The sequence below is a fragment of the Ranitomeya imitator genome, chromosome 3 (assembly GCF_032444005.1).
Source record: "Ranitomeya imitator isolate aRanImi1 chromosome 3, aRanImi1.pri, whole genome shotgun sequence".
Classification (NCBI taxonomy): domain Eukaryota; kingdom Metazoa; phylum Chordata; class Amphibia; order Anura; family Dendrobatidae; genus Ranitomeya; species Ranitomeya imitator.
The window spans coordinates 390,229,209-391,382,641 of record NC_091284.1 but is presented as its reverse complement, the minus strand read 5'-3'; the positions used below and the strand labels follow the sequence as shown (position 1 = coordinate 391,382,641).

At 43.6% G+C, this 1,153,433-nt stretch overlaps 1 protein-coding gene across 8 annotated transcripts; it reads left to right on the top strand.

The window, feature by feature from the left end:
- Positions 1–215,192: 215,192 nt before the first annotated feature.
- Positions 215,193–897,237, top strand: ADGRB2 (adhesion G protein-coupled receptor B2). 8 transcript variants are annotated; one of them, XM_069757004.1, is made up of 30 exons: positions 215,404–216,022; positions 525,748–526,486; positions 718,851–718,937; positions 728,965–729,129; positions 760,137–760,301; positions 761,181–761,345; positions 763,163–763,264; positions 763,532–763,638; positions 799,993–800,187; positions 813,231–813,299; positions 822,756–822,864; positions 824,473–824,619; positions 824,743–824,921; positions 825,115–825,158; positions 827,135–827,261; positions 836,526–836,629; positions 851,936–852,038; positions 858,993–859,143; positions 864,045–864,114; positions 864,409–864,475; positions 870,367–870,452; positions 872,994–873,089; positions 874,032–874,203; positions 878,883–878,978; positions 882,385–882,463; positions 883,155–883,792; positions 884,123–884,158; positions 884,308–884,403; positions 886,024–886,080; positions 896,406–897,237. In XM_069757004.1, the coding sequence occupies exons 2-30, from the start codon at positions 525,763–525,765 to the stop codon at positions 896,565–896,567; spliced, it is 4,398 nt and encodes a 1,465-aa protein (XP_069613105.1). In that variant the 5' UTR covers positions 215,404–216,022; positions 525,748–525,762; the 3' UTR covers positions 896,568–897,237. The 8 variants fall into 8 exon arrangements, with proteins under 8 accessions (XP_069613110.1, XP_069613111.1, XP_069613109.1 ...); XM_069757003.1 differs by having other exon boundaries at positions 215,407–216,022; positions 884,087–884,158; XM_069757008.1 differs by lacking the exon at positions 761,181–761,345 and having other exon boundaries at positions 215,287–216,022.
- The last annotated feature ends 256,196 nt before the right edge of the window (positions 897,238–1,153,433 follow it).

Here is a 1,153,433-nt window from a genome sequence, read left to right as displayed (position 1 = left end):
TTTTTTATTTTCACAAGTGTAAAAACAGAAATGTAACCATAAATTTTGTTATGCAATTTCTCCTGAATACGCCAATACCCCATATGTGGGGGTAAACCACTGTTAGGGCGCACCGCAGAACTTAGAAGTGAAGGAGCGCCGTTTGACTTTTTCAATGCAGAATTGGCTGGAATTGAGATCGGACGCCATGTCACGTTTAGAGAGCCCCTGATGTGCCTAAACAGTGGAAACCCCCCCACAAGTGACACCATTTTGGAAACTAGACCCCTTAAGGAACTTATCTAGATGTGTGGCGAGCACTTTGAACCCCCAAGTGCTTCACAGAAGTTTATAACGTAGAGCCGTGAAAATAAAAAAATCGCTTTTGTTTACACAAAAATGATATTTTTGCCCACAAATTCTTATTTTCACAAGGGTAACAGGAGAAATTAGACCACAAAAGTTGTTGTGCGATTTCTCCTGAATACGTCGATACCCCATATGTGAGGGTAAACCACTGTTTGGGCGCACCGCAGAGCTTGGAAGTGAAGGAGCGCCGTTTTACTTTTTCAATGTAGAATTGGCTGGAATTGAGATTGGACGCCATGTCGCATTTGGAGAGCCCCTGATGTGCCTAAACAGTGGAAACTCCCCACAAGTGACACCATTTTGGAAACTAGACCCCTTAAGGAACTTATCTAGATGTGTGGCGAGCACTTTGAACCCCCATGTGCTTCACAGAAGTTTATAACGTAGAGCCGTGAAAAAAAAAAAAATCGCATTTTTTCTACAAAAATTATCTTTTTGCCCATAAATTTTTATTTTCACAAGGGTAACAGGAGAAATTAGACCACAAAAGTTGTTGTGCAATTTCTCCTGAGTACGCTGATACCCAATATGTGAGGGTAAACCACTGTTAGGGCGCACTGCAGAGCTTGGAAGAGAAGGAGTGCCGTTTTACTTTTTCAATGTAGAATTGGCTGGAATTGAGATCGGACGCCATGTCGCGTTTGGAGAGCCCCTGATGTGCCTAAACAGTAGAAATCCCCAACAAGTGACCCCATTTTGGAAACTAGACCCCCCATGGAACTTAACTAGATGTGTGGTGAGAACTTTGAATGCCCAAGTGCTTCACAGAAGTTTATAATGCAGAGCCGTGAAAATAAAAAATATTTTTTTTTTCCACAAAAAAGATATTGTAGCCCCCAAGTTTTTATTTTTACAAGGGTAACAAGAGAAATTGGACCCCAAAAGTTGTTGTCCAATTTGTCTTGAGTATGCTGGTACCCCATATGTGGGGGTAAACCACTGTTTGGGCGCACGGCAGAGCTCGGAAGGAAGGAGCGCCGTTTTGGAATGCAGACTTTGATAGAATGGTCTGCGGGTATTATGTTGCATTTGCAGAGCCCCTGATGTACCTAACCAGTAGAAACCCTCCACAAGTGACCCCATTTTGGAAACTAGACCCCCCAAGGAACTTATCTAGATGTGTGGTGAGAACTTTGAATGCCCAAGTGCTTCACAGAAGTTTAGAATGCAGAGTCGTGAAAATAAAAAATATTTTTTTTTTCACAAAAAAGATATTGTAGCCCCCAAGTTTTTATTTTCACAAGGGTAACAGGAGAAATTGGACTGCAATAGTTGTTGTCCAATTTATCCCGAGTACGCTGATGTGCCATATGTGGGGGTAAACCACTGTTTGGGCGCACGGCAGAGCTCGGAAGGGAAGGAGCGCCTTTTTGGAATGCAGACTTTGATAGAATGGTCTGTGGGCATTATGTTGCGATTGCAGAGCCCCTGATATACCTAAACTGTAGTAACCCCCCACAAGTGACCCCATTTTGGAAACTAGACCCCCCAAGGAACTTATCTAGATGTGTGGTGAGAACTTTGAATGCCCAAGTGCTTCACAGAAGTTTAGAATGCAGAGTCGTGAAAATAAAAAATATTTTTTTTTCACAAAAAAGATTTTGTAGCCCCCAAGTTTTTATTTTCACAAGGGTAACAAGAGAAATTGGACCCCAGAAGTTGTTGTCCAATTTATCCCGAGTACGCTGATGCCCCATATGTGGGGGTAACCCACTGTTTGGGCGCACGGCAGAGCTCAGAAGGGAGGGAGCACCATTTGACTTTTTGAGCGCAAAATTGGCTGTCGTGTTTGGAGACCCCCTGATGTACCTAAACAGTGGAAACCCCCCAATTCTAGCTCCAACCCCTAACCCTAATCCCAACCTGATCCATAATCCTAATCACTAACCCTAACCATAATCACAACCCTTACCCCAAAACAACCCTAATGTCAACCCTAACCATAACCCTAATCAAAACCCTAAATCCAACACACCCCTAATCCTAATCTCAACCCTAACCTCAAACCTAACCCTAATCCCAATACACCCCTAATCACAACCCTAACCTTAACCCTAATCCCAAACCTAACCCTAATCCCAAGCGTAACCCTAATGCCAACCCTAACCCTAATACCAACCCTAATCCAAACCCTAAACCTAATCCCAGCTCTAACCCTAACTTTAGCCCCAACCCTAGCCCTAACTTTAGCCCCAACCCTAACCCTAGCCCTAAGGCTACTTTCACACTTGCGTTGTTTGGCATTCCGTCGCAATCCGTCGTTTTGGACAAGAAACGGATCCTGCAAATGTGCCCGCAGGATGCGTTTTTTGCCCATAGTATTGCCGACGGATCGTGACGGATGGCCACACGTCGCGTCCGTCGTGCACTGGATCAGTTGTGTTTTGGCGGAGCGTCGGCACAAAAAAACGTTCAATGAAACGTTTTTTTGTACGTCGCATCCGCCATTTCTGACCGCGCATGCGTGGCCGTAACTCCGCCCCCTCCTCCCCAGGACATAGATTGGGCAGCGGATGCGTTGAAAAACTACAGCTGCTGCCCACGTTGTGCACAATTTTCACAACGTGCGTCGGTATGTCGGGCCGACGCATTGCGACGGCCCCGTACCGACGTAAGTGTGAAAGAAGTCTAACCCTAAATTTAGCCCCAACCCTAACCCTAAATTTAGCCCCAACCCTAACCCTAAATTTAGCCCCAACCCTACCCCTAACCTAACCCTACCCCTAACCCTAACCTAACCCTACCCCTAACCTAACCCTAGCCGTAACCCTACCCCTAACCCTAACCTAACCCTACCCCTAACCTAACCCTAGCCGTAACCCTACCCCTAACCTAACCCTAGCCCTAACCCTACCCCTACCCTAACCCTACCCCTAACCCTACCCCTAACCCTACGCCTAACCCTACCCCTAACCTAACCCTAGCCCTAACCCTACCCTACCCCTAACCCTACCCCTAACCCTAACCCTACCCCTAACCCTAACCCTACCCTACCCCTACCGCTAACCCTACCCCTAACCCTACCCCTAACCCTACCCCTAACCCTAACCCTACCCCTAACCCTAACCCTAACCCTAATTTTAGCCCTAACCGCTGTTCTCCTGCCGGCCGGCAGATGGAGACAGATGGCGGGCGCACTGGGCATGCGTCCGCCATGTTCTTCTGCCGGCGGCCAGGAGGAGCAGCAAGAGGATCCAGGGACCTAGGTGAGTATGCTAGGGTCCCCGAATCCCCCTATTTCTCTGTCCTCTGATGTGCGATCACATCAGAGGACAGAGAATTACACTTTACTTTTTTTTTTTTTTTTTTTGCGGTCGCCGGTAAACAGTTAATTACCGGCGATCGCAAAACAGGGGTCGCTAAAACCGACCCCCGATCATGCTCTTTGGGGTCTCGGCTACCCCAGGCAGCCGAGACCCCAAAGATTCTCCCGGTGCCGGCCGGCGGGCGCACTGCGCATGCGCCCGCCATTTTGAAGATGGCGGCGCCCACCGGGAGACACGAGGAGCATCGGGGGAGCTAGGTGAGTATTGGGGGGCCACCTGGGACCCCTTTTCTGTGTCCTCCGATGTGCGATCACATCGGAGGACAAAGAAATTAAAAAGAGATCGCTTTTTTTTTTTTTTTTTTTGCGATCGCTGGTAAACGGTTAATTACCGGCGATCGCAAATGCGGGGAGGGTTAAAAACCCCCCGAATCATGTTCTCTGGGGTCTCGGCTACCCTCGGCAGCCGAGACCCCGGAGAAAATCGGCCTGTGGGGGGCGCTATACACTTTTTCCACAGCACCGTTAATTAACGGCGCTGTGGTTTAAGTACCCTTAGCGGCCGCCGTTAAAAGGCGTATCGGCGGTCGCTAAGGGGTTAATTCACTTTGCAATTTGTTAATTGATAAAAAAAGCATGAGCATGAGGTGAGCATAAGGAGAGGAGGTGAGCATAAGCAACCACAACTCCCTACAGGCAGCACTCTTCAGAGCCTCATTCTCTGGAGATGTGAGAGTCCATGAAGTTGGATCCTCAGCTTCAAGAAAGAGGGCATGACAGGGAGATGCACATATTCAAACTTTCGATGTTTACACAGGGAGTTTCAGAGCCCTTTCCTCAGGATTGGTGAGGTTCCAGAAGTCGGACCTTCAGCGTCGGTTACTCCTAGGTTTTTTGTCCTGATAAAGAGATTGTGCCGATCCTTGAAACATGTTGACCTGTAAAATCTGTTGAAGTAAACTACTTTTATTTTATTCCAGCCATCAAGCTTTTGTCAACAGTGCACTGAATGACACTTCCATATTTGCTGAAAAAAGAAACTATTTAGGGTATGTGCACACGTCCGGATTTCTAGCGTTTTTTTGCGGAATTTCGCCATAAAAACGCTATAAATCTGCTAAAAAAACGCTAACATTATGCATCCTATCATTTAGAATGAATTCCGCATTTTTTGTGCAGATGTTAGCGTTTTTTTCCGCAAAAAAAACGCATACCGCAAAATATCCGGACATGCTCTATCTTTTTGCGGATTTTTTGCGGATTTCCTATCAAAAAGGACATTCCGGAAAATGTAAAAAAAAACGCAAAAAATCCGCGCAAAAAACGCACAAATTCCGCGAGAAATCCGCGCGAAAAAAGCACGCGGATTTCTGGCAGAATTCTCAGGATTATGTCAGGAAAAAATCCTGACGTGTGCACATAGCCTAACACTTCTATTTTTGAAAGCATTCATGGTTTGTAGCATTTTTCCACGAGTGCCTTACAACTTTTGTATAGAACTATATCGCAGCAAGAACCAAACAGACATTTGTTTTGTGCTAACAAAATGACCATACTATTCTAAAGCTATTTGCATAGGTTGTTCATCTACTAACTCTGCATTGTAGTGATCAAACTATACAAATTGTGTAGCGTACCATTGCACACCGTAAGTAGCACAACAAACTTTGGTGATTGCCACATCTGTAAAATGTACACACATTTGCTGACACATTACGCAAACATGCAAACACATTACGCAATGTTATAGTTATGCACATGAGCTTACTTCTGCAGAGTTGTCTTATGTCAGTGATGAAGAATAATCTATACTGAGCACTGCTGTGCTCATCCTATCTTTTCGTTTGTCCCAGGCCCCATCTCTCTCCTGTCTGTTGAGATTGCGATGTTGCCTTGGTCAAGTTACCACTGGCAGTAAAAAGCTTTGGCTGTGGAACAAAACGAGGAGGGAGAGGGAAGGGCAAGAATATCAGATAGTCTAATCTTGCACCCCACTACCTCCCTGTGCAGGGCTGCCATCAGGGCATTATTGGCGTATGGGGCCCAGTCAGCAAAGGGGGCCCGCATCGGGCCCCATTTCTTCTGCTGATCGAGCCACAGCAGCAGGATGGTGCTGCAGTAACTGAACCTGCATCCGAGACGCAGGTTCAGTTACTCTATTGCCATGCGGGCCCGCACGGCAATAGTTAAAGCCGCCAGCCAATTGGAGGCTGGCAGCTGATGTCAGCGTGCACGTCTCCGGTGTATGACGTCATTGTCATTCGCTGGTGAGTGCGCGCTTGAAACGCCTGAAGGGAACTTTGGCTCAGGTGGGCAAGCAGAATGGAGACACGGGGGCAGAATGGGAGACACGGAGACAGGATGGGAGACACGGGGAAGGATTGGAGACATGGGGGCAGGATTGGAGACTTGGGGGCAGGATGTGAGACACGGGGCAGGATGGGAGACAGGGGCAGAATGGAGACAAGAGGCAGAATGGAGACACGGGGGCAGGATGGGAGACACGGGGCAGGATGGGAGACACGGGGGCAGGATTGGAGACACAGGGGCAGAATGGAGACAAGGGGCAAAATTGAGACAGGGCAGAATGAAGACACGGGGCAGAATGAGAGACATGAGGCAGGATGGGAGACATGGGAGCAGGATGGACACACAGGGGCAGAAAGGAGACAAGGGGCAGAATGGAGACAGGGGGCAGGATTGGAGCCATGGGGGCAGGATGGGAGACACGGGGGCAGGATGGGAGACACGGCTGCAGGATGGAAGACACGGAGGCAGGATGGGGGACATATAGGGCAGGATTGAGACATGGAGCAAGATGGAGACACAGGGCAGGATGGAGACATAGGGGGCAGGATGAAGACACATGTGCAGGATAATGGGGCAGGATGGAGACATTTGGTGCAGAATCATGGGGCAGCATGGAGACAGATGGGGCAGGATCATGGTGCAGAAAGGGCAGGATCATGGGGCAGATGGGGCAGGATCATGGGGCAGATGGGGCAGGATAATGGGGCAGATGCGGAAGGATCATGGGACACATGGGGCAGGATCATGGGATAGATGGGGCAGGATCATGGGACAGATGGGGCAGAATGGGGAGATCATATGGGGCAGGCTGGGACATCACATGGAGGCAGGATGTGAGAACATATGGCTGGAGCCAAGAATGAGACACACAGGGGCCAGGATGGGGGATATTATTACTGCAGTGATGTTTATTTTATTTTTGGAGGATACTGTTTTAAATGGGGAAGGCGGTCCTATTACTGTGCAGAGCAAGACTGTCGCCTTTTGTTCTTCATCTGGTGTAGTTTAGAATTGGGGAAAAAGTAAGTAATTTGTTCTGCAAGAGGTGCTCTAGATAACTGTGTTATTTCTTGCAAAGATGAGCCCTGGCTGGAAGAAGTGAAGGTGGTCTGTGCTAGATGAAGATGAAAAGCAAAGATGAAAGGACTAGTGATGAGCGAACGTGCTCGCCACTGCTCGTTACTTGCCCTAGTATCGGGGTACTTGGGGTACTCGCTGAGCAGCGAGCATTTCCGGGATTATTCGGCGGTAACTGTTGTCTCCACCTAGCATTTTTGGCGGACTTTAGAGACCCAATCATGGTGCAGCGATTGTCTGCCAGGCCATGAAACGCCGCAGCCGTCTTTGTTGTGGTCGTGCAGTGATTGGCTTTGCCGCACAGCATCATCCTGAGTATAAGAGACCTGGCGCCACCCTGCTCACCGCATTCTGAGAGCTGCTGCCGAGATAGGGTCAGAATCATGGTTTTTAGAGGTAGTGTAGGTCTGCAACTCTTACATCCACAACTCCTCAGAAACCAAAATTCCTTTTTAGGGCTAATTCGTGGGTCCCGATACTGCAGCGCTAGGTAGGCACAGCACGGCATATCCACATCAGTGCAAGGCCTGCAGGCACTGTATGTGAGTCCATTGCTCCCATTGCATCCTTCCCAAAGCTTCATAACTGCCTGCTGATGCAGCTTATTTACTATATACCTATTTTTTATTTTTTTTTTTAAATTCACCCCCCCCAAAAAAAAATATACAGTCTGTTCTGTCAGACTGAGGGGGCTGTTGAAAAATCATGGTTTGTCAGGCAAACTTAGCATAGTTGTGTGTGCTACTTTTTTTTATGGTGTTTTAAATTCACCAAAAAAGGCCTCATATATCTCTGTGCTCCATGTTTAGGCATTGTAGGCGGGTGCACTTATTTTTGGGCTGTCTGATACTCAAATTCTATACAGCACAATTTAGCATAAAAAATTTTTCTAAGGCCACAGATTTGCTAGTGTGGTATTTCCGTGACAGCCATCATATATCTGTGTGCTTCAAGTTTGGTTATTGTAGGCGGGAGGACCACTTTTTTTGCTGTGTGTTACTGATATTTTATACAGCACTATTTAGCATACAATAACATAAACAGGCCACATATTTGCCAGTGTGGTATTTCCGTGAGAGCCCTCATATATCTGTGTGCTCCAAGTTTGGTCATTGTAGGCCAGAGGACCCCTTTTTTTGCTGTGTGTTACTGAAATTATATACAGCACTATTTAGCATACAATAATATAAACAGGCCACATACAGTGGGGCAAAAAAGTATTTAGTCAGTCAGCAATAGTGCAAGTTCCACCACTTAAAAAGATGAGAGGCATCTGTAATTTACATCATAGGTAGACCTCAACTATGGGAGACAAACTGAGAAAAAAAAATCCAGAAAATCACATTGTCTGTTTTTTTAACATTTTATTTGCATATTATGGTGGAAAATAAGTATTTGGTCAGAAACAAAATTTCATCTCAATACTTTGTAATATATCCTTTGTTGGCAATGACAGAGGTCAAACGTTTTCTGTAAGTCTTCACAAGGTTGCCACACACTGTTGTTGGTATGTTGGCCCATTCCTCCATGCAGATCTCCTCTAGAGCAGTGATGTTTTTGGCTTTTCGCTTGGCAACACGGACTTTCAACTCCCTCCAAAGGTTTTCTATAGGGTTGAGATCTGGAGACTGGCTAGGCCACTCCAGGACCTTGAAATGCTTCTTACGAAGCCACTCCTTCGTTGCCCTGGCGGTGTGCTTTGGATCATTGTGATGTTGAAAGACCCAGCCACGTTTCATCTTCAATGCCCTTGCTGATGGAAGGAGGTTTGCACTCAAAATCTCACGATACATGACCCCATTCATTCTTTCATGTACCCGGATCAGTCGTCCTGGCCGCTTTGCAGAGAAACAGCCCCAAAGCATGATGTTTCCACCACCATGCTTTACAGTAGGTATGGTGTTTGATGGATGCAACTCAGTATTCTTTTTCCTCCAAACACGACAAGTTGTGTTTCTACCAAACAGTTCCAGTTTGGTTTCATCAGACCATAGGATATTCTCCCAAAACTCCTCTGGATCATCCAAATGCTCTCTAGCAAACTTCAGACGGGCCCGGACATGTACTGGCTTAAGCAGTGGGACACGTCTGGCACTGCAGGATCTGAGTCCATGGTGGCGTAGTGTGTTACTTATGCTAGGCCTTGTTACATTGGTCCCAGCTCTCTGCAGTTCATTCACTAGGTCCCCCCGCGTGGTTCTGGGATTTTTGCTCACCGTTCTTGTGATCATTCTGACCCCACGGGGTGGGATTTTGTGTGGAGCCCCAGATCGAGGGAGATTATCAGTGGTCTTGTATGTCTTCCATTTTCTAATTATTGCTCCCACTGTTGATTTCTTCACTCCAAGCTGGTTGGCTATTGCAGATTCAGTCTTCCCAGCCTGGTGCAGGGCTACAATTTTGTTTCTGGTGTCCTTTGACAGCTCTTTGGTCTTCACCATAGTGGAGTTTAGAGTCAGACTGTTTGAGGGTGTGCACAGGTGTCTTTTTATACTGATAACAAGTTTAAACAGGTGCCATTACTACAGGTAATGAGTGGAGGAAAGAGGAGACTCTTAAAGAAGTTACAGGTCTGTGAGAGCCAGAAATCTTGATTGTTTGTTTCTGACCAAATACTTATTTTCCACCATAATATGCAACTAAATTGTTAAAAAAACAGACAATGTGATTTTCTGGATTTTTTTTTCTCAGTTTGTCTCCCATAGTTGAGGTCTACCTATGATGTAAATTACAGACGCCTCTCATCTTTTTAAGTGGTGGAACTTGCACTATTGCTGACTGACTAAATACTTTTTTGCCCCACTGTATTTGCCAGTGTGGTATTTCCGTGAGAGCCCTCATATATCTGTGTGCTCCAAGTTTGGTCATTGTAGGCCGGAGGACCCCTTTTTTGCTGTGTGTTATTGAAATTATATACAGCACTATTTTGCCTAAAAAAATATTGCAAGGCCACATATTTGCCAGTGTGGTATTTCCGTGACAGCCGTCATATATCTGCATGCTCCAAGTGTGGTCATTGTAGTTTGGTGTACTTATTTTTTGGCTGTCTGATACTCAAATTCTATTCAGCACTATTTAGCATAAAAAAATTCAAAGGCCACAGATTTGCCAGTGTGGTATTTCTGTGAGAGCTCTCATATATCTCTGCTCCATGTTTGGGCATTGTAGGCCAGTGTACTTATTTTTTGGCTCAAATTATATACAGCACTATTTTGCATAAATTAACTTAAAAAAAGGCCACAAAAATTGAATACAGTCTGTTAGGTCAGGCTGAGGTCTGCCTGGTGTTTGGGTTTGAAAAATCGTAGATTTGCAGGCATACTGATCAGATATTATTTCACTACTAATAAAGACATTTGTGTTGAGCTTTTGAAATAGTGCAGTAGTCCATTTAAAATGGTTAAGGCAAGGGACAGGGAAGTGGATGTGATGCTGATGGTGCATCCAGGGATGAGGTCATGGCCAAGGTGAAAGTGGGCAACAATAAAGACCCACATCTTCTCGCTCGACCTTCCTGTCCCAGTTTCTAGGGGACCGCAGACCACCACTATTAAAGCCAGAGCAGTGTGAAACGGTTGTGGTTGGGTAGCGGATAATGCTTCCAGTCACTTAGCCACCACCACCTTGTCTTCCACACGGTCAAGTCTGAGTAGCCATAAGTGTGGCCAGGATATTCCTCACCCTGATCCTCCTTCCTCCCACCATGCCAAGTGCCCTGAGATAACTGATCCCACACTTGGGCACTCTGAAGAGCTGTTCAGTTTTTCATTTCAAGATTCAGAAATCTCTGCCGGTCAACTTGAAGTGGGGAAACTGGGGAAAGATGCGATCGCATGTAGAGCTGCCCAAAGCTTTGACCAGCCCCGGTCACATGAAGGCAATGGTGGGAAAGTGTCACAAGAGGTGGACGATGATGAGACACAATTGCCAGAAAGTCAGGAGGAGGAGCAGGGAGCGGATGTGGAAGACGAGGTGGTGGATGACATAGTGACTGACCCAACCTGGCAGGAGGACATGCATAGTGAGGACAGCAGCACAAATGGGGAAGGAGGCATATCCCCCCAACAGGCAGGAAGAAGCAGTGTGGTGGCCACAGACAGAAGGCGTGCATCCATTCCCAGTAACACCAATATGAGGGAAGTTGCCATTCCAACTATTAGATCTTCCCGAGTCTGGTTATTTTTCAAAGACTCTGCTGATAACCCCAAACAGGCCATTTGCAGCACCTGCCATGCCCGCATCAGCAGGGCTAGCAAAACAACCAGCCTGACCACCACCAGCATGATCAGGCACATGCAAGCAAAGCACCCGACATTGTGGGCCAAACCCCAGGCTCCAGGACCACTGCCTTTTGGTCACACAACTGCTTCTTCCACTGTTTTGCGTAGAAGCTTATACCCAGTACACCGCGCATGTGAAGATGCCTCTAGCCCTGCAACTGTTGTGGCCCACAGTCAAGCAGCACCATCAGCAAGCCCGTCTATGTCCTTGTCCCAGTACAGCGTTCAGTTATCTATAACCCAGTATTGGAAACTCAAGTGGAAATACCCCGCCAATGCCCCAAAGGCCACAGTCCTCAATTCTAATATTTCTCTTCTGCTTGCACTAGAAATGCTGCCTTTTAGGCTTGTTGAGACGGAAGCTTTCCGCAACCTGATGGCGGCGGCTATCCCAAGGTACTCGGTCCCCAGTCACAACTATTTCTCCCGGTGTGCCGTACCAGCATTACACCAGTATGTGTCCCACAACATTACCCATGCCCTCAGCAATGCTGTTACAAGGAAAGTCCACCTAACCATGGACACGTGGACAAGTGCTTGTGGGCAGGGACGGTACATCTCAATGACGGCACACTGGGTTAACATAGTGGAAGCCGGGACCCAGTGGACCTTGGGATGGAACACATCCTCCCCACGTTGAGGATTGCTGGCCCTACGTCAATCAGGGTTGTTCCCACAGTCTACAGCTCCTGCACCCCCACCTCCTCCTCCGCCTCTTCATCCTCCATCTCTGAAATCAACACATCAGTCAGAAGCTGGAAGCACTGCAGCACTATCTCAGCCAACCGGCAACAGGCTGTGCTGAAGCTAATCTGCCTAGGTGTAAAACCGCCTAATGCAGAAGAGTTGTGGACAGCGCTGATAGAGCAGTCAGATGTTTGGATGACACTGCTGGAACTACAGCCAGGCATGGTCGTGTGTGACAATGGCCGTAACCTGGTTTGGCCCATGTGCTTAACTTCATGGTTCAATGTTTTCTGAAAAGATACCCGGAGCTGCCGGATCTGCTAGTGAAAGTACGCCATCTGTCTGCCCATTTTAGAAAGTCAGTTACAGCTTCAGCCGCCCTTGCCGTGCTTCAGCAGCGTTATCAGCTTCCAGCTCACCGACTGTTGCGTGATGTCCCCTCACGTTGGAACTCTGCACTGCATATGTTGGGAAGGATTTGTGAGCAGAAGAGGGCCGTTGTTGACTACCAACATTAACAAGGCGGTCGAATTTCAAGTCAGACTCCACACATAAGACCTCAGGAGTGGACATGGATGTCAGACATATGTAACATCCTCCAAAACTTTGAGGACTGCACCAAGATGGTGAGCGGCGATGACGCATAATTAGCATCACCATCCCGCTTCTCAGCATTCTGAAAACCTCTCTGCTCACAATCAAAGAGGATGCATTGCAGGTGGAGCATGAGGACATGGAGCAAGGAAACATACAGCCCAGCCTCATGTCTTCTCAACGTGAATTGGTAGGCAATGAGGAGGAGGAGGAGGAGGAGGAAGAACAGGAGCTACTTTCATGCGCTATAGACGGTCTTACAAACACATCTGAATTAGCTTCTATTCAGCGGGGATGGCCTGAGGACAGGGAGGAGGAGGAGGATGAGGAGGAGGAGGACAGCATGGTCAGTCGTCCTGTTGGTGAGGACACGGAAGTCTTGCCTGTTAGCAGTCTGGCATGCATGGCTGACTTTATGTTGAGCTGCATTTCACGTGACCCTCGGATTATCAAAATTTGGGGTGACACTCATTACTGGTTGGTGACACTTGTAGACCCACGCTATAAGGAGAACTTTCAATCTCTTCTGCCTGAGGCAGAGAGGTGTACTAAAATGTAACAGTACCAGAGGGCCCTTGTAGCGGAATTACTTAGAAAATTCCCATGTGAGAACACTGGCAGCAGACGTCAGAGTTTGTTGTACAACCAAGGAGTCCAAGCGAGAGAGACAGAAGTACAATCCAGCTCAGGCAGGGGAACAATGGCCAAGTTCTGGGACAGTTTTCTGTACACCACCAAGTGAAACCAGCGAAACATAACCTCAAATACATTCTCTCTTTTGGGGAGGTGTATTCTCATGCACCTCTTCACAACCACACATGGGTATACGATTCCACATTTGGTCTGTCTGTTGTTCTCCTCCTCCTTATCCTCATCCTCATCATCCAGAACCACTAGATGACCAGGGTGAACGTGCTCTGTACTGTTATAGGCCAGTGATTTTTGGGCATGGGGGCTGTGAAGGCACTTTTTTTTTTGTAAAAACAGGACCCCACATTGGGGAATTGGGCATTATATTACATTGGGCCTACTTCTTAACTCTGTCTCCTGCAATCTGTCCTGTTCCTGCCAGTATATCACCAGGGTGAACGTGCTCTGTACGGTGCATTTTGGCCAAGGGGGCTGTCATGGCACTCTTTTATTTAAAAAAAAAAAGGATTTTTCATTGGGGAGTTGGGCATGACATTACTTTGGGCCTATTTCTTAACTCTGTCTCCTGCAATGTCTCTTGTTTAAAGGGAACCTGTCACCCCGAAAATCGCGGGTGAGGTAAGCCCACCGGCATCAGGGGCTTATCTACAGCATTCTGTAATGCTGTAGATAAGCCCCCGATGTTACCTGAAAAAGGAGAAAAAGACGTTAGATTATACTCACCCAGGGGCGGTCCCGCTGCTGGTCAGGTCGGATGGGCGTCTCCGGTCCGCTGCGGCGCCTCCTATCTTCTTTCCATGACGTCCTCTTCTGATCTTCAGCCACGGCTCCGGCGCAGGCGTACTTTGCTCTGCCCTCTTGAGGGCAGAGGATAGTACTGCAGTGCGCAGGCGCCGGAAAGGTCAGAGGCCCGGCGCCTGCGCACTGCAGTACTTTGTCTGCCCTCAACAGGGCAGAGCAAAGTACGCCTGCGCCGGAGCCGTGGCTGAAGATCAGAAGAGGACGTCTTGGAAAGAAGATGGGAGGCGCCGCAGCGGACCGGAGACGCCCATCCAACCTGACCAGCAGCGGGACCGCCCCTGGGTAAGTATAATCTAACGTCTTTTTCTCCTTTTTCAGGTAACATCGGGGGTTTATCTACAGCATTACAGAATGCTGTAGATAAGCCCCTGATGCCGGTGGGCTTACCTCACCCGCGATTTTCGGGGTGACAGGTGCCCTTTAACTGCCACTAGATCACCAGGTTGAACGTGGTCTGCACTGTTATAGGCTAGTGAATTTTGGGCAAGTGGGCTGTGATGGCACTATATTTTTAAGTCCAAAAGGACAACATATTGGGGAATTGGGCATGACATTTCTTTGAGCCTACTTCTTAACTCGGTCTCCTGCAATCTGTCCTGTACCTGCCACTAGATCACCAGGGTGAACGTGCTCTGTACGGTGCATTTACGGCTAGGAGGCTGTGATGGCACTATTTTAATCAGTCCAAGAAGGACCCCACATTGGGGAATTGGGCATGGCATTCCATTGGGCCTACATCTTAACTCTGTCTCCTGCAATGTCTCTTGTTTAACTGCCACTAGATCACCAGGGTGAATGTGCTTTGTACTCTTATAGGCTGGTGAAGTTTGGTCAAGGGGGGGCCATGAAGGCAATAGTATATTTTTACAAAAAGGTACCCCACATTGGTGAAACCACATCCTTGTTGGCAAACACTTCATAACATTTGTGTACCTTAAAGAGCTCACTTGAAAAGCTCCTTTTTGTGTTGCCTAGTTGCTAACATTGGACACAATACACTTCATGTAAATTTGATAAAGCAATGCTGTCACTTTGCCTCAGTAGTTCATTAAAAATATAGCTTTGTCCGCTATATTAGTTTCTCTCCTTGCGAGCCTTAATTTTGTCTGCCTCAAATGTACAAATGGAGAATATACAAATGGCGATTTGTAAACAAGATTGAAATACTGTATACCGAATGCATTCAGACAATAACATAGCTGCATTTCTTGTAAAACATTAAGAGATGTGACAGACAATGCTCATAGTGACACAATCTTGATAAATGTTTGTTTATTCACTTCACAAACAGTTCTAAGCCTCTATATGTTTGCAGTTTGTCATTGTAAAACATTAAGGCTTACTGAAACTATGCCGGTGGTGGTTTGATCTAAATCCTCGTGGCTTTTATTTTCTAGGGGTTTATGGCCCCTCATCTGATGACTCCATGATATCTCAGTTTCATCCAACCTTGAAAAGTGGCCACTTGAAGGTGTGGGTGATACTAGAGTTACTACATAGTGTTATTCACTATATAAGACTAGAGAAACATGACTAAGACAGATGCCAAAACTGGGGTGCCTGTACATGTACAGTGTGCTGATACCTGCATAATTGGGGACACCCATGCAGTGTAGATAATCTCCCAGTGGTTCTCTGTCTTGGTGTTGCTTCTCTGATATTCCAGACGGATGATGTTTAAAAGCCTCTTGGTGATGATCTAAGTATACTGTATGTAGTTAATCTTCATATATACATAATCACTATATTTATTTAACCCTAGTATGCATGACATCAGAAATCTTCATATTAACGTATTGGAGACCTTTTAGGCCCCCATGCAAATCATATGGAAAAACACACTTATATAACTTTTACAAGATTATTTTAAAACTGCTAAATAAAATATGATTAGTAAACAAAATTTTAATTATAATTTTTCACCGAAAACACCCCCCAAATTTTTTTTTCAAAATTTCACACAAACATATGAAAAAACGCACAAAAATGTATGGAAATCTATACCAAGCTAGCTGCAGCTACATTTCTATTATGTTTCTTTTCTATTATATTAGTCTTCCAAACAATTTTGACAAGTTATTTTTTTGGAAGAATGTTCTTTGCAGACATTTTCCTTACAAATTGAACAAAATCTCTCAGTTTTTCTTTCTATGTTTCTTGGACACATGAAACAGCGCTTTCTTTTTCTGTCTCCTGGCCCTGGAATCATCTGAAACTGTACGCCACACTGTTTCATTGCTTATTTTGTTTGCTTTAGCAAGCCTTTCACGTCACTTCACTGTACCATGTGAGGCATTACAAGTTCATGACAAAGGTCTTTCAAAAATAGGCATCTCCTGTCCTTCCTCCGTGCATGGAATTCTGGATGAGTTTCTGTATAAATGATGAATGAATTTAGGGCTGCTGCATCAAGCATGTTTGAAAAAAGTACTACAGGCCATCGTTTTGTTTGCCTCTTGCATGAATATTCTCCCACCATCTCATCCATTTTGTCTACACCTCCTTTTGTTTTATTGTAATGCAGGATGATTTCTGGTTTTAATTTTCTGTCATTGCTGTAAATACTGCAATTGTCATGCATGGTGCTGAGTAAAATCACTGATTTCTCCTTCTTCGCTTTGTAAGATGCCAAAGTCGCTTTGTTATTGAATCCAAAGACACTTCTGGAATTTCTCGTCGATTTGGCTTGATAGTGCCAACAAGTGTAATAGCTTTTTGAAGCAGAAAATTGCCTAGTTCAACATTGGTGAAATAATTGTCCATGGTAAAGTTTCTACCTGAATTGAATATTGGAACAGCAAGAGTTTTGACAATTTCAGACCCCAGATCCTTCTGTACTAGTGCACCAACCTCTTTGCCACAGTAGATTATGCCATTTATGCCATAATAATTTGCAGAATCACACATCCAGAAGATTTTGATTCCATATTTGGCTGGCTTGCTGGGCATGTATTGTATGAATTTGCAGCGTCCTCTGAACGGTACAAGTTGCTCATCTATTGTAACATTAGTACTAGGATTGTAAAGTTTGGTGAAATTTTTGATAAATATATTCCAGATATAAATGATAGGGGCTAATTTGTCTGTTTCAAACCTCAATGCACATGTTCGCTTATCATCAAATCCAATGTGTCTTCTAATTTCTTCATATCTGTCCACTGACATTGTCGCCTTATAGTGGTGATCAGAAAGTGGGTCCAGAAATAATACTCGTATTGGAACATCATACGATTTTTGACTCCTTGCCAGCAGTAAAAGTCCAATGTATGCATAAAGTTCCTCTTTTGGGATATTTTTCCAGGACTTATTTTTTGCAGAAGCGATATGTCTTTCTTCTAGGTTTGAACATGAAAGGACCCCTTCTGCAATATTGTCAGAAAAAAAAGTACAGAATACGTCTTTAGGGGAAAACTAACTAGGACTTCCCACAGCTCATTGAGCCTGTCTCACAATATTATGGATTAGTACGTCCGACTAATGTAGGATTACTGTCCCCAAAAACATTCGTTTTTGATGTTCTACTTATCACTTCTTGAGGATCCACTGTATTCACTTCTTCATCATCAGAAGAAGAATCACTTGAGGATGTTTGATTTTCTGATGGCAGGTACTCGTCATAGGACAAAGATAGTTCACTTTCATCATCACTTTGAAACACAATTGCTTCAATCTCTTGGTCACTCAGACGCTTGGAGGAAGACTGTGCCATTGCTGACTAGATGTTAGCAAACTAAAAGAAAAAACAATGAACAATTAGGGTTGCCCACTCTTTGCTTGTGTGTGACACACTGTAAGTGTAAAGTGCCCCCTTCCTCCTCTCACCCTCAGCACCTCTTACCTTTTACACTTTCTTTTAGGTGTTGTACAATTCTCTGGATGTCTGTAGCTCAATAGCTTTACCCTTTGCAGGCTTCTAAAGGTACCGTCACACTGAACGATATCGCTAGCGATCCGTGACGTTGCAGCGTCCTGGCTAGCGATATTGTTCAGTTTGACAGGCAGCAGCAATCAGGATCCTGCTGTGATGTCGTTGGTCGCTTCAGAAAGTCCAGCACTTTATTTCGTCGCTGGACTCCCTGCAGACATCGCTGAATCGGTGTCTCCAGCGACCAAACAGCAACGCTGCAGCAATCGACATCGTTGTCGGTATCGCTGCAGCGTCGCTGAGTGTGAAGGTACCTTTAGAATCAGAGAAATTGAAACTAAATCAGACTTCCTCTCAACATCTTATCTTATTTCAGGTCCTTCACAATTAGCTCACAGTGTATACTGTCCTCATTACTCTCTACATAGCTCATTACTGTGTTCAGAAGGACCTGAGATGATGTCATGGCCTTATCTCTCCCTCTAAAAATCACATGACATCCTCATATGGCATTATCCACACCCTGGCCCCTCCACCAGCATTACTAAGTACAAATAAAGTAACTTGAGACACAAGCAATACTGGGAACATAATAAAAAATACATGGGGGCCTAAAAGGCCCCCAATCTGTACAGATGTGGTTTTCACCAAAAAAAGAATTGTTACACCGAAATGCCTATGAAAAAAAATTATATGAACAACTGGATATTACCAACAACGACATACTTGAGGATTACCTGGAGTTTCAAAATTCTAACTTAAGTAATTTTGCAGATAATAGCAAAAAAGTAAGCATGGAGGCCTGAAAGACCCCCCAATACTCATGCTAGGATTAATTCTTATATTTACTTATTAACTTGGGTATGTTAACACATACAAAAGTGTACGCACTCACACTATTCAATCATACTATTCCTTGAATTTTGTAGTTTGCAATAATATTGCCTTGTATTGCAAGTATTAGCCGTATCTGAACCTTAGTGTTAAAAACATGTCAAATCAAATTGCCAAATTCTCCTGTAAATAATTGTGTAAAGAGGGAACCATCATACCATTAAAAAATACAAGAGAATTTTCCTGGGCCCATCCAGTATGTGGGTTCCAAGGCCAAATGGGGTGCATATGACTGACTATGCAGCAGGGCTCGCCTTCCTGCCAATTTATGAAACAAAGGAGTATGGAGCACAAAATGCATATTGTGAAGTGGATTTTCCTGGGCCCATCCAGTATGTGGGTTCCAAGACCTAATGAGGTGCATGAAACTGACTATGCAGCATGGCTTGCCTTGCTTCCAATGTGTACAAAAAAGAGTATAGAGCACAAAATCCATATTCTGAAGTGGATTTTGATGGGCCCATACAGTATGTGAGTTCCAAGGCCTAATGGGGTGCATATGAATGACTATGCAGCAGGGCTGGCTTTCCTGCCAATGTGTAAAACAGAGGAGTATGGAGTACAAAATGCATATTGTGAAGTGGATTTTCATGGGCCCATACAGTATGTGGGTTCCAAGGCCTAATGGGGTGCATATGACTGACTATGCAGCAGGGCTGGCCTTGCTTCCAATGTGTAAAACAAAGGAGTATTGAGCACAAAATGCATATTGTAAAGTGGATTTTCATGGACCCATCTACTATGTGGGTTCAAAGGTGTAAGGGGGGTAAATGAATTGGTAGCAGGGCAGGCCTTGCTTTCAATTTTTCAGGAGGTCCTCCTGTACATCTTATGAAAGGGGTATTGTGGTGCGTAGTAATTGTTGGCAGCCCATCCACTCACAGCGAAGGCTACAAAAGTTTAGGAGACCCACAGTTTAATAATGGCCCTTTAAGAAGATTAATGCCGCCTGATGCAACAGTAAAAATAGGCTCTGTGACTTTAAGAGTCCCTCCTTCATAAATGAAACAAGATGGGTCTGCTTATGTGTCACACACCACATGGCCAGCTAGGGTTGTTAAATGTTACAATGACATTTCTCAGTGAATGCATTTGTAGTGGTTGAAAGCAATGTTAAAGTTGAAAAACACTTAAAAAAATGCTGCGTCTGAACTAAGCCTAAGTGGGAGAGGAAATTTTCGGTCTGGGGTTAAATATTTGACCTTACAGGCAAGTCATTAACCTGCAAAGGATGTACCTTGACATATTTCCAAGCAAAACCTGTTTTGGATTCATTCTCATGTGTTTTTTTGTGGTACTGGGAAAAATAGAATGAATCTCGGAAAAAAATGATTAAATCTGTGAACTAGGAGTCAGGAATGCTTCCAGGGGCGATCCCCATAATGTCCCTGTGTGATTTGAGCAGTGTTTCCAACATTTTCAGACGTTATTAGACCTTAAAAGGACCCACGGGGGATCGTTGTTCTGGCTGAGTACCCGAGTATTCCAATTTGCTCGACCCAAGCAACGAGCACCCAAGCATTTTAGTGCTCGCCCATCACTAGAAAGGACTTCACCTAGAGACATTACTGGTGAGTCAGTGTGTTACCTGTACATTGACACTATACACTGTATACCATATACAGCGGTCCTGTGTACAATGTCACCAGTGATCACTGTAATACCTTTACACTATAGACTATATGCAGAGCTCCTGTGCATAATGTCAACAGTGATCACTGCATTACCTGTACACAGACAATGCATACTAAGTACAGATCTCCTGTGTATCATGGCACATATGGTGATATTAGTATTGGGTTTTTTTTATTACTGATCAGTATTTTAGTATTCAGTCACTATGTGTTGGTAATATGTTGTCCAGCTATGCTGTGATGGCATTTGTTCCTTGTATTTGCTATTATTTGGTCACTATGTGGTGGTATTATGTGGTCTGGACATGGTGCAGTGGTATTTGTCCCTTGTATGTGATATTATTCAGTCAATGTGGTGGTAATATGTGGTCTGGACATGGTGTGGCGATATTTGTTCCTTGTATGTGAAATTATGGGTCACTATGTGGTGGTAATATGGTGTCTGGTCATGGTGCGGTTGTATTTGTCCCCTGTATGTGATATTATTGGTCATTTTAAACATTTAAAAATGAATAAAAATATGCCTAAATTGTATTGGATATTTTAACAAATGTTTAATAGGTTAGAGTAGAGCCCAGCCAAAAGATTCTACCTTGTTGTGGTGGTGGCTTAAAAAATCTTTTGACTGTGGACAGTTCAAGAGGTGGAGGCGGGTCTGGGGTGGAGCCTGGGCAGAGTCTTAAGGGGGCCCTGGAAATTTTGCCACTATGGGGCCCCAAAATTCCTTGTGGCAGCCCTGTCCCTGTGTGATGGTACTCAGGGCAACTGACCCACCTTCTCTGCCACCTGTGACCGTACCTGCTATGCAGGTGGGGAGAGAGAAGCCAAAGTTTTTACTTCTCTTCCCCTTTGTGGAACAAGTCTATAGCTATAGCAATCCCATATGATCCAAAGAGTAGGTCTTATGCAGGAAAGGAAACCAATATTTTTTTGTTGTTGTTATGTTATGTTGTTGCTACTATTATTATTGCACAAGAAAACTATGATGTCAATGTAAGTCATCTGATCCTTTTGTAAATGGTTTTGGGTTGATTGCCTTGCTGACAATTCTCTGATACTACTGCTATTGTCATTTCTGGCCAGTGTCCCTCCTGCTATAGGAGTCCACTGACTGTGACAGCACCTTCTAAAGAATGAGACTTACAGATCCGACTATGACATCATAGAATGATGTTTTACCCTGTATGTGCCACTTAAGAAAGTGTGTATTGGTGTACTGCCAAACAAGAAATTTTGAGTACGATAGGTGCAATGAAGCATATAACTTTCCAAGAAGGGTCAAGGTATTTAAATGAGCTGTCAGTGGTTCAGCAAAGGAAAATGTAATATGTGTACATGTTACAGATATATTTCTGCTAAAAATGGAAATGAGCTTCTTCATAAATAATTATCTGTAGAACCCGACTTTCAGTAAAGTTTGGGCATCTTTGGAAACTTGCAGTGGATAGTCAAATTTGTAAAAAAAAAAAAAAATCTCCGTAAATCATTTCTGATTATATAGCTTCTCAGAGACCAAAATGACCATAAACCTTTCTAACTCATCATCAGCAGAAAGTAGAGTAGGTTTTTTTTTATTATAATTTAATCTAAACTTCTAGTAAAAATGTGGGTAGAAGCAAAGAGCAGAGAAGACATACTTTTATAAACTTATAAACCATCATATTTAAGAGGAAAATCAGACAAATTGTACGGATGACTAATCTATTAGAAACAAGACACTAAACACCAAGCCTTAGATTAGTTAATGTTATTTTGTTAAATTTCTTTTTACTTTTAGGTTAAAGGTGGCTGTTGTGCTACTTTGATGTATATAGTTTTGAATATAGAAATTCATGGAAGCTTATCTGCTCAAGACAGTTCAATACTGTAGCAACTATACAAATAGTTACAAATCTGTCTATATTACTAATAAAGTTGTTTCTTCTTTCCCCTCCCTTTCCCAATACCTCACCCCCCCCCCTCTATCCCCATCACCAATGCGAACTATCACACATATAAATAAAATGCAGATGTCTTAAAAAATTGTTAAAATGTTCAATAAAAACGTTTGAAAAGAAACAAGACAGAGAAAGAGATCCATATACAACCTCTGGCAAAAATTATGTAATCACTGGCCTTGGAGGATGTTCATTCAGTTGTTTAATTTTGTAGAAAAAAAGATCACAGAAAATGGCACAAAATTAAGTCATTTCAAATGGCAACTTTCTGGCTTTAAGAAACACTAAAAGAAATCAAGAATAAAAGCTGTGGTATTCGGTAATGGTTACTTTTTTAAACCAAGCATAGGGTAAAAATTATGGAGTCAATTATGAGTGAAAAAATTATGGAATCACCCTGTAAATTTTTACTCCCAAAACTAACACTTGCATCAAATTAGATCTGATCGTTAGTCTGCATCTAAAAAGGAGTGATCACACCTTGGAGAGCTGTTGCACCAAGTGGACTGACATGAATCATGGCTCCAACACGAGAGATGTCAATTAACCCCTTTCTGACATCGGACGTTCTATCCCGTCGAGGTGGGGTGGGCCCTTATGACCACTGACGGGATAGTACGTCCAGCGCGATCGGCGGCGCTCACGGGGGGAGCGCGGCCGATCGCGGCCGGGTGTCAGCTGCCTATCGCAGGTCACATCCGGCACTATGTGCCAGGAGCAGTCACGGACCGCCCCCGGCACATTAACCCCCGGCACACCGCGATCAAACATTATCGCGATGTGCCAGCGGTGCAGGGAAGCATCGCGCAGGGAGGGGGCCCCCTGCGGGCTTCCCTGAGCCCCCCGCAGCAGTGCGATGTGATCACATTGCTGCGAGGGTCTGCTCACCTCCCTCCCTGCTCCAGGGAGGGAGGTGGCTTCACAGAGCCTGCTCAGAGCAGGCACTGTGAAGCCTGCAGTGCTGTAAGTCAGATCGGTGATCTGACAGAGTGCTGTGCAAACTGTCAGATCACTGATCTGTGATGTCCCCCCCTGGGACAAAGTAAAAAAGTAAAAAAAAATTTTTCCACATGTGTAAAAAAAAATATTCCTAAATAATGAAAAAAAAAATAAAATATTATTCCCATAAATACATTTCTTTATCTAAATAAAAAAAAAACAATAAAAGTACACATATTTACTATAGCCGCGTCTGTAACGGCCCGACCTATAAAACTGGCCCACTAGTTAACCCCTTCAGTAAACACCGTAAGAAAAAAAAAAAAACGAGGCAAAAACAACGCTTTATTATCATACCGCCGAACAAAAAGTGGAATAACACGCGATCAAAAAGACAGATATAAATAACCATGGTACCGCTGAAAACGTCATCGTGTCCCGCGAAAAACGAGCCGCCATACAGCATCATCAGCAAAAAAATAAAAAAGTTATAGTCCTCAGAATAAAGCGATGCAAAAATAATTATTTTTTCTATAAAATAGTTTTTATCGTATAAAAGCGTCAACATAAAAAAGATATAAATGAGGTGTCGCTGTAATTGTACTGACCCGAAGAATAAAACTGCTTTATCAATTTTGCAAAACGCGGAACGGTATAAACGCCTCCCCCAAAAGAAATTCATGAATTACTGGTTTTTGGTCATTCTGCCTCACAAAAATCGGAATAAAAAGCGATCAAAAAATGTCACGTGCCCAAAAATGTTACCAATAAAAACGTCAACTCGTCTCGCAAAAAACAAGACCTCACATGACTCTGTGGACCAAAATATGGAAAAATTATAGCTCTCAAAATGTGGTAACGCAAAAAATATTTTTTGCAATAAAAAGCGTCTTTCAGTGTGTGACGGCTGCCAATCATAAAAATCCACTAAAAAACCCGCTATAAAAGTAAATCAAACCCCCCCTTCATCACCCCCTTAGTTAGGGAAAAATTAAAAAAATGTATTTATTTCCATTTTCCCATTAGGGCTAGGGCTAGGGTTAGGGCTAGGGTTAGGGCTAGGGTTAGGGTTAGGGCTATGGCTAGGGCTAGGGTTAGGGCTAGGGCTAGGGTTAGGGTTAGTGCTAGGGTTAGGGCTAGGGCTAGGGTTAGGGTTAGGGCTAGGGCTAGGGTTAGGGTTAGGGCTAGGGTTAGGGTTAGGGCTAGGGTTATGGCTAGGGTTAGGGCTAGGGTTAGGGCTAGGGTTAGGGTTAGGGCTAGGGTTAGGGTTAGGGCTAGGGTTAGGGCTAGGGTTAGGGTTAGGGCTACAGTTTGGGTTGGGGCTAAAGTTACAGTTAGGGTTTAGATTACATTTACAGTTGGGAATAGGGTTGGGATTAGGGTTAGGGGTGTGTCAGGGTTAGAGGTGTGGTTAGGGTTACAGTTGGGATTAGGGTTAGGGGTGTGTTTGTATTAGGGTTTCAGTTATAATTGGGGGGTTTCCACTGTTTAGGCACATCAGGGGCTCTCCAAACGTGACATGGCGTCAGATCTCAATTCCAGCCAATTCTGCGTTGAAAAAGTAAAACAGTGCTTCTTCCCTTCCGAGCTCTCCCGTGTGCCCAAACAGGGGTTTACCCCAACATATGGGATATCAGCGTACTCAGGACAAATAGGACAACAACTTTTGGGGTCCAATTTCTCCTGTTACCCTTGGGAAAATACAAAACTGGGGGCTAAAAATTATTTTTGTGTGGAAAAAAAAAGATTTTTTATTTTCACGGCTCTGCGTTATAAACTGTAGTGAAACACTTGGGGGTTCAAAGTTCTCACAACACATCTAGATAAGTTCCCTGGGGGGTCTAGTTTCCAATATGGGGTCACTTGTGGGGGGTTTCTACTGTTTAGGTACATTAGGGGTTCTGCAAACGCAATGTGATGCCTGCAGACCATTCCATCTAAGTCTGCATTCCAAATGGCACTCCTTCCCTTCCGAGCCCTCCCATGCACCCAAACGGTGGTTCCCCCCAACATATGGGTTATCAGTGTACTCAGGACAAATTGGACAACAACTTTTGGGGTCAAATTTCTCCTCTTACCCTCGGGAAAATACAAAACTGGGGTCTAAAAAATAATTTTTGGGGGAAAGTTTTTTTTTTTTTAATTTTCACGGCTCTGCGTTACAAACTGTAGTGAAACACTTGTTCAAAGCTCTCACAACACATCTAGATGAGTTCTAGTTCTAGTTTCCAAAATAGTGTCACTTGTGGGGGGTTTCTACTGTTTAGGTACATTAGGGGCTCTGCAAATGCAATGTGACACCTGCAGACCATTCCATCTAAGTCTGCATTCCAAATGGAGCTCCTTCTCTTCCGAGCCCTCCCATGCGCCCAAACAGTGGTTCCCCCCCACATATGGGATATTAGCACACTCAGGACAAATTGGACAACAAATTTTAAGGTCCAATTTCTCCTGTTACCCTCGGGAAAATACAAAACTGGGGCCTAAAAAAAATAATTTTTGTGGGAAAAAATTTTTGTTTTATTTTTATTGCTCTCCATTATAAACTTCTGTGAAGCCCTTGGTGGGTCAAAGCGCTCACCACACATCTAGATAAGTTCCTTAGGGGGTCTATTTTCCAAAATGGTGTCACTTGTGGGGGGTTTCTACTGTTTAGGTACATTAGGGGCTCTGCAAACGCAATGTGACACCTGCAGACCATTCTATCTAAGTCTGCATTCAAATGGCACTCCTTCCTTTCCGAGCCCTCCCATGCGCCCAAACAGTGGTTCCCCCCACATATGGTGTATCATCGCACTCAGGACAAATTGTACAACAACTTTTGGGGTCCAATTTATTCTCTTACCCTTGGGAAAATAAAATATTGGGGGCAAAAAGATAATTTTTGTGAAAAAATATGATTTTTTATTTTTACGGGTCTGCATTATAAACTTCTGTGAAGCACTTGGTGGGTCAAAGTGCTCACCACACCTCTTGATAAGTTCCTTAGAGGGTCTACTTTCCAAAATGGTGTCACTTGTGGGGGGTTTCAATGTTTAGACACATCAGTGGCTCTCCAAACGCAACATGGCGTCCCATCTCAATTCCTGTCAATTTTGCATTGAAAAGTCAAACGGTGCTCCTTCCCTTCCGAGCTCTCCCATCCGCCCAAACAGTGGTTTACCCTCACATGTGGGGTATCGGCATACTCAGGACAAATTTTACAACAATGTTTGGGGTCCATTTTCTCCTGTTACCCTTGATAAAATAAAACAAATTGGAGCTGAATTAAATTTTTTGTGAAAAAAAGTTAAATGTTCATTTTTATTTAAACATTCAAAAAAATCCTGTGAAGCAGCAGAAGGGTTAATAAACTTCTTGAATATGGTTTTGAGCACCTTGAAGGGTGTAGTTTTTAGAATGGTGTCACACTTGGGTATTTTCTGTCATATAGACCCCTCAAAATGACTTCAAATGAGATGTGGTCCCTAAAAAAAATGGTGTTGTAGAAATGAGAAATTGCTGGTCAACTTTTAACCCTTATAACTCCCTAACAAAAAAAAATGTTGGTTCCAAAATTGTGCTGATGTAAAGTAGACATATGGGAAATGTTACTTATTAAGTATTTTGTGTGACATATCTCTGTGATTTAATTGCATAAAAATTCAAATTTGGAAAATTGCGAAATTTTCATAATTTTCGCCAAATTTCCGTTTTTTTCACAAATAAACGCAGGTACTATCAAAGAATTTTTACCATTGTCATGAAGTACAATATGTCATGAGAAATCAATGTCAGAATCACTGGGGTCCGTTTAAGCGTTCCAGAGTTATAACCTCATAAAGGGACAGTGGTCAGAATTGTAAAAATTGGCCCGGTCATTAACGTGCAAACCACCCTTGGGGGTAAAGGGGTTAAAACAAAGGAGAGGATTATCAAACTCTTAAAAGAGGGTATGTCATCACGCAATGTTACAAACGATGTTAGTTGTTCACAGTCAGCTGAGTCTAAATTCTGGATCAAATACAAACAACATGGGAAGGTTGTTAACCGGTTAGTGACAGAGCCAATTTGGTACTTAATGACCGAGCCAATTTTTACAATTCTTACCACAGTCCCTTTATGAGGTTATAGCTTTGGAATGCTTTAACGGATCCCGCTGATTCTGAGAATCTTTTTTTGTGACATATTGTACTCCATGTTAGTGGTAACATTTCTTCGATATTACTTGCGATTATTTATGAAAAAAATGGAAATATGGCGAATATTTTTTACATTTTGCAAATTTCAAACTTTGAATTTTTATGCCCTTAAATCAGAGAGATATATCACACAAAATAGTTAATAAATAAAATTTCCCTCATGTCTATTTTACATCAGCACAATTTTGGAAACAAAATTATTTTTTGTTAGGAAGTTATAAGGGTTAAAAGTTGACCAGCGATTTCTCATTTTTTCCACAAAATTTACAAAACCATTTTTTTAGGGACCATCTCACATTTAAAGTCACTTTGAGGGGTATACATGACAGAAAATACCCAAACTTGACACCATTCTAAAAACTACACCCCTCAAGGTGCTCAAAACCACATTCAAGAAGTTTATTAACCCTTTACGTGCTTCACAAGAACTGAAGCAATGTAGAAGGAAAAAAATGAACATTTAACTTTTTTTTGCAAACATTTTACATCAAAATCTATTTTTTTTTCACAAATGTAAAAAGAGAAAATGAACCTCAAAATTTGTTGTGCAGTTTCTCCTGAATACACCGATACCCCATATGTGGGGATAAACCACTGTTTAGGCGCACGACTGAGCTTGGAAGAGAAGGAGCGCCGTTTGACTTTTCAATGCTGAATTGGCTGGAATTGAGATCGGACGCCATGTCGTGTTTGGAGAGCCATTGATGTGCCTAAACAGTGGAAACTAGGGTTGAGCGAAACGGGTCGTTCATTTTCAAAAGTCGCCGACTTTTGGCAAAGTCGGGTTTCATGAAACCCGATCCGACCCCTGTGCGGGGTCGGCCATGCGGTACGCGACTTTCGCGCCAAAGTCACGTTTCAATGATGCGAAAAGCGCCATTACTCAGCCAATGAAGGTAAACGCAGAGTGTGGGCAGCGTGATGACATAGGTCCTGGTCCCCACCATCTTAGAGAAGGGCATTGCAGTGATTGGCTTGCTGTCTGCGGCGTCACAGGGGCTATAAAGGGGCGTTCCCGCCGACCGCCATGTTACTGCTGCTGATCTGAGCTTAGGGAGAGGTTGCTGCCGCTTCGTCAGAAGCAGGGATAGCGTTAGGCAGGGTCCATTAACCACCAAACCGCTTGTGCTGTAGCGATTTCCACTGCCCAACACCACCTTCGGTGTGCAGGGACAGTGGAAGCTACATTTTTTTTTTTCCTCAGCGCTGTAGCTCATTGGGCTGCCCTAGAAGGCTCCCTGATAGCTGCATTGCTGTGTGTACGCCGCTGTGCAAACCAACTGCTTTTTTCAAAGCACAAATCCTCTTGTTCCTTCCTTTCTGCACAGCTATCTTTTTTGTTTGTCCACACTTTTTATTTAATTTGTGCATCAGTCCACTCCTTATTGCTGCCTGCCATACCTGGCTGAGATTACTGCAGGGAGATAGTAATTGTTGGACACTCCCTGTTTTTTTTTTTTTTTTTTTTTTGTGGGAGATTAAGATTGACATTTCTGCTAGAGTGCCATCCCTGTGTGTGCCATCTCTCACTTAGTGGGCCATAGAAAGCCTATTTATTTTTTTGCTTGATTTGGGTTCTAAAATCTACCTGAAAAAATCACTACATCAATCAGTGGGAGAAAAATATTGGCCTCAGGGCTTGTGTGCCACTCCTGACTCCTGTATGCATCATCACTCACTCAGTGGGCCATAGAAAGCCTATTTTTTTTTTTTTGCTTTATTTGGGTTCTAAATTCTACCTGAAAAAATCAATAAATCAATCAGTGGGAGATTAATATTGGCCTTTGGGCTTGTGTGCCAGTCCTAAGCGTGCCATCTCTCTCTCTCAGATAGTGGGCCATAGAAAGCCTATTTATTTATTTTTTTATTGGGTTTATAAATTTTCCCTGGAACAAAAAAAAAAAAAGTGGGAGATTAATATTGGCCTCTGGGCTTGTGTGCCAGTCCTGAGCGTGCCATCTCTCTCACAAATAGTGGGCCATAGAAAGCCTATTTATTTTTATTTTTTTGGTTTTATAAATTCTCCCTGAATAAAAAAGGGAGATTAATATTGGCCTCTGGGCTTGTGTGCCAGTCCTGAGCGTGCCATCTCTCACAAATAGTGGGCCATAGAAAGCCTATTTATTTTTTTGGTTGATTTGGGTTCTAAATTCTACCTGAAAAAATCAATAAATCAATCAGTGGGAGATAAATATTGGCCTCTGGGCTTGTGTGCCACTCCTGACTCCTGTGTGCGTCATCTCTCACTCAGTGGGCCGTAGAAAGCCTATTTTTTGTTTTATTTGTTTTATAAATTCTCCCTGAAAAAATCATTTTTATTTTATTTGGTTTCTAAATTCTTCCTGAAAAAATCATTTTATTCTATTATTTTTTTTTCCTAAAGTCTCCCTGAAAAAAAATAAAAAATCAAATCAGTGGGAGATTTATATTGCCCTTTCTGCTTGTGTGCCAGTCTTGACTCCTAGGTGTGCCATCTCTCTCTCTCTCTCCAATTGTGGGCCATAGAAAGCCTTTTATTTTTTTAGCTTGATTTGGGTTCCAAAATCTACCTGAAAAAATCACTACATCAATCAGTGGGAGATAAATATTGGCCTCTGGGCTTGTGTGCCACTCCTGACTCCTGTGTGCGTCATCTCTCACTCAGTGGGCCATAGAAATCCTTTTTTTGTTTTATTTGTTTTCTAAATTCTCCCTGAAAAAATCATTTTATTTTATTTGGTTTCTAAATTCTTCCTGAAAAAATCATTTTATTCTATTATTTTTTTTCCTAAAGTCTCCCTGAAAAAAAAAAAAATCAAATCAGTGGGAGATTAATATTGCCCTTTCTGCTTGTGTGCCAGTCTTGACTCCTGGGTGTGCCATCTCTCTCTCTCTCTCCAATTGTGGGCCATAGAAAGCCTATTATTTTTTTAGCTTGATTTGGGTTCCAAAATCTACCTGAAAAAATCACTACATCAATCAGTGGGAGATAAATATTGGCCTCTGGGCTTGTGTGCCACTCCTGACTCCTGTGTGCGTCATCTCTCACTCAGTGGGCCATAGAAAGCCTTTTTTTGTTTTATTTGTTTTCTAAATTCTCCCTGAAAAAATCATTTTATTTTATTTGGTTTCTAAATTCTTCCTGAAAAAATCATTTTATTCTATTATTTTTTTTCCTAAAGTCTCCCTGAAAAAAAAAAAAAATCAAATCAGTGGGAGATTAATATTGCCCTTTCTGCTTGTGTGCCAGTCTTGACTCCTGGGTGTGCCATCTCTCTCTCTCTCTCCAATTGTGGGCCATAGAAAGCCTATTATTTTTTTAGCTTGATTTGGGTTCCAAAATCTACCTGAAAAAATCACTACATCAATCAGTGGGAGATAAATATTGGCCTCTGGGCTTGTGTGCCACTCCTGACTCCTGTGTGCGTCATCTCTCACTCAGTGGGCCATAGAAAGCCTTTTTTTGTTTTATTTGTTTTCTAAATTCTCCCTGAAAAAATCATTTTATTTTATTTGGTTTCTAAATTCTTCCTGAAAAAATCATTTTATTCTATTATTTTTTTTTCCTAAAGTCTCCCTGAAAAAAAAAAAAAATCAAATCAGTGGGAGATTAATATTGCCTTTTCTGCTTGTGTGCCAGTCTTGACTCCTGGGTGTGCCATCTCTCTCTCTTTCTCCAATTGTGGGCCATAGAAAGCCTATTATTTTTTTAGCTTGATTTGGGTTCCAAAATCTACCTGAAAAAATCACTACATCAATCAGTGGGAGATAAATATTGGCCTCTGGGCTTGTGTGCCACTCCTGACTCCTGTGTGCGTCATCTCTCACTCAGTGGGCCATAGAAATCCTTTTTTTGTTTTATTTGTTTTATAAATTCTCCCTGAAAAAATCATTTTTATTTTATTTGGTTTCTAAATTCTTCCTGAAAAAATCATTTTACTCTATTATTTTTTTTTCCTAAAGTCTCCCTGAAAAAAAAAAAAAAATCAAATCAGTGGGAGATTTATATTGCCCTTTCTGCTTGTGTGCCAGTCTTGACTCCTGGGTGTGCCATCTCTCTCTCTCTCTCCAATTGTGGGCCATAGAAAGCCTATTATTTTTTTAGCTTGATTTGGGTTCCAAAATCTACCTGAAAAAATCACTACATCAATCAGTGGGAGATAAATATTGGCCTCTGGGCTTGTGTGCCACTCCTGACTCCTGTGTGCGTCATCTCTCACTCAGTGGGCCATAGAAATCCTTTTTTTGTTTTATTTGTTTTCTAAATTCTCCCTGAAAAAATCATTTTATTTTATTTGGTTTCTAAATTCTTCCTGAAAAAATCATTTTATTCTATTATTTTTTTTCCTAAAGTCTCCCTGAAAAAAAAAAAAATCAAATCAGTGGGAGATTAATATTGCCCTTTCTGCTTGTGTGCCAGTCTTGACTCCTGGGTGTGCCATCTCTCTCTCTCTCTCCAATTGTGGGCCATAGAAAGCCTATTATTTTTTTAGCTTGATTTGGGTTCCAAAATCTACCTGAAAAAATCACTACATCAATCAGTGGGAGATAAATATTGGCCTCTGGGCTTGTGTGCCACTCCTGACTCCTGTGTGCGTCATCTCTCACTCAGTGGGCCATAGAAAGCCTTTTTTTGTTTTATTTGTTTTCTAAATTCTCCCTGAAAAAATCATTTTATTTTATTTGGTTTCTAAATTCTTCCTGAAAAAATCATTTTATTCTATTATTTTTTTTCCTAAAGTCTCCCTGAAAAAAAAAAAAAATCAAATCAGTGGGAGATTAATATTGCCCTTTCTGCTTGTGTGCCAGTCTTGACTCCTGGGTGTGCCATCTCTCTCTCTCTCTCCAATTGTGGGCCATAGAAAGCCTATTATTTTTTTAGCTTGATTTGGGTTCCAAAATCTACCTGAAAAAATCACTACATCAATCAGTGGGAGATAAATATTGGCCTCTGGGCTTGTGTGCCACTCCTGACTCCTGTGTGCGTCATCTCTCACTCAGTGGGCCATAGAAAGCCTTTTTTTGTTTTATTTGTTTTCTAAATTCTCCCTGAAAAAATCATTTTATTTTATTTGGTTTCTAAATTCTTCCTGAAAAAATCATTTTATTCTATTTTTTTTTTTTCCTAAAGTCTCCCTGAAAAAAAAAAAATCAAATCAGTGGGAGATTAATATTGCCTTTTCTGCTTGTGTGCCAGTCTTGACTCCTGGGTGTGCCATCTCTCTCTCTCTCTCCAATTGTGGGCCATAGAAAGCCTATTATTTTTTTAGCTTGATTTGGGTTCCAAAATCTACCTGAAAAAATCACTACATCAATCAGTGGGAGATAAATATTGGCCTCTGGGCTTGTGTGCCACTCCTGACTCCTGTGTGCGTCATCTCTCACTCAGTGGGCCATAGAAAGCCTTTTTATGTTTTATTTGTTTTCTAAATTCTCCCTGAAAAAATCATTTTATTTTATTTGGTTTCTAAATTCTTCCTGAAAAAATAATTTTATTCTATTATTTTTTTTTCCTAAAGTCTCCCTGAAAAAAAAAAAAAATCAAATCAGTGGGAGATTAATATTGCCCTTTCTGCTTGTGTGCCAGTCTTGACTCCTGGGTGTGCCATCTCTCTCTCTCTCTCTCCAATTGTGGGCCATAGAAAGCCTATTATTTTTTTAGCTTGATTTGGGTTCCAAAATCTACCTGAAAAAATCACTACATCAATCAGTGGGAGATAAATATTGGCCTCTGGGCTTGTGTGCCACTCCTGACTCCTGTGTGCGTCATCTCTCACTCAGTGGGCCATAGAAAGCCTTTTTTTTGTTTTATTTGTTTTCTAAATTCTCCCTGAAAAAATCATTTTATTTTATTTGGTTTCTAAATTCTTCCTGAAAAAATCATTTTATTCTATAATTTTTTTTTCCTAACGTCTCCCTGAAAAAAAAAAAAAAATCAAATCAGTGGGAGATTAATATTTACATTTGTGCTTCAGTGACAGTCCTGCGTGTGTGGCATCTCTCTCATTTGTTGCCACCAACAACAGAGTGTGTAACATTGTGCCTGATTTTCGTTGTGGTCTCACTCACCTGTAAAGGGGTAGCTAAATCATACTGAAGTTATAGCTCACCGTGTAAGTTGTGTGACAGCAACAAATACCGTTAGTTTGGTTACGTTTTTAAAACAATGAGGAAGTCTGGTGGAAGAGGTCGTGGCCGGGGGCGTTCATTGTCAGCTGGTAATGAGGGTAGTGGTAGTGGTGGAGCATCAGCTGGTCGTGGCAAAAAAAAATATTGCACCTAAGTCTGGAGCTGTGGAGCCAGGTTCGTCGTCTGGCTACACAAGGCCTCGAACGCTCCCTTTTCTGGGAGTAGGAAAACCGCTTTTAAAGCCGGAGCAGCAAGAGCAAGTTTTGGCTTATCTTGCTGACTCAGCCTCTAGCTCTTTTGCCTCCTCTCGTGAAACTGGTAAATGTCAAAGCAGCGCGTCGTTAGTGGATGTTCACGGTCAGGGACAAGTCGCTTCCTTGTCCTCTTCAGCAAAAACAACAACAGAGAAGAATGCAGCAGGCGACACAACGGGTTACTCCATGGAGCTCTTTACACATACCGTCCCTGGCTTAGAAAGTGAAGCAGTTAACAGTCCATGCCCATTACAAGTTGAATCTGACATGGAGTGCACTGATGCACAGCCACAGCCAGACTACTATGCTGGTCCTTTGACTCAGACCACAACATTGCCCTCGCAGGGTAATGATCAAGAATCAGACCCGATGAGACTATGTTGCCCCATCACGAACGCTATACCACCGACCGACACGGTGACACAGACGAAGTTGCACACGAGCTACAAGAAGAGGTAATAGATGACCCAGTTCTTGACCCCGATTGGCAGCCATTGGGGGAACAGGGTGCAGGCGGCAGCAGTTCTGAAGCGGAGGAGGAGGGGCCGCAGCAGGCATCAACATCGCAACAGGTTCCATCTGCCGGGCCCGTATCTTGCCCAAAACGCATGGCAAAGCCAAAACATGTTGGAGGACAGCGTGGCCATCCGGTTAAAGCTCACTCTGCAATGCCTGAAAAGGTATCCGATGCTAGAAAGAGTGCAGTCTGGCATTTTTTTAAACAACATCCAATTGATCAGCGCAAAGTCATCTGTCAAAAATGTTCAACTACCTTAAGCAGAGGACAGAATCTGAAAAGTCTCAATACAAGATGCATGCATAGACATTTAACCACCATGCATTTGCAAGCCTGGACTAACTACCAAACGTCCCTTAAGGTTGTAGCACCCTCGGCCAATGAAGCTAGTCAGCAACGCAACATCCCTTCCGGCAGTGTAGGGCCACCATTTTCCGCACCACCTGCAGTATCTGTGCAGGTTTCTTTGCCAGGCCAAAGCAGTCAGGGTCAGGGAATCACCAGTTTCATAGTAGGAAACACTGCATCTAGGGCACTGGCGGCAACAATACCATCTCCCACCGTCTCTCAGTCTGCCATGTCCACCGGCACCCCCGCTAGTTCCACGATCTCCAGCTCTCCAGTCCAGCTCACCCTACATGAGACTATGGTTAGAAAAAGGAAGTACTTAGCCTCGCATCCGCGTACACAGGGTTTGAACGCCCACATAGCTAGACTAATCTCGTTAGAGATGATGCCCTACCGGTTAATTGAAAGCGAATCTTTCAAAGCCCTGATGGACTACGCTGTACCACGCTACGAGCTACCCAGTCTACACTTTTTTTCCAGAAAAGCCATCCCAGCCCTCCACGTGCATGTTAAAGAGCGCATCGTCCATGCACTCAGGCAATCTGTGAGCACAAAGGTGCACCTGACAACAGATGCATGGACCAGTAGGCATGGCCAGGGACGTTACGTGTCCATCACGGCACACTGGGTGAATGTTGTGGATGCAGGGTCCACAGGGGACAGCAAGTTTGGGACAGTTCTGCCTAGCCCACGGTCTAGGAAACAGTTGGCTGTAGCCGTTCGCACCCCCTCCTCCTCCTCTTCGTCCTCCTGCGGAAGCGAGAGCTCGTCCACAGACCGCAGTCGCACAACCACTCCATCCGCAGCTGCCACTGTTGCACAACAGGTCTCCCATTATGGGGCAGCTACTGGCAAACGTCAGCAGGCTGTATTGGCTATGAAGTGTTTGGGCGACAACAGACACACCGCGGAAGTTCTGTCCGAGTTCTTGCAGAAAGAAACGCAGTCGTTGCTGGGCACTGTAGATCTTGAGGCAGGCAAGGTAGTGAGTGATAACGGAAGGAATTTCATGGCTGCCATCTCCCTTTCCCAACTGAAACACATTCCTTGCCTGGCTCACACCTTAAACCTGGTGGTGCAGTGCTTCCTGAAAAGTTATCCGGGGTTATCCGACCTGCTCCTCAAAGTGCGTGGACTTTGCTCACATATCCGCCGTTCGCCCGTACACTCCAGCCGTATGCAGACCTATCAGCGTTCTTTGAACCTTCCCCAGCATCGCCTAATCATAGACGTTGCAACAAGGTGGAACTCAACACTGCACATGCTTCAGAGACTGTGCGAACAGAGGCGGGCTGTTATGTTTTTGTGGGAGGATACACATACACGGGCAGGCAGTAGGATGGCAGACATGGAGTTGTCAGGTGTGCAGTGGTCGAAGATTCAAGACATGTGTCAAGTCCTTCAGTGTTTTGAGGAATGCACACGGCTGGTTAGTGCAGACAACGCCATAATAAGCATGAGCATCCCCCTAATGCGTCTGCTGATGCAAGGTTTGACGCACATAAAGGATCAGGCGTCTGCAGCTGAGGAAGAGGAAAGCCTTGATGACAGTCAGCCATTGTCTGGCCAGGGCAGTGTACAGGACGAGTTAGCGGGCGAAGAGGAGGAGGAGGACGAGGAGCATGATGGGGATGATTATATTTTTAATGAGGAAGCTTTTCCGGGGACACTGGAAATTGGTGGCGCGGCAAGGCCGGGTTCTGGTTTTTGGAGGGACACAAGTGACGTGGATTTGCCTGAAACTGCCCCTCAACCAAGCACAACCGCAGATTTGAGAACTGGAACTTTGGCCCACATGGCGGATTATGCCTTACGTATCCTCAAAAGGGACACACGCATAACTAAAATGATGAACGATGACGATTACTGGTTGGCCTGCCTCCTTGATCCTCGCTATAAAGGCAAATTGCAAAATATAATGCCACATGAGAACTTGGTACTAATATTAGCAATCAAACAATCAACTCTTGTTGAACGTTTGCTTCTGGCATTCCCTGCACACAGCGCCCGTGATCGTTCTCACACAAGCTACAGGGGCCAGCAGACCAGAGGAGTTAGAGGGGCAGAAATCAGAAGTGGCGTTGGCCAGAGGGGTTTTCTGACCAGGTTGTGGAGTGATTTTGCTATGACCGCAGACAGGACAGGTACTGCAGCATCAATTCAAAGTGACAGGAGACAACATTTGTCCAGTATGGTTACAAACTATTTTTCATCCCTTATCGATGTTCTCCCTCAACCGTCATTCCCATTTGATTACTGGGCATCAAAATTAGACACCTGGCCAGAATTGGCAGAATATGCATTGCAGGAGCTTGCTTGCCCGGCAGCTAGTGTCCTATCAGAAAGAGTATTCAGTGCTGCAGGTTCAATACTAACAGAAAAAAGGACTCGTCTGGCTACCCAAAATGTAGATGATCTAACCTTCATTAAAATGAACCACAACTGGATTTCGAAATCTTTTGCCCCACCTTGCCCGGCTGACACCTAGCTTTCCTATGAAAAGGTCTTGCCTGTGGACTATTCTGAATGCCTTTTCCAATCTCGTAATTTTCTGCACCTGATTGTCCAGCATACGACATGTTTACACCTCACTAAATGGCCAAACTCCCCACACGGGGCCGTGGCATCGACACTTGGCGACAGCACCCGTGAGAGTGCTGTTTGTCTGAAGAGGTGGGTGTGCCCGCTTTTGGTCGACGGCACTGCCACTGGGTCCCTCCTAGTACAATAAAGTGTCTCTGGCGGTGGTGGTGCGCACCCAACGTCAGACACACCGTTGTAATATGAGGGGCCCTGGGCCTGTACTGCCGGCCACAAGACAGTTCCCCCCCCCCCAGCTCAAACAGTGCTCTACCACTTGCAAAATTATCTCACAGCTCCACCAATGTTTAGTCTATGCGCTGACATCCTTCAATGCCTGCCACTGACAATACCATTGTATTGACATTTTTGTTATGTTAGGCCTTCGAAGCCTGTCTGCGGTCACTCCTTCCACTATGCCTCCACTGACCACACCACTGCTGCCCGTGTACCCCTGGAACCAATTTAAAATTGCCTACAGCCAGCCCAATTTTTTTATTTTAGGCCTTCGATGCCTGTCTGCGGTCCGTTATTTCTACTACTACTACACTGACCAGGCCACTGCTGCCCGTGTACCCCTGGAACCAATTTAAAATTGCCTACAGCCAGCCCAATTTTTTTATTTTAGGCCTTCGATGCCTGTCTGCGGTCACTCCTTACAATATGCCTCCACTGACCACACCACTGCTGCCCGTGTACCCCTGGAACCAATTTAAAATTGCCTACAGCCAGCCCAATTTTTTTATTTTAGGCCTTCGATGCCTGTCTGCGGTCACTACTTCCACTAGGCCTCCACTGACCACACCACTGCTGCCCGTGTACCCCTGGAACCAATTTAAAATTGCCTACAGCCATGTGTTATTATTTTAGGCCTTCGATGCCTGTCTGCGGTCACTCCTTACAATATGCCTCCACTGACCACACCACTGCTGCCCGTGTACCCCTGGAACCAATTTAAAATTGCCTACAGCCATGTGTTATTATTTTAGGCCTTCGATGCCTGTCTGCGGTCACTCCTTACAATATGCCTCCACTGACCACACCACTGCTGCCCGTGTACCCCTGGAACCAATTTAAAATTGCCTACAGCCAGCCCAATTTTTTTATTTTAGGCCTTCGATGCCTGTCTGCGGTCCGTTCTTTCTACTACTACTACACTGACCAGGCCACTGCTGCCCGTGTACCCCTGGAACCAATTTAAAATTGCCTACAGCCAGCCCAATTTTTTTATTTTAGGCCTTCGATGCCTCTCTGCGGTCACTACTTCCACTAGGCCTCCACTGACCACACCACTGCTGCCCGTGTACCCCTGGAACCAATTTAAAATTGCCTACAGCCATGTGTTATTATTTTAGGCCTTCGATGCCTGTCTGCGGTCACTCCTTACAATATGCCTCCACTGACCACACCACTGCTGCCCGTGTACCCCTGGAACCAATTTAAAATTGCCTACAGCCAGCCCAATTTTTTTATTTTAGGCCTTCGATGCCTGTCTGCGGTCACTCCTTACAATATGCCTCCACTGACCACACCACTGCTGCCCGTGTACCCCTGGAACCAATTTAAAATTGCCTACAGCCAGCCCAATTTTTTTATTTTAGGCCTTCGATGCCTGTCTGCGGTCACTACTTCCACTAGGCCTCCACTGACCACACCACTGCTGCCCGTGTACCCCTGGAACCAATTTAAAATTGCCTACAGCCATGTGTTATTATTTTAGGCCTTTGATGCCTGTCTGCGGTCACTCCTTACAATATGCCTCCACTGACCACACCACTGCTGCCCGTGTACCCCTGGAACCAATTTAAAATTGCCTACAGCCATGTGTTATTATTTTAGGCCTTTGATGCCTGTCTGCGGTCACTCCTTACAATATGCCTCCACTGACCACACCACTGCTGCCCGTGTACCCCTGGAACCAATTTAAAATTGCCTACAGCCAGCCCAATTTTTTTATTTTAGGCCTTCGATGCCTGTCTGCGGTCCGTTCTTTTTACTACTACTACACTGACCAGGCCACTGCTGCCCGTGTACCCCTGGAACCAATTTAAAATTGCCTACAGCCAGCCCAATTTTTTTATTTTAGGCCTTCGATGCCTCTCTGCGGTCACTACTTCCACTAGGCCTCCACTGACCACACCACTGCTGCCCGTGTACCCCTGGAACCAATTTAAAATTGCCTACAGCCATGTGTTATTATTTTAGGCCTTCGATGCCTGTCTGCGGTCACTCCTTACAATATGCCTCCACTGACCACACCACTGCTGCCCGTGTACCCCTGGAACCAATTTAAAATTGCCTACAGCCAGCCCAATTTTTTTATTTTAGGCCTTCGATGCCTGTCTGCGGTCACTACTTCCACTAGGCCTCCACTGACCACACCACTGCTGCCCGTGTACCCCTGGAACCAATTTAAAATTGCCTACAGCCATGTGTTATTATTTTAGGCCTTCGATGCCTGTCTGCGGTCACTCCTTACAATATGCCTCCACTGACCACACCACTGCTGCCCGTGTACCCCTGGAACCAATTTAAAATTGCCTACAGCCAGCCCAATTTTTTTATTTTAGGCCTTCGATGCCTGTCTGCGGTCACTACTTCCACTAGGCCTCCACTGACCACACCACTGCTGCCCGTATACCCCTGGAACCAATTTAAAATTGCCTACAGCCATGTGTTATTATTTTAGGCCTTCGATGCCTGTCTGCGGTCACTCCTTACAATATGCCTCCACTGACCACACCACTGCTGCCCGTGTACCCCTGGAACCAATTTAAAATTGCCTACAGCCAGCCCAATTTTTTTATTTTAGGCCTTCGATGCCTGTCTGCGGTCCGTTCTTTCTACTACTACTACACTGACCAGGCCACTGCTGCCCGTGTACCCCTGGAACCAATTTAAAATTGCCTACAGCCAGCCCAATTTTTTTATTTTAGGCCTTCGATGCCTGTCTGCGGTCACTACTTCCACTAGGCCTCCACTGACCACACCACTGCTGCCCGTGTACCCCTGGAACCAATTTAAAATTGCCTACAGCCATGTGTTATTATTTTAGGCCTTCGATGCCTGTCTGCGGTCACTCCTTACAATATGCCTCCACTGACCACATCACTGCTGCCCGTGTACCCCTGGAACCAATTTAAAATTGCCTGCAGCCATGTGTTATTATTTTAGGCCTTCGATGCCTGTCTGCGGTCACTCCTTCCACTATGCCTCCACTGACCACACCACTGCTGCCCGTGTACCCCTAGAACCTATTTATAATTGCATAGAGCATCCTTTTTTTAATAGTAGGCGTACAAAGTCTGTCTGCGGTTCACTATTGAACTTGTCCTCCACTGCCCAGAGCACTGCAGCTTGTGTACCCCTGTAACTTTTTTCTGCTGCAGTGAGCCACATTTTTGGTTTGAGTCCTACTACCTGTGTCTGTCTGTGCCACTCAATTCAGCTGTGTTCCTTTGAAAAAAGCTGAGCGTCAATAGTCTTGTTTTCAGCCTCTAGGAATTTTAAAACTGCATTGGGTGTACAACTTTGGTAGGGCCTACTAACGGTGTCTGCCTCCCCAAGGTGTTCCCCAGGTTTTCTCTCCATTGCTTCAATCTTCATGCTCTCGTTTAGTAGTTGTTGGAAACTACGCTGCATTAGGCCTACAAATTGGGTATGGGGTGTAGAGAGATGGTGTGTTCCACTCCAAGGTGTTCTCCAGGTTGCCTTTCCTGAGCTTCGATCTTCTGGCTCTCGTTTAGTAGTTGTTGGAAACTACACTGCATTAGGCCTACAAATTGGGTATGGGGTGTAGAGAGATCGTGTGTTCCACTCCAAGGTGTTCTCCAGGTTGCCTTTCCTGAGCTTCGATCTTCTGGCTCTCGTTTAGTAGTTGTTGGAAACTACACTGCATTAGGCCTACAAATTGGGTATGGGGTGTAGAGAGATCGTGTGTTCCACTCCAAGGTGTTCTCCAGGTTGCCTTTCCTGAGCTTCGATCTTCTGGCTCTCGTTTAGTAGTTGTTGGAAACTACACTGCATTAGGCCTACAAATTGGGTATGGGGTGTAGAGAGATGGTGTGTTCCACTCCAAGGTGTTCCCCAGGTTTCCTCTCCATTGCTTCGATCTTCATGCTCTCGTTTAGTAGTTGTTGGAAACTACGCTGCATTAAGCCTACAAATTGGGTATGGGGTGTAGAGAGATGGTGTGTTACACTCCAAGGTGTTCTCCAGGTTGCCTTTCCTGAGCTTCTATCTTCAGGCTCTCATTAAATTGTGGTTAAATGGAACAACTGCATTTGGCGTACTAGTTGGTTTGGGGCCTACTATCGGTGTCTGCCACTCCTTGCTGTTCTCCTCCACTGAACAAAGCTGTGCCGCCTGTTTACTACGGTTGCCAATTTTGAACTGCATTTCGACTACTTACTGATTTGGGCCTACTCTCTGTGTCAGCCTCTCATTCCAGTTGTCCTCCACTGCAATGCCCCCTGGTTAGTCCTGTGTTACCAATTTTGAACTGCATTTAGCCAACTTTATTCTTTGGGCCTATATCTGTGTTTCCTCCTCATCCTGCCCATTGCCCAGCCAGTGATAGATGAGTCTGCTGGTACATTGACCCATAACGCAAAATTCCCCGTGCACGCTACACAGCAAGATTGTGACCCTGCTGAAAGTCAGGTTCCTCTTCCCGCATACCATACCACCTTACACGGGGACAAAGAGGAAGGTGCAGATGAAAGTGCAGGTTCCTTCATCAGGTCGGGGGAGGAATACTAGTTGGCGACGTCACTGGCACAGGGCCTCTCATAGTACGCAAAAGTGTTGCTGCCGGTGGGAGGCGCCCCCGCCGTGCAAACACACCGCTGTACTTTGAGGGGCCCTGTGCCAGTGCCAATGCCAACGAGTGGGCCCCCCCTGCTTGCTCAGGATCACAGCACTTGCAAAGTTTAAATACTTACCTCTCCCTGCTCCACTGCCGTGACGTGGTCCAGATTTACTGGGCCCACTAATTACTTGAACCAGCCCTACCCCCCACAACTTTAGCCAAATGACCCCCAATTTCAAATGCCTTCCAATTATTATAAGGTAAATTACGATTGACAAGCTTCTGTAACAAGAATGGATGTTTTTGCCATTAAAATGGGCAGTGTAGGTGTTTTCCTGGCCTCCACTCACTGCCGACTATGCTCCCCCATTGACTTGCATTGGGTTTCGTGTTTCGGGCGATACCCGACTTTTCGCGATAATCGGCCGATTCCACTCGACTCGACTTCTAAGATAGTCGGGTTTCGCGAAACACGGCTCGACTCTAAAAAGGTCAAGGTCGCTCAACCCTAGTGGAAACCCCCCACGAGTGACCACATTTTGGAAACTAGACCCATTATGGAACTTATCTAGATGTGTGGTGGGCACTTTGAACCACCAAGTGCTTCACAGAAATTTATAACGTAGAGCCGTAAAAATAAACAATCCTTTTTGTTCCTCAAAAATGATTTTTTAGCTCGCAATTTTTTATTTTCTCAAGGATAACATGAGAAATTGGACCACAATATTTATTGGCCAATTTATCCTGAGTGCGCTGATACCCCATATGTGGGGGGACCACTGTTTGGGTGCATGGCAGAGCTCGGAAGGAAAGGAGCGCCGTTTTGGAATGCAGACTTTGATAGAATGGTCTGCGGACATCATGTTGCATTTGCAGAGCCCCTGATGTACCTAAACAGTAGAAACCCCCCACAAGTGACCCCATTTTGGAAACTAGACCCTCCTTAGAGCTTATCTAGATGTGTGGTGAGCACTATGAACACCTAACTGCTTCACAGAAGTTTATAATGTAGAGCCATGAAAAAAAAAAATCTTATTTTTTTCCACAAAAATGATATTTTCACCCCCATTTTTTTATTTTTGCAAGGGTAACAGGAGAAACTGGACCCCAAAAGTTGTTGTCCAACTAGTATTTAGTACATTGATGCCCCATATGTGGTGGTAAACCACTGTTTGGGCGCACGGCAGAGCTCAGAAGGGAGAGATCATCATTTGACTTTTTGGGTGCAAAATTGGCTGTTTGGAGACCCCCTGATGTACCTAAACAGTTGAAACCCCCAATTCTAACTCCAACCTCAACCCCAACACACCCCTATTCCTAATCCTAACCCGATCCATAATCCTAATCACAACCCTAACCCCAAAACACCCCTAACCCTAATCCCAACCCTAACCATAACCTTAATCAAAACTTTAAACCCAACACACCCCTAATCCTAATCTCAAACCTAACCCTAATCCCAATACACCCCTAATCCCAACCCTAACCTTAACCCTAATCCCAAACCTAACCCTAATCCCAAACCTAACCCTAATCCCAAACGCAACCCTAATGCCAACCCTAACCCTAATCCAAACCCTAATCCCAACCCTAATCCCAACTCTAACCCAAACTTTAGCCCCAACCCTAGCCCTAACCCTAACTTTAGCCCCAACCCTAACCCTAACTTTAGCCCCAACCCTATCCCTAGCACCAACCCTAACCCTAACTTTAGCCCCAACCATAACCCTAACCCGAGCCCTAACCCTAACCCTAGCCCTAACCCTAATTGGAAAATGGAAATACATACATTTTTATTTATTTTATTATTTTTTCCTAACTAAGGGGATGATAAAGGGGGTGCTTATTTACTATTATTTTTATTTTGATCACTGTGATAGGATTTCACAGTGACCAAAATAAAACAAAAGGAAGAATATTCCTCTGCCGGCCGTCAGATCACGGCGGGCCCACTGGGCATGCGCCCGCCATTCTCTTCCTGGAGGAAGATGCCGGCAGCCAGGAGAAGAAGCAGGAGGACCAAGGGACACCGGTAAGTATGACAGGGTCACCGATCCCCATATTTCTCTGTCCTCTGATGTACAATCACATAAGAGGACAGAGAATAACATACCACTTTTTTTTTTTAGGTCGCCGGTAAATGGTTATTTACCTGCGATCACAAAACAGGAGTCGGTAAAAAACGACCCCAATCATGTTCTTTGGGGTCTCGGCTACACCCCGCAGCCAAGACGCCAAAGATCTTCTGGGTGTCGGCCGTCGGTCGCACTGCGCATGCGCCCGCCATTTTTTTGCCGGAAGAAGATGGCGGTGCCCATGAGAAACCATGAGGAGCACCGGGGGAGACGGGTGAGTATCGGGGGTGATCGCGGACCCCATTTCTCTGTCCTCTGATGTGCGATCACATCGGAGGACAGAGAAATTAAATGGCAAATCGCTTTTTTTTGCGACCGCCGGTAAAAGGTTAATTCCCGGCAATCGCAACTCGGGGGTCGGTAAAAACTGACCCAAATTATGTTCTCTGGGGTCTTGGCTACCCTGGCAACTGATACCCCAGAGAAAATCCGACTCTGGGGGGGCGCTATACACTTTTTCCACAACGCTGTTAATTAACCGCCTAAAGGAAGTGGGATTTACATACAAAAAAGCTAAACGAAAGCCATCATTAACACCTAAACAGAAAAAAACAAGGTTACAATTGGCTAAGGAAAAGCAATCGTGGACTGTGGATGATTGGATGAAAGTCATATTCAGTGATGAATCACGAATCTGCATTGGGCAAGGTGATGATGCTGGAACTTTTGTTTGGTGCCGTTCCAATGAGATTTATGAAGATGACTGCCTGAAGAGAACATGAAAATTTCCACAGTCATTAATGATATGAGGCTGCATGTCAGGTAAAGGCACTGGGGAGATGGCTATCATTACATCTTCAATAAATGCACAAGTTTATGTTGATATTTTGGACATTTTTCTTATCCCATCAAGTGAAAGGATGTTTGGGGATGATGAAATCATTTTTCAATATGATAATGCATCCTGCCATAGAGCAAAAACTGTGAAAACATTCCTTGAAAAAAGACAGATAAGGTCAATGTCATAGCCTGCAAATAGTCCGGATCTCAATCTATTTGAAAATCTTTGGTGGAAGTTGAAGAAATGGTCCATGACAAGGCTCCAACGCTGATCTGGCAACAGCAATCAGAGAAATATGCTACCTACAAATAAACTGAAGCATATGCCAAGTAAGAATTGAAAAAAAAAATATTTAATAAATATTGACACACAACTATTTAGAAAGATTCAGTGGATGAATAAACACAATCAGAGAAAGTTGGAGACAGATTGATGAAGAGTACTGTTTGACACTCATTAAGTCAATGCCTCAGAGACTGCAAGCTGTTATAAAAGCCAGAGGTGGTGCAACAAAATACTAGTGATGTGTTGGAGTGTTTTTTTGTTTGTTTGCTTTCATGATTCCATAATTGTTTCCCTCATAATAGAGTGACTCCATAATTTTTACTCTATACTTTACTCTTTACTTTGTGCCAAAAGACGGCAGGCGTGTACGTCAACCCAAATGGCATCATTAGGTTCTCATAGTGACCCTCAGGCGAATTGAAAGCTGTCTTCCACTCATCCCCCTCTTTAATGCAAATGACATTTTGCGCCCCCTGAGGTCCAGTTTTGAAAACCATTTTGCTCCTACAATTTGATTAAAGAGGTTCAGAATGAGAGGGAGCAGATTTGGATCCTGGACCGTGATCACATTGAGTTCTCAGAAATCTAGGCACGGGAGTAACCCTTCATCTTTTTTCTTTACAAAGAAAAAAGAAGCAGCAATGGGGGATGAGGATGGTCTGATATGACCCTATGCCAAACTTTCCACGATATAGTCCTTCATGGCTTGCTTCTCTGGACCAGAGATATTATAAAGTCTCCTCCTAGACAGCCTGGCCGTAGGAACAATATTAATGGTTCAGTCATAAGGACGATGGGGAGGAAATTGTTGGCACCCCTTCTTGAGAGCACATCCCCAAAGTCAGACAGGTATTTAGGGACAGACTGATTATCCACCCTAGCTAGCCGCGCAACCAGGCAGTGTCATTGATAACACTCACTCCACTCTACCACTTCCTGAGTCTGCCAATCTACAACAGGATTGTGCAGAGTGAGTAAAGGAGGTCCAAGAACCACAGGAGAAGGCAGACCCTCTAGCTTGTGACAGTCAATTACTTCAGAGTGCATGGCCCCTACCTGAAGATGTAAATCTCGGACAACTTGAGTAAAATACCCCTGTCTCAAGGGGCAGAGTCGATGGCGATTATGGGTATGGGACTGGACAGCGTATGTGGATTGAGGCCTCGTATCTGGACGAACCTAGGGTCGATTAAGTTAAACTCCACCCCACTCTCCAGAAATACAGACACAACCACCTTAATTTCACTCAAGTGAATATCAGCTAGCAGAAAAAATTGTGTCCTACCCACTAGAGATGAGCAAATATTTCAATGTTTGGTTCAGATTACGATTGCCGAATTTGCATATTTGCCAATTTATTCATCGAATATTCACCGAGCATAGCTGAATGCCATTACAGTCATTGGTAAGCAAAAACAAATGCATGCAGAACACCTTCAAATGGCCCCAAAAGCTGCCAAAACACATGAAATTATGGGGAGACACCAGGAAACGGGCCTCAATATACCCACAATACAAACTGCAGCATGGCATGGCAGCAATCAGCCATACATGAGGTATGGGGGTCTAGGCCAGCATTAAAAGCTTTCAAGTGAACATCAAAGTAAGATGAGGTGGGTGACAGATTGGTTTAGGTCTGCTGTACTGGGAGCCCTGATATCACATGCAACAGCTCAACCTGCTTTAATGCTCAGCCACACTTAGGTGGCACAAATATCAGTTTTGTAGAGCACTATTGTAAGAAATATCTAAGGATAGCAGTAACACAGGTAGTTGACTCAAAGGAAGCAATTTCACCAGAGTACAAACAGTATGATGGAGTACGATGTTTCTTTCACTGCAGCCAACCCAGCAGATGGAGAGACACAATCAGGATTCTCCACATTTCCAAAAATTATTGACAGATGCCACCAAAGTGGCATCGATTAAACCACAGTATAAATAGTGTAATAGGGAGTGACAGATCTTGCACTACACCCAACCCAGCAGATGGACACCCAACCACAGGAGTACAAATTTCCAAAAATTATTGGCAGACTCCACCAAAGTGGCATCAATTTCAACACAGTATAAATAGTATAATAGGGACCGACAGGTCTTCCACTACACCCAACCCAGCAGATGGACACCCAACCAGGAGTGTTCACATTTCCAAAAATGAGGGCCTAATGCCACTCACGTGGCATCAGTTTCACCAGAGTAGAAATAATATAATGGAGAACAATATCTATTTCACTACAGCCAACCCAGCAGATGGAGGTACACAATCAGGACTCTCCACATGTCCATAAATTATTTACAGACACCACCAAAGTGGCATCATTTAAACCACAGTATAAATAGTGCAATTGGGACTGACAGATCTTACACTACACCCAACCCAGCAAATAGACAACCAACCACTAGTGTTCACATTTCCAAAAATTATTGGCAGACCCACCAAAGTGGCATCAATTTCAACACAGCATAAATAGTATAATAGGGACCGACAGGTCTTCCACTACACCCAACCAAGCAGATGGACACCCAACCAGGAGTGTTCACATTTCCAAAAATTAAGGTTTGACATGACTGAAGTGGCATCAATTTAACCAGAGTAGAAACAGAATAGTGAAGTACAATATCTCTTTCAGTACAGCCATCCCAGCAGATGGAGAGATACAATCAGGACTCTCCACATTTTCAAAAATTATTGGCAGACACCAACAAAGTAGCATCAATTTCACCAGCGTAGAAATAGTATAATATGGACAGAAAAGTCCACCACTAAACCCCACCCAGCAGATGGACAACCAACCAGGAGTGTTCACATTTCCAAAAATTATTGGCAGGTACCACCAAGGTTGCATCAATTTCACCATAGAATAAATAGTGCCATAGGGACCGACAGGTCTTCCACTACACCCAACCCAGCAGATGAACAGCCAACCAAGGGTGTTCATATTTTCAAAAAATATTGTCATACACCACCAAAGTGGCATCAATTTCACCACAGCAAAAATAGAATAATAGGGACAGACAGGTCTTCCACTACAGTCAACCCAGCAGATGGACAACCAACCAGTAGTGTTTACATTTCCAAAAATTATTGGTAGACACCACCAAAGTGGCATCAATTTCATCACAGTATAAATAGTATAATAGGGACCAAAGGTCTTCCACTACACCCATCCCAGCAGATGGACACCCAATCAGGAGTGTTCACATTTCAAAAAGTTAGTGCCACACTCCATCAAAATGGCATCAATTTCACCAGAGTAGAAATAGTATAATAGGGATTGACAGTTCCTCCACTACACCCAACCCAGAAGATGGAGAGCCAACCAGGAGTGTTCACATTTCCAAAAATTATTGGCAGACATCACCAAAGTGGCATCAATTTCACCATAGAATAAATAGTACAATAGGGACCGACAGGTCTTCCATGACACCCAACCCAGCAGATGGACACCCAACCAGGAGTGTTCACATTTCCAAAAATTATTGGCAGACATCACCAAAGTGGCATCAATTTCACCACAGTGTAAATAGCATAATAGGGACTGACAGATTTTCCAGTACACGCAACCCAGCAGATGGACACCCAACCAAGAGTTTTCCTATTCCTAAAAAATAAGGGCCTGACACCACTGAAGTGGCATTAATTTCACAAGAGTAGAAATAGCATAATAGGGACCAACACATCTTCCACTACAGCCAACCAAGCAGATGTAGATCAACTGTGACTGTTCATATTTCCATAAATTTGTGTGAACATCAGCAGCAGCAGCAACACCGGGCACAGAAAGATATCACAGAGTGCAGTTACGCAAAATTAATGCAGCACACTGAAAAATGCAACATCACCTATTCTTTACAGTCTGTGATTGGGGTGCAAAAGTCCTTCAAGGTCCAAGACTTGTTCATCTTGATGAACGTTAGGTGGTCTACACTTTCATGGGACAGCCGGCTGTGCTTATCCATCAGGATAACACCAGCAGCCCTGAAGACACATTTTGAGAGGAGGCTGGCTGCAGGGCATGAAAAAACCTACAAGGCATGTGAGGCTTGCTCAGGTCACTCTTCCATTTTGGAAGATCTAAGTGTGAAAGGGTCCAAACCTTGCCTAATGGTATTGATATTTAGTTCTAGATACTCCTGCACCATCCTCCCCTTTCATTCACCACGTCTAAGACTTGGACTCTGTTGTGGTAGTGCATGAGCTTGTCTTTAACCCCTTTCTGACATATGACATACTATCCCGTCGAGGTGGGGTGGGCCCGTATGACCACCAACGGGATAGTATGTCATACGCGATCGGCTGCGCTCATGGGGGGAGCGCGGCCGATCGTGGCCGGGTGTCAGCTGACTATCGCAGCTGACATCCGGCACTATGTGCCAGGAGTGGTCATGGACCGCCCCCGGCACATTAACCCCCGGCACACCGCGATCAAACATGATCATGGTGTGCTGGCGGTATAGGGAAGCATCGTGCAGGGAGGGGGCTCCCTGCGTGCTTCCTTGAGACCCCCGGAGCAACGCGATATGATTGCATTGCTGCGAGGGTCTCTTACCTCCTCCTCCCTGCAGCAGGCCCGGATCCAAGATGGCCGCGGCATCCGGGTCCTGCTGGGAGGTGGCTTCACTGCGCCTGCTCAGAGCAGGCGCCGGGAAGCCAGGAGAAGTGCACGTCAGATCGCTGGTCTGACACAGTGCACAGCAAAGTGTCAGATCAGCGATCTTACACTATAACATGATGCTCCCAGGGGCAATGTTATAGTGTTAAAAAAAAAATATTCACATGTGTAAAAAAAAAATTTAAAAAATCCCCAAAAAATTCCAAAAAAACCAAAATATTCTTCCTATAAATACATTTCTTTATCTGAATAAAAAAAAAGTAAAAGTACACATATTTAGTATCGTCGCGTCCGTAACGACCCGACCTATAAAACTATATCACTAGTTAACCCCTTCAGTGAACACCGTAAAAAAAAAACGAGGCAAAAAACAACGCTTTATTCTCATACCGCCAAACAAAAAGTGGAATAACACGCGATCAAAAAGACTGATATAAATAACCATGGTACCGCTGAAAACATCATCTTGTCCCACAAAAAAATGAGCTGCTATACAGCATCATCAGCAAAAAAATCAAAAAGTTATAGTCCTCAGAATAAAGCGATGCAAAAATAATTATTTTTTCTATAAAATAGTTTTTATCATATAAAAGCGCCAAAACATAAAAAAAGATATAAATGAGGTATCACTGTAATCGTACTAACCCGAAGAATAAAACTGCTTTATCAATTTTACCAAATGCGGAACGGTATAAACGCCTCCCCCAAAAGAAATTCATGAATAGCTGGTTTTGGGTCATTCTGCCTCACAAAAATCGGAATAAAAAGCGATCAAAAAATGTCACGTGCCCGAAAATGTTACCAATAAAAACGTCAACTCGTCCCACAAAAAATAAGACTAAACATGACTCTGTGAACCCAAATATGGAAAAATTATAGCTGTCAAAATGTGGTAACGCAAAAAATATTTTTTGCAATAAAAAGCGTCTTTCAGTGTGTGACGGCTGCCAATCATAAAAATCCGCTAATAAACCCTGCTATAAAAGTAAATCAAACCCCCCTTCATCACCCCCTTAGTTAGGGAAAAATTAAAAAAATGTATTTATTTCCATTTTCCCATTAGGGTTAGGGTTAGGGCTAGGGTTAGGGTTAGGGCTAGGGTTAGGGTTAGGGTTAGGGTTAGGGCTAGGGTTAGGGTTAGGGCTAGGGTTAGGGTTAGGGTTAGAGTTAGGGCTAGAGTTAATGCTACAGTTAGGGTTGGGGCTAAAGTTAGGGTTAGGGGGCGCTCTAGCTCGCCCTATTCCTCCGGCTACTTCTGAAGGTGAAGATGCCGGAGCCACATAACTTGCCTTAGCTTCTGTATCCGTCCTCTGTCTGTACTTTACTACCATCCAGGGAAGAAGGGAGCATCCGTGCACCGCAGTACACCGACCAGACGAACAAGACAACACAAATAGGGATAAGTGAAAATACCAGGCATACAAAAACTCAATCTCATATAACAGAGGAATGCATTGGGGAGTGGAGGATGGGGAAAAACCAAAGTAGGAGAAGGAAAGGGAATTATCACATTTACAAACCCAAGCAACAGTCAATGATAAATCCACCATACACCTTCTCATATAACCACTAACTCCTATCCTCCCAGCCATGCAGCAAAAGCTAGCTATAACGATGTGTGTCAGTCCAGACCCAAATTATATAGTTGTTAGGAGTGGCTAACTGTGTTTAGCTGAGAGCCGAGACATCCCAAAATGGCCGATAAACCCCTGTACTGCCAAAAGAAATTGACACCATTTTAAAAGAACGTGAAGTGCTTATCTTCAACGCAGGAGAAGAAGTAATCAGATGCTGCCGTCTTCTGGCTCCTCTCTGTCTCAGTAACCCATGACAGATTGTCCTTGTAGTGAACAACCCTTTTAAGAAGCAAATGCCAATGAATTGGAAGCTTCTGAAAAGTGTTGTGCACCTCTGTGTGCCTCACCACAAATCTTGCTCCAATACGGAAATGGAGTAAAATCTATGGTGTAAAAGGTATGCCACAAATTAAACGTTCTGTGGTGTCACATCCCCTTTTCGCCCTGGCCTACCCCTGTTCTGCCCATTTTGACAGACCTGGGAAAACCTGATATGAAAATACCAAAAGTCGCTAAACTTTTGCACAACCTCAAGTTGCACAAAAATTCTGTGACTCATCAAAGCCTTTTGTCAGACAAATTTCTGGCAAAACTGTTGATAAATTGAGCCTATACCCTTAATATCATCTAGAGTCTAGTGTTGAGCGATACCTTCCGATATTTGAAAATATCGGTATCGGATTGGATCGGCTGATATTCGAAAAATATCGGATATCGCCGATACCGATACCCGATACCAATAGAAGTCAATGGGACCAAAATATTGGAATTAAAATAAACCCTTTCTTTCCTTGTAGGTTAATTCTACATGAAGGAAAACAACTAAGAAGAATGTAGGATGTATTGGGGAGGTGGAGGAGACATTAAAGGCATAGAGGTTAAGCCCAATCAAATGGAATAGCAGGAATTTTTTTTTTAAGACGTTAGGAGTTACAAAGATATTGACTATGTTAAGATTTTTTATATTTTGTCAGATATTTATGTTTCACTACTTCCATGCTCTTCACCTTCTTTTTTACTTCTCCCACACGTTCTTCTTCATCATCCTCAGCAGCATCTTTTACATCAACTTCTTCTTCACCTTATTCATCTTCTTCACCTTCTTCCTATTATTCTTTTTTGTTACATTCTTCATATTCCTTTTATTAAACTAATATTCTTCTTCATATTCTACTTCCTCATCATATTCTTATTTGTGACAGGCCTGTAGTTGTTATCTATAAAAGTTTGAAGATTACACCTTCTGTTCTGCCTGTCTCAAAAGAGTTACAACAGGATATGTCCGCGTTCAGTTTGGCCTGCAGCAGCAGGCTTTTTCAAGGGGCACCACGAGGAGGAACGGACTCACCCCTATACATTGCTTAGTCTTCTTCTGCTTATAATTTAGATAATATCTTTTGCTCTGATTTTTAGTCTTATGATTAATGTTCTTCTGCTCTTTGTTCTGCAGCTTCTTGTTCTTCTGCTTCTTGGTCTTCAGGGTCGTCGTCTCCAGGGTCGTCGTCTTCGGGGTGGTCTTCAGGGTCGTCGTCTCCAGGGTCGTCGTCTCAGGGGTCGTCGTCTCTGGGGTCGTCGTCGTCTTAGGGGTGGTCTTTAGGGTCGTCGTCTTTAGGGTCTTGGACTTGGAAATGTAGCAGAAGGTACAAGAAGGCTGAGGAAATGCCGAGAACTAGGGATGAGCGACCTTTACTTTTATAGGATCGGGTCGGGTTTCACGAAACCCGACTTTTTCAAAAGTCGGGTCGAGTGAAATCGGCCGATCCTATAAAAAAGTCGGGGTCGGCCGAAACTCGAAACCCAATGCAGTGCATTGGGTTTCCAATGGTTCACAGGGTCTGAAGGAGAGGAAACTCTCCTTCAGGCCCTGCGATCCATATTTTAGTGTAAAATAAAGAATTAAAATTAAAAATATCGCAATACTTACCCTCTGACGCGCCCTGGTACTAACCGGCAGTCTTCCTTCCTTAGAATCAGCCTTCCAGGACCTGGCGGTGACGTCGCGGTGACGTCGCGGCTTGTGATTGGCCGCGCGGCCGCCCATGTGACCGCTCGCGCGACCAATCAGAAGCCGTGACGTCACCGAAGGTCCTTCAAGCGCTGATTCTTAGGAAGGAAGGCTGTTGGAAGGAAGCAGGGCGCTTCCGAGGGTGAGTATATTCCTATTAGGTATATACTCACCCTCGGAAGCGCCCTGCTTCCTTCCGACAGCCTTCCTTCCTAAGAATCAGCGCTTGAAGGACCTTCGGTGACGTCACGGCTTCTGATTGGTCGCGCGAGCGGTCACAAGGGCGGCCGCGCGGCCAATCACAAGCCGCGACGTCACCGCGACGTCACCGCCAGGTCCTGGAAGGCTGATTCTAAGGAAGGAAGACTGCCGGTTAGTACCAGGGCGCGTCAGAGGGTAAGTATTGCGATATTTTTAATTTTAATTCTTTATTTTACACTTTAATCTGAATTCCGATACCAATTCCCGATATCTTAAACATATCGGGAATCGGTATCGGAATTCCGATTCCAGATTCAAAAGAACGCCGACTTCATGGCCGACCCCACACTGGGGTCGGGTCGGGTTTCATGAAACCCGACCTTGCCAAAAGTCGGCGACTTTTGAAAAATCTCGACCCGTTTCGCTCAACCCTACCGAGAACCAGCTGACAATACTGGAACACGGATACCTACCCGAAGGCCCAACAGCCAATGGAACTACCGAGGACCAGCTGATGGTACTGGAACCCAGTTACTAAGCAGGAGGTACCCGGGCCAGAACGCACTACCAAAGACCACCTGACGTTGGTGGAACTCGGATACCGAGTAGGAGGCACCTAAGCCAAAGGCTCTGCCCGGAACCAGCTGACGGTACTGGAACCAGGATGGGGAGCAGAAGGTATAAGAGCAAAAGACACTGCTGAGAACCAGCTGATGGTTCTGGAACCCGGATGGGTAGCCGAAGGTACAAGAGCCAATGGAACTACCGAGGACCAGCTGACAGTAATGGAACCCGGTTATCAAGCAGGATGTACCCATGCCAGAAAGCACTACCAAGGACCACCTGACATTAGTGGAACTCGGATACCCAGAAGGAGGCACCTAAGCCAAAGGCTCTGCCCGGAACCAGCTGATGGTACTGGAACCAGGTTGGGGAGCAGAAGGTACAAGAGCAAAAGACACTGCTGAAGACCAGCTGACAGTAATGGAACCAGGGGGACCTATTCAAGATTGTCTTCCTAAGAACCAGCTAATGGTGCTGGAACTCAGATAGGCTCCAGAAGGTCCACAGGAAAAACAAAAGTTGTTAGGCCGCAAGCCAGCCGTAGTTACCGACCTACAGGGGGAGTTTGTCTTAGCACTACGGAACCAGCCTTGATTGCCAGTTCCCGCAGCTCACATAGGAAGCACCTAAACTGTAGGCACCATAGAGTCAGCTAACCCGACTGCAACACGACAGGACAACGTATTGGAGGCACAGTGACCTCGACACTACCTGGAAACAGCTGTTGTGCTGGAACCAGGCTGGCGAGGGATTACCCGTGCCAAAGACACTTCAGAGCAGCAACTGGCGGTGTTGGAGCCCAGGGATTAAATGACAAACAGAGTGTAGGCTGAGGCCTAATTAGAGCAAGTTGCAACTTGGCGTTTGCAACTAGAAGAGCTACCTTGTGCAGCAGTAATGCTGCACAAGGAAAAGGTGGCTCTTTTAATTATGCTCCTTGCACACGCTGAACGAAACACTTATAAAATTTGTCCCCTCATACCGTGAAACCGTCCCAGAGGTGGAACTTTCCGTCTTAATGAGACGCAGCACAGCTGTCATTCATACCCCCTTGGCGCCGGGTGCAGCCTCCTGAGCGTTGTTTGTGTGTGTACCGGAGCCTGCGCTGTTATGTTATCCCTTGGCCATGTGCAGTTAGCGCTGCCCGTCATTTGATGTCAGCCAGATAGCGCCTGTGCGGTCGCATTGCCTGAGATCACGCCCCGCAGTGTCTTCTGATTTATTCACACTGCGGGGCCGGGATTCATGGACATGCGCATTGCATATCTTCGCCTCTCACTTATCTCCTTCCGCCTTCTTCAGACTGTGCGGCGTCAGCTGATCCCTAATCACATGCCATGGCCGTGATGCCGCACAGTCTGAAGAAGGCGGAAGGAAATGAATGAGAGGCGAAGATCTGCACTGCGCATTTCCATGAATCCCAGCCAGTGTGAATAAATAATACACTGCGGGGCGTGATCTCGGGCAGGGCGGCCGCACAGGCGCAGCCAGCCTGACAACAAATGATGTCAGAAGACGGGCAGCGCTATCTGCGCATGGCCAAGGGATAACATAACAGCGCAGGCTCTGGTACACAAACAAACAATGTTCAGGAGGCTGCACCCGGCGCCAAGGGGGTATGAATGATGGCTGTGCTGCGTCTCATTAAGAAGGAAAGTCCCACCTCCGGGGACGGTGTTAACTTCAGCGTGTGCAAGGAGAATAACTAAAAGAGCCACCTTGTCCAAATGCAGCATTATGCTGCACAAGATGGCTCTTTTAGTTACAAATGGCTGGGGAGGACAGGTTCCCTTTAATTTCTGTTGTTGTGTCAGCGTGGAGGAGGCAGGACACATTGCCGGATGCACAGCAGGGGAGCAGCTGACGTTACTGAACCCCAATAACATGGCAGGAAGTGTTGACTGTGCAAACGGCACTTCTGGGCAGCAACTGGTGGTGTTGGAGCCCAGGGATCACATGAGAAACACAGTGTAGGCCGTGGCCTAATTTGAGCAAGTTTCAAATCTGTAGGAGTGTGAATGTGGAGGGAGCAGGCAAAATTGCCGCACACACAGCAGGGGAGAAGCTGGCGTTACTGGACCCCCATAAAAGAGGAGCAACTGTTGACTGTGTGGACAGCACTTCCGGGCAGCAACTGGCAGTGTTGTAGCCCAGTGAAAGCAGGAGGAGCAGACTTGAGTCACTGCCGCACACGCAGCAGGGAAGCAGCTGGCGATACTGAACCCCAATAACAGATGAGCAACTGTTGACTGTGCAGACAGCACTTCCGAGCAGCAACTGGCAGTGTTGGAGCCCAGGGTCAATACTAGAAGCATAGTGTAGGCCGAGGCCTAATTGGAGCAAATTTAATATATGTTGTAGTCTTCGTGTGGAGGGAGCAGGAGAACTTGCCGCACACACAGCAGGGGAGCAGCTGGCGTTACCGAACCCCAATAACAGAGGAGCAACTGTTGACTGTGCAGACAGCACTTCTGAGCAGCAACTGGCGGTGTTGAAGCCCAGGGAAAGCAGGAGGAGCAGACTTGAGTCATTGCCGCACACACAGCAGGGGAGCAGCTGGCGTTACTGAACCCCAATAACAGAGGAGCAACTGTTGACTGTGCAGACAGCACTTCCGAGTAGCAACTGGCGGTGTTGGAGCCCAGCGAAAGCAGGGGGAGCAGACTTGAGTCATTGCCGCACACGCAGCAGGGGAGCAGCTGGCATTACTGAACCCCAATAACAGAGGAGTAACTGTTGACTGTGCAGACAGCACTTCCAGGCAGCAACTGGTGGTGTTGGAGCCCAGGGAAAGCAGGAGGAGCAGACTTGAGCCATTGCCGCACATGCAGCAGGGGAACAGCTGGCAATACTGAACCCCAATAACAGATGAGCAACTGTTGACTGTGCAGACAGCACTTCCGAGCAGCAACTGGCGGTGTTGGAGCCCAGGGTCAATACTAGAAGCATAGTGTAGGCAGAGGCCTAATTGGAGCAAATTTAATATATGTTGTAGTCTTCGTGTGGAGGGAGCAGGAGAACTTGCCGCACACACAGCAGGGGAGCAGCTGGCGTTACCGAACCCCAATAACAGAGGAGCAACTGTTGACTGTGCAGACAGCACTTCTGAGCAGCAACTGGCGGTGTTGGAGCCCAGGGAAAGCAGGAGGAGCAGACTTGAGTCATTGCCGCACACACAGCAGGGGAGCAGCTGGCGTTACTGAACATCAATAACAGAGGAGCAGCTGTTGACTGTGCAGGCAGCACTTCCGAGCAGCAACTGGCGGTGTTGGAGCCCAGCGATAGCAGGAGGAGCAGACTTGAGTCATTGCCGCACACGCAGCAGGGGAGCAGCTGGCATTACTGAACCCTAATAACAGAGGAGCAACTGTTGACTATGCAGACAGCACTTCCAGGCAGCAACTGGCGGTGTTGGAGCCCAGGGAAAGCGGGGGGAGCAGACTTGAGTTATTGCCGCACACACAGCAGGGGAGCAGCTGGTGTTACTGAACCCCAATAACAGAGGAGCAACTGTTGACTGTGCAGACAGCACTTCCGAGCAGCAACTGGCAGTGTTGGAGCCCAGGGAATGCATGAGAAGCAGAATGTAGGCCAAGGCCTGCAGTTGAGGCAGTTTAATATCTGTTGTAGTGTGAGCGTGGAGGTAGCAGGCCACATTGCCGGATACACAGCTGGGGATCAGCTGACATTACTGAAAACCAATAACATGGCAGCAAGTGTTGACTGTGCAAAGGGGCACTTCCGAGCAGGAACTGGCGGTGTTGGTGCTCAGGGAATGCAGGAGAAGCAGAGTGTAGGCTGATGCCTAATTGGAGCAAGTTGAAAGGGAACCTTTAACCCCCCAGGCGTTTGTAACTGAAAGAGCCATATTGTGCAGCACTAATGTTGCACAAGTAAACGGTGGCTCTTTTATTTATGCTCCTTGAAAACGCAGAACTAAACACTTATAAAATGTGTTCCCTCATAACGTGAAACTTTCCCGGATGTTGGACCTTCTTCGTAATGAGACGCAGCACAGCTGTCATTCTTCCCCCCTTGGCGCCGGGTGCTGCCTCCTCAGCGTTGTTTGAATCTGTCCCGTTGCCTGCGGTGTTATGTTGAACCTTGGGCATGCGCAGTTAGCGGAAACGTTGCCTCCTGCTGACGGGAGCCATCTGTGATGGTGTAGACATTTGTGGTGGGCACACAAAAGTTTGCCACAGTTGGGCCATGCTGGTCTTGCCTTGTGCTGAGGCACTGCTTCTGCTCCTGGTTTCTGCTGAGCTTCCTCCACTGCCTCGACGCACTGAGCTGCTTTGTAAAGCACTAGCAGCACTGCTATCAGTTGGACTGGAGAACATGATGGAATGCACCAGTGTGTCCTGGTACTCCCACATTTTACGCTCCCGGTTCAAAGGTGTTATGAGGGTTTGTAAGTTGTCCCGGTAGCGCGGATATAGGAGGGTGTACACCCAATAATCAGCCGTATTGAGAATATGGGCGATGCGGCGGTCGTTTCTCAGGCACTGCAGCATGAAATCAACCATGTGCTGCAGTCTGCCAACTGGCCAAAAAACGCTGTCCCCTGCTTGAGGCATGATCTCTGCCTGCTCTGCATCACTCCACCCTCGCTCTACATACTTACTACTGGAGCATTGTGTAACTCCCTCCTCTGTAAAGATGTCTTCCTCCTCCATTGACTCCTCCTCATACTCCTCACAAAGTGTCCCCTGCCTAGGCCTTTGTGAGGAACCACGTCGCGCAGACTATCCAGAAGCAGATGGCATTTGTGACTCCTCATCCTCCACCTCTTCCCTAACCTCATTCCTTAGCGCTTGCAGTGTTCTTTCAAGCAGGCAGATAAGGGGGACAGTCATGCTGACTAGTGCATCATCTGCACTCGCCATCCGCGTGGAATCATCGAAGGCACGCAAAACCTGGCAGATGTTCTTCATAGTGCCCACTCAGTGGTTGTGAAGTCTGAACGGCGCGCAGTGCGACTTCTTTGCGCCTGATGCAGCTGGTACTCCATTACTGCTGGCTGCTGCTCATACAACCACTCCAACATATGTAAAGTTGAATTCCACCTGGTGGGTAGGTCACATATGATGCGATGTTTCGGAAGGCAGAATTGGCACTGCAGAGCTGCAAGGCGCGATCTTGCCATGCTGGAACGCCGCAAGTGAGCACACTCTAGGCGGACCTTGTGCAGCAGTGCATCAAGCTCCGGATAGTCCCTCAAAAAACTCTGCAAGACCAAGTTGAGCACATGTGCCAGACATGGAATGTGAGTGAGGTTGCCTAGGGCCAGAGCTGCCACCAGATTTCGGCCATTGTCACACACTACCATGCCTGGCTGGAGATTCACTAGCACAAACTACACGTCGCTCTCCTACTTGATGGCATTCCAGAGCTCCTGCGCTGTGTGGCTTCAATTCCCCAAAGAAATTAATTTTAGTACGGCCTGTTGACGTTTGGCCACGGCTGTGCTCATATCAGTCGTAACAGGTAAGCGTTCACGGGTCAAGGTGGAGTTAGACCCTGACGGCTCCTGCAGCGATGATTCAGAGGAACTGGAGAATGAGGAGGAGGCAATGTGTACAAACTAGTTTCCTGCAATCCTTGGAGTTGGCAGAACACGTGCAGCACCACTCTGTACCCGGCTCTACAACATCTACCCAATGGGCAGTGAGGGAAAGGTATCGTCCCTGTCCATGGTGACTGGTCCACGCATCGGTGGTGAGGTGGACCTTGCTACTGACGGCGTTTAGTAGCGCATGTTTAATGTTTCCCTCCACATGCTTTTACAGGGCAGGGACGGCTTGCCTGCACAAATATAAGCAGCAGGGCACGTTGTATTGTGCGACTACCAATGCCATCAAGTTACGGAAGGTGTCAGTCTTCACCAACCTGAATGACAGCATTTCAAGGGACAGTAGATTTGCAATGCCAACATTCACAGCCTGTGCTCGGGGGTGGTTTGCTGAGAATGGCCACCTTTTCTCCCATGCCTGTGCTACCAATGGCTGTAGACTGGGCTGGGAGTGTGAGGATGACTGGGAACGTGGTGCTGTGGGTGGAATTACACTGGGTCTCTGGACAACAGTGCCAGAGGTTCTTGCATGGCGATCCTGTGAGGAAGCCGAACCAGCTGTGTGTGAGCTGGAGGAAGAGGCTACAACACAAGCTGAAGAGGTGGTAGGTGCTGCTGTTGGTTGGCCCAGGTCTTCAGGGTGTTTTTGTAACTCCACCACATGCTTGGTCCACACATGTTTCCACATATTTGTGGTATTGAGGTTGCTGACACTTTTCCCTCTTTTGACTTCCTGATGATACAACTTGCATTTGACAAAGTAAATGTCATCTGCAACTGTGTAAAAAAAAGGACCAGGCACTGCAAGTCTTGGGAGTGCCCATTTTGGCTTTTGGAAGAGGCATGCTCCTAATGGGTGCCAAAGTGGAGGCTGCAGGCAATGCAATCTTCCCCCTCCCTCTCCTTCTTTGGGCCGTTCGGGGAATCTCTTCCTCAGAGCTGCTCCCACCACCTTCCTGTACCTCATGCCATGATGGGTCAAGGACCTCATCATCAACACTACCCTCTTCCACCAACTGCTTCTCCTGGGTAGTCTCGGCAGCACGGTACGCACCAGAAAGTGGCACATGAGTCTCATCATCAGATGCGTACTGAGGTGTGCTGACCAGAGGCACTGGCCCACCCGCCTCCTGAGATTCAGAGAGACAAAACTGTTGGGCATCACTGCATACTGCCTCTTCTTCCATTTCTGGAATGCTGCTTGGCTGGCCCCCTCTTTCCAAGCCAAGAGATTCAGAGAACAGAAGTAGAGATGGCTCCTGTCCTGGGCTCTCTGACTGCCTGGGCAATTTGGCAGGTGGTGAAGAGACAGATGGGTGCTCTCCAGTGCTCTGTGCCTGAGAGGATGTGGCACTAATTGAAGTCGATGCGTTAGCTGCCATCCATCTGACAACGGCTTCAATTTGTTCTTCCCACAGCAGCGGGGTACGGCGATCTCCTACAAAGCTGCGCATGAAGGACTGTTCCCTGCTGAAACTGGGGGATGATGAGTCACCGGTGCCCGCGGCAGGCACAGAATCCCCATGTTCTCTCCCTGCTCCACGCCCACACCCATGTGCCTTACTCCCTGCCTTCTTCATCTTGGTAGACTGATAAAGATAGGCAGAAAAGTACTAAGGGCTTAGTGTGCTTATTCCTAAACAGCTCTTAACAGGTATAAGAAACACTAATTTTCTAAAGTGTAGACTAGACTTTAATATGAGCTAATGTGGCCTACACAACTGTAAAGTGGAATGTTTGGTGAACTTTTTTAACTTTTTTTTACGCAGATTAGACTACAGAGTGAGTTGCACTCACACACAGACTGTGCATACAGCTGTGAACGGTGCTGCAAGGCCAAAAAAAGCTCTTCTATGTACTCCTATATAGTGTTTTTCTACAATCTAGCAAGATACGGATGGAAACCCACTAATAGGCTAAATTTGAAAAAGGTGCAGCAGGCAGCACTAATTGAAAAAAGGACAATGGAACAGTCTGAGGCAGTGACGCACCCTGAGCTGACTACAACCGGCTGTGGCGGCAGAACAGACTACAGAGTGAGCTGCACTCACACACAGACCGTGCAGACAGCCGTGAATGGTGCTGCAAGGCCAAAAAAAGCTCCTCTATGTAATCTTATATAGTGATTTTCCACAATCTAGCAGGATACCTATGGAAACCCACTAATAGGAGAAAAACAGGAAAAATATGCTGCAGGCAGCACTAATGCAAAAAAGGACAATTGAACAGTATGAGGCAGTGACGCACGCTGAGCTGCCTACAACCAGCGGTGGCTGCAGAACTGACAACAGCATGAGCTGCACTGACACACAGACCTTGCAGACAGCTGTGAACAGTGCTGCAAGGCAAAAACAAGGTTCTCACACAGCAGTTGCTAAATTAGCCTGGGTAAAGCACAATGAAGCAAATCGCTATCTCTAAACTGGCCCTCAGTCAGAACACAGCGTCCTGTCCCTAACTGAATTCACAGCAGAGTGAACCCAAAATGGTGGCGGCGGCGGCGACTTTTATAGTGCATCATGACATCATTTCAGCAGCCAATCACAGCCATGCTAGTAGTTACATGCCTACCATGCAGAACAGGATGTGCCCACACTTCTAATCATTCCTCATTGGCTGAATTCGGGTTCTTTGAATTATGGGAACTTCCGATTCCGGTATCCGATATACTGATAGTATCGGAACTCGGTATCGGAATTCCGATACCCGATACTTGCAGTATCGGAATGCTCAACACTACTAGAGTCACTATTTTTTTCTAAATACTTTCGTAGTATCTTCTACTGTCATTTAAAATATAAATCTGAAAACTGTTGTGAAATAAGTGTGTTATACTTCAGTACCTGTAGAGTTCTTACTACAATGGCTATATATGGTGCAAAAAAACCAAGCTATCCCTCAAACAGCTAAATATATTGGTCATATTGCTCAGTATCCATCTGAAAAAAAGGTTTAACTCACTTCACTGGCTTCTATCTGTGATAAGCCTCAGATCCAGCTACTGCGGCATCTAGCCTTCCTCCCAAGCTTCTATGTTACAGCTGAGGCTCCTTGTTTTTTTGCTGTGTTAGGAAGCGATGGCGTTTGGCAACAGTTAATGATGTCTTGCCTGGCACAACATTGAGATTGCAGTGTCAGTCATTGCAACATCACATTTAAAGATATTCTATGGTATATTGTGAGCTGCCGCAACTGCAACGCAGTCACAAATGTTTATAAATGTTTTGAGTTTTCTGTCCCTGGTCACAAGTCACACATAACTCACTTGCCATAGACTTCGGTGTAAGTCATATATGACTTGCCTACAATTTGGTTCCTTTATTTACACCAAAATCGCAGATATAAAATAGTTGTGTGACAGCAAGTCACAAACAAGGTGCACAAATGTTTTCATTCATGTGACTTGTCGGAGATTTATTGTTGCGTAGCATGTCACCATGTAGCCCCAGCTTAATGGAGATGATTTATGGATTCCTACATCTTGGCCTGGCTATTGATCCTGTTAGTATATTAAGTCTGTTTCTGATTTTAATCCTGACCCTGAGATGTGTCTTGTTACCATATCACAATTCTGTTTTGCTCTTTGGATTGTCCTCTTGTTCTTGTGGTCCTATTTCTGGTATTGATTCCTGGTATGTTGTTTTGCTACTATTCCATCCCAACCTCTAACTTGCTATATACTGACAGCTTTTCATTGATGACCTAAAAAGTTCATGACGTTTGCTTAAAGTTCCTTGCTACAATAAACCCACCGCCAATGTGTGACTAATCTTTGGAACCATGACCTAGAAATCCAACTGGGAAAATCTACACATATTTGCTGGGGTTAAAGGTGAAAAATGATGAGAATATCAACCCTGTCTAGCCAGCACCAATCTGATTGTGAATTAGAAGACCCACTTCGCTGATGCAGGATACTGTGATCGAGCATATGTGTAATTGGCACCCAGTCTCAAATGATGTTTTGAAGGATTTTCTAGTTCCCAGATGCCTGCTTAAATAAATCAGTAGTATTTAAAGGGGTAGTCTCTAGTATAAAAGTTAGCCCCTATAGATGGGATTGGTGACAACTTCCTGATCGCTGGATGTCTGAACAATGAGAACCCCAACGATCTTGATAACTGAGGTTTTTAAGGTCCCCATGTGAATGGAGCAGAGATCAGTTATGTACACTGCCACTTTATTAATTCTTATGGAAATGTTGAAGACCAGACTCGTGATGCATTTAGCTATATCTTGCAGTCTCATTAAGAATGAATGGAGTGGCAGTGCACATGAGAGACCTCTGGATCTCCACGCCAATCACATGGAGCTCTTCAGAGTCCTGGTTCTCAGGATTGGTGGGAGTCACAGCGGTCAGACTCACAGAGATTAAGCAGTTGTCACCTATCCAATGGTTAGGGAATAATTTTCAGACTTGAGAATACCCCTTTAATAGAAGGATAGACACCAGTGTTTCAAAGATAGATAATAATACAAATATATGAATCTACAGAACTAAATTAAATTTGCAATTACTGCATCTCAAAATGTCAAGATCAAGAATCCAATGTGTAATCTGAAGAGGTTCTAAAGAGCAATGGGCATTTCCTTTCAACAGTTGATTTTCCCACTGCTTACCCTTGATTAGTCATGAGGGTATATATACTTGTTTCTAGGAAGGAAATTAATGTTCTGGAAAAAGAGACAGAACAGTAAATTTAATGAGATATAAGATTGCTGAACCATTAGTTAAAGTTATAGATATTTTAGAATCCCAAAACAAAATCCCAATATGCGACTGAAAGATACATAATCTGAGGAATCAACAAGCAAATGTTATTGATTGAATAGGAGGAACTCTGCTGAGCGGACAGACTGTGTTTGTTTGTTAAAACTTTTTTAACTTATTTCTCAGTGCTGCATAAAGTAAGAAATAAGAGTAAGGCATATCATGTGGATACTCGGGGGTCAGTGGGTGCTCTCGTCCGCTGACCCGACTATCTTTACAAAGGTTGCATGGACCAGGGCTCATAGCATGGAACACCTGCACTCTCTCCCCATGGGCTGAACACTACTCAGACAACACAGGGTGAGGGTAAAACAGTGTGGCAATAATTTATTGAACCACCAACGCACAATAGTATATAGAACAGTCCCAGTAAATACCCAAGATGTTGAAAATTACAGAGTTTCACCCTTCCGCTGACTCGCCGGGATTAGAACTACTTCCAGTGCCAAATACTCCCACCAGTGGCTCCTCGCTTTTGGCGGGCCCCCACAACGAGGAGGTAATGATAAGCTTTGGAAGATAACTGAGGGCAGTGAGGTATGTGGCCAGGTGACCCGATTGTGTCAACCTGGATTCTGTAAGACGTCTCTGGAGTATCAGTGGTGGTCAATGAAGCAGTCCTGTGTTCTTCCAGCAGGGGCCATAGTCCCTTAAGCTGACTTTCTGTTGAGTCACATGGATCAGAAGAAAAAGTCTTTTTATTTAGTTCACAATGGGCCTTTAACCAGCATCCAGAGGTCAGAGAGAGATGGGAATGAGGCCAACCTGCATTGCTTCATTATGTAATCTATGTGGTAGCTTTTCCTCCTCTGATAGGGAATGCCAACAAACTGTCTAGCATGGACAATGTACGTAATCAACATATCAGCAAATATCATTGTTCAGTAGCGATGCATTACTGTTTTGCAAAGATAACAGAAAATAAACTATAGGAGATAATATTAGAGGTAAATATTCATCCTACAAGAAGAGTCAATACTTCAGACAACAGTTTAAGATTCTGGGCCTACACAATTTACATCTGGCATAATTAAGAAGAAATGCTGTGTCGTTACAATTGGTATTCTGCTTGACTATTTATTGTATCATTTAAAGGCAATAAATCAATTTTAAAACTGGGTTTGTGATATGCTTACTAGTAGATGACTAGTCGTGAGGGCGTTGCTTTCCCAGGATTAATTTTCCCACTAATCATGTTATAACGTCCCTATGGGTGAGTCACATGATTTGCAAGAGCAACGTCACTGGCGGCTCTTTGCAAATCTCTGGTTTCCTGACAAGGTTCACTGTGCAGTGGCAGGGAGGCAGAAAGTGATGTGCATGCATATATTTTACAAGGAGAACGGGTCACGCTTGTGGTATAAATCACGTCACTCATAACAATATGGGTGGGCTTACATGATTAGTGAAAAGATTAGTCTGGGGAAAAAAAGGTTCCCAAAACTAGTGGCAAGTTTCCTTACAAAATTATTTTTATGGAGATTCACAAGTCTATAAGTGATGATAAGGGGCTTGTTAGGAAAGAGTCCAATAAAGACATGGTAGTGGTTTATAGGACCCAGGGAAGCTGATAGGTTCTCTTAAATCCTGATGCAACATTTTAGCGTAGGAAGCCTTTGGAACATAAAAAAACAAGGCTGAAAAAGGCTTCTTTAAAGAAAAATGTCACATCACTAGATAAAATGACACATTGAAGTTTGCATCAGTTATGCAAGTTCTGTACTCCATTCTTTGCTGTGTTAAGCAAGTGGCATTTAACCCCTAAACGACCAATTTTGGTTTTGCATTTTCATTTTTTGCTCGCCTTCTTCACAGAGCCATAACTTTTTTGGTCAAAATAACCATGTGAAAGCTTGTTTTCTGTGGAACGAGTTGTACTTTTGAACGACACTTTTAGTTTTAACAGTTCAATCCCACAGGGGTTTTTTTGTTTTTTTTTGTACCATGTTCACTAATTGCTAAAACTGACCTGCTAATATAATTCTCCAGGTCATTACGAGTTCAAAGACACCAAACATGTCTAGGTTCTTTTTTATTTAACCCCTTTACCCCCAAGGGTGGTTTGCACATTAATGACCAGGCCATTGTTTTACATTTTTTGTGCAATTAAATCACAGATATATGTCACACAAAATACTTAATAAGTAACATTTCCCACATATCTACTTTACATAAGCACAATTTTTGGAACCAAAAATTTTTTTGTTAGGGAGCTATAAGGGTTAAAAGTTGACCAGCAATTTCTCATTTTTACAACACCATTTTTTTTTAGGGACCACATCTCATTTGAAGTCACTTTGAGGGGTCTATATGATAGAAAATACCCAAGTGATACCATTTTGGAAAGGAGACCCCCTAAGGAACTTATCTAGATGTGTGGTGAGCACTTTGACCCACCTAGGGCTTCACAGAAGTTTATAATGCAGGGCCGTAAAAATAAAAAATCATATTTTTTCACAAAAATGATCTTTTCGCCCCCAAACTTTTATTTTCCCAAGGGTAAGAGAAGAAATTGGACCCCAAAAGTTGTATAATTTGTCCAGAATACACTGATACCCCATATGTGGGGGTAAACCACTGTTTGGGTGCATGGGAGAGCTCAGAAGGGAAGGAGCGCCGTTTGACTTTTCAATGCAAAATTGACAGGAATTGAGATGGGACGCCATGTTGCGTTTGGAGAGCCCCTGATGTGCCTAAAAAGTGGAAACCCCCCAATTATAACTGAAACCCTAATCCAAACACACCCCTAACCCTAATCCCAATGGTAACCCTAACCACACCTCTAACCCTGACACACCCATAACCCTATTCCCAACCCTATTCCCAACCGTAAATGTAGCCCCAACCCTAACCCTAACTTTAGCCCCAACCCTAACTGTAGCCTTAACCCTAGCCCCAACCCTAACCCTAGCCCTAACCCTAACCCTAGCCCTAGCCCTAACCCTAGCCCTAACCCTAGCCCTAACCCTAACCCTAGCCCTAACCCTAACCCTAGCCCTAACTCTAGCCATAACCCTAACCCTAGCCCTAACCCTAGCCCTAATCCTAGCCCTAACCCTAGCCCTAACCCTAACGGGAAAATGGAAATAAATACATTTTTTAATTTTTTTTACTTTTCCCTAACTAAGGGGGTGATGAAGGGGGGTTTGATTTACTAGCGGATTTTTATGATTGGCAGCCGTCACACACTGAAAGACGCTTTTTATTGCAAAAAATATTTTTTGTGTTACCACATTTTGAGAGCTATAATTTTTCCACATTTGGGTCCACAGAGTCATTTGAGGTCTTGTTTTTTGCGGGACGAGTTGACGTTGTGATTGGTAACATTTTCGGGCACATGACATTTTTTGATCGCTTTTTATTCCGATTTTTGTGAGGCAGAATGACCAAAAACCAGCTATTCATGAAATTCTTTTGGGGGAGGCGTTTATACCATTCCGCATTTGGTAAAATTGATAAAGCAGTTTTATTCTTCGGGTCAGTACAATTACAGCGATACCTCATTTACCGTATATCATTTTGTTATGTTTTGGTGATTTTATACGATAAAAACTATTTTATAGAATAAGTAATTATTTTTGCATTGCTTTATTCTGAGGACTATAACTTTTTTTTTTTTTCGCTGATGATGCTGTATGGCAGCTCGTTTTTTGCGGGACAAGATTACGTTTTCAGCGGTACCATGGTTATTTATATCAGTCTTTTTGATCGCGTGTTATTCCACTTTTTGTTTGGCGGTATGAGAATAAAGCGTTGTTTTTTGCCTCGTTTTTCTTTACGGTGTTCACTGAAGGGGTTAACTAGTGATATAGTTTTATAGGTGGGGTCGTTACGGATGCGGCGATACTAAATATGTGTACTTTTATTGTTTTGTTTTTTTATTTAGACGAATAAATATATTTATAGGAAGAATTTTTTTTGGGGGGGGAATTTTTTTTGGAATTTTTTTTACACATGTGAATATTTTTTTTTTACCCTATAACATTGCCCCAGGGGGGCTCATATTATAGTGTAAGATCGCTGATCTGACACTTTGCTGTGCACTGTGTCAGATCAGCGGTCTGACGTGCACTTCTCCTGGCTACCCGGCACCTGCTCTGAGCAGGCGCAGTGAAGCCACCTCCCTGCAGGACCCGGATGCTGCGGCCATCTTGGATCCAGGCCTGCAAGGAGGAGGAGGAGGTAAGAGACCCTTGCAGCAACGCGATCACATCTTGTTGCTCTGGGGGTCTCAGGGATGCCCGCAGGAAGCCCCCTCCCTGCACAAAGCTTCCCTATACCGCCGGCACACCGCGATCATGTTTGATCGCGGTGTGCCGGGGGTTAATGTGTCGGGGGTGGTCCGTGACCGCTCCTGGCACATAGTGCCGGATGTCAGCTACGATAGTCAGCTGACACCCGGCCACGATTGGCCGCGCTCCCCCCCGTGAGCGTGGCCGATCGCGTATGATGTACTATCCCATCGGTGGTCATACAGGCCCATCCCACCTCGACGGGATAGTACGTCATATGACAGAAAGGGGTTAAGTGGTGAAAAAAAATTCTAAAATTTGTTAAAAAAAAAATTGCCCCATTTTCTGATACCCTTAGCGTTTTAATTTTTCGTGATCTCGGGTTTAGTAAGAGCTTATTTTTTTTGTGTGCTAAGCTGATGTTTTTAATGATACTACTTTGGTGCAGATTCCATCTTTTAATCGCCTGTTATTGCATTATATATATATATATATATATATATATATATATGATTTTTTTATTGTTTTATTTTGAATGGGGCAAAAGGTGGATGATTTGAACTTTTATATTTGTTTTATTTTTTAAGATTAAAAAAATTTTTTACTTTGGGCATGCTTCAATAGCCTCCATGGTAGACTAGAAGCTGCGATAACTCGATCGCCTCTGCTACAGAAAGGAGATGATAAGCTCGCCTATATGTAGCAGAATTGCTTACTTGCTATGAGCACCTGCTTTCAGGCGGCGCTCATAGCAATCTGGCAGTGACAACTCTAGAGGGCTGCTGGAGACCTCTGGTTGTCATGCCAACCCATCGGTGACCTGCGATCACGTGACGGGTCATCGGTGGGCAGCATTTCTGGCGCGTTTGCAGAAAGCGAGCGTTAAATGGCGCTGTCAGAGATTGACAGCAGCATTTAACTAGCTAACAGCCGCTGGTGCTTCACGATTCCACCCGCGGCTGTTAGAGGCACATGTCAACTGTTCAAAACAGCTAACATGTGTCGTAAAAGATGTGGGCTCAGCACTGGAGCTGACATGAAAGGGAGGGAGTCTGACATTAGCGTACTATTACGCCTGATGTCAGAAAGGGGTTAATTAGAATTTACGGTTTCCATAATCATGTCTTATTCCATTGAATTTTCCTTTGTAAATACAATAAACTTAAAATAATTTAATAGATTGTCTTGCTTCCTTATCCACCTCACAAATCAAATCAAAATTATTCAAATTCATAGATTATTCAAGCGATTGAAAAAATATATATCTTTGTTATACTCTTTAGCAATTTAGGCTTTTAACTTTTTCTTCATGGCTACTAAATAGCTTTTTGCCCATTAGTAGAATACTTGTTAAGACTTTATGTTTTACTATTTTGACCCCCCAAAAAGCAGTATTTACATTTTTTATCCACTTAGGCTGGTTTCACATTTGCGTTGGGCAGAGGGCTGTGTACTTCCTCCTTTAAGCCCTGCCCACGCCACACCTCTTCCATCAGGTCCGCCTACGTCTGCATGCATCCTGCGTACGTATCTTTAACATTGAAAAAAGAAAAGCAAAGCAGCACAAAAAGCAAAAAATAAGTAGTCCGGGTGCAAAACGCTCCCAAAGGCAAAGACCAAACCTTGTATATAGAAGTCCAAAAACAGGAGCAACACACAGTGATCAGTGGAAAAAAGGAGCTTTTATTTAGCTCATGACAGCGACGTTTCGGCTTATTTGTCGGAACCGAAATGTCGCTGTCATGAGCTGTTTTTGGACTTCTATCATTAACATTGGGTATGCAAGCCATGCGGATGTGTCCGCATGTGTCGTTTTGACACTGTGCTGACCGCAACAAAATGCAACATGTTGCGTTCGACGCAGTTCGGCGCAGGGTCAAAATGACGCATGCAGACACATCTACGTGGCCTGCGTACCGAATGTTAAAGATAGGTACGCAGGACGCATGCAGACATAGGTGAATGGAAAAGGTGCAGCAGTGGGCAAGGCTTAACGGAGGAAGTACGCAGCCCTCCGCAGCTCTGCTCAACGCCAATGTGAAACCAGCCTTATTCTAATTCCAAAAATGTATTCCTAAATTAAGGTTACCTGGGTGTAGGAGCAGAAATTGGACAGACAACCTCTCCTTAAGTAGACCGATGGTGTATGAAGTCATATTGTCAATGTTTCATAGACAAAATGTATGAAAATGAGCTGCCTACAATAAGTTGCACTAATAACATTATTCTCTGTTTTTCTGGGAGAGAACTGATCACCAAATGTAAGGAGATCAATGTTAATTTTGCTCTTTTCTTTCTATAGTAGCAATTTGTCCTTCTCCCTCATCTTGCCTCATGTATAGGCCAGATACGTTTTTCATTAGCAAACCCATCTTTATAGACTGTACTTGTTATACCTTAGGCTACGTTCAGACTAGCGTTGCGCGCCGCTGCATCGGCGACGCAACGCACGACGCACACAAAAACGTGGCAAAACGCACGCAAAAACGCTGCGTTTTGCGACGCGTGCGTCGTTTTTTGCCGAAAATCGGACACAAGAAAAATGCAACTTGCTGCGTTTTCTTGGTCCGACGCTAGCGGCAAAAAAGACGCAAGTGTTGCAAAACGCAACACACAAAAACGCATGCGTCCCCCATGTTAAACATAGGGGCGCATGACGCGTGCGTCGCCGCTGCGTCGCCCGACGCTAAGGCGACGCACATTAGCAGAACGCTAGTGTGAACGTAGCCTTACTGTTATAAACATAGTGGGAGAATCAACTCTGTAGAAACTTATACTGTAACATGCTGTTCATTCACAGCAAGGGAATCAACATCATGAAATATCATGAAAATCCTTGATTGACTAATTATTCTTCCTACACAAAACTTGACTGTTTGCTCTGTTCATTTAGAAAGAAATTACACTCTGTACATTCTCAACATTAGGTCTGTTTCCCAGGCTCCTGGTGGTGAAGTATATCTACATGGATTTAGGTTGTAATGGTGGTTTTGCTTTACGTCACTGCACCTTATAGTTGTAGGCTTGTAGGCCTGTTTCTCATTGATCATTCCATTGTCATGATAAATGTGTCTGCATTCTTCACTGTGTCCCATGTCACTTCTGCTACGGGTGCAGTGAGGTGGCCATATAAATCGGGCCGAGATCGGACTGCAGTCCTTGGAATGGCCGTGGCTCACCCAACCTGATAGTGACAGCTGCATAGAAATATTTGAAGTCATCACAATCGGGTTCATAGAGCCGCCGACCTATCCGTTCATTGCTGTCCAATCTCTGTTCGATTTATATGGCTGTCTGACTGTGCCCTTACTATAAAAATGGTATGGTTGGATGTGTCCATGATTTATCCACCTGTTGTCAATGAATGTGAGTGAAACGGCTGAAATTGACCGATCGTAAAAGGTTTCCATTGTCCTGTTGACTTTATCCTATGCACGTTTAGAGAATAATGTAGTACAGCTGAATAGACCTTTTGAAAAGCTGACAGAAAACAACAACTCGATGGTGCATGGGTTTCTAACATATACATTGGGTAATCTAGGTTATCTTTTCAATTAGATTGTAAAAAAATGCTGTCAAGAAAGGTAAAAAGAGACCTGTTTCACTACCACATGACAAATGAAAATTAGATTGTAAGCTGTCTGAGCAAGATTCACACATTTTTGAATTGTGGGGCTAGAAAACTCAAATTAATCTCGTTCTAACATAGGTTTTATTGAGAAATATATAATAAACGTGATTTGTGCTCATACCTAGGAAGCCTTGAAATAAAATAGAAAGATAGGAACAAGTGAGCATGGCAGGAAATAACTCAATACAAGTAACCAGGGTAATGTGTAGCATTTATCTACAATCAGATTTAACCCCATAAAGTGAAGAGTTATATTACATATGACATATACCAGGAAGAAAGCAAGAGTGAGCTGCAGTAACAATTAAGTTGTCAATCATGTCTAGTGGCTGTATAAAAAAATATATGTAAGTCATATATCAGTTTCAACGCTTCTGTAGAACAAATGTAGTCATTCTGTCACACAGTGGCCTGCGCTAATCATAATTAAAATACACCATCAAAACTACTAGACACCAAACTTTACTCTGAGCTCTCTACAGAAACCATAGGTATACTGTATATACAGGGGCGGATTATCAGAGGGTCAATATGGGCGGTAGCCCAGGGCCCAGTGGTCTGGGGGGGGCCCTGGGCTGCCGCACAGATTGACCCTCCACTAATCGTCTGTGAATGCCCACTGCCGGGCCGGCATGTATGTGCCCCCGGATCCGGTGGGCAGAGAGAGGGGGCCGCATCGGGCCCCGTCTCATCTGCTCACCGGGCCCCTTCCGGCGCTGCGGCGATTTCCTATTGACATGCGGACGCGCGCCCGCACATCAATAGTTAACAACAAAAGCCGCCAGCCAATTGGAGGCTGGCAGCTGAAGTTGGCCACAGCGCACACGTCGCCGGCGTCTGACGTCATTGTCAGTCGCCGGCGAGTGTGCGCTGCTGGAAGGAGCTCGCCGCCTGGAGCGCGGACAGGTGAGGAGACTGGTTTTTTGTTTGTTTGTTTTTTGATAAGCTAACGGTTACGGTGGACACACTGGGGGGCAATGCTGGAGGACACACTGGGGCAATGCTGGAGGACACACTGGGGGCAATACTGGAGACACTGGGGCAGATTGCTGGAGGACACACTGGGGGCAATACTGGAGACACTGGGGCAGATTGCTGAAGGACACACTGGGGGCAATGCTGGAGGACACACTGGGGCAATGCTGGAGGACACACTGGGGGCAATGCTGGAGGAAACACTGGGGGCAATGCTGGAGGACACACTGGGGCAATGCTGGAGGACACACTGGGGGCAATACTGGAGACACTGGGGCAGATTGCTGGAGGACACACTGGGGGGCAATGCTGGAGGACACACTGGGGCAATGCTGGAGGACACACTGGGGCAATACTGGAGACACTGGGGCAGATTGCTGGAGGACACAATGGGGGCAATACTGGAGACACTGGGGCAGATTGCTGGAGGATACACTGGGGGCAATACTGGAGACACTGGGGGAGATTGCTGGAGGACACACTGGGGGCAATACTGGAGACACTGGGGCACATTGCTGGAGGACACACTGGGGGCAATACTGGAGACACTGGAGGCAATACTGGAGACACTGGGGGCAATACTGGAGACACTGGGGCAGATTGCTGGAGACACTGGGGCAGATTGCTGGAGACACTGGGGCAGATTGCTGGAGACACTGGGGCAATGCTGGACACACTGGGGCAATATGCTGGACACACTGGGGGTAATATGCTGGACACACTGGGGGTAATATGCTGGACACACTGGGGCAGATTGCTGGACACACTGGGGGTAATATGCTGGACACACTGGGGGTAATATGCTGGACACACTGGGGGTAATATGCTGAACACACTGGGGCAGATTGCTGGACACACTGGGGGTAATATGCTGGACACACTGGGGGTAATATGCTGGACACACTGGGGGCAATATGCTGGACATTCTGGGGCAGATGGCTGGACACTCTGGGGGTAATATGCTGGACACACTGGGGCAGATTGCTGGACACACTGGGCGTAATATGCTGGACACACTGGGGGTAATATGCTGGACACACTGGGGGTAATATGCTGGACACACTGGGGGTAATATGCTGAACACACTGGGGCAGATTGCTGGACACACTGGGGTAATATGCTGGACACACTGGAGGTAATATGCTGGACACACTGGGGGCAATATGCTGGACATTCTGGGGCAGATTGCTGGACACACTGGGGGTAATATGCTGGACACACTGGGGCAGATTGCTGGACACACTGGGGGTAATATGCTGGACACACTGGGGGTAATATGCTGGACACACTGGGGGTAATATGCTGGACACACTGGGGGTAATATGCTGGACACACTGGGGGTAATATGCTGAACACACTGGGGCAGATTGCTGGACACACTGGGGGTAATATGCTGGGCACACTGGGGCAGATTGCTGGACACACTAGGGGTAATATGCTGGACACACTGGGGGTAATATGCTGGACACACTGGGGGTAATATGCTGGACACACTGGGGGCAATATGCTGGACATTCTGGGGCAGATGGCTGGACACTCTGGGGGTAATATGCTGGACACACTGGGCGTAATATGCTGGACACACTGGGGGTAATATGCTGGACACACTGGGGGTAATATGCTGGACACACTGGGGGTAATATGCTGAACACACTGGGGCAGATTGCTGGACACACTGGGGTAATATGCTGGACACACTGGAGGTAATATGCTGGACACACTGGGGGCAATATGCTGGACATTCTGGGGCAGATTGCTGGACACACTGGGGGTAATATGCTGGACACACTGGGGCAGATTGCTGGACACACTGGGGGTAATATGCTGGACACACTGGGGGTAATATGCTGGACACACTGGGGGTAATATGCTGGACACACTGGGGGTAATATGCTGAACACACTGGGGCAGATTGCTGGACACACTGGGGGTAATATGCTGGACACACTGGGGCAGATTGCTGGACACACTATGGGTAATATGCTGGACACACTGGGGGTAATATGCTGGACACACTGGGGGTAATATGCTGGACACACTGGGGGTAATATGCTGGACACACTGGGACAGATTGCTGAACACACTGGGGCAGATTGCTGGACGCTGTCTGGGGGCAATGCTGGACATACTGTGGCAGATTGCTGGACACACTGGGGGTAATATGCTGGACACACTGGGGCAGATTGCTGGACACACTGGGGCAGATTGCTGGACATACTGGGGCAGATTGCTGGACACACTGTCTGGGGGCAATGCTGGACACTGGGGCAGATTGCTGGACACACTGGGGGCAATATGCTGGAGTCAGACACTGGGACAGATTGCTGGACACACTGTCTGGGGGCAATGCTGGACACACTGGGGCAATATGCTGGACATACTGGGGCAGATTGCTGGACACACTGGGGGTAATATGCTGGACACACTGGGGGTAATATGCTGGACACACTGGGGCAGATTCCTGGATACACTGGGGGCAGGACTGGAGGCATGGGCAGAATGTAGACACGTGGCATGATTGGAGACACGGGGCAGAATGAAAGACATGGGGCAGGATTGGATCATGGGGCAGGATGGATACGATGGAGACAGATGGGGCAGGATGGGGAGATCATATGGTGTAGAATGGATAGTCATGAGTGCAGGATGGGAGAACATATGGCTGGAGCCAGGAATGAGACACACGGGGCCAGGGTGGGGAATATTATTACCATAGGGGCTAATTAAGGGATATTATTACTGCAGTGATGTATTTATTTTATTTTTTTGAGTATACTGTTTTAAATGGGGGGGCGGTCCTGTTACTGTGCAGAGTGACACTATATCGCCTTTTTTTCTTCGTGTTGTAATGTAGAAGTTGTGAAAAATTAAGTAATGTGTTCTGCAAGCGGAGCTCGAGATAACTGTGTTATTTCCTGCAGAAACGAGTCCTGGCTGGAAAAAATTATGGCGGTCTTTGCTGGATGAAAGATGAAGGACTTCACCTAGAGACGTCACTGGTGAGTCAGTGTTACCTATACACTGACACTATACACTGTATACTATATACAGAGGTCCTGTGTACAATGTCACCAGTGATCACTGTTTTCCATATACATTATATACAGAGCTCCTGTGTATAATACCACCAGTGATCTCTGTATTACCTCTACACAGACACTGCATACTAAGTACAGATCTCCTGTGAATACTGGCACTTATGGTGATAGTATTGTGTTTGTTTGTTTTTTTGTTTTGTTTTTTTTATTACTGATCAGTATTGCAGTATTCAGTCACTATGTGGTGGTAATATGTGGTCTGGAAATGGTGTTGTGGTATTTGTCCCTTGTATGTGCTATTTGGTCACCAAGTGGTAATATGTGGTCTTGACATGGTGCGGTGGTATTTGTTCCTTGTATGTGATATTATTCGATCACTGTGGTTGTAATTTGTGGTCTGGTCATGGTGCGGTGGTATTTATTCCTTGTATGTGATATTATTGGTCAAAATATACCTAAATTGTATTGCAGATTTTAACAAATATTTAATAGGTTACAGTAGAGTAGGGCCCGGCCATTTTTCTGGAATAATCTGGCTCGGGTATGTCACATAACCCCCGTCACATGACCCCCGTCACTTGACCAGGGGGCCCACAGTGTCTGAACAGCCCGGGGCCCTGGCTACCCTTAATCCACCCCTGTGTATATAACAGACCCCGGGGACCTCGTGGGCAGTGTGCGCTATGGAGGGCAAAATGCGGCTGTTCTGGGGGTAATATCTAAACTGAAAACTTTGCAGAGGCACATCATAGTTGGTATAAACTTCATGATGGTCTGGAAGATTTAGAAAAGATAAGGAAAGTCATTAACTCATCGTAGAAGACGATAACAGTGAGTCTTTTGATATAAATTACCATTTTGTTTAGTTTTTTTTAAATCATATTTATTAAAGGATCTTTTGACAAACATAAGAACAAATAGAATAATGTTGTATCAACCACAATTCAGACTCATGCTTCTATCTAAACCTCCTTCCCACTCTTGGATGTAAGAAAAAACCATAACCCACAGATTTAATTATTGTACTCCTTATTCTATGCGTCCTCTGACTATGCCTGATCAGTTCTATAATTACCTGTCAAGTGTATTGTGGTAATAACTCTCATAAAACAATGATATTCTTCATGCTAGTTATATATTTATATGCATATTACATCCATTAATGTTGGTACAAATTACTAGGTTTACCTTGTCAGCAACTGTCTGACGCTAGTTGCTATACTTAAGTTTGCTGTCCACTAATTGTTGTGAATTGGTTCAGCTAGAAAGCCAACCATGAAAGGGATTGGAGTAAAGGTACCTTCACACTGAACGATATCGCTAGCGATCCGTGACGTTGCGGCGTCCTGGCTAGCGATATCGTTCAGTTTGACACGCAGCAGCGATCAGGATCCTGCTGTGATGTCGTTGGTCGGAGCTAGAAGGCCAGCACTTTCTTTCGTCGCTGGACCACCTGTAGACATCGCTGAATCGGCGTGTGTGACACCGATTCAGCGATGTCTTCACTGGAAACCAGGGTAAACATCGGGTTACTAAGCGCAGGGCCGCGCTTAGTAACCCGATGTTTACCCTGGTTAACAGCATTAAAGTAAAAAAAAAAAAACACTACATACTTACCTTCCGCTGTCTGTCCCCCGCTGTGCTTCTCTGCACTGGCTGTGAGCGCCGGCCAGCCGGAAAGCACAGCGGTGACGTCACCGCTCTGCTTTCCGGCCGTTGTGCTTACACAGGGCAGAGAAGCAGAGCGCCGAGGGACAGACAGCAGAAGATAAGTATGAAGTGTTTTTTTTTTTTTTACTTTAACGCTGGTAACCAGGGTAAACATCGGGTTACTAAGCGCGGCCCTGCGCTTAGTAACCCGATGTTTACCCTGGTTACCGGATTGTTGTCTGGATCGCTGCAGCGTCGCTCAGTGTGAAGGTACCTTTACAGTAGATGCCGAGCAGAGATAGCAGACGACAGCAAATACAAACTTGCAAACCTTTAGGGACCAATTTATTAAGACTGGCATTGTATATGTTAGTCTTAATGAAGGAGCGTGGTGAAGTAAGATGCACAGAATTCATTAAAGAGAACCTGTCACCCCGTTTTTTCGAAATGAGATAAAAATATCGTTCAATAGGGCCTGAGTATATTGTTTGTTTATTATTTTATTATTAGTTACAGGTGACAATGGCTTTAGGGATCAAGGTGACAAGGTGATGGTGAGTATGTACTCTATGTTTAATGTACTGTATGTCTGTATGTATGTACTGTATGTATGTACTGTATGTATGTTGTGTATATTGCATGTTCAGTATGTATGTATAGTATGTTACATGTTGTATGTACGTATGTACCATGTTGCATGTGGTATGTCGCATGTGGTATGTTGCATGTCGCACGTAATATGTTGCATGGCTCATGTGGTATGTCGCATGGCGCATGTTGCATGTACTATGATGCATGGCGCATGTGGTATATTGCATGTCGCATGTGGTATGTTGCATGTCGCATGTGGTGTGTTGCATGTCACATGTGGTATGTTGCATGTACCATGTAGTATGCTGCATGTCACATGTGCTTTGTTGCAAGTCACATATGGTATGTTGCATGTCGCATGCAGTATGTTGCATGTCGCATGTGGTATGCTGCATGTCACATGTGGTATGCTGCATGTTGCATGTAGTATGTGGCATGTCGCATGTGGAATGTTGCATGTGGAATGTGGCATGTCGCATGTAGTATGTTGCATGTCACATGTAGTATGTTGCATGTCGCATGTGGCATGTACTATGTCGCATGGCACATGTCGTATGTTGCATGTCGCATGTGGTATGCTGCATTTTGCATGTAGTGTGTTGCATGTCACAGTTGTATGTTGCATGTCACATGTGGTATGTCACATGTAGTATGTTGCATGTCACATGTAGTATGTTGCATGTTGCATGTACTATGTCACATGTGATATGTTGCATGTCACTTGTGGTATGTTGCATGTCGCATGTAGTGTGTTGCATGTCACAGTTGCATGTTGCATGTCGCATGTGGTGTGTCGCATGTAGTAGGTTGCATGGCACATGTAGTATGTTGCATGACGCACGTGATATGTTGCATGTTGCATGTGGCATGTTCCATGTCATATGTTGCATGTGATATGTTGCATGTCGCATGTGGTATATTGAATGTCACAGTTGTATGTTGCATGTAGTATGTTGCATGGCGCATGTAGTATGTTGCATGTCACATGTGGTATGCTGCATGGCGTATGTAGTATGTTGCATGTCGCATGTGGTATGTTGCATTATGCATGTGGTATGTTGCATGTCGCATGTAGTATGTTAGATGTTGCATGTGGTATGTTGCATGTAGTATGTTGCATTTCACATGTTGCATATGGTATGTTGCATGTCACATGTGGTATGTTGCATGTCGCATGCAATATGTTGCATGTCGCATGTGGTATGTTGCATGTTGCATGGTGCATGTAGTATGTTGCATGTGTTATGTTGCATGTCACATATGGTATTTTGTATGTCACATGTGGTATGTTGCATGTCACATGTGGTATGTTGCATGTTGCATGTGGCATGTTGCATGTCGTATGTTGCATGTGGTATGTTGCTTGTCGCATGTTGTATGTTGCATGTTGTGTGTGTTATGTTGCATGTGGTATGTCACATGTACTATGTCGCATGGCACATGTGGTATGTTGCATGTCGCATGTAGTATGTTGCATGTCACATGTTGTATGTTGTAGGGTGTATGTTGCAGGGTGTATGATGCAGGGTGTATGTTGCAGGGTGTATGTCGCAGGGTGCATGTCACAGGGTGTATGTTGTATGTTGTATGTAATCTGCTATTAGATAGATGAGATAGATAAATAGATAGAAAGAAGGAATCAGAAAGTTAGAAGGAATACCATAGATAGAATGAGATAGATAGATTTAAAGAAATAAAGATAGATAGATAAATAGATAGATAGATATGGGATAGATAGATAGATAGATGTAAAGAAATAGAGAGATAGATAGATAGATAGATAGATAGATAGATAGATAGATAGATAGATAGATAGATAGATAGTGTAGCATGGCTGTTGGTTGTGCAGTCGACGGGAGATATGTGTCACATAGTTGGCTTGTCACTGTAACATAACCCTGCCTATCTATGTGTGTTGCAGGACCTGTGGTGATGTCATATCCACATGTCTAATCATGTGATGGGTTCCTGGGTGTGGTTAGTCCTATAAAAGAAGGGCTAATGTTTAACACAGCAGATATGTGTGGAGGTGGAACCCTCTTGAGTGTGTTAAGGCTCCAGGACTGAGCCTGAAAGACTGGACACGTGTTTTCTTCCCTGAGCCAGAGGCTATTTGTTTTCTGTTATTTTTACCAAATGGTTTATGATGCAATAAACCTTTGTGAACTTTTAAAGGAACGTGCCTCCTGAGTGTCAGCCGTTGCACTTGAGTGAGTGAAATCCTGTTGCAAGCCAGCAAGCATTGCCAGGGAAAATGGAGGACCTGCTGAAACACTTGGTCCAGATTCAGTCACAGCAGGAGCAAAGGCAGCAAGAGACCAACAGGCTGTTGATGCAGCAGATACAACAGAGCCAGCAGGAGCATCGGCAGCAGATGCAACAGATGCAGCTTCTGGCAACCGCCATCCAGGGCAAGACGAGCGCCCCAACCCCAGGTCTGGCTGATGACGCCCATGTCCGGAAGACGGTAAGACGCGCATTGCAGAAAATGACCCCCGGGGATGATGTTGAGGCCTTCCTGACGGTGTTTGAGAGGGTCGCTGAGAGGGAAAAACTTCCGCCCGAGCAGTGGGCAGAGGTACTGGTGCCATACCTGACAGGAGAACCCCAGAAGGCGTACTATGACTTGACCTTGCAGGATGCCAAGGAGTATCACAAGTTAAAAGCCGAGATTCTCACACATTTGGGGGTGACACTGACTGTCAGGGCACAGCAAATTCACTGATGGGCCTATCACCGGGACAAACCACCTCGTTCCCAAATGTTTGATCTGTTGCACCTGGTCCAGAAATGGCTGCAGCCAGAGTCATCTACACCTGCTCAAATGGTAGAATGGGTGATGATGGATCGGTTTGTCCATTCCCTCCCGAGGCCTATACAGACTTGGGTTGCCCAGGGTGATCCCCAGAATGCCGATGAGCTGATCGGACTGGTTGAGAGATACCAAGGGTTGGAAGGCTCCTTCGGGAGGCAGACCATGCCATACTGGGGGTCCCAGAAGGGAGCTGAGTCCCAAAAAGGGGTGGCGCGTCCAAGGTCACAAAGGGCGGGGGAGGTGGTGCCCAAGGTCCCTACGGGTGATATTATTTGTTGGAGGTGCCACGAGCCAGGACATATAGCTACCCGTTGTTCCCAGACCACTGAGCAGATGGACTGCAGCATGGGACGCCGTAGTTCATACTATGCGTATCCAGCCTGCAGTGTGAACTCTCCGCCCAATGAGAGACCTCAAGCGTGTCCCGTAAAGGTGAACGGTCAAGCAGTAACGGCACTGTTAGACTTGGGGAGCATAGTGACCCTGGTGAGGGCCACTTGTCCTCTCCACCTGCTCCCGGGAAAGGATGTCGGAGTGCGGTGCATACATGGTGATGCAAAGGACTACCCTATGGCCAGGGTGGACATTGAAACGGCATGTGGCACTCAGTCCCATATAGTTGGCGTCGTTCAGGACTTGTTGCAACCTATAATTATTGGCCGGGATTTCTGTTTGTTTTGGGATTTGTGGGGAAAAGGTTCTGAGCTCCCTAGCAAGAGTAGGGAACCAATGAACCCTGGAAGGGTGTCGTCACACCCAGAGACAGACAGGTTTCCTTTTTGTGTTCTGGTTGCGGATGAGGAGGAAGTGTCCCCTGCATCTGACATTCTGGAGTTAGAGGTAACCGGTGAAAATTTTGGGACTGCCCAACATAGGGACCCCACTCTTAGGGAAGCCTTTAATAATGTCACAGTTATTAATGGGGTTGTACAGGAGCCGGGGGCAGACACAAGATTTACCCATTTTCTGATGAGTGGGGAGTTGTTGTACCGAGTCACGAAAATAAGGGAGGAGTTGGTAGAGCAGTTGGTAGTGCCGGGTCCATATAGACGGAAGCTGTTGGACATTGCCCATTCACACATCTTGGGTGGACACCTAGGGGTGGAAAAAACACAGGAACGGGTTGTGCAGAGGTTCTATTGGCCTGGGTGTCACCGGGAAATAGTGAACTATTGCACTGACCAGGGGACACCTTTCATGAGCAAGGTGATGAGGGAGTTATGCAAAGTCCTGAAAATCTCCCAGTTGAGGACCTCTGTGTACCATCCCCAGTCAGATGGCCTTGTTGAGAGATTTAACAAGACACTGAAGAGCATGCTGAGAAAAGCTATAGAGAAAGACGGTAGAGACTGGGACTGTCTCCTACCATATCTGATGTTTTCTATTTGTGAAGTTCCACAGGCCTCCACAGGGTTCTCACGGTTTAAGCTTCTATATGGCCGACATCTGCGAGGACTCCTGGATATAGCCAAGGAAACCTGGGAAGCCGAAGTCACGCCCCACAGAAGCGTCATTGAGCATGTGGCCCTGATGCAGCAGAGGATTGCTAAGGTGATGCCTATCGTAAAAGAACACCTCCTCCAGGCACAAGAAGCTCAGGCCAGGGTCTACAACCGGTCTGCAAGAGTTAAGCAGTTCAATCCGGGAGACCAAGTTCTTGTGTTAGTTCCGACGGTGGAGAGCAAGTTCTTGGCCAAATGGCAAGGGCCATATGAGGTCATCGAGAAGCTTGGCGAGGTAAACTATAAAATTCACCAACCAGGAAGACGGAAACCAATTCAAGTCTACCATGTCAACCTCATCAAGCCATGGCAAGATAGAGAGCCGGCAGTAGCTCCATCTTTACTAAGCAACCCAGAAGGTGAGGTTGGAGGGGTTACTATAGCAGAGACGCTATTGAAGGCCCAGAAACAGCAGTACCTGGAGTTACTCCAGAAGAACAGGGACCTGTTTTCAGAGATACCAGGATATACAAAGGTCATAGAGCACGAGGTACTGACAGAGCCACATATCTGCGTGAACGTGAAACCCTACCGAATTCCTGAGGCCCGCTGAGAAGTAATCTCCAAGGAGGTGGAGCATATGTTGAAGCTTGGAGTCATTGAGGAATCCAAGAGCGGTTGGTCGAGCCCAATTGTCCTGGTCCCAAAACCTGATGGGGAGTGGAGGTTTTGCAATGACTATCAGAAGTTGAATGAGGTCTCCAAGTTCGATGCGTATCCCATGCCTCGCGTTGATGAGCTCATCGAAAGGCTTGGGCACGCCAGGTATATCACCACCTTGGATTTGACGAAGGGTTATTGGCAGATTCCCATGGCACAGGAAGCCAAGGAGAAGATGGCGTTTTCTATACCAGATGGATGCTTCCAGTATGTCCTGATTCCGTTTGGTCTACAGGGAGCTCCGGCGACCTTCCAGATGGCTATGGATAGAGTCCTTGCATCCCATAAACCATACGCTGCTGCGTACCTGGATGATATCGTCATCTTTAGCCCGGACTGGGAGAGTCATCTGAAAAAAGTCCAAGCGGTGTTTGATGCTCTAAGAGAGGCGGGGTTTACAATAAACCCGAAGAAGTGTGCCTTGGCTAAGGAGGAAGCAAAGTACCTAGGCTATATAGTGGGTCGTGGAGAAGTAAAACCCCAAATCAGTAAAGTGGAGGCAATTCAAGCATGGCCAAAGCCACTCTCCAAAAAGCAAGTCAAAGCCTTTCTGGGGATCGTGGAATATTACAGGAGGTTCATTCCAAACTTTGCCACGGTGGCTGCGCTTCTGACTGATCTGCTAAAGGGGACAAAATCAGTAATGGTTAAATGGTCCTAAGAGACAGAGTCAGCCTTCCAAGAAATGAAAGAGGCTCTGTATAAGCAACCCGTTCTGATGGCCCCAAATTTTAAGAAAGAGTATATTCTTCAAACAGATGCCTCAGATGTTGGGGTGGGAGCAGTCCTTTCCCTAGAGCTACATGGAGAGGAGAATCCTGTTCTCTATCTGAGAAGGAAACTGTCCTCGTCTGAAAAAAATTACTCAGTCGTAGAGAAGAAGTGTTTGGCCATAAAGTGGATGGTGGACACCTTACGGTACTATCTCATGGGACGTAAATTTAGACTGATATCCGACCATGCCCCACTTAGGTGGATGAAGGAAATGAAGGGTAGAAATGCTAGGGTCATCAGTTGGTTCTTAGCCCTGCAGGACTTCAATTTCCATGTGGAACATAGGACCGGGAAGCTGCATGGTAATGCTGATGCCCTATCAAGAATCCCTTGTCTAGTGGTAGAAAGTGCCAAGCCCCACGGCTTTAGGCAGAGGGGGGAGGTATGTTGCATGGCTAAAGGTTGTGTAGTCGACGGGAGATATGTGTCACATAGGTGGCTTGTCGCTGTAACATAACCCTGCCTATCTATGTGTGTTGCAGGACCTGTGGTGATGTCATAACCACATGTCTAATCATGTGATGAGTTCCTGGGTGTTGTTAGTCCTATAAAAGAAGGGCTAATGTTTAACATAGCAGATATGTGTGGAGGTGGAACCCTCCTGAGTGTGTTAAGGCTCCAGGAAAGAGCCTGAAGGACTGGACACGTGTTTTCTTCCCTGAGCCAGAGGCTATTTGTTTTCTGTTATTTTTACCAAATGGTTTATGATGCAATAAACCTTTGTGAACTTTTAAAGGAACGTGCCTCCTGAGTGTCAGCCGTCGCACCTGAGTGAGTGAAATCCCTACAATAGATAGATAGATAGATAGATAGATAGATATGGGATCGATAGATGTAAAGAAATAGAGAGATAGACAGATAAGCGATTTTGTCACAAAACTTAAGGTACCTTCACACATAACGATATTGTTAACGATATCGTTGCTATTTGTGACGTAGCAACGATATCGTTAATGAAATCGTTATGTGTGACAGCGACCAACGATCAGGCCCCTGCTGGGAGATCGTTGGTCGCTGAACAAAGTCCAGAACTTTATTTCGTCGCTGGACTCCCTGGAGACATCGCTGGATCGGCGTGTGTGACACCGATCCAGCGATGTCTTCACTGGTAACCAGGGTAAACATCGGGTAACTAAGCGCAGGGCCGCGCTTAGTAACCCGATGTTTACCCTGGTTACCATGCTAAAAGTAAAAAAAAACAAACACTACATACTTACCTACCGCTGTCTGTCCTCCAGCGCTGTGCTCTGCACTCCTCCTGTACTGGCTGTGAGCCGGAAAGCAGAGCGGTGACGTCACCGCTCTGCTTTCCGGCTCCCAGCCAGTACAGGAGGAGAGCAGAGAAGCAGAGCGCAGCGCTGGAGGACAGACAGCGATAGGTAAGTATCTAGTGTTTGTTTTTTTTTACTTTTAGCATGGTAACCAGGGTAAACATCGGGTTACTAAGCGCGGCCCTGCGCTTAGTTACCCGATGTTTACCCTGGTTACCGGCATCGTTGGTCGCTGGAGAGCGGTCTGTGTGATAGCTCTCCAGCGACCAAACAGCGACGCTGCAGCGATCCGGATCGTTGTCGGTATCGCTGCAGCGTCGCTAAATGTGAAGGGGCCTTTACTCTAGCAGTCCTGGATGGGAAAAGTTTTCCGGCGTCCAGGACGACACAATTTGCATATCCAGACTTCCGGGGCACACAGGTTACAGTGAAAAAACGGCGCATGCGTAATGATGTGTTGTATGCTTTGCCCACAGTTGGGCAAAGCATACTGCGCAGGCGCGAGATGACACTTTAATGCGCAGGCGCTAAATACAACACCAATGCAGAGAAGATTCTTAGTGAAAAGCCGGAGGTGGGGAGAATCGGCGATTAGGCCACGCCCATCGGACCAGACAGGGGTGATTAACAGCCGAAAACGGCAAGTTTACTAAGATATTTTCTCTGCAAAGGTGGGTATAATAAAGGCACTATTGTAAAGCACAGCTCAGGCCTTATTGAGCGATATTTTTATCTTATATTGAAAAAACGGGGTGACAGGTTCAGTTTAAGTAAAAAAGAAGTAGTGGACATTAACAAAATGGAAGTATCAGCTCACCATATGTACCATACTACACATATAGAAACAAGCAAGAAATAGTTGGAGCATACATAAGGTAAGGGTCACCAAATTACGTTAATACAAAACTGAAAAAAAAAGGGAAATGCATGATAAGATAAAAACCCCATACTCTGCCAATCCTACCCACATAAAACCAAGGAAATATATGGTATTGAATATATGAAGCATAAAATATGTACAGAAGTAAAAAATTTAGATCTCACATAACACACATCACAGAACTATATTAAAGCCACAATAAGAAATGGGTACAACGAGAGCCGAGCTAGAAATACTTCTACTGAGAAATGAAGGCAAGGAACCAAATATGTGAAATACAGTTCCATCAAGTTCAACCTTCCTCCATTAAGTTCAACTTTACTAACCTGTTGATCCAGAGGAAGGCCAAACCCCATGAGACATATGCTAATTGACCCATATTATGAAGAAAAAAAATCTTTCTGGCTCCAAATATGGAAATCAGAGTCATTCCGCAGATCAATGTCCCATCTCCAGAAAGTTAGTACCCATTACCTCTAATACTACATTATCTTTTTCAAAAGAGGCATTGAGGCTCTTCTTATACTTGTTCAATGAAATAACTATCACAATATCTTGCTGGAGAGATGTCCATAGTCTTACTGCTCTTACAGTAAAAGCTCTTGCCTGTGACTATTAACGAAACCTTCTTCTATCCGGATGTAGTTTCCCTTGTGGCATGGTTAATGGTATATGTGTGAAAAGGATAATTAGAAAGATCTCTGTACTGTTTATATATATATATATGTATATATATATATACTGTATGTGTGTATATATATATATATATATATATATATATATACTGTATATATATAAATTGTAACTAGAATGCTTCTGAACAGTGAACAGTTTTATGGAAGAGAAAAGGAAAACTCATCTCTCAGTGATGATACGGGCAAGAAGAGACACTAATATGGAAATGTCTAGGCATCGGAGGAAATACTGCTATTGTAAGCTATTAATATTTACATGAGGATATTTACTGTTTGTACACAGAGAATACTAATTCGGAAACTGGCAGAAAAGTCTTTTTACTTGTCTGGATGTGTGACATGGTGTCCACTGTTCAACCTTCCATTGATCACTGACTGCGTAGTTGTATATCAAAGTGAACAAAAGTTTCAATATATACTGTAGCTTGCCGTCCAATTGTCATTTATAACTGGTAGGTTATTAACAATTTCTATTTCTTCAGTGAAGATTCTTAATAGGCTGTGGGAAAATAAGGTCTCTAAGCTATTTCTTGATCATGATGCAGACCCATGTCTTTCATTCTACCGTAGAAATAGCACATCAAGTGTTATGTGGATCAAGTGTTCGCAATTCTGCTACCAATGAGATATTAACTGCTTCCAGGCCGCTCATATACTTTAAATATGCGGCATTCGTGCTACTTTGCAATGACGTTCTAAAGCATCATTGCATAGTAAGCAGAAGAAGGAGATAGGGTGGCTGCCCAGTTGTCAGATACAGATGGACTTCCCATAGAGAAGATGTGTTCTTATCATCTCTGCCTTCATGATTGCAGGTTTAGCACCGTGTTTGCAGATTTGAAAGCATTTAAAGCGCTTCCTCCTGTTTTCTCAGAAATCAATTGACCGTACAAGATTTCAACAGGGAGCAAGAACTCCTGGTTACTATCAAACCCAGAGCAACTGTGCAATGCACTGTGGAGTCTGAATTTTCCCTGTAACTAAGCTAATATAGCAGCCCTAGTTACAGGCAAAATCAGATATGAAGAAAATTATTAAAATGTTGTTACGACCCCCCCCTCCAGCCTTCAATGGTTTTTTATAACTGTTGTTGGGGCACAAAATGAGGAGTACATTTATTTATTTATTTTTTAAAAAAGGAAAAATATAGGGAAAAAAAGAAAGCTGCTTCCAGTCCAAATAGCTGTTGCAAGCCCTGCCCCATAAAAAAACGGTTCAGTAAATAAAACAAATTGTTATAGAATGCGGAGCACAATTTAAAATGTATTTTAGTGGTCATTTGTAATTTAAAAAAATGTGAAAAACACGCATTTAATTTCTTTTTTCCTTATATTTTCCCAGGAAAAAAATTAAAATAAATAAACATTACATATAAATTAGGCTTTACATAGCATGAAAAAAAGGCAAAAAATGTTTGAATAACCGAACAAGAAAAAAATCGTTTTTAAAACCACATGTGACAGAAACCCAAACATGTGCCTGATCATGAAGGAATGAAATGGACAGGTTTTGTACTGGTTAAGAACAGACAAAATAGTTCGGACAATAATAAAAACATTGCAGATACACAATAACAACAACATTATGTAACTCAAGTAAGTAAAGGAGCATATTTTCCAAATTATGATTAGGGTTGAGCGAAACGGGTCGTTCATTTTCAAAAGTCGCCGACTTTTGGCAAAGTCGGGTTTCATGAAACCCGATCCAACCCCTGTGCGTGGTCGGCCATGTGGTACGCGACTTTCGCGCCAAAGTCGCGTTTCAATGACGCAAAAAGCACTATTTCTCAGCCAATGAAGGTAAACGCAGAGTGTGGGCAGCGTGATGACATAGGTCCTGGTCCCCACCATCTTAGAGAAGGGCATTGCAGTGATTGGCTTGCTGTCTGCGGCGTCACAGGGGCTACAAAGGGGCGTTCCCGTCGACCGCCATCTTACTGCTGCTGATCTGAGCTTAGGGAGAGGTTGCTGCCGCTTCGTCAGAAGCAGAGATAGCGTTAGGCAGGGTCCATTAACCACCAAACCGCTTGTGCTGTAGCGATTTCCACTGTCCAACACCACCTTCGGTGTGCAGGGACAGTGGAAGCTACTTTTTTTTTTTTTTCCCCTCAGCGCTGTAGCTCATTGGGCTGCCCTAGAAGGCTCCCTGATAGCTGCATTGCTGTGTGTACGCCGCTGTGCAAACCAACTGCTTTTTTCAAAGCACAAATCCTCTTGTTCCTTCCTTTCTGCACAGCTATCTTGTTTGTTTGTCCACACTTTTTATTTAATTTGTGCATCAGTCCACTCCTTATTGCTGCCTGCCATACCTGGCTGAGATTACTGCAGGGAGATAGTAATTGTAGGACAGTTCCTGTTTTTTTTTTTTTTGTGGGAGATTAAGATTGGCATTTCTGCTACAGTGCCATCCCTGTGTGTGCCATTTCTCACTCAGTGGGCCATAGAAAGCCTATTTATTTTTTTGCTTGATTTGGGTTCTAAAATCTACCTGAAAAAATCACTACATCAATCAGTGGGAGAAAAATATTGGCCTCAGGGCTTGTGTGCCACTCCTGACTCCTGTGTGTGCCATCTCTCACTCAGTGGGCCATAGAAAGCCTATTTATTTTTTTGCTTGATTTGGGTTCTAAAATCTACCTGAAAAAATCACTACATCAATCAGTGGGAGAAAAATATTGGCCTAAGGGCTTGTGTGCCACTCCTGACTCCTGTGTGTGCCATCTCTCACTCAGTGGGCCATAGAAAGCCTATTTATTTTTTTGCTTGATTTGGGTTCTAAAATCTACCTGAAAAAAACACTACATCAATCAGTGGGAGAAAAATATTGGCCTCAGGGCTTGTGTGCCACTCCTGACTCCTGTGTGTGCCATCTCTCACTCAGTGGGCCATAGAAAGCCTATTGATTTTTTTGCTTGATTTGGGTTCTAAAATCTACCTGAAAAAAATCACTACATCAATCAGTGGGAGAAAAATATTGGCCTCTGGGCTTGTGTGCCACTCCTGACTCCTGTGTGTGCCATCTCTCACTCAGTGGGGCATAGAAAGCCTTTATTTTTTTTTTATTTGGTTTCTAAATTGTCCTTGAAAAAATCATTTTATTTTATTTGGTTTCTAAATTCTTCCTGAAAAAATCATTTTATTTTATTTTGTTTCTAAAGTCTCCCTGAAAAAAAAATAAATAAATAAAACAGTGGGAGATTAATATTGCCCTTTCTGCTTGTGTGCCAGTCTTGACTCCTGGGTGTGCCATCTCTCTCTCTCTCTCTAATTGTGGGCCATAGAAAGCCTATTTTTTTTTTTTTGCTTGATTTGGGTTCCAAAATCTACCTGAAAAAATCAGTACATCAATCAGTGGGAGAAAAATATTGGCCTCTGGGCTTGTGTGCCACTCCTGACTCCTGTGTGTGCCATCTCTCACTCAGTGGGCCATAGAAAGCCTTTTTTTGTTTTTTTTATTTGGTTTCTAAATTGTCCCTGAAAAAATCATTTTATTTTATTTGGTTTCTAAATTCTTCCTGAAAAAATCATTTTATTTTATTTTGTTTCTAAAGTCTCCCTGAAAAAAAAAAAAAAATAGGTGGGAGATTAATATTGCCCTTTCTGCTTGTGTGCCAGTCTTGACTCCTGGGTGTGCCATCTCTTTTTCTCTCTCTCTCTCTCTCTCAAATTGTGGGCCATAGAAAGCCTATTTTTTTTTTTTGCTTGATTTGGGTTCCAAAATCTACCTGAAAAAATCACTACATCAATCAGTGGGAGAAAAATATTGGCCTCTGGGCTTGTGTGCCACTCCTGACTCCTGTGTGTGCCATCTCTCACTCAGTGGGCCATAGAAAGCCTTTTTTTGCTTTTTTATTTTGTTTCTAAAGTCTCCCTGAAAAAAAATAAAATAAAATAAAACAGTGGGAGATTAATATTGACATTTGTGCTTGAGTGACAGTCCTGCGTGTGTGGCATCTCTGTGATTTGGTGCCACAGAAAACAGAGTGTGTAACATTGTGCCTGATTTTCCTTGTGGTCTCACCAACCTGTAAAGGGATATTGAAATCATACTGAAGTTATAGGTCACCATGTAAGTTGTTTGACAGCAACAAATAAAGTTACTTTGGTTAAGTTTTTAAAACAATGAGGAAGTCTGGTGCAAGAGGTCGTGGCCGTGGGCGTTCATTGTCAGCTGGTAATGATGGTAGTGGTAGTGGAGCATCAGGTGGTCGTGGGAAAAAAAATATTGCACCTAAGTCTGGAGCTGTGGAGCCAGGTTCGTCGTCTGGCTACACAAGGCCTCGAACGCTCTCTTTTCTGGGAGTAGGAAAACCGCTTTTACAGCCGGAGCAGCAACAGCAAGTTTTGGCTTACCTTGCAGACTCAGCCTCTAGCTCTTTTGCCTCCTCTTCTGAAACTGGTAAATGTAAAAGAAGCGCGTCGCTTGTGGATGTTCACGGTCAGGGACAAGTCGCTTCCTTGTCCTCTTCAGCAAAAACAACAACAAGAGAGAAGGATGCAGCAGGCGACACAACGGGTTACTCCATGGAGCTCTTTACACATACCGTCCCTGGCTTAGAAAGTGAAACACTTAACAGGCCATGCCCATTACAAGTAGATTCTGACATGGAGTGCACTGATGCACAGCCACAGCCAGACTACTATGCTGGTCCTTTGACTCAGACCACAACATTGCCCTCTCAGGGTACTGATCCACAATCAGACCCTGATGAGACTATGTTGCCCCGTCACGAACGCTATACCACCGAGCTAGGTAATAGATAACCCAGTTGTTGACCCCGATTGGCAGCCATTGAGGGAACAGGGTGCAGGCGGCAGTAGTTCAGAAGCGGAGGTGGAGGAGGGGTCGCAGCAGGCATCAACATCACAACAGGTTCCATCTGCCGGGCCCGTATCTGGCCCAAAACGCGTGTCAAAGCCAAAACCTGTTGGAGGACAGCGTGGCCATCCGGTTAAAGCTCAGTCTGCAATCCCTGAAAAGGGATCCGATGCTAGGAAGAGTGCAGTCTGGCATTTTTTTAAACAACATCCAATTGATCAGCGCAAAGTCATCTGTCAAAAATGTTCAACTAGCTTAAGCAGAGGTCAGAATCTGAAAAGTCTCAATACAAGTTGCATGCATAGACATTTAACCACCATGCATTTTCAAGCCTGGACTAACTACCAAACGTCTCTTAAGGTTGTAGCACCCTCGGCCAATGAAGCTAGTCAGCAACGCAACATCCCTTCCGTCACTGTAAGGCCACCATTTTCCGCACCACCGGCAGTATCTGTGGAGGTTTCTTTGCCAGCCAAAAGCAGTCAGGGTCAGGGAATCACCAGTTTTGTAGGAGGAAATATTGCATCTAGGGCACCGGCGGAAACAATACCGTCTCCAACCGTCTCTCAGTCTGCCATGTCCACCGACACACCCGCAAGTTCCACGATCTCCAGCTCTCCAGTCCAGCTCACCCTACATGAGACTCTGGTTAGAAAAAGGAAGTACTTATCCTCGCATCCGCGTACACAGGGTTTTAACGCCCACATAGCTAGACTAATCTCGTTAGAGATGATGCCCTACCGGTTAGTTGAAAGCGAAGCTTTCAAAGCCCTGATGGAGTACGCTGAACCACGCTAAGAGCTACCCAGTCGACACTTTTTTTCCAGAAAAGCCATCCCAGCCCTGCACCAGCATGTTAAACAGCGCATCGTCCATGCACTCAGGCAATCTGTGAGCACAAAGGTGCACCTGACTACAGATGCATGGACCAGTAGGCATGGCCAGGGACGTTACGTGTCCATCACGGCACACTGGGTGAATGTGGTGGATGCAGGGTCCACAGGGGACATCAATTTCGGGACAGTTGTGCCTAGCCCACGGTCTAGGAAACAGTTGGCTGTAGGCGTTCGCACCCCCTCCTCCTCCTCCTCCTCCTCCTGCAGAAGCGACAGCTCTTCCACAGACCGCAGTCGGCCAACCACTCCATCGGCAGCTGACACTGTTGCACACCCGTTGTCCCATTATGGGCCAGCTACTGGCAAGCGTCAGCAGGCTGTATTGGCTATGAAGTGTTTGGGCGACAACAGACACACCGCGGAAGTTCTGTCCGAGTTCTTGCAACAAGAAACGCAGTCGTGGCTGGGCACAGTAGATCTTAAGGCAGGCAAGGTAGTGAGTGATAACGGAAGGAATTTCATGGCTGCCATCTCCCTTTCCCAAATGAAACACATTCCTTGCCTGGCTCACACCTTAAACCTGGTGGTGCAGTGCTTATTGAAAACTTATCCTGGGTTCTCCGACCTGCTCCTCAAAGTGCGTGGACTTTGCTCACATATCCGACGTTTGCATGTACACTCCAGCCGTATGCAGACCTATCAGCGGTCTTTGAACCTTCCCCAGCATCGCCTAATCATAGACGTTGCAACAAGGTGGAACTCAACACTGCACATGCTTCAGAGACTGTGCCAACAGAGGCGGGCTGTTATGTTTTTGTGGGAGGATACACATACACGGGCAGGCAGTAGGATGGCAGACATGGAGTTATCAGGTGTGCAGTGGTCGAAGATACAAGACATGTGTCAAGTCCTTCAGTGTTTTGAGGAATGCACACGGCTGGTTAGTGCAGACAACGCCATAATAAGCATGAGCATCCCCCTAATGTGTCTGCTGATGCAAAGTTTGACGCACATAAAGGATCAGGCGTCTGCACCAGAGGAAGAGGAAAGCCTTGATGACAGTCAGCCATTGTCTGGTCAGGGCAGTGTACAGGACGAGGTAGCGGGCGAAGAGGAGGTGGAGGACAAGGAGGATTATGGGGATGAGTATATTTTTAATGAGGAAGCTTTCCCGGGGGCACTGGAAATTGGTGGCGTGGCAAGGCCGGGTTCTGGTTTTTTGAGGGACACAAGTGACGTAGATTTGCCTGAAACTGCCCCTCAACCAATCACAACCGCAGATTTGACAACTGGAACTTTGGCCCACATGGCGGATTATGCCTTACGTATCCTCAAAAGGGACACACGCATTACTAAAATGATGAACGATGATGATTACTGGTTGGCCTGCCTCCTTGATCCTCGCTATAAAGGCAAATTGCAAAATATTATGCCACATGAGAACTTGGAACTAATATTAACAACCAAACAATCAACTCTTGTTGACCGTTTGCTTCAGGCATTCCCAGCACACAGCGCCCGTGATCGTTCTCACACGAGCTCCAGGGGGCAGCAGACCAGGAGTGTTAGGGGTGCACACATCAGAAGTGGCGTTGGACAGAGGGGTTTTCTGACCAGGTTGTGGAGTGATTTTGCTATGACCGCAGACAGGACAGGTACTGCTGCATCAATTGAAAGTGACAGGAGACAACATTTTTCCAGTATGGTTACTAACTATTTTTCATCCCTTATCGATGTTCTACCTCAACCGTCATTCCCATTTGATTACTGGGCATCAAAATTAGACACCTGGCCAGAATTGGCAGAATATGCATTGCAGGAGCTTGCTTGCCCGGCAGCTAGTGTCCTATCAGAAAGAGTATTCAGTGCTGCAGGTTCAATATTAACCGAAAAAAGGACTCATCTGGCTACCCAAAATGTTGATGATCTAACATTCATTAAAATGAACCACAACTGGATTTCGAATTCTTTTGCCCCACCTTGCCCGGCAGACACCTAGCTTTCCTATGAAAAGCTCTTGCCTGTGGACTACTGTGAATTACTTATCTAATGTCTAATTTGCTGCAGCTGATTGTCCAGCATATGACATGTTTACACCTCCCTAAATGGCCAAACTCCCCACACGGGGCCGTGGTATCGCGACTTGGCGCAAGCACCCGTGAGAGTGCTGTTTGTCTGAAGAGGTGGGTGTGCCCGCTTTTGGTCGACGGCACTGCCACTGGGTCCCTCATAGTACAATAAAGTGTCTCTGGCGGTGGTGGTGCGCACCCAACGTCAGACACACTGTTGTAACATGAGGGGCCCTGGGCCTGTACCGCCGGCCACAAGAGAGTTCACCCACCCCCAGGTCAAACATTGCTCTACCACTTCCACAGTTATCTCTCACACTTCCACCAATGTTTAGTCTATGCGCTGACATCCTTCCATTCCTGCCACTGACAATACCATTGTGTTGACATGTATGATGGTACTTAACATAGTCAGGGGCAGTGTCCTCTATTTACCACAGTAAATACTTTGCGCTAAATTAGTAGGTCTGAAACAACGCAGAGGATCTCACCCCTGAACCTAATGATTGCACCCTATAGTGATTTCGTTTTGTTTTAATGCGAGACATTCACATTTATTTATTGTTTTGGACTACTAACTGGCAGACACTCATTACAATCGGCCTCCGCTGACCAGACCACTGCTGCCCGTCTACCTCTGGAACCAATTTTAAATTGCCTACAGCCAGCCCATTTTATTATGTTAGGCCTTCAAAGCCTTTCTGCGGCCCGTTCTTTCAACTACTACTACACTGACCTGTCTACTGCTGCCCGTGTACTCCTGGAACCAATTATAAAGTGCCTACAGCCTGTCCAATTTTATTATGTTAGGCCTTCGAAGCCTGTCTGCGGTCCCTCCTTCCACTAGACCTCCACTGACCAGACCACTGCTGCCCGTGTACCCCTGGAACCAATTTTAAATTGCCAACAGCCCGATTTTTTTATGTTAGGCCTTCGAAGCCTGTCTGCGGTCCCTCCTTCCACTAGGCCTCCACTGACCATTCTACTGCTGCCCGTGTACCCCTGGAACCAATTTTAAATTGCCTACAGCCAGCCCAATTTTTTTTATGTTAGGCCTTCGAAGCCTGTCTGCGGTCCCTCCTTCCACTAGGACTCCACTGACCATTCTACTGCTGCCCGTGTACCCCTGGAACCAATTTTAAATTGCCTACAGCCCAATTTTTTTATGTTAGGCCTTTGAAGCCTGTCTGCGGTCCCTCCTTCCACTATGCCTCCACTGACCATTCTACTGCTGCCCGTGTACCCCTGGAAACAATTTTAAATTGCCAACAGCCCTATTTTGTTATGTTAGGCCTTCGAAGCCTGTCTGCGGTCCCTTCTTTCTACTACTACTACACAGACCAGACCATTGCTGCCCGTGTACCCCTGGAAGCAATTTTAAATTGCCAACAGCCCTATTTTGTTATGTTAGGCCTTCAAAGCCTGTCTGCGGTCCCTCCTTCCACAAGGCCTCCACTGACCATTCTACTGCTGCCCGTGTACCCCTGGAACCAATTTTAAATTGCCAACAGCCCTATTTTGTTATGTTAGGCCTTCGAAGCCTCTCTGCGGTCCCTTCTTTCTACTACTACTACACTGACCAGACCATTGCTGCCCGTGTACCCCTGGAACCAATTTTAAATTGCCAACAGCCCTATTTTGTTATGTTAGGCCTTCGAAGCCTGTCTGCGGTCCCTTCTTTCTACTACTCCTACACTGACCAGACCACTGCTGCCCGTGTACCCCTGGAACCTATTTTTTATTGCATAGAGCATCCTTTTTTTAATAGTAGGCGTACAAAGTCTGTATGCGGTCCACTATTGAAATTGTCCTCCACTGCCCAGAGCAATGCTGCCTGTATACCCCTGTAACCTTTTTTAAGCTGCAGTGAGCCACAATTTTTGGTTTAAGGCCTACTACCTGTGTCTGTCTGCGCCACTCAATTCAGCTGTGTTCCTTTGAAAAAAGCTGAGCGTCAATAGTCTTGTTTTCAGCCTCTAGGAATTTTAAAACTGCATTGGGGGTACAACTTTGGTAGGGCCTACTAACGGTGTCTGCCGCCACAAGGTGTGCCCCAGGTTTCGTCCACATTGCTTCGGTCTTCCGACTCTCGTTTAGTAGTTGTAGAAAACTACACTGCATTAGGCCTAAAAATTGGGTATGGGGTGTAGAGAGATGGTGTGTTCCACTCCAAGGTGTTCCCCAGGTTTCCTCGCCATTGCTTCGATCTTAATGCTCTCGTTTAGTAGTTTTTGGAAACTACACTGCATTAGGCCTACAAATTGTGTATGGGGTGTAGAGATGGTGTGTTCCACTCCAAGGTGTTCTCCAGGTTGCCTTTCCTGAGCTTCTATCTTCAGGCTCTCGTTTAGTAGTTGTTGGAAACTACACTGCATTAGGCCTACAAAATGGGTATGGGGTGTAGAGAGATGGTGCGTTCCACTCCAAGGTGTTCCCCAGGTTTCCTCTCCATTGCTTCAATCTTAATGCTCTCGTTTAGTAGTTGTTGGAAACTACACTGCATTAGGCCTACAAATTGGGTATGGGGTGTAGAGACGGTGTGTTCCACTCCAAGGTGTTCTCCAGGTTGCCTTTCCTGAGCTTCTATCTTCAGGCTCTCGTTTAGTAGTTGTTGGAAACTACACTGCATTAGGCCTACAAAATGGGTATGGGGTGTAGAGAGATGGTGTGTTCCACTCCAAGGTGTTCCCCAGGTTTCCTCGCCATTGCTTCGATCTTAATGCTCTCGTTTAGTAGTTGTTGGAAACTACGCTGCATTAGGCCTACAAATTGGGTATGGGGTGTAGAGAGATGGTGTTTTACACTCCAAGGTGTTCCCGAGGTTTCCTCGCCATTGCTTCGATCTTAATGCTCTCGTTTAGTAGTTGTTGGAAACTACACTGCATTAGGCCTACAAATTGTGTATGGGGTGTAGAGACGGTGTGTTCCACTCCAAGGTGTTCTCCAGGTTGCCTTTCCTGAGCTTCTATCTTCAGGCTCTCGTTTAGTAGTTGTTGGAAACTACACTGCATTAGGCCTACAAAATGGGTATGGAGTGTAGAGAGATGGTGTGTTCCACTCCAAGGTGTTCCCCAGGTTTCCTCTCCATTGCTTCGATCTTCTGGCTCTCGTTTAGTAGTTGTTGGAAACTACACTGCATTAGGCCTACAAATTGGGTATGGGGTGTAGAGAGATGGTGTGTTCCACTCCAAGGTGTTCCCCAGGTTTCGTCCACATTGCTTCGGTCTTCCGACTCTCGTTTAGTAATTGTAGAAAACTACACTGCATTAGGCCTACAAATTGGGTATGGGATGTAGAGAGATGGTGTGTTACACTCCAAGGTGTTCCCCAGGTTTCGTCCACATTGCTTCGGTCTTCCGACTCTCGTTTAGTAGTTGTAGAAAACTACACTGCATTAGGCCTACAAATTGGGTATGGGGTGTAGAGAGATGGTGTGTTCCACTCCAAGGTGTTCCCCAGGTTTCCTCGCCATTGCTTCGATCTCAATGCTCTCGTTTAGTAGTTGTTGGAAACTACGCTGCATTAGGCCTACAAATTGGGTATGGGGTGTAGAGAGATGGTGTGTTCCACTCCAAGGTGTTCCCCAGGTTTCCTCGCCATTGCTTCGAACTTAATGCTCTCGTTTAGTAGTTGTTGGAAACTACGCTGCATTAGGCCTACAAATTGGGTATGGGGTGTAGAGAGATGGTGTGTTCCACTCCAAGGTGTTCCCCAGGTTTCCTCGCCATTGCTTCGATCTTAATGCTCTCGTTTAGTAGTTGTTGGAAACTACGCTGCATTAGGCCTACAAATTGGGTATGGGGTGTAGAGAGATGGTGTGTTCCACTCCAAGGTGTTCCCCAGGTTTCCTCGCCATTGCTTCGATCTCAATGCTCTCGTTTAGTAGTTGTTGGAAACTACGCTGCATTAGGCCTACAAATTGGGTATGGGGTGTAGAGAGATGGTGTGTTCCACTCCAAGGTGTTCCCCAGGTTTCCTCGCCATTGCTTCGAACTTAATGCTCTCGTTTAGTAGTTGTTGGAAACTACGCTGCATTAGGCCTACAAATTGGGTATGGGGTGTAGAGAGATGGTGTGTTCCACTCCAAGGTGTTCCCCAGGTTTCCTCGCCATTGCTTCGATCTTAATGTTCTCGTTTAGTAGTTGTTGGAAACTACGCTGCATTAGGCCTACAAATTGGGTATGGGGTGTAGAGAGATGGTGTGTTACACTCCAAGGTGTTCCCCAGGTTTCCTCTCCATTGCTTCGATCTTCTGGCTCTCGTTTAGTAGTTGTTGGAAACTACACTGCATTAGGCCTACAAAATGGGTATGGGGTGTAGAGAGATGGTGTGTTACACTCCAAGGTGTTCCCCAGGTTTCCTCTCCATTGCTTCGATCTTCTGGCTCTCGTTTAGTAGTTGTTGGAAACTACACTGCATTAGGCCTACAAATTGGGTATGGGGTGTAGAGAGATGGTGTGTTACACTCCAAGGTGTTCCCCAGGTTTCGTCCACATTGCTTCGGTCTTCCGACTTTCGTTTAGTAGTTGTAGAAAACTACACTGCATTAGGCCTACAAATTGGTATGGGGTGTAGAGAGATGGTGTGTTACACTCTGTGGCACCCCTAGGGGTATTTGCCACAAAAATAGTTACTGACCGTAAATACAAATACTAAATTAGCAAGACTGCACTACCACCTCCGGCCAGAAGGGGGAGCTCCAGAGACTCCCCTTGATCCATTCTGGTCTGAGAGAAGAAATGGCAGTTGGGCTAAGGAGCTGAAAGTGAGAGGTCATACAGCTGAATTTCTAACAGCCCTATGACGGTTTCCAGGCCCAAATCACCGGCCTGAGGAGAAAAGGGACAGAGAAAAAGGACATTGTGAGAACCGGGTAGCATTAATCACTACCCAGAACAGGCGCAAAGACGGATACCGGATCCGTGGCTGTATTCATTATATATAATACAGCAACCGGAAAAACGTGAGGTGATATCAGCTTCACTAGGGCCGGACGCAGCAACAGACACAGAGTTCAGCGGTACTCCCAGAGGGGGTAAACCGATAAAAGGACTCGGGTTGCCCGTCGAACCAGGACCCGGAGGGGACAGATTGGGCCGGCAGCCAGTTCACATACAGCAGCAGGGCCACACAGAAATTGCGCACAATAAGAGGCGAAGACCCCGGCAGGGTCAAAGTAACTCAGAGTTCCCATACAGACTCCGGTGACAGGACTGGTTGTAAATCCTTTTATGTTAAAGTAAACTGGTTAAACGTTTCAGTGCCTCAGTCTTTCATTTGGACAATAGCCATCTATCCAGGATCGGGATCGTCACCGCTGGGAGAACCTGCTGCTGATCAAGTAAGTGCCTGTTCCCTCACGATACCCCTTACACTGTGCATTGCCTGAGGCCACAGCACCGGGTCAAGCCACCCGTGACATCCCCCTCAAGAGACAGACTCCATTGGTCCGGTGCTGGGTATCCCGGTCTCTTGGGCGTCACAATTGGCGTCACGAACAGGATCTAGCCAGCCCGTATACCGGGTATTGTGTGCCGTGATTGGAGCCCAAAACTGTGAAAACTTGGATGAAAAATCTTGAAAATTGACTTTATTAAAGAAAAATCCATTCCCCATTGAAAACTATTGAAAGTGACTTTTCCCCATTGGTTATAATGGAGTAAAGATGGCCGCCATCCCCTGAGGTAATCACTTCATAACCGTTAGGCACGAGACTGTTAATTGAGCTACGCCATCACCTGAGCCCCAGTCTAACTGAAAAACTTCAGAATCCGCCGTTACAGAGCGCGGTGGGTGGGAGCAGCAGGGGGCGTGTCATTGTGGGCGGCACCAAGCTGAGCGCTCTGACATCAGAGCAAGGGGAAAATCGATCCTGCTGCACAGCGGAACGAATCTACACTATCCCGACGGAAGCGGAGGACCGGAAGGGTCCGGATTAACTAAGGGGGCACAGTATGTCGCAGCACGGAGACGCCGCAGCACCCGGCGACACTAATGCAGCTGAAAGACAGAGTGTCGATTGAGAGTCCGGTAGCGCAGCGGTGCAAGGAGTGGCGCCCATCATGCCGGTGCTGATGCCATATACCCCAGGTGGCCCGTGGCTTCCAATGTATGAAGGTGAGCCTAATACCCTTGACGATTTCAGAGAAAAGATGCTGGCCCATTTTGACATGTTCCCCGTGGGTGAAGTTCAGCGTGTTAGTCTCCTGATGATGCAGTTAAGTGGCCATGCTAAGCGAGAAGTCACAGCATGGGCAGCTGATCTAAAAGGCACTGTTGAACGCATATTTGCTGGATTAAAAGCTACATTTGAAACCACGGCCAGCAGCAAAGCTAAAGTACAATTCTTTAATTGCAAACAAAAAGTTAATGAGGGCGTGAGAGACTTTGTCTTAAACCTGCAGGAAGCCCTTAAATCACTTACACTGGCTGAACCCATTTTTAACACCGGAGCGGATAAACTGCTAAGAGATCAATTTATTGAGGGACTCTACACCCCTTCTCACCGGGGGCATGTGAGCATGCTTGTTTTTAAGAACCCTGAATTGACATTTGCCCAATTAAAGGAGAGCGTTATACGTCTCCAGCTGGCAGAGGCACCTCGGGATCAGGAGCCTGCGCAACTCATGGCAGAGGCTCCTCAACAACATGGAGTACCAGTGACATCAGCTATGTCCGGGGCCATTGCTAAGCCCCTGGGGCCCAGTACTAATGAGGCTCTTCAACAAAAGCTTGACTCTTTAACTGATGTTGTTGCTTCAATGGCTAAAACCATGCAGGAGATGAGAGGACCCAAGATGGAGTTGTCAAACCGTAGAGAAGGTGTTCCATGGATGAGACCCCGGAGATACCCGACATGGAGAGGACGACCCCGCGACCGCTACCAACCGGATGGACAGCCCATTTGCCGCCGTTGCCAGCAGCCAGGCCACTTTGCACGAGATTGTGATTTAAACGGGAATCCCCTGGGCTTCGCAGGAATGAACTTTCAAGGCCCAACACCCTGGCACGACAGGTACATCGGAGGACGACCCATTATCCCTATCGTGCTTGACGGAATGCCCCTCAACGCTTTGCTGGACACAGGTTCCCAGATTTCATCTATACCGTATATCCTTTATAAGAGGTACTGGGCTGATGCAGATATTGATAAAGGGCCCTCTGATGTTGAACTAGATATATGGGCCAGTAATGGTAAGTTGGTACCGAAAATAGGATTCAGGGAGTTGACCATAAAGATTGGTAAAGTAGAATTGAAGAAACAGGGTATAATTGTTGTTGATGTTGACGGACGGAACTGTGAACCAACTGTATTGATAGGAATGAATGTGTTAGAGAACTGCTTTTCCGAAGTCATTTCTGTCTTACAGCAAATTGCTGAAACTGCCCAATCCTGCCAGCAGAGAGTTCTTCGGAGGGAAATAAAAGTATTGATGTTAAGGCAACAGGTAGAAGTTGCAGGTGGAGAAATCGGCAGTGTGAGGGTAAGTGATTCAACGTCTATTGTAATCCCACCAAAAACAGAAATGCTGGTATGGTGTAGAGCAGCCATTGGTACTAAGGGACGAGATTATCAAGCCTTAATAGAACCAGTGTACACCGACAGCAGGCCCACTATACTTACAGCACGAGGGATAGTCGAGGTACACCGGGGACGAGTGCCAGTACGACTTTTGAACTGTGGAGAGGAAGAGGTCACTTTGCCAAGGTATGCTACAATGGCAAAGCTATATACTGTTGACAACAATGCCATCACAACCATTGAGCCCTTAGAACCAACCTGTCAGGTGGAAGGCAATGGCTCAGATGGAGAAATGGAGGATTGGTGCCAACAGCTACACGTGGGCATAAATTCAACACCTACCCATCAAAAACGAGGGGTGTATAGGCTAGTGACGGAATATGAACAAGTCTTCAGTAAACACCCATTGGACTTCGGACGGATAGAAGGGGTAGAACACACAATCCCCACAGGTGACCATCCCCCAATAAAAGAAAGATATAGACCCATACCGCCCGCTCACTATCAATGTGCAAAAGATATGCTGAGGGAAATGAAACAGGCCGGGGTAATAAGAGACAGCTGTAGCCCCTGGGCGGCCCCTCTAGTGATTGTCAAAAAAAAGGACGGAACCATGAGAATGTGCGTAGACTACCGGAAGATTAATAACATCACCCATAAAGACGCCTACCCCTTGCCTAGGATAGAAGAGTCCTTAACTGCTTTGAAATCTGCTAATTATTTTTCCACCTTAGACTTAACAAGCGGGTATTGGCAAGTCCCTGTGGCTGAGAGAGATAAGGAAAAGACGGCATTCACCACACCAATGGGTCTATGTGAATTTAATCGCATGCCGTTCGGACTCTGCAACGCATCCGGTACCTTCCAGCGGCTGATGGAATGCTGCCTCGGACACAAGAACTTCGAGACCGTCCTCCTGTACCTAGATGATGTGATCGTCTACTCAAAGACTTACGAACAACACTTAATAGACCTGGCAGAAGTGTTCGAAGCCTTATCCAGGTATGGCATGAAAGTCAAGCCATCCAAATGTCACCTTCTCAAGCCAAAGGTACAGTACCTGGGACACATCGTGAGTTCGGAGGGAGTAGCACCAGATCCCGAGAAAATAAGCGCCATAAGGGATTGGCCAAGACCTACCAGCGCAAAAGAAGTGAGACAATTCCTGGGATTGGTGGGTTACTATCGCAGATTTATAAAAGGATTTACCAAGTTGGCAGCACCCTTGCAAGACACCTTGGTAGGGCAGACGAAGAAACCTTCAAACCGAAACCCTCCTTTTCAGTGGAACGATGAAAGGGAAGACTCCTTTGAACAACTAAAGAAGGCACTAACCGGAGAAGAGGTTCTGACATACCCAGATTACCATCAACCTTTCATCCTCTACACCGATGCCAGTAATGTGGGACTAGGAGCGGTGCTGTCACAAAAGCAAGAAGGTCGGGAGAAAGTCATCGCCTTTGCAAGTAGAAAGCTCCGGCCTACTGAAAGAAATTCAGAAAATTACAGCTCCTTCAAATTGGAACTACTGGCAGTAGTTTGGGCTGTGACTGAACGTTTCAAACACTATCTGGCCGCTGCAGAATTTATTGTCTATACTGACAACAATCCGTTGACCCACCTGGACACAGCCAAATTAGGTGTGTTAGAACAGCGATGGATAGCCCGGTTATCTAATTACAACTTCATAATCAAGTATCGAGCAGGTTGCAAGAATGGAAATGCCGATGCCCTATCCCGGATGCCACACTTGAGAGATGTAGAAGAAGAAACGGGGGAGCTTGAAGAAATTGAACTACCAGCCTTCCATCATCCCAAGGCGAAACATCATCAGTCAAGTACCTATCAGAAACAACAAGAGGTGAATTTTAATCCGTTAGCACACCATAGATGGGCTGACACCCAAGACAGCAATCTGGCTGTGAAGTTGGTGAAGGAACTGTTAACTGAGCAAAGTGCATATCCCGATGAGGATGCCCCAGAAGAGACGCATCAACTCTGGAAAGAGAGAGGCAAAATGTTCCTGTATCAAGGGAAGCTCTGTAGAAGGTACACCAATCCGAAAACACATGAATTGGTTTGGCAGATTATCGTGCCTAAACAAGATGTGAAGATGGTCCTCGAAGCTTACCATAATGGTGCTGGTCACTTCGGTTGGAAAAAGTTAGAAGTACTTCTAAGAGAAAGATTTTATTGGGTCGGGATGAGAAAATCAATCGAACAGTGGTGCAGAAATTGTGGCCCGTGCAACCTCAGAAGAAACGATCAAAAGAACCAAAGAGCACCACTGCAGCCCATAATCACCAAACAACCACTTGAACTTGTAGCCATAGACCACGTGAAGTTAATACCAAGCCGGTCCGGCTATGTCTATGCCTTGACCATCGTGGACCATTATTCACGCTTCTTGGTAGTAGTACCCGTAAAAGATCTGACAGCAAAAACAGCAGCCAAAGCGTTCCAAACGTACTTTTGTAGACCCCATGGATATCCGGAACAGGTTCTCACCGACCAAGGTACAGCCTTTGAATCAGAGATCTTCAGAGAATTCTGTAATATGTATGGTTGCAAAAAGATCAGGACGACGGCCTATCATCCACAAACAAACGGCTTATGCGAGAAGATGAACCATATTGTAATAGACCTACTAAAGACTTTACCTGAGACAGAAAGGAATCAATGGCCAGAGAAATTGCCTGACTTGGTGGATCTGTATAATCATGTCCCGGTGAGCTCCACCAACTGCACCCCAGCTTATCTTATGCGTGCAAGACCCGGCCAATTACCAATCGATCTAGAAATGGGAATTCTGAAACCAGACGCAGAAGTTCAAGACTCCAATTGGGATATCATACGGCAAAAGCAGTATCGCCAAGTGCAAGAGAGTGTGGAAAGAAGCCTTCAGCAAACTAGAGAAAGACAAGAGCGAACTTTCAACCAGAATGCTCTAGCGACCCCATTAAGACCGGGTGACCAAGTGCTCAAGAGAAACCGTCGAACCAATAAACTAGACAATCAGTGGGAAGCCGTACCCTACACAGTTTTACCAACAAGAATGGATAATCCTAAAATGTGTCTCATTAGCAAAAACGGAGGCTTAACATCTGTATTAGTGTCAAGAGACAATCTTAAATTGTGTCCGGAAGCATTGAAAGAGCCAGAAGTTGTCCAGCCAGAATCAGAAGTTATTCAACCCATACAGGTTCAACCAGTAAAGGAAAAAGAAGAGGAAATGTATCACACCTGTATAGGAGACTTTCCCAAAACCCTACTAACATACCATGGTGCAGTAGTGGTTCCCATGGTGGCCTTTTACCCAACACCGAACCCAATACCAGAAGTCCCAAGACAGGAAGAGGCTGACCCAGTACTACAGGAGGTTCCAGGCCAGGAAGAACAGATTCCTGATCAGAGTAATCCCATTCACGGTGGACTTGCCAACTCCATAGTTATGGAATTATCTTTAGCAGAGCGGGCAGATACTACATCCGCAGTAGACAGTAGTACTCCACATGAAGAGATACCGCTATTACGTAGATCACAGCGTAGTACCCAGGGTCAATTACCGGCCAGGTATGCAGATTACCAACTATAAATCTCATAATGTGAATTGTATATATGTTATGCCGTATATAGTTAAACAGAAAATGTAGTATAGTCATTGTTATCAGTCTGCAACGTTTAAGCCCAGTACCTACAGAGACTTGTCTGTATGAACTTCTTGCATATTCTTGAACTTGTTATCAGCCCGGAGGCACTAAATCAAAGCTCCGGAAAGACTGCTTTTTGAACTTTGCTTTTTGCTCTTTTTGAACTTTCTTTAGACTTTATATTGACAACTTCGTTGGAAAAATGGAACTAAATTCCTGGACACAAAGTGCAGTGCCTTTCCTAGTACCTTCAAGGATAGGACTGTATTAATGGACGCTATTTGAAGTGACTTTTTACAGAACTCTATTTTTGTTTCCTTGAGTGGTTTTTGTAACTTTTCATTTTTAAGACTCTGTACATATTAATTGTTATTTCAAAATGTTATCGTCCCACAGTCCCGGAGTACTGTTCTTAACTAAGGGGGAATGTGGCACCCCTAGGGGTATTTGCCACAAAAATAGTTACTGACCGTAAATACAAATACTAAATTAGCAAGACTGCACTACCACCTCCGGCCAGAAGGGGGAGCTCCAGAGACTCCCCTTGATCCATTCTGGTCTGAGAGAAGAAATGGCAGTTGGGCTAAGGAGCTGAAAGTGAGAGGTCATACAGCTGAATTTCTAACAGCCCTATGACGGTTTCCAGGCCCAAATCACCGGCCTGAGGAGAAAAGGGACAGAGAAAAAGGACATTGTGAGAACCGGGTAGCATTAATCACTACCCAGAACAGGCGCAAAGACGGATACCGGATCCGTGGCTGTATTCATTATATATAATACAGCAACCGGAAAAACGTGAGGTGATATCAGCTTCACTAGGGCCGGACGCAGCAACAGACACAGAGTTCAGCGGTACTCCCAGAGGGGGTAAACCGATAAAAGGACTCGGGTTGCCCGTCGAACCAGGACCCGGAGGGGACAGATTGGGCCGGCAGCCAGTTCACATACAGCAGCAGGGCCACACAGAAATTGCGCACAATAAGAGGCGAAGACCCCGGCAGGGTCAAAGTAACTCAGAGTTCCCATACAGACTCCGGTGACAGGACTGGTTGTAAATCCTTTTATGTTAAAGTAAACTGGTTAAACGTTTCAGTGCCTCAGTCTTTCATTTGGACAATAGCCATCTATCCAGGATCGGGATCGTCACCGCTGGGAGAACCTGCTGCTGATCAAGTAAGTGCCTGTTCCCTCACGATACCCCTTACACTGTGCATTGCCTGAGGCCACAGCACCGGGTCAAGCCACCCGTGACATCCCCCTCAAGAGACAGACTCCATTGGTCCGGTGCTGGGTATCCCGGTCTCTTGGGCGTCACAATTGGCGTCACGAATAGGATCTAGCCAGCCCGTATACCGGGTATTGTGTGCCGTGATTGGAGCCCAAAACTGTGAAAACTTGGATGAAAAATCTTGAAAATTGACTTTATTAAAGAAAAATCCATTCCCCATTGAAAACTATTGAAAGTGACTTTTCCCCATTGGTTATAATGGAGTAAAGATGGCCGCCATCCCCTGAGGTAATCACTTCATAACCGTTAGGCACGAGACTGTTAATTGAGCTACGCCATCACCTGAGCCCCAGTCTAACTGAAAAACTTCAGAATCCGCCGTTACAGAGCGCGGTGGGTGGGAGCAGCAGGGGGCGTGTCATTGTGGGCGGCACCAAGCTGAGCGCTCTGACATCAGAGCAAGGGGAAAATCGATCCTGCTGCACAGCGGAACGAATCTACACTATCCCGATGGAAGCGGAGGACCGGAAGGGTCCGGATTAACTAAGGGGGCACAGTATGTCGCAGCACGGAGACGCCGCAGCACCCGGCGACACTAATGCAGCTGAAAGACAGAGTGTCGATAGAGATTCCGGTAGCGCAGCGGTGCAAGGAGTGGCGTCCATCATGCCGGTGCTGATGCCATATACCCCAGGTGGCCCGTGGCTTCCAATGTATGAAGGTGAACCTAATACCCTTGACGATTTCAGAGAAAAGATGCTGGCCCATTTTGACATGTTCCCCGTGGGTGAAGTTCAGCGTGTTAGTCTCCTGATGATGCAGTTAAGTGGCCATGCTAAGCGAGAAGTCACAGCATGGGCAGCTGATCTAAAAGGCACTGTTGAACGCATATTTGCTGGATTAAAAGCTACATTTGAAACCACGGCCAGCAGCAAAGCTAAAGTACAATTCTTTAATTGCAAACAAAAAGTTAATGAGGGCGTGAGAGACTTTGCCTTAAACCTGCAGGAAGCCCTTAAATCACTTACACTGGCTGAACCCATTTTTAACACCGGAGCGGATAAACTGCTAAGAGATCAATTTATTGAGGGACTCTACACCCCTTCTCACCGGGGGCATGTGAGCATGCTTGTTTTTAAGAACCCTGAATTGACATTTGCCCAATTAAAGGAGAGCGTTATACGTCTCCAGCTGGCAGAGGCACCTCGGGATCAGGAGCCTGCGCAACTCATGGCAGAGGCTCCTCAACAACATGGAGTACCAGTGACATCAGCTATGTCCGGGGCCATTGCTAAGCCCCTGGGGCCCAGTACTAATGAGGCTCTTCAACAAAAGCTTGACTCTTTAACTGATGTTGTTGCTTCAATGGCTAAAACCATGCAGGAGATGAGAGGACCCAAGATGGAGTTGTCAAACCGTAGAGAAGGTGTTCCATGGATGAGACCCCGGAGATACCCGACATGGAGAGGACGACCCCGCGACCGCTACCAACCGGATGGACAGCCCATTTGCCGCCGTTGCCAGCAGCCAGGCCACTTTGCACGAGATTGTGATTTAAACGGGAATCCCCTGGGCTTCGCAGGAATGAACTTTCAAGGCCCAACACCCTGGCACGACAGGTACATCGGAGGACGACCCATTATCCCTATCGTGCTTGACGGAATGCCCCTCAACGCTTTGCTGGACACAGGTTCCCAGATTTCATCTATACCGTATATCCTTTATAAGTAGTGTTGAGCGATACCTTCCGATATCGGAAAGTATCGGTATCGGTTTGGATCGGCCGATATTCAAAAAATATCGGATATCGCCGATACCGATACCCGATCCCAATGCAAGTCAATGGGACCAAAATATCGGAATTAAAATAAACCCTTTCTTTCCTTGTAGGTTCATTCTACCTGAAGGAAAACAACTAAGAATAATGTAGGATGTATGGGGGAGGTGGCGGAGACATTAAAGGCAATGAGGATTAGTCCAATCAAATAGAATAGCATGTTTTTTTTTTTTTTTTAAAGACGTTCGGATTGAAAAAGATATTGAGTATGTAAATTTTTTTTATTTTGTCAGATATTGATGTTTCACTATTCCACGCCCTTCCCCTTCTTTTTTTTCTTTTTTTTTTTTTCTTTTCCCACACTTTCATCTTCATCATCATCAGCATCCTTGACATCAACTTCTTCACCTTATTCATCTTCTTCTTCATCTTCTACCTATTTTTTTTTTTATTACATTCTTCATATTCATTTTCTTCAACTATTATTATTCTTCCTATTCTACATATTCTTTTTATTCCACTGTTATTATTCTTCCTATTCTACTTCTTCATCATATTCTCATTTGTGACAGGCATTCCCGTAGTTGTTATCTATAAAAGTTGGAAGATTACACCTTCCGTTCTGCCAGTCACAAAAGTTACATTTGTCCGCGTTCAGTTTGGCCTGCAGCATCAGGCTTTATCCAGGGGCACCACGAGGAGGAACGGACTCACCCCCATACACTGCTTAGTCTTCTTCTGCATATAATTTAGATAATATCTTTTGCTCTGATATTAAGTCTTATGCTTAATGTTCTTCTGCTCTTTGTTCTGCAGCCTCTTGTTCTTCTGCTTCTCGGTCTTCCATGTTGTCGTCTCCAGGGTCTTCGTCTCCAGTGTCGTCATCTCCGCCGTCGTCGTCTCAGCCGTCGTCGTCTCCGCCGTCGTCGTCGTCGTCGTCATCGGGGTGGTCTTCCGGGTCGTCGTCATCGGGGTGGTCTTCCGGGTTGTCGACGTTAGGGTCTTCAACTTGGAAATGTAGCAGAAGGTACAAGAAGGCTGAGAAAATGCCAAGAACCAGCTGATGGAACTGGAACTCGGATGGCTACCCGAAGGTTCAAGAGCCTATGGAACTACCGAGGACCAGCTGACGTTACTGGAACCCGGTTACTAAGCAGGAGGTACCCGTGCTAAAAAGCACTACCAAGGACCGCCTGACGTTGGCGGAACTCGGATACCCAGAAGGAGGCACCTAAGCCAAAGGCTCTGCCCGGAACCAGATGACGTTACTGGAACCAGGATGGGGAGCAGAAGGTACAAGAGCAAAAGACACTGCCAAGAACCAGCTGACGGTACTGGAACCCGGATGGGTAGCCGAATGTCCAAGAGCCAATGGAACTACCAAGGACCAGCTGACGTTACTGGAACCCGGTTACTAAGCAGGAGGTACCCGTGCCTGAAAGCACTACCAAGGACCACCTGACATTGGTGGAACTTGGATACCCAGAAGGAGGCACCTAAGCCAAAGGCTCTGCCCGGAACCAGCTGACGGTACTGGAACCAGGATGGGGAGCAGAAGGTACAAGAGCAAAAGACACTGCCGAGAACCAGCTGACGGTGCTGGAACCAGGTGGTGGACCCGAAGGCCCACAGGAGAGGAGAGAACAGCTAGGCCGCGAGGCAGCCGCAGTTACCGAACCCCAACAGTCCTACAGGGGGAGCTGGGCCTACTGGCACTACAGAACCAGCCTTGACTACCAGTTCACGCAGCCCACATAGGAAGCTCCTAAACTGGAGGCACCCTGGAGTTGGCTAACTCGACCGCCCCACGACGGGGCAAGCATAGGCGTCTCAGTGAAGTTGACACAACCCGGAAACAGCTGACGGTGCTGAAACCAGGCTTGGCACGAGGGAATACCTGTGACAAGAACACTGCCGAGAACCAGCTGGCGGTGCTGGAACCCGGATGCGTTGCCCCAGTGTGCAAGAGCCAATGGCACGACCGAGGACCAGCAGACGGTGCTGGAACCCGGTTACTAAGCTGTAGGTGCCCGCGCTTAAAAGCACTACCAAGGACCGCCTGGCGTTGGCGGAACTCGGATACCCAGGAGGAGGCACCTAAGCCAAAGGCTCGGCCCGGAACCAGCTGACGGTGCTGGAACCAGGTGGTGGACCCGAAGGCCCACAGGAGAGGAGAGAACAGCTAGGCCGCGAGGCAGCCGCAGTTACCGAACCCCAACAGTCCTACAGGGGGAGCTGGGCCTACTGGCACTACAGAACCAGCCTTGACTACCAGTTCACGCAGCCCACATAGGAAGCTCCTAAACTGGAGGCACCCTGGAGTTGGCTAACTCGACCGCCCCACGACGGGGCAAGCATAGGCGTCTCAGTGAAGTTGACACAACCCGGAAACAGCTGACGGTGCTGAAACCAGGCTTGGCACGAGGGAGTACCTGTGACAAGAACACTGCCGAGAACCAGCTGGCGGTGCTGGAACCCGGATGCGTTGCCCCAGTGTGCAAGAGCCAATGGCACGACCGAGGACCAGCTGACGGTGCTGGAACCCGGTTGCTAAGCTGTAGGTGCCCGCGCTTAAAAGCACTACCAAGGACCGCCTGGCGTTGGCGGAACTCGGATACCCAGGAGGAGGCACCTAAGCCAAAGGCTCGGCCCGGAACCAGCTGACGGTGCTGGAACCAGGTGGTGGACCCCAAGGCCCACAGGAGAGGAGAGAACAGCTAGGCTGCGAGGCAGCCGCAGTTACCGAACCCCAACAGTCCTACAGGGGGAGCTGGGCCTACTGGCACTACAGAACCAGCCTTGACTACCAGTTCACGCAGCCCACATAGGAAGCTCCTAAACTGGAGGCACCCTGGAGTTGGCTAACTCGACCGCCCCACGACGGGGCAAGCATAGGCGTCTCAGTGAAGTTGACACAACCCGGAAACAGCTGACGGTGCTGAAACCAGGCTTGGCACGAGGGAGTACCTGTGACAAGAACACTGCCGAGAACCAGCTGGCGGTGCTGGAACCCGGATGCGTTGCCCCAGTGTGCAAGAGCCAATGGCACGACCGAGGACCAGCTGACGGTGCTGGAACCCGGTTACTAAGCTGTAGGTGCCCGCGCTTAAAAGCACTACCAAGGACCGCCTGGCGTTGGCGGAACTCGGATACCCAGGAGGAGGCACCTAAGCCAAAGGCTCGGCCCGGAACCAGCTGACGGTGCTGGAACCAGGTGGTGGACCCGAAGGCCCACAGGAGAGGAGAGAACAGCTAGGCCGCGAGGCAGCCGCAGTTACCGAACCCCAACAGTCCTACAGGGGGAGCTGGGCCTACTGGCACTACAGAACCAGCCTTGACTACCAGTTCACGCAGCCCACATAGGAAGCTCCTAAACTGGAGGCACCCTAGAGTTGGCTAACTCGACCGCCCCACGACGGGGCAAGTATAGGCGTCTCAGTGAAGTTGACACAACCCGGAAACAGCTGACGGTGCTGAAACCAGGCTTGGCACGAGGGAGTACCTGTGACAAGAACACTGCCGAGAACCAGCTGGCGGTGCTGGAACCCGGATGCGTTGCCCCAGTGTGCAAGAGCCAATGGCACGACCGAGGACCAGCTGACGGTGCTGGAACCCGGTTACTAAGCTGTAGGTGCCCGCGCTTAAAAGCACTACCAAGGACCGCCTGGCGTTGGCGGAACTCGGATACCCAGGAGGAGGCACCTAAGCCAAAGGCTCGGCCCGGAACCAGCTGACGGTGCTGGAACCAGGTGGTGGACCCGAAGGCCCACAGGAGAGGAGAGAACAGCTAGGCCGCGAGGCAGCCGCAGTTACCGAACCCCAACAGTCCTACAGGGGGAGCTGGGCCTACTGGCACTACAGAACCAGCCTTGACTACCAGTTCACGCAGCCCACATAGGAAGCTCCTAAACTGGAGGCACCCTGGAGTTGGCTAACTCGACCGCCCCACGACGGGGCAAGCATAGGCGTCTCAGTGAAGTTGACACAACCCGGAAACAGCTGACGGTGCTGAAACCAGGCTTGGCACGAGGGAGTACCTGTGACAAGAACACTGCCGAGAACCAGCTGGCGGTGCTGGAACCCGGATGCGTTGCCCCAGTGTGCAAGAGCCAATGGCACGACCGAGGACCAGCTGACGGTGCTGGAACCCGGTTACTAAGCTGTAGGTGCCCGCGCTTAAAAGCACTACCAAGGACCGCCTGGCGTTGGCGGAACTCGGATACCCAGGAGGAGGCACCTAAGCCAAAGGCTCGGCCCGGAACCAGCTGACGGTGCTGGAACCAGGTGGTGGACCCGAAGGCCCACAGGAGAGGAGAGAACAGCTAGGCCGCGAGGCAGCCGCAGTTACCGAACCCCAACAGTCCTACAGGGGGAGCTGGGCCTACTGGCACTACAGAACCAGCCTTGACTACCAGTTCACGCAGCCCACATAGGAAGCTCCTAAACTGGAGGCACCCTGGAGTTGGCTAACTCGACCGCCCCACGACGGGGCAAGCATAGGCGTCTCAGTGAAGTTGACACAACCCGGAAACAGCTGACGGTGCTGAAACCAGGCTTGGCACGAGGGAGTACCTGTGACAAGAACACTGCCGAGAACCAGCTGGCGGTGCTGGAACCCGGATGCGTTGCCCCAGTGTGCAAGAGCCAATGGCACGACCGAGGACCAGCTGACGGTGCTGGAACCCGGTTACTAAGCTGTAGGTGCCCGCGCTTAAAAGCACTACCAAGGACCGCCTGGCGTTGGCGGAACTCGGATACCCAGGAGGAGGCACCTAAGCCAAAGGCTCGGCCCGGAACCAGCTGACGGTGCTGGAACCAGGTGGTGGACCCCAAGGCCCACAGGAGAGGAGAGAACAGCTAGGCCGCGAGGCAGCCGCAGTTACCGAACCCCAACAGTCCTACAGGGGGAGCTGGGCCTACTGGCACTACAGAACCAGCCTTGACTACCAGTTCACGCAGCCCACATAGGAAGCTCCTAAACTGGAGGCACCCTGGAGTTGGCTAACTCGACCGCCCCACGACGGGGCAAGCATAGGCGTCTCAGTGAAGTTGACACAACCCGGAAACAGCTGACGGTGCTGAAACCAGGCTTGGCACGAGGGAGTACCTGTGACAAGAACACTGCCGAGAACCAGCTGGCGGTGCTGGAACCCGGATGCGTTGCCTTGCCTATTAAAGATTGTCTTCCTAGAGCCCCAACTAGCGGTGTTGGAGCAAAGGGTAAGCAGGGGGAGATGAGTGTAGGCCGAAGCCTGCACTGGAGGCAGCTTTGTGTCTGCGTTGCGTTTGCAGGACACTTTGCCGGCTACACACTGGGGGAACAGCTGGCGTTGCTGAACCCCACTAACACAATGGCGTGTGTTTTTATCTGTGCAGCTAGCACTTGCGGGCAAAAACTAGCGATGTTAGAGCCCGTGTTGAAGCAGGAGGAGGAGGAGAGGAGCAGAGTGTAGGCCGAAGCCTAGTTGAACCAATTTCAAAGGAAACCTTTAACCCCCCCCTCAGGTGTTACAAAGTACAAGAGACACACCTTGTGCAGTATTAATGCTGCACAAGTGAAAGGTTGCTCTATTAATTTGTCTACTTGCACACGCTGAATGAAAGACATACACAATTTACCCCATTCTACAGTCAAACTGTAGTGGATGCGTGACTTGGTTTTTTGATGAGACGCAGCACAGGTGTCCAAAATAACGCCTTGGTGCTTGGCGCAGCTTCCTGAGCGTTGTTATTTGCTGTACAGGAGTCTGCGCTCTTGTGTTATCCCTTGGCAATGCCCTGTTAGCGCTGCCCATCTTATGACCTCATTTCATGTTGGCCGGTGCGGTTAACGATGGCCATAAATCCCAGACCCACAGTGTCTTTTCATAAAGCCACACTGCGGTGCTGGGATTCGTGGCCTTGAGCAGTAAATATTTTGGCCGCTCACACACGTCCTTACACCTGCTTCAGACTGGGCGGCCTCTGCTGATCCCTTCTCGCATGCCGCGGCCATGAGGCTGCACAGTCTGAAGAAGGCGGAAGGAGATGAGTTAAGACAGGCGAAGATATGCACTGCTCGTGCCCATCAATCACACCCTCGCAGTCAAAATAATTAAGACAACGAGGAGCATTTTATTCAGGCAGGGCGGACGAACAGGCGCAAGTAGCCAACCAATGATGTCAGAAGACGGGAAGCGCTACCAAGGGGGGTGCTGCGTATCATTAGAAAGGAAAGTCACACCTCAGGGACAGTGGAATGGTCTCAAAGAGACACATTTTGTACGTGTTGAGTTCCACGTGGGCAAGGAGAAAACATCAGCCACCTTGTACAAATGCAGCAGTACTGCTGTACAAGGTGGCTGTTATACATAGAAACACCTGGGGGTGGGGGCCAGGCTCCCTTCAATTTCAGTTCATGTGCCTGCGTGGCGTTTGCAGGTCACGTTGCAAGCTGCACAGCAGGGGAACAGCTGGCGGTGCTGAACCCCACTAACACATTGGCTGGTGTTTTTCTCTGTGCAGCTAGCATGTCCGGGCAGAAACTGGCGTTGTTTGAGCCCAGGGTCAGCAGGAGGAGGAGAGGAGCAAAGTGTAGGCCGAAGCCTGCACTGGTGGCAGCTTTTGTTCTGTTGTGCCAGCGTGGCTTGTGCTGGACACGTTGCCGACTACACAGCAGGGGAACAGCTGGCGGTGCTGAACCCCACTAACACATTGGCTGGTGTTTTTCTCTGTGCAGCTAGCATTTCCGGGCAAAAACTAGCGGTGTTTGAGCCCAGGGTCAGCAGGAGGAGTAGAGGAGCAGAGTGTTGGCCAAAGCCTAGTTGAACCAATTTCAAAGGTTACCTTTAACCCCCCCCTCAGGTGTTGCAAGGTACAAGAGCCACACCTTGAACAGCATTATTGATGCACAAGTCAAAGGTTGCTCTATTTAATTTTGCTCCTTGCACACGCTGAATTAAACACGTACACTATTTAGCCCATTATACTGTCAAACAGTAGTGGAGGCGTGACTACTAGTCTTTTTAAGGAGACGCAGCACAGGTGTACAAATTTACACCTAGGTGCTGTGCGCAGATTCCTTACCGTTGTTATTTGCAGTACAGGAAACTGCGCTCTTGTGTTATCCCTTGGCAATACCCTGTTAGTGCAGGCCGTCTCATGACCTCATTTCATGTTGGCCGGTGCGGTTAACGATGGCCATAAATCCCAGACCCACAGTGGCTTTTCCTAAAGTCACACTGCGGTGCTGGGATTCGTGGCCTTGTGCAGTAAATATGTTCGCCGCTCACACATGTCCTTACACCTGCTTCAGACTGGGCGGCCTCAGCTGATCCCTTATCGCATGCCGCGGCCATGAGGCCGCACAGTCAGAAGAAGGCGGAAGGAGGGGAGTGAAAACAGGGGAACATATGCACTGCTCGTGCCCATCAATCACACCCTCGCAGTCAAAATATATGAGACAACGGGGGGCGTTGTGTCGGGCAGGGGGGACGCACAGGCACAGCCAGCCAACCAATGATGTCAGGAGACGGGCAGCGCTAACAATGGGGGTGCTGCGTGTCATTAAAAAGGAAAGTCACACCTCAGGGACATTGTAATGGTCTGTAATGAGACACATTTTGTACTTGTTGAGTTCCACGTGTGCAAGGAGAAAAAGTCAGCCACCTTGTACAAATGCAGCAGTACTGCTGTACAAGGTGGCTGTTATACATAGAAACACCTGGGGGGGTGGGGGGCAGGCTCCCTTCAATTTCAGTTCATGTGCCTGCGTGGCGTTTGCAGGTCACGTTGCAAGCTACACAGCAGGGGAACAGCTGGCGTTGCTGAACCCCACTGACACATTGACTGGTGTTTTTCTCTGTGCAGATTGCATGTCCGGGCAAAAACTAGCGGTGTTAGAGCCCAGGGTCAGCAGGAGGAGGAGGAGAGGAGCAAAGTGTAGGACGAAGCCTGCACTGGTGGCAGCTTTTGGTCGGTTGTGCCAGCGTGGCTTGTGCTGGACACGATGCCGGCTACACAGCGGGGGAACAGCTGGCGGTGCTGAACCCCACTAACACATTGGCTGGTGTTTTTCTCTGTGCAGCTAGCATGTCCGGGCAGAAACTGGCGTTGTTTGAGCCCAGGGTCAGCAGGAGGAGGAGAGGAGCAAAGTGTAGGCCGAAGCCTGCACTGGTGGCAGCTTTTGTTCTGTTGTGCCAGCGTGGCTTGTGCTGGACACGTTGCCGACTACACAGCAGGGGAACAGCTGGCGGTGCTGAACCCCACTAACACATTGGCTGGTGTTTTTCTCTGTGCAGCTAGCATTTCCGGGCAAAAACTAGCGGTGTTTGAGCCCAGGGTCAGCAGGAGGAGTAGAGGAGCAGAGTGTAGGCCGAAGCCTAGTTGAACCAATTTCAAAGGTTACCTTTAACCCCCCCCTCAGGTGTTGCAAGGTACAAGAGCCACACCTTGAACAGCATTAATGATGCACAAGTCAAAGGTTGCTCTATTTAATTTTGCTCCTTGCACACGCTGAATTAAACACGTACACTATTTAGCCCATTATACTGTCAAACAGTAGTGGAGGCGTGACTACTAGTCTTTTTAAGGAGACGCAGCACAGGTGTACAAATTTACACCTAGGTGCTGTGCGCAGATTCCTTACCGTTGTTATTTGCAGTACAGGAAACTGCGCTCTTGTGTTATCCCTTGGCAATACCCTGTTAGTGCAGGCCGTCTCATGACCTCATTTCATGTTGGCCGGTGCGGTTAACGATGGCCATAAATCCCAGACCCACAGTGGCTTTTCCTAAAGTCACACTGCGGTGCTGGGATTCGTGGCCTTGTGCAGTAAATATGTTCGCCGCTCACACATGTCCTTACACCTGCTTCAGACTGGGCGGCCTCAGCTGATCCCTTATCGCATGCCGCGGCCATGAGGCCGCACAGTCAGAAGAAGGCGGAAGGAGGGGAGTGAAAACAGGGGAACATATGCACTGCTCGTGCCCATCAATCACACCCTCGCAGTCAAAATATATGAGACAACGGGGGGCGTTGTGTCGGGCAGGGGGGACGCACAGGCACAGCCAGCCAACCAATGATGTCAGGAGACGGGCAGCGCTAACAATGGGGGTGCTGCGTGTCATTAAAAAGGAAAGTCACACCTCAGGGACATTGTAATGGTCTGTAATGAGACACATTTTGTACTTGTTGAGTTCCACGTGTGCAAGGAGAAAAAGTCAGCCACCTTGTACAAATGCAGCAGTACTGCTGTACAAGGTGGCTGTTATACATAGAAACACCTGGGGGGGTGGGGGGCAGGCTCCCTTCAATTTCAGTTCATGTGCCTGCGTGGCGTTTGCAGGTCACGTTGCAAGCTACACAGCAGGGGAACAGCTGGCGTTGCTGAACCCCACTGACACATTGACTGGTGTTTTTCTCTGTGCAGATTGCATGTCCGGGCAAAAACTAGCGGTGTTAGAGCCCAGGGTCAGCAGGAGGAGGAGGAGAGGAGCAAAGTGTAGGACGAAGCCTGCACTGGTGGCAGCTTTTGGTCGGTTGTGCCAGCGTGGCTTGTGCTGGACACGATGCCGGCTACACAGCGGGGGAACAGCTGGCGGTGCTGAACCCCACTAACACATTGGCTGGTGTTTTTCTCTGTGCAGCTAGCATGTCCGGGCAGAAACTGGCGTTGTTTGAGCCCAGGGTCAGCAGGAGGAGGAGAGGAGCAAAGTGTAGGCCGAAGCCTGCACTGGTGGCAGCTTTTGTTCTGTTGTGCCAGCGTGGCTTGTGCTGGACACGTTGCCGACTACACAGCAGGGGAACAGCTGGCGGTGCTGAACCCCACTAACACATTGGCTGGTGTTTTTCTCTGTGCAGCTAGCATTTCCGGGCAAAAACTAGCGGTGTTTGAGCCCAGGGTCAGCAGGAGGAGTAGAGGAGCAGAGTGTAGGCCGAAGCCTAGTTGAACCAATTTCAAAGGTTACCTTTAACCCCCCCCTCAGGTGTTGCAAGGTACAAGAGCCACACCTTGAACAGCATTAATGATGCACAAGTCAAAGGTTGCTCTATTTAATTTTGCTCCTTGCACACGCTGAATTAAACACGTACACTATTTAGCCCATTATACTGTCAAACAGTAGTGGAGGCGTGACTACTAGTCTTTTTAAGGAGACGCAGCACAGGTGTACAAATTTACACCTAGGTGCTGTGCGCAGATTCCTTACCGTTGTTATTTGCAGTACAGGAAACTGCGCTCTTGTGTTATCCCTTGGCAATACCCTGTTAGTGCAGGCCGTCTCATGACCTCATTTCATGTTGGCCGGTGCGGTTAACGATGGCCATAAATCCCAGACCCACAGTGGCTTTTCCTAAAGTCACACTGCGGTGCTGGGATTCGTGGCCTTGTGCAGTAAATATGTTCGCCGCTCACACATGTCCTTACACCTGCTTCAGACTGGGCGGCCTCAGCTGATCCCTTATCGCATGCCGCGGCCATGAGGCCGCACAGTCAGAAGAAGGCGGAAGGAGGGGAGTGAAAACAGGGGAACATATGCACTGCTCGTGCCCATCAATCACACCCTCGCAGTCAAAATATATGAGACAACGGGGGGCGTTGTGTCGGGCAGGGGGGACGCACAGGCACAGCCAGCCAACCAATGATGTCAGGAGACGGGCAGCGCTAACAATGGGGGTGCTGCGTGTCATTAAAAAGGAAAGTCACACCTCAGGGACATTGTAATGGTCTGTAATGAGACACATTTTGTACTTGTTGAGTTCCACGTGTGCAAGGAGAAAAAGTCAGCCACCTTGTACAAATGCAGCAGTACTGCTGTACAAGGTGGCTGTTATACATAGAAACACCTGGGGGGGTGGGGGGCAGGCTCCCTTCAATTTCAGTTCATGTGCCTGCGTGGCGTTTGCAGGTCACGTTGCAAGCTACACAGCAGGGGAACAGCTGGCGTTGCTGAACCCCACTGACACATTGACTGGTGTTTTTCTCTGTGCAGATTGCATGTCCGGGCAAAAACTAGCGGTGTTAGAGCCCAGGGTCAGCAGGAGGAGGAGGAGAGGAGCAAAGTGTAGGACGAAGCCTGCACTGGTGGCAGCTTTTGGTCGGTTGTGCCAGTGTGGCTTGTGCTGGACACGATGCCGGCTACACAGCGGGGGAACAGCTGGCGGTGCTGAACCCCACTAACACATTGGCTGGTGTTTTTCTCTGTGCAGCTAGCATGTCCGGGCAGAAACTGGCGTTGTTTGAGCCCAGGGTCAGCAGGAGGAGGAGAGGAGCAAAGTGTAGGCCGAAGCCTAGTTGAACCAATTTCAAAGGTTACCTTTAACCCCCCCCTCAGGTGTTGCAAGGTACAAGAGCCACACCTTGTGCATCATTAATGCTGCACAAGTAAAAGGTTGCTCTATTTGTTTTGCTCCTTGCACACGCTGACTAAAACACGTACACTATTTAGCCCATTATACTGTCAAACAGTTGTGGAGGCGTGACTTGTCTTTTTAACGAGACGCAGCACAGGTGTCAAAATTTGCACCTAGGTACTGGGCGCAGATTCCTGAGCGTTGTTATTTGCTGTACAGGAGTCTGCGCTATTGTGATCCCTTGGCCATGCGCTGTGAGCGCTTCCTGTCTTCTGACCTCATTTCATGTCGGCCGTTGCGGTTAGCGATGGACATGAATCCCAGACCCACAGTGTGTTTTTAAAAAATCACACTGCGGTGCTGGGATTCGTGCCCTGGTGCACTAAATATGTTTGCCGCTCACACATGTCCTTACACCTGCTTCAGACTGGGCGGCCTCATCTGATCCCTTATCGCCTGCCGCGGCCATGAGGACACCCAGTCTGAAGAAGGCGGAAGGAGATGAGTGAACACAGGCAAACATATGCACTGCACATGCCCATCAATCACACCCTCGCTGTCCAAAAAAATAAGACACCGAGGGCCGTTGTTTCGAGCAGGGGAGATGCACAGGCGCAGCCAGCTAACCAATGATGTCAAAAGACGGGCAGCGCTAACAAGGGTGGTGCTGCGTGTCATTACAAAGGAAAGTCACACCTCAGGGACATTGTAATGGTCTCTAATGAGACACATTTTGTACGTGTTGAGTTCCACGTGGGCAAGGAGAAAAAGTCAGCCACCTTGTACAAATGCAGCAGTACTGCTGTACAAGGTGGCTGATATACATAGAAACACCTGTGGGTGGGGGGCAGGCTCCCTTCAATTTCAGTTCATGTGCCTGCGTGGCGTTTGCAGGTCACGTTGCAAGCTACACAGCAGGGGAACAGCTGGCGTTGCTGAACCCCACTGACACATTGACTGGTGTTTTTCTCTGTGCAGATTGCATGTCCGGGCAAAAACTAGCGGTGTTAGAGCCCAGGGTCAGCAGGAGGAGGAGGAGAGGAGCAAAGTGTAGGCCGAAGCCTGCACTGGTGGCAGCTTTTGTTCTGTTGTGCCAGCGTGGCTTGTGCTGGACACGTTGCCGACTACACAGCAGGGGAACAGCTGGCGGTGCTGAACCCCACTAACACATTGGCTGGTGTTTTTCTCTGTGCAGCTAGCATTTCCGGGCAAAAACTAGCGGTGTTTGAGCCCAGGGTCAGCAGGAGGAGTAGAGGAGCAGAGTGTAGGCCGAAGCCTAGTTGAACCAATTTCAAAGGTTACCTTTAACCCCCCCCTCAGGTGTTGCAAGGTACAAGAGCCACACCTTGTGCAGCATTAATGCTGCACAAGTAAAAGGTTGCTCTATTTGTTTTGCTCCTTGCACACGCTGACTAAAACACGTACACTATTTAGCCCATTATACTGTCAAACAGTTGTGGAGGCGTGACTTGTCTTTTTAACGAGACGCAGCACAGGTGTCAAAATTTGCACCTAGGTACTGGGCGCAGATTCCTGAGCGTTGTTATTTGCTGTACAGGAGTCTGCGCTATTGTGATCCCTTGGCCATGCGCTGTGAGCGCTTCCTGTCTTCTGACCTCATTTCATGTCGGCCGTTGCGGTTAGCGATGGACATGAATCCCAGACCCACAGTGTGTTTTCAAAAAATCACACTGCGTGGCTGGGATTCGTGGCCTTGTGCAGTAAATAGGTTTGCCGCTTACACATGTCCTTACACCTGCTCCAGACTGGGCGGCCTCAGCTGATCCCTTATCGCCTACCACGGCCAGGAGGCCGCACAGTCTGAAGAAGGCGGAAGGAGATGAGTTAAGACAGGCGAACATATGCACTGCTCGTGCCCATAAACCACACCCTCGCTGACAAAATAAATATGACAACGAGGGGCGTTGTTTCTAGCAGGGCGGATGCACAGGCGCAGCCAGCTAACCATGATGACAAAAGACGGGAAACGCTACCAAGGGGGGTGCTGCGTATCATTACAAAGGAAAGTCACACCTCAGGGACAGTGGAATGGTCTCAATGAGACACATTTTGTACGTGTTGAGTTCCACGTGGGCAAGGAGAAAAAGTCAGCCACCTTGTACAAATGCAGCAGTACTGCTGTACTAGGTGGCTGTTATACATAGAAACACCTGGGGGGGTGGGGCCAGGTTCCCTTTTAATTTCAGTTCCTGTGCCTGCATGGCGTTTGCAGGTCACGTTGCCGGCTACACAGCAGGGGAACAGCTGGCGTTGCTGAACCCCACTAACACATTGGCTGGTGTTTTTCTCTGTGCAGCTAGCACTTCCGGGCAAAAACTAGCGGTGTTTGAGCCCAGGGTCAGCAGGAGGAGGAGAGGAGCAGAGTGTAGGCCGAAGCCTGCACTGGTGGCAGCTTTTGTTCTGTTGTGCCAGCGTGGCTTGTGCTGGACACGTTGCCGACTACACAGCAGGGGAACAGCTGGCGGTGCTGAACCCCACTGACACATCACCTAGTGTTTTTTTCTGTGTAGACAACACTTCCAGGTGGCAACTGACAGTGTTGAAACCCAGGGAATCAAAGAGGAGCAGAGTGTAGGCCGAAGCCTGCAGTGGAGCAAGTTGAAAGGGAACCTTTAACCCCCCCCCCCCAGGCATTTGTTGCTGAAAGAGCCATCTTGTACAGCAGTAATACTGCACATGGAAAATGGTGGCTCCGAAAATTATGCTCCTTGCAAACGCTGAAGTACACACTCATATAATGTGTCCCCTCACACCGTCAAACCATCCCGGAAGTGGGACTTTCCTTTGTAATGTGACACAGCACAGCCGTCATTCCAACCCCCTTGGTGCCGGGCACCACCTCCTCAACGTTGTTTGGTTCTGTCACGGAGCCCGCACTGTAATGTTATCCCTTGGCCATGCACAGTTAGCGGTGCCCGTCTTCTGACATCATGTAGGTGTCAGGCTGGCAGTGCCTGTGCGTCCAAGCTGCCCGAGATCCAACCTTGCAGTGTCATCTAATGTAGTCCCACTGCGGGCCAGGGATCCATGGGCATGCGCAGTGCATATCATCGCCTCTCACTCACCTCCTTCCTGCTTCTTCAGACTGTGCGGCGTCACGGCCGTGGCATGCTATTAGGGATCAGCTGACGCCGCCTAGTCTGAAGAAGCGTGAAGAAGGGGAGTGAGAGGCTAGTATATGCACTGCGCATGGCCATGGATACCAGGCCCACTGTGGGATCACATTAGACGACACTGCGAGGTGTGATTTCGGGCAGCGTGGACGCACAGGCGCAGCCAGGACGACAACAAATGATGTCAGAGGACGGGCAGCGCAAACTGTGCATGGCCAAGGGATAACATAACAGCGCAGGGTCCATGACGGAATCAAACAACGCTAAGGAGGCAGCGCACGGTGCCAAGGGGGTAGCAATGACGGCTGTGCTGCGTCACATTACAAAGGAAAGTCCCACCTCCGGGACGGTTGGACGGTGTGAGGGGACACATTACATGAGTGTGTAGTTCAGCGTTTGCAAGGAGCATAATTTCAAGAGCGACCTTTCCCTTGTGCAGTATTAGTGCTGCACATGGTGGCTCTTTCAGTAACAAACGCCTAGGGGGGGCGGGGACAGGTCCCCTTACATTTTAGTTGTGCCAGCGTGGCGGTCGCATGACACGTTGCCGGATACACAGCTGGGGATCAGCTGACGTTACTGAACCCCAATAACAGAGGAGCGACTGTTGACTGTGCACACAGCACTTCCAGGCACCAACTGGCGGTGTTAGAGCCCAGGGACAGCAGGAGGAGCAGATTGGAGGTATTGCTGCACACACAGCTGGGGATCAGCTGACGTTACTGAACCCCAATAACAGAGGAGCGACTGTTGACTGTGCACACAGCACTTCCAGGCACCAACTGGCGGTGTTAGAGCCCAGGGACAGCAGGAGGAGCAGATTGGAGGTATTGCCGCACACACAGCTGGGGATCAGCTGACGTTACTGAACCCCAATAACAGAGGAGCGACTGTTGACTGTGCACACAGCACTTCCAGGCACCAACTGGCGGTGTTAGAGCCCAGGGACAGCAGGAGGAGCAGAGGAACAGAGTGTAGGCCGAAGCCTGATTGGAGCAAGTTGAAAGGAAACCTTTAACCCCCCCCCCCCAAGACGTTTGTAGCTGAAAGAGCCATGTTGTGCAGCACTAAGGATGCAAAAGGAAAAGGTTGCTCTTTTAATTATGCTCCTTGCAAACACCGAAGTAAACACTAAAAATGTGTCCCTTTATACCGTTAAACCGTTCCGGAGGTGCGAATTTCCTTCGTAATGGGACACAGCACAGCTGTCATTCCTATCCCCTTGATGCCGTGCGCTGCCTCCTCAGCGTTGTTTTAAGCTGCCACGGAGCCTGCGCTGTTCTGTTAGCCCTTGGCCATGCCCAATTAGCGCTGCCTGTCTTCTGACATAATTTGGTGTCAGGCTGTCAGTGCCTGTGCGTCCACGCTGCTCCAGATCCCACCTCGCAGTCTCATCTAACGTAATCCCACTGCGGGCCTTGGAACCATGGGCATGCACAGTGCATAACCTCGACTCTCACTCCCCTCCTTCCCTCTTCTTCAGACTGTGCGGTGTCACGGCCGTGGCATGCTAGGGATCAGCTGACGGCGCACAGTCTAAAGAAGGCGGAGGGAAATGAGCGAGAGCCCGAGGGGAAGATATGCACTGCGCATGCCCATGGATCCCAGGCCCGCAGTGTGACTCAATCAGAAGACACTGCGAGGCGGGATCTCGGGCACCGCGGCCGCACAGGCGCAGCCAGCCTGACACCAAATTATGTCAGAAGACAGGCAGCGCAAATAGGGCATGCCCAAGGGATAACAGAACAGCGCAGGCTCCGTGACAGCTTAAAACAACGCTGAGGAGGCAGCGCATGGCACCAAGGGGGTAGGAATGACGGCTGTGCTGCGTCACATTACGAAGGAAAGTCCCAGCTCCGGGACGGTATAACGGTATCAGTGAACACATTTTATAAGTGTTAAGTTCTGCGTGTGCAAAGAGCTAAAAAAAAAGAGCTACCTTTTCCTTGCGCAGCATTACTGCTGCACAAGATGGCTCTTTCAGTAACAAACGACGGGGGGGGGGGGGGAGATGTTCCCTTACATTTAGGTTGTTGTGCCAGCGTGGCGGTCGCAGGACACATTGCCGGCTACACAGCTGGGGATCAGCTGACGTTACTGAAACCCAATAACACTGGGTCGTATGTTTTTACTGTGCAGCCTGCACTTCTGAGCCGCAACTGGCGGTGTTGGAGCCCAGGAATAGCAGTTCAGGTGGTAGAAAGATGAACACAGCAGGAGACCTGGATGACACCCAATTACTTAATCAGGCAGAGGAGTGGCAAATTCCTGCGAGATCCAGGCCTGGTTCATTTTCAGGAAAGTAAGCCGGTCAACGTTATCGGAGGATAGTCGCATGCGACGGTCTGTTAGTACACCACCTGCGGCACTAAAGACACGTTCCGATAAGACACTAGCCGCAGGGCAAGCCAGCACCTCCAATGCATACTGGCTTAGCTCTGGCCATGTATCCAGCTTAGAGACCCAAAACTTGAACGGGGAAGAGCCGTCTGGGAGTACAGTAAGAGGGCAAGCCATGTAGTCTGTCACCATCTGACGGAACCGTTGCCTCCTGCTGACTGGAGCCGCCGGTGATGGTGTAGACATTTGGGGCGGGCACACAAAAGTGTGCCAGAGTTGTGCCATACTGGGCTTGCCTTGGGCAGAGGCACTGCTTCTGCTCCCTCTTTGGGCAGAGCCTCCCCCACTGCCTCGACGCACTGAGCTGCTTTGTAAAGCACTAGCAGCACTCCTCTCAGTTGGACAGGAGAAGATGATGGAATTCACCAGTGTGTCGTGGTACTCCCGCAATTTACGCTCCCGGGTCAACGCAGGGATGAGGTTTTGGACGTTGTCCCGGTAGCGAGGATCGAGGAGGGTGAACACCCAATAATCAGGCATGTTGAGAATGTGGTGGATGCGGCGGTCGTTTCTCAGGCACTGCAGCATGAAATCCACCATGTGCTGCAGAGTGCCAACCGGCCCAGAAACGCTGTCCCCTGCTTGAGACATGATCTCTGCCCGCTCGTCATCACCCCACCCTCGCTGTACACACTGACCACTGGACAATTGTCGCTCCCTCCTCTGGACGGAGCTCTTCCTCCTCCATTGACTCCTCCTCATCCTCCTCACAAATTGGCCCCTGCGTACCCCTTTGTGAGGAACCACGTGGCGCTGACTCTCCAGAAGCTGATGGAAAAGGTGACTCCTCATCCTCCACCTCTTCCACCACATCATCCCTTAACCCTTGCAAAGTTTGCTGAAGCAGGCAGATAAGGGGGACAGTCATGCTGACTAGTGCATCATCTGCACTTGCCATCCGCGTGGAATAATCAAAAGGACGCAAAACCTGGCAGACGTCCTTCATAGTGGCCCACTCTGTGGTTGTGAAGTCTGATCGGCGCTGACTGCGACTTCTTTGCGCCTGATGCAGCTGGTACTCCATAACTGCTTGCTGCTGCTCACACAACCGCTCCAACATATGTAACGTGGAATTCCACCGGGTAGGTAGGTCACATATGATGCGGTGTTCCGGAAGGCGGAATCGGCGCTGCAGAGCAGCAATGCGGGATCTGGCCAAGCTGGAACGCCGCAAGTGAGCACACTCTAGGCGGACCTTGTGCAGCAGGGCATCAAGATCCGGATAGTCCCTCAGAAAACTCTGCACAACCAAATTGAGCACATGTGCCAGACATGGGATGTGAGTGAGGTTGCCAAGGGCCAAAGCTGCCACCAGATTTCGGCCATTGTCACACACTACCATGCCTGGCTGGAGATTCGCTGGCAGTAACCACACATCGCTCTCCTGCTTTATGGCATTCCAGAGCTCCTGCGCTGTGTGGCTTCGATGCCCCAATGAAACTAGTTTCAAGACGGCCTGCTGACGTTTGGCCACGACTGTGCTCATGTCGGTCATAGGTAAACGTTCACGGGTCCATGTGGGGGTGGACTGTGACGGATCCTGCAGAGAGGAATCAGAGGAACTGGTGTAAGAGGAGGAGTCGATGCGTACAGACTGGATTCCTGCAATCCTTGGAGTGGGCAGGACACGTCCTGCGCCACTCGCACGATCTGTACCTGGCTCAACAACATTAACCCAATGGGCAGTGAGGGAAACATATCGCCCCTGTCCATGCTGACTGGTCCACGCATCGGTGGTGAGGTGGACCTTGCTACTGACGGCGTTCAGTAGCGCATGTTTTATGTTTGCCTCAACATGCCTGTGCAGGGCAGGGACAGCCTGCCTGCTGAAGTAAAAGCGGCTGGGCACCTTGTACTGTGGGACTGCCAATGCCATCAAGTCACGGAAGCTGTCAGTCTCCACCAGCCTGAACGAGAGCATTTCCAGGGACAACAGTTTGGCAATGCCTGCATTCAGAGCCTGTGCTCGGGGGTGGTTGGCCGAGAATGCCCGCCTTTTCTCCCATGCCTGGACTACCGATGGCTGTAGAGTAGACTGGGAGTGTGAGGATGACTGGGAAGGTGGTGCTGTGGGTGGAATTACACTAGGTCTCTGGGAGGAAGCCAAACCAGCTGTGCGTGAGCTGGAGGAAGAGGCAACACGAGCTGAAGAGGTGGTAGCTGCCGCTGTTGGTTGGCCTACATCTTCAGTGTGTTTCTGTAACTCCACCGCGTGCCTGGTCCGCACATGTTTCCACATATTTGTGGTATTGAGGTTGCTGACATTTTTCCCTCTTTTTACTTTATGATGACACAGCTTGCATTTGACAAAACAAATGTCATCTGCAACTGTGTCAAAAAAGGACCAGGCACTGCAAGTCTTGGGAGCGCCCTTTTTGGCTTTGGAAAGAGACAGGCTCCTAACGGGTGCCAAAGTGGAGGCTACAGGCTCCGCAGTCTTCCCCCTCCCTCTCCCTCTTTGGCCCGTAAGAGGAAGCTCTTCCTCTGAGCTGCTCCCACCACCTTCCTGTTCCTCACGCCACGATGGGTCAAGGACCTCATCATCTCCACTACCCTCTGCCACCAACTGCTCCTCCTGGGTAGTCTCAGCAGCACAGTACGCACGAGAAAGCGGCACCTGAGTTTCATCATCAGATGCGTACTGCGCTGTGGTCACCGGAGGCACTGGCCCACCTGCCTCTTCAGAGTCAGAGAGAAAAAGGTGTTGGGCATCACTGCACACTGCCTCTTCTTCCATTTCTCCAATGCTGCTTGGCTGGCCCCCTGTTTCCAAGCCAAGAGATTCAGAGAACAGAAGTAGAGACGGCTCCTGTCCTGGGCTCTCTGACTGCCTGGCCAATTTGGCAGGTGGTGAAGAGACAGATGGCTGCTCTCCAGTGCTCTGTGCCTGAGAGGATGTGGCACTAACTGAAGTCGATGCCGAGGCGTTAGCTGCCATCCACCCGACAACGGCTGCGCATGAAGGACTGTTCCCTGCTGAAACTGAGTGACGACGAGTCACCGGCGCCCGCAGCAGGCACAGAATCACCACGTCCTCTCCCTGCTCCTCTCCCTGCTCCGCGCCCACGCCCACGTGCCTTACTCCCTGCCCTCTTCATCTTGGTTGACAGATAAAGATAAGCAGAAAAGTACTAAGGCCTTAGTGTGCTTATTCCTGTAATGCTCCTCCTAACAGGTGTAAGAAACACTAATGTTGTAAATTGTGGACTAAACTTTATTATTTTTCAAATGTGGCCTACACAAGTGTAAGTTGTGTTTGGTGAACTTAACCTTTTTTTTGGTGCAGATCGGGCTACAGAGCTAGTTTAAATCACACGGAGACCGTGCAGACAGCCGTAAACGGCGCTGCAAGGCCAAGAAACCCTCCTCTAGGTTATCCTATATAGTGTTTTTCCACTATTTAGCTGGATACAAGTGGAAAGACACTAATAGGAATTTTTTTTTTCAAATTTTAAACTGGCTGCACTATTTGAAAAAAAGGAAATTGTTTTTCAAGGTATGAGGCAGTAACGCACCCTGAGCTGAATCCAACCGGCTATGGCTGCACACAGACTACAGGGCGAGCTGCGCTCACACAGAGACCGTGCAGACAGCCGTAAACGGCGCTGCAAGGCCCCCAAAAAAACCTCTAGGTTATCCTATGTAGTGTTTTTCCACAATTGAGCTGGAGACTGGTGGAAAGACACTAATAGGAATTTTTTTTTTTTTCAAATTTTAAACAGGCTGCACTATTTGAAAAAAAGGAAAATTTTTCTCAAGGTATGAGCCAGTAACGAACCCTGAGCTGAATCCAACCGGCTATGGCTGCACACAGACTACAGGGCGAGCTGGGCTCACACGGAGACCGTGCAGACAGCCGTAAACGGCGCTGCAAGGCCAAAAAACCCTCCTCTAGGTTATCCTATATAGTGTTTTTCCACTATTTAGCTGGATACGAGTGGAAAGACACTAATAGGAATTTTTTTTTTCAAATTTTAAACAGGCTGCACTATTTGAAAAAAAGGAAAATTTTTCTCAAGGTATGAGCCAGTAACGAACCCTGAGCTGAATCCAACCGGCTATGGCTGCACACAGACTACAGGGCGAGCTGGGCTCACACGGAGACCGTGCAGACAGCCGTAAACGGCGCTGCAAGGCCCAAAAACCCCCCTCTAGGTTATCCTATGTAGTGTTTTTCCACAATAGAGCTGGAGACTGGTGGAAAAACACTAATAGGAAATTTGAGAAAAAATGTGCAGCAGGCTGCACTAAGAGCAAAAAAGAACAACTGTGTGAGGCAGTGTGAACCCCCCCTGAGCTGAATACAACCGGGTATATGGCTGCACACAGACTACAGAGTGAGCTGCACACACACACACACACACACACAGAGACCTTGCAGAACGCTGTTAAAACAGCGCTGCAAGGCAAGAGCAAGGTGAACAGTGAAGAACACACAGCGTTTTGCTAAATTAGCCTTTGGAAAGGAAAATAAAGCAATTAGCTAGCTCAACTGGCCCTCAGTTAGAACACAGCGTCCTGTCCCTAACTGAAATCACAGCAGAGTGAGCGCAAAATGGCGGCAGCGCTTTTTTATAGTGCAGAGTGACATCATTTCAGCAGCCAATCCAAGCCTTGCCAGTACTTACATGCCCACCATGCTAAACAGGATGTGCCCACACTTTCATTCATTCCTCATTGGCTGCTGCGTTCAATTTGAATTCTGGGAACTTCCGATTCCGGTATCCGATACGCGGGAAGTATCGGAATTCAGTATCGGAATTCCGATACCGCAAATATCGGCCGATACCCGATACTTGCGGTATCGGAATGCTCAACACTATTTATAAGAGGTACTGGGCTGATGCAGATATTGATAAAGGGCCCTCTGATGTTGAACTAGATATATGGGCCAGTAATGGTAAGTTGGTACCGAAAATAGGATTCAGGGAGATGACCATAAAGATTGGTAAAGTAGAATTGAAGAAACAGGGTATAATTGTTGTTGATGTTGACGGACGGAACTGTGAACCAACTGTATTGATAGGAATGAATGTGTTAGAGAACTGCTTTTCCGAAGTCATTTCTGTCTTACAGCAAATTGCTGAAACTGCCCAATCCTGCCAGCAGAGAGTTCTTCGGAGGGAAATAAAAGTATTGATGTTAAGGCAACAGGTAGAAGTTGCAGGTGGAGAAATCGGCAGTGTGAGGGTAAGTGATTCAACGTCTATTGTAATCCCACCAAAAACAGAAATGCTGGTATGGTGTAGAGCAGCCATTGGTACTAAGGGACGAGATTATCAAGCCTTAATAGAACCAGTGTACACCGACAGCAGGCCCACTATACTCACAGCACGAGGGATAGTCGAGGTACACCGGGGACGAGTGCCAGTACGACTTTTGAACTGTGGAGAGGAAGAGGTCACTTTGCCAAGGTATGCTACAATGGCAAAGCTATATACTGTTGACAACAATGCCATCACAACCATTGAGCCCTTAGAACCAACCTGTCAGGTGGAAGGCAATGGCTCAGATGGAGAAATGGAGGATTGGTGCCAACAGCTACACGTGGGCATAAATTCAACACCTACCCATCAAAAACGAGGGGTGTATAGGCTAGTGACGGAATATGAACAAGTCTTCAGTAAACACCCATTGGACTTCGGACGGATAGAAGGGGTAGAACACACAATCCCCACAGGTGACCATCCCCCAATAAAAGAAAGATATAGACCCATACCGCCCGCTCACTATCAATGTGCAAAAGATATGCTGAGGGAAATGAAACAGGCCGGGGTAATAAGAGACAGCTGTAGCCCCTGGGCGGCCCCTCTAGTGATGGTCAAAAAAAAGGACGGAACCATGAGAATGTGCGTAGACTACCGGAAGATTAATAACATCACCCATAAAGACGCCTACCCCTTGCCTAGGATAGAAGAGTCCTTAACTGCTTTGAAATCTGCTAATTATTTTTCCACCTTAGACTTAACAAGCGGGTATTGGCAAGTCCCTGTGGCTGAGAGAGATAAGGAAAAGACGGCATTCACCACACCAATGGGTCTATGTGAATTTAATCGCATGCCGTTCGGACTCTGCAACGCATCCGGTACCTTCCAGCGGCTGATGGAATGCTGCCTCGGACACAAGAACTTCGAGACCATCCTCCTGTACCTAGATGATGTGATCGTCTACTCAAAGACTTACGAACAACACTTAATAGACCTGGCAGAAGTGTTCGAAGCCTTATCCAGGTATGGCATGAAAGTCAAGCCATCCAAATGTCACCTTCTCAAGCCAAAGGTACAGTACCTGGGACACATCGTGAGTTCGGAGGGAGTAGCACCAGATCCCGAGAAAATAAGCGCCATAAGGGATTGGCCAAGACCTACCAGCGCAAAAGAAGTGAGACAATTCCTGGGATTGGTGGGTTACTATCGCAGATTTATAAAAGGATTTACCAAGTTGGCAGCACCCTTGCAAGACACCTTGGTAGGGCAGACGAAGGCACTAACCGGAGAAGAGGTTCTGACATACCCAGATTACCATCAACCTTTCATCCTCTACACCGATGCCAGTAATGTGGGACTAGGAGCGGTGCTGTCACAAAAGCAAGAAGGTCGGGAGAAAGTCATCGCCTTTGCAAGTAGAAAGCTCCGGCCTACTGAAAGAAATTCAGAAAATTACAGCTCCTTCAAATTGGAACTACTGGCAGTAGTTTGGGCTGTGACTGAACGTTTCAAACACTATCTGGCCGCTGCAGAATTTATTGTCTATACTGACAACAATCCGTTGACCCACCTGGACACAGCCAAATTAGGTGCGTTAGAACAGCGATGGATAGCCCGGTTATCTAATTACAACTTCATAATCAAGTATCGAGCAGGTTGCAAGAATGGAAATGCCGATGCCCTATCCCGGATGCCACACTTGAGAGATGTAGAAGAAGAAATGGGGGAGCTTGAAGAAATTGAACTACCAGCCTTCCATCATCCCAAGGCGAAACATCATCAGTCAAGTACCTATCAGAAACAACAAGAGGTGAATTTTAATCCGTTAGCACACCATAGATGGGCTGACACCCAAGACAGCAATCTGGCTGTGAAGTTGGTGAAGGAACTGTTAACTGAGCAAAGTGCATATCCCGATGAGGATGCCCCAGAAGAGACGCATCAACTCTGGAAAGAGAGAGGCAAAATGTTCCTGTATCAAGGGAAGCTCTGTAGAAGGTACACCAATCCGAAAACACATGAATTGGTTTGGCAGATTATCGTGCCTAAACAAGATGTGAAGATGGTCCTCGAAGCTTACCATAATGGTGCTGGTCACTTCGGTTGGAAAAAGTTAGAAGTACTTCTAAGAGAAAGATTTTATTGGGTCGGGATGAGAAAATCAATCGAACAGTGGTGCAGAAATTGTGGCCCGTGCAACCTCAGAAGAAACGATCAAAAGAACCAAAGAGCACCACTGCAGCCCATAATCACCAAACAACCACTTGAACTTGTAGCCATAGACCACGTGAAGTTAATACCAAGCCGGTCCGGCTATGTCTATGCCTTGACCATCGTGGACCATTATTCACGCTTCTTGGTAGTAGTACCCGTAAAAGATCTGACAGCAAAAACAGCAGCCAAAGCGTTCCAAACGTACTTTTGTAGACCCCATGGATATCCGGAACAGGTTCTCACCGACCAAGGTACAGCCTTTGAATCAGAGATCTTCAGAGAATTCTGTAATATGTATGGTTGCAAAAAGATCAGGACGACGGCCTATCATCCACAAACAAACGGCTTATGCGAGAAGATGAACCATATTGTAATAGACCTACTAAAGACTTTACCTGAGACAGAAAGGAATCAATGGCCAGAGAAATTGCCTGACTTGGTGGATCTGTATAATCATGTCCCGGTGAGCTCCACCAACTGCACCCCAGCTTATCTTATGCGTGCAAGACCCGGCCAATTACCAATCGATCTAGAAATGGGAATTCTGAAACCAGACGCAGAAGTTCAAGACTCCAATTGGGATATCATACGGCAAAAGCAGTATCGCCAAGTGCAAGAGAGTGTGGAAAGAAGCCTTCAGCAAACTAGAGAAAGACAAGAGCGAACTTTCAACCAGAATGCTCTAGCGACCCCATTAAGACCGGGTGACCAAGTGCTCAAGAGAAACCGTCGAACCAATAAACTAGACAATCAGTGGGAAGCCGTACCCTACACAGTTTTACCAACAAGAATGGATAATCCTAAAATGTGTCTCATTAGCAAAAACGGAGGCTTAACATCTGTATTAGTGTCAAGAGACAATCTTAAATTGTGTCCGGAAGCATTGAAAGAGCCAGAAGTTGTCCAGCCAGAATCAGAAGTTATTCAACCCATACAGGTTCAACCAGTAAAGGAAAAAGAAGAGGAAATGTATCACACCTGTATAGGAGACTTTCCCAAAACCCTACTAACATACCATGGTGCAGTAGTGGTTCCCATGGTGGCCTTTTACCCAACACCGAACCCAATACCAGAAGTCCCAAGACAGGAAGAGGCTGACCCAGTACTACAGGAGGTTCCAGGCCAGGAAGAACAGATTCCTGATCAGAGTAATCCCATTCACGGTGGACTTGCCAACTCCATAGTTATGGAATTATCTTTAGCAGAGCGGGCAGATACTACATCCGCAGTAGACAGTAGTACTCCACATGAAGAGATACCGCTATTACGTAGATCACAGCGTAGTACCCAGGGTCAATTACCGGCCAGGTATGCAGATTACCAACTATAAATCTCATAATGTGAATTGTATATATGTTATGCCGTATATAGTTAAACAGAAAATGTAGTATAGTCATTGTTATCAGTCTGCAACGTTTAAGCCCAGTACCTACAGAGACTTGTCTGTATGAACTTCTTGCATATTCTTGAACTTGTTATCAGCCCGGAGGCACTAAATCAAAGCTCCGGAAAGACTGCTTTTTGAACTTTGCTTTTTGCTCTTTTTGAACTTTCTTTAGACTTTATATTGACAACTTCGTTGGAAAAATGGAACTAAATTCCTGGACACAAAGTGCAGTGCCTTTCCTAGTACCTTCAAGGATAGGACTGTATTAATGGACGCTATTTGAAGTGACTTTTTACAGAACTCTATTTTTGTTTCCTTGAGTGGTTTTTGTAACTTTTCATTTTTAAGACTCTGTACATATTAATTGTTATTTCAAAATGTTATCGTCCCACAGTCCCGGAGTACTGTTCTTAACTAAGGGGGAATGTGGCACCCCTAGGGGTATTTGCCACAAAAATAGTTACTGACCGTAAATACAAATACTAAATTAGCAAGACTGCACTACCACCTCCGGCCAGAAGGGGGAGCTCCAGAGACTCCCCTTGATCCATTCTGGTCTGAGAGAAGAAATGGCAGTTGGGCTAAGGAGCTGAAAGTGAGAGGTCATACAGCTGAATTTCTAACAGCCCTATGACGGTTTCCAGGCCCAAATCACCGGCCTGAGGAGAAAAGGGACAGAGAAAAAGGACATTGTGAGAACCGGGTAGCATTAATCACTACCCAGAACAGGCGCAAAGACGGATACCGGATCCGTGGCTGTATTCATTATATATAATACAGCAACCGGAAAAACGTGAGGTGATATCAGCTTCACTAGGGCCGGACGCAGCAACAGACACAGAGTTCAGCGGTACTCCCAGAGGGGGTAAACCGATAAAAGGACTCGGGTTGCCCGTCGAACCAGGACCCGGAGGGGACAGATTGGGCCGGCAGCCAGTTCACATACAGCAGCAGGGCCACACAGAAATTGCGCACAATAAGAGGCGAAGACCCCGGCAGGGTCAAAGTAACTCAGAGTTCCCATACAGACTCCGGTGACAGGACTGGTTGTAAATCCTTTTATGTTAAAGTAAACTGGTTAAACGTTTCAGTGCCTCAGTCTTTCATTTGGACAATAGCCATCTATCCAGGATCGGGATCGTCACCGCTGGGAGAACCTGCTGCTGATCAAGTAAGTGCCTGTTCCCTCACGATACCCCTTACACTGTGCATTGCCTGAGGCCACAGCACCGGGTCAAGCCACCCGTGACATCCCCCTCAAGAGACAGACTCCATTGGTCCGGTGCTGGGTATCCCGGTCTCTTGGGCGTCACAATTGGCGTCACGAATAGGATCTAGCCAGCCCGTATACCGGGTATTGTGTGCCGTGATTGGAGCCCAAAACTGTGAAAACTTGGATGAAAAATCTTGAAAATTGACTTTATTAAAGAAAAATCCATTCCCCATTGAAAACTATTGAAAGTGACTTTTCCCCATTGGTTATAATGGAGTAAAGATGGCCGCCATCCCCTGAGGTAATCACTTCATAACCGTTAGGCACGAGACTGTTAATTGAGCTACGCCATCACCTGAGCCCCAGTCTAACTGAAAAACTTCAGAATCCGCCGTTACAGAGCGCGGTGGGTGGGAGCAGCAGGGGGCGTGTCATTGTGGGCGGCACCAAGCTGAGCGCTCTGACATCAGAGCAAGGGGAAAATCGATCCTGCTGCACAGCGGAACGAATCTACACTATCCCGACGGAAGCGGAGGACCGGAAGGGTCCGGATTAACTAAGGGGGCACAGTATGTCGCAGCACGGAGACGCCGCAGCACCCGGCGACACTAATGCAGCTGAAAGACAGAGTGTCGATAGAGAGTCCGGTAGCGCAGCGGTGCAAGGAGTGGCGTCCATCATGCCGGTGCTGATGCCATATACCCCAGGTGGCCCGTGGCTTCCAATGTATGAAGGTGAGCCTAATACCCTTGACGATTTCAGAGAAAAGATGCTGGCCCATTTTGACATGTTCCCCGTGGGTGAAGTTCAGTGTGTTAGTCTCCTGATGATGCAGTTAAGTGGCCATGCTAAGCGAGAAGTCACAGCATGGGCAGCTGATCTAAAAGGCACTGTTGAACGCATATTTGCTGGATTAAAAGCTACATTTGAAACCACGGCCAGCAGCAAAGCTAAAGTACAATTCTTTAATTGCAAACAAAAAGTTAATGAGGGCGTGAGAGACTTTGCCTTAAACCTGCAGGAAGCCCTTAAATCACTTACACTGGCTGAACCCATTTTTAACACCGGAGCGGATAAACTGCTAAGAGATCAATTTATTGAGGGACTCTACACCCCTTCTCACCGGGGGCATGTGAGCATGCTTGTTTTTAAGAACCCTGAATTGACATTTGCCCAATTAAAGGAGAGCGTTATACGTCTCCAGCTGGCAGAGGCACCTCGGGATCAGGAGCCTGCGCAACTCATGGCAGAGGCTCCTCAACAACATGGAGTACCAGTGACATCAGCTATGTCCGGGGCCATTGCTAAGCCCCTGGGGCCCAGTACTAATGAGGCTCTTCAACAAAAGCTTGACTCTTTAACTGATGTTGTTGCTTCAATGGCTAAAACCATGCAGGAGATGAGAGGACCCAAGATGGAGTTGTCAAACCGTAGAGAAGGTGTTCCATGGATGAGACCCCGGAGATACCCGACATGGAGAGGACGACCCCGCGACCGCTACCAACCGGATGGACAGCCCATTTGCCGCCGTTGCCAGCAGCCAGGCCACTTTGCACGAGATTGTGATTTAAACAGGAATCCCCTGGGCTTCGCAGGAATGAACTTTCAAGGCCCAACACCCTGGCACGACAGGTACATCGGAGGACGACCCATTATCCCTATCGTGCTTGACGGAATGCCCCTCAACGCTTTGCTGGACACAGGTTCCCAGATTTCATCTATACCGTATATCCTTTATAAGAGGTACTGGGCTGATGCAGATATTGATAAAGGGCCCTCTAATGTTGAACTAGATATATGGGCCAGTAATGGTAAGTTGGTACCGAAAATAGGATTCAGGGAGATGACCATAAAGATTGGTAAAGTAGAATTGAAGAAACAGGGTATAATTGTTGTTGATGTTGACGGACGGAACTGTGAACCAACTGTATTGATAGGAATGAATGTGTTAGAGAACTGCTTTTCCGAAGTCATTTCTGTCTTACAGCAAATTGCTGAAACTGCCCAATCCTGCCAGCAGAGAGTTCTTCGGAGGGAAATAAAAGTATTGATGTTAAGGCAACAGGTAGAAGTTGCAGGTGGAGAAATCGGCAGTGTGAGGGTAAGTGATTCAACGTCTATTGTAATCCCACCAAAAACAGAAATGCTGGTATGGTGTAGAGCAGCCATTGGTACTAAGGGACGAGATTATCAAGCCTTAATAGAACCAGTGTACACCGACAGCAGGCCCACTATACTCACAGCACGAGGGATAGTCGAGGTACACCGGGGACGAGTGCCAGTACGACTTTTGAACTGTGGAGAGGAAGAGGTCACTTTGCCAAGGTATGCTACAATGGCAAAGCTATATACTGTTGACAACAATGCCATCACAACCATTGAGCCCTTAGAACCAACCTGTCAGGTGGAAGGCAATGGCTCAGATGGAGAAATGGAGGATTGGTGCCAACAGCTACACGTGGGCATAAATTCAACACCTACCCATCAAAAACGAGGGGTGTATAGGCTAGTGACGGAATATGAACAAGTCTTCAGTAAACACCCATTGGACTTCGGACGGATAGAAGGGGTAGAACACACAATCCCCACAGGTGACCATCCCCCAATAAAAGAAAGATATAGACCCATACCGCCCGCTCACTATCAATGTGCAAAAGATATGCTGAGGGAAATGAAACAGGCCGGGGTAATAAGAGACAGCTGTAGCCCCTGGGCGGCCCCTCTAGTGATTGTCAAAAAAAAGGACGGAACCATGAGAATGTGCGTAGACTACCGGAAGATTAATAACATCACCCATAAAGACGCCTACCCCTTGCCTAGGATAGAAGAGTCCTTAACTGCTTTGAAATCTGCTAATTATTTTTCCACCTTAGACTTAACAAGCGGGTATTGGCAAGTCCCTGTGGCTGAGAGAGATAAGGAAAAGACGGCATTCACCACACCAATGGGTCTATGTGAATTTAATCGCATGCCGTTCGGACTCTGCAACGCATCCGGTACCTTCCAGCGGCTGATGGAATGCTGCCTCGGACACAAGAACTTCGAGACCGTCCTCCTGTACCTAGATGATGTGATCGTCTACTCAAAGACTTACGAACAACACTTAATAGACCTGGCAGAAGTGTTCGAAGCCTTATCCAGGTATGGCATGAAAGTCAAGCCATCCAAATGTCACCTTCTCAAGCCAAAGGTACAGTACCTGGGACACATCGTGAGTTCGGAGGGAGTAGCACCAGATCCCGAGAAAATAAGCGCCATAAGGGATTGGCCAAGACCTACCAGCGCAAAAGAAGTGAGACAATTCCTGGGATTGGTGGGTTACTATCGCAGATTTATAAAAGGATTTACCAAGTTGGCAGCACCCTTGCAAGACACCTTGGTAGGGCAGACGAAGGCACTAACCGGAGAAGAGGTTCTGACATACCCAGATTACCATCAACCTTTCATCCTCTACACCGATGCCAGTAATGTGGGACTAGGAGCGGTGCTGTCACAAAAGCAAGAAGGTCGGGAGAAAGTCATCGCCTTTGCAAGTAGAAAGCTCCGGCCTACTGAAAGAAATTCAGAAAATTACAGCTCCTTCAAATTGGAACTACTGGCAGTAGTTTGGGCTGTGACTGAACGTTTCAAACACTATCTGGCCGCTGCAGAATTTATTGTCTATACTGACAACAATCCGTTGACCCACCTGGACACAGCCAAATTAGGTGCGTTAGAACAGCGATGGATAGCCCGGTTATCTAATTACAACTTCATAATCAAGTATCGAGCAGGTTGCAAGAATGGAAATGCCGATGCCCTATCCCGGATGCCACACTTGAGAGATGTAGAAGAAGAAATGGGGGAGCTTGAAGAAATTGAACTACCAGCCTTCCATCATCCCAAGGCGAAACATCATCAGTCAAGTACCTATCAGAAACAACAAGAGGTGAATTTTAATCCGTTAGCACACCATAGATGGGCTGACACCCAAGACAGCAATCTGGCTGTGAAGTTGGTGAAGGAACTGTTAACTGAGCAAAGTGCATATCCCGATGAGGATGCCCCAGAAGAGACGCATCAACTCTGGAAAGAGAGAGGCAAAATGTTCCTGTATCAAGGGAAGCTCTGTAGAAGGTACACCAATCCGAAAACACATGAATTGGTTTGGCAGATTATCGTGCCTAAACAAGATGTGAAGATGGTCCTCGAAGCTTACCATAATGGTGCTGGTCACTTCGGTTGGAAAAAGTTAGAAGTACTTCTAAGAGAAAGATTTTATTGGGTCGGGATGAGAAAATCAATCGAACAGTGGTGCAGAAATTGTGGCCCGTGCAACCTCAGAAGAAACGATCAAAAGAACCAAAGAGCACCACTGCAGCCCATAATCACCAAACAACCACTTGAACTTGTAGCCATAGACCACGTGAAGTTAATACCAAGCCGGTCCGGCTATGTCTATGCCTTGACCATCGTGGACCATTATTCACGCTTCTTGGTAGTAGTACCCGTAAAAGATCTGACAGCAAAAACAGCAGCCAAAGCGTTCCAAACGTACTTTTGTAGACCCCATGGATATCCGGAACAGGTTCTCACCGACCAAGGTACAGCCTTTGAATCAGAGATCTTCAGAGAATTCTGTAATATGTATGGTTGCAAAAAGATCAGGACGACGGCCTATCATCCACAAACAAACGGCTTATGCGAGAAGATGAACCATATTGTAATAGACCTACTAAAGACTTTACCTGAGACAGAAAGGAATCAATGGCCAGAGAAATTGCCTGACTTGGTGGATCTGTATAATCATGTCCCGGTGAGCTCCACCAACTGCACCCCAGCTTATCTTATGCGTGCAAGACCCGGCCAATTACCAATCGATCTAGAAATGGGAATTCTGAAACCAGACGCAGAAGTTCAAGACTCCAATTGGGATATCATACGGCAAAAGCAGTATCGCCAAGTGCAAGAGAGTGTGGAAAGAAGCCTTCAGCAAACTAGAGAAAGACAAGAGCGAACTTTCAACCAGAATGCTCTAGCGACCCCATTAAGACCGGGTGACCAAGTGCTCAAGAGAAACCGTCGAACCAATAAACTAGACAATCAGTGGGAAGCCGTACCCTACACAGTTTTACCAACAAGAATGGATAATCCTAAAATGTGTCTCATTAGCAAAAACGGAGGCTTAACATCTGTATTAGTGTCAAGAGACAATCTTAAATTGTGTCCGGAAGCATTGAAAGAGCCAGAAGTTGTCCAGCCAGAATCAGAAGTTATTCAACCCATACAGGTTCAACCAGTAAAGGAAAAAGAAGAGGAAATGTATCACACCTGTATAGGAGACTTTCCCAAAACCCTACTAACATACCATGGTGCAGTAGTGGTTCCCATGGTGGCCTTTTACCCAACACCGAACCCAATACCAGAAGTCCCAAGACAGGAAGAGGCTGACCCAGTACTACAGGAGGTTCCAGGCCAGGAAGAACAGATTCCTGATCAGAGTAATCCCATTCACGGTGGACTTGCCAACTCCATAGTTATGGAATTATCTTTAGCAGAGCGGGCAGATACTACATCCGCAGTAGACAGTAGTACTCCACATGAAGAGATACCGCTATTACGTAGATCACAGCGTAGTACCCAGGGTCAATTACCGGCCAGGTATGCAGATTACCAACTATAAATCTCATAATGTGAATTGTATATATGTTATGCCGTATATAGTTAAACAGAAAATGTAGTATAGTCATTGTTATCAGTCTGCAACGTTTAAGCCCAGTACCTACAGAGACTTGTCTGTATGAACTTCTTGCATATTCTTGAACTTGTTATCAGCCCGGAGGCACTAAATCAAAGCTCCGGAAAGACTGCTTTTTGAACTTTGCTTTTTGCTCTTTTTGAACTTTCTTTAGACTTTATATTGACAACTTCGTTGGAAAAATGGAACTAAATTCCTGGACACAAAGTGCAGTGCCTTTCCTAGTACCTTCAAGGATAGGACTGTATTAATGGACGCTATTTGAAGTGACTTTTTACAGAACTCTATTTTTGTTTCCTTGAGTGGTTTTTGTAACTTTTCATTTTTAAGACTCTGTACATATTAATTGTTATTTCAAAATGTTATCGTCCCACAGTCCCGGAGTACTGTTCTTAACTAAGGGGGAATGTGGCACCCCTAGGGGTATTTGCCACAAAAATAGTTACTGACCGTAAATACAAATACTAAATTAGCAAGACTGCACTACCACCTCCGGCCAGAAGGGGGAGCTCCAGAGACTCCCCTTGATCCATTCTGGTCTGAGAGAAGAAATGGCAGTTGGGCTAAGGAGCTGAAAGTGAGAGGTCATACAGCTGAATTTCTAACAGCCCTATGACGGTTTCCAGGCCCAAATCACCGGCCTGAGGAGAAAAGGGACAGAGAAAAAGGACATTGTGAGAACCGGGTAGCATTAATCACTACCCAGAACAGGCGCAAAGACGGATACCGGATCCGTGGCTGTATTCATTATATATAATACAGCAACCGGAAAAACGTGAGGTGATATCAGCTTCACTAGGGCCGGACGCAGCAACAGACACAGAGTTCAGCGGTACTCCCAGAGGGGGTAAACCGATAAAAGGACTCGGGTTGCCCGTCGAACCAGGACCCGGAGGGGACAGATTGGGCCGGCAGCCAGTTCACATACAGCAGCAGGGCCACACAGAAATTGCGCACAATAAGAGGCGAAGACCCCGGCAGGGTCAAAGTAACTCAGAGTTCCCATACAGACTCCGGTGACAGGACTGGTTGTAAATCCTTTTATGTTAAAGTAAACTGGTTAAACGTTTCAGTGCCTCAGTCTTTCATTTGGACAATAGCCATCTATCCAGGATCGGGATCGTCACCGCTGGGAGAACCTGCTGCTGATCAAGTAAGTGCCTGTTCCCTCACGATACCCCTTACACTGTGCATTGCCTGAGGCCACAGCACCGGGTCAAGCCACCCGTGACATCCCCCTCAAGAGACAGACTCCATTGGTCCGGTGCTGGGTATCCCGGTCTCTTGGGCGTCACAATTGGCGTCACGAACAGGATCTAGCCAGCCCGTATACCGGGTATTGTGTGCCGTGATTGGAGCCCAAAACTGTGAAAACTTGGATGAAAAATCTTGAAAATTGACTTTATTAAAGAAAAATCCATTCCCCATTGAAAACTATTGAAAGTGACTTTTCCCCATTGGTTATAATGGAGTAAAGATGGCCGCCATCCCCTGAGGTAATCACTTCATAACCGTTAGGCACGAGACTGTTAATTGAGCTACGCCATCACCTGAGCCCCAGTCTAACTGAAAAACTTCAGAATCCGCCGTTACAGAGCGCGGTGGGTGGGAGCAGCAGGGGTCGTGTCATTGTGGGCGGCACCAAGCTGAGCGCTCTGACATCAGAGCAAGGGGAAAATCGATCCTGCTGCACAGCGGAACGAATCTACACTATCCCGACGGAAGCGGAGGACCGGAAGGGTCCGGATTAACTAAGGGGGCACAGTATGTCGCAGCACGGAGACGCCGCAGCACCCGGCGACACTAATGCAGCTGAAAGACAGAGTGTCGATAGAGAGTCCGGTAGCGCAGCGGTGCAAGGAGTGGCGTCCATCATGCCGGTGCTGATGCCATATACCCCAGGTGGCCCGTGGCTTCCAATGTATGAAGGTGAGCCTAATACCCTTGACGATTTCAGAGAAAAGATGCTGGCCCATTTTGACATGTTCCCCGTGGGTGAAGTTCAGCGTGTTAGTCTCCTGATGATGCAGTTAAGTGGCCATGCTAAGCGAGAAGTCACAGCATGGGCAGCTGATCTAAAAGGCACTGTTGAACGCATATTTGCTGGATTAAAAGCTACATTTGAAACCACGGCCAGCAGCAAAGCTAAAGTACAATTCTTTAATTGCAAACAAAAAGTTAATGAGGGCGTGAGAGACTTTGCCTTAAACCTGCAGGAAGCCCTTAAATCACTTACACTGGCTGAACCCATTTTTAACACCGGAGCGGATAAACTGCTAAGAGATCAATTTATTGAGGGACTCTACACCCCTTCTCACCGGGGGCATGTGAGCATGCTTGTTTTTAAGAACCCTGAATTGACATTTGCCCAATTAAAGGAGAGCGTTATACGTCTCCAGCTGGCAGAGGCACCTCGGGATCAGGAGCCTGCGCAACTCATGGCAGAGGCTCCTCAACAACATGGAGTACCAGTGACATCAGCTATGTCCGGGGCCATTGCTAAGCCCCTGGGGCCCAGTACTAATGAGGCTCTTCAACAAAAGCTTGACTCTTTAACTGATGTTGTTGCTTCAATGGCTAAAACCATGCAGGAGATGAGAGGACCCAAGATGGAGTTGTCAAACCGTAGAGAAGGTGTTCCATGGATGAGACCCCGGAGATACCCGACATGGAGAGGACGACCCCGCGACCGCTACCAACCGGATGGACAGCCCATTTGCCGCCGTTGCCAGCAGCCAGGCCACTTTGCACGAGATTGTGATTTAAACGGGAATCCCCTGGGCTTCGCAGGAATGAACTTTCAAGGCCCAACACCCTGGCACGACAGGTACATCGGAGGACGACCCATTATCCCTATCGTGCTTGACGGAATGCCCCTCAACGCTTTGCTGGACACAGGTTCCCAGATTTCATCTATACCGTATATCCTTTATAAGAGGTACTGGGCTGATGCAGATATTGATAAAGGGCCCTCTGATGTTGAACTAGATATATGGGCCAGTAATGGTAAGTTGGTACCGAAAATAGGATTCAGGGAGATGACCATAAAGATTGGTAAAGTAGAATTGAAGAAACAGGGTATAATTGTTGTTGATGTTGACGGACGGAACTGTGAACCAACTGTATTGATAGGAATGAATGTGTTAGAGAACTGCTTTTCCGAAGTCATTTCTGTCTTACAGCAAATTGCTGAAACTGCCCAATCCTGCCAGCAGAGAGTTCTTCGGAGGGAAATAAAAGTATTGATGTTAAGGCAACAGGTAGAAGTTGCAGGTGGAGAAATCGGCAGTGTGAGGGTAAGTGATTCAACGTCTATTGTAATCCCACCAAAAACAGAAATGCTGGTATGGTGTAGAGCAGCCATTGGTACTAAGGGACGAGATTATCAAGCCTTAATAGAACCAGTGTACACCGACAGCAGGCCCACTATACTCACAGCACGAGGGATAGTCGAGGTACACCGGGGACGAGTGCCAGTACGACTTTTGAACTGTGGAGAGGAAGAGGTCACTTTGCCAAGGTATGCTACAATGGCAAAGCTATATACTGTTGACAACAATGCCATCACAACCATTGAGCCCTTAGAACCAACCTGTCAGGTGGAAGGCAATGGCTCAGATGGAGAAATGGAGGATTGGTGCCAACAGCTACACGTGGGCATAAATTCAACACCTACCCATCAAAAACGAGGGGTGTATAGGCTAGTGACGGAATATGAACAAGTCTTCAGTAAACACCCATTGGACTTCGGACGGATAGAAGGGGTAGAACACACAATCCCCACAGGTGACCATCCCCCAATAAAAGAAAGATATAGACCCATACCGCCCGCTCACTATCAATGTGCAAAAGATATGCTGAGGGAAATGAAACAGGCCGGGGTAATAAGAGACAGCTGTAGCCCCTGGGCGGCCCCTCTAGTGATTGTCAAAAAAAAGGACGGAACCATGAGAATGTGCGTAGACTACCGGAAGATTAATAACATCACCCATAAAGACGCCTACCCCTTGCCTAGGATAGAAGAGTCCTTAACTGCTTTGAAATCTGCTAATTATTTTTCCACCTTAGACTTAACAAGCGGGTATTGGCAAGTCCCTGTGGCTGAGAGAGATAAGGAAAAGACGGCATTCACCACACCAATGGGTCTATGTGAATTTAATCGCATGCCGTTCGGACTCTGCAACGCATCCGGTACCTTCCAGCGGCTGATGGAATGCTGCCTCGGACACAAGAACTTCGAGACCGTCCTCCTGTACCTAGATGATGTGATCGTCTACTCAAAGACTTACGAACAACACTTAATAGACCTGGCAGAAGTGTTCGAAGCCTTATCCAGGTATGGCATGAAAGTCAAGCCATCCAAATGTCACCTTCTCAAGCCAAAGGTACAGTACCTGGGACACATCGTGAGTTCGGAGGGAGTAGCACCAGATCCCGAGAAAATAAGCGCCATAAGGGATTGGCCAAGACCTACCAGCGCAAAAGAAGTGAGACAATTCCTGGGATTGGTGGGTTACTATCGCAGATTTATAAAAGGATTTACCAAGTTGGCAGCACCCTTGCAAGACACCTTGGTAGGGCAGACGAAGAAACCTTCAAACCGAAACCCTCCTTTTCAGTGGAACGATGAAAGGGAAGACTCCTTTGAACAACTAAAGAAGGCACTAACCGGAGAAGAGGTTCTGACATACCCAGATTACCATCAACCTTTCATCCTCTACACCGATGCCAGTAATGTGGGACTAGGAGCGGTGCTGTCACAAAAGCAAGAAGGTCGGGAGAAAGTCATCGCCTTTGCAAGTAGAAAGCTCCGGCCTACTGAAAGAAATTCAGAAAATTACAGCTCCTTCAAATTGGAACTACTGGCAGTAGTTTGGGCTGTGACTGAACGTTTCAAACACTATCTGGCCGCTGCAGAATTTATTGTCTATACTGACAACAATCCGTTGACCCACCTGGACACAGCCAAATTAGGTGCGTTAGAACAGCGATGGATAGCCCGGTTATCTAATTACAACTTCATAATCAAGTATCGAGCAGGTTGCAAGAATGGAAATGCCGATGCCCTATCCCGGATGCCACACTTGAGAGATGTAGAAGAAGAAACGGGGGAGCTTGAAGAAATTGAACTACCAGCCTTCCATCATCCCAAGGCGAAACATCATCAGTCAAGTACCTATCAGAAACAACAAGAGGTGAATTTTAATCCGTTAGCACACCATAGATGGGCTGACACCCAAGACAGCAATCTGGCTGTGAAGTTGGTGAAGGAACTGTTAACTGAGCAAAGTGCATATCCCGATGAGGATGCCCCAGAAGAGACGCATCAACTCTGGAAAGAGAGAGGCAAAATGTTCCTGTATCAAGGGAAGCTCTGTAGAAGGTACACCAATCCGAAAACACATGAATTGGTTTGGCAGATTATCGTGCCTAAACAAGATGTGAAGATGGTCCTCGAAGCTTACCATAATGGTGCTGGTCACTTCGGTTGGAAAAAGTTAGAAGTACTTCTAAGAGAAAGATTTTATTGGGTCGGGATGAGAAAATCAATCGAACAGTGGTGCAGAAATTGTGGCCCGTGCAACCTCAGAAGAAACGATCAAAAGAACCAAAGAGCACCACTGCAGCCCATAATCACCAAACAACCACTTGAACTTGTAGCCATAGACCACGTGAAGTTAATACCAAGCCGGTCCGGCTATGTCTATGCCTTGACCATCGTGGACCATTATTCACGCTTCTTGGTAGTAGTACCCGTAAAAGATCTGACAGCAAAAACAGCAGCCAAAGCGTTCCAAACGTACTTTTGTAGACCCCATGGATATCCGGAACAGGTTCTCACCGACCAAGGTACAGCCTTTGAATCAGAGATCTTCAGAGAATTCTGTAATATGTATGGTTGCAAAAAGATCAGGACGACGGCCTATCATCCACAAACAAACGGCTTATGCGAGAAGATGAACCATATTGTAATAGACCTACTAAAGACTTTACCTGAGACAGAAAGGAATCAATGGCCAGAGAAATTGCCTGACTTGGTGGATCTGTATAATCATGTCCCGGTGAGCTCCACCAACTGCACCCCAGCTTATCTTATGCGTGCAAGACCCGGCCAATTACCAATCGATCTAGAAATGGGAATTCTGAAACCAGACGCAGAAGTTCAAGACTCCAATTGGGATATCATACGGCAAAAGCAGTATCGCCAAGTGCAAGAGAGTGTGGAAAGAAGCCTTCAGCAAACTAGAGAAAGACAAGAGCGAACTTTCAACCAGAATGCTCTAGCGACCCCATTAAGACCGGGTGACCAAGTGCTCAAGAGAAACCGTCGAACCAATAAACTAGACAATCAGTGGGAAGCCGTACCCTACACAGTTTTACCAACAAGAATGGATAATCCTAAAATGTGTCTCATTAGCAAAAACGGAGGCTTAACATCTGTATTAGGGTCAAGAGACAATCTTAAATTGTGTCCGGAAGCATTGAAAGAGCCAGAAGTTGTCCAGCCAGAATCAGAAGTTATTCAACCCATACAGGTTCAACCAGTAAAGGAAAAAGAAGAGGAAATGTATCACACCTGTATAGGAGACTTTCCCAAAACCCTACTAACATACCATGGTGCAGTAGTGGTTCCCATGGTGGCCTTTTACCCAACACCGAACCCAATACCAGAAGTCCCAAGACAGGAAGAGGCTGACCCAGTACTACAGGAGGTTCCAGGCCAGGAAGAACAGATTCCTGATCAGAGTAATCCCATTCACGGTGGACTTGCCAACTCCATAGTTATGGAATTATCTTTAGCAGAGCGGGCAGATACTACATCCGCAGTAGACAGTAGTACTCCACATGAAGAGATACCGCTATTACGTAGATCACAGCGTAGTACCCAGGGTCAATTACCGGCCAGGTATGCAGATTACCAACTATAAATCTCATAATGTGAATTGTATATATGTTATGCCGTATATAGTTAAACAGAAAATGTAGTATAGTCATTGTTATCAGTCTGCAACGTTTAAGCCCAGTACCTACAGAGACTTGTCTGTATGAACTTCTTGCATATTCTTGAACTTGTTATCAGCCCGGAGGCACTAAATCAAAGCTCCGGAAAGACTGCTTTTTGAACTTTGCTTTTTGCTCTTTTTGAACTTTCTTTAGACTTTATATTGACAACTTCGTTGGAAAAATGGAACTAAATTCCTGGACACAAAGTGCAGTGCCTTTCCTAGTACCTTCAAGGATAGGACTGTATTAATGGACGCTATTTGAAGTGACTTTTTACAGAACTCTATTTTTGTTTCCTTGAGTGGTTTTTGTAACTTTTCATTTTTAAGACTCTGTACATATTAATTGTTATTTCAAAATGTTATCGTCCCACAGTCCCGGAGTACTGTTCTTAACTAAGGGGGAATGTGGCACCCCTAGGGGTATTTGCCACAAAAATAGTTACTGACCGTAAATACAAATACTAAATTAGCAAGACTGCACTACCACCTCCGGCCAGAAGGGGGAGCTCCAGAGACTCCCCTTGATCCATTCTGGTCTGAGAGAAGAAATGGCAGTTGGGCTAAGGAGCTGAAAGTGAGAGGTCATACAGCTGAATTTCTAACAGCCCTATGACGGTTTCCAGGCCCAAATCACCGGCCTGAGGAGAAAAGGGACAGAGAAAAAGGACATTGTGAGAACCGGGTAGCATTAATCACTACCCAGAACAGGCGCAAAGACGGATACCGGATCCGTGGCTGTATTCATTATATATAATACAGCAACCGGAAAAACGTGAGGTGATATCAGCTTCACTAGGGCCGGACGCAGCAACAGACACAGAGTTCAGCGGTACTCCCAGAGGGGGTAAACCGATAAAAGGACTCGGGTTGCCCGTCGAACCAGGACCCGGAGGGGACAGATTGGGCCGGCAGCCAGTTCACATACAGCAGCAGGGCCACACAGAAATTGCGCACAATAAGAGGCGAAGACCCCGGCAGGGTCAAAGTAACTCAGAGTTCCCATACAGACTCCGGTGACAGGACTGGTTGTAAATCCTTTTATGTTAAAGTAAACTGGTTAAACGTTTCAGTGCCTCAGTCTTTCATTTGGACAATAGCCATCTATCCAGGATCGGGATCGTCACCGCTGGGAGAACCTGCTGCTGATCAAGTAAGTGCCTGTTCCCTCACGATACCCCTTACACTGTGCATTGCCTGAGGCCACAGCACCGGGTCAAGCCACCCGTGACATCCCCCTCAAGAGACAGACTCCATTGGTCCGGTGCTGGGTATCCCGGTCTCTTGGGCGTCACAATTGGCGTCACGAATAGGATCTAGCCAGCCCGTATACCGGGTATTGTGTGCCGTGATTGGAGCCCAAAACTGTGAAAACTTGGATGAAAAATCTTGAAAATTGACTTTATTAAAGAAAAATCCATTCCCCATTGAAAACTATTGAAAGTGACTTTTCCCCATTGGTTATAATGGAGTAAAGATGGCCGCCATCCCCTGAGGTAATCACTTCATAACCGTTAGGCACGAGACTGTTAATTGAGCTACGCCATCACCTGAGCCCCAGTCTAACTGAAAAACTTCAGAATCCGCCGTTACAGAGCGCGGTGGGTGGGAGCAGCAGGGGGCGTGTCATTGTGGGCGGCACCAAGCTGAGCGCTCTGACATCAGAGCAAGGGGAAAATCGATCCTGCTGCACAGCGGAACGAATCTACACTATCCCGACGGAAGCGGAGGACCGGAAGGGTCCGGATTAACTAAGGGGGCACAGTATGTCGCAGCACGGAGACGCCGCAGCACCCGGCGACACTAATGCAGCTGAAAGACAGAGTGTCGATAGAGAGTCCGGTAGCGCAGCGGTGCAAGGAGTGGCGTCCATCATGCCGGTGCTGATGCCATATACCCCAGGTGGCCCGTGGCTTCCAATGTATGAAGGTGAGCCTAATACCCTTGACGATTTCAGAGAAAAGATGCTGGCCCATTTTGACATGTTCCCCGTGGGTGAAGTTCAGCGTGTTAGTCTCCTGATGATGCAGTTAAGTGGCCATGCTAAGCGAGAAGTCACAGCATGGGCAGCTGATCTAAAAGGCACTGTTGAACGCATATTTGCTGGATTAAAAGCTACATTTGAAACCACGGCCAGCAGCAAAGCTAAAGTACAATTCTTTAATTGCAAACAAAAAGTTAATGAGGGCGTGAGAGACTTTGCCTTAAACCTGCAGGAAGCCCTTAAATCACTTACACTGGCTGAACCCATTTTTAACACCGGAGCGGATAAACTGCTAAGAGATCAATTTATTGAGGGACTCTACACCCCTTCTCACCGGGGGCATGTGAGCATGCTTGTTTTTAAGAACCCTGAATTGACATTTGCCCAATTAAAGGAGAGCGTTATACGTCTCCAGCTGGCAGAGGCACCTCGGGATCAGGAGCCTGCGCAACTCATGGCAGAGGCTCCTCAACAACATGGAGTACCAGTGACATCAGCTATGTCCGGGGCCATTGCTAAGCCCCTGGGGCCCAGTACTAATGAGGCTCTTCAACAAAAGCTTGACTCTTTAACTGATGTTGTTGCTTCAATGGCTAAAACCATGCAGGAGATGAGAGGACCCAAGATGGAGTTGTCAAACCGTAGAGAAGGTGTTCCATGGATGAGACCCCGGAGATACCCGACATGGAGAGGACGACCCCGCGACCGCTACCAACCGGATGGACAGCCCATTTGCCGCCGTTGCCAGCAGCCAGGCCACTTTGCACGAGATTGTGATTTAAACGGGAATCCCCTGGGCTTCGCAGGAATGAACTTTCAAGGCCCAACACCCTGGCACGACAGGTACATCAGAGGACGACCCATTATCCCTATCGTGCTTGACGAAATGCCCCTCAACGCTTTGCTGGACACAGGTTCCCAGATTTCATCTATACCGTATATCCTTTATAAGAGGTACTGGGCTGATGCAGATATTGATAAAGGGCCCTCTGATGTTGAACTAGATATATGGGCCAGTAATGGTAAGTTGGTACCGAAAATAGGATTCAGGGAGATGACCATAAAGATTGGTAAAGTAGAATTGAAGAAACAGGGTATAATTGTTGTTGATGTTGACGGACGGAACTGTGAACCAACTGTATTGATAGGAATGAATGTGTTAGAGAACTGCTTTTCCGAAGTCATTTCTGTCTTACAGCAAATTGCTGAAACTGCCCAATCCTGCCAGCAGAGAGTTCTTCGGAGGGAAATAAAAGTATTGATGTTAAGGCAACAGGTAGAAGTTGCAGGTGGAGAAATCGGCAGTGTGAGGGTAAGTGATTCAACGTCTATTGTAATCCCACCAAAAACAGAAATGCTGGTATGGTGTAGAGCAGCCATTGGTACTAAGGGACGAGATTATCAAGCCTTAATAGAACCAGTGTACACCGACAGCAGGCCCACTATACTCACAGCACGAGGGATAGTCGAGGTACACCGGGGACGAGTGCCAGTACGACTTTTGAACTGTGGAGAGGAAGAGGTCACTTTGCCAAGGTATGCTACAATGGCAAAGCTATATACTGTTGACAACAATGCCATCACAACCATTGAGCCCTTAGAACCAACCTGTCAGGTGGAAGGCAATGGCTCAGATGGAGAAATGGAGGATTGGTGCCAACAGCTACACGTGGGCATAAATTCAACACCTACCCATCAAAAACGAGGGGTGTATAGGCTAGTGACGGAATATGAACAAGTCTTCAGTAAACACCCATTGGACTTCGGACGGATAGAAGGGGTAGAACACACAATCCCCACAGGTGACCATCCCCCAATAAAAGAAAGATATAGACCCATACCGCCCGCTCACTATCAATGTGCAAAAGATATGCTGAGGGAAATGAAACAGGCCGGGGTAATAAGAGACAGCTGTAGCCCCTGGGCGGCCCCTCTAGTGATGGTCAAAAAAAAGGACGGAACCATGAGAATGTGCGTAGACTACCGGAAGATTAATAACATCACCCATAAAGACGCCTACCCCTTGCCTAGGATAGAAGAGTCCTTAACTGCTTTGAAATCTGCTAATTATTTTTCCACCTTAGACTTAACAAGCGGGTATTGGCAAGTCCCTGTGGCTGAGAGAGATAAGGAAAAGACGGCATTCACCACACCAATGGGTCTATGTGAATTTAATCGCATGCCGTTCGGACTCTGCAACGCATCCGGTACCTTCCAGCGGCTGATGGAATGCTGCCTCGGACACAAGAACTTCGAGACCGTCCTCCTGTACCTAGATGATGTGATCGTCTACTCAAAGACTTACGAACAACACTTAATAGACCTGGCAGAAGTGTTCGAAGCCTTATCCAGGTATGGCATGAAAGTCAAGCCATCCAAATGTCACCTTCTCAAGCCAAAGGTACAGTACCTGGGACACATCGTGAGTTCGGAGGGAGTAGCACCAGATCCCGAGAAAATAAGCGCCATAAGGGATTGGCCAAGACCTACCAGCGCAAAAGAAGTGAGACAATTCCTGGGATTGGTGGGTTACTATCGCAGATTTATAAAAGGATTTACCAAGTTGGCAGCACCCTTGCAAGACACCTTGGTAGGGCAGACGAAGAAACCTTCAAACCGAAACCCTCCTTTTCAGTGGAACGATGAAAGGGAAGACTCCTTTGAACAACTAAAGAAGGCACTAACCGGAGAAGAGGTTCTGACATACCCAGATTACCATCAACCTTTCATCCTCTACACCGATGCCAGTAATGTGGGACTAGGAGCGGTGCTGTCACAAAAGCAAGAAGGTCGGGAGAAAGTCATCGCCTTTGCAAGTAGAAAGCTCCGGCCTACTGAAAGAAATTCAGAAAATTACAGCTCCTTCAAATTGGAACTACTGGCAGTAGTTTGGGCTGTGACTGAACGTTTCAAACACTATCTGGCCGCTGCAGAATTTATTGTCTATACTGACAACAATCCGTTGACCCACCTGGACACAGCCAAATTAGGTGCGTTAGAACAGCGATGGATAGCCCGGTTATCTAATTACAACTTCATAATCAAGTATCGAGCAGGTTGCAAGAATGGAAATGCCGATGCCCTATCCCGGATGCCACACTTGAGAGATGTAGAAGAAGAAACGGGGGAGCTTGAAGAAATTGAACTACCAGCCTTCCATCATCCCAAGGCGAAACATCATCAGTCAAGTACCTATCAGAAACAACAAGAGGTGAATTTTAATCCGTTAGCACACCATAGATGGGCTGACACCCAAGACAGCAATCTGGCTGTGAAGTTGGTGAAGGAACTGTTAACTGAGCAAAGTGCATATCCCGATGAGGATGCCCCAGAAGAGACGCATCAACTCTGGAAAGAGAGAGGCAAAATGTTCCTGTATCAAGGGAAGCTCTGTAGAAGGTACACCAATCCGAAAACACATGAATTGGTTTGGCAGATTATCGTGCCTAAACAAGATGTGAAGATGGTCCTCGAAGCTTACCATAATGGTGCTGGTCACTTCGGTTGGAAAAAGTTAGAAGTACTTCTAAGAGAAAGATTTTATTGGGTCGGGATGAGAAAATCAATCGAACAGTGGTGCAGAAATTGTGGCCCGTGCAACCTCAGAAGAAACGATCAAAAGAACCAAAGAGCACCACTGCAGCCCATAATCACCAAACAACCACTTGAACTTGTAGCCATAGACCACGTGAAGTTAATACCAAGCCGGTCCGGCTATGTCTATGCCTTGACCATCGTGGACCATTATTCACGCTTCTTGGTAGTAGTACCCGTAAAAGATCTGACAGCAAAAACAGCAGCCAAAGCGTTCCAAACGTACTTTTGTAGACCCCATGGATATCCGGAACAGGTTCTCACCGACCAAGGTACAGCCTTTGAATCAGAGATCTTCAGAGAATTCTGTAATATGTATGGTTGCAAAAAGATCAGGACGACGGCCTATCATCCACAAACAAACGGCTTATGCGAGAAGATGAACCATATTGTAATAGACCTACTAAAGACTTTACCTGAGACAGAAAGGAATCAATGGCCAGAGAAATTGCCTGACTTGGTGGATCTGTATAATCATGTCCCGGTGAGCTCCACCAACTGCACCCCAGCTTATCTTATGCGTGCAAGACCCGGCCAATTACCAATCGATCTAGAAATGGGAATTCTGAAACCAGACGCAGAAGTTCAAGACTCCAATTGGGATATCATACGGCAAAAGCAGTATCGCCAAGTGCAAGAGAGTGTGGAAAGAAGCCTTCAGCAAACTAGAGAAAGACAAGAGCGAACTTTCAACCAGAATGCTCTAGCGACCCCATTAAGACCGGGTGACCAAGTGCTCAAGAGAAACCGTCGAACCAATAAACTAGACAATCAGTGGGAAGCCGTACCCTACACAGTTTTACCAACAAGAATGGATAATCCTAAAATGTGTCTCATTAGCAAAAACGGAGGCTTAACATCTGTATTAGTGTCAAGAGACAATCTTAAATTGTGTCCGGAAGCATTGAAAGAGCCAGAAGTTGTCCAGCCAGAATCAGAAGTTATTCAACCCATACAGGTTCAACCAGTAAAGGAAAAAGAAGAGGAAATGTATCACACCTGTATAGGAGACTTTCCCAAAACCCTACTAACATACCATGGTGCAGTAGTGGTTCCCATGGTGGCCTTTTACCCAACACCGAACCCAATACCAGAAGTCCCAAGACAGGAAGAGGCTGACCCAGTACTACAGGAGGTTCCAGGCCAGGAAGAACAGATTCCTGATCAGAGTAATCCCATTCACGGTGGACTTGCCAACTCCATAGTTATGGAATTATCTTTAGCAGAGCGGGCAGATACTACATCCGCAGTAGACAGTAGTACTCCACATGAAGAGATACCGCTATTACGTAGATCACAGCGTAGTACCCAGGGTCAATTACCGGCCAGGTATGCAGATTACCAACTATAAATCTCATAATGTGAATTGTATATATGTTATGCCGTATATAGTTAAACAGAAAATGTAGTATAGTCATTGTTATCAGTCTGCAACGTTTAAGCCCAGTACCTACAGAGACTTGTCTGTATGAACTTCTTGCATATTCTTGAACTTGTTATCAGCCCGGAGGCACTAAATCAAAGCTCCGGAAAGACTGCTTTTTGAACTTTGCTTTTTGCTCTTTTTGAACTTTCTTTAGACTTTATATTGACAACTTCGTTGGAAAAATGGAACTAAATTCCTGGACACAAAGTGCAGTGCCTTTCCTAGTACCTTCAAGGATAGGACTGTATTAATGGACGCTATTTGAAGTGACTTTTTACAGAACTCTATTTTTGTTTCCTTGAGTGGTTTTTGTAACTTTTCATTTTTAAGACTCTGTACATATTAATTGTTATTTCAAAATGTTATCGTCCCACAGTCCCGGAGTACTGTTCTTAACTAAGGGGGAATGTGGCACCCCTAGGGGTATTTGCCACAAAAATAGTTACTGACCGTAAATACAAATACTAAATTAGCAAGACTGCACTACCACCTCCGGCCAGAAGGGGGAGCTCCAGAGACTCCCCTTGATCCATTCTGGTCTGAGAGAAGAAATGGCAGTTGGGCTAAGGAGCTGAAAGTGAGAGGTCATACAGCTGAATTTCTAACAGCCCTATGACGGTTTCCAGGCCCAAATCACCGGCTTGAGGAGAAAAGGGACAGAGAAAAAGGACATTGTGAGAACCGGGTAGCATTAATCACTACCCAGAACAGGCGCAAAGACGGATACCGGATCCGTGGCTGTATTCATTATATATAATACAGCAACCGGAAAAACGTGAGGTGATATCAGCTTCACTAGGGCCGGACGCAGCAACAGACACAGAGTTCAGCGGTACTCCCAGAGGGGGTAAACCGATAAAAGGACTCGGGTTGCCCGTCGAACCAGGACCCGGAGGGGACAGATTGGGCCGGCAGCCAGTTCACATACAGCAGCAGGGCCACACAGAAATTGCGCACAATAAGAGGCGAAGACCCCGGCAGGGTCAAAGTAACTCAGAGTTCCCATACAGACTCCGGTGACAGGACTGGTTGTAAATCCTTTTATGTTAAAGTAAACTGGTTAAACGTTTCAGTGCCTCAGTCTTTCATTTGGACAATAGCCATCTATCCAGGATCGGGATCGTCACCGCTGGGAGAACCTGCTGCTGATCAAGTAAGTGCCTGTTCCCTCACGATACCCCTTACACTGTGCATTGCCTGAGGCCACAGCACCGGGTCAAGCCACCCGTGACATCCCCCTCAAGAGACAGACTCCATTGGTCCGGTGCTGGGTATCCCGGTCTCTTGGGCGTCACAACTCCAAGGTGTTCCCCAGGTTTCGTCCACATTGCTTCGGTCTTCCGACTTTCGTTTAGTAGTTGTAGAAAACTACACTGCATTAGGCCTACAAATTGGTATGGGGTGTAGAGAGATGGTGTGTTCCACTCCAAGGTGTTCCCCAGGTTTCCTCGCCATTGCTTCGATCTTAATGCTCTCGTTTAGTAGTTGTTGGAAACTACGTTGCATTAGGCCTACAAATTGGGTATGGGGTGTAGAGAAATGGTGTGTTCCACTCCAAGGTGTTCCCCAGGTTTCCTCGCCATTGCTTCGATCTTAATGCTCTCGTTTAGTAGTTGTTGGAAACTATGCTGCATTAGGCCTACAAATTGGGTATGGGGTGTAGAGAGATGGTGTGTTACACTCCAAGGTGTTCCCCAGGTTTCCTCTCCATTGCTTCGATCTTCTGGCTCTCGTTTAGTAGTTGTTGGAAACTACACTGCATTAGGCCTACAAATTGGGTAAGGGGTGTAGAGAGATGGTGTGTTCCACTCCAAGGTGTTCCCCAGGTTTCCTCGCCATTGCTTCGATCTTAATGCTCTCGTTTAGTAGTTGTTGGAAACTACACTGCATTAGGCCTACAAATTGGGTATGGGGTGTAGAGACGGTGTGTTCCACTCCAAGGTGTTCTCCAGGTTGCCTTTCCTGAGCTTCTATCTTCAGGCTCTCGTTTAGTAGTTGTTGGAAACTACACTGCATTAGGCCTACAAAATGGGTATGGGGTGTAGAGAGATGGTGTGTTACACTCCAAGGTGTTCCCCAGGTTTCCTCTCCATTGCTTCGATCTTCTGGCTCTCGTTTAGTAGTTGTTGGAAACTACACTGCATTAGGCCTACAAATTGGGTATGGGGTGTAGAGAGATGGTGTGTTCCACTCCAAGGTGTTCTCCAGGTTGCCTTTCCTGAGCTTCTATCTTCAGGCTCTCGTTTAGTAGTTGTTGGAAACTACACTGCATTAGGCCTACAAAATGGGTATGGGGTGTAGAGAGATGGTGTGTTACACTCCAAGGTGTTCCCCAGGTTTCGTCCACATTGCTTCGGTCTTCCACTCTCGTTTAGTAGTTGTAGAAAACTACACTGCATTAGGCCTACAAATTGGGTATGGGGTGTAGAGAGATGGTGTGTTCCACTCCAAGGTGTTCCCCAGGTTTCCTCGCCATTGCTTCGATCTTAATGCTCTCGTTTAGTAGTTGTTGGAAACTACGCTGCATTAGGCCTACAAATTGGATATGGGGTGTAGAGAGATGGTGTGTTCCACTCCAAGGTGTTCCCCAGGTTTCCTCGCCATTGCTTCGATCTTAATGCTCTCGTTTAGTAGTTGTTGGATACTACGCTGCATTAGGCCTACATATTGGGTATGGGGTGTAGAGAGATGGTGTGTTACACTCCAAGGTGTTCCCCAGGTTTCCTCTCCATTGCTTCGATCTTCTGGCTCTCGTTTAGTAGTTGTTGGAAACTACACTGCATTAGGCCTACAAATTGGGTATGGGGTGTAGAGAGATGGTGTGTTCCACTCCAAGGTGTTCCCCAGGTTTCGTCCACATTGCTTCGGTCTTCCGACTCTCGTTTAGTAGTTGTAGAAAACTACACTGCATTAGGCCTACAAATTGGGTATGGGGTGTAGAGAGATGGTGTGTTACACTCCAAGGAGTTCCCCAGGTTTCGTCCACATTGCTTCGGTCTTCCGCCTCTCGTTTAGTAGTTGTAGAAAACTACACTGCATTAGGCCTACAAATTGGGTATGGGGTGTAGAGAGATGGTGTGTTCCACTCCAAGGTGTTCCCTGTTATGGCTGGCAATCAGGCAACACAGCGTGCAGTAATCAGCGCACATACAGAGATCTGGCAATAACCCAAAACAATAGGACGAGCTCTGAGACGTGGAATCTCTGTAGACTGCAGTACCTGATCTATCCTCACACAACTGGAAGCAGCAGTGGATTGCGCCTATCAACTACCTATGCAACTCGGCACTGCCTGAGGAGCTGACTAGCCTGAAGATAGAAATACAAGCCTGACTTACCTCAGAGAAATACCCCAAAGGAATAGGCAGCCCCCACATATAATGACTGTTAGCAAGATGAAAAGACAAACGTAGGAATGAAATAGATTCAGCAAAGTGAGGCCCGATATTCTAGACAGAGCGAGGATAGCAAAGAGAACTATGCAGTCTACAAAAAACCCTAAAACGAAAACCACGCAAAGGGGCAAAAAGACCCACCGTGCCGAACTAACAGCACGGCGGTGCACCCCTTTGCTTCTCAGAGCTTCCAGCAAAAGATAATAACAAGCTGGACAGAAAAAACAGAAAACAAACTAGAAGCACTTATCTAGCAGAGCAGCAGGCCCAAGGAAAGATGCAGTAGCTCAGATCCAACACTGGAACATTGACAAGGAGCAAGGAAGACAGACTCAGGTGGAGCTAAATAGCAAGGCAGCCAACGAGCTCACCAAAACACCTGAGGGAGGAAGCCCAGAGACTGCAATACCACTTGTGACCACAGAAGTGAACTCAGCCACAGAATTCACAACAGTACCCCCCCCTTGAGGAGGGGTCACCGAACCCTCACCAGAACCCCCAGGCCGACCAGGATGAGCCACATGAAACGCACGAACAAGATCTGGGGCATGGACATCAGAGGCAAAAACCCAGGAATTATCTTCCTGAGCATAACCCTTCCATTTGACCAGATACTGGAGTTTCCGTCTAGAGACACGAGAATCCAAAATCTTCTCCACAATATACTCCAATTCCCCCTCCACCAAAACAGGGGCAGGAGGCTCCACAGATGGAACCATAGGTGCCACGTATCTCCTCAACAACGACCTATGGAATACATTATGTATGGAAAAGGAGTCTGGGAGGGTCAGACGAAAAGACACCGGATTGAGAATCTCAGAAATCCTATACGGACCAATAAAACGAGGTTTAAATTTAGGAGAGGAAACCTTCATAGGTATATGACGAGAAGATAACCAAACCAGATCCCCAACACGAAGTCGGGGTCCCACACGGCGTCTGCGATTAGCGAAAAGCTGAGCCTTCTCCTGGGACAAGGTCAAATTGTCCACTACATGAGTCCAGATCTGCTGCAACCTGTCCACCACATAATCCACACCAGGACAGTCCGAAGACTCAACCTGTCCTGAAGAGAAACGAGGATGGAACCCAGAATTGCAGAAAAATGGAGAGACCAAGGTAGCCGAGCTGGCCCGATTATTAAGGGCGAACTCAGCCAACGGCAAAAATGACACCCAATCATCCTGGTCAGCGGAAACAAAACATCTCAGATATGTTTCCAAGGTCTGATTGGTTCGTTCGGTCTGGCCATTAGTCTGAGGATGGAAGGCCGAGGAAAAAGATAGGTCAATGCCCATCCTACCACAAAAGGCTCGCCAGAACCTCGAGACAAACTGGGAACCTCTGTCAGAAACAATATTCTCAGGAATGCCATGTAAACGAACCACATGCTGGAAGAACAAAGGCACCAAATCAGAGGAGGAAGGCAATTTAACCAAGGGCACCAGATGGACCATTTTAGAAAAGCGATCACAGACCACCCAAATGACAGACATCTTTTGAGAAACGGGAAGGTCAGAAATGAAATCCATCGAAATATGTGTCCAAGGCCTCTTCGGGACCGGCAAGGGCAAAAGCAACCCACTGGCACGTGAACAGCAGGGCTTAGCCCTAGCACAAATTCCACAGGACTGCACAAAAGCACGCACATCCCGTGACAGAGATGGCCACCAGAAGGATCTAGCAACCAACTCCCTGGTACCAAAGATTCCTGGATGACCGGCCAGCACCGAACAATGAAGTTCAGAGATAACTTTACTAGTCCACCTATCAGGGACGAACAGTTTCTCGGCCGGACAACGATCAGGTTTATTAGCCTGAAATTTCTGCAACACTCTCCGCAAATCAGGGGAGATGGCAGACACAATGACTCCTTCCTTGAGGATACTCGCCGGCTCAGATAACCCCGGAGAGTCGGGCACAAAACTCCTAGACAGAGCATCCGCCTTCACATTTTTAGAGCCCGGAAGGTATGAAATCACAAAATCAAAACGAGCAAAAAATAACGACCAACGGGCCTGTCTAGGATTCAAGCGCTTGGCAGACTCAAGATAAGTAAGGTTCTTATGATCAGTCAAAACCACCACGCGATGCTTAGCACCCTCAAGCCAATGACGCCACTCCTCGAATGCCCACTTCATGGCCAGCAACTCTCGGTTGCCCACATCATAATTACGCTCAGCAGCAGAAAATTTCCTGGAAAAGAAAGCACATGGTTTGAACACTGAGCAACCAGAACCTCTCTGTGACAAAACCGCCCCTGCACCAATCTCAGAAGCATCAACCTCGACCTGGAACGGAAGAGAAACATCAGGTTGACACAACACAGGGGCACAGCAAAAACGACGCTTCAACTCCTGAAAAGCTTCCACGGCAGCAGAAGACCAATTAACCAAATCAGCACCCTTCTTGGTCAAATCGGTCAATGGTCTGGCAATGCTAGAAAAATTACAGATGAAGCGACGATAAAAATTAGCAAAGCCCAGGAATTTCTGCAAACTTTTTAGAGATGTCGGCTGAGTCCAATCCTGGATGGCCTGAACCTTAACCGGATCCATCTCGATAGTAGAAGGGGAAAAGATGAACCCCAAAAATGAAACTTTCTGCACACCGAAGAGACACTTTGATCCCTTCACGAACAAGGAATTAGCACGCAGTACCTGGAAAACCATTCTGACTTGCTTCACATGAGACTCCCAATCATCTGAGAAGATCAAAATGTCATCCAAGTAAACAATCAAGAATTTATCCAGATACTCACGGAAAATGTCATGCATAAAAGACTGAAAAACAGATGGAGCATTGGCAAGTCCGAACGGCATCACCAGATACTCAAAATGACCCTCGGGCGTATTAAATGCCGTTTTCCATTCATCTCCCTGCCTGATTCTCACCAGATTATACGCACCACGAAGATCAATCTTAGTAAACCAACTAGCCCCCTTAATCCGAGCAAACAAGTCAGAAATCAATGGCAAGGGATACTGAAACTTAACAGTGATCTTATTAAGAAGGCGGTAATCAATACACGGTCTTAGCGAACCATCCTTCTTGGCTACAAAAAAGAACCCTGCTCCCAATGGTGACGACGATGGGCGAATATGTCCCTTCTCCAGGGACTCCTTCACATAACTGCGCATAGCGGTGTGTTCAGGTACGGACAAATTAAATAAACGACCCTTAGGGAATTTACTACCAGGAATCAAATCGATAGCACAATCACAATTCCTATGCGGAGGAAGGGCATCAGACTTGGACTCTTCAAATACATCCTGAAAGTCCGACAAGAACTCTGGGATGTCAGAAGGAATGGATGACGAAATAGACAAAAATGGAACATCACCATGTACTCCCTGACAACCCCAGCTGGTTACCGACATAGAGTTCCAATCCAATACTGGATTATGGGTTTGTAGCCATGGCAACCCCAACACGACCACATCATGCAAATTATGCAGTACCAAAAAGCGAATAACTTCCTGATGTGCAGGAGCCATGCACATGGTCAGCTGGGCCCAGTACTGAGGGACTGTTGTGAATTCTGTGGCTGAGTTCACTTCTGTGGTCACAAGTGGTATTGCAGTCTCTGGGCTTCCTCCCTCAGGTGTTTTGGTGAGCTCGTTGGCTGCCTTGCTATTTAGCTCCACCTGAGTCTGTCTTCCTGGCTCCTTGTACTGTTATGGCTGGCAATCAGGCAACACAGCGTGCAGTAATCAGCGCACATACAGAGATCTGGCAATAACCCAAAACAATAGGACGAGCTCTGAGACGTGGAATCTCTGTAGACTGCAGTACCTGATCTATCCTCACACAACTGGAAGCAGCAGTGGATTGCGCCTATCAACTACCTATGCAACTCGGCACTGCCTGAGGAGCTGACTAGCCTGAAGATAGAAATACAAGCCTGACTTACCTCAGAGAAATACCCCAAAGGAATAGGCAGCCCCCACATATAATGACTGTTAGCAAGATGAAAAGACAAACGTAGGAATGAAATAGATTCAGCAAAGTGAGGCCCGATATTCTAGACAGAGCGAGGATAGCAAAGAGAACTATGCAGTCTACAAAAAACCCTAAAACGAAAACCACGCAAAGGGGCAAAAAGACCCACCGTGCCGAACTAACAGCACGGCGGTGCACCCCTTTGCTTCTCAGAGCTTCCAGCAAAAGATAATAACAAGCTGAACAGAAAAAACAGAAAACAAACTAGAAGCACTTATCTAGCAGAGCAGCAGGCCCAAGGAAAGATGCAGTAGCTCAGATCCAACACTGGAACATTGACAAGGAGCAAGGAAGACAGACTCAGGTGGAGCTAAATAGCAAGGCAGCCAACGAGCTCACCAAAACACCTGAGGGAGGAAGCCCAGAGACTGCAATACCACTTGTGACCACAGAAGTGAACTCAGCCACAGAATTCACAACAGTTCCCCAGGTTTCCTCGCCATTGCTTCGATCTTAATGCTCTCGTTTAGTAGTTGTTGGAAACTACACTGCATTAGGCCTACAAATTGTGTATGGGGTGTAGCGACGGTGTGTTCCACTCCAAGGTGTTCTCCAGGTTGCCTTTCCTGAGCTTCTATCTTCAGGCTCTTGTTAAATAGTGGTTAAATGGAACAACTGCATTTGGCGTACTAGTTGGTTTGGGGCCTACTAACAGTGTCTGCCGCTCCTTGCTGTTCTCCTGGTTTCCTGTCCTGAAATTCCATTTTCAGGCTCTCGTTAAGTAGTTGTTAATGTTAGACTGCATTTGGCCTACTAGTTGGGTTGGGGCCTACTATCGGTGTCTGCCACTCCTTGCTGTTCTCCTCCACTGAACAAAGCTGGGCCGCCTGTTTACTACGGTTGCCAATTTTGAACTGCATTTCGACTACTTACTGATTTGGGCCTACTCTCTGTGTCAGCCTCTCATTCCAGTTGTCCTCCACTGCAATGCCCCCTGGTTAGTCCTGTGTTACCAATTTTGAACTGCATTTAGCCCACTTTATTCATTGGGCCTATATCGGTGTTTCCTCCTCATCCTGCCCATTGCCCAGCCAGTGATAGATGAGTCTGCTGGTACATTGACCCATAACGCAAAATTCCCCGTGCACGCTACACAGCAAGATTGTGACCCTGCTGAAAGTCAGCTTCCTCTTCCCGCATACCATACCACCTTACACGGGGACAAAGAGGAAGGTGCAGATGAAAGTGCAGGTTCCTTCATCAGGTGGGGGGAGGAATACTAGTTGGCGACATCACTGGCACAGGGCCTCTCATAGTACGCAAAAGTGTTGCTGCCGGTGGGAGGCGCCCCCGCCGTGCAAACACACCGCTGTACTTTGAGGGGCCCTGTGCCAGTGCCAATGCCAACGAGTGGGCCCCCCCTGCTTGCTCAGGATCTCAGCACTTGCAAAGTTGAAATACTTACCTCTCCCTGCTCCACTGCCGTGACGTGTTCCAGATTTCCTGGGCCCACTAATTACTTGAACCAGCTCTACCCCCCACAACTTTAGCCAAATGACCCCCAATTTCAAATGCCTTCCAATTATTATAAGGTAAATTACGATTGACAAGCTTCTGTAACAAGAATGGATGTTTTTGCCATTAAAATGGGCAGTGTAGGTGTTTTCCTGGCCTCCACTCACTGCCGACTATGCTCCCCCATTGACTTGCATTGGGTTCGTGTTTCGGGCGATACCCGACTTTTCGCGATAATCGGCCGATTCCACTCGACTCGACTTCTAAGATAGTCGGGTTTCGCGAAACACGACTCGACTCTAAAAAGGTCAAGGTCGCTCAACCCTAATTATGATGATACCAGCAAGTATATTAAGAGCATTTTTGTGTAGATGTAGGTACTAGTAGCACTACTTTATTGCAGCATTATAGAGACTACTTATGCCACCAAACATTGTTCTTTGTCTTTCTGCTTGCCTTCATTTCTCTACCCGTTCATCATCACCAAGGTCTGTTTATTATATTAGCAGGCCTTGGGTAAAGATTAAATTAGTGAAGTTATATAACTCTTTACGAGTTAACATTTCTTTAGCATCAATAGTTGCTGTTCTTTCCTTATTTTTATATAATATGGAGAAATTAAACAGGTACAGTTGCTTCTCTCGAAACTAGAATATAAACAAAAAGTTAATTTATTTCAGTTCTTCAATTGCTTGTGCACCTTTTTCTACTATACTTTTTCCTTCGACTCAACTCTCCATTAATATGCTTGGATTCAGCCCTCTGTGAACAGCCAGCTTCTTTAGTTAATTTATTTCAGTTCTTCAATACAAAAAGTGAACCTCATACATTATATAGAGTCATCACAAATGTAGTGATTTATTTCAAGTGTTTATTTCTGTTAATCTTGATGATTATGCCAATGAAACCCCAAAAGTCATTGTCTCAGTTAATTAGAATACTTTATAACACCAGCTTGAAAAATGATTTTAAAATCCGAAATGTTGGCCTACTGAAATGTATGTTCAGTAAATGCACTCAGTACTTGGTCAATGCTCCTTCTGCATCAGTTACTGCATCAATGCGGTGTGGAATGGAGACGATCATCCTGTGGTTCTGCTGAGGTGTTATGGCAGCCCAGGTTGCTTTGATAGCAGCCTTCAGCTTGTCTGCTTTGTTGGGTCTGGAGTCTCTCATCTTCCTCTTGACAATACCTCAGATTCTCGATGGGGTTAAGGTCAGGCGAGTTTGCTGGTCAATCAAGCACAGTGATACTGTTGTTTTTAAACCAGATATTGGTACTTTTGGCAGAGTGGACAGGTGCCAATTCCTGCTGGAGAATGAAATTTCCATCTTCAAAAATCTTGTCGGCAGATTAAAGCATGAGCGCTTCTAAAATGTCCTGTTATATGACTGTGCTGACTTTGGTCTTGATAAAACACAGTGGACCTACACCAGCAGATGACATGGCTCCCCAAACCATCACTGATTGTGAAAACTCCACACTAGACCTCAAGCAGCTTGGACTGTGTGCCTCACCACTCTTCCTCCAGACTCTGGGACCTTGATTTCCAAATGAAATGCAAAATTTACTTTAATTGAAAACAACACCTTGGACCACTGAGCAACAGTCAAGTTCTTTTCCTCATTGGCCCAGGTAAGACACTTCTGGCTTTATCTATTGGTCATGAGTGGCTTGACACGAGGAATGCAACACTTGTAGACCATATCCTGGTTACATCTGTGTGTTGTGGTTCTTGAAGCAATGAATCCAGCAGCAGTCCACTTCTTGTGAATCTCCCCCAAATTTTTGAATGACCTTTTGTTAACAATCCTTTCAAGGCTGTGTTATCCCGGTTGCTTGTGCACCTTTTTCTACTATACTTTTTCCTTCGACTCAACTCTCCATTAATAGGCTTGGATTCAGCCCTCTGTGAACAGCCAGCTTCTTTAGCAATGACCTTTTGTGGCTTACGCTCCTTTTGGAGTGTGTCAATAACTGCCTTCTGGACATCTGTCAAGTTAGGAGTCTGAAACAGACTAAGGGACCTTTTTAAACGCTTAGGAAGCCTTTGTAGGTGTTTTTTGTTAATTATTCTAATTTACTGAGAAAATGACTTTTGGATTTTCACTCTCTGTAAGCAATAATCATCAATATTAACAGAAATAAACACTTGAAATAGATCACTCTGTTTGTAATGACTCTATATATGAGTTTCAAGTTTTGCTTTGAAGTACTGAAATGAATTAACTTATTGATGATATTCTAATTTTGTGAGAAGCACCTGCATATGCCATAAATGTCAGAGTTTATATCAATTCTAAAACTACCAGCTTTGTAGGGTCCTCATCATTTTTATGAACTTTAAAGAGGGTTGTCCTACAATTGTAACAAACATACCACCTGACTGACCGCTGGTGGTCTGAACACTGATGTTCCCCATTTGTATATAGCTCCTGCATACTTCAAAAAAATTCTATCAATTTCCTTTAATGAATAGAGAGGGACTGGACAGGATGAAGAATTCCTACTCTTATACTCAGTTGGACCTGCAATGACCAGACATTTATCAACTCTAGGCAGTAAGAAGACAAAAACACAAAAAAAGTGTAAGCCGTCTATACAGGCATGCAGGTCATAGGAAGCTAAATAAAACAACAGTGATATATGTGATCCGAATTCTTATTCCAGAGTAATCAACATTTTTGTTAATATGTAAATGAACTATTAACATCCATAGGCCGGACACTGATCTGCCTGAGAATCTGCCTCCTCCAGAGCACATTTTAAATGAAAGAGGGCGTTATCAATGTTAGACATGTAATTAGGGTTGAGCGACCTTTACTTTTATAGGATCGGGTCGGGTTTCACGAAACCCGACTTTTTCAAAAGTCGGGTCGAGTGAAATCGGCCGATCCTATAAAAAAGTCGGGGTCGGGGTCGGCCGAAACTCGAAACCCAATGCAGTGCATTGGGTTTCCAATGGTTCCCAGGGTCTAAAGGAGCGGAAACTCTCCTTCAGGCCCTGGGATCCATATTTAAGTGTAAAACAAAGAATTAAAATAAAAAATATCGCTATACTTACGCTCTGACGCGCCCTGGTACTAACCGGGAACCTTCCTTCCTTCGAATCAGCGCTTCCAGGACCTTGCGGTGACGTCGCGGTGACGTCGCAGCTTGTGATTGGTCGCGCGGCCGCCCATGTGACCGCTCGCGCGACCAATCACAAGCCGCGACGTCACGCAAGGTCCTGCAAGCGCTGATTCGAAGGAAGTTAGGCTGCCGGAAAGAAGCAGGGCGCGTCAGAGGGTGAGTATATACCTAATAGGAATATACTCACCCTTGGACGCGCCCTGCTTCTTTCCGGCAGCCTTCTTTCTAATCAGCGCTTGCAGGACCTTGCGGTGACGTCGCAAGGTCCTGGAAGCGCTGATTCGAAGGAAGGAAGGTTCCCGGTTAGTACCAGGGCACGTCAGAGGGTAAGTATAGCGATATTTTTTATTTTAATTCTTTATTTTACATTAAATATGGATTCCGATACCGATTTCCAATATTGCAAACATCGGAAATCGGGATCGGAATTCCGATACCACATTCAGAAGATCGCCGACTTCATGGCCGACCCCACACAGGGTCGGGTCGGGTTTCATGAAACCCGACTTTGCCAAAAGTCGGTGACTTCTGAAAGTGGACAACCCGTTTCGCTCAACCCTACATGTAATTACTTACTGTCTGCTCTCCTGATCTACATGCATACATGCCTTATACCGGATATCGTCTCGTTTTCATTTAAAGAAGTTCTGGAGGCAAATTCTCAATATCTGTGTCCTACCCATAGATCTTAGCAGTTTGTTGCCGTAATGAACTGTGTAATTAATAGTCCTATATAACCGAGTTAAATAAATGAATAAAAATATTAAGAAAAACATGGATTTGTCTGGAATAAGACATCAGATTGCTGATATCACAGCTTAGGAGGGATGCTCCAACTGACAGATTCCTGTAATGCTGAGTCACTTCTCACAGACACAGACAACATATGTCGTTTGCCACAACGCGTTTCAACGGTAAACACCGTTGAAACGCGTTGTGGCAAACGACATATGTTGTCTGAGTTTCCTTCAGCGCTCCTGGGACTAATTTCTGTTTGACACACATTCTTATCCTCCTTTGGAGGTATTCAGCTGGAGCTGCGGTGGTGCTCGACAACTCCCTTTCATCTCCCCTTCCCTGGGTCAATTCCTCTGCGCTCCCCTCTGACTGCTTTCACTTATCTTACTTCTCACAGACAAGCCTTGAGTTGGGAAAGTCAAGGAGTCTGAGGTTAAATGCCAGAAGACTGCATCAAAGACCAAAGGGATAAGACAAATGAATAGTCAAAGGCAAAGTCTGGGGTCATGCAAATAAGGTCAGAGAATGTCAAAGGCAAAAGGAGAAATACAAACGGTTAATCAAAAGGCAAATCCAAGGTCTAGCAACAAAAGATCAGACTATCAGAAAAGACATCACAGAGAAAACACACCAAAGAGAAAGGCTACGACTGGTAATGTTTTGACCATTGCCAGACATTTTAATAGTCAGGTAATCACCCTGAACAAGTGACACCTAGAGCAAACCCTGAAGGCCCTGCTAGATTGTCACTCACAATACTGACAGCCCAGCACGTCCTGATCCAATAGGGCAGCTAAGCTATCACTCACAGCATCACCAACATGAGTGGTGGAATAGTGACAATTCCCTTTTAGAGCATGGGTAGATAGTAAGTAGAGTTGGTGTGAATCGAGTCACAGAATGGCAGTAATCTGGATGGGAGCCCTGAGAATGGTCTCCTACATAATAATAATCTTTATTTGTATATCGCACCAACATGTTCTGCAGCACTTTACAGTTTTGCACACATTATTATTGTTGCTGTCCCAATGGGGCTCACAATCTAAATTCCCTATCAGTATGTCTTCGGAATTTGGGAGGAAACCGAGGTACCTGGTGGGAACCCACACAAACACGGGGAGAACATACAAACTCTTTGCAGATATTGTCCTTGGTGAGATTTGAACCAAAGACTCCAGCGCTGCAGTGCTAACCACTGAGTAACCGTGCTGCCCTGCCCTACATGACAGAATTCCTGGATCTTATTTTGATTAACCAGCCTGGTGCGACACGACTTGTGTATCATGCAAGGCCAGCTAAAGAAAAGAAGAGCTGCGGATGTCATGGGGTAAGACGTGGTTCTCAGGGCTTACATCCATTAACCACATATTAATGATGTGGCATATGGACCGAGTTTTGGGAATCAATTCACACCAAGTCTAGTGGTAAGTTGTATTCATAGAACAACACATTTAAGGTTTTATGTCAAAAGCATTTTTTATATCTACTGAAAAGATATTCCATTAATCTTTATCTGATGTGCATTCAATCACTGGGAACCAGGCAAAATTGTCTGAGAACTGTGATCCTTTTGTTCATAATCTATATGGGAAAGGTGTCATGCTCCCCTATACTATGTAGAGATAAGGAAATAGCTGGTTTGCTATCAAAGATTTAAGCCATGTACTCTTTGGCAAAAAATGGCTGCTGTAAGAAAATAAGGAATGCAAATGACTTGCACGTGAAAAATAAATAAGTGACTTGGTACAGTAAGGCTATGTTCACACGTTGCGTCCTGTCCCTGCGGGTTCTCCCACAGCGGATTTGATAAATCTGCAGGGCAAACCTGCTGCGGTTATCCCTGCAGATTTATCGCGGTTTGTCCTGCGGGTTCCGCTGCGGGATTTTACCCCTACTATTGATGCTGCATATGCAGCAATATGCAGCATCAATAGTAATGTTAAAAATAATAAAATCATGATATACTCACCCTCTGACGTCCCGATCTCCTCGGCGCTGCAGGCGGCGGTCCGGTTCCAAAGATGCTGTGCGACCAGGACCTTCGTGACGTCACGGTCATGTGACCGCGACGTCACCGCAGGTCCTGGTCGCATAGCAAACCTGAGACCGGACGGCCGCGTGCAGCGCTGAGACTTCAGAGGTGAGTATATCATTATTTTTCATTTTAATTCTTTTTTTTTTTACTCAAATATGGTTCCCGGGGCCTGGAGGAGAGTCTCCTCTCCTCCACCCCGGGTATAACCCGCACATTATCCGCTTACTTCCCGCAAGGTGGGCACAGCCCCATGCGGGAAGTAAGCGGATCAATGCATTTCTATGGGTGCAGAATCGCTGCGATTCTGCACAAAGAAGTGACATGCTGCGGGTTTTTAACCGCTGCGTTTCTGCACGGTTTTTCCCGCAGCATGTGCACAGCGGTTTGCGGTTTCCATTGGTTTACATGTAAATGTAAACGCAATGGAAACTGCAGCGGATCCGCAGCGGCAAAATCGCTGCGGTTCCGCGGTAAAAACCGCAACGTGTGAACATGGCCTAACTTTGTTCTGTTTTGGTTTACTAATATACTGTATATTACAAGTATTTCAATGTTTTGGGTGGAAATTCTATTTGATAGCTATTGTAAAATGTCTATGGAGACCTACAAACAAGAGAGTCCAAGTTATTAAAACAAAGATGCCTACTGGAAAGATTGCACTATGGCACTCCTGAGGAACATTTTTATAATATTCTATAAGCTGATTTATGCTTTACTGACTTTCACTTTTCTTTACAACTCTAGCATTAGGTTGAAATTTGAACAATTCCAAGAATCTAATCGCAGCTGTAAGAGTATTCCAAAGCATTCAAGCACATTTAAAGACCCATCCATACCTGTAAGAGAGTTTTGACTTAGCCCTCTAAATCATGCATGATTACAGTTATCTTATACAACCTGAGTATATATATATATACCAATACATTTAAATAGATATTTTATGCTCTACTCTTAACATGTATAAAACATTGTTACCAAGTCATTCTGAAAAGCGTATTCAACTATTTTCACAAACACTATAATAATCGTTCTTACTTTACACATCCTTCAAAATAAACAGATCTGACTCATTAAAGTGCGTAATGTTGTAAAGTAATGTCATCTTGAAAGTGATAGTCCTTAGAGTAGCATGGAGCAAGTAAAGGTTTCACTCTCCATCACTGAAAGCTTTCCATCTTATTACAGTTAGTTTAATCTCTCCCATGAGCTCACAGATTATCCTACTTAAAGGTCTTCACCAAGTAGCATGTTTTTCTAGGTTATGAAGACATGAGACATTGGAACAACGAAGACATCTATATGATGAGAAGATCAGGGGATTTTAGTGTCATTAAAAACAATGAGAAAATCTAGCATTGCTCATTTCTTTGAAATGTGCAACATAATCTTCTTTCTAAAGGATTTCTACTTTGTTAAACTTTGCAAATCAAGACCTTTCTAAGACCTTAGAGAAGTACCTACTGTCACTCCTTCCACAGCACAGGGACCACCTATTTACTTCTAAGAGGCATAATGAGGCATGACCCCTCCGGGGCCCTTCTTGCTGAGATAACATTGTTATCGTAATGCAGCAAAATGTCATGTCAGCGCAACAGTTTCTGAAACAAATGTGACACATTATTCATCTTGCTAATGTGACGTTGTCACCTGTCACTGGAGAATATGTGGCTCTTTACTGAGAAACCTTCTGTAGTAGCTGTAGATTCTGATCACAAGTCAAAACATTCATGTTACCATTTACCAGGTGAATGAGGAATACAGAATGAAGTTTACCATTCTTTTATGTACCTGAAGTATTTTATTTAGGCATTGCAGCTTTGCTTAAAGGTGCACTGCACTAATTTTACAAAGCTCCTAAATGATCGGTCTATTAAAAGATCTACTTATACTAGTGCAGCGCCCCAGAGACCTGGTCGTTGCAGTATGGCCCCAAGGCAAGTAGCGGTACGTCCGATGGCACTAAAGAGTTCTCCTGACCAGGTATCACCAGAACACATTACACTTCACACTCCGGCCACTAGGGGGAGCAAAAGGCTTTATTTATTGGGCCACTCATCACACTGGTAAAACTAGGGGCTGGGGAGGAAGTTAGTCAGAAGCTGACTGGGTTGGAACCAGGCAACATCCCGTGGCAGGGGGTGTTGTGGGGAGAAGACACAGGGGGGTCCCTGTCAGGCGTGGGAACCTGGCAGGTGCCTAGCGACAGAACATTATGGAACCGCGCCTGCACACCTTGCGGCGGTATCCTAAGGAAGAGACAAGAGGGGAAGAATATTGTGGAACAGTGTAAACAAGATCAGCACAAAGGAGAGCCAGTAAGAGTCGTGCCAAGAGAGGAAGGCAACATCTTACTGAGGCGCGTAGTCAGTGGCCGGATCACCGTAGGAGTAACTGACTTCAGGCCTTACTTCAAATTCCGCTGGACAGTTGATTATAGGTTGGCTGTCTACCTTTTACAGCTACGAAGACATAGGGGGCAACATTGGGAGAGGGGCGTCTCTAGGGTCCCGGAAGACCTCCAAGCCTTCCCGTCAAACGGGTGGCGTCCTAGCCATACTTTATCTGGGGGACGTTAGAAACTAGCAACATCTGGAACCAAAGAACGAGAGAGAGAGAGCTGTAGAGAACGAACAAAAGAGAACAGCAGTTGTGAGGACTATTCCGAATGCTCAGCAGGGTAGGACTACAACACACAGGCGCTATTGGTAGGCAACGATTTCCATCTGCGAGGGAAACTCTGGATCTGCCCATCGGACCGGCCGGTCTCTGATAGCCCGGTTGAACGTGCTCTGGACTGAGTGTACTGAAGCCTTCAGTAAAAGGTAAAGAGACTGCAACCCTGTGTCCTCGTTATTGCCTGCACCTCACACCATCACCATCCACCTTACTGGGAAGCCCTGGGGACATACTTCACCTGTGGGAAGGTATACCATCTGGCTGCCATTCCATCACCCCAGCGGACCCCACAGCAGCGTCGGTCGCCCTGACCGAACACCACAGGTGGCATCACAAACTACTGACAGACTGTACTACCGTTCCCATTGGACGCCCCTTAGCAGGGTCATGACCGGGTCCAGCCACCGTGACAACCGCAGAACAGAAGGAGAAGGGACCGGTACCGAGTGACTTGTGGCCCTGTGTCTGGGGGCGCTCCAACTTGGCGTCACGAACAGGATCGTACTTAAGCCTGAAGAATTGGGTCATGTGTGCCTTGGAACTGTAATTGAAACGTGTTGGACTGTGATTTATTGCAAAGACTGTGAATTGCTATTGACGCATGATTCCCACCAAAACCGCCGCCATTGCCGCGCCACGAGGAGCGCAGGAGAAGAAGGAGGGCGTGTCATGGGAGGAGATTGAGAAAACGGCGCGAACAGCAGAACCCGCCCACTCCGACTACAGCTGCAGGATGACGAGCTCAGGAATGGAGGAGCTCAAACCCCAGAAAATGACGGAGCCTCGTGTGTGTGCTGCTGCAGACCCGGGGGCGGAGCTGATGACCAGCAAGTACCCGAACGACGACGAAGTGACCCCGGAGCACCGCAGCTCAGCAGAGCCAAACCAGAGCTTGCTGTCGCAGGGGGACCCGGATCCCCTGGAGTTGCCGGAGGAGGCATCGGACCACCCGACTCCAGACGGGGGGTTGGCGACGGCGAGGAAATGGAAGTCGGAGCTGTGCTGGAAGGCCGCCCAAGGGAAGCCGTGGTCAGGGCCACAGCAGACTCCAGTGTCCTCGTCAGCGGAGCCGACCGACATAGGTGGAACCACATCAGACGCAGGTACCAACAGCGCCCCTGCCCCACCGACCATTCCGGCTCCGGCGACCGCTCCCCAGCCCATTGATGACTGGTGTCCCGCTACTGAGATCGTGGTGGCGGCCCTGTACGCCATGAAGGGGATCCTGCCCCCACTACCGACACCGCTGGGTATACCGATCAACATCAGCCCCAGAGGAGTGGTCTTTGAGTGGAATGCCCCCCGGTTTCAGCCAGACGGGTCCCGACAGGAAGGCTCCTACGTCATCAGGCTCCCCTGGGATCAGTATAGGCGAAGCCTAATCTCACAATGGGAAGATCGAGAAAGAATGGAACAGACCATCCGACCTGAGGAACGGGTGCCCCTTGTCAATTGTTGCCCTGAGAGTTTGATAAAACAGGGGATTGTGCTGGCTTTCCACCGGGGGAGGAGTTGTGGCTTCATATTAGAGCCAGGGCTGCTGACAGAGGTCTATGTGACTAGCTGCAACGTGGAACCCCAGTCCCGCAGTGTCCCTCCACTCCGAAACTTGTACAGAGGGGACCATGTGACCTACACCCGCCACTGGAGTGAGCGAGGGTGGTATGCCAAGAGAGTCAAATGCTGTGCGCTAGTGGTTGCGCCATCGACGAACATGACTGAAACTGGTGGCGGGACTCCATTGACCCCTGACCCCATAGGACCCAGCACCACCACCCCGACGTGTGGTGCTCTGCTTGTGGAGTCTGCCACCGGTATCAACGTTCGCACCCAGACCGCTGCTGATATGACAGTGCTGGAAGGTGACACCGGGCCAGGCTTTCCCCGGATGGGATGTGGTCGCCACCGGCCGACGTTGTGTCACCCATTACAGCACTAAACCTCGAAAACCTGAAAATGTAAATAGTTAACTGTTACCTGCTGCTACTTCAAACCCGTCCAGGGTTAACTCCTAGGGATCCCTTTGTTGACCCGGGATCCCTATTGTTTTCTATTGTTTGTTTCTTCTACTGTTCATCATTGTTTTAAAGACTGCCGAATCATGGACCGTGAATGATTCACAAACTGGCCTTGTAAATAGTTGCACCTTCTTAAAGGTGCCCCCTACTGGTTTTATAAGTCGAAGAAGACTTTGCGAAGACTTTGCGTAGACTTGCTGCAGAAGGACTTGATTGCTGTGAACTTGCTGAAAGAGAGTCTGCACCAGAGACTTGGGTCCCTCTTAAAGGGAATGTTTGATTATTGTTTTACTAAAACGTTAATAATGTTGAAGGATTTAGAAAGTTTTGATAATGTTAATAAGGATTGAGGACAGGAATGCTGAAGTGAGCCCGTAGGGGTTAGAGAGAGAGTCCTCCTGAGAAGCGTAGAAAGATGGTCGGCACAATGGCAGTAGGCTCAGCCAAGGAGTTAGGCGGTCCTGCATTGGTGAAGTGAGAACGGAAAAGAAAGTTGAATTGTTATAGTACTTGATAGTAGGCCTTTAGTGGGTTCAGTATACGCCCTTATACGCCCTTTATACGCCCTTAAAGGAGGAGTTAGTTTAACGTTCGAAAATTTTGCACTTAGTAGAATACCCGGCTGGGTACAGAGAGTTATTTATAGATATAATGTTATTTAAAAATATTTTACTGTTATTTTTGTTTGTAATGTTCAAAGTGTCCTTACCTCCCATAAAGGGAAGCACCTTTTCTATTTATCTGTTCTTAGCATCCAAAAATTTTTTGTATGTCTTTCACTGCATTGTATTGTTGTTCTTCTTCCCAGTCCAGGAGTACTGGATTTAACCGGGGGGGGGGGGGGGGGGGCGTGCAGCGCCCCAGAGACCTGGTCGTTGCAGTATGGCCCCAAGGCAAGTAGCGGTACGTCCGATGGCACTAAAGAGTTCTCCTGACCAGGTATCACCAGAACACAATACACTTCACACTCCGGCCACTAGGGGGAGCAAAAGGCTTTATTTATTGGGCCACTCCTCACACTGGTAAAACTAGGGGCTGGGGAGGAAGTTAGTCAGAAGCTGACTGGGTTGGAACCAGGCAACATCCCGTGGCAGGGGGTGTTGCGGGGAGAAGACACAGGGGGGTCCCTGTCAAGCGTGGGAACCTGGCAGGTGCCTAGCGACAGAACAGAACGTTATGGAACCGCACCTGCACACCTTGCGGCGGTATCCTAAGGAAGAGACAAGAGGGGAAGAATATTGTGGAACAGTGTAAACGAGATCAGCACAAAGGAGAGCCAGTAAGAGTCGTGCCGAGAGAGGAAGGCAACATCTTACTGAGGCGCGTAGTCGGTGGCCGGATCACCGTAGGAGTAACTGACTTCAGGCCTTACTTCAAATTCCACTGGACAGTTGATTATAGGTTGGCTGTCTACCTTTTACACCTACGAAGACATAGGGGGCAACATTGGGAGAGGGGCGTCTCTAGGGTCCGGGAAGACCTCCAAGCCTTCCCGTCAAACGGGTGGTGTCCTAGCCATACTTTATCTGGGGGACGTTAGAAGCAAGCAACATCTGGAACCAATGAATGAGAGAGAGAGAGAGCTGTAGAGAACGAACGAAAGAGAACAGCAGTTGTGAGGACTATTCCGAATGCTCAGCAGGGTAGGACTACAACACACAGGCGCTATTGGTAGGCAACAATTTCCATCTGCGAGGGAAACTCTGGATCTGCCCATCGGACCGGCCGGTCTCTGATAGCCCGGTTGAACGTGCTCTGGACTGAGTGTACTGAAGCCTTCAGTAAAAGGTAAAGAGACTGCAACCCTGTGTCCTCGTTATTGCCTGCACCTCACACCATCACCATCCACCTTACTGGGAAGCCCTGGGGACATACTTCACCTGTGTGAAGGTAAACCATCTGGCTGCCATTCCATCACCCCAGCGGACCCCACAGCAGCGTCGGTCGCCCTGACCGAACACCACAGGTGGCATCACGAACTACTGACAGACTGTACTACCGTTCCCATTGGACGCCCCTTAGCAGGGTCACGACCGGGTCCAGCGACCGTGACAACCGCAGAACAGAAGGAGAAGGGACCGGTACCGAGTGACTTGTGGCCCTGTGTCTGGGGGCGCTCCACTAGTCATAAATAAATATGCAAATGTTTCTAGCAGTAATTAAAACTAAAGATATGTGAAATACAGTGGTGATCGTGACAGCAGATGTTTTATTAAATTTCATGGCAATGTCATGGTTGCACTGTTCATGGAAGCCTGGCAGTTGTTAACAGAGCTTCCTTGAAATGCTTAGCACATGCCACTCCGTTTACCAGATCTCAGGGGTTGCTAGGCTTCATCCTTTAACCCCTGTACTGGGATCTGGATTTAGGCTGCCACCCCTGGCCTGTGGCCACAGAGTTTGCTGCTGACTAGTGGAACAAGCTGGCAGCAAGAAGTTTCATCATATGTGTTGGATACCAAGAGGTCAAGTCAGGGACAAAATGAGAAAACAAGCAGGTAGTCAAAATACAAGCTGAAAACAGGGTAAATCAAAAGACACAACAGGAGCAAGGACTAGGGCTACAGATCAGCTATGCTGAACTTATTGACTGGCAGTGGAAGTCAGAGGGTCAGGAGACTTGATGTCAGAAAACCCAGCCCAGGACTGTAAGGAAGGAGTAATCAAAGCCAGACAAAAATTAAGCCCATAGCTCCTTGATTTAACGCCACCAAAAGTCAAAGGAATTTAAATGGACTGTGATTGTCATTTAACATCAGCTGAAGGAGAAACAGGGGACAAGAACTGAGACAGATATTACAGACATCGTCCATATTCCAACCAATTTGTTGTACGGAGCATGAATGTAATATGTTATATTATAGAGCAGGTACAGGGGTGGACGCTGACTGTAATGGGGTTCTGTGAAAATCTCCAAGTCCTCCAAACCTAAATGCAAATTTCTGACAACTTGACAATGCAGCCACAAGAGGACATTGGACTAGACCATGGTCAACATAGTCTATAGAGCATGATAAGAGCTCATAGAGTCGAACTACTACTTTTAGCGGTATCCGTAGGGAAAGTCAGCAGCAAAGCCTGAAGTAAGCCACATTTATGATCCTGGTGTAGAAAAACAGGTTACAGATAAATTCCAGAGGCTAGTCAATAGTCAGAGTGCAGGGACATCTTGAGCATATTTAGTAAGACTTAGCTGAACCAATCAAACTGGAATATAACTTGATAGTGAACGAAACTGACATGACTTTTTGTCTTTCAACAAGGTCCAAAGGAGCATTGAGCCAGATGACAGAGAATTCAGGAACTGAATTATGGATTGTACATTACCATTGGTTGCTTATTATGGGGTGGGCCATAGGGTGGGTGATTGGACCAGGTGTCAAATTCTATAGGAGCTTAACATTTCAGGCCCTCCACACTGTGATGCAGGAGCATCTCCTTGAAAAACTACACTGAGCATCTGCACATACTGCTTCTACTTGCAGTGCACCTAGTGTCAAGCAAGCAAAAACTTAATTAAAGCAGACCACATGATGCTGACTTCGTATATACAGTATACAGAGCGCATCAGTAAAGATTACTTTGTTACTGGCATAAAACATACTGAACACGTTGTCATTTTTGGTAGCTGCTAAAAGAGTGGGAGAAGAGGGTTGCATTGACAATCCAATCCAATGGTTAGCACTTTGAACACATTTTATAAGTGGTCATAAACTTTTAAATACTTAATGAAAGAATAAAGGTACGTTAAAACCAAGCACACCATTGTTTTTTTTGTGAAATTCTCAATAAGTTTGATGGGTCACATGACCCTCTTCCCATTGGAAAAAATAAAGTTGAATCCAAAATGCCTGACTTCAAAATGGCCACCATGGATACCACTCATCTTGAAAGGTTTCCACCCTCCCATATACTAATGTACCACAACCATTCCAATTTTATTTAGGTGTATCCATATAAATGGCCCACCCTGTACTATGTTTGCATAACACTTGCCCCTTTATAGTCACATTAGGAACTTTGGTGTCTTGAGGGTATTTCAATCACATATGTGAGATATATATTCTATACATATAGTCTGATGAAGGGTAACTATTCCACAAAACGTGTTACTGAAATGCAAAATAAAGGAAACTATTTTACCTTGCATAAAATGGATTCGTAACTGTCACAACTCCCGAGTATTACCGCTGCGGGGGATCTGCACACAGCAGCAAGGGAGCGGAGTAAAGCACCGGGTAACTAACCAGGTAACAACCAGGACCTGAACCATGTGACAGAGTAGGAGGTGATCAGAGGCAGAGCCAGACATAGGAGTGCAGAGGAGACGATGAACACAGTAGAGTGGTCAAACAAGCTAAGATCAGAACCAGGAGATCAAGAGGTACCAAAGAGGTGAGACAGGGGATTGTCAGAAGGGAAGCCAGAGGTCAGAAATCCAGAAGAAAAAACAAGCAGAGTAACGCACGGAGAGCAAGGAAAACAATTGCAAACTTGGTACACGCACCAAGGGTCAGGCACACAGATTAGACGAAAGTATAGCTGACAGGGAATCCTAGTCTGGAGTTAGTATAAATACCCCTCCCAGATCCAAAGGGAGGCCAGCACAATTAACCCTGAGATAACAGGACATTAACCATGTCCTAACCATGACAGTAACCTTACTAATACAAATAGGGGCACCCTATGCTTCTTATGGGAACCCTGTGCTTCTGTTTGCAAACTGATGCAACTGGATACAGTTGTACATGTATTTCGTTTGCTTGACTTAATAGCAGACAAATTAACCCCTTCCCGACCCATGACACCATGTAGGCGTTATGAAAGTCGGTGCCAATCCGACCCATGACGCCTATGTGGCGTCATGGAAAGATCGCGTCCCTGCAGATCCGGTGAAAGGGTTAACTCCAATTTCACCCAATCTGCAGGGACAGGGGGAGTGGTAGTACAGCCCAGGGGGGGTGGCTTCACCCCCCCCCCCGTTGCTACGATCGCTCTGATTGGCTGTTGAAAGTGAAACTGCCAATTAGAGCGATTTGTAATATTTCACCTATTAAAACTGGTGAAATATTACAATCCAGCCATGGCCGATTACAATCCATCGGCCATGGCTGGAAACACTGGTCTGCCCCCCCCACCGCCACCGATCCCCCCCAGTCTTCCGATCAGTCCTGTACACTGCTCCGCTCCCCTCCGTCCTCCTGTCCGCTCCCCCGTGCTCTTATCCGCTCCCCCGTGCTCCAATCCCACCACCCGTGCTCCAATCCAACCCCCCTGCACTCCGATCCACCCTCCCCGCGCTCCGATCCACCCCCCTATGCTCCGATCCACCCCCCGTGCTCCCCTCCACCCCATCATACTTACCGAGCCTCCCAGGGTCCGTCCGTCTTCTCCATGGGCGCCGCCATCTTCCAAAATGGCAGGCGCATGCACAGTGCGCCCGTCGAATCTGCCAGCATCCAATGTGCATTTTGATCACTGTGATAAAACCTATCACAGTGATCAAAATAAAAAAAAAAGTAAATGATCCCCCCCTTTTATCACCCCCATAGGTAGGGACAATAATAAAATAAAGAATTTTTTTTTTTTTTTACTAAGGTTGGGGTTAGAACTAGGGTTAGGGTATGTGCACACGTATCCTGGTCCTTTTTGATAAATCCGCAGTGCTAAACCGCTGCGGATTTATGGTGGATTTACCGCGGTTTTTCTGCGCATTTCACTGCGGTTTTACAACTGCGATTTTCTATTGGAGCAGTTGTAAAACCGCTGCGGAATCCGCAGAAAGAAATGACATGCTGCGGAATGTAAACCGCTGTGTTTCCGTGCAGTTTTTCTGCAGCATGTGTACAACGATTTTTGTTTTCCATAGGTTTACATTGAACTGTAAACTCATGGGAAACTGCTGCGGATCCGCAGCGTTTTCCGCAGCGTGTGCACATACCTTTACAATTAGGCTATGTGCACACGGTGCGGATTTGGCTGCGGATCCGCAGCGGATTGGCCGCTGCAGATTCGCAGCAGTGTTCCATTAGGTTTACAGTACCATATAAACACCGCGTGGAAACGCTGCGTTGTATTTTCCGCAGCATGTCAATTCTTTGTGCAGATTCCGCAGCGTTTTACAACTGTTCCTCAATAGGAATCCGCAGGTGAAATCCGCACAAAAAACACTGAAAATCTGCGGTAAATCCGCAGGTAAAATGCAGTGCCTTTTACCCGTGGATTTTTCAAAAATGGTGCTGAAAAATCTCACACGAATCCGCAACGTGGGCACATAGCCTTAGGGTTAGGGTTGGAATTAGGGTTCTGGTTAGGGTTGTGATTAGGATTATGGCTACAGTTGGGATGAGGGTTAGGGGTGCGTTGGGGTTAGTGTTGGAGGTAGAATTGAGGGGTTTCCACTGTTTAGGCACATCAGGCAACATGGCGCCACCATTGATTCCAGCCAATCTTGTATTCAAAAAGTCAAATGGTGCTCCCTCACTTCCGAGCCCCGACGTGTGCCCAAACAGTGGTTTACCCCCACATGTGGTGTACCAGAATACTCAGGACAAACTGCGCAACAATTACTGGTGTCCAATTTCTCCTGTTACCCTTGTGAAAATAAAAAATTGCTTGCTAAAACATCATTTTTGAGGAAAGAAAAATGATTTTTTATTTTCACGACTCTGCGTTGTAAACGTCTGTGAAGCACTTGGGGGTTCAAAGTGCTCACCACGAATCTAGATAAGTTCCTTGGGGGGTCTAGTTTCCAAAATGGCGTCACTTGTGGGGGGTTTCTACTGTTTAGCCACATCAGGGGCTCTGCAAACGCAACGTGACGCCCGCAGAGCATTCCATCAAAGTCTGCATTTCAAAACGTCACTACTTCACTTCCGAGCCCCGGCATGTGCCCAAACAGTGGTTTACCTCCACATATGGGGTATCAGCGTACTCAGAACAAACTGGAAAACAACATTTGGGGTCCAATTTCTCCTATTACCCTTGGCAAAATAGGAAATTCCAGGCTAAAAACGTCATTACTTCACTTCCGAGCCCCGGCATGTGCCCAAACAGTGGTTTACCCCCACATATGGGGTATCAGCGTACTCAGGAGAAACTGGATAACAACTTTTGGGGTCAAATTTCTCCTGTTACCCTTGGGAAAATAAAAAATTGCGGGCTAAAAAATCATTTTTGAGGAAAGAAAAATAATTTTTTATTTTCATGGCTCTGCGTTATAAACTTCTGTAAAGCACCTGGAGGTTTAAAGTGATCAATATGCATCTAGATAAGTTCCTTGGGGGGCCTAGTTTCTAAAATGGGGTCACTTGTAGGGGAGCTCCAATGTTTAGGCACACAGGGGCTCTCCAAATACGACATGGTGTCCGCTAACAATTGGAGCTAATTTTCCATTCAAAAAGTCAAATGGCGTGCCTTCCCTTCCGAGCCCTGCCGTGTGCCCAAACAGTGGTTTACCCCCACATATGAGGTATCGGCGAACTCGGGAGAAATTGCCGAACAAATTTTAGGATCCATTTTATCCTATTGCCCATGTGAAAATGAGAAAATTGAGGCGAAAATACATTTTTTTTAAAAAAAAAGTACTTTTTCATTTTTACGGATCAATTTGTGAAGCACCTGAGGGATTAAAGTGCTCACTAGGCATCTAGATAAGTTCCTTGGGGGGTCCAGTTTCCAAAATGGGGTCATTTGTGGGGGAGCTCCAATGTTTAGGCACACAGGGGCTCTCCAAACGCGACATGGTGTCCGCTAACGATGGAGATAATTTTTCATTCAAAAAGTCAAATGGCGTGCCTTCCCTTCCGAGCCCTGCCGTGTGCCCAAACAGTGGTTTACCCCCACATATGAGGTATCGGCGAACTCGGGAGAAATTGCCCAACAAATTTTAGGATCCATTTTATCCTGTTGCCCATGTCAAAATGAAAAAATTGAGGCTAAAAGAATTTTTTGTGAAAAAAAAGTACTTTTTCATTTTTACGGATCAATTTGTGAAGCACATGGGAGTTTAAAGTGCTCAATATGCATCTAGATATGTTCCTTGGGGTGTCTAGTTTCCAAAATGGGGTCACTTGTTGGGAAGCTCCAGTTTTTAGGCACACGGGGGCTCTCCAAACGTGACATGGTGTCCGCTAAAGAGTGGAGCCAATTTTTCATTCAAAAAGTCAAATGGCGCTCCTTCCCTTCCAAGCCCTGCCGTGCACCCAAACAGTGGTTTACCCCCACATATGAGATATTGTCGTACTGAGGACAAATTGGACAACAACATTCATGGTTCAGTTTCTCCTTTTACCATTGGGAAAATAAAATTGTTGCTAAAAGATCATTTTTGTGACTAAAAAGTTAAATGTTCATTTTTTCCTTCCATGTTGCTTCTGCTGCTGTGAAGCACCTGAAGGGTTAATAAACTTCTTGAATGTGGTTTTGAGCACCTTGAGGGGTGCAGTTTTTAGAATGCTGTCACTTTTGGGTATTTTCAGCCCTATAGACCCCTCAAACTGACTTAAAATGTGAGGTGGTCCCCAAAAAAATGGTTTTGTAAATTTCGTTGTAAAAATGAGAAATCACTGGTCAAATTTTAACCCTTATAACTTCCTAGCAAAAAAAAATTTTGTTTCCAAAATTGTGGTGATGTAAAGTATACGTGTGGGAAATGTTATTTATTAACTATTTTGTGTCACATAACTCTCTGGTTTAACAGGATAAAAATTCAAAATGTGAAAATTGCAAAATGTGATCGCGTTGCTGCGAGGGTCTCCGTACCTCCCTCCCTGTTCCAGGCCCAGATCCAAGATGGCCGCGGCATCCGGGTCCTGCAGGGAGGGAGGTGGCTTCACAGAGCCTGCTCAGAGCAGGCACTGTGAAGCCTGCAGTGCTGTAAGTCAGATCGGTGATCTGACAGAGTGCTGTGCAAACTGTCAGATCACCGATCTGTGATGTCCCCACCTGGGACAAAGTAAAAAAGTAAAAAAAAAAATTTCCAAATGTGTAAAAAAAAATTAAATAAATAAATATTCCTTAATAATGAAAAAAAAAATATTATTCCCATAAATATATTTCTTTATCTAAATAAAAAAAATAAAACAATAAAAGTACACATATTTAGTATCACCGCGTCCGTAACGGCCCGACCTATAAAACTGGCCCACTAGTTAACCCCTTCAGTAAACACCGTAAGAAAAAAAAAACGAGGCAAAAAACAACGCTTTATTATCATACTGCCGAACAAAAAGTGGAATAACACGTGATCAAAAAGACAGATATAAATAACCATGGTACCGCTGAAAACAACATCTTGTCCTGCAAAAAACGAGCTGCCAAACAGCATCATCAGCAAAAAAATAAAAAAGTTATAGTCCTGAGAATAAAGCGATGCAAAAATAATTATTTTTTCTATAAAATAGTTTTTATCGTATAAAAGCGCCAAAACATAAAAAAATGATATAAATGAGGTATCACTGTAATCGTACTGACCCAAAGAATAAAACTGCTTTATCAATTTTACCAATCGCGGGACGCTATAAACGCCTCCCCCAAAAGAAATTCATGAATAGCTGGTTTTTGGTTATTCTGCCTCACAAAAATCGGAATAAATAGCGATCAAAAAATGTCACATGCCCGAAAATGTTACCAATAAAAACGTCAACTCGTCCCGCAAAAAAAAAGACCTCACATGACTCTGTGGACCAAAATGTGGAAAAATTATAGCTCTCAAAATGTGGTAACGCAAAAAATATTTTTTGCAAGAAAAAGCGTCTTTCAGTGTGTGACGGCTGCCAATCATAAAAATCCACTAAAAAACCCGCTATAAAAGTAAATCAAACCCCCCTTCATCACCCCCTTAGTTAGGGAAAAATTAAAAAATTTAAAAAATGTATTTATTTCCATTCTCCTATTATGGCTAGGGTTAGGGCTAGGGTTAGGGCTAGGGTTAGGGTTAGGGCTAGGGTTAGGGCTAGGGTTACGGCTAGGGTTAGGGTTAGGGCTATGGTTAGAGTTAGGGTTAGGGTTAGGGCTAGGGTTAGGGTTAGGACTAGGGTTAGGGTTAGGGCTACAGTTAGGGTTGGGGCTAAAGTTAGGGTTGGGGCTAAAGTGACCGTTAGGGTTTAGATTACATTTACAGTTGGGAATAGGGTTGGGATTAGGGTTAGGGGTGTTGTTAGGGTTACTGTTGGGATTAGGGTTAGGGGTGTGTTTGGATTAGGGTTTCAGTTATAATTGGGGGGTTTCCACTGTTTAGGCACATCAGGGGCTCTCCAAACGCGACATGGCATCCGTTCTCAATTTGAGCCAATTCTGCGTTGAAAAAGTTAAACAGTGCTTCTTCCCTTCCGAGCTCTCCCGTGCGCCCAAACAGGGGTTAACCCCAACATATGCAGTATCAGCGTACTTAGGACAAATAGGACAACAACTTTTGGGGTCGAATTTCTCCTCTTACCCCCGGGAAAATACAAAACTGGGGGCTAAAAAATAATTTTGGGGGGAAAGTTTTTTATTTTTTTATTTTCACGGCTCTGCGTTACAAACTATAGTGAAACACTTGAGGGTTCACAGCTCTCACAACACATCTAGATAAGTTCCTTAGGGGGTCTAGTTTCCAAAATGGTGTCACTTGTAGGGGTTTCTACTGTTTAGGTACATTAGGGGCTCTGCAAACGCAATGTGACACCTGCAGACCATTCCATCTAAGTCTGCATTCCAAATGGAGCTCCTTCCCTTCCAAGCCCTCCCATGCGCCCAAACGGTGGTTCCCCCCCACATATGGGGTATCAGCGCACTCAGGGCAAATTGGACAACAAATTTTGGGGTCCAACTTCTCCTGTTACCCTCGGGAAAATACAAAACTGGGGGCTAAAAAAAAATTTTTGTGGGAAAAAATTTTTGTTTTATTTTTACAGCTCTGCATTGTAAATACTGTGAAGCCCTTGGTGGGTCAAAGCGCTCAAAACACATCTAGATAAGTTCCTTAGGGGGTCTACTTTCCAAAATGGTGTCACTTGTGGGGGGTTTCAATGTTTAGGCACATCAGTGGCTCTCCAAACGCAACATGGCGTCCCATCTCAATTCCAGCCAATTTTGCATTGAAAAGTCAAACGGCGCTCCTTCCCTTCCGAGCTCTCCCACGCGCCCAAACAGTGGTTTACCCCCACATATGGCGTATCAGCGTACTCAGGACAAATTGTACAACAACTTTTGGTGTCCAATTTCTACTCTTACCCTTGGGAAAATAAAAAATTGGGGGCGAAAAGATAATTTTTGTGAAAAAATATGATTTTTTATTTTTACGGTTCTGCATTATAAACTTCTGTGAAGCACTTGGTGGGTCAAAGTGCTCACCACACCTCTAGATAAGTTCCTTAGGGGGTCTACTTTCCAAAATAGTGTCACTTGTGGGGGGTTTCAATGTTTAGGCACATCAGTGGCTCTCCAAACGCAACATGGCGTCCCATCTCAATTCCAGTCAATTTTGATTTGAAAAGTCAAATGGCGCTCCTTCCCTTCCGAGCACTCCCACGCGCCCAAACAGTGGTTTACCCCCACATATGGGGTATCAGCGTACTCAGGACAAATTGTACAACAAATTTTTGGGGTCCAATTTCTACTCTTACCCTTGGGAAAATAAAAAATTGGGGGCGAAAAGATAATTTTTGTGAAAAAATATGATTTTTTATTTTTACGGTTCTGCATTATAAACTTCTGTGAAGCACTTGGTGGGTCAAAGTGCTCACCACACCTCTAGATAAGTTCCTTAGGGGGTCTACTTTCCAAAATGGTGTCACTTGTGGGGGGTTTCAATGTTTAGGCACATCAGGGGCTCTCCAAACGCAGCATGTCGTCCCATCTCAATTCCAGTCAATTTTGCATTGAAAAGTCAAACGGCGCTCCTTCCCTTCCGAGCTCTCCCACGTACCCAAACAGTGGTTTACCCCCACATATGGGGTATCAGTGTACTTAGGACAAATTGTACAACAACTTTTGGGGTCCAATTTCTACTCTTACCCTTGGGAAAATAAAAAATTGGGAGCGAAAAGATAATTTTTGTTAAAAAATATGATTTTTTATTTTTACGGTTCTGCATTATAAACTTCTGTGAAGCACTTGGTGGGTCAAAGTGCTCACCACACCTCTAGATAAGTTCCTTAGGGGGTCTACTTTCCAAAATGGTGTCACTTGTGGGGGGTTTCAATGTTTAGGCACATCAGGGGCTCTCCAAACGCAACATGGTGTCCCATCTCGATTCCAGTCAATTTTGCATTGAAAAGTCAAATGGCGCTCCTTCGCTTCCGAGCTCTGTCATGTGCCCAATCAGTGGTTTACCCCCACATATGGGGTATCGGTGTACTCAGGACAAATTGTACAACAACTTTTCGGGTCCATTTTCTCCTGCTACCCTTGGTAAAATAAAACAAATTGGAGCTGAAGTAAATTTTTTGTGAAAAAAGTTAAATGTTCATTTTTATTTAAACATTCCAATAATTCCTGTGAAGCACCAGAAGGGTTAATAAACTTCTTGACTATGGTTTTGAGCACCTTGAGGGGTGCAGTTTTTAGAATGGTGTCACACTTGGGTATTTTCTATCATATAGACCCCTCAAAATGACTTCAAATGAGATGTGGTCCCTAAAAAAAATGGTGTTGTAAAAACGAGAAATTGCTGGTCAACTTTTAACCCTTAAAACTCCCTAACAAAAAAAAATTTTGGTTCCAAAATTGTGCTGATGTAAAGTAGACTTGTGGGAAATGTTACTTATTAAGTAAGAGATAAGGGGAGGGGGAAAAATAATAAATTACTGATAGGGGTTTGTTATAAATCTCCAAAAATAATGGAAGCAATGGAGAATATCCTCGTAAAGCAAATAGATGAAGCTGCGACTCAAGGAGAAGTCATTATTATGGGGGACTTCAACTACCCTGAAATAGATTGGGGAACAGAAAACTGTAGTTCCAGCAAAGGTAATCGGTTTTTGACAACTATGAGAGACAATTACCTTTCACAACTGGTTCAGGACCCAACAAGAAAGGGGGCACTGCTAGACCTAATATTAACCAACAGGCCAGACCGCATATCAAATATAAGGGTTGGGGGTCACTTGGGAAATAGCGATCACAAAATAATAAGTTTTCATGTATCCTTTAAAAAGATGTGTAGTAGAGGGGTTACAAGGACACTAAACTTCAGGAGGGCAAATTTCCAACGGATGAGAGAGAATCTTGGTGCAATTAACTGGGACGATATCCTGAGACACAAAAATACACAAAGAAAATGGGAGACGTTTATTAGCATCCTGGATAGGACCTGTGCACAGTATATACCGTATGGGAATAAACATACTAGAAATAGGAGGAAACCAATATGGCTAAATAGAGCTGTAACGGGCGCAATAAGTGACAAAAAGAAAGCATTTAGAGAATTAAAGGAAGTAGGTAGTGAGGAGGCATTAAATAAATACAGAAAATTAAATAAATTCTGTAAAAAGCAAATCAAGGCAGCAAAGATTGAGACAGAGAGACTCATTGCCAGAGAGAGTAAAAATAATCCTAAAATATTCTTTAACTACATAAATAGTAAGAAACTAAAAAATGATAGTGTTGGCCCCCTTAAAAATAGTCTGGGTGAAATGGTGGATGAGGATGAGGAAAAAGCCAATATGCTAAATGACTTTTTTTCATCAGTATTTACACAAGAAAATCCCATGGCAGACAAAATGTCTGGTGATAAAAATTCCCAATTAAATGTCACCTGCTTAACCCAGCAGGAAGTGCGGCGGCGGCTAAAAAATCACTAAAATTGACAAATCTCCGGGCCCGGATGGGATACACCCTCGAGTACTGCAGGAATTAAGTACAGTCATTGATAGACCATTATTTTTAATCTTTAAAGACTCCATAATAACAGGGTCTGAGCCACAGGACTGGCGTATAGCAAATGTGGTGCCAATATTCAAAAAGGGAACAAAAACTGAACTCGGAAATTATAGGCCAGTAAGCTTAACCTCTACTGTGGGTAAAATCCTGGAGGGCATTCTAAGGGATGCTATACTGGAGTATCTGAAGAGGAATAACCTCATGACCCAGTATCAGCACGGGTTTACTAGGGACCGTTCATGTCAGACTAATTTGATCAGTTTCTATGAAGAGGTAAGTTCCGGATTGGACCAAGGGAACCCAGTGGATGTAGTGTATATGGACTTTTCAAAAGCTTTTGATACGGTGCCACACAAAAGGTTGATACATAAAATGAGAATAATGGGGATAGGGGAAAATATGTGCAAGTGGGTTGAGAGCTGGCTCAGGGATAGGAAACAAAGGGTGGTTATTAATGGAGCACACTCAGACTGGGTAGCGGTTAGCAATGGGGTACCACAGGGGTCAGTATTGGGCCCTCTTCTTTTTAACATATTTATTAATGACCTTGTAGGGGGCATTCAGAGTAGAATTTCAATATTTGCAGATGACACTAAACTCTGCAGGGCAATCAATACAGAAGAGGACAATTTTATATTACAGGATGATTTATGTAAACTTGAAGCTTGGGCTGATAAATGGCAAATGAGCTTTAATGGGGATAAATGTAAGGTCATGCACTTGGGTAGAAGTAATAAGATGTATAATTATGTGCTTAATTCTAAAACTCTGGGCAAAACCGTCAATGAAAAAGACCTGGGTGTATGGGTGGATGACAAACTCATATTCAGGGGCCAGTGTCAGGCGGCTGCTACAAAGGCAAATAAAATAATGGGATGCATTAAAAGAGGCATAGATGCTCATGAGGAGAACATAATTTTACCTCTATACAAGTCACTAGTTCGACCACACTTAGAATACTGTGCACAGTTCTGGTCTCCGGTGTATAAGAAAGACATAGCTGAACTGGAGCAGGTGCAGAGAAGAGCAACCAAGGTGATTAGAGGACTGGGGGGTCTGCAATACCAAGATAGGTTATTACACTTGGGGCTATTTAGTTTGGAAAAAACGAAGACTAAGGGGTGAACTTATTTTAATGTATAAATATATGAGGGGACAGTACAAAGACCTTTCTGATGATCTTTTTAATCATAGACCTGAAACAGGGACAAGGGGGCATCCTCTGCGTTTGGAGGAAAAAAGGTTTAAGCATAATAACAGACGCGGATTCTTTACTGTAAGAGCAGTGAGACTATGGAACTCTCTGCCGTATGATGTTGTAATGAGTGATTCATTACTTAAATTTAAGAGGGGACTGGATACATTTATGGAAAAGTATAATCAGGGCCGGCTCCAGGATTTTGTGGGCCCCGGGCAAAAGAGTCTCAGTGGGCCCACATACCACGATTCATGATGCACAGATACGGAGGAGAAATATAGATATACTACATAGGGCCTAGCCTTCCCCCTCATCCTTCACATAGGCAGATATGCACACACACAATACGCAGACATACACACACACACATCTACAGTACGCAGACATGTGCACTCACACACACACACACATGCACACACACAAATACGCAGACATGCACACACACACAATACGCAGACATGCACACACACAATACGCAGACATACACACACACACATCTACAGTACGCAGACATGTGCACTCACACACACACACACATGCACACACACAAATACGCAGACATGCACACACACACAATACGCAGACATGCACACACACAATACGCAGACATACACATACAGTACGCAGGCATGCTGCACACACATACAGTACTCAGACATGCACACACACACACACACACAGCACTCAGACATGCACACACACACAATACGCAGACATGCGCACACACACACAATACGCAGACATGCACACACACACACAATACGCAGACATGCACACACACAATACGCAGACATACACATACAGTACGCAGGCATGCTGCACACACATACAGTACTCAGACATGCACACACACACACACACACAGCACTCAGACATGCACACACACACACAATACGCAGACATGCGCACACACACACAATACGCAGACATGCGCACACACACAATACGCAGACATACACATACAGTACGCAGGCATGCTGCACACACATACAGTACTCAGACATGCACACACACACACACACACACACAGCACTCAGACATGCACACACACACACAATACGCAGACATGCGCACACACACACAATACGCAGACATGCACACACACACAATACGCAGACATACACATATTGCCAAAGCTTGTGGGATGGTTGACCCTCTTGCTCCATTTTTCACTTTTGCTATGGAAGCGTTTCTTATCTGGGAACATTCACAGTTCTCTACCTTAATTTATTGATTATGAGCCAAATCTCCAGTCAGTGTTTTATCCATCCAGACACACCAGGAAAATGATCGTTCAGCAGACTGCTCCCGTATCTCTCCAGACTCCCCCCTCCTCTGGCATGTGGCTGAGGAGGGAGCGCTGCTTGATCGATGGCCGTCACTTAAACAGACATGGCCACCCACAGTGCACGCTGCAGCTGTGTCTGTTACTAATGATGCGGTCAGGCAGACACTGTGCCTTTAACTTTGCTTGTGTGTCCGCCCGGCCGCGTCATTACTAGCAGAAGCAGAGACATCGCTGCAGCAGCGTGCACTGTGCGCGGCCATGTTTATTTAAGTGACGGCTCAGCTCAAGTAGTGGCGAAGCTGCTGGGGGAGCGGCCCGGGCTCCCTGGTATCCTGGCCACGAGTGGGCCCCCCCATTTGTTCAGGGCCCCGGCATTTGCCCCGGAACGCCGGGTGCTGACGCCGGCCCTGAGTATAATGTTACAGGGTATATACACTAGATTCCTTGATAGGGCGTTTATCCAGGGAACTAGTCTGATTGCCGTATGTGGAGTCGGGAAGGAATTTTTTCCCCAATGTGGAGCTTACTCTTTGCCACATGGGTTTTTTTTGCCTTCCTCTGGATCAACATGTTAGGGCATGTTAGGTTAGGCTATGGGTTGAACTAGATGGACATATAGTCTTCCTTCAACCTTAATAACTATGTAACTATGTAACTATGTAAGTATTGTGTGTGACATATCTCTGTGATTTAATTGCATAAAAATTCAATGTTGAAAAATTGCGAAATTTTCAAAATTTTCGCCAAATTTCCATTTTTTTCACAAATAAATGCAGGCACTATCAAAGAATTTTTACCACTATCATGAAGTACAATATGTCACGAGAAAACAATGTCAGAATCACTGGGATCCGTTGAAGCATTCCAGAGTTATAACCTCATAAAGGGACAGTGGTCAGAATTGTAAAAATTGGCCCGGTCATTAACGTGCAAACCACCCTTGGGGGTAAAGGGGTTAAAATTATAGACTGTTCATGTCTTTATCAGTGGTCATATAGAAAATGTTCAGCACAGCCAAAAGGAGGAGGTGCACGGTCATAGGTTCCCAAGCCTTTATGAAAATTGCAAGTGACTAGCACACTCCAAAAGTGTTGTGATGCAAAGTGGGGGTTTTATTTACATACAGTATTCACAAACGTTTCGGTCGTTACTGGACCTTCATCAGTGTGCTAATATACTAGTATGCTTAGAGAAGCCCCGAGTAGCAAAGTTAGATTGCATCAATAAGAAGCCTGAAGACATATAGGTCGCGGGGGTAGGCACAAGCCGCAGAGATACAATGGTGTGTCACAAGTGACACTAACTGCTGGATGGAGCAGGAGCCACGCGGAATGTACTGCCAGTATGGGCTGCAAAATAGTGCGCATGAGGTAGAAACAAGCTACTGAGATAGGGTAGTGTGTCACGGACAGACACTATCTGCGGAATGAAGCAGGAGGCACGTGGTATGTACCGCCAGTATGGGCTGCAAAATAATGCTCAAGGGGTAGGCACAAACTGCTGAATGAAGCAGGGGCCACACGGTATATACCGCCAGTCTGGGCTGCAAGAATAGTACGCACTATCCACCTCATCAGCAACAGGAAGCACTTACAAAGCTTACAAAATCAGCAAGGGATCAAATACTTATTTCGCAAACTGTATACAGGTGCTTCTCACAAAATTAGAATATCATCAAAAAGTTAATTTATTTCAGTTCTTCCATACAAAAAGTGAAACTCATATATTATAGAGTCATTACAAACACAGTGATCTATTTCAAGTGTTTATTTTTGTTAATCTTGATGATTATGGTTTACAGCCAATGAAAACCCAAAAGTTATTTTCTGAGTAAATTAGAATACTTTATAACACCAGCTTGAAAAATAATTTTAAAATCCAAAATGTTGGCCTACTGAAATGTATGTTCAGTAAATGCACTCAATACTTGGTTGGGGCTCTTTTTGCATCCATTACTGCATCAACGTGGCGTGGCATGGAGGCGATCAGCCATTGGCACTGCTGAGGTGTTATGGAAGCTCAGGTTGCTTTGATAGCAGGCTTCAGCTTCTCTGCATTGTTGGGTCTGGTGTATCTCTTCTTCCTTTTGACAATACCCCATAGATTCTCTATGGGATTAAGGTCAGGCGAGTTTGCTGGATAATCAAGCACAGTGATACTGTTGTTTTTAAACCAGGAATTGGTACTTTTGGCAGTGTGTACAGGTGCCAAGTTCTGCTGGAGAGTGAAATTTCTATCCAAAAAGCTTGTCGCTAGAGGGAAGCATGAAGTGCTCTAAAAATTTCCTGGTAGACAGCCTCGTTGACTTTGGTCTTGATAAAACACAGTGGACCTATACCAGCAGATGACATAGCTCCACAAACCATCACTGATTGTGGAAACTTCACACTAGACCTCAAGAAGCTTGGATTGTGGCTTCTCCACTCTGCATCTAGACTCTGTGACCTTGATTTACAAATGAAATGCAAAATTTACTTTAATCTGAAACAACACATTAGACCACTGAGCAACAGTGCAGTTCTTTTTCTCCTTGGCCCAGGTAAGACACTTTTGACGTGGTCTATTGGTCATGAGTGGATTGACACAAGGAATGCAACACTTTTAGCCCATGTCTTGTTTACGTATGTGTGTGGTGGCTCTTGAAGCAATGACTCCAGCAACAATCTCCCCCAAATTTTTGAATGGCCTTTTCTTAACAATCCTTTCAAGGCTGCGGTTATCCCGGTTGCTTGTGCACCTTTTTCTACAACACTTCCACTCAACATTAATATGCTTGGATACAGCACTTTGTGAACAGCCAGCTTCTTTAGCAATGACCTTTTTTGGCTCAACCTCCTTGTGGGGTGTGTAAATGACTGCCTTCTGGACATCTGTCAAGAAAGCAGCCTTCCCCATGATTGTGGAGCCTACTGAAACTGACCAAGGGACCTTTTTAAATGCTTAGGAAGCCTTTTCAGGTGTTTTTTGTTAATTATTCTAATTTACTGAGATGATGACTTTTGGGATTTCATTGGCTGTAAGCCATAATCATCAACATTAACAGAAATAAACACTTTAAATAGATCACTCTGTTTGCAATGACTTTATATATGAGATTCACTTTTTGTTCTGTCCATTCTAGGAAGGACAGTGTGGTTCCAATTATGCATTAAAGTTTACTAGCATTAGTGTTTTGGTTTGCTGTGTTATAGCACCATCTAGTGGTGGTTAAATTTATAATCTGTGTCTTAGTAATAATTAGAGTGTTGCATTGTGGGATTGTACCAAGGTATGCTGGGAGAGGAAGACTCCATTATTTTCTGTGTACTCCCTGGGACACACGTGCTCATGTGCTGTGCTGGAACCATCTATTTACTTGCCATCCTGTTTAAGTTTATCCGGTAAGATTGTTACTTCTGTTCTTGTAATATAGTGTTGTACAGAATGTGATTTATTGTATGGCAGCTAGTATTTAGGAAATCTATTAGTTTTACCGTGCTCATGTTTACCAATAAACAAGTTAGACTACAGAGAACAGTCTGCTTATTTGGGAGACAGAAGTGGTTTATGCCGTATGTCGGATCACACACTGTATCAACGTGTATGAAGACAGAACAGAAAAATGGAGGCTAGACGCCAGCGATAGCAGTAAAACGGAAGGCTAGATGCCAGTGATAGCAAATACCACTTACGGAGCCGCTTGTACCATACCGCACAGCCTGCAGATACCGGAGCAGCCGCCATACAGTCACAAGTACCGAGAGTGCAGCCCCCACCAAGCGCTACACGTCTCAGTCCACGCTGAAGTTCATTTCTACCCGCTCTGAGACGTCTTACAGACTGCAAACAAACATGAAATGTCTGCAAGTAGAACATCTTCACTAGTGATGAGGTCCCAAAAAAGCCGCTCTAGCAAGTCGTCATCGGAAAAGTCTATCGCTCTCGCCAGTGCAGAAGCTGAGGCTTTGAAAATAAGATCCTCCTTCGCTGCACAAGAGATGCAGTTAAAGTTAAGACAAGCAGAGCAAGAAGCAGAAAGAGCCCGCCTGCAAGCAGAGCAAGAAGCAGAAAGAGCCCGCCTGCAAGCAGAGCAAGAAGCAGAAAGAGCCCGCCTGCAAGCAGATACAGAAGTAGAAAGAGCCCGCCTGTAAGCCGATAGAGATGCAGATACAGCACACCTGCGAGCAACTTTGGAAAGGCTCTCCGCTGAAAAAGAAGCAGCAGCCGCAATAGCCAAAGCTGAGTTCTTAGAAGCCGCGGAGTTTCCTGAATCTGAGCGAGGCAGCGACGTACGTGGACCAGACCTTGATCGACAGGACCCAGCCCAACGCGTCTCAGAATATGTCCACCAACATCCCAAAATAGACGATAACTCTGATCCGTTACACCAACCAGCCTATACAGATTACCAGAGATCCTTCCCCCAAATGCCGTACTGGAAGCAGGAAGGTATACTGCGAAATGACGTTGACCACCACTACCGTCTTGCAGAACAGACGGTACGGCCTCCTCCCAGACTGACAGAGACACCCTTCGCTTCGTAACGGTTTTATACACTCTTTCCTAAGCCAAAAGATCCTACCAGGTATGAGGACGCACCACACACACCGCATGACAACAGCACACCAGCTCATGTCGGCACTGACTCAACCACTATGAACCTTGCAAGGTTCTTTACCCGCCGGGAGCTGGTGACCAAGGGACTTGTAAAGTTCACTGATCGAGCTGAGAGCTATAGAGCATGGCGAGCAGGGTCGGCGTCAGCACCCGGCGCATCCGGGCAAGTGCCGGGGTCCTGGCAAGACGGGGGGGCCCATAACGGTAAGACACTGATGCGTATCATGCTCTCCTGGGTCTCCCGAAGCCGTACTACATCCCTCACTGTGCTAGAGTGCTTGACTGTCACTACATAGTCAACTCCCAGCCTGGACTTGGAGGCGGAGCTGGAGCTGACATCCCCGGCAGCAGGAGGCGCGGCACACAAAGCTCTGGGAGTCGGGACTGATGCTGCGCAGCTGCAATAATACTCACCATGGGGATACGAAGAGTCACTTCTGGGCTGGCTGTCGTCACTTCTGGGTGAGAGTGAGGACAAGCTCACACCGATCTTTGCGACATGGTAGGTCCAGGTCCACCGTCCAGGTCCAGCTCGGCAGTGAGCAGCAGTCAGCGCACGTGACGGGTGCACCATGTGTCCACGGCAATGGCGTGACTCGTGAGTGATGACTGTGACATGACAGTGACAGTGAAGCAGTGAACCTTCCTGCCTGGTCCGACCCAAAGCATTGTGGGGCATGTAGCCTGACTGGGACTTGTAGTCTGACACAAAGCAGACCTACAGTATGGCATCTGAGTGATGCTGGGACTGTAGACTATATACAACATGGCAGGCTATGCAATATACTACGTGGCTGTGTTATATACTACGTGGCTGTGTTATATACTACGTGGGCTGTGTTATATACTACGTGGCTGTGTTATCTACTACGGGTTTGTGTTATATACTACATGGCTGTGTTATATACTACGTGGCCTGTGCTATATACTACGTGGCCTGTGCTATATACTACGTGGCCTGTGGTATATACTACGTGGGCTGTGCTATATTTCTCTGCTTTATCTGTGCATCATGAATCGTGGTATGTGTTAAAGAGGGGGGCCCACTGAGACTCATTCGCCCGGGGCCCTCAAAAACTTGGAGCCGTCCCTGATTAGTGAGCCTCCTTCCAGAACGCCATCAGAGACTTGGATCTTTCCAGTAGTGAAGAGTTAGATCTACTGGTTAAGTGGCTTGGGAACGAGTCAGCTGAACGCGCCAAAAGAATCAGGAACATTCACATAAAGTACTCACACACAGGACTTCGTATGGTGTGGGAGAGACTCGAAGAATGTTATGGGTCAATAGAAGCTATAGAAAATGCTTTGTATAAAAGAATTGATGAGTTTACCAAGATAGCAAATAAGGGTTATCAAAAGCTCAGGGAACTGAGCGACTTGTTAATGGAGGTACATGCTGCTCAGGCAGAAGGTGACCTAACAGGGTTGGCATTCCTGGACACTGCCAGAGGTGTCAACCCAATTGTCCAAAGCTCCCTTACAACTTACAAGAAAAGTGGGTCAGTCACGGGTCCCATTACAAACAGGCTCATAAGGTACCATTTCCTCCTTTCAGGGTGTTTGTAGACTTAGTTGCTCAGCAGGCTAAAGTTAGAAATGACCCCAGTTTCGATTTCACTATGTCATGTACCACTGCCTCTGGTGTAAAACCCAGTAAAACACCAGTGGCAGTCCACAAAACTAATGTTACCTCCACAGGTTTTCCTTAAAGGGCAAGTAAGTCCTCTCCAGAAGAGGACAAACTGCAGGATCTCAGCAAATACTTCCCCTTACACAAGAAACCTCATCTTCTACTAAAATGTAGAGCCTTCAGGGAGAAGTCTCCAGAAGACCGTAAGAGTTTCCTAAAGGAAAAGAAGATATGCTTCAGATGCTGCGCGACGACCTCACACTTCGCCAAGAACTGTGAAACCAGTGTGAAATGCACAGAATGTAGTAGTGTGGAGCACAACACGGCTTTACACCCTGGACCACCCTCAGGGGTATCGTCGCAAGTAGAAGAGTCTGCTGAAAAACAGATGGACACTGACATAGACACCCAAGTGGTCACTTCTCAGTGTACAGAGATCTGCAAGGAACTTGTAGCAGGAAGATCCTGCTCGAAGATCTGTCTTGTCAGAGTATTCCCAGTGAGCCAACGGGATAAGGCAATCAAGGTATATGCAATCTTGGATGATCAGAGCAACAGGTCTCTAGCTAAGTCCTTTCTCTTCGACACCTTTAACATTGCTGGTCCTGGCTCTCCGTACTCCTTGAAGACATGTGTAGGTACTGTCGAGATGGCGTGGAGAAAAGCAACCGGATTCAAAGTAGAGTCTATGTACGGTCAAACCTGCATATCCTTGCCATCAATACTGGAGTGCAACCAGATTCCCGACAGCAGGTCTGAGATACCTACACCAGGGGTAGCAGCTCATCATACCCACTTGAAAAGTATAGCTCACCTGACACCAGAACTGGGCCAAGGAGCTCCAATCGTCTTACTCCTTGGAAGAGTTGAGTTTTTGTTGGTTTTGTTAGAATTTTTACTTACAAAAATTTTTTTTCTTTTTAATGGGTCCTTCTTCCTACAGCTCCAGGGGACAGCAATGGGGGCGGCATGTGCGCCCTCTTATGCGAATCTGTTCCTGGGGCTGTGGGAGAGGGACCTGTTCTCGTCAGATCGGGGTGTGTCGATTGAGCGGGTCATTTTTTGGACCCGCTACATCGATGACATTTTCCTGATCTGGCGAGGTACTTCTTCTGAGTTAAATTCTTTTTTTCAAGTTCTTAACAATAATGATTTGAATATTCATTTATCGTTTAATTCCAGTTATCATCAAGTTGAATTTTTGGATGTTGTGGTCAGAAGGGGCCCTGATGGTCTGTTGTCCTTCGATGCCTTCCGTAAGGTCACGGCTGTGAACTCGGTCCTCCATGCTAGTTCCTCACACCCTCCTCATGTGGTCAACGCTGTCCCCACAGGACAATTTTTATGCATCAAGAGAATTTGTTCCGACATCTCGGATTTTGAGATCAGAGCCGAAGAAATGAAGGCCCGGTTTTTGGAGAGAGGTTACAGCAAAAGGTCTATCAAGAGGGCATACAATAGGGCAAGAAATACGGATCGCCATCAATTACTATATGCACCCAAAAAGAAGGAATTAAGTAATGAGGTAAGGTTGGTCACCACATATAATTCCCATTGGAACAAGCTGTACCAAATTACAGTGGGGCAAAAAAGTATTTAGTCAGTCAGCAATAGTGCAAGTTCCACCACTTAAAAAGGTGAGAGGCGTCTGTAATTTACATCATAGGTAGACCTCAACTATGGGAGACAAACTGAGAAAAAAAAATCCAGAAAATCACATTGTCTGTTTTTTTATCATTATTTTTGCATTTTATGGTGGAAAATAAGTATTTGGTCAGAAACAAACAATCAAGATTTCTGGCTCTCACAGACCTGTAACTTTTTCTTTAAGAGTCTCCTCTTTCCTCCACTCATTACCTGTAGTAATGGCACCCGTTTAAACTTGTTATCAGTATAAAAATACACTTGTGCACACCCTCAAACAGTCTGACTCCAAACTCCACTATGGTGAAGACCAAAGAGCTGTCAAAGGACACCAGAAACAAAATTGTAGCCCTGCACCAGGCTGGGAAGACTGAATCTGCAATAGCCAACCAGCTTGGAGTGAAGAAATCAACAGTGGGAGCAATAATTAGAAAATGGAAGACATACAAGACCACTGATAATCTCCATCGATCTGGGGCTCCACGCAAAATCCCACCCCGTGGGGTCAGAATGATCACAAGAACGGTGAGCAAAAATCCCAGAACCACGCGGGGGGACCTAGTGAATGAACTGCAGAGAGCTGGGACCAATGTAACAAGGATTACCATAAGTAACACACTATGCCACCATGGACTCAGATCCTGCAGTGCCAGATGTGTCCCACTGCTTAAGCCAGTGCATGTCTGGGCCCGTCTGAAGTTTGCTAGAGAGCATTTGGATGATCCAGAGGAGTTTTGGGAGAATGTCCTATGGTCTGATGAAACCAAACTGGAACTGTTTGGTAGAAACACAACTTGTCATGTTTGGAGGAAAAAGAATACTGAGCTGCATCCATCAAACACCATACCTACTGTAAAGCATGGTGGTGGAAACATCATGCTTTGGGGCTGTTTCTCTGCAAAGGGACCAGGACGACTGATCCGGGTACATGAAAGAATGAATGGGGCCATGTATCGTGAGATTTTGAGTGCAAACCTCCTTCCATCAGCAAGGGCATTGAAGATGAAACGTGGCTGGGTCTTTCAACATGACAATGATCCAAAGCACACCGCCAGGTCAACGAAGGAGTGGCTTCGTAAGAAGCATTTCAAGGTCCTGGAGTGGCCTAGCCAGTCTCCAGATCTCAACCCTATAGAAAACCTTTGGAGGGAGTTGAAAGTCCGTGTTGCCAAGTGAAAAGCCAAAAACATCACTGCTCTAGAGGAGATCTGCATGGAGGAATGGGCCAACATACTAACAACAGTGTGTGGCAACCTTGTGAAGACTTACAGAAAACGTTTGACCTCTGTCATTGCCAACAAAGGATATATTACAAAGTATTGAGATGAAATTTTGTTTCTGACCAAATACTTATTTTCCACCATAATATGCAAATAAAATGTTAAAAAAACAGACAATGTGATTTTCTGGATTTTTTTTTCTCAGTTTGTCTCCCATAGTTGAGGTCTACCTATGATGTAAATTACAGACGCCTCTCATCTTTTTAAGTGGTGGAACTTGCACTATTGCTGACTGACTAAATACTTTTTTGCCCCACTGTATGGATAAACATTGGCCTATACTTTTGGCTGATCCTGTCCTGAGGCTGTACCTGTCACCCAAACCATCATTGACAGCTAGGAAATCTCCCAGTCTGGGTGATATTTTGGTTAGGAGTTACTATACACCTAAAACTTCCTCATCTCCTTTCAGTTCTGACCAAAAGAAATCATTGCCACCTTGGGGCTGCAAGCCATGTGGGAAATGTGTGGCATGCCCTAACGTTGTGTCAGCCAAGGAATTCACCTCAACAGATGGACGTATATTCAAAATAACACATACCATCACATGTGCTACTACGGCTGTAGTGTATTATGCGTCCTGTCCTTGTACCAAGATCTATATTGGTTTGACAACAAGAGCCCTGAAAATTAGAGTTAGGGAACATGTAAGAGATATCCTGGCGGCCAAAAATGAGGATAATATGGATATTCTGAAAAGTGTACCGAGGCATTTTAAGCAATTTCATGCCTGTGATCCTACGGTTCTGCAAGTCAAGGGGATTGATTGTGTTCATCTGAATTTGCGGGGTGGCAGTGTGGGTCGGTTGTTAGCCCAAAAGGAGGCTCGTTGGATCTGGGAACTACGTACTATGTATCCACAAGGCCTAAACGAAATGATTAGTTACGCCCCTTTTCTCTGATCAACCCGTTATCAGATTTTTTAATGGCCTCGTCAGGGGTTTTTATTTTTGTTTTTAACTGTTACTAATTATGTGTTTCTCTTTCTTTTTTCTTAGTTCATTTGTATTGAGTTTAATTGTCTATCTGGCTTGTCCCATGATGTCTCTCAATATTTCATGAAGAGGATCTTATTAGCACCTTTGGACTTTTGGAGCAATGAGTCTTTGCACAATATGCACTTTATGAGCTTGTGTGTTTTTCTAATATATTATCTTCATCTATGTGTACCAATTGTTTCACACTGGTATATATAATATGTTCATATGTATTTTAAGTATCTGATAAAATGTTTTGTGTATCACTATGTATCGTTGACACATTGGTACATTTGTATTAATAACTAGTTGTGGTTATTATTATTTAATTTTTGTAATGATTCATTCTCATGTATTGCGGTACAATTATTGTTCACACTTATTTCTCACACTTTAATCTATATATTTATTGTCTTCAGTATATGACAACGTTCCAGCGTGCGAGCAGTGTCGTCCCACGTCATTGTGGGTGGTTCTTGCTCTGCCTCCTTGCGATGACGCACTCTGCGAGGTGTACGCTTCCTGTTCCGACTGGGCATGCGCCGATACACGGCCGATACTTAGCGTCTTTTGATGTCCTGTTTCTCATTGGGTGGCCAGTTGTATATATGCTGCTACAAGTCCTGACGACGCCACTCCCCCGGAAGAAGGCACGCACGCCGAAACGCGCGTAGGGGTGGTGGCGCCGCAGACCTGAGGTATCTATGCTGCACTAACATATGTCTACTGTCCTATATGCTAGTCTGGATGTGGGTGCTGGATGCTTTTTACCAGCGTAGTGGTATTTTCCTATGTTATGGATCACTAGCACACCAACAATTGCTATTGGGTTTGTATTTGTGATTATGAGCAATGTGTTAGCCTCCTATCTGCGGCCCCTGGTGTAGTTATCACCGTCATAGTTTTCCCTCTGTTGTAATTTTATATTTTAATATTTTCTATTTGCATTTAATAAAGAATAAATCTTTTTTTGATAATGATCCCCTTGTTTTGTGCAATATTTGCTTATAGGATTTATCTGTCGTAATTGCATGGGATTTCTTTTGCTAGTAGTCCCTGTATAGGCACAGGTGGTTTGTATATAAACACGCTGTGTATTGTTTATCAATTTTGGCTCTCCTTGAAGACATGTGCAGGTACTGTCGAGATGGCGTGGAGAAAAGCAACCGGATTCAAAGTAGAGTCTATGTACGGTCAAACCTGCATATCCTTGCCATCAATACTGGAGTGCAACCAGATTCCCGACAGCAGGTCTGAGATACCTACACCAGGGGTAGCAGCTCATCATACCCACTTGAAAAGTATAGCTCACCTGACACCAGAACTGGGCCAAGGAGCTCCAATCGTCTTACTCCTTGGAAGAGACATACTACGGGTCCACAAGGCTAGAGGACAGATTAACGGCCCACAAAACGCCCCATATGCCCAGAGACTTGACCTAGGATGGGTCATCGTGGGAGACGTATATCTCGATGGAGCACACAGGCGACATCAGTCAACAACATGCTCACCAATATTCTCGAAAATGGACGTCCGTCTCTCTTCCAGCCATGCGAGAGCAGTTTCCTGATTACAGAATTGCCACACAACGCCCCTCCACCTTGTCCATTAGCTGATCCTTCCTGTGAAGACCATGCATGCGACGGTGAGCAAGATCATATAGGGTGCACAGTTTTCCACAGGACAAGAAAAGACAACCAGGTAGTAACGTCCATAGAGGACAGACTGCTCTTGGACATCATGAGGCAAGAGATAGTAAGAGATGAATCAAAGAGTTGGGTCGCACCTTTACCATTCAAACCACAGAGGTAACGCTTACCCAACAACAGAGAACTAGTCTACAGTCGATTTGTCTCCCTTACACGCAAACTGCAAAAGACACCAGAAACAAGAGAACACTTCTTTACCTTCATGGAGAGAATATTCCAGAGAGGCCACGCGGAAATTGCACCTGTACTGTATCATCCAAAGAAACCAGGTCAGATAAGAGTGGTATTTGACTCAAGTGCCAGATACGAAGGTGTTTCTTTAAAGGGACACTGTCACCTGAATTTGGAGGGAACAATCTTCAGCCATGGAGGCGGGGTTTTGGGGTTTTTGATTCACCCTTTCCTTACCCGCTGGCTGCATGCTGGCTGCAATATTGGATTGAAGTTCATTCTCTGTTCTCCATAGTACACGCCTGTGCAAGGCAATCTTGCCTTGCGCAGGCGTGTACTATGGAGGACAGAGAATTTTTACTATTCTGACCACTGTACCTTTATGAGGTAATAACTCTGCTCCCATCATCTGACAATTGCTGCCGCTAATAGCAGTGAGAGCAGGAGCAGCGGATGGGAGTATTCATCTGCCACTCCTGTGCTGTAAATAAGTATGGTAATTTAAAAAAAATGGCGTGTGTTCCCCCTTATTTTTGATAACCAGCCAGACAAAACTCACAGCTGGGGGCTGCAACCCTCAGCTGTCAGCTTCAGCAAGGTTGGATATCAAGAATAGAGGGGTCCCCACACCATATTTTTTAATTATTTAAATAAATAATTTTAAAAACTGGCATGGGGTCCCTCCCATTTTTGACAACCAACCTTGCTAAAGCTCACAGCTGGGGGCTGGTATTCTCAGGCTGGTAAGGGGTCATGGATATTGACCCCCTTGCCTAAAAATAGAAGTTTTGCCCAACTCTTCCCACTTGCCCTGTAGTGGTGGCAAGTGGGGTAATAGTTGTGGGGTTGATGTCACCTTTATATTGTCAGGTGACATTAAGCCCACGGCTTAGTAATGGAGAAGCGTCTATAAGACACCTATCCATTACTAATCCTATAGTTGTATGGTAAATAAAGACACAGCAATAATAAAGTATTTTATTTGAAATAACACTAAACAGTTTTCCATTTTTATTATTACGCCTATTTCCAGAGAAGCTCTCGATCTCATGTAATAAAAGTAGAATAATAAAACAACAATATACCTTACCTGTCCGTCCTTGTGTGCCACGCAGTAATCCATGTCTGGGGGATAATAGCTTTTCAACCTGAACAGTGCCAAGATGTAACCATCCCGGGTGAAAACCACTGATGAATGAGCTGCTGGGAACGCGGCGTCGGTGACTGGGGGTGATGTCTTAGAGGTAACATCTGGTCTCTGAGCTCTGTTCCCAGAGGGGCTAAGCTGCAGTGACTTCAGTGAGATCCCCGCTAGCACCGTGAGTGCTCACCGTGCTAGCGAGGATCTCACCGGATCTTATCGCAGCTCAGCCTGGCTGGGAACGAAGCTCAGTGACCGGAGGTTACCTCTATGATGTTACCCCGTCACTAAGGTTGCATTCCCTGCAGCTCATTCACCAGTGATTTTCAGCCGGGATGGTCGCATCTTGGCACCATCCAGGTTGAGAACTAATTATCCCCCAGACATGGATTACTGCGTGGGACACAACGACAGACAGCTATTGTATATTGCTGTTTTTTTATTTTACTTTAATTACAGGAGATCGGGGGCTTCGGTGGAATCGGGCGAGGTTGTAAGTATTAAGATTATTAAAAGTGTCTGTGTCATTTTTTTCAAATAAAGAACTTTAATCTAGCTGTGTCTTTATTTACCCTACAACTATAGGATTAGCAATATATAGATGTCTTATAGACGTTTCTCCATTACTAAGCCGTGGGCTTGATGTCACCGGTGACACCAACCCCACAAATATGAACCGCACTTGCCACTGCTACAGGGCAAGTGGGAAGAGCCAGGCAAAGCGCCAGAATTGGCGCATCTAATAGATGTGCCTTTTCTGGGCAGCTGCGGGCTGCTATTTTTAGGCTGGTGGGGGTCAATATCCATGGCCCCTTACCAGCCTGAGAATACTAGCCCCCAGCTGTGAGCTTTAGCAAGGCTGGTTGTAAAAAATGGGGGGGACCCCATGCCGTTTTTTAATATTTATTTATATAATTTAAAAATATGGAGCGGGGACCCTTCTATTCTTGATATCCAGCCTTGCTAAAGCTGACAGCTGGGTTTTGTCTGGCTGGTTAACAAAAAATAGGGGGGGAACCCATGCCTTTTTTTTTAAGTACCGTATTTATTTACAGCGCAAGTGCAGCAGATGATGAATACTCCCATCCGCCGCTCCTGCTGTCACTGTTATTAGCAGCAGGGGTAGGCCGATGGGACTAATAGTCCCATCAGCCGCGCCGCCTGTTGTGTCTTTTATGACTTAAATGTAATTCTCATCATTTTTCCCTGCTTGCACCAATTGCCGGCAGAGTAGGGGAGAATCATGAGAGCCATGTTCAGCACCCGGCGACGGGGAACAGCGCTTACTGTAATGCTTCTTCTTTAGCGCACATCCTTGAGGTACTGATGCGGCACACGCATGCCACATGTGTGCCGCAAGTATTTCACACACAGACACTCACATCTCCGGTACTGGAAATATCAGGACATGTGAAAGAGACCTTATAGCGGGTTTTTATGTTTGGCTGCTGTCACACACTAAAAGACTTTTTTATTGCAAAAAATAGTTTTTGCATCACCATATTTTGAAAGCTATAATTTTTCTATATCTTGGCCCACAGGGTCATGTGAGGTCTTGTTTTTTGCGGGATGAGTTGACGTTTTTGTTGGTACCATTTTTGGGCAGATGACATTTTTTGATCTCTTTCTATTCTGATTTTTGGGAGGCAGAATGAACAAAAACCAGCAATTCATGAATTTCTTTGGGGGGGGGGGCGTTTATACCATTCCATGTGTGGTAAAATTGATAAGGCTGTACTATTCTTCGGGCCAGTACGATTACAGAAATACCTCATTTATATATTTTTTTATGCTTTGGCGCTCTAATACAATAAAAACAATTTTATATAAAAAAAATAATTTTTTTGCATCCCTTTATTCTGAGAAATATAACTTTTTTTATTTTTCCGCTGATGGAGCTGTTTGGGGGCTTGTTTTTTGCGGCACAGGATGAAGTTTTCAGCGGTACCATGTTTATTTATATCCATCTTTTTGATCGCGTGTTATTCCACTTTTTGTTCAGCGGTATGATGATAAAGCATTGTTTTTTGCCTTGTTTTTTTTATGGTGTTCACAAAAGGGGATAACTGGTGGGACAGTTTTATAGGTCGGGTCGCTGCAGATTTTTTAAAAATATATTTTTACAAATATTTTACATCTTTTGTTTACTTTTTCTAACTTTTTTACTGTGTCCCACTATGGGAAAATCATTTTTTGCAGGTTCAACGATTCTATAGTTTGCAGATGAAGTAGCCTCTGCAAGCCATAGAAGCTGTCACGCTGCAGTGACAGGGAGACCTGGTGATCATGCACTGCGCATAATTACCAAGTTTCCTAGCTCTGGTGACCCGGATGTCTTCATGACAACATAGGGTCACCATGGCAAAGATCAGGAGCCCGCTTCACGCCACGGGGTCTCCAATCCAAAGGCAGAGAGGCTTTCAGCCCCTGTGCTGGCTTCCGGAATGCTGTGATTGTGTTCGATCTCAGTAATTCGTGGGGTTAAAGTGCCGGGAGCGGTCTGTAACCACTCCTGGCACCTAGTGCCGGGTGCCAGCTGTCAGAATCAGCTGACACCCGGCGGCGCTCGGCTGCGCACCCCACGTGATCGCGGCCGATCGCTCATACATACTACACTGTGTGCAGAATTATTAGGCAAGTTGTATTTTGATCATATGATACTTTTTATACATGTTGTCCTACTCCGAGCTGTTCAGGCTTGAGAGCTAACTACCAATTAAGTAAATCAGGTGATGTGCATCTCTGTAATGAGGAGGGGTGTTTAATGACATCAAAACCCTAGATAAGGTGTTCTTAATTATTAGGCAACTTCCTTTCCTTTGGCAAAATGGGTCAGAAGAGAATTGACGGGCTCTGAAAAGTCCAAAATTGTGAGATGTTTTGCAGAGGGATGCAGCAGTCTTGAAACTGCCAAACTTTAGAAGTGTGATCACTGAATAATCAAGCGTTTCATGGCAAATAGCCAACAGGGTTGCAAGAAGCGTGTTGGGCAAAAAAGGCGCAAAATAACTGCCCATGAATTGAGGAAAATCAAGCGTGAAGCTGCCAAGATGCCATTTGCCACCAGTTTTGCCATATTTCAGAGCTGCAACATTACTGGAGTAACAAAAAGCACAAGGTGTGCGATACTCAGGGACATGGCCAAGGTAAAGAAGGCTGAAAAATTACCACCTTTGAACAAGAAACATAAGATAAAACGTCAAGACTGGGCCAAGAAATATCTTAAGACTGACTTTTGAAAGGTTTTATGGACTGATGAAATGAGAGTGACTCTTCATGGGCCAGATGGATGGGCCAGAGGCTGGATCAGTAAAGGGCAGAGAGCTCCACTCTGACTCAGACGCCAGCAAGGTGGAGGTGGGGTACTGGTATGGGCTGGTATCATCAAAGATGAACTTGTGGGACCTTTTCGGCTTGAGGATGGAGTGAAGCTCAACTCCCAGACCTACTGCCAGTTTCTGGAAGACAACTTCTTCAAGCAGTGGTACAGGAAGAAGTCAGTATCATTCAAGAAAAACATGATTTTCATGCAGGACAATGCTCCATCACATGCCTCCAACTACTCCACAGCGTGGCTGGCCAGTAAAGGTCTCAAAGAAGAAAAATAATGACATGGCCCCCTTGTTCACCTGATCTGAACCCCATAGAGAACCGGAGGTCCCTCAAAAAATGTGAGATCTACAGGGAGGGAAAACATTCCACCTCTCGGAACAGTGTCTGGGAGGCAGTGGTGGCTGCTGCACGCAATGTTGATCATAAACAGATCAAGCAACTGACAGAATCTATGAATGGAAGGCTGCTGAGTGTCATCATAAAGAAAGGTGGCTATATTGGTCACTAATTTTTTGCGGTTTTGTTTTTGCATGTCAGAAATGTTTATTTCTAAATTCTGTGCAGTTATATTGGTTTACCTGGTGAAAATAAACAAGCGAGATAGGAATATATTTGTTTTTTATTAAGTTGCCTAATAATTCTACACAGTAATAGTTACCTGCACAAACAGATATCCTCCTAAGATAGCCAAATCTAAGAAAACCCCACTCCAACTTCCAAAAATATTAAGCTTTGATATTTATGAGTCTTTTGGGTTGATTGAGAACATAGTTGTTGATCAATAATAAAAATAATCCTCTAAAATACAATACAACTTGCCTAATAATTCTGCACACAGTGTATTCCATCCGAGGTCAAATTGGCCCACATCACATGGACGGAATAATACATCTAATTTCAGAAAGTGGTTAATACTTGTTCAATGTTCTGTTTCAAATATTTTTAAATATCGGACTGATAAGTAGTGTTTTTTTAACCCATTAGTGACAGCCAATTTGGTACTTAATGACCGAGCCAATTTTTACAATTCTGACCACTGTCACTTTATGAGGTTATAACGGGTCCCGCTGATTCTGAGACTGTTTTTTCGTGACATATTGTACTTCATGTTAGTGGTAACATTTCTTCGATATTACTTGCGATTATTTATGAAAAAAATGGAAATATGGCAAAAATTTTTTAAATTTTGCAATTTTCAAAATTTGTATTTGTATGCCCTTAAATCAGAAAGATATGTCACGAAAAATAGTTAATAAATAACATTTCCCACATGTCTACTTTACATATCAGCACATTTTTTTAGGGACCACATCACATTTGAAGTCATTTTGAGGGGTCTATATGATAGAAAATAACCAAGTGTGACACCATTCTAAAAACTGCACCCCTCAAGGTGCTCAAAACCACATTAAGAAGTTTATTAACCCTTTACGTGCTTCACAGGAACTAAAACAATGTGGAAGGAAAAAATGAACATTTATCTTTTTTTGCAAACATTTTACTTCAGAACCATTTTTTTTTTAATTTTCACATGTGTAAAAACAGAAATGTAACCATAAATTTTGTTGTGGAATTTCTCCTGAATACGCCGATACGATATGTGGGGGTCAACCACTGTTTGGGCGCACCGCAGAGTTTGGAAGAGAAGGAGTGCCGTTTTCAATGTAGAATTGGCTGGAATTGAGATCGGACGCCATGTCATGTTTGGAGAGCCCCTGATGTGCCTAAACAGTGGAAACCCCCCACAAGTGACACCATTTTGGAAACTAGACCCCTGAACGAACTTATCTAGATGTATGGTGAGCACTTTAAACCCCCAGGTGCTTCACAGAAGTTTATAACGTAGAGCCGTGAAAATAAAAAAATCACATTTTTTTCTACAAAAATGATCTTTTTGCCCCCAAATTTTTATTTTGACAAGGGTAACAGGAGAAATTAGACCACAAACGTTGTTGTGCAATTTCTCCTGAGAACGTCGATACCCCATATACCGTGAAAATAAAATATCCTTTTTTTTCCTCAAAAATGATTTTTAGCCTGCAATTTTTTATTTTCCAAAGGGTAACAGGACACATTGAACCCCAAAATTTGTTTACCAGTTTGTCCTGATTATGCTGATACCCCATATATGGGGGGGGCACTGTTTGGGCACACATCGGGGCTGGAAGAGAAGGAGTGCCGCTTGGAATGCAAACCTTGATGGGATGGTCTGCGGGTGTCAAGTTGCATTTGCAGAGCCCCTGATGTACCTAAACAGTAGAAACCCCCCACAAGTGACCCCATTTTGGAAACTATACCCCCAAGGAACTTATATAGATGTGTGGTGAGAAGTTTGAACCCCCAAGTGCTTCACAGAAGTTTATAATGCAGAGTCGTGAAAATAAAAAATATTTTTTTTTCCACAAAAAAGATTTTTTAGCCCCCAAGTTTTTATTTTCACAAGGGTAACAAGAGAAATTGGACCCAAAAAGTTTTTGTCCAATTTGTCCTAAGTATGCTGGTACACCATGTGTGGGGGGGACCACTGTTTAGGCACACGGCAGAGCTCGGAAGGGAAGGAGCTCCGTTTTGGAATGCAGACTTTGATAGAATGGTCTGCGAGCGTTATGTTACATTTGCAGAGCCCCTGATGTACCGAAACAGTAGAAACCCCCCCACAAGTGACCCCATTATGGAAACTAGACCCCCCAAGGAACTTATCTAGATGTGTGGTGAGAACTTTGAATGCCCAAGTGCCTCACAGAAGTTTATAATGCAGAGTCGTGAAAATAAAAAATATTTTTTTCCCACAAAAAAGATTTTTTAGCCCCCAGGTTTTTACTTTCACAAAGGTAGCAGGAGAAATTAGACCCCAAAAGTTGTTGTGCAATTTATCCCGAGAACGCTGATGCCCCATATGTGGGGGTAAACTACTGTTTGGGCGCACGGCAGAGCTCAGAAGGGAGGGAGCACCATTTGACTTTTTGAGCGCAAAATTGGCTGTCGTGTTTGGAGACCCCCTGATGTACCTAAACAGTGGAAACCCCCCAATTCTAACTCCAAACCTAACCCCAACACACCCCTAACCCTAATCCCAACCCGATACATAATCCTAATCACAACCCTAACGATAATCACAACCCTAACCCCAAAACAACCCTAATCTCAACACTAACCATAACCCTAATCAAAACCCTAAATCCAACACACCCCTAATCCTAATCTCAACTCTACCCTCAAACCTAACCCTATTCCCAATACACCCCTAACCCTAATCTCAACCCTAACCTTAACCCTAATCCCAAACCTAACCCTAATCCCAAACGTAACCCTAATGCCAACCCTAATCCAAACAGTAACCCTTATCCCAACCCTAGCCCTAACTTTAGCCCCAACCCTAACCCTAACTTTAGCCCCAACCCTAACCCTAGCCCTAAGCCTACTTTCACACTTGCGTCGTGTGGCATCTGTCACAATCCGTCGTTTTGGACAAAAAACGGATCCTGCAAATGTGCCTGCGGGATGCCTTTTTTTGCCCATAGACTTGTATTGCCGACGGATCGCGATGGATGGCCACACGTCGCGTCCATCGTGCACTGGATCTGATGTGTTTTGGCGGACCGTCGTTACAAAAAACATTCAATGTAACGTTTTTTTGTACGTCGCGTCTGCCATTTCCGACCGCACATGCGGGGCCGTAACTCCACCCCCTCCTCCCCAGGACATAGACTGGGCAGCGGATGCATTGAAAAACTGCATCCGCTGCCCACGTTGTGCACAATTTTCACAACGTGCATCGATATGTCAGGCCGACGCATTGCGACGGCCCCGTACTGACGCAAGTGTGAAAGAAGCCTAACCCTAGCCCTAACCCTAAATTTAGCCCCAACCCTAACCCTAACCCTAAATTTAGCCCCAACCCTAACCCTTAATTTAGCCACAGCCCTAACCCTAATTTTAGCCCCAACTCTTCTAGCTGCCGGCGGGCAGATCATGGAGGGTGCACTGTGCATGCGCCCGCCATTTTCTTACCGGATGAAGAAGCCGGCGGGCAGGAGGGGACGCAGGAGGATCCAGGGACACCGGTAAGTATAACTGGGTCCCCGAATCCCCCTATTTCTCTGTCCTCTAATGTGCGATCACATCAGAGGACAGAGAATGACACACAGTTTTTTTTTTTTTTTTGCGGTCGCCGGTAAAAAGTTAATTACCAGCGATCGCAAAACAGGGGTCAGTAAAAACCAACCCCGATCATGTTCTTTGGGGTCTCGGCTACCCCCGTCAGCCAAGACCCCAAAGATCTTCCAGGTGCCGGCCGGCGGGCGCACTGCGCATGCGCCCACCATTTTTTGGCCAGAACAAGATGGCGGCACCCATAGGGAGCCACGAGGAGCACCGGGGGAGACAGGTGAGTATCGGGGGGTGATCGGGGACCCCATTTCTCTGTCCTCTGATGTGCGATCACATCGGAGGACAGAGAAATTAAATGGGAAATCTCGTTGTTTTTTTTTGCGACTGACAGTAAACGGTTAATTACCGGCGATCGCAACCCGAGGGTCGGTAAAAATCCCCCGAATCATGTTCTCTGGGGTCTCGGCTACCCCCGGTAACCGAAACCCCAGAGAAAATCCAACTCTGGGGGGCGCTATCCACTTTTTCCACAGCCGGCGCTATGGTTTAAGTACCCTTAACTGCCGCCGTTAAAAGGCGTATCGGCGGTCGTTAAGGGGTTAAGCTGTTATACTTTATTAAGTTTTTTTTATTTACACACTGTGCCCTCGATAAGGTCATAAAAGACCTTTGGGGTCATTTATACAGTGAAATATTTTTATTTTCATCTCATTTCCTTTATATCTGGAGCTGGTATATTAGCCCCAGTTACAGGGGAAATACTGCCTCCTGGCTGCATAGCAGAACTGCCTGGGCCTCATAGCACCCAGCAGCTCCTGCTCCCTCCCTATAGACAGTGATCACATGACCTCTGGGTCTGGAGGAGGAAGCACAGTCAGCACTTTGTGTTGCTATATACACAGCACTTGTTTAGAGCTATGCATATGGAGCGCCCCGCCAGGGCAGCGGGGTACACGGTACCGGGTCCGGTCGCTCTTAAAGGGGATGTCATGGTGGCTACGACCCGGTCCATAGCCCTGGGCATCCAATTAAAGGGGAACGGTCTTTAAAGGGGAAATTATGAATAAGTTTGTTGTGACGCCACCTGTGTTCGGTCAATAGGGGGACCGACGCTGCTTTAAAGAGGTCCTCTGGGGGATGTTGTTGCAGCAATGTTGGTGACGCTTCCCACAGGTGAAGCGGGGTCCCCAGAGGTCCTGAAGTATATGGCGATGATGGTGTAGGCCGGTAAAATGAGTAAAGGACACAAGTTGAAAGTCTTTAAATGGTTTACTGTAGTTCGCAGGCCACAGTCCAGGGTACCAGGCACGAGTGATGGTGGTCCGGCCGGCTCAGAGACAATGGGAGAATCTCCTTCCCAGTTGAGGTCCGTGAGCCTTTCCAACTAGCGCTTGCTGTATATGAAGTCCCTGTTGCCTGAGGCTTTCTGCAGAGTCCTCTATTCCCCTTGTCCTGAGACAGGCACCTGCATGATGGGCAGCTTGAGCTGTTTTACAGGGACTCTATCATACCCCGGGCTCTCCAGGTGCTGCTGCATCTCAGGTGTGGTATGGGCCAATTACATACAGTTCTCGGCCCTCTGGTTCTGCTCTGTGTCTTAGAGTCCCACAAAAGCCTCGGGCTCCCGGTACCCGGCTACTGTGCTCTGGCTCTATGGGTGTCCTTCTGCTGTTCCCCTCTGAGCCCTTTCTCTCTCCCCTGCTCCTTTCCTCTGTAGCTCCACCACATACAACAACCCTTCAGGTTCTCTCACTCCTTCCAGAGGCTGCAACTCCCTCGTGGCTGCTAGGCCTTTCGGTCTGCTCTCAGTTCCAGACTTCCTTCTTCTATCTCTCCCTCCTGGAGACTTAACTAGCTCCTTCTCCAGGTCAGGATACATATAGCTTAGGGAAGCTCCCCTGAATCCAGGTCCTGAGCTCCCCCTCCTGGCCTGGATTTGGAATGTGTTGCACGCGTGTGCCTTACCTAGTGAAGAGAACTCCATTGCCTCTGAGCATGATATTACCCTCCCCGAAGGGAAAGGAACATCACTGCAACAACCGGTCATCTGGGATGTTGCATATACCCAGATACAGATGGTAATAAACTGTCTGTGCCTTCTTTATGAGTCTGAAAGCCATATCCCAGCTCTCACAGTTACATGATCATAAATGCATTTGATTATATTTAAAGGGTAATGTTACGGTTATTTGGGGTGACGGAAAGCCTCCAGATGGTATCACCCTTTTCTGGACAGTCACTCAACGGTTAGTCTTTTTAGTATTGTAAGCTCATATTTAGGGATTAATAGGGATAGGTACAGTATCGCCTTAGGTTTTGTAAGAGCTATATAGGTAATCGTTTGACCCCTTCACTATATACAGTGAAATTATGTTGAGAAAGCTACAAAAATTAGTAGTCAAGCTCTGTTTGTTTTGTAAGAGGGTATGACCCCCTTAATGATTCTTTTATCAGGTCACCTACAGAAATTTGTCATGACTTTTCATTCCTCTAGTCTCGTTAGATCGTGGTCTTCTTCTACGTGGATGTTTTAGGCCACGTTCACACCTTCAGTATCTGGTCAGTATTTACCTCAGTATGTGTAAGCCAAAACCAGGAGTGGGTGATAATACAGAAGTGGTGATATGTTTCTATTATACTTTTCCTCTGACTGTTCCACTCCTGGTTTTGCCTTACACATACTGAGGTAAAATACTGACCAAATACTGAATGTGTGACCGTGGTCTTAAATATGAGTCATAAAAGTCAAGTGAATGTATTTTCTCATTCTTTAATGTAAGAAGATCCTGCATCACTGCTGTTGCTGTCGTGATGTCTGCTGAATACATCATAAATGGACCAGAAACGTTTGGGCTTTCTTCCGACTTCCCCAACACACAGTGATGGTGAGCAGCTCTGCCATCTTCAATACAGTTATGCCAACTTGTTACCCCCTCTGCTGTGAAGGCGCCAGATCCCCCCTTACATACTGGGACCAGTAAGAGTCAGGGGGCTTACTGGGGGAGAAGAAGTGGCATGGGCTGGCCACATAATGCCATCAGGAACGTGAAGGGCATAGTGCACACAAGCAAATGAGAACCCCCCCAAAGAGATGGAAGTGAGTGAAGGCTGGAAAGAAGCACGGAGTTAAGGAGGAGGCGGTGAGAGGAGAGGGGGAGCAGAGCTAGAGAGGAGGAGGCATACAGAGCCGGGAGATGGAGGAGAAGATACACTGAGCCTGGTACACACAGGGCACAGCTGCCACCGCGGACACACGGGGCCTTCTCCAGCTCAGGGCGCAGCCATCCATCAGGCAGACACCTCGGGGACGGCAGCGGGCACAGCAGGCACCGCACTGGCTGCACGCACCGCACACTGCACCGGAATCCCGGAGTGTCTGTGCCCGACCTCCCGCGCCACACAGCACGGAGCGGAGCAAAAGCGAGAAAAGCCGGAGATGGAAGTGTGTGAGGGATGGAGAGAAGCTCGGAGTTAAGGAGGAGGCGGTGAGAGGAGAGGGAGCACAGCTAGAGAGGAGAGACCGGAGGAGGAGGAGGAGGAGAGCGCCAGAGCCGGGAGATGGAGGAGACGATCCACTGAGCCCGGTACACACACGGCACTGGCTCTATGCGGTACATAAGCACGCGCTCTCCACCCGCCACACGGCCGCTCCCCGCACTGACGGCAGCCACAGGAATAAACTTATCCGTGGAGATGTGACGGAGCAGAGCACGGGAAAGACACCCCGGATCATGGGACATCCCAGGCGGCAGGATCAAGCCTCCCCCTCTAGAAAGTACTGCTAACAGCGACCAGGTAGGAGAAGCCCCCCGCCTGCGGGCACACGATGTGCTGTCACCCTGTGAGCGGGCACCCTGTGTGCTGTCACCCTGTGAGCGGGCACCCTGTGCTGTCACTCTGTGTGCTGTCACCCTGTGAGCGGGCACCCTGTGTGCTGTCACCCTGTGAGCGGGCACCCTGTGCTGTCACTCTGTGTGCTGTCACCCTGTGTGCGGGCACCCTGTGTGCTGTCACCCTGTGAGCGGGCACCCTGTGTGCTGTCACCCTGTGAGCGGGCATCCTGTGCTGTCACTCTGTGTGCTGTCACCCTGTGAGCGGGCACCCTGTGCTGTCACCCTGTGAGCGGGCATCCTGTGCTGTCACCCTGTGAGCGGGCATCCTGTGCTGTCACTCTGTGTGCTGTCACCCTGTGAGCGGGCACCCTGTGTGCTGTCACCCTGTGAGCGGGCATCCTGTGCTGTCACTCTGTGTGCTGTCACCCTGTGAGCGGGCACCCTGTGCTGTCACCCTGCGAGCGGGCATCCTGTGCTGTCACTCTGTGTGCGGGCACCCTGTGTGCTGTCACCCTGTGAGCGGGCACCCTGTGCTGTCACTCTGTTTGCGGGCACCCTGTGAGCGGGCACCCTGTGCTGTCACCCTGTGTGCTGTCACCCTGTGAGCGGGCACCCTGTGCTGTCACCCTGTGTGCTATCACTCTGTGAACAGGCACCGTGTGCTGTCACCCTGTGTGCTGTCACTCTGTGAGCGGGCACCGTGTGCTGTCACCCTGTGTGCTGTCACCCTGTGAGCGGGCACCCTGTGAACGGGCACCCTGTGCTGTCACCCTATGTGCTGTCACCCTGTCAGCGGGCACTGTGTGCTGTCACCCTGTCAGCGGGCACTGTGTGCTGTCACCCTGTGTGGAAATGTGGCTCGTCATATCTGCAGTGGATCTCAGTCACGACTGTGTGACCAGTGCTGAGCGGGCTGGGGGGTTTGCGCCCTGCTCACCTCAGTACTCCTGGGATGTGAGGTGATGTGAGCCGGGCTCAGGCGCTGTCACGTGTCAGGTCAGGTCGCGGCCGAGCCTGGTCCTGGGCAGCTCACAAGTCCCTCACTCTAGTAACGGTCCCTCCGTTCATCACTGCACTGCTGCCAGCACACATGTATGCGGGGCTGGGGGAGCAGGAGCAGCAGGGCTGGGGTAGAGGGGCTGGGGGAGCAGGAGCAGCGGGGCTGGGGTAGAGGGGCTGGGAGAGCAGGAGCAGCAGGGCTGGGGTAGAGGGCCTGGGAGAGCAGGAGCAGCGGGGCTGGGGTAGAGGGGCTGGGGGAGCAGGAGCAGCAGGGCTGGGGTAGAGGGGCTGGGGGAGCAGGAGCAGCGGGGCTGGGGTAGAGGGGCTGGGAGAGCAGGAGCAGCGGGGCTGGGGTAGAGGGGCTGGGAGAGCAGGAGCAGCGGGGCTGGGGTAGAGGGGCTGGGGGAGCGGGAGCAGCGGGGCTGGGGTAGAGGGGCTGGGGGAGCAGGAGCAGCGGGGCTGGGGTAGAGGGGCTGGGGGAGCAGGAGCAGCAGGGCTGGGGTAGAGGGGTTGGGGGAGCAGGAGCAGCGGGGCTGGGGTAGAGGGGCTGGGGGAGCAGGAGCAGCAGGGCTGGGGTAGAGGGGCTGGGGGAGCAGGAGCAGCGGGGCTGGGGTAGAGGGGCTGGGGGAGCAGGAGCAGCGGGGCTGGGGTAGAGGGGCTGGGAGAGCAGGAGCAGCGGGGCTGGGGTAGAGGGGCTGGGGGAGCGGGAGCAGCGGGGGGGCTGGGGGAGCAGGAGCAGCGGGGCTGGGGTAGAGGGGCTGGGGGAGCAGGAGCAGCGGGGCTGGGGTAGAGGGGCTGGGGGAGCAGGAGCAGCAGGGCTGGGGTAGAGGGGCTGGGGGAGCAGGAGCAGCGGGGCTGGGGTAGAGGGGCTGGGGGAGCAGGAGCAGCAGGGCTGGGGTAGAGGGGCTGGGAGAGCAGGAGCAGCGGGGCTGGGGTAGAGGGGCTGGGAGAGCAGGAGCAGCAGGGCTGGGGTAGAGGGGCTGAGGGAGCAGGAGCAGCGGGGCTGGGGTAGAGGGGCTGGGGGAGCAGGAGCAGCGGGGCTGGGGTAGAGGGGCTGGGGGAGCAGTGCGGTGGCGGCTCCAGTCCTGTCACCTACAGCCATCATCCTGTCTCCATGGAAAGTGCGGAGAATGCACAGATTGTTCTCTGCTAGTGACCGCCAGAAGCCAAACTTACTGCCTCATAGCCATGTCTCCTGGAGAATGTGGGGCATGGGCTATAGGGGCTGCCAGTGGCCTGTGTGCCCTTCTTTCCCTGGAGTTACCCTGTCCATCCATCCATCTGTCTAGCAATTATTATCTATGTATCTTGTCTATCTCATATGCAGGTATCTGCTAATCCATTTATCCGATATCACATTTTCTTTCCAATATCTATCTATCTATCTATTATATATATATATATATATATATATATATATATATATATATATATCTTTATCACATTTATCGATCTGTCTCATATCTCTGCATATTCATTGATTTCCTTTGTCAGTCTATCTGGCTGTTCATCGTATGTCTAGAAACTGATCTACATTATCTGTCTGCATATGTAGCAGTTTATTCATTTATCGCAGTCTGTATCTCTATCTATCTATCCTATATCTATCTATCTATCATATCTATCTATCTATCTATCTATCTATCTATCTATCTATCTATCTATCTATCTATCTATCTATCCATCCATCCATCCATCCATCCATCTCTCTCTCTTTTTTTTGTTCCATCCATCACCTCGTCGGTGTATCCATGTAGGAAGCTGCAGGTCCTGCTCCTGATGGGATTATCTTGCATTATCCCGCTTCCATCTGTGCGATGCTTATGAGAATGATCGGTATTGCAGCTTGATGATTCTGGGAATAGCGGTGATGCCATTTCCCTGGTACATGAGGTTGACTCCTGTAGATTGGTATGAACAAATGGTTTGGACATTTTTCTACTTAGTGGCTGGTAATGTGCAGCAGGTCCCACTAGCACAGTTAATTAATGGAAGCTTTTATCCATCCAAGGTCTTTCAACCACATAAGTAAAACTGTATGTCAGGGACAGACAGCTAGTTCTACTTATATTCTGCCAAGGAAACTTCCACATAATTGCTACAGATGAAGGAAACTTAATTTTTTTTTGCATTTTACTGTGAAGAATGAATGATTAAGATTAGGTCACAGGAGGCTAATTGTCTTACATTGCAGGCCTTTTATGGTGACATTTAATGTACTGACAAAAAGTATTCTAATAATAATTGTGCTGTAAAATGCAACATGTTACAAGATATATGGAATTTATACAGAGACACTTTAATGTCAGCATAAAAGGGGTTGTCTAATCACCAGATTGCATAGGGACCCACTTAGAATCAAAGCACAAGCCCCTACAGCCCAGATGACTGGTCACTTGCATGATCACATGTAGTACTAAGTTTCCCCTGTAGTGGCTGCTGCAGGGAAAATGAGCAACCAACAGGAACTTTACCAGGCAAAATCAGCTGCATGAGGAGCTGCTGTCATATTAAAGGGAAGCTGTCAGGGTTCAAGGGTTTTGCTATGTAATCTGACAGCAGCATGGTGTAGGGACAGTGCTGTGTATAACCTCATCCATGTCACTGATTGGCAGCTTTCTGTGGCATCAGAAGACTGCTTATCAGTACTGGATGGACTAAGACGCATGAGGACAGTTGTCCTGTAATTTCCCGCTGATAAAACACCGTATTGAAACAGAAAAACACAGCCTACTAAGTGATACATCGCGGGAATATGGTCTCCGCCCATACATTGTCATGCACACTGATTACATAATAAAAAACCTGCTGACATATTCCCTTTCAAGGGTTTTTTTGTGCATTGTCCTGCCATAACTTCATGAAGAACCATTGCCGCAAATGAGTTACATAGATGGCGATTTGATAAGTTTTAATATGATACCCAATGCATTTTTCCATGCAGTAGCTAGTCCAAATATATTCAGCTGGTGGTTGGTTCCATTCTTTTTCAGGAGAAAGAAGAGATTGTCAGCAGAAGCAGAATGGCCCAAACAGGATATATAGTGCTCTGACCGCTAAATATGTGTCTTTTCCCCACTGACCCAAGGACAATATGGACTGAAAGCGATATACTTGGTTTGCATATTTTCTTATCGTGTTTATTGTATATTCATATCAGTAACCTAAGGTGCAAAAAAAAAAAAAAAAGTTATTTGCAGTTAGTGTAGTGTACAGGAAGAGCTATCTGGAATCGAAGTCGGTGGCCATTAAATTCAGACATGTTTATGGCTCCTGTAAACATCATAAGTATGTGATGTACTGGCTTCATTAATCTCATCCTAATTTCCATACAACACCTATAAACTCCTTGGACCAGCTCCTTTTTGGCCATTTGCATCTGGTGCATTTATTAATGTGAACCTGTATTCATTTTACTAACTCCCCCATCGTGCTCAGATTTATGGCCTTCAGTACTGCTGAGCTTGCTTTGTAAAGCTACTGTAGCTTGGATAGAGCTGATGGAGAAGTTCCGCACATGGAGGACTACTGGCACATCATGGCGCTGATTCTTTTTTTGAACAGCTATCAACAAGGCCCTTCTAGGTTGAAGTAGCAGGTGCAGGACTTCACTTTGATCATTTTTTTAAATCTTTTTCATTTGCGTTATTTTTTCACTTCATTGCCAGAATTCCTTGAAATGCATAGCTGTTCATCTCAAACTAGCTGGGTCACGTGTGATATGGAAGGCAAAGTAATTTTTGGACCTCTCTTTCCACACCTGCTTCTCCGATACACACCTTGTTGGTTGCCAGCAGCCAAGCGTTGGCAGTATCCAAAGTATTTAATGAGAAAAACAAGACTATCTCAAGAGGTTAGGAGAACCTCTTTCTATTATAACTTAGCTCCAACCTGAAAGTGCAACCTGCCTGAACGAATTAGTTCTCCTGGGTGGAAATACATACAAGACTGAATTCAGGGCCTACAGTTGGCGTTGCTGGTGTCAACGAAAAGACCTGTGCGTGAGACTTTGGGGTCAGATTAATTTAGGAGGCAATTTGATGTCTGTAGTGTGTATATAGCATGTATGAAGGACATGAATATGATGCTAGGTATTTACAGTATATATGACTTGTAAAAATGTATTTTATCGATGGGATATGAATTTTAAAAGGGTTTAATAGGCTCGGAATGTTGTGTAATGGACCCCATGCTGTTACTGCTTCTGTTAGAGATGCAGATCGGGATACTGGAACTCCTCTTCTCTACATATATAATGTATAGGAGACACATAAGCAGCTAGCCTTCTCCGAAGCTGGAGCTGAGCTGAGGAACAGTTGACCATTAAATATGGTGCCTACAGAGAAAAAAAAATGAAGAATGCAGGATAGACGTTATATAATCATCAGCAACAGTGCCATTCCTCATGTACACACACCAGAGCTTATCTATAATAAGATACTAGATTGCTTGTTGACAGTTTCATGTAGATGTAGGAGATTTGCATAAGAAAAGCAGCGAAAAATGGAAATTTGGAATGTGTTCCAGATGCCAGATTTACATTCTATAGGTTTTGCGAAAATATTTCACTAAAGATAGAGCAACACATTTTTATAAAGTTCTTGAAGAGTGAGTTAGGTTGGATTCGCATCAGATTTTGGCTCTATCTTCTCGACTCAGAAAAATGGGATTCAGAAGCGATTACCAATGGAGCCATTGAGTCCAGAGTCTCCAGCTTCGGGTTATGTTTTGCCATCTGTCCAGTAGAGTCTGTCCTTTTATAGCAGGATACACTATCGTATTAGACTTTATTTTGTCCAGGTAAAAAGACACCCTAAGGCCCATTCTGATGTCTATGTTGCAGGTACGGGTTCTATCCATGTTTTTCACGGATAGAGCACATACCTATTATAATCTATGGGTCTATTCACATGTTTGTCTTTATTGACGGATCGTGTGCCGGTGCAAAACGCATGGAGACATGTTTTTTTTTTGGGGTGTTATGAATGAAAAGTGTCAATGCAAGTCTATGGGTCCGTGAAAAAGACATACACACTGTAATGTATAGGAGACGCTTAGTAATTTATTTATTTGTCCATGAATGAAAAACATTGATTGAAAAAATGGACGCAAGACTCATGTACTGATAGCACACTGATCCAAAACACTGAAGACACCGGTACCGTTTTTCATGGATGTATTTAAACATGGACATGTGAATGAGGCCTAAAAGGAGCTAATAAGAGTGTAAGTAAAATCAGCCACATACTAGTAAGTTAAAGTAGTAGCCACAGGTAATCATTATTCTGTCACAGATTGTTTTTGTTTTGTTTTGTTTCATGGCCATTTTTAATATGGTGATAACAAGAAGTGCAGCCAAATTATTTGATGGTTTTGAGCTAGAAACTGAAGCGTTTCAGCAAGTTTTATCAATAGCAAAAGTGACAGCTTTATCATCAGCTGCTGAGAAACTAATTGAATTTGTTGATTTGTATTAGGCAAACATATAGCCCAAACCCAGTGTGAATAGAGCCTAGATACTTATTGTTTAATTAGCAGCTCTCCCTTTTGTTATAATACACTGCTCTCCTGCAGAAAGCTTTTTATGGTAGGGTCTGTGAAGCTCCTAATATTTCAAAGGATGCTTAATTATACTGGACTTATGCAGGCAGGTTTGCTTGTTTTGCCTTAATACAGTCTTAGTAGGCTTTATAATGGCCTGTGTGATATGAATAAATAAATTCTATTAATTACTATGAGAATATAAATGAATCATTAAAGCCGCCAGACGCTGTGGCAGAAGAGAAAGGAATTATTCTACAGCACTGTTCCCCAACCGCAGTCCTCAAGGCCCACTAGCAGATGACGTTTTTAGGATTTCCTTAGTTTTGCCCTGGTTGTGATTCCATCATTCTGTAATGCTAAGAAAATCCCGAAAAACATGACCTGTTAGTGTGCCTTGAGGACTGCAGTTGGAGAACACTGTTCTACAGAATGTGAGAAAGACAAGGCTTATACGATAATATGAGTCACATGACTTTCAGAAGGTCTAACGAGTGTTTCCAGGTCTGAAAGCAGAATCCAGGCATTTTCTGCAGATTGTGGTCAAATGCTGTTACACTGAGCATGGTATAGTAGTTGTAATGCTGTGCATGAATTGTCGGTGTAACACTACCCCAGGCAATGTTTCCCAACACTCTTCTTCATGCCATGAATATCAAAGTACTATGTTTCAATATGTACCTAGTGGTACAGTGAGTGACACCTCCAAAGACTATCTCTTCGTGAAGACCACATCCTTATCCAGGTTAGATTTCCAGTTTTACTTGTGTATTATCTACTTTGGAAAGACCACCACTTAGCAATAGAACTTTACTGTACGGGAAATTTGTGGTGTAGTTCTTTTATGCAACTATAAAAAAGCTTTGCTCAGAAATCAATCATTCATTTCTTTGCTGGTGTCCATAGCCAGAACTGTTCCGACTTTCCGACTTTAATGTGATGAACAATTTGATAAGAAATGAAATGAGACTGTGACCAAAATTGAAAGTAGTCAAAAAGTATCTGTTGTCAATATCTCCACTGTTATGCCTAAACAATGGGAAGTGACCTTGAAAACTTCAGAGTTTTGTTTACAGTTAAAGGGATTTTTCAGGACTAAGATATTTATGACCTATGCGTAGTATTGGCATTAATATGATATCATTAGGGTTGTGGACACCTAGAACCTACACCAATTAGCTGTCACCAGAAAGACAGAGACTGTGGTAAGAGAGGCCTATCAGAGTTCAAAGTTGCAGTCAAAAAATGTTGGTTCCACAAGCAAAACGGGGAATCAGGACCAGGCTTAGAAAGTCAGCAGATGCCAGGCAGGGGCAGAGCCATTCAGCACGGGCCGCCCCCATCTCACAGTCATCATAGTAGGTGCGTGATTTGCCTCCAGTAAAGCTATACCACTGCCCCCTTTATCTCCAATCGGAACTAAGCTCTTTGTCCTCCACAATATTAAAAATTCTACATATTTAAAATCAGTGGGGTACCGCAGGGGTCAGTATTGGGACCTGTTCTCTTCAACATATTCATTAATGATCTGGTAGAAGGTTTACACAGTAAAATATCGATATTTGCAGATGATACAAAACTATGTAAAGCAGTTAATACAAGAGAAGATAGTATTCTGCTACAGATGGATCTTGATAAGTTGGAAACTTGGGCTGAAAGTTGGCAGATGAGGTTTAACAATGATAAATGTAAGGTTATACACATGGGAAGAAGGAATCAATATCACCATTACACACTGAATGGGAAACCACTGGGTAAATCTGACAGGGAGAAGGACTTGGGGATCCTAGTTAATGATAAACTTACCTGGAGCAGCCAGTGCCAGGCAGCAGCTGCCAAGCAAACAGGATCATGGGGTGCATTAAAAGAGGTCTGGATACACATGATGAGAGCATTATACTGCCTCTGTACAAATCCCTAGTTAGACCGCACATGGAGTACTGTGTCCAGTTTTGGGCACCGGTGCTCAGGAAGGATATAATGGAACTAGAGAGAGTACAAAGGAAGGCAACAAAATTAATAAAGGGGATGGGAGAACTACAATACCCAGATAGATTAGCGAAATTAGGATTATTTAGTCTAGAAAAAAGATGACTGAGGGGCGATGTAATAACCATGTATAAGTATATAAGGGGACAATACAAATATCTCGCTGAGGATCTGTTTATACCAAGGAAAGTGACGGGCACAAGGGGGCATTCTTTGCGTCTGGAGGAGAGAAGGTTTTTCCACCAACATAGAAGAGGATTCTTTACTGTTAGGGCAGTGAGAATCTGGAATTGCTTGCCTGAGGAGGTGGTGATGGCGAACTCAGTCGAGGGGTTCAAGAGAGGCCTGGATGTCTTCCTGGAGCAGAACAATATTGTATCATACAATTATTAGGTTCTGTAGAAGGACGTAGATCTGGGGATTTATTATGATGGAATATAGGCTGAACTGGATGGACAAATGTCTTTTTTCGGCCTTACTAACTATGTTATTATGACACAGTCGAGTTTAAAGGAATATTCCCATTTCCTGGATCCTATCCCTGTATGTAGTAGGTGTAAAAATGTTAATATCAGCAAATACCTCCAATTAGAAATGTAGTATAGTTCTTCCGTTGCTTTCTAAATGCAGGGCATTGCAGTAGCTTAGGTATCCATGGTTACAACCACTCATATAAAGACTTGTTATTAAGTTAGTTGCTAGTGGTCGTGATCATGGATACCTAAGCTACTGCAAATCAGGAGAACTATACTATATTTTTAATTGGAGGTATTTGCTAATATTATTATTGCACCTATTACATATTGAGATAGTATCTTGGAGATGGGAATACGCCTTATATAACTACAGAAGTTGTTAGACATACCGTATATACTCGAGTATAAGCCGACCCGAGTATAAGCCGACCCCCCTAATTTTGCCACAAAAAACTGGGAAAACTTATTGACTCGAGTATAAGCCTAGGGTGGAAATGCAGCATTTACCGGTGAATTTCAAAAATAAAAATAGATCATTATTTCCCCATAGCTGTGCCATATAGTGCTCTGCACTGTTCATATTGCCCCATAGATGCTGCACAGATGCCCCATACAGTGCTCTGCACCGTTCATATTGCCCCATAGATGCTGCACAGATGCCCCATATAGTGCTGTGTGCCGTTCATATTGCCCCATAGATGCTGCACAGATGCCCCATATAGTGCTGTGTGCCGTTCATATTGCCCCATAGATGCTGCACAGATGCCCCATATAGTGCTGTGTGCCGTTCATATTGCCCCATAGATGCTGCACAGATGCCCCATACAGTGCTCTGCACCGTTCATATTGCCCCATAGATGCTGCACAGATGCCCCATATAGTGCTGTGTGCCGTTCATATTGCCCCATAGATGCTGCACAGATGCCCCATATAGTGCTGTGTGCCGTTCATATTGCCCCATAGATGCTGCACAGATGCCCCATATAGTGCTGTGTGCCGTTCATACTGTCCCATAGATGCTGCACATAAATCTGTGCCATGGCCGCTGCTGCTGCTGCAATAAAAAAAAAAAAACACATACTCACCTCTCTTGATTGCAGCTCCCAGCGTCCGGTCCCGGCGCCTCCATCTTCCCGGCGTCTCTGCTCTGACTGATCAGGCAGAGGGCGCCGCGCACACTATATGCATCATCGCGCCCTCTGACCTGAACAGTCAGAGCGCAGACGCCGGGAAGATGGAGGCGCCGGGAAGATGGAGCGACGCCCGACGGCTGGAACGTGGACAGGTAAATATAACATACTTACCTAGTCCCAGCGATCCTGACACTCCCCGCCTTCCTCCCCGTCTTCGGTGCCACAGCTTCTTCCTCTATCAGCGGTCACCGGCACTGCTGATTAGAGAAATGAATAGGCGGCTCCGCCCCTATGGGAGGTGGAGCCGCTTATTCATTTCTGTAATGAGCGGTCCCACGTGACCGCTGAAGAGGGGAAGAAGCTGCAGCACAGAAGACCGTGGGACGGCAGGGACAGCGCCAGGATCGCTGGGACTAGGTAAGTATGCCTCAGCGCCCTTTCCCCCTCACCCGCCGACCCCACCGCTACCATGACTCGAGTATAAGCCGAGAGGGGCACTTTCAGCCCAAAAATTTGGGCTGAAAATCTCGGCTTATACTCGAGTATATACGGTAATACTTGTCCGCCATAAGTTGACTTTCACTGCTAATAGCCTTGTTAGATGAGCATAGGGATCAAGTTAATTAAAATGCTCATCACACATCAGAAAAGTTTTCCGGCCTGCTAAGTTTGTTGTACAAAAAAAAAAGAAAGAAATCCGCAGGATACTTCCTTCCCTCCCTGGATCCCGCGCTGTATCTCTGGCACTGCTCAGATGATTGTGTATAGGCTGGAGTAGCAACATACCATTAACTGAGCTACAGTGAATCATTAAGCTTAGCGGCTCTGCCAATGTAGACGGCACAAGCTGCTAAGCTCAGTGATTGGCTGCAGCACTGAAACTGTGATGTCACTGCTGCAGCCAAACAACAGAGACCAAGGCAGCTCTGGAGGCACAGTGCCGGACCTGGCGAAGGTAACTAACATGCAGTTTTTTTTTGTTTTTTTACAACAGACCGATCTGGCAGGCAGAAGTTTTCCCTTTAATGGGAACAAATCATATCAGTCAGTCAAAAATTGTTCTCATTCTCTTAAAAATATGTTCATGTGACAGAAGACGGAATATGTGCATCTTCTATCATATGTAAAGTGACTACAATAGGCGTAGTGTGTGTGGTTCATATCTTTGGAAATTAGCCAGTATTATATACTTCTGTCTCCCCTTCAAGTGCAAAAGTATGAGAGTTGTAAGTAGATGTTCCAGAATGTAACTCATTCATAAATATACTCCTCAAAATTGAAATTACCGGTACAATACAAAAAAGGAAAGTCATGGAATTATGTAAGTTACAAGATCAATAGAGATGACAAATTGGAAACAACATTTTCTAATTGTCTCGATTTACTCAGCATCGAATGTGACTTCTGTGTATAGAAATACACACACTTACAAGCTTTGGCATGCTATCAATGGGGTTATAATTGGTTGCACAAATCATCAAGATCTGCTGCTGACAGCTCCATTTGCAATTGTCGAAGAATGACGTCGAAGTTGTACTTGTTTGGATATAAGTCCGAAGGCACTGCAGACCATGGTAGCAGATTAGGCCACGCAGGCTGCTCACAGTAGCACAAACAACTGGCATTGCTGTGTTGAAAAATGATTCCTTAGACACTATTAGTATATGGGTATAGTATTAACCCTGCTGTCCTGTTCGGGTCACTATGACCAGAAATGATTTTTGAGACCCTGTAGATTTTTTTATATGAAGATTTGAAACTAGTGGTATCTTGACTTCTCCTCATTTGTGAAGCTCTATATATATATATTTTTTTTTTGTTTGTTTACTTTTTGCTACACGCTGATTGTTACACTTGTACTGTTCGGGTCAATATGACCCGATAGCATTTTATACTGTTCTACAGGTCTCTGATTATTTCTGACTGCAAAAGTTATGTTTTTTTATGTGTACTTCATCTCAAAATGGTGGTGGTTTTACCGTTCTTATCAGTAAACAAGTAATTATCTAGTATTATCCATTTGCTGTTTGTGAGAGAGGAGACTGGTTGTCTATCATTCAAGACAATATATACCAAGTAAGCCAGCAAAATACGGCATCAAGATCTGGACACTTTGCGACAGCAAACGTTCATATGCTCTAAATGTTCAAGTGTATACAGGAAAAAACCCTGGTGAAAGACCTGAAAAAAATCAGGGTATGCGTGTTGTTCTCGATTTGACTCATGGACTTAAAGGACAAAATGCCACATGTGACAACTTTTTTACATCCTATCAACTAGGCCAGATGTTGGAGAAAAAAACAACTTACCATGCTGGGTACTATAAGAAAAAACAAACCTGAACTACCGCAACTTAAGGTATCCTTAGCAAGAGAGGGGTGTACAGTTCTACTTTTTTTAAATATAAATTTAAATATAAAGGCTCGTTAAAGCGTCGACATTGATTTGTAGGATTGCTACTTCCAATAGGTGGCACTAGAGTTCTAGTTCTCTTCCTCTCTGAACAGACAATTTGCATAATTAGCATATTCCCGAGAGGAGCATTGTGGCTTTAAGTCTCCTCATCTCGGCATGCTTAGCATGTAAATTTCCGCAAGGAGAAACGATACTTCTTGGATATTGATTGAGGATAAAGTCATATTTGCCTGTAGTTGAAAAGTGGGGCCCTGGAGTTGGTTACTGGTGGGCTTTCGGCTGAACACATTATACACAAATTTTATTTTGGTCTGTAATTCCTTAAACATGTAGTCTGGGCACAGCTGATATTTCAGTATTATTGGTTATGTCTTCAGTTTTTAACGTATAGTTGGAATTTACACTATAAGCAGAGATCATCTGCAGTAGACCAGAGCATCTCTTTTATTACATTATATTAGAAATTTCTTACTAGATATCGGAGGTGCCTTATGATTTATGGCTATAATTAGTAAAGAAATGTAAAGGAGGTAGTTAAAATGAGTGCGCCAGACAGTGCAGCTTACTAAGTCAATGGAAATAGCGTTTTAAGAACAATGCATGAAGAAAACTGAATAGCTGTAAGTATGGTCCCCCAAAAATAAATTTGCTACTACAGCAATGTTTTTTGTTTTTTTTTTCATCTGTTTTGTGTTTTCATCTGTTCATTTGTGCCTAATATGTCTTTTAATTTGTGCCTCTTTAATATCTATTTTATATGTATTCATCTGGGGTTTTTTATGTTCGCCATTGTGGGTAGAGTATGAGGCTTCCACATTTTTGTCAAATTCCTTAATTGCGTTTTTTTTTTAAAGTTGCAATTTTTTTGTTAAAATGCATTTCATCCCCCCTTCTTGTCTGGAGTGATTTTAGGCACACAAGTTAATTTGGTGCCATTTTACGAAATATGACATTTTATGCTAAGTAGTCACAAAACCGGTAGAAGACAAAAATATTTTGCACAAAATTGATGATCTGCATTTCTCATTTTGAAGAATTTGCCGCAAAAGACGTCAATGAATAATACAAGACAAAAAAGAATAGTGAAAAAAACACAAATAATAAATCAGCTCCTTTGTATTTTATTTTCTGTTTATATCCTCAGCCTAGTTCTAGACTTTCAGGAAAAACTTACTCAGAAATGGATCCCCTCATTATTAATTTATGGAATCCGTTGGAATGATAGGGTAGCTCAGTTGTTATTTATCACTTGCTTTGCAGCGCTGGGGTCCTGGATTCAAACAAATCCCACCAACATCTGCATGGACAACATCTGCATGGTGTTTGTATGTTCTCAGTGTTTACGTGGGCTACCTCTCACACTCCATACTGATAGGGAGTTTAGATTGTGAGCCCCAGTGGGGACAGTGATGATGATGTCTGTAAAGCGCTGTGGAATTAATGGGTCTACGTAAGAAAGTAAAATAAATAATCTCTAGAGGCAGATTCTCATGTAGATCTGTGTCCGACCCATTATCCTGAGCAGCTGATTTACATATATAGGAAACATGTTGATTTCTCTGGAATAAGAGATAAGATGGAAAAGCAGATATCAAGGTACAGTATCACTGTATTCAGCTTCCTAAGACAGCTTAGGAGTAGGGATGAGCAGACTCGTGGATGTACGGGGTTGTCGGGTTCGATTCTGGTACCAGAACTCTTCTCCAACTTGAATCTGAAGAATAGAAGTCAATGGGGACCCCAACTTTGGTGCTATAAAGTGGTTGTAAGGAGGCTGCCAAAATCTCTCTATTCCGAATTCTAAAACGGACTTCAGGGAGAAGTCCGTATTCCGAGTTCAGCACCAAACACTAGGTGTCCGATACGAACCCCAAGCCTTACAATTCAGGTTTGCTCATCTCTAAATAGGAAGGTTGATACTGACAGATCTTAACACTTGTTTTAAAAGCACTCTTACTTTGCATCATTTTTGAACAGAGCAGAGGTCTGTAACAGAAAATGGTGGTTCCATCTCATTCTCCAGATTCAGTAATTTATAGCTAAGTAGCTTAGTTGTTACCCAAACTGTGCATTTTGTACAAAAAGTTTGATATGACTGCAGTGGAAAATCCAATAACCAAAGGGCCTGTCACTTCTGAAAAGATTTGCATGAAATTTACATTTGCATTAAAAGTTAGTTTTTTGCTTTTGGAAATAACCTTTGCATATGCCCGCATTAGTGTATTGCATCTTATGGAAATGACTGTAAAGAAAGTAGCATCATATGAGTGCTGTATTGAACTGTATATACTGTTTATTCATGTTTTAATCAAATTCATTTGCAGATTTGCTTATTTTTTTACTTTAGATGTGATAAATGCAATTGTCCCTTTAAATTTCTTAAATAGGCTTCATGGCATTTCACAATTTGTGTTCTACAAAGCGGAATGTTAGAAATAAATAAATACTATTTTCCTACTCCTTGAATCCCCTGCCATCCAACACTGTCACTAGTGGTCCTTTCTGATCCTGGAGTTAGGATGTGCTATCCATTGATCATTTCGCTGGCCTGTGTAGTGACTTTTCATGTAGAACACAAGGCTTGTGATTGGCATCAGCAGTCAGATCACTGATGGACATGATATCATCACTGTAGGACCAGCAGTGGTCCAGCTGGAGTGGCAGGGGGATCATTGGTAATTGTAATTTGTTTAATTTATATGCAAGAAGGGTTAACTGTAAAGCAGTGATAGAATCACTGACTGGGTGGATCAGGGAAATCTGGTAGATATAGTATATCTCAAATTCAGGAAATCATTTAATAAAGTATCTCATACTATCCTTATTGAAAAAATTACCAAGTATGGGATTGACAAGGCAACTGTTAAGTGGATTCATAACTGGCTCAGTGATCATACTCAAAGAGTGGTAATGGTTGCACATCCAGTTGGAAAAGTGTTTCAAGTGGGGTACAACAAGGTCTGTCCTGGCCCCAGTGTTGTTCAACATGTTTATAAATGACCTAGATAAATAAACTAATCAAATTTGCAGATGATGCAAAGCTAGGAGGGATAGCTAAAACTAGAGAAGACAGAGAAAGTATTCAGAAGGATCTACAGTAAATATGCTTGAACATTAGGCAGCGACAAATAGAATGGTATATAGCGGAGAAATGCAAGATTCTACATCTGGGCAAGAAAAACAAACATTACATCTATAGAATGGGAGGAATGGAACTAAGCAACAGGAAAAAGACTTGGGTATACTAATAGATCACAGACTGCACACGAGTCAACAGTGTGATGCAGTGAAGGCATAGACAGTTCTAGGATGTATTAAGAGAAGCATGGAGCCTAGATCACGTGAAGTAATTACCCCCACTCTACTCCTCCTTCGTCAGGCCTCATCTGGAATACTTTGTGCAGTTCTGGGCACCACATTTAAAAAAGACATTGAAAAAGTGGAGCAAGTTCATAGAAGAGCAAGCAGGATGGTGAGCGGACTGCAAAGTATGCCCTATGAAGAATGGTTAAATCATCTGTGAATGTTTATCTTGCAAAAAAAGAAGGCTAAGAGGAGACTTAATAGCTGTCTACAAATATCTCAAGGGCTGTCACAATGTAGAAGGATCATCCTTATTTTCATTTGCGAATGGAAACATGAGAAGCAATGAAATGAAACTGAAAAGGGGAAGATACAGATTAGATATTAGAAAAAACTTTTTGACAGTGAGGGTGATCAATGAGTGGAACATGCTGCCACAAGAGGTGGTGAGTTCTCCTTCAATGGAGATGTCTGAGATGGTTTAGTGAATCCTGCGCTGCATTTAGCTGGGTGCTGGACAAGATGATCTTGGATTCCTAGTATAAAGCACTGAAAAATGTAACTATCAATGCTGGTGATTGAATGCAGGAGATCACATTGTAAAAGAAAGCAAAAATAAGGAAAATATGTGTAAATAGCTCATTAGGCACTATGCTTGAAACTCATTTCCAGAGCACCGATTGATTCTCAATTTCAGGTTTGAATGTCCTAGAAAAACACTTTGCCCAGCTTACAAAAAAAATGATGTTTTAAGTATGTGGCCAGATGTCTAAGCTGCAAGTGTCTATATCTGTCCACCCAGTGTAGGATTTGGTCTGCTGCCCACCAAAGGATTTATTATCATGTCATGATATTGAATAGAATTTATGTGAGAAATTGGAGCACTTAAAGGGAACCTTTTACCTTGGAGTGCTCTATTTAGCTGCAGATGTAGAGTCAACATGCAGGTTAATGGCATTTCTATGCTGTCTGGCTGCCTTACTGAAAGGGAGAAAGTGATTTTATTTCCTCCCTGGAGCTGTTGGGAGCGGCTACAGTCACTGCTCACTATACTTCTGCTTACATTATAGTGCTGTTCCATGCATGCCCAATGACTGAAAGCCAGCAGCTCTTGGGAGGAAATAAGTTCATTTTTTCCCAATAGATGCACTTTCAATAAGAGAGACAGGCAGCATTGTAACACTGTCTACCTGCAGATCAACCCTATGTCTGCAGGTAAATAGTGTTCTCAGACTGGTTCCTCCAATCAATTGTGGACCCATCTATTTGTGTGCCATAGACTTTCATTAAAAATCTATATATTGCTAATTATATAATTTTTTGCATGCACCTCACCTTGTTACTTCACGTTTAAAGGGAATCTGACAGCTGATACGTGCTGCACGATCCACGGGTAGCATGAATCAGACAGTGGCTGCACGATTTCAGCCAGCTATGTTTGACTCTAAATCTGTGCGGCATTTCAGAGAAAAATGTAGTCTAATAGCCGCCAGGAGCCAAGCCACACAGGTAACTATTTATATAGATGGGTCCCCGTTGGCTTCTCCCCTCCCGCTGCTGATAACTAATAGGCCTCTCACTAAACACACAGGAAGAGACCTGTAACTCACGGAGAGTATGATTGGGAGCTTTTAAAGTATGGTATGTTTAATGGCCGCAATCATACAGCCAGTGTCTGATACATGCCCATGTATCAGCTGTCAGGTTCACTTTAATATACAAATATGTAAAGATGTGTTGGTATATAGAGGTGTATCTCTATGTTCCACTAAAATATTCTTGTAAAGAAGAATACAATTTATACATTTAGGCAGAAAAATTCCTCCTTTGGCTCACTGCTAAAACTTCTCTTCTCCGCAAGATACCTAATGGATTATTGGTTATAATTGTGAAGGAAAATCGGACTACTCGTCCACTAGAGAATTATTGTCCAGGTTGGTACACATTGGAGATAACAATTATATATCTATTTATTTCCCTCTACACCTAAAATGTTTTAAAATATATTATTTTCTCACCTATATAGTTTCTCACCTCGCAACTAGTATTGTATAACTTATCTATCCAAGCTTATTTGTATTTGCTGGATACAGTTATATGAAAAAGTTTGGGCACCCCTATTAATCTTAAGCTTAATGTTTTCTAAAAATTGGTTTTTTTTGCAACAGCTATTTCAGTTTCATATATCTAGTAACTGTTGGACACAGTTATGTTTCTGCAATGAAATGAGGTTCATTGTACTAACAGAAAATGAGCAATCTGCATTCAAACAAAATTTGACAGGTGCATAAGTATGGGCACCCCACCAGAAAAGTGACATTAATATTTAGTAGATCCTTCTTTTGCAAAAATAACAGCCTCTAGTCGCTTTCTGTAGCTTTTAATGAGTTCCTGGATCCTGGATGAAGGTATTTTTGACCATTCCTCTTTACAAAACAATTCCAGTTCAGTTAAATTTGATGGTCGCCGAGCATGGACAGCCCACTTCAAATGATCCCACAGATGTTCAGTGATATTTAGGTCTGGGGACTGGGATGGCCATTCCAGAACAGTGTAATTGTTCCTCTGCATGAATGCCTGAGTAGATTTGGAGCGGTGTTTTGGATCATTGTCTTGCTGAAAGATCCATCCCCTGCGTAACTTCAACTTTGTCACTGATTCATGAACATTATTGTCAAGAATCTGCTGATACTGAGAGGAATCCATGCGTCCCTCAACTTTAACAAGATTCCTGGTGCCAGCATTGGCCACACAACCCCAAAGCATGATGGAACCCCCACCATAGTTTACTGTGGGTAGCAAGTGTTTTTCTTGGAATGCTGTGTTTTTTGGCCGCCATGCATAACGCCTTTTTGTATGACCAAACAACTCAATCTTGGTTTCATCAGTCCACAGGACCTTCTTCCGAAAAGAAATTGGCTTCACCATATGTGCTTTTGCATACCTCAGCCGTCTGTGGCGTGCTTGCAGAAACGGCTTCTTTCACATCACTCTCCAATACAGCTTCTCCTTGTGCAAAGTGCGTTGTATAGTTGACCGATGCACAGTGACACCATCTGCAGCAAGTTGATGCTGCAGCTCTCTGGAGGTGGTCTGAGGACTGTCCTTGACTGATCTCACCATTCTTCTTCTCTGCCTTTCTGATGTTTTTCTTGGCCTGCCACTTCTGGCCTTAACAGGAACAGTACCTGTGTTCTTCCATTTCCTTACTATGTTCCTCACAGTGGAAATTAACAGGTTAAATCTCTGAGACAGCTTTTTGTATCCTTCCCCTGAACAACTATGTTGAATAATCTTTGTTTTCAGATCATTAGACAGTTGTTTTGAGGAGCCCATGATGCCACTCTTCAGAGGAGATTCAAACAGGAGAACAACTTGCAAGTGACCACTTTAAGTAGCTTTTCTCATGATTGCATACACCTGGCTATGAAGTTCAAAACTCAATGAGGTTAGAAAACCAAAAAAAAGTACTTTAGTAAGTCAGTAAAAAGTAGGTAGGAGTATTTAAAACAAGAAAATGATAAGGGTGCCCATACTTATGCACCTGTCAAATTTTGTTTGAATGCAGATTGCACATTTTCTGTTAGTACAACAAACCTCATTTCAAGGCAGAAACATTACTGTGTCCAACAGTTATTAGATATAGGAAACTGAAATAGCTGTTGCAAAAAAAACAATTTTTATAAAACATTAAGCTTAAGATTAATAGTGGTGCCCAAACTTTTTCATATAACTGTATATACGATCTATTGTGCCACGATTTGGAATTCAAGATAAAGGCGCCTGGTGATTTTTACTAAACACTTCATAAATCAAATACTTAACTCTTCATGAAAGCATCTACTGAGCACAGAGAAATGCAGCCGGCCCTTTCCCCCAATGCCCTGAGGCAGACAAGGGTTGCCTGGATATACATGGGGAGTAGAACGTGAGCATTCGCAGCACACGTCGGGGTATACATGCAACGTGACTGGGGTCCTCTGTGCAATTACACATGTAGTATGTCTGCCCTAGTAGGGCCAATGTATAATAGATATCAATTCACATTATTGATATCGCTGCAACATTTCAATGACTCACATCATGAATCATTAGATTTAGCCTCATGATGCAGCAAAGGTAATAGGACCAATCCTTAAATAATTTGGTGTGTTGCTATTAGCCAAAGATTAGGCAGCGAAAACGTTTTTCAGTTCCGAAGTCAACTCTTAAGGTACCGTCACACTTAGCGACGCTGCAGCGATACCGACAACGATCCGGATCGCTGCAGCGTCGCTGTTTGGTCGCTGGAGAGCTGTCACACAGACCGCTCTCCAGCGACCAACAATGCCGGTAACCAGGGTAAACATCGGGTAACTAAGCGCAGGGCCGCGCTTAGTAACCCGATGTTTACCCTGGTTACCATCCTAAAAGTAAAAAAAACAAACACTACATACTTACCTACAGCCGTCTGTCCTCCAGCGCTGTGCTCTGCTCTCCTCCTGTACTGTCTGTGAGCACAGCGGCCGGAAAGCAGAGCGGTGACGTCACCGCTCTGCTTTCCGGCTGACCGACGCTCACAGCCAGAGCAGGAGGAGAGCAGAGCACAGCGCTGGAGGACAGACGGCTGTAGGTAAGTATGTAGTGTTTGTTTTTTTTACTTTTAGGATGGTAACCAGGGTAAACATCGGATTACTAAGCGCGGCCCTGCGCTTAGTTACCCGATGTTTACCCTGGTTACCAGTGAAGACATCGCTGAATCGGTGTCACACACGCCGATTCAGCGATGTCTACGGGGAGTCCAGCGACCAAATAAAGTTCTGGACTTTCTTCCCCGACCAGCGACAGCACAGCAGGGGCCTGATCGCTGCTGCCTGTCACACTGGACGATATCGCTAGCGAGGACGCTGCAACGTCACGGATCGCTAGCGATATCGTCTAGTGTGACGGTACCTTTAGAATTTTAATAAAATACTACTTTTAGTATTAGTTCCCCAAGTTCTCCTAGATAACACGTGCCCTACCAGTGATATATATTAGGGCATATTGATTGCTATCGGTTTCCATTTATCAGCCAATAGTGCAGACAGACCTTTTTTTCATATGGGCTCAGACGGTATAACATTTGAGTTACTGAAAGCTTTTCTGCTGTCTTGGTAGCCTATATTTACAGTTGATCCATCACTTTAGCTACATAGTAAAAAAAAATCAATTACAGTAGATTTGTTCGAAATCATCTTTCTTCAGTAAATCCATGCAGCCGTGGATACAGCTTGACATTAAATGCACGGTGCTAGTTTAGAAGAGTGTCTTTTATCTTTTTCAAAAATCATGTTATACTCATATAGACATATGAAGATAATTTAACAAGTTCCAGAATTCTAAAGATTGAGATTCTGAATTGATTTACAAGACGGGACGTTCCGTTCTCACTGATATTTTTCTCCTAAGTTTTTCTGTTGTATCATGTTTTCAGTTAACTGTAAAGAGGTGTTACTGCTAGTGTTGAGCATTCCGATACCGCAAGTATCGGGTATCGGCCGATATTTGCGGTATCGGAATTCCGATACCGAGTTCCGATATTTTTGCGATATCGGGAATCGGTATCGGGAAGAAGAATAATGTGTAAAATAAAGAATAAAATTAAAAAATATTGATAGACTCACCCTCAGACGCGCCCTGGTTGTAACCGCTGCAACCGCCATGCTTCCCTTCCTAAGAATGAGCGCGTGAAGGACCCTGGGAACCATTACAGGATACATTCCGATATTTGTGTCCCATTGACTTGTATTGGTATCGGATATCGGTATCGGTGGTATCGGATATCGGTATCGGCGATATCCGATATTTTTCGGATATCGGCCGATACAATCCGATACCGATACTTTCAAATATCGGAAGGTATCACTCAACACTAGTTACTGCTAATGTGCACATTAATATTAATTTTTTTTTTTTTTTAATGACGAAAACCACCATCATCATCCCTCGTGCTCAGTAGTGGGGATTGTTACATGAATGTGTTTTAGTAAGTGTCAGTTCATTCTCAGATATGAATAGGAGTTGATCTTCAAGAACTGGTAACAGCTGATTGGTGTCGGACCCCCAGAGATATAATATTGATAACGTATCCTGTGATATCACCTGTGTATAGAGTTGTTACTTATTTTTGTAATCCTTCGTATGATAATAAATAATGAGTATTCTGAAAAGTCTACTCTAAGGAGCAGGAAGAGTCTAAAATAGACCTACTAGCCAGAGTCAAAATGGCAAGATTTCTATTTTTTTTATACAGATTGTGATATAAAAATAACAAGCCACAATTAAAGAGATTATTACATTTAGCAGAAAAAGCTAATTTAAACAAAAATTATTTTTATGATTATTATTTGCATTTCCTGTAACCCCTTAGCCCTGATTTGACCTTCCTGATCAAGCCAATTTTTACAAATATGACCACTGTCACTTTTTGTGGTTATAACTATGGAAAGCTTCAATGAATCCCACTGATTCTCTGACTGTTTTTTGTGACACATTGTACTTTATGTTAATGGTAAATTTAAGTTGTCTCAACATTTTAGGCGTTTACTTGTGAACATTTCGCAATTTTCAAACTTTTATTTTTTATATCCTTAAACCAAATAGTCATGCTGTACAAAATAATTTATGAATAATAATTACTACATGTCTATTTTACATCAGCAAATACTCAAAAGTTACAACATTTTAAAAACTGCACCCCCCAAAGTGCTCAAAGCCACACTCAGGAAGTTTATTTACTCTTTAGGTGCATCACAGGAATTTCCCACCAAAATGTTAATTTAGCTCCAAATCTAGTTTTTTTTTTGCAAGGGCAATAAGAGAAAATGAGCCATATAATTGTTAGAGGTCGAGTTCCCGCTTCTGCACAGGGGGAATCTCGAGCCATCTCCACTGCGGTCTCCCATTCTGATCCAGCCGCAGTGGAGTCTGCTCAGCAAAGACGTCGGTCCCAGCGTCTTGCTCAATCTCACTCTGTTCTAAGAGTTACTGCTGCTTCTCCAGCTTCTGCCATTAAAGCCAGTACTGGTCAGCAGCAAGCGGACTTCTCTGGGACTAAGTCCTTGTTTGCACATACTGAGCATGCCCAGGGCAAGATCTCCCATTGGAGATCGAGGGTCAGGTGCTTAGGCTCTGCGGCACATCCCATTGGTCCTCTTGGCAGGTCTTGGAAGGGCAAAAGTTCTGTAGCCACTTCCTGTGCTGCAACTATATAAACTGCGCATGACCGCACGGCCATGCGCTAGTATTGTCTCATAATTATATATGTGTGTGTGTAGATGGATGTATGTCGATGGATGAAAGCTCCTAAATATCCCTCCCTAGAGTTGTTGTCTGCTCGCGGATGTTGGTAGCTATCTAGCGCCCGACTAACAATCTGCACGATACACACATTACAGCGTCCTCTTGCTGTGTTCGCCTGTACGGCGCCGTGCGCTTGCCTAGCGCTTTCCGTACACAAGCCTGTGTGGTTGGTGGCGTCCGTCAGTGCGGCATTGCTCGCACTCCTGTGCATTTATATATTTCTTATTAGTTTCCTTACACACCCAGTTGCGGTGTAGTGCCAGCAAGGGTCTAATCGGACTTCAATCCCAGTTGGGGTTAAGTACGCTGACTGCTTGCTCGCGCTTTAGGTGCGGTACCGCGGTCCTGTGACGCAACAGGATTGCTTCCTTCACGCTGGGTGAGGTTGAACCCACGTGTGTTTACTTTAGTGTACCGCCATATAGTCTGCAATTTACTAGCAGCGGGTTTTCACCTGCACGGTGGACCTCGGACTGCGAACGCATCTATATCATCTTTCTGGGTGCGTTCCGCCAGTCCTAACAATAATTTGTTGTACAATTTCTCCTTAGTATTCCAATACCCCTTCATGTGGAGGAAAATTGTTTGGGTGCACGTCAGGGCCTGGAAGGGAAGGAGCAAATTTTGAAGTGCAAAATTGACGGGAATAGATAGCGGACACCATGTCCCATTTGCAGAGCCACTGATGTCCCTAAACAGTGGAAGCTGTGAAAGGTAAAGAACTTATCTAAAGGTATAGTAAGCACATTGCACCCTCAGGTGCTTTACATCATTTTATAAGATTGAGCTGTGAAAATAAAAAAAATACATTTTTCCCAGAAAAATTTGCTTTAGCTTCAAATATTTATTTTTCACAAGGGTAGCACGAGAAAGTGGACCCTGCAATTTGTTGTCCAATTTTTCCTGAGAACACCAATACCTCCTGCATTGCTATGCTTTATAACTGCGATCAGAGTGCTGAAAGTGAAAGTCCCATAGTGGGACTAAGTATAAAAGTAAAAAAAATTGTAAAAATATATTTTTTAAATCACAAATTAAAAAAAAACAAAAACAAATAAAAATATATTATACATGTAAATAAATATTTTTATGAAAAAAAGAAGAAACAAAAAAGTACATATATCTGGTATCGCTGCGTCTGGAACAACCCGACCTATAAAACTGTTCTACTAGTTAAGTTAACCCCTTCAGTGAAAAACATTAAAAAAAAAAAAAAAAAGGCAAAAAACTATGCTTTTTCATCATACCACCGAACAAAAAGGGGAATAAAATGTGATCTAAAAGACGAATGTAGATAAAAATGCTATAGCTGAAAACATAATTTTGTCCCCAAAAAACAAGCTCCATCAGCAGAAAAATAAAAAAGTTATAACTATCAGAATATTGTGATGCACAAATAATAGTTTTTCTATAAAATAGTTTTTATTGTGTGAAAGCGCCAAAACATAAAACATTATATAAATTTATCACTGTAATTGTACTTACCCGAAGAATAAAGCTGGCTTATCAGTTTTACTACAAGCAGAACGACATAAACCACCTCCTAAAAATAAAATTCCTGAATTGTTGATTTTTGTACATTCAGCATCCCAAAAATTGGAATAGAAGTCAATCAAAAAATGTCATGTGCCATAAAATGGTACCAATAGAAACATCAACTTGTCCCACAAAAAACAAGCCCTCACGTGACTCTGTTGGCAGAAATCTGGAAAAATTATAGCTCTTAAAATATGGCGATGAACAAAAAAAGTGTTTTAGTGTGACATCAGCCAAACATAAAAAAAGACAAATCTGGTATCTCTGTGATCATACCAACCCGAAGAGTAAAGTTGTCTAATCACTTATACTACACAAGGAATGGTGTAAAAAATAAATTAAACCAAATCAGCACCTGCTGTTGATTTGTTCATTCTGCTTCCAAAAGATCACAAAAAGGCTCGACATCCATTAACCTGTTCTTTGCGCTAAACACTTACGCCCGGTTTTCCTTGCAAATCTTAAAAATACGTGATTTAGATAAAATCACCAGCAGAATATTCCCTAAAAGGAGGAAGATGGAGGCTCTATAGATGCTGTCAGGCATATGATCCAACCTGTCCGTCTTTTTAGGAGTGCATAAAAGTGCCGTCGGCTACTGTTTTCTGAAAAGAAGGCCACCAGTAAACACAGGCCAGACGGAGGTCCAGAGTAACTCTGCTGCCTCATTAGTGTGAATAGTTCCTTCAGGTGTTTCATCTGAATCATATCATTTTGAAATTTAGAAACCTCGATAAAAGTGATCTGTATAGAGTGCCGAATAAATGTGATCCCAAATGTTATGTAAAATGTTCCCAATAAAAGCTTCAACTCAGTCCACAAAAAAGTAAGTCCCTACTCTATCATCTGTTAATGGAAATATAGGGGGCTTCCAGGTTACTGGTAGCACAAAGGCTCTGGAAAAGCACCATGGCTCCTTCCCCCAAAGAAATCCAGTGAATTCTGCGCTCCCATATCCAAATGCCCCCTCCCTTCTGAGCCCCAAAGTGTAAAACCACATTCAGCATCCACATGTTTGGCATTTCTGTAGCGATGAGAGCCCACTTATTTTGCGGGTGCATGTCTCCAGATGCACAACCTGAGCATAACATACTGGGTACTACAATAGCAGATTTGCAATTTTAACTCAGCAACATCCACTGCTGCTTGTTTCTGGAAAACACCCTTGGAGCCAAAATCATTACTACACTTTTGGATAATTTCCAAAATGGGGTCACTTAAGGGGGATAATCTGTTCTTCTAGCACTTAGAGGCTCTGTATATGGAGTCGGCAAATTATTCTAGGAAAATCTGTGCTACAGGAGGCAAATAGCAGTCCGTACCGCCCGAGTCTCACCACATGGCTAAGCAGCCCTATTTCTCCACATATGGGGTATTTCCACATTCTGCAGAAATTGTGTGACAAGTTTTGGAGCCATATTTACCCATTGGTCCATGTGAAAATGTAAATTCTGAAACTAAAACAGAATGGTATAAATTTCAATGAGGCATGTGGCAACATGCTGATTAAACCCCTAGATGAATTCATTGAGAGGTGTAGTTTGTAAAATGGCATCACTTAAGGAAGAGGTCTTCTGTTCTGGCACCTGAAGGTCTCTGCAAATGTGACATGGCACCCTCAAACCATTACAGCCAGCTCTGATAATATGGCGCTTCTTCCCTTCTGAGCTTTTCACTGTTCCCCAAAAGTTTTCAACCACACAGGGGATATCTGTGTACTCAGGAAAAATTACACAGCAAATTGTATGGTGCAATTTCTCCTGTTACCCTCAGCTCAACGTTATAAACTTCTATGAAGCACCTGGGTGTTCAAGGTGCTCATGACTCATCTAGATATATTCCTTGAGGGGTCTAGTTTCCAAAATTGCATCACTTGTGGGGAATTTCCACTGTTTAGGCACATCAGGGACATGGCACCCACTAATGTTTCCAGCCAATTTTGCATTTAAAAAGTAAATCTGTACTCCCTTCTGAGCTCTGCCATGAACCCAAACAGTGGATCTACCCCACATATGGAGTATAGGCGTATTCAGGAGAAATTGCACAACAGTTTTTTGGGTCCATTTTCTCCTGTTAGCATTGTGAAAATAAAAAATATGGGGCCAAAAGAGCACTTTTGTGGAATAAATGTGATTGTTTTATTTTCACGGCTCAATGTTATAAATTCCTGTGGATTCATGGTGCTCACCACACATCTAGGAAAGTTCTGTGAGGGGTCTAGTTTCTAAAATGGTGTCATTTGTGGGGGGTTTCCACTGCTTAGGCACATCAGGGGCTTCCAAATGTGACATGGCGTCCACTCTCGAATCCAGCCATTTTTATGTAAAAAAAATATCAAGCTGTGCTCCTTAACTTCCAAGCCATGCTGTGTGCCAAAACAGTAGTTTTCCCCCCACATATGGGGTATTGTCGTGCTCAGTAGAAATTTCACAACAAGTTTTGGAGTCTATTTCCTCCTGTTACTCTTATGAAAATAATTTTTTGGGGAAAAATTTAAATGTTCATTTTTTCTTTCCACATTTCATTAATTCCTATGAAGCAATGAAAGGCTTAATAAACTTCTTGGGGTGCACTTTTTAGAATGGTGTCAAGTTTTTGTATTTTCTGGCATATAGACCCCTTAAAATCACTTCAAATGTGATGTGGTCCATAAAAAATGGTTTTGTAAATGTTGGAAAAATGAAAAATCACTGGTGACCTTTTAACTCTTCTAACTTCCTAACAAAAAAAAATTGTTTCAAAAATTGTGATGATGTAAAGTAGACATGTGGGAAATGTTATTTATCAACAGTTTTGTGTGACATAAGACTCTGCTGTAAGGACATAAACATTTTCAAAATTTTTTTGCCAAATTTCTAATTTTTACACAAATAGATGCAGGTCATATCAAACAAATTTTACCACTATCATGAAGTAAAATATGTCATGAAAAAATTGGGATCCATTGAAGCGTTCCAGAGTTATTAGCATATAAAGTGACAGTGGTCAGAACTGTATCATTTGGCCTGGTTATGAAGGTGAAAACAGGCTCGGGGGTAAAGGGATTAGCAGACACAAGCATGCTTGTTGATAGTTTCCAAGTAACATATCTTTTTGTTTCACACTGCACAGTGTAAACATAAATTGACAAAATTCTATGACTTCGGATAAATACTAAAGATGATAGGTTTTACTGTTACTGAATGTTACCTCCTGACTGTGTACACTTTTTCTTCTCTGCTTTGTTCTTTGTCTTTTCTGCGATGTTCACTCATGCATTAATGTCAGCTTTCTGAGTTTATTTTTATTGACATGGCATATAACAGGTCTGCTCTTCTGTGTTTCTTGGATACAGCTTTATCTTGAAGGGACTGTGCCCAAATCTGAACAAAGAACTTAAATCACCAGACCATTTATACAATTCACAAGGGGGTATTTGATGTAAAGGAACTTTAACTTTAGTTTTTTTTTTACCATTTCAGCTGGTAATTCTTAGACTGACACTGAAATCTTCCATTTAAATATGCTATCCTGTTTTTTTGAGACCGTCGCTCATAAAAATAACACTCGTTCGCATTAGCTTTTATAGAACAAGACTTTGTTATTTTCTAGAGATGAGCAAATCTTTTAAAATTTGAATTCTCCAACTTCGCAGATTTTTTTTTAAATATACTACTCCTATTAACCTGAAAAGATATGTTTAATACCCCACGGTTTTCTAGGACTGTATCCAACTCATTTCAAGTTTTAAAACAAACACTAGCTAAGTAATGTCAAAGTGACCTCACTGTATATGGCCATGGGAAAGCAGATGGTACAGTAACTGTTCTTCGCTGCTGAGTTGTCACGCTCTAGCTAACGTAAATTCTGTCGTTAATAGCTTTCTCTCACTATCCCTATTGCTTTGATGTCATCTCACTATCCAAATTAATCACAAACTGGCTGCTGTATTCCCTGCATTAGCTTTTATTCAGTCTGATAGTCCCTCCTGATCAGCTGTGCTATGCCACATGATGTTATAGCTGTAAGACATTGTGGGGAAGCCCGCCTCGCGACTCCCAAGGTAATGTGAACTTTCCCTCATTGATGGAATCTTAGCAATATCTATGTTAGGCAGTTTGCGTGAATTGAATTGCAAATGATTCAAGTTTGCCTGGTTAAGTGAATTCCTAGGAATTCAACAAGAATTTGATTCAAATCGAATTGATTTGCTCATTTCTATTATTTTCTCTTTGGCATATTAACATACCGGACCTGGCATTATGATATGTTCTTAATTGGAGCAGCATATTAATAAGCATTCTAATAAGAAATAGGTTATGGATAAGAGGCTCTACCATGACAATATGAGCAATACATCTCCTGTCTAGAATGGTATATAGCAAAGAAATCTCAGATTTTTTCTGTTTAACCTTCTTTTTAAAAAAAATCACTTGGGGCAACTACCTTTGACGCCATCTCTGCTCCATGTTGTGTATGTAGTCCAGGGTGGTGTTTTAATACAATAAATAGTTGTACCATCATTCATGATGATCGGTATGTAGTGCAACAATATAAACTGCTTAGCTGTTTAAAAAAAAAAACAATATAGTCGGTAAACTGGATAAGTCAATATAAAAAGCATTATTTACCTATTTGTTCATGCTCTACTGCGACACCGCAGCTTCAATGGTCTGTGATGGTTGTTCAGCGATGATGTCCATTATTCTTGTACCATTACAGCCAATCTCTCGCCTAACGGTTACACTATTAGGTAAGCATAAGGTAGTAGAAAGATGTTAAAATGCTCTTTGACTGACAGTCTGCAGTGTGTGTGCAGATCAGGATATCTGCAAGAAGCAGGAGGAATGATTGCACAAGCTCACTGTGTAGTAAGCGGTTACTGTTCATTTTCCCGATGAGTTCAAAGCTAGCTGCAGGAAGAATATGTTTAAAATGGTATTTACCTGCTGATTACAGCTATGGCTGCAGATAAATAGATATGTCAAGTCTTGAGCTATTCTATGTTTGGTGAATCACAAATCTTGGATGACGCAGGAGGGCCTAGGGATTCTTTATTTATTTATTGGATCTAAAGTGCACCTTTTATTGGAGCCAGAGCACCAATTTAGCCACGTCTACCATATGCTTATCTACTCTTGTAAGGTGAACTATCTAAAATTCCTCTAGAAAAAGGGATCCAAGGGGTAATGCTTTGCCTGGTGGAGAGTGACATGTCTAGCTTGGCATGCCAATTTGAGGAGGCTTATAAGTCTTGCAATGTTCCTCAGGGAAATTAAATATGTACATTGCCTTTTTGATCAAGGAAGAGGACTTGAACTCTAATGCCACCTCTTGGAATTAGCAAGCCTAGTAATACTTTTATGCTAAAAAATGACAAAGGTATTTTAGGAGTGATTCCTTTGTTGGCTCATCAGAAAAATTATGTTTGCAAGCTTTCAGAGCGCAGAGGCTCCTTCTTCAGGCAAATTTACAAATTAATTACTGAGGCAAGAGCACAACATTTAAGAGATATTACAATAGGACATTTGTGCATAGGGTGGCTGGGATGATGCTTCATAAAGATAAGCCAAGGAAATCAAATTAATGTTTTTGTTACAAATGGAGAGATGGTGGTAGTGATAGCTTAGTGATCTAGAGTTGGTCTGGTGTAGGTATGAAGTGTGTTCATGTTGTGAGTCATGAATCCTTATCAAGTTAGAATTCCCATATTTTTCTCCCTCTGTCATCTTTAAAATGACCTTTCAGTGTTAAGTGTTTTAAATCCATTACACAGTGTCCAGGTCCAGAGAAATGTTTTCCCACGGACTTGGGAAATAACTATCATTCCAGACCTTAGGGAATTGGTGAACTGTCTTGACAGCCGTGGGCTTGCTGAGAGACCCCGTAACTGCTATCCTTCTGCGAAGCTAAGCTACAAGTATTCAAGATAATCAATTAAATGATTGGAACTTAAAGTCCCCATAGAGCACCAAAAAATATAGTAAGAAATTACAAGAAAAGTTTTAAAAATATATATTTTTAAAATTGTAAACATATAAATTTACCTCACATATCCCATTAAAAAATATAGAAAAATAAATATATTTGATATCCGTAAATGTCCAATCTATCAAAAATAATTTCCTTCAAAAAATGCAACAAAAAGAGATCAATGCATTGTATGTAGACAAAAATAATATCAATAAAGACGTTAGGTCGGGGCACAAAAAACAAGCTCTCACACAGCTCCACAAACCATATTTTACCAAGTTCTGGATTTTTTTGAGTGCTAATATATATATACATTGATCAAAAATATAAAAGCAACAGTTTTGTTCTTTTCCCCATTTTTCAAGAGCTGAACTCAAAGATCTAAGACTTTTTCCATGTATATAGAAGGCCTTTTCCTCTCAAATATTGTTCACAAATTTGTCCAAATCCGTGTTAGTGAGCACTTTTCCTTTGCTAATACCAGAGCTGTGGAGTTGGAGTCAGAGTCGGTGTCCATTTTGCTGGAGTTGGAGTATAAAATTGACCGTCTCCAACTCCTAAAATATATAATAAATTGGGTACGGTAGTACAGTGCAGGATGTGCTGTAAATGTTTTCATAATAATTTGGAGAAGTTATGAAATGTCCTATAAATTTCTGTTCTGTTACTGATCTAAGGATCTCGACTTTTGGTGGAGATAAATCTGTGCTGCAGTGGTGAAGCAGTGCTGTGGAGTAGCAGTGTCACGCACAGTGTAGGAAAGATTAAGTGCAACACAAAGGGATAAGGAAGGGAACCCAACACTAAGGAAGAGGGGAGTGGAGACCCTTAGGCAGATCTAACGTCATCCTGTCTGCCCTAATCATCCCTATATAGGTTCCGCACCTGTCGCCGAGCAGGATACCTAACCTTTGCTTGACCCTTGCGATAAACCTTGCATAGGGAAGGACAAAATGAGCAATAGTCAATCCCCACTACCACTAAAGACAGATGGGATACACAAACAAGGGGAACACTTAGCTTGAGTGGGCTCAGAGAGAAACACAGACTTCCTCCAAACACCAAAGAGGAAGATGGCTGACTGCTATAGCTCCAAGCCTCAACAGGGAAATGGAAATATCACAGGCAACACCCAGCAGCAAGCTGGGAGTTATAAACACCCCGATCCAGGTGTGTCAACCAGAGTCGGGGGAGTTTGCTACTGGGTCCTGAAGTCAGAAGGACTAGGAAGGAGTCTGCAAAGCCAACCGCTGAGACCTTCTGCAGCTAGATGCAGTGCGACTGTCTGCAGCCTCTGATACACTCATGACAAGGAGTCAGGGCAATTGAAGAGGTGGGAGTCGAAGGTTTGGCTTACTGACTCCACAGCCCTGGCTGAGATGGCATCATTATTGCACAGGTGTGCCTTGGTCTGGCCGACTCTAAAATGTGCAGTATTACAGTATTTTGGGTTTCCGGGGGTGGGTTAAAAAACCAGTCAGTATCTGGTATGACCACCATTTGCCTCACACAGTGCAACATATCTTCCCATAGAGTTGATCAGGTTGTTGATTGTGGCCTGTGGAATATTGGTCTCGAGTCACTCAAGTGTATTGAGGAAGACTGCGCCCACTAGATAAGTTCTGCATATCACAGGCTTCAACGCCATTCCCTGGGCATGCGATGGCGAATCCTCACAGCGCACAGAGTGAAGGCAGATTTTTCATTTTAGACTGTACAAACCCTTTAAAAACAAAACCCCAAAAAACTGAATTGGCAAAATTGCTTTTTTTTTTTACACCGTTTTACCACACTTGGAATTTTTTTCCTGTTTTTCAGTAAGTTGCATGGTGAAGTGAATGGTGTTATTCAAAGCTACAACTCATCCCACAAAAAACAATATCGTATATGGCTATGCAGATAGACAAATAAAAAAGTTGGAAGAAAAGGAGTAAAAGATGAAAATGCAAAAACTTGTTTAATGTAATGAATAAACAGAAAAGAAACATTTGAACAGCAGTGTAGTAGTACAAGCATAATCTTTGTACACCATTCTTTGATATTCAGGACCCTATGATGACAAATGAGCTGATATCATATATGCATTTGTGATTTATTTAGAGGAACAACCCATCCCTGTATATTACTCACAGTTAATGTTCCCAGATTACTATCATATAATTACTTTAAACAGATAGAACCTTATCGTTCTTTTCGTACACATAACATATACAATTGTGCAGGAGGGCTAAAACCAAAGAATCTTGATACGTACAAAGGCTTTTAGAACCACCCTCCAGCCCATGCCGCCCTCCTTCCACCTCCACAACCCTCGCAAGACCCTTGACTATTGAAACGTATGTTCAGAGCATTTGCCATGTATGTAATCCATCCTTACTTGCCATCTCTTAAGCACTCTGTGTGTGGGAACATGGCAGTGCTGTGAATGAATGGGCTTTATGTGAAGATGTGGGATAATATTCTATTATGTGAGCTCATTACTGATATACAAAAGGATTGCACTACACCCAGCCCATGCTTACCACCAGAGAGAGGAGGATTCAGCTTGACAGCTTATCAGTCACTGTTCCATGCACTGGATCCCGCTGTTTCCCGGATTTTTCAGGTGCAGGCACCGTGACTTATGGTTAAACAATACATTTTAAAGCAACCTTACTTTCTGTCCTCATTGTGCCAGTTGAACAGCTTCACATCTCGCCCAGAGAACACTAGAGTGGATACACTATGTGCATGTTAAATACCTTGCGGGTTGTTGATAGAGCTTATGGCTTTAAACGAGTGTCAGATGCCTGATTAATTGTATTTGTCTCCTTTACTGCCAGGTAAGTCGCAAAGTCACACTGTACTGTGAAACGTACTATGTGCACAGACTGTATATTATACCATGGATTTACAATGGTATGCCATAAAAGCCCCGGTAGGTATCCCAATATGTTTGTCCATCTCTATGCTACCTTCTAGATTTGTTGGCACTGTGCGATTTTTGGTGGGAGAACTCGCTACTGTTCTATAAGACTTTAGGTATCATTGAACTAAATTATCATCAACCAATGACAATCAGCTTTAAGCTGTCTCCTAAAAGTTAAAGAACGCACATGTGATTGGTTGCCATGGTTATACTGCAGATTTTTTGAAAACTCAGCATGTAACCTTCTGATAAAAAGAGCTTAATGAGAAAAACAAATCAGCAAAGATAAAATTGCATCTGCATCTGGCATTCTGCATGTGGCGTTCCGCATCTGCATTGGTGAATGCCACATGAGCGTTTTATTTTTATAACAGAACTTCAATTATCAGATTGATTTTAAATACCGAATTCTACAAGATGTTCAGAAAATCCTAAAATGAGAAGAAAAAATATCACAGTTGAGGGTAACTTTTATGAAGCATCCCTAGTAAAATGGATGGTTTCGCATTTTGCAGAATCCAGGTTTCCCGAAAGCTTTATCAATGAATATTTTTCTCCATTTTGCACCTGCCGCCCTGTCCTATATCATTTTTTACCTGGCTACTTTACACATGTCCTCATAGGACATGGTTTGCAGACCGGTCACCATTCTGGTCGCTCTTCTCTGAACTTGCTCCAATTTGTTGAGGTCTTTTTCAAAATGTGGTGCCCAAAACCGGACTCCTGGTGAGGTCTGACCAAAGAGGAGTAGAGGGCAATAATGACTTCACGTGATCTAGACTGAATGCTTCTGTTAATACATCCCAGGATTGTATTTGCCTTTTTTGCTGCTGCATCTGCATGCTGCAGGAACTGTGACCTAAAAAAAATGGGACAGCAAGGTGCGGAGCATGAGACCAGGATATTTGCTGGACATGAAAGACTGATAGGAGCACCAAAAGCATTGTGGAGGATTGAACATGTGGAGGGTGAGGGCAGCAAGGTCATGCTTTTACTATGTTAGGAGTATGATCATTCTTTGATAATTATTTAGCAAGAGCAAAGGTAGTAGTAGATGTAGAGCAAAGGTAGTAGTAGTTGTAGATGACCCAACAAGTCCATGCATGACATCAATATCTCACTGATAGGAACTAGGTAATGCTTAAAGGGAACCTGTCAGCAGTTTTGGCCTATACAAGAGATGGCCATCACGTTTCAGGGCTTATACACAGCATTCTATAATGAGAAAGTAATCAGTAATTATGTCTGATCTGAAAAGATGCATAAATAGGCACTCAGGTTTCTTTAAATTCCTGTTTATCAGTTTTGAAATGTGTTAGCCTACCTGAAAATTGTTGGGTTTTGAAGAATTTAGCAGCTGCAGCTACACTGCGGAGCTTGGGGAATACCATGCCCTTGTGACCTACCTTCAAGCAGAGAAAGAAACAGAATACACGAGCAATCGAGTGTGATCTACTAAAGGAAAAGAACGGCAATAAACATACAATCTATTTGCTGGATTGCTGAGCTTCAATTGATATATTTTACCTGTAAATAAAATCTTCTGGCCATTCATAAGATTATTTGTTTGCTTTAATGGAAACTTGCAGTTCGGAATTCTACCAATCCTGCATCTAACATGAGCATGAAATGCACTCAAAGCATTTTATTATTTAATGGAAACCGCTTTTTATGCCATTACTGTTAAGGTTTTTTTTTTTTATTCCTTTTTAGAGCTGATGGCAGGAAGGGATTTTTTTTCAGCACAGAAGCTGGTAGATAGCGTTGGAAGAGGAACGGGGGAAATTAATGTAGTGACGGCAGCTGTGAAATAATGAGAACATTTTGTTTTCTTTGTGTTTTTTTTTTATTTATTGGATGGATTAATTAGCTTCTGTTTGGTTAACGAGCTCGCTTGCGCCAGAAATGTCACGTTGGTTTGTTTTTTATCATTTGTCTTGCTAAAATGTTTCTTTAGTTCCCTTTTACTGTTTATGCTACTTGTGCATTTATTAATTAAAACACTGTAAATAAGGCCTCTGACATAACGAAATGTGATGGATATATTAAAATATTAATCTGTAAATGGAAAGATTCAGTCATACTCTGCTGCAGGGAAAGTAGAGGTGTAATTCACAACTATACATAAGTGCTCATTTCAGTCGCGCCATAAAACCATAGCTTCCTATTAAAGGCTGCGATATCCTCACATGACCTCATTCATCATCTCTCTTGTCGCTTTGCGGACCCAAAGTTCTGTTTATATCCCTTGCCCCTCAAGGGCGTTTCTTCACCCCGAATGGTTTCATATTTGATGAACTCAGTGGAAATCTTTAGATCCTTTTATTTAGTCACTTAAGACATATTGCGATCTTTCTCTACATAGCTCATCACGTTAGTCTAATATTAACCTCATAATGCCTGCTATGTCGAGAGAAATATAGACTGATAGATTTTCCAAATCGCCGCTCTCTGACAATACTTATGCTGCTATACTTTATTAAGATCAGAAATTTGACATCCTTCCGGCCTTTCACATCAGTCGCTCTCATTCTGTAAAACTGACCTCATCCGCAGTCATCCGTCTACTGCTCCTGACTATCAGACTGTGCTCTGCTTGATGTGTGTCTGCCATTCAGCTAATAGCACTCGAAATAATCGTGATTTGTGTGATCTTTATGTTTTTGTGATGGTGATGAGGGGTGACTTTTAAAGCAGAGGGCTCCTCGGTGCATTTGGGACTAGTTTGGAAGCCTATTAGACAGCATACTTGCATTAATCGGTCTGCACCCTGATGCCCGGACGAGCAGTGACCTATAGACGAATGCTCCGCTCACACTCAGACTTCTACAGTAATTCCTAGTGAAGAAGCATCACTTAAACAGAGCTAACCATCCCTAGCGTAGGTCAGAAAGGAATGGTTTGTAGTCAAGGTTTAATGCCAAGATCTGGACAGGATAATCAATATGCAATATGTGACAGATTCAGGCTAATACTTGAAGACTGAGTCTGACAAGGCTGCCTCCCTGGTTATGAATTGCATCTGTCAACATTAATTATCAAGCCCTAAGTGTTATTTCTCTGTTTTGTCCTTTTGACTGTTATAAAAAAAATGAAGGGTTAAAAGAGTAAAGCAGACTTCTATTATAAACCAAGAAAACATGTGCCATGGGAAATATGATGATAACATTCCTACATCAAATTCGTTTTTTGTAATTACAACTGGCTAAAGCTGGTCAAGGACCTGCAATCTATTCATTTGAGGAGATACAATGGAGCTAATTTAGGAGACTACCTTAAAGAAAAACTGATTTTGATTCATTTTTTTAAGAAATCTATATAATATGAAAGCTGCGCTCTGATTGGTTGCAATGTTTCTATTAGATATTTTCATAAAATTCCCTCTATAACTTCACTACAGCCCTTTGGGCAATTTCATATCATTATTACCCAATTGATTTGCTACTACATTGGCTGTAGGGATAGTGTTGCACAATACATAGCCCCGGGGTCTTTAGTAGACACACCACCCTGTGGAACAAAAACAGAGCTGAGATCCTTATACTGCAGTCACCTGTTTCTGAGTAATGCTTATTGGGTCTAGCCTCTACAGAACAGTGATGAGCCCATTCCTCTGCAACACTCAATGATCAAAGTGACCCAGGCAGGTCTTCCATACTGCCCCCATAATGACTTACAGCCACAGCTCAGGAATGCCATCATGCCCTTGATGTAACATCTTGCTATTGCTATATGTGCAAAAATAACTTTTATTGCCCTGAATTATATATGGAAATTATTTTTCATAAGCTCATGAGGCGTAACTTTCCTACAACAGCCCTACTTCAGTCAGTAACCATGCCCTCAGGGCGTGATTGACTTTCTTTACTTCCAACACCATGTCTTCAGTTGTTGCAATTATATGCATTCACTCCATGGAGAGGTGTTACGGGGGCACTGTGTGGCCTGGTCAGGTTAGCACTAGCAAATCAATCTATCAGATCCCAAGGATTGCCCTGGTCTTCACCTTTTACGCATTATGCAGGGATCTTCTTGACTTACACAAGAGCTCTTTGGTTGGGTCCACAGAGTAGCTATTGGTTGGTGGACAGTTGAGGATAGTCAGTAAGCTGCATCAATACCAGGTGGCCTGGCACAGGAGCAAAAAATGTCAGGCAGAAGAGTAATCAAAATGCAAGCTGAGGTCAAGCAACAACAATCTAACTAGAGACAGCAGTTAGTCACAGAGCTCCCTACCTGGATGATATCACAAATCCAAGTGTATTCATCAGACTATCACAATGTCACCCCACATCACCTTCATTAAAGGTGTCGAACCGCATGGCAGCAAGTGGAAAAGAGGGGGCAGGCACCAACAAGGATATCACAAAAGATGTATTAAAGCCAGGTGAACTCTCATTGGCTGCACCGCACCTGTCCAGTGAGGAAAGAAGTAGCGTAAAAGCAAATGATCGTAGCCTCTAAAGACATGGTGTGGGTAGTGTGGGGAGAGCAAATCACGCCCTTTTGGGTATGATTAGCGATTGTCAATCTGAACTATTATGGAAATAAAATGACTCATCGGACTAAGATAATTGGCTTATGTGAGTAAAGGAAATAAAAATGATTTAAAGTTAAGATGGTTCATCAAGGGTATTACTGTATTGCTGAATTATATCTCTAAATCAGTCAGTGGGCAGTTTGGGAGGATTGGGGGACCCGACAGGTTCCCATTATTGCAGGCTGCGGTTAATCAGACATAACCAGCAACTGGAGGCACTTTACTACCGGGGCAGTACTCATTTTTTTGTCATTTGGGTGACTGTCTTGCAGTTAATGTTTTCATCTGTGTCATAGGATTTTGCATTAGCCATTGTGCAGATTCACCTTTCATTAGGATACGACATGAAGGTGCAACTTTCCAACCAGATTGTGTGGATCGACTCGTACAATGTGTTTTTTTCTGGCTCCCAGGTCAGGTTAATATTTATTCAATCCAGGTGTAATGTCCGGGGTTACAATTAGGTAAGATACATTTAATAATCATAGTTTTGTAGAGTATTAACTCCTCTTTTTGGAGGAATAGAAGAACTTCTACAAATTTCCCCTGTTTTTACAGCATTGCAGGATATTGTTAAGCATGGGTTGTTACTTTACCTTAATTCATCCTATGTTGTAACATAAATACTTGTTTCGTCTTATTATTTCTTTGTAACAGCAATTGAGTGGCAGATAACAAGCATCTCGGCACAAGGTAATTGCCTCCCCAGCCCTGTTCTTTTTATTGCTTCTCCTCACTCCAATGAGGACATGCAAAGTATTTGATGGTAAATCCTGAGATTCTGAATAAGCCACCTAATTACATTTCCAAAGACCTAAATGTTAATTTATTCATCTTCTGTACTTCACTTATTTCATCCATTTCATTGTTTTCTAACTATTTTGTAAAGGAATAAAATGAAGGGACCATGCTCTTCATTGTTTTAGTTCCTGTTCTTTGTAACACTGTTGAAACATGTAACATATTACTCCAATTTCAAGTTTTGGTGCTATATAAAATCTAGCAATATTTTTAGAGGTTTCTTTTACATATTTATTAAATATATCTCAGCATAAAGGATATATAGAAACACATTTTAATTAGCTCTGCACCTTCTTTGGCCTGTCCTAAGGTTTAGGCTAGTCTACAAAAAAAACTACTGAATTTCAGCCAAATTAACCCCCCAAAAATGCATAGCCTAGTGTTCAGGTGTAATTCACTGAGAAGAAACGTATAACTTAATGCATGAGTCATATGGCATTGACCTAGCTCTTGCATAAAGGAACAAAGGATTCTGTATGCTGAATCTGTCTTTTCTGGGATATCCAAGCCAGGTCAGAAGGTGTTTAAAGAGAATTTGTCAGCAGGTTTTTGCTATGTAATCTGAAGACAGCAGGATATAGAGTCTGAAACACAGAATTCAGGGATGTGTCACTTGTCAAAGTGTATACTGTTGTTTACTGTGAGGAAATTATCACTAAGAAATTAACATTGCTGGACTAGTCAGCAACTTAGCACCTCACTGTCTATGGACTTTGTACATGTAGAGCCTGGTGTGGGCGGGGTTAGCTTTCTCAGCTTTGCTTCACTCTAAATCTAAAAGCTCTGATTGTGTCAGAACGGCTGCACCCAGTAATCTAAGTGATACATCGTTGGATTCAGCTTCTCTTTACCTACATCATGCTTCTCTCGGATGAGGAATCAAACCCCTGATGATAGAGCCCCTTTAAGCACATTAGAATGTCTGCATAAAATAACCATGAAGAAAACATACAAACTCTATGCCAATCATCCCGGTTTCAAGAAGACTAGACAAATCAATCAATCAACTAGATTTTAAATTGCTCTTATGAATATCCAGTCAACTTCCAAAGTTGAATTTGGAGTACGTAAAAGGGTCTTTCAGCAACGATAGCCTGTCTACCTCCCTAATATAGCTTCCCATCTGATCAAGATATGGTCTGGCTGCTGAAACCCAGCTTGATATTGAGTTATCAACTGGGATATTTTTTTATTTTCCTGCAGATTTGTCCCTCAGTAATACTATAGGTATACTGTTTTAGTAAACAAAATAAAGATGGATCCAGCTACATGGATAAAAATTCCTGATTTTTTATTAATTCATATTAAAAATTATACACAACATTGATTAAAGTCCAAAAGCGAAACATCACTGATGAGTTTCTAGTGTATCTAGCACCCTTGTCCATGACTAAGGGTGCTACATGCACCAGAAATGCGTTGAATGTCTTTCGCTTTTGGTCTGCAATGGATTTTTTGTGGAATTTTTAATATGAACCAATAAAACTTCAGAAATTTTTTATCCATGTAGCTGGATCTCTCTCTGTTTCATTTAGTTGTCTTCTGACCTGAGCAGGAGCGTTGATCCAAGCTCTGGGGAATTACGGACTACTATGGCGAGCTGAATACGCCTTCTATTTTTTGTACCCTGTTAGTACATGGTGCCCATTCAAATATGACAACCATATAACATTTCACTATTAGTATTTGCAGTTTGATCTCAATTCCCAAATGAACGATCCCTTTAAGGTTATTGTGCAGTATTTTTTTTAACCTTGGGTTAGAATCATGAATAAACCCCAAGCTCTAAATGCTTTCTTGATCTGCTGAATTTAACCTTCTCCTGCCCTGTTTAACATGGTTAGGCTTATTCGTTTATGTGAATCTTAATACACATTTAGAAGATTATTAATCCCTATTAAAGGAGACTAAGCACAGCATACTGAAGCACATAAAGGGCAACTTCATGGGCTTGTACTGTATCTAAAACCATCATAGCTGATTACTCGTACAGTATAATAGAAGGCTTGTCATCATAAAATCGGTAGCATCTTTGCTTGCTATAAAGTTAAATGATGTGTAAGTTAAATGGCATCATAGTAAAGAAAAGGCAAAACAGAAGTTGCAGCCCCTGTAATGACCTATTTTTACGGCCGCCATATGCACTGGCCATTTCAATGAGCAGCAGGTAAGAAAAATGCATTAAATTGTTAATGGAATTTTTAATATGAACCAATAAAACTTCAGAAATTTTTTATCCATGTAGCTGGATCTCTCTCTGTTTCATTTAGTTGTCTTCTGACCTGAGCAGGAGCGTTGATCCAAGCTCTGGGGAATTACGGACTACTATGGCGAGCTGAATACGCCTTCTATTTTTTGTACCCTGTTAGTACATGGTGCCCATTCAAATATGACAACCATATAACATTTCACTATTAGTATTTGCAGTTTGATCTCAATTCCCAAATGAACGATCCCTTTAAGGTTATTGTGCAGTATTTTTTTTAACCTTGGGTTAGAATCATGAATAAACCCCAAGCTCTAAATGCTTTCTTGATCTGCTGAATTTAACCTTCTCCTGCCCTGTTTAACATGGTTAGGCTTATTCGTTTATGTGAATCTTAATACACATTTAGAAGATTATTAATCCCTATTAAAGGAGACTAAGCACAGCATACTGAAGCACATAAAGGGCAACTTCATGGGCTTGTACTGTATCTAAAACCATCATAGCTGATTACTCGTACAGTATAATAGAAGGCTTGTCATCATAAAATCGGTAGCATCTTTGCTTGCTATAAAGTTAAATGATGTGTAAGTTAAATGGCATCATAGTAAAGAAAAGGCAAAACAGAAGTTGCAGCCCCTGTAATGACCTATTTTTACGGCCGCCATATGCACTGGCCATTTCAATGAGCAGCAGGTAAGAAAAATGCATTAAATTGTTAAAGAGAACACTGGGTTTAATAAAGTAACATTTGTTTACATGATGTAGAAGGGAAAAGTGAATAAAAAGTTAGTTTTATTTGTAGCAACATAAAAATATTCAAGAAATTTGGAGAAGAACCCTAATAGGCAGACTGATCAGGGAAAGGGTGATTACAGGGAAATTGATTAGAAAGGGGGTAACTTTCTTATTGTCTTTCCGATTTCTGGGGATACAACCGCCATGGAATACAGTGATCCTGAGACCAAGGGAATGGAGTGAGGTTGATCATGCACACTAACTCTCTATTCTTTGTGATACAAATATTAAACACTAGTTGGCCCGTACAAAATTTTCGCACATTAGTTGTCAGGGGCGCATGCAATTTCAAGAAAATTAAGCTGGTAAAATGTAAATATATTTAATGAGATGATGAGCACAGAGAGGTATGTGCCTCACTGACATATATACTGTATATATACTGTATACCGTATATACTCGAGAATAAGCCAACCCGAATATAAGCCGAGACCCCTAATTTTGCCACAAAAAACTGGGAAAACTTAATGACTCGAGTATAAGCCTAGGGTGGAAAATGCAGCAGCTACCTGTAAATGTCAAAAATAAAAATAGATACCAATAATAGTTAAATTAATGGAGGTACGAGTAGGTTAAGTGTTTTTGAATATCCATATTAAATCAGGAGCCCCACATAATGCTCCATACAGTTCATGATGGGCCTCATTAGATGCTCCATATTGTAATATGCCCCGTTTAATGCTGCACAAAGGTTAATAATGGCCCCATAAGATGCTCCATAGAGACATTTGCCCCATATAATGCTGCACAAATGCTGCTTATGGCCCCATAAGATGCTCCATAGAGATATTTGCCCCCTATGCTGTTGCTGCAATTAAAAATTAAAAGGCATACTCACCTCTCGTCCCTCAGCCCTCCTGTACTTGCAATATTCACCTGTCCTTGATCCACCGCCGGGCACTGCTGTGCCTTCCGTGTCCTCTGCACAGGGCCGGCTCCAGGTTTTTGAGGGCCCCGGGCGAAAGAGTCTCAGTGGGCCCCCCCTTTAACACATACCCCGATTCATGATCGCATATAAACACAGCCATGTAGTATATAACACTGCCCACGTAGTATATAGCAGCCCATGTAGTATATAGCAGCCCACGTAGCATATAGCAGCCCACGTAGTATATAGCAGCGCAGCCGACATAGTATATAGCAGCGCCACTCACTCATACACTGGTAGGACTAGGAGCTCCTCCTGAATCTGCCTCATAACTTCAGCAGCACGGCAGCCAGCCAGGGGCTGAGAGCAGAGCAGAGAACGTGCTCTCTCCCCCACAAACAATGTCACACTGGCTGCCTTCTCTTAACCCCTATGTGTGCCTGCCTGGCTGCACTCACTGAGTGATAAGATGCTTGTGTCAGAGCTGGCACATAGGGGTTAAGAGAACGCAGCCAGCAGTGACTTTGTAGGCGGAGAGAGCATGTTATCTTCTGCTCTGCTCTCCCTGCTGTATCTATGACAGCATGAGTGGGCCCCCCTCTCTCCCCAGGGCCCCGGCATTTGCCCGCTGTGCCGGGTGCTGACGCCGGCCCTGCCTCTGCAATTACGTTCAGGCAGAGGGCGTGCACTAACCACGTCATTGCGCCCTCTGACCTGAGCGTCACAGCAGAGGGAGCGGAAGACGGAGCCCGGTGGTGGAACGAGGAGAGGTGAATATCGCGCAGTGCTCCCCCTCCCCATTATACTCACCTGCTCCCGGTGCGGTCCCTGGCAGCTTCCCTGATGGTCTTCTCCAGGCGCTGACTACTTCTTCCAGCGTTGAGCGGTCACCGTTACCACTCATTACAGTAATGATTATGCAGCTCCACCCCTATGGGAGTGGAGTCGTGTCCATATTCAGGAAGAAGCTGTCAGTGCCCGGAGACCATCGGAGATGCAGGGACCTCGTCAGGAGCAGGTGAGTATGTCACAGCCGCTCCCCCTCCCTCGCCGACCCCCCGGGACAATGACTTGAGTATAAGCCGGGAGGAGCACTTACAGCCTAAAAAAATGGGCTGAAAATCTCGGCTTATACTCGAGTATATACGGTAGATATTTTCACGAATGTTTGAGCCCATGGATCCATTATATGTCCATTTTGCAAGCCGGCGAGAAAATCTCACCATACGGATGTCATACGGATGTCACACGTATGCTTACATGCAAGAAAATCGCATCCTCGCACTGCACACGGATGACATACGGATCACTGTTAAGGGAACATTTCTGCGATTGTCATCTGTGTAAAACGGACAGATTTTTTATACGCTGTGTGTGACTCCAGCCTAAAGGAGATCCTCCAACATTAACCATAATGGTATTTTACTTACTGATCAGAAGGGGTCTGATTGTCAGGACCTTGCAAAAGAAGAGGGGCAGCAGCATTTTTCCCCTTCACAGCAGCACTGCCATCTATCTGCAGTGTAGGGAAGTGCAACACAGCCCTATGTATGTGAACGGAGCAGCTCCCTGTACTGCAGCGCCACTTTGACAGTAAAAATGATGGAGAATTGACCCCATAACTTAGCGTATTTACACCATTGTATAATAATTGGGAATATCCCTTTTAAAAAACAGTAATATCTGCAGATTGTTACCTTTTTTTTCCCCTACGGTTGGATTTTTTTTCTCCAATTTTTACAAGGTTGTTTCCACCAATCTCTCCCATCGGGAAACAATGTACAGTCTGAGTTATGTCAATGCTGCACTTTTTTACTTGGAACTAGAGGTGACTCCAGGTCACCAATAAGCTGCAACCTTAGAAGGAAGATAGACTTTTCAATGACTGTCCAATAATATGGAAAATCTGATGGTTCAGAACCTGTCCGGTCCCTTTTAGGCTGCATTCATATCTTCAGTTTTAAAGCTGAAGTCTTAAACAGGTAAAGTTTTACTTTTATTCTACTTCCACATATGTAGCAAATATTTTATATGTACCTGCTTGAAATCGGCTGGGCAAGGAGTTCAGCAAGCTGGAATGCCCCCAAGGTAAATGTTAGGATTTGTTTCTGCTTTGTGGTAGTGTGGTGCCACCTGCAGGTCATTTTTCCTTACTGCAGGTTTATGAAAATGAATGTTTAAAGTATTTTGTGATCACATCATGGATGTGTGGTTTGTTTGGCTATTGTCTTGCTGAAGAGGACAAGTTTACCTTTCAATTGTTGTATCATTTGTGTGTGTGTCGGTGCAGTATGAACAGAGCTACAAAGTAATTACCGAAAAAGAGTGTTTTGAAATAATATAGAAGGATTTACTGAGCGCTGAGCATAGCTGAACTTCAGCACTCCTATTGGAATGAATGGAGAGGGATCCACTTCTGCTCAATTCAGGCTAGGCTTTTCAAAGACCCAGTTTTCAGGATCACCAGAGGGATTAATGGTTGGATCTCTAGCTATCTGAAAATTATTGCCTATGCCATAGATAAGAGATACATTTAAAATGTAAGAAAAGCCATTTAAATCATGCACACTTTAATGTTGTATAAAGAGAAGAGGGAAACAATCATGGCATATTTTGCAGAAAGGAGGATAAAACACCTCAGCATTAGTGTCATTCAGCACAAGGGAAAAAAATACCTCTTATTTCTGAAGAAGGAAAAATCTGTACGGGGATGATGCTGTACAGATATATGAGAGCAAGTGAAGGCTGCAGCATCCTGTAGTCACAGACATCACATCCAGCATGTTTTGTTGGAAGGATAGGCCTACATGACAAAAGTGTGAAATGAGGATCAGGTTGTAAACTACATATCTAATACTCCTTGTGTACAGACTGCTTCAGCTGTCTCGAGTTTGAAAGTCGACTTCTCCAGACTGCATGTTCAGCTCCTTCCATAGATGCTTAATAAGATGTAAATCAGGGCTCAGAACTATTCGTGGATGTTTTTAGCTGTATGTTTTGGGTCATTATCCTGCTGGACCAAGCTTGGACCTAGACAAAGCTTTCTGACACTGAGCAGCACATTTCACTCCAGAATATCTTGATGGTCTTGAGAGTACATTGTACCCTACACAGAGTCAAGACACCTGTGCCAGATGCAGCAAAGCAGCCCCAAAACATAATCAAGCTTCCTCCATGTTTTGCAGTAGGTTTAATGTTCTTTTCTTGTATGCTTAGTTTTTGAGTCTGTGAAGGTAGTGCTGATGTGCGTTGCCAAAAAACTCCAGTATTTTCTTATCTATCCAAAAGATATTCTCCCAGTGGATTGTCCAAGTACATTTTGGCAAATTCTAGTCTCACTTTTTATGATTTACTTCCAACTGTGGTTTATTCCTCTATCATCTTGCATGAACTCCGCTTTGCACAAAACAATGTTGGATGGTGTCATCTGATAATGATATATCTTGACCTTGGGGTTCACCTTTAATCTCTTTGGAAGTTGTTTTGGGCTCTTCGGCTACCATTCGTATTTTCCATCTCTTCAAATTGTAATCAATTTTCCTCTTGTGGCCATGTCCAGGGAGATTGGGTACGATGCCATAGACCTTAAACTTCTGAATAATATGTGTAACTGTTGTAGCAGGTCTTTAAGCTGTTTGGGGATGGACCTATAGCCATTACCTTTAACATATTTGTCTATAATTTTGTTTCTACTCTCCTGAGACAACTTTTTCCTTAGCTTTATTTGGTCCTTGTTCATTGTGGTACACACCATGATACCAAACAGCACAGTGACTACATTTCACCCTTTTAATAGGCAAACTGACTGATTACAAATTTGTAGACATATGTGATACTAATAATAGGACACACCTTAGCGTAATATGTCCCTATGAGCAAATTAATTTTAATCTTTTCTAGTGGTACTATCACTTTTGTCCCGGCCGTTTTCATTAGTTGTTTTTTTTTTACATTTTTCTGTTGTACTACTTTTAATAAGCAATGTCTGATTTTCAACAGTTGATATTAAGTAAATTGAAATTAATAATTAATTTTGTCAGATTCAGGATATTCCAGTGACTATTGTAGTTTTTTCTTACTTTAGCAGAAGGGTACCAAGAATTTTGTCTACATGTATTATACCTCTACAAAAAAATGCTATTAATCTCTAAATTTGAGTATAATTATTTTAGTGGATGATTCAGAAATATTTTATTATTCTATTTCAAATGTACCCACTTTCTTAAATATAATGCAGAACTGTGTCCTGTGGTCTTAGTATTTTTGTAGGCAACTACCGTAACTGTTAAAGCTTACTGTTGATGTTCAATAGATTATGCCATACAATTTCAGTTTACTTGTATACATAAAATAGGGAGTAAAGTATTTTATTTCCTGTGCATTATTATTGACTCGTTTAAATAGGGTCATTAAGTTAGTCTCTCCTGTACCAGAGATACCATTAGTCTACATGTGCAGACAGCCATTAGCTCATGTTTTGCCTTAAAAATATTTGAACAAATGTTTAACAGTAGTTCATCTGTGCAAAGTGGATGAGGATTGCAAAGCGAGTATACTAGTTAATGGTTTATATAAAATAAACTATGAGTGAGGTTTAACCCCTTAGCCCCCAGAGCTTTTTCCGTTTTTCGTTCCCCTCCTTCCCAGAGCCATAACTTTTTTATTTTTCCGTCAATATGGCCATGTGAAGGCTTCTTTTTTGCGGGACGAGTTGTACTTTTGAATGACACCATTGGTTTTACTATGTCGTGTACTAGAAAACGAGAAACATATTCCAAGTGCGGTGAAATTGCAAAAAAAGTTCAATCCCACACTTGTTTTTTGTTTGGCTTTTTTGCTGGGTTCACTAGATGCTAAAACTGACCTGCCATTATGATTCTCCAAACACGGATAGGTTATTTTTTATCTAAGTGGTGAAAAAAAATTCCAAACTTTGCTAAAAAAAAAAAAAAATTGGTGCAGATATGCTCTTTTAATCGCCCAAAATTGCATTTTAATGCAATGTCTCGGCAACCCAAAAAAACTTAATTCTGGCGTTTTTAATTTTTCTCTTGCTATGCCGTTTAGCAATCAGGTTAATCCTTTTTTTATTGATAGATTGGGCGATTCTGAACGCGGTGATACCAAATATGTGTATGTTTGATTTTTTATTTTATTTTGAATAGAGCGAAAGGGCGATGATTTGAACTTTTATATTTTTTAAAACATCAGGAGACCTCTTGTTGTTATGCCAATACACCGCTGACCCCCGATCACGTGACGGGGTCAGCGGTTCGCGCATTTCCGGCCCGATGGTCGGAAGCACTTGTTAAATGCCGCTGTCAGTGGCATCTAACTAGTTAATAGTGGCGGGAGGACTGCGATTCCACCCGCTGCTATTGCGGGCACATGTCAGCTGTTAAAAACAGCTGACATGTCCCGACTTTGATGCGGGCTCACCAAAGGGATCTGCCATCGGATGTACTATTCTGTCAAATGGCAGAAAGGAGACCTTAAAGGGACTCTGTCATCTGAATTTGGCGGGACTGGTTTTGGGTCATATGGGCGGAGTTTTTAGGTGTTTGATTCACCCTTTCCTTACCCGCTGGCTGCATGCTGGCTGCAATATTGGATTAAAGTTCATTCTCTGTCCTCCGTAGTACACGCCTGCGCAAAGCAATCTTGCCTTGTGCAGGCGTGTACTACGGAGGACAGAGAATGAACTTCAATCCAATATTGCAGCCAGCATGCAGCCAGCGGGTAAGGAAAGGGTGAATCAAACACCTGAAAACTCCGCCCATATGACCCAAAACCAGTCCCGCCAAATTCAGGTGACAGGTTCCCTTTAAGGTTTTGGTAGATGGATACATCGATAGATGATAGATAGATAGATAGATAGATAGATAGATAGATAGACAGACAGATAGTTATGGGATAGATAGATCCAGAAAATCAGATTGAATTATTTTTACATAAATAATTTGCATTTTATTGCATGAAATAAGTATTTAATACAGTAGAAAAACAAAACGTAATATTTGGCAAAGAAACCTTTGTTTGCAGTTACAGAGATCAGACATTTCCTGTAGTTCTTGACCAAGTTTGGTCAAGGACCTGTTGCTGGGTTACATTGAGTTTTGTCCCCTTCCAAAAATATTCAATTGGTTCAAGTCTGGCTAGACTAGCTTGAAATGCTTCTTACAGAGCCACTTCCTGGCTGTGTGTTTTAGGTCATTGTCATGCTTGAAGACCCAGCCACGACCCATCTTCAATGCTCTTACTAAGGGAAGGAGGTTGTTAACCAAAATCTCATGATACATGACCCTATCCATCCTCCCTTCAATACAATGCAGTCTTCCTGTCCCCTTTGCAGAAAAGCATAATGAAAGTATGATGGTTCCCCCAGCATGCTTCACGGTTGGGATGGAGTTTTTGGCGTTGTACTCACCCTTGTTCTTTCTCCGAACATGTTGAGTGTATTTGATAACAAAAAGTGTTATGTTGGTCTCATGTGACCACATGCCCTTCTCACAAGACTCCACTGGATCATCCAGATGGTCATATCGAGCTTCAAACGGGCGTAGACTTATGCTTATGTGAGCAGGGGAACCTTGCGTTCCCTGAATGATTTTAATCTATGACGGAGTAGTGTGTTTCTAACTGTAATGTTTGAGACTGAGGTCACAGTTCTCGTCAGGTCATTAACCAGGTCTTCTCGTGTAATTCTGGGCTGATTCCTGACCATTTTCAGAATCATTATTACCCCACGAGGCGAGATCTTGCATGGAGCCCCAGCCCGAGGAAGATTGACAGTCATCTTGTATTTCTTCCATTTTCTAATAATTGTGCCAGCAGTTGTTGGCTTCTCACAAAACTGCTTGCCTATTGCCCTGTAGCCCATCCAAACCTTGTACAGGTCTACAATTTTTTTCCCATTGCCCTTAGACAGCTCTTTTGTCTTGGCCATGGTCGATAGGTTGGAGTATGATTGATTGAGTGTTTCTATACCAAATATTAACTTTTATTTTTCTAGTATCATTATCCAATACTTATTCCATGCATTAAAATGCAAATTATGTAAAAATTATGCTATGTGATTTTCAGTTTTTTTTTAGTTTTTAAATTCTGTCTCTCATAGTTGAAATGTTTCTCCGATAAATATTACAGACCTCTCCATTCTTTGTAGATGGGAAAACTTGTAAAATCGTCAGTGTATCAAATACTTATTTTCTCCACTGTAGGTAGACAGGTAGAGAAATAAAGCGGCACTATTCCATGCAAACATTAGTGCAAAGCCTCCGTGGTTATCACCAAAATATTTTAAAAAATAGAAGCAGCACAGATAATTAAAAAAAAAATAATAATCAGCCTAAGCACCAGAACACCTGTTTTTTCATCATCTGACTTTTGAATGCTGCCCCCATTTTTTGTTGTTTTCTGTTAGATAGGAGGGACTGCATAGTCAGCACACAAGCAGGGAATGCAGCATCCTCTTTAGGCTGCGATCACACACAGCGAGATACGGCCGAGTTTCGCCGGTTAAAACCAAGCTCTGGCACCGACACTCCAGAGCGGAGCTTGCGGCTGCATAGCAATACATGGAGCCGCACGTTCCGCTGCGGAGTGCCGGTGCCAGAGCTTGTTTTTAACCTGCGAGACTCGGCCGGATCTCACTGTAGTGTGATTCCGGCCTTAGGGTGAATCTGGATTGAGAGTCACGTCACAGCTCAATTATTAGCAATAGAAATCAAGAGACAATGCCATAAATCACTGAATAAACATTGCAGATTGCGTGTGACAGCACAGCAGTGTAGAACAGCTACCATCTGTTTACCCATAGCCATATTTATTGAGTTCACTTTGGTATTGCATTAAGGAGCTTAAAATGAGTTGATACAGTCCTAGGAGACATCAAAGTGTTATATACTTTTTAGGGCAATTAAAGTACTTGCTATTCATGGCAAATCAATTCACTGCTAGTCTAATTTTCTTGAAAAGCTCAGCAAACTCGATAAATTCGAATTTCAAAAGATTTGCTCTTCTCTAATAGATAGAAAGATATTGTGGTGGATTTTGCCGGCTGCAGCCAGATTTATAGTTGATCATGCCTTGCTTCAAGTCTTTTTAAAGTAGTAAAATATTCCAAATTTTAGTAACAAACAGGAAAGTCGAAGGACCACATTTCTGCTGAGCATCTACTTTAGATTTCCAAGCAGTTTTTTCCTTTTGTCATATGGGTGAAAAAATAGATAAGATTTTATATGGGACTCCATCTTTTTCTTACACATTCCATTTATTTCCAATCTAAAACATTTTGGGGCATTTATCAAGACCAGTATTTAATTCTGCTATTGGATAAATATACAAACAATTTGTTTAGAGTTGTATGCATCTTTGGCTCTACAGGCACCAGAAAATCAAATCCATCCATTTTGGTGGCTGGAGTCTATATGGGTTTTAATTTACAGCTATTTGGGGCCTAAAACTATAGCAAGTTTGTTGGTCCATAGCCCGTTTAGCAAAATCTCAAAGCCAATTTTCTTGTGACTTTTTATGCAAGTGTGCCAGTTTTTTTGATAAATCAAATTATAAATTTCCCCCTTTTTTCTATGCTCTTCAATAATGGAATAGAGTATCGGACAAGAAAAAAATTTGTACTCAAATATATATATATTTTTTAATTTTTTTGGACTGCACAGAGGAAACTGTTTCACTATGATTGACTCAGAAAGATATCCTGTGCTCTGACATTTGTCACGCTGAGGCCTGTTCTGCAAGGTTGACATCTGCTGAGCGTATCTACATTGACATACAGTTGCATAGCTGAGAATGTGTCCTCGGCGGGGGGTATCGGCACATAAAACAAGGCTTGGGACTATGTGTACAGTGAACGGAGACCTCTCTCCTGAGCAGATGAAAGAGATCCAAGGGAAGGCATGATACTGCTGGGCAAGATGCTGTACTGAGCAGCTAAGGTATATTCGGTGTTGAAGATCACAGGAAATCACGCTGTCTTACTGAGGAGAATAATAATAGCATTGAGGAAAATGCAGTGTGATGTTATTTGCAGCATGGAACTGTACAAAAACTATAATGATGAGCTTTGGGGAGAGATCGGAGCAGCCAAAGAGGAGATGCTGCCCAGAACAAGCTCCCAGACATCAAGCAATACACGGCACCTAATCCCGTGCCTTGGTGGGCTTAGTTCTCGATTGTGTCATTCATACCCTTCTGTCAGCTGCCTTTTTTAGTCTATTATCTGTTTATTCTGTAAAAAATATAAATGCCTATGTATGTGAATAGTAAAAGGAAAAAAAATCAAAGAGGCTGCCCCTATCAATCACTTTATTTCCCGCTGTCACTTTGCAGAAAAAGGTTTGAATGTAAGTATCTTTTTCTTTGCCCAAATATTAATATATACCTGGGCACATTTATTGCAACTGTTTATTGAAATGTAACAAGTACAAGATATTGGTAAAAAACATAACAGCACAAATCTTAAATCGGAATTCACTGTAGCAAAGGCAAAAGTATCTTGCAAGCGTTGTTCCATTCACACATACAGTACAGACCAAAAATTTGGACACACCTTCTCATTTAAAGATTTTTCTGTATTTTCATGACTATGAAAATTGTACATTCACACTAAAGGCATAAAAACTATGAATTAACACATGTGGAATTATATACTTACCAATAAAGTGTGAAACAACTAAAAATATGTCATATATTCTAGGTTCTTTAAAGTAGCCAACTTTTGCTTTGATGACTGCTTTGCACACTCTTGGCATTCTCTTGATGAGTTTCAAGAGGTAGTCATCAGGATTGGTCTTCCAACAATCTTGAAGGAGTTCCCAGAGATGCTTAGCACTTGTTGGCCCTTTTGCCTTCACTCTACGGTCCAGCTCACCCCAAACCATCTCGATTGGGTTCCAGTCTGGTGACTGTGGAGGCCAGGTCATCTGGCGTAGCACCCCATCACTCTCCTTCTTGGTCAAATAGCCCTTACACAGCTTGGAGGTGTGTTTGGGGTCATTGTCCTGTTCAAAAATAAATGATGGTCCAACTAAACGCAAACTGGATGGAATAGCATGCCGCTGCAAGATGCTGTGGTAGCCATGATGGTTCAGCATGCCTTCAATTTTGAATAAATCCCAAACAGTGTGTTAGGGGTCGAGTTCCTGCCTCTGCACAGGGGGAATCTCGGGCCATCTCCGCTGCGGTCTCACATTCTTCTCCTGCTGCAGTGGAGCCTGCTCAGCGGAGATGTCAATCCCAGCGTCTCGCTTAGTCTGACTCTGTGCTAAGAGTTACTGCTGCATTTCCTGCTTCTGCCATTGAAGTCAGTGCTGGGCAGCGGCGAGCAGACGCTTCTGGGACTAAGTCCTGCTTTTCACGTTCTGAGCATGCCCAGAGTAAGATCTCTCAGTGGAGATCGAGGGTCACATGATCAGATACTGCAGCTAAGGTCCTTGTAGGTGCTAGGACTAAATCCTGCTTTGCACTGTGAGCATGCCCAGGGCAAGATCTCTCAGTGGAGATCTAGGGTCACATGCTCAGGTACTGCAGCAACTCCATTGGTCCTTCTTTGAAAGGTCCTAAACGTGCTGCAACTATTTAAGGCCCACATGGCCGCACGGCCGAGCGCTAGTATTGTCTATTGTTATGTGCTTTGCGCCAGTGTGGTCACATGAGAGTGTGTTCAGGGACCCGGCTGAAATAAGCCCCTAGAATGCTGGCACCTCCGGCGAGGAGTTTGTGTTTGGATGTATTCATGGATCCTGCTGAAATAAGCCCCTAGAACGCTGGCTCCTCCAGCGAGGAGATTGTGTACATGCGTGACCACTGACTGCTCTCTGTTTGGGCAGTTAGCCTGTGCCTCTGTGGAGTCTAACAGGGCACAGTGCTTCTCTTTCACGGCTACTCGGTGCATTAACTGAGTTAGTCTATACTGCCATATAGTTCCGCCGTTTGCTAGCATCAGGTACTCCTGCACGGTGGACCCCGGGCTGCACCAATATCAATAAAATCATCTCTATTTACTTGGTGCGTTCCGCTAGCCCTAACACAGTGTCACCAGCGAAGGACCCCCACACCATCACACCTCCTCGTCCATGCTTCACAGTGGGAACCAGGCATGTAGAATCCATCCGTTCACCTTTTCTGCATCACACAAAGACACGATGGTTGGAACTAAATATCTCAAATTTGGACTCATCTGACCAAAGCACAGATTTCTACTGGTCTAATGTCCATTCCTTATATTCTTTAGCCCAAACAAGTCTCTTCTGCTTGTAGCCTGTCCTTAGCAGTGGTTTCCTAGCAGCTATTTTACCATGAAGGCCTGCTGCACAAAGTCTCCTCTTAACAGTTGTTGTAGAGATGTGTCTGCTGCTAGAACTCTGTGTGGCATTGACCTGGTTTCTAATCTGAGCTGCTGTTAACCTGCGATTTCTGGGGCTGTTGACTCGGATTATCTTATCTTCAGAAGCAGAGGTGATTCTTGGTCTTCCTTTCCTGGGGCGGTCCGCATGTGAGCCAGTTTCTTTGTAGCGCTTGTTGCTTTTTGCCACTGCACTTGGGGACACTTTCAAAGTTTTCCCAATTTTTCGGACTGACTGACCTTCATTTCTTAAAGTAATGATGGCCACTCGTTTTTCTTTACTTAGCTGCTTTTTTCTTGCCATAATACAAATTCTAACAGTCTATTCAGTAGGACTATCAGCTGTGTATCCACCAGATTTCTGCACAACACAACTGATGGTCCCAATCCCATGTATAAGGCAAGAAATCCCACTTATTAAACCTGACAGGGCACACCTGTGAAGTGAAAACCATTCCCGGTGACTACCTCTTGAAACTCATCAAGAGAATGCCAAGAGTGTGCAAAGCAGTCATCAAAGCAAAAGGTGGCTACTTTGAAGAACCTAGAATATAAGACATATTTTCAGTTGTTTCACACTTTTTTGTTAAGTATATAATTCCACATGTGTTAATTCATAGTTTTGATGTCTTCAGTGTGAATGTACAATTTTCGTAGTCATGAAAACACAGAAAAATCATTAAATGAGAAGGTGTGTACAAAGTTTTGGTCTGTATTGTACCTGTCAGAGTAATATGTCTCATTGGGTGCATAATAACTAAATTATCAGAAAATATAGAAGATCGCTACTATGCAAAAGTCCACCATGACTGTAAATAACAGCTTCCCCTTTGTATGACTGTAAATAACAGCTTCCCCTTTGTATACTGTAATATTGTTCAATATGGCATCCTTATTGATGTTATATATTCCAAACATGTATAGTTTAAACTTTGAATGAAAAAAAGTTTTTGCATTTGTCGCCATTTTCCGAGACCTGTGGCATTTCCATTTTTCAGGATATGGGACTGTGTGAGAGTTTATATTTGGCACCCTGAGCTTACACTTTTATTGTTAACATTTTGGGGTAGAGACGATGTTTTGATAGCCTCTTATTGCATTTTATTGCAATATTGAGGCAGCCAAAATAAATTAATTCTGATGTTTCGATTTTTTTCTTGTTATGCCGTTTGTCAGTCTGAATAATTTATTTTATATTATGATAGATTGGACATTTCTGAACATAGCAATACCAAAAATATGTTTTTTGTTATTGTTTTGCTTTCAATGGGACAAAAAGTGTGTGATTTGAACAGTTATGTATTTTTAATTTTTTTTATATTTTTAAAAACTTTTTCTTTTCACATTTTACTTTATTTAACAGTCCCCTGTGCTATACATAGCATTCATCAGTACTGCTATGTATAGAAGAAATCACAATCTCAAATGAATGCCAGCCCACAACTGTCATGAAAACCCATCGGCGGCACAATCATGGGACAGGTGTGCCGATAGTCGGTTGGAATGACACGCTTTTGGCCGGCATGCGATAAATCCCGCTGTCAGTTATCGACAGCAGGAATCAACTGGTTAACCGCTGCGGGCAGAGCACCGCCCCAACTGCAGCTGTTAAAGGCACATGACAGCTGTTTAAATCAGCTGTCATATGTGGGTAAAAATGCAGGCTCAGCGTCAGAGCCCACATCATAGTCAGTGACAGGACATATGACATATATATACGTCATATGTCTTGAAAGGGTTAAATGTGTCGCCACACCAAGTGTACACCGAGCACTTGTACTTGGTTTTGGACAGTCATTCTGTGCTGACAGAAACCTTTTTAAAGGAAATCTTCCACCAGGAATTCATACCCCAAACTATTTATATGCACATGTGGCTTTTTCAAATTCAAGTCCAATTTACATGGCCAGTCTGGTCCTCCATTAGTGAGAAATCAGCGTTTCAAATGATATGCAAGTGGTTATGGTAGATCTGAAGCATCTATCACTCCAATTCTATTCCCTACCCAGCTCCATCTCCTGCTTAACTGACAGCCTCTTTGCTCTGTGACTTCAGGCCAAGGAGCCAAGTCAAGCAGGACGGAGCAGCACTGGGTAAGGAACAGAGCTGGAGTGACAGAGACCACACATCTACAGTCTCATTTGCATATCCATTCAAATGCTGATTTCTCAGTAATGGAGGAATGGACTTTAAAGGTATTGCTGGACTTGTTTTCCAAAATCCTGCTGACAGATTCCCTTTTTATCTCATTCTGCAGCTAGCAATGAACAGGGAAACAGAGTGTGCAACATTTTTAATAAAAACCCAATTGCAAAAAATATTTTTAGTCCAAAATACACCATGCATTTAAGTAAAATTAAAATTGTTCTCAAAGATGCCTTTATTAGAGATTAGCAGATCTGCCTACATTTGAATTCATCAGATTCACTTGAATTAGGCTGGGAAATTTAGGTTGTGACTGTCTACATTCTTGAGCACAATAGATATAGGATCATTTTTTTTAATGAATAGTATTCTTTCTCCAGATCTCTGCTGTCGCTCCCCCACCACCCTCTGTTCAGTCTTCTCTTCGGACAGCCTCTTACTCCCTACCGTCAAGTCTTCTATTCTAGCACTCAAAAGGAAGCAACAGAATATCTGAAGAGAAGACCGGATCAGAAGGAACAAAAGGACAACTGAAGAAAAACTGGACCGAACGGGGTGACAGATGAGGGCAGAGAATAGGGGAATAATGTAAATATATATTTTGCTACCCCTTCCTAGTCTATTAGAAGCCATCAAAAGGTCACCATTTTGACAGACTTGCGCAAAGCAAAACACCCCAAAAGTTGGATCCCAAATGTTTGCAAAATTTAACCCTTTTCTTCCTTTCTGACCTCGGACGGGATAGTACGTCCAAGGTCAGAACCCCTGCTTTAATGTGGGCTCTGGCGGTGAGCCCGCATCAAAGCCGGAACATGTCAGCTGTTTTGAACAGCTGACATGTGCCCGCAATAGCGGCTGGTGAAATTGTGATTCACCCGCCGCTATTAACTAAATGCCACTGTCAAACGCTGACAGCGGCATTTAACCGGCGCTTCCGGCCATCCTGCCGGAAATGAGTGCATCGCCGACCCCGTCACATGATCGGGGGTCAGCGATGCATCAGAATGGTAACCATAGAGGTTCTTGAGATCTCTATGGTTACTGATCCTGGCTAGCTGTGAGCGCCCCCCTGTGGTCGGCGCTCATAGCACACCTGTGATGATCGCTGCTATGTAGCAGAGGCGATCGAGTTGTGCCAGCTTCTAGCCTCCTATGGAAGCTATTGAAGCATGGCAAAAGTAAAAAAAAAAGTTAAAAAAATGTGAAAAAAATTAAAAAAATATAAAAGTTTAAATCACCCCCCTTTCGCCCCATTCAAAATAAATCAATAATATAAAAAAACAGACCTACACATATTTGGTATTGCCGCATTCAGAATTGCCCGAACTATCAATAAAAAAAGGATTAACCTGATCGCTAAACGGCGTAGCGAGAAAAAAATTTGAAACGCCACAATTACGTATTTTTGGTCGCCGCGACATAATGCAATAATGGGCGATTAAAAGAACGTATCTGCACCAAAATGGTATCATTAAAAACGCCAGCTCGGCATGCAAAAAATGAGCCCTCACCCGACCCCAGATCGTGAAAAATGGAGACGCTACGGGTATCGGAAAATGGTACAATTTTTTTTTTTTTTTTAGCAAAGTTTGGAATTTTTTTCACCACTTAGATAAAAAATAACCTAGACATGTTAGGTGTCTATGAACTCATAATGACCTGGATAATTATAATGGCAGGTTAGTTTTAGCATTTAGTGAACCTAGCAAAAAAGCCAAACAAAAAACAAGTGTGGGATTGCACTTTTTTTGCAATTCCACCGCACTTGGAATTTTTTTCCAGTTTTCTAGTACACAACATGCTAAAACCAATGGTGTCGTTCAAAAGTACAACTCGTCCCGCAAAAAATAAGCCCTCACATGGCCATATTGACGGAAAAATAAAAAAGTTATGAGTCTGGGAAGAAGGGGAGCAAAAAACGAACATGGAAAAACGGAAAATCCCAAGGTCATGAAGGGGTTAAAGCTATTTCGCCTCGCCTCAAATCAGTTTGCTTATCTCTAGTACATATCCTTTTATACTTCAGCAAAGCAATGAAAAGTAGTCAGGCTATCTAGTTCAACCACATTTTAAAAACATGTAACATTTGTTAGCTTGTTTGAATGGATTGATAGATGGAGGATATGATAAATAGCTGGAATATGAGAACGCTTTATTCTAAATAACGAAGTTCACAAACAGGAAGTTTCCATTCAGTACAAGGTCCTGGTGTTTGCTAATAATTTTGGAGATGGCAGGAGGCTGCTATGTTCTGTTGTCCTATTTGAAAAGGACGCGAGCAAGAAGAGCTCCAAAGCATGATTGTGCCTTGGCATTATTCTAGTATGTGAACTGAATACTAGTTGCGGGGTTGTGTGCCGTCAGAAAAACAGAGAATTATAGAAATGGGCCATGATCTTTATATGACTATTCCCAATATTTGGCTTCACCTTGTGTCATTTATTCGTTATTCTAAGTGATAGACATGAGTTCTGCACTGGTACAACATTGTTTAGGTTACAATCATGACAGTGATAAAATGGTATAATCTAATACAATGCTAAAAAGCCAGCTCAACCTTGATACAAATGTGCAGGGCTATCTACTTCCAGGGGAAAAAAGCATGAATTCAAGAATATTTATCTTGTGACCTTGAATTAAATGTTTTTATTGAAATTTTGGTCCCTAAAAGCCATGCTTTGTATTGGTACGACTAAGCGCAGTTAAGAGCACACGTTAATAGTCCAAAAACCAGTATTGTTCAAGGTGCGCTGAGTATTTAAGAAATCATTAAATGTTATTTGGAACCATTAATGGTATTTGTGTGCCACTTATTTCTATTTCAGTGCCATGTATGTTCACTTCTTGAATATTTGCAACAGATCTTTCTGCTGCAAAAAAAAGAATGTTGGCAGATAAAATTCTGCTTAAAATATGCGCGTTACATATGTGTTTTTACTTGCATTTGTGTCCTCATTCATTCGAATAGGTAAAAAACACTGAAATAATTGACATGATGCAGATTTGAAATTCCTTCAAGTCTACTAGGAAGAATTAGGCAACATGTGCATGAGATTTCAGAAATTGCATTCACTTTTTGGTACTTTAAAACGCTGCATTGTTTTGTAGCAAAAATGTGCTAAAAATGCAGCAGAAGACAGCGTGTGAACAGGCCTATAAACAGCAGTTAACTAGAATTTGCAAATGACACATTTTACTGTATGGTCCAGGTATACCTTTACAAACAAATGTAGCATTTTCTAAGGTTTAAATTCAGTTGCAAATGTACTATTTTCTGTTTTAGGCACATTATGGTTTTATTTTGTTTGCAGACTTACACTAAATTAGACCAACATTTCAGATTTTAAAATTATTTTTTTATGCTGGTGTTATAAGTATTCTAATTTACTGAGATAATGACTTTTGGATTTTCATTGGCTGTAAGCCATAATCATCAACATTAACAGAAATAAACACTTGAAATAGATCACTCCGTTTGTAATAACTATACAATATATGAATTTCACTTTTTGTATTGAAGAACTGAAATAAACTAACTTTTTGATGATATTCTAATTTAGTGAGAAGCACTTGTATGTGAACATGATGTAGTAACATTTTCAGTGACACATTACCGATTCTGAATTGTAGCCTAATATTTTGACAAAAATAAACATACTTGTGCTGCCATTTCTCAGAAATAATATCAGTCTTCTTACCTGTAAACCTATTAAGTGTACTCAAGACATTCAGAGCTTAGAATGAGGAAAAATTTAATTTGCAGAGAGGTGTATAACAAGGCTGAAATTTGTGAGCAAGACATAATGTTTTATCACTGAATTTGCAGTTTTTTCTCAAACTCAGTCTTTCGACATCTTGTAGCCCTCGCGGGCAGGGTCCTCTCTCCTCGTGTACCAGTTGTGACTTGTATTGTTCAAGATTATTGTACCTGTTTTTATTATGTATACCCCTCCTCACATGTAAATCGCCATGGAATAAATGGCGCTATAATAATAAATAATAATAATATGACTATCCCAACTTGCCTTGAAATGGGTAGCATTTGTCATGATACCAATTTGGTCCAATTTTGAGCCATCTAGCAAAAAAAAGCTAGTTAAATAAAAACTTTTTTAACATGGGAGTCATGGGGTGACAGGGTGATAACAAAGGCATATACGTATCAAAGCATCCATCAGATGTAGATTTTTTTCATATTTTATTTAACATCATGCATTATGTTTATGTTAGCCCCTTAATGACCGCCAATACGTCTTTTAACTGACCTGAGATATAAGAGAATAGCCTCCCCATACAGCTTTCGGCTGTACGCTATAGCTGACAACTTGCTGCATCAGCCATGGTCAGTGTTTGCACCGTCCATATCTGTTTAACCCCTTAGATGCTGCTGTCAATAGTGACTACATCATTATAAATGGATAACAGAGTGTGGGGGCTTCCTCTTTATCCAAATTGGTGCCCTCAGATCATGATTGTGTGGTCCTGATGTTTGCCATTGCAATTCACGACCAATTAGCGGCCTTAGAGTCTGATTGCTATAGTAATCTGTTCAGAAGTTAGAGGCATTTAGGTGGTAAAAATACACTTTTTCCTTTCTGTCATACCACTTTGCATTAATTCCTGTAAAGCACCTGAAGGGTTAATAAAGTACCTGACAGCAGTTTTCAGTATGTCAGGGGGTGCAGTTTTTAAAATGGTATCACGTTTGGGGGTTTCCCAATATATAGGACCCCTAAAGTCACTTCAAACATTGATAAGTCCCTAAAAAAATAAATTTTGTAAATTCCCCTGAAAAAATGAAAAATTGCTGCTACATTTTTAAACCTCCTAAAATGCTAACAAAATAAAATAAAATTTTACAAATGATGCTGATGTAAAGCCGACATGTGGGAAATGTTATTTATTAATGGTTTGCTGCGGTATGACCATCTGGATTAAAGGGATAATTATTCAAATTTTGAAAATTGCTAATTTTTTTAAATTTTTCTCAACTTTTGATATTTTTGATAAAAAATACAAAACATATCGACCTAAATTTACCATTATCATAAAGTATAATGTGTCACGAAAAAACAGTCTGAAAATCACTGGGATTTGTTGAAGCGTTGCAGAGTTATTACTACATAAAGTGACACTAGTCAGATTTTAAAAATTTGGCTCCGTCACTAAGGGGTTAGAAGCAAATGAAAATTTCATCGTGGTCCCTCAGAAAAATTGAAACTGAGAGCCTGATAGCCATTCCCTTAGCCATTGCAACATTCCCATTCTTCTTGCTGTGTGATCATTCTATGATCACAGTAAAATACATTTTGGTTCATAAATATTTAAGACGAATTTGTGCATTTGTGGATTTATACACCAATGTATCGAGGAAGAGGTAATATATGATGCTTGTGCGCACTCTTGGTTTCTGAGTTTCTTTTTTTCTTTGGATTTGGGTGTGAATTTTATATAATGATTTATTAGTTAATAAATACAAATATAGATATTTCAATTTCTCGGCCAATAACTGCACAGTTGCCATTTGACTTACTGTATGTAATCGCAAGAGCACCACTTTACACTTACAAATCGGAATTTAGTCGGATAGACGAAATCAAAATCAAATCTTTTTTAAATAGTTAAAAAAAAATGACAAAATAATTGTTTCCTTTTTTGTAGAAATGAGAGTCTGACAAAATTCAAATTTGGCAAGTTGTGTGGATTTTCCTGGGAAATTCGATTTGCAGTGAAATCATTATCTGTGAATTAAATGTTCTTTATTATGCTCTCCACATCCCAAAGCACAATAAAACTGAGATGTAGAAAAAAAAATATATTTTTTTATTCTCACCTTACCTCACACTTTTCTGGGGCTTTGGCTCTTCACCATTCACCGTCCGCTTCTTGCGTTTCTTGATGCATCTTATTATCACCACCGCCAAGTGTTGAATCCCTGAAAGATCCAAAGTACTGGCCTAACGTGACAAGGCCTGGGACTTTTCGGCATAAGTTTACAATGCCATGAAGTCTTCACATGCGCTACGACCTTACGCGCCTATGTTCTGAAGCATCTCGGGACTCATCAGAGCTGAAAGTCCTGGCCTAATATGAAAAGACCGGTGGATTAAGTGTTTGGTGGTGCTGATAGGAACATACAGCAAGGTCGGTCCGGTCATAGTGGAGGGGCCAGAAGGTGATTCTGCTGTATCTGCACTGAAGCGAATTACAAAAAAAAGGCATTTTGGCAAATGCGAATTTTCTAATATTAAGGTAGAATAAAATTCCACTCAATATTCTCTCATCTCTAGTTATTGGACATAGTTGAAGATTGAATGTGATTTATACATTCATAATGCAAGTTCTATCCTTTTGGGCTCAGATATCTGGGCAATCACTGAATAACACTAGGTAAAATTCTGCACCGACTGGTACATTAATTATCTGTGTAAACCATATATTAGCAGAAGATGTAATTTGGCAGCTTATCCTCTAACAGACCTCAAACAAAATTCTACAAAGCAGAAAAGTCATATAAACCTTCTGTTCAGCGCACAGAAAATGTGAGCAACCAACCAGATACAATAGACGAAAACCAAATCCCATTTAACAGTCTTGATTGAAAATGAAGTAGAAAATTAGGAAATTGCCAATAGGCCTCTCCACAAAATGATCTGCATGGTAATCTTTTCAAAGTATGACTTCGAGACATACAATTGTGCCGTATCCTGCGCTGTTTCAAAAAATGTAAAATACAAATGACCGGTTCCAATTGACAATTTTAATAAGTGTGCAAATAATTCTCGGCCGATAACACTAGCATCTGTATCAAATGCATCTCCAGTCAAATATGACCATTACTGAAAAGTGTGGTATAAATATTACGAAGAAATGGGTCAAAAAGCAGCAAATAATATAGAAAATAGCTGCCATGATTGAGCAAATTATAGAGTGAACTCGATGTTGCATGTGACCTTAATGGCTATCTCACAGGTTAGTTCTGAGATCATTTTGAAGAAAGCAACAACCAGTTTCTTTACAGATCAGGGAAAATATGAATCAGGTAGGAGACGGAAGGGTGATTTTCAGTAATAGAGAAGATTATTCATCCTAAAAGACCAAGTTGAGCAGCCATTTGTACATCACAAAGAAATGAATGATAGTGTAGTTTGCATATTTTGTTATATGTATTTCAATTCATTTGTAGGCTTTATTGTATATTATTGTAAATTACTGTCTTTGGTTTGTGAAGCTCATCTTCATAGCATTCCATTTCGAGGGGCTGCTTCTATCAAACATCATTTTACTTTCAAGTTATCTTTGTCACTTGCGGAACCACTTGTCATCACTCGCTGCGACAGATGTTTTCTATCAGCATCATTATGACAGTGTCATCACCAATGTGATTTATTCCAGGCAAAACATGGAATGTTTTAATGCCAAACTTTAAAGTAACATAAGCACATAATATGGAGAATGTCACATTTTGCTTTTTATTACAAATTGCCTCTTTAACAACCATTGATCATATGGGAAAATACATAATGGCTACTTACGCTGAAACAAATATAATAAAAAAAATGTACTGACGTGACAAATGGTAACATATATAATAGGCCAAGTAGTGAAGGGCACATTAAATGTCAGCATGAGAAAAGAATAGTCACAGAGAGACTTACAATGGCTTTGGCAACACTGGATGTGAAAAAATAAGGAGCAAATGGAGTTTAAGATTCAAATCTGCGAAACAAGGCAGAAGAAAAAAAACTTATGTGGGAATTTAGCTGTTTATTTGATTTACTTGAACAGGTCCAGAGAACACAGACTTAGTGCTCACACCGGCATTCGGGAAAATAAACAACATCCTAGCTATCAGAAGCTCGCTCCTGTATTCCCATGTCAAGAGACTACAAGTAAAAGACTATATGAGGAGCTTAAAGAGGTTCTCCAGCCAAGTGAAAAGAAGTTATTTTAAGCACAGATTTCGGCACATTTATAAAAGTTAAATACTGAAGAAAGATGGTCCTTTATGGCCTCGGTTTATTTATCAGATGCAGCACTTTTGAATTTTTCCTTTTGATAGATGTATAAGGCAGGAAGTATGTGGCTAATAAAAGAACTTGTGATTGCTCAATGTATTAGAATCAGGTTGACAGAAATCTATGCACATGCTTTGCTTTTGCGGAAAACTCTACAACAGAGTTCCTTATTATATTGCTAGGTTTTACTAGCTAAAACCGAAAGAGTTAGCATTTGTTTTTTACTCCATTCCCTTCAATGACCATTCACCCATATCCTTTACCCACTCATCTTCATAACATTTCAGTTCCTTTAACTACTTCTGGATTGGCCACACTTTTCTCTGCACTGATGTTCTAAAACGTCAGTGCAAAGTAAGCAATTTGCAGGAGATTGTCCAGACTACCCACAGAGAAGGCAGACAAGATTTATTAGCATGTTTGCCTTCCTGATCACCATGTACACAAGTGTGAACAGGAACTGATGGGGTTTCCTCCACCCAGAAATCACATGTAGGGAGAGACCATTGTAGCTGCTGGCTCCTAGGAGACTCAGTCAAAGCTCCTTTGCTGCCAGGAGGCTGAATTGTCCCTGAAACTGGAGCTATTATATTCACCCCTCTCGCAGTGTAAATCATCAATAAAAATAATGTCTTAATATGTTCATATGTCCCACCAAAGGTGTTTTAAGACTTAATTAAAAGCACATTATGTTCAATAAAAAATGAATAAAAAAGCAAGAAAAAAAAATAAGATCACCTGTCCGAATTGCTGTTTTAGCGCCTGTCGAAAAGTATAAAAAGTATAACCAAGGTATAAAAATAATTTCTAAGGGACAGCAACAATGAAATAGAAAACATGTAAAAAATAGAAGCCTCATTTATCACAAAAAAAAGAGTCAAAAATGATTTGAATGAGAATTAATACGTTAAACGCACATGTACAAAAAATGTAATTGGTGAGGAACAGGGAAAAATGACTAAGTCCTGAGCTGGACAGAAGCAGGTTCCTTAAGGTAGACGCTTTGCTGCATCTGTACTTACAAGAGAAGCAAGCAGCACTCTTCCCTCAAGCACTGCAGTTTCAGTCCATGCACAGGCACTGCTCCTGCCTACCCTCTGTGCTCATTGTCAGTAAGCTCTATGTCTGAGCTCTTACTAGGCCAAGGCAGACCAAACTGTGGGAGGGGGCTGCACCAGGGTGATGAGTGGTGCTTCAGGAGATGTCCATGTTAAGCAACGTGTGGAGGGAAGGAGATTGGTTTACCGGTGGGAGCAGAGGCTTGTGTGTTGTGGTTAATCTGTTCAAACCCCAAGTGAACACTCAAAAAATTGCCGGAAAGTGTGCATCTCGGAAGGCAGAAGCACACAGCTACTGCCTGAGTGGTACACAGCATGGAGTATAGATTCAGCACAGTCATAGGCCCCGACTCATCAAAGTGTTTATACCAGAAAACTGACATAAAACTCTTCAAAAAGTCAAAACAATTTGAAACCTATGACTTTTTTTCAGCTCTACCAAAATAGGTGGCCCCAAGATGCGGCGCGGCTATGCCCACCCATCAAATTCATGTAAAGTGGCAGCGCTTCTTATGCCAGAAATGTTACTCCAGCCTCTGACCAGTGTAACATTGCTGGCGAGGCGCATGCGACTGTGAAGATGTGACGAATTCATTATGAATTCAGTGCCTCTTATTTCTACACACCCCCCATTAAGACTTCACTGCACTTCTTGGTGGTCTTTTGAACAATGGGTGGCAGTCTCAAAGTCTTGCCACCCCCACAAATCTGCAGATAACTAACGGGTTTAAAAAATATCAGCTCATTACCGTGCAGTAATAAGTGGGAGGAAAAGCTCCAGTAAAAATTTACTTTGGGGCCTTTAATAATCTAGTTCTGCCACTTTGTCCATCCATACAGATACATATCCCATGGATGTCCTACTTGCAAAGAAACAATGATGGACTCACTGTGGTAAACATAACATGCGATATCACGAAAAACATTGACAACTTGCGTCACAAAGTCTACAATGAAATGAAAGTGTACGTGCCTGGAAGTAGTCACCTCTTCACTCAATGTCATGGTTAGCTGTTGGTTAATTCATTTGCTATGAATGCGTGCTTACCTGGTGACCATCACTTTTTCTTTCTTTTTGCTTTAATAAAGATATGCTTATAATATTTATTCTATCATGTTATATCTTGAAGAAAATACATGTATAATATTTTAAATGGCACACAGGTTGCGAAAAGGATCTGCCCCCACAAATAAAAATGCAAACAGTATATATTAAAAAACTTGACTTGGTGAAGCAGGTGGACTTACTTTTAAAATCTACCTCAAAATGTATTTTTGAATATTTTCCTGCCTGGTATTAAGATAAGCATTTTATGACTCTTGCAAAACCTGGACTGCTAAACTATTCTTCCACAATATTTTGTAATTTTTACGCCTGTGTGCACACATTGACCTGTCACAATGGCTTGTCTTGTGAAAGAGCATTTTTTTTGCCGAGGGTGATGGGTGGGATGAAGTGAAATATATGTTCTCATACGAAACTATCTAGTCACATTTCTGCCAGTACCCGCACGCCTAAATCACTAAAATGAGATTTTGTTATGTGCCAGTGATACAGACTTACAGGAGATGGAAGGCATCACATACATAAGCACGTAAATACAGGATTACAATTGTCTGACAGTCGGTGAAATGCCCTTTTTAAGTAAAAATATTTCTCAACAGCTTAGAAAACATCTGGAAATTGTCTGTTAGGACTGGCGGAACGCACCAAGAGAGATGTAATGGATGCGTTCGCAGTCCGGGGTCCACCGTGCAGGTGAAACCTGCTGCTAGGACATGACAGACGATATGGCGGTACTCATAAGTATACATGCGTGGGTTAAACCTCACCCAGCGTGAAGAAAGCGATCCTGTTGCGTCACAGGATCGCGGTACCGCACATAGAGCGCGAGCAAGTGGTCAGCGAACTAGACCCCAACAGGGATAGTAGTCCGATTAGACCCTTGCTGGCACTACACCACAACTGGGTGTGAAAAGTATATACAATAGAGGCACCGAAGTGCAAACTGTGCCGTGCTGGCAGGCACCACTAAGTACCCAGACATGGGTCAGGAAGCGCACACAGGCGCGTGGCGCCGCACTGGCGGTCACAGCAGAGGACGCTGACACGTGTGTGACACGTTGAGTGTTAAGTCGGGCGCTAGATAGCAGCCATACACCATACGCGAACAATCATACAGTAGGGTAGGGGTATTTAAAGGACGACTTGCACTCACAACAAACACACGTATAAAGTTGTACACTAGCGCATGGCCGTGCGGTCATGCGCAGTTTATATAGCTGCAGGACAGGAAGCGGCCACAGAAACTTTGCCCTTCCAAGACCTGCCAAGAGGACCAATAGAATGCGCTGCAGAGTCTGAGCACATGACCCTCGATCTCCAACGGGAGATCTTGCCCTGGGCATGCTCAGTGTGCGCAGACAAGGACTTAGTCCCAGAGAAGTCCACTCGCTGCTGACCAGTATTGGCTTTAAAGGCAGAAGCTGGAGAAGCAGCAGTAACTCTTCTCACAGAGTCAGACTGAGCGAGACGCTGGGATCGACGTTCCTGCTGAGCAGGCTCCACTGCGGCTGGAGGAGAATGGGAGACCGCAGCGGAGACGGATCGAGATTCCCCCTGTGCAGCAGAGGAAACTCGACTCCTAACATTACCCCCCCCTCCTAGGGCCCCGCCCTCCTTGGGCCTCGCTACGTTCGAAGGCAGCAATGAGCTGTGGGGCCCGAATGTTTTCAGCAGGCTCCCATGACCTGTTCTCTGGACCATAACCCTTCCAGTCCACCAGATAGAACTTTTTGCCGCGTACCACCTTACACCCCAAAATAGCGTTCACCTCGTAATCGTCCGTAGACGAACCCGATGTCCCGGCAGATGACTCGGAAAACCGGGACATGTATACGGGTTTCAAGAGGGACACATGAAAGGTGTCGGTGATACCCAAGCGTGGAGGAAGAGCCAGGCGGTAGACCACAGGATTAACCTGTTCGAGAACCTTGAAGGGACCCAAGTAGCGAGGAGCAAACTTAGTGGACTCAACTCGCAGCCTGATGTTACGGGCGGAGAGCCACACCAAGTCGCCAGGGACAAAAGTCGGAGCAGGGCGCCGATGAACATCGGCGGAGGACCTCATTCTCTCCTTGGAGGCCCGAATGGCATCCTGCGTGCGATCCCAAATGTCCCGTGCCTCCACAGCCCAGTCTGCCACCCTGGGATCAGCGGAAGACACAGGCATGGGCACTGGAACACGCGGATGCTGGCCGTAATTTAAGAGGAATGGAGTCTGACCGGTGGAGTCGGCTACGGCATTGTTAAGTGCAAACTCTGCCCATGGTAGCAAGGATGCCCAGTCATCCTGTCTGGCAGAAACAAAATGTCGCAGATATGTGACCAAGGTCTGGTTGGCCCTTTCTACCAACCCATTCGTCTCGGGATGATATGCCAAAGAGAGATTTAACTCAATACTGAGTAAACGACATAGCTCCCTCCAGAATCGAGACGCAAACTGGGGACCCCGGTCACTAACAATTTTGTCTGGCATACTGTGTAAGCGAAAGATATGCTTGATAAACAAGACAGCCAACGCCTGTGCAGATGGTAGCCGTGGAAGAGGCACCAAATGCACCATTTTGGAGAAATGGTCGGTGATCACCCAGATAATGGTGCAATTACGAGACTTGGGTAAGCCCACCACAAAGTCCATCCCGACCATCTCCCAGGGCCTGTCAGCCACGGGCAGAGGGTAAAGCAAACCAGCTGGCCGTTGCCGAGGAGTCTTGTTCCTGGCGCAAGAGACACACGCCCGAACGTACTCCGCGACATCACGAGCCATATGCGGCCACCAGTATGTCCTCGCCAGTAACTCAGTTGTCCTTTTAGTACCAAAATGTCCACCCACCCTGGACGAGTGCGCCCAAGAGAGAACCTCCGGCCGCAAACTAGATGGAACAAAAGTCTTGCCCGGGGGCACAGACTCCAGCGAAACCGGGGCCACGGTTCTCAAACTATCGGTGGGGACAATAAGCCGAGGCTCCTCCTCCTCCTCCGCAGATGACACAACGGAGCGAGAGAGAGCATCGGCCCGAATGTTCTTCTCCCCAGAAAGGAAATGGAGGGTGAAATGAAACCGGGAGAAGAACAAGGACCATCTGGCCTGGCGAGAATTCAACCGCTGAGCTGTCTGCAGATACACCAAATTTTTGTGATCTGTGAAGACTTGGAAGGGAAAACGTGCTCCCTCCAAGAGATGTCTCCACTCCGAGAAAGCCAACTTCATGGCTAGCAACTCCCTGTCCCCGATGGAATAATTCCTCTCTGCTGGTGCGAAGGTCTTGGAGAAAAAGAAGCAAGGATGCTTCCGACCTTGAGCATCCTTTTGGAAGAGGACTGCTCCAGCACCAACAGAAGAGGCATCCACCTCCATGATAAATGGCTTATCAACATCGGGGCGATGAAGTATGGGAGCGCTAGCGAAGTGTGACTTTATAGAGATAAAGGCCTTGGAGACCTCCTCAGACCACAATTTAGGATTTGCCCCCTTCTTGGTGAGGGCAACCAAGGGAGCTACCAAAGTTGAGAAATGCGGGATGAACTGGCGATAATAATTGATGAACCCCATAAAGCGCTGCACCGCTTTAAGAGAATGAGGTTCCTGCCAGTCCATCACAGCCTGTAGTTTGGCAGGATCCATAGCCAATCCCTGGGCTGAGATGATGTAGCCTAGGAAAGGTAAGGACTCCTGCTCAAACATGCACTTCTCCAACTTGGCATAGAGGGAGTTTGCCCGTAGGAGGTCGAAGACTTTGCAAACATCTCTCCGGTGGGAGTCAATATCTGGAGAGTAGATGAGAATATCATCCAGATAGACTACGACCGAGGTGGAAAGCATATCCCGGAAGATATCGTTCACAAAGTCTTGGAAAACGGCTGGGGCATTACAGAGCCCAAAGGTCATCACCAGATATTCATAGTGCCCATCCCTGGTGTTAAAAGCCGTCTTCCATTCGTCCCCCTCACGGATGCGAATCAGGTTGTAAGCACCCCGCAGATCTAATTTAGTAAATACCCTTGCTCCCCGAAGCCTATCGAACAGTTCAGATATCAAAGGCAAAGGGTATTTATTCTTAACGGTGATGGCGTTAAGACCCCTGTAGTCTATGCATGGACGCAATTCCCCACTCTTCTTCTGCACGAAGAAGAATCCTGCCCCAGCAGGTGACACTGACTTCCTGATGAACCCTCTTGCCAGATTTTCCTGTATGTACTGTGACATTGCCTCCGTCTCCGGGAGAGATAGCGGATAGACTCGACCCCGGGGAGGCTCAGCACCAGGCAAGAGGTCAATAGGACAGTCATAGGGGCGATGGGGCGGAAGGGTCTCCGCCGCCTTTTTGGAGAATATGTCTGCATATGACCAATACTGCTTGGGGAGAGAGGATAGATCTGCGGATACCTCAGTAGTAGCAACCTGAACGCACTCCCTCTGACACCTACCCCCACAAGATTCACCCCAACCCAGAATTCTGCCTGAGGACCACTCGATATGAGGAGAGTGGTACCATAGCCAAGGTATTCCCAACAGGATCTCATCAATTCCTTCCGGAATGACGAGCAGAGAAATTATCTCCTGATGAGATGGCGACATGGACAGAGTAAAAGGGATGGTCTGGTGTGTTATCTGTGAGGGCAATGTCGACCCATTCACCACTCGCACCGTTACTGGTTGAGCAAGCATAACCAAGGGTATTGCGTGACGTTGGGTGAAGGCAGAAGACATAAAGTTGCCCTCCGCCCCAGAATCCACGCAGAGCTCTACCGAGTGGAAAAATGAGCCAATAGTAATTGTCCCCTTAAAGGACAACTTAGAGGCAAACGTCGCCGTGTCTAGTGTACCTCCACCAACTACCACTAGACGCTGACGTTTCCTCGACCGCTGAGGACATCTGGTGGCTAGATGTCCTGACTGCTGGCAAACATGACAGACCCTGAGTGCACAAGCGGTCCGGGACTTAGATCCTGCTTGTGACACCTCCCTGGCCTCATGTGACTCAGGAACCAGGACTGGAAATTCAAGAGGTTTGGCAAAAGTAGGAGCCAGCCGAAACCTCTGCCTACACTGGGCTCGCTCTAACCTCCGCTCGTTAAAACGGAGGTCAATTCGAGTGGAGACAGTTATTAACTCCTCCAGTGTGGCAGGAATCTCCCTAGTGGCCAGAGCGTCCTTTACGTGGTCAGCCAAGCCCCTCCAAAATATGGGGATAAGAGCTTTATCCGATCAATCCAGCTCAGATGCTAAGGTGCGGAATTGGACGGCAAAATGACTGACCAAGGACTCACCCTGAGTTAATGCCAGCAATTGGAGCGCAGTATCATGGGTGACTTGAGGTCCTAAAAAGACCTGTTTCAGAGCGCTCAGAAACAGCGGAGCACTCTGCACCACATGATCGCCACGCTCCCACAGCAGCGTAGCCCATTCCAACGCCCTGTCCGACAATAGAGACAAAATAAATCCCACCTTAGCCCGCTCTGTGGGAAAACGTGTAGCCAGGAGCTCGAGATGAATAGAGCACTGACTCACAAATCCCCTACAAAACTTGCTATCACCAGAAAATTTTTCTGGCAGCGGGAGGTGAGATAATGTCGGAACAGGGGTGGCAATGGACATAGTAGCTGCAGCCACGCTGGCAGCCTGTACAGCTACTGCAGTAACATCCACAGCTGAGGTCGCGCTCTCGAGAGCCGCCAACCTACCCTCCAGCTGCTGGATATGCCGCAGAGATTGCTGTATGTCTGTCATCACTAGCCAGACCCTGGCGCTAGTGTAATGTTAGGACTGGCGGAACGCACCAAGAGAGATGTAATGGATGCGTTCGCAGTCCGGGGTCCACCGTGCAGGTGAAACCTGCTGCTAGGACATGACAGACGATATGGCGGTACTCATAAGTATACACGCGTGGGTTAAACCTCACCCAGCGTGAAGAAAGCGATCCTGTTGCGTCACAGGATCGCGGTACCGCACATAGAGCGCGAGCAAGTGGTCAGCGAACTAGACCCCAACAGGGATAGTAGTCCGATTAGACCCTTGCTGGCACTACACCACAACTGGGTGTGAAAAGTATATACAATAGAGGCACCGAAGTGCAAACTGTGCCGTGCTGGCAGGCACCACTAAGTACCCAGACATGGGTCAGGAAGCGCACACAGGCGCGTGACGCCGCACTGGCGGTCACAGCAGAGGACGCTGACACGTGTGTGACACGTTGAGTGTTAAGTCGGGCGCTAGATAGCAGCCATACACCATACGCGAACAATCATACAGTAGGGTAGGGGTATTTAAAGGACGACTTGCACTCACAACAAACACACGTATAAAGTTGTACACTAGCGCATGGCCGTGCGGTCATGCGCAGTTTATATAGCTGCAGGACAGGAAGCGGCCACAGAAACTTTGCCCTTCCAAGACCTGCCAAGAGGACCAATAGAATGCGCTGCAGAGTCTGAGCACATGACCCTCGATCTTCAACGGGAGATCTTGCCCTGGGCATGCTCAGTGTGCGCAGACAAGGACTTAGTCCCAGAGAAGTCCACTCGCTGCTGACCAGTATTGGCTTTAAAGGCAGAAGCTGGAGAAGCAGCAGTAACTCTTCTCACAGAGTCAGACTGAGCGAGACGCTGGGATCGACGTCCCTGCTGAGCAGGCTCCACTGCGGCTGGAGGAGAATGGGAGACCGCAGCGGAGACGGATCGAGATTCCCCCTGTGCAGCAGAGGAAACTTGACTCCTAACATTGTCCCTTTTTATAGTTAGGGGCTGAGCAGATCAATCGAGACCTGTGTAATATTGTATCAATGTATGAATTACCAAGTTGTGCATGTTGCCTTCATTATTTTTGAGCATACTTGTATAAATTTAAATACTAAAATAATTAACAACTCATTAGGATAATAATGGGATATAAGTGCAATGTTGCTCTTTTACTGAGTGTAGGCAGCAGGTTCGCTCAGTGGTTAGCAGTTTAGCCTTTCAGCGCTGGGGTCCTGGGTACAAATCCCACCAAGGATAACATCTGCAAACAGTTTGTATGTTCTTCCCGGGTTTGCGTGGGTTTCCTCCTGGTTCTCCGGTTTCCTCCCACACTCCAAAGATATACTGATTGGGAATCTAGATTGTGAGCCCCAATGGGGACAGTGATGATGTCTGCAAAGTGCCGATGAAGTAATGGCGCTATCTAAGAGAGTAAATTCAATAAATGAAATGAGCCTAGCATCCTACACTCTGCTTTTTGAACTCATCATTCACTCAGAAGAAAAACTGTCCAGGCTCGGAAAAATTTATTTTCAGCTCCCTGAAGGCTCACATTACAGATGCCTATTGGAGTCCATAGAGAGGCGAAGGGAGATGGTAGAGAAAAATATGGTGCTGCTAGTTCTAGTTAGTGTTTTATTGTTTCTCCCCAGAGTTAAATTCCTAGCTACATTGCTTAGTATTACGGGATAATGTCCTCCATGCTACTGCTGATTTTAATGTGTCCTACATAGAGACTAGAGAGAAAAGATCTTCTCTTTGTGTGCAGTTTTCACCCACTAACTCAGGGAAAAGTGACTATTAGTGCCTGTAAATAGGATACAAATACTTGACAACCTATTTTGAAGTCTGAGATGGTTTATTCTATGAGTCACCAGAAACAATGTATATGATTTATGATATTTTGACTTCAAACTTAATTATGCACAAATATTGCAACCTCAGAAAAATAAACTTAACTATAATATTATCTTTTTTGTATTACTTAGTTTTCTTCAACTCTCATATTGTCATACTTATTTTATTTCCATCTTGAGCTATAACATGTTTTATTGAGCTCTATTCAAATCAAATACATTAAAAAGTTGGGTGTGTAACACGTAAAGGTTCCAAAATAGTCTCTTAGTGGCATGCCTCTAACAGCTTTACTTGACACCTATAAAGCAATATATTCAAAAGTCCTATATTAATTAAATATGTTGTACCTGGCACTGGTGGACAGTCGGGAGAGGGCCTCTGTGCAAGAACAGTATATGTGCTCTTTGCAGCGCAATTTCACATCATAATGCTTCATTCCACCTGTTTTGGAGATGGAAATGGGCCCCGTTATCTCTTTGGCCTCTGTACGGCCACAGGGGTTGCACCAATGATATGTTCCCCTAGCACCTGGTGTAAATACTACCCTCTCCTCGGTGCACCAGAATAGGTCATGCCTCACACTGACCCAGGAGACTGATGCATGGAATAGGATAACTGTCTAATGACCTGTATTACTAATACATGGTCAATTTTACATATTGAATGAAAATCCACTTTAACTAAGATAAATGTAGACATCGATTTCTCAAGCAAATTGTCATTCTCATGATTATCTCCGAGGACAGTACAGGCAATTATAATTGGACAAACGTCTTTCGAAAGTCGACTTATATGCAAAATGGATAGAAAATGAAAAATAAACACATAACAATGTTCTCCCGCTAAATAATTTTGTGAGCTAGATTTTCTAAGAGCTCAGGTATGCTTTTAAACAATTAACTAGGAGTTTAAAGCTGTAGATGCACTAAATGGGCAAAGCTGAGAAATGTATTGTGACACCTTGCTATGCACAAGAGGAATCAGGCAGAAAGCAGTGGAGTGAATCGATCGGCAATATTGATACATTTCGCTCGCTGTGTAATGACTATGTCCTGTTGTGTTTTTGGATATGTCTCTTTCAAGGATGGTTGACACTAAAAGAAATGTTAAAATCAGACAGGATGCAAGCCATGTTAAAAGCAAGACATAATAATAAAAAAAACTTGTGAAACAGCTTTAAATAATAAGAGTAACAATGTAGGGAAGCCAGGATCTCACTTTTCACTTTTTGGCTGAGGGAAGGGCTCATGCAGAATGTGTAGTACTTCCTTAAGTAAGTTAATCATAAACTGTCATATTATTCCTTATATTCTTTTACCCTATCACAAAATAGTGGACATACAGTATAACAACGGACAAAATAGCTAATTATATGGTAAGTTAGCTACTAGTGATGAGCGAGTGTACTCATTGCTCTGGTTTTCCTCGGGTGGTCTCTGAGTATTTATGACTGCTCGGAGATTTAGTTTTCCTCACAGCAGCTGGATGATTTGCGACTGTTAGACAGTTTGATTACATGTGGGAATTCCTTAGCAACCAGGCAATCCCCACATGTACTCAGGCTGGGTAGTAGCTGTAAATCATTCAGCTGAGGTGATGAAAAATAAATCTACAAACACTAACAAATACTCAGAGGACACACGAGCATGCTCGGGAAAACCTGAGCAACGAGTACACTCACTCATCACTATTAGCTACCAATCTACTTGCAGTGTGTAGCAATAAATAGTTTACATTAACCCCTTCCCGACCTTTGACGCCACGTAGGCTTCATGAAAGTCGGTGCCAATCCGACCCATGACGCCTATGCGGCGTCATAGAAAGATCGCGTCCCTGCAGGCCGGGTGAAAGGGTTAACTCCCATTTCACCCGATCTGCAGGGACAGGGGGAGTGGTAGTTTAGCCCAGGGGGGGTGGCTTCACCCCCTCGTGGCTACGATCGCTCTGATTGGCTGTTGAAAGTGAAACTGCCAATCAGAGCGATTTGCAATATTTCACCCATTATAACGGGTGAAATATTACAATCCAGCCATGGCCGATGCTGCAATATCATCGGCCATGGCTGGAAATACTAGTGTGCCCCCACCCCACCCCTCCGATCGCCCCCCCACCCCCCCGATCTGGCCGGTACACTGCTCCGGCTCCCCTCCGTCCAGTGCTCCGCTCCCCCCGTGCTCGTGTCCGCTCCCCCCGTGCTCCAATCACCCCCCCGTGCTCCAATCACCCCCCCTGCACTCCGATCCACCCCCCCTGTGCTCCGTTCCACCCCCCGTGCTCCATTCCAGCCCCCCCGTGCTCCGTTCCACGCCCCCCGCGCTCCGTTCCACCCCTCCCGCGCTCCGATTCCCCCCCCGTGCTCCGATCCCCCCCCCGTGGTCCCCCCCACCCTATCATACTTACCGATCCAGCCGTGGTCCCGTCCGTCTTCTCCCGGGCGCCGCCATCTTCCAAAATGGCGGGCGCACTGCGGCCGGCAGATTCGTTCCAAAGTGCATTTTGATCACTGAGATATAATCTATCTCAGTGATCAAAATAAAAAAAATAATAAATGACCCCCCCCCTTTGTCACCCCCATAGGTAGGGACAATAAAAAAATAAAGAAATTTTTTTTTTCCACTAATGTTAGAATAGGGTTAGGGTTAGGGGTAGGGTTAGGGTTAGGGGTAGGGTTAGGGGTAGGGTTAGGGGTAGGGCTAGGGTTAGGGGTAGGGTTAGGGGTAGGGTTAGGGGTAGGGTTAGGGCTAGGGTTAGGGTTAGGGTTAGGAATGTGCACACGTATTCTGGTCCTCTGCGGATTTTTCCGCTGCGGATTTGATAAATCCGCAGTGCTAAACCGCTGCGGATTTATGGCGGATTTATCGCGTTTTTTTCTGCGCATTTCACTGCGGTTTTACAATTGCGATTTTCTATTGGAGCAGTTGTAAAACCGCTGCGGAATCCGCACAAAGAAGTGACATGCTGCGGAATGTAAACCGCTGCGTTTCCGTGCAGTTTTTCCGCAGCATGTGTACAGCGATTTTTGTTTCCCATAGGTTTACATTGAACTGTACACTCATGGGAAACTGCTGCGGATCCGCAGCGTTTTCCGCAGCGTGTGCACATACCTTTAGAATTAGGCTATGTGCACACGGTGCGGATTTGGCTGCGGATTCGCAGCAGTGTTCCATCAGGTTTACAGTACCATGTAAACATATGAAAAACCAAATCCGCTGTGCCCATGGTGCGGAAAATACCGCGCGGGAACGCTGCGTTGTATTTTCCGCAGCATGTCAATTCTTTGTGCGGATTCCGCGGCGTTTTACACCTGTTCCTCAATAGGAATCCGCAGGTGAAATCCGCACAAAAAACACTGGAAATCCGCGGAAAATCCGCAGGTAAAACACAGTGCCTTTTACCCGCAGATTTTTCAAAAATGGTGCGGAAATATCTCACACGAATCCGCAACGTGGGCACATAGCCTTAGGGTTAGGGTTAGGGTTGGAATTAGGGTTGTGGTTAGGGTTAGGGGTGTGTTGGGGTTAGTGTTGTGGTTAGGGGTGTGTTGGGGTTAGGGTTGTGATTAGGGTTATGGCTACAGTTGGGATTAGGGTTTGGGGTGTGTTGGGGTTAGGGTTGTGATTAGGATTATGGCTACAGTTGGGATTAGGGTTAGGGGTGTGTTGGGGTTAGTGTTGGAGGTAGAATTGAGGGGTTACCACTGTTTAGGCACATCAGGGGTCTCCAAACGCAACATGGCGCCACCATTGGTTCCAGCCAATCTCGTATTCAAAAAGTCAAATGGTGCTCCCTCACTTCCGAGCCCTGACGTGTGCCCAAACAGTGGTTTACCCCCACATATGGGGTACCAGCATACTCAGGACAAACTGCGCAACAATTACTGGGGTCCAATTTCTCCTGTTACCCTTGTGAATCTAAAAAATGCTTGCTAAAACATAATTTTTGAGGAAAGAAAAATTATTTTTTATTTTCACGGCTCTGCGTTGTAAACGTCTGTGAAGCACTTGGGGGTTCAAAGTGCTCACCACATATCTAGATAAGTTCCTTGGGGGGTCTAGTTTCTAAAATGGGGTCACTTGTGGGGGATTTCTACTGTTTAGGCACACCAGGGGCTCTGCAAACGCAACGTGACACCCGCAGACCATTCCATCAAAGTCTGCATTTCAAAAGTCACTACTTCCCTTCTGAACCCCGACGTGTGCCCAAACAGTGGTTTACCCCCACATATGGGGTATCAGCGTACTCAGGAGAAACTGGACAACAACTTTTGGGGTCCAATTTCTCCTGTAACCCTTGGGAAAATAAAAAATTCTGGGCTAAATAATTATTTTTGAGGAAAGAAAACGTATTTATTATTTTCACGGCTCTGCATTATAAACTTCTATGAAGCACTTGGGGGTTCAAAGTGCTCACCACACATCTAGATAAGTTCCTTTCAGGGTCTAGTTTCCAAAATGGGGTCACTTGTGGGGGGTTTCTACTGTTTAGGCACATCAGGGGCTCTGCAAACGCAACGTGACGCCCGCAGAGCATTCCATCAAAGTCTGCATTTCAAAACGTCACTACTTCAATTCCAAGCCCCGGCATGTGCCCAAACAGTAGTTTACCCCCACATATGGGGTATCACCGTACTCAGGAGAAACTGGACAACAAATATTGGGGTCAAATTTCTCCTGTTACCCTTGGGAAAATTAAAAAAATTCTGGGCTAAATAATTATTTTTGAGGAAAGAAAACGTATTTATTATTTTCACGGCTCTGCATTATAAACTTCTATGAAGCACTTGGGGGTTCAAAGTGCTCACCACACATCTAGATAAGTTCCTTTGGGGGTCTAGTTTCCAAAATGGGGTCACTTGTGGGGGGTTTCTACTGTTAAGCCACATCAGGGGCTCTGCAAACGCAACGTGACGCCCACAGAGCATTCCATCAAAGTCTGCATTTCAAAACGTCACTACTTCACTTCCGAGCCCCGGCATGTGCCCAAACAGTGATTTACCCCCACATATGGGGTATCAGCGTACTCAGGAGAAACTGGACAACAACTTTTGGGGTCAAATTTCTCCTGTTACCCTTGGGAAAATAAAAAATTGCAGGCTAAAAGATCATTTTTGAGAAAATAATTTTTTTTTTTATTTTCATGGCTCTGCGTTATAAACTTCTGTGAAGCACTTGGGGGTTCAAAGTCCTCACCACACATCTAGATTAGTTCCTTTGGGGGTCTAGTTTCTAAAATGGTGTCATTTCTGGGGGATCTCCAATGTTTAGGCACACAGGGGCTCTCCAAACGTGACATGGTGTCCGCTAATGATTGGAGCTAATTTTCCATTTAAAAAGCCAAATGGCGTGCCATCCCTTCCGAGCCCTGCCGTGCGCCCAAACAGTGGTTTACCCCCACATATGGGGTATCAGCGTACTCAGGACAAACTGGACAACAATATTTGGGGTCCAATTTCTCCTATTATCCTTGGCAAAATAGGAAATTCCAGGCTAAAAAATCATTTTTGAGGAAAGAAAAATTATTTTTTATTTTCATGGCTCTGCGTTATAAACTTCTGTGAAGCACCTGGGGGTTTAAAGTGCTCAATATGCATCTAGATAAGTTCCCTGGGGGGTCTAGTTTCCAAAATGGGGTCACTTGTGCGGGAGCTCCAATGTTTAGGCACACAGGGGCTCTCCAAACGCGACATGGTGTCCGCTAACAATTGGAGCTAATTTTCCATTCAAAAAGTCAAATGGCGCGCCTTCTCTTCCGAGCCCTGCCGAGTGCCCAAACAGTGGTTTACCCCCACATATGAGGTATCGACGTACTCGGGAGAAATTGCCCAACAAATTTTATGATCCATTTTATCCTACTGCCCATGTGAAAATGAAAAAATTGAGGCGAAAAGAATTTTTTTGTGAAAAAAAATTACTTTTTCATTTTTACAGATCAATTTGTGAAGCACCTGAGGGTTTAAAGTGCTCACTAGGCATCTAAATTAGTTCCTTGGGGGGTCTAGTTTCCAAAATGGGGTCACTTGTGGGGGAGCGCCAATGTTTAGGCACACAGGAGCTATCCAAACGCGACATGGTGTCCGCTAACGATGGAAATAATTTTTCATTCAAAAAGTCAAATGGCGCTCCTTCCCTTCCGAGCCTTACCATGTGCCCAAACAGTGGTTTACCTCCACATGTGAGGTATTGGTGTACTCAGGAGAAATTGCCCAACACATTTTAGGATCCATTTTATCCTGTTGCCCATGAGAAAATGAAAAAATTGAGGCTAAAAGAATTTTTTTGTGAAAAAAAAGTACTTTTTCATTTTTACGGATCAATTTGTGAAGCACCTGGGGGTTCAAAGTGCTCACTATGCATCTAGATAAGTTCCTTGGGGCGTCTAGTTTCCAAAATGGGGTCACTTGTGGGGGAGCTCCAATTTTTAGGCACACGGGGGCTCTCCAAACGTGACATGGTGTCCGCTAAAGAGTGGAGCCAATTTTTGATTCAAAAAGTCAAATGGCGCTCCTTCCCTTCCAAGCCCTGCCGTGCGCCAAAACAGTGGTTTACCCCCACATATGAGGTATCAGCGTACTCAGGACAAATTGGACAACAACTTTCGTGGTTCAGTTTCTCCTTTTACCATTGGGAAAATAAAAAAATTGTTGCTAAAAGATAATTTTTGTGACTAAAAAGTTAAATGTTCATTTTTTCCTTCCATGTTGCTTCTGCTGCTGTGAAGCACCTGAAGGGTTAATAAACTTCTTGAATGTGGTTTTGAGTACCTTGAGGGGTGCAGTTTTTAGAATGGTGTCACTTTTGGGTATTTTCAGCCAAATAGACCCCTCAAACTGACTTCAAATGTGAGGTGGTCCCTAAAAAAAATGGTTTTGTAAATTTCGTTGTAAAAATGACAAATCGCTGGTCGAATTTTAACCCTTATAACTTCCTAACAAAAAAAAATTTTGTTTCCAAAATTGTGCTGATGTAAAGTAAACATGTGGGAAATGTTATTTATTAACTATTTTGTGTCACATATCTCTCTGGTTTAACAGAATAAAAATTCAAAATGTGAAAATTGCGAAATTTTCAAAATTTTCGCCAAATTTCCGTGTTTATCACAAATAAATGCAGAATTTATTGACCTAAATTTACCACTAACATGAAGCCCAATATGTCACGAAAAAACAATCTCAGAACCGCTAGGATCCGTTGAAGCGTTCCTGAGTTATTACCTCATAAAGGGACACTGGTCAGAATTGCAAAAAACGGCAAGGTCTTTAAGGTCAAAATAGGCTGGGTCTTGAAGGGGTTAAAAAAAGTTTTCCTTTGCTGAGATAATCTTATAACTGTGCCCCCTGTGTACTGTGTAATGTTTGTGTCTGACCATACAGGGACATGGTCCGATCATACCACAGCTCCTGGGCATGGGAGGACGCAAAAGAGAGTATATGGACAAGACATCACGGGATCACAGCTGATTCTTTCTGTGAGGTAAAACATTTCTCTGCTGGTTTCTAAACATATTTTACCTCACAGAAGGAATCAGCTGTGATCCCATGCTGTGCTTTCTGTATACTCTCTTTTACCTTCTCCCCCTTTTGCAAACATTTTAATTGGTGGGGGTCTAGGTCCTGAGAAGTGCGCCATTCAAGCCACAGGAACACACATCTCCCCCCTGAGTTCTCACACAAAGCAGAGTACTGATTCAATTAAAGACTATAGAACCACCAAAGTCTATGCTTTCTAGTGATGACGCTCTCCTCTGGGTGCGCACTCATTCAGGAGCTTTGCTTTTGCCTCACCTCAACTGCACACTTCCCAGGTGACTTTTGAGTGATCAATGCGCAGCCTCATGAATCTGCAGCCAAATAAAGTGCCTGCAACATATAAACAAAGTTTTAGTTTACTCGTTAATGCTGTCATGTGCATGAGATTAAGGTCGATTAAACATGTCGATTTCAGAAGGGACAATCCAACAATGTAATATGAGCTTCCCAAGGTTTCTGGCAGTGGTTCATTGGCTTTTTCCCATAAAAAGCTTACGTATCACAAGCTCAGCCAATTGGGGATGTGTATGCAGAGTAGAATCATAGAGTGTAAGGGACCTCCATTTTCATTGTGTCCAACCCCCTGCTCAATGCAGGATTCACTAAACCATCTAATCCATTTCAGTAGAGTGAGCTATTTGATGTGTTCGGCCTACTTTCAAGCTAATTGATCCTCTTATTTTTTAGAAGAAAGACGGCTTGCCTGAAAGACTTTTGCAAGCGTAGTTTTCAATTGACTTGCTAATGTGAATGGAGGCTATACTTATGAGACATCTCTATGTTGTCTATCACAGGTGTAAAAAGCTTCATTCTGTTACCTGTTGTGGTATCTTGAGCAAAGCTTGGGATTCCTGGAGTGAGTGTCTTTGCACATATAAGCACCCATCATTATAACTATCAGTACTTACTGATAAGTAAATGGGCACAGTAAAAGGTTCTATTTGTGTTTTCATCATATAGAATGTCACTCAACTTTCGTAAACTTTGCAAAGCAAATCTGCCTATGGTAGTCATGAGTTGGTGGCCTTATTTGTAGTTGCAAAGCTTTCCCACATGCAGTTATAACTAAGAAATAATGGAATAAACTATTAGAATAGGACAGTATGGTGGCTCAGTGTTAGCACTGTTGCATTTCAGAGCAGGGGTCCAGGGTGCAAATCCCACCAAGGACAACATCTGCAAGGACTTTGTATGTTCTCCCCATGTTTGTGTGGGTTTCCTCTGAGTTCTGCGGTTTCCTCCCATACTGCAAATACATACTGATAAGGAATCTAAATTGTGAGACCCAATAGGGACAGTGATTATAATGTTTGAGAAGTGAAATATGAAGCCATTACATAAAGAAATTCTAAGTTTTTTTCTCTAAGAATCAATCAATCAATAAGAGAAATAATGCATAGTAGTTTACGCTCAGTCTATAGAACCTACACTTGAAGCAGTTGCATAATACCAGCTTCTGTACTTGGGCAAAGCTGAGAAATGTATTGAGACAATTTGTTATTGTACAGGAAAATCAGGCAGAAAGTGAAGAGAATCGATTCACAATATTGATGCCTTATCCTGGCCGTGTAATCCCATCTTCAGTAGTGATTTTTGATGTTTGGTGCTGTGTGATACATGTTATTAAAGAAATACAACCTGGCCTATTAAAAAGAAGACATGTTGGGGAATTTGAAAAATAAATTGTTTAGTATTCTTGTAGCATTTTCTATAGTTATATTTACTTACATTTCTACAGTAATTTTAGTAAAAGCTCATTAGGGCTTGGATAAATTAGGTATATCAAGGTCCTCAGTTATTTGGAATTATTCATATAAAATCATAAATGGTAATGTTTTTAAGGCACAAACATGCCTGATAATACACAGCCAAATACAAATGTATCACAGGAGTTCCAAAAAAAAAAAAAACAATCATACAAGACTGAGCATTGTGAGAGAAGTAAAAAATCTCATAGTCTCATACCATCATTGTCTTGGTTAAAGGGATTATTTGTGATTTTTTTTCCCTATGGGCTAACAAATTGCCAGCAGGTAGTTGTTACCTACCTGCCTGTTCTGCCCTGTGACAATCTCTTCCAACTTAAAGCAGCCATAGAGTAATCCTGCCATTGATTCTCCTGTTCCTTGCTCACATGGCGATTCTCCTGCTTCCATTGACCTCACATCAAGAAGAAAGCAGATCTTTCTCTTCCGATTTCTGTCAAAGGGGCGTAACTTCTGATGTCATGATTATGGACAGCCAGTTCTCCGCAGTTAGACAACATAATATCAGCAATGACACCCCATCAAGAGAGTAGAGCGGAAGAGGAGGAAATGCTCTATTGGGCTACTAGCGTCAGACTCGGCCCATCTCAGAGCGACGCTAGCAGTGAATGCACCGCACATCGGGGGCAGCGGATGCATTTTTCCAGCGCATCTGCTGCCCCATTGTGAGGTGCGGGGAGGTGGGGGCGAAGTTCCGGCCGCGCATGCGCGGTCGGAAATCGTGGACCGTCGGCAGCAAAAAACGTTACATGTAACGTTTTTTGCTCCCAGCGGTCCGCCACAACACGGCGCAACCGTCGCACGATGGGTGCGACGTGTGTCAATGCGTCGCAATGTGTCGCTAATGTTAGTCTATGGGGCAATAACGCATCCTGCAAACAACTTGGCAGGATGCGTTTTTTTCCCATAAACGACGCTTTGTGACGTATTGAAAAAAACGCTAGTGTGAAAGTAGCCTTAGCGTAACATCACAGGAAAAATCTCCATCAGAAACTAGCTGCAACTGCTCTGAGCTGGAAGAGATCGTTGCACGTCAGGACAGGCAGGTAGTCCGCAACTACCTGCTGGTAAGTTTTAGCGCCATGAGAAAAAGGAACAAAAGTCCTGTATAACCCCCTTAAATGAAATGTATAGACAATAATAATGTAGAAGGCTGCGCTATTAAGCTATCAAAAACATCAGAATTTTGATTTAAAGAGGACCCACCAACAGGTCAAAAGTGGCCAATTTGTGCTTTTATTTTATTCCTACTGCTTTCCTGAAAATTCCATTTTTTACTTTTAAAATCCACCATTCAGTTCCAGAGATATGAACCTTTTTATTTAGTGCAGTTTTTCTGGCCTTTGTCATGGGGGTTGTTCTCACTGGGTAATAGCGCAGAGCAGCTTGAATACAAGCCGCCAGAGAATCCTGTGAACTCCACCCCCTCATTAAAGACCGTAAAGAGTAGTGGTAAATACACATGCCTGTATCTCTGGAACCATATGGTGGTTTAAAAAACAACAAAAGCCAGAATACTCAGGGGAGCAGTGGGAATAAAAAAAGCAAAAACTCGTCATTTGGAGACTGGTCTTCTTTAAAGGGAACCTGTCACCCCGTTTTTTGAGATTGAGCTATAAATACTGTTAAATAGGGCCTGCGCTGTGTGTTCCTATAGTGTATGTAGTGTACCCCGATTCCCCATGTATGCTGAGAAATAACTTACCAAAGTCGCCGTTTTCGCCTGTCAATCAGGCTGGTCAGGTCGGGAGGGCGTGGTGACATCGCTGGTTCTTCCTCAGCTTTACGTTGGTGGCGTAGTGGCGTAGTGGTGAAGACACAGCGCGCGATCTGCGCTGTCATCCCTTTCGTCGGTGGGGGCGGCCATCTTCCTGGGGCCGCGCGTGCGCAGATCGAGTGCTCTGCTGCACGGGGCTTCAGGAAAATGGCCGCGGGATGCCGCGCGTGCGCATTAGAGATCGCGGCGGCCATTTTCCCAAAGCCGAGTTTGCATCTCGGCTTTGGGAAAATGGCCGCCGCGATCTCTAATGCGCACGCGCGGCATCCCGCGGCCATTTTCCTGAAGCCCCGTGCAGCAGAGCACTCGATCTGCGCACGCGCGGCCCCAGGAAGATGGCCGCCCCCACCGACGAAAGGGATGACAGCGCAGATCGCGCGCTGTGTCTTCACCACTACGCCACTACGCCACCAACGTAAAGCTGAGGAAGAACCAGCGATGTCACCACGCCCTCCCGACCTGACCAGCCTGATTGACAGGCGAAAACGGCGACTTTGGTAAGTTATTTCTCAGCATACATGGGGAATCGGGGTACACTACATACACTATAGGAACACACAGCGCAGGCCCTATTTAACAGTATTTATAGCTCAATCTCAAAAAACGGGGTGACAGGTTCCCTTTAATGGAGGTAAAATGATGCCAACAAACAGCCATGAGAAATATTCAATTGAAACTTGTGGCGGAAAATTCCTTATTTTTGTTCAAAATGAAAATAATTATGGAAAACAGAAGCTTTAACAGAGGCTTTAATACTTAAATACGCTATGATACAATATCAAACCTTTACCATGCTTTTCTAGAAATATGTTATGATTTGATAAATGACATCCTGTATGTGACAGGGATTTGATTGCATTTTACTATACATTTACATCTAAAACAAAAGTAATAGACGCTTGACATTATTCTTGCTTTTTATATGTAATTACCATGTACTGTATACTTATACACACTGTCCCGTTCAATTATTGCTATTGAGAATACATAATGTGGAGCCAACAGCTCTGCAAACAGCGAACATGAACTTAAGCCCTGCACTTCACGTCACCCGCCTCATTAAGCATACATGGGAAGCACAGCTTGTATGTAGGGTATCTATCTATAGATCCTGGAGTCTGAGCCCCTTCTAATTGGCCTATGGTAAAAACACATTAAACTTCCAGGTGTTTGTTACAAAAATGCCTTATAAATACAGGAATCTGGATCGAGAAGTAACTGCTGTCAAACATTTGTACTTGCGTTGTGCAAGGGTGGAAAGTATAGGTTGTGTTTGAGAAGTACATTAAAGGGAACCTGTCACCCCCAAAATCGAATATGAGCTAAGCCCACCAGCATCAAGGGCTTATCCACAGCATTCTGTAATGCTGTAGATAAGCCCCTGATGTAACCTGAAAGATGAGTAAAAGAGGTTATATTATATTCACCCAGAGGTGTTCCCGCTGCGGGCCGGTCCGATGGGTGTCGCTGTCCAAATCCGGCATCTCCTATCTTCATATGATGACGTCCTCTTCTTATCTTCCTGCCGCGGCTCCGGCGCAGGCGTACTTTGTCTACCCTGTTGAGGGCAGAGCAAAGTACTGCAGTGCACATGCGCCGGGCCTGAATTACCACAAATTCTCATAGTTATTCATCTTTTTTTCAATAGAACACAAAACCTCGAAAATAATACTTCAATTATACATCTCTTTGGTAAACAATATTAATTTCTGCATGATCTGGGATCAATCTTACATATGTATGATCTCTTACTGATCAGTTTCCTTTATGGCTGATTGCTGTCAAATGCCCCTCACCCCCTTAACCAACATGTCAGCTTCAAAAATACTCTTTACTTGCAAATATAATGGTAAGCTGCAGATTAATAGTTTTAAAATCATGTCTGGTAAGTTTACTGGAAGACCTGCTACAGGGAGAAAATACATTTATATTTTCTCTGCAGTCACTCGCTTACTATCTTTGGGGCGGAGGTCTAAGAGGTTACAGTCACCTCTCACTGCACAGTGAGTACACTGTGTCACTTCCTTGCACATTGACCAACAGTATGCTCTGCAATCTGTGTGTGCAGAGATTTCTGTCAATCAATGTGGCAGTGAGTGATTGCATAGTAGTGAGCAGTGACTGTAACTGCTTCCTTCTCTGCCCGATGACTATAAGCGAGTGCCTGCAGGGAAAATAAAATTTTACTCTCTCCCTTTAGCAGTGCTTATAGTAAACTTACTTGATTCAAACACTACCTGCAGAACACCTTTATATTTGCCGGTAAACAGCGTTTGTGAGGATATCTGGTTCTCTTTAATAATTTTCCATCCCACTGCAGACAGAGCAAAGTTACTCAGCATTTTATAAAGATTTTATTTCTAACGTCAATAATCTGTCTGTAGTCAAATAGACTGAACATCATAGAACAGGTAGAAGAAAATTTAATAAACCAAGATTGTGATTCTCCTCCAATATTCTTACTTGAGTTTACATAGCTGTAAACTTGATTTCTTATATAACTGGAGCATAAATAGGAACCATGAAGCTGAAGAATTGGTGAAGGAGATTGTGAAGATCTTTTTGCAATCCTGGTTTAACAAATGACCTATTTCACGTCAAAGTCTACTAGTATTGGATCATGAATAGAGATGGTGCAAATTGATTTGCAGGCCTGGTCGGTAATCTGTGGCTGTTAGACGAGAGCCGCCTCCTACCTTGTGACGTCATTGTTGACGCATGGTGCAAATGTGATGTCGTTCAAGGCCAACTAATCAAAAGAAGAGCCATGGATTCTGGGAGCTAATGGTGGTTCTCAGGGCTCCTGTCTAGGTAGCCATAAACTACTAACCTGGCCTCTAGACTGGTTCCTACAAATAGATCCACATCAACTCTGGTTGTGAATAATTGACTGCATACATTGGGCAGAAATATGAATCTGTTTGCGCGCTAGTTTGGGCTGTAATGCAAATGATTTGGGCAGCTTTAGTTTCCTGTTATGTATATTCCTGCACAAAGAGAATAGTAATTTGTAATTTTGGGTTGTACACATTGACTATGGGTATAATTATATGAAGTCTTAACATATAGATGGGGCAGACACAGAAGAGGGCCCCTATGCAAGAAAACTATATGGGCCCTTTGCAGTCCAATAGCTCATCACAATTTCACCTGCTTTGGAGGAGGAACGGGGCCCTTTACCTCTTGGACCCCCATACGGCTGCAAAAATTGCGCCAATGGTATGTCCATTTAAGTGTAGACACATTTCTGAAAGTTTAAAGATTGATTCTGTCAAAAGTTTTAGACACAAAGTAAACCAGATCCAACTAATATAATCAAGTAGAATGCAAGATTTACCTATGGGCTAAAGTCACATACCGATGTGTACCACATTTATGAAATGCTCCAAATCGTTCCTGAGGGATTCGGAACCGAACCCCACATAATACAGTCCAACACAATGGGAATTATTTTTTTTTTTCAAACTGCACATGAAAATTTAATTAAAAAGATCATAACATGAAAACATATAATTACAACGATGCACTTTAATTCAAGTTTCACAATAGAGCACGGGATAATCAAAGATGATCCTGACATTAATAAGAAGTGAATTTTATTATCTCTATAAAATACCGGATTCAAAACAAAGATATTGGAGGATGGGAACTATAAAAAATCCATCTCGTTTCTCGCACACAGCGTATTATAGATCCGTCCATAAATCCCTGTATCACTGAGAAGCTGGTAATGAAAACTCGTGGAAATACAACCAAATCTATGAGATAGAAGAAAGATCATAATCTTGTTCAAAAGTTCATCCTTAAGTATAAGCAGGTCTGTAAATTAGCTGCCAGGAACTGGGGACAAAGCAGTGTGAATCTGCTCCTGATATAAAAGATGAATTACTGTCCCATGCACAGTTCACTTTATCTCGTTGCATGTTGGACGCAGAGTTATAGGACCTGTAATAAAAAAAGATTATTCCTCCCTCCTTCTCCGCTGCTTTATTTTTCTGTACTTTCGCTTCCCTGTGCGCGCCGTCACGCTGAGAAATGCACACATCTCAAAATGAAAAACCTCCCCTGTTATGGAAATTTACATTTTCTGTGTGTCCCTTGTTTGCACTGACATCGCAAACAACAATTATACAAGAGCAGGAGTCTTTGAAGCCGAGATAAATCGTACAAGAAGCATTAATCTTAACGTCAGCGAGAAGGATGGTCTTCACTGCTTTATGTGAGAATCAGAGGCAAGCAGCATCCGCTAATCAAGATGTGTCACAGGACCCAAGGATAGAGGTCACATATTACAATCTCTTTAAACTGCAGAATGATTCCTATAAATTTATAGAACTGTGTATTGGGCAGCCTCGGTCGTTTGGCTGGCTTTTCTATCTCCAGGTTGTATAACCGAAGACCCTATTGAACCTTGTACTAATTTATTATCAACAATAAATGACAGACAACCTGGCAAATTGTAAAGAGCAGGTTGGTACGGATCCCAACAAAGGAAATGTTTCAAATGTGCTAATTTTTGGCTCAGGGATAAGAATAGATTAACACTGCCATATAATTTTACATAAATGTTTGTTAATATACCGTACTTACATTTTGTGTCTTCCGTCATCGAAAAAGTAACGTTCTAGTTTTACGGTCAAAAGTATTTTGCAATGTTGATTATTTGTTCATGTTGTTCTGCATTTTCTAGGGGGAGGTGGGGGTTGCTTATGGAGACCGCCCAGTTGGGTAGGAAGACTTATAGGATATGTAATGCACCCCTTGGAATTTAAATATGCAATTATCTTCTTCAGAGAGGAAGGGGACAGGAACTCCAGTGGTGTCTATTGGATGAAGAATATTTAGAATTGAGAGCCCTAAATATTTTTCTATCTACTGGCTAACACGGTACCAAGATATTTATCTTTCCTGTATTGGATAAAGGAATCCTAAAAGTAAATTTTGACCCCTTAGAGGGCCTTGTCATATGGGTAAGAAGCCATAGCAGAAGTTCCACTTGGAGACACGTGTTGTGGGGAGTTTAGGCCCAGTTTACACACGACGATGCATTGTAGCACAAAATATCATTTCACCTGTCACCATGAAAATGTAGTCCTGTTATAGAGCAGGGGGAGCTGAGAAGATTGGTCCACATTTTGGTGAGAAAAGATTCAGTATAATCTGTATTTTATTTATTTAAACTTCTGTTTTTTTTAGGACTTTCAGTCCACTTGGTGGTCCTATCAGTGATTGACAGCTACCTCTGCAGGCACACTTATACAAATAAAGCTTTCAGTCACTGATAGGACCGCCAACTGGAAAGAAACTCCCAGAAACAACAGAAGATTAAATGATTAAATCACTGTTTATTGAGTTCCTTCTGCTCTGTATCATGGCGCCTGAAAAATTCATGGTGACAGACTCCCTTTAGTTCATGTGACAAGGCCCTTTAAACGGTTGATACTGACTTTCAGGATTGCTGCACCCAATAGACACTACTGGAGTTCCTGTCCTTTTCTTCTCTGAAAATTTCTGAAAGTAATTCATATGGTGCATCATTAGGGTGCAGCCTAGAACCTTAGGCATGTGGCCACACAAACCCTCCAATTAATTCTATAGTGGTATTATGTATACATTTTATAACTCTTGTTATATTTGGACTTTTGTTTGGAAATGTTTTGGAGGTTTAGACATTATACAATTTATTATTTTTTGAATGCATAGTGTTGGTAGACATATATAGCGTATGTTAACATTGGCCTGGAAGTGTTATGCATCCAACATTTAGTCTCATTCGGCATTATAGGTTTTGAAAATATATTAATAAATAATAATAATAATAATAATAATAAAGCTGTTTGGCAAATGCAATTATGGCGAACATGGCGTTACATAATGTAGAAAGTAGTAGGGCACCATTCAACATAAGAATGCTAAATAATGACTATTGGTAGTCAGAATGCACAAGTTAACCACAGAATTGTTGGCACATGCATCTAGGAGTGTAAATTATAATATATCACAAACTGACTTATTTTTATATTTTACTAGATGAAAAGCTCAGGGTTGCCCGGTCATAGTACCTAACTGTAGTAAGTTATAACAAATTATAATGATTATATTGCACATAAAAACATTTCACATCATATATTCAACACTACAGATTTACAACCCAAATTAACTAAATGATTACCCAATTATTGATAGTATTTTATTTTCAACTCATTCAAGAACCTTTTGATAAACAACATTTTTGTTTTTTCCTTCCGGTGCAATGATGAACAGATTTACACAGCCTCCTCCTGCACCTCACTCTCCTCCTTTATACACAGCATTTTTCTGCAGCACAGCTTTTCTCCTTAAGGCTGTGTGCACACTTTGCGTTTTTTTCGTAGTTTTTCCCGGTAAAAACGCTATAAAACCGCAAAAAAAAACCCGCATACAATAAGCATCCCATCATTTAGAATGAATTCCGCATGTTTTGTGCACATGATGCGTTTTTTTCCGCGAAAAAACGCATCGCGGTAAAAACCACAGCATGTTCATTAATTTTGCATTTTTTTTGCGGATTTTCCACTACAAAATGTATTGGGAAATGTCCGGAAAAAACCGTGGCAAAACCGCGGCAAAAACGCATGCGGTTTTCTTGCGGATTTCTTGCAGAAAATGTCAGTTTTTTCTCAGGAATTTTCTGCAAGAAATCTTGAACGTGTGCACATAGCCTTATAGTCGCCTCCTCCGGCAGCACCTCACACTGCTCTTCCATATACAATTGGAAACACTAGATCCCAAGAGAAATTGCACTAATTGCAATAAAGTGTATCATATACACAGCCTACTTCTGTAGCACCACACTTTTCTCCTTTAGACCTCAAACATTATTTGGTGAGTATTTTTACCTCAGTATTTGTAAGCTAAAACTAAGAGCAAAACAATCAATGGAAAAGTATATTAGAAACACATCACCGCTTCTGTATTTTTCTCCCACTTGTGGTTTTGACTTATAAATACTGAGGTAAAATACTGACCAAATACTGAACGTGTGAATGTGACCTGCAGCGCCTCATTCTTCTCTACACACAAGCCTCATACTGCAGCAGCACCTCTCTTCTCTTATTTTCCCTTCACGCCTCTCATTTTCCCCCTCACATCTGTGATTTTCCCCCTCACATCTCTCACTTTCCCCTCACTCCTATCATTTTCCCCCGTCACACCTGTCATTTTGACCTCACACTGTTAGGACTGGCGGAACGCACCAAATAATGATTAGAGATGATATAAGGTGTGTTCGCAGTCCGGGGTCCACCGTGCAGCTAAGACAACTGCTGCTTGGTAATGACAGACTATATGGCAGTATGATGTGAGTACACACACGGGTTAGCTTTACCCTGTATGAAGGAAGTGAACCCTGTTGCGTCACAGGGCCGTGATACTGCACAGAGAGCGCAAGCAAGGCGGCATAGAACTCTGCTCCAAGACTCAGGGTAAGAGTCCCTGTAGATCTCTTGCGCTCGACACCGCTACTGCGGTGCCAGGGAAACAACTAAAGTAAATATTTACCACACAGGAGTGCGTGCAGCGCTGCTCTGGCAGATGCCACTAACTAGCCTAACTAGGGCCAGGAAAGCGCACTATATGCGCACGGCGCCGCTCTGGCTGTTGCTGCTAACTGGATTCAGCAACTTGTGTAATTGTGCAGGATAGCACTGTCGGGCGCTAGGTAGCGCTACCATTAGCGAGCAGACAACAACATTAGGGATGGGAATGATTCGGAGCTTTCATCCATCGACAGGCATTCATCCACACACACACAAGTTAATACATTTACACTGGCACATGGCTGAGCGGCCATGCGAACCTTTTATAGCAGTAGCGCTCCCGGACCTTCCTAATGGTCCAATAGGAGCTGCAACAGGACCTGAGCATGTGACCCCCGACCTCCAATGGGAGGTCATCCCGTGGGACTTAGTCCCTGAAATGCCTGCTCACTGCTGAACAGTGCTGGCTACAAAGGCAAAGCCTGGAAAGGTAGCAGTACCCAAGCGCACAGTATCAGCTTGAGCCAGACGCTGGGATCGATGTCTCTGCTGAGCAGGTTCCACTGCGGCTGGAGGAGAATGAGAGACCACAGTGGACATGGTTCAAGATTCCCCCTGTGCAGCGGTGGGAACTCAACACCTAACACCTGTCATTTTCTGATCACTCCACTATTTCCCCTTCACTCCACTATTTTCCCCTCATTCCTCTCATTGTCCCCTAACTCCTGTCATTTTCACCTCGGTCCTCTGTTCCCCTCACATGTGCACAGCAACTTCCTGTTATGAGCACAGCAGTGTAATCAATGAGGCTCCTCCCTTTCCCTTGATGATGTGCCTTACATGAGCAACTTCATTCTAGACACGACGGAGCTAGATGTGGCCTGTGCTAAACACGACGGAGCTAGATGTGGCCTGTGCTAGACACGACGGAGCTAGATGTGGCCTGTGCTAAATACGACGGAGCTAGATGTGGCCTGTGCTAGACACGACGGAGCTAGATGTGGCCTGTGCTAGACACGACGGAGCTAGATGTGGCCTGTGCTAGACACGACAGAGCTAGATGTGGCCTGTGCTAGACACGACAGAGCTAGATGTGGCCTGTGCTAGACACGACGGAGCTAGATGTGGCCTGTGCTAGACACGACAGAGCTAGATGTGGCCTGTGCTAGACGACGGAGCTGGATGTGGCCTGTGCTAAACACGACGGAGCTAGATGTGGCCTGTGCTAAACACGACGGAGCTAGATGTGGCCTGTGCTAGACACGACAGAGCTAGATGTGGCCTGTGCTAGACACGACAGAGCTAGATGTGGCCTGTGCTAAACACGACAGAGCTAGATGTGGCCTGTGCTAGACACGACGGAGCTAGATGTGGCCTGTGCTAGACACGACGGAGCTAGATGTGGCCTGTGCTAGACACGACGGAGCTAGATGTGGCCTGTGCTAGACACGACGGAGCTAGATGTGGCCTGTGCTAGACACGACGGAGCTAGATGTGGCCTGTGCTAGACACGACGTAGCTAGATGTGGCCTGTGCTAGACACAACGGAGCTAGATGTGGCCTGTGCTAGACACGACAGAGCTAGATGTGGCCTGTGCTAGACACGACGGAGCTAGATGTGGCCTGTGCTAGACACGACGTAGCTAGATGTGGCCTGTGCTAGAGACAACGGAGCTAGATGTGGCCTGTGCTAGACACGACAGAGCTAGATGTGGCCTGTGCTAGACACGACAGAGCTAGATGTGGCCTGTGCTAGACACGACGGAGCTAGATGTGGCCTGTGCTAGACACGACGGAGCTAGTTGTGGCCTGTGCCTGCCGCACACTGATAGTCCGAAGGCAGCAGCCCTGATTGTAGCTCGCAGCGGCTGGATTGTCGCAGCCGGTGAGTTTTGCAGAGTGGCTTTCGGGGTGAATGTGTCTCCACCAGTGTGCACTAACAACGTGGCCATGTGGACGGGGCTTTGCCTGTGGAGTGAGTGTGGCTATGTGGAGTCGGCGGGCTATGTGGAGTGGACATGGCTTGATACATACATACACACACATACATACACTCAGCTTTATATATAGCTCATCGTGGCTGCACTTTCACTTTACACATTAGCGTAAATTCATGAAAAGATCTGAATACCTACAGTACGTATGGTGTAGTATGTTTTGTAATTCTCCCATCAATTAAAAAAAAGTAGCAAATAGGAACAGTCAGTGGCTAAATGGAATATTTGTAAGTATAGAATGATTTCTCCTAGCACTTAGCATCTAAGAAATTCCGTTCTTTATTTCACAAACATATTAAAAACAAAAACACAAAAGTATACAATGATCTCAAAGTCTTTTACGGTCCATTGTCATTTTTTCATTTTCTATTATGCAATTTCTTTTCGTTTTAACTCTGAACACGGGAAAAGAAATTGATTACTCCAAAGATGAAAATGTGCAATAGCTGCTTACAATGAATGCAAAAACTGATGGAAATGATAAATACTGATAGTCTAGATCATAAACAGGTGAAAAGATAAAATAGTTACATAAATTCAAGAGAAAGGTTAACATTGTTTAGAAAACAATAATAAATTATCTCAAATACCTAATAATAACAGATAAAATGGAAATTACACCAGACAGGTATTGTTATTTCTCTCAATCAAGAGACTGGATGAGTAGGCACATATCGTCCACCACCCTTTAGTCAATGGCAAAACTGATTCAAAGTGATTGGCAGACAAACCGGTCTGGCTGAGATTAGTCAGTATCTCAGCCTATTTCTAAATTTGCACTGAGGAAGTGAGACGCAGCATGAAAATTTGGCAGTGCTCTTACTACACATTCTGTCTCTATGCCATGCTAATCAGATGTTAAAGGAGTTCTCTGGAAGCTTAGTCTTGGCAAACAGAAAAAAAGACATACCACCGCAATCCACTTCCGGCTCCAGAGCCGCTGCTTTTTCAGTCTCCATCAGACTGTAAGTGATGAAGTCAGGACCTGACCTTTGAGACCACTGACTGTCTGCAAGGTCAGGTCATGGTGTCCGACACTATTGCTTTTGGTGCAGAGGACTATGGTGGTAGATATGCCTTCTTTTCAGGCTGGCTTCTACCAAAGAAATATGGAAATATACCAAATAACCTCTTTAAAGTAAATTTTTATTTAAAAAAAGCACTTACAAAAACTGCAAGAGAAAAATGCTTCAGAATTGTTATTTTATGAGAAATGTCAGCAGTAATACAATTAAAAAAGATCTTTCAAGAGCATATGCTCTAAAATACATTATGCCTATAAGGTAGTTTTTTCAGAATAGTTTATATTTGTTCTATCTGTTTATATGTTTGTACGGTTTGATTGCAGTGATTAAATTGGGCGAAGAATGAAACACAGTGTGAACAGGGTCTAATACTTAATCTTAGCACAGATGTGTGTTGGTACTGTCTGAATGTGCTGACTAAATTGGGTCAACCAGAAATGCAGTGGGATCAAGACCTAATACTGGGTAATATTGGTATTCTGTGAATGCAAAACAAAAAATCAGAATTGTGTATACCGTCAAGGAAGCATGTCCACTGGTGCCAAGACCTGAGTCTCAAGCATGCCAGCAGAACATATGCTTCTGGAAATGAGAAGACGTAAGTAAGTGACCTTTGCCTGGCACCAGATGTGCAAGATTCCCAGCGGCTGGATGTAGGGCATGACTGCTACAAGGTTGGCCAACTCGTCCTAAGCAAGCCTCAGTCACAGTCATGGTTAAGGGATGACAGGGCAGATGCCATGTTTACGTAGTTTTATTTGCTAGTTCGTAAACTTTAGTGTGTTTGGCTGGTTCTGAAGTGCGGCTCATCCAAGCTGTTTCTTTGATGCAAGACTGCCTTCTGGAAATGAACCCCACGGGTGCTGTTTGAAGATAATATCACAAAGCTGAACTGCTGCAGGAAATGGAGAGGGATGTAGCTGCTCTGGGCAAATGAACCCTAGTCTACGACAGTCATCGATGCTGCAAGATAACAAGTGCCGTGCAGCATCAGTGTCATTAGAGTGGGTGGCATATGTGTGCCATCTTCCAGGCCTAGGAATGAAAATAATGAAGTGTGTTTCAACCTACCTGATAATGAAGAGAGAGATGTGTGCCATCGGGAAATGTCATCTCCCTGTTCTCAGACACTCCATGTGACCTTTACCAATTGTTTCATAGGTATATGGATAGTATTAAAATAGAATAGCAGATTTTGACATTTTTTATGCTTTGTTGAGATTTAATTACGGTATTTTCTATTTCTACCAAGTGCCTTATGACACCAGCTTCCGTCATCCACACTCTCCCTACCCCCAGCACCCAATGCCATGCACCGTGCAGAAATGCTGTAATCCCACCCGGAGCTGACAGTAGAGCCTTGTTCTTGTGAATTATCATCATGGGCCCATCCAGGCAAAACTAGATAAAATGTATACCCACGGGAGATATAGGTGTTCTTCATGAACACAGCTGCTCTGCCTGTCCCAAAATAATCTACGTCGTCTTTCAGATAACCTCAGTCAACGCTTCTCGCAATGGCAAGTGTTTTTGGCATCATGAGTACAGACTGATACTGAGTGGACTGTGTAAAAATATGGATGTTTGCACTGTAATTGCTGCATAGAAAGGAAATGTAGCATGGATGTGCCTGTCTATTAGGAAATTGCATTTCCAGACATATAGATCAATTATTGCAAACACTCTCTTTGATAGTATTAGATGCGTGCCCTGCACAAGTTTGCCTCTCAGCCAGAAAAACATAAGGAATTCTATTTCCCATTAAGATTCAAAATAATTTCTGTTAATAATAAAAATGTTGCTTTATGGACAAATTTTCATAATTAGTAAAATAGACTTGCATAAGAGGGTCTTAGTACTCTACAACTTACACCAGAGATGGCTGGTGGCTCTAGGACTCATGATGTCTGGCTCACGGCTGTCTGCCAACTTGGTGCATTAGAACCAGGTCTAGCAAATGGGTATGAAGAAAAGGTCTGGATACCATAGCGTGGAGGGAGTGCTTGATGTGAGAATAACAAATGGGGGTAAGGAGGTAAGCGCTAGGTGTAGTTATATAAGGAAGGGTGGCACGAGGTCTCGGTGTGATTTCTGTGGGGAAGCTTTGTTTTGTTGTCATTAATGGGGGACTCTGTGGGTTTGGTGAGTCTCTGGATGTGATTGACGACCATATTTCACAGCAGAGTGTGGCTTATAAAGTAAGAAATTTTGGGGACCACTGCAATTCACTAATCGACCATAAAATTAAAATAAATGAAGTGAATGAAACTGATTATTATTTGATAATGGCACCTGTCAATGGGTGGGATATATTAGGAGGCAAATGAAAAGTTAGTTTGTAACAATTTGAGTGACTTTGACCAGGACAAAAGTGTAATGTCTGGGTCACAACAGCTGTAAAATGGCAAGTCTGGTGGGGCGTCCATGGTGTGAAGGGTACCTACCAATAGTCTCTAACAAAAGATAACTGGTGAATAGTGATGGGCGAACGTTATCCGAGCACGCTGGGGTGTTATCCGAGTATCTTGTAGTGCTCGTATATAATGTTTGCTTCCCTGCGGCTGCATGTTTTGCAGCTGTTAGACAGCCTGAATACATGTGAGGATTCCCTAACAAACAGGCAATCCCTGCATGTGTTCAGGCTGTCTAACAGCTGCAAATCATGCAGCGGCAGGGACGCAAACATTATATACGAGCACTACAAGATACTCGGAGAACACCCAAGCATGCTCGGATAAGACGTTATGCGAGCACTTACGCTCATCAGTGCTGGTGAACTAAAGACTCAGTAGTGTTCATAGGGAGCAAATTCTATCCTGTTGGGCTGCTCCCAAAGAAAAAAATGTTTGCAAAAACTGCTGAAAAGCTGGCTTTGATAGAAAAGTGTAAGAACAAACAGTGAATCACAAGCTGTGGATCTGCTTACTGGTCATAGTGCACACAACTAAAATCATTTGGATTGTGATCATCAGAAATGGACCATTGAATGATGAAAGAAAGTGGCTTGGTCTGATGGATCACATTTTCTTTTATATGATGTAAATGGCTGGATAAATTTACATCTGTCTGTGGGTTGAGGCAAGCTGGCAGAAGCTGTGTGAGCACGTTCTGCCAGAAAACCTTGGGTCCTGGCCGTCATGTAAATCAGACTTTCACACATACCATCTACCTAAATATTGTTTCAGTTCTATTATACCCAATGTAGTAAAATGATTACTTAATAGCTATAGCCTCTTTCAACAGTGGTGGCACAAAGGAAACCTGCACAATATTACATTGGTGGTTTTAGTATTAAGGCTGATCAGAACATGCACTAAACCAAACCTTTCATTTCTCCTGACATGTCTATTAGTCCAGTAAATGCTTGTTTTTTTATGTAGTAGTAATAATGTCAGAGCATTTTAGAACTCTGTCTCCTGCAAATCATCCTGTTATTCCTTCTAGAAACGTACGAATAAATTGACAACTTGGTGTTGCCGATTGGGACGAGTCCAATGGATCAGACCCACTATATTGGCAAGTGGAATAACACTGTGTTGTCAATTTATTCATTAATATTCAAGAAATTTGTGTATTCCATTTTTTTTTAAATCCATAGTTATGGACCTTTCTATTTACTACACTCAATATGCTCATTTCTATGGTTTTTACCAAGGAGGCATGGCTCACAGGATTCTCTTGAGGGGGGTGTCTTTAGGCTTCTCTGTATAATTATGCTTTGATCAAGACATCTTGGAAAAGACCATAAAAATTAGCAGTAAATAAAAAAGTGCATAGCTCTGGAGCCCTATGGTGTAAAACCTGAATAATCGGTGGAGCGACAGTAATAAACTAAGAGCCAAAACTGCCAACTTTTGACCTGATGAGTGGACTCTGTAATTTGCGAGTGACTGCTCCATTTTAGCTTCATTCCTCTACATTTTAACCAGAATACAGCACGAAGATGCAACTTTAGAGACAAGAGCTCTCAATTTTAAAAGAAATCTGTAAGTTCACCCCTGCTAAGCCATCAATAAGGGCATGTAAGTCATGGGTAGCTGGATAAAATTACACCTTGATATCTGCGATTTGATGTCTCATTCAAGAGAAACCAACAAACAAATAGCACTCTGTAGCGCTATAGCATGCAAGCATGAAATATATGAAATATGAATGGCATTACTGCACTAGAAAATAGAAAAAAAAATGAGAAAACTTAGCATATAGTGATGAGCGAATATACTCGTTACTCGAGATTTCTCGAGCACGCTCAGGGGCCCTCCGAGTATTTTTTTAGTGCTCGGAGATTTAGTTTTTCTTGCCGCAGCTGAATGATTTACATCTGTTAGCCAACATAAGTACATGTGAGGGTTGCCTGGTTGCTAGGGAATCCCCACATGTACTTATGCTGGCTAACAGATGTAAATCATTCAGCTGCGGCGATGAAAACTGAATCTACGAGCACTAAAAAATACTCGGAGGTCACCCGAGCGTGCTCGAGAAATCTCGAGTAACGAGTATATTCGCTCATCAATATTAGGGTATAATTTGACCATTTCATGTGTACCCGGCAGCCACAATAAGGCAATTCTCATTGCTGGGAATCAAGCTAATGTGAATCCTCTCAGACTGTAGTCTACATTTATTCAATTACATATATTTCATGTTTGCATGCTATAGCACTACAGAGTGCTACCTTAGAAACACCCCTTTTCATTTAAAATAATCTCTGGAGGCAAATTCTCAGGGAGATATGTCCCGCCCATAGATTTTAACAGCTCATTTACATATAAGAATAAGACATTGGATCATAAATATCAAGGTGTCATTTTATTCAGCTTCCTAATACCTGTATGTCCATATGGATGGCTCAAGAGGGTTGATCCTATTCACAAATTCCATTTAATAGTTTTCATGTATTTTTCATTCCAATATATTCTTTATTTGAGAGTAGGTTTAGCTATTCAGTGTGTGATAGTGTGTGCAACAGTGTAATACTGTAGAGTAGTATTATTATTACTATATTGTATAACATTAGAGCTATTTTGCAATCCTAAGAAGCCACAACTCCCTAAATTCTAAGGCTATGTTCACATGCGGTGTTTTTGCTGGTGTTTTTTTTGCTGTGTGTTTCTATGCAAATGTTAAGCTGCTTTTTACAATACTAGCAAAAGCTATGAAATTTCACAAATCTCATGCACATTCTTTTTTCACACTGAATTTGAAAACTGCTGCGTTTGTGAAAACTGCAGCATGTAACTCCTTTCAGCTTTATTTCAGCATTTTTCACCCATAGTAAGCCACAAGAAAGTGCAAAAATGCAGCAAAAGAACACAGGTATCACTTTTTGCTGCATTTTTAGTCTTGGTCTCCTTCCCTGAGAATGGCAGGTATGATTAGTAAGGTTTAATTAAATTAGTGGGGCATGTAACGTAAAAATTGGCTGACCAAGGTGTGAAATTGAACAATACCTGACCAACTCAAAGGCAGACCAAGGTGTGAAAGTAAACAATGTCCTACAAACTCAATGCTTAGGTAAACTATTCCCGACCAATTCAACGCCACATTTTGTTACATTTGTAATTGTGTATTTTTTCATGAACTTTTTTGTTCATAATAGTCCCTATTTTTTCATACATAAAAATCTTTTTCCACTATATAATTTTATCACCTTGCCGTTTTTTCCAAAATGGTTTTAAGGTTTCACATATGTCTTAAACTGGTGATCTTGCATTCTTCATGCTTCTATGGTAGAAGCAAAGCTGAACTTTGGGTTCCTGAAAATGCAACAAAACTTGCTTTTTGTTAACAGCTTCTTTACTGCCAAGAGAGCAGGTTTTGCCTGACAAAAAAACGCAGCAAAAACACAGCATGTGAACATAGCCTAAAGTTGGATTTTCCTTTTTTATTAGGTTGTGTTGTGTACATAGTGAAGACCTTTCTCATAAATTCCTATTTACTCTTCCTCTAAGAATATATTTATGTGGTATCATTAGGTGACACACATGAATGTAGGAAGGTGCACATATTAAATGTCATGTGGATTTAATATTGTCTCACACTTTTATGCATTATTGATGTGTTACTATGCTCTGATGCTGTGAGGTTTTTTTTCTGCTACTTTCCCCATAATTCACCTGAGTATAACCATATAGCACATAATGCTTTTCCCATAACAACAAATTTAATGTGATGCTATACTGCATACAGATACTGTACATCCATGAGCAACTCAGAAGAGTAAATTACAAGTTGACGGTGCATGAAAATGTGTGTGAGGGTTTCTCTACTGTACTAATGTCTAAGGTTTGTGCCTGTCCATTGGTGAAAACCATGACTGTGATATTTATGGTGGAAGATGAGTGAGAATATTAGCCCGATCAGTAGAGAACCTGGGATCTTAGTGAACCATGTTTCTGTGCAATTTCACTGTTCTACTTTTATTTTAATGTTTTTCTAACTAGAAAAGGTCAGAATAATTTTAATATTAGAAACAACAGTGACAATGTATCAGCTAAAAAAATAAAGTTTAACCCTTTAATGACAGCCAGTATGTCTTTTTACTGACCTGAGATATAATTGACTAGCATCCCCATACAGGTGACAATCCAGCAGCTGTACACTATAGGTGACAACTTGCTGAATCAGCCACAATCAGTGTTGGCATTATCCAATTCTGTTTAACCCCTTAAATGCTGCTGTCAATAGTGACTACATCATATAAATGGTTAGCAGAGTTTGGAGGCAGTCTTTATCCCCATTGACACCCTAAGATCATGATTGTGTGGTCCTGATGTTTGCCATGGCAATTCACGACCAAATAACAGCCTAAGGCTATGTGCGCACGTGGCGGATTTGCTTGTGCAAAATTCTGCGCGGTTTTTGCCTCTCTTGGCAGAAAACACAGTTGAAAATCTGCACGGTTTTTATGTGGATTTGATGCTGATTTTCTTGCATTTTTATAAATCCAGAGAGCTAATAAAATATATATTAAAAAGAATTGTGATGTAATTTCCTTGTTCAACCTCTTAAGCCAGATACCCTCATTAGTATTAAATAAAGACACAGAAACACACCAGACTATGTAGGAGCATTAACATAATTAACCTATACTACCGTTCAAAAGTTTAGGGTCACCCAGACAATTTTGTGTTTTCCATGAAAACTCGTACTTTTATTAATCAAATGAGTTGCCAAAAGAATTGAAAATCTCGTCCAGACATTGACAAGGTTAGAAAAAAAGGATTTTTATTTGAAATAATAATTTTCTCCTTCAAACTTTGTTTTTGTCAAAGAATGCTCCCTTTGCAGCAATTAAGGCATTGCAGACCTTTGGCATTCTAGTAGTTAATTTGCTGAGGTAATCTGGGGAAATTTTACCCCATGCTTCCAGAAGCCCCTCCCACAATTTGGTTTTTCTTGTTGGGCACTTTTTGTGTACCATACAGTCAAGCTGCTCCCACGACAGCTCAATGGGGTTGAGATCTGGTGACTGCTCTGGCTATTCCATTACAGATAGAATACCAGCTGCCTGCTTCTTCCCTAAATAGTTCTTGCATAATTTGGAGGTGTGCTTAGGGTCATTGTCCTGTTGTAGGATGAAATTGGCTCCAAACAAGCAGTGTCCACAGGGTATGGCATGGCATTGCAAAATGGAGTGATAGCCTTCTTTATGCAAAGTACTGCAGTGCGCAGGCGCCAGAAAGGTCAGAGAGGCCCCGCGCTTGCGCACTGCAGTACTTTGCTCTGCCCTCAACAGGGCAGACAAAGTACGCCTGCGCCGGAGCCGTGGCTGAAGATCAGGAGAGGATGTCTTGGAATGAAGATGGGAGGCGCCGCAGCGGACCAGAGACACCCATCCGACCGGACCAGCAGCGGGACCACCCCTGGGTGAGTGTAATCTAACGTCTTTTACTCCTCTTTCAGGTAAAATCGGGGGCTTATCTACAGCATTACAGAATGCTGTAGATAAGCCCCTGATGCCGGTGGGCTTATCTCACCCGCGATTTTTGGGGTGACAGGTTCCCTTTAATGGAACCAACAAACAGAATGCTCCTGATTCTCAACTAGTTCAAAGGAAGGTCAGGTTTATAGGTTCCCTAATCAGCCAAACTGTTTTCAGCTGTGCTAACATACTTGCACAAGGGTTTTCAAGGGTATTCTATCCATCCATTAGCCTTCTTACACAGTTAGCAAACACAAACTACCAGAAGAACACTGGAGTGATGGTTGTTGGAAATGGGCCTCTATACACCTATGAAGATATTGCATTACAAACCAGAGGTTTGCAGATAGAATAGTCAATTAGCAAATTAACAATGTATTGAGTGTATTTCTGAATCATTTAAAGTTAGCTTCATTGGAAATAACTGTGCTTTTCTTTCAAAAATAAGGAAATTTTTAAGTGACCCTAAACTAAACTTTTGAACGGAAGTGTACATATGCTGTAACAAAAAAGCAACTGTCAGAAATCTGTGTGAAATGCAATATCTGTTTATTTTTCAAAAAATTTGAAAAATTGCATGGGCTCCCGCATAATTTTAATAACGAGCAGAGGGAAATTCAACGACTGAGGGCAGATGGTAATATTCTGGTTATGAACCAATAGCCATACGGTTCCCAGGCTATTAATATAAGCTCATAGCTGTTTATTTAGCCTTTAATGGCTAGTTTACAGGGGAACCCCAGAAAAAAATGACTTGGGGTCCCCCTATAAAATCGAACCAGCAAAGGCTAGGCAGACAGGTGCGGGCTGATCTTAATAGCCTGGGAAGGGGCCATGGATCCCCAGGCTAAAAACATCAGCTCTCAGCCATCCTAAAAATGGCGCATCTTATAGATGCACCAATTCTGCCATTTTGCCTTGCTCTTCCCTCTTGCCCTGTAGTGGTGTAGGGTTCATATTTGTGAGATAGATGTCACCTTTATATTGTCAGGTCACATCAAGCCAACAGGTTAGTAATGGAGAGGCGTCTATAAGACACCTATCCATTACTAACCCCATAGTTACATGGTAAATAAAGACACAGCCATAGTAAAGTTCTTTATTTGAAATAATCACACAGACTCCTTTATTTAATATTAATTAAATATTAATTTACCATACACACTGAATGCCTAATCCCCGGCGCACTCGTGTCCTGCAACAAAGATAAAATAATACATCAACATATAATACTACCTGTCTGGCGTAGTCCATTACCGAGTGTCCCACAACGATCTCACGTGTAGAACAGTCACATCGAGAGTTGTGACCACCCTACCTGGCCCCCTGCGATACACTGACAGGAAGTAATAGTTCCTGCAATGTATCACTGAGTCGCCATGAGAGTTCACCGGAGTTCATCAGCTCCGGTGCTCTCACTTATGGCACCACTGCTCGAGAATTTTCTCACGCAGCAGTGCCGCAAGTGAGAGCACCGGAGCTGATCAGCTGATGAACTCTGGTGAACTCTCACGTCGATTCAGTGATACACTGTGGGAGCAATTACTTCCTGTCAATGTATCACCGTAGGCCTGGTAGAGCGGTCACAACTCTTGATGTGACTGTTCTACACGTGAGATCATCGTGGGACACTCGTTATTGAATGGGCTACGGCGGAAAGGTGAGTATATGTTGGTTTATTATTTTTGATTGCATACAGGAGACACTGGTGTCGGGGAATAGGTGTTTCGTGAGTATGTATATTGTACAGTATGTAATTATGGAAATGTGTTTTTTTTAACAATTGAACACAGGCACCACATGATGGGACTACTCTCCCATCATCGACTCATGCTGTCACTTTTATATTTGACAGCAGACATAGCCGAATGGGAGTAGTAAGTAGTCCCATTAGACGAAGCCTGGGTACACACACACACACAGACACCCGCAGACAGATGCAGAAATCAGCAGACAGATGCACACACACACACCTACAGAGAAACATGCACATATTCTCCGCTCACACATATTCTCTGCCCACACACACTTTCTCTGCCCACACACTCTTCCTCCTTCTGACATTATTTCCTTTCTGCAGTGTTTTTGGCACACAAACCTGCAGAAAATCCACAAACCTTTTTACACCTGCGGTTTGGCTGCAGATTTGACTGACTCAATGTAAGTCATTGGGTGCCGAAACGCTGCAGATCCAAAAAAAGAATTGAAATGTGCACACCAATTCTGGATTCCCAATGATTAACCTTGCTCGAGCAATCTTTTGTGGATTTGGTGCAATTCCGCACAGAAAAAACGCTGCGGATAGCATTAGAGTCTGCCGGCTATAGTAACCTGCTCAGACGTTAGCGACATTCACGTGGTAAACATACACTTTTTAATTCCTTTTATGTCATTTTTCATTAATTCCTGAAAATCACCTGAATGGTTAATAAACTACCTGACAGCAGTTTTCAATATGTCGGGGGGTGCTGTTTTTAAAATGGCATCACTTTTGGGGGTTTGCCTATATATGACCCCCAAAGTCACTTCAAAACTGGATAGGTCCATAAAAAAAATCTTATAAATTTCCTTGAAAAAATGAGAAAATTGCTGCTACATTTTTAAACCTCCTAAAGGCTAATAAAATAAAAGAACATTTTATAAATGGTGCTGATGTAAAGCAGACATGAGGGAAATATTATTTATTGAGGTTTTTCAATGCTATGACTATCTGGATTAAAGGGATAATCAATCAAAGTTTGAAAGTTGCAATTTTTTTTTACATATTTCTCAAATTTTTGATATTTGTAAGTAAATACAAAACATATCGGCTTAAATTTACCATTATCATAAATTATAATGTGCCACGAAAAAAAAATCACTGGGATTTGTTGAAGCATTCAAGAGTTATTAACACATAAATTGACACTGGTCAGTTTTAAAAAATTTGGCCCGGTCACTAAGGGGTGAAATTACTTGACCAAACATTTCATTCATGGATTAAAGAAAAAAAAAAACAAATGGGGATGATTAACCCCTTTACCCCCAAGGGTGGTTTGCACGTTAATGACCGGGCCAATTTTTACAATTCTGACCACTGTCCCTTTATGAGGTTATAACTCTGGAACGCTTCAACGGATCCCAGTGATTCTGACATTGTTTTCTCGTGACATATTGTACTTCATGACAATGGTAAAAATTCTTTGATAGTACCTGCGTTTATTTGTGAAAAAAACGGAAATTTGGCGAAAATTATGAAAATTTCGCAATTTTCCAAATTTGAATTTTTATGCAATTAAATCACAGAGATATGTCACACAAAATACTTAATAAGTAACATTTCCCACATGTCTACTTTACATCAGCACAATTTTGGAACCAAAATTTTTTTTTGTTAGGGAGTTATAAGGTTTAAAAGTTGACCAGCAATTTCTCATTTCTACAACACCATTTTTTTTAGGGACCACATCTCATTTGAAGTCATTTTGAGGGTCTATATGATAGGAAATACCCAAGTGTGACACCATTCTAAAAACTACACCCCTCAAGGTGCTCAAAACCATATTCAACAAGTTTATTAACCCTTCTGGTGCTTCACAGGAATTTTTTGAATGTTTAAATAAAAATGAACATTTAACTTTTTTTCACAAAAAATTTAATTCAGCTCCAATTTGTTTTATTTTACCAAGGGTAACAGGAGAAAATGGACCCGAAACATTGTTGTACAATTTGTCCTGAGTACGTCAATACCCCACATGTGGGAGTAAACCACTGTTTGGGCGCATGGCAGAGCTCGGAAGCGAAGGAGCGCCATTTGACTTTTCAATGCAAAATTGACTGGAATTGAGATGGGACGCCATGTTTCGTTTGGAGAGCCCCTGATGTGCCTAATCATTGAAACCCCCCACAAGTGACACCATTTTGGAAAGTAGACCCCCTAAGGAACTTATCTAGAGGTGTGGTGAGCACTTTGACCCACCAAGTGCTTCACAGAAGTTTATAATGTAGAACCGTAAAAATAAAGAATATTTTTTCACAAAAATTATCTTTTCGCCCCCAATTTTTTATTTTCCCGAGGGTAAGAGAAGAAATTGGACCCCAAAAGTTGTTGTAGAATTTGTCCTGAGTACGCTGATAGCCCATATGTGGGGGTGAACCACTGTTTGGGCGGATGGGAGAGCTCGGAAGGGAAGGAGCGCCGTTTGACTTTTCAATGCAAAATTGACAGGAATTGAGATGGGACGCCATGTTGCGTTTGAAGAGCCACTGATGTGCCTAAACATTGAAACCCCCCACAAGTGACACCATTTTGGAAAGTAGACCCCCTAAGGAACTTATCTAGAGGTGTGGTGAGCACTTTGACCCACCAAGTGCTTCACAGAAGTTTATAATGCAGAGCCGTAAAAATAAAACAAAATTTTTTTCCCACAAAAATTATTTTTTTAGCCCCCAGTTTTGTATTTTCCCGAGGGTAACAGGAGAAATTGGACCCCAAAATGTGTTGCCCAATTTGTCCTGAGAGCGCTGATACCCCATAAGTTGGGGGGAACCACTGTTTGGGCACATGGGAGGGCTCGGAAGGGAAGGAGTGCCATTTGAATGCAGACTTAGATGGAATGGTCTGCAGGTGTCACATTGCGTTTGCAGAGCCCCTAATGTACCTAAACAGTAGAAACCCCCCACAAGTGACACCATTTTGGAAAGTAGACCCCCTTAGGAACTTATCTAGATGTGTGCTGAGCACTTTGACCCACCAAGGGCTTCACAGAAGTTTATAATGGAGAGCCGTAAAAATAAAACAAAAATTTTTTTCCCACAAAAATTATTTTTTAGCCCCCAGTTTTGTATTTTCCCGAGGGTAACATGAGAAATTGGACCCACAATTTGTTGTCCAATTTGTCCTGAGTGCGCTGATACCCCATATGTTGGGGGGAACCACTGTTTGGGCGCATGGGAGGGCTCGGAAGGGAAGGAGCTCCATTTGGAATGAGGACTTAGATGGAATGGTCTGCAGGTGTCACATTGCATTTGCAGAGCCCCTAATGCACCTAAACAGTAGAAACCTCCCACAAGTGACACCATTTTGGAAACTAGACCCCCTAAGGAACTCATCTAGATGTGTTGTGATAGCTTTGAACCCCCAAGTGTTTCACTACAGTTTGTAACGCAGAGCCGTGAAAAAAAAAAAAAAAAATCTTTCCCCCCAAAATTATTTTTTAGCCCCCAGTTTTGTATTTTCCCGAGGGTAAGAGGAGAAATTGGACGCCAAAAGTTGTTGTCCAATTTGTCCTGAGTACGCTGATACCCCGTATGTTGGGGGGAACCACCGTTTGAGCGCATGGCAGAGCTCGGAAGGGAAGGAGCGCCATTTGGAATGCAGACTTAGATGGAATGGTCTGCAGGCGTCACATTGCGTTTGCAGAACCCCTAATGTACCTAAACAGTAGAAACCCCCCACAAGTGACCCCATATTGGAAACTAGACCCCCCAGGGAACTAATCTAGATGTGTTGTGAGAACTTTGAACCCCCAAGTGTTTCACTACAGTTTATAACGCAGAGCCGTGAAAATAAAAAATCTTTTTTTTTCCCACAAAAATTATTTTTTAGCCCCCAGTTTTGTATTTTCCCAAGTGTAACAGGAGAAATTGGACCGCAAAAGTTGTTGTCCTATTTGTTCTGAGTACGCTGATACCCCATATGTTGGGGTAAACCCCTGTTTGGGCACACGGGAGAGCTCGGAAGGGAAGAAGCACTGTTTTACTTTTTCAATGCAGAATTGGCTGGAATTGAGATCGGACGCCATGTCGCGTTTGGAGAGCCCCTGATGTGCCTAAACAGTGGAAACCCCACAATTATAACTGAAACCCTAATCCAAACACACCCCTAACCCTAATCCCAACAGTAACCCTAACCACACCTCTAACCCTGACACACCCCTAACCCTAATCCCAACCCTATTCCCAACTGTAAATGTAATCTAAACCCTAACTGTAACTTTAGCCCCAACCCGAACCGTAACTTTAGCCCCAACCCAAACTGTAGCCCTAACCCCAGCCCTAACCCTAACCCTAGCCCTAACCCTAGCCCTAACCCTAGCCCTAACCCTAGCCCTAACCCTAGCCCTAACCCTAATGGGAAAATGGAAATAAATACATTTTTTTATTTTTTCCCTAACTAAGGGGGTGATGAAGGGGGGTTTGATTTACTTTCATAGTGGGTTTTTTAGCGGATTTTTATGATTGGCAGCCGTCACACACTGAAAGACGCTTTTTATTGCAAAAAATATTTTTTGCGTCACCACATTTTGAGAGCTATAATTTTTCCATATTTTGGTCCACAGAGTAATGTGAGGTCTTGTTTTTTGCGGGATGAGTTGACGTTTTTATTGGTAACATTTTCGGGCACGTGACATTTTTTGATCGCTTTTTATTCCGATTTTTGTGAGGCAGAATGACCAAAAACCAGCTATTCATGAATTTCTTTTGGGGGAGGCGTTTATACCGTTCCGCGTTTCGTAAAATTGATAAAGCAGTTTTATTCTTCGGGTCAGTACGATTACAGTGACACCTCATTTATATCTTTTTTTTGTGTTTTGGCGCTTTTATACGATAAAAACTTTTATAGAAAAAATAATTTTTTTTGCATCGCTTTATTCTCAGGACTATAACTTTTTTATTTTTTTGCTGATGATGCTGTATCACAGCTCGTTTTTTGTGGGACAAGATGACGTTTTCAGCGGTACCATGGTTATTTATATCTGTCTTTTTGATCGCGTGTTATTCCACTTTTTGTTCGGCAGTATGATAATAAAGCGTTGTTTTTTGCCTCGTTTTTTTTTTTTTTTTTCTTACGGTGTTTACTGAAGGGGTTAACTAGTGGGCCAGTTTTATAGGTCGGGCCGTTACGGACGCGGCGATACTAAATATATGTACTTTTATTGTTTTTTTTTTTCTATTTAGATAAAGAAATGTATTTATGGGAATAATATTTTTTTTTTTCATTATTTTGGAATATTTTTTTTTATTTTTTTTTACACATTTGAAAATTTTTTTTTTAACTTTTTTACTTTGTCCCAGGGGGGGACATCACAGATCGGTGATCTGACAGTTTGCACCGCACTCTGTCAGATCACCGATCGGAGAGCAGTGCAGGCTGCTTCACAGTGCCTGCTCTGAGCAGGCTCTGTGAAGCCACCTCCCTCCCTGCAGGACCCGGATCCGCGGCCATCTTGGATCCGGGGATCGAGCAGGCAGGGAGGGAGGTAAGACCATCGCAGCAACGCGATCACATCGCGTTGCTGCGGGGGGCTCAGGGAAGCCCGCAGGGAGCCCCCTCCCTGCGCGATGCTTCCCTGCACCGCCGGCACATCCCGATCATCTTTGATTGCGGTGTGCCAGGGGTTAATGTGCCGGGGGCGGTCCGTGACCGCTCCTGGCACATAGTGCCGGATGTCAGCTGCGATAGGCAGCTGACACCTGTCCGCGATCGGCGGCGCTCCCCCCGTGAGCGCCGCCGATCGCGCTGGACGTACTATCCCGTCCATGGTCATGGGGGCCCACCCCACCTCGACGGGATAGTACGTCCGATGTCAGAAAGGGGTTAATTTTGCATGACAAAGCATTCCATGACATTACTTATTTATCAAAATCTAGGGTCAAAATGAAGAACTAGTGTATGAAAAAAATAAGTACACCCCATGATACAATGGTTGGAAAAAAAGCTTTAGCAGCAATTACTTATAGTAATCATTTACTGCAGGGGTGGGGAATCTTAGGCCCACGGGTCATTTACTGCCTGCAATTAACTTTTCTCCGGCCCCTGGGCAGATTTCTGGGCACCACAGTGCTTGAGCCGGCAGCTGTGTTTTGATGGCAATGGGCATTTTAATTAGTTCTTGCTCTCTGAGCATGTGCACACAGCATTCGTTACTGAACAGTGAGATGGGTGCAATGGAACACTGGTGCCAGCGTCAAGATGTAATTTGTGGGTGGAGATAGAGGACAGTTTTTACAGCACCCAAAAGATGGTTTAAATATCCAAATGACCCATGGCAGAAACAAGGTTTATCACCCCTGATGTACTGTGTGACTTTATTAGTCTTTCACATTGTTCTGGAGGTATTTAGGCCCAATCTTGATCAAAACATTACTTAAAGTGTACCTGTTCTTTCAAGTATTTTTTCCGTTTTCAGAATAAATCACCTAGTGTATGTAGATGACTATTTCTGGCTATTATATGACTTGTTTCCTGTATTTCAGAACTGTAGGCTCTCTTAATTTGCAGTTGAGCTGTGGAAGGACACTATCAGCTGTGATCTCTCCTGTAAGCAGCGCAGCATTCGGAGAGGGATTCCTGTTCTTCATTTCTTTTTAGCACATAGAATAAATAGAATGGAGGAAAATATAAACATTGAACTGTGAGGATGTTATTCAAGCACTTATGTAAGGTAAAAAAAACTTGCTAGAAAGCTCCGCATGATCTTTCTGTGTCTCCCTCTGCCAGTTCCTCACTCTCCTCCACACTTCTCTTTCCCTCTCCATAGAGTATAATGAACTGTGTAACATACAGTAACAGTGAGAGGTAGAAATGACTGACTGGGCATATTATAAAGTTTCTGATGTAGATTCACTGGAGTGCTTGGAAACATTGTCCTGTTACATGACCCATTTTCAACTTCAGCTCTGGGACAGATGGCCTCACATTTATACTTTTGAATACAGAACAGTTCATGGTCAACGCAAGTCTAGGTAACATTTGTGAGTTAACTTTTGTATTTATTGTTTGTTTCTTTTTTTAATCTATGAATCAAATTATACTTACAGTAGTTTTTCTTATGACTAGCTATGTAGGGAATACTCACGTAATTGCATTTAGAGTAGTCACCATTCACAATTTTGTCCTTCAGTGCTTTTTCCACCGAAGCAAACTTATGAGGTTGAAGCTGACCAGCAGCCACTGATTGACTGCAGCTGTAAAGTTTGACATTACAGAGACAATTTTCCTAGAGCAGAGCTAATTTACATACTGAACTTAAATGCCAATGTTCAGCCTTCTTTTTTCTTCTTTTGCCTTTCCGAGGTACCGCGCTTTTCTTTTTGTTACCTTTATGTAAATCTAGCTTTGTTAGTCAACATGGCATGATCCTAAACTCTTCTCTTTGGGCGTCTTGCACAATCAGACAAGATTCATATTACAGGATCAATAAGAAGGGGCCATATTCCAGGAGTGGAGAATTGTGGCAACAAAAAATTAGCAACCAGACTCAGGAGAACAGAGGTATTTATACCACGTAAAAAATTACATATTTATAGCATTTGATAGGTCCTCTTTAAAACTAGGTTTCATATTGTTCGGACATTTTAGGGAAACAGTGTCTTGTTAATATGTGTGTACGGCCGGGGTCACACTAGAGAGGAGGAATACGGACGTATGAGAGGCGCAAAAACAACGCATTTCACACGGACCAATGTTTCTCTATGGGGCAGCTCATATCTGCCGTATATATTTCTCGGCCGTATTTTACGGGCTGAGAAAACGCAGCATGCTGCGCTTGTCAGCATATTGCACAAAAAATACGCCAATGAAAGTATGCGGGTGAGAAAAATACGGATTACACAGGGACCATGCATGTGACTTGCGAGAAATATGCAGCGGAGTTCTATAGAAATGTCAGTAATTCAGTACGGTGTACAGTAAAATCACACTGACAGGTTAGAATAGAATAGCTAAAATAAATGTCTACACATAGAATAGGTATATACAGTGGGGCAAAAAAGTATTTAGTCAGTCAGCAATAGTGCAAGTTCCACCACTTAAAAAGATGAGAGGCGTCTGTAATTTACATCATAGGTAGACCTCAACTATGGGAGACAAACTGAGAAAAAAAAATCCAGAAAAACACATTGTCTGTTTTTTTAATCATTTTATTTGCATATTATGGTGGAAAATAAGTATTTGGTCAGAAGCAAACAATCAAGATTTCTGGCTCTCACAGACCTGTAACTTCTTCTTTAAGAGTCTCCTCTTTCCTCCACTCATTACCTGTAGTAATGGCACCTGTTTAAACTTGTTATCAGTATAAAAAGACACCTGTGCACACCCTCAAACAGTCTGACTCCAAACTCCACTATGGTGAAGACTAAAGAGCTGTCAAAGGACACCAGAAACAAAATTGTAGCCCTGCACCAGGCTGGGAAGACTGAATCTGCAATAGCCAACCAGCTTGGAGTGAAGAAATCAACAGTGGGAGCAATAATTAGAAAATGGAAGACATACAAGACCACTGATAATCTCCCTCGATCTGGGGCTCCACCCAAAATCCCACCCCGTGGGGTCAGAATGATCACAAGAACTGTGAGCAAAAATCCCAGAACCACGCGGGGGGACCTAGTGAATGAACTGCAGAGAGCTGGGACCAATGTAACAAGGCCTACCATAAGTAACACACTACGCCACCATGGACTCAGATCCTTCAGTGCCAGACGTGTCCCACTGCTTAAGCCAGTATATGTCCGGGCCCGTCTGAAGTTTGCTAGAGAGCATTTGGATGATCCAGAGGAGTTTTGGGAGAATGTCCTATGGTCTGATGAAACCAAACTGAAACTGTTTGGTAGAAACACAACTTGTCGTGTTTGGAGGAAAAAGAATACTGAGTTGCATCCATCAAACACCATACCTACTGTAAAGCATGGTGGTGGAAACATCATGCTTTGGGTCTGTTTCTCTGCAAAGGGGCCAGGACGACTGATCCGGGTACATGAAAGAATGAATGGGGCCATGTATCGTGAGATTTTGAGTGCAAACCTCCTTCCATCAGCAAGGGCATTGAAGATGAAATGTGGCTGGGTCTTTCAACATGACAATGATCCAAAGCACACCGCCAGGGCAATAAAGGAGTGGCTTCGTAAGAAGCATTTCAAGGTCCTGGAGTGGCCTAGCCAGTCTCCAGATCTCAATCCTATAGAAAACCTTTGGAGGGAGTTGAAATTCCGTGTTGCCAAGCGAAAAGCCCAAAACATCACTGCTCTAGAGGAGATCTGCATGGAGGAATGGGCCAACATACCAACAACAGTGTGTGGCAACCTTGTGAAGACTTACAGAAAACGTTTGACCTCTGTCATTGCCAACAAAGGATATATTACAAAGTATTGAGATTAAATTTTGTTTCTGACCAAATACTTATTTTCCACCATAATATGCAAATAAAATGTTAAAAAAACAGACAATGTGATTTTCTGGATTTTTTTTTCTCAGTTTGTCTCCCATAGTTGAGGTCTACCTATGATGTAAATTACAGACGCCTCTCATCTTTTTAAGTGGTGGAACTTGCACTATTGCTGACTGACTAAATACTTTTTTGCCCCACTGTATATATATATATATATATATATATATATATATACTAGATGGCAGCCCGATTCTAAAGAATCGGGAGTCTAGAATCCATATATACTTTATTTATTCAAATGTAAGAATAATACAATTAATAAATAATAGTAAGAAAGAACAAAAATAATAGGCAGTATATGGAGAAAACACCAAACAAAAGTTCAAAATTGGTGTGAAAATGTCACTGAACCACTTCACAACTAAATATATATAGTTTTGGTAAATGGTATTATCATTTTTTTGACGAAATTCGGCAGGAGCTTGAAGAGCAACGTCACTGGGCCCGCCTCCACGCAGTAGAAACTTGCTGTGAGGTAAAAATTCAAAAATCACACCAAAATGGCGGGCGGAGTGTGTCACAGTACGGCACGTTTCTGATTGGTCGCTCGCAGCAGGCGGCAACCAATCAGACACTGGACACTGTTGACGTCACTTATCTCCGGACATTAGCTCCGGACATTAGCTCCGGACATTATCTCCGCACATTAGCTCCGGACATTAGCCCCGGACATTAGCTCCGGACAAAGCCACGGAAGTTGGCACAAATTGCAGGAAGTAGTATTCTAGGCAATTAATCTCCGGACATTAGCTCCGGACATTAGCTCCGGACATTAGCTCCGGACAAAGCTACGGAAGTTGGCACAAATTGCAGGAAGTAGTATTCTAGGCAATTATATATTAGATGTCATTGACACACACATATGTATATACAGTGGGGCAAAAAAGTATTTAGTCAGTCAGCAATAGTGCAAGTTCCACCACTTAAAAAGATGAGAGGCGTCTGTAATTTACATCATAGGTAGACCTCAACTATGGGAGACAAACTGAGAAAAAAAAATCCAGAAAATCACATTGTCTGTTTTTTTATCATTTTTTTTGCATATTATGGTGGAAAATAAGTATTTGGTCAGAAACAAACAATCAAGATTTCTGGCTCTCACAGACCTGTAACTTCTTCTTTAAGAGTCTCCTCTTTCCTCCACTCATTACCTGTAGTAATGGCACCTGTTTAAACTTGTTATCAGTATAAAAAGACACCTGTGCACACCCTCAAACAGTCTGACTCCAAACTCCACTATGGTGAAGACCAAAGAGCTGTCAAAGGACACCAGAAACAAAATTGTAGCCCTGCACCAGGCTGGGAAGACTGAATCTGCAATAGCCAACCAGCTTGGAGTGAAGAAATCAACAGTGGGAGCAATAATTAGAAAATGGAAGACATACAAGACCACTGATAATCTCCCTCGATCTGGGGCTCCACGAAAAATCCCACCCCGTGGGGTCAGAATGATCACAAGAACGGTGAGCAAAAATCCCAGAACCACGCGGGGGGACCTAGTGAATGAACTGCAGAGAGCTGGGACCAATGTAACAAGGCCTACCATAAGTAACACACTACGCCACCATGGACTCAGATCCTGCAGTGCCAGACGTGTCCCACTGCTTAAGCCAGTACATGTCCGGGCCCATCTGAAGTTTGCTAGAGAGCATTTGGATGATCCAGAGGAGTTTTGGGAGAATGTCCTATGGTCTGATGAAACCAAACTGGAACTGTTTGGTAGAAACACAACTTGTCGTGTTTGGAGGAAAAAGAATACTGAGTTGCATCCATCAAACACCATACCTACTGTAAAGCATGGTGGTGGAAACATCATGCTTTGGGGCTGTTTCTCTGCAAAGGGGCCAGGACGACTGATCCGGGTACATGAAAGAATGAATGGGGCCATGTATCGTGAGATTTTGAGTGCAAACCTCCTTCCATCAGCAAGGGCATTGAAGATAAAACGTGGCTGGGTCTTTCAACATGACAATGATCCAAAGCACACCGCCAGGGCAACGAAGGAGTGGCTTCGTAAGAAGCATTTCAAGGTCCTGGAGTGGCCTAGCCAGTCTCCAGATCTCAACCCTATAGAAAACCTTTGGAGGGAGTTGAAAGTCCGTGTTGCCAAGCGAAAAGCCAAAAACATCACTGATCTAGAGGAGATCTGCATGGAGGAATGGGCCAACATACCAACAACAGTGTGTGGCAACCTTGTGAAGACTTACAGAAAACGTTTGACCTCTGTCATTGCCAACAAAGGATATATTACAAAGTATTGAGATGAAATTTTGTTTCTGACCAAATACTTATTTTCCACCATAATATGCAAATAAAATGTTAAAAAAACAGACAATGTGATTTTCTGGATTTTTTTTTCTCAGTTTGTCTCCCATAGTTCAGGTCTACCTATGATGTAAATTACAGACGCCTCTCATCTTTTTAAGTGGTGGAACTTGCACTATTGCTGACTGACTAAATACTTTTTTGCCCCACTGTATATTTATATTTAATATAGCGCTAGATAGCAGAAAAGCCGGTAATTCAATTGCCGGCTTTTGCTATCTCCTTATCAAACCCAACAGGATATGAGACATGGTTTACATACAGTAAACCACTTCATATCCCTTATTTTTTTACATATTCCTCACTACCAATGTTAGAATTGTCTGTGTGCAAAACTCGGGAGCTCTATGTGTTAAAATAAAGGGTTAAATCACGGAAAAATTGGCGTGGGCTCCCACGCAATTTTCTCCACCAGAGTGGGAAAGCCAGTGACTGAGGGCAGATATTAATAGCCTAGAGAGGGACAATGGTTATTGGCCGCCCTGGCTAAAAACATCTGCCGCCAGCCCAGAAAAGGCACATCTGTAAGATGCGCCTATTCCAACCCTTAGCCACTGTCTTCCCACTCCCGAGTAGCGGTGGGATATGAGGTAATAAAGGGTTAATGTCACCTTGCTAATGTAAGGTGACATTAAGCCTGGTTAATAATGGAGAGATGTCAATAAGACACCTATCCATTATTAATCCAATCGTAATAAATGTTTAAAAAAACAAACACATTATGAATAAAGTATTTTAATGAAATAAATGCACATGGGGTTTTAACATCTTTATTGTACTCTATCCAACTGACGACTCTTGTCATCTGAAAAAAAGGGAGCATAAAAAAGCAACAATATCCCATAACTGTCCGCCGTACAGTCATGTCCCACGATGTAAATCCATCTGAAGGGGTTAAATAATTTTACAACCAGGAGCCTGCTAATGCAGCTGCCCCTGGCTGTAAAACACTGAGAATGAATGGAATGCAGGGGAACATAGCTTCATAGACTTGCGGTGTTGCGCCCCCTGGTGGCATAAACTCATATGAACTCTAGCGTGAGAAAATATTCCGAAAAATTCCCATGCTAGAGTTCATATGAGTTTATGCCACCAGGGGGTGCATCACCTCAAGTCTACGAAGCTACATTCCCCTGCATTCCATTCATTCCCCAGTTTTTATATGGATTGGATTTACATTGAATTTACATTGTGGGACATGACTGTATGGCTGACAGGTATGGGATATTAAATAAGCAGACAATATCATACCGAAAATGATCACTAAGTAGAAAAACAAAAATATATCAAGAGTAACAGAGGGGCAACTCCTGAATACAGCAAACCTACAAAGAACAACTGAGTTAAATGACCCAATACAATCAATGTACGTACTCAAATAGCTAGCTATTTAGATAGCTACAGCATGAACCTATATCTTCCCAATATGATTAATCTATTAGTCCTAAGGTGCACCTCCCCCCGAGGAATCCCATCACATGAAACGTGCGTCGTGGTGACGGCAGGAGAGTACTGAGTCCACACATGGGTAAGCTTTTTGCAATTGGGAGCACTATTTGCGGCACTTTAGGACTAATAGATTAATCATATTTGGAAGATATAGGTTCATGCTATAGCGGTTAGTTAATTGGGATGTGTTTACTGGGAATTTTCCCATACACTCTTTTTGACATGTCTGGTTATATATAAAAAAGCGCATGATTCTTCCTCTTATATTAGTACATCCTATTGTGCATACCAAGAGTGATCCTTTTGAGGTTCAGCACTCCTGCACTTTCTTTGTCATTCCACTTACCCATCTAGAGGAACTTTTTAAGTGTGTTACATGTTTATGTACAGTTTTGTAAAATTAATAAACTTTTGTGATATGTTTCTATATAGTGCTGTCAAGTTTATTCAGCTAGCTATTTGAGTATGTACATTGATTGTATTGGGGCATTTAACTCAGTTGTTCTCTGTAGGTTTGAGGTATGGGATAGTGTGGCTTTTTTATTTTCCCTTTTTTTCAGATGACAAGGGTCGTTAGTTGGATTGAGAGTACAATAAAGATGTTAAAACCCCATGTGTATTTATTTCATTAAAATACTTTATTCATAATGTGTTTGTGTTTTTTTTAACCCTTTATTACTATTGGATTAATAATGTATAGGTGTCTTATTGACATCTCTCCATTATTAACCAGGCTTAATGTCACCTTACATTAGCAAGGTGACATTAACCCTTTATTACCCCATATCCCACCGCTACTCGGAAGTGGGAAGAGAGTGGCTAAGTAACAGAATAGACACATCTGACAGATGTGCCTTTTCTGGGGTGGCTGGGGGCAGATGTTTTTAGACGGGGTAGGCAATAACCACAGTCCCTCTCTAGGCTATTAATATCTGCCCTCAGACACTGGCTTTCCCACTCTGGTGAAGAAAATAGCTCGGGAGCCCAAGCCAGTTTTTTCCGTGATTTAACCCTTTATTTTAACACCTAAAGCTCCCAAATTTTGCACACAGACACTTCTAACATTAGTAGTGAGGAACATGTAAAAAAGTAACCGATATGAAATGGTTTACTGTATGTAAATCATGTCTCATATCCTGTTGGGTTTGATAAGGAGATAGCAAAAGCCGGCAATTGAATTACCGACTTTTCTGCTATCTAGCTCTGTATTAAATATAAATATATATATATGAGTGTGTGTCTCACTGACATATATATATATATATATATATGTATATATATATATGTATATGTATATATAGACTGTATATATGTTTTCACAAAAGTATTGAGCCCATGGATCCATTCTATCTCCATTTTGCAAGCCGGCAAGATTCGCCGTATGGATGCCATACGGAGGTTTACATGTGCAAAATAGGCAGCCACACCTTGCCATATGGATGACATATGGATCACTGATCAGGGAAAATTTCTGCGTATTTGGTCTGTAAAAAACGGACCGTATTTTTATACGTTGTGTGTGACTCCAGCCTACATCTGATACACCTGAGTTTGCTTCTTGTGATCAAGCAGAACACTGTCACAGCATTGTCGCTGAGTGCCTGCTAGACATCCCCCCCAAAATGCGGGGATCTGCAATAGTTGGTGCAAACCGGAGCTCCCAATGCAAACTCGAGAAGCAAGCACTTGTGCTCAACATTAGCCATCATATCATCATCACTTTTTTTTTTTACTTTTGAAAAATCTCAATTCTAACGCCAACCCTAACACAACCCAAACACTAACCCACCCCTAACCCTAACACAAATCTAACCTCAATGCTAACCTTAACACAATCCTAACCCCAATCCTAACCCTAACACAACTTTAACCACAACCCTAACACAACCCTAACTCTAACCACAACCGTAAGCCTAACACAATTCTAACTCCAACCCTAACACAACCGTAGCCCCATCCACAACCCTGATGCTGAACACAAACCTAACCCCAACCCTAACACAACCATAAGCTCAACCCTAACCCTAACTGCAAAGAATAAAAAAAATTACATTTTTTATTTATTTTGTTTTTCTAACTAAGGGAGTGACAAAGGGGGATTTGATTTACATTTTTTCTTTTGATCACTGTGATAGGATCTATCACAGTGATCAAAATGAGCCAGTAGGAAAAATTTCCTATTGTTGCCGAATACTGGCCGTCAGATCTCGGTGGGTGCATTGCGCATGCGCCCTCCATTTTCTTCCAGGAAGATGATGCGGAGGGCCGGGGGATGAAGCAGGAGGGTCTGGGGATACTAGAGGTACATAGGGGCTCAGAGGACCCCATTTCTCTTTCCTCTGATAACCTAGCTCATATAAGAAGAGAGAGAAATTAATTGTAAATCGTACTTTTTGTTTTTGTGATAGCTGGTACTCGGTGAATAATGGCAATCACATGACAGAGGACTGTAAAAAACAGCCCTGATCATGTTCTCCTGGGTCTGAGCTACCCCCGGGAGATCCTGAAGATTTTTTGACGCTAGGGGGTGCTATACCCTTATTTCTCAGCACCATTAAAAAACGGCGCTGAGGAATAAGTACCCTTTACTGCCACCGTCAGTGGTCGTTAAGGGGTTAATAAATTAGGTGTAAGATTCAGCAGAGTGTGTGTTTGTTAATAGCAGAGTTATTTGTGTGTGGGGGTATATTATTGCAGCAGAGCTGTGTGTGCATGTGTACTCCTTGTTTTGGCTTACAAATATAGAGGAAAAAACTCGTCAAATACTCAGTGTGTCTACGAGACGTTCATTGTTTCATCCTAGGTGGTTATTTGGTCAGAAAAATAATCTCTGATGCCCTACAATTTAGTGGGGATCCTTATGCTTCCTAATGGTTTGATTTTTGGAACAGGAGGGGAGCCTGAATTTTTCTCCGTATGATCAAGAAGGCAAATTGTGGTACTTGTTAGTCTTTGCCAAAATCAGCACATAAATAGTTAGATGTTAATTATCAAAATGAGTACATTCCTTGATATTCTGGATGCTTTTTAATGTAAGCGCCATGTTACGATGTATAGATAATATACCTCTGTCACTGCCATTGTAAAAAAAATAATAGAAATCAATCATTTTGGACAACCGCAGTTCTCGTTGTACAGCAGGCCTGCGCATACTAACTCTTTGCTTTATTATATAGCCAATGATATTAATAAAAATGACAGAAAAGGTGGTATGTGATTATATATGTAATAAAATATTATTATTATAGCGCCATTTGTTCTATAGCGCTTTACATGTGAGAAGCAGTACAAGTGCAATAATCTTAAGCAAAATGAGTCACAACTGATACAGGAGGAGAGATGACCCTGCCCGCGCGGGCTCATAGTCTACAAGTATCACCTGTTCCAATCTCATAGTCGCTATACAGGAGGAGTACGGCACAACGTGACGACTTAGGTGCAATGCTCTGCAGACGTTGAATCAGCTGCAGGACACAACTACCGGCTCGGTGTCTTGGAGGTGGGTACAGTTTATCCTGAGAATTATGTGACAGCTTTGAACTTCTCTGGAGTGTCAGAGGAAAAAAGGAGGAGGGGGCCTTGTATTAATTTATTAGATCTCTCCCGGGAAATGCGCAACAGTGGAGGAGAAACCCCAGCACCCTATAAATATTTATAATGCACATGAAAATTTTAAAGCACTGCAGTAATAATCTTGTGTAGGGCTATTGGAAACAACATGCCGTGTGCCTTTCCAGTCTGCATATATGTATGGAGGCTGCGGGTATTTGTGACACATGGAGAACAGTGCTGGCTGTACAATATTCTATGCATATTTGTCGACACCGTGCAAGGCTCCAAAAATGCTCAGACCTTGCTGTTTTCTCGCAGCTTGTTAATGACACTAACATCACTGCAGAGATGTTCAGCAGTCTATTCACATACCGTTCTCTTTTCCAGTGTTCCTGGTTTTCAAAGGGAACATTTTCCTATGGCGACAGTAATGCCTTTATACCACTCTCTTATCATTTACATTAATGATAATAAATAGAAATAAATATGCAAAGAAAGAAAAAAGTGGATCCGAATCTTGAAAATGAAGGAAGATGGAACTGTATCCTCAACAGTCAAAATATCCGCACTACAAAAATGGCTGAGAACTTGGATTTTTCTAATTTTTAAATTAATTTGCATTTTAAGGAAGCAAGGGCTTTCAGATCACCTTACAAAGAAGATTAATACTGTATGCTGAGGCAGTGCCACCACGCCAGGCCTGGGTACCTGGTTGTCTAATGTTAGATGCTCAGCCATATTAGTGGATGGAAAGCTATGTTTGCTGCTTTGTGCCCCTGCTGGTGGATTGTTGGCATTCTCCGCAGCCTCATCCTTTGTACAGCGTAAGGGCTTGTTCACATGTTGCCTTTTTCCACATTTTCTGAACGCATAAAAAAATTGTGTTACTGAAAGAAGCACTACGATGTTTTTATCTTCTTAATATATCACAGTCATATTATATAGCACTGGGTACGTACAATTGCTCATTTTGCCTTTCTGCTCAGCTAATTCTTCTCTTTTGTCTTCTCTATGTAGAAACAGGAAGTCTCTTGTCCCCGCTTTTATCGTTCTCCTCTTCAACTAATGACTTTTAGCAGTAACTCATTAGTCATACATGGAAAATTGACCTCCTCTAGTCAGTTTTTAAGCACGTGATGTCTCAGACCTAATGGAAAGCAGAAGAATTAGCTGGGTAGAAGAACAAAATGAGCAATTGTAAGGACACAGTGCTATGCAATATGATGATTGCAACATATTAGGAGGAATAACATTTTGATGGTAGTGCTTTTTGAAAGAGATTTCTGAAATCTCTTGCACATTACTACCATATATACTCGTGTATAAGCTGAAATTTTCAGCACATTTTGTGTGCTGAAAATGCCCACCTCGGCTTATACACGAGTCAGCTGTGGCACAACAGCTGTGGCACAGTGACAGCTGCAGCCGCTGGCTAACTGAAGAGATCATACTCACCCTCCGTCGCTGCATCTCGGTCCCTGCATCTCTGTTGTCCCGGCGCGAGCAGCTCTCCTCTCCTGAGCGGTCACGTGGTGCCACTCATTAAGGTAATGAATATGTACATGTCTTCACTCTCACAGGCGTGGAGCGCATATTCATTACCTTAATGAACGGTACCATGTGACCGCTCAGCACAGGAGAGGAGAGCTGCCAGCGCCAGGACAACGGAGATGCAGCTAAGGCGTGAGGAGGGTGAGTAGGATGGATGGTGGGGGGATGTGAGCCATGCATACAACGATGGGACCGGGGGAGCCAAGCCATGTTGGACCGGGGGAGCCAAGCCATGTGAACTGGGGGAGCAGAGCTATGCGGGACTGGGGGAGCCATGCTTACAACAGGGGGAACCACACATACCAGGACAGGACAGGGGAGCCACATACCAGGACAGGACAGGGAGAGCAACATACCAGGACAGGACGAGGGAGCCACATACCAGGACAGGACGAGGGAGCCACATACCAGGACAGGACAGGGGGAGCCATATGACAGGACAGGACAGGGGAAGCCACAAAGCAGGACAGGGTGGGGGAGCCACATACAAAGACAGGACAGGGAGAGCCACATACCAGGACAGGGAGAGCCGCATACCAGGACAGGGAGAGCCACATACCAGGACAGGATGGGGGAGCCACATACCAGGACAGGATGGGGGAGCCACATACCAGGACAGGATGGGGGAGCCACATACCAGGCCAGGACAGGACAGGGAGAGCCACATACCAGGACAGGGAGAGCCACATACCAGGACAGGATGGGGGAGCCACATACTAGGACAGGATGCGGGAGCCACATACCAGGACAGAACAGGGAGAGCCGCATACCAGGACAGGACGGGGGAGTCACATAATAGGACAGGGGGAGCCATGCATAGCAGGACAGGACAGGGTGAGCCACATACCAGGACAGGGGGAGCCATGCATAGCAGGACAGGAGAGGGGGAGCCACATACCAGGACAGGGGGAGCCACGCATAGCAGGACAGGGATGAGGGGACAATGCATACCCAGCTTATACTCGAGTCAATAAGCTTACCCTGTTTTCCGTGGAAAAAGTAGGTGCCTCGGCTGATACTCAGGTTGGCTTATACTCAAGTATATACAGTACTTATTTCTTTCTTGCAGATTTGAAGCAGTTTCAGATCTGCAGCATGTCAATTCTTTCAGCGTTTTTGCAACATTTTTTAGACATTCAATTGAATGGGGAAAAAAGCATTATAAACGAGTCACAAAGTGGGTTTTTTTCTGCCAAAATCTGCTGCAAATACTAACCATGTGCACATAACCTCTGTCCCCATTTGATGGACAAATTTGCCCATCCAAATGAATGGGTCAGTGAAAAAACCCATAGTCCTTGGATGCCATCCATGTTTCATTTGAGTTCTCTCTGTTTTTGTACTGTTAATAGATTGGAGAAGCTAGGATTTTTTTTCTTTGCCTTTGAGAAAAATGGATAACAAATGGCTCCGGCACACGGATGAAAAACAGTCATTTGTATGAGACCTATACTGAGATCTTTTTATTTATTTTTCCTGTTGAAGGTGGATGATTATACAATGGAGGCTATGTAAAGTAGAATAATAATGACGTGGCTCATGCCAGCTTGTCACATTTGATTTATTTAATGTATAAGTGAAGGGTAAAACATGAAAGTAAGCATCTGGTCATCTGCCATGGCAGAACGGGTACATGTCTTCACTACTGTAGACACAGGGCCCCACAATTTTCATAGGACTGTTGTCAGCAAGATACTGTTGGGTCTTGAAGTGAAGATGTAATAATAACCCAGAGCTCAGCTATTTCCATCCTCCGTACAGACAGCCGCAGCTCTGCTACTTGTACTTATGAAGCCGCTTATTGCTGCCGGCCAAAGCGATGTTACTGGCATCTTTACAAGTATGAGGAGGTGGATTGAAGAAGCAGATGGGACCTGAATACAGAGTACTGTACATTCCTCTGAAACTGAAGGCGGAGATGGCAGCATTTAAAGTGGATCTGCACACGAAAAAAGCGCTTCTTTAAAATGACCTTGTTGATGTGTCCTTACTGCTGCTGAGAATACACCCCCTATTATGAGCATCTATATCTGATGCTGCAACTCGTTTCCCTTTTAAATGGTGCAACTACAAAATGTATAAAAGCCGATGATACGTAGGTCATCATTGACAGTACGGCATGGGTTAGAGAAGTGTTCAGATGCTTTACATGGAATAAGGCTGCACAAATTCTCCACAACACAGTTCCAAGCATTGGTGAAAAAAATAGTTAATCCACAGAAAACAAGATGTGATTCCATTTGATTTTGCAGGTACACTTGGTAATTAAAGAAGTTGTCTACTACTTAGACAACTTCTCATACCCCTCGCTTGGCCCCCATAAAATAATAAAGTCTATACTCACCTCCCATGCTGGCGTCATTCTCGCGGTGTCAGCATTCACTCTCCCGGGCCTTCCGTGCTGTTGTTGTGATACGTGACGGCAATGTAACCACCTCCAGTCGATCTGAGCAGGAAGAGGAAGTCCAAGATCAGATACAGCTTGGACTTCCTCTTCATATTCGGTTTGGTTCAAAGGCGGGAAAGGTGATGCCAGCGCTAATTGGGCGCCGGCATCACATGTGACAACACCGCGGGAGAACAAGTGCTGAAACCGCGGGAACGGCGCTGGCACGGGACATGAGTATAGGCTTTATTATTTTATGGAGGCCAAATATCTTGATCAAGAAAGGGCTTCCCTAGTAGTGGACAACCCCTTTAAGCTTTTCCCCAATAAAGTCATAAGCATTCTCCTGACATTACAGTAAACACTAACCCCTCCTGAAATCACTGCAGAATCCTCCACTTCTTATTGCACACATCTCAGCGACAGGTGCTTTCTGTATACATGCTTTTATAAGTTGCAAGTCTTCTAGGTGTCTTCACCTACAGCGGCATGTAAAAGTTTGAGCATCACTGGTGACAATTACTGTTATTGTGAACAGTTATGCAAGTTGAGGATGGAATGATCTCTCAAAGGGCTAAAGTTAAAGAGTACACATTTCCTTATTTCCTTTATATTTTAAGAAAAAAATAAAATGTCATTTTTTTCATTTTAAATATTACAAAAAGGAAAATGGGCAGATGTAAAAGTTTGGGCACCCTTGGAAATTTATGTGCATAGATAACTTTGACCAAGGTTACAAAACTTAATTAGCCTGTTATGGTTACGGCTTGTTCACTATCATCATTAGGAAAGGCCAGGTGATGCAAATTTCCTAGCTTTATAAAAACCCATCCTCCTCAAGCCTTGTGCCAAAAAAAGCCATTGGATCTTCTAAGCAGCTGCTTTGCACTCTGAAAATGAAAATGGTGGAGACCCACAAAGCAGGAGAAGGCTATAAGAAGACAGCAAAGCATTGTCAATATGCCCTTTCCTCAGTTTGAAATGTAATTGAGAAATGGCAATTAACAGGAACTGGCGGTCAAGATGAGGTCTTGAAGACCAATCAAAATTTCAGTGAGAGCTGTTTGTAGGATTGCTAGAGTGGCACATCAGAATCCCTGTTTGACTGCAAAAGACCTTCAGAAAAATGAATGTATCAGATTCTGGCATTGTGGTATATTGTTCCACCTCTCAGAATTATCTGCACAAATATGGCCTTCATGGAAGAGTCATCAGAAGAAAACCTCTCCTGCATCCTCACCATAAAATGCAGCTTCAGAAATGTGTAAAAGAACATCCAAACAAGCCTAATGCATTTTGGAAGCAAGTCCGTGTGGACTGATGAGGTTAAAATAGAACTCTTTGGCCACAATAACAAAGATAAGTGTGTAGAAAAAAGGGCATAGAATTTCAGGAAAAGAACATCTTGCCAACTATTAAGCATGGGGTTGGATCAACCATGCTTTGCGGTTGTGTTGCAATGGATGGATTCAATGAAAGAATGGATTCAATGAACTTTCAATAAATGGATTCAATGACATTTCAAAAAATTCTTGATGAAACATAACACCATCTGTAAGAAACTGAAGTTGAAAAGAGAATGACTTCTGCAAATGGATGATCTTAAACACATGTCAAAATCAACAATAGACTACCTCTAAAGTTGCAAGCTGAATGTTTTACAATGGCCCTCAGAGACCCTGATCTGAACATCATTGAAAATGTGTGGCTAGACCTCAAAATAGCAGTGCATGCAAGAAGACCCAGGAATCTCACAGAACTGGAAGAATTTTCCAAGGAAGAATGGATGAAAATCCCTCAAATGAAGATTGAAAGACTCTTGGCTGGGTACAAAATAACTCATTTTTTAAGTCCTGACACCTCTGGTTCTGCTTTAAACGTGGTTTTTACTTTTGGGCCAGCAAGGGTTAATGTCAGTTTCCTTGCTGGCAGCTGCTGTGTTGCTGGTCAGTTGATGTGGGTAGTAACCACTCCCATCATCGTTTAAATAGTCACATGATGCATCAGCTGACTGTTGGTAATAGAGAATAGAGTTTTCTATGAAGACCATCATAGAAGTGTGGAGTTTTCTGGTGCCAGCAGTTTATCTGCTGCGTCTGTGGAGTTTGGCTTCCTGAGTCTGTGTCCTCTGCTGTGTGGAGCTTGGCAGCAGTGGCATGAGCTAAGTTTCTTGTTCCACTTTTCTTGTTTTTCTCGTGCTTGTCACTACCCCCTGTGTTTTCACTCTCTGCAGTGGTTAGGGTAGCGTCCTTGCTGGCCAGTGCACTAGCCAGGGAAGAGTGAGGTGACAGCTAGGGACTAGGCATTTGACAGTGGTGGGGGGAAGGACCCGCATGGAATGTTAGGGGAGCTTAGGGATAGGCTCAGGTTGTGTTTAGGAGGTGCCCCATCCCTCACTCCCTACTGTTAGGGCCTTCCTCTCCCTTTTGCCATCCCATGGTTGGTGTTTGTTGTGTCATCCGCTGAACTTACCTGTGTTGCACGTGACAAAAAGCATTTACAAGCTGTCATACTTGCAAACGGGGGTGTTAGTAAGTAATTATCAATGGCGGGCGCATGCGCACTCTGCCCACTGAGATCTACATTACAGCACCCGGCAACAATAGGAAAATTTCCCTATTGGTTCATTTTGATTACTGTGATAAACACTATCACAGTGATCAAAATTAAAAAAAAACAGTAAATAAAACCCCCTTTTATCACCCCCTTAGATAGGGAAAAATAATGAAATAAAAAATTAAATGTATTTCCATTTTTCCATTAGGGTTAAATTGAGTTGGGCTAGAGTTAGGGTTAGGGCTAGGGTTAGAACTAGGGTTAGGGCTAGGGTTAGGGCTAAGGTTAGGGCTAGGGTTAGGGTTAATGCTAGGGTTAAGGTTAGGATTGGGATTAGGGTTGTGTTAGGGTTAGGTTTGTGGTTAGGGTTATTGTTAGAGTTGGAATTAGGTTTAGGGGTGTGTTGGGGTTAGGTTTGCGGTTAGGGTTATGGTTGGGATTAGGATTAGGGGTGTGTTGTAGTTACGGTTGTGGATAGGGTTGTGATTAGGGTTAGGGGTGTGTTGTGGTTAGGGTTGTGGTTAGTGTTAGGATTAGGGTTAGGGGTCTGTTGGGGTTAGGGTTGTGGTTAAGGTTGGGATAAGGGTTATGGGTGTGTTTGGGTTAGGGTTGAAGTTAGAATTGGGGGGTTTCCACTGCCACCATTGATTCCAGCCAATTTTGCACTCAAAAAGTCAAGTGGTGCTCTCTCCCTTCTGAGCCCTGCCATGCACCCAAACAGTGGCTTTCCCCCAAATATGCGGTATTGGTGTACTCAGGAGAAATTGCACAACAAATGTTGTCTATTTTCTCCTGATACCCTTGTGAAAATGAAAAAAAAGTTCCAAAGTAATTTTTTTGTGTGAAAAAGTAAAATGTTCATTTTTTCCTTCCACATTGCTTTATTTCTCGTGAAGCATCTGAAGGGTTAATAAACTTCATGAATGTGGTTTTGAGCACCTTGAGGGGTGAAGTTTTTAGGATGGTGTAACTTTTGAGTATTTTCTGTTATTTTGACCTCCCAAAGTCGCTTCAAATGTGAGGTGGTCCTTAAAAAAATGGTTTTGTACATTTTGTTGGAAAAATGAGAAATCGCTGGTCAACTTTGAACACTTATAACGTCCTAACAAAAAAAAATTGTTTCCAAAATTGTAAAGTAGACATGTGGGAAATGTTATTTATTAAGTATTTTGTGTGACACCACTCTCTGATTTAAGGGCATAAAAATTCAAAGTTTGAAAATTGCAAAATTTTCAACATTTTCACCATGTTTTCATTTTTTTCAGAAATAAAATAAAATAAATAATTTTTTTTACCACTGAAATAACTCTATGCATGTGCTGTGACTGTCACACAGCCACAAAACATGCAGCTGGGGCGCCGGACAGCTTATCAGCCAGCACGCTCTTTGTATCTTCTGTAGGTTATGTGGCAAGCACTATAGCTTGCCGATTAAGTAGGGACCCGATAAAATTCTCTCAACTCTACTGTATGGTCCACAGTCTGATGATGACTGATAACAATTTCCAGCATCTCCATACCATTGTTAAGGACATACTGGGAGTTGTAGGTTCATGCGATACAAATGTATATTGGTTTGACCTGACATTACAATTAATGTAACATGAAATGATTGTGGTTCTGGTGCTGTTTTCATGTATTGATCATTGTTTACATGATTTATTAATTTCATGATGGTGGTCCAGGTGATATACTTCTGTACTGATGGTGGTTCTGATGCTGAACTCATGTATTGGTGATGTACTAATGGTAGTCCTGATTATATGGTCATGTACTAATGGTGGCACTAGTGATATATTCATGTACTGCTAGTGGTTCTAGTGATGTATTCCTGTACTGATGGTGATTCTGGTGCTGTCATTCTATATTGATGGTGATTCTAATTATGTATTTCTGTACTGATGGTGGTTCTGGTGATATATTTTTGTGCTGTTATTGGTTCTGATCCTGTGCGCATGAAACAATCCATTACTTGTACGATCATGTGAAACATGTCTATTTTAATAAAATGATGTTTCATCTGACAAGTTAAGGGTTACTATGTTTTTATTTATGTTACGAGCATTAAACGGGTTCTTCAAGATTGTGATGAGTCTGCAGTTATGCTATGTGACTGTGGACTGCTGAATTAACACAACACACATTGTACATTGTCAGAATTTTCTGGGGCCGGCAATGAGAGCGGGAGGTCACAAAATTGCAAGTATGCAATTTACATACATAGCAAAAAAAAAAAGGGAAGAAGCCAGCACTGCTTATGGTCAGAACGCAATAACTGAAGTGCAATTGCACATAAATTCTAACTGTATTTCAAATATGAGACATTTAGCAAACAATTGATCAATTCTTTGAGCTACCCCGCCACTTCACGGCAATCTCATAATGGGGCAGTCCTAATCTTCGTATTTTATTTACGTTGTGCCATTATGGCTTCCTGAATGTATAAAAAAAAAAAAAAAGGACCACATTAAATGCGAACTGTACCTGGAGCATTTTCAGAATCACTCCCTTGGTGCCAGGAAAGGCAAGCGCAGGTAAAGGCCGATCAGGTCCAGTGCGGACATTTCAGATCTGGCTTCCACACTGCCAAACCCGCACCAAAGATGAAGGGTGAAACAGGCTGAGACACAGGTGCACAATTAACTTGAGCCTGGGGCGGGGCAGGGCTGCTGTGTGTGTGCACAGGAGCCTATCAATCACAGTGAACACAGAAAGAATGGCGCACATAACCCAGCGTGCGCGGCAACAGTGGTGGTCAGCCACATACCAATGCAAAGCAAAAAAAAAAAGGGAAGAAGCCAGCACTGCTTATGGTCAGAACGCAATAACTGAAGTGCAATTGCACATAAATTCTAACTGTATTTCAAATATGAGACATTTAGCAAACAATTGATCAATTCTTTGAGCTACCCCGCCACTTCACGGCAATCTCATAATGGGGCAGTCCTAATCTTCGTATTTTATTTACGTTGTGCCATTATGGCTTCCTGAATGTATAAAAAAAAAAAAAAAGGACCACATTAAATGCGAACTGTACCTGGAGCATTTTCAGAATCACTCCCTTGGTGCCAGGAAAGGCAAGCGCAGGTAAAGGCCGATCAGGTCCAGTGCGGACATTTCAGATCTGGCTTCCACACTGCCAAACCCGCACCAAAGATGAAGGGTGAAACAGGCTGAGACACAGGTGCACAATTAACTTGAGCCTGGGGCGGGGCAGGGCTGCTGTGTGTGTGCACAGGAGCCTATCAATCACAGTGAACACAGAAAGAATGGCGCACATAACCCAGCGTGCGCGGCAACAGTGGTGGTCAGCCACATACCAATGCAAAGCAAAAAAAAAAAGGGAAGAAGCCAGCACTGCTTATGGTCAGAACGCAATAACTGAAGTGCAATTGCACATAAATTCTAACTGTATTTCAAATATGAGACATTTAGCAAACAATTGATCAATTCTTTGAGCTACCCCGCCACTTCACGGCAATCTCATAATGGGGCAGTCCTAATCTTCGTATTTTATTTACGTTGTGCCATTATGGCTTCCTGAATGTATAAAAAAAAAAAAAAAGGACCACATTAAATGCGAACTGTACCTGGAGCATTTTCAGAATCACTCCCTTGGTGCCAGGAAAGGCAAGCGCAGGTAAAGGCCGATCAGGTCCAGTGCGGACATTTCAGATCTGGCTTCCACACTGCCAAACCCGCACCAAAGATGAAGGGTGAAACAGGCTGAGACACAGGTGCACAATTAACTTGAGCCTGGGGCGGGGCAGGGCTGCTGTGTGTGTGCACAGGAGCCTATCAATCACAGTGAACACAGAAAGAATGGCGCACATAACCCAGCGTGCGCGGCAACAGTGGTGGTCAGCCACATACCAATGCAAAGCAAAAAAAAAAAGGGAAGAAGCCAGCACTGCTTATGGTCAGAACGCAATAACTGAAGTGCAATTGCACATAAATTCTAACTGTATTTCAAATATGAGACATTTAGCAAACAATTGATCAATTCTTTGAGCTACCCCGCCACTTCACGGCAATCTCATAATGGGGCAGTCCTAATCTTCGTATTTTATTTACGTTGTGCCATTATGGCTTCCTGAATGTATAAAAAAAAAAAAAAAGGACCACATTAAATGCGAACTGTACCTGGAGCATTTTCAGAATCACTCCCTTGGTGCCAGGAAAGGCAAGCGCAGGTAAAGGCCGATCAGGTCCAGTGCGGACATTTCAGATCTGGCTTCCACACTGCCAAACCCGCACCAAAGATGAAGGGTGAAACAGGCTGAGACACAGGTGCACAATTAACTTGAGCCTGGGGCGGGGCAGGGCTGCTGTGTGTGTGCACAGGAGCCTATCAATCACAGTGAACACAGAAAGAATGGCGCACATAACCCAGCGTGCGCGGCAACAGTGGTGGTCAGCCACATACCAATGCAAAGCAAAAAAAAAAAGGGAAGAAGCCAGCACTGCTTATGGTCAGAACGCAATAACTGAAGTGCAATTGCACATAAATTCTAACTGTATTTCAAATATGAGACATTTAGCAAACAATTGATCAATTCTTTGAGCTACCCCGCCACTTCACGGCAATCTCATAATGGGGCAGTCCTAATCTTCGTATTTTATTTACGTTGTGCCATTATGGCTTCCTGAATGTATAAAAAAAAAAAAAAAGGACCACATTAAATGCGAACTGTACCTGGAGCATTTTCAGAATCACTCCCTTGGTGCCAGGAAAGGCAAGCGCAGGTAAAGGCCGATCAGGTCCAGTGCGGACATTTCAGATCTGGCTTCCACACTGCCAAACCCGCACCAAAGATGAAGGGTGAAACAGGCTGAGACACAGGTGCACAATTAACTTGAGCCTGGGGCGGGGCAGGGCTGCTGTGTGTGTGCACAGGAGCCTATCAATCACAGTGAACACAGAAAGAATGGCGCACATAACCCAGCGTGCGCGGCAACAGTGGTGGTCAGCCACATACCAATGCAAAGCAAAAAAAAAAAGGGAAGAAGCCAGCACTGCTTATGGTCAGAACGCAATAACTGAAGTGCAATTGCACATAAATTCTAACTGTATTTCAAATATGAGACATTTAGCAAACAATTGATCAATTCTTTGAGCTACCCCGCCACTTCACGGCAATCTCATAATGGGGCAGTCCTAATCTTCGTATTTTATTTACGTTGTGCCATTATGGCTTCCTGAATGTATAAAAAAAAAAAAAAAGGACCACATTAAATGCGAACTGTACCTGGAGCATTTTCAGAATCACTCCCTTGGTGCCAGGAAAGGCAAGCGCAGGTAAAGGCCGATCAGGTCCAGTGCGGACATTTCAGATCTGGCTTCCACACTGCCAAACCCGCACCAAAGATGAAGGGTGAAACAGGCTGAGACACAGGTGCACAATTAACTTGAGCCTGGGGCGGGGCAGGGCTGCTGTGTGTGTGCACAGGAGCCTATCAATCACAGTGAACACAGAAAGAATGGCGCACATAACCCAGCGTGCGCGGCAACAGTGGTGGTCAGCCACATACCAATGCAAAGCAAAAAAAAAAAGGGAAGAAGCCAGCACTGCTTATGGTCAGAACGCAATAACTGAAGTGCAATTGCACATAAATTCTAACTGTATTTCAAATATGAGACATTTGCGCCATTCTTTCTGTGTTCACTGTGATTGATAGGCTGCTGTGCACACACACAGCAGCCCTGCCCCGCCTCAGGCTCAAGTTAATTGTGCACCTGTGTCTCAGCCTGTCTCACCCTTCATCTTTGGTGCGGGTTTGGCAGTGTGGAAGCCAGATCTGAAATGTCCGCACTGGACCTGATCGGCCTTTACCTGCGCTTGCCTTTCCTGGCACCAAGGGAGTGATTCTGAAAATGCTCCAGGTACAGTTAGCATTTAATGTGGTCCTTTTTTTTTTTTTTTTTATACTCTTTATACATTCAGGAGGCCATAATGGCACAACGTAAATAAAATACGAAGATTAGGACTGCCCCATTATGAGATTGCCGTGAAGTGGCGGGGTAGCTCAAAGAATTGATCAATTGTTTGCTAAATGTCTCATATTTGAAATACAGTTAGAATTTATGTGCAATTGCACTTCAGTTATTGCGTTCTGACCATAAGCAGTGCTGGCTTCTTCCCTCTTTTTTGCTTTGCATTGGTATGTGGCTGACCACCACTGTTGCCGCGCACGCTGGGTTATGTGCGCCATTCTTTCTGTGTTCACTGTGATTGATAGGCTGCTGTGCACACACACAGCAGCCCTGCCCCGCCTCAGGCTCAAGTTAATTGTGCACCTGTGTCTCAGCCTGTCTCACCCTTCATCTTTGGTGCGGGTTTGGCAGTGTGGAAGCCAGATCTGAAATGTCCGCACTGGACCTGATCGGCCTTTACCTGCGCTTGCCTTTCCTGGCACCAAGGGAGTGATTCTGAAAATGCTCCAGGTACAGTTAGCATTTAATGTGGTCCTTTTTTTTTTTTTTTTTATACTCTTTATACATTCAGGAGGCCATAATGGCACAACGTAAATAAAATACGAAGATTAGGACTGCCCCATTATGAGATTGCCGTGAAGTGGCGGGGTAGCTCAAAGAATTGATCAATTGTTTGCTAAATGTCTCATATTTGAAATACAGTTAGAATTTATGTGCAATTGCACTTCAGTTATTGCGTTCTGACCATAAGCAGTGCTGGCTTCTTCCCTCTTTTTTGCTTTGCATTGGTATGTGGCTGACCACCACTGTTGCCGCGCACGCTGGGTTATGTGCGCCATTCTTTCTGTGTTCACTGTGATTGATAGGCTGCTGTGCACACACACAGCAGCCCTGCCCCGCCTCAGGCTCAAGTTAATTGTGCACCTGTGTCTCAGCCTGTCTCACCCTTCATCTTTGGTGCGGGTTTGGCAGTGTGGAAGCCAGATCTGAAATGTCCGCACTGGACCTGATCGGCCTTTACCTGCGCTTGCCTTTCCTGGCACCAAGGGAGTGATTCTGAAAATGCTCCAGGTACAGTTAGCATTTAATGTGGTCCTTTTTTTTTTTTTTTTTATACTCTTTATACATTCAGGAGGCCATAATGGCACAACGTAAATAAAATACGAAGATTAGGACTGCCCCATTATGAGATTGCCGTGAAGTGGCGGGGTAGCTCAAAGAATTGATCAATTGTTTGCTAAATGTCTCATATTTGAAATACAGTTAGAATTTATGTGCAATTGCACTTCAGTTATTGCGTTCTGACCATAAGCAGTGCTGGCTTCTTCCCTCTTTTTTGCTTTGCATTGGTATGTGGCTGACCACCACTGTTGCCGCGCACGCTGGGTTATGTGCGCCATTCTTTCTGTGTTCACTGTGATTGATAGGCTGCTGTGCACACACACAGCAGCCCTGCCCCGCCTCAGGCTCAAGTTAATTGTGCACCTGTGTCTCAGCCTGTCTCACCCTTCATCTTTGGTGCGGGTTTGGCAGTGTGGAAGCCAGATCTGAAATGTCCGCACTGGACCTGATCGGCCTTTACCTGCGCTTGCCTTTCCTGGCACCAAGGGAGTGATTCTGAAAATGCTCCAGGTACAGTTAGCATTTAATGTGGTCCTTTTTTTTTTTTTTTTTATACTCTTTATACATTCAGGAGGCCATAATGGCACAACGTAAATAAAATACGAAGATTAGGACTGCCCCATTATGAGATTGCCGTGAAGTGGCGGGGTAGCTCAAAGAATTGATCAATTGTTTGCTAAATGTCTCATATTTGAAATACAGTTAGAATTTATGTGCAATTGCACTTCAGTTATTGCGTTCTGACCATAAGCAGTGCTGGCTTCTTCCCTCTTTTTTGCTTTGCATTGGTATGTGGCTGACCACCACTGTTGCCGCGCACGCTGGGTTATGTGCGCCATTCTTTCTGTGTTCACTGTGATTGATAGGCTGCTGTGCACACACACAGCAGCCCTGCCCCGCCTCAGGCTCAAGTTAATTGTGCACCTGTGTCTCAGCCTGTCTCACCCTTCATCTTTGGTGCGGGTTTGGCAGTGTGGAAGCCAGATCTGAAATGTCCGCACTGGACCTGATCGGCCTTTACCTGCGCTTGCCTTTCCTGGCACCAAGGGAGTGATTCTGAAAATGCTCCAGGTACAGTTAGCATTTAATGTGGTCCTTTTTTTTTTTTTTTTTATACTCTTTATACATTCAGGAGGCCATAATGGCACAACGTAAATAAAATACGAAGATTAGGACTGCCCCATTATGAGATTGCCGTGAAGTGGCGGGGTAGCTCAAAGAATTGATCAATTGTTTGCTAAATGTCTCATATTTGAAATACAGTTAGAATTTATGTGCAATTGCACTTCAGTTATTGCGTTCTGACCATAAGCAGTGCTGGCTTCTTCCCTCTTTTTTGCTTTGCATTGGTATGTGGCTGACCACCACTGTTGCCGCGCACGCTGGGTTATGTGCGCCATTCTTTCTGTGTTCACTGTGATTGATAGGCTGCTGTGCACACACACAGCAGCCCTGCCCCGCCTCAGGCTCAAGTTAATTGTGCACCTGTGTCTCAGCCTGTCTCACCCTTCATCTTTGGTGCGGGTTTGGCAGTGTGGAAGCCAGATCTGAAATGTCCGCACTGGACCTGATCGGCCTTTACCTGCGCTTGCCTTTCCTGGCACCAAGGGAGTGATTCTGAAAATGCTCCAGGTACAGTTAGCATTTAATGTGGTCCTTTTTTTTTTTTTTTTTATACTCTTTATACATTCAGGAGGCCATAATGGCACAACGTAAATAAAATACGAAGATTAGGACTGCCCCATTATGAGATTGCCGTGAAGTGGCGGGGTAGCTCAAAGAATTGATCAATTGTTTGCTAAATGTCTCATATTTGAAATACAGTTAGAATTTATGTGCAATTGCACTTCAGTTATTGCGTTCTGACCATAAGCAGTGCTGGCTTCTTCCCTCTTTTTTAATTTACATACATGCAGTCACATGCCAACTAGACGTGCATGGCCTCGGGTAATGAAAATGAACTGAACAAGGTCGGATACGTCTAGTCGGAATGTGACCTTAAGATTGTAAATTGCATACTTGTGCTCACATGACCATCCACTCTAGCTGCTGTCATGTGAGAATCCTAAATGTGTGCAATGCACGCGTTGTCAGAATTCAGAAGCCTGCAGTTACTTAAAGTGACTGCAAACTTTCATCAAGAGCATGGACTAGCCATTTAATTATAAATTCAAGTCGTGTAGCATGCCCGTCTTAACAGCGTGCAATATACTCATTTAGGATTCAGCTCCGCTTGCTAGCTCCAGCCTTTATCACATGGCTGCTTCACTCACTGGGTGCCGGAAACCCTAGATATACCTCTGTCAGTGGCATTCACATTCTTTCATACAATTCTGTCTTCTTCATCTTCTTACGAGATGTGGGTTTCTTATAACTAGGCTTTAGCTCTCCAGTTTCCGGCATATATAACTTTAAATAACAATAGGCTTACAGATTCAGCCATATTTTTCCATTACCTTTCTGCTTATAGTAAAATCACAAGCACATTAGAATATCAATTGTACAATGTTTCTTTAGAAAACCTGCGTATTAAGGTAACAGAATAAACAGCAGGATAAATACCGGTGCTGTAATAACACAACGTGGTTGTAGGGATTGAATAGCCTTTAAAAATAGAGTTAGAGGAAAATCTCCTGTGGTTGTAAGTTGCCAGTGATAGGATCGCTAGGAAATTGTCTAGTTCTCTTCTCTTCACAAAGCACACACAGAGACCTGCTACATCAGTATGCAAACATTTGCTGAGCACAGGAGGAACACAAGAGACAGAAGGACAGGGAGCCAAACAGCATCCGTGCCTATTCCTCCAGTGACTACAAAGTACCTGTCATACAGGCAGTCTGGCCAAGCATTTCACTATATTGATTCTGCATGACCCTAGTCATGGCCCATCAATTCCGATTTATTTCCATTTCATATAAATCCCCAGATTTCCTCATACTGCTTCATACCGCTTCTCATGTTTCTTGCTCCCTACATACAATTTAATAAAACGCTCCTCTGATTGTATCAATGAATAAGTATTTTCCCTCTACCAGCACTATCAGCGCAGGTCACATTGCAGTATGCATTTATATCAGTTCACTTTATTATTCTTTATCTCCCTTTTATTTACATGGCAGGTCAATGTTACCCTTCGCACACACATATTTTGCCATTTTTTGAACCTTTTAACCTGCCTGTTATATTCATATAGCTAGTAGAAAAGAGCAGCCCATTAAATATTTATTAAAGCATTTAAAATAAATACATTAGAGATTCTACCTATTTCGATAACTTAAAAAAATTATTTGTCAGTCAGAACCTATAGGCCATGCTTATCTGCTATTTATTTTCTTTCGTTTTTTTCTTGCTTCTGGGTCAAGAGCTTTAATAGTTGTCACCCGTAATGTTGGTTTAACTGACAGCTATTACTCTCATCTCGTTTACATATGCACACTTTGTTTTGTTGAGTGTGCATGTGTTTTCATGGAACAGAGTAAAGGCCCCTTCACATTAAGCGACGCTGCAGCGATACCGACAACGATCCGGATCGCTGCAGCGTCGCTGTTTGGTCGCTGGAGAGCTGTCACACAGACAGCTCTCCAGCGACCAACGATGCCGGTAACCAGGGTAAACATCGGGTTACTAAGCGCAGGGCCGCGTTTAGTAACCCGATGTTTACCCTGGTTACCAGCGTAAAAGTAAAAAAAAAAAAACACTACATACTTACCTACCGCTGTCTGTCCCCGGCGCTGTGCTTCTCTGCACTCCTCCTGTACTGGCTGTGAGCACAGCGGCCGGAAAGCAGAGCGGTGACGTCACCGCTCTGCTTTCCGGCTGACCGACGATCACAGCCAGTACAGGAGGAGTGCAGAGCACAGCGCCGGGGACAGACAGCGGAAGGTAAGTATGTAGTGTTTTTTTTTTTTTACTTTTACGCTGGTAACCAGGGTAAACATCGGGTTACTAAGCGCGGCCCTGCGCTTAGTAACCCGATGTTTACCCTGGTTACCAGTGAAGACATCACTGGATCGGTGTCACACACGCCGATCCAGCGATGTCAGCGGGAGATCCAGCGACGAAATAAAGTTCTGGACTTTGTTCAGCGACCAGCGATCTCCCAGCAGGGGCCTGATCGTTGGTCGCTGTCACACTGGACGATTTCCTTAACGATATCGTTGTTACGTCACTAAAAGCAACGATATCGTTAACGATATCGTTATGTGTGAAGGTACGTTAAGCCACTGGAAAATGTCTTAGGCAGCAGTCTATCTTCCCTTAGAAAAAATGTCCAGGCATGCTGAAATCCAATCTGCCTGATCATTATCCCCAAATTACCTATTGAGAAAGGTGGGAGACTCCACCTTTCCTCTGCTCTGATGAGTGTGGGCACCTTTAGTCTTGCTGCATTGAGTAACAGCTATAATCATAGTTTATTGGGATTCTGAGATGTTCTAAACTTTTCCATTTTCCAATTCATCTCTTTAAACTAGTTCTTCTTAAAATGTGATGAGTCTCACATGTAGTGTCCCATACAGTCACTGATAAAGCATGGCAGATTCCATAGTCACCTGGCCACATCTTCTTTTCAGGACTTATTAGTGTCTTATAATGAGGGCACTGTTGACAGTACTGTGGCACAGTGTCTAAAACTGTGGGATACTGTTGTTGGTACTGTGGCAGAGTATCTGATACTGAAAACACTTTTGTCCGTATAATGTCTGACTTTGAAGATACTGTTGTCGGCACTCCGGCACAGTGTCCAATACTGTGGGGAACTGTTGTTTTGTACTGTGGCATAGTGTCTGATACTGAAGCCACTGTTGCTGATACAGTGGCACAGGGTCTAGTAGTGTGGGGAACTGTTCGTACTGTGGCAGAGTGTCTAATGCTGTGGAGAATTTTTGGTACTGTGCTAAAATATCTGGTACTTAGGGAACTGTTGTTGGTACTGTGACATAGAAGGCACTGTTGTTGGTACTGTGACATAGAAGGCACTGTTGTTGGTACTGTGACATAGAAGGCACTGTTGTTGGTACTGAGGCATAGTGTCTAATGCTTTGGGGAACTTTTGGTACTGGGCCATAATGTCTGATACTAAGGGATCTGTTGTTGGTTCAGTGCCACAGGGTCTTATACTGTGGGGAATTGTTGGTAGAGTGGCACAGGGTCTGATACTGTGGAGAATTGTTGGTACAGTGGCACGGGGTCTAACACTGTGGGGAATTGTTGGTACAGTGGCACAGGGTCTGATACTGTGGAGAATTGTTGTTGTACAGTGGCACAGGGTCTGATACTGTGGGGAATTGTTGGTACAGTGGCATGGGGTCTAACACTGTGGGGAATTGTTGGTACAGTGGCACAGGGTCTGATACTGTGGAGAATTGTTGGTACAGTGGCACAGTGTCTGATACTGTGGGGAATGGTTTTTGGTACAGTGGCACTGGGTCTAATACTGTGGGGAATTGTTGTTGGTACAGCGGCACAGGGTCTGATACTGTGGGGAATTGTTGGTACAGTGGCACAGGGTCTAACACTGTGGGGAATTGTTGGTACAGTGGCACGGGGTCTAATACTGTGGGGAATTGTTGCTGGTACAGTGGCACAGGGTCTGATACTGTGGGGAATTGTTGGTACAGTGGCACTGGGTCTAATACTGTGGGGAATTGTTGTTGGTACAGTGGCACTGGGTCTAATACTGTGGGAGATTGTTGGTACAGTGGCTCTCGGTCTAATACTGTGGGGAATTGTTGGTACAGTGGCACGGGGTCTAATACTGTGGGGAATTGTTGCTGGTACAGTGGCACAGGGTCTGATACTGTGGGGAAATGTTGTTGGTACAGTGGCACTGGGTCTAATACTGTGGGGAATTGTTGTTGGTACAGTGGCACTGGGTCTGATACTGTGGGGAATTGTTGTTGGTACAGTGGCACTGGGTCTAATACTGTGGGGAATTGTTGTTGGTACAGTGGCACTGGGTCTAATACTGTGGGGGATTGTTGGTACAGTGGCTCTCGGTCTAATACTGTGGGGAATTGTTGGTACAGTGGCACTGGGTCTAATTCTGTGGGGAATTGTTGTTGGTACAGTGGCACTGGGTCTAATACTGTGGGGAATTGTTGTTGGTACAGTAGCACAGGGTCTAATACTGTGGGGAATTGTTGGTACAGTGGCACTGGGTCTAACACTGTGGGGAATTGTTGGTACAGTGGCACAGGGTCTGATGCTGTGGGGGATTGTTGGTACAGTGGCTCTCGGTCTAATACTGTGGGGAATTGTTGGTACAGTGGCACTGGGTCTAATACTGTGGGGAATTGTTGTTGGTACAGTGGCACTGGGTCTAATACTGTGGGGAATTGTTGTTGGTACAGTAGCACAGGGTCTAATACTGTGGGGAATTGTTGGTACAGTGGCACTGGGTCTAACACTGTGGGGAATTGTTGGTACAGTGGCACAGGGTCTGATGCTGTGGGGAATTGTTGTTGGTACAGTGGCACTGGGTCTAATACTGTGGGGAATTGTTGGTACAGTGGCACTGGGTCTAATACTGTGGGGAATTGTTGTTGGTACAGTGGCACTGGGTCTAATACTGTGGGGAATTGTTGTTGGTACAGTAGCACAGGGTCTAATACTGTGGGGAATTGTTGGTACAGTGGCACTGGGTCTAACACTGTGGGGAATTGTTGGTACAGTGGCACAGGGTCTGATACTGTGGGGAATTGTTGTTGGTACAGTAGCACAGGATCTAATACTGTGGGGAATTGTTGGTACAGTGGCACTGGGTCTAACACTGTGGGGAATTGTTGGTACAGTGGCACAGGGTCTGATGCTGTGGGGAATTGTTGTTGGTACAGTGGCTCTCGGTCTAATACTGTGGGGAATTGTTGTTGGTACAACTGCTGATGAGGCCATAGACTATCATGGTTTGATGAGTATGGACTCAGACGAAAAGGTTTGGGAAGTCCAGTTCTATTTCTTTAGATTTGATTTTGTTTTGAGCACAAGTTTATTACAAAGTAAGTACAAAGAGAAATCTATATTATAAAAGTAAGGATAGAAAGAATAGAAAGAAGATCAGCTCAAGACTATTATATTAATAGGGTTTCTGGCTTTGCTCCATACTTGTATGTGGGTATGTGTTGCCCTATCTGCTGCCACTTAACCTTTCTCCTTTTTTTTCTCCGCTACCAACAATTAATGCTTATTGAAGCATCAAAACAAATGTTCTGTGCAATAACGCACACTATGAAGACTTAATTCTGCCTCGCAATTCCTGCCCAAGCACAAAGAGATTGAGATTGGTAGTTCAGACAGCATATTTATGGTCCATCTGTGCAGATACTTTGCGCAATCATTGCAGATTTCTCCCTGTATTTCAAACTGGCTTGTCAGGAAATTGTGATCTGAAATAACTCAAATTTTCAATCAAATGAGGAACTCGACAAATATTATTCAGATTTTTCTTTTCTACATACTGCTTTCCACCAAAGGTTTAGGGAAGAGAATAAAAATATGGATTGGAGCACCAACATTTAAAGAGCCATTTAGGAGCCTCCTAATTGTCGTTGGTGCAATTTCTTAGATGTAATCACTTCCTGCACAGCACTTTCTATGGCTGCAGCAATCTCTGGTTTAATAACATAATTGATGGATAATTGATCCAGGAGGGTAAAAAAGGAAAATTAACAAATATTTTAAATTTGAGCATCAAATTCCATTAGAGATGGTGAGGCCCAGACACTATCTTTGTCTTTCTGCTAAGTCTCCAGTAGAAGAACCAGTACACCCCATTACGGCAAGCAGAAAGCTTGGTTACTGAGCATCTTTCATATTCCTGTTTCTTCACACACAGTTTTTATTTTTTTTCATATACATTTTATACTTACAGTATTTTACAATACCAAGGACAAATAGAGTTTTTCCAAAAGACATCAAATGCATTGCCTTTTTTTCGGTGTGATGTATGATGTACACGGAGCACATACACCTATTGCAATGCTTGGTGAGATACTGAACGTGCTGAAAAGGGTAAGTATGCCCTGTTAATAATTGATAAAATGTAGGTGTGACAGAATCATGGCTACTTCATCCAGGCAAAGAGTAAAACTACTAATAAGTAATAAGCAGAGTCCTTTTTATATGTTTATCTACAATGACACAAATGTCTGAGATTATTAAAAAAAGAAATGTAAAATGGTTACATTTTACAAGATATTGCATCTCCCAAACATTAAAGGGGTTGTCCATTAGGCAGACATCCCCTAAGTTTTCCCCGCCCCAGTAAAATATTAAGAGCTATACTCACCTCCGGTCCCGTCGCCATTCCAGCGGTTTCGGCACTGGCTGTCCCAGGGCTAGTGTGACATTATTATGTCACACAATCCCTGAGGCCAATCAGTGCTGTCTTTACTCTCCTCACCTTTGGACAATCAGATATCTATGGGAAGTAAGAGCGCTGCTCCTGATGTCAATAATATCCGTAGTTGTGAAGAGTGAATCCAGCGCTGATTGGCTTCAGGGATTGCATGACATAACAGCAGCTATTACTAACGCCTTCATGTCTAATGTTAGACCCTGTAATTTTCCCATTCCACGTTGTTTTCATTGTGTAATTTTACTTTTCTCAGTACTGACCAGACTAAGGAGCAAATGGCTGCTTGTGCTGCAATCTGCACAATTAACATGTATAAATCAATACAAAAGCCACAGAAAACATGTGTGTCATGAAAAAAGGAGTCCATTAATGCGGTACAGGCAATGAGCAACTCTTCTTCCTTTTTATTGTGTTTATTTGCATCATAAATGACCACAAAGCTGTCATGTCTAATATTCTTCTCCATCTCAGAGCATACTGTATGTACGCAGGCTTTACTTGTTGCTCGAATCCCATAAAGCAACATGACCACAAATGTAAATGTGAACATTTCTGGATATATTACGATTAATGTAAAGACATACGAATATACAAAAATGATTCTGTTGGCAGTATTTTTAGAGAAAGTAGAAAAATTGGAATCCGACTCAACAAGACTGGATTTTCCTTTTTTTTTATTTTTCAAAAGAAAATGTGATGCATACAAAAGAAACATTTACATGGTCGACATGACCCAGTCGACGCATTTCGACTGCACTAGGCAGTCTTACTCATGAGTCATGATATGTCATTTTATATAATGATATTATATCAAGGCTTATGGAAATAGCAGAGGTCTAGATCTGACTTTAGATTAGTTCTTGTAAATAAAAAAAGTCATTTCAATCATGTAGCGAATAAAGAACAGCAGACGTCTCATAAAGCTAATGACTTGAAATTAAACTAGTAAATACAATAGTTGGTGTGCACACGTTGCGGATTAGGCTTAGGAATTTCTGGTGCGGATTCTGCCTCTCCTGGCAGAAAACGCACCTGCGGATTTGTCGCGTTTTTTGTGCGGTTCCGTAGCATTTTTTGTGCGTTTTTGCTGCGTTTTTCTTGTGGATTTGCTGCATTTTTTTACCCCTGCGGTTTTCTATAATGGAATGGGTACAAAAACGCTGCAGATTCACAAAAAAGAAGTGACACGCTACTTCTTTTAAACTGCAGCGTTTCCGCACCGGATTTTCCTCAACGTGGGCACAGCATTTTTTTTTCTCATTGATTTACATTGTACTGTAAATCAATTGCGGATCTGCAGCGTTTCTGCACCTCAAAAAGCGCTGCGGATCTGCAGAAAATCCGCAACATGTGCACATAGCCTTAGGGTTATTCTATGGAAAGGCACCACCAGATTTAGGCAGGGCTTACATATGGCCAAGACCAGACTGATATTCCATTAATTCCTAGCCGTATGGGATTCCCATAATGACCTCATGTAAGCCTCAGGAACGCGAATGCCAACACCGCTGGAACGGTGCCAGGACGGGAAGTGAGTATAGGTGATTTTATTTTAACGAGGCCAAACATTCAGATCAGGAGGTATTTGTCCTAGTAGTGGACAACCATTTAATTTCTGCCATATAAACATAAGCAGCCAGTACCACGTACCTCGCTCATCTATTTCTTTTTTCGCTACCTTCTTTTCTTCCCCTGTCTTGTGTAGGGTTTTTTATTCCTCTGAATGTGATGGAAGTTCATTGACTGTAAAGAGGCAGAAAGCATTTTCTTCTTCTGTAAGACCCTTTTAAGTGCTGGTACACAAAGACATTGAATTCCGCATTGTGTTGCCCATTACTTTTCACATTGTGTGTATACCGAGTGTTTTCTTACATGGGCGCTCTATTTTCCGCATTTGTATTAACTTCATGGCTGCCTGTATTTTTTTTCTTAGTCTCCCAGCATCTTGTTAGAGCAGAATTGGTATATGCACCGTTAAATACCCACAAGCAGTCTTAAAGCTAGAACATCTGGACTGGTTTACTCCACTGATGCTCCCCGGACGATACTCCCACTTTGTATAGTAGTAGGTCGGAGTTTTACAGTTTTTTTGGCATAAGTGAATCAAAAAGAGCCCTGACACATACACATACAGTGCTAACAAAGACGGATTTTGTGCTGCTCATCTGTCCCTTAGTGCACTCAGTTCTCCTTTCATCCCATGCCCCGGTGTCTCCTATCCTATTGTAGCGCATTACTGCTAGATCACAGTCAGACATTAGACTCCATCACCTTCCTACATTTATTACTCCTAAACACTCCATTTCATCCACACACCTACATATCAGAGTGACAGTATATCGGTACAAACTTCCGCCCAACATAACACCCCTTCGCTCCCCAGGGAGGCCTATTAATCTATTAATCTGTCACACTCAGTTGGTGTTCATACTGTAAAGGGCCATGTAACATTCACAGTTATGCTGCTTAATCCTCGCTGCATCTATACCTGCTCCCAACGCCATTGTCAATAGCCAGGTCGCAGTATATCATCCTGTGCTACTTTGTGATCGGACACTGAGTTCCTCAAATCTTTAATGCCCTGACACTGCTCTGGACCTAATACGCTGGTCTGTATGGATCCCGCAACTTTCTAAATGACACATTTCATGTTGATAGGTTTATAATGGGATAAAAATCAATAAAACATAGACCTAATAGAAGTAACAGTTTTAAATAAAGCAACACGCTTTTAAAGGGACTCAGTCAGCAGGTTTTTTGCTATGTAATCTAAGTTCAGTATGAGGTAGGGGCCGAGACACCGATTTAAATGATGTGTCCCTTATTAGGCTCTGTGCTGTTTTTTCAATACAATGAGTATTTTATCATCAGGAGATTAAAACTACGGGACTACAATTCAAGTGCAGTCTTGTCCAACCACACCCACAGCACTGATTAGCAGCTTACTGACAATAGACAATGTACACAGAAAGCTGTGGTGTGGGTGGGGTTAGCTTTCTGAGCTCTGCTACATTCTGCTGCACCCACTGAGTGACAGATTGTTGAAATCACGTCCTCTTTTCCTACATTATGCTGCTCTCAGATGAGGTAGAAAAAAGCATGGTGATAGCTTCTCTTTACTCTGCATATATATATAATGTTTAGGGATGGGCGAACCTGAACTGTAACGTTCTGGACCCATACTGAACACATAGTGTCCAGTCACAAGGTCCTGAACACGGGTTTCCATGCGAAACCCGTGTTACAGTTCAGGTCCAGGGCGGCTGCAAAAGAAAACATAAAATTAATAATGAACATTATGAATGTTATACTTACCTGTCCAGCGATGCGTCCTCCTGTCCAGCTGTCTCCCGGCCATCTGCTTCTGGGGCCGCTCATTACCTTCCGGCGATATTCACTGCACTCGGCAGTCTGTGGCTTTTTCCGGCAGTCTTCGTGCGGTGACCTCACTAAACGAACACTGCCGACGCCAGCTGAAAATTGCCGAGTGCAGTGAATACTGTCGGAAGGTAATGAGCGGCCCCGGAAGCAGATGCGGCTGGGAGACAGCGAGACGGGCGGACGCGGCGCTGGACGGGTAAGTATAATTATAATGTTTATTATTAATTTTATTCTTTCTTTTACAAACCCCCCACCCCATCCCATATCTGTAAAGTCCCAAGTTTGGGGTTTGGACGCAAGTTCGCGTCATCTCCGGCCTTTCTTGAGGTTTTTTATATATATATATATATATATATATATATATATATATATTGATTTGTACAGATAGATAGATAGATAGATATGGGATATGTAGATAGAGAGATAGATAGATAGATAGATAGATAGAGAGATAGATAGATAGATATAGGATAGATAGATAGATAGATAGATAGATAGAGAGAGAGATAGATAGATAGATAGATAGATATGGGATATGTAGATAGATAGATAGATAGAGAGATAGATAGATAGATATAGGATATATAGATAGATAGATAGATAGAGAGATAGATAGATAGATAGATAGATAGATAGAGAGATAGATAGATAGATAGATAGATAGATATAGGATAGATAGATAGATTGATAGATAGGTAGATAGATAGATAGATAGATAGATAGATAGATTTAGATGTATATATACTTGGCTGGCGCTAAACATCTCATATAGATCCCATGATCTGTGCACTCTCACCCTGCCTATGTACAGTACATAGTAATGTAAGTTTTCAGCTCACCCAATCCTTTATTTCATTTCATAAAATGTCCTCAGTCGTATCACTATACTACTGTCAACAAACTGTACTTAATAGCTGATTAAACACAGTGGAAATGACAATAGTTGCTAAATTAATTCACAAAAATTGAAAGTGGTATTCCATAATAAAGAATGTATTCATGATATATGTAGTAATCTAGAAAAATTGCAAGAAAAAAAAATATTTCACTCCTTTCTGACATGCGCCATACATGTTCGGCGCTGTGGGAAATGTGTTCCCGCCGTTCATATACGGCGTGTCAGTCTGACGCTCAATCCGAGTACTCTGAGATCAAAAGCGAGTGTGAGCACTCTATGAGAACTGGCGGCAATGCCCACGGTCGGCGGCAGCCATTGGTGCCATTTTTACTAATTTCCCTGTGTGGAAATGTAAAATCTGGGCTTAAAACAACATTTTTGTGGTAAAAATGTAATTATTTTTTCATCACTGCACAATGGTATAAAATTCTGTGACACACCTGTGTCACTTCAAACATGAAGTGGCCCTAAATAAAACGGTTTGCTGATAAACATTTATCCCTTCTAACCTCCTTGCAAGCAAATGTGTTTCAAAAATTGTGCTGATGCAAATTAGACATACGTTATAAATTATTTTGTACGGCATGATAACTGGTTTAAAGATATAAAAATTGCAATTGTTAAATTTTGACAATGTTTTCACAAAGAAACTAAAAAAATTCTACATGATTTTACCACTATCATGAAGTGCAATATGTCAGGAGAAAACAGTCTCAGAATCACCGGGATCCGTTGAAGCATTTCAGAGTTATTACCTCATAAAGTGACAGCGGTCAGAATTGTAAAAATTGGCCTGGTGAAATCAAGCTTCAGGGCGAAGGGGTGCACAGACTGCGGGGAGTAAGGAGCGGCCATTTTCTTCCGGACTGTCCAATCATTGAATGAATAACCGTGACAGAAGGACAGACAGAAAGACGGAAGTGACCCTTAGAAAATTATATAGTAGATATACTTTTGGAAAATTACTGGTTTAATTTCTTTATCTTTGTTGTTTGACATTTAATATGGTTTTCTTCCATTAGAATTAGCTATATGTTTAGACTGACATAGCTTTTTATCAGAGTATCTCTGAACTTTCAAGTCTCACCCTGACTATGTAAGAACATTGGCGAAGGGCGAGCGCGCTCGTCGACCATTTAGGTGGTCGATCCAGTACCAAGTACTGACGAGTATCGCGTGGTGCTCGGGTCTTGCTCTCTTTCTGTCTCTCACTCCTTTAGTTTATTTAAAGGGCACCTGTCACCAGGTTTTTGCCTCCTAATCTAGTTATAGGGGCAGGGACCCAGATTTCAGTGATGTTTCACTTACTGTGCTGTTTGTTGTAATTTTGATAAAATTATTGATTGCTACTTAGTAGTCCTCCATATTATGAGCTCTTGTATAACTTTCCCCATCACTGATTGGCAGCTTTCTGCCTATGCACAGTGTACACAGAATTCTGCCAATCAGTGGTGTGGGTGGGGTTATACAGAGCTCAGTAATCATAGAACTGTTAAATCTTGCAGCAGACACAGCAGGGATTTTATCAAAACTGCTACAAGAAGCCCAGTAAGTGACACATTGCTGGAATCAGGGTATCTGTCCCTGCATCATGCTGCTCATATATGGAGTAGTAAAAACTTGGTAACACTGATTCTGTAATGGATGGATGAAGAGGGCAGTGTTTGAAGAGGCCAGCTGGATAAACAACCATTTATTTGCCAGTCTTTATAAGGTTGGAAAGCCATAATAAATCATTCTGATGATAAGTAATCCATGCCTACAGCCCAATTTTTTTTACAGACAGGGTAAATAAGTGCTCTATTTTTACGGACTGTCCAGGAATTTCTGGACGGTTGGAAACCCTGCCGATGAGGTCACAGTACGACAAGACCATCCTGATTGTTATAATAATGCCGTAAAAATATTGTATAACAAGTCACAATGACTTCACTGTTCAATAAAGACAATTAGTAATTTGAGTGCCTCTTCTAGTTGGTGCTGCCCAACTGATCCTGGACCAGTTTTTATTTTTCTCCCGTGCTTGTCCACCGTAAAGTTATGCCCTCTGGTAATATTGGTACATATTTTATTTCATGCAACTGGGTGTATACCCCAGAACGTCTCTGTGGAGACGGCCATTGTTTTGATTTGCCTGAAATAGAGCAAAAAAATAGCAAACACCCGTAGAGTTCTGTGGTATACGCCCAGTTAGCTGAAGGGACAAGGTGCACCATTATTACAGGGCGTATGACTTTAGAATGGAGCGGCACATAAGAAAAAGAAAAATTGTTCCAGAGCAAGTGAAGCCACACCGATTGGAAGAGGTATTCAGTCTCAATTTAAAAAAAAAATGATGACAGGTCCTCTTTATATAGATCTCATGGACCTGATGGGGCTGACATCTTTACTTTCATAATCCATGTCAAAATGGATGTAATCCTGTACTCATTATAATTTAACCCCTTTACCCCCAAGGGTGGTTTGCACGTTAATGACCGGACCAATTTTTACAATTCTGACCACTGTCCCTTTATGAGGTTATAACTCTGGAACGCTTCAATGGATCCTGGTGATTCTGACATTGTTTTCTCGTGACACATTGTACTTCATGACAATGGTAAAAATTATTTGATAGTACCTGCGTTTATTTGTGAAAAAAACGGAAATTTGGCGAAAATTATGAAAATTTCGCAATTTTCCAACTTTGAATTTTTATGCAATTAAATCACAGAGATATGTCACACAAAATACTTAATAAGTAACATTTCCCACATGTCTACTTTACATCAGCACAATTTTGGAACCAAAATTTTTTTTTGTTAGGGAGTTATAAGGGTTAAAAGTTGACCAGCAATTTCTCATTTCTACAACACCATTTTATTTTAGGGACCACATCTCATTTGAAGTCATTTTGAGGGGTCTCTATGATAGAAAATACCCAAGTGTGACACCATTCTAAAAACTACACCCCTCAAGGTGCTCAAAACCATATTCAAGAAGTTTATTAACCCTTCTGGTGCTTCACAGGAATTTTTTGAATGTTTAAATAAAAATGAACATTTAACTTTTTTTCACAAAAAATTTAATTCAGCTCCAATTTGTTTTATTTTACCAAGGGTAACAGGAGAAAATGGACCCCAAACATTGTTGTACAATTTGTCCTGAGTATGCCAATACCCCACATGTGGGGGTAAACCACTGTTTGGGCGCATGGCAGAGCTCGGAAGCGAAGGAGTGCCATTTGACTTTTCAATGCAAAATTGACTGGAATTGAGATGGGACGCCATGTTTCGTTTGGAGAGCCCCTGATGTGGCTAAACATTGAAACCCCCCACAAGTGACACCATTTTGGAAAGTAGACCCCCTAAGGAACTTATCTAGAGGTGTGGTGAGCACTTTGACCCAACAAGTGCTTCACAGAAGTTTATAATGTAGAACCGTAAAAATAAAAAATCATATTTTTTCACAAAAATTATCTTTTCGCCCCCAATTTTTTATTTTCCCAAGGGTAAGAGAAGAAATTGGACCCCAAAAGTTGTTGTACAATTTGTCCTGAGTACGCTGATAGCCCATATGTGGGGGTAAACCACTGTTTGGGTGGATGGGAGAGCTCGGAAGGGAAGGAGCGCCGTTTGACTTTTCAAAGCAAAATTGACAGGAATTGAGATGGGACGCCATGTTGCGTTTGAAGAGCCACTGATGTGCCTAAACATTGAAACCCCCCATGAATGACACCATTTTGGAAAGTAGACCCCCTAAGGAACTTATCTAGAGGTGTGGTGAGCACTTTGACCCACCAAGTGCTTCACAGAAGTTTATAATGCAGAGCCGTAAAAATAAAACAAAATTTTTTTCCCACAAAAATTATTTTTTTAGCCCCCAGTTTTGTATTTTCCTGAGGGTAACAGGAGAAATTGGACCCCAAAATTTGTTGCCCAATTTGTCCTGAGTGCGATGATACACCATATGTGGGGGGAACCACTGTTTGGGCACATGGGAGGGCTCAGAAGGGAAGGAGTGCCATTTGAATGCAGACTTAGATGGAATGGTCTGCAGGTGTCACATTGCGTTTGCAGAGCCCCAAATGTACCTAAACAGTAGAAACCCCCCACAAGTGACACCATTTTGGAAAGTAGACCCCCTTAGGAACTTATCTAGATGTGTGCTGAGCGCTTTGACCCACCAAGGGCTTCACAGAAGTTTATAATGGAGAGCCGTAAAAATAAAACAAAAATTTTTTCCCACAAAAATTATTTTTTAGCCCCCAGTTTTGTATTTTCCCGAGGGTAACAGGAGAAATTCGACCCCACAATTTGTTGTCCAATTTGTCCTGAGTGCGCTGATACCCCATATGTGGGGGGGGACCACTGTTTGGGCGCATGGGAGGGCTCGGAAGGGAAGGAGCTCCATTTGGAATGAGGACTTAGATGGAATGGTCTGCAGGTGTCACATTGCATTTGCAGAGCCCCTAATGTACCTAAACAGTAGAAACCTCCCACAAGTGACACCATTTTGGAAACTAGACCCCCTAAGGAACTCATCTAGATGTGTTGTGATAGCTTTGAACCCCCAAGTGTTTCACTACAGTTTGTAACGCAGAGCCGTGAAAATTAAAAAAAAAAATCTTTCCCCCCAAAATTATTTTTTAGCCCCCAGTTTTGTATTTTCCCGAGGGTAAGAGGAGAAATTCGACCCCAAAAGTTGTTGTCCAATTTGTCCTGAGTACGCTGATACCCCGTATGTTGGGGGAAACCGACGTTTGAGCGCATGGCAGAGCTCGGAAGGGAAGGAGCGCCATTTGGAATGCAGACTTAGATGGAATGGTCTGCAGACGTCACATTGCGTTTGCAGAACCCCTAATGTACCTAAACAGTAGAAACCCCCCACAAGTGACCCCATATTGGAAACTAGACCCCCCAGGGAACTAATCTAGATGTGTTGTGAGAACTTTGAACCCCCAAGTGTTTCACTACAGTTTATAACGCAGAGCCGTGAAAATAAAAAATCTTTTTTTTTCCCACAAAAAATATGTTTTAGCCCCGAGTTTTGTATTTTCCCAAGGGTAGCAGGAGAAATTGGACCCCAAAAGTTGTTGTCCTATTTGTCCTGAGTACGCTGATACCCCATATGTTGGGGTAAACCCCTGTTTGGGCACACGGGAGAGCTCGGAAGGGAAGAAGCACTGTTTTACTTTTTCAACGCAGAATTGGCTGGAATTGAGATCGGACGCCATGTCGCGTTTGGAGAGCCCCTGATGTGCCTAAACAGTGGAAACCCCCCAATTATAACTGAAACCCTAATCCAAACACATCCCTAACCCTAATCCCAACAGTAACCCTAACCACACCTCTAACCCTGACACACCCCTAACCCTAATCCCAACCCTATTCCCAACCGTAAATGTAATCTAAACCCTAACTGTAACTTTAGCCCCAACCCAAACTGTAGCCCTAGCCCTAACCCTAGCCCTAACCCTAATCCTAACCCTAGCCCTAACCCTAGCCCTAACCCTAGCCCTAACCCTAGCCCTAGCCCTAGCCCTAACCCTAGCCCTAACCCTAACCCTAGCCCTAACCCTAGCTCTAACCCTAACCCTAACCCTAGCCCTAACCCTAGCCCTAACCCTAGCCCTAACCCTAGCCCTAACCCTAACCCTAGCCCTAACCCTAGCCCTAACCCTAGCCCTAACCCTAGCCCTAACTCTAACCCTAGCCCTAATGGGAAAATGGAAATAAATACATTTTTTTAATTGTTCCCTAACTAAGGGGGTGATGAAGGGGGGTTTGATTTACTTTTATAGCGGGTTTTTTAGCGGATTTTTATGATTGGCAGCCGTCACACACTGAAAGACGCTTTTTATTGCAAAAAATATTTTTTGCGTTACCACATTTTGAGAGCTATAATTTTTCTATATTTTGGTCCACAGAGTCATGTGAGGTCTTGTTTTTTGCGGGACGAGTTGATGTTTTTATTGGTAACATTTTCGGGCACGTGACATTTTTTGATCGCTTTTTATTCCGATTTTTGTGAGGCAGAATGACCAAAAACCAGCTATTCATGAATTTCTTTTGGGGGAGTCGTTTATACCGTTCCGCGTTTGGTAAAATTGATGAAGCAGTTTTATTCTTCGGGTCAGTACGATTACAGCGACACCTCATTTATATCATTTTTTTATGTTTTGGCGCTTTTATACGATAAAAACTATTTTATAGAAAAAATAATTATTTTTGCATCGCTTTATTCTCAGGACTATAACTTTTTTATTTTTTTGCTGATGATGCTGTATGGTGGCTCGTTTTTTGCGGGACAAGATGACGTTTTCAGCGGTACCATGGTTAGTTATATCTGTCTTTTTGATCGCGTGTTATTCCACTTTTTGTTCGGCGGTATGATAATAAAGCGTTGTTTTTTGCCTCGTTTTTTTTTTTTTTTTTTTCTTACGGTGTTTACTGAAGGGGTTAACTAGTGGGCCAGTTTTATAGGTCGGGCCGTTACGGACGCGGCGATACTAAATATGTGTACTTTTATTGTTTTTTTTTTTTTATTTAGATAAAGAAATGTATTTATGGGAATAATATTTTTATTTTTTTTTTCATTATTTTGGAATATTTTTTTTTATTTTTTTTTACACATTTGAAATTTTTTTTTTTTACTTTTTTACTTTGTCCCAGGGGGGGACATCACAGATCAGTGATCTGACAGTTTGCACAGCACTCTGTCAGATCACTGATCTGACATGCAGCGCTGCAGCCTTCACAGTGCCTGCTCTGAGCAGGCTCTGTGAAGCCACCTCCCTCCCTGCAGGACCCGGATCCGCGGCCATCTTGGATCCGGGGCTGGAGGGAGCAGGGAGGGAGGTGAGACCCTCGCAGCAACGCGATCACATCGCGTTGCTCCGGGGGTCTCAGGGAAGCCCGCAGGGAGCCCCCTCCCTGCGCGGTGCTTCCCTGTACCGCCGGCACATCGCGATCATCTTTGATCGCGGTGTGCCGGGGGTTAATGTGCCGGGGGCGGTCCGTGACCGCTCCTGGCACATAGTGCCGGATGTCAGCTGACACCCGGCCGCGATCGGCGGCGCTCCCCCCGTGAGCGCTGCCGATCGCATATGACGTACTATTGCGTCCTTGGGAAGTAAAGCCCACCCCACATGGACGCAATAGTACGTCTAATGGCAGAAAGGGGTTAAAATAATAATCCTTTTTTGAATTTCTATCTGCATCCACCTAAAAAATTCAGTCTTCACCCACCAAATCGGATTAAAAGTTCCTCAGCGACTGCTTTCTGTTGCTGCTGAGCTTTCCCACTGCTCGGTATAAGCTGCAGCTGTCAATCAGCCTGGGGAGGTGGAGACTGAATACACTTGGACTCATAAGCTATTTCAATCGATAGCTGGACTTCATCTTAATATCACGATTATACAGTCATTCTGACATGAGTTTAGTAATTACCCCAGCCTCATCAGGTTTAAGAGATTCATTTAATAAAGTATGCACTTTGTGCTTTGAAATTTGATGATTTACACTCTTTAATACATGTTACTTGACATGCATATATTCCATGGCCGTGAGTGACACTGGGTTACTATGTGCTGAGCATAGAGCATAGCCATTAACGTTGATTCTCTTGAGAGCCACACTTCTTGACAGAGTTTTACAATTTCCTCAATTAATATGTGATGAATCAATTAAGGGTAACAGTTTTTTCACAGCAGTGCACTGTGATGGAGAGCATGATAACAAGGGGAATGCTAACTTTCTCATCAAGTAGAGTAAATCTTGTCAGGCGAATCAGGTTTAAACACTTACTTATATGAAAGAAAAACTCACCCATACACAGTCAGATCTGAACAATTGTTTGAGTATATCAGGTACTGTACAATCAATAAGAAATTAGCCTTTATCAAGGAGATCTGCGTTGTGCCGCAGGGTGCTGCATATACTGCCACAGCCATCTCCATGTTGAGGGAAACAGCCGATAGAAGCTGCTCTCGTAACTGCTTCTAAAGGCCCCCATACACATTAGAATAATGTTGGCCGAACCACCGATATCAGTTTAATATATATACGGGCATCGCATCTTTCTTCTCACAGATGATGATCATCATTCCTTTTGTTCTACAGGGGCTAAACCGCTACTTGAGGAGTCCGGCATCTGTTTTTCCCACAAAGTACATTTTAATCAATAGATCTTGGAATTAAAAATAAATTTCACAATTGGTTGTGTTGAAAAAAATGTTTCAGTGCTGAGATAATCTAATAAATGTGCCTCTGCTGTGTACCGTGTAATGGCTGTGTCTGCAGGAACATGGTCTGATAGAACCACAGCTCCTGGACAAAGGAGGATGAAGAAGAGTATGCAGACAGGACAGCAGGAGGTTGCAGCTACTGGGTTGTGTTAGGTAGAATATTTCCCTATCTGTTTAAAACATGTTTTACCTCACAGAAAGCAGCAGCTGTGATCCCCTACTGTAATGTCTGTATACTCTCTTTTGCTTTCTCCCATGACCAGGAACTGTGATCCCATGCTGTCCTGTCTGTATACTCTCTTGCTTCCTCCAATGCCCAGGAAATGTGGTGGTATAATAAGACCATGTCCCTGTACAGTCAGACACGGCCATTACACAGTACACAGCAGGGGCACATTTATAAGATTATCTCTAGAATTGAGAGTCCTCAGTGGTTGATACCTTTTAATGGCTAACTGAAAAGATGGTAACAAATTGCAAGTTTTCGAGACTACATACATCTCTTCAGGCAAAGACTAAAACAAATTCTGAAGAATCACATATTTATGCACAACATCGTATAGAAAAAAAAATTGATTATCTCAGCACAGGAACATTTCTTTAACACATCCAATTGTGGAACTGATCTATTAATGAAAATGTACATTATTAAAACCTTTAAGTATTGCAGTAATGGTCAATCTGCCCCATTGTCTTCTGTTATGTACATAAATGCGTGGGTTTGTACCTGCCAATATTATCAGTATTTTCTTGTATAATTGCGATGTTCTAAGATTGGATGAAAGCTACCAAACATTTTATGCAGCATTTTCATCATTCCTAAACAGCCGGTTGTTTTGGGTTCCTTCTTTTTCCTGTGCATTTTTTATAAGGTATACGAATATAGCGTTTTTGTAAAAAGTGTTTTTGTTTGTTGCTTAGATCATCATGCCTTGAGCTAAGATACAGTGTCCCCCAGCTTTGTTCTTCATTTTTATTATATTTTGTGGCTTGATTCGCTTAACAGACACCTTATTAGCAAAAAAAAGTAAAAGATTAAAAGAAGAATGTGAAAAAATAGCCAGACGCTTTGAAGACTACAAATCAATGGCATTTTTTTTGCTGACAATGTTATATCCATTTTTCAGCAATGGAAATCATTGAGCGGCTGCACAGGGCTTTTATCGTTCTATAGAGCTCTTTATTTCTGGAAGCCAGGGGTAGAGTCAACATTTGACTTCTCCAATGTCATCTATAAAATATGAGAAGATCATCTTCACTAAATTTCTCTTTTAAGTTAAAAGGCATAAAACATGCAGCTCAAACAAGTATTAAGTTGATATTTGTTATATGTTTCTGGAAGAAGTGGATAGATAGGTTTCAGAATATGCATTGTCTGGGGGCTATTTAGGGAAATGACTTGCCACCACCTATAGGGATAATATCAGTGCATTTTAAATAATTAATTTGTTGGCGGCTTGCACCCATTGTATATGAGTTTATATGTCTCCCACTGGGCTCAATAATGAATGTGTATCATGTGTATTGTGGACCTTTAGCTCAGTATTGGGACTGTATATGGAGTTCAGGCAGGTTACCATGTTCAGGAGCACAGCTGTGGAGCTTCAGCTCAGTATCGGACTGTATATGGAGTTTAGGCAGGTTACCATGTTCAGGAGCACAGCTGTGGAGCTTCAGCTCAGTATTGGGACTGTATATGGAGTTTAGGCAGGTTAGCATGTTCAGGAGCACAGCTGTGGAGCTTCAGCTCAGTATCAGGGCTGTATATGGAGTTTAGGAAGATTATCATGTTCAGGAGCACAGTTGTGGAGCTTCAGCTTAGTATCAGACTGCATATAGAGTTTAGGCAGGTTAGCATAGTCAGGAGCACAGTTGTGGAGCTTCACCTCAATATTGGACTGTATATATAGTTTAGACAGATTATCATGTTCAGGAGCACAGTTGTGGAGCTTCAACTCAGTATCGTGATTGTATTTGGAGTTTAGGCAGGTTAGCATGTTCATGAGCACAGCTGTGGAGTTACAGCTCAGTATCGGGACTGTGTCTGGAGTTAGGCAGGTTAGAATGTTCAGGAGGACAGTTGTGGACCTTCAGCTCAGTATCAGGACTGTATATGGAGTTTAGGTGGGTTACCATGTTTAGGAGCACAGTTGTGGACCTTCAGCTTAGTATCGGGACTGTATATAAAGTTTAGGCAGGTTAGCATGTTCAAGAGCACAGTTGTGGATCTTCAGCTCAGTATCGGGACTGTATATAGAGTTTAGGCAGGCTAACATGTTCAGGAGCACAGTTGTGGACCTTCAGCTCAGTATCGATACTGTATATAGAGTTTAGGCAGGTTATCATGTTCATGAGCACAGTTGTGGAGTTTCAGCTCAGTATCGGGACTGTATATGGAGATGAGGCAGGCTAACATGTTCAGGAGCACAGTTGTGGACCTTTAGCTCAATATCGAGACTGTATATAGAGTTTAGGCAGGTTAGCATGTTCAGGAGCACAGTTGTGGAGCTTCAGCTCAGTATCGGGACTGTATATAGAGTTTAGGCAGGCTAACATGTTCATGAGCACAGTTGTGGAGTTTCAGCTCAGTATCGGGACTGTATATGGAGATGAGGCAGGCTAACATGTTCAGGAGCACAGTTGTGGACCTTTAGCTCAGTATCGGGACTGTATATAGAGTTTAGGCAGGCTAACATGTTCAGGAGCACAGTTGTGGACCTTCAGCTCAGTATCGATACTGTATATAGAGTTTAGGCAGGTTATCATGTTCATGAGCACAGTTGTGGACCTTCAGCTCAGTATCGGGACTGTATATGGAGATGAGGCAGGTTAGCATGTTCAGGAGCACAGTTGTGGACCTTCAGCTCAGTATCGAGACTATATATAGAGTTTAGGCAGGTTAGCATGTTCAGGAGCACAGCTGTGGAGCTTCAGCTCAGTATCAGGACTGTATATGGAGTTTTAGGCAGGCTAACATGTTCAGGAGCACAGTTGTTTGTGTGAACAGTTTAACATGATCATGCCATGTTCTAAATGTGGTGCTGCGTATGTAACGTTCATTAGTGTAACAGCATCCTTTAATAGGAAGGCACTAACAGTGTGTAACCAGATGCACAGCAACACTTAAAAGCGGTGCTACACGGTGGCAGTGACAGTAGTGCCACATTGCTCTTGATTTAACACCACATAGCAATGGTTATACATTAAAGCATCACAATGCAATGATAATTAGAAGATGGTACACTTCAGTAGAAAAACTGGAGCTTGCTACATCTATGTTTCTAGCGTAAAATATATAACTAGGGACACAATGGAACCTGGATTGCTTAGTCTGTCCTATATGTACCCGTTATACTGGGATCAACAACCCAATATTTGTGATTAACTGATTGTTAAAAGGTCTCATGCCACCTTTAATGCTCCATCTAACTTGGTGCAGTGGTTTTGGATGGCTCAATTATCCGCCACTGGTAGTTGATCTTAAGGGGTACCCTGTGAGTACTGTGCCTATATCATGGACTCATATTTCACAGCCTTAACCTCCAGCTGGGTCAATACATAGAGATTCGGAATGAGGAAAATGGCACCTTGTGCTCGCAGTTCACAGCAGAAATTGACACCACTGGATTGAGTGGTTTTCATGTTAGGAGGAGGGGCGTTGGAGGAATGGAAAGTGGCTTTAGGTTGACATTGATAGAACAAGAGTATTTAAATATGGAATTATTGGGTAACTGGTTGGTATCTTGACAGTAGAGTGGAGTGAGCATGAGGGTGTCATCATATGTGGGTGATAGCTTGAGGATTGTGACAATTGAATGGCTGGGGCCCCAGGGAGGCATGAGTAAAAGAAGTACCGCGCCTGGCATCAATGTAAGTGTGTTCCTATAATAGAGGATTAGTAAATACCAGGTCTTCTCTAAAAGTTGTGAGGAACACAGTACGTATGGAGAGCAAACTGCAGAGATGTGTATTTTGCTTTTTACTGTGTTTGATCAGTGGAATGGTCTGTATGCTCAATAGTGCTGGATGTAATTTAGAAAATATTATCCATCCATTGAAGCTACCGTATTGTCCTGACAACTTGCCATTCCCTGTTATAAGTCAGTGCAAAGTAAATCTCAAGGTAGATCTCAAAAACCTCCCAGGTTACAAAATGGGGACTTCACCTGGCTTAGGATGCTTAATCCATTGCCTTAAAAAAGGTTGTCCATGCTTAAGGTAAAAATCTGCATTTACTCTATGTGTTCACGCATGCACTGTCCCTGGTATTGCCGATACAAGCAGGCAGTCACAATTTTGAACATAATGTAGAGTGACTGCAGACTTTTGACCCAAGCATGGATAATCCCTTTAAACTTATGTGTTCAAGTAAGGAAGAGTGCAAGAGTGAAGTCCAGAAGTAACTACAGTTGGATACTCTCACTGTACATACAGGGTGCTAGGTGCTGGCTGACAAATTTTAGCCTGGGGAGCAAGCCCCATGAGTAGCAACTTTTTAATAATCTGTTCACTACCTCCTGCCTTATAATGGCAGCATATGTAGCAAGGTTTTAAATCTAGCCACCTTTAAATGATACACTATTTGTTTCATTTGGGGATCTCACATTATAATACCAGATTCATGAATGAGCTACTAGTAACATGGTCTGGTATTGTTATTTTTTCTACATTAGTCATTAAATGTCTATTGTCGCCTTGTGCTTTCAAGAAGACTCGATAACTTTGCATTCTAAATAAAAATCTAAAAGTAGTCAACTATATCAAATTCACCATAAAGGGGTTTGAATAATCCTGTTTATTAGACACTTACTGCACAATTATAGTAATAGAATCAAGCTTACTGCACAGTACATTAGCAGAACCAAGCTTACTGCATAGCTACAGTACCAGAACCAAACTTACTGTAAAGGTACAGTACCAAAACAAAGCTTATTGCATAGCTACAGTACCAGAACCAAACTTACTGTATAGGTACAGTACCAAAACAAAGCTTATTGCATAGATACAGTAATAAAACCAAGCTAAGAAATGGCACACTCTCCTCATAACTATGTCAACTTTAACCATTTCATGTTGATAAAAACTTAAAATACTCTACTAAAGAACCATAACAAGGCCCCATGAGCAGGGTTGTCACTCACTTAAGCTCCAGTGTCTCTCGCTCAGGCTACTCATGTGGAATTTCGTTGGAGAGAACGTGTTGATGTCCTGCTTTTCGATAACATGACTGCTGAGGAACGGAATCTTTCATCTGCTTTAAATTCGATAATGTGCCATTTTGATCACTTGATTGCTGCAGCCAATCACAGCTTTCAAGGCTTAGATATATTAAAGCATTTGGACATTTGCAAAATCAATACCTCCATTGAAAATAAAATAAAAAACGAACCAAAGCATATAATGGAAATACAGTAGCATACCTTGATATACAAAATATGGTGTGAGCGTAGCCTAAAATACAGCTTTCTCTTACTACCTCAGTTGTCCCTGACTGCTGCAGCCAATCAGTAGTGCTGACTCTCTGCTGGTGGATCACAACAGACTGCATTGGTGACACACGTTAAACACAATAAAGGGGTGGAAACCGCTTTAATTACGGTACTTTTTTGTTCCCACCTTGAGACTGCTGACTGAAGGACTACCTAGTTCTGGTTACTATTGACAGCATTTACAGGGTTAAGGCAGCAGTGCGGTCCTCTGGGGGTCATTCCTTTGTTTGCTATTGTAAAGTGGCAGAAAAGTAACTCATGGGGACTTAATATAACAGTCATGTAAAAATGACACTCTATAATTTAGAGCCTACAGAAAAACATTAAAGGGGTTGTCCGGTCAAAAATGAAAAGTCTGCGCTGGGAGGATTCACGCAGAGTGACTGCAGAATTTTCATTTTATACAAGACAACCCCTTTAATACATGGCATTGCAGAGGCAGAGATTCAATCAAAACATTAAAAAAATCACAAATATTATGTTCAACGCAAATTCTTCTAAAATATTAAAAATATATATTGAACAATATATTTCACTGGTTAATGCCTAGTAATATGCCATCTAAGACGGCAATAGCGTTTTAATTACAAACATCAATTTTTAATGCTATTATGCCAGAAAGCATGATTGCACTTTTTAATTGCCGCCAATATGAATTTAAGAGATTTTCTTAAAGGACTCTTATCACCTATCCACAATAAATGAATGATTGTTGGGGATCTTGTCACACATTGAGTATTCGCTCCATTCAGATGAAAGGAACCACTTCTCAGTTGTCAAATGTGCAGGGAAATCTATAGTTATTCTGCAATGAACCCCACAAAGATGTCTATGCTGCAGATTTTGCTGTCTTTTTCCTCTATGGAGATAGTTCTGCTCTGTCCCTGTATTTTAAGCACATACAACCCTATTATATAAACCCACCCAGATCCAGAACACCACTGCTGGACGTGCATATGTTCCATCAAAAAGTGGCATAGCATCAATTCTAATCTTGTGTCGCTCCTTGTCCTGCTCCTAGATAGATGGGTGATACCGGCAGTGAGGAATTAAGACTTTACTTGCTCCTCTCTGGCAGGCAGTGACAGAGGCATGTCGTTACATGTGTTATATGTGTTCTATATTGTCATTCATTGCATTTTCATTAATAATCAGTAGAGATGAGTGAATCTTTAGAAATTCTAATTTGCCAGCTTTGCCAAAGTTTGCCCCCAAAAATTATGTTTCAATCTCCATGTCAAAAATAGATGTATAACACACTGAAGTATTGAATATTGTATTCAACCACTTTTGAGCACTTCAACGCAAACCTTGTCTTATTTATGTCCAAGCAATATCAAACTATCTGGCTAGGGAAAACAGATGGTAACTGGTGGTAACCAACAGCTTATTTAAAGGGGTAGTTATTGTTATTAAATTGCATTAGTTAGCATGAAAAAAAGCAAGTTTGCAATTGACTTGCTTTTTTCATCTGTTTTCATTCTCCTGATATGAGAGCTTTAATCTTACATTGTATACAGCTTGTTTCCAAGGAGACTCACCACCAGAGCCTTGCTGAGTGTGCGCAATAGTTACATTCCAGTAGAGGAGTTGACTCCTAACATTCCAGCCAGTTTTCCCCCTCCTCCTTGATGTCTATACAACAGTTAGCTGCTCACTTCCCTCCACCTCCTTCTATGCTGCTGACAGGGTTCTTATCAGACGTGTAGAATCAAAACTCCCTGCACCCAGTATAACAGTTTTCCTTATCATGGCTCTCACTTTTGTGAGCTGGATACTTGTTTAAATGCACTGTTGTCTATATATGTAAATATAGTAGGAAAAATTGGCAGCACTCCAACAAAATCAAGTAAAATGATTTTTCCTCCTGTAGCAAAAAGTGGACCTTTTGATATTGGATAATAAATCATTTTTATTGATTTTTTTGTTGTGCTGTCAATTTTTTCTACTATCCAGAAGATCTGGTTGAAGGCTCTGGGACTTGCACCCATCCTTTATTGCTACGGTACTGCTTCTGTTTTTCTTCTATTCTATGTAAATTACATGATAACAATGTAGACTGAGAACAAACACTGACAGGTCATTAATGTGATGTAATATGAATCTCCTTGATTAGAATTGTCTCTCATAGATCAGTGAATCCCCCCAAAGGACCAGGAGGTGAGGAGACTACAGAGCTGGGAGCTGCTCAAGAGAAAACTTGAAAATATCCCTTTAACAACACACTGCACTAATTGACTTTTAAGGCCACTTAAATTGTAAATCTGCACACGCTGCTTTATTTAGTTGGCATGCACGGGTCTAATATTGGACTAGTGCAGGGAAGTATGCAAAAAATGTATTCTTTTTTTTAATAAGCACTAGTGATGAGCGAATATACTCGTTGCTCGAGACTTCCCGAGCACGCTTGGGTGTCCTTTGAGTATTTGTAAGTGCTCAGAGATTTTGTTTTTCTTGCCGCAGCTGAATGATTTACATCTGTTAGTCAACATAAGTACATGTGGGGATTCCCTAACAACCAGGCAACCCCCACATGTACTTATGCTGGCTAACAGATGTAAATCATTCAGCTGAGGCAATGATAACGAAATCTCCGAGCACTAAAAAATACTCTGAGGTCACCCAAGCGTGCTCGGGAAATCTCGAGTACCGAGTATATTCGCTCATCACTAATAAGCACACTTTATGAGGCAGATAGATGCGGTTACAATTCTGGAATGTGAAGTTTTTTTTCTTGCCCTTAAAAAAATCCCCCTCAAAAAGGAAAAGGGATGCAAAAAATATATAGTTTATAGCTTGTTCATCCCTGATGCCACGAAGCACATTCTCCTTAGTTTCAGGATTTAACTTCTATAGCAAAATTATGACAGATGAGTATGAAACTGCTGTCTTTGTTTGTAGTGCATCAAGAATAAAGAAAAAATAGTATTATTAATATTCTGTAATGCAGTATATCACAGATTAATCATTAACAGTAACAGTGACTCTGCAGGTACTGGACCTCCCTATCACTTGTATGTTTGTATTATTCACCAGTTGAGACTACCACTCCCATTTCCTATGTTCTTTAACGCTACAGTAGTATATCGCAATTAGATATATGCTTTTATATCCCTGTTTGTAATGGGCTAATGCAATGTTCAGCAATGCGTAAATTGGCACTGCTATTTTCTTTTCTTTTTTTTGGGGGGGGCGATCCTCAAAATTGAATTGCAAATTGTATGAATTCGTTAATGACAGCAAATTTTAGAAGGCTGATCTCAATTCAATTCAATTTGTATCGAATCAATTTACACATTGATTTACCATAGATTTTAAACAGATATCAAATGTATCCTATATTATCCAAATATCTCATAAAATGTAGCATTTTGTATAGCATTAGTTTTACACCATTGAAATTTGCAAAAGTATATACTCTCTAGGTCATGTGCATGTGAAGCATATGTTCTTCAGTGCTTTTCAGCTGTGACCCAAATCTGCGTACCACTTTTTATGTTCTGATGCAGATGGCAGATTCCCCTTTGTCTGCCCTGTTCTGTATGCTATGACATGGCACCTATGCAGGAGTCTGGCAATATTCCCATCCTGTCACTGAGCAAACTTGATGTGACAGCAGATATTCCAGCAGGAGAATTTTGCTAAACGCCCAACAAATTGTGAAGAGGCAGTTTATCCTAAATCATTCTGAGCTTTGTAGAATTCCTTCAATGAGCAGACATGCTGCATCCCTGCCATATTGCGGGCAGCCTGCAAAGAAAAGGTTTGTGGCAAGTGCCCATGTTAAAGACTTGGACTAAACAGTAATCTGCCACTCAAAGGATTTGAAGTTCAATGACCATATGGAAGCCCCTTATAATCACAGCAGCTAATGGGAAAATTGCAAGCACAGCAAACTGTTTAACAATATATAATAAAATCATTATAATAAGCTTGGGGAAAAAAATCAAACATAAAAATCAAAGAATACAGACACAAAACAGCATTTTTTTTAATAAAACTAAATTAAAGCTAAATAAATTATGTCCGTTTTTAGTCTCATCTTGAATGCTGGAATATGATGAATCCATGTTTAACTTTTTAATGTTTCTTTCCCCCATTTACCAGCTTTACCAGTAAGTTATGCCTCATTCAGACATCCGTGTAACACAGACTGTTTACGGACCATGATGCACAGACTGGCTGCGGCCTATCAGATCCCCATCATATGAAGCTGTTAGATTCCTCCTGTAAGAAGCCAACATGAAATGTGCATTGGGGGTGGTCTATTTCCACTCAGGTCTCTCCGTATCCACTATTCTTTATTACCATTTGCACAACTATTGAGACACTTTTTGTCTACATTTACTCAGTGTATCCTGTTCAACTGACTAGCCACGCTGCCGTTTGTAATATGGTATATGCAGAATTCTGCATAAATGAATAAACCCCAACAGATTTGTCAGGAAGCCTCTATTATCCTTTCAGAGTCAACACCTATGTGAGGCCATAATACAAAATAACTGCACAAATGTGGGCCATTGATTCCAAAACAAGATTTGTTTTTTGCACACCCAAAAAATTATTTTCCTAAGAAACTAATTCAAGACCATATTGCAAAAATGGGTACACCCCAATGAAAGTCTTAGGAGCAAAGATAGAGTTTAGACTACAAAATTCTAATTAATAGTGATGAGCGAATATACTCATTACGTGAGATTTCTCGAGCACGCTCGGGAGTCCTCCGAGTATTTTTTATTGCTCGGAGATTTAGTTTTTCTTGCCGCAGCTGAATGATTTACATCTGTTATCCAGCATAAGTACATGTGGAGGTTGCCTGGTTGCTAGGGAATCCCCACATGTACTTATGCTGGCTAACAGATGTAAATCATTCAGCTGCGACAAGTATATTTGCTCATCACTACTAATTAACAAGAATTCATCCACAGGTAAGTCTTATTGATTAAACAAGAAAACATCAAAAAGGTTGTTAATTAAAAAAAATACTTCCTATTTAATACTGTCAACACTAGCACCACATGGCAGAGAAATGTCACATACCTAGGGAAGAAAATAATTTGTTTACATAAGAAAGGTAAAGGCAACAAGAAGATCGGCCAAGCTTTACTTATCAGTCAGAATAGCAAAAGTGATACAGAAATTTGACAAAGATGGAAATGCAACAAACTCACTAAGAGATCCAGGTCCAGAAGTTAGCACCTAACCAGGAGCATCTTCTGATGAGGAGGGTTGGAGAAAATTGACATGCAAGATCACTGCAGTTAATAGATAGTCAAATCAAGGAGAGTGTTTACCGTGACACAATACGGTCTACACTGGCATGAATGAGTGTCGTATCCTAAAACCCATAAACAAAAAAGCCTGTTTACAATTTGCCTTAGCCCATGTTGAAAAATATGAAGACTTCCAGGACTCTATACCCTGGAGTGATGAGACCAATCTAAATGTTTTTGAAACGGATGGCTTCAAAACTGTATTGCATCGTAACGGTGAAAAATACAAACAATGCATGGTGCCTACAGTGAAACATGTTCGTGGCAGTGTCCTTATGTGGGGCCGCCTGAATGCTACTGGTGTTAGGGAGGTATATTTCATAGATGGTATGAATTCACATGTACTGCTCTATATTGAAAGAGAAGATGATTCTATCATTCCATGCCCTTGGAAGATGTGCACTTGTCCAACATAACAATGATCCAAAACACACATCGCAAGACGCTGTTGCATTTTTGAAGAAGAGAGTGAAAGAAATTCAGTGGCCAAATATGTCTCCTGATCTGAACTCAATCAATCACCTATGAGGCATTCTGAAGAGACAAGTTGAGCATCACTCTCCATCCAGCATCCAGGCTCTAAAAGAGGTCATTCTTGAAGAGTGAAAAGAGATAGATGTTGCAATATGTCACAAACTTGTTCACTTCATTGTTATGATAAGGTAATTCAGTACCACAATGGACATAGAGGTCAGAGCACATACAGTGACCTGACAATAACCAAAAAACATAGAACGAGCTCTGAGACGTGGGAACTCTGCTGACCGCAATCCCTAATCCTCTCAAACCACACTAGAGGCAGCCGTGGATTGCGCCTAACGCTCCCTATGCAACTCGGCACAGCCTGAGAAACTAGCTAGCCTGAAGATAGAAAATAAGCCTACCTTGCCTCAGAGAAATACCCCAAAGGAAAAGGCAGCCCCCACATGTAATGACTGTGAGTTAAGATGAAAAGACAAACGTAGAGATGAAATAGATTTAGCAAAGTGAGGCCCGACTTTCTGAACAGAGCGAGGATAGGAAAGGTAACTTTGCGGTCAACACAAAACCCTACAAAAACCACGCAAAGGGGGCAAAAAGACCCTCCGTACCGAACTAACGGCACGGAGGTACACCCTCTGCGTCCCAGAGCTTCCAGCAAGCAGAAAAAAACAAATAGACAAGCTGGACAGAAAAAAACAGCAAACAAAATAGCAAAGCGGAACTTAGCTATGCAGAGCAGCAGGCCACAGGAACGATCCAGGAGGAAACAGGTCCAATACTAGAACATTGACTGGAGGCCAGGATCAAGGCACTAGGTGGAGTTAAATAGAGCAGCACCTAACGACTTCACAACATCACCTGAGGAAGGAAACTCAGAAGCTGCAGTACCACTTTCCTCCACCAACGGAAGCTCACAGAGAGAATCAGCCGAAGTACTACTTGTGACCACAGGAGGGAGCTCTGCCACAGAATTCACAACAGTACCCCCCCTTGAGGAGGGGTCACCGAACCCTCACCAGAGCCCCCAGGATGACCCGGATGAGCCACATGAAAGGCACGAACAAGATCAGGGGCATGGACATCAGAGGCAAAGACCCAAGAATTATCTTCCTGAGCATAACCCTTCCACTTAACCAGATACTGGAGTTTCCGTCTTGAAACACGAGAATCCAAAATCTTCTCCACAATATACTCCAACTCCCCCTCCACCAAAACCGGGGCAGGAGGATCAACAGATGGAACCATAGGTGCCACGTATCTCCGCAACAATGACCTATGGAATACGTTATGTATGGAAAAAGAATCTGGAAGGGTCAGACGAAAAGACACAGGATTAAGAACCTCAGAAATCCTATACGGACCAATGAAACGAGGTTTAAACTTAGGAGAGGAAACCTTCATAGGAATATGACGAGAAGATAACCAAACCAAATTCCCAACACGAAGTCGGGGACCCGCACAGCGTCTGCGATTAGCGAAACGTTGAGCCTTCTCCTGGGACAAGGTCAAATTGTCCACTACATGAGTCCAAATCTGCTGCAACCTGTCCACCACAGTATCCACACCAGGACAGTCCGAAGACTCAACCTGCCCTGAAGAGAAACGAGGATGGAACCCAGAGTTGCAGAAAAACGGGGAAACCAAGGTAGCCGAGCTGGCCCGATTATTAAGGGCGAACTCAGCCAAAGGCAAAAAGGACACCCAGTCATCCTGATCAGCAGAAACAAAGCATCTCAGATATGTTTCCAAGGTCTGATTGGTTCATTCGGTCTGGCCATTAGTCTGAGGATGGAAAGCCGAGGAAAAAGACAAGTCAATGCCCATCCTACCACAAAAGGCTCGCCAAAACCACGAAACAAACTGGGAACCTCTGTCAGAAACGATATTCTCTGGAATGCCATGTAAACGAATCACATGCTTGAAGAACAATGGCACCAAATCAGAGGAGGAAGGTAATTTAGACAAGGGTACCAAATGGACCATCTTAGAGAAGCGATCACAGACCACCCAAATGACTGACATCTTTTGAGAGACGGGAAGATCTGAAATAAAATCCATAGAGATATGTGTCCAAGGCCTCTTCGGGACCGGCAAGGGCAAAAGCAACCCACTGGCACGAGAACAGCAGGGCTTAGCCCGAGCACAAATCCCACAGGACTGCACAAAAGAACGCACATCCCACGACAGAGATGGCCACCAAAAGGATCTAGCCACTAACTCTCTGGTACCAAAGATTCCAGGATGACCAGCCAACACCGAACAATGAACCTCAGAGATAACTTTATTCGTCCACCTATCAGGGACAAACAGCTTCTCCGCTGGGCAACGATCAGGTTTATTAGCCTGAAATTTTTGCAGCACACGCCGCAAATCAGGGGAGATGGCAGACACAATTACTCCCTCTTTGAGGATACCCGCCGGCTCAGATAAACCCGGAGAGTCGGGCACAAAACTCCTAGACAGAGCATCCGCCTTCACATTTTTAGAGCCCGGAAGGTACGAAATCACAAAGTCAAAACGGGCAAAAAACAGTGACCAACGAGCCTGTCTAGGATTTAACCGCTTGGCAGACTCGAGATAAGTCAAGTTCTTATGATCAGTCAAAACCACCACGCGATGCTTAGCTCCTTCAAGCCAATGACGCCACTCCTCGAATGCCCACTTCATGGCCAGCAATTCTCAATTGCCCACATCATAATTTTGCTCAGCAGGCGAAAACTTCCTGGAAAAGAAGGCGCATGGTTTCATCACCGAGCAATCAGAACTTCTCTGCGACAAAACAGCCCCTGCTCCAATCTCAGAAGCATCAACCTCGACCTGGAATGGAAGCGAAACATCTGGTTGACACAACACAGGGGCAGAAGAAAAACGACGCTTCAACTCTTGAAAAGCTTCCACAGCAGCAGAAGACCAATTGACCACATCAGCACCCTTCTTGGTCAAATCGGTCAATGGTTTAGCAATACTAGAAAAATTGCAAATGAAGCGACAATAAAAATTTGCAAAGCCCAGGAACTTTTGCAGACTTTTCAGAGATGTCGGCTGAGTCCAATCATGGATGGCTTGGACCTTAACAGGGTCCATCTCGATAGTAGAAGGCGAAAAGATGAACCCCAAAAATGAAACCTTCTGAACACCAAAGAGACACTTTGATCCCTTCACAAACAAAGAATTAGCACGCAGGACCTGAAACACCGTTCTGACCTGCTTCACATGAGACTCCCAATCATCCGAGAAGATCAAAATGTCATCCAAGTACACAATCAGGAATTTATCCAGGTACTCTCGGAAGATGTCATGCATAAAGGACTGAAACACTGATGGAGCATTGGCAAGTCCGAATGGCATTACTAGATACTCAAAATGGCCCTCGGGCGTATTAAATGCAGTTTTCCATTCATCGCCTCGCTTAATACGCACAAGATTATACGCACCACGAAGATCTATCTTGGTGAACCAACTAGCCCCCTTAATCCGAGCAAACAAATCAGATAACAACGGCAAGGGGTACTGAAATTTAACCGTGATCTTATTTAGAAGGCGGTAATCTATACAAGGTCTCAGCGAACCATCCTTCTTGGCTACAAAAAAGAACCCTGCTCCCAATGGCGACGATGACGGGCGAATATGCCCCTTCTCCAAGGACTCCTTCACATAACTCCGCATAGCGGCGTGCTCAGGCACAGACAAATTAAACAGTCGACCTTTTGGGAATTTACTACCAGGAATCAAATCGATGGCACAATCACAATCCCTATGCGGAGGTAGATTATCGGACTTGGGCTCATCAAATACATCCCGGTAATCAGACAAGAACTCTGGAACCTCAGAAGGGGTGGATGACGAAATAGTCAGAAATGGGACATCACCATGTACCCCCTGACAACCCCAGCTGGACACAGACATGGATTTCCAATCTAATACTGGATTATGGACTTGTAGCCATGGCAACCCCAACACAACCACATCATGCAGATTATGCAACACCAGAAAGCGAATAACCTCCTGATGTGCAGGAGCCATGCACATGGTCAGCTGGGTCCAGTACTGAGGCTTATTCTTGGCCAAAGGCGTAGCATCAATTCCTCTCAATGGAATAGGACACTGCAAGGGCTCCAAGAAAAACCCACAACGCCTAGCATACTCCAAGTCCATCAAATTCAGGGCAGCGCCTGAATCCACAAATGCCATGACAGAATACGATGACAAAGAGCAGATCAAGGTAACGGACAGAAGAAATTTTGACTGTACCGTACCAATGGTGGCAGACCTAGCGAACCGCTTAGTGCGCTTAGGACAATCAGAGATAGCATGAGTGGAATCACCACAGTAGAAACACAGCCCATTCAGACGTCTGTGTTCTTGCCGTTCAACTCTGGTCAAAGTCCTATCGCACTGCATAGGCTCAGGTTTAAGCTCAGGTAATACCGCCAAATGGTGCACAGATTTACGCTCACGCAAGCGTCGACCGATCTGAATGGCCAAAGACACAGACTCATTCAGACCAGCAGGCATTGGAAATCCCACGATGACATCCTTAAGAGCTTCAGAGAGACCCTTTCTGAAAATAGCTGCGAGCGCACCTTCATTCCATTGAGTGAGTACGGACCACTTTCTAAATTTCTGACAATATACCTCTATCTCATCCTGACCCTGACACAGAGCCAGCAAATTTTTCTCTGCCTGATCCACTGAATTAGGTTCATCGTACAGCAATCCGAGAGCCAGGAAAAACGCATCGATATTACTTAATGCAGGATCTCCTGACGCAAGAGAAAATGCCCAGTCCTGAGGGTCGCCACGTAAAAAAGAAATAATGATCCTAACTTGTTGAACTGGGTCACCAGAGGAGCGAGGTTTCAAAGCTAGAAATAGTTTACAATTATTTTTGAAACTCAGAAATTTAGTTCTATCTCCAAAAAACAAATCAGGAATAGGAATTCTCGGTTCTAACATAGAATTCTGAACCACAAAGTCTTGAATGTTTCGTACTGTTGCCGTGAGCTGATCCACACATGAAGACAGACCTTTAATGTCCATCGCTACACCTGTGTCCTGAACCTCCCAAATGTCTAGGGGAAAAAAAGGCAAAACACAGTGCAGAGAAAAAAAAATGGTCTCAGAACTTCTTTTTTCCCTCTATTGAGAATCATTAGTACTTTGGGCCTCCAGTACTGTTATGATAAGGTAATTCAGTACCACAATGGACATAGAGGTCAGAGCACATACAGTGACCTGACAATAACAAAAAAACATAGAACGAGCTCTGAGACGTGGGAACTCTGCTGACCGCAATCCCTAATCCTCTCAAACCACACTAGAGGCAGCCGTGGATTGCGCCTAACGCTCCCTATGCAACTCGGCACAGCCTGAGAAACTAGCTAGCCTGAAGATAGAAAATAAGCCTACCTTGCCTCAGAGAAATACCCCAAAGGAAAAGGCAGCCCCCACATGTAATGACTGTGAGTTAAGATGAAAAGACAAACGTAGAGATGAAATAATTTAGCAAAGTGAGGCCCGACTTTCTGAACAGAGCGAGGATAGGAAAGGTAACTTTGCGGTCAACACAAAACCCTACAAAAACCACGCAAAGGGGGCAAAAAGACCCTCCGTACCGAACTAACGGCACGGAGGAACACCCTCTGCGTCCCAGAGCTTCCAGCAAGCAGAAAAAAACAAATAGACAAGCTGGACAGAAAAAAACAGCAAACAAAATAGCAAAGCGGAACTTAGCTATGCAGAGCAGCAGGCCACAGGAACGATCCAGGAGGAAACAGGTCCAATACTAGAACATTGACTGGAGGCCAGGATCAAGGCACTAGGTGGAGTTAAATAGAGCAGCACCTAACGACTTCACAACACACCTGAGGAAGGAAACTCAGAAGCCGCAGTACCACTTTCCTCCACCAACGGAAGCTCACAGAGAGAATCAGCCGAAGTACTACTTGTGACCACAGGAGGGAGCTCTGCCACAGAATTCACAACACTTCATGTCTAGAAGACTTGTTGTTATCCTTAAAAATCATGTAGGTCATACAAAATACTAGATCCAGTTGTTTTTGATGTGGTGTTTATTCATTTTTGCATCAATTAATTTGAGTAAAACTGAAGATTTTGTTGTGAAAGTTATATCATTAAGGTTACTTTCATGTTATGGGTTAAAAATGGTTCCATGAAACTCAGTGTTATGTTGTTTTCATTTCAATATTGATTAAAGTCTTACTTTTCAAGGGGGTGCACTCATTTATGCTGAGCACTGTATATATTTTCAGCTGTCTGGCCTCTTACAAATTGATATAGATACATAGTTTTGTGCATTCTGACTCTCCATCTGGCCTTTTATAAGAAGATGTAGATATGTAATTTTGTGCATTATAATCTGCAAATTGTATTGATTCTTTCCTGGGTGGAACAGACTTCTGTGCTATATTCTCTTTTAGTGGATGTTTTTGTAATTTATTTTGATTATGGTAATTCTAAATGAAGTTTTGGTTACTTCCATTTGGCTTTTTGGCTTACATAATTTATTATTTGTTTTTTTTTGGGGGTTGCAAGAATGGGTCATGACTCATGAGTCCTGCGGCCGGTGTGTACATCACGGTTCATGTTACACAGACATCTGGACGAGTCTTTAGTCTGAGGGCACAATTGCCTACTAAGTTGCAGTAAAAAAAAAAAATAAAAAAAATTCTAGCATGACATAATAAATGATCAGAGCATCCTGGGACAATGGCACCAAGTCAGCCACATAAGTAAAAAATGCAAAATGGGGCAATAAACATCAGACCAAAATAAATTCAGACCTCTAAATTAATTCAGGACTCCAGCTCTTAAATTATTTCAAACCCCAAATAATATACCAAGATTAATTCTGTTCCCAGGCTAGAAACGTAAATCAGAGCCAAGATCAGACAACAAAAAGATAATGTTTTACCTATCCACTCTCCTTCAGAGCCCTGCAGCGGGGTTAGCCAGTGTTGTGGCTGGTTAGTTTCTGGACCTTGTTTGTGATTCCACAAACAACTATCTAACCAGTGTTGGGAAATTGAGAGCAGGACCCTGAAGGGCCTGATTTGTTAGTGTGGCTGTGGGCCATGTAGACTCAAGAATCAGGCCCATGTGTGACTTCCATGGTTACAAAATTAGTGGTCGTTATTTAGATTATTTATAGTCCAGCAGTATTCAGTAGGGAATCACTTCCACTTTCTAAACTTCCTTAGCTTTTGCAATATGGCCTACAACAGTCTAGTTCTGCCCAGCATCAAGACCTTGTATACTGGGACCTGAAGGAACTTGATGTGGCAGTGGAACCTGTGAGCCTCCTGGACCATGAGGCCAGGTTGTAACTGATACCTCTGCAACTCCTATAATTATGCCATTGGTCACACTTATCAAGACTTGGTATCACCTTTTCTGACACTATTTCAAAATTATCAGAAAAATGAGACATGTATTTCATGCAACTAATCTTTTATATTTATAAAATGAGATTGTCAGCTCACCTTCTCGTTTGGTTAATGTGTCCCCCCAGGCTGCATGGATACACTGGGTGAAAGTTGATGTGCATTAAATAGTTAACATCCAGCGCCTCTTTGGACGAATGATCCAAGGAAATCCAAGGTTTCTTAAAACATCTATTTATTTCTTCATATTAAAAACAGGTAACAAAAAGGTCAAGCAGTTTGGATACACTCATGATTTAAAAAAAGGCATAGAAGCCAACATGTTTCCCAGCTTAGACTACGCATTCAATAGTACTTTATATTCAAGTCTAGGTTCCTTTTCTTACATAGTGATACATATACCCATAGTTTGCACTTTCTTATTGAGATTGCAAGGTAAGCTTAGGGAAGGTTTATGCGGATATGAAAAGGTTAAAAGGACAGCATCGAACAATTGGCTAGCAAAGACCTTTCCATTGATTTGTAAACTCCTATTTATTTTCAGCAGTGCCAATTTTGCAGTTTTTGTGCAATCGAGATGTGACAATCCAATGAATCTCCCGCTGGGTTGCGTTGGAGGCCCTCTTTTTCCATTTATTGCAGGTTCATGCTCAAGACTATTGATCCCAAGAACAAGCTTGTAGATGAGGAGGATGAGAGAATCCTTTCTTGCCGACCTTAACAATCTTTTATGCTGCTTTCTTGTTCGCATTTCCACATTCATCTCCAAGTCACATGCTTGATGAAATAGTATATTGCTTGGCATTTCAAGATTGTATTGAATTGTAGAATTGAGGGCATCGATAGCCAAAGAAAGAAGGCAACCATAGCTTTATACGTCAACGCTTTAACCCACTGTACAAAGTTGTCCTAACTTCTCTGATGATTTTCCATTTGCTATAATGAGCTGCATTAATAATTTATTTTGACATATAGTGCATTATAATGATTCTGGGGAGGTCTGTGGAAAAACAGAAATATATTCTCCCTACAGGCATAGAAGACCATTAAGCCGTCTATCAATGTAAAGTAATGTTTTTAAAAGCTTCTTAATTTCCACTATTTATTTGGTCACTCAAGTTGTTAGGCACGTACAGAATATTGGGCCAAGCTTGCCTTTGTAATTCAGAAATATATAGTTTTAGAATTTTTAAAGATTTAAAGAGATTTTAATGCCACCTTCTTTCAATAGTCATAACTTTTTATTTTTACATGTATACAGCCTTGTGAGGACTTGTTTTTGCGGGAAGATTTGTATTGAATGACAATAATTTCTCCATAATTTCTATGGAATATCCTGGAGGGAGGAGGACGTTGCCTCCGAAATGCATAGGATAACGGACTACAGTTTTTTGTTCATGGGTAGACCCGTAGCATGTGATGTCACATTGCCTGAGTTTTTGCATCAGCGTGTCTTGTAACATTGCAGCCAGCTAGGGCACCAAAGACATTATGATACCACGTTCTTGAATGTGAAGAAGTTTTCCTCACCATACTAACTTTCATCCAGTAATTCAGTCATAGGTAGGCTTAGACGATTTATATGTGCAGGGAAACTACATTTGGTTCATCACATTATATACAGGACTTTATCCTTTAGACATTGGGAGAATTTCCACTTCCATTTACTTATTTCATTTGCTGTAAGATATTTCCCACACGTAGGCAGTTAGTGCGTTTTTTAAGCAGCTGATTCTCTTAATAGGAAAGGGGTAGCACTTTTGAACTAAATTATATGATTTGCAGTAAATGGTTTATCTCACCCAGGTGCTAGATTCACAGCTACACTGCTCAGTACTGATATCTGTAGCAAGCTCCAATTTAGCAACTTACCTCCTTTTGTGCTTATTGCATTCTACAGAAACTACCAAATGACTTCCTTATGGCTTTAAGGGGTTATCCAGTCTAAAATGATAAGTCTGCAGTCACTTTGTATGATCGCAGATTTGTGAACTCTGCGTACTGCAAGGATTTGCCAGTTATGCATACTCCTGTCCAGAATTCGACCACTGGCTGCGGCCTCATTCCATAGACTTGTAATGAGTACGGATGCACCCCATCTAGTGATGTGGCCGTCCAGTCGGTGCAGCCATCTAGTGGGTGCAGCCTCACTCCATACAAGTGTACAGCCGCTAATCAGGTTCTGGCCAGGAGCATGCATAACACATGCATACCTGTCGGTCCTGGCTCAGAAACCAGGGAATCTTGGCAGCACATAGTGCATGCTCGGGGGGGATTTCTAAGTCTGCAGTCACTCAGAGTTTTCTTTACTTTGAGACTTTTAACACTGTAAAATGTAAGTGGTTACAGAGACTATGAGGCACCTCTAACTAACCCCTTAAGCTATGTATAATCTATTAATGTATGCTGATGTGCATGTATATATATATATATATATATATAGTTTGTGTATTATATATTTTCTCTACTGAACAGTGTATTTTATAGAGTCAGTGTAGTTTTCAGTTTAGACAATTGATTGGGCCACAGAGTTCTTGAGTGTTAGCCTCCCTGTAGATACCTGATAAATGACCCCTGACGAAGCCACTTTAGGTGGCGACACGCGTCGGGTCAGCGCTCCTCCTGTCTTTTACTCCCTAGGGCTCTCTATAGGCTTACAGCACTAACTGGGATTGCTATACAGCGACTAAAACATGCTGACTTGGGCACATTTGCTTTGGTAACCCTTTGTATGCTCTTCATTGTGGGTAAGCTAGTTGTATTGGGTTATTGGAACTCACACCCCTTTAAAGGACCACTTGAGAGGGAGTTATCTATAGTAATTTTGCTGATATATCGCATTTCTTTCTCTATCCCTCTCCTTCTTCAGCCATTTAGTGGGTGAGATAGGCATTGAGTTCATGTTTTAATTTCTGATGCATATTTATTACATACTGTTGTACCCTACAAACTGCTTTACCCTTGCATGGCTCATTTGAGCTTTCGTATTATTGCACAGTGTGTCGTCAGGTCTGTAATTTACGGATTGTACATTTATGCATCAATCTGCTACAGTTTAGTCTTTCTCAGTGATCCTATATTTTGTTCTCTTTTTGAGCTAAAAGTGCTGTTCACATAGATATCAGACCTTGTATTAACAAGGATACTCTACTGTATTATCGTTGGGAAGTTTCTTCAGGGGGTTGGCTCCATTATGAGCCATGTGGTATTGTGTTTAGGTCACATGTGTTTTGTGGGTTTCTTTGTGTTGTACAGTATAAATAAAATTTGCACTTTTATACTTGATCCAATGCCTCAGGTGATCCCCTATCTATGATCTATTTCTTGTTGTTCTTTTTTGCCTCCCTGTAGATACTTAACATAGGAGGGGCTAGCTAGGGAGCAAGATAGCAGGACTTCCTGAGTTTGAGTCAGTCAGGGCAGGTAGCCCATAGTGCTCGGGTGGGCTATATGCCCAAGCCACCTAGCACCCTGTAACATTGAAGCAGAAGCCCAGCGATCCAGAGACAGTGGGGCACCTAGTGAAGTGACAGATACAGAGAGAAGAGATTGAAGAAACAAAGGATTGAGTTTCTCAGGAGGAATACTGCAGGACAGATGGGCGGGTCACTCAGGATGTGGAGATTGCTAGCATGGGTGGACTCCCTTGGTGCCAGGGTGAAACGGATGAGGAACCCCATGTGGAGTGCCCCCAGACACAGGGCCACGAGTTCTCAATACTGGGCCCCTCAGTCTCTGTATTGGGGTCGTCACGGTGGCTAGACCCGGTCCGTGACCCTGCTAAGGGGAGCCCAATGAAAGGTGATGGTGTGATGCGTGGTGCGAGTCGCGATGAATAACAAGGACACAGGGTTGCAGTCTTTACCTCTTTACTGAAGGCCTGGGATCCACAATCCAGAGCGCAGCTAACAGGGCTGGCTGAGACCAGCCGGTCCGAAGGCACATCCAGCATTTCCTTTGCAGGTGGAAATCAGTGCCTACCCACTAGCGCCTGTGTGTTGTAGTCCTTCCCTGCTGAGCACCACGGGATAGTCCTCACAACTGTTGTGTCTGTGTTCGTTGTTCTTTCTCTCTCTCTTCGTCCCCCAGATGATATGGTTAGGATGCACCCGTATGATGGGTAGGCCTGGAGTTATTCTGGGACCCTAGAGACGCCCCTCTCCCACAGTTGCCTCCCTTGTCTGCTTAGGTGATTTAGGTGAGACAGCCAACCTATAATTAACTGTCCTGCCGTGTTGAAGTAATGCGTAAAATCTCTTACTTTCTCAGTGCTCCGGCCACCGCTATGCGCCTCAGAAGGATGTTGCCTCGGTCTCACGGCACGACTCCTACTGGCTCTATCTCCTTTACACTGTGATCCCGCTTCTCACTTCTCCACAATCAACTTCGCTTCGTGTCCTTTCTTAGAATACCGCCGCAAGGTAGTGCAGGCGCGGCTCCGTAACGATCTGTTCTCTTTCTAGACCGCTGTCAGGATCCCACCCCTGACAGGTCCTCTCCCGAACTCTCCCGGGCTCTTTCTGTCTAACTTCCTGTCCAACCCCCAGTTTTACCAGAGTGAAGAGTGGCCTACAAGATAGAACCACTCCCCCTGTTGGCCGGAGTGTGAAGTGTCATGTGTGTTTGTGATACCTGGTCAGGACTCCTTAGTGCCATCAGACGTACCATCACTCCCCTTAGCGGCAGAGTGTCATACTACAACAACCAGATCTCTGGGGCGCTGCACATGCATACAGTGAGTGTAGACAATGAGGATACCGGGAAAACGTCCAGCGAGGTACGACCCGATCTCAAGCCATGTGACAGGGAGAGAAGAGAAGGGAGAGATGCAATATCATGTAACATGAAAACTGTTGTTGTTGATGGAATGTATCTGGATGCGCTGCACAGATCCAAAAGTAAAGTTTTGCAATTTGAGCTATACTTGGACTATGTCTCTGTTCACTCAAATGAAGCCAAAGGTGATCCCACTAAAAGGAGCATAGGCCCTGTCGGTGCCAGGAATGAAGAGACAAATAGAGTACCAGAGAAGTGTGAATTTCCTGTAAGTGGAGGCCAGGGAATATCTTGCCAGAGAAAATTAGCCACGACTACTGCCCTGGTCGACCTTTACAAGGTCACCACCGTTAACTGCTCAACTACAAAGCTGATTAATCTTTCAGCACCATTTCTACATTGATGGCACCTATTTATACACCTCTTTAGTGACTTCACTTTTGCATTACTACAAAACACCAGAGATCTACTGTCTGCTGTCTCTAACAGTTGTTTTTGCCACTTACCTGATTTTTTCTATTTTAGTTTCTGGTACTGCCATAACTCGTGATGTTTTGTACTTTTATTTGACTCAGATGTGTCCTTAACACCATATATCGAATCACAATCATGACACTTGCAACTCAACACCATATCCAGAATCTGTCCTTTTATTAACCTGGAAATGGACAAATTCTTCTTCTTTTGATTCATTGATCCCTTGATTACTGTTACACTTCATATCTGAGCACACCAACTCTGGCTGGTGGCTGGCTCTTGCAATCTTATGTGTACAACAGATGTCTGCTCATAACATGATGGAGATATCACGATGCGGAAAGAAATCCCGCTGCAGAAACCTAAAACTTGCCACATAGCAGTGTAAATCTAGCTACTTTTTTCAGTTAGGTGTTAAGAGTTGACTTTTTGTGCCGTGATATATATTTTTATTACTGCGTACCTTTTATGTACCGACATGACTGTTGTGATTTGTGAAGTGCAGAATATGCTACCTTCACATAAATGCAGATTATAATTATTATTATAGTTATTATTTTTATTAATATTTTACAATGTTTTAGGAAACAAAGACACATTTACATAAATATATATATTTTTTTACTTTTATCACATTGAGATGCATATTGAAAATTGCCAGACATGCCACTTTTACCAGCAGAGGCACCAGCAGAAAAGATTGACCAGCGTTGCTTTGGATAACACTGTGAATAACAATGTTTTTTTTTTCAAATGTAATAAATCATTCTCTAGGTACAGTATAATGATTTTGTGCCATTGTTTTCTCCACTGCCGTGCATTATTCTTAGACACAGCTCCACGAACATCATTGCATTAAAAGAAAAAAAAAAAGCTGTTCTGGCAATAGTTAAACATTTATCTTAAAAATTACCATTCACATGCTGTATTCCCATTCACATGCTGTAGAAATAATCTGCACACATATAGATATACAGGAATTAAGATCTATACAAAGGCAGTGATATTTTTTAAAATTTGTAAAACATTGTCAAAGTTATAGTAAAGTCATGTATGACGGATTTTGCAGCTGATTTTGTTCTCCGTGTGTTTACTAGGCATAATAAACACATAATAAAGCAAAATATTATATCTCACCAACCTGTGAGTCAATACCAGAGAAACTAATTGGATATTCTGTATAAATGTAAATTAAAATAGTAATATAATTTATCAGGATATTTAGAACTAATTATATAAATTGATATAGCAGAGCTTCAGAATTCTTGGCAGATAAAAATGTAGAGTCAATAAGCAGTAATAAAGCAGTCATTAAATTGTTTAATTATTTCTCCCAGATATTCTTTCCAGATCCAAAACCTTATAGGGGATTTCTACAACTACTGTATATGACTCTCTATTGATTTGTCCTAACTCTTCAAATCAATCCCTTTTCTAATATGCCTTCATTACGTGTGCTATTTCTATGAGCACATCTCAGTGTTATCATTTGTTGACATGCAAGCACTACCTCCTGTCTGTTAGGTCCAATCCGCTCCTCTTTTGGGCACAGGATTCTGACAGAGTAAAGAGAAGCATGTCACTCTGTTCTTGATGGAAGCAGAGCTGCCTTTAAATGATTGATCTCATGTCTGCGCATGCAAGCTCAGATCAGTCAATGCTTTTGAGCACAAGTGCAGGCTTCTTCAATTGAAAAGCACTGCAATGTGATTTCATTAGTAAACACATCTCAGCATTTGTCAATTGAAGGGTCCAGCACCTGCGCCCCAAACATCTGCAAGGTAGACTGATTGATCTTACTATCCTCTGCAAGGATCATGCCAATGCTTTGGAGTGCAAGTACCTTCCTCTTCAATTGATAAGCTCTGCGAAATGCTTTCTAATGAAAAGCACATCGCAGCGCTTGTCAATTGAAGGATCCTGCACTTGCGCTTCAAAGCATCAGGATGATCCATGGAAAGGTCAGTCGAGTCTATCATCTGAGCTTAAGTGCTCAGAAAGCCTGCCAATAAATTAAAAATAGCTCCCCTCCCATGAGCATAGTGACCTGTTTTTTTCTCATTCCAGTCAAATTATGTGACTAAATGAAAGACAGATCAGATGTAAGAGACAGGAAGTCTACATGTCAACAAAGACACAGCCCCTTATATACTGTAATATCCCCCACACAGCCTCCATATATGCAGCATGAGCCTTATGCAGCCTCCCAATGTCCATCCAAACATCCCATACACGTAAAACAAACACCACATACTCACTTTGGTCCCCTTCTCCTGGCGCTTTGCTTCTGTTCCTTTCTCCGGTGCACTGACTCTCTGCAGCATACAGCTAATGTGATGAAATGACGTCATTGCATCAGCTGTTTCACACGCTAATTGGTAGAGGAGGTGGCTGGAGACCACTCCTCCACAAATGAAGTTAGCGCAGATTGAGACAGTGAGCAGGCAGGCATGGTGTGGCCAGTGGGCCTCTGTTTTCTAGCCCCTCAACTGTCTCAGTTCGGGGGCAGGACTGAGACAGCCAGAGGGCCGGATGTGGCAGGCGGGCCACACTTTGCCCTGGTTTGCTCCCGAGAGTAGAGGCCCAATATAGTTTTCAACATTGGCTTTGGCAGATTGTAGGCATGGGCTTTAGGAGATGCTTCCATTGTGGACGCCATTCTTTTGTTGTGGAGATAGCATTGTGTAACAGCAAACACTCTCCTGTTTTGCATTCTATTTTTTTAGCTAACTTGTTCTTGCATGTCCATTTTGTTCAACATTTCTCAACATAAGATTTTCCTGTTTAGGTGTTCCGTGGTCAGCCTGGACGTCTCTGTGAGACGGTTGCAGTTCCATCTTGTTAAATGTTTGTTAAATGTTTGTATCACTTTTGCTACATTATTCTGACTCATAAGTAAAGCTTTGCTGTTCTTCTTGTAGCCTTCACCTATCTTGTATAAAGAAATTATTTTCTTTCTCAGGTCTTGTAACATTTCTCTTCCATGTGGTGCCACTGGTGCTAGCATGCACTTGTGTGAAAAAGTGTTTGCCTCTTCCTGATTTCCTATTTTTTTGCATGTTTGTCACACTTCAATGTTTGAGATAACCAAAGCACAACATGCAAACACTTTTTGACACAACTGTAAAATGGGAAGATGTTTTCTTTGTTAGAAAATGCCCCAAGTCTACTGGAATAATTAGACTTACCTATGGTTGAATTGTTGTTAGTTAGAATTTTGAAGTCTAAAATTTAGCTTTTCTATCAGGAATTTCATTGGGATGTACTCTTTTTTGCAACATGGTTTGGAATTAATTTGCTAGGACAATGACTTTATAGGTCATGCAAATTACAAATCTTGTTTGCAATCAATGGCCCACATTTGTGGGAGTATTTTGTAGTATGGCATCCAATAGAAAATGTTGATTCTGAAAGAAAACTAAAAGTTTTCTGACAATCCTATTGGGTTATACTTATATATTTATTATGTAAGAAAGGGGAATTAATGTTCCAAGCAGAGTCTAAATTGCTTTTCTGACAAATAGGAATAGCCACTCTTAATTATGTCAAATCTAAGAATTGGGAGAAACATCCCCCCAAAATATTTTTTGACCTAAAATTGATACCTTGCTAAAAAGTGTTTCTTTTACTTATGTAATATAAACTTAACTATTACTGTGCAATATAATATAAGAGCTTATAGTGTTCTACCTCTTAGAAGCTGCATACAATTCTATTTTTACTACTGTTGCTTACTAGTTGCTTACTAGTGCTGATCTTCGGTCTAAAATATTAGACAATGACAAGCCGAAAAATTGTGTTATGAACTAATTTTTCACACAAATTTTGAGAGAATCATATACATCATACTTTTTTTCCATTATACATGTATTTGATTTTAGTTTACAATCGTATCATTAATATAAGATAATCTCTTGATTCCTGTTTAACTACTACATATACACAGTCCTGCACCATAGAACAACAGGGAATTAGTCTCATCCATCCTCAAGCTCCCACATAGAACCATGGAGCTAAGCTAACTTCAAAATATCAGGTCAACATTTGCCATCAGTAGCTACTTACATATCATTTTATAGCATATGTGTCATCAGAAAATGACATACTACATAAAACATTTTATGTTAAATATACAATTCTGACAAAAATTAAGAGACCACTGCAAATTGTTCAGTTTGTCTGCTTTTTCTCTTTATAGGTATGTTTTTGAGTAAAACGTAAATTGTTCTTTTATTCTATAAACATCTGACAACGTGCCTCCGAAGTTCAAGCAATAAATTTTGCATTTTTTTTCTGAAAAGGAGAAATGGTCAAAATAAAAACAAACAAACTGTGCTTTCAGACCTCAAATAATGCAAAGAAAACAAGTTCATAATCATTTAGAAACAACAATACTAATGTTTTACCTCAGGAAGAGTTCAGAAATCAATATTTTGTGGAATAACCATGATTTTTAATCACAGCTTTCATGCGTCTTGGCATGATTTCCACTAGTCTTTCACACTGCTCCTGGCGCAACAATGTAAGCAGTTCTTCTTTGTTTGTTGGCTTGTGACTATCCATCATCCTCTTGATTACATTACAGAGGTTTTCAGGTCTGGAGATTGGGCTGCCCATGGCAGGGTTTTGATGTGGTGGTCTCTTAATTTTTGCCAGAGCTGTATATTTTTAAGCTGGCAATATTTTTTATATATATAATGATCTATATTAATGTATATATATATTTTTTTTCTCAAATTTTCAGACTGATCACTGGAACTTTTCTACATTCTAACTTCCTATTCTTTCATAAAATTCACATGCACATTAGAATCAATAGACTGTCTCTGACTGTATCTTTTCTATTGTAGCATTTAATGAGCATATGCCAAGGTCTATGTAAAGAGAGAGGGGCCCGGGGAAACTGCACCATCTAATATTGTTAATGATGGATCCCGTGTTTTCAGCTGTATATAGGGGTGTTTTTTTAATACTGACTGTGATGATTCTGAACCTACTGAAAATTTTCCCTTAAAGAACAGGAGGTATTTGTGTAATAATGGTAGTGGCTATTTTGAAAATTGCAATATTTCTAAAAATGTTTTAAGTCATATTGTGGTACAAAAAAAAAACATTGCCAAAATGCAAAAATATATACATTTAACATAAAAAACAGATTTAAATGTGCAGTCATTTTCTAATGATACATTGCCTTGGGCCACACTATCATATGATAGCATAGCCATGTTTTTCTGCATTCCCTGCAAAAATATTGTCATTGCACTCCTGTGTTATCCACTTGTAATACTGCTGTATTCTAAATTTAGTAGGAAGCCTCTGGCATCTAGCAGTAGGGAATCTACTGGTATGCCACTTCAAGGAAAACTGTTTTATACAATAAAACAAATCTTCTATATATAGAATATCTATATACTACACCTGAATTAATAAACCAGTCTTGGCAATGAAAAAATAATGTGCTTTTATGGCAGTGCTGACAAGTGTTGATCTAATGCCTTTTTTATGATTACGGTAGATATTTTAGTCTAATTCATTTATATGATTATGGAAACCATGAACAGTATGCAATATTTGTTTTCAAATCTATGTCACGAATGTAGGAGTTAGGAAATCTCAGTCCGAACAAGACATTGATTTCTATGGGAGAGTCTTGTGAGCAGGCTCTGAGACCTGTGCAGAGGTCCCTTCTGCAGGGAGAGGGAGGAGGTAAGATGTGCCTATTATCTTTTGTCAATGGTGTGATTCTGTGTTATCTGTCTCTTAACGATATAATAATAGAGATACCTTATTATCATATTTTAAGACTTAAATGACAAGATGGCAAGATTTCAGAATATTTTTTTTTATTTAAACCGTGACATGGCTAATTAAAGAACTACACCACCCATTTTTTATTTTTCCTGATTTTTTTTACTTAAAACAACTCTATTTAAACAATTGGTAATTTTTTGTCGATTGATTTCTTTAAGAAAAGTTGTATTAAAAGGCTATCTTGCTTCTTGAAGTAGAGTTGTCATGGTCTTATCAGTAACAGATGGTGATTTCAGGTCTGAATTTATTGTATTAATACACTTCAAGGTATTTTAAGAGCGTTGAAAAGGTAGAAAGATTTAGTATCATATCATCATCAAAATATTAGAACTATTAGAGAAGTTTTTGGTTGTAATTCTAGGACATCTCTTCTCCTGTAGCTGCCTCTCTCCATTTTCAATTACTTCATGAAAGGGAGATTCATCGCAAATGATGTAATTAAAATGATGCATGTTTCTCCAAAGATCTATTATATTTAGCTTTACACAAAACATTAAAAGATTAATGGTAGCTATCTTTTAATAGGTGAACTTTAACTAGGGCATTGGGAGTTTGATGTCCCACAACCGTCATCATGACATTCCTCCGGTCAATAGATGATTTCACAGACAAGAGATGTAATCTTGTGAAATCCTTACATCTCGAAATCTTCAAACACTTGTGGGACAAAGACTACCATTCCCCTTCAAAGGTGCAGAATCCTGCCAATTGAGTACATGTGGGAGGGAGTATTTGTATGTGAGTAACTTGGCACTTGGAGATATAAAGGAAATGAAGATAGCATGGATATTACATTGCATCCATCTTCTTTTTTTATGGTATACACAGTATCAATCATCATGTTGAGAGAAAGTCTCAGCCGATTATTGGCCAGGTTGATTTCTAGTATATTTTATATATTCTATAGTATCGTTATCAATCTTTATAAGAGTTCTCCTCATTAGAATTAGAGTGGACCTGTCACCAATAAAAAGTGGTCGGTTATTGATCTTATTATATTCCATCTGATCCCCTATCTCAGTGTTCCCCAACTCCAGTCCTCAAGAGCCACCAACAGGTCATGTTTTGAGGATTTCCTTAGTATTGCACAGGTCATTGAATGCTTGCCTGTCTAGGTGATGCAATTATCACCTGTGCAATACTAAGGAAATCCTGAAAACATGACCTGTTGGTGGCTCTTGAGGACCGGACTTGGGGAACACTGCTCTATCTGATTCCCTAAGTGATCTGTTAACCCTAAGTGATCTGTTAAAGAAAAAAAAATCCGCCATGCATTTCCTGAGATATGTGCCTTATATCTAGTGCAAATTTTTATGGTCATTACCGATGAGGAGTTGCTCACAGGGTACTTATTCAGAACCGCCTAAAGACACGCCCCCAGAAAAATCTGAGCTACGCCGTCTTAGTAGAGACCATAAAATGATAAGGCCTAATGTTCTGAAACAGAATAGCGGCTTTAAAAAATGTACAAAAATAACAATAGTCGAAGCAGTGGGAATAAAATGAGAGCCAAAACTGGACGCCTTTGGTGACAGAACCCCTTTAAGATTTTTTTAAAGACAATAAAAAGTCACAAAAAAAGACTGGGGCACTCCGCCTTCAGAAACAAGTGTGAAAAAAGATATGGCAAAATGTGGCATACTCTCACATATACTTAAATCAATTATCCTGCCCCATCTTCAAAAACTGGAGTTGCCCTCAACTGTAAATATACATATGCAATAACCAATAAAATGAAACTCTGAAGCAAAAGATAAAGACAAAAATGCACTTAGTGTAGTAAACTACATTAAATGGTGCAATAGGCATAGAATACAAAGCAATTTATATAGGGATTTATGTAAACATATGTACAATATGTGATTAATCAGTTAATGAACTTCTGTCCCAGCTGTGACCCTCAATACAGAAGAGTGCAATAAAGTATGACAGGGAACAAGCACATTTTCTACAGAGGATAAATAGTTTGTTTACCCATATTGCCGCTCTCCTTAGAGATTTTGGAGTTAAAGGAGTTCTTCGGTCTTAGGCTACAAGTCTGCAGTGTTGTATGTGACTGCAGATTTGTGAATTCTCACATCGCACACACAATGAGGTTTGGGTAGCTATGTGACCGAAAGTGTGCGACTAGATGTGTCCTGCCTCACTCAATACACTTGCACTAGTGAGAGTATTGTATGCAAATCGCATACTTTCGGTCAGGGCCCACCACTTCTGGTGCCCCGAGCCTAAGGGCAGACAACACCTTTAAAGCAAGCCTGTCAGCAATATTTTGCTAAGTAAGCTACAGGAATTGTCATATTCCACTGTTACACTGATTAAAATGATACCTTGGGTGAAGAAATCCATCTTGTGGTTCTTGTGTAATCAGTGTTAGACGTTTTCAGCTAATGAGATGCCCGTGCTCCGGGGCAGGATGATAGGCAAAGTCTTATCTGGGCACTCCAGTCCAAAGAAACCAAGGAATGACCTGCGCACAGACCACCCAGAGCACAAACAGTTTGTCTCTATGATGGGGAACACATTTGTGCTTCGGGGCAGCCTGTGGGCAGGTCTTTCCTTGGTTTCTCTGGCCTAGAGCACCAAGATTAGACTCTACATACAGTCCCGCCTTGGAGCACGGGCATATCATTAACTGAAAACTTCTAACACTGATCACACAAGAACCACAAGACGCATTTCTTCACCCCAGGTATCATTTTAATCAGAGTAACAGTGGCAAAATGAAAATGCCTGTAGTTTACTTAGCAAAATCCTGCTGACAGGTTAGCTTTAAGCTGGCCATAAACACTAGATGGCTGTCAGCAGAACGATGCTGTGGCTGATCATTTGCCCAGTAGTCATCTCCGCTGACTGTCCATATACAAGTAGAGAAAAAGGACCAGCATGTCTAAGCTAGTGTGAACAGATGCCAACCAATATTGGCCAATCTATGCACTAAGCACACTCTATTTTACTGTAATTTTTCATAGAAATTTTTCAGATCAATATTTCATATATACATTATATAGCTTTTTTCATTTTTCCTATTTTCTATGGTAGCAATGCAGTTTCAATGTTCTAGAGAAATCAGTTTTAGTAATTCATGGTGCAACCATTTCATTTTTCAAGCTATACGTCCATACACAAGAGCACTTGTTCTGCCATGCATCAGCAGACAGCTTATCTCTAGTAGAACAATGCGATCAACAGTCCAAAATCAGACCAATGCAACATCTCTCCCAACTATCAGTTGGCTGATGCCGCCATGCACATTAGACTGTTGGTCGAACCCGTCAATATTGGCGGATTCAGCCAACTTAAGTCCAATGTGTATAGGAGCTTTTAAGCAAATTTAAATACTTATGTAAATTTGTGATTGTGTGCCATTAATTGCCAATAATGTTATGATATGCCTTCAGAGTGGACCTGTGCTGGAGTTTGATTTAATTTTATTCTATACTGAGTTTTCTATGTTTTCCTATTATATACCTATTACTCCTTTTCCATATTTGTAAAGCCTCTATAAATAAAATGTTAAATAGGCACTGTGTTAAATGTTAATGAAACAAAATGTGACAGGTATTCTTTATGGCTTTCTTTCAGTTGCCTCATAATACTTATGCAAATAAAGGTGCTGAGAACTTGATATAGCTTTAGTAATAATGAAAATAATAATATCTTATATGGTATCACATATGCGGCACGTTTCTAAAAACTAAGTCCCGCAGAGACGTAAGCTAGGTATTAGTTTTTATCTGATTGTACGTTAATCGATTGTTTACTAAGGTATATACAGTTTGTACAGTTTATACCTCTTTGAGGATTGTATGTCTAGAAGGTCATGGTGACCCAAATATGACAGTCACTTTAATTTGGTCCCAGCTTTAAAGTGGATCCACATCTGTTGTAGGGATAAGTCACCTTTAATGAGATTGTGTAGGGAATTGGAGGATGAGCCATTACCGGTCTACATTCACCGGCATATTCAATGACTGTATATTGGATTCGATCCCACTCTAGGGTCTGGGGGGGGTCATCCTTACGTTACGTTGCGGCTCTCTTGACAGGAGTTGGGTGGATTTAAGAATCAATTACCTATCTCTGCCCATGGCTAGCAAGCTCTTAGTAATAACTAAAGCTTTTATTTTCTATTGGCATTTCATAATAACTCTGTTAGCTCCGCAAGACTTCAACCATATTGTTCCAAAGCCATGTATTAATGAGGCAGTGTCACTGGGATACATACTGGCTGTGCGTTTATGGACCTTGTATAATGAATCCTTTTTCAGAATGCCATTCATTTTCTGTCATTGCAGGCTGTCATTATTATGTACATGGGTAAAGTTATAACTAATTAGTTACTTACACATTTTATTGCACATCTTCCCAGGGGTGCTGACTGTATTCTCTGTATTTATACAGGCAGCCGTTCCTGCTAAAATGGTATAGGCGGTGGGAACAGCATGGGCTTGGGCTGTACGAATCCTACCTGCAGTAATTATCGCCCAAGGGATAAGATTATGATCCTCCTAGGAAGAAGTAGGTAATAGATAGTGCTAATCTTTTCTATTGACACGGTGTTATTGGCTCTGGTGGCACCCTTCCGACCCCACGCGCTTTGAGGTTTTGATGGCAAGAATGACGGTTCGTGCTAAACTATTCTCGCTGTCAAAAAGTGTTGTAGACCTCAAATGGTAAGTCCCAACGTGGATGTAAACATGCCTTATTTAATAAGTGCCAAAGTTTGTGGAAGCGTCTAAGGAAAGTAAAGTAAATCTTCCTAAAAAAAGAATATATAGTATATGACCCCAATTTGTCTTATTCATTCAGTTTGTATAAATAACAAGTGAAATTATTACCAGCTACTTCTTCATTATATCTGTTAATGCAAAACTGGGTGACAACGTATATATCCAGTCTTCTTTGTTATCCCGCAATATGTCAGCCCTCATAATTAGGCAGATATGTCATCGGCACCATGGCCATAATTTCACTTCGGTTTCCAAGTAACAGGTATTGCAAAGACATTTCTAAATAAAATGTTTAAAGGCATGAATATGTTTGGCTAGCTCCTGCTCAAAATAGTAAAGTAAGCTAATTATGCACCCTGCTCCAGTGATGCCTCTCCGCCGCTGCCCTTGTCTTTGCTTACAGGCTGCAGTGGTGACATAATGTGACTGCTGCAGCCGATAAGTGAGCCCAGTGGCATATGCCACCTACATCGGCAAAGCTGCTGAGCTCAGTGATTGGCCGCAGTGGGCAAGTATGCTGTAGGCACATCTCCACTGCAGCCTGTAAACAAATGATGGAAGAGTGGGGGAGAGCCGTCAGTAAATAGCTCTTTTTATTATTTTTAGTGATTTTTAGTTTAAGGAAGAAAGAAATAAAAGTTTTGAGCAAAATGTATATATTTTCAGCGCCATATTAGAACAAGGCAACAAAATTAATTTTTGAGTTTGATACATACATCTCTGATAGCTTCCATACATAAAAGAAATATTGAAATACTTATAGTAGCGTTGATCGAACAGCTTCGGATAAGTGCTTATCCGAATAGCTATAACACTTACAGAATAGCTGGATCGGTAACCTGGATACTTGGAGCGCTCCCGATAAGTAGCTGTTCGGCGCCGCAGCTACATGTGTTGTGGCTGTGGGACTGGCAAAACACATGCATTTTTGAAGCTGGTGTTATAAAGTATTCCAATTTACTGAGATAATGACTTTTGGGTTTTCATTGGCTGTAAGCCATAATCATCAACATTAACAGAAAAAAAAGACTTGAAATAGATCACTCTGTTTGTTTTTAGTTTGGAAAAACGAAGGCTAAGGAGTGATCTTATTTTAATGTATAAATACATGAGGGGACAGTACAAAGACCTTTCTGATGATCTTTTTAATCATAGACCTGAGACAGGGCCAAGGGGGCATCATCTACGTCTGGAGGAAAGAAGGTTTAAGCATAATAACATTTAGTCCAAATAAGGATTATGACATACTTCTGGCTGCGCCGACTCCTCTTGCGTGTCACCTAGCGTTTCAGGCACTTTTCTGTTGTCACTTCCGGGCTGGTAACTATTTAAAACGAGCGCGATATCAGGTGATCATGCAGGCATTTCACCAGTGACTTTTTGCGGTCAGCAGCTATATTCACCACCGGACTCTTTTGCGGTAAGCTCACTTTTGTACTTTGGAGGAGCCATTTTCTTATTAGTGCTCCTGTCGTTTATTAGCGCTATTTTTCTCATCTGCGCTCTTTATCTTCATTTAGAACTCCTATTGGAGTCACATGTACATAGCGGGTCGGTTTTTCTCAATCACTGCATTTATGTGGTAAGGTAATATTCTTTATTTTCTCTATGGGACTACTCTCATATATATCTATTATTTATTATTAATTTTTCTGGGGGACACAGACCATGTTTTTATGTAGAGTTCATTTAATATCCACCAAGTACCGTATATACTCGAGTATAAGCCGAGATTTTCAGCCCAAATTTTAGGGCTGAAAGTGCCCCCCTCGGCTTATACTCGAGTCACGGTAGCGGTGGGGTCGGCAGGTGAGGGGCTGAGGGCGCTGGGGTATACTTACCTAGTCCCAGCGATCCTCGCGCTGTCCCTGCCGTCCCACGGGCTTCGGTGCTGCAGCTTCTTCCTCTCTTCAGCGGTCACGTGGGACCGCTCATTACAGAAATGAATAAGCGGCTCCACCTCCCATAGGGGCGGAGCCGCTTATTCATTTCTCTAATCAGCGGTGCCGGTGACCGCTGATAGAGAAAGAAGCTGCAGCGCCGAAGACAGGAGGGGATAGCGCGAGGATCGCCAGGACTAGGTGAGTATGTTATATTCACCTGTCCTCGTTCCAGCCGCCGGGCGCCGATCCATCTTCCCGGCCGGCGCCTCCATCTTCCCGGCGTCTGCGCTCTGACTGATCAGGCAGAGGGCGCGATGACGCATACAGTGTGCGCGGCGCCCTCTGCCTGATCAGTCAGAGCAGAGACGCCGGGAAGATGGAGGCGCCGGAACGAGACGAGCTGCAATCAAGGGAGGTGAGTATGTGTTTTTTTTTTTTTATTGCAGCAGCGGCAGCACAGATTAATGTGGAGCATCTATGGGGCACAGTGAACGGTGCAGAGCACCGTATAAGGCACAGCTAGGGGGCACAATGAACGGTGCAGAGCACCGTATAAGGCACGGCTAGGGGGCACAATGAACGGTGCAGAGCACCGTATAAGGCACAGCTAGGGGGCACAGTGAACGGTGCAGAGCACCGTATATGGCACAGCTAGGGGGCACAGTGAACGGTGCAGAGCACCGTATAAGGCACAGCTAGGGGGCACAGTGAACGGTGCAGAGCACCGTATATGGCACAGCTAGGGGGCACAATGAACGGTGCAGAGCACCGTATATGGCACAGCTAGGGGGCACAGTGAACGGTGCAGAGCACCGTATATGGCACAGCTAGGGGGCACAATGAACGGTGCAGAGCACCGTATAAGGCACAGCTAGGGGGCACAATGAACGGTGCAGAGCACCGTATAAGGCACAGCTAGGGGGCACAATGAACGGTGCAGAGCACCGTATATGGCACAGCTAGGGGGCACAATGAACGGTGCAGAGCACCGTATAAGGCACAGCTAGGGGGCACAGTGAACGGTGCAGAGCACCGTATATGGCACAGCTAGGGGGCACAATGAATGGTGCAGAGCACCGTATAAGGCACAGCTAGGGGGCACAGTGAACGGTGCAGAGCACCGTATATGGCACAGCTAGGGGGCACAATGAACGGTGCAGAGCACCGTATAAGGCACAGCTAGGGGGCACAGTGAACGGTGCAGAGCACCGTATATGGCACAGTTAGGGGGCACAATGAACGGTGCAGAGCACTGTATATGGCACAGCTATGGGGCACAGTGAACGGTGCAGAGCACTGTATATGGCACAGCTAGGGGGCACAGTGAACGGTGCAGAGCACTATATGGGGCACAGCTATGGGGAAATATGAATGGTGTAGAGCACTATATGGCACAGCTATGGGGAAATAATGATCTATTTTTATTTTTGAAATTCACCGGTAAATGCTGCATTTCCACCCTAGGCTTATACTCGAGTCAATAAGTTTTCCCAGTTTTTTGTGGCAAAATTAGGGGGGTCGGCTTATACTCGGGTCGGCTTATACTCGAGTATATACGGTATATATTTTTGCTTCTATGAATATGGCTAAATTTTGAGTATGAACATGATCCATGAAATTATAATATGATGCCGATGCCTGTATTAGGACATTGTTTTCCATGTTGCCTATGTTGAAAATGTGTATGGATTGTTATTGGCAGTTGCAATATCATGTCTTTTCTTTTTTGTACCCTAGTCTGATGAAGGTCATAAAGACCAAAATGTTATTACATTTACTGGGAATATATAAATAAAAATAAAAATAATTATAATGATTCTTTGAGTGCCGGATTTTTGGATTACTTAAGCATAATAACACTGTAAGAGCAGTGAGACTATGGAACTCTCTACCGTATGATGTTGTAATGAGTGATTCATTAATGAAATTTAAGAGGGGACTGGATACCTGTCTTGAAAAGTATAATGTTACAGGTTATATATACTAGATTCCTTGATAGGGCGTTGATCCAGGGAACTAGTCTGATTGCCGTATGTGGAGTCGGGAAGGAATTTTTTTCCCCAATGTGGAGCTTACTCTTTGCCACATGGGTTTTTTTTTGCCTTCCTCTGGATCAACATGTTAGGGCATGTTAGGTTAGGCTATGGATTGAACTAGGTGGACTTAAAGTCTTCCTTAAACCTTAAAAACTATGTTACGCTATATAATATAGGAGTTTCACTTTTTTTTATTGAAGAACTGAAATAACTACATTTTTTGATGATATTCTAATTTTGTGAGTAGCACCAGTATGTTAGTAATAGTAATGAAAATTGTATTTCTATTTGTTCCGAATCAAATTTAACTACTTCAAGACACAGTAGACTAATTGTTACTTGGAGCCCCTTGAATCAGTAGGATCCATCAGCATTTATCCAATGTGCTTGGTAGGTTTAGCTTTTTCTATATCCAGCCACTATACCGTACAGTCTCTGCTGTAAAGTTGTAATTTTGGTGTTTGCAAGTCACTAGAGAGAGAGATCTGTGCAGATTTTGAGCCAGTAAAGCATACTGAAAGATTTTAGCTATAAGTCCTGCAGAATTGTGAATGCAGCTCTGGCAAGAGTACAGGCTATGATTCAGAATCACTACAATAATACAATACATTTCCAGAGTTGCACAGTTTCAAAGTTTAAATGTAAAGATACAATTTATATACCGTAACTAATTATAAAAAATATCCTATCAGAATAAATAATCTGTAAACATAGGTGCAATGCCATTAAAAATGGATTATCCAGGGCTTTTTTTTTACTACGGGCCTAAGATCTATCATGCAGGCAGTTACTAACCAATATCTCCCAGCACAGAGCAGTCACAGACCCCTCTTGCCTGCGATTCAGCAGCTGACGCTGACATCACTTTGACAGGCTCCTCTTTCACTCTGCTCTGTTGATGGGACTTGACTGCTAATGTCATGCTGATTTACAGCCGGCTGTTAATCAGCATGATGTTGGCAGTCATACCCTGTGGACAGAGCAGCCCGGATGAAAAAGACCTGCAATGTTGCCGTGGAGCAGCTGTATTGCCAGCATGAGCGGTCAGTAGCCGCTCTAACCCGTTGCCGGGTAGAACAGGCAGATAGTGGCCTCTCTGTTATCAACTATTGTCTGCTACTATTTAGGTCCACAGTAAAAAAAATAAAATAGTCCTGACAAGTCATGGACAACCCCTTTAACAGACATCTTAAAGTAAGATAATACATATAAATACATATAAAACCATTTGGTCTTGGTTATATGACCATTAAACTTTTCAATTATATTTAATATTTTACAAATTCTTTATAAGTTTTGTAACCAAGCAGCCAAAAGAATTTTTAGAATCTCATACTTATTATCTTATATTTTAAAGTGTATCTTATTTGATCAATCTGTTTTATTTGTTATGCTTTATGATGAGTTAATTTCAGCTAGGGTTTCCTTGATGTTATCCCCTCGATAAATGGTTAGATTGGATTTATAGAAGTACTTGATGAATTAACACTGCCCCCGAAGGTAGACTGAAGTATAACACAACAGTAACTGAAATCAGTGGGCTATTCATGTATTGCACTGGTTAATCATTGTTAGGGCTAGTGGAATGCACCGAGTAAATAGATGAAGTTATTGGTGCGTTCGCAGCCCAGGGTCCACCGTGCAGGAGGAACCTTCCTGATAGCAAATGGCACTATATGTCGGAATAAGCAAACTCTGTTACTTCACAGAGTCGCTGACAAAAGAAAGCACTGTGCCCTGTTAGACTCACAGGAGTACACAGCTAACTGCTGAGCTGATAGCAGTCAGTGGTCTTGCATACACACAAACTCCTCACCGGAGGTGCCGGTATATTAGGGGCGTATTTCAGCCGGGACCCTGAATACATACACACAAAACTCCTCACCGGAGGTGCCGGTATTCTTGGGGCTTATTTCACCCGGGGCCCTAAATACATACACACAAGACCACACTGGATCAAAGGACATAACATAGATTGTTACTAGCGCATGGCCATGCGTTCATTCGAACCTTTTATAGCTGCAGCAACTTCAGGACCTTCCCAGAAGGACCAATGGGAGGCTGCCACAGAACTTGAGCAACTTCAGGACCTTCCAAGAGGACCATTGGGAGTTGCTGGAGTACCTGAGCATGTGACCCTTGATCCCCAATGAGAGATCTTACCCTGGGCATGCTCAGAAGGGAAAAGTAGGACTTAGTTCCAAAGATGTCTGCTCGCCACTGACCAGTACTGGCTACAATGGCAGAAGCTGGAAAGGCAGCAGTAACCCTTTGCACAGTATCAGACTGAGTGAGATGCTGGGACCGACGTCTCCGCTGAGCAGGTTCCACTGCGGCAGGAGAAGAATGGGATACCGCAGCGGAAATGGCTTGAGATTCCCCCTGTGTAGAGGCGGGAACTCGACCCCTAACAATCATTTCCCCAAGATAGCCATCTATTTCTGTAAGGAAATGATAAGAAGGGCTGTATAGGGAGCACAACGCCTTAATGGAAGGGAAGGACAAACTAAATAGCATATAGAAGCTCAAATATAGAGATAATCCAAAACTGATTTAAAAAATAGCAATCTTGAAAATAAGGAGGTAAAAGTTAAAGAATTGAGAGGGCAATGGAAACATGAATATAGAATTGTGGAACATGAATGTCTCAAAGGAGGATTAGACAGGGAATTCTAGCTGAAAGAATAGATAATTAAACATTTAGAATTTAGAAAAAGGTCACGTGAAAGTGTTTGGTTGAAGAATGCTTTGAGTAGAGTCTTTATGGGGAAGGTCAGCATGGGCCTCTCAGCAAACAGAAAAGCCCTGTGTTATCACTCTAAACAGCTAGAAAATACTTTTCATTTGCTTTTCTCTCTGTTCTTTTCGATACAGCCTGGGATTTCTTGCTCATCTAAGCTGGGTAAAAAGAGGCCTAAAAATCGAATGAAACCTCCCTTTTGTTATTTCTATCATTTTATATCAGTGTGGAAGACCAAAGACTTGATAATCACTGCTCACTCTGTGAAAAATTCAATCAATACCGTAATAGTATAAATTCATTGGGGGAACAAAATGTGAGCGCTTTCCTGTCTGATGTTGTGTGATGATTTTCAGTTTGTAACTGTGACTTAATAGCATTACATTATCGATTACATTCTCCACATCTTCCCAGTCCCAAAGTTTTTTGCTTTTTCTTTTTAAAATTTTCCCACAGCATTTCCTTGTTCTGGGTATAACTTATTGCTCTGAAATGTTATTTTTCCTTTGAATTTTCAGCTCATTAATTATGAGTAAAGCCCAAGAATTCTTCTTTTTAGGACTCTTCGATTGGTGATTTTTATTTTAAATGTTTTCCTGGGTGAGAAAATGCACAATTTCCTGTCTCTGGGGCCATATTTGAGATTTGCAGAGGGTTTTTATTATGCTGTTCCCATCAGATTATCTTCTTTCTCACCGATATAAGCATCAGCAAAGGTCCATTAAAATAACATGATCAATCATGCATTGAAAACTGATGGCCACAATCCATTATGCTTCCATGACATACTGTGAACAAAATACTACTCTATGTGCTTAAACAATGATCATAATGAAAATGCCAATTTTGGTCTTGTATTATCTGCTGATTCTATGGAATTGTTACAGTGAACACATTTTTTCAGTGGCTGCCATTTTGAACCAAGATTGTCCAAGGCATATGACAATGACCAAAAGCAATAGCTTTTTTAATATTATTATTATTATTATTATTATTATTAGCAGGACAGTTTTCTAAGAATCTTTTTGTGTTGGACACATTTTGCTTTTCATTATTACCTTTTTGTGGAACAAAGGACTTATTGAATAACTTTTACGTACGTGCTTTTTGGAGGAAATATGAACAAAAAATCCATCAATCCTGGTATTGTTATGGCTTTTACTGTACAGAATATTTATAGCATACATGACAAACTTTGGCCCGCAGGAAAAATCTGGCCCGCATCATGATTATATTTGGCCCATGACGCCATATGGAGGACTATGTGGGGGTCATTTTTCTGTATGGAGAACTATGTGGGACCATTTTTATGGATGGAGGACTATGTGGAGCCGATTATACTGTAGGAGAACTATGTGGGGCCGATAATGCTATGTGGAGGCCGGTATGGGGATCACCGTTGGGGCATTATACTGTGTTGGGGTCAGCATACTTTGCTAGCAGAGTTGAGAAGGGGGATACAGGAGGGTCATCATACATGCCTGTGGAGTGTAGTGTGGAGGAATTCACTGTGGGAGTATCATACTGTGTTTAGGAGCACTTTTGTTGACATCATATTTTATGGAAGCAATGAAAGGGCAATCTAGGGGCTTCGATAGGAACAAAATTACTTTGTAAGGGGTGCAAAGCTATGAGATATGCTCTTCTGTGACCCCAGGAATATTAAGTATTTTGGGGGGTGAGGGGGTGAGGCCCAAATAGAACTTCTGCTATGTGAGCCCATGATTTCTATGTACACCCCTGACTGCGAAGAAAAACCCAATGCTCCAGTCATGTGGTCTGTCTCTAAAGATTTAATTAAAATGTACTTTGTTTGTGGGACAACCCCGAGAATCTGGCTCCAGAGCTTATTTTAAGTGAAAGAGGAGGTTACCAGTGTGAAACATGTAAATCAGGAGAGCAGATTGTCAGACATTACATGTCTCACACCGGTAACGCCCCCTTTAATTTAAAATAAGCTCTAGAGACAGATTCTCAAGTAGATTCATGTCCGACCATTTATCTTAACAGCTCATTTACATATTGATAAAAGTGTGGATATCTCTGGAATAAGACACAAAATACACTGATGGGCAAAAGGGTAACAATGTTTTGAACTTTTGACTTTCAGGCTCCATATCTCACCATCCACTACTGATTCAAACATGAGACTATCATCATTTTACAGACAATCATCTTGGCTATCTCATCCATAAACATGACTTGCAGCATATGATTAGTTATGCAGATTCTTGTCATGTCACTGCATTGTTACTGTTTTGCTCCTGGTGGTTGAAAATTCTTTTTCTTCCTGTATACTACAAAGTACAATCTATTCTCACATTCCCTAATAGCTCAGTGTGTTATTGTGTTGATTCAAAAGCAAGAGGTCACTGAATCGAGGAGCAGCCATGACGAAGATTTCCCAACAAAAGAGAAACAGCATCATCCAGCTCGTTAATAGTAGTTTCTCGGCCAAGAAAATTGCCAAACTGCATCATATTAGTGCCATCATAGCTGGAAGAATATGAAATGAAATCAATCCATTCATTCAGAAGTCAAGAGGTGGCATCCAGGCAAAATATCTGAGTCAACAAGTCAGCTCATCACAAGGTCTATCAGTTCTGGCACAACAAATACGGCAGTGGAGGTGGTTTGAATGCTTCGTAATAGTGAGATCACAGATGTCCATGAAAGCACGGTACAATGCATGTTACACAAGTCTGGAATGGTGGCCCAAAAAAGGTGAAGAAGCCTCAACTTCAGTATTGTCATAAGAAGCATCGGCTCAAGTTTGCTAAAAAGTACGAACAGTGGACAGTACAAGATTGGAAACGGGTGATTTGGAATGATGAGATGAAAGTCAATAAACTAGACTCTGATCGGTGTAAATAGGTCTGGAAGAAACAAGTGAAAAAGGGGTTAACAGATTGGGAAATTTAAGGAACTGTCAGGTTCGGTGGAGGAGGCCTGATAACATGAGTTTTTTTCACAGTCAAAGGCGTTGGATACTTGACCAGGATCGAAGGTGGTCTGAGTCCTGAGCAATATGTGAGTATCCTACAAGACAGTTTACTTCCTACGAGTGTACTATGTACAAGTACTATGGGTTTGAAAAGGACGACATACTGTTCCAGCAGGACAAATCTCAAGCATATGTTGAGATTGGCAAAGAAATGGTTCAATGACAATGAATCAGAGGTGCTGGATTGGTCTCCACAGTCCCAAGACCTCAACCCAATTGAACACTTGATTTGAATAAAAAGCTGTATATACAGCCAAGTGAGTGGACCAGTATGCATCAATTTTGAGAATGTGTAGAAGAGAGCTAGGATCAGATTTCGGTAAAGGCATGCTTGAATCTGATCGAGAGTATATCCAGAAGGATTCAGGCAGTGTTAAAAGCCAAAGGTGGATTTATAAAATACTAGTAAAAAAATTAAAAAGAAAATTTTGATTTTTAGGAGCAAAACGGTAACAAAGTAGTGACATGCATAATCATATGCTAAATAATTGCAAGTAAAATTTATATATGAGATAGCCAAGATGATTGCCTATAAAATGATGGCAGTCTTATGTTTGAAGCAGTAGTGGTTGGTGAGATATTTAGCCTGAAAGTTAAAAGATCAAAGCATTGTTACCCTATGGCTCATCAGTGTATCAAGGTATCATTTTATTCAACCTATGACCTGCATGCCCAAATAGACAGCTTAAGGTTCTTTCACATTAGTCAGCCGTTCGATGGCTCATGTCGGGGCCTATATCCAGATTCCCCGCAAAACAGGATTCAGACATATATGCCGAAGGGGCCATAGACTATAATGGTGTCGGCAGAGCCAATGTGCATTCTGACATGGATAATTTTCGTGTGTGTATGCCTATAGGAGGCAGACACTCAGACACAGTAGACTGCAGCTTATTAGGTCTTGTATGTGGCAGGGTCTACTGCACTTAGACACCCATTCAAAATATATAGCTGTCAGTTGGATGACTGGTTTGCCTACAGCTATCTCTTCTAATTCCTTCATACAGAGGAGTGCTAATGTAAAAAAAAAATGACTAAGAAGGGGGCACCACGGACTGTACAGTGGGATCACGCTGACCTCCAACCATGTATATACGAAAGCAGCAAAGAAAAAAGTGAAGGTCATGTAAATGGGGATCACCACACATTGGATTTAGCAAAATAGAACAATTTTTATTAAACTGAAATACAAATGAAACAAGCAATACAGAAAACAGACAATTTAAAAACAATTAAAAAAGCAACACACTTGTTCCTTAGAAACAGAGCCCATAATAAGGCCTACACCTGCGCTAAAGCGAATAAGGTAATATCCAATAGAAAAAATGCCTATATGGACACCACTGTGCATACACTAATGATACAAATGAGTAAACCCATAGGTACGTATTTGAGATGTAAACAATGAAGGACAATCCTATACCACAATAGTACTCATACGGTTTTCTCCCCAAAATACTGCCGTAAGTACAGCCAAATACTACTAACCCTCAAAAAAGCATGTCCCTTACTTTGGCGTACACAGAGGCCTAAAGCCTCACCAATAACCTTCAATAGGACTGCAGGCAAGTGAGCCTACACAAAGTCCTATGTGCAGCCATAAGATACAATACCATAAACGTGTATGACACAGTCAGTAGCGCAGGTGGAGCGGAGACCCGACGCGTGTCGCCCCACAGTGGAGGCTTCGTCAGGGGTGCCTACCGCTATGACTGTTTACCTTATATGCAAGTTCCATCAGGATTTTCCAGCGTGCAGGCCGCCGCATGTGAGCCTCAGTGGAATACTTCCTGGTATTGAATTCAACTGCACAGATGCGCACAGTGACTGCCCCCTAACGAGGTACCATGGTAACCCAGTGTAAACATACACTTCTGCGGCTGCGTACAGAGGCCGACGTCATGAATGTCTATCTTCCTCTGGGCTACAGTGTTAACGCTAAAGAGGAAGGCATCCACCCATATTACACGCACACAGGGAGTAACCCTCTTCCTTAGCCGCCCCATATAAACAATAAATGAATACAAAACAGGCGGCGCTTATACACACACATCCCAAGTGTTACTGCCGCCCCATGTATCATAAGTATGTACAAAAGGCGGCACTTATATACATATAATAGGTGTGTGTAGATCCATGATATTGCATGATATTGCACACCTCCATAAGGTCTGTCTTACATAGGACAATATAATCTGCGCTGTTTCTCCAGAAGAAGGAGGGGTAAGTATCAGACTCAACTGCGCAAGTGCGCGCAGTGACCACCCCCAACCGGGATACCATAGTAACCCTATGCAAACAGACCATCCCATGCCTGCGTGTAAGAGTTTTTCACCTAATAGGCATTACGCAGGCGTCAAGGATGTCTCCCTCAAACTTAAGCTGCACAAACAGTGCTAAGGAGAAGGGAGCGCACACAAGGAAAGCCCGTACTCCCTACCCGCCTATATAAAAAACGCAAAGTGTATAAAGGGCGGCGCTTACAAACCCACACTCCATTAGCACAAATCAATGGTATGGCAGACCTTAATACTGTCTGTCCTGTATACGACAATAGCAATCATGTTATCTGTCCAAGAAAAGGATGGGTCAAATAAAGGAGAGGCAGTGCCACAGTTCTCAGAGCGGACAAAAAGGCAGAATTTACATGTTAAAAATAAGAATAAGAATGCACATTACAGGAGATACCCACCCCCCCTCTCCAAGCACCTAAGTGATCCTTATTGATAATGTGTGCAACCTGTAAAGCGCTGCGGAATATGTTAGCGCTATATAAAAATAAAGATTATTATTATTGTGAAGAATAACGCCGTACTGACATAGCCCACAAAGCGTGGAAACAAATTGATATCTGACAGAAGTCTGATTGTGCAGGCTTAGACATGCCTGTCTTACAGAGAGCTATGTAAGTCCCACTATACACTCAGGGAGCAAAGGGGGAGAGGAAGAGGGGCAAAAAAGCACCAAAATGTACGGCAACAGCGTGCCAAGGACGGACGCAGGACAAGATGTAATAGAGCATATAAAGATGTACACCCCACCATTCCCTTTGATCATTAAAATACAATGATCACAGATACTATACGTGCCATATAGAATGTGCATAGCTACGTAAGAGCCAAAAAAGTTCTCAAACGTAAGCCATATATTCCAAATTGAGAACTACTCCGTCGAATAACCACAACAATTTAATGAAGATAATACACATTCACAAAAGGCTATAAATCAGCCATGATACATCACTTATAAGTAAGATTGTGTATATATAACATATCATAGCACATGTGTATAAAAAATACACTATTAGCAATCTTCTTATATATACCAAAAGGAATAATAGTGTTGCGAAATGGAACCAATATCAATTGGACAAGAAGTGCCCTGAAAAAAAAAAAAAACATATGTATATACGCTCATGTCCCTGAATGACAATCCCTGGAATACACACCCCAGACCACGTAAAGAGCCTCCATAGTTGCCCACAGGTACACAAAATCCTTCCCAAACGGTTCAAATACACATCCAATGATTTTCCAAAGTAGACGAGATTATTGTGCAAAATCACACCAAAGGGCTTATAAGATACAATACCAGAGTGGTGTCCATATAAGCAAAAATGATGTCCATATAGGCACAGATAGATCCAAGGAGGACACAACCAGGACAAAACACTTATAACCATTTATAGCTGTTTATAAAAGCCCGTAAAGAGCAAGTCCTCATTCAGGCCGAGAGGCGTGACGCTATTTAGTTCATAAATCCATTTGGATTCCCGCCTCAAGAGCTCCAAGGAAATGTCTCCACCTCTGATGTTGGTCTGGATCTCTTCTAATCCCAAGATCTTAGTTCCTTTCCATTTAGCATCATGTGTCTCCAGGTAGTGTGCTGCTACCAACGTCAGAGTTTATCCTTTAGTCTTGTCATTTCTAGCCGTTGTAATATTGGAGAAATGTTGTTGGATGCGTTTCCTTAACTCTTGAGTTGTCTGTCCAACATATACTTTAGGGCATGGACATACTAAAGCGTATACCAGATTTCGTGATTTGCAATTAAAGTACATTCTGATGGGTGTCTGTGAAAGAGGAGATGGTAAAGATGTTAGCTCATCACAAGCAATGAAGGGGCAGATGTTGCAACTCCCACAAGGGAAAGTCCCCCTCAGTTTAATCCCCCTGTTTAGCTGTTTAACAGGTCGCTGAAAATGGCTGTGGCTGAGGACATCCCTCAAATTTCTAGCCCTTCGTGAGATCAAACTGGGCTGTGTAGAAATGAAAGGTTGTAACTTGGACTCCCCCAGCAGTATGTTCCAATACTTAGACAGAATACTCCGTACATCCTCCCACTGATTGTTAAATGATGTGACAATGCCAAGTGGCCTACCACGTACCCTACCTTGTGGTAGTAATAAATCTTCCCTTCTACTATCCCTAGCTGACACAAAGGCCTGTGTTATTACCTTTTTGGGATAGCCTCTCTCACGAAATCTGGACGTAAGTTCACAGGACTCTCTGAGGAAGTCAGCCTGATGGGAACAGTTTCTTTTAATTCTGTAGAACTGACCCTTAGGGATTCCCTTCTTGAGATGCTGAGGGTGAAAACTAGAAAAATGCAATAAACTGTTAGTCGCTGTAGGTTTTCGATAGAGGGTGGTCGTGATCCTCGTGCCATGTAAAGATAATTTCAGATCCAAAAATTAAATTTCAGTCTGTGAAAACTGTGACGTAAGGTGAATATTCCAGGGATTGTCATTCAGAATTCCCACAAACTCCTGGCCAAAAGAATAGAACGTCGTCAATGTAGCGTACCCATTTGCCGACATGTTTAGAAAATTCCTCAAGATGGTACACCCTAGTCACCTCCCACCAACCCAAAAAGAGGTTGGCTTACACCAGTGCACACCGTGCCCCCATAGCGGTCCCTTTTACCTGTCTATAAAAGACACGGTCAAAGGTGAAGTAGTTTTTGTCCAATATGAACAACAGCAAGTCCAATAAGAAGGAGTCATGTCCTCTGTCACCGGATGTGTTGAGATCTAAGAAATATGACACAGCCTGTATTCCAAGTTGGTGTCCTATACAGGTGTAAAGTGACTCTACATCTAGAGTCACAAGCCAGGTATGAGGGGGAACAACCAGTTCCTGGATTTTACAGAGAAGATGTGGAAACCACAAAGAAAACGACCAACAAGGGTAACTATAATCAAAATACAAAACTCTTTATTCAATATACATATTAAAAATTACTATGACATAAATAGGACACAGATGGGGAAATGGATTAGGTCACAATACAGGTACTCCCCTATAGAAAACGTGTAGGCCTAGCACTGGCTCCCTATAAAATGTGAAAACAGAGTATAGATATTGGGAGGAAACACCAAAAGTAATGGAATGGCTAAGGTAAGTGTGAAACATACTACATACCCCTGAATACTGTGCCCTGGAACCAACGGATATATAATGTATAAGTCTCCATCACGCCCATTAGACTATAGTACACATGTAAAAAATAAGGCCCAGAGAACTTAGACTGCTATGAACGTCCAGAATGACCGCTAGAACCAAGCAAGTGAAACATGGAGTAAACCAGGTTGATAGACAGCAAAAGCCATACCCGAAAACAGTAACCCCGACACCAGGAGAACAGCCAGGAAGGTGCACATGCACCCATATACATGAAAGCAGATGACATAGTCTAATCTTAATTACCTAGTCCTGGGCGGTTTAGCAGGTGTGAGCCAAGTGCGTGGCCGACACGTCTACCCGACGCGCGTTTCGGAGCCGGGTCTCCTTCGTCAGGGGTACGTGTCAGAATGTCGCTAGGCCGGAGTTTAAATATGTGGCCGCCAATATCTGCAGCGGCGTCCGCCGGGAAATGACGCAGGCGTTGCCAGGACAACCCTACTCACAGCGGCGGCGACGTCACGCAGGGGCGCCGCCAAAGTCATGGCAACCGCCCGAGCGCCGCGCACTTGGCTCACACCTGCTAAACCGCCCAGGACCAGGTAATTAAGATTAGACTATGTCATCTGCTTTCATGTATATGGGTACATGTGCACCTTCCTGGCTGTTCTCCTGGTGTCGGGGTTAGTGTTTTCGGGTATGGCTTTTGTTGTCTATCAACCTGGTTTACTCCATGTTTCACTTGCTTGGTTCCAGCGGTCATTCTGGACGTTCATAGCAGTCTAAGTTCTCTGGGCCTTATTTTTTACATGTGTACTATAGTCTAATGGGCGTGATGGAGACTTATACATTATATATCCGTTGGTTCCAGGGCACAGTATTCAGGGGTATGTAGTGTGTTTCACACTTACCTTAGCCATTCCATTACTTTTGGTGTTTCCTCCCAATATCTATACTCTGTTTTCACATTTTATAGGGAGCCAGTGCTAGGCCTACACGTTTTCTATAGGGGAGTACCTGTATTGTGACCTAATCCATTTCCCCATCTGTGTCCTATTTATGTCATAGTAATTTTTAATATGTATATTGGATAAAGAGTTTTGTATTTTGATTATAGTTACCCTTGTTGGTCGTTTTCTTTGTGGTTTCCACATCTTCTCTGTACTATACAGCTACGACTGGTACGGTTAATAGTCCGGCAAGTGAGCAGCAGTGAGTGCCTAAATTCACCTTACTCACGTTATGTTGCCCTTGAGCACCGCCATTTGGATACCAGATCCTGGATTTGTAGATTCAATGACGTGGAGTCTCTGATGAAGGAATCAAGAGATATAACCAAAGGCTGCAGAAAGAAGTCCACATAAATGCAGGGCCGTTCTAGGAGACCACCAATCCCCGACACTATAGGCCTACCTGGTGGTGCCTGTACCGACTTGTGCACTTTCGGAAGCATGTAGAAGGTAGGCGTGCGGGGATGGGGATTCATCATGAACTACTTTTCACGTCTGTTGATAATATTACGGGAAAATGCAGCTCCCAACAATTGATGTAATTTCAGCTGAAAAACACGAGAGGGAAGAAACTGGTAGCAATCGGTATTCGATAATTGACTCCTTGCCTCCTGAGTATAAAGATCTATTGGCCAGATCACCAGATTCCCCCCTTTATCCACCTCGCGGATCACAAACTCTCTATTGGAACCCAATTTATTAACAGCCAGTTGTTCTTTCCTACCGAGGTTCCTACCTCTATTGGGGTCCAATTTTAAATTTTGTACCTCCCTGCAGACCGAATTAAAAAAACTTTGCACAGCCAAGAATAATGAGAAAGAGGGGGTAGCCTGCGAGGGCAATCTCCCCGTAAACCTCCTTCTACAGAACCCATCCTCACCTTCATCAAGCAGGTCCAATAGAACCCTAAGGACCCCTCTATCAGCTGCAGGCAAGTCATCAATGGCAGACGGTTGATGGAATAACATTTTGAAAGTAAGCTGCCTGCAGAATAAATATACATCCTTAATGAACGTGAATTTATCAAGGAAGCATCGCGCAGGGAGGGGGCTCCCTGCATGCTTCCCTGAGACCCTCGGCACAAGGCGATGTGCTCACCTTGTACTGAGCGTCTCCTCCATGCAGGTCCTGGATCCAAAATGGCCGTGGGGCTACATCCGGGTCCTGCAGGGAGGTGGCTTACCAGCGCCTGCTCAGATCAAGCCCTGGTAAGCGTGCAGCCTTGCATGTCAGATCGCTGATCTGACACAGTGCTCTGCAAAGTGTCAGATCAGCGATCTGACCCTATAACATGATGCCCCCCCGGGGCAATGTTATAAAGTTAAAAAAAAATATTCACATGTGTAAAAAAAAAATATATATATATTATTCCCATAAATACATTTCATTATCTACATAATAAAAAAAACAATAAAAGTACACATATTTAGTATGGCCACTTCCGTAACGACTCCACCTATAAAACTGTCCCACTAGTTAACCCCTTCAGTGAGCGCAGTAAAAAAAAGAGACAAAAAAAACGCTTTATTATCATACCGCTGAACAAAAAGTGGAATAACACGCGATCAAAAAGACGGATATAAATAACCACGGTACCGATGAAAACGTCATCTTGTCCTGCAAAAAACTAGCCACCATACAGCATCATCAGCGCAAAAATTAAAAAGTTATAGTCCTCAGAATAAAGCGATGCAAAAATAATTATTCTTTCTATAAAATAGTTTTTATTGTATAAAAGCGCCAAAACATAAAAAAGATATAAATAAGGTATCACTGTAGTCGTACTGACCCGAAGAATAAAACTGCTTTATCAATTTTACCAAACGTGGAACGATATAAACGCCCTACCAAAAAGAAATTCATGAATAGCTGTTTTTTGGTCATTCTGCCTCACAAAAATCGGAATAAAAAGCGATAAAAAAAAGTCACGTGCCCTAAAATGTTACCAATAAAAACGTCAACTTGTCCCGCAAAAAACAAGACCTCATATGACTCTGTGGACCAAAATATGGAAAAATTATAGCTCTCAAAATGTGGAGATGCAAAAAATATTTTTTGCAATAAAAAGCGTCTTTTAGTGTGTGACGGCTGTCAATCATACAAATCTGCTAAAATAATGCTATAAATAGTAAATCAAACCCCCCTTCATCACCCCCTTAGTTAGGAAAAAATAATAAAATTAAAAAAATGTATTTCCATTTTCCCATTAGGGTTAGGGCTATGGTTAGGGCTAGGGTTAAGGTTATGGCTAGTGCTAGGGTTAGGGTTAGGACTAGGGATAGGGGTAGGATTAGGGGTAGGGTTAAGGCTAGGGTTAAGGCTAGGGCTAGGGTTAGGGCTAGGGTTGGGGCTAGGGTTAGGGTTATAGTTTGGGCTAGGGTTAAGGTTGGGGCTAGAGTTAGGGTTTCAGTTAGAATTGGGGGTTTCCACTGTTTAGGCATATCAGGGGCTCTCTAAATGAGACATGGCGTCCGATCTCAATTCCAGCCAATTCTGCGTTGAAAAAGTAAAACAGTGCTCCTTCTCTTCCGAGCTCTCCCTTATGCCCAAACAGGGGTTTACCCCAACATATGGGGTATCAGAGTACTCAGGACAAATTGTTCAACAACAATTGGGTCCAATTTCTCTTGTTACCCTTGGGAAAAACTGGGGGTTAAAAAATAATTTTTGTGGAAAAAAATGATTTTTTATTTTCACGGCTCTGCATTATAAACTGTAGTGAAACACTTGGGGGTTCAAAGCTCTCACAACACATCTAGATAAGTTCCTTAGGGGGTCTCCTTTCCAAAATTGTGTCACTTTTGGGGGGTTTCAATGTTTAGGCACATCAGTGGCTCTCCAAACGCAACATGGCGTCCCATCTCAATTCCAGTCAATTTTGCATTGAAAAGTCAAACAGCGCTTCTTCCCTTCCAAGCTCTGCCATGCGCCCAAACAGTGGTTTACCCCCACATATGGGGTATCAGCGTACTCAGGACAAATTGCACAACAACTTTTGGGGTCTAATTTATTCTCTTACCCTTGGGAAAATAAAAAATTGGGGGAGAAAAGATCGTTTTTGTGAAAAAATATGATTTTTTATTTTTACGGCTCTGCATTATAAACTTCTGTGAAGCACTTGGTGGGTCAGAGTGCTCACCACACATCTAGATAAGTTCCTTAGGGGGTCTACTTTTCAAAATGGTGTCACATGTGGGGGGTTTCAATGTTTATGCATATCAGGGGCTCTCCAAACGCAACATGGCGTCCCATCTGAATTCCAGTCAATTTTGCATTGAAAAGTCAAATAGCGCTCCTTCCCTTCCGAGCTCTGCCATGCACCCAACAGTGGTTTACCCACACATATCGGGTATCAGCGTACTCAGGACAAATTGTACAACAACTTTTGGTGTCCATTTTCCCCTGTTACCCTTGGTAAAATAAAACAAATTGGAACTGAATAAATTTTGTTTGAAAAAAGTTAAATGTTCATTTTTATTTAACCCCTTCCCGACCTTTGACGCCACGTAGGCGTCATGAAAGTCGGTGCCAATCCGACCCATGACGCCTATGCGGCGTCATGGAAAGATCGCGTCCCTGCAGATCCGGTGAAAGGGTTAACTCCCATTTCACCCGATCTGCAGGGACAGGGGGAGTGGTAGTTTAGCCCAGGGGGGGTGGCTTCACCCCCTCGTGGCTACGATCGCTCTGATTGGCTGTTGAAAGTGAAACTGCCAATCAGAGCGATTTGTAATATTTCACCCATTATAACGGGTGAAATATTACAATCCAGCCATGGCCGATGCTGCAATATCATCGGCCATGGCTGGAAATACTAGTGTGCCCCCACCCCACCCCTCCGATCGCCCCCCCACCCCCCCGATCTGGCCGGTACACTGCTCCGGCTCCCCTCCATCCAGTGCTCCGCTCCCCCCCGTGCTCGTGTCCGCTCCCCCCGTGCTCCAATCACCCCCCCGTGCTCCAATCACCCCCCCTGCACTCCGATCCACCCCCCCCGTGCTATGTTCCACCCCCCCGTGCTCCATTCCAGCCCCCCCGTGCTCCGTTCCACGCCCCCCGCGCTCCGTTCCACCCCTCCCGCGCTCCGATTCCCCCCCCGTGCTCCGATCCCCCCCCCCGTGGTCCGATCCCCCCCCCGTGGTCCCCCCCCACCCTATCATACTTACCGATCCAGCCGTGGTCCCGTCCGTCTTCTCCCGGGCGCCGCCATCTTCCAAAATGGCGGGCGCATGCGCAGTGCGCCCGCCGAATCTGCCGGCCGGCAGATTCGTTCCAAAGTGCATTTTGATCACTGAGATATAATCTATCTCAGTGATCAAAATAAAAAAAATAATAAATGACCCCCCCCCTTTGTCACCCCCATAGGTAGGGACAATAAAAAAATAAAGAAATTTTTTTTTTTCCACTAATGTTAGAATAGGGTTAGGGGTAGGGGTAGGGTTAGGGGTAGGGTTAGGGGTAGGGTTAGGGGTAGGGTTAGGGCTAGGGTTAGGGCTAGGGTTAGGGTTTCGGTATGTGCACACGTATTCTGGTCCTCTGCGGATTTTTCCGCTGCGGATTTGATAAATCCGCAGTGCTAAACCGCTGCGGATTTATGGCGGATTTACCGCGTTTTTTTCTGCGCATTTCACTGCGGTTTTACAATTGCGATTTTCTATTGGAGCAGTTGTAAAACCGCTGCGGAATCCGCACAAAGAAGTGACATGCTGCGGAATGTAAACCGCTGCGTTTCCGTGCAGTTTTTCCGCAGCATGTGTACAGCGATTTTTGTTTCCCATAGGTTTACATTGAACTGTACACTCATGGGAAACTGCTGCGGATCCGCAGCGTTTTCCGCAGCGTGTGCACATACCTTTAGAATTAGGCTATGTGCACACGGTGCTGATTTGGCTGCGGATTCGCAGCAGTGTTCCATCAGGTTTACAGTACCATGTAAACATATGAAAAACCAAATCCGCTGTGCCCATGGTGCGGAAAATACCGCGCGGGAACGCTGCGTTGTATTTTCCGCAGCATGTCAATTCTTTGTGCGGATTCCGCAGCGTTTTACACCTGTTCCTCAATAGGAATCCGCAGGTGAAATCCGCACAAAAAACACTGGAAATCCGCGGAAAATCCGCAGGTAAAACACAGTGCCTTTTACCCGCAGATTTTTCAAAAATGGTGCGGAAATATCTCACACGAATCCGCAACGTGGGCACATAGCCTTAGGGTTAGGGTTGGAATTAGGGTTGTGGTTATGGTTAGGGGTGTGTTGGGGTTAGGGTTGTGGTTAGGGGTGTGTTGCGGTTAGGGTTGTGTTTAGGGTTATGGCTACAGTTGGGATTAGGGTTAGGGGTGTGTTGGGGTTAGTGTTGGAGTTAGAATTGAGGGGTTACCACTGTTTAGGCACATCAGGGGTCTCCAAACGCAACATAGCGCCACCATTGAGTCCAGCCAATCTCGTATTCAAAAAGTCAAATGGTGCTCCCTCACTTCTGAGCCCTGACGTGTGCCCAAACAGTGGTTTACCCCCACATATGGGGTACCAGCATACTCAGGACAAACTGCGCAACAATTACTGGGGTCCAATTTCTCCTGTTACCCTTGTGAATCTAAAAAAATGCTTGCTAAAACATAATTTTTGAGGAAAGAAAAATGATTTTTTATTTTCACGGCTCTGCGTTGTAAACGTCTGTGAAGCACTTGGGGGTTCAAAGTGCTCACCACATATCTAGATAAGTTCCTTGGGGGGTCTAGTTTCTAAAATGGGGTCACTTGTGGGGGGTTTCTACTGTTTAGGCACACCAGGGGCTCTGCAAACGCAACGTGACACCCGCAGACCATTCCATCAAAGTCTGCATTTCAAAAGTCACTACTTCCCTTCTGAACCCCGACGTGTGCCCAAACAGTGGTTTACCCCCACATATGGGGTATCAGCGTACTCAGGAGAAACTGGACAACAAATATTGGGGTCAAATTTCTCCTGTTACCCTTGGGAAAATTAAAAAATTCTGGGCTAAATAATTATTTTTGAGGAAAGAAAACGTATTTATTATTTTCACGGCTCTGCATTATAAACTTCTATGAAGCACTTGGGGGTTCAAAGTGCTCACCACACATCTAGATACGTTCCTTTGGGGGTCTAGTTTCCAAAATGGGGTCACTTGTGGGGGGTTTCTACTGTTAAGCCACATCAGGGGCTCTGCAAACGCAACGTGACGCCCACAGAGCATTCCATCAAAGTCTGCATTTCAAAACGTCACTACTTCACTTCCGAGCCCCGGCATGTGCCCAAACAGTGATTTACCCCCACATATGGGGTATCAGCGTACTCAGGAGAAACTGGACAACAACTTTTGGGGTCAAATTTCTCCTGTTACCCTTGGGAAAATAAAAAATTGCAGGCTAAAAGATCATTTTTGAGAAAATAATTTTTTTTTTTATTTTCATGGCTCTGCGTTATAAACTTCTGTGAAGCACTTGGGGGTTCAAAGTCCTCACCACACATCTAGATTAGTTCCTTTGGGGGTCTAGTTTCTAAAATGGTGTCATTTCTGGGGGATCTCCAATGTTTAGGCACACAGGGGCTCTCCAAACGTGACATGGTGTCCGCTAATGATTGGAGCTAATTTTCCATTTAAAAAGCCAAATGGCGTGCCATCCCTTCCGAGCCCTGCCGTGCGCCCAAACAGTGGTTTACCCCCACATATGGGGTATCAGCGTACTCAGGACAAACTGGACAACAATATTTGGGGTCCAATTTCTCCTATTATCCTTGGCAAAATAGGAAATTCCAGGCTAAAAAATCATTTTTGAGGAAAGAAAAATTATTTTTTATTTTCATGGCTCTGCGTTATAAACTTCTGTGAAGCACCTGGGGGTTTAAAGTGCTCAATATGCATCTAGATAAGTTCCCTGGGGGGTCTAGTTTCCAAAATGGGGTCACTTGTGCGGGAGCTCCAATGTTTAGGCACACAGGGGCTCTCCAAACGCGACATGGTGTCCGCTAACAATTGGAGCTAATTTTCCATTCAAAAAGTCAAATGGCGCGCCTTCTCTTCCGAGCCCTGCCGAGTGCCCAAACAGTGGTTTACCCCCACATATGAGGTATCGGCGTACTCGGGAGAAATTGCCCAACAAATTTTATGATCCATTTTATCCTACTGCCCATGTGAAAATGAAAAAATTGAGGCGAAAAGAATTTTTTTGTGAAAAAAAATTACTTTTTCATTTTTACAGATCAATTTGTGAAGCACCTGAGGGTTTAAAGTGCTCACTAGGCATCTAAATTAGTTCCTTGGGGGGTCTAGTTTCCAAAATGGGGTCACTTGTGGGGGAGCGCCAATGTTTAGGCACACAGGAGCTATCCAAACGCGACATGGTGTCCGCTAACGATGGAAATAATTTTTCATTCAAAAAGTCAAATGGCGCTCCTTCACTTCCGAGCCTTACCATGTGCCCAAACAGTGGTTTACCTCCACATGTGAGGTATTGGTGTACTCAGGAGAAATTGCCCAACACATTTTAGGATCCATTTTATCCTGTTGCCCATGTGAAAATGAAAAAATTGAGGTTAAAAGAATTTTTTTGTGAAAAAAAAGTACTTTTTCATTTTTACGGATCAATTTGTGAAGCACCTGGGGGTTCAAAGTGCTCACTATGCATCTAGATAAGTTCCTTGCGGCGTCTAGTTTCCAAAATGGGGTCACTTGTGGGGGAGCTCCAATTTTTAGGCACACGGGGGCTCTCCAAACGTGACATGGTGTCCGCTAAAGAGTGGAGCCAATTTTTGATTCAAAAAGTCAAATGGCGCTCCTTCCCTTCCAAGCCCTGCCGTGCGCCAAAACAGTGGTTTACCCCCACATATGAGGTATCAGCGTACTCAGGACAAATTGGACAACAACTTTCGTGGTTCAGTTTCTCCTTTTACCATTGGGAAAATAAAAAAATTGTTGCTAAAAGATAATTTTTGTGACTAAAAAGTTAAATGTTCATTTTTTCCTTCCATGTTGCTTCTGCTGCTGTGAAGCACCTGAAGGGTTAATAAACTTCTTGAATGTGGTTTTGAGTACCTTGAGGGGTGCAGTTTTTAGAATGGTGTCACTTTTGGGTATTTTCAGCCAAATAGACCCCTCAAACTGACTTCAAATGTGAGGTGGTCCCTAAAAAAAATGGTTTTGTAAATTTCGTTGTAAAAATGACAAATCGCTGGTCGAATTTTAACCCTTATAACTTCCTAACAAAAAAAAATTTTGTTTCCAAAATTGTGCTGATGTAAAGTAAACATGTGGGAAATGTTATTTATTAACTATTTTGTGTCACATATCTCTCTGGTTTAACAGAATAAAAATTCAAAATGTGAAAATTGCGAAATTTTCAAAATTTTCGCCAAATTTCCGTGTTTATCACAAATAAATGCAGAATTTATTGACCTAAATTTACCACTAACATGAAGCCCAATATGTCACGAAAAAACAATCTCAGAACCGCTAGGATCCGTTGAAGCGTTCCTGAGTTATTACCTCATAAAGGGACACTGGTCAGAATTGCAAAAAACGGCAAGGTCTTTAAGGTCAAAATAGGCTGGGTCTTGAAGGGGTTAAACATTCCAAAAATTCATGTGAAACACCTGAAGGGCTAAAAAACTTCTTGAATGTGGCTTTGAGCACCTTGAGGGGTGCAGTTTTTAGAATGGTGTCACATTTGGTTATTTTCTATCATATAGACCCCTCAAAATGACTTCAAATGTGATGTGGTCACTAAAAAAAATGGTGTTGTAAAAATGAGAAATTGCTGGTCAACTTTTAACCCTTATAACTCCCTAACAAAAAAAAAATTTTGGTTCCAAAATTGTGCTGATGCAAAGTAGACATGTGGGATATGTTACTTATTAAGTATTTTGTGTAACATATCTCTGTGATTTAAGGGCATAAAAATTCAAATTTGGAAACTTGCGAAATTTTCAAAATTTTTGCCAAATTTCCATTTTTTCACAAATAAATGCAAGTCTTATCGAAGAAATTTTACATACTACATACATACATACTACATACAACATACATACTGCATACAACATACACACTACATACATACATATAACATACTACATACATACTACATAAATACTACATACATACTACATACAACATACATATTATATACATACTACATACAAACTACATACAACATACATACTACATACATACTACATGCATACTACATACTACATACATACATACATACTACATACATACAACATGCATACTACATACATGCAACATACATTCTACATACATACAACATACTACATAAATACTACATACATACTACATACAATACATTCATACATTACATACAATACATACATACAGACATACGGTACATATAAAATAGAGTACATACTCACCATCACTTGTCATTTTGATCCCCGAAGCCAGTGTCATCTGTTTAAAAGATTAAAATAACAAACAGCCAATATACTCACTGATCCACAGAAATCCACGAGTGTCCCACGACGATCTCCCATGGTGAACGGCAGCATCTGCTGATGTGACCGCTCTCTAGGGGCTCCAGGAATACAATGACGGGAGGAAGGTATCCTTCAACACTGTATTCCTCTGCCACTGTAAAAAAATAGTCCCTGGTCTCACTTTTGGCATTGCTGTGTGAGAAATTTTCCCACGCAGCAATTGCCATAAAGTGAGACTTTGAACTCTAGTAACCTCTCAGTTATGCACTGCAGGAGCCATTGTCTCCTGTCAGTGTGTCACCGAGGGTCCTATAGAGCAGTGACATCACTGTTCTATAGGGGAGATCGTCGTGGGACACTCGTTATTAATTGGACTACGGCAGACAGGTAGTGTACGGTTTATTATTTTAGGTTTTTTGCAGGCGCAAGGTGACATTAACCCCTTATTACCCCATATCCCACCGATACACGGGAGTGGGAAGAGAGGGGCTAAGTGCCGGAATTGGCGCATCTTACAGATGCGCCATTTCTGGGGCGGATGCGGACTGGTATTTGTAGCCAGGGGGGGGGGGCAATATCCATGGCCCCTCTCTAGGCTATGAATATCAGCCCGCAGCTGTCTGCATAGACTTTTTGGCTATAAAATATAGGGGGACCCCCCTATTTTAATAGCCAGTAAAGGCTACGCAGACAGCTGCAGGCTGATATTCATAGCAGGCTACAAATATTGGCCCCCGGCCGTCGGCTTTCCCCCTCTGGCGCAGAAAATTGCGCGGGAGCCCATCGTATCTTCTTGGGACACTCGTGGATTTCTGAGGATCAGGGAGTATATTGGTTGTTTGTTATTTTAATCTTTTTTACAGATGACACTGGCTTCGGGGATCAAAATGACAAGTGATGGTGAGTATGTACTCTATGTTATATGTACTGTATGTCTGTATGTATTGTATGTAATGTATGAATGTATTGTATGTAGTATGTATGCAGTAGGTATGTTGTTTGTATGTAGTATGTATGTAGTATGTATGTATGTAGTAAGTTGCATGTACTGTATGTAGTATGTATGTATGTAGTATGTATGTAGTACAGTATGTATGTATTATGTATGTATGTAGTATGAATGTATGTAGCATGTATGTTGTATGCATGTAGTATGTATGTAGTATGCATGTATGTAGTAAGTTGTATGTATGTAGTATGTATGTAGTACAGTATGTATGTAGTATGTTGTATGTAGTTTTTTTTTTTACATTCAACACATTAGCCGGATGATGGGACTACTACTGCCCCATCATTGGCTAATGTGCCAATCACTGCCATTGTAGCAGGCATAGCCCGATGGGACTTGTAGTCCCATCGGACGATGCCTGCACAAACACAAAGACCCCCGGTAGGTCGCACAGACCCCTAAGAGGCCCGTACAGACCCCCGGCAGGCCGCACAAACCCCTGAGAGGCCCGTACAGACCCCCGGCAGGCCGCACAGACCCCCGGCAGGCCGCACAGCCCCCTGAGAGGCCCATACAAACCCCTGGCAGGCCGCACAGATCCCCGGCAGGCCACACAGACCCCCGAATGGCCTGTACAGACCCCCGGCAGGCCAGCACAGACCCCCGAGAGGCCCGTACAGACCCCCGGCAGGCCAGTACAGATCCTCCATGGTCCCACACAGACACGCACTCTCCGCCCATGCACCGCCCACACTCTTTCCCCCTCCAGAACAGGATGTACAAGGTAAGAAAGGGTTTATTTTCACTCCGATATTTGTGTCTTGTATTGGTATCGGGTATCGGTATCAGCGATATCCGATATTTTTTGGATATCAGCTGATACAATCCGATCCCGATATTTCCGAATATTGGAAGGTATCGCTTAACACTATTGGTGATATCAAGTTTCTGTTTGTGGCACATTAATATATGGGAGGGGGGAAACTTTTCAAGATGGGTGGTGACCATGGCAGCCATGTTGAAGTCGGCCAATTTGGATCCAACTTAATTTTTTTCAATGGGAAGAGGGTCATGTGACACATCAAACTTATTGAGAGTTTCACAAGAAAAACAATGGCGTGCTTTGTGTTAACGTAACTTTATTCTTTCATGAGTTATTTACAAGTTTATGACCACTTATAAAATGTGTTCAAAGTGCTGCCCATTGTGTTGGATTGTCAATGCAACCCTCTTCTCCCACTCTTGACACACTGATAGCAACACCGCAGAAGAAATGCTAGCACAGGCTTCCAGCATCCATTGTTTCAGATGCTGCACATCTTGTATCTTCACAGCATAGACAATTGCCTTCAGATGACCCCAAAAATAAAAGTCTAAGGCAGTCAGATTAGGAGACCTTGGTGGCCATTCAACCGCCCCATGACGACCAATCCACTTTCCAGGAAACTGTCCATGTAGAAATGCTCGGACCCGATGTTAGGGTTGGTGGTACGCACCGAGTATACAGTATATGTATATATGTATAAATAGGTGCATTCGCAACCCGGGGTCCACCGTGCAGGAGAGGAACCTGCTGCTGGCAAATGGTGGTGCTATATGGCGGTATAAGCGAACTCTGTCAACTCCACAGATTCGCTAGAAACAAGATACTGTGCCCTGTCAGCGTCACAGGAGAACACAGCTAACAAACATTCCTCACCAGAGGTGCCGATATTCTAGGGGCTTATTTCAGCTGGGTCCCTGAATACATACATTCAAAATTGACATGAGATGTTACTAGCGCATGGCTGTGCAAACCTTTTATAGCTGCAGCAGCTTCAGGACCTTCCTAGGGAACCAGTGGAACTAGAGCAACTTCAGGACCTTCCTAGAGAACCAATGGGAGCAGGAGCAGTACTTGAGCATGTGACCCCTGACCTCCAATGAGAGGTCTTACCTCGGGCATGCTCAGTGTGTTAAAAGCAGGACTTAGTCCCAGAAAAGCCTGCTCGTCGCTGATCAGTGCAGGCTACAACAGCAGAGCCTGGAAAGGCAGCAGTATCCCTTTGCACAGTATCAGACTGAGTGAGACGCTGTGACCGACGTCTCCGCTGAGCAGGCTCCACTGCGGCTGATGTAGAATGGGAGACTGCAGCAGACATGGTTCGAGATTCCACCTTGCAGTGGTGGGAACTTAACACCTGACACCCATAATTAATGGTATGGTGTGGTATATGGGATACAAAGATAGTGGGGCCATTCTTCATCAATAGAAACCTCAGTGCCACTGGATATCTGAAATTGCTACATGATGATGTGTTGCCTTCTTTATGCACTGAAGATGACACGTTCCCTGAGTTTTTCCAGCAAGATAGTGCACCACCACATTATGGGTATCAGGTCAGGGTACAAGGAATCTGACCTCCTTAGACTAGCATGTGCCACAAACAGGAGGTTGATATCACCAACCATTCCCAATTTATTTAGGTGTATCCTTATAAATGGCCCACCCTGTAGTGTGAGTGTATTAATATACTCACGTAGCACTACTCTCTCCGCTGTCCAGTGTCACTCTTCTCCTCTTCTCAGTGACGTCAGTGCCATGCAGATTGTTCGAGTTGTGCTTCACTCTGCATGACCTGAAAAAGGCTTTTACATTGTAAGTCTATGGAGACTCTGGACGAGGCTCCATGGGCTTCCATTGTAGAAGAGACTTCTGGCTCTCACATAGAGCACAGTGCGGCTTGGAGAGTCTGCAGAGCAGCGATGTCACAGAGAAGTGGAGCAGAAAGGCACTGGTCACCAGAGAAAGCAACAGTAGGTAAGTATACAAACACTCTCACACTACATTAACCCCTCTGTGACCTTAGACGTACTATCCCGTCGAGGTGCCCTGGGCTTATCTGACCCTGGACGGGATAGTACGTCATAGCCGATCGGCCGCGCTCTCGGGGGGAGCGCGGCCGATCGTGGCCGGGTGTCAGCTGCTTATCGCAGCTGACATCCGGCACTATGTGCCAGGAGCGGTCACGGACCGCCCCCGGCACATTAACCCCTGGCACACCGCGATCAAAGATGATCGCGATGTGCCGGCGGTGCAGGGAAGCACCGCGCAGGGAGGGGGCTCCCTGCGGGCTTCCCTGAGCCCCCCGCAGCAACGCGATGTGATCGCGTTGCTGCGAGGGTCTCCTCACCTCCCTCCCTGCTCGAGCCCCGGATCCAAGATGGCCGCGGATCCGGGTCCTGCAGGGAGGGAGGTGGCTTCACAGAGCCTGCTCAGAGCAGGCACTGTGAAGGCTGCAGCGCTGCATGTCAGATCAGTGATCTGACAGAGTGCTGTGCAAACTGTCAGATCACTGATCTGTGATGTCCCCCCTGGGACAAAGTAAAAAAGTAAAAAAAAAATTTTCCAAATGTGTAAAAAAAATAAAAAAAAATATTCCAAAATAATGAAAAAAAAAAAAAATATTATTCCCATAAATACATTTCTTCATCTAAATAAAAAAAAAAAAAACCAATAAAAGTACACATATTTAGTATCGCCGCGTCCGTAACGACCCGACCTATAAAACTGTCCCACTAGTTAACCCCTTCAGTAAACACCGTAAGAAAAAAAAAAATAAAACGAGGCAAAAAACAACGCTTTATTATCATACCGCCGAACAAAAAGTGGAATAACACGCGACCAAAAGGACAGATATAAATAACCATGGTACCGCTGAAAGCGTCATATTGTCCCGCAAAAAAAGAGCCACCATACAGCATCATCAGCAAAAAAATAAAAAAGTTATAGTCCTGAGAATAAAGCGATGCAAAAATAATTATTTTTTCTGTAAAATAGTTTTTATCGTATAAAAGCACCAAACCATAAAAAAATGATATAAATGAGGTATCGCTGTAATCGTACTGACCCGAAGAATAAAACTGATTTATCAATTTTACCAAACGCGGAACGGTATAAACGCCTCCCCCAATAGAAATTCATGAATAGCTGGCTTTTGGTCATTCTTCCTCACAAAAATCGGAATAAAAAGCGATAAAAAAATGTCACGTGCCCAAAAATGTTTTCAATAAAAACGTCAACTCGTCCCGCAAAAAAACAAGACCTCACATGACTCTGTGGACCAAAATATGGAAAAATTATAGCTCTCAAAATGTGTTATTGCAAAAAATATTTTTTGCAATAAAAAGGGTCTTTCAGTGTGTGACGGCTGCCAATCATAAAAATCCGCTAAAAAACTCGCTATAAAAGTAAATCAAACCCCCCTTCATCACCCCCTTAGTTAGGGAAAAATAAAAAAAAATGTATTTATTTCCATTTTCCCGTTAGGGCTAGGGTTAGGGCTAGGGTTAGGGCTAGGGTTAGGGTTAGGGCTAGGGTTAGGGCTAGGGTTAGGGCTAGGGCTAGGGCTAGGGCTAGGGTTAGGGCTAGGGTTAGGGCTAGGGTTAGGGCTAGGGTTAGGGTTAGGGCTAGGGTTAGGGCTAGGGTTAGGGCTAGGGTTAGGGTTAGGGTTGGGGCTACAGTTAGGGTTGGGGCTAAAGTTAGGGTTAGGGTTTAGATTACATTTACAGTTGGGAATAGGGTTGGGATTAGGGTTAGGGGTGTGTCAGGGTTAGAGGTGTGGTTAGGGTTACCATTGGAATTAGGGTTAGGGGTGTGTTTAGATTAGGGTTTCAGTTATAATTCGGGGGTTTCCACTGTTTCGGCACATCAGGGGCTCTCCAAACACGACATGGCGTCCGATCTCAATTCCAGCCAATTCTGCGTTGAAAAAGTAAAACAGTGCTCCTTCCCTTCCGAGCTCTCCTGTGTGCCCAAACAGGGGTTTACCCCAACATATGGGGTATCAGCGTCCTCAGAACAAATTGGACAACAACTTTTGTGGACCAATTTCTCCTGTTACCCTTGGGAAAATACAAAACTGGGGGCTAAAAAATAATTTTTGTGGGAAAACAAAAAGATTTTTTATTTTCACGGCTCTGCGTTATAAACTAGTGAAACACTTGGGGGTTCAAAGTTCTCACAACACATCTAGATAAGTTCATTGAGGGGTCTAGTTTCCAATATGGGGTCACTTGTGGGGGGTTTCTACTGTTTAGGTACATTAGGGGCTCTGCAAACGCAATGTGACGCCTGCAGACCAATCCATCTAAGTCTGCATTCCAAATGATGCTCCTTCCCTTCCGAGCCCTCCCATGCGCCCAAACGGTGGTTCCCCCCCACATATCGGGTATCAGCGTACTCAGGACAAATTGGACAACAACATTTAGGGTCCAATTTCTCCTGCTAACCTTGGAAAAATACAAAACTGGGGGCTAAAATATAATTTTTGTGGAAAAAAAAATATTTTTCATTTGCATGGCTCTGCGTTATAAACTGTAGTGAAATACTTGGGGGTTCAAAGCTCTCACAACACATCAAGATGAGTTCCTTAGGGGGTCTACTTTCCAAAATGGTGTCACTTGTGGGGGGTTTCTACTGTTTAGGTACATTAGGGGCTCTGCAAATGCAATGTGACGCCTGCAGACCATTCCATCTAAGTCTGCATTCCAAATGGCGCTCCTTCCCTTCCGAACCCTCCCATGCGCCCAAACGGTGGTTCCCCCCCACATATGGGGTATCAGCGTACTCAGGACAAATTGGACAACAACTTTTGGGGTCCAATTTCTCCTGTTACCCTAGGGAAAATACAAAACTGGGGGCTAAAGAATAATTTTTGTGGGGAAAAAATTTTGTTTTATTTTTATGGCTCTGCATTATAAACTTCTGTGAAGCCCTTGGTGGGTCAAAGTGCTCACCACACATCCAGATAAGTTCCTTAGGGGGTCTACTTTCCAAAATGGTGTCACTTGTGGGGGGTTTCAATGTTTAGGCACATCAGTGGCTCTCCAAACGCAACATGGCGTCCCATCTCAATTCCTGTCAATTTTGCATTGAAAAGTCAAACGGCGCTCCTTCCCTTCCGAGCTCTCCCATGCGCCCAAACAGTGGTTTACTGCCACATATGGGGTATCAGCGTACTCGGGACAAATTGGACAACAACTTTTGAGGTCCAATTTCTTCTCTTACCCTTGGAAAAATAAAAAATTGGGGGCAAAAATATAATTTTTGTGAAAAAATATGATTTTTTATTTTTACGGTTCTGCAATATAAACTTCTGTGAAGCACTTGGTGGGTCAAAGTGCTCACCACACCTCTAGATAAGTTCCTTAGGGGGTCTACTTTCCAAAATGGTGTCACTTGTGGGGGGTTTCAATGTTTAGGCACATCAGTGGCTCTCCAAACGCAACATGGCGTCCCATCTCAATTTCTGTCAATTTTGCATTGAAAAGTCAAACTGCGCTCCTTCCCTTCCGAGCTCTCCCATGCGCCCAAACAGTGGTTTACTGCCACATATGGGGTATCAGCGTACTCAGGACAAATTGGACAACAACTTTTTGGGTCCAATTTCTCCTGTTACCCTTGGTAAAATAAAACAAATTGGAGCTGAAGTAAATTTTTTGTGTAAAAAAGTTAAATGTTCATTTTTATTTAAACATTCCAAAAATTCCTATTAAACACCTGAAGGGTTAATAAACTTCTTGAATGTGGTTTTGAGCACCTTGAGGGGTGCAGTTTTTAGAATGGTGTCACACTTGGGCATTTTCTATCATATAGACCCCTCAAAATGACTTCAAATGAGACGTGGTCCCTAAAAAAAAATGGTGTTGTAAAAATGAGAAATTGCTGGTCAACTTTTAACCCTTATAACTCCCTAACAAAAAAAAAAATTGGTTCCAAAATTATGCTGATGTAAAGGAGACATGTGGGAAATGTTACTTATTAAGTATTTTGTGTGACATATCTCTGTGATTTAATTGCATAAAAATTCAAAGTTTGAAAATTGCGAAATTTTCAAAATTTTCGCCAAATTTCCGTTTTTTTCACAAATAAACGCAGGTACTATCAAAGAAATTTTACCACTATCATGAAGTACAATATGTCACGAGAAAACAATGTCAGAATCACCAGGATCCGTTGAAGCGTTTCGGAGTTATAACCTCATAAAGGGACAGTGGTCAGAATTGTAAAAATTGGCCTGGTCATTAACGTGCAAACCACCCTTGGGGGTAAAGGGGTTAATGTATACAGAGATTTAAAAAAGCACTCTTCCTCCTATCAACTTTTTTATCCTCTTAATATACTGCAACCATCATATTACATAGCACAGTATACTTACAATTGCTCGGTTTGCCCTTCTACGCAGTTAATTCTACTGTTTACCATTAAGTCTATGACATCACGTGATTGAAAACTGGCTAGCTGAATCATTCTAAGCTCTATGTGGAAACAGGAGGTCAATTTTCACTGTATGAGTCATAAGTCACTGCAAATGTTCCTGGCAGAGGGGAGGATGGAGCAGCTGGGTCAGGGGTTGAAGAGGGGACCGATAAATGCAGGAACAAGAGACTTCCTGTTTCTACATAGAGCAGAGAAATGAGAAGAATTAGCTGGATTGAAAGGCAAAATGAGCAATTGTAAGTACACATTGCTATATAATATGATGACTGCTATATATTAAGAGGATAAAAAACGTTGCTTTTTTCATGAATAAAAACATTTTTAATATTAACATTGACTGGCTAATTTCACCAACCTCAGGGCCTTATATAGTGTTTTCCCAACAGCACTACTTCAGTCTAGTACCCTCTGTGAAAGTGCTGGACTCCAGCCACCAGAACGTCCTTTGGACCACCACCAGACCATCTAAGCTGTATCACACAGGCTTGTGTTAATTAAAGCACCCTCCATAACATTTGTAGTAATTGCTTCAATTTATTTGGCCTGAATTTGAGGGAACGGACATAAAAAAACTTGTTGGGAATATGTTTGTTCCTCCACAGTAACAAAACCAAGGCAAGAATTTTTCTCTAGAGTAATATAACAATAGTATAGTGCAAAATATATCAGCATTCAACCTGACAGAGTCCACAAAATGTTGCTATGGCAACTACCTATAATGCATTCAATCAAGCACTCGTAGGGACGTGGGTTAAGCGCGGGCTGTAGCGAGATGGGGCTGAATACATAACATACAAATATTCACTCGATACCCAAGGCAAATGCTGTTTTTTTCCCCAGGTTTACTTTACAAATAGCACGCTGTTTTTTCCTGAAATGGCTGGATAAACAATCTTTGGTTTTCAGCATTTAGTTTTGTCAGAGATGGATGAAAGACAACGTGCTACACTGGTTGAGGAATGGGTGACAGGTCAGAAGAGGGGGTGAGTGAATTTGGGTACAATTAGCATAGAGATGAAACAGGTTGGCAGTTGTTGTGAAGCTGGTCATATCTTTGCTGACAAGGACAAACAGATGGAGAAGATTTGCTGCGCTCGGCATTTCTGCGCCAGTAAAAATCTACAAATTATTTTCGGCCGTATACTGTAAAAGATCTACACATTGGCAAAGCTAATCTGTAACTAAAACTGTCACCCAAAAGACCCCTCACAGACCTTGGAGCTGCCACACAGAATGAAGTGTAATTTCCAATCTCAGGATATGTAATTTATAAGTGTTGGGTCAAGAGTGGGAAAAATTAATGAAAAATGAAATTGGAGGAAGCTGTGGTTTGACCCTGAAGAGTACGGGTCTTCTTTATTTTTGGCCTGTTGTTCTGTCACTTCTGAAAGTAATATTGTGACATATTAGAACAGCCTGCTTTAGGTCACATAGATAGAGCTTAATCGCGGCTGTTCGTAGAGTAAAATTCCGGCAACACAGAAATTTCTTAGATGTCATTTTTAATTGTTTGTACTGACCCTTTCTCGGGGTCTTCATAATTCATGAAAATGTTTATTGGGCAAACAATAACTATACTGTAAAAATAATGTTAACTAGACATTAAAGCCCTGATTCATTAAGACTAGCAGTATACATTCTGTCTTAATGAGTAAGATGCGCCTAATTCATTCAGAGGTGCACAACACTTAATGAATTAGGCCCATCTTACAAGTGACGTGCGACTTCGGCATAAATGTAATCCAGTCGGGAACTGGAGTACATTGCTAGCATAAGATATATCACCCAAAGTAGAGTAACTTTTTATAAGTTAAATGGGAGGACTTAGCCATTTCGGTCACACTCCACCCATTTTAACAGAGCTAGACAGAACTGGTGTGAAAATGTCAAAAGTCACAAAAACACGCAAACATTTTGTGATATTTCAAGGTGTTATATGACAGAAAACTGGTCTAAACACCTTCATGAATTGGGAACTTGACCCTCAACAAAGGTTAGCTAGCTTAAAGGTGTTGAATCCCTTCAAGAAACATTTGCCCATAGGCTCAATTATGTATAGAAGAACAATCTGAACGTTACTAACCATCCCAGTGTCCAGCGCTACCTCTCCACTTCTGCCTTGGTCTATGTTGAATGGCTGCAGTGATAACTTTCTATCAACAGAGCTGCAGACAGTCACAGAGCTCAGAAGCTTCAGCTCTGTCAACTCAACATGCCATCAACGTTACAGCAAATCATCTAAGATCGACACAGTCATTGAAAAGGAGCACTGGATACGGAGCAGGTTCAGCCTGTTTGTCTACACATATCTGAGCATGTAGGCAAAAGTATGTTGAAAGGGGACAACACCTTTAAGGAAAAGGGCTTACTCACTAGCCGCCATTGCACACTTACTAGATCCTGACTGTAGTGCTTCTCAGTATGTGAGGAACATTTATGGGAGTCTAAGGATATAAAAATAAGGATAACACCAAAGGAGTTCGAACTCCACAGGGCTGCCTCCAGGGCAACAGTTGTTCTGCCAATATAGGCACAATCTAATTGTCTTTCATAGAAAAGTGCTGTTCTTTAAAGGGAGACTTTCAGCGCAAAATGTTGAAATCAAGTACAGGTGCTAAGTGCACCCTTGGCGAGAACAAACATTTCAGTGCAAATTCCCACCTACTTGTTTACATATCTTTTTCTGCTGTCCATTGGCTGTCAAAGAACAGAGGGCAGAGATTGATGAAAAGAAGTAGGTGGGAAGGTGCACTGAGCTGCTTGGCCACACCAAGAGTGCGCCGAGCGCCTGCACCTGGTTTGAACAGTCGTTCTCTGCTGACAGACACCCTTCAACAGTTAACTATATACAGGCAGGTCAATGGGAGAGCTGCTTTTCTTTTCTTCTCTGGCTTGTTTATAGCTCTCTGCACCCCTGTAGCGAGAGCAAAACATTTTTAAAGTAAGAGTGCAGACTACCCTGGTTGCTAGATCTGCTATGCCAACTACAGGATCAACTTTATTTCCAAATCGCCATAGTCTTTTTCTACATCCATTACTGTCACTGAATTGGAGTCCTGCCTGCTCCTCTGGTCTGCGCACGCAACTCTCATTTCTTTGCCAATGTCACACACTAAACCTCATAAAGTAAGGACAGCAAGTCTTTGGATCCTTTAGCGCCTCCCAGTGGAAACACTTTGGCAGGACAATTGTACATGTTTTTCCCTCCCCTTGATCTAGTCAGATAGCAAAAACCTTCTCGTAGTCCAGGCAGGCAGTGTCAAGTCTCACCCCGCTGGCGGTCCAGAACAAAAAGAATTGCACAACAATAAGAAATAGATCCACTCGCCCATACCACATACCAAACTGTAACTGGATGATATGTACTTTAACACATCATTTACAGTATTTATAATAATCAAAGTACAACATATTTTAAAGGCACAGTCTCACGATAACCAGGGGATTCCTCCTTTACTACAGTATTATTGACAAGAAGTCCAGAAAACACCTGAGCCCTTGATCCTGACTTTATCTTACATATCTACATTCATGTCAAGGCTTAGTGGAACTACAGTGGGGCAAAAAAGTATTTAGTCAGTCAGCAATAGTGCAAGTTCCACCACTTAAAAAGATGAGAGGCGTCTGTAATTTACATCAGAGGTAGACCTCAACTATGGGAGACAAACTGAGAAAAAAAAAATCCAGAAAATCACATTGTCTATTTTTTTAACAATTTATTTGCATATTATGGTGGAAAATAAGTATTTGGTCAGAAACAAAATTTCATCTCAATACTTTGTAATATATCCTTTGTTGGCAATGACAGAGGTCAAACGTTTTCTGTAAGTCTTCACAAGGTTGCCACACACTGTTGTTGGTATGTTGGCACATTCCTCCATGCAGATCTCCTCTAGAGCAGTGATGTTTTTGGCTTTTCGCTTGGCAACACGGACTTTCAACTCCCTCCAAAGGTTTTCTATAGGGTTGAGATCTGGAGACTGGCTAGGCCACTCCAGGACCTTGAAATGCTTCTTACGAAGCCACTCCTTCGTTGCCCTGGCGGTGTGCTTTGGATCATTGTCATGTTGAAAGACCCAGCCACGTTTCATCTTCAATGCCCTTGCTGATGGAAGGAGGTTTGCACTCAAAATCTCACGATACATGGCCCCATTCATTCTTTCATGTACCCGGATCAGTCGTCCTGGCCCCTTTGCAGAGAAACAGCCCCAAAGCATGATGTTTCCATTACCAAGCTTTACAGTAGGTATGGTGTTTGATGGATGCAACTCAGTATTCTTTTTCCTCCAAACACGACAAGTTGTGTTTCTACCAAACAGTTCCAGTTTGGTTTCATCAGACCATAGGACATTCTCCCAAAACTCCTCTGGATCATCCAAATGCTCTCTAGCAAACTTCAGACGGGCCCGGGCATGTACTGGCTTAAGCAGTGGAACACGTCTGGCACTGCAGGATCTGAGTCCATGGTGGAAAAGTGTGTTACTTATGGTAGGCCTTGTTACATTGGTCCCAGCTCTCTGAAGTTCATTCAATAGGTCCCCCCGCGTGGTTCTGGGATTTTTGCTCACCGTTCTTGTGATCATTCTGACCCCACGGGGTGGGATTTTGCATGGAGTCCCAGATCGAGGGAGATTATCAGTGGTGTTGTATGTCTTCCATTTTCTAATTATTGCTCCCACTGTTGATTTCTTCACTCCAAGCTGGTTGGCTATTGCAGATTCAGTCTTCCCAGCCTGGTGCAGGGCTACAATTTTGTTTCTGGTGTACTTTGACAGCTCTTTGGTCTTCACCATAGTGGAGTTTGGAGTCAGACTGTTTGAGGGTGTGCACAGGTGTCTTTTTATACTGATAACAAGTTTAAACAGGTGCCATTACTACAGGTAATGAGTGGAGAAAAGAGGAGACTCTTAAAGAAGAAGTTACAGGTCTGTGAGAGCCAGAAATCTTGATTGTTTGTTTCTGACCAAATACTTATTTTCCACCATAATATGCAAATAAATTGTTAAAAAAACAGACAATGTGATTTTCTGGATTTTCTTTTCACAGTTTGTCTCACATAGTTGAGGTCTACCTATGATGTAAATTACAGACGCCTCTCATCTTTTTAAGTGGTGGAACTTGCACTATTGCTGACTGACTAAATACTTTTTTGCCCCACTGTATAAGATTTTGAATGGAGTACCAGCTTGTGATCTGCAGATTAAAAAGCTGCTATCCCTAAATTTTTGTGAAGGCACATTAAGGCTAAGTTCAAACTTTGTGTACTTGTAGCAGATATTGAAGCGAAAAGTTTAACTATTCATTTAGTCCCTTTCATCTGAAAGAAACCTATTAAGACAAAAGTAAATGAGGGTAGCAGACATTTCTGCCTCAAAATCTGTAGTGTAGGAATTCATCCTAAAGGTCACCTCATAATAGTTCTTTTCTGGAGCTCTCTTTTAATTTACTGCAATGCAAAACTTTAAGGCCGAGTTCACATGTTCAGTATTTCGTGAGTTTTTTACCTCAGGATTTGTTAGTCAAAACCAGGAGTGGGAGAAAAATACAGAAGTGGTGACGTGTTTCTATTAAACTTTTCCTCTGATTGTTTCTCTCCTGGTTTGGCTTACATATACTAACTAGGTGTTGCCAGCCAGCTAATGCTCGGCACGCTCATTGTTATATAATTAACGCTGCTGGTGATTAAACTAAAGTAAATAATTACAACATTCAATAGAGCTTACGCAGGTGGTAAATTAACATGTGGTAATGTGTGTGGACGGAGCCTCGTGTGGTAATGTGTGAGGACGGAGCGTTGTGTGGTAATGTGTGGAGACGGAGCCTCGTGTGGTAATGTCTGAGGACGGGGCCTCGTGTGGTAATGTGTGAGGATGGAGCCTCGTGTGGTAATGTGTGGGGACGGAGCCTCGTGTGGTAATGTCTGAGGACGGAGCCTCGTGTGGTAATGTGTGGGGATGGAGCCTCCTGTGGTAATGTGTGGGGATGGAGCCTCGTGTGGTAATGTGTGAGGACGGAGCCTCGTGTGGTAATGTGTGAGGACGCAGCCACGTGTGGTAATGTGTGAGGACGGAGCCTCGTGTGGTAATGTGTGGGGGCGGGATTATGTGTGGTGATGTGGGGGGGGATTATGTGTGGTGATGTGGTGGGGCGGAGCTACTGTGCAGGGGGCGGGATTAGCAAGCAATCACAATGCCTCTTATATATATAGATGTAAAATACTGACCAAACACTCAACATGTGCACGTGGCCTCAAGGAGACTTTTGAGAAAATAAACATGCACATGTGCCAAAGGCCATCATGACTCACAATCTACCATCCTGTTTACTTGTCACAGAAGACTATTCCACTAAACGTATTAAAGAGAACCTTTCATGTCCCCAAACGCTATTAACCTGTGCATGTTATGTTACTCTGCAGGTTAATAGTATTTTAAATATGCTCATCCGCTGCATTGAAAGCCCGGCTGCCAGGAGGAAATTAACTGTATTCCTATCAGTGACCTCTATCTTTCAGTCATAGCGGTTCGGCCAAAATGGCCTCATGCACTGCTCCATACTCGGCAAGCAGCGGCTGTAACAACACCCAGGCTCTGACTGACAGCCAGCTCTACAGTACATCAGTTCTAAGCATGGCTACAGCTGCCGCTCACTATACAGTAAGCAGTGACTGAAATTGTACCGGACACACATCTATGACTGAAAGCCAGAGACTCCTGAGAGGAATAAAGGTATTTTCTCTCAGTAGCCAGGCTGTCAGAGCGATGACAGCACAGCTTTAGACACTAGTGACCTGCAGATTAACCCCATATCTGCAGAATAATAGTGTTTTTTGAACTGATTAGTTCCCTTTAAGATAACATAACAGTGCACAAGCCACTTAACTATCTCAAATTAAGTATCACCTATTTGTGCAGTGATATCCAAGTGTTGAGTCAATTTAACCTGTGTTCTATCTGTATATACTCTTGTCCTTAATATACGTTCACATGTAGACACCATAGTTGACGCAAGGTACAAAAAAAAATCAGTTAATATTTATTAACGTAATTACTATGTATGTAATGGACACCTGTCCATTGTCTATCCAGTCGTGATGTCTGGGATCAGAAAATAATGACTTCTGATAAAAGTGCAATCCCTGTCCATCGGTTATTTGTATTATTGCAGCTTAGTCCCATTCACTGTTATTAACTGAACTTCAATACCAGACACTAACCATGGTAGTTATGGTTTCTGAAAGAAATTGTAACTCTGTACGACCCCTTTAAGGACTCCAGTACAGACAGCATTATTTCTTAGAGGATTGTTGCATGCTTCTTGTTCAAAATCCTGTCTCTGCAAGGAGATGCGCTGTCCCCGGAGACTCACACACATGCCGCCGTCCCATTAAATGATTTACACGTGGGCCAGTAATCTCCATACGGTGCAATAAATCTCATTAAAAAGTAATACAACTGCAACGCATAATTGGTTCCAAATGAGCAAGTGCATCGAGCTGACGGCTTTCTGCTTAGGATGTTCCCAAGCACCTGCACATCTTCAGCTCCTTCCAACAAGAGGCAGGTGGAGTGTCATCGCACCGAATCTCGCATGCTGTGTGATCGCCCTCACCCCTATGTGTCATTTAGTGCATACAGGCAGATCTAACCATTTCAGAATCGTTCTTGGCCATGGATACGTTACTTCCATATCTGAAAAGAGCAAACTTATGGTATATCACAAGTTCATATCGGAGGATAATAATCAGAAAGAAGGATTTTGGGAGGTGATTAAGGGATTATGAGATAGATTTGAAAGAATAACTTTGGAAATACTGTGCAAAAGATGTATACAACTCAGTATGTAGACAAGACAAGGGAAATTATCCATGACTGTGATCATATTCATCATGTGAATGGTAATTAATATATCAGAGATGTTTTATGAACATTATGCAGACAATGTGGCAACATTTTCATAAAATGCCCATAAAACCATGTGACACTTGTATAAATAGAACCTGTAGAACCTGGAAATGTTATTTTCAAGATATTGCAGCCTGGGAAGGGCACGCCGAATCACCCGCTGAAATTTTTGCGTCAAACAGCTCTCTGCTGCCCCCTATCATCCGGACAATTATTCGATTGACCAATGAATAACAGAGGAAGCAGTGAGCATATGGTATATACGCCTCTGATTACAATGCATGGAATATGTATACCTCAGATGCAGTCACTGCTAATTCCACGATAATCCCAGATTACTCGCCACCATCACCAGTCAATTTATTATACAGGCTGATTGGAGCCTGGTCCTGGTAGCATATGGCTTTCAGGGGTGTAGTTTACAGAACAAAAGGAACAGAACTATTACATTTTATATTAAATCCAAACGATAGGTAGTGTTTATACAAAATGTAATAAAGATTTTACAAAGGGGACAAAACAATGTGGCAGATACAATTACAGATAAAATAAAAGGGAGTAATGGAAGAAACTTATATCATTGTAAATAAGGACCTGTACTTTGTGTCTCCCCCACCTCATTGTACTATAGATTGTAAGCTCTCAGGAGCAGGGTCGTCCTATTTTGCTTTAATTATTGTATTATTTTGAACCTTGTTACTTATGACTTGTGTATGAACTGTAAGGGCTCATACTCACTTGCGTGAAATACGGCCGAGTCTCACATGTTAAAACTTGGCTCTGCCACCTGCACTCCAGAGCGGAGCGTGCGGCCACATAGCAATACATGGAGCTGCACGCTCCGCTCCCAAGTGCCAGCGGCAGAGCCAGGTGTTACCATGCAAGACTCGGCCGTATTTCACGCAAGTGAGTATAAGCCCTTAAACTGCAGAATATGTTGGTCCTATATAAATAAAGATTATTATTATTTACTACGCCTCTCACAAAGATGAGTCAACTTAGCTGAAGAAGAGAACTTCGATTGGGGACGTTCTGCAAACAGGATTCATGCATACACAATGTATATCTCTCTACAGGAACAAAGATCATAATATACTGTAGCTTGACCTTTTATCAGTACTTGAGTTACACCTACTTGATGACCTCACGTGAGCTAGGTTGTGGATTGTTCTCAGTCCCTCAGGATTTTATGAAATTCTCAAATTATGCAATAACTTCCCTCTGGATGATAAGTTCAAAATCACAGCCATATTTTTTATTGAGATTTTACCATTGCACAGAGATCAAACATGACATGGCTAGTGTCAGTTATCTGTCCACTATTGATTTGAGGCTTACAGGCAGGTTTCACAGTGATAAAGAAATATGCATGTTCTTCTCATATTTGACCTGAAGGTGAAAATGTATATACCATCACTATCAGATTTATACAAACTCCAATATTCATAATTTTCATTCAGAGATATACAGTTTGGCCTGGCTATTGTAGCATTTTCCTTGCAGTAAACAACGGTGTCATTTCAATTTAAAATGCATTTCCTGGGAACAAAGACCCTTCCACTTTGCTTTTTATGTGTAAATACAGGAACCCTATTGTTGTCCAGCCCTATGAAAAGAGTTATCCTGTCTTAACTATTTATCCAATCTATATACCTCTGTCTCACGTACAAAATACATCCACCATAACTCTGCAGGGGTCCTTTATTTCCAAAAAGGACTGCCTGCATGTTATTTAGGATGGTTCACTTCACATTATATGTAGTCCCCTACTTCTTTATGTTCATTGTACAATCTACTCAAGAGGCTCAGTCTATCAGCCGTTTGCCTCCTCACTGGAATTCTGTATGAGAGTGAAGGAGGAAGGGGGCAAATGCCCTTTCACTTCAGTGGCTTTAGAAATGTTAATATTTTCTATGACAGTTATGAAATACTAGATGGTGGCCCGAATCTAACACATCGGGTATTCTAGAATATGCATGTCCACGTAATATATTGCACAGCCCACGTAGTATATTGGCCAGCCACATAGTATATTGCCCAACCACGTAGTATATTGCCCAGCCAGGTAGTATATTACCCAGCTACGTAGTATATTGCCCAGTGAAATAGTATATTGCCCAGCCACGTAGTATATTGCCCAGCGACGTAGTATATTGCCCAGTCACATAGTATATTGCCCAGTCACGTAGTGTATTGCCCAGTCACGTTGTATATTGCCCAGTGACGTAGCATATTGCCCAGCTACTTAGTATATTTCCCAGTGACGTAGTATATTGCCCAGCCACATAGTATATTGCCCAGCCACGTAGTATATTGCCCAGCCACATAGTATATTGCCCAGTCATGTAGTATATTACCCAGTCACGTAGTATATTGCCCAGTCACGCAGTATATTGCCCAGTCACGTAGTATATTGCCCAGTCACGTAGTATATTGCCCAGCCACATAGTATATTGCCCAGCCAGGTAGTATTTTACCCAGCCACATAGTATATTGCACAGCGACCTAGTATACAGCACAGAGCCACGTAGTATACAGCACAGACATGTAGTATATGTATGTAACAGGTTAAGAAATAAAAAAGAAACATATACTCACCTTCCGAGGGGTCCCTTGTAGTCCTGTTGCCTGTGTGCGGTGCACACGGCAGCTTCCGGTCCCAGGGTTAGTATGAGCGCAGAACCTGTGATGACGTCGTGGTCACATGACTGTGACGTCATGGCAGGTCCATCTCGCATAGCATCCTTAGCACCGGAACCTGCCGCTTGCACTAACGAGGACAGGGGCGACGTCGGAGGGTGAGAATAACGTTTTTTATTATTATTATTATTTGTAACATTAGATATTTTTACTATTGATGCTGCATACGCAGCATCAATAGTAAAACAGTTGGTCACACAGGGTTAATAGCTGCGTAACCGGAGTGCGTTACACCGCGCTCCGGTAACGCTGGCATTAACCCTGTGTGAGGGCTGACTGGATGACTGGAGGGGAGTATGGAGCGGGCACTGACTGCGAGGAGGAAAGAGCGGCCATATTGCCGCCGGACTGTGGCCATCGCTGATTGGTCGTGGCAATGGTCATGGGTGTTTTGCCAAGACCAATCAGCGACTTGGATTCCATGACAGACAGAGGCCGCGACCAATGAATATTCGGGACAGACAGAAAGACGGAAGTGACCCTTTGACAATTATATAGTAGATAGTCATTTCATAGTACATTGGAAAACAAGCTACAGTGGCTTGCGAAAGTATTTCCCCCTCCCCCTTAGCATTTTTTGTGTTTTGCTACCTCACAACCTGGAATTTCACTGTTTCATTTGAGGGTTTGCATAAATTCATGTAAAGAACATAACAACAACTGTGAATTATTTGCTTTTCTTTTTATTGTCAAGCACAGAACAAATAGGGCAAAATAGCTGAAAAATTCACTGTGCATAGCTAGTCACCCAAATAAAGTCAGTACTTTGCAGGGCCTCCTTTTGCGGCAATTACAGCGGCATGTCACTTTGGTTAAGTCTCTATGAGCTTTCCACATCTTATGAAGTAGATATGGGAAACTAGGAAAAAACAGAGTGCAATGGGTTCTTAACTGATAACACAATAAGGTGCAGAGAAAAAAATGGAATCTGCCCACCTGATGAAGTTGCACCTAAGCAACATGTTTAGCACATATCAGCCGCTGCAAGACACAGGTCCATATGGAAAGAGTGACACAGGATCTTGGTGAAGTGTCATTGGATGTGCTGCTGATGAATATATTCAGATAGTCAATATTTTCAATTTCTCAATTGGCTTAAGGTCTTGGTTTTGACTAGGCCATTCCAAAATATTTACACGTTTCCTCTTAAAAGGAAACTGTCACCCTCAAAATCAAAGATGAGCTAAGCACAATGGCATCAGGGGTTTATCTACAGCATTCTGGAATGCTGTAGATAAGCCCCCCATGTTTCCTGAAAGATGAGAAAAAGAGGTTAGATTATACTCACCCAGGGGCGTTCCCGCTGTGGTCATGTCCGATTGGCATCGTGGTCCGGTCTGGGGCCTCCTATTTTCATACGGTGACGTCCTATTCTTGTCTTCATGCTGCGGCTCCGGCGCAGGCGTACTTTGTCTGTTGAGGCCAGAGCAAAGTACTGCAGTGTGCAGGCATCGGGCCTCTCTCTTTCCCGGCGAGTGTTGCTTTAGCAGCATGCTTTGGGTCATTGTCTTGTTGGAAGGTGAACCTCGGTCCCAATCTCAAATCAGTGACACACTGAAACAGGTTTTGCTCAAGAATATCTCTGTATTTCACACCATCCATCTTCCCCTTGACTCAAATTATTTTCCCTGCCCCATCTGTTGAAAAACATCCCGACAGTATAATGCTGGCACATCCATGTTTCACATTGGGGATTGTTTTTTTGGGGTGATGAGCTGTGTTTTGTTGGAACCAGACATAACATTTAAGTTAGTGGCCAAAAAGTTCAATTTTGGTTTTATCTGACCACAGCACCTTCATGCATTTGGGGAGTCTCCCACATGTCTTTTTTCAAACTCAAAACAAACCTTCCAATTTTTGTGTGTAAGCGAAGGCTTTCTTCTCTCCCACTCTTCCATGAAGGCTACCTCTATGGAGTGCACAGCTTATTGTGGTCATATGGACACATACTCCAGTCTCTGCTTGGGAACACTGCAGCTTCTTCAGGGTTAATAATAATAATAATAATAATAATTTTTATTTATATAGCGCCAACATATTTCGCTGCACTTGCACTACAATTAAGTGGGGACATGTACAGACAATAAATTCAGTAAAAGTTAAGACATTTTAAAAATTAAAACATTGACATTAGGGGTGAGGTCCCTGCTCAGAAGCTTACAATCTACAAGGAAATGGGGACAATCTACAAGGAAATGGGGTTACATTTGGTCTCAGTGCTGCCCCTCTGATTAATTGCCTCCTTCCTAATCTGAAAACTTTGGTGGATGGCTCTCTCTTGGCAGGTTTGTTGTGGTGCCAAGTTCTTTCCATTTAATGATAATGGATTTGATGGTGCTCTGGGGGATCATCAGAGATTGGGATATTTTTTTCATACCCAACCCTGGCACATACTTCTTAACAACTTTGTCCCTAACTTGTTTGGAGATCTCCTTGGTCTTCGTGATGTTGTTTGATTAGTGGTGCCTCTTGCTTAATGGTGCTGCAGCTTCTGTGGACTTTGAGAAAGGTTGTGTATGTACTGACAGACCATGTGACAATTAGATTCCATATACAGTGCCTTGCGAAAGTATTCGGCTCTCTGGAACTTTTCAACCTTTTCCCACATGTCTTGCTTCAAATATAAAGATACCAAAGGTAAATTTTTGAGTGAAGAATCAACAACAAGTGGAACACAATTGTGAAGTTAAACGAAATGTATTGGTTATTTTAAATTTCTGTGGAAATTCAAAAACTGAAAAGCGGGCAATATTATTCGACCCCTTTACTTTCAGTGCAGCAAACTCACTCCAGAAGTTCATTAAGGATCTCGGAATGATCTAATGTTGTCCTAAATGCCTAATGATGATAAATATAATCCACCTGTGTGTAATCAAGTCTCCGTATAAATGCACCAGATCTGTGATAGTCTCAGGGTTCTGTTTGAAGCACAGATCCGTGATACTGTTGTAGAGTAGTTTAAAGCTGAATTTGGATATAAAATGATTTCCAAAGCATTAAACATCCCAAGGAGCACTGTGTTAGGAGTCGAGTTTCCTCTGCTGCACAGGGGGAATCTCGATCCGTGTCTGCTGCGGTCTCCCATTCAGCATCGGCCGCAGTGGGGTCTGCTCAGCAGAGACGTCGCTCCCAGCGTCTCGCTGAGGCTGATTCGGTGCATAGGGTCACTACTGCCTTTTCTGGCTTTCCTATGGTACCCTGCACTGATCTGCTGCAAGCAGGCCTCTCTGGGACTAAGTCCTTATTTACACACACTGAGAATGCCCATGGCAAGGTCTCCCATTGGAGGTCGAGGGTCACATGTTCGGTCACATGTTCAGGTACTGCAGCGCATCCCATTGGTCCTCCAGGAAGGTCCTGAAAGGGCAAAACTTTGGTAGCAGCTTCCTGTGCTGTTATATGCTTTGCGCCAATGTGGTCATGCCTTTGTATGTGTTCAGGGACCCGGCTGAAATAAGCCCCTAGAATGCTGGCACCTCTGGCGAGGAGATTGTGTATAAGTGTGTTCAGGGACCCGGCTGAAATAAGCCCCTAGAATGCTGGCTCCTCCGGCGAGGAGATTGTGTATGCATGCATGACCACTCACTGCTCACATCTGGGTAGTTGGCCTGTGCCTCTGTGAAAGTCTAACAGGGCACAGAGCCTGCCTCTCGCGGTTACTCTGTGAAGCTAACAGAGTTGGTATATACCGCCATATAGAGCCGCCATTATTTAGCAGCAGGTACTTTCCTGCACGGTGGATCCCGGGTTGCGAACGCACCAATTCCATTTAATAAACAATATATTTGGTGCGTTCCGCCAACCCTAACAGTATACTAGCGCCAGAATATGGCTAAGTAATGGCGGATGAACAGCGATTGCAGGGGTACATCCAGCTGCTGGAGGGCCGGTTGGCGTCTCTTGAGCGTGCAACCTCGGCGTTGGATGTTACCGCAATAGCTGTTCAGGCTGCTAGTGTGGCTGCAGCAGCTTTACCCACTGCCACCTCTGTTCCGACCCTATCTCACCTTCCTTTGCCTGAGAGATACTCTGGGGACAGTAAGTCCTGTAGGGGTTTCGTGAGCCAATGTGGTATACACCTCGAGCTCCTGGCTGCACGTTTCCCTACTGAGCGGGCAAAGGTGGGATTCATAATCTCCCTCTTGTCGGACAGAGCGTTGGAGTGGGCTACGCCGCTGTGGAAGCGCAACGATCATGTGGTGCGGAGTGTTCCTCGGTTTCTGGACTCTCTGAAACAGGTCTTTTTAGGACCTCAAGTCACCCATGATACAGCGCTCCAACTGCTGGCTTTGACTCAGGGTTCAACCATGGTCAGCCATTTTGCTGTTCTCTTCGGACATTAGCGTCTGAGTTGAAATGGCCAGATAAAACCCTCATTCCCGTATTTTGGAGGGGGCTGGCTGACCCTGTGAAGGACGCTTTGGCCACTAGGGAGATTCCCGCCACACTGGAGGAGCTCATAGCCATATCTACTCGCATAGACCTTCGTTTTCACGAGCGAAGGTTGGAGCGGGCCCAGTGTAGGCAGAGGTTTCGGCTGGCTCCCACCTTCGCCAAACCTTTGGAATCTCCAGTCCAGGCGTCCGAGTCACATGAGGCCTTAGAGGTGACACAGGCGGGATCCAAGTCTCAGTCCGCCCGTGCACATAAGGTCCGTCATGTTTGCCGGCAGTCAGGACATCTTGCCTCCAAGGGTCCTCAGCGGTTGGGGAAACGTCAGCGTCTAGTGGCAGTTGGAGGAGGTACACTAGACACGGCAAAGTTTGCCTCAAAGTTGTCCTTCAAGGGGACAATTACCATAGGCCCATCCACTCTTATGGTCGAGCTATGCGTGGATTCTGGGGCAGAGGGTAATTTTATGTCTTCCTCTTTTGCCCAGCGTCACACAATACACTTGGTGATGCTCGCCAAGCCTGTTACCGTTCGAGTGGTAAATGGGTCAACACTACCCTCACAGATTACCCACCAAACCATTCCTTTCACGCTTTCTGTGTCTCCATCACATCAGGAGATAATCTCCCTATTAGTCATTCCTGAGGGAATTGATGAGGTCCTGTTGGGGATACCATGGCTTCGCTACCATTCTCCTCATATTGAGTGGTCCTCTGGGAGAATTTTGGGATGGAGTAAATCCTGTGAGGGTAGATGTCAGAGGGAGTGCGTTCAGGTTGCTACTACACAGGTACCCGCAGATCTTTCCTCTTTCCCCAAGCACTATTGGCCCTATGCAGACGTGTTCTCCAAAAGAGCTGCGGAGACCCTTCCACCTCACCGCCCCTATGACTGTCCTATTGACCTCTTGCCTGGTGCTGAGCCTCCCCGGGGTCGAGTCTATCCGTTATCTCTCCCGGAGACGGAGGCAATGTCTCAGTACATCCAAGAAAATCTGGCAAGAGGATTCATTAGGAAGTCAGTGTCACCGGCAGGGGCTGGGTTCTTCTTCGTACAGAAGAAGACTGGAGACTTACGTCCATGCATAGACTACAGGGGTCTTAACGCCATCACCGTTAAGAACAAGTACCCATTACCCCTGATATCTGAGCTATTTGATAGGCTACAGGGAGCGAGGGTATTTACGAAGTTAGATCTGCGGGGTGCTTACAACCTGATTCGCATCCGTGAGGGGGATGAATGGAAGACGGCTTTTAACACCAGGGATGGGCACTATGAATATCTGGTGATGCCCTTTGGGCTCTGTAATGCCCCAGCCGTTTTCCAAGACTTTGTGAAGGACATCTTCCGGGATATGCTCACCACCTCGGTCGTAGTCTATCTGGATGATATTCTCATCTTCTCTCCAGATATTGACTCCCATCGTAGAGATGTTCGCAAAGTCTTCGACCTCTTACGGGCAAACTCCCTCTACGCCAAGTTGGAGAAGTGTGTGTTTGAGCAGGAGTCCTTGCTTTTCCTTGGTTACATCATCTCTGCCCAGGGTTTGGCTATGGATCCTGCCAAGCTACAGGCTGTAATGGACTGGCAGGAACCCCATTCTCTTAAAGCGGTGCAGCGCTTTATGGGCTTCATTAATTACTATCGCCAGTTCATTCCACATTTCTCAACTTTGGTAGCTCCCTTGGTTGCCCTCACCAAAAAGGGAGCAAATCCCAAGTTGTGGTCAGAGGAGGTCTCCAAAGCCTTTCTCTCGATCAAGTCACACTTCGCTAGCGCTCCCATCCTACATCGCCCCGATGTTGATAAACCATTTATCTTGGAGGTGGATGCCTCATCCGTTGGTGCGGGAGCAGTCCTTTTCCAAAAAGATGCTCAAGGTCGGAAGCATCCTTGCTTCTTCTTCTCCAAGACCTTCACACCAGCAGAGAGAAATTATTCCATTGGGGACAGGGAGTTGCTAGCCATGAAGTTGGCTTTTTCAGAGTGGAGACATCTCTTGGAGGGAGCTCGCTTTCCCTTCCAAGTCTTCACTGACCACAAGAACTTGGTATATCTACAAACGGCCCAGTGGCTGAATTCTCGCCAGGCTAGATGGTCCCTGTTCTTCTCCCGCTTGCATTTTACTCTCCATTTCCTCTCCGGGGAGAAGATCGTTCATACTGACGCTCTCTCTCGCTCCGTAGTGTCATCGGAGGAGGAGCCTCGGCTTATTGTCCCTTCTGAGAGCCTGAGAACTGTAGCTCCGGTTTCGCTTGAGTCTGTGCCCCCGGGCAAGACTTTCGTACCAGCTAACTTGCGTCCGGAGGTTCTCTCTTGGGCTCACTCCTCCAGAGTGGGTGGGCATTTTGGGACCAAGAGGACATCTGAGCTTTTGGCGAGAACATACTGGTGGCCGCATATGGCCCGAGATGTCAGGGACTATATTCAGGCGTGCGTTTCTTGTGCCCAGAATCGGTCTCCTCGGCAACGGCCTGCTGGGTTGCTTCACCCTCTACCGGTGGCAGACAGGCCCTGGGAGATGGTCGGGATGGACTTTGTGGTGGGCCTACCCAAGTCGCGTGGCTGCTCCATTATTTGGGTTGTCACCGACCATTTCTCTAAGATGGTGCATTTGGTGCCGCTTCTTCGGTTACCCTCAGCACGGGCCTTGGCGGTGTTGTTCATTAAGCACGTTTTCTGATTGCATGGTATGCCTGATAAGATTGTCAGCGATCGGGGTCCCCAGTTCGCGTCTCGGTTTTGGAGAGAGCTCTGCCGTTTACTCAGCATAGAGTTAAACCTCTCCTCTGCATACCATCCCGAGACGAATGGGTTGGTGGAGAGAACCAACCAGACTCTGGTGACATATTTGCGACATTTCGTTTCTGCTAGGCAGGATGACTGGGCATCTTTGCTACCTTGGGCGGAATTTGCCTTGAACAACGCCGTAGCCGATTCAACTGGTCAAACTCCTTTTCTCCTTAATTTCGGCCAGCATCCGCGTGTCCCTGTGCCCATGCCCGTGTCATCCACCGATTCTAGGGTGGCAGACTGGGCGGTGGAGGCACGTGACATCTGGGACCGCACACAGGATGCCATCCGGGCCTCCAAGGAGAGAATGAGGGTTTCGGCTGATACACACCGGCGCCCCGCTCCGGTTTTTGCTCCTGGCGACTTAGTGTGGCTCTCCGCCCATAACATCAGGCTGCGAGTTGAGTCCATGAAGTTTGCTCCTCGCTACATTGGCCCGTTTAAGGTTCTGGAACAGGTCAACCCTGTGGTCTACCGTTTGGCTATTCCTCCACGCCTTGGTATCACAGATACTTTTCACGTTTCCCTCTTAAAGCCTGTTCATTTGTCCCGGTTTTCTGAGTCATCTGCTGGGACATCGGGTTCATCCACGGATGAGTTTGAGGTCAATGCTATTGTGGGGTGCAAGGTGGCACGTGGCAAGAAATTTTATCTGGTGGACTGGAATGGTCACGGCCCAGAGGATAGAACCTGGGAGCCTGTGGAGCACATTCGGGCTCCGCTGCTTATTGCAGCTTTTGAGCGTAGTGAGGCTCAAGGAGGGGGGGGGCCTAGGAGGGGGGTAATGTTAGGAGTCGAGTTTCCTCTGCTGCACAGGGGGAATCTCGATCCGTGTCTGCTGCGGTCTCCCATTCAGCATCGGCCGCAGTGGGGTCTGCTCAGCGGAGACGTCGCTCCCAGCGTCTCGCTGAGGCTGATTCGGTGCATAGGGTCACTACTGCCTTTTCTGGCTTTCCTATGGTACCCTGCACTGATCTGCGGCGAGCAGGCCTCTCTGGGACTAAGTCCTTATTTACACACACTGAGCATGCCCAGGGCAAGGTCTCCCATTGGAGGTCGAGGGTCACATGTTCGGTCACATGTTCAGGTACTGCAGCGCATCCCATTGGTCCTCCAGGAAGGTCCTGAAAGGGCAAAACTTTGGTAGCAGCTTCCTGTGCTGTAACTATATAAACTGCGCATGACCGCACGGCCATGCGCTAGTATCGTCTTTTGTCATATGCTTTGCGCCAATGTGGTCATGCGTTTGTATGTGTTCAGGGACCCGGCTGAAATAAGCCCCTAGAATGCTGGCACCTCCGGCGAGGAGATTGTGTATAAGTGTGTTCAGGGACCCGGCTGAAATAAGCCCCTAGAATGCTGGCTCCTCCGGTGAGGAGATTGTGTATGCATGCATGACCACTCACTGCTCACATCTGGGTAGTTGGCCTGTGCCTCTGTGAAAGTCGTAACAGGGCACAGAGCCTGCCTCTCGCGGTTACTCTGTGAAGCTAATAGAGTTGGTATATACCGCCATATAGAGCCGCCATTATTTAGCAGCAGGTACTTTCCTGCACGGTGGATCCCGGGTTGCGAACGCACCAATTCCATTTAATAAACAATATATTTGGTGCGTTCCGCCAACCCTAACACACTGTGCAAGCGATCATATTGAAATGGAAGGAGTATCATACCACTGCAAATCTACCAAGACCCGGCCGTCCCTCTAAACTTTCATCTCAAACAAGGAGTAGACTGATCAGAGATGCAGCCAAGAGGCCCATGATGACTCTGGATGAACTGCAGAGATCTACAGCTGAGGTGGAACAGTCTGTCCATAGGGCAACAATCAGTTGTACACTGCACAAATCTGGCCTTTATGAAAGAGTGGCAAGAAGAAAGAGATTTCTCAAAGATATCCATAGAAAGTGTTGTTTAAAGTTTGCAACAAGCCACCTGGAGAGACACACCAAACATGTAGGAGAAGGTACTCTGGTCAGTTGAAACCAAAATCAAACTTGTTAACACCAATGCCAAACGATAGGTTTGGCGTAAAGGCAACACAGCTCATCACCCGGAACACACCATCCCCAACTATCAAACGTGGTGGCAGCATCATGGTTTGGGCCTGATTTTCTTCAGCAGTGACAGGGAAGATGGTTAAAATTGATGGGAAGATGGATGGAGCCAAATACAGGACCATGTTGGTGTCTGCAAAAGACCTGTGACTGGGACGGAGATTTATCTTCCAATAAGACAATGATCCCAAACATAAAGCAAAATCTACAATGGAATGGTTCACAAATAAATGTATCCAGGTGTTAGAATGGCCAAGTCAAAGTCCAGACCTCAATCCAATCGAGAATCTGTGGAAAGAGCTTAAAACTGCTGCTCACAAACGATCTCCATCAAATTTCACTGAGCTTGAGCTGTTTGCCAAGGAAGAATGGGCAAGAATTTCAGTCTCTCGATGTACAAAACTGATAGAGACATACCCCAAGCGACTTGCAGCTGTAATCGCAGCAAAAGGTGCCGCAACAAAGTATTAAGTTAAAGCGGCCAAATAATATTGCACGCCCCACTTTTCAGTTTTTGAATTTCAACAAAAATTTAATATAACCAATAAATTTCGTTCAACTTCACAATTGTGTTCCACTTGTTGTTGATTTTTCACCAAAAATTTACATTTGGTATCTTTATGTTTGAAGCATGATATGTGGGAAATGGTTGAAAAGTCCAGGGAGCCAAATACTTTTGCAAGGCACTGTAGGTGGACTTCCTTTCTCTAAGCATGTGACTTATGAAGGTAATTGCTTCACCACAAATTTTTATAGGGCTTCATGGCAAAAGGGGTGAAAACATATGCACATGCCAATTTTTAGTTATTTGATCCCATACATTTAATGTATGCCTATAATTTTCTCACTTCACCAAATTAGACTATTCAGAGCTAATGCATCACACACAAATCGGATTAGAAAATTATTTAAACACAGGTTGTTATGTAACAAAATAGGGGGTTGAATACTTTTGCAATCCACTTGATTGTCTGTCATTTTCATTTCCATGAGGAAGCACTTAACCGTCAGCATTTCATATGGGAAGGGTTCACAGCTCCATCTTTGAAGACCACTGACTGTTCAAAATTCCAGGATTCATTTAATTACATGGCAATTTACCATTAATTAACTTGAGAGTTATACACATGCTATGTCCTTACAACCTCTTCTGTCAGCATCATTCATGGAGAAATTTCCCCCCTATAATAATGGAGTCATCTGGAACCAGAAATTGATAGACAGTGTCTCACATGGGAAATATCTTTTCTGGGTTTCTTCTAGTAGCAAAGTAAGATTTACAACAAGTAGTCTAGAAATATTTTATGACATTTTTTATACTGTATATTATAGGGATATATATTACTGTTTCACCATATAACACTTATTCATTGCTTGATGAAATGTCTATTTTCTAATATGCTTCCAATTGTTCATAGTTTCCAAGATCTCTGTTTCTAGTCATTCAATGGGAACTTTAATTTCTAACTCCCAATGTATGGTATATAAATCTGTCATGGTCATGTGATTGTCATACAAATATTATGTTCACTAAAAACAGCTTCTAACAATGCTGTATGTACAGTAATTGTATGAAGCCTGGCATCTTTATGTCCTTCAGACAACTGGCAAAATAATGAATTCACTGGAAATAAACTATAAAAATATCTATTAACCCTTTCACCCCCGAGCCTGTTTTCACCTTCATGACCAGTTATTATGTTATAATAACTTTGGAAAGCTTTAGCGGATCCCACTGATTCTGAGAATGTTTTTTCGGGACTTCTTGTACTTTATGATAGTGTTAAAATTTCTTTGATATGACTTGTGTTTATTTGTGAATAAAATGGAAAATTGGTGACAATTTTCTAACTTTTAATTTTCATACTCTAAAATCAGAGAGTTATGTTACACAAAATAGGTAATAAATAACATTACCCACATGTCTACTTTACATCAGCACAATGTTTGAAACATATTTTTTTTTTTTTGTTAGGATGTCAGCAGGGTTAAAAGTTGACCAACGATTTCTCATTTTTACTACAAAATTTACAAAACCTTTTTTTAAGGACTGCATCACATTTGAAGTTACTTTTAGTGGTCTATATGAAAGAAAATAGCCAAAAGTGTCACCATTCTAAACTATACCCCTCAAAGTGCTCAAAGGCACATTCAAGAAGTTTATGAACTCTGAATGGAATGTGGAAGGAAAAAAAATGAACATTTAACTTTTTTTCACAAAAATTTTATTTTAGACCCAATTTTTTTTATTTTCACAAGGCTAACTGAAGAAAATGGTACCCAACATTTGTTGTGCAAGCTCTCCTGAGCACCCTATATGTTGAGGAAAACTAGTATTTTGGCACAGAGCAGGGCTTGTAAGGGAATGGCTGCCATTTGACTTTTTGAATGCAAAATTTGATGGAATAATTACCAGAAGCCATGTCGCATTAGAGAGCCCCTGATGTGCCTAAACAATTTAACCCCCCCATAAGTGATGCCATTTTAGAAACTAGACACCTCAAGGAACTGATCTAGATGTGTGGTGAGCACCTTGAACCCCCAGGTGTCTCACAGAAGTTTATAACATTGAGCAGTGAAAATAAAAATCATATTTTTCCCCAAAATGTTAATTTAGCCCCAAATTTTGCATTTTCTTAAGGGAAACAGGATAAATTGCACCACACAATTTGTAGTGCAATTTCTACTGAGTACACTGATACTGTACACTCCCTGACAGAAGTTATGTCGCTTCTCCATGTTATGTAAATAAAAGCTTATAACCTGACGTTAAATTCATCCATTGGTTGTATAAATTATTCTTTTGAAAGCTGAAACCCTCTGAATTGTGGTTTAGGTTAAGAAAATAAATTGGCATCAATGCAGAAATATTGATTAGTTAATGGACACAGAATGGTCAGATTTTGGCAAGACAAAAGTTTTGTCGCCTGGTCATATAATGCACCCAATCCTAGTTTACATCCTCACGTGTGCTCAGCAAATGATCGGTTAATTAGTGTGTGTGTATAAAAAGAAACCCAGCACCCCAGGTCTTCATTTGAACTGCCACTTGAGCTCTGACAACATGCCTAAAATCCACCCTACGACCAAAGCCTGGATTATCAAGAGGCTGAAGACCAGATCCACTGCGGAGGTGGCTGGCACCTTTAGTGTGTCTCAGCATAAAGTGCAAAGAATTAAAAAAAAGATTTGAAGATACTGAAGATGTGTTTGACAAGCCCAGGTCCGGCAGACCCCGCAAGACAACTGCTCAGGAGGAACGTTTGTTGGTTAGAAAATCCAAAGCAAGCCCCTATTCCACTGCTCCACTGCAACAGAGCTTCAACAGGTCTGGTCACCCCAAGTCCCTGTGTCAACTAGAAGAGTTTGTAGGATTCCGTCTCAAAATGGCCTCCATGGTCGAATCAGTACCCAGGAGCCAGCAGTAAACAAAAGGCAAATAAGAAACCGTGTGGCATTTGCAAAGTTCCACAACCTGCTAAACAGATGGATGCTGGAAAAGTGGCAGAAGGTGAATTTCTCTGATGAATCTTCAGTAGAATTCACCACAGCCGCCACAAATACTGCAGGAGATCTACTGGAGCCCGTATGGATCCAAAATGCACCCAGAAAACAGTTAAATTTGGTGGTGGAAAGATCATAGTCTGGGGTTACATTTAGTGTGGGGGGGTGCAAAACATTTGCAAGGTGGAAGGCAATATCAATAGCCTAAAATATCAAGAAGTATTAGCTACCTCTTATATTCCTAATCATAAAAGCTGTCAAATTCTGCAGCAGGATGGTGCTCCATCTCATAAAATCCATCTCTACAACAAAGTTCCTCCAGGCAAAAAAGATCAAGGTGCTCAAGGACTGGCCAGCCCAGTCACCAGACATGAACATAATTGAGCATGTTTGGGGTAGAATGAAAGAGGAAGCTTGGAAGACAAAACCAAAGGATCTAGATGAACTCTGGGAGGCATATAAGACTGCATTCTTTGCTATTCCTGATGACTTCATTAATAAATTGTATGAATCATTGTTGAACCGCAATGATGCAGTCCTTCAAGCTCATGGAAGTCACACAAAATATTAAATATGACTCTCGTAGCACCACAACTCCATTCACCAATGTTATGCAACATATATTTGTATTTTAAGTTAATTATTTGTTTGAATATCATATTACTTTCTGTGGGTGACAAAACTTTTGTCTTGCCAAAATCTGACCAGTCTGTGTCCATTAACTGATCAATATTTCTGCATTGATGCCAATTTATTTTCTTAATCTAAACCACATTTCGGAGGGTTTCATAGTTACATAGTTACATAGTTATTAAGGTTGAAGGAAGACTATATGTCCATCTAGTTCAACCCATAGCCTAACCTAACATGCCCTAACATGTTGATCCAGAGGAAGGCAAAAAAACCCCATGTGGCAAAGAGTAAGCTCCACATTGGGGAAAAAAATTCCTTCCCGACTCCACATACGGCAATCAGACTAGTTCCCTGGATCAACGCCCTATCAAGGAATCTAGTGTATATACCCTGTAACATTATACTTTTCCAGAAAGGTATCCAGTCCCCTCTTAAATTTAAGTAATGAATCACTCATTACAACATCAAACGGCAGAGAGTTCCATAGTCTCACTGCTCTTACAGTAAAGAATCCGCGTCTGTTATTATGCTTAAACCTTTTTTCCTCCAAACGCAGAGGATGCCCCCTTGTCCCTGTTTCAGGTCTATGATTAAAAAGATCATCAGAAAGGTCTTTGTACTGTCCCCTCATATATTTATACATTAAAATAAGATCACCCCTTAGTCTTCGTTTTTCCAAACTAAATAGCCCCAAGTGTAATAACCTATCTTGGTATTGCAGACCCCCCAGTCCTCTAATAACCTTGGTCGCTCTTCTCTGCACCCGCTCCAGTTCAGCTATGTCTTTCTTAAACACCGGAGACCAGAACTGTGCACAGTATTCTAAGTGTGGTCGAACTAGTGACTTGTATAAAGGTAAAATTATATTCTCCTCATGAGCATCTATGCCTCTTTTAATGCATCCCATTATTTTATTTGCCTTTGTAGCAGCTTCCTGACACTGGCCCCTGAATATGAGTTTGTCATCCACCCATACACCCAGGTCTTTTTCATTGACGGTTTTGCCCAGAGTTTTAGAATTAAGCACATAATTATACATCTTATTACTTCTACCCAAGTGCATGACCTTACATTTATCCCCATTAAAGCTCATTTGCCATTTATCAGCACAAGCTTCTAGTTTACATAAATCATCTTGTAATATAGAATTTTCCTCCTCTGTATTGATTACCCTGCAGAGTTTAGTGTCATCTGCAAATATTGAAATTCTACTCTGAATGCCCCCTACAAGGTCATTAATAAATATGTTAAAAAGAAGAGGGCCCAATACTGACCCCTGTGGTACCCCACTGCTAACCGCTACCCAGTCCGAGTGTGCTCCATTAATAACCACCCTTTGTTTCCTATCCCTGAGCCAGCTCTCAACCCACTTGCACATATTTTCCCCTATCCCCATTATTCTCATTTTATGTATCAACCTTTTGTGTGGCACCGTATCAAAAGCTTTTGAAAAGTCCATATACACTACATCCACTGGGTTCCTTTGGTCCAATCCGGAAGTTACCTCTTCATAGAAACTGATCAAATTAGTCTGACATGAACGGTCCCTAGTAAACCCGTGCTGATACTGGGTCATGAGGTTATTCCTCTTCAGATACTCCAGTATAGCGTCCCTTAGAATGCCCTCCAGGATTTTACCCACAGTAGAGGTTAAGCTTACTGGCCTATAATTTCCGAGTTCAGTTTTTGTTCCCTTTTTGAATATTGGCACCACATTTGCTATACGCCAGTCCTGTGGCACAGACCCTGTTATTATGGAGTCTTTAAAGATTAAAAATAATGGTCTATCAATGACTGTACTTAATTCCTGCAGTACTCGAGGGTGTATCCCATCCGGGCCCGGAGATTTGTCAATTTTAGTGATTTGTAGACGCCGCCGCACTTCCTGCTGGGTTAAGCAGGTGACATTTAATTGGGAATTTTTATCACTAGTCATTTTGTCTGCCATGGGATTTTCTTGTGTAAATACTGATGAAAAAAAGTCATTTAGCATATTGGCCTTTTCCTCATCCTCATCCACCATCTCACCCAGACTATTTTTAAGGGGGCCAACACTATCATTTTTTAGTTTCTTACTATTTATGTAGTTAAAGAATATTTTAGGATTATTTTTACTCTCTCTGGCAATGAGTCTCTCTGTCTCAATCTTTGCTGCCTTGATTTGCTTTTTACAGAATTTATTTAATTTTCTGTATTTATTTAATGCCTCCTCACTACCTACTTCCTTTAATTCTCTAAATGCTTTCTTCTTGTCACTTATTGCGCCCCTTACAGCTCTATTTAGCCATATTGGTTTCCTCCTATTTCTAGTATGTTTATTCCCATACGGTATATACTGTGCACAGGTCCTAGCCAGGATGCTAATAAACGTCTCCCATTTTCTTTGTGTATTTTTGTGTCTCAGGACATCGTCCCAGTTAATTGCACCAAGATCCTCTCTCATCCGTTGAAAATTTGCCCTCCTGAAGTTTAGTGTCCTTGTAACCCCTCTACTACACATCTTTTTAAAGGATACATGAAAACTTATTATTTTGTGATCGCTATTTCCCAAGTGACCCCCAACCCTTATATTTGATATGCGGTCTGGCCTGTTGGTTAATATTAGGTCTAGCAGTGCCCCCTTTCTTGTTGGGTCCTGAACCAGTTGTGAAAGGTAATTGTCTCTCATAGTTGTCAAAAACCGATTACCTTTGCTGGAACTGCAGGTTTCTGTTCCCCAATCTATTTCAGGGTAGTTGAAGTCCCCCATAATAATGACTTCTCCTTGAGTCGCAGCTTCATCTATTTGCTTTACGAGGATATTCTCCATTGCTTCCATTATTTTTGGAGATTTATAACAAACCCCTATCAGTAATTTATTATTTTTTCCCCCTCCCCTTATCTCCACCCACAGGGATTCTACATTTTCATTAAATTCACCTATATTATCGCGCAGAATGGGTTTTAAGGACGATTTTACATATAGACACACCCCTCCCCCTCGCTTATCTGTACGGTCATTTCTGAACAGGCTATAACCCTGCAAGTTAACAGCTTTCAAAAGAATAATTTATACAACCAATGGATGAATTTAACGTCAGGTTATAAGCTTATATTTACATACCATGGATAAGCGACATAACTTCTGTCAGGGAGTGTATATGTTGGGGTAAACTACTGTTTGAGTGCATGGCAGGGCTCAGAAGGGAAAGAGTGCTATGTGACTTTTCAAATGCAAAATTTGCTGTAATAATTAGTGGACGCCATGCCACATATGGAGAGCCCCTGTTATGCCTAAATAGTGTAAACCCATGACAAATGGCCCCATTTTGTAAACTAGACCCCTCAGGGAACTTATTTAGATGTATGGTGAGCACCTTGAACCCTGGGTGCTTTGCAGAAGTTTATAATGTTGACCTGTAAAAATGTACTTTTGCATTCAATTTTGTTTATTTTCACAAGGTTAACAGGAGAAAATGTACCATACAATTTATTGTGCAATTTCTCTTGAGTACATCAATACCTAATGTGTGGAAGAAAACTACTGTTTGGGCACACGACAGGGCTTGGAAGGGAAGGAGCACCATTTGACTTTTGAATTCAAAATTTGCTGGAAGTAGTGGACTCCCAGTTGCGTTTGGAGATCCCCTGAAGTGCCTAAACAGTGTAAACTAGACCCCTCAAACAATTCATCTAGATGTGTGATGAGCACCTTGAATCCACAGGTGCTTCACAGGATTTTGCAACGTAGATCTCTGAAAATGAGATAAAAAAATTCTTGAAAAAATGATCCATGAAAATTAAAAAAAATCACCTTCTAGCCCCATTTTTTTATTTTCACAAGTATAACAGGAGGAAATGGACCCCAAAATTTGTTGTGAAATTTCTCTAGATTACATTGATACCCCATAAGTGATCAAAAATTTCTTTTGAGGCTCAGTGCAAAGCTCAGAAGGTAAGGAGCGCCAAACTGGAGTTTATATTTTTCTGGACACCAAAATTTGTTCTACAATTTCTTCTGAGTACTCTGATACCCCATATATGGGGGGAAATTACTGTTTGAGCGCATGGCATGGCTCGTAATGGAGGGAGTGTGTTGTGAATTCTGTGGCAGAGTTCACTCCTGTGGTCACAAGTGGTACTTCGGCTGATTCTCTCTGGGAGCTTCCGTTTGTGGAGGAAAGTGGTACTGCAGCTTCTGAGTTTCCTCCCTCAGGTGATCTGGTGAGGTCGTTAGCTACTTCTCTACTTAACTCCACCTGATGCTTTGATCCATGCTTCCTGTCAATGTTCCAGTGTTGGACTTGCTTTTCCCTGGATCATTCCTGTGGCCTGCTGCTCTTCATAGCTAAGTGTTTCTTATGTTTTTTTGTTGCTATATTTCTGTCCAGCTTGCTTTATTGGTTTTTCTTGCCTGCTGGAAGCTCTGAGACGCAGAGGGACCACCTCCGTACCGTTAGTCGGTGCGGAGGGTCTTTTTGTCCCCTCTGCGTGGTTATTTATAGGTTTTTGTGCTGACCGCAAAGTTATCTTCCCTATCCTCGTTCTATTCAGCTAGTCTTTGCTAAACCTGTTTCATCTCTATGTTTGTGTTTTCATCTTACTCACAGTCATTATATGTGGGGGGCTGCCTTTTCCTTTGGGGAATTTCTCTGAGGCAAGGTAGGCTTATTTTTCTATCTTTAGGCCTAGCTAGTTTCTCAGGCTGTGACGAGGCGCCTAGGTTCTGGTCAGGAGCGCTCCACGGCTACCTTTAGTGTGGTTTGATAGGATTAGGGTTTGCGGTCTGCAGAGTTCCCACGTCTCAGAGCTCGTTCTATTATTTTGGGTATTTGTCAGATCACTGTATGTGTTCTGATCGCTATGTCCATTGTGGTACTGAATTGCCTTCATATCAGTTTTCATAACAGTACAGGAAGCCAACAGTGCTAATGATTCTCAATAGAGGGAAAAATGAAGTTCTGAGACCATTTTTTTTTCTTTGCACTGTGTTTTGTCTTTTTTTTCCCCTAGACATTTGGGTGGTTCAGGACACAGGTGTAGCAATGGACATTAAAGGTCTGTCTTCATGTGTGGATCAACTCTCGGCAAGAGTACAAAAGATTCAGGACACTATTGATCAGAAATCTATGTTAGAGCCGAGAATTCCTATTCCAGATTTGTTTTTTGGAGATAGAATTAAATTTCTGAGTTTCAAAAATAATTGTAAACTATTTCTGGCTTTGAAACCTCGTTCTTCTGGTGACCCAGTTCAACAGGTTAGGATCGTCATTTCTTTTTTGCGCGGCGATCCTCAGGACTGGGCGTTTTCTCTTGCGTCAGGAGATCCTGCATTGAGTAATATTGATGCGTTTTTCCTGGCGCTTGGGTTGCTGTACGATGAGCCTAATTCAGTGGATCAGGCAGAAAAGAATTTGCTGGCTCTTTGTCAGGCTCAGGATGAGATAGAGGTATATTGTCAGAAATTTAGAAAGTGGTCAGTGCTCACTCAATGGAATGAATCTGCGCTGGCAGCTATATTCAGAAAGGGTCTCTCTGAAGCCCTTAAGGATGTTATGGTGGGATTTCCTATGCCTGCTGGTTTGAATGAGTCTATGTCTTTGGCCATTCAGATCGGTCGACGCTTGCGTGAGCGTAAATCTGTGCACCATTTGGTGGTATTACCTGAGCTTAAACCTGAGCCTATGCAATGTGATAGGACCTTGACCAGAGTTGAACGGCAAGAGCACAGACGTCTGAATGGTCTGTGTTTCTACTGTGGTGATTCCACTCATGCTATCTCTGATTGTCCTAAGCGCACTAAGCGGTTCGCTAGGTCTGCCACCATTGGTACTGTACAGTCAAAATTTCTTCTGTCCGTTACCTTGATCTGCTCTTTGTCATCGTATTCTGTCATGACATTTGTGGATTCAGGCGCTGCCCTGAATTTGATGGACTTGGAATATGCTAAGCGTTGTGGGTTTTTCTTGGAGCCCTTGCAGTGTCCTATTCCTTTGAGAGGAATTGATGCTACGCCTTTGGCCAAGAATAAGCCTCAATACTGGACCCAGCTGACCATGTGCATGGCTCCTGCACATCAGGAGGTTATTCGCTTTCTGGTGTTGCATAATCTGCATGATGTGGTTGTGTTGGGGTTGCCATGGCTACAAGCCCATAATCCAGTATTGGATTGGAAATCCATGTCGGTGTCCAGCTGGGGTTGTCAGGGGGTACATGGTGATGTTCCATTTCTGTCAATTTCGTCATCCACCCCTTCTGAGGTCCCAGAGTTCTTGTCTGATTACCGGGATGTATTTGATGAGCCCAAGTCTGATACCCTACCTCCGCATAGGGATTGTGATTGTGCTATCAATTTGATTCCTGGTAGTAAATTCCCAAAAGGTTGATTGTTTAATTTATCCGTACCTGAGCACACCGCTATGCGCAGTTATGTGAAGGAATCCCTGGAGAAGGGGCATATTCGCCCGTCATCGTCGCCATTAGGAGCAGGGTTCTTTTTTGTAGCCAAGAAGGAAGGTTCGCTGAGACCTTGTATAGATTACCGCCTTCTTAATAAGATCACGGTTAAATTTCAGTACCCCTTGCCATTGTTATCTGATCTGTTTGCTCGGATTAAGGGGGCTAGTTGGTTCACAAAGATAGATCTTCGTGGTGCGTATAATCTGGTGCGAATTAAGCAAGGCGATGAATGGAAAACTGCATTTAATACGCCCGAGGGTCATTTTGAGTATCTTGTGATGCCGTTCGGACTTGCCAATGCTCCATCAGTGTTTCAGTCCTTTATGCATGACATCTTCCGAGAGTACCTGGATAAATTCCTGATTGTGTACTTGGATGACATTTTGATCTTCTCGGATGATTGGGAGTCTCATGTGAAGCAGGTCAGAACGGTTTTTCAGGTCCTGCGTGCTAATTCTTTGTTTGTGAAGGGATCAAAATGTCTCTTTGGTGTGCAGAAGGTTTCATTTTTGGGGTTCATCTTTTCCCCTTCTACTATCGAGATGGATCCTGTTAAGGTCCAAGCCATCCATGATTGGACTCAGCCGACATCTCTGAAAAGCCTGCAAAAGTTCCTGGGCTTTGCTAATTTTTATCGTCGCTTCATCTGCAATTTTTCTAGTATTGCTAAACCATTGACCGATTTAACCAAGAAGGGTGCTGATGTGGTCAATTGGTCTTCTGCTGCTGTGGAAGCCTTTCAAGAGTTGAAGCGTCGTTTTTCTTCTGCCCCTGTGTTGTGTCAACCAGATGTTTCTCTTCCGTTCCAGGTCGAGGTTGATGCTTCTGAGATTGGAGCAGGGGCTGTTTTGTCGCAGAGAGGTTCTGATTGCTCAGTGATGAAACCATGCGCTTTCTTTTCCAGGAAGTTTTCGCCTGCTGAGCGAAATTATGATGTGGGCAACCGAGAGTTGCTGGCCATGAAGTGGGCATTCGAGGAGTGGCGTCAATGGCTTGAAGGAGCTAAGCATCGCGTGGTGGTATTGACTGATCATAAGAACTTGACTTATCTCGAGTCTGCCAAGCGGTTGAATCCTAGACAGGCTCGTTGGTCGCTGTTTTTTGCCCGCTTTGACTTTGTGATTTCGTACCTTCCGGGCTCTAAAAATGTGAAGGCGGATGCTCTGTCTAGGAGTTTTGTGCCCGACTCTCCGGGTTTGTCTGAGCCGGCGGGTATCCTCAAGGAAGGAGTAATTGTGTCTGCCATCTCCCCTGATTTGCGGCGAGTGCTGCAAAAATTTCAGGCTAATAAACCTGATCATTGTCCAGCGAAGAGACTGTTTGTCCATGATAGGTGGACGAATAAGGTTATCTCTGAGGTTCATTGTTCGGTGTTGGCTGGTCATCCTGGAATCTTTGGTACCAGAGAGTTAGTGGCTAGATCCTTTTGGTGGCCATCTCTGCCGCGGGATGTGCGTACTTTTGTGCAGTCCTGTGGGATTTGTGCTCGGGCTAAGCCCTGCTGTTCTCGTGCCAGTGGGTTGCTTTTGTCCTTGCCGGTCCCGAAGAGGCCTTGGACACATATCTCTATGGATTTTATTTCAGATCTTCCCGTTTCTCAAAAGATGTCAGTCATTTGGGTGGTCTGTGATCGCTTTTCTAAGATGGTCCATCTGGTACCCTTGTCTAAATTGCCTTCCTCCTCTGATTTAGTGCCATTGTTCTTCCAGCATGTGGTTCGTTTACATGGCATTCCAGAGAATATTGTTTCTGACAGAGGTTCCCAGTTAGTTTCGAGGTTTTGGCGAGCCTTTTGTGGTAGGATGGGCATTGATTTGTCTTTTTCCTCGGCATTCCATCCTCAGACTAATGGCCAGACCGAACGAACCAATCAGACCTTGGAAACATATCTGAGATGTTTTGTTTCTGCTGATCAGGATGACTGAGTGTCCTTTTTGCCTTTGGCTGAGTTCGCCCTTAATAACCGGGCCAGCTCGGCTACCTTGGTTTCGCCATTTTTCTGCAACTCTGGGTTCCATCCTCGTTTCTCTTCAGGACAGGTTGAGTCTTCGGATTGTCCTGGTGTGGATGCTGTGGTGGACAGGTTGCAGCAGATTTGGACTCATGTGGTGGACAATTTGACCTTGTCCCAGGAGAGGGCTCAACGTTTTGCTAATCGCAGATGCTGTGCGGGTCCCCCGACTTCGTGTTGGGGATCTGGTTTGGTTATCTTCTCGTCATATTCCTATGAAGGTTTCCTCTCCTAAGTTTAAACCTCTTTTTATTGGTCCGTATAGGATTTCTGAGGTTCTTAATCCTGTGTCTTTTCGTCTGACCCTTCCAGATTCTTTTTCCATACATAACGTATTCCATAGGTCATTGTTGCGGAGATACGTGGCACCTATGGTCCCATCTGTTGAGCCTCCTGCCCTGGTTTTGGTGGAGGGGGAATTGGAGTATATTGTGGAGAAGATTTTGGATTCTCGTCTTTCAAGACGGAAACTCCAGTATCTGGTTAAATGGAAGGGTTATGCTCAGGAAGATAATTCCTGGGTTTTTGCCTCTGATGTCCATGCTCCCGATCTTGTTCGTGCCTTTCATGTGGCTCATCCTGGTCGGCCTGGGGGCTCTGGTGAGGGTTCGGTGACCCCTCCTCAAGGGGGGGGTACTGTTGTGAATTCTGTGGCAGAGTTCACTCCTGTGGTCACAAGTGGTACTTCGGCTGATTCTCTCTGGGAGCTTCCGTTTGTGGAGGAAAGTGGTACTGCAGCTTCTGAGTTTCCTCCCTCAGGTGATCTGGTGAGGTCGTTAGCTACTTCTCTACTTAACTCCACCTGATGCTTTGATCCATTCTTCCTGTCAATGTTCCAGTGTTGGACTTGCTTTTCCCTGGATCATTCCTGTGGCCTGCTGCTCTTCATAGCTAAGTGTTTCTTATGTTTTTTTTGTTGCTATATTTCTGTCCAGCTTGCTTTATTGGTTTTTCTTGCCTGCTGGAAGCTCTGAGACGCAGAGGGACCACCTCCGTACCGTTAGTCGGTGCGGAGGGTCTTTTTGTCCCCTTTGCGTGGTTATTTATAGGTTTTTGTGCTGACTGCAAAGTTATCTTCCCTATCCTCGTTCTATTCAGCTAGTCGGGCCTCTCTTTGCTAAACCTGTTTCATCTCTATGTTTGTGTTTTCATCTTACTCACAGTCATTATATGTGGGGGGCTGCCTTTTCCTTTGGGGAATTTCTCTGAGGCAAGGTAGGCTTATTTTTCTATCTTTAGGCCTAGCTAGTTTCTCAGGCTGTGACGAGGCGCCTAGGTTCTGGTCAGGAGCGCTCCACGGCTACCTTTAGTGTGGTTTGATAGGATTAGGGTTTGCGGTCTGCAGAGTTCCCACGTCTCAGAGCTCATTCTATTATTTTGGGTATTTGTCAGATCACTGTATGTGTTCTGATCGCTATGTCCATTGTGGTACTGAATTGCCTTCATATCAGTTTTCATAACAGGAGTGACCTTTTAAAATGGAGACTTTGATAAAATGGTCTGCAGGTGTCATGTTGCATTTGGAGAGCTCCTGATTTGACTAAACAGTGAAAAAAAACCACAAATGACCCCATTTTGGAAAACTGGACCCTTCAAAGAATTTATCTAGATGTGTAATGAGCACATTAAACCCACAATTTTACAATGTCGATCTCTGAAAATGAGAAAAAAATATTTTGCATACAAAAATGTTGTTTTAGCCTCATTTTTTCATTTTCACAAGGATAGTAGGAGGAAATGGACCCCAAAATTTGTTGTGCAATTTCTCTTGATTACATCAATACCCCATATGTGGTCGAAAACTACTTTTGAGGGAGGCTCAGTGCAAAGCTAAGAAGGTAAGGAGTGCCAACATGGAGTTCATATTTTTCTGGAGCGCCTGAGGTGCCAGAACAGCAGAACCTCTCATAAGTGACCCATTTAAAAAAACTGTATCTTTTAATGCACTAATCTAGGGGTGCAGTGATCATATTGATACCACAGCTTGGTCACATAATTTTATACTATTGGGCAGTGCAGAAAAATAATTACCTTTTTATTTTTACCACGAAAATTTAGTTTTAGCCCCAGATTTTATATTTTCACACTGGGAAATGGGTAAAAATGGCACCAAAATGTTTCCACAATTTCTGCTGAATGTAGAAATAACCCATATGTTGCTGTACAGTGCTGCTTAGCCAAACGGCGAGACTCAGGAGGGACAAAGCGCTATTTGCCTCCTAGAGTGCAGATTTTCCTAAAATAGTTTGAGAATTCCTTATTTAGAGCCCCTAAGTGCTAGAAGAGCAGAATTCCCCCTCAAGTGACCCCATTTTTGGAAATTGTAATCCTTTTGGAATTTATCTACAGGTGTAGTGATGATTTGATTCCATTTGTGGTTTCCAGAAACAAGCAACAGTGGATTTTGCTGAGTGAAAATTGCAAACTGCTATTGTAGTGCCCAGTGTGTTGTAGTCACGAGTACGTTGTAGTTCCCAAGTACATTGTAGTGCCCAGTTCTTGCTTCTGAAGACATGCACCCATAAATTAGGTGGGCTGCCATCGCTACAGAAATGTTAAACATGTGGATGCTAAATGTGGTTTAACCCCTTAGTGACCGGGCTAATTTTTTAAATATCTGACATGTCACTTTATGTGGTAACTAGATGGTGGCCCGATTCTAACGCATCGGGTATTCTAGAATATGCATGTCCACGTAGTATATTGCACAGCCCACGTAGTATATTGGCCAGCCACGTAGTATATTGCCCAACCACGTAGTATATTGCCCAGCTACGTAGTATATTGCCCAGCTATGTAGTATATTGCCGAGTGATGTAGTATATTGCCCAGACACGTAGTATATTGCCCAGCCACGTAGTATATTGCCCAGTCACGTAGTATATTACCCAGTCACATAGTATATTGCCCAGTGACGTAGTATATTTCCCAGCCACGTAGTATATTGCCCAGCCACGTAGTATATTGCCAAGTCACATAGTATATTGCCCAGTGACGTAGTATATTGCCCAAATACATAGTATATTGCCCAGTGACGTAGTATATTGCCCGACCACATAGTATATTGCCGAGCCACGTAGTATATTGCCCAGTCACATAGTATATTGCCCAGTCATGTAGTATATTGCCCAGTCACATAATATATTGCTCAGTCATGTAGTATATTGCTCAGTGACGTAGTATATTGCCCAGCCAGGTAGTATATTGCACAGCGACGTAGTATACAGCACTGAGCCACGTAGTATACAGCACAGACATGTAGTATACTGCCCAGTCACGTAGTACATTGGCCAGTCACGTAGTATATTGCCCAGCTACATAGTATATTGCCCAGCCATGTATGTAATAGGTTCAAAAATAAAAAATAAACATATACTCACCTTCCGAGGGCCCCTTGTATTCCTATCGCCTGTGTGCAGTGCACGCGGCAGCTTCCGGTCCCAGGGTTGGTATGAGCGCAGGACCTGTGACCTGTGACGTCATGGCAGGTCCATCTTGCATAGCATCCTTAGCACCAGAACCTGCCGCTTGCACTGCCAAGGACAGTGCGCACGTCGGAGGGTGAGAATAACATTATTTTTAATTATTCTTATTTGTCACATTAGATCTTTTTACTATTGCTGCTACATACGCAGCATCAATAGTAAAAAGTTGGTCACACAGGGTTAATAGCTGCGTACCCTGAGTGCGCTACACTGCGCTCCAGTAACGCTGGCATTAACCCTGTGTGAGGGCTGACTGGATGACTGGAGGGGAGTACGGAGCGGGCACTGTCTGCGGCAAGGAAAGAGCAGCCATATTGCCGCCGGACTGTGGCCGTCGCTGATTGGTCGTGGCAATGGTCGTGGGCGTTTTGCCACGACCAATCAGCGACTTGGATTCCATGACAGACAGAGGCCGCGACCAATGAATCCGTGACAGACAGACAGAAAGACGGAAGTGACCCTTAGACAATTATATAATAGATAACTCTAGAGTGCTTCACGATATCCATGTAATTTTGAGATTTTTTTAATGATATATCATATTTTATGATAATGGCTAATTTGAGTTGAAATATTTTGCGATTAAAAATATCAGAAATTTGACAAAAATGTTAAAAAAAATGAAATTTTTAAGCTATGATTGGTTATCCCTTTAATCCAGATGGTTATACCACACAAAAATATGAATAAATAAAATTTTCCTCATGTCTGCTTTACAGCAGCATGATTTGTAAAATGTTGTTTTATGTTGTTAATATTTTAGAAGGTTTAAAAATGTGGAAATCATTTTTCATTTTTTCAAGAAAATTTACAAAACTTATTTTTTAAGGGACCTGTTCAGTTCTGAAATGACTTCTGGGTGTCTTATATATTGGAAATCCCCAAATGTGACACTAAGTTAAAAACCAAACCCCTCAACACATTCAAAATTGCTTTCAGGTATTTCATTAACCCTTCAGGTGATTTTCAAAAATTAATGCAAAGTGGCATGACAAGAATTAAAAAGTTTATTTTTACCACCTAAGTTTTGATAACTTTTGAATATGCCGCTATAGCCTGCAGACTCTAAGGGCATTATTTGGCCATGAACTGTCATGGAAAACATCATTCAGGACCACACAATCACACAATCAAGATCTAAGGGTGTCGATGGGATTAAAGAGAAAGCCCCACAACACTCTGCTCACCATCTAAATGCTGTAGTCACTAGTGATAGCTGTATTTATGGGGTTAAATTACCATAGTTGGCGCCAACAATGATCGTGGGTCATGCAGCAAGTTGTCAGCTATAGTGTACAGCTGATAGCTGCTGGATTGTCACTTGTCGTGAGATGCTAGTCTCTTAAATTGCAGGTCAGTAAAAAGACATATTGGTTGTCATTAAGGTGTTAGACACACTGGGGCTCAAAAGTTAAGGGTGCATTTGGATTTGGGAGCACAGAATTTGCTTGATTTATTTTGGGGGTCGAGGAGCCATTGTGCTTTTCAAGATCCTTTGTGCTACCAGTAGTGTGGAAGGCCACTATATTTCTGTTAACGGATGATGGACCCTGGGCTTGTTTTTTTTGTGGACTGAGTTAAAGCCTTTATTGAAAACATTTTACATAACGTTTGGGATCACATGTATCCTGCTCTCAATGATGAGCACTTACTTTGGGATTTCCATCTAAATCTCCAAGGGACGTGATTTAGATGAAACCCCCGAGGGATCCACTCACTATAATGAGGCAGCAGAGATACTCTGGACTCCGTCTGGCCTCTATTCAGCATTGTTCTTTTCTGAAGTGCACAAAATTTTACTTTTATGCACTCCTGAAAAGACGGGTACCGCCAGATCAAAGGCCAGACAGCATCCACAGTGCCCCCATCTGCCTCTTTATAGGGAATCTTTCACCGGAGGTTTCATTTGAATCACGTGTTTTATATTTATATTTTTTATATTTTTATATTTTTTTTTTTATGTAGCGCTAACATATTACGCAGCTGTTTACACACATTATCATTGCTGTCCCCATTGGGGCTCACAATCTAAATTCCCTGTCAGTATGTCTTTGGAATGTGGGAGGAAACCGGAGTGCCCGGAGGAAACCCACGCAAACACGGAGAGAACATACAAACTCTTTGCAGATGTTGTCCTTAGTGGGGCTTGAACCCAAGACTCCAGCGCTGCAAGGCTGCTGTGCTAACCACTGCACCACCGTGCTGCCCCGTGTTTTAGAGATTTACACGAAAACCCCGATGTAAGCACTCATTGCAGAGCGCAGGATAAAGGTGCGGCGAGTCTTACTGTGATCTTTGAGGAGTCAGAATGAAAAAATCAGTAGTAGTTCAAGAATTAGTTTTATTTTTTTTTTTACGCCATTACCCATTCAGTACAAGTGATTAGAATACTTTATTCTTCAGGTTGATGCAATTACAGTGATACCAGATTTATATAGTTTTTTTCTGTTTAGCTGCTATTACACACTAAAAGATGCTTTTTATTGCAAAAACAAGTTTTTGCATCCCCATATTTTGATAATTATAATTTTTCCATATTTTGGCTGACATTTTTTGTTTGCTTTCGATTTCGATTTTCGGGATTCAGAATGAAAAAAAGCCAGCAATTCAAAAGATTTTCTTTTTTATGCCGTTTCGTGTGAGGTAAAACTGATAAGGCAGCTTTATTCTTCGTGTCACTGTGATTACTGCCATACCACTTTTTTTTGTTTTGATGCTTTTACAGAATAAAAATTATTTTATAGAAAAATGTTTGGTGCCAATAAAAAGAAAAAAAAAAATCTATACTCACCTCCTGTACCGACGCCGTTCCTGGTGTAAGCACTCGCTGTCCTGGAGCTTTAGTGAGGTGGAATGACACGTGGTGCCCATCGCCCAATCAACGCTGTCCCCATCGCCCCATCGATGCTGGTATCACTGTCTCTACCTCTTATGCTTACAGATTGAACATGAAGAAAAAGTCAGGGCCGCAGCTGATCTCTCATTTCATTTTCATGTTCAATATGTACGAAGGTGGGGACAGTGACGCCTGCGCTGATTGGGCACCAGGCACCATATGTCATTCTATCGCACCAGAGCTCTGGGACCCCAAGTGCTGACACCGCTGGAATTGTGCTAGCACGGTAAATGAGTATAGGTTTGTTTTTTTTATTTTACGGGGGCCAAACATTTAGTTCAAGAAGGGGTTGTCCTACTAGTGAACAACCCCTTTAAAGGAGTTTCCCACAAATTGCTAATTAATCCCTTTCCATAATCAATGAGACTGCCGGGGTTATCCCAGTGCTGTACTTAGGTTTCACCAGCAGTCTAATAGACATTGAATGGAACAGAAGCCAAGTATAAAGGGATAACTTTGTATTTTGAGAATCACCCTTTAAATGACAGCAAGTAAAAATCTTGTAAACCGTACATAATTAATACAGAAAGTATACCAGAAACTAAGTCATGCGTCAAATAAAAAAAAAATTTAAAACATGGAATGCGAGTTATTGACATCAAATATACCAATTGTTTAAAGGCAGCATTCACACTTCCTTGTGGCATAGCTGTGTGTTATCCATTTTTTTCTCGGTCAGCACATGGACCCATAGAGTTTCATTGACCCATAGAGTCCATGAGACTCAAATCATGTCCCATTCTCATCCATTTTGTGGATCAGACTAAGTCATTAAAGTCTATGGGATCCGTATAAAACGGATGAAACATGGAAGACATTCTTTGTATTTCCAAGTTTCATACGTTTTTAACTGATCTATTGCTGAGTCAATGGATAAAAGCATGTTCAGGCAAGCTCATTTCCTTCAGTGAAAAGCGGCAGATGAGAAAAAAAAAAACTATGCAACTAGGATGACACTTCTGTCCATTTCTCTGAGATGGTAACACTCACTTGGATGTGAGCCTTATGGATGTAGCCTTACGGATATCTTGACAATTAAACTAATTTCTACCTACGCTATAGAAAAAATACCATGTCACCATTCCGCTATGGCTCATTTCATGTTTTTGGCTTTTGGGTGAACATTACGCACACTTTAAACAGACAGTGTCCTTGCTCGGGTTCATTCTCCGCACCATAGCTAAGTACTAAGCTACCTTGCCACCCCAAACTAATATGGACTTATTGCATGACTTACTGCAAATAACTGAAGGGAATAAGGAGCATGTTTTCCTACTTAGTCGATATTCTTTTCCCTAGTGTCCAATGCTTGAGAATTCTGTGCTGCTAAGTTCAGTATATCTTGTTTCTGGTTGAATAGGCTTACATCGTCATCCACAATAGAATGGGCGAGCATTCTGTGGACATTGACCTAGTGCATGTATTATGAAAATCCAAAAACGTGTTACCAGAAATCTGTTATTCCTTCACAATAGATAAAAAAAAGTTATTTTAAACCATAGAAAAAGGAAATTCATGATTTTAGTTGAAACATGGTTTTCTTTAAGTAAGATTTGTTTCAGTTTAGTTTGATCCTCTTTCAGTGATGGTGTCTTAGCTTTCGTCTTACATGGCTTTCTTTCTTTGTCATACTTTTTGGATAGATTAAAGTTGATCTGGATTATTTTTTTACCCACTGTATGTGTAAAATGCTGAGGCTAGGAATGGTTTGTTAAGACATCTTTCCAAGACTTTTATTATGCAAGGTCGCTTAGAAAAGGACAGGAATTGAAAATATTTTAAAATGTGAGCAAGGTATGGTGAATATCATTGATGCATGTATAGGTATAGCAGCATTAAAATCCCATTGGCAATCAAAGGAATTTGGGCATCCTTGTACAATTCCAATAGTCTTTAAATTATATAGAAAGGCCAGAACTAGTGTATTATTGGACAAAAGAATCCTGCAGTGGTATAGGTTATAACACTATAATTTCAAGATCAATAATGCCAGTATTCAAACTTGCCAACTTTCAGAGCTCACTTTCCAGGAGTCACATGTGTGCCAAAAGTTCTGCCACTTTCTGGAGGCCATGTCCTTCAACAACCAGTCTCAACTGCTCTACTCTGCTCAAAAGCACAATTGGATGCTTGGGTTCTGGAAACACAGGTTTGCAGGAGATTTGGTGACTGGTGAGGTGGATTCACTAAGCCATAGATCAGGGTGAGCTGCACGAACCAGAGACCTTGACACAGAGCTGGGGCTAGCTGCACAGCACATGGAACGACAAGGATAATTGATATGCAGGATGGTATGTGGATTTTGTTAGCAAAAAGCCCTAGATGCAGCACAGATGAATGTGTGGACCGCGCCATGAGCAGAAGAGATGAGTAGGCGGTTAGGTACTTTGATGCTGCAGAGTTAAGTGTGTCAACAGCTTCTTGAATCTGCAGAAATGAGTACCTTCATGCAGTAATTGAGTATGCAAATGGCACCTTGTATTAGCATAGATGAGTAGTCAGGCAAATACTTTGATTGCAGCAAACCAGCAAGTTGAATGGTCGGACAGTTGAGGCTATATCTGGACATGGACCAGCTTTACAACCTGCGAAACAGAAAGGATCAAGACAGCTGGACATGCAAAACATCATGTGGATCAACAGAGCTGGAAGTGTGTGGACAGCACCTAGGACACTAGAGATGAGTAGGCAGGTAGTACCTTGAAGCAGTTGAGAGTATGGAGAGCGCCTAAAATCAGCACAGTTGAGTAGACAATGTACAAGTGCTTATCATAAAATTAGAATATCATCAAAAAGATAATTTCTTTCAGTTCTTCAATACAAAAAGAGAAATTCATACTGTATATTATTAGTGTTGAGCGATACCGTCCGATACTTGAAAGTATCGGTATCGGATAGTATCGGCCGATACCCGAAAAGTATCGGATATCGCCGATACCGATACCCGATACCAATACAAGTCAATGGGACACCAAGTATCGGAAGGTATCCTGATGGTTCCCAGGGTCTGAAGGAGAGGAAACTCTCCTTCAGGCCCTGGGATCCATATTAATGTGTAAAATAAAGAATTAAAATAAAAAATATTGATATACTTACCTCTCCGGAGGCCCCTGGACATGACCACTGGTAACCGGCAGCCTTCTTTGCTTAAAATGAGCGCGTTTAGGGCCTTCCATGACGTCACAGCTTCTGATTGGTTGCGTGCTGCTCATGTGACCGCCACGCGACCAATCACAAGCCGTGACGTCATTCTCAGGTCCTAAATTCCTAGAATGAGGAGTTTAGGGCCTGATAATGACGTCGGGGCTTGTGATTGGTCACGTGGCGGTCACATGAGCGGCACGCGACCAATCAGAAGCCGTGACGTCATGGAAGGCCCTAAACGCGCTCATTTTAAGCAAAGAAGGCTGCCGGTTACCAGCGGTGATGTCCAGGGGCCTCCGGAGAGGTGAGCATATCAATATTTTTATTTTAATTCTTTATTTTACACATTAATATGGATCCGATACCGATTCCCGATACCACAAAAGTATCGGAACTCGGTATCGGAATTCCGATACCGCAAGTATCGGCCGATACCCGATACTTGCGGTATCGGAATGCTCAACACTATATATTATATACAGCTCTGGCAAAAAGTAAGGGTATGTGTCCATGTTCAGGATTGCATCAGGATTTGGTCAGGATTTTATGCAGGTAAAATCCTGACCAAATCTGCACCTGAGGTCGCTGGCAGGTCACCTGCGTTGTCCTTGCGTTGTTTCAGCAATGTAAGGACATGCTGCGTTCTTAAAAGACGTACCGCATGTCCGTTTCCGTGGGTCTGCCGCATGCATCTTTTAATGCATAGTGGAGATGGGATTTCATGAAATCCCCTCCACTAGGTTGTAACATCTGGACGCTGCGTGTTTGACGCTGCGGCTCAACGCTGCGTCAAACACTCATCGTTTCCTGAATGTGGAAACATACCCTAAGAGACCACCACATCAAAACCCTGTTATGGGCAGCCCAATCTCCAGGCCTGAACCCCATTGAAAACCTATGGAATGTAATCAGGAGGATGATGGATAGTCACAAGCCATCAAACAAAGAAGAACTGCTTACATTTTTGCGCCAGAAGCAGTGTGAAAGACTGTTGGAAAGCATGCCAAGATGCATGAAAGCTGTGATTAAAAATCATGGTTATTCCACAAAATATTGATTTCTGAACTCTTCCTAAGTTACATTAGTATTGTTATTTCTAAATGATTCTGAATTTGTTTTCTTTGCATTATTGGAGGTCTGAAAGCACAGTTTTTTTTTACATTTTGACCATTTTTCTTTGTCAGAAAAAAAAATACAACACTTATTGCTTGGAACTTCAGACACATGTTGTCAGAAGTTTATAGACTAGAAGAACAATTTACATTTTACTCAAAACTATACCTAAAAAGAGAAAGATCAGACAAATTGAACATTTTTTGGCAGAGCTGTATATATATATATATATATATATATCGCATCGGAAGGGTGGTGACGTCCCGATGGGGGCAGGCTTTGCAGCACTGAGAATCTCTCGTCCCCCAAGCGATGCTCCATGCAAAATACTCCCCATATAATGCTCCATAAACTTCATGATGGGCCCCATAAGATGCTCTATAATAAAATATGCCCCATATAATGCTCCATACAGTTTATGATGGGCCCAATAAGATGCTTCATACGAAATATGCCCCATATAATGCTGCACAAAGGTTCATTATGGCCCCATAAGATGCTCCATAGAAAATGTGCCCCATATAATGCTGCATAATGGTTGATTATGGCCCCATAATATGCACCATAGAAATTGTGCCCCATATAATGCTGCATAAAATTTGATTATGGCCCCATAAGATGCTCCATAGAAACATGTGCCCCGTATGCGGCTGCTGTGATTAAAAAAAAAAATGACATACTCAACTCTTGTCCTGAGCACCCCCCGGCACTTGCGATATTTGCCTGTCCCCGTTCCACCACCAGGCGCCGCTCCATTTTCCATGTCCTCTGCAGTAACTGTTTGTTCAGGCAGAGGGCGTGCACACTAAACACGTCATCACGCCCTCTGACCTGAACGTCACAGGCAGAGGACGCGGAAGACAGAGCGGCACGCTGTGGTGGAACGCTCACAGGTGAATATCGCACAATGCTCACCCTCCCCCGTTATACTCGCCTACTCCCGGCGCGGTCCCTGCTTCTCACTGACAGATAGTCTCCGGCGCCGACACCTTCTTCCTGTGTTCAGCGGTCACATCGTACCGCTTATTGCGGTAATGAATATGCAGCTTCACCCCTATGGGAGTGGAGTCGTGTCCATATTCATTACTTTAATGAGTGGTACGATGTGACCACTTAATATAGGAAGAAGCTGCCGGCGCCGGAGAAGCAGGGACCTGCAGAGACGGGAGCAAGTGAGTATGATATGACCCGCTGGTGGTACTGCACAAGGGCCTGGTACCACCAGCATGTGCCATATTGAAATACCCATCAGTTGGGTATTCCAATATGGCGGTCGGCTACTTCCGGCAAGGTGGATTGTGGAAGCGACACAATCGCTGGAAGCTATGACAGAGCCGATTGACAATTATATAATATATATATATATATATATATATATATATATACATATCCAAAGCCGGGACAGCACCTGCACAATGTGGCACAGGAATCAGCGCATGTTCATGCCAAACTACGGTGCCTTTTAATTAAAGACAATGTGTATGCGAATTTGCAGACAGTGTCTTCAACAAAATGGTGTCGGATATCGTCGGATGCACACGCATTGACTCTGGTGCCATTTTATTGAAGAATTGTACTACGACGTCAACATAGCATTGCGCACGTGCCTGTCGCCGCCATTATCTCTATTGCTAATGTATGCTCACTGTTATGTTGACGTTGTAGTATATTGCTACAATAAAATGGCGCCTGAATCAGCGTGTGCGCATACTGAAGTCTCCAATGCCATTTTATTAAAGACACTGTATATGTGAATTTGCAGGCACAGTATCTTCACAAAAATTTTGCCGGATAGTGCGGTATGTGCACGCACTGATTTTGGCACCATTTTATTGAAGAATTCTGCTACAGCGTTAGCATAGCATTATGCCTATGGCCGTTCCATGCACACTGCTATGTTGACATTGTAGTACTTTCCTTCCCTGAAAGAAGGCCACCAAAACATGCGTAGGGGAAGTGGCACCATTGCTTGTTTCAGGTGCAATGTCCAGTTTATGGTCATCTGTTATATATGCATTGTCTTTGGATTAACCATGTTGTGTAATGACTATCTATATTTTGGTCTCTATATGATTTGCACATATCACTTTTTATATAATTCAGACCATTACTATTCACTAGTTGATATGTTTTGCCATGGTTCAATGCTAACTAAATATTATACACATGTACTGTTTGATATACCTATACCTATATATTTACTCTGGTCCTTATATGACGTGCACATAGCACTTTATTAGAATTAAGGCCAATACTTTGTACTTTGTTGACATTTATTATGGCTCAATGCTATATATTATACCTTGTTGGATTTACCTGTACATTGCCAACTCATAGTGCCCCATTCATTGGCTTTCAGCCACCATTTACTTATTGCCACCCCTTCTGTAATGGTTGAAAATACTTTTTTAAACACTTGTATATAAAATAAAGATTTCTCTTTTTTATTTAGTTTTTTGTACACCTACTTCTCCTTCTATATGATCCCATTTTAAAATATCGTGGAACGTGTTCATGGCATAGTCACTAATAGGTGCTCCTGGTATAATGTTGGATACTCTAGTACATTAATAAGAATCTGGCACCTAACCGGGGATCAACTTCTGATTATAAAATGAAAACTGAGTAGGAATGGCGGAATTGCATTTTGTTCACCATTACATCCCAAATAAAATTATTTCTTAACTACAACTTGACCAACACACAAGTTTGCTATGTTGACATGTTTTTTCAAACTGAGTGTTTTTTGGTTTTACTATTCTCTTTTGTGTCTTCAGGTTTCTTGGTGGTGTGTGAACATGATCATACAGACTTGTTCACTGTGCAAGTAGCCCATGTGTTCCTGTTTCCATATGTGAAATAAAATGTATGGCCGTAATCTTCACGCAACAAAGCTGAAATTCAAATTTTCATGATTGCTGTTTTCCAATGTAATGGAAGTTGTATAAAGGGGGAAAACGTGGTTTTAGAAGTGCAGTTAGAATTGGAGGTGTACCTCCTAAGGAGGGTTTGTAATTGCATACTATTCTGTATGTGTATTCTGCATGCGTAGTTACTTTCTATGTCAGACTTTTAGCATGGCACGGTTAGAAAAAGCAATACTGTATTTCTGCTAATAAGGTTACGCTCTTTTGTTCTGGGGGTTCTTGGTTGGTCTTTCAGCTTAGCCTTTCATGTGTTTTAGAATACCTATAATTCCTCCCTCTTTCTGTTTCCTTTGGTTGGCTATATTGTGCCCACAGAATAGTGTGCCAGCAGGGAGAACAGATGCTTTTCAGCAAAACTCCGAACTTGCATTAGGTCAATCTGAAAATAACAGTAGCACAAGAATCAAATTGGATTTAAAGCACCTAGTAAAATGACAGCCTGCATCACGCAAATGGGTGTTATCTATTGTCATGTTCTACTTTCTTTGTAGTTTAATCCCATTTTCAAGCACAAGACCAAATCTTGCAATATTAAATGTAGTTTCTGCCAAGAAAATCCAATTACTTGGCATTATCCTCACTGCTGCCTTTTCTGTAAATTCACCACAAGAGCTCACAATCTCAGCACAGCGAACGTTTCTTCAGATGACTTGTGCCAGCTCTCCACAGCCGGCATGAGCTGTGATGATGTTGTGAGCTGCGAGATCCAAGCCGCAACAGATCAATTCACAATTTACTCAGCTGTAACTGAGAGGTTGTGAATAAGGACTTCTGGACCAGACTGGAAGCAGCCGGAGTGTGGAGATCCGGGGCTGTCACGTGTATTCAGACGTAAGCCTGTGGAAACCAAACACGGTACCAACCCGTGAGTGTCAACCATTTAAAAACAGTTGAACTGCTGCCTAGAAATCGAAATACCTTTAGCAAATGAGGCACAGAGAGACAGGCGCGAAGAAACACTTTGCATCCATTAAGCTTACAGACGGTTTCTTCTCCCTTCGACATCAACACTTCTCCCTCCTCCTTCGCCCCTCTCTGCTCCACATCACATCTCCGCTCCACTCCATCAGCCCTGACAGAACCTTGAAAGACACAAGCGGGAGGTTTAATTAAAAGCTGGTCGATTTGACGAACAATCAGATGAGGTCACTCTAGGTTTTTCTTCTTTTTCCTCTTGAGATTTAGCCGGTGTTTTACTTTTGTTTCCCCCATTTATTCCGGGGCTGGAGATTTGAGGAGAGAATATATTGCTTATTGGTGATGCATTGTTTTTCTCTTTTTCCACTTTGAGTTGTTTTGAAATATTTAAGCCTGTGAGTACCTAGAAGTGGAAGCGCCGTAGACGCAGGGAATCAGGATTGTACGTGGACAGCCTAGACAAGCATTGTATCTGCATCATTTTCCACCCTCACCTTACTATCCTAATGGGTTTCTACTCCGGGAAATAATGAAGGGTCAGCAGGATTAGAAAAACACAGCGGCTTATTTCTAGAAACTGTGCCACGTCGCTCCTGGAATTGCATTAGTAAAATTAAAGGGGTGGTCTGTAACTAAATTCTATTTGACTGCTAAATCTTTATCTGTTTAATGTCGTAATTTAATATTTTTTTCCAAAATATACATTAATAAAAAATTCTCTCTCCTTCCTTCACTACTTTATCTAACTGCTTTATTTTTTCTTCGACTACTTCCTTTTTGATGATGCTCCATTTGAAAATTCCATTGCATGCTGGAATACTCAAACAAGTCATCATCAGGAGGCAGAGCCTGCCCCCTTCCTGACCTGAAGCAATGCCAGTGATCTCCATTTTAGGGGTTGGGCTAGGCCCTACTGTACGGAGCATGAGTCAGATGTCAATTCTGATGGATGCTCAATAAGATCTTATTCTTCTAAATGCACAGTGACATTGTGCTATCTCGCTGGCACTGATGAATGCACATTGTAAGTAAAGTATGAGCAATCAGAGACCAGTGATGTCACTTGCGGGGGCAGTGCTGGGCTCTGCTTTTTCGCTACTTACTATGTACAATGACAGTGCGCTCTGTTGTCAGCTCCTCACTTCTGATCAGAGCCAACAAAAGCGCATTGTCACTGTTCACTTAGAAAAACAGTGCACAGAGACCAGCTCTTATTGATCATCCCTCAGAATTACCATTTGATGCATGCTCAGTAGAGCAGGGACTAGCCCAGCCCCTGAAACGGAGGTCACTGATGATGCTTCGCTTCATAGGGGACACAGAGGCTGTGGCAGTAAAAAAAGATCAGATAAGGGCATGAAATAGAGATTTAGGAGTAAAATAAAATTTTGTTTCGGAATCACCCCTTTAAGGGAAAGTGCTTAAAAAACGTTATTACTTCAAATAAAACAATCTATACTAACCTCCTGCAGTGGCACCATTCCTGAGTGATGTTTGCACTAATATTACTGTCGGGTAACATGACATTGTCGGGTAACATGACATTGTCGTGTCACATGACGACTGCAGCTCGTGTCCACTATGACAAAATAGTAAAGACTGTAAAAAATGCAAGAGCGCAATTGGGTCTTAGCCAGGTTAACAGGTTAATGAAAGACCAGTTGATCCGCTCACCTTATACGGTTGTGTTTCTGTGCTCCCTGGAGGCATGACAAAACCAGTGGTAGGTAAAATTGTAGGTTTATTGTCATTGTGTTTCAGAGTCCATCGACTCCTTCATCAGAACAACCTTACAATAGTAAATATAAGGCTATTTATTTATGGTTGTTCTAAAGAAGCAGTCAGTGGACTCTGAAACACATTGACAATGAACCTACATTTTTACCTTCAATCTAAAATATTAAAGGGTGCAATCTGTGTCAGCAACATTTAACACGCACCAGCAGGGGATTCCCTAGCAGCCAGGCAACCCCCACATATACTTATGCTGGCTAACAGATGTAAATCATTCAGCTGCGGCGATGAAAACTAAATCTCCGAGCCCTAAAAAATACTCGGAGGACCCCCGAGCATGCTCGAGAAATCTCGAGTAACGAGTATATTCGCTCATCACTAATTAGAACTGCACCCTCTTTGGCAACCAGCCCATCCTTACATTACATAAATGGACACTTATTTAAATGCCCGGCATGTACATTTCTCCTGCTGAATGGGAAAAAAAAGGGCAGACAGGACTTTTCCCAAAGATAGCAGCTTTGTCACTAAAGCCATACCCATGGCAATCAACTGGTTGCTTCAGTTTTAAAAGGCGTTGTCATTGTGAGCCCACCCACCCTTTACACATATTTGGTAGTAAAGAGAAGGCAACGTCTCTCTGATCATGGCAGAAAAATAGTGGTATTGTACAAACTGAATAAGAAATGTCTCAAATGTACAGTATAAATGATGTTCTTGTAGAAGTTACAAGACAAAGAGGACTAACGTAAGGATATACCAGGGGAAGGATATCTGCTGAACGCTGCAGATTCTGCTAACAAGCCATTTCTTAACAGATGGTAATATAAATATTTAACATAATATGTTTCATTGTGTGATACACATCACATTGTGTTCTTATGCTTTTCATTGCTAACCCATAAAAGGCATACTTTATAAGCCCGAACCATGCTGTCGTTATACCCAAATGCTAAAAAATTCATTCTCACTTTGGTACTCTGGAACATGTATTTTTTTTTCTTTAAAGTGCAATAGCTTTAAGAAAATCTTACTCAGTGATTTTGAGAGGTGTTGGCTTGTCTCCTCAGATTCCAGAAAAAAATGGCTTACTACTCTAAAAAATGGCTTACTACTCTACAGGAAGGGCAATCTACATGTGTGTAGAATGTTTTTAGGCTCTGGGCAAATTAACAGTTGACTTTTTTATTATGAATATTTCTAGTACAAAGTATAACAGAAACTTTCCTTTTTTTCTAGTGGTTCAAGTAACAGAATATTACATTTCCCCTTTTTATCTGAATAGTATAGCATCATAGTCTGAGCTATAATGTCTTCAAACACTGTAGCTATAAAAAAGACTGTAGGTGCCCATGCTCATTAGATTTACTTTGGCTGATATCAGCAATTTTGGTGGAACTAGTGCACAATATAATACTGTATGTATGGAGTTTTCACTGGAGATAATCTACCGCCGGTGGTGCTCAGTAGAAGCGTAGTTTACATTCTCCATTGAGATCACTTAAAGGTGCATGTGTATGGAAGAAGGTGGTCGGGAAGAACAGCAGGTTGAGACCTATGGATTTATTTTTTATTCATTCATTCACAGTCGTAGCAGCCAGAACGTTCTTATCATTCTGTAGCTTCACTATACGATGTTTGACATTTTTGTGTCTGTAAAGCCATATTCACATGTTGCATTTTGAGTGCAGAATCAACGCTTTTCTGTACTATTAAAAATGCGTTAAAAGGTCTGCTTCACATCTGTGCCAAAATAGCATCAAATAAGATGGAAAACGCTTAAAGGAAAAGCACCTTGTGGAGTCAGAGCTTGTGATACAGATCAAGTATACAAAATCAGCCGAGCCTGTGGCTCAGTAGTTTTAGTTTAAGACTGTAATGCTGAAGCTTGTGGGCTTAAATATCAGGCTAGATTCTCGAAAAAGAAATAATGACATTTTTGTAATTGCTTTTTATTATTTTTAGTAGTTTTATAGGAACAAAAAAAAGTATCACTTTTTCTTCACCTCAAGTATGCAGGGAACATAGAAATACATTGTTACATACAATGTATCTCTATGAAATGTATAATCTGCTTCTAGGTTCACTGCCTGCAATATAAGTCAAGATTACCAAATTGTCCTACCTTCATCATTGTGGGCTGTGGCTCATAGATAGAGCTGCAGCCTATGGACATGAGAGTTTGAGTCCTAGGTAGACTGGATCACAGGAGAAGGGTGAATATTATAATTTAATTTATGCACTGAGCAGAAAGATGTGGCCCCGCCCCCCATCGGAGAGAGGTAAGAATTAGAAGCCAGGTCAAAGCCCTGACGTCTGGGACAGTGGGACTGATCCCTCAAGTAGGGATGTTTGGGAGCTGGGTCTTCATGTAATTTTCTGGAATAGAATTAAAAATAGATTTAAAATGTATTCTATGAATAAAAATAAAATATGCATGTTCTAAACAATAGTAAAAGTAAGCCCACTGCACCTTTTGAAACAAATTTAGTGTGTGCTTTAATTGTGGCATCATGTCATCTTGCAATTTCATACTACTGTGTGGGTAGTAATACACAGGCTATTAGCGAGCATTAATTGTTATCTAATATATTCATTAACAGGACCGCTCTTCAAAGCCTTGTGAACCATGAACTGCTGCTAATTCATTCTGTAAGCAGCAATTACAATCCTTCCAATGGCCTTAAACAGCCTGAATTTTCATGATCTCTATTAAAAAAAAATATAGTGTCATGGGCAAGGCCTGGCTATGGAGTAGTTAAATCAATGATTTCAGGCTAGATATCATCTTTAATGGATATGTGCCCTTTTCCTCCCAAAATTATTTTAATGCTTGAATGCACACGGAATAAAATTTAAGCAAATAAAAATCTTCTTTTGTGTATACAGCTTTTATTCAGTTCCTATGTGTCTCCTTAGCTGCAGACTCTGCAGTCAGATTCCCTTCATTAACACCCAATCATCCTTTTTTTCAGGGGATCATCCCTTATAATATTCCTCAAATGAATAATGAACTTGAAGGCAGTCTATAGGAATGGAGGAAGGAAGAAAATAAGATGAATTCTTACAAGATAAACTTACATAGTATAGAAGATGTCCAATCAATGTAAATATACAATATTAACATATACTTACTATAATAAATTACATTTATTACATATGTGTTTTACATACAATTCAATGAAAAATATCTGCTTATACGTACAAAGCCAAAGCAAGCTTATTAACTAGAGAAAAACATCTCTCTGCTGACAGCATGATTCTGCAGCAGGACAAGGATGTCTCATGGTAATGGCCATGGATTAATTGAGGGAATAAGCATGACATTTTTTCTTGTAGCTCAGTTGGAACATTGTGGCTGAGGATGAACATTGTGGCTGACAATGGGGCAATTTTGTGGCTTGTAGTGAGCATCGTAGGAATCAAAATGAGGTCATTGTGGGGGCATCCTAGCTGAATCCTGGGTGTTTGCAACGTGAATTAAGAGGGGATTTGATTGTAAATGGCCATTGTGGGCCTACTGATTGCTTTTCTGGTATCTACTTTATCTAGCAGCCTAAAGTTGGAAATGTGTCAGGGCACATTATGGCTGTAAACAATATGACCAAGTGAAATGACTCTTACCATGGTGTTGAGAAACATTACTATATGGGGATGGCTCTATATGGATGCCATGGTAGTTGCCTCTAAACATTTGAGAAACATTACTATATGGGGATGGCTCTATATGGATGACATGGTAGTTGCCTCTGAACAGGCTTGAAAAATAATTAATATTTCTACTTAATCCGACATTTTAATGTGGCTCCTGGGGCTCTTCAGCACCTGAGGTGTTTCTTTTTATGAATGCCGATATTCAAGTTTTCTTATATTTTTGTAAATTAGAGTCAGTGGGACCTTTTCCCATATATGCATATATCTATTCTGTATTCATACAATATATTTGCGTTCCGTTGACCTATATGGAGTATTGTGAAGCTACAGATGTTTGATGTATTCAGTACGAGAAATTCCGGCTGTTCACCTGGTAGAAGTCACAGAACTTGCTATTAGCAACATCATAACATCCTCCTAAAAACTCATTCACAACCCATCAGAACCCAGACTGAAACCCACCAGGATTTATCAGGTTATAAACACACTCTTATAACTGCATCCTGGGATACGTCTGATGTTGTTACCTTCAATTTATATGCCCAACGGGAAGCCCTAGATATGTGTTCTTGAAAGATTATCAGCAAACAACATCTGCGAAGAAGTCTTACTATATCCCAATTAAAGGAATCTCTGCCTGTGGAGGAATCCCTTGTGATGTTAACAACTTTGTGAACTATTCCACTACAATTTTTTGTCTAACATAAGAATTTACTTGAGAAGTGGATTTTGCAATTTTCCTTCTTCTTTCTATGACTCGCTATCTTGCAAACTAGCATTAGTACTAGCACCAGGGCAATACACATTTTACACAAGTCAATAAAATAGTAAATCTGAAACTTATCTAGTAGATGAGTCACACTAAAGGTTAAATAAAAATTATACATTGGATACAATTATAATTTTTTTAACCAATGACTAAAGTGCTCAGAATGACACACATTACATATTACTAACATTTCAATGCCCAAAGAATATTGTCACATATAAACCATACAACACAGCCATTTTAGACATTTCAGTACTTCAGATGAAGAGATGCTTTGTGTGCTGGATCACTATTTTAGGTCTTTGATGTAGCAATTAGACCAGGACCTTTGATAGCGAAGTTTGTCCACAAAATTACACCTCCATGACCATGTATGATGGCTGGAATTATGTCCTTACTGAGGATTGCAGTATTTTAAGCCAAAGACAGTAAGACCTGACACCTAACTGAGGAGTGAATTGATTAGAGTTGAGTAAAAAGATTCACAGTTAGTCAATAAGTTTAGGCCTTAGTAATTTCATCTACTCTATGTGTTCTGTTCATGATAGGTCCAAAATATACAAATAGCCCATGGCTGCCAGACCAGAGCAGCACACACAATCTTCTACCCGCCTGCATGCCAGGTTCCTCATCTGATTAGTATACTCAGCGTATCACCATCTTTGCAACATGATATCCTACTAATCGGAAGAGGTGCAGGGGATGACTGCAGGTACAAGTAGGTTCACAATTCTTTGCTCTGGCAGCCACAGACTTGCTAGTTTCTTTTATTTTGGACCTACCATGAACAGTACGCATAGAGTGGATAAAATTAGTAAGGCCTAAACTTATTTATTTATTTACTCATTTATTTTACTCATTAATTCCACAGTGCTTTACAAACATTATTGGCACTGTCCCATTAAGCCTTTGGTATGTGGGAGGAAACCAGAGAACCCAGAGGAAACCCACGCAAACATGGGGAGAACATACAAACTCCTTGCACTCCTTGCATATGTTGTCCTTGGTGGGATTTGAAACCAGGATCCCAGGGCTGCAAGGCTGCAGTGCTAACCACTGAGCCACCGTGCTGCCCATCATCATGCTCTCAGACACTCCTTTGGTACACCTCTCTTAAGAAGTTTCACTGTGAGATTCATTATGATTGTTTACTTTTTTAAATATTATTTGACTATTAATGTAGTTTTCTTTTGTGGGGAAAATTATGTTTATTTGGTAAGTTTACTTAAAATATTAGTATTAGATTTAAGAGTAATTCTTGGATTATTGGCAATAAAGAAGTCACAACCAACTATAGTACATTTGTTCCATGGTGTCATGCCATGGCCTCTTTCCTGAATCCCTCCCAACTCCTTTACAAATGTGCCATGTTTACAGAAATCCAAGAAGTATAGTTTCTCCTTGCGGAGAGTGACATGTTAAGCATGTCGAGGTGAGGAGACTTAAAGCCGCAATGCTCCTCTGGGAAATATGCAAATTGTTTCTTTGGAGAGGAAGAGGACTAGAACTCTAGTGCCACCTACTGGGAATAGCAATCCTAACAGTCAATGTCGACCCTTTAACGAGCCTTGTCACATGACTTAGGATAATAGCCAAACCAGAATCTCAATTTGCAGACACTGTGTTTTGGGGTACTGCCCCTCGTCAGTGCAAAGTGGAGATCTGGTTTGGCTGATTGAGAGGCGTCTGACCGATATCCAAGAAGTATCATTTCTCCTTGCAGAGACCATAGAGGTAACCATGGAGGACTTCAAAGTTTAAATATTTTTCTACCAACTGGCTAACATGATACAATGGTATATTTTTCCTGTATCAAAGTAGAGGGGATGAAAAATATTAAAATTCAGGAAGCCTCAGTGGTTAAGACCTTTTATTATCTAACTGTAAAGATGGTAACCACAAAGTACTCTCAAGTTTAAATATGCTAACATGATACAATGATGTATTTTTCCTGTATCAAAGTAGAGGGGATGATAAATTCTCCCATTAATTCATGAAGCATCATAGCTGGTGGCTGGTAATATTTGTTGATAATATACAACACACTGTATGGCATTTCTTAAGCTATAATAACAGCTGCGATCCACTTATATTTCATTGTGTAACATCCTAGCATTCATATGAAACCATTAAATACAAGTACGACGAACAACACAAATGAAAATGTGGTTTTCAGTCTGTTTCCATTGAGGCCAAGATGGCCACCAATCTTTACATTTATGTGCCCGAAATTATTTCACCGTCCAAATATAAAATGCTGAGCAGATGGAACTTTATTTTTTTTTCCAAGCATCAGTTCTGTTGGCCAGCAATGGTATCAGTCTTTGCTTGCAGCGAATAACTAAAGGAAATATTGTGTCCTAACAAAATTAATGACTTGGTCTGTTCATTTGGCTTTCCTGCATTTAGCCAATTTAGCCATGATAGTGTTGTTCTCAGGTTGGGCAGAATGACACTTTATCTTATTTATTTTTTATTTATGCTTTCCATTTGTTCTTTAATGTCTAGTGGTCTACTGTTACCTAAACCCATGACACCAGATAACATTATGGATGTCGGTAATTTTCTACTTTCATTGTCAACTTCCAGTACTGCCCCAAGGGACATTGCCCTTTTTAACATCGTGTCATGGTGTTACAATTTCTAACACATGGAGACAAAGCACGTAAGCTCCAGAGTCATTTAAGACTGTATCAGTTAGAGTTTTGTGCCCCTTGATGTCAATGAATTAAAGGTGCAAGTCAATTATAGCCAGTGATCACATATCCTGTCCTTGTTTCTGCTCACTGAAGCAGAATGTTCAAGGTCTAAAGTGAATCTCACTACGTCTGGTCCCATCATAAAGCTTATTATAAGAAGTAAAATTATCATAATGCAAACCTGGCCATGGTAAGCCTCTCTAATTAAAGTTACAAAGTTCAGAATGTGCAAACATGTACTCTAAATGAAGGCAACATTGTCTATATTTGCCTTCTGTGATCTAAGGAATTGAAATATCTGTATGTGGACGAGACAGTAATAATCATTGCGTAGCTTCTTTTTTTCCAAGGTCTGATTCCCACTGCTTGCAATTTATCGGAGAAGCTAATTAGAAAAATGAGATATATTTATATATATATATATATATATATATATATATATATATATATATATTTATATACAGTTAGGGCCAGAAATATTTGGACAGTGACACAATTTTCGCGAGTTGGGCTCTGCATGCCACCACATTGGATTTGAAATGAAACCTCTACAACAGAATTCAAGTGCAGATTGTAACGTTTAATTTGAAGGGTTGAACAAAAATATCTGATAGAAAATGTAGGAATTGTACACATTTCTTTACAAACACTCCACATTTTAGGAGGTCAAAAGTAATTGGACAAATAAACATAACCCAAACAAAATATTTTTATTTTCAATATTTTGTTGCAAATCCTTTGGAGGCAATCACTGCCTTAAGTCTGGAACCCATGGACATCACCAAACGCTGGGTTTCCTCCTTTTTAATGCTTTGCCAGGCCTTTACAGCCGCAGCCTTCAGGTCTTGCTTGTTTGTGGGTCTTTCCGTCTTAAGTCTGGATTTGAGCAAGTGAAATGCATGCTCAATTGGGTTTAGATCTGGAGATTGACTTGGCCATTGCAGAATGTTCCACTTTTTGGCACTCATGAACTCCTGGGTAGCTTTGGCTGTATGCTTGGGGTCATTGTCCATCTGTACTATGAAGCACCGTCCAATCAACTTTGCAGCATTTGGCTGAATCTGGGCTGAAAGTATATCCCGGTACACTTCAGAATTCATCCGGCTACTCTTGTCTGCTCTTATGTCATCAATAAACACAAGTGACCCAGTGCCATTGAAAGCCATGCATGCCCATGCCATCACGTTGCCTCCACCATGTTTTACAGAGGATGTGGTGTGCCTTGGATCATGTGCCGTTCCCTTTCTTCTCCAAACTTTTTTCTTCCCATCATTCTGGTACAGGTTGATCTTTGTCTCATCTGTCCATAGAATACTTTTCCAGAACTGAGCTGGCTTCTTGAGGTGTTTTTCTGCAAATTTAACTCTGGCCTGTCTATTTTTGGTATTGATGAATGGTTTGCATCTAGATGTGAACCCTTTGTATTTACTGTCATGGAGGCTTCTCTTTACTGTTGACTTAGAGACAGATACACCTACTTCACTGAGAGTGTTCTGGACTTCAGTTGATGTTGTGAACGGGTTCTTCTTCACCAAATTAAGTATGCTGCCATCATCCGCCACTGTTGTCATCCGTGGACGCCCAGGCCTTTTTGAGTTCCCAAGCTCACCAGTCAATTCCTTTTTTCTCAGAATGTACCCAACTGTTGATTTTGCTACTCCAAGCATGTCTGCTATCTCTCTGATGGATTTTTTCTTTTTTTTCAGCCTCAGGATGTTCTGCTTCACCTCAATTGAGAGTTCCTTTGACCGCATGTTGTCTGCTCACAGCAACAGCTTCCAAATGCAAAACCACACACCTGGAATCCACCCCTGACCTTTTAACTACTTCATTGATTACAGGTTAACGAGGGAGACGCCTTCAGAGTTAATTGCAGCCCTTAGAGTCCATTGTCCAATTACTTTTGGTCCCTTGAAAAAGAGGACACTATGCATTACAGAGCTATGATTCCTAAACCCTTTCTCCGATTTGGATGTGGAAACTATCATATTGCAGCTGGGAGTGTGCACTTTCAGCCCATATTATATATATAATTGTATTTCTGAACATGTTTTTGTAAACAGCTAAAATAACAAAACTTGTGTCACTGTCCAAATATTTCTGGCCCTAACTGTATATATATATCGGTATCTATATATATAATTGTCTAAGGGTTTTTCCGTCTGTCTGTCTGTCTGTCTGTCTGTCTGTCCTGGAAATCCCGGCTCTCTGATTGGTCGAGGCCCCCAGGCCTCGACCAATCAGCAACAGGCACAGCGACGATGATGTCATAAAGGACGTAGACATCTCACGTTTCTGATTCAGCGACGGGCACAGTATCGACGTAGATGTCATAATGGTTGCCATGGCGACGATGATGTCATAAAGGTTGCCTCGAACCAATCAGCGACGGGCACAGTGTGCCGCGAATTCTGGAATCATCATTGTCCATATACTACGGGGACATGCATATTCCACAGTCACCACTAGAGGGGGCTCCTCACATACAGATGTGTGTATATATATATATATACAGTCACCACTAGAGGGGGCTCCTCACATACAGATGCATATATATATATATATATACAGTCACCACTAGAGGGGGCTCCTCACATACAGATGTGTATATATATATATACAGTCACCACTAGAGGAGGCTCCTCACATACAGATGTGTATATATATATACAGTCACCACTAGAGGAGGCTCCTCACATACAGATGTGTATATATATATATATATATATATATATATATATATATATACAGTCACCACTAGAGGGGGCTCCTCACATACAGAGTCACCACTAGAGGGGGCATATATATATACATACAGCATAAATATATATATATATATATATATATATATATATATACAGTGGGGCAAAAAAGTATTTAGTCAGTCAGCAATAGTGCAAGTTCCACCACTTAAAAAGATGAGAGGCGTCTGTAATTTACATCATAGGTAGACCTCAACTATGGGAGACAAACTGAGAAAAAAAAATCCAGAAAATCACACTGTCTGTTTTTTTAACATTTTATTTGCATGTTATGGTGGAAAATAAGTATTTGGTCAGAAACAAACAATCCAGATTTCTGGCTCTCACAGACCTGTAACTTCTTCTTTAAGAGTCTCCTCTTTCCTCCACTCATTACCTGTAGTAATGGCACCTGTTTAAACTTGTTATCAGTATAAAAAGACACCTGTGCACACCCTCAAACAGTCTGACTCCAAACTCCACTATGGTGAAGACCAAAGAGCTGTCAAAGGACACCAGAAACAAAATTGTAGCCCTGCACCAGGCTGGGAAGACTGAATCTGCAATAGTCAACAAGCTTGGAGTGAAGAAATCAACAGTGGGAGCAATAATTAGAAAATGGAAGACATACAAGACCACTGATAATCTCCCTCGATCTGGGGCTCCACGCAAAATCCCACCCCGTGGGGTCAGAATGATCACAAGAACGGTGAGCAAAAATCCCAGAACCACGCGGGGGGACCTAGTGAATGAACTGCAGAGAGCTGGGACCAATGTAACAAGGCCTACCATAAGTAACACACTACGCCACCATGGACTCAGATCCTGCAGTGCCAGACGTGTCCCACTGCTTAAGCCAGTACATGTCCGGGCCCGTCTGAAGTTTGCTAGAGAGCATTTGGATGATCCAGAGGAGTTTTGGGAGAATGTCCTATGGTCTGATGAAACCAAACTGGAACTGTTTGGTAGAAACACAACTTGTCGTGTTTGGAGGAAAAAGAATACTGAGTTGCATCCATCAAACACCATACCTACTGTAAAGCATGGTGGTGGAAACATCATGCTTTGGGGCTGTTTCTCTGCAAAGGGGCCAGGACGACTGATCCGGGTACATGAAAGAATGAATGGGGCCATGTATCATGAGATTTTGAGTGCAAACCTCCTTCCATCAGCAAGGGCATTGAAAATGAAACGTGGCTGGGTCTTTCAACATGACAATGATCCAAAGCACACCGCCAGGGCAACGAAGGAGTGGCTTCGTAAGAAGCATTTCAAGGTCCTGGAGTGGCCTAGCCAGTCTCCAGATCTCAACCCTATAGAAAACCTTTGGAGGGAGTTGAAAGTCCGTGTTGCCAAGCGAAAAGCCAAAAACATCACTGCTCTAGAGGAGATCTGCATGGAGGAATGGGCCAACATACCAACAACAGTGTGTGGCAACCTTGTGAAGACTTACAGAAAACGTTTGACCTCTGTCATTGCCAACAAAGGATATATTACAAAGTATTGAGATGAAATTTGGTTTCTGACCAAATACTTATTTTCCACCATAATATGCAAATAAAATGATAAAAAAACAGACAATGTGATTTTCTGGATTTTTTTTTCTCAGTTTGTCTCCCATAGTTGAGGTCTACCTATGATGTAAATTACAGACGCCTCTCATCTTTTTAAGTGGTGGAACTTGCACTATTGCTGACTGACTAAATACTTTTTTGCCCCACTGTATATGTGCCCCAACACAGGAAACAGGCTAAATTAATGAGAAAAAAGACACAAAAACTGTACTCACTTCTTTGATCATTTGTAGCTGGAGCACCATCAGCACGCTGGTTTCCTCCAGTCCATGATTATTTCCTGCAGTGATCGTGTGCTGTGCATCATTCATGTGATTGCTGCAGCCAATCACTGGCCTCAGTGGTTATGTATGGTCAGTGATTGGCTGCATTGGTCACATGAATGAGAACAGACTGTGAGGACCAAAGGCTAGAAATGACTGAATATTTTTTTTTTTCTTTTGATGTCTGCTTTCAGTAAGTGGCTTAATTTTTTATAAACCCTTGGAAAACATTTGTAAATGAAAAATTGAGAATCATAAGTGTTTATTATGAAGGTCCCAAAATGTAAAATGTAATAAAACAATAATTAAAGCCGTATATTCCATATTTCTTCCTTTTAACCCCTTCACACCCCAGCCAGTTTCTGTTTTTGTGTTTCTGTTTTTTCCTCATACCACATAGTATAGAGGAAAATGGTGAAAAATAATCCAAATGCAGTGAAATTGTGGAAAAAAAAACAATTCTGACATTGTTTGTTGGGAATTGTTTGTATGGTGTACAATTTGTGGTAAAAATAATCATGCAATATGATTCTCCTCATCAATATGATTATGGCGATGCCTAACTGATCAGAAAGCCCTTGATACATACCACCTACCTAAAAATTGTTGTAGCTCAAGTACAACCCTTTATGGAAACTGCATTGGCAATGGCCTTCATCGGTGGGAGAATGACCTGGCACGCTAAACTTTAAGAATCAGCTGCCAATGTCTTTGTTGTCCTGTAGATGCCTCAACAAGTCAGAGCTGTTTTTTAGCTTTTCGGGACCTACATGTGGCACCCCTAGGGGTATTTGCCACAAAAATAGTTACTGACAGTAAGTACAAATACTAAAATAGCAAGACTGCACTACCACCTCCGGCCAGAAGGGGGAGCTCCAGAGACTCCCCTTGATCCATTCTGGTCTGAGAGAAGAAATGGCAGTTGGGCTAAGGAGCTGAAAGTGAGAGGTCATACAGTTGAATCTCTAACAGCCCTGTGACTGTTACCAGGCCTAAATCACCGGCCTGAGGAGAAGAGGGATAGAGAAAAAGGACATTGTGAGAACCGGGTAGCATTAATCACTACCCAGAACAGGCGCAAAGACGGATACCGGATCCGTGGCTGTATTCATTATATATAATACAGCAACCGGAAAAACGTGAGGTGATATCAGCTTCACTAGGGCCGGACGCAGCAACAGACACAGAGTTCAGCGGTACTCCCAGAGGGGGTAAACCGATAAAAGGACTCGGGTTGCCCGTCGAACCAGGACCCAGAGGGGACAGATTGGGCCGGCAGCCAGTTCACATACAGCAGCAGGGCCACACAGAAATTGCGCACAATAAGAGGCGAAGACCCCGGCAGGGTCAAAGTAACTCAGAGTTCCCATACAGACTCCGGTGACAGGACTGGTTGTAAATCCTTTTATGTTAAAGTAAACTGGTTAAACGTTTCAGTGCCTCAGTCTTTCATTTGGACAATAGCCATCTATCCAGGATCGGGATCGTCACCGCTGGGAGAACCTGCTGCTGATCAAGTAAGTGCCTGTCCCCTCATGATACCCCTTACACTGTGCATTGCCTGAGGCCACAGCACCGGCTCAAGCCACCCGTGACATCCCCCTCAAGAGACAGACTCCATTGGTCCGGTGCTGGGTATCCCGGTCTCCTGGGCGTCACAATTGGCGTCACGAACAGGATCTAGCCAGCCCGTATACCGGGTATTGTGTGCCGTGATTGGAGCCCAAAACTGTGAAAACTGGGATGAAAAATCTTGAAAATTGACTTTATTAAAGAAAAATCCATTCCCCATTGAAAACTATTGAAAGTGACTTTTCCCCATTGGTTATAATGGAGTAAAGATGGCCGCCATCCCCTGAGGTAATCACTTCATAACCGTTAGGCACGAGACTGTTAATTGAGCTACGCCATCACCTGAGCCCCAGTCTAACTGAAAAACTTCAGAATCCGCCATTACAGAGCGCGGTGGGTGGGAGCAGCAGGGGGCGTGTCATTGTGGGCGGCACCAAGCTGAGCGCTCTGACATCAGAGCAAGGGGAAAATCGATCCTGCTGCACAGCGGAACGAATCTACACTATCCCGACGGAAGCGGAGGACCGGAAGGGTCCGGATTAACTAAGGGGGCACAGTATGTCGCAGCACGGAGACGCCGCAGCACCCGGCAACGCTAATGCAGCTAAAAGACAGAGTGTCAATAGAGAGTCCGGCAGCGCAGCGGTGCAAGGAGTGGCGCCCATCATGCCGGTGCTGATGCCATATACCCCGGGTGGCCCATGGCTTCCAATGTATGAAGGTGAGCCTAATACCCTTGACGATTTCAGAGAAAAGATGCTGGCCCATTTTGACATGTTCTCTGTGGGTGAAGTTCAGCGTGTTAGTCTCCTGATGATGCAGTTAAGTGGCCATGCTAAGCGAGAAGTCACAGCATGGGCAGCTGATCTAAAAGGCACTGTTGAACGCATATTTGCTGGATTAAAAGCTACATTTGAAACCACGGCCAGCAGCAAAGCTAAAATACGATTCTTTAATTGGAAACAAAAAGCTAATGAGGGCGTGAGAGACTTTGCCTTAAACCTGCAGGAAGCCCTTAAATCACTTACACTGGCTGAACCCATTTTTAACACCGGAGCGGATAAACTGCTAAGAGATCAATTTATTGAGGGACTCTACACCCCTTCTCACCGGGGGCATGTGAGCATGCTTGTTTTTAAGAACCCTGAATTGACATTTGCCCAATTAAAGGAGAGCGCTATACGTCTCCAGCTGGCAGAGGCACCTCGGGATCAGGATCCTGCGCAACCCATGGCAGAGGCACCTCAACAACAGGGAGTGCCAGTGACATCAGCTATGTCTGGGGCCATTGCTAAGCCCCTGGGGCCCAGTACTAATGAGGCTCTTCAACAAAAGCTTGACTCTTTAGCTGATGTTGTTGCTTCAATGGCTAAAACCATGCAGGAGATGAGAGGACACAAGATGGAGTTGGCAAACTGTAGAGAGGATGTTCCATGGATGAGACCCCGGAGATACCCGACATGGAGAGGACGACCCCGCGACCGCTACCAACCGGATGGACAGCCCATTTGCCGCCGTTGCCAGCAGCCGGGCCACTTTGCACGAGATTGTGATTTAAACGGGAATCCCCTGGGAATGCGGGCCGCTTCACAGGAATGAACTTTCAAGGCCCAACACCCTGGCACGACAGGTACATCGGAGGACGACCCATTATCCCTATCGTGCTGGACGGAATTCCCCTCAACGCTTTGCTGGACACAGGTTCCCAGATTTCATCTATACCGTATATCCTTTATAAGAGGTACTGGGCTGATGCAGATATTGATAAAGGGCCCTCTGATGTTGAACTAGATATATGGGCCAGTAATGGTAAGTTGGTACCGAAACTAGGATTCAGGGAGATGACCATAAAGATTGGTAAAGTAGAACTGAAGAAACAGGGTATAATTGTTGTTGATGTTGACCGGCGGAACTGTGAACCAACTGTATTGATAGGAATGAATGTGTTAGAGAACTGCTTTTCCGAAGTCATTTCTGTCTTACAGCAAATTGCTGAAACTGCCCAATCCTGCCAGCAGAGAGTTCTCCGGAGGGAAATAAAAGTATTGATGTTAAGGCAACAGGTAGAAGTTGCAGGTGGAGAAATCGGCAGTGTGAGGGTAAGTGATCCAACGTCTATTGTAATCCCACCAAAAACAGAAATGCTGGTATGGTGTAGAGCAGCCATTGGTACTAAGGGACGAGATTATCAAGCCTTAATAGAACCAGTGTACACCGACAGCAGGCCCACTATACTCACAGCACGAGGGATAGTCGAGGTACACCGGGGACGAGTGCCGGTACGACTTTTGAACTGTGGAGAGGAAGAGGTCACTTTGCCAAGGTATGCTACAATGGCAAAGCTATATACTGTTGACAACAATGCCATCACAACCATTGAGCCCTTAGAACCAACCTGTCAGGTGGAAGGCAATGGCTCAGATGGAGAAATGGAGGATTGGTGCCAACAGCTACACGTGGGCATAAATTCAACACCTACCCATCAAAAACAAGGGGTGTATAGGCTAGTGACGGAATATGAACAAGTCTTCAGTAAACACCCATTGGACTTCGGACGGATAGAAGGGGTAGAACACACAATCCCCACAGGTGACCATCCCCCAATAAAAGAAAGATATAGACCCATACCGCCTGCTCACTATCAATGTGCAAAAGATATGCTGAGGGAAATGAAACAGGCCGGGGTAATAAGAGACAGCTGTAGCCCCTGGGCGGCCCCTCTAGTGATTGTCAAAAAAAAGGACGGAACCATGAGAATGTGCGTAGACTACCGGAAGATTAATAACATCACCCATAAAGACGCCTACCCCTTGCCTAGGATAGAAGAGTCCTTAACTGCTTTGAAATCTGCTAATTATTTTTCCACCTTAGACTTAACAAGCGGGTATTGGCAAGTCCCTGTGGCTGAGAGAGATAAGGAAAAGACGGCATTCACCACACCAATGGGTCTATGTGAATTTAATCGCATGCCGTTCGGACTCTGCAACGCATCCGGTACCTTCCAGCGGCTGATGGAATGCTGCCTCGGACACAAGAACTTCGAGACCGTCCTCCTGTACCTAGATGATGTGATCGTCTACTCAAAGACTTACGAACAACACTTAATAGACCTGGCAGAAGTGTTCGAAGCCTTATCCAGGTATGGCATGAAAGTCAAGCCATCCAAATGTCACCTTCTCAAGCCAAAGGTACAGTACCTGGGACACATCGTGAGTTCGGAGGGAGTAGCACCAGATCCCGAGAAAATAAGCGCCATAAGGGATTGGCCAAGACCTACCAGCGCAAAAGAAGTGAGACAATTCCTGGGATTGGTGGGTTACTATCGCAGATTTATAAAAGGATTTACCAAGTTGGCAGCACCCTTGCAAGACACCTTGGTAGGGCAGACGAAGAAACCTTCAAACCGAAACCCTCCTTTTCAGTGGAACGACGAAAGGGAAGACTCCTTTGAACAACTAAAGAAGGCACTAACTGGAGAAGAGGTTCTGGCATACCCAGATTACCATCAACCTTTCATCCTCTACACCGATGCCAGTAATGTGGGACTAGGAGCGGTGCTGTCACAAAAGCAAGAAGGTCGGGAGAAAGTCATCGCCTTTGCAAGTAGAAAGCTCCGGCCTACTGAAAGAAATTCAGAAAATTACAGCTCCTTCAAATTGGAACTACTGGCAGTAGTTTGGGCTGTGACTGAGCGTTTCAAACACTATCTGGCCGCTGCAGAATTTATTGTCTATACTGACAACAATCCGTTGACCCACCTGGACACAGCCAAATTAGGTGCTTAGAACAGCGATGGATAGCCCGGTTATCTAATTACAACTTCATAATCAAGTATCGAGCAGGTCGCAAGAATGGAAATGCCGATGCCCTATCCCGGATGCCACACTTGAGAGATGTAGAAGAGGAAACGGGGGAGCTTGAAGAAATTGAACTACCAGCCTTCCATCGTCCCAAGGCAAAACATCATCAGTCAAGTACCTATCAGAAACAACAAGAGGTGAATTTTAATCCGTTAGCACACCATAGATGGGCTGACACCCAAGACAGCAATCCGGCTGTGAAGTTGGTGAAGGAACTGTTGACTGAGCAAAGTGCATATCCCGATGAGGATGCCCCAGAAGAGACGCATCAACTCTGGAAAGAGAGAGGCAAAATGTTCCTGTATCAAGGGAAGCTCTGTAGAAGATACACCAATCCGAAAACACATGAATTGGTTTGGCAGATTATTGTGCCTAAACAAGATGTGAAGATGGTCCTCGAAGCTTACCATAATGGTGCTGGTCACTTCGGTTGGAAAAAGTTAGAAGTACTTCTAAGAGAAAGATTTTATTGGGTCGGGATGAGAAAATCAATCGAACAGTGGTGCAGAAATTGTGGCCCGTGCAACCTCAGAAGAAACGATCAAAAGAACCAAAGAGCACCACTGCAGCCCATAATCACCAAACAACCACTTGAACTTGTAGCCATGGACCACGTGAAGTTGACACCAAGCCGGTCCGGCTATGTCTATGCCTTGACCATCGTGGACCATTATTCACGTTTCTTGGTAGTAGTACCCGTAAAAGATCTGACAGCAAAAACAGCAGCCAAAGCGTTCCAAACGTACTTTTGTAGACCCCATGGATATCCGGAACAGGTTCTCACCGACCAAGGTACAGCCTTTGAATCAGAGATCTTCAGAGAATTCTGTAATATGTATGGTTGCAAAAAGATCCGGACGACGGCCTATCATCCACAAACAAACGGCTTATGCGAGAAGATGAACCATATTGTAATAGACCTACTAAAGACTTTACCTGAGACAGAAAGGAATCAATGGCCAGAGAAATTGCCTGACTTGGTGGATCTGTATAATCATGTCCCGGTGAGCTCCACCAACTGCACCCCAGCTTACCTTATGCGTGCAAGACCCGGCCAATTACCAATCGATCTAGAAATGGGAATTCTGAAACCAGACGCAGAAGTTCAAGACTCCAATTGGGATATCATACGGCAAAAGCAGTATCGCCAAGTGCAAGAGAGTGTGGAAAGAAGCCTTCAGCAAACTAGAGAAAGACAAGAGCGAACTTTCAACCAGAATGCTCTAGCGACCCCATTAAGACCGGGTGACCAAGTGCTCAAGAGAAATCGTCGAACCAATAAACTAGACAATCAGTGGGAAGCCGTACCCTACACAGTTTTACCAACAAGAATGGATAATCCTAAAATGTGTCTCATTAGCAAAAACGGAGGCTTAACATCTGTACTAGTGACAAGAGACAATCTTAAATTGTGTCCGGAAGCATTGAAAGAGCCAGAAGTTGTCCAGCCAGAACCAGAAGTTATTCAACCCATACAGGTTCAACCAGTAAAGGAAAAAGAAGAGGAAGTGTATCACACCTGTATAGGAGACTTTCCCAAAACCCTACTAACATACCATGGTGCAGTAGTGGTTCCCATGGTGGCCTTTTACCCAACACCGAACCCAATACCAGAAGTCCCAAGACAGGAAGAGGCTGACCCCGTACTACAGGAGGTTCCAGGCCAGGAAGAACAGATTCCTGGTCAGAGTAATCCCATTCACGGTGGACTTGCCAACTCCATAGTCGTGGAATTATCTTTAGCAGAGCGGGCAGATACTACATCCGCAGTAGACAGTAGTACACCACATGAAGAGACACCGCTATTACGTAGATCACAGCGTAGTACCCAGGGTCAATTACCGGCCAGGTATGCAGATTACCAACTATAAAGCTCATAATGTGAATTGTATACTGTATATGTTATGCCGTATATAGTTAAACAGAAAATGTAGTATAGTCATTGTTATCAGTCTGCAACGTTTAAGCCCAGTGCCTACAAAGACTTGTCTGTATGAACTTATTGCATATTCTTGAACTTTTTATCAGCCCGGAGGCACTAAATCAAAGCTCCGGAAAGACTGCTTTTTGAACTTTGCTTTTTGCTCTTTTTGAACTTTCTTTAGACTTTATATTGATAACTCCGTTGGAAAAATGGAACTAAATTCCTGGACACTAAGTACAGTGCCTTTCCTAATACCTTCAAGGATAGAACTGTATTAATGGACGCTATTTGAAGTGACTTTTTTACAGAACTCTATTTTTGTTTCCTTGAGTGGTTTTTGTAACTTTTCATTTTTAAGACTCTGTACATATTAATTGTTATTTCAAAATGTTATTGTCCCACAGTCCCGGAGTACTGTTCTTAACTAAGGGGGAATGTGGCACCCCTAGGGGTATTTGCCACAAAAATAGTTACTGACAGTAAGTACAAATACTAAAATAGCAAGACTGCACTACCACCTCCGGCCAGAAGGGGGAGCTCCAGAGACTCCCCTTGATCCATTCTGGTCTGAGAGAAGAAATGGCAGTTGGGCTAAGGAGCTGAAAGTGAGAGGTCATACAGTTGAATCTCTAACAGCCCTGTGACTGTTACCAGGCCTAAATCACCGGCCTGAGGAGAAGAGGGATAGAGAAAAAGGACATTGTGAGAACCGGGTAGCATTAATCACTACCCAGAACAGGCGCAAAGACGGATACCGGATCCGTGGCTGTATTCATTATATATAATACAGCAACCGGAAAAACGTGAGGTGATATCAGCTTCACTAGGGCCGGACGCAGCAACAGACACAGAGTTCAGCGGTACTCCCAGAGGGGGTAAACCGATAAAAGGACTCGGGTTGCCCGTCGAACCAGGACCCAGAGGGGACAGATTGGGCCGGCAGCCAGTTCACATACAGCAGCAGGGCCACACAGAAATTGCGCACAATAAGAGGCGAAGACCCCGGCAGGGTCAAAGTAACTCAGAGTTCCCATACAGACTCCGGTGACAGGACTGGTTGTAAATCCTTTTATGTTAAAGTAAACTGGTTAAACGTTTCAGTGCCTCAGTCTTTCATTTGGACAATAGCCATCTATCCAGGATCGGGATCGTCACCGCTGGGAGAACCTGCTGCTGATCAAGTAAGTGCCTGTCCCCTCATGATACCCCTTACACTGTGCATTGCCTGAGGCCACAGCACCGGCTCAAGCCACCCGTGACATCCCCCTCAAGAGACAGACTCCATTGGTCCGGTGCTGGGTATCCCGGTCTCCTGGGCGTCACATACACAATATTAGACAGAAAATAACATTACTTACTAGTGCAATCAATACAGAAAATCTGTACTATTACGTACTGTAGATTGGTAAATACATTAATATATTGTTGCTTTTATTACTAGTGTTTTGATCACTTTAAGAAAAAAATCTGAGCGCAAACATCAAAAGCAAACCGTGTATGTCATGTCAGGAAAAAGCAGATAAGGTGGGCCAAGTGATTTTATATGCAGTCAACTTCTCAGTCTTATTGACGCGCTTGTCGATGCCGTCTGAGCGCTCTTGATGTGATAGTGTCCCTCTAGCGCTGTAGAATCTGATGGCTATAGACGCTACTGGAAGAAGACAGGTTATTGTACGCATTGCATGAATAAAATGTCTCGTTGCCATTCCCCTCACACCACATAATCCTCTTTCTCGTGAAGCACCACGTTTCCTTGTTTAATTCAGTCTTCGAAGCTATAAAGGAGGCTGATTCCAGCAGGGACCATAGCTGTTCATTTTTGTTTTGTATTTTATTTATAATACTGCATGTAATTTTCCTAGAAGTCCCCAAGACGGGAAAAGACGATGCTTAAGTTGAAAGGGATCAAAGGAAAGGCAGATTCACACCAGAGCTGACAGCTGTTACTCCAGTCTGACAGGGGAGGAGAGGAGAGAACAAGGCAATGAGACGGGAGGAGAAGATGTATGGAAAGGGCATTTGTAATGAAAGATTCGTCCAGGTGATAAATTATCTGTAGTGGTCTTGGAGTATTCATTTTCTCACCTGAGCTTGTGACAGCGATGTGCATGGAATTGATTCTCCATGCTCCAGAACACAAATAACTAAATGTCTGTTCCTCATTCTGACCCTAATCCCCCAGAGAGGACACAGTGGTGGAACGTTAGCATAAACAAGTGCCAGAAGAGTTTGGGCTCACAGCCGGCACTTGCAGGAAGGACTTGTAAACTCGTTGGCACTTTGCTTTGCAAGCAGAAACAACTTCTCTTGGACCAGCTTCAAGCAGTGTTTTCACTTTGGAGGTAGCAAGAAAGTTTTTAGTAATCAACACGAATTTCTTGCGAGTGTCTCCGCTGTTAAAATTCAGAAAAGTACCAGATTTTTCTTAAGAATTCTGATCTTTTCTGCTTGACTTCTAGCTATGAATAATTACAAAGTGATCCTTGTGACAGCTTCACAATTTATTCTCTGAAATGTTGGCATAACAACAGAGAAAGCCAACATGCTGCATACACCACATTTGATGGCGAACCACATTTTCATTGATGTTTCTCTACCTTTTGGTTTGTTCTACAGCAAATAGAATGACACAGGTTGCTGATTAGAAATTATTACTTACTTACATAGTTATCGTGGGTTGAAAAAAGACATATGTTCTACTAACCAAACAGGGGGTGCAACAGGAGAGGAAAGAAAACAAGAACATTGATTCTTAGTGTACACTTTTCTTGTAGGACTGTGAAACTCTCTAACAAAATATGGGCTAAATTTCCCTTAATGGCAAACAATCCTTTGGACTCCCAAGTGGAAATATGAATGGATAAATATATTTATGCATACCTTACAATACTAGGCTACTTCATCATTCATTTATCACCAACATTGGTGTAAAACCATTTGAAGTGTCGCAAAAATGTGACTTTTAATGTTTTTTTCTGCCAATCCTGGTCAACTCTATCAACTTAAAAAAAAAAAAAATGGCAAGGCTAAGCAGAAAATGGGAATGACCAAAAAATTCATCATCCATGCCACAGAAGTGGTATAAATTACAAAGGAAATGTACTTTAGTTTTCTGACTGAAGTTCATGGCAGCTAAAAAATCACCAAATTCATGATAAAGAGCACATATCTTACTGAATTTGGTACATCCTACTCCACTGCAGCCTTCATCAAGACTGATGAGTAAAATGGCAAGTTTGAAGAATTGGGGCTTTTGTGTTATTTTTTTGGCATAGGCTCACATACAGAACGATCAGCTAAAACCAAAATGTTATGGCAGTAGATGTTAGGTGTCAAGTTCCCACCTCTGCACAGGGGGAATCTTGGACCATCTCCGCTGCGGTCTCCCATTCTTCTCCGGCCGCAGTGGAGCCTGCTCAGCAGAGACGTCAGTCCCATCGTCTATCTCAAGCTGATACTCGGCGACTGGTTACTAATTCTCTTCCAGGCTCTGCCTTTGTAGTCAGCGCTGCCCACGAGACGACCTCCCATTGAAGGTCGGGGGGTGCAGGTCCTGAAGCAGTTCCTATTGGACCACTAGGAAGGTCCTTAACTGCTAAAGCTATAAAAGGTTTGCATGGCCGTACGGCCATGCGCTAGAATCAACCTATGTAATGAGCTCAGTGCCAGTGTGGTCATGTTTGCATGTGGTCAGGGTTTGGCTGAAATAAGCCCCTAGAATACCGACACCTCCGGTGAGGAGTTTTGTGTATGTGGATTCAGGGCTGGCGTATAGCCACTAGAATTCAGGCTCCACCGGAGAGGAGCTGCGTGTGTGCTGTGTTGACTGCATGACCACTGTTGGCTCTATTAGGTAGCTGTGTTCCCCTGTGAAGTTAACAGGCCACAGCGTTCTCTTTTCTTGCGAATCTGTGAAGTAACAGAGTTCGTTTATACCGCCATATAGTACCACCTTTACTAGCAGCAGGTTCTCTCCTGCACGGTGGACCCCGGGTTACGAACGCACCTACTACTTCTAATATATATTTGCTGCGTTCCGCCAACCCTAACAGTAGATTGAACCTCATTTAGCTGTAGTCAGTGCCCTCTTTTGAGGTGCCATTGAACAACTGTAATACCTAATACATTTAACTCTCTTAATCTTTTTTTAGTACTAATTAGTTTTTTTGTGTAACTTATTTGCCCTTCTTTGCACATTTTGTACTTGTAAAAAGGATGTCTGAGTAAAAAAACGTGCCAGCAACCTCTCTGACTATAGGATGGTAACACGGTAAAGGATACCATGAGCTTGGTAGCATGAACTGTTGTGCTCTTGGGTCGGATTGCTTTTCAACATGGTAATTAATTAGAATTATTATGATTATTCTTAGGATGATGACCGCTGAAATTACTGCTCTGAGAGTCTTCTTACGGAAGGTGTTTTTATTTTGCTAATTAATATATCTGTGCAGTAAGGGATTTAATTACGAGCACAAAACCTGACATGCTGTATATTTATTAATATAGAACTTATATTTAAAATGCCTCTTTAAGTCATTGAGCATTTAGGAGGAAGAATTGTGTATTTTAAATCTGCTTTAGGAATTCATTTAATAGTTTGATTTCATATTGAGGTTGTGTTATTCCATCAAAAGGTAAAAATCCAATTCCTTAGATATGTGAAGGAATATAAATATAGTACATAATTAAAGTACAGTTTTTCACAGCAAGTCCTAGCATACAAATGGATGTGATCTCAGTAGAACATTTTATTCCATAACAGTCCTAAAACAGCAATTAAAGTTTTACTTCATTTTTTTAATACTTGTAAACTATTTTGGGCAAAACAAAAGTAACTTTGGTATACTGTGAATACATTTTTGTTTAAGATTCATGAGTTATTAAGCAAGATCATTGTTTTTGTATGATGGCGTATGGATGATTATACAAGTTTAGATGCAGTGACATTTCCATTGGTCTTTTGGTGTCTGAATTATTCCAAATGCTTATTTGGGATTTAAATAGATAAAATGCAGCCATAAAAGGATGCAAGCAATAAGGAAACACTGTACCGTTAGGCAAGGATCAAACAAAAAAAATATGCACAGTTGTTATTCTATTCCATAGAAGAGAGATGACAAAAGATTATTCTGGTCTAGCTGATGCAAGGCAAATGCTTGCATTTTTACTGTAGACTGGTACACTCATGGTGTGTGGTGTGTGGATGCTTTGTTTCCTCAGGACTAGAGATGAGTGAATATTTCAATATTGGTTTCGGCTCACGATAGTCGGATTTGCAATATTCGCCGATTTAATCGCCAAATATTCACCGATTATAGCCAAACGCCATTGGAGTCAATGGGAGGCAAAATCAAATGTATACATAACACAAGTATCACGCTACACTGGAGTGAGACAGAGGAAATGGTGAACCCGAGAGTGGACCCTCTGGGTCACAGCCCCAGAGCCCCTAAGGGCGAGCAAACCTGATGGACGCACCCCCTATACAGGGAGTGTTAGGAGCCCTAGGAGGATGGAACCGCAACTGCCGGAGCCAAAGGGACGACTGGGTGAAGTTGGTGAACAGGAACGCTGAGGATGACGAGACGGTGAGCTGGAAAAGAAACACAAATATTAGGTGATGGCAATACTAAGAGTATGGAAGCAGGGGCGGAAAAAAGAACCAGGAACAGACAGAACAAGCACGGAAGGAAAGGTGCACTGGAAGCCAGCACAAGAGAACGGCCTGAGCACAATGCTGGATAAGCAGAATCGCAGCAACGAAGACACACATGCGCTTTACCTGGGGAAGGGCCGAGCAGAAATACCCGTGGGCGCTGCCAAATTGGAGGCAGAGCCACCGGGTCACGTCCTCGCAGAAAGCTGAGCGGCGGAGGAGACGCTACGGCACATGCGGGGACCGCCAACACACCGAGAGCCAGAGAAGCCGGGCGGAGAAGGACGAGGAGGGACGTCGGGAGCGCGCTGGCCGGACATGTAAGTATCAGTGATCGTGACAACAAGTACCAGTGTTTCACACGCTGTTTGACAGCATGGGAAACTTCGGTGCAGTGGTTCTGATTGGCAGTAACGTAACAGATCATTACTGCCGTCAGAGCCCTGCTGATTCACGCTGTCAGATGTCGGCGTGACCCCGCAGAGATACTGTGATACGCAGTAAAAAGCTTACCATAGGTTAGCAGGTACCAACTGATGAGCGATTACTCCTCCCATCAGCCTATGTCTACTGTCACAGATAACAGTGACAGCTAGTGCCATTGATGGGAGAAATAGTCTCTCGTCAGCCGGCGCTTGTGCACAAACATAAAAAAAAACCTTACCGCCATCAGATCGTTGCAGAGTCACGCTGTCACATGTCAGCATGACCCTGCAGAGATACTGTGACCCACATTGGTGATCCACGGTAAAAAGCTTACTGAAGATCAGCAGGCGCCTGCTGATAAGATTAGAGACTACTCCTCCCATCAGGCTATGTCTACTGCCACTGATAACAGCATTAGTATGTAGGATTAGTAATGGATAGGTGTCTTATATTATTATTATTATTATTATTATCTAATATATAAAACTGAATGTGTGAATAGTACAGCTAGTTTATTTATATAGCACCATTGATTCCATGGTGCTGTAAATGAGAAGGGGTTGCATTAAAATTCAAATATCACTTACAGTAGACAAACTAAGAAAGGTAGACTGGTACAGAGAGAAGAGGACCCTGTCCTTGCAGGCTTACATTCTACAGGGTGATGGGGAAAGAGAAAGTAGGGTTACAGAGGCTCCAGTAGTGTTGACACCTCTCCATTAGTATCCTGTGAGCTTGATGTCACTTGACAATACAAAGGTGACATCAACTCCACAAATATGAACCCCTCTTGCCACTGCTACAAGGCAACTGGGAAGAACCGGGCAGAGTGCGGTGCCTTTTTTGGGTGGCTGTGGGCTGCTATTTTTAGGCTGGGGGGAATCAATATCCATGGCCCCTTACCAGACTGAGAATACCAACCCCCAGCTGTCTGCTTTAGCAAGGCTGGTTGTAAAAAATGGGGGACCCTAAACCATTTTTTAAAATTATTTAAATAATCAAAAAAAATACGGCATGGGGACTCCTCTATTCTTGATAACCAGCCTGACAGCTGAGGGTTGAAGCCCCCAGCTGTGAGTTTTGCCTGGCTTGTAAAAAAACACAGGAGAACTCATGCTGCTTTTTTTCATGTATTTATTTATAGCACATGCGGCGGGTGAGGAATACTCCCATCAGCTGCTTCTGCTCTCACCGTTATTAGTGGCATCAGGTGTAGGCTGATGTGAGTAATAGTCTCAAAAGCCGCCGCCTATGGTCATTGTTCTCCCCTGCTTGTATTGATTATTTAAAACATAAAAGGCATTGAGATAGGAAAATTGTAATGCAGTATGTTTACAATTATACATACATAGAAGGAAAAGTTGAATTTTAAGGATTATACCTATTACTAGGATATGCTGTCTTTCTCTGACTGGAAAGGGTCTAACATATCTAATACCTTCTGATGCTAAAACTGAGGAGAACATCGATATACCCCTATGGGACATTCACAGTTTTCCCTTTGCAGCGATGCTTCTGGCCATGTGCCATGCAGGAAATTACTACGCTGCTTCAGTCACCAAATGAATAGTTATGTGATGTAGTTCCCTACACAGCATGAAGTCAGCAGCACCACCATGCAGAGAAAAATGTTGATGGAGTTGTAATAGTGTGAAAAGAGAAGTAACACCTTTCTGTAGACAGTATAGTCTGGTTTGTGTCATATCATATTGTATTTTCTGCATGTTGATGTTTGATGTCATTGTTCTGTGTGTGATTATTGCCCCTGTATGCACGTGTGTTGGGAAAGTGAATGCAAGAGTGTAGATGCAGAGTACAGAGAAGTTAACAGGTAGCCAGCTCTGCAAATAATAGGAGTTTTAGGCGTAAAAGTAGAGTTACTGCCAGGATGGACTAAGTCAGCAATTAATAGTGAAATGAAGACAGTGAAGACAATCACTGGGAGTGTGACAAGCAAGGCCGCACAATGGGTATGAGTGCTAGGAGGAGATATTAACAGTAATGCATAAAGTGTCAGTCTACATCCTAATATGGCTAAAACATCCTGGAACTTGGGAAGTGAAGCAGTCAGAAGGAGAGCTCAACTTCAGTGCTTACAACTGTGGCTTGTGTGTACCCCTTAGATAGCACAGGCAAAGTTAGGCTGAAGAGGCAACGTGTAGGCCGAACCTGAGAGTCTTCATGAAGAAATACTGAACTGCCAGGCTGGGGCACTTGGACTGTTGTCAGTGATGGAAAATTAGAAAGAAAAAGTTGAATATATTTTCTTAAAATGGACTGAATCCTTCCATGCTAATTCTTTACAACTAGGGTTCCTGTGTGATCTGAAAATAGGCAGCCCCAGCAGTATATATCTGAAGGGAATAACATCATACACACCCAGTGGAATCCATGTCACTGGTGCCTAGGGTCACAACAGAAAAACTTGAGTCATCGGATCCTTACAGAGTCAAGAACTAAATTAGCATGTGCAATGGTTTTTTTTATTTGTCTGACAATTCATTTCGAAGCACAACTGCTTCTTCATCAGGACAAACCATAAAAGTCGACTTCTGTGGTTTGTCCTGATGAAGAAGCAGGTGTGCTTTGAAATTCATTAACAGACGAGTACAAAAACACATTTATACCTTCACGTTTTTTTTCACTGCATTTTTTAATTTTGGCAGCGCAGGTTTATCTCCACTTTCTCCAGTTGCACATGCTAATTTAGTTCTTGACTCTGTTAGGTTTGCATCAGTCAAGTATCTCTGTGGATCTGCAGCAGCCAGTTTTACCGGTGATTACAGGGGTTGTGCCTTTCACAAACTTGGAAGGCGAGCATATTCTTTGCTTTACTTTCCCAAAGAAGACCCTATTGCACTCATAATCGTTCCAGTTTTCATCATAATCGAAGAACTATGTTTGAGCTTTCTGCACTATATTCTCGGGGGTCTGTGGAGAATTGTGGGGGTCCAGGTAATTGAACATGGGATATATCATCATATTTTGTGAAGATGAATTAAATTAGAAGAAAGGGTAGACAAGAGAAAAAAGGTTTGCTAATGTTGGATGCAAGGCCCTATACTTGTCAGTTACTAGGCAATCCTTCAATTGTCATGATCTGATTATGTGGAAAATAGGAGTCTTTAAAACTTATTTTGTCCATCCATGTTATTGCCTCTTCTTGAATATATATTGCTTTTTGCTTTCACATTTTTTATCTCTCAAATCTCTCTAAGGAGCAGTGGATGTCATAAATTAGGATCTCCATTTCACTATATTTTACAATTGTAATAATTGGAGTGTTGCATTAAAATATATTTTAAGATGGATAATCAGTTCACCTCATGTGACTACAGTTATAAAAAGTAGGCTGAATGAATTTGCACACATAGGTAAAATAAGTCTAAGTATCTAACATCCCATTACTTGTCCCTGAGCCTGGTCACATTTAGAGGCTTCTAAGCCTCTGATTGTAGAGGAAAATATTGATTAAGATAAACACCATAATTAATGGTAAACTAGATATCATATCTAGTACACTCATCACATTATTTTTGCAATATTATCCTGCAATATGGGTCACAGTGTGGGTGGGATTTATGTATATTTACATGAAAGTGGACATTCGGGGTGTTTTGGGGGCATTCACTGGTAGAACTGGGTTGGACTTAAAATGTCCTACAAATAGGGATGCAGTTGCCGATTTACTTTATGAAAAAATATTGCACCATTTATGGGTCCTGAGGTGAGATTTTGCATGGTGCCCAAGATCGATGTCGATTGACAGTCATTTTGTATTTCTTCCATTTTATACCATCCTTCGGGGGCCATCAAACTCCGCCCACAAAGTACATCCTGACTTTAGCACTCGTTTCATTACGTAATCTTTCATTGCATGCCCTTCAATGTTCAGTAGTGAACAGTGTGTGTGTGTGTGTGTGTGTGTGTGTGTGTGTGTGTGCTAACCGAGCAAGAAGAAAGTAATGAGCTTGTGGCATCAAAATACTCCTCCTTGCCCATGAATGCGGTCCCTGAGAATCTGCTCGGGGGCCTGATAAAAGGTCATCGATGGCCGTAAATGGCCCTGGGGCCTGAGGTTCCCCACCCTGTTGTAGAGGTTAGAGTCTGACTGATTGAGTCTGTGGACAGGAATCTTTTATAAAGGTGAGTATATAAGACAGCTGTCTTTAATGCAGGTAACAAGTTGATTATAGCATCTAACTGGAGCAGAACTGTTAATGGTTGTTAGGGGATCAAATACTTATTTCTCACTGCAAAATGCAAATAAATTTATAGAATTTATACAATGTGATTTCCCGGATTTTATTTTTTATATTCTATCTCTCAATATTAAAAAATTAACCTACCCTTAAAATTATAGACTGTTCATGTCTTTGTCAGTGGGCAAACTTACAAAATCAGCAAGGGATCAAATACTTATTTCCCCAACTTTGTCTTTGACACCTGGGAAAAAATGTAGTAAATCATTTTACAGCCTGGATATTGTCCTGTTCCTGGAAAACTCAGCTTATTTTGTGTTCCCCATCTTGTTTCTGGGCAGCATTTTGATGCCCTTTCCAGATGCTCCACTTCTCATAGATTTTAATAGGTTTGCATGAAATCAGTGAAGCACATCGAATTCTAAAGATGCCACTAAGCATGTACAAGAACTGTTTGTTCATCTATGGACCCAATTGACATCTATGGAAGTTTTTTTTTTTTAAAGCTGCATTCACACATAGCAGTCATGCTTCAGCTTTAAACTACAGCAGCCCTGTTTCACTGTGGTCTTTCCACTTTTCCACCTAGTCGTGCAAAGAAACCGCTGCTTCACTGGCAAAATTGCAGGGCCATTACAATCTCTGTTTCCTTGCAAGTTTAAGTAAAAATGAATGGAAACAGTAGAAAGTCGGCAGCAGCACAAATGGAACCTGTCATGCCCAAAAATGTTATTAACCAGCAGCTACAGGGGTAAATCTGCATATTCAAGTTATTAATGCAACTGACTGCAGTACTGAAAGTATGGCACCTGGGAAAAAGTAAACTTTACTTTTCCTGGGACCTGCCGGCTTTCATTCATGCAGGCACTCTTAGGGAATTACAGTCACTGCTCACAGCACTGAGAGCGGTGACTAGTGACTATAACCTCGCTCCCCAACGACTGATAGCTGGCACTGCACTGATGCGCTGCTGAATGAGCTGTCAGTGGCGGCGCTCTCAGTGCTTTATAATTGCTCTGGGCACGCCTTCATGACTGAAAGCCACCTGGTGCCGCACTTTCAGTACTGGGGTCAGGCACTTTCATAACATTATTAACCTGCAAATTGACAGGTTCCCTTTAAAGCAGCAAAATGTCCTCTAAAGAGGGTCTTTATTACAGTCATTTTACTGTAGTTTTTAGGATTACCCCTTTTAATTGTTTTTGACTTTTTAAACAAAGTTTAAAATTAGACAATTATTTCAGGAAATATTATGCAACATCCGCATTACCCATAAGAACATGTAAAGATCAGTCTTGTTAACACTACCTTTAGTAGTTATAATACATTATGTACAAAAGTAACTCTTACATTACTATCTAGGATTTTATAGCTCTTTTCTTGGCTAAAATGCTGTAGTTTAGACATCTCAATAAATTTTTGTTCCTTAACTGCTAATTTTGAGTCCAAGAGAAATTAGAAAATAGTTGTTTTTATCATCTGAAAACGGTTTCAAAGTAACGGGAAGGATTTAAAAAAAAAACGTGAAAGCTGTTATCCCTCAATGAAGGAGACTTGTAACTGTGGTGAATATTCCCAGGAATGACCAGCGGCTTACTGCAGTGACAACTTATTAAGTAATTCACAAAACATCCAAGAAAGTGTATGACTCTCGAGCTTCTGCTTTCACGTCAGGCACCATTATAGAAGAGAGATGGCAAAAGATCATTCTGGTCTGGCTGGTGCAAAGCAAATGCAGCGTTTCACAGTAGACTAGTCGACTCATGGTGTGTGGATGCTTTGTTTCCTCAAAACCTCGACAATATGATATTATTAAAGGGACTCTGTCACCTGAATTTGGCGGGCTCTCTCTATCCGGTCCGATGGGCGGTGTTTTCTCTTCTTTCATTCACCCCTTCCTTTCCCGCTGGCCACAGTATTATCTTGAATGTGAGTCTGTTTCCTCCGTAGTTCACGTATGCGCAATGCAATCTTGCCTTGCGCACGCGCAGTATGCTTTGCCCAACTGCGGGCAAAGCCAAAAAGCATTAGTGCGCATGTGCAGCCGCACTATGTCCCGGAAGTATTTCTCTGTGTTCCGGGACATAGTGCGGCTGCGCATGCGCACTAATGCTTTTCGACTTTTCCCACAGTTGGGCAAAGCATACTGCGCGTGCGCAAGGCAAGATTGCCTTGCGCACGTGTGAACTACGGAGGAAACAGACTCATATTCAAGATAATACTGCGACCAGCGGTAAAGGAAGGGGTGAATGAAAGGAGAGAAAACACCGCCCATCGGACCGGACAGAGAGCCCACCAAATTCAGGTGACAGAGTCCCTTTAAGGAAACTTCAAGTTTTACAAGCTTATTTGGCTGGAGAGTTGAAGAATATTGGGGTAGTGCAGCAAGACAATGATTTAAAACTCCAGAAAATTCTGATGTAACACAATATAAAACAAAACATATAAGCAGAGTACGAAAATCCCACAAAACATGATAATCATAAAAAAAGATTTTATTAATACAAAAAATAAAAATCAATCAATAAATAATATAACCAATACAGTGAGGAGATATGGAGGAGACATGAAGGTATGCTGGTTCAGGCAGGAGAAGCTAAATGCATCCTGAGTAAGCTGCCCCTATATGGCCAGAGTAACTCAATATCACCCAAATGGCAGAAGTTTGTAGCAAAGTGGATGGGTGCCGAAGGCAGTACCCCCGCAGATCACTCCCAATTATACTGGTCATTTATGCATGCTTACCCTTATGTGCACAGATGGCTACCCCACCTGGCGCCAGCAGCCGCTTGACGTGCGTTTTGCGGTCCAGCTTTCTCAAAAGGGGTTGAAGAATATTGGGGTAATGCAGCAAGACAATGATTTAAAACTCCCAAAAGTTCTGATGTAACACAATATAGACTAGAACTGGCAAGATCACCCACGATCTCTGAGTTATCTTCTGTCCTATGGATAACTTACTATAGGGGATAACTTACTATTTTAGGATTAACCTTTTAAAAGGCAAAGATTAAGCACAACTACTATATAGCAAACATGGCAATATACAGTTAGGTCCATATATATTTGGACAGAGACAACATTTTTCTAATTTTGGTTATAGACATTACCACAATGAATTTTAAACAAAACAGTTCAGATGCAGTTGAAGTTCAGACTTTCAGCTTTCATTTGAGGGTATCCACATTAAAATTGGATGAAGGGTTTAGGAGTTTCAGCTCCTTAACATGTGCCACCCTGTTTTTAAAGGGGCCAAAAGTAATTGGACAGATTCAATAATTTTAAATAAAATGTTCATTTTTAGTACTTGGTTGAAAACCCTTTGTTGGCAATGACTGTCTGAAGTCTTGAACTCATGGACATCACCAGACGCTGTGTTTCCTCCTTTTTGATGCTCTGCCAGGCCTGCACTGCGGTGGCTTTCAGTTGCTGTTTGTTTGTGGGCCTTTCTGTCTGAAGTTTAGTCTTTAACAAGTGAAATGCATGCTCAATTGGGTTGAGATCAGGTGACTGACTTGGCCATTCAAGAATATTCCACTTCTTTGCTTTAATAATCTCCTGGGTTGCTTTGGCTTTATGTTTTGGGTCATTGTCCATCTGTAGTATGAAACAACGACCAATCAGTTTGGCTGCATTTGGCTGGATCTGAGCACACAGTATGTCTCTGAATACCTCAGAATTCATTCGGCTGCTCCTGTCCTATGTCACGTCATCAATAAATACTAGTGACCCAGTGCCACTGGCAGCCATGCATGCCCAAGCCAGCACACTGCCTGAGCCGTGTTTTACAGATGATGTGGTATGCTTTGGATCATGAGCTGTACCACGCCTTTGCCATGCTTTTCTCTTTCCATCATTCTGGTAGAGGTTGATCTTGGTTTCATCTGTCCAAAGAATGTTCTTCCAGAACTGTGCTGGCTTTTTTAGATGTTTTTTAGGAAAGTCCAGTCTAGCCTTTTTATTCTTGATGCTTGAGTGGCTTGCACCGTGCAGTGAACCCTCTGTATTTACTTTCATGCAGTCTTCTCTTTATAGTAGATTTGGATATTGATACGCCGACCTCCTGGAGAGTGTTGGTCACTTGGTTGGCTGTTGTGAAGGGGTTTCTCTTCACCATGGAGATTATTCTGCGATCATCCACCACTGTTGTCTTCCGTGGGCGCCCAAGTCTTTTTGCATTGAGGAGTTCACCAGTGCTTTCTTTCTTTCTCAGGATGTACCAAACTGTAGATTTTGCCTCTCCTAATATTGTAGCAATTTCTCGGATGGGTTTTTTCTGTTTTCGCAGCTTAAGAATGGCTTGTTTCACCTGCATGGAGAGCTCCTTTGACCGCATGTTTACTTCACAGCAAAACCTTCCAAATGCAAGCACCACACCTCAAATCAACTCCAGGCATTTTATCTGCTTAATTGAGAATGACATAACGATGGGCTTGCCCACACCTGTCCATGAAATAGCCTTGGAGTCAATTGTCCAATTACTTTTGGTCCCTTTAAAAACAGGGTGGCACATGTTAAGGAGCTGAAACTCCTAAACCCTTCATCCAATTTTAATGTGGATACCCTCAAAAGAAAGCTGAAAGTCTGAACTTCAACTGCATCTGAATTGTGAGTCTATAACCAAAATTAGAAAAATGTTGTTGCTGTCCAAATATATATGGACCTAACTGTATGCAGAACTTCAATGCAGTATAGATATGTTGACACATTGCATTTTTTTCCATGGCTAAACGCAGCGGTTGCCTTATTCAGCAAAGTAAATGAGATATCTGAAATCTCATGCACACGATGCTTATTTTTTCCTTGCAGTTTTGAAGCAGTTTCAAATCTGCAGCATGTCAATTCTTTCATTGAATGAGGAAAAAACGCAGCAAAAAACTATATTTTACGTAGAGATTTTCCTGCCAACACTCCAGAATTTGCAATATTGTTTTCACGGATGGATACATAAATAAATTGTCTTTTGCCATGTTAAACACGTACAGTACACAGCTGGCACAGAGACAAATTTTTATGGACCCATAGATTTGTAATCACCTTTTTCATCCATGCTTCCTGAAAAAAGCGGACATGTCTATGTGAGTTTTGCGTGGACACATGGTTCATGGAAAACATGGATATGTGAACAACAGCATAGACTATAGATTATAATAGGTTCTATCAATGAAGAAAATGGATACAACTCTTATATGCAACATGGACGTATGAATGAGTCCTTAGGAGGAGTGTAGAGAAAGTGGCACCCTCTATGATATGTCACCTAATAGACACAAAACGATAACAAAGATAAGAAAAATCTTTCAGTAACTCTCCCTATTAAAGGTAAAAGGAAATTTAGGATTAATAATTTTCATGTACACACTTCTCAGCAAGTGACATGCGCCTGCAAGGGTTAACTTATCTCCTCTCACTCAATCCAGCTCTCAACCTTTGTTTTAGGCTATAAAGTGAGTGTAAATCACACCCACTCAGCACACCTCAATTTCTTAAGACACTGCCACCACTCATCACAAACATATGTTACAGTTAGACAATCAAAAAGTCACACACTCTCTGAAGGGCTGCAGATTCTTTTAGGGCATACGAGGATCAAACTTAATAAAGATTTTAAGCTCTAAGATAAAAATGTGCAGTGCTTACAATAAATATATAAAAAAATAAAACATCACACAAATATGCAAAATAGTTATAAAATAAATAGGAAGAAATAACAGAAATAACTAAACGTTTCCGTCTACAGTTATCATCTGTTTCCTTGAGGGAAGGAGAAGTGGATTATGGAGCTCATCAGCCCTTAGTCAACTCTCACATGTGAACCCTTTCTCTTCGTGTCACCTAGCTTTTTACAGTCCTAACCATAGGCTCATATTTCCAGGATGAGCCGGATTGGCCCTTTTAAAAGATGCTGTTTGTGAATGGATGACAATCTAAGCTGTGGCTTTTTGAATGTCCTATGGCTTCCTATATTGACAATAGGAAATATTCTACACGCCATCTGCTAGCTCTGTGTAGCTGCCATGTTACACCGATAGCATGCTTCCATGAGACCCCACTGTGATTCTAATTTACTGCAATAAGAGCAGTCAGATGTTAAGTACTTTGTGTAAAGACAATATATGAATGTAGCCTTACCCAGTTGTTCTACTGACATTATATCCTACCTTACAATTATATACTTCCTTCACAATAATTATGTGGTGTATTAAACTTGACCTCTATTATTCTGATATATTTACCATATGTTATTCTACTGGTATTCTATGTCTGCATTATATATGTACGAGGAGGTATTGGCCTTGAATATTTCTAGCAGAAAAGAGTAAATCTGTTGCTATGGAAACAGGTACTAACTTTGATAAGTGCACGTGATAAGTTTTAGCAGAAAAGGTTCTGTCACTTTGAAATTGTGATTAAGAAGAGTTACTCATGTCAGGTGAAGATTGAAACTTCAGCAAAACTTTCGCAAGCGTCTTGTTTGTGCAGGATAATGCGTCCACCTACAAGTCTCCTATTGCCCTGCAAGCACTCAGTACAATGGGCCTTGTAATTGTTGATCATCCGCCATATTCTCCTGATTTGGCCCCATCTGATTATTGTCTCTTTCAGAAACTCAAAAAATCATCATGAGGATAAAAATTTACTGCAAATAAGATGGTATATTGATGCTGTATTATTCTGTGAATTAAATGTAAATTAAATAGTACTACTTTAAAAAAAAAATATTATTTTCTTTCGTTAGGCCATCTGTACATCTGTACCCCTTCGTAGATCTCAGTTCTAGGCAATGTGAACTTATTGCGCATGATATTCGGGATATCTGGTGGGGAATTTGCTTTGGAGTCCTTGAGCCTAAAAGTATAACTCCAGCTTGTTACAGAAAACTCAAGTTAATAATGAATGGCATGTTATCTTCTGAATCTATTGTTATCTATTGTGAATATTTAGAATACTTATATTGTTAAAACTGTGTGAATGTAATATCTCTAAACTTATGTCTGTTTTTGTTTTTTTTAGGGCCCATGTCATAGGATGAACACTGCTTGTCCCCTCTTACTATCTGTGATATCGTCTCTTGTCTTGTGCTCTTGGGGGTCTAACCCCACACCGAGCACATGCTCGGCTTTGGCCTCTGGAGTTCTCTACGGAGCCTTTTCTCTTAAGGACCTATTTCCTGTTTTCTCCCCTGGCTGCTCCTGGACCCTGGAAAACCCAGACCCAACAAAATACACATTGCACCTGAAGTTCACACACGAGGAGCAAGTGTGCTCTCATTTATCCCCCATGGTGCAACCTTTGGATCATTATCTTCCCAACCACACTTGTAACCACCCTGAGGAAGGAGCAGAAGAAGCTCATGAACTTTGCATCCCTGGATCACCATTTACATTCTCTCACTTTGATAAAAACTTTCTGCGGATCTGCTTGTCTGAACAACCACTATCCATTCAGTTAATCCCAGACTCTATCTTGAGTTTCCGTTTTGTAGAGGTTCTCTTAGTAAACCATGATAACTCTAGCCAGTTTGCCTGTGGTGTATTGTGCCGATGGTTCGAGGAGTGCTTGCGAGCTCGAGACTGGGGTGTACGTTGTGGATTGACACAGACCGGTTGCACTTGTCCTGAAACTGCAGCCCGTGGACAAAACGACACAGCCTCCAATTCTATTGTTCCAGCAGGACATAATACAGACTGCTGCGTTACACAACTACTTCCTGGAAGCAACAACGAGGCATATCCCCGTCCAATACCTTATGGTATGTCAATTTAAGTTTATTTGTAATGCATGAAATAATGTTGTGAGCAATTCAGTGTTAATGTACATTATTTCGTAAGTCTATAGTAAATATAACTGTAAAAGGAAGCTATAGCGGTTGCCATATTGACTATTATTAATCTGAACCTGGAGGGTTTTTAACAACTGAAAGGATGACTCATTGACTTCTATGTAGACGTAAATGCTGAATAATTTAACTTTTAGCCCATTATCACAGATAATCCTGGGACCATACCTGTGATAACATTAACAAGTGAATTATCAGTTCAATCAAGTCATCATATTCTAGCCATGACTGTGTCCGTGTGCAGCTCTGCACTCTAGTCTACATGGTATGAGCTATGTGTGGCATTAAAGGGAACCTGTCATCAGTATATTGGACCCTTAGCTAAAGGCATGTGTGTAAAGGCCCTTTAATGCTGATTACATCCATACAGTGCTTATTACATTTTGTTTGAATATTGTACAGAAAACTGCTTTGAAGTTTTAATTACATGTGCAGGGATGCAATACTGTATTTTTTAGGTCTCCTGCATCTCTCACTATTTCCCACCCGCTGCCCGCCTCTGGTCTTTAAATGAGATGTCACTCTTCTTTCAGTGACCTGCCTCCCTTGCCGAGCTTCGGTGCAAACATCATCAGGGGCGTAAATAGAAATCACCATAGCAAAAGTTCTATTTGGGTCCCCCACACCTCTAAAAAAATATACGGTATATATTATCATTTTTTATTATTATAGCACCATTTATTCTATGTGAAAAGGTATATACATAATAGATACAAGTACAATAATCATAAGCAATACACGTCATGACTGGTACAGGAGGAGAGAGGACCCTTTTATCTTGGATCTCTGGGTAATGGGGAGCCAGTGAAGGGATTGACAGAGGTGGGAGGCCGGGAATAGCAGGTGTGTTAGTGGATTATTCAGGTAGCAGAGTTTAGAATAGATTGGAGGGGTGCGAGAATGTTAGAGGGGAGTTCACAGAGCAGGAGGTTGCAGTAGTCAAGGCGGGAAGTGATTAGTGCATGGACTAGGGTTTTTGCAGATTCCCGGTTGAGGAATGTACGGATCTGAGAAATATTTTTGAGTTGAAGTCGGCAGGAGGTGGAAAGGGCTTGGATATGTGGTTTGATGGAGAGATCAAGGATTGCCCCAAGGCAGTGAGCTTGTGGGACTGAGGAAAAAGAGCAGCCGTTTACTTTAATAGCGTTTTAGAAATCTAGTGGAGAGGAAGGATGAAATAGCGGACATACATTGTGGGATTTTGATTAGTAGTGAGGTGATATCTGTTCAATGCAAGCTTCAAAGCGCATCCTCTTTGGTTACATGATTACTGCTAGAACCAGCAAAGCCCAACCATATACACAATATATTACATTATATGTCAGGTATCTGTATCATCTGGTATCTGCTCTATTCATTGTCTATGGAACTGATGGAAATAGCTGAGCGCAAAGCGCTCAGCATCTCTATAGAGCACAACTCTGCTCCATTCAGGATGAGACTGCAGAGCCCTGTTCTCAGAATCTCTGGGGGGCCCAATGTTCAAATCCGATGGATCGAGGATAACTTTATTATTTGGTGAATAACCCTTTAAAGAGCCTGGTTGATTCTCCTATTCTTTACAACTACAGAATCATACATGAACCAAAAGCAAACATGTTCACACGCACACACCATACAAACATACATACACATATACATACACATATACCGTACATACAAACACATACACACATATACATACACATATACTGTACATACAAACAAACTCATATACATACACATATATCGTACATGTGGTACATACCCACACAGATACACATATACCATACATACACACACATATACATACACATATACCATACATACATACAGACATACACATAGATACACACACATATACCATACATGCACATATACATATACTGTACATATATACACACATTTACATACACATATACCGTACATACATGCACACACATAAATACACACATATACAAACACACATAGATATACATGGACACAAACACAGATACATAAAAACATATACAATCACACATACATTCGGGCTGCAGAACCCGCTGTGGGGGATGGGGACACATTAGAGAGGACTAATTTCAGCTCCCTGATGCAGTGCTGTCCCATGCAGTGAGCCTGACTTCTTCTCTGCAAGGAAATGCTGCTGGGAATTGAACAGTGGAGGGAGAAGAAGACCCACTGTAAGTCCTGCTCTTCCCCCACTATTGTCCCCAGTGTGATATGCGGCCTGGGCTCCCTGACTGCACATGAATATTCACCATTGGAAAGTGCCATGCAGGAGGACAGAGACAGCAGCCAGTGAGCGCTCTCACCAGTCTGGTGGGGAAAGCATTCATTGGCCAGCAGCCTCTCTCCCTTCCTGACATTCCCCCCTTTTCAATTCCTGCACTCTTAGCCCAGTTCACTATGTAATTTCGCCTGAATTTTCTGGAGAGTTTCAAATATGTACATTTTTGGAAAGGCTATGGTATAAGCAATAAGAAAAACAATGTTTCCATTTGCCCCGAGTCCTAAGTGGCCGCCATCTTGGATTTTACAAAATGGCTGATTTACATCGATTTTTGTTAATATCTCAGCTTGTAAGTAACGTAAAACTTAAATTTTGACAGCTAAACATACATTTTGAGTACTAAGAAATGCAGTGGTATCCAAATAAATACTCTATATACGACTACAAATTGTATCGGTTTATATTTGAACAAATTTTCGAACTCGAAAAGCAGAGAGTTAATGTTTTTAACTTTTGAACAACCAGAGTGTCTTTACATATCGCCACCATCACTGTCATCATCAGTTTCATATTTGGTCTGAGTGTCCTCGTCATTCATACACTCGCTGTCACACTGACAAAGATCGGTACAGGATAAGTTATTTTTTCGGCACGAACACCTTGAAGAAGAACAGTCATGTTTGCATTGACAACTAATCATCTCGATTATTGCTTTTGGAGCTGGAAGAACATCTGTCATGGTTGGTTTCAACTGTCCATCCAACCCATTGTGATAGCCATTCTTCTCGGGATCCAGCTGAGAATCCTGCAAAGCAATGTTAGCTTGTCCCCACACTCTGGCTTGGATATGGACTCTGAGGACATGTTGTTTTAGAGCTCCGAGTGTAGGAGGTAACCTGTCACTTTCTGCCATATGCTTGCAAAATAGATGCCATCGCAGTTCGGGAATATTCTTAATAAAAATGCCTTTTGGAGAGTAAGCAAAACATACGAAGGTAGCAAGAGTTGACAACATAGTTTTGCTCACTTCTTTTTCAGTCGAAAGCATCTGCAGAGAACTGATTACATCTGGTGTTGCGTTCATGTAAGCTTGCAGCCAGATTGCTTTGCCAATTCGAGAGAACCTTCCAGTTGTGTCAGCACCAGTGAATGCATGGAAGGCTGTCAAAGCCTTTGCTCTGTCTGCCCCTATGACTCTCCTTATTGGCTCTATCTCGCTCATCCCAGAGACCATTGAAATCGATGTATTCTTCAGCATGAGGTCATAGTTAGCTATGACCAACACCAGTACATCGGTATCAGGGGAGAAGAAAACCATCCTTGCATCCGGTGGGTTTCGTTGTGTTGCCAAGACAGCTTGGTAGATCAACAGTGTGTCTGCTTCTTCGTGATTGTTGTCGTCGAAAACTAAGTTTTTGTTGCTCCTGGTACACCCTGAAGAACAAGTGATGACCAGTTTTTGTGATGAACTGTTGAACTCTAGAGTCTTTGCAGCAAGATAGTTGGTCAGGTCAGCCTTTGTCTTGTCATGTGAAAGGAACCTGTTCATTGGAATATGATTAATGTTTGTTTCATCTCTGACCTGGTACTGAATTGGTGCCTTTCCTTTTCTTCTTTTATCCCTGGTAGCATCCTTGAGAGAATTTTCCCTATACGTATCAAACACAAGGATTATTTCATCGTAATTTTCTGTGAGAGACATAAGCCTGTCATTGAAGCAGTAACTGAGATCTTTGACTGTCACTAGTGTTGCCGGTTTCTTGGCCATCTTTTGCAGAAGAACCATTCCATCTACCAGGGCTATCTTGCGACTTGGATCATCTGATCTTGTGTCCATCCTATCTTCTGGCTGCAGATCTTTCTGTGGAGTTTCTACTATAACCAACTTGTTAAGGAGACTGATCAGTTTCGATTTGTCATGGCATGGTAACATTGTACCATCTGGAGCAAAAAAGGCTCTTGGGGTCAGAGTGAATTCGTAGTTCCCAATGGCCACTTTCTGGTTTATGTCTCTGTTGGACCTTGCCAAAACCATCATTCTTCCATACAAGTCCTTGGTCTCCTTAAGATCAACAGTCTTGTCTCGGAGTTTTACTGTGGTTTTCTTGTTTGCCGACATGAACATCCTGTTGTTCTCCTTCTTTACTGGTGCCCATAGGCTAACATCCCCATTGATTCGCGCCAACACATAGTCTTCATACAGCTTTTGACCTGTCTCATCTGCATTCAGGATAATTTCTTTGAGCCACTTTCTAGTGAATGTAGGTTTGTGATTTTCCACGCCTTCTATACCAAGCATATTCAAATAAGTGGTTTCGATATCTTGTATAGATAGATATGATTGGTTCTGTGTTTGAATATCCACTAGGTTTATCAACTCTAGCAGACTTGCACGTTGTAATAAGGGTTCTTTGTGGTCTGTTCTGTTGGTACTACGTTCTCGTTGTCCATGAAAAACATGCTTTGTCCAACAGCTTTTGTGGTACCGGACGTCAATAGAATGTGCATCCCCTGGTGCAATGCATGTGTTCAGTCTTGTTTTCAGTGTTAAATTATCTGATGTTTCAATAGCTTGTTTCAACGATTTCCCTGCGTTGACTGTCCTCACATTATAAAGCTTCTCATTCTCATCGTTCTGACAAAAGAAACATTTTTCCTTATCCAGTGGCCATGTATGTGACCTCGTGAATGGTGATGAAGAGTCAGATGTTAATGAACCTGATTCGTCCATTTCAGCACGTCCTCTTTTTAATCCTCGTTTCTTGGTAATGTGGCTACCAGTAGCTAATGCATGTGCATAACGGTCCCGGGCTCGTTGTATTTGGTCGTTGTTAATTGCATTTGTGTAACAACTTCGATGGTAGACTGCCTGATGTGTAGCGATTGTGTCTTTCCTGTTGCTAATCCGTCGATGGATATCAACATAGTTGCCATCTTGTAAACTTGCCCTCTCTGCTACTATGTCCAAAACGCGCTGGTAAGACTGTATCCGAGGATTTTGCACCAACTTCTCATTGCCATTGGAAGACTGACAGAGCATACATAGCTTCCAGTTGATAGGTGCCTCACCTTCACAAGTGACTTCAGTAGCTTGTGGTTTGTCTGTCATGTTCAACTCCTGTAATAAAAGAAAAAAAAAACATGTGATTCCTGTCATTATGTATTATTATGTCAATACTAATTAATTATAAAAAACTGCTGTAGTAAATATCTAAAACACATCTGCAACTAGTAATATTGCATTTCTTAGCCCTAAAATGTATGTTTAGCTGTCAAATTTTATTTTTATGTTATTTATAAGCTGAGATATTAACGAAAATTGGTTTTACGTCAGCCATTTTGTCAAATCCAATATGGCGGTCACGTGGGACTCGGGGCAAATGGAAACATTGTTTTTCGTATTGCTTATACTATAACCTTTCAAAAAATGTATAGTTTTCAGACTCTCCAAAAAAATCCGGCGAAGGCCTAAATCAATACATAGTGAACCGGACTATCTGCACACTGCTCTCTCCCCGGCTCTGGGTATCAGAAAGATTATGGGTGAGAGTGAGAAGGGCCCATTGCTGCTTGACATCAGGCCCCTCTCACTCCCACTCGTAATCTTGACTGAGTGGTTCCATAGCAGCTGTATGGTCATGCCGCTATGGGCAGTACGCCACTGGCTGTTGTTATAGCCCAGGGTTGTCTTATCAGAGGGTGTAGTGCATGCTCAGAAAGCTCCTTATGATGTTGCAGGAGCCAGACTATCGTTCTGTGCAGGCATCATCCACTCTGATAAGACGGATCTAAGCGTAGAAGGTCACTGAGAGACGAGTGACCTGTCAGTAAAAGACCGGAAGTTGGCGATGGGCAGGGAATATGGAGAGAGGCAGCAGAAGTAGAGATACAATGTTCACCCCCTGTGCTTGCAAATAAAATTTCAAGGCTAGAGTTCTCTATGATTTTTTAAATACATTTCTACCAGTAATGTATGGTTTTAATACGCACTAAATGGCCTTTACACATGCCTTTAGTTTGGGGTCTAGTAGCCTGGTGACAGTTTCCCTTTAAAACTTACAATGCGTTGTAGGTTAATGCTAAGACATCAGCTTCAATATGTTGGCAGTTCCTGAAGCAGAAGACAACCATAGATGAGTGGGGATGTATACCAGCCACGTTCAATGCTTCCTGGCCTCCTTTACCAAAGAGTTCCTCCTACTCTCAGACTGATGGCAGCATTCACTGTCTAAGAACTTCCAGAAGTGTAAAGAATGAGGTAGTGCTCATAGGCCTAGAGGTGGATTGTGTGGGCCAGTCAGTCCACAAACCCTGGACAATTTGGCATTCACCAGAAACGACAGATTGCCAATCCATAGCACTGTGTGTACGTTTCTGTGTTCCTAAAGACGGTATTACATATTATAGATCATTAATTGTGGAAATTAATATTAAAGTGTACTTTTGACATACATTTAACTAGTAAACACATACTTTTTTATGAACTCAATTGGAAATTGTAGTTGACTGTATTCTTCAATTCAACTGAACATAAGAAAACCCATATACTATATGCAACCACACACATCACGTGGTGAATTACGGAGCAGATTAATAAAGCCACACGCACAGCAGGTAGGATGATATTTCTGGTATCCTTTGCAACTGTTTGTACAAGATAATGGGCTCTGTAATTCTGTTGTACGGACAGATTGTAATATTAAATTATGAATACAGATACAGAAGCTAAATGTAGGAAGATGAATGTTCATAGTTTTCTGCTTTTGCGGTAGAGACGGGAATTATAATTATAGTCAAACATCAAAGCTGCTGTTGTTGCTCCAAGATAAAATGTCATATCTTTCAATGATCATCATGTCAGGAGGCTTTTGTGACCACATTAATATTACTTTTTCTCATATTTTGGGTGCATAGGATTTTGTTAATATTCCTTATCTGTGACTACCAAATGTGTTCTTCTGGCTTTCAAGTTCACCAACCTCATATCTATCCTCGGCATACTATAGAAATGATATTGCTCTCTTTTGCATTTCATGTTTACAGGTTAATTGTTAAGTCGTGTAAATCTACAAGTAGTGAACAGTCTGGAGGTGATGTGTGAAGGTCTCAAATGTCCAGCAGATATCATACAGCTTTCGGCCTGTAATCTTCTTCCCTCCATCGATACTAATGCTGCCTTTGTTCGACTCCCACCTATTAGGCACACCTAACTGGTTTTACCATTTCACCTAACGCATATGAGCCTCTACGTCACAAGTATTTTAATGTCTGCATGTGTGTTTCCGAAAACCAAGTAGTCACCTGAATACATTGCTAGCCCAGTTTATGGAATAATGGGTAGAACAGAAATCATCACTACTAGCTAGAAAGTAAAGATGGAGCAAATCAATTTAAAGAACCTGGTCCAGGGGTCACATCAGTAATGTGTAGCCATCAAACAGGACCCCTATGAAATTCCTTCTACCAGACGGCATCCCCAGCTCCTCTTTTGACTATCTGGCCTAACCATTTGCCGGGCGACGTGGCTGCTGGACCTGGAAATTAATTTGCACCTCTAGTAGACAGTTATTTGTGATCATTCATACTATTAATCTAGACTTTATGACTGGTTCTAAATATTTACTGTAGGCCCTGATTCATCATTGTGTTTGCATTTGATCTTTTGTCTAGCTTTGTGCCTTTTGCGCCTTTTTCATTAATTTGCACCCAATTCATCATTCTATTTTTGCCTTTTTTTAAGTCTATTTTTTATGTGCTGGTCATTTTTTCTTTCTTTCTTATTCTCTGTGGGGGGAGTCAAGCAATTCCAGATGTTTTATCCTGATTAGTGATGAGCGAATATACTCGTTACTCGAGATTTCTCGAGCACGCTCGGGTGACCTCCGAGTATTTTTTAGTGCTCATAGATTTAGTTTTTCTTGCCGCAGCTGAATGATTTACATCTGTTAGCCAGCTTGACTACATGTGGGGATTCCCTAGCAACCAGGCAACCCACACATGTACTTATGCTGGCTAACAGATGTAAATCATTCAGCTGTGGCAAGAAAAACGAAATCTCCGAGCACTAAAAAATACTCGGAGGACCCCCGAGCATGCTCGAGAAATCTCGAGTAACGAGTATATTCGCTTATCACTAATTCTGATTCATCAATTGTGACTTTTTTTTGCAAAGTTGCAAGATTTGGCGCAACTTCACTCCAGTCCCCCCCCACTGTTATTTAGAGTATGCCTAAATTTTGAAGCAATTTTTCTAACATTTGGTGCCAAAATTTTCAAAAACAGTTCAAGACAGAAATAAAACACATTTTTTGCTTTGTGCCAAATTCATGAATCGTGTGTGCCATTTTGATGGATTTGGCTCCAAAAATGGAAACTGATACAAGAGAAAAATGGAAAGTGAGGTAAAAAAAAAATTGCAAATAATGAATTGGGGACAATATGTTCTTTCACGGTGACTTCATATGCAGAATTTGTGTTACTGCTGGATCTCAATTTTTGGGATGCAGTTTTTGATGCAGCTATGGTTCCATAGATTTCAGGTTGGACATATGTCGGCCACCCATTTCTTACAGATCATTGATCACTTCTTTGTGATCCATCAGATTACCCTTTCCTGGATAAGATGGTATAGAAAAAGATCCTTAAAAACCCATTGTGATCTTCCAGAGTAATAAAAAAGAATGTATGTTCTACAAATGTACAGTGGGGCAAAAAAGTATTTAGTCAGTCAGCAATAGTGCAAGTTCCACCACTTAAAAAGATGAGAGGCGTCTGTAATTTACATCATAGGTAGACCTCAACTATGGGAGACAAACTGAGAAAAAAAAATCCAGAAAATCACATTGTCTGTTTTTTTAACATTTTATTTGCATATTATGGTGGAAAATAAGTATTTGGTCAGAAACAAAATTTCATCTCAATACTTTGTAATATATTCTTTGTTGGCAATGACAGAGGTCAAACGTTTTCTGTAAGTCTTCACAAGGTTGCCACACACTGTTGTTGGTATGTTGGCCCATTCCTCCATGCAGATCTCCTCTAGAGCAGTGATGTTTTTGGCTTTTCGCTTGGCAACACGGACTTTCAACTCCCTCCAAAGGTTTTCTATAGGGTTGAGATCTGGAGACTGGCTAGGCCACTCCAGGACCTTGAAATGCTTCTTACGAAGCCACTCCTTCGTTGCCCTGGCGGTGTGCTTTGGATCATTGTCATGTTGAAAGACCCAGCCACGTTTCATCTTCAATGCCCTTGCTGATGGAAGGAGGTTTGCACTCAAAATCTCACGATACATGGCCCCATTCATTCTTTCATGTACCCGGATCAGTCGTCCTGGCCCCTTTGCAGAGAAACAGCCCCAAAGCATGATGTTTCCACCACCATGCTTTACAGTAGGTATGGTGTTTGATGGATGCAACTCAGTATTCTTTTTCCTCCAAACACGACAAGTTGTGTTTCTACCAAACAGTTCCAGTTTGGTTTCATCAGACCATAGGACATTCTCCCAAAACTCCTCTGGATCATCCAAATGCTCTCTAGCAAACTTCAGACAGGCCCGGACATGTACTGGCTTAAGCAGTGGGACACGTCTGGCACTGCAGGATCTGAGTCCATGGTGGCGTAGTGTGTTACTTATGGTAGGCCTTGTTACATTGGTCCCAGCTCTCTGCAGTTCATTCACTAGGCCCCCCCGCATGGTTCTGGGATTTTTGCTCACCGTTCTTGTGATCATTCTGACTCCACGGGGTGGGATTTTGCGTGGAGCCCCAGATCGAGGGAGATTATCAGTGGTCTTGTATGTCTTCCATTTTCTAATTATTGCTCCCACTGTTGATTTCTTCACTCCAAGCTGGTTGGCTATTGCAGATTCAGTCTTCCCTGCCTGGTGCAGGGCTACAATTTTGTTTCTGGTGTCCTTTGACAGCTCTTTGGTCTTCACCATAGTGGATTTTGGAGTCAGACTGTTTGAGGGTGTGCACAGGTGTCTTTTTATACTGATAACAAGTTTAAACAGGTGCCATTACTACAGGTAATGAGTGGAGGAAAGAGGAGACTCTTAAAGAAGAAGTTACAGGTCTGTGAGAGCCAGAAATCTTGATTGTTTGTTTCTGACCAAATACTTATTTTCCACCATAATATGCAAAAAAAATGATAAAAAAAACAGACAATGTGATTTTCTGGATTTTTTTTTCTCAGTTTGTCTCCCATAGTTGAGGTCTACCTATAATGTAAATTACAGACGCCTCTCATCTTTTTAAGTGGTGGAACTTGCACTATTGCTGACTGACTAAATACTTTTTTGCCCCACTGTATATGATATGTTACAGACCCATGGTGCATGACTCCATGGCGTGACTCCGGTGAGAAGAATGCCCTTTGTGTAAGAACATGCCTGGCCGGCATCATTCTACATGTAAGCCACCCGCTGAGGCACTGCGAGTTAAGGGTTACAGTGCGATTGTCTCTGCTCTCAGAAATACATTAACTTGCTTGTATAATAAGGTCTAGGAAATGAAATGGAGGTTAATCACATCAGCCATTATTGAGTGAGTACAAATAACATGTCATTTATATTAACACTTTTTAATCTCAAAATATGCAATTTCCACAGGAATGATGAATTTGGCACCTTGTCTAATCACACTGTGGTGAAACAGAACAACAGGTTATCTGAAGGGGAAATCATGTTGAGCGTCATATAATTCAAAGCATAAGGATAAGTCGTTGCAAGCAGTCTGGCAATCCTTTCCATATGCTTCCTCTGTTTCATTGCTTTCACCTACTTGTGACCATTTTCTAAGATTTCGTATTCTCAAAATTGCATTATTGCTATGATCTATCTTCCAATTGGATAAGTCAGGCCAAGATAGAATACATATTTGTTTAACCCCTTAAAATCAGGTCTGTTTGGGCTGTGAATCAATTAAGAATCATTATATTCCCCTATTGATGTAGCTGTATGAGGGCTTAATGAGTTGTATTTATCAGTGTCTCCATTTTGGGATACATATAACTTATTGATTAATTTTTCTTAAAAGGTAACTTGTCACCTGATTAATGGAGCACGAACCAGAGGCAGTAGGAATCAGAGAATTGTTGCATTATTGCAGCTATGTATGTTTTACTTTGAAACGCTACAGCATTGGAAAAGTTGACTGGGGACTATGTGTCTCGGAAGACTAGTCTGAGACAGGTCTTCAGCAGTTTCTGCTTGCCCTTCTTCCCAATGATAGGGAGAGAACTATTAGTCACTGAGATCTGGGTAGGAAGAAGTCACTATGGACTTGAATCGGACTAGTCATTCAATATCCATAGTCCATTAGTAGCTTATCTAAGCATTCTTTCTCTGAAACGCTGCAGGGTTTCTGAGTCAAATATATATGGCTGCAATAAAGCAGTCAAACTCTGATTTGTGCTTCCCATGGTTCAGGCAGCATGAATAAGATGACATATTGCCTTTAAGGGTACTGTATGTGCAGATGATCAGGAATTGGCAGCACTTTGGACGCAACACAAGTCCGCTGTGTCCAAAGCGCTACCGGCTATTGAACGCAGGTAGATCCACATGCGTTCACTGAAACACCGCGTCCAATACATTTTACGGGTGACATTTATCTTGCGGAGACTCGTGCCTCCTCAAGAGAAATTGACATGCTGCAGTCTGGAGAGACGCACCAAATGTCCGTCTCCGCGGGTGATCTGCGGGCATCTATGGGCACATAGTGGGCATGGGATTTCTTGAAATCCCTTCCACTATGCTGTAATATCTGGACGCTGCAGGTTGGACGATGAACAAGTATGCAGCATCCAACCAGCAGCATTTACTGACTGTCTGCACATACCCTAACTCTGTCTAAACAATGAATCCTCCTTTGTTATTATTCTTTGGGTTATGGTTGCATAATCACAAACACACACATTATTTATTGCAAATCAAAGAAGAAAAATATTATTGACTACATTTTTGGGGGGTATTTTATTAATGTAACTTTATTACATTTAATTCAAAATTAAATCCCAATACGCCTCATCACTAATCACTCATCACTCCAGGCTTTTACTGTATTAAGCCCTAAACTGCCATGATAACCAGTCATTAATTGATAATTGTATTGGGGTCGGGTAGATGAGCTGAAAGATGGAGCACCTTCCTCTGTCAAACACCTTAGATTCGGCAGTCACTATTGATTGCTGCATCTGTTTGCATTTTAGCCAACTTCAGACCCAGCAGCTGACGTTGGAGGCTGACTGTCTATTAGATCTAAGCTACAGCAGGCAGTACTCAATGGTATAATATAATTCTGATATGTCCATTATGGTGTCCTCTGTGATCTAGAAACCCATAAGTTTCTTTTCAGCATGCTGTGTGCTGAAGGAGTTAAGCGACCATGTTATGGGCGGGTTTTTAGGTGAGTAGGTAAGAGATCAGCGAGACGCCTACTCATCATATCTCCACGTCAATGGCGTGGCTGGGGAAATAAGTGTCCAGCCAATTTTTTTTCCTCTAGCAAAGACCTATATTTCCTTGACAAAGACCTAATGGTGGTCGAAACGTTGCTTCACTATGGCAGAATCAACAAAACTTTTTAATCTCTACACCTGGATGGAGTGCTGTTCATTTTCTATTTTACTATTTAGTTTTTTTTCCTCTGTCTATGTTGTGTGGAGGCAGGAAGTCTCTGTACTAAAGTTCCTGTGAGAGCTGCCATATGAGTGGTCCCAGAAAAACTGGGCAGGACTGTTTATGAACTGTTCATTTTCTTTTGAGCCAGAAAGGCTATTTTTCTGTTACCATTTTGAGTTTTTGGTTTATGATACAACAAACTAACCCAGAGATTTTAACCCCACATGTTCCTGTGTCTACCTCAAGGAGCAGCTAAGTGGGCCGACCTTCCACACCATATAAATGGAGGCTATCAGCCCAGAAGGGGATTCATATTAGGATAGGTCCCATCAAAGAAATTACCTTACCTTGGCTGCTGGGCATGCATGAATTGGCCAAATTATGTTCTAATTATCTTTGGATTTCCTATTTTCTAGAGCGTTACAGAGTGCGACTTTTTGTTAGTGACAGCTTTATATATGCCTATCAGGCCATGAAGTTCACATCAGGAAACCTGCAGCCAGTCCATAGATCATGAGCCATACTGGAGACCATGTTTCACAAATATGTGAATTTTGCCTTATGGTGGCTTCGTTAAAAGATTTCACTATGGGAAACAACCTGTTCCCTGCAGCTTCTATGAAAATCAAAGAAAACAATCAAATGTAGCTTCCTAGAGGTTTATTCAGTCTTCCCAGTCCTTTTGCACATTGCATTGTGCAACACGGTTAGGATATGGCTTAGAGGGAATGTGTTATAAGAAAATGACATTAGCCACAATGGTCAGCATTGGCCTCTATTTTTTGTATTGAAGTGTCTAATGATACTGTGCAAAGGTCATTGTAAAGGAAGTGAGATCAGGGGGAGCTGTGATATCGCCTATTTTGAATGGTGGATCCTGTCTTATCACCTGTGTATAGAGCTCTCTAATCATAAGGAAACTGCTGTAAAGTTCCTCCTACTTTGAGGTAAATTATTCTGACAGGTGGCTGAACAATGGAGGAGCCATGATGGATTTCCATCAGCAGTTGCTTTCTTAAGATTCTAGAAAAATCCCAGTCACATAGCATGGAATATATTTATCACATGATACTGTAACAAAAATGGATCTGGGGCATCTTTATTTCATAGCGGAGTGGTACTTTCATACTTACATGGATTAACCTTTCAGCATTGGGTCGTCCCACGCATTTCCCACAATTTTGCGCTGTCTCTTCTATAGGTCCATTCTCATTTTATTCTCCATGTTATAACTATTCCGAAAATTATTTGGCAAACCTGTGACCTGACCTACACCAATAGCCACCAGATTGTAGTTATATTTGTTCAATGACTGGAAACCAACAAACATAATCTGTTCACTAAATGTGCTCTCATTCAGTATGCGTAGGGCGTCCCTTTTTTCATAGTTTTTTCCTAAATGACACTGAATATTTTTTTTCCCCGTACACATTACTCAAGAAGAAGAATATCATTCACTATGCGAGGAAGGAAGAGAAGGCCAATGTCTTCTATCCAACTCCTTTTATGTCACCTGAATGTAGGGTGGTGGGCACCTAAAATGGACACCACCCTGCAGTCTGCTGACATGTTCATTCATTACCAGTCTCTCCTGGTCTAACCTTTTGCAGAATGTGGTCAGAAGCATCCGACAGATTAATTGTGCAGTGAAACATTGCTTTCATGGCATGGGGCTACCATAATTGGTGGCATGTTGTGCAGCTTGGGGCTCAGCGCCGATCATAGCCGCTTCTCTTCAGCTTTTCCTTTTTCTTTTTTTTTTCCTTCTTTGCCTTTTTATTGCACTTGAGTGTTCAGCCGTGGAGCTTAATGTCTTCATGGGAAATTTCAGCGAATAAATCTGAAATCCATTTCCGCTGTGCACAGTAGATCAGCTCAAGTGTTTGTTACTCTTATTTAATTTGCGCTCTGCTGTCTCCCTTTTCTACAGCCCGCTCTTTCCTTTCCTCTCTTTTACAATGTGATCACTCACTGTTTTTTTTCCTTTCCTTACGCACAATTTTACTTCACCACCCCCTTACCATTATAGTCTCCCCCTCTCTCTGCTGTGTTGTTTCCATGTGGCAGTAATCGCTTATCACAAGTGACATGTGGGTCTGCTTTGTATCCCGACAGGTGGTCCGCTGGCTCCTGGATTACGTGAGCACACATGCCTGCCACGCTTCCTGCTGGCACTAATATACACTCGCCATTCCGTACCTGTGCAACTCATTTCAAACTAATGCAATTTTCTTAGAATCAGTGGCAGGTAGATAGGTTTCCGGAACAAAAATGTAAAGGAGATGGGGTCACAAACCTTTGTTGAAAATATGCAATCTCATTTAAAATGCATTTCAACATGAAAGCTACATAGGTCATCTCATTCTCACAAGCCCCAAAGAATGAGCAAGTAGCAGCATGAGCAGGTAACCAGATCTATCTCTAACTGGTCCAGAAACGCGGTAATTCTTCCAAGAACGTTGCGAGATGATAAAACGCAAGACCGAGCAAGTCCAGCAGCTGCAGCAATAACTTCAGGCTTTACAAAAGCAACAGGCTCCTCTCCCCTCCAAGCTGACACATCGCCTCAACTGACTTTATTAATAACATTTTATTCGCTACCTGCAGAGTCCTAAGCCTTGCAGGGGGAACGGGGAATGAGCGAATGTTCACGCAGTCTCTCTCTTTTTTTTTTTTTTTAGTATCTGTTGTAATAGGTTGTGCTGCAATCGAAAACCGCTGCCGCCGTTCAAGCCAGAAACACTAAAAGTTCCTGAGGGGCTTATCTATCAAACTACATAAAGGAGAAATGTCTAAAAATGCCATAAAGTGCACCATTTGGAGAATGCATCAGTTAACCGATTTTTATTACGTTGTGCACCAAGTTTTATGACGAAAACAGTCATTTGTGACATTTTACTGAATGAAGACTGATTGCTGCTCACCAGTTTATGACAAGGAGGTGATGTTGGGGTGGGGGGAGAAGACTTGGAAATTCCACAACGTCAATTTATCTTGCTTTGGTCACGTTCAGTCTCAGCCTAAATGTGAGACATGTTCCAGGGATGTTATAAAGGAAAACGGGTATTTCAGATCAAATCATTCAATTACGGAGTCAAGCAGAGATAAGTAGAGGCATTTACAATATTTCTATATACAAGCATGTTTTTTCTATAAGGTGCAATGTATGTAGATGGGTAAACCTTTTTCTCTCCTCACAATCCTCAATAATTACCCAAAAGCAGCAAGAACCAGAAACTGAATGGCGGTGCTATTAAATGCAGGGTAAAATCGAAACTGCTGAGTGATAGCCTTATTAGTTATTTACAAGCTGGAAAGGCCTGCAGGACATCATATGAATCAATCTGACCAGTTCCCTATATCCACCATTTATAGCAGTCTGTATCCTGTGAATTGATCTCTTAATGGGCTGCCATAGTGCCCCTGATAATTACCTTTGTCAAAGGTTCATTGACAGTATTAAAGGGAATCTGTCAGTAATATCAGCCCTCTTAAGTCACATATATGTGCATGCAAGTCATAGAAAGTTGAGTAAAATAATACCTTGATATCAACAATCTGATGTCCTATTCCAGCGAAAACTACTCTTTTCTTCATGTTACTCACCTTCCCTGGGCATCCCAGTCTTCGCCCCCTTCTGCTGGGTCTGCTGCCAACTGTTGTGCTCCACATCGGATTTTTCAGGTTGCCCGGCATGGATCAATGACATCATCTCATTGATCTATGCCTATTTAAGACTCATTGACACACACACACACCTGTGTCTTGGGATTGAGTGTCGAGACTTCTATGTTGGGTGTTGTCAACCTTCTGTGCATATTGTGCTTTATTTGCTTCCATCCCAACTGGATTACACTTCATCCGTCCTTCTGCTCCTGAGATCTCTGAGTTTGCCAAGTCCTTGCTGCCCATGTGCCTCCCAACTTCCTGCATCAACGCCTGGGGTCTGTGTTCCCACTCGGAACTTGGTAGATGATCCACCTCACCTGGCCTAACACTTAATATGTAAATGAGCTGTTAAGATCTATGGCCATCGTATAGATCTCCCTGAGAATCTGCCCCCGTAGCTTATTTTAAATGGAAGGGGGTACTATCAGTGTCACACATGCAGGTCAGCAGAGTAGACTGTCAGTCATTACATGTCTCTCACTGGTAACACACCCTTTCATTTAAAATACGCTCTAGAGGCAGATTTTCATGGAGATCAGTTTCCTACCCAGAAATCTTAACAGTTTTCTCACATATTAAGAAAATTGTGGATTTCTCAGGAGTAAGTTATCAGATTGCAGATATAAGAGTTAAACTAAGGCTTTGATTGTAAGATACATATGGACCTTAGGTTTAAAAAAATATTTTAATAATACAAATACCGTATATACTCGAGTATAAGCCGACCCGAGTATAAGCCGACCCCCCTAATTTTGCCACAAAAAACTGGGAAAACCTATTGACTCGAGTATAAGCCTAGGGTGGAAATGCAGCAGCTACCGGTGAATGTCAAAAATAAAAATAGATCATTATTTCCCCATAGCTGTGCCATATAGTGCTCTGCGCCGTTCATATCTCCCCATAGCTGTGCTCCATATAGTGCTCTGCAGCGTTCATATCTCCCCATAGCTGTGCCCCATACAGTGCTCTGCAGCGTTCATATCTCCCCATAGCTGTGCCCCATACAGTGCTCTGCAGCGTTCATATATCCCCATAGATGCTCCACATAAATCTGTGCCATGGCCGCTGCTGCTGCAATAAAAAAAAAAAGCCATACTCACCTCTCTTGCTTGCAGCTCCCCAGCGTCCGGTCCCGGCGTCTCGTCCCGGCGTCTCTGCACTGACTGATCAGGCAGAGGGCGCCGCGCACACTATATCCGTCATCGCGCCCTCTGACCTGCACAGTCAGAGCGCAGACGCCGGGAAGATGGAGGCGCCGGGAAGATGGAGCGACTCCCGGCGGCTGGAACGCGGACAGGTGAATATGACATACTTACCTAGTCCCAGCGATCCTGGCGCTCCCCGCCTGTCACAGCTGTCTTCGGTGCCGCAGCTTCTTTCTCTATCAGCGGTCACCGTTACCACTGATTAGAGAAATGAATAGGCGGCTCCACCCCTATGGGAGGTGGAGCAGCCTATTCATTTCTCTAATGAGCGGTCCCACGTGACCGCTGAAGAGGGGAAGAAGCTGCAGCACAGAAGACCGTGGGACGGCAGGGACAGCGCGAGGATTGCTGGGACTAGGTAAGTATGCCTCAGCGCCCTCACCCCCTCACCCGCCGACCCCACTGCTACCGTGACTCGAGTATAAGCCGAGAGGGGCACTTTCAGCCCAAAAATTTGGGCTGAAAATCTCGGCTTATACTCGAGTATATACGGTAGCTGCATTTACAATTATGCTAGTTATTATTGGAAACAATGAACAGCTTATCTGCGTTACCATAATGTAATGCGTTCGTTTATTTTCTATATATCAGTGCTTGGCATAAGTAACACTGAAAACATTGAGCCAGCAGAGAAGGGAGATTTCAATTTAGCAGTCAGCAGAACTATGAATGCTGCTCGGGAGTAAAATGATGGCTATCTTATTTTCACATTTTTTAGATTATGGATAAAAGCCACTATATTGTCCAGGGCCCTAGCATAGCTTTTGGCAGTGCAGGGGTATAACAACTATGGCCCCTCTGTGATCCTTTGTATAATGTGAAAAGACACATTGTTTATCTGACCTATCAACCTGTTTGTTATGTATCCCTTGTGTAGAGCAAGCCAAGCCAGAAAACCTTGACACTTGTGATGAATGTGAGAATCTCACAAGATAGACTTGTGGCCAAAAGAGATGAGAAGTTTTTACCTACATGCAAGAAGAAGCTATTTTAGGGAACTGCTTCTTTACTATCATAAATGGTTATTCTCATAGAATCATAGAATGTTAAGGGTAGGGACCTCCCCGTGCTCAATGCAGAATTCACTAAACCATCTGTCCGGCCTCTGTTTGAAGACTTACATTAAAGGAGAACTCACCACCTCTCATGACAGCCTGTTCCACTCATTTATTGCCCTCACTTTCCAAAGTTTTTCTAATATCTAATCTGTATCTTCTCCCTTTCAGTTTCATTCCATTGCTTCTCGTGTGAAAATAGGAAGCAGTGCTGGAGTCCTGGGTTCAAATCCCACCAAGGACAACTTCTGCAAGGAGTTTGTATGTTCTCCCCATGTTTGCGTGGGTTTCCTCCGGGTTCTCTGGTTTCCTCCCACACTCCAAAGACATACTGATAGGGAATTTAGATTGTGAGTCCCATCGGGGACTGCGATGATAATGTGTTCAAACTGTAAAGCACTGCGGAATATGTTAGTGCTATATAAATATAACGATTATTATTATTATTATTATTATTATTATTATTATTATTAAGGATGATCCCTCTACACTATGACACCCATTCACATATTTGTAGACAGCTATTAAGTCTCCCCCTAGCCTTCTTTTTTGCAAGCTAAATATTCCCAGATCCTTTAACTGTTCCTTGTAGGACATACTTTGCAGTCCGCTCACCATCCTGGTAGCTCTTCTCTGAACTTGCTCCAGTTTTTTAATGTATTTTTTAAAATGTGGTGCCCAGAACTGCACACAGTATTCCAGATGAGGTCTGTCCAAGGAGGAGTAGAGAGGGGGTAATTACTACACGTGATCTAGACTCCATGCTTCTCTTAATACATCCCAGAACTGTGTTTGCCTTTTTTTTCTGCTGAATCACACTGTATCTCAAGTTGTGTCTAGATCAATACACAGATTTCCAGTCTCCATGCTTCCTGTCTGTTGGGGTAGGGGCACTCCTCACAGTTCTGGTCCAATAGCTTTATCCTACTGCTAAGCTTATTCTACAGTGACATATTAATGTTAAATATCAAGAAAAACCCTGTATTTATGGAATAAAGTATAAGCAAAAACTCAATAAACAATATTATACCAAACCCATACAGACTAATTACAGCAGGAAAAATGGGAATAGAAACGAGTATCTTATGCCAAAATAATTTTTTTATTTACAAATAAATATCTATAATATAACGCTGGGAGCGTCACTCTGTCCGAAGCCTTAATAGACTGCGCAGGCGCGACGCTCCCAGCGTTACATTATAGATGCTGCCGAGAGCAGGGGGTCGGGGGTACGGGTAGATGCCGCCGAGACCAGGGGGTCGGGAGTACGGGGAGATGCCGCCGAGAGCAGGGGGTCGGGAGCACGGGGGCGCCGTATGTGCGCCCGGCACAGAAAGTTTTTACTTACGCCAGTTCCGGCGCCATTGTCTTTCTCCTCCTGGTGCCGGAATCGGCGCCTGCGCAGTACGCGCTTTCCGGCGCCATTTTATTGAAGACACACTGCAGTGTCTTCAATAAAATGGCGCCGGAAAGCGCGTACTGCGCAGGCGCCGTTTCCGGAACCAGGAGAAGCAAGACAATGGCGCCGGAACTGGCGTAAGTAACAAATTGCTGTGCCATGAGGCTGTGGCACTTCATGCCACAGCCATTTGTTACTTACGGCATTTCTGCCGCCATTCTCTTTCTCCTCCTGGTGCCGGAATCGGCGCCTGCGCAGTACGCGCTTTCCGGCGCCATTTTATTGAAGACACACTGCAGTGTCTTCAATAAAATGGTGCCGGAAAGCGCGTACTGCGCAGGCGCCGATTCCGGCACCAGGAGAAGCAAGACAATGGCGCCGGAACTGGCGTAAGTAACAAATTGCTGTGCCATGAGGCTGTGGCACTTCATGCCACAGCCATTTGTTACTTACGGCATTTCCGCCGCCATTCTCTTTCTCCTCCTGGTGCCGGAATCGGCGCCTGCGCAGTACGCGCTTTCCGGCAGTGTCTTCAACAAAATGGCGCCGGAAAGCGCGTACTGCGCAGGCGCCGATTCCTGCTGCCGGAATCGGCGCCTGCGCAGTCCGCGCTTTCCGGCGCCATTTTATTGAAGACACACCTGCAGTGGAGCCGGATGATAGGTGAGTATGGTATTTTTTTTTTTTTATATGGCAGCAGCATACGGGGGCATATAATACAATAGTGGCGCAGGATGGCAGCAGCACATGACAGAACGGGCGCAGGATGGCAGCAGCACATGACAGAACGGGCGCAGGATGGGAGCAGCACATGACAGAACAGGCGCAGGATGGCAGCTGCGCATGACAGAACGGGGGCGCAGGATGGGAGCAGCACATGACAGAACGGGCGCAGGATGGCAGCAGCACATGACAAAACGGGCGCAGGATGGCAGCAGCGCATGACAGAACGGGCGCAGGATGGCAGCAGCACATGACAGAACGGGCGCAGGATGGCAGCAGCACATGACAGAACGGGCGCAGGATGGCAGCAGCACATGACAAAACGGGCGCAGGATGGCAGCAGCGCATGACAGAACGGGCACAGGATGGCAGCAGCACATGACAGAACGGGCGCAGGATGGCAGCAGCACATGACAGAACGGGCGCAGGATGGCAGCAGGATGGGAGCAGCACATGACAGAACGGGCGCAAGATGGCAGCAGCGCATGACAGAACGGGCGCAGGATGGCAGCAGCACATGACAGAACGGGCGCAGGATGGCAGCAGCACATGACAGAACGGGCGCAGGATGGCAGCAGCGCATGACATAACGGGCGCAGGATGGCAGCAGGATGGGAGCAGCACATGACAGAACGGGCGCAGGATGGCAGCAGCGCATGACAGAACGGGGGCGCAGGATGGGAGCAGCACATGACAGAACGGGCGCAGGATGGGAGCAGCACATGACAGAACGGGCGCAGGATGGCAGCAGCGCATGACAGAACGGGCGCAGGATGGTAGCAGCGCATGACAGAACGGGCGCAGGATGGCAGCAGCGCATGACAGAACGGGCGCAGGATGGCAGCAGCGCATGACAGAACGGGCGCAGGATGGCAGCAGCTCATGACAGAACGGTCGCAGGATGACAGCAGCACATGACAGAACGGGCGCAGGATGGCAGCAGCACATGACAGAACGGGCGCAGGATGGCAGCAGCACATGATGGAGACCATATACCAATATAAATGCTCGCCACCTGGGCGTAGAACGGGTTCAATAGCTAGTTAAATATATTACAGAATAGTACTGTCGTAGCAGGAAAATGGGGATCCAATGTAAACTTTCTAACTAGGGTTGAGCGAAACGGGTCGTTCATTTTCAAAAGTCGCCGACTTTTGGCAAAGTCGGGTTTCATGAAACCCGATCCGACCCCTGTGCGGGGTCGGCCATGCGGTACGCGACTTTCGCGCCAAAGTCGCGTTTCAATGACGCGAAAAGCACCATTTCTCAGCCAATGAAGGTAAACGCAGAGTGTGGGCAGCGTGATGACATAGGTCCTGGTCCCCACCATCTTAGAGAAGGGCATTGCAGTGATTGGCTTGCTGTCTGCGGCGTCACAGGGGCTATAAAGGGGCGATCCCGCCGACCGCCATGTTACTGCTGCTGATCTGAGCTTAGGGAGAGGTTGCTGCCGCTTCGTCAGAAGCAGGGATAGCGTTAGGCAGGGTCCATTAACCACCAAACCGCTTGTGCTGTAGCGATTTCCACTGCCCAACACCACCTTTGGTGTGCAGGGACAGTGGAAGCTACATTTTTTTTTTTTCCCTCAGCGCTGTAGCTCATTGGGCTGCCCTAGAAGGCTCCCTGATAGCTGCATTGCTGTGTGTACGCCCCTGTGCAAACCAACTGCTTTTTTCAAAGCACAAATCCTCTTGTTCCTTCCTTTCTGCACAGCTATCTTTTTTGTTTGTCCACACTTTTTATTTAATTTGTGCATCAGTCCACTTCTTATTGCTGCCTGCCATACCTGGCTGAGATTACTGCAGGGAGATAGTAATTGTTGGACACTCCCTGTTTTTTTTTTTTTTTTTTTTTTTTGTGGGAGATTAACCCCTTCAAGACCCAGCCTATTTTGACCTTAAAGACCTTGCCGTTTTTTGCAATTCTGACCAGTGTCCCTTTATGAGGTAATAACTCAGGAACGCTTCAACGGATCCTAGCGGTTCTGAGATTGTTTTTTCGTGACATATTGGGCTTCATGTTAGTGGTAAATTTAGGTCAATAAATTCTGCATTTATTTGTGATAAACACGGAAATTTGGCGAAAATTTTGAAAATTTCGCAATTTTCACATTTTGAATTTTTATTCTGTTAAACCAGAGAGATATGTGACACAAAATAGTTAATAAATAACATTTCCCACATGTTTACTTTACATCAGCACAATTTTGGAAACAAAATTTTTTTTTGTTAGGAAGTTATAAGGGTTAAAATTTGACCAGCGATTTGTCATTTTTACAACGAAATTTACAAAACCATTTTTTTTAGGGACCACCTCACATTTGAAGTCAGTTTGAGGGGTCTATATGGCTGAAAATACCCAAAAGTGACACCATTCTAAAAACTGCACCCCTCAAGGTATTCAAAACCACATTCAAGAAGTTTATTAACCCTTCAGGTGCTTCACAGCAGCAGAAGCAACATGGAAGGAAAAAATGAACATTTAACTTTTTAGTCACAAAAATTATCTTTTAGCAACAATTTTTTTATTTTCCCAATGGTAAAAGGAGAAACTGAACCACGAAAGTTGTTGTCCAATTTGTCCTGAGTACGCTGATACCTCATATGTGGGGGTAAACCACTGTTTGGGCGCACAGCAGGGCTTGGAAGGGAAGGAGCGCCATTTGACTTTTTGAATCAAAAATTGGCTCCACTCTTTAGCGGACACCATGTCACGTTTGGAGAGCCCCCGTGTGCCTAAAAATTGGAGCTCCCCCACAAATGACCCCATTTTGGAAACTAGACGCCCCAAGGAACTTATCTAGATGCATAGTGAGCACTTTGAACCCCCAGGTGCTTCACAAATTGATCCGTAAAAATGAAAAAGTACTTTTTTTTCACAAAAAAATTCTTTTAGCCTCAATTTTTTCATTTTCACATGGGCAACAGGATAAAATGGATCCTAAAATGTGTTGGGCAATTTCTCCTGAGTACACCAATACCTCACATGTGGGGGTAAACCACTGTTTGGGCACATGGTAAGGCTCGGAAGGGAAGGAGCGCCATTTGACTTTTTGAATGAAAAATTATTTCCATCGTTAGCGGACACCATGTCGCGTTTGGATAGCTCCTGTGTGCCTAAACATTGGCGCTCCCCCACAAGTGACCCCATTTTGGAAACTAGACCCCCCAAGGAACTTATTTAGATGCCTAATGAGCACTTTAAACCCTCAGGTGCTTCACAAATTGATCTGTAAAAATGAAAAAGTACTTTTTTTTCACAAAAAAATTATTTTCGCCTCAATTTTTTCATTTTCACATGGGCAGTAGGATAAAATGGATCATAAAATTTGTTGGGCAATTTCTCCCGAGTACGCCGATACCTCATATGTGGGGGTAAACCACTGTTTGGGCACACGGCAGGGCTCGGAAGGGAAGGCGCGCCATTTGACTTTTTGAATGGAAAATTAGCTCCAATTGTTAGCGGACACCATGTCGCGTTTGGAGAGCCCCCTGTGTGCCTAAACATTGGAGCTCCCCCACAAGTGACCCCATTTTGGAAACTAGACCCCCCAAGGAACTTATCTAGATGCATATTGAGCACTTTAAACCCCCAGGTGCTTCACAGAAGTTTATAACGCAGAGCCATGAAAATAAAAAATAATTTTTCTTTCCTCAAAAATGATTTTTTAGCCTGGAATTTCCTATTTTGCCAAGGATAATGGGAGAAATTGGACCCCGAATATTGTTGTCCAGTTTGTCCTGAGTACGCTGATACCCCATATGTGGGGGTAAACCACTGTTTGGGCGCACGGCAGGGCTCGGAAGGGATGGCACGCCATTTGGCTTTTTAAATGGAAAATTAGCTCCAATCATTAGCGGACACCATGTCACGTTTGGAGAGCCCCTGTGTGCTTAAACATTGGAGATCCCCCAGAAATGACACCATTTTGGAAACTAGACCCCCAAAGGAACTAATCTAGATGTGTGGTGAGGACTTTGAACCCCCAAGTGCTTCACAGAAGTTTATAACGCAGAGCCATGAAAATAAAAAAAAAAAATATTTTCTCAAAAATGATCTTTTAGCCTGCAATTTTTTATTTTCCCAAGGGTAACAGGAGAAATTTGACCCCAAAAGTTGTTGTCCAGTTTCTCCTGAGTACGCTGATACCCCATATGTGGGGGTAAATCACTGTTTGGGCACATGCCGGGGCTCGGAAGTGAAGTAGTGACGTTTTGAAATGCAGACTTTGATGGAATGCTCTGTGGGCGTCACGTTGCGTTTGCAGAGCCCCTGATGTGGCTTAACAGTAGAAACCCCCCACAAGTGACCCCATTTTGGAAACTAGACCCCCAAAGGAACTTATCTAGATGTGTGGTGAGCACTTTGAACCCCCAAGTGCTTCATAGAAGTTTATAATGCAGAGCCGTGAAAATAATAAATACGTTTTCTTTCCTCAAAAATAATTATTTAGCCCAGAATTTTTTAATTTTCCCAAGGGTAACAGGAGAAATTTGACCCCAAAAGTTGTTGTCCAGTTTCTCCTGAGTACGGTGATACCCCATATGTGGGGGTAAACTACTGTTTGGGCACATGCCGGGGCTTGGAATTCAAGTAGTGACGTTTTGAAATGCAGACTTTGATGGAATGCTCTGCGGGCGTCACGTTGCGTTTGCAGAGCCCCTGATGTGCCTAAACAGTAGAAACCCCCCACAAGTGACCCCATTTTGGAAACTAGACCCTGAAAGGAACTTATCTAGATGTGTGGTGAGCACTTTGAACCCCCAAGTGCTTCATAGAAGTTTATAATGCAGAGCCGTGAAAATAATAAATACGTTTTCTTTCCTCAAAAATAATTATTTAGCCCAGAATTTTTTATTTTCCCAAGGGTTACAGGAGAAATTGGACCCCAAAAGTTGTTGTCCAGTTTCTCCTGAGTACGCTGATACCCCATATGTGGGGGTAAACCACTGTTTGGGCACACGTCGGGGCTCAGAAGGGAAGTAGTGACTTTTGAAATGCAGACTTTGATGGAATGGTCTGCGGGTGTCACGTTGCGTTTGCAGAGCCCCTGGTGTGCCTAAACAGTAGAGACCCCCCACAAGTGACCCCATTTTAGAAACTAGACCCCCCAAGGAACTTATCTAGATATGTGGTGAGCACTTTGAACCCCCAAGTGCTTCACAGACGTTTACAACGCAGAGCCGTGAAAATAAAAAATCATTTTTCTTTCCTCAAAAATTATGTTTTAGCAAGCATTTTTTTAGATTCACAAGGGTAACAGGAGAAATTGGACCCCAGTAATTGTTGCGCAGTTTGTCCTGAGTATGCTGGTACCCCATATGTGGGGGTAAACCACTGTTTGGGCACACGTCAGGGCTCGGAAGTGAGGGAGCACCATTTGACTTTTTGAATACGAGATTGGCTGGAATCAATGGTGGCGCCATGTTGCGTTTGGAGACCCCTGATGTGCCTAAACAGTGGTAACCCCTCAATTCTACCTCCAACACTAACCCCAACACACCCCTAACCCTAATCCCAACTGTAGCCATAATCCTAATCACAACCCTAACCCCAACACACCCCTAACCACAACACTAACCCCAACACACCCCTAACCACAACACTAACCCCAACACACCCCTAACCCTAACCACAACCCTAAGGCTATGTGCCCACGTTGCGGATTCGTGTGAGATATTTCCGCACCATTTTTGAAAAATCTGCGGGTAAAAGGCACTGTGTTTTACCTGCGGATTTTCCGCGGATTTCCAGTGTTTTTTGTGCGGATTTCACCTGCGGATTCCTATTGAGGAACAGGTGTAAAACGCTGCGGAATCCGCACAAAGAATTGACATGCTGCGGAAAATACAACGCAGCGTTCCCGCGCGGTATTTTCCGCACCATGGGCACAGCGGATTTGGTTTTTCATATGTTTACATGGTACTGTAAACCTGATGGAACACTGCTGCGGATCCGCAGCCAAATCCGCACCGTGTGCACATAGCCTAATTCTAAAGGTATGTGCACACGCTGCGGATCCGCAGCAGTTTCCCATGAGTGTACAGTTCAATGTAAACCTATGGGAAACAAAAATCGCTGTACACATGCTGCGGAAAAACTGCACGGAAACGCAGCGGTTTACATTCCGCAGCATGTCACTTCTTTGTGCGGATTCCGCAGCGGTTTTACATCTGCTCCAATAGAAAATCGCAATTGTAAAACCGCAGTGAAATGCGCAGAAAAAAACGCGGTAAATCCGCCATAAATCCGCAGCGGTTTAGCACTGCGGATTTATCAAATCCGCAGCGGAAAAATCCGCAGAGGACCAGAATACGTGTGCACATTCCTAACCCTAGCCCTAACCCTACCCCTAACCCTACCCCTAACCCTACCCCTAACCCTACCCCTAACCCTAACCCTACCCCTACCCCTAACCCTACCCCTAACCCTAACCCTAACCCTACCCCTAACCCTAACCCTACCCCTAACCCTATTCTAACATTAGTGGAAAAAAAAAAATTTCTTTATTTTTTTATTGTCCCTACCTATGGGGGTGACAAAGGGGGGGGGTCATTTATTATTTTTTTTATTTTGATCACTGAGATAGATTATATCTCAGTGATCAAAATGCACTTTGGAACGAATCTGCCGGCCGGCAGATTCGGCGGGCGCACTGCGCATGCGCCCGCCATTTTGGAAGATGGCGGCGCCCGGGAGAAGACGGACGGGACCACGGCTGGATCGGTAAGTATGATAGGGTGGGGGGGGACCACGGGGGGGGGGATCGGAGCACGGGGGGGGGAATCGGAGCGCGGGAGGGGTGGAACGGAGCGCGGGGGGCGTGGAACGGAGCACGGGGGGGCTGGAACGGAGCACGGGGGGGTGGAACGGAGCACTGGGGGGGTGGATCGGAGTGCAGGGGGGGTGATTGGAGCACGGGGGGGTGATTGGAGCACGGGGGGAGCGGACACGAGCACGGGGGGGAGCGGAGCACTGGACGGAGGGGAGCCGGAGCAGTGTACCGGCCAGATCGGGGGGGTGGGGGGGCGATCGGAGGGGTGGGGTGGGGGCACACTAGTATTTCCAGCCATGGCCGATGATATTTCAGCATCGGCCATGGCTGGATTGTAATATTTCACCCGTTATAATGGGTGAAATATTACAAATCGCTCTGATTGGCAGTTTCACTTTCAACAGCCAATCAGAGCGATCGTAGCCACGAGGGGGTGAAGCCACCCCCCCTGGGCTAAACTACCACTCCCCCTGTCCCTGCAGATCGGGTGAAATGGGAGTTAACCCTTTCACCCGATCTGCAGGGACGCGATCTTTCCATGACGCCGCATAGGCGTCATGGGTCGGAATGGCACCGACTTTCATGACGCCTACGTGGCGTCAAAGGTCGGGAAGGGGTTAAGATTGACATTTCTGCTAGAGTGCCATCCCTGTGTGTGCCATCTCCCACTCAGTGGGCCATAGAAAGCCTATTTATTTTTTTGCTTGATTTGGGTTATAAAATCTACCTGAAAAAATCACTACATCAATCAGTGGGAGAAAAATATTGGCCTCAGGGCTTGTGTGCCACTCTTGACTCCTGTGTGTGCCATCTCTCAGTCAGTGGGCCATAGAAAGCCTATTTATTTTTTTGCTTGATTTGGGTTCTAAAATCTACCTGAAAAAATCACTACATCAATCAGTGGGAGAAAAATATTGGCCTCAGGGCTTGTGTGCCACTCCTGACTCCTGTGTGCATCATCACTCACTCAGTGGGCCATAGAAAGCCTTTTTTTTTTTTTTTTTTGCTTTATTTGGGTTCTAAATTCTACCTGAAAAAATCAATAAATCAATCAGTGGGAGATTAATATTGGCCTTTGGGCTTGTGTGCCAGTCCTAAGCGTGCCATCTCTCTCTCTCAGATAGTGGGCCATAGAAAGCCTATTTATTATTTTTTTTATTGGGTTTATAAATTTTCCCTGGAGCAAAAAAAAAAAGTGGGAGATTAATATTGGCCTCTGGGCTTGTGTGCCAGTCCTGAGCGTGCCATCTCTCTCACAAATAGTGGGCCATAGAAAGCCTATTTATTTATTTTTTTTTGGTTTTATAAATTCTCCCTGAAAAAAAAAAGGGAGATTAATATTGGCCTTTGGGCTTGTGTGCCAGTCCTAAGCGTGCCATCTCTCTCTCTCAGATAGTGGGCCATAGAAAGCCTATTTATTATTTTTTTTATTGGGTTTATAAATTTTCCCTGAAAAAAAAAAAAAGTGGGAGATTAATATTGGCCTCTGGGCTTGTGTGCCAGTCCTGAGCGTGCCATCTCTCTCACAAATAGTGGGCCACAGAAAGCCTATTTATTTTTTTGGTTGATTTGGGTTCTAAATTCTACCTGAAAAAATCAATAAATCAATCAGTGGGAGATAAATATTGGCCTCTGGGCTTGTGTGCCACTCCTGACTCCTGTGTGCGTCATCTCTCACTCAGTGGGCCATAGAAAGCCTATTTTTTGTTTTATTTGTCTTATAAATTCTCCCTGAAAAAAAAAGGGAGATTAATATTGGCCTTTGGGCTTGTGTGCCAGTCCTAAGCGTGACATCTCTCTCTCTCAGATAGTGGGCCATAGAAAGCCTATTTATTATTTTTTTTATTGGGTTTATAAATTTTCCCTGAAAAAAAAAAAAGTGGGAGATTAACATTGGCCTCTGGGCTTGTGTGCCAGTCCTGAGCGTGCCATCTCTCTCACAAATAGTGGGCCATAGAAAGCCTATTTATTTTTTTGGTTGATTTGGGTTCTAAATTCTACCTGAAAAAATCAATAAATCAATCAGTGGGAGATAAATATTGGCCTCTGGGCTTGTGTGCCACTCCTGACTCCTGTGTGCGTCATCTCTCACTCAGTGGGCCATAGAAAGCCTATTTTTTGTTTTATTTGTTTTATAAATTCTCCCTGAAAAAATCATTTTATTTTATTTGGTTTCTAAATTCTTCCTGAAAAAATCATTTTTTTTTATTATTTTTTTTTCTAAAGTCTCCCTGGAAAAAAAAAAAAAAATCAAATCAGTGGGAGATTAATATTGCCCTTTCTGCTTGTGTGCCAGTCTTGACTCCTGGGTGTGCCATCTCTCTCTCTCTCTCCAATTGTGGGCCATAGAAAGCCTATTTTTTTTTTTAGCTTGATTTGGGTTCCAAAATCTACCTGAAAAAATCACTACATCAATCATTGGGAGAACAATATTGGCCTCTGGGCTTGTGTGCCACTCCTGACTCCTGTGTGTGTCATCTCTCACTCAGTGGGCCATAGAAAGCCTATTTTTTCTTTTATTTGTTTTCTAAATTCTCCCTGAAAAAAATCATTTTTTTTTATTATTTTTTTTTTCTAAAGTCTCCCTGGAAAAAAAAAAATCAAATCAGTGGGAGATTAATATTGCCCTTTCTGCTTGTGTGCCAGTCTTGACTCCTGGGTGTGCCATCTCTCTCTCTCTCTCCAATTGTGGGCCATAGAAAGCCTATTATTTTTTTAGCTTGATTTGGGTTCCAAAATCTACCTGAAAAAATCACTACATCAATCAGTGGGAGATAAATATTGGCCTCTGGGCTTGTGTGCCACTCCTGACTCCTGTGTGCGTCATCTCTCACTCAGTGGGCCATAGAAAGCCTTTTTTTGTTTTATTTGTTTTCTAAATTCTCCCTGAAAAAATCATTTTATTTTATTTGGTTTCTAAATTCTTCCTGAAAAAATCATTTTATTCTATTATTTTTTTTTCCTAAAGTCTCCCTGAAAAAAAAAAAAAAATCAAATCAGTGGGAGATTAATATTTACATTTGTGCTTCAGTGACAGTCCTGCGTGTGTGGCATCTCTCTCATTTGTTGCCACCAACAACAGAGTGTGTAACATTGTGCCTGATTTTCGTTGTGGTCTCACTCACCTGTAAAGGGGTAGCTAAATCATACTGAAGTTATAGCTCACCGTGTAAGTTGTGTGACAGCAACAAATACCGTTAGTTTGGTTACGTTTTTAAAACAATGAGGAAGTCTGGTGGCAGAGGTCGTGGCCGGGGGCGTTCAGTGTCAGCTGGTAATGAGGGTAGTGGTAGTGGTGGAGCATCAGCTGGTCGTGGGAAATAAAATATTGCACCTAAGTCTGGAGCTGTGGAGCCAGGTTCGTCGTCTGGCTACACAAGGCCTCGAACGCTCCCTTTTCTGGGAGTAGGAAAACCGCTTTTAAAGCCGGACCAGCAAGAGCAAGTTTTGGCTTATCTTGCTGACTCAGCCTTTAGCTCTTTTGCCTCCTCTCGTGAAACTGGTAAATGTCAAAGCAGCGCGTCGTTAGTGGATGTTCACGGTCAGGGACAAGTCACTTCCTTGTCCTCTTCAGCAAAAACAACAACAGAGAAGAATGCAGCAGGCGACACAACGGGTTACTCCATGGAGCTCTTTACACATACCGTCCCTGGCTTAGAAAGTGAAGCAGTTAACAGTCCATGCCCATTACAAGTTGAATCTGACATGGAGTGCACTGATGCACAGCCACAGCCAGACTACTATGCTGGTCCTTTGACTCAGACCACAACATTGCCCTCGCAGGGTAATGATCAAGAATCAGACCCTGATGAGACTATGTTGCCCCATCACGAACGCTATACCACCGACCGACACGGTGACACAGACAAAGTTGCACACGAGCTACAAGAAGAGGTAATAGATGACCCAGTTCTTGACCCCGATTGGCAGCCATTGGGGGAACAGGGTGCAGGCGGCAGCAGTTCTGAAGCGGAGGAGGAGGGGCCGCAGCAGGCATCAACATCGCAACAGGTTCCATCTGCCGGGCCCGTATCTTGCCCAATACGTGTGGCAAAGCCAAAACCTGTTGGAGGACAGCGTGGCCATCCGGTTAAAGCTCAGTCTGCAATGCCTGAAAAGGTATCCGATGCTAGAAAGAGTGCAGTCTGGTATTTTTTTAAACAACATCCAATTGATCAGCGCAAAGTCATCTGTCAAAAATGTTCAACTACCTTAAGCAGAGGACAGAATCTGAAAAGTCTCAATACAAGTTGCATGCATAGACATTTAACCACCATGCATTTGCAAGCCTGGACTAACTACCAAACGTCCCTTAAGGTTGTAGCACCCTCGGCCAATGAAGCTAGTCAGCAACGCAACATCCCTTCCGGCAGTGTAGGGCCACCATTTTCCGCACCACCTGCAGTATCTGTGCAGGTTTCTTTGCCAGGCCAAAGCAGTCAGGGTCAGGGAATCACCAGTTTCGTAGTAGGAAACACTGCATCTAGGGCACCGGCGGCAACAATACCATCCCCCACCGTCTCTCAGTCTGCCATGTCCACCGGCACCCCCGCTAGTTCCACGATCTCCAGCTCTCCAGTCCAGCTCACCCTACATGAGACTATGGTTAGAAAAAGGAAGTACTTAGCCTCGCATCCGCGTACACAGGGTTTGAACGCCCACATAGCTAGACTAATCTCGTTAGAGATGATGCCCTACCGGTTAGTTGAAAGCGAAGCTTTCAAAGCCCTGATGGACTACGCTGTACCACGCTACGAGCTACCCAGTCGACACTTTTTTCCAGAAAAGCCATCCCAGCCCTCCACCAGCATGTTAAAGAGCGCATCGTCCATGCACTCAGGCAATCTGTGAGCACAAAGGTGCACCTGACAACAGATGCATGGACCAGTAGGCATGGCCAGGGACGTTACGTGTCCATCACGGCACACTGGGTGAATGTTGTGGATGCAGGGTCCACAGGGGACAGCAAGTTTGGGACAGTTCTGCCTAGCCCACGGTCTAGGAAACAGTTGGCTGTAGCCGTTCGCACCCCCTTCTCCTCCTCTTCGTCCTCCTGCAGAAGCGAGAACTCGTCCACAGACCGCAGTCGCACAACCACTCCATCCGCAGCTGCCACTGTTGCACACCAGGTCTCCCATTATGGGGCAGCTACTGGCAAACGTCAGCAGGCTGTATTGGCTATGAAGTGTTTGGGCGACAACAGACACACCGCGGAAGTTCTGTCCGAGTTCTTGCAGAAAGAAACGCAGTCGTGGCTGGGCACTGTAGGTCTTGAGGCAGGCAAGGTAGTGAGTGATAACGGAAGGAATTTCATGGCTGCCATCTCCCTTTCCCAACTGAAACACATTCCTTGCCTGGCTCACACCTTAAACCTGGTGGTGCAGTGATTCCTGAAAAGTTATCCGGGGTTATCCGACCTGCTCCTCAAAGTGCGTGGACTTTGCTCACATATCCGTCGTTCGCCCGTACACTCCAGCCGTATGCAGACCTATCAGCGTTCTTTGAACCTTCCCCAGCATCGCCTAATCATAGACGTTGCAACAAGGTGGAACCCAACACTGCACATGCTTCAGAGACTGTGCGAACAGAGGCGGGCTGTTATGTTTTTGTGGGAGGATACACATACACGGGCAGGCAGAAGGATGGCAGACATGGAGTTGTCAGGTGTGCAGTGGTCGAAGATTCAAGACATGTGTCAAGTCCTTCAGTGTTTTGAGGAATGCACACGGCTGGTTAGTGCAGACAACGCCATAATAAGCATGAGCATCCCCCTAATGCGTCTGCTGATGCAAAGTTTGACGCACATAAAGGATCAGGCGTCTGCAGCTGAGGAAGAGGAAAGCCTTGATGACAGTCAGCCATTGTCTGGCCAGGGCAGTGTACAGGACGAGTTAGCGGGCGAAGAGGAGGAGGAGGACGAGGAGGATGATGGGGATGATTATATTTTTAATGAGGAAGCTTTTCCGGGGCCACTGGAAATTTGTGGCGCGGCAAGGCCGGGTTCTGGTTTTTGGAGGGACACAAGTGACGTGGATTTGCCTGAAACTGCCCCTCAACCAAGCACAACCGCAGATTTGAGAACTGGAACTTTGGCCCACATGGCGGATTATGCCTTGCGTATCCTCACAAGGGACACACGCATAACTAAAATGATGAACGATGACGATTACTGGTTGGCCTGCCTCCTTGATCCTCGCTATAAAGGCAAATTGCAAAATATAATGCCACATGAGAACTTGGAACTAATATTAGCAACCAAACAATCAACTCTTGTTGACCGTTTGCTTCTGGCATTCCCTGCACACAGCGCCCGTGATCGTTCTCACACGAGCTGCAGGGGCCAGCAGACCAGAGGAGTTAGAGGGGCAGAAATCAGAAGTGGCGTTGGCCAGAGGGGTTTTCTGACCAGGTTGTGGAGTGATTTTGCTATGACCGCAGACAGGACAGGTACTGCAGCATCAATTCAAAGTGACAGGAGACAACATTTGTCCAGTATGGTTACAAACTATTTGTCATCCCTTATCGATGTTCTCCCTCAACCGTCATTCCCATTTGATTACTGGGCATCAAAATTAGACACCTGGCCAGAATTGGCAGAATATGCATTGCAGGAGCTTGCTTGCCCGGCAGCTAGTGTCCTATCAGAAAGATTATTCAGTGCTGCAGGTTCAATACTAACAGAAAAAAGGACTCGTCTGGCTACCCAAAATGTAGATGATCTAACCTTCATTAAAATGAACCACAACTGGATTTCGAAATCTTTTGCCCCACCTTGCAAGGCTGACACCTAGCTTTCCTATGAAAAGGTCTTGCCTGTGGACTATTCTGAATGCCTTTTCCAATCTCGTAATTTTCTGCACCTGATTGTCCAGCATACGACATGTTTACACCTCACTAAATGGCCAAACTCCCCACACGGGGCCGTGGTATCGACACTTGGCGCCAGCACCCGTGAGAGTGCTGTTTGTCTGAAGAGTTGGGTGTGCCCGCTTTTGGTCGACGGCACTGCCACTGGGTCCCTCCTAGTACAATAAAGTGTCTCTGGCGGTGGTGGTGCGCACCCAACGTCAGACACACCGTTGTAATATGAGGGGCCCTGGGCCTGTACCGCCGGCCACAAGACAGTTCCCCCCCAGCTCAAACAGTGCTCTACCACTTGCAAAATTATCTCACAGCTCCACCAATGTTTAGTCTATGCGCTGACATCCTTCAATGCCTGCCACTGACAATACCATTGTATTGACATTTTTGTTATGTTAGGCCTTCGAAGCCTGTCTGCGGTCACTCCTTCCACTATGCCTCCACTGACCACACCACTGCTGCCCGTGTACCCCTGGAACCAATTTAAAATTGCCTACAGCCATGTGTTATTATTTTAGGCCTTCGATGCCTGTCTGCGGTCACTCCTTACAATATGCCTCCACTGACCACACCACTGCTGCCCGTGTACCCCTGGAACCAATTTAAAATTGCCTACAGCCAGCCCAATTTTTTTATTTTAGGCCTTCGATGCCTGTCTGCGGTCCGTTCTTTCTACTACTACTACACTGACCAGGCCACTGCTGCCCGTGTACCCCTGGAACCAATTTAAAATTGCCTACAGCCATGTGTTATTATTTTAGGCCTTCGATGCCTGTCTGCGGTCACTCCTTCCACTAGGCCTCCACTGACCACACCACTGCTGCCCGTGTACCCCTGGAACCAATTTAAAATTGCCTACAGCCAGCCCAATTTTTTTATTTTAGGCCTTCGATGCCTGTCTGCGGTCCGTTCTTTTTACTACTACTACACTGACCAGGCCACTGCTGCCCGTGTTCCCCTGGAACCAATTTAAAATTGCCTACAGCCATGTGTTATTATTTTAGGCCTTCGATGCCTGTCTGCGGTCACTCCTTACAATAGGCCTCCACTGACCACACCACTGCTGCCCGTGTACCCCTGGAACCAATTTAAATTTGCCTACAGCCAGCCCAATTTTTTTATTTTAGGCCTTCGATGCCTGTCTGCGGTCCGTTCTTTCTACTACTACTGCACTGACCAGGCCACTGCTGCCCGTGTACCCCTGGAACCAATTTAAAATTGCCTACAGCCATGTGTTATTATTTTAGGCCTTCGATGCCTGTCTGCGGTCACTCCTTCCACTAGGCCTCCACTGACCACACCACTGCTGCCCGTGTACCCCTGGAACAATTTAAAATTGCCTACAGCCAGCCCAATTTTTTTATTTTAGGCCTTCAATGCCTGTCTGCGGTCCGTTCTTTCTACTACTACTACACTGACCAGGCCACTGCTGCCCGTGTTCCCCTGGAACCAATTTAAAATTGCCTACAGCCATGTGTTATTATTTTAGGCCTTCGATGCCTGTCTGCGGTCACTCCTTCCACTAGGCCTCCACTGACCACACCACTGCTGCCCGTGTACCCCTGGAACCTATTTATAATTGCATAGAGCATCCTTTTTTTAATAGTAGGCGTACAAAGTCTGTCTGCGGTTCACTATTGAAATTGTCCTCCACTGCCCAGAGCACTGCAGCTTGTGTACCCCTGTAACTTTTTTCTGCTGCAGTGAGCCACATTTTTGGTTTGAGTCCTACTACCTGTGTCTGTCTGCGCCACTCAATTCAGCTGTGTTCCTTTGAAAAAAGCTGAGCGTCAATAGTCTTGTTTTCAGCCTCTAGGAATTTTAAAACTGCATTGGGTGTACAACTTTGGTAGGGCCTACTAACGGTGTCTGCCTCCCCAAGGTGTTCCCCAGGTTTCCTCTCTATTGCTTCAATCTTCATGCTCTCGTTTAGTAGTTGTTGGAAACTACGCTGCATTAGGCCTACAAATTGGGTATGGGGTGTAGAGAGATGGTGTGTTCCACTCCAAGGTGTTCTCCAGGTTGCCTTTCCTGAGCTTCAATCTTCATGCTCTCGTTTAGTAGTTGTTGGAAACTACGCTGCATTAGGCCTACAAATTGGGTATGGGGTGTAGAGAGATGGTGTGTTCCACTCCAAGGTGTTCCCCAGGTTTCATCACCATTGCTTCGATCTTCATGCTCTCGTTTAGTAGTTGTTGGAAACTACGCTGCATTAGACCTACAAATTGGGTATGGGGTGTAGAGAGATGGTGTGTTCCACTCCAAGGTGTTCTCCAGGTTGCCTTTCCTGAGCTTCAATCTTCATGCTCTCGTTTAGTAGTTGTTGGAAACTACGCTGCATTAGGCCTACAAATTGGGTATGGGGTGTAGAGAGATGGTGTGTTCCACTCCAAGGTGTTCCCCAGGTTTCATCGCCATTGCTTCGATCTTCATGCTCTCGTTTAGTAGTTGTTGGAAACTACGCTGCATTAGGCCTACAAATTGGGTATGGGGTGTAGAGAGATGGTGTGTTCCACTCCAAGGTGTTCTCCAGGTTGCCTTTCCTGAACTTCTATCTTCAGGCTCTCATTAAATTGTAGTTAAATGGAACAACTGCATTTGGCGTACTAGTTGGTTTGGGGCCTACTATCGGTGTCTGCCACTCCTTGCTGTTCTCCTGGTTTCCTGTCCTGAAATTCCATTTTCAGGCTCTTGTTAAGTAGTTGTTAATGTTAGACTGAATTTGGCCTACTAGTTGGGTTGGGGCCTACTATCGGTGTCTGCCACTCCTTGCTGTTCTCCTCAACTGAACAAAGCTGGGCCGCCTGTTTACTACGGTTGCCAATTTTGAACTGCATGTCGACTACTTACTGATTTGGGCCTACTCTCTGTGTCAGCCTCTCATTCCAGTTGTCCTCCACTGCAATGCCCCCTGGTAAGTCCTGTGTTACCAATTTTGAACTGCATTTAGCCCACTTTATTCTTTGGGCCTATATCTGTGTTTCCTCCTCATCCTGCCCATTGCCCAGCCAGTGATAGATGAGTCTGCTGGTACATTGACCCATAACGCAAAATTCCCCGTGCACGCTACACAGCAAGATTGTGACCCTGCTGAAAGTCAGGTTCCTCTTCACGCATACCATACCACCTTACACGGGGACAAAGAGGAAGGTGCAGATGAAAGTGCAGGTTCCTTCATCAGGTGGGGGGAGGAATACTAGTTGGCGACGTCACTGGCTCAGGGCCTCTCATAGTACGCAAAAGTGTTGCTGCCGGTGGGAGGCGCCCCCGCCGTGCAAACACACCGCTGTACTTTGAGGGGCCCTGTGCCAGTGCCAATGCCAACGAGTGGGCCCCCCCTGCTTGCTCAGGATCACAGCACTTGCAAAGTTGAAATACTTACCTCTCCCTGCTCCACTGCCGTGACGTGGTCCAGATTTACTGGGCCCACTAATTACTTGAACCAGCCCTACCCCCCACAACTTTAGCCAAATGACCCCCAATTTCAAATGCCTTCCAATTATTATAAGGTAAATTACGATTGACAAGCTTCTTTAACAAGAATGGATGTTTTGCTATTAAAATGGGCAGTGTAGGTGTTTTCCTAGCCTCCACTCACTGCCGACTATGCTCCCCCATTGACTTGCATTGGGTTTCGTGTTTCGGGCGATACCCGACTTTTCGCGATAATCGGCCGATTCCATTCGACTCGACTTCTAAGATAGTCGGGTTTCGCGAAACACGGCTCGACTCTAAAAAGGTCAAGGTCGCTCAACCCTATTTCTAACCAGTAAAAACAGCGCTAAAAATGCAATAGTCTCTTATCATATGCAAAAATCAATATGTAGTCAGAATATACTGTACATGCATCATAAGGCTATTTAGCCACAAAATGGGGGTTATTATTCCTACCATCGTGCATGGAATGGTGACAGCAGCATACAATCAAAAGTATACAATATCACTGTTGTCAAAACGCACAATACTATACCTATTATAAGAAGCAGCATCTATATATCACATGCCAATGCTAAATTGCTAATAGTGCAGCTGCTGCAATTAACATAGGTGTGCCGAATATAAAGGAAGTGCTCTGGCTGTTGCTTACTGGCTGTGTTTGAGGAAAGGGATCCCATCCTGCTGCCCCTACACGCGTTTCAAAGTATCTTCTTCGGGTACGTTTCCATGTTCAGGAAACACTGCGTGTTTGACGCTGCGTAGAGCTGCAGCGTCCAGATGTTACAGCATAGTGGAGGGGATTTCATGAAATCCCATCTCTATTATGCTTTAAAAGACGAATGCGGCAGACCCACGTAAACGGACATGCAGCGCGTCTTTTCAGAATGCAGCATGTCCTTACAATGCGGCGACGCATCAAAAAATGCATGAAAAATGCAGGTGACCTGCCAGTGACCTCAGGTACAGATTTGGTGCAGATTTTACCTGCGTAAAATCCTGATCCAATCCTGAACGTGGACACATACCCTTCAGGAGACTTCATCCTACTACTGAGCTTATTCTACAGTGACATATTAATGGTCTATCAGTGGCTGAAATCTACATTATTATTACTATATTTGCATATAAGATAACAGGGCATTTGAGCAAGCACATAGCTAAAGGGAAAACTGCTGTTGGTGCTGTTGGTGTGGGCCAATTTGTAGGACTGATAACAGGTAATGAGCTGACAAGGGAGGAAGGTGAGCAGCTAACAGCTGAATAGAAAGCAAATGTCTGGAAAGAGGTGGTTGGGATCTCAGGAGTTAACTCCTTAGCCTGAAATGTAACCACTGTGCCTACTTGGCAAGGCTCTGATGGTTAGTCTCTTTGGCAAGTTCTACTCTATGTAAGATAATAGTTTTTATAGCGGGGGAAAGACAGCAGATAGAAATCAAGTCAATTGGAAACTTAATTATGTTTTTGCTGTCTAACTAACTATACCAGTTTCATAGCAAGAGACTATGCCTTTAATGTCACCAAATATTTCCTCTTCAAATCAGGTTATTCTTTGTTGTGGTTCCAAACTAAAACATTTTTGCTTTTCTTCTCCCAATACTGAAAAGATATGTTTGATGTGTAAAGCACTGTAAATCAGTCCTCAAACATAAAAGGTATTATTTATTGCAGCTACCACTGGATAACAAATGTGGGTCTGACTTCAACTGATAAATCTTAGTTGAAAATAGAATCTGCATTTTATATAACAAAATGTCTGAAACAATATTACATTTGTCATAAACCTCATGTTCCCGTAAACATGTCACAAAGAGTGAGGGTGAAAATTCAACTAAAACTATGTGACCCCCTAATACATAGTTATATTAGATGTGTATTATTTATTGACTTCTTCATCTTGGTTTGGTCAATTCAATATAAAATAGCACTAGGCTTTCCTTCAACTGGGGTACAAAGGCAATTTATTGCCCCAACCATGCATTTAGGCTACGTTCACATTAGCGTTGTGCACCGCTGCGTCGGCGACGCAACGCACAACGCATGCAAAAACGCACCAAAACGCACGCAAAAACGCTGCGTTTTGCGACGCATGCGTCGTTTTTTGCCGAAATTTGGACGCAAGAAAAATGCAACTTGTTGCGTTTTCTTGGTCCGACGCTTGCGGCAAAAAAGACGCATGCGTCGCACAACGCAACAAACAAAAACGCATGCGTCCCCCATGTTAAATATAGGGGCGCATGACGCATGCGTCGCCAGTGCGTCGCCCGACGCAAACCCGACGCAAACTAGCATAACGCTAATGTGAACGTTAGCTAAAGGCCACGATAAAGTGACTTATTGGTGCCTCTCTGAGCACCCAGCACCCCCCACACATGCTCCAGCTCACCCCTTTCCTCAGCTACTCACTGATTTATACTACATCATATTCTGTACATTTAAAGAGAGTGCATCAGCCCAAAGTTATACTTCAAACAAAACATTGTAGCAACAATAAAAATTGTTATTTTAGTTTTCAAATCTGTTCCTCTCTCAAAAAAGAACTTTATAGCAATTAGCACATTACGGTGCTCAGTCCACTCTTGGCACAGCTTGCCTCGGTGCAAAAGTCCTCCATTTATTTAGCATGTCACTGCCTTCTTATATGTTGCACTGACAGCACTGGTATTCTTAAAGTCTGCACTGTCTGATTAGAAACCTTCGTTTTGCGCGCACTGTTTCTGTGAGAGCAGATAGTAACAATACTTCCTACACAAGTAGTGTGTGCATGTCATGATTCCTCCTATCAGTGTGTCTGGACACAGTGAATAACAGTTCTGCCATCCAGTTCAGGAGTGGGGCATGCTGAGCTGTCAGTAAAGTGATGGACAGCTCAGGTGTCCAATTCGATGCTGGTGTGTGCTGAGCTGTCAGTGTCTGGAGTGACAGTTTAACCGGGTGTGCTGGGGCTTCATCCATGTATCTCTTGTCCAGAGTAATTAATGAGCTATTTAACCTGCTCTCTGCCTTTGGTTGCTGCCAATTGTAGCTTTGCTCATGATTTGTGTGCTGGCTCTTTGCAATTTGTCTGCTATTCTGATCTTTGCTGCTCAACCTTGGATTTGTCTTGACCATCTGTTTGCCTAGCCCTTTTGTCCTGATCCACTACCTTCTTGGAAATCTGACCTCAGACTGTTTCCTGACTATGCCTTTATCTCACCTTTCTGTCTATGACGTACTCTGTTGACTTTGCAATTCTTGACTACACAGCCACACGGCATATCGGTGACTAATGACTAGCGTCACAGTGAAAATACTGAAGGTTAATCTTGATTAGAGATGAGCAGATTTGATCAGGTCCCTGCTTATTCAGCAAGCTATAGCGCTTACCGAATAAGCTGCAGAGGGAACCCGAATACCTGGATTGCTCCTGCTAATCAGCTGTCCGTCGCTGCAGCTGCATGTGTCACGCCTGTGCCACAGTCACTACACATGCATGAAGAGCCTACTTGTTGTGACTGTCACACAGCCGCGACACATGCAGCTGTGGCACCGAACAGCTGATCAGCCGGCGCTCCAGGCATCCAGGTTCCCTCTGCAGCTTATTCAGTGTTAGGAGTCGAGTTTCTTCTGCTGCACAGGGGGAATCTCGATCCGTGTCTGCTGCGGTCTCCCTTTCTGCATCGGCCACAGTGCAGCCTGCTCAGTGGAGACGACGGTCCCAGCGTCTTGCTGGGACTAATACTGTGCAAAGGGTTACTGCTGCCTCTCCAGGCTCTGCTATTGTACCCTGCACTGATCTGCAGCGAGCAGGCTTTTCTGGGACTAAGTCCTGCTTTTCACACACTGAGCATGCCCAGGGTAAAATCTCTCAGTGGAGATCAAGGGTCACATGCTCAGGTACTGCAGCAACTTCCATTGGTCCTTCTTGGAAGGTCCTGTAGGTGCTAGGACTAAGATCTGCTTTGCACACACTGAGCATGCCCAGGGCAAGATCTCTCAGTGGAGATCTAGGGTCACATGTTCAGTACTGCAGCAACTTCCATTGGTCCTTCTAGGAAGGTCCTGTACGTGCTGCAACTATTTAAGGCTTGCATGGCCGCACGGCCATGCGCTAGTATCTTCCTATGTTATGTGCTTTGCGCCAGTGTGGTCATGTGTTTGTATGTGTTCAGGGTCCCGGCTGAAATAAGCCCCTAGAATGCTGGCACCTCCGGCGAGGAGATTTTGTTTGTGTGTATTCAGGGACCTGGCTGAAATAAGCCCCTAGAATGCTGGCATCTCCGGCGAGGAGTTTTGTGTGCATGTGTGACCACTGACTGCTCTCGTTTGGGTAGTTAGCCTGTGCCTCTGTGAAAGTCTACCAGGGCACAGAGCTTTGCTTTCTCGGCTGCTCTGTGAAGCTAACAGAGTGAGTTCTTACCGCCATATAGTGCCGCCATTTACTTAGCAGCAGGTTCTTTCCTGCACGGTGGATCCCGGGTTGCGAACGTTCTGCCAACCCTAACATTTAGTAAGCGCTATAGCGTGCCGAATAAGGAGGGATCCAATCAAATTCGCTCAACTCTAATCTTGAGACAGAACTAGCTCCATGAAAGCCTTTGCTGTCAATCAGCACAGAAAGTAGGTGTAATGGTGCACAGGTGCGTTTAGCCATGTCAAGGGTTCAAGGGTATACAGAACACCCTTAATGTTGTATTACAATAAAATATTTTTGGGGACAACAGAGACATACAGGACAGTGAGGACACAGAAGATTTATTTACGTACTGTATTTCTTTTTATTAATTATAATATCATAAAAAATAGGATCTAAAAGAGGGGAAGATGATTAAGGTTTTCTGAGCCGAACATAAATTACTGCATTCACTATATGTATGTATAGTGTGAAATAGGTAGACTGTCATGACGTAAGGGGTACACGTGACTCATGACCGCCTTTGCTGACCTAAATTGCCCAACCTTAATTACTTACTGATTCTTTTCTATAGGAAAATTACCCTATCATAAAATCCCATCCCGAATAAAGACATTACACCAAATTTGGATTAAATGGCCACATCAGCCTTTTATTAAACATCAAATACAACAAGTAAACAATATCCCCCCAGGGAGTGGTGGTCCTCGAAGCCTCAAAGTAAACCTTGCCGATATTCAAATTATGTACCTTGGCCTCCAGGCTTAGTCTTGCCTCCAGCCACTGTGCACCAGCTCGGAGGCAGATAATGACCAACCCGGCCAAACCAACCGATTACCAAATCCTTTAATCAGCCCCTCCACGGGCTGATCTACCACATCCACTCACAATCCACTCCGGGGGAGTCCAGGACCACTAGAGACCCCCCCCTACAATCCGTCATTCTCCTCTTTCCACCAACTTCGAGGACCCCCCCCCCACACACCTTACTGCTATGACAAAATTATTCCTTCCCCCCAAAACCAAAAACATAAAACCTTAACTACAAGTGAGATTAAACAAAAAAAAGAAAAGAAGGGAGGGTGGGAGCTTCCGTAACTACTGGACCAGCGAGGTGAGCGTGGCAGTTACTGGGGTAAATTGGCGTTTTTTTGCAGTCCCCTTCTCTATGCTCCATCTTGCTTGCTCTTCCCTGTCCCCTCCTGACCCCGCCTCCCTTTCCAAATTAAAAAAATACCTACTCCACAAACATTTAACCCCGAATTGTCTTCACCCGCCATGGGCTCTGCCATTCCCTCGTGACCCCGTCATGCTGGCCTCCATTGAGGGCCAGGGGCCCAGTACGGCCTTTCCTGGATTATCATCTATCTATCTGTCATATTGAACGATCATCATGGAACCGCAAGTATGCGATTTACATGGTTGCAATCACGTGCTGAATGGGCTCTCATTCCGTTCTTGCAATATACCACAGCAGGAAAAGTATCTCATCTGCAGATCGTCAGTCGGCAGTCACATTAGGTTCAGCCAATAGTGACATAGGTCAGCCTGTATGTGTGAATAATGACATAAGTCAGGGTGTATGTGTTTGCAGAGTGACATGCAGTAGGTCAGGATTTCTGTGTGCAGACTGACATAGGTCAGGATATATGTGCAAATAGTGACATAGGACAGAGTTTATGTGTTCCTAAATGACAAAGGTCAGTGTTTGTGCGCATACAGTGACTTTTGACAGGGAGTATGTGTGCATAGTGACATAGGACAGGGTGTATGTGCGGATAGTGACATAGGACAGGGTGTATGTGTGCATAGTGACATAGGACAGGGTGTATGTGTGCATAGTGACATAGGACAGGGCGTATGTGTGGATAGTGACATATGACAGGGTGTATGTATGCATAGTGACATAGGACAGGGCGTATGTGTGGATAGTGACATAGGACAGGGCGTATGTGTGCATAGTGACATAGGACAGGGTGTATATATGCAAAAGGACATAGGACAGGGCGTATGTGCAGATAGTGACATATGACAGGGTGTATGTATGCATAGTGACATAGGACAGAGCGTATGTGTGGATAGTGACATATGACAGGGTGTATGTGTGGATAGTGACATGACAGGGCGTATGTGCGGATAGTGACATATGACAGGGTGTATGTATGCATAGTGACATAGGACAGGGCATATGTGTGGATAGTGACATATGACAGGGTGTATGTGTGGATAGTGACATATGACAGGGTGTATGTATGCATAGTGACATAGGACAGGGCATATGTGTGGATAGTGACATGACAGGGTGTATGTGTGGATAGTGACATGACGGTGTATGTATGCATAGTGACATAGGACAGGACATATGTGTTGATAGTGACATATGACAGGGTGTATGTATGCATAGTGACATGGGACAGGACGTATGTGTGGATAGTGACATAGGACAGGGTGTATGTATGCATAAGGACATAGGACAGGGCGTATGTGTGGATAGTGACATATTACAGGGTGTATGTATGCATAGTGACATTGGACAGGGCATATGTGTGGATAGTGACATATGACAGGGTGTATGTGTGGATAGTGACATGACGGTGTATGTATGCATAGTGACATAGGACAGGGCGTTTGTGCGGATAGTGACATATGACAGGGTTTCCCCCAGCTGACTGACTAAAGTGAACACCTAGCCTGGTTATATGCACAGCTAGCCAGGTGAACCTAGTGAGAGCCTGTACTGCTAGGTTTTAACCCTAGCCTACCTAGCTTTGTTACAGTCCATAATGACATAGGTAACAGTGTATTTGTGCACAATTTCAACTAAGATTATGAGGTATGAACATGGATATAACACTTAGATAATAATGTAAGTAATGGTTAACTATACAAGACCATAATTAAGAGGAACCTTCAGTACTACAAACGTTCTTCTCATAAAGTAATAACAAATTGGAAGACAACCATTTATCTGTAACAAGTGAACAGTGTTACACAAACGAGAACAACATTTTTTATGTATAAAAGATCAGTTCCGTGAATAAGATGAATCATTTATTGATCAGCCTTTGATCTCATTTTTACATGCCATTTATTGTTATAATAAGTAGTTTTCTTTGGTGGTATTCATGTGTAATGTGTCTAGTTTTATATGAAATCACAAATCCCTTATGAAGACTGCTTCCTTTTGAGTATTGTCTTGTTTTTCAGTGTGAGATGGGCACAACATGACTTGCATCCAGCTAACAAGGCCTATCTTATGATCCCTCATATCTGTACATCTCTAAACTGGTTCTGTGAAGAGCCTCTCTCCAGAGATCTTAGGGGCGGCAAATTCTATCGTCATGCCTGTTTGTCATCCTCAGCAGTACACATTTTTAACATGATAAAAAAAAATCTATTCCAGATCAAACACATTTACCATTTATCAAGTTTCCAATGCATAAAATAAATATATCATCAGAAAATTATCTATTTTATGTTAAATGTATATTAAAATTGAAAATGTTTTGTTGTGTTCTTCTTATCATTGGTTTTCTTTTTCTATATCACTATCTATTTAACCCCTCTTGACATATGATGCACTGATGTATCATATTTTGCCGGTACTTCCTGACATATGACGTACCAGTACATTATGGTGATTATGCGGGCACAGGAGCTGAGACTGCACAATTACCACCAGAAGCTCAGCTTAGCTGACAACCAAGATCCACCCTCGGCTGTGTAAATCTTCAAACTCCTCAATCAATATCGATCGCAACATTTAGAAAGTTGTGAGACATAGGGGGCTCCATCTCGCAAACCATCAACATACCCGAAATTTGATAACGAGGAGCCAATAGTAGACAAGGAAATCATTTAGGGACTAAATAAAGAAGTAAAAAAAGAATTGTATGAACCATACCGATTTGGGTATACCTTGTCGCGGTCAAATGGCTTTCACGTTTTTTTTTTAATCAAAAACAGTGTTTACTAAGTATCCTATGTTTTTTTTTTATCTGCAATACTGTTCTTTATTTACTTACAGCAACGGTTTTGTTCATTTTGTTTCTATCTTTTGTGAGGCTGTGGCCTCTGATACAGCTAGGGGGTGCTGTTTGTTCTCCCCAGAACATGCATGCAGATGGATGAAGTCCATAGGTGTGCATGAGAGTCATGGATTTCCGGTCCGGGTTTTCCATGTGGCTGAAGGCCACAGGTTTGTGTGTGTGTTTAAAAACCCTGCAGTAAGGGGGTATGGGTGTGTCAGGCCGTGCAGGCCGTGTCAGGTGTCTGGCCAGGAGCACGTCAGTGTCAGTCTGGTGTGTGCTGGTCTGCAGAGTGCATGGAGGCCAGCAGAGCCAGCACCCAGGGCAGCTGAATAGCCTGGCACCCGCAGCGTACACAGAGATGCAAGTCGTCCATGGTACTGGTCTCGGATGTGGTCAGTCCTGTGCCCGGAGGTGGATATCCTGTGCCCGTAGGAGTCGGATGTGGATAGTCCTGTGCCCGGAGGTGAATGTCCTGTACCCGAAAGAAGACTAGCATGTGCAACGATTGCAAACAGGTGGATATGGTTCCCGGCTGCTATCCGGAGGATATCCTGAACTGTGTATGACTGTGTGAGTAATGAGTCTGTAAGAGACTGTGATACAGCAATGCAGGACACCCACGAGAACTAGTCAGAGGAGGGCTGGTGTGTGTAGTGTCTGCAACATATGAGGCTGTGTGTACGGAGACGTATAGAGACTGTGAGATGGCGTGCGGTCGCCCAGGGAAACTGGACAAGGGAAATCTGGCCTGTTTAGGGACCGCAAATCTAAAGCCATGTGATATGCATTACTTTGAACTGGTGTAAACTGATCGCTGAAGTTATATGCATTTATGTGAAGTGGACTTTAATGCTGTGAAGAAACACATTAAAAGAGACTTTTGTGTTTGAATTTGTGGGTCACTGCTTCTTCACTGCGTACGATGCTACTGCAGCTTTACACTTTCTATAAAAACAAAGAAAAGTGGAATAAAACATGATCAAAAACTTGCATGTAAACAAAAATGCTGTCACTTAAAATGTCATCTTGTGCCACACAAAAAACATCTCCACTCAGCAGCATCAGTAGAAAAATAAAAAAGCTATAGCTGTCAGAATAAGACAAAACCAACATTTTTTTTTATAAAATTGTTCTTAGTGTGCAAAATCAGCAAAACATAAAAAAACCTACATAAATGCGGTATCACTGCAATTGTACTGACCCAAAGAGTAAAGCTGTCATGAGTTACTGTTTTTGTTCATTCTGCTTCCTGAAAAAAGAAACCCGTCAAAAAAATATACATTTGCCCAGTGCAAAAAAATTTATCAGATCTATATTTAACTGTAGCAGCTAAAATCCTATTTTACTGACATACGTATGCGTCCTCTCCTGAGTGTCCGTCAGTGACCCCGTCAGCGCCGTTTCGCCATAATGGCTTCCTCAAATAGGGGTATGTGAGGAAGCAATATAGCGAAACGGCGCTGTCGGGGTCACTGACGGACACTCAGGAGAGGACACATATGTGAGTAAAATAGGATTTTAGCTGCTACAGTTAAATTTAGATTGATAAAAAATGTTTTTGCACTGGACACTTCCATTCTAACATCAGTTGTTACACGTGCAGATGGACATAATGTCATAGGAAGTGTAAAGCTTCAAGAGGCTCTGTATCTTAATAACCGCAGTATTTAATACTATGTATTTTTGATCAAACTGAGACCAAGAAACGTATATTTATATAGTAGTATATGCACATAAGTTACCGTATACACTCGAGTATAAGCCGACCCGAGTATAAGCCGACCCCCCTAATTTTGCCACAAAAACTGGGAAAACTTAATGACTCGAGTATAAGCCTAGGGTGGAAAATGCAGCAGCTACCGCTAAATTTCAAAAGTTAAAATAGATACCAATAAAAGTAAAATTAATTGAGATATCAGTAGGTTAAGTGTTTTTGAATATCCATATTGAATCAGGAGCCCCATATAATGCTCCATAAAGTTTATGATGACCCCATAAGATGCTCCATATTAAAATATGCACCATATAATCCTGCATAAGGGTAAATAATGGCCCCATAAGATGCTCCATATACATATTTGCCCAATATAATGCTGCACAAATGCTGATTATGGCCCCATAAGATGCTCCATAAAGATATTTCCCCATATAGTGCTGCACAAATGTTGATTATGGCCCCATACAGACACTTGCCCCATATAGTGCTGCACAAACGTTATGGCCCCACACAGTACTGCACAAACGTTATGGCCCCACACAGTACTGCACAAACGTTATGGCCCCATACAGACACTTGCCCCATATAGTGCTGCACAAAAATTATGGCCCCATACAGTGCTGCACAAACGTTATGGCCCCATATAGTGCTGCACAAACGATATGGCCCCATATAGTGCTGCACAAACGTTATGGCCCCATATAGTGCTGCACAAACGTTATGGCCCCATATAGTGCTGCACAAACATTATGGCCCCATATAGTGCTGCACAAACGTTATGGCCCCATGTAGTGCTGCACAAACGTTATGGTCCCATATAGTGCTGCACAAACGTTATGGCCCCATACAGTACTGCACAAACGTTATGGCCCCATATAGTGCTGCACAAACGTTATGGCCCCATATAGTGCTGCACAAACGTTATGGCCCCATATAGTGCTGCACAAACGTTATGGCCCTTTATAGTGCTGCACAAACGTTATGGCCCCATAGATGCTCCATACAGACACTCGCCCCATTTGCTGTGATAAAAAAAATCACATAGTTACATAATTATTAAGGTTGAAGGAAAACTTTAAGTCCATCTAGTTCAACCCATAGCCTAACCTAACATGCCCTAACATGTTGATCCAGAGGAAGGCAAAAAAAAAACATGTGGCAAAGAGTAAGCTCCACATTGGGGAAAAAAATTTCTTCCCAACTCCACATACGGCAATCAGACTAAAGGTACCATCACACTTAGCGACGCTGCAGCGATACCGACAACGATCCGGATCGCTGCAGCGTCGCTGTTTGGTCGCTGGAGAGCTGTCACACAGACAGCTCTCCAGCGACCAACGATGCTGGTAACCAGGGTAAACATCGGGTAACTAAGCGCAGGGCCGCGCTTAGTAACCCGATGTTTACCCTGGTTACCATCCTAAAAGTAAAAAAAAACAACCACTACATACTTACCTACAGCCGTCTGTCTTCCAGCGCTGTGCTCTGTGTTGTGAGTTCTGTTTTTGGGCTCCCTCTGGTGGTGTTAGGACTGGCGGAACGCACCAAGAGAGATGATATAGATGCGTTCGCAGTCCGGGGTCCACCGTGCAGGTGAAACCTGCTGCTAGGAAATGACAGACTATATGGCGGTATCCAAAAGTATACACGCGTGGGTTAAACCTCACCCAGCGTGAAGAAAGCGATCCTGTTGCGTCACAGGACCGCGGTACCGCACATAGAGCGCGAGCAAGTGGTCAGCGAACTTAACCCCAACAGGGATTGTAGTCCGATTAGACCCTTGCTGGCACTACACCGCTACTGGGTGTGTAAGGAAATATATAATTATAACACCGAAGTGCGAACTGTGCCGTGCTGGCAGGTACCATTAAGGACCCAGACGTGGGTCAGGAAGCGCACATTGGCGCGTGGCACCGCACTGGCGGTCACAGCAATAGACGCTGATACGTGTGTGACACGTTGAGTGATTAGTCGGGCGCTAGATAGCAGCCATACACCATACGCGAACAGTCATACAATAGGGTAGGGGTATTTAATGAACGACTTGCACTCACAACAAACACATGTATTCAATTGTACACTAGCGCATGGCCGTGCAGTCATGCGCAGTTTATATAGTTGCAGGACAGGAAGTGGCCACAGAAACTTTGCCCTTGCAAGACCTGCCAAGAGGACCAATAGAATGCGCTGCAGAGTCTGAGCACATGACCCTCGATCTCCAACGGGAGATCTTGCCCTGGGCATGCTCAGTGTGCGCAGACAAGGACTTAGTCCCAGAGAAGTCCACTCGCTGCTGACCAGCACTGACTTTAATGGCAGGAGCTGAAGAAGCAGCAGTAACTCTCTGAACAGAGTGAGACCGAGCAAGACGCTGGGACCGACGTCCCTGCTGAGCAGGATCCACTGCGGCTGGATAGGAATGGGGGACCGCAGCGGAGACGGCTCGAGATTCCCCCTGTGCAGAAGCGGGAACTCGAGACCTAACATTACCCCCCCTCCTAGGGCCCCCCCCTCCTTGGGCCTCGCTACGCTCGAAGGCAGCAATGAGCTGTAGGGCCCGAATGTTTTCAGCAGGCTCCCATGACCTGTTCTCTGGACCATAACCCTTCCATTCCACCAGATAGAACTTTTTGCCGCGTACCACCTTACACCCCAAAATAGCGTTCACCTCGTAATCGTCCGTAGACGAACCCGATGTCCCGGCAGATGACTCGGAAAACCGGGACATGTATACGGGTTTCAAGAGGGACACATGAAAGGTGTCGTGATACCCAAGCGTGGAGGAAGAGCCAGGCGGTAGACCACAGGATTAACCTGTTCGAGAACCTTGAAGGGACCCAAGTAGCGAGGAGCAAACTTAGTGGACTCAACTCGCAGCCTGATGTTACGGGCGGAGAGCCACACCAAGTCGCCAGGAGCAAAGGTCGGAGCGGGGCGCCGATGAACATCGGCGGAGGACCTCATTCTCTCCTTGGAAGCCCGAATGGCATCCTGAGTGCGATCCCAAATGTCCCGTGCCTCCACAGCCCAGTCTGCCACCCTGGAATCGGCGGAAGACACGGGCATGGGCACAGGTACCCGCGGATGCTGACCATAGTTAAGGAGGAATGGAGTCTGTCCAGTGGAGTCAGCTACAGCATTGTTAAGAGCAAACTCCGCCCACGGTAGCAAAGATGCCCAGTCATCTTGCTTAGCAGAGACAAAATGTCGCAGATATGTGACCAAGGTCTGGTTGGCTCTCTCCACCAACCCATTCGTCTCGGGATGATATGCCGAAGAGAGATTCAACTCGATACTGAGAAGGCGACAAAGCTCTCTCCAGAACCGAGATGCAAACTGGGGACCCCGGTCACCGACAATTTTGTCTGGCATACCGTGAAGATGGAAGATGTGTTTAACAAACAATGCTGCCAAGGCCCGTGCAGAAGGTAGCCGAGGAAGCAGCACCAAATGCACCATTTTAGAAAAATGGTCGGTGATAACCCAAATGACAGTACAGCCACGTGACTTGGGCAAACCCACCACAAAGTCCATCCCGACCATCTCCCAGGGCCTGTCTGCCACAGGCAGAGGGTATAACAACCCAGCTGGCCGTTGACGGAGAGACTTATTTTTGGCACAAGAGACACATGCCCGAACGTAGTCTCCTACGTCACGAACCATATGTGGCCACCAATACATTCTCGCCAACAACTCAGATGTCCTCTTTGCCCCAAAGTGTCCACCCACTCTGGACGAATGAGCCCACGAGAGAACCTCCGGACGCAAATTGATGGGAACAAAAGTCTTGCCTGGAGGCACAGACTCAAGCGAAACCGGAGCTACGGTTCTCAGACTCTCTGAAGGGACAATGAGCCGAGGCTCGTCCTCCTCCTCCACAGTTGACACCAGGGAGCGAGAGAGAGCGTCAGCACGAATGTTCTTCTCCCCGGCGAGATAATGTAGAGTGAAGTGGAACCGGGAGAAAAACAAGGACCATCTGGCCTGACGAGAATTCAGCCGCTGGGCTGTCTGTAAATAGACCAAATTCTTGTGGTCCGTGAAGACTTGGAATGGGAACTGAGCACCCTCCAAGAGATGTCTCCATTCCGAAAAGGCCAACTTCATTGCCAGCAGCTCCCTATCCCCGATGGAGTAATTTCTCTCCGCTGGTGAGAAGGTCTTTGAGAAGAAGAAGCATGGGTGCTTCCGACCTTGAGCATCCTTTTGATAGAGGACTGCTCCTGCACCAACGGATGAGGCATCCACCTCCATTAGGAATGGCTTATCCACATCGGGACGATGTAAGATGGGAGCGCTAGCAAAGTGGGACTTAATAGAAGTGAAGGCCTTGGAGACCTCTTCGGACCACAATTTAGGATTCCCTCCCTTCTTGGTGAGGGATACCAAGGGAGCTACCAGGGTTGAGAAGTGGGGGATGAACTGACGATAGTAATTTATGAACCCCATAAAGCGCTGCACCGCTTTCAGAGAATGGGGTTCCTGCCAGTCCATCACTGCCTGTAGTTTGGCAGGATCCATAGCCAATCCCTGGGCCGAGATGATGTAGCCCAGGAAAGGTAAAGACTCCTGCTCAAACATACACTTCTCCAACTTGGCATAGACGGAGTTTGCCCGTAGGAGGTCGAAGACTTTGCAAACATCTCTCCGGTGGGAGTCAATATCTGGAGAGTAGATGAGAATATCATCCAGATAGACTACGACCGAGGTGGAAAGCATATCCCGGAAGATATCGTTCACAAAGTCTTGGAAAACGGCTGGGGCATTACAGAGCCCGAAGGGCATCACCAGATATTCATAGTGCCCATCCCTGGTGTTAAAGGCCGTCTTCCATTCGTCCCCCTCATGGATGCGAATCAGGTTGTAAGCACCCCGCAGATCTAATTTAGTAAATACCCTTGCTCCCCGAAGTCTATCGAATAACTCAGATATCAAGGGCAAAGGATACTTATTCTTAACGGTGATGGCGTTAAGACCCCTGTAGTCTATGCATGGGCGCAATTCCCCATTCTTCTTCTGCACAAAGAAGAACCCTGCCCCAGCAGGTGACACTGACTTCCTAATGAATCCTCTTGCCAGATTTTCCTGGATGTATTGTGACATTGCCTCCGTCTCCGGGAGAGATAGCGGATAAACTCGACCCCGGGGAGGCTCAGCACCAGGCAAGAGATCAATAGGACAGTCATAGGGGCGATGAGGCGGAAGGACCTCCGCCGCCTTTTTGGAGAACACGTCTGCATAAGACCAATACTGCTTGGGGAGAGAGGATAGATCTGCGGGTACCTCAGTAGTAGCAACCTGAACGCACTCCCTCTGACACCTACCCCTACAAGATTCACCCCAACCCAGAATTCTGCCTGAGGACCACTCGATATGAGGAGAGTGGTACCGTAGCCAAGGTATTCCCAACAGGACCTCATCAATTCCTTCCGGAATGACGAGCAGAGAAATTATCTCCTGATGAGATGGCGACATGGACAGAGTAAAAGGGATGGTCTGGTGTGTTATCTGTGAGGGCAATGTCGACCCATTCACCACTCGCACCGTTACTGGTTGAGCAAGCATTACCAGGGGTATTGCGTGACGTTGGGCGAAGGCAGAAGACATAAAATTGCCCTCCGCCCCAGAATCCACGCAGAGCTCTACCGAGTGGGAGAATGAGCCAATAGTAATTGTCCCCTTAAAGGACAACTTAGAGGCAAACATCGCCGTGTCTAGTGTACCTCCACCTACTACCACTAGACGCTGACTTTTCCTCGACCGCTGAGGACATCTGGTGGCTAGATGTCCTGACTGCTGGCAAACATGACAGACCCTGAGTGCACAAGCGGTCCGGGACTTAGATCCTGCTTGTGACACTTCCCTGGCCTCATGTGGCTCAGGAACCAGGACCGGAGATTCCAGAGGTTTGGCGAAAGTAGGAGCCAGCCGAAACCTCTGCCTACACTGGGCTCGCTCTAACCTCCGCTCGTTAAAACGGAGGTCAATTCGAGTGGAGACAGTTATTAACTCCTCCAGTGTGGCAGAAATCTCCCTGTTATGTTTGCTAATGACAGGTGTTATGAAGGCAATCCAGAAACACAGTGTGCTTAGTGATCAGAGCACACACAGTGATCTGACAAATACCCCAAAATACAAGAACGAGCTCTGAGACGTGGAAACTCTGTAGACTGCACACCTGATCCTATCCTAAACACAACTAAAAGCGGCTGTGGATTGCGCCTAACAACTACCTAGGCAACTCGGCACAGCCTAAGAAACTAGCTAGCCTGAAGATAGAAAAATAGGCCTGACTTGCCCCAGAGAAATTCCCCAAAGGAAAAGGCAGCCCCCCACATATAATGACTGTGAGTAAGATGAAAAGACAAAACGTAGGGATGAAATAGATTCAGCAAAGTGGGGCCTGATATTCTAGGACAGAGCGAGGACAGTAAAGCGAACTTTGCAGTCTACAAAAAACCCTAAAGCAAAACCACGCAAAGGGGGCAAAAAAAAACCCACCGTGCCGAACTAACGGCACGGCGGTACACCCTTTGCGTCTCAGAGCTTCCAGCAAAACAAAAGACAAGCTGGACAGAAAAAAAGCAACAAAAAAGCAAAAAGCACTTAGCTATACAGAGCAGCAGGTCACAGGAACAATCAGGAGAAGCTCAGATCCAACACTGAAACATTGACAAGGAGCAAGGATAGCAGCATCAGGCGGAGTTAAGTAATGAAGCAGTTAACGAGCTCACCAGAACACCTGAGGGAGGAAGCTCAGAAGCTGCAGTACCACTTGTGACCACAGGAGTGAATTCAGCCACAGAATTCACAACAGTACCCCCCCCTTGAGGAGGGGTCACCGAACCCTCACCAGAGCCCCCAGGCCGACCAGGATGAGCCGCATGATAGGCACGAACAAGATCGGAAGCATGAACATCAGAGGCAAAAACCCAGGAATTATCTTCCTGAGCATAACCCTTCCATTTAACCAGATACTGGAGTTTCCGTCTAGAAACACGAGAATCCAAAATCTTCTCCACAATATACTCCAATTCCCCCTCCACCAAAACCGGGGCAGGAGGCTCAACAGATGGAACCATAGGTGCCACGTATCTCCGCAACAACGACCTATGGAATACATTATGTATGGAAAAGGAGTCTGGGAGGGTCAAACGAAAAGACACAGGATTGAGAACCTCAGAAATCCTATACGGACCAATAAAACGAGGTTTAAATTTAGGAGAGGAAACCTTCATAGGAATATGACGAGAAGATAACCAAACCAGATCCCCAACACGAAGTCGGGGACCCACACTGCGTCTGCGATTAGCGAAAAGTTGAGCTTTCTCCTGGGACAAGATCAAATTGTCCACTACCTGAGTCCAGATCTGCTGCAACCTATCCACCACAGAATCCACACCAGGACAGTCCGAAGACTCAACCTGTCCTGAAGAGAAACGAGGATGGAACCCAGAATTGCAAAAAAATGGAGAAACCAAGGTAGCCGAGCTGGCCCGATTATTAAGGGCGAACTCAGCCAACGGCAAAAAGGACACCCAATCATCCTGGTCTGCAGAAACAAAACATCTCAGATATGTTTCCAAGGTCTGATTGGTTCGTTCGGTCTGGCCATTAGTCTGAGGATGGAAAGCCGAGGAAAAGGATAGGTCAATGCCCATCCTACCACAAAAGGCTCGCCAAAACCTTGAAACAAACTGGGAACCTCTGTCAGAAACAATATTCTCAGGAATGCCATGCAACCGAACCACATGCTGAAAGAACAAAGGTACCAAATCAGAGGAGGAAGGCAATTTAGCCAAGGGCACCAGATGGACCATTTCAGAAAAGCGATCACAGACCACCCAAATGACTGACATATTTTGAGAAACGGGAAGGTCAGAAATGAAATCCATCGAAATATGTGTCCAAGGCCTCTTTGGGACCGGCAAGGGCAAAAGCAACCCACTGGCACGAGAACAGCAGGGCTTAGCCCTAGCACAAATCCCACAGGACTGCACAAAATTACGTACATCCCATGACAGAGATGGCCACCAGAAGGATCTAGCCACTAACTCTCTGGTACCAAAGATTCCAGGATGACCAGCCAACACCGAACAATGAAGTTCAGAGATAAGTTTATTAGTCCACCTATCAGGGACGAACAGTTTCTCTGCTGGACAACGATCAGGTTTATTCGCCTGAAATTTTTGCAGCACCCGCCGCAAATCAGGGGAGATGGCAGACACAATGCTCCTTCCTTGAGGATACCCGCTGGCTCAGATAAACCCGGAGAGTCGGGCACAAAACTCCTAGACAGAGCATCCGCCTTCACATTTTTAGAGCCCGGAAGGTACGAAATCACAAAGTCGAAGCGGGCAAAAAATAACGACCAACGGGCCTGTCTAGGATTCAAGCGCTTGGCAGACTCGAGATAAGTCAAGTTCTTATAATCAGTTAATACCACCACGCGATGCTTAGCTCCTTCAAGCCAATGACGCCACTCCTCGAATGCCCACTTCATGGCCAGCAACTCTCGATTGCCCACATCATAATTACGCTCAGCGGGCGAAAACTTCCTGGAAAAGAAAGCACATGGTTTCATCACTGAGCAATCAGAACCTCTCTGTGACAAAACCGCCCCTGCTCCAATCTCAGAAGCATCAACCTCGACCTGGAACGGAAGAGAAACATCTGGCTGACACAACACAGGGGCAGAACAAAAACGACGCTTCAACTCCTGAAAAGCTTCCACAGCAGCAGAAGACCAATTAACCAAATCAGCACCCTTCTTGGTCAAATCGGTCAATGGTTTGGCAATGCTAGAAAAATTACAGATGAAGCGACGATAAAAATTAGCAAAGCCCAGGAACTTTTGCAGACTTTTCAGAGATGTCGGCTGAATCCAATCCTGGATGGCTTGGACCTTAACTGGATCCATCTCGATAGTAGAAGGGGTAAAGATGAACCCCAAAAATGAAACTTTCTGCACACCGAAGAGACACTTTGATCCCTTCACAAACAAAGAGTTAGCACGCAGGACCTGAAAAACCATTCTGACCTGCTTCACATGAGACTCCCAATCATCTGAGAAGATCAAAATGTCATCCAAGTAAACAATCAGGAATTTACCAAGATACTCACGGAAGATGTCATGCATAAAAGACTGAAACACAGATGGAGCATTGGCAAGTCCGAACGGCATCACTAGATACTCAAAATGACCCTCGGGCGTATTGAATGCAGTTTTCCATTCATCTCCTTGCCTGATTCTCACCAGATTACACGCACCACGAAGATCTATCTTAGTGAACCAACTAGCCCCCTTAATCCGAGCAAACAAGTCAGATAACAATGGCAAGGGATACTGAAATTTAACAGTGATCTTATTAAGAAGGCGGTAATCAATACACGGTCTCAGCGAACCATCCTTCTTGGCTACAAAGAAGAACCCTGCTCCCAGTGGTGAAGACGATGGGCGAATATGTCCCTTCTCCAGGGATTCCTTCACATAACTGCGCATAGCGGCGTGTTCGGGCACGGATAAATTAAATAATCGACCTTTAGGGAATTTACTACCAGGAATCAAATTGATAGCACAATCACAATCCCTATGCGGAGGTAGAGCATCGGACTTGGGCTCTTCAAATACATCCTGATAATCAGACAAGAACTCTGGGACCTCAGAAGGGGTGGATGACGAAATCGACAAAAATGGAACATCACCATGTACCCCCTGACAACCCCAGCTGGATACCGACATGGAATTCCAATCCAATACTGGATTATGGGTTTGTAGCCATGGCAACCCCAACACGACCACATCATGCAGATTATGCAACACCAGAAAGCGAATAACTTCCTGATGTGCAGGAGCCATGCACATGGTCAGCTGGGCCCAGTATTGAGGTTTATTCTTGGCCAAAGGTGTAGCATCAATTCCTCTCAATGGAATAGGACACCGCAAAGGCTCCAAGAAAAACCCACAACGTTTAGCATAATCCAAATCCATCAGATTCAGGGCAGCGCCCGAATCCACAAACGCCATGATAGAAAACGACGACAAAGAGCATATCAAGGTAATGGACAGAAGGAATTTGGACTGTACAGTACCAATGACGGCAGACCTAGCGGACCGCTTAGTGCGCTTAGGACAATCAGAAATAGCATGAGTGAAATCACCACAGTAGAAACACAGACCATTCAGACGTCTGTATTCCTGCCGTTCAACTCTAGTCATAGTCCTATCGCACTGCATAGGCTCAGGTTTAACCTCAGGCAGTACCGCCAAATGGTGCACAGATTTACGCTCGCGCAAGCGTCGACCGATCTGAATGGCCAAAGACAAAGACTCATTCAAACCAGCAGGCATAGGAAATCCCACCATGACATCCTTAAGAGCCTCAGAGAGACCCTTTCTGAACAAAGCTGCCAGCGCAGATTCATTCCACTGAGTGAGTACTGACCATTTCCTAAATTTCTGACAATATACTTCTATATCATCCTGACCCTGGCACAAAGCCAGCAAATTTTTCTCAGCCTGATCCACTGAATTAGGCTCATCATACAGCAATCCGAGCGCCAGGAAAAACGCATCGACACTACTCAATGCAGGGTCTCCTGGCGCAAGAGAAAATGTCCAGTCTTGAGGGTCGCCGCGCAAAAAAGAAATAATAATCAAAACCTGTTGAATAGGATTACCAGAAGAATGAGGTTTCAAGGCCAGAAATAGCTTACAATTATTTTTGAAACTTAGAAACTTAGTTCTATCTCCAAAAAACAAATCAGGAATAGGAATTCTTGGTTCTAACATAGATTTCTGATCAATAGTATCTTGAATTTTTTGTACATTTATAACGAGATTATCCATTGAAGAGCACAGACCCTGAATATCCATGTCCACACCTGTGTCCAGAATCACCCAAATGTCTAGGGGAAAAAAAAAAAAATGAACACAGAGCTGAGAAAAAAAAAAAAAATGATGTCAGAACTTTCTCTTTCCCTCTATTGAGAATCATTAGTCTGGCTCCTTGTACTGTTATGTTTGCTAATGACAGGTGTTATGAAGGCAATCCAGAAACACAGTGTGCTTAGTGATCAGAGCACACACAGTGATCTGACAAATACCCCAAAATACAAGAACGAGCTCTGAGACGTGGAAACTCTGTAGACTGCACACCTGATCCTATCCTAAACACAACTAAAAGCGGCTGTGGATTGCGCCTAACAACTACCTAGGCAACTCGGCACAGCCTAAGAAACTAGCTAGCCTGAAGATAGAAAAATAGGCCTGACTTGCCCCAGAGAAATTCCCCAAAGGAAAAGGCAGCCCCCCACATATAATGACTGTGAGTAAGATGAAAAGACAAAACGTAGGGATGAAATAGATTCAGCAAAGTGGGGCCCGATATTCTAGTACAGAGCGAGGACAGTAAAGCGAACTTTGCAGTCTACAAAAAACCCTAAAGCAAAACCACGCAAAGGGGGCAAAAAAAAACCCACCGTGCCGAACTAACGGCACGGCGGTACACCCTTTGCGTCTCAGAGCTTCCAGCAAAACAAAAGACAAGCTGGACAGAAAAAAAGCAACAAAAAAGCAAAAAGCACTTAGCTATACAGAGCAGCAGGTCACAGGAACAATCAGGAGAAGCTCAGATCCAACACTGAAAATTGACAAGGAGCAAGGATAGCAGCATCAGGCGGAGTTAAGTAATGAAGCAGTTAACGAGCTCACCAGAACACCTGAGGGAGGAAGCTCAGAAGCTGCAGTACCACTTGTGACCACAGGAGTGAATTCAGCCACAGAATTCACAACATCTCCCTAGTGGCCAGAGCGTCCTTTACGTGGTCAGCCAAGCCCCTCCAAAATATGGGGATAAGAGCTTTATCCGACCAATCCAGCTCAGATGCTAAGGTGCGGAATTGGACGGCAAAATGACTGACCAAGGACTCACCCTGAGTTAATGCCAGCAATTGGAGCGCAGTATCATGGGTGACTTGAGGTCCTAAAAAGACCTGTTTCAGAGCGCTCAGAAACAGCGGAGCACTCTGCACCACATGATTGCCACGCTCCCACAGCGGCGTAGCCCATTCCAACGCCCTGTCTGACAATAGAGACAGAATAAATCCCACCTTAACCCGCTCTGTGGGAAAACGTGCAGCCAGGAGCTCGAGGTGAATAGAGCACTGACTCATAAATCCCCTACAAAACTTGCTATCACCAGAAAATTTTTCTGGCAGCGGGAGGCGAGATAATGTCGGAACAGGGGTGGCAATGGACATAGTAGCTGCAGCCACGCTGGCAGCCTGTACAGCTACTGCAGTAACATCCACAGCTGAAGTCGCGCTCTCAAGAGCCGCCAACCTACCCTCCAGCTGCTGGATATACCGCAGAGATTGCTGTTTGTCTGTCATCACTAGCCAGACCCTGGCGCTAGTGTAATGTTAGGACTGGCGGAACGCACCAAGAGAGATGATATAGATGCGTTCGCAGTCCGGGGTCCACCGTGCAGGTGAAACCTGCTGCTAGGAAATGACAGACTATATGGCGGTATCCAAAAGTATACACGCGTGGGTTAAACCTCACCCAGCGTGAAGAAAGCGATCCTGTTGCGTCACAGGACCGCGGTACCGCACATAGAGCGCGAGCAAGTGGTCAGCGAACTTAACCCCAACAGGGATTGTAGTCCGATTAGACCCTTGCTGGCACTACACCGCTACTGGGTGTGTAAGGAAATATATAATTATAACACCGAAGTGCGAACTGTGCCGTGCTGGCAGGTACCACTAAGGACCCAGACGTGGGTCAGGAAGCGCACACTGGCGCGTGGCACCGCACTGGCGGTCACAGCAATAGACGCTGATACGTGTGTGACACGTTGAGTGATTAGTCGGGCGCTAGATAGCAGCCATACACCATACGCGAACAGTCATACAATAGGGTAGGGGTATTTAATGAACGACTTGCACTCACAACAAACACACGTATTCAATTGTACACTAGCGCATGGCCGTGCGGTCATGCGCAGTTTATATAGTTGCAGGACAGGAAGTGGCCACAGAAACTTTGCCCTTGCAAGACCTGCCAAGAGGACCAATAGAATGTGCTGCAGAGTCTGAGCACATGACCCTCGATCTCCAACGGGAGATCTTGCCCTGGGCATGCTCAGTGTGCGCAGACAAGGACTTAGTCCCAGAGAAGTCCACTCGCTGCTGACCAGCACTGACTTTAATGGCAGGAGCTGAAGAAGCAGCAGTAACTCCCTGAACAGAGTGAGACCGAGCAAGACGCTGGGACCGACGTCCCTGCTGAGCAGGCTCCACTGCGGCTGGATAGGAATGGGGGACCGCAGCGGAGACGGCTCGAGATTCCCCCTGTGCAGAAGCGGGAACTCGAGACCTAACAGGTGGTTACTGATGGTACTGGGTGACTTGTGTTCTCTGCGGTCTCTGGTGTCCACCTGTTCCATCAGGTTATGGGAGTTTCCTATTTAACCTGGCTTTTTTGTCATTTCCTCGCCGGCTATCAATGTAATCAGCGTGTCTTTTTTTCCTCTGCTCCCTGCGTCTATTATCTTCAGGACAAGCTAAGTTTTGATTTTCCTGTTCCACGTTTTGCTTAATTTTTGTCTTTGTCCAGCTTGCAGATATGTGATTCCTTGCTGCTGGTTGCTCTAGTGGGCTGAAATTACTCCTCATGTTCCATGAGTTGGCACATGAGTTCAAGTAATTTCAGGATGGTTTTTTGAAGGGTTTTTCGCTGACCGCGCAGTTCACTTTTGTATCCTCTGCTATCTAGCTTTAGCGGGCCTCATTTTTGCTGATTCTATTTTCATAACTACGTATGTGCTTTCCTCTCATTTCACCGTTATTACATGTGGGGGGCTGCTATTTCTGTGGGGTGTTTCTCTGGAGGCAAGTGAGGTCTGTGTTTCTTCTAATAGGGGAAGTTAATCCTTCGGCTGGCGCGAGACGTCTAGGAATCATCGTAGGCACGTTCCCCGGCTACTGCTAGTTGTGTATTTAGGTTCAGGATCGCGGTCAGCTCAGGTTCCATCACCCTAGAGCTTGTTTTGTTTTTGTGCTTGTCCTTTTGTGATCCCCTGCCATTGGGATCATGACAGCTCTGCTCTCCTCCTGCACTGTATGTGAGCACAGCGGCCGGAAAGCAGAGCGGTGACGTCACCGCTCTGCTTTCCGGCTGACCGACGCTCACAGCCAGAGCAGGAGGAGTGCAGAGCACAGCGCCGGGGACAGACAGCGTTAGGTAAGTATGTAGTGTTTTTTTTTTTTTACTTTTAGGATGGTAACCAGGGTAAACATCGGGTTACTAAGCGCAGCCCTGCGCTTAGTTACCCGATGTTTACCCTGGTTACCAGTGAAGACATCGCTGAATCGGTGTCACACACTCCGATTCAGCGATGTCTGCGGGGAGTCCAGCGACGAAATAAAGTTCTGGACTTTCTTCCCCGACCAGCGACAGCACAGCAGGGGCCTGATCGCTGCTGCCTGTCACACTGGACGATATCGCTAGCGAGGATGCTGCAACGTCACGGATCGCTAGCGATATCGTCTAGTGTGACGGTACCTTAATTCTCTGGATCAACGCCCTATCAAAGAATCTAGTGTATATATCCTGTAACATTATACTTTTCCAGAAAGGTATCCAGTCCCCTCTTAAATTTTAGTAATGAATCACTCATTACAACATCATACGGCAGAGAGTTCCATAATCTCACTGCTCTTACAGTAAAGAATCCTCATCTGTTATTATGCCTAAACCTTCTTTCCTCCAGAGGTAGAGGATGCCCCCTTGTCCCTGTCTCAGGTCTATGATTAAAAAGATCATCAGAAAGGTCTTTGTACTGTCCCCTCATATATTTATACATTAAAATAAGATCACCCCTTAGTCTTCATTTTTCCAAACTAAATAGTCCCAAGTGTAATAACCTATCTTGGTATTGCAGACCCCCCAGTCCTCTAATAACCTTGGTCGCTCTTCTCTGCACCCGCTCCAGTTCAGCTATGTCTTTCTTATACTCCGGAGACCAGAACTGTGCACAGTATTCTAAGCGTGGTCGAACTAGTGACTTGTATAGAGGTAAAATTATGTTCTCCTTAATGAGCATCTATGCCTCTTTTAATGCATCCCGTTATTTTATTTGCCTTACTAGCAGCTGCCTGACACTGGCCACTGAATATGAGTTTGTCATCCACCCATACACCCAGGTCTTTTTCATTGACAGTTTTGCCCAGAGTTTTAGAATTAAGCACATAGTTATACATCTGATTACTTCTACCCAAGTGCATGACCTTACATTTATCCTCATTAAAGCTCATTTGCATATATCAGCCCAAGCTTCAAGTTTACATAAATCATCCTGTAATATAAACTTTTCCTCCCCTGTATTGATTACCCTGCAGAGTTTAGTGTCATCTGCAAATATTGAAATTCTACTCTGAATGCCCCCTACAAGGTCATTAATAAATATGTTAAAAAGAAGAGGGCCCAATACTGACCCCTGTGGTACCCCACTGCTAACCGAGACCCAGTCCGAGTGTGCTCCATTAATAACCACCCTTTGTTTCCTACCCCTGAGCCAGCTCTCAACTCACTTACACATATTTTCCCCTATCCCCATTATTCTCATTTTATGTATCAACCTTTTGTGTGGCACCGTATTAAAAGCTTTTGAAAAGTCCATATACACTACATCTACTGGGTTCCCTTGGTCCAGTCCGGAACTTACCTCTTCATAGAAGCTGATCAAATTAGTCTGACATGAACGGTCCCTAGTAAACCCGTGCTGATACTGGGTTATGAAGTTATTCCTCTTCAGATACTCCAGTATAGCATCCCTTAGAATGCCCTCCAGTATTTTACTCACAGTAGAGGTTCAGCTTACTGGCCTATAATTACCGAGTTCAGTTTTTGTTCCCTTTTTGAATATTGGCACCACATTCGTTATACGCCAATCCTGTGGCACAGACCCTGTTATCATGGACTCTTTAAAGATTAAAAATAATGGTCTATCAATGACTGTACTTAATTCCTGCAGTACTCGGGGGTGTATCCCATCCGGGCCCGGAGATTTGTCAATTTTAGTGATTTTTAGATGCCGCCGTACTTTTTGCTGGGTTAAGCAGGTGACACTTAATGTGGAATTTTTGTTATCACTGATCATATTGTCTGCCATCGGATTTTCTTTTGTAAATACTGATGAAAAAGTCATTTAGCATATTGGCTTTTTCCTCATCCTCATCCACCATTTCACCCAGACAATTTTTAAGGGGGCCAACACTATTATTTTTTAGTTTCTTACTATTTACGTAGTTAAAGAATATTTTGGGATTATTTTTAGTCTCTCTGGCAATGAGTCTCTCTGTTTCAATCTTTGCTGCCTTGATTTGCTTTTTACAGACTTTATTTAATTTTCTGTATTTATTTAATGCCTCCTCACTACCTACTTCCTTTAATTCTCTAAATGCTTTCTTTTTGTCATTTATTGCGCCTCTTACAGCTCTATTTAGCCATATTGGTTTCCTCCTATTTCTGGTATGTTTATTCCAATACGGTATATAATGTGCACAGGTCCTATCCATGATGCTAATAAATGTCTCCCATTTTCTTTGTGTATTTTTATGTCTCAGGATATCGTCCCAGTTAATTGCACTAAGATCCTCTCTCATCCGTTGGAAATTTGCCCTCCTGACGTTTAGTGTCCGTGTAGCCCCTCTACTACACATCTTATTAAAGGATACATGAAAACTTATTATTTTGTGATCACTATTCCCCAAGTGACCCTCAACCCTTATATTTGATATGCGGTCTGACCTGTTGGTAATATTAGGTCTAGCAGTGCCCCCCTTCTTGTTGGGTCCTGAACCAGTTGTAAAAGGTAATTGTCTCTCATAGTTGTCAAAAACCGATTACCTTTGCTGGAACTGCAGGTTTCTGTTCCCCAATCTATTTCAGGGTAGTTGAAGTCCCTCATAATAATGACTTCTCCTTGAGTCGCAGCTTCATCTATTTGCTTTACGAGGATACTCTCCATTGCTTCCATTATTTTTGGAGATTTATAACAAACCCCTATGATAATTTATTATTTTTCCCCCTCCCCTTATCTCCACCCACAGGGACTCTACATTTTCATTAAATTCACCTATATTATCACGCCGGATGAGTTTTAAGGAGGATTTTACATACAGACACACCCCTCCCCCTCGCTTATCTGTATGGTCATTTTTGAACAGACTATAACCCTGCAAGTTAACAGCCCAGTCATGGCTCTCATCCAGCCACGTTTCAGATATCCCCACCATGCCATAATTATGCTCCAACAACATTAATTCTAATTCATCCATTTTGTTGGTGAGGCTTCTAGCATTAGTATACATGCACTTGATGTTCCTCTCTGTAACTCTATTCTTTATTAAATTATTAACTGTTCTAACCCCACCCCCATGCCACCGCCACCCCCATCTTCCTTATTTGTGCCCAGGTCTCTATCTGCACTATCTTCCCCTCCTATAGAATGAATACCCTCCCCCCGAATTCCTAGTTTAAACACTCCTCCAACCTTCTAGCTATTTTCTCCCCCAGCACAGCTGCACCCTCCCCATTGAGGTGCAGCCCGTCCCTAGCGTAGAGCCTGTAGCCAACTGAGAAGTCAGCCCAGTTCTGAAGGAACCCAAACCCCTCCTTCCTACACCAATTCTTGAGCCACTTATTAAACTCCCTAATCTCTCGTTGCCTCTCTGGCGTGGCACGTGGTACACGCAGTATTTCGGAAAATACCACGTTGGAGGTTCTTGCTTTAAGCTTGCAGCCTAATTCCCTGAAATCATCTTTAAGGACCTTCCACCTACTTCTAACTTTGTCATTTGTGCCAATGTGCACCATGACCACTGGGTCCTCACCAGCCCCTCCCAGTAATCTGTCCACTCGATCAGCGATGTGTCGGACTTGAGCGCCAGGTAGGCAGCACAACGTTCGACGATCCCTGTCTTTGTGACAGATTGTCCTATCTGTTCCCCTAATAATTGAGTCGCCCACTACCAGCACCTGTTTGGCCTGCCCTGCTCTCCTATTTCCCTCCTTACTGGAGCAGTCACTCCTCTGGCTTTCGGAGGACATGCCTGACTGCAGCAGTGCTACCCCTGTACTGGCACCCCCCTCATCTGCCAACTTAGCAAACTTATTGGGGTGTGCCAGATCAGGACTAGCCTCCCTGGCACTCTTCCCTCTACCCCGCTTCCTAACTGTCACCCGGCTTGCTACTTCACTGTCCCGCGGCTCCATCCTACCATCCCCCCCTCATCTATCCCATTGAGCGTCTGCTCAGTGAGCAGAAGACTCCTCTCCATATTGTCTATGGATCTCAGTGTTGCCAGCTGCACATTTAGATTCAGAATCTGGGTTTCCAAATGCACAACGTGCTCACATCTCGCACAGCAGTATGTACCCTCGATCGGCTGATCAAGGATTGCATACATGTGGCAAGATGTGCACTGGATGGCATTAACAATAGTGGAGCACATTTCCTAATGGGGATTGCACCAGACAAAAGCGTTAAATAAAAATAAATACAAAGTATTAATAAAATACAGACAGCAATTCCTCCCTTGGAAACTCCCTGAATCCAAAGTCACTGAATCACAAGTCACACTTACCGCCGTTCACACTTACGCTCAGCTCACACTCAGCTCGTTCACACTCACTAAGCTGAAGATTTAAAGATTTTTTCTTCTTTTTCCCCCTCAGCTGCAATCCAGCTTGCTGCTCAATGCACTTCCAAAAAGCAACATACTCACCTCTCTGTCGCTCAGGCCCCCGGCACTTTCAATATTCACGTGCTCCTCGTTCCGGTGACGCTCCATCTTCAGCACTGGCATTCAGGCTGAGGGCGCGCACTAACCACATCACCGCGCCCTCTGACCTGAGCACCACTGCTGAAGATAGCGCGGCGCTGAAATGAGGAGCAGGTGAGTATCGCACAGCGCAGCGCTCCCCCTCCCCGTTATACTTACCTGCTCCTGGCACTGTGTAGTCCCTGCTTCCCCGGCGCTGCAGCTTCTTTTTGTAGTGAGCGGTCACCGTTACCGCTCATTACAGTAATGAATATGCGGCTCCACCTCTATGTGAGGTGGAGCCGCATATTCATTACTGTAATGAGCGGTACCATGTGACTGCTCAGTACAGGAGGAAGCTGCCGGCACCGGGAAGCCAGGCTCCTCCTCACCTGCCGACCCCTGGGTATGACTCGAGTATAAGCCGAGAGGGGGACTTATCTCAGCTTATACTCGAGTATATATGGTATTTACATTTTACTTAAACATACATGTGAAGAGAAAAATCAGACAAACTGAAAATTTTGCAGTGATCTCTTATAGTTTGCCAGAACTGTATAATTTTTTTTTCATTTAACTTTTTGTGGGGAGGGGCAGGGTGATCATGCAAAATGGAACTCAATTTTTGAAACACTGCCCTAGTGTGACTTCATTTTAGACCTCATTCGTATGTCAAAAAATGGTATCTGTTTTTGGATTAGTGTGTCATCATTGATTTGTCTGTGTATATTTTTTTCACCTGGAGGCTATGTGCACACATTGCGGATTTTGCTGTGGATCCGCAGCGGATCCGCAGCAGCTTTCCATGCGTTTACAGTGCCCATGCTGCGGAAAAAAAACGCGCGGAAACGCTGCAGGTTACATTCCGCAGCATGTCAATTCTTTCTATATAAATAAAGAATATTATTATTATTTGTGGGGATTCCGCTGCAGGTGGAATCTGCACTAAATCCGCATAAAAACCACGGTAAATACGCAGGTAAAACGCAGTGCCTTTTACCTGTGGATTTCTAAAATCCACTGCGGAAGAATCTGCAGCCCTCAAAAATACGTGTGCATATACCCAAAGTCATCAGTAGTTTGTATCAGTGTATCCCCAGTATTTGTTTTTTGTCCGTTTTTACCATGAGTGTTTCATCAGTGTTTGATTCACTTTTCAGTTGTTACCATCAGTGTTTTCCATTGGTGCATCATCAGTGTTTGGATCGTTTGTCTGTTGTTACCATCAGTGTTTGGTCGGTGTGTCCATGTGTCTGTTGTTACCATGAGTGTGTTATCAGTGTTTTCCATAAGTGTGCCATCAGTGTTTGGTTAGTTTGTCCTTTGTTACCATCAGTGTGTCATCAGTGTTTGGTCTGTGTGTCTGTTGTTCCTATCAGTATGTTATCATGGTATGGTTTGTGTGTCCGTTTTTACCATCGGTTTGTCATCAGTGTTTTCCCTCAGTGTGTCATCAGTGTTTGGTCCGTGTGTCCGTTATTACCATCAGTGTGTCATCTATGTACGGTCCATGTGTCTCGTTGTTATCATGTTGTGAATTCCGCTCTTGGGCTCCCTCCGGTGGTTGTAAGTGGCACTTTTGTGAGTTCTGCTCTTGGACTCCCTCTTGTGGTTTCTAGTGGTATGGCTGCTCCTTGGAGTTAGCTGTCATCAGCTGCCTCCACTTATCGTCTCTTCTGCTCGGCTATTTATGTCTGGCTCTATCTTCAGCCAGTGCCACTTGTAAATGGTTCCTGGTTGGATTCACATCTCTTTGGAGTTCCCTGTTATCCTGACCAGTTCAGCTAAGCTAAATTTTTGCTTGCCCTTTTCTGTCCATAGATTGTGGACTTATCCATTCTGTGCTTTCTATGTTTGTCCAGCTTATCAGTGTGAATATATTCTGTCTTGCTGGAAGCTCTGGGAGGCAGATTTGCCCTCCACACCTTTAGTCAGGTGTGGAGATTTTTTGTAAACTCTTCGTGGATTTTTGTAGTGTTTTATACTGACCGCACAGTATTCCATCCTATCCTATCTATTTAGTTAGACTGGCCTCCTGTGCTCATCCTGGTTTCATTCTGTGTAAGTCTTTTCCCTCTCCACTCAGTCATTATTTGTGGGGGGCTATCCTTTGGGGATTTTCTCTGAGGCAAGATAGCTTTCCTGCTTCTATCTTTAGGGGTAGTTAGCTCTTAGGCTGTGACGAGATGCCTAGGGAGAGTTAGGAGCATTCCACGGCTACTTCTAGTGTTGTGTTGAGCTTAGGGACTGCGGTCAGTACAGTTACCACTTCCTTCGGAGCTCGTTCCATGTTGCTCCTAGAGCACTGTATCATAACATACCATCAGTGTGTCATCAGTGTTTGGTCCATGTGTCTCATTTTTACCATCAGTATTTCTTCAGTGGTCGGTCTGTTTGTTCACTGCTACCATCAGTGTGGCATCAGTGTTTGGTCCGTGTGTCCTTTGTTACCATCAGTGTGTCGTCAGTGTTTGGTCTGTTTGTCAGTTTTTACCATCAGTGTGTCATCCGTGTTTGCTTCGTGTGTCCGTTTTTACCATCAGTGTGTCATCACTGTTTGGTTTGTGTGTCTATTGTTACCATCAGCGTGTCATCATTGTTTGGTTTGTGTGTCTGTTGTTACCATCAATGTGTCATCAGTGTTTGGTCCATGTGTCCATTGTTACCATCAGTGTGTCATCAGTGTTTGTTCATTTTGTCTGTTGTTACCATCAGTGTGTCATCAGTATTTGGTCCATGTGTCCCTTGCTACCATCAGTATGTCATCAATGTTTGTTCATTTTGTCCGTTGTTACCATCAGTGTTTGGTGTGTGTGTCCGTTGTTACCATCTGTTTGTCATCATACATTACTAAGCTCCTATACTTTGAAATGTTAAATACAGAAAGCACACGGCTGGCACCCGAATGTTATCCGTGTGCTGAACATGTTTTTTGTGGACCCATAGACTTCTATTGGCCCTTTTCATCTTGATACTGGAAGAAAACAGACTTCTCAATCAGGTTTGCAAAGACACACTGTCCGTGAAAAACCACGAACATGTGACTATCACGATAGACTATAATGGGTATGTGTTATGTCTATGAAATAAACAGATACAACATTTATGTGCAAAAGGGAAATCTGAATGATGTCTTACTGTTACATACTGTTTCCTATGTTTCCTCTGGTGTTTTTTTAATCCCTCTCTGAACTTCTACCTTTTTCCTGTGAAGATAGCAAAGGTGGGCTCTAGTTGGCTGGCCAGCACAATACCAGGAATCACCTTATTGCTTATATGCAAGAAGATCCAGAAAAGGTGGCTGATCAACTGAGCATGTATGATTACAGCCACTGGAAATATCAAGTAGAAGTTCATGAATTGAATCTAAAGAACACCAGGGAATACCATGGCTGCTATGTAACAGCAATATGAACACACAGAAGCATGGTTTAAAATAATTGTCTTTTATTTTAATTTAAAAAAAGTAATTTGTGAAACCTCCAGAAATTCACTTCAAAATCTTATTGGATATGTTTCTAAGGCCGGTATCACACTTGCAAGTGCAATGCGAGAAACTCGCACGAGTCTCTCGCATCAATTCCAGACACTGCCGCTGGCACTTGGGACTGGGGCATGTTACTGTGACACGACCACAGGGCAGTGGGGTACTCGGTACCGGGTCCGGTCGGAAAGGGGGATGTCACGGTAGCTGCGACCTGGTCCGTGGCCCTGGTCATCAACATTAGAGGGGTTAATGTTCAAAGGTTGTCATGATGCCACCTTTGGAGTTCGGTCAGTAGTAGGACCGACGCTGCATAAAAGGGGTCCCCTGGGGGATGTTGCGGCAGCCCAGATGTTACACTTCCCACAGGTGAAGCGGGGTCCCCAGGGGTCCTATGGTGTGTGGCGTAGATGTTGTAGCCGGTGAATAAATGGAGGAGACAAGTGATAAGTCTTTACCTGGTTTACTTGTGGGTCACATGCCACAGTCCAGGGTACCAGCAACAGGTTGGTTAGGAGTCCGGGCAGTCCAGAGACCTTGGGTAGGTCAGGTAGGGGCCTTCCACTCTGCGCTCACTGTCTCTGAGGTCCCTACTGCCAATAAATGTCTCAAACAAGGTCCTTATCCGTTCTCCTGTCCTGGGACATGTACCTGTATGGCAGGCACCTTGTGCCATGCCTACTGGGGTTTTTCACGGAGACTCCTGGCTCCAAGGTGCTGCTGTGCCAAAGTTAAATATGGGCAAAGTCCATGTAATTCAATGCCCTCTGGTTCTGCTCTGTGTATTATAATCCACATAACCCTCTGGCTTCCGGTACCCGGATTCTCTGCGCACTGACTCCCTGGGGCCTATTCGTGGCCTCCTGGAGTCCTGTATTTCTACTGTGCTCCGTCCCTGTCTGTCCCCACACACAGACTGTCTGCACTAACTGAACTCACTCTGCCTCCAAACCAGGATCTTTATCTAGGGAAGCTGCCCTAAAACAGGGTTTTGAGCTCCCCCTCCTGGCCTGGATTTTGAAGGTGCTGTGTGTGTGATAACCTACTAAAGGGAATCCCACCTTTCTCCAGACATAGCACTACCCTCTCTGAGAGGAAGGCAGCACTACTGTGGTACCTGAACTCCTGGGGTGCCACAACTGCATGTATTTCTATGCAGCTGAACGCTCCGGTTCTGAGTGCAGGCGGCAGTGCCGGGTATTGATGTGAGATACTTGTGCGAGTTTCACGCATTGCACTTGCAAGTGTGACCCCGGCCTAAGTGTGTCAATTTGGGTTCTTCTCAGTTTCTGGTGCGTGGCATGAATATGACCACAGGAGTCTATTAACATGACGGAGGGAAGGACTGAGAAGTATGAAGACTACCATAACCTTGGAGGCTTGTAGAAACAGTGACCAGGACCGGGCTGCAGCTCTACTTAATTTGTAACACAAGACACAATGCTAACAATTATCTGATGTCAGTAACAAGAAAAGTTTGCTGCATTAAACAGCAGAGCTTAGAAACAGGTGTTCAATTCTTTATTGTTGTTAATATGTTAACATCCTCCTGTGGATGTGGCTCCTGAAAGGTAGACACTTATTAATGGGGCTCCTAAAATTTTGGTTTCCTTCCATCCCTGTAGAATGATCAATTGGATCAGGCTTGGATCACCCAAGTTGTGAACAATAATACTTAAAGGGAATCTGTCATAATGTTTTTGCTACCTCATCTGAGAGCAGCATTATGTAGGTAAAAAAAAAAGCTGAATCCAACGATGTATCACTTAGATTACTGGGTGCAGCCTTTCTGACACAATCAGAGCTTTTAGATTTAGAATGAAGCAGAGCTGAGAAAGCTAACCCCGCCCACACCAGGCTCTACATGTACAAAGTCCATAGACAGTGAGGTGCTAATTACAGGAAGGGGCGTTTCCAGATTAGTGTAGTCTGGCAGCCTTAATCTCTTCGTGATAAATCCCTCACAGTCAGTAAACAACAGTATACACTTTGACAAGTGACACATCCCTGATTTCTGTGTTTCAGTCTCTATCTCCTGCTGTCTTCAGATTACATAGCAAAAACCTGCTGACAAATTCCCTTTACTAATAACCGAGAAACAAAATGATGACATTCAGATGTGACCTCTAGGCCGTGCCTTGCAGCTGCCTAAATATATGTCTTGCGGCCTTCCTTCATTGCACAGTGATGTAACCTTTCTTTCACCAAGATATGATGAAACATCTGCAGTGACTGCAGTATACTTATGCATAATGTGCGTGTAACAAATAATCGCCCTAGTGCTGAATGTGACAAACGCCAGAATCAGAGCAGACATGGTATTTTTGCTGTACAGATGGGCTAAATGTAATACTAAAACACACAAATGAACGACGTGAAGTGCAAGAGACAGACCGACTGCTGCTACGCCTGATCACAGTTGGGAATTTTAATGAAATCTTCTGCTTCTGAGAGGAGTTGGATCTGCCCTGCTGGCTCTGGAGGCTGCAAGGAGAGTGTATATCTCTCCAGGCCAATCTCATGGACTCTGATAATTAGATCTGACATTTAGATAGGAGCCCAGAACTTTGAGACATTAAATGTTATTACAAGAGCCGTTAAGCGGCATCGGGGATTAGATTTACTGGAGTATCATAGCATTGACATATCAGTCAGATATGTAGCTGACACTTCAATGGCACCAGTAAAGCCTATAGTACAGCAGTCATGGGAATCATACAGGGCATGGCAAATTTTAGCCTGGTGTGAAAAGATAGAGTACTGACTGATGAGTCGCCACCCATCCTTAAATAGGTTGCCCAGTTAGAAAAAAAATGTTGTACACATAACAGTTTCCTGTAAACTATACATATTTCTAATGTTAAGGTTTTCCAAGACTTGTAGCCCACTTCTTGACCTGAAGTTCTGCCTCATTACTCCTATGGTCCTGCGGCCTTAATATAGTTATCCTCCTCCTCACCGGTCCGGTACGACCCATTTGACTGCATGGCAAAAGCAGTCACAAAGACATTAATAAGGGTCCCGGAAAATGTCATAAGGCACACTTAAAACTGTGGGGATTAATTGTATTAACCTGGGCAATGTATTCCAAAGAACTGGCGACACACGTGAGAAGTCTTGGAAACGGGAGTGGGAACATCTGATTATTGAGAATGTTAACTTCAGGTCATTAGCAGAACAGTGGGCATGGGTAGGGTGGTAGGCTGAGACGAGGGAGGAGATGTAGCGTGGTGCTGAACCTTGGAGTGCTTTGTGGGTGAGATTGATAAGTTTATATTGAATTCTGGAGTGGATGGGTAACCAGTGCAATGACTGGCACAAGATAGAGGCATCGGTGTAACGGTTGATAGCTGTATATGATAGCTGACACCCTCCTGCATTAACCACAATCGTTGTTGGCACCGATCATGGCTGTTTAACCCCTTAGATGCTGCTGCCAATAGTGACTACGGCATCTAGATAGTTAATGGAGTGTGGGGGCTCCCTTTAAGCCTACAGACATTCTGAGAATGTGATTCTGTGGTACTGATTGTTGTCTTGGCAATTCATGGATAAATAATGGCCTTAGAGTCTGCCGGCTATAGTGGCCTGTTCAGACGTTAACAAAATTTAGGTGGTTAAAAATAACATTTTTCATTCTTGTCATGCCACCTTGCATTAATTCCTAAAATGCACATGGAGGGCTAATATTATACCTGACATCAGTTTTGAAGATGTTAAGGGGTGCTTTTTTTAACATGGTATCATTTTGGGGGCTTTTCCAATTTACAGGTCCCCCAAACTCACTTTAAAATTTAATAGGCCCCTCAAAAAATACGTTTTGTACATTTCCTTAAAAATATGAAACATTGCTACTACATTTTTAAATCTTTTAACATCCTACTGAAAAAAAGGACATTTGATAAATTGTGTTTAAATAAGGTACACATAAGGAAAATGTTATTTATTAACTTTTCTGTGTGGTATGACAATCTGGATTAAAAAGATGTTCAAAAATAGCGTATCGGAGCTGCTGTTTTGATGTGAACTGCCTCCCACAATCATAGATGTTTTGCTTGAGGATACTCCAATGGTTCTCAATGGTGTTGGTTAGAGGAGGATGGTGGCCACACCATAATTTTCTCATCTTTTATGCCTTTAGCAGTTAGTGACTCCAAGGTATTCTTTGCAGCATGAGATTGTTCATTGTGATGCATGAAGATGATTTTGCTATAAATGGCATAGTTGTTCTTTTTATAAAATTGAAGAAAGTGGTCAGTCAGAAACTCTATATACTTTGCCAAGGTTCCTATCTCCTCATGATTCCGGCCCAAAACATGACTTCTCCACCTCCTTCCTGATGTTGCTGCCTTGTTGGGACATGGTTTCCATCCACCATCCATCCACTACTCCATTAATTTGGACCATCCAGGGTTCCATGGCACTCATCGGTAAATAAGACTGTTTTTAAAATTAGTCTTCATGTATGTCTGCACCCATTGCAACCATTTGTGCTAGTGAGCACGGTTTAGTGCTGGATCCTACAGCTTGAGGTTCGCTGGACACTAGAAGCACCAACAGCTTCAAATACCTGTTTACTGCATTTTAGCAGCAGTTCTCTGGTTAATTTTTCTGGCAGAAGCCTTCCTCATTGTGCCTTTATCTGCATGAACCAATCTATGATCTATATCAGCCACAAATCTCTTCACAGTACGATGATCATGCTTGGGTCTTCGTGAAATATCTATTGTTTTCATACTTTGTCCATCAAATTACACTATTTGATGCTTTTCAGCAGCAGAGTGATCCTTTTTCTTTCCCATATTTTTTGAAACACGTGACCTGCTTAATAATGTGGAACATCTTTTTTAAGTAGTTTTCCTTAATTTGTCTCACCTGTCAAACTAATTATCACAGGTGTTTGATATTGATTTCAGTGATCCAAAGATCCCTGAGACACAATAAAAATCCATGCGTTTATTGAAAAACAAAAACTAACATCTTTAAGAAACTTAACGGGGTATTCCCATCCCTAAGATCTATATGTAGTAGGAGTAATAACAATAATATTAGCAAATACCTCCAATTACAAATGTAGTATAGTTTTCTTGATCCTCTTTCCTCATGTACATGCATTGCAAGACCTTGGGTATCCATGGTTATAACCACTAGCAACTAGCTAACTGTCACTATATCAGTTGACGTAACCATGGATACCTAAGGTTCTGCAATGCCTGCACATTAGCAAATGGACATAGTGAATCTAAAAAGCTATGCTACATTTATAATTGGACATATTTGCTTATATTATTATTATTACACCTACTACATATTGGGATAGAATCTTTGAGATGGGAATACCTCTTTAAATCCAATTTGTATAATAATTTGGAATCAGACTATATAGTACTAAACAACACCAAAAAACATTTTTCCTATATAAAATAAGGCTACATAAATTCATTCCATCACCTAAGTGAACAAATAAACACATAAGCCTGCAGAAATGAGTCAGAAAAAGGTAATTAAAGTGAATCTGACATTAAGTTTTTGCCACACCATATAAGAGCATATAATGTGGCGGCAGAGACTCTGATTCTAGTGATGTATCACTTACCTTTCTGGGTGTTGTATTTTTGGTTAAAAACTATTTTATCTGCTGCATATCTACCAGAATGCTGAGTTCTCTCTATCCTCTGCTACACTACTGAATGGCAGCTTTCTTTGTACACAGTGCATATGCAGAGACTTGCTGTGATTGGACTACATGGCAGCAGGGCAAGTAGTCCTCCAGTGATAATCTACTGTAGATAAACAGTGATTTTATAAAAACTACTCTAAGTAGACCAGTAAGTGATACATCACTGGAACCAGGGTCTCTGCCGCTAAATTTTGCTGTTCTCAGATTAGGTAGCAAAAATCTGATGACAGATTCGTTTTAAGGCATTTTTATTACTGATCATTATGTAATAAGGCAGCTAGACATACCACATAAAATAGTTTAACCCCTTTACTCCCAAGGGTGGTTTGCACGTTAATGACCGGACCGATTTTTACAATTCTGACCACTGTCCATTTATGAGGTTATAACTCTGGAACGCTTCAACAGATCCCGATAATTCTGACAATGTTTTCTCGTGACATATTGTACTTCATGGTAGTGGTAAAATTTATTTGATATTACTTGCGTTTATTTGTGGAAAAAACAGAAATTTGGCGAAAATGTAGAAAATTTCGGAATTTTCCAACTTTTAATTTTCATGCCCTTAAATCACTGAGATATGTTACACAAAATACTTAATAAGTAACATTTCCCACATGTCTACTTTACATCAGCACAACTTTGGAACAAAATCTTTTTTCGTTAGGGAGTTATAAGGGTTAAAAGTTGACCAGTGATTTCTTAGTTTTACAACACCATTTTGTTTAGGGACCACATCACATTTGAAGTCACTTTGAGGGGTTTATATGATAGAAAATAGCAAAAAGTGACACCATTCTAAAAGCTGCACCCCTCAAGGTGCTCAAAACCACATTTAACCCCTTAAGCCCCAAGGGTGGTTTGCACGTTAATGACCGGGCCAATTTTTACAATTCTGACGACTGTCCCTTTATGAGGTTATAACTCTGGAACGCTTCAACGGATCCCAGTGATTCTGACATTGTTTTCTCGGGACATATTGTACTTCATGATAGTGGTAAAATTTCTTTGATATTACCTGCGTTTATTTGTGAAAAAAACGGAAATTTGGCGAAAATTTTGAAAATTTCGCAATTTTCCAACTTTGAATTTTTATGCAATTAAATCACAGAGATATGTCACACAAAATACTTAATAAGTAACATTTCCCACATGTCTACTTTACATCAGCACAATTTTGGAACCAAAATTTTTTTTTGTTAGGGAGTTATAAGGGTTAAAAGTTGACCAGCAATTTCTCATTTTTACAACACCATTTTTTTTCAGCGACCACATCTCATTTGAAGTCATTTTGAGGGGTCTATATGATAGAAAATACCCAAGTGTGACACCATTCTAAAAACTGCACCCCTCAAGGTGCTCAATACCATATTCAAGAAGTTTATTAACCCTTCTGGTGCTTCACAGGAATTTTTGGAATGTTTAAATAAAAATGATCATTTAACTTTTTTTCACAAAAAATTTAATTAAGCTCCAATTTGTTTTATTTTACCAAGGGTAACAGGAGAAAATGGACCCCAAAAGTTGTTGTACAATTTGTCCTGAGTACGCTGATACCCCATATGTGGGGTTAAACCACTGTTTGGGCGCATGGGAGAGCTCGGAAGGGAAGTAGCGCCATTTGACTTTTCAATGCAAAATTGACAGGAATTGAGATGGGTCCCCATGTTGCGTTTGGAGAGCCACTGATGTGCCTAAACATTGAAATCCCCCACAAGTGACACCATTTTGGAAAGTAGACCCCCTAAGGAACTTATCTAGATGTGTTTTGAGCGCTTTGACCCACCAAGGGCTTCACAGAAGTTTATAATGCAGAGCCGTAATAATAAAACAAAAATTTTTTCCCACAAAAATTATTTTTTTAGCCCCCAGTTTTGTATTTTCCCGAGGGTAGCAGGAGAAATTGGACCCCAAAAGTTGTTGTCCAATTTGTCCTGAGTGCGCTGATACCCCATATGTGGGGGGAACCACCGTTTGGACGCATGGAAGGGCTCGGAAGGGAAGGAGCGCCATTTGGAATGCAGACTTAGATGGAATGGTCTGCAGGCGTCACATTGCGTTTGCAGAGCCCCTAATGTACCTAAACAGTAGAAACCCCCCACAAGTGACACGATTTTGGAAACTAGACCCCCAAGGAACTTATCTAGATGTGTTGTAAGAACTTTGAACCCCCAAGTGTTTCACTACAGTTTATAACGCACAGCCGTGAAAATAAAAAATCTTTTTTTTTTTCCACAAAAATTATTTTTTAGCCCCCAGTTTTGTATTTTCCCAAGGGTAGCAGGAGAAATTGGACCACAAAGGTTGTTGTCCAATTTGTCCTGAGTACGCTGATACCCCATATGTTGGGGTAAACCCCTGTTTGGGCATACGGGAGAGCTCGGAAGGGAAGGAGCACTGTTTTACTTTTTCAACGCAGAATTGGCTGGAATTGAGATCGGACGCCATGTCGCATTTTGAGAGCCCCTGATGTGCCTAAACAGTGGAAACCCCCCAATTATAACTGAAACCCTAATCCAAACACACCCCTAACCCTAATCCCAACAGTAACCCTAACCACACCTCTAACCCTGACACACCCCTAACCCCAATCCCAACCCCATTCCCAACCGTAAATGTAATCTAAACCCTAACCCTATCTTAACCTTAACCCTATCCGCAACTTTAGCCCCAACCCTAACCCTAACTTTAGCCCCAACCCTAACGGTAGCCTTAACCCCAGCCCCAACCCTAACCCTAGCCCTAACCCTAGCCCTAACCCTAACCCTAGCCCTAACCCTAACCCTAGCCATAACCCTATACCTAACCGTAACCCTAGCCCCAACCCTAACCCTAGCCCTAATGGGAAAATGGAAATAAATACATTTTTTTATTTTTCCCTAACTAAGGGGGTGATGAAGGGGGGTTTGATTTACTTTTATAGCGGGTTTTTTAGCGGATTTTTATGATTGGCAGCTGTCACACACTGAAAGACACTTTTTATTGCAAAAAATATTTTTTGCATTACCACATTTTGAGAGCTATAAATTTTCCATATTTTGGTCCACAGAGTCAAGTGAGGTCTTGTTTTTTGCGGGACGAGTTGACGTTTTTATTGGTAACATTTTTGGGCACGTCACATTTTTTGATCGCTTTTTATTCCGATTTTTGTGAGGCAGAATGACAAAAATTCAGCTATTCATGAATTTCTTTTGGGGGAGGCGTTTATACCGTCCCGCGTTTGGTAAAATTGATAAAGCAGTTTTATTCTCCGGGTCAGTACGATTACAGCGATACCTCATATATATTATTTTTTTATGTTTTGGCGCTTTTATACGATAAAAACTATTTTATAGAAAAAATAATTATTTTTGCATTGCTTTATTCTGAGGACTATAACTTTTTTATTTTTTTGCTGATCATGCTGTATGGCGGCTCGTTTTTTGCGGGACAAGATGAAGGTTTCTGCGGTACCACGGTTATTTATATCTGTCTTTTTGATCGCGTGTTATTCCACTTTTTGTTCGGCGGTATGATAATAAAGCGTTGTTTTTTGCCTCATTTTTTTTTTTTTTACGGTGTTTACTGAAGGGGTTAACTAGTGGGCCAGTTTTATAGGTCGGGTCGTTACGGACGCGGCGATACTAAATATGTGTACTTTTATTGGTTTTTTTTTATTAAGATAAAGAAATGTATTTATGGGAATAATATTTTTTTTTTTTCATTATTTTGGAATATTTTTTCTCGCGGAATTTGCGCGTTTTTTTGCGCTGATTTTTTGCGGATTTTTTGCGTTTTTTAAAAAAATTTTCCGGAACGTCCTTTTTGATAGGAAATCCGCAAAAAGATAGAGCATGTCCGGATTTTTTGCGGTATGCGTTTTTTTTGCGGAAAAAACGATAACATCTGCACAAAAAATGTGGAATGCATTCTAAATGATAGGATGCATAATGTTAGCGTTTTTTTAGCGGATTTATAGTGTTTTTATGGCGAAATTCTGCAAAAAAAAATGCTAAAATTCCGGACGTGTGCACATACCTTTAACGAGTCATGCAATATGACTTAGGATAAAAGCCAAATTAGTATCTCAATTCGCAGACACTGTGTTTCGGGCTGTTGGCCCTCGTCAGTGCACGACTCGTTAAAGAGTTGATTGTGACTTGTAGGATCGCTACTTCCAACAGGTGGCGCTATAGAGTTTAAGTCCTCTTTTTCTCAGAAGAGGCAATTTGCATATTATATTTCCCAGAGGAGCATTGCAAGGCGAATAAGCCTCCTTACCTTGACAAGCCAGAGAAGGTATGTCACTCTCCATAAGAAGAAACGATACCCCTTAGACCCCAGTCCAGAGCCCCTCACCTAGCCAAATTAGTTCTCATGCTTCGCACTGACGAGGGCCAACAGCCCGAAACACAGTGTCTGCGAATTGAGATACTAATTTGGCTTTTATCCTAAGTCATATTGCATGACTTGTTAAAGAGTTGATTGTGACTTGTAGGATCGCTACTTTCATCAGGTGGCGCTATAGAGTGTAAGTCCTCTTTTTCTCAGAAGAGGCAATTTGCATATTATATTTCCCAGAGGAGCATGGCATGGCGAATAAGCCTCCTTACCTTGACAAGCCAGAGATGGTATGTCACTCTCCATAAGGAGAAACGATACCCCATAAAAAAATGAACATTTAACTTTTTTTTACAAAAAAATTATTTCAGATCCAATTTGTTTTATTTTACCAAGGGTAACAGGATAAATTGGACCACAGAAGTTGTTATACAATTTGTCCTGAGTATGCAGATACCCCATATGTGGGGGTAAACCACTGTTTGGGCACATGGCAGAGCTCAGAAGGGAAGGAGCACCATTTGACTTTTCAAGGCAAAATTGGCTGGAATTGAGATAGGACGCAATGTCGCATTTGGAGAGCTCTTGATGTGCCTAAACAATGGAAACTCCCCACAAGTGACACCATTTTGTAAAGGGGACCCGTAAGGATCTTATCTAGATGTTTGGTGAGCACATTTAACCCCCAAGTGCTTCACAGAAGTTTATAGTGTAGAGCCGTAAAAATAAAAAATCATATTTTTTTCACAAAAATGATTTTTCGACCCAATTTTTTATTTTCCCACGGGTAACAGGAGAAATTGGACCCCAAAAGTTGTTGTGCAATTTGTCCTGAGTATGCTGATACCCCATATGTGGGGGTAAACCACTGTTTGAGGCATAGCAGAGCTCAGAAGGGAAGGAGCACCGTTTGACTTTTTCAACGCAGAATAGGCTGGAATTGAAATCAGACGCCATGTCGCGTTTGGAGAGCCCCTGATGTGCCTAAACAGTGGAAACCTCACAAGTGACCCCATTTTGGAAAGTAGACCACCTAAGGAACTTCTCTAGATGTGTGGTGTGCACTTTGAACCCCCAATTGTTTCACTAAAGTTTATAATGTAGAGCTGTGAAAATTAAAAAAATCATTTTTTCCCGCAAAAATGATCTTTTAGCCCCCATTTTGTATTTGCCCAAGGGTATCTGGAGTAATTGGACCCCAAAAGTTGTTGTGCAATTTATCCTGAGTACGCTGATACCCCATATGTGGGAGAAAACTACTGTTTGGGCGCATGGCAGAGCTCGGAAGGGAAGAAGTGTGTTATGAACAGGTAATTCAGAACCACAATGGACATTGAAGTTCAGAGCACACAAAGTGACCTGACAATTACCAAAAACAAAGGACGAGCTCTGAGATGTGGGAACTCTGCTGACCGCAATCCCTAATCCTAACACACCACACTAGAGGTAGCCGTGGATTGCTCCTAACACTCCCTATGCAACTCGGCACAGCCTGAGAAACTAACTAGCCCTGAAGATAGAAAAATTAGCCTACCTTGCCTCAGAGAAATTCCCCAAAGGAAAAGGCAGCCCCCCACATATAATGACTGTGAGCAAGATGAAAATACAAACACAAAGATGAAATAGATTTAGCAAAGTGAGGCCCGACTTACTGAATAGACCGAGGATAGGAAAGATAGCTTTGCGGTCAACACAAAAACCTACAAACAACCACGCAGAGGGGCAAAAAGACCCTCCGCACCGACTAACGGTACGGAGGTGCTCCCTCTGCGTCTCAGAGCTTCCAGCAAGCAAGAAAAACCAATAAAGCAAGCTGGACAGAAAAAATAGCAAGCAAAAATAACACATGCAAAACTTAGCTTATGCAGGATAGACAGGCCACAGGAACGATCCAGGAGGAAGCAAGACCAATACTAGAACATTGACTGGAGGCCAGGATCAAAGCACCAGGTGGAGTTAAATAGAGCAGCACCTAACGACTTAACCTCATCACCTGAGGAAGGAAACTCAGAAGCCGCAGTACCACTCTCATCCACCAAAGGAAGCTCATAGACATAACCAGCCGAAGTACCACTTTCGACCACAGGAGGGAGCTTGGCCACAGAATTCACAACAGTACCCCCCCCCCTTGAGGAGGGGTCACCTAACCCTCACCAGAGCCCCCAGGCCGACCAGGATGAGCCACATGAAAGGCACGAACCAGATCGGCAGCATGGACATCAGAGGCAAAGACCCAGGAATTATCTTCCTGACCATAACCTTTCCACTTAACCAGATACTGGAGTTTCCGTCTCGAAACACGAGAATCCAAAATCTTCTCCACTATATACTCCAATTCCCCTTCAACCAAAACCGGAGCAGGAGGATCAATAGATGGAACCACAGGTGCCACGTATCTCCGCAACAATGACCTATGGAACACGTTATGGATGGAAAAAGAAGCTGGAAGAGTCAAACGAAAAGACACAGGATTAAGGACCTCAGAAATCCTATATGGACCAATGAAACGAGGCTTAAATTTAGGAGAGGAAACCTTCATAGGAATATAACGAGATGACAACCAAACCAAATCCCCAACACGAAGTCGGGGACCCACACAGCGCCTGCGGTTAGCGAAACGTTGAGCCTTCTCCTGGGACAAGGTCAGATTGTCCACTACATGAGTCCAAATCTGCTGCAACCTATCCACCACAGTATCCACACCAGGACAGTCCGAAGACTCAACCTGCCCTGAAGAGAAAAGAGGGTGGAACCCAGAATTGCAGAAAAACGGCGAAACCAAAGTAGCCGAGCTGGCCCGATTATTAAGGGCGAACTCAGCCAAAGGCAAAAAGGACACCCAATCATCCTGATCAGCAGAAACAAAACATCTCAGATATGTTTCGAAGGTCTGATTGGTTCCTTCAGTCTGGCCATTTGTCTGAGGATAGAAAGCCGAGGAAAAAGACAAATCAATGCCCATCCTAGCACAAAAGGCTCGCCAAAACCTCGAAACAAACTGGGAACCTCTGTCAGAAACGATGTTCTCCGGAATGCCATGCAAACGAACCACATGCTGGAAAAACAACGGCACCAAATCAGAGGAGGAAGGCAATTTAGACAAGGGCACCAAATGGACCATCTTAGAGAAGCGATCACAAACCACCCAAATGACCGACATTCTTTGAGAGACGGGGAGATCCGAAATAAAATCCATAGAGATATGTGTCCAAGGCCTCTTCGGGACCGGCAAGGGCAAAAGCAACCCACTGGCACGAGAACAGCAGGGCTTAGCCCAAGCACAAATCCCACAGGACTGCACAAAAGAACGCACATCCCGCGACAGAGACGGCCACCAAAAAGATCTAGCCACCAAATCTCTAGTACCAAAGATTCCAGGATGACCAGCCAACACCGAACAATGAACCTCAGAGATAACTTTATTCGTCCACCTATCAGGGACAAACAGTTTCTCCGCTGGGCAACGGTCAGGTCTATTAGCCTGAAATTTTTGCAGCACCCGCCGCAAATCAGGGGAGATGGCAGACAAAATTACCCCCTCTTTGAGAATACCCGCCGGCTCAGACAAACCCGGAGAATCGGGCACAAAACTCCTAGACAGGGCATCTGCCTTCACATTTTTAGAGCCCGGAAGGTACGAAACCACAAAGTCAAAACGGGAGAAAAACAGCGACCAACGAGCCTGTCTAGGATTCAACCGTTTGGCAGTCTCGAGATAAGTCAAGTTTTTGTGATCAGTCAAGACCACCACGCGATGCTTAGCTCCTTCAAGCCAATGACGCCACTCCTCGAATGCCCACTTCATGGCTAGCAACTCTCGATTGCCAACATCATAATTTCGCTCAGCAGGCGAAAACTTCCTGGAAAAGAAGGCGCATGGTTTCATCACCGAGCAATCAGAACCTCTCTGTGACAAAACAGCCCCTGCTCCAACCTCGGAAGCATCAACCTCGACCTGGAACGGAAGCGAAACATCTGGTTGGCACAACACAGGGGCAGAAGAAAAACGACGCTTCAACTCCTGAAAAGCTTCCACAGCAGCAGAAGACCAATTGACCACATCAGCACCCTTCTTGGTTAAATCAGTCAACGGTTTAGCAATGCTAGAAAAATTAGCGATGAAGCGACGATAAAAATTAGCAAAGCCCAGGAACTTCTGCAGACTCTCTTCAGAGATGTTGGCTGAGTCTAATCATAAATGGCCTAAACTTTAACAGGGTCCATCTCGATAGTAGAAGGAGAAAAAATGAACCCCAAAAATGAAATCTTCTGAACACCAAAGAGACACTTTGACCCCTTCACAAACAAAGAATTAGCACGCAGGACCTGAAACACCGTTCTGACCTGCTTCACATGAGACTCCCAATCATCCGAGAAGATCAAAATGTCATCCAAGTACACAATCAGGAATTTATCCAGGTACTCTCGGAAGATGTCATGCATAAAGGACTGAAACACTGATGGAGCATTAGAAAGTCCGAATGGCATAACCAGGTACCCAAAATGGCCTTCGGGCGTATTAAATGCTGTTTTCCATTCATCGCCCTGTTTAATACGCACAAGATTATACGCACCACGAAGATCTATCTTGGTGAACCAACTAGCCCCCTTAATCCGAGCAAACAAATCAGACAGCAGCGGCAAGGGGTACTGAAATTTGACCGTAATTTTATTTAGAAGGCGGTAATCAATACAAGGTCTCAGCGAACCATCCTTCTTGGCCACAAAAAAGAACCCTGCTCCCAATGGCGACGATGACGGGCGAATATGACCCTTCTCCAAAGACTCCTTCACGTAACTCCGCATAGCGGCGTGCTCAGGTACAGATAAATTAAACAGTCGACCCTTAGGAAACTTACTACCAGGAATCAACTCGATAGCACAATCACAATCCCTATGCGGAGGTAGGGCATTGGACTTGGGCTCATCTAATACATCCCGGTAATCAGACAAGAACTCTGGGACCTCAGAAGGGGTGGATGATGAGATAGACAGAGATGGAACATCACCATGTACCCCCTGACAACCCCAGCTTGACACAGACATTGATTTCCAATCTAATACTGGGTTATGGACTTGTAGCCATGGCAACCCCAACACGACCACATCATGCAGATTATGCAACACCAGAAAGCGAATATCCTCCTGGTGTGCAGGAGCCATGCACATGGTCAGCTGGGTCCAATACTGAGGCTTATTCTTGGCCAAAGGCGTAGCATCAATTCCTCTCAATGGAATAGGACACTGCAAGGGCTCCAAGACAAACCCACAGCGCCTAGCAAACTCCAAGTCCATCAAATTCAGGGCAGCGCCTGAATCCACAAATGCCATGACAGAATAGGAAGACAAAGAGCAGATCAAAGTAACGGACAAAAGAAATTTCGACTGTACCGTACCAATGGTGGCAGACCTAGCGAACCGCTTAGTGCGCTTAGGACAATCGGAGATAGCATGAGTGGAATCACCACAGTAGAAACACAGCCCATTCTGACGTCTGTGTTCTTGCCTTTCAGCTCTGGTCAAAGTCCTATCGCACTGCATAGGCTCAGGTTCATGCTCAGATAATACCGCCAAATGGTGCACAGATTTACGCTCGCGCAAGCGTCGACCGATCTGAATGGCCAAAGACATAGACTCATTCAGACCAGCAGGCATAGGAAATCCCACCATGACATCCTTAAGGACTTCAGAGAGACCCTTTCTGAAAATAGCTGCCAGCGCACATTCATTCCATTGAGTGAGCACGGACCACTTTCTAAACTTCTGACAATAAATCTCTATCTCATCCTGACCCTGACACAGAGCCAGCAAATTTTTATCTGCCTGATCCACTGAATTAGGTTCGTCGTACAGCAATCCGAGCGCCAGAAAAAACGCATCAATATTACATAATGCAGGATCTCCTGGCGCAAGGGAAAATGCCCAGTCTTGAGGGTCGCCACGTAATAAAGAAATAATGATCTTAACTTGTTGTACTGGGTCACCAGAGGAGCGGGGTTTCAAAGCCAGAAATAGTTTACAATTATTTTTAAAATTCAAAAACTTTGCTCTATCTCCAGAAAATAACTCAGGAATAGGAATCTTAGGTTCTAACATAGGATTCTGAACCACTAAATCTTGAATATTCTGTACATTTATAGCGAGATTATCCATCAAAGAGATCAGACCTTGAATGTCCATGTCCACACCTGTGGTCTGAATCACCCTGATGTAAAGGGGAAAAGAAAGACAGAACACAGTGCAAAGAAAAAAAAATGGTCTCAGAACTTCTCTTTTCCCTCTATTGAGAAGCATTAGTACTTTGGGCCTCCAGTACTGTTATGAACAGGTAATTCAGAACCACAATGGACATTGAAGTTCAGAGCACACAAAGTGACCTGACAATTACCAAAAACAAAGGACGAGCTCTGAGACGTGGGAACTCTGCTGACCGCAATCCCTAATCCTAACACACCACACTAGAGGTAGCCGTGGATTGCGCCTAACGCTCCCTATGCAACTCGGCACAGCCTGAGAAACTAACTAGCCCTGAAGATAGAAAAATAAGCCTACCTTGCCTCAGAGAAATTCCCCAAAGGAAAAGGCAGCCCCCCACATATAATGACTGTGAGTAAGATGAAAATACAAACACAGAGATGAAATAGATTTAGCAAAGTGAGGCCCGACTTACTGAATAGACCGAGGATAGGAAAGATAGCTTTGCGGTCAACACAAAAACCTACAAACAACCACGCAGAGGGGCAAAACGACCCTCCGCACCGACTAACGGTACGGAGGTGCTCCCTCTGCGTCTCAGAGCTTCCAGCAAGCAAGAAAAACCAATAAAGCAAGCTGGACAGAAAAAATAGCAAGCAAAAATAACACAAGCAAAACTTAGCTTATGCAGGATAGACAGGCCACAGGAACGATCCAGGAGGAAGCAAGACCAATACTAGAACATTGACTGGAGGCCAGGATCAAAGCACCAGGTGGAGTTAAATAGAGCAGCACCTAACGACTTAACCTCATCACCTGAGGAAGGAAACTCAGAAGCCGCAGTACCACTCTCATCCACCAAAGGAAGCTCATAGACAGAACCAGCCGAAGTGCCACTCTCGACCACAGGAGGGAGCTTGGCCACAGAATTCACAACAGAAGTGGCATTTTGGAATGCAGACTTTGATGGAGTGGTCTGCGGGCGTCACGTGTTTGCAGAGCCCCTGATGTACCTAAGCAGTAGAAACCCCCCTCAAGTGACCCTATATTGGAAAATAGACCCCCAAGGAACTTATATAGATGTGTTGTGAGAACTTTGAACCCCCAAGTGATTCACTAAAGTTTATAATGCAGAGCAGTGAAAATAAAAAATCATTTTTTCCCACAAAAATGATTTTTAACCCCCAAATTTTTATTTTCCCAAGGGTTACGGGAGAAGTTGGATGGCAAAAGTTGTTGTACAATTTGTCCTGAGTACCCCATACAGTATAGACCAAAAGTTTGGACACACTTTCTCATTTAAAGATTTTTCTGTATTTTCATGACTATGAAAATTGTACATTCACTCTGAAGGCATCAAAACTATGAATTAGCACATGTGGAATTATATACTTAATAAAAAAGTGTGAAACAACTGAAATTATGTCTTATATTATAGGTTCTTCAAAGTAGCTACCTTTTGCTTTGATGACTGCTTTGCACACTCTTGGCATTCTCTTGATGAGCTTCAAGAGGTAGTCACAGGGAATGGTAATCCAACAATCTTGAAGGAGTTTCCAGAGATGCTTAGCACTTGTTGGCCCTTTGCTTTCACTCTGCGGTCCAGCTCACCCCAAACCATCTCGATTGGGTTCAGGTCTGGTGACTGTGGAGGCCTGGTCATCTGGCGTAGCACTCCATCACTCTCCTTCTTGGTCAAATACCCCTTACACAGCCTGGAGATGTGTTTGGGGTCATTGTCCTGTTGAAAAATAAATGATGGTCCAACTAAATGCAAACCAGATGGAACAGCATGTCGCTGCAAGATGCTGTGGTAGCTATGCTGGTTCAGTATGCCTTCAATTTTGAATAAATCCCCAACAGTGTCACCAGCAAAGTACCCCCATACCATTACACCTCTTCCTCCATGCTTCACGGCAGGAAGCAGGCATGTAGAGTCCATCTGTTCACCTTTTCTGTGTCGCACAAAGACAAGGTGGTTGGAACCAAAGATCTAAAATTTGGATTCATCAGACCGAAGCACAGATTTCCACTGGTCTAATGTCCATTCCTTGTGTTCTTTAGCCCAAGCAAGTCTCTTCTGCTTGTTGTCTGTCCTTAGCAGTTTTTTTCCTAGCAACTATTTTACCATGAAGGTCTGTTGCACAAAGTCTCCTCTTAACAGTTGTTGTAGAGATGTATCTGCTGCTAGAACTCTGTGTGGTATTGACCTGTTCTCTAATCTGAGCTGCTGTTAACCTGCGATTTCTGAGGCTGGTGACTCGGATAAACTTATCCTCAGAAGCAGAGGTAACTCTTGGTCTTCCTTTCCTGGGGTGGTCCTCATGTGAGCCAGTTTCTTTGTAGCGCTTCATGGTTTTTGCCACTGCACTTGAAAACACTTTCAAAGTTTTTCCAATTTTTCGGACTGACTGACCTTTGTTTCTGAAAGTAATGATGACCACTCATTTTTCTTTACTTAGCTGCTTTTTTCTTGCCATAACATACATTCTAACAGTCTATTCAGTAGGACTATCAGCTGTGTATCCACCAGACTTCTGTACAACACAACTGATGGTCACAACACCATTTATAAGGCAAGAAATCCCACTTATTAAACCTGACAGGGAACACCTGTGAAGTCAAAACCATTCCCGGTGACTTTGCAAAGCACTGTGTCAGATTAGCGATCTGACAGGCAGTGCACAAAGCTTGCCGGCGCCTGCTCTTAGCAGGCGTTTGCAAGCCACCTCCCTGCAGGACCCGGAAGGACCCTGCGGCCATTTTGGATCCAGGGCCTGCAGGAAGGAGGACGGAGGAGACGCTCAGAACAACGCAATCACATCGCATTGTTCCGAGGGTCTCGGGGAAGCACGCAGGGAGCCCTCTCCCTGCGCAATGCTTCCCTATACTGCCGGAACGCTGCGATCATGTTTGATCACAGTGTTCTAGGGGTCAATGTGTCGGGAGTCGTCTGTACCCGCTCCTGGCACATAGTGCCAGATGTCAGCTGTGATAATCAACCATGAGCGTGGCTGATCAGTGATGATGTACTATCCCATCGGTGGTCATACGGCCCCAGACTACCTCGACGGGATAGTACATCTACTGTAATGTCAGAAAGAGGTTAAGGATTATTCTCATAATCACATTATTTTTCGAAAAATACTGTAAATGCATATTTAATGGTATTGTACAGACTAAGCCCAACATAATGTTTCTTTCTTATACCTTTTCCCTTTCTTATACCTTATACTGTTGCCCTTATCCACTCCCGCCTTGAGTATTGAGTAATTCTCTATTAATTTGCCTCCCTCTCACTCAACTTTCCCCTCTCCAGTCCATCCTTAATGCAGCAGCCAGGGTCATCTATCTGGCTAATCAGTACTTGGACGCCTCCACTCTGTGCCAGTCATAGCAGGCAACTTTCAACTAACAACTTCCACTCCCAGCTCCAATTCTTCCCTCGAGCTGCAGCCATTCTTTGGAATGCTCTCACCCAAGAAATTAGGACTAACCACAACCTACACAGTTTTAGGTGCTCCCTAAAAACAGATCTGTTTAGGGCTGCCTATCATGTTCCCTAATCAAAGTCCTTTTTATATACTGTATATAGCCCATTCTCTATTTCTCTGAACATAACTTTCCATCAAACTCCACCGCACTACAAATACTGACTGGTGACTAGCTCATTCAGCTTTCATTTCCTCAAGATGACTGGACTACCATTGTAAATTAGCATCTGTACTTTGTATCACCCCAACCTCCTTGTAGATTGTAAGCTCTTACGAGCAGGGTCATCATTATTTTGCATTAATTATTGTATTATTTTTAACTATGTTACTTATGACTGTTGTATATGAACTGTTGAATTGTAAAGCGCTGGGGAATATTTTGCCGCTATGCAAATAAAGTTTATTATTATTATTACCTTTGTTTTATCTGTCTGTCCCCTATGAATCCTTAGAGCTGCAGACTTCTCCCTCCCTCTTCTATGTGCTCCTGACCAGCACCACCTATCTGAATTATTATCATTATACTTCTATGCACTATGCTCCTGTACAGTATTTAACCTGCTTGTGGGGTTTTACATCGTTAACTAGTTAAAAGCAAAGCTTAATTGTCCTGTACAGATCTACAATGGAGCTTGCAATTTCTAGACAGTACAGAGTTGTTTTTGGTGCCTGCTTTTCAGGGATCAGTGATGTAAAACTGCAAATGCTGCTTTGTTGATGCGTATGACAGAGGATTATCTTTTGTCATATGCATCAACAGAGCAACATTTGGAATTTCACATCACTGATCTCTGAGCAGCAGGCAACGAACAGCTCGATTCCTCTCAACGCCTCTTTATATTGCCCCATCCTGAAATATATTACTCTTCTCAGACCCTATCCTGAAGTAAATAACACCTTTCACCTTACTATATAAAGCTCCATCTTTGAGTGCATCACACCTTTCAGCCTCTATGTATAGAGTCATCTTTTAGCATATCAGTCTTCTCAGCTCCTCTATATATACAAGGAGACCCATCATGCAGTAAATCACACCTTCAGCTCCTTCTATTCCCAGCTCTATTGTGCAATACAGTGTATCTCTTCTTTCATCATCTTCTATGTATAACTCCATATTGCAGTATCTCCCTTTTTGCAGCCCCTTCATACACAACCCCATTCTGCATCAAATATTTCCTTTCAACCCTTCTATACACAGCCCCATCCTATACAAAATACATTGCTGCGATTAGTTGAAGAGAAACCCACAGACCTATCCTGCAGCATATATAGCCCTCTCCTGCAGTGCACCACTCTAGTTAGTTAACAAGACCTCACGGGGGCTCAGTGGTTAGCACTGTTGCAATGCAGTTGCAGTGCCCCAGAGATCTGGTTGTTGTAGTATGACACTCTGCCACTAAGGGGAGTGATGGTACGTCTGATGGCACTGAAGGAATTCTACTGACCAGGTATCACCAGCACACATTACACTTCACATTCCGGCCACTAGGGGAGCAAAATGCTTTATTTATTGGGCCCCTCCTCACACTGGTAAAACTAGGGATTGGATAGAAAGTTAGTCAGAAGCTGACTGGGTTGGATTCAGGCAACATCCCGTGGCAGGGGGTGTTGCAAGGAGAAGACACAGGGGGGTCCCTGTCAGGCGTGGGAACCTGGCAGGCACCTAGCGACCAGAATAGAACATTACGGAACCGCACCTGCACACCCCGCGGTGGTATCCTAAGAAAGAGACACGAAGCGAAGGATATTGTGAGACAGTGAGAAATGAGATCAAGCACAAAGGAGAGCCAGTAGGAGTCGTGCCGTGAGACCGAGGCAACATCCTACTGAAGCGTGTAGCCGGTGGCTGGAACACCGAGGGAGTAACTGACTCTACGCCTTACTTCAAACTCCGCATGACAGTTAATTATTGGTTGGCTGTCTCACCTAAACACCTACGAAGACATAGGGGGCAACAGTGGGAGAGGGGCATCTCTAGGGTCCCGGAAGACCTCCAGGCCTTCCCGTCATACGGGTGCGTCCTAGCCATAACGTACCTGGGGGACGTTGAACTAGAAACATCTGGAGCACATTAGAAAGAACGAACGAATGCTCAGCAGGGTAGCACTACAACACAAAGGCGCTATTGGTAGGCAACGATTTCCACCTGCAAAGGGAATTCTGGAAGTGCCCATCGGACCGGCCAGTCTCAGATAGCCCTGTCAAGCGTGCTCTGGATTGCGGATCCTGAAGTCTTCAGTAAAGAGGTAAAGAGACTGCAACCTTGTGTCTTCGTTATTGCCCGCACCTCACACCATCACCATCTACCTTACTGGGAAGCCCTGGGGACATACTTCACCTGTGGGAAGGTATACCATCTAGCTGCCATTCTATCACCCCACCGGACCCCACAGCAGCGTCGGTCACCCTGATCGAACACCACAGGTGGCGTCACGAACCCCTGACAGACTGTACCACCTTTATTGGACGCCCCTTAGCAGGGTCGCGGACCGGATCTAGCCACCGTGACAGCTCCAGAACCAAACCAGAGAGGCCCGGTACCGAGAACGCGAGGCCCTGTGTCTGGGGGCGCTCCACAGTGATGGGGTCATGGGTTCAAATCCCACCAAGGACAACATCTGCAAGGAATTTGTATGTTCTCCCCGTGTTTGCGTGGGTTTCCTCTGGGTCCTTCGGTTTCCTCCCACACTCCAAAGCAAAGATATACTGATAGGGCATAGATTGAGAAACAGCAGTGACAATGTCTTTAACCCCTTCCCGACCTGTGACACAGCGTATGCGTAATGAAAGTCGGTGCCAATCCGACCTGTCACGCATATGCTGTGTCACAGAAAGATCGCGTCCCTGCAGATCGGGTGAAAGGGTTAACTCCAATTTCACCCGATCTGCAGGGACAGGGGGAGTGGTAGTTTAGCCCAGGCGGGGTGGCTTCACCCCCCCCGTGGCTACGATCGCTCTGATTGGCTGTTGAAAGTGAAACTGCCAATCAGAGCTTTTTGTAATATTTCACCTAAAAAACTGGTAAAATATTACAATCCAGCCATGGCCGATGCTGCAATATCATCGGCCATGGCTGGAAACACTTATGTGCCCCCACCCCACCGATCGCCCCCCAGCCCTCCGATCTGTGGTCCGCTCCCCTCCGTCCTGTGCTTCGCTCCCCCGTCCTCCTGTCCGCTCCCCCTGTGCTCCAATCCCACCCCCCGTGCTCCAATCCAACCCCCCGCACTCCGAACCCCCCCCGCACAGCGATCCCCCCGTGCTCTGATCCACCCCCCCGCACAGCGATCCCCCACCCCGTGCTCCAATCCACCCCCCCGTGTTCCGATCCACCCCCCCATGCTCCGATCCACCCCCGTGCTCCGACGCCCTCCCCCCGTGCCCTGATCTCCCCCCCCTTATACTTACCGAGCCTCCCGGGGTCCGTCCGTCTTCTTTCCTGGGCGCCGCCATCTTCCAAAATGGCGGGCGCATGCGCAGTGCGTCCGCCGAATCTGCTGGCCGGCAGATTCGTTCCAAAGTGAATTTTGATCGCTGTAATAAAACCTATCACAGTGATCAAAATAAAAAAAACAGTAAATGACCCCCCCCCCTTTGTCACCCCCATAGGTAGGGACAATAATAAAATAAAGATTTATTTTTTTTTCCACTAAGGTTGGGGTAAGAACTAGGGTTAGGGTTAGGGTTTCGGTATGTGCACACGTATTCTGGTCCTCTGCGGATTTTTCCACAGCGGATTTGATAAATCCGCAGTGCTAAGCCGCTGTGGATTTATCGTGGATTTACCGCGGTTTTTCTGCACATTTCACTGCGGTTTTACAACTGCGATTTTCTATTGGAGCAGTTGTAAAACCGCTGCGGAATCCGCAGAAAGAAGTGACATGCTGCGGAATGTAAACCGCTGCGTTTCCGTACAGTTTTTCTGCAGCATGTGTACAGCGATTTTTGTTTCCCATAGGTTTACATTGAACTGTAAACTCATGGGAAACTGCTGCGGATCCGCAGCGTTTTCCGCAGCGTGTGCAAATACCTTAGAATTAGGCTATGTGCACACTGTGCGGATTTGGTGGCGGATCCGCAGCAGTGTTAAATCAGGTTTACAGTACCATGTAAACATATGGAAAACCAAATCCGCTGTGCCCATGGTGCGGAAAATACCACGCGGAAACGCTGCGTTGTATTTTCCGCAGCATGTCAATTCTTTGTGCGGATTCCGCAGCGTTTTACACCTGTTCCTCAATAGGAATCCACAGGTGAAATCCGCACAAAAAACACTGGCAATCCGCGGTAAATCCGCAGGTAAAATGCAGTGCCTTTTACCCGCGGATTTTTCAAAAATGGTGCTGAAAAATCTCACACGAATCCGCAACGTGGGCACATAGCCTTAGGGTTGGGTTGGAATTAGGGTTGTGGTTAGGGTTAGGGGTGTGTTGGGGTTAGGGTTGTGGTTAGGGGTGTGTTGGGGTTAGGGTTGTGATTAGGGTTACGGCTACTGTTGGGATAAGGGTTAGGGGTGTGTTGGAGTTAGAATTGAGGGGTTTCCACTGTTTAGGCACATCAGGGGGTCTCCAAACGCAACATGGCGCCACCATTGATTCCAGCCAATCTTGTATTCAAAAAGTCAAATGGTGCTCCCTCACTCCCGAGCCCCGACGTGGGCCCAAACAGTGGTTTACCCCCACATATGGGGTACCAGCATACTCAGGACAAACTGCGCAACAATTGCTGTGGTCCAATTTCTCCTGTTACCCTTGAGAAAATAAAAAATTGCTTGCTAAAACATTTTTGAGGAAATAAAAATGATTTTTTATTTTCACGGCTCTGCGTTGTAAACGTCTGTGAAGCACTTGGGGGTTCAAAGTGCTCACCACATATCTAGATAAGTTCCTTGGGGGGTCTAGTTTACAAAATGGGGTCACTTGTGGGGGGTTTCTACTGTTTAGGCACACCAGGGGCTCTGCAAACGCAACGTGACGTCCGCAGACCATTCCATCAAAGTCTGGATTTCAAAAGTCACTACTTCCCTTCTGAGCCCCTACGTGTGCCCAAACAGTGGTTTACCCCCACACATGGGGTATCAGCATACTCAGGAGAAACTGGACAACAACTTTTGCGGTCCAATTTCTCCTGTAACCCTTGGGAAAATAAAAAATTCTGGGCTAAAAAATTATTTTTGAGGAAAGAAAACGTATTTATTATTTTCACGGCTCTGCATTATAAACTGCTGTGAAGCACTTGGGGGTTTAAAGTGCTCACCACATATCTAGATAAGTTCATTTCGGGGTCTAGTTTCCAAAATGGGGTCACTTGTGGCAGGTTTCTACTGTTTAGCCACATCAGGGGCTCTGCAAACGCAACGTGATGCCCGTAGAGCATTCCATCAAAGTCTGCATTTCAAAACGTCACTACTTCACTTCCGAGCCCCGGCATGTGCCCAAACAGTAGTTTACCCCCACATATGGGGTATCACCGTACTCAAGAGAAACTGGACAACAAATATTGGGGTCAAATTTCTCCTGTTACCCTTGGGAAAATTAAAAAATTCTGGGCTAAAAAATTATTTTTGAGGAAAGAAAACGTATTTATTATTTTCACTGCTCTGTGTTATAAACTTCTGTGAAGCACTTGGGGGTTCAAAGTACTCAGCTCACATCTAGATAAGTTCCTTTCGGGGTCTAGTTTCCAAAATGGGGTCACTTGTGGCAGGTTTCTACTGTTTAGCCACATCAGGGGCTCTGCAAACGCAACGTGATGCCCGTAGAGCATTCCATCAAAGTCTGCATTTCAAAACGTCACTACTTCACTTCCGAGCCCCGGCATGTGCCCAAACAGTAGTTTACCCCCACATATGGGGTATCACCGTACTCAAGAGAAACTGGACAACAAATATTGGGGTCAAATTTCTCCTGTTACCCTTGGGAAAATTAAAAAATTCTGGGCTAAAAAATTATTTTTGAGGAAAGAAAACGTATTTATTATTTTCACTGCTCTGTGTTATAAACTTCTGTGAAGCACTTGGGGGTTCAAAGTACTCAGCTCACATCTAGATAAGTTCCTTTCGGGGTCTAGTTTCCAAAATGGGGTCACTTGTGGGGGGTTTCTACTGTTTAGCCACATCAGGGGCTCTGCAAATGCAACGTGACGCCTGCAGAGCATTCCATCAAAGTCTGCATTTCAAAACGTCACTACTTCACTTCCGAGCACCAGCATGTGCCCAAACAGTGGTTTACCCCCACATATGGGGTATCAGCGTACTCAGGAGAAACTGGACAACAACTTTTGGGGTCAAATTTCTCCTGTTACTCTTGGGAAAATAAAAAATTGCGGGCTAAAAAATCATTTTTGAGAAAAGAAATGTTTTTTTTTTATTTTCATGGCTCTGCGTTATAAACGTCTGTGAAGCACTTGAGGGTTCAAAGTGCTCACCACACATCTAGATTAGTTCCTTTGGGGGTCTAGTTTCCAAAATGGTTTCATTTGTGGGGGATCTCCAATGTTTAGGCACACAGGGGCTCTCCAAATGCAACATGGTGTCCGCTAATGATTGGAGCTAATTTTCCATTTAAAAAGCCAAATGGCGTGCCTTCCCTTCTGTGCCCTCCCGTGTGCCCAAACAGTGGTTTACCCCCACATATGGGGTATCTGCGTACTCAGGACAAACTGGACAACAACATTTGTGGTCCAATTTCTCCTATTACCAATGGCAAAATAGGAAATTCCAGGCTAAAAAAATCATTTTTGAGGAAAGAAAAATTATTTTTTATTTTCATGGCTCTGCGTTATAAACTTATGTGAAGCACCTGGGGGTTTAAAGTGCTCAGTATGCATCTAGATAAGTTCCTTGGGGGGTCTAGTTTCCGAAATGGGGTCACTTGTGGGGGAGCTCCAATGCATAGGCACACAGGGGCTCTCCAAACGCGACATGGTGTCCGCTAACAATTGGAGCTAATTTTCCATTCAAAAAGTCAAAAGGCGCGCCTTCCCTTCCGAGCCCTGCCGTGTGCCCAAACAGTGGTTTACCCCCACATATGAGGTATCGTCGTACTCGGGAGAAATTGCTCAACAAATTTTAGGATCCATTTTATCCTATTGCCCATGTGAAAATGAAAAAATTGAGGCGAAAAGAAATTTTTTGTGAAAAAAAGTACTTTTTCATTTTTACGGATCAATTTGTGAAGCACCTGAGGGATTAAAGTGCTCACTAGGCATCTAGATAAGTTCCTTGGGGGGTCCAGTTTCCAAAATGGGGTCACTTGTGGGGGAGCTCCAATGTTTAGGCACACAGGGTCTCTCCAAACGCGACATGGTGTCCGCTAACAATGGATATAATTTTTCATTCAAAAAGTCAAATGGTGCTCCTTCCCTTCCGAGCCTTACCATGTGCCCAAACAGTGGTTTACCCCCACATTTGAGGTATCGGTGTACTCAGGAGAAATTGCCCAACAAATTTTAGGATCCATTTTATCCTGTTGCCCATGTGAAAATGAAAAAATGTTCATTTTTTCCTTCCATGTTGCTTCTGCTGCTGTGAAGCATCTGAAGGGTTAATTAACTTCTTGAATGTGGTTTTGAGTACCTTGAGGGGTGCAGTTTTTAGAATGGTGTGACTTTTGGGTATGTTCAGCCATATAGACCCCTCAAACTGACTTCAAATGTGAGGTGGTCCCTAAAAAAAATGGTTTTGTAAATTTCGTTGTAAAAATGAGAAATCGCTGGTCAAATTTTAACCCTTATAACTTCCTAGCAAAAAAAAATTTTGTTTCCAAAATTGTGCTGATGTAAAGTAGACGTCTGGGAAATGTTATTTATTAACTATTTTGTGTCACATAACTCTCTGGTTTAACAGAATAAAAATTCAAAATGTGAAAATTGCGAAATTTTCAAAATTTTCGCCAAATTTCCATTTTTATCACAAATAAACACAGAATTTATTGACCTAAATTTACCACTAGCCCAATGAAGCCCAATATGTCACAAAAAAACAATCTCAGAACTGCTAGGATCCATTGAAGCGTTCCTGAGTTATTACCTCATAAAGGGACACTGGTCAGAATTGCAAAAAACGGGAAGGTCTTTAAGGTCAAAATAGGCTGGGTCATGAAGGGGTTAAAGTGCTACAGAATATGATGGCGCTGCATAATCATCGCATAATAACAGCAAACCCACACAGCCCCAACCTGCAGAACATCGCTCTCATGAGTGAGCAGCAGATTCGTACACTGCAGCTTCATGGTATGAGCTTTGCACTGTGATGAAGGAGGCTTCTCTCCTTCCATTGACATCATCCCTCACAGAAGCAGCTCAGTTCCAGACATGTCCAGGAGCACAGCTACATTGGCAGGAAGCCAGCTTAGAAAACCTGCACTGCACATGATCAACCAAAGCTCTGGAGCTACAGCAGTACGGTATCCAAAAGCAATTTCAGGTTAATTAGAGCCTGGAGGGGCATCCTTTAGGTGGGTGATATATGCATAAATCGGGTCAGATTCAAAACTGAGTTATATTGGCACAAATGAAAAGATATACAGTATGTGTACATTATAATAGGACCAGATTGTGATTGCGTAAATGAGCCTTTCATCATTCAAATTTATCATATTTATTTTGACATATTTATAAACGTCCTATTTTTAGGTTGTTAGAAGGAGTATAATTTTAGCAACAATTTTTCCGATTTTACTTGATTTCCAAAACTTATTTTTAGAGACCGATTACATTCTGAAGTGCCTTATTATTAAAGCCTCCCATAAATCTCCCTATGTTACAAATTGCACCCCTTGAAGTTTTTAATGCATCAATTATTAACCCTTTAAATGTTTCACAGGAATTAAGGCAAAGTGATGGTTAAATGTAAAAAAATATATATATTTTTGCAGATAATTATAACATTTGCTAACAGAAGGACAAATCTCAATATTTGTATTTAATTACGTCTGCAGTTCTAGACATATCTCATATGTAATCGTTGTGAACAATACAAATGAAGAAGCCTTTATGATTTTGGGTATCTTCTTTTCATTATGATGTTTTTTTTTCAGGCACAACTGTGAGATGCCAACACATAAGAAACACCCCAATAAGAATCCATTTCAGAATTCCCTTAAATGAATTCAAGTATTTTCCTAAAATAAATGCTAATAGGTTGGATCTGTGAAGAATATAGGAGATATAGTTTCATGTCAACCATTTGTATCCTTTCTGGCATGGGATTATAAAAGCCTCCTCCAGCCTGCAGCTGTATGAAAACACCTACCTTAACATGGGGGGTCAAGCCTCAAAAGTCTGTGAGCAACAGATCTCAGAACTTATGCCAGCCAGCTCAGAAGAGGCTTGCTTGCAATATAGAGTCATCTTGAAGCTGCCAAAAGAACATTCTAGAAACATTATTCCGTAAGGAGTTATGGCGGTACCATATGCCCTAGCCGTACATTGTGTACATTTTCGAGATCTCTGGAACAGACTGAACGCCTCCTAGGGTCTCGATCTATTCTAACACCCCAGTGAGGGGAGATACATAAAATAGCTAGTAGGAACCAGATAGTAAATATGCATTTAGTTTCAAGGCATAGCAGGATCCCGGCCAGATCCGATGGCTGTTGGTTGTATGTAGGGTCACCTTGGGATGGGCATTATTTTCTGCATGGCCATGTCCGGATCATGGTCATGTAGAAAATCAAGATGTTGTAAAAATCTTAGACTTTATCACTAGCCCAATATGCAACAGAAGGCTGCAAAATGTCATAAACTCGAGGGCGGTTAACCTTTCAACTATAGCAAATTGTTGTGGGTTTTATATGACATCTAAAGCCACGTGCACAGGTTGAGTATTTGGTGATTTTTTTCCTTAGTATTTGTAAGCCAAAACCATTAGTGGAACAATCGGAGGAAAAGTATAATAGAAACATATGCACTACTTCTACATTTCTACCCCACTCCTTGTTTCGCTTACAAATATTGAGATAAAAAACTGACCAAATACTCAACATGTGCACGTGGCTTAAGGGTATAAATGGGTCTGAGCCACCATTTTGTCTAACTGACTTCTAAAAGCTATGTGACAGTTTTCATATGGCAAGCTGTATTTTTAACTTTTCTCCACAGCAATTTTCATTTATGCATTTCATTTTTTTCCTCCTTTTTCTAAATGACCATAACTTTTTTTATTTTTACACCGACATAGACATATGAGGGCGTGTTTCTTTTGTGGGATGGGTCCTTGTTTTCAATAATAACAATAATTTTCTCATATGAATGAAGGTAAAATGGCCCAAAAAGTCAAATTTTCATATGGTGATAAAAATGTAATTCAGCCATTCCTTTTTGGGTTTTATTTTTACGACTTTAACCCCTTTACCCCCAATTTTTGCATTTCTGACCACTTTCCCTTTATGAGGTTACAACTCTGGAAGGCTTCAACGGACCCTGGTGGTTCTGACATTATTTTCTCGTGACATATTGTACTTCATGATAGTCATAACATTTCTTTGATATTACCTGCTTTTATTTGTGAAAAAAACGGAAATTTGGCGAAAATTTTGAAAATTTCGCAATTTTCCAAGTTTGAATTTTTATGCAATTAAATCACAGAGATATGTCACACAAAATACTTAATAAGTAACATTTCCCACATGTCTACTTTACATCAGCACACTTTTGGAAACAACATTTTTTTTTGTTAGGGAGTAGTGTTGAGCATTCCGATACCGCAAGTATCGGGTATCGGCCGATACTTGCGGTATCGGAATTCCGATACCGAGATCCGATACTTTTGTGGTATCGGGTATCGGTATCGGATACATAGAGATGTGTAAAATAAAGAATTAAAATAAAAAATATTGATATATTTACCTCTCCGGCGGCCCCTGGACTCAGCGCGGGTAACTGGCAGGCTTTGTTGTTCAAAATCAGCGCTTTTAGGACCTGAGAATCACGTCCCGGCTTCTGATTGGTCGCGGGCCGCCCATGTGACCGCCACGCGACCAATCACAAGCCGCGACGTCACCGCAAGCTATTAACGCGCTCATTTTTGAAAAATGAGCGCATTAATGACTTTCAAAGACGTAGCGGCTTGTGATTGGTCGCGTCCACGCGACCAATCACAAGCCGCGACGTCACCACAAGCTATTAACGCGCTCATTTTTAAAAATGAGCGCGTTAATGGCTTTCAAAGACGTAGCGGCTTGTGATTGGTCGCGTGGCCGCGACCAATCACAAGCCGCGACGTCACCGCAAGCTATTAATGCGCTCATTTTTAAAAATGAGCGCGTTAATGGCTTTCAAAGACGTAGCGGCTTGTGATTGGTCGCGTGGCCGCGACCAATCACAAGCCGCGACGTCACCGCAAGCTATTAACGCGCTCATTTTTAAAAATGAGCGCGTTAATGGCTTTCAAAGACGTAGCGGCTTGTGATTGGTCGCGTGGCCGCGACCAATCACAAGCCGCGACGTCACCGCAAGCTATTAACGCGCTCATTTTTAAAAATGAGCGCGTTAATGGCTTTCAAAGACGTAGCGGCTTGTGATTGGTCGCGTGGCCGCGACCAATCACAAGCCGCGACGTCACCGCAAGCTATTAACACGCTCATTTTTAAAAATGAGCGCGTTAATGACTTTCAAAGACGTAGCGGCTTGTGATTGGTCGCGGCCACGCGACCAATCACAAGCCGCGACGTCACCGCAAGCTATTAACGCGCTCATTTTTAAAAATGAGCGCGTTAATGACTTTCAAAGACGTAGCGGCTTGTGATTGGTCGCGGCCACGCGACCAATCACAAGCCGCTACGTCTTTGAAAGTCATTAACGCGCTCATTTTTAAAAATGAGCGCGTTAATAGCTTGCGGTGACGTCGCGGCTTGTGATTGGTCGCGTGGCGGTCACATGGGCGGCCCGCGACCAATCAGAAGCCGGGACGTGATTCTCAGGTCCTAAAAGCGCTGATTTTGAACAAAGAAGCCTGCCGGTTACCCGCGCTGAGTTCAGGGGCCGCCGGAGAGGTAAATATATAAATATTTTTTATTTTAATTCTTTATTTTACACATCCCTATGGATCCCAGGGCCTGAAGGAGAGTTTCCTCTCCTTCAGACCCTGGGAACCATGAGAATACCTTCCGATACTTGATGTCCCATTGACTTGTATTGGTATCGGATATCGGTATCGGCGATATCCGATATTTTTCGGGTATCGGCCGATACTATCCGATACCGATACTTTCAAGTATCGGACGGTATCGCTCAACACTATTAGGGAGTTATAATGGTTAAAATTGACCAGCAATTTCTCATTTTTACAACACCATTTTTTTTTAGGGACCACATCTCATTTCAAGTCATTTTTAGGGGTCTATATGATAAAAAATAACCAAGTGTGACAACATTCTAAAAACTGCACCCCTCAAGGTGCTCAAAACCACATTCAAGAAGTTTATTAACCCTTCAGGTGTTACACAGGAATTTTTATAATGTTTAAATAAAAATGAACATTTTTCACAAAACATTTACTTCAGCTCCAATTTGTTTTATTTTACCAAGGGTAACAGGAGAAAGTGGACCCCAAAAGTTGTTGAACTTGTTCTCCTGAGTACGCTGATACCTCATATGTGGGGGTGAACCACTGTTTGGGCGCAAGGGAGAGCTCGGAAGGGAAGGAGCGCCGTTTGACTTTTCAATGAAAAATTGACAGGAATTGAGATGGGACGCCATGTTGCGTTTGGAGAGCCACTGATGTGCCTAAACATTGAAGCCCCCCACAAGTGACACCATTTTGGAAAGTAGACCCCCTAAGGAACTTATCTAGATGTGTGGTGAGCACTTTGACCCATTAAGTGATTCACAGAAGTTTATAATGCAGAGCCGTAAAAATAAAAAATCATATTTTTTCACAAAAATGATCTTTTCGCCCCCAATTTTTTATTTTCCCAAGGGTAAGAGAAGAAATTGGACCCCAAAAGTTGTGTACAATTTGTCCTGAGTACGATGATTCCCCATATGTGGGAAAAAAACACTGTTTGGGCGCATGGCAGAGCTTGGAAAGGAAAGAGCGCCATTTGACTTTTCAATGCAAAATTGACTGGAATTGAGATGGGACGCCATGTTGCGTTTGGAGAGCAACTGATGTGCCTAAACATTGAAACTCCCCACAAGTGACACCATTTTGGAAAGTAGACCCCTAAGGAACTCATCTAGGTGCATTGTGAGAGCTTTGAACCCCCAAGTGTTTATAACAAAGAGCCGTGAAAATAAAAATAAAAAATTCCCACAAAAATTATTTTTTAGCCCCCAGTTTTGTATTTTCCCAAGGGTAAGAGGAGAAATTGGACTCCAAAAGTTGTTTTCCAATTCGTCCTGTGTATGCTGATACCCAATATGTGGGGGGGAACCACCGTTTGGGCGCATGGCAGAGCTCGGAAGGGAAGGAGCGCCCTTTGGAATGCAGACTTAGATGGATTGGTCTGCAGGCTTCACGTTGCATTTGCAGAGCCCCTGATGTAACTAAACAGTAGAAACCCCCACAAGTGACCCCATATTGGAAACTAGACCCCCCCCAAGGAACTTATCTAAATGTGTTGTGAGAACTTTGAACCCCCAAGTGTTTCACTACAGTTTATAACGCAGAGCCGTGAAAATAAAAAATCCTTTTTTTTCCACAAAAATTATTTTTTAGCCCCCAGTTTTGTATTTTTTCAAGGGTAACAGTTGAACTTGAACCCCAAAAGTTGTTGTCCAATTTGTCCTGAGTACACTGATACCCAATATGTGGGGGGTAATCACCATTTGCATGCGTGGCAGAGCTCGGAAGGGAAGGAGCGCCATTTGGAGTGCAGACTTAGATGGATTGGTCTGCAGGCGTCACGTTGCATTTGCAGAACCCTTTATGTAGCTAAACCGTAGAAACCCCCACAAGTGACCCCATATTGGAAACTAGACCCCCAACGAACTTATCTAGATGTGTTGTGAGTACTTTGAACTCCCAAGTGTTTCACTACAGTTTATAACGCAGAGCTGTGAAAATAAAAAATCTTTTTTTCCACAAAAATTATTTTTTAGCCCCCAGTTTTGTATTTTTCCAAGGGTAACAGGAGAAATTGGACCCCAAAACTTGTTGCCCAAAGTGTCCTGAGTACGCTGATACCCTATATGTTGGGGTAAACCCCTGTGTGGGCACACGGAAGAGCTCGGAAGGGAAGGAGAACTGTTTAACTTTTTCAGCGCAGAATTGGCTTGAATGGAGATCGTACAACGTATGTCGCGTTTGGAGAGCCCCTGATGTGCCTAAACAGTGGAAACCCCCCAATTATAACTGAAACCCTAATCCAAACACACCCCTAACCCTAATCTCAATGGTAACCCTAACCACACCCCTAACCTTGACACACCCCTAACCCTAATCCCAACCCTATTCCCAACCATAAATGTAATCCAAACCCTAACTTTAGCCCCAACCCTAACCCTAACTTTAGCCCTAACCCTAGCTTTAGCCCCAACCCTAACTGTAACCCTAACCCTAGCCCCAACCCTAACCCTAGCCCCAACCCTAACCCTAGCCCTAACCCTAACCCTAGCAGGAAAATGGAAATAAATACATTTTTTTAATTTTTAATTTTTCCCTAACCAAGGGTGTAATGAAGGGGGGTTTGTTTTACTATTTATAGCGGGGGTTTTTTATCGGATTTTTATGACTGGCAGCTGTCACACACTAAAAGACGCTTTTTATTACAAAAAATATTTTTTGCGTTACCACATTTTGAGAGCTATAATTTTTCCATATTTTGGTCCACAGAGTCATGTGTGGTCTTGTTTTTTGTGGGACAAGTTGACTTTTTTATTGGTAGCATTTTCGGGCACATGACATTTTTTGATCGCTTTTTATTCTGATTTTTGTGAGGCAGAATGACCAAAAACCAGCTATTCGTAAATTTATTTTGGGGGAGGAGTGGGGCGTTTATACCATTCTGCGTTTGGTAAAATGGATAAAGCAGTTTTATTCTTTGGGTCAGTACCATTACAGCGATACCTCATTTATATCATTTTTTTATGTTTTGGCGCTTTTATACGATGAAAACTATTTTATAGAAAAAATTATTATTTTTGCATCGCTTTATTCTGAGGACTACAACTTTTTTATTTTTTCGCTGATGATGCTGTTTTGTCGCTCATTTTTTGCAGGACAAGATGACGTTTTCAGCGGTACCATGGTTATTTATATCCGTCTTTTTGATCGCGTGTTATTCCACTTTTTGTTCGGCGGTATGATAATGAAGCGTTGAATTTGCCTTTTTTTTTACGGTGTTCACTGAAGGGGTTAACTAGTGGGACAGTGTTATATGTCGGGTCGTTACTGATGCATCGATACTAAATATGTGTACTTTCAGTGTTTTTTTTAAATTTATTTAGATAAAGGAATGTATTTATTGGAACAATATATATTTTTTTATTATTTATTTAGGATTTTTTTTTTCACACATGACAGATCGCTGATCGGAAACTTTGCTGTGCACTCAGATCAGCGATCACACAGGCACAGCAGGGAGGTTTACCAGTGCTTGCTCTGAGCAAGGGAGGAGCAGGTAAGAGACCCTCGCAGCTCCGAGGGTCTCAGGGAAGCACGCAGGGAGCCCCCTCCCCATACCGCCGGAACACTGCGATCATGTTTGATCGCAGTGTGCCGGGGGTTAAAGTACGTGACCGCTCCTGGCAGATAGTGCTGGATGTCAGCTGCGATAGTCAGCTGACACCCAGCCACGATTGGCCGCGCTCCCCCCGTGATCGCTCTGGACGCACTATTCCGTCCTTGGGAAGTAGGGCCCACCCCACATGGACAGAATAGTACGTCCAATGGTAGAAAGGGGTTAATTGTGCAGTAATAATGACCTGTAGGATTTCAGAGATATGAAATATATATAGTTTTTTTACTATTTTATTAGCATAAAAAAATCAGAATTTTGTAAAAAAACAAAAACGTTTTTATATCACTGTCGATTGAGCTGTGTCGGGTCTTTTTTTGTGTAGTAATCTGGTGTGTTTATTATCTCCAATGAGAGTGAAAATAGGCTGGACACCTTACTTTGCAGTCTCCTGCTAATTTAAAATCACCTGTGCCAAATGGGAGGAGTGCACATCCGAAAAAAAAAGCTCTCACTAAAGAGCTGGAGGAAGGTGAGTTTCAGTGCTACTTTCATTTGGTGTTGGTGCTGTGTGGCGGCCATTGTTGCTGTGGTTTTGTGCTGGTGTGGCGGATCGGTCTGGAGTCATGGGGACTCAGTTTTGCAACATGGGTGCTGTGAGGCACAGGCCATCCACCCTGCTGGTGCATTGTCGCTGCGATGGTGGTTAGCACACAACAACGCTCCTTTAAGGTGATAGGGACCCACTTAAAGGTTCCCTGTGATGTGATGGTCCTTGAGACCTCTATGGTTACTGATCGCCAGTAGCTGTGAGCGCCACTCTGTGGTAGGTGCTCATAGCAAACCTGTAATTAAGCTGCATAGGAGCGATCTGATGATCGCTGCTATGTAGCTGAGCCGATCAAGCTATGCCAGCTTCTAGCCTCCCATGGAGGCTATTGAAGCATGGCAAAAGTAAAAAAAAATGTTTAAAAAAATATAAACTAAATTTAAAAAATATAAAAGTTTAAATCACCCCCCTTTCGCCCCATTCAAAATAAAACAATAAAAATAAAATAAAATCTACACATATTTGGTATCTCCGCGTTCAGAATCACCCAGTCTATCAATAAAAAAAAGGATTAACCTGATTGCTAAATGGCGTAGCGAGAAAAAAATTTGAAAAGCCAAAATTAGGTTTTTTGGGTCGCCGCAACATTGCATTAAAATGCAATAATGGGCGATCAAAAGAATGTATCTGCACCAAATTGGTATCACTAAAAACATCAGCTCGGCACGCAAAAAATAAGCCTTCACCCAACCCCAGATCACGAAAAATGGAGACGCTACGGGTATCGGAAAATGGTGCAATTTTTTTTTTGTCAGCAAAGTTTTGAATTTTATTTTCACCACTTAGATAAAAAAATAACCTAGACATGTCTGGTGTCTATGAACTCATAATGACCTGGAGAATCAAAATGGCAAGTCAGTTTTAGCATTTAGTGAAGCTAGCAAAAAGGCAAACAAAAAACAAGTGTGGGATTGCACTTTTTTTTGCAATTTTACCGCACTTAGACTTTTTTTTTACCATTTTCTAGTACACAACATGGTAAAACCAATGATGTCATTCAAAAGTACAACTCGTCCCGCAAAAAATAAGCCCTCACATGGCCATATTGACGGAAAAATAAAAAAGTTATGGCTCTGGGAAGGAGGGGAGCGAAAAACAAACACGGAAAAACGGAAAATCCCAAGGTCATGAAGGGGTTTAAAATGTTTTTTTTATTTTATTTTTTTCACAATACTTATTAGTCCCATAAGAAGATTTGAATAAGTGATCATTTGATCAAATTGATAATACATTGTGATACTTGTCATACAGTGCTTTATCTACCCTGTCCAGTGTTTGATTGACAGTCAGCCTCCATATTGCCATAGCATTGCTGCTGATACTACTGGATTGGATATTTGTCTGGTCCCAGCACACACAGAAGAGCTCAGCTGCATAAAACAGCCGACTCCTACTGTGGATGGCATGATATTCCATCTCCAAAATGCAGCTGTATATAGGATTTTGGGAAATCAGCTACAATCTTGATGTACAGTTACATGATTCTGCAAGAAGGGGATAAAAGGAATGAGCATCATGTTGGCTGTATTTGAGGCCTTGTCTTTGAACGCATCACTCTATTTTGTTTTGTTTTTTCTTTTTTTCTTCAATCACTTTGGTTTATGTGAAAAAGAAAAATTCTATGCATGATATCATGCATATTACAAAAAATTAAGTATATGTTGTCTTACATTTTAGTTAGTTTTCTGCAACATTTTCTAGAAGTTTAAGGAAACTGAATAACATTTTATTTTTTCCTCTGGGCCTACCAAATCCATTTTTTATAAAATACAACTTGCAGTTAAATCATTCATCTATGAAATACTTAACTCAATGGGCCATTCAGTGTAAAAGAGTACTCCCCACTTGACTTTCTTTCTAATATCTGTTTTTTTGTAACTTTAGTAACAGTACAATTTTTTTACATTTCTAATTAAATTATGTAATTTAAGGATGCGTGTATCATAATACTTCTTTTTAGCTCTTTCTGATGGAGCCATTTTCCATCTTTCAAAATCTATAACTTTTTTATTGTTCTGTATACATAGCCATGTGAGGACTTGTTTATTGCAGGATGAGTTGTACTTTTAAATTATCTCATTCATTTTATCATGTGATACACCCCAGTCTCAAGTCTTTTGCAGCTTCTAATTGTTTTTTCTCCAGGATTGCCCTATATTTAGCTCCATACATCTTTTGGTCATCTTGCCAGCTTCCCTGTTCCTTCTGAAGAAAAGTATTCCCACAGCATGATGTTGCCACCAGCATGTTTGATGGTGGGCATTGTGTTTTCAGGGTGATGTGCAGTGTTAGTTTTCTGCTACACATAGAATTTAGCATATAGACTAAAAAGTTCTACTTTGAGCTCATCTGACCAGAGCACATTCTTCCACATGTTAGCTGTTTTTTCAAAATATGGGACTTCTTATGACTGGCTTTTACAAATGGCTTTCTTCTTGCCACTCTCATATACAACTGATAGTTGTCTTGTGGACAGATCCTCCCACCTGAGTTGTGAATCTTTACAGCTCTTTCATAGTGACAATGGGCCTCTTGACTGCTTCTCTAATTAGTTGTCTCCTTACTTGGGATGTCAGTTTAGGTGGACAGCCATGTCTTGTTAGGTTCGCAGTTGTGCCATACACTTTTCATGTTTGGATTATGGATTGAACAGTGCTCTGTGAGAAGTTTTAAGCTTGTGCTATTTTTTATAACCTATCCCTGTTTTACTCTTGTCTACAACTTTGTACCAACCTGTCTGATGTGCTCCTTGGTTTTCATGATGCTCTTTGATTCCTAATGCTCTCAAACAAACCTTAGGTGCATTCACAGAACAGCTGTAGTTCTACTGGGAATAAATGACACACAGGTGGACTCAATTTACTAATTATGTGACTTCTGGGGGCAATTGGTCACTCAGGATTTTATTAAGGGCTATCAGACTTTAAGGGGCTGAATACAAATGCACCTCACAATTTTCAGATTTATATTCTTTTAATTAGAAAAATCATGCATCATTTCCTTTATAATTCACAAATAATTGCTACTTGCTACTTTGTGCTATTATATCACATAAAAACCCAATAAAATGCATTTATCGTATTTTTTGGACTATAAGACACACCCCCAATTTTGGGGAGGAAAATAGGAAAATAACATTTTTTAAATAAAATGGTGGTGCTCTTTATAGTCCTAATTTTATAGTAGCTTACTGGGGGAGGGGCTGCAGTGGAGCGTGGTAACAGGAGGAAGGGCTGCTGCTGCAGTAAGTTGGTGGCATTAGTAGGAGCGGGGCGATGCTGCAGGCCCCAGGCTGGGAAGACGGGGTATTGGAGTTAAGCGGAGTCCCTGCACTTTACCATTGACTTCCCTGTGGTCAGGTTTGGAAAAATGGCTTCAGGTGGCATGCGCAGATTCCATCTCTCAAATCAAACTTGGAAAGTGTGGTGAATCCATTCAACGCCGACATTTTCTGACAGGTCAGGGCCTGCAGCCTTTCAGCGCCAGGACACCCCCTCGTCCCAGCCCAGGGCCTACAGCATCCCCTCACTCTTGCCGTTGCCACCAGCTTCATGCAGTAGCGACCCTACCTCCTGTGACCCCGCTCTACCACAGCCTCCTCCCCGGTAAGCTGCATTAGCATGATAACACGCACCCACATTTTCCTCCCAAATTTTTGGGGAAAAAGTGTCTCTTATAATCCGATAAATCCGGTAGGTTTGTTGGTTTAGCGTGAAAAATTGAGTAACAGTTCACGGAATATGAATACTTTTTCAAAGCGCTGTAAATGTTGCAGTCACAGATTGACTGAGACATTTAGTAGGTTAACAGCTGCGGGTGGTGCTGAGCTCCCACCATAGCTGTTAGTGGCAGAAGAGGAATATATAACACAGTTATTATCTGCCTGGAAAAATATGCACTTGGCTTGCAAGCATGCAGTAACGTCAGAGAGCCGGCATATGACATATCAGTAACGTCATATGTTGGTAAGGGCTTGAAGGAATGTGTCACCACCACATCAAAATATGTCAAATTGTTAAAATAAAGTTTTTTATGATAAATGTATAATTTAAAAAAATGCTATCAATATGAAAAATAACAGAAATCTTGGAATTTTTACACCAATGACTAAGTCTGTTATTAGACAGCTTCATATTCTTTTCAGCAGCCATGTAGACATAAGCTGCGATAGACAGGCTCTGATCCTTTAGACCTGTGTTTCTCAAGTCCTGTCCTCAAGACCCCACAACAGGTCACATTTTCAGGATATCCTTAGAATTGCACAGGTGATAATTTCATCCCCTGCTCAAGCATTAATTCCATCGCCTATGCAATACTAAGGAAATCCTGAAAACATGACCTGTTGTGGGGTCTTGATGACTGAGGTTGAGAAACACTGCTTTAGACCTATATTGAATATTCAAATTGCCTCTTCAGAGAGGAATAGGACTTGAACTCTAGTGCCACCTATTGGAAGTAGCAATCCTAACAGTCAATATCTACCCTTCAACAAGCATTGCCATATGACTTGGGATAAAAGTCAAACCAGAATCTCAGTTTGCAGGCACTGTGTTTTGGGGTGTTACCCCTCGTCAGTGCAAAGTATGAGATCTGATTTGGCTAGGCAAGAGGCTTAAGACTGTGATCTAAGTGGTACCATTTCTCATCACGGAGAGTGACATTCCAGGGCTGACATAACAGAGTGAGGAGACGTATGCTCCTCTGGGAAATAAAATATGCAAATTGCCTCTTCATAGAGGAAGGGGACTTGTCTCTATTGCCACCTACTGAAAATAGCAATCCTAAAAGTCTATATCAGCCCTTTAACAAGCCTTGCCATATAACTTAGGATAAAAGCCAAACCAAAATCTCAATTTGCAGACACTGTATATTATGAAAGTTGCTCCTCATTAGTGCAAAAGCATGAGGTCCGATTGCCTTGCGCAGGCGTGTACTAGGGAGGACAGAGAATGAACTTCAATCCAATATTGCAGCCAGCATGCAGCCAGCGGGTAAGGAAAGGGTGAATCAAACACCGGAAAACTCCGCCCATAATACCGAAAACCGGTCCCGCCAAATTCAGGTGACAGGTTCCCTTTAAATTTCTCCTCGTGCGATCCTTCATGCCCCCTGATTATGAAGCTCCATCAACTAGAGCTGACTGGGACTAGCAAAAAAAAAGGCCAAAAAGAGAAAACATTTTGAAACATTTCAAACAGGTTTTCCTAAATTCTGGTGAAAATTGATGAATCAGTCCCAATGTCAGTATCATGAGAGACCTGTCAGTCAAGCAGAATCAAGCTGGGAGAAGTCAGCATGGGCCAGCCTCAGTGACCACTCATCTCATAAATGTTTTTTAGGAAGTGCCTCACAGTTTCACAGTAAAACATTATGTAGATATCTGTAACAATGGATGTGGTCTCTGATTCACCAAGTCTAATGTAGGCAGCATAAATCACCTGACAGGTTACCCTTAACTTGTTTTCTATTTTTTTTTAAATATACAGGAACTTATCTATGTATGCCAGATTATTATCCTCATAAAGCAAATAAGGTAGAAGTCATTATTATGGGGAACTTAAATTACCCTGTATAAATTTTGGAGCACAAACCTGCAGGATCAGCAAAGGAAATAGGTTTTTGACAATAATATAACATAGTAACATAGTAACATAGTTAGTAAGGCCGAAAAAAGACATTTGTCCATCCAGTTCAGCCTATATTCCATCATAATAAATCCCCAGATCTACGTCCTTCTACAGAACCTAATAATTGTATGATACAATATTGTTCTGCTCCAGGAAGACATCCAGGCCTCTCTTGAACCCCTCGACTGAGTTCACCATCACCACCTCCTCAGGCAAGCAATTCCAGATTCTCACTGCCCTAACAGTAAAGAATCCTCTTCTATGTTGGTGGAAAAACCTTCTCTCCTCCAGACGCAAAGAATGCCCCCTTGTGCCCGTCACCTTCCTTGGTATAAACAGATCCTCAGCGAGATATTTGTATTGTCCCCTTATATACTTATACATGGTGTAGCATGGCTAAAGGGTTTGTAGTCGATGGGAGGTATGTGCCACATAAGTGCCTGGTTGCTGTAATGTAGCCCGGAGTATTCCTTTCTTGCACATAATCTTGTATATGTGTTTCAGGACCTGTGGTAATGTCAGACCACATGGCTAATCATGTGATGGGTTACTGGGTGGGGTTAGCTCTTTATAAGACTGGCTAATCCTTTACACAGCAGAGATGTGTGGAGGTGAAACCCTCCTGAGTGTGTTACGGCTTCAGGACTGAGCCGGATGAACTGGACACTTGTTTTTCTTTACCTGAACCAAAGGCTATTTGTTTTCTGTTGTTTGCAACATGGTTTATGAAGCAATAAACCCAGTGAACTTTAAAGGAACACGTCTCCTGAGTGTCAGCCGTCGCAGCTGAGTGAGTGAAATCCTTACAATTGGTGGAGACGTGCGAGCAGCGTTCCCAGCGGAGACGTGAGTTTATTTTGAATGTCCTGGGTCAAGGCTGTGGCAAGCCAGCAAGCATTGCCGGAGAAAATGGAGGACCTGCTGAAACAATTGGTCCAGATGCAGTCACAGCAGGAGAAAAGGCAGCAAGAGACCAACAGGCTGTTGATGCAGCAGATACAACAGAGCCAGCAGGAGCAACGGCAGCAGATGCAACAAAGCCAGCAGGAGCAACGGCAGCAGTTACAACAGAGCCAGCAGCAGATGCAGCAGAGCCAGCAGGAGCAACGGCAGCAGATGCAGCAGAGCCAGCAGGAGCATCAGCAGCAGATGCAGCTTCTGGCAACCGCCATCCAGGGCAAGGCGAGCGCCCCAACCCCAGGTTTGGCTGATGACACCCACGTCCGGAAAACGGTAAGACGCGCGTTGCAGAAAATGACTCCCAGGGATGATGTTGAGGCCTTCCTGACGGTGTTTGAGAGGGTCGCTGAGAGGGAAAAACTTCCGCCAGAGCAGTGGGCAGAGGTACTTGCGCCATACCTGACGGGAGAACCCCAGAAGGCGTACTATGATTTGACCTTGCAGGATGCCAAAGAGTATCACAAATTGAAAGCCGAGATTCTCGCACGTTTGGGGGTGACACTGACTGTCAGGGCACAGCGAGTTCACTCCTGGGGCTATCACCGGGACAAACCACCTCGTTCCCAAATGTTTGATCTGTTGCACCTGGTCCAGAAATGTCTGCAGCCAGAATCCTCTGCGCCTGCACAGATGGTAGAACGGGTGATGATGGATCGGTTTGTCCATTCCCTCCCGAGGCCTATACAGTCTTGGGTTGCCCAGGGTCATCCCCAGAATGCCGACGAGCTGATCGGACTGGTTGAGAGGTACCAAGGGTTGGAAGGCTCCTTCGGGAGGCAGCCCATGCCGTACTGGGGATCCCAGAAGGCAGCTGAGTCCCAAAAAGGGGTGGTGCGTCCAAGGTCACAAAGGGCGGGGGAGGTGGTTCCCAAGGTCCCCACGGGTGATATTATTTGTTGGAGGTGCCACAAGCCAGGACATATAGCTGCCCGTTGTTCCCAAACCACTGAGCAGATGGACTGCAGCATGGGACGCCGTTGTTCATACTATGCGTATCCAGCTTGCAGTGTGAACTCTCCGCCCAACGAGGGACCTCAAGCATGTCCCGTGAAGGTGAACGGTCAAGCAGTAACGGCACTGTTAGACTCGGGGAGCCTAGTGACCCTGGTGAGGGCCACTTTTCCTCTCCACCTGCTCCCGGGAAAGAAGGTCGGAGTGCGGTGCATACATGGTGATGCAAAGGACTACCCTGTGGCCAGTGTGAACATTGAAACGACATGTGGCACGGAGTCCCACATAGTCGGCGTCGTTCAGGACTTGTTGCACCCTATAATTATTGGCCGGGATTTCTGTTTGTTTTGGGATTTGTGGGGGAAAGGTTCTGAGCTCCCTAGCAAGAGTAGGGAACCAGTGAACCCGGGAAGGGTGATGCCACACCCCGAGTCAGACAGATTTCCTTTTTGTGTCCTGGCTGGAGATGAGGAGGAAGTGTCCCCTGCATCTGACATTCTGGAGTTAGAGGTATCCGGTGAAAATTTTGGGACTGCCCAACATAGGGACCCCACTCTGAGGGAAGCCTTTAATAATGTCACAGTTATTGACGGGGTGGTACAGGAGCCGGGGGCAGACACAAGATTTCCCCATTTTCTAATGAGCAGGGAGTTGTTGTACCGGGTCACGAAAATAAGGGAGGAGTTGGTAGAGCAGTTGGTAGTGCCGGGTCCATATAGACGGAAGGTGTTGGACATGGCCCATTCACACATCTTGGGTGGACACCTAGGGGTGGAAAAAACGCAGGAACGGGTTGTGCAGAGGTTCTATTGGCCTGGGTGCCACCGGGAAATAGTGAACTATTGCAGGTCCTGCCCTACATGTCAGCTAACTGCTCCCACTCCTCATTTCCGGAACCCCCTTGTGCCACTGCCCATTATTGAGGTGCCATTCGAGAGAATTGCCATGGACTTGGTCGGTCCCTTAGTTAAATCAGCCCGGGGCCATCAGTATATATTAGTCATCCTGGACTACGCCACACGCTATCCTGAGGCAATTCCCTTGAGAAATTCTTCTTCAAAGAGTATAGATCGCGAGTTGGTCCATGTCTTTTCCCGGACAGGTCTGCCGAAGCAGATCCTGACTGACCAGGGGACACCTTTCATGAGCAAGGTGATGAGGGAACTATGCAAAGCCCTGAAAATCTCCCAGTTGAGGACCTCGGTGTACCATCCCCAGTCAGATGGCCTTGTTGAGAGATTTAACAAGACACTGAAGAGCATGCTGAGAAAAGCTATAGAGAAAGACGGTAGAGACTGGGATTGTCTCTTACCCTATTTGAGGTTTTCCATTCGTGAAGTTCCACAGGCCTCCACAGGTTTCTCACCGTTTGAGCTTCTGTATGGCCGACATCCACGAGGACTCCTGGATATAGCCAAGGAAACCTGGGAAGCCGAAGTCACGCCCCACAGAAGCGTCATTGAGCATGTGGCCCTGATGCAGCAGAGGATTGCAAAGGTGATGCCTATCGTGAAAGAACACCTTCTCCAAGCACAAGAAGCTCAGGCCAGGGTCTACAACCGGTCTGCAAGAGTGAGGCAATTCAATCCGGGAGACCGAGTTCTTGTGTTAGTTCCGACAGTGGAAAGCAAGTTCTTGGCCAAATGGCAAGGGCCATATGAGGTTGTCGAGAAACTTGGTGAAGTAAACTATAAAATTCACCAACCAGGAAGACGGAAACCATTCCAAGTATACCATGTCAACCTTATCAAGCCGTGGCAAGATAGAGAGCCGACAGTAACTCCATCGTTGTTAAGCAACCCAGAAGATGAGGTTGGAGCGGTTACTATAGCGGAGACGCTATCGGAGTCCCAGAAACAGCAATGCCGGGAGTTACTCCAGAAAAACAGGGACCTGTTTTCCGAGTTGCCTGGGTACACGAAGGTCATAGAGCATGAGGTCCTGACAGAGCCCCATGTGCGCGTGAACGTGAAGCCCTATAGAATTCCTGAGGCCCGTCGAGAAATAGTCTCCAAGGAAGTGGAGCGTATGTTGAAGCTTGGAGTCATTGAGGAATCCAAGAGCGGTTGGTCGAGCCCAATTGTCCTGGTCCCAAAACCTGATGGGGAGTGGAGATTTTGCAACGACTATAGGAAGTTGAATGAGGTCTCCAAGTTCGACGCATATCCCATGCCCCGAGTTGATGAGCTCATCGAAAGGCTTGGGCCCGCCAGGTACATAACCACCTTGGATTTGACGAAGGGGTATTGGCAGATCCCCATGGCACAGGAAGCCAAGGAGAAGACGGCGTTTTCTACACCAGATGGATGCTTCCAGTATGTCCGGATGCCATTTGGCCTACAGGGAGCTCCGGCCACCTTCCAAAGGGCTATGGATAGAGTCCTTGCACCCCACAAGGCATACGCTGCTGCGTACCTAGATGATATCGTCATCTTTAGCCCGGACTGGGAGAGTCATCTGGAGAAAGTCCAAGCGGTGTTTGATGCTATAAGAGAGGCCGGATTTACAATAAACCCGAAGAAGTGTGCATTGGGTAAAGAAGAAGCTAAGTACCTTGGATACATAGTGGGTCATGGAGAAATAAAACCCCAAATCAGTAAAGTGGAGGCAATTCAAACATGGCCAAAACCAGTTTCCAAGAAGCAAGTTAAAGCCTTCCTGGGAATCGTGGGATATTACAGGAGGTTCATCCCAAACTTCGCCACAATGGCGGCGCCTCTGACTGACCTGCTAAAAGGGACAAAATCAGTAATGGTTAAGTGGTCCGAAGAAACAGATTCAGCCTTCCAAGAAATGAAAGAGGCTTTATGTAAGCAACCCGTTCTGATGGCCCCAAACTTCAAGAAAGAGTTTATTCTTCAGACAGATGCCTCAGATGTTGGGGTGGGAGCAGTCCTTTCCCAAGAACTACATGGGGAGGAGCATCCTGTTCTCTATCTGAGTAGGAAGCTGTCCTCATCTGAAAAGAATTGCTCAGTCGTTGAGAAGGAGTGCTTGGCCATAAAATGGGCAGTGGACACATTGCGGTACTATCTGCTGGGACGTAAATTTAGACTGGTATCTGACCATGCCCCGCTTAGGTGGATGAGAGAAACGAAAGGAAGAAATGCTAGAGTCACCCGTTGGTTCTTAGCCCTGCAGGACTTCAGTTTCCATGTGGAACATAGGGCCGGAAAGCTGCACGGTAATGCGGATGCCCTATCGAGAATCCCTTGTTTAGTGGGGGAAAGTGCCAAGCCCCACGGCTTTAGGCAGAGGGGGGAGGTATGTAGCATGGCTAAAGGGTTTGTAGTCGATGGGAGGTATGTGCCACATAAGTGCCTGGTTGCTGTAATGTAGCCCGGAGTATTCCTTTCTTGCACATAATCTTGTATATGTGTTTCAGGACCTGTGGTAATGTCAGACCACATGGCTAATCATGTGATGGGTTACTGGGTGGGGTTAGCTCTTTATAAGACTGGCTAATCCTTTACACAGCAGAGATGTGTGGAGGTGAAACCCTCCTGAGTGTGTTACGGCTTCAGGACTGAGCCGGATGAACTGGACACTTGTTTTTCTTTACCTGAACCAAAGGCTATTTGTTTTCTGTTGTTTGCAACATGGTTTATGAAGCAATAAACCCAGTGAACTTTAAAGGAACACGTCTCCTGAGTGTCAGCCGTCGCAGCTGAGTGAGTGAAATCCTTACAATGGTTATTAGATCGCCCCTCAGTCGTCTTTTTTCTAGACTAAATAATCCTAATTTCGCTAATCTATCTGGGTATTGTAGTTCTCCCATCCCCTTTATTAATTTTGTTGCCCTCCTTTGTACTCTCTCTAGTTCCATTATATCCATCCTGAGCACCGGTGCCCAAAACTGGACACAGTACTCCATGTGCGGTCTAACTAGGGATTTGTACAGAGGCAGTATAATGCTCTCATCATGTGTATCCAGACCTCTTTTAATGCACCCCATGATCCTGTTTGCCTTGGCAGCTGCTGCCTGGCACTGGCTGCTCCAGGTAAGTTTATCATTAACTAGGATCCCCAAGTCCTTCTCCCTGTCAGATTTACCCAGTGGTTTCCCGTTCAGTGTGTAATGGTGATATTGATTCCCTCTTCCCATGTGTATAACCTTACATTTATCATTGTTAAACCTCATCTGCCACCTTTCAGCCCAAGTTTCCAACTTATCCAGATCCATCTGTAGCAGAATACTATCTTCTCTTGTATTAACTGCTTTACATAGTTTTGTATCATCTGCAAATATCGATATTTTACTGTGTAAACCTTCTACCAGATCATTAATGAATATGTTGAAGAGAACAGGTCCCAATACTGACCCCTGCGGTACCCCACTGGTCACAGCGACCCAGTTAGAGACTATACCATTTATAACCACCCTCTGCTTTCTATCACTAAGCCAGTTACTAACCCATTTACACACATTTTCCCCCAGACCAAGCATTCTCATTTTGTGTACCAACCTCTTGTGCGGCACGGTATCAAACGCTTTGGAAAAATCGAGATATACCACGTCCAATGACTCACCGTGGTCCAGTCTATAGCTTACCTCTTCATAAAAACTGATTAGATTGGTTTGACAGGAGCGATTTCTCATAAACCCATGCTGATATGGAGTTAAACAGTTATTCTCATTGAGATAATCCAGAATAACATCCCTCAGAAACCCTTCAAATATTTTACCAACAATAGAGGTTAGACTTACTGGCCTATAATTTCCAGGTTCACTTTTAGAGCCCTTTTTGAATATTGGCACCACATTTGCTATGCGCCAGTCCTGCGGAACAGACCCTGTCGCTATAGAGTCACTAAAAATAAGAAATAATGGTTTATCTATTACATTACTTAGTTCTCTTAGTACTCGTGGGTGTATGCCATCCGGACCCGGAGATTTATCTATTTTAATCTTATGTTGCCGGTTTCGCACCTCTTCTTGGGTTAGATTGGTGACCCTTAATATAGGGTTTTCATTGTTTCTTGGGATTTCACCTAGCATTTCATTTTCCACCGTGAATACCGTGGAGAAGAAGGTGTTTAATATGTTAGCTTTTTCCTCGTCATCTACAACCATTCTTTCCTCACTATTTTTTAAGGGGCCTACATTTTCAGTTTTTATTCTTTTACTATTGATATAGTTGAAGAACAGTTTGGGATTAGTTTTACTCTCCTTAGCAATGTGCTTCTCTGTTTCCTTTTTGGCAGCTTTAATTAGTTTTTTAGATAAAGTATTTTTCTCCCTATAGTTTTTTAGAGCTTCAATGGTGCCATCCTGCTTTAGTAGTGCAAATGCTTTCTTTTTACTGTTAATTGACTGTCTTACTTCTTTGTTTAGCCACATTGGGTTTTTCCTATTTCTAGTCCTTTTATTCCCACAAGGTATAAACCGCTTACACTGCCTATTTAGGATGTTCTTAAACATTTCCCATTTATTATCTGTATTCTCATTTCTGAGGATATTGTCCCAGTCTACCAGATTAAGGGCATCTCTAAGCTGTTCAAACTTTGCCTTCCTAAAGTTCAATGTTTTTGTGACTCCCTGACAAGTCCCCCTAGTGAAAGACAGGTGAAACTGCACAATATTGTGGTCGCTATTTCCTAAATGCCCAACCACCTGCAGATTTGTTATTCTGTCAGGTCTATTAGATAGTATTAGGTCTAAAAGTGCTGCTCCTCTGGTTGGATTCTGCACCAATTGTGAAAGATAATTTTTCTTGGTTATTAGCAGAAACCTGTTGCCTTTATGGGTTTCACAGGTTTCTGTTTCCCAGTTAATATCCGGGTAGTTAAAGTCCCCCATAACCAGGACCTCATTATGGGTTGCAGCTTCATCTATCTGCTTTAGAAGTAGACTTTCCATGCTTTCTGTTATATTTGGGGGTTTGTAACAGACCCCAATGAGAATTTTGTTACCATTTTTCCCTCCATGAATTTCAACCCATATGGACTCGACATCCTCATTCCCTTCGCTAATATCCTCCCTTAAAGTGGACTTTAGACAAGACTTTACATAGAGACAAACCCCTCCTCCTCTCCGATTTTTACGATCCTTTCTAAACAGACTGTAACCCTGTAAGTTAACTGCCCAGTCATAGCTTTCATCTAACCATGTCTCGGTTATTCCCACTATGTCAAAGTTACCTGTAGATATTTCTGCTTCTAGTTCTTCCATTTTGTTTGTCAGGCTTCTGGCGTTTGCGAGCATGCAGTTTAGAGGATTTTGTTTTGTTCCAATCTCCTCACTGTGGATTGTTTTAGAAATGTTCTTACCTCCCTTCTGAGTATGTTTTCCTGGGTCGTCTTTGTTCGAGTCTAATGTTTTTCTTCCCGTCCCCTCTTCTTCTAGTTTAACGCCCTCCTGATGAGTGTAGCGAGTCTTCTGGCGAATGTGTGTTTCCCAGGTTTGTTGAGGTGTAGTCCGTCTCTGGCGAGGAGTCCATCATACCAGTAATTCACACCGTGGTCCAGGAATCCAAATCCTTGTTGTCTGCACCATCGTCTTAGCCAGTTGTTTGCATCAAGGATCCTGTTCCATCTCCTGGTGCCATGCCCGTCTACTGGAAGGATAGAAGAAAAAACTACCTGTGCATCCAGTTCCTTTACTTTCTTCCCCAACTCTTCAAAGTCCTTGCAGATTGTCGGTAGGTCCTTCCTTGCCGTGTCATTGGTGCCAACATGTATCAGAAGAAATGGGTGGACGTCCTTGGAGCTGAAGAGCTTTGGTATCCTATCGGTCACATCCTTGATCATCGCACCTGGAAGGCAGCATACTTCTCTTGCAGTTATGTCCGGTCTGCAGATGGCTGCTTCGGTGCCTCTCAGTAGTGAGTCTCCCACCACCACCACTCTTCGTTGCTTCTTGGCTGTACTTTTTGCTGTCACTTGTTGCTGTGTGCCCTTTTCTTTTTTGCTTGCTGGTATTGCTTCATTCTTAGGTGTGCCATCTTCATCCTCTACAAAGATTTGATATCGGTTCTTCAGTTGTGTGGTTGGTGATTTCTCCATGGTCTTCTTGCTTCTTTTGGTCATATGCTTCCACTCATCTGCTTTTGGAGGTTCTCTGACACTTTTTGCACCTTCTGTGACCAGTAGAGATGCTTCTGTTCTGTCTAGAAAGTCTTCATTCTCTTTGATGAGTTTCAAAGTTGCTATTCTTTCTTCCAGACCCCGCACCTTTTCTTCTAAAAGGGCCACTAGTCTACACTTCTGACAGGTGAAATTGGATTCTTCTTCTGGTCGATCTGTGAACATGTAGCACATGCTGCAGCTCACCATGTAGGTTGTCACATCTGCCATGTTGCTCCTAGATCCTGCTGACTTGCTGTGTGTTTTCCTTCTTGTGTAATCTACTCAGCCAAGCTCTCTTGCAATAATGTCCTACAGGCAAAAATTTGGTGATGCTTTCGAAGCAGCTGGTCCCGGCTGTACACAACGATCTTCTAGCTTAGGGAGACTTCGCTTCTCCCAGAAGGCACCTGGAATATGCAAATTAGCCTCCTGAAGCTTGAATCCCTGGTTTGGTGATGCTTTCGAAGCAGCTGGTCCCGGCTGTACCCAACGATCTTCTAGCTTAGGGAGACTTCGCTTCTCCCAGAAGGCACCTGGAATATGCAAATTAGCCTCCTGAAGCTTGAATCCCTGGTTTGGTGATGCTTTCGAAGCAGCTGGTCCCGGCTGTACCCAACGATCTTCTAGCTTAGGGAGACTTCGCTTCTCCCAGAAGGCACCTGGAATATGCAAATTAGCCTCCTGAAGCTTGAATCCCTGACATCCTCATTTCCTTCGCTAATATCCTCCCTTAAAGTGGACTTTAGACAAGACTTTACATAGAGACAAACCCCTCCTCCTCTCCGATTTTTACGATCCTTTCTAAACAGACTGTAACCCTGTAAGTTAACTGCCCAGTCATAGCTTTCATCTAACCATGTCTCGGTTATTCCCACTATGTCAAAGTTACCTGTAGATATTTCTGCTTCTAGTTCTTCCATCTTGTTTGTCAGGCTTCTGGCGTTTGCGAGCATGCAGTTTAGAGGATTTTGTTTTGTTCCAATCTCCTCGCTGTGGATTGTTTTAGAAATGTTCTTACCTCCCTTCTGAGTATGTTTTCCTGGGTCTTCTTTGTTCAAGTCTAATGTTTTTCTTCCCGTCCCCTCTTCTTCTAGTTTAACGCCCTCCTAACACAGGCAAAATATCAAATATACAAGTTGGGTTTCACTTAGGTAATAGTGATCATTAGGGTTGAGCGAAACGGGTCGTTCATTTTCAAAAGTCGCCGACTTTTGGCAAAGTCGGGTTTCATGAAACCCGATCCGACCCCTGTGCGGGTCGGCCATGCGGTACGCGACTTTCGCGCCAAAGTCGCGTTTCAATGATGCGAAAAGCGCCATTTCTCAGCCAATGAAGGTAAACGCAGAGTGTGGGCAGCGTGATGACATAGGTCCTGGTCCCCACCATCTTAGAGAAGGGCATTGCAGTGATTGGCTTGCTGTCTGCGGCGTCACAGGGGCTATAAAGGGGCGTTCCCGCCGACCGCCATGTTACTGCTGCTGATCTGAGCTTAGGGAGAGGTTGCTGCCGCTTCGTCAGAAGCAGGGATAGCGTTAGGCAGGGTCCATTAACCACCAAACCGCTTGTGCTGTAGCGATTTCCACTGCCCAACACCACCTTCGGTGTGCAGGGACAGTGGAAGCTACATTTTTTTTTTCCCCCTCAGCGCTGTAGCTCATTGGGCTGCCCTAGAAGGCTCCCTGATAGCTGCATTGCTGTGTGTACGCCGCTGTGCATACCAACTGCTTTTTTCAAAGCACAAATCTTCTTGTTCCTTCCTTTCTGCACAGCTATCTTTTTGGTTTGTACACACTTTTTATTATAGTGCTTTGGAACAAAGCACTATATTGTTATTCCACCGTAGTTAACTTCTTATTATTATTATTCAGTCCGCAATTAATGCGGCCCGAACCGCTGCACTCACAGACTCCAATGAGGTGTCATTTCGAAGCCAGCGTTCCTGGCAGGTGTGCTAAGTATTTTTCGTGTTGATCAGATTTGTAGTTTTGGCGCAATTGGCGTTTGAAAATTTTGTCTCAATGCATTTCAATGGGGAAATTGTTCCAATAAGGTATTTCTGATTTCTGAGGCAATTTCAAAATAACTGCCAACTGCCACCTGGCTGATTAGCTCATTGCTATGTGCAGTCAGACCCAGTTACTATGCCGACGCCTACGAACTCTACATGACCCCACCAGGACACAGTTTTGCCAGATAATATCAGCTATTAAAGTGACCTGCACACCAAATCTGACCCTGAGGTGCCCAGCCCACCAAATCGAACTCTGAGGGGCCCCGCTCACCAAATCGGACACTGAGGGGCCCCGCCCACCAAATCAGACCCAGAGTGGCCCCGCCCACCAAATCGGACCCTGAGGGGCCCCGCCCACCAAATCGGACCCTGAGGGGCCCCGCCCACCAAATTGGCCCCTGAGGGGCCCCGCCCACCAAATCGGCCCCCGAGGGGCCCCGCCCACCAAATTGGCCCCTGAGGGGCCCCGCCCACCAAACCAGCGCCTGTGGGGCACCCAAGTGTGAAAGTCTTGCAGGGGCAGCCCGGGCACCATTCCAAAGCACTATCTGTAGTTCCTTCAGGAAATACCCATCTAGTTTAATTTGTGCATCAGTCCACTCCTTATTGCTGCCTGCCATACCTGGCTGAGATTACTGCAGGGAGATAGTAATTGAAGGACACTCCCTGTTTTTTTTTTTTTTTGTGGGAGATTAAGATTGACATTTCTGCTAGAGTGCCATCCCTGTCTGTGTCATCTCGCACTCAGTGGGCCATAGAAAGCCTATTTATTTTTTTGCTTGATTTGGGTTATAAAATCTACCTGAAAAAATCACTACATCAATCAGTGGGAGAAAAATATTGGCCTCAGGGCTTGTGTGCCACTCTTGACTCCTGTGTGCATCATCACTCACTCAGTGGGCCATAGAAAGCCTATTTATTTTTTTGCTTGATTTTGGTTCTAAAATCTACCTGAAAAAATCACTACATCAATCAGTGGGAGAAAAATATTGGCCTCAGGGCTTGTGTGCCACTCCTGACTCCTGTGTGCATCATCACTCACTCAGTGGGCCATAGAAAGCCCATTTTTTTTTTTTTTTTGCTTTATTTGGGTTCTAAATTCTACCTGAAAAAATCAATAAATCAATCAGTGGGAGATTAATATTGGCCTTTGGGCTTTTGTGCCAGTCCTAAGCGTGCCATCTCTCTCTCTCAGATAGTGGGCCATAGAAAGCCTATTTATTTATTTATTTTTTATTGGGTTTATAAATTTTCCCTGGAAAAAAAAAAAAAAGTGGGAGATTAATATTGGCCTCTGGGCTTGTGTGCCAGTCCTGAGCGTGCCATCTCTCTCACAAATAGTGGGCCATAGAAAGCCTATTTATTTATTTTTTTTTGGTTTTATAAATTCTCCCTTAAAAAAAAAAGGGAGATTAATATTGGCCTTTGGGCTTGTGTGCCAGTCCTAAGCGTGCCATCTCTCTCTGTCTCTCAGATAGTGGGCCATAGAAAGCCTATTTATTATTTTTTTTATTGGGTTTATAAATTCTCCCTGGAACAAAAAAAAAAAAAGTGGGAGATAAATATTGGCCTCTGGGCTTGTGTGCCAGTCTTGACTCCTGGGTGTGCCATCTCTCTCTCTCTCTCCAATTGTGGGCCATAGAAAGCCTATTATTTTTTTAGCTTGATTTGGGTTCCAAAATCTACCTGAAAAAATCACTACATCAATCAGTGGGAGATAAATATTGGCCTCTGGGCTTGTGTGCCACTCCTGACTCCTGTGTGCGTCATCTCTCACTCAGTGGGCCATAGAAAGCCTTTTTTTGTTTTATTTGTTTTCTAAATTCTCCCTGAAAAAATCATTTTATTTTATTTGGTTTCTAAATTCTTCCTGAAAAAATCATTTTATTCTATTTTTTTTTTCCTAAAGTCTCCCTGAAAAAAAAAAAAAAAAAAATCAGTGGGAGATTAATATTGCCCTTTCTGCTTGTGTGCCAGTCTTGACTCCTGGGTGTGCCATCTCTCTCTCTCTCTCTCCAATTGTGGGCCATAGAAAGCCTATTATTTTTTTTAGCTTGATTTGGGTTCCGAAATCTACCTGAAAAAATCACTACATCAATCAGTGGGAGATAAATATTGGCCTCTGGGCTTGTGTGCCACTCCTGACTCCTGTGTGCGTCATCTCTCACTCAGTGGGCCATAGAAAGCCTTTTTTTGTTTTATTTGTTTTCTAAATTCTCCCTGAAAAAATCATTTTATTTTATTTGGTTTCTAAATTCTTCCTGAAAAAATCATTTTATTCTATTTTTTTTTTCCTAAAGTCTCCCTGAAAAAAACAAAAAAAAACAAATCAGTGGGAGATTAATATTGCCCTTTCTGCTTGTGTGCCAGTCTTGACTCCTGGGTGTGCCATCTCTCTCTCTCTCTCTCTCTCCAATTGTGGGCCATAGAAAGCCTATTATTTTTTTTAGCTTGATTTGGGTTCCAAAATCTACCTGAAAAAATCACTACATCAATCAGTGGGAGATAAATATTGGCCTCTGGGCTTGTGTGCCACTCCTGACTCCTGTGTGCGTCATCTCTCACTCAGTGGGCCATAGAAAGCCTTTTTTTGTTTTATTTGTTTTCTAAATTCTCCCTGAAAAAATCATTTTATTTTATTTGGTTTCTAAATTCTTCCTGAAAAAATCATTTTATTCTATTTTTTTTTTCCTAAAGTCTCCCTGAAAAAAAACAAAAAAAACAAATCAGTGGGAGATTAATATTGCCCTTTCTGCTTGTGTGCCAGTCTTGACTCCTGGGTGTGCCATCTCTCTCTCTCTCTCCAATTGTGGGCCATAGAAAGCCTAATATTTTTTTTAGCTTGATTTGGGTTCCAAAATCTACCTGAAAAAATCACTACATCAATCAGTGGGAGATAAATATTGGCCTCTGGGCTTGTGTGCCACTCCTGACTCCTGTGTGCGTCATCTCTCACTCAGTGGGCCATAGAAAGCCTTTTTTTGTTTTATTTGTTTTCTAAATTCTCCCTGAAAAAATCATTTTATTTTCTTTGGTTTCTAAATTCTTCCTGAAAAAATCATTTTATTCTATTTTTTTTTTCCTAAAGTCTCCCTGAAAAAAAAAAAAAAAAATCAAATCAGTGGGAGATTAATATTTACATTTGTGCTTCAGTGACAGTCCTGCGTGTGTGGCATCTCTCTCATTTGTTGCCACCAACAACAGAGTGTGTAACATTGTGCCTGATTTTCGTTGTGGTCTCACTCACCTGTAAAGGGGTAGCTAAATCATACTGAAGTTATAGCTCACCGTGTAATTTGTGTGACAGCAACAAATACCGTTAGTTTGTTTACGTTTTTAAAACAATGAGGAAGTATGGTGGAAGAGGTCGTGGCCGGGGGCGTTCATTGTCAGCTGGTAATGAGGGTAGTGGTAGTGGTGGAGCATCAGCTGGTCGTGGGAAAAAAATATTGCACCTAAGTCTGGAGCTGTGGAGCCAGGTTCGTCGTCTGGCTACACAAGGCCTCGAACGCTCCCTTTTCTGGGAGTAGGAAAACCGCTTTTAAAGCCGGAGCAGCAAGAGCAAGTTTTGGCTTATCTTGCTGACTCAGCCTCTAGCTCTTTTGCCTCCTCTCGTGAAACTGGTAAATGTCAAAGCAGCGCGTCGTTAGTGGATGTTCACGGTCAGGGACAAGTCGCTTCCTTGTCCTCTTCAGCAAAAACAACAACAGAGAAGAATGCAGCAGGCGACACAACGGGTTACTCCATGGAGCTCTTTACACATACCGTCCCTGGCTTAGAAAGTGAAGCAGTTAACAGTCCATGCCCATTACAAGTTGAATCTGACATGGAGTGCACTGATGCACAGCCACAGCCAGACTACTATGCTGGTCCTTTGACTCAGACCACAACATTGCCCTCGCAGGGTGCTGATCAAGAATCAGACCCTGATGAGACTATGTTGCCCCATCACGAACGCTATACCACCGACCGACACGGTGACACAGACAAAGTTGCACACGAGCTACAAGAAGAGGTAATAGATGACCCAGTTCTTGACCCCGATTGGCAGCCATTGGGGGAACAGGGTGCAGGCGGCAGCAGTTCTGAAGCGGAGGAGGAGGGGCCGCAGCAGGCATCAACATCGCAACAGGTTCCATCTGCCGGGCCCGTATCTTGCCCAAAACGCGTGGCAAAGCCAAAACCTGTTGGAGGACAGCGTGGCCATCCGGTTAAAGCTCAGTCTGCAATGCCTGAAAAGGTATCCGATGCTAGAAAGAGTGCAGTCTGGCATTTTTTTAAACAACATCCAATTGATCAGCGCAAAGTCATCTGTCAAAAATGTTCAACTACCTTAAGCAGAGGACAGAATCTGAAAAGTCTCAATACAAGTTGCATGCATAGACATTTAACCACCATGCATTTGCAAGCCTGGACTAACTACCAAACGTCCCTTAAGGTTGTAGCACCCTCGGCCAATGAAGCTAGTCAGCAACGCAACATCCCTTCCGGCAGTGTAGGGCCACCATTTTCCGCACCACCTGCAGTATCTGTGCAGGTTTCTTTGCCAGGCCAAAGCAGTCAGGGTCAGGGAATCACCAGTTTCGTAGTAGGAAACACTGCATCTAGGGCACCGGTGGCAACAATACCATCTCCCACCGTCTCTCAGTCTGCCATGTCCACCGGCACCCCCGCTAGTTCCACGATCTCCAGCTCTCCAGTCCAGCTCACCCTACATGAGACTATGGTTAGAAAAAGGAAGTACTTAGCCTCGCATCCACGTACACAGGGTTTGAACGCACACATAGCTAGACTAATCTCGTTAGAGATGATGCCCTACCGGTTAGTTGAAAGCGAAGCTTTCAAAGCCCTGATGGACTACGCTGTACCACGCTACGAGCTACCCAGTCGACACTTTTTTTCCAGAAAAGCCATCCCAGCCCTCCACCAGCATGTTAAAGAGCGCATCGTCCATGCACTCAGGCAATCTGTGAGCACAAAGGTGCACCTGACAACAGATGCATGGACCAGTAGGCATGGCCAGGGACGTTACGTGTCCATCACGGCACACTGGGTAAATGTGGTGGATGCAGGGTCCACAGGGGACAGCAAGTTTGGGACAGTTCTGCCTAGCCCACGGTCTAGGAAACAATTGGCTGTAGCCGTTCGCACCCCCTCCTCCTCCTCTTCGTCCTCCTGCAGAAGCGAGAGCTCTTCCACAGACCGCAGTCGCCCAACCACTCCATCGGCAGCTGCCACTGTTGCACACCAGGTCTCCCATTATGGGGCAGCTACTGGCAAACGTCAGCAGGCTGTATTGGCTATGAAGTGTTTGGGCGACAACAGACACACCGCGGAAGTTCTGTCCGAGTTCTTGCAGAAAGAAACGCAGTCGTGGCTGGGCACTGTAGATCTTGAGGCAGGCAAGGTAGTGAGTGATAACGGAAGGAATTTCATGGCTGCCATCTCCCTTTCCCAACTGAAACACATTCCTTGCCTGGCTCACACCTTAAACCTGGTGGTGCAGTGCTTCCTGAAAAGTTATCCGGGGTTATCCGACCTGCTCCTCAAACTGCGTGGACTTTGCTCACATATCCGCCGTTCGCCCGTACACTCCAGCCGTATGCAGACCTATCAGCGTTCTTTGAACCTTCCCCAGCATCGCCTAATCATAGACGTTGCAACAAGGTGGAACTCAACACTGCACATGCTTCAGAGACTGTGTGAACAGAGGCGGGCTGTTATGTTTTTGTGGGAGGATACACATACACGGGCAGGCAGTAGGATGGCAGACATGGAGTTGTCAGGTGTGCAGTGGTCGAAGATTCAAGACATGTGTCAAGTCCTTCAGTGTTTTGAGGAATGCACACGGCTGGTTAGTGCAGACAACGCCATAATAAGCATGAGCATCCCCCTAATGCGTCTGCTGATGCAAAGTTTGACGCACATAAAGGATCAGGCGTCTGCAGCTGAGGAAGAGGAAAGCCTTGATGACAGTCAGCCATTGTCTGGCCAGGGCAGTGTACAGGACGAGGTAGCGGGCGAAGAGGAGCAGGAGGACAAGGAGGATGATGGGGATGATTATATTTTTAATGAGGAAGCTTTTCCGGGGCCACTGGAAATTGGTGGCGCGGCAAGGCCGGGTTCTGGTTTTTTGAGGGACACAAGTGACGTGGATTTGCCTGAAACTGCCCCTCAACCAAGCACAACCGCAGATTTGAGAACTGGAACTTTGGCCCACATGGCGGATTATGCCTTACGTATCCTCAAAAGGGACACACGCATAACTAAAATGATGAATGATGACGATTACTGGTTGGCCTGCCTCCTTGATCCTCGCTATAAAGGCAAATTGCAAAATATAATGCCACATGAGAACTTGGAACTAATATTAGCAACCAAACAATCAACTCTTGTTGACCGTTTGCTTCTGGCATTCCCTGCACACAGCGCCCGTGATCGTTCTCACACGAGCTGCAGGGGCCAGCAGACCAGAGGAGTTAGAGGGGCAGAAATCAGAAGTGGCGTTGGCCAGAGGGGTTTTCTGACCAGGTTGTGGAGTGATTTTGCTATGACCGCAGACAGGACAGGTACTGCAGCATCAATTCAAAGTGACAGGAGACAACATTTGTCCAGTATGGTTACAAACTATTTTTCATCCCTTATCGATGTTCTCCCTCAACCGTCATTCCCATTTGATTACTGGGCATCAAAGACACCTGGCCAGAATTGGCAGAATATGCATTGCAGGAGCTTGCTTGCCCGGCAGCTAGTGTCCTATCAGAAAGAGTATTCAGTGCTGCAGGTTCAATACTAACAGAAAAAAGGACTTGTCTGGCTACCCAAAATGTAGATGATCTAACCTTCATTAAAATGAACCACAACTGGATTTCGAAATCTTTTGCCCCACCTTGCCCGGCTGACACCTAGCTTTCCTATGAAAAGGTCTTGCCTGTGGACTATTCTGAATGCCTTTTCCAATCTCGTAATTTTCTGCACCTGATTGTCCAGCATACGACATGTTTACACCTCACTAAATGGCCAAACTCCCCACACGGGGCCGTGGTATCGACACTTAGCGACAGCACCCGTGAGAGTGCAGTTTGTCTGAAGAGGTGGGTGAGCCCGCTTTTGGTCGACGGCACTGCCACTGGGTCCCTCCTAGTACAATAAAGTGTCTCTGGCGGTGGTGGTGCGCACCCAACGTCAGACACACCGTTGTAATATGAGGGGCCCTGGGCCTGTACCGCCGGTCACAAGACAGTTTCCCCCCACCCCAGCTCAAACAGTGCTCTACCACTTGCAAAATTATCTCACAGCTCCACCAATGTTTAGTCTATGCGCTGACATCCTTCAGTGCCTGCCACTGACAATACCATTGTATTGACATTTTTGTTATGTTAGGCCTTCGATGCCTGTCTGTGGTCACTCCTTCCACTAGGCCTCCACTGACCACACCACTACTGCCCGTGTACCCCTGGAACTAATTTAAAATTGCCTACAGCCATGTGTTATTATTTTAGGCCTTCGATGCCTGTCTGCGGTGACTCCTTCCACTAGGCCTCCACTGACCACACCACTGCTGCCCGTGTACCCCTGTAACCAATTTAAAATTGCCTACAGCCATGTGTTATTATTTTAGGCCTTCGATGCCTGTCTGCGGTGACTCCTTCCAGTAGGCCTCCACTGACCACACCACTGCTGCCCGTGTACCCCTGGAACCAATTTAAAATTGCCTACAGCCATGTGTTATTATTTTAGGCCTTCGATGCCTGTCTGCGGTCACTCCTTCCACTAGGCCTCCACTGACCACACCACTGCTGCCCGTGTACCCCTGGAACCAATTTAAAATTGCCTACAGCCATGTGTTATTATTTTAGGCCTTCGATGCCTGTCTGCGGTCACTCCTTCCACTAGGCCTCCACTGACCACACCACTGCTGCCCGTGTACCCCTGGAACCAATTTAAAATTGCATACAGCCATGTGTTATTATTTTAGGCCTTCGATGCCTGTCTGCGGTGACTCCTTCCACTAGGCCTCCACTGACCACACCACTGCTGCCCGTGTACCCCTGGAACCAATTTAAAATTGCCTACAGCCATGTGTTATTATTTTAGGCCTTCGATGCCTGTCTGCGGTCACTCCTTCCACTAGGCCTCCACTGACCACACCACTGCTGCCCGTGTACCCCTGGAACCAATTTAAAATTGCCTACAGCCATGTGTTATTATTTTAGGCCTTCGATGCCTGTCTGCGGTCACTCCTTCCACTAGGCCTCCACTGACCACACCACTGCTGCCCGTGTACCCCTGTAACCAATTTAAAATTGCCTACAGCCATGTGTTATTATTTTAGGCCTTCGATGCCTGTCTGCGGTGACTCCTTCCAGTAGGCCTCCACTGACCACACCACTGCTGCCCGTGTACCCCTGGAACCAATTTAAAATAGCCTACAGCCATGTGTTATTATTTTAGGCCTTCGATGCCTGTCTGCGGTCACTCCTTCCACTAGGCCTCCACTGACCACACCACTGCTGCCCGTGTACCCCTGGAACCAATTTAAAATTGCCTACAGCCATGTGTTATTATTTTAGGCCTTCGATGCCTGTCTGCGGTCACTCCTTCCACTAGGCCTCCACTGACCACACCACTGATGCCCGTGTACCCCTGGAACCAATTTAAAATTGCCTACAGCCATGTGTTATTATTTTAGGCCTTCGATGCCTGTCTGCGGTCACTCCTTCCACTAGGCCTCCACTGACCACATCACTGCTGCCCGTGTACCCCTGGAACCAATTTAAAATTGCCTACAGCCATGTGTTATTATTTTAGGCCTTTGATGCCTGTCTGCGGTCACTCCTTCCACTAGGCCTCCACTGACCACACCACTGCTGCCCGTGTACCCCTGGAACCAATTTAAAATTGCCTACAGCCATGTGTTATTATTTTAGGCCTTCGATGCCTGTCTGCGGTCACTCCTTCCGCTAGGCCTCCACTGACCACACTACTGCTGCCCGTGTACCCCTGGAACCAATTTTAAATTGCCTACAGCCATGTGTTATTATTTTAGGCCTTCGATGCCTGTCTGCGGTCACTCCTTCCGCTAGGCCTCCACTGACCACACCACTGCTGCCCGTGTACCCCTGGAACCAATTTAAAATTGCCTACAGCCATGTGTTATTATTTTAGGCCTTCGATGCCTGTCTGCGGTCACTCCTTCCACTAGGCCTCCACTGACCACACCACTGCTGCCCGTGTACCCCTGGAACCAATTTAAAATTGCCTACAGCCATGTGTTATTATTTTAGGCCTTCGATGCCTGTCTGCGGTGACTCCTTCCACTAGGCCTCCACTGACCACACCACTGCTGCCCGTGTACCCCTGGAACCAATTTAAAATTGCCTACAGCCATGTGTTATTATTTTAGGCCTTCGATGCCTGTCTGCGGTGACTCCTTCCACTAGGCCTCCACTGACCACACCACTGCTGCCCGTGTACCCCTGGAACCAATTTAAAATTGCCTACAGCCATGTGTTATTATTTTAGGCCTTCGATGCCTGTCTGCGGTGACTCCTTCCACTAGGCCTCCACTGACCACACCACTGCTGCCCGTGTACCCCTGGAACCAATTTAAAATTGCCTACAGCCATGTGTTATTATTTTAGGCCTTCGATGCCTGTCTGCGGTCACTCCTTCCACTAGGCCTCCACTGACCACACCACTGCTGCCCGTGTACCCCTGGAACCAATTTAAAATTGCCTACAGCCATGTGTTATTATTTTAGGCCTTCGATGCCTGTCTGCGGTGACTCCTTCCAGTAGGCCTCCACTGACCACACCACTGCTGCCCGTGTACCCCTGGAACCAATTTAAAATTGCCTACAGCCATGTGTTATTATTTTAGGCCTTCGATGCCTGTATGCGGTCACTCCTTCCACTAGGCCTCCACTGACCACACCACTGCTGCCCGTGTACCCCTGGAACCAATTTAAAATTGCCTACAGCCATGTGTTATTATTTTAGGCCTTCGATGCCTGTCTGCGGTCACTCCTTCCACTAGGCCTCCACTGACCACACCACTGCTGCCCGTGTACCCCTGGAACCAATTTAAAATTGCCTACAGCCATGTGTTGTTATTTTAGGCCTTCGATGCCTGTCTGCGGTCACTCCTTCCACTAGGCCTCCACTGACCACACCACTGCTGCCCGTGTACCCCTGGAACCAATTTAAAATTGCCTACAGCCATGTGTTATTATTTTAGGCCTTCGATGCCTGTCTGCGGTCACTCCTTCCACTAGGCCTCCACTGACCACACCACTGCTGCCCGTGTACCCCTGGAACCAACATCAGAAAATATAAAAATAAGTATGTTGCTTATAAAAAAGAAAATACTGGAGAGATATCAAATGCAGACATTTTAACATTAAAAACAAACACATACAACAAAAATCTGGTACAGTACTAAAAATGGCCACCAGCTACAATAACTTTCTCCTGCAAGTAGTTAACTGAAAGGTTTTTTCAATTTTAAACACAGATATGGCATCCACCGAGTGTTGTCCTGTCGCGTCTTCTTTATATTATTGCCAAAAAGATGCAAAACAATGAAAATAATAAAATCATTATTTACCAAAAAAATAGAGTAAGTCAAAACCACATTGCAAATAAACATTCATTACAAATAAAGAAGCAGGGCGCGTCCGAGGGTGAGTATATACCTAATAAGAATATAATCACCCTCGGACGCGCCCTGCTTCTTTCCGACAGCCTTCCTTCCTAAGAATCAGCCCTTCCGTGGTGTAGAGAGAGGGTTTGTTACACTCCAAGGTGTTCCCCAGGTTGCCTTTCCTGAGCTTCGATCTTCCGGCTCTCGTTTAGTAGTTGTTGGAAACTACGCTGCATTGGGCCTACAAATTGGGTATGGGGTGTAGAGAGATGGTGTGTTCCACTCCAAGGTGTTCCCCAGGTTGCCTTTCCTGAGCTTCGATCTTCCGGCTCTCGTTTAGTAGTTGTTGGAAACTACGCTGCATTAGGCCTACAAATTGGGTATGGGGTGTAGAGAGATGGTGTGTTCCACTGTAGAGAGATGGTGTGTTCCACTCCAAGGTGTTCCCCAGGTTTCCTCGCCAATGCTTCGATCATCATGCTCTCGTTTAGTAGTTGTTGGAAACTACGCTGCATTAGGCCTACAAATTGGGTATGGGGTGTAGAGAGATGGTGTGTTCCACTCCAAGGTGTTCCCCAGGTTTCCTCGCCAATGCTTCGATCATCATGCTCTCGTTTAGTAGTTGTTGGAAACTACGCTGCATTAGACCTACAAATTGGGTATGGGGTGTAGAGAGATGGTGTGTTCCACTCCAAGGTGTTCTCCAGGTTGCCTTTCCTGAACTTCTATCTTCAGGCTCTCATTAAATTGTGGTTAAACGGAACAACTGCATTTGGCGTACTAGTTGGTTTGGGGCCTACTATCGGTGTCTGCCGCTCCTTGCTGTTCTCCTGGTTTCCTGTCCTGAAATTCCGTTTTCAGGCGCTCGTTAAGTAGTTGTTAATGTTAGACTGCATTTGGCCTACTAGTTGGGTTGGGGCCTACTATCGGTGTCTGCCACTCCTTGCTGTTCTCCTCCACTGAACAAAGCTGTGCCGCCTGATTACTACTGTTGCCAATTTTGAACTGCATTTCGACTACTTACTGATTTGGGCCTACTCTCTGTGTCAGCCTCTCATTCCAGTTGTCCTCCACTGCAATGCCCCCTGATTAGTCCTGTGTTACCAATTTTGAACTGCATTTAGCCCACTTTATTCTTTGGGCCTATATCTGTGTTTCCTCCTCATCCTGCCCATTGCCCAGCCAGTGATAGATGAGTCTGCTGGTACATTGACCCATAACGCAACATTTCCCGTGCACGCTACACTGCAAGATTGTGACCCTGCTGAAAGTCAGGTCCCCCTTCCCGCATACCATACCACCTTACACGGGGACAAACAGGAAGGTGCAGATGAAAGTGCAGGTTCCTTCATCAGGTGGGGGGAGGAATACTAGTTGGCGACGTCACTGGCACAGGGACTCTCATAGTACGCAAAAGTGTTGCTGCCGGTGGGAGGCGCCCCCGCCGTGCAAACACACCGCTGTACTTTGAGGGGCCCTGTGCCAGTGCCAATGCCAACGAGTGGGCCCCCCCTGCTTGCTCAGGTTCACAGCACTTGCAAAGTTGAAATACTTACCTCTCCCTGCTCCACTGCCGTGACGTGGTCCAGATTTCCTGGGCCCACTAATTACTTGAACCAGCCCTACCCCCCACAACTTTAGCCAAATGACCCCCAATTTCAAATGCCTTCCAATTATTATAAGGTAAATTACGCTTGACAAGCTTCATTAAGAAGAATGGATGGTTTTGACATTAAAATGGGCACTCTAGGTGTTTTCCTGGCCCCCACTCACTGCCGACTATGCTGCCCCATTGACTTGCATTGGGTTTTGTGTTTCGGTCGATCCCGACTTTACGTCATAATCGGCCGATTTCACTCGACCCGACTTTTGAGATAGTCGGTTTTCGCGAAACCCGGCTCGACTCTAAAAAGGTCAAGGTCGCTCAACTCTAGTGATCATCACAAAATAATAAGTTTGCATGTAACCTTTAATAAGAGGTATAGTAAATGGGCTACAAGGACACTAAACACCAGGAAGGCAAATTTCCAACAGCTAAGAGATTATCTTAATGCCATAAAAATGGGCAAATATCCTTGAAAATAAAAGTTCACAAAGCAAGTAGAAAACATTCTGAATAAGACCTGTGCCCAATATATCCATTATCATAGTCCTAGTTATATTTGTGGCTCAAAAAGTCACTCCAACGGGTATATAACAACCATAATCCTCTAAGGGGTATACCAGGCAGAGGATAAGAAGTGAAATGAACAATAAATAAAGTTAAAATAACTGTTTATTAATACATTAATTTAAAACAGGGGGGGACAAAAAAAAATCTCACATAATAAAAAAGACACAAAATGGGACCTCCAAGTGGTAAAGGGAGAGAGAAGCCAGCAAAATAAATAATTAATGTTGTAAAATTGTATATATGCCGCATGAAATAAATCCCCCTCCAATACAGGGTATTAATGGTCTATAGAGCAAGAGTGTGGCTACAAAAATATGGCTTCCTAGACCAACAGGCATACATTTCCACCTTGAAATACTATCTCATACATGACGTATATAGTAACGAGGCCAAAGACAGTGCACTAGTAAGGAGCTCGTCGGGCGTCGGGAGAGCACAGCCACACGTTTCTATATGCCTGCTTAACCCCAGGGCACTTGCCTCTATCTCCTCCACGGCACTGTACAGGTAATAACATCCACTTTATAAACGCCACCTATACTCTTTTCAGCCACTAATACAGTGACTATATAGGGATTCCCTCATCAGCCTTATGAGTAGCTTTTTAAGCACCAGCGGTTTTTGTATACAGGAACACCCCTTACTAGTGCACTGTCTTTGGCCTCGTTACTATATACGTCATGTATGAGATAGTATTTCAAGGTAGAAATGTATGCCTGTTGTCTAGGAAGCCATATTGTTGTAGCCACACTCTTGCTCTATAGACCATTAATACCCTGTATTGGAGGGGGATTTATTTCATGCGGCATATATACAATTTTACAACATTAATTATTTATTTTGCTGGCTTCTCTCTCCCTTTACCACTTGGAGGTCCCATTTTGTGTCTTTTTTTATTACGACAGATTTTTTTTGCCCCCCCCCCCTGTTTTTAATTAATGTATTAATAAACAGTTATTTTAACTTTATTTATTGTTCATTTCACTTCTTATCCTCTGCCCGGTATACCCCTTAGAGGATTATGGTTGTTCTGTGCACAATATATGCCCTATGGGAATAAACAAGCTAGAAATAGGAGGACACCACCATAGCTAATTAGAGCTGTAAAGGGCGCAAGTAAAGCCAGAAAGAAAGTGTTTTGGGAATTTAACCAAGAAGGTAGCGATGAGGAATTACATAATTAAAGCCAAAAAAATCAAGGCAGCAAAGTATGACACAGAGAGATTCATTGCCAAAGTAAAAATAAGCCAAAAATACTCTTCAATTGCATACTGTAAACAATAAGAAACTAAAAAAAATGATAGTGTTGCCCCCCTCAAAAATAATCTGGGTGAAATGGTGGAAAAGAATAAGAGAAAGAACAATGTACAGTTTTTACACAAGAAAATCCTATGACAGACAACATGAATCTATAGATAGATTTTCCATTAAATGATAACTGCTGCAAGTACGGCTTCGCCTCAAAACACTACTGTAGAGAAATCATGGTCCCGACTGGCATACACCCCTAGGCACTGCAGCAATATTAAGTATCATGATAGCCAAACCATTATTTCTAATATTCAAGGATTCTATAATAGCATTGTCTGTACCACAGGACAGGGCGCATAGAAAATGTGGTGTGAATATTCAAAAGGCGACAAAATCTGAGCATGGAAATTTTAGACTGCTAAGTTTAACCTCTAATGTGGACAAAATCTTTGAGGGTTTTCTAAGAATTGCAGTCTTGGAGCATCTCAATAAGAAAAACCTAATGACCAAATATCAACATGTGTTTATAAAGGACTGATAATCCCAAACTAATCTCATCAGCTTCTATGTAATTCTGTTGATATCTTCTATCTAAATTTTTCAAAGGCGTTTGATACAGTGTCACATAAAAGGTTGGTATGTAAGAGAGCACTGAGACTAGAGGAAAATATGTGTAATTTGGTTAACAGCTGGCTCAGTGATGGGAAACAAGGGGTGGTTATTAATAGAACACACAAATTGGGTGACAGATAACAGTATGGTATCACAGTGGTCAGTATTGGGACCTCTTCTTTTTAGCATATTTATTAATTACTTTGCGGAGGGCATACAGAGTAGTATTGCAATATTTGCAGGTTATACTAAACTCTGCAAGGTAATCACAGATCATGCACTTGGGCGTATTATGGGTGGATGGAAAGTGGGTGAAACAGTTCCTAAAAAGACTTGGGTGTATGGGTGGACAGCAAACTCAACTTTAGCGATCAGTGTCAGAGAGTTGTTGCCAAGGCATATTAAATCATATAAAGCATTGTAAGAGGCATAGTTGCTTATGACAAGAACATAGTTTTGTCAATACAAAATACTTGTGCGACCACACTTAGAATAGTGTGTATGATTTGGGGCTCCCATGTATAAAAAGGACATAGCTGAACTAGAGCGGGTGCAGAGAAGGGTGACAAAATATATTAAGGGAATGGGTGAACTGCAATACCAAGACAGGCTGTCAAACTTGAGGTTATTAAGTTTAGAAAAATAACGGATCTTATTACATTGTACAAATATATCAGGGGACAGTACAGAGATCTTTCTAATGATCCTTTTACATTCAGGCCTGCAATGGTGAAAAGGGAGAATCCTATTCGTCTAGAGCAGGGGTGGAGAACTTCAGGCCTGCGGGCCGTTTACGGCCCTCAATGACCTTTTATCTGGCCCCAGGCAGATTTCCGGGGACCACATTGCTTGGGCCGGGAGCTATATTTTGACCGCCACCAGTCCTTTAATTTCTTCTTACTCTGTGAGCACATGCACACGGTGTTCACTACTGAACACTGAGGCGCGTGCAATGAAAGATTACATCTTGACTCCAGTGCCAGCATCAGGTCGTAATTTTCGGGCAGAGTTAGTGAGCAATTTGCACGGTCCCTGAAGGATGGTATAAATATCCAAATGGCCCTTGGCGGTAAAAAAGATTCCTCGCCCCTGGTCTAGAGGAAAGAAGGCTTTATCATCATCACAATATTTTACTGTATGAGCAGTGAGATTATGGAACTCTACGCTACATGATTTTGTAATGTTTGATTAACGAAAAAAGGTCAAGGAAGGTTGCCTTTCCTGAAAAATATCATAGTACAGGTTATGGCTACTGGATTCAGTGATGGGCTGTTGATACAAAAAATCTGGTCTGATTATCATATGTGGTACTGCTCTAGGACATAAGTGGCAAGAAGTCATCACATTATCTTCATCATCATTATCATCATCATCTTGCAACTTGTTTATATACATATTGCTGTTAAGCGCATGGCTAAGTGTGTCCTCAGTTGAGAGTGCGTGACAATTAGTGTTCAAAGCTTGTTATGTGGCAAATATGTTTCCATCAGCTGGGTGATTAGTGTGCCCCACTGCTAGGTAGCTCTTCTATATTTAAAGGGGAGTTGAGAATCAGCTGATCTACAGCACCACACTATATTCCTTTACTATTTTGCTATGACGGTATTATACTCAGATCCACAGGGCTGCAGGATAGGAGTCACCTCCCCGTACCTGCCCTAGCACAAAGAGTCATTGATCAGCTGATCCAAAACATAGCACTCACTACTTCAGATGCTGTGCTGTCACTAGGTATTGGAGCTGGACTGGTGCCACTGACATTTCTGCTGGAAAGCTGTCACTAACGCCTCTCCAGACACCTACAGAGATGTCAGTCTAATTCTAATACTTAGATCTATAGGAGGTAGTGCTGTGCTGTGTATCTTTGTGCTTGGGCAGTCAGAGGTTTGAGGTGGGGAGTGACACCTCTAATGTGGTGGTGTCAATCTGAATCCAATAGCTAATGCAAGTACAGAAGGGGAAAGAGGGAGTATGGTGCTGTGGAGTCATCTGTGTGTTAAGCTAGTTGGGCATGTCAGTGCCAGCCATAAAACGTGGCCTATCGGGGAATTCAAAGGCTCTCCAGTGGCCAGTCCATGCCTGCTGGCTACTAATGGCCATACCTCCACCTGGATTGCAGCAGAATTGGACGTTGAGATTCTCACCTTCACGATGAGACCAATATCGCATCCCGGCTTAGAGAGCTGTCTGTTTCTGCAACTGTCACTTCTGACTGTTACTTTAACCCATTATGTCTCTGGCTGGAGTATGACAACAGCCGAGATACTTGTCTCAATTTGAATATCTGCTTCAAAATGATCCATGGATGCATGCTGAGATACAGCCTATTGAAATGCTCCCTCCATACCTAGCTTCGGCCACTGTGAATAAGTAGACGGTATGCTGTTGGGACCTGGACAGGCTGCAAGGAAGGAAGATAGATGATGTTTGATATCATCTGTCCCTGTATGAGAGTAAGTGGGATTCACAACAGCAAAGTATAAAAAAAATAGAAAAATAATAAAAAAATTTGGTATAAAACATAAATATTAGAGCGATATAGAGAGAGCAGACAATATGTTGTAGAAATTAGCAGACTTCAGCTTTTACAAGTTTAACAATCCACCTTCCTAAAATCACATAAAAACAATTTGCCTCTAATATTACAGCTAGAGGATTTTTTGTATAAATTCCAGGACTTTAGACAGCTGCAGATGCTAATCATAAAGCACGCATCTACACTTCATATTCAGTTTTTAGATAAAGGATGTAGACTCTGCGCAAAATGATGGCGTTGTTGTAACTATAACTAGCAAATATATGAAGATAACTACTACACTGCCCTGGGTGTCTAAAAGGGTAGTCCTGGTGTTTCGCCAGCAATAATCCCCCCTCTTTCCCTGTCACTTGGATGACATCCTCCAGGTTTTTCTTTCCTGCTCTTGGAGTCTAGGTTGAACTGCAATCAATAAGGCACACACTGTATGGATACTTGTAAAACAGTTCTGCACTTTAATTTATTTTCATACTTACAAAACACACAATTAAAAAAAGCATCTTAGTTTGAAAAAAAAACACTTTAAAACGCACCTTTCATAGAGGTTTGGATCTTTGGAACTTTCTTGGATAATTAGCCTTTCTGGATTTTTTTATTGTATCTTATCTTATCACCAGAAATGTGTCAGTTGCCTGAATAGTTTCGCCATAACTAGCTTTAGCATGGGCTCTGTTGTGAATTCAGCTTTTGGGCTCCCTCCGGTGGTTGTAGAGGGTAATGCAGTTGTGCCTGGACTGCAGGATTGGACAGGTGTATCTACTAATTGCAAAACTGACTGGGGTATATAGCTTTGCAGGACTCTTTAGTCCCTGCCAGTTGTCCATTGTTTTTGGAGGATTCACTTCCCTGCTGGTCTCTCCTGTTTGCTGTGCTTTTCTACAAAGATAACGTAGTTAGAAACACGTGTGCACAACCGTATGAGGTGCACGGGTAGGTTCCCAAACCGTAATCAGCAAATAATACAAAACCCGGCACTCAACTTTGTGGTGTGAAGAAACGAAAGATTTATTATCCCAAATCAGAAAACGTTTCGGTTCCACAACTGGACCTTCATCAGTAACTGAAATAAGTATGTACATACAATACAGCATAATTAAAAACCATAATTGGGAAAACATAAATAAAACTGTGAACAAAAATAACCAAAGTATATACAACATATGCAACATCCTATGCATATGACTATGGCGAAAATGATGGTGGGTGGATACTAGTGGTATAAGAGAGTGACCTATGTCGTGGCACAGTGGTAGTACAGTGGTGGAGTTTTACATACCGTTTACTGGGACAATATATAGATTCAAGTGGCTATATGGCCTGCCTGGGAGGTGGAACATAAATCATAGTGAGAGAGTGGACTGAGGTACTATAAACGAGAAGACAAAAGAAGCAGGAGTGTATGGACACCTACCCGGAGGTAGCTACCAATATAGTATTGGATATCCAGAGAGAAAAGTTACAGCCTAGAAGAAATAGAACATCTATGACGGACCCTGATGGAGTTACATCAATGACCTGGTATTTTAATTGGGAAACAGAGTGTCCTTGAGTATGAAAGTGGTATGGGATGGGAAGGAGTAGGTTGCTACAACGGATGGTGGATTTATGTTTTGAAATCCTATCCCTGACCGGTTGTGTAGTTTCCCCTATGTAAAGTAAGCCACACGGGCATTTGATAAGGTACACTACATAGGTGGAGTCGCAGGTGAAGAAGTTCTTGATATGAAATGTTTTGCCAGATCTGGGGTGTTGGAACGTGTTCCCCTTTTGTATGTTATTGCACTGTGCGCAATGAAGGCACGGAAAGGTGCCAGTCTTTGGTCGTGAGAGGAAGATCTGTCGACGTGGGTCCTTAGGCCCAATGTCAGCTTTGACCAGATTGTCCCTTAAGTTGGGGGGTCTCCTAAAGCATGGTAAAAAGGGCTCCTTAAATTCTGGTATGTCAGGGTGGGCTGTAGAAAGGAGATGCCAGTGTCTCCTGATGGTTTTGTGAAGAATGAAGGAGAAGGGGTGATATGCATGCACGAAGGGAATGCGTTTTTCTGTGTTCCTCCTGGCTATTTGGGGTGGAGGGTCCCTAGACCGTGCCAGTATTGCCGAGGGATAACCCCTCTTAAGAAATTTCGTGGTCATACCCTGGAGACGTTCCTCACAGAGTATTGGATCCGGGACTATGCGTTTGACCCGTTGGTATTGTGATATAGGAATCGAGCGTTTCGTGGATGGTGGGTGGAAGCTCTGGTAGTGTAGCAAGCTATTCCTGTCCGTTGGCTTAGAGTATAGATCAGTAGTAAGTAGGCCCGCTGAATCTTTGAGCACCGTAGTGTCTAGAAAATTAATGGCGTTCTGGTCATGACTGATAGTGAATTTGATGCCTGGCCAGGCATCATTGAGGAAAAGGAAGAACTCCTGCAAGGACTCCAATGAGCCCCCCCATAGGCAAAAAACATCATCTATGTATCGTTTCCACACGGAAACGTTGTGAATAAACAAAGGATGTTTGTAGATGACGGACGTCTCGAATAATGCCATGTACGTGTTAGCGTACGGGGGCGCTACATTGGAGCCCATTGCGGTCCCCCGTCTCTGCAAGTAAAAGGAATCCTGGAAGAGAAAAAAGTTATTATAGAGTACCGTTGTCAGTAATTCAATACAAAGATTGATCTGGTCCGTATCAAGGCCTGCGGCGGTGAGGGACTGGTGTACCGCATTAATGCCGTTCAGATGCGGAATGGACGTGTACAAGTCCTTAACGTCTAAAGTTACCAGGAGGGTGTTTGGAGGTACCCTATGTAGATCCCTGATACATTGTAAAAAATCCCCAGTGTCCAAGATGAATGATGCTGATCTCTGAGTAATAGGTGTGAGGATTTTTTCCAGGTATCGTGATAGTGGGGAAATGATTGAATCTGTGGAGGCCACAATTGGCCTGCCCGGGGGATTAGACAGATTTTTGTGTATTTTTGGTAAGGTATAAAATACCGGTGTGATGGGGTTCTTCTTTCTCAGAAAATCACTTGTCTTAGGATCAATGATCCCTAGGTGTGAGTATTTGGTGATGATGCTATCAATTTTACCCCTAATCTCTGTAGAGGGATCTCTCGAGAGTCGGTCATAAATAGAGGTATCATTAAGCTGGCGATGGATCTCCGCTATGTATTGTGCCTTGTCCATTATGACAAGCGCGCCACCCTTGTCTGCTGGTTTTATGATGAGGTTGGGGTCTTTCTGTAGTGTGACTAATGCCTGATATTCCGTAGCAGAGAGATTAGATGGATAGTGTAGTCTACCTTTTTCAATATCGTCGCGTATAGTGTGGAACGACTCTTGGACGAAGCCAATAAATGTCTCCACAGCGTGGGAGCCCTGAGGTGGGCGGAAGGAACTTTTGTCCCGTAGGCCTAATGTCACAATAGACATAGGGTTGGTACAGGGGGGTGGGGTGTTGATTGGAGAAGAGGCAAAATGGGTCTTAAGTCTTAGTAAACGAAAAAAGCGTTGTAAGTCCATCTCTAGATCAAATGTTTTACACTGATACGAGGGACAGAAAGACAAGCCCTTTTGTAATACCCCAAGTTCTGCAACCCCCAGGGATCTAGAAGAAATGTTCACCACCAATGATTCTGTACCTTGGATCTCGTGATCCGCATTTGATCCGTGGTGTCCCTTCTTGGAGGCGCTCCGTCGGGTTTTCTTTTTGGAAATCGGCGTCGTTGTCCTAAAAAAAGGCTTGAAGTAGAGGGGAGGGCGTTCCTCTCTTGGTCTGAGCCCGAGGTGGAACAGTCTGTAGAGGATCTCTGGTTGCGTGCAGGTTGGCGTCTTGATGTCGAGTTGTCGTGCCATCGGTATACTTGATTAGTCTCGTAGTCAATCGTGTCACGAGAGAATTTGCTGCGTTTGCGGTTCTCAGTATCCCTTTTATGTAGATCAACCCGCTCCTGGATCTGGGTCCTCAAGGTGCTCAGTTCCTCTGCTGTACCGGTGGAAGATAGCTGAGTTTCGATACTTTTTATTTTGGCCGCGTTGGTATCAATTGCTTTGTGAAGATGTTCTAGGGTGAGTGTTATCAGATCAAATGAACATTTATTAAGTATCTGTTCAAACCTCAGACAATAATCAGAACAGTCACTAAACAGGGTGGGACGGAGGGGGACTCGAAGCCCTCTGGGGATCCTCTTAACACGGAGGTACTCGGAGAGGGTGGCGCAGTGCAATTCTATGTTGACTTGGTGCCTAAGTGCTCGTTCTCACGTGTCTCACGTGGGGGTATTTTCAGAAAGTCACAGGAGAGAGTGGACTGTGCCAGAATAGAAGAACACTCTTCATTATTGTATGAAAAAGTATTGGAGGTCATAGCCATAAAGGTGTGCCACACGTAAGGGGAGACAACGTAGTTAGAAACACGTGTGCACAACCGTATGAGGTGCACGAGTAGGTTCCCAAACCGTAATCAGCAAATAATACAAAACCCGGCACTCAACTTTGTGGTGTGAAGAAACGAAAGATTTATTATCCCAAATCAGAAAACGTTTCGGTTCCACAACTGGACCTTCATCAGTAACTGAAATAAGTATGTACATACAATACAGCATAATTAAAAACCATAATTGGGAAAACATAAATAAAACTGTGAACAAAAATAACCAAAGTATATACAACATATGCAACATCCTATGCATATGACTATGGCGAAAATGATGGTGGGTGGATACTAGTGGTATAAGAGAGTGACCTATGTCGTGGCACAGTGGTAGTACAGTGGTGGATTTTTACATACCGTTAACTGGGACAATATATAGATTCAAGTGGCTATATGGCCTGCCTGGGAGGTGGAACATAAATCATAGTGAGAGAGTGGACTGAGGTACTATAAACGAGAAGACAAAAGAAGCAGGAGTGTATGGACACCTACCCGGAGGTAGCTACCAATATAGTATTGGATATCCAGAGAGAAAAGTTACAGCCTAGAAGAAATAGAACATCTATGACGGACCCTGATGGAGTTACATACTGGAGAGACGCTGAAGAGTGTAGCATGTAATTACCTATATGGGTGCTGTCATCGCGGCGTCCACCGCTGAATAGCAAGTGAGGAGAGAGGGCCGTGGGGCTGTTTATATAGTGGCAGAGACTGGGAGGATGTCAGCTGTGAGCATGAGAGCGGTGCTTACCCGCCCAGGAAGTGGGCGGAATTAGGCAGAAGTGACCTGCCAGGAAGAGCAGGTCACATGGACGGTGGTGTGCGGGCGCCATCTTGGAGGTGGCAGTGCTAAAAAGTAGATAGACTGTGCCTGACCACAGCCGCCAGTGTGCGATACATAGGGCTATAAGGGCGGCTGGAGTTCGCATGTCCAGACGCTTACATCGGGTATGAGAGGCTATGTGCGCAGCGATTTATACACTACCCGGAAAAAAGACTGTAATGCGCATGCCTGTAACTGCCTGCATTAAGCTGTGTGGAAAAAAAAAAAAAAAAAAAGAAAGTGCGGCAATAAAAATACTGCAAATAAATGAAAATGAGCCTGTTAAAAATGAAAGAAGGCTAATTAGCAAACGCCAGGCAGGAGTAAATTAACCGCATGTACATGTACCCGAATACAGGGATACTATAATGCCCATCAGGGGCCACGGGAAGGTTGTAGTGCAGTTGTAAGGTTAAAGATGGCAGAGGAGAGGTATGTGTAACCGTCATAGAAAGAGGGTATATATAAACTGAAGCAGATTGGAAAAAAGGTATAAGGACCAAGATGCACCAACATACCGGCAGGCCAATGGTAGAAAGGATGGAAAAATGACAGCCGTCAGAGGAGAGAGCAGTAGTGGAAGTGTTTTGACCGATGACAAGAACAGTACTGAGATGGTGTTGATAACACATAACAATAATAGCTATAACAGGGGGACGTGAGTATCCTGAGCATAGTGATGACAAGTGGGTGGAACTATGCTCGTGATCCATTATGCCGACAATTCAATATAGACGACTCTAAAAAAACAGAGAAAAGCGAGTTAGTAACAAAATAGGGTAATATTGATATACATCATATAAACGCCATCAGCTCATAGTCCCGATTCAAGCCTTTCGGAGAGAGGGTTTCCAGAGTATGGATCCAGATTTGGGATAATAAATCTTTCGTTTCTTCACACCACAAAGTTGAGTGCCGGGTTTTGTATTATTTTCTACAAAGATAAGTCCTGGCTTTTGTTTTTGCTGTCCACCTGCTGTGGACCTTATAGTTCTGTGCATATTCATGTTTTTGTCTTGTCTAGCTTTGTCTGTGAAGGATTTTTTGCAGCCAAGCTGTGTCTCTGGAGATGCAGATATACCCTCCATGTCTTTAGTCAGATGTGGTGATTTGTATTTTCTGTGGTGGATATTTTCTAGTGTTTTTGTACTGACCGCATAGTACTCTGTTCTATTCTTTCTTTTTAGCTAGTATGACCTCCTATGCTAAAATCTGATTTCATGTCTGCGTATGTTATTTCCCTCTCCTCTCACAGTCAATATTTGTGGGGGGCTATCTATCCTTTGGGGATTTTCTCTGAGGCAAGATAGGTTTCCTGTTTCTGTCTTTAGGGGAAGTTAGATCTTAGGCTGTGTCGAGGGGTCTAGGGAGTGTTAGGTACCCCCCACGGCTACTTCTAGTTGCGCTGCTAGGTTCAGGGTTTGCGGTCAGTACAGGGACCACCTTCTCCAGAGTCCATCTCATGCTGCTCCTAGGCCACCAGATCATAACAGGGCTCTCAGTACTCGTATGTTGTTCCCTGTTTTATATCTGTTTCATCAAGTCCTTCCAGGTCAGGTGCAGTTCATGTCCATTTCAAATCTAAATATAAAAATGCAAAATATAACAGAAAAAATAGGTACCGTACATACTCGAGTATAAGCCGACCCGAGTATAAGCCGAGACACCTAATTTTGCTACAAAAAACTGGGAAAACTTAATGACTCGAGTATAAGCCTAGGGTGGAAAATGCAGCAGCTACCGGTAAATGTCAAAAGTAAAAATAGATACCAATAAAAGTAAAATTAATTGAGACATCAGTAGGTTAAGTGTTTTTGAATATCCATATTGAATCAGGAGCCCCATATAATGTTCCATACAGTTTATAAGGGCCCCATAAGATGCTCCATACAGACATTTGCCCCATATAATGCTGCACAAATGCTGATTATGACCCCATAAGATGCTCCATAGACACAGTTGCCTCGTATAATGCTCCACAAATGCTGATTATGGCCCCATAAGATGCCCCATAGACCTATTTTCCCAATATAATGCTGCACAAATGTTGATTATGGCCCCATAAGATGCTCCATAGACACATTTGCCCCATATAATGCTGCCCAAATGCTGATTATGGCCCCATAAGATGCTCCATGCAGACATTTGCCCCATATAATGCTGCACAAATGCTGATTATGACCCCATAAGATGCTCCATGCAGACATTTGCCCCATATAATGCTGCACAAATGCTGATTATGACCCCATAAGATGCTTCATAGACACATTTGCCTCGTATAATGCTCCACATATGCTGATTATGGCCCCATAAGATGCTCCATAGAGATATTTGCCTCATATAATGCTGCACAAATGCTGATTATGGCCCCATAAGATGCTCCATATAGACATGTGCCCCATATAATGCTGCACATGGCCCCATAATATGCTCCATAGATATATTTGCCCCATATAATGCTGCGCATGGCCCCATGGCCTTCATAGAGGCCCGCGGCACTTGCTATAGTCACCTGTCCACCGTTGGTGCCACTGTGTCTTCTGCATCCTCTGCAGTGACTGTTCCGGCAGAGGGCGCGCACTAATCGCGTCATCGCGCCCTCTGACCTGAGCGTCACTGCAGAGGATGCAGAAGACTCACCTGCTGCCGGCGCGGTCTCTGCAGGTCCCTGCTTCTCCGGGTGCTGACAGCTTCTTCCTGTATTGAGCGGTCACATGGTACCACTCATTACAGTAATGAATATGTGACTCCCTATGGGAGTGGAGTCGGGTCCATATTCATTACTGTAATGAGCGGTACCATGTGACCGCTCAATACAGGATGAAGCTGTCAGCGCCCTGAGAACTAGGGACGTGCAGGGACCGTGCCAGGAGCAGGTGAGTTTATTAGTCAGAAAAAAGAAAAAAATATATACCAGCTCACCTGTCGGCATGTGTTGTGGGGAAACACGGATAACGTGTAGTCATCACGTAAGCAAGCAATACAAAAAAAGAGAAAAAAATCCAGCTTCCAAAAACTTACAAATTTATTCAGGATAAAAGGCAAAGCTTGAGAAAGAACATACCATTGTTCGAAACGCGTAGCTTGCTACTCTTCACTATGTGATTTATTGGATTGGACTGGACTTTGCCTTTTATCCTGAATAAATTTGTAAGTTTTTGGAAGCTGGATTTTTTTTCTCTTTTTTTGAGTTTATTAGTCAGCTGCCGCTCTTCCTCCCCTGCCTACCCCTGGGAATGACTCGAGTATAAGCCGAGAGGGGCAATTTCAGCCTAAAAAAATGGGCTGAAATTCTCGGCTTATACTCGAGTATATACGGTATTAATTAAACAATTCAATGCAATCCTATAATAATATAGAAATAATAATTTCTAAGCCAAACAATAATAATTTTATTTATATAGCACCAATATATTCGGCAGCATTTTACAATTGAGCCGGGACATGTACAGACAATGAAGACATTACAAAGTAACAGATATATCAACAGTTATAGGAGGAGTGAGGGTCCCACTTGCAAGCTTACAATCTATGAGGAATTATGGGGGACACAATAGGTATAAAGTGCTTGTCATGTACGGTCCAGCCAATGTTATAATAAATAGGGCATTTCTGATAAGCTGTATCACTACAGCCGGTCACTAGCCAGTATTTGTCTGGAAGTGCTATTGGGTATATATAGGATGTGGACACACATGAATAGGCAGGAGCGGATTCTGAAGAAAAAATAGAATTAGAAGAAGGAACAGGGGAGAGTTAGATTAGTGAAGTGAGGTGATAGGCTTGTCTAAAGCGATGTTTTTAAAAGCAAGCTTAAAAATTTAGGGGCTAGGTATTACTGTAATCACATATTCCGGGGTAATGCATTCCAGAAAACTGTAGCAGCATGAGCAATGTCTTGTAGACGGAAGTGGGGGGTTTGGATTATGAAGGATGTTAGTCTTAAATCAGTACCTTGGTGTTTAACAAGATCAATTGATATATCATTTCAGTTTCATTATGTGTGTATTTCTGTTTTCTTAAATGTATCCCTATTACATTCCATTCAATTCCACACATTTTAGATCTTTCCATGTTTCCTTTTAAAGTACTTTTACATTAAATCATTCCCTATACTCCTAATGTGTTTATTAATTACAATTTCCACTTCCTCTATCTGCGACTTACAGTCATGGTCAAAAGTTTTGAGACTGACACAAATTTTGTTTTTCTTAGTTTGCTGCTTCCGTGTTTTTAGATCTTTTAGTCAAATGTTTCTCTGACTATCGAAGTACAGTCATAATCATTTCATGATTCATGGTCAGTCATTCTTCAATATGTCCAAAGCAGTCTGAAGGAGGCTTCATTACAGAAAATAGCTTTACTCCGATCCTCTTCAATCCAATCCCTTTACTTCATGCAGGAATTTATGTCTGACCTTTATGTTTTTCTGGGAGAGAAGTATTTTTTTTCACTTTACTTCCTGTCACCAGGCTAGCATCCAAAAGCCTTTGCTTCATTGTGTGTGCAAACGCTCTGTACCGTGCCTGCTGCCATTCCTGAGCAAGCTCTGCACTGCTGCTGAACATTTCTCATAGTTGAATTCTCTTTAGTGACATTCCTGGCTCTTACTGGACTTTCTTGGGTGCTATGAAGCCTTCTTCTCAGCAATTGAACCTCATTCTTTAAAGTTCTTGAATATTTGATAAATGGTTGATTAGGGAGAGTCTTACAAGCAGCAGTCCGTTGTCTGTAGAGGCCTTTTGATGCAAAGCTATGATTACTGAACTCCACACATTTCTTTGGAGGTTGGAGGTAGCCATGGAGAAGAGAACCTGTCACTTGAAAAATCTATATTAACCTGCAGATAAGGGGTTAATCTGCAGGTTAATAGCATTCTGAAACTGCCCAGTGCCGGGAGAAAATGAACTTTATTCTTCCCGGTAGCGCTTGGCTTTCAGTCATAGGGATTACACTGGTGCTGTTTGTTATTTATTGTGTTTAATGTATTTAGTCAGCATGACAGACTAATACCCCTTCCTTGTTAACACTGTCTCCTCCAGGTTCACTAAAAGTACGCATTAGTGATGAGCAAATGCTGTATATTCGGCACTATTCGTTACTCGCAAGAATAGTACTGTATTCAGGCTATTCGTTACTTTGCAAGTAATTTGCTATTCTCCTTGGTACAGTGCCTTGTATATTCCAGTGACCCACTCAGCATGTTTGGCCCTTTATTTTCAGCCAATAAACATGCTGGTCTTGCTTGCCAATCACAGTAATGCCGGCATCTTTGGTGTGGCATTACTGTGATTGGCTGCCCGAACACCCAGTGTCGCGCTGTCATGTGCATGACAGCACGGCAAACACCGCTTCTAAACAGCAGTAAAATCATCACTGCCAGTCAGAGAGCCACAGTTCCCACACTGTCAAAAGACAGCTTGAGCACGCAGCTGTGATCGGAGTTATAAAGTTAACCTCCGGTCACTGGTGTCAGCTAATGAGACTACAGCTCCAATCAGCAGATGCCCACTGCCGCTAATAACAGTGAGAGCAGGATGAGAGTATTCATGAGCCGACTCCTGCACTGTAAATAAATAATTTTTTTAAAAAATGGCATGTGTTCCCCTGTATTTTTGATAACCAGCCAGGCAAAACTCACAGCGGAGGGCTGCAACTCTCAGCTGTCAGCTTCAGCAAGTCTGGTTTTCAAGAATAGAGCGGTCCCTTCCTATGCCATATTTTTTAGCTATTTAAATAAATAATTTAAAAAAATAGCGTGGGTGTTCCCCATTTTTAACATCCAGCCTTGCTAAAGCTGACAGCTGGGGGCTGGTATTCTCAGACTGGTAAGGGGCCATGGATATGCCCCCTTTCCCAGCCTAAAAGTAGCAGCCCATGCTAGAGCTAGAGCCATCAAGGGGCAAATGGATTGCCATCTTCTCTGCGGAATGGTGAGGAATATTGTTGTTTTTTATTTGAACTCTTTGCAGAAGACAATGGCCCTGGAGGAATGGGTGAGGTCGTAAGTATTGTTTAATTAAGATTTCTTAAATAAGTCTGTGTCATTCTTTCAATTAAAGTACTTTTTCAGGGTGTCTGTGTTTTTATACAATATGTTTATGGAGAGAAAGCCATGCAGTAAAGCGGCGAAACGTACGTCGGGGTGTGTCCAGTTGCGCATTGCGGCACCAGTAAAGTTAACCCTTATTCTTTCTGTCTAATACCTATGTTATAACTTTGTACCTACATGGTGGCATGTGAGATGGAGCTATTATGAACTGCGGACATTATCATGCATTAACCTTTGGGACAGACCCCCTAGAGGTCTTGTGGGGATATGTTTGGACACACTATTGGATAGGGTTATTTACCTCATATATTTTTGGTCCTTTTCATTGGACGCTCATTGGTGTCCTTTACCATTATATATATATATATATATATATATATATATATATATATATATTTAAATTGTTTACCAATTTACGTGTGATTGTATTATTAAAGATTTGTCATAAGTTTTTCTACCATAAAACTCCTATGTTTCTCCTTTGTTAGTATATTGTAATGGAGTGGTATACAGGTAGCTAGGTGATGGCGCTTGGCTTACTGATTAATATGAGTCTGGGCATTTTTGTATTGAAATATGACTATGGGTTAGTAATGGATAGATGCCTCTCCATTACTAACCTCTGGGCTTCATGTCACCTGAAGTGGGAAAAGCGAGGCTAAGTGCCAGAATTGGCATATTTTATAGATGCACCTTTTCTGGGGTGGTTGAGAGCTGATGTTTTTTAGCTTGGGTGGGGGGCTGTATCCATGGCACCTTCCTAGGCTATTAATGTCAACCCACAGCTGTCTGCATAGCCTTTTCTGTTATTATTTATAGGGGGACTCTACATCATTTTTTAGGGGGTCCCCCATTTTAATAGCCAGTAAAGGCTAAGTATACAGCTATGAGCTGATATTAATAGGTTGAGAAGCTCCATTGATATTACCCCCTTCCCAGGCTATAGATATCTGCCCCCAGCCATCGACTTTCCCTCTGCTGGTTAAGGCTACTTTCACACTAGCGTTGTTTCCAATACGTCGCAATGCGTCGTTTAGGGGAAAAAACGCATCCTGCAAATTTGTGAAAGTAGCCTAAGAAAATTAAGCGGGAGCCCATGACTTTTTTTTCTGAAAAATAATCTTTTACTAATGAATTAAATGTACAGTAAGCTGCACACACTGTACTAATTATATTTGTCACTGACATGTCTGTATCTATTCTATGTGTATTTACTGTATGTAGTCCATCTATTCTTTGCTGTCAGCTCCTGCTGTGATTTTACAGTACGTGGCTGCTAAATTGCCGGCTTTTCTTAGACAGATGTAATATATATACAGTACATATATATGTGTGTGTCACTGCCATCTGTATATCTTTGTATCCTATGTGTATATATCTGTTCTATCCTATTCTAACCTGTCACGCTGTGATTTTACTATACGCGGTAGATGAATTGCCGTCTTTTCATCTATGTCTATCTATCCCATCCATTTAACCTTTTTTTCATGCCTCCAGACCTGCTTTTTGAGTGCAGCAGAAAAAAAAATAGGCTTTCCAATTGACTTGCATTGGATTCATTATTCAGTTTGAATACACGGATATTAGAAAGTATTTGTGCTGATTTTCCCGAATCCGAATATTTTACTATTCGCTCATCATCAGTAATAAGCATGTGATTTTGTCACAGGGCTGACATCCAGGTAAATGGGTTTTTTGTGATTAGGATAATTTTCATGGCAAGAAATGACTTAGCATTTTTTTTGCAATTGATCGGATCACTCTTAATAACAATCTGGAGTTAAAGCAAATTGAAGCAGCAAAATGTCTGAAAAACAAATTTCTGTAGGCCTTAAAACTTGTGGCCTTAACGGAATATACAGATATCTACAATTGCATTGCAAAATATACACTACATTCCTGTTGTCATTTGGACGTAATCAATTTTTCTTTCTCTCTCTGTCTATTAATGTCTTAGCACTAAACGTGGTTTGATTTTTTTTAAGGTTTAATGTCCTAAACATTTTTCATTTCTTACATGATAAAAATCTATAATTTCTTTCAGTTCCTTTTTCCCTCTTCTTAAATGGCTATGCACTAAACAGTCCTATTACTTGCTAGTCTATAAATAATTCGAAATTTTTCTGACAAACTAGGGCCCAAAACCTTTGTACATTTTCAAACATTAATTTTCTATCCTAATTTTGTAACCGTTTTTGCATTACATAAATCAATTAGAAATTCTCCTACAATTTCCTTATTATTCTCTCTTGACCTATCAGCGTTTTTTGTTCTATTTTAGCTCTCCTATCTATTATCTGTGCTTCTTCATTCTTGACGGTTCTTTTCTTCAAATCTTTTTTCTGATTTATGTAATCTTACCATTGTATAATGTTTGCAACCCTCAATGGGCTTTAATGATTGCAGTTCAGCCTAACCTCCAAGAGCAGAAAATTAAAAACCTTGAAGGTATCATTCAGGTGCCAGGGAAAGAGGGTGAAATTACCGCTGGACAAACACCAGGACTAGCCTTTTGGCCTCAGGCCACCTTCCATAGCTCTGCTAATGGAGAAGTGAGAAGTGCAAGCAAAAGTGGAGGAGTATGTTGAGAAACTCAGGGACAGGACAGAGTAGCAGGAGAGATGAGAAGTATCAAAAAGGAGAATAAAACCTCTTCAACTATTTTAAATACCATTTTATTTATTTTACTCGCTGATATTAATTTCCAAAGCACTTTATAGACATCATCACCACTGTCATTCTTCATTGGAGTTCACAATTTGATTTTTCTATCCATTTTCTGTATTCAGTTTGAGAGTCCAAAAGTCTTCGAGTATTCTAAGTTTGAATCACCTCTTCTATTAGGATTGTGTACCTTTTCTATACCAGAAACCCTCATTGTTGTAATATCGCCCAAATGCTTCTAAAAAAAAATTGCTTGAACACATGAAAACTTTTTTTGTTTCATTTTGTTTGAAAAAAGTTATAAAACGTAAGTAAATATCCATAATTACCTAAACTATAAATATAAAAAACGTTAGAATCACTTTTTGTGTCAGATTGTCTCTCAAAAGATGGAAAAAAGCAATGAAAAGCTACATGCACCATAAAATGGTATATTATCAGCCTAGAGGATACCTAAAAAAATAACTTTTATTTATACTATTGAAAAATAATAATCTTAGTAGAGCAGTAATGATCCTAAACAACAGCTTTTATCAAAGTCAGAATATACTTAATCCAAAAAAATGTTTTCTCCATCAGTACAGATATGATATGACAATGGTTTTTTTGCATTCATTGATTCATGATTACACATGATAGGACCGAAGTAACCATTAAAGAGTCATTGCGCAATTCAGTAAATGAAAATAATGAAGAAAAAATAAGAGAAAACGAGGATCTCACTCAATTCGAATTTAGGCTATCATCCGGGTCACATCAATATGTGTACAAGCATCCCTCACTCTGCCCTGTCATGCCCCCTGCATTTGTTCCTGCCCTAACAAGGGCAGTACCCAACTAGGTCTATTTTCCCAAAAGAATTCCCTCCCGATTTGCTTCTTTCTCTGTTAGGAGAAGTCACAAGGGAAGTGGACTTGCTATAAGGGAGGCACCAGCCCAAAGAGACTTAACCTAAATCCAGAATAGAATAATTATTAAAGTGTATCTGTGCTTATAAAGTGCCTGTATTAAAGGATATCGTAGGTGACCAACAGTGGTGGGTATTCCTATAGGGTACAGAGTGCTGTCACCCTACTAACCAGGAATCCCTTAGATGCTTATAGAGAACAAGGAGTCCTGGAAGAGATGATATGGTATGGTGTCCACAAAACCCTGATCTTAACATCATTGAGTGTGTCTTTTATTACATGAATAGCCAGATTTGCTCAAGCCAACATCCAGTAGATCTGTGGTTAGTAATCAAAGATGTTAAGAACAACCCTCTCAAGTTCCTTCAAAAACTACATTTGAGTGTACCTATAGGAATTGATATTTTTATGCTTTTTTGAAGGCAAAGTGTAGTCACACCAAATACTGATTTGAATTAGATTTTTTTTGTTCATTCCCTTTGCATTTTATTAATTAATAAACATAAATTATTCACTTTTTTTCTTGAAAGCATTCTTACTTTTTTCCACAAACTTTTGCACAGTACTTTATACTGTATTATGATTATTTATTATTATAGCACCATTTATTCCATGAGGAGAGGTGTACATAATAAAAAACAGGTGCAGTAAACACAGGTCACGACTGGTACAGGAGCGCACACAGTCTACAACTGTATATTCATACTTACAGTGTATCCAGCCCAAGGGGGCAATCCCTAACTTCTACCATATCTTGTAGCAGTGTGACCAACGTTCCCTTTAAGATGTGCATTTTTGAAATGAAAAGATAAACCAATGTGCTACAAAGGCCGGGGTCACACTTGCGAGTGCAATGCGAGAAACTTGCATGAGTCTCTCGCATCAATACCGGGCACTGCCACCGCCTCTCGGGAATGGAGCATTCAGCTGCATAGAAATACATGCAGCCGCACACTCCGGTCCCGAGTGCCGGCGTCAGTGCTGGGCATTGATGCAAGGGACTCGTGCGAGTTTCTCACATTGCACTAGCAAGTGTGACTAAAAATAGCATAGAGTGATGAGTAGGGATGAGCGAACCCGTGGAAGTTCGGGTTCTAGTACTCGACCCAAACTTTAAGTTACGTTCAGGTACCAGAACTGTACCTGAACTGGAACAAGAACCCAAACTCCATTGAAAACAATAGGTACCCAAACATTTTATTTGGAAGATATACTCTCTCTCTGTGTCCCCCCAGAAATCTGTAATGAAGTTGAGGGCGAAGAAGTCTGTGTTCAGTGATTACACTAACGGAAGGACTCCAAACTTCTAAGTTTGGGTTCGCTCATCTCTAGTGATGAGTGCAGGCAGCATTGAACATCATGTGTGTTCATCAATTCCCACTGCGCCCCTGAACATTGTCTAAAACATTGGATGCTCACTGTCTAGCAAGTTACTTTATATGCAAGTTTAGAGACAGGAAAATGGAGGAGATACAGTTTAGGGAAAAAAAAGGAATGTAGTCAGCTTACCGATCTTAGAAGGAATCCCCAGACCTGCCAACGCCCAGCACGGATCGGGGTGAGCGCCCACAGCAAATGGAGATAAAAAGAGAAATGATCCAGCTGAAGGCGGAGGTGGTTCAAACTTTGTGAGACTTTATTAGACAACTAAAACGATATATTGTTCTTTAGTTTAGGCATCATATGGTGGGCATTAGTGAACTAACACATGCTTGGCGCTATTGAGACGACTATGTAGCTGTCACTGTTGAATGGCGGCATGTGACTTACAGTGTTGAGGTGGCATTTTGAAGGGAGCCTGTTGGCATGTGGCTGGCAGCATAATAAGTTGCCCTACACTGGTGTAAATACTAGTGAAACCCCCTTGGTGGTTGGATAGATGTCAGCAATGTATTCACTGGCTGTCCAGCATCTATAATGCATAAATAATATACATCTTTAAACATGCTGCTCATGGCTCTATACACCCGTCTTTCTGCAAACTTAATTTTTTTGTTGCAAATGGGTACAAATAGCGCTTTCTTCCTCATCCCATTCCAGGGCTGAATATTTGGGGGGCTGGCAGCCTCCATAAATATTTATTGCACATCATCTCCTATTTTGTATTCTGCTCTTTTTGAGGAAAGTCATAAAATATTCCTAATGGTATACTTTTTTACTGAAGATTTTGCATGCACAGCATGTTACTACATGCATGACTCATTTTTTACCTGTGATTATATTATGTGAAAAGTGTTGTATGCTCAGAAAGACAGTTTAATGACTATGTATTGTGCAATGGAAATTGCATAGTCTAGAATTTCTTGCAAACACAGTCATCAAGTGTATGTGGGTGATGTTGGCAATAGACATCATAAGAAATACACAACGGAATCAGTGCAGAAAATGGGATACTCCAAGACTATGGCCTTTTACAAGTCACACACAAGTCTTTACCTAATTATTTAAGGCAAATTGTCTACCTAGATTGCTTTTTTCCCACTTTTTCTGCACAGATGTACTCTGTATAAACCTCGACTTCTTGGGGATTTTTTTTCCTGCCATTTAGGCAATACAGATGTCAAAGGACAGCCACTAATTGCTGAGCATGTTAATTACTCTATAGTAGGTGCAGTTATCTAGCCCACACCTGTGTGGTATAGGAATGTAAATACCATTTTTCTGCTCTTCTTTAATGTTATTATTTCTATAGTGTTATACATTATCCTACGTTAAGAAATGAAGACACAACAATATCCGAAACATATTTTATTGGAATATTTTATGTGGTCTTTGTATGATATTTTATGTCGTTTATGATGTTTGGTGGTCATGCTTGTTACACTTATTGACCAGAATTGTATTTATAGTTTAGGCTGCCCTACTATCAAGTACAGTCTAGTGTGGAAAACAGAGGTAATTTTGCTAGGTGCTACACATTTTTGTAAATTCATTTTAAAAATCACATCACCCACTTTTGCTGACACACTCATGTTTCTGGAATATTCGAATATGTCTGGTGAAGAAGGAATCATGTTCTTGTGCCATATTAGCCCAAATACTAAATAACTGGCTTGTCCCAAATACTGATTTGTACATACAAAATCTATATTCCAGAACCTAACATGTCTGCATATGAGCAGTTCAGGCAAGATTTGGGCAGGCACAAGTACTCGTCACATCTGTCCAAGGACATCGAGTGATGCATCCAGGTGGGAATAAATCCCTGCAGAAGTTGAAGTATCAGTTGATGACAATTTTACAGGCGGAGTAGTCACTTGAACATCATAACTTAGATATATCACTTAGTGTACTGGCTTGTGGCTTTGATGCGGCTGCAATTATTTTGGCACAAGCTAAAATAAGTTGCAACACCATGAGTAGCTACTAGTTGGCACCAGAACATCTCAGTCAAAACTGTAGTCAGGATAAACATGGGGGATCCAATCGCCAAGGCCAGAAAATAGTTAGAGTTCTATACTGTTGAAATTATAATGCCCGATGACACAGCTACAGGTGAAAATAGGGGCATAGCTTGAAAATGCTGTGCCATATGGCAAACTTTCACACCCCTGAATTAATTTAGACTCCAGACTGAGCCCATAAATGTATCCAGAACCCATAACAGACCCAAACATTATTTAGATCCTAGACCAAATATCTAACTTAAATCAGACTCCAAACTTTACTCAGTACCCAGATCAGAGCCTTAAGTACAGTTGTAGCTTTTTGAAAATGACAGGAAAGTCACAGTGAAGTAAGAAAAGTGTAACTTCACACCTAACTATACAAATGTAATCACTTCTGTTTTGTTAAGAGTTAACATTTTTTGATGTGTTAGTTAAAGAACAGCTACACCTGTGGTTTAGACCCAAGATCAGACCCTTAAATTAATTCTGACCCCAGATCAGCTCCCCAAATGAAATTAGACTCCAGACCCCAAATATAATTCAAAATCCAGACCAGACCCCATAAATTGATAGTGATCAGATCAAACTAGAGTCTTAAATGAATTTGGATCCCAGAGAAGACTCCTATTAATAAATTCAGGCTCAGAACCAGCCATTAATTCAGACCCCAGACAAGAATGAATCTAAGTTAATTCAAACATTAGTCTAAATCAGTAAATCAATCAGACCCCAGACTAGAAGTTAACAACATCGCCTCATATTCTCTGCTGTTTGCTCCTACCGGGTCCTGCATCCTACTCAAGGTGACATGCTGTGCATTGGCCAAAATGGAGCCCTGCACACCTCTCCTTGAGCATAATATTTGTTGGGACGACCACCAGGTGATTTATTGGCTCCCCAGTCGTCTGTCCAAGCTTTCTTACATAGCATATTCCCCTCCCAGCACAATCAATGGGAGTTCAATGTGTGGGAGATGCAGAGCCTGAGTGCATACAACAATTAAATAAACTTGACTTCCAGTGCTTTGGGCAAAATTCTTCCCTTCTTAGACTGAAAAAATGATAATAAAAAAACAGATGCATCTAGGTTTTAAGAATGTGAAAATATAGTTAGGTGTCAAAAACTTTATTTCTAATACACCTGTGTGCCATGTAACTGGGAACTGCTTTGCTCAGACGATATTTCTGAAAAACCTTTCAATTGATGTCTATTATATCCCCATCCTCTGGAATTCTTTGCCCCAACACGTCCGACTATCAAACACATTTGAATCCTTCAGACGGAACCTGAAAACCCACCTCTTCAGGAAAGTCTACAGCCTGCACTGACCCCGCTGCCTCCTCATCACTACCGAAGCTACCGCCTCACCAACACCAGAGCTCCTGCAACCCTCAACCTACTGTCTCCTTCCCCATAATCCTGTAGAATGTAAGCCCGCAAGGGCAGGGTCCTCGCCCCTCTGTATCAGTCCGTCATTGTTAGTTTGTTTACTGTAAGTGATATCTGTAACTTGTATTTAACCCCTTCTCATGTACAGCACCATGGAATCAATGGTGCTATATAAATAAATAATAATAATAATTAGTCTGAAATCTACAGTAATCTGTAATTGCATGGGATTTAGGATGAAATAAGATACATTTTTTCCTAAATCCACTGCATTTATGGACAATCTTGTGATGAAAATCAGTCTGCAAACAAACTGGAACGTCTTACAGAAAGAGACAAAGAAAGATAGAATACAGTGGGGAAAAAAAGGATTTAGTCAGCCACCAATTGTGCATGTTCTCCCACTTAAAAAGATGAGAGAGGTCTGTAATTGACAACATAGGTAGACCACAACTATAAGAGTCAAAATTGAGAAAACATATCCAGAAAATCACCTTGTCTGATATGGGAAGATTTATTAAGCAAATTATGGTGGAAAATAAGTATTTGGTCACCTAAAAACATGCAAGATTTCTGGCTCTCGCAGACCTGTAACTTCTTCTTTAAGATGCTCCTCTGTCCTCCACTCATTACCTGTAGTAATGCCACCTTTTTGAACTTGTCATCAGTATAAAAGACACCTGTCCAGAACCTCAAACAGTCACACTCCAAACTCCACTATGGTGAAGACCAAAGAGCTGTTGAAGGACACCAGAGACTAAATTGTAGCCCTGCACCAAGCTGGGAAGACTGGAGGATCTGCAATAGGCAAATAACTTGGTGTGATGAAATCAACTGTGAGAGCAATAATAAGAAAATGGAAGACATAAAAGACCACTGATAATCTCCCAAGATCTGGGGCTCCACACAAGATTTCCCCCCATGGGGTCAAAATGATCACAAGAATGGTGAACAAAAATCCCAGAATCACACGGGGGGACCTAGTGAATGACCTGCATAGATCTGGGACCATCATAACAAAGGCTACTATCAGTAACACACTATGCCGCCCAGGGACTCAGATCCTGCAGTGCCAGACGTGTCCCCCTGCTTAAACCAGTACATGTCCAGGCCCATCTGAAGTTTGCAAGAAAGCATTTGGATTATGCAGAAGAGTATTGGGAGAATGTCATATGGTCTGAAGAAACCAAAGTAGAACTGTTTGGTAGAAACAAAACTTGTTGTGTTTGGAGGGGACAGAATGCTGAGTTGCATCCAAAGAACACCATACTGTTATAAATAGGTAATTCAGAACCACAATGGACCTTGAAGTTCAGAGCACACAAAGTGACCTGACAATAAGCAAAAAACATAGGACGAGCTCTGAGACGTGGGAACTCTGCTGACCGCAATCCCTAATCCTATCACACCACACTAGAGGTAGCCGTGGATTGCGCCTAACGCTCCCTATGCAACTCGGCACAGCCTGAGAAACTAGCTTGTCCTGAAGATAGAAAAATAAGCCTACCTTGCCTCAGAGAAATTCCCCAAAGGAAAAGGCAGCCCCCCACATATAATGACTGTGAGTTAAGATGAAAGTACAAACACAGAGATGAAATAGATTTAGCAAAGCGAGGCCCGACTTACTGAATAGACCGAGGATAGGAAAGATAGCTTTGCGGTCAACACAAAAACCTACAAACAACCACGCAGAGGGGCAAAAAGACCCTCCGCACCGACTAACGGTACGGAGGTGCTCCCTCTGCGTCTCAGAGCTTCCAGCAAGCAAGAAAAACAAATTACAGCAAGCTGGACAGAAAATATAGCAACAAAAGTAACACAAGCAGAACTTAGCTTATGCTGAGCAGACAGGCCACAGGAACGATCCAGGAGGAAGCAAGACCAATACTAGAACATTGACTGGAGGCCAGGATCAAAGCACTAGGTGGAGTTAAATAGAGCAGCACCTAACGACTTAACCTCATCACCTGAGGAAGGAAACTCAGAAGCCGCAGTACCACTTGTGACCACAGGAGGGAGCTTAAACACAGAATTCACAACAGTACCCCCCCCCTTGAGGAGGGGTCACCGAACCCTCACCAGAGCCCCCAGGCCGACCAGGATGAGCCATATGAAAGGCACGAACAAGATCGGCAGCATGGACATCAGAGGCAAAGACCCAGGAATTATCTTCCTGACCATAACCCTTCCACTTAACCAGATACTGGAGTTTCCATCTCGAAACACGAGAATCCAAAATCTTCTCCACTATATACTCCAACTCCCCCTCCACCAAAACCGGGGCAGGAGGATCAACAGATGGAACCATAGGTGCCACGTATCTCCGCAACAATGACCTATGGAATACGTTATGGATGGAAAAAGAATCTGGAAGGGTCAAACGAAAAGACACAGGATTAAGAACCTCAGAAATCCTATACGGACCAATGAAACGAGGCTTAAACTTAGGAGAGGAAACCTTCATAGGAATATAACGAGATGACAACCAAACAAAATCCCCAACACGAAGTCGGGGACCCACACAGCGTCTGCGATTAGCGAAACGTTGAGCCTTCTCTTGGGACAAGGTCAAATTGTCCACTACATGAGTCCAAATTCGCTGCAACCTGTCCACCACAGTATCCACACCAGGACAGTCCGAAGACTCAACCTGCCCTGAAGAGAAACGAGGATGGAACCCAGAATTGCAGAAAAACGGCAAAACCAAGGTAGCCGAGCTGGCCCGATTATTAAGGGCGAACTCAGCCAACGGCAAAAAGGACACCCAATCATCCTGATCAGCAGAAACAAAACATCTCAGATATGTTTCCAAGGTCTGATTAGTTCGTTCAGTTTGGCCATTTGTCTGAGGATGGAAAGCCGAGGAAAAAGACAAATCAATGCCCATCCTAGCACAAAATGCACGCCAAAACCTCGAAACAAACTGGGAACCTCTGTCAGAAACGATGTTCTCTGGAATGCCATGTAAACGAACCACATGCTGGAAGAACAATGGCACCAAATCAGAGGAGGAAGGCAATTTAGACAAGGGTACCAAATGGACCATCTTATAGAAGCGATCACAAACTACCCAAATGACCGACATTTTTTGAGAGACGGGAAGATCCGAAATAAAATCCATAGAGATATGTGTCCAAGGCCTCTTCGGGACCGGCAAGGGCAAAAGCAACCCACTGGCACGAGAACAGCAGGGCTTAGCCCGAGCACAAATCCCACAGGACTGCACAAAAGAACGCACATCCCGCGACAGAGACGGCCACCAAAAGGATCTAGCCACTAAATCTCTGGTACCAAAGATTCCAGGATGACCAGCCAACACCGAACAATGAACCTCAGAGATAACTTTATTCGTCCACCTATCAGGGACAAACAGTTTCTCCGCTGGGCAACGATCAGGTTTATTAGCCTGAAATTTTTGCAGCACCCGCCGCAAATCAGGGGAGATGGCAGACACAATTACTCCCTCTTTGAGAATACTCGCCGGCTCAGGCAAACCCGGAGAGTCGGGCACAAAACTCCTAGACAGGGCATCCGCCTTCACATTTTTAGAGCCCGGAAGGTACGAAACCACAAAGTCAAAACGGGAGAAAAACAGCGACCAACGAGCCTGTTTAGGATTCAACCGTTTGGCAGACTCGAGATAAGTCAAGTTCTTGTGATCAGTCAAGACCACCACGCGATGCTTAGCTCCTTCAAGCCAATGACGCCACTCCTCGAATGCCCACTTCATGGCCAGCAACTCTCGATTGCCAACATCATAATTTCGCTCAGCAGGCGAAAACTTCCTGGAAAAGAAGGTGCATGGCTTCATCACCGAGCAATCAGCACCTCTTTGCGACAAAACACTCCCCGCTCCAATTTCAGAAGCATCAACCTCAACTTGGAACGGAAGCGAAACATCTGGTTGACACAACACAGGGGCAGAAGAAAAATGACGCTTTAACTCTTGAAAAGCTTCCACAGCAGCAGAAGACCAATTGACCACATCAGCACCCTTCTTGGTCAAATCGGTCAATGGTTTAGCAATACTAGAGAAATTACAGATGAAGCGACGATAAAAATTAGCAAAGCCAAGGAACTTTTGCAGACTCTTCAGAGATGTCGGCTGAGTCCAATCATAAATGGCCTGGACCTTAACAGGGTCCATCTCGATAGTAGAAGGGGAAAAAATGAACCCCAAAAATGAAACCTTCTGAACACCAAAGAGACACTTTGATCCCTTCACAAACAAAGAATTAGCACGCAGGACCTGGAACACAATTCTGACCTGCCTCACGTGAGACTCCCAATCATCCGAGAAGACCAAAATATCATCCAAGTATACAATCAGGAATTTATCCAGGTACTCTTGGAAGATGTCATGCATAAAGGACTGAAATACTGATGGAGCATTGGCAAGTCCGAATGGCATAACTAGGTACTCAAAATGGCCCTCGGGCGTATTAAATGCAGTTTTCCATTCATCGCCCCGTTTAATACGCACAAGATTATATGCACCACAAAGATCTATCTTGGTGAACCAACTAGCCCCCTTAATCCGAGCAAACAAATCAGATAGCAGTGGCAAGGGGTACTGAAATTTGACCGTGATTTTATTTAGAAGGCGGTAATCAATACAAGGTCTCAGCGAACCATCCTTCTTGGCCACAAAAAAGAAGCCTGCTCCCAATGGCGATGACGACGGGCGAATATGACCCTTCTCTAAAGATTCTTTTACATAACTCCGCATAGCGGCGTGCTCAGGTACAGATAAATTAAACAGTCGACCCTTAGGAAACTTTCTACCAGGAATCAATTCTATAGCACAATCACAATCCCTATGCGGAGGTAGGGCACTGGACTTGGGCTCATCGAATACATCCCGGTAATCAGACAAGAACTCTGGGACCTCAGAAGGGGTGGATGATGAGATAGACAGAAATGGAACATCACCATGTACCCCCTGACAACCCCAGCTGGACACAGACATTGATTTCCAATCTAATACTGGGTTATGGACTTGTAGCCATGGCAACCCCAACACGACCACATCATGCAGATTTTGCAACACCAGAAAGCGAATATCCTCCTGGTGCGCAGGAGCCATGCACATGGTCAGCTGGGTCCAATACTGAGGCTTATTCTTGGCCAAAGGCGTAGCATCAATTCCTCTCAATGGAATAAGACACTGCAAGGGCTCCAAGACAAACCCACAGCGCCTAGCAAACTCCAAGTCCATCAAATTCAGGGCAGCGCCTGAATCCACAAATGCCATGACAGAATAGGAAGACAAAGAGCAGATCAAAGTAACGGACAAAAGAAACTTCGACTGTACCGTACCAATGGTGGCAGACTTAAGGTCCCTTCACATTAAGCGACGCTGCAGCGATACCGACAACGATCCGGATCGCTGCAGCGTCACTGTTTCGTCGCTGGAGAGCTGTCACACAGACAGCTCTCCAGTGACCAACGATCCCGAGGTCCCCGGTAACCAGGGTAAACCTCGGGTTACTAAGCGCAGGGCCGCGCTTAGTAACCCGATGTTTACCCTGGTTACCAGCGTAAAAGTAAAAAAAAACAAACACTACATACTTACCTACCGCTGTCTGTCCCCGGCGCTCAGCTTCTCTGCACTCCTCCTGTACTGGCTGTGAGCACAGCGGCCGGAAAGCAGAGCGCTGACGTCACCGCTCTGCTTTCCGGCTGACCGACGCTCACAGCCAGTACAGGAGGAGTGCAGAGCACAGCGCCGGGGACAGACAGCGGTAGGTAAGTATGTAGTGTTTGTTTGTTTTTACTTTTACGCTGGTAACCAGGGTAAACATCGGGTTACTAAGCGCGGCCCTGCGCTTAGTTACCCGATGTTTACCCTGGTTACCAGTGAGGACATCGCTGAATCGGTGTCACACACGCCGATCCAGCGATGTCCACGGGAGATCCAGCGACGAAATAAAGTTCTGGACTTTGTTCAGCGACCAACGATCTCCCAGCAGGGGCCTGATCGTTGGTCGCTGTCACACAGAACGATTTCCTTAACAATATCGTTGCTACGTCACAAAAAGCAACGATATCGTTAACGATATCGTTATGTGTGAAGGTACCTTTAGCGAACCGCTTAGTGCGCTTAGGACAATCGGAGATAGCATGAGTGGAATCACCACAGTAGAAACACAGCCCATTCTGACGTCTGTGTTCCTGCCTTTCAGCTCTGGTCAAAGTCCTATCACACTGCATAGGCTCAGGTTTATGCTCAGATAATACCGCCAAATGGTGCACAGATTTATGCTCACGCAAGCGTCGACCGATCTGAATGGCCAAAGACATAGACTCATTCAGACCAGCAGGCATAGGAAATCCCACCATGACATCCTTAAGGGCTTCAGAGAGACCCTTTCTGAAGATTGCTGCCAAAGCACATTCATTCCATTGAGTGAGCACAGACCACTTTCTAAACTTCTGACAATAAATCTCTATCTCATCCTGACCCTGACACAGAGCCAGCAAATTTTTCTCTGCCTGATCCACTGAATTAGGCTCATCGTACAGTAATCCGAGCGCCAGAAAAAACGCATCAATATTACATAATGCAGGATCTCCTGGCGCAAGGGAAAATGCCCAGTCTTGAGGGTCGCCACGTAATAAAGAAATAATGATCTTAACTTGTTGAACTGGGTCACCAGAGGAGCGAGGTTTCAACGCCAGAAACAGTCTGCAATTATTTTTGAAACTCAGAAATTTAACTCTATCTCCAGAAAACAAATCAGGAATAGGAATTCTTGGTTCTAACATAGAATTCTGAGCCACAAAGTCTTGAATATTTTGTACTCTTGCAGTGAGAAGATCCACACATGAAGACAGACCTTTAATGTCCATCACCACACCTGTGTCCTGAACCACCCAAATGTCTAGGGGAAAAAAAAGGCAAAACACAGTGCAAAGAAAAAAAATGGTCTCAGAACTTCTTTTTTCCCTCTATTGAGAAGCATAGTACTTTGGGCCTCCAGTACTGTTATGAATAGGTAATTCAGAACCACAATGGACCTTGAAGTTCAGAGCACACAAAGTGACCTGACAATAAGCAAAAAACATAGGACGAGCTCTGAGACGTGGGAACTCTGCTGACCGCAATCCCTAATCCTATCACACCACACTAGAGGTAGCTGTGGATTGCGCCTAACGCTCCCTATGCAACTCAGCACAGCCTGAGAAACTAGCTAGTCCTGAAGATAGAAAAATAAGCCTACCTTGCCTCAGAGAAATTCCCCAAAGGAAAAGGCAGCCCCCCACATATAATGACTGTGAGTTAAGATGAAAGTACAAACACAGAGATGAAATAGATTTAGCAAAGCGAGGCCCGACTTACTGAATAGACCGAGGATAGGAAAGATAGCTTTGCGGTCAACACAAAAACCTACAAACAACCACGCAGAGGGGCAAAAAGACCCTCCGCACCGACTAACGGTACGGAGGTGCTCCCTCTGCGTCTCAGAGCTTCCAGCAAGCAAGAAAAACAAATTACAGCAAGCTGGACAGAAAATATAGCAACAAAAGTAATACAAGCAGAACTTAGCTTATGCTGAGCAGACAGGCCACAGGAACGATCCAGGAGGAAGCAAGACCAATACTAGAACATTGACTGGAGGCCAGGATCAAAGCACTAGGTGGAGTTAAATAGAGCAGCACCTAACGACTTAACCTCATCACCTGAGGAAGGAAACTCAGAAGCCGCAGTACCACTTGTGACCACAGGAGGGAGCTTGATCACAGAATTCACAACACCATACCTACTGTGAAGCATGGGGGTGGCAACATCATGCTTTGGGGCTGTTTCTCTGCAAAGGGACCAGGACTACTGATCTGTGTATATGAAAGAATGAATGGGGCCATGTATCGTGAGATTTTGAGTGCAAACCTCATTCCATCAGCAAGGCCATTTAAGATGAAACATGGATGGGTCTTTCAGCATGATAATGATCCCAAGCACACTGCCAGGGCAACGAAGGAGTGACTTTGTAAGAAGCATATGTAGGTTCTGGAGTGGCTTAGTCAGTCTTCAGATCTCAGCCCCATAGAAAACCTTTGGAGGGAGTTGAAAGTCCAGCGACAGGCCAAAAACATCACTGCTCTAGAGGAGATCTGCATGGAGGAATGGGCCAACATACCACCAACACTGCGTGCCAACCTTGTGAAGACTTACAGAAAACGTTTGACCTCTTTCATTGCCAACAAACCATATATAACAAAATATTGAGATGAACTTTTGTAAATGACCAAATACTTATTTTCCACCATAATTTGAAAAATAAATCTTGCCAAATCAGACAAGGTGATTTTCTGGATTTGTTTTCTCAATTTTAACTCTCATAGTTGTGGTCTACCTATGATGTCAATTACAGGCCTCTCTCATCTTTTTAAGTGGGAGAACTTGTACAATTGGTGGCTTACTAAATACTTTTTTTCCCCACTGTGCATCGATAGGACTTTATCCTTGGATAAAGTAATTTTTCATTATTTGATAACTTGAAGAATAAAACTAATAGTTAAAATTTGAGAAGGTACCACAGTGAAAATCATTTTATCTGATCAGACTTTTTATAGGAATAAGTGTATGTTCACACCTTGCTTTAGCTTTTGAAGTGGATGCTCTGGACTTCATATAAATTATGAGCATAACCTAAAACAGTGTATGGTAAAGCTGAACCATATCATGAGAACTGAAGATTAGGTGTGGCAACAGTGAGCCATATTAAATCCCCCATACTGATTAGACATTTTCTTAAAGAAGGGTGCATTTACATAATTGTGTACATAAGGGTTGTGCTTCAATGGAATGTCAATGTTTATCACTAAAGTCTTCAGTCACTCTATGTGACTGCAGACTTGGTAATCCACGCATTGCATGCACTGCATTTTGTGAGGATTCTCCTGTGCTGGCTGTGAGACTGAGTGGTCATGTGATCACAATTGCATAGTTCCAGCCACATGACGACTAGAATTGCATGGCCCTATCTAATATATAATTGCCTAGAATACTACTTCCTGCAATTTGTGCCAACTTCCGTGGCTTTGTCCGGAGCTAATGTCCGGAGCTAATGTCCGGAGCTAATGTCCGGAGATAAGTGACGTCAACAGTGTCCAGTGTCTGATTGGTCGCTCGCAGCAGGCGGCAACCAATCAGAAACGTGCCGTACTGTGACACACTCCGCCCGCCATTTTGGTGTGATTTTTGAATTTTTACCTCACAGCAAGTTTCTACTGCGTGGAGGCGGGCCCAGTGACGTTGCTCTTCAAGCTCCTGCCGAATTTCGTCAAAAAAATGATAATACCATTTACCAAAACTATATATATTTAGTTGTGAAGTGGTTCAGTGACATTTTCACACCAATTTTGAACTTTTGTTTGGTGTTTTCTCCATATACTGCCTATTATTTTTGTTCTTTCTTACTATTATTTATTAATTGTATTATTCTTACATTTGAATAAATAAAGTATATATGGATTCTAGACTCCCGATTCTTTAGAATCGGGCTGCCATCTAGTTCAACATAAGTGAATTGAGCGATGCGGCACACGTCTAGTCGGAATGTGGCTGGCAAAGATTCACAAATCTGCAGTCACATAGAGTGACTCAGTCACACATATGAAACTGGGAAGACATTCTTTCTACTTCAAAGTTCCATCCATTCCAGAGTTTCACCCATTTCAGAGTTTCATCCATATTTATCTGATATGTTCTTAAGATTGAATGGATAATAAAAGTTCAAACAGTCCACCTGTTTCAGTAAAAATGACAGATGAGAAAAAAACTGTTGAAGCTGGGATGACACCTAGTTTCTCTGGGATTTAAACACTCACATAGATGTGTGAATATAGCCTAATGATTTGGAAATTAAAGAGTAACTAAACTTTTATAATTAATTTTTTCTTAATATATAATTTTTCCCAACATGGAATGGTATGAAACTTTTCAAACCACTTTATTTGCAGATATGTCTTCATTCCTGTAAAATATATTGCTTGGGAGTAGCATCTAAATTCGTGCATGTCTCCTTCTCGATATGCCTGCCTTCAGGTGCATTGATATCAGAATATACTCATTTGGGGTACAGCTGATGCCACTCAGCGCCGGAGTCTCACTAACCGTTGGGGCAACCTTCCTGCAGGAGATTCTTCTGCTAAGCACAACACTCAGAGGAGGAGACATGTGCTGACCCAATCACTGCCATTATTATCTGTACTCCAAATGGGTACATTGTGATATAATTGTAGCTGAAGGCAGGTAAATTGATGATGGAAAAATCAGGGGATTAGAAGCCACATAAATGCATTTTTTTACAGGAATGAAGACAAAATCCCTATAATTGATTTGCAAAGTTATATAACTGTCCATGCTGGACTAAACAAACAAAATTCTATTTTAGATCCTCTTTAATGTAGTTCATTAAGGAACTTGTATGTCATTGTCCATGTAAAACGTCCATCCTGCAAATCACTGTAGCTTATGTGTAGTTTATTCCAAATTTCTAGTCTTTATTATGTTTTTTTCTGTTATAGAAAAGCAATGCATATTTAGAAAACAAAGGAATATTTTATAATGTTTACTATGTCACCTGCACCTCAAAAACATCTCAATAATCTATCATTTTCTTACCTTTGACACTGAAAAACTCTTACTATTATTATTATGATTCTTTCTTGCTTTGACTACTGCAACAACAGTATCCTAATCAAAAACTAGTCCCTAATTGCCGTTGAGGAGCAAAAAAAGAACTTTAACACACAATGTACATCAATAAATCCATATAATGATATTTATTAAATAATTTACATGTAAAAACAGAAAAATTCCTCCGATGTAAAGGAACAGAGGTAACACGGAATATCATCAAATAAACACTCGTATGAATCATAAGCCACACTATCAGACCTGCCCACGTAGCTGATATATTAAGCAGGGCGGTATTTAGTAGCCACAACAATCTGGTATAAAGCGTACCGTAATGCTGGGGAAAAAAATAACGTATCTACTGCTAGGCTAGCATGTGCAATATATGAAATCAATGCCCCATATAAACCGGCACCACCAAGGCTCAAATACCAGTCAAAAAGAGTGAGAATTAGATCACTTACATAGTGTCTGAAGTCCGTGAACCCATTCCTTCACCCCCGTAAAACTGATTGATTTAATTCTGCAACTACAGTATGTATTAATTGATCTTCCCCTTACTAAGCTATCACCTATTAAATCTATCCTGAATTTAGCAACCAGGGTCATATTTCTGTCCAGCTGCTACACAGATGCCATACATCCCGTGCCAGTCATTGCACTTGTTGCCCATCCACTGCAGAGTACAATATAAACATTTCACTCTCACCCACAAAGTTCTCTGCAGTTCTGTATCACCCTACATCTCCTCTCTCTTCTAACTATGCTCTCCTTACTGAAAGTGATCTAAAGGTACCGTCACACTGAACGATATCGCTAGCGATCCGTGACGTTGCAGCTTCCTGGCTAGCGATATCGTTCAGTTTGACACGCAGCAGCGATCAGGATCCTGCTGTGATGTCGTTGGTCGCTGCAGAAAGTCCAGCACTTTATTTCGTCGCTGGACTCCCTGCAGACATTGCTGAATCGGCGTGTGTGACGCCGATTCAGTGATGTCTTCACTGGTAACCAGGGTAAACATCGGGTTACTAAGCGTAGGGCCGCGCTTAGTAACCCGATGTTTACCCTGGTTACCAGCGTAAAAGTAAAAAAAAAAAAACACTACATACTTACCTTCCGCTGTCTGTCCCCGGCGCTGTGCTTCTCTGCACTGGCTGTGAGCGCCGGCCAGCCGGAAAGCACAGCGGTGACTTCACCGCTCTGCTTTCCGGCCGCTGTGCTCACAGTCATCTAGTGTTTTTTTTTTACTTTTACGCTGGTAACCAGGGTAAACATCGGGTTACTAAGTGCCGCCCTGCGCTTAGTAACCCGATGTTTACCCTGGTTACCGGCATCGTTGGTCGCTGGAGAGCTGTCTGTGTGACAGGTCTCCAGCAACCAAACAGCGACGCTGCAGCGATCGACACCGTTGTCGGTATCGCTGCAGCGTCGCTTAGTGTGACGGTACCTTAAGACTAATTTCTTCTACAAGTCAATCATCTCACTCATGACTTTTCTTGTGTTGCACCAATTCTCTAGAATGGACTACCCCAGACAATCCACTTAATTCTGAGTATCCACAGTTTTAGGCATGTTCTAAAAGCACATTTTTTAGACTGACCTATCACCTCACCTCATTAATCTAACTATTGTATGGTCTCTCTTCCTAACCTTTCCTCGGAATCTAGTCTCTTTTTATAATCTGTTTCCACGACCTCTATGCAGTAGCATACAGATAATTGCTGATGGCTGGTTAGTGCAGCTTTGTTTGGTGCCCCCTACTGATGTATTAAAATGATAGTTGGACTATACACGACAAGCATTTCTTACCTTTTGTATCATCGTTTTCTCAGAGTGCAAGCATGTGAAAAGGACCTTCACTCCTCATGTTTGAATTGTTGAATAATATATGTCTGATATTACTTGTACATGTCCTTTCCGATTTGAAAAGTGCGGTGGAATAGATTGGTGCTATAGAAATAAAATATTTATTTTGTATTCTTATTATTTTTGTATTATTTTGTATTATTATTATTCATTGCATTGGTAGAGCTAAACAACTTCCAGTAGTTCTTCTTCTTGGTGAAAACTGTCATGAAACTTTCCTTCTGTACTGTATAGGGTCGAGGTGGTGGAAAGGTTAGATGGCTGCATGCCACAGTGCGGTCAGACATTGCATGGCTCAGCTCTTGATGCCTCGGGACTCGGAGGTGTTAACTGCAGGTGAATAGGAGGGCACACAGCATTCAACTGTCCATATCAATCACTTTCACGACTTTCTTTTGATAATCCCTGCAAGGCAAGAACTTCTCTCTGCCTCGAAATGCTGCCTTCTGACAAGATCTTCCCTTCTTCTTCCATCTTTCCTACAGCTCTGGTTTGCAGACAGAGCCGCCATGTTTGTCTTCTTCACTCTTGTGAATGTATAGAGTTTAGCTATGCCATCCATAACTTTCCTTAAAACAAAGGCATAGTCAGGGTACGGACCTACTACGATCTTCCATTGAATGTTAATATTAGGCAGCGGGGTACAAGGAGGGGTGAAAGGGGCTCAGATTTTCTGTAGCATACAAGTATGATGGGCAAGAAGGCCACATATCCTAAAAATGACTAGCTGATCACTAGTTCCTACCGTTTAATTTATTTACCGTAAGTTCATCTTTATCAAAATGCAATGCCTATTGATTATATCCTTTTTTATACACAATAAATGAATGAGTTAGAGGAAATGAAGGACTTTTGATGACCTCTTCTCCATTGTCTCCATTGTGTAGTGTGTTTGACCCCATAATAGAAGGAGAATCAATGAACTAATAATGTTAGCTTCCGTGCAGCTCTCTCATTGTTTTTTGTCTGTGCGAGGACAGTATTGTATATAGCATGGAGCGATCTGCTTAGAGAGTGTGTAGGCAGAGGATGTCTTTGTGTGCGCTTGTGTAGGAGGGAGATGCGTGGGCAGCTGGCATATAGCATGTATCCCATTGCTGTGCATATGGGACTGGAGATGTTGAAAACGTGCATGTTATTAAGTTTTTAAGTTGTTTATTGTATCTGATCAAGTCAAACATAGAATATCTAATGAAACCAGAAGATTTCCTATTCATTGACACTGTTCTGCACCTGAAAATGATGCACTTATATTTACTTACAACATTGTAGCTTTGATGGTGCATAGCAGGAGAATGAATGACATGCATATTAAAGTGGCGTAGGCATTACCAGCATTGTGTATAAGAGTCAGATTTATTGATGCATGTAGATGCATTTTTCTGACTCCATGAAAGAAGCACTCCCATCATAGTTTTTATCATCTTAATATATTGCAAGTGGTGGAAAAAAAATCAGTTTCTAAAAAAATAAAAAATAACGCCGTAGCATCTCCATATTTTGGGATCTGCTCCTGGATGAGGTCTTATTTATTGTGCACCGAGCTGACGTCTTTATTGATTATCATTTTGGTGTAGATGCAATTTTTTGATCGCCTGTTATTGCGTTTTCATGCAATGTTGCGGCAACTAGAAACACATTTGTTTCTCTTTACGCCATTTACATATCTGATTAATTGTTTTTATATTTTGATAGATTGGGCGTTTCTGAACACAGCGATACCAAATATGTGTATTTTTAATTTTTTTTATTTTATTTTGAATGGGGTAAAAGGGGGGTGATTTGAATTTTTATATTTCTTTAATAAATTTGCAAAAATTTCTACATTTTTGTTTTTTCAGTCAAGATGGGGTGCAGAGTGCACATTAATGAGAAAAAATAATGAAATTTTTTGTATTTACCAAATGGCTGCAATGAAACAAAGAGTGAAAAATTTAAAGGGGTCTGAATGCTTTCCGTACCCAATGTATGTGTTTCTCTGTGGTTTGCTGCCTTCAGTCTGAATCTATAGTGTGCACACTTCCATAAGAACAAGGGAAACCATTGCATAAACAGGTGTGTCCAAACCTTTGACTAGTATTGCATGTATTTCCACTTTCTTACGTTTTGGATTTCAGTACATTATGAATACATTCTGGATCGTGTGTATAGAGATTGGCAATGGAAGTGCTTTGGATGAATTCCAGGCCAGTGAATTTATGGACCACGGAGTTCAAGGCTGTTGCTGTACCTTAAATAGTTAGGTAATATTTGTCATTTATGGATTTTATGGATACAAATTACGACAATCAATAGTAAACCTTCACCATGAATATTTCCCTAGAAGTTTACAATTTTATATAATGTTGAACTTCAGCTATGTAAAGCTTTGGCTATTACAGCCCAATTGGTGACATTTACTTGGCTTGTCTGGGCATTGGTTACTTACCTTGTAACATGCTCATTGTGCTCAAGAAGGATAAATAGTAAGCTAAATCTGAAGTCAGATAGAAAGCCAACTTGTGTACCAGCCACATATGGAACCAGTATGATTAGCATAATTCCATGAATGTGTTCAGTACAGTAGAGACTTGCTGCAAGGAATAACATTTATTAGCCGTTTCTAGAAGTGGTGTCCTTCAGTCCTTCATCTTTCATTTTTCTATACATCTAATTTTCTTATTTATCTCTGCTGTTGTCTTCGGTCAAAAACGACTGACCTTGAACTTCAATATTCTTTAAAATATTCAAGATGCGGCTCTGAAACCCGTGGCCGACCGACCCATCCTCATTTAAGTCAATCAACCACAAGTTTCAGAACCGCATCTTGAACACCCCAAATAATACCAAAGTTCAAAATCGGTCTCCCCAGACCGAAGACAACAGCAGGGTTACATAGTTATTAAGGTTGAAGGAAGACTATAAGTCCACCTAGTTCAACCCATAGCCTAACCTAACATGCCCTAACATGTTGATCCAGAAGAAGGCAAAAAAAACCCATGTGGCAAAGAGTAAGCGCCACATTGGGGAAAAAAATTCCTTCCCAACTCCACATACGGCAATCAGACTAGTTCCCTGGATCAACGCCCTATCAAGGAATCTAGTATATATACCCTGCAACATTATACTTTTCAAGAAATGCATCCAGTCCTCTCTTAAATTTAAGTAATGAATCACTCATTACAACATCATACGGCAGAGAGTTCCATAGTCTCACTGCTCTTACAGTAAAGAATCCGCGTCTGTTATTATGCTTAAACCTTTTTTCCTCCAAACGCAGAGGATGCCCCCTTGTCCCGGTTTCAGGTCTATGATTAAAAAGATCATCAGAAAGGTCCTTGTACTGTCCCCTCATATATTTATACATTAAAATAAGATCACCCCTTAGCCTTCGTTTTTCCAAACTAAATAGCCCCAAGTGTAATAACCTATCTTGGTATTGCAGACCCCCCAGTCCTCTAATAACTTTGGTCGCTCTTCTCTGCACCCACTCTAGTTCAGCTATGTCTTTCTTATACACCGGAGACCAGAACTGTGCACAGTATTCTAAGTGTGGTCGAACTAGTGACTTGTATAGAGGTAAAATTATGTTCTCCTCATGAGCATCTATGCCTCTTTTAATTCATCCCATTATTTTATTTGCCTTTGTAGCAGCTGCCTGACACTGGCCACTGAATATGAGTTTGTCATCCTCCTATACACCCAGGTCTTTTTCATTGACGGTTTTGCCCAGAGTTTTAGAATTAAGCACATAATTATACATCTTATTACTTCTACCCAAGTGCATGACCTTACATTTATCCCCATTAAAGCTCATTTGCCATTTATCAGCCCGAGCTTCTAGTTTACATAAATCATCCTGTAATATAAAATTGTCCTCCTCTGTATTGATTACCCTGCAGAGTTTAGTGTCATCTGCAAATATTGAAATTCTACTCTGAATGCCCCCTACAAGGTCATTAATAACTATGTTAAAAAGAAGAGGGCCCAATACTGACCCCTGTGGTACCCCACTGCTAACCGCTACCCAGTTCGAGTGTGCTCCATTAATAAACACCATTTGTTTCCTATCCCTGAGCCAGCACTCAACCCACTTGCACATATTTTCCCCTATCCCCATTATTCTCATTTTATGTATCAACCTTTTGTGTGGTTAATTACATTTTTACAACAGTTTGTATATCAGGCTTCATTTACATCGCGATAATGATATACATCAGGATAATATATGACAAAGGCATCTACAGTAGTGGTGGACACAGACAGAACAGTGACCTTGTGCAAGGAAAGTACGTGGTCTGTTTGCAGTCCGATAGCTTATAATAATGCACAATTCCGCCTGCTTCGTAAGAAACTGAAGTTCTTACACATCCTCACAATGTCAGCCAATCATTGCCTTTATTTGTATTATAAATTCCTTAAAATGGTTGTCCCCTTTCAATTAAATTTCTTCTCTGGCTGTAGTTTCGCTATAAAAAATGCTTCACCCGGGGTCACCCAGGTCAAAAGTGACCAGTGTTTTTAGTTTTTGCTTAAGTTTGAATCTTTTTACTCCCTTGATTATTAATTTGTGTTTTTTTTACTTTGTGCTTTATATATAAGGTCTTATTAAGGAGATGTGGTTCTCAGGACTCCCCGGGGTGCGTTTACGCTGCTCTGCATTATTACCCTTTTAGTACTCCCCCTTTGGGAAAGAAAAAAAAGAGAGACATGGACACAAGAGCGTATCAAACATTTATTAATGATTTCATTATTGTAAATTCATAAAACCAGAGAATAAATGCAAGTAAAAGGCTAATAATGGTGGTAAAGGCCATGAAAATTTGCTCTAAATAAAAAGACCCATATAGCTGATTTAAAAAAAGAAAACAAAGAGATAGAGATGAGCGAACCAGAACTTAAACGTTAATCGTTCGTAGCGGACACTGAGTGTTCGGTGCTAAACGCCAATCATAGACTCTCCCAGTTGCAATCCCCAGAGTTCCACGGGAAGTTCATGGATGAGAGAAAGATTTTTCCAGCTACAAAGTTCGGGTCTCCATTGTTTTCAATGGGTTTTGGGTTCTGGTTGAAGTTTGGGTACAGTTCTGCTACCCTAAGCAAACGTTAGAATAAAGTTTGGGTCAGGTACCAGAACCCGAACTTCCAAGGGTCAGTTCATTCCTACTCAGGGGAGCAGCAGTAATAAATAAGGAGCGAAAACTGATCACTGTTGACCTAGCGACTGGTCCTCTGTAAGGTTTTAGAAGATCTGTCTTTCGATCTAGTTGTTGAGATGATTCACCTGATATTATATAATTCATAACAGTCATTACAGGCTTTTTAAATCTAGCGATTATCTGAAATATGTCCGATCACACAATAAATCATAGCGTCCATCTGGAGAGAACAGAGAGGGTACAGAGCGTACCGAGCATATGTGTCTTATAGCTAATGGCTGGATAGTTTCCTATAATCAATGCATGCCGGAGACGGTGTGCAGCCATAATAAGTGTTAGAATTCAGTATACGTGTGCCTCGGTGTGCTCTTATGTATGCATGTGTTCAGGGCACACAGTCATTTCTATTCTTTGTGAATGTGTGGGGAGCTGGAATCTCGGTTACCAAAGCAACGCAGGGATGTAAGAGGCGCGGGGAGTGATGAGGGAGCGCGGAGGACCTGCGCCTCGCTAAGAGTTTGGGAGGATTCCAGGAGGTGACAGGACCACCCAGTAGCAAAATAATGATAACTGTGTGATATGTGGCTCGTGCTTCCTCCGTACCTCGCATCCTTCCTGCGCTCGTGCGGGTTACAGTTATTTACCCACTAACGCGGTTCGTTTTTTAACATTCCAATAACGAAACGGTGACATTAGCATAAAGGGACGTGTTTGTTTCAAGACAATGCCGAGTGGAACATCGAATTATTAATAATTACAGTGTTCGGCACTGGCAGCGAGATCTGCTCAAAGAATAGGACAGTTTGAAGCCAGAGTATATCATTTTAGCAAGAGGACTTCAGGGACATGAGGGGAGGGAATTGGGACGTTTTCTGTGAAAACACGTAATCTTTTCATGTTATATGAACAGTCGCTACTTTATAATTAGGGACATAGAAACTCGCTGAGAGTATTTGATGAACTTACATATCAGAAGATCGCGCAGACAGCAATTCCATAGCATCACTGGCATTGACTTGGCGGTTTGATAAGGCAGTGACTGGGAATTTGATATAGCAAATTATAAAGTCAGTAGTGTTATATGCAAACTCAGCTCTGCTGCATCTACATGCACTCATCACTAGACTAGGCTATATGAACTCTCTTTGTACATGACACATATACCTACCTAGTGGACCATACTTGTGATCAAAGTCTTTCAGCAATTGAAAGAGTGAAGTTTACTTTGGAGAAAAAGGAAGCTATTGAACAGTACCCTCTGATAGTCTAATAGCATGTACCTTTCTGACTGTTAAAAAGAATCTGCCACCAGGTTTTGACACCCTATCTGAGAGACCCATGATATAGAGGCAGAGACACTAATTTATCCAGTAATGTATCATTTACTGGTCTTATTGCTGCAGTTTTGATAAAGATCTACTGATCTGTGCAGATCTACTGGTTCTCTAAATGCTGAGATGTATATAACCCCGTCCACACCACTGATTGCCATCTTTCTGTGCACACTGCATAGGCAGAAAGCTCCCAATCACTGGTAGGGGCGGGGTTATACAGAGCTCATGAATATTGAGGACGAAATGGCAGCAAGTTTACTAGTACCCTAGAGATAATCTCCTGCTGATAAAACAGTGATATTATCAAATCTTCAGCAGTATGTGCACATTGCTGGAATTAGGGGCTCTGTCTCTGGGCTCTGTATGGTAGTGTCATTGGATTGTTGCTGATACTATTTGGGTATATTAGCTAGAAGCTGGCTGATACTGCGCTATGGTCGTTACTATACTATGAGCAATGCTGTTGTTATTTGGGATACCTGGATATGTGGTACTTTAGACCAGAGGTGTCAAACTGCATTCCTCGAGGGCCGCAAACAGGTCATGTTTTCAGGATTTCCTTGTATTGCACAGGTGATAATTTAATCACCTGCACAGAATGATTCCAGCATCTTGTGCAATACAAGGAAATCCTGAAAACATGACCTGTTTGCGGCCCTCGAGGAATGCAGTTTGACACCTCTGCTTTAGACTGACTAGAAAATATATGTATCTGGAGGATTTCAAAATATCTCACACAGCATAATAATCTCCTAATAAAAATACTATTTTTCAATATTTATTGAAACTTACAAAATAATGACCATACTCCGAAAGAGAATTCAAAAGGAAGGGGTGGGGGAAGGGAATTTGTGATACACGGCACAATGGCTACAGTCAATATTCGCTAGTTTGTTATAGGGCAACAAAGGCAGGAGGTGATAGTGAAGGGGGAGAAAACAAACGTTCCTGCAAATAAAACCCTAAATAAATACCCTACCTAACCGCAGAGGTTGGCACTAGTGATGAGCAAGTGTGCTCGTTACTCGAGTTTTCCGAGCATGATCAGGTGTTCTCCGAGTATCTTGGGTGTGCTCGGAGATTATGTTTGTGTCCCCGCAGCTGCATGATTTGTGGCTGCTAGACAGCCTGAATACATGTGGGGATTCCCTAATGATCAGGCAATCCCTGCATGTGTTCAGGTTGTCTAACAGCCGCAATTCATGCAGCTGCGGAAACACAAGCATAATCCCGAGTAACGAGCACGCTTGCTCATCACTAGCTGGCACTCTAAATCAACGCAATATTTCGCGCCCCAACTGAACATCGTCTCACCCTTCCATACACTAAAAAGGCCCTATACCACCATATCCACTCCTCCTAATAGAAGCTTCTCCAGCAGGGAAAGACGGAGTTTATATCCATATAAACACACATAAAAATATACCATAGCTGCCTACCACATATAGTGATTATGTACAATAGATGCTAATATAGTGCTACAGTGCTATGGACAAATGTAGACCTGCTATATGTGGGGGGAGGAGTAAATAAATCCAAATTCCACAACTACACAAAAGTCAAAAATTGGAAAAAGTTAATACAGTGCACGGAACTCAACATAGCTACCGAATCACCATGACCTCGATGCAGCTCTCCATTATATTACTGGTTGATCAGGAGGTACAGTATGTAACTGGTGCTCCATTCTGGACTGTGTGTAGGGTAATTCCCTGAGGATACCAGCATTGTGTTACTTACTAGTATCACACACTAGTATCACCCTCGAGTGTCACACCTTAATATCACACCAGAGTATCACACCTAAGTATCACACCCAAGTATCACCCAAGATTAAAAATGAAGGATGACCCTAGCTGAATATTGCCATCTCGGAGGGAAGTATAAGTGGTCAACAACACAGCAACACTCTACAGCTCTCTCAGGTGGCAGTCATTCTCTCATCCTTTCTCATAAATCTGTCTCTTACACACTGGGGTATCCCTCTATGTGGTCCCTGGATCTCTCTAACTTCCTAACACTATACCACTACCATAGGTCCGGACTTCCTTCTCTTCAGGGGCGATCATTGGATCCCCTGCCCAGGACAGTTCGCAGTTCTTCCCACTGTAAACCTGCCGATCGGCAATGTGATTCTTCCTCAACTTTACATAGTTGAAAGCTTTTGGGAATCGTAACGTCCATTCCGATCACTCCTCTGTGACTGTTATAAAATAGCCACTATCACCCTGGGCCCTTCAGGCTGCTTGCTGACACTACCCGACATGCTAATCCTCCTGCCAGTCACTCCTAAAACAAACACCTGCAGCTAACCACCACTTGCCGGAGACAACTAGGGCATAGCTCTACAGAAACTGTTCTTCCAAACCAAATTTTCACTCCCACTTGCACTCAATAGTGTTTAGGTGTCAAGGTATCCCCTCTTATAAGGCTATGTTTACAATTCATGTGCCTTCACGTTCAGTAGCTCCATCAGGGCTTACATCTTAACCAAAATGGAATTTGGGTGTGTGCTGACGGGACCATGATGTTGAAGACGGAGTCACAGTTTGCTCTGTCGTACACCATTTTGGGCCATATCGTGGGCAGTCGGCAAGAAGAAGTAAACAATGCCTTGCTGCCTGCCTCAACTAGATGTATACGGCCAAAAATAATGTACAACCGAGCAAACTGTGACTCCATCTGCATATGGGCCAATCAGCAAATATGCTCAAATCCCGTTTTGCAGGGTGTTCGGACATAAGACCCTACGGAGCTACAAGGGACAAATGTGATAACAACCCTGCCTTAAGCGCCTATTTCCCCTCTCAGCAAACAATAAAGTACATCGCCAACGCCCTGATCATTTTCAAGCCTGGTGGTCATTGTCAGTTCAGTGTGAAAATAAGGAGGTTGAGCTCCAATTTTACCCGGATCGACCCCTTTTACTTGTAGATAATGGCCCCATCACCTTACATTACAATAAAATGATTATACGGTGCAGCGCCGTCACAATTACCATGTGACAGCAACTGGTTATTATGGGCAGCGACTCTCTATTCCTTATACACTAGTTTAAGAACTATTCCTCAGCGTCTGAGCTCAGTGCGCTCAATTTATGTCCTTGACGGTACCTAAGGTGAAAAGATGTATTTCACCTCAGTACCGACAAAAATCTCAAACTCGTACAGCTCCAGAGCCGCGTGGTTTGAGCTTCTTCTTCTTCCCAGTGGAAGACGTACCATGCATATTTAATCACACAGGCATTATACCCAGAAGGGGAAATGATTCATGTTTTGCACTAGAAAACATACATCTAGGGCCCCGTCTTGAAGGCTGTACGTTGAAGACTAGAATTTAAAGTGAGCTTCATGAATTGTGTTCGTTATTTGTGCATCTAACTATTAGCTAATTAGTATTTATCCAGGAGGGGGCAGGTTTACTCTATCATGCAGGGCTCGGCGAGCACTGCTCTGTGTCTCTATTAGGAGGAAATCTATCCAAATTAGCCTTCTTTCTCTGAGAACGACTAACTCGGCCTAATCAGCATTTCTGAAATATGAGACGGGGAACTGATTATAATAACTTCACCAATGTGTCAGAACAGTAAAAAAAAAGATTACCAAATCTTCTTTGTAAAACCTGTCACCTGCACATTTCAAGACTTCATTTTTCTATAGAAGGCAGACAAATATTGACTTCATGCGTACTGCATACATGGTAACATCATGCGGTATTATGTGGCTGCTTCCTGGCACCTATATTTCAGTATAGGGCACATTCAAACAACCATGTCCGTTTTCATTGATGGTTTCCATTTTTATGGACCTTCATACATTGAAAGGACACTACAGACTGTGAAAAAATGGAAAATTTTAAAAATTTTCACCCCCAAACTATACACATGCGCATGTAGCTCTTTCAAAAACTAGTCCAGCAATACCTACATGGCCAGTCTGTTCCTCCATTACTGAGATATCAGCGTTTGAATTGATACGTTAATGAGGCTGAAGATCTATTTGTAGATCTGAAGCCTCTGTCACTCCAGCTCTATTCCCGACATTAAAGAGGATGATAATCTGTTTGTCGATCTGCAGCCTCTTTCATTGCAGCGTTGTTCCCCTCGTAAATTAGGCTGAAAAAAACTGTTATCAGCTCACCCAGGGGTGGCTCACGGTAGCATACAGTCCATAAGTGATGCACACAATCAGCAGGGCCAGTTTCCCACCACAGAAGCAAAATACAAAGAAAAAATTCCGGCACCAATGAAAAAATAAAATATAAAACATTTCTTAACGTGTCGTTAAAGCAGCATGTCAAAAAACGAGTTAGAAAAAGAAAAAGATGCCATGAATAAGGACTTGACTGTCTGAAACGCGTTAGGTTTTGTACGTTTTTTTTCTTCCTTCTTTTTTCTAACTTGTTTTTTGACATCTTAATACGTTTTTTATATTTAATTTTATTTTATATTTTTGTTGGTGCTGAATTTTTCCTTTGTATTTTTATTTGAAGCTGAAGATCTGTTTGTAGATTTGAAACCTATGTCGCTCCAGCTCTATTCCGTGTGGAAATGAGGCTAAAGATCTGTTTGAGGGTCTGATTCCTCTGTGGCTCCAGCTCTGTACCCTTTCCAGTGCCACCTCCTCCTCCTGCTTGAATTTTAAATGGCCTATATGCTGTGTGACTTCAGGCGGAAGAGCCGTCAATCATGTATGGTGTTAAGTATGGTGATATTATTTAGGTACTGCATGTTGGTAATATTTGGGCATAGTTTTTCTATGTTATTTGGGGCTATGGCAGCCTTGTTTAAACAATGTATTGCATACTTAATGGGCACTATGCAGAGGCGTAGCTAGGGTTTCAACTTAGAGGGGACGAAACACCTGAGTGGGCCCCTAACCAGCTAACCCTGATTACAACTACGGTTGCGCACTCTAATTGTGAATATAGTGGAACCTCAGAATATGACCGCGCTGTTATTGAAAATAAATCCATATACAAAAACAAACATTGATTTTACTGCCATATTGTGACCATATAGTGGTAGATACCAGTTCTGCAGACCATATAAGAGATTACACTACAGTCATAGATGGAGACTTACAGCTGACGTTTTCTCTGATGGAGTCATTCACTTCCCCATCTTTTCCATCTGGCCCACACTGACATGACAACACCACATCTGACTCCTCACATTTCCTGCACTGTCCCCATCTTTCCCCAATCTGCACAAACTCCTCATCCTGCTGATATCCCAATACTGAGCCGCTGCCGCCGTATGTCTCTCTATTACTGCACCTACTGTGTGGTACAATAACGGCTCCTCTTACCGCCCCACATAATAATGCCACCACTGTGCCCCTTACATAGTAATAATGACTCCTTTGTGCTCTCTAGAGAGTAAAATTGCCTCCTAGAAAATATTAATGCCCTTTGCTAGTGCCCTCCACATTTTTGACCTAGAAAGTAATAGTACCCCATATGCAACTTTGATGGTCACAATACTCTGAGTGCCCCTATAACAATAATGCTTAAGTGCCCACTTAACATTTAATAATGCCCCCTAAGTTCCCCATGTGCTGCTCCATTATACACAGTATGGTGAGCTCAAAGCTTCCGTATACACAGTATAAGGCACCCACAGCTCCCCTATACACACTATGATGTTCCCATTATAGAAAGTATAAGCCCAATGCTCCCTTTTACACAGTATAATGCTGACAGAGCTCCACTATAGAAAGTATAATGACCCCCAGAGCCAACTATATACAGTGTAATGGGCCAACAGCTCTCATATGCACAATTTAATGCCTTCACAGTTCACTATACAGCTCCCTTATACACAGTACGATTGGCCAGCAGCTCCCATATACACAGTCTGATTGGCTCGCAGCTCCCTTATACATAGTATGATGGGCCCGCAGCTCCCTTATACACAGTATGATTGGCCCGCAGCTCCCTTATACAGTTTGATTGGCCCGCAGCTCCCTTATACACAGTATGATTGGCCCGCAACTCCCTTATATACAGTATGATTGGCCCGCAGCTCCCTTATACACAGTTTGATTGGCCCGCAGCTCCCTTATACACAGTATGATGGGCCCACAGCTCCCTTATACACAGTATGATGGGCCCGCAGCTCCCTTATACACAGTATGATTGGCCCGCAGCTCCCTTATACACAGTATGATTAGCCCGCAGCTCCCTTATACACAGTATGATGGGCCCGCAGCTCCCTTATACACAGTATGATGTGTGCACAGCTCCCTTATACACAGTATGATGGGCCCACAGCTCCCTTATACACAGTATGATGTGTGCACAGCTCCCTTATACACAGTATGAGGGGCCCTCAGCTCCCTTATACACAGTATGATGGTCCCGCAGCTTCCTTATACACAGTATGATTAGCCCGCAGCTCCCTTATACACAGTATGATGGGCCCGCAGCTCCCTTATACACAGTATGATTAGCCCGCAGCTCCCTTATACACAGTATGATTGGCCCGCAGCTCCGGTATACACAGTATGATTGTCCCCAAACTCCCTTATACACAGTTTGATTGGCCCACAGCTCCCTTATACACAGTTTGATTGGCCCGCAGCTCCCTTATACACAATATGATGGGCCCGCAGCGCCCGATCATGATTTGGCAGTCTGCAGTCATATAAAGTGACTGCAGACATTTATTCCAAGCCTTTATCAACTTTATAGTAAAAAATTGCTTATTATTAAATTATTAAAGCACCTCTCTAGCAGGGTTTTTTTTTTTCTACCGCTGGAATGGTGCTTTAAGCGCACTATTTTGTGGCACTGCTGCAGTGCGGCGGCTCAAACTTGTAAGCATAGCTTCTGACTGGCCAGAAGTGAGAAGCTATGTCACAAGCGCTCAATGTAAGACTATGAGAGCGAGGAACATACCAGAATGAGGCTCCCATAGACTTACATGATTAGTGACCTCTGCACCGCTCCATGAAACACTGCAGGAGACGGAGCCGAGGTGAAAACCAATGAAAACCCCTGAAGGTGAGTAATAGACAGGGGGCAGGGGACTTGGATTTTCAGCTCCGCTCCAGCAGTGAAATAAAAAAAAAATACTGGATTGGTGCTGTAAATGTGATGCAGCTCTTGGTTACTGTGTGGTGCTTCTTATACTAATACTCATAGAAGACCCAAGTGGTACGTATCAAAAGCCCCCCCCCCCCCAGACAGCAAATATTACATGTGGAGTACATATAATAAAATAACATAACAAAACATAATATTCAGCCCCCAGTGCCCTGTCCCCCTCCCCCATTTCAGCCCCAACAATACCCCCATCACCTCACATCCACCCCCTCAGTGCTCTGTCCTCACCTCACCCACAACACCCCCATGGTCTCACATTCACCCTCCAGTGCCCTGTCTCCCCTCCCCCACATTACCCCCATGCTCTCACATTCACCCTCCAGTGCCCTGTCTCCCCTCCCCCACATTACCCCCATGGTCTCACATTCACCCTCCAGTGCCCTGTCTCCCCTCCCCCACAATACCCCCATTGCCTCACATTCACCCCCCAGTGCCCTGTCTCCCCTCTCCCACAATGCCCCCATGGTCTCACATTCATCCCCCAGTACCCTGTCTCCCCTCCCCCACAATACCCCCATTGCCTCACATTCACCCCACAGTGCCCTGTCTCCCCTCTCCCACAATGCCCCCATGGTCTCACATTCATCCCCCAGTACCCTGTCTCCCCTCCCCCACAATACCCTCATTGCCTCACATTCACCCCCCAGTACCCTGTCTCCCCTCCCCCACAATACCCTCATTGCCTCACATTCACCCCCCAGTACCCTGTCTCCCCTCCCCCAAAATACCCTCATTGCCTCACATTCACCCCCCAGTACCCTGTCTCCCCTCTCCCACAATACCCCAATGGTCTCACATTCACCTCACAGTGACATACCTGAATTTAGTAAAGCTATTGCTAATAAGTTCAATCCTCACTAAGGCTACGTTCACACTAGCGTTGTGAGCCGCTGCGTCGGCGACGCAACGCACAACACACGCAAAAACGCGGCAAAACGCACGCAAAAACGCTGCATTTTGCGACGCATGCGTCGTTTTTTGCCGAAAATCGGACGCAAAAAAAATGCAACTTGATGCGTTTTCTTGGTCCGAAGCTTGCGGCAAAAAAGACGCATGCGTCGTACAACGCAACAAACAAAAACGCATGCGTCACCCATGTTAAATATAGGGGCGCATGACGCGTGCGTCGCCGCTGCGTCGCCCGACGCTAACCCGACGCACACTAGCATAACGCTAGTGTGAACGTAGCCTTACTGATGAAGTTTGCAGGCAGGACCAGGAGGTGTGTATGTGTCAGTGAAATGGCACTAGGACCCAGCGTGCACACTGCACAGAGTCAAGATTCAGAGCTGCAGCCCAGGATAAGACAGGCAATACCATTCACTGCAGGAGGGAGACTCTGCAGCCGGCACTGTGCTAGCAGGTGCAGAGTCTCCGTCAGACGGGAGCAGACATTATACTGCTTTGCTCCTATGCGGTGTTCTGCCTCCTCACAGAAGTGGCCCTGCCCTGGCTCCCAGTGGGCCCCTTCATGTGACAGGGCCCGGGGCGACGGCCCCCTCTGCCCCCCCAGTAGCTACGCTACTGGCACTATGTATTTCTATGGAGTTTAATACTTACATGGAGTGGCCAAGGTGAAGCAGCACAATAGCATTTAGGGTCAGTAATTATGGCAGAACAAGCTTTATCAGAACTCTCACAGTAAAAAAGAAAATAAATGCTGGTGCTAAGTTATACTGTTTGTGCTCAGATACATATTTCTTCAGCTCTCATGTACAGGGATTTGCCAATTCTGTCCCCAGACAAAGATTACTCTATAATGAAGAGAAAGGAAAAAGGTCCTAAGTGATCTTGTATGAAAAGAGCCTTACACTGGCCACCCAGGTAGACATTTTATGTACTGTACTTCCCATCATAAGCCGTTGTAATAAGTCACTGTATCTATGGAAACTAAATGTGAATTTGCAATTAATTGGAATTCTTAGACTTTTTAAGGATATTTACTCGACATGTTTTCCAAACCTTTCGTTGTTAACCATGGTTGCGAGATTAAGCAGACACGTTCACGGCTGTACTTGACTATTGTAGAAAATGAAATGAATTGGTTGTTATCCTCAGAGTAAGAAGAATAACTAATAGGGCAAAAGACAGACAGGTATGCTTCATATGCATTAACAAGACGAGCAACTCTTTTCAGGCTCGCAAACCTCGCATTTCTGCAACATCCACACGTCAGTGTTGGGGCGCCATTGTTGGCTCGGGAAGTACAAGAAAGGGGATCGGGAGGACTGTCTGTTACTTTGCTGGATATTTACTTTAATCACTAAGGGAAAAGAAAAATAATTTGCCTCTTTCTGAGTGACTATTATGACTTTACGTTGAATAGTTTCTGAGTTTTAACCCCTTCATTTCACATACTGGTGCATCCTATTTTGCAGTGTGTTCCTACAAATGGTTGTACAGGTACGTCCTGACGACCATGCAGTCACACAAGCGGTGACCACGCGAGCGCCACCGGGAGCTCAGCTTAAGTGATAGTCAAGCCCGAGTGTCTCAGCCAGGGGCTGGGCCCGCACTGTCTTCAGCTGTTTAACCCACTAAATGCTGTGATCAATAGCGATTGCAGCATTTAGAAGTCTGGGATAGGTAACGGCCTTGTCATTGCAGCCAGAGGTTAAATGGTAACCTCTGGGTCTGCCAGCAATGATGTCCTGTTTAGATCATGCCAGCAGCATAGTCTAAAAGGCATTCTCTCACTGTCACAAATTGTCTCTTCAGAGAAGAAGAGGATTAGAACTCTAGTGTCACCTATAGGAAGTAGCAATCCTAAAAGTCAATGTTGACCCTTTAACGAGCCTTGTCACATGACTTAGGATGAAAGCCAAGGCTCGTTAAAGGGTTGACATTAACTTTTAGGATTGCTACTCCCAATAGGTGGCACTAGAGTTCTAGTCCTCTTCCTCTCTGAAGAGACAATTTGCATATTGCCCAGAGGAGCATTGCGGCTTTAAGTCTCCTCACCTCGGCATGCTTAACATGTAACTCTTGGCAAGGAGAAATAATACCCCTTGGCTCACTGTCACACTCACAGCTGTAATGCATTGCAATACTGGTGCATTGCAATTCGTTATACTAGTGAACAAAGTAATAAAAGTTAAAGTCCCATAGAGGGACTAAGTAAAAAAAAAATGAGAAAACTGTTTTAAAAAATATAAATATTTGGTACTGGCAAATCCGAAACAACCCAATCTATAACACTGTAAAAAAAATACCGTAAATAAAAATTGCGGCAAAAACTGTTTTTTCTTCATAATAAATTATAAAAAGTGGAATTAAATACAATCAAAAGGATGGATGTCCCACAAAAAACAAACAGCCATACAGCTCCATCAGTGGAGAAATATAAAAGCTATAGCTCTCAGAATATAGTGATACAAAACCATTAGATTCTTCAAAGCAGCCACTTTTTGCTTTGATGACTGCTTTGCACACTCTTGGCATTCTCGATGTGTTAGAATGGGGCCACCATCTAGTATATATATAAATATATATGCATATACAGTGTATATATATATATATATATATATACGGTATATATATATATATATGTATATATATACTAGATGGTGGCCCCATTCTAACACATCGGGTATTCTAGAATATGTATGTCCACGTAGTATATTGCCAAGCCACGTAGTATATTACCCAACCACGTAGTATATTGCCCAGCCACGTAGTATATTGCCCAGCCACATAGCATATTGCCCAGTCACGAAGTATATTGCCCAGTCACATAGAATATTGCCCAGTCACGTAGTATATTGCCCAGTCACGTAGTATATTGCACAGCCCGCGTAGTATATTGCCCAGCCCGCGTAGTATATTGCCCAGCCCGCGTAGTATATTGCCCAGCCCGCGTAGTATATTGCCCAGCCCACGTAGTATATTGCCCAGGCCACGTAGTATATTGCACAGCCCACGTAGTACATTGCCCAGCCCGTGTAGTATATTGGACAGCCCATGTAGTATATAGCAATGTGGGCATAGTATCCCTGTTAAAAAAAAGAATTAAAACAAAAAATAGTTATATACTCACCTTCCATTGGCCCCTGGATCCAGGAAGCGTTTACGCTCCTCGCGCGCTCCGGTCTCAAGAGTGCATTGCGGTCTCGCGAGATGATGACGTAGCGGTCTCGCAAGATCGCTGTCATCATCTCGCGAGATCGCAATGCATGGACCGGTCACCGGAGCATCGCGAGGAGCGGGAAAGGCGCCGAAAGGTGAGTATATGATGATTTTTTATTTTTTAAATTATTTTTAACATTAGATCTTTTTACTATTGAGGCTACATAGGTAGCATCAATAGTAAAAACTTGGTCACACAGGGTTAATAGCGGCGGTAACGGAGTGAGTTACCTGTGGCATAACGCCGTCCATTACCGCTGGCATTAACCCTGTGTGAGCGGTGACTGGAGGGGAGTATGGAGTGGGCGCTGGGCACTGACTGCGGGGAGTATGGAGCGGGCGACAGGCACTAACTGCGGGGAGTATGGAGCAGGCGCTGGGCACTGACTGTGGGGAGTATGGAGCGGGTGCCAGGCTCTGACTGTGGGGAGCATGGAGCGGGTGCCAGGCACTGACTGCGGGGAGTATGGAGCGGGTGCCGGGCACTGACTGTGGGGAGTATGGAGCGGGCGCCGGGCACTGACTATGGGGAGTATGGAGCGGGTGCCAGGCACTGACTGTGGGGAGTATGGAGCGGGTGCTGGGCACTGACTGCGGGGAGTATGGAGCGAGCGCTGGGCACTGACTGCGGGGAGTTTGGAGCGGGTGCCAGGCACTGACTGTGGGGAGTATGAAGCGGGTGCCAGGCACTGACTGTGGGGAGTATGGAGCGTGTTCCAGGCACTGACTGCGGGGAGTATGGAGCGGGCGCTGGGCACTGACTGTGGGGAGTATGGAGCGGGCGCCGGGCACTGACTGTGGGGAGTATGGAGCGGGCGCTGGGCACTGACTGCGGGGAGTATGGAGCGGGCACCGGGCACTGACTGCGGGGAGTATGGAGCGAGTGCTGGGCACTGACTGCGGGGAGTATGGAGCCGGTGCCAGGTACTGACTGTGGGGAGTATGAAGCGGGCGCCGGGCACTGACTGCAGGGGAGTAGGGAGGGACTAATCGGACTGTGGCCGCCGCTGATTGGTCACGGCAGCCATGACAGGCAGCTGGCGAGACCAATCAGCGACTTGGATTCCATGACAGACAGAGGCCGCGACCAATGAATACCCGTGACAGAAAGAAAGACAGAAGGACAGACAGACAGAAAGACGGAAGTGACCCTTAGACAATTATATAGTAGATATACTGTATATATTAATCCTGGCCCTCCATATATATCCATCCTGGCTCCCCAGTATATATCCATCCTGGTTCCCAATATATATCCATCTTAGCCCCCCATATATATATGCATCTTGGCTCCACCACATATATCCATCCTGGCTCCGCCCATATATGCCCAGCCTTGTCTTGCCTCCCCCATATATCCTCCTGGCCCCCCATATATATCCATTCTGGCCCCCCATATATATGCATCCTGTTCTCTTGTCCTGCCCCCCCATAAATCCACCTTGGCACCCCATATAGCGATCCTGGACCCCTCATATTTATGCATCCTGACTCTACCGTACCTTACATCCATCCTGGTCACCCATATATCTGCATCCTGCCCCCCCCATATATATGACACTGATGTCATATGCCGGTGACGATGGGCGCACAGTTGCCAGCATCGATCAGGACTTGTGACGCCGTGGTTCAGGTAATAACCGCTGCATGCGTGCGCCCCTGCACTTTCTTTGTCTGTGCTTTTAAAAGGCCCGTGCCCCTAAAAACCACACATTATTTTCCCTCCTCTCCTTCTTCCCACTGCCAAGGGCCCCCTGGGGATTTCCCTGATACCCTGCCCGGCCAGTCCGACCCTGCTCACAGGTATATTCTACTGTTTTGTAAACAAAGGTCCTAACTAGGACCATCTAATTTTAGCCATAGAATTTCTTTTGAGCATTGTACAGTGTCCTTGAAGAAACCTTGTGTCACTCTCAATGCAAGGTGTAATATATAATTATTAGAGGAATCAGGGCTGGTTACAATTGTGCCTGGTTGTGTTCAATCAGCTGAATCTGTGATCTCTTAAAGTATGCTAGTTGACTACTTAAGTAACTATAAAGAGCAATAATTTTCTATTCAAGGTCAGTAATTTGGTTTGATTCTCTCTTATGAGATTTCTTCATTTGTAAGATGCTGTTTTCTACCCACTACTAGTGGATAAAAAATAACATACAAGTAATATATATATAAATAATAAAATATATATAACTTATAACTTATAAATATAAAATAATATATAAGTTCTTGGTCACCAACCTTTGTTTTCCTTTGTTTTAAGGTGAAGATGAACAGGAAGAGAACCAGAAGGTCAAAACTCAGAGGCCACGATCTGCAGATGAACCTGCTGTATACATGGCACAGACAGGTAAGAAGAAGCCTGCAAAGCCATATTTTATCACGACACATAGTACTGTAATTTTAAAAAAAGCTTTAAAACCAAGATGTTTTTCGGTCAGATGAGAATTGATCTCTAGATTAGGCTGCTTTTATGGATACATTTTGTCAGTATTTTCTATGCTGATGGGCAGTCATGGAATCATAATAATAGTAAAATATCATGATTACTTAAGAGAAGTACAGAAGGCAATCCAATAACCAGTAACAGAATCAAAAGGACACAACCTCCTACAGTAAATAAGAAATAGATAAAATTAGAATGAAATGTGTGATTGGGGTAATAAAACTGAGTTTGGAAAAACCGCTGAAGAACAGAAGACCTTGAAAGAAGTCACCAATAAAAATACATCCATTCTGTAATACTTTGTTCGGATTCCTTAGCGCGCATGCAGACATTTTACATTTTGATAAGTAATTCATGAGATTCACAGATTACACGTATACTGCAGTATATCGCCTATTAATTTTGACCTAGGCTCTTCTGTTTATGGAAATTGATTTGAGGTTGACAGCTACAACATTACCGGTTAGTAGCAACACTGAATAGTGATGTGGTCCCGCTCACCACTCGCTGGTCTTTTCCTGCATAAACAATGAGACCAACTACTCCGAGTCCTTACCACAATCTTCCTTGCTGAATCTATCCCTTTTTTCATTTCCCTTCCCATGCAGAATATACATTCCACCAAGTTGTCATTTTCAACTTTCTTCCAAATTTAGAAGAGTACTGCTTAATTAGTATGTTCTCCTTGAAACATAATTTTATAGTTTAGATTTGGAATTAAGGTTACATATAGAATTTATATACTTATAAAAGGACATTTTAACACTTTGCTTCATTGATGTAATTTACATCGCCATATATCTCACCTGATTACCCAACGTGTCCCCACACATACTGTAATCTCTGGTTTTCCCAACATCTGCTTTTCTGCTAACCTCTCATTAGGTCCTCACATAAAATATCTCAAAGATGTCTCCTGTGTATGACTCCTCCACACTCTACCACCACCAAACACTCTGGAACTTGCTACCCTAACTGGTCAGACTCATGTCTTCAGAGAAGCCTGCAACCCAAAATAACCCTGCTACCACTACGGAAAAAAAGGATTTTCAAACACTTCCATCCAGAAAATTCTAATTATAAATTAATTTAAAAACATGAGGATAAAACCTTACGTGTTTATGGCATAGACAACTTTCTTACGGTAGTAATGGGAATTCCTTGATATTCCTATGACTAAGGGCGTAGTGTTCATTAACTTTCCGGTGTATCCCAAACAATATTGGCGTAGTGAGCGTCTTTATTTCTTTTTTCTTCTGCCACTATACTGTCATGTCGGCAGCTTTTACTGTCACCCACTTTTGCCTTCCCTTGCGGATTGGAAGCCTCTGCATGTCTACTCTCTCTGCTCCGGTCTTTCACTCATTCGGTTGTGTTTATTGTATTTGTTTTTTTTTAACTTTATATTACCGTATATACTTCTGTTATGTATTATTTTATGTATGTTAGCCATTGTAAACCCTGTCTGTACCTATTTCATGTGTAGATCGCCCTAAAAATAAAAGGAGCTTTTAAACAATTGTGAGCAATTTTATGTTTTAAAAGAGTTTTCTCTCATCATTAGTGTTGAGCATTCTGATACTGCAAGTATTGGGTATCGGCCGATATTTGCTGTATCGGAATTCCGATACCGAGTTCCGATATTTTTGTGATATCGGAAATCGGTATCGGAGTGTGCGGTGTGTATGGTTCCCAGGGTCTGGAGGAGAGGAAACTCTCCTTCAGGCCCTGGGATCCATATTAATGTAAAAAATAAAGAATAAAAATAAAAAATATGGCTATACTCACCCCTCCGACGAACCCAGGCTGTCACCGCTGCGAGCGTCCGCCTCCGTTCCTGAGAATGTAGTGAGTGAAGGACCTTCGATGACGTCGCAGTCAGGTGAGCGGTCACATGACCGCGATGTCATCGAAGGTCCTTCACTCTCTGCAATTCTCAGGAACGGAGGCGGACGCTTGCAGCGGTGACAGCCAGGGTCCTTCGGAGGGGTGAAACTTTGCAATTTACATGTTAGTAAAAATTGTTTCTGTTCTGACGAATAGAGGGAATTTTAATGCTATTGCCCACTACCGAGGCTGGTCTCCGTCAGTGCAGTGCCTGCTTTCTTTGCTGGCCCTGTAAAATAGTCTTCAAAGCAGGACCCAAACATAAAAGTTTATTGTCATGATTGCAGTTCAGGAGTGCTTCCCTGCCTCCTATCTTGCTGCTTGTCGGGAGCTGCTCACTGATTAACAGTCTGGGCCAGCGGCATGGCTGGGTCACTACTTTGTGCTCTGTTATGCTGCAAGAAGAGGCAGCTTACCCCTGCAGAATCAAACGAGCGCAGTAGGACTAAAGCTGGCCAGAGTCAGTGATTGGCTAAGCTTTAGAGCAGCGCTTGTAAGCTCCATAGCAAAGAGCTTGCAAGTGCTGGACTCCGTGCCCAGAAGGCTGGCCACTGCTGTTCACAATAAATTAGAAATCCCTCAGTTCTTCAAAAGAGAAATAAATTGCAAAGTTGTTTGTTTTTACAAACACTTTGCAAATTTTTCAATTTATGGTGATGACAAAGTCCATTTTAGAACATTAAAATTAGCTCACAAGCAAATATTTTTATGTTTAAAAAAGGCCATCAGAGTGTTAAATACATTTTTGCTATTTACAGTATTATATTTTCCCACTACAATCTAGAAAAATTCAAGAGAATTAGTATATGGCAAGCAAGAAAACACAATGTAACCAAGACTAATAGTCTTCCATTCTGAATGTGCAGAACATGCTGACAAAGAGTCTGTATCAAACCCAAAATATTCAGGTCTCATTTGGTTTCATCATATAAAATCTATAAAAGAAAAACTGTCTCTGGGTGATGCTATTGATTTTGCTAGCACAAGATGCTAGAATTGCAGGCTTTTAGGTCACAACATCCCACATTAAGCAGGATTTACATGTCAAATGCTGAACCAATGCAGAATCACATAAACTGGTGAGGTCCAAATTACAGACTGACGTGCTGCTGCGACAGGAGTTAAAGGGAATGAGTGACAGGAAACCAGGAGCTGTAAGAATTGGTGCATGGGTTGTAATTACCCAAGGCCATAAAGCCCTGGTAAGTTTTAGCATTTAACAATCCAGAAATGAGCCGCTGACCTTTTGCCTGCTGATGGAACATGAAGTGGGAACATGTTCAGGTCAAATATCTCATTATATTGTATAACCATGTTAGGTTTCTTAACCCACAAAATAAAAGGTCAGGTGCTTACTTTACGGTTGTCATATGATAGTAGCCATGACCCTATTGTAGAAAAAGACTTGTATTTGCAAGCTTGCAGAATGTATGGATTCATGGCAGAAAATCGGAAATCCGTTTTAAATGAAGAACAGAAAAAGTGGATAGTGTAAATAGCCAGAGTTACAGGCAGGCTGCTGATATAGGAGGCATTAATCAAGAGTGTAACTGAGAAATGAAGGATGTGGGCAGGAGAGGTATGTCCTCCGGGGGCCTTTAGAATCTAGATTAGGGTGGGGAATTACCTGCCTAACAATGTTTCAGGTAGTGTAAGTTACTGTTAACGGAAGAGATCAACAGCCCAAAAAGTTAATCTGTTTTTCTGCACATTCAACTTTGATGTTGTCTATGGTCATAAATCAATTTACAGCAGCTCAAAAAAAAGTTATAAAACACTTACAATCTCACCATCTAACTGTCATAGCAGCTGACGGACAAAATCTAAGTTAGCTCATTCTACAGCCAGCAATAGACATCGAAAAGAGGCTATAGCAGGTAAACGGTGCAAAATATTTCAATGAGTTGTACACCTTTGAGGGACACTTTTTGTTCTTACTTAAATGCATGCAATTGGGGCTACAAATCATTATTGTAAATTGTGTTTCATTAATAAATGTTGCTCCGTTTGCCTTATGCAGTCTGTATTGCGCTGTCTAGTGCTGGCTGCACAGTCAGTTAATAAAGTTAGCCACTATCTTTACATTATGAAACGTGTTGGGGATAGGATTTTGTGGCACTTACTATTATGTACAGTGGGGAAAAAAGCATTTAGTCAGCCACCAATTGTGCAAGTTCTCCTACTCCAAAAGATGAGTTAGGCCTGTAATTGACATCATAAGTAGACCACAACTATGAAAGTCAAAATAAGAAAACTAATCCAGAAAACCACCTTGTCTGATTTGGCAAGATTTATTTAGCAAATTATGGTGTAAAAAAGGTATTTGGTCATTACCAAAAGTTCATCTCAATATTTTGTTATATATCAAAAGTTTTCTGTAAGTCTTCACAAGGTTGGCACACAGTATTGGTGGTATGTTGGCCCATTCCCCAATGCACATCTTCTCTAGAGCACTGATGTTTTGGGACTGTCGCTGGGCAACACGGACTTTCAACTCCCTCCAATGGTTCTTATGGGGTTGAGATCTGGAGACTGGCTAGTCCACTCCAGGACCTTCATATGCTTCTTATGAAGCTACTCCTTCGCTGCCCTGGTGGTGTGATTGGGATCATTATCATGCTGAAAGACCCATCCACGTTTCATCTTCAATGCCCTTGCTGATGAAAGAAGGTTTGCACTCAAAATCTCATGATACATGGTGTTAGGGTTGGAGGATTGCACTAAATAATTTTGATGAGGAAGTGCAATCACAACCCGGGGTCCACTGTGCAGAGATGTAAAACTGCAGCTAATGTGAACAATGGCGGAGAATGTAGTGAACGATTGCTAGCTCGCACTGAGTTTCTCGTGACTCAGTGAGCAGCACATGAAGTAGTATCACTCGCACATGGTAACGAAGCTGATGCACTGCAGTAGAGCTGTGGCAATCGCACACAGTAACAAAGCAGATGCTCAGCAAAAGAGCTATGTCACTTGCGCACAGTAACAAAAGATATGATGCTAGACACGATCCCTGTAAACTTCACAGAGGATCGAAGCCCACTAATGGAGCAGGTAGCAACAGTGGTCAGACAGTCAGCAACAGCACTCAAGCAACTCCTCTCTGGAGGTGCCGGAATTGTAATGGCTTTACCCCAGCCCTGAATCCACACAAACAAACTCCTCTCCCGAGGTGCCGGAATTCTAACAGCTAACAGCCGACACTGAGCACATGCCGGCACAGACCATAAAGTTGCAAAGTACATTTACACATGAAATTAGATTGATACTATTGCACTGGTGTGCGCCTTTTAGAACCTGTTATACGTACAGCTCAAATCCAGTCGGACAGGACCTTGCCCGTGGACCAATCCGGAGCTGCCACATCACCAGAGCAGCTGATAACTGACCATCAATAAGACATCGCCACATCACGAGCATGCTCAGTCGGTGATTTCTGGACTTAGTCTCCAGAGTGTTTGCTCGTAGTTGACTACCGCTGGTTACCATAGGCTTGGCTGAAGAGCTAGCAGCAACCAGACGAATAGCACAAGTCTGAGCAAGACGCTGAGACTGACATCTATGCTCAGCAGCACCCGCAGTGGTCAAAGCAGAATGGGAGGCCGCAGATGCAGGCAAGGCTTGGCATCTACCCCTTGCAGTGGGGAAGACCTGTCACCTAACACATGGCCCCATTCATTCTTTCATGTACACGGATCAGTCATCCTGGTCCCTTTGCAGAGAAACAGCCCCAAAGAATGATGTTGCCACCCCATGCTTCACAGTAAGTATGGTGTTCGTTGGATGCAATTCAGCATTCTGTCTCCTCCAAACATGAAGAGTTTTGTTTCTACCAAATAGTTCTACTTTGGTTTCATCAGACCATATGACATTATCCCAATACTCTTCTGGATAATTCAAATGCTCTCTAACAAACTTCAGACTGTCCTGGACATGTACTGGCTTAAGCAGTGGGACACATGTGGCACTGCAGGATCTGAGTCCCTGGCGGCAGTGTGTTACTGATGATGCCCTTTGTTACGGTGGTCCCAGGTCTATGCAGGTCATTCACTAGGTCCCTCCTGTGTGGTTCTGGGATTTTTTTCTCACCATTCTTGTGATCATTTGACCCCACAGGGTTTTTATCTTGCGTGGAGCCCCAGATCAAGGGAGATTGTCAGTGGTTTTGTATGTCTTCCATTTTCTTATTATTGCTCCTACAGTTGATTTCATCACACAGATTCAGTCTTCCCAGCCTGGTGCAGGGCTACAATTTTGTTTCTGGTTTCCTTCAACAGCTCTTTCTTTTTCTCCATAGTGGAGTTTGGAGTGTGACTGCTTTATACTGATAGCAAGTTCAAACAGGTGCCATTACTACAGGTAATGAGTGGAGGACACAGGAGCCTCTTAAGGAAGAAGTTACAGGTCTGTGAGAGCCAGAAATCTTGAATGTTTTAAGGCGACCAAGTACTTTTTTCCACCATAATTTGTAAAATAAATCTTGCCAAATCAGACAAGTTAATTTTCTGGATTTGTTTTAGCATTTTGACTCTAATAGTTGTGATCTACCTATGATATCAATTACAGGCCTCTCTCATCTTTTTAAGTGGGACAGCTTGCACAATTGGTGGCTGACTAAATACTTTTTTCCCCACTGTAAGTATGACCAGTTCTTCTCCTTTGTCTTGTTCATACAGCTTTCCTCAGACTGATCAGTGCTTCTGTCCATATAATGGCTGCTGGTGGAGAAACGTGTGATCAGACTGGTCCATCAGTCTCTTCCAATACTGGAGGAGGCTGGTGGACAGGGCGGGTCATCAGCAGCCATTTTATACGCTGGAGAGCTGATCAGTCTGAGAAAGGCTGTACTAATAAGTGCAGCAGGAGAACTGATCATACTTGTATAGTAGTAAATGTACACAAAATGATATCCCCAACACATCTGTTAAAGCAACGATAAATTGGCCAAACCCTTTAAGTTTGTTAATTTGTAGGAGAATGAGCCTGACCGAATCTTTGCTTTGGGTGAAAGGAACTTCCCTCTGAAATCACTGTAGTAATGTGCCGAACCTGAATTGCAACTGACATTGCTACTTAATAACATAATGCCATATCATGGTTGTTATACGAAAAACAGTCATGTAGTGAGCATCAGCTGCCTAACGCTACTAGTCAGGACACTGATGTCATCTGATTGGCCACTTTTGGTCAATACCTGTCTGAAAACTGAAAAGCACCATTTGTGCTATGTTTGCGGTCCTTTTCTGTAACAGCAGCACCATCATCGCAGGAACTGGGGCAGCTGTGGGACACATCAATTATTTTTATCACAAAAGTGATTAAGATCTCTTTCACACCTCTGTGTCTCCAGTATGTGTGGTGATAATTTACACACGTATCGGAGACACTTACACATTTAGACCCACTTAAGTGAATGGGTCTGTGCACATGACGGTATCCGTGTGTTCATGGGCAAAACACGCTGACTTGTCCGCAAAACGTCCCGCACACGTGCACATGGAGGACACACTGGGGTGTCATCTGTGTGACATGCACTGGTGCCTGGGAAGAAGCCTTACAGTAAGCGCTGTTCCCCAGTGCTGGGTGCTGCAGACAGCTCTTATCATTCTCCCCTGCTTGCACCGATCACCGACAGAGCAGCTTGTTGCTGTGAAAATTGGCCACAGAAATCAACTGTCTCCATTGATTTCTATACATCAGTTATCTACTCACCCATTCTCTCTATCAGCTCCTGATGTGCTTCTCTTATCAATCCTTCAAAATCACAACCCTCACCCATATTTTCCAGAGGAGTTCTCTTAATCACTGCTTTCTCTTTTCCAGACAAGTACTTGTTCAAATGCCCTTTTGAATCTACATGCAAATATAGTAATAACATCTTCGACTTTAGAGCAAGCACTAACAGACCATTAAAGGGGTCATGTAAAGGGATAAAAATGTATTCATAGTGATAAACTTCAATTGTCACATTATTTGGCATTTGGAACTATTCTCTCTGATAGAGACACCGCTGCTGAGCGCTCCCCTTCCTTGTTGGGACATTATATCACAGATTAGGCATTGTGGTCTGGTCCTGGCTTTTAACACAAGCCAACACACTGATAAGCCCCATCCATATAGACTTGAAAGTCTGTATGATACAGGAGAACTACTGAGGGAGTAAGACCAGTGGTTGGACAGACAGATGCTGCCTTGGCATATCCTCTTTATGTCAGTGGCTTGGATGGAAACTCTGACTTCATAGCTGTGAATTAGTAGAACACAGGACATCAGGATCCCTAAGGGGTGGGGCTTGCATTATGAGCATGACAAGCCAAGCCCCTTAACTTTTCCAACCTTCATGGATGGAGCTACCCGGCTTCTGATCTGTGACATAACGTTCCAGAAGGGAAGTGGAACACTTAGCAGCTGTGACTCCATCACAGGGAATAGTTCTGAATACCAGACACAGTGACTGCTGAAAATAGTACTATGCATGCAAGCCATTGTAGTTTATGAAGTTATGTTGATATAAATAATTTTAAGAATAACCAAGTAACAAGCTCTACGTCATGACCAGGGATATAAACCAGGCCAGATATCCATCTGCAGACAGTTGTTTTGCTCCCCGGCACACAGTACTCAGGATCTCTGGCTGAATAAGATGCTCTTGATGCAGCTTTGGGGTATTATTGGCTCATCATTGGTCTCATAAACAAAAGCTAGCACCCCCAAAGGCTTTTTTGATATATAAACCAGTAGAGTATGATGAAGTTTAGAGCATGTCCTGTTATCGGAATATTTTGATTAATTATTTTTATTGTTAATCTCCTGGTTATCGTATATTGCTGGATTGTGCTCAGAATTATATTGCGTGAAATAATTTCAATAAAATAATGTTAAGTTCAGTTGATGAATCGTTCATCTCTGCCACAATGGAGCGTCTGGCATTAGGGGAGTAGTAGACAGAGTTGCTCAGTGGGTTGTATGACAAGTGACATTTTAAGTTTCCCCAGCTTCCTGCGCTCTCTTATTCTACCGTCTAAAAAATGAGCTGCCACATTGTATACCTCAGGGGTGCTGCACACAGGCTTCCACACTCCCATTATTTGTTTTCTGGCACCTGTATTATTCCCCAGATTAGCAGACAGGGGAAATACCTTTTTCTGGCTTGTCACATAATGGGCTTGTGACGCAGCTGGGAACGTTACATATAAATTTAGCCTTTCTCCTTCTTATCAAGCGCCCGTCCTTCTACACCCATTCATTTGTAGAATTTATGCGTTTACCTATTTTTTTCCTGGAGGGTGCTGAGAATGAGTGCGGAGGGAGAGAAATAATCTATTTATTCTAAGATTCAAACTTATACATTCAGCATTTTCCTGCGTGTGATTTCAGCACAAAGTGGTCCCAGCCCCTCTGATTTATGAGTCCACTTCTCCTATTCGGCTGGAGATTGATGAAGTCCAAGGACGCTTATGACAGAAAGCATCTGAGCAGGGAAAGAGCCTGCTTATATGAATATTTATGCGCCTGCTAATATGCCCTTATGTCAGAGCTTTGTGTGTTTTGTGTGTGTTTGTTTGTGTGTGTGTGTGTGTGTGCATCCTCACACATTTCTATTCTGGGAGAATAAATGTATTCCACCCACAGAAGGAGGGGATTTTGCCATTGTCTCACCCTTGGCAAACTCTCAGCCGTTATTTTGTCATTCTCCTATGGTACTCCAGACTGATGATGTGATTGGCGCACATTGTTCCGAAGGTTGTGTGTATTGTCACTGTGACACTGTTCAGACTTTCTGGGGGCTGGGAAGGAATCAAACGGATTTTCAGCATCACTAATTAAGATAGACACGGCATAAAATCTACCAGAGACAAAATGTTGGCCTTAGCGAAATTCTTTATCACAGTAGCAGTTAGTGAAATAATACAGAAAAAAAGGATTAAACCGTGTACCTTATTATTAATCGACAAATGTCACACTTTAACAAAGACGGGATTATGCCTGTTATGTGCGTCATTCTGCCAAGCGTTAACCCTGCACTTTCCTCCTTCTTTTTCAGGAGATCCTGCTGCTGAAGGATGGTCCCAGTGGGGAGTTTGCTCGACAACATGTGGTCAAGGCACCCACGTACGCACCCGCTCCTGTGTGTCATCTCCATACGGGACACTGTGCAGCGGTCCATTGAGAGAAACGCGGACTTGCAACAATACAGCTACATGCCCTGGTATCCTCAGTTCTTCAACTCTTTCAGCACTTAATATAATTATAATCTGAAAAATGCCCCATTTTTCTAATTGTCTAGTCGACGGTATGTCTCTGTAGTAGAAGTGAGGGTGTCTTGTCCTTTAGGAATTATATATACAGAGTAGCCTGCTGAATTTCATGAGCGCATTTGACCGTCCTGACCAATGAAGGCCTCGGTTTCTTCATATTTGTGACATAGCCGGTTTGATGCCAATTCTGAACCAGACTCTGAATACAACATTTAGCTGGTGGTTTTGTTTCTGGATACTTGTCGGCATTGCCTCTAAGGCTACTTTCACACTAGCGTTGTGCACTGCACGTCGCAATGCGTCATTTTGCAGAAAAGATGCATCCTGCAAAGTTGTCTGCAGGATGCGTTTTTTCTCCATAGGCGTGTATTAGCAACGCATTGCGATGCATTGCCACACATCGCAACCGTCGTGCGACAGTTGCGTCGTGTTGTGGTGGACCGTCCGAACAAAAAAACGTTGCTTGCGCTGGAAAAATGCATCTGCTGCCCCCATTGTGCGGCACTTCCACAATATGCGTCGGTACGTCGGCCTGATGCACTGTGACGGGCCAAGTACGACGCTAGTGTGAAAGTAGCCTTACATTTCCTTAATCAATCCGCTTCCCACATAGCATTTCACAATGGAGAACACCATCTTTCTGACACGATGTGCACAGAGGGACTGAACGGAAAGGCAAAATAAAGCCAGACACTGCACATGGGGCAGCACCACATCACCAGGAAGAGAGCAAGGGGCTACGGCCTCGTCGTGAGAGCATAGCACTAGTCTTGGAGGCGGGCTACTTTTCTATGGACCACTCTTAATAAGTATAATGTGGTTTTTTAACATAATTAACACTGTATAAATGATGAAAAATTATGAATGGTGAAGCCCTATCTCAAACACTAAAGAGGTTATTATAGTTTTGTCAAGTGGAAAGATCAGTCATATCATAAAAATCATGAGCATGGAATAATTAGGATTAGGATATTCAGTCTTCCTAACGGGTTATAGAGACTTTTAAAAGTAATGACCTATATCTAGGACAGGTCATTAATCTCAGATTAGTGGTGGTTTGACTCTCGGCCCCTCCACTTTTCAAAAGTCTCAAGGGACAGCAGCACTTCTAAGAGTGCTGTACACTCTTCAGTGCTTACACTCTTGGTTTGTACATTTGTATGCAGGTTGGTTCACACTCACTTGGTTTGTACATTTGTATCAGCAGGACAATGCTTATATGTATTGGTCCAAGGGGTAACGTTTCTCCTTGTGGAGAGTGACATGCCAGGCTTGGCATGTCAGAGTAAGGTGACCTATACGCCATGCATTCTCCTCTTTGAAATTAAATATGCAAATTGCTTCTTCAGTGACAAGATGACTTGAACTCCAGTGCCATCTTTTGGAAGTAGCAATCCTAATAGTCAAGATCAACCCTTTAACGAGCCTTGCCATATAACTTAGAATATGTGAACACGATCAGTAAACGCTGCAGATTGGACGTTGCGTTTGTGTGGAGCGTCCAACCTGCATTATCCAAATGTTACAGCATAGAGGATGGGATTTAAAGAAATCCCATGCCCACTATGCGTCCACAGATGCCCACAGATCACCCATGGAGACAGACATGCAGCACGTCTCTCCAGACCGCAGCATGTCTATCTATCTAGCGGAGACATGAGCCTCCACGAGATAAATTTCACTCATACAATGTATTGGATGCAGTGAATCTGCATGGTTCAATGAACACATGCGGAATCACCTGCATTCAATAGCCGGCAGCGCTTTGGACGCAGCGGATATATGCTGCGTAGTGATGAGCAAATATACTCGTTACTCAAGATTTCCCGAGCACGCTCGGGCGTCCTTCAAGTATTTTTTAGTGCTCGGAGATTTAGTTTTCATCGCCGCAGCTGAATGATTTACATCTGTTAGCCAGCTTGATTACATGTGGGGATTCCCTAGCAACCAGGCAATCCCCACATGTACATATGCTGGCTAGCAGCTGTAAATCATGCAGCTGCGTCAACAAAAACTTAAATGTCTGAGCACTTACAAATACTCGGAGACACCCCGAGCATGCTCGAGAAATCTCGAGCAACGAATATACTCGCTCATCACTAATGCTGCGTCCAAAGCGCTGCCAATTCCTGAACGTGTGCACATACACTTAGGATAAAAGTCAAACCAGACCCAATTTGCAGACAAAGTGTTTTGGGGTACTACCCCCTTGTCAGTGCAAAGTATGATACCTGATTTGGATAGTTGAGAGGCATAAGACTGGGATTTAAGGGGTAATGTTTCTTCTTGTGGAGAGTCACATGCCAGTCTTGGTATGTCAGAGTGAGGTGACTTATACCCATGCATGTTCCTTTGGGAAATTAAATATGCTCATTGCATATTCAGAGTGCAAGAGGACTTCAACTATAGTGATTTCCAATAGGAGACGCTAAAGTTCAAGTCTTCTTCCTCTCTGAAGAGGCAATTTGCAGATTTAATTTCCCAGAGGAGCATTCATGTCATGTAAGTCCTTCACTTAAACATGGCAGGCCTGGCATGTCACTCTCAAAAAGGAGAAACATTACCCCTTAGATCCCAGTCTTACCCAGCCGCATCAGATCTCATATTTTGCACTGATGAGGGGCAAAACCCTGAAACACCTTGTCTGCAAATTGAGATTCTGGTTTGGCTTTTATCTTTTATCATATGGCAAGGTTCGTTATAGGATTGATATTGACTGTTAGGATTGCTACTTCCAATAGGTAACATTAAAGTCCAAGTTCTCTTCCTCTCTGAAGAAGCAATTGGCATGTATTGGTTCATTCACTTGAATACACCATTGCAATACCTTATATCTCTTGCTTATATCTCTTGCAATACCATATATGATGCAAACAAGTACAAGCCAGTCAGCAGGCCCATGTAACCATTGAAGTGTTGATTGTTGCTTTTAGTGAAAGTCAGACCCTCAATAGTCTAGTATTGATGGCCTGTTCTAATGATAGGCCTTCAATTTTAAAAGGATGGATAAGCACTTTAAAAGGAATCTGTCACTAGCTCAACACTCAAATGACTAGTATAATTGCATTTGTCTTTTAATGGTAATTATGGTTACAATGTGTGGTCCAAGTTCACAATTCTCACCTTTTCAAAAATCTTTCACCACATATTCAAATAACTCGGACTAATGTAAGAGGTGTCTTCTACGAACAGACCAGTCCTGCCCCATCTCCCAATAGCACGGTCATTGAGGCATAGACTGGACTGGGATCCCTGATCCACCCATGCACTCTTCTTCTGGAACTTTGAATCCAACGCCTGCTTGTGAACAGAACAGCTGCGGGCATGTACCGTAGATATCTGCCTACGTGCCAAATGCTTGTGGTAAGACTGCACACTTCCGAGAAGCCTCTCAGACATTCAAAGTTTCCAGGGAGTATAAGGGTGGATCAGTGATCTAGGTCATGCCTAAGTGGTCAAACTATAGGGCGATGGGGCAAACACTTTTTATACTAGTCCAAGTAATTTTAATATGCGGAGAACAATTTTTTAGAAAAGCAGTAAAGGAAATCCAAGAATATCCTGGATTTCCTTTACTGCTATTCACCGATGAAACTCCATTGGTGGATCTTTCCATGGTCCACCAAGTTGGCTGCAGTCCACTACTTGTTGGATTCACCATACCTAGCGTTGTGCCTCATTTTGCATCATAACATTACCAGGTGAGCATATTCTATATTTTTCACCTCACTAATCCTTTACCTAGTTACTACACATAGACAGTGCTCCTCTTTTCCCCTTTCCTAAGGGAAATCCTTTTCCTTTAGGTCTTTTCAAAAAGTGAGAATCACTATAAAGTGTGAACGTGCTTGACAATGGGGTTTCCTGTAATCCGCATTAAAAGACAAATGCAGCCATGCAATTAGTTTAATCCTGCTGTCAGTTAACCTTTTAGTGTATGGTATGACACATTTGCAAAAAATATGCAGGACTTAGTTACAGTATAAAAAAATTGTTTTGATGTACTTATGTGACTGGCAACATGACCAAAAATACCCATCATGGCTTCACTTCTGACTAGTTATGAGCGAGTGTGCTCGTTACTCTAGCATGCTAGGGTGTTCTCCGAGCATCTTGGGCGTGCTCCTAGATTATGTTTGTGGCACCTCAGCTGCATGATTTTCAGCTGTTAGACAACCTGAAAACATGCAGGGATTGCTTGTTTGCTAGGGAATCCCGACATGTATTCAGGCTGTCTAGCAGCCGCAAATCATGCAGCTGCTGGGACTCAAACATAATCTCTGAGCATGCCCAAAATACTCGGAGAACACCTGAGCATGCTCGTAAAACCGAGTAACGAGCACACTCGCTCATAACTACTGCTGACCAATCGGAGGTAGTTTTCAGTGACATGTTATTAGCTGTTGGAATTTTTTTTGTTTTAAAGACATTTGCAAATGGATAACGGTAAGAAGATGAATGGGGGAAGGGACAGTTCCTCTATCACCTTCTCATACCTGCAAAAGACCAGTTGAGTACCACTAATAGTGGCAGACCACTTTGACCGCTGTGGCACCCAGGAGTCGAGGGGACCCGGAGTCCTCCCTACCTCTCCATGCTTGGCCTTACACTTTCAACTATATCTACATCCTTGATGCAATAATAGTTGAAAGCAATGATAGAAAATTCCCCCTGTTTGTCTGAGGTCTGACATGTCAGGGCAGTGGGCACGATGACATCACTGCATTGCGCCCTCTGTGAAGACCTTCAGACCACATGTTGCAGTGGCTGGAGGTAGCAAGGAAACAGAGAGAGGTGTGTTATTTTTATTTTTAAATCTTTGAGTAAATTGCAGGGGCCATTATCTTTGTAGAGTTGTGCACTGGTCATTCTACTGTTTGGAGGGCTATGAGGGGCCATTATACTGTTTAGAGGGCTATGTCGGGGGCCATTATATTGTTTTGAGGGCTATGTGGATGGCCATTGTACTGTTTGGAGGGCTATGTGAGGGCCATTATACTAGTTGAAGGGCTATGTAGTGGCCAAATGATGCTGTTTAAAGGACTATATGGGGGCATAATACTGTTTTTTAGGGTACAGTGGGGAAAAAAGTATTTAGTCAGCCAACAATTGTGCAAGTTCTCCCTCTTAAAAAGATGAGAGAGGCCAGTAATTGACATCATAAGTAGACCACAACTATGAGAGTCAAAATGAGAAAACAAATCCAGAAAATCACCTTATCTGATTTGTCAAGATTTATTTTGCAAATTATGGTGGAAAATAAGTATTTGGTCATTAACAAAAGTTCATCTCAATATTTTGTTATATATGGTTTGTTGGCAATGAAAGAGGTCAAACGTTTTCTGTAAGTCTTCACAAGGTTGGCACACGCTGTTGGTGGTATGTTGGCCCATTCCTCCATGCAGATCTCCTCTAGATCAGTGATGTTTTCGGCCTGTCGCTGGGCAACACAGACTTTCAACTCCCTCCTAAGGTTTTCTATGGGGTTGAGATCTGGAGACTGGCTAGGCCACTCCAGGACCTTCATATGCTTCTTACAAAGCCACTCCTTCATTGCTCTGACAGTGTGCTTGGGATCATTGTCATGCTGAAAGACCCATCCACTTTTCATCTCCAATGCTCTTACTGATGGAAGGAGGTTTGCTCTCAAAATCTCGTGATACATGATACATGGCCCCATTAATTCGTTCATGTACATGGATCAGTCACCTGGTCCATTTGTAGAGAAACAGCCCCAAAGCATGATATTGCAACCCCCATGCTTCACAGTAGGTATGGTGTTCTTTGGATGCAACTCAGCATTCTGTCTCCTCCAAACACGAGTTTTGTTTCTACCAAACAGTTCTACTGGTTTCATCAGACCGTATGACATTCTCCCAATACTCTTTTGGATAATCCAAATGCTCTCTAGAAATCTTCAGACGGGCCCAGACATGTACTGGCTTAAGCAGGGGACACGCCTGGCACTGCAAGATCTGAGTCCCTGGCGGTGTAGTGTATTACTGATGGTAGCCTTTGTTACGGTGGTCCCAGCTCTATGCAGGTCATTCACTAAGTCCCCCGTGTGGTTCTGGGATTTTTGCTCACCGTTCTTGTGATCATTGTTACCGCACGGGGTGAGATCCTGCGTGGAGACCCAGGTCAAGGGAGATTATCAGTGGTCTTGTATGTCTTCCATTTTCTAATTATTGCTCTCACAGTTGATTTCATCACACCAAGCTACTTGCCTATTGCAGGTTCAGTCTTCCCAGCCTGGTGCAGGGCTACAATTTTTTTTCTGGTGTCCTTTGACAGCTCTTTGGTCTTCACCATAGTGGAGTTTGGAGTCAGACTGTTTGAGGTTGTGGACAGGTGTCTTTTATACTGATAACAAGTTCAAATAGGTCCCATTATTACAGGTAATGAGTGGAGGGCAGAGGAGTCTCTTAAAGAAGAAGTTACAGGTCTGTGATAGTCAGAAGCCTTGCACGTTTTTAGGTGAGCAAATGCTTATTTTCCACCATAATTTTTTAAATAAATCTTGCCAAATCAGACAAAGTGATTTTCTGGATTTGTTTTAGCATTTTGACTCTCATAGTTGTGGTTTACCTATGATGTCAATTATAGGCCTCTCTCATCTTTTTAAGTGGGAGAACTTGCCCAATTGGTGGCTGTCTAAATACTTTTTTTCCCAACTGTATGTGGGGGCCATTATACTGTTTGGAGTACTAGCGGGGGCTAGTCTACTGTGTGGGGTTTATTATACAGTGCGGAGAGTTCTGTGAAATTCATTATACTGTGGTGAGGGTTGTATAGGGCCATAATACTGTGTGGTGGCCATTGTACTGTATGTACCATACCATGATGGGCCACGATGCTGTATGTAAGGCCATGATAGTGTATGAAAGGCTGTGTGGGGGTCCTCATATTGTATGGGGTACCTCATACTATGTGGAAAGACAGTTTCAAGGCCATTCTACTGTTTGTGGGCTTCTATGGAGGCATCATATAGTGTTGGGGTAATAGTGCACAGTGAGGGTATCATACTGTGTTAAGGTCACTGTGGAGGTATCATAGTTTGCAGTGGGGAGGTTATTTTAGGTCATCATACTGTGCATGTGAAGGGCACTGTGGGGCAATTCACTGTGGGGGTATCATACTGTGTTTGGTGGTGCACTTTTGTTGGCATACTTTATGGGGGCCATGAAATGGGTATGTTAGTGTGTAGAAACACTAAGGGGCTTCTATATGAGCAAAATGACTTTGAAAAGGATGCAAAGTTATGAGATATGTTTTTTTGTGATTCCGCTGAATATAATTTTTTTGGGGGGTGCCCAATTTTGCATTCTGCTATAGGGCCCCATGATTTCTTTGTACGCCTCTGCAAAAAACATATGACCTGCTCTTTACAAGAAATATAATTTTTTGAATTTTTGTATTAAAAAAAAAGATAGAAAGTGAATGTAATATTATAAAAAAGTGGGTTTGGATATCACCTGCATTGTTTACGAGGCGTGTGGAGGAGAAATATGGTCAGTCTGAACGTAGATGAAGTTATATTGCAGTTCAAAGAAAAATAATGTATAAAGAAATAAAATATCCACGGAAGGAAACCTTACATGTCATATTAGGAAGTCAGGGATCCAATAAAGGAAAAAAAAACAGAATGTGGAAATGCCAACAGAGAGGTAATATTTCGCAATGTTGGAGAGGCGTATGAAAAATCTAGTTGCAAGAGCAATGACAATCGTTCTTTGCTCTTAGCAGCAATAAGATTGTCGGCATCTACTGTATGTGATCTGTAGAGAGTGAAGGGACAGAATCAAGTTGAAGGCTGGAGTGATGCATCATTTGTTTTTCAGTTATTAATAGAAAGAGACTTTACACAGGCAAAGAGTCGACACTGTGTCACATTAGTAAAGAAAAAACAATAAGCAATGTAGCAATAAATCCAGAAGAAAACATGATTACATTTCAAGGTCAAACTGTCCAGTATTCATTTAATCCTCAAGGTGCAAAATCTAAAACGGATAATCTACAAAGTTAAGTCCATCAATCCAGGGTCTTATCAACAACATACAACTATCCTTGGAGAAGAAAAGGTTAATCCATAGCTTATTCTCTTTTGTGTGCAGGAGATAAAGTATTGTGTTTGAGGGCAACATGCAGCTTTTCTTAATACATAGATCAGGCTTCTGATTTAGGGAACTTGTGATGGAGGTGTTGGGACCTCACATTACACTGCACTAAGTGGGGACCTATTTTCCCGATATTAGCCATCAGGTACTGGAAATGTGAACTCAAGGCGCACCTACACTGCACGAGTATCGTGAAAGAGAGCTCCTATGATCACCCGTTTCATGATAATTATAAAGTCTATACCGGCTGGTGATCACCCGATAAACAAGCAAAACGCTCTTGTTTGTCAAGGGAAATGAACTTTTGCGTTGTCCATAGGGACATTGTTCTTGGCAACACATCATCCTATGTAAACGGGACCTGTACTGCCAAGAAGAATGACAGCCTGCGTGCACTGAACCATCCATTACAGGTCATTCAGTGTGCTTCTCCAACAGGGTTGACCTGTGTAAACAGGCTATTAAACTACTGGTAAATAGCAAGCAATCTGCTGTCTTTTAATGCAGCAAAATTGGCTAATGTGAACACACGCTTAGGAGTCAATTCATTCAGTTTTGCTTTTCATACGACAGTATTAATGAAGACTGTGCAAGAATAAGAATAAGATGCACCAAATTTTGAGGCACATAAAGCTTAATGGATTTGGCGCATCTTATTAGTTGTGTGCACCTTGGCAGAAATGTTACTCCAGCCACAAACTCTTATTAGTGGTGTGCACCTTGGCAGAAACGTTACTCCAGCCACAAACTGGAGCAACATTTATAGTGTAAGAAATCGGCACTATTGCCGATGTTGCCGACACTATTAATGAATTTTATGGGTGTGCATAGCCTTGGCCAACCCCCGTTCTTCCATAACTACCCACATTGTTGCTTGAAACTTTTGCAAAAATGCAACTCTTTTAAGTGTTTTTCGCCAATTTTGCACAAAAACACTTTGATGAATCATTCTCCTAGCGCTAAGACAACTACCCAAAGAGGTAATTTTCTCAAGAAAGATGATCAGCTTGCATGAGATACAGTACAGTGGAACTGGACATCCTCACGGGGAAGCTGAACTGGAGGGTGGTCTTTTACAGAGGTTTTCCTTTGCACAGATCCTGGGTTAGAGCCTCATAATAAGCCAATACACTTCACATTTTACATCTGGCTTTTTCATGAAGAATTATACTATCGGAGCAATAGGTGACGTTTTACCAAATCTCATCCACACATATCCAATTGATGCACTAATTAAACCCTTAGTATGTCAATTTGTGGAGCAAATTTTCACACTCTGTACCTTGGTAAACACCATGTGCAATTTGTAAAAAACGTGCTCTGAGCTATACATGCGAAAGCTGAAGGTGGTGGTCTTTTGTGTTAGTTTCATGTAACCATAACAGTAAAAAAGTAATTAGGAAAACACAGCACTTCTGGAATTCTGGTGGTGCACAAGTAGGATAACCAAATTTGTCAGCTGCGATGTAGAAATACTTGGTAAAAAAAGACAGGCTCCACTGGTTGTTGAGTTGTAGAGGTATTCTACCCTAAAATTATTGCTTTAAAAAACAATAAATATGTAGTACAGAGCACTATACTATATTATAGCTTGCCGAGCTCCCATAGACAGTGCTGCGGGAATCCTATAGGGCAAGGCTCCCCCATGTTCATGAATCTACAGGTTTTATTATAGCTATAACATCATGATATCCAACTCACCTACACTGATGTATGGCAAATGTGGATTTTATGAACGTAACATCACGTTGCATGTTGCAGTTAGGTGGTGCAATATTATCATTGCCAATGTGTCCATACAAAAACATATACATCTACAAGACATGACCAGCAGAGATTGCGAGATGTTTTATAAGCTGCTCTACAGTAAACTTCACATTATTCAAATGACAGAATATGAATATGAATTGGCCATTCACCAACTGCATGACATTTATACAAACGGTGAACCTTTCATTCAGAATTGTCACCTATTTTGTTGAAATGCCTCTGGCTCCTTTCTTCTTCCCGGTCTGCATTGATGTTAACTAAGAGCTTTAGTAGAAGATTTGTAAATGTCACAGAATGCCTCCAAAATGTATGTTGCTAACCTGGCACTTGGCATACAAAAGACATGCCCAATTTGAACAGCTTTAGCAGATAGCATTGTTTTAAGATAATTCTATACATGATTGGTGACTTTACTTGGCTTAGTAATGCTACATTCCATGATGATGAATAGTTTTTACATTAATGGAAGACAAGCTAACAGGGTGGGCCGTCCTATGCTGGGAGTCATTGCCATCAGATTTTTATGGGGGTTGTTTAATTTTCAGTGAATACCTGTAGTTCTCAAGAACCAAGCCTTAAGGTACCATTACACTAAACGATTTACCAACGATCACGACCAGCGATACGACCTGGCCGTGATCGTTGGTAAGTCGTTGTGTGGTCGCTGGAGAGCTGTCACACAGACAGCTCTCCAGTGACCAACGATGCCGAAGTCCCCGGGTAACCAGGGTAAACATCGGGTTACTAAGCGCAGGGCCGCGCTTAGTAACCCGATGTTTACCCTGGTTACCATTGTAAATGTAAAAAATGTCATGACGTCACCGCTGTGCTCTGCTTTACGGCCGGCGCTGACACAGTCAGTGTGGGAAGCTGACGGCGGGGGACGTGACAGACACCGGAATGTGAGTATGTAGTGTTTTTTTTTTTACATTTACAATGGTAACCAGGGTAAACATCAGGTTACTAAGTGCGGCACTGCGCTTAGTAACCCGATGTTTACCCTGGTTACAAGTGAACACATCGCTGGATCGGCGTCACACACGCCGATCCAGCGATAACAGTGGGTGATCCAGCGACTAAATAAAGTTCTGGCCTTCTAGCTACGACCAGTGATGTCACAGCAGGATCCTGATCGCTGCTGCGTGTCAAACACAACGAGATCGCCATCCAGGACGCTGCAACGTCACGGATCGCTATCGTTATTGTTCAAAAGTTGCTCAGTGTGAAGGTACCTTTAAAGGGTAACCGTTGTTGTAATTTTTATTCCATAAATCAATAGGACACACGAAAATAAGAAAGTTGTATTATATCTTATAAGCGATATCTGCTTCTTTCTCTGCCAGAACTGATCAGTCATTATCAGAATTGTCCATTCTGAGGTAAATTCTGTATTCAGTGAAGACTTTTCATTACTGAGAGGAGATGGGAGTTACTGCTGTAAGATTCGATGGAGGAGAGAGGAGCTCCTTCCTCCTCTTCCTCCTATCTACATAGAATCTCATCAGTAGCAGCTCTCATCTCCTATCTCAGTAATAGAAAATCTGTCTTCAATGAGTACAAATTTTTACGTCACAATTCAGAATTTTGATAGTGACTGATCAATTTTGGCTGAGAAAGAAACAACATGTTTTCGATAAGATATATTGCAAAGATGCTTATTTCCATGTGTACTATTGATTTATGAAATAAAAATGTAAATGACGGTTATTCATTAAGCCTCCCACCATACAATTTAGATTTACTTAGGCCAATAGTGAAGGGTTTACCTGACAGTCTGATGTGTATGGAGGTCTGGGACAGAGGATTATTAGGATCAGGGAAAAAGTAAGGACCCAACATGTCTAATTTTTCACTGCCGATCCTTTTGTTCTTCCTGGGATAAGATGCCACCAAAGCAGTCTGGAAGAGGCTCCCTATTAGAAAACACCTGCATGAGCACTCCTATGTCTGGAGGAGATGGCTAACATAGCTTCCAGCTGAATGACACCCAACTGACATGTATCGAGGAGCTTTATTCTAGCGTATTGATGTGGCTCTCATCTTTGTATTCCTTCTTTTTTTGGGTAGGAGGGCTATTGGGGTAGGAGACAGAGGAGGAAGACCCTGCCCTCATGAGCTTACAATCTACAGGGTATTGGGGACGAAGACAGAGGGGAGAGGACCCTGCCCTAGGGTTGAGCGAAACGGGTCGTTCATTTTCAAATGTCGCCGACTTTTGGCAAAGTCGGGTTTCATGAAACCCGATCCGACCGCTGTGCGGGGTCGGCCATGCGGTACGCGACTTTCGCGCCAAAGTCGCGTTTCAATGACGCGAAAAGCGCCATTTCTCAGCCAATGAAGGTAAACGCAGAGTGTGGGCAGCGTGATGACATAGGTCCTGGTCCCCACCATCTTAGAGAAGGGCATTGCAGTGATTGGCTTGCTGTCTGCGGCGTCACAGGGGCTATAAAGGGGCGTTCCCGCCGACCGCCATGTTACTGCTGCTGATCTGAGCTTAGGGAGAGGTTGCTGCCGCTTCGTCAGAAGCAGGGATAGCGTTAGGCAGGGTCCATTAACCACCAAACCGCTTGTGCTGTAGCGATTTCCACTGCCCAACACCACCTTCGGTGTGCAGGGACAGTGGAAGCTACATTTTTTTTTTCTTTTTTACCCTCAGCGCTGTAGCTCATTGGGCTGCCCTAGAAGGCTCCCTGATAGCTGCATTGCTGTGTGTACGCCGCTGTGCAAACCAACTGCTTTTTTCAAAGCACAAATCCTCTTGTTCCTTCCTTTCTGCACAGCTATCTTTTTTGTTTGTACACACTTTTTATTTAATTTGTGCATCAGTCCACTCCTTATTGCTGCCTGCCATACCTGGCTGAGATTACTGCAGGGAGATAGTAATTGAAGGACACTCCCTGTTTTTTTTTTTTGTGGGAGATTAAGATTGACATTTCTGCTAGAGTGCCATTCCTGTGTGTGCCATCTCTCACTCAGTGGGCCATAGAAAGCCTATTTATTTTTTTGCTTGATTTGGGTTATAAAATCTACCTGAAAAAATCACTACATCAATCAGTGGGAGAAAAATATTGGCCTCAGGGCTTGTGTGCCACTCTTGACTCCTGTGTGTGCCATCTCTCAGTCAGTGGGCCATAGAAAGCCTATTTATTATTTTTTTTATTGGGTTTATAAATTTTCCCTGGAAAAAAAAAAGTGGGAGATTAATATTGGCCTCTGGGCTTGTGTGCCAGTCCTGAGCGTGCCATCTCTCTCACAAATAGTGGGCCATAGAAAGCCTATTTATTTTTTTGCTTGATTTGGGTTCTAAAATGTACCTGAAAAAATCACTACATCAATCAGTGGGAGAAAAATATTGGCCTCAGGGCTTGTGTGCCACTCCTGACTCCTGTGTGCATCATCACTCACTCAGTGGGTTATAGAAAGCCCTTTTTTTTTTTTTTTTGCTTTATTTGGGTTCTAAATTCTACCTGAAAAAATCAATAAATCAATCAGTGGGAGATTAATATTGGCTTTTGGGCTTGTGTGCCAGTCCTAAGCGTGCCATCTCTCTCTCTCAGATAGTGGGCCATAGAAAGCCTATTTATTTTTTTTTTTATTGGGTTTATAAATTTTCCCTGGAAAAAAAAAAAAAAAAGTGGGAGATTAATATTGGCCTCTGGGCTTGTGTGCCAGTCCTGAGCGTGCCATCTCTCTCACAAATAGTGGGCCATAGAAAGCCTATTTATTTATTTTTTTTTGGTTTTATAAATTCTCCCTGAAAAAAAAAGGGAGATTAATATTGGCCTTTGGGCTTGTGTGCCAGTCCTAAGCGTGCCATCTCTCTCTCTCTCTCTCTCAGATAGTGGGCCATAGAAAGCCTATTTATTATTTTTTTTATTGGGTTTATAAATTTTCCCTGGAACAAAAAAAAAAAAGTGGAAGATAAATATTGGCCTCTGGGCTTGTGTGCCACTCCTGACTCCTGTGTGCGTCATCTCTCACTCATTGGGCCATAGAAAGCCTTTTTTTGTTTTATTTGTTTTCTAAATTCTCCCTGAAAAAATCATTTTAGTTTATTTGGTTTCTAAATTCTTCCTGAAAAAATCATTTTATTCTATTACTTTTTTTTCCTAAAGTCTCCCTGAAAAAAAAAAAAAAAAAAAAACAGTGGGAGATTAATATTGCCCTTTCTGCTTGTGTGCCAGTCTTGACTCCTGGGTGTGCCATCTCTCTCTCTCTCTCCAATTGTGGGCCATAGAAAGCCTATTATTTTTTTAGCTTGATTTGGGTTCCAAAATCTACCTGAAAAAATCACTACATCAATCAGTGGGAGATAAATATTGGCCTCTGGGCTTGTGTGCCACTCCTGACTCCTGTGTGCGTCATCTCTCACTCAGTGGGCCATAGAAAGCCTTTTTTTGTTTTATTTGTTTTCTAAATTCTCCCTGAAAAAATCATTTTATTTTATTTGGTTTCTAAATTCTTCCTGAAAAAATCATTTTATTCTATTATTTTTTTTTCCTAAAGTCTCCCTGAAAAACAAAAACAAAACAAATCAGTGGGAGATTAATATTGCCCTTTCTGCTTGTGTGCCAGTCTTGACTCCTGGGTGTGCCATCTCTCTCTCTCTCTCCAATTGTGGGCCATAGAAAGCCTATTATTTTTTTAGCTTGATTTGGGTTCCAAAATCTACCTGAAAAAATCACTACATCAATCAGTGGGAGATAAATATTGGCCTCTGGGCTTGTGTGCCACTCCTGACTCCTGTGTGCGTCATCTCTCACTCAGTGGGCCATAGAAAGCCTTTTTTTGTTTTATTTGTTTTCTAAATTCTCCCTGAAAAAATCATTTTATTTTATTTGGTTTCTAAATTCTTCCTGAAAAAATCATTTTATTCTATTATTTTTTTTCCTAAAGTCTCCCTGAAAAAAAAAAAAAACAAATCAGTGGGAGATTAATATTGCCCTTTCTGCTTGTGTGCCAGTCTTGACTCCTGGGTGTGCCATCTCTCTCTCTCTCTCCAATTGTGGGCCATAGAAAGCCTATTATTTTTTTAGCTTGATTTGGGTTCCAAAATCTACCTGAAAAAATCACTACATCAATCAGTGGGAGATAAATATTGGCCTCTGGGCTTGTGTGCCACTCCTGACTCCTGTGTGCATCATCTCTCACTCAGTGGGCCATAGAAAGCCTTTTTTTGTTTTATTTGTTTTCTAAATTCTCCCTGAAAAAATCATTTTATTTTATTTGGTTTCTAAATTCTTCCTGAAAAAATCATTTTATTCTATTATTTTTTTTCCTAAAGTCTCCCTGAAAAAAAAAAAAAAAACAAATCAGTGGGAGATTAATATTGCCCTTTCTGCTTGTGTGCCAGTCTTGACTCCTGGGTGTGCCATCTCTCTCTCTCTCTCCAATTGTGGGCCATAGCAAGCCTATTATTTTTTTAGCTTGATTTGGGTTCCAAAATTCTTCCTGAAAAAATCATTTTATTCTTTTTTTTTTCCTAAAGTCTCCCTGAAAAAAAAAAAAAAAATCAAATCAGTGGGAGATTAATATTTACATTTGTGCTTCAGTGACAGTCCTGCGTGTGTGGCATCTCTCTCATTTGTTGCCACCAACAACAGAGTGTGTAACATTGTGCCTGATTTTCGTTGTGGTCTCACCTGTAAAGGGGTAGCTAAATCATACTGAAGTTATAGCTCACCGTGTAATTTGTGTGACAGCAACAAATACCGTTAGTTTGTTTACGTTTTTAAAGCAATGAGGAAGTCTGGTGGAAGAGGTCGTGGCCGGGGGCGTTCATTGTCAGCTGGTAATGAGGGTAGTGGTAGTGGTGGAGCATCAGCTGGTCGTGGGAAAAAAAATATTGCACCTAAGTCTGGAGCTGTGGAGCCAGGTTCGTCGTCTGGCTACACAAGGCCTCGAACGCTCCCTTTTCTGGGAGTAGGAAAACCGCTTTTAAAGCCGGAGCAGCAAGAGCAAGTTTTGGCTTATCTTGCTGACTCAGCCTCTAGCTCTTTTGCCTCCTCTCGTGAAACTGGTAAATGTCAAAGTAGCGCGTCGTTAGTGGATGTTCACGGTCAGGGACAAGTCGCTTCCTTGTCCTCTTCAGCAAAAACAACAACAGAGAAGAATGCAGCAGGCGACACAACGGGTTACTCCATGGAGCTCTTTACACATACCGTCCCTGGCTTAGAAAGTGAAGCAGTTAACAGTCCATGCCCATTACAAGTTGAATCTGACATGGAGTGCACTGATGCACAGCCACAGCCAGACTACTATGCTGGTCCTTTGACTCAGACCACAACATTGCCCTCGCAGGGTAATGATCAAGAATCAGACCCTGATGAGACTATGTTGCCCTATCATGAACGCTATACCACCGACCGACACGGTGACACAGACGAAGTTGCACACGAGCTACAAGAAGAGGTAATAGATGACCCAGTTCTTGACCCTGATTGGCAGCCATTGGGGGAACAGGGTGCAGGCGGCAGCAGTTCTGAAGCGGAGGAGGAGGGGCCGCAGCAGGCATCAACATCGCAACAGGTTCCATCTGCCGGGCCCGTATCTTGCCCAAAACGCGTGGCAAAGCCAAAACCTGTTGGAGGACAGCGTGGCCATCCGGTTAAAGCTCAGTCTGCAATGCCTGAAAAGGTATCCGATGCTAGAAAGAGTGCAGTCTGGCATTTTTTTAAACAACATCCAATTGATCAGCGCAAAGTCATCTGTCAAAAATGTTCAACTACCTTAAGCAGAGGACAGAATCTGAAAAGTCTCAATACAAGTTGCATGCATAGACATTTAACCACCATGCATTTGCAAGCCTGGACTAATTACCAAACGTCCCTTAAGGTTGTAGCACCCTCGGCCAATGAAGCTAGTCAGCAACGCAACATCCCTTCCGGCAGTGTAGGGCCACCATTTTCCGCACCACCTGCAGTATCTGTGCAGGTTTCTTTGCCAGGCCAAAGCAGTCAGGGTCAGGGAATCACCAGTTTTGTAGTAGGAAACACTGCATCTAGGGCACCGGCGGCAACAATACCATCTCCCACCGTCTCTCAGTCTGCCATGTCCACCGGCACCCCCGCTAGTTCTACGATCTCCAGCTCTACAGTCCAGCTCACCCTACATGAGACTATGGTTAGAAAAAGGAAGTACTTAGCCTCGCATCCGCGTACACAGGGTTTGAACGCCCACATAGCTAGACTAATCTCGTTAGAGATGATGCCCTACCGGTTAGTTGAAAGCAAAGCTTTCAAAGCCCTGATGGACTACGCTGTACCACGCTACGAGCTACCCAGTCGACACTTTTTTTCCAGAAAAGCCATCCCAGCCCTCCACCAGCATGTTAAAGAGCGCATCGTCCATGCACTCAGGCAATCTGTGAGCACAAAGGTGCACCTGACAACAGATGCATGGACCAGTAGGCATGGCCAGGGACGTTACGTGTCCATCACGGCATACTGGGTAAATGTGGTGGATGCAGGGTCCACAGGGGACAGCAAGTTTGGGACAGTTCTGCCTAGCCCACGGTCTAGGAAACAGTTGGCTGTAGCCGTTCGCACCCCCTCCTCCTCCTCTTCGTCCTCCTGCAGAAGCGAGAGCTCGTCCACAGACCGCAGTCGCACAACCACTCCATCCGCAGCTGCCACTGTTGCACACCAGGTCTCCCATTATGGGGCAGCTACTGGCAAACGTCAGCAGGCTGTATTGGCTATGAAGTGTTTGGGCGACAACAGACACACCGCGGAAGTTCTGTCCGAGTTCTTGCAGAAAGAAACGCAGTCGTGGCTGGGCACTGTAGATCTTGAGGCAGGCAAGGTAGTGAGTGATAACGGAAGGAATTTCATGGCTGCCATCTCCCTTTCCCAACTGAAACACATTCCTTGCCTGGCTCACACCTTAAACCTGGTGGTGCAGTGCTTCCTGAAAAGTTATCCGTGGTTATCCGACCTGCTCCTCAAAGTGCGTGGACTTTGCTCACATATCCGCCGTTCGCCCGTACACTCCAGCCGTATGCAGACCTATCAGCGTTCTTTGAACCTTCCCCAGCATCGCCTAATCATAGACGTTGCAACAAGGTGGAACTCAACACTGCACATGCTTCAGAGACTGTGCGAACAGAGGCGGGCTGTTATGTTTTTGTGGGAGGATACACATACACGGGCAGGCAGTAGGATGGCAGACATGGAGTTGTCAGGTGTGCAGTGGTCGAAGATTCAAGACATGTGTCAAGTCCTTCAGTGTTTTGAGGAATGCACACGGCTGGTTAGTGCAGACAATGCCATAATAAGCATGAGCATCCCCCTAATGCGTCTGCTGATGCAAAGTTTGACGCACATAAAGGATCAGGCGTCTGCAGCTGAGGAAGAGGAAAGCCTTGATGACAGTCAGCCATTGTCTGGCCAGGGCAGTGTACAGGACGAGTTAGCGGGCGAAGAGGAGGAGGAGGACGAGGAGGATGATGGGGATGATTATATTTTTAATGAGGAAGCTTTTCCGGGGCCACTGGAAATTGGTGGCGCGGCAAGGCCGGGTTCTGGTTTTTGGAGGGACACAAGTGACGTGGATTTGCCTGAAACTGCCCCTCAACCAAGCACAACCGCAGATTTGAGAACTGGAACTTTGGCCCACATGGCGGATTATGCCTTACGTATCCTCAAAAGGGACACACGCATAACTAAAATGATGAACGATGAAGATTACTGGTTGGCCTGCCTCCTTGATCCTCGCTATAAAGGCAAATTGCAAAATATAATGCCACATGAGAACTTGGAACTAATATTAGCAACCAAACAATCAACTCTTGTTGACCGTTTGCTTCTGGCATTCCCTGCACACAGCGCCCGTGATCGTTCTCACACGAGCTGCAGGGGCCAGCAGACCAGAGGAGTTAGAGGGGCAGAAATCAGAAGTGGCGTTGGCCAGAGGGGTTTTCTGACCAGGTTGTGGAGTGATTTTGCTATGACCGCAGACAGGACAGGTACTGCAGCATCAATTCAAAGTGACAGGAGACAACATTTGTCCAGTATGGTTACAAACTATTTTTCATCCCTTATCGATGTTCTCCCTCAACCGTCATTCCCATTTGATTACTGGGCATCAAAATTAGACACCTGGCCAGAATTGGCAGAATATGCATTGCAGGAGCTTGCTTGCCCGGCAGCTAGTGTCCTATCAGAAAGAGTATTCAGTGCTGCAGGTTCAATACTAACAGAAAAAAGGACTCGTCTGGCTACCCAAAATGTAGATGATCTAACCTTCATTAAAATGAACCACAACTGGATTTCGAAATCTTTTGCCCCACCTTGCCCGGCCGACACCTAGCTTTCCTATGAAAAGGTCTTGCCTGTGGACTATTCTGAATGCCTTTTCCAATCTCGTAATTTTCTGCACCTGATTGTCCAGCATACGACATGTTTACACCTCACTAAATGGCCAAACTCCCCACACGGGGCCGTGGTATCGACACTTGGCGACAGCACCCGTGAGAGTGCTGTTTGTCTGAAGAGGTGGGTGTGCCCGCTTTTGGTCGACGGCACTGCCACTGGGTCCCTCCTAGTACAATAAAGTGTCTCTGGCGGTGGTGGTGCGCACCCAACGTCAGACACACCGTTGTTATATGAGGGGCCCTGGGCCTGTACCGCCGGCCACAAGACAGTTCCCCCCCCCCAGCTCAAACAGTGCTCTACCACTTGCAAAATTATCTCACAGCTCCACCAATGTTTAGTCTATGCGCTGACATCCTTCAATGCCTGCCACTGACAATACCATTGTATTGACATTTTTGTTATGTTAGGCCTTCGAAGCCTGTCTGCGGTCACTCCTTCCACTATGCCTCCACTGACCACACCACTGCTGCCCGTGTACCCATGGAACCAATTTAAAATTGCCTACAGCCAGCCCAATTTTTTATTTTAGGCCTTCGATGCCTGTCTGCGGTCCATTCTTTCTACTACTACTACACTGACCAGGCCACTGCTGCCCGTGTACCCATGGAACCAATTTAAAATTGCCTACAGCCATGTGTTATTATTTTAGGCCTTTGATGCCTGTCTGCGGTCACTCCTTACAATATGCCTCCACTGACCACACCACTGCTGCCCGTGTACCCCTGGAACCAATTTAAAATTGCCTACAGCCAGCCCAATTTTGTTATTTTAGGCCTTCGATGCCTGTCTGCGGTCCGTTCTTTCTACTACTACTACACTGACCAGGCCACTGCTGCCCGTGTACCCTGGAACCAATTTAAAATTGCCTACAGCCATGTGTTATTATTTTAGGCCTTCGATGCCTGTCTGCGGTCACTCCTTCCACTAGGCCTCCACTGACCACACCACTGCTGCCCGTGTACCCCTGGAATCAATTTAAAATTGCCTACAGCCAGCCCAATTTTTTTACTTTAGGCCTTCGATGCCTGTCTGCGGTCACTCCTTCCACTAGGCCTCCACTGACCACACCACTGCTGCCCGTGTACCCCTGGAACCAATTTAAAATTGCCTACAGCCATGTGTTATTATTTTAGGCCTTCGATGCCTGTCTGCGGTCACTCCTTACAATATGCCTCCACTGACCACACCACTGCTGCCCGTGTACCCCTGGAACCAATTTAAAATTGCCTACAGCCAGCCCAATTTTTTTACTTTAGGCCTTCGATGCCTGTCTGCGGTCACTCCTTCCACTAGGCCTCCACTGACCACACCACTGCTGCCCGTGTACCCCTGGAACCAATTTAAAATTGCCTACAGCCATATGTTATTATTTTAGGCCTTCGATGCCTGTCTGCGGTCACTCCTTCCACTAGGCCTCCACTGACCACACCACTGCTGCCCGTGTACCCCTGGAACCAACATCAGAAAATATAAAAATAAGTATTTTGCTTATAAAAAAGAAAATACTGGAGAGATATCAAATGCAGACATTTTAACATTAAAAACAAACACATACAACAAAAATCTGGTACAGTACTAAAAATGGCCACCAGCTACAATAACTTTCTCCTGTAAGTAGTTAACTGAAAGTTTTTTTCAATTTAAAACACAGATATGGCATCCACCGAGTGTTGTCCTGTCGCGTCTTCTTTATATTATTGCCAAGAAGATGCAAAACAATGAAAATAATAAAATCATTATTTACCAAAAAAATAGAGTAAGTCAAAACCACATTGCAAATAAACATTCATTACAAATAAAGAAGCAGGGCGCGTCCGAGGGTGAGTATATACCTAATAAGAATATAATCACCCTCGGACGCGCCCTGCTTCTTTCCGACAGCCTTCCTTCCTAAGAATCAGCCCTTCTGTGGTGTAGAGAGAGGGTTTGTTACACTCCAAGGTGTTCCCCAGGTTGCCTTTCCTGAGATTCGATCTTCATGCTCTCGTTTAGTAGTTGTCGGAAAGTAGGCTGCATTAGGCCTACAAATTGGGTATGGGGTGGAGAGAGATGGTGTGTTACACTCCAAGGTGTTCCCCAGGTTTCCTTGCCATTGCTTCGGTCTTCCGACTCTCGTTTAGTAGTTGTAGAAAACTACACTGCATTAGGCCTAAAAAATGGGTATCGGGTGGAGAGAGATGGTGTGTTACACTCCAAGGTGTTCCCCAGGTTGCCTTTCCTGAGCTTCGATCTTCCGGCTCTCGTTTAGTAGTTGTTGGAAACTACACTGCATTAGGCCTACAAATTGGGTATGGGGTGTAGAGAGATGGTGTGTTCCACTCCAAGGTGTTCTCCAGGTTGCCTTTCCTGAGCTTCGATCTTCCGGCTCTTGTTTAGTAGTTGTTGGAAACTACACTGCATTAGGCCTACAAATTGGGTATGGGGTGTAGAGAGATGGTGTGTTCCACTCCAAGGTGTTCTCCAGGTTGCCTTTCCTGAGCTTCGATCTTCCGGCTCTCGTTTAGTAGTTCTTGGAAACTACACTGCATTAGGCCTACAAATTGGGTATGGGGTGTAGAGAGATGGTGTGTTCCACTCCAAGGTGTTCTCCAGGTTGCCTTTCCTGAGCTTCGATCTTCCGGCTCTCGTTTAGTAGTTGTTGGAAACTACGCTGCATTTGGCCTACAAATTGGGTATGGGGTGTAGAGAGATGGTGTGTTCCACTCCAAGGTGTTCCCCAGGTTTCCTCGCCAATGCTTCGATCTTCATGCTCTCGTTTAGTAGTTGTTGGAAACTACGCTGCATTAGGCCTACAAATTGGCTATGGGGTGTAGAGAGATGGTGTGTTCCACTCCAAGGTGTTCTCCAGGTTGCCTTTCCTGAGCTTCGATCTTCCGGCTCTCGTTTAGTAGTTCTTGGAAACTACACTGCATTAAGCCTACAAATTGGGTATGGGGTGTAGAGAGATGGTGTGTTCCACTCCAAGGTGTTCTCCAGGTTGCCTTTCCTGAGCTTCGATCTTCCGGCTCTCGTTTAGTAGTTGTTGGAAACTACGCTGCATTAGGCCTACAAATTGGGTATGGGGTGTAGAGAGATGGTGTGTTCCACTCCAAGGTGTTCCCCAGGTTTCCTCGCCAATGCTTCGATCTTCATGCTCTCGTTTAGTAGTTGTTGGAAACTACGCTGCATTAGGCCTACAAATTGGGTATGGGGTGTAGAGAGATGGTGTGTTCCACTCCAAGGTGTTCTCCAGGTTGCCTTTCCTGAGCTTCGATCTTCCGGCTCTCGTTTAGTAGTTCTTGGAAACTACACTGCATTAGGCCTACAAATTGGGTATGGGGTGTAGAGAGATGGTGTGTTCCACTCCAAGGTGTTCTCCAGGTTGCCTTTCCTGAGCTTCGATCTTCCGGCTCTCGTTTAGTAGTTCTTGGAAACTACACTGCATTAGGCCTACAAATTGGGTATGGGGTGTAGAGAGATGGTGTGTTCCACTCCAAGGTGTTCTCCAGGTTGCCTTTCCTGAGCTTCGATCTTCCGGCTCTCGTTTAGTAGTTGTTGGAAACTATGCTGCATTAGGCCTACAAATTGGGTATGGGGTGTAGAGAGATGGTGTGTTCCACTCCAAGGTGTTCCCCAGGTTTCCTCGCCAATGCTTCGATCTTCATGCTCTCGTTTAGTAGTTGTTGGAAACTACGCTGCATTAGGCCTACAAATTGGGTATGGGGTGTAGAGAGATGGTGTGTTCCACTCCAAGGTGTTCTCCAGGTTGCCTTTCCTGAGCTTCGATCTTCCGGCTCTCGTTTAGTAGTTCTTGGAAACTACACTGCATTAGGCCTACAAATTGGGTATGGGGTGTAGAGAGATGGTGTGTTCCACTCCAAGGTGTTCTCCAGGTTGCCTTTCCTGAGCTTTGATCTTCCGGCTCTCATTTAGTAGTTCTTGGAAACTACACTGCATTAGGCCTACAAATTGGGTATGGGGTGTAGAGAGATGGTGTGTTCCACTCCAAGGTGTTCTCCAGGTTGCCTTTCCTGAACTTCTATCTTCAGGCTCTCATTAAATTGTGGTTAAACGGAACAACTGCATTTGGAGTACTAGTTGGTTTGGGGCCTACTATCGGTGTCTGCCACTCCTTGCTGTTCTCCTGGTTTCCTGTCCTGAAATTCCGTTTTCAGGCGCTCGGTAAGTAGTTGTTAATGTTAGACTGCATTTGGCCTACTAGTTGGGTTGGGGCCTACTATCGGTGTCTGCCACTCCTTGCTGTTCTCCTCCACTGGACAAAGCTGTGCCGCCTGTTTACTACGGTTGCCAATTTTGAACTGCATTTCGACTACTTACTGATTTGGGCCTACTCTCTGTGTCAGCCTCTCATTCCAGTTGTCCTCCACTGCAATGCCCCCTGGTTATTCCTGTGTTACCAATTTTGAACTGCATTTAGCCAACTTTATTCTTTGGGCCTATATCTGTGTTTCCTCCTCATCCTGCCCATTGCCCAGCCAGTGATAGATGAGTCTGCTGGTACATTGACCCATAACGCAACATTCCCCGTGCACGCTACACAACTACCTGTGACCCTGCTGAAAGTCAGGTTGCTCTTCCCGCATACCATACCACCTTACACGGGGACAAAGAGGAAGGTGCAGATGAAAGTGCAGGTTCCTTCATCAGGTGGGGGGAGGAATACTAGTTGGCGACGTCACTGGCACATGGCCTCTCATAGTACGCAAAAGTGTTGCTGCCGGTGGGAGGCGCCCCCGCCGTGCGAACACACCGCTGTACTTTGAGGGGCCCTGTGCCAGTGCCAATGCCAACGAGTGGGCCCCCCCTGCTTGCTCAGGTTCACAGCACTTGCAAAGTTGAAATACTTACCTCTCCCTGCTCCACTGCCGTGACGTGGTCCAGATTTCCTGGGCCCACTAATTACTTGAACCAGCCCTACCCACCACAACTTTAGCCAAATGACCCCCAATTTCAAATGCCTTCCAATTATTATAAGGTAAATTACGCTTGACAAGCTTCATTAAGAAGAATGGATGGTTTTGACATTAAAATGGGCACTCTAGGTGTTTTCCTGGCCCCCACTCACTGCCGACTATGCTGCCCCATTGACTTGCATTGGGTTTCGTGTTTCGGTCGATCCCGACTTTACGTCATAATCGGCCGATTTCACTCGACCCGACTTTTGAGATAGTCGGGTTTCGCGAAACCCGGCTCGACTCTAAAAAGGTCAAGGTCGCTCAACTCTACCCTGCCCTCATGGGCTTGCAATCCACAGGGTTTTGGTTTTGCTCTGAAATCATATACATTATTATTTATTTATAAAGCACAGAGGGGAGAAAACCCTGCCTTGAGGGGCTTTCAATCTACAGAGTATCGCTGAAGGAGACAAAGGGCAGAGGATCCTGCCCTCACAGGCTTACAATCAACAGGATACTGGGGAAGGAGGCAGAGGGTAGAGGACCCTGCCCTCATGGGCTTATAATTTCCATTGTATTGGGGAAGGAGACAGAGGGGCGAGGACCCCGCCCTCATGGGCTTGCAATCTGCTATTGGGGAAGGAGGCAGATGGATGAGGACCCTCTCTCACCAGCTTACAATCTACTGGGTATTGGTGAAGGAGACAGAGGGGAGAGGACCCTTCCCCTGCAGGCTTACACTCTGCTGGGTTATGGAGAAGGAGACAGATGGAAGAAGACCCTGCCCTGACAGGCTTACTTCATATTGTGAAAATGGGTTATCCACACACATCAACATGTAGCATATGCATCAGTGGTCTCAACCTCAAGTTCCCTTTCATATCACCCAGCATTGCTGAGACAGGGTAGAGGATGCAGTGGTTTCATTTGTCATGCTTTGCTTTACTTACAGTTAATTGTCTGCTTGCTTTATATAATGCCCGTACAACAAGCAGCCTGCTGTTCCCAGGCTCAGTTCATCAATTATCGCTCAACAGCTTTCAATGTGAAATACAGTATGTCGGCATATCAGGCTCATTTCAGAGGTTTCTTTGTTAACTACGCTGAACGTGACATAATTATTGATGTGTAATTAGTAGATAAATGGTGAATGATTATGACCATTACAGTACACAACATTATTCTATACATTGGGGACTCTGGGTTTCCTACCCTGCAACACCGCACATTATTCCCACCCAATCACGTATATCACCATTATACTGCTAAGCAAATTTTCTCTGCTGAGGTACTAGGTCAACACCAATTCCGCCATACTGATGTATTACATTTGCGAAAAGCATACCGATGCTGACATCATTACTCCAATTAGGGATGTGATCATGTGGCAGTAATGCGCAGCCAAGTAATACACTATACCAAAATGTTCCATCTTCTCCGCACGCAGTATGTAAAGAGGGAGAAAATGGCTGTCAAACGAGCTCACACATCATTTAGTGTGACATGTGCACTTATGGTACATTCATGCAATTCCTAAATCTTCTTTTATAAATACTGGGTGGGGAGCTAGGCAGATTAGAATAAATTACAATAACTAAGAGACAAATGAATTAGCGATGTTTTCTTTGGTGGCGCATATATTTTTCACGTAGTCAGCTATTACCGTACATTTACCCTCTTATCTGAACATCCACTTCAGCCAGAAATGGTTTGGAGAACACAATACCAAGGTTTTGCAATCACCTCTCAGGTTTTAGATTTAAAATCAATTGCAAATCTATTGCATAAAAGGGAGCAGTCTAAAAGTGACGACCCCCCCCCCAAAAAAAAATATTATATATATATATATATATATATATGCAAATGTTTTGAACAAAGGAGTGGTCCAATGCTATCTCATCAAGTGTCTACAATCTTGTTGAAAAAAAGCAAACTCTGCTGCCGCAATAGAACCCAGCAATTGTGTTACTGGTTGAGATGAGCGAATAGTTTGAAGTTCAACTTCTTCTGCTTTTGCAGAATTTGCTCCAAAAATTCAATTTGCAGTAATAATTTTCTCTGTGAATTGCAATGCAAATCCTCTAATTGCCCGGAAAATATGTGAATGCCACTCGAAGGTTTACTAGGACTGTATTGAACCCTTTTTGATCTCTTTAACCCCTTTCTTAATTTGATTTACTGGTACATCATATGCCGACTCCTTGACTTTGATGTGGGTTCACAAGCCGAGCTCACACCTTTACCCTCAGATGGTGGCTGTGTTATTCAACCATCATTTGCCTCAAAATGGCACGTGTGGAGCTACTGTATTAACAGATTAAATACTGGACTCAAATCTGTGATAGCGACACTTACAGCTCTTGTCCCATGGTCCACTGCTTTTCCCCGACCAGTGCCTCCACGACGTGATCTTGTGCGCCAATGGGATGATGTCATGATGGTACTACATTCATAAAGGACTGTAATTTTTGCTATTTACAGCAATAGTGTGGTATCCCCCATTTTTTCCCCTTTAAAAAATATACAGATATCTAGTATTGCTACGTACATAAAAGTACAATCTATCAAAATATAAAAGGAATTAATTTGGGTAAATGCCATATAAATGGCCACACTAGAAAAAACTTGTATAGTCCAAAAAAAGTCAAAAGTGGCGCACTCAACAAAAATAGGTGCTCAAAGGAAAAGAAGCAATATATTGAAGAAAAATAACCTTTGGCACTCAAAAATAGTTCACAATAGATTCACTTTGAAGAAGTATTTATTATTCTTAACACTCGGCCGGTATTAATGAACAACAGACTTCAAGACAATCCGACGTTTCGGCAAATTCTGCCTTTTTCAAGGAAGTCTATAATATTAGAAAAAAACTAAATGAACAATAGCATAGAAAATACTCAACATCAAAGGCTGAAGTAGAAAAATCAAAAAGAAGTCCATCCAGGACATGTGGCTGAATGAAAACAGTGATAAAAGTAAAGCCAGAAATATAGTAATACATTAGTGAAAGTGGACCTGAAACCCGGAAATAATACATGAGAGCAACTGGAGAGAAAACAAAGAGACTTTTTCTTCCTCAAGCTAAATGTAACAACCTCTCATAAGCCACAGGGAAGTGAACAGAGGAAACTAGACAATAAAAAGAAATCCCATACCACTGTGTTAGTACACATGATTGGTGATACATATCAACACATAAGAACAAGATCACTAAAAGGAGACACAAACAATAGGTACCTGTATGAAGAAACTAATTCTTAAGATATAACAGCAGCCATCAGGCTAATAATTGTAATGATGCTATAAAAACAAAAGCAACATCCGTAAGTATATAGGAGATAACTAGTATTGCGCACACTTTTTGATCTAACTGCTATCTATCTATCCACATTATATGAGGGAGTGACTTTAAGAAAAGCGAAAAAAAAAATTAATTTATATAATTTCCCTTTTTTCTATCAATTGTTTTTATTACAATTTTTAAAAGGAAAGGTAAATATCAAATTTAGGATTAAGGAAGAAGGGAAATAAAGGGATGAAAAAAGGAGGAGGAAAAGGAGAGAAAATTAAACTTTAATAGGTAAAGGATCAAAAATAGGAAAGAAAGCGATAGGGAACCCTATAGTCAGGTGAAAAAGACAAGGATACAATTATAGTGATAATAAAGACATAAATTGTTATTAACATTATCAATGTAGCTTAGATGTCCTACCTAAAAAAGGGAATAAAGAAAAAATATGTTAATAGGAACAAGTTAGTTTCTAAGGGATCAAAGAAGACAATGAGTCCAGTGTTGGTCATATTATAATCCAGGAAAGGAATAAAGCCACAGGAAGTGAATAATTAAAAGTTAGTAGTTCCAGTGTAATTCTGTCATTGTATTCTGTTTAATTAGAAAGGTAACTTCAATAGAACTGGATGTTGAGATGACTTAGTAATTGTAATTCTTCATCTGCACTTTAAATAGAAAATGTTTCATTACCGAGATGGACCTGAAGAGTTGCCGACTTGGTCCAGTCGTATGTAGTTCTAGCTTGCAGAATCTCCGTTTTCCAATGCACTTTGTCCATCTGTCAACAAGATTTCATTTTCCCTCATTAAAAAATTATTTTAGGCTGAGCTGCAAGCCACAAATGCATGGCTGTTTTCACCTCATCAGACGTGACTCTTCATCCTTGTAGGGCAGCCGTCTGACACTTTTGCAACTTTCCTTGAACTTCTCTATCCATTCATACATACTTCTTCTCGACAAAACACTTTCTCCATACTGTGCACAAAGTCTTGGATAAATGGCATCAGACACACTATGAAACCACAAAAAAACAAAGCTGCTCTTCTTCTGTGGATATCGCAACGCAGTCACAAATGTAGTGGTATAACAAGTTCAATCCTGCACAGCAGTGACCTCATACACCGACCGCCGATAATATAGCCAACAGATGTTGTATTAGAACCGCTTTCCTGACAATACTTGACCTCCCCTTGTGTATATACAGTCATGGCCGAAAGTGTTGGCACCCTCGAAATTGTTGCAGAAAATGAAGTATTTCTCCCAGAAAATTATTGCGTTTGCACATATTTTGTTATACAGATGTTAATTTCCTTTGTGTGTATTGGAAATACACAAAAAACAGAGAAAAAAAGACAAATTGGACATGACATAACTTCACATAGAACCCCAAAAATGGATCGGACAAAATTGTGTGAAATTACCGTATTTTTTGGATTATAAGATGCTCCGAATTATAAGACGCACCCCAAAATTTTGAGGAGAAAAACAGGAAAAAAATGTTTTTTTAATAAAATGGTGGTGCTTCTTATAATCCATGCGTCTTATTGCTTACCAGGGGTGGTGGCTGCGGTGAAGCAGGGTCCCGGGGTCACTGCTGGAGGAGGCAGGAGTGGGTTGATGCTGCAGGCCACAGGCTGGGATGAAGGGGTGTTAAGACGTGTGGCTCGCTGCGGCAGGTGTTCAGTGCTGCTTCGGGTCTCCAGTGCTGCTTCTGGTGTCTGGTGCTGCTTCAGGCGTCCTGTGCTGCGGCGGTGTCCAGTGCTGCTACAGGGGTCTCCGGTGCTGCTACAGGGGTCTCCGTTGCTGCAGGGGGCTCTGCCGACATTTTGTGAAAGGCCAGAGCCCCCTGCAGATGGTGATCTGGGCACCAAGATCTCGGGAGATGAGATTTCAGCTCTGAGTTCTTGGTGCCGAGATCTCCATCTGTGCATGCGCCGCCCCCCAGCAGCTATTTTCCCAGAGTCCACCGCACAGGAAACCATGGAACTGCGGGGGGGCTCTGGCCTTTCAAAAATTGTCGCAGGGCCCCCTGCATCACCGGAGACACCAACAGCAGCACCAGAGACCCCTGCAGCACCGGACACCCCAGCAGCACCGCCGGGCACACGCAGCACCGCCGGACACTCTCTAATCCCAGCCCTCGGCCTGCAGCAATGGTACTGGTAAAGTATATCCGCATTATAAGATGCACCCCCATTTTCCCCCAAAATTTGGGAGAAAAATGCATCTTATAATCCGAAAAATACGGTATGTCCAATTTGCCTTTTTCTCCCAGTTTTTTTTGTGTTGTTCCAATACACATAAAGGTAATTAACATGTGTATAACAAATCATGTGTAATTACAATAATTTTCGCAGAGAAATACTTACTTTTCTGTAACAATTTCCAGAGTGCCAATACTTTCGTCAATGACTGTGTATGAATATTCAGGACATATGTATATATATTCGTAAATATGTAAAACCCGCTGCACCTTTCACACAGACTCCCATCTCACTTAGCTGTATGCTCAAGCATCTTGTAACAATTACAGAAACTTGGCTCATTTCTCACTATCATAACTAGGATGTCTCCGGTGGAATAATGTGGATCTCTTTGATTTATGTGGAAATTCACCCTCAATCTATTTCTCTTTATGAGCTCCCGTATGACTTTCCAAACCTGCCCACAATAATGTTTGACCTTAATCTGTATATTGTCTCCTCAGGTACTTAAACACATTTATCATGTTGAACTTTTATGTGCGGTGGAAAACTCTCCAAAGTGTATCTGGGGCACCATTGCTGAGACTCCGGGCTCACCCTTTATGTGCCGCATGGCACTAGAACAGCTTCAGAAAGATGAACTGTGATAATAGATACTTTTCAGTTTCTTTTTTAACAATCATTTTTACTGTGAGCATGTTTTCTGCAAGTTTTACAATCTATAGTCCTCTTCTACAGATTGTTGTCTTATAGTGTGTATGTTTTAGATCTTTAAGTAGCCACCACTCTCTTCATAATTTGTGGCGACAAGGCTTAGTGCAGGCCAGATTGGGCAAGAAGTTTCTCTCTGCCATCATTCTCTTTCTGTCATTACTGCCTAATTCACCGGCCATAAGTCCTGATCTCCAGACAGTGGATTCTGTCATTTGTCTGAGGACTCTAAGATCAGAAGAGCAGTACAGGGCAATGAATTCCTTACGCAACAGTCAAAACGGGTTAAAAGCCATTGTTCCGAAACCCTGACCCCATCTATCACTGGTTACCTATGTGCCCATGATTAATTCATCTCATTCGCTTGAAAGGTTTCTTCCTTCTTCTGTCCTTGTCAAGGGATGTCCCCACTGAGGTTAGAAGATTTCTTGCTTTAGGATGTTTTTATGAGGTTCCACTTAGAAGATGCGATTGCACACTAAATATTATTTATTGCATGTAGCTTTATGCATTTTTTTTCCAGAGGGGATGGGGCACAGCTGGCCTGTTTGTCGGAGGCTGCTAAATTTACACGGCGATGCTTTCTCCTTTGCAGTGGAAGGGATATGGCTGGACTGGGGCCCATGGGGAAGATGCTCAGTAACATGTTCCAATGGAACCCAACAAAGGACGAGAAAGTGCAGCAGCACAAGCCAAGATGGAGGAGACTGCAGAGGGCAGCAAACAGACACCAAGGAGTGCAGTAATCCCGAATGTCCAGGTAATTCAAGGCTGGGGATAAACAGACCAAGACAGCTGTTTTCTGACACAGTGGCATAGAGTTTTTTCTTAATAATGAAGTCTGGCCCTGCTTGAAATTGCAAAACTCAAGCGTGGTATCCCTAAATGTAGGGCATCACCTAGTAGAGGAGGTGGTCTGTATTAGTATTACAGAAGCTGAGTTGAGGCCAGTAGAATTTCATCTGTATCTGTACTAAAAAAAAGTGATGATACACAACCCACCCTGAAATGACTCCGTTATGACTACCAGTATATCCGCTCTTGACTTGGCAGGTAGATCACATGTCATCATCTAGCCTATTTTTTGGAAGTCTCTTTATAGCTTCTCCTTCTATCTTTATCTCTGTCATCTTTCTCTGATCATATAACCCAGCATTAACTGCTCTCTCATCTCACATAATGTGCCTCCGGCTCCTCACCTCTTAAACTTGTTTCCGTTACATGCCATACAGGTACTCGCTGTTTTTTTCTATTTTCAGATACGCTCTTTTCTTTACTAGTTTTATTCTCCCTTTATTAAATTTTCCACTAACTAGTGTTAGAGCTACACGAGCGTTCTGTTTTCCACACTACCTCTCACTTAAATGTCTTAGCTTTTTGGCCTATATACTTTTGTACTGTAGCTTTACACATCCCTTAGAGCTCTTTCTATACATCTTTACTCTCTTTACTCACTGCTTAATTCCTAATTTATGCTCCCCTTTATTCTTTTTCTTGTCATCTTCTCCTTACATTGTGCTACTTTCTCTAATCTCTCACTTCTTACCCTTCCTCTACCCCTCATCCTCTTTTTATACCCTTCTGCGTTCCCTCATTTCTTTACACTTTCCTTTGCTTCCTGCCCGTTCACACTTTCTAGGGGATGGAAAATGGGGCCCGTGGAATCATTGGAGCTTGTGCTCCAAAACATGTGACAGTGGCTGGCAGCGTCGCTACCGGATGTGTCAGGGAACAGGATTGCAAGGATATCCATGCGAGGGCTCCGGGGACGAGGTCAGGACGTGCAATGAAAAGAAATGCCCAGGTATCCACCCAATACATCTCCTGTGTGTGCTGAGTGGAGCTGCCACTTATAGCCCACTAAGAGCTTTCCTCCTGTTTTAAACAGGCAATTTACAAACTTAGAAATCGTATATGTGTTAGACCCATTCCTTATACAATATGTCGTTATACATATGTTTTTCTTTGGATAGGTAAATTAATACTTTTCATTTTCCAGTAGTTCTACACTTAGGTTTTCAAGTTGGTTATCAGAACCCAGTTCAACGGCCAAGTCAGTAATCTATAGCCATTGGATAGGTTGGATGGGCTACCTCTAGTCATCCGTGGCTCTCCTTTTGATTAGTCGGTCTTGGCGTGACATTTTCAAGACACATAATCAAAAGAGGCATGGATGCCTGGAGGTTGGAGGCAGATCTCAGGGCTACCATCCGATGGCCACAGATAACTGGCCTGGCCACTGAACTAGGTTTTGCAAATCGATTCCTACCAACTCTAATTGACACCTAACTTACCCGAATTTTTAGAAACCTTTTTTTGTTTTTTCTACTTGGATTATTGTGTTGCTATCTCCAACAAAGGTGACACATTCTAGAATTGAAAGACCATAACCTTAGATTCCAGTAGCTCTGGGCAATTATTACCTCATTAACGTAGGTCCTAAATAACCTGACCTATAATGACATATACAAGGGTCAGATAAACCTTAGCGATGTGACTAATATTCCAGACAGCCTTAATTAAACTTGTCTGATGTCGCCAATCGCGACTCTTGGAAGACCACGTTATTTAGATTTACTTCACTGTTGCCATGTACAACACACACGCCATTATTTTTCCACATGTCAGTCTGATTTTAATAATAATAGTTCCAATACTATATTCACTTACGTTATTGTTGTATTGTCATTAAATTACTGTTGTATTAGAATCACATTGCGTTGGGAGTGCCGGGAGTAACATACGGCAAACGATAGGTTGCAGGTACATAGTGTACCAATTACTTATGACATTATATTCACATTAGCTACGTGTTTATACCTTCAGCTAGAACATGGATGACTTCTATTAAAATAATATGTATGTGCTTTAGGATCCTTAGACTCACACTCATAATCACGTGAAATAGTCCTCACTCTTCTTCCATCCTCTTTCACTTAAAAGAAATAGTTTTTACCAGTCTGATGTTTGACTCATCATTTACAGATAGTTTTAACTTACTTTCAATGTTGTTTAATCATGATAGGTCAGTATCTACCCCAGGTTAGTTCTTGGGATTGTGTACATGAGTTGAGTTGTCAGGTTGAGGTGGCACACAGACTCCTCCGTACTCCTCTTGCCTTTCCTTGTCATGCTTTGAATCCCATCTTGACTGCACTTTTTGTTCACCACCACCACCTCTTCACCTCCGCACCTCTCCTGTGCTCTCTGTGTCTGGTCTCCTGCACCTCTCCTCTTGTTCTCCACATGCTCTTTCAGCTTTTGTTTCTTTATTCCTCTCTTGTTGTCCTTTCATCCTCTCAGCATGCCTGCTTCCTCTGTGGGCACTTGCTGACAGGCTAGTGGGTTTAGAAAAAGGGAATAGCAATGATTGTTCATTTTTTCATTAGGCGGTCACAGCTTGCTATTTACACATAGTGATCCATATATTCTGAGGTCAACAGAGAAAGGTCAGGTCACCACACTCTACTTAGCCTCCCCGGGCAGATCATAAGGTGTGTAACATGGCTGGAAGCTGTGAGATCTCATCTTCAAGATTTGGGAGATCTGTTGGGCTAGGCAGGTAGCTCCTAATTTAGTTGGTAACTCGTTATTTCACGGTAGTGCTTCCCTTCCTCACAGCATTACATGAAATGTGTAAAGATGAGTACGTCTCATCCATGACCTGGAAGAAAGCAGCTGCAGGGGAAATTGTGTACAACAAGTGTCCTCCAAACGCTACAGGTCAGTTGCTCTTGATCATATCTCGTAATCGTATTTTTCCATGTTTTTTTCTGTTTACTTCGTGTTTCAATGTTTCTTCTACGTTTAATTTCCTTCATTTCTTTTGATCTTGTAGATTTGTGTTCAAAATTTTAATTTAACTTAATTTGTTGTATTTTTTATTTGTTCTTCCTAATACTTAAGATGTGTTTGCACGTTCTTTCCATTTGTGTTCTTATGTATCGTCGCTCTTTTTGGTTTGCCAAGTGATCTCTATTTCCACTGCAGGATCAGCTAGCCGTCGCTGTCTGCTCAGTCCCCAGGGTGTCGCCTACTGGAGTTCTCCAAGTTTCGCCCGTTGTGTTTCCCAGGACTACAGACATCTTCACCTTGCAGTAATTACCAATTCTTTTTATTTTACGATATTTCTGGTATTTTGTTTATTTTCAAGAACCCAGAACATTCTGTCTGGCATTCTCTCTTTATTAACTTAGCTTGGCTTTGACTTAGAAAATGAAGCTCTTCGTAGACCACTGCCTACTATCCACATGAGGCTACACACAGGGAAGATGTCCTATTTGTTTGATCAAGTGCGTGAAACATTTGGTTGATTTTCAGGTCTCGTGCTTTCATTTTTCTGGATTATATCAGAACACAAAGACATATCTCTCCAGTTCAGTAATACTTTTTAGAGATTAAGGGCTTGTTTCCATTTGCGAGAAACACGTCCGTGTCTCGCATGTGCAAACGAAGCTCTGGTGCCGGCACTCCGGAGCGGAGCGTGCGGCTGCATGTGTTGCTATGCGGCCGCACGCTCCGCTCCGGAGTGCCGGCACCAGAGCTTCGCTTCCACATGCGAGACACGGACGTGTTTGTCGCAAATGGAAACAAGCCCTAAGAGTCAAAGTGTTCAGTTAGCAGTGATTTTAGAGAAGAATATCTTGGCACTGTATACTAATATTATGTATTTTTCCTTGGCTTAAGTCCATATATATTTTATGAGTAATCAAAGTTGTTCAAGTAGACCTTAAAGCTAAATTCAAATATTCAAATATGGTGGAGAAATTTGGGGTAAATCCACAAAATATTGTACATTTCTGTGGATTTCTGGTGCAAACAACAGAAACTGTAGACCGCACGGTGGCTCAGTGGTTAGCACTGTTGCTTTTCAGCGCCGGGGTCCTGGGTTCAAATCATCTGCAAGGAGTTTGTCTGTTCTCCCCATGTTTTTGTTTCCTCCGAGTTCTCAGGTTTTCTACCACACTCCAAAGACATACTGCTAGGAAATTTAGATTGTGAGCCCCAATGGGGACAGTGATCATAATGTAAAGTGCTGTGGAATATGATGGCGTAAAGCAAATTATTCTAATCAAAACATAATAATAATCGTTATTGAAAAAAATATCAATTAAAAATTGTTTGAAAGGAACCATCCAGCGGTATGTTGAAATGAAATTAACCTATTCAGAAATTATATTATGCAGAGACTACCATATAAGTTTGTAATGGATTCATGTTACCATAGCAAAAAAAAAATCCATAAAAAAAAAACTTACAGTAAATACACGGGATTGTGCACAGTAACCTACAGACGGTGTCAGGTCGGCGCCGTTACACTGATTACAATGATACCTGGTGATGAAATCCATCTTGTGGTTGTTGTTTAATCTATATTTTCAGTTTTGAGTTAATGATAGACTTGTGCCCCCACAGGCGGGCTGTGGGGGGTCTTCATGTGGTGCTCTGCTTAGCTATTCATCAGTATGGCTTCTGACAGGTCACTGATCCCTCAGTCACCTGCCCCTATCCCCCTATTCCATCACCCAAGGTATCATTGTAATCAGTATAACGGCGTCGACCTGACAGTGTCTGTAGTTTACTGTGCACCATCCCGCTGACAGGTTCACTTTAAATGTTTGGCTTGACAAGCATTCTTATGTTTTCGATGAGAAGAGGGGAAAAAATTGCTGCCAAACACATAAACCACTGCTTAATCTCAGAATATAGAAAAGCATTGATCGTTGCCCAGCTCCTTCTCTTCCGCGTCATCATCTATTGTGAGTCAGAAGGTGACTATACACATTAAGATAATCATCCGGTCCCATTAAAAATTGCAGATCTACCCCTTGCTGTATGGGTTTTGTAGCTTAACACTCAGGAAACGTTTTTAGAATTATAAGAATTAGATTCTGTTTTATTTCCTTACTGGTTCAGATGAGGTGAGTTCCACTTATTTGAAAATGGTAATCCAGCACACTCACTAACATTCACTGTGCATCTCAGCCAAATCACTACCATTTTTAATTTCCACATTTTGGGAGCCTTGCTTTTATATTAGGAAAATACAATATCAGCAATATTGATATTAGGTCCCTTCACAATTAAAGAGAATTTGTCACCAGATTTTTTCTATTTAATCCGAGATCAGCATTTTGTAAGGGAAGAGATACTGATTCCAACTATGTGTCACTTACTGGGCTTCTTACATAACACCGCCGCCACCATTGATTGAAAGCTTTCTGCACATGTACAGTGTACACAGTAAGCTGCCAATCAGTGATGTGGGCGGAGTTATACAGAGCTCAGCAGTCAGAGAACTGCTACATCTGTAGCATAGAAAACACTGATTTTATCAAAATGATAGCAAACAGACCAATAAATGAGATGCCGCTGGAATCAGGGTCTCTGCCCCTATATCATTCTGCTTTCAGATTACATAGCAAAAACCTGGTGACAGAGTCCCTTTAATTTGGATTTAATTATGTAATTGGTGATAATTATACTGCCCTCTGTTGTGCTGTCTTTTGCAGTGTGGCAATGTACAGGTGCCATTAGCCTCCCTATTCTTTGAGTAGAGTTTAATGAATGACTGTCGCCATTGCACGTATAATGGGTACATTGTTGCTGGCAACACTGACAAAACAGGCACATGGAACTCCATTGCCCCGAGACTGATCCTCCTTATTACCCATGTTAGGAAATTGTTATTACTGCACTTATCTATTTCACCAAAGGTTTGCCTGCTTGTACATCGCATTATGCTCTGTTCACGTGTAGCCTTTCTTGTATGGTGCACACTTTCCTAAATGCTAAGTGAATCTACAGTGCATGCCACAAAATGGGCTTATAAGGGGAATTTAGAGTCCCTGCAGCTGCCAGCTAGCTCTGGGACTCCGAAAGAACATAACTGCTAATTGATGTCCATTAACTAATTAATATGAAAGACAGTAGTAGACGGCGGTTGTCAGACACCATGAAATAGGACACAAGAAGCAAAATCAGATGAGAATGAAATAGTCTTATCAGAACAGGAATATAAAGAACAGCTGTACAGATAACATCATAAGGTAAGATTAGGGAATCTAGCACCAGGTTTTTGCCATCTATTCTGAAAGCAGCATGATGTAGAGACAGAGACCCTGATTCCATAGATGTGACACTTACTGGGCTGCTTGTAGAAGTTTCGATAAAATTACTTTTTATCACTCGAGGACTAGTAAACTGCTTGGTAGCAGCTTTCTGCCTATGCACAGTGTACACAGAAAGCTGCCAATCAGTGGTGTGAGCGGGATTATACAAAGCTCAGTATTCAGAGAACTGGTTAATCTGCAGCAAGCAAAATATGGATTGTATCAAAATGATACCACGTTTCCCAGTAAGTGGTACATCACTGGAACCAGGGTCTCTGCGCCTACGTCATTCTGCTTTCCGACTTGGTGGCAAAAACCTGGTGACAGATTCACTTTAATCGTCCTATTTTAGAGGGATCAGCCAACCATGTATAATGCACATTATATAATGGGTGTCCCAACGGTCCTCCGAATGCAGATGGGGACAGGAGGATCTTGCGTTTGTTTCTGGGGAGAACACATGAACGTTCATTTGAATCAGAGAAAAAGTTGCCTGCTATCTAATGTGTATGGCCACCTTTACAAAGGATTTGCTCTTAGTTGCCTTAATTGACATACCTTTCTAGTACTGGTATAGCCTAAAAAACTACCATAATGAATAAAATCATCAAATCTTTATTAACGGAAATCTGTCAACAGGATTTCATGCCCAATCTATTTATGTGGAAGTCTAGCTTTTCCAAAGACAAGTTCAGCAATACCATTACATGGCCAGTCCTATCCTTTGTTGCTGAGAAATAAGAATTTGAATTCATAAGTAAAGAAGACTGTAGCTCTGAGGCCTCTGTCACTCCAGCTCTATTCCCTGTCCAGCTTCACATCTTCCATAATAATAATAATAATAATCTTTATTTATATAGCACCAAAATATTCCGCAGCACTTTACAGTTTAACAGCTTCAAACACAACAGTCATAAGTAACAATGTTAACAATACAATAATTAAAGCAACACAAGGCGACCCTGCTCGTGAGAGCTTACAATCTACAATGAGGTGGGAAGATACAAGGTACAGGTGTGTATTTACAATGATGTATTTACAATGATGGTCCAGCCATCTTCAGGGGGTGGGGGATAGATGGAAGTAGTGAATGGGCTACACACAAACAAAATAACTGATTAGGGAACATGATAGGCCGCTCTGAACAAATGTGTTTTGAGGGAGCGCCTAAAACTATGCAAAGTGTGGATGGTCCTAATTTTTCCTTGGTGTAGAGCATTCCAGAGGATTGGCGCAGCACGGGAGAAGTCTTGTAGTCGGGAGTGGGAGGTACGGATTAGGGCAGAGGTTAGTCGAAAGTCATTTGCAGAGCGCAGTGGTCGGTTAGGCCGATAGACAGAAATGAGGGAGGAGATGTAAGGGGGTGCTGCACTGTGGAGAGCTTTGTGGGTGAGAACAAGTACTTTGAATTGTATCCTGTGATGAATGGGCAGCCAGTGTAACGACTGGCGAATAGCGGACGCGTTTGAGTAACGATTAGCTAGATAGACGACCCTGGCTGCTGCATTAAGGATAGACTGGAGAGGGGAAAGTCGATTGAGGGGGAGGCCAATTAATAGACCGTTGCAGTAGTCCTGGCGGGAGTGGATCAGGGCGACAGTGATGGTTTTTGTTGTTTCTATAGTGAGAAAAGAGCGGATTCTAGAGTTGATCTTTAGGTGTAAGTGGCACGAGCGGGCACGAGATTATATGTGGGAGGTGAAGGAGAGATCGGAGTCACACATAACACAGACAGCGCGCCTGCTGCCGGGGTGTTATTATGGTGCCACCCACGGAGAGGGAAACATCAGGTTTAGGGAGGTTAGTAGATGGTGGGAGCAGAAGAAGTTCAGTTTTGGAGAGGTTGAGTTTCAGATAGAGAGCTGACATGATGTCGGAGACTGCGGACAGTCAGTGGTGTTCTGTAGTACAGCGGGGGTAAGGTCAGGGGATGACGTGTATAGTTGTGTCATCGGCATAAAGATGGTACTGAAAGCCAAATCTGCTGATGGTCTGTCCAGTTGGGGCCGTGTAGAGGGAGAAGAGAAGGGTGCCAAGGACTGAGCCCTGAGGTACCCCAACAGTGAGAGGAAGAGGAGATGAAGTGGAGCCAGAGAACAGAACACTGAAGGAGCGGTCAGAAAGGTAGGAGGAGAACCAGGAGAGAGCAGTGTCCTTAATGCCAAGTGACTGGAGCCTAGAGAGTAAGAGAGGGTGGTCAACAGTGTTGAAAGGTCGAGAAGAATGAGCAGAGAGTGGTCACCGTTACATTTTGCTGTCAGAATGTCGTTGGTCACTTTGATGAGTGCAGTTTCTGTCGAGTGTAGGGGGCGGAAGCCGGACTGTGAAGGGTCTACGAGGGAGTGAATGGAAAGGTAACTGGTAAGGCGGGAGTAGACTAGGCACTCCAAGAGTTTAGAGATGAAGGGGAGATTGGAGACCAGTCTGTTGTTTGTGCTGGATGGGTCGAGGGTGGGTTTCTTTAGTAACGGAGTAATGATAGAGTGTTTGAAGGAGGACGGGAAAATGCCAGAGAAGAGGGAGAGATTAAAGATTGTAGTTAGGTGAGTAGTGACGACTGGAGAGAAAGACTGCAGGAGATGAGAGGGAATGGGGTCGGTAGTGCATGTAGTCGGACGAGAAGAAGAGAGGAGCCTGGAGACTTCTTCCTCTGTGATGGGATCAAATGCGGAGAGTGAGCCAGGGGAGATGCAGGGAGGGATGGGAGTCACTGAACTTGGTGATTGGGAGCTGATTTCCTGACGGCTGTTATCTATTTTCTCTATAAGGTGGGGGGCCAGGTCATCAGCACAAATTTCTGTGATAGGGGCTTGAGCTTTTGGCCTGAGGAGGGAGTGAAAGGTGTCAAAAAGTTTCTTGGGGTTGCTGGATAGTGAGGAGATCAGAGTTGTGAAGTAGGTCTGTTTGGCGAGGTGAAGGGCAGAGTTATAGGTTTTTAACATAAATTTGAAGTGTATGAAGTCTTCTGGTGTGCGAGTTTTCCTCCATAAGCATTCAGCATTGAACACAGCCGGACAAAGACCAGGTCCAGGGTGTTACCGTCCTTGTGTGTCTCAGAGGTTGAGAGCTGTGAGAGGCCAAGCGAAGTGGTTAGTGAGCTACAACAGTGAGTACTGAAAACCATGTAACTGATGATGAATTCTAGCACAGGAGTTCAATGACATGAAATTACCATTCAGGGTGCTTGCTGACACACAGAAAATCATTGCAAAATACAGGGTCATTCAGGATCCAGGGAGAGCTGGGGATATTCACTGCATACCATTCAGGGTGCTTGCTGACACACAGAAAATCATTGCAAAATACAGAGACATTCAGGATCCAGGGAGAGCTGGGGATATTGACTGCATACCTGTGTGACTGATGACTCTTTGCCTGAAGCCATATAGTATAGAAGCTGTCAGTCAAGCAGGATGAGGTAGCACTGGATGGGAACTAGAGCTGGAGTGACGGAGGTTTCAGATCTACCAATAGTTTTTATTGCCTCATTTGCATATCAATTCAAACACTTATTTTTCAGCAACATAGGTATGGACTGACCATGTAAAGAATTTGCAGGACTTGGCTTTGAAAGAGCTAATAGTCCTTATAAATAGTTTGGATGGTGAAATGATGTGGACAGATTATCTTTGAAGTAGGTAAAGAAAAAAATCACAGTACATGATTAAAAATGAGTCCCGCAGATAAAACATGACAAAATTACCTATTTAGGCTAGAGCTGAAACATGAGTGTGAAACTCCATCCCTTTGTTACTAATACTATAGAACATGTTTTTTTACTTTGCTTTTGTTTTATTTCTGCTGCTCCAATGAGTATTCTCTTCTGTTCTGGCATATTCAGGAGAGCAGTGTGAATTAAAGTGAATCTGTCAGCAGGTTTTTGCCAGCTAATCTGAGAGCAGGATAATGTAGAGACATTGACCCTGATTCCAGTGATGTGCCATTTACTGAGCTGCTTAGTGTAGTTTTGATAAAATCACTTTTATCAGCTGAAGATTATCACTACAGGATTAGTAAACCTACTGCCAGGTAGTCAAGTATATTCATAAACTCTGTATAACCCCCACCCACACCACTGATTGGCAGCTTTCCGTCTACATTTTTGCATTGGCAGAAAGCTGCCAATCAGTGGTGTGGGTGGGGTTATTCAGTGCTCAGCATTAAGATAATTGGTAGATCTGCAGCAGAGGAAAAATTGTGGTTTTTTTTCCAAGTGACAGCAAGCAGCTTAGTAACTGACAGATCGCTGGATTCAGGGTTTCTGCCCCTACATTATGCTGCTCTCAGATGAGGTAGCATAAACCTAGTGACAGATTCCCTTTAAATAACATCAAAATCTTGCCACTTTTGACCTGAAGATAGGTCCTATTTAAAGGGGTTCTCCAGGACTGTGATATTGATGACCTATAATCATGATGTAAAGCGTGTGTGGAGCTGGAGCTGCACAATAGCATGTAATAAATATTGGCTATTCATGGTATCCATCACTGCTAAGGCTGCTTTCACACTAGCGTTTTCTGCAATCCGTCAAAATGCATCGTTTTGCAGAAAAAACGCATCCTGCAAAAGTGCTTGCAGGATGCGTTTTTTCCCCATAGACTTGTATTGACGACGCATTTGTGACGGATTGCCACACGTCGCATCCATCGTGCGACGGATGCGTCGTGCTTCTGCGGACCATCGGGAGCAAAAAACGCTACATGTAACGTTTTTTGCTCCTGACGGACCGCTTTTTCTGACCGCGCATGCGCGGCCGGAACTCCGCCCCCACCTCCCCGCACCTTACAATGGGGCAGCGGATGCGCCGGAGAAATGCATCCGCTGGCTCCATTGTGCAGTGCGTTGAACGCTAGCGTCGGAATCTCTCCCCGACGCATTGCGACGGGGAGATTCCGACGCTAGTGTGAAAGTAGCCTAAGCCATCTGTATAGGCCAAGAGAGTACACCAAAGGTATTGCCATGTTTGTGAAATCCACTTTGTGCATGCTATATTGCTTCATGAGGACAGGCAGCATAGAGTAGATATACAGTGGCCGCGGATGGATGAACATCGTCAGCAACAACGCAGATAGCTTGTGGTAAAATGGATCCTTAGATACACAATAATGTGATCTGTTTTGATTGTGTGCTCATTGTTGTCTTGGTTCTTAGCAGTCAAGAAAGAAAGTCTGTAATGGAGATTTATGATTATATAGGGGCAACCCAGTGGTTAGAACTGTGGCCATGCAGTGCTGGGATCCTGGGTGCAAATCCCACTGAGGACAACATCTGCAAGGAGTTTGTATGTTCTCCCCGTGTTTGCGGGGGTTTCTTCCAGGTTTTCCTCCTACATGCCAAAGACATACTGATAAGGAATTTACATTTTAAGCCCCAATGGGGTCAGCAATGATGAAGTCTGTAAAGTTCTACGGAATTAATGATGCTATAGAAGCAAGTGAAGTAAATAATTAAAATATGACATTCCTCCAGGTGTCTGACTCCGAGGATTGCTAGATATGCTGTGCATTCAGTACGTTCATCTGAATACCACTTATGTAACAGATGGTTATTTTAGGTGCTGTCATCTGTAAGCTTGGACCTCTTTAGGCATTTCCATATACAGTAGGTTTAACAAAGACAGGCTTAGCCATGGTTTTTACATCATTCTTCGTAAAATGCAAAGATTATTGTACATAAAAATCAGCAGCTTCAAGAATACTCTATCTGGCACAAAAAAAAACATTCAGCATATACAGGTAGGTCCATATATATTTGGACAGAGACAACATTTTTCTAATTTTGGTTATAGACATTACCACAATGAGCTGTACCACGCCTTCGCCATACTTTTCTCTTTCCATCATTCTGGTAGAGGTTGATGTTGGTTTCATCTGTCCAAAGAATGTTCTTCCAGAACTGTGCTGGCTTTTTTAGATGTTTTTTTTAGCAAAGTCCAGTCTAGCCTTTTTGTTCTTGATGCTTATGAGTGGCTTGCACCGTGCAGTGAACCCTCTATTTACTTTCATGCAGTCTTCTCTTTATGGTAGATTTGGATATTGATACGCCGACCTCCTGGAGAGTGTTGGTCACTTGGTTGGCTGTTGTGGAGGGGTTTCTCTTCACCATGGAGATTATTCTGCGATCATCCACCACTGTTGCCTTCCGTGGGCGCCCAGGTCTTTTTGCATTGATGAGTTCACCAGTGCTTTCTTTCTTTCTCAGGATGTACCAAACTGTAGATTTTGACACTCCTAATATTGTAGCAATTTGTCGGATGGTTTTTTTTCTGTTTTCGCAGCTTAAGGATGGCTTGTTTCACCTGCATGGAGAGCTCCTTTGGCCACATGTTTACTTCACAGCAAAACCTTCCAAATGCAAGCAACACACCTCAAATCAACTCCAGGCCTTTTATCTGCTTAATTGAGAATGACATAACGAAGGGATTGCCCACACCTGTCCATGAAATAGCCTTGGAGTCAATTGTCCAATTACTTTTGGTCTCCTTAAAAACAGGGTGGCACATGTTAAGGAGCTGAAACTCCTAAACCCTTCATCCAATTTTAATGTGGATACCCTCAAATGAAAGCTGAAAGTCTGAACTTCAACTGCATCTCAATTGTTTTGTTTACAATTCATTGTGGTAATGTCTATAACCATAATTAGAAAAATGTTGTCTCTGTCCAAATATATATGGACCTGACTGTACTTAAAGCACCACTCTAGTGTTTTTTTATTGCAGTACTGGAGCGGTGCTACTAATCTAAGGTCCTTGTACCTAGTGTTATACTCATTTCCCGCTGTCTTCAGCTCTTCCCAGTGCCGTATCGGTCACATGCCGCCATCTAGTGACCACAAATTCTGACTGACCGGAAGTCAGAGGTAATGGTCACAAACTCTTAATGCAAATCTATGAGACCCAGAGCATGGCTCTTATAGACTTGTAACGAAAAGTGACTTCCAGCTCACCCAGCAAATACAGGAAGATTCGACAGGTCACAAACTGCCGGAGACTGACCACAACTGATAAAAGATGAAGGCAGAGGCTGATTAGTATAAGACTAAGTGCCGCTACCTTAGATTAGAAGCACCACTCCAGCGCCGCAATTAAAAAAAAACCTTTTGATTGGTACTTTACTATCACTGAGATCCCATTTGTTCACTTTTCTGGTGTTTGGTCTCCACTACCATTCATTCCACTACTAGAAACCCCCTCTTAATTGATAATGTTAACCTGCATAACATAAAATAATATCCTTACCTACCCGGACCAGCACTGCTCCTACCATGTTGCCGTTGCGATTCCTGGAAGGGCCGCTGACTTCTGTTAGATAATCGGCGGTCACTGATTGGCTCTAACTGTCATGTGACATAAAAACATCAAGTAGCCATTGGCAATCATAGTGCTGACATCAGAGCAGTGGTCCTCGTCTATATATGTTTTTTTTCTATGTAGGACAGTTAAACAGTTAAGAAGGGGTTGTCCATTGGTAGACAACCCCTTTAGGCTGGTTTCAAATTTGCATTTTGTTTTTTGCGCAAAAAAACGCATGCTTTTTTTCCCCTTTACTTAACATTAAAAACGCATGCGTTTTGATGCGTTTTTGCAACGCATGCGTTTTTTCTCTTTCATGCGTTGTGTTGCAGAAATGCAACATGTAGTAATTTTAGCGGCGTTTTTTTGCCGCAAAAAAACGCATGCCTTTTTTTGCGGCAAAAAAACCTATCGATGTCTATGTAAACGCATGTGTTTTTAAGCACATGCGTTTGCATGCGTTTTTATAGAAAAACACAAGAATACACACTGAAAAGCCACCCCCCAACCCTAACCCTAAGGGCTCCTAACCCTAACCCTAAGGGTTAGGGTTTGGAGCCCCTAGGGTTAGGGTTAGGATCCCTAGGGTTAGGGTTAGGGTCCCTAGGGTTAGGGTTAGGGTTAAGGTCCCTAGGGTTAGGATCCCTAGGGTTAGGGTTAGGGCTAGGGTTGGGGTTAGGGTTAGAGTTTGTGTTACAGTTTGTGTTACAGTTTGTGTTACAGTTTGTGTTACAGTTTGTGTTAGAGTTTGTGTTAGGGTTAGGTTAGAGTTTGGGTTAGGGTTAGAGTTTGTGTGTTAGGGTTAGAGTTTGTGTTTTAGGGTTAGGGTTAGAGTTTGTGTTTTTGGGTTAGGGTTAGGGTTAGAGTTTGTGTTAGGGTTAGGGTCCCTAGGGTTAGGGTCCCTAGGGTTAGGGTTAGGATCCCTAGGGTTAGGGTTAAAGCTAGGGTTAGAGTTTGTGTTAGAGTTTGTGTTAGAGTTTGTGTTAGAGTTTGGGTTAGAGTTTGGGTTAGAGTTTGTGTTTTAGGGTTAGGGTTAGTTTGTGTTTTAGGGTTAGGGTTAGTTTGTGTTTTAGGGTTAGGGTTAGGGTTAGAGTTTGTGTTTTAGGGTTAGGGTTAGGGTAAGGATCCCTAGGGTTACTAGGGATCCTAACCCTAACCCCAACCCTAACCCTAGGTATTTCTGTTTATAGTGGGTTTTCTAGTTGATTTTGATGATTGGCAGCTGTCACACACTTCTCATCATGCGTTTCAAAAACGCAAACGCAGGAAAAAATGCATGTAAGCGCGTCAAAACGCCGCATTTGTGTTAAAACATGCAAAAACGCATGCGCCTAAAAAACGCAGCGTTTAAACGCATTTTTTCACCAAATGCATTTGCGTTTAAAACGCTGTGTTTTTAAACGCAAATGTGAAACCAGCCTTAGTCATTTTATGCTTCACGTTGTTCCTCATTATTTGCTAACTGGATTTTTAAAGGATTAAAGGAGCATTCTGGAAATAATAAACAATAGTACATTCATGGTTGATTCGTTTTTCCTTTTGCTCACTTTTATGGCAAGCGAGGGTCAGTCTCTAACCCATTATGGGAGTCCAATGACACCCATTCTACCAAAAAGTAGTTGTTCCAGAATTAAGCCACCCCAACTTATCCCCTATTTGTCATTGAAATAGTCCTTTAGTGGACTATGAATGTATAGGATTACACAAATGCTCCCCAAAATCTAACACCGGGGATATCACATAACATAGCATGCATGTGGTCTCCATTATCCAAAAGTGAGACTTACAAGATTCCAGTAGATGGCAGTCCTTACCCGGGAACATTTTTAGGAATTAGATCCCAGTGGTGCAAAGATTAATCCATGCAGGAATGAATACTTCATCTATTCTGCACACAGGGTGTTGTCTCCTCTTGCATACAATTTTCGATGCTACTGTCCCCGGTTTTGTGATAGATGATAAGTATATCAATAGACGTATAGGCCCAAGCCAGGTCTGCATCTTGAGTTCAGAATTTGTGTATCCGGCTTAGATTCAGAGGCTGAATAATGTCTGGTGACACCGGTCATTCCCCTTGTAGAAAGTAACTCGCCCAACTGCCTAACATTATGCCGTTTTATGGAAGGTTCTACTCCTGAAGGCTCTCTGCTTGTCAAAACCCATTCAGGTATTTTGGCAGAATCCATGAGGTAAAAAAAGTGTTAATTTCAGTAAAATTTGATTTTTTTATGAGATTTGCTTCTCAGAAACCGGTTGATGATATTTGATGGAACAAGAAAACGGAAATTCTGATCTAGAAAGCTGCCAAATTCCTGTTTTGATCGCGCGCATATTCCCCTAAGTTATAAGCAACTGACAGAAGTAGATTAACATTGAATGTCCTGTCAGACGCGTGACTGTAATATACCTGCCTTCATTTACATGATTGTACTTCTCGCTGTGTTTTCTGTCAATCAAACATCACTATTAATTTCTTTCCTCTGTCTCTTCTGCACTCTCTTCTTCTTAGACGTGGTCTCACAAACATCTATGTATTTTTTGACTAAATTTCCGTCCCTTTTTATTATCTTGCCCCGAGGCTTCGACATCGTCCATTTCCTTTGGTAACCCCTTAGTTACTGGGTTTTTTTTTTTCTAGTTATGAGCTTCCCTTCTATTTTACATCCGGCTTTCTTTTCTCAGGTCTTTATGGTCTCCTTTATAGCCTTTATTTACAAAGTCTTTCTTTCTTTCTCAGGCACACTTAGGGTCTTTTATGTGTAACCCCCTCTACTTTATACTTTATAATTCAGAGAGAAGGAAGGGCTTAGTTTTAGTATCATTCCGTCAATTCATTACAGATCAGTGACTGAAAAAAGATCAGATCCCTCCTGCGTTACCAGGACAGCAGCTAAACTGTGCTCTTTCCTAATGACGGCTTGGAACAATATGCTGTTTCCACATCCAGAGAAGCACTGTCACCCCTCCCCCCTCTGGTATGATGGGGTTCTGTGCACGGGGACCCCTATTATCGTTAAATACCTATTAGTTCCGGTGACAAGCTTGGCATGCATACCAGGCGTGGGAGAGGCGTAGTCAGGATAAAGCGACATGGCTTTTCATTCTTACGCACACCACCAATTAGCTTCTCATTAGCGGGAACAGCCGCAGGCGTTAGTATCTCGTCCCTCGCCATGCGTCGCTGCCCGCCTCCAAGCGAGGGAAAGGTCAATGTCGCCGCCGCGTCCCAGATGAACACATCCCAGAAGTAAATCATCTCTAGTTAAGGGAGGGGGATAGAGATGTGCATAATATGGGTGCGCGGAGACTGCGTGGTTGGAGTGGAAGTCGTGCAATAAACACACTTGACAAACCTTTCCCTGACCTTTCCCGGATTTATTAGAGTTCTGTGCCGCTGAATAATAGATGTACGTGGTTAATAGTTCTGTTTTGGCTGCAGATCTGTGCATGTGACTTCCCAAACTGCGCAGCGTGGGGATCTTGTAGCTAGTGTGTTCCTATGTTCTCATTTTTGTTTCTAGATTAGGTCGACACTGCAGCTTTTTTTTCTTACCCTTCATGGAGGTGAAATCATCGTATAGATGATAAAGCTTGAGGAAATCCACATATCTAAAGATGCCGCAAGCTTGCCAGCGCTGGATTATGGACCTGGATTCCTCTGTAGTTAGAAACATATAACTGCAGTATGGTGAAGTAAGGTTAAATGCAAAGCGCAGTCTGCTACCTACAAGATGTAAATGATATTTATTAACTAAGTAAACCAGAGGAATAAAATGGGATCGGACGCTCGTACTTTCACATTACCACAGAAGTAGCGAATATAATGCTGATTAAAGGGAACCTGTCAGCAGGATTGAGCACAGTAACCTACAGACACTGTCAGGTCGGCGCCATTATACTGAATAAAATGATACCTGGGTGATGAAATCCGTCTTGTGGTTGTTGTTTAGTCTTTATTTGTATTTTTTAGTTTATGAGACTCCTGTGCTCCAGGGCGGGCCTGGAGGGGGTCTTTATGTGGTGCTCTGCTTAGATATTCATCCTTATGGCTTAGGACAGGTCACTGATCCCTCACTGACCTGCCCCTTATTTTACATACTGAATATAATATGGTTTGAAAAAGAAAAGTTAACATTCATCAGGCAGGTGCTGGAGGCGGTGCCTGCACTTTATCATGATAAGGTGGATAATATGCATATTTTTGTTTTCTTTAGACATATAGTTTTGTTTAAGAAAATTATATTTATTTTTTTTATCAAAATGGCGCCGTTGGCTGCACCTGTAGCATCTATAGCGTTCTGATAGATGCTACTACGCAGATGCTGCTGGCTGCGCTATTTTGGCAGAGAACAAAAAATTAGGCTTCATCAAGATGGAGCCGACAGCGCCTGCACAGTATCATCTATAGTAACGCGAAAGATGCTACTGCTCAGGCGCCAGCAGTGGCACCATTTTGTTTGAAAAAAAGACAAATTTTCTTAAACGAAACTATATGTCTAAAGAAAATAGAAATATGCATATTATCCACCCTATCATGCTACAGCGCAGGCGCCTGCCTGATGAATGTGATTTTTTTTTCAAATCATATTATATTCAGTATGTAAAATAAGGAACAATTTACTCAGGGATCAATGACCTGTCCTAAGCCATAAGGATGAATACCTAATCAGAGCACCACATGAAGACCCCCCACAGGCCACACCAAAGCCAGAGAATCTCATTAACTAAAAACTATAAAGAAAGAATAAACAACAACCACAGGACGGATTTCATCAACCAAGGTATCAATTTAATTAGTAAATTACAATCCTGCTGACAGGTTCCCTTTAAGCAGGCCATACACATAAGATATCTACAGTTTGGATAATTTCAGCCAACCATTGTTTAAAGAATTTAACGCCTATGATTGTTCACAATGGTCAATGACAAACTTGCATATGTCTAAATTTTGGTAGCTGAAACTTAAGGTACCGTCACACTAAGCGACGCTGCAGCGATACCGACAACGATCCGGATCGCTGCAGCGTCGCTGTTTGGTCGCTGGAGAGCTGTCACACAGACCGCTCTCCAGCGACCAACGATCCCGAGGTCCCCGGTAACCAGGGTAAACATCGGGTAACTAAGCGCAGGGCCGCGCTTAGTAACCCGATGTTTACCCTGGTTACCATCGTAAAAAAACAAACAGTACATACTTACATTCAGCTGTCTGTCCCTTGCCGTCTGTTTGCTGCACTGACTGCTGGCCGTAAAGTGAAAGCAGAGCACAGCCACAGCTGTGCTGTGCTTTCACTTTCACTTTGCGGCCAGCAGTCAGTGCAGCAAACAGACGGCAAGGGACAGACAGCTGAATGTAAGTATGTACTGTTTGTTTTTTTACGCTGGTAACCAGGGTAAACATCGGGTTACTAAGCGCGGCCCTGCGCTTAGTTACCCGATGTTTACCCTGGTTACCAGTGAAGACATCGCTGAATCGGTGTCACACACACCGATTCAGCGATGTCTGCGGGGAGTCCAGCGACGAAATAAAGTTCTGGACTTTCTTCCCCGACCAGCGATCTCCCAGCAGGGGCCTGATCGCTGCTGCCTGTCACACTGGACGATATCGCTAGCGAGGACGCTGCAACGTCACGGATCGCTAGCGATATCGTCTAGTGTGACAGTACCTTTAGATTTGTATGGACAGCACGGTGGCTCAGTGGTCAGCAATGTTGCGTTGCAGCACTGGGTTCCAACTCCCACCAAGGACACCATCTGCAAGGAGTTTGTATGTTCTCCCCGTGTTTGTGTGGGTTTTCTCCAGGTTCCCTAGTTTTCTCCCACACTGCAAAAATATACTGAGAGAGAATCTAGATTGAGTCCCAATGGGGACTGTGATGATGGTGTTAGGTGTTGAGTTCCCGCCTCTGCACAGGGGGAATCTTGACTCATCTCCACTGCGGTTTCCCATTCTTCTCCAGCAGCAGTGGAGTCTGCTCAGCGGAGACGTCGGTCCCAGCATCTAGCTTAGGCTGATACTGGACGACTGGTTACTACTGCCCTTCCAAGCTCTGTCCTTGTAACCAGCAATGTTCAGCAGCGAGCAGGTCTTTCTGGGACTAAGTCCTGCTTTTCACATACTGAGCATGCCCACGGGACGACCTCCCATTGGAGGTCGGGGGTCACATGCTCAGGTCCTGTTGCAGCTCCTATTTGTCCATCTGGAAGGTCTTGTAGCACTGCCGCTATAAAAGGTTTGCATGGCCGCTCGGCCATGCACTAGTGTATACTTGAAAACGTGTGTGTTGATGTGTGAAAGTCGCTCATTAATCATCCCCTCCCTTGTGTATGACTGCTTGTGTAAGGTGGATGTTTGCTGTCTATCGCCCGATGACAGAGCCATCAGTAATAAACACACGAAACAGCGTATACTGCTGTGACCGCCAGTGCGGCGCCTTGCGCTGTTAGAGCGCTTCCCTGACCCATGTCTGGGTGGTTAGTGGCGTCCGCCAGTGCGGGCCTGCTCGCACTCTTGTGCATAAAATTACTATTTTAGTTATGGTCTGACCCCCAGTAGCGGTGTCGAGCGCAAGTGGTCTAGACGAACTCTAATCCTGAGTCTTGGGATAGAGTTCTGTGACTCCTTGCTTGCGCTCTTTGTGCGGTACCGCAGCTCTGTGACGCAACAGGGTTTGCTTGTTTCATACAGGGTGAAGCTAACCCATGTGTGTATCCTCATTGTACCACCATATACTGTAGTCCGTCATTACTCAGCAGCAGGTTCCATCTCTTCACGGTGGACCCCGAGCTGCGAACGCACCTTATACCATCTCTTTAATTATTTAGTTCGTTCCACTAGTCCTAACAGATGATGTCTGTGATGATGCTAAATGATGCGTCGTATCTGACCAACAATCCTACCACATGACCTCATTTTGCAGAAGTCTTGTAGCCCATCAGTGGTTGCTACAGTTCCTCACTAGTTAGATAAAACAAAATCTGATTTACGGCTATTAGTGATGAGCGAGTGTGCTCGTTACTCGAGATTTCCGAGGATGCTTGGGTGTTCTCCTAGTATCTTGGGCGTGCTCGTAGATTATGTTTGTGTTCCCACAGGTGCATGATTTGCGGCTGTTAGACAACCTGAACACATGCATGGATTGCCTGTTTGTTAGGGAATCCCCACATGTATTCAGGCTGTCTAGCAGCCACAAATCATGTAACTGCGGGGACTCAAACATACGGTAATCTACGAGCACGCCCAAGATACTAGGAGAACACCCAAGCATGCTCAGAAATCTCGAGTAACGAGCACACTCGCTCATCACTAACTGCTATATCTACTAAATCTGTACTGTTCATAATGATGGTGGAAATGCAAAATTACACAATTGACCAAGAAAAAAAATCTGATTTTTGTGGCTCATGGTCTAATAACTCACATTCGTAATCTGACTGTTCCTTGAGTGGGGGAAGCCTGTAGGGCTAAATACACCTATTAGATCTATTCTTTTTCTCTTGGCCACTATAGCTTCTCTTATGTCACATTTCCTTTTCTAATTTTGTAGACAGCACTAGGGGCTGTTACCTGCTTCTACCCAGTCACTGTGATGGATGCTCACACCTGATGAGTAGTAACATGTATAGGGAAGCAAAAACTGCTTTTTCGCGCATGTCAGATCAGAAACCATCAAAGCCTGTTGATCATGCACTGGATCCTGAATTGCTGGACAGCACCCTGTTATGAACTTGAACAAGTATGCACATGACCTCTGTTTTGTGGATGTGAGTATATCATACCAATAGTCAAGAGTACACTGACTTCAGATGTCTTAAAGGAAATCTATCAGCAGGTTTTTGCTATGTAATCAGAGAACAGCATGACACATGTCCGGCTGTGTGCTGTTACTGAAACTGAAGGATTAAACACCTAGTGATTAACATTGCTGTTTGACTCCATGGTTCGACTCCACCCTTTCTGTGATAAGCACCTCACTGAGAGAGCCAATGGTGGGTGGGGTCAGCTGTGGCATGGGCGGAGTTAGCTTTCTCAGCTCTGCTGCATTGTTAAAGTGAACCTGTCACCAGGTTTGGCCAATATAACACACGGCCACCACCTTTCAGGACTTATCTACAGCATTCCATAATGCTGTAGATAAGCCCTTGATCCGACCTGAAGACTGGTAAAGGTCAGAGAGGCTCAGCGCCTGCGCACTGCAGTACTTTTCTCTGCCTTCAACAGGGCAGAAAAGCACTAGAGCGCAATGCCAGGGAGCGATGAAGCAAGCAGGAGGACGGCATCGCAAGAAGATGGGGGCGCCGGAGCCGCCCCTGGGTGATTATAATAAAACTTATTTTTCTTATCTTTCAGTTCGGATCTGGGGTTTTTCTACAGCATTATAGAAGGCTGTGTATAAGCACTGAAAAGTGATGACTGTGTCTTATATCGGCCAAACCTGGTGACAGTTTCCCTTTAAATCTAAAAACTCTGATTGTGTCAGATCCACAGCACCCAGTAAACTAAGTGATACATTTTTGGATTAAGGGTCTCTTTGCTTACATGAGTCTGCTCTCACATGAGGTAGCAAAAACGTACTGACAGATTCCCTTAAAAAGGATGAGCTAATACCTGGACATGGTGCCATCTAATCTAATGCCATCTTTTATGCAAAAAAGATAAACGCTGTCATTAATAAAAGTTGGGTATGGTAATGTTTGGTCGAATAGATGTCATTGCATCATAACAAAAGTAAGCATTATAGTCTTCCCTTTATTAAGATGATAGAGTCTATAACAGGCACAATTAGCCAGATGGAGGGTAGCGAAACAGTGTGTTTAGTTTTACTTCCCAAGGAGTGAGAGAGCAACATTTTCCTTAGATTAGGTTGGATGCTTCGGGATGGAAGTATGTGGCTGATAATCTTTAAAATTAGTTTATCACAAACAGAGATGTCTATATATTGAGTGATAACAGCTGTATTTGAAGTGTGTCTTCCACAGCATATATTCCATGGAGAAGTATAGATTTCACCGGATAACTCATACTAGATATACACTGATCGGTCATTACATTTAAACCACTGACAGGTGATGTGAATAACAATTAGGGTCTTGTTACAATGGCACCTGTCATGGGATTCAACATAATAGGCAACAAGTGAACAGTCAGTTCTAGAAATTGATGCGTTGGATACAAGCACAATGGCTTATTGAATTTGACAAGGGCTCGGGCTCAGTGGTGATGGCTAGACAACTGATTTATCGGTTCTCCAAACGGGCAAGATTTACAGTATTATCTATGAAAGAAAATGGCCAAAGGATGAATGATCAGTGAAACAGTGACACAGTCATAGGCATTCAAGGCTCATTTATGGGTGTGACCAATCCATAGAGACCCCACCTCTCAAATTACTGGAATTTTCTTATTCTGCCAGATAACTGAAGACACCTTCAAAAGTCTGGTGAAGTATTTGGCCCCAATTGATTAAGACTAATGATGACCGAATAGTATTGTTGCTCGGGTCTACCCGAGCACGCTCGGGTGGTCTCCGAGTATTTTTTTAGTGCTCGGACATTTAGTTTTCCTAGTCTCAGCTGCATGACTTACAGCTGCTAGACAGCCTGAGTACATGTGAGGATTGTCTGTTTGTTAAGGAATTCCCAGATGTATTCAGGCTGTCCAGCAGCCATTAATCATGCAGCTGAGGTGATGAAAACTAAATGTCCGAGCACTAACAAATACTCGGAGATCACCCGAGTGTACTCGGGGAGACCTGAGCAACAATGCTATTTGCTCATCACTAATTAAGACTGGTAAAGTTCGAGTCAGACATTCCTGATTCATGAAGCGACACAAGTCTGTTGATGAATCAGGAGTATCTGACGAGTGGCGTGAGCCTCCGGGCACCGCACCACAAATCCTACTACTGTCTCTGACTGGAGTAAGATTTCTGGCATAGGGAATGCCACAGCTCGCCATGAATTTAACAAGCTGTGGCGTCACGCCCATCTCCGCCCTTCTAGCATTCATATAATCCCAGATCCACCCATTATGGCGGAGCTGGAAAAAACTGAAACTGAAACTGCCAAAAGTAGCAAAATTGTTTGCACAGCTCTAATTTTGCAACTTTTTCAAAGCAATTTATGCCAGAATTCTGATAAAATGGCTTTGCTGAATCAGGGCCGTTTTGGTGGTGTAAGTGTTCCTACACTTCTTACACCTAGAATAGATCAACTTACGACAGGCGAATTATACGAACTTTAGAGAAAGTAGCATTGTCTCCTTCCAGAAATCTGTGTCTTCTCTTTTCCTCACTGCTGGATATCTGCGAAAAAAAATGTTTCTAATGTAAACCAGTAAATAGAATAAATAGAAGATTTGGGGGGATGCAGCTGCAGATTCTTACTCAGTGTTTTAATGAAACAAAATCATGGCGCAGGAGAAGATTTGTAACGAGGCACTGGCAATTGTCATAGAGGTACCCGGCTGTTAAAAATATAGATTTATGTCATACATCAGTGCGCAAAGTAAAAAGGGTCTAGGTCTCGTTCACAGTCTAAAACATGTATCGACTGTTTTCCGTACATTTTTATTTGTTTTACTCACTTATATAGCGCCATTAATTCCGCTGTGCTTTACAGACATCATCAGCGCTGTCCCCGATGGGGCTCACAATCTAGATTCCCTATCAGTATGTCTTTGGAGTGTGGGAGGAAGTCGGAGAACCCGGGGGAAACCCACGCAAACACGGGGGAGATCATACACAAATATGAATGACTGTCGTCTGATCTCCAGTATAAAGCTGTGTTCACGTGGAGGCACACTATGTAAATGACTTAAACCTGTATATACTGTAGGCTGCACACATGTAAATAAATCTCAAGTCGTTTAGATTCAGGAGCAACACAATCTTGAATAAATTAGGTCTTGTGCATATATACAATACATGACTTGCTGTGTGGGTGTGCGTGTGACCTTCCGAGCTATTATTCTCATGTAGGGAATATCACATTAGTTTTGGAGTAGTTTCATTTATGTCATGCTGAATTCATTATAACGCTGTGATAGATTGTTCTGCTACAATAACTGTTCCATTTTTTTTTACATCAAAGATAATGGTTAAAATAACTAGATGCACAGTTTATTCCAAGGATCTAAGTAGCAAACGTCAGGTCGGTATGAGCTTGTACGGAGCCGAAGTGTTTTTTGTTTTGTTTTTTTGGTATTTGTTTATCTCAAAGCTCGTGAGGACGGTAATGTAATGTTTACGGCCACCGGATATTGTAGGGTTAATCCTCCCATGAAGATTGGAAAAGCTTTCAGAGTAATTTTGTGCAGTGTTCATTGAACTGTTACATTATTGGTTGCCAAATGATCATGACTGGCCATTGTCAGCATTGACGGCATTCCGGACTACGAAACAAATACAGTGCCAGTGTAGCGACCAGTTTTGCATTTGTAAAGAAGTCTCCCGAAGGGTTTGATTAAAAATTCTCACTCAAAACTGGAGAGAAATATTACAGGAAGACTGTCTGCTTAATCACTCTGTGCTATTTAATTAAAATCCTGCTTCCCATGTTCTAAACTCTACATAGGGCTGACAGCTGCTTATGGCACAATTAATAACACCATTTATTTGGCCTGAAAGTTCTTCTTCCAGAAAAAAAAAAGAGAATAAAAAAAGTTATAGAATCCACAGAAAACTTACAAATGAGACTGAACACAGAGTGACACAATCATTTGAGTTAAACTTGGTATAAAGTCTTTATGTGCAGAGTGAAGGCAACAAGTCCAGTCCCCGTCATCCGTTTCAATGCTTTTTGTATCTATTTCTAGTAATTTATTATGCCATTTTAGCTGTATAGATTTTATTTTATAACAGTTTAATGCACTGTTCATATATCTTTATGAATTGCATCAATGGCCATTTACTGTTATTTATAGTCATTCGAAATTAATTGTCCACCTGATGCGGATTTTAGTTTACCGTGCAATGGCCAACCTGTATAGTCAGAGGAAACGGAGCTAAGGATGGAGAGAATGTAGATATTCTCCGCAGGTGTGTCCTTGGTTGGACCAATGCTGCAAAGCTAACCACTATGGTTTTTACTTCTTCACCTCGCCCAATTATTACTCTTCAACTTGGTATAATGAGATGCTGTATAGGCTGAATTGAACAGTTGAATTGTTAAATTACGGTAATTCAATACTTAACATTCACTATAAGGATAAAAGTAGTAAAGGAGTCAAAAATGTGGATTTTATGACTTCCCTTTCTAAATCCATAGACATTAATATGGAATTGGTCCCCACTTTGCTGCTAAAACAGTTTTCACTCTGCTGCGAATTCAACATATTGGAGTATACTGGGGGATCTATGCCCAGTAATATAAAAGGAATAAACTGTAGGAGAGACCAGCGCAATAGGGTCTTATCCGATGAACGCAAATTTCATTCAATTCAAATTGCACTAACCTGATAGATCTATTGGTAAAGCATATAGATCTAAATGAGGATTCCAGCTGCAGTAGATCCCCGGGTCCTCTAGAGACCGTATCAATATGACAAGATAGAGGATTTTGTGGATTTAGTCCGCGCTGCCGATAATGATATAAAGACAAGGTGTTCAAATAAACAAAAGTGATTTCATTCAATGTGTTCTAAGGTTCAAATGACCTCTTCCTCAGAACATAACCACCAGTGTACCTTTGAACCTTGAAACGCGTTGAATTAAACCATTTTTTTTTATCTGAACACCTTTACTTTATATCATTATCGGCAACGCGGACTAAATCAACAAAATCCTCTATCTTGTCACAGTAATCCAAAAGAACATTTGTGAGATCTGACACTGATATTGGACCAGATGCCTGGCTCACAATCTTAGTTTTAGTTCATCCCAAAGGTATTCAGTGGGATTGAGGCTAGGGCTTTGTGTGGCCGGTCATGTTCTTCCACACCATACTCAACTAGCCATGCCTTTATGGACTCTCCTAACCATGCTTTTATGGACTCTAACCATGCCTTTATGAACTCACCTAGCTTGCCTTTATGGACTGTAACCATGCCTTTTGGACTCACATAGCTATGCCTTTTATGGACATACCTAGGCATATGCCTTTATGGACTCAACTAGTCATGCCTTTATGGACATACCGGTACCTAGCCATGCCTTTTTGGATAAAACTTGCCATGTTTTTATGGACTCGGCTATCCATGCCTTTGTGGACTCACGTAGCCATGCCTTTATGGACTCATCTAACCATGTCTTTATGGATTCACTTAGCCATGCCTTTATGGACTCACTTAGCCATGCCTTTATTGACTGTGACCATGCCTTTATGAACTCACCTACCCATGGCTTTATGGACTGTAACCATGCCTTTATGGACTCAGCTAGCCATGTCTTTATGGACCCACCTAGCCATGCCTTTGTGGACTCACCTAGCCATGCCTTTATGGACTCACTTAGCCATGCCTTTATGGACTCACTTAGCCATGCCTTTATGGACTCACTTAGCCATGCCTTTATGGACTGTAACCATGCCTTTATGAACTCACCTACCCATGGCTTTATGGACTGTAACCATGCCTTTATGGACTCAGCTAGCCATGTTTTTATGGACCCACCTAGCCATGCCTTTATGGACTGTAACCATGCCTGTATGGACTCACCAAGCCATGTCTTTATGGACTCACCTAACCTTGCCTTTATGGACTCTAACCATGTCTTTATGGATTCAACTAGCCATTAGTGATGAGCAAGTATGCTCATTACTTGAGATTTCCGAGCATGCTTGGGTGTTCTCCGAGTATTTTGGGCGTGATTGGAGATTTAGTTTGTGTCGCCACAGCTGCATGATTTGCGGCTGCTAGATAGCCTGAACACATGCAGGGATTGCCTGTTTGTTTGGGAATCCCCACATGTGTTCAGTCTGTCTAGCAGCCACAAGTCATGCAGCTGCAGAAACACAAGCTAAATCTCCGAGCACGCCCAAAATACTTGGAGAACATCAGAGCATGCTTGGAAATCTCGATTAACGAGCATACTCGCTCATCACTATTGTGTGTAAATGGGTTAGTAACTGGCTTAGTGATAGAAAGCAGAGGGTGGTTATAAATGGTATAGTCTCTAACTGGGTCGCTGTGACCAGTGGGGTACCGCAGGGGTCAGTATTGGGACCTGTTCTCTTCAACATATTCATTAATGATCTGGTAGAAGGTTTACACAGTAAAATATCGATATTTGCAGATGATACAAAACTATGTAAAGCAGTTAATACAAGAGAAGATAGTATTCTGCTACAGATGGATCTGGATAAGTTGGAAACTTGGGCTGAAAGGTGGCAGATGAGGTTTAACAATGATAAATGTAAGGTTATACACATGGGAAGAAGGAATCAATGTCACCATTACACACTGAATGGGAAACCACTGGGTAAATCTGACAGGGAGAAGGACTTGGGGATCCTAGTTAATGATAAACTTACCTGGAGCAGCCAGTGCCAGGCAGCAGCTGCCAAGGCAAACAGGATCATGGGGTGCATTAAAAGAGGTCTGGATACACATGATGAGAGCATTATACTGCCTCTGTACAAATCCCTAGTTAGACCGCACATGGAGTACTGTGTCCAGTTTTGGGCACCGGTGCTCAGGAAGGATATAATGGAACTAGAGAGAGTACAAAGGAGGGCAACAAAATTAATAAAGGGGATGGGAGAACTACAATACCCAGATAGATTAGCGAAATTAGGATTATTTAGTCTAGAAAAAAGACGACTGAGGGGCGATCTAATAACCATGTATAAGTATATAAGGGGACAATACAAATATCTCGCTGAGGATCTGTTTATACCAAGGAAGGTGACGGGCACAAGGGGGCATTCTTTGCGTCTGGAGGAGAGAAGGTTTTTCCACCAACATAGAAGAGGATTCTTTACTGTTAGGGCAGTGAGAATCTGGAATTGCTTGCCTGAGGAGGTGGTGATGGCGAACTCAGTCGAGGGGTTCAAGAGAGGCCTGGATGTCTTCCTGGAGCAGAACAATATTGTATCATACAATTAGGTTCTGTAGAAGGACGTAGATCTGGGGATTTATTATGATGGAATATAGGCTGAACTGGATGGACAAATGTCTTTTTTTGGCCTTACTAACTATGTTACTATGTTACTATGTTACTACTAGCCATGCCTTTATGGACTCACCTAGCCATGCCTTTATGGACTCATCTAGCCATGTCTTTATGGACTCACTAAGCCATGCCTTTATGGACTCACTTAGCCATGCCTTTATGGACTCTCCTAGCCGTGCCTTTATGGACTCACTTAGCCATGTCTTTATGGACTCACTAAGCCATGCCTTTATGGACTCACTTAGCCATGCCTTTATGGACTCTCCTAGCCATGCCTTTATGGACTCTCCTAGCCATGTCTTTATGGACTCACTAAGCCATGCCTTTATGGACTCACTTAGCCATGCCTTTATGGACTCACCTAGCCATGCCTTTATGGACTCACTTAGCCATGCCTTTATGGACTCACCTAGCCATGCCTTTATGGACTCCCTTAGCCATGCCTTTATGGATTCACCTAGCCATGCCTTTATGGACTCAATTAGCCATGCCTTTATGGACTCACTTAACCATGCCTTCATGGACTTATCTTGCCATGCCTTTATGGACTTAGCCATGCCTTTATGGACTCACCTAGCCATGCCTTTATGGACTCCCTTAGCCATGCCTTTATGGATTCACCTTGCCATGCCTTTAAGGACTCACTTAGCAATGCCTTCATGGACTCACCTAGTCATGCCTTTATAGACTCCCTTAGCCATGCCTTTATGGACTCACCTAGCCATGCCTTTATGGACTCAATTAGCCATGCCTTTATGGACTCACTTAACCATGCCTTCATGGACTTATCTTGCCATGCCTTTATGGACTTAGCCATGCCTTTATGGACTCACCTAGCCATGCCTTTATGGATTCACAGCCATGCCTTTAAGGACTCTCCTAGCCATGCCTTTATGGACTCTAACCATGCCTTTATGAATTCAGCTAGCCATTAGTGATGAGCAAGTATGCTCATTACTTGAGATTTCCGAGCATGCTTCGGTGTTCTCCGAGTATTTTGGGCATGCTTGGATATTTAGTCTGTGTTACCGCAGCTGCATGATTTGCGGCTGCTAGATAGCCTGAACACATGCAGGGATTGCCTGTTTGTTTGGGAATCCCCTCATGTGTTCAGTCTGTCTAGCAGCCACAAGTCATGCAGCTGCAGAAACACAAGCTAAATCTCCAAGTACGCCCAAAATACTTGGAGAACATCAGAGCATGCTTGGAAATCTCGATTAATGAGCATAATCGCTCATCACTACCAGCCATGCCTTTATGGACTCACCTAGCCATGCCTTTATGGACTCACCTAGCCATGTCTTTATGGACTCACTAAGCCATGCCTTTATGGACTCATCTAGCCATGCCCTTATGGACTCACTTAGCCATGCCTTTATGGACTCTCCTAGCCATGCCTTTATGGACTCACAGCCATGCCTTTATGGACTCACCTAGCCATGCCTTTATGGACTCACTTAGCCATGCCTTTATGGACTCACCTCGCCATGCCTTTATGGACTCCCTTAGCCATGCCTTTATGGACTCACTTAGCCATGCCTTCATGGACTTATCTTGCCATGCCTTTATGGACTTAGCCATGCCTTTATGGACTCACCTAGCCATGCTTTTATGGGACTCACTTAGCCATGCCTTTATGGACTCACCTAGCCATGCCTTTATGGATTCACAGCCATGCCTTTAAGGACTCTCCTAGCCATGCCTTTATGGACTCACAGCCATGCCTTTATGGATACACGCAGCCATGTCTTGCTGAAACAGAAAAAAAGGCCTTCCCCAAACTGTTCCCTCAAAGTTGTGAGCATACATTTGTCCAAAATTTCTTGGTGTGCTATAGCATTAAGATTTTTCTTTACTTGAACTAAAGGTCACTGGACAACCGATGAAAAACAATCACATAGCATTATTGCTACTCCATCAAACTTTACAGATGGCCCAGTGCAGTCAGGAAGGTAATGTTTTGGCATATAAGCCTGGCAGAAAAAGAAGCGAAATTCATCACTCCACAGAACACATTTCCATTTCTCCAATGTGCAGTAGCGTTGTACTTCACACCACTCCATCCGGTGCTCAGCATTGTGCTTGGTGATGAAAGGCTTGCATGCAGCTGCCTGGAGATAGAGAAAGCTCTCGGCATACCGTTTTTGTTTTGATGTTATTGACGGACAATTTTATTGAGTCAGCAGAGCTTTAGCAACTTTTATGCACCATGCTCCTCAGCACTTGACAACCCTGTATGTAACTCTACGTGGTCTTCAACTTCTTGCCTAAGTTACTGTGGTTGCTAAACATTTCTACTTTTCAATAGTTCTTTTCATGAATGGAACTGGTATTCAGTCACAGAAAATTTCCCAACCAATCATGCATCATGTCAATTTATCCTTAACCGTCAACCAGATTAATTTGCAGACCAATTAATTGATTAACTCCTTTTATGCTTTTTTCTTTTTTTTTAATCAAAACCAAAAATGGACAAGTGTATGAATAATATTGCCAAATTAGATGTTTTCATTTTTGCTCCCTTTTCAAAACCATACTTATGTTACACTGCTTTTGATAAATCAATGCTTTTGCCACTCTAGTCTAGCTCTATTGCTATATTTTCCAATGCATAAAGGGTATGTTTGTAGCAAGCAGGGGGTGATACTGTTTTTCCTGCAATTTTTTTGTTACGGCCTTTGATGATATCTGGCGCATGAATCATTAAACAAATTAAGCAATCTCTGATCATTGTATTTCATATTTTTAGTTTCTATACTACCCAGTAGTGATGAGCGAACATGCTCGGATTAGGCTTTATCCGAGCATGCTCTGGTGCTAACCAAGTGTCTTTGTCGTGCTCGAAAAATATGTTCGAGTCCCCGCGGCTGTATGTCTCATGGCTGTTAGATAGCCACAACACATGCAGGGATGTCCTGTTTGTTAGGCAATCCCTGCATGTGATGTCTAACGGCCACGAGACACGCAGGTGCGGGGACTCGAACATATTTTTAGAGCACGACGAAGACACTTGGTTAGCACCCGAGCGTGCTCGGATAAAGCCTAATCCGAGCGCGTTCGCTCATCACTACTATCCACAATCCGCTTCCTCTAGGTCACTGGACAAGGAAGGACATAAGGCATATCATACAGCTTACCATTTAGATCTGGACATCTTATACAGTAATTTTAGTTCTGAAATACAACTTCTCCAAAACTTGTGATGAATATGCACAGTTTGCAGTGAGGTCAGCTGATGGCCACGGTTTGACATGGCAAAAGTTCTATGTCTGCAGTCTCCTCTAATATAAATCTGTCATTGCTTGAAAAGAGTAAATTGTATTGATTATAATCACACTTTTGCAGGCGGTTAGTTAAAGAGATGCTTCATGATGGCTAGAAAGTATGCTAATTTCTCAATTTATGAGGACATCAGTTTAATTCATTCTGTGCTGATGTTTTTCTCTGTTACCAGACTTGGCACTTTTTTGCAAGTTAACCTGGGTCTCATTAATCAGTTCGCATAAAAAGTCTTAGCAATTTACTGAGCCAAATTTAACCCAGGAAAAGAGTTTCTTCCAAATTTAGAACCAGGCAAATTGCTTACAAAGAATTGGCAAGGTTTACTGCTCCACATGATGTTCCAAAGCCCCTTGCAATTAAAGGATTTTAGGAAAAAATAAGTGTCTAGGATTGTTGTAATGGATTCTGTAGGAATATGCATATACAGATAAAGATAGATAGATATGGGATAGATAGGTAGATGGATAGATAGATAGATAATAGATATATAGATAGATAGATATGAGATAGATAGATATGAGAGATAGATAGTATTAGGGCTAGCGGAACGCACCAAATAATAAGACAGATAGAGTATGGTGCGTTCGCAGCCCGGGGTCTACCGTGCAGAGATGGAACCTGCTGCCAAGTAATGACGGACTATATGGCGGTACTCATAAGTATACACACGTGGGTTAAACTTCACCCAGCGTGAAGGAAGCGATCCTGTTGCGTCACAGGACCGCGGTACCGCACATAGAGCGCGAGCAAGTAGTTAGCGAACTCAACCCCAACTAGGATTGAAGTCTGATTAGACCCTTGCTGGCACAACACCGCAACTGGGTGTGTAAGGAAACTAAATAACAATATTAAGGCACAAGAGTGCATGCGGTGCCGCACTGACGAACGCCACTAACCACCCAGGCTTGGGTAAGGAAAGCACAGAGGAAGTGCACGGCGCCGTACTGGCGGTCACAGCAACTGGACGCTGCAATGTGTGATTCGTGCTGTAGGACAAGTCGGGCGCTAGATAGCAACCATACACCCTCCGCGAATAGACATTCAATAGGGTAGGGGTATCAAAGGACGACTTGCACTCACAACATACACACATTAACAATTGTACACTAGCGCATGGCCGTGCGGTCATGCGCAGTTTATATAGTTGCAGCACAGGAAGTGGCCACAGAAACTTTGCCCTTCCAAGACCTGCCAAGAGGACCAATGGAATGTGCTGCAGAGCCTGAGCACATGACCCTCGATCTCCAACGGGAGATCTTGCCCTGGGCATGCTCAGTGTGTGCAGACAAGGACTTAGTCCCAGAGAAGTCCGCTCGCTGCTGACCAGCACTGGCTTTAATGGCAGAAGCTGAAGAAGCAGCAGTAACTCTCTGTACAGAGTGAGACGCTGGGACCGACGTCCCTGCTGAGCAGACTCCACTGCGGCTGGATAAGAATGGGAGACCGCAGCGGAGATGGCTCGAGATTCCCCCTGTGCAGAAGCGGGAACTCGAGACCTAACATTACCCCCCTCCTAGGGCCCCCCCCCTCCTTGGGCCTCGCTACGCTCGAAAGCAGCAATGAGCTGTGGGGCCCGAATGTTTTCAGCAGGCTCCCATGACCTGTCCTCTGGGCCATAACCCTTCCAATCCACCACATAGAACTTTTTGCCGCGTACCACCTTGCACCCCAAAATAGCGTTCACCTCGTAATCATCCGTAGACGAACCCGATGTCCCGGCAGATGACTCGGAAAACCGGGACATGTATACGGGTTTCAAGAGGGACACATGAAAGGTGTCGGTGATACCCAAGCGTGGAGGAAGAGCCAAACGGTAGACCACAGGATTAACCCGTTCGAGAACCTTGAAGGGACCCAAGTAGTGAGGAGCAAACTTAGTGGACTCAACTCGCAGCCTGATGTTACGGGCGGAGAGCCACACCAAGTCGCCAGGAGCAAAGGTCGGAGCGGGGCGCCGATGAACATCGGCGGAGGACCTCATTCTCTCCTTGGAGGCCCGAATGGCATCCTGCATGTGGTCCCAAATGTCCCGTGCCTCCACAGCCCAGTCTGCCACCCTGGAGTCAGCAGAAGACACAGGCATGGGCACAGGAACACGCGGATGCTGGCCGTAATTTAGGAGGAATGGAGTCTGACCGGTGGAGTCGGCTACGGCATTGTTAAGTGCAAACTCTGCCCACGGTAGCAAGGATGCCCAGTCATACTGCCTGGCAGAAACAAAATGTCGTAAATATGTGACCAAGGTCTGGTTGGCCCTCTCTACCAACCCATTCGTCTCGGGATGATATGCCGAAGAGAGATTCAACTCAATACTGAGTAGACGACAAAGCTCTCTCCAGAATCGAGACGCAAACTGGGGACCCCGGTCACTAACAATTTTGTCTGGCATACCGTGTAGGCGAAAGATATGCTTGACGAACAAGACAGCCAACGCCCGTGCAGAAGGTAGCCTTGGAAGAGGCACCAAGTGCACCATTTTGGAAAAATGGTCGGAGATCACCCAGATAATGGTGCAGTTACGAGACTTGGGTAAGCCCACCACAAAGTCCATCCCGACCATCTCCCAGGGCCTGTCCGCCACCGGCAGAGGATAAAGCAAACCAGCTGGCCGTTGCCGAGGAGTCTTGTTCTTGGCGCAAGAGACACACGCCCGAACATACTCTGCGAGATCACGAGCCATATGCGGCCACCAGTATGTCCTCGCCAGTAACTCAGATGTCCTTTTGGTACCAAAATGTCCACCCACCCTGAACGAATGTGCCCAAGAGAGAACCTCCGGTCGCAAACTGGATGGAACAAAAGTCTTGCCCGGGGGCACAGACTCTAGCGAAACCGGGGCCACAGTTCTCAAGCTCTCGGTGGGGACAATAAGCCGAGGCACCTCCTCCTCCTCCTCCGCAGAAGACACAACGGAGCGAGAGAGAGCGTCGGCCCGAATGTTCTTCTCCCCAGAAAGAAAATGGAGGGTGAAATGAAACCGGGAGAAGAATAAGGACCATCTGGCCTGGCGAGAATTCAACCGCTGGGCTGTCTGCAGGTACACCAAATTTTTATGGTCTGTGAAGACTTGGAAGGGAAAACGTGCTCCCTCCAAGAGATGTCTCCACTCCGAGAAAGCCAACTTCATGGCTAGCAACTCCCTGTCCCCGATGGAATAATTCCTCTCTGCTGGTGAGAAGGTCTTGGAGAAAAAGAAGCAAGGATGCTTCCGACCTTGAGCATCCTTTTGGAAGAGGACTGCTCCAGCACCAACAGAAGAGGCATCCACCTCAATGATAAATGGCTTATCAACATCGGGGCAATGTAGGATGGGAGCGCTAGTGAAGTGTGACTTTATAGAGTTAAAGGCCTTGGAGACCTCCTCAGACCACAATTTGGTATTCGCCCCCTTCTTGGTGAGGGCAACCAAGGGAGCTACCAAAGTTGAGAAGTGCGGAATGAACTGGCGATAATAATTAATGAACCCCATAAAGCGCTGCACCGCTTTAAGAGAATGGGGTTCCTGCCAGTCCATCACAGCCTGTAGTTTGGCAGGATCCATAGCCAATCCCTGGGCAGAGATGATGTAGCCCAGGAAAGGTAAGGACTCCTGCTCAAACATACACTTCTCCAACTTGGCATAGAGGGAGTTTGCCCGTAGGAGGTCGAAGACTTTGCAAACATCTCTCCGGTGGGAGTCAATATCTGGAGAGTAGATGAGAATATCATCCAGATAGACTACGACCGAGGTGGAAAGCATATCCTGGAAGATATCGTTCACAAAGTCTTGGAAAACGGCTGGGGCATTACAGAGCCCGAAGGGCATCACCAGATTTTCATAGTGCCCATCCCTGGTGTTAAAAGCCGTCTTCCATTCGTCCCCCTCACGGATGCGAATCAGGTTGTAAGCATCCCGCAGATCTAGTTTAGTAAATACCCTTGCTCCTCGAAGCCTATCGAAGAGCTCAGATATCAAGGGCAAAGGATACTTATTTTTAACGGTGATGGCATTAAGACCCCTGTAGTTTATGCATGGACGCAATTCCCCATTCTTCTTCTGCACGAAGAAGAACCCTGCCCCAGCAGGTGACACTGACTTCCTAATGAATCCTCTTGCCAGATTTTCCTGGATGTACTGTGACATTGCCTCCGTCTCCGGGAGAGATAGCGAATAGACTCGACCCCGGGGAGGCTCAGCACCAGGCAAGAGATCAATTGGACAGTCATAGGGGCGATGGGGCGGAAGGATCTCCGCTGCCTTTTTGGAGAACACGTCTGCATAAGACCAATACTGCTTGGGGAGAGAGGAAAGATCTGCGGGTACCTCTGTAGTAGCAACCTGAACGCACTCCCTCTGACACCTACCCCCACAAGATTCGCCCCATCCCAGGATTCTGCCAGAGGACCACTCGATATGAGGAGAGTGGTACCGTAGCCAAGGTATTCCCAACAGGACCTCATCAATTCCCTCAGGAATGATGAGCAGAGATATAATCTCCTGATGAGATGGCGACATGGACAGAGTAAAAGGGATGGTCTTGTGTGTTATCTGTGAGGGCAGTGTCAACCCATTCACCACTCGTACCGTTACTGGTTGAGCTAGCATAACCAGGGGTATTGCGTGACGTTGGGCGAAGGCAGAAGACATAAAATTGCCCTCCGCCCCAGAATCCACGCAGAGCTCTACCGAGTGGGAGAATGAGCCTATAGTAATTGTCCCCTTAAAGGACAATTTAGAGGCAAACGTCGCCGTGTCTAGTGTACCTCCACCTACTACCACTAGACGCTGACGTTTCCTCGACCGCTGAGAACATCTGGTGGCTAGATGTCCTGACTGCTGGCAAACATGACAGACCTTGAGTGCACAAGCGGTCCGGGACTTAGATCCCGCTTGTGACACTTCCCTGGCCTCATGTGACTCAGGAACCAGGACCGGAGATTCCAGAGGTTTGGCGAAGGTAGGAGCCAGCCGAAACCTCTGCCTACACTGGGCTCGCTCTAACCTCCGCTCGTTAAAACGGAGGTCAATTCGAGTGGAGACAGTTATTAACTCCTCCAGTGTGGCAGGAACCTCCCTAGTGGCCAGAGCGTCCTTAACGTGGTCAGCCAGGCCCCTCCAAAATATGGGGATAAGAGCTTTATCCGACCAATCCAGCTCAGAAGCTAAAGTGCGGAATTGGACGGCAAAATGACTGACCAAGGACTCACCCTGAGTTAATGCCAGCAGTTGGAGCGCAGTATCATGGGTGACTTGAGGTCCTAAAAAGACCTGTTTCAGAGTGCTCAGAAACAGCGGAGCACTCTGCACCACATGATCGCCACGCTCCCACAGCGGCGTAGCCCATTCCAACGCCCTGTCCGACAAGAGAGACACTATAAATCCCACCTTAGCCCGCTCTGTGGGAAAACGTGCAGCCAGGAGCTCGAGGTGAATAGCGCACTGACTCACAAATCCCCTACAAAATTTGCTATCACCAGAAAATTTTTCTGGCAGCGCGAGGCGAGAAAATGTCGGAGCAGGGGTGGCAATGGACAGGGTTGCTGCAGCCACGCTAGCAGCCTGTACAGCAACTGCGGTAACATCCACAGCTGAGGTTGCGCTCTCAAGAGCCGCCAACCTACCCTCCAGCTGCTGGATATACCGCAAGGATTGCTGTTTGTCCGTCATTACTAGCCAGACCCTGGCGCTAGTGTAATATTAGGGCTAGCGGAACGCACCAAATAATAAGACAGATAGAGTATGGTGCGTTCGCAGCCCGGGGTCCACCGTGCAGAGATGGAACCTGCTGCCAAGTAATGACGGACTATATGGCGGTACTCATAAGTATACAAACGTGGGTTAAACTTCACCCAGCGTGAAGGAAGCGATCCTGTTGCGTCACAGGACCGCGGTACCGCACATAGAGCGCGAGCAAGTAGTCAGCGAACTCAACCCCAACTAGGATTGAAGTCCGATTAGACCCTTGCTGGCACAACACCGCAACTGGGTGTGTAAGGAAACTAAATAACAATATTAAGGCACAAGAGTGCATGCGGTGCCGCACTGACGAACGCCACTAACCACCCAGGCTTGGGTAAGGAAAGCACAGAGGAAGTGCACGGCGCCGTACTGGCGGTCACAGCAACTGGACGCTGCAATGTGTGATTCGTGCTGTAGGACAAGTCGGGCGCTAGATAGCAACCATACACCCTCCGCGAACAGACATTCAATAGGGTAGGGGTATCAAAGGACGACTTGCACTCACAACATACACACATTAACAATTGTACACTAGCGCATGGCCGTGCGGTCATGCGCAATTTATATAGTTGCAGCACAGGAAGTGGCCACAGAAACTTTGCCCTTCCAAGACCTGCCAAGAGGACCAATGGAATGTGCTGCAGAGCCTGAGCACATGACCCTCGATCTCCAACGGGAGATCTTGCCCTGGGCATGCTCAGTGTGTGCAGACAATGACTTAGTCCCAGAGAAGTCCGCTCGCTGCTGACCAGCACTGGCTTTAATGGCAGAAGCTGAAGAAGCAGCAGTAACTCTCTGTACAGAGTGAGACTGAGCAAGACGCTGGGACCGACGTCCCTGCTGAGCAGACTCCACTGCGGCTGGATAAGAATGGGAGACCGCAGCGGAGATGGCTCGAGATTCCCCCTGTGCAGAAGCGGGAACTCGAGACCTAACAGATAGATAGATAGATAGATATGGGATAGATAGATAGATAGATAGATAGATAGATAGATAGATACAGTAGATATGCGATAGATAGATATGCGATAGATAGATACAGTAGATAGATAGATATGCGATAGACAGATAGATAGATAGATAGATATGGGATAGATAGATAGATATGAGAGATAGATATGAGAGATAGATAGATACATAGATATATAGATAGATATGGGATAGATAGATATGAGATAGAGAGATAGATAGATATGGGATAGATAGATATGAGATAGATAGATAGATATGAGAGATAGATGGATAGAGAGATAGATAGGTATGGGATAGATAGAGAGATAGATAGATAGATATGGGATAGATAGATAGATAGATAGATAGATAGATAGATATAGATAGATAGATACTGTATATAGAATACTATGGTAACTAATGAAACCACATGTCATACAGTATAAACCATTTTCAATTTCCATATGAGATGAACAAAGTAATACATAATGGATGTGCAATATGGAGGATATGGCTGCCTTCACTTGATATAGCGCAGTTTTACTTCTAAGACTGCTATGGTCGTTCCTCTGTTTCTCTACACAAAGACACAGCTTGTCATCCCTCCTCCTGCAGACTGCTTGTGTGCATTCTTCTCTTTCTGCATTCTGATACAGTACTGCCTCGGTGATCTGACTTCCCTTAAGACTTGGATCTATCATGTACAAGCTCCTTACCCTTACTGCTACAATCTCTAACCATGTTAGAAATAGCAGTATTGTGCAAAGATGGAGTCAGTGTGCTTTGGAATCTATATCAGAATTCAGACAGCCAGCTATGTAGAGGAGTTACGCAGGCTTTACAAATGAAATCAGTAGAACATTAATTAAAATTATTAAGAAAGTTCTCTGGTCATGTAATTTGCATCTGCAAATGAATAATGCAGAATCAGTATAAAGGTTTCCAGATCTTTGTAAAGATGTTAAAAGATGTTCTGTTTTGTTCTACAGCTCCGTGAACATCTGGCAAAAGGTCAGCGTTTATTGGCAGGTCAAGGCATGACGCAGGTAGTGCGGAGCATGTTGGAATTGGTGTCAACTAAGAACTACTACAGCGGAGACCTTCTTTTCTGTGTTGAGATCTTGCGCAATGTAACTGACACATATAAGAGAGCCACGTATGTACCATCCTTTGAGGATATTCAGGTAAGTGTACATGAAGGAAAATACATTCCACTGATGCGACTTGGATCATAAACTGGAGCAAGTCAAATTCACAAATTGTTGATGGTGCAGGGGGTGAACTCACACGAATAAACCATTAGTCAAACAATATTAGCACAGCTAATGGGAGTCAAGTGCAAAATTATGAATATAATTAATTTAATTAGTGAGATGACTAAAACAACAATTCAAGATTATAGAAAGATTAAATAAGCAAACAAATAGATTATGGCAGTCAATGAAGGTTGGCTGATACAACAACTCTGAAGTATGTGTTTCCTGTCTTTAAAATACAATTGCATTGACTTTTTGCCATTATTCCATATTGATTCTTCTCATTCCTTCATCGTCTGTTCATTGTACACATGTGAACGATCACATAGTCACCACCACCCCAGCTTTTTTTGCCCAACGGCTCATCATGTCCTCCTGCCGGTTCTACATCTTACCTTGAGCTCTGCTGCAGGCTTGAGCAGACTTGTATTTCCACCCGTAACATTCAGACGGAGCCCGTAAGTGCTGTCACAGAGAGTTGTAGCTCACACATAAAAGGCTCTTTTGCTTGTTAACAGAGCTCATGTTGTGTATAATGTGATATTATGGCCAGCACACAGTGCTTTACAGGCTGCTCCCTCTCATTATTCTCTTGCCCTCTTCTCTTAATTCTCCATGCACCGTTTTTGCTTTATCTTTTTTATTACTATTTTCTGGTTGTCTTTTTTTCTTCTCTTCAACTTCAGTTTTGCCAATGTTTACCCATTTCTTTTGAGCAGTGTTTTTTGTTTAGACCCTTATGCATATATAAGTTCTGTAGGTGGAGTGTATTTCTAGGTTTTAAGACAACAACATGACCCCATCATTTACATGAAATCTCTACCTGGGATTTTTGCAACTTTTAGATGAATGGCCATTTGTTTGCAACGTTGATCATGTTGACGCGCGCATGCATGACATACGCGATCTGATGGACTTTTCCCATATAACGCTGGGGATACCATTAATATATGGCACCTGAGCAGTGGATTGCTTCTATTCTTTCTTTTTCTTTCTCGATAATATTGACCATCTCAAATATAGCGTGAGTAACTTCGTCAGAGCGCCTGAGCATTGAATCACTGCCTTACGTTTCTTACATCATTGACATGCACAGCTTGATTTGTTGGACACTGATATAGGCGCAAACTATAAATGCAGAATGGGGTGACTCCTGCTGCAAATGATATACACCTGTCACATGATTCCTAATTAATATGTCTTGTGCTTTATATGTATTATAATCTTTAGTCACAATCAAGCATTTTATTATTGTAATCTTTAGAATTGAAGTGCATAACTTTCATATAGCAATTCTATTGTTGTTATGTACTATTGCTTGGATTCATATGTAATGAATATACAGGTGCTTCGCACAAAATTAAAATGTCATCAAAAAGTTAATTTATTTCAGTTCTTCAATACCAAAAAGTGAAACTCATATATTATTCCTTACAAACAGAGTGATCTATTTCAAGTGTTCATTTCGGTTAATGTTGATGATTATGGCTTACAGCCAATGAAAACCCAAAAGTCATTTTCTCAGCAAATTAGAATACTTTATAACACCAGCTTGAAAAATGATTTTAAAATCCAAAATGTTGGCCTACTGAAATGTATGTTCAGTAGATGCACTCAATACTTGGTCGTGGCTCCTTTTGCATCAATTACTGCATCAATGTGCCATGGCATGGAGGCGATCATCCTGTGGCACTGCTGAGGTGTTATGGACGCCCAGGTTGCTTTGATAGCAGCCTTCAGCTCATTTGCATTGTTGGGTCTGGTGTCTCTCATCTTCCTCTTGGCAATACCCCATAGATTCTCTATAGGGTTAAGGTCAGGCGAGTTTGTTGGCCAATCAAGCACAGTGATTCTGTTGTTTTTAAACCAGGTATTGGTACTTTTGGCAGTGTGGACAGGTGCCAAGTCCTGCTGGAGAATGAAATTTCCATACAGACGAGCTGAAGTTTTCTATCAAAGCAACCTGGGCTTCAATAACACCTCAGCAGTGCCACAGACTGATCGCTTCCATGTCACGCCGCATTGATGCAGTAATTGATGCAAATGAAGCCCCGACCACGTATTGAGTGTATTTACTGAATATACATTTCAATAGGCCAACATTTTGGATTTTAAAATAATTTTTCAGGCTGGTGTTATAAAGTATTCCAATTTACTGAGATAATTACTTTTGGGTTTTCATTGGCTGTAAGCCATAATCATCAACATTAACAGAAATAAATACTTGAAATAGATCACACTGTTTGCAATGACTCTATATAATATGAGTATCACTTTTTGTAATAAAGAACTGAAATAAATTAACTTTTTGATGATATTCTAATTTTGTGATAAGCACCTATATATACCGTATATACTCGAGTATAAGCCGAGATTTTCAGCCCACTTTTTTGGGCTGAAAGTCCCCCTCTCGGCTTATACTCGAGTCATATACCCGGGGGTCGGCAGGGGAGGGGGAGCGGGGGCTGTGTAGTTATACTTACCTGCTGCGGCGCGGTCCCTGCAGTCCCTGGCTTCCCCGGCGCTGCAGATTCTTCCTGTACTGAGTGGTCACATGGCACCGCTCATTACAGAAATGAATAGGCGGCTCCACCCCCATAGGGGAGGAGCCGCATATTCATTGCTGTAAATGATCGGTAACTGTGACCGCTCAATTACAGGAAGAAGCTGCAGCGCCGGGGAAGCCAGGGACTGCAGGGACCGCGCCAGGAGCAGGTAAGGGGAACGCAGCGCTGCGCGATATATACCTGCTCCTCGCTCCGGTGCGGTTCCGTCTGCAGCGTCCTCTAGCAGTGACGCTCAGGTTAGAGGGCGCTGTGACGTAGTCAGTGCGCGCCCTCTGCTGAGCGTCAGTGCTGGAGACGGAGCTGCACGAGGAGCAGGTAAATATTGAAAGCGCTGGCATCCTGAGCAGGAGAGGTGAGTATGTGATATTTTTTTTATGGCAGCACCAGCAGCATTCTATATGGCACAGCATTATATAAGGAGCATCTATGGGGCCATAAAGAACGGTGCAGAGCATTATATATGGCACAGCATTATATAAGGAGCATCTATGAGGCCATAAAGAACGGTGCAGAGCATTATATATGGCACAGCTTTATAAGGAAGATCTATGGGTAAAAATGAACGGTGCAGAGCAATATACCCTATATGGGGCACAGCTTTATAAGGAGCATCTATGGGGCCATAATCAATGGTGCAGAGCAATATATATGGGGCACAGCATTATAAGGAGCTTCTATGAGGCCATAATGAACGGTGCAGAGCATTCTATATGGCACAGTTGTATATGGAGCATCTATGGGGCAATAATGAACGGTATGGAGCATCTATTTTTATTTTTGAAATTTACGAGTAGCTGCTGCATTTTCCACCCTAGGCTTATACTCGAGTCAATAAGTTTTCCCAGTTTTTTGTGGCAAAATTAGGGGGGTCGGCTTATACTCGGGTCGGCTTATACTCGAGTATATATGGTGTGTGTATATATATATATATATATATAAATAAATATATGTGTGTGTATATATATATATGTATATATATATATATATATATATACATATATATATATATGTATATGTATGTGTATATATGTATATACAGTGGGGCAAAAAAGTATTTAGTCAGTCAGCAATAGTGCAAGTTCCACCACTTAAAAAGATGAGAGGCGTCTGTAATTTACATCATAGGTAGACCTCAACTATGGGAGACAAACTGAGAAAAAAAAATCCAGAAAATCACATTGTCTGTTTTTTTATCATTTTTTTTGCATATTATGGTGGAAAATAAGTATTTGGTCAGAAACAAACAATCAAGATTTCTGGCTCTCACAGACCTGTAACTTCTTCTTTAAGAGTCTCCTCTTTCCTCCACTCATTACCTGTAGTAATGGCACCTGTTTAAACTTATCAGTATAAAAAGACACCTGTGCACACCCTCAAACAGTCTGACTCCAAACTCCACTATGGTGAAGACCAAAGAGCTGTCAAAGGACACCAGAAACAAAATTGTAGCCCTGCACCAGGCTGGGAAGACTGAATCTGCAATAGCCAACCAGCTTGGAGTGAAGAAATCAACAGTGGGAGCAATAATTAGAAAATGGAAGACATACAAGACCACTGATAATCTCCCTCGATCTGGGGCTCCACGCAAAATCCCACCCCGTGGTGTCAGAATGATCACAACAACGGTGAGCAAAAATCCCAGAACCACGCGGGGGGACCTAGTGAATGAACTGCAGAGAGCTGGGACCAATGTAACAAGGCCTACCATAAGTAACACACTACGCCACCATGGACTCAGATCCTGCAGTGCCAGACGTGTCCCACTGCTTAAGCCAGTACATGTCCGGGCCCGTCTGAAGTTTGCTAGAGAGCATTTGGATGACCCAGAGGAGTTTTGGGAGAATGTCCTATGGTCTGATGAAACCAAACTGGAACTGTTTGGTAGAAACACAACTTGTCGTGTTTGGAGAAAAAAGAATACTGAGTTGCATCCATCAAACACCATACCTACTGTAAAGCATGGCGGTGGAAACATCATGCTTTGGGGCTGTTTCTCTGCAAAGGGGCCAGGAAGACTGATCCGGGTACATGAAAGAATGAATGGGGCCATGTATTGTGAGATTTTGAGTGCAAACCTCCTTCCATCAGCAAGGGCATTGAAGATGAAACGTGGCTGGGTCTTTCAACATGACAATGATCCAAAGCACACTGCCAGGGCAACGAAGGAGTGGCTTCGTAAGAAGCATTTCAAGGTCCTGGAGTGGCCTAGCCAGTCTCCAGATCTCAACCCTATAGAAAACCTTTGGAGGGAGTTGAAAGTCCGTGTTGCCAAGCGAAAAGCCAAAAACATCACTGCTCTAGAGGAGATCTGCATGGAGGAATGGGCCAACATACCAACAACAGTGTGTGGCAACCTTCTGAAGACTTACAGAAAACGTTTGACCTCTGTCATTGCCAACAAAGGATATATTACAAAGTATTGAGATGAAATTTTGTTTCTGACCAAATACTTATTTTCCACCATAATATGCAAATAAAATGTTAAAAAAACAGACAATGTGATTTTCTGGATTTTTTTTCTCAGTTTGTCTCCCATAGTTGAGGTCTACCTATGATGTAAATTACAGACGCCTCTCATCTTTTTAAGTGGTGGAACTTGCACTATTGCTGACTGACTAAATACTTTTTTGCCCCACTGTATATACTGTATATATACAGAATATATATAGAAACAGCTGCTCATGCCTTATCATCATCATCATCATACTGTAGCTAAATCTTATATTCCTATGGCTGAGTTCATAGCAGAACAGCCGGCATGTGGCCATGTTGCAGATGAAACCTCCTACCTGTCGCTAAATGCAATTTGGTGGATAATGACTGTCACTTAAGCTGACATTTTGCTGCCTTGTAATGCCACCACTAATAATGTGATAGTATTTGGCTGCATTCATTTTGAATACTGCTCTGACCTTATGTTGTTGCATTTTTCCTCCGCTACATGTAAACCCTTGCCTGGTCATGGCCAGCGTTAGGATGTTTCTTCTCTTTGAAGATGCTCGCTCATTGCTATATACGATCAAGCACGAGTAAAGAAACAGAGTGTTTCCATGGTATCCCAGCCTGCTTTTCTCCTCTCTCCCACTCATTTCTAAGTCAATCAGTGCAAGCTGTGTAATATAACGTTCACCGTCCTTATTCAAATCGTAGTCCGGAAGCTATCTACATTTGTTTCTGGTACAATAAGGGTTTTTGATGCAGAAATAAATATTAGCCGTATCAAGAAGTTGGCACGTGTATACAGTGAGTACGGAAAGTATTCAGACCCATTTACATTTTTCACTCTTTATTTCATTGCAGCCATTTAGTAAATTCAAAAAAGTTCATTTTTTTTTCTCATTACTGTACACTCTGCACCCCATCTTTACAGAAAAAAAAAGAAATGTAGAAATTTTTTTCAAATTTATTAAAAAAGGAAAACTGAAATATCACATGGTCATAAGTATTCAGACCCTTTGCTCAGACACTCATATTTAAGTCACATGCTGTCCATTTCCTTGTGATCCTCCTTGAGATGGTTCTACTCCTTCAGATTTGTGAAGTCTTGCGAGACTTTGGCCCTATCTTTAATGGAGTACTGTGACCTGCTCCACTGCGCAGGCACCAGATTCCCAGCGACGCAGTGTGAATACATCATAACACACTGCGGGGTGGGATCTGGGGCCTCCGCTACACGCAGCCGCAATATCGTTACATCATCTGATGTTAGTTCCCGGGCAACATGCACGGCGCATGCCCGAGAACTGATTGCAGAGCGAAGGCGCTGGTGACATCACAACAAAGATAGAAGGTGGTGCCAGGAGGCAATACGGGGGATGATGGAAAGCTGCGAGGCGGGTGACACCAGGGGAGAAAACATACCTCCCTGACTCAATAGCGGTATGGTGGGAAATTTATAAAAGTCATTATAGCAGCGTTCCTAGGGATAATAAACAATTATAATAGTGACCTTCACAGAATGCATCACTAGTGCTGCTGAAGGTGGCTCTTTTACTTTAATAGGCCCTGGGGGGTGACAGGTTCCCTTTAAAGGGAATCTATCACCACATCTGACCTATCTAAGCTACTAATATGGGCACACAGGGTATAGAATGCTAAAAAAAGACCTACCTGTGTGCCTCATATCAGATAGCTTGTTGTTGATAAATCATCTTTTATCACTTTCTGTAAATTACCTCTTCTGGGCTATGGGAAGGATGCTGCCTGGAAGATAACTCTGCCTCCAGAACTTATTTTAAATGGGATGGGGATTTACCAGTGTGATGTTTAATGGCCGCTCTCTCCTCTCTTGATCTCACTGCAGAGCTGTGTGTGACAATAACTGACACATCTGCAGGTTCCTCGGCTTCCAGCTCACAAGCAGACAAAACTGCAATATTCTTGCAATGGAGCAAAGCTGAGAGAGAAGCAAAAAATGTTCTTTCAAGAAGACAAAATTCATTTCTCCTGTTCTGTGTTAGTTACCTGTCTCACACTGGTAACTCCCGTTCATGTAAAATAAGCTCTAGAGGCAGAGGTATGTTCTAGAAAGCATCCTCACATAGCTTGGAAGAGGTCATTTGCATGAAAGAAAAATATGGTGTGGATTTCTCTGGAATGAGACATCGAATTGCACATTTCATTTTATTCAGCTTCCTATGACCTACATGCCCATTTTAGAAGGGGTGATCCTACTGACAGATTCCCTTTAAAGTAAAAAAAACACAATGGTCACTGAAATAACTTAGCAAAAGTAATTTTCAGTTTAAATTTACTAAATATCAACTAATGAAAATCAGTCTTTGCTTTTGAATTGTGGTTCAACAGAAAAATTAAAAAGACCAAACTAAATAAAATGGCCTGAGCAAAAATGATGAAACCCCTAGAAAATATTGAAAATAATTTGACCACATAGACATGATAAATTAAGGTGTGTCCTGTAGAAAGCATCACAGGTACCTACAAGCTTGATGTAAACATCCCCCTTCCCTAGTAGTGGAATTAGTTTTCTAGTCTCTTAAGACTTATTTTTAAGTGTATTCAATTAAACATTAATTTTTAAAGAAGCTCTAGGCACGGAAACACCTTTGCTTTTTCACATGATTCCCTGCCGCAATGCCGGTCTCCGTGCATTGGACTTCTGATATGGGTGAGCTGATTCTTTCTATGTATTTTTTATTGAAACATGTGAAAGGTTTAGGCTATAAGACCATCTCCACGCAGCTTAATGTTCCTGTTGCACATGTTATTCAGATGTTTAAGGTCTATGGGACTGTAAGCAACTTACTTGGACCACAAGAGGAAAATTGATGTTAAATTGAAGTGACAGATAATATGAATGGTAACCAAGAGCCCAAAACAACCTTCACGGAGATTAGAGGTGAATTCCAAGGTCAAGGTACAGTAGTGTCAGGTCGCACAAACTGTCACTGGCTGGGTCAAAGTTGACTTAATGGAAGATAACCGAGGAGGAAACTACTCTTGAAAGCAAAATTATTAAAAAGCGATACTGACTGGAATTAGTAAAAATGCATATTGACAAGCCATGAGAAAATGCTCTTTGAAGAGATGAAACAAAACTGGAGTTTTTTGGCAAGTCAAATCAACTCTATGTTTTCAGGTACAAAAATGAAGCATACAAAGAAAATAACATTGTACCCACTGTGAAACATGGAGGAAGCTCAATTATATTTTGGGGCTGCTTTGCTGCATCTGGCACAGGATGTCTTGAATCTGTGCAAGATACAGTGAAATCTGAAGACTACCAAATTATTCTGGAGCAAAATGTACTGCCCAGTGTCAAAAACCTTTGGTTGAGTTCTAAAACAGGATAATGACCCAAAATGCAACACAAACTATCCAAGAATGGCTAAGAGCAAAGCATTGGACTATTCTGAAGTTGTCTTCCATGAGCCCTGCCCTACTCTAAATCCTATTGAACATCTGTGAAAGGAGCTGAACATGCAGTCTGGAGAAGTCAGTTTGCTCTTGAGAAGTGGGCCAAAATACCCGACGACAGGTGCAGAAGTCTCGTTGAGAGTTACAGAAATCATTTGTTTGCAATGAATGCCTCAAAAGATTATGCATAAAATATTTTTTGTTCAGATCGTTAACATTTTTTAAGGGTACTATCATTTTTGTCCAGGCCATTTTCATTATTTTCTTTTCTGTTGAACCAAAATTCAAAAGCAATGTCTGATTTTCATTAGATGATATTCAGTAAATTTAAATGGAAAACTACTTTTGTCAGTTTTAAATTATTTCAGTAACCATTGTGGGTTTTTTATATTTAAACATAAGTTTGCCAGCAATTTTTTCCATGTATAAGTTGATGGTGAAGAAAAGTGGAGTATTATTACTGACACATATCAAGTGAAGTTTAGGCAAGTTTGCTACTTTTAAGGTGGATACAATCTGCCAACCAGCATCTCCCCGACCCTAATAGTACAGAAGATTAAAATAAACAGTATTTCAAAGTATAATGGTGAAAAAGTGGGAGTATTTTTATTGACCAAGTGCCATTTCACATCTTACATACTGTGCTCAGCGCGTAATAGCTGAAACTTTGTTTGCCATGGGTCAGTAAAAGTATGAAATACGGTAAATTATATCCAGCTCACCATCAGAGACATCTTGAATTCGCTTGGATCTCAGAAGGCGCCGCACCAAGGCCTGGAGCAATAGTGGAAGAATGGAAATCCTGATCAACAAACTGTGAACAAACTTATATCGTCATCATGAGTAAGGGTGCCAGGTCACCTGAAACGTGAAGCTGTCGCAGGTATCGCTCATGTCTTGTTTTATCCTCCACCAAGCACCTTGTGAATAAAGTCTGTTCACATTTTGACGAACTGGATTCCTGTTTTTCCACCCTCAGTAAAAGTATCCCAATTTTTTTCATCTTTATACTTTGGACTATTTCCCAGTGGCGTGATTTACGTCTTTTGGATAATCTATGGCATCTTCAAGCTGACAGGAATCTCACCTACACTAAATACAGAGATCTTTGACTTCTTCGGGGACTGCTCAATTTAAGCACTGTGCTTGTTAATTACCATCTCCTTTATAAGTGGTCATATATGGATTTTTAGCAAAGGTAAAGTTTTATAAGCAGTTAATAGAAACTGGAACTAGAAGATTAGGTTGCTTTTTTTCATTATTATATTAAAATCATGTTCCTGACTAGTTTTCCAGTGCTCTCCTGGTATGTCTGTTTTAGTAAATAATTATATTCCCCAAAATATAACAATTTTGGAGGAGTTTTTACTATAACGCCATGGTCTTTTTTTCCTGTTATTCTTTTTAGAACTTTTTAAGTAAATTACCAGCCAGTCTTTACCAGTTTGGGGTGTGTCCATTAACAATCTGACTCTGACCAATCAGTGCTGCCAGAATTAGACTTTGTATATGAGACGCCCGCCAGGGCAGTGGGGGGGTTCCAGGTCCGGTCGCAATTAAAGGGGTGATCACGGTGGCTGCGACCCAGTCCGTGGCCCTGGGTGCCCAAGTAGAAGAGATTGTTTTTAAAGGGAGTTGTAAAGCAATAAAAGTTTGTGACGCTACCTATGATTCTCAGTCAGAGGTGACCGATGCTGCTTAAAGGGGTCCTCTGGGGTGATGGTACTGCAGCAAAGATGGTGACACTTCTCACAGGTGAAGCAGGGTCCCCAGGGCTCACGGTGTGTTTGGCAGGGATGGTGAATGCCGGCAAATAAATGGAGGACACAGGGTTGCAGTCTTTACCTGGTTTACTGATGTTGAACAGCCTCTGTCCAGGGTACTGGCAACAGGTGTTGATGGAGTCCGGGCAGCCTGAAGACAAGAAGAAATCCTTTTACCAGGCCAGTTTGGGAGTCATCCACTTTGCGATGACTATTAGTCCCTTGCTGCCTGTAGTGTCCTGACAAGGTCCTCGCTTACTCTCTGTCCTGGGACAGTCCCTGCATGGTAGGCAACTTGAGCTGTCTCTTGGGGTCTCTGTACATGGTGACTCTAGGCTCTATTTGTTGCTGTACCTCAGGTATTATGTGGGCAAGTCACTTTTAGCTTCCTGCCCTCCATTTCTGCCGTGAGACTTGTAGTTCCTCACGACCTCGGGCTCCCGGTGCATGGTTCCTGTGCTCTAGCCTCGAGGGGCCCAATCGTAGCCCTCCTCTAGCTCTTGAGTTTCTCTGTGCTCCTTCACTGTCTGCTATAAACTGACTGAACTCACTCCTCCTCCAGACCAGGATGTATATAGGGAAGTTCCCCTTAAACCAGGTTCAGAGCTCCCCCTTCTGTCCTGGAGTCAGAAAGTGTTGCATGAAGGATTGACTGCCAAAGGGATTCCTCCTGTCTCCAGGCATGGCATTACCCTCCCTGAGGAAGGCAGCACCACTGTGGTACCCGGACTCCTGGGGTGCCACATATGGACATGCCCATTCGACATTAAGAATGGTAACACCCCATTATTAACTTATTAATACATTTCTAGGAGGAAAAAATAGAGCAATGGTACAACATAGTTCTGTAAACATGATCCAAAACTGTAATTTTATGAGGAGCAGAAGTATTTAATCCAATATTTAATAAATCACTTGTATTTTAAAATGTGTCTCTGCTCTTTAATTATATATTTGAGTACCCTTGTTAAACACCCTGTATTTCCATGCTAATATTGTGGGCACCATATTCCAAGGGCCAGGCCCTCACCCACTGTACTTAAATGTCACTATGTTGGCGGGCTTTTCTTCATGGGGACGTTATTCAATAACACCATGCTGATCTATAACACCGTTTTCCACATGTAAACCAATGGCAGATTCTAACCATGGATGCTGTAGGAGTTAACTTGACGTGTAACAAGTGTAACATGTTTGATGGCACAAAAGGAGTATATGTTGTCTGGTTGAGGTCTCTTCACAGACGGGGAGAAGGAAAACAGGGTTTGGAGTTAGAGTGGAGGAGAGATGAGAAGCGGGAGAGCATTGTGGGCAGAGTCGAAATGGGGAGCCAAGGGCTCACCAGTAACATTGACTTGGGGGGGAGCATTTTCACCTGCATACAAATATTATGCTACCCTCATTCACAAATTTACTTATATCTCTATATAATAATAAACTGGGTAGTGTAGTTAAGGAATGATGAGATGCTGCTTTTTTCTATACAGTGAATCAAGTGAATTATGCCAAGTACTGCCCATACAGTGGGGTTGGGGGACCAGATCTGCACGAGGGACCAGATCTGCACAGGGGCCCATCGGGGGATTCCCCTGTTACCCTCTGGGCCAGTCTGAGCCTGACTGTGGGTGTTTTGCAAGGCACATACATTGCCAAGCTGAAGTTTTAGCAGTGTGATGTGATGTGATGTAAGCCAGGAAACCAGAGAGGAGTGAACTTATTCATAGTCCTAGGACTACTGTGGTGGTGGTGGGCTTCAGGAAGGGAGCAAGAAGAAAGCCATATAATGGTAGAAGACATTGACCTAGGGCAGAACATCCTGAAACCGAGTAATAGGTGAGCAAGGCCATGCTGAAGCTGCCTTGCAGAACCAAAAGTGTAAGATGGCCTGAGTAAAGTAGTAACCACCAAATAATCCTATGTGGAATTGGGCCTCACTGACACCTGAAATGTAAGCTGTAACCGAAAGGGTGCAGGTGGTGGCAAAAGGTCAGATTAGGGAAAAGTCTGTTTTTCTGTATCAAGTTTTGCAATCTTACAAGTATAATTTCTCCATATTAGAAGCTCTGTAAATTTTAACAAGCTGTTTTAGGAATCCTACATTTTTTGAAGGGCCATGTTGGGGAGCTGGGAAAACCGGTGGACCACAAAGGGTGCTGCTGCGTATGGTGGGGTCATCCTGAGCTTAGTTTGGTCCTTGTTTACATTGTGACTCGTGACGGGCAGTCCAGCTCTGGATCACTTAGCTTCACTCACCAAAAAGAGCCGATTCTTTTGGATCCCAAGCAGATCCCAAATAAACATGTGTTCACCTGCAGGTAAAATCGCTGTAGTCCAAAGCCGCTTAAACCCTGCTCACTTGTCTGGAAGGGTAGGGTATCAGAAGCTTCTGCAGCGGAACATCATCATTTTACCACCGGTGAGAGATTCAGAAACTGCAAGTGGCTCTCATTGGGGTGAATGCCTCCATTGTTCACAGAAGAGAAGGAGCCAGCTCTTTGTGCCGGATCGGTGGCGATTGACGTATCACTAATTGTGAATTACATGCACTATTTTAGACTACATGTTCCCTTTATGCGAGCTCATCTTATTTCATGTAATTCATTTTATCTCTTCACAGAATTCTTCTTCTGCATGAATGTGACTAGTTTACAGACCAACATAGCCTTTGCATTAAAGAAATGTCTTTGAATGTTGCTCCAACTACTTCTTGCATAATCCTTCCTTTTCCCCTCCTCATTAATTCTCTCTCTCTCTCTACATACAGAAGTTTTTCCATGCTGTCAGCCACATATTGGATGCAGATAATAGAGAGAAGTGGGAGGACGCTCACCAGGTGGGTAGCAGTGACGATGCAGCAGTGAGCTGTGGATGTGTGACGTTTGCCTGTGGCGGGGGAGGGAGGTGTGTGCGCGTTTGTGTGACAGGCGGGGGATAATTCACAAGTGCAATGTAAAATGTTGTCAATACAATCAGGAGCTGGAGAGAATAATCCTCTTCTATAAAGGCAGGCCATTTGAACTTTCATTGCTGGAAGCAAGGAACAAATAAACGTCGCTTTTTCAAAATAGAACGTTTTATTAATTAAAAAAAAATCAGATGAATGACAATTTTGTGCATTGGGATTTTGAATGGGAAGTATTGTTAGTGTTTTTTTTTTGCAAAGCTCAACAAGAAGGAACCCAATTAAAGTTCTGCATGAACGCTTTGCATTCAGTCAATAATTGGTCCATTGATTTCAACCGGATGAAATTTAATAAAAAGTCAATGCCTCTAATATTAGATGATCACTGCAAGGGGGTCTAGCAGTGGGGTCTCCCAAGGTCAGCTAATCATTAGGGGATCTGTGAAAGAAATTCTACATGCTTGAATTCTCACGGGGAAAAAAATCCAATTCTGTAGGCATGGCTCAGGGTTCCAAAAATGTGTTGGAGGAATACAGCATAAGACCAAGGTTTTCAGACAAGTCAAAGTTTTTCATATTTGGCAGAAGATATATTCAAGTTCTAAGAGCTAAAGATATAGCCTTGTTGCATAGCAATAGTTCAGGTGAAAGTAATGGGATAATGCTGATTCTTTGTATCCTCTAAAGCTTCTAGACCAAAGTTTCCTTGATATAATAATGGATGCATTATATCCATAGTAGTTATTTTTTGTGCTGTAGTATGCCAAGGATAAGTGGTGTGGACTCTACACTGAAAATCTGCACCAAACTATACATGTGTGAACATGATCTAGAAGTGTGAAGTCAGTCATAATGTACTCTGACTGACTGGGATATCATAAACATATTAATTTTTCTTATATAGCGCCATTAATTGCACAGCACTTTACAGACCTAATCATCGCTGTCCCCATTAGGGCTCATAATCTACAGTTGTGCTCAAAAGTTTACAAAAAACAGGCAGAATTTTTGCTTTCTTGGCCTTTTTCAGAGAATATGAATGATAACACCAAAACTTTTTCTCCACTCATGGTTAGTGATTGGGTGAAGCCATTCATTGTCAAACTACTGTGTTTTCTCTTTTTATATCATAATGAGCACCCAAAACATACAAATGACCCTGATTAAAAGTTCACATACCCCATTTCCTAATACTGTGTATTGCCCCCTCTAACATCAATGACAGCTTGAAGTCTTTTGTGGTAGTTGTGGATGAGGCTCTTTATGTTCTCAGATGGTAAAGCTGCCCGCTCTTCTTGGCAAAAAGCCTCCAGTTGAGGTAAATTTCTGGGCTGTCTAGCATGATCTGTCTTGAGGTCTCCCCAGTGTGACTCAATGATCTTGAGGTCAGGAGACTGAGATGTCCACTCTAGAACATTCACTTTGCTCTGCTGTAGCCAATGACAGATTGCCTTGGCCTTATTTTTTGGATCACTGTCATGTTGGAACATCCAAGAAAGTCCCATGCACAGCTTTCGGGCGGATGAGTGCACATTTGCCTCTAGTATTTGCTGATATTATGCTGCATTAATCTTTCCTTCAACTTTGACCAAGTTTTCTGTGCCACACATCCCCAAAACATTAGTGATCTACCTCCATGCTTTACAGTAGGAATGGTGTTCCTTTCATTGACCTTGTTGACCTCTTTCCAAATGTAACGTTTATGGTTGTGGCCAAAAAGTTAAATTTTGGTCTCATCATTCAAAATTACCTTGTGTTAGGGTTGGCGGAACGCACCAAATATATAATTTATTAAATGGAATTGGTGCGTTCGCAACCCGGGATCCACCGTGCAGGAAAGCACCTGCTGCTAAATAATGGCGGCTCTATATGGCGGTATATACCAACTCTGTTAGCTTCACAGAGTAACCGCGAGAGGAAAGCTCTGTGCCCTGTTAGACTTTCACAGAGGCACAGGCCAACTACCCAGATGTGAGCAGTGAGTGGTCATGCATGCATACAAAACTCCTCGCCGGAGATGCCAGCATTCTAGGGGCTTATTTCAGCCGGGTCCCTGAACACACTTAAACACAATCTCCTCGCCGGAGGTGCCAGCATTCTAGGGGCTTATTTCAGCCGGGTCCCTGAACACATTCAAACACATGACCACATTGGCGCAAAGCATATAGCATAAGACGATACTAGCGCATGGCCGTGCGGTCATGCGCAGTTTATATAGTTGCAGCACAGGAAGCTGCTACTGAAGTTTTTGCCCTTTCAGGACCTTCCAGAAGGACCAATGGAAAGTGCTGCAGTACCTGAGCAAGTTTTGCCCTTTCAGGACCTTCCAGAAGGACCAATGGAATGTACTGCAGCACCTGAGCATGTGACCGAACATGTGGCCCTCGACCTCCAATGGGAGACCCTGCCCTGGGCATGCTCAGTGTGAGTAAACAAGGACTTAGTCCCAGAGAGGCTCGCTCGCCGCAGATCAGTGCAGGGTACCATAGGAAAGCCAGAAAAGGCAGTAGTGACCCTATGCACCGAATCAGCCCCAGCGAGACGCTGGGAGCGACGTCTCCGCTGAGCAGAGCCCACTGCGGCCGATACCGAATGGGAGACCGCAGCAGACACGGATCGAGATTCCCCCTGTGCAGCAGAGGAAACTCGACTCCTAACATTACCCCCCCTCCTATGACCCCCCCTCATTGAGCCTCACTACGCTCAAAAGCTGCGATAAGCAGCGGAGCCCGAATGTGCTCCACAGGCTCCCAGGTCCTATCCTCTGGGCCGTGACCCTTCCAGTCCACCAGATAAAATTTCTTGCCACGTACCACCTTGCACCCCACAATAGCATTCACCTCAAACTCATCCGTGGATGAACCCGATGTCCCAGCAGATGACTCGGAAAACCGGAACAAATGAACGGGCTTTAAGAGGGAAACATGGAAAGTATCGGTGATACCAAGGCGTGGAGGAATAGCCAAATGATAGACCACAAGGTTGACCTGTTCCAGAACCTTAAACGGGCCAATGTAGCGAGGAGCAAACTTAGTGGACTCAACTCGCAGCCTGATGTTACGGGCGGAGAGCCACACTAAGTCGCCAGGAGCAAAGACCGGAGCGGGGCGCCGGTGTGTATCAGCCGAAACCCTCATTCTCTCCTTGGAGGCCCGGATGGCATCCTGTGTGCGGTCCCAGATGTCACGTGCCTCCACCGCCCAGTCTGCCACCCTAGAATCGGTGGATGACACGGGCATAAGCACAGGGACACGCGGATGCTGGCCGTAATTAAGGAGAAATGGAGTTTGACCAGTGGAATCGGCTACGGCGTTGTTCAGGGCAAATTCTGCCCAAGGTAGCAAAGATGCCCAGTCATCCTGCCTAGCAGAGACGAATTGTCGCAAATATGTCACCAGAGTCTGGTTGGTTCTCTCCACCAACCCATTCGTCTCGGGATGGTATGCAGAGGAGAGGTTTAACTCTATGCTGAGTAAACGGCAGAGCTCTCTCCAAAACCGAGATGCGAACTGGGGACCCCGATCGCTGACAATCTTATCAGGCATACCATGCAAACGGAAAACGTGTTTAATGAACAACACCGCCAAGGCCCGTGCTGAGGGTAACCGAGGAAGCAGCACCAAATGCACCATCTTGGAGAAATGGTCGGTGACAACCCAAATAATGGAGCAGCCACGCGACTTGGGTAGACCCACCACAAAGTCCATCCCGACCATCTCCCAGGGCCTGTCTGCCACCGGTAGAGGGTAAAGCAACCCAGCAGGCCGTTGCCGAGGAGACCGATTCTGGGCGCAAGAAACGCACGCCTGAATATAGTCCTTGACATCTCGGGCTATATGCGGCTACCAGTATGTTCTCGCCAGAAGCTCAGATGTCCTCTTGGTCCCAAAATACCCACCCACTCTGGAGGAGTGAGCCCAAGAGAGAACCTCCGGTCGCAAGTTAGCTGGTACAAAAGTCTTGCCCGGGGGCACAGACTCTAGCGAAACCGGAGCTACAGTTCTCAGGCTCTCAGAAGGGACAATAAGCCGAGGCTCCTCCTCCTCCGATGACACCACGGAGCGGGAGAGAGCGTCAGCACGAACGTTCTTCTCCCCGGAGAGGAAATGGAGAGTAAAATGGAACCGGGAGAATAACAGGGACCATCTAGCCTGGCGAGAATTCAGCCGCTGGGCCGTTTGCAGATACACCAAGTTCTTGTGGTCAGTGAAGACTTGGAAGGGAAAGCGAGCTCCCTCCAAGAGATGTCTCCACTCCGAAAAAGCCAACTTCATGGCCAGCAACTCCCTGTCCCCGATGGAATAATTCCTCTCCGCTGGTGTGAAGGTCTTGGAGAAGAAGAAGCAAGGATGCTTCCGACCTTGAGCATCCTTTTGGAAAAGGACTGCTCCAGCACCAACGGATGAGGCATCCACCTCCAAGATAAATGGCTTATCAACATCGGGGCGATGTAGGATGGGAGCGCTAGCGAAGTGTGACTTGATTGAGAGAAAGGCTTTGGAGACCTCCTCTGACCACAACTTGGGATTTGCTCCCTTCTTGGTGAGGGCAACCAAGGGAGCTACCAAAGTTGAGAAGTGTGGAATGAACTGGCGATAGTAATTAATGAACCCCATAAAGCGCTGCACCGCTTTAAGAGAATGGGGTTCCTGCCAGTCCATTACAGCCTGTAGCTTGGCAGGATCCATAGCCAAACCCTGGGCAGAGATGATATAACCAAGGAAAGGCAAGGACTCCTGCTCAAACACACACTTCTCCAACTTGGCGTAGAGGGAGTTTGCCCGTAAGAGGTCGAAGACTTTGCGAACATCTCTCCGATGGGAGTCAATATCTGGAGAGAAGATGAGAATATCATCCAGATAGACTACGACCGAGGTGGTGAGCATATCCCGGAAGATGTCGTTCACAAAGTCTTGGAAAACGGCTGGGGCATTACAGAGCCCGAAGGGCATCAAAAGATATTCATAGTGCCCATCCCTGGTGTTAAAAGCCGTCTTCCATTCATCCCCCTCACGGATGCGAATCAGGTTGTAAGCACCCCGCAGATCTAACTTTGTAAATACCCTCGCTCCCCGTAGCCTATCAAACAGCTCAGATATCAGGGGTAGTGGGTACTTGTTCTTAACGGTGATGGCGTTAAGACCCCTGTAGTCTATGCATGGACGTAAGTCTCCAGTCTTCTTCTGTACGAAAAAGAACCCTGCCCCTGCCGGTGACACTGACTTCCTAATGAATCCTCTTGCCAGATTCTCCTGGATGTACTGGGACATTGCCTCCGTCTCCGGGAGAGATAACGGATAGACTCGACCCCGGGGAGGCTCAGCACCAGGCATGAGGTCAATAGGACAGTCATAGGGGCGGTGAGGCGGAAGGGTCTCCGCAGCTCTTTTGGAGAACACGTCTGCATAGGGCCAATAGTGCTTGGGGACAGAGGAAAGATCTGCGGGTACTTGTGTAGTAGCAACCTGAACGCACTCCCTCAGACATCTACCCTCGCAAGATTTACTCCAACCCAAAATTCTCCCAGAGGACCACTCAATATGAGGAGAATGGTAGCGAAGCCATGGTATCCCCAACAGGACCTCATCAATTCCCTCAGGAATGACTAATAGAGAGATTATCTCCTGATGTGATGGAGACACAGATAGCGTGAAAGGAATGGTTTGGTGGGTAATCTGTGAAGGTAGTGTTGACCCATTTACCACTCGAACGGTTCCCGGCTTGGCGAGCATCACCAAGGGTATTGCGTGACGCTGGGCAAAAGCGGAAGACATAAAGTTACCCTCTGCCCCAGAATCCACGCATAGCTCGACCATAAGAGTGGATGGGCCTATGGTAATTGTCCCCTTGAAGGACAACTTTGAGGCAAACGTCGCCGTGTCTAGTGTACCTCCTCCAACTGCCACTAGACGCTGACGTTTCCCCGACCGCTGAGGACCCTTGGAGGCAAGGTGTCCTGACTGCTGGCAAACATGGCGGACCTTATGTGCACGGGCAGACTGAGACTTGGATCCCGCTCATGTCACCTCTAAGGCCTCATGTGACTCGGATGCCTGGACTGGAGATTCCAAAGGTTTGGCGAAGGTGGGAGCCAGCCGAAACCTCTGCCTACACTGGGCTTGCTCCAACCTCCGCTCGTTAAAACGGAGGTCAATACGAGTAGATACGGCTATGAGCTCCTCCAGTGTGGCGGGAATCTCCCTAGTGGCCAAAGCGTCCTTCACATGGTCAGCCAGCCCCCTCCAAAATACGGGAATGAGGGTTTTATCTGGCCATTCCAACTCAGACGCTAATGTCCGGAAGTGAACAGCAAAATGGCTGACCATGGTTGAACCCTGAGTCAAAGCCAGCAGTTGGAGCGCTGTATCATGGGTGACTTGAGGTCCTAAAAAGACCTGTTTCAGAGTGTCCAGAAACCTAGGAACACTCCGCACCACATGATCGTTGCGCTCCCACAGCGGCGTAGCCCACTCCAACGCTCTGTCCGACAGGAGAGAGATTATGAAACCCACCTTTGCCCGCTCAGTAGGGAAACGTGCAGCCAGAAGCTCGAGGTGTATACCACATTGGCTCACGAAACCCCTACAGGACTTACTGTCCCCAGAGTATCTCTCAGGCAAAGGAAGGTGAGATAGGGTCGGAACAGAGGTGGCAGTGGGTAAAGCTGCTGCAGCCACGCTAGCAGCCTGAACAGCTATTGCGGTAACATCCACCGCCGAGGTTGCACGCTCAAGAGATGCCAACCGGCCCTCCAGCAGCTGGATGTACCCCTGCAATCGCTGTTCATCCGCCATTACTTAGCCAGATCCTGGCGCTAGTATACTGTTAGGGTTGGCGGAACGCACCAAATATATAATTTATTAAATGGAATTGGTGCGTTCGCAACCCGGGATCCACCGTGCAGGAAAGCACCTGCTGCTAAATAATGGCGGCTCTATATGGCGGTATATACCAACTCTGTTAGCTTCACAGAGTAACCGCGAGAGGAAAGCTCTGTGCCCTGTTAGACTTTCACAGAGGCACAGGCCAACTACCCAGATGTGAGCAGTGAGTGGTCATGCATGCATACAAAACTCCTCGCCGGAGATGCCAGCATTCTAGGGGCTTATTTCAGCCGGGTCCCTGAACACACTTAAACACAATCTCCCCGCCAGAGGTGCCAGCATTCTAGGGGCTTATTTCAGCTGGGTCCCTGAACACATTCAAACACATGACCACATTGGCGCAAAGCATATAGCATAAGACGATACTAGCGCATGGCCGTGCGGTCATACGCAGTTTATATAGTTGCAGCACAGGAAGCTGCTACTGAAGTTTTTGCCCTTTCAGGACCTTCCAGAAGGACCAATGGAAAGTGCTGCAGTACCTGAGCATGTTTTGCCCTTTCAGGACCTTCCAGAAGGACCAATGGAATGTACTGCAGCACCTGAGCATGTGACCGAACATGTGGCCCTCGACCTCCAATGGGAGACCCTGCCCTGGGCATGCTCAGTGTGAGTAAACAAGGACTTAGTCCCAGAGAGGCTCGCTCGCCGCAGATCAGTGCAGGGTACCATAGGAAAGCCAGAAAAGGCAGTAGTGACCCTATGCACCGAATCAGCCCCAGCGAGACGCTGGGAGCGACGTCTCCGCTGAGCAGAGCCCACTGCGGCCGATACCGAATGGGAGACCGCAGCAGACACGGATCGAGATTCCCCCTGTGCAGCAGAGGAAACTCGACTCCTAACACCTTGTTCCAGAAGTTTTGAGGCTTGTCTCTGTGCTGTTTTGCGTATTGTAGGCAAGATACTTTGTGGCATTTGTGCAGTAATGGCTTTCTTCTGGTGACTCGACCATACAGTCCATTTTTCTTTAAGTACCTCCTTATTGTGCATCTTGAAACAGCCACACCACTAGTTTTCAGAGACTCCTGTGTTTCAGGTAATGTTATTTGTGGGTTTTTCTTTTCATCCCGAACAATTTTCCTGGTAGTTGTGGATGACATTTTTGTTGGTCTACCTGACCGTGTTTTTGTTTTTACTGAGCCCCTGATTTTCCATTTGTTAATCACAGTTTGAATGCTGCTGACTGGCATTATCAATTCTTTGGATTTTTTTTTAATCCCTTTCCTGTTGTATACAGTTCAACTATCTTTTCCCGTAGATCCATTGACAGTTCTTTTGCTTTCCCCATGACTCACAATAAAGAAACGTCAGTGGCTGGATGAAAGATGCAAGAGTCTGTCTGGATTCCAGAAACTAGCTCAGCTTTTATGTCATTCAAAGCCATTTGTGTTAACTTATGTGCATGTTATCAGGCCAAAATCACCAGAGTATATGAACTTTTGATCAGGATCATTTGGATGTTTTGGGTTGTCATTATGATTTAAGTGGCTTCACCCAACCACTAACCATGAGCGGAGAAAAACACACTAACAATGACCGACTGATACGGAGGGGAGAGGACCCTGCCCTTGCAGGCTTACATTCTACAGGAGTTTTGGGGTTATCATTCATATTCTCTGAAAAAATGCCAAGAAAGCAAAAATTCTGCCGGGGTATGTAAACTTTTGAGCACAACTGTTAATTACCTATCAGTATGACTTTTGAATGTGGGAGGAAACGGGAGTACCCAGAGGAAACCCATGCAACACCGGGAGAGCATACAAACTCCTTACAGATGTTGTCCTTGGTGGGATTTGAATCCAGGACCTCAGTACTGCAACATAACAGTGCTAAGCACTGCGATCCCCAAAAGAATTTCACCTTTTGCATTGCAGAATTTGTTCTATGCATTTGATCTCATCCAAAGCGACTGACTCTTACATATGGATAATATTTGCAGATTGGAACTTAATGTTAGGTTTTTCCAGAGCATTTTCATAAATTGCCATTTTTTTCAATTTCAATGAAGTAGATGTTAAGCTGCCTTTTATAATTCCATTTCCCTGTTCCATCCTAGGAACTAAAAACAGAATTAACGCGAAGCATTAATTAGATACAACAGATGCAAACAGCATGAGAAGGACCACATTGTCTATAATGGGATCCATCTGATTTCCTTTATCTATTTTTTTATTTAAAATATTGGACATCAATTTTTGCCAGCAAAGAGAAAAGGAATATTACAAATGGGTGTGAAAATAGCTGTAACTGCACATATATGGCCATAGAGAGTTTATGGATTTCAGTGTAAAAATTAAACGGTTGACTTTTGACACTGAAGAAACCTTACTTACCGCTACTTAGCATGCTCAGTATTTATTTTGGCCATTCATAGCTTTAAGGAACAATGGTGTGTAAATGGAATTTATATAACCATTAGGTTTGTTCACATTTTTATAATTACCCCTTAATGTGCTGAGGAAAGCACGATGTGTAATTAAAGTAAGCAACATCTGTCTCATAGGTGGCCCCAGGCTCTGTTTTACTCATGAAGGTGCTTGAAGATTATATCCACCTGGTTGGAGATGCGCTAAAACCTTTCCAGAGTTCCATCATTGTCACAGAAAATCTAGGTATGAGATATCAGATTTTTTTTTAATAAAGTAATATTACATAGCACTTTTTTATTTCCTTAATATTAGCTCATGGGTTTATACCATTGCATGGCTTTAGCTTCTACAAACAAAATTAATATGGACAGTAAAGAGTAAGAGATACTAACCAAGACAGACATTGGTCGACATTTTCTCTCACGACAGCCTGGTGCCCATAGCTCTGTAGCATCTCAAAATAAGCATAGATTATTGTAGACTGTACTATTGAATTTGCAATATTTTATATTTATATCTCTGTTTTAAAGAGGAGCCATCGCCAGGTCAAAAGTGGCCAGTTTTTACTCTTTATTTATTCCTGTCGCTCCCCTTAATTGAATAATCATGTTTTTTTGGTGTTTCATTTACAGTCACCACAATTCCAGAGATTTGGGCTTTTTTAGTTAATGCTAATTTTTATGGTATTTACCAAGAGGGCATGACTCATAAGTTTCCTTGGGGTCGTGTTTTTAGACTGCTCTGCATTATTACCCTGTAAGCCACCCCCTTTGATTGAATTTCTCTGGTTAAAAAATTCTACAAGCATGGATGAAGTTTCCAAAAGTATGTTGAACTAAGTAATACAGGATAACGGCAAAGTTTTAAGTTTTTTTTTTATATTTGGCAGAAGATATTGTTCAAGTCTTAAAACTCTAAAGATACTGTATAACCTTGCCATAAAAAATAGCTCTAAATAAAAAGACCCGTATCACTGGTACTGTATGGCCGATATTAGAAATGCAAGAAAGATTACTCAAGTTAGCAGAGGGAATAAAAATAGATAAAAAGTTGCCCACTTTTGACCCAGTGACAGGTCCTCTGCCCATACCTATACTTGCCCTTATTACAAGCTTCTTCAGTGGTCTGGTATACAGGAAGTCTCAGCAATGCTGGTTGGGTTTATTTTTGAAGACTCTACCTCTGAGCTGCTTTTATGCTTAATATCTATGTTTGACAAATGTCCTTTCAAGAAATATCAGTCCAAAATGTTTGGATCTGTATTCAGGATAAATACTATAATTTATACATGTCTTTTCCTTTTTGTTTATTTAAAATATTCTACCTTTCAACAGCAAAGTTAGCAAATCTACTAAACGTGACTTAACTTTTGATCATCAAGTTGGTGGTCACAGTTGGGTCCAAGATAGCAATGGTTAGCCCTAAATTTCGGTCACTGAAAATGTTGATATATATTCAGGAATAATGCACATTACTATTAGTATAGAACATAGAGTGAAACACAGAATAGAGCCATCACTATCAGAATATATAGTTTAGGTTAAGGTACATGCTTCAATCTAAACCTCTGTCAACTTTTTTGATGACGATCCTTTACTTTATTTGTGTAGGAACTAATGATGAGCGAACGTGCTTGGATAAGGTTTGTTAAGCAAGCCCCCCATGAGGCGCGGGGGTCTCAAACATATTTTTCGAGCACGCAGAAGACACCCTATTAGCATAACACCTTATCCGAGCACGTTCACTCATCACTAGTAGGAACCCATCGGATAATATCTTTATGTAATCATTTTTGAAGCGATGGCATACATATTTACTATATCTTGAATTCCATGTTCATCTGTCATGCAGTTATTAGTATCCAAAGGGAACCAGTCTCGGCTGTATCCAGTGATATAAACTTCCCCATGAAAGGCCGACGTGGGATGAACGACTGGGCTAGAAACTCTGAGGATAAACTTTTCATTCCCAAAGAAGTTCTCACTTTACCCCAAGCAGGTAAACACAAATGGACATATGCAGAAAATGTATTAAATGAGGAATACATGAATGGGGGAGGGGTGGAATACAGAATGCCAATGTAATATGCTTATCTAATCCTCTCTTCTTTTTGTACTGCAGAAACAGAGGAATCTGCATATTTTGTGATAGGTGCAGTTCTGTATCGGACTCTCGGGCTCATCTTACCGCCTCCAAGTAATTCCTTAGCTGTCAGTTCAAAGGTTCTGACTGTCACTGTCCGTCCTCTCACCAAACCAGAAGAGCAGCTAGTCGTGGTGGAATTATCGCATATAATCAATGTAAGTGCTGTGTGCAACATTTATTCTCTTGTCTACATTATTTGTCTCAGTCATAATACCTGATAGCAAGGACCTCAATGCTAGTTTGTGCCTTTTCGCCCATTTTTACCTCCTTTTTTGTACGCCATATGTCTTTATGAATGCGGAAACTTAAAAGAATTGCTATAATAAAGCATGTCTTTTTATCTAACAGGGCACATCTAGTCCCCAGTGTGCTGTATGGGATTATTCTAAAAGGTTGGTACAGCCGATCAGTTCAGAAGTTCATTTAATATTAAGAACAAAAAAAAGATGACAGTGTTGAAAATATATTATAAGGTTTCCTATTTTATGTTTACTATAAATTTATGAAAAAAAAATGAAAACACTATTATTAAGTATTGTTATTGACCTTGGAAATAAGAGCTGTGCTTTGTGCATTCTTTGTCACCATTACAACCGTGTGGATATGCTACCGAGATATTGTCATTGCAACTCCAGCAACCACTGCTGATAAAATAATGCCGGCTCTTATTTTTTTCCTTTTCTTTTTGTTAGTTCTGCCTGTATAGATTGTACAAACAGTAACATTGCTGCAAACCTTTGACATTTTTTCCAAGATTGGGATCTGGAGCTGTCCAGATCGGGAAGTGCTGAAACTGTATTGACTCATACTAGTACAGAATGCGAGCCAAGTGCGGGCTGTAGTTCTTTTTCCTTTATTTTTTTTCTCGAACATTGACCGATCAGCATTATAGAGTCGCATTGTGTTTATGTAAGTGGGAATGAAAAGACCACCACAGCTGATTTCCTTGCGCTTCGAGGAAGAAATTTGACTAATTAACATACAGGACATGACATTTTCAAAAGACAAAATGGGTCTTTATAAGAAATATGTCGTACAATCATATGCAATTTGTTATTGTGTAAAGCAGATGGTGACGGGCCTTTTTTTGCAGCTGCTGAAGTTTTGCCTCTTGTTGCTTCCCAATATCTCTTAGAAATCTGCTTATGAAACAGAATATAATAGAAGCCACAAGCATTTGTATTATTCATCCTGTCATGTCCTTCTCAGTAACTGCACGCTCCTCTGTGTTTGCTTCGAAGCAAGAGCCCATCATTTAGTGTAAGAGGCTGTCACTCGGTAGGCGATTTCTACGGCCATGTCTCGGTATGGGAAGGTGTGTACGTACAAATGTGTGGGAGTGTAAGAGCCGTTCTTCAGCCCTCATCCTTGCCATGTTTTATTCTTACTTTCCATCTGCTGTGGTTGCCAGAGTAACGTGAATGACTGGGGAGCAATTTAGTGATGTATGGGAAGATCATGTTTCCTGTATGCGTGCAGGCAGCTGACATTTTGGAGACAAGACCCCCTTGCATTAAGATACTACATATAGCGGCACATCTTCCAAAGCTCCAAAATCAGCAGCGAGTGAGAAGTTAATTATAAAGTATTTGTGGTGCTTCAAATATTTTACTTGCTTTTCGTGTGGGGAGTAGGAGTCCGTAGGTTATAAACGGCATGAGTCGTAAACCTCCTAGGTATGAGCACTTGACCCGTTCCAAAACACCCGGCAAGGAGTGATATGGAGGTAGGAAGGATTTGCTCTGAGAACCCCCTTAGCCTAGACGCTGCATCACTCTTCACCATCCAGAATACTATCCCTTTGCCCTTTTCCTCTTCTCTCTGTATTCCATATGCTTTTCTTCCTCTCGTCTTCTCTTCCTGTGGAATCCTTGGTGAATTAGGTTTTACGGCATAACTTTATCTCTCCCCTACTGCTCACACTCATCACATATTCTTGTATGTTCCCTGCGTCCTTCCCCTTTACCAGCTGCTCTCCTTTTTTGTACGCCTGTGTTTCAGCTTCTTACACTGTGCGTTTCACACGTTTAGTACTACTACTGCACAGTCTACCCCACACAGTCTTTTTTCATCTGTCATTGCCATCTTTCACTCCCTCTCCCTGTGTTTACTTCTTCATCATCCTCCCTATTGTTTCTCCCCCTCATTTTGTCTTTTCTGTCTCCCCCACACTCCTTCTTTCTCTGCCTCACTGCTCTCACAGGGTTTCACCCACACACACACTCATATTCAAGACACCAGCAAAAGTGAAGCAGGCTTGCTGTGCCTGCTCCGGATATGCTCAGCTTTCCGAGTACCCTTCACTGTTGATGCAGCAAAGCTATCCCTTTTCAGGTATTGACTTCACATTACTTCTTCTGATCCCCAGTGATGCATCCAGTGGAAGCTGGGAAACTGAAAGCTGCCAGACCCTACCAACCCACCCATCTCACACCAAATGCCTTTGCAACCAGCTCTCCACCTTTGCAGTGTTGGCACAACTTCCCAAGGAGTTGGTAAGTGTAAGAAGCCATATTTGGACCACATAGGCCAGCGAGCATTGTGGAGGAGAGTTAACTGGGACTTAACTTCAGGATGATCTGTTTAGGCCTCTGCTTTTTTTATTATCATGTCATTGCAGTGTGTATTGTGCAGGAATTATGCCCCGTGTTTGTGCTTATGCCTTATTTCTGAGCTATTAGTATGTAGAACTGTAACACACTAATGCGCTTTTACAGCATAACACCATGATTCATGCTTGCATGCTTAACCCTTGTAAAATCCCTGTATATATTCCTACGTATTGCTGAGTTTATAGCTGACTATGCGTATTCCGTTCTATAAATAGTATAGGCCATGCAATAATGGATTCCTGTTATAGATTGTGTGCGGGAAATTAGTTCTGTTAGAAATTACACTTGTTCATAACAGATTCACCAGACTTCATTAATCTGCCTGTTATTCTTCCGATTTTAGTATGATATGCTAGAATATTTAAATGAAAGGTTTATATAGCATAGAAGGTTTATATAGCAGATACATGGAAAAAGATCCTGTGCGAAATAAGAATTTGTCCTTGAATAGTAATAGATTTTACATTTTCAGTTATTATACTGTATATAACGCATGATCATAGGTATCTTTGCTTGTCTTTTAAGTGAATTTTAGAGACATTTCAATATTTTTATGATAATGTTACGGCAGTAGAATTTATTTTTCTTTTACTCTCATGCATGATTATTCATATTTGGACATTTGAAGTTCCAATATGGATTTTTACAAGTGGATTTAACGTTGATATTCTGGGTCTGTACTTTGTCACCTTGGTTTGCTTAGTGAATGACTGGGCATTAGTCCAACCAACATGTCTAGTTAAGTTTGAGTACCTTGGCTCACTACACGGGATCATGAGTTGACACACTCCACACGTTTCATCAGATGGTCTCAAAGGATCTCCATGCTCTACTGTTTATCAGTTTTGCAATATTTGTGGCAATCATTTTCCACCCACTGACTCCCGTTTTTGAGCTTTTCAGTTAGCTACAAATAAAACATTTTATTACTACCCTACTGAAAATCACTACCCAACCCTTGTACGATACAACTTTTAAACTGAATTTGTCAGGTTTACAATAATGGTATGCATGCATCTTTCTTTATCCTATTAACATGTTTTATGTGATTACAAATGCTGCCATGTTTGAAGGATGTATGTTTATTCCGCAACATCACTTATGAATGATGCAGGACTAGTCCCTGGGGTTCTCCGGGCTAGTCCTGCCTTGAATCTTCTTAATATTTTCCCTGAGCGTGATTGACAGCCTGCATAATGGTGCTACCATATTGAGGAGTGTATGAGGCTGTCAGTCACACCCAGGGAACCATGTTTAGAAGATCTAAGGTAGAACTAGTCCAGGAGAAGAGATACCTAGTAGTCCTTCCACATAAATATATACAACATTGTGGAATAAATCTTCATCCTTCATACATTTCAGCATTAATAATCAATTAAAACACTTTATCAGAATAAATAAATCTCCACTCACACCTGTATAGTAGCAGTTGTGGAGAGTCAGAGGACTTGAGGGTTCTGTTTAAGCAGCTGCAGAACTGACTCTCATGCACTTGATTGGCTGATCTTTAGTCAGACCTATTAACTTTTTTTCCTAATCTATACCATCCAATGGAAAGCAGATCTAGGTTCTACCTTAAAGGAATCAAACAGACTTAAATCTGTGAAAGTACGGACAGTTATATTAAAAACTTTATGCTAGAGATGTCCAATAAGGTGCTGCTCAGATTTTTGAGGCCGAACATTTATGAACCATGCGATCCATGGTTACTGACTCACATGCTTTTGAGAATGTTATAATAAAGGTTACATGCACCCCAACTTGTTGACAGGCCTCAAAGTCTACTTGCTGTGAATCCAGGTCTACCACCAAATTCACACAGATACATGTCACAATTTAATAATGAAACCTTGAGAGACACTCTAGTGTAAAAAATGAGATGACAACCCTCAGGCTAGAAGAAAATATATTATCTTTTACTTTCTGGTGACAAAACAAGAGGAAGCCTTAACAAGCTATAGGAGAAACTTCTAAGGGGACATGATTACCTTGTACCACAGTAAGTATATACAGTGAATGGCCAATATATAAAGTATGGTCAAAATCTGTTTCATGGACATCCCTAGAGTAATACAGGCTCAATCTCCAGAAGAGATACTGTGGAATAGCGTACAGTAGGAACCATTGATAGTTTCAAAAAGCCTTAGATAATTTTTTGGAAAAAGAAATAGCATACAAAATTTTGTAAATGTATATAGTTATTTTCTCAATATGTGGTCCAGCAGATCAACAATTGGGATTAGTAATGAAAGATTAGCTCTTTTTGGGTGGGCTGGATCATGCATTGTGATTGTACATGAACTTAATGGACATGTCTTTTACAACTTTATTAGCAATATAACTATGAAACCCCGAAAAAAATACTTTCCCACTTCTGCTTTCCCAGATCTAACTTGCTTAATCAATGTAATGCCCTTTTCCTCTGCTAATAGCTATTACACCTCAACTGTATGGCCACATTCACACTCTCACTACCTTCTCCTTCCCATGGACATTCTACCCTCCTATCTAATCCTCTTGTACCTTACTGTTGTCTGTTTGGCTGATAATTTGCTAGTGTTACCAGTTAACGAGGTTGTCCACTATGTTTGCATTGATGAGCTATACTTAGGATGAGCTATACTTAGGATAGGTCATCAATGTCTGATCGATTGGGGTCCAACACCCTGCAGCCCCGCTGATCAGCTGTTATCGGTGTTGGTAACTGCAGCCGCTGGCTGTAAGTACTGACTTGCGGAGCTGGCCATCTTCTGATGGTGGAAGCTGCAGGATAATGCACACCGCTTCTTATTGTTTTGAGATATATATTCCAGCTCAAAAGTTCGGGTCCCCATTTTTTTCAATGAGGTTCAGGTTCTGGTTCAAGTTCGGGTACAGTTTTGGTACCCAAGCTGAACTTTGAAACAAAGTTCAGGTTGTATACCAGAACTCAAACTTCCACAGGTCCGCTCATCTCTACTGGAGGTGAACAGAACGGCACCGATAACAGATAAAGACAGTGACTGGTAAATATAAGACTAAGGGCATGGAACGTAGATTACTAGCATCACTCCAACATATTTTTATTTCAGCCATGTAAGTTCTCTGCCCCTAGTATTATACTTACCATCTGCTATCTTCATTTGTTCCCAGCACCGCACCAGTTCTTAACTGTACTTAACTAAATGTTTGATTATTAGTGACGGTCTTTGTTGCCAACTTATTGAAAAGTTGATCAACCTGTTACATCTTCTTCTTCAATTTTCCTGCTTTTCTAAGTACACTAATTATTATAATTTAAAGCAAATGTGTGCACATTAAAAAAATACCAATTGACATTATAATTTGCCACCTCTTTTTTCGTCAGCCTAACAAGGCAGGCATAGAAGTGAAATAAGTGGTGGACTTGGCTAATGCTGCAGCATACTATAATGCATTTTATCATGTGTTAGAAAAGTGCCATTCTATATTATGAATAATTTTTCTTTTCTAAGTATCTCGTCTCTAAGCAACTTTCTTGAATAATGTATTTGATTAAATCTGTAAGGACTCAGAATAAATGTCATTATATGTCAGATAAAGTCTGTTTGCAAGGCTATATGGGACGAAATGTACAGTGAGAATGTCCGTACCCTCTAAACGGTGATGGCTGTCATTCCCTTGTTATACCCTCACTACCCTGTAACTAATGTTAACTGATCACGATACATTTGGCATCAGTTTAAGTCTCGTAAAAAGTTAATAGAACCCTCCAATGCATTGCAGTAGATACATTTCATAGTAGGTTTTCTTAAAATATATATTCTATTGGATAACTAGCAAAGAATACAAATAATGAGTCTGATGCAATTTACAGTATATGCAGCATAGCCAATACTAACTTGGCAAGGATGGGTAGAAATTCAGCCCTGTTTTAATTTCTTACCCATCTGAAACTACAGCAGAATTTTTGCTGTCTTGAACTTTTTTCAGAGAATATGAATGATAGCACGAAAAGTTTTTCTCCACTCATGGTTAGTGGTTGGGTGAAGCCATTTATTGTTAAACTACTGTGATATCTCTGTTAAATCATAAAAACCCCAAACATCCAAATGATCCTGATTAAAAGTTTACATACCTTGGTGATTTTGGCCTTATAACATGCACAGAAGTTGACACAAATGGGTTTGAATGGCTACTTAGGGTAACATCCTCACCTGTAAACCTGTTTGCTTGTTATCAGTATGCGGGCATAAAAGCGAGTGAGTTTCTGGGATCCAGACAGACTCTTGCATTTTTCATCCAGCCACTGACATTTCTGGATTGTGAGTCATGAGCAAAGCAAAAGAATTGTCAATGGATCTACGGTAAAAGTTAGTTGAACTGTATAAAACAGGAAAGGGATACAAAAAGATATCCAAGGAATTGATAATGCCAGTCAGCAGCGCTAAAACTGTGATTAACAAATGGGAAATCAAGGGCTCTGTAAAAACAAAACCTCGGTCACGTGGACCAACAAAAATTTTGTCCACAACTGCCAGGAAAATTGTTCGGGGTGCAAAGAAAAACCCACAAATATCAGCAGATAAAATACTGAACTCTCTGAAAACTAGTGCTGTAGCTGTTTCAAGATGTATAATAAGGAGGCACTTGAAGAAAAATGGGCTGCATGGTTGAGTCACTAGAAGAAAGCCATTACTGCGCAAATATGCAACAGAGTATCTCACCTACAATACAGTTATATGTAAAAGTTTAGGCACCCTTATTAATCTTAAGCTTAATGTTTTATAAAAATTGCTTTTTTGCAACAGCTATTTCAGTTTCATATATCTAATAACTGTTGGACACAGTAATGTTTCTGCCTTGAAATGAGGTTTATTGTACTAACAGAAAATGTGCAGTCTGCATTCAAACAAAATTTGACAGTTGCATAAGTATGGGCACCCTTATAATTTTCTTGTTTTAAATACTCCTACCTATTGTTTACTGACTTACTAAAGCACTTTTTTTGGTTTTCTAACCTCATTGAGCTTTGAACTTCATAGCCAGGTGTATGCAATCATGAAAAAAAACTACTTAAAGTGGTCACTTGCAAGTTGTTCTCCTGTTTGAATCTCCTCTGAAGAGTGGCATCATGGGCTCCTCAAAACAACTGTCTAATGATCTGAAAACAAAGATTATTCAACATAGTTATTCAGGGGAAGGATACAAAAAGCTGTCTCAGAGATTTAACCTGTCAATTTCCACTGTGAGGAACATAGTAAGGAAATGGAAGAACACAGGTACAGTTCTTGTTAAGGCCAGAAGTGGCAGGCCAAGAAAAGCATCAGAAAGGCAGAGAAGAAGAATGGTGAGATCAGTCAAGGACAATCCTCACACCACCTCCAGAGAGCTGCAGCATCAACTTGCTGCAGATGGTGTCACTGTGCATCGGTCAACTATACAACGCACTTTGCACAAGGAGAAGCTGTATGGGAGAATGATGCGAAAGAAGCCGTTTCTGCAAGCACGCCACAAACAGAGTCGGCTGAGGTATGCAAAAGCACATTTGGAGAAGCCAATTTCTTTTTGGAAGAAGGTCATGTGGACTGATGAAACCAAGATTGAGTTGTTTGGTCATACAAAAAGGCGTTATGCATGGCGGCCAAAAAACACAGCATTCCAAGAAAAACACTTGCTACCCACAGTAAAATTTGGTGGAGGTTTCATCATGCTTTGGGGCTGTATGGCCAATGACGGCACCGGGAATCTTGTTAAAGTTGAGGGACACATGGATTCCTCTCAGTATCAGCAGATTCTTGACAATAATGTTCATGTATCAGTGACAAAGTTGAAGTTACCCAGGGGATGGATCTGTCAGCAAGACAATGATCCAAAACACCGCTCCAAAGCTACTCAGGCATTCATGCAGAGGAACAATTACACTGTTCTGGAGTGGCCATCCCAGTCATCAGACCTGAATATCATTGAACATCTGTGGGATCATTTGAAGGGGGCTGTCCATGCTCGGCGACCATCAAACTTAACTGAACTGGAATTGTTTTGTAAAGAGGAATGGTCAAAAATACCTTCATCCAGGATCCAGGAACTCATTAAAAGCTACAGGAAGCGACTAGAGGCTGTTTTTTTTGCAAAAGGAGGATCTACTAAATATTAATGTCACTTTTCTGGTGGGGTGCCGATACTTATGCACCTGTTAACTTTTGTTTGAATGCAGATTGCACATTTTCTGTTAGTACAATAAACCTCATTTCAAGGCAGAAACATTACTGTGTCCAACAGTTATTAGATATATGAAACTGAAATAGCTGTTGCAAAAAACCCAATTTTTATAAAACATTAAGCTTAAGATTAATAAGGGTGCCCAAACTTTTTCATATAACTGTACGCAAAACAGCACAGAGACAAGCATCAAAACTTCTGGAACAAGGTAGTTTGGAGTAATGAGACCAAAATTTAACTTTTTGGCCACAACCATAAACGTTACATTTGGAGAGAGGTCAGCAAGACCTATGATGAATGCAATACCATTCCTACTGTAAAGTACAGAGGTGGATCGCTGATGTTTTAGGGATGTGTGAGCTACAATGGCACAGGAAAATCACTTAAAGTTGAAGGAAAGATGCAGCACGTTATCAGCAAATACTGGAGACAAATTTGCAATCATCAGCCCAGAAGCTGCACATGGGACGTACTTGGACGTTCCAACAAAGTCAACCTGTTATTGGCTACAGCAGAACAAAGTGAAGGTTCTGGAGTGGACATCTCAGTCTCCTGACCTCAATATCATTGAGCCACTCTGAGGAGATCTCAAGCGCGCAGTTCATGCTAGACAACCCAGGAATTTACAGAAACTGGAGTCTTTTTGCCAAGAAAAGTGGGCAGCTTTGCCATCTGAGAAAATAAAGAACCTCATCCACAATAAAGACTTCAAGCTGTCATTGATGTTAGAGGGGGCAATTCACAGTTTTAAGAAATGGGGTGTTAGGGCTAGCGGAACGCAACGAGTAGAAATAGATGTTTATTATAAAAGGTGCGTTCGCAGCCTGGGGTCCACCGTGCAGGAGGAACCTGCTGCTAGTGAATGGTGACACTGTTTGGCGGTATAGACTAGCTCTGTTACCTCACAGAGCAGCCGCGAGAGGAAAGCACTGTGCCCTGTTAGCCTCACAGGAGCACAAGCTTACTGCCGAACTGATAGCAGTCAGTGGTTATGCACACACACAATCTCCTCACCGGAGGTGCCGGTATTCTAGGGGCTTATTTCAGCCGGGTCCCTGAATCACGTTCACACAATCTCCTCACCAGAGGTGCCAGCATTCTAGGGGCTTATTTCAGCCGGGTCCCTGAACACATACATGCATAACCACACTGGCGCAAAGCAGTTGATACTAGCGCCGTGTGGCCATGCGAGCCTCAAATAGTTGCAGCACGTTTAGGACCCTTTAAAGAAGGACCAATGGAGTGCTGCAGCACCTGAGCATGTGACCCTAGATCTCCACTGAGAGATCTTGCCCTGGGTATGCTCAGAGTGCAAAGCAGTATTTAGTCCAAGCACCTACAAGGACTTTAGATGCAGTATCTGATCATGTGACCCTCGATCTCCACTGAGAGATCTTACTCTGGGCATGCTCAGAATGTGAAAAGCCCCAGAAGCGTCCGCTCACCGTTGCCCAGCACTTACTTCAATGGCAGAAGCAGGAAAAGTAGCAGTAACTCTTAGCACAGAGTCAGACTGAGCGAGACGCTGGGATCGACGTCTCCGCTGAGCAGGCTCCACTGCGGCAGGAGAAGAATGGGAGACCGCAGCAGAGATGGCCCGAGATTCCCCCTGTGCAGAGGCAGGAACTCGACCCCTAACATGGGGTATGTGAACTTTTGATCAGGGTCATTTCGATGTTTTGGGTTGTCATTATGATTTAAAAAGAGAAAACACAGTAGTTTGACAATAAATGGCTTCATCCAACCACTAACCATGAGTGGAGAAAACTTTTGGTGTTATCATTCATAGTCTCTGAAAAAATGCCAAGAAAGCAAAAATTCTGCCAGGATATGTAAACTTTTGAGCACAACTGTATATGCTCCTGAGATAGTACAAAACACATATGGCCCTATTTATGATTACATTTTTTCTAGATTTTTCTATGACCACCTCTGAATTAGTGACTTTTTGATTTGCGGCAAATTCTCACCCAAATTTCCAACTTTTTTAAGTTGTCTTTTTTGGTTTATTTAATTTTCCGGCATTTATGTCAATGTAGCCTCAATTACTGAAATTATCTTAGAGAAGTAATTCTCTTGTGACTCAGGTCATTCAATTAGCTTTCAGGTTTAATTTTCCATCTAATGTGGTCATTAATTGGCTGCCCTTTTTTTACAGTTCCGACATAATGGGAACCTGTCCTGCCTTTTCAACACACACTATTAACCTGCAGATTAAGCCCATATCTAGTTCTAAAGCTGAAAGCCCAGCTACCGAGAGGAAGTTGGCTTTATTCCTCCCCGCAATCTCTAGCTTTCAGTCATAGAGGTGCTGCTGGTGCAGTTTGTCACTGCTCAGTATACAGTGAGGGGCTGCTGTAAACATGCCCTGGCACATTGACTGACAGCCATCTCTGCCATGTATCAGTGCAGAGAGGGATGCAGTGATACTGAGCAGTAGTGACTGAAGGCGTATCGGTCACACCGTTATGACTGAAAGCGGAACACTTCCGGGAAGAATAACGTTAATTACCTCCCGCTAGCTTTGCTTTCTGTGTGTCGGACCCACAGCTTTAAAGCGCTATTGATCTGCATATCACCCCCATATCTGCAGGTTAATGGCATTTGGGAACATGACAGGTTCCCTTTAAAGTCATCTCATTATAAACTTATAGAAGTCATATTTTTTCTCCTATGCAACAAAAACACACTGAATTAAGAGCAAAACTCTTTCCTAATTAATCTGTATATTGAACTTACAAAGGTCACCAAATGAGAACATCTTTTTTAGTCCCTTTCTCCTACAAAATATACTACAATACAGCAGATTTTTATTAAGCCTCTCACAATACAAGTCTCAAAGTGAATTCAAAATCTAGTGTTCTGCTATAAAAAAAATTCAGTCTGAAAGAAAATTGACAATGAAACACGTCATGACAATTAACTCTGAGTCCTTGATGAAAAGCTTATGTGTTGTTCTCTCCACAGGTAATGGATGTCTCTGGTTCTCCATCAGTCCCCTTGATGATTGGCTGTGCTGTTTCCTGCATGGCTTTGCTCATTCTTCTTGCTGTGTATGCTGCATTTTGGAGGTATGTTACAACATAGACAACAATGTCTTTTAAAATGAAGGTGCAGCCAGGATGAAAATAAGTACGTTATTTACCCAATTCATATCCATACTGGAAATTAAATACTGTGCAAATTGCAGATTGAGAATGATTGCAAACATAAAGTCCACAGTATTCTGTATGGTGTGCTAATTTTCTCTTCTTAGTTAAAGATCTTGTGCCCTATTCATTAAGATCAACATTGTTCATACCAGTCTTGATATGGACGCGTTCTGGAATCAGAAACTCCTGACTCATGAAGAGGTCCATGGCTCTTCATGAATCTGGAAGTTCTGATAAGTGGTGTGTGCTTTCATGGATTATGCCAGACATCTAACTCCAGTCAGGTACCGGAGTGAGATTTTTGGTGTAGGGAACACCACAGCTCATTATGAAATAGACAAGCTATGGTGTTCCCCCCCACCCCCCCCACTGCGCCCCTTTCATGCCTCAGCTCCACCCATTTCAGCAGAGCTGGGAGAAACTGGAGTGAAGATGCCAAAGGCACAAAATTCGCCTACATTTTGCCACTCTTCAAAGTTTTATGCCAGAATTTTAGTTTAAAGGCCTGGATGATTCAGGGCCTTATATCTTTTTAAAAAGATGTTTGTGCTGTTGGAATTGGCACTGGCATTGGCTACGTACTTGGAAATGTCTCACTGATCACATGCTGGGTAAACAACTCTGTGAATAGCTGGATTTTTAAATAAGACCATTCGTCAATCAAAGGGAACTTGTTTTAATTGGGTTTGCCACTGAAGAAACTGCTGTTACATTTTGATTGGTGGTTAACCAACCAGTTTAATAATTATTGAATCACTTGGGACTATCCCAGCACTCTTTAGTAATCATATGCATGAAAATTGTTCATTGAACTCCAACAGTGGGCTGGTCAGAGCAGGTTATGCACTGCTAATAAACTCATTAACATGTACTGTTCATAAGCGGCACTCACCACGTGTAAAAACACTCTTCTTTGGGCTTCATTTAGACGTTCAGTATTTTACCTCAGTATTTGTAAGCTACAACCAGGAATGGAACAATGAGAAGAAAAGTATAATAGAAACACGTCACCACTGTTTATCACCCACTCCTGGTGTTGACTTACAAATACTGAGGTAAAAAACTCACAAATACTGAATGTATGAATGTGGCCTTAGTAGAATCCTTTAAAACCAAGTGATGGCCTGGCAGTGGGAGGATGTGGTGCGAGCAATAGGTGCTAACAGTTTTTCGTGGCTATTGGGTGGGCTCTTCATGCTGTGCCAAGGGATCCTATAAATGTGCCATCATTTTCTGTAATTAAAATATTATAACATACAAAATTTTATGTTGTACAAGAAATTTTAATGCCTAAACATTTTGTACACGTTACACCCCTTAGGCTGTTCCAGATGTCCGTGATAATCGGTTCGATGGCGGATCCCAATACACGTGATGGCCATGCGTCTCCTGACCCAAGGATGACAACTTAATTCCATCCTGTGAATTAGGATTCGACATCGGACCGATTATCACGGACATCTTAAACAGCCCTTACTCTTCTATCTTCCTATTTTGAAAGAAGCCCAAGGAAAGATGCTTGGGGTAATTGGATTAATGTGAATAGAACCCCCAAGTCTATATTAAAACAGAGCCAGCCTCACCAAAAACGCAAATTAAAAAAAAAAAGTAACCAAGCCGCACGTATATTTCACCTCATCAGACCCGGATTCATCGGATAATCAATGTAGTGCCTCAGATGTTTCCCTTAATGAGAGCGGGGTATTTGCTCCAAAAAATGATTACCGCCTGACAAAAAATGTAAGAGGCGGGGGGGAGGGGGGGGGACGAAAGCACTGCAGACGAAGGGGCAATGATTATGCGCAACAAGAAATATCACAACAAATGAATGAATATACTAATGTGTTAAATCTGTCAACCAGAACTCTGTCCTCTGATCAAATCCAAGTTTTATCTTTGGGTCTGAACTTTGTTCCTGATCAGGATTTTGACTTATTTACAACTATAATGGACACTAACAAATTTATACGGAAATTAACTATCAAGAAGCATTTTCTTCACGGTGAAAATCAAGAAGAGGATTACAATCAGGAAGAGACAGTAATTCCGGAGAGACTGGACAATGAATTTTCTCAAATGGACTTAAAGGAACAAGTAGCGCTGGTTGCACTACAAGATCTTAACTCTGAATTATTGCCAGATCATGAACGCATTAATTTCTCTCAGGGTTTTGTCACCAAGAATCCATATTTCTACCCTGTCTATTCCAGGTTAGAATGCATGGATCGTTTTCAAGAAAGTGTAGAGAGGGAACTGAGACGGCTTTATAATGATGTCAAAACTAATAGAGAAAAAAGTCATAGAAATATATCTATACGACATCAGAATGCAATAAAAGAACTCAAAGAAATGTCAGATCTGACTATCAAAATGTCTGATAAAGGGGGGGTGGTTGTGGTGTTAAATACAGTGGACTATCAGGAAAAAATGCTAGAGCTATTATCCGATCAAAGTACATACAAAAAATTAAAACAAAATCCTTCTCATGAAATTATAAAGGAAAGAGATTCCATCATAAAGGAGGGGCAAAGCTTGGGGGTTTTAACTAAAAAACAAATAGAATATCTCAGTAGAAAATCCGATTCTCCCTATTATATACGGAGTACCCAAAATTCATAAAAAAGAGGGTATCATAGTAACATAGTAACATAGTAACATAGTAACATAGTTAGTAAGGCCGAAAAAAGACATTTGTCCATCCAGTTCAGCCTATATTCCATCATAATAAATCCCCAGATCTACGTCCTTCTACAGAACCTAATAATTGTATGATACAATATTGTTCTGCTCCAGGAAGACATCCAGGCCTCTCTTGAACCCCTCGACTGAGTTCGCCATCACCACCTCCTCAGGCAAGCAATTCCAGATTCTCACTGCCCTAACAGTAAAGAATCCTCTTCTATGTTGGTGGAAAAACCTTCTCTCCTCCAGACGCAAAGAATGCCCCCTTGTGCCCGTCATCTTCCTTGGTATAAACAGATCCTCAGCGAGATATTTGTATTGTCCCCTTATATACTTATACATGGTTATTAGATCGCCCCTCAGTCGTCTTTTTTCTAGACTAAATAATCCTAATTTCGCTAATCTATCTGGGTATTGTAGTTCTCCCATCCCCTTTATTAATTTTGTTGCCCTCCTTTGTACTCTCTCTAGTTCCATTATATCCTTCCTGAGCACCGGTGCCCAAAACTGGACACAGTACTCCATGTGCGGTCTAACTAGGGATTTGTACAGAGGCAGTATAATGCTCTCATCATGTGTATCCAGACCTCTTTTAATGCACCCCATGATCCTGTTTGCCTTGGCAGCTGCTGCCTGGCACTGGCTGCTCCAGGTAAGTTTATCATTAACTAGGATCCCCAAGTCCTTCTCCCTGTCAGATTTACCCAGTGGTTTCCCGTTCAGTGTGTAATGGTGATATTGATTCCCTCTTCCCATGTGTATAACCTTACATTTATCATTGTTAAACCTCATCTGCCACCTTTCAGCCCAAGTTTCCAACTTATCCAGATCCATCTGTAGCAGAATACTATCTTCTCTTGTATTAACTGCTTTACATAGTTTTGTATCATCTGCAAATATCGATATTTTACTGTGTAAACCTTCTACCAGATCATTAATGAATATGTTGAAGAGAACAGGTCCCAATACTGACCCCTGCGGTACCCCACTGGTCACAGCGACCCAGTTAGAGACTATACCATTTATAACCACCCTCTGCTTTCTATCACTAAGCCAGTTACTAACCCATTTACACACATTTTCGCCCAGACCAAGCATTCTCATTTTGTGTACCAACCTCTTGTGCGGCACGGTATCAAACGCTTTGGAAAAATCGAGATATACCACGTCCAATGACTCACCGTGGTCCAGTCTATAGCTTACCTCTTCATAAAAACTGATTAGATTGGTTTGACAGGAGCGATTTCTCATAAACCCATGCTGATATGGAGTTAAACAGTTATTCTCATTGAGATAATCCAGAATAACATCCCTCAGAAACCCTTCAAATATTTTACCAACAATAGAGGTTAGACTTACTGGCCTATAATTTCCAGGTTCACTTTTAGAGCCCTTTTTGAATATTGGCACCACATTTGCTATGCGCCAGTCCTGCGGAACAGACCCTGTCGCTATAGAGTCACTAAAAATAAGAAATAATGGTTTATCTATTACATTACTTAGTTCTCTTAGTACTCGTGGGTGTATGCCATCCGGACCCGGAGATTTATCTATTTTAATCTTATTTAGCCGGTTTCGCACCTCTTCTTGGGTTAGATTGGTGACTCTTAATATAGGGTTTTCATTGTTTCTTGGGATTTCACCTAGCATTTCATTTTCCACCGTGAATACCGTGGAGAAGAAGGTGTTTAATATGTTAGCTTTTTCCTCGTCATCTACAACCATTCTTTCCTCACTATTTTTTAAGGGGCCTACATTTTCAGTTTTTATTCTTTTACTATTGATATAGTTGAAGAACAGTTTGGGATTAGTTTTACTCTCCTTAGCAATGTGCTTCTCTGTTTCCTTTTTGGCAGCTTTAATTAGTTTTTTAGATAAAGTATTTTTCTCCCTATAGTTTTTTAGAGCTTCAATGGTGCCATCCTGCTTTAGTAGTGCAAATGCTTTCTTTTTACTGTTAATTGCCTGTCTTACTTCTTTGTTTAGCCACATTGGGTTTTTCCTATTTCTAGTCCTTTTATTCCCACAAGGTATAAACCGCTTACACTGCCTATTTAGGATGTTCTTAAACATTTCCCATTTATTATCTGTATTCTCATTTCTGAGGATATTGTCCCAGTCTACCAGATTAAGGGCATCTCTAAGCTGTTCAAACTTTGCCTTCCTAAAGTTCAATGTTTTTGTGACTCCCTGACAAGTCCCCCTAGTGAAAGACAGGTGAAACTGCACAATATTGTGGTCGCTATTTCCTAAATGCCCAACCACCTGCAAATTTGTTATTCTGTCAGGTCTATTAGATAGTATTAGGTCTAAAAGTGCTGCTCCTCTGGTTGGATTCTGCACCAATTGTGAAAGATAATTTTTCTTGGTTATTAGCAGAAACCTGTTGCCTTTATGGGTTTCACAGGTTTCTGTTTCCCAGTTAATATCCGGGTAGTTAAAGTCCCCCATAACCAGGACCTCATTATGGGTTGCAGCTTCATCTATCTGCTTTAGAAGTAGACTTTCCATGCTTTCTGTTATATTTGGGGGTTTGTAACAGACCCCAATGAGAATTTTGTTACCATTTTTCCCTCCATGAATTTCAACCCATATGGACTCGACATCCTCATTCCCTTCGCTAATATCCTCACCTTAAAGTGGACTTTAGACAAGACTTTACATAGAGACAAACCCCTCCTCCTCTCCGATTTTTACGATCCTTTCTAAACAGACTGTAACCCTGTAAGTTAACTGCCCAGTCATAGCTTTCATCTAACCATGTCTCGGTTATTCCCACTATGTCAAAGTTACCTGTAGATATTTCTGCTTCTAGTTCTTCCATCTTGTTTGTCAGGCTTCTGGCGTTTGCGAGCATGCAGTTTAGAGGATTTTGTTTTGTTCCAATCTCCTCACTGTGGATTGTTTTAGAAATGTTCTTACCTCCCTTCTGAGTATGTTTTCCTGGGTCGTCTTTGTTCGAGTCTAATGTTTTTCTTCCCGTCCCCTCTTCTTCTAGTTTAACGCCCTCCTGATGAGTGTAGCGAGTCTTCTGGCGAATGTGTGTTTCCCAGGTTTGTTGAGGTGTAGTCCGTCTCTGGCGAGGAGTCCATCATACCAGTAATTCACACCGTGGTCCAGGAATCCAAATCCTTGTTGTCTGCACCATCGTCTTAGCCAGTTGTTTGCATCAAGGATCCTGTTCCATCTCCTGGTGCCATGCCCATCTACTGGAAGGATAGAAGAAAAAACTACCTGTGCATCCAGTTCCTTTACTTTCTTCCCCAACTCTTCAAAGTCCTTGCAGATTGTCGGTAGGTCCTTCCTTGCCGTGTCATTGGTGCCAACATGTATCAGAAGAAATGGGTGGACGTCCTTGGAGCTGAAGAGCTTTGGTATCCTATCGGTCACATCCTTGATCATCGCACCTGGAAGGCAGCATACTTCTCTTGCAGTTATGTCCGGTCTGCAGATGGCTGCTTCTGTGCCTCTCAGTAGTGAGTCTCCCACCACCACCACTCTTCGTTGCTTCTTGGCTGTACTTTTTGCTGTCACTTGTTGCTGTGTGCCCTTTTCTTTTTTGCTTGCTGGTATTGCTTCATTCTTAGGTGTGCCATCTTCATCCTCTACAAAGATTTGATATCGGTTCTTCAGTTGTGTTGTTGGTGATTTCTCCATGGTCTTCTTGCTTCTTTTGGTCACATGCTTCCACTCATCTGCTTTTGGAGGTTCTCTGACACTTTTTTCACCTTCTGTGACCAGTAGAGATGCTTCTGTTCTGTCTAGAAAGTCTTCATTCTCTTTGATGAGTTTCAAAGTTGCTATTCTTTCTTCCAGACCCCGCACCTTTTCTTCTAAAAGGGCCACTAGTCTACACTTCTGACAGGTGAAATTGGATTCTTCTTCTGGTCGATCTGTGAACATGTAGCACATGCTGCAGCTCACCATGTAGGTTGTCACATCTGCCATGTTGCTCCTAGATCCTGCTGACTTGCTGTGTGTTTTCCTTCTTGTGTAATCTACTCAGCCAAGCTCTCTTGCAATAATGTCCTACAGGCAAAAATTCGCGCGCCGTAAGGCGCGCGGTTTGGTGATGCTTTCGAAGCAGCTGGTCCCGGCTGTACCCAACGATCTTCTAGCTTAGGGAGACTTCGCTTCTCCCAGAAGGCACCTGGAATATGCAAATTAGCCTCCTGAAGCTTGAATCCCTGGTTTGGTGATGCTTTCGAAGCAGCTGGTCCCGGCTGTACCCAACGATCTTCTAGCTTAGGGAGACTTCGCTTCTCCCAGAAGGCACCTGGAATATGCAAATTAGCCTCCTGAAGCTTGAATCCCTGGTTTGGTGATGCTTTCGAAGCAGCTGGTCCCGGCTGTACCCAACGATCTTCTAGCTTAGGGAGACTTCGCTTCTCCCAGAAGGCACCTGGAATATGCAAATTAGCCTCCTGAAGCTTGAATCCCTGGTTTGGTGATGCTTTCGAAGCAGCTGGTCCCGGCTGTACCCAACGATCTTCTAGCTTAGGGAGACTTCGCTTCTCCCAGAAGGCACCTGGAATATGCAAATTAGCCTCCTGAAGCTTGAATCCCCCCAATGCGACCCATAGTCTCCAGAATTGGGTCGTGCAATGAAAAACTATGCCAATGGGCAGACTCACTACTACAGCCCCTTGTTAAACGAACCCCAGGATACATTAGAGATTCCAAGGAAGTTTTGCGTAGTCTTGGTGATAGGACGTGGCAGGCCAATTATTCTTGGCTATGCTGTGACGTTTGTTATGAAAGGTAATTCAGTACCACAATGGACATAGAGGTCAGCGCACATACAGTGACCTGGCAATAACCCAAAAAACAAGAAAGAGCTCTGAGACGTGGGAACTCTGTTGACCGCAATCCCTAATCCTCTCCAACCACACTAAAGGCAGCCGTGGATTGCGCCTAACGCTCCCTATGCAACTCAGCACGGCCTGAGAAACTAGCTAGCCTGAAGATAGAAAATAAGCCTACCTTGCCTCAGAGAAATACCCCAAAGGAAAAGGCAGCCCCCACATATAATGACTGTGAGTTAAGATGAAAAGACAAACGTAGAGATGAAATAGATTTAGCAAAGTGAGGCCCAACTTTCTGAACAGAGCGAGGATAGGAAAGGTAACTTTGCGGTCAACACAAAACCCTACAAAAACCACGCAAAGGGGGCAAAAAGACCCTCCGTACCGAACTAACGGCACGGAGGTAAACCCTCTGCGTCCCAGAGCTTCCAGCAAGCAGAAAAAACAAATTGACAAGCTGGACAGAAAAAAAACAGCAAACAAATAGCAAAGAGGAACTTAGCTATGCAGAGCAGCAGGCCACAGGAACGATCCAGGAGGAAACAGGTCCAATACTAGAACATTGACTGGAGGCCAGGATCAAAGCACTAGGTGGAGTTAAATAGAGCAGCACCTAACGACTTCACCACATCACCTGAGGAAGGAAACTCAGAAGCCGCAGTACCACTTTCCTCCACCAACGGAAGCTCACAGAGAGAACCAGCCGAAGTACCACTTGTGACCACAGGAGGGAGCTCTGCCACAGAATTCACAACAGACGTTATAACCTTGTATACTTGCATTCCGCATGATTTGGCAATACGAGCGATACATTTTCATCTCACAAAATTTAACAACTATTCCGCAGATCTGATTGAGTATCCTGCTGATAAATAATTTTTTTTCATTTGATGGAGAATTTTATTTGCTAAAGGTGGGAGTGGCCATGGGTGCCAAATTTTCACCCTCTCTTGCAAATTTGGTGATAGCTTTTTGGGAGATGGAATTTGTTTTTTATGTGACCAATCCATATTTGGAACATGTGGTGTGGTATGGCAGATACATAGACGACACCCTCATTATTTGGGGGGGGTGATGTGTCTGCCATACCACACTTCATTAATTATCTCAATCATAATGAGTATAATATCAAATTTACTTACAAATATAATTTGACAAATATTTCTTTCCCGGACTTGGAACTCACGGGACATGTTGATAAGAGTATTATAACTAGGACATATCATAACCAATTGAGAGGTAACACCATCCTACATGCCAATAGTAGCCACTGCAAACATACTATTAAATCTATCCCAGTGGGGGAGTTCACCAGGATTAAATGAAACTGCAGTTTGGAGGGGGACCTGATAGGGGAATTTGGATGAGTGTCAAAAAAATTAAAACATCGCAAATATCCTCAATGGACAATTAATCAGGCAAAAAGGATTGTGGATAAAAAAGATCGAAAAGAACTTGTAATGTCCCAAAAAAATATTAACTCAGAAATGGAGAAAAAACCATACATATGTTTTCAATACAGTCCACAATTCACTAAAATCATAGTTACATAGTTACATAGTTATTAAGGTTGAAGGAAGACTATAAGTCCATCTAGTTCAACCCATAGCCTAACCTAACATGCCCTAACAGGTTGATCCAGAGGAAGGCAAAAAAAACCCATGTGGCAAAGAGTAAGCTCCACATTGGGGAAAAAAATTCCTTCCCAACTCCACATACGGCAATCAGACTAGTTCCCTGGATCAACGCCCTATCAAGGAATCTAGTGTATATACCCTGTAACATTATACTTGGTCGAACTAGTGACTCGTATAGAGGTAAAATTATGTTCTCCTCATGAGCATCTTTGCCTCTTTTAATGCATCCCATTATTTTATTTGCCTTTGTAGCAGCTGCCTGACACTGGCCACTGAATATGAGTTTGTCATCCACCCATACACCCAGGTCTTTTTCATTGATGGTTTTGCCCAGAGTTTTAGAATTAAGCACATAATTATACATCTTATTACTTCTACCCAAGTGCATGACCTTACATTTATCTCCATTAAAGCTCATTTTCTATTTATCAGCCCAAGCTTCTAGTTTACATAAATCATCCTGTAATATAAAATTGTCCTCCTCTGTATTGATTACCCTGCAGTGTTTAGTGTCATCTGCAAATATTGAAATTCTACTCTGAATGCCCCCTACAAGGTCATTAATAAATATGTTAAAAAGAAGAGGGCCCAATACTGACCCCTGTGGTACCCCACTCCTAACCACTACCCAGTCCGAGTGTGCTCCATTAATAAACACCATTTGTTTCCTATCCCTGAGCCAGCTCTCAACCCACTTGCACATATTTTCCCCTATCCCCATTATTCTCATTTTATGTATCAACCTTTTGTGTGTCACCGTATCAAAAGCTTTTGAAAAGTCCATATACACTACATCCACTGGGTTCCATTGGTCAAATCCGGAACTTACCTCTTCATAGAAACGGATCAAATTAGTCTGACATGAATGGTCCCTAGTAAACCCGTGCTGATACTGGGTCAGGAGGTTATTCCTCTTCAGATACTCCAGTATAGCATCCCTTAGAATGCCCTCCAGGATTTTACCCACAGTAGAGGTTAAGCTTACTGGCCTATAATTTCCGAGTTCAGTTTTTGTCCCCTTTTTGAATATTGGCACCACATTTGCTATACGCCAGTCCTGTGGTACAGACCCTGTTATTATGGAGTCTTTAAAGATTAAAAATAATGGTCTATCAATGACTGTACTTAATTCCTGCAGTACTCGAGGGTGTATCCCATCCGGGCCCGGAGATTTGTCAATTTTAGTAATTTTTAGACGCCGCCGCACTTCCTGCTGGGTTAAGCAGGTGACATTTAATTGGGAATTTTTTTTATCACTAGCCATTTTGTCTGCCATGGAATTTTCTTGTGTAAATACTGATGAAAAAAAGTCATTTAGCATATTGGCTTTTTCCTCATCCTCATCCACCATTTCACCCAGACTTTTTAAGGGGGCCAACACTATCATTTTTTAGTTTCTTACTATTTATGTAGTTAAAGAATATTTTAGGATTATTTTTACTCTCTCTGGCAATGAGTCTCTCTGTCTCAATCTTTGCTGCCTTGATTTGCTTTTTACAGAATTTATTTAATTTTCTGTATTTATTTAATGCCTCCTCACTACCTACTTCCTTTAATTCTCTAAATGCTTTCTTTTTGTCACTTATAGCGCCCCTTACAGCTCTCTTTAGCCATATTGGTTTCCTCCTATTTCTAGTATGTTTATTCCCATACGGTATATACTGTGCACAGGTCCTATCCCAGATGCTAATAAATGTCTCCCATTTTCTTTGTGTATTTTTATGTCTCAGGATATCGTCCCAGTTCATTGCACCAAGATCCTCTCTCATCCGTTGGAAATTTGCCCTCCTGAAGTTTAGTGTCCTTGTAACCCCTCTATTACACATCTTTTTAAAGGATACATGAAAACTTATTATTTTGTGATCGCTATTTCCCAAGTGACCCCCAACCCTTATATTTGATATGCGGTCTGGCCTGTTGGTTAATATTAGGTCTAGCAGTGCCCCCCTTTTTGTTGGGTCCTGAACCAGTTGTGAAAGGTAAAATCAAAGGCATTATTGACAAATATCTGCCTATCCTATATGAGGATCAACAATTATATGACATACTAAACTCAGGCATAAATGTGGTGTCGAGAAGAGCACCAACAATTGGAAACAAAATAGCTCCCAGTATGTTCTATTCAGATAAGAAAAAATCAACAAAAACCTGGTTAAATTATACAGGGTTTTTTAAATGTGGAACAAATAACTGTAGTACTTACAAACACGCAGTTGTTGCTAAAACTTTTCATAATGCGGATAGAACAGTTACATTTGATATGAAACAGTATATCAACTGTAATTCCACCAATATAGTGTATAAAATTGACTGTACAGAATGTGACTTGTCTTATGTGGGATGCACGTCCAGGAAACTAAAAACACTAATTAGTTAACATTTATACGATATAGGTAACACTCACAATGTGGATAGAAATGTATCAGCAGCGTCCAGACACTTTATTACGCACCATGCCCGCAACACAACATACTTCGTGGGCGGCACGGTGGCGCAGTGGGTAGCACAGCAGCCTTGCAGCGCTGGGGTCCTGGGTTCTAATCCCACCCAGGACAACATCTGCAAAGAGTTTGTATGTTCTCTCCGTGTTTGCGTGGGTTTCCTCCGGGCACTCCGGTTTCCTCCCACATTCCAAAGACATACTGATAGGGAATCTAGATTGTGAGCCCCATCGGGGACATTGATGATAATGTGTGCAAAACTGTAAAGCGCTGCGGAATATGTTAGCGCTATATAAAAATAAAGATTATTATTATTATTATTATTACTTCCAGGTCCAGGGAATAGAACGTGCAAACGTGACATCTCGCGATGGAGACGTCAGACGATGTCTCCTCACGCGAGAAGCATATTGGATTTTTCATTTAAATACCCGTTACCCGATGGGACTAAACAAACGAAATGAAGTAATGCTGCATTATTGTTGATTATGAGATGAATTTTTTATGTAGTGTTTATATGGTCATTATTGGTTTTATGTTAGGACCTTTCAATATGTCATATGATTGATAGCTGTGATCTGGTTGGATGGTTTTCCAACATAAAGAAGTGAACAACCAGATCATGGTATGGCTTTGACAAAGATTATCTAGATCGAAACGCGTTGCCTGATAGCCTCTGTTATCTACAGGCATATACCTTAAGAAGCTTGTACACCTTGTACAATTGGTTTTTATAATTATATGAATAAACGGTTTATTTTAAGGAGCTGGAACTCAACCCCCCTTCTTTTCTCTAAAGATGCTTTATCACATAAAAATTATACTGTGTGGAATCTGAGGAAACATGTATTACCATATTTTAAATTTCATTCCATTCCTAGCTTTTTTTTACAAGTGTGTGTTTAACTTTGAAACATTTTTTTGCTGATTGTATGTGAAGATAATTATTAAGGAAAGATGAGAAACTGTAAATATCTACATATCTATAGACCTGTTATAGGCCTACAGGCTGTATTGTAGCCCTGAGCTGCCTCTACAAATCTGTAAGCTTCAGATCTAAAATTTACGGCCATATTTTACAAGATTGATATTTTCACAGAACTTGCCTTTGCGTGCGGTTTTAGTTTTTAGAAGCCTTATTTTAAACCAGACATTTTACATAATCTAATGTAAAAAAATAGACTGGTGATTTTAAAAAGTTAATTACTTGAAACTTTAGAGAGATACACAAAGGGTTATTATTATTTTGTTTTCATAGATCCCTTTACATATTTGCCAATGTAACACCACATATGCAACGTTAATGGCACACTAACCTAATTTTATTATATCCATTTTTGTTGAATTTGCAATTTTCTAAAGAACGCTGCATGCTGATGTTTCTTGCTTATAGCTCACTTTCTAATACTGCATTTTTGGTTTTAGAGTACTTGTTTAATGGAGATAATTATCATGCATCTGTTTTTTTTTTTTTACTACCCACCAGTACAGACTTAATAATCTTTATTTTTTTATATAGCGCTAACATATTCCGCAGCGCTTTGCAGTTTGCACACATTATCATCGCTGTCCCTGATGGGGCTCACAATCTAAATTCCCTATCAGTATGTCTTTGGAATGTGGGAGGAAACCGGAGTGCCCGGAGGAAACCCACGCAAACACGGAGAGAACATACAAACTCTTTGCAGATGTTGTCCTGGGTGGGATTAGAACCCAGGACTCCAGCGCTGCAAGGCTGCTGTGCTAACCACTGCGCCACCATGTTGCCCAGACTTACAAAACAAAGCCATTTAATTTTCCATCTTCTGATCAATGAAGAAATCATTTCTACAATATGATCAATGTTCAATGCTCTATTCTCACTGTTGAAAAATAACAACTGCTTGTCAATTACGGAATCCTTTTGCTTATACATTTCTTGACTGATATGATAAATTCCCATCATTTAAAAACAATTTTGGAAATAATTGTAGCTGTTTGTCAGCCTAACCATACACCATGCAATACTGTGCTAGAGTCACAGACCAACTTGTCATTTATTTAATTTCTAGTAAAAACAGCTATTAAGGACAAGTTATTCATTTTTCAGTGTCAAAAAAATGCAGAAAACATATTTATCATACAATGAGACAAAAGCCTGGCTGCAACACTAGATATAATAGGGAAAACACATTTGGAAAAGTACTGTAAAACCAGGGATAGCACCAAAACTGTATCTCTGAGACAGACAGTATTTAAATGAGTTTTCTACTTTAGAGACCCCTTTGCACATACCCAGTAATTGTGAGGAACTCTTCGTTGTAGACCACTTTTACTAGGCTTGCAAGAGCAAGTCTCCCTCCAGAAAACCCTTTTCATTTGTCCATTACAAGTGATTATCTCATCAGGTTTTTGTGTCTTGACTTGGTGAAATACTTTGGGTTGAAGGCATCATGAATGTTGATGAGTACAAACAATTTTTAATCAAAAATGGAAATGTTAATTGAGAAAAATAATGCTATAGCTAGAAAATTATCTTAAACAAAATGAAGTAAAGATCAATATATTCTTTTCAACCAAAAAAGCTACTGACCTTGGCAGAACGATGAAATGATCATCCATGGGGTCATACCTCAGTGTCTGTTAATGTGTTTGTTTAACTTGGAACAACTTATGATTTAGCTACTGAAATGGTAATGCCTTTTAGATTTTTGGGCATTTGATGACTGGAACCACCACTAGTCACCAGAATGGGGCAGCAGTGTGCATGCTCGACCTCCATTCCATTCATTTCCTATGGGCCTGCAGGAGAAAGCTGAATACAACACTTCGATAGTCCTATAGAGTCTAAATAGAGCAACAGTCAAGAATTCTCACTGCCATCATCTAATCTAATGGAGAAAAAAATAAAAAGTGTATTGTCCTGCTTTGTCCTTTTGATAAGTGATAACTTGTTCCAACTAGATAACCCATTTACCCAAAATTTCTCCATTAGGTTCTGTTGACTCTTGCATTAGATTCTCCTCACAGAGCCTTCATCGTAGATTGCCCATAGCCACCAGAAATAATAGCTTAACCATGTTTTCTATATTTTTTAATAAAATGACTGACACTGTGACGGAAAATCATTGAAATTCATTATAGCCCATCAGGTATGGTTGGTGTCCATCAAATTATGAATCTACCGTTCCCATCAATTACGATAGCGCAAAACAACAAAACTGACCAAGAGAGTCTAAAATAAATGAAAAGAAAGAAAAGAAGGAAATTTAATAATGTGCCTACAAGATAATTCTGATAATGGTATTAATACCAATTGTTAAACTGGTTAGATTATTCAAGTGCTAATTAAAAAAATCACATTCATTCTATGGATGCTTAGGTTTAATTTTTTTCTGTTGTACTTGTACTAATGAAACAAAAGATAATTTTCGCTCACCCCATTATGTGTCTTACTATATGTGTAGATTTTAGTTTTACTGAAAAGTTATGTACCGTAAGTCATATGGTCATTTCTTTTAAAATATAACTCATTGCACCTGCCCTCAGACATTTTATTATGTTATGTTTGCCAGGGGAATTTTATATGGCTAAACTTATACTTGTATTTCTCTTTTCAAATGTTCTGGCGGATTGTGTAGTTCTGAGTCTTAATACATTTTTTTATGATTTCCATTCTAGATTCATTCGTTCTGAGCGCTCAATCATCCTACTCAATTTTTGTTTGTCCATACTTGCGTCTAACGTTCTGATTCTGGTGGGACAATCACAAGCCCTCAGTAAGGTAAGAAAAAATAATTGAGTCTGGCTGCTTTATAAATTGAATCATTTTTTTGTCACTGATGGCTTAAAACATGCTCTGAACTGTAGTAACCATTAACAATGGCAACTGTCATATTTGTGATATAGTATGGGAAAAAGTTTTAACTTTCTTTGTTTTGGGAAAAAAATTAACCTTATTATTTCTGATTAATAATTCATTATCCCCAATTATATGCAAGATTGGCTCCAAACACAAATGCGGTTGTTGGTGCAATTTGTTTTTACCAAAGCCAAGTTAAAGTAATAGTTTTATAGTTCTTCCGGTTGAAGGTAGGCATCGAGTCTACATGAAGTTTATCAAGTTCAACCTATAGCCTAACATGTTGATCAAAACCCCCATGATGCAGGTGTAAATTCCCACATTAGGGGAAAAATCCGATCTACCTTTCATCACAGATGTCAGCATACGGGCTGTCCTTGAACTTTTTTATCAATCAACTGTCATCATGAAGGACTTATACTTATGCTGTCTAGCTTTTTTTTTAAAAAAAAAAACCTGCATCAAAACTGTACGGTCATTGTCTCAAAACGTTTTTTGCTGTGATTTTCCAAAAGCACCAAAATGTTGTTGTATGTTTTTGAAAATCATGGAACAGTAAAAGGTTTTAGAGTGTTTTCAGCCTTTTCCCAAGTGTCTTAAATTTATTCTGGTTTCCCAGGAAAGTATTTGTAAGGCCTGTTTCACACGCCCTGATATTTCGGGTAGTGGAAAAACTAGTATCAGAGATATCAGTGTCCATGTGTGTAATACTTGTGGCATAAGTGTGCCGCATCAATACCACACGTACCAGGACCTGGGAAGCAGCAGTACTGTTTGCGCTGTTCCTTGGCACCGGGTGCAGAAGACAGGTCTCATCCTCCCCTGCTCGCGCTGCGATCAGTGCTAGCATGGGAGAATGTTGAGAGTTGTTTTCAACTGATAACATCAAGAGCAGATGGTGGCTGATGGGAGAATTCATCAGCCACCATCTGACCTATAAATAAATAATTTGCTTTAAAAATGGCGTGGGTTCCCTTTAATTTTGATAAACAGCCAGGCAAAACTGAATACCAGCCCCCAGCTGTCTGCTTTAGCAAGGCTTGTTGTCAAAAATGGGGTGAACCCCACACCGTTTTTATAAATTATTTATTTAAATAATTAAAAGAAAAGACAGCATGGGGACCCCTCTATTTTTGAGAACCAGACTTGCTGAAGCTGACAGCTGAGGGTTTCAGGCCACAGATGTCAATTTTGCCTGGCTGGTTATCAGAAATACAGATGAACCCACGCAGGTTATTAGCGGCAGCAGGTGTAGGTTGATGGGGATAGTAGTCCCATCTGCCGCCTGCTTTCGCTGTTATCAGTTAAATACAATTCTGAACATTCTCCCTTGTTAGCGCTGATCGCAGCGCAAGCAGGAGAGAATGATGAGAGCTGTCTCCAGCACTCAGCACTGAGGAACAGCGCTAACATTTCTGCTGTTTCCCAGGTGCCGATAAGTGTCACACTGATGATACATGGATGTGTCATCCCTCAGTGTACACATGTGCGGGACCTTTTGCGGCCCATGCGCTGTTAAAAAAACTAACATGTCAGCGTATTTTCCAAATGGACACACGGTCCGTGAAAACACTGACATGTGCACAGACCCATTCACTTGAATGCGTCTACGTGTGTAAGTGTCTCCGGTACGTGTGAAAACTGTCACCACACATATTGCACACACTGACATCTGAAAAAGCCCTAAGGCCTCATTCACACATCAGTATTATTGCATTGGTGTTTGTATGTCAAAGCCAGGAGTGAAACTTACAGAGAAAAACTATAAATGAAAGATTGACACCTATTCTATGTTTTGGAGACACCCCTGGATTTGCCATACAAAGACTGATAAAATACTGATCAAAAATACTGATGTGTGAATCAGGCCCAAGAGTGTTAACATACATATATCAGTTGTACGCAGCCAAGTAGCACAGCATTAGAAACGCATGTGGTATAATTATTACAGTTTTATCAATATGCTTAGAATTCATGAAAAGTACTTATTAAGGCAGCATTCCCAAGATGAGTATTTCGTGAGTTTTTAATGTTGCAGATTTCCTGTCTCCAGTTATTATGTAAACTAGGTTACTTGCCTTTTCTTCTTTACGGTTTTGAGTGTGGTTTTTTTCATGCGTTTTTATCATGCTTTTGATTCTGGAGTTTTTGTCTCCTCTTGATATGTCATGTTTTAAATTGAAGCGCTTTGTTTTTGATACTTCCTGATATTTGGCTTTTACAAAACTTTAATCATACAGATTAATTGCAGCAGAAATACACAAAAAAATGCACATGCTTTTTAACCTGTGGACTTTCTGCATTTAATGCAATTCAATGGGGAAAACAAGCAAGAAAAATTGAAATATTGAGAATTTGAAACACGCACAACAGGTCTTTTTACGCTGCGAAAAACCCACAGTGGGCATTAGATTTCTATAAATCTCATCCACTTTGCTGGAACTGTAAAACGCTGCTTTTTGACACAGCGAAAATACACAGCATCAAAGATTAATCGAAAACTCAATGTGGGAATTTAGACTAAATGTGCAAAACCATGGCAAATCGGGAGAAAACCAAGTGTGGTTTGAACAGTACCGTTCTTAGCCATAGGGTAGCAACCACGGCACAAATTGTTCATGTGAATACACCCTTATTGTGTTGGCACAGCTTAGAAAAAGACAAAATAGATAGAAAATATGATAACCCCAAAAGCATAGTCTAAGTTATGTAGCAAACATTTAGAAAAGGAGCTAGAGTACTCTCTTTGAGGGACTGGATAGCAAAAATATAAGATTTCTACCCTACAGTGAACTTAAGGGATGAGCTTCACTTTTATGTGAAATGAAGTAGGTTTTTGCTATGTGTTCTGAGGGCAGCATGAGATAAGGGCTGAGACACTGATTTCAGTGGTGTCAGTTATTAGACCGTGTGATGTTGTCTAAATACAATGAGCGTTTTATCAGCAGGAGATTATCACTGCCCAGACTACAGCTCAAGTGCCTCATAGTCCAACCACGCCTCCTACTGTGATAAGCAGCTCACTGTCAACAGACAATATACACAGAAAGCTGTGGGGGTTGGGTTTGCTTTCTGAGCTTTGCTATATGCTACATGTGAAGACTCTGATGCACCCAGTAAGTGACACATCGCTGGAATCAGGGTCTCTTTCTGTACATTATCCTGCTCTCATATGAGCTACCAAAAAACTAGTGACATATTCCCTTTAAGGGAAAGTGCCTTTGAAGCCACTCACACCTCTGGGTAAAAGACTATCACCGTGAATAACTTCAAAAACTGACTGTATGATTGACAATTATCTGCAAAGCTGTAAATGCTAAAAGTAGAGGACTGTTTGATGAATGTCAGCTATGATGAGCAGAAAATGCATATGACTTTAAAAAAAAATACCTGATGACACCGTCATCTCATTGACTATGATTATGGCTAAATGCATTGAAAGCTAATACAAATATCTTAGTCACCCACCAGCCATTTGCACCGTACAGAAGGTAATGCAAGCTTTTTACAATGGCATCTTGCTCCAGAAAGGTGTTAGGATTTCATTAGGATGTCAGCTGTATCCAGAAATAACATGTAAATCCTTTCAGCTTTGAGCACATCTGCATTGCGTCCTTCCTACGCACCCATTGGTGTCTTTGTATGCTGGCTTTGCTTTTGTTTCTTTTCTCCTATGCTTTTTAATCAATACTTGTATTAAGTTACACGCTCGGTAATATGCTGCCAGTTATACACTAGATCCGCAATGCTGGGGGCTAGAGAGGGAAATCAATTTGGGAATGGAGTGGGAGGTGATACATCAGGAGAGGATTTTCTTTGTTGCACATAGAAGAGGAGAAAGATGAATGGGGCTGTTCTGGACATCGTTATTACACAAGTTTAGCTTGTTAAGGCCAGTGTGTCCTGACTTTACAATTCTGAATTTTACATTAATGCCATCTGCAGTATTAGTTGGGGCATTTCGCTCTCAGGGGTAATAATACATACAGTTGTAATCAAAATTATTCAACCACTCACGGCAAATCAGGTTTATTAGCAAAATGTACAAACCTCTTCCTGTTCGGAATAAACAAGAACATCTTAAATAACTCAACGTAACTAATATAACAAGCGGTTTCCTCAAATTTAACACAAAATGCAACTTTTAATGACTACTGTAGTCTCAGAACCTTTTTGCCACTTTGGACCTTCCAAGGACAAAGATCCCCGGCAGACCTCAAAGTCCACCAAGACTTGGTTTCATAAGAAATCCCGAGAGATTGAGGAGTGGCCATAGTTGTCTGATTTGAGCAGCATAGAAAATGTTTGGTAGGATATGGAGAAGGGTGGTGCAGTACGTAAACCCAAAAATGTTAGCGAACTCAAGAATGTTGCCCATGAGGAACGTTCTGAGGAACGATCTAAGGAACGTTGTCGGAAGCGGGGGCCTGGTTATGCATCGCATGTGGAGCAGGTCATGACAGCTAAAGGATGCTCCACTAGAGGATGAATTATGAGACTGCAGTAGTTTTAAAGGTGTCATTTTGTGTTGACTTTAAAGGGGTTATCCAGTACTTTATATTAATGGTCTATGCTTAGGATAGGTCATCAAAATCAGAGAACCCGGGGTTGTCAGGTGTCGCACCCCCACTAATAAAATATTGATGATCTTTCCTAAGGATAGACCATCAATTTAGACCAAAGCACTGGACAATCTGTTTTAAGAAACCATTGGTTATAATTGTTTTGTTGAGCTATTTAAATTGTTCTTGTTTAACTAGATTATTGTCAAAAATAGAAAGTTTGTAATTTTTTTAAAATAGAAGTAACTTGCAGTGGCTGCATTATTGATCATGCGACTGTATGTGTTTTTCTATTGATATAACATATATGTTAAAGGGAAGCAGTGAACAAGTTTCCGCTATGTAATCTGAGAGCAGCATGATGGTAGAGCAGGGAGCCTGATTCAAGTCATTTATCACTTACTGGGCTGCTTAGTGCAGTTCTGATAGAATCCCTGTTTTCTCTGCTGCAGCTGTAGCAGTGGTCATAATGATGAGCTGTGCACTACCTCTCCCACACCCCTAATCCACCCAAGACCTAGGATAATGGTTTGAAAATAACAATGTCTAATAATAAGAATTATTCTTAAAGCAGCAATTCACAAAACAGATTTAAATATACCACCTAGTGGTTATCTGGAGATATAAAATAGTCACACATGTGCATGTAGTATAAGGGAATCAGTGCAAGAGAAATCCAGACCTCATCTATGGTAGTGGGGACCATATAAGTGCATACGGTGTCTGGTGTATCAGGGATGTTAATTCTATATAAACAGGTCTATATAATAAGCCCTAATTGCTAGAAATTGGAGGATTAAGGTGCTTAGTTATGTGTACTCTCAATATACAAATTATTTGATACCTCTATCATTTGTGACCTAGTAAACATCAATGATAGCTCCATGACAACCCTTAGTGCCAAAGTTAAAGTGCTTAGTGGTATGCAATCACAGTATACTGATTATTTAATACGTCAATCATTCATGACCAGATACGGAGCATCAGAGGGCCATTCATACAGACCCACATTGGTAATGTGTCATCCAGTACGCTTTGACACGCGTTTGTCATCAAGCTTCATCAGAAGGGGTTAACTGGATGATTGGGGGGTTGATGTTAAATATCCCTCTGGTCCTATCATATCTACCTGCCTGATTAAGCACATATCTGTGGCACTCATGTCGGGAGTCCGCGATCCCGGAATTTCCAGATGTGGCTTCCATTAAATCAAGGCCACACCCCTGAGACTTGTAATAGGGGGACGTGCTATAACATCACCGCAGGGACACATTGCCTAGGAAACCTGGTCCGCAGACTGCCTACACAAGCATTCTTTGCTACTATACTCCTATCCTCCTCATAGTGATCAAATCGCTCTTTGTTCTCAGATTTAATAGCAAAAACCTGCTGACAGATTCCCTTTAAACCAGCTGAACTTAAAACAAGTCATATCCGATTGTCAACCTTTGTATTAATCCTTACTATAAAATCAATTCTTTAGTGTAAAATTTGAGTGAAGTTTGAGCAAAATCACTAAAAGGGTTTTTTTTTTATTTTGTAAACCCCTATTCCCTGACTGCAGCTCAGTTTTAAAATAAACTTACATTGCTTTAGTCGCCCTCCCCGGATACAATACTGAGTCTCCATTGCTGCTCCCGGTGTCTGTTAGTGTATGCAATGCTAATGTCACATCAACAGGGCCGATAATAACTGAACTTAGTGCCTGTACCTGAGTTGATGGCTCAGTGATGGTCTGCATCGCTGTTGTGTATAGGATGTGTTTCCTATTTCTGCTTATCTCTATTCAAAAGAATGAGAGACAGCAACAATACTAGACACAAATTGTAGAAAAGAATAGAGCAGATCCTTTTTTTTTCTTGAAATCCTGTACAAATAAACAGTTTTAGGTGATTATGCCTTTTAGTTTCAATTGAATCCACATTTTATAGCCTACATGTATCAAAACAAGTAATTGCAATGCTTCTAAACCAAAATGTAATAGGAATGGTTGGGCAAAAAATGTAAACTAATTATGCATTAAAGGTGGAGTTACCCGAGTGTTATAGTTAAAGGGGACAATATTGGAGTGAATGAACAGATGACTTTAGGATGTAGAAGAATAAGGAAACTATTAAGTTTCACATGGATGGATGTTAAGATTACATTTTGGACATTTTGAGAAGTAGCCGTGGGCCCAAGTTAAATTAAAAAGAATTCTGTAGCTCTTCTTTTAGCTTGCTTTGTGGAAAAGCATAGAGAAAAAGAAAAATGCCTAGGAACCAATAAACTAAATCTTCTCCTGTGCTAAATTCTGCTTTCTGTCTCCCCACAGGCTGTCTGCGCTTTGATCGCCGCTTTCTTGCACTTTTTCTTTCTTTCCTCTTTCTGTTGGGTGCTAACCGAGGCTTGGCAGTCCTACCTGGCCGTCATTGGGCAAATGAGGACACGTCTGGTCCGTAAGCGCTTTCTGTGTCTGGGATGGGGTAAGCACAGTTTCCATATTGGGCTTCATTAAAAGCTCTTGACTGCACAAATAAGACCCGATTCACTTTTTTCTGTCGTATTTGTTGACTTAATTTTATGCTAAACTCTTCAAAGTGGCGGACGTGGCTCATGAACTTTGAGCAAAATTAAAAAATGTGCTTCATTTTTATGTTTCATCTATTTAGGAACTTTTTAGCAGAGAAGGCACATTTTTCACTTAAATGTTCGCAAACATTTCAGACATAAATATAGTCACTCAAGGGAGTAACTGAAGAACATTGGTGCCTAAATTGTCTGACTTTTTTAAAAAATGTCAATTGATGAAGCAGGTAAAGTAAAGACCTTGCACTCAACTTGATGCTCATGTGAGATTTTTAATGTAGTACTCAAAACGTTTCGGTCCAACAAACAGGACCTTCATCAGTTACTACAAAAAGTGAAAAATAAATATATACATAAATACAAAATAAATAAAAATTGAAGAACAAAAGTATATACATAAAATTGCAATGGTATAAAGCATCAGAGCTAGAATATTTATGAAGTCATCAGGTCATTGTGAGATAAAGAATCTAAGACAAAAAGTCCATCAGGAAGAGATATACAAATACATGCCTCGAGTATTAGGTACCGGTGTGGATAGAAAGAGGGAATGGAAGGGGTTATATCAAAACGTACCGTACTGTAAATGAACTTGCGGAAAAAAGAGAGACATTCATGTCTCTGGGCACACAATAGACAGCGTCTGTGATAGACAAAAGTATGAGGGTGACCCAGCCAGTCAGTATAAACGTGTCGGTGTGCTAAATAGACCCTGTTTGGAGGCATACCTGTGATTATTTTGGATACGAAACCAGAACCACTAGGAGGAAATAAATGGTGTCAAAAAAGATACCTTAGAGGGGGCCGCATATATGAGCAGGTGAGGTGCATCACACTAAAGTATTACCTGGTAAATGTTGCCACAGGGTAGTACTTTAGTGTGATGGTCCTGTTTGTTGGACCGAAACGTTTTGAGTACTACATTAAAAATCTCACATGAGCATCAAGTTGAGTGCAAGGTCTTTACTTTACGTACTATATGGTGTGGGAACCTACCTTTGCACCACTACTAGTTGTGCACACGTTCTTATTTACAATTGATGAAGCAGAAGAAAATACAAGGGAACCCAAAACACTGCCCACAATAAAAAGCATAAAAAGACAGGTGAACACATAGAAAAGGAACAAATCAAGGAATAAGGTACAAATCAAAAAACACCAAAAACTAGATAAAAAGGAGCAAATGCAAAGATAACTCGGACCCATCGACTCTAAAAGTTTTGACTGTGGCTAAGCTCAATACCAACTCTCTCCAACCATACTCACATCATTCCAGAAGATACCTTGGCTACTCCATCAGTTCTGCAGGTACAACACAACTTAAGGAGCGCTCTAGTTAGATGTCTCCTTATACAGGAGCCCAAATCTTTACATCCTGGAGCCCTGCGACAATACACTTCAATGAATGGCGGCTTTCTTTAAAGGGAGCCTGTTACCTGATTTTTACTACCCAAACTGCATGATGCAGGCGCAAAGACTCCAACCATGTATCATTTACATGGGCTGCCTGCTTCAGTTTTGATAGCCCACTGTTTTATGTGCTGCAGATCTACCAGTTCTCTGAATGTTGAGCTCTGTATATCCCGCCTACCAGCTCTGATTGGCAGCTTTCTGTGTACACTGCATAGGCAGAAATCTGCCAATCAGTGATGGGGCGGGGTTATCCAAAGTCCATGAATATGGAGGACTACATGGCAGCAGGAATTACTAATCCTTTAATGATAATCTCCTGCTGATAAGAGTGATTTTATGAAAGCTTCAGATATCAGATTAGACGGCAGATTCCTTATAAACGTCAGCTCCAACCAAATATACTGTAATCTGTGTGATTGTAATATATATATTACATATCATACTGGTAAATTATATGATTTTTTTGACTGGAATTCCTTTTTGCCTCTTATTGACTGATTTTTGTGTACGTATTTGGATTGAGGCAAAATTGATTCCCGCAAGAATTATAGATTTATTAATTTAATTTTATTTTATTTTCACTCCAAAAACAGCAATAATTGAATGTTTCTTGCAATGAGCATGCTGCTGCTATATCGAGGTACTGCATAAGACTTGAAAATGACATTTTCATTGTAAGCACAAGTTTTACCTACAGTAACAAAACGTTACAGATGTTGCAGGCGCCAACTTGTCAGCGACAGGATTACAATATTGCGTGTGGAGCTACTGCGTTATGTCATTTTCATGGACATATTTTAGAAAGCAGACTGTTTCCTTCATGCTCTGTTCACATCATTTTTGACCTATTCCATTGATGTATAGATTTGTAAGCTAAAACAATTTATGCCAATGTATCCAGTGACATTCTCACAGGTGTCTAACATATGCCAAAACACTGTCCTGTTGGCATATACTTGACAGGCTCGAATCTTAAGATTGTACTGAAGCTTGTACCTAGCTTGCTACATTACTATACACCTATGTAAATGATATGCCACCGCATCTTTTGTTTCTTTACAATAGAAGTCTATGGGCAGACAAATTCCAATATATTGTATACTTATGAATACATTTGCACAGTTTGGCCAGAATTCATCAAGACTGGCATTTTTCATGCAGATCTTGATGAAGGTTGCTCTGGAGTAAGATGCTCCAAATGCATTATGAGACATTGATCTCTTAAAGGGACTCTGTCAGCACAGAATGACTGTTAAAACCAAGTACAGGCGCTCTTTGCACACTCAGCGTGGCCAAGCATTTAAATGTACCTTCTCGCCTACTTTTTTCCATCTATCTCCAACCTTCTCTAGTCTATATAGCTGGAGATGTCAATCAAAGAAAAGGTGGAGAGAGCAGAGATAGGATAAAAACAAGTAGTTGGGATGGTGCACTTAAAGAAGTTGTCCACTCCTTAGGATAGGTCATCAATGTCTGATCATCCAGGGTCCGACAACCCCGCCAATCATTTGGTATCGAAGTTGGCAGCGGTGGCCGCCATCCAGAAGAACTCACTTGCCGAGCTGCTCTGGCTTCTCGTAGTAGCCGAGGCTTGATATTCATATTGATATTCGCCTCATATTCAAATCAATACCCTGCAGCAGTAGATGGAGACGGAGTAGATGGAGAAGCTCGGCAAGTGAGCACTTCTGGCCTGCGGCCGCCGCTGCCAGCACAAGTAACAGCTGATCCGTGGGGGTGCCGGATGTCGGATCACCACAGATAGGTGGTAGAAGGATGGGTCATCATGTAAGAGTAATGGACAATCTGTTTAAATGTTTGGCAATGCCAAGCGAATGTACTTGGTTTGCATATTCATTCTCTGCAGACAGACTGCCATTAATGAATCTGGCTCATCTTTCAGCTGCCATGCATAGGACCTATTTTACACCACCTGTGGCATAAATATGATGAATTTTTTGGCCACACTATGCCATGTTCCCTCTCTACTAAGCTCCACTACCTTTTAAAAAAATTGGCAAATTGGCATAGCTGGCGTGAAAACGCTAAAAGATAAAAAAAAAATTGCACAGCTACAAGTTGCACACAAATTTACCAGCAGTTTATTGGCATAATTCTGGCAAAATCCATTTTATGAATCTGGTGCAAAAGCGTGCAAAAGACATTGCTTTATTATTAACCCATGATATATGTGTCACGTATAAATATATCCATTGATAAAGCAAAACATTAAAACTACTGTCAGATGAAGTGAATAACCTTGCTTATTTCATCACAATGACACCTGTCATAGGATAGACAGCCAATAAGCGGTATTGAGGAGACATGTTGAAAGCAGGTAAATAAGCAAGTGTAAGGGATTGGGAAACATTGACAAGGGCCAGATGGTAATAGCCAGAAGAATGTATCTGAACATCTCCAAACCAAAAGGTCTTGTGAAATGTTCCAATATGTTGATTTTAGTACATGCTTAATGGACAACTGGCAAACCAAGAGCAAGGTTATGACCATGCCCACATTCATTTTTAAGTGTGGAAAGTGCTGGTTTGGTACAATGTATCAAGTTTTTCTTTACATTATGTGGCCCGTCCTGTGCGTGCATGCATCTTTGGAGACATTGTAGAAGAGATGGCACCAAGAAGCACTATGGGAAAAGGTATGCCGGTGAAGACATGGTGAAGACACGCTGGTGACACTCCATGGATTGATGAAATATATCCGGACCAATAAATATTCCAGTATTTGATTCCATGACCATCACATTTATTGTATGATACAACACGTTTTGGCTTTTACAGTTAAGCCATTGTCAGGTAAAATGATAAATAGGACCACATGGAGATCTAACTGGACAACATCATGCTTGGAAACTTTGATCCATGCTATGTAGATGTTACTTAATTGCAAGCTATGCATTCTTCATCACAATTGGCTACAATGGCTTCTTTTAGCAAATAATGCTCCCTGCCTCAATGAAAAGATTTTTAGAAATAGTTTGAGGAACATGACAAAGAGATCAAGGTTTCGACTTGGCCTCCCAGGTCAAAAGCTGATCAAGCATCTGTGGTTCTTTCTCGAAAAACAAGTCCAAGTGTAAAAAACTTGACTAATGTCTTGGTGCCAGAGACCACAGGACATCATCTGTTTGTGGAGTCTATACTTTGATGATCTACCTTCAGTCATGACATTACTACAGGTGCCATTGTCATGAAATATTCATTCTTATTAGCGTTACCTGTGGTTGGCAATGTGATAAACAGTGAGCAAACAGAATAAAGTACGGTATGTTTTTATAACATTTTTTTCAGCCTGAATCACTACATATGTAATTGTAAAATAGCTTTAATTTGTTACATTGAGATTTACTGTGTGTTCCTTTCCTCAGGGTTACCAGCTCTTGTGGTTGCAGTTTCTGTTGGCTTTACCAGAACAAAAGGATATGGAACCCCCCATTAGTGAGTCAATGTTTGATGTCTAATCTTCTTTGTAGGTAGTAATTGTTGTGTATTCAGACTTAAAATTATTTCCAAATTACTTTAATGTCTGGTTGACATCCCATGCGCTACATTCCTGCTCGACATAGCATGCTGATGACCCTTATACCAACATGAACATTCCCTCCAGTTTGTATTGAATTTCTAATCTTCTTCCTACAGAATACGATAATACAGAGTAAATGACTAAATAGTTTCACATTTCAATATTTTGCCTCTTTATCACTGTCGATGTTTTGTTTCTGTAACTTACAGCTGCTGGCTGTCTTTGGAAGGGGGGCTATTGTATGCCTTTGTGGGACCAGCAGCGGTTATTGTTCTGGTAAGCTGAATCTTTTTTATATAATTCTATATAGGGAAAACTCTACCTATTAAAGAGTATACTTTGTCACCACAGGTAGTGTTGAAACCATATCCTGAACATTTCTCTGATTACTTTGCTGCACTAGTTTATGTCAATTTCAACATTTAGACTGTAAAGACCATTATTTCTCAAAACTGGCTTTGATCACCATAGCATCGGTTATTATTTCTTAAAAAGGACCTGACATGTCTATACAATGCTTTCATTCCCCATGAAATTACAATGTTTTATTTCCTTTTTTAGCTGTGCATTGTGTTTTTAATCTCTTACTCTTCTTGAAAATATGAGAATAAATTAATAACAGTGTTCTACCATCTTCCTTCTCAATAAGGCATGTGTCTACACTAACTAGATTCATGTAATGAAACAAGTAAATGATCTGGCGGTCAAGGGCAACATCTATTCATATTTTTGCAATAATTATCTGAAATAATCATATGTTCTCAGCACAACATGATTACTAGATCAATTAAGGAAGAGAACAAAAAGTAGTCCTTATGGAGCACCCTTGACTACCTGGAAAAAAAGACCAAAATAAAAGGAGACCAAAATATTTTATTTTTCTCAAACATATGTAATTAGGAAAGCTAAAAAAATGGTGTCTGATTTGGATAAAAGTTCAGGCCTTCTATGAAAGAAAGATTGAAGTTTCCTGGTCTCACTATTTTGACAGCTCTGTGAGACTTCCTGATTCTGGACTGCAAAATACCACTGTGTGGGGGGAGACTAGGAGTGTTGAGCATGGAAACACAGAGAAGATATGTTGTCTTTCTGCTTGTCTTCTTCACTCTGAATTGTGTTATAAAAAGGCAATATAAGATGGATTCCTGTGTATTATGGAGCAGCAGAAGGAGGAGGAGGCTGCAAACAGCAACAGAAGAAAATCCTGTCACGGCCTACAGTGTATATCTGTGTACAGCATATAGTTAGAGATTCAGATTACTACAGGCAGCTGGTTCTTTTAGCATATTGACCATTACAACCAAATATTTCCTTAGTTAGGCCCTTTAGATGCCACTATGTCCTCATCTTAACCTTTAGAAGCATCTTTGTCCTTAATCTGGGCTTCATAATATACAGGAACATATTACATGCCTAATGACTAACAATATTTTGCATAAGGTGAAATTTATGCTGCAGGTTAGAGGTAAAGTAAGGCACATTTTCATCTGATTTTCATTTAGTTAATGTTCATGCATTGGTGAATTAATTCACCATGATGTTGATTTTCTTTTCTCGAATTTCTGCAATAAATTGATTCCTCCATTGTATTCTACCATCCATCAAGGTGGCAAAACAGTGAAACAGGCAAAATCTTGCCAGATGTGAGCACAAAGCTCCATTTTGCCATGTAGATGACCAGCTCTGTCCTCGCCTTCTGTATTCTCACCCATCCCTTGTAGATTGTGAGCCTTCACGGGCAGGGTCCTCTCTCCTCCTGTACCAGTTATGACTTGTATTGTTTAAGATTATTGTACTTGTTTTTATTATGTATACCCCTCCTTACATGTAAAGCGCCATGGAATAAATGGCACTATAACAATAAATAATAATAATAACACAATCAGCTCATCTCTTCATAGTTGGTATTTCCCAGAGAAGAAACCTACCAGAGTTTGCTCCAACTGTAAGATACAAGTAAAACCTACAACCCTGTAATACTGAAGGAAATAATCTGACTTACTGACATGTATTTGAGAAAAGTCCTCTTTATGTTTTTCAAAAAATGAATTATGGCAAATTTTTTCAGTAAGCTGAAGAATGTGTGTATTTTCTCTTTTACGTGAGAGAAGCCTATACAACAATGAAAAAAAGTCTTCCCTTATCCACAAAAGGCAATCAGACTAGTTCCCTGGATCAATGTCCCATTACAGAATCTAGTGACCATAACCTGTAATATTATATTTTTCAAGGCATCCAGGCTCTCCTCGAACTTCTTCAGTGAATAAACCATGACAACATCATGTGACAGTGAGTTTCATACTCTCACTACTCTTACAATAAAGAGTCTGCATCTCTGGTCATGATTAAACCTTCTTTCCTCTAGACGTAGAGGATACCACTCTGCCACCATTGCAGATCTATGTCTTGTAATGTAGCAGCAGCACCGTACACAGTGAAACGGCAGTGACCCAAGCAAGTTCAAAACAAAACATTCCTTTAATGTGTTACTTCACACAGTCCATTAGAATACATAGTACACGGCTTTAGTTTGCAGTCCCTAAACAGGCCTGTCTTCCTTTTGTCCAGTTACCCTGGGTTACCACATGCCGGGACAAAGTCTCTTTACTCACGCAGTGCACAGCACGCTGTATCCTCTGGATCACAGTCGGGTAAATAAAAGATAGCCCGAGATGCAGGGTTTCAATCTCTTTGGTTCCTCTTGCCCCTGTGTTGCCTCACACAGGGAGTGCTCTGCAGACAGAGGCAAGTCTCTCCCCAACACAGTCCCGTATGGAAGGGTCTTTGCCACTCCCACCACATGTTTAATGTCCCCACATGGTGTGGAAAAATTAACCTCGGTGGTCGGGTACTCACAGATTTCCCCATGGATACCCATCACCTCCACTTTCTGTCCTTTGGGGTTGTTCCCGGCAACAAGGGACCTATGGACCAGAATCACTTTACTCACCGTGTCCAGAAGAGTCTCTGTTTGGAACCCTTTCACAAGTACCATGCACAATCGTGGTTCGCTGTCGGCCATGCCCGTAGTGATGATACAGACTGGCTGGGCACACATAGACTCATGGCAAGTGATCCCGCAGTCCATGGGTTTAGATGTCACCAAACAGTTACTAGCCCCATGCCCGAGCTCTGGTGCAATGTCCTGAGTGGGTTTATACCATTCAATCAACTCTATCAGCAGTTCCAGGGTGCCTAGGTCCCTCAGCCCGACCCAACACTGCATGGTGGCCAGCAGAGCCCTCACCATCCGGTCAGCCATGATTCTCTCAATCATCTCTAATGGGAAAAAACCTCAGGCTGGAGCCATTCCTCCACCAACTGCAACAAGTCATTTGCCTGAGACCTGGCAGATCGAGACTCTACATAGGACCACTGGTACACCCAATGATCGCCCCTTACCTTTGGGGTCTCTTCATGACTCTGCTGATCACCCCTCACCTTGGGAGTCTCCTCTTTACCATGATGAAGCTCTGCTAGCTTCCACTGCAGCACATCTTGCTGCTGCTGCAACTGCTGCTCTTGCTGCTGCAGAACTTCTTGCTGCGACCACTGAAACTGCAGTGCCTCTTGCTGAAGCCTTGCTGATTGAGCACAACCTGCTCCAAAAGTTCCTCCATTTCTCCAGCAGACTTGCACAGCGATCTGCAGCACTCTCTGGGGTATGCCTTAATTCACACCGCCTGCATTCTTTCCACCAAATGTAATGTAGTGGCAGCACCATACGCAGTGAAACGGCAGTGACCCAAGCAAGTTCAAAACAAAACGTTCCTTTCATGTGTTACTTCACACAGTCCATTAGAATACATAGTACATAGCTTTAGTTTGCAGTCCCTAAACAGGCCGGACTTCCCTTTGCTTAGTTTGCCTGGGCGACTGCACGCTGGGACCAAATCTCTTTACTCACGCAGTGCACAGCACACTGTATCATCCGGATCGCAGCCAGGTAAACAAATACAACCTGAGATGCAGGATGTCAGTCTTTTTGGTTCCTCTTGCCCCTGTGTTGCCTCACACAGGGAGTGCTCTGCAAACAACTGCTTTGTCTCTTTCAAGACCAATACTGCTATAGGAAAAAAAAATGGAGACACAAAGCGCAAAATAGGGTCTTATCCTCTAGATAACCAAGAGAGCTTTCTTAGAATTGCTCACCTGATTTTGTTGAATGAAAAGCATGTAGTGATTTTGGCTGCTGCAGATCCACAAGCCGATCAACGGCCGTATGACAATATAAACTGTGCAGGAGGTGTGGGTTAAATCCGCGCTGCCTTAATGATGAAGTTCCAAGGATAATAAATTTAAAAGGTGGTTTATTCAACGCATTTCAAGGTCAGTGCGACCTCTTCTTCAGGAAATTCCACATACAACAGATTTAACCCACACCTCCTGCACAGTTTATATTGTCAAGACCAATTCTGACACACCTCTCCCTATACTACAGGGCTTTTAATCAGTCACTGCTTCACCTTTCTAATCAAAGCTACACCTGTGACTGCAATACGCTCTCATAGCCTCTCTACGCCTCCGTGCGCATTCTGGAGAGCACAAATAGCTCCCCCTAGCTGTAACAGGGGTCACTGCCTCACAGTCTATAAAGATCATTAGGAAGATCTCTGTCCTGCTCATTCATCTATTAGTGCATGGTAATAAAATCTAACCTAACCTTTCATTTTTCGAAACTGAATAACCCCAAGATTGATCATCTGTCTCCCTTAATAACCTTGGTTGCTCTTCCCTGCACCCGCTCTAGTTCAGCTATGTTTTTCTTATACACATAAGCTTTTGCAAGAGCTAAAAAGTTTTGTCCACTGCAAATGATTACAAGTCATAGTCACTAGGGATAAGCAGACCTGTGGAAGCTCAGGTTCATTGGGTTCACCTGAACTTTAGTCCAAAGTTCGCTTTGGGTACCACAACTGTACCTGAATTTGAACTAGAATCCGAACCCTATGGAAATCAAAAGGGATCCAAACTTTCAAGCTGGAAAATATCTCTATTTCTCTCTCACTCTCTCTCTGTTCTCCTGAAACTTCGAACACAAAGACGGACTTACAGGAGAAGTCCATGTTCAGAATTCAGCATCGGTCACTAATTGTCCGGTACCAACCCCGAACTTTACAGTTCAGGTCATCTCTACTAGGGGCAGCACGGTGGCGCAGTGGTTAGCACAGCAGCCTTGCAGCGCTGGGGTCCTAGGTTCTAATCCCACTCAGGACAACATCTGCAAAGAGTTTGTATGTTCTCTCCGTGTTTGCGTGGGTTTCCTCCGGGCACTCCGGTTTCCTCCCACATTCCAAAGACATACTGATAGGGAATCTAGATTGTGAGCCCCATCTGGGACAGTGATGATAATGTGTGCAAAATGTAAAGCGCTGCGGAATATGTTAGCGCTATATAAAAATAAAGATTATTATTATTATTATTATTACTAGTCATCTAATAAAGCCAATGACACAATGACAGTTCCTTAAAACTATCACCTTAAAGAAGCAGTCCCAGCTACATTTGTATTCACTAATGCCTTCTAAATGTATGTGTAGTTCAAGTGCATTAAAATACTCCATGACTGCTGCCTTCTTTGGTTTATAGCACAACTCAGGAACTCTTCTGGACCTCTTGACTGCTCTTCAGCTTTGTCAACTCACACAGGGTCCGCTGTGTGGGTCGGTAGCTGCATTCCCAGTGTAATTCGATGATTCTCGGAAAAGGTCTCCACAGACTTACATTGTGTGAGTTAGCTATTCTAATTGGAGTTCACATGGTCTAGAAGTGGAGCGGTTCGGTGCTGCAAAATGGAGAAGACAGGGATCAGCAAGTATTTTAATGCATTACACACATTTAGAAAGGATTAGGAAATAAAAATGTAGCTGAGTGTTACTTTTAGAGATTTGAATTTACAATGTGTGGCATGCTGACATCTGAAGTCCACAAATGACTGAACTGAGCAGTACAAACCCAGGGGTGGACATACCATTGCTGCAACCTGTGCTGTGAAGCTACACAAGGGCCTAAGAAATAAGACGGTCCATTCCCATCTCCAAAACAAATGCACAGGGACCTCATCTGTCTGTGTCCGCCATTGTACAGATCAGTTAGACCCTTATGCTTTTTACAAAGGTACATTTCATGGATCTGTTCTTTATAGATATTCACATTTTGTCTCATAGGTGAATATGCTGATTGGCATAATTGTCTTCAACAAACTGATGTCACGGGATGGTATATCAGACAAGTCCAAAAAGCAGAGAGCCGGGTGAGTGAACGTTTCTGTTTTCCAGTAAAGCATCACAACCTGCATTTTGATCCTGCTCTGTGTGTTCGGACATATTCCTCCATGTGTTACGTTTCTGGGTCTATCTTGCAATCTGTGTGTTGAGTAAGGGTCATTTTTGTATCCTCCTAATGTTAGCGTCTGTCTATGTTGTTGGTGTGTATCTGCACTGCTTGTTAAAGGGCATAAGTTACAGTTTAGGGGAACTTTCAACTATGGGCATGATGTCAGTGGTGAAAGCAGTATTTGCTACATGTGCACAATGGAAATCTTTCCAAACTGCAGATTTGGGGCTACGCGTTTCTCCTGCCAACACAATTTTTCTAGTCCATAGGCAGATTGATGTGCGGGGAGTATTATCTAATCATTTTTCTTTGAAAGAATTGCTGAATAAACTACAGAAATCTGAAAAATGTCTCATAATAGTATAACACTTAAAGTAAGTGCACCCGCTCCTTTATCTAGCTGTAATAGTTCTGCTTTTTTATGTCGCATGTACCAGCACCCCCCAGAATACCAGCATCGCCCCATAGTCCTCTCTACTACGGCACTATACCTCCTATCATTCAGATAATTGATAGCTGCTTATCGGGTGCTGGTAGTGCCAACATTTAAGGCTATTTTCTAGATGCCCATGGCTGTAAGATTACCGGACAAAGGTACTAATATTTTAGTGCTTTTCTTAGATTTTTTTTTTAGACATTGGAGTATTTTTTCTTAATTTAACAAAGTTTGAGGTGTTATCAGAATCTGACACTATTCGGTGTTTCTAACTCACCATAAGTGTAATGAAGACTATAGGTGACGGCATAACGCTTTGTAAATCAGTTTTAATGCGTGTTAATATATCTAATTTGTAAGCTATAAAATTAGTAATAAAAGGTATGGCTTCTTTTATATCAGGTCCCTTAAAACACTCTTAATTAGTCTAATTCTTATCACCTTCCAACTCCTTCCAATAAATGGTGATAAAGTTATCTCTGCGAGAACCTTGGATGGTGATGGAGCTGCTAATTGGATCACTGGCTATTTCAATCCATTATCATGTAGGAAATCTTTACTACTTAGTGGTAGTGTTCAACACATAGCCCTAATAATACCATGCAGTGTACATCCACCACTGAACAAACGTGAAGGCCAACCATGGCAGCACGTAGAACTTCCTTACTAACATTTTTAGCATCCTTACAAAGGCATGGCATCTTCGGCGGCTTAGCGGTTCACCACACATGAGTTTTCCAACCAAGTGCCCGTAAATACTGAAAGGAATTAAGTATGCATGCCCAGTCTTAGTCCTGTTTTTCATCAAGAACATGATAAAATCTAGTCATATTAAAAATACTCTGGGCAAGGACATTGATTAAGTAATGATGTCCAAAGACATACATCAAAGAGGCACTTATACAATTGCGGGTTTGGATTGGCATGCCATTTTTTGGGACAGTTTAGCAATGAATTTCCTGGTTATATAACATATTTTATTGATAATGCATAGCCCATGTCCCTGCTTATCTATTAATTCACTTGACTGCAGAATTTTAGCTAAAGCCTGTAAAAAGCTGATAAGATGTGCGGCGATGCTTAATGATATGTAGTGGGCAGGTTCCTGAGGTGTGAGTAGATTACACCGCTTAAGAAAGAAATGTGCAGATTCACACTTGCAGAACAAGTTCATATTGTAATTGTTAAATGTATGTCCCGTGTTTGTGTGTGTAACGGTGTGTCGCTGTGTGTAGATGCAATGTACCATCCCCCTGCAATGAAATGCTAGTCATGGATCACAGATCCCAGGTCATTTATACAGTTACATTTGATACAAAAAGCATAATTCAGTTGTGTACTAGAAAGTATAGCAGTTTCTCTCCAGATATTGTTGGATGACATGACTGGTTATATGGGGGGTACAGTATCTGGAGAGAGACACAGACGGGCAAAGCCAAAATACAAATTTCGGGGTAAAGGTGATGGAGGTTCCCCTTCCTTGTATCCATCTCATGCTAACCAGGTTCTGCCTTCCTGCCGGTTCAGAGCTGATCTAACACACTTCCTTTTATTTCTCTCTCCCATCTTCGCTCTATTATCTCTTTCTTGTGTGCGTATACTCCGCCCCGTGGCTTTTCCCTTCTGTCTCTGTACTCCTCATATCTGCGCCTTCCTGTCTTTCCCTACCAACCCGACCTCCTTCATCCCCCCATGTATTCTAATTCTGTATGATGGATTTTATATTGATGTGTAAATGTGTCTTCTTTTATGCATGCATAAAATTACTTTTTTTTTTGCATGAAAACACAAACAATATGTGTTATGTGCCTTTGTGTTTTTGTGTCACCTTTTTAATTTTACTATATATATATAAAAATCTATTTATCCGCAATCTATCTGCATTTGTGTTTTTGGACCCAACATTCTGCAATTCTTTACCTTGCTATAAAATATTTCTATTTTTCCCTCTGGTTCTTTTGTTTTTTCACTAAATCTTCACTATTCTGCATGGTCTTGGCTTGTTGTGATGTGGTGTTGCAGAATTGAGATATCCTGCAGGAACCTGCCGCTGATATGTTCCACGTGTGGAGTGTTGCCCAGCGCAAATCTATCCGCAGCTACTGCCAACAATGCTGTGTTAGTTTTTTCTCCTCTCTTTCTGCCTTCCTTCAGCTACACAAAAGCATTGCACATAATACACACATATAAAAGCATACAAACATACACATTAATACTTTTCTATAGATGTGCCCCGTCATGCAATGTCATCTGTGGCAGTGTACTGTTAAAACATGTAGAAACCAAGGTCTTCTGCCTCATTCAGGTTCAAAGATGAAGGCTTCTTTTTATTATTCTCCTTTGAGAATGGAATATTTCCCATCGTATTGGTATGGGACTCACTGTATGTCATTTGTCACCTGCACAGCGTGATGTCTTTCCTGTACTGAAGTCCTGAATTAATGTGCCTGTCCCTAGTCTCTTGTTCTCCCACACGTACCCACTTATCTGTAGAAATAAAGGCCCTCTCCACCCTTTTATCTGCATGTCACCCATGGTGACAACTACAGTAACTCTTCTTCTCCCACCTCTCCTCACTACCTTGAGACAATATGACTTATCCCATAAAGCCGTAGAAGCCTTCACAAGAGAAAACTGAGAGGAGTGCATCTGCACACACCTAACCTGGGATTCTTGATCTTTTATCTCTCCTTACCCACACCACTTGCATTTCCCATCATCCTACTGCGCATTTTATTGTGTTACTTGCTTGCTATGGCTTTCCATTTTCTTTAACCCTGTCTCTTCCTTCTAACTTCTCTTACATTGCATTTTTCATGACATACGTACTTTTTGCTTTTTGCATTATTTTGCACATTTCCTTTTTTATATTGCTTTTGGTTCTGTTTTTTTAACACACTTTTATTTCCAATTATTCCACTTATGTTGTTATGATCCTTTTTCAATCATTCATGTCTTTCCTCGTGCCTGTCTTTTCACCACTATCTTATTTCTATATCTCTCTTCCCTCTTCTTTCTTTACCCCTTCTTTCGCACCGTGTCTCCACTCCCTTAACACAGGGCATCTCTCTGGAGCTCCTGCGTGGTCCTTCCTCTGCTGGCCCTCACCTGGATGTCTGCAGTATTAGCTATGACTGACCGTCGATCCATCCTCTTCCAAGTCCTGTTTGCAGTATTCAATTCTGTTCAAGGTTGTGTGATCATTACCGTACACTGCTTCCTGCGCCGGGAGGTGAGAACTTTCCATTAATACTCTTTACTTTCTACTTTCCCACAATGCCTTGAAAACAAATCACACTGTCGCTTCTGATAATTAGCACTTTATAGCACATCGGAATAATGTGCTAGTTTATAATGAAGTACTGTAGCTAAACTGATCTAAGATATTCACAAAAGATAAATACTCATGCTTTATTATACATTTCGTAGTGTTTGTGCATTCCGTATTTAGTGCTAATTTAACATATTTTTATAATTACCTACCATGGACATAGTCACTGCATTTGCTTTGAAACATAAAAAGGTGACATACTTTTGTGTTTTTCTTGTTCCACTTCACAATTGGTATTGAGAATATGCCCAGGGCTCTTTCTTACAATGGGAACTGCAACATTACCGAATAATGGAACAAGTAATAAACAAGCTTACTGCCCTCTTGTCTTTGGGGTAGGAGCCTTCCATTTCTCAAGTTGGTTTATGTGAGTCAATGCAGATATTTTTGAGTGCCTATCTATTTTATTCTGGGAGGCGAGGGAACTTTCTTTTAGTGAAGAGTATCTCCTGGAGTGAGAAGACCTTTAAGCCATGAAATGCAAATTTTCTATCCACCAGGAGAAAGAGTGCTGTCTATCTAGGCCCACCTACTGGAGGTGCCTACTCAATAGGTTAATTAGTTCCTACTACCAGACTGGGGCTGACCTTTTTATTTAAAAAAAGAATGGGAAACTTCAGACTGGTGAGGTTCCAAGTGTCCCTAATGTCCACCTATAAGACCCAAATTTTGCTAGAACTTTCAGGTTTTAGGATCAAGTCATGCAGAGCAGGATCCTAAAATGCTCCATAGCCCTCCTCGCTGTGAAAAAGTGAAATCTTGGGAGATTTCAACCTTTGCACTAACCCAGTACTGCTGTATTCTTAATTATTGCTAGAGAAGGTAACGACTCTAATAATGTTACCGTTCAGTAACAGATTATTAAACCTCAAAGAAGCTTTGGGTTAAGGAAAATAGCAACATCTCCCTCTATCACAGCAAGTAGGGCCACAAAATATTGGCCGATCCGGTTCCGCATTGGATCCCAGAACCCAGAAGATCTGACCCGACTTTTGCTAGAAAGTCGGGTTCTTTAAAGAGAAATAAGGAACCCTGGGGACCTCTTTTATAATACGTGTCATTTAGAAAAATAACCAGGCTGCCCACTATGTTCTTAAATATAAAGCCCCAATTTGGTGACAGGTGCTCTTTAACACCAATCCTTTAATGAGCCTTGTAACATGGCTAGGTATATAGACCCAAAAGACAGCTAATTCAGAGTTTTTGCTCCTCGTGAGCCCAGAGCAGGGCATGCCTGGCTAGAATGAGAGGCCTTAATGTAAGTCTGGGGGAAATATTATTTCTCCTTATGGAGACCAACAGCTGGCTTAAGGATTCCTATATGCTAGGCAATTTTCCTTGCAAAAAATGAGAATGCAAATTAGCTCTCCTCCAGGAGAGAGAAAGCTGTCTCTCCAGTGCCACCTGTTGGCGGTCTTAGCTGTCTTTCTCCTGGAGGAGAACTAAATTGTCTCACTTTTCTTCAAATGGTTCAAATGGATTAATGAAGTTTAACAGCAATTATTTGTCATAAGTATTCATATAATGTACTGTGGCTCTACGGCGGCTTAGAAGGAGCATACAATAAACAGTAACATCCACATGCTACACTAATATTCCTGCATATGTAAAATAGAAACTAGACAAACAATGAAGTATTACACACAGTGATGAGTCTTCGGAGATAGGAAAAGGAGTTAAGGTACCTTCACACATAACGATATTGTTAACGATATCGTTGCTATTTGTGACGTAGCAACGATATCGTTAACGATATCGTTCTGTGTGACAGCGACCAACGATCAGGCCCCTGCTGGGAGATCGTTGGTCGCTGAATAAAGTCCAGAACTTTATTTCGTCGCTGGACTCCCTGGAGACATCGCTGGATCGGCGTGTGTGACACCGATCCAGCGATGTCTTCACTGGTAACCAGGGTAAACATCGGGTAACTAAGCGCAGGGCCGCGCTTAGTAACCCGATGTTTACCCTGGTTACCATGCTAAAAGTAAAAAAAAAACAAACACTAGATACTTACCTACCGCTGTCAGTCCTCCAGCGCTGTGCTCTGCACTCCTCCTGTACTGGCTGTGAGCCGGAAAGCAGAGCGGTGACGTCACCGCTCTGCTTTCCGGCTCACAGCCAGTACAGGAGGAGTGCAGAGAAGCAGAGCGCAGCGCTGGAGGACAGACGGCTGTAGGTAAGTATCTAGTGTTTGTTTTTTTTTACTTTTAGCATGGTAACCAGGGTAAACATCGGGTTACTAAGCGCGGCCCTGCGCTTAGTTACCCGATGTTTACCCTGGTTACCGGCATCGTTGGTCGCTGGAGAGCGGTCTGTGTGACAGCTCTCCAGCTATCAAACAGCGACGCTGCAGCGATCCGGATCGTTGTCGGTATCGCTGCAGCGTCGCTTAATGTGAAGGGGCCTTTAGATGGGAAGACACTGGTGGAAAACTTTATTGAGATACAGATACATCAATCTCCAGAATGTTCCAAATGGAATATTCTCTGAATAATCTGTGGATTGTGCTGTCGAAATCCAGAGAAGACATGCTGTCATTTTCCAAAATAAGTTGGTTCCTGACTAGCTATACACTCTCCATAAAGCAGTTCACAAGGTGCCAGCATTCCTGGAATGCCCCAATAGGGTAAACCCCAAGAAATAGTTCATGAACTACTAAATGGTACAGTAGTCTGCTTCTGGGTTTTGCGATCAGCGGACGCGTCAAAACAACGCATCCGCATACATCCGCATGCCCTGCAGACCCTATGTTAATGATAGGTACGCAGGACGCATGCAGAAGAAGGCGGACCTAAACGAAGAAGTGCAGAAGTGGGCTGAACTTAACGGAGGAAGTACGCAGCCCTCCTCAAAGCCCCGGTATGCAAGTGTGAACATAGGTTAATAGGCCATATGCAAATGGCACTTTGGGAACTACCAGCTCTTACACAGGTTGTTGGTGTGCATTAATGACCTGATAGACAGACTCTCCAGAATAGCCTTCTATGACAACTCTGTTGGTTAGCCTGCTAGAAGTCAGCTTTTACAGTGGTCGCAATGTGCCCTCCAATAGATTCATCCAAGTTCTTCGTGCAAAGGAGATTGTGGTTTATCTTGGGATTGCACAACTGAGGCTAGAGATCTGTGTCACCCGCCAGGTACCAGATCCGGTACTCACAGGGGGATGTCATGGTGGTGGCTACCCCGTCTGTGGCCCTGGGCGCCCATGTTAAAGGGAATGTCTTTAAAGGGGTTTTGAATAAAGTTTGTGTTCATGATGCCACTTGTGGTATTCGGTCAGTGGGGACCTACGCTGGTTAGAGGGATCCACTGGGGTGATGTTATGGCAGCTAGATGGTATAACTTCCCACAGGTGAAGTAGGTCCCCAGGGCTCCCGGTGTATAGGTGAAGATGGTGAATGGTGCAGTAAAGAACTGAGGATACAGTCTCTTTACCTGGTTTAATGTATTCTTCTGGCAGCCACAGTCCAGGGCACCAGATCACAGGTATAGGCAGGGTCCGGCCAGCTTGGAAGCAAGTTCAGAGTCCCCTCTACCAGGTGGAGATGAAATCCTTCCTCTTAGCACGGTGGTATTGTAGTCCCTTACTGCCTATGGCTTCTGGTAAGGTCCTCACAGTTCCTCTCTGTCCTCCATGGAGGTTGGGACACAAACCCGTATGACAGGTGGCTCGAGCCTTTTTACAGGGCCTCTATCACGACCCAGGCTCTATGTGCCACTGTGCCTCCTGGGTGTTATGGCGGACAGGTGATATCTAATCCAGCTGTCCTGCCAGTTTCTGCTGTGCCTCTTAGAGTCCGAAGAACCTCGGTCTTCCAGCTATCGGGAATCTGCGCTCTGCAGGGAGGTAGCCCAGTCACCGCTATCCTCCCCAGTGTCACACTCCTGTGCCCTGCTCTCCTGCACACTTTCTACAAATTGATCTTTTCTTCTCAGTTCTCTTTCCCCAGGAGCTGCAGCAACTCTGGCTGCACGACCCCTCAGTCTTTCTGACACTCAATGTCTGACCGCTCTCTTCCTGTCCTCCTGGCAGACTGCTCCCTCCTCCACTGTCTGCTCCAGACTGCTCTCTCACTTCCCCTCCAGCCAGAATATATATCACGAGCAGCTCCTCAAAAAACTGGGTACAGAGCGCCCCCTTCTGGCCTGGAGTGTGAACATGTTGCATGTATGTGGTTACTTGATAGAAAAGATCTTCCCTTACCTCCAAGCGTGACATCACTCTCCCTGTGAGGAAAGCAATGCTACTGTAACAACCAGGACCCTGGGGTGTTACAGATACTCCAGTAGATGATCCATCACAAGGCAGACAACATCCTAATTGAAGCAGGGAAGTTGCCTTTGTTAGAGATGGAGCTGTCTTTCGTGTGCCAGCTTTGCGCCTTGTCATACTACTTCAAAAAGCACATGATGTATAAATATAATAAAACAGACAAAACTATACTAATTCCTGCATTGTGGGAATATTTGTATCAACTAGAGTTAGCATCCATGTAGTTTTACTTTCTAGGGATTAATATGGAGGTATTGAAATATAGCAAATTTCTTTCTCAGTGTAGTTTCTGTACATATGTCCTCAGGTTCAAGAAGTGGTCAAATGCCAAATGGGTGGGTGTCGCAGTGATGAAAATGAAGATTCTCCAAACTCCTGCAAGAATGGTCAACTCCAGATCATGGTAAGTCATATGTCAAGATACTACAAAAAAATATTGAAAGTAAAGGGAAAAAATATATAACTGCAACATTAAAGAAATTTTCCAAAAGTGTTTTGTCTTATTCATGAGAATAGGCCGATTTTAGTCATAAATTTTAGTGGGAAAGCACTGATCCAGAAGGACCCAGAAAGATTACACTGGGAAAATCCTTTTTTAGAAAACCCAAAACAAATATCACTGACTGAGGTGAACTAAATATTCTATAAAATACAACTTATTAAATTGATTAAAATTCCAATGCCTTTCCACCGTGCTTTATACAGTCTATCCACTGCGGCCCTTGTTGTTTTTTGGGTCATACTGTGGACATTAATAAAACATAAAAATAAACTAGTGACCATGTGTTCCGTAACTTACAGTACTTTATATGTGAAATTCTCACTGGCAAATCCACTTATAGGAACTATATTCTATATCCCTTTAGATGATGTTTAGCCATATAGTTGTCCCAATGTTTAACATCAAAGTCTCGATAACCAATACATTGTCCTATGTTATTATTGCACTATCTCTGTAAATAAAATATCCAAAGGTCCACCAAATAAAGAGTCCCTATTCATATGGCTCAATTCACTTATATTTTCTAACATCTAGCAATACAGTGCAATCAAAATATTTGAGTATGGGGAATAGTACTCCTATTGTTTATCACCTAATCCTTAATCTCAATGGCAGAGCATACAATCAGTTAGTAGTATATTGCTCTTATGTAAAACTGATACATCTAACACCGATACATCTACTAGCTAACTGGCAGCAGTGTCTCATCCAGTCCCTACTTTATGCTCTAATATAACATATTCAGCACCCTCCATTATTGCTGGTGGGCACATCAGTAGGTTACTATAATGATCTCTTTTAAACACACATGGGAGCATTGCTACTTTGTACGTATTGACCACGATGAGAGCATTTATAAAAAAAGGCCCTACCCCCTGCTCTGACGAGGTCTCTCGCACTGGCCAATCATGCCGTCCCTTTCTCCGATCCAATCACATGTGGCCACGACAGATACAATCACCCAAGAGTCATATAGGAAGTGGCGGTTTCCATGCTTATAGAACGCCAGAGAGGCTACAAGGGTCATTAACCCTTTCATACCCGATTAACTTCACAGTCAAAATGCCATGCGCTGTTATAAGTGGGTAGGGGATGTTTTTTGTTTGTACAGTAACATCCAGTTAGCAAATCGTGTTTAACCCCATACTAGTACTGCGCATGTCATGTCTCTCCCTTTGATGTGGGCTACGGCGGTAAGCACACATTTTTACCGGCACATGTCAGCTTTTGAAAACATGAGATAAGCTTTGTTTAAAACATGAGATAAGGAAAAGAGACAAAAAAGCAGTCAGAACACAAGAGAAAGAGAAACACATAAGAAACGCACTAAAATATGCCATGGAAAAAACTCAAGTAACCTGATCTACTTAATAGTTTCAGAAAGTATGCAACATCAAAAACTCACTAACAGCTCATTGTGGGAACATGGTTGTGCACATCCGTCTTAATGATGGGTCAAGAGATGCATGCCACATAAAGGAGTGGTCCGAAGGCAAAGTCATTTTCATTCTAATTCCATATCTAATTTAGTGCCATAATCTAAACTATTTTCTAATATACTTACATTAAAAATCCCCTATACGTCCCCAGCTTCATTGATGACGCTTCATTTGAGAATCACAGTGCGTGCTGCGATACTCAAATGAAGCGTCATCAGTGGGCAGAGACTGCAGTCCTTGCTGTAGTCTCTGTTCCCTCCCTGTAAGAAAGCATCATCAGTGACACTCATTTCAGGGGCTGGGGTAGCCTCTACGCGATGTGCACTGGGCGATGTGCACAATGACAGCGCATATTCTCTTGCCAGCTCAGATCACAAGCTGGCAACAACACTTTGTCAGAATTCCCGGCATGCTGAAACCAGGGAAGTCACATGCAGAGTAGCAACATTTTTGCACAACTGCATGTTTAACCAAAGATTTGTGACATTTGAAGGTGCTTTATGCTAGAATACTGGCCAATACACCTACATACGGTAAATTTTTTAAAAGTTTCATGCAACTTGGATAAAATCATTCCTGTCTGGTGAGATTTTGTATAATATGTAACAAATGTAATCATTATAACTGTGGGTTAAAATTCACAAGATAAAATGGATATTGTATGTATGAAAGATTCCTCTAATGAAGAACATGTGCCCACAGGATGTCTATATATGTAATTCAGTGAATTGTATCTAATTGAATAACCATACATCTATTGGTGATATGGCGTAATAAAAATTGTCATTTAAAATCTATCAAATGGATTTAAGTAAGCAAAACATTGTCATTCCTTTTCATTTCCATTGTATATTGTCTTAGGAAAATTGAACCATGCTAAAGCTGAGTTTGCTAAACTGATGAGGTACAGTATTGGTTTAATGCCCTGACAAGTGGGACATGTTATAATTTGCATGAATAGTTAAAGAGGTTGTCCAGGACTAACCATATTATTGACTATATTATTTTTTACTATGAGCCAAAAAACTAACAGGCGCGTAGTTGATAACTACCTGCCTGTTCTATTCTTTGCTGACACACAGCAGTCAAGGACAGTTCCTGCCGGCGATTCAGCTGCTCCACGACAACAAAACAGCTTTTCCTCTTCTGTGCTTGCTGACGTCATGCTGATTGACAGCTGGCTTCCCGAAGTTAGGCAGCGGGTAGTCAGCTGCCTATCAGCATGACATCGGCAGTCACGCCCCGTCAACAGAGCAGAATCGAAGACAAGCAGTTGCCTTGTCTACATGACATCAATGGAAGCCACACAATGGCCGGCAGGAGCGGCTCTTTGCTGGCAGAGTTCTGCATTGGGCAGAACAGGCAGGTAGTTATCAACTACCTGCCTGTTAGTTCTTATGCCAGTAGTAAAAAATAAATATATAGTCCTGGAAAACCCCTTTAAGTGTTGGCGACATGATATCTCTTCTAGGTTCAGCTCTTATAATTTTCAGTACAGCTGTCCTCATAGACTACACAGTTCTCCTGTCCACACAATGGCTGCTGATGGGGAAACATGTGACCAGACCTGTCCGTTATCCTGCTCCAATTTAACAACAACATTCCCATATTGTGTTTTTCAATTGGGGAAGGTTGATGGACATGTTTGGTCACATTCTCTTTCATGACCAGCCATTTTATGGACAGAAGAGCAGTGCAGTTTGTGTAGAACGTTACGCTATCAAGTGCAAGGGGAGAACCTTTAATACTTTATATACTGGTATGCATCTCCTGGATAAATTAGTTACATGGTACAGTTATTCATAGTGTTATATTGTTGCCCGTTCTTCCTGACTTAATGTCCTAATGTTTTATTCCTACTTATATAGACGGATTTTGAAAAGGATGTTGACCTAGCTTGTCAGTCTGATGAAAAAGGATCGTGGTATACAGCACACGGAGAAACTGGTAAGCATCAAATCTGTCTGCTATCTGTCCACATTAGTACAACGTGACAGTGTATGAAATGGTGACTCTGTCATATTCCTTTTAGCTAAAAGACTAATCATAGGAACCTGTTTGGTCTGTAATAAGCTTTTTAGTTCAAATTTATTCTTGTATATTCCACTCTCTGTTTAACCCAATGAAGTTCAATGAACATCTATTAAAATTAATTGGATCTGACAATTGTTTGGCAAATGTTATCTGTAGTAGAGACTATTGGCAGTGATTCAAGGATAAAGCTGAAAAAATGTGGCAGAATAAACGCTTAGGAACTGTTCAAACTTTATTGATCAAACTATACTCAGCAGTTCTTTCACTATAGAAAACCACAGCTGAAAAGTGATCAGTAGAAAACTGTCAGATGCACAGATTCATTTTCCACCACAGAACATCTGGTGGTTTCACCAGGTAACCCTTCTGCAATGATTATCTGCCTTCTTTAATTAAAAATGTAAATCACTTGCCCAAATATTGCACTCTTCACATAATGTTAGGGGATAATTCACAACATCCAAGAATATACTTTATTTGAATGGATATTCTTCAATAATGATTGACTTAACAATAAACCATTGGGCAATACTTGCAGATGACATCTCAAGATGATTCTTTAGGATCGCTATCAGTCACTGATATTTATCTCCATTTGTTTCAGTTCTCTTCAAAGAACTAAATACATGCCACCCTTCTAGTGTGACTGGGGCTCTATCCAGAATATCTTTAGATGACGAAGATGACTTAAAGCTGCACAAAGGTGTTGATGGACTTAGCTTCTCCCACCTTCCTGGAAACCTCTCCTCCCCTGGGGGCATTCTTCTGCAGGTGCCCAAAATCACCCACAATCAAGTGAATGAGCTTAATGAACCACTTCCAAAGAAAGAGATTAATTTGGATCGTGGTCCACTTTATTTGTGTCCTGAGGGAAATTTGTGGCCTTTAGACTTTGGGGATGCTCCTCAGGAGCCATCACTGGAAAGTGAATATATGGTTCTCCCCAGACGGACTTTGAGTCTCAAACCTTTTAATCGGGACCAAGGAAAACTCAACATGAAGCTTTCCGAATTTGGAAAAGGGCGTCAGCAAAGTGAAATGGATAGTTACCCTAACTTCCTATCAGTGGACCACATAAATGTCAATCTCACCCCACCCTATGTTCCAGCACAGCATCAATATGGATTACCATTTAAACAACCACCTTCTGTCCGGCAGATCCTGGCATCAGAGATGAATGAGCGGAGTCGAACAATGCCCCGCACGGTGCCTGGTGCATCTCTGAGTGCTGGATCTCTTGAGGTGAGAGGTGAAAGAAATCTTGAAGGTTTTGTCTGCTTTTCTTGCGTGCCTTGTTTATGTCAATTCTGTCTTGAAAAGATCCCTTTTCCCACCGTTGCCCCTTTTTCCATATCACGTTTCATTTTCATGCCCCTATTGTTTTTTTTAAAAAAAAACCTTTTTCCTCTTACTCTTGTTCCAAGTAAGGTCCTTCCATGTTGCACTTCTCAGTCTCAGTGTTTGTGTGGACACCTTTCTCCCTTCTCTCAATCCATCTTCCTCCCTTCCTCCCTTTTTCTTTTCCTCCTCACATAGAAACCACACCAACCTGTCCCTGTGTTTCTCCCTCAGCGGAAGAGATTGAGATACTCAGATTTGGACTTTGAGGTGAGAACTTTTCCCTGCACTCAATCCCATGTCTGTATAGTAGCACTGGGATCTGCACTGCAGGATAATTTGAATTATACACCGTCATGATAACGAGAACTGGTAAGTTTGGGTGGCAATGTGGTAATACTATAGTTGACTTTTTGCAGAAAGTGATGCACACAAGAAAGAGACACTCAGAGCTTTATCATGAACTGAACCGCAAGTTCCACACACTGGAAAGATACCGGGATGCCAGTGTAAAGGTGCGCTAACAATCTGTCTGTTCTCCGTAACTTGAGCATCATTATTGAGCTTTTCATTTCCATTTTATTATGACTTCAGTGAAATGTGAGTTTAAATAGGTTATGGCATTTCCCAGAGACCTGCTGTCCAGATCCCCACCGATAACTCTATAATTGGTGGGGGTCTAAACCATGAGACCAAACCAATCCTGAGAATGAAGGAGCAGCAGTGATGATTTTCCTGCATAGTGGTGATCCCAGTCACTCTGTTGTGCCTCTACTTGAAAGAAGCCATGCTATAGTTCCCTGCACAGCTAGTTGCCAAGAGGGCCACTGAGCAGAGGCAAAGAGTAAAGGTGGCACAGCACTACACCCGCGTTGCAGCCTGTTTATCGTCTTTATCACTGTTTCAACAGTGGTAGAAAATTGATATTGTATAATACTAAAACTAAATGTTTTTTTAAATGCTTTTAATTTTCTACCCTCATATCCAAAAAAGTTACTACACCACAGAGTGAAGTATAGCAACATTTTGAGTAATGTACCCTTTGTCAGGGTATGGACAGGGTATGTGTGAAGTGTCCTTTTTGACGAAAAAAATGCAAAATATACAATTGTACCAGTATATGAAGGGAAGGAATCACTGGGCTGTCAAGGAATCAATCCAAAAAGTGTGGAAATTACTATTGCCCATAGGAGAATGACCCAGTGGATTATGGAGGAATTTCCACAATATTCATTCATTTTTGGATTAATTAGGGAGTAACGTGGCCTGCTCCAAATGAAATAAGCACCCATTCTTTTCTTTGCAACATAAATTGAAGGTTGATCAACCCACCTTTGGTCGTTTTAAAAAGGGACATGATTTTGTATAAATTCTTAATATATACGGTATATCACAAAAGTGAGTACACCCCTCACATTTTTGTACATTTTTTATAATTTCTTTTCATGGGACGACACTGAAGATATGACAGTTTGATACAATGTAAAGTAGTCAGTGTATAGCTTGTAAAACAGTGCAATTTTGGTGTGTTCTCTAAATAACTCAACACACAACCATTAATGTCTGAACTGCTGGCAACAAAAGTGAGTACACTCCCATGCAGCACTTGTGTCTCAACCTCGCAATCCCCGTTATTTCTACACCAGTGCTCCGAAGTCTGCCCGCTACACCTTCAGTTCCTTTATTCCACTATGCCGTCTCGGGGTCCCAACTATCACATGGCTATCTCCTGCACAAACCTGGCCCTGTATGCCAGAAGCTGAACTCCTCAGTCTGCTACTTCTTCCTCACACACGAGACCATGGCTTCCCTTCTGCCGCTATCTCCACTCCTTAAATTCAGTTGCTTTCTACCTTTGTATCTGGATCTCCTCCTTAGCACCACACACACCTGTATGTCAGCCTGGCAGTTTCACTCTCTTTTTCTTCTCTCTGACACACTGCACACTTAGGTACTTCTGGAACTTCTAACAACTTCTCCTTCTGGTTCCTGAAGAGCCCTCCCAGCAAACTATTAACTCTCTTGGTGTACTGTTGCATTGGTGATGCTAGTAGTACAGTTGTCAGAGTACTCAACCCAGTATCTTTTCTTTCTCTTATGCCTGACTTTGTTCCTACCCTTCTTGTATGATGCAGAGAGATAAACGTTGGAGTATATCCTCAGGAGGAGCAGTGGAAAGAACCTCAGCTAGCGTGAGTAATATTGTAATAGTGTGATAGTGGTACTTCTACTGGTAATTGTGATATTGTAAATGTGAGAATTACTTTGGGCCAAAAATGAAAGACAAATATGCGATATTCCCATTAGATCCTAATTGCTAAGAATATTTCTAGTTTTAAAGGGAATCTGTCAGCAGGTTTTTGTTATGTAATCTGTGAACACCATGAGTTAGGGGTTGATACACTGATTTCAGTGATGTGGCAGTGTTTTATCAGCAGGAAACGACCTGCTGGACTAGCTGCCCATGTGCCTCCTAGTCCAACCATTCGTTCTCTACTGATTATCAGCTTACTCTCAATATGTAATGTACATAGCTGCTAATCTGTATTGTGGGCGAGGTTAGCTTTATGAACACTGCTACATCCAAAGCAGAAAAAACTCTGATTGTATCACAACTACTGTACCCAGTAAAGTTAGTGATATTTATACATATTAGTCCAAACGATCAAGAACACATTCCACTATATAGATACACGAAAAAGGCCTATCGACTGTAAAAATCAGGCCACAGAATGTTTAACCCCTTTCTGCCATTAGACGTACTATTCCGTCCATGTGGGGTGGGCTTTGCTTCCCAAGGACGGAATAGTACGTCATAGCCGATCGGCCGCGCTCACGGGGGGAGCGCGGCCGATCGCAGCCGGGTGTCAGCTGCTTATCGCAGCTGACATCCGGCACTATGTGCCAGGAGCGGTCACGGACCGCCCCCAACACATTAACCCCCGGCACACCGCGATCAAACATGATCGCGATGTGCCGGCGGTGCAGGGAAGCATCGCGCAGGGAGGGGGCTCCCTGCGGGCTTCCCTGAGCCCCCCGCAGCAACGCGATGTGATCGCGTTGCTCTGGGGGTCTCCCACCTCCCTCCCTGCATCAAGTCCCGGATCCAATATGGCCGCGGATCCGGGTCCTGCAGGGAGGGAGGTGGCTTACCAAGTGCCTGCTCAGAGCAGGCACTTGGTAACGCTGCACTGCTCTCAGACAGATCGGTGATCTGTCAGAGTGCTGAGCAAACTGGCAGATCACCGATCTGTATTGTCCCCCCTGGGACAAAGTAAAAAAGTAAAAAAAAAATTTTTTACAAGTGTGTAAAAAAAAAAAAAAAAAAACCTAAATAATGAAAAAAAAAATAAATATTATTCCCATAAATACATTTCTTTATCTAAATTTAAAAAAAAAACAATAAAAGTACACATATTTAGTATCGCCGCGTCCGTAACGACCCGACCTATAAAACTGGCCCACTAGTTAACCCCTTCAGTAAACACCGTAAGAAAAAAAAAAAAAAAACGAGGCAAAAAACAACGCTTTATTATCATACCGCCGAACAAAAAGTGGAATAACACGCGATCAAAAAGACAGATATAAATAACCAGGGTACCGCTGAAAGCGTCATCTTGTCCCGCAAAAAATGAGCTGCCATACAGCAACATCAGCAAAAAAATAAAAAAGTTATAGTCCTCAGAATAAAGTGATGCAAAAATAATTATTTTTTCTATAAAATAGTTTTTATCGTATAAAAGCGCCAAAACATAAAAAAATGATATAAATGAGGTGTCGCTGTAATCGTACTGACCCGAAGAATAAAACGGCTTTATCAATTTTACCAAACGCAGAACGGTATAAACGCCTCCCCCAAAAGAAATTCATGAATAGCTGGTTTTTGGTAATTCTGCCTCACAAAAATCGGAATAAAAGGCGATCAAAAAATGTCATGTGCCCGAAAGTGTTACCATAAAAATCCGCTAAAAAACCTGCTATAAAAGTAAATCAAACCCCCCTTCATTACCCCCTTAGTTGGGGAAAAGTAAAAAAAATTTAAAAAATGTATTTATTTCCATTTTCCCATTAGGGCTAGGGTTAGGGTTAGGGCTAGGGCTAGGGTTAGGGTTAGGGCTAGGGTTAGGGCTGAGGTTAGGGCTAGGGTTAGGGTTAGGGCTAGGGTTAGGGCTAGGGTTAGGGTTAGGGCTAGGGTTAGGGCTAGGGTTAGGGCTAGGGTTAGGGCTAAGGTTAGGGCTAGGGTTAGGGCTAGGGTTATGGTTAGGGCTAGGGTTAAGGCTACAGTTAGGGTTAAGGCTACAGTTAGGGTTAAGGCTACAGTTAGGGTTAAGGCTACAGTTAGGGTTAGGGTTTGGATTACATTTGTGGTTGGGAATAGGGTTGGGATTAGGGTTAGGGGTGTGTCAGGGTTAGAGGTGTGGTTAGGGTTACCGTTGGAATTAGAGTTAGAGGTGTGTTTGGATTAGGGTTTCAGTTATAATTGGGGGGTTTCCACTGTTTAGACACATCAGGGGCTCTCCAAACGCAACATGGCGTCCGATCTCAATTCCAGCCAATTCTGCGTTGAAAAAGTAAATTAGTGCTCCTTCCCTTCCGAGCTCTCCCGTGTGCCCAAACAGGAGTTTACCCCAATATATGGGGTATCAGCGTACTCAGGACAAATAGGACAACAACTTTTAGGGTCCAAGTTCTCCTGTTACCCTTGGGAAAATACAAAACTGGGGGCTAAAAGATAAGTTTTGTGGGAAAAAAAGATTTTTTTAATTTTCACGGCTCTGCGTTATAAACTGTAGTGAAATACGTGTGGGCTCAAAGTTCTCACAACACATCTAGATAAGTTCATGGGGGGGTCTAGTTTCCAATATGGGGTCACTTGTTGGGGGTTTCTACTGTTTAGGTACATCAGGGGCTCTGCAAACGCAATGTGACGCCTGCAGACCATTCCATCTAAGTCTGCATTCCAAATGGCGCTCCTTCCCTTCCGAGCCCTCCCATGCGCCCAAACGGTGGTTCCCCTCCACATATGGGGCATCAGCGCACTCAGGACAAATTGGACAACAAATTTTGGGGTCCAATTTCTCCTGTTACCTTCGAGAAAATACAAAACTGGGGGCTAAAAAATAATTTTGGGGGGAATTTTTCTTTTTATTTTCATGGCTCTGCGTTAAAAACTGTAGTGAAACACTTGGGGGCTCAAAGTTCTCACAACACATCTAGATAAGTTCCTTGGGGGGTCTAGTTTCCTATATGGGGTCACTTGTGGGGGGTTTCTATTGTTTAGGTACATTAGGGGCCCTGCAAACGCAATGTGACGCCTGCAGACCATTCCATCTAAGTCTGTATTTCAAATGGCGCTCATTCCCTTCCGAGCCTTCCCATGCGCCCAAACGGTGGTTCCCCCCCACATATGGGGTATCAGCGCACTCAGGACAAACTGCACAACAAATTTTGGGGTCCAATTTCTCCTGTTCCCCTCGGGAAAATACAAAACTGGGGGCTAAAAAATAATATTTGTGGGAAAAAAAAATTGTTTTATTTTTACGGCTCTGCATTATAAACTTCTGTGAAGCTCTTGGTGGGTCAAAGTGCTCACAACACATCTAGATAAGTTCCTTAGGGGGTCTACTTTCCAAAATGGTGTCACTTGTGGGGGGTTTCAATGTTTAGGCACATCAGTGGCTCTCCAAACGCAACATGGCGTCTCATCTCAATTCCTGTGAATTTTGCATTGAAAAGTCAAACGGCACTCCTTCCCTTCCGAGCTCTCCCATGCGCCCAAACAGTGGTTTACCCCCACATATGGGGTATCAGCGTACTGAGGACAAATTGTACAACAACTTTTTGGTTCCAATTTCTTCTCTTACCATTGGGAAAATAAAAAATTGGGGGCGAAAAGATCATTTTTTTTTTCACAAAAATGATTTTTTATTTTTACGGTTCTGCATTATAAACTTCTGTGAAGCACTTGGTGGGTCAAAGTGCTCACCATACCTCTAGATAAGTTCCTTAGGGGGTCTACTTTCCAAAATGGTGTCACTTGTGGGGGGTTTCAATGTTTAGGCACATCAGTGGCTCTTCAAACGCAACATGGCGTCCCATCTCAATTCCTGTCAATTTTGCATTGAAAGGTCAAACGGCACTCCTTCCCTTCCGAGGTCTCCCATGCGCCCAAACAGTGGTTTACCCCCACATATGGGGTATCAGAGTACTCAGGACAAATTGTGCAACAACTTTTTGGTTCCAAATTCTTCTCTTACCATTGGGAAAATAAAAAATTGGGGGCGAAAAGATCATTTTTTTTACAAAAAATATTTTTTATTTTTACGGTTCTGCATTATAAACTTCTGTGAAGCACTTGGTGGGTCAAAGTGCTCACCACACCTCTAGATAAGTTCCTTAGGGGGTCTACTTTCCAAAATGGTGTCACTTGTGGGGGGTTTCAATGTTTAGGCACATCAGTGGCTCTCCAAACGCAACATGGCGTCCCATCTCAATTCCAGTCAATTTTGCATTAAAAAGTCAAATGGCGCTCCTTCGCTTCCAAGCTCTGTCATGCGCCCAAACAGTGGTTTACCTCCACTTATGTGGTATCAGCGTACTCAGGACAAATTGTACAACAAGGTTTGGGGTCCATTTTCTCCTGTAACTCTTGGCAAAATAAAACAAATTGGAGCTGAAGTAAATTTTTTGTGAAAAAAAGTAAAATGTTAATTTTTATTTAAACATTCCAAAAATTCCTGTGAAACACCTGAAGGGTTAATAAACTTCTTGAATGTGGTTTTGAGAACCATGAGGGGTGCAGTTTTTAGAATGGTGTCACACTTGGGTATTTTCTATCATATAGACCCCTCAAAATGACTTCTAATGAGATGTGGCCCCTAAAATAAAATGGTGTTGTAAAAATGAGAAATTGCTGGTCAACTTTTAACCCTTATAACTCCCTAACAAAAAAAAATTTTGGTTCCAAAATTGTGCTGATGTAAAGTAGACATGTGGGAAATGTTACTTATTAAGTATTTTGTGTGATGATTTAATTGCATAAAAATTCAAAGTTGGAAAATTGCAAAATTTTCAAAATTTTCGCCATATTTCCGTTTTTTTCATAAATAATCGCAAGTAATATCAAAGAAATTTTACCACTATCATGAAGTACAATATGTCACGAGAAAACAATGTCAGAATCACCGGGATCCGTTGAAGCGTTCCAGAGTTATAACCTCATAAAGGGACAGTGGTCAGAATTGTAAAAATTGGCCCGGTCCATAACGTGCAAACCACCCTTGGGGGTAAAGGGGTTAAAGTTCAAAAAATATAATTTATTATTAACAACAGAGTAAAAAATACTTTCACCAATAATAACAAATGCCTCCAATCCAATGTCCGACTTTACATGAAATGCAGTAATACAGCAATCAAAAGTTTAATGTTTGTGCAAAATAACACTTTAACTGGTTAATTACCCTATATCCTTAAGCTGATGGTAACATGTTGGTATCCTAAGGGGCTACTGGTGTATACAAGGGGATCCATTTATACCATTATGTATTATGTATCCGTGTATCAAACTGAACTTCCTTAGATGTATCTGGTGGCCAATGAGGCTTATTTCAAAACATAAGGAAACTGGTCGTAATCCAGATCACATACCCCTATATAACACCTAAATGGTATATAGGTCCAATTGTGTGGAGATAGACAACTAGGGCTAGATCCCCAAAGTGTGTCGTATGGCCAACAAGGCCTAAATCAAATCATAAACAAGTCCATCACAACGTAACTACATACCATAATTTATATGGCACCCAGGAGATAATATACCTGAAGTTGCACAAACATAAATAAAGGCCATCAATAGCCCAAATCCAAAATCATAATTACAGCTGCACGTACTTCACAGAAAGCCGGTGTGATACCCCAACGCGCGTTTCGATATAGTTCTTCTTCTGGGGGCGTGTATAAGAAAGAGGAAATGAGGGTCTATTTAAATGAATCACCAGCCAATCACCATCACATCAGAGAAAGTGCATATTGAAGTAAGGGCACCGTCATTGTATTGTGCGCCGATATCCAGTGACGTGGATATCACGAGCCTGTGTTGCCAAGTAACCAGGTTGCCACCCACTGACTAACCCGGTTACCATGCTAAACGCAGGACACTTCCGCTGTATTGTGCGCCCATGCACAATGATGTAAATATCAGGTGCCTGCGTTGCTAGGTAACATACTGCCGCCCGCTGACTTACCAAATAACCATGCTCAACGTAGGACGCTGCCTCTATATTGTGTGCCGAGACTCAGGTGACGTCATTGTGGAGTGCCTATATTGCTAAGCGACCAAATAGTCGCCTGCTAACTAACCAAGTCGCCCTATACTGCGCAGATGCGAAAATGTGCTGCAACCATGTAACCCAAATACCACCGCGAACACATACGCCCGTGCACAATGAGCTCAGCCAACAACCACCGGACATGCAAGAGTCCCAATATCCACCGGCACGGATGTGACAGCCAACCGTAAACAACACAAATGTCTAGTGCCATGTCGCTAAATCATCCATACACTAGACTCCGTGGTTCACAACACAAAGACGCACAGTGCGCAACCACAGGCAGACATCCCATCTCAATCATGGTACCACAACGCAACCAGGCAACAGAAAATCCCGGCACACAATCAAATACCTATCCATAAACACTCGCGTTGCCTAGTAATCATAACGCAGGTGTCATACAAGATGACAAATGGCACCTACAAGGGAAATTAAGCACAAGCTGGAGTGAATCCTTTAGCATGGGCCCCTGTATTTACATGCGCCAATAAACCTGTTTTCCCTGATTTAAATTCACTTACGTACAATTAACGATTATTATCTATTTTTAACATTCATTCACTTCTAGCGCAATTTTTGCGCTGTTTTTAATAATATGTTATCATATTAATAGACAACTTGATTTGAGTACAGATTCTTTAATCTAGGGCTGTTTACACACCACAGCACTGGTTGTATAAAGTGGTTCACTCTTGAAGTGGACAGCAGTTATCCATTATTATATTTTGTGTAAAATTATACTTACCTGCATAAGATCAACATATATGTCAACTGCACTTGTGGTTTGGATCGGTGGTTGTCAGGTTGTGCGCTGTTTTGGCTTGAGCTGAACGTTGCTGGCTCCAGCTTGTGCTTAATTTCCCTTGTAGGTGCCATTTGTCATCTTGTATGACACCTGCGTTATGATTACTAGGCAACGCGAGTGTTTATGGATAGGTATTTGATTGTGTGCCGGGATTTTCTGTTGCCTGGTTGCGTTGTGGTACCATGATTGAGATGGGATGTCTGCCTGTGGTTGCGCACTGTGCGTCTTTGTGTTGTGAACCACGGAGTCTAGTGTATGGATGATTTAGCAACATGGCACTAGACATTTGTGTTGTTTACGGTTGGCTGTCACATCCGTGCCGGTGGATATTGGGGCTCTTGCATGTCCGGTGGTTGTTGCGTTTAGCATGGTAACCGGGTTAGTCAGTGGGTGGCAACCTGGTTACTTGGCAACACAGGCTTGTGATATCCACGTCACTGGATATCGGCGCACAATACAATGACGGTGCCCTTACTTCAATACGCACTTTCTCTGATGTGATGGTGATTGGCTGGTGATTCATTTAAATAGACCCTCATTTCCTCTTTCTTATACACGCCCCCAGAAGAAGAACTATATCGAAACGCGCGTTGGGGTATCACACCGGCTTTCTGTGAAGTACGTGCAGCGGTAATTATGATTTTGGATTTGGGCTATTGATGGCCTTTATTTATGTTTGTGCAACTTCAGGTATATTATCTCCTGGGTGCCATATAAATTATGGTATGTAGTTACGTTGTGATGGACTTGTTTATGATTTGATTTAGGCCTTGTTGGCCATACGACACACTTTGGGGATCTAGCCCTAGTTGTCTATCTCCACACAATTGGACCTATGTACCATTTAGGTGTTATATAGGGGTATGTGATCTGGATTACGACCAGTTTCCTTGTGTTTTGAAATAAGCCTCATTGGCCACCAGATACATCTAAGGAATTTCAGTCTGATACACGGATACATAATACATAATGGTATAAACGGATCCCCTTGTATACACCAGTAGCCCCTTAGGATACCAACATGTTACCATCAGCTTAAGGATATACGGTAATTAACCAGTTAAAGTGTTATTTTGCACAAACATTCAACTTTTGATTGCTGTATTACTGCATTTCATGTAAAGTCGGACATTGGATTGGAGGCATTTGTTATTATTGGTGAAAGTATTTTTTACTCTGTTGTTAATAATAAATTATATTTTTTGAACTTTAAACATTCTGTGGCCTGATTTTTACAAAGTTAGTGATATGTTGCTGAAATTATTGTTTTCCCTTCATTATGCTGCTCTCAGATGAGGTAGCAAAAACCTGCTGACAGATTCCCATTAAGGGCTTGTAGAGATTTTTAGTCTACCTATATGTAGAGAATACAACGGCTGGTGACCCAATATGGTAGATGATCAATGTTGCTTCTACAATACAGGGAGACGCTTAATTACTAGAAGTTGTCATTGTGGTTGATTGATTTGAAAGTCAACTTGATACCTATTCTAGTGTTAATCTGCAAGTTGTTGGAACAGCGAAATTCAGTCCTGTGGGAAACGTAGATCAATCATTTGTATTATACCAGCCAAACAGCATCTAATGTGGGGATATAGTAACTCCTTAAGAAAAAGGCAGCCTTCAACACATTTTGTGTGTGCAAAACCTGAAGAATTACGGCTTTGTGCTCCAGCTGGTGGTTTAGTATAATTTCTGTCTCCTGAAGATAATAAAATATTAATGCAAATCAGAGATTACTTTAATTACAAAAAAAGAGCAATTATAGAAGACCCACTATGAAATGATCTACTGCCCTCATATTCCACAAGGTATTTTGTATCTGAAAAATGCCTGCATGAAGTTTTAATGAGGCGGTTACATATTACATATTCAAAAAAATAATATCAGTAAAATGTGATTAGGTATGTGTCCTATATTAAAGCGCAAATCAGTTAGAGGTTTTCTGTAGTTCTTTAGATCTGTAACATTTATCAGATAAACTGTTTTTAATCTTTTTTTTGGGGATTTAGATTTGTTTTTTACATACTTTTATGGCTTTTCAGTATTGTTGAAATATTTTACTGAAGGTTAGATTTTGTTGTTTGTTAATGTGTGGATGTTCAGTGAAACGTTGCATGTAACGTTTTTATTTCCTGCTGTTTTTATACAAATTAAAAGCTGCATTTCAGAAAACTCATGCACACACTTGCTGTTTTTTCCTTGGCTATATTTGAGAACTGCAGCGTTTTTGAAATCTGCAACATGTCAATTCTTTTAGCGTTTTTCCAGTGTTTTTTCACCCTTTTTGGTGAATAAAACTAACATTATTAAACATGTACTGAAGACAAAACACACGAATAATTTAAAAAAATGCGTACAAAACGGTGTGAGAATGTCGCAGGAAAAACGCCAGGTGTGAACATAACCTTAGGCTTTGTCTAAAGTTCTTTTTTAACCTTATCAGTCTTCTGCTTTACACGTATATTGATGCTATGTGATAGAAAGATTGTATGGTTTTCTACGTGTCTAATGGACGCACTGTCATCATAGCGAGATACAACGTTCTTTAAATTAGCTTCATCCATTGATGTCATTGGACAATGATGCCAACATTCAGTTATTTCGGGTCCAATTGACATGTCAATTTCCTAAGGTCAAATGCATTTATTTGGAAAGCAGTTTCATTCATTGATTTCCTTACAGTTGTATTTATCATCAGATTCATCTATTGAGTCATCGATTCATCCTCTCGTGCCTTCATAGAAATTTATTTATTGCATTCGGTGCTTCCATATTACTCATTTACCCATAGCTAGTGTGATACATATCCAAGTACATGGGTGTGTTTACGATTATCATCCATTGCAAATACTCTACTCTTGGAAGATTGCATTATTGATATAATTCAATTAAATTAATGAACAGTATACAGTAATTTGTACTAATAAAGACTATGACTAGAGATAAGCGAATATGTTCGGCTCCCTCCATATTCGGCAAGTTATAGCGCTTACCGAAGAACCTGCAGCGGGAGCCCGGATGCCTGGAGCGCTCCGATAATCAGGTGTTCGGCACCGCAGCTGCATGTTTCGCGGCTGTGTGACAGGCACAACACATCCATGGAGAGCCTTTGTGGTGTGACTGTCACACAGTCGCCACACATGCAGCTGCACCACTGGACACCTGATTATCGGGAGGCTACAGTTATACGGGTTCTCGCTGCCTCTTCTTCGGTAAGCGCTAAAGCTTGCCGAATAAGGAGGGAGTCGAAAATATCCGCTCATGTCTAACTATGACACCCTTGTTATATATATACGTTTGTGTGTGTCTATATATATATATAGTATATATCTGCATAATGTATAATGACCTCTCTTAATGTTTGGCATTTAATTCTTAGGAGAAGACAAGTCCGGCTGGCCCTCATCAAAAGGTTTGGGATAGCTACAGAGTACGTTCTTCTCAAATCCATGATCGCCTAGGCCTGCGTTGTGTGGATTGGGATCAGCCTCCACGTGTATCTATGGATATGTCAGACGGGGATTATCAGACTGAAGTATAAGGCAATCTTTCCTTTTATCTATTAATTTTATTAACCTCTTGGACTCCGTTGACTATACTGACACATCAGAGAAACAATGACACGGTGTGTTCGGTTTCAGCCCACAGAGGATTACACTTGGCTAATGGAGTACTTACTGGAAATGTACTTGAATATATGCCAAATGAGAGAACTAAGTCATCAGTAATGATGTGAACAAAAGGAATAGAGATAGTCAACACATGGACTAAGCAACTCTCGTGAGAAGTATCTCTCTGACTTCAGGATTGTACATCCAGGATCACTTTTACACTTTCTTGTAAGGAAGTCCCAGACAGCAAGATGCTGTTGATTCTCTTTCTAAACACACGTATGTTGTTCTGTCACACAACTTCCTCTGTCCTGCTTACTGGACATTGCTTGTCAAGTGACCACTTTCTTCCAGTTTTATTGCCTCCCCCTCTCCTCTGCCTCCAGCCATATTCAGGCAGGGATGATGGGCATTATCTTGCTTGATGGACATCTCAAAAGGTCAGCCAGACTGGACTGTTCTGGCCTATTTTACTCCTTGCTCAGATTACTGAACTGAAGGGCATGGAGAAAGGGGGTCAGGTGGCACTGGGTTTTAAAAATGCCTAGAATTTGTTTAAAAAGGAGAAAAAAAATAAAAAAAAAATCTTTTGAAACGTGATATGAGGTAAGTTGTTTTTTCATTCCATGCCTCACAAATTACTCCATTACGCTATTTTTCTATTTTTCTCTGTCCGCAATAGAATCGCATCAGAGAGAACCACAGTCAAATTATGTGTCTACAATATGAAGAAAGAAAAATACCTGATATAAAAAAACTCAAGCAGTATTACTGCATCTCCTAACAATAAGACCACGTGCACACATTGAGTATTTTACATTAGTATTTGTAAGCCAAAACCAGGAGTGGAACAATCAGAGGAAAAGTATAATAGAAGCATATGCACCACTTCTGTATTTATCACCCACTCCTGGTTTTGGCTTATAAATACTGAGGTAAAAACTCATGAACGTGTGCCTAAGAGTTTAAAGGAAATTGTGTGCAATTTACTAATGCCTTTTGTTTATAATTTGATAATGTTTTATTAAGCCCTTTATGAGACATGTACGTCACACATCGGGTGACGGTGTACCGAGTGGACACAGGAGATGAACCCACTTCACATATGGTAACTGTGTTATGCAACAAACATCAGCCTTTAACAGGAGCAACTGGAGCTTGCTCCAATCACTGCTGTTTAAATATTTAAATGCAGCTGTCCATCTCTGGGTATTGCACCATTTCAAGCACCCATTCCTTCCTTGCAATGTGATCGCTGGTTGAAGGTCCCCATCATAGAAATCTTCTTAGTACTCATATAAAGTTAAGTCACAAGCTGGGCTCCATAGGAGAACATCATCTTCCGTATATACTACAATACTGTGGAATTGCTGTGTGTAGAACAAATGATGAAATGACTGCAGTTTTCCATATGGGGAATTAAAAAATGGAGTAAAAAAATGTTTTTAATAATATGAAAAAATAAATAAATCACTCCCCTATTTCCAGTGTATAAATAGAAAATAAACATATTTGAATTTGTCACATCTGTAAGAATTCCATCTATTTAAAGGAGATTATATTAGTAACTGTTTCCACTTTGACACAAGCTAAAATCTTCTCTAGTAATTGTGAAATAAGATGATGTACATCAAGTCTACATGTGACGACGTAGGACAGGCTGAGAAGGCCCTGTTGTGTGGTTGGCCCTTGGAGGATGACAGATCCTCTGCGTATACTTCTACCACAATTACACATCTGTCTTTTTATAATTAAAAAAACTTTAGTTTTGAATTTACAATGAAGAATCCAAGGGATTTCTATCTGTTTTAGCATATGGCATAAAAGTACGGTAATTAATAATATTGCCTGCATGTAATTTCAAAGAAGAGGAGGACTGCTTCTCTAAGTCAGCCTGTTCTTGTCCCACTGTTTCCTTTTAAATAGGTGATTCTATTTTTTTGTAAGGGTAGGGTTTTTGATATAAGGGATATTAAAGGGTTGGCCAGATAATTTTTCTAATTGAAGTTACAAATGCAGTACCTTATGATGACCATTATAATTAGGGGTCCCCAATCTGTGGCTCATAGGTCCATGATGTGTGGCTTTAAGAAAAAGCTGAGAAGTAAAGGTCTCCAAATGCTGAATTTTGTGAGTTGCCCTGCACAGACGAGCAATTATAGGTGTGCATTTTCAGGTGTGGGGGATAAATGTGATCCTGAGTCACTTCTCATCGACTAGCCAAGTGTCAGGGAAGCCAGCAGTTTGAGGTCAAGAGCCAGGAGGGCACGTTATAAACAGTGAGAAAAGAGGGATAGTCAGGTAATGGTCCAAGGTCAAAATACCAGGAAGATAGCAGATCAAGGCAAAGGGACTAAGCAAATGGATAGTCAGAACAAGGTCCAAGGTCAGGCAGCAATAGATCTAAGCAAGGCACAGAGAAACTAACCACACTGATCTGAATCCATGACTGATAGTTATCTGGGACTGCCAACCAAGTTAACTAGCTGAGAAAGAATTTGGAACAGAGAACACCTTACAGAAGCTCAGCATCTCTCAATATCAAATTGGACGGCTGAGCTGTCAATCAAAACACAGACAGCCTAGCATACCCCTGCGCCAGACTGGATGACTGAGCTGTCAATCACTGCGATCAAGACATAGTGAGGGATGGAATCATGACAATAAATATGGTAAAAGCTGGATGCGATAGTTTGTTGGGAGTGCTTCATGCGAGAATTCTGAATGGGGTAAGATGAGAACCCCTGGATGTAAGTATCAATAACGGAGGATGGCTCAAGGTTCTTTGCATTGCGGAATCTTTCGCTGTTATACTGATATTCGGGGCTCTGAGTGACACTATAGTGATGGAGGGTGGGTGCGCTAGATGCGACTCAGAGTCATCTCTCAGAACTGAATGTGGCTCCCAAGGTAAGAAAAGTTGGGGACCACTGATTTAGATGAATGACTGTCAGTGTAAATACATGGGTGTAATACAATGTAATGTACTTCATTGCCTCATTGTTTTTCCTTCTTACTAAAGCACGTTGGTGCAGTGCTGTTTTAACATGGTCTGTTGATGCTCCTTTAGAAGGTGCTATCAACTGCTATTCAGCAAAGATTGGTACACCATTTGAAAACAGAGTAAGGTAAAGCCCCTGTCTGACCTTTTCTGTTCCCCACTCCCCTACTCAGAGAAATTAATTCCTTTACTCTGATTTTTTGTACTTAGAGTATGGGGCTTACCGGAGCAGCAGCTCAAAGCTTCAAAGGTGCATGAACTAGCATGAACACATGGTGTTTGGGAGAGAAGGGAGAAAAATAAGTTAATGAAGTATATTACAAAAAGTCATCATTTTTTAATGCCTGAAGGTAACTAAATAAAAAAAAGTATTTTTGCTCTTTAAACATTCAAAAGTGCCACACTGTGACATAATCTTTTATTCTGTTCTGCAGTGGATGTCTCATTCAGCAGTCTCATCTGAGACTGCATAATGGTAATGAATCAGTACACTGTATTAGCCGTCTTGCCAATTTGTATGTCAACTTACTCTGTACTATTATTTTGCAATGCAGACTGCAGTATTTATGCCTGAACGCCTTGCAGAAGAATTAAAGCCAACCACTAAATCAGTTTAAGGGAGAAACACCCATTGGTATCATTTACACAATTTAAGAGCGAATAATTGGTATATTAAATCTTGGCATTCTTTGTCTTGACATCTTTTTAAGGCATGTAGGTAATCTAAGAGAATTAAAATACCAATATCAAGATGTTGCAGTCAAAGCTATAAAAATTGTCATTCCTTCTAAGAAATACATTAAGAGAAAAGAAAAATGCACGCCAAAACCTCTTGTTTGTTAATTACTGTAGACATCTTCTCCCTGCCTGCACATATTGAAATAATGTATTAAAAAAGAGAACCCATTACCGGTTGTAGCACGATAATAACTCTTCAGTGTGAATATGTCCCAAAAAGCCTTATACGTGTGATCTTTGTGTGTATGGCTCTGTGGAATACTGTAGAAGGCTCTGTGGAGCTATTATTCCTAAGAGCTCTTCATATAAGACATGAAATGGAGGGTGCCACAATGCTTTTCTGTCAGATTTGTACAGAATACATTTTTTTTTTACCTGAGAAGCATTCTTTGCAAAAATCAATTCTTTTAGGAGAGACTACTGTGCTTTGTGGTGACACCTACACTGCAGTACGGCTCGGTACTACAGACTTACAATATATTGAAATCAATGAGTGCAGTTCTAAAGCCGAACATTTTTGGAACCGGTCTTAATCTTCATTTGTTACAAGGGAACTGTACTTTCAACAAGATTTGCATAAATCATGCGTGCTATAGAAATTTTGTAATATATCTTATCAGAGCATTCAACTTCATTCTCCACTTATAAGCCACGTCTCCTTACCCTTGCTTGCTGAACAATTTATTCGTTCTGAAAAAACAACTCAACTCTACCTTGTTCAGATAAAATTAACTGCCATATCAGATTACACAGCCCACTATACTTTATGGAGAAGGGAGAGGAAGAGGAAATAGGAGCAAAGTGAGTAAAAAGGAAGAGAGACACAGAAAGATTGTGCTGGGTCTTCTAACAAGTCTTTAACCTCACCCAATTAACCCAGAACTTGGTGCACATCACCACATGTTAGTACTGCTGTACAATCGCCTCTTTGTTGCTGCTTCTCTATGCTTGATAAAAAACACAGCCTAATTAATGGTTTTAACACCTTATCAACCGCTGATACACATTTAAACAGCTTTTGTTAAGAGGACTTATTCCCTCATTGACGTTTTAAACCCGTGATTGGGAATAAGGGAATAGACAGCGATTCCCTCAGATCTCAGCTGTACAAGACAGCTGACACCCTGCAGTATCGGACCTGGCTGGTTTTGTGACCAATCAAGGCTGATTAACTCCTTAAATACCGCTGTCAATGGCAACATTGGTATTAAAGTTGCTGCAAAGGGGTCGCAAGATCCTCTTAGTAACCATTGGACCCCCGCGATGAGAATGACACCCTGAGGTCATATGATGGCCCCAGTGTACTGTGGCCTGTGAGATCCAGCAATAGGACTGAGTCAGACTGCCGTATAACTCATGCGAGGATCACATCGCACTGCATGCACTGGCTTGGCACCTCTCCTGACCTTAGCAAGACACTATGATATATTTCTATGCAGCTGTTAAGCTCAGGTCAGGAGAACCAACAGCCAGTACGATATGATTCTCTGTCTCTGCCCATAATCTGAGTCTCACAAACAGTCAGTAAGACATTGACAGTCTCATACACTGCTGTACACAGATACAACAGCGTATGATATAAGTGATCAAAATTAAAATTATACATGTCCCACATCCCACAGTGGGACTACTGTAAATAAAAAAGTGAAAAAATTTAAAATTAACACGTACACTTTACACTGTCCCCAATTTCCTCTTTTTCCTGTCCTCATCTGGCTGTAAATCATTACAATGACACTATCAGAAGCACGCTGAACCAAGTAGCACACCGTACCGTTGTGAGGGATGGCCATGGCCCTGGCCTCCCGCCACATGCAAACAATGTCCCCTTTTCAGCGTACCTTCGGCTACATCATCTGCACCGTCAGGGTCCCATCTGAGCAGCCGAAATTCTGTTCCTGGTGTTGTTGCTCAAACAGACAGAGTTCGTGCTCAACTTTAAACAGATAACTTTACTTTCTTCTTTTCGCAGCACATCCTTATTAAATACACCATCAGCATAGGGTTCCATATACTCCTCATTCTCCACTTTCCCTACACTTCTTCCTACGGCCTTCAGTACGTGTCTGGGTTCTACCGCCTCTTGTGGTAATGCAGCGTCCTCCCTGTTCAGACTCACTGTATCTAGGGGTTCCCTCGTCCGGGTTGCACCGGATTTGAGGGCATCAGCCCATGCGGTGAGCTGCCACTTGATGAGACAGCTGCGCTCCCTTCTGCCTGACCCTTCACTGTAGCTTCCACTCCACCACTGTTGTTACACTTCTGCTAGGCTGTACTTCTGCCCCACTGGGCCCTGGATGGCTGGATTCCTTGCCATAAACGTTGCGTGGCCCACTAGGTTGCCCTGGGTCTAGGGCCCTCTGGGACTTTCTGGGCTCTCTGGCCCGTCCTGAGCTGTTTCCCTGGCTTTACTGAACACTTTCCGGAAATACTTCTGTCTTAACCGCAGCTGGCCCCTCCTATGTTAACTATTTACTATACCAAGCTTCTATTCCTATCCCACTACACATGTACACTATTCTGTGCTAAGGTGGCCCCGTCTAGTGTCCTAGCTAACGTACTGCACTTTACCTATTTACAATATGCAGATGATAGCATGAAGAACATAATAGTGTTACAAAACACAACAGTACGTATATGCACATTGAACATACCTCATTTAGCACCAGCTTCAAGCGGGACGTGCTTAAAGGGGTGGGGGCATATACCAGTCTCTGTCCCCCCTTAAACCGTCAGAACCCCCAAACACAGAGTAAAGCATCAGGAAATCAGTTCCCAGCAAACAAGTGCCGTGATTCCCATCCCTCCCCACATCGCCTCTGGCTCACTCTCCTAATTTGACCCCAGAATAGAAGAAGTCTCCAGACTTCTCTCTTCTTATCATCCTACTACATGCACTACTGACCCCATTCCCTCACACCTTCTCCAGTCTCTTTCCAGTCATCACTACTCACCTAACTAAAATCTTCAGTCAATCCCTCTCCTCTGGTATTTTGCCCTCCTCCTTCAAACACGCTATCATTACCCCATTATTAAAATAACACTCTCTCGACTCATCCTGCACAAATAACTACAGTCCAGTCTCAAATCTCCCTTTCATCTCTAAATTCTTGAATTTACGGTTGCGTTTGGCCCAAAGCACAAGCTGGGCAAATTGTACCGGGTGCTACAATATATGGGGTCTCTACACTGTATGGGGCACAATGTGTGGGTATTAGACTGGAAGATTTGTAATTCTCCAGAAAAAAAAGCTTGGCATGGATGTTACAAAATAGTCACTGCAGCCGTAGATGAATTCATTGGGAAGTGCAGTTTCTAGAATGGGGTCCCTTTTGGGATTTGTCTTCTGTTCTGGTACCTTAGGGGCTTTGCCAAAGTCGCACATAGACTATTCTAGCAAAATCTGTGCTCCAAAAGCCAAATAGCGCTCCTGTCTGACAATATATGGGGCAGCACCTTGTTCAGGAGAAATTGGGCAATCTATTGTGGAGTCTAGTTTCACCTATTAACCTTTGTGTACCTGACAAATTTGCAGCAAATGCAAAAATTATATTTTAACCACTAAAATGTCACATTTCCAAGTCCCAATGTTATAAAATTCTGTGACACACGTATGGGTTCACTCTCTACACCCCTAGATGAATTCCTTGAGGCGCATAGTTTCCAAAATAGGGTAACATATGGGGGGTTTCTGCTGTTTTCACATGGCAGGGGCTCTTCAAATAGGACATTGAATTCACAGTCTATCACAGGCAAATAGCACTCTTTTGTTTTCAAGGGAGATTTTATCTGTTTAGTATGCAAATTGTCTCTTCAGAGAGGAAGAGAACTAGAACTCTAGTGCCACCTATTGGAAGTAGCAATCCTACAAGTCAATGTTGACCCTTTAATGAGCCTTTTCACATGACTTAGGATAATAGCCAAACCAGAATCTCAATTTGCAGACACGGTATTTTGAGGTACTGCCCCTCGTCAGTGCAAAGTGGAGATCTGGTTTGGCTGTGTCCCACTGGTATCCAAGAAATTTTGTTTCTCCTTGCGGAGATTAACATGCTAAGCATGCTGAGATGAGGAGACTTAAAGCCGCAATGCTCCTCTGGGAAATATGCTAATCATGCAAATTATCTCTTCAGAGAGGAAGGGAACTAGAACTCTAGTGCCACCTATTGAAAGGGTCAACATTGACTTGTAGGATTGCTACCTTCCAATAGGTGGTACTAGAGTTCTAGTTCTCTTACTCTCTGAAGAGACAATTTGTATAATTATCATATTTCCCAGAGGAGCATTGAGGCTTTAAATCTCCTCATCATCATGCTTAGCATGTCAATCTCTGCAAGGAGAAACTATACTTCTTGGATATTTATCTGTTTAGGCACATCAGGGGCTCTTCCTGAGGCCCACAGACCATTCCATCAAAGTCTGCATTCCAAAACGTCACTCCTTCCTTTAAGAGCCCTACCGTGAGCCCAGACAATAGTTTTTCTCCTATTTATGGGGAATCAGCATACTCAGGAGAAAGAGCACATCGCAGTTCTATGTTATAAACGTCTGTGAAGCACCATGAGGTTCAATGAGCTCACCACATCTATATACATTCCTTGAGTGGTCTAGTTTCCAAAATGGGGTCACTTGTTAGGGATTTCCACTGTTTAGGCACATCAGGGGCTTTACAAACGCGACATGGCGTCTGCTCTCGATTCCAGCCATTTTTACGTAAAAAAGTCAAACAGTGCTCCTTTCTTTCCGAACCCTGCCGTGCGCCCAAATAGTAGTATTCTCCCACATATTTGGTATCAGCATACTCAGAAGAAATTTCACAACACATTTTGGGGTTCATTTCCTCCTGTTATCTTGTGGAAAAAATTGGGGCTAAAAGTACATTTTTGTGTGTAAAATGTAATTTGTTTATTTTCACAGTTCTACGTTATAAACTTCTTTGAAGCACCTGAGGGTTCAAGGTGCTCAACACATATCAAGATACATTCCTTAAGAGGTCTAGTTTCCAAAATGGGGCCACTTGCAGGGGGTTTCCACTGTTTATGCACATCGGTGGATCTCCAAATGCGACATGACGTCTGCTCTCAATTACAGGCATTTTTGTGTTCAAAAAGTCAAATAGTGCTACTTCCCTTCTGAGACCTTTAGTGTGCCCAAACAGTGGAGTTCCCCCACATATGGGGTATCAACATTCTCAGGAGAAATTACACAACAAATTTAGTCGTCCATTTTCTCCTGTTACCCTTGTGAAAATAAAAAAATGGGGCTAAAATACATTTTTGTGGGTAAAATGTGATTTTTCTTTTTCACATCTCTACATTATTAATTTCTATGAAGCACCTGAGGGTTCAAGGTGCTCACCACACATTTAGACATATTCCTTAAGGGGTCTAGTTTCCAAAATGGGGTCACTTATGGGGGGTTTCCACTGTTTAGGCACATCAGTGGCTCTCGATTACAGCCATGTTTGTGTTCAAAAATTCAAACAGTGGCACTTCCCTTCTGAGACATGACATGCGCCCAAACTGTTGATTTCCCACACACATGGGGTATCAGCATGCTCAGGAGAAATTGCATAAAAGATTTTAGGGTTCATTTTCTTCTGTTACACTTGTGAAAATAACAAATTTGGAGCTAAAGTAAAATGTTTGTGAAAAAAATTAAATGTTATTTCCTTCTGTAGTTTCTATGAAGCACAGGAAGGGTTAATAAACTTCTTAAATGTGGTTTTGAGTACTTTGAGGGGTGCAGGTTTTAGAATGGGCATTTTGGAGTATTTTCTGTCATATAGGCCCTCAAAGTCACTTCAAATGCGATGTGGTCCCATAAAAAAACGGCGTTGTAAATTTAGTTGGAAAATGAGAAATTTCTGATCAACTTTTAACCATTATAGCTTCCTAATAAAAACAAAAATATTTTTCAGAAATAATGCAGATGTAAAGTAAACCTGGGAACTGCTATTTATTAACTATTTTGTGAGACATGACTCTCTGATTTAAGGGCATAAGAATTAAAAGTTTTAAAATTAACCCATTTTCGTAAAATTTCTGATATTTTACAAGTATTATGAAGTACAATATGTCACGAGAAATCAGTCTCAGAATCAGTTGGATCTGGCGAAGAGATATTACTACATAAAGTGATACTTGTCAAATTTAAAAAATTTGGCCTGGTCGTTAAGGTCAATATTGGCTCGGTCCGCTAAACAGTGTTCCAATAGCCTTCCAGATTGTCCGGGTGATTTTTTGCAAACTGCAGATGGGCAGCAATGTTTGTTACAAAGAGCAGTGGCTTTCTTCTAGCAATCCTGGCGTGCATGTCATTGTTGTTTAGTGTCCTCCTGACCATGAATCATGAATATTAGCTAATGTGTGAGAGGCTTTTAGTTGCTTAGAGGTTACCATGTGTCCCTTTGTGACCTGCAGACTATTATATGCCTTACTATTCAAGGGATTTTGTTGGGGAAGTAATATTGATCTTAAATTTCCTCTATTTGTACACAATCTGCCTGACTGTATTGATGGAGTCCAAACTCTTTACAGATGGTATTGTATAATTTTCAAACCTGGTTCAGCATCCACAATTCCTTTTCTGAGGTCCTCAGAAATCCCCTTTGCTCATGCCATGATACGGGCTGAGAAAATCGCAGCATGCTGCTTTTGCCAGCGCATTGTGCAAAATCCACCAATGAAAGTCTATGGGGGCGAGAAAAATACGGATTACACATGGACCATGCATATGACTTGCAAGAAATACGCAGCGGTGTTCTATAGAAAAGCTGGTAATTCTGTGTGGTGTACAGTAAAATCACACTGACAGGTTAGAATAGAATAGCTAAAATAAATGTCTACACAAAGAATAAGTATATATATACAGTATATATATATGTAAGTGACACACACACACACATGCATATATATATATATATATATATGTATATATATATATATATATATATATATATATATATATATATATTTTTCATACAGAGCTAGATAGCAGAAAAGCTGGTAATTCAATGGCTGGCTTTGGCCTTCTCCTTATCAAATTCGACAGGATATGAGACTTGGTTTACATACGGAAAACCATTTCATATCCCTTATATGTTTACATATTCCTCACTAATAATGTTGGAAGTGTCTGTGTGTAAAATGTGGGAGCTCTGGGTGTTAAAATAAAGGCTTAAATCACGGCAAAAAATCGCATGGGCTCCCGTGCAATTTTCTCCGCCAGGGTGGGAAAGCCAGTGACTGAGGGCAGATATTAATAGCCTAGAGAGGGACCATGGTTATTGCTCCCCCCCCCCCCCCCGGCTAAAAACATCTGCCCACAGCCACCTTAGAAAAGGCACATCTGTAAGATGCGCCTATTCTGGCACTTAGCCTCTCTCTTCCAATTCCCGAGCAGCAGTGGGATATGTGGTAATAAGGGGTTAATGTCACCTTGCTATTGTAAGGTGCCATTAAGCCAGGTTAATAATGGAAAGATGTCAATAAGACACCTATACATTATTAATCCAATAGCAATAAAGGGTTAAATAAACACAGATTCTGAATAAAGTATTTTAATGAAATAAATAAACACATGGGGTTTTAATATCTTTATTGTACTCTCAATCCAACTGACAACCCTCGATCTTCTGAAAAAAGGAAAAATAAAAAAACAACAATATCCCATACCTGTTCGCCGAACAGTCATGTCCCAAAATGTAAATCCATTAAATAATTCTACAACCAGGAGCCTGCTAATGCAGCCGCACCTGGGTGTAAAAACTGGGAAATGAATAGAATGCAGCTTTGTTGACTTGCGGTGCTGCGCCCCCTGGTGGCATAAACTCATACGAACTCTAGCATGAGTTAGAAGTTAGAAATATTCCCAAGGTGACATTAACCCCTTATTACCCAAATCCCACTGCTACTCAGGAGTGGGAAGAAAGTGGCTAAGTGCCAGAATAGGCGCATCTTACAGATGTGCCTTGTCTGGGGTGGCTGGGGGCAGATGTTTTTAGCCGGGGGGGGGGGGGCAATATCCATGGTCCCTCTCTAGGCTATTAATATCTGCCCTCAATCACTGGCTTTCCCACTGGCGGAGAAAATAGCGCGGGAGCCCACGCCTAGAGCTCCCAAATTTTACACACAGACACTTCTAACATTATTAGTGAGGAATATGTACAAATATAAGGGATATGATATGGTTTTCTGTATGTAAACCATGTCTCATATCCTGTTGGGTTTGATAAGGAGATAGCAAAAGCCAGCAATTGAATATAGCCAGCTTTTCTGCTATCTAGCTTTGTATGAAATATAAATATATATATATCTATATATGTGTCTCACTGACATTTTCACGAATATTTGAGCCCATGGATCCATTCTATGTCAATTTTGCAAGCCGGCGAGAAAATCTCGCCGTACGGATGCCATACAGATGACACACAAATAATTTTTGGAGAAAAAAATCGCATCCTTGCATTGAATACGCATCACTGTTCAGAAACTTTTCTGCGTATTTTGACCGTAAAAAATGGACCATATTTTGATACATTAGTTGTGACGCCGGCCAAAGAGCCACCTTCTGCAGCACTAAGGCTGCATTCTGTGAAGGTGGCTCTTATGTTTTTGCTCCCTAATAACGCTGAAATATTCACTTTTATAAATTGCGCTCCATACCTGTATTGAGTCTGGGGGGTACGTTTTTTCGCCCTGACTCAACCGCCTCCAAACCGTCAATCATCCCCTCAGTGCACCGGGAGCTGCGTCCTCTGTGTTTCCTCACATCACCAGCGCCTGTGCTGTGCTCTCATTTTTAGGGCATGCGCAGTACGCGCTGCCCTGGAAGTCACATCAGCTCATGTACTGATATCGTGCCTGCGTGTAGCGGAGGCCTGAGATCCTGCCCAACAGTATGTTATGATTTATTCACACTGCGGGCCTGGGAATCTGGCGCATGCTCAGTCAGTATCTGCGGCTGTCCCCATCTCCCTCCGCCTCTTTCCTCCAGCGTTCTACAAATTGTCTGCAGCGTCAGAGTGATCACAAGCTGGTTTCCTAGAATACAAAAGGTCCTTGCAGGTAATCGATCAAAATAACCATTAAACAGCCGATCACGTGGTATAACACTGCAGAGAACACCTCCCCTTGAGAAGCATGGTGATTTAGTTGGCAAAACGTTTGTCCGGGTTGTTTATTTATGCTGCAGTGGTGTTTCTGCGGCTTGGTAAAGTTATATATGCCACTATTACTATATACATATTTTAGTGGCTTACTATGCCAAATTTGCATATATAACTTTTTTATTCCACATTCTTGTTTGTACCTTTGAAAGGATAGCAATGATTATTTTTGATATGGGAGATTTATGTAGAGTTTTCCCTATCTGAAGCAGTATCTAATGAAAGGGCTGCAAACTTGCATAGTAGACCTTACCATAAAGAATTTTCTGAACTGTATTTGAACCTTCAGTATTTATACATTTCTGCGGAGAACCACTACTGTGTGTTAGGAGTCGAGTTTCCTCTGCTGCACAGGGGGAATCTCGATCCGTCTCCGCTGCGGTCTCCCATTCTCCTCCAGCCGCAGTGGAGTCTGCTCAGCAGGGATGTCGATCCCAGCGTCTCGCTCAGTCTGACTCTGTGCGAAGAGTTGCTGCTGCTTTTCCTGCTTCTGTCATTAAGGCCAGTGCTGGGCAGCGGCGAGTGGACGTTTCTGGATCTAAGTCCTTGTTTGCACGCACTGAGCATGCCCAGGGCAAGTTCTCCTGTTGGAGATCGAGGGTCACATGCTCAGGTGCTGCAGCACATCCCATTGGTCCTTTTGGCAGGTCTTGGAAGGGCAAAAGTTCTGTAGCCACTTCCTGTGCTGCAACTATATAAACTGCGCATGACCGCACGGCCATGCGCTAGTATTGTCTTGTAAATATGTGTGTGTGTTGTGAGTGAAAGTCGCTCTTTAAATAACCCTCCCTATTGAATGTCTGTTCGCGGAAGGTGTATGTTTGCTAATCTAGCGCCCGACTTATCCAACAGCACGAAACACACATTGCAGCGTCCTCTTGCTGTGTCCGCCTGTACGGCGCCGTGCGCTTGCCTTGCGCTTTCCATACCCAAGCCAGTGTGGTTGGTGGCGTCCATCAGTGCGGCATTGCTCGCACTCCTGTGCATTCATATATTTATATTTAGTTACCTTACACACCCAGTTGCGGTGTAGTGCCAGCGAGGGTCTAATCGGACTTCAATCCCAGTTGGGGTTAAGTACGCTGACTACTCGCTCGCGCTTTAGGTGCGGTACCGCGATCCTGTGACGCAACAGGATTGCTCCCTTCACGCTGGGTGAGGTTGAACCCACGTGTATATACTTTAGTGTACCGCCATATAGCCTGTATTTACTAGCAGCAGGTTTTCACCTGCACGGTGGACCCCGGACTGCGAACGCATCTGTATCACCTTTCTTGGTGCGTTCCGCCAGTCCTAACATAATACTAGCGCCAGGGTCTGGCTAGTAAATAATGGACGATCAGCGTTCACAGCGGTACATCCAGCAGCTGGAGGGAAGGTTGGCGGCTCTTGAGCGTTCAACCTCAGCTGTGGATGTCACTGCTGTCGCTGTACAGGCTGCTAGTGTTGCTGCAGCCACCTTGTCCACTGCCGCTCCTGTCCCGACTCTAACTCGCCTCCCGCTTCCAGAGAAATTCTCTGGTGACAGTAAGTCTTGTAGGGGTTTCGTGAGTCAGTGCTCTATCCATCTCGAGCTTCTGGCCTCTCGTTTCCCTACAGAGCAGGCTAAGGTGGGATTTATAGTGTCTCTTCTGTCGGACAGAGCGTTGCAGTGGGCTACGCCGCTATGGGAGCGTAGCGATCATGTGGTGCAGAGTGCTCCGTTGTTTCTGAGCACTCTGAAACAGGTCTTTTTGGGACCTCGTGTCACCCATGATACGGCGCTCCAATTGTTGGCATTGACTCAGGGCTCGTCCTTGGTCAGTCATTTTGCCGTCCACTTCCGCACCTTAGCATCTGAGCTGGAGTGGTTGGATAAAGCCCTCATTCCAAATATTTTGGAGGGGGCTGGCTGACCACGTTAAGGACGCCCTGGCCACTAGGGAGATTCCCGCCACACTGGAGGAATTAATAACTCTATCCACTCGAATTGATCTCCGTTTTCACGAGCGGAGGTTAGAGCGAGCCCAGTGTAGGCAGAGGTTTCGGCTGGCTCCCACCTTCGCCAAACCTTTGGAATCTCCAGACCAGGCTCCTGAGCCCCATGAGCCTGTGGTAGAGTCTCGAGCAGGATCTAAGTCCCGGACCGCTCGTGCACTCCAGATATGTCATCTTTGCCAACAGTCTGGACATCTTGCCTCCAGATGTCTCCAGCGGTCGAGGAAACGTCAGCGTCTAGTGGTAGTTGGTGGAGGTGCACTAGACACGGCGACGTTTGCCTCCAAATTGTCCTTTAAGGGGACAATAACATTGGGCTCATCCTCTCACTCGGTAGAACTCTGCGTGGATTCTGGGGCGGAGGGCAATTTTATGTCTTCAGCCTTCGCCCAACGTCACGCAATTCCTCTGGTCATGCTATCTCAACCAGTAACGGTACGAGTGGTGAATGGGTCGACACTGCCCACACAGATTACACATCAAACTATCCCTTTCACTCTGTCCATGTCACCATCTCATCAGGAGATTATATCTCTACTCGTCATTCCTGAGGGAATTGATGAGGTTCTCTTGGGGATACCTTGGTTACGGTACCACTCTCCTCACATCGAGTGGTCCTCAGGCAGAATTCTGGGATGGGGTGAATCTTGTGGGAACAGGTGTCATCGAGAGTGCGTTCTGGTTACTACTACAGAGGTACCCGCAGATCTCTCCTCTCTCCCCAAGCAATATTGGTCTTATGCAGACGTGTTCTCCAAAAAGGCAGCGGAGACTCTTCCGCCCCATCGCCCCTATGACTGTCCTATTGATCTCTTGCCTGGTGCTGAGCCTCCCCGGGGTCGAGTCTATCCATTATCTCTCCCGGAAACGGAGGCAATGTCTCAGTACATACAAGAGAATCTGGCAAGAGGGTTCATCAGGAAGTCAGTGTCACCTGCTGGGGCAGGGTTCTTTTTCGTGCAGAAGAAGAATGGAGAACTACGTCCATGCATAGACTACAGGGGTCTTAATGCTATCACAGTTAAGAACAAGTACCCTTTGCCGTTGATATCTGAGCTTTTCGATAGGCTTCGGGGAGCTAGAGTGTTTACTAAACTAGATCTGCGGGGTGCTTATAATCTGATTCGCATCCGTGAGGGGGACGAGTGGAAAACGGCATTTAACACCAGAGATGGGCACTATGAGTATCTGGTGATGCCCTTCGGGCTCTGTAATGCACCTGCCGTTTTCCAAGACTTTGTCAACGACATCTTCCGGGATATGCTTTCCACCTCGGTGGTAGTCTATCTGGATGATATTCTCATCTTTTCTCCTGATATTGACTCCCACCGGAGAGATGTTGGCAAAGTCTTCGACCTCCTACGGGCAAACTCTCTTTATGCGAAGTTGGAGAAGTGTGTGTTTGAGCAGGAGTCCTTACCTTTCCTGGGCTATATCATCTCCGCCCAGGGATTGGCTATGGATCCTGCCAAACTACAGGCTGTGATGGACTGGCAAGAACCCCATTCTCTTAAAGCGGTGCAGCGCTTTATGGGGTTCATAAACTATTACCGCCAGTTCATTCCCCACTTCTCAACTCTGGTGGCTCCCTTGGTAGCCCTCACCAAGAAGGGAGCGAACCCCAAATTGTGGTCGGAAGAGGTCTCCAAGGCCTTCACTTCTATTAAGTCCCACTTTGCTAGCGCTCCCATCTTACATCGTCCCGATGTGGATAAGCCTTTCCTAATGGAGGTGGATGCCTCGTCCAGTGGTGCTGGAGCAGTCCTCTACCAAAAGGATGCTCAAGGTCGGAAGCATCCATGCTTCTTCTTCTCTAAGACCTTCACGCCAGCGGAGAGGAACTACTCCATCGGGGACAGGGAGTTGCTAGCAATGAAGTTGGCCTTTTCGGAGTGGAGACACCTTCTGGAAGGTGCGCGGTTTCCCTTCCAAGTTTACACGGACCACAAAAATTTGGTCTATTTGCAGACAGCTCAGCGGCTAAATTCTCGCCAGGCCAGATGGTCCCTGTTCTTCTCCCGGTTCCACTTTTCTCTTCATTATCTCGCCGGGGAGAAGAATATCCGTGCTGACGCTCTCTCTCGCTCCCTTATGTCAACTGAGGAGGAGGAAGAGGAGCCTCGGCTTATTGTCCCTTCCGAGAGCCTGAGAACCGTGGCGCCGGTTTCGCTAGAGTCTGTGCCTCCGGGCAAGACTTTTGTGCCCATTAATTTGCGACCGGAGGTTCTCTCTTGGGCTCATTCGTCCAGGGTGGGTGGACACTTTGGGACAAAGAGGACATCTGAGCTACTGGCGAGGACGTACTGGTGGCCGCATATGGTCCGGGATGTCAGGGATTATGTTCTGGCGTGTGTCTCCTGTGCCAAAAATAAATCTCCGCGTCAAAGGCCAGCTGGTTTGCTCTATCCCCTGCCGGTGGCAGATAGGCCCTGGGAGATGGTCGGGATGGACTTTGTTGTGGGTTTGCCCAAGTCTCGCGGTTGTACCATCATTTGGGTCATCACCGATCATTTCTCAAAAATGGTGCATTTGGTGCCGCTACCACGGTTACCTTCTGCACGGGCCTTGGCAGCGTTGTTCATTAGACATATCTTCCGCCTGCATGGTATGCCAGACAAAATTGTCAGTGACCGGGGTCCCCAGTTTGCGTCTCGGTTCTGGAGAGAGCTCTGTCGTCTTCTCAGTATTGAGTTGAATCTCTCGTCCGCTTATCATCCCGAGACGAATGGGTTGGTAGAGAGGGCCAACCAGACCTTGGTCACATACCTGCGACATTTTGTTTCAGCCAGGCAGGATGACTGGGCATCCTTGCTATCATGGGCAGAGTTTGCACTGAACAACGCCGTAGCCGACTCCACTGGACAAACCCCATTCCTCCTCAACTATGGTCAGCATCCACGGGTACCTGTGCCTATGCCCGTGTCTTCCACCGACTCCAGGGTGGCAGACTGGGCTGTGGAGGCACGGGATATTTGGGACCGCACTCAGGATGCCATTCAGGCCTCTAAGGAGAGAATGAGGTCCTCCGCCGATGCTCATCGGCGCCCCGCTCCGACCTTTGCTCCTGGCGACTTGGTGTGGCTCTCCGCCCGTAACATCAGGCTGCGAGTTGAGTCCACTAAATTTGCTCCTCGCTACTTGGGCCCATTCAAGGTCCTCGAGCAGGTTAATCCTGTGGTCTATCGTTTGGCCCTTCCGCCACACCTGGGTATCACCGACACCTTTCATGTGTCCCTCTTGAAACCCGTGTATATGTCCCGGTTCTCCGAGTCATCTGCTGGGACATCGGGTTCGTCTACGGACGATTATGAGGTGAACGCTATTTTGGGGTGCAAGGTGGTGCGTGGTAAAAAATTTTATTTGGTGGACTGGAAGGGTTATGGTCCCGAGGACAGGTCCTGGGAGCCTGTTGAGCACATTCGGGCTCCGCAGCTCATTGCTGCCTTCGAACGTAGCGAGGCCCAAGGAGGGGGGGGCCCTAGGAGGGGGGGTAATGTTAGGAGTCGAGTTTCCTCTGCTGCACAGGGGGAATCTCGATCCGTCTCCGCTGCGGTCTCCCATTCTCCTCCAGCCGCAGTGGAGTCTGCTCAGCAGGGACATCGATCCCAGCGTCTCGCTCAGTCTGACTCTATGCGAAGAGTTGCTGCTGCTTTTCCTGCTTCTGCCATTAAGGCCAGTGCTGGGCAGCGGCGAGTGGACGTTTCTGGATCTAAGTCCTTGTTTGCACGCACTGAGCATGCCCAGGGCAAGTTCTCCTGTTGGAGATCGAGGGTCACATGCTCAGGTGCTGCAGCACATCCCATTGGTCCTTTTGGCAGGTCTTGGAAGGGCAAAAGTTCTGTAGCCACTTCCTGTGCTGCAACTATATAAACTGCGCATGACCGCACGGCCATGCGCTAGTATTGTCTTGTAAATATGTGTGTGTGTTGTGAGTGAAAGTCGCTCTTTAAATAACCCTCCCTATTGAATGTCTGTTCGCGGAAGGTGTATGTTTGCTAATCTAGCGCCCGACTTATCCAACAGCACGAAACACACATTGCAGCGTCCTCATGCTGTGACCGCCTGTAAGGCGCCGTGCGCTTGCCTTGCGCTTTCCATACCCAAGCCAGTGTGGTTGGTGGCGTCCGTCAGTGCGGCATTGCTCGCACTCCTGTGCATTCATATATTTATATTTAGTTACCTTACACACCCAGTTGCGGTGTAGTGCCAGCGAGGGTCTAATCGGACTTCAATCCCAGTTGGGGTTAAGTACGCTGACTACTCGCTCGCGCTTTAGGTGCGGTACTGCGATCCTGTGACGCAACAGGATTGCTCCCTTCACGCTGGGTGAGGTTGAACCCACGTGTATATACTTTAGTGTACCGCCATATAGCCTGTATTTACTAGCAGCAGGTTTTCACCTGCACGGTGGACCCCGGACTGCGAACGCATCTGTATCACCTTTCTTGGTGCGTTCCGCCAGTCCTAACACTGTGTATCCTTACTTTGCACTTGTTTGTGTGATTAGTTTGTAATATTTTAGGTGCTAATAAAGTATTTTTGCACATTTTTAACTCCTTATTGACAGAGCCAATTTGCAGCTTAATGACCAGGCCAATTTTTACAAATCTGACCAGTGTCACTTAGGGATAAAATTTCTTTCATATGACTTGCGTTTATTTATTAAAAAACAGAAATATGGTGAAAATGTTTAAAATTTCACAATTTTCAAACTTCTAAATTTGATGCCTTTAAATCAGAAAGATATGTCACACAAAATAGTTAACAAACAACATTTCCCACATGTATACTTTACATCAGAACAATTTTGGAAACAACATTTTTTTTTTGTTAGGAAGTTATAAGAGTTAAAAGTTGACCAGCGATTTCTCATTTTTACAACAAAATTTACAAAACCATTTTGTAAGTCACTTTGAGGGGTGTACATGACAGAAAATACCCAAAAATGACACAACTCTAAAAACTGCACCCATAAGGGTGCTCAAAACCAATTCACGAAGTTAATTAACCCTTTATGTGCTTCACAGGAACTGAAGCAGTATGAATGGAAAAAAGAAAATTTTACTTTTTTCGCAAACATTTTATTTCAGAACCAGTTTTTTTATTTTCACAAATGTAAAAAGAGAAAATGAACAACATAATTTGTTGTACAACTTCTCCTGAATACGCCGGTACCCCATATGTGGAGGTAAACCACTGTTTGGGCGCATGGCAGAGCATGGAAGGGAAGGAGCGCTGTTTTGGAATGCAGACTTTAATGGAATGGTCTGCGGGCGTCATGTTGCGTTTGCAGATGCCCCTGCAAACAGTGGAAACCCCCCACAAGTAACACCATTTTGGTAACTAGACCCCCAAAGGAACTTATCTAGATGTGTGGTGAGCACTTTGAACCCCCAAGTGCTTCACAGAAGTTTATAACATAGAGCGGTGAAAATGAAAAATCATATTTTTTCCACAAAAATCATATTTTTGCCTCCAATTTTTTACTTTCCCAAGGGTAACAGGAGAAAGTGGATCCCAAACTGTATTGTGCAATTTGTCCTGAGTACGCTGATACTCTATATGTGGGGGTAAACCACTGCTTGGGCGCATGGCAGAGCTCGGAAGCTAAGGAGCGGCGTTTAACTTTTTCAATGCAAAATTGGCTAGAATTAAGATCGGACACCATGTCGCATTTGGAGTGCCCCTGATGTGCCTAAACAGCAGAAACCCCCCACAAGTGACCCCATTTTGGAAGCTAGACCCCCCAAGTAAATTATCTAGATATGTTGTGAGAACTTTGAACACCCAAGTGTTTCACTAAAGCTTATAGCGCAGAGCCGTAAAAATAAAACATCATTTTCTTCCACAAAAATGATTTTTTTTAGCCCCAATTTTGTATTTTCACAATGGTAATAGGATAAATTGGACCTTAAAAGTTGTCCAATTTGTCCTGAGTATGCTGATACCCCATATGTAGGAGAAAACTACTTGTTTGGGCATACGTCGGGGCTCGGAAGGAAGTAGTGATGTTTTGGAATGCAAACTTTGATGGAATCGTCTGCGGGCGTCGTGTTGCGTTTGCAGAGCCACTAATATGCCTAAACAGTATAAACCCCAAGGAACTTAATTAGATATGTTGTGAGAACTTATTATTCGTGAGTTTATGAATAGAACATTCCCCTGGTGGTGGAGAGGCAGGGGTTCTGTCAAGCCATGGTCACCATGATCCCCGGATCTGACACCCTTAGACTTTTACTTTTGGGGTTATGTGAAGCAACATGTGAACATTGAATGTATAAACGACATTAATCACTTAAAACAGAGAATCACAGATGTTATTCACGATGTTACACCAGATGTCCGACTCTTTACCCCTGTGTGGCAAGAACTTCACTATCGTTTGGATGTGTGTAGGGCAATAAATAGGAGCCCACATCGAACTACACTGAATAGGTATGAAAGTGGGAGAGTTTTTCTTTTATTTGGAGCAGATTTCACATTTCTATCATTTTTTGTTGCTTTCCAGTGACTGGTCAAAAGTGCACCATGACCTTACGGACACACTGTATTTGATTGCAGACATCTAAACCCTTACAGCATGCCTGGATGTTTCCCGCATGAGCAGGAGGTCATATACTGCAAATATGCATTTTACATAAATATAGCCACATTCCGCTAGACGCCTCACTTCATTTGAAATGAGTATGGCTGGGCAGTCTGGTAGGCAAATTACTTTATGTAGTATGTAAATCACTCTCACAGGCAAGACAGGAAAATCCCAACAGCGTGTGGTGTGCACACTGCAGGAATTCAGAGGTCTGCCATCATATAGTGTCAGCAGACTTTCATTAGAACATTGGAAAACCACTTTAAGGTCTGTTGAAGTTACAGATCCTAGCTGTTAAGCCCTTTTGATGCATGGTTAATAGCAGATAAGGCATCTGAGCAGACAGTGCTAGGGGATATTATCTGGAACTCCATTAGCAAAGTAAGCCAATGGATTGTTATGGTAACCAGAGACTCAATTAAGACCTCAAGGTATGCAATTTTAGCACTCCTATTAAATGATTCTATTAACCCCTTTCTGACATCAGACTTAATATTTCGTCCATGTGACCAGGGTGTATCTGACCAGAGATGGATTCTGACAGCTGACACCCGGCACTAAGTGCCAGGAGTGGTCCCACGCTGCTCCTGGCACTTAAACCCCCAAAATGCTGCGATCAAACTAGATTGTAGCATTCCAGGAGCCGGCAGAAGGCTGACAGCCCCTCTGCCTTTGTATTGGAGACCCCGTGGCGTGACACAGGGTCCCGATCGTTGCCACAGTGACCCGATGATGTTATGATGACATCCGAGTCACCAGCGCTAGGAAAGTTGCTGATCATGCACAATGCATGATCAGCAACTTTCCCTGTCAGTCCAGAGCTGACAATTTCTACAGTATGGGGATGCTGCTTGTCCCATAGTGGGACTAAGTAAAAAAGCTTAAAAAAAAAAAAAAGTAAAACTTTTTTTTAAATAATTGTAAAAATATAAAAAAATCAAAAATCAAAACATACTGTACCTATAAATAAATATTTGAATGAAAAAAAATATAAACAACAAAAGTACACATATTTGGTATCACAGCGTCCGCAATAACCCGACCTATAAAACTGTCCCATTAGTTAACCCCTTTAATGAACACCATAAAAAAATAAAAAACAAGGCAAAAAACAATGCTTTATCATCATACCGCTGAACAAAAAGTGGAATAAAACACAATCATAAAGCCGGATATAAATAAACATGGTATGGGTGAAAACGTCCTCCTGTCCACTTGTCCCGCAAAAAAATAAGCCACCATAAAGTTCCATCAGCGAAAAAATAAAAAAATATAGCTATCAGAATAAACCAATGTAAAATAAATTATTTTGTCTATAAAATAGTTTTTATTGCGCAAAAGTGGCAAAACATTAAGAAAGATATAAATGGGGTATCACTGTAATCATACTGACCCAAAGAATAAAACTGCCTTGTCAATTTTACCACACATGGAATGGCATAAACCCCCCATCCCCCCAAAAAACCTGAATTGCTGGTTTTTGTTCATTCTGCCTCCAAAAAATCGGAATAGAAAGTGATAAAAAAAAGTAATTTGCCCGAAAATCGTACAAATGAAAACATCAACTTGCCCCACAAGAAACAAGCCCTCACATGACTCTGTGGGCCAAAATATGAAAAAAAGTTCTAGCTCTCAAAATATGGTAATGCAACCCTGAACCCTGCTTATACAGGTACTATACAGATGATCAGGTTTTTAAATACATCAGATAGGGATTATATACATTAGACAGGACTGCTCTATTATGGGTGTACCTTGACGATTGGTGGAGCAGCTTAAAATACATTTTTTTGCAAAAAAACGTATTAACTAAATACCCTGTTTTTTCATTTTTTGACTAGCACTTGCTTATTTACTGTGACTTTTTTACAACAGAGTATTTTTTGACCTCGCTGTGCTCTTTTTGTGTCTTCAGGTTTCTTGGTGGTGTGAACAGGTTCCTACAGACTTGTTCACTGTGCAAGTAGCCCATGTGTTTTTGGTTCTAAGTTGTATCCTTCTAGCCTTGTATTCCAATCATGTGTATCATCCCACCAAGTTTCACTGATTCCAATGACATCATGTTTCTTCTCCTGTGTTAGTAGTTCCAATTCTCCTTGTTTGTTGCCCATGCCTTGTGCATTTGTATAGAAACATTTTAGTTTGTGATTAGTTTCTCTTCCTCCAATATTTTTATTATTTCGATTTGTTTTTCTTTGTTCTTCCTTTCCACTTCTAATGGCAGAGTTCTCAATAGTATTTGTCAGGTGTATGGCTTTTTCTGGCCTTTTGCATCTCTTCCCACATTGCTCTAGTTTAAAGCTCTCCCGATAAATGTAGCAAGGCGACTTCCAAATACATGTTTTCCAGTCTTCATAAGGTGCACCCTCATCTCTGGCAAGCAGTCCATCGTATAGGTAATTCACAAATAATGCTCCTTCCCTTCTGAACCCAGCCGTGCCTCCAAACAGTAGTTTTCTTCCTCATATGGCATATCAGTGTACTCAGACAAATTGCACTACAAATTGTATGGTGCAATTTTTCCTGGTACCCTTATGAAAATGGTAAATTTAAGGCTAAAATATCATTTTTGTGAGGAAAATGTGATTTTATTATTTTCACTGCTCAACGTTATAAACTTCTGTGAAGCACCTGGGGTTCAAGGTGCTCACCACACATCAAAATATATTCCTTGAGGGGTCTAGTTTTCCAAATGGGGTCATTTGTGGGGGGTTTGTACTGTTTAGGCACATCAGAGGCTCTCCAAATGGGATATGACGTCCACTAATGATTCCAGGAAATTTTATGCTCAAAAAAGTCGGTAGTTTTCTCCTTCATATTGGGTATCGTCGTACTCAGGAGAAGTTGAACAGCAAATTGTGTTGTGCAATTTCTCCTGTTACCCTTATGAAAATGCAATATTTTGTGCTAAAAACATATTTGTGAGGAAAATTTTATTTTTTTATTTTTACGGCTCAACGTTATAAACTTCTGTGAAGCACCTGAGGGTTCATTGTGCTCACGACACATCTAGATCAGTTTCCTGAGGGGTCTAGTTTTCAAAACAGTGTCACTTATGGGGTATTTTTCATTGTTTAGACACATCAGGGGCTCTCCAATCACGACATGGCATCTGCCAATTGTTCCAGCAAATTCTGCATTTAAAAAGTCAAATGTCACTCCTTCCCTTCCAAACTCTGCTGTGCGCCCAAACAGTGGTTATCTCCCTCATATGGGGTATCGGCATGCTCAGGAGAAATTACACAATACATTTTGGGGTCCAAAATGAATCTGAAGTCAATTCTTTGTGAAAAAAAATTGAATGTTATTTTTTTTTCAAAAAATTCCTGTGCAGCACCTAAAGGGTTAATAAACTTCTTGAATGTTGTTTTGAGCATCTTGAGGGGTGCAGTTTTTTAATGGTGTCACCTTTGGGTATTTTCTATCATGTAGACCCCTCATGGTGACTTCAAATATGATGTGGTCCCTAAAAAAATGGTTTTGTAAATTTTGCTGGAAAAATGAAAATTCACTGGTCAAGTTTTAACTCTTATAACTTCCTAACAAAAAAATTTTGGTTCCAAATTTGTGCTGATGTAAAGTAGGTATGTGAGAAAAGTTATTAATTAACCATTTTGTGTGACATATCTCTGTGATTTAAGGGCATAAAAATTCAAAGTTGGAAAATTGCGAAATTTTCAAAATTTTCTCCAAATTTCCTTTTTTTTCACAAATAAATGCAATTCCTACCAAAGAAATTTTACCACTGTCATGAAGTACAATATGTCTTGAAAAACACATTCAGGGTTGAGGGGCTTAAGTATACCTTAAAAGGATAATGCTGACAGGCAAAGCCAATTTAATACTGAAGTGTTCAAGTTTCCCTCCTTTTTCTTAATTTCAACTTAATGCAGAGTTACAGGTCATCCAGTACCTTCATCTTGCTTTTGATGCTTAGACCCTACCACTGCACCATGTGATAGGAGGGATTTCTTTTGAATGATAGTTCAGTCCACACCCCTTACAAAATAAACTATCACTTACCAGTCTCATTATGTGAATAGTATTGTGCGTCTTATATATATATTGTGTCATGTGAATTGCGTTGCATTGTGGTGTTTGCCTGTGTAATGTATAGAGTGTAATAAGTATTGTTAGTGTAATATGCATAGCGTGCAGCAGTGTTATAGGGAATATATGGTGTAAGATAAATAATGTAGTGCATAGTGTGTAGTGTAAGGAAGTTCTGCACAGCAACAGACAGCAGGGTCAGAAGTATTTAAGTGTTGGGACTAGCCCACGGGGGGAAGGCTTAGCCATAGGGGCGGAACTATGCTTCCTGGAAAGAGTGAGATAGACTTTGAAGAGTAACAAGTGTGATGTTCTGCCAAAGGGAGATACACAGCTAGAAGAGACCTTCCAGAAGCTGTTATCTGATAGGGCACAGAGTCAGGAGAAACCAGGGAGCTTGTAGTGCCGATTATAACAACCTAAATAGGACTTAGAGCTTGGGACTAGTGAGGGTACCGAGCCTTAAATCCAGGGCATCCATAGGGATAGAACGCAGAACCGCTGAACGAGTGGAGTGAAATTTGTTGATCAGGACTGTGGCCTATAAGTTGGGTTGTGGCAATGTAGAGATGAAGCATAAGCTGCAGAGTGGGAAGGAAAAGGCTTCTTACTGTGAAGGAGACGTGCTTAAGACTGTGAACCCACTATCCCTTGTATATAACCCTTATCAAGTTCAGTAAAGTCATCATGTTTGCATGGAAGTTTCCTTTATTAATCTGTGAAATTTGTGGTCCTGGCCAGCCAACACATCACCTAAAGGCGGCCTGCACTGGCGTAAGGCCCACACACTAACACCAACACCCAGCCAAGACCCACTCTTTCAAGTAGCGCAACAGGGTGTGATAGGAGAAGACCAGTGCCTCGCCAGCAGCATTACCACCCCATGCCACACTATGATTACACATAACATTGTAAAAGGATTTTTCTGAGCTGAATATAAATTTCTGCAATCACATTATCTAACTGCAGATTGCCAATTCCTGACATTGTGTGAAGTGCCCATTACCAGGATTACCCTGTTTTGCCAGATCGAGTGGTCATCACATCACTGCATGCATGCAATTTGCATTGTTGCGATGCTGTGCCAACTAGAAACTGTTCCTGCTTCTCTCAATGTTTTCTTGAGAGGAGCAGATGAAAAGCTAGTTGGCATATGACTGCAAGTATAGAATTTTGCAGAAATTTATGTTCAGTCCAGACTGGATCACAAAGCCATGTAGTATATTGAATTGGTGAAAATCACAAGAATTAAAGGTCCATTTCCACTGAAAGATTATTATGAACAAGCGTTCCTAGGAATGCTCGTTTCACAATAATCTTGCAGTCTAACGTTCACCTAATGAATTGGCAAAATGCTCATTTGTTGGGTGAAATTATCTTTTGTGCTGCACAAAAGATCAATGTTCTCTGCAGTACATGATTTTCTGTAAACATCAACTTTAGCTGTACCTGTAACAAGTAAGGGACCCAAACAGGCCTACATTAAAAGACCACTACTATTGGAGACCCAGGATATTTGGGGGCCCTGTTAGAAATTTTGCATTGGGGACAACGAGCTTCACGTGATGACACTGAATGTACTAATTCTATTATTGGTAAATTAATCTCAGACTTTCAAGCTTTTATCTCGGAATTGTTTTTATCCATAACCTCAGGGTTGTGCCATAGTTTTCCCATGCTGCCACCTTGTAACAACCACTACAGTTAATTTTCCTTTGGATTTCACTTTCCTTTCTAACCTAAACGCTACCCTTTTAACCCAAATAACATTGTAAAAACTTAATCTATCAGCTTCCTATCTATTCAGGGCAAATTAATGGAAGGGTGGAAGTAAAAGCTTGTGTATCATGGATCCCTGTGCAGCTAGCAGCTGGTAGCAGTCACAGGCCGAATATCCTCTGGCTGCGCAGCACACACAGAGTAATATTAGGTAGTGGGAGAGGGGCGCATACAGAGTTTAATGGAGGCTCCCATCTGTTTGTATTAGTTCCGGGTCAGTTCTTGTAGCGGTATCAAAAGATGAGTGAGATTGCATCTGACGTCTGTGCAGGACATTTGTTTTATTTCTGGAAGTGTGTTTTTTTATAAATTATATATACGACGTGAGAAGGTATTGAATGAGGTACCCTGGAGCAGGATGAATGTGAGCATTAAGTAAGGAGTTAGAAAGTCTGAGAGCTTTGGGATTAAGGGAGTAATTTAAGAAAGGTAACTGAATTGAAAATTAACTGAAAAAGCAGGGTAGTTTAAATCTACCAAGGTGATTTGAATCTTTTTACGCATATCTGATATATACATACTGTACATATCAGACATGAGCAAAAAAGATTCCTATTACCCTGGTCTGATGACTAGCTTCATTCTCTTTTTGAGAGGAACAAGGACAATGTCCACTTTTGCACTATCAATTGTCTGCACGGCATTCTGGGCACCTTTGCCGCTTACTATCAAGAGAGTAGACCAGGGTGGTTGAAATGGCATTGCTGGTCAGCGTGTGCCTCAAACCTATAATCCACTATAGTTCTAAGTGAGGCTAATCCCTACAGCAGTAGAGCAGCATGCTCTAGGTGTTGATTCATGGGTTTGCACCTGCCATTCATAAAAGGATGACCTGGTACCACTGGGGATTTCTGCAGCTACCAGGCCAATTCGTGTTTCCAGTATCACAAGAACGGATCAGACCAAATTTGAATTTGTGGATTTTCCCAGGAAATTTAATGTCCCTTATTATGTTTGAGGTCTCTAAAAATCCCAGAGCACAATAAACGTAGGATGAAGCAAATATAAAAAAATACTTATACGCACCCTAGCGCTCAGCTCTCTAACTCCTCCTTTCATCACCATCACTAGTCTGGTCCTCGTCACATCTTTGCATCAACGCCACAAATGATTTGAAGATGTGTATTTTAACATATTAATACATTCTTTTTATTACCCTGTACCTGGAGTTGATTAATTTGCCCCAGTTACAGGAGAAATTAAACCTCTTGCCTGCATAGCAGAGATTGACTGGATCTCCTAGAACCCAGAAGCTCATGCTCTCTCAATACACCCAAGAATGACTGCTGGTGCAGAAGAAGGAAGTACTATCAGTGCTTCCTATACTGAGTACACACACACTCCTACAATGCATATACATATTCCTCTAGTCATAAAAATATCCAAAAACATATCATTAGTGATGAGCGAGCATACTCGCTGCTACTCGTTACTCGCCTGAGCATCTCACTGCTCAAGATGCTCGGAGCTTGCCGAGTATTTCCGGGATTGCTAGGCGGGAGCTCGGGTCCCTGCCCTGCATTTTTGGCGCGCTTTAGAGAGCCAATGAACATGCAGGCATTGTCTGCCATACACTGTAATGCCGCAACCATGTTGGTTATGGGATTACAGTGATTGCTGGCCACACAGCGTCATCAGGTCTATATCAGACCTGGCACCACCATTCTCGTCACAGTCTACTACAGAATCAGGCAGTGTAGGGAGAGGTGCTGCTGAGCTAGGGAGAGATTTGCCTGGTTCTTACTTAGTTGTCGGTATACCATATATTATACAGATATCCATCTCGACTATCAATCCTTCTGAGGACTAATAAAGCTGCATAGATATCAGTGCTAGGCAGGCAGGCAGTGTATGTGGCAGACTGCAGTGCATATAGCAAGAGGGTCCATTCTAGTTATGTCTGCTGCTGTTGCTGCTATTACAGTTATTTGTAGACATAGCCCCAGGTATCAGGGGCCAGGAATATTTTTTTTACAGGCCAGCCAACGGTGGTTTGTCCATCACACAGATCAGAGATAAAAAGTGTGCTCCAAATTCTGCCATTTCTGGACTCCCTTTAAATTTTGTTGCAGTGTTTTAGCGAAGTTATTGACACCAGTTTGCTGGTAAAAATAGTTACCTACAGCCTAGGCCAGCTATTTAAAACTGTGGTTTTGTGATTTTGATGGTAAAAATAGTTACCTACATGCCAGCTATTTAAAACTATGGTTTGTCTGTCACAAATGGATCAGAGATAAAAAGTGCGCTCCAAATTTTGCCATTTCTGGCATCCTTTTAAATGTTGTTGCAGTGTGTTAGCAAAGTTATTGACACCAGTTTGCTGGTAAAAATAGTTACCTACAGCCTAGGCCAGCTATTTAAAACTGTGGTTTGTCCATCAAACATGGATCAGAGATAAAAAGTGCACTCAAAATTCTGCCTTTTCTGGTCTCCCTTTAAATTTTGTTGCAGTTTGCTATCGAAGTTATTGACACCAGTTTGCTGGTAAAAATAGTTAGCTACAGGTCAGCTATTTAAAACTGTGGTTTATCCATCACACGGATCACATATTAGTTCGCTCCAAATTCAGCCATTTGTAGTGAACGTGGAAAATATTTTCCTCCATTTAAAATGGGCAAAGTGTGTGGCAAGGGACAGAGAATTGGACGTGATGGTGATGGTGTATGCTGTGGGCAAGCTGAAATAGTGCCACAACAAACACCAACAACTTCTCGCCCGACCATCCTGTACAAATTACTAGGTTCCACAGCACACCACTATTGAACGCAAAGCATTGTCAAAAGTTTGTTGGTTGGATAGTGGATAATACTTCCAGTCACTTTGCCACCACCACCTCCACCCTGTCTTCTACACTGTCAAGTCTCAGTAGCCGTGAGTCTGGACTGCATATTCCTCACCCTGATCCTCCTTCCTCCCACCATGCCGAATGCCCGGAGACAATTGATCCCACACTTGGACACTCTGAAGAGCTGTTCATTTTTTCATTTATAGATTCGGGCCTCTCACCAGGTCCACTTGAAGCGTGGCAAGAGGAGATTGCATGTAGTGATGCCTAAATATTTGAGCAGCCATGGTCACACGTAGGCAACAGTGGGAAAGTGTCACAAGAGGTGGACGATGATGAGACACAATTGCCAGAAAGTCAGGCAGAGGACCAGGGTGCGGAAGTGGAAGACGAGGTGGTGTATGATATGGTAGCTGACCCCACCTGTCAGGAGGACATGCAGAGTGAGGACAGCAGCACACAAGGAGAGGAAAGCATAGCACCTCAACAGGCAGGAAGAAGCAGTGTGGTGGCCGCAGACAGAAGGCAGACAAATGTTCCCCGAAACATCAACATGACGGAAGTTGCCACTCCAACTGTTAGGTCTTCCCGAGTCTGGTTGTTTTTTAAAGACTCTACCGGTAATCCCAAAAGACATTTGAACCACCTGCCAGGCCAGCATCTGCAGGGGTAGTAAAACTACCAGCCTGACCACCACCAGCATGATCAGGCACATGGCAGCAAAGCACCGAACTTTGTGGGCCGAACGCCAGGGGCCAGGAACAGTGTTTGCGGGTGACACCGCTGCTTTTTCTGCTGTTGTACATGCAAGCCAATCCCCTGTCCATGGTGCATGTGAAAATGCCTCCTGCCCTGCACCTGTTATTGCACACACTCAACTAGCACCATCAGCAAGCATGTCCACGTCCTTGTCCCAGCGCAGTGTTGAGTTGTCCATACCCCAGTCCTTGGAATGCAAGCGCAAGAATGGTGAGAATGGTCTCTCACAGATTAAGATTTCAAAGCAGACTGGTGTTTCAATATGTGCTGTTCAAACTTTTATGAAGAAGATGTAATTGTTGACCAAAGAAATTTACTGCCGCAAGTGAAAGGCACATAATGCATTTTTCCCTTCAGGATCAGAAAATGTAATGCAGTGCCATCAGATGAGACCTGACATGGAAACATAGGAACTGGGGTGCATAAAAATGGAAGCCGGTGTTCTGGACTGTTTCACATTTTGGCTGTAGTTTGTTCATGGATGGGTTGGTACAATAATGAGTGCTTTGTGGCAACAATTCACTGCTCTTATCATATCGCTATCTGACAATCCAAAGTGAAACTTTGGCACTTCCTCCTGAACCCTGAAGTACACACCCCTGTCACCAGACGATCTAGCCACTTATTTACAAGAAAAAATCAACTATATCCATTAGGGCATTTTCACCCTATCCCCTCAGATCGTGGATCCCATTCCCTCCTGAAATTCAAGTTTACAGCTTTGAACCTGTTACAAAAGAAGTTTCTGAGCTCCTCGCTTCTTCTGACCTTAAAACTTGTGCAAATGACCCTATTCCCTCACATTTCCTTCAGTCTCTCTCTCTCCAGTTGTCACTACCTACCCAACTAAAATATTTTACCTCTCTCTTTCTCCCAGTATCTTTCCCTCCGTATTCAAAAATGTTGTCAAGACCCCTTTAATAATAAAAGTTCCTTTACTAGAACTGCTAAGGTAACTACAGACCTGTCTCTAATCCCCCCTTCAACTCTTAATTCCTGGAACAGTTGGTCTACTCTCATCTATTTCACGATCAGATAACACTGTTTTTGATCCTTTGCAATCTGGTTAACGTTTTTTACACTCCACTGTAACTGCCCTTACTAAATCTCAAACAATCTATTAACTACTAAATATAACAGTCATTATTTTCTGGTGATTCTCCTAGTTTTCTCTGCTGCGTTTGCCACTGTATCACCAGCTCTTCCTCAATTAGTTCAGCTTCCCTGGTCTCAAACTGCTTTCTCTTGGTTCTCATTCTACTTCTCTGACCTCCCCTTCACTGTATCATTTGCCAGCACATCTTCCTCTTCTCTTTATCTTACTGTCAGGGATCCTCAAGGCTCAGCTCTCGTCCCCCATCCTCTTCTCTCTATACAATGCCCTTATAGGACAAACCGTCCGGAAACTTGGTTCCATTACCATCTATATGCGGATAGCACCAATTATACACATCTCCTCACCCCTGCCTTAAAGAAACAATCTCATCTATTCATATGTGTGTATTAAATGTGTGTTTATAAGCATGTATTGTACTGTGAATGTATTAATATACCCACCTACCGCTGCTCTCTCCGATGTTTAGCATTGTTCTGCTTTCTTTTCTCAGTGACATCACCACAATTGCTACTTGCCGGCTCACTCTATGTTCTATGCATGAGCCGGAAGTCTCTTTTATAATGTAAGCCTATGGAATATCGTTCTGAGCTTGTAAAAGCTACTTCTGGGTCATGTAGAGCACAGTGTGGCCTGGAGAGTCTCTACCAAGCGATGGCGTCGTGGAGAAGAGGAGCAGAACAGCGCTGGAAACCGCAGAGAACAGCGGCATGTGAGTATATCAACACACTCACACTATATTACAAGCACATATACACACATTTCATAAAAAAATATAGATGAGTGCTTCTTTAATACAAATTATCAGGAATAGTCTGTCTTCTCTCAGAGGCAGCAAAACATCCCCAAAACATTTTTGAACCTCAGCAAATTTGACTGTAGGTAATGTATTCTTTTCTCTGTAGGCCTCATTTTGTTTTTGGTAAACAGTAGAATGATGTCCTTTGCCAAAAGGTTCTATCTTGATCTAATCTGTCCACAAGATACTCTCCCAGAAGGCTTACTCACATATATTTCTCAAATGGCAGTCTTTCTTTATTATGTCTCTCTGTTCACAAAGGGGTCTTCCTGGATCTCCAGCCATACCATTTCAATTCATTCAAAATTTTGAGTTGACACGGATGTACCCTGAGCCTGCAGGAAAGCTTGACTTTAATTGAAATTTGATTGGGGCAGCTTATCCACCATCCAGACTATCCTGCTTTGCAACCTTTTATCAATTTTTCTCTGTCGTCCACATCCAGAGAGATTAGCTACAGTGCCATGAGTTGTAAATTCTTTGCTTATGTTGAACACCGTGAACAAAGAACATCAAAATCTGTGGAGATGGACTTGCAACCTTAAGATTGTTAATATTGTTCAACAATTTTGGTTCTCAAATCCTCACACATTTCTCTTCTATTTCTGTTCTCCATGCTTAGTGTGGCACACACAGACACACAGTGCAAAGAGTGAGTTAACTTCTTTCCTTTTTTATCTGGTTTCAGGTGTGATTTTCATATTGCACAAACCTGTTCCTTGCGATAGGTGAGTTTGAGTTAACATCACATGTTTGAAACAAAGTTGCTTACCCACAATTTAGGAAAAGTGCCAAGAATTTTGGCTAGCCCATTTTTGAGGTCTTGTGTTAAATTATGTCCATTTAGCACTTTTTCCACTGTTTATTTGTGTTGCTCCAAAACACACAAAGGAAATAAACTTGTATAACAAAATATGTGATATGTGAAATATGTAATAATTTTCTGGGAGAAATGCTTCATTTTCTGGAACAATTCCAAGGGTGCCAACACTTTCGGCCATGAATATATACCCAATTCTGCAATTGCTTGGGTAGTTCAACCATAACTCCCAAGCAGCACACTTGCTATCTTGGGGTAATTTTTCTTTATTTGCTATACCCAATCACTCATTTGCTGATATTACCTGCATCTTAAAACATTTCCAGAATCTTACCTTTTCTCACCTTTGAAACTGCAAAAACTTTTGCTGTTCCTCTTATTCATTCTTGTCTGGACTACGGCAACTCTATACTGACCGATATCCCTCAAACTTTCTCCTCCCAAATTCATCCTGAATACGGCAGCCAGGTTCATAACTCTAGTTTAAAACAAACCGACATCTCCAAAACACATACAATCATTCCCCAAACGGAAAAAGTGCTGGAGTGCAGAAAGAAACCAGGGCAACTCTCATAATGAATGAATCCTATATTGAACTATGGAGTGTGACACCCCAAAAATCAGAAACTATGAATTACAGACAAAATACAGACAAAATACAGACAAAACAAGTAAAAAGGTTCAGTAATTAGAATGGATAGATGTGATGACACAAGGATAAAAGACGCCGCACCCAAAAACCATGTACTGCCAAAAATGGCACTGCACCAGAAAAGCACAATCCAAAAGGTAATAATAAAACTAGTAACAAGGCACTGACAATTTAGCTATTCCAGGGACCACAGATAAGGTAGCCCAAGCAATGTGCATGCAAATCTGGCCAAGATTCAAAGGGGTGTATAATGCCTGTTGTGCCCAAGGTAAGAAAGCTAATCTGCACATAAATCAAGCTTGTATCAATTAAAGTAAAGTGCCAAGTGTCTATAGAAAGTGCCGTACATAGTGCTTACCCATGTGGGAAATGGATAGGATTCGCGCGCTGTCCAAAACCCCAACTAACCCCATAACTCTGTCCAGCCGCTTCTCTGATGCCTCTGCCTTGTGCCAGTCCTTGCACTGGTTACCCACCCGCTGCAGTGTACAATATAAATGTATCTCTCTCACCCACAAAAATCTTCACAGGTCTGCATCTACCCTCACCTCCTTTCTCATCTCAGTTTATTACACGAGTTCTCCATTCTGCCACTGAATAAAGACTAACATCCTCCATAATCCTAACCTCCCACTTCTGTCCCCAAGATTTACCTCATGCTGTGCCAGTTTTCTGGAATGCACTAGCCCAGATAATACCTAGCCTTCACATGTTTAAGTGTACTTTAGAAATACATCTCTTTAGACAGGCCACTTCACTAATCTAACTCTTCCCTGTTCCCTCTTTCTAATTTTATCTCTGTATATGATCCCTCTTAGTCATCTGTGTCCACATCCTCCATGCACACAATAGGACGTGGTAACTGTACTTCGACAGATACTGGCTGATGATGACTGGACCGTACATGACAAGCACCTTCTACCTATTGTGTCCCCCCCTATTTCCCTATGGATTGTAAGCTGTCGAGCAGGACCCTCACTCCTCCTGTACCTGTTAAAATATGTGTTACTTTGTAATGTCCTTATTTTCTGTACATGTCTCGGCCTAATTGTAAAGTGATGCAAAATTAGTTGGCGCTATATAAACAAAATTATTATCTATTATTATTATAACAGTGAAGCATAATAATTGTTACTTGTAAGTTTATGACTGTATTTCAGATGGACTTTGGAATTTAGTTAAGATTAATGGCATCCTCAATGCTGATAAATAGTGGCAGATACTTATCCATCTGTTGGAGCGCCCACTAGGACCATGGGGTACTCAGTACTGGGCCGGTTCTGTTCTTAAAGGGGTGGTCATGGTGGCAGTGACCCTGTCCGAGGCCCTGGGCATCCAGTAAAAAGGGGATTAATGGAAATGGGAATAAAGTCTATTGTAGTATGTTCATGATGCCACCCGTGGTATTCGGCCAGGGGTGGCCAACGCTGCTTAAAGGGGTCCTCTAGGGCTGATGATTTGGCAGCTTAGATGATATAGCTCTCCACAGGTAGAGCTTGGTCCCCCAGGGCTCCTGATGTATTTGGTAAGAGGGATGATTGGTGGTGAGGTGCAGGGCTGAGGGTGCAGAAATTAATTGCAGGACACAGGGATAGCAGTTTCCTTTACCTTTTACTGGTAGAATTCAGGTACAGTTCAGGTGGGTCCGGAGGCCTCCCCTCTGCGCTGTATATCTAACCCTTGCTGCCTGATGCTTTGCACGAGTCCTCTCAGTGTCTGTATTCTCAACCTGTATGACTGACAGCTTGAACCTTTCATGGGCACTGTCCTTTCTCCAGCAGCCCCAGGCTCCTCACTTGCTGTGTTACCTGCAGTTGTTGAATGGGACCAGAGACTTGCAATCTCCTGCCCTCCAGGTTCAGTGGCTGGGTCTGCAATTCCCACACCATCACGGACCCCGGAGTCTGGTCTCTTGGCGCTTTCCTCTGGGGCGAGCTTACTCACAGCTCCAGACCCCAGGCTTCTGTCCTTTGCTTCCTCTCCTCTCACTGTCCCTCACACAGACTGACTAACCCCTCCCCAGGCCAAAATTTATTAGGAAGTTCCCAGGAAACCGGGATTAGAGCTCCCCCTTCTGGTCTGGAGTCAGGACGGTGTTGCATGTGAGTGTTACCTGATTAAGGGATCCCTCCTTGTTTCCAGGCATGGCATCACCTCCCCCATGAGGAAGGCAATACCATTGTGGCATCCGGACTCCTGGGGTGCCACACATGCAGTACCAACAGTGAGGGGTCTGATTAGCTCTAAATGTACAGTATGCACAGCAGAACAATGACCATAAACATACAGATAATGTTTTTAAGAACTTTTTTACACACAAAGATGGAAAAGGAGTCCTGGAAATTATGATATGACCACCACAGAGTCCTGATCTCAACATCATTGAGTCTGTATAGGATTATATTAAGAGACAGAAGGTTTTGCTCAAGTCTACATCCACAGAAGATCCCTCCAAAATTGTGCAATTGTACCTAGAAGAATGTATGTAGTTTTCAATGCCATGGGTGGTCATATCAAATATTGATTTGATTTAAAATTTCCATTTGTTCACTAGCTTTGTATTATGTTAATTGATAAAAATAAACTATTAACACTTCTATTTTTTAAAGCATTCGTTTTACAGTATTTTAGATAAATTAAACAAATTGTAACATTTTACATATTTCAAGCCAGTAAAAAAGCCATACTGTTATGCTGCCATGTTTTGTAGGTTAAGTTTGTTTTGTTGTTCTTGTTTTTTTTTTAAATGTTTATAAAACTGCATCAAAAATGTTATTTTTTTTATTTTAACCTTATACTTCTCTCCTATTTCACTGTCAATTCTTCCAGACATAAACTTAATTTATTGAATTAAGGTTCTGCCAGTTGACAAATTGATTGGTCTAAAACCATTGATCAAGACAGAATACAGTTCTATTGACTACATATCAATCTTGTGTTGTTAAAATGAATTAAATACATTGATTATTATGAAATACTGCAGTGGGCTCAAGACGTGGGGCAACCTGTAGTAGTATACAGGACAAGCCAGTTGACAGAAAAAGCACTTGAGGTAAAAGTCATGGCAAGACTGACAATAGCAGATTTAAAAGAATGCTTTGATGTCCTACATTAGTTCTCTTCATAATTTAATCCCTTACCGACATATGACATACAAATATGTGATATTTTGTCTGCCACGACTTTTGGCTCCTTCCCTGTCTCTAACACTAGGAGGCGCCTTAGCTTGCCCTATTCCCCGTGATACTTCTGAAGGTGAAGATGCCGGGGTCTCCACCCTTTCCTTATCTCCTGAACTAGCCCTCTGTCTGTTCCCTTCCCCCACCCAGGAAAGAGGGGAGCTGCTGTGCACCGCAGTACAGCAAACCAACGAACAAGGCAATACGAACAAGGGTAACTGAAAATACAAATATTCACTCACATATTGTTAGGGCTAGCGGAACGCACCAAATAATAAGACTGATAGTGTACGGTGCGTTCGTAGCCCGGGGTCCACCGTGCAAAGATAGAACCTGCTGCTGAGTAATGACGGACTATATGGCGGTACTCATAAGTATACTCGCGTGGGTTAAACTTCACCCAACGTGAAGGAAGCGATCCTGTTGCGTCACAGGGTCGCGGTACCGCACATAGAAGCCGAGCAAGCAGTCAGCGAACTTAACCCCAACTAGGATTAAAGTCCGATTAGACCCATGCTGGCACAACACCGCAACAGGGTGTGTTAGGCAACTCTTATAATTAGAGCACCGAAGTGGGAACTGTGCCGTGCTGGCAGGCACCACTAAGCACCCAGACGTGGGTCAGGAAGCGCACTACTGGCGCGTGGCGCCGCACTGGCGGTCACAGCAATAGACGCTGATACGTGTGTGACACGTTGAGTGATTTGTCGGGCGCTAGATAACAGCCATACTCCATACGCGAACAGTCATACAATAGGGTAGGGGTATTTAATGAACGACTTGCACTCACAACAAACACACGTATTCAATTGTACACTAGCGCATGGCCGTGCGGTCATGCGCAGTTTATATAATTGCAGGACAGGAAGTGGCCACAGAAACTTTGCCCTTCCAAGACCTGCCAAGAGGACCAATGGAATGCGCTGCAGAGCCAGAGCACATGACCCTCGATCTCTAATGGGAGATCTTGCTCTGGGCATGCTCAGTGTGCGCAAACAAGGACTTAGTCCCAGGGAAGTCCGCTCGCCGCTGACCAGCACTGACTTCAATGGCAGGAGCTGAAGAAGCAGCAGTAACTCTCTGTACAGAGTGAGAGCGAGCACGACACTGGGAGCGACGTCCCTGCTGAGCAGACTCCACTGCGGCTGGAGGAGAACGGGAGACCGCAGCGGAGACGGATCGAGATTCCCCCTGTGCAGCAGAGGAAACTCGACTCCTAACATTACCCCCCCTCCTAGGGCCCCCCCCTCCTTGGGCCTCGCTACGCTCGAAGGCAGCAATGAGCTGTGGGGCCCGAATGTTTTCAGCAGGCTCCCAAGACCTGTCCTCTGGACCATAACCCTTCCAATCCACCAAATAAAACTTTTTGCCGCGTACCACCTTGCACCCCAAAATAGCGTTCACCTTGTAATCGTCCGTAGACGAACCCGATGTCCCGGCAGATGACTCGGAAAACAGGGACATGTATACGGGTTTCAAGAGGGACACATGAAAGGTGTCGGTGATACCCAAGCGTGGAGGAAGAGCCAGGCGGTAGACCACAGGATTAACCTGTTCGAGAACCTTGAAGGGACCCAAGTAGCGAGGAGCAAACTTAGTGGACTCAACTCGCAGCCTGATGTTACGGGCGGAGAGCCACACCAAGTCGCCAGGGGCAAAAGTCGGAGCGGGGCACCGATGAACATCGGCGGAGGACCTCATTCTCTCCTTGGAGGCCCGAATGGCATCCTGCGTGCGATCCCAAATATCCCGTGCCTCCACAGCCCAGTCTGCCACCCTGGGATCAGCGGAAGACACCGGCATGGGCACAGGAACACGCGGATGCTGGCCGTAATTTAAGAGGAATGGAGTCTGACCGGTAGAGTCGGCTACGGCATTGTTAAGTGCAAACTCTGCCCACGGTAGCAAGGATGCCCAGTCATCCTGTCTAGCAGAAACAAAATGTCGCAGATATGTGACCAAGGTCTGGTTGGCCCTTTCTACCAACCCATTCGTCTCGGGATGATATGCCGAAGAGAGATTTAACTCAATACTGAGTAGACGACATAGCTCCCTCCAGAATCGAGACGCAAACTGGGGACCCCGGTCACTAACAATTTTTTGTCTGGCATACCGTGTAAGCGAAAGATATGCTTGATAAACAAGACAGCCAACGCCCGTGCAGATGGTAGCCGTGGAAGAGGCACCAAATGCACCATTTTGGAAAAATGATCGGTGATCACCCAGATAATGGTGCAATTACGAGACTTGGGTAAGCCAACCACAAAGTCCATCCCGACCATCTCCCAGGGCCTGTCAGCCACGGGCAGAGGATTAAGCAACCCAGCTGGCCGTTGCCGAGGAGTCTTGTTCCTGGCGCAAGAGACACACGCCCGAACGTACTCCGCGACATCACGAGCCATATGCGGCCACCAGTATGTCCTCGCCAGTAACTCTGATGTCCTTTTAGTACCAAAATGTCCACCCACCCTGGACGAGTGCGCCCAAGAGAGAACCTCCGGTCGCAAACTAGATGGAACAAAAGTCTTGCCCGGGGGCACAGACTCCAGCGAAACCGGGGCCACAGTTCTCAAACTCTCGGTGGGGACAATAAGCCAAGGCTCCTCCTCCGCAGATGACACAACAGAGCGAGAGAGAGCGTCAGCCCGAATGTTCTTCTCCCCAGAAAGGAAATGGAGGGTGAAATGAAACCGGGAGAAGAACAAGGACCATCTGGCCTGGCGAGAATTCAACCGCTGAGCTGTCTGCAAATACACCAAATTTTTGTGATCTGTGAAGACTTGGAAGGGAAAACGTGCTCCCTCCAAGAGATGTCTCCACTCCGAGAAAGCCAACTTCATGGCTAGCAACTCCCTGTCCCCGATGGAATAATTCCTCTCTGCTGGTGCGAAGGTCTTGGAGAAAAAGAAGCAAGGATGCTTCCGACCTTGAGCATCCTTTTGGAAGAGGACTGCTCCAGCACCAACAGAAGAGGCATCCACCTCCATGATAAATGGCTTATCAACATCGGGGCGATGAAGAATGGGAGCGCTAGCGAAGTGTGACTTTATAGAGATAAAAGCCTTGGAGACCTCCTCAGACCACAATTTGGGATTCGCCCCCTTCTTGGTGAGGGCAACCAAGGGAGCTACCAAAGTTGAGAAATGCGGGATGAACTGGCGATAATAATTGATGAACCCCATAAAGCGCTGCACCGCTTTAAGAGAATGGGTTTCCTGCCAGTCCATCACAGCCTGTAGTTTGGCAGGATCCATAGCCAATCCCTGGGCTGAGATGATGTAGCCTAGGAAAGGTAATGACTCCTGCTCAAACATACACTTCTCCAACTTGGTATAGAGGGAGTTTGCCCGTAGGAGGTCGAAGACTTTGCAAACATCTCTCCGGTGGGAGTCAATATCTGGAGAATAGATGAGAATATCATCCAGATAGACTACGACCGAGGTGGAAAGCATATCCCGGAAGATATCGTTCACAAAGTCTTGGAAAACGGCTGGGGCATTACAAAGCCCAAAGGGCATCACCAGATATTCATAGTGCCCATCCCTGGTGTTAAAATCCGTCTTCCATTCGTCCCCCTCACGGATGCGAATCAGGTTGTAAGCACCCCGCAGATCTAATTTAGTAAATACCCTTGCTCCCCGAAGCCTATCGAACAGTTCAGATATCAAAGGCAAAGGGTATTTATTCTTAACGGTGATGGCGTTAAGACCCCTGTAGTCTATGCATGGACGCAATTCCCCACTCTTCTTCTGCACGAAGAAGAACCCTGCCCCAGCAGGTGACACTGACTTCCTAATGAACCCTCTTGCCAGATTTTCCTGGATGTACTGTGACATTGCCTCCGTCTCCAGGAGAGATAGCGGATAGACTCGACCCCGGGGAGGCTCAGCACCAGGCAAGAGGTCAATAGGACAGTCATAGGGGCGATGGGGCGGAAGGGTCTCCGCCGCCTTTTTGGAGAATACGTCTGCATACGACCAATACTGCTTGGGGAGAGAGGAAAGATCTGCGGGTACCTCAGTTGTAGCTACCTGAACGCACTCCCTCTGACACCTACCCCCACAAGATTCACCCCATCCCAGAATTCTGCCTGAGGACCACTCGATATGAGGAGAGTGGTACCGTAGCCAAGGTATTCCCAACAGGACTTCATCAATTCCCTCTGGAATGACGAGCAGGGAAATAATCTCCTGATGAGATGGCGACATGGACAGAGTAAAAGGGATGGTCTGGTGAGTTATCTGTGAGGGCAGAGTCGACCCATTCACCACTCGTACCGTTACAGGTTGAGCTAGCATAACCAGAGGTATTGCGTGGCGTTGGGCGAAGGCAGAAGACATAAAATTGCCCTCCGCCCCAGAATCCACGCAGAGCTCTACCGGTGGGAGAATGAGCCTATAGTAATTGTCCCCTTAAAGGACAATTTAGAGGAAAACGTCGCCATGTCTAGTGTACCTCCACCTACGACCACTAGACGCTGACGTTTCCTCGACCACTGAGGACATCTGGTGGCTAAATGTCCAGACTGCTGGCAAACATGACAGACCTTGAGTGCACAAGCGGTCCGGGACTTAGGTCCCGCTTGTGACACTTCCCTGGCCTCATGTGACTCAGGAACCAGGACAGGAGATTCCAGAGGTTTGGTGAAAGTAGGAGCCAGCCGAAACCTCTGCCTACATTGGGCTCGCTCTAACCTCCGCTCGTTAAAACGGAGGTCAATTCGAGTGGAGACTGTTATTAACTCCTCCAGTGTGGCAGGAATCTCCCTAGTGGCCAGAGCGTCCTTTACATGGTCAGCCAAGCCCCTCCAAAATATGGGGATAAGAGCTTTATCCGACCATTCCAGCTCAGATGCTAAAGTGCGGAATTGGACGGCAAAATGACTGACCAAGGACTCACCCTGAGTTAATGCCAGCAGTTGGAGCGCAGTGTCATGGGTGACTTGAGGTCCTAAAAAGACCTGTTTTAAAGTGCTCAAAAACAGAGGAGCACTCTGCACCACATGATCGCCACGCTCCCACAGCGGCGTAGCCCATTCCAACGCCCTGTCCTACAATAGAGACACAATAAATCCCACCTTAGCCCGCTCTGTGGGGAAACGTGCAGCCAGAAGCTCGAGATGAATAGAGCACTGACTCATGAATCCCCTACAAAATTTGCTATTTCCAGAAAAATTTTCTGGCAGCGGGAGGCGAGAAAATGTCGGAACAGGGGTGGCAATGGACAAAGTTGCTGCAGCCACGCTGGCAGCCTGTACAGCAACTGCGGTAACATCCACAGCTGAGGTTGCGCTCTTGAGAGCCGCCAACCTACCCTCCAGCTGCTGTATATACCGCAGGGATTGCTGTTTGTCCGTCATCACTAGCCAGACCCTGGCGCTAGTGTAATGTTAGGGCTAGCGGAACGCACCAAATAATAAGACTGATAGTGTACGGTGCGTTCGTAGCCCGGGGTCCACCGTGCAGAGATAGAACCTGCTGCTGAGTAATGACGGACTATATGGCGGTACTCATAAGTATACTCGCGTGGGTTAAACTTCACCCAACGTGAAGGAAGCAATCCTGTTGCGTCACAGGGTCGCGGTACCGCACATAGAAGGCGAGCAAGCAGTCAGCGAACTTAACCCCAACTAGGATTGAAGTCCGATTAGACCCTTGCTGGCACAACACCGCAACAGGGTGTGTTAGGCAACTCTTATAATTAGAGCACCGAAGTGCGAACTGTGCCGTGCTGGCAGGCACCACTAAGCACCCAGACGTGGGTCAGGAAGCGCACTACTGGCGCGTGGCGCCGCACTGGCGGTCACAGCAATAGACGCTGATACGTGTGTGACACGTTGAGTGATTTGTCGGGCGCTAGATAGCAGCCATACTCCATACGCGAACAGTCATACAATAGGGTAGGGGTATTTAATGAACGACTTGCACTCACAACAAACACACGTATTCAATTGTACACTAGCGCATGGCTGTGCGGTCATGCGCAGTTTATATAATTGCAGGACAGGAAGTGGCCACAGAAACTTTGCCCTTCCAACACCTGCCAAGAGGACCAATAGAATGCGCTGCAGAGCCAGAGCACATGACCCTCGATCTCCAACGGGAGATCTTGCTCTGGGCATGCTCAGTGTGCGCAAACAAGGACTTAGTCCCAGGGAAGTCCGCTCGCCGCTGACCAGCACTGACTTCAATGGCAAGAGCTGAAGAAGCAGCAGTAACTCTCTGTACAGAGTGAGAGCGAGCAAGACACTGGGAGCGACGTCCCTGCTGAGCAGACTCCACTGCGGCTGGAGGAGAATGGGAGACCGCAGCGGAGACGGATCGAGATTCCCCCTGTGCAGCAGAGGAAACTCGACTCCTAACACATATAACAGAGGAATGCACTGGGGAGTGGAGGATGGGGAAAAAAACAAAATAAGAGGAGGGAAGGGAATTATCACACTTACAAACCCATGCAATAGTTGCAGATAACTCCATGCCTTCTTATATAAACACCAAAAGACCTCTCCTCCAAGACATGCAGCATAAGCTAGTTCTGACAATGTGTTTCAATCAGGATCCAGATTATATAGGGGATAGGATTGGCTAGCAAAGCGCAGCTGAGAGCTCAGACTACCAGAGCCCCCAACATAGCCGATTTACCCCTGCTCTGACAAAAGAAATTAACACCATTAAAAGGATGATGAAGTGCTTCTTTTCAGTGCAGGAGTAGGAGTAATCAGATGCTGCGGTCTTCTGGCTCCTCTCTGTTGTGGTAACCCCATGACAGTAGCACCCCTTCTACAAGGGACCTCCGAAACCTCAGGGCTGGGTTTATTGGGGTGTGCCATGTGAAAACACTGGCCGCATGGATGTCAGATGCTGGTACCCACATCCTCTCCTCAGGACCGTACCCTCTTCAATGTATCAGATACTGTAGCGACTGATGAATTAAATGAGAATCCATGATTTTCGCTCTCTGAAATTCTAAGTTTCCATCAGGAGATAGTGGTAGTGGTGATGGTACCGAAGAAGCAATGTATTTTTTGAGGGGAGATTAATTAAATAAATTATGGATTCCAAAAGTAGGCGGCAAAGCAAGGTGGAATGCTGCGGGATTGATGATGGCTACGATCTTATAAGGACCCATTCACCTGGGACCCAGTTTCCAGGATGGAAACTTCAACTTAATGTTCCTAGAGGACAACCACACCAAGTCACCAACACACAGGTCCGGACCCATCAAACGTCTCCGATCAGAAATACGCTTATATTTTGATCCCATCTTCCTCAAATGATTAGTAACACTCTGCCACACGGACATAATAGATTAAAACAGTTCCTCTTCAGGTAATCCAGAAGAACGATTCTTATCAAGTGAGCTGAACTGAGGATGAAACCCAAAAACGGAACTTATCTGTAGATTCATGACAATGATTATTTACTGCAAATTCGGCAAACGGTAAGTAGACAACCCAATCCTCCTAATTCTCAGACACAAAACACCTAAGATAAGTCTCCATATTCTGGTTAACCTGTTCAGTCTGCCCATTAGACTGCGGGTGAAATGTAGAAGAAAATGACAGATGGATCCACAGATGGGTACAAAACAATATCAGTCGGGATCCCATGTAATTTTACAATTTCCCTGATGAAAACTTGTGCCAAGGACTTGGCATTCTGTAAAGCTGGTAATGCAATAAAATGAGACATCTTACTGAATCTATCCTCCATCACTAAAATTACTGTTTTCCCAGCCGACACGGGTAGATCCATGATAAAATTGATCGACAATTGAGTTCAAGGTCTCCTGGGAATCTCCATTGGGGAGAGCCTTGGATGGACAAGTATGAGAGGTTTTAGAACGTGCACAGACATTGTAGGTGGCTACATACTCCTGGACATCCTGGCCACCAAAAACACAGAATAAGAAGATTAGCAGTGGCTTTCTTACCAGGATGTCCGGCCAAGACTTAATCGTGATGTTCACTAAGGACTCTTAGATGAATATTCACAGGAACAAACAGCTTACCTAATGGACAGGCAGCAGAGACGTTCCCTTGAGCGTCACCAACCTCTCTTTCAAGATCGGAGCATATAGACGCTATAACCACCCATTTTTGTAGAATAGGTACTGATTCACAATTATTTCCTCCCCTAGGAAAACAATGAGATAAGGCATCTACCTTAATGTTTTTGTTCCCCGGCTTATTTGTGACAAAAAATTTAAACCTTGTGAAGAGCAATGCCCATGTTGCCTGTTGAGGCATTAGACATTTTGCCGATTCAAAATATACAAGACTTTTATGATCCGTCACCATAACCGGATGAACCATTCACTCCAATCACAGCACACTTGATTGCCTTGAGTTCCCTGTTATCGATGTCATCATTTTTTTCTGCAGACAAAAGTTTTTTCGAAAAATATGCACATGGACGCCATTTACCAGGAGACACACCCTGCCATTTACCAGATGCGTCAACCTCAACGATAAAAGGCTGAGAGACGTCAGGCTGTATGAGGATCAGCGCAGATGAAAAACACCTCTTCAAAGTATCGAATGCCTCCCTGACTGGACTGGACCACTTGGAAAAGTCCATCTCCTTCCTTGTCATATCCGTCAGAGGTTTGGCTACTACCGAAAAGTTTTTGATGAACTTATGGTAGTAAATCTAGTAGGAAAGAGGAAGGCACCTCTGTTTAAAATTCTTCAAAGTTTATTTTCAAAGGATTAAAACACTCCACATGTTTAGGACAAAAACTCAGATGCGTTTCTGGCACTAGTGTGCCTTTAGTCATAGAGTACATGCATTACAGAGTGGAATTAAGTTTCTAAAAGGAAAAGCTGCACATGTGTGACAAATAATTATGCAAATGCATGGAGAAAAGGAAACACCTAAAGGTTAATTGCATATAATAAATATACTAGACAAAACCTGCTTATATTAATGTTACTATACTGATTATAAAAAAATATACATTTTTTTCTTTTCTTTATTTTTTCCTCTTTTGTATTTTATACATAGGGTATATTTTAATAAATAAACATAGTATCTGTCTTGTAGTTCATTCCCTTAGGCTGTTTAGTGTCTAGGGTTATTATCCAAAAGGCTTCTCTTAAATAATTGGTGCTGCCAACTAACACCATATTTAGGAAATTTAACTCCCTCTATGCCAAAAAAACTAAAACTAGTCAATTCTCCCTTATGTTGTTCCAAAACATTCCTAACTACTCCTGAATGCGTAATATTATTGTTGTTGCTGTTATAGATATGTTCAGAGATTCTTTTTTGAATTTACGACTGGTACAGCGTATATATTTAATTTTGCAAAATTTGCATTCAGTGCAGTACACTACATGACATGTTTCACAATTAATGAATGAATTAATTTTGTGGTAATCATCTATTTTTTTCGGTTTTCTTGACATATTGACACATATTATATTTTTTACAAAAGCATTTATAAAATTCCTTTATTGTTAACCATGTTGCGTTATTGGTACATTTTTCATATAAACTGGGTGAAAGCATGTCACCTAAAGATTTCCCTCTTCTGGCAATACATCTATAATCATTGCTGATAATATCATGCAACTTTTTATCTTGATATAGCACTGGTATGGAGTACTAAAAGTACCGTAATCATATTATTGGTGTTATCATGATGATTATTTTAAATCGTCCTTTTTTTAGAGGAAAAATTGAGCATTTCCTTTCTTTCTAGCCTTAAAGTTTCACTGTATGCTGTATCAATGATCTTATTAGTGTATCCTCTTTTTTTTAAACTTGTTTTAATGATAGACAATTCTTTGAGAAATGTATCGTTGTCAGAACATAATCTTTTATCATAACCCTGTGACATTGGCTCTCTGACCTTGATGTGGAACTGAGGAACTGAGTCCACATCTTTCCCGGCAGTTGATGGCTGTGATATTCAGCCATAATTTGCCTTTAACAGCCGCTGGTAGAGCGGAGCTTGAACACATAAGAAACTTGTTCATTTACATCTATAGTAAACGTAAGAAATGTAATAAGGCAGACATGAAGCCACAACACCAACTTGAACAAAAGTCTTGGAAGAGTGAGGCCATCAGTCTTGGGGGCAGATGGTGTATGGTTCTGCTTCCCATTGATCATTCAATTTGTGGGTCCTTGTTTTGCGCTTTAGAACGTGGTTACCGCTTGCAGTAGCCTCACTGGTGCGTTTTTGTTATATTCTCGCTTACTTACTTCTGTTTTGCTTTGTTCAGATGTTCTGCAACGCACTACTGTACTTTCTGATACCGTTCCTGTTGCTTTTAGATTCCATGGGCATTAGAAGGGTTAAAGATATCTTCAGGTCTAATGCCTCCCATATGGTCATTTACTGGCAACTGGTGGAATTGATGGGGACTGGATTGTAAAGGTCCACTAAGTCAAGCAACATCTCTGGCCACTGGTTATGCTGTTCCAGGGGTAGGGTCTTCAACAGTTCCAGGACAACCCTATTCATTCTTTCACATAATCTATTGCCTTGTGGGTGGTAAGTGTTTATCCTTATTTTCAGACATTCGTATAGCACAGAGAATTCTTGGAGAAGATCTGCTGGATTTGGTCAGTCAATACCTGGTCAAGGTAACTATGAGGGCAACAAAAATGTTCTTTGAAGGCCTTAGCTGCCATGTTATCAGTGAGATCCTTAACAGGTGTGGATCGCCCCCGCAGGGCAGTGGGGCTTGGAGACGATGACTCCCTTGGTGTTCGGCTACCGGATCCTGCATCTCAGAAAGGAGGCAGCCTTTTACAGGGCAGAACTCCTTCTGGTTTCCTCTCCTTTTGCTATGACTTCGTTTCTCACTCTCTGCAACACAATTCTTATTCAATGTCTCTTTCTTAGGATGCTGCCACACGTCGGGCCGATGCATCTCCGTGGCCTTCTGTCTAGGCCTCTGACAGGATCCCACCCCTGTCAGGGACCCAGTACCTGAGCGAAGCCCAGATAGCAGCTCACTGGATGAAGCCCAGCTCGCTTCTCCCTTCTGCCTAACTTCCTATCCAGACCACCAGTTTTACCTAATTGTGAAGAGTGCCCTACTAAATAGGAGCATAGCTTCCCCTGGTAGACAAACCAGCCTTTTTCACCAAAATGCCTGGTGTAAGTGACAATGTCTCCCGGGTACAAGTATCTGTCTGGATGCCCCTCCCAGTGGTGAGATTCTACATCCCTGCGGTGGTAGAATATTTCGGCATACAGTCCTTTTTCTTTGATAAAACCCCATGCTCCTTGGATTTTAAAGGCTGCTACTGTGCCCTGCTTACGCGGAGCCTGATTAGTGGTGCGGTCCTTGCGGGCCTGGGCTTTGACTGCTAGATCACGCTTATCAAAAGCTTTGCGTTGGGCCTGATGTCTCTCCTCAGTTTCCTCCCACTTGCGGGCAAGCTGGGCCTGGTAGTCCTCCCAACTCAAAACTTCCACAGTCTCTCCTTTCTGTTTCAAATATTAATAGTAAAGCCGCACCCTATAATGGCAATGTCTCTATGGACAGCAGAGTGCACGTCCTCACCAGGGGATCCATCCCAGTAGGTAAATCCAGAAGCACATGAAGAGAAGGACAGCACCACAGCAATTGTGAAAAAACAGCTCCAGTATTTATTCTGCCATCTGCAACGTTTCGGTCCGTGGACCTTTTTCAAGCATAGTGAAAAGACAATACAACCACCATTATATACCCTTAGGCCAAACCCATTAATTAACAAACAACCAATGGTGTGGCTCCATACACCTGGAAAAAATACATCATAGTACAACATACATATACACATATAAAAACAGTCCCACATTGCCAGCCCCCTATATATACTAGCCGCTAACATAGTCCAACTACCTCTGATCGCTCGCCGCTATTGTATCACACTCATAAATCCCCAATAAGTCCCCAAAGTCCACAATGTAAACAAATATCACTCGCACCAATCCGGGTACTGCATCCACGATCGTCATGGCATTGAGGGCGTGTTCAGAACAGGAGCAGTCCAATCAGCTCCTAAATCTTAGATCATGTGATCGACATATGCCCAGCATGCAGTGCTCCTCACCGCACTAGTTCATAGGCTGCTGGTCCACATGTCAGTAGTAAACAAACACCGCCCACTTCTGTCCCATGGTGCACATTGTACTGCACATGTCCGTGACATTATCCCTGTCCGTAGCTCATATGCGCATGTCGCAGTCCCGGACTCCAGCACAATCAGCACACTGAGTCAATATAGTCGGCAACTGCGCATGACAGAGGAATTCTCCATAGATCTCTTCATGACAGATGGCTCCAGTGAGCGGTCCCATAGCGCTATAATGACGGAATCCAGCACAGTCAGCACACTGAGTCTATTTAATCGGCAACTGCACCTGACAAAGTAATGCTCCATAGACTTCTTCATGATAGATGGCTCCAGTGAGCGGTCACATAGCGTTACAATCAGCGCGCAAAAGTACATCCAGGCTCATAGCTAGGTATAGTATTTTTTCCACTCCAGGTCCATAGTATACAACGGTATACAATATGACATTTCTCCACTGGACGCCTTATATATTTATCCCCAATATCGACTATTCCTATATTATGTGATCCGTCATTTTAAATATTTACATCTTTTCATATGGGCCTGTAATGAGAGATGACATATACAGAAAAATACACCCATCATGATAACCTAAACTCAGTCCGTATCAAACTCCTTGCAAGGACATACATAGATCAAAAACACCTTTGGTACCAGGGATTCCCAGCCAGTCTCCCATGCTGGTACTTGCCCAGCCTCAAGCTGCTTAGCATTTGTGATCTGACGAGAGCAGGCACATTAACTCCATAGACATATATATATTTTTATCCTGGAAAAAATACATCCAAGCATAAAAAGGGGAAAAGAAGGGGAAAAAAAAATTACAATTTATAAAAAACGGATTAAGGTAGATATCAGGCGAACAGCCACATTCTATTCAGATCAAATTGATCAAGAGGCTACATTTGTATATATATAGGACAGATCTAAAAGGCAACTGTTAATGAGACCACCCCTAACAAAAATAAACAGTATATAATAGAATAAAAAACAATAATACACCGATAAGGTACCACAAAGGCCCAAAAAGACCTTACAGGAGACAACTTTGTTGATAATCAATATTTAAGCCTTTTGGAGAAAGAGTATCAAGCTCATAGATCCATTTCAATTCTTTTCTCTTCAGAAGAGAGACCCGATCGCCACCCCGTCTTGGCATAGGTACATCATCTATGACTCGGTATCTTAGCTGATTAACCGAGTGCCCGAACTCATGGAAGTGCCTAGGTACTGGAAGGTCAATCAAATTTGTTCTAATAGTACTTTTATGCTTTGAAATTCTCGCTTTGACCTCCATTGTGGTCTCCCCTACATAGTAGAGACCACACGGGCAGCTAAGGATGTAGACCACAAAACTACTTCTGCATGTATACCGTTTCCGTATCATATACTTTTTTCCAGTGTGGGGATGATAAAAACATGCCCCTTTAATTAAATTATTGCAGCTTGCACATCCGAGACAGGGAAAATTACCCAGGCTCGGACGGCTTAAAGTAGTCTGCGGATCCCTCCTTGAGCTGCCCACATCAGACACCACCAGCTCGTCCTTCAGATTTCTATTTCTCCTATATGAGAATAGTGGGGGCGACTGAAACTCACTCACATTGTCATGTCCCCTCCCCAGAAGTGACCAGTGCCTTCGAATCACATCCGAGATCTGGCCACTCAAACCATTAAATGCTGTCACAAATGGTATCCTCTTATTAGATTCTATAGCAACCTTGGGAGTAAGGAGCTCATCTCTTCCTTTAGACAATGCTTTAATTTTGAATGTATCCAGGTCCTCCTTAGGATATTCCCTCGCCAGAAATTTTTGGCACATCTCATTAAGCCTCAAATCTATAAGAGAGTCACTCGAGACAATCCTCCTGACTCTTAGGAGTTGGCTCCATGGGAGGGACTCCACCATTCTCCGTGGATGTTCACTGGAAAAATGTAAAACATTATTCCTGTCTGTCTTTTTGACAAATAGGTCAGTATATAAAAACCCTTCACTCTTACAGACGCATGTATCCAGAAATTGCATCCTGGTCTGAGAGCACTCCATCGTGAAACCCAACCCAGGGTAGATATTATTCAAAAAAAGGTGGAATTGTACGAGCTCATCATAGTCACCATCCCAAACCAGGAAGATGTCGTCGATGTAGCGCCGCCAGCCCCTAACACGGCCCCAAAACTGCGACTTGTACACGTGTTCGCCCTCCAGGACAGCCATATAAATGTTAGCATACGTAGGGGCCACATTGGACCCCATGGCTGTCCCGCGGCGCTGCAGGAAGAAAACATCCCCAAAGAGAAAAAAGTTCCTGTCGAGAATGAACTCCAGCAGCGCCAGGGCGAACCGTGCACAGTCCGGGGCCATGTCGGAGCCGGCCAGCGCCACACCGACAGCAGACAACCCCCTGGCATGCTCGATGGAAGTGTATAATGATGTAACATCAAATGACACCAACCATGTGGTATCCCCGACCTGCACACCCTCCAAGGACCTAATGAAATCACTAGTATCCTTCACATAGGAAGGTGTAGTAACCTTTGGGGACTTATTGGGGATTTATGAGTGTGATACAATAGCGGCGAGCGATCAGAGGTAGTTGGACTATGTTAGCGGCTAGTATATATAGGGGGCTGGCAATGTGGGACTGTTTTTATATGTGTATATGTATTTTGCACTATGATGTATTTTTTCCAGGTGTATGGAGCCACACCATTGGTTGTTTGTTAATTAATGGGTTTGGCCTAAGGGTATATAATGGTGGTTGTATTGTCTTTTCACTATGCTTGAAAAAGGTCCACGGACCGAAACATTGCAGATGGCAGAATAAATACTGGAGCTGTTTTTTCACAATTGCTGTGGTGCTGTCCTTCTCTTCATGTGCTTCTCCTTTCTGTTTGTCTTCCCCGGGGAACCCCATAAAGTCTGATATGGGATTCACCCAGTGGTACACAGTCCGCTCTGCATAAACCTCTCCCGGCAGGGTGGTGGGCACGATTGGGACCTGCATGAACTGCTCCATCCCCGTGGCCCGGTCCCAAGGTTCGAGATGCTGCAGGCGGTGGGTACCGCGAGGAGGTGGCACTGCTATGGGGCCTATCAGTAGGTCTTCTGTCACCGGGGCAGGGTCAGCATTCTTACCTGCCACAGCGGTGTCCTTGACGTCAGCTGGTCCTGCTGGCGGCGGCATCTGCAGCAGTGCTGGCAGCGGCTCCTGGAACGGTGTCGGTGGCGGTGCCGGTGGGTCCTCTGTAGGTGCTGTCCGGTGTGCGGCCTTGGTATTTACCCGCAGCTGCAGGAGCTGGTCAATCAGCTCTTCCATCCCAGCTTGCAGGAAGGCCGCACCAACTGTGGATGCCTGGTCGCGGTGACTCTCCAGGTGGCTGGGGGAATCCTCTGCTCTGACCCCACACTCTGGTTCAGGGCGGCTGGCCATGGCATCCTCCACGTGGCCAGCTTCTTCCTCGTCCTTTTCCCGCTCTCTACTCCTGGAGCGGTTTTGTTTTCTTTGTCTCCGCTCGCCATTGAGGATCAGGAGGCGGATCTTGGCTGCTGACAGACACTTCCTCAAGTTGCAGAGATACTTAGACTGGGTGGCCATTATTTTTCTTCTCAGTTCGTTCCCGTCCACGACGACACACCCTTCTTCTTCAGCGTTCCTCGTGGTGCGGTAATGGCGGGAATTTTTGGCGGTAAATGGCAATACACAGTTCTTTTAATAAATCACAGTTCAAATACGATTCTGGCATAGTTCTTAGGCGCACATGACCTGATTTTAAGGCTTAAGTAGATCCTGTTCATGACGCCAAATTGGATCGCCCCCGCAGGGCAGTGGGGCTTGGAGACGATGACTCCCTCGGTGTTCGGCTACCGGATCCTGCGCCTCAAAAAGGAGGCAGCCTTTTACAGGGCAGAACTCCTTCTGGTTTCCTCTCCTTTTGCTATGACTTCGTTTCTCACTCTCTGCAACACAATTCTCCTTCAATGTCTCTTTCTTAGGATGCTGCTGCACGTCGGGCTGACGCAGTTCCGTGGCCTTCTGTCTAGGCCTCTGACAGGATCCCACCCCTATCAGGGACCCAGTACCTGAGCGGAGCCCAGATAGCAGCTCACTGGGTGAAGCCCAGCTCGCTTCTCCCTTCTGCCTAACTTCCTATCCAGACCACCAGTTTTACCTAATTGTGAAGAGTGCCCTACTAAATGGGAGCATAGCTCCCCCTGGTGGACTGGAGTGTGAAGTGTGTTGTGTGGTTTGTGATATCTGGTAAAGTGATCTCCTTTATTGCCTTCAGACGTAACATCACTCCCCATGGTGGAAGAATGACATTACTGCAACGACCAGGACCCTGAGCCGCTGCAGATGCAACCACTGATCAACTGGCTATTAGTTTCACATGATCCAGGATTACCATTTCCAATGGCTATCTAGTGATGATCGGCTGTAGAGAGACCTCTGTTTTGTCAGATCTTTCCTTTTTAGTGCACACGGACCACATTCTCTGCACCACTTCTCAACAGAACTTCTCATGCAGAGCCAGTAGAAACAGCATCTCAAGTTTATTCCAACCGAAGTGGCCACTCTGATCATGGTAGGCTGTAAGGACTATGGGGATATCTGCTTTCGATACCATGACTTGCCATACAACTTCATGAGTCCATGACTTGATGTGGTGTCGGACCAATTTGTCTTCATGTAAGAAGAATCATTTCCTCTCTTTGCAGAGCTGGTAGACCTCTGGGGTTCTTCTTTTTCAGGTGATGATCTCTTGGCCATTAGAAGCTATTTCACATGGCACAGCACTAGATCTTTGTCTTGGGCTTCCTTCCATCTGAAATGGGGAAGTAGGTCGGCAGACCATCTTCTGGACCCTCAAAGTTTCTCAGTCATTTGACAGGAGTCTTGCTGCACAGCCTGGTGATAGCAAGCTGGCATTTCTATCTCTTACAGCAAGTCATGTTCTTCTTCAGTCATAAGAGGATTCAGCATCTGAGACAGCCCATCACAATTACTGTTTTTCTTGCCAGCCTCATACTTTATCATGAACTGATAATTAGATAATCTCGCCATCCATTTCTGTTCCAGAGCACCTAGTTGAACTGTATTGAAATTAAATGCAATATTGTCATTGTACACAGTGAATTTGGAGCTAGCAAGGTAATACCTGAATCATTCGGTTGTAGTTCAAACCACAGCCAGTAATTCCAGCTTGAACTAGTTGCAGTTTGACAGGTTTCTTTCTGATGGTCAGAGTGATCTGCTGGCATAGGAGATGACTTTCTTGTACATTCCATACTTGGGATAGAACAGCTCTCAGTCCCATGTTGCTAGCATCAGTATGCCAGATGAAAGGTTGACTATAGTCAAGATATGCCAAGATGTCTTCCCTGTGAGGGCCTGTTTTCAAGCCTTGAAAATGAGAGGACTTTTGTGTTTTGCCTTTCAGTATTGACCCACCAGCAATTCTTGCAGTAGAGCCACCAATTTTGTGAAGTTGGAAATTAATTGACATATTTCCCAGATGGTCTTTGGCTTTGTCTAATCTCGCATAACCATCACCTTGTCGGGATCTGTAAACACTCCTTTTGCGCTGACACCTTGTCCCAGATACTAAACCTTGGGTTTCAGCAAATGGCACTTTAATTGCTTCACTTTCAATCAAGTCTTTGCCAGGGAATCAAACACCGTGGCAAAATGTTGCAAGTGTCCCTCATAGGTCTTGGAATAGGTGATTATATCATTCAGATAAAAGAGGACTATTTCAAAGTTCTTATGCCCCAAGCAGCACTTCATTAATCTTTGAAAAGTTCCCAATGCATTGCACAGTCGGAATGGCATAAAGTTGCACTCGAATAGTTCCATTGGCGTCGTGAAGGCTGTTTTCTCCTTGTCAACTTCAGCAACCGGAACCTGCCAATACCCACTGGTCAAGTTCAGGGTGGAGAAATACCTAGCTTTCCTAAGAGCAGTCAGAGACTCCTCAATACAGGTTAATAGGTATGCATTTTTATGGGTAACATTGTTAATTTAACAATAGTCCACACACACACACATACGGATGCTGCCATCCTTCTTTTAAACGAAAGCCAAAGTGACAGCCCAGGGACTATAGCTGTCCCTAATCACTCCTGCCTGTTTCTTCTCCCATAACATATATTTTACCTGTTGGTATTTTGCAGGAGGAACTGGTCTATACTTTTCTTTTGTTGGCAGGTTGGTCTCTGTGGGTATGTGATTTTGGATTGAGCTTATGCTACAAAAGTCAAGGGGGTGTTTGCTGAATACATGATCATACTCTTGGACTACCGTTGGAACACCATTTTTATCATGCTGACATGTAGTGTCGGTACCAAAATGCAACTGCTGACACCATTTTTTTAAGGGCCCTGCATCATTATTGACACATTCGGAAGTTAGTGGTTCGGCAGCACTGACTGCATTAGTGCCCATCCTATACAGTCTGGCTAATCTGGAGTACTGGGGCAGGTGGACCTCCTCCTCCAGCAGGCTTTTGAAGGATATAGATAGACTGGTCCTCGAATCGTGCAAAACCTGTATGAGGGTTTTGGAAAGACAGCATCTGCAGCTGCACTTTAGCTGATTTGGACAGCAGGCCTGCTATGAACTGCTCTTTTATAATTTTATCAATCTCCCAGATGCTTCGAGGAACAGTCTACTGAATGGCCCTCAGGGCCTCCTACAGATTTAGTATATAGTCCCTTACAATCTCCTGAGGTTTCTGCTTGCAGCCGAAAAACCTATTTTTAATTTCTGCCATAGCATAAGTATCAAAAGTGTTTCTTAAATTAGTGAGCACAGCTTCTATAGTTTGTTTATTAGCATCAGGCCAGGACTTGGCCTCTTGCTGTTTAGCACCAGTTAGTTGTCTGATCAGAATAATAACCTTTTGTGCCTCTTTCAAAAGGAATAGCTGAAAGATATATGCTGGGAAAGATACAATATTCACAAAGATTCCTAGGCTATCAGGTCACAGCTGTATACTTAGCCTTTTCTGGTTATTATAATGGGCCCCCCCCCCTGAAAAATGAGGTGGGGTTCCCCCGTATTTTTGATAACCAGCCAGGCAAAACTGACAGCTGCGATCTCCAACCCTCAGCTGTCAATTTCAGCAAGACTGGTTATCAAGAAAAGAGAGGTCCCCCTCTTTATTTAGTTATAGTGCAGGCGGCTGATAAATACTCCTTTCAGCCGCCACCTGCTCTCTCTGTTAACAGTTGAATACAATTCTCAGCATTGTCCCTGCCAGCACTGATCGCAGCTTGAGCAGGGGACAGTGATGTGAGCTCTCTTGACTTCAACACCACATTCTGCGGAACAGCGCAAACAATCCTGCTGATTCACAGGTGCCAATACGTGTCACACTGATGAGACAGGGATGTTATCCGTGTGTCATCAGTCTGCATGTGTGTGCAGTGTCCCAGGGTCCTGGTCGTTGCAGTAATATCATTCTCCTCTAGGGGGGAGTGATGTTACGTTTGAAGGCAATAAAGGAGATCTCTTTACCAGGTATCACAAACATGCAACACATTTTCACACTCCAGTCCACCAGGGGGAGCTATGCTCCTATTTATTAGGGCACTCTTCACAATTAGGTAAACCTGGTGGTCTGGATAGGAAGTTAGACAGAAGCTGGCTGGGCTTCACCCAGTGAGCTGCTAGCTGAGCTCCGCTCAGTTAGTGGGTCCCTGACAGGGGTGGGATCCTCTCAGAGGCCTAGACAGAAGGCCACGGAGCTGCGCCTGCCCCACGTGCGGCAGCATCCTAAGAAAGAGACATGAACAGAGAACTGTATTGTAAAGCGTGAGGAGAAGACATAGCAAAAGGAGAGGAAACCAGAAGGAGTTCTGCCCTGCACAGGCTGCCTCCTTCTGAGGCGCAGGATCCGGTAGCCGGAACACCGAGGGAGCAACAGTCCTTTATAACAGAACAGGAAAAAAAATCCAGCTTCCAAAAATAGTCCAATTTATTGAGAGTAAAATGCAAAGTTGGACTATTTTTGGAAGCTGGATATTTTTTCCTGTTCTGTTCTACTATTTACGTGATGACTGCATGGTATCCGAGCTTCCCCACAGCACATGCCTAGCAGGTGAGCTGGTTTCACCTTTTTTTTTCTCTCTTTTAACAGTCCTTTATGTCTTGCTCCAGAGCGCAGGACAGCTAATTCCAAGTTACTGATCCGCCCTATACTCAGGAGGCATGGTGGCAACTTGTGGGGCCGGGGCGTGCTAGAGTCCCTGTAAAAAGCCTCAGGCCATCAGTCATACATGTTTGTTTCTATCCATCTGGGGGACAGAGAGAGACATAACATCTATAACATCTACAACAGTTGTGAGGACCTTATGAAAGGCTCAGCAGTAAGGTACTACAACACCCAGGTGCTAGAGGAAGGCTACTGATTTCCACCAGGATAAGGGGACTCTAGATTTGCCTCCAAACAGGCCGGACTCTGCCTGCCCTGTGATCTGGTGCTCTGGACTGTGGATGCTGAAGCCTTCAGTAAAAAGGTAAAGAGACTGCAACCTTGTGTCCTCGTTCTTCACTGCACCATCCACCATCTACACACTGGGAAGCCCTGGGGACATACTTCACCTGTGGGAAGGTATACCATCTAGCTGCCATAACATCACCCCAGCGGACCCCTAAGCAGCGTCGGTCTTCCTGACCGAATGCCACAGGTGGCGTCACAAACAATTTCCCTTTAAAGACCTTTCCCTTTTTACAACAGACCTCCCGAGGGCCACGGACCGGGTCAGCCACTGTGACATCCCCCTTGAGAACCGAAGGGCCTGGTACCGAGTACCGCACTGCCCTACGGGGGCGCTCCATGTGCAGGACGTATTGCGACCTGTGCTGCTACCGAAAACACTGATGCCTGAAAGAGTCCTTAGTGAACTCGGTCAGTTACCAAACTTTGGCCGACTTTTGCAGATTTTTAGGAAATAGCTCTGGAATCGGAATATGAATCTGAATGTGCAATGTTCGTGCCAAATTTGAAATTGGCGAACGTTTTCCGATTAAGTTCACTCATGTCTACTATTAACAACTTAAATTTTCATTGCAAAGTCCTTTGCCGTGCAATATTTTTAATACGTTTTCAATTCTCTCACCACTTAAAGAGAATCTGTCACAGGAAAAAAACGCTAATAATCTGCATATATGGGGTTAATCTGTAGGTTAATAACATTTGGAACCTAACCGGCGACGGCACTCAGACCCCACTGCCAGGAGAAACTGAACTTTATTCCTCCTGCTAGTATTCGGTTTCTTTCACAGGGGTGGTGCTGGCGCAGGTTTACTCTCCGCTCTGTGTATAGAGAGTGGCGGCTGTAACTGTGCCCCCGTCACTTACTAATGCTGAATACAATTCAGCAATACAATTTTTTTAATGTTTTACTACGTTTTCACAAGTAAAATCACTTTTTTTTGGTCGTCAACTGGTAACAGCTCTACCTTTTTTCATTTTTCTCTTTTTAGAACTGAATGAGGGCTTGATTTTTTACATAATGACCATAATGTAGTTTTTATTCGTACTATTTTGAAATACCGTATTTATGCCTTTTTGATCATAATACACCGTATGGGATGAAAATCTATATCATTTCATAGTCCGGGTTGTTGTTGACACCAAATATGTGCCAGTTTGTTTGTTTTTTCAGATAAACCATTTTTTTTTATTATTATGATTTTTGTTTTAAAGATTTTTTTAATACACCTAAAAACTTATTTTTTTGTATTTTTACTCTACTTGGACCTGCAATCCTTTGCTCGCATTGATGTCTTCCTCTAGTGTTTGACTGAGAGTTAGTCAATCAGGCCCTACCCTTGTGGCATCAGATTGGCTGAAGGAAATTGCAGACATGGAGGTCATTGTTTGGCCTCCAGTTACCAGAACGTCCATCAGGACCCTGCAACAGCGGTACCTGAGATGTCCGGTCTCCACACACCCAGCAGGATCCTAGTTCTGTATAACAGCTGGCTCTTGCTGTGGACTGAACAGGCACAACTCCTGTGTAGTGATGAGCGAGTATACTCATTGCTTGGGTTTTCCCGAGCACGCTCGGGTAGTCTCCGAGTATTTGTTAGTGCTCGGAGATTTAGTTTTTGTTGACGCAGGTGCATGATTTACAGCTGATAGACAGCTTGAATACTTGTGTGGATTCCCTAGCAACCAGGCAACCCCCACATGTACTCAGCCTGTCTACCAGCTGAAAATCATGCAGCTGAGTTGACAAAAACTAAATAAAACTAAATAAAACTAAAAAAACTAACAAATACTCGGAGACCACCCGAGCATGCTCGGGAAAACCTGAGCAACGAGTATACTCGCTCATCACTACTCCTGCGCCATTACTATTCATCAGACGTAAGTATATAACTTTTTCCTGATTGGGAAATGACCTGCTAAATGAACATACCGTTACAAAAGGGTTAAGATGGACAAAAATGTTCTGTTTTCAGAACTTTTTATGACACTCTGTAAAACTAAACCCAGATGAACTCTTCTTCTATTTGCATTACTTGAACATAACCGAAAATAGCACAAATGGAGCATTGTAATGGACATATGAACATGGCAAGAACATACAAACTCCTAGCACATGTCCTTAGCTGGATTTGACCCCAAGATCTCAGCATTACAAGGCTACCGTGCTAGCTAGCCAGCCATGCATATCAGCATTCCATTAGCAGTCATTTACTTGTATATGTTCCTCTTATACATTTTGTGTACATGATGTGTATGTTATTTCTGTATAGATGTATGAAAGGTACACTATGGTGCTGAAGAGAAAAGGGTTATGACAGTTAGTAGCTTTATAGTATTGACAACAGTTTTAAGACTGAGATCATACTGATCACTACATGAAGAATTGGTATCCATTGGAACGAGGGACAGTCTTTTTATATGGCGCTACATAAAGAGACAACCTTACATCTCCTTAGAGCTCGTTCAGAAGACAGTATTTTCCATACCCCACAGAATATTATTCTATGGCGCCATGCACATGTCAGATTCTTTCCTCGGGGCATGGCTTGGCTGAGGAAAAAATCACAGCATATCCGAGTTTGATCCGATATTCAGATCACAGTCAGTGAGTATGTGGAACACATCGAACTGCACAGAAATGATCTGATCGTGAATTTACAGACTGTCAGAATGAAGAAGATGGGGAAATGGTTTTATTCTCCTCATCTGAGAGATTTGGATCACACTCCGATCACAGTTTCATCAAAGTGTGGTTTACATCTACCCGAATCTCTTGGACGAGAGAATATACGCCTGTGTGACCCTAGCCTTACAAATGTGGCATCATACTGGAGGAGAGAAACCTTCTCAGGATGACACTGCCACTCTAATACCTTGTTGGCAGCCATAATCCTGTCGTGAGTATGACGTCTAATGCATTAAATATATTCCTAGACTTTCCATTACCGATGTGTCATGAATGTAGCTCTCATTAAAATGATGTAATTTTGCAGTGTTTTACTATAAAACGAAAGTTAGGCTATGTTCTCATCGGATGTTCCATTTTTGAGGATTATAATAGCACTATATGCAGTCTTATTTTGGAAATCTATGGACAGAGGAGCCCAACTGATCCCATTATAATTCAGTGGTATCCATCAGTCATTGGTCTGTGTTTCCTGGTTATGAAACCTTGACGGTGATGTGACGAAGGCCTCAGATTTCATTCTCGGCTTCTGATTATTTCTTTTGCTCGTTTCCCATGCAGAGCTGGGCGTGAACGAGTTAATTTTGTGAGTGCTATTCAGCAGACAGATGAACATCGACTCTGTGGGATTGTGCAGGTCTCTAGGGTATTAATTATATGCACTGTAGAATTGTGTAGTCAGAATATGTAGCTGCGATATTAATACACACTAATCAGGTTTGCTTTTCCAGTAAGATTGATAAATTGAAGTGGTGATTAATGTATTCCTGTCTTTCATTCTTAGGAGTTCTTTGAAAATCATGTAATTGTATTATCCAAGGGTTATGCTTTGTTTTCTATAATTAGATCAGCCCAAAACATGTCTTTCTCTCCAGGAAAAGGTCCTGTTCATGAATTGATCATTACATACAGTGGTGCAAAATTCTTTACGGAAAACTCTCCAATTAACGAACGCTCTGATTTTCCCATGTTTTTCCTGTTGGGAATAACATTTTCCCGCTCCTGGTACAGAAACCACTGAAAATAAATGCACTCTTTTATGTCGGAACCCCAATCAAGGTGATATAATATGGCTATTATGGCTTATTTGTACAGTGTTTTTCTAGGAACGTGTACATTTATCACTGCATAGTTCAGTCTCATTATTTCCTATTACGTTACATGAAGTTTTTATTCATTTTCCTATTATTTGAGTAAAGGCAATTTAATATGTAACACTTCTTCTGCACTGTTGAGGAATCTGACCTGGGTTCCAAACAATTTGAGGTTGACATTGTTTTCTGATGCTTTTAAGAAACAAAGTGGTCGAAAATAATGGTAAATAAATTATGGGCGAACACATTGAAAAATATTTGCATTACATAAAAATGTATTGCCTATAACAAACAGATTCATCAGATCCATTGCGGGAAGCAATATCAGATTCAAGCTGTCATGTTTTTGGGTCAGAAACCTCTATTTTCATTGGCTGTGTGGTAACTCTGACACATTTTCTTAGGCTATGTCCACATAACAGAATTTTGGTCAATGCATTGGATATACTCAAGGAGTCTTTCCAGGAGTAGTTTTCAGCATGGGCCACAAAGCTGAATAACTCCCCTAAAGAGCTCCTCCTTTTAGCAAACAACATCCTTCATCGTCCATTCTACACCCATTTATGGCTTTTTTGGAGGTAAACGTGGATATCAAGTTTCTGTATGGTTTAGGAGCACAGGAAGCTTTAAGTTCATAGAAGTGTGGTCAGTGCCCAAGAGATTTGCCGGTTGTTCCAGGAGACCTCCCTTGTTTCCAGGAGCCTCCTGGAAGTTCCGAGAGTGTTAATAAAAATTGTATGATTTTGGATCAGTATTTTTAGGTCAGAAACATTGCAATTCTTCCTTGTTTTGGATCCAGTCCGGCTTTGGTTTCCAAATGCTGATCAAAATACTGAAAGTGTCCTTCGTAAGGATTTTCTAGATTAAGCTGAGTATGTTTCGCAGAAAATACATATCACCATAAAATAAGTATTTTCAATACAACCTTTGCTCCCGACAACTCAGCTGCATGTACAAGCTATCTGCAGGCAGGAAAGTAATTGAATAAAAACATAACTTGTCAAAACAAATAGTGACAGGCATTGGAGTGACAGCCTGACTAATGCTTATGTCATGGTACATCACAATCACACTATCTCTTATGTGATACAAAGAAAAATCACAATACTTACTGTACCTACTAAAGTAATCGTAAATATTACCTGACTGTACAGCATTCTGGTGCCACAAGCGGTGACGATCTTGGCCTTTTTTAAAAATTGTAGCAGATTATTTTCTTTATCTGTTAATAATGAATTAAGGCTAAATCAACGAGAGTTTATTCCATTGCTTTGCATGCTTCAAGTCAGAAATAAAACTAATGTACAAATCGTGTGTGTTGTACTTGACAAAGGGCTTGGGACAAGCCCAAAATGCTTTACCCTTCAAACACAAAAGTTTATGGCTTGGACTATCTTTTCTATTACTGTATGACGCTAAACTACTGGACCGTCAAGGAGGGCTGAGAAGGAACAGTGGGCTGTAGCCCCTCGAGACAAAAAGACAAAATGTATCAGACTGTTGTGCTTCATTGCATAGCTACAGTAGGAGAATGCCTATTACCACGCTGCACAAGATGATCCTGCCTATGAGGTGCTGTTCTTGTTTTTTATTCAATGAGAAATTGTATATAGGGCACTACATTCTTGGCTTCTCAAAGCAATACCTGCTTATTTTTAGGGAATCTCCTTTCTAAGTGACACTTGATTTTTTTTTAATTTCCATGGCTAGCTCAAAACAGAACTCAACAGGCATAGGCAGCCATGAAGGTCACTAATAGCCCTAGAAAGATTGTCTCTTTACATGACTTGGTGCTTTGGACAAGAGAAGAATTACTCAGACCTGGAAGATCCAGTGGATAGTGACAGTGAGAAATGGATCACTTATAAGTTCAAAAATGTTGGACATTCTGATTTTGGCATTGTGTGTTCTGTCTGCTTGATGTAAGATTTTTGCCATATTACAAATAGCATATACTCACATACTTAAACTTTCTCCTTAAAGGGACACTGTCACCTGAATTTGGAGGGAACAATCTTCAGCCATGGAGGCGGGGTTTTTGGGTGTTTGATTCACCCTTTCCTTACCCGCTGGCTGCATGCTGGCTGCAATATTGGATTGAAGTTCATTCTCTGTCCTCCGTGGTACATGCCTGCGCAAGGGAAGATTGCCTTGTTCAGGCATGTACCACGGAGGACAGAGAATGAACTTCAATCCAATATTGCAGCCAGCATGCAGCCAGCGGGTAAGGAAAGAGTGAATCAAACACCCAAATACCCCGCCTCCATGGCTGAAGATTGTTCCCTCCAAATTCAGGTGACAGTGTCCCTTTAAGGAGAAATGATACCCCTTAGACCCCAGTCCAGAGCCTCTCACCTAGCCAAATCAGTTCTCATGCTTCGCACTGACGAGGGCCAACAGCCCGAAACACCGTGTCTGCAAATTGAGATATTGATTTGGCTTGTATCCTAAGTCATATTGCACGACTCGTTAAAGGGTTGATTGTGACTTGTAGGATCGCTACTTCCAACAGGTGGCGCTATAGAGTTTAAGTCCGCTTTTTCTCAGAAGAGGCAATTTGCATACTTAAACTTACAATTTGTTCCATGAGGAGAGTTGACATTAAATCTCTCCATTTTACCTGAATGTGTCCTTGTTGGTTGGGCTCCACATTAGGTCCCCTTCACATGTCCGTTTTTTATGTTCATATGTGGTCTGTTTTTTAAGGACCACAAATACAGTTATACGCACACCCATTGTATTCAATGGTGGTGTGCACATGACAAGTTTCTCACCCTTCTGTCCATGACATACCCTCCTGGCTATTGACCTGGGACCTCTTGACCACCCAGCTTCGCAGCTTGTCCATGACTAGTAACTAGCACCACAGATATGTTACACTCCTTTAGCACCATCTCGTACTATGTACTCAGTATTTGCTATAAATAAGTTCCATCACATGCTCCAAACCAAGCACCGCTGGAGCAGCCAGTGTTGATTACAGCAACCACAGAACTAAAACTGATAAGAGCGCTATCAGGGAATTTCACTCCAACCCTACGGCAGAAGATCAGGCAATGGGGAGGGTACAGTGCTAGGAATGTGGACTAAAGTCATGGCTTTAATAATAGCCATCCCTAGACTAATTTACTCTCTATGCCGCAGCTCGCATAATTTAACGAGGAGCCATAATTCAGTGTTGTGGTGTGTTTGTGATGATTGGATTTGTGACAAAGTAATGAGAAGGATGTGAGGTGATAAGGAAAGCACTGTGACCAAAGCTTGCAAGCCTCTACCTATCGAACACGCTCCGATTTAGTGCCGCAGACTGTTGGGTTGAAAAGATGAATCTCTTAGGCAAATAAACAGTTAAAAGAACGTTATGTTGAGCGTTGTCACAAGATGGAAGATATTGCCTTTTTAACACTGTCATTTCCTGAGTAACAGTTTAGAGTGAACATTAACTGGGGCTTTTGACCCTTTATTCTCCTATCCAAATGCCATCAGTCGGCAGTTCACCCATTAGCTTGCGTTGTGTCTTGGACACCTGTCACTGCAATGCTCCGACTCACTTTGTCTGGCTTTTGCTTAGACGAGGTTGCAGGAGTGGGTGTGCAGAGGTTTGCGCCTATTATGCCGTGGATGACTCACAGTAATTCGCCATCTGCACTTCTATTTCAGCAGTTCCTTTCTAACTTTCTAAGTGCATGCAGAAGAAGAACATCACACACTCTGGGCTAGAAAGGGTAAAAGCTTTCTTTTGGCTGCGTTCAGTCAGAGAGGGACGCTTTGTACTCGTTGAAATGCCATTTTACCCAATGCTGCGCGGATTAGAATATTTGAATTACAATGTAAATCTCTGCCTCTTGAAGAGGAAGACTTTGCTCTGAATAATGATACTCACTACTGTGAAGCTGGAGCCACAAGTGAAATAAAACGTAAAAACCTAAATGGATTTTTGTCTTTATTTTTAATCTATTCCCTCATTTGATTTGATGGAATATGTAAAAACCGTTAATAACAAAGTGCTTGAGACGTTTATGCCAGTAAATGAAAGAAAGTTGAAGGGAACATGTCAGCACATTTTAAGGCTATGTTCACATGATGAGATTTATTGGCACAATTTTCTGAAAACATGGTAAAAATATGGCAACATATCAATGTACTTGGAGTAAGCCGTAAACCGCTTTGAATATTTGTAACATTTTTGCTCGAATGGGCAGGGGAGGAAGCAAAAGAGAGTATACAGGCAGGACAGTAGGGGATCACAGCTGAGTCTTTCTGTGAGGTAAAACATGTTTTTAGTCAGGCAGTGAAATGTTTTACCTCACAGGAAGAATCATCTATGACCCCATGCTGTCCTGTCTGTATACTCTCTATAGCTTCCTCCCCTGCCCAGGAGATGTGATATGATCAGACCATGTCCCTGTACGGTCAGACACAGCCATTACACAGTACACAGCAGAGGCATATTTATACGATTATCTCAGCACAGGAATATTTTTTAACACATTCAATTATTTTTATTCCAAAATCTATTGATTACAATTTTCTTTGTTCATGAGACAACCCCTCGAAGACTGGTGCACGAGATGCCAGTTTTAATGAACTAGGGCCTATTTGTTTTTGCAAAATGTGCGGTGAATGTCAACTCTTAAAAAGCATCACGACACTCGGTGATTGGCACTGCGCTCCTGGGCCCAAATCCCACATAGAGAATATGTGCAGAAGACTAGTAAGTTGTGTGTCTGCGAATAGGACGTCTCTCACACAACATACCCCTACTAATATTGGTTTTGCCTATAAAAGTGAACTATAGAGGAACATAAACAACCAAAAATCTGTGCAGTACTGCAGAATGTGCTGGCGCTATACAAATAACAGGGAAATAATGATACTGTGGACCCAACTCTGTGGATACCAACATTCCTTGCTGAGAACCAGATCCACACGTGAGGCTTGGCTGAATGTTACATTTGGATGCATAGTCCACAAAGGAAGTATTCTGAGACAATACCAGATGACATTATTCTGCTGGAAGGTGAACATTTACAGAGAATTCTAACTTTATGATTTTGCGCCAAATTAGAATATATATGAATATTTTATAGTCGGGGGGGGGGGGCTCGATCCTGCCTAATCACTGCTGTCCTCCGTAAAGAGGTCTTGTCACATCATTAGAAAGCATTACAGAATAAACATGTCCATCTTGGATGGGTCACTTTCTTGAAGATAAAAGTAAGATTTGCTATGTGTAAACATATCCTTAGCAGATTTATGTTTGCTATTACAGTTTTTTGCTTCTGCCCAATGTGGCTTGTAAAGGCAATGGGGAAAAGACACAGCAAAACTGTTAAATTGAAGCTTGATTCCATGTGTACATGGAGGCTGATTCAATCTAACAACAGTTTATTCTTAGACAAATAAGACAGCCGCGCGCTGCTAAATATGGTGGCTTTTAGTAGTTCCACTGCTTCGGAATACTGGAATATCACAGGCACGCATTGCCACCCAGTGGTCAGGTTTGGAGATTTCCTTCACTGTTTCACATGTACAGTGCCCTGTATGTAACGAAATATTACAATTTGAGAGTCCTCAGTGGTTGATACCTTTTAATGGCTAACTAAAAAATGGTAACAAATAGCAAGCTTTCAAGACTACTCAGGTCTCCTGCTATGAATGGTGAAAATACCAGAGTAGTGTGGAAAGCTCGCTATTTGTTACCATTGAGGACTCTCAATTTGTAATATTTTGTTACATGCACAGTGAGCACTTGACAGTTGCATTGTGGATAAAATGCCATAATAACCATTTTATCATTATGTCCTTTGTCTTACAGTGTTCTCTTTTTTCTTTATGCTCTTAAAGGTGAGTGTCTTGCTGTAACTTCTAGTGTGAAGACGACCATTACATATAACTGCTTTCACACAAAGGTTATTTGTAAGTGTTCCAGACACAGATCTGCAATACGTCTCCGCCAGTGTGTCATCAGTAGTGCGCTGTATTGTGGTGAATTCTCATGCCACAGATTCTGTAGACTATGTGTGAGAGTCCGCCTCCTGTAGTCATACACTCCCGAAAAAAGTGCAAACGTGCGCTCACCACCACTGCAGTCTATGGCCCCGATGGAGCATACGTCCGGACCCCATTTTGCGAGGGATTTGGAACGTATGCCTTGACGCGGACACACAAAGCAATGTGAAACCACCCTTAGACTTAGTTCACATGCAGCCTTTTTGCAGGGTTTTTTCCTTATGTAAATTAAAAGCTAGATTTTACAGTACCAATAAAAGCAATGAGATTTCAGATATGTCATGCATGCACAGCTTTTTTTTTCCTACCTGAATTTGAGCACTGTAGTGTTTTCAAAAATCGGCAACATTTTGCATCATTTTTTATCTATTGAAAGTAAGGAGAAACTGTAAAAATGATTAAAAATGCAGCATAACATTTGCTGTATTTTTTCAGCATTTTTGGTGACTAAAACAAACTTTATTAATATTTTCGGTAAAGAAATTACACATGTAATCCACCTAAAAAGCTCTGCAACAAATACATTATAAAACAAAGCACAAAACCCAGTAAAAGGTAAAAAAAAATAGCTGCATTTTTTATGCAGTATTTTTGCTGCCAAGAGTTTTGGCTGCTGAAAAAATGATGCAAAAACGTTACTCATGAACATACCCTAAGGTTACGTTCCCAGGAGCGAGTGTTGTCCATGTAAAGACGGACAGCACACGTACCTATGTTATTCATTTGTGGTGTTCTGATGACCATTTTATAACAAGGAGTGAAACAAATTGCCGTATGCAATAGTCTAATTTGTTTTGCTAATAGCTCCAGGTTTTTGAGGGCCCCAGGCGAAAGAGTCTCAGTGGGCCCCCCCCCATTTAACACATACCACGATTCATGATGCACAGATACAGCAGAGAAATATAGGTATAGTACAAAGCCAGATTTCACTTCTGACATGAGTGATAGCTATTGTAAATTCTACATTACCATACAGCAGAGGGGCTTTATCTAAGTCAACCCCTTATATGCCAATTATGCGAGAGCCTTGCATTGCGTCACCCGAAATGTCCGTATTTCTATGCAGCTGCACACTCCTGTCCAAAGAATGGGTGAAGTGATGTGAGGCTCTCGCAAGAGGAACTCTGAGTCTGACCTAATATATCGTAATGATTGGTCACTTACTAGTCCACATGTGTGCTCTGGAAAATAAGTCCTGATAGTGGCTTTTCTGCACTGTATCACTCTTGGAGTAGGTGACATGTAGACCCTGTGCTTTAGCAGATGGCTAACTCTGGTGATCTAAGGTCCACAGGTCTCAGGGTATCAGTACCTGTAATATTAGAGGCAAATCAACATTATATAATATTTTGGGGTTTTCATTGGCTGTAAGCCATAATCATCTACATTAACATAAATAAACACTTGAAATAGATCACTATGTTTATAATGACTATATAATATGGAGTTGCATTTTTTGTATTGAGGAACTGAAATAAATTAACTTTGATATTCTAATTTTTTGAGCAGCACCTGTATACATACAACTTGATGAATAGGTAGCATTTTGTTTGTTTAGTATAATACACCTCATAGTCCTCCATAAATTATAATGTTCACCACAGTCTCCCATATAGTATAATACACTCATCAGTCTTCCATATAGTATAATACACTCCTCAGTCCTCCATATATTATAATACACTCCTCAGTCCTCCACATGGTATAATACACTGCTCGGTCCTCCATATAGTATAATACACTGCTCATAGTCCTCCATATAGTATAATACACTCCTCAGTCCTCCATATAGTATAATACACTGCTCATAGTCCTCCATTTAGTATAATACACTGCTCATAGTCCTACATATATTAAAATACTCTGCTCAGTACTCCATATATTAAAATACACTGCTCAGTACTCCATATAGTATAACGCACCGCCATAGTCATCCATGTAGTACAATTCACTTCCCATTATATAATGCACCCCATAGTTCTTCATATAGTATAACGCATTCCCCATAGTCCCAACATGCATGTAGCGACTTTTGTGAGATGAGTTTTGTGTGGCAACATGCGTGTAGCAACTTTTTGTGTGTCGAGTTGCATGTGACAGGTTAGTGTAGCAAGTTGTGCGCAGCAAGTTTTGCGCATGGCAAGTTTTGCGCGTGGCGAGTTTTATGTGTGGTGCCTTTTGAGTATGTGCAAGTTTTGTGTGAGGCAACTTTTGTATGTGTTGCAACTTTTGTGCATGTGGCAATTTTTCCGCGTGTGCAAGTTTTTACGTGTGGCGAGTTTTCCATGAGGTGAGTTTTGCACTTGTGGCGAGTATTGCAAGAGCCTAGTTTTTGCATGTGGCGAGTTCTGCGCGTGGCGAGTTTTGAGTGGCGACTTTTGTGTTTTGACTTTTATGTGGCGAGGTTGGTGTATTTGTGGTGAAATGTGTGCTGAGGGTAATATGTGTTCAAGCATGTGGTAGTGTGTGGCGCATTTTTTGTGTGTATTTATATCCCCGTGTGTGGTGAGTATCCCATGTCGGGGCCCCACCTTAGCAACTGTATGGTATATACTCTTTGGCGCCATCGCTCTCATTCTTTAAGTCCCCCTTGTTCACATCTGGCAGCTGTCAATTTGCCTCCTACACTTTTCCTTTCATTTTTTCGTATTATGTAGATAGGGGCAAAATTGTTTGGTGAATTGGAAAGCGTGGGGTTAAAATTTCACCTCACAACATAGCCTATGATGCTCTCGGGGTCCAGACGTGTGACTGTGCAAAATTTTGTGGCTGTAGCTGCGACGCCTCCAACACTTTTCCTTTCACTTTTTCCCCATTATGTAGATAGGGGCAAAATTGTTTGGTGAATTGGAAAGCACGGGGTTAAAATTTCACCTCACAACATAGCCTATGACGCTCTCAGGGTCCAGACGTGTGACTGTGCAAAATTTTGTAGCTGTAGCTGCGACGACTCCAACACTTTTCCTTTCACTTTTTTCCCCATTATGTAGATAGGGGCAAAATTGTTTGGTGAATTGGAACGCGCGGGGTTAAAATTTCGCCTCACAACATAGCCTATGACGCTCTTGGGTTCCAGACGTGTGACTGTGCAAAATTTTGTTAAAAATAGATAAACACGGCACTCTGTGAGGATATGAGTTTTGGTGCTCGAGTAGGGTATCCAACCCTCAGTCACAAGTATTCAAGAATCACCCGGCACTCAAAAATTGTGAAAAGTTACAAATACAGTTTATTATTATCCAGACATAGAACCAGTATGTTGAACGTTTTCGGTCCCAGATGGACCTTCTTCAGAACAGTTCAATTTATCTGGAATGGAAGGATAATGCGTATGGCCAGTAGGGGGATCCCTCTGACAATGTACTGGCTATCACCACACTAAATGCGTGGAAAGCACGGGGTGCCCAGTGAAAGACAAAGGAGAGGACTAACGATTCTTTCGGTTCCAAAGTCTGTAGCGTGAAGATCCAATATGATTCTCGTTTCTTCAGCAACTTCGTCCTATTTTGTCCCCTACGATTGAGTTCAATTTGCTCCAGGACCTGGAACCTCAATTGGGCAACGTTTTCGGTCCCAGATGGACCTTCTTCAGAACAGTTCAATTTATCTGGAATGGAAGGATAATGCGTATGGCCAGTAGGGGGATCCCTCTGACAATGTACTGGCTATCACCACACTAAATGCAAGACAGCACGCTTCCCCTTGGCGACCTAGCACGCCACCAGTGCTGCTGCTTCACCACGTGCTGACCTCCGGATCTCTGTAGCGCCGCTGTGCACTACACACCCCAGATGTACACATGGCATTTAGTGTGGTGATAGCCAGTACATTGTCAGAGGGATCCCCCTACTGGCCATACGCATTATCCTTCCATTCCAGATAAATTGAACTGTTATGAAGAAGGTCCATCTGGGACCGAAAACGTTCAACATACTGGTTCTATGTCTGGATAATAATAAACTGTATTTGTAACTTTTCACAATTTTTGAGTGCCGGGTGATTCTTGAATACTTGTGCAAAATTTTGTGGCTGTAGCTGCGACGGTGCAGATGCCAATCCCGGACATACACACATACACACACACATACACACACACATTCAGCTTTATATATTAGACTAGCTGAAGAGCCCGGCGTTGCCTGGGCATAGTAGATATCTGTGGTTAGTTCTAGCACCTCACTTCTCTTATTTTCCCATCACGCCTCTCATTTTCCCAATCACATCTTTTATTTTCCCCCTCACATCTCTCATTTTCTCCCTCACACCTCTCATTTTCTCCCTCACTCCTCTCATTCCCCCCTAACACTTGTCATTTCAACCTCACATTTGTCATTTTCTGATCACTCCACTATTTTTCCTCACTCCTTTCATTTTGCACTCACACCTTTTCATTTTCACCTCACCCCTCTCATTTTCACCTCATCACCTCAGTATATACATGTTTGTCATCTCCCTTATATATAGTATACATCTGTATGTCATCTCCTGTATATAGTATATACCTGTATGTCATCTCCCCTGTATATAGTATATACCTGCTGTGAGTCATCTCCCCTATATATAGTATATACCTGAATGTCATCTCCTTCTATATATAGTATATATCTGTATGTCATCTCCTCCTGTATATAGTATATACCTGTGTGTCATCTCCCCTGTATATAGTATATATCTGAGTGTCATCTCCTCCTGCATATAGTATATTCCTGCATGTCATCTTCTATATATAGCATATACCTGTATGTCATCTCCTCCTGTATATAGTATATACCTGTGTGTCATCTCCCCTGTATATAGTATATATCTGAGTGTCATCTCCTCCTGCATATAGTATATACCTGCATGTCATCTTCTATATATAGCATATACCTGTATGTCATCTCCTCCTGTATATAGTATATACCTGTATGTCATCTCCTCCTGTATATATATGTACCTATATGTCATCTCCTCCTCTATATAGTATATACCTGTGTGTCATCTCTCCTGTATATAGTATATATCTGTGTGTCATCTCCCCTGTATATAGTATATACCTGTGTGTCATCTCCTCCTGTATTAGACCTCGTTCACACATTATTTGCTCAGTATTTTTACCTCAGTATTTGTAAGCTAAATTGGCAGCCCGATAAATCCCCAGCCAACAGGAAGCCCTCCCCCTGGCAGTATATATTAGCTCACACATACACATAATAGACAGGTCATGTGACTGACAGCTGCCGTATTTCCTATATGGTGCAATTGTTGTAGTTTGTCTGCTTATTAATCAGATTTTTATTTTTGAAGGATAATACCAGATTTGTGTGTGTTTTAGGCCGAGTTTCGTTTGTCAAGTTGTGTGTGTTGAGTTGCGTGTGGCGACATGCATGTAGCGACTTTTGTGAGATGAGTTTTGTGTAGCAACATGCGTGTAGCAACTTATTGTGTGTCGAGTTGCATGTGACAGGTTAGTGTAGCAAGTTGTGTTCAGCAAGTTTTGCGCATGGCGAGTTTTGCGCGTTGCGAGAATTGTGTGTGGTGCCTTTTAAGTATGTGCAAGTTTTGCGTGAGGCAACTTTTGCATGTGTTGCAACTTTTGTGCATGTGGCAATTTTTCCGCGTGTGCAAGTTTTGCGTGTGGCGAGTTTTTCATGAGGAGAATTTTGCACTTGTGGCGAGTTTTGCAAGAGCCTAGTTTTTGCATGTGGCGAGTTCTGCGCGTGGCGAGTTTTGAGTGGCGACTTTTGTGTTTTGACTTTTATGTGGCGAGGTTGGTGTATTTGTGGTGAAATGTGTGCTGAGGGTAATATGTGTTCAAGCACGTGGTAGTGTGTGGCGCATTTTGTGTGTGTTCATATCCCCGTGTGTGGTGAGTATCCCATGTCGAGGCCCCACCTTAGCAACTGTACGGTATATACTCTTTGGCACCATCGCTCTCATTCTTTAAGTCCCCCTTGTTCACATCTGGCAGCTGTCAATTTGCCTCCTACACTTTTCCTTTCATTATTTCCCATTATGTAGATAGGGGCAAAATTGTTTGGTGAATTGGAAAGCGCGGGGTTAAAATTTCATCTCACAACGAAGCCTATGACGCTCTCAGGGTCCAGACGTGTGACTGTGCAAAATTTTGTTGCTGTAGCTGCGACGCCTCCAACACTTTTCCTTTCACTTTTTTCCCCATTATGTAGATAGGGGCAAAATTGTTTGGTGAATTGGAACGCGCGGGGTTAAAATTTCACCTCACAACGAAGCCTATTACGCTCTCAGGGTCCAAACGTGTGACTGTGCAAAATTTTGTGGCTGTAGCTGCGACGCTTCCAACACTTTTCCTTTCACTTTTTCCCCATTATGTAGATAGGGGCAAAATTGTTTGGTGAATTGGAACGTGCGGGGTTAAAATTTAACCTCACAATATAGCCTATGACGCTCTCAGGGTGCAGATGTGTGACTGTGCAAAATTTTGTTTTTGTAGCTGCGACGCCTCCAACACTTTTCCTTTCACTTTTTTCCCCATTATGTAGATAGGGGCAAAATTGTTTGGTGAATTGGAAAGCGCGGGGTTAATATTTCACCTCACAACGTAGCCTATGACGCTCTCAGGGTCCAGACGTGTGACTGTGCAAAATTTTGTTGCTGTAGCTGCGACCCTTACAACACTTTTCCTTTCACTTTTTTCCCCATTATGTAGATAGGGGCAAAATTGTTTGGTGAATTGGAACGCGCGGGGTTAAAATTTCGCCTCACAATATAGCCTATGACGCTCTCGGGGTCCAGACGTGTGACTGTGCAAAATTTTGTGGCTGTAGCTGCGACGGTGCAGATGCCAATCCCGGACATACACACACACATACACACACACACACATTCAGCTTTATATAGTAGACTAGCTGAAGAGCCCGGCGTTGCCTGGGCATAGTAAATATCTGTGGTTAGTTATAGCACCTCACTTCTCTTATTTTCCCATCACGCCTCTCATTTTCCCAATCACATCTTTCATTTTCCCCCTCACATCTCTCATTTTCTTCCTCACTCCTCTTATTTTCCCCCTCACTCCTCTCATTCCCCCCTAACACTTGTCATTTCGACCTCACATCTGTCATTTTCCGATCACTCCACTATTTTCCCTCCCTCCTCTCATTTTGCACTCACACCTTTTCATTTTCACCTCACACCTCTCATTTTCACCTCAGTAAATACATGTTTGTCATCTCCCTTATATATAGTATACACCTGTATGTCATCTCCTGTATATAGTATATACCTGTATGTTATTTCCCCTGTATATAGTATATACCTGCTGTGTGTCATCTCCCCTGTATATAGTATATACCTGTATGTCATCTCCTCCTATATATAGTATATACCTGTATGTCATCTCCCCTGTATACAGGTATATATGTGTGTGTCATCTCCTCCTGTATATAGCATATATCTGTATGACATCTCCTCCTGTATATAGTATATACCTGTAGGTCATCTGCTCCTGTATATAGTATATATGTGTGTCATCTCCTCCTGTATATAGTATATACCTGTATGTCATCTCCTCCTATATATAGCATATACCTGTATGTCATCTCCTTCTGTATATAGTATATACCTGTAGGTCATCTGCTCCTTTATATAGTATATACCTGTTTTTCATCTCCTCCTGTATGTAGTATATACCTGTATGTCATCTCCTCCTGTATATAGTATGTACCTGTATGTCATCTCCTCCTGTATATAGTATATACCTGTGTGTCATCTCCCCTGTACATAGTATATATCTGTATGTCATCTCCTCCTGTATTAGACCTCATTCACACGTTATTTGGTCAGTATTTTTACCTCAGTATTTGTAAGCTAAATTGGCAGCCTGATAAATCCCCAGCCAACAGGAAGCCCCTCCCCCCTGGCAGTATATATTAGCTCACATATACACATAATAGACAGGTCATGTGACTGACAGCTGCCGTATTTCCTATATGGTACATTTGTTGCTCTTGTAGTTTGTCTACTTATTAATCTGATTTTTATTTTTGAAGGATAATACCAGACTTGTGTGTGTTTTAGGGCGAGTTTCGTTTGTCAAGTTGTGTGTGTTGAGTTGCGTGTGGCGACATGCATGTAGCGACTTTTGTGAGATGAGTTTTGTGTGGCGACATGCGTGTAGCAACTTTTTGTGTCGAGTTGCATGTGACAGGTTAGTGTAGTAAGTTGTGTGCAGCAGTTTTGCGCATGGCGAGTTTTGCGTGTGGCGAGTTTTATGTGTGGTGCCTTTTGAGTATGTGCAAGTTTTGTGTGAGGCAACTTTTGCATGTGTTGCAACTTTTGTTCATGTAGCAATTTTTCCACATGTGCAAGTTTTGCGTGTGGCGAGTTTTCCATGAGGTGAGTTTTGCACGTGTGGCGAGTTTTGCATGTGGTGAGTTTTGCGCGTGGCGAGTTTTGAGCGGCGACTTTTGTGTTTCGACTTTTATGTGGCGAGGTTGGTGTATGTGTGGTGAAATGTGTGCTGAGGGTGGTATATGTGCAGTGGCGTAAATACAAAGTGAGGGGCCCCGATGCAAACTTTCAAATGGGGCCCCCTCCGCGCCAAAATATTTCCCACCGAAATTCACATTTTCCCTATTCATTTCGCACACTATAGTTGTATTGCAATGTTGTATAGTCTGACCTAATACTGACTGCCCTGTACTCGCTGAGAAAAATGATTTTATAACTAACATGTCCCTATAGTAATATGTCCTCCCTCGCTCTAATTCCAAGCGCACTCCCGGCGTTTGAAATTTGTGTGCTGTTTCTTCCTGGTATGACGCTGCAGTGCGTCATTTCCGGACCTGTGCAGTGTGGGGGTGTATTCGGCGTACTGGTCGGCTCCGGAGCATGCGCACTGCACATTCTGATGCTGGCGAGTACCCGCAATACTCCCCCACAGTGCACATGCTGGGCTCTGCCCACAGCCGTGTACAGCCCATACACACACGGCTTTGCTCCGAGAACCCGTACACACACGGCTCTGCTCCGTACACCTTGTACACACGTGGCTCTGCTCCGTACACCTTGTACACACGTGGCTCTGCTCCGTACACCTTGTACACACGCGGCTCTGCTCTGTACACCTTGTACACACGCGGCTCTGCTCCGTACACCTTGTACACACGCGGCTCCGCTCCGTACACCTTGTACACACGCGGCTCTGCTCCGTACACCTTGTACACACGCGGCTCTGCTCCCTACACCTTGTACACACGCGGCTCTGCTCCGTACACCTTGTACACACCCGGCTCTGCTCCGTACACCTTGTACACACGCGGCTCTGCTCCGTACACCTTGTACACACGCGGCTCTGCTCCGTACACCTCGTACACACGTGGCTCTGCTCCTTACACCTCGTACACACGCAGCTCCGCTCCTTACACCTTGTACACACGCAGCTCCGCCCCATACACCTCACACACACGCTTCTCCGCTCCGTCCACCCCGTCCACACGCGGCTCCGCTCTATACACCTCTTAAACACGCAGCACCACTCCATACACCTCATACATACACGAATCCGCTCATCTCTTTCACCCTCGGCTCAGCTTTGTAGACCTCGTACACACCTGACTCTGCTCCGTACACCTCGTACACATTGCTCCACCAAACACATACACGGCTCCACTCTGTACACCTTGTACACACACGGCTCTGTTACATAAACATCCCCTCATTCAGCACCATGACAATCAAGCACAGCAGAGTCCTGCATAGTGCATACACTGAGGCCACTGATCATGTGACCCCTGACTCCTCCCCTCCTGTGACCTCATCACAGGTCTGTGCACATAGAACAGGTAGGTGTGTGTGTGTGTGTGTCAGGTGTAAGCAGCACATCACGCACCAGCTGCTGCCTTCTTCCATCTCTCCAGCTTCAGTCAGTGACAGCCCAGCCGTTATGCTAGGTCACATGTCCTTCACGGACACGCCCACTCGCCACACACTGCTGAAAGTCTGGGGAAGCTGTGGGCGTGGCCAGCAGGATGCGTGTGTGACTTGTCTCCTAGTCCTTTGTTTCCCCTGCTACTTGTTTGCTGGACTGCGCGGGCCCTGAAAGCACTGCGGGCCCCGTCGCAGTCGCAACCCCTGCGACCGCAGTTGTTACGCCCCTGTATATGTGTTCAAGCATGTGGTAGTGTGTGGCACATTTTGTGTTTGTGTTCATATCCCCGTGTGTGGTGAGTATTCCTTGTCGGGGCCCCACCTTAGCAACTGTACGGTATATACTCTTTGGCGCCATCGCTCTCACTCTTTAAGTCACCCCCGTTGTTCACATCTGGCAGCTGTCAATTTGCCTCCAACACTTTTCCTTTCACTTTTTCTCCATTATGTAGATAGGGGCAAAATTGTTTGGTGAATTGGAAAGCGCGGGGTTAAAATTTCACCTCACAATATAGCCTATGACGCTCTCGGGGTCCAGACGTGTGACTGTGAAAATTTTGTGGCTGTAGCTGCGTTGGTGCAGATGCCAATCCCGGACATACACACATACACACATTCAGCTTTATATATTAGATTGCACCCTCACACTCAAAGATTTAAACATTTAGGTTGTATTTACAACCCCTGGCAAAAATTATGGAATCCCCGGCCTTGCAAGATGTTCATTCAGTTGTTTAATTTTGTAGAAAAAAAAGCAGATCGCAGACATGGCACAAAACTAAAGTCATTTCAAATGGCAACTTTCTGGCTTTAAGAAACACTAAAAGAAATCAAGAAGAAAAATTTTGGTAGTCAGTAATGGTTACTTTTTTTAAACCAAGCATAGGGGAAAAATTATGCAATCACTCAATTCTGAGGAAACAATTATGGAATCACCCTGTAAATTTTCATACCCAAAAACAACACCTGCATCAAATTAGATCAGCTCGTTAGTCTGCTTCTAAAAAGGAGTGATCACACTGGAGGAGAGAAGGTTTTTCCACCAACATAGAAGAGGATTCTTTACTGTTAGGGCAGTGAGAATCTGGAATTGCTTGCCTGAGGAGGTGGTGATGGCGAACTCAGTCGAGCGGTTCAAGAGAGGCCTGGATGTCTTCCTGGAGCAGAACAATATTGTATCATACAATTAGGTTCTGTAGAAGGACGTAGATCGGGGGATTTATTATGATGGAATATAGGCTGAACTGGATGGACAAATGTCTTTTTTCGGCCTTACTAACTATGTTACTATGTTACTATGTTACTATGTTACACCTTGGAGAGCTGTTGCACCAAGTGGACTGACATGAATCATGGCTCCAACAGGAGAGATGTCAATTGAAACAAAGGAGAGGATTATCAAACTCTTAAAAGAAGGTAAATTATCACGCAATGTTGCAAAAGATGTCGGTTGTTCACAGTCAGCTGTGTCTAAAATCTGGACCAAATACAAACAACATGGGAAGGTTGTTAAAGGCAAACATACTGGTAGACCAAGGAAGACATCAGAACGTCAAGACCGGAAACTTCAAGCAATATGTCTCCAAAACAGGAAATGCACAACAAAACAAATGAGGAACGAATGGGTGGAAACTGGAGTCAACATCTGCGATCGAACTGTAAGAAACCACCTAAAGGAAATGGGATTTACATACAGAAAAGCCATCATTAACACCTAAACAGAAAAAACAAGGTTACAATGGGCTAAGGAAAAGCAATCGTAGACTGTGGATGAAAGTCATTTTCAGTGATGAATCACAAATCTGCATTGGGCAAGGTGTTGATGCTGGAACTTTTGCTTGGTACCGTTCCAATGAGATTTATAAAGATGACTGCCTGAAGTGAACATGCAAATTTCCACAGTCATTGATGATATGGGGCTGCATGTCAGGTAAAGGTACTGGGGAGATGGCTGTCATTACATCTTCAATAAATGCACAAGTTTATGTTGATATTTTGGACACTTTTCTTATCCCAAAGAATGTTTGGGGATGATAAAATCCTTTTTCAAGATGATAATGCATCCTGCCTTAGAGCAAAAACTGTGAAAACATTCCTTGAAAAAAGACACATAAGGTCAATGTCATGGCGTACAAATAGTCTGGATCTCCAATTGAAAATTTTTGGTGGAATTTGAAGAAAATGGTCCATGACAAGGCTCCAACCTGCAAAGCTGATCTGTCAACAGCAATCAGAGAAAGTTGGAGGCAGATTGATGAATAGTACTGTTTGACACTCATTAAGTCCAAGCCTCAGAGATTGCAAGTTGTTATAAAAGCCAGAGGTGGCGCAACAAAATACTAGTGATGTTTTGGAGTGTTTTTTTGTTTGTTTGTTTCTCATGATTCCATAATTTTTTCCCCAGAATTCAGTGATTCCATAATTTTTCCCTTATGCTTCGTTAAAAAAAGTAACCATTACTGACTATCACATTTTTTGTTCTTGATTTCTTTTAGTGTTTCTTAAAGTCAGAAAGTTGCCATTTGAAATGACTTTAGTTTTGTGCCATGCATGTAATCCGCTTTTTTCTACAAAATTAAACAACTGAATGAACATCCTCCAAGGCCGGTGATTCCATAATTTTTGCCAGGGGTTGTACATGCGCTGAGTTCAGACCATAAAACGAGCGTGATTGACAATATTGAAGACCTTTGGCTCTTGTTTCCCGGCCTCTTTACACTGGCTGAGGAAGAATGATGGGGACAGAACGATTATTAGTAGATGAATCTGTCCACATACAGTATCATGTTATCAGCAGCATATTTTCAGTTTTTTCCAGGTGATGTGCTGCTCAGAATATTGATTTCTATTCCGCCATAAACAATCCAATCAGCTAATGCATGATCACCATTTTGATAATTCATTTGGGCGATTGCCAACATATATACACCTATGAACTCTCGTCTGCTATGCCGATATTTATAAATATGTATACACAAATATAGCACACACGCATGTATAGAAAGAGCACTTACATATACATATATGTCTTCACATATACAGGTGCTTCTCACAAAATTAGAATATCATCAAAAAGTTAATTTATTTCAGTTCTTCAATACAAAAAGTCAAGCTCATATATTATATAGAGTCATTACAGAGTGATCTATTTAACCCTCTTCTGACATCTGACGTACTATCCCGTCGAGGTGGGGTGGGCCCGTATGACTACCAACGGGATAGTACGTCATAGCGATCGGCCGCGCTCACGGGGGGAGCGCGGCCGATCACGGCCGGGTGTCAGCTGACTATCGCAGCTGACATCCGGCACAAATATAAAAAAAAATATTCACATGTGTAAAAAAATTTAAAAAAATTCCCCAAAAAATTCCTCCCCCCCAAAAAAATATTGTTCCTATAAATACATTTCTTTATCTAAATTTAAAAAAAAAACAATAAAAATACACATATTTGGTATCGCCACGTCCGTAACGACCCCACCTATAAAACTGTCCCACTAGTTAACCCCTTCAGTGAACGCGGTAAAAAAAAAAAACGAGGCAAAAAACAACGCTTTATTATCATACTGCCAAACAAAAAGTGGAATAACACGCCATCAAAAAGACCGAAATAAATAACCATGGTACCGCTGAAAACGTCATCTTGTCCTGCAAAAATCGAGCCACCATACAGCATCATCAGCGAAAAATTAAAAAAAGTTATAGTCCTCAGAATAAAGCGATGCAAAAATAATTATTTTTTCTATAAAATAGTTTTTATCGTATAAAAGCGCCAAAGCATAAAAAAATATAAATGAGGTATCGCTGTAATCGTACTGACCCGACGAATAAAACTGCTTTATCCATTTTACCAAACGCGGAACGGTATAAACGCCTCCCCCAAAAGAAATTCATGAATAGCTGGTTTTTGGTCATTCTGCCTCGCAAAAATAGGAATAAAAAGCGATCAAAAATTGTCACGTGCCCGTGTTACCAATAAAAACGTCAACTCGTCCCGCAAAAAACAAGACCTCACATGACTCTGTGGACCAAAATATAGAAAAATTATAGCTCTCAAAATGTGGTAACGCAAAAAATATTTTTTTCAATAAAAAGCGTCTTTCAGTGTGTGACAGCTGCCAATCATAAAAATCCGCTAAATAACCCAGTATAGAAGCAAATCAAACCCCCCTTCATCACCCCTTTAGTTAGGGAAAAATTAAAACATTTTAAAAAATGTATTTATTTCCATTTTCCCATTAGGGTTAGGGCTAGGGTTAGGGTTGGGGTTAGGGTTAGGGCTAGGGTTAGGGTTAGGGCTAGGGTTAGGGTTAGGGCTAAGGTTAGGGTTAGGGTTGGGGCTAGGGTTAAAGCTACAGTTAGGGTTGGGGCTAAAGTTAGGGTTAGGGTTGGGGCTAACATTAGGGTTAGGGTTGGGGCTAACGTTAGGGTTAGGGTTTGGATTACATTTACGGTTGGGAATAGGGTTGGGATTAGGGTTAGGGGTGTGTTTAGGGTTACCATTGAGATTAGGGTTAGGGATGTGTTTGGATTAGGGTTTCAGTTATAATTGGGGGGTTTCCACTGTTTAGGCACATCAATGGCTCTCCAAACGTGACATGGCGTCCCATCTCAATTCCAGCTAATTCTGAGTTGAAAAAGTAAAACAGTGCTCCTTCCCTTCCGAGCTCTCCCATGTGCCCACACAGGGGTTTACCCCAACATATGGAGTATCAGCGTACTCAGGACACATTGGACAACAACTTTTGGGGTCCAATTTTTCCTGATACCCTTGGGAAAATACAAAACTGGGGGCTAAAAAATAATTTTTGAGGAAAAAAAAGGATTTTTTATTTTCACGGCTCTGCGTTATAAACTGTAGTGAAACACTTGGGGTTCAAAATTCTCACAACAAATCTAGATAAGTTCCTTGGGGGGTCTAGTTTCCAATATTGGGTCACTTGTGGGGGGTTTCTACTGTTTAGGTACATTAGGGGCTCTGCAAACGCAATGTGATGCCTGCAGACCATTCCATCTAAGTCTGCCTTCCAAATGGTGCTCCTTCCCTTCCGAGGTCTCCCATGCGCCCAAACAGTGGTCACCCCCCACATATGGGGTATCAATGTACTCAGGACAAATTGGACAACAACTTTTGGGGTCCAATTTCTCCTGTTACCCTTGGGAAAATACAAAACCGGGGGCTAAAAAATAATTTTTGTGGAAAGAAAAAGATTTTTTATTTTCACGGCTCTGCCTTATAAACTGTAGTGAAACACTTGGGGGTTCAAAGCTCTCACAACACACCTAGATGAGTTCCTTAGGGGGTCTACTTTCCAAAATGGTGTTATTTGTGGGGGTTTCAATATTTAGGCACATCAGTGGCTCTCTAAACGCAACCTGGCATCCCATCTCAATTCCAGTCAATTTTGCATTGAAAAGTCAAATGGCGCTCCTTCCCTTCCGAGCTCTGCCATGCGCCCAAACAGTGGTTTACCCCCACATATAGGGTATCATCGTACTCAGGACAAATTGTACAACAACTTTTGGGGTCCAATTTGTTCTCTTACCCTTGGGAAAATAAAAGATTGGGGGCGAAAAATCATTTTTGTGAAAAAATATGATTTTTTATTTATACGGCTCTGCATTATAAACTTCTGTGAAGCACTGTTAGGTGTCGAGTTCTCGCTTCTGCACAAGGGGAATCTCGAGCCATCTCCGCTCCGGTCTCCCATTCTTCTCCAGCCACAGTGGAGTCTGCTCAGCAGAGACGTTGTTCCCAGCGTCTTGATCAGTCTCACTCTGTACAAAGAGTTACTGCTGCTTTTCCTGCTTCTGCCATTGAAGTCAGTCTTGGGCAGCGGCGAGCAGATGCTTTTGGGGCTAAGTCCTGCTTTTCTCTCTCTGAGCATGCCCAGGGCAAGATCTTCCTTTGGAGATCGAGGGTCACATGTTCAGGTACTGCAGCACATCCCATTGGTCCTCCAGGAAGGTCCTGAAAGGGCAAAACTTCGATAGCAGCTTCCCATTGGACCTTTACTGGAAGGTCCTGAACGTGCTGCAACTGTATAAGCTACGCATGACCGCACGGCCATGCGCTAGTATAGACTTGATAATGTGTGTGTGTTGATGGATGTATGTCGATGGATGAAAGCTCCTAAATCATTCCCATTCCTAGTGTTGTTGACTGGTCGCGAATGAAGGATTGCTATCTAGCGCCCGACTTAGCCATCAGCACGTAAACACACAATACAGCGTCTTATTGCTGTGACTGCCAGTGTGGCGCCGTGCGCTTTCACAGCACTTTCCTGACCCAAGCCTGGGTGGTTAGTGGCGTTCGCCAGTGTGGCACTGCATGCACTCTCGTGCTTCTATTGGTGTCACACTAACACCCCAGTAGCGGTGTCCAGCGCATGAGGTCTATGTACTCAAATCCTGTGTCTTGGGATTGAGTGCTGAGACTCCTTGCTTGCGCTCTTGGTACAGTACCGCGGCTGTCATGATTCCAATGGCAGGGAATCACAAATGGACAAGCACCAACGAGCTCTAGGGTGATGGAACCTGAGCTGACCGCGACCCTAAACCTGAACACACAAATAACAATAGCCGGGGAACGTGCCTACGTTGATCCTAGACGTCTCGCACCAGCCGAAGATCTAACTTCCCCTATTAGAAGAAACACAGACCTCTCTTGCCTCCAGAGAAATACCCCACAGAAATAGCAGCCCCCCACATATAATGACGGTGAAATGAGAGGAAGGCACATACACAGTATGAAATCAGATTCAGCAAAATGAGGCCCGCTAAAACTAGATAGCAGAGGATACAAAAGTAAACTGCGCGGTCAGCAAAAAACCCTTCAAAAAACCATCCTGTAATTACTTGAACTCATGTTCCAACTCATGGAACATGAGGAGCAATTACAGCCCGCTAGAGCAACCAGCAGCAAAGAAACAATTATATGCAAGCTGGACAAGACAAAAATAAATCAAAACGTGGAACAAGAAAATCAAAAACTTAGCTTGTCCTGAAGATTACTGAAGCCAGAAGCTGAGGTAACAAAACACTCTGATAACCTTGATAGCCGGCGGGGAAATGACAAGAAAGCCCGGTTAAATAGGAAACTCCCAAATCCTAATAGAACAGGTGGACACTAGAGACAGCAGAACACAAATCACCCAGTACCATCAGTAACCACCAGAGGGAGCCCAAAAACAGAACTCACAACAGTACCCCCCCTTGAGGAGGGGTCACCGAACCCTCACGAGAACCACCAGGGCGACCAGGATGAGCCCTATGAAAAGCGCGGACCAAATCATCAGCATGAACATCAGAGGCAACCACTCAAGAATTATCCTCCTGACCATAACCCTTCCACTTGACCAAATATTGGAGTTTCCGTCTGGAAACACGAGAATCCAAGATCTTCTCCACAACATACTCCAATTCTCCCTCCACCAGCACCGGAGCAGGAGGCTCAGGCGAAGGAACAACAGGTACCTCATACCTCCGCAACAACGACCGATGGAACACATTATGAATAGCAAACGATGCCGGGAGATCCAAACGAAACGACACAGGGTTAATAATTTCCAAGATCCTATAAGGACCGATGAACCGAGGCTTGAACTTAGGAGAAGAGACCTTCATAGGAACAAAACGAGAAGACAACCACACCAAGTCCCCAACACGAAGTCGAGGACCCACGCGGCGACGGCGATTAGCAAACTGCTGAGCCTTCTCCTGGGACAACTTCAAATTGTCCACCACATGACTCCAAATCTGATGCAACCTATCCACCACCATGTCCACTCCAGGACAATCAGAAGGCTCCACCTGACCAGAGGAAAAACGAGGATGAAACCCCGAATTACAAAAGAAAGGAGAAACCAAGGTAGCAGAACTAGCCCGATTATTAAGGGCAAACTCGGCCAGCGGCAAAAAGGTAACCCAGTCATCCTGATCAGCAGAAACAAAACACCTCAAATAAGTTTCCAAGGTCTGATTAGTTCGCTCCGTCTGGCCATTCGTCTGAGGGTGGAATGCAGACGAAAAGGACAAATCAATGCCCATCTTAGCACAGAACGTCCGCCAAAATCTAGACACAAACTGGGATCCCCTGTCAGAAACGATGTTCTCCGGAATCCCATGCAAACGAACCACGTTCTGGAAAAACAGAGGGACCAACTCAGAGGAGGAAGGCAACTTAGGCAAGGGTACAAGATGAACCATTTTAGAAAAGCGGTCACACACAACCCAGATGACGGACATTTTTTGAGAGACAGGGAGATCCGAAATACAGTCCATGGAAATGTGCGTCCAAGGCCTCTTCGGGATAGGCAAAGGTGACAACAATCCACTGGCTCGAGAACAGCAAGGCTTAGCCCGAGCACAAACCTCACAAGACTGCACAAAAGAACGCACATCCCAAGACAAGGAAGGCCACCAAAAAGACCTGGCCACCAAGTCTCTAGTACCAAATATTCCAGGATGACCTGCCAACGCAGAAGAATGGACCTCAGAGATGACTCTACTGGTCCAGCTATCCGGAACAAACAGTCTCTCAGGCGGACAACGATCAGGTTTACCCGCCTGAAACTCCTGCAAAGCACGTCGCAAGTCTGGCAATACGGCCGACAAAATCACCCCATCCCTAAGGATACCAGTGGGCTCAGAATTTCCAGGGGAGTCAGGCACAAAACTCCTAGAAAGAGCATCCGCCTTCACATTCTTTGAACCTGGCAGGTATGAAACCGCAAAATTGAAATGAGAGAAAAACAGTGACCAACGAGCCTGTCTAGGATTCAGACGCCTGGCAGACTCAAGGTAAATCAGATTTTTGTGATCAGTCAAGACCACCACACGATGTCTAGCACCCTCCAGCCAATGACGCCACTCCTCAAATGCCCACTTCATGGCCAAAAGTTCCCGATTACCCACATCATAATTCCGCTCAGCGGGCGAAAATTTTCTAGAAAAGAACGCACATGGCTTCATCACCGAGCAATCGGAGCTTCTCTGTGACAAAACCGCCCCCGCTCCAATCTCGGAAGCATCAACCTCAACTTGGAAAGGAAGCGAAACATCAGGCTGACGCAACACAGGAGCAGAAGAAAACCGGCGTTTAAGTTCCTGAAAGGACTCCACAGCCGCAGGAGACCAATCAGCAACATCAGCACCCTTCTTAGTCAAATCCGTCAAAGGCTTAACAACACTAGAAAAATTAGATATAAAACGACGATAGAAATTAGCAAAGCCCAAGAACTTCTGCAAACTCTTAAGAGATGCAGGCTGCGTCCAGTCACAAATAGCCCGAACCTTGACGGGATCCATCTCAATAGTAGAAGGGGAAAAAATATACCCCAAGAAAGAAATCTTCTGGACTCCAAAGAGACACTTTGAGCCCTTTACAAACAAGGAATTAGCCCGCAGGACCTGAAACACCTTCCTGACCTGCTGAACATGAGACTCCCAGTCATCAGAAAAAACCAAGATATCATCCAAATACACAATCATAAATTTATCCAGATATTCACGGAAAATATCGTGCATAAAGGACTGGAAGACTGAAGGAGCATTAGAAAGTCCGAAAGGCATTACCAAATACTCAAAATGGCCCTCAGGCGTATTAAATGCGGTTTTCCACTCATCACCTTGCTTTATTCGTATAAGATTATACGCACCCCGGAGATCAATCTTAGTGAACCATTTAGCCCCCTTAATGCGAGCAAACAAATCAGTCAACAAAGGCAAAGGATACTGATATTTTACGGTAATCTTATTCAAAAGACGATAATCTATACAAGGTCTCAAGGACCCATCTTTCTTGGCCACGAAAAAAAAACCTGCTCCCAAAGGGGACGAAGATGGACGGATATGTCCCTTTTCCAAGGACTCCTTAACATAATCCCGCATAGCAGTATGCTCTGGCACTGACAGATTGAACAAACGACCTTTAGGAAATTTACTACCAGGAATTAAATCTATAGCACAATCGCAATCCCTGTGAGGAGGAATCGAACTGAGCTTAGGCTCCTCAAAAACATCCCAATAATCCGACAAAAATACAGGAACCTCAGAAGGAGTAGATGAAGCGATAGAAATCGGAGGTGCATCATCATGAACCCCCTGACATCCCCAGCTTAACACAGACATTGTTTTCCAGTCAAGGACTGGATTATGAGTTTGTAACCATGGCAGACCAAGTACTAGAACATCATGTAAATTATACAACACCAGGAAGCGAATCACCTCCTGATGAACGGGAGTCATACGCATGGTCACTTGTGTCCAGTACTGAGGTTTATTCATAGCTAAAGGTGTAGAGTCAATTCCCTTCAAAGGAATAGGGACTTCCAGAGGCTCAAGACTAAACCCACATCGCTTGGCAAATTACCAATCCATAAGACTCAGGGCAGCGCCTGAATCTACATAGGCATCGACGGAAATGGATGATAATGAGCAAATCAGAGTCACAGACAGAATGAACTTAGACTGTAACGTACTAATGGCAACAGACTTATCAACCTTTTTTGTGCGTTTAGAGCATGCTGATATAACATGAGCTGAATCACCACAATAAAAGCACAACCCATTTTTCCGCCTATAGTTTTGCCGTTCACTTCTAGACTGAACTCTATCACATTGCATTGTCTCAAGTGCCTGTTCAGAAGACACCGCCAAATGGTGCACAGGTTTGCGCTCCCGTAAACGCCGATCAATCTGAATAGCCATAGTCATAGACTCATTCAGACCCGTAGGCGCAGGGAACCCCACCATAACATCTTTAATGGCCTCAGAAAGGCCATCTCTGAACTTTGCAGCCAGGGCGCACTCATTCCACTGAGTAAGCACTGACCATTTCCGAAATTTTTGACAATATATTTCTGCTTCATCTTGCCCCTGAGAGAGAGCTAATAAAGCTTTTTCAGCCTGAATCTCTTGGTTAGGTTCCTCATAGAGCAAACCCAATGCCAGAAAAAACGCATCCACATTAAGCAACGCAGGATCCCCTGGTGCCAATGCAAATGCCCAATTTTGAGGGTCACCCCGCAGGAAAGATATAATAATCTTAACCTGCTGAGCAGGGTCTCCAGAAGAGCGAGATTTCAAAGAAAGGAACAGCTTGCAATTGTTCCTAAAATTCAGAAAACTAGATCTATCTCCAGCAAAGAACTCTGGAATAGGAATTCTAGGTTCAGACATAGGAGCATGTACAACAAAATCTTGTATATTTTGAACCTTAGCAGCAAGATTATTCAAGCTGGAAGCTAAACTCTGGATGTCCATGATAAACAGCTAAGGTCAGAGCCATTCAAGGATTAAGAGGAGGAAAAAAAAAATAAAAATCAGCCAGGCTGCAATTAGGGCTAGGCAGCAACCTCAGAGGAGAGAAAAAAAAAAAAAACTTCCTCAGACTACTTTTCCTCCTACTTCAGCCCAAACATTTTGTGGCCGGCTATACTGTCATGATTCCAATGGCAGGGAATCACAAAAGGACAAGCACCAACGAGCTCTAGGGTGATGGAACCTGAGCTGACCGCGACCCTAAACCTGAACACACAAATAACAATAGCCGGGGAACGTGCCTACGTTGATCCTAGACGTCTCGCACCAGCCGAAGATCTAACTTCCCCTATTAGAAGAAACACAGACCTCTCTTGCCTCCAGAGAAATACCCCACAGAAATAGCAGCCCCCCACATATAATGACGGTGAAATGAGAGGAAGGCACATACACAGTATGAAATCAGATTCAGCAAAATGAGGCCCGCTAAAACTAGAAAGCAGAGGATACAAAAGTAAACTGCGCGGTCAGCAAAAAACCCTTCAAAAAACCATCCTGTAATTACTTGAACTCATGTTCCAACTCATGGAACATGAGGAGCAATTACAGCCCGCTAGAGCAACCAGCAGCAAAGAAACAATTATATGCAAGCTGGACAAGACAAAAATAAATCAAAACGTGGAACAAGAAAATCAAAAACTTAGCTTGTCCTGAAGATTACTGAAGCCAGAAGCTGAGGTAATAAAACACTCTGATAACCTTGATAGCCGGCGGGGAAATGACAAGAAAGCCCGGTTAAATAGGAAACTCCCAAATCCTAATAGAACAGGTGGACACCAGAGACAGCAGAACACAAATCACCCAGTACCATCAGTAACCACCAGAGGGAGCCCAAAAACAGAACTCACAACACGCGGCCCTGTGACGCAACAGGGTTCGCTTCCTTCACACAGGGTGAGGTTAACCCGTGTGTGTATTCACTTTGTACCGCCATATAGTCCGTCATTAGTTGGCAGCAGGTTCCATCTCTGCATGGTGGACCCCGGGCTGCGAACGCACCATACTCTATCTGCCTTATTATTTGATGCGTTCCGCTAGCCCTAACATTATACTAGCGCCAGGGTCTGGCTAGTAATGACGGACAAAAAGCAATCCTTGCGGTATATCCAGCAGCTGGAGGGTAGGTTGGCGGCTCTCGAGAGCTCAACCTCAGCTGTGGATGTTACCGCAGTTGCTGTACAGACTGCTAGCGTGGCTGCAGCAAACTTGTCCATTGCCACCTCTGTTCCGACATTATCTCTCCTCCCGCTGCCAGAAAAATTTTCTGGTGATAGCAAATTTTGTAGGGGATTCGTGAGTCAGTGCTCTATTCACCTCGAGCTCCTGGCTGCACGTTTTCCCACAGAGCGGGCTAAGGTGGGATTTATAGTGTCTCTCTTTATTGGACAGGGCGTTGGAATGGGCTACGCCGCTGTGGGAGCGTGGCGATCATGTGGTGCAGAGTGCTCCGCTGTTCCTGAGCACTCTGAAACAGGTCTTTTTAGGACCTCGAGTCACCCATGATACTGCGCTCCAACTGCTGGCAATAACTCAGGGTGAGTCCTTGGTCAGTCAGTTTGCCGTCCAATTCCGCACTTTAGCTTCTGAGCTGGAGTGGTCGGATAAAGCCCTTATCCCCATATTTTGGAGGGGCCTGGCTGATCACGTTAAGGACGCTCTGGCCACTAGGGAGATTCCTGCCACACTGGAGGAGTTAATAACTGTCTCTACTCGAATTGACCTCCATTTTAACGAGCGGAGGTTAGAGCGAGCCCAGTGTAAGCAGAGGTTTCTGCTCGCTCCTACCTTCGCCAAACCTCTGGAATCTCCGGTCCTGGACCCTGAGTCACATGAGGCCATGGAAGTGTCACAAGCGGGATCTAAGTCCCGGACCGCTTGTGCACTCAAGGTCTGTCATGTTTGCCAGCAGTCAGGACATCTAGCCACCAGATGTCCTCAGCGGTAGAGGAAACGTCAGCGTCTAGTGGTAGTAGGTGGAGGTACACTAGACACGGCGATGTTTGCCTCCAAATTGTCCTTTAAGGGGACAATTATTATAGGCTCATTCTCCCACTCAGTAGAGCTCTGCGTGGATTCTGGGGCGGAGGGCAATTTTATGTCTTCTGCCTTCACCCAACGTCACGCAATACCCCTGGTTATGCTAGCTCAACCAGTAACGGTACGAGTGGTGAATGGGTCGACACTGCCCTCACAGATAACACACCAGACCATACCTTTTACTCTGTCCATGTCGCCATCTCATCAGGAGATTATATCTCTGCTCGTCATTCCTGAGGGAATTGATGAGGTCCTGTTGGGAATACCTTGGCTACGGTACCACTCTCCTCATATCGAGTGGTCCTCAGGCAGAATTCTGGGATGGGGCGAATCTTGTGGGGGTAGGTGTCAGAGGGAGTGCGTTCAGGTTGCTACTACAGAGGTACCCGCAGATCTATCCTCTCTCCCCAGGCAGTATTGGTCTTATTCAGACGTGTTCTCCAAAAAGGCGGCGGAGACCCTTCCGCCCCATCGCCCCTATGACTGTCCTATTGATCTCTTGCCTGGTGCTGAGCCTCCCCGGGGTCGAGTCTATCCGTTATCTTTCCCGGAGACGGAGGCAATGTCACAGTACATCCAGGAAAATCTGGCAAGAGGATTCATTAGGAAGTCAGTGTCACCTGCTGGGGCAGGGTTCTTCTTCGTGCAGAAGAAGAATGGGGAATTGCATCCATGCATAGACTACAGGGGTTTTAACGCCATCACTGTTAAGAATAAGTATCCTTTGCCCTTGATATCTGAGCTCTTCGATAGGCTCCGGGGAGCAAGGGTATTTACTAAATTAGATCTGCGGGGTGCTTACAACCTGATTCGCATCCGTGAGGGGGACGAATGGAAGACGGCTTTTAACACCAGGGATGGGCATTATGAGTATCTGGTGATGCCCTTCGGGCTCTGTAATGCCCCAGCCGTTTTCCAAGACTTTGTGAACGACATCTTCCGGGATATGCTTTCCACCTCGGTCGTAGTCTATCTGGATGATATTCTCATCTACTCTCCAGATATTGACTCCCACCGGAGAGATGTTTGCAAAGTCTTCGACCTCCTACGGGCAAACTCCCTCTATGCCAAGTTGGAGAAGTGTATGTTCGAGCAGGAGTCCTTACCTTTCCTAGGCTATATCATCTCTGCCCAGGGATTGGCTATGGATCCTGCCAAACTACAGGCTGTGATGGACTGGCAAGAACCCCATTCTCTTAAAGCGGTGCAGCGCTTTATGGGGTTCATTAATTATTATCGCCAGTTCATTCCACACTTCTCAACTTTGGTAGTTCCCTTGGTTGCCCTCACCAAGAAGGGGGCAAATCCCAAATTGTGGTCTGAGGAGGTCTCCAAGGCCTTTAACTCCATAAAGACACACTTCGCTAGCGCTCCCATCCTACATCGCCCCGATGTTGATAAGCCATTTGTCATGGAGGTGGATGCCTCTTCTGTTGGTGCTGGAGCAGTCCTCTTCCAAAAGGATGCTCAAGGTCGGAAGCATCCTTGCTTCTTCTTTTCTAAGACCTTCTCACCAGCAGAGAGGAATTATTCCATCGGGGACAGGGAGTTGCTAGCCATGAAGTTGGCTTTTTCGGAGTGGAGACATCTCTTGGAGGGAGCTCGTTTTCCCTTCCAAGTCTTCACAGACCATAAAAATTTGGTGTACCTGCAGACAGCCCAGCGGTTGAATTCTCGCCAGGCCAGATGGTCCTTATTCTTCTCCCGGTTTCATTTCACCCTCCATTTTCTCTCTGGGGAGAAGAATATTCGGGCCGACGCTCTCTCTCGTTCCGTTATCTGTGGAGGAGGAAGAGGAGCCTCGGCTTATTGCCCCCACCGAGAGCTTGAGAACTGTGGCCCCGGTTTCGCTAGAGTCTGTGCCTCCGGGCAAGACTTTTGTACCATCCAGTTTGCGACCGGAGGTTCTCTCTTGGGCACACTCGTCCAGGGTGGGTGGACATTTTGGTTCCAAAAGGACATCTGAGTTACTGGCGAGGACATATTGGTGGCCGCATATGGCTCGTGATGTCGCAGAATATGTTCGGGCGTGTGTCTCTTGCGCCAAGAACAAATCCCCTCGGCAACGGCCAGCTGGTTTGCTTTACCCTCTGCCGGTGGCGGACAGGCCCTGGGAGATGGTCGGGATAGACTTTGTGGTGGGCTTACCCAAGTCTCGTAACTGCACCATTATCTGGGTGATCACCGACCATTTTTCCAAAATGGTGCACTTGGTGCCTCTTCCACGGCTACCTTCTGCACGGGCTTTGGCTGTCTTGTTCATCAAACATGTCTTTCGCCTACACGGTATGCCAGACAAAATTGTTAGTGACCGGGGTCCCCAGTTTGCGTCTCGATTCTGGAGAGAGCTTTGTCGTCTACTCAGTATTGAGTTGAATCTTTCTTCAGTATATCATCCCGAGATGAATGGGTTGGTAGAGAGGGCCAACCAGACCTTGGTCACATATTTACGACATTTTGTTTCTGCCAGGCAGGATGACTGGGCATCCTTGCTACCGTGGGCAGAGTTTGTGCTTAGCAACGCCGTAGCCGACTCCACCGGTCAGACTCCATTCCTCCTAAATTACGGCCAGCATCCGCGTGTTCCTGTGCCCATGCCTGTGCCTTCCGCTGATTCCAGGGTGGCAGACTGGGCTGTGGAGGCACGGGACATTTGGGACCGCACTCAGGATGCCATCCGGGTCTCCAAGGAGAGAATGAGGTCCTCCGCCGATGCTCATCGGCGCCCTGCTCCGACCCTTGCTCCTGGCGACTTAGTGTGGCTCTCCGCCCGTAACATCAGGCTGCGTGTTGAGTCCACTAAGTTTGCACCTCACTACTTGGGTCCCTTCAAGGTCCTTGAACAGGTTAACCCTGTGGTCTACCGTCTGGCCCTTCCTCCATTCTTGGGTATCACTGACACCTTTCATGTGTCCCTCTTGAAACCCGTATACATGTCCCGGTTTTCCGAGTCATCTGCCGAGACATCGGGTTCGTCTACGAACGATTATGAGGTTAACGCTATTTTGGGGTGCAAGGTGGTACGTGGCAAGAAGTTCTATCTGGTGGATTGGAAGGGTTATGGCCCAGAGGACAGGTCCTGGGAGCCTGCTGAGAACATTCGGGCCCCACAGCTCATTGCTGCCTTTGAGCGTAGCGAGGTCCAAGGAGGGGGGGTCCTAGGAGGGGGGTAATGTTAGGTGTCGAGTTCCCGCTTCTGCACAAGGGGAATCTCGAGCCATCTCCGCTGCAGTCTCCCATTCTCCTCCAGCCGCAGTGGAGTCTGCTCAGCAGAGACGTCGTTCCCAGCGTCTTGCTCAGTCTCACTCTGTACAAAGAGTTACTGCTGCTTTTCCTGCTTCTGCCATTGAAGTCAGTCTTGGGCAGCGGCGAGCAGATGCTTTTGGGGCTAAGTCCTGCTTTTCTCTCTCTGAGCATGCCCAGGGCAAGATCTTCCTTTGGAGATCGAGGGTCACATGTTCAGGTACTGCAGCACATCCCATTGGTCCTCCAGGAAGGTCCTGAAAGGGCAAAACTTCGATAGCAGCATCCCATTGGACCTTTACTGGAAGGTCCTGAACGTGCTGCAAAAATATAAGCTACGCATGACCGCACGGCCATGCGCTAGTATAGACTTGATAATGTGTGTGTGTTGATGGATGTATGTCGATGGATGAAAGCTCCTAAATCATTCCCATTCCTAGTGTTGTTGACTGGTCGCGAATGAAGGATTGCTATCTAGCGCCCGACTTAGCCATCAGCACGTAAACACACAATACAGCGTCTTATTGCTGTGACTGCCAGTGCGGCGCCGTGCGCTTTCACAGCACTTTCCTGACCCAAGCCTGGGTGGTTAGTGGCGTTCGCCAGTGCGGCACTGCATGCACTCTCGTGCTTCTATTGGTGTCACACTGACACCCCAGTAGCGGTGTCCAGCGCATGAGGTCTATGTACTCAAATCCTGTGTCTTGGGATTGAGTGCTGAGACTCCTTGCGCTCTTGGTGCGGTACCGTGGCCCTGTGACACAACAGGGTTCGCTTCCTTCACACAGGGTGAGGTTAACCCATGTGTGTATTCACTTTGTACCGCCATATAGTCTGTCATTACTTGGCAGCAGGTTCCATCTCTGCATGGTGGACCCCGGGCTGCGAACGCACCATACTCTATCTGCCTTATTATTTGGTGCGTTCCGCTAGCCCTAACAAGCACTTGGTGGGTCAAAGTGCTCACCACACATCTAGATAAGTTCCTTAGGGGGTCTACTTTCCAAAATGGTGTCAATTGTGGGGGGTTTCAATGTTTAGGCACATCAGGGGCTCTCCAAACGCAACATGGCGTCCCATCTCAATTCCAGTCAATTTTGCATTGAAAAGTCAAATGGCGCTCCTTCGCTTCCGAGCTCTGCCATGCACCCAAACAGTGGTTATCCCCCACATGTGGGGTATCAGCGTACTCAGAACAAATTGTACAACAACCTTTGTGGTCCATTTTCTCCTGTTACCCTTGGAAAAATAAAGCAAATTGGAGCTGAATTAAATTTTTTGTGAAAAAAAGTTAAATGTTCATTTTTATTTAAACATTCTAAAAATTCCTGTGAAACACCTGAAGGGTTAATAAACTTATTGAATGTGGTTTTGAGCACCTTGAGGGGTGCAGTTTTTAGAATGATGTCACACTTGGTTATTTTCTATCACATAGACCCCTCAAAATGACTTCAAATGAGATGTGGTCCCTAAAAAAAAATGGTGTTGTAAAAATGAGAAATTGCTGGTCAACTTTTAACCCTTATATTCCCTAACAAAAAAAAATTTTGGTTCCAAAAATGTGCTGATATAAAGTAAACATGTGGGAAATGTTACTTATTAAGTATTTTGTGTGACATATCTCTGTGATTTAATTGCATAAAAATTCAAAGTTGGAAAATTGTGAAATTTTCAAAATTTTCGCCAAATTTCCATTTGTTTCATAAATAAACGCAGGTAATATCAAAGAAATTTTACCACTATCATGAAGTACAATATGTCACGAGAAAACATTGTCAGAATCACTGGGATCGGTTGAATCGTTCCAGAGTTATAACCTCATAAAAGGACAGAGGTCAGAATTGTAAAAATTGGCCTGGTCATTAACGTGCAAACCACCCTTGGGGGTAAAGGGGTTAAAGTGTTTATTTCTGTTAATGTTGATGATTAGGGCTTGCAGCCAATGAAAACCCAAAAGCCATTATCTCAGTAAATTAGAATACTTGATAACACCATCAGCTTGAAAAATGATTTTAACCCCTTGAGGACCAAGCCACTTTGTAGGTTAATGACCAGCCCTTAATTTTGAAATCTGACCACTGTCACTTTATGTGTTTATAACTCTGGAATGCGTCACTGGATCCTGCTGATTCTGTTTTTTTGTGACATATTGTACTTTATGATAGTGGTAAAATTTATTCGATATTACTTACTTTTATTTGTGAAATAAATGTTAATTTGGCAAAAATTTTGAAAACTTCACAATTTTCAAGCTTTTAATTTTTATGCCCCTAAATCAAAGCATTATGTCACACAAAATAGTTAATAAATGACCTTTTCCACATTCTACTTTACATCAGCACAATGTAAACGACTGGGGAATTAATGAAATGCAAGGGGCGGAGCTTCAGTGACTAGCGATGCCTTAACCGAAGCTGCGCCCCCTGGTGGCATGAACTCATATGAACTCTGTAGCGTGGGAACGTTTCTGAATATTTTCCCATGCTCCGCCCCCTGCATTTCATTAATTCCCCAATCATTTACATTCAGGAGCAGTCACATTAGCAGCTCTCCCAGTTGTAAATGTAAATTCCCCAGATATGGATTACTGTGTGGGACTTGACTGTATGGCGGACAGGTAAGGGATATTGTTGCTTTTTTATTTTGGAATTATTTACAGGAGAACTAGGGCTTTGCTTGGATTGAGCGTGCAATAAAGATATCCAAAACCTGTGTGTTTCATTAAAATACTTTTTTCTTTGTGTGTGTGTTTTATTAACTCTTTCACAACTGTGAGATTAGTAATGGATAGGTGTCTTATTGACACCTCTCCATTACTAAGCCAGCTTAATGTCACCTTACAATAGCAAGGTGACATTAACCCCTTATTACTCCATATGCCAATGCCACAGGGCAGTGGGAAGAAGCAGGCAAAGCTCCAGAATTGGCTCATTTAATAGATACACCTTTTCTGGGCAGCTATGGGCTACTTTTTTAAGGCTGGGGGGCCCATAGCCATGGACCCTTACCAGCCATAGAATAGCGCAGCCCGCACATGTGAGTTTTGCCAAGTTGGTTGGAAAATATAGGGGGGACCGCACGTCGGTTTTTCTTTCATCCCTTCTCCCCTGCTCGCGCTGCTTTCGGCCAAGCAGGGGAGAGCAAATGACATTTGGCTTCAGCACCACACACAGGGGACAGCAGCTTACTGTAGTGCTGCTTCCCGGCACATGTGCCACACAGATGTATCACATGAGCACACGGACATGGATATCTCCAGTACCGATTTTTCCGGTACCGGAAATATCTGGACTTGTGAAACTGCTCTTAGATGGCTCTACTCCTTCATTGGAGTCCAACTGTGTTTAATTAAACTGATAGGACTTGATTTGAAATGGCTCACACCTGTCTATATAAGACCTCACAGCTCACAGTGCATGTCAGACCAAATGAGAATCATGAGGTCAAAGGAACTGGCCAAGGAGCTCAGAGACAGAATTATGGCAAGACACAGATCTGGCCAAGGTTACAAAAGAATTTCTACACTACTTAAGGTTCCTAAGAGCACAGTGGCCTCCATAATCCTTAGATGGAAGAAGTTTGGGACCACCAGAAGTCTTCCAAGACCTGGTCGTCCAGCCAAACTGAGCAATCGTGGGAGAAGAGCCTTGGTGAGAGAGGTAAAAAAAAGCCACAAGATCACTGTGCAGGAGTTCCAGAGATGCAGTAGGGAGATGGGAGAAAGTTCCACAAAGTCAACTATCACTGCAGCCCTCCACCAGTTGAGCCTTTATGGCAGAGTAGCAAGATGGAAGCCTCTCCTCACCTCAGTGCAAGACATATGAAAGCCCGCATAGAGTTTGCTAAAAACACATGAAGGACTCCCAGACTATGATAAATAAGATTCTCTGGTCTGATGAGATGAAGATAGACCTTTTTGGTCATAATTCTAAGTGGTATGTGAGGAGAAAACCTGGCACTGCTCATCACCTGCCCAATACAATCCTATCAGTGAAACATGGTGGTTGCAGCATCATGCTATGGGGGTGTTTTTCAGCTGCAGGGACAGGATGGCTGGTTGCAATTGAAGGAAACATGAGTGTGGCCAAGTACAGAGATATCCTGGATGAAAACCTTTTCCAGAGTGCTCTGGACCTCAGACTTGGCCAAAGGTTCACCTTCCAACAAGACAATGACCCTAAGCACACAGCTAAAATAACAAAGGAGTGGCTTCAGAGCAACTCTGTGACCATTCTTGACTGGCCTAGCCAGAGCCCTGACCTAAATTGAGCATCTCTGGTGAGACCTGGAAATGGCTGTCCACCAACGTTCACCATCCGGCCTGACGGAACTGGAGAGGATTTGCAAAGATGAATGGCAGAGGTTCCCCAAATCCAGGTGTGAAAAATTTGCATCATTCCCAAAAAGACTCATGGCTGTACTAGCTCTAAAAGGTGCTTCTACTCAATAAGGAGCAAAGGGTCTGAATACTTATGACCATTTGAAACTGTAAAGCGCTGCGGAATATGTTGGCGCTATATAAATAAAGATTATTATTATTATGTGATATTTCAGTTTTTCTTTCTTAATAAATTTGCAAAAATTTCTACATTTCTGTTTTTTTCAGTCTAGATGGGGTGGAGACACTGGCAACCAAAAAAGCGTAATTCTGGCGTTTTGAAATTTTCTTGTTATGCTGTTTAGTGATCGGGTTAATTATTTTTTTATAATGATTGGGCAATTCTGAAAGCGGCAATACCAAATATGTGTATTTTTTTTATTGATTTATTTTGAATTGGGCAAAAGGGGGGTGAGTTGAACTTTTTTTTTCCTTTTTTTATATTTTTAAAAACCTTTTCTTTTTTAACTTTTTGCAAGCTTCAATAGTTTCTATGGGAGACTAGAAGCTGCAATACTCTGATTGCCTCTGCTACACACAGGCGATAATCAGATTGCCTGTATGTAGCAGAAATGCTCACCTGTTATGAGCGCTGACCACGGGGTCATCGATGGGCGTGATTAGTGATGCGCTTCCGGTAAGCACAAGTTAATTGTCTAATTGTTAATTTAACTAGTTAACAGCCGGGGGTGGATTGTGATTCCACCTGCAGATGTTGCGGGCACATGTCAGCTGTATAAATTAGTTGTCATGTGCCCAGAAAGGTGCAGGCTCAACGCCGGAGCCCGCACCAAACAGGGGGAGTCCGACATGGATGTACTATTACGCCCAATGTCGGAAAGGGTTAAATAAATTTACAGTGCACTTTGACAGAAAATGTTACTGTTTGCAGTTAATATGCAAATTGCCTCTTCTGAGAGAAAGAGGACTTAAACTCTATAGCGCCACCTGTTGGAAGTAGTGATCCTACAAGTCACAATCAACCCTTTAACGAGTCGTGCAATATGACTTGGGATAAAAGCCAAATCAATATCTCAATTCACAGACACGGTGTTTCGGGCTGTTGGCCCTCGTCAGTGCGAAGCATGAGAACTGATTTGGCTAGGTGAGAGGCTCTGGACTGGGATCTAAGGGGTATCGTTTCTCCTTATGGAAAGTGACATACCATCTCTGGCTTGTTAAGGTAAGGAGGCTTATTTGCCGTGAAATGCTCCTCTGCGAAATATAATATGCAAATTGCCTCTTCTGAGAAAAAGAGGACTTAAACTCTATTGCGCCACCTGTTGGAAGTAGTAATCCTACAAATCACAATCAACCCTTTAACGAGTCATGCAATATGACTTAGGATAAAAGCCAAATCAGTATCTCAATTCGCAGACACGGTGTTTCAAGCTGTTGGCCCTCGTCAGTGCGAAGCATGAGAACTGATTTGGCTAGGTGAGAGGCTCTGGACTGGGGTCTAAGGGGTATCGTTTCTCCTTATGGAGAGTGACATACCATCTCTGGCTTGTCAAGGTAAGGAGGCTTATTCGCCGTGCAATGCTGTTTGCAGTTACAATTCCTCAGTATTATCTGCACGCAGTGGTGTGCTCTACAATGTGGTTACAAAGAACGTCTGTTGCTCTGGAGGATCTGTCCTGCACTACACAGTCAAACCATTGATATGAATGGTCACTGTATAACCCCTTCATGTGCAGAGCTATTTCCGTTTTTGTGTTTTCGTTTTTTGCTCCCCTTTTTCCCACAGCCATAACTTCTTTATTTTTCTGTCAAAATGGCCAGGTGAGGGCTTGTTTTAGTTTTTTGCTCCCCTTCTACCCAGAGCCATAACATTTTTATTTTTCTGTCAAAATGGCCAGGTGAGGGCTTGCTTTTTGAGGGACAAGTTGTACTTTTGAATGACACCATTGGCTTTAACATATCTGGAAATGGGAAAAAAAATTCAAAGTTCGGTGAAATTGCAAAAAAATGCTATTCCACAGTTGTTTTTTTGGTTTTTTTTTTTACCATGTCCACTAAAGGCTACAACTGACCTGCTATAATGATTCTCCAGGTCTTTATGAGTTCATAGACACTATACATGTCTAGCTTATTTTTTACTTAAGTGGTAAAAAAAAATCCAAAATTTGGTTAAAAAAGGCACCATTTTACAAGATTTGTAATGTTTCCATTTTTTGTGATCTGAAACTGGGGGAGGTTGTTTTTGTGCTAAGCTGACGTTTTTATTCATACCATTTTTGTTTACATACAATTTTTTGATTACGCGTTATTGCAGTTTATTGCAATGTAGCCGCAGCCAAAAAAGCATAATTATGACGTTTTTAATTTTTTCCTCGTTACACTGTTTAGTGATCGGATGAATTCTTTTTTTATATTGATAGAACGGGCAATTCTGAGCATGATGATACCAAATATGTGTATATTTGATTTTTTTTTGTTTTATTTTGAATGGGGCAAAAGGGGAGTGATTTGAACTTTTATATTTCTTTATTTTTTAATATTTTTAAAAACATTTTTTTAAAGTTTTTGCATGTTTCAATAGTCTCCATGGGAGACTAGAAGCTGCAGTACTTTGATCGCCTCTGCTACACACAGGCGACGATCAGCAGAATGTAGCAGTGACAATGTGGCAATGAAAACCATAGAGGTCTGCTTCAGACTTCTGGTTGTCATGCTGACCCATCGGTGACCCGCGATCATGTGACAGGGTCACCGATGGGCGTGATTTGCACTGCGCTTCCGGTAAGCGCAAGTTAAATGATGCTGTCAAATATTGACAGCGGCATTTAACTAGTTAACAGCCGGGGGTGGAGCGCAGTTCCACCCGCAACTGTTGCGGGCACATGTCAGCTATATAGATCAGCTGGCATTTGCCCAGAAAGGTGCTGGCTCAGCACCAGAGCTGGCATCAATCAGGGTGAGTCCGACATCGACGTACTATTACGCCCAATGTCGGAAAGGGTTAATGCTTAATTTTCTCTGTGGTAGCCCTGCAGGGATTATGAACATTTACTACCCAGTTTTCCTACAGATTACAACTGATTGCTGGGGGCAAAGCAAGTCAACAACATAAAATATAAATAATATATTACAAAAATCTTGTTTACTCTGTTCTTTGTATTCACTCAGTATTGTATAAATGAGAACCTATACTTTTCCAATAGTGAAGAAGATAAATACACATACAGGGAACATCCACGCATTTAACAATGCCAAGCATTCAAGAACTATTTGAAACCAAGAACATTTTATGTGTGTTTCCACCCCGTAGAACATTTCATAAAATCGATACACTATATGTAGTTTGTGTATAGCAGTGAAAATAGAATAATTCTAGTGAACGGTTTTATATCTGTAAAAGAATGCTCTTGTTAGGAATCAATCTTTTTAAACTCTATTTTCACTTCTATGATTTCATAAAGGTGCTGTGCAACTGATTGGAAGTCAACCAAGAGAGGAAGATAGACTATTGTCCCAAAACCAAAGATAATGACAGTATACAAAAATGTACTAACATCCTCAGTGTAGAAGTATCAGGATGCTATTGTTAAATGTTAAATTATAGTACAGGGTGTTTTTTTTAATTGATAGGTAAGCTAGGGAACAAAGAATACCCTGCTATGGTATACGATTAGTCAACATGGATGAAACAATATAGATAAAATAAAGAGTGCCACCAGCCAGAAATTAAAAAAAACAAAACAATAGGGTGAACTACAATACCCACATAGATTAGCGACATTAGGATTATTTAGTCTAGAAAAAAGACGACTGAGGTGCGATCTAATAACCATGTATAAGTATATAAGGGGACAATACAAATATCTCGCTGAGGATCTGTTTATACCAAGGAAGGTGACGGGCACAAGGGGGCATTCTTTGCGTCTGGAGGAGAGAAGGTTTTTCCACCAACATAGAAGAGGATTCTTTACTGTTAGGGCAGTGAGAATCTGGAATTGCTTGCCTGAGGAGGTGGTGATGGCGAACTCAGTCGAGGGGTTCAAGAGAGGCCTGGATGTCTTCCTGGAGCAGAACAATATTGTATCATACAATTATTAGGTTCTGTAGAAAGACGTAGATCTGGGGATTTATTATGATGGAATATAGGCTGAACTGGATGGACAAATGTCTTTTTTCGGCCTTACTAACTATGTTACTATGTTATGTTAATAGCAGGAGTTTATTGACACCAAGCTATAGAAAATCGGTTTCTCTTTTTTAATCAGATAATTTTTATTGAAAACTCCAGATACAAATTTTCATGACACTTATATGACATAATAAATAATTCCAAATTATAATACATAGACAAAACATCACAACTTCAATTCCTTAGTCCTTCCTTAACTGAAATCCCAACATTCCAGAAAGAACCACTTTCATTCACATGGCAGCTCTAGAATTAAGGAGTATAAAATTAGTCTTTCGTGAAACGTGTTAGGGGGGGAAAAGGGGGCTAACAATTTTGGGAGTAACATCATATATATTCTATCTATTCTATCTCTTATTAGCAGATTCGTGGGCAGCCGTGGAGTATCAAGCAAAGGGCTCCATAACTTTTCAAATTTCTGATTTGAGTTGCGTTTAAGATTCCACTTTCCAACCAGATTATATTATTCATCCTTCATTGTAGTTTTCCCATAGATGGAGATTGTGTATCTAGCCAGTAAAATGCAAGAAGATATGAGATATACCCACAAGGGGCAAATCAGGATCCACTCCCTCTTCAAATAATCCCTATGTACAGTATATATATATATATATATATATATATACATTTTATATATATATATATATATATAAATATATATATATATATATATATATGTATATATATATATATATAGAGAGAGAGAGAGAGAGATCTGTTCATAGTTTTACTCCATACACCCTTTCTATCAAGGGGATGATGTTGTTTTCTAAGGTCTATCAGACCTAATTGAGCTGATAGAGCACGTTGGATTTGTAGATGTCGGTAAAAAGTGTTACATGATAAATTAAATTTGTGTTGGACCTGTTAAATGCTTTCAAGAACAGAGTTTGTAAGTAGCTGTTCTATAACCCAGATCCTTTTTTGTTCCCAATCAGAGAACTCCTTTAGTTTTAACACTTCACCCAGAGTGGAATTACATCATATGGTGTGTATTTGGTGTATCCCTTAATTTCCATAAGTTTCTTTCCTTTGTCCCACACTTTATACACTAATGCTAATGTGGGAGCAAGAGAATTCCCTATGGGAGAAATCCAAGTCTCCAGAAAACACAAAGATGACTTCCATGTCACATTTTGTAAAAGAAGAGCACCCGACTTGCCCATGTTATCTCTATTTCCCCATGTATGAAAGTGTTGTAATTGGAATGCAATGAAATACAGCCATGAATCTGCAATGGCCAGTCCACCCTTATCCTTATTATGTTGGAGAGTTTGTAGTTTTATTTGAGCATGCCGTTTACTCCATATTAATTCCCTAAATATTGTTTGTACTAACATAGGGGGAGGAAGCCAGCAAGGAACGTTATGTAGCACATATAACAATTGTGGCTTAAGGATCATCCTGCTAAAATGTCTTCTACCTATGGCTGATAGCGGGAGTTGAGACCATGCATTCACCTTAGTTCTAAATTTATCTAGCAAAAGGTCTGCGTTTAATGTTCTATATACTTTAGGCTTGGTACAAGTTATTCCCAAGTATTTAAACTTGTCTACAATTTGTAACTGAGATTGTTCTACAATTGTCTTATTAATTAATTTGTAATTTATCCTGAAGAAGGAGCCTCTGTGGTCTGAAAGCTTGCAAACATTTTTTTTCTTCTGGTTAGCCAATAAAGGTATCATTCCTAGAATACGTTTGTCATCATTGGGCATAGAAGTAATCACATCGATTTTTGGGGGCTAACACGGTACCACAATATAATTTGTTATTGTACATCATTCTACACTGTCAAAATCTTTGGCAAGATCCAAGGCCACCCTTGGCCACCCTTGTGCCATCTCCCTTTGAGCTCATTTGTAAGTTTAGAAATAGAAGTCTTAGATTTATAGCTGTTGATGCATTTGCTATAAACCCACATTGATACTCATGTACTAATTCTCTAATAACTTTAATCAGCCCATTGGCTAAAACCTTAGCTAGTGGTTTAATATCCACTGGGAGTAAGTAGATCGACCTATATGAGTCTTGTATGGACTTATATTTCCTTGGCTTTGGTATTAAAACAATTATGACTTAATTAATAAAACTGGTAAGGAGCCCTTTACTAGTGCTTCCTTAAAGACATCTATGAGCCTTGGTAGCTGTACCATCCCATTCAGTTTATAAATACGACCCAGGATGCCATCGGCATCAGTTGCTTTCTCATTTTACAGTGCTTGTAATGCATTACTTAGTTCCTCCAAAGTCAAGGACTGATCAAGAGCTTCCCTTGTAGCTTCAGACAACCTAGGAAGAGCAATCCCATCCAGGTAAAAGGAGAATTCTCCTTCCAAAACATTAGTCTTAGGGGTGTACACATTAGTATAATAAGAATGGAGAAGTTTAACCCCTTAACTCCTGGAGGTATTTTTGTTTTTGCGTTTTCGTTTTTTGCTCCCTTTCTTCCCAGAGCCATAACTTTTTTATTTTTTGGTCAAAATAGCCATGTGAGGGCTTGATTTTTGTGGGACGAGTTGTACTTTTGAACCACACCATTGGTTTTAACATATCATGTACTGGAAAAAAGGAGAAAAATTGTGGGTGAAATTGCAAAAAGTTGCAATCCCACAGTTGTTTTTGGTTTTGGTTTTCTACTATGTTCACTAAATGCCAAAACTGACCTGCCATTATGATTCTCCAGGTCATTACGAGTTCATATACACCAAATAATAATAATATAATAATAATTTTTATTTATATAGTGCCAACATATTCCGCAGCGCTTTACAAATTATAGAGGGGACTTGTACAGACAATAGACATTACAGCATAACAGAAATACAGTTCAAAACAGATACCAGGAGGAGTGAGGGCCCTGCTCGCAAGCTTACAAACTATGGGGAAAAGGGGAGACACGAGAGGTGGATGGTAACAATTGCTTTAGTTATTCGGACCAGCTATAGTGTAAGGCTCAGGTGTTCATGTAAAGCTGCATGAACCAGTATGTAGCAGTACAGACACAGAGGGCTAATACTGCATAAAGTGTATGAGAACATGATGTGAGGAACCTTTTTTTTTTTTTTTTATTATAAATAGGCCACACAGGGATCGTTAGGTTAATGCCTCTATGTAGCAGAGCCGATCTGGTTATGGCAGCTTCTAGTCTCCAATGGAGACTATTGAAGCATGCCAAAAAGTAAAAAAAATGTAAAAAAAAATATTTAAAAAATAAAAAAATATAAAAAGTTAAAATCATCCCCCTTTCGCCCCATTCAAAATAAAACAATAAAAAAAAAAATACACATATTTGGTATCGCCGTGTTTATAATCGCCCGATCTATCAATAAAAAAAGGATTAACCTGATTTTTTTTTTTTTTTTTTAAATAGGCAATCAGGTTCCTCGCATCATGTTCTCATTCACTTTATGCAGTTAATAGCCCTTTGTGTCTGTACTGATACATACTTAGGCAGTTAACTGGTTCATGCAGCTTTACATGAACACCCGAGCCTTACACTATGGCCGGTCCGAATAACTAAAGCAATTGTTACCATCCACCTCTCGTGTCTCCCCTTTTCCTCATAGTTTGTAAGCTTGCAAGCAGGGCCCTCATTCCTCCTGGTATCTGTTTTGAACTGTAGTTCTGCTATGCTGTAATGTCTATTGTCTGTACAAGTCCCCTCTATAATTTGTAAAGCGCTGCGGAATATGTTGGCGCTATATAAATAAAAATTATTATTATATTATTATTATCGCTAAATGGCGTAGCGAGAAAATAAGTCAAAACGGCAGAATTACATTTTGGTCACAGCAATATTGCATTAAAATTCAATAACGGGCGATCAAAAGATCGTATCTGCACCAAAATGGTATAATTAAAAACGTCAGCTCTGCTTGCAAAAAATAAGCCCTCACCCAACCCAAGATCATGAAAAAATGGAGATGCTATGGGTATCGGTAAATGCTGCAATCTTTTTTTTAACAAAGTTTGGAATTTTTGTTCACCATTTAGATAAAAAAGAATCTAGACATGCGATGATCAGATCGCCAGTATGTAGCAGAATCACTCACTTGCTATGATCGCCGACCATGTAATGATACTGTAAGAAATAATGCACCATGGAAATAGGCGGCTGAATTCTGCATGGAAAAGAGAAGAATTAGCCCGATTAAATGACAATGAAGTGAACGAGTCACTTCCCTAATGAAGCTAATCATAACTCTAAGCTCTACTGATGAGAAGTAACGACTTTGGAAGAGCATTATATTGCTGAGGATGGGGCTGATGGGACTGAATGAGATGAGGTCAAGCAGTAGGTGATGCTAGTACATAAGAAAGGCATAACTGGGCAGCTATCTCTATTTGGAACCTGATGAATTATGACAAAAAAATAATTATTATTATATACTGTATATGCTTTTTGTTAATGCCATTCCTGTCTGAGTACATATTTATTCACTTGCAAAAGTTTGTCATTTTGCTTCTCCTTTGAAGCATTGTCAATCTTAATGACCTACTGAATTGCTAGGAATGCACAGCCCAAAGCTGGAAGAGGATGAGAAAATAGGTTCTGAAAAAAGGTAATTTTAGTATTTTTTTAAAAAAACTTTGCATTTTGGTGCAGGACTCACACCTTCCTCAAGTTCGATAAAACATAAAAACTTTTTCATTTATACTCTCTGGGATTAGAACAAAAATGTCTATTTGACCGTAATAGAAGAACATTCATTAGACTTACAGTCATGGCCAAAAGTGATAGCACCCTTGAAATTGTTCCAGAAAATGAAGTATTTCTCCCAGAAAATGAGAGCAATTACCTATGTTTTGTTATACATATGTTTATTTCCTTTGTGTGCATTGGAATAACACAAAACAAAACTGAGAAAAAAGGCAAATTCACAGAAAACCGCTAAAATGGGCAAAACAAAATTGTCACATTTCCAACAGGTACTTTGTTCTTTATAGGCCTCTTTCCATTTTCAGTAAACAGCAGAATTATGTGCTTTACCAAAAAGCTCTCTCTTGGTCTAATCTGTACACAAGACACTTTCCCAGAAGGATTTTGGGCTTTCTCACGTACATTTTGGCACACCGCAATTTAATTTTTGTATGTCTGTGTCAGCGATGATGTCCTTCTTGGTCTCCTGCCATAGCGCTTCATTTAATTAAAATGTCGTCGGATAGTTCACGCTGACACTGATTCATCCTGAGCCTGCAGGACAGTTTGTATTTCTTTGGAACTTGACTAGGGCTGCTTACCCACCATCCAGACTATCCTGCGCTGCAACCTTTCATCAATTTTTCTCTGCCATCCACATCCAGGGAGATTAGCTACAGTGTCATGGGTTGTAAGATTCTTGATTATGTTGTGCACCTTGGGATTGTTGATATTGTTCAACTATTTTGGTTCTCAAATTCTCAGACAGTTCTTGACTCCTCTTTCTGTTCTCAATGGTCAATGTGGCACAAACAGACAAACTATGCAAAGATTTAATCAAATTCTCTTTTTATCTGGATTCAGGTGTGATTTTCATATTGCCCACATCTGTTACTTGCCCCATGAGAGTTTGAACGAGCCTCACATGCTTGAAGTAAAGTTGTTTACCCACAATTTTGGAAATGGGTCAACATTTTTTCAGGCCCATTTTATGGGTTTTGTGTGAAGTTATGTCTACTTTGCCTTTTTTCTCAATTTTTTGTGTTTCTTCAATACTAGTGATGAGTGGTGTTAGAGTCGAACTGTTTGCCAATTTCAAATTTGAGCTGTTTTCGGCGGTGTTCGAGTCGTTCGACGAACTCGAACAATTTGCTTAAAATTTGGCTGTTCGAGTTTCTGTTCAATAACTGTTCGTTCACTGAAAGCCTAACTTGATTTGCACATTAAAACTGTTTATCATTGTTATTAGAATGTTTCAGTGTATAGTGGGCAGGGGGGGGGGATAGGGGATAGATCTGTGCAGAAATAACGCCGATCTCCATTTTTTTTTCTTTCCCGCATTTACAGTGGGGCGGTGCAGTTTCTTAGCCTATCAGCAGTGCACAAAAACACAGCAATGTGCATGAGATGCACACAAGCAAGGGCATGTGTCATTGGCTGTGTATGTCACATGTCCTTGCCCTATAAGAACCAGCCATATGCCCCGTCACCACCATTTCCTCGCTGCTGCAGCTTAGTGTTAGACGGCACCGCTGCTGCTGTGGGCGCTATACACTCTAAAAGTGTTTTTTGGAGCGAATTTTCAAAGAGATAGGTTTAGGGAGTCGGGAGGAGTCAGGACTAGTTGTAATATCAGCCCTTTCCAGGGTACGTTACAGCAGCTCATAGCACTGTTTGCCAGGCAGGTCTGTGCCAGTGCTGTGCAAGTGTTTGTCACAGCATTTGGTGTAATCTAGCTCAGCCAATCCTTTTGGGCTAGTAGCATTGTCTGATAGTCATCTGAGTAGCCCGCCTGTGAAGCTAGCTACACCGCCTGTGTATCTCAATTTTTACTGCATCTAACCCAGTTAATAGTTTTGTGCCTAGGAGCAGTGACTGCACGTCAGCAGAGTAGCCCGTCTGTGAAACTAACTACACTGCCTGTGTATCTAAATTTTTACTGCATCTAACCCAGTTAATAGTTTTGGGCCTACTACAACAGTTTGGCCACTCAGTTCTGCTCGGTTTTCATCCATCGGTTGTTGTGCCAACAACTACAGATACAGAGTTGCCATTTAGTTAAGCACTAAAATGAGTGGCAAAAGGCCTGCTGCTGGTGGAAAGGGGAATAGATGTGTTGGAAAGGGAAAAAAAGGTTGTGTCCGTGGGGTAGGTCGTAAAGCAACAGTAACATCTGCAGAAGAAAGACTATCTTCCAGCCAAAGTAAGATGTCTACTTCTTTTTGTGGACAATCTGATATGATCCCTTTCTTATGAACATCACTACAAGCATCGCCAAAAATTCCAGGTGAGGCACAACAACAGCAGGTGCTTGAACGGAGATCAAGTGCTCGTTCAAGTGGGCTCTCCTCCATGTCAACTTCAACACTTTAACTACTCCAGTCCTCAGAGTTGTCACCCCAATTGCACTTGCTTCCTCACAGCTCCCAAGTCTCTAGCCGCCCGTCTGAGCATGGGGTAACACACATGGTTGAGTCTGTAGAGCTGTTTTACACATACTATAGCCTGGGAATCAGAGGTCTGCTCCATAGCTTCTGTGAATCCAGACAAGGAAATGATCTGCACTGATGCCCTGAATCTTTGTGAGTCGGATCCAGGCCTAGATGAAGAAGGTTCTGAGCATAATGTAGACCCTCGTTCCCAAACTGTAACTCCTGTTGGCGGAGACAATGAGGAAGATGATGATGAGACTGAGATACCTGATTGGAACGAAAACTTGACTTTTCGGTCAGGGCACGAAGAGGTTGGCTCTGAGGACGATGGGTGTGAGAACACACAGGACGATGATGACGAGATTGTAGACCCCACTTACTGTCAACCCCCAGTCCGCCAGTCCATGAGGTCAGCAGAGGAGGTGGAGGAGGATGCTAGTGACGAGTCTAACGATGAGGTAACGTTGCGCCTTCCTGGACAGAGACGGAGTACTGGAAGCATGTCAACAACTGTATCCTCAACCCCAACTGTGCCTCAGACCAGAAGTCGTGGTGGCTCTTCAGGTCGCACGGGCTCTAAGCCTTTCATAGCCTGGGCATTTTTTGACATTGCAAAGGATGACCCAACTCATGTTGTCTGTAAGATTTGTCAACAAAATCTCAGTAGAGGACAAAAAATGACTAGCTTGAGTACTTCATGCATGAACCGTCACTTGGATATGAGGCATAAGTTGCAGTGGGAAGTTCACTGTGCTACAAAGCGGCCTAGTGGGCCGGGTCAACCACCGTCTGCCCCGTCAAGTGCATCCTCATCCTCTTCATCCTCTGTGACTGTGGGGACAGCAGTCACACATGATTTTGGATGCAGACCTTACACCTTTTTACCCGCAACAGCCAGTGTGATTGGCAGGTCATCAGGACATTTGCAAGTGGAAACACCTGCTGTTGTTGAGCGCTCTCCGACATTGACACCACATTTTGATCAAGGCAACATAACATCTCAGCCTGCACCTTCCTCACAGACCAGCAGTTTGCCGAGGACACCCTACTCAACTCCATCTAAGCACGGCAGCCAGCCCTCAGTCTCTCAGATGTGGACAAGTAAAAGACCATTTCTGTTGTGAATTCTGTGGCAGAGCTCCCTCTTGTGGTCACAAGTGGTACTTCGGCTGATTCTCTCTGTGAGCTTCCGTTGGTGGAGGAAAGTGGTACTGCGGCTTCTGAGTTTCCTTCCTCAGGTGATATGGTGAAGTCGTTAGGTGCTACCCTATTTAACTCCACCTAGTGCTTTGATCCTGGCTTCCAGTCAATGTTCTAGTATTGGACCTGTTTCCTCCTGGATCGTTCCTGTGGCCTGCTGCTCTGCATAGCTAAGTTCCTCTTGCTATTTGTTTGCTGTTTTTTTTCTGTCCAGCTTGTCAATTTGTTTTTTCTGCTTGCTGGAAGCTCTGGGACGCAGAGGGTGTACCTCCGTGCCGTTAGTTCGGTACGGAGGGTCTTTTTGCCCCCTTTGCGTGGTTTTTGTAGGGTTTTGTGTTGACCGCAAAGTTATCTTTCCTATCCTCGCTCTGTTCAGAAAGTTGGGCCTCACTTTGCTAAATCTATTTCATCTCTACGTTTGTCTTTTCATCTTAACTCACAGTCATTATATGTGGGGGCTGCCTTTTCCTTTGGGGTATTTCTCTGAGGCAAGGTAGGCTTATTTTCTATCTTCAGGCTAGCTAGTTTCTCAGGCCGTGCCGAGTTGCATAGGCAGCGTTAGGCGCAATCCACGGCTGCCTCTAGTGTGGTTTGAGAGGATTAGGGATTGCGGTCAACAGAGTTCCCACGTCTCAGAGCTCATTCTTGTTTTTTGGGTTATTGCCAGGTCACTGTATGTGCACTGACCTCTATGTCCATTGTGGTACTGAATTACCTTTCATAACAGTACTGGAAGCCCAAAGTACTAATGATTCTCAATAGAGGGAAAAAAGAAGTTCTGAGACCATTTTTTTTTCTTTGCACTGTGTTTTGCCTTTTTTTTCCCCTAGACATTTGGGTAGTTCAGGACACAGGTGTGGACATGGATATTCAGGGTCTGTGCTCTTCATTGGATAATCTCGTTATAAATGTACAAAAGATTCAAGATTTGGTGGTTCAGAAGCATATGTTAGAACCAAGAATTCCTATTCCTGATTTGTTTAATGGTGATAGAGCGAAGTTTGTGAATTTCAAAAATAATTGCAAACTGTTTCTGGCCTTGAAACCTCGCTCCTCTGGTGATCCAGTTCAACAAGTGAGAAATGTTATTTGTTTTTTGCATGGCGATCCTCAGGACTGGGCATTTTCCCTTGCGCCAGGGGATCCTGCATTGAGTAATGTTGATGCGTTTTTTCTGGCGCTCGGATTGCTGTACGATGAGCCTAATTCAGTGGATCAGGCAGAGAAGAATTTGCTGGCTCTGTGTCAGGGTCAGGATGAGATAGAGGTATATTGTCAGAAATTTAGAAAGTGGTCTGTACTCACTCAGTGGAATGAAGGTGCGCTCGCAGCTATTTTCAGAAGAGGTCTCTCTGAAGCCCTTAAGGATGTCATGGTGGGATTTCCTATGCCTGCTGGTCTGAATGAGTCTATGTCTTTGGCCATTCAGATCGGTCGACGCTTGCGCGAGCGTAAATCTGTGCACCATTTGGCGGTATTACCTGAGCGTAAACCTGAGCCTATGCAGTGCGATAGGATTTGGACCAGAGTTGCACGGCAAGAATATAGACGTCTGAATGGGCTGTGTTTCTACTGTGGTGATTCCACTCATGCTATCTCTGATTGTCCTAAGCGCACTAAGCGGTTCGCTAGGTCTGCCACCATTGGTATGGTACAGTCAAAATTTCTTCTGTCCGTTACCTTGATCTGCTCTTTGTCATCGTATTCTGTCATGGCATTTGTGGACTCAGGCGCTGCTCTGAATTTGATGGACTTGGAGTATGCTAGGCGTTGTGGGTTTTTCTTGGAGCCCTTGCAGTGTCCTATTCCATTGCGAGGAATTGATGCTACGCCTTTGGCCAAGAATAAGCCTCAGTACTGGACCCAGCTGACCATGTGCATGGCTCCTGCACATCATTCGCTTTCTGGTGTTGCATAATCTGCATGATGTGGTCGTGTTGGGGTTGCCATGGCTACAAGTCCATAATCCAGTATTAGATTGGAAATCCATGTCTGTGTCCAGCTGGGGTTGTCAGGGGGTACATGGTGATGTCCCATTTCTGACTATTTCGTCATCCACCCCTTCTGAGGTTCCTGAGTTCTTGTCTGATTACCGGGATATATTTGATGAGCCCAAGTCCGATACCCTACCTCCGCATAGGGATTGTGATTGTGCTATCGATTTGATTCCTGGTAGTAAATTCCCAAAAGGTCGACTGTTTAATTTATCTGTGCCTGAGCACGCCGCTATGCGGAGTTATGTGAAGGAGTCTTTGGAGAAGGGGCATATTCGCCCGTCATTGTCGCCATTAGGAGCAGGGTTCTTTTTTGTAGCCAAGAAGGATGGTTCACTGAGACCTTGTATAGATTACCGCCTTCTAAATAAGATTACGGTAAATTTCAGTACCCTTTGCCATTATTATCTGATTTGTTTTCTCGCATTAAGGGGGCTAGTTGGTTCACCAAGATAGATCTTCGTGGTGCGTATAATCTTGTGCGTATTAAGCGAGGCGATGAGTGGAAAACTGCATTTAATACGCCCGAGGGCCATTTTGAGTATCTTGTAATGCCATTCGGACTTGCCAATGCTCCATCAGTGTTTCAGTCCTTTATGCATGACATCTTCCGAGAGTACCTGGATAAATTCCTGATTGTGTACTTAGATGACATTTTGATCTTCTCGGATGATTGGGAGTCTCATGTGAAGCAGGTCAGAACGGTGTTTCAGGTCCTTCGTGCTAATTCTTTGTTTGTGAAGGGATCAAAGTGTCTCTTTGGTGTCCAGAAGGTTTCATTTTTGGGGTTCATCTTTTCCCCTTCTACTATCGAGATGGACCCTGTTAAGGTCCAAGCCATCCATAATTGGACTCAGCCGACATCTCTGAAAAGTCTGCAAAAGTTCCTGGGCTTTGCTAATTTTTATCGTCGCTTCATCTGCAATTTTTCTAGTATTGCTAAACCATTGACTGATTTGACCAAGAAAGGTGCTGATGTGGTCAATTGGTCTTCTGCTGCTGTGGAAGCTTTTCAAGAGTTGAAGCGTCGTTTTTCTTCTGCCCCTGTGTTGTGTCAACCAGATGTTTCGCTTACGTTCCAGGTCGAGGTTGATGCTTCTGAGATTGGAGCAGGGGCCATTTTGTCGCAGAGAAGTTCTGATTGCTCGGTGATGAAACCATGCGCCTTCTTTTCCAGGAAGTTTTCGCCTGCTGAGCGAAATTATGATGTGGGCAATCGAGAGTTGCTGGCCATGAAGTAGGCATTCGAGGAGTGGCGTCATTGGCTTGAAGGAGCTAAGCATCGCGTGGTGGTCTTGACTGATCATAAGAACTTGACTTATCTCGAATCCGCCAAGCGCTTGAATCCTAGACAAGCTCGTTGGTCGTTGTTTTTTGCCCGTTTTGATTTTGTGATTTCATATCTTCCGGGCTCTAAAAATGTGAAGGCGGATGCTCTGTCTAGGAGTTTTGTGCCCGACTCTCCGGGTGTATCTGAGCCGGTGGGTATCCTCAAAGAGGGAGTAATTGTGTCTGCTATCTCCCCTGATTTGCGGCGGGTGCTGCAAAAATTTCAGGCTGATAAACCTGATCGTTGCCCAGTGGAGAAACTGTTTGTCCCTGATAGGTGGACGAATAAAGTTATCTCTGAGGTTCATTGTTCGGTGTTGCTGGTCATCCTGGAATCTTTGGTATCAGAGAGTTAGTGGCTAGATCCTTTTGGTGGCCATCTCTGTCGCGGGATGTGCGTACTTTTGTGCAGTCCTGTGGGATTTGTGCTCGGGCTAAGCCCTGCTGTTCTCGTGCCAGTGGGTTGCTTTTGCCCTTGCCGGTCCCGAAGAGACCTTGGACACATATCTCTATGGATTTTATTTCAGATCTTCCCGTCTCTCAAAAGATGTCAGTCATTTGGGTGGTCTGTGATCGCTTCTCTAAGATGGTCCATTTGGTACCCTTGTCTAAATTGCCTTCCTCCTCTGATTTGGTGCCATTGTTTTTCCAGCATGTGGTTCGTTTACATGGCATTCCAGAGAATATCGTTTCTGACAGAGGTTCCCAGTTTGTTTCGAGGTTTTGGCGAGCCTTTTGTGGTAGGATGGGCATTGACTTGTCTTTTTCCTCGGCTTTCCATCCTCAGACTAATGGCCAGACCGAACGAACCAATCAGACCTTGGAAACATATCTGAGATGCTTTGTTTCTGCTGATCAGGATGACTGGGTGTCCTTTTTGCCTTTGGCTGAGTTCGCCCTTAATAATCGGGCCAGCTCGGCTACCTTGGTTTCACCGTGTTTCTGCAACTCTGGGTTCCATCCTCGTTTCTCTTCAGGGCAGGTTGAGTCTTCGGACTGTTCTGGTGTGGATACTGTGGTGGACAGGTTGCAGCAGATTTGGACTCATGTAGTGGACAATTTGACCTTGTCCCAGGAGAGGGCTCAACGTTTCGCTAATCGCAGACGCTGTGTGGGTCCCCGACTTCGGGTTGGGGACTTGGTTTGGTTATCTTCTCGTCATATTCCTATGAAGGTTTCCTCTCCTAAGTTTAAACCTCGTTTTATTGGTCCGTATAGGATTTCTGAGGTTCTTAATCCTGTGTCTGTTCGTCTGACCCTTCCAGATTCTTTTTCCATACATAACGTATTCCATAGGTCATTGTTGCGGAGATACGTGGCACCCGTGGTTCCATCTGTTGATCCTCCTGCCCCGGTTTTGGTGGAGGGGGAGTTGGAGTATATTGTGGAGAAGATTTTGGATTCTCGTGTTTCTAGACGGAAACTCCAGTATCTGGTTAAGTGGAAGGGTTATGCTCAGGAAGATAATTCCTGGGTCTTTGCCTCTGATGTCCATGCTCCCGATCTTGTTCGTGCCTTTCATATGGCTCATCCTGGTCGTCCTGGGAGCTCTGGTGAGGGTTCGGTGACCCCTCCTCAAGGGGGGGGGGTACTGTTGTGAATTCTGTGGCAGAGCTCCCTCTTGTGGTCACAAGTGGTACTTCGGCTGATTCTCTCTGTGAGCTTCCGTTGGTGGAGGAAAGTGGTACTGCGGCTTCTGAGTTTCCTTCCTCAGGTGATATGGTGAAGTCGTTAGGTGCTACCCTATTTAACTCCACCTAGTGCTTTGATCCTGGCTTCCAGTCAATGTTCTAGTATTGGACCTGTTTCCTCCTGGATCGTTCCTGTGGCCTGCTGCTCTGCATAGCTAAGTTCCTCTTGCTATTTGTTTGCTGTTTTTTTTCTGTCCAGCTTGTCAATTTGTTTTTTCTGCTTGCTGGAAGCTCTGGGACGCAGAGGGTGTACCTCCGTGCCGTTAGTTCGGTACGGAGGGTCTTTTTGCCCCCTTTGCGTGGTTTTTGTAGGGTTTTGTGTTGACCGCAAAGTTATCTTTCCTATCCTTGCTCTGTTCAGAAAGTTGGGCCTCACTTTGCTAAATCTATTTCATCTCTACGTTTGTCTTTTCATCTTAACTCACAGTCATTATATGTGGGGGCTGCCTTTTCCTTTGGGGTATTTCTCTGAGGCAAGGTAGGCTTATTTTCTATCTTCAGGCTAGCTAGTTTCTCAGGCCGTGCCGAGTTGCATAGGCAGCGTTAGGCGCAATCCACGGCTGCCTCTAGTGTGGTTTGAGAGGATTAGGGATTGCGGTCAACAGAGTTCCCACGTCTCAGAGCTCATTCTTGTTTTGGGGGTTATTGCCAGGTCACTGTATGTGCACTGACCTCTATGTCCATTGTGGTACTGAATTACCTTTCATAACACATTTCCTCCTAGCCATGACAAAGCTAAGACTACAGAAATGCTGCCTTTCCGCCTGGTGGAGACAAAGGATTTTCGAGACCTTATGTCCGTCGCAGTGTCCGAGTACCAGATGCCCATTCGCCACTACTTCTCAAAGAAAGCTGTGCTTGTGCTACACCAGCATGTCACACACAACATCATCGCTTTCTTGAGAAACTCTGTGTGTGGCAGAGTGCATTTCACCACAGACACTTGGAGGAGTAGACATGGACAGGGGCATTACATGTCGGTGACTGGGCACTAGGTAACTACGGCGACATCAGGAGAAGGGGCTGCTGTCCAAGTCTTGCCATCCCCATGAGTTGCTCATCGATCCTCTGTATCTAGAAGTTCCTCCACTGCTTCTGCCTCCTCAACCTCCTCTCGGTCCTCCACCTGCACCCAAAGCCTGTCTGGTAATGCCACCCGCGTTGTACCTGCGTAGAAGGAATCCTGAACACCTCCTCATTATGCTGTCACCAGGGCTCAATGGCATCAGGCAGTGTTTACATTGAAATGTCTGGGAAATGTGAGTCACACAGCTGAGGAGTTGTGGTCAGTAGGGTTGAGCGAAACGGGTCGTTCATTTTCAAAAGTCGCCGACTTTTGGCAAAGTCGGGTTTCATGAAACCCGACCCGACCCCTGTGCGGGGTCGGCCATGCGGTACGCGACTTTCGCGCCAAAGTCGCGTTTCAATGACGCGAAAAGCGCCATTTTTCAGCCAATGAAGGTGAATGCAGAGTGTGGGCAGCGTGATGACATAGGTCCTGGTCCCCACCATCTTAGAGAAGGGCATTGCAGTGATTGGCTTGCTGTCTGCGGCGTCACAGGGGCTATAAAGGGGCGTTCCCGCCGACCGCCATGTTACTGCTGCTGATCTGAGCTTAGGGAGAGGTTGCTGCCGCTTCGTCAGAAGCAGGGATAGCGTTAGGCAGGGTCCATTAACCCCCAAACCGCTTGTGCTGTAGCGATTTCCACTGTCCAACACCACCTTGGGTGTGCAGGGATAGTGGAAGCTACATTTTTTTTTCTCAGCGCTGTAGCTCATTGGGCTGCCCTAGAAGGCTCCCTGATAGCTGCATTGCTGTGTGTACGCCGCTGTGCAAACCAACTGCTTTTTTCAAAGCATAAATCCTCTTGTTCTTTCCTTTCTGCACAGCTATCTTTTTTGTTTGTCCACACTTTTTATTTCATTTGTGCATCAGTCCACTCCTTATTGCTGCCTGCCATACCTGGCTGAGATTACTGCAGGGAGATAGTAATTGTAGGACAGTCCCTGTTTTTTTTTTTTTTTGTGGGAGATTAAGATTGGCATTTCTGCTAGAGTGCCATCACTGTGTGTGCCATCTCTCACTCAGTGGGCTATAGAAAGCCTATTTATTTTTTTGGTTGATTTGGGTTCTAAATTCTACCTGAAAAAATCACTAAATCAATCAGTGGGAGATAAATATTGGCCTCTGGGCTTGTGTGCCACTCCTGACTCCTGTGTGTGCCATCTCTCACTCAGTAGGCCATAGAAAGCCTATTTATTTTTTTGGTTGATTTGGGTTCTAAATTCTACCTGAAGAAATCACTAAATCAATCAGTGGGAGATAAATATTGGCCTCTGGGCTTGTGTGCCACTCCTGACTCCTGTGTGTGCCATCTCTCACTCAGTGGGCCATAGAAAGCCTATTTATTTTTTTGGTTGATTTGGGTTCTAAATTCTACCTGAAAAAATCACTAAATCAATCAGTGGGAGATAAATATTGGCCTCTGGGCTTGTGTGCCACTCCTGACTCCTGTGTGTGCCATCTCTCACTCAGTGGGCCATAGAAAGCCTATTTATTTTTTTGGTTGATTTGGGTTCTAAATTCTACCTGAAAAAATCACTAAATCAATCAGTGGGAGATAAATATTGTCCTCTGGGCTTGTGTGCCACTCCTGACTCCTGTGTGTGCCATCTCTCACTCAGTGGGCCATAGAAAGCCTTTTTTTTTTTTGTTGATTTGGGTTCTAAATTCTACCTGAAAAAAATCATTTTATTTTATTTGGTTTCTAAATTCTTCCTGAAAAAATCATTTTATTTTATTTTGTTTCTAAAGTCTCCCTGAAAAAAAAAAAAAAAATCAGTGGGAGATTAATATTGCCCTTTCTGCTTGTGTGCCAGTCTTGACTCCTGGGTGTGCCATCTCTCTCTCTCAAATAGTGGGCCATAGAAAGCCTATTTATTTTTTTGGTTGATTTGGGTTCTAAATTCTACCTGAAAAAATCACTAAATCAATCAGTGGGAGATAAATATTGGCCTCTGGGCTTGTGTGCCACTCCTGACTCCTGTGTGTGCCATCTCTCACTCAGTGGGCCATAGAAAGCCTATTTTTTTTTGTTGATTTGGGTTCTAAAATCTACCTGAAAAAATCACTAAATCAATCAGTGGGAGATAAATATTGGCCTCTGGGCTTGTGTGCCACTCCTGACTCCTGTGTGTGCCATCTCTCACTCAGTGGGCCATAGAAAGCATATTTATTTTTTTGGTTGATTTGGGTTCTAAATTCTACCTGAAAAAATCACTAAATCAATCAGTGGGAGATAAATATTGGCCTCTGGGCTTGTGTGCCACTCCTGACTCCTGTGTGTGCCATCTCTCACTCAGTGGGCCATAGAAAGCCTATTTTTTTTTTTTTATTTGGTTTCTAAATTCTACCTGAAAAAATCATTTTATTTTATTTGGTTTCTAAATTCTTCCTGAAAAAATCATTTTATTTTATTTTGTTTCTAAAGTCTCCCTGAAAAAAAAAAAAATCACTGGGAGATTAATATTGCCCTTTCTGCTTGTGTGCCAGTCTTGACTCCTGGGTGTGCCATCTCTCTCTCAAATAGTGGGCCATAGAAAGCCTATTTATTTTTCTGGTTGATTTGGGTTCTAAATTCTACCTGAAAAAAATCAATAAATCAATCAGTGGGAGATAAATATTGGCCTCTGGGCTTGTGTGCCACTCCTGACTCCTGTGTGTGCCATTTCTCACTCAGTGGGCCATAGAAAGCCTATTTTTTTTTTGTTGATTTGGGTTCTAAAATCTACCTGAAAAAAATCACTAAATCAATCAGTGGGAGATAAATATTGGCCTCTGGGCTTGTGTTCCACTCCTGACTCCTGTGTGTGCCATCTCTCACTCAGTGGGCCATAGAAAGCCTATTTATTTTTTTGGTTGATTTGGGTTCTAAATTCTACCTGAAAAAATCACTAAATCAATCAGTGGAGATAAATATTGGCCTCTGGGCTTGTGTGCCACTCCTGACTCCTGTGTGTGCCATCTCTCACTCGGTGGGCCATAGAAAGCCTATTTTTTTTTGTTGATTTGGGTTCTAAATTCTACCTGAAAAAAATCATTTTATTTTATTTGGTTTCTAAATTCTTCCTGAAAAAAATCATTTTATTTTATTTTGTTTCTAAAGTCTCCCTGAAAAAAAAAAAAAAAAATCAGTGGGAGATTAATATTGCCCTTTCTGCTTGTGTGCCAGTCTTGACTCCTGGGTGTGCCATCTCTCTCTCTCAAATAGTGGGCCATAGAAAGCCTATTTATTTTTTTGGTTGATTTGGGTTCTAAATTCTACCTGAAAAAATCACTAAATCAATCAGTGGGAGATAAATATTGGCCTCTGGGCTTGTGTGCCACTCCTGACTCCTGTGTGTGCCATCTCTCACTCAGTGGGCCATAGAAAGCCTATTTATTTTTTTGGTTGATTTGGGTTCTAAAATCTACCTGAAAAAATCACTAAATCAATCAGTGGGAGATAAATATTGGCCTCTGGGCTTGTGTGCCACTCCTGACTCCTGTGTGTGCCATCTCTCACTCGGTGGGCCATAGAAAGCCTATTTTTTTTTTATTTGGTTTCTAAATTCTCCCTGAAAAAATCATTTTATTTTATTTGGTTTCTAAATTCTTCCTGAAAAAATCATTTTATTTTATTTTGTTTCTAAAGTCTCCCTGAAAAAAAAATGGGAGATTAATATTGACATTTGTGCTTGAGTGACAGTCCTGCGTGTGTGGCATCTCTGTGATTTGGTGCCACAGAAAACAGAGTGTGTAACATTGTGCCTGATTTTCCTTGCGGTCTCACCAACCTGTAAAGGGATATCGAAATCATACTGAAGTTATAGCTCACCGTGTAAGTTGTTTGACAGCAACAAATAAAGTTACTTTGGTTAAGTTTTTAAAACAATGAGGAAGTCTGGTGCAAGAGGTCGTGGCCGTGGGCGTTCATTGTCAGCTGGTAATGATGGTAGTGGTAGTGGAGCATCAGGTGGTCGTGGGAAAAAAAATATTGCACCTAAGTCTGGAGCTACACAAGGCCTCGAACGCTCTCTTTTCTGGGAGTAGGAAAACCGCTTTTAAAGCTGGAGCAGCAACAGCAAGTTTTGGCTTACCTTGCAGACTCAACCTCTAGCTCTTTTGCCTCCTCTTCTGAAACTGGTAAATGTAAAAGCAGCGCGTCGTTTGTGGATGTTCACGGTCAGGGACAAGTCGCTTCCTTGTCCTCTTCAGCAAAAACAACAACAAGAGAGAAGGATGCAGCAGGCGACACAACGGGTTACTCCATGGAGCTCTTTACACATACCGTCCCTGGCTTAGAAAGTGAAACAGTTAACAGGCCATGCCCATTACAAGTAGATTCTGACATGGAGTGCACTGATGCACAGCCACAGCCAGACTACTATGCTGGTCCTTTGACTCAGACCACAACATTGCCCTCTCAGGGTACTGATCCACAATCAGACCCTGATGAGACTATGTTGCCCCATCACGAACGCTATACCACCGACCGACACGGTGACACAGACGAAGTTGCACACGAGCTAGAAGAGGAGGTAATAGATGACCCAGTTGTTGACCCCGATTGGCAGCCATTGGGGGAACAGGGTGCAGGCGGCAGTAGTTCTGAAGCGGAGGTGGAGGAGGGGCCGCAGCAGGCATCAACATCGCAACAGGTTCCATCTGCCGGGCCCGTATCTGGCCCAAAACGCGTGGCAAAGCCAAAACCTGTTGGAGGACAGCGTGGCCATCCGGTTAAAGCTCAGTCTGCAATCCCTGAAAAGGGATCCGATGCTAGGAAGAGTGCAGTCTGGCATTTTTTTAAACAACATCCAATTGATCAGCACAAAGTCATCTGTCAAAAATGTTCAACTAGCTTAGGCAGAGGTCAGAATCTGAAAAGTCTCAATACAAGTTGCATGCATAGACATTTAACCACCATGCATTTGCAAGCCTGGACTAACTACCAAACGTCCCTTAAGGTTGTAGCACCCTCGGCCAATGAAGCTAGTCAGCAACGCAACATCACTTCCGTCACTGTAAGGCCACCATTTTCCGCACCACCGGCAGTATCTGTGCAGGTTTCTTTGCCAGCCCAAAGCAGTCAGGGTCAGGGAATCACCAGTTTTGTAGGAGGAAATACTGCATCTAGGGCACCGGCGGAAACAATACCGTCTCCAACCGTCTCTCAGTCTGCCATGTCCACCGGCACACCCGCTAGTTCCACGATCTCCAGCTCTCCAGTCCAGCTCACTCTACATGAGACTCTGGTTAGAAAAAGGAAGTACTTATCCTCACATCCGCGTACACAGGGTTTTAACGCCCATATAGCTAGACTAATCTCTTTAGAGATGATGCCCTACCGGTTAGTTGAAAGCGAAGCTTTCAAAGCCCTGATGGAGTACGCTGAACCACGCTACGAGCTACCCAGTCGACACTTTTTTTCCAGAAAAGCCATCCCAGCCCTGCACCAGCATGTTAAACAGCGCATCGTCCATGCACTCAGGCAATCTGTGAGTACAAAGGTGCACCTGACTACAGATGCATGGACCAGTAGGCATGGCCAGGGACGTTACGTGTCCATCACGGCACACTGGGTGAATGTGGTGGATGCAGGGTCCACAGGGGACATCAATTTCGGGACAGTTGTGCCTAGCCCACGGTCTAGGAAACAGTTGGCTGTAGGCGTTCGCACCCCCTCCTCCTCCTCCTCGTCCTCCTGCAGAAGCGAGAGCTCTTCCACAGACCGCAGTCGCCCAACCACTCCATCGGCAGCTGACACTGTTGCACACCAGTTGTCCCATTATGGGCCAGCTACTGGCAAGCGTCAGCAGGCTGTATTGGCTATGAAGTGTTTGGGCGACAACAGACACACTGCGGAAGTTCTGTCCGAGTTCTTGCAGCAAGAAACGCAGTCGTGGCTGGGCACAGTAGATCTTGAGGCAGGCAAGGTAGTGAGTGATAACGGAAGGAATTTCATGGCTGCCATCTCCCTTTCCCAACTGAAACACATTCCTTGCCTGGCTCACACCTTAAACCTGGTGGTGCAGTGCTTATTGAAAACTTATCCTGGGTTCTCCGACCTGCTCCTCAAAGTGCGTGGACTTTGCTCACATATCCGCCGTTCGCCTGTACACTCCAGCCGTATGCAGACCTATCAGCGGTCTTTGAACCTTACCCAGCATCGCCTAATCATAGACGTTGCAACAAGGTGGAACTCAACACTGCACATGCTTCAGAGACTGTGCGAACAGAGGCGGGCTGTTATGTTTTTGTGGGAGGATACACATACACGGGCAGGCAGTAGGATGGCAGACATGGAGTTGTCAGGTGTGCAGTGGTCGAAGATACAAGACATGTGTCAAGTCCTTCAGAGTTTTGAGGAATGCACACGGCTGGTTAGTGCAGACAACGCCATAATAAGCATGAGCATCCCCCTAATGTGTCTGCTGATGCAAAGTTTGACGCACATAAAGGATCAGGCGTCTGCACCAGAGGAAGAGGAAAGCCTTGATGACAGTCAGCCATTGTCTGGTCAGGGCAGTGTACAGGACGAGGTAGCGGGCGAAGAGGAGGTGGAGGACGAGGAGGATGATGGGGATGAGTATATTTTTAATGAGGAAGCTTTCCCGGGGCCACTGGAAATTGGTTGCGTGGCAAGGCCGGGTTCTGGTTTTTTGCCTGAAACTGCCCCTCAACCAATCACAACCGCAGATTTGACAACTGGAACTTTGGCCCACATGCCGGATTATGCCTTACGTATCCTCAAAAGGGACACACGCATTACTAAAATGATGAACGATGACGATTACTGGTTGGCCTGCCTCCTTGATCCTCGCTATAAAGGCAAATTGCAAAATATTATGCCACATGAGAACTTGGAACTAATATTAGCAACCAAACAATCAACTCTTGTTGACCGTTTGCTTCAGGCATTCCCAGCACACAGCGCCTGTGATCGTTCTCACACGAGCTCCAGGGGGCAGCAGACCAGGAGTGTTAGGGGTGCACACATCAGAAGTGGCGCTGGACAGAGGGGTTTTCTGACCAGGTTGTGGAGTGATTTTGCTATGACCGCAGACAGGACAGGTACTGCTGCATCAATTGAAAGTGACAGGAGACAACATTTGTCCAGTATGGTTACAAACTATTTTTCATCCCTTATCGATGTTCTCCCTCAACCGTCATTCCCATTTGATTACTGGGCATCCAAATTAGACACCTGGCCAGAATTGGCAGAATATGCATTGCAGGAGCTTGCTTGCCCGGCAGCTAGTGTCCTATCAGAAAGAGTATTCAGTGCTGCAGGTTCAATATTAACCGGAAAAAAGGACTCGTCTGGCTACCCAAAATGTTGATGATCTAACATTCATTAAAATGAACCACAACTGGATTTCAAATTCTTTTGCCCCACCTTGCCCGGCCGACACCTAGCTTTCCTATGAAAAGCTCTTGCCTGTGGACTACTGTGAATTACTTTTCTAATGTCTTAATTTGCTGCAGCTGATTGTCCAGCATACGACATGTTTACACCTCCCTAAATGGCCAAACTCCCCACACGGGGCCGTGGTATCGCGACTTGGCGCAAGCACCCGTGAGAGTGCTGTTTGTCTGAAGAGGTGGGTGTGCCCGCTTTTGGTCGACAGCACTGCCACTGGGTCCCTCATAGTACAATAAAGTGTCTCTGGTGGTGGTGGTGCGCACCCAACGTCAGACACACTGTTGTAACATGAGGGGCCCTGGGCCTGTACCGCCGGCCACAAGAGAGTTCACCCACCCCCAGGTCAAACATTGCTCTACCACTTCCACAGTTATCTCTCACACTTCCACCAATGTTTAGTCTATGCGCTGACATCCTTCCATTCCTGCCACTGACAATACCATTGTGTTGACATGTATGATGGTACTTAACATAGTCAGGGGCAGTGTCCTCTATTTACCAAAGTAAATACATTGCGCCAAATTAGTAGGTCTGAAACTACGCAGAGGATCCCACCCCTGTACCTAATGATTGCACCCTTTAGTGTTTTCGTTTTGTTTTAATGCGTGACATTCACATTTATTTATTGTTTTGGACTACTAACTGGCAGACACTCATTACAATCGGCCTCCGCTGACCAGACCACTGCTGCCCGTGTACCCCTTGGAACCAATTTTAAATTGCCTACAGCCAGCCCAATTTTATTATGTTAGGCCTTCGAAGCCTCTCTGCGGCCCGTTCTTTCTACTACTACTACACTGACCAGTCTACTGCTGCCCGTGTACCCCTGGAACCAATTTTAAATTGCCTACAGCCAGCCCAATTTATTATGTTAGGCCTTCGAAGCCTGTCTGCGGTCCCTCCTTCCACTAGGCCTCCACTGACCTGTCTACTGCTGCCCGTGTACCCCTGGAACCAATTATAAAGTGCCTACAGCCTGTCCAATTTTATTATGTTAGGCCTTCGAAGCCTGTCTGCGGCCCGTTCTTTCTACTACTCCTACACTGACCAGACTACTGCTGCCCGTGTACCCCTGGAACCAATTTAAAAGTGCCTACAGCCCAATTTTTTTTATGTTAGGCCTTCGAAGCCTGTCTGCGGTCCCTCCTTCCACTAGGCCTCCACTGACCAGACCACTGCTGCCCGTGTACCCCTGGAACCAATTTTAAATTGCCTACAGCCAGCCCAATTTATTATGTTAGGCCTTCGAAGCCTGTCTGCGGTCCCTCCTTCCACTAGGCCTCCACTGACCTGTCTACTGCTGCCCGTGTACCCCTGGAACCAATTTTAAATTGCCTACAGCCAGCCCAATTTATTATGTTAGGCCTTCGAAGCCTGTCTGCGGTCCCTCCTTCCACTAGGCCTCCACTGACCTGTCTACTGCTGCCCGTGTACCCCTGGAACCAATTTAAAAGTGCCTACAGCCCAATTTTTTTTATGTTAGGCCTTCGAAGCCTGTCTGCGGTCCCTCCTTCCACTAGGCCTCCACTGACCAGACCACTGCTGCCCGTGTACCCCTGGAACCAATTTTAAATTGCCTACAGCCAGCCCAATTTATTATGTTAGGCCTTCGAAGCCTGTCTGCGGTCCCTCCTTCCACTAGGCTTCCACTGACCTGTCTACTGCTGCCCGTGTACCCCTGGAACCAATTATAAAGTGCCTACAGCCTGTCCAATTTTATTATGTTAGGCCTTCGAAGCCTGTCTGCGGCCCGTTCTTTCTACTACTCCTACACTGACCAGACCACTGCTGCCCGTGTACCCCTGTAACCTTTTTTAAGCTGCAGTGAGCCACATTTTTGGTTTAAGGCCTACTACCTGTGTCTGTCTGCGCCACTCAATACAGCTGTGTTCCTTTGAAAAAAGCTGAGCGTCAATAGTCTTGTTTTCAGCCTCTAGGAATTTTAAAACTGCATTGGGGCTACAACTTTGGTAGGGCCTACTAACGGTGTCTGCCGCCCCAAGGTGTGCCCCAGGTTTCGTCCACATTGCTTCGATCTTCCTACTCTCGTTTAGTAGTTGTTGCAAACTACACTGCATTAGGCCTACAAATTTGGTATGGGGTGTAGAGAGACGGTGTGTTACACTCCAAGGTGTTCCCCAGGTTTCGTCCACATTGCTTCGATCTTCCTACTCTCGTTTACTTGTTGTTGGAAACTACACTGCATTAGGCCTACAAATTGGGTATGGGGTGTAGAGACGGTGTCTTCCACTCCAAGGTGTTCTCCAGGTTGCCTTTCCTGAGCTTCTATCTTCAGGCTCTTGTTAAATAGTGGTTAAATGGAACAACTGCATTTGGCGTACTAGTTGGTTTGGGGCCTACTAACAGTGTCTGCCGCTCCTTGCTGTTCTCCTGGTTTCCTGTCCTGAAATTCCATTTTCAGGCTCTTGTTAAGTAGTTGTTAATGTTAGACTGCATTTGGCCTACTAGTTGGGTTGAGGCCTACTATCGGTGTCTGCCACTCCTTGCTGTTTTCCTCCACTGAACAAAGCTGTGCCGCCTGTTTACTACGGTTGCCAATTTTGAACTCCATTTCGACTACTTACTGATTTGGGCCTACTCTCTGTGTCAGCCTCTCATTCCAGTTGTCCTCCACTGCAATGCCCCCTGGTTAGTCCTGTGTTACCAATTTTGAACTGCATTTAGCCCACTTTATTCTTTGGGCCTATATCTGTGTTTCCTCCTCATCCTGCCCATTGCCCAGCCAGTGATAGATGAGTCTGCTGGTACATTGACCCATAACGCAACATTCCCCATGCACGCTACACAGCAAGATTGTGACCCTGCTGAAAGTCAGGTTCCTCTTCCCGCATACCATACCACCTTACACAGGGACAAAGAGGAAGGTGCAGATGAAAGTGCAGGTTCCTTCATCAGGTGGGGGGAGGAATACTAGTTGGCGACGTCACTGGCACAGGGCCTCTCATAGTACGCAAAAGTGTTGCTGCCGGTGGGAGGCGCCCCCGCCGTGCAAACACACCGCTGTACTTTGAGGGGCCCTGTGCCAGTGCCAATGCCAACGAGTGGGCCCCCCCCCGCTTGCTCAGGATCACAGCACTTGCAAAGTTGAAATACTTACCTCTCCCTGCTCCACTGCCGTGACGTGGTCCAGATTTCCTGGGCCCACTAATTACTTGAACCAGCCCTACCCCCCACAACTTTAGCCAAATGACCCCCAATTTCAAATGCCTTCCAATTATTATAACCTAAATTACGATTGACAAGCTTCTGTAACAAGAATGGATGTTTTTGCCATTAAAATAGGCAGTGTAGGTGTTTTCCTGGCCTCCACTCACTGCCGACTATGCTCCCCCATTGACTTGCATTGGGTTTCGTGTTTCGGTCGATACCCGACTTTTCGCGATAATCGGCCGATTCCACTCGACTCGACTTCTAAGATAGTCGGGTTTCGCGAAACACTGCTCGACTCTAAAAAGGTCAAGGTCGCTCAACCCTAGTGGTCAGCTCTGGAGATCGAGTTCCATCAATGGTTGTCTCCACTAAACCTGCAGCCACAGAAGGCTGTGTGCAACAATGCTGCAAACCTGGGTGCAGCCCTTCGCCAGGGCAATGTCACTCACGTGCCTTGTATGGCTCACGTTTTGAACCTGGTTGTCCAGCAATTTTTACCCACTATCCCGGACTAGATGGGCTTCTGCAGAGGGCACCGTCGCAGTGTGCTCACTTCCGCCGTTCGCAGCCCGCAGCTCAACGACTTACATCTCTACAGAAGTCGTTGGGCCTGCCAGTTCACCGGCTGAAAAGCGATGTGCCCACACGGTGGAATTCAACTCTGCACATGTTGCAGCGACTGTGGCTGCACTGACGAACCCTGGTGCAATACGTTATGACGTATAGCCTGGGTCAACGAGATCAAGAGGTGGGGCAAATTACACTGCAGGAGTGGTCTCAGATCAGGGACCTATGCACCCTTCTGCACAGTTTTGAAATAGCAACGAAGATGTTTAGTGCTGACGATGCCATTATCAGCATGACCATTCTGGTGATTTACATGCTGGAGCACACCTTACACAGTGTTTGGAGTCAGGTGGTGGAACAAGAGGAGGAGGAACAGCAGGAGTCATATGCGGAAGGGATAATATCTCCAAGGTCAAGAAGGTTGGCAGCACCAAGGCGGCTGGCATTGGAGGCTGGGGGAGAGGGATTACCGATGGCGCATGGTAGCAGCCAAACTGTTGAGGAAGGTGCAAGAGGCGAGGAAGAAGTTGAGGATGAACTGGCGTTGGGCATGGAAGACTCATCAGATGAGGGAGACCTTGATCAAATTTCTGTTGTGCGAGGTTGGGGGGAGAGGGCAGACGAAGGAAGCATGATTCTCACTTCGCCACCCCCAAGACAACAAGGACTTGGTCCTACTGGATGCGCAAGACACATGAGTGCCTTCTTGCTGCACTACCTGCAACATGACCCTCGGATTGTCAGAATCCGAAGTAATGCCGACTACTGGGGGGTTGCCACATTCTTAAATCCCCAGTACAAAAGCAAATTTGGTGAAATAATTCCTGCAATAGAAAGGGATTTACGCATGCAGGAGTATCAGCAGAGACTGTTTCAGAATCTAACATCTGCTTTTCCACAAAACACCAGTGGTGCACATAGTCAATCTCTGAGTTCTAACTTGCCAACCGTGGGACTATCAAGTCATCACTCAAACCATAACAGTAACATTGTATCCGGTGGTAACAGCAATTTTTTCCTATCATTTCAAGATTTTTTTAGACCATCCTTTGCAAGGCCAGAGGAGACAAGAAGTCTGACGCACAGCCAACGCCTAGAGAGGATGATTCAAGTGTATCTCAAAGTTAACATCGATGCCATGACTGTGGAACTGGACCCTTGCTCATTTTGGGCTTCCAATCTTGAAAAATGGCCTGAGCTCGCCACTCACGCCTTGGAGATCTTGTCGTGCCCTGCAGCCAGCGTTCTCTCTGAACGTGTGTTCAGCGCTGCTGGTGGTGTGCTGACAGATAAGCGCACACGGCTGTCCAGTGACAATGTAGACAGACTAACGTTCATCAAGATGAGCAAATTCTGGATCCGCAAGGACTTTTCTACCCCTGTGTCATCTTGGGGAGACTAAAAGCTTGATGATTTTTGAAAATCACCTCACCAACCGTTAAAAAACTCTGGCGAAATTGATGCCACTTAAGTGGTGTCTGTGGCCGAATTTTTGGAAAAAATGGAGACTCTTTTATTTAGTCCCCTTGCTGAGTTTTACATGACGTTGCCATCGTCAATTCCAGGTGGGTGGGGTCATCTGCAGAGTTGTTTACTCACACTATGGCCTGGGATTCAGAGGTCTGCTCCAAAGCTTCAGTGTCTGCTAGTCAGCAGAGTAGCCCAGCCACCCACCGCCTGTTTACCTAAATACTATTTTTAACGGCTTCTGGCCCAGGAAATCCTTTTGGGTCTAGTAGAATTTGGTGCTACTCAGCAGCGTACTTCACCCATGAAGCAAGCTACACCGCCTGTTTACCTAAATACTATTTTGTAGCAGCATCTAGCCCAGGAAATCCTTTTGGGCCCAGTAGAATTTGGTGCTACTCAGCAGCGTTCTTCACCCATGAAGCAAGCTACACCGCCTCTTTACCTAACTACTATTTAGTGACGGCATCTTTCCCAGGAAATCCTTTTGGGCCTAGTAGAATTTGGTGCTACTCAGCAGCGTACTTCACCCATGAAGCAAGCTACACTGCCTGTTTACCTAACTACTATTTTGTAACGGCATCTAGCCCAGGAAATCCTTTTGGGCCTAGTAGAATTTGGTGCTACTCAGCAGCGTTCTTCACCCATGAAGCAAGCTACACCGCCTGTTTACCTAACTACTATTTTGTAAGGGCATTTAGCCCAGGAAATCCTTTTGGGCCTAGTAGAATTTGGTGCTACTCAGCAGCGTTCTTCACCCATGAAGCAAGCTACACCGCCTCTTTACCTAACTACTATTTAGTGACGGCATCTTTCCCAGGAAATCCTTTTGGGCCTAGTAGAATTTGGTGCTACTCAGCAGCGTACTTCACCCATGAAGCAAGCTACACCGCCTGTTTACCTAACTACTATTTTCTAACGGCATCTAGCCCAGGAAATCCTTTTGGGCCTAGTAGAATTTGGTGCTACTCAGCAGTGTACCCCACCCATGAAGCAAGCTACACCACCTGCTTACCTAAATACTATTTTGTAACACGGCATCTAGCCCAGGAAATCCTTTTGGGCCTAGTAGAATTTGGTGCTACTCAGCAGCGTACTTCACCCATGAAGCAAGCTACACCGCCTGTTTACCTAACTACTATTTTGTAACGGCATCTAGCCCAGGAAATCCTTTTGGGCCTAGTAGAATTTAGTGCTACTCAGCAGCGTACCCCACCCATGAAGCAAGCTACACCGCCTGTTTACCTAAGTACTATTTTTTAACGGCATCTGGCCCAGGAAATCCTTTTGGGCCTAGTAGAATTTCTGCTACTCAGCAGAGTACCCCACCCATGAAGCAAGCTTCACCACCTTCTTTCTTTCTCAATCTAACCCCTCGGCTCTGGGGTGTCTACTCTCCCTCCAGCTCTCTCCATCTCACAGGTGGACTACCACGTGTTGGGTCCAGGTATAAGTAGTCATCGATGTAATGAATAATATGTGCCACCTTACAAACGTCCATGACGACACATTCGGGGAAGCAACTAAACGCCTCAAATAGTGAGCAGGATATGGAGCACCCCATGGGCAAACAGCGATCTATGTAGTATGCTCCTTCACAGAAGCAGCCCAATGGGAGGACACTATTCGGAGGCACAGGTAGTAACCGAAACGCCCCCTCAATGTCTGTTTTGGCCATTAGGGTGCCCCTTACCAACTTCTTGACCTGCCTGATTGCCTCATCAAAGGAGGTACAGTACATAGTACTGTACTTGGTTCCGCGTCGATGTTGTCATTTACTGACCTGCCCCTTGGATATGACAAATGGTGGATTAGTCTGAATGTATTGGGTTAATTTTTTGGCACAACTCCCAATGTGAGTACCACTACGTCTTCTGAGGAAAGTGTTCTGAATAGACCCGCCGCCATTCTACCTAAAGATATTTATTTATTTTTTTTTTTTGTCAAGACGTCTGGGTGTTGGTAGAGTGATTTTATATTTTTACTCCAGCCTTTCTTGATTTTAGAAGGGCATGACATGCCTATATCTGTGTCTCTTCCTCTTTTTACTCTTCCACCTCTTTTCTTTTCGCATGACTATATGTAGTTGTGACTTTTCCATGTGTTTTTTGTGTCTTCTGAGCAGTTTGTCAGCTTTTGGACACCTTTTAAGGTGTTTTCTATGTGTTTTCCATGTGTTTGTATGTGTTTGTGTTTGCCTGCCATTGGTTTCAATGGGGTTCGACGGTGTTCGTCGAACGTTCGACGAACATTCGTCGAACACGTCCCTGTTCGACGAACCGAACCGAACCTGAACACTAGGGAGGTGGCTCAACACTATTCAATACACACAATGGAAATTAACAAGTGAATAACAAAACATGTGTAATTGCAACAATTTTCTGGGAGAAATATTACTGTATTTTCCGGCGTATAAGACGACTGGGCGAATAAGACGACCCCCAACTTTTTCAGTTAAAATATAAAATCTTCTCAAAAGTCGGGGGTTGTCTTATATGACGGATGTCGTCTTATAGGGTGGGTGCGGAGCAATCTGCGGTCGAAGTATATAGTGGGGGGGGAGTGGTCCCGATGACGAGGTGAGGGAGTGCCTCACCAGGAAGGTGTAAGTGAAGCAAACTGTCAGCGTCTGGGATGCCAGGGTTATGCAAATAAGAGAGAGAGCGGTGCTGTGCCTAGAAAAACACTCCTCTTTCACTAATCTGGCTCACCCTTGTATCCTATTATTTCCTTCTCTGCCTCTGCTTCACTTACACCTTCCCGGTGAGGCACCCCCTCACCTCGTCATTGGGACCGCTCCCCCCACAATATGCGGCGACCGCAGATTACTCCGCATCTGCCCTATAAGACGACACCTGGCGTATAAGACGATACCCGACTTTTGAGAAGATTTTCAAGGGTTAAAAAGTAGTCTTATACGCCAGAAAATACAGTAATTTTCTGGAACAATTTAAAGGGTGCTAACACTTTCGGCCATGACTTAAATGTCTTTCTATTACTGTCCCATAGACACGTTTTGTGTCTATTGGTCTAGTGCTTTATTGAATCAGAGGAAGGTGCAAGTTGCACTCTGAAATGCGCTGTTCTTAAAGTTTTTTTTATAAACCTACCTTTTTTTGGCAACTATTTTCTCATCTTTTGAACAACACCCATGTTTGGACGGTGTATTCCTAGCCATTCATTTGATCACACCTCTTGTCTAGAGATGAGCGACTATTTCAATGTTTGGTTTGGATTACGATTGCCGAATTTGCAATATTTGTCGAATGATCGCTGAGCATAACCGAATGCCATTCAGGTCAATGGGAGACAAAAACAAACACATGCATAGCACCTTATAATGGCCCCAAATGCTGCCAAAACACATCAAATGAAAGACAGACAACAGGAAAGTAGCCTCAATTCACCCACATCAGAAATTGTAGCATGGCACTGCAGAAATCAGCCAACCATGAGGTATCGGAGTCTGGGACAGCATTTTCAGCTTTCAATTGAATGTCACAGTAAGACGAGGTGGGTGAGGGATCAGTGTATGCCTCCTTTGCTGGGAGCCCTGATACCACATGCAACACTTCTACCTGCTTTCATGCTGATCCACACTCAGGTGGCACAAATATCAGTTTTATAGACTACCATTGTCAAAAAATTTTTGAATAGCAACATGGGTAGATGAGTCCTTAGTGGAGACCTTATGGTCTCAGAGGCCTACTGTGACAGGCAACAGGCATAAAGAAGACCCAACCAGGATTGTTCACATTTCCAAAAATTGTTGGCAGGCAATACCAAAGTGGCATCAATTTCACCACAGTATAGATAGTATAATAGGGACTGACAGGTCTTTCACTACACCCAATCCAGCAGATGGACACCACACCAGGAGTGTTCACATTTAAAGAAATGAGCCCCTTACACCACAGAAGTGGCATCAATTTCACCACAGTAGAAATATTAAAATAGGAACTGACAGGTCTTCCACTACGCCCAATCCAGCAGATGGACACCCAACCAGGAGTGTTCACATTTACAAAAATTACTGGTAGACACCACAAAAGTGTCATCAATTTCACCACAGTAGAAACAGTATAATAGGGACTGACAGGTCTTCCACTGAACCCAATCCAGCAGATGGACACCCAACCAGGAGTGTTCACATTTTAAAAAATGAGGGCCTGAGTCACCGAAGTGGAATAACTGTCATGAGAATAAAAATAGTATAATTTGGACTGACACGTCTTTCACTACATCTAACCCAGCTGATGTATACCAACCGTGACTGTTCACATTTCCACAAATTTGTGTTAACATCATCAGCAGCAGCAGCCACAGCAGGCACAGAAGCCACACTAAAGATATGATAGAGTTCAGTTACGTGACATTAATACATCACACTAAAAAATGCAATATCACCTAGTCTGTACAGTCTGCAATTGGGGTGCAAAAGTCCTTGGAGATCCATGACTTGTTCATCTTGATGAAAGTTAGGCAGTCAACACTTTCAGGGGACAGCAGTATGTGCTTATCCGTCAGGACACCACCAGCAGCGCTGAAGACATGTTCTGAGAGAATGCTGGCTGCCTGGCATGATTAAACTTCCAAGGTGTGTGAGTTGAGCTCAGGCCACTCATCCATTTTGAAAGACCAAAATGTGAAAGCGTCCAAACTCTCCCTGATATTCAGTTCTTGATTCTCCAGCACCATCCTCTCCATTCGTTCATCATGTGTAAGACTTGGACTCTGTTGTGCTGGTGGACAAGCTGGTCTAAATAAGCTGCAAAGGACTTACAGAAATTGCCTCTTCCACTTACACCACTGCAGTTGCTGCTAATGTTTTGGCATTGACAAATTAATGTTATGGAGGTTGGAAGTCTAGATCTGGGATGCGAACTGTGTGCTTCACTGCTGTCTTGGGGAAAAGCTCTTTTAAAGTTGTGTATAAGCGTGTTTCGATACCCCAGAAATAGCAGGTCCCTTTCCAGGGTGGGAAACATCTGGCAAAATTTGGTTTTATAACGTGGCAACCCAGTAGTCAGCAGTATTGCTAATCATAACTATACGGGGATCATGTTGCAGAGAGTGCAGCAAGAAGGAACTCATATGTCGGGCTCTACCATGAGGTCCAAGCCCATGCTGTGTTGGTGACTGGGTAAAAATGAGGCTTGTTTCCTCCGTCCCCTCCTGCCAACCACAAACCACAGAGACAGGAGAATTATCCTCTCATCTGACAGTTGATCGTCCATCACCTCTTCCTCCTCCATTTGTTCCTTGGATCCTTCACCTTCGATAACATTTTGTCTGTTAACACCAGCACCCCTCGATCGCAGTAATCCACTCTCCCTTTTCACCTGCCTGTGTGATGACAGTCTTGAACTTAGAGACAATGTCATCCCTTCCGCATCCTCCTCTGCTTCCTTCTCTTTTTCTGGGACCATCATCTCCTCCCGCAGGCTATTCAAAGTCTACACTAGCATATAGATGACCGTAAAAGTGATGTTGATCATGGCGTTGTCAGCGCTAACCATCTTTGTAGCCATTTTGAAACTGTGCAGAAGGGTACAGAGGTCCTTAATCTGTGCCCACTCTGTAAACATGATATGCACCATGTTCGTACTGCGTTGGCCCAGGCTATACGACATGACATACTGTGTCAGGGTCCGTTGCTGATGCCACAGTCACTGCAACATGTGCAGAGTGGAATTCCACCGTGACGACACATCACATATCAACCTGTTAACTGGCATGGACAAAGACATTTGTATTGATGCAAGTCAATGACCTGAGGTATGCGAATGGCGGAAATCAGCACACAGCTTACGTGCTTTCTGGAACAGCTCACCCAGGCCAGGAGAGTGGTAGAGAAAACACTGTACCACCAAGTTTAGAACGTGAGCCATGCAAGGCACGTGTGTGAGTTTGCCTCGTTGTAGGTCTGCCACCAGATTTGCACCATTATCGGACATGGCCTTCCTTGGATTCAGGTTCAGCAGACACAGGCATTAATCAAACTCAGCCTCGAGAGCTGTCCACAACTCTTCAGCTGTATGACTGCGATCTCCAAGGCATATCGATTTTAATACTACCTGATTGCGGTGAGCCCTGGCTGCGCAGTACGGAGGTAGTGGGGATTCACTCTGCACTGTTGGAATGTGTCTCTCATTAAGACAAAGGTTGAGGGTGCAGGTGGAGGCCCTAGGAGAGATAGAGGAGGAGGCAGAAGCAGTCAAGGAAGTGTTAAATGTAGAGGTTTGTCCTGCAAGCCTTGGGGATTCCAAGACTTGTGGAGCAGTGCCTGTGGTGAAATGTACCCTGGCTGACAGATATTTAGTCAAGGAATGAGTGATGTTGTCTGAGATATGCTGGTGTAGAGCACAGAATAATGTTTTGGTGGCCTCTGGATCAGGCATCTATAACACACTAGATGCTACAAACTAATTGAATGTGAGATGTGAGATTTCCCTTACTGTATGACACTAGAAACAGAACAATGCTTTGGTGGCCTCTGGATCAGGCCTCTATAACATAATAGATGCTACAAACTATTTGAATGCAAGAAGTCCCCTACTGGATGACACTAGGAGCAGAAGAATTTTTTGGTTGCCTCTGTTTTAGGCCTCTATAACACTCTAGATGCTACAAACTATTTGAAAGTCAGCATAAAACAGTCCAAAAATTAAAAAAACTGGAGCGCACTCACCGGTATTCAGGTGTCAAACTTTATTCGGACATAACATAGTACAGCAGGGAGGGATGTACTGTAGATGCAGATGGGCGACAGCCGTTTCGTGCACAAGGCACTTCAACAGGTCCCCTACTGTATGGCACTAGGAATAGAAGAATTTTTTGGTGGCCTCTGTATCAGGCCTCTATAACACACTAGATGCAACAAACTAATTGAATGTGAGTTGTCCTCTTCTGTGATGTTCGTCCTTCGTTTTCGAAGATGACCATGACTTCAGGGTTAGAAGAGAATTAATAGTTAAGGGTCCGGGATGAGTCCAATCCGGGCCCTGAAGGTTCGCCCACATACTTGACATACGAAAGCAGATGTGTTTAGTACACCAGATTCTACTTGTGCCTTGCGTACAGCACGCTTTCTTTTTGCGTCACAGATTTTCCTATCTTCAGCTGCACGTGCTCCTGAGGTGATCCTGCCCCGCCAACCTGGACGATCCAGGGCAAGCTCTTCCCATTCATTGGTGTTGACTTCCAGGTTTTTGAGAGACACCTTAAGGCAGTCTTTATAGCACTTCTTCTGCCCCCCAACTGCTCGCTTTCCTTGGCACAGTTCTCCGTACCGCAGTTGTTTCGGTAGACAGCTGTCAGGCATTCGGACCACATGTCCAGCCCACCTGGCTTGGACTTTCAGCAGGAGAGTGTAAACGCTGCAGAGCCCAGTTTGTTCCAGAATTGCTGTGTCCGGGACCTTGTCTTGCCACCTGATGTGGAGGAGTCTGCGGAGGCAACTCATGTGGTAATGACTTTAGGAACAGAATAATTTTTTGGTGGCCTCTGGATCAGGCCTCTATAACACACTAGATGCTACAAACTATTTGAAAGTCAGGAGTCCTACTGTATGACACTTGGAACAGAAGAATTTGACAGAAGAATTTTTTGTGGCCTCTGGTTCATGCCTCTACAGCTTAATTTCAACCCAACAAAATGACAAAGTGTGATATGGTGGGTTGTCTAACTGTTTGCAACTGAAATATATATTTTTTTAATGTGCCTTAGGTCTGCAGACAGTTTCATATCACTACAGCACAAAATGACAAGGTGGGATACAGCAGGCTGTTTCACATTTAGCTACTGAAAAAATATTATTTATAATACTATACTCGTGTATGCAGCACAACAGAATCAGTGCACAACACACTTGTGGGACACGTGCCCTGCTGGCTTTTTCTGTGGATTTCAGAAATGGGCAAAAAACAAAAAAAACTGATGGAAGGAAAATTTAGCAGCCACACTGGACACTAGCTAGCTACACTATCTGACTGATATACAACCGGCTAGCTAACTAGCTAAAATTTTGCTGCTAGCAGTGCCAAAGTCAGGAGCAGCCTCTCTGCGCTGTTACAGTGTCAAAATGGTCCTAAAACACGATGTCCTCTATTTATGTGGAGAAGGACATGTGATTTCAGCAGCTAATGACACAAGCCGTTGTATCAGGACATTGTGTGTGTTTCCTGCGCCCTGATTGGCTAGCCGCAATGTGCACACATAAAGTTAGGGAAAAAAATAACTGTTTACAAGAACGCCACGCATCTGAGCTCTGCAAACCCCCTCCCCTCATCAAACACGTGCCAAACGCTCATGATACACCACTATTATCGTTGCTAAAGTGCTGAAAATACTTTTGTGGCAACGCAAATATTTTCCCGCACTCTTTACTGAATGTTACCGATTTTTTCCAATTTTATAAAATTTTGCTCTGGTTTCCGATCACAAATCCGAATGTGCCATATTCGTGCCAAATTTATGTTTGGCGATCGTTTTCCGAACAAATTTACTCATTACTACTCTTGTCTTGATGGCAGCAATCTTCAGAGTAGAGTAACACACCAAGCAGCAGCTTAAACCTGCTGTAAGTTATATGTACTCTGACCATGCTGTTTACAGAGTTGGGCCTAGTTTCTAGCAGAACTCCCAAAGCATTATTGGTCTTTTTGATTTATTTGCCTTTTCCAGTCTTGATGACCTTTGTGATTTTTGACAAAGGCTGAAGAAACTTGTCAATCTACATATGTTAATGGAACATTTTGGAATGTATTTATGTCCTTGGGGTACAACTTCTCTTAGCGTGTACTAACCATCTGCAACTACTGACTGCTAATTTACTAATGATGAATATGCATGTAAAATAATTGTATTTAATTAAATAATATCTTTGAATCTTTTATTGGCATGTACAATGACTCTACAACAAGAACAGGAAGATACAGTATGCCAGCAGAATGATGAGTATGTACGTCATAATTGTTGGCTGGTTTCACTTGGGAATTCATTTTCTCCTTGAGAACAAAGCTTTTAGGTTTATGCAGATACTTACAAATTTCCTGTGCAATTTATCTGAATATTAATAATTAGAGTGTTAAATCCATTGTAGTCTTTTGCTTTCACTGTCACTGTATCCTTACCTGAGCCTGATTAAACTGTGATAAGAATACTACAGTGCGGATTATCACAAGGAGTCGCTTTTGTTATCATGATTAACCTCAATCATTGGGTTGTTTTAGGCATGTGTTTCTAATTGCACTCAGGGCAGTAGCTGTGGGCAAGTGACTCATCTTTCGCGCCCCAGCAAGCTAGGGAAAAACGGGGTCTGTTTCCAGTGTGTGTGTGATGCTGTTGTTACTATGGACACTTCTAAGTTCCTCTGGACCGCCAAGCTTGGCATGGCCATTATTCCCCATGACCTCATGAATGGTAAACCACAACAGTCCATTCAAGCAAACTCATCTTTAGTAACAATTGTAATAGCACAAAACACACAGCAGAAGATGCTGCCATCCTTTTTAAAGTTACACAACAGTAACATATTTCCAGCAAGCATCTTCAGCTGCACAGTTGGTGCAGTTATTATTATTATTTATTATTATAGCGCCATTTATTCCATGATGCTTTACACGTGAGGAGGGGTATACATAATAAAAAAAAAGTACAGTAATCTTAAACAGTACAAGTCACGACTGGTACAGGAGAGAGGACCCTGCTTGTGAGGGCTCACAATCTCGAAGGGATGGATCAGGATACAATAGGCGAGGGCAGAGCTGGTCATGTAGTGGTTTGGTGGATCGGTGGTTACTGTAAGTTGTAGGCTTGTCCGAAGAGGTAGGTCTTCAAGTTCTTTTTAAAGGTTTCCACAGTAGGTGAGTGTCTTATATGTTGTGGTAGAGAGTTCCAGAGTAGGGGGGATGCGCGGGAGAATTCTTGTATGCGATTGTGGGAAGAGAAGATAAGAGGGGAGTAGAGAAGGAGATCTTGTCGGGATCGGAGGTTGTGTACAGGTAAGTACCTGGAAACGAGGTCACACACAGGTTGTGGATGGCTTTGTATGCCATTGTTAGGGTTTTGGAAGAAATCCGTACGCATTAATATGATCGTGGTGCTCAAATAGGTGCCCAAGCCATACAATATTGGAGATAAACATGGCACACACGTCGTGAGATGCAGTGAAAATTTAATAGAAACAAAGTACATACAGTAGGCGTTTCGGGCACATTCAGACCTTCATCAATGTACTAAACAAAGAAAATAAATAAACCAAGTAAATAAAGTATATACAATAGATATTAAGTATTGGGTTGAACGGTAATATGGTAACCAATGATTATTTAAACAGTCTAGATGCGGTACAATGGAATAGCAAATAATTGCACACAGTTTAACCGTTTTACGTCTCAACTATTATGCACAGATCCTGGTGTGAGGAATGGAGCTAGTCAGGGTGCAATGTTCAACAGTGCAGTGAGTCCAGCTAACGTGAGTGTGACACGGAGGTCAGTAGAAAATAGAAACCTACCCTCACTTTGAGCTTACAGTTTTGTGGGTCACAAAGGGTCAAATACCTATGATGATAGGAGGGAAGAACAAAGCTGAATAAGCCACCGGTCACTAATCATGCCCCGTTATCATATCCACCGCTAGTCCAGTGCGTGGGGTGAGTGTCCGGGTGGTCCATTATAAAGCCGCGTTGATTCCCAGAGTGCCGGAGTCACACGACCGGAAGTGGCTAGCCGGAAGTGACGTGGAGGGTTTGAGTGACAGTGTTAAGCGTTCCACCATGTAAGGAGTGGGTGGAGTTTGTGTTCCACTCTGAGACTGCGCATTACAGTACACTATTGCTGTTGTAGGATTGGTGACGTGGACGGTTTGAGTGATGGTTTTCTGCGCTCCACAATTAGCATTATTACACTATAACGCAGCAGAGCTGCATTACAATGCACAATTAAGATTTTTTTCCATCTCCATCCCCCACAGCACCTGATACGGCCTTACCTAAGACTGCTGTCTTATTACAAGTGGGGTATGTAACCTTTTGCTATACCACCTGCCAGGATATGATAACGGGGCATGATTAGTGACCGGTGACTTATTCAGCTTTGTTCTTCCCTCCTATCATCATACGTATTTTACCCTTTGTGACCCAAAAAACTGTAAGCTCAAAGTGAGGGTAGGTTTCTATTTTCTACTGACCTCTGTGTCACACTCACGTTAGCTGGACTCGCTGCAGTGTTGAACATTGCACCCTGGCTAGCTCCATTCCTCACAGCAGGATCTGTACATAATAGTTGAGACGTAAAACGGTTAAACTGTGTGCAATTATTTGCTATTCCATTGTACCGCATCTAGACTGTTTACATAATCATTGGTTACCATATTACCGTTCGACCCAATACTTAATATCTATTGTATATACTTTATTTACTTGGTTTATTTATTTTCTTTGTTTGGTACATTGATGAAGGTCTGAATGTGACCGAAACGTCTACTATATGTACTTTGTTTCTATTAAATTTTCACTGCATCTCATGATGTATGAGCCAAGTTTGTCTCTAATATTGTACAGCTTGGGCACCTATTTGAGCACCACGATCATAGTAGTGCCTACGGATTTCTTCCTAATTAACGCAACCCTTATGTAGAGCACACTATCCTTGGGTCATGTCATCATCACTCACTTTCTCGTATAACGCAGAAGAACCGTCCAACATTATTATAGCACAATCCACAACATCCACCGATTTCTTAAGAGTCCCTCCTAAAGAGGTAAGGAGTCGGGACTTTGAAAGGGAACTGAGACGATGCACAAACCTTGAACTTCACTGTGCGACTCTTACAGAATACTTTAAAGTCCAAAGAATAACGAGAGGACTACGTGTCCCACTCCACCCGACCTTATTTAGTGATTCCCCCGATTATTGCTCGCGTTTTGAAAATATACTTAAAAAGTGTTCTTTTGATCTTATAACTCTCACACTAAAACATCTGCACCAGGGGATCACCCAAAGCAAAGAACAGATCGCCAACATTGAAAGTCAGCTAGCTACTTCCTCCACAGCGTAAGAACTCAACAGTCTTAAAACCAAAATCAACACCACGATTGACCAACATTGATGGGACACTGAAGCAAGGAAAAGAAGCAAGTTCATTAGAGACGCAGAGGATTACGAACACAACAGAGTCTATAAATGGCGAGACAACTCCAACTCCGGGACCTTCTCTTCATGCTCCAATTACGGATCTACTACAGACATCTCGACTTCCAGATTGGATCAGGAGAGACAGGACAGACCAAGGAGACAAACAAGAAGAAGAGGACCCGCCGAGGAAAGAAACACTCACAGAAATATGGACTTCACACGGATAACCTGATCACAGGTACTAACCCCCTTGTTATAAACATTTCTTCCAAATCTCTCAGTATCGCGGAGTACCAGGTATCACAGAAGGGATTATCCTTCTGTCCAAGTTATAGGCTCAGAACCTTTAACTTGGAGATGGACCTTCAAAGATTTTATCGGTTACTCAGACTTAAATTACACTTTTCGGAGTCTGACAGTACTACTCCACCCCCCAGCATGACTGAGGGGCGTCTTTTGACATCCAGGAGCCAGGGTCTATGGAATAAATGTAATTATAGACCTCCTACAGGCTCTAATGCACTTGAAACATTTAGCTCATTTGTAAATGATTCTTTTTACAAATTGAGACAAGACCTTGATAGAGGCAGACTACATGTTCCGTCGAACCTTACTCCCCTTGAACAACAAACCCTGAACTCCCTACAAACAGATAAGGAAGTAATAATAAAACCAGCGGACAAGGGGGGAGCCATAGTGGTACTAGATGTAACTATTTATATCCAAGAGGTCTATCGCCAATTGTATGATAAATCCATCTATATACCTCTGGATAGGGACCCAACCAACGGGATCAGAGAACTCATCCAAGACACATTAACCAAATACACCCAATTGGGCATTTTAGATCAGAAAACATGCGAGTTTTTAACCAAACAAAATCCCATTACTCCTGTTTTCTATATCCTGCCATAAATATATAAATGCTTAGAAAATCCACCAGGAAGACCTATCGTGGCCTCTACAGAGTCCATTTTGTCACCAATTTCAAAATATCTAGAGAAAATACTTACACCACTGATAAAACAAACCCCCTCTTTTCTACTCGACACGGGGGCCTTCTTGCAACTCAGTGAGGAACTGGCCACTATTCCCAAAGAGGCGTCCCTCATGACATTCAATGTTAAAGACTTATACACATCCATACCACATACAGAAGGTATTAAATCAGTGAGGGAAATTCTCACATCCTCCAATATGGACCCAGAACAAATTAACCTGTGCTGCGATCTACTCTCCATTATTCTAACCAAAAGCTTTTTCCTCTTTGAGGACAAATTCTATTTACAGATACGTGGCACCACCATGGGCACTTACGCAGTGCCTCCATACGCCAACTGCTACATGGCGGACTACAAAGAGAGTACCATTTATGTCAATGACCTATTCTGCACACACGCTCTAGTGTGGAAGAGGTACATTGATGACATTTTCTGTATTTGGAATGGCCCGCAGGAAACATTAGAAACTTTTTTTAATTTTTAAAGTCATCATGGGCAGGTCTAGATTTTACTATGAAGCATAACCTAACACAGGTCAATTTTCTAGACACAATAGTCCTTAAAAATGACCAGGGAGAACTTTCCACGGATCTCTTCACCAAACCGACAGACCACAATACCCTTTTTCACTACCAGAGCTTCCATCCAACAAAAATGAAAAACTCCATACCAAAATCTCAATTTAAGAGAGTCCACAGAATAGTCTCTGATGCAACTTTACAGAAGCAACGTCTAGATGAAATGCGCTCTAAGTTTATGGAAAGGGGTTACCCTCCCTACATTCTAGATATATCTGAAACCACCTCCATTCCCAATTCTAAAGTGAGTTCGAAATGTCGTATCCCGTTTGTCCATAGCTACCATCCCCTGGCGTATATACTGCACAAATCTATACGACGCCATTGTCACATTTTAGGGACAGCACATCCCAAGATCAAAGAATGTAATGAAACCTTCCTTCCCTGCTTCAGGAGACCATGCAACATACGTGATAAACTAGTAAGGGCGGACATAGGCACTTCACATCAGGCCCCAAGACAACGATTTCTTGCAAACCCCAGGTTGGGCACTTTCCCATGTCTACAATGCACACAGTGCAACAATGTACAGAAAGGCAATACCTTTTACCATCCCCACAATGGTAAACAATACACTATCCAGGGATTTTTCACATATGATACATCATTCGTGATCTACTTAGTCAAATGTCCTTGTGGTTTATGTTATGTGGGCGAAACAACGCAACCCATAAAAGATCGGATATTGAAACATAAATCCACCATTAGGTGCAAGAATACACTACTGCCCATCCCTTGTCATTTCATAACCCAGGGCCATACCATCGCCCAATTAAAATTTCAGGTGATTGAGCAAGTCACACCACCACGCAGAAGGGGGGACAGGGTACACCTCCTTAAGAAGAGGGAAGCCTACTGGATTCATGAATTGCAAACTCTGGCCCCAATGGGCCTCAAAAGAGAATATGATATTCAAGCATTCATGCCTTAATTATGAGTCTATCTGGGCATTGATTTAACTTGTACACTATCTGATTGTATGACAATTTCATGTATTTGTGTTACCTATTTTATTAATGCATATATTTCTCTTGCAGAACCGCCTGTACTAACACACTACCTATGTCTCCAGGATCACCACATCCTCCCTCACTTTTTCATACAGAGATCAACTTGGTAACAGGGGTAGTTCACCATTCTTTGAAATGCGCATCCTTAAATTGGAATACTAACTCCACCTATTTCCTTAATGGTGGAGCGCAGAAAACCGTCACTTAAACCTTCCACGTCACCAATCCTACAACAGCGATAGTGCACTGTAATGCGCAGTCTCAAAGTGGAACGCAAACTCCACCCACTCCTTACATGGTGGAACGCTGAACACTGTCACTCAAAACCCTCCACATCACTTCCGGCTAGCCACTGCCGGTCGTGCGACTCCCGCACTCTGGGAATCAATGTGGCTTTATAATGGATCACCCGGACACTCACCCCACGCACTGGACTAGCGGTGGATACCGCGTCCGTTACTTCTGTCATTGGGTAAGTTATTTTCACCTTTGTACATCCGGTGATACGCTAGCATTATTACACTATAACACAGCAGAGCTGCCTTACAATGCACAATTAAGATTTTTTTCCATCTCCATCCCCCACAGCGCCTGATACAGCCTTACCTAAAGGTACCGTCACACTAGACGATATCGCTAGCGATCCGTGACGTTGCAGCGTCCTGGCTAGCGATATCGTCCAGTGTGACAGGCAGCAGCGATCAGGCCCCTGCTGTGCTGTCGCTGGTCGGGGAAGAAAGTCCAGAACTTTATTTGGTCGCTGGACTCCCCGCAGACATCGCTGAATCGGCGTGTGTGACACCGATTCAGCGATGTCTTCACTGGTAACCAGGGTAAACATCGGGTAACTAAGCGCAGGGCCGCGCTTAGTAACCCGATGTTTACTCTGGTTACCATCCTAAAAGTAAAAAAAACAAACACTACATACTTACCTACAGCCGTCTGTCCTCCAGCGCTGTGCTCTGCACTCCTCCTGTACTGGCTGTGAGCGTCGGTCAGCCAGAAAGCAGAGCGGTGACGTCACCGCTCTGCTTTCCGGCCGACAGTACAGGAGGAGTGCAGAGCACAGCGCTGGAGGACAGACGGCTGTAGGTAAGTATGTACTGTTTGTTTTTTTTACTTTTAGGATGGTAACCAGGGTAAACATCGGGTTACTAAGCGCGGCCCTGCGCTTAGTTACCCGATGTTTACCCTGGTTACCGGCATCGTTGGTCGCTGGAGAGCGGTCTGTGTGACAGCTCTCCAGCGACCAAATAGCGACGCTGCAGCGATCCGGATCGTTGTCGGTATCGCTGCAGCGTCGCTAAGTGTGACGGTACCTTTAGACTGCTGTCTTATTACAGGTTGGGTTTGTAACCTTTTGCTATACCACCTGCCAGGATATGATAACGGGGCATGATTAGTGACCGGTGGCTTATTCAGCTTTGTTCTTCCTTCCTATCATCATACGTATTAAACCCTTTGTGACCCAAAAAACTGTAAGCTCAAAGTGAGGGTAGGTTTCTATTTTCTACTGACCTCTGTGTCACACTCACGTTAGCTGGACTCACTGCACTGTTGAACATTGCACCCTGACTAGCTCCATGCCTCACACCAGGATCTGTACATAATAGTTGAGATGTAAAATGGTTAAACTGTGTGCAATTATTTGCTATTCCATTGTACCGCATCTAGACTGTTTACATAATCATTGGTTACCGTATTACCGTTCGACCCAATACTTAATATCTATTGTATAAACTTTATTTACTTGGTTTATTTATTTTCTTTGTTTAGTACATTGATGAAGGTCTGAATGTGACCGAAACGTCTACTGTATGTACTTTGTTTCTGTTAAATTTTCACTGCATCTCACGACGTGTGTGCCAAGTTTATTTCTAATATGGTTAGGATTTGGAACTGGAGTCTTTGGGTAATGGGGAGCCAGCGCAGCGATTCATAGAGGGGAGAGGCCAAGGAATAGCGGGGTGACATGTGGATTAGTCGGACAGCAGAGTTTAGAATAGATTGGAGGGGTGCAAGAGTGTTAGAGGGAACGCCACAGAGCAGGAGGTTGCAGTAGTCAAGGTGGGAGATGATGAGGGCATGGACTAGGCTTTTTGCAGATTCTTGGTTGACGAATGTAAGGATCTGGGAAATATTTTTGAGTTGAAGTCGGCAGGAAGTGGAAAGGGCTTGTATATGTGGTTTGAGGGAGAGATCAGTGTCAAGGATTACCCCGCAGCAGCGAGCTTGTGGGACTGAGGAGAGTGAGCAGCCATTTACTTTAATGGATATGTCCATTGGGGGGGTCGAGTGAGATGGGGGAAAGATGATTAATTCTGTTTTGTCCATATTAAACTTAGTAGCAAAGGTGCAGCTAAGCCAAGCACGTTGGGTTTTGTATACAGGGGTGCTCACTTGGGATGCATTGAGAGAGTGCTGGCCAGCCCACCTAATCAAATCATATGGGTGTGACTAATAGGCTGAGAAGAAGACACTATGCATTACCTACATGTGAATAGCACCTTATATGGGCCTCTACTGTGCAAATGCATATTAAGCAGTCACCCCCTTCATGAACTGGTAGGTTGTGAGTGGCTGTCTAATTAGTATTTTGCACCTGTGTTTTGCAACATCTTTAATATATGGGTTGGCTGCATCCTGTAGTGCATTTGTTCACAGACCTGGACAGGTAAACAGTGCTGCCCTTTTTCAGCTGTATTTTTGTCCATATTAAGTTTTAGAAATCTAGCAGAGAGAAAGGATGAAATAGCAGACAGAGATTGTGGGATTCTGGTTAGTAGGGAGGTGATATCTGGTACAGAGATGTAGATCTGTGTGTCATCAGCATAGAGGTGATACTGAAAGCCATGAGATTCTATGAGCTGTCCCATTCCGAAGGTGTAAATGGCTATGGGGCCCTAGAACTGAACCTTGCGGGACTCCGACAGATAGGGGGCGAGGTGAGGAGGTGGTGTGAGAGTGGGAGATGCTCAGTTGCGTTCAAAAGTTTACATATCCCTACAGAATTTTTGCTTTCTTGACCTTTTTTTCAGAGAATATGAATGAACACCAAAACTTTTTCTCAAATCATGGTTAGTGGTTGGGTGAAGCCATTTATTGTTAAACTACTGTGCTTTATCTTTTTATATCATAATGACAACCCAAAAAATCCAAATGACCCTGATCAACAGTTTACATACCCCATATATTAATACCGCGTATTGCCCCCTCTAACATCAATGACAGCTTGAAGTCTATTGTTGTAGTTGTATATGAGGTTCTTTATTTTCCCAGGTGGTAAAGCTGCCCACCCTTCTTGGCAAAAAGCCTCCAGTTCCTACTGCGCACTTGAGATCTCCCCAGAGTGGCTCAATGATATTGAGGTCAGGAGAGTGAGATGGCCACTCCAGAACCCTCACTTTGTTCTTCTGTAGCCAATGACAAGTCGACTTGGCCTTGTGTTGTGGATTGTTGTCATGTCCGAACATCCAGGTATGTCCCATGAACAGTTTCCGGGCTGATGATTGCAAATCTGCCTCCAGTATTTGCTAATAAGGTGCTGCATTCATCTTTCCTTCAACTTTTACCAAGTTTCCTCTGCCTTTGTAGCTCACATATCCCCAAAACATCAGCAATCCACCTCAATGCTTTACAGTAGGAATGGTGTTCCTTTCATCATAGGCCTTGTTGACCTCTCTCCAAATGTAACATTTATGGTTGTGGCCAAAAAGTTAAATTTTGGTCTCATATCTCCAAATTACCTTGTTCCAAAAATTTTGAGGCTTGTCTCTGTGCTGTTTTTTGCATTGTAGGTGAGATATTTTGTGGCATTTGCTCAGTAATGGCTTTCTTCTGGTGACTCGACGATGCAGCCCATTTTTCTTCAAGTGCCTCCTTATTGTACATCTTGAAACAGACACAGTTTTCAGAGAGTCCAGTATTTCAGCTGATGTTATTTGTGGGTTTTTCTTTGCATCCTGAACACTTTTCCTGGCAGTTATGGATGAAATGTTTGTTGGTCTACCTGACTGTGGTTTTGTTTTTACAAAGCCCCTGATTTTCAATTTGTTAATCACAGTTTGAATGCTGCTGACTGGCATTATCAATTCTTTGGATATTTTTTGTATCCCTTTCCTGTTTTATAAAGTTCAACTACCATTTCCCATAGATCCGTTGACAATTCTTTTGCTTTCCCCATGACTCACAATTCAGAAACTTCTATGCATGTTATCAAGCCAAAAATCACCAGGGTATGTAAACTTTTGATCAGGGTCATTTGGATGTTTTGGGTTGCCATTATGATTTAAAAAGAGAAAGCACAGTAGTTTGAAACCGACATTTTCTGCAAGGAAATGTCAGTCAATGCACTATTACATGCACACATCCTCAACCATACGAGCAGTCCTAATTTGACAATTTTTGAGAATGAAGACGATATGTTCATTGGATGGGATCTTTGAGGACCAGGCGTGCGACCTATCTAGGAGGTTTCAGGATTGAAGGTACAGTAAGAGGAGCATTGGGAATGGCTATCTTTGTGCCATACGATCAATTACTCTGTAGAGCACTTCCCAGAGGTAAGAAGGACCCACAGTTGAGATTTATCATGACTTATGATTTATCATGACTTATAATAATCAATGGGAGTCCATTCGTCAGATCTTGCAGAAACACTGGGCAGTGCTCAAAACAGAGTGGTCCCTTAAACAAATTGTCCCTGATCATCCAGATCTTACTGCAAGGAGAGGTAGAAACCTTAAAGGTCTATTGGCTGGCAAACAAAAATGGGGATGTTTTCCTTGTAGTCCTTGTGTGGCATGTCAAAATATCGCTCAGGCCACATCCTTCACCTCAGCGGATGGAAGTAGGGACTTCCGGATTTCATGCTACATCACATGTAGTACTACCCATGTGGTGTATTATGCCATCTGCACCTGTAACCTAATTTATGTGGGAATCACATCATGGGAGCTTAGAATTTGGGAGGGCAAGGGAACATGTGAGAGACATTGTGGCAGCAAAAAATTGTGATCACGATTCTGAACTTAAGACGATCCCTAGGCACTTCAAGCTGTGCCATGATTGTAACCCAACCGCATTACAAATACATGGGATAGATAGGGAACATTGCGGCATAAGAGGAGGTGATCTTAGACGCATCTTGGCACAGCTTGAATGCCGCTGGATAATCTCTTTGGGCACAATGTCTCCACATGGTTTAAATGAAAAATTATCCTTTCTACCTTTTCTGTGATTCCTTTGTGTTTTGGTACGTTATCCTCTACCTCCCTGATTTTAATACTGTATGTTTTTTCTTTTTACTTTTTTCTTTATTTTTTATTCAGTGTTAACCAATGGGATAATTTAGGGGATATTCCTTTTCCTTTTCTCATTTCCCTTTTTGTTTTTTCTCTTCCTTTTTGTTTTTTTTTTTCCTTCTTTTTTTCTTTTTTGTTTTTCTTTTTCTCCCCCTTCATCCTTATTCATTATTTTTCCTTTTTTTGTTTTCCGTTTTTTCCTTTTCCCTTTTTTCCTCAATTTTTTACATATTTTATTTGCACAAATATTTCCTAATAGAAAAGGTTTCTCCAGGTCCAAATCACCCTATCAGTTGTTTTTACACTCCAGATAGACTAGACCCTTTCTTGAGTTTGTTTGGGGATGCTTCTTTGTAGAAATGTCCCTGGTTAAGTGGGGTTCCCTAAATGTAAGGGAGCTTAACACCCCCCAAAAAAGAAAACAGATACTCTACGATATGCACAAGCACAGGGATCATATTCTACTTCTGCAAGAGACCCACTTCAAGCTGGGGCACATTCCAGGCATCAATGACCGCTATTACACTACATGATTCCATAGCCCTAATCCAGAGGCTAGATCGGGGGGGGGGGGGGTCAATAGCATTGCATAGATCCCTGACACATTCAGTCATAGACACACTTATAGACTCAGAGGGCAGATACATCTTCCTAAAGATCAGGGTGAACTCTGTGGTCTTTATGATAGCTAATTGGTATCTACCCAATAGAGACCCAATATCTGTATGTATCTCTTTCCTCTCCTCCCTTGCGGACTTTGCTAAGGGGATCCTGGTGGCAGTCGGGGACTTCAATTTTACTCTTGACCCAAGGTTATGCAAGTCTTCTGGGAGACACCCTTTATCAGTTATGAAAATTAAGGCGTTCAACAGGGTAGTCTAGAGTATTCACATGGTTGACTTATGGCGGGTCTTGCACCCAACAGAGAAAGACTGCACATTTTTCTCTTATAGTGGGATTGATTTTTTTTAAATCAGCCAAACTGCTCTGACATGGCAGAATCAATCCTCTATTGGTCACATCTGCTGGTCAGACCATGCTCCAGTGTTTAGCCAAATGACCCTGCTGGAGGGGAGATCAAAACAGTGGATGTAGCGTTTGAATGACAATCTCCTGAATGATTTCCTCTGCTTCGGAGATTAAGGACGCTATATCAGAGTTTATGACAATCCATGAATCTGATATGACAGCATTTCCAATTAAATGGGAGGCCGTTAAGTGTGTGGTATGAGGGGTTCTGCTGAAACATGGAGCTCACTTGAAGAAAGAAAAAGCCCAGCAGGTGGTGTCATTGTTGAAAACAATTTCTAACTTGGAGTGCTCTCATAAACTTTCTCTTTCTCAGCAAACCTTAGCTGAACTTATTAAGACCAGAGAGGAACTGAGAGCCATTCTAGACCAGAAATACCTACGTCAGAGAGTGAGACTTCATAGATTCCTATATGAATATATGGACAAGTGCGGTAGGACCTTAGCCAGGATGTTCCATCCCAGGGGAAATCCAGGTCTTATTCCCCAACTTAGAAGGCCAGGTGAGGTAATTACTCAAAGCCCTGATGAGAATCTGCATGTTTTTCAAAAATTCTAAAGTAACCTCTATAACATCAAAGGCCGATATGATGACATGGATCCTCGACTGGTTCGGGACAAGATCAAGACATATGTAAATGATGCCGCATGGCCGGTTCTTGACCCTTTGGATGCTGACTCTTTGGAAGCTGAGTTTTCTGAGGAAGAGGTGTTGGACGCCATTAAGGGTTCTCCAGGTGTTAAATGCCCAGGACCAGACAGCTTTACCTCTAAATTCTTCAAACAATTTGGCTCCCAGATTGCGCCTTATATGACAAGGGTTTTCAACACGATTTTGCATGAATCCTTATGGACCCCCAAATCATTGGAGGCTCATATTAGTGTTGTCCCTAAGCCAAGAAAAGATCACACAGAGGCTGCTAACTATAGACCTATATATTTAATTAACATCAATATCAAATTATTTTCTAAAATCCTAGCAAATAGGTTGGCAGTAGAGATGAGCGGTGTTCGAGTCGAACTGTTCGCCAATTTCAAATTCGAGCTCTTTTAGGCGGTGTTCGAGTCGTTCGACGAACTCGAACAATTTGCTTAAAATTCGGCTGTTCGATTTTCTGTTCGATAACTGTTTGTTCACCAAAAGCGTAACTTGATTTGCACATTAAAACTGTTTATCATTGTTAATAGACTGTTTCAGTGTATAGTGGGCGGGGGGGGGGGGGGGCGGGGGATAGATCTGTGCTGAAATAAGCCGATCTCCATTTTTTTTCTTTCCCGCATTTACAGTGGGGCGGTGCAGTCTCTCAGCCTATCAGCAGTGCACACACACACAGCAATGTGCATGTGATGCACACAAGCAAGGGCATGTGTCATTGGCTGTATATGTCACATGTCCTTGCCCTATAAGAACCAGCCACTTGCCCCGTCCCCACCATTTCCTCAGTGCTGCAGCTTAGTGTTTGACGGCACCGCTGCTGCTGTGGGCGCTATACAGTCTAAGAGTGTTTTTTGGAGCGAATTTTCAGAGAGATAGGTTTATTGAGTGTGGAGGAGTCAGAACTAGTTGTAATATCAGCCCTTTTCAAGGTAGGTTACAGCAGTTCATAGCACTGTTTGCCAGGCAGGTCTGTGCCAGTGCTGTGCAAGTGTTTGTCACAGCATTTGGTGTAATCTAGCTCAGCCAATTCTTTTGGGCTAGTAGCATTGTCTAATAGTCATCTGAGTAGCCCGCCTGTGAAGCTAGCTACACCGCCTGTGTATCTCAATTTTTACTGCATCTAACCCAGTTAATAGTTTTGGGCCTAGGAGCAGTGTCTTCACGTCAGCAGAGTAGCCCGCCTGTGAAACTAACTATACCTCCTGTGTATCTCAATTTTTACTGCATCTAATCCAGTTAATAGTTTTGTGCCTAGGAGCAGTGTCTGCACGTCAGAAGAGTAGCCCGCCTGTGAAACTAATTATACCGCCTGTGTATCTCAATTTTTACTGCATCTAATCCAGTTAATAGTTTTGTGCCTAGGAGCGGTGTCTGCACGTCAGAAGAGTAGCCCGCCTGTGAAACTAACTATACCGCCTGCGTATCTCAATTTTTACTGCATCTAATCCAATTAATAGTTTTGGGCCTAGGAGCAGTGTCTGCACGTCAGCAGAGTAGCTCACCTGTGAAACTAACTACACCGCCTGTATATCTCAATTTTTACTGCATCTAACCTAGTTAATCGTTTTGGGCCTAGGAGCAGTGTCTGCACGTCAGCAGAGTAGCCCGCCTGTGAAACTATCTATACCGCCTGTGTATCTCAATTTTTGCTGCATCTAATCCAGTTAATAGTTTGGGGCCTAGGAGCAGTGTCTGCACGTCAGCAGAGTAGCCCGCCTGTGAAAATAACTATACCGCCTGTGTATCTCTATTTTTACTGCATCTAATCCAGTTAATAGTTTTGGGCCTAGGAGCAGTGTCTGCACGTCAGCAGAGTAGCCCGCCTGTGAAACTAACTACACCGCCTGTGTATCTCTATTTTTACTGCATCTAATCCAGTTAAAATTTTTGGGCCTAGGAGCAGTGTCTGCACGTTAGCAGAGTAGCCCGCCTGTGAAACTAACTATACCGTCTGTGTATCTAAATTTTTTCTGCATCTAACCCAGTTAATAGTTTGGGGCCTAGTACCACAGTTTGGCCACTCAGTTCTGCTCGGTTTTCATCGATTGGTTGTTTTGCCAAGAACTACAGATACAGAGTTGCCAATTAGTTAAGCACTAAAATGAGTGGCAAAATGCCTGCTGCTGGGGTAAAGGGGAATAGGCGTGTTGGAAAGGGAAAAAATGTTTGTGTCCGTGGGGTAGGTGGTAAAGCAACAGTAACATCTGCAGATGAAAGACCATCTTCCAGCCAAAGTAAGATGTCTACTTCTTTCGTGGACAATCTGATATGATCCCTTTCTTACGACCATCGCTACAAGCATCGCCAAAAATTCCAGGTGAGGCACAAAAACAGCAGGTGCTTGAATGGATATCAAGTGCTCATTCAAGTGGGCTCTCCTCCCTGTCAACTTCAACATCACAACTACTCCAGTCCTCAGAGTTGTCACCCCAATCGCACTTGCTTCCTCACAGCTCCCAAGTCTCCAGCTGCCCGTCTGAGCATGGGGTAACATACATGGTTGAGCCTGTAGAGCTGTTTACGCATACTATAGCCTGGGAATCAGAGGTCTTCTCTAGAGATTCTGTGAATCCAGACGAGGAAATGATCTGCACTGATGCCCAGAATCTTTGTGAGTCAAATCAAGGCCCAGATGAAGAAGGTTCTGAGCATAATTTAGACCCTCCATCCCAAATTGTAACTCCTGTTGGTGGAGACAATGAGGAAGATGATGATGAGACTGAGATACCTGATTGGAACGAAAACTTGACTTTTCGGTCAGGGCAGGAAGACGTTGGCTCTGAGGACGACGGGTGTGAGAACACACAGGATGATGATGACAAAGTTTTAGACCCCACTTCCTGTCAACCCCCAGTTCGCCAGTCCATGAGGTCAGCAGAGGAGGTGGAGGAGGATGCTAGTGATGAGTCTGACGACAAGGTAATGTTGTGCCTTCCTGGACAGAGATGGAGTACTGGAAGCACGTCAACAACTGAATCCTCAACCCCTACTGTGCCTCAGACCAGAAGTCGTGGTGGCTCTTCAGGTCGCACGGGCTCCAAGCCTTTCATAGCCTGGGCATTTTTTGACATTGCAAAGGATGACCCAACTCATGTTGTCTATAAGATTTGTCAACAAAATCTCAGTAGATGACAAAAAATGACTAGCTTGAGTACTTCATGCATGTACCATCACATGGATATGAGGCATAAGTTGCAGTGGAAGCTCACTGTGCTACAATGCGGCCTAGTGGGCCAGGTCAACCACCGTCTGCCCCATCAAGTGCATCCACGTCCTCTTCATCCTCTGTGACTGTGGGGACAGAGACGTTATGTCCGTCGCAGTGCCCCAGTACCAGATGCCCATTCGCCACTACTTCTCAAAGAAAGCTGTGCCTGCGCTCCACCAGCATGTCGCACACAAAATTACCGCTTCCTTGAGAAACTCTGTGTATGACAGGGTGCATTTCACCACAGACACTTGGACGAGAAGACATGGACAGGGGCGATACATGTCGGTGACTGGGCACTGGGTAACTATGGCGACATCAGGAAAAGGGACTGCTGTCCAAGTCTTGCTGTCCCCACGAGTTGCTCGTTGATCCTCTGAATCTAGAAGTTCCTCCACTGCTTCTGCCTTCTCAACCTCCTCTCGGTCCTCCACCTGCACCCAAAACCTGTCTGGTAATGCCACCCACGTTGTAACTGCGCAGAAGGAATCCTGCACACCTCCTCACTATGGTGTCACTGGGGCTCAATGGCATCAGGCAGTGTTTACATTGAAATGTCTGGGAAATGTGAGTCACACAGCTGAGGAGTTGTGGTCAGCTCTGGAGACCGAGTTCCATCAATGGTTGTCTCCACTCAACCTGCAGCCAGGAAAGGCTTTGTGCGACAATGCTGCAAACATGGGTGCGGCCCTTCGCCGGGGCAATGTCACACACGTGCCTTGTATGGCTCACGTTTTGAACCTGGTTGTCCAGCAATTTTTATCCCACTAACCCAGACTAGATGGGCTGTGTGCTCACTTCCGCCATTCGCATCCCGCAACTCAACGACTTACATCTCTACAGAAGTCGTTGGGCCTGCCAGTACACCGGCTGAAATGTGATGTGCCCACACGGTGGAATTCAACTCTGCACATGTTGCAGCGACTGTGGCAGCACCGACGAGCCCTGGTGCAATATGTTATGATGTGTAGCCTGGGTCAATGAGATCAAGAAGTGGGGCAAATCACGCTGCAGGAGTGGTCTCAGATCAGGGACCTATGCACCCTTCTGCACAGTTTTGAAATAGCAACGAAGATGTTTAGTGCTGACGATGCCATTATCAGCATGACCATTCCGGTGATTTACATGCTGGAGCACACCTTACAAAGTGTTCGGAGTCAGGTGGTGGAACAAGAGGAGGAGGAACAGGAGGAGTCGTATACGGAAGGGATAATATCTCCAAGGTCAAGAAGGTTGGCAGCACCAAGGCGGCTGGCATTGGAGGCTGGGGGAGAGGGATTACCGAGGGCGCATGGTAGCAGCTAAACTGTTGAGGAAGGTGCAGGAGGCGAGGAAGAAATGGAGGACGAACTGGCACTGGGCATGGAAGACTCATCAGATGAGGGAGACCTTGATCAAATTTCTGTTGGGCGAGGTTGGGGGGAGAGGGCAGACGAAGGAAGCATGATTCTCACCTTGCCACCACCAAGACAACAAGGACTTGGTCCTACTGGATGCGCAAGACACATGAGTGCCTTCTTGCTGCACTACCTGCAACATGACCCTCGGATTGTCAGAATCCGAAGTAATGCCGACTACTGGGTTGCCACACTCTTAGATCCCTGATACAAAAGCAAATTTGGTGAAATAATTCCTGCCATAGAAAAGGATTCACGCATGCAGGAGTATCAGCAGAGACTGTTACAGAATCTAACATCTGCTTTTCCACAAAACACCAGTGGTGCACGTAATGAATCTCTGAGTTCTAACTTGCCAACCGTGTGACTATCGAGTCATCACTCAAACCGTAACAGTAAAATCGTATCTGGTGGTAACAGCAATTTTTTCCAATCGTTTCAAGATTTTTTTAGACCATCCTTTGCAAGGCCAGAGGAGACAAGAAGTCTGACGCACAGCCAACGCCTAGAGAGGATGATACAAGAGTATCTCCAAGTTAATATCGATGCCATGACTGTGGAACTGGACCCTTGCTCATTTTGGGCTTCCAATCTTGAAAAATGGCCTGAGCTCGCCACTCACGCCTTGGAGATCTTGTCGTGCCCTGCAGCCAGCGTTCTCTCTGAACGTGTGTTCAGCGCTGCTGGTGGTGTGCTGACAGATAAGCGCACACGGCTGTCCAGTGACAATGTAGACAGACTAACGTTCATCAAGATGAGCAAATCCTGGATCCGCAAGGACTTTTCTACCCCTGTGTCATCTTGGGGAGACTAAAAGCTTGATGATTTTTGAAAATCACCTCACCAACCGTTTTAAAAAACTGGCGAAATTGATGCCACTAAAGTGGTGTCTGTTGCCGATGTTTTGGAAAAAATGGAGACTCTGTATTTAGTTCCCTTGCTGAGTTTTACATGACGTTGCCATCGTCAATTCCAGGTGGGTGGGGTCATCTGCAGAGTTGTTTACTCATACTATGGCCTGGGATTCAGAGGTCTGCTCCAAAGCTTCAGTGTCTGCTAGTCAGCAGAGTAGCCCAGCCACCCACCGCCTGTTTACCTAAGTACTATTTTTAACGGCATCTGGCCCAGGAAATCCTTTTGGGCCTAGTAGAATTTGGTGCTACTCAGTAGCATATTTCACCCATGAAGCAAGCTACACGCCTGTTTAACTACTATTTTGTGAAGGCATCTAGCCCAGGAAATCCTTTTGGGCCTAGTAGAATTTGGTGCTACTCAGCAGCGTACCCCACCCATGAAGCAAGCTACACCGCCTGTTTACCTAACTACTATTTTTTAACGGCATCCAGCCCAGGAAATCCTTTTGGGCCTAGTAGAATTTGGTGCTACTCAGCAGCATACTTCACCCATGAAGCAAGCTACACAGCCTGTTTACACTTAACTAACTTACCGTACCATGCCCGAAACTACCCAGATTCTCATTGCTCCTGTCCAACTCGGTGCTGCCCCAACAGTTATCTGTCTCTGACCCTGCAGTCTGTTGCTGTGCAGATTTAACCTTTCACACAGTTAAAAAAAAAACATTACAACACCTATCTCTATCATGTATCACATCACCCAGGAACATGTTACATTTCACATGGAAATGCACAACATTATATGGGAAAACATTGACTCTATCATAACCTATGTCTAGCAAACTCATTTAAACAGCACACATCAAAATTCACATTACATTAATACAGTTGGTGACTTCAGGGGGGAACGTGATAACCTGTCCTCCTCCTTATAATCCTCCTCTCTTTAATGATGGTCATTCTGCTCTATCCGGAAAATCTGCAAGAAACCCTAATAACATCAATTAACACAATGTTTTCTGGCTTTCCTTCTTCAGAACTACGCCAACCTGCTCCTACTCAGTTAGAACTCTGGAAACAAAATGTCCAAATTCTTAAAAACAAGGGACCCTTAGCCCAACAGTCCATAAAATGGAAGTAAAATCCTATTTCTTGAACCCAGCACCCCAACAACACTCCTTAGAACAGGGAAACAGTCCATGATGGTCAAAGTCCAGTGTTGGATGGGGCAAAATCCATATATTGGGGCAAAGTCCTTTAGTCACTTCAGAACCTTTAAAAATGAACAGAGAAGGGCACACTAACACAAGAAAAAATACAACCAAAAATACAGTTCAGCCTATAAGGCTCAGTCAAGGCCCATCTGGCTTTGACGGTATCTCTAACAGTCCCTCTTTCCCTTTAAGTGAGAAAAACAGTCCATAGGGGTAGGAATGAGCAACCACTAAAATGCTCAGATGCTCATTATTCATACAAAGCAATCCCTAATGCTCGGGTGCACATTTCAAGTAACAAGTATTATGGGAGTCAATGGGAAATCTGAGTATTTTTCTGGCAAACCCTACAAGGAGGTCTGAGGGCCAGTGAAAATATTGAAATGGATGGAAAAAGTGATAAATACAAGGAGAGCAGCATGGGGAAGACCCCTGGAAGCATCGCTGACTCCCAGATTGCTGCTGAGAACTTTTACTCCACTTTAAAGGGAACCTGTCACCTGAATTTGGCGGGACCGGTTTTCGGTCATATGGGCGGAGTTTTGGTCCCGCCAAATTCAGGTGACAGGTTCCCTTTAAGGACTGACAATAAAAAATTTAAAATCCACAGGAAAAAAAAATGTTGAGAAACATTCTTTACTGTATAATGACTTGTATATAAGGCAAAAAAAGGATCTAAAAAAAAATAATTTAAGTAAACTCAAATTGTTTTTTTAAAATAATTTTTATTATTAAATTAGATAGACAGATAAAAGAAAAGCCTGCAATTCATCTGCCGCGTACAGTAAAATCACAGCAGGACCCGACAGGATAGAAAAGATGGATTACATACAGTTTATACACATAGAATAGGTAGATATATAGATGTCAGTGACAAATACAATTAGTACAGTGTGTGCAGCTTACTGTACATGTATTTAATAATTAAAAGATTATTTTTCTGAAAAAATGGTGTGAGCTCACGCATAATTTTCTTAAAGAGCATAGGGAAAGCCGAGGCCTGGAAGCCGATGTTTATAGCCTGAGAAGGGGGTAATACCCATAGAGTTTCCCAGGCTATTAATATCAGCTCACAGCTTTAAACTTAGCCTTTACTGGGTATTAAAATGGGGGAGCCCCCAAATAGCAAAGGCTAGGCAGACGGCTGATATTAATAGTCTAGGAAGTGGCTGGGAATACTGCCCCCCAGATATAATATGTGGCAATTCTGGCACTTACAACACCAATAATGTTACCCAAAGTGGTAAGCCACAAACAATTCATATATACCTACAAGAAGGCACCACACATAGATGATATGAAAGAAATACTTTATTAAATATCCTAAAAACCAACCAAGGTTGGAAATAGCCCACACTGGGCAGCAAGTGAGACGCAACACATACAGAACAAAAAATGGGGGACACCTGGCAAAAGTATTAGAGGAAAATATCCTAAAAAGGTGGCTGATGAAATATATTACAGTACATCTATAAAGACCTACTAAATAAGCCTAGAAAGTATGGCATAAAAATTGTCCATAACTGTTATGTTTGCTAATGACAGGTGTTATGAAGGCAATCCAGAAACACAGTGTGCTTAGCGATCAGAGCGCACACAGTGATCTGACAAATACCCAAAAATACAAGAATGAGCTCTGAGACGTGGAAACTCTGTAGACTGCACACCTGATCCTATCCTAAACACAACTAAAAGCGGCTGTGGATTGCGCCTAACAACTACCTAGGCAACTCGGCACAGCCTAAGAAACTAGCTAGCCTGAAGATAGAAAAATAGGCCTGACTTGCCCCAGAGAAATTCCCCAAAGGAAAAGGCAGCCCCCCACATATAATGACTGTGAGTAAGATGAAAAGACAAAACGTAGGGATGAAATAGATTCAGCAAAGTGGGGCCCGATATTCTAGGACAGAGCGAGGACAGTAAAGCGAACTTTGCAGTCTACAAAAAACCCTAAAGCAAAACCACGCAAAGGGGGCAAAAAAAAACCACCGTGCCGAACTAACGGCACGGCGGTACACCCTTTGCGTCTCAGAGCTTCCAGCAAAACAAAAGACAAGCTGGACAGAAAAAAAGCAACAAAAAAGCAAAAAGCACTTAGCTATACAGAGCAGCAGGTCACAGGAACAATCAGGAGAAGCTCAGATCCAACACTGAAACATTGACAAGGAGCAAGGATAGCAGCATCAGGCGGAGTTAAGTAATGAAGCAGTTAACGAGCTCACCAGAACACCTGAGGGAGGAAGCTCAGAAGCTGCAGTACCACTTGTGACCACAGGAGTGAATTCAGCCACAGAATTCACAACAGTACCCCCCCCCCTTGAGGAGGGGTCACCGAACCCTCACCAGAGCCCCCAGGCCGACCAGGATGAGCCGCATGAAAGGCACGAACAAGATCGGAAGCATGAACATCAGAGGCAAAAACCCAGGAATTATCTTCCTGAGCATAACCCTTCCATTTAACCAGATACTGGAGTTTCCGTCTAGAAACACGAGAATCCAAAATCTTCTCCACAATATACTCCAATTCCCCCTCCACCAAAACCGGGGCAGGAGGCTCAACAGATGGAACCATAGGTGCCACGTATCTCCGCAACAACGACCTATGGAATACATTATGTATGGAAAAGGAGTCTGGGAGGGTCAAACGAAAAGACACAGGATTGAGAACCTCAGAAATCCTATACGGACCAATAAAACGAGGTTTAAATTTAGGAGAGGAAACCTTCATAGGAATATGACGAGAAGATAACCAAACCAGATCCCCAACACGAAGTCGGGGACCCACACGGCGTCTGCGATTAGCGAAAAGTTGAGCTTTCTCCTGGGACAAGATCAAATTGTCCACTACCTGAGTCCAGATCTGCTGCAACCTATCCACCACAGAATCCACACCAGGACAGTCCGAAGACTCAACCTGTCCTGAAGAGAAACGAGGATGGAACCCAGAATTGCAAAAAAATGGAGAAACCAAGGTAGCCGAGCTGGCCCGATTATTAAGGGCGAACTCAGCCAACGGCAAAAAGGACACCCAATCATCCTGGTCTGCAGAAACAAAACATCTCAGATATGTTTCCAAGGTCTGATTGGTTCGTTCGGTCTGGCCATTAGTCTGAGGATGGAAAGCCGAGGAAAAGGATAGGTCAATGCCCATCCTACCACAAAAGGCTCGCCAAAACCTTGAAACAAACTGGGAACCTCTGTCAGAAACAATATTCTCAGGAATGCCATGCAACCGAACCACATGCTGAAAGAACAAAGGTACCAAATCAGAGGAGGAAGGCAATTTAGCCAAGGGCACCAGATGGACCATTTTAGAAAAGCGATCACAGACCACCCAAATGACTGACATCTTTTGAGAAACGGGAAGGTCAGAAATGAAATCCATCGAAATATGTGTCTAAGGCCTCTTTGGGACCGGCAAGGGCAAAAGTAACCCACTGGCACGAGAACAGCAGGGCTTAGCCCTAGCACAAATCCCACAGGACTGCACAAAAGTACGTACATCCCGTGACAGAGATGGCCACCAGAAGGATCTAGCCACTAACTCTCTGGTACCAAAGATTCCAGGATGACCAGCCAACACCGAACAATGAAGTTCAGAGATAAGTTTATTAGTCCACCTATCAGGGACGAACAGTTTCTCTGCTGGACAACGATCAGGTTTATTCGCCTGAAATTTTTGCAGCACCCGCCGCAAATCAGGGGAGATGGCAGACACAATGACTCCTTCCTTGAGGATACCCGCTGGCTCAGATAAACCCGGAGAGTCGGGCACAAAACTCCTAGACAGAGCATCCGCCTTCACATTTTTAGAGCCCGGAAGGTACGAAATCACAAAGTCGAAGCGGGCAAAAAATAACGACCAACGGGCCTGTCTAGGATTCAAGCGCTTGGCAGACTCGAGATAAGTCAAGTTCTTATGATCAGTCAATACCACCACGCGATGCTTAGCTCCTTCAAGCCAATGACGCCACTCCTCGAATGCCCACTTCATGGCCAGCAACTCTCGATTGCCCACATCATAATTACGCTCAGCGGGCGAAAACTTCCTGGAAAAGAAAGCACATGGTTTCATCACTGAGCAATCAGAACCTCTCTGTGACAAAACCGCCCCTGCTCCAATCTCAGAAGCATCAACCTCGACCTGGAACGGAAGAGAAACATCTGGCTGACACAACACAGGGGCAGAACAAAAACGACGCTTCAACTCCTGAAAAGCTTCCACAGCAGCAGAAGACCAATTAACCAAATCAGCACCCTTCTTGGTCAAATCGGTCAATGGTTTGGCAATGCTAGAAAAATTACAGATGAAGCGACGATAAAAATTAGCAAAGCCCAGGAACTTTTGCAGACTTTTCAGAGATGTCGGCTGAATCCAATCCTGGATGGCTTGGACCTTAACTGGATCCATCTCGATAGTAGAAGGGGTAAAGATGAACCCCAAAAATGAAACTTTCTGCACACCGAAGAGACACTTTGATCCCTTCACAAACAAAGAGTTAGCACGCAGGACCTGAAAAACCATTCTGACCTGCTTCACATGAGACTCCCAATCATCTGAGAAGATCAAAATGTCATCCAAGTAAACAATCAGGAATTTATCCAGATACTCACGGAAGATGTCATGCATAAAAGACTGAAACACAGATGAAGCATTGGCAAGTCCGAACGGCATCACTAGATACTCAAAATGACCCTCGGGCGTATTGAATGCAGTTTTCCATTCATCTCCTTGCCTGATTCTCACCAGATTATACGCACCACGAAGATCTATCTTAGTGAACCAACTAGCCCCCTTAATCCGAGCAAACAAGTCAGATAACAATGGCAAGGGATACTGAAATTTAACAGTGATCTTATTAAGAAGGCGGTAATCAATACACGGTCTCAGCGAACCATCCTTCTTGGCTACAAAGAAGAACCCTGCTCCCAGTGGTGATGACGATGGGCGAATATGTCCCTTCTCCAGGGATTCCTTCACATAACTGCGCATAGCGGCGTGTTCGGGCACGGATAAATTAAATAATCGACCTTTAGGGAATTTACTACCAGGAATCAAATTGATAGCACAATTACAATCCCTATGCGGAGGTAGAGCATCGGACTTGGGCTCTTCAAATACATCCTGATAATCAGACAAGAACTCTGGGACCTCAGAAGGGGTGGATGACGAAATCGACAAAAATGGAACATCACCATGTACCCCCTGACAACCCCAGCTGGATACCGACATGGAATTCCAATCCAATACTGGATTATGGGTTTGTAGCCATGGCAACCCCAACACGACCACATCATGCAGATTATGCAACACCAGAAAGCGAATAACCTCCTGATGTGCAGGAGCCATGCACATGGTCAGCTGGGCCCAGTATTGAGGTTTATTCTTGGCCAAAGGTGTAGCATCAATTCCTCTCAATGGAATAGGACACCGCAAAGGCTCCAAGAAAAACCCACAACGTTTAGCATAATCCAAATCCATCAGATTCAGGGCAGCGCCCGAATCCACAAACGCCATGACAGAAAACGACGACAAAGAGCATATCAAGGTAATGGACAGAAGGAATTTGGACTGTACAGTACCAATGACGGCAGACCTAGCGGACCGCTTAGTGCGCTTAGGACAATCAGAAATAGCATGAGTGGAATCACCACAGTAGAAACACAGACCATTCAGACGTCTGTATTCCTGCCGTTCAACTCTAGTCATAGTCCTATCGCACTGCATAGGCTCAGGTTTAACCTCAGGCAGTACCGCCAAATGGTGCACAGATTTACGCTCGCGCAAGCGTCGACCGATCTGAATGGCCAAAGACAAAGACTCATTCAAACCAGCAGGCATAGGAAATCCCACCATGACATCCTTAAGAGCCTCAGAGAGACCCTTTCTGAACAAAGCTGCCAGCGCAGATTCATTCCACTGAGTGAGTACTGACCATTTCCTAAATTTCTGACAATATACTTCTATATCATCCTGACCCTGGCACAAAGCCAGCAAATTTTTCTCAGCCTGATCCACTGAATTAGGCTCATCGTACAGCAATCCGAGCGCCAGGAAAAACGCATCGACACTACTCAATGCAGGGTCTCCTGGCGCAAGAGAAAATGCCCAGTCTTGAGGGTCGCCGCGCAAAAAAGAAATAATAATCAAAACCTGTTGAATAGGATTACCAGAAGAATGAGGTTTCAAGGCCAGAAATAGCTTACAATTATTTTTGAAACTTAGAAACTTAGTTCTATCTCCAAAAAACAAATCAGGAAGAGGAATTCTTGGTTCTAACATAGATTTCTGATCAATAGTATCTTGAATTTTTTGTACATTTATAACGAGATTATCCATTGAAGAGCACAGACCCTGAATATCCATGTCCACACCTGTGTCCAGAATCACCCAAATGTCTAGGGGAAAAAAAAAAAGTGAACACAGAGCAGAAAAAAAAAAAATGATGTCAGAACTTTTTCTTTCCCTCTATTGAGAATCATTAGTTTGGCTCCTTGTACTGTTATGTTTGCTAATGACAGGTGTTATGAAGGCAATCCAGAAACACAGTGTGCTTAGCGATCAGAGCGCACACAGTGATCTGACAAATACCCAAAAATACAAGAACGAGCTCTGAGACGTGGAAACTCTGTAGACTGCACACCTGATCCTATCCTAAACACAACTAAAAGCGGCTGTGGATTGCGCCTAACAACTACCTAGGCAACTCGGCACAGCCTAAGAAACTAGCTAGCCTGAAGATAGAAAAATAGGCCTGACTTGCCCCAGAGAAATTCCCCAAAGGAAAAGGCAGCCCCCCACATATAATGACTGTGAGTAAGATGAAAAGACAAAACGTAGGGATGAAATAGATTCAGCAAAGTGGGGCCCGATATTCTAGGACAGAGCGAGGACAGTAAAGCGAACTTTGCAGTCTACAAAAAACCCTAAAGCAAAACCACGCAAAGGGGGCAAAAAAAACCCACCGTGCCGAACTAACGGCACGGCGGTACACCCTTTGCGTCTCAGAGCTTCCAGCAAAACAAAAGACAAGCTGGACAGAAAAAAAGCAACAAAAAAGCAAAAAGCACTTAGCTATACAGAGCAGCAGGTCACAGGAACAATCAGGAGAAGCTCAGATCCAACACTGAAACATTGACAAGGAGCAAGGATAGCAGCATCAGGCGGAGTTAAGTAATGAAGCAGTTAACGAGCTCACCAGAACACCTGAGGGAGGAAGCTCAGAAGCTGCAGTACCACTTGTGACCACAGGAGTGAATTCAGCCACAGAATTCACAACACATAATACGGTGTTACACATCTCCGACATATATAGTCATAGAGGGGCAAAAACGCCATAATAGTAAAGGCACAAAATACAATATTAGCCTAACATACACAATGTTACATCAACTCATAGTTACCCAGTGGGCTCAATTGCCAGGCGTCCACCACACCCGACGCGCGTTTCGCAAGGAGTTGCTTCGTCCAGGGGAACACAGGGTGGCGCTCATAGCAATCTGCCATCAACAACCATAGATGACTCAAGGAGAACTCTGGTTGTGATGGCAATGCACCGATGACCCCCGATCACGTGACGGGGGTCAGCGGTGCTAGTACTTCCGGCCGTGCAGTCGGCAGCGCTTGTTTTTTGCCACTGTCAGAGTTTGACAGCGGCATTTAACTAGTTAATTGGCGTGGGCAGATCGTGATTGAAAACAGCTGACATGTCGTGGCTTTGAGGTGGGCTCACTGCCGGAGCCCACCTCAAAGCGGGGGATACTACGAGCTGACCTACTAATTCGTCAGCTGGCAGAAAGGGGTTAAAAAATATTTTTACACTTTTTAATATTTTTTTAAATTTTTTTTACGTTGTCCAGTATGGGACATCACTGTATAACATCAGATCGCTGATCTGATGATCTGCAATGCATCTGCACTGCAGGACATTAGACCAGAATCTGACAGGCAGTGAGGAGGTGTCTCAGGTCCTGCTCTGAGCAGGCTCTGATATACCACCTTCCCCGAAGGATCCCGTAGCCATCTTGCGGTCAAGGTTCTCCATGGAGACCATCAGGACAACATGATCGCATTGCATTGTCCTGATGGAAGCACACAGGGAGCAATGCCCCTCTCTGTTGCTGTCACTACCAACAGTGGCATCAGAGGGGTTATATGCAGCTGACACCTGCACCCAATCTCCGCATTGCTCATCGTGAGGCCGTGTGACCGGTGCGCCGTACTAGTACTACTGTTTGTGGGAACGCAGTTCCCAAGGAGCAGTACTAGTACAACGCATGTCTGGAAAGGGCTAAAGGATTTTATTCTGGGTGTGTGTTTTTATTCAATATAACTATGGAGTTAGTAATGGGGGCATGTTATAGATGACTCTTTATTACTACCTTCTGGGCTTCATGTCACCTGACAATATAAAGGTGACATCAACATCCTCAACTATCACCCTACTTGCCACCGCTACAGGGAAAGTGGGAAGAGCAAGGCTAAGTACCAGAATTGGCACATCTTATAGGTGCACCTTTTCCGGGGTGAGTGAGAGCTGATGTTCTTAGTCTGGGGGAGCCAGTCTCCATAGCCCATCCTAGGCTGTTAATTAACCCACAGCTGTCTGCATAGCCTTTGCTAGTTATTAATCATAGGGGGACCCTATGTATTTTTTGTGGCCAGTAAAGGCTAAGTATACAGCTGTGAGCTGATATTAATAGCTTGGGAAGCTCCATGAGTATTTCCCCCTTCCCAGGCTATACACATCTGCCCCCAGCTGTCAGCTTTCCCTCTGCTGGTTAAGAAAATTATGGGGGAGCCCACGACATTTTTTCACAAAAATAATCTTTTAATAATTAAACTCATATACAGTAAGTTGCACACACTGTACTAATAGTATATGTGACTGACATCTGTATAACTATCTATTCCAGGGGTCCCCAACTCCAGGCCTCGAGGGCCACCAACAGTGCAGGTTTTCAGGATTTCTTTAGTATTGCATCGGTGGTAATGTGATCATCTGCACAGGTAATGATTCCAACCCCTGTGCAATACTAAGGAAATCCTGAAAACCTGCACTGTTGGCGGCCCTCGAGGCCTGGAGTTGGGGACCACTGGTCTATTCTATGTGTATATACTGTATGTAATCCATCTATTCTATCCTGTCGGGTCTTACTGTGATTTTACTGTATGCAGCTGCTGAATTGCCGACTTTTATTATACACTGCTCAAAAAAATAAAGGGAACACTAAAATACTACATCCTAGATATCACTGAATGAAATAGTTCGGTTGCAAATCTTAATTCATTACATAGTGGAATGTGTTGAGAACAGTAAAACATAAAAATGATCAATGTAAATCAAAATTCATATCCCATGGAGGTCTGAATTTGGAATCATACTCAAAATCAAAGTGGAAAATCATATTACAGGCTGGTCCAACGTCAGCGGAAATGCCTCAAGACAAGGAAATGATGTTCTGTTGTGTGTCTGTGGCCTCCACTTGCCTTTATGAACTCCCTACAATGCCTGGGCATGCTCCTGATGAGTTGGCGGATGGTATCCTGAAGGGTCTCTTCCCAGACCTGGACTAAAGCATCCGCAAACTCCTGGACAGTCTGTGATGCAACGTGATGTTGGTGGATGGTGCGAGACATGATGTTCCAGATGTGTTCAATCGGATTCAGGTCTGGCGAACAGGTGGGCTAGTCCATAGATTCAATGCCTTCATCTTGCAGGAACTGCTGACACAGTCCAGCCACTTGAGGTCTGGCATTGTCCTGCATTAGAAGGAATCCAGGGCCAACCGCACCAGCATATGGTCTCAAAAGGGGTCTGAGGATCTAATCTCGGTACCTAATGGCAGTCAGGCTACCTCTGGCGAGCACATGGAGGGCCGTGCGGCCCTCCAAAGAAATTTCCCCCACACCATTACTGACCCACTGCCAAACTGATGAAGCTGAAGGATGCTGCAGGCAGCAGATCGCTCTCCATGACATCTCCAGACTCTGTCAGGTCTGTCACATGTTCTCAGTGTGAACCTTCTTTCATCTGTGAAGAGCACAGGGCGCCAGTGGCAAATTTGCCAATCCTGGTGTTCTGTGGCAAATACCAAGCATCCTGCATGGTGTTGGGCTGTGAGCATAACACCCATCTGTGGACGTCGGGCACTCTGACCATCCTCATGGAGTCGGTTTCTAACCGTTTGTGCAGACACATGCACATTTGTGGCTTGCTGTAGTTCATTTTGCAGGGCTTTGGCAGTGCTCCTCCTGTTCCTTCTTGCAAAAAGGCTGAGGCAGCAGTCCTGCTGCTGGGTTGTTGCCCTCCTATGGCCCCCTCCACGTCACCTGGTGTACTGGCCTGTCTCCTGGTAGCGCCTCCAGCCTCTGGACACTACGCTGACAGACACAGCAAACCTTGTTGCCACAGCTCGCATTGATGTGCCATCCTGCACCACCTAAGCCACTTGTGTGGGTTGTAGAATCCGTTTCATGCTTCCACGAGTGTGAAAGCACAACCAACATTCAAAAGTAACCAAAACATCAGCCAGAAAGCATTGGTACTGAGATGTGGTCTGTGGTCCTCACCTGCAGAACAACTTCTTTATTGAGTGTCTTGATAATTGCCAATAATTTCCATCTGTTGTCTATTCCATTTGCACAACAGCATGTGAAATTGATTGTCAAACAGTGTTACTTCCTAAGTGGACAGTTTGATTTCACAGAAGTTGGATTTACTTGGAGTTACATTCTGTTGTTTAAGTATTCTCTTTATTTTTTTGAGCAGTGTATTTTACTGTCTATCAATCCATCTATATGTCTGTTTTGAAGAATATTTCCTTTGAAAACAATGTGTAAATGACATAGAGAATTGCTCTATGTAAAAGCTCATGTTAAAATCGCATTGCAATCGGATAGCATTCGCACTTCATTAGGATGTAAATCGGATACCAGGTGTTGAAAATCGGATTGTACTTATATGAAAAATGCAAGACACTTGAATTACACTTGTCCAATTTTGCAAGAACAAAATAGGACCGATTTTAAAATCGCTAGTGTGATTCCAGCATTAAGGTATGTGCGCACATTGAGTATTTGCTTGAAGAAAATTCTGCAAGGTTTCTGCATCTGTTGGCAGTGTTTTTTGCAGCAGTTTTGCATGCATTTTTGCATGTGTTTTTGTACAGCAATGAAGGCTTTTTTTAGCTTAAAAAAAAATATTAAAAAAAAAGTTTTGTGATGTAATTTCTTGGTTCAACACCTTCTTTTTTGTTCTGATGCAGTAGCCTCAGGGTAATGGGATTAGGGCTTGGTGTCAGCAGCTGTCCTTGACACCAAGCCCTAGGTTTAGTAATGAAAATGTGTCAGCCAGACACTCTCATTACTAAGTCGGTAAGTAGACGCACACACACATACTGTAACCAGCCTTTAAAGGAGCGTTAACAAAATTAACCTATATAGCCTGTAACAAAACAGCAACTGTTCATTTAAAAAAAAAAATGTAAAGAAAATTGCGTGGGCTCTCATGTAATTTTCATAACCAGCAGAGGGAAAGCTGACAGCTGAGGGCTGATGTTAATATTCTGGGAAGGAGCCAATAGCCATAAAGTTTCCCAGGCTATTACTATTAGTTCACAGCTCTTTGCTTAGCCTTTACTGGCTAGTTTACAGGGGGGCCCCAGAAGACAATTGTCATAGGGTCCCTCTATAAAATCTTACCAGCAAAGAGTAGGCAGACAGCTGTGGGCTGATATTAATAGCCTAGGAAGGGGCCATGGATATTGACTCCCTCTCAGACTAAAAACATCAGCCCTCAGCTACCCAATAAAAGGCTCACCTATAAGATTCACCAAATATGGTGCTTAGCCTCGCTATTCCCACTTGCCCTGTAGCGGTGGCAAGTGGGGTAACGGTTGGGGGTGTTGATGTCAACTTTATATTGTTAGGTGACATCAAGCCCACACATTAGTAATGGGGAGGCATTTATAAGATGCCCTCATTAGTAACCCCATAGTGATATTATAAAAAACACACACACAGAATAAAGTCCTCTAATTGAAATAATGACACCGAATCCTTTTATTGAATCTAAATGAAACCACACTCACCAAACGCATAATCCACTGAAGCCAACATCTCCTGTAACAAAAATAAAATAATAAACCACCATATTCCTCACCTGTTTGCCGACAAGAAAATAACCCATAATATTCCATAACAATCTTGAAGACTGTGAGAGCAGTCACTGATATGACTGCTCTCAAAGACAACCAGTTATACACTGACACTGGAGATAATCGCTCCTGCAGTGTATAGCACTGAGCTGCTGTGAGAAAGTTTACCAGAGTTCATTAGCTGATCAGCTCCAGTGATCTCCCTTACAGTAGTTCAGTGGTATGCACTGTGGGAGTGATGATTCTCCTGTCAGTGTATCGCCAGCGGCTGGTTATAGCAGTCACATCTCCCGATGTGACGGTTCTACACTTGAGATCGCTGTGGGACACTCAGGATTACGTGAACTATGGTGAACAGGCGAGTACATGGTGGTTTATTACTTTTAATTTTTTTATAGGCGTCATGGGCATCGGGGATTGGGTGTTAAGGTGAGTATATGTTGTTCTTTTATTTTACAATTTTTATAGGGGACATGAGCGTCAGGGATTGGGCATTAGGTGAGTGTAATGTGTTTCTTATTTTTGTTTGAATATGTATTCAATTAATTAACATTTTTTAAAAACTTTAAGCACAGGCGCCAGCTGACAAGAAACTACTCCCATCAGCGGCTCCTGCTATCACTGTTACTATTGACAGCAGACGGAGCCTGATGGGAAGAGTAGTCTCTTATCGGCCGGTGCCTGCTGACCTGTGGTAAGCTTTTTACTGCAGGTCATCGCATCTCTGTGGGGTTATGCCGACATTTGACAGTGTGACCCAACAGGGCTTTTGCATTATCAGGATGCTGCAAACCCATGTAGTAAAGATGGCAGCAACACAGGTGCAAAATACTGATAAAACATTAACAGCCTAACGATTGATGGAGAGGGTGATTGCTTAGTATATGATTTCACAAAAGAGGCTTGTATAGGGTTCTGTTCACATACAGGTAATGCACAGTATCTGGTTTACAGCCTATTAGTGACGTACGATTAGTGACATATTGTATGTATTTTTTGCACTTTATTTTTCAGGGTGAAGCCAGGCTCAGCATTCTTGGTATTGTAAACTGGGGTGTCTGTTTACATGGGATGCATTTAAATAGTGCTGGGCAGCCCACCTGATCGAATAGTATGTGCATCACTAATAGGCTGTAAGCCAGATACTGTTCATTACCTGTACTAAATAGCACCCTATACAAACCGCTTTTGTGTAATCTACTATAGAATTGTCTAATGGTCACTTCCGCCTGTCTGTCTGTCTTTCTGTCTGTCTTTCTGTCACGGATATTCATTGGTCGCGGCCTCTGTCTGTCATGGAAATCCAAGTCGCTGATTGGTCGTGGCAAAACGCCCACGACCATTGCCACGACCAATCAGCAACGGGCGCAGTCTGGCGGCAACATTGCTGCTCCTTCCTTTCCGCAGTCAGTGCCCGCTCCATACTCCCCTCCAGTCAGTGCTCATACAGGGTTAATGGCATCGCTAATGGACCACGTTATGCTGCGGTGTAACGCACTCTATTAACGCTGCTATTAACCCTGTGTGAGCAACTGTTTTACTATTGATGCTGTCTATGCAGCATCAATAGTAAAAAGATCTAATGTTAAAAATAATTTTAAAAAAAAATAATCATCATATACTTACCTTCCGGCGCCTTTCCCGCTCCTCGCGACGCTCCGGTGACCAGTCCATGCATTGCGATCTCGCGAGATGATGACGTAGCGGTCTCGCGAGACCGCTACGTCATCATCTCGCAAGACTGCAATGCACTCTTGAGATCGGAGCGATTGAGGAGCGTCGGTAAACGCTTCCTGGATCCAGAGGCCAATGGAGGGTGAGTATATAACTATTTTTTATTTTAATTTTTTTTTTTAACAGGGATATGATGCCCATATTGCTATATAATACGTGGGCTGTGCAATATACTACGCGGGCTCGGCAATATACTACGCGGGCTGGGCAATGTACTACGCGGGCTGGGCAATATACTATGCGGGCTGGGCAATATACTCCGTGGGCTGTGCAATATACTACGTGGGCTGGGCAATATACTGCGCGGGCTGGGCAATATACTACGCAGCTGGGCAATATACTACGGGGGCTGTGCAATATACTACGCAGGCTGTGCACTATACTACGCGGGCTGTGCAATATACTACGCGGGCTGGGCAATATACTACGTGGGCTGGGCAATATACTACGCGGGCTGGGCAGTATACTACACGGGCTGTGCAATGTACTATGCGGGCTGGGCAATATACTCCGTGGGCTGTGCAATATACTACGTGGGCTGGGCAATATACTGCGTGGGCTGGGCAATATACTCCGTGGGCTGTGCAATATACTACGTGGGCTGGGCAATATACTGCGCGGGCTGGGCAATATACTACGCGGGCTGGGCAATATACTACGCGGGCTGTGCAATGTACTATGTGGGCTGGGCAATATTGTTGTGAATTCTGTGGCTGAGTTCACTTCTGTGGTCACAAGTGGTATTGCAGTCTCTGGGCTTCCTCCCTCAGGTGTTTTGGTGAGCTCGTTGGCTGCCTTGCTATTTAGCTCCACCTGAGTCTGTCTTCCTTGCTCCTTGTCAATGTTCCAGTGTTGGATCTGAGCTACTGCATCTTTCCTTGGGCCTGCTGCTCTGCTAGATAAGTGCTTCTAGTTTGTTTTCTGTTTTTTCTGTCCAGCTTGCTATTAACTTTTGCTGGAAGCTCTGAGAAGCAAAGGGGTGCACCGCCGTGCTGTTAGTTCGGCACGGTGGGTCTTTTTGCCCCTTTGCGTGGTTTTCGTTTTAGGGTTTTTTGTAGTCTGCATAGTTCTCTTTGCTATCCTCGCTCTGTCTAGAATATCGGGCCTCACTTTGCTGAATCTATTTCATTACTACGTTTGTCTTTTCATCTTGCTAACAGTCATTATATGTGGGGGGCTGCCTATTCCTTTGGGGTATTTCTCTGAGGTAAGTCAGGCTTGCATTTCTATCTTCAGGCTAGTCAGCTCCTCAGGCAGTGCCGAGTTGCATAGGTAGTGGATAGGCGCAATCCACTGCTGCTTACAGTTGTGTGAGGATAGTTCAGGTACTGCAGTCTACAGAGATTCCACGTCTCAGAGCTCGTCCTATTGTTTTTGGTTATTGCCAGATCTCTGTATGTGCGCTGATTACTGCACGCTGTGTTGCCTGATTGCCAGCCATAACACAATATACTCCGTGGGCTGTGCAATATACTACGTGGGCTGGGCAATATACTATGCGGGCTGGGCAATATACTACGCGGGCTGGCCAATGTACTACGTGGGCTGGGCAATGTACTACGCGGGCTGGGCAATATACTATGCGGGCTGGGCAATATACTACGCGGGCTGGGCAATGTACTACACGGGCTGGGCAATGCACTACGCGGGCTGTGCAATATACTACGCATGCTGGGCAATATACTACGCGGGCTGGGCAATATATTACGTGGGCTGTGCAATATACTACGCGGGCTGGGCAATATACTACGTGGGCTGGGCAATATACTACGCGGGCTGTGCAATATACTACGCGTGCTGTGCAATATACTATGCGGCTGTGCAATATACTACATGGGCTGTGCAATATACGACGCGGGTTGTGCAATATACTACGCGGGCTGTGCAATATACTACGTGACTGGGCAATATACTACGTAACCGGGAAATATACTACGTGACTGGGCAATATACTATGTGGCTGGGCAATATACTACGTTGACATGCATACTCTAGAATACCCAATGCGTTAGAATCGGGCCACCATCTAGTCATATATAAGCAATCACTCCCTCCATGAATTGGTAGGCTGTGAGTGGTTGTCTTATCAGTGTTTTGCACCTGTGTTGCCGCCAAGTTTACTTCATGGGTATGCTGCATCCTAAGTGCATTTGTTCTAAGACCAGGGCCGGTAAACACTGCTGCCCCTATTCTGAAGTATTGAGATACTGATTTGGCTTTTGTCATATTGCACGACTCGTTAAAGGGTTGATTGTGACTTGTAGGATCGCTACTTACAACAGGTGGCACTATAGAGTTTAAGCCCTTTTTTCTCTGAAGTGGCAATTTGCATATTAGCCTATATAGCCTGTAGCAAAAGAGCAACTGTTCATTTTTACAAAAAGATGAAAAAAAAAATTGCATGGGCTCTCATGTAATTTTCATAACAGCAGAGGGAAAGCCGACAGCTGAGGGCTGATGTTAATATTCTGGGAAGGAGCCAATAGCCATAAAGATTCCCAGGCTATTACTATTAGCTAATTTAAAATTTCAAAAAACTGACCGTCACATCCAAACATAGAATAAGTGTGAACAGGTGCTGAACCTAGAGTCACCAACTCATATATAGTCAAATAAATAAGGCAGCACACTGCGGTGCTTAGCCTCACTGCCCACAAGTTAGTAATGGAGAGGCATTTATAAGATGCCCCCATTACTAACCCCATAGTGATATTATGAAAAAACACACATACACCCAGAATAAAGTCTTCTAATTGAAATAGTGACACCAAATCCTTTTACTGAACTTAAATGAAACCATACTCACCAAACGCATAATCCACTGAAGCCAACATCTCCTTTACCAAAAATAAAATAGTAGACCACAATATTCCTCACCTGTGTGCCGAGAAGATAATAATCCATAATGTTCCATAACAATCTTGAAAACTGTGAGAGCAGTCACTGATGTGACTGCTCTCAAAAACAGCCAGTTATACACTGACACTGGAGATAATCGCTCCTGCAGTGTATAGCAATGAGCTGGTGTGAGAAAGTTTACCAGAGTTCATTAGCTGATCAGCTCCAGTGATCTCCCTTACAGTAGTTCAGCGGTATTCACTGTGGGAGCGATGATTCTCCTGTCAGTGTATCGCCAGCGGTGATTGCTTAGTATATGATTGCACAAAAGAGGCTTGTATAGGGTTCTGTTCACATACAGGTAATGCACAGTATCTGGTTTACAGCCTATTAGTGATGTTTAGTGACATATTGTATGTATTTTTTGCACTTTATTTTTCAGGGTGAAGCCAGGCTCAGCATTCTTGGTATTGTAAACTGGGGTGTCTGTTCACATGGGATGCATTTAAATAGTGCTGGGCAGCCCACCTTATCGAATAGTATGGGCATCACTAATATGAATCTGTAAGCCAGATATAGTTCATTACCTGTACTGAATAGCACCCTATACAAACCGCTTTTGTGTAATCATATATAAGCAATCACCCCCTCCATGAATTGGTAGGCTGTGAATGGTTGTCTTATCAGTGTTTTGCACCTGTGTTGCCGCCATGTTTACTTCATGGGTATGCTGTATCCAAAGTGCATTTATTCTGAGACCAGGGCTGGTTAACACTGCTGCTCCTATTCTGAAGTATGCAAATTGCCTCTTCAGAGAAAAAGAGGGCTTAAACTCTATAGCGCCACCTGTTGGAAGTAGCAATTCTACAAGTCACAATCAACCCTTTAACGAGTCGTGCAATATGACTTAGGATAAAAGCCAAATCAGTATCTCAATTCGCAGACACGTTGTTTCGGGCTGTTGGCCCTCGTCAGTGCGAAGCATGAGAACTAATTTGGCTAGGTGAGAGGCTATAGACTGGGGTCTAATGGGCTAGGGTCAGTCTGACCCGTTGAAGTGCCATGCAGCGTGAAACGGCCATCGTCTACACTAGCTCGCACATCCCAGGAACCTGTTCCTCTGGCCATGACATTTTAAGTAATTGAATAAAGGAAGAAGTTTTAAGGACCGGTGAGTGCTATCTGCAATTTCTTTTCTTTTTACCGCACAAATCAAGTAATGCTTCTTGCATGAGCACCCGGAGTCCATAGGTGCGATCTTAACTCAGAGGGCATTAACCTAGCACAAGGTTGTCTGGCCCTTTAGCAGTGCCGTCAGATTATTTCTTTCTTTTTATAATTGGAGAATATTTGTTAAATCCGAACCGAATTTTCAAATATTCGCTCATCTCCAGTTATGAACCCCGACGGCGCTAAAAACTCACTAAGAGAAGATGCTGGCGACAGGGCAGGTCAACACCTCCAAGGCATGGAGGGACAGCTCATGCCTGGTGTCTATCTCTGAAATGCAATAGTTGAATGAGGCAGAGGAATTAGTGAGTATGCTGGTTTGATCAGCCAGGTATTGCTTGACTATATTTTAATTTTTTTTCCTCCGTGTCAAAAATATAGAGTCATCCGACCCTGGAAGCTGGGATGGTGTCATGTAATTGGCCAAGGCCTTTGGCACAGTACCACTGCCTCTGCTGTGTGTCTCCCTTGCCTGTCCTCCTTGGTTGGGCAAGGAAGCTTGTCTCCTGCTGCTAGCATCATCTGATGGGAATGTTCTTAACTTATTTTCTACAATGGTCTCCTGATATAGCACCATTTTACAAGCATCTCGGCCTTAGGAAGGAGAGCTACAATGTTCTTGTAGCATGGATCTAGCAGGATGAACAACTACTACTCATTTTTGGCCTAGATAAATATAAAATGAGAATAATGGGAATAGGGGAAAATATGTGTAAGTGGGTTAAGAGCTGGCTCAGGGATAGGAAACAAAGGGTGGTTATTAATGGAGCACACTCGGACTGGGTGGCTGTAAGCAGTGAGGTACCACAGAGATCAGAATTGGGCCCTCTTCTTTTTAACATATTTATTAATGACCTTGTAGGGGGCATACAGAGCAGAATCTGCAGGGTAATCAATACAGAGGAGGATAATTTTATATTACAGGATGATTTATGTAAACTAGAAGCTTGGGCTGATAAATGGCAAATGAGCTTTAATGGGGATAAATGTAAGGTCATGCACTTGGGTAGAAGTAATAAGATGTATAACTATGCGCTTAATTCAAAAACTCTGGGCAAAACCGTCAATGAAAAAGACCTGGGCGTATGGGTGGATGACAAACTCATATTCAGTGGCCAGTGTCAGGCAGCTACTACAAAGGCAAATAAAATAATGGGATGCATTAAAAGAGGCATAGATGCTCATGAGGAGAACATAATTTTACCTCTATACAGGTCACTAGTTCGACCACACTTAGAATACTGTGCACAGTTCTGGTCTCCGGTGTATAAGAAAGACATAGCTGAACTACTGTAGAGCGGGTGCAGAGAAGAGAGACCAAGGTTATTAGAGGACTGGGGGGTCTGCAATACCAAGATAGGTTATTACACTTGAGGCTATTTAGTTTGGAAAAAGGAAGGCTAAGGGGTGATCTTATTTTATTGTATAAATATATGAGGGGACAGTGCAAAGACCTTTCTGATGATCTTTTTAATCATAGACCTGAGACAGGGACAAGGGGACATCCTCTACGTCTGGAGGAAAGAAGATTTAAGCATAATAACAGACGCGGATTCTTTACTGTAAGAGTAGTGAGACTATGGAACTCTCTGCCGCATGATATTGTAATGAGTGATTCATTACTAAAATTTAAGAGGGGACTGGATGCCTTTATTGAAAAGTATAATGTTACTGGTTATATATACTAGATTCCTTGATAGGGCGTTGATCCAGGGAATTAGTCTGATTGCCATATGTGGAGTCGGGAAGGAATTTTTTTTCCCCAATGTGGAGCTTATTCTTTGCCACATGGGGTTTTTTTTGCCTTTACCTGGATCAACATGTAAGGGCATGTTAGGTTAGGCTATGGGTTGAACTAGATGGACTTAAAGTCTTCTTTCATCTTTAACAACTATGTTACTATAAAGCGAGGGTCATGGGAAAGGCAGAGATGCATAAAGTCGGCCATATGTGCCAAGCTCTCTACAGCCAACACTTCCCTGTCTCCACCATGATTTCCACCCTCCATGTCCTCCTTCTCCTCCTCCCTCTCTTCCTCCTCAGCCCATCCATGTAGGAGAGACAGGGTGAAGGTTCTGTGGGGATATGAGCTTCTGTTCTAGCAATCAGATACTGTTCCTCTTCCTCCTCAATGTCCACCTCCTTATCGTTACACAATCCGGGCTTAGCAGATGAGATGAGGCTGGGCTGGGTAGTATCTCCCTGTCTCATGTCTTCCTCCTCCACCTGGTTTGCATATATAGCATCATGTTTAATTTTGAGCTGCAACTGTTTAAGTAGGCACAGAAGCGGGATCGTTGCACTGACCATAGAGTCATCACCACTCACTATCTTTGTGGAGTCCTCTAAGACTTGGAGAACTGCACAAATTTCAGACATCCATGCCTACTCTTCGGCTGTTACGTGCGGAGGCTGACCAGAATACCAACTGGTGTGTTGGAACTTGTAATCGACAACTGGCCTCTGCGGCTCACAAAGCCTTGCCAGCATGTGCAGTGTGGAGTTCCCTGGTTTTTGTGACATCAGTCAGTGAGATAGCACTTGCATATGCTGCTGCAGCACTGTCAGAGTGGCAGTAGCTGTAGCCAACTTGCGGAAATGGGCACTGAAGCGGCGTACCTTGACCAGAAGCTCTGGCATATCTTGGTATGCTTTCTGAAACCGCTGAATGACCAAGTTGAGTACATGTTCCAAGCATGGTACATGTGTCAACTTGCCAAGCTCCAAGCTTTACAGTAGTGATGAACGAGTATACTCATTACTTGAGATTTCCCGAGCATGCTCGGGTAGTCTCCGAGTATTTTGCCGTGCTCAGAGGTTTAGCTTTTGTCAGCGCAGCTGCATGGTTTGCGGCTGTTAGACAACTTGAATATACAGTTAGGGCCAGAAATATTTGGACAGTGACACAAGTTTTATTATTTTAGCTGTTTACAAAAACATGTTCAGAAATAAAATTATATATGTAATATGGGCTGAAAGTGCACACTCCCAGCTGCAATATGATAGTTTCCACATCCAAATCGGAGAAAGGGTTTAGGAATCATAGCTCTGTAATGCATAGCGTCCTCTTTTTCAAGGGACCAAAAGTAATTGGACAATGGACTCTAAGGGCTGCAATTAACTCTGAAGGCGTCTCCCTCGTTAACCTGTAATCAATGAAGTAGTTAAAAGGTCAGGGGTGGATTCCAGGTGTGTGGTTTTGCATTTGGAAGCTGTTGCTGTGAGCAGACAACATGCGGTCAAAGGAACTCTCAATTGAGGTGAAGCAGAACATACTGAGGCTGAAAAAAAAGAAAAAATCCATCAGAGAGATAGCAGACATGCTTGGAGTAGCAAAATCAACAGTTGGGTACATTCTGAGAAAAAAGGAATTGACTGGTGAGCTTGGGAACTCAAAAAGGCCTGGGCGTCCACGGATGACAACAGTGGTGGATGATCGCCGCATACTTAATTTGGTGAAGAAGAACCCGTTCACAACATCAACTGAAGTCCAGAACACTCTCAGTGAAGTAGGTGTATCTGTCTCTAAGTCAACAGTAAAGAGAAGACTCCATGACAGTAAATACAAAGGGTTCACATCTAGATGCAAACCATTCATCAATAACAAAAATAGACAGGCCAGAGTTAAATTTGCAGAAAAACACCTCAAGAAGCCAGCTCAGTTCTGGAAAAGTATTCTATGGACAGATGAGACAAAGATCAACCTGTACCAGAATGATGGGAAGAAAAAAGTTTGGAGAAGAAAGGGAACGGCACATGATCCAAGGCACACCACATCCTCTGTAAAACATGGTGGAGGCAACGTGATGGCATGGGCATGCATGGTTTTCAATGGCACTGGGTCACTTGTGTTTATTGATGACATAAGAGCAGACAAGAGTAGCCGGATGAATTCTGAAGTGTACCGGGATATACTTTCAGCCAAGATTCAGCCAAATGCTGCAAAGTTGATTGGACGGCGCTTCATAGTACAGATGGACAATGACCCGAAGCATACAGCCAAAGCTACCCAGGAGTTCATGAGTGCCAAAAAGTGGAACATTCTGCAATGGCCAAGTCAATCTCCAGATCTAAACCCAATTGAGCATGCATTTCACTTGCTCAAATCCAGACTTAAGACGGAAAGACCCACAAACAAGCAAGACCTGAAGGCTGTGGCTGTAAAGGCCTGGCAAAGCATTAAGAAGGAGGAAACCCAGCGTTTGGTGATGTCCATGGGTTCCAGACTTAAGGCAGTGATTGCCTCCAAAGGATTTGCAACAAAATATTGAAAATAAAAATATTTTGTTTGGGTTAGGTTTATTTGTCCAATTACTTTTGACCTCCTAAAATGTGGAGTGTTTGTAAAGAAATGTGTACAATTCCTACATTTTCTATCAGATATTTTTGTTCAACCCTTCAAATTAAACGTTACAATCTGCACTTGAATTCTGTTGTAGAGGTTTCATTTCAAATCCAATGTGGTGGCATGCAGAGCCCAACTCGCGAAAATTGTGTCACTGTCCAAATATTTCTGGCCCTAACTGTATGTGAGGATTGCCTGTTTGTTAGGCAATCCTCACATGAATTCAAGCTGTCCAGCAGTCACAAATATGCAGCTGCGTCGACAAAAACTAAATCTCCAAGCACGCCAAAATACTCAGAGACCACCCGAGCATGCTCGGGAAATCTCGAGTAATGAGTATACTCGCTCATCACTACTTTACAGCCATCACCAGGTTATGGCCATTATAACACATAACCAGGCCTGGTTGGCAGTTCAGCGGCAATAGTCACAGGTCTGTCTGGTCTGTTAGTCCATTAAGTAAAGGCACAGATGATTGGCCTCGGGGAGACCAAAACATCCAACACCGCGGAGACACCATCACGTGTTTCTCAACGCAGTGATTCCAGAACACTGCCCCCATCCCTTATGGGAAATATGCAGATGCATGTAAAGAAGCTGCGGAGACACCATCACGTGTTTCTCAACGCAAGCAGCGAATAGCTAGGCCTTTCCCCGGGAAGGAACAACCACGGGAAGGGCAGCATCCTATAAAGAAAAGCCACCTATGCCAAGCATGGTATCCATCCACAGACAGCTGTTTCGGGGTTTTTGCCCCTCATCAGTGTGGAGTAGGAATCTAGCTATTAGGAGCAGTGCCTAGTAAAAAGGCTATAAAGGCACAGATGATTGGCCTCGAGGAGACCAAAACATCCAACACCGCGGAGACACCCTCACGTGTTTCTCAACGCAGTGATTCCAGAACACTGCCCCATCCCTTATGGGAAATATGCAGATGCATGTAAAGAAGCTGCGGAGACACCATCACGTGTTTCTCGACGCAAGCAGTGAATAGCCAGGCCTTTCCCCGGGAAGGAACAACCACAGGAAGGGCAGCATCCTATAAAGGAAAGCCACCTATGCCAAGCATGGTATCCATCCACAGACAGCTGTTTCGGGGTTTTTGCCCCTCATCAGTGTGGAGTAGGAATCTGGCTATTAGGAGCAGTGCCTAGTAAAAACGCTATAAAGGCACAGATGATTGGCCTCGGGGAGACCAAAACATCCAACACCGGGGAAATCATCTGTGCCTTTATAGCCTTTTTACTAGGCACTGCTCCTAATAGCCAGATTCCTACTCCACACTGATGAGGGGCAAAAACCCCGAAACAGCTGTCTGTGGATGGATACCATGCTTGGCATAGGTGGCTTTCCTTTATAGGATGCTGCCCTTCCCGTGGTTGTTCCTTCCCGGGGAAAGGCCTGGCTATTCACTGCTTGCGTCGAGAAACACGTGATGGTGTCTCCGCAGCTTCTTTACATGCATCTGCATATTTCCCATAAGGGATGGGGGCAGTGTTCTGGAATCACTGCGTTGAGAAACACGTGATGGTGTCTCCGCGGTGTTGGATGTTTTGGTCTCCCCGAGGCCAATCATCTGTGCCTTTATAGCCTTTTTACTAGGCACTGCTCCTAATAACCAGATTCCTACTCCACACTGATGAGGGGCAAACACCCCGAAACAGCTGTCTGGAGTGAGGTTTTCTGGAGCAATCCAGACCCTTTTGCAGAGAATTCTGTTTTTTTCTGTGGTCGTTTGTACCGACAGCTTTGAAAATGAGTTATGTGAGGAACACCATCCGAGTGACGTTGGAGCCATCTATCCGGGCAAGGAACAGCGTGGTCTTTATTGTTCGTGACCTTATTGAGGAAAAGGCTGGAGGAAAGCGAGAAAACATCTTTAGTATCAAAGAGTTCCCTAATCAAGGTAACTACGACATTACTTTTATGTCAGAGCATTATTGCCTGAACATCTATGAGTGGTTTCGGAATCATGCCAGAGATCCCTGTTTGAAGGGAGTGAAATGTGAACCACTGTTTGGTCTTCAGGAAAGGCAGGTGACTATCACTGTCTATAACCCCTTTACTGAACCTGCATTGTTGGAGAGCTTCCTCTCACAGTATTGTGACTTTGTTTCAAAGGGAGAGAAGCAAGTGAACTGTTTAGGAATCTTCAATTGTCGATACAAATATCGTGTAAGGTTCAGAAGAGATCCTGGCAGTGTGGGTGGGTTCAGACACCCTCCGGCGAACTTCTCTGTGGCAGGGCATAGGGGTTTCCTCACATACCCTGGGCAGCCTCTGTTTTGCAGGAGATGTTTCTCTTTTGGACATGTCCAGGCAGACTGCCAGAAGGGGCAGTGTTGCCGAAACTGCAAGAAGGAGGGGCATATGGCTGGTGATTGCCCGATGGCTAAGACCTGTGACGTGTGTGGTAATAGTGACCACATGTATAAGGATTGTCCGTGGAGGGCGCCTAGACGCTCAGAGAGTGAATGGAGAGAGGAGGAGGAGAGAAGGAGGAGGTTGGCGACTATCAGGAAGGAAACTGAAAGAATGGAGAGAGAGGAAAGGAGGGAGAGGGAGAGGGAAAGACGCTCTGTGACTCCAGATGACATTGTGCTAGCACCCCGTGGTGCTATGAGTGATGCACAGAAGGAAGATAAGGAGTTTTGGTTGGCGGCAAAAAAAGTAGAGAAGGGGTTTAATAAGGAAGATCAGGAAGAAGATGAGGAAGAAGATGATGACTCTACTGTGCCTGAAATGTTTTCTCTTGAGGAAGCAATGGATGCAACGGAGGAAGACGTGCGTATTTCTGAAGTTGAGAGCCCTGTGCACCCCTCAGATCCTCAGAATATTAGAGGGCTTTCTTCAGATCAGGACAGGGGTGCGAATAAGTGTCAGAGGGAGGAGGATGGGGAAAGTGATGAGGCATGCAGTAGTATGCCTAAGAGGAAAATTGGGCCAGCTAAAAAAAAATGGAGTGAGCACGAAGGGGTTAGTGGTTCAGAGACTTGCTGTTCAGTCCAAATGGCAGAGGAGGACAATGGTGATACTGGGTAAAATGAAAGCTCAGTGGATCTGTTGTTTTTTTTTTTCCTCTCCTTTCTGTGAGTCTTGACCTTTGTCAAGGGCTTTTTGTGTAATGTGTGTAGTTTTTTGTGGTAATTTTTGCATTGTTTTTTGTTTTTATAGTATGGGTTTTTCTATAGTTTCTCAAAATGTGAGAGTTTTTAAGAAAGCGAGGAGGAGAGCAGCAATTTTGGATTTTTTAGCTATGCAGAGTGCATCTATTTTTTGTTTGCAAGAATGTGGGATTGTGGATGGTGTGAAAGGGCATGAGTGGTCTTATGGTGCGTCTGTGTGGTCTGGTAGTGCAAATAATAGAAATGATGGTGTGGGTATTTTAGTTAAGGGGCAGGAGGTTGTTTTGAATAATTATTTGGTGGTGGAGGTGGGGAGGTGTATCTTAGCAAATTTTGAATATAAAAATGCTAAGTTTTGTGTTATCAATATTTATGCGCCAGTAGAAAAAAATGAGCGTAAGTTATTATTTGAAAAAGTGAAGCTTTTTGTTCCAGGAAGAGTGCCTGTGGTGATTGTGGGTGATATGAATTGTGATGTGGGGGGAGTGAATGTGGATGTGTCTGGAAAAGTTTTGCTGGAGTTAGTTACTGACTTTGATTTGAGTGATATGCAGCGTGTGTGTAAGGTTAACCCTTTGTTAGATACCTTTTTTTCTGATAGTGGAAGAGCACAGTCCAGGTTGGATTATTGTTTTATTTCTAAAAATATTATTCCTGTTGGATATAAGCAGGATAGGGTCGTTTTTTCGGACCATGTTTGTGTGTTATGCGAGTTAGATATTAATGTTAGTGGTGTGTTTGGAAAGGGTTTGTGGAAATTAAATGTGAAATTGTTGGAAAATGAAGCTGTGAGGAAGGAGTATGTGAGAAAGTATGAACAGTGGTGTAAAAGTAAGGAAAGTTTTGGGAATGTTTGTGAGTGGTGGGATTGGGTTAAGAGGCAGACAAAAAAGTTTTTTAAAAGTGTGGGGTATGAATCCCTAGTTAGACCGCACATGGAGTACTGTGTCCAGTTTTGGGCACCGGTGCTCAGGAAGGATATAATGGAACTAGAGAGAGTACAAAGGAGGGCAACAAAATTAATAAAGGGGATGGGAGAACTACAATACCCAGATAGATTAGCGAAATTAGGATTATTTAGTCTAGAAAAAAGACGACTGAGGGGCGATCTAATAACCATGTATAAGTATATAAGGGGACAATACAAATATCTCGCTGAGGATCTGTTTATACCAAGGAAGGTGACGGGCACAAGGGGGCATTCTTTGCGTCTGGAGGAGAGAAGGTTTTTCCACCAACACAGAAGAGGATTCTTTACTGTTAGGGCAGTGAGAATCTGGAATTGCTTGCCTGAGGAGGTGGTGATGGCGAACTCAGTCGAGGGGTTCAAGAGAGGCCTGGATGTCTTCCTGGAGCAGAACAATATTGTATCATACAATTATTAGGTTCTGTAGAAGGACGTAGATCTGGGTATTTATTATGATGGAATATAGGCTGAACTGGATGGACAAATGTCTTTTTTCGGCCTTACTAACTATGTTACTATGTTACTATGTTACTATGAATTTGCGGCAATTAAGAGGGAAAAGTTTGTTAAGTTGAATGCCCGTTTATGTTTATTGTATAAATTGAGGGAAGGAGGAATGGAGGTGGAGGAGGGGATAAAAAAGGTTAAAAAAGAAATTAAAGAGTTTTTGGAAGAGAAATGGAAGAGTATTATTTTTAGGGCAAAAATTGATAGAATGGAGCAAGATGAAAAGTGTTCGAGGTTTTTCTTTAAAAAGGTTTTTGGGAAAAAGCAGAGTATGGGTGTTTTGAATGCAGAGGATGGAAGAGAGGTAAGTGGGGAGGATATGTGTGAACATGTGGCTAAGTTTTATGAGGAGCTGTATGCAGTGAAGTGGAGGGATGAGGCTTTGGAGGAGGATGTACTAAGTGTATTAGAAAATAAATTGAGTGAGATGGAGAGAGAGAGAGTGATGGGTGAGGTGACAGGTGATGAGGTATGGAAGGTAATGAATAGCATGGCGTTAAATAAGACTCCAGGAGAGGATGGACTTCCTATAGAGTTTTATAGGGTGATGTGGCATGTGATTGGTAAGGATTTTGTGGATATGTGTAAGTATATGTGGTCTAGTATGGAGGTGGCTGAGAGTATGAGTGCAGGGATGGTTGTGTTAATACCTAAAAAAGGAGATTTGAAGAGTTTAAAAAATTGGAGACCGATAACGTTGTTGAATTGCGATTATAAGATCTATGCGAAAGTAATGGCGAATAGGATGCGTGATGTGATAGAGAGTGTGATTGGGGATGAACAGTGTTGTGCGGTGCCTGGGAGACGTATACATGAGTGTGTGTGTATGTTGAGAGATTGTTTGTGGGACTGTATGAGTCGGAAGAAGAGTGTATTTGTTTTGATTTTGGACTTTGAAAAGGCGTATGATCGGTTATCACATAGTTTTTTGTTCCGGGTATTATTGAGAATGGGGTTTCCGCCTGATTTTGTTTGGAGGGTGAGGAGCTTATATAAAGACATTTATAGTTGTGTTTTGATGAATGGTTCTGTGGGTAGAAGAGTGAATGTTTTTTCAGGTGTGTGACAAGGTTGTCCTTTGTCTCCTGTGGTTTTTATTTGTGCGATTGAACCGTTGCTTTGTATGTTGAGGAAAGATAAAGTGATTAGAGGAGTACAAGTGCCAGGAGGTGGAGGGAGGTAATGGAAGGTTAGTGCTTATATGGATGACGTGTGTGTGTTGTGTGATTCAGAGTATTCTGTGAGGCGGGTGAAGTTATTAGCGTCTATTTTTTGTGGTGCGTCAGCATTTAAGGTGAATTGGGAGAAGAGTGAGTGTAAGGTTTTTGGGGGAGGGGTTTTAAGTAAGGATGTAGGAGTGAATGAGGTGACTGGGTCTATTAAGGTTTTGGGTGTGAAATTTTCAGAGAGTTTGGATGGGAAAGAAAGTTGGGATGATGCAAAAGGAAAGGTTGAGCGGAAGTTATGTTTTTGGAAGATAAGAAGTCTTTCGTTTTTTGGAAAAATCTTAGTTATTAAAAGTGTGATTTTGCCTATTTTCTTATATATTGCAGTGGTCTTTCCGCCGGGGTATATGTGTATGAGAGGGTTAAATGGGATTCTGTTTGTGTTTTTGTGGAATTCTAGAATGGAGAGGGCTAGGAGGGAGGTTTTGGTGAAACGTTTAGAAAAAGGTGGGTTGGGTTTTCCAAACCTTGAGGTGTTTTTTGGTGTAAATATTGTGGTTTTTGTGTTGAGGGTGATTAGGATGGATGGCAAGTTTTCTTGTCTGTGTAGGTTTTTGTTTGGGGCGTATTTATTTCGTTTGAAGTGGCGAGAGAGGGATCTGAGGTATCCGGTTGCTTTTGACGTGCCTAGATGGTATGTGTAGGTTTATAAATTTTTGGTGAAGTATGAGTTATGTGATGTGGATGTTAGGTTGTTGAGTAATAAGAAGGCTGTGTATAGGATGATTGAATGTAGAGAGACAGAGTGTGGAATAAACATGGTTAGAGGGAATGATATAGAAAAAGTATGGAAGAAAGTGCGGTTAGACGGTATGACGAATAGGCAGAGTGAGATTATGTGGCAGTCTTTGCATGGAGTGTTACCAGTTAGAGAATTTCAGAAGAATCGTGGGTTGGGGAGAAATGATATGTGTCCGAGAGGTGGGTGTGGTGGAAGGGAAAGTGTAATACATGTGTTTTGGAATTGTCGTTATGCTAGGGAGGTGATTGGAAGAATGGGACCGTTGTGTAAAGAATTGTGTGGTGTGAGCTTGTTATCATTCGAGTTGTTCATGTTTGGCTTGGGAATGTGTGATGGAGTGAAGGAGAGAGTGTTGTGGTTAATAGTTGCATGTATAAAGGAAGTATTATGGGATGTGAGGAATGTGTATGTTTTTAAGAGAAAGGAAATTGTAGTAAAGAATAGTCTAAAAGGGATTTTGGGGAAGATGTATGTGTGTTTTCTATGGGATAAAAGAAGAAGGGGGGAGGTGGATGCCGAAGGGATTTGGAAGGTGAAGAAGTGGAGATACCTTGTAAATATGTCTTGACTTATTTTTTCTGATGTTGTAGTAAACTGAAATTTTCCGATGATGATGGGAACAGCTTTTGTGTTTTGGATTTGACGCAGCTGTTTGGGATTTTTCTTTGGTCTTGGATTTCTGGACCGTGGATTTTCCCATCTGAGGGAAGAAAAAAAAAAAAAAAAGAAACAGCTGTCTGTGGATGGATACCATGCTTGGCATAGGTGGCTTTCCTTTATAGGATGCTGCCCTTCCCGTGGTTGTTCCTTCCCGGGGAAAGGCCTGGCTATTCACTGCTTGCGTCGAGAAACACGTGATGGTGTCTCCGCAGCTTCTTTACATGCAGTCCATTAAGTAATACTGCCACGGTGTGTGGTTTGTCTCCTAGAGCAGAACCTGTTCCAGCTTTGCAGAGGCAGTGCTGCATATCTTCTCATTGATGTGGATGATGTGATTTGAGATAACACATTGGAGATGGAGGATGAGGAGGAGTAGGAGGGAGTTCAGGAACTGATATTGGAGGTGTAGGAAACCCTGATAGAAGCCTGGTCAGCATTCCTCGGTGTCGGGAGCACCTGTGCTGTGCCAGGGTGGGACTTGGCCTCCACAGGATTCACCCAGTGTGCCATGAGGGAAATGTAGCATCCCTGGCCACAAGCGCTTGTCCACATGTCAGTCGTTAAGTGGACAATCCCAGTAAGTGATTTAGTAAGGGAATGGGTGATGTTCCTGGACACGTGCTTGTACAAGCTGAGAAAAAGTGGTGGCTGGGACCAAGTATCAAGGGACAGCTGTCGCCATTAGTCAGTGGAAATAATTTATCCTGGTGTTTCAGTTTGCTGCCCTGTGGAACACAAGCAGGTCAGCACCGTCAGGGAGATGGCGAGTGCGCATACAAGCAAATAGGCCATTTGCTGGAGCACCAAAGAGATGTAGGTCGCAAATGAGCTCAGGGGCTATGTATACAAGGTATTTCTCCTATATCTTTAAAATTTGTAATAAAAAATATATATATCATATTTGAGTTGGAGATTAGGTTTAATGTAGTATGCACATTGCACTTTATAGAAATATCTATTTACATCCTAATTTAGATGACACAGTTCTCCTACACTTAGTTTTACTTACTGACATTGTCAGATTCACATGCAATGGAGGAGTAAATACCTAGTATACATAGCCCCATGCGCATGCATGACTTACGTCTCATTGGTGCTCCAGCTAGTGGCCTATTTGCACATGTGCGAATGCGCCGTCTCCCTGAAGGTGCTGGTGGGCTTACGTTCCACTGGGTCGCAAACCAGAACACGATGATAAATGAGTTCTGTCTATTACGCATGTGCCGCATAGAGGGCACATCATTTTCCATCCCCGGACCTATCTAATTTTTATTAACTGTGATCACATGACCCACACACACCCCTCTCCATCTGAGTATTCTGATACAATAGCTAGGCACATATAGCTATGTCCACTCTGGTCCCAACACACGTCTCCTTATGAAGTTTTGACAAAACGTGCGTTGGGGCAGCAGGGACACCCACATGAGTACTGATTTACATGGAAGTTCACATCATTCTCACTATTATGTGCCCTTCATGTGTTAACAATTAGGAAAGTTTACCTATGTACTTCTACACTATCCACAGGGTATATTTTAATATATCTATATACTGCTTTATGTATTTAATTACCTGATTTATTTATGTGGGTCACTGCAGCAATGCTTGGCAGCCTCTAGCTTTATATATATATATATATATATATATATATATATATATATATATTTCTGTTTATTCTTTTTATGTTTTAATTGTCCAAATACAAATAAATATCTTAAACTCCCTGGGTTTCTACCTTTTGTCTTATGATCAATCGGTATTGTTTCTTTCTGCAACTTGACATACGACATGTTGCACAAAGCCCTGTGACAATTTCATGTGACATTTGTGGAAGAACGAAAAGCAAAGGGTTGTGACCTTCATCTTCACCAAACCTAATGGTGTGCAAATGTCATTACCTGAAGGCTAGGGTACATGAAACAAATCTTCTGACAGTGCGCGAGCTTAAAAACAAATTGAAATTCGTGGTCAGAATGTTGAACATGTGGTATTGCACAATGCACAACTTTGCATACTCATTGATGAAACAAATGTTTGTCCAATTTTTTTTTACTAAATGTTGTTCTTTGTAATGTAAACTGAAGTTAATAGCAATGAAATTTGGGAAAGATTTTAGATCAGAAAATTCTAGGAAGTATACACTATACATATACAGTATCTATGTTTGCAGCTCAATAATAATACAAGGGATTTGGTGTAATTGTTAATTCCCCCTTTATTTGGGAATTTGTTTTGTGAGTCCTTTATGTCTGTTTTTATGTGGTTTTCTATACCAATTTTTAGTATTACTTATTAAAAGTTAATTTTTATATATTAGTCACACCCTGCTTTGATATACTTTTTTGGACTGGTGATATACCGTTGTTTTGTACAATAATAATACAACACTGAAGATCTAGGCTGTTGGAAATTGCAACAAAGATATTCTCCTGCAAGAGATCATTTCTTTTTTTTTTTACAAATGATTAGGCATCTACTGAGAACATTGCTCAATTTTTGCCGAAGATAGAAAGATATTATTTACTATTGAAACAAGCATTACCTCACTAGCTGGGTTTTGCCTTATTTCTAGGCTGATGTTTTTGGAATCATGTATGCTTGGTTAAGTTGATAAAGTACAGTAGGATGGATGACTTGAAGAAAGCAAAATAAGAATAGACATCAATTTGAATCATGTAGCTTGCATTACTAGATTTGCATTTCAGGAGTCTGAAAATGTAATTTGACTGACTAAGGAATATTGGTGAAGATGAAGTGATGACAGTCTGATGGAGGAATGTCACAGCAAAAAAGTGGTGATGACACATGCTACAATTACAGAACTTGAACTTTACTCAGTAAAAGGTTCAAAAGCTGGGAGGTCATACAGTTCAGGGTCAGACTCTTGGCAGTTATACAATTTAGGCATTGCTCTCATGTACAGCTCTTTGCTATAGTCTACATTGATTGTGACTGTGACAGCTACTACAGGTTACTACATTTTAGCTGTCCATGCTTTTAACTTTATTACGGATCCTTTCAGTGACTTCAGTCTCTCCTCTATTCACAGTGCACTGAACAATGCAGTAAATTACAGTTTCTACTAGAAATGGCAGCTTATATTAGATCTGCAAAATATGCTACTTTGTCCAGTTGTCAGATGTAGATTGACGTCAAACTGTTGAAGTTTATTCTCAGATGTTTGGTGACTACACTATAGACAACAATAACCTTTGTCAGAGTAAAGCACTGGGTTATATAATGGGTTGCAAACTCCTCTAATTTAATGATATGGTGCGCACACCGTCATATTTGTATCTCATTTGTATCATTACAGGGCTTGCCTTGTGAAAGGGCCACTAGTTGTTGCTACCGAGATCTTAATCTGAGCATGCGCCGCCCCCCCGGCGGCCATTTTCCTGGAGGCCACCGCGTCACAGTAATAGATGTGCAGGGGGCTTCGGGCTTTCACAAAATGCCAGCGGAGCCCCTCGCACCACAGAGCACTGCCGAACCTTTCGCACCAGCCTGGGAAGGGAGTGTGATCATTGCCCTGCAGCGTCGGACCGCCACATAATCGCCCGACTCCTGCTGCCGCCACACTACTTATAAGTATATTCCAACTGTAAGACACCCCCCCATTTTCCCTCAAAACTTGCATCTGATAGTCTGAAAAATAAGGTACATAAATTCCTATTAATCAATTTAAATAAAGATTTGCCCTTTATAGTACTCTTTAGGTATGGTTAATTTGCCTTGTACAATTTGTAAATAAATACATATAAAAAGAGACTTAGATGGACCCTTTAGAATAAGGTATGTTCTCCTCAAATAGATAAGCGTAATACAAACAACTATTTACTTCTCCAGTAGTTTAATCTTTTAGAAGCAGCCATGTCCTCCTCTTAAAGATTAATCCTATATGCACAACGTTATCATCCTTCCTCTTTAGATGGCTGACACATAACAGTATCCTGTATGAAAAGTAAAAATATTAAAGGCACCAGATGTCTTCCTCAAAAACGTCTTTATTAGTTATAACACATAGTAAAAACGTAGAGACGTTCTGGTTACAAATGGTCTTTATCTAGCCATAATAAAAGAGAGGGAATAAATATCAGTACATTAGAATGCATTGAAGAACTATTTTATCATGTTTGTACTTTGCTTTTGGCAAATTAATGAGAAAAATAGGTAACTTGATTTGACATATATTTTGTTGGGCAACTATTCAACAAAATAGTGAAACAGGCAACTTATTATTAATATTTATTATTATAGCACCATTTATTCCATGGCGCTTTACATGTGAAAAGGGATATACATAATAAAATGCAAGTACAATAATCTTAAATAATACAAGTCATGACTGGTACAGGAGGAGAGAGGATCCTGCCCGTGAGGGCTCACATTCTACAGGGGATAGATGAAGATACAATAGGTGAGGGTAGAGCTGTCGTGCAGCGGTTTGGTGGTTACTGCAAGTTGTAGGGTTGTCGGAAAAGGTGGCTCTTCAGGTTCCTTTTGAAGGTTTCTATGGTAGGCGAGAATCTGATATGTTGTTGTACAGCGTTCCAGAGTAGGGGGGATACACGGGAAAAATCTTTGTATGCGATTGTGGGAAGAGAAGTTAAGAGGGGAGTAGAGAATGAGATCTTGTTTTATCCTTGACCAGACCAGAAGACAAAGCACCATTAACTATTTAAATGCTGTAGAGAATCTGCCTTCTACACAGTTGGTACCTCCAATAGAAAATAATCTCACTGGATTTTGATCTTATTCTGGTAAAATGAAATTAAAGCCAGTCTCACTGTTACTAATTACATGATTTTGAGAAAAGTCTTCTAATTTCTTCTTCTGTCTCTTTTTATGTCTTTCTCAGAAGCGATAGTTTATCTTTAAGCACAACTGATCCCAATTGGACCAAAGAAAAAATAGTAAGCAATAAACAAGGCATTAAGAGCAAAGAATAAAATAACATTTTTATATTGACATGCTGCCCTTTTGGCATTTTCTTATGGGTCAATAAAATACCCAGACTACTCTCTTAAAAACACAGCAATGCAAGATTCATGAGAATAAAAAGAAAAGGGCAAATACTGCATATGTGCACGTTTGACCCCCTCTCAAAGGCGTGCCAAAACGCACGTAGGGGTGGGCACATGTCACTACAGGCTGCAGTATTCACATACCAAGGTAGTACAGCTTTTTACATTATTCCAACTATAATAATAATAATATTTTTTATTTAAATAGCGCCAACTTATTCCGCAGCACTTTACATTATAGAGGGGACTTGTACAGACAATAGACCTTACAGCATAACAATAAACACTGATCAAAACAGAAACCAAGAGGAATGAGGGCCCTGCTCGCAAGCTTGCAAACTATGAGGAAAAAGAGGAGACACAAGAGGTGGATGGTAACAATTGCTTTCGTTGTTCGGACCTGCCATAGTGTTAGAATCGGGTGTTCATGAAATGCTGCATGAACCTGTTACCAGCCTAAGTATGTAACAGTACAGACACAGAGGGCTATTAAATTCATAAAGCATGTGATTACATGATGCGAGGAACCTGATTATGGTTTAAGTTTTTTGAATAAGCAGCAAAGGGATAGTTAGATTAATGCGTTGAGATTGTAGGCCAGTCTGAACAAATGCGTTTTTAGGGCACGCTTAAAACTGTGGGGATTGGGGATTAATCATATTATCTTGGGTAGAGTTGAGCGAAACGGATCGGACAAATTAAAAAATCGTCGACTTTCGGCAAAGTCGGCTTTCATGAAACCCGACCTGATCCTAGGGTGGGATTGGCCATGAGGTCGGCGATCTTCGCGCCAAAGTCGAGTTTCATATGACGCGTTCAGCCAATGAAGGAAGATGCAGAGTGTGGGCAGCGTGATGACATAGGTCTCGGTCCCCACCATCTTAGAGAAGGGCATGACAGTGATTGGCTTGCTTTCTGCAGCATCACAGGGGCTATAAAGGGGCGTGCACGCCGACCGCCATCTTACTTCTGCCGATTGTAACATAGGGAGAGGTTGCTGCAGCTGCATCAGAAGAAGGGATATAGTTAGGGAGGGAAAGCTAAGCCCCGAAACTACTTGTGCTGTAGCGATTTCCACTGTCCAACACCATCATTTGTTTGCAGGGACAGTGGAGGCTATATTTTTGTGCATCAGCTCTGTAGCTTATAAGGCTGCCTTATAAGGCTCCCTGATAGGTGCATTGCTGTTTGCACGCTGCTGTGCAAACCAACTGCTTGTTTAAAAGCAAAAATCCTGTTGCTCCTTTCTGCACAGTTATCTTGTTTATTTGTCCACACTTTTGTGTGCAGCAGTCCTTTTTATTGCTGACATTACTTTTCCTGAGATCATTGTAGGGGGATTGAAATTGTAATACAGTCCTTGTATTTGTTCATATATCTTCCAGCCACTTTCTGCCACTTACATTGTGTTGTTTTATGCACAGGGCCTGAGGTTTGGTTTAGTCTCCCCCCCAAAAAAGTGAGATTCAAATTATCACAAAGTGTATTTACACCAGTCCTGTTAGTTTGTGGTATATCAGCCAGCCACTTTCTGCCACTTACATTGTGTTGTTTTATGCACAGGGCCTGAGGTTTGGATAGTCTCCCCCAAAAAAGTGAGATTCAAATGATCACAAAGTGGATATATTTCAGTCCTGTTAGTTTGTGGTATACCAGCCAGCCACTTTCTGCCACGTACATTGCGTTGTTATATGCACAGGGCCTGAGGTTTGGTTTAGTCTCCCCCCCAAAAAAGTGAGATTCAAATTATCACAAAGTGGATATATTTCAGTCCTGTTAGTTTGTGGTATATCAGCCAGCCACTTTCTGCCACTTACATTGTGTTGTTTTATGCACAGGGCCTGAGGTTTGGTTTAGTCTCCCTCCCAAAAAAGTGAGATTCAAATTATCACAAAGTGGATATATTTCAGTCCTGTTAGTTTGTGGTATATCAGCCAGCCACTTTCTGCCACTTATATTGTGTTGTTATATACACTGGGCCTAAGTTGTGGTTCAGTCTCCCCCCAAAAAAGGGGAGATTAAAATTCTCACAAAGTGGATATACTTCTGTCCTGTTAGTTTGTCGTATATCAGCCAGCCACTTTCTGCCACTTACATTGCGTTGTTATATACACTGGGCCTAAGTTGTGGTTCAGTCTCCCAAAAAAAGAGGGAGATTTAAATTCTCACAAAGTGGATATACTTATGTCCTGTTAGTTTGTCGTATATCAGCCAGCCACTTTCTGCCACTTAGATCGTGTTGTTATATACACTGGGCCTGAGCTGTGGTTCAGTCTCCCAAAAAAAAAGGAGATTCAAATTCTCACAAAGTGGATATACTTATGTCCTGTTAGTTTGTCGTATATCAGCCAGCCACTTTCTGCCACTTACATTGTGTTGTTTTATGCACAGGGCCTGAGGTTTGGTTTAGTCTCCCTCCCAAAAAAGTGAGATTCAAATTATCACAAAGTGGATATATTTCAGTCCTGTTAGTTTGTGGTATATCAGCCAGCCACTTTCTGACACTTACATTGTGTTGTTATATACACTGGGCCTAAGTTGTGGTTCAGTCTCCCCCCAAAAAAGGGGAGATTAAAATTCTCACAAAGTGGATATACTTCTGTCCTGTTAGTTTGTCGTATATCAGCCAGCCACTTTCTGCCACTTACATTGCGTTGTTATATACACTGGGCCTAAGTTGTGGTTCAGTCTCCCAAAAAAAGAGGGAGATTTAAATTCTCACAAAGTGGATATACTTATGTCCTGTTAGTTTGTCGTATATCAGCCAGCCACTTTCTGCCACTTAGATCGTGTTGTTATATACACTGGGCCTAAGTTGTGGTTCAGTCTCCCAAAAAAAAGGGAGATTCAAATTCTCACAAAGTGGATATACTTATGTCCTGTTAGTTTGGCGTATATCAGCCAGCCACTTTCAGCCACTTACATTGTGTTGTTTTTTGCACAGGGCCTGATGTTTTGTTCAGACTCCCCAAAAAAAAGGGAGATTTAAAATCTCAACACGTTTATATACACCTTCTACCTTGTTTTACAGTACCATATAATGGTTATTATTTTGGTTAGACTTTCCAAAAAATGAGGAAGTCAGGTGGAAGAGGCCGTGGGCGGTGGTTGCGAGCTGGTACTGATAGTGGTGCTGGTGCATCTGGTGTTAGTGGCAAAAGCACAATAGCACCTAAAGCTGGAGGTGTTGAGCCAGCGTCATCGTCTGGCTACACAAGGCCTCGAAGGCTCACTTATCTGGGAGTAGGAAAATGGCTTTTAAAGCCGGAGCAGCCGGACTCAGCCTCTAGCTCTTTCGCCTCCTCTTCAGAAAGTTCCAAATATAAAAGCAACGAGTCGTCGGTAGATGCTCCTGGTCAGGAACAAGACGTTTCCTTGTGTCCTTCAGCCAAACCAAAAGTGAAGGATCCATCAGGCGACACTACAGGTTACTCCATGGAGCTCTTTACACATACCGTGCCTGGGTTAGAACGGGAAATTGTTAACTGCCAATTACAAGATGAATCGGACATGGAGTGCACTGATGCACAGCCACAGCTAGATTATAATGCTGTTAAATTGACTCAGATCACTACATTGCCCTCGCAGTGTACTGAGCCAGAATCTGACCCTGATGAGACTATGGTGCCCCGTCCCGAACGCTATAGCACCTTACACGGTGACACAGAGGAAGGTGCACATGACATTGAAGAGGAGGTGATAAATGACTCAGTTGTTGACCCAGATTGGCAGCCATTGGGGGAAGAGGGTGCCACTGCCAGTAGCTCAGAAGCAGAGGAGGAAGATCCGCAGCAGTCATCTACATCACAACAGCTGTCATCTGGCAGGCCCGTATCAGGCCAAAAACGTTTGTCAAAAACAAGAACAGTTTTAGGACAGCGTGGCCATCCGGTGAAAGTAGCACATCGTGCAATGCCTGAAAAGGTATTCCATAGTAGGAAGAGTGCAGTGTGGCAATTTTTTAACCAAGATCTGAATGATCAGTCAAAAGTTATTTGTAAGAAATGCTCAAAGACCTTTAGCAGAGGGAAGAATCTTCAAAGCTTAAATACAACTTACATGCTTAGACATTTAACCAGCATGCACTTGCAAGCCTGGACTAACTACCAAACATCCCATACCGATGGTGCACCTGCTCAGAAAGAAAGTAGTCAGCAATGCTACATTGCTTCCCTCACTGTAAGCCCACCGGTTAGGACACCACCAGCAGCAAATGTGGAGGTATCGTTGCAAGGCCAAAGCAGTCAGGGAATCACAAGGTTATTGGTAGGAAACTGTATGTAGGCCAACATCGAGAATACCATCACCAGCCCTCTCTCAATCCGCCATGTCCACCACCACCACCACCGCTAGTTGCACCATATGCACCTCTCCAGTCCAGCTCACACTACAAGAGACTCTTGTTAGGAAAAGAAAGTACTCATCCTCTCATCCGCGTTCACAGGGTTTGAACGCCCACATTGCTAGACTAATCTCATTAGAGATGATACCCTACCAGTTGGTTGAAAGCAAAGCTTTCAAAGCCCTGATGGCCTACGCAGTACCCCGCTATGACCTACCCAGTCGACACTTCTTTGCGAGAAAAGCCATCCCAGCCCTCCACCAGCTTGTCAAAGACCGCATGGTCCATACACTGAGGCAATCAGTCAGTAGAAAGGTGCACCTCACTACAGATGCATGGACCAGTAGGCATGGCCAGGGACATTACGTGTCCATCACGGCACACTGGGTTAATGTGGTGGATGCAGGGTCCACAGGGGACAGCCATAGTGGGACAGTTCTGCTTAGCCCACGGTCTAGGAAACAGTTGGCTGTAAGCATTCGCCACCCCTCCTCCTCCTCCTCCAGAAGCAAAAGCTCATCCACAGAGCGCAGTCGCACGACCACTCCATCTGCAGCTGCCACTGTTGCACACGAGGTGTCCCATTATCGAACAGCAAGTGGTAAGCGTCAGCAGGCTGTGTTAAAAATGAAGTGTTTGGGCGACAACAGACACACCACGGAAGTACTGGCCGAGTACTTGCAGCAACAAACTCAGTCATGGCTGAGTACATCTTGAGGCAGGCAAGGTAGTCAGTGATAACGGAAGGAATTTTATGGCTGCCATAGCCCTTTCAGAACTTAAACACATACCATGCCTGGCTCACACCTTGAACCTGGTGGTGCAGTGCTTCCTCAAAAATTATCCGGAGTTACCAGCCCTGCTCCTGAAGGTGCGAAGACTTTGCTCGCACATCCGCCGGTCGCCCATACACTCGAGCTGTATGCTGAACCATCAGCGATCGCTGAATCTTCCCCAGCACCGCCTAATAATCGATGTTGCAACAAGGTGGAACTCCACACTGCACATGGTTCAGAGGCTGAGCGAACAGGCGTGCTGTAATTAATTTGTGGGAGGATACATATACACGGGCAGGCAGTTGGATGGCAGACATGAAGTTGTCTGGTGTGCAGTGGTCGAAGCTCCAAGACCTCTCAAGTCTGTCAGTGTTTTGAGGAATGCACACAGCTGGTAAGTGCAGACGACACCATCATAAGCATGAGCATCCCACTAATGCCTCTGCTGATGCAAAGTTTGACGCACATTAAGAAGCTGGCGTCTGCAGCCGAGGAGGAGGGAAGCCTTGATGACAGTCAGCCGTTGTCTGCTCAGGGAAGTCTCCTGGATGAGGTGGCAGACGAAGAGGAGGAGGAGCATGATGGGGATGAATATTTATGGGAGGAGGATGCTTCACAGGGGGCAATAGAAACTGGTGGTGTTGCAAGGTCAGGTACAGGGTTTTTGCGGGCGACAAGTGATGTTGATTTGCAAGAAAGTGCTCCTCAACCCAGCACAAGCAGTGAATTGACACCTGGAACATTGGCCCACATGGCTGAGTATGCCTTGCGTATCCTAAAAATGGACCCCCACATTATCAAATTGATGACCGATGACGATTACTGGTTGGCCTGCCTCCTGGATCCACAATATAAAGGAAAATTACAAAATATCATGTCACATGAGAACCTTGAGTAACTATTGGCTACCAAACAAGCAACTCTTGTAGACTGTTTGGTTCAGGCATTCCCAGCACACAGCGGTGGTGATGGTTCTCACACGAGCCGTAGAGAACAACATGGCAGAGGTGTTAGAGGTGCACAAATCCGAAGTGGCGTTGGACAGAGGAGTTTTATGACCAGGTTGTGTAGTGATTTTGCAATGACTGCTGACACGACAGGTAGTGCTGCATCGATTCAAAGTGACAGGAGACAGCATTTGTCCAGTATGGTTACAAACTACTTTTCCTCCCTTATCGATGTTCTCCCTCACAGGTCATTCCCCTTTGATTACTGGGCATCTAAAATATGCACCTGGCCTGAATTGGCAGAATATGCATTACAGGAGCTCGCTTGCCCTGCTTCTAGTGTGCTATCAGAAAGAGACTTCAGTGCTGCCGGCGGTTCATTACTGACCGAAAAAAGGACACGTCTGGCTACCCAGAATGTTGATGATCTAACCTTCATTAAAATGAACCAATCATGGATTTCAAATTATTTTGCCCCACCTTCTCCTGCTGACATGTAGCTTGCCTGAAAAATGTCTTGCTTTTGGCCTCCTCTTACTGACTTCTCCAATTCCGCCATTTGCAGCTGCGGAATGTCCACTATAGGCCATTTTTAAACCTCACTAAATGGGCTGACCCCCCCACAGGGCCGTGGTCACACCTGGCGCAAGCACGCGTGCAAGTGCCGTTTGCCTGGACAGGTGGGTGCGCCCACTCTTGAGTGACGGCACTGGCACAGGGTCCCTCATAGTACAATGAAGTGTCTGTGACGGTGGTGGTGCACAACCAACGTCAGACACACCGTCATAATATGACGGGCCCTGTGCCAGTACCACCGCCCATGAGAGCGTGTTCCCCCCCAGCTCAAACAGTGTTCTACCACTTGCAATACTTACCTCTCCCTGCTCCACCACTGTGTAGCTTGTGCAGTTAAATCCTTCAATGGCACTGCCAATACAAATTTGTTGAAATGATAGATGATAGTTAAAATATACAGGGGCCCTGGCTTCCATTTTGACCAGTTAATACTTTACGCCTACTACCACTGTTTGCTAGTCAGTAGAGGAGCCCACCCCAATACCTAGCTATGCCTCCTGTTTAGTCATGTTACCAATTTTGAACTGCTTTTAGCCTACTTTTGTATTTGGGCCTACTAACCGTGTCTGCGCCACTCATTACAGTTGTCCTCCACTGAACAAAGCTATGCCGCCTGTTTAGTCCTGTTACCAATTTTGAACTGCATTTAGCCTACTTTTGTGTTTGGGCCTACTAACTGTGTCTGCACCACTCATTACAGTTGTCCTCCACTGAACAAAGCTATGCTGCCTGTTTAGTCATGTTACCAATTTTGAACTGCATTTAGCCTACTTTTTTATTTTGGGCCTACTGTGTCTACGCCACTCATTACAGTTGTCCTCCACTGAAAAAAGCAATGCCGCCTGTTTAGTCCTGTTACCAATTTTGAACTGCTTTTAGCCTACTTTTTTATTTTGGGCCTATTAACTGTGTCTGCACCACTCGTTACAGTTGTCCTCCACTGAACAAAGCTATGCCGCCTGTTTAGTCCTGTTACCAATTTTTAACTGCATTTAGCCTACTTAATTATTTGGGCCTATATCTGTGTTTCCTCCTCATCCTGCCCATTGCCCAGCCACTGCTAGATGAGTCTGCTGATACATTGACCCAGACCACTACATTCCCCTTGCACTCTACACAGCCAGAATCTAACCCTGCTGAAAGTCAGTCATACTATACCACCTTACACGGGGACAAAGAGGAAGGTGCAGATGAAAGTGCAGGTTCCTTCATCAGGTAGGGGGGCATACTCGTTGGTGATGTCACTGGCACAGGGCCCCTCATAGTATGCAAAAGTGTCTCTGGCAGTGGGAGGCGCCACCCACCGTCAAACACACCGCCGTACTATGAGGGGCTCTGTGCCAGTGCCAAGTTCCAATGAGTGGGCCTTCCCTGCTTGCTCAGGATCACAGCACTTGCAAAGTTGAAATACTTACCTCTCACCGCTCCACCACCGTGACGTATTCCACGTTTCCTGGGCCCACAAAAATCTTGAGCCAGCCCTACCCCCCACAACTTAAGCCAAATGACCCCGTTTTCAATGCCTAACTATTATTATAAAGAAAATTAAGATTGACAAGTTTAAGAAATAAGAATTTATGTTTTTGGCATTAAAATGGACACTGTAGGTGTTTTCCTGTCCTCTACTCACTGTCGACTATGATTCCCCATTGACTTGCATTGGGTTTCGTGTTTCGGTCGGCCCCCAACTTTTTGCAATATTCGACCGATTTCACCCGACCCGACGTTTGACAAAGTCGGGTTTCGCGAAACCCGACTCGATCCTAAAATAGTAAAAGTCGCTCAACTCTAATCCTGGGTAGTGCATTCCAAAGAATTGGCGCAACACGTGAAAAGTTTTGGAGACGGGAGTGGGAGGTTCTGATTATTGAGGATGTTAGCCTCAGGTCATTAGCAGAACAGAGGGCACGGGTAGGGTGGTAGACTGAGACCAGGGAGGAGATATAGGGTGGGGATGAAACATGGAGTGCTTTGTGGGTGAGGGTAATACGTTTGTACTGGATTCTGGAGTGGATAGTAACTACAATCATGAATCATTGTTAGGTGTCAAGTTCCCGCCGCTGCACAGGGGGAATCTCGAACCATGTCCTCTGCGGGCTCCCATTCTTCCCCAGCCGCAGTGGAGTCTGCTCAGCAGAGACTTCAGTCCCAGCATCTGGCTCAAGCTGATTCTGTGCGGCTGGTTACAGCTGCTGCCCCAGGTTCAGCCTTTGTAACCAGAATTAATCAGTGGCGAGCAGACATTCCAAGGACTAAGTCCTGCTTTTCATCTACTGAGCATGCCCGTGGGATGACCTCTTATTGGAGGTCGGAGGTCACATGCTTAGTTCCTGTAGCGGCTCTGATAGGACCACTAGGAAGGTGCCGGAAGGCTACATCTATAAAAGGATTGCATGGCCGCTTGGCCATGCGCTAGTATAAACCTGTAATCGTGTGTGTGGTTGTATGCCTATTCTGGTGATTGCTCCTTAATCATTCCCATTCTTTGAGTTGTTGAATGTTCACGAATGTTTGAGCTTCCCCAGCGCCTGACAGTGCTATCCTTAACACAAGAGCACGATCCTTACTGCGCCTAACCAGCAGTGACCACCAGTGCGGCGCCATGTTCAACCAGTGCGCTTTCCTAACCCTTGTAAGGGTGGTTAATGATGTCCACCAGTGCAGCGCTGTATGCACTCTGTGCAGTAATCTTTAATTAGTCCTTACAACAGGTCAGTGTAGGGTGGGAACTCCCGCTTGATCTCAGCATCTGTCTCAAGGCATCCTCAGGCGCGGGCTCAAAAGCCACCGAGGGTCAGAGTGGGATCAATCACCAGCATAGTTGGGGTGAATTTCAGGGATCCCACTAGCGTCCATCTGCTGCACCCTGTGACTGCTAACATAGCACAGAGTTTCCTTAGTTTCCCTGCAACAGAGTTCGCATCAGTTCATACCGAGTGATGGAACCCTAGTTCAGTCCGGCGTAGTACCGCCATATAGTGCCGCGATTACCTAGCAGCAGGTTCCATCTCTTCAAGGTGGACCTTGGGCTGCGAACACTCCTTTTATTATCTTTATGTGTATTCGGTGCATTCCGCCAGTCTTAACAGATATAACTATAGTTATATCATTCATGATTGTAGCTTACATACTGTATGTAAATAGAAGGATATCATGCACCAGCACTTTACTATGGGTTACGTTCTATCCATTTTCTAAGTACTTAATTGCACATGCACTTTACTAACATGATGGTCCCCGGGATAGTCTTACCCCATACCTTCCATTATTCACTCACAGTATTATAAATTTATGTGTATACCATTCTATATTCCATTTTTTTTCATGACTCTGTGAAACTATTTTGGAATCTCATTATTATGTATATGTCATGTGATATCATCTCTACATGTCCCAAATCTGATTTATGCATGACATTATTGTGCAGCAATTTGTTTTAACTATATACATATAAATTGATTTTAGTATATGCCAGTGTGATATATTTTGATTTGTGCCTTCTTTTGTGTCAGTGCATCACCATTGAATATCTATGCATTAAATATTTAACCCTTTAACGACCACCTATATGCCTTTTAACGGTGGCAGTTAAGGATACTTAAACCACAGTGCCATTAATTAACGGTGCTGTGGAAAAAGTGTATAGTGCCTACCAGAGTCGGATTTTCTCTGGGGTCTTGGTTGCCGAGGGTAGCCGAGACCCCAGAGAACATGATTCGTTTCAGTTTTTACCGAACCCCTAATTGCGATCACCGGTACCGACCATTTACCGGCGGTCGCAAAAAAAAAAAGCGATTTGCCATTTAATTTCTCTGTCCTCCGATGTGATCGCACATCAGAGGACAGAGAAATGGGGTCTCCGATCGCCCTCCGATACTCAACCGTCTCCCGCGGTGCTCCTCGTGGTTCCCAACGGGCGCCGCCGTCTTCTTTTGGCAAAAAAATGGCGGGCGCATGCGCAGTGAGCCCGCCGGCTGGCTACCTGGAAAATCTTTGGGGTCTTGGCTGCCGGGGGTAGCCAAGACCCCAAAGAACATGATCAGGATCAGTTTTTACCGACCCCTGTTTTGTGATCGCTGGTAAATAACCATTTACCGGCGACAGCAAAAAAAATGCGGTGTGTTATTCTCAGTCCTCTGATGTGATCGCACATCAGATGACAGAGAAGTAGGGGGATCGGGGACCCTGTTATACTTACTTGTGTCCCTGGGTCCTCCTGCTTCTTCTTCTGGCCGCCGGCATCTTCCACCATGATCTGACGACCGGCAGAGGAAGTTTCTTGTTTTATTTTGGTCACTGTGAGATCCTATCACAGTGATCAAAATAAAAAATAGTAAATAACCCCCCTTTATCACCCCCTTAGTTAGGAAAAAATAATAAAATAAAAAAAATGTATGTATTTACATTTTCCAATTAGGGTTAGGGTTGGGGCTAAAGTTAGGGTTAGTTCAAGGGTTAGGGTTGGGGCTAAAGTTAGGGTTGGCGGAGCGCACCAAGTAAATAGTGAGATGATATTTGGTGCGTTCACAGCCCAGGGTCCACCGTGCAGGAGAAAACCTGCTGCTGGCAAATGGTGGCACTATATGGCGGTAGAAGCGAATTCTGTTACTTCACAGAGTCACCTATAAAGAAAGCACTGTGTCCTGTTTAGCTCACAGGAGTACACAGCAACTGCCAAGCAGATAGCAGTTTGTGGTCACGCAGTCAAAGAGGCAATCATACAATCTCCTCACTGGAGGAGCCGGTATTCTAGTGGCTTATTACAGCCGAGGCCCTGAATGCATACACACAATCTCCTCACCGGAGGTGCCGATATTCTAGTGGCTTATTTCAGCTGGGGCCCTGAATACACACATGAATGACCACATTGGCGCAAAACTCATGACATGAATTGATAGTAGCGCATGACCGTGCGGTCATGTGAACCTTTTATACAGTAGCTGCAGCAAGTACAGGACCTTCCCAGAAGGACCAATGGGAGGCTGCCACAGAAGTTGAGCACCTTCAGAACCTACCTAGAGGACCAATGGGATTTGCTGCAGTATCTAAGCATGTGACCCTTGATCTCCAACGAGAGATCTTACCCTGGGCATGCTCAGAAGGGGAAAAGTAGGACTTAGTCCCAAAATCTTCTGCTCGCCGCTGCCCAGTACTGGCTACAATGGCAGAAGCTGGAAAGGCAGCAGTAACCTTTTGCACAGAGTCAGACTGAGCGAGATGGTGGGACCGACGTCTCCGCTGAGCAGGCTCCACTGCGGCAGGAGAAGAATGGGAGACCGCAGCGGAGATGGCCCGAGATTCCTCCTATGCAGAGGCGGGAACTCGACCCCTAATATTACCCCCCTCCTAGGGCCCCCCTCCTTGGACCCCATTACGCTCGAAGGCAGCAATGAGCTGCGGAGCCCGAATGTGCTCAGCAGACTCCCAGGACCTGTCCTCAGGACCATAACCCTTCCAGTCCACCAAATAAAATCTTTTGCCTCATACCACCTTGCGCCCCAAAATAGCATTCACCTCGTAATCGTTCGTAGATGAACCTGATGTCCCGGCAGATGACTCGGTTAACCGGGACATGTATACGGGCTTCAAGAGGGACACATGAAAGGTGTCGGTGATACCGAGGCGTGGCGGAAGGGCCAAACGGTAGACCACAGGGTTAACCTGTTAGAGGACATTGAAAGGGCCCAAGTAGCGAGGTGCAAACTTAGTGGACTCAACTAGCAGCCTGATGTTACAGGCGGAGAGCCACACTAAGTCGCCAGGAGCAAAGGTCGGAGCGGGGCTCCGATGTGCATTGGCGGAGGACCTCATTCTCTCGCTGGAGGCCCGAATGGCATCCTGAGTACGGTCCCAAATGTCCCATGCCTCCACAGCCCAGTCTGCCACCCTGGAGTTGGCGGAAGACACGGGCATAGGCACAGGTACCCGCGGATGCTGACCATAGTTAAGGAGAAATGGGGTCTGTCCAGTGGAGTTGGCTACGGCATTGTTCAGTGCAAACTCCGCCCATGATAGCAAGGATGCCCAGTCATCCTGCCTGGCTGAGACAAAATGTCGCAGATATGTGACCAAGGTCTGGTTGGCCCTCTCTACAAACCCATTCGTCTCAGGATAATATGCAGAATTGAGATTCAACTCAATGCTGAGAAGACGACAAAGCTCTCTCCAGAACCGAGACACAAACTGGGGACCCCGGTCACTGACAATTTTGTCCGGCATACCGTGTAGGCAGAAGATGTGTTTTATAAAAAATAGGCCCATGCAGAAGGTAGCCACGCGGAAGCAGCACCAAGTGCACCATTTTAGTAAAATGATCGGTGATAACCCAAATGATGGTACAGCCACGAGACTTGGGCAAGCCCACCACAAAGTCCATCCCGACATCTCCCAGGGCCTGTCTGCCACTGGCAAGGCCAGTTGGCTGTTGTCGAGGAGACTTATTTTTGGCGCAGGAGAAACACGCCCGAATATAATCTCCGATGTCACGGACCATATGCGGCCACCAGTACGTCCTCGCCAGCAGCTCAGATGTCCTCTTTGTCCCAAAATGTCCACCCACCCTGGACGAATGAGCCCAAAAGAGAACGTTCGGTCGCAAATTAATAGGAACAAAAGTCTTGCCCGGAGGCACTGACTCTAGCGAAACCGGAGCTACGGTTCTCAGGCTCTCAGAAGGGACAATAAGCCAAGGCTCCCCTTCCTCCTCCTCAGAAGACACAACGGAGTGAGAGAGGGCATCAGCACGAATGTTCTTCTCCCCAGCGAGATAATGGTGGGTGAAGTGGATCCGAGAGAAGAACAAGGACCATCTGACCTGATGAGAATTTAGCCGGTAGGCTGTTTGTAAATATTCCACATTTTTGTGGTCCGTGAAGACTTGGAAGGGAAAGCGGGCCCCCTCCAAAAGATGTCTCCACTCCAAGAAGGCCAACTTCATTGCTAGAAACTCCCTATCCCCGATGGAATAATTCCTCTCCGCTGGTGTGAAGGTCTTGGAGAAGAAGAAGCAAGGATGCTTCCAACCTTGAGAATCTTTTTGGAAGAGCACTGCTCCAGCACCAACAGATGAGGCATCTACCTCCATTATAAACGGCTTATCAACATCGGGATGATATAGGATGGGAGCGCTAGCAAAATGAGACTTAATTAAAGAGAAAGCCTTGGAGACCTCTTCAGACCACAATTTGGGATTTGCTCCTTTCTTGGTGAGGTCTACCAAGGGAGCTACCAAAGTTGAGAAGTGGGAATGGAACTGGGATAGTAATTAATGAACCCCATAAAGCGCTGCACCGCTTTAAGAGAATGGGGTTCTTGCCAGTCCATCACAGCCTGTAATTTGGCAGGATCCATAGCCAATCCCTGGGCAGAGATGATATAGCCCAGGAAAGGTAAAGACTCCTGCTCAAGCATACACTTCTCCAACTTTGCATATAGGGAATCTCCCCGTAAGAGGTCGAAGGCTCTGCCATCATCTCTCCGGTGGGAGTCAATATCTGGAGAGAAGATGAGAATATCATCCAGATAGACTATGACCGAGGTGGAGAGCATATCCCGGAAGATATTGTTAACAAAGTCTTGGAAAATGGCTGGGGCACTACAGAGCCCGAAGGGCATCAAAGATACTCATAGTGCCTATCCCTGGTATTAAAAGCCATTTTCCATTCTTCCCCCTCACGGATGCGAATCAGGTTATAAGCACCCCGCAGATCTAATTTGGTAAATACCCTTGCTCCCCGTAGCCTATCAAAGAGCTCAGAAATCCGGGGCAATGGGTACTTATTCTTAACAGTGATGGCGTTAAGACCCCTGTAATCTGTGCATGGACGTAATTCTCCGTTCTTCTTCTGCATGAAGAAGAACCCCACCCTTGCAGGTGACACTGACTTCCTAATGAACCTTTTTGCCAAATTCTCCTGGATGTATTGGAACAGAGCCTCCATTTCCAGGAGAGAGAGGGGATAGACCCGTCCCCTAGGAGGTTCTGCTCCAGGAATGAGATCAATAGGACAGTCATAGGGGTGGTGAGGCGGAAGGGTCTCCGCAGCCTTTTTGGAGAAGATGTCGGCATAGGACCAATAGCACTTGGGAAGGGAAGAAAGATCTGTGGGTATCTCAGTAGTGCAAACCTGTACGCACTCCCTCACACATCTGCCCTTACATGATTCTCTCCAACCCAATATCCTCCCAGAGGTCCACTCAATATGTGGGGAGTGGAAACGGAGCCAGGGTATTCCCAGCAGAATCTCGTCCATTCCCTTGGGAAGGACAAGAAGGGAAATAATCCCCTGGTGGGAAAGTGAAATGGATAATGTGAAAGGGACAGTCTGGTGTGTGATTTGTGAGGGAAGTGTCGACCCATTCACTACTCTAATAGTCACCAATTTGGTGAGCATCTACAGAGGTATTGCATGGCGCAGAGCAAAAGCAGAGGACATGAAATTCCCCTCTGCTCCAGAGTCCACACAAAGCTCGATTGTTAGAGTGGATGAGCCTAATGTGATTGTCCCTTTAAAGGACAGCATGGAGGAAAATGCAGCTGTGTCTAGTGAACCTCCTCCAATGGTTTCTAGACGCGATTGTTTCCCAACCGCCGTAGACATTTATTGGCATAATGTCCTAGCTGTTGGCAATTTTCACAAACCACGGGTACTCGAGCGGTCCGAGACTTAGGTCCTGCTCGAGATACCTCCATTGCCTCATGGGAGTCAGACACCTATACAGGAGATTCTAGAGGACAGGAGAAGGTAGGAGCCAGCCGAAACCTCTGCCTACACTGGGTCCGCTCTAACCTCCGCTCGATAAAACAGAGGTCGATGCTGGTAGATATTAAAATGTGCTCCTCCATTGTGGCGGGAATCTCCATGGTGGCCAAGGCGTCCTTCACATGATCAGCCAGTCCTTTCCAGAACACCGGAATAAGGACTTTATCCGGCCACTTCAGCTCAGAGGCCAGAGTCTGGAATTGGACGGCGAACTGGCTGACCATGGACGAACCTTGTGTTATTGCCAACAATTAGAGTGCGGTATCCTGGGTGACATGAGGTCCTAAAATGACCTTTTTCAGAGAGTCCAGGAAGAGAGGATCACTCTGCATCACACGATCATCACGCTCCCACAGGGGCTTTGCCCACTCCAACGCCGTGCCCGACAAAAGGGATAAAATAAATCCACACTTTTGCCCGTTCTGTAGGAAAACGTGCAGCCAGGAGCTTTAAATGTATGGAGCACTGATTCACGAATCCCCGACATAGCTTACTGTTACCAGCAAACTTCTATGGAAGCGGGAGATGGGATAAAGTCGGAGCAGGGATGGCAGAGGATAAACTGGCTGCAGCTACACTTGCAGCCTGAACAGAGACTGCAGTAACATCCACAGCTGAGGTTGTGCATTCTAGAGCCGCCAACCTACCCTCCAGCTGCTGGATGTACTGCTGTAGACGCTGATTGTCCGCCATTTACTAGCCAGGCCCTGGCACTAGTATTCTTTTAGGGCTGGTGGAACGCACCGAGTAAATAGTGAGATGATATTTGGTGTGTTCGCAGCCCGGGGTCCACCGTGCAGGAGAGAACCTGCTGCTGGCAAATGGCGGCACTATATGGTGGTAGAAGCGAACTCTGTTACTTCACAGAGTCGCCTGTAAAGAAAGCACTGCGTCCTGTTTAGCTCACAGGAGTACACAGCAACTGCCGAGCAGATAGCAGTTTGTGGTCATGCAGTCAAAGAGGCAATCATACAATCTCCTCACCGGAGGAGCCGCTATTCTAGTGGCTTATTTCAGCCGAGACCCTGAATACTCACATGTATGACCACATTGGCGCAAAACTCATGACATGAATTGATACTAGCGCATGGCCGTGTGGTCATGTAAACCTTTTATAGCTGCAGCAAGTACAGGACCTTCCCAGAAGGGCCAATGGGAGGCTGCCGCAGAAGTTGAGCACCTTCAGGACCTACCTAGAGGACCAATGGGATTTGCTGCAGTATCTAAGCATGTGACCCTTGATCTCCAATGAGAGATCTTACCCTGGGCATGCTCAGAAGGGGAAAAGTAAGACTTAGTCTTAAAAATGTCTGCTCGCCGCTGCCCAGTACTGGCTACAATGGCAGAAGCTGGAAAGGCAGCAGTAACCCTTTGCACAGAGTCAGACTGAGCGAGACGCTGGGACCGACGTCTCCGCTGAACAGGCTCCACTGCGGCAGGAGAAGAATGGGAGACCGCAGCGGGGATGGCCCGAGATTCCCCCTGTGTAGAGGCGGGATCTCGACCCCTAACATGGTTGGGGTCTAAAGTTAGGGTTAAGGTTTGGGCTAGAGTTATGGTTAGGGCTAGGATTAGGGCTAAAGCTAGGGTTAGGGTTGGGGCTAAAGTTAGGGTTAGAGTTGGGATTAGGGTTTGGATTAGGGTTTGGAATAGGGATGGCATTAGGGTTAGGGTTTGCATTAGGGTTACGTTTGGGATTAGGGTTATGTTTGGGACTAGGGTTAAGGTTAGGGTTGGGATTAGGGGTGTATTGGGATTAGGGTTAGGTTTGAGGTTAGGGTTGAGATTAGGATTAGGGGTGTGTTGGGTTTAGGGTTTTGATTAGGGTTATGGTTAGGATTGGGATTAAGGTTAGGGGTGTTTTGGGGTTAGGGTTGTAATTAGGATTATGGATCGGGTTGGGATTAGGGTTAGGGGTGTGTTGGGGTTAGGGTTGGAGTTAGAATTGGGGGGTTTCAACTGTTTAGGTACATCCGGGGGTCTCCAAATGAGACAGCCTATTTTGCGCTCAAAAAGTCAAATTGTGCTCTCTCCCTTCTGAGCTCTGCCGTGCGCTCAAACAGTGGTTTACCCCCACATATGGGGCATCAGCGTACTATGTACTAGTTGGACAACATCTTTTGGGGTCCAGTTTCTCCTGTTACCCTTGCGAAAATAAAAAAAAATGGGGGGCTAAAAAATCATTTTTGTGGAAAATTTTTTTTTTAATTTTCATAGCTCTGCATCAAACTTCTGTGAAGCACTTGGGCGTTTGAAATACTCACCACACATCTAGATAAGTTCCTTGGGGGGTCTAGTTACCAAAATGGGGTCACTTGTAGGGGGTTTCTACTGTTTAAGAACATCAGGGGCTCTGCAAATGCAACATAACGCCTGCAGACTATTCTATCAAAGTCTGCATTCCAAAACGGCGCTCCTTCTCTTTCGAGCCCTGACGTGTGCCCAAAGAGTGATCCCCCCACATATGGGCTATCAGCGTACTCAGGATAAATTGCCCAATACATTTTGGGGTCCAATTTCTCCTGTTACCCTTGTGAAAGTAAAAATTTGTGGGTGAAAAGATCAATTTTGTGGAAAAAATATGATTTTTTATTTTCATGGCTCTACATTATAAACTTTTGTGAAGCAGTTGGGGGTTCATAGTGCTCACCACACATCTAGATAAGCTCTTTGGGGGGTCTAGTTTCCAAAATGCGGTCACTTGTGGGGGTTTCTACTGTTTAGGTGCATCAGGGGCTTTGCAAATGCAACATGACGCCCGCAAACCATTCCATCAAAGTCTGCATTTTAAAACGTCACTACTTCCCTTCCAAGCCCCGATGTGTGCCCAAACAGTGGTCCCCCCACACATGGGGTATCAGCGTACTCAGGAAAAATTTGACAACAACTTTTGTGGTCAAATTTCCCCTGTTAACCTTGGGGAAAAAAATTAGGGGCTAAAAAATCATTTTTGTTGAAAAAAATATATTTTTTATTTTCACGACTCTGCATTATAAACTTCTGTGAAGCACTTGGGTGTTCAAAGTGCTCACCACACATCTAGATAAGTTCCTTGAGTGGTCTAGTTTCCAAAATGGGGTCACCTGTGGGGGGTTTCTACTGTTTAGGTACATCAGGGGCTCTGCAAACGCAACATAACTTCCGCAGACCATTCTATCAAAGTCTGCATTCCAAAACAGCACTCCTTCCCTTCCGAGCTCTGCCATGCGCCCAAACAGTGGTTCCCCCCCCACATATGGGGTATCAGCATACTCAGGATAAATTGCCCAATAAATTTTGTGGTCCAATATCTCATGATGCCCTTGAGAAAATAAAAAATTGCTAGCTAAAAAATAATTTTTGAGGAAAAAAAAAGGATTGTTTATTTTCACAGCTCTACGTTATATTTCTGTGAAGAACTTGGTGGTTCAAAGTGCTCACCACACATCTAGGTAAGTTCCATAATGGGTCTAGTTTCCAAAATGGGGTCACTTGTGGGGGGGTTTCCACTGTTTAGACACATCAGGGGCTCTCCAAACTCGACATGGCGTCCGATCTCAATTCCAGCTAATTCTGCATTGAATAAGTCAAATCGAAGTCCTTCTCTTCCAAGCTCTGCCATGTGCCCATACTGTGGTTTACCCCCACATATGGGGTATCGGCATACTCAGGACAAATTGCGCAACATCTTTTGTGGTTCATTTTCTCTTTTTACACTTGTGAAAATAAAAAAAATTGGTTCTGAAGTAAAATGTTTGCAAAAAAAAGTTAAACGTTCATTTTCTCCTTCCACATTGTTCCAGTTCCTGTTACGCACGCAAAAGGTTAATAAACTTCTTGAATGGCCGGCGTCACACTCAGCGTATAAAAATACGGTACGTATTTTAGGGCCGTAATACGCCAGAAAAGTAAAAAAATGGTGATCCGTAAGTACTCCGTAGGCAGGGTGTGTCAGCGTATTTTGCGCATGGCATCCTCTGTATGTAATCCGTATGGATTCCGTAATGCGAGATTTTCTCGCAGGCTTGCAAAACCGACATACGGACATACAATGGATCCATGTGCTAAAAAAGCATGAAAACATATATACTGTCTATATATATATCAGTATGACACATATATATATACAGTGGGGCAAAAAAGTATTTAGTCAGTCAGCAATAGTGCAAGTTCCACCACTTAAGAAGATGAGAGGCGTCTAATTTACATCATAGGTAGACCTCAACTATGGGAGACAAACTGAGAAAAAAAAAATCCAGAAAATCACATTGTCTGTTTTTTTTAACATTTTATTTGCATATTATGTTGGAAAATAAGTATTTGGTCAGAAACAAAATTTCATCTCAATACTTTGTAATATATCCTTTGTTGGCAATGACAGAGGTCAAACGTTTTCTGTAAGTCTTCACAAGGTTGCCACACACTGTTGTTGGTATGTTGGCCCATTCCTCCATGCAGATCTCCTCTAGAGCAGTGATGTTTTTGGCTTTTCGCTTGGCAACACAGACTTTTAACTCCCTCCAAAGGTTTTCTATAGGGTTGAGATCTGGAGACTGGCTAGGCCACTCCAGGACCTTGAAATGCTTCTTACAAAGCCACTCCTTCGTTGCCCTGGCGGTGTGCTTTGGATCATTGTCATGTTGAAAGACCCAGCCACGTTTCATCTTCAATGCCCTTGCTGATGGAAGGAGGTTTGCACTCAAAATCTCACGATACATGGCCCCATTCATTCTTTCTTGTACCCGGATCAGTCGTCCTGGCCCCTTTGCAGAGAAACAGCCCCAAAGCATGATGTTTCCACCACCATGCTTTACAGTAGGTATGGTGTTTGATGGATGCAACTCAGTATTCTTTTTCCTCCAAACACGACAAGTTGTGTTTCTACCAAACAGTTCCAGTTTGGTTTCATCAGACCATAGGACATTCTCCCAAAACTCCTCTGGATCATCCAAATGCTCTCTAGCAAACTTCAGACGGGCCCAGACATGTACTGGCTTAAGCAGTGGGACACGTCTGGCACTGCAGGATCTGAGTCCATGGTGGCGTAGTGTGTTACTTATGGTAGGCCTTGTTACATTAGTTCCAGCTCTCTGCAGTTCATTGACTAGGTCCCCCGCGTGGTTCTGGGATTTTTGCTCACCGTTCTTGTGATCATTCTGACCCCACGGGGTGGGATTTTGCGTGGAGCCCCAGATCGAGGGAGATTATCAGTGGTCTTGTAAGTCTTCTATTTTCTAATTATTGCTCCCACTGTTGATTTCTTCACTCCAAGCTGGTTGGCTATTGCAGATTCAGTCTTCCCAGCCTGGTGCAGGGCTACAATTTTGTTTCTGGTGTCCTTTGACAGCTCTTTGGTCTTCACCATAGTGGAGTTTGGAGTCAGACTGTTTGAGGGTGTGCACAGGTGTCTTTTTATACTGATAACAAGTTTAAACTGGTGCCATTACTACAGGTAATGAGTGGAGGAAAGAGGAGACTCTTAAAGAAGAAGTTACAGGTCTGTGAGAGCCAGAAATCTTGATTGTTTGTTTCTGACCAAATACTTATTTTCCACCATAATATGCAAAAAAAAAATGATAAAAAAACAGACAATGTGATTTTCTGGATTTTTTTTTCTCAGTTTGTCTCCCATAGTTGAGGTCTACCTATGATGTAAATTACAGACGCCTCTCATCTTTTAAAGTGGTGGAACTTGCACTATTGCTGACTGACTAAATACTTTTTTGCCCCACTGTATATATATATATGTATATATATATATATATATATATATATATACATATATATATATATACAGTATATAAATATATATATTAATATTTTATACAGCGCTAGATAGCTTAAAAGCCGGTAATTCAATTGCCGGCTTTTGCTATCTCCTTCCCAAACCCGACATGATATGAGACATGGTTTACATACAGTAAACCATCTCATATCCCTTTTTTTTTGCATATTCCACACTACTAATGTTAGTAGGGTGTATGTGCAAAATGTGGGCTCTGTAGCTATTGAATTAAAGGGTTAAATCGCGGAAAAATTTGGCGTGGGCTCCCGCACAATTTTCTCCGCCAGAATGGTAAAGCCAGTGACTGAGGGCAGATATTAATAGCCTAGAGAGGGTCCATGGTTATTGGCCACCCTGGCTAAAAACATCTGCCCCCAGCCACCCCAGAAAGGCACATCTGGAAGATGCGCCTATTCTGGCACTTGGTCACTCTCTTCCCATTCCCGTGTAGCGGTGGGATATGGGGTAATGAAGGGTTAATGTCACCTTGCTATTGTAAGGTGACATTAGGCCAGATTAATAATGGACAGGCGTCAATTATGACACCTATCCATTATTAATCCAATAGTAGGAAATGGTTAAAATGGTTGACCTGTATTTACCTTCAGTGGCGGTGTTGCGCCCTCTGCTGGTTGTCCTCATATGAACTCGTGCATGGGAAAATATTCTGAAAAGTTCCCAGGCTCGAGTTCACATGAGGACATCCAGCAGAGGGCGCATCACCCCAACTGAAGGTAACTACAGGTCATTGACCTACATTCCATTCCTTCTCTGGGGTTTTACAAACAGAAGCACAGCTGCATTAGCAGAGCTTCTGCTTGTAAAAATACTTAACCCCTTCAGATGGATTTACATCGTGGGACATTACAGAACGACAGAAGGTATGGGATATTGTTGTTTTTTTATTTTAACTTTTTTACAGGACGAGGGTCTTCAGGTGGATTACCAGAATAATAAAATATTACAAAAACCTGTGTCTTTATTTCATTAAAATACTTTGGAATAATGTGTGTGTGTGTTTTTTAACCATTTCTTACTATTGGATTAATAATGGATAGGTATCATAATTGACGCCTCTACATTATTAATCTGGCTTAATGTCACCTTACAATAGCAAGGTGACATTAACCCTTCATTACCCCATATCCCACTGCTACACGGGAATGGGAAGAGAGTTGCCAAGTGCCAGAATAGGCGCATCTTCCAGATGTGCCTTTTCTGGGGTGGCTGGGGGCAGATGTTTTTAGCCAGGGGGTGCCAATAACCATGGACCCTCTCCAGGCTATTAATACAGTGGGGCAAAAAAGTATTTAGTCAGTCAGCAATAGTTCAAGTTCCACCACTTAAAAAGATGAGAGGCGTCTGTAATTTACATCATAGGTAGACCTCAACTATGGGAGACAAACTGAGAAAAAAAAATCCAGAAAATCACATTGTCTGTTTTTTTATCATTTTTTTTGCATATTATGGTGGAAAATAAGTATTTGGTCAGAAACAAAATTTCATCTCAATACTTTGTAATATATCCTTTGTTGGCAATGACAGAGGTCAAACGTTTTCTGTAAGTCTTCACAAGGTTGCCACACAATGTTGTTGGTATGTTGGCCCATTCCTCCATGCAGATCTCCTCTAGAGCAGTGATGTTTTTGGCTTTTCGCTTGGCAACACGGACTTTCAACTCCCTCTAAAGGTTTTCTATAGGGTTGAGATCTGGAGACTGGCTAGGCCACTCCAGGACCTTGAAATGCTTCTTACGAAGCCACTCCTTCGTTGCCCTGGCGGTGTGCTTTGGATCATTGTCATGTTGAAAGACCCAGCCACGTTTCATCTTCAATGCCCTTGCTGATGGAAGGAGGTTTTCACTCAAAATCTCACGATAAATGGCCCCATTCATTCTTTCATGTACCCGGATCAGTCGTCCTGGCCCCTTTGCAGAGAAACAGCCCCAAAGCATGATGTTTCCATCACCATGCTTTACAGTAGGTATGGTGTTTGATGGATGCAACTCAGTATTCTTTTTCCTCCAAACACGACAAGTTGTGTTTCTACCAAACAGTTCCAGTTTGGTTTCATCAGACCATAGGACATTCTCCCAAAACTCCTCTGGATCATCCAAATGCTCTCTAGCAAACTTCAGACGGGCCCGGACATGTACTGGCTTAAGCAGTGGGACATGTCTGGCACTGCAGGATCTGAGTCCATGGTGGCGTAGTGTGTTACTTATGGTAGGCCTTGTTACATTGGTCCCAGCTCTCTGCAGTTCATTCACTAGGTCCCCCCGCGTGGTTCTGGGATTTTTGCTCACCGTTCTTGTGATCATTCTGACCCCACGGGGTGGGATTTTGCGTGGAGCCCCAGATCGAGGGAGATTATCAGTGGTCTTGTATGTCTTCCATTTTCTAATTATTGCTCCCACTGTTGATTTCTTCACTCCAAGCTGGTTGGCTATTGCAGATTCAGTCTTCCCAGCCTGGTGCAGGGCTACAATTTTGTTTCTGGTGTCCTTTGACAGCTCTTTGGTCTTCACCATAGTGGAGTTTGGAGTCAGACTGTTTGAGGGTGTGCACAGGTGTCTTTTTATACTGATAACAAGTTTAAACAGGTGCCATTACTACAGGTAATGAGTGGAGGAAAGAGGAGACTCTTAAAAAAGAAGTTACATGTCTGTGAGAGCCAGAAATCTTGATTGTTTGTTTCTGACCAAATACTTATTTTCCACCATAATATGCAAATAAAATGTTAAAAAAACAGACAATGTGATTTTCTGGATTTTTTTTTCTCAGTTTGTCTCCCATAGGTGAGGTCTACCTATGATGTAAATTACAGACGCCTCTCATCTTTTTAAGTGGTCGAACTTGCACTATTGCTGACTGACTAAATACTTTTTTGCCCCACTGTATCTGCCCTCAGTCACTGGCTTTACTACTCTGGCGGAGAAAATTGCGCGGGAGCCCACGCCAATTTTATCCGTGATTTAACCCTTTAATTCAATAGCTACAGAGCCCACATTTTGCACATACACACTACTAACATTAGTAGTGTGGAATATGCAAAAAAAAAGGGATATGAGATGGTTTACTGTATGTAAACCATGTCTCATATCATGTCGGGTTTGGGAAGGAGATAGCAAAAGCCGGCAATTGAATTACCGGCTTTTAAGCTATCTAGCGCTGTATGAAATATTAATATATATACATATATGTGTCTCACTGACATATATATATATATATGTATATATATATATACCCCTATACTATGTGTAGACATTTATCTTAGCTATTCTATTGTAACCTGTCAACGTGATTTTACTGTACACCGCACTGAATTGCCGGCTTTTCTATAGAACACTGCTGCATATTTCTCGCAAGTCACACTGTTGGTCCGTGTGTAATCCGTGTTTTTCTCGCCCCCATAGACTTTCATTGGCGTATTTTTTTGCGCAATACGGTGACAAACGCAGCATGCTGCGATTTTCTACGGCCGTAGAAGACCGTATAATACGGATGAGTAAAATACGGCTGATAGGAGCTGGGGCATAGAGAAGCATTGTACCGTATGCAATCCGTATTCTCAGCACCTCTCTTACGTCTGTAAAACACGGTAGTGTGACGCCAGCCAATGTGGTTTTGAGCACCTTGAGGGGTGTAGTTTTTAGAATGGTGTCAAGTTTGGGTATTTTATGTCATGGACACCCCTCAAAGTGACTTTAAATGTGAGATGGTCCCTAAAAAAAGTGGATTTGCATATTTTGTTGTAAAAATGAGAAATTGCTGGTCAAATTTAACCCTTATAACTTCGTAACAAAAAAAATTGTTTCCAAAATTGTGCTGATGTAAAGTAGACATGTGGGAAAATGTTATTTATTAACTGTTTTGTGTGACATATCTCTCTGATTTAAAGACATAAAAATACAAAGTTTGAAAATTGCAAAATTTTAAAAATTTTCACCACTTTTCCATTTTTTTCATAAATAATCGCAAGTAATATCGAAGAAATGTTACCACTAACATGAAGTATAATATGTCATGAAAAAACACTCAGAATCAGCGGGATCCGTTAAAGTGTTCCAGAGTTATAACCTCATAAAGTGACAGTGGTCAGAATTGTAAAAATTGGCTCGGTCATTAAGTACCGAATTGGCTCTGTCACTAAGGGGTTAATTATTTACTTTATTATTATTGACTTTTTTTTCTGTCAAGATACATGGGAAACAGAATATTTAGAGTAAAACCACAGATGGACTATCTGGCATCTTGGACTTAAATATCAAATACCCCTCTCCTTACATATATAAGAAAAGATTTGCACTAGTAATATTATACATTTATGATTTAGCTGCTTAACGAACAATGGCAAATATAAAAGGCTGTTAAAGATGGTATTGGCTGTAACATACAGCTATCACTAACCTGGAATGACAGTTTAATATTTTAGATAACACCATGGTCACACCTCTCCATCAATGATAAAATAAAAAAAGTATGGATCTCAGATTATGTTAAAAAGCAAAATTTGTATTACTTTCAGTTTTTCATTTTTAGTCAGATAAGCTTGCAACTCAGATGCAATTATTTTGGTGTCCACTAATTGTGCTGATGTGATTGGATTGCGATCCGATTACTGTCTTTTGCCAAGATAAACCCACATTACATCATTAAGTATGGTATAATGAGTGGTGAGGACCTCTCTTGCGTGACCCAGTGGCCTTTATTACAATTGTAGGTGCTCTGGCATAAGTAAAACAGATCTCCTCCACTCAAGAACACTGCAATTACTTGATCAGCTGATTTGCAATTATATCATTTGTCAAAGATTATCAGCCATCTAAACACTTTTCTTTACTTTAATTTTAATAAAGTGTGCTAAGAGTTGTTTTAGATACTTTTGTCTGATTTTAAGCTCTTACCAGCATATTTTGCTTATTATTAATATCAGTGAAATCATTCAATTATTTTATATTTTACAATAGTAGGTCTCCAAATACAGAATTATTAGTGACCTACACAATATACAGTGGGGCAAAAAAGTATTTAGTCAGTCAGCAATAGTGCAAGTTCCACCACTTAAAAAGATGAGAGGCGTCTGTAATTTACATCATAGGTAGACCTCAACTATGGGAGACAAACTGAGAAAAAAAAATCCAGAAAATCACATTGTCTGTTTTTTTAACATTTTATTTGCATATTATGGTGGAAAATAAGTATTTGGTCAGAAACAAAATTTCATCTCAATACTTTGTAATATATCCTTTGTTGGCAATGACAGAGGTCAAACGTTTTCTGTAAGTCTTCACAAGGTTGCCACACACTGTTGTTGGTATGTTGGCCCATTCCTCCATGCAGATCTCCTCTAGAGCAGTGATGTTTTTGGCTTTTCGCTTGGCAACACAGACTTTCAACTCCCTCCAAAGGTTTTCTATAGGGTTGAGATCTGGAGACTGGCTAGGCCACTCCAGGACCTTGAAATGCTTCTTACGAAGCCACTCCTTCATTGCCCTGGCGGTGTGCTTTGGATCATTGTCATGTTGAAAGACCCAGCCACGTTTCATCTTCAATGCCCTTGCTGATGGAAGGAGGTTTTCACTCAAAATCTCACGATAAATGGCCCCATTCATTCTTTCATGTACCCGGATCAGTCGTCCTGGCCCCTTTGCAGAGAAACAGCCCCAAAGCATGATGTTTCCACCACCATGCTTTACAGTAGGTATGGTGTTTGATGGATGCAACTCAGTATTCTTTTTCCTCCAAACACGACAAGTTGTGTTTCTACCAAACAGTTCCAGTTTGGTTTCATCAGACCATAGGACATTCTCCCAAAACTCCTCTGAATCATCCAAATGCTCTCTAGCAAACTTCAGATGGGCCCGGACATGTACTGGCTTAAGCAGTGGGACACATCTGGCACTGCAGGATCTGAGTCCATGGTGGTGTAGTGTGTTACTTATGGTAGGCCTTGTTACATTGGTCCCAGCTCTCTGCAGTTCATTCACTAGGTCCCCCCGCGTGGTTCTGGGATTTTTGCTCACCGTTCTTGTGATCATTTTGACCCCACGGGGTGGGATTTTGCGTGGAGCCCCAGATCGAGGGAGATTATCAGTGGTCTTGTATGTCTTCCATTTTCTAATTATTGCTCCCACTGTTGATTTCTTCACTCCAAGCTGGTTGGCTATTGCAGATTCAGTCTTCCCAGCCTGGTGCAGGGCTACAATTTTGTTTCTGGTGTCCTTTGACAGCTCTTTGGTCTTCACCATATTGGAGTTTGGAGTCAGACTGTTTGAGGGTGTGCACAGGTGTCTTTTTATACTGATTACAAGTTTAAACAGGTGCCATTACTACAGGTAATGAGTGGAGGAAAGAGGAGACTCTTAAAGAAGAAGTTACAGGTCTGTGAGAGCCAGAAATCTTGATTGTTTGTTTCTGACCAAATACTTATTTTCCACCATAATATGCAAATAAAATGTTAAAAAAACAGACAATGAGATTTTCTGGATTTTTTTTTCTCAGTTTGTCTCCCATAGTTGAGGTCTACCTATGATGTAAATTACAGACGCCTCTCATCTTTTAAAGTGGTGGAACTTGCACTATTGCTGACTGACTAAATACTTTTTTGCCCCACTGTATATAAGGAAATCTGGGTTAAGTTCTGTTGCTTTATTTTAGATCAGCCCGGTGGTCGGCTCTGATAGCAAGTGAGCATTTCTGTTACATACAGGTGATCAGATCATCGCCTGTATGTAGCAGAGCCGATCAGACAACTGCAGCTACTAGTCTCCCATGGAGGCTATTGAAGAATGCAAAAAGTAAAAAAAATGTTGTTAAACATATAACAAAATAAAAATATATAAAAGTTAAAATCACCCCCTTTCGCCCCACCCAAAATAAAACAATAAAAACATCAAACATACACATATTTGGTATCATCGTGTTCAGAATCGCCTGATCTATTAACATAAAAAAAGAATTAAGCCGAATGTTCAACGGCGTAGCGAGAAAAAAGTAAAAACACCAGAGTTACATTATTTTGGTCACAGCAACATTGCATTAATATGCAATAACGGGCAATCAAAAGATCATACCAAAATGGTATAATTTAAAAAGTCATCTCGGCGTGCAAAAAATAAGCCCTCAACCAACGGGAGATCATGAAAAAAATGGAGACGCTACAGGTATCGGAAAATGGCACAATTTTCACAATTAGGAAATTCATATGATGCACAGAACAAATACAGGTGTAATACATTTTGCTCAAAAAAATCAATAAAATACATCACTAGTTATATGGCAGACAACAACAGTGGCGGTCTAAGGGATCCGGCCTGGTGTTCCGTGAGTCGTGAGCCTCGTTCAGGAGATGCTATAGACTGTGAACGTATTGCACCTGTATTTGTTCTGTGCATCATATGAATTTCCTAAATGTTTCCTTATGTTTTTTTACATATGTATTACAGTACTCAAAAAACTATTTCTGATGAAGGTCTTGTGATAAGACCGAAAACGTTTAATTTGGAACTGGATGCACTAAATAAACGAATTGTTCACTTCTTTTCTTGCAACAAGATCTCCTGAGTGCCAAGTAATTTATTGCTTATATTTGACGGGTTGGATACCTAACTTGTGCACTTCCAAGAAGCCCTGAGTGCCGTGTCTACTATTGCTACAATTTTCACAATTGTTTTTTTTTAACAAACTTTGGAATTTTTTTCTCCACTTAGATAAAAAAGAACATATGCATGCTTGGTCTCTATGAATTCATAGTGTCGTGGAGTATCATAAAGGCAGATTAGATTTAGCATTTAATGAACATGGTAAAAAAAAAAAAAACAACTGTGGGATTGAACTTTTTTGCAATGTCACCGCACTTGCAATTTTTATCCATTCTACAGTACACAATATGTTAATACCAATGGTGTTGTTCAAAAGTACAACTCAAAAAAACAAGCCCTGACATGGCCATTGTGACCAAAAAAAAAGTTATGGCTCTGGGAAGAAGGGGAGCAAAAAACGAAAACGGAAGACAGCTGTCTTTAATGCAGGTAACGAGTTGATTAGGAGCATCTAAGTGGTCTGTAGGAGTTAGAAATCTTAATGGTTGGTAGGGGATCAAATACTTATTTCTCACTAAAAAATGTAAAGAAATTTATATAATTTACACAAGGTGATTTTCTGGATTTTGTTTTTGATATTCTATCTCTCAATGTTAAAATTAACTTACCCTTAGAAAGTTGATGTATTTGTTAGTGGGCAAACTTACAAAGTCAGCAAAGGACCAAATAATTATTTCCTTCACTGAATATCCTAAAAAACTCTCTAACTACGTATTCCAAACATTGAACTTTCTCCTTCAACTTTTAACCGGGAAGTGAAAAAACTATCACTGGCATCTACCAAGTGCCAGTGGTGAGCAAATATACCAGAGTGGAGTGGCCAACACAGAATAGCTGAGACAATTCAAAGAGCTCCTGGAGATCAATAGAGCTGATTAACCCTTGCAATGACCAAGCAAAGAAAACTAGCACTGTTAATAGGAAGGTGAACAATTCTAATCAGTGCAGGAATTCATGTAACCAGATGCTGCGATCTTTAGACCGATCTCTGTTGCAGTATCCCCATGACAACCTGTTTATCCCATAAGATTCCATCTCCTGGAAGTAAGAGAGAATCTGATATTACATCACAGGAAATAGAAGATTCTCAGCCAAAGAACATATTACCAGAAGAGCTGCTCAGGTTACAGTGTGATTTGGCAAGGAAGGTATTTTGTGAAGAGCTTATCTATGGCAGTTAGTATACATGAAAGGGACATGTAAAATAGTGGCCAATCCCTTTAAGTGTCTCCATCTCAACTTTGCTTTAACCGTTATATATTATTTTTAGGACTCCTGTACTTTTTTAAGATGTTAATTAAAATTGACAATGTCTGCTAAATACAGGCAATGATCTGATCGCCTGTATGTAGCAGATTTACTCACTTGCTATGAGCACCGACCACCGGGCGGCGCTCATAGCAGTCCAGCAGTGACTATCATAGAGGTCTGCTGGAGACTTGGTTGTCATGCCAACCCATCGGTGACCTGCGTTCACATGATGGGGTCATCGTTGAGTGGGATTTCTGGCACGCTTGCCATAAGCACAAGTTAAATGCTGCTGTCAGAGATTGACAGCGGCATTTAATGCATTAGCAGCCGTAGGTGGATCACAATCCCATCTGCATCTATTAGAGGCACATGTCAGCTTTTCAAAACAGCTTTCATGTGCCGGAAAAGATGTGGGCTCAGCGCCAGAACTCACATAAAAGGGAGGGAATCTGACATTGGCGTACTATTACGCCTGATGTTGGAAAGGGGTTAAAAACATTTGTATGCAGTAGTGTAGCTACTGGAGAAGGGGCAGAGGATGCAGCTGCCCCGAGCCATGTGCTCTGATTGGCCCATCTGGAACTACACTACTTTTAACTATAGCGCACCAATACAGTTAAATTTGCTGCAGAGGCCATGAGCTGGGGGAGTTTGGTGCCAGGACTAGCACTGGGCCCACGGTGCCAGGACTAGCACTGGGACCACAGTGCAAGTTCAATTGTATCGGCATCTGCTGATACTGTTGAAATCAATGATGGAGGAGGGAGCATCAGTTGACACTTCCTCCACCATCATTCTTCCTCTGCGTTTGATGTCTCAGTGCAATTATATCACAACACGGCGTTCTCTATGCTGAGATGTGCAATGCTTCAGAAGACAAGCTGTTGAGACTGGAACAGCTAGGAACGAGGAAGAGAGGTCATTATTGTAATTTTTTTTAATATTGTGGTGGTCAACTGAGTTGAGGACTATGGGGTGCATTATACTGTATGGATTATAAGGTGCATTATACTGTATGTACTATGGGGTGCATTATACTGTATGAGGTACATTATATTGTATGGGCTATGGAGTGCATTATGCTGTATGGTCTATGGGGTCCATTATACTGTATGGACTATGGGGTGCATTATACTTTATGGCCATGGGGATGCATTATACTGTATGCATAACTATGAGGTGCATTATACTGTATGGATTATGGTGGTGCATTTCACTGTATGGATAATTATGAGGTGCATTACACTGTATGGAATATGGAGGTGCATCATACTGTATGGGCTCTGGGGTGCATTATACTGTATGGACTATGGATGCATTATATGGTATGGGCCATGGGGTACATAATACTGTATGGGCAACGAGGTGCATTATACTGTGTAGGTAATGGGGTGAATTATACTGTATGGACTATGGGGTGCTTTATACTGTATGAGATATGGGGTGCATTATGCTGTATGGTCTATGGGTGCATTATACTGTATAGGCTATAAGATGTATTATACTGTATTGACTATGGGGTGCATTATACTGTATGGAGTGAGGTGCATTGCTATGTATGGACTATGGGGTGCATTATCCTGCATGGAATATAGGATGCATTATACTGTATGGATTCTGTAGTTCATTCTACTTTTTAGACTATGGGAAGCATTATAATGTATGGACTATGGGGTGCATTATACTGCATGGAGTGGGGTGCATTATAATATATGGAGTATGGGGTCCATTATACTGCATGAATTATAGGATGCATTATACTGTATGGACTCTGGTTTATTCTTCTTCTTTGACTATGGGACGCATTATACAGTATGAACTATGGGGTGCATTATACTATATTGAGTGGGGTACATTATCTTGTATGGACTATGGGGTGCTTCATACTGTATATAATATGGGGTGTATTACACTGTATGGGCATTGCAAAACACTATTCATTATCATAGTCCTAATTGGTATTTGTGGCTCGAAAGTCACTCCAAAGTATGCATAACAACCATAATCCTCTATGAGGTATACCAAGCAGAGGATAAGAAGTGAAGAGAACAAGAATAAACGTAAAATAACTATTTATTGATACAAAAATTAAAAGCAAGGGGGACACAAAAATACATATAAAAAAGAAAACAAATGGGACCTCCAAGTGGTACCGGGAGAGAAGAGCCGATCAAAATTATAAAATGTTATATATGCCGCATGAAAAATATCTCCCTCTCAAATGCGGGTTAATTAATGTTCTGTCAAATACACGTGTTACTGTACAAATATGGCTAACTGACGTAACAGGAAAAAACATAAACAGCCTTATAGAGCCATCATATACATAGTGTATACAGTGACACAACCCGAGAGCTGAGTGATAGTAAGGGGTATTTTCAAAGTACAAAGAACCGCTGGTGCTTGACAAGCTACTCAAGAGGCTAATACAAAAATCCCTATATAATAACAGCATCGGTGGTTGTAAACAATAGATGGCAATGAATAAAGTGGATATTGTTACCTGTGCAGAGCCGCAGAGAAAATAGGGGCAAGTGCCCTGTGCAGAGCCGCGGGGGAGATAGGGAACAGTGTCCTGGAATCAAGCGGGCATATAGCAGTATGTGGCTGCGCTCTCCCGACGCCCGACGAGCGCCGTTTCGCAAAGATGCTTCTTCCGGGGGCGGGTACAGGAGTTCGGGGAAGATGGGTGTTTTATGGGGAGTGGAGCGTGCTGATAGGAGGAAAGGAGCTTAGAGGCAGGGCTGTCTTGGCCAATGTGAGCGCCGGCGTCAGGAGACGCCCCCTGTTGCCAAGGGGACCTCCGGAAAAGCGCTCCTGTGGCACGCAGTGGAACGCACTGCGGTCACATGCTGGAGCGCCTCCGGAGGTCAGAGGGGGCTCTGTATCTCCCGACGCATGCGCATCTAGGCGTCAGACGAAAACCACAGCGCCGGAGCACAGGCAAAGAAAGGTATAGGCGGGATGTAAACGCCCATAGGAGGGCGGGCGGCACTGCGTCCATAATGTAAACGCCCATAGAAGGGCGGGCGGCACTACGTGCTATGATACGGTGGTGGGTCCGGTCACTCCTAGGGATAGGGGAATGGCATAATACGTGGGAAAAAGAGTCACAAATGAAGGAGGGAGGAGGGTCCTGGCCAAAGGAGAGAAGAGAAAGGGAAATAAATAAATGAAAAGAAGGGGGAATAAATGAAGGGGAGAGAAAAGAAAAGAAAATAGAAGGCGTATGCAGGGGTGTGACTGGATAAAGTGATGGACATGAAAGGGAAGTTGTCAATGTGCCATTTTTCAGTATAGGAAAAACTCCTGTTAGGAGCAAAAGTGTCACAAGTGGAGAAGTGACAAAGTGAAAGTAATCGTAATGGTAATGGTGACAAAGGGGAGGGAAATAGACTTGATAAAGTCCCATAACAGGGATCAAGGGAGCATCTAATACTATATTTAGTGGTAAATATTCAACCATTAGTAAAATTAGGGAGGGGGAAGTGTATAAAGGTATGAGAGATGATATAAAATATTAAAGTTAATAATGACCACAAAGGTTGTATGAGTACTAGGAAAGGGGGGGCGAGATGTGGCGGATCAAAGAAGTGGTCCCAGAGAAGTAATTTCAAAATGTAAGGAATACCTCAAAAAGTGCTGAAGGTGCTAAAATATAGAAGCATAACATAAATAAATATTTATAAAATGGTACAAAAAAAGAAAAAAGGGGGGGGGGGGGTGTTTATATAAAACCTTCACCTTTGCCCCTGTTTTCATACCGTCTCCCTTCATACACTCATTAATTACATTTTTTATCTTACCGTTCAAGGTTCCCATACTTACCGTTACTGCTTTTGTGTGCTTGATATTCGGGATTGGCTCTTCAGACAACGGGGCTGCCTGGCAGGTCATTTCTGTAACATATGCGCCAATGGAAGCCTCCATTTGGAGAAGAGGAGAGAAAGAGATGTTAAGTGAAGCACGAGCAAGGAGAGAGAAAACAGGGGAGAAAATATGGACTTTTGGCTTTTTTCTTTTTTTTTTTTTTATATAAACACCCCCCCCCCCTTTTTTCTTTTTTTGTACCATTTTATAAATATTTATTTATGTTATGCTTCTATATTTTAGCACCTTCAGCACTTTTTGAGGTATTCCGTACCTTTTGAAATTACTTCTCTGGGACCACTTCTTTGATCCGCCACATCTCGCCCCCCCTTTCCTAGTACTCATACAACCTTTGTGGTCATTATTAACTTTAATATTTTATATAATCTCTCATACCTTTATACACTTCCCCCTCCCTAATTTTACTAATGGTTGAATATTTACCACTAAATATGGTATTAGATGCTCCCTTGATCCCTGTTATGGGACTTTATCAAGTCTATTTCCCTCCCCTTTGTCACCATTACCATTACGATTACTTTCACTTTGTCACTTCTCCACTTGTGACACTTTTGCTCCTAACAGGAGTTTTTCCTATACTGAAAAATGGCACATTGACAACTTCCCTTTCATGTCCATCACTTTATCCAGTCACACCCCTGCATACGCCTTCTATTTTCTTTTCTTTTCTCTCCCCTTCATTTATTCCCCCTTCTTTTCATTTATTTATTTCCCTTTCTCTTCTCTCCTTTGGCCAGGACCCTCCTCCCTCCTTCATTTGTGACTCTTTTTCCCACGTATTATGCCATTCCCCTATCCCTAGGAGTGACCGGACCCACCACCGTATCATAGCACGTAGTGCCGCCCGCCCTTCTATGGGCGTTTACATTATGGACGCAGTGCCGCCCGCCCTCCTATGGGCGTTTACATCCCGCCTATACCTTTCTTTGCCTGTGCTCCGGCGCTGTGGTTTTCGTCTGACGCCTAGATGCGCATGCGTCGGGAGATACAGAGCCCCCTCTGACCTCCGGAGGCGCTCCAGCATGTGACCGCAGTGCGTTCCACTGCGTGCCACAGGAGCGCTTTTCCGGAGGTCCCCTTGGCAACAGGGGGCGTCTCCTGACGCCGGCGCTCACATTGGCCAAGACAGCCCTGCCTCTAAGCTCCTTTCCTCCTATCAGCACGCTCCACTCCCCATAAAACACCCATCTTCCCCGAACTCCTGTACCCGCCCCCGGAAGAAGCATCTTTGCGAAACGGCGCTCGTCGGGCGTCGGGAGAGCGCAGCCACATACTGCTATATGCCCGCTTGATTCCAGGACACTGTTCCCTATCTCCCCCGCGGCTCTGCACAGGGCACTTGCCCCTATTTTCTCTGCGGCTCTGCACAGGTAACAATATCCACTTTATTCATTGCCATCTATTGTTTACAACCACCGATGCTGTTATTATATAGGGATTTTTGTATTAGCCTCTTGAGTAGCTTGTCAAGCACCAGCGGTTCTTTGTACTTTGAAAATACCCCTTACTATCACTCAGCTCTCGGGTTGTGTCACTGTATACACTATGTATATGATGGCTCTATAAGGCTGTTTATGTTTTTTCCTGTTATGTCAGTTAGCCATATTTGTACAGTAACACGTGTATTTGACAGAACATTAATTAACCCGCATTTGAGAGGGAGATATTTTTCATGCGGCATATATAACATTTTATAATTTTGATCGGCTCTTCTCTCCCGGTACCACTTGGAGGTCCCATTTGTTTTCTTTTTTATATGTATTTTTGTGTCCCCCTTGCTTTTAATTTTTGTATCAATAAATAGTTATTTTACGTTTATTCTTGTTCTCTTCACTTCTTATCCTCTGCTTGGTATACCTCATAGAGGATTATGTTTGTATTGCAAAACACTATGCTGTATGGGCTATGGGATGCAGTATACTGTATGGACTATGATGTTCATTATACTGTATGGGAACTAGGGTACATTATACTGTATGGGCAATGGGGTGCATTATACTGTGTGGACTATGGGTTGCACTTTACTGTATTGTATGGACTATGCTGTGCATTATACTGTATGGGCTGTGGGATGTATTATACTGTATGGACTATTGGGTGAATTATACTATATGGAGTGGGGTGCATTATACTGTATGGACTATGTGGTGCATCATACTGTATATAATATGGGATGTATTACACTGTATGGGCTATGCAATGCATTATACTGTATGGTCTATGGGGTACATTATACTGTAAAGAGTGGGGTGCATTATAATGTATGGACTATGGGGTCCATTATACTGCATGAACTATAGGATGTATTACACTGTATTGACTTTGGTTCATTATACTTTTTTTGACTATGGGATGCATTATACTGTATGGACTATGGGGTGCACTATACTGTTATGACTATGAGGTGCATTTAACTGTATGGACTATAGGGTACACTATACTGTTTGGGCCATCAGGTGCATTATACCGTATGGACTATGAAGTACACTATTGTGTATGAGCTATGGGGTGCATTATACTGTATGGACTATGGGGTGAATTATACTGTATGGAATGCAATATACTGTATGGGCTATGTAATGCATTATACTGTATGGTCTATTGGGTGTGTTATATTGTATGGACTATGTGGTGTATTATGCTGTATATACTATTAGGTGCATTATTCTTTATAGAGGACTATGTGTGGGTTATTATAATATTTGGAGGCTTATGTGGGAGATTTTAAACTGTATGCAATCAATTATACAGTGTAAAGGTTTGTGTGGGATCCATACTAAAGTGTGAAGGGCTGTGTGGGAGCCATTATACAGTGTTGAGAGGTGTGGGGCCATTGTATTGTATGTAGGCCCATTATACTGCATGGAGGTTTGTATGGGGGTCACAGTTGGGGGGATCATACTGTGTTGGGGTCACCATACTTTTCTGCAGTTGAGGGCTGGTGTATAGTAGGGTCATGATACTGTACGTGTAGAGGGCACTGTGGAGGGATTCACTTAGGGTTGGTTTTAGACAAAGTGGTGCCCTAGGCAAAAGTTTAAAGTGGGACTACAAATGCTCACATCATACAGAAACATTTCGGTTGTATTTACATGCCTACGTTTACATGCCTACGTAAACGAGCGTGATCGACAATATTGAAGTAATTTGACACTTGTTTACCATTCTCTTTACACTGGCTGAGGAAGAATGATGGGCACAGAACAATCACTAGTAGATCAATTTGTCCCACTACAGTATCATGTAATCAGCAACATATCTGCAGTTTACACTGGGCTATGTGCTGCTGAGATCAATAAATTTTGTTCCGGCATAAACAATCCAATCACTTGATGAGTAGGCAGCAATTTACTTGTTTAGTATAATGCACCTCATAGTCCTCCACATAGTATAATGCATCCCATAGTCATCCATATTGTATAATGCACAGCCCATATTCCTCCATATACTATAATATGCCCCATAGTCCTCCATATAGTACAATGTTCCCGATAGTTCTCCATATAGTATAATGTGCCCCAAAGCCCTCCATATACTATAATCCCCTCCCATAGTCCTCCATATAGTATAACACACTACACATAGTTCAACACACTCCCCATAGTCCTCCATATAGTACAATGCACTCCTCATAGTATAATGAACCCCATGGTCCTTCATATAGTATAATGCATTCCCCATAGTCCTTGATACAGTATAATGCAGGTCCCATCTAGTACATATGGTATAGTGCACCCTCATGGTCCTTGATAGAGTATAATGCAGCCCTCATATAGTACATTTATTATATTGCAACCCACAGTCCTCAAAAGAGTACAATGAAGCCTCCCCAAAGAGTATAATGCAGCCCACCTCAGAGCATAATGCATCCCCTTCAGAGCATAATACAGTACCCCTCACTGAGTATAATGTAGCCACCCTCATAAAGTATAATGCAGCCCTCTTATAGAGTATAATTCAGCCACCTTCATATAGTTAATGCAGCCCCCTCAGAGAATAATGCAGCCATCCTCATAGAGTATAATACAGCCATCCCATATACGCAGTATAATGCAGCCCCTTTCTCCCAAACACAGAATAATGCAGCCTCCCCCAACACACAGGATAATGCAGCCACCCCCCCACACAGTATAATGCAGCCTGCTCCACGCACACAGTATATTGCAGCCTGCCCACACACAGTATAATACAGCTCACCCCCACATACACAGTATAATGCACCTCCCCCTCACACAGAATAATGCATCCCACAGAAATACACAGTATAATGCCGCCCCCCACACAATATAATGCAGCCCCACATACACAATATAATGCAGCATCCCCACATACACAGTATAATGCAACCTCATCCCATACACATAGTATAATGCAGCCCCCATTTAGTACATTTATTATAATGCAACCCATGGTCCACAATAGAGTATAATGCAGCCCACGTCAGAGCATAATGCATCCCATTCAGAGCATAATGCAGCCCCCCTCAATCAGTATAATGCAACCTTCCTCATAAAGTATAATGTGGCTCCCCTCACAAAGTATAATTCAGCCCCTTCGTAGAGTTAATGCAGCCCATCTCATAGAGAATAATGCAGGCATCATCATAGAGAATAATACAGCCACCTCACATACAGAGTATAATGCAGCCCCTCCCCCCCACACACAGTATAATGCTGCCTCTCCCTGATACACACAGTATATTGCAGCCAGACCCACACACTATAATGCAGCCTGCCCCCACACAGTATAATGCAGCCCGCAAACACACAGAACAATGCAACCTGCCCCCACATACACAGTATAATGCAGCTGCCCCACACACAGAATAATGCAGACCCGCTACACAGTAAAATGCAGCCCCCCACACACAAAATATAATACAGCCCTCACACACAGTATAATGCAGCCCCCCACCCACACACAGTATAATGCAGCACCACCACATAAACAGTATAATGCAGCCTCACACACAGTATAATTCAACCCCCCATACACACACAGTTCAATGTAGCCCCCCACACACAGTATAATACAGCCTGCCCTACATACACATTATAATGCTGTCTCCCCACATACAAAGTATAATGCAGCCTCTCCCCCACACACAGTATATTGCAGCCTCCCAAAAACACAGTATAATGCAGCCCCCGACACATGCACAGTATAATGCACAGTATAATGCAGCCTGCTCCCACATAGACAGTATAATGCAGCCCCCCAACACACAGTATAATGTAGCCCCCACATACACAGTATAATGAAGCCCCCACACACAGTATAATGCAGACTTCCCACAAACACAGTACAATGCAGCCCCCCACATACACAGTATAATGCAGCTCCAACCACATAAAGTATAATGCAGCCCCCACATACACAGTACAATGAAGCCCCTCCCCCACACACAGTATAATGCAGCCTCTCCCCCACACACACAGTATATTGCAGTCAGCCCCACACAGTATAATGCAGCCTGCCCCCACATACACAGTATAATGCAGCTGCCCCACACAGAGAATAATGCAACCCCGCTACACAGTATAATGCAGCCCCCACACACAATATAATAAGCCCTCACACACAGTATAATGCATCCCCCACCCACACACACTGTATAATGCAACACCCCCACATACACACATAGTTTAATGTAGCCCACCATGCACAGTATAATGCAGCCTGCCCCACATACACATTGTAATGCAGTCTGCCCCACATACAAAGTATAATGCAGCCTCTCCCCCCACACACAGTATAATGCAGCCCCCCCACCCATACACAATATAATGCAGCTTCCCCCACATACAGTATATTGCAGCCTCTCACATACACAGTATAATACAGCTCCCCACACACAGAATAATGTAGCCCTCACATACACAGTATAATGAAGCCCCCACACACCACACAGTATATGCAGCCCTCCCACAAACACAGTACAATGCAGCCCCCCACATACACAGTATAATGCAGCTCCACCCACACATAGTATAATGCAGCCCCCATATACACAGTATAATGAAGCCTTCCACCACACACAGAGCAAAGTAGCCCCAGACACACAGTATAATGCAGCCCCCCCACACAGTATAATTTAGCCCCCTTCATACACAGTATAATGCAGCCTTCCCCACACACACAGAATAAAGTAGTCCCCCACATACACACAGTATATTACAGCCCCCCACATACACAGCATAATGCAGCCTGTCCCACATACACAGTGTAATGCATCATGCCCCCACATGCAGTATAATGCAGCCCCACCCAGACATACAGTATAATGCAGCCCCACATACACAGCACAATGCAGCCTTCCCCCACACAGAATAAAGTAGGCCCCACACACACAATATAATGCAGCCCCACACACAGATACACAGTAAAATTCAGCCCCCCACACACAGTACAATGCAGCCCACCTACATACACAGTATAATGCGGCCTCACCCACACACACAGTACAATGCAACCCACCTACATACACAGTATAATGCAGCCTCACCCACACACACAGTACAATGCAGCCCCCACATACACAGTATAATGCAGCCTTCTCCCCACACACAGAATAAAGTAGCCCCCCACACACAGTATAATGCAACCCCCACATACACAGTATAATGCAGCCCCCACACAAATGCACAATAATGCAGCCCCACAGTACTATTAAAAATATATACAATACTTACGATTCCGCCCGCTGCTCTGGCTTCTGCAGTGAGTCCCATCAGCTTCACTGCTGGCACCATGTCGCCTATGATGAAGAGACGTCATCATGCTCCTGCTGCATCAGAGGCAGAAGGGGAGTGATGGGAAAAGGAGCGTAATCTGATGCCGATAATTTGAATGCTTGATGTGAATGGTAGTGCTGGGCCCCCCTTATTCAGGGGCCCCATAGTGGCCTTGTGGTGTGCCGCCATTAGGGGGGTTGGGGGTCTCTGAGGGAACAGGGGTCCTTTTCAGATGCCTATTCTGCCTGCCTCTAACATTGGCCCTGGATTTACTGTAGGGGTATCTTAGTGTTTATGAGACACTTTTTTTTGACATAACACATTATGAGTGCAATGAAAGGGGAATGTAAGGTTCCAGTGGTAGGAAAATTAGAGGTTACACAGTAGGTGAGGTGCAGTAATAGGGACACATATGGCAGCAGTGGACCAGCATTGAGGTATCAGCAGGATAAGGAATTTGTGCAGGTTAGGGATAGATGGAGAAGCGGGAAAATGGGAAGATGGAGAAGTGTCTGAAATGTGAGAAGTCATATATTTTCTTGTTGTAATCTCTGCAGCAGAGTCCTGGCTGGAAGAAGATGCCATGCTGGTCTGGGCCAGAGGGAAAAGACGGGAAAAGTGAATGACTCCACCAGAAATAATGTCAACTGTAAGTCACTGTCTCTAACTGTACTGTAATCTCTTATGCTCTGCAAGACTGGTATCTACCACAATATGGTAGCCATATGGCAGTAATATCAGTGCTGGTCTTTGTAAAGAGATTTGTTTAAGCAACAGCTCTGTCATCTGCTGAGATTCTCCAACATCCACTATTTGGGTAAGCCACCATATCTGTAATTGGGGTTACATGGTTAGGGGCCCATTCAGAAGTTTTGCCCCCAACTTCCACCCCGAATGAAATTCCTAGCTCTGCCTCTGTTTGTATGTCAAAAAAGGGAATGCTATGAATATTTGAACATTTGGCCAGGCATTTGTAGTTTAGCTCCATTAGCATGAATTAGAGAAAGAATATGTCATCAATAGACTGGTTTGGAAGACAAATGAGGGAACATTGGCTCCTCTTTATGTACTCTATGTACTATTTAAAAAATATTACTGATACATGATTTTCTATTTGTCTGAGTGGTTTTAGTCTTGTCCATGTTTCTTAAATTCCTAATGGCATACAAATAATATATGTTGTTTTGTATAAGTTTTCTCTCCATTTTCAAGATGTGGGCAGGGAGTTAATGTATATTGTTGAAAATGTTTAATAAAAAAGTACACACTGAAGTTTGCATGAAGCATTTTTTAATATGTTTTCAAATGGGTCGTAGTTCAATTCACAGAAGATCTGTCACCAGATTTCACAATACAAACCATATACATTATTTATTCGATCTCTTAGACCTGATAACAATGAACTTTGAAAATCTGAAGTCAGAATGGCTGTACAATGCTATTTCAAAGTTTTCTTGCCTGATATTAAAATGATTTTCATATGAGTACAGCTTTAGCTCTAGCTAGTCATACAGCAAAGTTTATAATGAAAACTTTCATAAATGATTATAAATGCATTCTGATTTCAGATAGATTTTCAAAGAAGGTATATTTTTCTTATCAGAAATCTTTTCAATAATGTCTGTAGTTTGTATTAGGAAATCCAGTGATAGAGACACATTAAATTCAACAGAATCCAACAGTACTAGATTTTTTTACATGCATGCTAAAGAGTTAACAGATTAGGAGTTTACAAATTTTAAAGAAAATCTAATAAAAAATAATTTGTAAAAGCTCAATATAACAAAGTCATTACAGTAAGAAGCACACTTTAAATGTTATGAGTCATAGTGTTAGTAATCCTTCTTTGCCAGATAATTCTGATTACAGAACTCTGAGACATACATATTGAATACATTAAGCAGGTCTTCACACCATGCACAAGTGATCACCTAGAGCTTTTTTTTCTGAGAAAGTTGATGGTAAACAGCTCTGGTAAGTATCTTTGTAAACTCTGCTCTAAGTATTAAGTGTTGAGAAGCTTAGTGCTCATTATTCGCATTTGACTATATAAGGGAGAAGTTATTTGCTTAGAATTGGGTTTATGTTGAATTTCCTGATATTCACGCTTTCACATGAATTCAAGCATTTTGAGATTCGATTCACAGTTTGCAAAAAAAAATTGCTACCAACATTTCATACACTACTAAATCATCAGAGAGTGGGCTAATGTTATTTTGCGTGGCGACATCAACCTTCCCATAATGCAGCGACCCTGCCTCCTGTGACCCTGCTGCACAGCAGCTTCCCCCCCCAGTAAGCTACATTCGGATTATAAGGCACAAATTTGGAAGACAAAAATGCATCTTAGAATCCGAAAAATATGGTAGATGGTTTCCTCTGGTGAGTAGCAATCTTTAAGTTTGACCACAGATTCTCAATTGGATTAAGGTCTGGGCTTTGTCTAGGCTACTCCAAAACATTTACACGGTTCCCCTTAAACCACTCCAGTGTTGATTTGTCTTGTTGGAATGTTAACCTCTGTCCCTGTCTCAAATCACTAGCGGACTGAAACAGGTTTAGCTCTAGAATATCCCTGTATTTAACACCATCAACTTTTCCCTCCATCCATTGGACCATTTTCCCTGTTCCTGCTGTAAAAAAACATACCCACAGCATGATGCTGCCACCATCATATTTCACTGTCGGAATGGTATTCTTGGGGTGATGAGTTGTGTTGGTTTGGTGCCAAACATAGCATTTATCTTGGTAGCCAAAAAGTTAAATTTTGGTCTAATCTGACTACAGCATCTTCCTCCATACTTTTGGGGAGTCTCACACTCGGCTATTGGCAAACGCAAAATGAACATTACAATTTTTGTGCATAAGTAAAGTCTTTTTTTGCCCACTTTTCCATAAAGGCCACTTCTATGAACAGATACTCCAGTCTCTGCTTGGAAACTCTGCAGCTCCTTCAGGGTTGCATTTGATCTCTGTGCTGCCTCTCTGATCAATTCCCTCCTCGCCCGAGCTGAGAGTTTTGGTGGGCCAACCTCTCTTGGCAGGTTTGTTGTGGTACTATGTTCTTTCCATTTGATGATAATTGATTGTGTTCTGGGGAACATCAGAGATTGGGATATTTATTTATAAATCAACCCTGACTTATACTTCTCAACAACTTTGTCCCTGACTTGTTTGGAGATCTGCTTGGTCTTCATGATGTTGTTTGGTTAGTGGTGCCTCTTGCTTAGTGTTGCTGCAACCTCTGTGGCCTTTCAGTAAAGGTGTGTATATACTGACAGACCGTGTGACACTTAGATTGCACATAGGTGGGTTTACTTTTATTTAAGCATGTGACTTATGAAGGTAATTGCTCGCAGAATTTATTTTTAAGGGATTCATCACAAAGGGATGAGTACATATGCACATGCCAATCTTTAGATATTTGAAATTTAATTTATGCCTGATGCCTGTATTTTTCTCACTTCAGCAACTTAGCATGCTATTCTGTGCTGATGCATCATACACAAAACAGATTACAAAAATATTTAAAATATTTAAACATAGGTTTTATTGTAACAAAATAGGTAAAAATCCAAGAGTGGTAAATACTTTTGCAAGCCACTGTATATATATGGAGAAGTGCAGGCCATAATAAAGTATATAAGAAGTTGTGGGGGTCATCTTAATAGAGTATATATAAGTGGTTGTGGGGGCCATAGTAAAGTATATTAGAGGTTGTGGGGGCCATCATACTATATATAAGGAGCTGTGGGGGCCATAATACCTTGTTTAAGGAGATGTAAGGCCATATTAGTAACATAGTAACATAGTTAGTAAGGCCGAAAAAAGATATTTGTCCATCCAGTTCAGCCTATATTCCATCATAATAAATCCCCAGATCTACGTCCTTCTACAGAACCTAATAATTGTATGATACAATATTGTTCTGCTCCAGGAAGACATCCAGGCCTCTCTTGAACCCCTCGACTGAGTTCGCCATCACCCCCTCCTCAGGCAAGCAATTCCAGATTCTCACCGCCCTAACAGTAAAGAATCTTCTTCTATGTTGGTGGAAAAACCTTCTATCCTCCAGACGCAAAGAATGCCCCCTTGTGCCCGTCACCTTCCTTGGTATAAACAGATCCTCAGCTAGATATTTGTATTGTCCCCTTATATACTTATACATGGTTGTTAGATCGCCCGTCAGTCGTCTTTTTTCTAGACTAAATAATCCTAATTTCACTAATCTATCTGGGTATTGTAGTTCTCCCATCCCCTTTATTAATTTTGTTGTCCTCCTTTGTACTCTCTCTAGTTCCATTATATCCTTCCTGAGCACCGGTGCCCAAAACTGGACACAGTACTCCATGTGCGGTCTAACTAGGGATTTGTACAGAGGCAGTATAATGCTCTCATCATGTGTATCCAGATCTCTCTTAATGCACCCCATGATCCTGTTTGCCTTGGCAGCTGCTGCCTGGCACTGGCTGCTCCAGGTAAGTTTATCATTAACTAGGATCCCCAAGTCCTGTCAGATTTACCCAGTGGTTTCCCGTTCAGTGCGTAATGGTGATATTGAGTCCTTCTGTGTATAACCTTACATTTATCATTGTTAAACCTCATCTGCCACCCTTCAGCCCAAGTTTCCAACTTATCCAGATCCATCTGTAGCAGAATACTATCTTCTCTTGTATTAACTGCTTTACATAGTTTTGTATCATCTGCAAATATCGATATTTTACTGTGTAAACCTTCTACCAGATCATTAATGAATATGTTGAAGAGAACAGGTCCCAATACCAACCCCTGCGGTACCCCACTGGTCACAGCGACCCAGTTAGAGACTATACCATTTATAACCACCCTCTGCTTTCTATCACTAAGCCAGTTACTAACCCATTTACACACATTTTCTCTCAGACCAAGCATTCTCATTTTGTGTACCAACCTCTTGTGCGGCACGGTATCAAACGCTTTGGAAAAATCGAGATATACCACGTCCAATGACTCACCGTGGTCCAGCCTATAGCTTAACTCTTCATAAAAACTGATTAGATTGGTTTGACAGGAACGATTTCTCATAAACCCATGCTGATATGGAGTTTAACAGTTATTCTCATTGAGATAATCCAGAATAACATCCTTCAGAAACCCTTCAAATATTTTACCAACAATAGAGGTTAGACTTACAGGCCTATAATTTCCAGGTTCACTTTTAGAGCCCTTTTTGAATATTGGCACCACATTTGCTATGCGCCAGTCCTGCGGAACAGACCCCGTCGCTATAGAGTCCCCCGTCGCTATAGAGTCCCTAAAAATAAGAAATAATGGTTTATCTATTACATTACTTAGTTCTCTTAGTACTCGTGGGTGTATGCCATCCGGACCCGGAGATTTATCTATTTTAATCTTATTTAGCCGGTTTCGCACCTCTTCTTGGGTTAGATTGGTGACCCTTAATATAGGGTTTTTATTGTTTCTTGGGATTTCACCTAGCATTTCATTTTCCACCATGAATACCGTGGAGAAGAAGGTGTTTAATATGTTAGCTTTCTTTTTACTGTTAATTGCCTGTCTTACTTCTTTGTTTAGCCACATTGGGTTTTTCCTATTTCTAGTCCTTTTATTCCCACAAGGTATAAACCACTTACAGTGCCTATTTACGATGTTCTTAAACATTTTCCATTTATTATCTGTATTCTTATTATTTTATTCTTATTAAAGTATATAAGAGGCTGTGGGGGCCATCACACAGTGTATAGGGAGCTATGGGGATCATAAAGCAGTATATACAGAGATGTATGGACCATCATACAGTATTTAGGCAGTTGTGGGGACCATCCTGCAATATATAGGGAGCTGTGGGAGCCATCATACAATGTAGGGGGGAGCTCTGGGGACCTTTATACAGTATATAGGGAGCTGTGTGGCCATCATACAGTATATAAGGAGCTGTGGGGACCATCATACAGTATATAGGGAACTATTGGAACCATCATGCAGGACTATCATACAGTATGTAAGAAGCTTGTGGGGGCACTCGGAACAGCATTTGTTTTTAATGGTTACATTAATAGTTTTGATTTGGGCTTTCAGGGGGCATTATTCCTTTTTTAGGGGGGCATTGTTACATGGGATATTATAATCTTCAAAGGAGCATATTGGGCATCATTAGTTGATATGTAGCACAATGGGGTCATTACCACTTCCCATGGGACACTTATTTTTAGAGGCTCCTTCTATCTTTTTAGCACTAATTGGTAGTAGGGAAGTCGTAGTAATGACATATTTTTTGAAGTATTACTGTTCCACCCAGGAAGAGCAGGCAGTATGAGGAGTTTATGCAGGTTGGGAATAGATGTGAATGGTTCAGGAAATGTGAGAAGTCAAATTTGTCTTTGTTGTAGATTTTGCAGACGAGTCCTGATTGTAGAAGTCATTATGTCAGTCTGGGCAGATGAAAAAACAAGAAAAGTGAATAACTCCCTAAGAAAGAATGTCAGCTGTAAATCCCTATACTGTATATATCTGTACTGTAATATCTGTAATATTGTTGGCAGCACTGGTATCTACCATTATATGGTCACTGAATGGCTGTAATATCAGTCTTTTTAATAGCGTGGGTTTTTCCTTATTTTTTTATGCTTTATGTATTTCAGTGATTATTTAGTGGTCGGTGCATGGTGTATTGGTCTTTGCATAGTGTGTTGTTATGCAGAAGTAATGGTCAAATTATAACATTATGTACTCACTGTGTAGTGGTATTGGTAGAGGACATTGTGTAGCGTTATTATTTTGGCCTTGCATACTAGTAAGTTTAGTAATATTGTTCTTTGTATAGTGTTTTTAAGGATTAGCAACGCTAGTATATTGTAATTTTATGTATGAATAGTATCCACAGATGCTCTTTTAAGTGGTGGGGAGGTTGTATAGGAAGACACGTACTTTGGGAATATGGGCCCATTATCTTTAAGGACCTTACCAACTCCCCTGGACAGCAGAGTCCTCTCTCTCTCTCCAGTAGAGTGTAAGCATGGTCAGCAAGGTCTTCTCTTTCCTATAGAGTGTAACCTCTTATGGTCAGTAAGGTCCTCTCTCCTGTAGTGTGTAAGCTCTTATGGTCAGCAATGTCCTCTCTCTCATATAGAGTGTAAGCTGTTACGCTTAGCACGGGCCTCTCTTTCCTATAAAGTGTAAGCTCTTAGGCTATATTCACACTTAGCGGTTTTTACCGCGGAACCGCCGCGATTTTGATGCTGCGGGTCCGCAGCAGTTTCCATAGCGTTTACAGTAACATGTAAACCCTATGGAAACCGCAAACCGCTGTGCACATGCTGCGGGAAAAACCGCGCGGGAACGCAGCGGTTTACAACCCGCAGCATGTCACTTCTTTGTGCAGAATCGCTGCGATTCTGCACCCATAGGAATACATTGAACCGCTTACTTCCCGCATGGGGCTGTGCCCACGTTGCGGGAAGTAAGCGGATAATGTGCGGGTGGTACCCGGGGTGGAGGAGAGGAGACTCTCCTCCAGGCCCTGGGAACCATATTTGGGGTTAAAAAATAAAAAATCTGGTTATACTCACCCTCTGATGTCCGGAGCTCCTGGGCGCTGCACGCGGCCGTCCGGTCAGAGTTGCTGTGCGACCAGGACCTGCGGTGACGTCGCGGTCACATTACCGTGACATCACGAAGGGTCCTTCTCCCACAGCATCTTAGGAACCGGACCGCCGGGTGCAGCGCCCAGGAGATCCGGACATCAGAGGGTGAGTATAACCAATTTTTATTATTTTTAACATTACTATTGATGCTGCATATTGCTGCATATGCAGCATCAATAGTATAGGCGGAAACCCGCAGCGGAAAACACGGAACAAACCGCGATAAATCTGCAGGGAGAACCGCAGTTGTTTTGCCCTGCAGATTTATCAAATCCGCTGCGGGAGAACCCGCAGGGACCCGACGCAAGGTGTGAACATAGCCTTAAGGTCAGCAAGGTTCTCTCTTTCTTCTGTAGAGTGTAAGCTCTTAAGGTCAGCAAGGTTCTCTCTTTCTTCTGTAGAGTGTAAGCTCTTATGGTCAGCAGGATCCTCTCTCTACTTTAGAGTGTAAGCACTTATAAGCAGCAGGGTCCTCTCACTCTCATCTGTAGAGTGTAAGCTCTTATAGACCATGGAGTCCTCTCTCTTCTGTAGACTGTAAGCTTTTATGATCAGCAAGGTTCTCTCTGTTCTCCCCATGTGTATTTATGAAGCAATTACAAGGTTTCTACTACTGAGATTTGCACAAATTTATTTGCCGTGAATCAGTCAGTGAATTTGAATTTCAAAAGATTTGCTCATGTGTATACATGGCATATATTCGATCGGTAAACGGCGTGATGAGAAAAAAAAACCTCCATAATTCAGGGGTTTTTTTTGTTCGCAGCAACATTGCAGATCAAAACATTGTTTCTTCCCCAAAGTGGCATCAATCAAAACATCAGCTTGGTGCACAAAAAATAAGCACCCACCCAGCCCTAGATCACAAAAAATGAAGATGCTACGGATCTCGGAACACGGCAATTTTTTTTTTTTACAAATTTTGGATTTTTTTTCACCATTTAAGTAAAAATGAACACATACATGTTTGGTATCTGAAAACTCACAATGACCTGACAAATCATAATGGCAGGTCAGTTTTAGCATTTACCATATATACTCTTGTATAAGCCGACTCGAGTATAAGCCGAGACACCTAATTTTGCCACAAAAAACTGGGAAAACTTATTGACTCGAGTATAAGCCTAGGGTGGGAAATGCAGCAGCTACTGGTAAATTTCAAAAATAAAAATAGATACTAATAAAAGAAAAATTGATTGAGACATCAGTAGGTTAAGTGTTTTTGAATGTCCATATTGAATCAGGAGCCCCATATAATGCTCCATACAGAGCATGATGGGCCCCATAAGATGCTCCATACAAAAATATGCCCGTATAATGCTGCACAAATGTTAATGATGGCCCCATAAGATGCTGCATAGAATAATATACCCCATATGCTGCTCCATAAAGGTTGATGGCCCTATAAGATGCTCCATAGAATAATATACCCCATATGCTGCTCCATAAAGGTTGATGGCCCTATAAGATGCTACATGGAATAATATGCCCCGTATGCTGCTGCTGTGATTAAAAAAAAAAATGACATACTCACCTCTCGTTGCTGGGCGCCAAGTGCCGGTGTCCTGAGCAGGCGGGGATACCGACGCGCTATGGGGGCCAGGTGCCGGAGTCGCTGCTGGCTCAGGCCCCCGACACTTGCGAAATTCACCTGTCTCTGTTCCACCGCCGCATGCTGCTGTGTCTTCCGGCTCTCTGCAGTGACTGTTCAGGTAGAGAGCACGCACTAAACACGTCATCCCTTTGACCTGAACATCACAGCCAGAGGATGCGGAAGATGGAGCCCGGCAGTGGAACAGGGACAGGTGAATTGTTGTGAATTCTGTGGCAGAGCTCCCTCCTGTGGTCACAAGTGGTACTTCGGCTGATTCTCTCTGTGAGCTTCTGTTGGTGGAGGGAAGTGGTACTGCGGCTTCTGAGTTTCCTCCCTCAGGTGATCTGGTGAGGTCATTAGGTGCTTCTCTACTTAACTCCACCTAATGCTTTTATCCTTGCTTCCTGTCAATGTTCCAGTGTTGGACTTGCTTTTCCCTGGATCATTCCTGTGGCCTGCTGCTCTGCATAGCTAAGTTCTTCTTTGCTATTTGTTTGCTATTTTTTCTGTCCAGCTTGTCTAATTTGTTGCTGGAAGCTCTGGGACGCAAGGGGTGTACCTCCGTGCCGTTAGTTCGGTGCAGAGGGTCTTTTTGCCCCCTTTGCGTGGATTTCTTTAGGGTTTTGTGTAGACCGCAAAGTTACCTTTTCTATCCTCGATCTGTTAAGAAAGTCGGGCCTCACTTTGCTGAATCTATTTCATCTCTACGTTTGTCTTTTCATCTTAACTCACAGTCATTATATGTGGGGGGCTGCCTTTTCCTTTGGGGTATTTCTCTGAGGCAAGGTAGGCTTATTTTCTATCTTCAGGCTAGTTAGTTTCTCAGGCTGTGCCGAGTTGCATAGGCAGAGTTAGGCGCAATCCACGGCTGCCTCTAGTGTTGTTTGGAGAGGATTAGGGATTGCGGTCTGCAGAGTTCCCAAGTCTCAGAGCTCGTTCTATGATTTTGGGTTATTGTCAGATCACTGTATGTGCTCTGACCGCTATGTCCATTGTAGTACTGAATTGCCTTTCATAACAGTACAGGAAGCCCAAAGTACTAATGATTCTCAATAGAGGGAAAAAAGAAGTTCTGAGACCATTTTTTTTTCTTTGCACTGTGTTTTGCCTTTTTTTCCCCTAGACATTTGGGTGGTTCAGTACACAGGTGTAGCGATGGACATTAGAAGTCTGTCTTCATTTGTGGATCAGCTCTCGGCAAGAGTACAAAAGATTCAAGACACTATTGATCAGAAAGCTATGTTGGAACCAAGAATTCCTATTCCTGATTTGTTTTTTGGAGATAGAACTAAGTTTCTGAGTTTCAAAAATAATTGTAAATTATTTCTGGCCTTGAAACCTCGCTCCTCTGGTGATCCAGTTCAACAGGTTTTGATTGTTATTTCTTTTTTGCGCGGCGACCCTCAGGACTGGGCATTTTCTCTTGCGCCAGGAGATCCTGCATTGAGTAATATCGATGCGTTTTTCCTGGCGCTCGGATTGCTGTACGATGAGCCTAATTCAGTGGATCAGGCAGAGAAAAATTTGCTGGCTCTTGGTCAGGGTCAGGATGAGATAGATTCAGCAAAGTAACATAGTAACATAGTAACATAGTTAGTAAGGCCGAAAAAAGACATTTGTCCATCCAGTTCAGCCTATATTCCATCATAATAAATCCCCAGATCTACGTCCTTCTACAGAACCTAATAATTGTATGATACAATATTGTTCTGCTCCAGGAAGACATCCAGGCCTCTCTTGAACCCCTCGACTGAGTTCGCCATCACCACCTCCTCAGGCAAGCAATTCCAGATTCTCACTGCCCTAACAGTAAAGAATCCTCTTCTATGTTGGTGGAAAAACCTTCTCTCCTCCAGACGCAAAGAATGCCCCCTTGTGCCCGTCACCTTCCTTGGTATAAACAGATCCTCAGCGAGATATTTGTATTGTCCCCTTATATACTTATACATGGTTATTAGATCGCCCCTCAGTCGTCTTTTTTCTAGACTAAATAATCCTAATTTCGCTAATCTATCTGGGTATTGTAGTTCTCCCATCCCCTTTATTAATTTTGTTGCCCTCCTTTGTACTCTCTCTAGTTCCATTATATCCTTCCTGAGCACCGGTGCCCAAAACTGGACACAGTACTCCATGTGCGGTCTAAGTGAGGCCCGACTTTCTTAACAGATCGAGGATAGAAAAGGTAACTTTGCGGTCTACACAAAACCCTAAAGAAAACCACGCAAAGGGGGCAAAAAGACCCTCCGCACCGAACTAACGGCACGGAGGTACACCCCTTGCGTCCCAGAGCTTCCAGCAACAAATTAGACAAGCTGGACAGAAAAAATAGCAAACAAATAGCAAAGAAGAACTTAGCTATGCAGAGCAGCAGGCCACAGGAATGATCCAGGGAAAAGCAAGTCCAACACTGGAACATTGACAGGAAGCCAGGATAAAAGCATTAGGTGGAGTTAAGTAGAGAAGCACCTAACGACCTCACCAGATCACCTGAGGGAGGAAACTCAGAAGCCGCCGTACCACTTCCCTCCACCAACAGAAGCTCACAGAGAGAATCAGCCGAAGTACCACTTGTGACCACAGGAGGGAGCTCTGCCACAGAATTCACAACAGTGAATATTGCATGGCTCACCCACCCCATCATACTCACCCCATCCTGGCGCGGTCTCTGCAAGTCCATGTTTCTCCGATGGTCTCCGGCGTGCGCTGGCAGCTTGTTACGGTGTTCAGCAGTCACATAGTACCGCTCATTAAAGTAATGAATATGCACTCCACCCATATGGGAGTAGAGGAGCGTCCATATTCATTACTTTAATAAGCAGCACCACGTGACCGCTGAGCACCGGAAGAGCTGCAGGCGCCAGAGACCATCTGAGAAGCAGGGACGTGCAGAGACATGACAGATGGGAGTGAGTATGATGTGACAGCCGCCACTCCTGCCGCTCCCCCTCCCCCACCGACCCCCTGGGGCAATGACTCAAGTATAAGCTGATAGGGGCACTTTCAGCCTAAAAAAATGGACTGAAAATCTCAGCTTATACTGGAGTATATATGGTAGTTAACATGGTAAAATAATGAACAAAAAGAATTGTGGAATTTCACTTTTTTTTGTAATTTCACCGCACTTAGAATTTTTTTCACATTTTCCAGTACACAATATGGTAAAATCAATGGTTCCTTTCAAAAGTACAACTGATCCTACAAAAATCAAGCCCTCGCATTGCTATACTGATGGAAAAATAACAAAGTTATGGCTCTGGGAAGAAGGGGAGCGAAAAATGGATACGCAAAAATGGAAACACCTCTGGTCCTTAAGGGGTTAAAACATCAGTTTCTCATGAACCGAGGTATGTACAGTCCTGTTTTTTAGAAGTTACAGCAATATTTCAGGGAAAAGTAGTAAGTGAATCACCTTGTAGGTTATTTATGAAGCACAATATTTATCTACCAATTAAGGTATGGATAAAGAACTATTATAATGCTTATTTGTACATTTTTTAAGCATGAGAAATGAATTTAGCTCCAGTGAATACACACAATCAGTATAACACACAGTCAATAATATCCTACAATACTGACACTTTTGTGTGTCTTCCTCGCCCAGGTTCTGCTTTTCATCCTCTCTGGTCTACACCCTGTATCCATCTGCTGATTTTTGGCTGTTGCAGCCTTGCCAGTCTTCATTGTTTTCCCTTCTGTTTATCACACTATGGCTCCAACATCTGGAATCTCTTAGCTTTGTGTCCCAGAATGTGATGCATTTTGAACTGGGAAGAGGGGGTGGTAAAGGGACAGCACATTCCGAGAACGAGGGAAGCCATGTGTTTATAGAAAGTTTCTCAATCTCTATCTGTTGCGTCTTCATAGGTCCATATTGCAACATCAGCAGACTACACGAACTCCTTTTCTAATGAATAAACCATTCTGCTGTTTGTATCAATTATTATTGATGAATCCCGGATATGGCAGCTCTATGAAGAGAGTATTTACCATGCTTGTAAATTAAAGGTGGTGTCCATTAATGGAAAATCACTTATTATTTGCCCTAGTCTGCTGCATAATTGAAAAAAATGTGTAACATAGTAACATAGTAACATAGTTAGTAAGGCCGAAAAAAGACATTTGTCCATCCAGTTCAGCCTATATTCCATCATAATAAATCCCCAGATCTACGTCCTTCTACAGAACCTAATTGTATGATACAATATTGTTCTGCTCCAGGAAGACATCCAGGCCTCTCTTGAACCCCTCGACTGAGTTCGCCATCACCACCTCCTCGGTGTACTTCCCCTAGTGGACTAGCATGACTCCTCTGCTCTGAGTCCTGTGCCCCTACTGGTTTAGTGACATAAGAGAATTGCACCTGCTTTTATGGACATTGCTATTTCCTCTCTTCTGAAATTAGCTGGGACAGCATAGTGTACCAACTATACTGTATATTATTAAAATATTGCTATGGTTAGTGTAATAAAAGTACAAGAAAGAAAAAGGCAACAGCAGTGTAGTAGTGGTAGATTTTTTGCCACATGCATACAAAACTCTTGGTGTACAGTGGATATTAATCACATACACACCTCTGTTAAAATGGTAGGTTTTTGTCACGAAAAAGAAATCATAGCAAGAAGAATAATTTCAGAACTTCTTCCACTTATAATCTGTGCAAAAATTGAGAAGCAAGCTGAAATCTTTTTAATGGGGAAAATAAAAATAACAAATCCAAAATAATGTGGATGCATAATTGTGAACACCCACTTATAATAGAGGAAGTGTTAGGAGTCAAGTTTCCTCTGCTGCACTGGGGGAATCTCGATCCGTCTCCGCTGCGGTCTCCCATTCTTCTCCAGCCGCAGTGGAGTCTGCTCAGCAGGGACGTCGATCCCAGCGTCTCGCTCAGTCTGACTCTGTGCGAAGAGTTACTGCTGCTTTTCCTGCTTCTGCCATTGAAGCCAGTGCTGGGCAGCGGCGAGTGGACGTTTCTGGATCTAAGTCCTGCTTTTCTCTGTCTGAGCATGCCCAGGGCAGGATCTCCCGTTGGAGATCGAGGGTCACATGCTCAGGTACTGCAGCACATCCCATTGGTCCTTTTGGCAGGTCCTGAAAGGGCAAAACTTCTGTAGCTGTTTCCTGTGCTGCAGCTATATAAACTGCGCATGACCGCACGGCCATGCGCTAGCATTGTCTTGTAAATATGTGTGTGTGTTGTGAGTGAAAGTCGCTCTTTAAATAACCCTCCCTATTGAATGTCTGTTCGCGGAAGGTGTATGTTTGCTTTCTAGCGCCCGACTTATCCAACAGCACGTAACACACATTACAGCTACCAATTGCTGTGTCCGCCTGTACGGCGCCGTGCGCTTGCTCTGCGCTTTCCTGACCCAAGCCTGGGTGGTTAGTGGCATCCGTCAGTGCGGCACCGCACGCACTCTTGTGCCTTTATATTATTATTTAGTTTCCTTACACACCCAGTTGCGGTGTTGTGCCAGCAAGTGTCTAATCGGACTTCAATCCTAGTTGGGGTTGAGTTCGCTGACTTCTTGCTCGCGCTCTATGTGCGGTACCGCGGTCCTGTGACGCAACAGGATCGCTTCCTTCACGCAGGGTGAAGTTAACTCGTGCATGTATAATTATAGTACCGCCATATAGTCCGTCTTACTAGCAGCAGGGTTTTTACCTGCACGGTGGACCTCGGACTGCGAACGCACCAATTCCATTTCATCTTGTACTTGGTGTGTTCCACCAGTCCTTAACAGGAAGTGATTGAATTCAGAATCATATAATCATGTTTAACCCCTTTCTGACATCGGGCATAATAGTACTCTAATGCCGGACTAACTCCCTTTGATGTGGGCTCTGGCGGTGAGCCCACATCTTTTCCGGAACATGTCAGCTGTTTTGAACAGCTGACATGTGCCTCTAACAGCCACGGGTGGAATCGCGATCCACCCTTGGCTGTTAACTAGTTAGATGCTGCTGTCAAACTCTGACAGCGGCATTTAACACCTGCTTCTGGCAAGCGCGCCGAAAATCCCGCCCATCGGTGACCTGTCACATGATCATGGGTCACCAATGGGTTGGCATGACAACCAGAGATCTCCACCAGACCTCTATGGTTGTCATTGCTGGATTGCTATTAGCACCGCCCTTTGGTCAGTGCTCATAGCAAGTGAGCATTTCTGCTATGTACAGGCAATCTGATCATTGCCTGTATGTAGCAGAAGAGATTGGGTTATGGCAGCTTCTAGTCTCCCATGGAGACTATTGAAGCATTGAAAAAGTAAAAAAGTAAAACAAAAAACAATTGTAGAACTGCACTTTTTTGCAATTTCATCGCATTTGAAATTTTTTTCCTGTTTTCTGGCATGTTAAAGCCAATGGTGTTGTTCAAAAGTACAACTCGGCCTTCAAAAAACAAGCCCTCACATGGCCATACTGACAGAAAAATAAAAAAGTTATGGCTCTGGGAAGAAAAAACGAAAACACACAAATGAAAATACCTCCGGGGTTATAGGGTTAAACACATGGTAAATAGTAGTCAGTACACAGCTGCCATCATTAACCCCTGTCCCTTTATGAGGCAATAACTCTCGAATGGATCCCACTGATTCTGACAATGTTTTTTCGTGACATATTGTACTGCATGATAGTGGTAAGATTTTTTTTATATGACTTGTGATTATTTGCGAAAAAATGGAAATTTTAAAACACCATGTCTTTTTTTAGGGACCACATCACATTTGACGTCACTTTGAGGGGTCTATATGATCGAAGATACCCAAAAGTGTCACCATTCTAATAACTGCATCCCATCAAGGCGCTCAAAACCACATTCAAGAAGTTTTTTAACCCTTCAGGTGCTTCACAGGAATTTTTGGAATGTGGAAAAAAATGAACATTTTACTTTTTTTCACAAAAAATTTACTTCAGATCCAATTTGTTTTATTTTCACAAGGGTAACAGGAAAAAATGGACTCCAAAATGTGTTATGCAATTACTCCTGAGTACACCAATACCCCATATGAGGGAGAAAACCATTGTTTGGGCACATAGCAGAGCTCAGAAGGGAAGGAGCGTCATTTGACTTTTTGAATGCAAAATTTACTGTAACAATTGGCGGACGCCATGTGATATGACGACTTTATTCTTCGGGTCGATGTGATTACAGCGATATCAGATTTATATTGGGTCTTTATGTTTGACTGCTTTCACACACTTGTTATTATGTTGTTTCTCATGTGGTATAGTTAATTAGATAACTTTATTCTTCGGGTCAGTGCGATCACAGCGATACCAGATTTATATAGTTTTTATGTTTGATTGCTGACACACACTAAAAGACACTTTTTTTGCCAAGAAAAAGAGCGATACATCTTCATATTTCTGCCGACAGAGTCATGTGAGCGCTTGTTTTCTACTGAGCGAGTAGACATTTTTATTGGTACCATTTTCGAGTACACAAATATTTTTGATCGTTATCTATTCCGATTTTTGGCAGGCAGAATGAACAAAACCAGCCATTCAGGAGTAGTTTTTTCTTTTTTAATGCCATTTCGCATGTGGTAAAATTGATAAGACAGCTTTATTCTTTGGGTCAGTATGATTACTGCAGTACCTCATTTATGTCATTTTTTTACATTTTGGCGCCTATTCGCAATGTATTCTAATACACTTTAGAGGGCATAGGCTCCTATTCCGATATCTCTCTAGCTATGTTCACCATACCCCTGGGATGTCCTCTGCCATAAAACAGCTTCTAAAGGTACCGTCACACATAACGATATCGTTAACGATATCGTTGCTTTTTGTGACGTAGCAACGATATCGTTAAGGAAATCGTTATGTGTGACAGCGACCAACGATCAGGCCCCTGCTGGGAGATCGTTGGTCGCTGAGTTACAAAACGACCCAATTTATTTAAAAATATGTCACTAGCTATTACATAAAAATACAAGAAATTATCAAAAAGTATATAGTATATGCTTTACAATAACATTGTGACTACATACATGGATACATTCAATGACCCAGGATTACAGAACGGGACATGCATAATTGTCACAAGAGCAGGAGATTTCCACAGATGGACAGTATATCTATAAATTGCGTATATATATCTCCGATATGTAGTGATGTAGCAAAACAGTGCAATCAAGTGAGTGATAAATTAGTCACCACCATACATCTCTGTGCAATTCATACAAAACAGTATATGGTTATGACTAATTTATCACCCATCTGATTGCACTGTTTTGCTGCATCACTATATATCTATATATGTATACTCATTTGGAGGCAATTTATACAGTAGATAAGCTGTCCATCTGTGGAAATCTCCTCATCTTGTGACAATTACGCATGTCCCGTTCTGTAATCCTGGGTCTTTGAATGTATCCATGGATGTAGTCACAATGTTATTGTAAACCATATACTATATACTTTTTTATAATTTCTTGTATTTTTATGTAATAGCTAATGACATATTTTTCAATAAATTAGGTCATTTTGTAACTTATTGGCCATTTTTTGACTCTTCTCTTTCTCATGTTATAAAGTACCACTAATATGTGTTGGTGTCCACAGGTTGAATTTACAATTGGCCCTACCAGATCCATATCAGTCCGCTCAAAAGGTACCTCTATAATAGGCAGAGGAACCAATGGACTTTGGAAACTTGCGGTGGGTGTGGTCAGCTGACACTGTGGACATGACTCAAAACCTCTGAAGCTCAGCATAAATCCCAGGCATAAAAAACTCTTGTAGAATACGCTCTTGCGTCTTTTTAATACCTTGGTGATCACCCAGCATGTGTTTGTGGGTCATCTCAAGCATCGCCCGACGTTACGATTGGGGCACTAGCAGCTGCTCCACTACTTCTGCCCAGATTTTGTGAACCCTATATAGCAACTCCTGGTTGACCGTCATTTGCAAAAATATGCCTCTGCCCTGGTTGCTAAGCCACCCCATTTTCTTCTGTCACCCTTTCTCATGCCTGGCTCAGTGTAGAATCCTGGATTTAAGCTGTTCCATTGATGTGGTCACCTCAACTTCTCCTGACAACACCTCTAGGGGAAACCTATCGGGTTTGTACTCTTTCCCTATGAGAGTTACCCTTGTGGCAGGTATTCCCAACTCGGAATCTTCAGATTCTGCACCTGGACGGACCTTTACCCTGGTAGTGTAAATTCTACTCTTTCACAAGGACCAGAACAGGGGCAAGTCTCTTCCCAAAACAGTCCCGGAATGAACGGTCTTTACTACTCCTACTACATGTTTAATCTCTCAGCACAATGTCGAAAAGGTAACCTCCACTATTGGATTCTCACAGAGCTCGCCATGTATACAAATGACCCTGACTTTCCCCCAGTGGGTTCTAACTGAGAGATCAATTACTCAAGGACGAGTGTCACTAGGCTTCCAAGCGAGCCTCTTCCAGATGTCCGTTGACACACATGACATAGATGCGGTTCGCCAGCTGGGGCGACAGCGTCTGTAGTGTAGATGGTTTAAATGTACATCGATACCCAGTGAGTAAACCTGCAGTCCATGGATTCAGCAGTCAGAGGACATTTGTCATGGCCCTTGGCAGCACCAGCACCTGATAGAGGCAGCACTGCTAGTCCACTGGAACGGTTTAGAGGAAACTGGTTTCCTGCCACCTTCATTCCAGGGAATCCCCTTATTATGGGTTCAGCTTTGGCTGACCCCAGCAGAGGGTCATGTCTCTCTTCCAGGCTCCTGGGTGGCCATACAGAATTATATCAGGCTATCCACCTAATGTAAATTACTCAGGTCTCCTTTCCCCACCCAGCACTGTAAATCCTTCAACTCCTGACAGTTTCTTGAATATGGTAAAGAACAAGTGGAGTTTCTATATTTTTGTTTTTTAGGAAAATGGTCACTGAAATGTACTAGTGATTTAGCAGAGGACATTTTTAGATAAAAGCAAAATCGCCAGTGTCAAGCACCCAAGGACATGATTAATAACACTTGAAAAAAAGGTAATGTTATTCTGGAAAGGGTTTGTGTTGTGAATTTTACTAGCTGCCGTTTCATTCTACAACACATAGATGTTAATATTCCATTACCAAAAAGTTGGTAAAGGAATGTAATGGATGGTAGAAAACACCTATTCTACTTCTTGAGCTTACTTTTGGATCAAAATTACCTTGCAGAATCTAACAGTATCTTAAAGGGAGAATGCAAATTGTACTCCTCTGTGTCATGACCAGTGTTGAGCATTCCGATACTGCAAGTATCGGGTATCGGACGATATTTGCTGTATCGGAATTCCGATACCGAGTTCCGATATTTTTGCGATATCGGAAATCGGAATCAGAAGTGTTCCCAGTCATCTTCGGTGTGTGCGGTGCGTATGGTTCCCAGGGTCTGGAGGAGAGGAGACTCTCCTTCAGGCCCTGGGATCCATATTCATGTAAAAAATAAAGAATAAAAATAAAAAACATGGATATACTCACCCTCGGACAGCCCCTGGCTCACAGCGCTGCTAGCGTCTGCCTCGGTTCCTAAGAATGCAGAGAGTGAAGGACCATCGATGACGTCGCGGTCACATGAGCAGTCAGGTGACCGGTCACCTGACCGCGACGTCATAGAAGGTCCTTCACTCACTGCATTCTTAGGAACGGAGGCAGACGCTCGCAGCGGTGACAGCCAGGGTCCTTTGGAGGGGTGAGTATAGCCATATTTTTTATTTTTATTCTTTATGTTTCCTCTCCTTCAGACCCTGGGAACCATCCAGGATAGCTTCCGATATTTGTGTCCCATTGACTTGCATTGGTATCAGGTATCGGTATCGGCGATATCCGATATTTTTTGGATATCGGCCGATACCATCCGATACCGATACCTTTGAATATCGGAAGGTATCGCTCAACACTAGTCATGACTCCACACGTCCTCTAGTGTAGAATCATCATGGCATGGTGTCCTTCAACATGCTACTTGAAGCCATCATTAAGGAAAGATGTGCACAAAGAAACCAAGAACATCTTGATGAAAGACAGTAAAAAACGATATGACTTCAAGGCACAAAAACTTGAGAGGTGACTGGTATCAGTAAGGTGAAGGTGAGATTTATTCCTTATATATTGTTTTTTTATCCTGAATTATAGGATTTTGGTAGAAGAGACACTTCAGAAACTCTTCTGTTTCCACAGATGTTAGACTGATCTTTAAATGGCAGGGAAAGGACATAACATACACATTAAAGCTAAAACCCCATGACAGGTTTATTAGAACAATCTCTTCTGTTTTCATTTTAACTCCTTATAGGTTGCAAGTTTTTTACCATGAATTTCTCTCAATTTGATTTATAAGATATTCCATATTACTGATCCTCTGGAGACCCATGTCTTAAGTAGCAGCATTTAATAACAATGACAATGATGTATTGAGCTACTACAAAAACTGTGTATAATTCATTTCAATAGCATCCATAAGATAATATGATGAGATGGAATTCTCCATGGGATGTAGAGAAATGAGAAAATGTGTCTCTTGTCTCATATTGCTTTCTCTTTTACTGGTTCACAAATGTAGGACAAAACATCAAAATCTTTAATTTTGTTATCAGCCATTTTGTGACACCATACTGTAACCCCATCTGGTTTGAGTGGAGTTCAATCTCTCGATTCTGCATACGTCTAATTAGATGAAAGCTGGCAATGTGGCTTCATAAGGGAAAGTGTTGAGGGACATCCAACCCAAATTCTAGTCAACTGGAGGGGGATAAAAGAGAAGGAGGAGTATTAAAAGTCTGCACTGCTACGCATTTATCAAGGCAATATGCAGCTTTTAATTATAACCCCAAAATAGAAACAGAAGACAAAAGAGAGAGGAAAAGAGTGGATCAAAGCGGGTGAAAAGAAATATGGAACACACATTTTGAGGAAGAGGACGTGCGCAAGATATGAGTGTCAGGAAGGGCTATAATATAGCTCCAAAATACATTCTTAATCGTATTAATGAATGAACTCAATATGGACTGAATGGACTGAATATGTAAATTGTATGACAGCAGCACAAAGAATCTGTAGCAAAAACAATAGTGTGAACGATAAAAGAAATACAAATAAGAGCACACTAGTCACGTTCCACCATAAATATAATGGTTAGTAGGGATACGTAAGTGTGGCGAATGTTATATGTGGATTGTTCTGTGGATTCTGAAGGGGCTTTGCTGCAGTTTTCACCCTAAAATATTGAAATCGGCAATGATCTGCAACAGTAACCAACATGTTTCAGAATTGGAAATTCGCTCTGCATTTGTAGCAGAAATGGTGCAAATTGTCTCTTCAGAGAGGAAGAGGACTAGAACTCTAGTGCCACCTATTGGAAGTAGCAATCCTGACAGTCAATGTCGACCCTTTAACGAGCTTTGTCACATGACTTAGGATAATAGCCAAACCAGAATCTCAATTTGCAGACACTGTGTTTCGGGGTACTGCCCCTCGTCAGTGCAAAGTGGAGATCTGGTTTGGCTGATTGAGAGGCGTCTAACCGGGATCCAAGAAGTATCGCTTCTCCTTGTGGAGAGTGACATGATAAGCATGTTGAGGTGAGGAGACTTAAAGCCGCAATGCTCCTCTGGGAAATATGCAAATTGTCTCTTCAGAGAGGAAAAGGACTAGAACTCTAGTGCCACCTATTGGAAGTAGCAATCCTAACAGTCAATGTCGACTCTTTAACGAGATTCTGGTTTGGCTATTATCCTAAGTCATGTGACAAGGCTCGTTAAAGGGTTGACATTGACTGCTAGGATTGCTACTTCCAATAGGTGGCACTAGAGTTCTAGTCCTCTTCCTCTCTGAAGAGACAATTTGCATATTTCCCAGAGGAGCATTGCGGCTTTAAGTCTCCTCACCTCGACATGCTTATCATGTCACTCTCCACAAGGAGAAACTATACTTCTTGGATAGCAGAAATGGTGAAACCACTGTGCCATGGTCTGAGGAGAGCCCGGAGGGCACCTGGCTCTTCACGAGAGCTCCTGATGGTGGGGTTAGGCTTGGATTCTGATGTACATCAGGTGCTACTTCAGGACAGGCCTCGGACGCACGGCAGCTGACCACCAAGGCAAAGGAAGCTGGAACAGCCCTGTAGGAGAGTGCAGCTGACACAGGTAGGCACTGCAGGAACACAGGAACCACAGATGTAGATGGGTACGTCTGGTAAACAGATAGACATTGGCAGGTGCAGGCTGGTATGTCTGGTATACAGAGAGGTACTGACAGGTGCAGGGAGGTCATACTGATATACAGACTGGCACGGGACGTGCAGACAGGTCCAGCTGATATGCAGTTTGGCACGGCAGGTGCAGGTCCGCCCAGTTGAAATACAGACCGACAAGGCAGGAAATAGCAAGGACTGACAGGAACAGGGCAAGAACCAGGAGGTTGGGTTAAGGTGGGGCAGACACTATCAGAACTAGTGGGTACTAACTGACAAGGACCAGAGAACTAGGAAGCACAGACTAACAACATTGCACAGGCATTTCCATGCAGGTAGAGGGGCCTTAAATAATAAGTGTCTCCAAACCATTAGATGGGGACAATTTAGGACGGCATGTCCGGCCCCTTTAAGAAAATGGGAGAGTGTGTGCATGCAGAGAGAGAAGAGGTGTGCAGGGGTGCTGGCGCTACAGCATTACAATTTTGACCCAAAAAAGTTTGCAGCATGTGACACTCACACCCACTCACTAGGCACAATAAATTACTGTGGATTTTGCCATCAGCAGGTAAAACTTTAAAGGGCTTGTCCAGTCTTAGTCTTCAAGTCTGCAGTCACTCTATATGACTTAAGACATGTGAGTACTCACTTCCGGCACTGCGCACTTTGAGGTTTCTCCAGTGCCAAGATCAGCTGGTGTGTGAGTGAGGTCACATGCTTTCTAGATGTGTGCGGCCTCGCTCAATGCAAGTGAAGAGAGCGAGGCCAGACAGTCTAGTTGGAATGTGGCCATAAGTATTCAAATCGCATACTTGTGGTCACATAACCACTTGCTCCCAGAGCTAGGACTGGAGAATCCTCACAGAGCGCAAAACGCATGGTGTGAGGATTCACAAGTCTGCAGTCACACAGAGTGATCGCAGACGCCAGACAACCCCTTTAAGGTTTTGGATTGGATTGAATTTATTAAGAAGATTGTTATTTAAAGTTCAGATGTCTACTCACCTTCAAGCACAGGTACATGATTAAAC

Bases quoted from the DNA above. Each gene is read 5' to 3' on its own strand.
- ADGRB2 (XM_069757003.1), top strand. From the start codon at position 525,763: ATGAACACTGCTTGTCCCCTCTTACTATCTGTGATATCGTCTCTTGTC. The intron at 813,300-822,755 runs GTGGGTAGCAGT...TCTGTCTCATAG, and splicing joins AGTGGGAGGACGCTCACCAG to GTGGCCCCAGGCTCTGTTTT. The intron at 852,039-858,992 runs GTAAGAAAAAAT...GTCTCCCCACAG, and splicing joins AATCACAAGCCCTCAGTAAG to GCTGTCTGCGCTTTGATCGC.